Source organism: Apis cerana, linkage group LG5 (assembly GCF_029169275.1).
Source record: "Apis cerana isolate GH-2021 linkage group LG5, AcerK_1.0, whole genome shotgun sequence".
NCBI classification, from domain to species: Eukaryota; Metazoa; Arthropoda; class Insecta; order Hymenoptera; family Apidae; genus Apis; species Apis cerana.
This window is the reverse complement of record NC_083856.1, coordinates 769,932-1,923,364: the sequence shown is the minus strand read 5'-3', so window position 1 is coordinate 1,923,364 and position 1,153,433 is coordinate 769,932. Positions and strand designations below refer to the sequence as shown.

The following is a 1,153,433-nucleotide window of genomic DNA, read 5'->3' as shown; positions in this document are numbered from 1 at the left end:
ACAGAGATAGGCTAAAAATTGCGAGATCAACACTATTTCTAAAATACTGCAAATGAAATTAATATGGACAAGGAAAGTAAATAGTAGGAAAAAAATAGAGTTAAAAGTAAGAATTAATCGTTAGCATCATCTTTTGAGTACGAAAAATATCTTTTCAAAAATAAAATAAAATAGAATAAGAATTAAAGATTAGTGCCATCTTTTAAGTATTTTTAAAAACATAATTTTTTAATGTTTTTAATTCTTCAGAGATGGCGTTGAAAATCAATTCTTATTCTATCTCTATTGTTCTATAATTTTTTTCTTTGTCTATATTAGTTTTTATTTGCGACATTCTAAAGATGGTTTTAATTCTCATATTTTATCCCATATTCTATTTCTGTTTTAAAAAATATTTTAAGTTCTGATATTATTTATGTTTTTGTAAATGAATATAGCATAGAAATTACATGTTAAATTATTTTTTAATAGAAATTTTGTATTTTTTGATATATTGATATGTACATTATAGATATATTATTCTTTATAAAGACTATTAAATCATTTATAGCAAGAAACCATTAAGAAATATTTAAAAGATATAGTTTAAATATTTAAAAGATAGTTTAAGAAATATTTAATTCTATTATTTCTTAAACTAGTAATTTTTTAATTTTTATAGTTCAATATTTTTTTTAATAAAAAATATTAATCAAATTTACAATAAACTTAAAAATTGAATTCTTCCTTTTATGATACTTTTTAAAATTTGCTGTGTGATTGTAAAATTATCAATATATTAATGAATATATCCTTTATATAATGTGTCAACAATTATTAATAGAAAAAAATCTTTCAAAAAACATATTAAGAAAAAACAATGTTTATATTGATATAAAATTTACAACAAATAACAAATGTAAAAAATAAATAAAAATATTATCAATAACAATCAATTAAATTAATTAAATCAACTAATTCTAATAATTTTAACAAACTTATTAGATAAATAAAAATAATGCTGCTTTTATAAGTCATTTATTGAGTCAAATTTTGATTAATATTATTTTTAATAAAATTATAAACATAATAATTTTTATTTTACTAAAAATTTGAATATTTTATTTGCAACCTAACATTTTATTCCTTTCATTTTAAATATAAATTTTATATTTATAATTTTTTTTTCTTTAAATAATATTTTAGAATTTCGTTATAAAAAATTATAATTATAGATATTATTCTATATATTGAAATTTACAATAGAATTTTAAAATTTTAAAAATTTCCATACAAAATGAAATAATCTTTGAATTATAATATAGAATTATATTAAGTTAAAATTAGTTTATTTAAAATAGTTATTACAAAAAAATAAATAAATAAAATTATAATTATAATTATAATTATAAGCTGATTATATATTCACATTTATACGAATTATAAAATTGTTAACATAATATCATATTTTCTTGTTGAAATTCATGATATATATTAGATAAATAATAATGATTCATAATCATAATAAATTAATATTTATTCAAAAATTTAGACAAATTTTTTTCTTATTATTCCAATAACAAATGATAATTTACGAAGCTTAGGAATACTAAAATATATCTGAAAAGTAAAATTTTGTTGTCGATTGGTTAACTTTATAGTTGATCATTGTTAATTATATCATGTGCAAAATCGTTTATTTTCTAATTATACGTACAATAATCTGTGGTATAACTTTTTTCATATATATATATATATATATATATATATATATATATGTTTATATACAATATCTTATTTTCGATTTTAAGAACTCAGGCGCAAATACATAAAAATAACAAAGACTCTTATATTTGTTTACATAGTTACTTCATTGTTAGTAACAATATTACACATAACATAGCAAGAATATGCCAATTAGTTTTTATTTTATTTTTATATATCACCATGATAAGTTTTTCAATTTGATCTTTTATCTTGATCGCTTTTTATCTAATTAATAACTTCACTTCTTTTTCACTTTTCCAAAAGAAGAATCAATTGACGAGTCGAGTGTACGGAGATAAAAAATCTTGTTCAAATGTCGTATCAATGTTAGAAATATTTAAGATTTGAAGTCTAAGAGGAACTCAGTTATCTCTTTTGTTATAGAAATGTTTACATTGCGACCATCAGGCACATATATATTCTTGCTACCAGAGGAACTATTATATTATATTTCTTAATATTTTCATGTTTATTGTTTATTTTATTATTTATTTATTTAATGCCGTAAACGCTCAACTCGTCGATTCAAAGTAGCAAAAGTGTATTATAATATTGATGGATTATAATTGGATGGCAAGTAAAAAACAACGCATAGCGTGTTTTTTTTTTGTTTCATATTTTATATTCCTAAGTTCTATGAATGTCCGCCCATATTTATTGAATTATCGTTTCTCGTTAAAATACTAGAAATTGATATGAAAAAGAGAAATTCTCTATCTATGGAATCTATTCCATTTGATAGATCTTTCTTTAGTATCACTGAGAAATTTTAGTGCTTTTTTTCGATCGTAAGCGTACATAAAACGAACTATATAACAAAGTACAATATACATACGTATATATATATGTGTATATACATTTGATATTTCAAAAAAGAAAAAAAAGATATACATATTGCATCAAGATAATGAATAAATATTATTTTTAAATATTTGTCCAATTTTTTTATAAGATTATGTGTATTCAAAATTTCTTGTAATTGTTTGATTTATTCGACGTTTAATTGTTTATAAGACGTTTAATATACGCTTATAATGTTTTCTTATAAAACTTGTTAAAAAAACAAGTGTGAAATGATTATGAAAAAATAATGATAAATTGTCTTTATGTAACAACGCTTTTGTACCCTTTGAGATATGAAAAAAAATAGCATATTTATGATATTGTTTATATTACAAATATTAAGCGATCGTGAATTTATTTATGTAAAAAAAAAAAAAAAAATTAAAATATTTTGCTATATCGAAAAATGCGATTAGATTAGATACATTAATAAATATAGATTATACATTTTTATGCAATGATGATGATAACTGAAGTAATAAAATTTAGTTGATACATGAGACACTGAACATTTCAAGTTGGACTAATTAATATTGTATTTATTTATAAGTATTAAAAATCTCTTCAAGGAATACTAATCACACTTAGATATAGCAATAACGCTAAACATTGAACGTACTATTCCTTCATTTGTCAGGAATGTAAGTCCATTTATTATAATAACATAGAAAAGTTATATTGGAAGATTTGCTAAGTACAAAATGAAACGTTGTCTAAAAAATCTTTATAATCGACGGGGATTTTTGTTTGAGGGACATTTCCTAGAAAAATTTATTTTGTAATAGACTTTCATTAAATACTATCTTTTGCCACACATTGATATCTCTGTAAATGATATCTTACATAATTATATAATCTGCCTATGTAGCATAATAAAAAGTATCATTGTATTGTGATAATCTTAATATAAATGTAAATTCAACAAAACATTATTTCATTGATAAATTCCTTATTTTAAGGAGCCAAAAATCACAGGCAATGTAGTCTTTACATCGGTATCGTTTTACCGATAGGAATTTCTAGAAATGGCATTTTTATTGCCTATTATTATTATTATTATTATTTTTAATTAAGATGCTACCTATATCAGATACTATCATTTCTATTAATTAAACTATCTTCTTTGTCAACTGGGGGTGGGCCGGTACTTAAAGTGGTACTGGGACCAGCTGTTAAGTAACCAGCAGATACAGGCGTTCCAGCTATATATTATAATTTATATTTAAATATATTATGTATGTTAAAAATTAAATATAAAAATTAATAACTTGTATATCTTACCAGTAAGATAACCAGAATTAGTTGCATTAGAAATAAATAAATCATGCCGTTGATCTTTATATTCCGCCCAAACACTTGATTTTTCCAATATTGCATTTACTTTTTCACCTAACAATAAGCTTCTAGTCATTGCTTTTAAAGCTTTGACTATTTGAGCTTTAGCAGTTGCAGGATTTTCAATTATATCCAATCGTCCCTCTAATATATTTAACAGATAAGGTACCATTTCAGCATCTAATGCCTAATCAAGATATTAAAAATATTGGAAAAATATATTAAAATATTTTAATAAAATAAAATAATGATAAATTAAATTTTTAGTATCAATGATAATATCTAAAATTTTATTTACCTGTTTTATAAGTCTATCTTCATTTGTTGAAAACAGTCTATTTAATGTTTCACATGCAATCGCTATCATATCTCGTCTAGATTGCATAGCATGTTTCAATGGACTTATACATTCTGTTTGACAAATAGATGATATACAAATCTAAAAAATACAATATTTAATATTAGATATTAAATAATGTATTATGTAAAAAAAAAATTAATGAACTCACTTCACTTGCTGCTAATTGATGAAGTATTAATATTGCAGTTTTATATACGGATGGTTGATTATTTTGCATTGCCATTTGTCGACAAAGTCTTGGTATATGTCCTAATGATGGAACTTGATCTGCTAAATTTGGTTGTGCTTGAAGTAAACATACTACTGCTTGTGTTGTTAATTCCAACATATCTGACTATTGCAGAGAATTATTAAATTAGTCAATACGTTTTCATAAATAATATCAAAGTTAACATAATTTTATTTTGATTGTTTCTTCACTTACATCAGTTTTTTCTTTTGACATAAGTGTTAATGTAGTATCCATAAGTTCACTTAAAAATTCTTTAGGTTTTCTAAGAGCCCAGGCGGGACTAGATATAAATAATCTAAGATATACACCTCCGACTGCAGGTTCGTTTGTTGCGATATCAATATTACTTTGAGTATCAGGCAACTTTAATATTGCATTCGGATTTCGTCTTTGTAATATGTAATATCTAAAATAAATAGATCTAATTAAAGGAAAAAAAAAAGATGTAATTATCATATATAGAAATATTTATATACTCGTCTTTTAATTCTCCAACTATTCTTGATACTCTAGCTTTAGCATTATCATCCCAAATTAATTCAGGATTTTCATGTTTTGTTTCGAACATATGTACACACTGTTTTGGAGCATCTCTAATAGCTTCACTAAATAATCTAGGTAAAAATTTAGACAAATCCAATTTTACTTTTGGTCCAGCTAATTTATCAGATGACATTTTGCCAAGTAGTTCTGCAGCTGTTTCACGTATTTGAGTATTACTTGAATTACAAAATAGATCAAGAACATATACTACAGCTCCTAAAAATTTCATAATATTCATTTTAGAAAATTAATGTAAAAAGACAATATAATGTAAAATTTTTGACAATTGAATGTATTTTTACCTTTAGATAACGCATCTTTTACAATTTTTGTAGAACTCATTAGGGCATATAAAGTTTCTAATATAAGCAATTGATATTCTTTCAGAGTATTTAAAGCTAATAATAAATGTACTACAACTTCATTTGCCGCAATATCATCTACACATTCTTGATTCTTTGTAACATTACTAATAACTTCGAGTGCACTTTTTTGAATCAACTTGAAATTGTTGCAACTTAAAAGTTCAAATAATAATTTGAAATGTCCTATACATTGTAATTCAATTCCTGGATTATTTTTAATCACATTTCTTAATGCTTCTAAAGACATAACAATATGTTCCAATTTTTCTTGATCTTTCTTAACTAATGTTATGTTGTTCATTGATGCTAAATAATTTGATGAATCAGATAAAAAATCAAGTAAATTAATTGTAAAACTCTTGGGATTCTGCAAAAAATTTATTTAATTTTTAAATTACTAATAATTTAATTTTTTATAAAAAAATATTATGTAACATTAAATTACCTCTATAGGAAAATTAGGTTGTTCGTTATATACTTTTACAAATATCTCTCCAATAATAAGTTCATCAGCATGAACACTATATTTAAAATCACTAAAGTCATGTTCAAAATTATCATTGCCGTTTAATCTTTCTTGTCGTTTATTTTCCAAATATTCATTCAATTCTGCTCTTGTTCCATTATCCCAAATTAAATATGGATTTAAGCAATTTGAATTCAGGATTTTTAATATTTCTTCTGGTTTATCATTTGCGAGTTGACGAGCTAAATAAGGAGTTAATAAAATTTCTAATGCAGCAACTGTGACAGGATTAACAGGTGTTTCATTTTCTCCTATCATGTAACCACCTAATCTCGCACACGCTCGAACTGCTAGTTTCGCTAAATTATTTGCTACTTCCTGACGATTTTCGTCTTGATTTCGTTCAACACCACCTTCTTCCAACGTGTAATCATAATTAAACATAAATAATAATAAATGCCACAGTGCACCAGATTGTAGTAATTGCATTTGTAACACACTGTCCGAGGCAAGAGAAGAAACACATTCTGTGGCCACTGAACATAATTTTGTTAAATGCTATAAGAAAATGTACATTACAATATTATTATTTTAAATTGTTAATAATTTTAACTAATTTTGAATTTTATGCATTTTTTGATGCATAATTGATTTTTTTATGCATAATTGATAATTTTATTTGAATTTTATTTAAAAAAAATATTAAACATATAATAGAATATATTAATTAAATAAGTTGTGTGCTTCACTAACCTTAAAATGTAATATTCTACAGAGATCTTTAACTAATTGTGGTAATTCAATAATTCTGTCTTTGCAACCTCTAAATGATCCAGCAACCGAGAAACATCTAGTGATATGCATGCACACTTGCACTGCTATATCATTAGACTTACTCGATTTATTTAAAACAGAAACGCATCGTGTATAAGCTTCTAATAAAACATCTAATCCTCCTTCTCTACGAAGTTCTTCCGCATTCAATGCAGAACAATGTACTGTATGATATGCAAGTTCGCTAGCAGCAGCCAATAATGGCGCAGACTTCGAAAATAATTGTTCATCGTCTGTTTCTAATTTGATTGTTTTGATTAATTGCGGATAACCAGCATACTTGTATGGTCTAAGTTCATCAGAATATCTATGAAAAAGAATGCTTTGTGTTCTTAAAATAAGCACTATATTATCAGGATTTGGACCATCAGTTGACCAACAACTTCGACTACATAAAAATTCATATGCCTGATTAACAGCCTCGAATTTATCCTATAAACAAAAAATATTTCTATGAAGAATTTAATATGTTAGTATTTTACAAGATTTAAATTCAACTTACTCGGCCTTGTGGATTTTTATCAGGATGATACATTTGTGCAAGTTTATAGTATGATTTTCTGACTTCAGCTTCATTATGTTGTTTTCCACTATTTAATTGAAGGACTTTATAAGCTTCATCTACTGTCATCAATGGCGGTTTTTTTTCTACTTCTTTTTTCCATGCATCTAATACATCTTTCAATAAACGTACCTAAATATTACATATTACTATATTAAATGTACTAAAATATAAAAATTGATGAAAATGAATTCATAATTATTTTTTGTAACTTACAGGTTCAGGAATAGGCCATTGTGGAAATCTTACAGTATCACAAAGATGTCTCAGATAGAATATTTGACAGAATAATTCTTTCTCTAATTGTGGATATCTTATAGCAGGTATAGCAATGTATTGATATCTAGCCATAGTATGGCTTCTTAATTTTGGTGAAAAATCTGCAATATGAGTCGCTATTTTTTCTATAAGCATTCTTCTCATTTCAGCATTCCATATTGCTTCTGGTGTATCATAATCACCAAGAAATATTTGCGCAAACTTTTCCGCACCATGATTTTCTAAATAGCTAACCATTGCATCAGGTAAAAGTTGCCCAAGAATGCTTCGTTGCATAATATCCGATGATGCATTCTATGATATTAAAATATTATATGACATATGATCTGTTTATAATGAATAAAAATAAAAACTTTACTTACATCATCACTTCTAAAAGCTTGTTTTGTGTGAGTCAATTGCAAAAATCTCGCTATCGGTAAAACGTTTGAACCAGTGTACATTAATATGAAGTAGAAGACTCCAGTAAGATAAATTTTTGAGACATCTGCATTATCTCGCATTATTTCACATAACAAAGTAGCTACTTTCTCAACTAAAACCGGGTCAAACGTTAATAAAAGTTGAACAATATGAGGTAGGCACTGAAGATCAGATAATAACCGTTTCATACGCGGTAGAGGCCTGATTACCGCGTCATCGACATCTCTACTTGGAAAATATTCGCACATTTTGATTAAAATATTTAAAATCAATGTTGCTAATTCACTTTCATTTATTACTGGTGTTCCTTTTGCAACTAATGTCCATTTTAATTGTGGTACTTGCGAAATCATACGCCATCCATCTAATCCTTGTGCCCAAACTTTTGTTTTATATATAATCTGATTTGTTAAATATAATTCCTTTAATTCTTTTAAACTTATAGGACCTTTACGCTGATCTCCATCATTATAATACCATTCTTTTTCCATAACTTGTTGTTGTTGTGGTCCTGCTTCTATTACATTAGTTTGTGTAGGTACAACTGCTCTAGATGTATGTAAATGAGCCAAAGTCAAAAGATCAACTAATGTGCGTACTCCATTTTGATCCATTATATCTTTTACATTTCTTCTATGTAATATAAGTTTATTTATGAACATGACTAATCTATCACGTTCCATTCTATCTGTACAACGTTCCAGCATTCCTACTATATATTTTGTATCTGAAAATGGACCAATATCTTCGTAGTATCGCTCATATACTATAGTCATTGCTTGCAAGCAAAGGCACTTCATTTCAACTTTTGTTGTTAGTATGAATCTATGATATAAATCGTTAAAAAATTCATACCTATGATAAAAATAATAATTTATTATTATATTTATTTATTTAATATGCATAACATATATGTATACAAAAATTTTAAATAAATATAAATATAAATATAAATAATAATTAAATCTCTTTTTTCTGAAGTGCAAATAAAAATAATTAAATCTTAAAATTATATTGTACATACGATTTTCTTATTGGACTGTCGGGGCTGTCTTTTTCCAACAAAAGTCTCAAATAATAATCACCGATTTTCACTTCATCTGACAGGCACTGATACTGTACTTCAAATTCTCTATGATTCCAAGCAATTAGAGTTCCTCCTGCCAAATCTTTATCAGAACTGAATGCGCGTATTTCATTCTCGAGTGCAGTTCTTAATTCTTCGCGTGTTTTATGATTCCAAATCAAGTTTGGCAGTGAATGATCTTGATTGAATTTATAATAAAACAAATTCCAATTTGCTTCCGATTTAATTCTTTCTCTACGTTTTCTTAATACTATCGGACGTTCTTTGATTTTCTCTTTGCGCTCGATTCCAATCCTAGCACCCCAATGTTGAAGAGCATGTTCTACATGTTTTTCAACTACACGCATTTGCCGTTCGATCGCAATCCATTGCGGGCTTTTTTTATTTTTCGATGCATGATCTATAGCTATCTTTAAATTGTCACGATTGTTTAATCGTTCTTTCTCAAGAAATGAATCTGGTACTTTTTCATCGGAGTCTAAGTAATTTAATAAACCAACAGGCTGTATAAATATACAATGAATACAAACTTAGATACTTTCATTTTTGCAATTAAATGAAAATAATATTATAATCAATAATATTAATTTACCATAATTCTTTTTAACAATCCCATAGCTGTAGGATGTCCTGTAACCCAAAGTCCTACAAGATGTCTACACAATTGTCTATGTGTTAATAATCTGCCATCAGTACCAATAGTAAAAAGACTATTTAACAGATGTCTTGGTAATGCTCCTTCAGCAAGAGCAAGTTCTTGCATTTTTGCAGCAACTTCCGGTGCACCTTCTTCGATAATCGCTCTCATTATTAATCCAGCGCCTTTAACGATAGCTAATGATGGATGTTGGAATAGTTTAAAAAGAGATCTTCCTCTTGCAGCAACCATTTCTAGAAGATTATCGAAATGTTTGCCATCGGTCGTTTCACTATACGGCACACATAAAGCAAAAGTTAAAAGATCAAGCATGGCAGAAACTACCAAAGCACCTGTACCATGATTCTGAAATATTTATAAAAAATAATGTTATCATATTACATAGAAAAATAATTATTATTAAAAAAAATCAAAATAACATTTTTACACTTACTATATGATTAACCCACATATCAAGTAAATTTTCCAAAAATTTATTACTACTAAGGAGACTACTTTTATTTAATTGCTCTTGTCTTAAATCACAATCATCATGCATTGGTTGCATGAGAGCACAAATGCAATCTATAGCAGCTTGTGTTACACCATAATCTTGCCTTTTCAAAGCTTTTACAACCTTATGTCCAATAGCTTCTCTAAATCCAAGAAGAGTTGTAAATGCAGTAAAACCAATTTTACTAGCTACCAATCTTCTTAAAGCATGAAATTGTGCTTCTATTTCACTATTCGTTTCTAAATCTTTATTAACCAATGCATTTAGAGCACCAAGAATAATTTTATCTTTATTTTCAGTAAAAAGACCCTGTAAGTAGTTATTCATCATATGGTAAATTCGAAGTTGTAATGTTGTTACAGTCCATTCAAGCGGTACAACATCCTGGACAAAAAAAATATCTGTTCAGCTTACTATACAATTTATTTGTTAACTTAATATTGTTAAATATAATTTATATTTAAATTTAATAATTCTTATAGCAAATCATGAAAATTTAATAATACGCAAAGAATAGATATAATAGAATAAAACAAGCAATAAAAATTATTAAAATTAATTTCTTTATATAGATATTTATTCAATTTATTCCAGTCTGTATGGATAACTATAATTTATTATTTCATCTCATTTAATTCAAATTTAGTAGGCCATCACCGCTTTAATGCACTGCATCATGCTTATTTTATAACATTTATTTAATTATATCACACATATAGAAATTTAATATTACATATAGGATATTGATATATTTATATATTTTTGTGAGATTCTAGAGCTCAAAATAAACACAAAAATTCTTATAAAAATTTCGGTTAAAACTGTATTTATTAAGTTATACTTTGATTGAAGTTATATTAGATAAAGCAAAACAAGAAATAAAGTGAAATACTTTTATTTCCATCATACTGTCTGTCTTTGCATAATTTTATCTAATATTTATAACTTAGTAAATAAAATTTCAACCAAAATTTTTGTATTTGTTTTAGCCTCTAGACCTTTTAAAGATATTAAATATATCAACACTTGTACATATAATATTAAATATATCAAATATGTCTTACATCTTGTGTAACAGAGTAATTAAGACCACTGTAAGGAATGTTGGCATTAAATCTTTCCAAAATTTCAGCAAAACTACGCCCATTTGGTGGTTGCTGAAGAAACTTAACATGAGTTGTTTCAACTTCTTCATCAACAGGTAAATTAAGAGGTCCAAGTCTTTTCCCTCTAGGTATTGCATACATTCTGACATGAACATCTCTATTACCAGATGCTCTAACTCCATCCAATAAAGAAGCTAATAAAGAATCTCTATCTGTTGCAGTATAACTACGCACTTGACCATTAAGATATTGAATAGTAAATAATTGTGGATTTTCATTATCACGAATCAATGTGAAAATATCTGATAAAGGTCTAAGAGTACAAATATTGTATGTCTGAGGATCTCTTTCTAATAAACAAGTATCAGAGAGACAAAGAGTTCTTCTTTGAGGATCTATATGTCTAGGTGAATATTTGTGAACAGTAAATTCTGATACACTTGTTATATGTTCATCACCACTAAATTTACCCAATCTCTGAGCAATAAAATCATCTAATTTGATTGGTTCTTTCAAAACTTTTATGCTGATACCTAAGTTGTTCATAGCTGATTCCAGCAGCTTTTTTTTAATTTCTTCCATATGTTGAGAAGCAAAAAGATGTAAACGTCCAAATCCGCCACAAACAATTACAAAGCCATTAGGATAATCTTTTATTGTAAGAATTCCTTCAAAATCTTTATAACAGTAACTAGCTAATACCATATTGGTTGCTGGATCTAATTGATCAAGACTATATGGTGTCACTTCTAATACGACAGGCAATCTTGTGTCAGACCAATGATGTTTATAAGCTTGATATCTCTAGAGACAATAAAAGTATTAATTTAATAAATATATATATATATAAAATATAATAATATATAAAATATAAAATAATAATTTGTTTATTATTATATTTTTGATTTTATCCAGTTATTAATCCAAAGAATATTGGATATATAATATATATAATATTTGATAAAAGTATTGAATAGTTAATGAAAATTATATATAATATTATAAAAATAATATGTGTTAGTTATGCAGATAACTGGTAACAAATATGTATATGTTATTAATACATTATAGGCTATTGTATACCAACCATATGGCTAAGTTGATAAGAAATTTGATTAAACTTTAACAATGTTATTTTTTTGAAAATATTATATTAAAAAATATATAACTCACCAAAATTTCTTTAGGTTTTTCAGCAAATTGATTTCTATATTTGAGAGCTTCAGTTAATAAATGTGCTCTATATTCTGAACTAAATTTCATATTGTCAACTTTACGTTCTTTGCGCATTGTTATACTAAATTCATGCAAACCTAATTGATTTCTGTTTGTTGGTTGTACACTTATAAAATCTGAATATTCCCATTTGTTTGTAACTTCTAATGTAGTTGGATTATATGTTGTTATACCCATAGATCCAATTGAAAAGATACGCTTATATCTAAATAAAAATAAAATTTTTTTAATTAATATTATTATTATATAATAATATTAATATTTATTTAAAATATATAAAAATACATGATAAAATTGAAATATCACACAGAAATGTTATATAATAAATAGTATATTTCTATTATATTTCATATAATAAAATTATAAAAAAGATATATTAAAAGTAATTACAAAAATTATTTAATTTCAATATATTCAATTATAACTAGTTAATAGCATTAAATATAATAACATATACATTATGTTAAAATTATATCATAATATTAAGTTATTAATTTATAACATTCATAATGTTAATGTTAATATACATTATTAAATACTAATAATTACATAAAAAAGTATAAATAACTAAATAATTTTGATTTTATAGTTTTTTATATTATTATATCATAAATCCATTTATATTAATTTATTGTTATATTTGAAATGCATAGATATAAAATATGTACATGTTAGAATTCTTTTTTTCTATAAAGAATTTATAATACTTTAAATTCTATTTATATATTATATTGTCAATTGTTCATTATTATTCATATATGTATATACGAAAACATTTGACAAAGCAACAGGAATTAAAAAACACGCACTTACTTTCCTTTCCATGAGTGTTTGGTGACCAGAAAACATGCCACATCTTGATTATCTTTTATCGGCATCATTGTAACATGTCCTGATAATGCAATGTAAGTATTATTTTAAATAATGTTTTAACAAAACACTGGTTATTGTTTATAAAATATATATAGCGTAGGAGGGACATTCGCATACGAATTAAGAAAAAAAATCACATGAAAATCATTTTCAAAATGACAAACACAAAAAACACAAAATAGATTTGAATCGCGTATACAATATTTATGTGTTACGCGAAAACGGATAATATTTAGGCACTATTTGATCGTGTTTTAACCGACTAATGACATTTTCGACGGCTCCATTGGACTGGGAGCGGCCATGATGCTTAGGGGTGTTAACAAACAGCTGTTTCCAGATGGCAGAATGATCATAGCATAGTAGAAACTTCACTTATTTATGTTTTATATATATATATGTGTATAGTTTTGTGTCTTTACTTATGTTAATAGATATATTTTCTTTGAACTAATTTCTTAAATTTGTCTTCATAAAGAAAGAAATACATAATTTAAAACGACATAAAAGGTAGAGAATTACATTAATGTTTTAAATAAATGAAATTATGAATTAATTTTTGTTGATATAACCAAACTAATACTACGAATCGTAAGTTTGTTGTTATAGGTACATTTATTCATTAAATATATATACGTTATAAAATAATTGAAATTAAAAGAAAAAGATATTGTAATTTATGAAAATTACAATATATATTTAATTTATTTCGTAATTCAGTAATTCTTTTTTTGATTTTTTACTTAGTAAGAAATTAAAACAAGTTTCGTAGCTTGATAAGAAATAGAAATATCATATATGATTTTACATATATGTATATGCATAAATTTTATTTATAAGTTTATGATGTTATTTATGAAATTTATAAGTTTTGTATTATTTTTATTTTTATAATTAAAATATAATAATTGTCCTATTTTATTTATGAATAATAATTTGACGTAATTTGAAATAAAATTTTTTTTTTTATAAATCATTTTTTTTATAAATCAAATTTAATTTGTTTACATATTATCGAATATTAAAATATTTTTGTATAGTTTATTATTCATATGTTTTATTAAAAAAAATAAATAAAAATGAATAAAATTTTTTAATAAATTATAGTTTTATGGAATTTTATAGAAAGATATATTTAAAATATAAATATAAATAAAATATAATTATATTCTACATGATTATATAAAGAACTAATTTCAAATATTTCATTATTTTATTAGTTTCTACAGATAAAGTAATAAAATGATAGAAAATAATGTATCTAGTGAAAGTGATGAAGGAGAAATAAAATCAGATTTTGAATTGGATTTTCAAGATGAACTATGTAATTATCCTCATGTTTTAAGATTTATTCAAAGAATGCGTGATCATATTAAAAAACGAAATAAAAAAATTGCCAAGTTACGAAATAAACTCAACGAATATGTAAGAATTATATTTTTAAATTTATTATTTTAAGTTTTTTCTTTTATTCATATATTATTTTATATTTTTACTTCTGTACAAGAAATAATTTATACTTATTTTAGGAAATAATTTATATTTTTATTTCAGGAGAGTCAGAAATTATTGCAGAAAAAAAATTTAGTTGACTATGGAACTCAAACAAATCCTTTGGAATATGAAAAAGAATCATATCTTTCACAAGATTGGAATATAAGTAATGATAAAACTTCAACTGATATTATACAACAAGTTAAAGAAGCAGCTGAATCTGCTTTATTGCAAACTGGTTTTGTTTATGAAGAAACTTCTGGTTTATATTATGATTATAATAGTGGATATTATTATGATGCAGTAAGTATTTATGTAATAATTATTAAATTTTCATTATTAATTTTTATATAAAAATTATATAAAAAAAATTTCAGAAACAAGGTTTATATTATGATGGTAATACAGGCACATATTATTATTATGATGAAACTAGTGGAACATATCAGTTCCATAGTCAAGCTCTAGTAACTGGGAATGAAGCAGCTGCTCGTGTGCAAGGCAAGAAGGAGCAAAAGACTAGAAAGGCAATTAAGGTATTTAATTATTATATAGAATATAGTGAAATTTAAAAAAAGAAAAAAGAAAAAAATCATTTGCAGACAAAAATTTTTAATTTTTCAGGTTTTGGATGACATACATGAATTAATAAATGGCCTTTCAAACATATCAATTGAAAAATACAGGCGTCAAGCACTAGGTAATTATCCTATGCTCTTAATATGCACACATGTCTCTCTTGTAGGATGAGGGGAAAAAACGTAAACTTGCGAAAAGAGAAGGACAATCAGAAGATGAACTCGAGGAGGGTGAATGTTCAAGCAATGATAGTGACAGCAGTTCTAATGACATTACTCCAGAATTATGTACTAGTAGTGACAGTGACCATGAAGAAGATCAAGGTTTATTTTTAATTTGTTTTCCTACAACATTATTTGACAAAAAAAAAACACATTTTATTGATTTAATACATAAAATGTTAAGTGATTATTTTTAATACTTTTTTTTTCAATTGAATGATTATTTTTCGTTATATTTTAATAATACATATAGTATTATAAATATAACAATATAATTATTAATACTATAAATAAGTATATGCAAATAATATAACATATATTAAATTTGAAATATTGATTAATTTTTTGTCAATTCACTTTTATTTCAGATTTAGCAAAAACTTATCCACCATGTATGAGAATCATAGTTAAGGAAACCACTTTACTAAAATTAAAAGTTGGAAGCCTTTTTCTTGTTGCATACACGGGTGGTTCAATTGGTCGAGAAGGTGATCATTCTGTTGTTATTCCTGATATAAATATCAGTAAAGTAAGTTCTAAACATCCTTAAGTTAAAAATAAAAAAATTTTCTTGTATAAATGTAAACAATATAATATATACAAAATAATTAATATTTAAATATTTTAGCAACATGCCCGTTTTTTATATAATGAAGATAAGAAAATATATGAAATCACTGATTTGGGATCAAGAAACGGTACATTTTTAAATGGTAAAAGATTATCTGTGGCTAAACAAGAATCTGATCCTCACGAAGTTTCGCATGGTTCAATTGTGCAAGTTGGAACTACAAAATTATTGTGTCACATTCACAATGGAAATGAAACTTGTGGTCATTGTGAGCCAGGACTTGTTCAACAAAATAGTAATGCAGAAGAAAACAAATCTTCTAAAAAACAGCAACATAAACAAGAATTACGGCGGCTGAAACATAAATTTGGTGTAGAAAAAGATAATGTTGCAACTGCTAGTCAAGTAGCATCAGGATATCAAGATCGAGCGCAAAGTCGTAGAAAATGCGTTGGTTCTTTAAATCATCATGCAAAAACACAACAAAGTTCAATGGACATGTAAGTAATTTATTTGTTGTAAAATTTAAATTTAAAAAATTATATGAAAATTCTTAATTCAATTCTTTATTATATATATACAATACATATATTATAAACTTATTTATAATTTAAAAAATTTATAAATTTTTTCTTTCTTTAGATAATATGATTAAATAATAAATCAAAAACTTTTTTAAATTTTTTAATTTTTTTTATAAATTATATTATTGTGATGTATAATTATTATTATTATTATTATTTTTATTATAATATTTTTATAATTTTTTTATATTTTTTGCAGTATTTAATTTCCATATTATGATTTTATTCATAGTTCTATTGCAAAGGACAACAGGGGATTTAAACTTCTATCAAAAATGGGCTGGTCTGAGGGACAATCATTAGGAAAAGAAAGAGATGGTCCAATTGAACCGGTAAGTCCAATTTTTTTTATAATATATTTTTATTTATTTTAAAATATATAATATTACTGATTTATATAAAATTACTATAAAGTTTAAAATAATAAATTAATTAATCATATGATTATTATAATAATTAAACAATTCTATTAATTTGTCAATATTATTATTATTATAGATATATAATATATATATATATATAAAATTTACATTATTTTATAATATATATAAAAAAAATTTCGTCTCAATTTAAAATATTTAATAATCTTTGTAATGTAGAATATTTAGAAATGATTGAATATTTGATAATTTTTTACAATTTTATGATTCATAAATTCAATAAATAAATAGAATCCGTCGATTTCTATTTGTTATCTTTATTTTATTTAAATCATTTTTTAATAAAAGATAAATTTGGAACTACGGAAAAAATAAATGAATAAAGTTGAAAAAGTTAAAAGACATTTCTTTTTCAAAAAAAAAAAAAAAAAAAAAAACTATTACTTTTATTTAAGTATAAATTTTTATTTGATATAACAAGATTGTAAATATTTATGTAAATTAACTAGAGATATGTTTCACTTAATAATATTATAGCGGTTTTATTTAAATTATATATTATATATTCTTTTGCATCATATCCATATTCAAAATTCTGTTTTTAAATTTTTTATAAATGCATAAATATCATCGCTCTAGATGATAACAAATAAAAATAAATAAAACAAACCATTAATTTAAAGATGAATATTTCTAATTCGAAAGTTTCCAAGTATCTTCATCAACTTTTGAAAATATTTTTTTAGAATTTATTGTCTAATAATAAACGATAAAATTTGTGATAATATGTAAATGATAAAAAATGTTTTTTTCGCGCGTATTATTGTATCCGCGATTCCGATAATGTCAATCCGCAATTGCATACATTGGAAGTTTGTCGTTTTGTCGGATTAGCAGGTTCATGGTATCAATGTTACACATGTAACCAATGCAAAAAGTATATAGAAAGTGCAAGGTAAAGTGCATTCATTATCTGAACATCATCATTGTGGTCAATATAGATCAAGATTATCCTTTTTGAAATCAAAATACATTAAAAAATAAATAAATAAAAATATAAAATAAATTAAATATTTAATTTTAAATATTTATCTTTTCTATTACAATATATACATATGTATATATTATTGTGAAAAAAATATTGGCAAAGAATGAGTACGTAGAATTATCTATATTTAAATTTAAATAAATAATATATTTTAGAGTATTTATGAGATTTTAAAAAATATTATAGTTAATAATTTGTTTGATTGATGTTCTTTATATCGTTTATTATGCAAAAGTCACTTGATTTTAATTGTAAAATTATTCCAAGTGATTTGATTCACTTTTCTTGATCACAATTTTAGATGAATTGTAACTTAAAATTTGAAGAGAAAATATCAAAAAATATATTTTTTTTTAATTTTTAAAAAATTTTTTAAAAAGCTATCAGAAATAAAAATATTTTTAATGATTTTATAGACAAAATAAAAAATCCATTAAAAACATCGATTTTGCATGAATAAAATGAAAAAAGAAAAAAATTTATGTTTTGTAATCAATTTGACGATTAAAATTCTTTTTCAAGTTTTTTTTTATAATATAAATAAATTATATAATATACAATTATATAATTATATAATTACAATCATATAATTATACAATTATATAATTTTATATAATTTTTAGTTTTTCAAATAAATTTTTCAAATAACCAATAAATGTTTGCCAACTATTTCTCTAAGATTCATAATAAACGAAAAAAATATTTCTTTTAAACTGATGATATATAAACTGTGATTATATGATGTATTTACGATAAAATTAAAAAAAAATTTGCTGACAACAGTGAAACAGTTATAAACAGATATCATCAAAATATATATGATTAATAATGAAGTTCATATTCTAATATATAATAATAATAATAATACAACTAATAATGTTTGCATTTGTCTTATATCTATTATAACATATTTGCACAAAGTATTAATAATTTTCCTTCCATAAATATAGTCAAAATTTTTTTACTTTTGTCCATCTAAATCGAACATTTCGATTGATGCGCCGCTGCAAATTCGCAATCCGATTTCGTTTGTCTTTTTTAGGCAAAGCGTTAAAAACTGCTGCTAGTATTATCGTTGCTCATTCCCTTATACGCTTTCTCCGTTCCTCTACTCTGCCTCCACACTATCGAATCACTATGATCACCCTCTGACTGATCCATCCGATACTTTGCCGATACACACGTATGCATATACGTGTCTATCCATGGACACGGTACATATGTTTGCAAAAGCCAGACAGCAAGCTGGTTCTGGTAGTGCTGCTTACTCGTCCGGCCGCATCGCATTTCGACAGCAACGAAACGAGCGCCGACGGCACGACCAGAGCATTCGTATGATAACGAGCGTAACTCTGCGAGACATGAAACGGAATAGTAGAGGGGATCTTTGCAGAGACGAAAACGGGAGCAGCAGAGAGGGAGAGGGTACGACAGAAGAGGTGTCCCTGGGTAATGAATGCAAATGTATTGAAATCCAAATCATTATTTTGTCTAGACGCATCGTATGCTCTATTGCACGCTCTCTGAGCTTAAGGAAGGGAGATGGCGTGTTGCTCCACTCTTGTGGGGGTGGATCGAGGGAGAAAGGAAACATAGACTGAGCGAGAGAATGTTGTTTTCTCTCGTCTCTGTATACCTTGACGCGTACCTCTGCTAAATTTGCCTGTAAACTTTATCTTTCTTGGCAAATTACGGTAAATTTATCTGTGACGATCTCCACACTCCTCGCATTGTAATCCGTTGTTTTCGGGGATAATGATTCTCTTTCGATACTTTTTTTCTCGTAAAACGATTTCTGTCATCGCCGTATAATTATGATTCATGATAGATAGACGAGAAACGAGGTTAAATAGTTCTTTTTTACTGATTGTGAAATATTTAATATACTTTCGTGTAAGGAAACAATTATATGGATAATAAATATATGTTTTACGAATATTTGTAATGCGGACAAAAAAATCGATTTGAAATACGGTATAGTTTTTTTATTCTTTTTCATTTCGAAGAGAATACGTACAATTTCAGGCGAATACGAAGATGTAATCATATGATTAAAGATACATTATGATTACATGATTTTAAGTCAGAAATATGATGTACGACTTAATAATTTCATACGGTAATTTTCGTTTTACATTTTGATACGTATTTAATAAACTGGTTTCTTATGAACAATTTTAGATTCATCAGAAATATCATATACTTTACACATTTGTAAATATAAAATAATAAAATTTAATTATTAAAATATTTCTTAATAAATTAATAATAAATTACAAAATTTAATTGCATATTATATTTTTACCAAATATAATAAAACACACTCGAATTTGTCGATCAATTGTCAATTTAAGTACGTGAGAGAAATAATTTAAATCTTCGATGAGTTAATCAATGTTACACCATATGCTATGTGTATTATTTCATTACATATATTGTATCAAATATTTTTGGGAGTAACTATACCTATTTCTGCCGTTTCTCTTCAATCTGTATGACCTACATCGTAAACTAGAAACATATTCTCGGTCGTACAACGGGGGGTGAAAATGTAGGAGAAGGAAGATGGAAGAGAGACGGATGACGAGGGGTAAATCCGCATGTTCGCTTCTGAGAGTTCGTAAACCAGACATTGTAAAGCTCTCGAATGGCGATTGCCACTAAACCACGAGCATACGATAAAGTATAAAATTGTCGCATGCTATGAAAGTGCCGTTAACAGGTGTAGGTGAGTGCGTGTCCTATCTAACCGAATGAAATCTTGGAAGATTCGTTTATTTGAGTGCTTTCCAATGCAATGAAAACTTTTTATTATTGACTCTTTTCGGACAGAGAAAGAAAAATTGGATTTTTAAAAGATGCTCGATATAACAAGTAGATGCGAAAATTAAAATTTGGAACCTTGAAATTGAATCTTTCTGTATTATGTATCTTTGGAATTGAAATATTCTTTTGAAGCTTTGATAATTTTGTGTTATTTATGTCAATATATAGGTGCAACGAGTAGTTAAATATTTAAGAAAATTTAATCTCATTTTTTTCGTAGATACTATCAATGATACTGCTCGTGAATTAATAATCCAAATATAATATTGGTTTTTATTTCCATTTTTTTCTGTATTTCATTTCATTTCTATTTTTATTGAATTTTATTTTCATTTCGATAACAATAATTTTTTTTTATGTAAAGATATCTGAATCTTGCTTTATAATTTTTTCAGATAATCTATATATGTTTATGGCGTTGTCTATTTATTTTCGTTATTTGATAATGATTTTTTTTTGAAAATTTAAATAATAGTATATTTGAAAAATAATTATTAATCTTAATATTCCTTTTTCTTTTTACTTATTTATTTTTTCAAACATTTAATCTTATCTCATTCGAAACATTTAATTTTCTTTATTTAGTCGCATTCTGTCATTTATAAATAATGCAATAACCTTACAATTTAACTTGGAACTGTAAAATTAACCCGACTCGTAACGCCGATCGTTAAACAATTGCAACTGAAACGCAATCGATGCAACGCGTTACAATTCGCTTGTGAAGGCAACCTTAAAGTGCATCCGGAAACTGCAACAATTTCATTTTATGGACTTTCACGTAGACCGGCTGTTGCGAGCCATTTCACGGTTACAGCGTGAACATCCACGGTAGTGCCTTTTACGATTTACATTCATTTCCATATTGCATTTTCTTACCCTTTACAGTATCGCGAGGAAAAACCTGATTGATTAATGACGTAATAAATAATCCAACGCACAGCTTCGCGAGGGAATGAGGCCTCGTGGTGCTTCCATAAAATCTTCTATTGGAAGAGCTTTCTACGATTTCTCTTTGAGAAGTATAATACAGTTCGCGTTGGAAATTAAAAAGATTTTATATATCGATGCAATTAGAAACGGAATTGAACTCTCATATTAGATATTATATTAAATTGTAAGTAATATTGTTTCCAGTTTCTAATTTTTAAAAATTTTTAATCATTTATAATCAATGATATCGTGATTAATATTTTTTTTTCAATGAAGAATTTTTGATTTAATAAAAACTTGATTAAAATTAATTTGTACGATCTTTATTTTTAATGATTTTAAAAGAAATAAATTCTATGTTATGTATTAAAATATATTAGATATTATTTTTTTATCTCATTAAAAACACGACATAAAATTTTTTTGAAAAAATGAAATAAATTGTGATTTTATAAAAAAATATTTTAGAATGTGAGATATTATAAATATCATCGTTGAAATTTGCAATAATTCTTTGAAGCATACATGATTTAAATATTTAAATTTAATATTTCATTTCGTTTTACAAATATTATATTTTACAGATTTTATATGTTATCATTCACTTTATAAATATAGATACATCGATTGAATTATATTTCATTTAGACTTTGATAAATGTGGATTTATCTCAAAAAAATAATATAGTTTAATATCGATATTTTTTTATATGTCAATGTTTTTTTATAGTTTATATGTATGTATCGTTACATAAACTGTGACGAAACTATGAATCTTGATAATGATTCTGTAACAGTGTCGTATGAAAATCAAGCTTAGTTGCAATAAATCTCGATTCGTTGCGTTGAAAGCAACTTTCTAAACATAAATCAAAGATAATATCGATAGTGCAATAATGTGTATCGTTGATTAATTATGTTTTTTGTATTTAAAACTTATAAATTTTCTTCAATTGGTTCAATTTTATATACATTATTGTTCAAAAGTATCGATATTTTTGATTTTAAATTATTTTTAAACTATAAACTAAATAAAGAAGATTCTTCCGAATTATTTTAAACATTAGAATCTACAATTATTATTTCAATCGTTATCACCAATAATTATATTATATTTAAATAATTAAATTATATTTATATTATCTATTAAATGCATAAGAAAATGGTGAATAATTTCTGTTATTAATTTGTTATTAATTTTATATATTTTAATTATATTCATATATTAACATTTATTATATATTTATATTAACCCTTTGCAGTTTTAATTTTTTTTTTTTTACCTAGCAACAACTCTTTAATTCATTTATAAAAAGGATCTAAAAAGAGGGTCTCAATAAAATATTGTATAAACTGTTACAAAATATTTGAAAGAAAAAAAAAACATTTTAAATTATTTTAGAAGCTGCATTATATAATATCTAGCTCGACATTAGAGTTGGTGTAAGAAATGTGATGTCGAGCTCGATACACGACATAGGAGTCCTAAGAGTTAACATCTGAATGTATTAACACGTGTGATAATGATAAATATATTAAACGCGACGCAGCAATTTCGATCCCCGTGGAGTGCATCCCCTTCGTCTCCAGTTTGTCCAATTCGCTTTTAGCTTTCATTTTTCCCCCGGATAATCGTCCGGCAAGTCCGGATCGAGAGTGTTTTGATTCGCGCCACGTTGAACAGCGAGGTTAAAGAAGAGGGAGAAAGAAAGGGAGAAAGATATAAAGGCAAAGAAAGAAAGAAATAGAGAGAGAGAGAGAGAGAAAGAAAAGAGCCGGATAAAAGTGAATCGTAGATCTTGACTCACGACTCACCCGGTCTCCTGTTTGTCCGCCAAAACCTGTTGCTGGCGTCCTCCTCCTGCTCGTTCCTCTGCCTTGTGCGCGCCTTCTATTCATCCACCGGCCCCTTTTTCTTCCGACGAAAGCAAAAATAGTGGTAAGAGAAGAAAAAGGCACGGGGCAGAATGCACGGAGCCGGGCGTGGAACGGAGACCGAAAGGTCGGGCCAGAGACGGTGGAAAAGGTTGCGAAAGGAGAGAAGGCGAAGGAAAGGAGATGAAGGAAGATGGAGGAGAAAGAGAGAGAAAGAGAGAGAGAGAGAAGAGGGAGGGGGAGAGAGGGTTCCGAGCGGAAGTTGTACACCAAGTGTACGTGTGCAGTCCTGCCGCAGGTGGTACGACGGAACGCAAGGTCGTTTCGATATTATGTAATGCAGAGAGGCAAGAGAGTGCAAGGATACGGCGAGGATCAGCTCTCGACCTCCCTCGGTTGCCCCGGAGGGGCCCCATTGTCTTTGGAATTCGGGACAACGTTGAGAGATCATCGTCGAAAGCTGAGAAAAAAACCCTCCCCTCCCCCTCCGGGCTACGTCCAGCGATTGCCTCCCTCTGCCTACCAAACGTTTTCTTTGCTTCTTGCATGTCTGCAATTTCGATTGTTTATCCGTAGGGCTTTGATTTTAACACTCGTGTACGCTGTACACGATTCCAGAGGTATTGGCGTATTGATGCAAAAATATATTTTATTTATTCGTTATTTTATCTAACGAGCAATCGAATCTTTCTATGTTTTATTTATATGTATTATTTTTCGTTTATTGACAACAAAGTAAGAAACAAAGTAATTATTTAAGAATTTTGATGTATAAATAATATTCAGTTCAATATTATTTTATCGTGATATACAATTTGACTTAAGAAGCAAAGTAGGTGGTAACTATTTTGGAGGATTATTTTGTTTCCTGTATATAATAATTACGATAATAATTATTTTAATCAATGTTAGGTACTTTATATTCAAAAGAATAAATAAATATTTGATATATTTTTAAATATTTCTTGCTTCGTGAATCATCACAATGTATCAAGAAAAAGTACACAATTTAATTTTCTCTTTTTAATTTCAACCTCAAATCTAAATTACCTTTATTTAATCATAAGAATACCAATTTCTAATCCTCGTTCATTACACAGTAAAGGTTTCTTTACAAGTCAATCAGTTTATCAGATATCAAGGGACGTCCTCGAAAGACTTGCGAGTTACTTTCACGATCCATGCTAGCTTCATAAGCTTTATCACGTTTATCTTACTTGTTCATCGAGCCACGTCCACTCGAATTAACATTCGTCTACGTGCCCCCACGTCTATGGCATCGTAATCGCAATGGCTTCTCTTCTTTTTCCTCTGTTGTCGCCGATACTGGTGCGTCGGCCACGGTTGAACGATGGAAAGTTATGCGAAAAAACGTGCAATCTTCATCTACGATCTTGGTTCATTGTCATGCCAGTTTATGCAGATATGCCGATTTTTGCTGGTTTTGATCGGCCTGCCCGCTTCACGGCATCGTGCGGATTCGCATCTCCATGCTCGAATGATCCTTAGGGCTCTCTCTGCCAATTTCTTGGGAAAGGATATCCTGGTTCCCTTCACGCTCGTTCACCCACTGGAAATTTTTCGGTCACGCATTTTCATTACACCGGTTAATAAAAGCACAGAGCGTGATGAGCCGATCCTCGGATAAAGCGGCGAGAACTCTTCCGCGCAATTATAAATCACAATCGTGGGCAATTAATACATCAGCCATAGATTAACAGTATTCCGGCCGAGGTGTAAGGTTATAGCAAAGATCAACCACGATAAATTTTCATTGTCTTCCGTTAATGCAAACGTTTATTTTCCACGTTTTTTTTTTCATGGCTTTGATGATTTCTTCATGATGAGATGCTCGGTTAATTTTTGTAATAAGCCTGAAATTTAAGATATATTTTGTATTATGATGAGGTTAATCGAATAGACTCATTTTTATTATAATAGTTTAATAGTGAAATTATATATGGGTAATTAATGACATAGAATTATATATAAAAAATATTGAATTGTAATAGGAAATTATTATTGACATGGTCTTTAAATTTCAATATTTATTTTAATTTTAAATAAAATTTCAGCGTGAGATTGAAAAATAATAATTGTATTAGTGATTTTTTATATTTTCTGTAAATTTTAAAAATATTTTAACGATAGGAAGACACAATTAAATTGAAAATAATTTAATTTAAAATATATTTATATACTCGTAGAAAATTTTTCTGTAAGATAGTTCGATTAATATTTTTCTGATTAATTTAATTCTATATTTAATTCTTATGTGATAATTATAAAATAATTTTAATATCATAAAATCATTTATTAATATTTATCAAATATTATTATATTTTCATTTCTGACATTTGTATTATAAATTATACATTCCATTATTCTTTACACGTTTCTGAAAATCGTATTACTTCAAATTTTTCCATTATACCTGCATCCACGAAAATGGTATACAATAATGGATAATGATAAAGAAGAAAAAAGAAGCAATTATATAATCTTATCGTAATCTTATCGTAACTCAGTGTACAATATAGTGTAAAAAAATGAACAAAAGACTTGATACCAATCACTTAAAATTTATACTTCGATTCGCGTCTACTTCATAAATTTTATGAAAATTGCAAGAGAAAATTTTTAACACTTTTCCTCAACTTTAATTTTATGTTCTTGTACTTTATATAATTTTATATAGCGTATCCATAAAGTAACTTGGGTACTACTTTTAACAGATTCATAATTGCGCCCTTTATATCTACTTGGGCGTGTACCACGCCATATATCCACTGTATTTTTTATATAAACTGGTTTTGTTTATTTCGAATCGTTAACAATAAGTATCAATCTTTAACAACCGAGCCTATTATTTAGTTATCGTTATCTTCATGCGTGATTTGATGTGATTATAAATTTGAATCAGATATTTTGCAATTATCGTATACGTCATACATATGTTGGTGATATTCGTTTTAATCTATTTATATTTGATTTACACTTGATAGGAAGATTATTTACATTTATATCGTTTTCGTGGCAAATTAAACAATTGAATTAATATTATTGTATCTCGATGAAAGTTGATGCTTACCAGATTAAATAAAAATCATGAAAATTTTAAATCTCGTAACCAAATACGAAGCGGCAATAAATTAATAACATATACAAGAGATATAACGAATTATGAATATTTTTAATTTTTAATTTTTTATATCGATAAATTATATTGATATACATTAAAGATAATATTTAGCCCATGAAACAAAATCACATCGTCGTGCAAAATATATTTAAATATTTTTATAAAATTGTAATTGTAATTAAATAGATTCTTTTAAAAAAAATCATTCTTAATTTACGTATTTATTTAATTTATTTCATTTATATCATAGTTAAAGGATTTAATTTTTTAAGTTAAAGTTTTATTCAAGTTTTTCTTGATAATGATTTGGAAACTTATTATAAAATTTTAATATAAAATTTTATCTTTTGTATTTTTGAAAAAAATATCCTTGTTCCACATCTTTATTCAAATGAAAATAATATCAATTGAATATTAGTGATGCAAAACGCACTTTAAAATTTCTAACCATTTTAATTGCAATAATCGAGCTTGTAAACATTGTGCAAACTTCGAATTGAATTATTGTCAACGAAGATAAAATCGATGAATGTGGGATGTTGAACAACTCCCCAATGAAGAAAGAACTGATTTCTCGAGGACAAACAGATATATATGCGCGTATACAGTGTAAAACAAAAAACATTTGTACGTTATTTTATAAAAAAATTCATATAATTCAAAAATTTTGATTTTAATGAAAATTTATGTATACGTACAACATGGATTATACATGAGATAACTCATTTTTAAAATTTTAGCATTTTTTCATATTTTAAATACAAATTTTACTTGGAAATATTTTTTATAATTAGATAATAGAGCATTAAAATATTTTTGTAATTTAAAATTTCTCGCATCATTAAGAAATTTTAGATTTAGAAAAATCTAAAAAATCTATTTCATTAAAAAATATTATTACATTTAAGACGGGAAAGGATCATTGTTTATGGCATTGAATCTGGTTTTTTGTAACTTCATTATAAAGGATATATATACTTGACTCGTGGCCAGACTTTGTTCAGACACGAGGAATCCTTGGTACGTAGACCTACATACTGCTTGAATACATATAGATTTTTAATTTGCACACTAGTATTGCGTACTAATTTATGCATATACGAAAATATGACATCATCGAAATCAATCTTCCGCTAAGTCGGTTGATTTGAATGAGTTAAAGAAAAAAAAAAAAAAAAAAGAAGAAGGAGAAAAAAGGAATAAAATATTAAGATAATGTACGAATACTTTTGTGATCGACTGTAAGCAATTGATTAAACACTTCAAGCAGATATATAGAAGGCGTGACGAATAGATTTTGGAACGTCATCCATTTCTACGAATCCTGTTTTATAATCGACGATCTTCCTAGACCGTTGATAATCCGATCCACGTGGCTCGATTAGGCCACGCCGAGGGCCAGGATGATCCGAGTTCCTCTTCTCTAAATTAAGCAACCGCTTCCGACGTGCGTCACTCAAACGTCGAAATTTCCAAAGTCACTGACGAGGTATTCTTTAATCTCTCTTCGAGTCTTCCCCTCGCTAGTTCTACGATTTAACACACGCATTCCCTCTCTCTCTCTCCTCTCTCTCTCTCTCTCGCAATACGGGCTAATTCTCTGGGGCAGCGTGAATGCCTGTTTCACCGTGTGGCGATTCAACGTGGGCGGCAGGGCATGGTAGGGTGGTGGTGGGATGAAGGAAGGGAGGAGGCCTGTCCTCCTTTGCACCGTGTTGTTTTGTAACGCGAAGAGGGAATGCTAGGAAGGACTGACTGGAGTGAATGGAGAACGCATAGGATTTATGCTATGCTAACGGATTGGGAGAACGGGGAACGGGGAAGAAGGAGAGAGAGAGAGAGAGAGAGAGAGCAGGGAGAGAACGGGTAAAGAGACAGACTTTGCCAGACGAGGAAAAAGAGGTGGTGCGGCGGCTGCGAGGAGGAGGAGAAGGAGGAGGAGGAGAAAGAGGAGGAAGGAAAAAAGGGTAAAGAGGGAAGTTATAGCGGTGCGTTTCGTAAGGGGCGCGGGAGGCAACAGGTGGGAACCCACTGTCACAAATAAATCCAACACAAACGTCCCTGCCGTCTAGACGCCGATCCGCTGACTAACCATGGGTACCAGATTATCGCGCCGCTCTCTCTCTCTCTCTCTCCCCTTCCTCTCCCTTCACTTTTCTCTCTTTTTCTCCCATCCCCCTCGTCACTTCCCTCTTCTTTTTCTCGCCTTTTGTTTCTCCTTCCAACCCTGTGCACGTGTAACAGGCTCGTGTAGCCGATCGAGAAAGAGGAAACTGGGGGCGGGAGGGGGAAGAGATAGAATCCTCTCGGGGGGATGATGGTGCATGAACGGAACCAGGGAGAGCGCGTTACATACGGAGAATAGCGATAGGTTGTGGAGAGGAGAGAAGCGTGAGAAAGATAAAAAAGGCACGGATAGAGATAGAGGTGGACAGAGACGCCTCGCTCGTAGGGATCAGAGATTGTGCAGGTGTCGTTAAACACTCTCTCGAGCGTAAACGCGCGCCTCGCATGTAACGCACCGTTGCGGAGATAGGTGCACCGCTTGGCATGCGGGTGCATCGTCAGATTGGCCAGCCATCGGTGTCTGCCCACTGCTGCACATAGCGCCACAGATTACCTGTTTACTCGACGGAATCCTCTCTTTTTTCCTTTCTTTCTTTTTTTCTCTCTCCTCCCTTTCTTCGTTGCCTCGAACAGATACCCGCATATTCGGTTTTGCTCGCGAATCCGCGTAAACGATCCTCTTCATTAGCTTTTGTTTTCATGCGTTTCCTATTTTTCCCTGCGGTTTCCCTTATGCTTTGGATTCTTCGGGACGGTATTTATCGTTTTGCGAGCGTCAAATCTCTGGGGAAAAGATATATGGATATTATTATCGCCAGATGTATCGTTGATTTATACCTTTTTGTAATGTAAAGTAGCAGAAACGATTGAACACGTTACTGTGGAAAATTTTGTTACGCGACATTGAACTTTACGGCCATTGAGATATTTGCTCGATAGTTTCTTTAGGAATTTTGATACGAGATTCAATGGATGATATTCTGAATAATTTAAACGAGTTTCGTTTTTATCGAATCGATAATTTTTTAAAGAAATGGATATATCGAAGGTTCTGTAATTTAATTTGCATGGTTTTCTCGCGAATGGTTTTGTGTAACTTTGTGCACTTATTTTCCGCTATTATTCCTATTTGAATTTACGAGAGGTGAGAAAGAGTTTTCCTTCCAGACGTGCATCGAATCTGTGCTCACTACGTGAACGTAATACAGCCCTAAGTGCTTTGTGAAATGAAGGGGATCGTATCGTATTATAACGCAATATTCTCACGTTGCAAATATTTTAATCGGAGTACTGAAACGATACTATCGAAACATTAATTACGTTCTGTGAATGGTTTATATCGCATGATTCAATGTATTTCCGTTATAGAACGAAAGTAAATTTATGTACCAGAGATATAAAACTTATATTACAGAATAAATTCTGTTTTCTTTTTTCTACTTCTAAAAGCGATCTACATCTACGTAAAAACTTTAATATATCGTAAAATTAATAAATAAATTATAATCTATTTCGATTTTTTATTGATTCAAAAATTAATTGGATAATCAAGCGAGTTTAGAATAAAAAATTTTAAACGAATAAAATTTATTAAAATTTATGTCGATAAAAGAGTAAAGTATTATATAGAATTAATTTTATAGTATTTAATTTTACATTACTGATTGATATTAAATAGGAAAATGGGAACTAAAATAGAGAACTTTAAATTAAGAAATTCAAATTGTGGGTTATTTACAGTTCTTATATTTATACGCAACATATAAAACATTTACCTATATAAAGCATAATTTAATTTAATTTCATTATACGAAAAAACCTATAGGATTTAATAATTTTTATTATTATTGTACACCAAGCACCAAACAATTATCTCAACCAATATAGCAACAATTCTGAATTATTCGAAAACGATCGATCAATCAAAGTCCAAAATAAAAACTGATCCAAAATGGTTCTTCGAAACAAAATTCGAAACAAGAATCCATCCATTCGGATTCGGAGAGATTTAAAAAACAGCTATAATCTATAATACGTATCGAAATAAGAACGATCGATCGATCAAAGTCGAGCAAAATCAGGCCAAGATTATCGTTCGAAACGATCCAAAGCAAATCCTTCGCACAGATTTGCGAAGGAGCACGACAGTTGGACGCGAGCAGGATGTGGCCAGGGCAAAAAGCGTCGACCGTCAGAGATTAGCGAAAAATGCGGCGGTAAAAAGCGAGTAATAGGCGAGTTGATCGCTGCGAGTTCGAGATCCAGCCATGGTGCACGATACTCAAGGGAGACGGAACGAAATTAACCGGAGCTCAGCCAGGAGGAACCGGACGCGAGCGCGTAATGCTGTGCACACAGGAGGGCTGCACACGTGCGCGCATAACCACGTCGTCAGTTTAACAGTCTGTCCAACTGTGTCTGTACACCCACATATGCACATATGTATACAGTCGGTCACAAAAATGTTGGGACACCAAGGAAATTCGCCTGGCCCGAAAATTCTGATTTTAATGAAAGTTTGCGTTTCGTAATTTGAAGCGCAACCGATTGCGTGGAACAATATTTTTCTCGTCCAAAAATCTCTTTGAGGAGGAAGTGATCTCGAAAACTTTATAATTTTGTGAATTTTCTTTAACCAGAATAATAGAGCATTCGTATGAAGAATAAAGATACATTGGAATTTTGAGAGTAACAATATTCTGATAAAAAAATTATTACATGTAATTTGTATTTAAAAAAAGAAAATATTATTTTTCATCATTCCGTTGCAAAGAAAATTATCAAACAAAATTTGGAGCATCAACGGTTGATTTCATCTCTTCGAAGAGATCTCTGATCGACAAAAAATTCGCTCCATATGCCCTAGATGCAGATTCTCAAACAGATTTCGTTAAAATCAGAATTTTCGACGAATATTATCATTGTGATACGATGTCACAACATTTTCGCGATCGACTGTATGTGTACGTGTGCTCACGTAATACATCCGTAACGTTAGCCAGGCTAGGAATCCGGCAGCCAGGAGCGGTCGATCGGTCTAGACGAGGTGTGCGTCCATGCCGCCGACACAGGCGTACATTGTCCGAACAATCGACCAGACCCGACATACAAATATGTACAACGAGAGATCTATTAATTACAACCAGCAGCAGCCGGCTCTGACGAGCGCGAACCGACCGCTCTCGGTGGATCCATGGACGTGTACATCATCATACAAGCCAGAAAGAACGTGATTATTGCGCGTGATTGAAAGTTCCTTTGACTCCTTTTGATGAAATAATTGATTAAATGATTAAACGTTGCTGATGATTGTCACAATTAAAGAATGCGCTTCAAGCTCGAGCGGTTTCGACCGAGGATCAATGGGTTACTAAACAAAGAATTATTCGTTTATTTAATTCATGCTCTCGATGTTTGATTGCTTGCCACTGTTGAACAAGCTGCTTGCGATAAGGTTAATCCGAAGGATTAAGCTTTGTCAATCGATTTTTTTTTTTTTGATTTTGGTTTTTGAACATGTTAGCAGGAAGCTGATATTTTTGATTTATCTGGATGGGAGTAGAGTTTTTGTTGGTAGTAATAGGTTTAACAAGTTTCTAGTTTGTATATATTTTTGAGAGGAAAAGATCATGGTAAAACGATTTTATATCGTATAAGGAATTTTATGTAATACATTGGAAAGTTGGAAAGAATAATTGTCATATAATAATGTGTTCATATTAAATAAAAAAGTTTATTTATATTTTCACATGACATGCAATTCACTTTCTATTCTGCTATCTAACAAATAAATTTTACTTTTCCTTCTTTCTCTTTAAATGAAAGAGCATCAATTATATTTCTTTAAAAAAAAGATAAAATTAAATACAATACATGTTTTATAATTCATGATGTAACATGTTTGCTACGTTACATATAATAATAAATTAAATAAATAATATAGACGATGACGATCACATATCTGGGAATCTTACTATAATGTTACATTACGTATATCTTCATTAATTACATATCATTCTCTTCGACAGGAAAGATTCATATTAGAAATTCCACTCACAAAATTCCAATACGTCTAAGAAAGATTAATCATCTCGTTCGAACAAGTTATGAATAAAGTCGTGAGATCTTTTTACCGAAAGAAAGAGAAAAGCCTATACGGAGAAACTGAAAGAAAGAAAGAAATAGAAAACCCTTCGTCATCTCTTTTTACATTTTAACGATTGAAATTAAGAGTAAAGTTGCCTCAACAATTTATTATTCATCGACATTGACGTTTTTAAATAAAATTATTAAAGATTTATTACTATTTCACCTTGGACTAGTCCAAATCATCCAGGAACCCTTACCGTAGAAAATACCTATCGAAATACACGCGTTTCCTTCGACAACGGTGCAATGATGACGTTAAACGACGTGTACCCGTCGGTGCTTCCCATCGCGCGGATGATCGTCGCGATCAATCAGATCGGACGATCGAAAAAAAGATCCCCCTCCCCCTGCCCGGCCCCGGTCTGCTGCCGCCGCGATTATTCCCGGTTAGATACGTTGTTGAAACGCCGTCTCGTCGGAGGTGCATATCCTAGTGGTGGTCGAAGTAGAAGCGACGTATCACCCGCACACATCGCACGCGATAGGTCGGTCCTCCTATCGCCGCCAGACGGCTTCCGTCTGGGTAAACACACCGACGTGGCGAGCAGCCTGGCTGGCAGGGCTTACCGACGACTACCTAGGGACATCCATCACAGGATTATCGCGCGACCATGCTCGCGCGCGGTCAGGACGTGCGGCCTCTCTCTGTGTCTGCTCTCCATAAAGCCGCCAAAGCATGCATGTGCAAGCGGCCGCATGTAAGACTACGCCTGCCCGCCTGTCTGTACAGAGGTTCGACGATTCATCGGCGTGTACGGCGTTGAACTTGGGCTTGGGATTGACCGATAAAGTGGTCGAAGAGTGGCCGAAAGAAAGGAAAGAAAAAGGAGGGGAACGAGGAAAGGGATGGCGAACGGAGGGGGGAGGACTGAAGGGAAAGTGGCGGAGTGGCATCGTCATGAAGACGTGATTGAATTTATACGATTCTTGAGAGACGGAGGGGGGAAGTCGAGGGGTAAAGTGGCGATGGAGCTTGTCAAATATTAATTGTACTATTTTTTTTTTAAACTCTGGTATTTCCCTCTCGAGATTTATACGAATTTTACAGTTCTTCTTTAACTGGTCGTTCAAAAATCGATTAATCTATTGAGAGACTATGCTATAGCATTGTACTTTTTTAGTAAATTATATAAATATCAAATAGTAGTCAGGTCTATAAAAAAGGAAACAATTATATTTTGATTGGAATAATTTTAGAAAATATTAATATGATTTAATTCGCGAATGAAATTGGAAGTGGTAAAAAGAAAAGGTAATAGGAAATTGGCCGACCATTGATGTCTGAATCTACTGCATAGTCGCAAGAATCATATTCATCTCATATTTATATTTATTAATATAATTTTACCATTTAAATGGACATATGTTACGTATTAATATCTTGTAGTAAATAATTTTTGCTGTTAAATGTTAAGAAATTTCTATTCTTTTTTCATCGTCTTGTCTTCATTATAATATAAAGCAAAGGAAGGAAAAGGCAAAATAAATATAACACGAAATGCACCGTGACGAAATAACGGATGTAAAAAAAAAAAAAAAAAAAAGAAGAAAAGAAGAATGTAATGAAGTATGCGAAGAGGAAAGAAGCTGAAAGATAATAAAGCAGGACATTGCAGTAATATCGCGTCGAGTTTGGTCAGGATGTGCGGCATCTCTGTGTCTGCCCTCCATAAAGCCGCCAAAGTGTATATGTGCAAGCGTCTGAATGCTGCATGTAAGACTACGTCTGGCCATTTGTCTATATGCTTGTCTAGGACGGATGCACATGCATGCGTATGCATTCTGCGAACGAGACATATGAATGAACAAGCAACGATCTGTTACCTCGTTTCACGAACGAAACTGTCTGTCTGGCCGCTTATTCTGTTACGTTAATTGTTCCATATTTTTTAATGCGCAGCAGTAACTGGTACATCGATCGAACGTTTATACGAAAATTTGAATTTTAATTATCAAATTTAGCACATTTTTATATTTACACAATAATATAAAATAATTTACAATGTATACAATTAAATTAGTTAAATTAATTCTTATTATGTATCCGAGAATATCTGAGTTTAATTAGAATTCCATTTGTACAATCGTTGTACAAACTTTTAAAGTTTCTAATTATAATTATCCAAAAAAATATCAGCGAGTAATTCCACCATTTAAACGAGTCTTAACCCAGAAGCATGGATCGGTGTGTTTCCAGTGAATTCTCACGTATACATGTATACACGTAGACGAAGAAGTTGAAGCGCGACGAGAACTGGCGGTGGTGACGAGGACGAAGGTACCTGCACCTTAGTTTATCTAGTTTAGTCTAGCAAGTCCAGAGTCTATAGACGACCAAACACTAATTAATTCTGTGCAAACATGCCGCGGCTCAGCGACCAAGAGATCGTTGGCTCCGATGGCTGCGCAAGAACGTTCCTCCAAGAGTGGAGGATCCGTGGAGTTCCTGCCGTTTCATTTTGGACTCGCTTTCGAGTATTTGCCAGGGAAAACGTTGACCGAAAGTAATTGGCCCACATTTTCCGAGCGCACGGCTTCCGCTCTTGCTGCCTTAAGTTATTTCAGTGCATGCTTCGCGATCAGCGTCGCTTTTAATTCGATCTTCTACTTGGAGTGGGTGGGTTTTCTTATTTCTTTCGTAGGGAGACCGCCCTCTTCGAATAATTATTTTCGACGAAATTAAATTTTGACTTAAAATGACGAAAAACGCGATCATTTTATCGAGATATTTTATTTTTGTATCGAAACTGCTTGTCTTCTGTTACTTTTATTACATACACTCTTATATTTTATCATTTTTTGTAAAATAGAAAAAGAATGGCTTATTACAAGCTTGTTAAATTTATTAATTCAATCAAATGCATTATTTGGATCGAATGATTCGTATCGATAATTTGCATTAATTTGGAAAAACTATCCTTTTTTCTCGAATATTATTATTCGTACGTAATCGTACAATACGGGATACGAAATTTCCCAATAAGATAACTTTTATCGTACTAAAATATACGGAATGAATTAATTTAAATCCAAACTACAAATAAATCTCTGTTACGATCCTATACAGATAATAGATCCACATATTTCATTCATATTATTATTCTTCACATTGGCTAAAACCAATTCTGAAAATAGCGAAAAAATAATCACGCCGCGACCCCCTCCTTCCCCCTTCTGTCACAGATCGAAACGCGCCTCGTCCGTTCATTCAATTTTCGCCGTTGTCACCCACTTCGACATCCGAGCGCGTTACACAGAGGCTGTGGTGGAGGAAAAGAAAAGCTTCGACAGAGCTTGAAAGCAGTCGAAGGAAAAGCGTGATGGAACAGAGAGAAAGAGAGAGAGAGCGGGGCGCGACGTTTATTTCCACAGGTAACACAGAGAGCGCCGCCTCCTCCTCCGCCACCACCGCCGCCTCTGGCAGACATAGTAGCGACGTTGTAAACGAGCAAAGTTTCGAACCCAATATGCTGTCTCCGCGCTCCGTAGAGCCCATATTCAACCTGTCAAGGTGCGGTGCACGTGCGTCCGCGTCTCGCTTCCCGGTATGCCAGACGGGTAAACCGGGACAAACTTTCGAACTGGCACAGACCGTCTGGCACCCTACCACCTACCGTCGGCGGGGCCCGCGAATTCTCAATATGTTATTGTACCACCGCCACCGTTTTATCTGTGGATGCCTCTCCGACGAATGAACGAACGAACGAACGAACGAACGAACGTTCTGTCGGTGTCTGGCTCTCTCTGCCCACGGAATTTCCTTCCTCCTCGACTCCCCTCCCGACCTCGGTCGGCTGAAAGTTCAAAGGTGGTGCACATGCACCACGCTGCGCCTCGATTCCGGCCGAGATGTCTCCTTTCTCTCGATGGAAATCGTTGATTCTGACCGCGTATTGCCGACACGGAAACCAGGCGGAAACAACCGTGGCCTCCGGTTGTTATAATCGGCCGAGCTCGGTCGGGGATGAAATTTGTTTTGATTCGAAGAAAGGAGGGGGTGGAGATACTTTTTTTGGACGATTATGTCATACCGTTCTTGGTATACGATAAAATTGGTATATATAGCAGAGAAGAAAAAATTTAAAAAGTTAGAAATGAAGTAAAATGGGATATAGGTAAAGATATAGGGCGTGGATAATAATAGGTAGGATTGTGGATGTTGCATACGATTTATATATCGTTTAATTGGTAATCACGGTATATTGCCTCTGCTTGTCATTTATCCAATTGACCTATTTGTCTATTTTCCATCTATTTTTAGCTCTCGCTTTGGCATCGTGCGTCGTTTTCGCGTTTCCGTTATGAATTTTCTAGTTTTATTGTTCGTTCTTTGGTCATTTTCGCAGTATATATATATATGTACTATTATTCTCTCCATAATTGACATTGAAGATATAAATGAGATTATTTAATGATGTTGTATATATATTTAAATAATTATAATATGTTAGAACAAGGCGCTTAATAAAAAATTAATTTCAAATATTTCGTAACAAAGTGTATATAAGCATAATTTTATTTAATAAGAATTTAATATTGACAATTAAATAAGTTGACAGATAGATGAAAAATATATTTATGAAAATAACCGATTTCTTTTCGTTAAGGAAGAAAACCAACGTTCCAGTTTAATCATGGAATAAGATTTTATCATATTAACATATTTATCCAGACGCGTCTTATAATCTTTAGAAAATTTAAAACTGTCGAAAAATAAATTTCCAATATACGTTTAATTATTATCCAGTTATCCATCCTCATCGAATTATTATTTAAAATCTGATCGCTAATGCCTCCTCGATCCGAGTTAAACCTGATTCATAAAGCAAAGAGTTTTCTCATAAAGTAAGTATGATATCTGGGTCGCGACATTCGAGAGACGATCGATCGAACACGATGGAAATAATTCAATGATCGAACGTCGTTCGGTTCACTTGGCCGTCTATGGGTTATATTACGAGGCTGGTTCTCGGTTCAGCCACCGATTTATGTCTGTCTGCATCGTATATAAGAAAACGTGTCGTGATGCTCGATCGTTCTACAGACACTTTTAATCCGTTTTTAATAAGTAATCCGGGTATCATTGTCTCGACCATCTGTCCATCGTGAGCAGTTGGTAAGTTTAGACTTCGACGGTCGATGGCCTGTGTATTTGCTGTCTCTTTAAGAAATCAAAGGCAATTGGAGCTTTCGTGTCTTTTTATCTCGTGGAGAGATCGGTGACAATTCTTTTTTTTTTTAATTTGTACGATATTAATCTGAAGTATCTATCGCTTTATTAAAGTTAAACAATTTTGAAATTTAGCTGTACAATTTGCTTTATTATTTTATATAATACCACTTCAACTTTATTATTAAGAGAAATCAAAAGTTACGTCGATAATTTTAGAAATTGATAGAAAGGTTAATATTTTTAAAGAAATTATTTTTTCAGTAATAATTAAATCAATACTTTTTGGAAGATTTTATAATCTAAAACAATGATATAATTCAAAATTTTAATGCAATGTTCCTATACTCTTCTATCGTATTTTTTCCCTCTCCTGGAATCTTAATTTTCGAGTTACATCATTGTTACAGCGAATGATCAACATTATGACTATCATATCGAAGAGGATAAATTTTTCAAACCGAACTGAAAAGAATCGGAAGCCGGCGGTGTTGGAAAATTATGTTACGAGGACTGTCGAGGGTAACATAAGGTATTTGATGACACGTCGTTACATAAATGTTAGGTAACCGTTCAAAATTCATCAGGCGATGAGCCAACAGAAAAACTAATCCCGAGATAACATTTCGTCCGGGAAAGATTAATCATGTTCGTGACATAAATCAGGTAAAATTCGCGAGAATTCTATTGGCCGAGGAGATGGACGGACGAAAAGAGAGGAAAGAGTTGTGATTTGTTCGTCTTTTTTGCAAGTAACGAGAGAACGGACGAGCGAGCGCCGAGTTATAATATATATATATATATATATAAAAGTAGTCTAGACAGGCCAGACGGATGCATCATCACCATCATCGTCGAGCGAGAAAGCGAAACTCGAGTCGAGCCGTTTTGCTCCTGAACGTCTCGCGAAATCGTCAATCGAGTAACGAGCGCTCATTTTACGCGCACGATAACGTGTCTGTCGCCCGATTATGATCTGTTCTCGATTTTCCTTCGACGCCACTCTCTGTACCCTCTTTTCCAATTTCTCTACCCTCTCTTGTTTTCTTCTTACACGCCTCTTCGAGGGATCGTGGATTGCGGTTGAACGTGATTCCAGTCATGGGGGATGTTTAATTGAATTGTGCGATTGTTCAGATGATCAATGGTTTAATACTATAATTAATAATGGTTATTGGAACTTATTTAACCGGTACAAATTGTAAGATAAATTAGAAAAAAGAAAATGGAAAGATATTTCGTATAGAATAATAGAATGTTTTTGAGTGTGACTGTCTATATTGAGAAAAAGAAAGGATGAACGTGAAAAATGATAAAATTATTCAATAAAGAAATTTCAAATCAGATCTGTTTGTAAATGAAAAATATTTTTAAATATGTCGAATGAATATTTTTTCAAATCAAATGAAAATTTTTATTGGAAATAGTGTTACGTAAAATTTCACTTGTTTTCTCTTCTGAATATTTAAACAATACACTTTTTATACTAGATCAAAAATATTTTATTTATTAATGTTTATATTATATTTAGATATACTGGAAAGTTTTTTTATTGTTTTATCCTTACTATTTTGCTTTTTCTTCTTTAATAAATTAAAAGAGACGAATATGTTAAAATATAATTTATAAAATGGATAACTTTTTCTATATCACCTCGTGATATTTTAATAAGGAATGCAATATGGAATTTTTATGATTTGAAAGATTTATAGAAATTTATCAAAACTTGTTCACAAGTATTCGTACATAATTTATAATAATATAATAATGTAGCAAGTTATGCTCGACTTTATGAATCTTTTACACCGATTGTAAATTAATTCTGTATGGACAATTTAGAAAAATTGAGCGGGGCGATTAAAGCGGTAATTTTGCGGTAAGAAAATTCTTAAAAATTAAAATACAGCGACCCAATACTTATCAAAACCGTGTTAATTATTATATTTCATCATTTCTTAGTTTACCGTTTCCTTAATGAGTTATTTCTGCTGCTTGGCGAATTCCACGTAGGCGAAAGTAAGAACACTCGACTCCGTTAAAGCCTGTAAACCATTCGCCTGTATTGCATTTTGCAGCTGCTTCAAACTTATAAACGAGGTTCTTTTAAGATACAACAAGTGGGCAAAGAAACCTTATGAAATGCATCTCGAGATTTTCCGAGGCGCTTGACTGTCTGTAAAACGACTGAGATTCCTTGTAATTCATACCAGTTAAGATTTATTGCGATAAATTCTATCCTCTTGTATTGTGCATCTTCGATTTCGTAACTTTTAATTACTTATCTTTAAGTTTATTCAAATAACTTATAGGTACAGTATAAATTAATTCAACGATTACAAATTTTACTTGTAAACGTGATGATATTAAATTCGTTCTAATAAAATTTTCTCAAATCTTCTCAAATTGAATCTTCTTATTTAATAGGTAGATAATTTTTCTGAAATCATTCCCGAGATTCCTTGCAATTTATGGCGATTAAGATTTATTGCGATAAATTTTAAAATCTTATATTGCACACTTTCGATTTTATAACTTTTAATTATTTAATGATTGATTTATTTAATTTATATACAGAATATAAATTAATTCAACGATATTTTAAAGAAAATTAAAAATATTATTATTTATGAACAGGATGAAATTCATTTTTCTTTTCCATCTTTAAAGTTGAGTATTCTTATGTAATTTCTTCAAAATTATAAATATATATATATATATATATTCTTCATAATTTAAAGATATTTGAAATAAAAGGAAAAGGATATCGCATTAATTTACATATTTAATGTAGAAATTAATTTATTCCGAAAGAAAGTGATATATTTTTATATTAATAAATAAATTTCATTTGCATATATATATATATATATATATATATATATACAATAAAAATTTCATTTTTCTTTTATTTATATTTAAAATTTTATATTTCAGTTTTATTCCTTGCATCTTATTTGTCAATTTTATTATCATTCGTTTCATTCGTCTCTCCCCCGGAGAGATGGAAATTCTTAGATATTTTTATCTACAGCCAGATCGGACGTTGTTTTCGTGCTCCCGGCCGGAATCCTTTCCTCGTGTTTCCTTTTTATGCTCTTCCCATTCTTTCGTTTTCGTCTCTTTTCCTTTCAACCAAGTAAGTCAAGTGTCGACGAAGCTAGATAGGGCCTCATTTACAAGCCAGACAGGGGAGTCCACTTGCCCCAAATACGCGTCGAGAGAGGGTATTCTGCCCAGTGGTTGCGACTCAAAACTTAAAATAACCCTTCCTCGATAAGAGCCGACGCCGAATAATCTTTCGTCTTTTCCGTTCTTTGATTTCGTTTTTTTTTTATATTCTTTATATTCGTTTTATGGATTGAGCATGGGATAAAAAAAAAAACAGAATTAGCATAGGAACAATCAACGAGTAATCGTATTTAAAAAGTAGAATTGAGTATGATAATTTGATCAGAGATGGAGAGTTTAGAAGAGAGTTTATGTTCCTTTTTATTAAAATTAAAATTATGAGATAATAATTTTAGATGAAAATAACAAAATTTATAATAATTTACTGAAAAGAAACATTAAATCGATTGGAAAATTTCATCTCTAAATTTTTTATCAGTACTCCATAGATTTGTAATTTTATTTCAGGATATTATTTCGTTGTAAATTGTAGGTGAAAATGAAATGCACGCTACTTATTTATAAATCATAAGATATCTATGATTTCTTTCATTTCTAATAGCATAGTATGTAACTTGATATAAATATCTTGGTATTACATACTTGATATAAATTATGAATTTTAATCGTATATATTTTTTTTATATTGATAATTTATAGCATTTTTAGCATTTCTACATTCTCGTTATTATTTTGAAATTGTGAAATTAATATCTGTTGATATTTATCTAATTCTTTCCATTTTCGAATAATTAAGATATCTTAGAATTTTTTGACAAAAATGAAATAGTTATAATTTTTTCTATCTCTTTTCAATTTGATAAAAAATTCATCAAATAAAATATATTATGTAATAAATTTAAAATTAATCTAGAAATATTTCGTAGAAATAAACACAGAAACGTTATCTTATTTTATTATTCTAAAATATGTGTTTTTTTTACTAGAAGATAAATAGATACAATTCTAAATAAGTATATAAATCATATCACAGCATGAATGGTTTGCAGTTTCAATAAGTTTCAATTTTTTGGATTTTTTTAAAATATAAATAATTAATGGTGCGAGAGTAATAAACTAAATTCTTAAACTATAAACTTTCAATGCTATATTATCTTATTGCGAAAAATATTTTCAGGTCAAGTAATTTCATATTCAAAATATGAAAAAAATATTGAATTACGAGAATCGATTTCAAAGTAATGTCCAGCTAAAAAATGAATTATTTCAAGCATAACTTATTATGCTTTATATACACAACATTTTCCTTATAATATAGAGTACGAATTTTCAGTCTCTCACTAAATAAATAATATCTCTATTCTTTATCTACCATTTCATAAAACACGCATTTCGTAAAAATTCAACGAATACATCATACATTTTTATACAAAACCTGTCTTTCCTCCTTGTATCTTTTACGTTTAAGAAAAATCCCTCTAATCGTTACATATCCGTTTACTATAATTAAATGGAATGGATAAGAAAGGATAAAAAGAAAAAAAAAAGAAAGAAATAAGAACGCGTTTATGTAAAGCATTACGTGGGAAGAAAAATCTTCTTATCATGTATTCATTTATGCTCTGCTTGCAGGTATCTTTGACGAATAATCCGAGCAAAACCGGTCTCGGCGCGACCAGCGAATTTCCTACAATCGAGCTAGATTCTACGACGGAAAAGAAGCAGGCGTTATGGCGAAAGACTCAACAACGTTACAAAGAAATATCCGACCATGCGAAATAATTGCACTGTGAAAAACACTTGATTTGCATTGCACACGCTTTTTCATTTTCTTGCCACTTGGTAAGCGAACACAATTACGTTCAACCGTAAAAATCCTATTATCCTGACACGAGAGATGAGAATCTTTTTTTTTTTTTTTTTGCAAAATGTTAACCCCTATTATTAGATTTTAAACGCAAGAAATATTGTATCATACATACGTCTTTGTTTAAAATAGTTGAATTTTTTATATCGATCATAAATTGTACATAGAAAGAGAAATACATAAAAATTCGAGCGAAATGATTGTAAAGAAGAAGAAGAAGAAGAAAAAAGAAAAAATAATTGCGATAAATTGTCCATCTTTGTTACAAATGAAGTTTTGATGTATCCATTTGTAATTTTCTTTCTTGTGTGAATTGTGAATATTTCTGCAATAAAGGATATGTTTATTATTGTATATATTTTTGTTGTACAGTTGACGACAAAATTAATATTCGGCTTTTATTTAATGTTTAATGTATTTTACGAAAAATTGAAAATGGAAAAAATTGAAATGGATTAAGAAAAAAAGTAATTCGAAATCTATTTTTACTAATAAAAAATGCAAAGTTAAAAATTAACTATCGAGTAATTTTGTGTCCAACTGTATACGAGTTTATAATTATTTATTTAATTATATATGTGTTTAAATTCCTACTTCACTTACCAATAGCAATAAGTCGACAAGAAATGATTATAATAGATAAAAAATTATTAATTATTTTAATATAATGTTACTCGAATAAATTAAAATAAATTAAAATTAAAATAAAATATTGTTTGAATATCAACTTGATTATTAATCGCACGAAATCTCAATATATGTGTATCTCTTGGAAATCATAACCCTTCTATTTCCAGACGATAAAATCTTTTGAAATTTATATATATTAACAAAAATATTATTAATTTTGTTAAAACTTTAATGTAAAAAGTTTAGTTAAAATTTTTCATGAAGATGAAATATATTACATATATTATATTTTTACAAAAAAGAAAAAATATTATAAGGAATTACAAATATTATCGTGTTGAAAAATAATTTTGCAATTTCTAAAAAATATAAATTTCTGTAAAAGTTTTTCTTAAGTGAAGAAAAAAAAGGTGTATATATATATATTATAATTTGTTATCTCAATCAAATCTCGTACGAAATTAAATGCAATGATAAAAACTATACAAATTATAATTAAAATATTATTAAATACTTATTTCAGATACAAAAATTACGTTATTCCGTATATATTTCTAATTTTTACACGCGTGTTCTCAATTATTTTTACTAATTTGTAAATATCTTAATTTACAAAAAGCTTTTCCTAGAATGTCTGTATAAATCTTTTCAATGAATCGTTGAAAGACGCTATTCCTTATCATCATTAAACTGTTAATAATTCACCACAAAGAAAAGGATTTAACGAGAGGAAGATACACGTGTAAATAAAATAATAGAATCCCGGATCGAAAACACGTACGGATTCGTTGCAATTGAAGCAAAGAAAGGCTTAGACTGTTCATTTCATCCCAAGATACGGTTCGTTTCTCTGGACACTCCGGTGCACCGGCGATATTTATAAAGCAAACTTCACGGTGCAAAGACCTCGGCGCAAGTGTACCGAGCCGAGCCGTAAGTTTAGGCCAAGCCCTTAACTCCTTCGGCACATCGTGCGGTTTTCATAATAAACTGCTTCCACCGATCCTCGATCTTCATTATTTTTACGACGCCGTGTGGCCAAGACGTTTGTCACAATTTCGAACCGGTCGCGAACCGGACGATGATTCTCGCTATGACGTTGTCTGATCGGTCTATTAACTTTTCTGGATGATTTAACGTGGAACGATCTGCGGTCTCCACGAATACCATTTGATTCATTTTTATTAATCCCTCGAACGTTGATTTAATTTGAAACCAATTTTCTACTTAAATTCGATTTTATTTTTTGTGCAAAAATAAATAAAATTAAAAATTCATATATTTCTAAGTAAATAAAGTAAATGATGTGAATTCGTGTAAAGTCGTGAGGAATGATTTCAAGTGTATCACATATCGTGAAAAGAAGAATATGAAAATGTAAAATATTACTTGCAATAATAATAATTTAAGTCATTACAAAAAAAATCGATTGATGAATTAAATTATTTTATAGCATAAGAAATACATGTCGTTAATTTTACGAATTATTATAAGTTAATATTAAAAATTCAATATTATGGAATAGTTTTAATCTTTGCACAGATTGTTTATTAAAACTGTTTCTCTATTTAGTTTATTTTTCCAGTTGATTGTACTTGATGATGAGAATGAGAAGTACGTAGAATTCGCACATAACTGGTAATTTAAGTTGAATTATTGCTTGAAGATGAGGGAAGTTCACAGGAAGATTCATGGGACGACGAGACTACAATTCTCTTAAGAAGACAATAAGACGTCATGCATTTTGTGTACCGTTCATTTTGATAACTTTATGATGTTATTGTTATGTCAGCTTTTATTAATATAAGGACAACTACATTTGACAGAAGTACTTTTTACAGTGATTTGTGTTTATTCAATATTGATTAATAATACTTCAATATTATTTTCAATTATACGTACCAAGAAATTTTTATTACAAAAATTAATACTTATTAAATAACTACTTATTAAATAATATTGTATTTAAATGACATTATTTAACGAGATACCCATGATAAATCTATTTTTTTATTTTTGATTGTTAAAACAATATCTTTTAATGACATAATTAAAAAGATGAACCAAGGGGTTATTATTCTTTTACGTATATTTTATCAAGAAATCAAGTATAATCGATTTTTATGACAACCAATATTTTTGTACAATATTCAAAAGGATTGCAAAAGTTACAAAATATAATTAATTGAAATCGAATAAAAATTTAATCTTGATAACGTCCACTCCTCTCTATACTTATTTATTCTTCATCCTTCATTCAATTGGTACAAATATACCAGCATTCTAATCGTATTTTCAACACAGTCATCGTCTTATTTGGAGTTAACGAATGCAACGCCATCTTGCATCCATTTTCACAGAAAACGCTCGTAAATGGATTTAACCATGAACAAGGTTGTCGTCGTAAAATACGAAGATAAGTGGCGGGGAACATGGAGCTGACAAGCGAAGAAACGAATTAGTCTCTTTAATTATCGAACCCGACACAACTCGTGTTCTTCGTTCTTTTTGTTAAATAAGTTCAAACGAAGACGTAGAACACTCCGTTATCGATGCAGAAGATCAGACATCCGGATTAGGTGAGAATTAATAGAGCACGTGAAAGTGCGTGTTACATCTTGCGCGCAAGCATGTTTCTCCAGATTATTTATCCACTTTAGATTACTCTAGTGAATGTATGACAGGCATATTTCACCAGTGGCGAAGTTTCCATTTTATTTCCAAGAATCTCTTCCTCTCTAATCGTGCTTTTCTGCACGTTTTCATATGTTTATTCGCTTTGAAATAAACCACGTGATTCTGTCGTGAGATTAAAAGTGAGTTACAAAGTGACTATTCATGCATTTGAATATCTGCGAAAAACTTCCATAAATCCATTGTTATTGATTTTCTATTTTTCACGTAATCTATTCTGATCACTAAAAGGGAGCATTTTTAATTCTATGTGGTCCATAATTATTTAATATAAATAAATTATAACAAAATATAAAATATAACGATAATGTTATAATTGAAATATTCCAAATGTGAAACATAAAATTTTCTGAAATAAAACTATTGTTCAAACAAACTATTTACTAGAATAAAATCTATGTTCACTTGTATATTTACTTTCTTAATAATTTAAAACTCAAAGTATTTCATTTCATGATATATTTATAATTTAAATAATAAATAATAATCTATCTGTGTTAACTAATTACATTTTTTTTAAATTATCCTTATAGAATAATGAAAATTTTTATTCATCATCCTTAAAACATTTAAAATTCTTATAATCTTCTTATAATCTTATAGTCTTCTTCCTTTATTATTTTTATTAATATAATATAAGATATATTAGGTGTTTCGTCTCATTTTCTCGTATGCTAAACGAAATTTTCCAACAAAAGCAGATGTTCTAAGCAAATTGAAACTAGAGAGGGTCTACCAATTCATTTAGAAGAGGTTGACTCGATATATAACCTCAAGGGGTTAATAGCCCTTCAGTTGGGTGTTTAAATAATTTACAGATGTAGGCCGTGGTCGGTTCGATCGTTAGACTGACAATTAGCGAGGAAGAATTCATTGTTGGCCTGGATAGCTCAATTGGTTAGATCGATCATTGGACGATGAAAGGTCTCTGCTCGTGTCCTGCTTCGACAAATCTAATCAATCGATTCTCTCCGTTTCTGTAATTTTAAAAAATGATTTCCACGCTTATATCTAAATGATTGATCGCTTCATTTTTTCTTCAAATTCTCGATAATGGTAGGTTTTTATAAGGGGAAAATGGAAGATAGTGGCATTTTTCTAACGTTAAGGGTGAAAGGAATTATCGATGGCCTGGATAGCTTAATTGGTTAGAACAGTCGTTCGTTGAAGAAAGGTCCGAAGTCAAGTCTTGGTTCAACTGATTCAGCAAATCCAATCAATCGATTCTTTCCCTATTTACAGAGGTCTAAAGTAGAACTAATTCAGTTCATAATAGTGATTGACAAGCCATAAAAATGATTACATTTTAATTCACAAGATAGATGTATTTACATAATCGAATATCATTTTCTTACGTCTTCCTTACTTATTAGTAGTAGTAATTAGTATTAGTTTATTTAATACTATAGATTCTGATTTTTAAATTAAAATTTTAAAAAATTTTTAAATTTCTTAATATGAACATTTAAAATAATAAGTATAAACGATCCATTTAATAAATATTTAACGACGATTTGAAAGTTCTTAAATAATATGAAGATATTTTTCAAGATTTGTAAAGAATTGATCAATTATTTTTCTATGTTCATTGTATTTTTTAGATTTGTTTTAATTAAAATAAAATCTTTGTTTATTATTATTGTAATGCAAAAGTAATGCTTTAATTTTTTTTTTTAATTAAATATCATATTTCAGCATGTTTTATGATAAAAATGGATGAATTATTATATTTCGTAGAACAATAGTTTCAACAACGAATATTTTTATTATATCTTGAAAAAAAGATTATTCCAATGATTTATACAGATAAATAAAGATTTATGTTTCGTTTTAAATAATTTAATTATCTTAATTTTTTTAAAAATTAATTGATTGTCTGGCAACTGAGAGAAGGCACGGTAACTGGACCGTTTATCCTATAAGTTAGCTTTTTATTCGTTTAATTAGAATTCCGATGATGAAAGAGAATTATAATTAAGAGATCGAGTTTCTTCGAATGAAAGCAAAAGATTGTGATAATTAAATGCATCGACATAATAAACACTAACTGTTTCATGAAATGAAATGAGTTTCTAAAGAAGATACTTTGAAAAATTGTACTCGATTATAATTCTTCTGGTCACACATATATATTCTTTTTTTCCGGTTTTTTGATCATTAATGATTTATAGATGTGAATAGGATATGTTGTGAATTTAAAGTTAATAAAGAAAATATCAAATTTTTTAGTAGAAATGGAAGGTGTCTTAAGTATCGTGAAATTATTTCAATGAATTATACTTTAGATTATAGAATTTTATTAGGCTAGTAGATATTTTGTTTTAAGATATATCTTAAACGCGAACTACCGCCGTATATAAATTTCAAATGTAGCTAATTATGTTTATTATAAATTCAAATTCAAAAGTGATTTCTGATGGAACATCCCTTAGTATGTGTTGATTATACTGACATAAAATCTTAATTAGTTCATAGTTTATCAAAATTAAAACATGCATCGTGATTGTTTAGTTAAGAAATCAGTTAAAACCCGCCAATTAATCCCAACATTGCAAATCTGATGAACTTCAAACACTGTGTAACCGCGGAACAGCAGCGAGAATAACCAAATAACCGCAGGAAAAGAAGAAAACAAGAATCATATATACATAGGGTGTTTCGTTAAAACTTATTGAAATACATTTATGTGTCTTTTCGATTCTTTTTTATCATAAAAGAACACTTTCAAACTTCAGGAAAAAGAAAGAAAAAAAAAGGAAAATAATCATACGACATTAAGAATATCTTTATTTATAACAAATTTAATCAATATTTCTTGAGTTTTTAAATATAAATTTAATAAAATTTTAAAACCTTTAAAAAAAAAATCTAACATATAACAATGTTATAGCAAACGATGCTTCTTCAAAATTGGAATATTTCTTAACCTAAAAAATTCTCGATTCAATCTTTCAATAAAAGAATTCGCCAAACATTCGCTATACATACACTTTATAGCCAACTTTAATAACGAGTCCAAAATACCGAATTCCAAAGTACAAATTCCAAACGCCAAATCTCTAATCCACTTATAACACGATGAACAAGATCCGGAGGAACGAGCGATCTCGCGTCAAATTAGCGTTACAAATGGTACTCCGCGATCCACGACATAACCTCTTTCCACTTGCCGAGACTTCCCCTCGCTCTACTTCCCGTCCTCTAAATCGAAACGCAACTGTTGCACGGTATTACATTTTCACGGATTTCGAGAACGGAAGAAACATTTCAATTTAATCGCGAGGCAAAAGCACATGCCGAACAGAAGCCTAGCGGGTTACTCACAGCTCATGATTCATTCGTGGATCATCCACGGCGTACGTGTGTATTAATCGGGTTCGCGCGAAACCTGTCGCCTCGGCCCTACCCCTCCCCGATCTTTTCCATGGAAGCTCGCGGGAATTTACGAGGTGCACACAGGCCCACAAATCTGCGGTAATAACCGTGCGTACGCATCGGCCGCGTATATCCATCAGCCGCTCGATACGGCATCTTGATAAGTTGATGGCTCGCGCGCAGCTCGTGTTGCTCGTCGAGGCAACAGCCGCACTTTTCGCCGAACTCATCGTGCTTCCGTGTGTTCCGAGTATCGGCAGGGTTTTTAAAGCGAGGTGTGTTCACGCGAGGTTAAAATCTCACGATCCTCGTATCGATTTATCCAGGCTTTCATTTGCGGGAATGAAGCCGAAATTTGATTCAGTCGTCGATCCGTTGGTTGATTTTTGGAGTAAGTAAAGTTTAACGCGAGATCGTTGTGGAAATATCGAAGATTTTTTTTTGTTGAAGGTATTTAAGGGAAGGCAGCTTACATATGTATATATATATGTTTTTGAGATATATATTGTCAAGAATGTTCTCCCGACTGAATAAATTTTACTTCGATATGTAATAATGCTTAAGTTGGTAATTATTTATTATTTATAAATTCAAAAAACAATATCGGAGTTGATGTTAACCTCTTCAGGAACTTTTTCTTCTTCTCTTTTTTGTTTTTATTATTAAAAGATTCTATAGTGAAGAGATTTTAATTTTTCTTTTATTGGAGTAATAATTTTAGTTTAAGAAAGAAAATAAACATACGTATATATCTTATCTTTGAAGTCAGTATCTTTGAAGAGATTAAAAATATATTTTTAAAATATTATTTCAATTTTATCGTTAAAAGAATCGTTTATTTCTAGTTATTTATTTTCTTCAATATCCTTAATTTTCGAGCAAGTAATATTTTTCTTTTTTTACGTTTAAAGAAAGAAATTTTTTAAGAAATTTAAATATAGAGAAATTCTAATTACTGTAAAATGAGATGTAATTATTTGGCAATTGTTGCAAAAATGATTAGATTGAATCTGATTCGTTCTATCAACGAAATGAAAAGACTATTGTTAATCGAATAAAATTTTTTAATGTATAAAATGATTATATATTAATAATTTCCTTTAGATTGTTAATTAGATTTATTATTTATTTTATTATACAATTAGGAAACGATGTGTTAATTATATAATTAATGAAATTATTTTTAATAACAATCTTTTTATTTCTAAGAAATGTTAAGAGATTTTAAAAATATTTTAAAATAGAATGCAAACGCAATAATTATTTTCATGAATTGACGTAATATTCCTTCGGGGTGGTTATATTTTATAAAATTATTAGTAACGCGTAACCGATAATTTTTCAATTATCGAAAAGTACGAGGTACATGTTGACAGATATATACCTTTATTTTAAACGTATTACGTAAAATCTGATCATTATGCATCGGATTTTTTTTTTTCATTAACCTCGAATAAAGTATTATTGCAAGACGAATGATTTATTCTGCTCTAGATAATGATTAAACGCCATATCCTTCGAGGATAATTTCCAACGCAATACCATAATTTGTGAGAGTGTATAGTATATGCGGGGATATTATTGGGTGCCTGATAATACCATATCTCCTAGGATAATGCGAATTAAACCGTGTTACCGCTTATTCATTTTCAAGTGGAAAAATTGAAACGTAATTCTAGTCCGTTGAACGAAATTCGTGTGGTCTTTTGACATTCTTGCGAAATTGTAAATCGTGATAACGTTTTCAATAATTGTAAATAATTTCAATAATTGTAAAAAACACAACTAGTGTAACATTTCTACTTCGTCGTGTACTTACAATCGAGTTATTGAAATTTCTAAATTCTGAAAATGTATAAATTTACAATGAATAATTATTAGAAATAATTATTAGAAAAATTCAATGTCAAATTCTTTGTCATAATTCTAAAAAGTACGTTCTATTATGTAATAGTATTTGATAATGTATAAATAAAGAAAAAATTACTTTGAGAATTGAGAAAGTGAAGTAATTTTTGAAGTAATTTATGAAAATTATAATCGATATTATTGATATGTATTTGATATTAATTTAAGAATAATTTTTAGGTTTTAATATTTTCATTTCAAGTTTTTATTAACAATTTTTAAGAAAAATTTTAATATTATTAATTCTTTCTAATAATAAAACTTTATTTGATAAATATAAATCATGATTATAATCAATCAATAATATAATCATAGAATAACAAAAATAAATTTGGACCAATCATTTTTATGCTTTGCCGTAGTTTTTTTTTAGTCTTCAGGTTTACATAGCCATCAATTGGCAGTTCCAAAATGTGATGTCGTAAATTTCTTTGAAAAATTATATTTATTTTTAATTTATTAATATTTCTCGAGTCGTATTGATGATGACGAATACGAATTTTATTATTTATCAACTAATCTTATTCTATTGCACTGATATCATTTTTGCACCACGAGTTTATCTTTTGATTAATCACGAATTCATTCGTAAAATGTTCGATTTTATTTTATTTTAAGATATATTACTTGTTTGCAAAACGCATTAAAAAAAAGATTAAACGTGAATTTAAGAAGATGTTTTTCGAGGAGTATTCCATCTTACTGTCGCAAGTTTAGTATTCTCCCACTAGAAGTTCTCTAAAATATACGTTTTGAGACCCTAAACTCTCTAGAGAGCACTGTCAGGTAAACTTAAGTCTGGAGTACTTGGTCGAGAAGCGCATAAGAGCAATTTCGCGACGTAAAGCAGAAAATCTTGTATATTTTACTCTTTTTTAGACGTGCCCTCGAATACTTCGGTAGAAAAAACGGAATACTTTATAAAATACTCTAAGCATGTTGCGTGACATTCGCGTAACAAGCGTGCAGAATAGAGTGTATAATTATTAGTGCGTACAAAGTACTAAAGAATAAATACTGATTATCACGTAAAAAGTTATTTAACAATAAATTTATCTTCTTATAGAAAAATATGTTTTTATAATTTCATAAATCTTTAAATCTGTTTTAAAATTCATAGATCTGTAATGAATAGATATTTTCACTCCTTATTGAAAGAAATAATTTTTAATAAACGATTGTAAATTTTTTCATTTAGCGCTAGAACTTTTCTATAAAACTGAAGAAATGAAAACGATTTTCGTATAGATTTAACGGACAATTGTACTACAATTATCCAATCAAATCGATGAAATACCAATGAAATTTTGCAAGTGAAAACTTATCGATCCCAAGTACTCCACCAACGTAATCAACAAGCAAACAAATAAAGGAAAACCATTAAATTATAAATCATCAGGGTTAAAAGGTTATAATTATAAATTGAATTTAGCAAAATCCAAAAAAAAGATGGCTGCCGATCACGTAAAAAGCGGGAAAAATCGTGATCGTTAACGTGAACACAACATAGAATCCCTTCGAATCCCCCCAACGAAGAGTTACACATCCGCCAAGAGGAAGCGATACGCTTGATAGAGCCCTTGGCGCTCCCCCTCAGAACGGCGGTAGTTCACGGGGCAAGAAGTCCCGTGGATCCGCGACGGAGCGTGTATAAAAACGGCTAAGGAACAACGACGACGAGAAGAAAACGGGAAATAAAGAGGTGGAAAAACACGAGGGCCAAGGTGGTGGGGTGAGAAACGTAGAAAGGGGGGAGGCAAAAAGAGAAACTTAGTCACGCATACAGAAGGAAGAAGTGAAAGGCACTCGTATCTGTGCATCCACGGGATAGAATGGTATTTCGGTCCCCCGAGGTTTAAAAGCAGAGGAGAAAGAGAGAGAGAGAGAGACAGAGAGAGAGAAAAAAGAAAAAAGAACGGACACTGCGGACAGGACGTCTCAGGAATCTTCGAAAACGTCGCTGACTAATTTTCAGACGGTTCCCTCTTCTCCACCACCCCTTCTCTCCCTCCTTCTCCCTCTCCTCCTTCACCTTCTTTCTCTCCCTCGGATCCGCGCTCTCCGCACCCTCCTTCCCTCTTTCTCCCACCCTCGTCTGCCGTTCCTCTTGCTCTCGTGCCCGCCGCGATAAAAAGTCAATTTTATACCGGTGGGCACCCGGAGCTAATAGCGTCTACCCGCGGGGCACCGCTCGAGTGGACGCCACGAAACTATGTTTCGATGGCCGTTCGCGGACTTTATGAGCCTTATAAAAATGGCACTACGCAACCACGAGCACGGGGGAAAGAGGGTGGGGGAGATTGAGTGAGAGAGCGACCGACGACGATTCCGGGGATCTCGTCGAGGACGGGGACCGGGAGTGAGTCACGGGGGCGACCGTCTCGACGCCGCGATCTCTCAGTTCAAACAGAAATCATCGGTTTCGAGGAATCTTACCTTGTCCGCATTCTTCCTTCGTCGCAAAATTTTCCCCCTTTTTCTCCCGTTTACTTTTGGATCTCTCTCTTTCTCAGAAAGTTTTGATCTCTTTTGTCGCTCTATACTGCTATGACGGTTGATCTAGATAGATAGTTTTTGGGCCTAGATTTAGATTTCGGATTAGTTAAGATTTAGCTAGGATTTTTTAGCTAGGATTAATCCCAGCGTTTGATTATGCTTGAAGCAAATATTGGATTTTTATAATTTTGACATTTATGTTACTTATTTTTTCCCTTTGCATCTCGCTTTGGAGTTGTTTTATGGAAAATTTTATGAAAAAAAAAGTACAACGTTAATAAATAGAATTATTGTAGCACCTTATTGCTTAAGCTAGAATTTATACTATGATATATTTTTGAATTAGAGTTAAATTATTTAAATTATATAATCTTTAATAAATAAAATAATCAATAACAATTGAGAATTAGAAAATTTTATCAATGGCAAAATCGAATTTAATTTCGTTCGAAATCTCGAAACGATTTCTTTCCATTTCTGACTCCTGAAAGTTACGATTCGTCCAATGATACTTTCCACCGTCTCGATCGGAAAGCGTGGCCGATGCGGACCTCTGCCGAGTGACCAGTGTGTAACCATAGCTTTGTACGAAGCAATGAAGGGGTTTCTAAGGAAAAAGGGAACGACCAGAAAGAAAGAAAAGGAAAAAAAATAAAAGAAAAGAAGGGAGAGGAAGAGAGAGAAAGAGAGATAGAGAGAGAGAGAGGGAGGAAGGGAGAGAGAGAAAGATAGATAGAGAGAGAGAAAATATACAACACGAGCGAAAGGGAAAGAGGGAGAGGGGAAACAGAAAGGAAGAGGAATAAAAAGAGTGAGTTCGTGAAGTCACCTGCGTACACGTTCGTAGCAGGTACTCAAATTGCATGGCAACAGCACTCGCTCAATCACTTTCTCCCCTCTCTTTCCTTTCCTTCCCTCTTGTGGCATACCTGTCCTTTTCTCCCTCTCGTAAATTCTCCCCTCGAAAGGTTTCGTGGTACGTGCAGATGCGCGCCTACTCGTGAAATCAGTCAAGGTCCTCCTGCCAACGACGAGAAGAAAGCGCCCCTAACCATTCAGGGACGTACGCAAGGGATGCTTCCAGATGCTTTGACTTTCCACAAATCGCAATCACAACTCGCGCTTATTTCTTTCTTCTTTTTCTTCTTTCTTTTTTCTTTCCTTTCTCCTTGGTTTTTCCGCCTTGTCGCCCATCGACAGCTCGACAGAGTCGAGTTGTTTCGAATTTTTATGAGAAATGAGGATACGTGTTTAACGAATTTGGGAATGGAAAATTGATGCAAGTGCATTTCTTTTTTCTCGAGAATGAAAATGAATGATAAATGCGATTAATATTCATTTTAAAATTTATTACTCGTATATACGTGTGTTTGAGTAATAGGAAAAAAAAATAATGCAGTTTTTTCTCTTCATAAAAGTGGAACAGATTTACTTTGGAAACATTATATCGTGATGATTTAAAATATATTTGTTTCGTTTGATATGCGATCATGAATATTTTTCGAAATTTATTACACGTAAAAATTAAATTTTATTGAAAATAATAGTAATCCTTTATATTAACGTAGAAGTTAAATTAAAAAAAAAATATATATATGTATATCTGAAAATATTAATATACGTAACAGTATCTTTTAGAAGATAATATCGAATTTACGCTTGCGTTAAAATGATTAATTAGTTTCCTAAACTCATTAAATTATAGCGATGTTTGAGAAACTTCGAGCTATTAGATTCATATCTAATATTCATTCAATTTTGTTCAGTTTAATTTTTTATCGCAAACTTCCACTTTCGTTTAGAGCTAATTAATACATCTTAGTTTTAAAATAAAATCAAAATACATGTACATGTATAATATATTTTGCGATAGAATTGTCTAAAATTTATCGTTTATAAATCAAAAGTAACTTAAAGAATTATAAGTTCAATTAGCTTTGCTATCTCGACCGAAAAATTTATTGCTCAATTCAACGCAACAAAGTAGCAAATATGTATCGTTCTGAATAAAATTATAATTGTTCTTGCGAAAAATTGTAATTTTCATGGTATGTGAAACATAATTTTTACTTTTTTCTTTTATTTCTGTATAAAATTAAACATATTTATTGAAAAAACATCTTATTCTCTAAATCTAATGCAGAATTAAAATTCTTTATCCAACGCTTTTCAATATTGTAATTACCAAAATTATAATATACAAATATTTTATTTTTATTCAATAATTTAACGACTATAATAATAATGATTAATAATTTTAAATAATGACTAATAATTTTAAAAAATAAAACTAAATTTTCGTTCAATTTTTATAAATATAAATAACACAATTAAAAATCTCTAAAAACAGTTAATATTATCACGAATAAAAAGGAGACACGGAAAAGAATAGTAGAAAAATAAAATATTGAATTTAAGAAAACGACATAGAAAAAATGTATTCCTCGAGAAAGAAATTTTTCATGCGGGTCTTTATATATCACAGAGTGTACGGTTCATTGAAAACGCCAGCGCAGCTGAATAATTCAACGAGGTCAATCTTCTTAAAGGATTAGCGGGCTTAGGGTGGAGTAAGGGTGCAAAGAGCAACCGATTAATCGATTATCGAAGACAATAGCGTGGATAGATGCTTCTACGGCGATTTCCCCTGATCGCTCCCTCTCCCCCTCCCTTCCCACCTTCTCTTGAGTCAGTTAGACTCAACACGTTCCATAAAAGAATTGAAAAGAAGAAGAAAGAACAAATTTGTATCCTCGATGTCCATAGAGGTGTGCACGTATAACATCGCGGCGAGTTCATTTCCACGCCTCGAAATGCATAATTGAAAGACGAGGAGAGCATCGTAAATAACCGCACTAATTGTTTCTAGCCTCGCCAATTTCCTGCCTTCTTGCACGTCCGTTCCCCTCATTCATGTTTGGCCTCTTGCTCCTCTTTCGTCCTTTCTTCCTTTCTCCCCCTTTTTTTTCTTCCCTTCTCTTCTCCCGTTTTTTCCCCCCTTTTTCTTTTGCATCGTCATCTTCTCCTTCTCCTTCTTCTTCTTTTTCCTCTTCGTTGGTGCCTCGCAGCACGCCGAAGCCACTTCGCGTCGCTCGTGTCTCTTTTTCACTGTGGCCTCTCTGCAGGGATTAGCTCCGTCTTGTATCGTACTCGTTGTCATCGTCTCGTAGTGAAAAATCGCATTTCCAAACGTTGGAGGATGACTGGAATCGCATAATTCAGCGGATTTTTATCGTTTTTTTTCTTTTTTATAGATTCGAAGACGTTTATTAATATAAAATTTATGATTACGATATCTAATAATTTACAGATTACGATATCTAATTTTATGGAAATTGCTTTTTTGCATCATAACATCTTTTATTCAGAGTATTGATTTTATTATTGTAGACATAAAATAAAGAAATGAAAAATTAATGGATAAAAACGAATTATCAGTAAAAATATTTCCTTCTCGTGAAACGCGTATATATATATTTTCCTTTAAATGTATTATTTATACATTTTCTTAATCATTGAACTAAATATAACGATTAAATATTAATATTATTATATGTTATTATTAAATATTAAGTATTAAGTAAGAATAATCAAATAAGAAATAAAACAACGATTATAATTTAAAATAACTTATCTTTCAAATAACATTATATAAGCTAAGATAACGCAGCAAATGAAAAATATAAAAATCTTGTTTCGATTATTATCTCGTAAAAAAATTTACTTTAATAACACCCAGATAATATTCAATTCCAAATTCTTTTTCTCGTAAAAGTGCGCTTTCTGTCCCACGCTTCGTTGTGCCCACAAAAAATGGGCAAGAGTTCCACCCAACTTGAGATTGTTCTTTTAATCGATCGACTGAAACAGTACTCGAAGCGGATCCATTCTTTTTTTTCTTTTTTTTTTCTGCCTCCTTTCGTGCGTAATGCAATTACTAAAGTTTCCTGCGATCGTACACTCGGTTGCCGATATACAACACGGATCGCCGGATGTCTAAGCTTCGCGAGACGAAACATCGGCGTAATTATAATGCGAACGTTCCACCATTGGAACGAGTCGAACTGTTTCTAAAATGTTCCACCGCAAGATTCGTATATCTGTGTCCGACTGTCTCTGTTCACTCTGGTGGATTCAGGGATGGTTCAAAATATCCGCGGAGGGAATAAGATACCTGCAGAGGAGTGCAGTGACAAGATGTCATTATTAGGTAAAGGTGAAAACGGAAATCAACGATTAAGGGTTGTTACATTGGAATCGAGGAACGGGTCGCGTTTTTTACGATCGATAAACAGTGTAATTGTAACTGGTTGGTCTGACAATTAGCCATGTCTGCGTGCCACTGTAAAAAATTCGTATCGTTTCCTGCAATTCCGAGGCGTTTCCCTTTTTTTCCTCTCTCTCTCTCTCTCTTCTCCCTGGTGGAATTGAGCGAGCAGAATGACACAGTCGTAGATAATTTTCGATGGATCCTAGAAATCGAATTAGGATCGCTCGAAAATTTTCTTTTCTTTCAATAGATACTCATTACGGCATCGGAGTCCAAAAAAAATTAAAATAAATCCAATCTGTAAATTTAGATTAATCTTAAGATAATATAACGATCATTTTTTTTTGATCTCATTATGCGAAAATTCGTGGATTATCATTATTTGAATGAAAAGAAATCACGTTGAAAATCTTTCTCGCAAGTTGCAAATCGGCAATAATTGTACAAATTATTCAAACTTCTCGTAAATTGTTGCAATTTAAAGATCTCGGTTTCAAAAAAAATTTTATTCGAAAGTCTCTGAAGAACTGGAATATGCACGATGATTTTTTTTCTCTCTCTCTTTTTTACTGGTTAAACAAGTTGTAATTTTCGCGTGACGAGGATTTACAGTAATACCAGTATCGACATTCGAACGAGTTGGACTTGCCGTGAGATTAGAGGCATTCACGCGAATGGAAATCGGTCTTGAAAGTTACAATTGCACCGGTAGCCGATCTTCCTGTTGCTCTTCCGTCATTACCACTACGGACTTTTCCAGGTACCGCTTTTCTTGCGTGAACCGCCATTGGGCGCGGTACTGGGCTATCATTTGCCTCGAGAATACGTACCGTCAATTTCTTTGTAATGTTTTGTACAAAGTGAAGCTTTCTCACGACAACAGTAAGCAAGATGAAATTTTTTACCGTGGGTCATTAACGGATTCTTGTGCCTGTTCTCAGTCACGTATCAAATTGTACATTTCATGTAATGGACGAATCTAATGCTTCGAATTAGAGTCTGTTTCTCACGAAAACAGTATAGAATTTCTAATAGTTTAGTCCTTTAAGGTCTGAATTGTTTTATGATTATTCTTCAAACGTTTTACAGTTTAAATACTTGAATTGAATTGAATTGAATTTGTTCAAATAATGGACATTTTACGATAGACGTTTTGTGAGAACGAAAATTTGAAAATTTTGTTTAATAAATAGATCATGATTTAACACTTCCTCGTTTCTCTAAAAAGCCACCATATTTTCTTATAAACTAGCTTCAAAACTTAATAATAAATTAACGTGCAACAAATATTAACGATCCATTACAATTATTGATTATTGATTTAAACGAATCATAAAATCATAAATTTAATCCTTTCAAATCGAAGGAATATTTATAGATTGGCTACCTGCAAATAAACAAAATTTTAATTCTACTTGAAACTAAAAGCTAAACTATCCTTCGTCCAAATCCATCCACCTTCTAAATTCTCTAACTCGACGGAAATAAAAAGGAAGATGGATTTACGCGCCGTACAGAAAGGCCGTACAAGTTCGGCCAGGAAACCGGATGGCGGATCACGGGCATGCCCGTTAACTCGAGCGACAAAGCGGCGGGCAGCAGTTCTGGCTGAATAATAACGCTACGGCCTCGGTCCGCGTTTGTCCAGCCGCGTTTGCGCACCTCTAATGGACGATCGTGGCGGGCCTCGTGCAGCGTAAGCGACGTAAGCCCCCGGTACGTAAGCCTAACGTAATTGAAGGCTAGGAATGCGGACGCACGCATGAGGTAGCAGCCGGTAGACAGAGCGCGCAAGGGGATACGCTTTTGCCGCGCGGTGCTACCGCGTGCGTAGCGAGGCCTCTGAAACATTAATGCGCGTGTCCCTGTTACGGCGGGGCGTGCGTGTGCCGCGTTACACGTTAATTAAGCGGACGAAAACAAGCGGCGGCCGATCCGCGGAAAGCTGGATGGGAAGGATGGCGCGGAATTGGATGCAATTGGTATTGGAAATGATATTGGAATCGAGGATGGATGGATGTGGTCTGAGGGCGGCGAACAGGAGGCACAGTTGGAAATAGATATTGGATAGTAATAATAATAATAATAATAATTCGAAGGAAGGTCTGAGGAGGATCATTGAGGAAAGGGAAAATTGTGGGGGATGAATGAATGATTCGGGGAAAAAGATGGAGGAAGATGTTGAACGCAGTTGATGGACGGCGAAGGGAATGTCGGAAGCAATTGCTGAACGATTTGGAGGAAATTAATTCAGTTGTTGGTGGGTAGTCATTGATGAAAAGATGGAGGAGGATGTTGAATATGACGTTGGGGTGGATTTTGTTGGAAGAGGAACGAGAGAAAACGATATAACGATCGATGGAAGAAGATAAATGTCATTGTAAAGAAAAATTTTTTCTATGAGGGGGAGGAAAATTGCGTTAGAGAAAAGTATTATTAAACGTTATTAAGAAATAATAAATAAATAGTTGAACGGATTATCGGAAAGAGAAAAGATAGATCAATTTCGATAGGGTAATTTCTATTGTTACAGAAACGAGAATTATTAGAATAGAATTGTTTAGAATCGTTAATCTACTTTATTGGAATTGTTGAAATACAATCATAAGGTAGATTTGATTAGATCTAGAATCGTTAAAGTAGAAAACTTTTATTTTCGATGAATAAAATTGAATCGATTGTCTTTGACGTATTGTTGTCGAATAAAAAAGAAATTAAAGGTAGAATTATTACAATTTGTTTTACTGTTATGATAATTTGTAATAATTTCATAGCTAGGCAGATCGAATCATGATATGACCTCGCGATAAAGCTTGAAAAAAATTCCCTGTATACTAATTAATTTGATTTGATTGAAGATTAATTTGATTGGTGGCTCTGGATAGTTAGACGGAATATTAAAAAAAGTAAATTTGATAAATAAAGTATATAGATACAGATAGGTGTGGAAAGTTAGATGCAAAGATAGGTGTGGTACTATATGAATTCGTATATATGATTAGCGATAAGATCTGAATTAAGGAAAGATGTTTGTCGTAAAAGATGACTTTATATCGTCATTATATAGCGTATCTAATAGAATAGAATATTTTTAGAATATCATAATAACTGTTCATTATATGTAATTTATAAAACAATAAATACATACTATAATATATATATATTATATATTCAAATAAATATTGAAAATAAAGAAGAATATTTTTGGAATGTATTTTCATATAATTAAAAATCACAAGTTCTTTTTTGTAAATTTTTCTTCCTCAAACACAATGGATCTTACATTACACTATAATTAAAAGTGATAGATTAATATAACAATATCGATAATTATCAATTGTATCGATAATCGTATGAAATAAAAGGAATTACAAGCTTCTTTTGAAATGTAATATATATTTTTCATGTATATATTCTTATATACATGAATATTATTCAAACAGCAAAATAAATAACAAAATCAAATAGAATGTACATATACGTTATATAAATTTCTCTTTTTTTCAATGGTTCAGATTTTAATATAGCAATATCAAAAAGAACATTAAACCAATACGATAATTATAGAGAATAAAAGGAATAAGAAATATAATATATTTCATAAGAACTGTACCGAGAATCATGTATACATGTATCCGTTGCTAGAGTCTTACGTTAGACATATGAATCTCGACTTTAATTGAAGTGGTCAAAGGTATTAATTAGCCGAAGTAATCAACGATGTGAAGGGATACGGGTATCGGTGTGAAATGAGTAGGTCGGTGATAGCGAAGTAAGACGTCAGACCTCTTTCTCTTTCCTTTTTTTCTTCTCATCGTTTTTTCTTCTCGAGACCAAGGAGACGATATATCGTTCGAAGTCGCGGAATGTGATCGTGATACGTTTATATGGGCATCGGTATCAATTAACGTTGCTGCAGGTATTAATTAGTATTAACGGCCGTCTATGTATGTCGCGGAACGTGTATGCCTGTGCATATTCCAAACGCGTATTGATCGACTCTACGTTTCGAGAGGATCTCTACTACTAGGAGAGTATCTATCGACTATTACGATTTTTTTTCAAATGTGTTTTTAATTTTTCGTGTGTATAAATTTTAATTCAATATATTCGAATGAAAATTGTATTAAATAAGTGATAGAACGTGTATATTTAATACAATTTTCGTATACGTATATACGTATATATACACATATTCGTGCATAAAGGGGATGATATATGAATTCACATATTCATTGTTGAAAATATATGTTTTAATTTAATAAATAAACTGTCCTCTGAAGAAGGGATTCGTGAAATTTAAGTTTAATATAAATCAATAAGATATAAAGAAAATATCATCAAACCAAAAAGAAGTTTCGTTCCATCTCTCGAAAACATTTCTTTTAAGATCAAGCTCCTAGTTCCTCAATGATATCAATAGACCGATAAAATGAACTCTTAACGATATACTTCGAGACAGAGACTGTCAGAGTTCCGAATACTTGTTGTGATGTATCCACGTCGTTTGCTTTTCCTCCTACGCTAGATTAACGTGCAAAACAGGAAGAGCCACTTGTCATAGATTGGGCGGCCCTTTCGTGGACACGCTGTGGCCCTAGTCGGGCTAACAGCCGCGCAACCTACATATTGACCAACACAACACCTTCGTCTCAAAAAAGAACACGTGTACGACACGAGGTCTTGGGCATCGTGTGAACACGATGTCCAAGACGCAGCCCAACACAGGAAGGAATGTCAGCTCTAATCGAGAGATTTATATCGAATAGAATGAAACGTTGACCCTTTTAGAAACTCGACCATCTTGGGTGGGATCTTGGGATCGAACGGTGGAATAGGGAAAAATGTTTAACAATTTGAATTTTTAATCGAATAATTATACATTAATTAGAAATGGGAAATTTGAAATTCTTTTTTTCGATTTCGATGCCTAAAATTCTTTAGATTTAAATTTATAAGACTAGAGTCATTTTTTTTGATTTGTAAAAATCTTTTTAAAACGTATAATCGTCAGAAGAAGTTAAACATCTATTTCAGTTTTCGTAAGTTGTTATTTTTCACAAAAAAATATTTTCATCTCAAAAATAAGAGTTAATTCGAATTAATTTAAATAATCGTTTCCCTCTTTTTCCATCCATGCAATCGCACCACGCTTGATTTAAAATCAGCTACATCTCTCATAATAACTCGAGAAAAAAAATAATAAAAAAATGGATCCCTTTCACTTCAACATGATCGACACGTGCTATCCATCGAAGAACTCGATCCTTAGACCGTTTACTCGTGTAATCGCGTTTGTAAATACACGAATAATCGTAGCCGGCGCGAGTTCCACAGCCAATTAGGCGACGCTTAAGCAGAACCTCGTCCGAGAGGGACCTTCCCTGGATCGCCGATTAAGAGAAACCGCGCTTTCGCTAGACCGATAATTCTTTCGTGCAGACTCCACGATCGATCGTGGCCGGCCAAGCCGATCGAGGCTTGGCGGGATTTTAATGCGTTCCACCGCGTGATCTATAATTGTTCGATGAAACGGCCCTTTCAGACGTCGACGATTGAGCGATTCAGGCTTGCCCTGATCGCCTCGGATCTCTCGCTCTCTCCTCGTCCGTGAGCGTTCATTGTTTGGTCACTTGATTGCTAATGGTATCTTGGGACCGCGTAATGGTACGCTGTTACATTTTATTGATGTGTTTATGCATTTGCTGTGTGTAGCTTGTGGCTTTGGTGAGCTCGGTTATTTAACGTTGTTTTATTTAATTCATTTTGGAGGAAGCAGCTGCGTAGATTGTAATTGAAGCGGGTATGTAGGGTACTGTTCTGTTGGATTCTGTAGGAGGGGCATATAAAATGTAATTATCGCACGTTCCTTCTGATAGGCTATTTTATGCTTCCTTGGGGGCGTGAATTAATTTCAGTTTTTGTTAATATTAATGTTGTTACGGATCCGTTACGGTTGTGCGCTAAATAAATTTGTGTGCAATATTTCAAGCCGAATGTCTTGTAATTATTGATAATTATATTTGGTGAAGATACGCGAAGAACGACAAAATTTATTAATTGGAAATTAAACGCGCATATAGGAATTAGGAGTCCAGCTAATTCTAACGTCTCATAATTTAATCATTTCTATAAAATCGACGAACGAACTTTTTAAAAGTAATTTCATCAACACCTGACTCAAGATGGTTAAAAATAGTCAAACAAAATATATATCTCTGTCAAATCGGTCGAATAAACAATCGATTGCCATCGAGCAGTAGACGGCGCGCGCACGGAATCGGCATATTTTCCATCATCCAACTCACCGTCTCCATTTCCTACGTTTATCGCTCGGGAAAAATATCGAGATTATGCAAACGTTCCCCGTAACGATCCGTTCCCGATAATCGCTCGCATTCCCCTCGGTTTCTTCGTGGGGCCGCGTGAAATCGATATGAAATCGGATCTGGCGTCTCGATAGTGCCCCCACGATCGATACGCGGTGGTCGGAACGCGGCGTAAGAATGCGGCTTCGATCGATATACATTATCAAAACTGTGGCGCGGTGCAAGTGTAATATCAGTTAGTTGTGTCTTCGGCGTGCATCGAAAGACAAAACAACCGGGGGGACGGAGGGGGGAGGGGGAAGGAGGAAGAAGAGGAGAAGGAGGAGGAGGAGAGTATTCACGGTTCGTAAGCGGGACCGTAGGAGAGAGACCGTAGGCGACGCTGGCCTCTGCACCAGACGTGACGAGATAAGCAGATTAGCGCCGGTACCTCGAGTTATCAAAAGGGGACGACGAGGCTCTCGGGGGAAACAAGAACTAGACGTTTGAAATTTGTTGATATACGTACAGGGTATCTCGTCGTCGTATGTGGGACATTGTATTGTGTTGATTAAATTTTTATATCGGATAAAGCTTTAGGGGAGATTAGGGTAAGACGATGCTAATACGAGCACGCTAGAATCTACTATGTTAGTTGGATTAATAGGGAGACAGAGTCGTTATTATTTTTATTATTTTTCTTGTATGAATTATTTTGTGGGAGAGGATATGTTTATACACAAAAATTGGGGTAAAATTAGGGATTCTAAATTGAACAAATTTTTTAATTTATAAAAGGAATCAATAATTGCAGATTTTGCAGATACACTTTTGCCAGTTCTATGGAGTTTTTATTGTTTTATAATTTCTTAAATGTTTCGTTTCAATTTTATATTGTATATTATATTATATGAACGTGTCCAATTCGAAAACAATTTTTAACGAAGAAAGACTCTGTTTAAATCGTTCAGGTAATAGAATATTTGAATAATGAAATTTCTAGTATTAGGCTCAATCTTGCGTTAATGCAACATTTTATTCTGAATTTTTTTTTTCATGATTCTTATCCTTTTCTAGCTAGGATTAACAATGTTGCAAAATTTTACGCAAATCACTTCAAATTTAGTAGTAGATTCATTTACATACCTAATATTCCTAATATTCCTAATATTACGCATACATAATGCTGTAGTACGAGTAATTGAGGATAGTAGCTGTGTAATTTTACTAGGAAAAAAAAAATCGCGTAGGCAAATGAACGATTACCGATATTCAAAAGCGGAAACGCGCTATTGAAAACTACTTATACAAGGCTGACGTAAGAAAGTGGTCTCAGTTCAATAAACCTTCTTCAACTGACTACGAGATTGTACATTGTACCGTATATCCTTTGAATAATGAAACAGAATATAATAATGATTATCGATATTTGTCATTTCAATATTTTTACTAGATTGATCCGTTATTTATTTTATTAAATTACACCATTCTTACATTGTAAGAGTTTGTCGCTATTAATTCTATTAAAATTTTTTTATATTATTATTTATACTTTCTTCTCAATCTCAATTTTGATACTGATTAATTATTACGTTTGAATTATAATAACAAGAATGATTATTATTAAAAAATCATCTATAATCCCAATATTTCATCATATGATTACCTAATTTAATGTGGATCATGTTTCACATGAAAATCATTATAGTTATTTTTATTTGTTTTATATATATTTTTATTTATATAACAGTAAAATAATTAAAAATAATCTATCTTTATGGATATTAAAAAAGTATTGGTCGTAAATTGAAAAATACTGATCCATAGAATAAATATTCTTTGAAATATTCGCTGGATATATTGATTATATCTGTGTCGAATTGATCAATACTGTTACGAATTTCGATTTTTCTTTAACATCTTACTCTATTCCTCTGTGCGCTTACATTTCCCTCAATTTTGATATATCATAATGCACTTAATATTATACATTAAAGTAATTCCTTCAAAAATGGACGATGGATATTTTTAATAAGCATCGAATATGTAAAAAGAAAAAAATCCAACTGAAATATATCATCTGCTGATAGAATCCCTAGGAGAAAAATCCCTATATATTAAACGAAAATTAAAAAGAAATCAACATTTCTGCGTTATAACCGTAACACGCGTTGAAATTTCGAAAATTTCTTACATCCTCCGCGATCCACGTCTCCATCTGCATCTACTCCATCTCACAGTAGGGATCCCACGGACGCGGGAGCCTTCTTCAGTCGTTGAGCGCCGCGAGAAAAAAGAAGAGGAAAAAAAGAGAAACAGGGAATGAAAGTGCAGCAGCCCCTAATGTATTCTAAACGCAACCGGTGGCCTTCTTCTACCTGAACGCTTTCTTGTTCCCAGAACAGGAAAGCGTGATGATCGATCATGCGTGATTTCAGTTCGCGGACACGTAACCGTTCATTCAGCTGGACGTAGCCGCCACTGTCCACCTATAAATAGGTAGTCTCATTGAGACAAGTTCCAGAAAGTGGAGCCACTGTCCCGCTTCGGGCGATACTTGCCTCTTCCCGGGGACAAAAATATCGCGTAGGTGCACGCGATATTTCCACCGAAAAGGCGAAAGGGGGAGGAACACGCGTGCTTCTTTAATTAAAGGAGGGGGAGAAAGCACGGAGGCGCTTGCCAGCTTCCATTGTGGTACATCATCGTTTACTGTGATATTTTGACATGTTGAAATTGTGGTAGTAGAAAAACTTGTTGCAAAAGTCTTCGTGGATTGTTATTGTAGCAGGAATTTGTCCAATTGGAAAATTTTGATTAATGAAAATGAAAAAATAATAAAAGGTTATATATATGGAATTACTTTCTTTCTTTGTTTGAGGGAATAATATTAATAAACTGTCGTAGTATTGTATCGATTATATGTTGATTATTGTAATTTCGTTGTTATTTTAATTATTACTATATTTATATAAAATTGTATTTGAAAACGAGAAATGTATTGAAACTTTAAGGGTTGGTTTTTGATATCTTTCAAAATGATATTCTGTAGAAACAAGAAATTGTTTAAAGATTTATTGCTTTTGTTATTTGTTATTCAGAGTTGAGCTTGTAATAAAATATTTGAAACCGTTAAATTATAATACTGAAATTATTCATAGATAATTTTCGAAAATGGTACAATTCTCATTTAATAATAAATAATAAAACTAGAGAATGTGATATTATTACAGACAAACATTTTTTGATTTGTACGTATCAGCCTTTCATGTTAAGATCATCAAGAGATGATTGAATCAGATATTTAAACCAGATTATATTGTAATATATAATTTGCTTCTGATAATTCAATCGAAATTTAACAATTTTTTATTAAATCTCAAGGAAGAAGAAGTCTTCTTAACCATCCAAATAAACTGAAAAATACAAATCCTCCTTTCTTTGCCTTCAATCCTTTCAAATGATATATCTTGACACGCTAAGCTCTTAAAAGTTCTAAACAATTTAGCACAATTCGAGTTTACTTTAATCATCATCGTTCCAAAATGCAAAAATCCTATTCTACGCTCCTATTTCCACAGTCATCGAAGGATGACGGTCATTTAGTGACTCGAACGAGAAACGAGATCGAGCTAGGAACGTTAGCGTCACGAGTGTATTTTACACGTTCGCACAAGCCCTTGCGTAGTTTCCACGAAGTCATTATTATTGCATTAGCCGGCGGCCGAGCACCGATTTGAATTACATATAAGTTTGCAAATTGGAAGAACGGATAATTACGACGTGGACGGCTAGCCGGCGCGAACTCGTTCCCGTCGTCGACGTGCAACCCACTGACACGCGTGTTCCTCCGTCAAGATTTTGTATTTTTCCACGGACCAAAACCCGTGGACAACGTATGTCGTGATGAATCTCTCTTGGATACCCACGATGGATCGGCCTTGATCGAACGAGCGGAGCGGATTTTGCGCGCGTGCAATTACCACGTTTCAGAATTGCGGACAGTGGGATTCTGTTCGAGCTCAAGGATTTTTCGCGTGTCCCTGTTGCACGCGTGTGCGTTTTTTTTTTTAAAAACAGCACGGTGTCGGATGAGAAAATGATGATATGTTTCGTAAATTAATCATGAATTAATCATAAAGCCCGGGTGTAATTTATACCCGTGGCAAAAATGATTGCGCGTTTGAAAAATGATTTTTTCCAAGGAACATCGTCCCTGCCTTTTGGAAACGTGTTATGTCGAGGATTCGTATTGGACGGTGATCTATGGATTTGTAATAATACGGTTGGCGGGCTTTATAAGGATATAATTTCTTCATTTTGTTGCGGGGGATTTGCGATTTTTGGATTTTGTGGAAACGCAAATGAAAATTTTGCACGAAATTACATATCGTGCAGTTGGAATACCTTGTTAAAAGATTAAAATAAAATTACTTGCGAATTAAGCATGTTTTTATATAAATAGAAAAATTTCATAATTTTCTTAAATTAAATTCTGTTTATGATGTATATATTACGAAATTAAATTTTTGAAGAAATAATGAAAATATTCTAAAACTTTATAGTATTCTTGGATTGTTGTTTAATAACATTATCTTTTATCGTTCATTTGATACTTGTACAAAAATGGGAAAAATATGATTTTAAAAATAAAAATGAAAAAGTTGTAATCTTCCTTCTTAACATTTTTCTTCTTCGATGTTATCTTCAATATCCTTAGGCTTTATTACATAAATTCACAAGCTATAACTTCATCAATTTTCAAGATACATCAATGAAATTGTAGAAAAGTATAAAAATAGAAAATTAATTTGTTTATTATTAGGCAAATCTTTATTATTTTGTTATTAATCTTTATAATATTACTATTTTTTATTACATGTTTAATTCTTATATGACAATTTTATATTCATCATATTCAGTAGTTTTAAATAAATTCAATTTTTCTAAATTTCACGAAATTTGTATAAAAGATTGTTTCACAATTTCAAAAATTAATTTGCTTATTTTAAATTCATAATTCATAATTTTATTACGTTGTGAAAATTTCCTCTCTGTTCAATGTAACTGCAATGCAAGAAAATTTCAATGTTTGTGGAAGATTGGATAAGATTCATGTTTATTGGAGGCTGCAATTCGTTGTGCACGTGGATAGCGACATGCACATTGCACGCACGTACGCACACGCTGGTGCACATGACACGCACACGCGTACGCACGTGTGGAAGACGCATCGAGCCGATTTAGCGAGGCAATCGGGCTGGACTGGTAATTAGCAACGGTTATGTCAGCTGAAACTTGTCGAGTTCTCATATATCTACAACATGATTCACGAATGGTGTCCCTTTGATGATTAGGATTATGATGTATTATCTTGAAATTTTTTTGAAACAATTTTATTTTAATCTTCCACAAAATCCTATTTTTCTTTATTCTTGAAAATTTGTCCATCTCAAATTTTTAAAAAAATTTTAAGAAAATTCAGACAATGGAATTATATCGAAATAAATAAGTGTTGAAATTCTTAGTGATAAAATATATAAAGAGAGTAATTTTTATAATTTTTCTCAACATCACCATGATCTATAAAAATTATCTTATTAAATACTTTTATATCCAATAGAAAATTCCTTCTAAATAAATATATCTCACAAAAATTATTACAAAACTATTTTCTCAAAATTTTTTTTAATTCGCACTACGAGTTTTCCTATTATAAAACATCCTTTTTCAAACCTCCATCTTTCGTTTCTTCGAAATTGATAAATTCATAATGCATATACCAAATTAATTACATTCAATTACATTAAATTTCCTATTATTTACTCAATACTTTCACATAATTACGAAATTTCCATTTAAAAAAAACCTAATGGAAAAACGCATCATTAGAAAATAAAGAATACGTTAAAAATATACTTTCTGTATCCACTTGTACATCTCTCAACGCAGAACCGAGTGGTACGCGGCGAACGTGTTAAACAACCAAACGAACGATCCACCAACGTATATATACCATTCGTAAACGATCCTGTACACGTAACGAGCCGTACTCCTTCGCGTATTGGCGCGCGCGTACGTAATACGTACGCGAACTGGTCCGCGTAAGCGCGGGCGCGCGCTCGCGGCCGCGACATACACGTGTAACGCGATAGCTATGTAGCATAGAGTTACGCGAACCCAATAATACGTCTGACGGCTGTCTAGACGGGGCCACGAACGATCGGCCGTGTGCGTGTAATCCAACGGGCGGCCACACCGTGGCGCGCGTGTGCGCGCGAGGCCGTACACGTACTTACTTATGTGCACGTTAATGGTTGGCTAGAGAGAGAGAGAGAGAGAGAAAGAGAAAGAGAGAGAGAGGTGGAAAGAGACGGAGAGAACAGTGGTTAGAAGAGTGGAGAGGAGGTGTGTGCCGGCTCCAACGTATCCTGCGCGTATCCTGCGGACCTGTTAGACGCGAAAGGATTACACCACTCGCGGGGAGTAACTGGACTGGCTGTGGGGAACAAGTTTTTTTTTGATTCGGTTACACTCGTGCGGTCGGTAGACAGGGTTTATCCAGTTTCATGTTCAGATTCGATGTCTTTGGGAATGTTTCCAGGGATGAATCATAAATAATAAGAAATAACAAGATTTGAGAATTTTTGGTATGGAATAGGAATGACGGGAAATTGTTTAACATTTAATACGTGCGATAAGATAAGAAGAATATTTGAGCGTATGTAAATAAAATTATTGACATATGCGTGTTATATTGATATTATAGAGAGTGTTAATATATTCGTGGGATAGTTTTTGAGGATTGATTTTTAAAATAAACACAAAAAGTCAAAGGTATTGTTTTAATAGCAATGATAATAGCAAATAAAAATTAAGAGTTTACGAATTTTAGGAGTGTGAATAAAAATCTAGAATAATTCTATAATTATTTATATATTAGGTAAAATTAAGTAACATGGCGAGAAAATTACAATATTTAATAAATCTTTAAGAAAAAAAAATTATGATCATTTTACTCTTCTTACTTTCTATGAAGATTCTTTAATTTTCTATAAAAGTCAAAACCTCTCAAAGTTATTATTCTCTCTCTCTCTCTCTAAATTTGTTCATTCGTATAAATAGCAAAAATAAAAGATACATTTCATGATCAGCATAATCACGATACCATGGTTCGTTCACCTTTCAGTTAGAATCATGATCGTAATTACTTCTCAAGGAAGATACAAGATTCGAGATTCTTTTCATTATAACTAATCAAGTTTGGTGTTAACCCTTTTGTTAGATGATCTCAGATACGAAGGCAGGGCCAAACAAATTATAAAAAAGCGTGAGTGTTCATCAGTGAGTGTTATTGGAATATAAAAGTTCAAAATGAGTTTAAGGTATCGCATTTACGCGACTTAACGGGTTATCTTTTATTATTAATCTCACGTCGTGTAATTCATTCAGCTGTGCCCTCTCGAGGTCTAATCAATTAAATCTGCTGTACTCATCGAACAAATTATTTCCTTTCCACTCTCCATCTCCTCTTCCTTCATCTCCTTTTTTATTTTTATTTTTTTCTCTTTAATTTCTCATTTCCCTTTTTCTTTCCTTCACGTGTACATTTCGCACGTTATACGTGTAACGTTAACGTAACATACACCTTATAAATTGGCAATATGTGTATGTGTATAGGAAGAATTCGAATATATGTATATATGTATACATTCGTGCAGATTTATGCAGATAAATCGATTGAAAATGCATGATCTATGGCCCCGTGTTATTTCACGTGCTTATTCCAATCATTCGTTCAATTATCGATGATAGATCTGCACGCGTTACACTGTAAATTACGCCACGATGGAGCTTCATTATGGCAGAACACAATCAGACGGATATTTTTACTCTCGTTAATTATTTTTGACAGCTGGGCAAATGGGTGGCTTGTAGATCATCCCGATAACCATTGCATCCATGTTAAATTTGATTTTTCCCAATCTTCTTTTCCCATTTTCTTCTCTAATTAGATTGGTCAAAATGTCATTAGATAATTCATATGAAATTGAACTGTCGTTTCTGGAAAATTTATTTCTTGTCGCGAGATTTTTTTTGATAATTATCGAATCGTAAGTTAATGAAATTACATGTTTTTTAAAGATTATTATAAATAGACTTATCGAAAATCCTTGAGTTTTTTTTTCGAAGAATTATAATCATTTGTTGAAAAGATCGATTATAGATTATTAATGATTTTCTTGTACGAACACGAGATAATCTATTTAAAAACAATTAAAGAGATTGTAATTTAAATCATGGTGAAGTTTTAAAAATAGAAATTTAATTAATAAAATTTAATAATCACGAATATATTATTTGATTAATATTAATATAATAAATCCTAAATAATATCACTATTCTTATTCTTCTTTAAAACTATTACTTTCTTTTAAAAATTCTATATTTTTTATTCCATCGAAAAAGAAGATCAGAGAAAACTCAAAATTCAAAATAAAACTTATATCTCTTTAAAATAACTTGGACATTGAAAAATTGATCGTTTCCTTGCCTTACGTTATTTGATTCATAAATCTCTTCTTATACATAAATCTGGAAATTGTTTCACGGTGAATCAAAAAATTTTCACGAGTTAATTACGCATTACTCAGCCTCTGCGACTTTAAATTAAACAAATAATGATGAATAACGGTCGTCATTAAATTACTGCTGTATTCGATACTCGTGAAAAAGGGCTAATAAGTTCGTTCAATATCTCGAAGACCATCAATGTCGACATGCGCTATAAACTACATAATCCCTTCTTTTCCCCTTTTCCATTTATTTTCACTTCAATATTATACTATAAATCACAATAATAATACCCATGTTGTGTTTCGCGACAGAAAAAGAAACCGAAGAAACGAAACTCGAGATAATAAAGCCTACCAATTCGTGTGTTTACGGCAATTTACGTAAATTTATTACATGTACACAAGATATACAAACAGCTTAAAGAAAGATACGGGCTTGTAATATTGATGAAAAATAAATCATCATCGACGATCGACTATAAAACATGACCGGTCTGGTAAACACGAGTGAGATCACAGTACTTACAGTGCTTAACGGCGAAACGTGACGTCTGGCTCGATGCATAAACGAAATCCAGGAAAACACGAAAAAACGCTAGATGGCGGCCAGGTAGAGAAACACGGTACGCCTACTTCCTCTCGGAATAATCCATGCCCTCTAATCCATGCCTGTGTACGATAAAGTAGAGCTCTCGAACAGGAAATAAATAAAAAAAAAAAAAAAAGAGAGAAAAAAAAAAGAACGAGCGAAAAAGATTGAAGGAACACATATGAAAATAGTTCGTAAAATATATCTTGGAAGATCCTTTTCTCACGCTACCAGACACATTGAAGATAGTAATCGTAATTATTACGTAATAGATGGTTGATTTCTTGGGATATAACTTGACATTCTCCATTCATTCGATATCCTTTTATTTAATTTTTCTCTTATTTCACATCTTCGCGAGATCATTTTTTCATTTTTGCTAAAAAATAGCATCTTTTATTTTTGACGAAATTTTAATGTTAAATGTACATAGCGAGTTTTAATTGTATACGTTTTTTTTTATTATACAAACATTTTATTTTTTCTTTGCATTGTAAACTTATTTATGTTATATAATATACATATCACAAAGAATGAGATTATATTTTGAAAATTAAGTATTTTCTTTTGTTTACCACAAATATTATCGTGGAAATATTTCATGTATCTATTATTAAAAGAAAAAAATTAGCTCAAACGAGTGATTTAATTGATTATTTTCAGAATTGAAGGTAATAATTTACTGCAATACATTAAACCAAATAATAAATGTCGCAAATATTTTTTTAAATAACGAATCGTTGAAGTGTTAATTGTGGTGAATATTATGAAATACTAAATATATATGAGCACATATGAGTTATTAAGCATGAATTTGATATTAATACGTTAAATTTCAAAAGATTATAGAAAAGGATAATGTATTAGCTCGTAAATTATGTTTATATAAATTATGTTTTAATCAGGATTGAAATTAGTATTTCAATAAAAATTCGTACATATAATCAAACAAGATTATGGTATAAGATTACGATATACCATACGAAAGATTATTTTGGATTTATTTTTAAGTAAGATTGCGTTTAAAATTACTTTAATACTTATTGCAACGAATAAAAATCTGTTTGTATTCATTTTCAATTTTTTAATTCATTTTTTCCTCATCAAGATTCTAATTTATCGTTATAATCGTTTCATTTCCCTGTATCTATTAAATATTTGCTCTTCTTGTAATATAGTTTTATATATGTATAGAATTTTCCTAACTTTATAATTTTTCTTAAAACTATTTTATTAATTATTAACAAAAATGTTTATATTCAATTTTTAAAATTCAAATATTTATTTTTTAAATCCTTTTTGCGCTATGTTTATTACATGAAATATATCTTTCCTTTTATATTTATTTATTTTAATTTATCAAAATTTTCATTAAAAAAGTTTAAATAATCATTTTTAAATTCTTCATTAAATTACAATAATAGTTTGTCATTCTTGCTCTATTATATCAATTTTTATAAATTCTATTTAAAGAAAATAAAATTATTATAGATTAATTCACGAATATACTCTTTCTAAGAGAAAATTTATTTCTAACATGAGAATTATGCAATATCTATTTTTAAAATAGATTTTATCAAACGTTAAATTTAGAAAATAAGAGGCAAATTTTTTGCCCACAATTACAATTCCTCATTGTCCCAATCTGATCTGATACGAGATATACGTACATATATTTCGTTATTTATATCGAGATCATACGTATACCATACCTCATTCAAAAGGAAAAGAGCTAATCGAATATTCTCACAAGGATCACAGGTCAGTATCGGTTGGAATCACGCGCTCGGTCTGGCCGCGTACGTGTTGGAGCAAAGGCAACGACAAAGGGCGGTCCGCTCGGCGCAAAAATACTCGACTCGAGCGTCCCCCAGCCGAGAGAGCAACGAGGATCGCGTTCGCGGTTGGATATCGCCCTTCCCGATCTCTGATTGCGAGAGAGTTTGGTTTCACCGCGCGCTCCTTCTCCGCCACGTTCATATCGAGTGTACTTCGCCTCCTCGTCAGGGTTGCGCGACCAAGTACCCCGTGCACCGTGCACCGTAGACTAATGATTCCGTCTGAGTGGGAAATTGACCACTAGGGCGCTGAAAAACCTTCGGCCAGCGGTCGAAGAGAGGAACGGGCTTGGCCCATTGTACTTGTGGCCTTATAGTGGCTTTCAGTGTTTTTTAGCAGCGTTTTACGCGAAACCCTGAGAAAGCATCTTCCGGTGACGATGAACCGGGAACCCTTTCTCAGCACGCCGGTGATTGTGGCTGCTTGTTATCGGATATTCGTTGCGCGATTGTGGTCGAATTTGTTATGCGTATATCGTACAATTTTTTAAATATTCGAAATATTCGAGAATAGTCAATGGAAATTAATTTTTTTTTAATGTTAAGTTTTTTTTAATGTTTTTAATGTTCTGTGGTAAATTGTTGTCTTAAGTAGTTTTTATTTACGAGGATAAGAAGAAGAATTTAATTGATCTTGAATTATTTTTGAATGGTTTAAGTAATTAATCTTATTGTTGAAATAAATATTTAAAATTTAGTTATTATTTCTCTCTATTTACGATTGTTTTTTTTATATGAAACTAATGATTTTATATTTGATGGTATTTCTTTAACATGAATTTAAACCATTCGCAAAAAGGATTGGTTAAAAAAATATATATACGTATATATGTATTGTGAAATATGCAAGGGATAAATATCGAATGACCTGTTGGTGTTAACCAAGTATAAGAACAGAAATTATATATACTTATATACTTATCTTTAAATTATACTCACGTAAGAAGAGAACTATTTTCATTCTTATTAAGGATTTATTATATATGAGGAGTGAATATAGTCACTTATGAGGTAATTTTATAAGGTAATCTTACGATATTATAATAATTGCCTACTATTCAGAATACATTATAGACTAGTTAAAATGATTTAGTATTTAATATATATATATATATATATATATAGATCGATTTTACAGTTCAGATTAAGGAAAGAAATTGAGGTCTCGAGAAAGAATAATAATTTTTTCCATCTTTCTTTGAAAATTAACTGTATAAAAGGAATGATTATAGTAATTGATCTTTAAGAACTCATACTCAGGATAGTTCTAATGATTTACAATCTGAAGAAAAATATAATCTCGTATCATTATGATAATTATCCGAAAATAATAAATCTTTGAAAGATTTTTTATGATTGAATGATATATCGTGAATGACTATAACTTAATTATTTAAATTTAAAGAAAAATTTTAGTTATTTATCATGGAACATCAGACAAGAAAGAAGGAATTATTTTTACGAATCATTAGCTATTATTACAAAACAATTGTAATGGTTCAGCATGGACCATTTGTAGAATGCAAGAAATGCATAATCAGTTACCATTGAAAATTAATCATCCACGAAGAATTGTCATCTATCATCCGGTATTCATATAGAATAATTATAGAGAAATATAATTGACCGTTATATAAAAGAACAGTTATAATCGTCACACGGTCATTTATCAATCAGAATCCATTTAAATTATCTAAAATTGATTTGACAATTCAAGGTGTAATATATTTCAACATCAAATTTTAATCCTGATTTTTCAATTTTTAGCAAATTGCTAGCTAGATTGATAGTTTTATGATATCTTTTCTCATATTTACGAATTATTGAATTTTACAATGATCAAAATTTCATCATTTATTTATATAGTTATATGTATATTTTAAATTATTCTAATTTCTTCAACATTCAGTTAAAGCTTTCCCCTCGAAACTATTGCGAATATAATTAATACAATAAGAGTGTATCTATAATTAATTAATGGAATTTTGGTCGTCATCACGTTAAATCTCAATCTTCAACTTTTTCTTATTCAAATAATTCGATTTTCGCGCCAACCGAGATGGCGCGATCGGGGAAAAAATGGCGTAATTGATGAGTTCGCGCGTCTCGGAAGCGAAACGCGACATTAGGCTCGTGTAAATCGTGGCCCATCGCGGAAAATCATATTTATTGTGACAACGTTCGTATTGTTATCGAACGGGTCATTCATTACATCTGGCGGGGCTATGATTAATGGTCGCCGCGAAGATAAAATGTGGATAATTGGGGTCCTAAGTTCAGCGCACGGCCTGGTGATGAATAGTAGAATTCAGCGTAATTTATTGTCGGCCAACACCGTGTCCGCACAATACCCACGACCATAAAATAATGGGCAAGATCTAGCCCCATAGCTAGGATGGAGATTTCTGCGAAAAATCCGGCGGGTTTGCTTTTAAAATAGAGATTGGTCTCTTTGTAACAAATGGCGACCAACGGCACGTAAAACGTAAACAAATCGTAAATCACACGAGCTCGTGAATCGTGTTAATCGCGTTCAATTTCTGATTTTTCCGAAATTTTTGAAAAGATAGTGTAAAAGATCTACTTATTTTTTACTTTCGCGTATAATTTTCCAAGATCTGTCGATGAAAATTACAACGATCGGATAATGAATTGCAATCGAATTGAATTTTATAATCCAAATCTCTACATTAAATTTCGATTCTGATCTGACTCGCTCGCACACCTTTTCCACAACCACCTGTCCTCGTACGTGCACATTCTCCCTTTCACCGTCTCTCTATGTCCTTCACTCGACGCAAACATTTCTAAAAGACACTCAGATAATCCACCCAAAACCTTAGGAACTCTTGCACCCTTCGCTCGCGCGATAATCTCAAGCACTCTGCGCAAACACTCGTCTTTCACACCTCCAAGTCTCTGCGCCAAGCACTCTTCATTCCAACGTATATCACGTTCTCACACCAGCTCCCAGGTCGCCCATAAATACGTTATCCCACCATTTATCCCCGCGCCTTTTTTCCATCGCAACATCAATCTCCTCCTCCTTAACTAATCAAAGAAATTCACGCATTCCTTTCATTCCCAATATCTTCATCAACACCTCCCTTCAATATCAACACCCTCGTTACCGCCAACAACTTTCGTCCCAACCGCGAAATAGCAATTCTCGAGAAGATCCAAAGCGCAGCGTTAAACGACAGTCACATTCTCTCCAAGTCCGCCCTCTTCTCGCGAGCACTTCTCGCGAGTCCGCGAGTGCATCGCGCCAACGCGTGGAACGCGTAAAGAGGACAGCGAGTTAAGGAGAGAGAGAAAGAGAGAGAGACGAAAAAGCGAAAGAGATCGAGAGAGGCAAGAGGGAAGGAGACAAAAGAGGCAGAGTTGAGGACGCGTCTGGGTGAAGGATCGTACGTATGCGCATCGTTAGAGAGCGGGGCTGTCAAGTTGCGCACGTGGCCAGGTTGGACGTGGATAGATGGGCCACGGCGTGGGCAGCAACGAGCGTAGCCCCTGGAGGCGGTCGGCGGCCGGTCTCTCCCTTGCACGACCGCCTCTCCCAGCGTGTTCCTGTTCCTCGCCTTTTCCACCGGCTGCGCCGACTACCACCAACACCGACCACGCGTCGCTCTGACCACCTTCTCTCTTCCCCTGGCTTGTGGAGAACTCGAAAAGGCCATTCCACTTCGGTCCAAGCCCCGGAAGACTCACTCCCGGCACACACGTCACTCACTCGGCTCGGGTCACTCGCGTTCCCTCGCTCGCCATTATTGCATATATCGCGCTCGCTCTCCACTTCTTCTTGGTTCGCAACGCTAACTGGTGCACTCCAATCACCTGCACGCACGACTACGTGTATATGTATATATATATATATATATATATATATATATACACCGTGGTAACGAAATAACGAGAGGAACTCGAGGATGGAAGAAAAAGGAAAAAAAGAAAATGTATGGATGTATATCGAGAGTACAAAGTTGCGGGGTCCCGACATCTGACGTGGATCGCGCCTGCCCGGTAATCATCGGTTGCGATCGCGTGTTGGTCTCCTCGCGAGGATGCTGGTCTCGGTTGAGAAGCTGCTCTCGACGCGGCAACTTCCTTTCGAACAACTTGCTACGATGAGGATGATCTTGGAATGGGATGTGTGTATAGTAGATATTTAACGAGGGAGGGAGGGGATGATGTACTCGTTTCGTTAGGTTGTTGGAAGTTTAATGGGGTTTCTGCATTTTTCTTTGGGGATGATGACGTTGAAAATTAGTCCGTGGAATTAAACGGCGATACGAGATGCGATTTAAAACATTGTTTCTTAATTTCTTTTATTTCGTTCGGCGAGTTCAATCGAGATGTCGAAAAAGGGGGTAAATTATGGAATTTAATTGAAGGATTTTACACGTAAAATAAGAAATTAAATAATATGGAAAGAGATATCTAAATGTGATGCAGATAATCAAAAAAAAGTTATGAAAAAGTATATTTCATTTTTGAATATAATCTTTATTATTTCCTTTAACATTAACGTCATTTCAAAAAATCTTTCTCATCCCATACATTCATAATTTCATTCATTCACATGTATAATTTTTACTACTTCTTTAATTACTTTAATTAATCCTTTGATCCATTATATTATATTCCTTGCAATAACAATAAATTGTATTGTTCATCTACTTTTCCATGTTGAAATAAAACTTAATATACACATATACGCATCACTTGATGAACTTTTCAAAATCCAATCTCTTATTTACATTACACGAATAATATCAAACGAGTAACGAACAACAATATCTTTCCACCATTTCCATCTTCATCCCACCATTCATTCCTACCCTACATTCACCGCAAGATGTCGCCACCCACCGTTCCACTCTCGAGGACAACGCGTTTCTCGCCGATGATGGTACGCGACGTCACAAAGGGCCACTGAAAAACCACGAACAGCCGCATTCGCGCCGGGCTAATTAAGCCAGGCCAAGGCAACGATCAGCCGATGAGTCAAGAAGTTTAACTCTGCCCTCTCCCTCTCTCCCCTCCAACTTGTACACCGTCAACCCCTTTAACCCCATCTCATGTCTCACTCGCTCCCCCTGGAACACGCACGAGCATCGTATCCGTGGCGACAAGGAAAGAGAGGACTGACAAACAGACAAATCCGAGCTAGACGGGAGCGAAACAAGCGGAGGAGGCAAGGAAGTGCATGGAGACGAGCGGTGGTTGTAGACACACATCCAGGACATGTGGTATATATGTATACATATATGCATATATATATGTATATCGAGAGAGTATCCACGGGATGGGGGGATGGGGGAAGGGGAGGGTGGTGTTCAGGGGCCAGCCGCGCTTGAAACAGGGTAGAAACAATGAAGATTTGAAGGGTTGACTCGGGCGGGGGGATCAAAGGTTGAACGAAGGGGTGCACGGGTTTCAACAGCCCCACTGAGTGGCTATTAGGCACCCCCAAGCCAAGCAAGAGCAATTTGCTATAATCATTACCATTCAGGATCTCCGAGCCGAGAGGGTCCGTTTCTCCGTGCGTCTCGTGCCCTCCTTGACGAAGAACACCCGTTGTAACGCACCCGTCCTCGATGCCTGGGTAATATCTGGCCAACGTTCCCGCGGGAAAACCTGCACCGTTGTCTGTTCGAATGCGAAAACATTTCTGCTCGGCCGAGGTTGACGCGGATTTCCAACGTGATACGTTGAGAGATTTCATGTGTAGCGAGGTTATGTCGGTATTTTGATTTATCAACCCCCTTGACGAGCCCGAACAGAGACAATTACTTTTTTAATTGTTTCTCCTTTTTTTTAAATACATGTGTCAAAATGACGAATGAAAATGACATCTCGAAACACTCGATATTATGTCACTTAGAGATAATTGAATTTTTGTATGATTTTATTTATTTTTACGTTCATCAAAGGTGTTAATATTATAAAAATATCAGAATTTAAAGTTTTTTGATTTTTTAAAAGAAGAAATACGATGCGATAATAATAATATAATTTTAGAATTCAAAACTGATTTGGTAAGAAATGTGTTAGTTATGATAGAATAATGAGTTATAAAATCTACAATTTTATAATGTATAATAATTAAATATAATAATATATAATAAATTTCTTTCTGTTATTTTGCAAAAAAAATATTTTTAATGAATAGTCGTGAATAATTTTTTTCATTACGTTAACAAATATCAATAATTAAATATATCTTATAAAAACCTTTCACTTTGATCTTTCTTTCAATATTACTTAATAGTACTTAAATTAATCAAAAAGTATTTCTTATTTCTATCGATAAGATGAAGGTGCACGCATAATACAAACTACAAAAATCGGCGCATAAAAACGTCGGCGCGAAACACTCGATAAGAAAAAGACAGGAGGTCAACAAGTGTCACGAACTAGACTTACCACTTTCACAAGAGAAAGCCTATCTCGAGGCCGAGGAGAGAAAGAGAGAAAAGAAGAATAAAAAGAAAATCCAGCGTAAAAACTATTTCAACCATCTCGCGTACACGCTTGCTTTCCTAGCCAAGCAAATCTCGCGAAGAACCCTTTTACAACTCGTTCCAAGAACAAGATCCTTTTCTAGTTTAGTCGTTGGCGGTGATATCGGAACCTCGTTCACGAGAAAAGTTGAAAGGGAAAGGAAACAAGAAAGGGTTAGGGAAGGAAGAGCGTGAGAAAGCGCAGTGGAAGGCAGATAAAGAGAGGGTGGTGGTTGTTGCGGTGCGTTATACGTTAAAGGAGTCGGGCACGCGGCGCGAAGGGGGGGAGGGGGGGAGGGAAGGATGCATGAATGTGGTAGCAAGAACAATTGATGAAAAACGGTGCGAGGAGTGGTTGGGTTTCTCGGAAAGTCTCTCCGCGAGAGGCACGCTGCAAAATGAAGGGAGGCAGGTGCATCGCGGGTGCAGCTGGGAGGCTGCTGCATGCACCATCGTCGTTGCAAGACACTCCGACGTCCTCTCTTCTTCTCTTCTTGCGCCTCCACGCCCCCTCCACCCTTCTCCTTCACCTCGATCCTACCCTCCGTTCCTCGGGGAGGGGGACAAAGCGCCAAGACAAAGCGGCAAATAGTGGGAAAAATATCTTCTCCTCTTTCTTTCGAATTGAATCGACTAATTTTCTGTTTAGAAATTTTCCTCTCCTCCATTTTCACGAACAATTCCGAGTAATTGATTCTTGGACGTAACGATTCGCGCAATTAACTCTATATTTTCGCAATATATATTTCTATATATAAAGCTCTGTCATTTTTCTCTATCATTATCTATCATATTTCTCAACGCATCGTAAAACAAGATGGACGAAAATGGAACATTTTCCTTTCTCCCCAGCATTTTCAATTCCGTTCCACTTGGTTTCAAGGCATCGATCCGTCGATCCGTCTCGAAGCGAGAGACGGACGGATGAAAAAGGATGCACCGAAGAAAAGGGAGCAAGATAGGATAGGGGAGGGGGGAAAAAAGGGAGGACTTGATGCGAATCGGTAGATCGGCCGGGGCAAGTTACGCGTGGATGCGGCGCTCTCTAAAGGGGAAACAATCTGGTTGGCTACCTGGCGCAGCGACGGTTATAAAACACGGCCGGAGCCGGGGACGTTTATCGTCGCCCTAAAGGTGAATTCACTCCGGTGACGTCGCCACGGCCGGACTCGAGAACTCGCGCAGAGTCTAGACTGCTGGCAGACGTGGCAAAACGACGATATACAACACGCTGGGGCCCAAGCGTGTGCACTCTCGGCCGGCCTGCCGTGATTGGCTGCCTTTACACGAACGGCCAGATACCTCTTGCTACCAGTGGACTCATCATGGCCACGGGGAGGAAGTCAGGGGAAGAGGATTGATCGGGCAGATAGTATCCATTATCATGCGTCCGCGGATCCACGTTCTAACGCGACCAATTACGTAATAAATGATTGAGATTTTGTTCTGTTTGTCCTGTATGACACGTGATATATCGGTTCGCTCAAGCTTCTCCCCTTTAAGCATGCCATTCTAAACGATTTTCTAGATTAATTATTAATTAGTAATTCTTCCTTCGAAAAACCGTATTGCTCTTTGATTCTCTTAGATTGTTAATGATTGGATTTTATTATATTTGTTATTATATCGCGCGAAATGATAAAATATAATCCATTTTCTATTTTCCAACTACCAATTGCGCAATGAATGATTGATTTTAATCATATATACCGTATTTTAATTTTCTGAATTTCTGAAAAAGAAAAAAGTTTAACATAAGTTTTGACGTGAGTTTGAAACTAATCGAACAATTGACTTTTATTGTTTTAGATTCTTGAGAAGAAATAGCTTTTTCGTTTTTTTAATTTTCGTCTTTTTTTTCGAAAAATTTAAATTAATTCGAAAGAAAAAAAAACTTCGAAAAAGGATGCGACATTTTGTCCCCAATTTGTACCGCGATCTTTCAATTTCAAACTCCCCCCTCCCCATAAATCGTCGACACAATAATAGAAACGGAAACAATAATATCGTCGGAGTAAACGAAACAATTATATCGCAATAAAGTCGTCGATTCTATCCAGACCCGAGTATTATGTAAATCGGCGTATATTATGGTATATTATGGCTTATTATGTAAATCGTGTTTGCAACAGTTAAGCTGGCCCAAGAATGCTCTTGACTCACATCGGATACTAAGATGAGTTCAAAGGGGTAAATAGAAAGGGAGGGAGAAGTTGGCGCATTGATTTTAAGCTAACGTGACGTTGGATCTGATACGCGAAATTACGAAGGTTGGCTCACATGCATAATGCATACTGCACATCGTGGAGGAGGGGAGGGGAGGAAGGAGGGGAACAACAACAGCGAGCGAGAACACAAGAAGAAGATCAAGAGAAGGAAAAAGGAAGAAAGGGAACGAAGTGGGAGGCGAAGAAGTGGAGGAAAGAAGAGAAAGAAGAGAAGTGGTGGTAGCAAGTGGTGGCCAGTTTCTTTCTTCAGTACTTTCCCATCTTATTTTTCCTTTTTTTTCCCCTCTCGCGATCCTTCTTTTGTTTCGATTCCTCTTCTTGTTTACTGAATTTATTACATGACCAATCGCTGCACACAAGCCTTTTGCGCAGCCACGGAAATGTACCCTTGGTTGCATGTTTCTGGTTGCTACAGCCTCTTACTCTCGCAACAGTGGAACACAAGACTGTTACATGTAAATGAGGAAGAGAAGAGAGAAGAAGATCGTAGCGAAGAAGATCGAGAAGAAGATCGTGGCGGCTGTTTCGAGGCCGTGTTTCGAGAACTCGAAGTATACGCCACGTATACGGGACCAAATATTAAATATTAATCGTCGTATAAAGCTTTCTTACTGCGGATTATATCGGATCGTGAACGTCGATAGTGGACGTGGCAAGATTTTATGGGTATAGAAGCGAGTTGCACGTGTGTTCGCGAAGTTCGTGAAAATAATAGGGGAGGTAAAGATGAAGTTCTTATGGCGGCCACGATTTATTTATCGAGTATTGATTTAAAATTCAATTTTAAAACAATTCGCGTGTATTCTTTATTAATATTTTAAATTAGCCAATAATTTAATTTTCATTTTAAAAATGTCATTTCTTTATTTCCGTTTTTAATCATCATGGAGAGAGTAGAATTATCCTTTCCAATTTTTATACTAATTTAATTACAAATTAACAAACAATAATACGAAGATGAATAAAATGATCCACGATAATAGATATTTTTAATAAATATTAAAATATTGTAGTACAACGTTGAAACTAAAATTGAAACAATTGCTAAATATTTTTAATCGCGTAAATAACTATGACGTGCAGTTTTACCCTTTCTTCCAGAAAACATTTATTTATCGAATAACCGAAAATTATCGTTTCACCGGAAAAAAAAACGGTTATATTCTCAGGGACGTTTTAGTTGACATTAACGCACGTGCATCCCCGCGATATTAAGCGAACGGTTGCTTAACTCCAATATCATATTCTTAACACGACGTAGAATATTGCGTCGTCCCCTTGGCGAGGGGAGCACGGTGAAAAATTAAAACGGCATTCCGTGCCTTATAAAGAGTTCTGTTGTCTCGTTACGCGGGATGCACGAGAACGTGCATCGCGGATGCTGTTGGTGCACGTGTGCAACGTAAATCTCTTAACCTTACTGATGTGACCGTGTGTGGTGGAAAGAGAAGAGAGCAGACATAAACTCAGGAATGGGAACAAACACTGTCGGACACACAACGTTCGTTCGTTCCAGAGAGAGAGAGAGAGAGAGAGAGAGAGAGAGAGAGAGAGAGAGAGAGCGAACTTGCTACGTGGTTCGTCCTGGCTAGAAAATATCGAGGGTTGAGATAATACAGAGGGTGTAGATATCCTTTCGATTCTCGAATATCCAGTTAACCTTAGTACACGTGTACGTTAACGCGAGATTAAGTTATTTGCAACTTTGTTAATTCGAGTTGTATCGAGCGAGGATTTTAAATGTTGTTATATGAAAGATCTTTAATATTTTTCTGAATTATTCAATCTTTATGCTTTGTGTGAGATATCCGGAAAAAATTATATGAATAAATTATATAAAAATTATGTTTGCAACAATAATTTGTTGTTTAAATTTAGTTCTAATTTCATTTATTCGGAATATTCCAATCGATGTTATAGATTATAATATATAATATTAATTGTATGAGTTAAAATTAAATTCTAAACGAGAGAATATTCTTTGTGAAATTTTTTTATATTTTTCTTCTCCTTGATTCCAAGAGCTAATTGTAAAGATTTAAAAGCATTTCACCGAATGCAAATGTTTATTTATTCGTATCTATATTCGATGGGAGGATACGATTCATCATTCTAGATTTAAGGAAATAAACGAAAACGATTCTGTGGTTAAAAATATGCAAGTATCTTCGATTATTCAATGCTTACGCAAGCATTTACATCACTATGAGTTAATTTTTGACGCAAGTTGTTTTTGCGTAAGATCGACAAATTTAAGATTGCAAATGGAGAAAGAAAGAAATGATGAATAAAAAACAGACAATACAAACAATGAAATAATAAATGAGGAATAAATCGAAGGAGAGAATGCATTAATTTTATCGACACTTTCCAGTTACATGCATTATAATAGATAGCAAAAGAAGTGAAAATTTAAACTTTTTCGAGAAGAAAAATGCAATGAATATTGAAAGTTTAAAAAAATTTGGTCAATTATAATTATAATGAAAATTTATAGTTAAATGAAAAAGGAGTAAAAAAAAAACAAAAAATAAATAATAAATTTTGATCTTTAAAAGATTATTGATAAGAAATTGTATTTATTTATAAATTGTAATTTAAAAAAAAGAATATTTTCATTAGTTTCTCGTGTATTTATTATAATAATATTCAAAAGAATATATTAAAACAATTGAACTAAAGAATTATCCTAAATCTGATAAAATTTCTCATCTATCACAATATTATTTAAAATTTGAATATATGATCATTCAATTTTTTTGAGATGCTATTTTATAATTTTTATTCATTAACTTACAGCAACTTGATTTTTGTTTTTAGCAAATTATCTAATGTTATTATATATTCTTTCATTTTTTAAATGAAAAGTGGTCAGAGAATCCTAATTTCATCCTCTCTCTAAATATATATATGTATACATATATCCCTAGAATTAGATACATGACATTTCTCTGAACAATATTCCTGAAAATGTCTACGTTAAAAATCAGACAGACTATACAAAAATACAAAATATTACAGAAAAAGAATCACACAAGGTCGGGGAAGTAAGCCAACGAGAATGTTAAAATTCAAAGGCGGTACCAAGTTAATTTTGTTCACACGTTTCTGTTCCACAGACGAAACTTTCGCACAGCTATGACTCAGACCGTTTCGAATTATGCCATATATTCAGTTCACGGAAGTATTGGCACGCTATTAATCATCTAATCCTAAAATCCTAATATTAATAAAAATCTATGTACATCTACAACACACTGGGTTACACGGAGCAATTTTTCCCGAATGAAATTCGAAGGGAATGAAAGTTTCACCTTCAAACTTCCTTGCTACAATTTTAAAACAACGATAGATGTATAAATTTTAACAAATAAAAAAGGAAAAAAAAATATTGAAATTACAAATTCCTCTCGTCCTCTCGGAACGATATCCTGAAAAAAAAATTTGCATGCATAATTTCGATGTTCGTGTTTCGAAACTCAAATCTAACATTGGCACATTCTTATTATTAACACTCTTATTCACGGCGAGCAGCGTTCAGCGTAAGTACTTTCGTAAGCAACTGTGCAGTGGAAAGAGGAGGAAAAAAAAAAAAAAAAAAGAAAAAGGAAAAAAGAAAAAAGGAGAGAGAACTTTTAAGAAGGACAGAAAAGTGTCGAATATAGTTATTCGATTCGGTCGGAGCTCAAACGTTATTCGCATATGACTAGTCCCCTCAGGGATCGTGTAATTACGTAACGCTATTGCTGGTACGGTAGCATAATGTTCGCCCGGGGCTGCTCACGAGTCTCGGCACAGATTTGCCGATTATTCGCCGACAATTCCGCGTGCAGAGAGCCCCGTGTACTTGCATAAGTATATAACGGCGGGCGTATGTACCCCTCGAATGGGTTGAGCTGTTGTCGAGGCCAATCGAACGCGCCAAAATACGACGCGATCCGACAACTTGCTCGATGCTTTAGTCGGCGAGCTTCGAATGTTTCCAGAGAATGTTTAATGAGATTTATTTATTAGAATTCTCGCAATGATTAATTTAACTATGAGAAGTGGAAAAATTCAAAGTTCTCTCTTTGAGAGAATTCGATTTCGTTAGGGAATAAGTTAAGAGTTATAATTGGAAATATATTTTTGATAAAAGTTTTATTATATAAAAGTGAACATTGTAATTTTTTCTTATCGAAACAGCGTTTGTAATTATTTGAAATTGCAGACTACCAATATCTTTCTTCCATCACTTTATTTGGATTTTTTCATAATTTTTCTATCGTATGCCGAGAGATTAATCGTGTTCTATCAGTTTTCGAATTTAATTTCAAATGAAAAATCGAAATTTTTTGACACACTACTGCATTACTGCGTATCGATGAATCGACAATTTTTATTACATAAGATCAGGAAATTTATTAACCGTTTTCAATGTAATTTCATCAGGGTACAACTTCATAACGGAATAACGAAAGCAATTGTTAATTTCGAATGCGATCCCACGGTTGGGATCGAGTCCTATAATACCAGACGTTAGAATCTCAAGAAAATCTACACAATCTCGCGGCACCCTCTCTCGAGCATCCCCTCTCCCTTCTTCTTCTTCTTCTTCTTCTTCTTCTTCTTCTTCTGCTACGGTAAGGCAAAATGAATGCCGAGATTTTTTAACAAAACTCAAAAGAATCCCCTCGCGCACCACACGGCTATGAAACGAGATATCGTTGAATTCAATCCGCGGCAAATACCCATGGTTTTTCCCCTCCGTGGTAAAGACATTCGAAGGGCATCAAAATGCATCGGGTGCAATTGCACAGCGCGAATACGCCTGTTCCCGGCCCCGTGCAACAAAAGTGAAGCCGGAGATCGACGAGGAAAAGGTAAAAAGGGACGGAGAGAGAGAGAGAAAGGGAGGGAGGGGGAAGGGAGGGAGGGAGGGGAGAGAAGGTGCAGCTGCATCGTGAACACCAGCCCATGCAACGGCAATAAAGTCTAGGAAGTTGCCTAGGCCTGCGAGTCGAGCGTTCTTAGCGACTGCTTCCGGTGCACGCGGGTCCTCCTCGCTTCCGGGCCGACACCGTGAGAGCCTATGTTGCGTTTCGAATCTTTGTTCTCAAGGTCACTTTCCCCACCGTCTATGGCAACATTGTGAGAGGTTACTTTCGTGATCCTGATTAATTAATCGCTGCCATTCGTTGATTATTATTTTGTAGAGTTTGTAGGTAGGTTTTCTTTTTCGTTTTTTTTTAGGATTTAATTGATTGATTGCTATTGCATTCATTGAAGATTTATTGCGATCTTTTTTCTTTTTATTAATTATTATTATAAGTTCGTAATATTTTTGTACTTAAATAAAATTTTTTTTAAACTATTTTCTTTCTTTGTCTACGAATTTTATTGATTTCGAGTCGATTATTAAGTTTATCATGTATTTTTCTGTTGTTCAAGATCGATTAATAAATCTTTGAAGAAAATTAAAAATCTTTTTGAAAAGAAAGCGAAGAAAACATTTTTTTTGATATTATCAATCGTATTAATGCAATATAAGATATCTTATAAAATTTATGATGTACATAAAGTATATATGCTTTAGTCATTGCTGTCTTTTTTGAATAATTGTAATAATAATAATTAAGAAAGAAGTTGATTTTTTCACGAATAATTATTTACAGTGCAAATGATTCAAAGAATTTCGACTCGTTTCGAATCGAACGAATTGTTTCGAAGAAACAGTATCATCATACCGCAATAAAATTTAATCTTTTCCTAGTAACAAGGATTTTATAAAAATCAGAGGAAAAAAAAAATGAAAAACACGAAATTTATCCTTTCATTTTTTTATATTAAATAAAATCCAAGATCGTCGGTTCTATATTTTAAATAAATTTTTTAATCGATACTTTGACAGTTATTTCACGGAAACATATAAATTCTTGTGAATGCAAAGAATAAAATTTTAATGAATCGATTTCAAAAGTAAAAAAAAAAAATTTAAATAAACTTTCAAATTACATAAAAGAATTTATATCTTCGAAGAAACTAATCAAACATTCAAAATTCTTCCGAACTTTTTTTCTCTTTTTAAGGAAGATTCGAAATTGTTCTAAATCTTTCGAAAAGATTTTCGAAGAAAAAGAATTTCAGGATTAAAAGAAACAACAGAGGAAGGCCTGGACGCTCACTTACCCTAATAGGGGGGGCTAATAAAACTAAAGCGTCTAGACAGGCATCGCGATCGTGTTGCCTTATATGTTCACATTTATCCGAGACTCCCGAAAATCAGTTTCACCTTGGCTCTCCATGGTCGTTCTATCGTTTCTTCTGCGGCCGCCTAAATCGTCACGGGTTCATCCCGTCGGTCTCCTCGTCCCCGTCGAGTTTTTCCAGTTTCACGTGGATTGACAGAGACCGACCGACTACCATATAGAGTATCTAGTCGAGACAGTGGCAGGCATGAATGGAGCGCTGCTCGACTGTCGCATCAGTTCTCGAGAAGTCTCGATCGACGTCAGAAAATTGCAAGAAACGTGGTCGTAAAAACGCGGCGAGGGAATCCAATAAACACGAGACGTGTATGAAGTGAATACGAAAGGAGCGTTTTTTGGAGGAAGATGCTTTTTTTCCCCCCTCCTTTTTTTTTATGACGCTCGAATGGATACCGAAACTTGTATACGAGTTGTAACAAAATTGGTACATTTCCACCATTGCGTTCATTTATAAATTTCACAGAAATGAATTTTTCAAATATTATTCCTTCCATCCATCATTTCTAAAATACATCCGAGAATAGCAGAATAATTTTTTAGAACGATTAAAATTATTCAAAATTTTACTATTATATATCTAAAACCAACCATTTACAAGAACTTGAAAAATATTTCAAATTCATTCGTTCAGCAAGGAAAACTTTTCAAAAACGTTCTACAACGAAGAAAAACCAATTCCAGTCTTCCAATATTCCTATCACCATCCTTCTTCTTCGATCGAAATACCTAAAGATATTTACGCGCAGGAAGTTAAAGAAAAAAAAAACCAAATCCGAATGACGATAACGACGAATCCTCCGAAACTTTTACCATACCCATCATACCCGAAAATGGATCGAGCGAGTATATTACGAGCGAACGAATAAATTTTCGAGAAACAATTGATCGGTTCGGTTCCCGAGTGACTGATATCCGTACCTGCGCCACCGGTCTAAGGTCTTCGGCGGCGATCGTGTCGTATCTCTTCCTCCGTTCCTCTCCTCTCGACCCCCTTCTCCCACTCGGCCATCCATACATACATACATACATACGTTCGTCCGTCTGCCTGAGATTCCGTCGGCGAACAGTGAATCACGTCCATTGACTGGACGCCGGCCAGACGGACTGGGCCCGACCATATACAGACTAGATTCACTCGTGTCGTCGGTCGCGCGCGAGCGAGAAGTCGATGCTCTCTGTGCGGCCGTTGAAAAGGGACGAGAGAGAAGGAGAGAGAGGGAGGGAGAGAGAAGGAGAGAAAGGGAGAGAGAGAGAAGAGGCTGGAAGGCACCTCTCTCTGTAGCCGCTTCCTGTCTCTGCGCCAAGCGATGCCATTTGCGTGGCATAATGGGCCGATCGTTCGGACGCCGCGATCGTACAGGTGATCGATCATACGGACCCCTTGCCTCCATTTCTTTTTCGGTTTCGCCTTAATAACAGCTAAGCCCTGCACCCCGGTGTTCCCAGAGTTAATGATACGGGCCGTGGACTAATTAGAGGATCGTGCATTGAAATGACTTTATTGCCACGCCGAGGGTGGGACGGTTTTTTGGGGAGCGGTGGAAATTTGGAAATTTTGGAATATAAATGTTCGGCAATGTTTTTTTGGGATTAAGGCGATCGTCGAGGGAAATAAAATGAACGGTTACTATATGGTTGGTGTTAGAGGTGCGATTGAGATTGAAGTATCCGAATGATGAAACTTTGTAAAAGTAGGAATGAGTTATTACGAGTTTTTCTATAATATCAGATACGTGCATATCGATCATTTCTTATTCGCTTTTGGAATAACTCAAATTAATGGTAATGGTCAAAAATGAAACATTTGCATTGAATTTTTTTCTTATTTTAGCTTTTATTATATTTTCCATATATTAGAGAATTGTATACATATCAGATTAATTATTTATTAATGTATATTTTTAATTCATTCTTCTATATTTTAAATTATCTGTAACTTTGTCTATAGATACATGGTATTTTAGTTAATTATTAAATGATTAAATAAAATATTTCTCAAATTTTAATATATTTATATTTTTTTTTTTACAAGATTTCGTAATGCTTTTAAATTTCTAGAATTTACCAATGAAAAATGATAAATAGCTATAAAAAAATTATGTTCGGAATGTGAAGCCTCTAAAATTTTTTTTATTCTGTTATGCTTTTAATAATAAAGATAATTTTGCAATTTTAATATATTTATAAATCACTAGAGGATAAAAACTTCATTTATCATAAAACTTCGAGCATAATTTCGATTACCAAATTTGTATCCGATCGTTGAAACACTGCAAAATCCTCGTTAATTATGTTCAATAAAATTATATACCGTGCAAGATTTTTGTTCGATAGGTACTTATTCATTTAATTGGTTCATTTTTCAAAAACGTACAAAGTATGAAGAAAAATTAGGGTTCGAAATTTCTAACGATATCGTGCAACACTTTCACTCGTTTTAAGGAGCAGCCAATAAAAGATGACTACAGGGCGCACGAATTGCGGTGAAGGCAGAAATAATTGGAAAATAAAACTGGCGAAGAAGATACAGTGTTTCAAAGGATACGATCGTTCCTGTAATTTGAACCTTACGTCCTGCAAGATGCTCGTGGCACTGATCGATGCAAAGCGATATATAGGGTGCGTCGAAAATTATGGCGCGATCCAGATTGGGATGATTGCTCTTGAAATCCTCCCCTGAGTGTGCATTTAAAATATAATATCCAATAATATTTAATATTTCAATTTCAATATTTAATTTTAACAATGAATCGATATAAGCTCCATACTTTTTTATTTCAAAAATCGATGTAAAAATGCCAGAGAGAGAGAGAATATATAATTTATTTAATTTAATATAATATTTATTCTGTAACAGTAAGTTTCTGTTTTATTTTATTTTATTGAAAAAATTATATTCATTTTTATGATTCTACTAAGATAAATAATTTTAAACGAATAAAACTTTATTTTTATATTCAAAATATATTTTTATCCTTCTCTTTAATTTATTAACAATGTATATATGAAACAATTCTTGCAGTTGAACACACGATATTTCTAACCTAAAGGTTTACAATCAACTACAATGAAGATATAATATCGCAATATTTTCTTTATGAAAAGGGGGGGTCGGCCATTTTTGTTTCTCCATTCATATTTCAAAGATATCACAGTTAAGACCGGATTTCGGATTTCGGATCTCGGCGAAAGAGAGGCGAATCGACATCACTGAAGCGTATCAGAATCGCGCGGCGGATGCATAGAACGAAGAGATTGGTCGAACGAGGTTAGGCCGCTGCATCCGGTCGCAGAAACTGACCTTGACTTGCTCGATCTATTCTTTGGCGATGGACAGAGTGACCACCGAACCGCTTGGGCTATCTAGGCATTCGCCACCTGTCGCGATTCTATCGACAAGAATGATCGACCACAACCGCACCACGATCCATTGCCCTCCAACTTCCTCCCTCTTTCGTCCACTTTTTTATCGAGTGGTGGCGCGCGAGCGCGCTAGACGGTCGCTTCCGTCTGTGACGGAAGCGAGTCGGTGAATTTTTCACGCAGTCAGTCGATAAATCGATGCAAGAGAGGTTTTTGTTAGCATCATCCGGGATATCGATTGGTCACCTCGGTGGAATGAACGAGTTACTTATCGTTCGAGTGGAACATTCGATTGTTCGGCTATTTTTATTTCTAATTTAACAGAGTATCCTGGTAAAAGAGGAGGAGGGATTTATCGCAAGAGATTTGAGAGTTTCAAAATGGTTTCTTTTCTTTTTTTTAAAAATATTACATCTTGTATTAGAAATCGTTTTCTGTATTTTTAATTTATTTTCTTTTTATGGGAAATTATATATATTTTCTTTTCGTAATATAGGATATTTCGTAATATCTATTCGATTTTCTTTGAATTAAAAATATTTCAAATCTAACTGAATCATCATTGTTTATCATTAATTATCAAAAGATTATTAAAATTAGAAATTAAACAATGTTGAAATGTTTTGTTATTGATTTTCTTACGTTTGAATTATTTTTTAAGAATAAAAATTCTGGAATCTATTATTTAATTTTTAAAAGAGGATTATTTTCATTCCAAACACTGACTAATATGAAAATATATAGCAATTATCATTTTGACGAATTTTAAATTCATATAAGATAAAGATAACGATAAATATCTTCAACTTAAACAAAATTTATGAGATGGAAAATATGATATGCAAGAATCAAGGGAACAATCTTTTTAAACTCGAAGTAAATTAGAAAACAGAAAAATGCGTAATTTTCGCATTTTCATCGTGTATTTCGTGTAAAACGCATTACGTAAATGAAAAATCTATGATGAATTAAGAAGAGGAACGCGTCTAGACAGAAGATCTTAAAAGGAACGTTTGTTTTTCTTTGCAGCGACGGGTTCTTCTTGAAGGTAGAGGAGCGGAAAGAAAGAAGAACGGATGAGGCGAGGATCGTATTGAGATTTCTTGAGTTCTGCTATAAAAGACGGATCGTCATGGAAGAAATTCGATTCGAATCGCGAGAATTTCATTGGGCGGTGCATTAAAATGATAGGGTTCGTTCAACCGTGTTTACATTTCATTGCAACTTTGTGACATCGTCCGCGTTTTATCTTGTCTTTATTTATACGTCTCTTCGGACCCTTTCGAAGCTGAAAAGAAACCAATTCCAACCTGGATGAAATCTTTTGTCGCGAAACCGTTTCTGGGAAGCAGTTTCAAGGGCAATTTACAAATTTTTATGATGATCAGACTTTCTTTAACATTCAACATCGTTGTCATTTCGTTTTTATGAGCAATTCCGTGATCCTCTTGCAAAAGCGAGAAATTTTATTTCTTTAATTGTGAAGTAAATAACTCGGTGATTCCATTGTATGTTTCTTTACGTTTTCCTTTTTATCTCCTTTAAGTTTCTTTTAGTAAATAAATATTTATCCTTATGTATTATTTAAAATCAATTATTGACTTATTACAGTCAGTCACAAAAGTTTTTAATAATCATCTTCGAATAACAAATGCGTTATTTATTTTTAAATAAAATTAAATATTAATATTTCAATGTTTTTTCAAGATACAATTTTTTAATAAGATAGTGTAAATATTTAAATTATAAAATGTTTTATTACATTTTCAATGATATTGATTATACTTTTTATTTTATTTCAAACTCAACTTGTCTTGAATATAATTGTTTTATTATTATAACGTCATAATCAGTTAAACATAAAATGCTGTTTTATGTTTAAAATCCGTACTTACGAAATCATTAATTCAATCACTTCTAATCATTTGCTCAAACTCAACCCATCTCCAAACGCAATACCCAAATCAACCCGTAAACCCAATCTCTCCCTACAATCCTCGCTTCATTGCTCGATAAAACCATCCCCATTCCCCGAATTTCAACGCACCCTTCGATCCACCCAATCTCCTCTTACATCCGTCAACATCCCGATCTATCTCAACACCATATTCCCCTTACCATCTCCAAACAAACTATCACTCAAACCATTAAATCCACCTTTCTCTTTTGAAAAAAGAAATATATCAACATCATCAGTTGCATCAAGCACGATGGCAAACTGTCCTTTCCTTTCTTAAAATTGTATCAGAGATCCATCCCTATCCAATCTTTCTTAAAATCATCAAACGAAGCGTGTACAATTTTTTCTCTCTTAAAAAATTATCAATATAAAGGGATCCGAGAAAAAGAAAGGCGAGTCAAAGAGAAAGAACTATCCCCTTCCTTCCCTTTTTTTAAAAATATTATCAAACAAGAATGCGTCTAGGATGGAACGAGCCACCCATCCTCCCTCCACCTTCCTTCCTTCCTTTCTTAAAATTATCAACGAGGTGCATCCAAGACGGTGGGGAGCAGAATTCGGAAGAAGGAAACGGCGAAAGGAAGGACGGAAGGAAGGAAGGGTGCAAGTCCTCCTGGTGGGGGTTCTGGTTGTACCGTTTGAAGGGGATGCGCTGCAAGAAGCGCGTGGTAGGTCCGGCTGCAAAGGTATCGTCACGTGGCCAAGGGGGCGGTACCGTTTTCTCGTGGCCGCCCGGTATAAAAGAGAGACGTAGCACCGGTGCATCCACCAATTACTATTGCACTTTGCCACCGGGACGGAGGCAAGGTCGACCGTTGTACGACCCTCGACTCGAATTGTCTTTACGCGTGTGTGTCACGCTGTCCGCGCTTCTTCTTCTTCTTCTTCTTCTTCTTCTTCTTCTTCCCCGTTCCACCAACTCCATGGGACTGACAACAGCCTGTATCGCCATCGGATAGGGCGTTACTAGGCGCCTAGATGGCAAGGATCTCTCGTGTCACGATCCTTGGGAAAGAGGGGCCGAATTCGCGGTGACCGGTGATCGTATGTGATGTATGCACACGTTTCGTACACAATTATCGCACATTTGCTGCAACAGTGACGTTATTCGCAGTGGGTCGACTATATAAACTGTGTCAACCGATATATATATATGTATATATATATATATATACATATGTATATATATATATACATATATAAAGAGAAGGGATAAGAGAGAAAAGATACTTTTTAGTGACAGAATTATTAATTTTAATTTAATATAGATAAAAAGTTGATAAGATTATAAAATCTCGTAAACGTTCAATTTGCATTCTATTTTTTGTAGCATCTTATTTCGCTCGTCCAAAAATCATCAACCACTGTTTCAGCATAATTGTGCAATTATAATATAAACATAGCCGCGAACGATTTTTGGAACCCGAAAGAATTCGATCTTAGGGGATACCGTGTCCCATCTGCCTCGTAAAAGTCTGCCTCCTCGTACTCGTTCGAGGGTGCTGGGTAAGCGTTAACCCTTTGCTGGAAAGGACGACAATCTTAGGGGAGTGGGGGAGAGATGATTCTTCGCTACTTGGTTCTTTGGTAGCTTGATGTTTCTAACGGTGTTGGTTTATCGTTTATATACTAATGTTTAAGTCGTCTTTTTGTTTTTTCCTAATTCGGAAAAATGGAAAGGGTTTTTGATTGCTCTTTTTAATAATTTGGATAATATTGTTTTTATGATTTGTAATTGTGATAATTTCTGTGATAATTACTGGTTAGATTGCTCTTTAATTTCTCTTTGATTCTTCGATTCGAGAAAGGAAAGTTTTGTTATGACGTTATTGGATATAAAATAACTTATTTCTTGCTTTTTCATGACTAAAAAATGCATGACGTTATTATGTTTTGTAGTTTGTTTATATATAGATTTTTTATTTGGTAGTTTGATGTTAAATTTTGACACTTTTTTATAATTATTATGTAAATATTATGCACATATTATAATTACATTTATGTTAAAAAGTAAAATTTTCCTTTTTTAATTCTTTTTAATTTTTTCCTCTAATCGGAATATTCGTCGTAAAATAATTAAATAGTCGCGTTCAAACTATTTTTATATAAAAGAATTAATAATTATCGATCAATTTTTAATTTAAAAATATTGTAAAATCACAAAATACAATTTACTGAAGTAATTCATCAGTCAAACGAAGCAACGATTCGATTAAGTGGAATACTGCAAAAAAAAAAAAAAAAAAATAAACGAAATATTAAATCCAAGAAAGAATCTATTATTTATCAAAAATACAACGAAAAACGTGGACAAAGTTGCAAAGAGTCAAGAAATGACTGGGGATTAAGATAATCGCTAAAGCTGAAGCAATCGAAAACTTTCTATACTTTCTCATGCACAATTTTATTTTCAAACTAAAATATATAATCCACGATAAAACTGATAACCATCATTAACCACCGAGGGAAGTAGCAAGAAAACAGAATGGACCCATTGAGTGGAAACGGAAACTGAAGAAGCGAAACCGAAACGAGTGAAAGGAGAAACACGATTCTCGATCGTCGACTCTATTGTTTTCTCTGACTACCACTATTATTATTCACGGGGAAAAACGTAGAAGTAAGATTGTAGAAAGATCGACTGAAAAACGATTCTAAAAACGAACACGAGTTAAAAGTGTCGTAATTTTCTTTTCTTTTCTTTCTTCTCTTCTTTTCTACAAAATTTGGAAGTTTCAAAATTTATCATTCAGGTGCTTTTAACGAATATATCATTTGTGAGAAGTACAATATTGTAAATGAAGTATAATTGGCACGATTTTACAAGTGTGGAAATCAATTATAGAAATATCTGGAAAATTTGAAGCAACAAGTACGTAATCGCATTTTTACTTATTAATTTTAACGATTTAAAAGATGGAAAATGAATTTTCAATTCTTGAATATTTCCTTATATATTTGATATTTAACATTCGTTATAAAGAAATTTTTAAACCTAATAACGTTTTATAATTTGACACAATAGCGAATCCAAATGAACAAACTATAAATGTACTTTTCAGACATCTTTTCCAAAGAATCGTAAAATTCTTCAAAATTCATTTCTATCTCTAAAATTCTCATTATCGTAACCTGTATTATTATTATTAATAATATTCGCCGGCAATTTTGTTGATGAAAAAAAAAAAAGAAAAAAAAGAAAAGAAAAAATGACGGCAATTAAAACGAAAAATTGTTATCGCGAAAAATTATTCGTGAAACGCGCACGAAACGAAAACTGTTTACCCCGATACTCTCGATTTACGCTCGAACGCGGGAGAGATCGTCTTTCGTCGCACTTGCAATTTCTTTCCCCTCTTCGCCGCGCGACGCAAAAAGAATCCGAAAAATCCGTCATCGGAGGGACGAGAGTTAACGACCCTCGACGAGGGAACAAAGAAGACACTCTCGGCCACTTTTCCTTTTCTACCGCCCCCCTCCCCCACCCCTCCGAGCCCCACTCCACCCGGTCGAAAAAGGAGGCCTTACACAATTTATGCATCCGAAACAAACAGAAACGCGGCTATACTATAAATATCGCGGAACCGGGCAAAAAATATCCTCACGGTGGGACCCGTGATCCACCTTCTCCTCCGTCCTCCGGCGGAATCGAATCTCCCGCGGCGTGCACAACACACTTTCCTCCTACCTTGTACAGATACAAATACCGGAAGTAAAACCAGAAGAAGAAGAAGAAGAAGAAGAAGAGGAGGAGGAGGAAGGGGCTATCGCGTACAGCGATAGCCGGGCCCCGACAAAGGGGGCGCATCGCAAAAAAGAAGGGAAGGACGAAAAAGAGGAGGAGGGGGGAGGCGAAGACGAAGGGAAGGAAGAAGCACGGTGGAATTGCGACGCATTCGGAAAAGCGATGAAAGAAAGTAGGAAGAGACAAGGAGGAGGCACGAAGCGGGGAAAGTAATGAAGGGAGACGGAAAAGGAGAGAGAGAGAGAGAGGAGAAAAGATAAAGAGGAAGGAAAGCGTAGGAGGTATCGGGCGCGTAAGAGAGTGTAAAAGAACGAGGCGATGGAGCCACGAGGAGGAAGGAAGGAAGGCAGTGTCCGGAGGGGAGGGGAGGGGGAGGGTGGCGGTGAAGGGAGGATGGCAAAGAATCAGCGAGGAGAAGGAGAAAAGAAGGAAGAGGAGTAGGAGTAGACTAAGGAGAAGGAGTATGCTCGAGGAGAGGTCGTGGAGAGAAGGAGGCGAAACATGCAATGCATGCATGCATGCATGAGACAGGCAGGCGGACAAACAGGCAAGGCATACAGGCAGATATAGAGGAGGCAGGCACAGGCAAGGCATAGAGGCATACAGGCAGATAGGCGAGCCGGTGCCGCCGCCGCAGCCGCAGCCGCGATCGCGCGCTTCAAGAAGGGAAGTGGGGACACAACATAACACAGCGCGGCCGCGTGTGCAGACCGCTTTTGCAGAGCTTCGCTCGGCACACGGGGAAACGTTCCGCCTTGTATACTGCTGCTGCTGGCTGCTGGCTGCTGCTACTAGCTGCTGCTGCTGCTGCTGCTGCTGCTGCTGCCGCTGCTGCCTGCCGACTGTCGACTGTCGACTGCTACTCTCAGTCTGCCGGGCGGCCTCGTGCGCGCTTGGTTTCCATCTGACGAATCTGCGCGCCACGAAACTACCCGCGCTCGTTCTCGAGACCCGGAACGGTCGAGCGGACCCGCGATTACGAACGAGAATATAAAGAGAGTAAAAAAAGCGAGGGAACGAACGAACGGACGCAACGAACGACTCCTCGTCGTCGTCGTCGTCGTCTTCGTCGTCGTCTTCGTCACTCGGTCGAGATAAGATCGGGAGAGGTGATCGTCGTCACTCGTTGGCGGACGATCGACGAGGACGATCCGTGAGTGAGGCAGGTCGAGGGAGCCGGCTCGTGCTCCAATCGTTCGCGAGCAGAGGCCCTCGCCAGGCAAAGATACGCGTTTCGCGCCTTATCGTGTCCACGTGTCGCGGCGGACGTTTCGAGATTAACCTTACGAGTAACCGGTCACGAGGACTAACAGGAGTAAGAAAGAGAGGAAGGAGATAGGAGAGGAGAAGGATCGAGATGGTACACACGGATGGTGCGTCGTTGTGACATGTGTCAGACGATCGACATGAGACGACTTGTAATTTGGAAGACGCGTGCCCCTTGAAGGAAAAAAGACCAAATATATATATATATATATGTATGTATGTATGTATGTGTGTACGTATGTACATACATATATGTATATATGCGTACGGAGCTCGAGAAAGTACGCGATTGGTGGTGCACACACGGTGACAGGACAGAATATTGTTGGGTGCTGCTCTAGGCTGGGGACCGTTTGCCGGAACGAAACGGAACGGAAACACGTCGCCTCTTCTACAGGTGTTTCGAATCGATTCCTCGGCTTCCACCGAACGCCCTTTTCCCCTCTCGGCCTCTCGGCGGCGTGCTTCACCTCGTGGATGGTGTGACTGTTCAGTGAGTTTCCTTGGCCGGACACGTGATCCGCAACACGGGCCCTGCTCGCTCCTCGTCGTCGCGTGCAGTTTCTCTCGCGCTCACCGCTCGTGAAGTTTCACCGGAGGAGGAATTAATCGCGCATTCGACGGGATATTCGGGGAAGGGGATTAATAATAACTTGGATAATAATAAAATCGAAGTCGTCACCGAAACGAACTTGACACAGTGTCACCATTTCTTCTCTTCTCGTCGAATCGTTGCTTCGAATCGTTCGCTCCCCCGAGTGTGGGATCGAGTAGGAGGAAACGAGTGAGGGAAGGAAACGGATATATTTCGAATACTCGACAGTCGTGTGTCGTCCTTGTGAAACTTTCTCGCGGGAATGCGAGCGACATTAATCGCGTGGCAATCGGGTGTGCGCCTTGTAGCCGCGTGACACCGATTCCTCGGTGTTCGGATTTTGGGGCCTCGAGTTTCATCGTCGCGGGCAGATGGGACGATAAGAGAAACGAGGAGGAAATACTCTCTTTTTTTTTTCTTCGAACTGTAACGCGTATAGTCCATCTAATCGTTGGTGCAGTATCGTTAAACGCCTAATATATATACATATACATATATATATTTACACGTATATCGTATAAGGAGGAACGAGTAGCAAGTGATAGAAGTGGAGAGGAAAGGGAGACGGATCGTGGTTGTAAACGATCGAACGTTTCGTCGAAACGGTGTGTTAAATGACGAGGTGGTCCAAGAGGTGGAGGTGGTGGCGGCCCGGTAATACGTGGTAAAACGTTCGGGGCGAGAGAAAAGTTTCGGGGAAGGACAGGGTCGCCACCGCACGGGGAAGAAGCGACAGCGGCGTGGCAGATGAGATGTGAAGCACGAGGACTACGCGGCGTGGAGCTGGCGGGAGCGAAGGCGGAAGTTGAGAAGCCGAAGCTGCCGAAGGCGGTTGCAGGGGCGGCAGCAGCTCGAGGGGGCACCTGGCGGGGGCCGCCTGAGATGACGACCCTGCGACGGGGTATCGTGGCACCCCGGTACAATACTTACGTTCTGGTTTCGTTGATCGGACTGTTGCTTCAGACCCAGTCTGCAACGGGTGAGTGATTGTTTATTTGTCGACTAGCTCGTTCTTCGACGGTAGTGTTATTTTATATTTTTGATCGAAGCGGAGCAACGAGCTTTTGCTCGACTTTTCCTCGATTTTAGACTCTATCGAGAGAAATGTAAAAGCTAGGATTGTAAAGGATTGCTTTGTAAATTAATAGATGAGCCGTAATTGATATCTTTGCATGCTTTTTATATCTTTTTCGTCTCGATGAATATACGTAATGAATTGATAATTTTATTATCAATAGTTTAAATAAAATGTGCAAAATTATTTTATATTTTCATTATCATAGAGAATCGTTCATTCTCTACAGGAAATGTTCGTGTTTCAAGTATTTAGTATTCAAAGGATTAAGTAATGAATAGTTAAAGACAATACAAGATAAGACTTTTACACGTTGAATCAAATTTATAAAGGAAATGGAATAATTTTAATTTATACCATTTTTTTTTTTATTTTGATTCTTGACAATGATTGTTAGTTTTTCTATTTTCGAGTAGTTGTTTGATAGAATATATACTCAATTATTGCATTCTAGAAATAGACAAAAAATTATTGATACGTATTAAAAACAAGAAAATTTATTGAAAAATTTCAATTACGGAAATTCCATTTAATTAGTGACAAGAAAGAAGATAAAATAAAAATAAAATAAAGAAAATGAAATACAATAATAAAGAAGGAAAGAAAGAGGAAAAACAAAATTCATCGAAACCATACTGAGCTCCATAATTCAAGGATGGTGATGTAAAAAGCTCACCCCGATTAATCGATAAAAATCAATGTCCCAAATTTCTCGCTTCGCATTGGCTGTATTAAGATGCAGCTGCTCGATATCATAAAAATGTCAGGATATTTCGGAAAAGTAGAACAATTTTGCAGGTTGTTCGTATTTGTACACCTACATTTTTTATTTTTATGCGAGAGATATTCATTATTCCACTTTTACCGTAATAATTATCATTGGATTGCACAAAAATCAGCACAAATAATTTAGATACGTTAAAAATATTGGAGCTCGTGATGTTTTTTATATTCCTTAAATTTACTGTTAATTATGAACAGCTATCGATATAGTTAATAAATGTCACACGATCATATATATTTATTGATAATAAAATATATTTATTGAAGTTTTAATATCATGTCTGTACATAAAACTGTACAGAAAATTTAAATAATTGAATTATTCATATATTCAAAAAATCAAAAATAATGAGAATAATAGAATTTATACTCGTAATAAAAGTGTTCTAATATCTTTGAGCGACAATATGATATGACATCTTAGTTTCCTTCTAAAAATTAATGTCACGTGTATGACAAATATTGCTTTTGAAATATATATATATATAATATATGAAATTTGTTTATATACATGTAACTATGACATATAAAGAACGAATTACATTTTACTATATTATTACATATATCATTACGTTTTTATCCTTTTTTATTTTTTTTATTATGAAATACTACACTATCTTTTTTTATTATGAAATTACTATAATTAAAGCGAGGAAAGTTGCGGTTGACTTTCTTTCTAATCAATGATAACGAACGTATTAAGACGACTATCTTCTTATTAATATGATGCTTATTGCATTATGTTAGCATATATTAAATAACGATTTATAATTTGTATAATTTGTAGTTATAATATAAAGTTTATTACTCATAATATAATATAAATTTCGAATGTACGAAAATTAACCTATCTTCTTCACATTTTATATTTCAACAATATTTATAAAATTATTTATAAATTGTTATTACATGTAACAAGGATTAGATAAATGTTTGAATTGTATTATTATTATTATAAATTTACGATTATTATAAAATATGCAATAAAACATAATAACAAAAATTGATGTATCCATTTTTCAATATAAGTATATAAGTGAAATTTAGATATTTACAAAAGATAAAATGTCTATAGTTATATAGTTAAAGAAAGAAGAAAAAAGAAAATTTATGATGTATTAAATCTTTTATAACTCAAAGATGATGTAACGTAATATATCATTTGGCCCATTTTATCATCTTCTTTAACGCCAATTTCTTTTCAATGGAAATAGGATAAAATATGACGTATAGATTTATGATATTTTCTTCTCTTGTAATGACAATTTCTTGTAAAATATAGTTACTACATATTACAAATTTTTCCGATCCAAATTTCTATTTCTCTCTTCGTTTAATATTAAAAAGTTAAAAAAAAAGAAAGAATTAAAAATTTAATATAAATGAAAATTTATATAAAATACGCCAATGAACTTTTAGAAAGAAAGATCGTAACTTTAAAAATATCGTAATTTTTCTTCCATTCTAAAATTAGACTGATCATAGATTTATTAAGAAAATATTCGTCTTAAAAAAACTTTTATTCCTATCTCGTAGAGATGGAACGTACATCGAGATTATTAATCAGCATGTTTCTTTTTTAACAATAATCATTTGAAATATTTGTCACTTGTATCTTTTATATTATCGATACACGTTCCTTCAATTATATTCTGAAAAAATTTTAATGCATCACACTTATTTTTATCCTTTTTATTATACCTCTATCTAACTTGTAATATCGAAATTTATATTCAATATCTGTTCGAAAATACTGGGAAAATTATCATCTTTGCAAAAACTATGATACAAAATTTCGATAAGGAAAATGCATCGAGATCGATTCGTTTAATCGAAAACCTTTCCTCCCTCTATCCATCGCAATCAATTACCGGACACTTTGCAAACGCGACAATAGTTAACGTCTAATGACAACTGGCGTTGACGTAACTCGAAACCAGGGTGTGTTCCGATTGTTATATACCAGGACTCCAATTCTCGTTACGCAAACAACGCGGAACAATCGATCAATCGAATTGTTTATTTATCGCGAAGTTTAGAATAAAGTGTGTCACCATCAACTCTCTGCCTTCTCTTCGATTCGATTCGGTTTGATCGCATTGTCGATTCGTTCCGATTTTAAAACGTAACAGGTAGACTAGAGGGTGGGTACATACTTATTTTCGTTTCGTTTCGTTTATTTTCGCTACTTCCTGCCGAGAGATTACGAGGAACATCGCCGGGGAAAAGAATTGGTCGAGGTATTCACGTGAATGTTACGAAATGAATTTATATTGATGATGAGAGGCATGCGCGTTATTTAATACGTTGAATAAGCCTGATGTACATCATATTATTTCGAGAAATGTTCTAAATATTTCTTTTCTGGATGGGTAATCTTTGAAAAAAACCTTTCTTCTTTGCTTCGGATTTAGAATAAAGATGTTTTCAGGAAGATATTCGTGCAATTTCGATATAAAGGGGAACGAGTGGTAATAACTGCGATTTTTTAAAATAATACTTTCGTTTTTATATCGTCGAATTGTTGTAAAGAGATTACACGTTACTCGTGTTACTGGAGGAATGTTTATTTTTACATTTATCATACATTTGGACTACCGAATAATTTATCAAATTGTTAAATCATTAAATAACATCAACAGAAATATTTAATAATGAGATTACATGGCAATTGATACAAGTAAAATATAATTTTACGAAGAAATTTCGAAAATACGTTAGAAATGATATTTCAAGAGCAAGTTAAAATAATTATCGAATAAAAAGTGATTTTTTTTTTACCAAGATACCATTTAAATTAGAAAATTTTTATAATTAGTCGGATTACTAGTAAAATGTTTTATACAGATAATGTAAATTATATCGTTCGACATTAATAGAGTTAAGCGTTTAATGGTTTTTATTTATAAGCGGCAAAATACTTGCGATTCAAGGTTCTTAAATTAAAAAAGTGGACGTGTAGTGGCGACCAGTTGGATTGCATCTGCCGCAAGATAATTACATTGATAATTACATTCGTTGCAAAGGAACTACTTATTGTAAAGGATGCGATAAAGGGGTTTCGACGCGAAAGAAAATCGCAAATAAGACGATATGTAGGATACAGCTGTGCATATACCTATAATAATCCACCTATTAAAGTATTTTCTACTTAATATTATCTTTGGCAATGCAGATATGGGAAAAGTACCATTACTTGAAAAGCAATTATCTAAATGTTCTAATCGAATGTCGTATTATACAAATATTTTACAAATTGATTGTTTCGAATTAAATCTATTTTATTATTCCGAATAAGTATATTTTCTTCGGTGAAGTAACGAAAACGAGAACTCTAATTCAGAGGAAAAATTGAAAATATTTTTAAAATTGTTATATCATATAGATACCCTTTGCTCGGATGATCATTAATATTATCATTTCTTATTATAATTTTTAATTTTATTTATCATATTTAAATATAATCCGATAACCATTGTGTCTTCGTGTTAATTTAAATTTTATATTATATTAATAATTAAATTATTAGGTCCTATTACGTTTCCTTTTATGGATAAAGTATAGACAAAATACATTGTTCCCATCAAATAGTTGCCATTGTTAAATTACTGCACACTGTCATCGAATCCAGTTGTGGCACAACTGCAAAAGCGTTAAATGTTTTTACCTCGTGGCAAGCCACGCTAGTCCGTGTTCTCGTTCTATTATTGTCTACTTTGCACGTAATTTAAAACGGCTGCTAATCGACCAAGTGTCGTGAATTACGAGATCTCAGCCACCCGTACAAAAGAAATCGTACCCCTTCCTTAAAACGCTGTACCTACACTAAGGCAGAAATCCAGAAATGTATATTTTATTCCCTAACGATTATTTCGGTGTCGTAAACCGAAGTAACCGAGACAGAGAAAGCAAGTTTTGCAGCATGCTAAGAGGAATATGCGAATAAGCGAGAAATTGTCATAATTGAAAAGGACGTCTTGGCGAGTGGACTGTGTCGAACAATTTATTTTTACTAGACGTATGGAATTCGTGACGCTGTTTGGGAAAGTTGCTCCAAAGATTCTGAGCGCTTTCACGATATTAGGAATTCGAAATTTAAAATTTTTAAACTTTTCGATTGAAATTTAGAAGAAGAAGGAGAAAGAATATAAATTCAAATACGATGATAATATTTTAAAAATTAACAATATAATTTTATAAATTGATAAGGAACAAAATTTTTAAAATTAACATAGCACAATGATGGATTAATTACGAATATTCTCCCCTCCTCTAAAATTTTATATAATTTTCGAAAAAGATATTGGATAAATATAAAAATATTTAAAGAAAATAATAGATTTAAACAATGAGACTATTCTCCGGTTGATTTTTCTTTTCTTTTTTTTTTTTTTCGTTTCAATGAGAACGGTCTTAATGTTTCTAACGAGGACGATTAGCTCATAGACAATGATACGTCGTGAAATCGAACTTAATCATCTAATGCAATTAATTGGATTTGATTCAGTAATGCTTAATAGATCGTATTATTTGACGCGACGTTTGCGTCATCGTGGTTAGTCTCATTTTTCTTTTTTTTTTTGTATTACGAATAAACAGTGCAAAAATTTACAAACGATTATTCGATTTTTCTCAGTTTTGTCTTTGCTATTTTTCGACTTTCGTTTCCAAGATTTCCTTTTTTTATATATTATTAAATACACAAATAAGAGAGGATAATTTCGCGTTACTGAGAAAGTTTCGAGCGAAACTGCAAGCTTGTTTTGTTTATAATCAAAGATTTTTAAATAAACGGATTAGAGAGATATAGAAAATTTTGAAAAAAATTGGATAAACAGCAATCGTAGACTAAATAATTTTCTTTTTATATTTATAACAGTTTATTCGTGATTCGTTCAATCTAAATTCCATATTTAAATTACCTTTTAATTTACGAACTAATAATAATAACAATTAACAAATTATTAAATTACAAAATTTTCTTTCAAAATTTCATAACTTATATTAATAACAATACATGATTTATCACACCTGGAACCGAATCTTCAAAATTTTATACATCAATAGTTTAAATCTATAATAAAATTTCTCTCAATACTCGAACATAAAAGGATTAAATCTCGCGAAGAAACCTGTCACAAAAAAAAAAAAAAAGAAAATGAAAGAAAGACAATCTTCCCTTTCATCATCTTATCTTATCCTTGCCCCGTATCGATCGATCGATCCAATTCGATCCACGCACTTTATAAATAATAGAGCAACCACCATTATACCATTTCCGCTTATCGATCGCTTGTCACGCGAGAGGAAAACGCATCTCGAAGGTCTGTGATGCCGGCCGGCATCCACGACGCGATGGACAATCGCGAGCGACGATCGCCAATTATCCGCGCGGTGCCGGCGAAATTAGTGGCGTTGATGCGCGCTGGGTCGGGCATGGAAACGCGTGGTCGCTCGCCTTCGGACAGGCGATAAAGTGCGAATTAATTCAGCGTTAATTCCACGCCTGCCGGCTTCCACCGCCGCGGGGAAAACGCGCACGGCCCGATGAAAACCGAAACTTCATTAAGTTCGACTTCATAATTCGTTTCGTTTAACGACAATGTTCCCGGCCTATTTTCGCAATATGGAACGGATTGTCGAAAGGGAAGGATTTTCATCCTTTCGAGCTGTTTAATTTCGATCGTTGCTGATTGTGATGTTTGCATATTGAAGGAAGATAGTGAACGAAAAAAAGAGGGAATAGATATCTGTTATATGTGTAGAAAAATTAACGATGGTGTGTAATTATATAAATTAGCGATTTTTTAAAATTTTAATATCTTATCACTAAAATAAGAAATCATTAATTTTTATGAAATAATGGAAATATTTGGTATCCCTCTGTTTCAGTGACAAAATAAAACTTTTTAAAAAATGATATCGACAAAATTCTTACGTCGAGTACATGGGATTATTACAAATCAAAGTTGCAAATAATAAATTCCCAAGAATCAATAATTTTTAAATCTTCATCTTGAGTTCGGAAGCGTAAGATTATGGTTCAGCATTCCGTCGAAACGGCAAAGGTTAAAGGATCGTTTGCTTTAAGTCTGCTACGACCTCTGAATCTTTTACGATCCCATTGCGTTCTCGTTTTGGTAAACAACAGTTAAAAGTAAGTTCTTAAAGTAGATAAACGTGATGTTGAAGCATTAAAGGAGAAGATACAATATCGTAACAATACTTTATCTTTATAATCTTTAATAGTTGATAAATCGTTACCAAATATAATAAACAACAGTGACTCAAATTTAAAAATGTTTCCAAGATAACGAAATCTTATATCAATTTTTTATCAATGATATTTCGAGTATTCAACCATTGATACAAGGATATATACGAAAAACGAAAATTCAAATTTGCTTCGTCGATCAAGAAGCAACAACCGACAAGCAAAAGAAGAAAAGAAACGAACGAATGAAAAGAACGAAAAAGAGAAAATCCCAAAAACTACCGTGGAGGAAGTGAACCTAACCAATAGGATCAACTAGAATGAAAGAGAAAGTGTCGTTTTACCAAATCTTCAGCGTCAGACGAGGTCGATCGTTCTGTAGGGGGTTGATACAGAAGCTCGACGTAGCAAGGTTGATTGTAAGTATAATTGCAAAAGAGACACGGACGAAAGGAGAGGGTGAGGGGGCACGACGAAACAGAAAAAGAAGGAGAGAGAGAGAGAGAGAGAGAGAGAGAGAGAGAGAGAGAGAGAGAGAGATAAAGAAAAAAGAACACGGAAAGAGAAAGGGAGATGGAGAACTAGAGGGAATCGAAGTGATCCGAGACGACGAAACACAGGGACGAAGGGGGAAGAAAGAAGTCGAGGGGGCAGCGGTCGTTGGAAGGGAGGAGAGAGAGAAAGAGGGACACAGAGGCGGAGAGAAAGAGCAAAGGGTGGGAGGGGGAGAAAGCCTGGTGTAATGGAGGAACCAGTTTGCGGGTCAGTGCTCCGCATCAGCGAGTGGAGCTTCAGAGACTGTAGACGCGAGGACGATGCCACCGGGCGAAAGAAGGACGGGGCAGAGGGATCCTGTAGGTCCTCGAACAGGGACGCGAGGGAGGAACGAAGGGCCAGAGAGGCAGATAGGGGGGCCAGAAGGGCCTGGCGAGTCGCGAAGCCGCTCTCTCGACCGAGAGAGAGAGCAAAGGAGTGTAGGGCCAGCCTGACCAGCGTGAACTACGCGCGAGGGAGAGGACTCTCCACCTTGGTCTGGCTGCTCCCTCTCTCTCTCTTTCTCTCTCTCTTTGCTCTGGCGCCATTTTCCTGTCGACCGAAACAAACCAACATCCTTGGCTGCCTTTCGAAAAAGAAGAAGAAGAAAAAAAAAGAAAGGAAGAAAGGGGAGGCTTTCCGCCCTCGTCACGACGACCGACGAAGGGGAACTCCAGAGTCTCCTTGGCCCCGTCACAGAGGGAGGAGTAGCAGAGGCCTTTTCGCCGCTCGTCTCGGCGACCGCGAATCGTAGACGTCGGCGACCGATGATGGTGCTTTTGGATACTCGCGACTGTATATAGGGGGCAGGGGGGGATTTCAGAGATCTCGAGATCTCTGGCGCGACTGACGACTTGTCCATTATCGTTTCAGGAATTCAATTGGGAGAGAAGTGTGGCGTTCAGTTGAGGGGGGGTTGGGAGATGAGATGGTGGAGAGTATTTTTAGGGATATCGGTGGATTAGCTGGATGAACCGGTTTACGCGTTATTGAATACAATTTTCATTGTAATTAGTCAATAAATAAATGTTTCGTTCATTTTGCAAATTGTAACTATGATGAATTATAACATGGAAAAATAATATTGATATGAAATATATATATTGAGTCGAAGTGTAATAATTGTATTTAATAATTAATAAATATCTTTCAGATCGAGCAATTATTCTGAAATCAATAAGGTTCAGTGCTATTTAAGAACGTTGTAATAAACTTGGATTTATATAAAGACAATTTTATTAACAATTTTATATATATTTTGATAAGACGATGCTTTTTTCTTCCTTGAATTTTATGAGTTTGTTTGAATGGTGATATTGATTTATCTCAGAAACATAACATGTTTGGAGTTGTACCGGGATTGAGGAAATGTATTTTGGATTGATAAATGTTGACAGGAAAAGAAAAAGATTTGAAGAAAATGCAAAGTATGTTGTTTAAACAAATTGCATAACGGTTTTTTATAAAGGTAATAGGGAATAGATTGCGAAGTAACACAGAACGGAATTGTTCAACCGTTATACAAAGCAGTATTCAGTTTCCTCGTTAACTCCTTTCGCTCCAAATGACAAATAGGTTGGCGTTAAAACTGCTCAAGGCATCGACCTGGTTTTTACACTATTGCAACGTCACTTTAAGTGTATAGGAATTAAAGCATTATCGTGCAGTGGTCAGTTCAAAGGTGTTGCGTAACCGAACGAAGATATCATTTGTTACAACAAACTTTTATTTCGTTTTTACGCTTTCTAGGTATAAAGTGAAATAATTGTTCGAAAGTAAAATATCTTTCTGATTAGGCTGGCAACACTTGTATGTGAGGAATTAATTGAAATAAAATATATGCATGTCAATTTATTATATATCTAATTATTTTCGTCACATAGATTTCTATTATATTTGTTTTCATATTGGAAACGATATAAGGATTTATTCACTATTCACTTCTTCGATTTTGTACGAAATTTTCAGATATTAAATTTCCTAAATTCTTGAAATCTTTTTCTTTATTACTCTGTAGATATATGTTAATTATTATAAAAAGTATAAATAGGAATAATTTTAGATTAAAAAGTTCTTCTTTTTTCTGGAGAGTGTAAAACGTTCATGTTATTAATTTGAATGAAATTTCGAACACTGTTCATTTTACCTAAAACTGATTTCTCAATTAAAATATTCGTGGAAATTTAATATCTTTCATTCATGAATTTCTTCAATGCATCATCAATTAAATAGTTTATCTTGACTTTGAACAAAACAACAAAATATCTCTATTCGAATTCATTTTCAAAATTTTCTAAAAATCCTGAATTCACAATCTAATTTAATTGCACGTAACCCAATAAACGAAGCATATTCAATCTTTCTCGCTTATTTAGAAAAACTAATTATATACAGCGTGAAGAGTAAGCGAAGATCGAAGAAAGAAAAGAAAAGGAAAAGAAAGAAAAAAGCTTGCTGCCAACCTCACGGAACGAAAGCGCGGTCTTCCGCGTAGCTCCTCGGGAGCGGCAATCGGCTGCATCACATATTGTAAGTGATCACGTTTGCACGTCGTAAATATGGCCGTTCGCGTGTACCCTCTGTCGATCTTATTGATCGTGCCGGATCGCAAACGTTTCATCAGGTTCGTTAACGTCGACGAAAATATTTTTAATTTCCTCAACTTCTCGTTGCTAAGCCTTAGATCACTTGACAGTGACTGTTAGATATAATCCTCGTGTTCGTTATATTTTTAGTAAAATCGGCTGCTTTACGTAATCAACCATTCGCCCGGGATATTTTTCGTCGACGTTGATCGAACAAGTTTTTTCGTTTCAAACGATCAGTTGGATGGCTAAATGTACTCGTTTCGTTGTTAGACGCTTGACATCAGGAATTTTTTATTATTATCAGAAATAATTGTCTATTTTTATCTATTTTTTTTTCTTGAATATCATGGATCAAGGCATGAATAAATTAATATTCAGTTTTAGATATACGAATGAAACAATGTGGATTACAGTTCAGGGAAGATTCTAAAATTATCAAATAAAATTGTTACAATTTAATTTATTTCTAAATTAAAACGACATCTTTCATTAAAAAATTTAAAAAATTTGGTTAATTATACAAAGCAATGTTGAAAAATGTAAAGTATTATCTATTACTATTCGAAAATCATATTTTTTAGTTAATTATTGCCCTTCGATACAAATATGATTATATGTTTTATTCAATTATTTTTTTTTACTAAAATCATTAATACTATCTTGTGTTTACAATTAAATTATTAAGTTAATATCTATTAATGATTATATAATTATATATGATATATAAATTTGGAACTTTTGAAATAATATAAAACATTCATATTTACTCGAAGACTAGAAAGCATAGTTTCCTAGTTCTACGAGGGAAAATTTATAGTCAATCGTAATTTTTTCTTCAAATTTATGAACGAAGAAAATCTGATTATAGAAGATTAATATTCGTTCTATCTACTTATATCTTGAGTTATACATACGTACAACGATCTCAATCTCTTCAATAACTTGAGAAAATTCAATTCAGATTCAATCAACAACGCCTTGAAAACTTGGAGGTTTTAAAGTTTTCTAAACACTATGCAAATAAACATCGCGTGTTAGGCGCGAACAAATCACGATTCTAAAATCAATTATGTCGCAGCACCGTCGGACACCGATATCGAGAGATCGAATCGAACGATCGCGAAAAATAACGGACTGTATATATATGCTTTGAAACGGCGCGGCATTACGTAAAATTATGCCAATGCGAGTTCTTTAGCTTGCACTTTGAACGAGTCAGTGGGTGGTATGATATTTGTACAGTTTCTCGAAGAGAATTATTGCTTTCTTGAATCAATTTCAGTTTCTTACTTCTTTTCTTTCTTTTTTTATTCTACTTATTCTACTTATTTTTCTATTCAAATCTGGAGAACGTACATTTATTTACACGTTATTATTTGACGTAGAATATCGAACGTACAATTCCTTGAATATACTTCCGTACAATACACATTTTATATCTACTTATCGTTAGATAAGGGAATACGATTTTTCACGAATCGTAAATTTGGAATTAGAAAATTTATAATTTATAATTTTCAAAAATGTAATAACAATATATAATAATATCCTCGAGAAAGGAGAGAATATAATTTTAATTGGAATTTTTATTCGATCATCAAGTCGTTGAATAATTCTTACGACATAAGTATGCAAATTTTTAAAAAAAATATTTGATATCATCATACAGAATATATAGAATATACGTGATGACATTATAATCTATATCTTTCTCCGTATAATTTACAAGTTAATGATCAATTGATCGATTATTATTTTTCATTTAAGAAAGATCGCAAGTTATAAAATTTTAATGAAAATACCGCATGATAAAATACGATACTTCGGACAAGTATCAATGATCAATAATATAAGAATTTTAAATTTTGCTCAATGTTCGAACTCGAGGCGAAAAGAAAAAATTCAAAGTACCCGCCACGATGGTTTAGAAAAAGCGGGAATCGAAGTCGAAACTGCTTAGTGAAAATGGAGAATCCTGTTCAAGGATAAGAAACAATAACGCGAGTTCGAGCGCAGTTTTCTGAAACTTAGGCGAAACCGAACGGACAACGCGACTGGTTCTCTGTACCTAAGCCGTGTTTATGTATGTCCCGTGTACACACGTATCGGATTAGCACTTTGACTTGGAGGCCTTTAATATGAGTAGCGTAGCAAAAACAGACCGACATGCATGGCCGAAGGCGCAGTCTGCGGTGATGATGAGGTTGCGATAAAACACTCGAGTTATGCGCGCGCGTGCGGTTAGTTTCAAGTTCCAACAACGAGAGTGATTACTCGAAAACCTGCACGATAAAACCGACGTTATCGCGGCAAGTAGTAGAAATGGGTGCTCGTTGTATATTGTGGGAATAGGATTCGATTTCTCTTTGCTTTAGGGTTTTGGAAAAATGACGTACGACAGGGAGAATTGGACGAATTAAATTCGAATCGAATTGTTCAATTTTTACAAGAATTTTAATTATTTCTTCTGTATTAATTGGTTTTGACTTACAAAATTCCGAGATATTATCTGCAAGATTACTAATAAAAATATGATTTGTAAAATTTTAGTACAAAGAAATTATACAGATTGGACGTGTATAGCCAATGATTACACACTTTAGACTTTAAGAAGATAAAATCTTTTAAAATTTTAATATTTTATTTATTTTTCTTAAATAAATAAATATTAATATTACGAGCAAAACTTTAAAAATTTAATTATCATTCTATGGCGAAAACTAGTTCCAGACGAAATTATTCGAGAAAAATTAATAACATTCATATAATATTACTAATAATATTTTGAAACTTATTAAAAAATAAAAAAAAAAAATAAAGAACACCTATTCTCTCAAAAAGCTTTCAATCAACGAACGATCATCATCTTCGATTCGCGACTCGATCCGCGACAGTATCGAAGCCTCTCTCGAATCTCTCCCTGCATTATAGTTTATATTTCATGAATACTCCATGAAACCGACGACAAATCGCGGTACAGGTAAAAACAAAAACAGAAAAAGAAGAGAAACGGTAAGAAAGAAAAATAAAGAAGAACAGGAAAAAAAAAAGTCTCGGATGGATCGGATCGCGTGAAAGCTGTCGTGCGAGCTAGCAGGGCTAGACATTCTCGATGGGGATACGCGTAATACAATGTAGTCATCAATACCTGATACCCAGTTGACTTTCTAAGATTACCCGATCTCGGTCGACGCATCGGTTGACTCGAGACAGGCGAAGGTAACCGCGACAAGCGGAGGGAAATGCGCTCCATCGACACGGTGAAACGGAAAGGAAGGAGGAGAGGAAGGGAGAGAGAAAGAGAGAGAGAATAAGATAGAAGAGGCTAGCAGGGGGAGGGAGAGAGGGGAGGGGGTATACGAGCAAAACAGCACGGGAAAAGGGGGAAGAAGGAGAGCATACAACGAGCAGGAGGGGAGGGAGAAGCTTGTGGTTTTGGTCAACCGGTCGGGTCGCCGTCCGCGGGAACAATCTCCGGGCCTTGATGACTAACCGCGTGGCCGTCTTGCCGAGGCAAGAACTCGCCTCCCTACGGCACGTCGCGAATGCCTGCGCAGCGTTTGCCTGGCCGAGTACCGATCTTTTTACCACCTGCTGTCGCCCGATCCCGCGATACTCTTCTCGTGTTGTCCCATGGGGAGGAGGAGGAGGAGGAGGAGGGGCGGGGTGACTGGCGGGATCGCTACCCCGGAAAAGGCTCGCGGGATACGGTTTACCGGTTCGTGCTGATATTACGAGAGGATGATGGTTGGAACGAGACTAATAGATATGGTGGGGGTGATTTCGTTTGGATTTTCGTATACCGAATTATATATCGCGTTTCCTTCCGTAAACGTTTGTTAATCGTTTGTACGTGACTTGGTAATAGGTCGGAGCATTGCATGGAGCTTGGAAGAAAAAAAGAAGAAAAATGTCAGAGGGTAACGCACGATGCATACAGTTGCGTATTAGTTAGTTAAGAAAATGTGAAGAGTCCATTGTTGGATGACAAAGTGTAATTTGTATGGAGATAAGAGTTTTGAGAAATTGCCAAGTTGGAACAATATTTTTTAGATAGATTTTTGCCTACGTAAAATTTAAAATACTCAGTAAAATCATCGTTTAATCAACACACGATCTATGTTGCTCGTTGGTCAGGCGATCTTTAGCTTAATACAATAAAGATAATCCTTAGTTAACTTAGGCTAATTCCAACTAAATCCAATCGGCTTACACACACAAAACCATTTCGAAATCGAATACTCGATCAAGCTCGAAGAACTTGAGATTCTCCAATTAGTTCGAGCAACGCGCGTTATTCGAACGCATCGCATCCTAATGCAGTTTCGTAATTTCCTCGATCTCTGACATCACCGTCAGGCCTCTGATCATCCGTTTCACGACCCAGATTCGAACGATAATTCAAACGCTACGTTACATTCGCGTTACAAGCATAGAACCGAATTGTATCGCAATCGAGATCGATCCTGCCCATCGAGCTATCGACGAATTAATCGGGGCGACATTAACGAATTAACATGCGCGATACAGGAGAAAATAAAGTTAGCGAATTGATTAAGCGAGTTGGATCGAGGTCTTTATTAGGATAACGTTTGAATCGACCATTTGAATTATTATCGATCGTCGAACGAGAAAAGAAATCCCGTGATATAATTGTTCGATCAAAGAGTCTTTGATATATAATAATATCGTAACGAGGGGAGGATACGACAGGATCAACGCGGTTAATTAAAAGCGTAAAATATCTTGTTTATTAACAGCGATGAGGAAAACGTGATGCAATCACGAGAGGCGAGGCAATTCCGGAATGTCCGCTTCGAGAAAATACGCAGATTAGATCGAAACTCATTGAAATTATCCTCAGGATTTACCGTTAATTCGGTGTCAGATACGAAGATGTATATCTGCGCAACGTTATTGAGAAAGGAGCCGCGGGAAAATAAATTCAGTTAACCCAGTGGTGCGGCTGTCCGGGTGATGGGGTAATAATGCATGACTCGAAAGATTTTTTTTTTCAAGCGTTTTATAAGCACTTTGCTTTGATACCAACTCGATTCTATATCTCTCGAATCATCTTTGCTTTAATCGCGTTTTTCCATCAAATATATTTTTAATCGTATCTTTAAATTTCTTTTTTTTTTTAAGGAAAATATACAAGAGTCGTATATGTAAGAAAGAAGAGACGCGAAAAAAAATCAAATGACGTGTGATAATTTATTTTGTTTGAATAAGATTGAAAAGGAATATAAACGAAGAAGAAGTAAAATTAAAGAAAAGAGGGATAAAGGATCGAACGATCGTCAAGGATTTTTTTTTCTTTGTTTTATCATTATACAAATTCCCTGATAAAATGATCCTGGTCGACGATGTTGTTTACAATTTATCTACGATTAAACGATAATTTATTACTTAATATGATAACGTAATTCTTTCGTCGGGAAGAATCAATTTACGTGGCCGCGAACAAATGGAAACCGTAGAAGTTAATTGTTGGGAATACTTCGAATGTTGTTATTTCGAAAGAAATTATTAGGATCGGATTATACTGGAGAAATTGCGGCTTAATTAAAATGATTTTCCAAGATGTAGATATTAAGGGAAGAGATTCAGGAATTACGAGTGAGTTTTAATTAACTTAAAAATAGGATATAGGAAGGAAACGAGTTAGGTATATCCATATCTAAATCTAATGTTAAATTTATTGTAACTAACGTAAATAATTGTAAAAATAAAATTTTACGATTCGATACGGATCGGGAAAAAAGTTGTATCTATAATAAGCTTTCTATATATTATATACTATAAAATGAAGTCGTACATCCTTTAATCCATTCGCATAAATTATAAATTTGATTTTATCTAATACAAGGAACAAAATTTCAATTACTTTCTTTATATATATACATATTCTTTTTTCTCCAATAAAAAGAACGGTTATTCTTTCGATCAATTATTTGCAAACTATAAAAATACACGACTAACAAAATAAAATGCAACGGATAGATGATAACCAATCAACATTAACCATAAATTATTGATCTCGATTAAATTCTAGATATCAAAGAAACGAAATTCTAAAAAATCTTTTTATTAAAAAAAAAATAATAAAAATTTTCACCAAAACGACAGAGAAAATATCCCAGCTTTTCCTCTTTCCTTGTAACAAAACAGATGCGTTCATAACGAGAGAATAGAAAGCCACGCTTTCGAACAATCTGTCTTTGGAGAGCACATTCCACGGCTATCAAGATATCCGTGCCTTTTGTTCGACATAACGGCATTAAACGGTGGACAAACGGCGAACCGTCGAGACACCTATACATACATATACATATATATGCTCGAGCGGAGTAGCCGCATTTGGGAAAGTACACTTTCTGAAAAGTACAATGATCAGAGCTCGTGATCGGAACCGAGATAACCGGTTTCCGGTGTTATCCCGCATAATGGGAAGAGTTAAACGTGCGAACGAGACGAGGAGAACAATGAGACACGCGGTTCCTGTGGATCTGTGGCAATACGGAGATCACGGAGCAACACGCGTAAAATGAAGAATTGGAAAAAGCCAGACGGGGTCCAGACCGTGAAAAATTGCGGGACTTTCGCCCGGAACACGTGGAATTGTAACGTTTTATGAGAGTTTATTTTGAGGTCGTATGATCGATCTTGATTCGAATAGTAGGGAATATATTTTTATGAATTTTTATATAATAGTTTAATCGATTGTTTCGCCACGAATATTAGATCGTTAGATAAGAAAGTGATATTGCTTCGAGTATAATTCTCATTAATAAATATCTATATTAAATGAAAACTTTTTAATTGGATGTGCTTTCATCTCCAAATTTTTAAATCAACGGTAGAACGAAAGTACATTCTTTCTAACTAACTTCATCGCTCAAAATGTGAATACAACAATTGGAAAGTCACATTTTCAAGGTATTCTTACTATCAGTTAAACTTATTAACACTTAGCGATTCGGAAGAGAATTTTTGATACCAGGTTTCCAATCTCAGTAGCAGGGATACCGCCGAAGGCTACCGTTGAAAATCTCCAGTTTTTGATATATGAGAATGCATCCACGAAAGCAACGGAATACACACGGGGAATGGATAGGAACTTTAATCGGCAGCTTGTATCTCGCATACCGACGTGGCTACATCGCCTCGAGGCTAGAGCCTAGAACCTCCGAGTCTAGACCCATAAGTCTTCCACGATTTTTCCGGCTCGATCGCATTATCCTCCTGTTTACGATAAAACCGTCTGACAAGAACGCTGCTCAACCGACCGAGCCTTCCACTTTACGAAAATCTTCTTCCTTATATATTTCGTGCAATGAGAAACGACCGCCTGGATGTTTTTTATGCGGATAAATGTTAAGCTCGTTTTATTCGTAATCTCGAAATTACAGGATATACGGTGGCGGATGGCCGATAAGTGTCATATAAGTGGAATACTCGCCTCGAGATGTTGGGTACAGATTTGAAATTATCGTCGAGAGGATGGATATTATTGTTCCCGTTGTTGTACGACTGTCGATGGATATTGTTTACGTCCGTTGAGCGTTTCAAATTGATGATAAATCGTGATTAGCTCGGATGTGTGGTGCGTACTTGTCGATATTATTATAATTAATGTGCACGAATATTTTCTTGGATACGTGGATTTAACTCGAATCGTAAATATGTAAATGAAATTATCCCTTTCTAATTTATCGACACTTTATTCGTGATTTCATAATCGATTTATGGCATGTTTAAATCGCAAGTCTGATTTATGAAATTTCGAGTCGAGGAAATTGAAAGAGAAGGAAAATAAATTTTTCTTTTCCTTTTTTTTTTTTTAAAAATTTCTGCGGCTACGTTGAACGCGCACTTTAAATTTCCTCGACGCAGTACCATCTCCTTTAAGCGAGTTAAAGCTACCGTTTATGCGAGCAATTTGACCTTGATGAATATTTGATGAATGTTTCGATTCATTCGATTCGATCGAACATTGGATTATTTTGAATTTATACGATTGCAAAAATTAAAACAATGAGCTAATCATGATGATGAATCAATTATCGTGAAAAAATTTTTTTTACGAAAATTGTTACGATGTTACGTGTCAAATTCCTTTTTTTTTTTTAAGAATTTTGTAAATTTCGTTTTAATAATGGAACACATTATTAGTCTATGGACGTAGAAGCGTGAGAAATTTAATTAGTTCGGTTAAATTTAGGCGCTAAATTCGACGAAAGTGATCTTCAGACCTACCAGAAAAGCAACGTAACATTTGAGAAAGAGGTTGTAATGTAAATTACCATTAACCTGGTGAACGTCGGTGACTAATGGATAAAATATTCTAAATTTAGAATCACTTTACTACGAATGATTCCCATTCTTTCAGTCAGTCTCGTAAATCAAGCGATGTAACATTTCGATGGAAATGGTATTTATTTATAAGATGATAAATTTAAATATGTTCCATGCAAATTGCTAAAATTCTCTACAGTTTAACTAGATATACCGTTAAGAATAATGAACCAATCCCTACTATTAAAATATACTATATATATAAAACAAAAAAAAATAACTTAAATCAATTGCTCAATAATTCATAACTTTTCATTCATCATTTAATCAAACAAGAATCGATTATTATTACTATTATTAGAGAGAGAGAGAGAAAAAGAAATCGAGAAGGGTTGTTTCCACGACAAACCCTTCAATCGTTCCGTCCGAAGTACCACAAACCAAGGGGAAGGGAACGATTTTCGCGCGGGGGAAGCCCCCTTTCCGTTCCTCCGCTTGAAAAAACTGCAAGCTCGCGGGGGAGGGACAGGGAGCGAGGGAGGGGGAAGGCGGCGTGTCTCCATTTCGCTCCATGTCAAAGCCGCGTGTCGCCGCCGCATTCAAAAAGCCGCCACTCGGCAAAGGATCGTGGGCGAAAGGTGTCTCAAAGTCACCGTTGACCCGGCAAAACGCGAAAAAATACTCTTCCCCGGTGCCAAAGTCAGTCAGTCGGTTGGTTGCGGGGGGAGGGGAGGGTTGGACCGGCTGCGGCTGCGGCTGTGGCTGGGGCTGCGGCGTGGTGACGTAAACCGAGAGAAGCGGAAGGACTTTCGAGTGTGAAAGAAGACTTGGCTCAAAGTTGCCCGCTCATCTGGGCCAAGCTCGCAAATAACGAAACTCTAGGCGGCGGCGTTACCTACTGCGCTTCGTGCACGGCTCCCCGCGAACTGCGAGAGGGGGCGAGCGACCGAACGGAGGGAATGGCATCGGCGGAGTGTGCATTACGCGAAGGGAAGGACGACGAGGGGGAACCAACCAGAGGGGAGGAAGATAGAACGACGGAGGAAAGGGGGGGGGAGAGAGAGAGAGAGAGAGAAAGGCCGGGGAGAGGTAGAAGAAGGGCGTAACTGGGCCAAACGGTGGCTGTGTCGCGCGGTCTAGACACCGCCGCGCGGTTACCGAGAATTAATGCTCCCAGTTCGACCAGACTTTCCTTTTCGCTCCCGTAACAAGCTGGCAATTCCGACATCGAATCCGTAATCCGTGACGGTGCGGGAGAATTATTAATTATAATGGTGTCGCGCGGCCACGCTTTGTCCGTTGAAACCAGGTCGAGAGAGGGGAGGGGGAGGGAGGTATTCCGAGAATTCTGTATCGGGTTTTTCCGGATACGCGCGTGGATTTGATCCAGAGGATGGTAACTCGTTGGTTTCTGGCTGGGACAAAGAGAGATTTGCTAGGGGGTTGGGGAAGATTTGATTTGAGATGGTTCAATTGAAAAATTGGTTTTAGGTTTGGATAGATTGAAGGGTTGGGGAGGATTAATTTCTACGAGGATTGTCCACGTATTTTAGTTGGATAATTTTAATTTAATTTTAGTTTTGAGTGGGAAATTGGCTTTGGGGTGGGAGGAAGGATTAAGGGGGATAGAAGGTATATATACGGGTAATGAAATAATGGCACGAGTAGATCTGAGAGGAGATAGCAGATATAGTAATGAACGATGATTTAGAAGGGTTGAGATAGCTTTAACGGTTCTGCTATAATGAATTATTAGTTTCTTGCACTTGTAGATGGGAACAGTTTCTCAAACGTTTTGCATTTCTTTTATCACTTCTAATTCAAATAATGCGTGTTATATCTTGATTTTTTTTTCAGAAAATGTTATCTATTATCAATACATAATATCTGAATATTATTTATGTATAAAAATAAATAAAATTTCGAATTTTCAAAGATAAAAATTTTTTCTAAAGACAAATATTAATAATTTAATTAATTAATTCTCTATAATATAATACGTTTCTTATCTTACTTGGAGTTAATCGATTATTGGAATATTTATATCATAATACACGAGACTATATGATTCAGAGAAGTCGCTAAAATAGCACGTCGTTACTATATTAAAATCTCTAATAGTCGATGGATCGGAAATATAATATAGTTAATAATCCTATCGATTATTATGTAAGTTGGCAATAAATATACGAGCAATAAAGTTCGCCGAGTAACAAGAACCATCGTCAGTAATTTCTGTCGCAAAAAATAGTATGTTATGATATTGTAATACAGCATCGATTTGCGGTAATCGATCACCACAAACATGATCACTAAATTTTTCTTTTTTTTCTCTCTTTCGTATCACAAAATTTATTATATATTATATATTTTTTTCTATCGAAAATTTATATTCAAAGAATTTGAAAAGTTTTAAGCTTTTTATTAAATAAATACAAAATTCGTTAAATTGTTATTTGTTATTCAATATGTTCAATATTTTACAAATTTTATGAAATTTTAAAATATAAATTGAAATTAAAGAATTGTTTTCCAATTTTTAAAAGATTAAATTAAATTCTCTGTATATTTATGAATATAAAATAATTATAAATATTTTTATATTATTTTTTTATCTTTTTAATACATATTGAAATAAATGAACAACATGTATACGAATAATCGTTTGTCGTTCTCATTCTTCGTGTCAAGTTATTTTTAAATGATAAATTTTCAGATCATATTCATAAAGTAAACTAATAAAAAAAAGTAATAATAATAAATATACAATTCATATTAAAAATAAAATATCGCGAAAACGAAATATTTTCGTGCATTATCATTATCGGTTTCCTAATAATTACATTTCAAAATATCTCTGAAAAAGATACACGAAGAAGAGAAAATGATCTTCAAATATAAAAATAACGGTATTTTAATTGATTTAATTACTCACGAGGAGGAACGAAATTCCCGTTCACATTTAACATTACTTAACATTCTAACAGAACTCTGAACAATTAAAAAGCTAATGCAATACTTTCCCAATACGCTTGTATGCGTAAAAATATATAGCATGAAACAGAGTAAACTAAATTTAAATGCCATAATACTCGTACATTTCCACGCGTATCTTCCATAACTATCTTTATTATTCATTTTATTATTCCAGTTTATTTTATCGCGTATTTTTAATGTCGGAATGATTTCACATCGTGCCTCGGGTCCGTGATAAAAATCTCTTGTCGGCGGAGGGAAAGAGAGGTAAAGAAAGAAAAAAAAAAAGAAAAAAAGAAGAGAGCGTTTCGATGAAGGCCGTGGATCGAGCAAAGGCATCTCGGTCGTTCTTTGACCGAAATAAAAATAGGCGCTGCTTGATTTTCGTCTGTGTGAAAGAAGGCATTTCGTGCGACGTTAAGGGAGGTCAGTGGCAAAAGGCGAGCCCACGGATGGGGGTGGGTCTCGTCTGAGAATCTTCTCAGACCGCTTGGTCTTTGATCTCAATCCTTCCATCCGTGACCCGCTCGTTTCTAATTAATTTTTTGATCGTCACAGGACTGCGTGTACCTCGCTCTTCTTTTTAATTTTCGTCTGTTTTTCAGTGGCGGAAAAGGTAGTTGGAGGAATTCGTGTTCGAGGATCGAAGTAGCTTTTTCTTTTTCTTTCTTTTTTTTTTTTTTTTTTTTAAGTATTTCGAAATAATCTTTTTGCTCGATTTTGAGTTCTTGCTCGGAGAATTTTTAGTTCAGAAAAAAAATTAAAATATGTTTTTTTTGCAAAATAGGATACGTAATGATTTTAAAGACAAACTTTTTAATTAAAAAAATTTTCTTTAGATACCTGGAAAGGAATAGGAAATTTTTATTAATATATATCAATTGTTTTTTGTTCACATAAAGTGAAATATGCGATTATTTCATTTAAATTTATTTAATTAATTTATGTTTAGTTTTGCTATTCAATTTATTTCGTGCGAAATTTCTATTTTTGACGAATATTTCTTACCAGACTAAACTTTGAAATTTTTTTTGGATAATTTCTAGAACATGGCTATTCGCTTGATTATAAAACTATTTTTATTCCCGGACGTAACACGAACCATTCGAACGAAAACTGTGCTGGGTTTGAAAGGTTCTGCAGCTATTTTAGCTAGCTACAGAACGTCATGCTTCTATCAGCTCATTCTTGTTACGATCAAAGAGATTTAGATTAACAAAATTTTTTATTTCTTCTTCTTCTTTCTCTTCTTTTTTTTTTGTAAATAAAATAAATGTAAAGAGAAATGTTGTTCATTTTGGAAAATAAACGTATTTATGCGTTTAAACTCAATACTACATTTTTAATCGATGATTTTTTTATATATGATAAATCGAGAAATAATTACGAGTATAATATTATTTGCGTAACGATATTTTATACTCAAGATATTTCAAAAATATGTTTTTTTGAAAGTTAATTAAAAGAAAAAAAAATATACAAATGATATAAAATTATATTCTTCTCTATATCGAATCATGCTTTGTTGAATGAAATTTTTTTTATATTGTTTATATCTTCTAATATTTAATATTTCCGTGAAATTAAATTCTACAAAACGAAGTAAATTCTATTTTTAATGCTTAATTAATCGGTAATTGTTATATTAAAATAGCCGTAGCAAAGTTATTGCATTTTCTTTTTCACATATTGAAATTCCTAACATATTCATTTTAAACATTGCTAAGTTTATTTTTTTTAATTGAAATAAAAGAAGATATTTGGAGAGTAGATAGAATTCAATACATTCTGTAGTTTCATACAATTAAACATTGTAATTTAACTCCAATGCGTGCTTTAAGTATCGGGAATCTCAAATTTCACGGTGCGGTGAAAAAAAGAAAAATATAAGCGAAAGTCGCTCACCAGAAAACTTAGTATCGAATCACTTTAGTTGCCATACTTATTTCACAAGAAATCACGATGTATTGATATGTATGTTGATTTATGGCTAACAATGAGACCTATAAAAAAAAAAGTATGATTCATAGTTTATCCCTTTAATAAATTTCAAATTTTTATGTAACGTTCATTATTATCATCATTTTAATATCACAATATTATATTTTCAAATTTTCAAAAACAAAGGATCGTTATTAAAAAATTTTTTTTTTTGTTTAAATTATTTCTATCCAAAAGCAACGTGTAAAGACTTTCAAAAACTAGAGATATATTGTGAAAAGAACTGTATATTTTCAAATTTTAGCAAAGTTTTGAAAAAAGAGAAAATTATATTTATCTTATCAGATTGTTATAATATTTCAACATATTCAAATAAAAAATACAATGAATAATATATCAGATGCAAACTTTTTTTTAAAAAAAAACCAAAATTAATTCTAAGAAATATTTCCTAAAAATATCGAATAACGATATCAAAGTCTTAAATTTTTCAAAAAGATATCAAAAAATTCTAAAAAAATTCCAAATTTTATAGTATAAAAAAATCCACTTAGAACTAATACATATTATTCACCCCTCATAGTTTTTTTAAATTACAATTTCAAATTATTTACAATTATCTCATCAAGTAAATGAAATAAATTCTATAATTCTTCAAATCAATAACATTTTTTCTTTATAAGATATAATGAAATACAGGCAATATCCACTCTGACTTCACAATTGTCCGAAGATGGATTAAATTAAAAAATAATTATGATATAAAATTAGATAAATTATGACATGATAAACTTTTACGAATATGAGTTTGAAATGACTCGTTTGACTCTGCTAATTGAAAGAATTTTACCATTGATCCTACGAAAGCATGAATTCACTGATTTAATAATTAAGTTAAAATATCATAATTATTTATAAAAAAAATAAATAATAAGATTAATTAATGCTTGGATAAACGAGAATATCATATTTCTTTGGTGAACTGATAAATATTGTTTAAATAATATAAGAATAATTTCCTCCGCGATTCAAATTATGAAAGAATTTTCGAAAAGTGTTCTTTGAAGAAAACGAAGAATAGTTGGCTGCATATTAATCATTCCACCTGCAATAATCTATAAATAATAAAATTCAAATAAACATAATATTTTCCCACTCCAAATACAGAAATACAGAAACAAGAAATGGAAATAGCAAATAGAATGGACACGATACTTCGAATTGCCGGTCAGAAGTTTCACGATCGAATTCCCCCGTTCTTTCCTTATTACAAGGACGAGGAACCATACACAAAAGACTTGGCATCAGACATGGTAAACGATACACCTTCACAAGCACCTTACCCAAGAAATACATAAACCGCATTTAATCGTGGCCCATGTTGCAGTTGCTCCGGTTTCTTTCCATTGTCTGGAAGGAAACGGTCGACGAACAGTCTGATACATGAAGTAATCGAGGAAGAAATACGTTTCCTTCGGATCAGGCTAGACCGAGATAGACGTTATAATGGAGGAGGAAGGAAAGATGGAACGATGGAGAAAAGAGATAGGGCGAAAGACAAGGGGAGGTCGAGGCAAAAAGGCAGGAGAAGTGGTCGAGGCAATTCGTTGGCAGACGAAGCTTGCGAAAAGACCGGGAACCGGCTGTTTCCAATTGCATTATCGCACGGTGATTAATTGATGCCCGAGGTGTTCCATTGTCTCTGAGGGACGTCTCGGTTCTGGTTCCCGCGGCGTGCCTTTTTTCGCCGCCAGGCAAAACCACACCGTGCGAGCTCTCTCTCCCTTTCTCTGTCCCTTTCTCCGCCACCTTGCGGGCCCCGGCCCGCCACGTGCGTGCCGGAAGTTGGATTTTTTTCCCACTTTGTTCTGGCGATGCGATGTCAATCAACTCACAATGGATGGTTGAGTGTGTCGGAGGAGGGATGTTCTGGTTCATGGAGTTCGGTTTTGGAATTTCTTAGCGATGAGAATCGGATCTTTATTGCTGTTTTTATCTAATGGGTAGAATTGAATTTTCTTTCTCTGTAGTGTATTAGTTATTCGATTCAACTCTTATTATATTCGGTGTTTGGAATAAAAAATTATCACTCGAATTTCGAAATGCGAATAATTGAGTGGTAAGAGTATTGTTTACTCGAATATTTGGATATGAATTCGGACTTTTTTATTATTTTTTTGAAATTTATTTTGGATATTAAAACAACAGCATGGGAATAATTAGAAAACCAAATTTAATTTCAAATGCCAAAAATATCCTTGCACATTTTTAATATCTCTTATTTATTTTTAATAGGATGTACGAAGATTTTATTTAACTTACTCGATACGTACATCAATCAGATACGTAAAAACTTTATGTCATCATTTTTCCAAAAAATTTCCATAAAAGTAAATGATCATGCGCAATCAGCAGTTATTGCGCGTCACAAAAGAAGCTGATTGCAGCTAATAAATATCAATCCACGAATGTAAAACGCGTAATGAACGGACGTGCATAAATTACAAGCTTAAATAAACATCTTGGCAACGCTTCATCACTCCTTGGGAACATCACGTTTGGAAAAAAACGTTGGCGATTCTTTTCATCGAACCGTCGATTGTATTTATCCTGAATCGGTGGCGCAACAATGAATCAGTTTCAAATTATTTTATTTAACATATACCTCCGATCGTAACAGACGTTATTAACTAATCCACTCGGACATCACCGTTTATAACCGTTCAATGACGTTTATTGTTACAACCTCTTACGACCATAATCGCTTTATAAACGCGTTTTAAACACACGCCTTTGTTACCGACGTCTGAGTTGCTGTTTAACTGCATGCAAAGAAAACACGAGCATAGTAAGGAGAACAGATCGCATTACCGATCTGTTGATCCACAACCGGTGCACGGTTTTAAAATACAATTGTGATTCCACCGGGACCCGTGCATACTTTATCTGTTAAAGCTCCCCTTTATTAGCATGATTCATTTCGTATTCTGCCGTTATGTTTCCTTACGACTTCGACGAGTTGAATGGTTAACGCTTCGAAGTTAGGGTAATCGATATATTCCTTGAATACGTAAGCTTGACAATGATGCGCTCCTTCTTTTTTCAGCTTCATCGTTTATGAACGGAAATTTTCGATCGTAAGTCACAATTGCGGTGGATTACGTGTTTTGTGGGTTGTGCTTCGCAATACTCGTTAATTCGACAATAAAATTTAATTTTACGAGAGAGTAACGGTGTCGTTGAGTGTAGGAGAAATCAAGTTTGTTAGTCTTAAAGGATACTTTTGTGCAAAGGGAGGAGAAGGTCGTTAAGTTTTAACCCCTTATAACGATATTCAAAATTCTCGACAGGGTTTAATATGCTAAAGATATTTGAATATTTACGTATAAATCTTTGGTAGTGATTGTTCCTTCAAAATTTTTAGGATTTCTAAAATCAGATGCAGAAATTTGAATATTTACTAATTCTTAAATCCTTTACTTATCTTAAATTGTTTCAATATCGAAGGATATTTAAAAATTATTCGATATCAATCTTAGGTTTTTAAATATTTCGGATATATCTAAAAATTTTAGAAAAATCCGCGGAGAATCCTAATCAACTCATTTGGATCTTTAGTTCGATTTTTCAAAGTTTAGAAATCTTCGAAAATTGTAACAGTATTAAAAAATTACAAAGAAAAAAATATTCTCTTGTAAATTATTCGATTTCTAATTACTATACTTTAATACTAATATATATACTAAATATCCATTGATGAACACTTTTTAAGAAAGAGGGAAACGTAAAGGCATCGAGATTTACTTTGAATGCAACGCGAGCATTATTTAAATACATACAATCGAAAGTGGAAGTAATTAGTACGTTGCGAGGCTCATTGTGGCGCAGACGTTAGCATAGCCTCTAACTCTTCGTCTTCCAGGAATTTTACCCTAAGTCGATGGAGAGTTCGGCAAACAATGTCGACTATTCCTAACTTGTAGCCAGGAATTGGACGAGTCTTCTCCTGTGTGCTGATCATACAAGCTAAAGTACTTGCACACGAAGTTCGCACTGGACGTTTCCTTTATGAGTCCGTGGTGTAGAAAAATACTTTACTTTCCCGTTTCTCGAGACCTAAAACCGCGAACCATAGTTTGTCTGTCTACCACGTGAATGACATTTCAATGAATCTTTCAATTTAATATTACTGTTATCTCAATTATAATTGAACGTAATTAATCGATGACTTTTTAAGATAATTGCACATATAAAAATTATGATAATGTGTACGAGCCACATTATGATTATCCTCAGAGATAAATAGATTTTTATTTCTAAAAAATTAAGCGTTAATTAGATGTTTCGAGATTTATTAAGATTTAGAAAATGAACGTGGAATTGATCGGTATCATTTCTGAAATAGTGCATGCACGATGTTTCAGTTAATGTCGCAAATGAGTTTTAATTATTCATTTTATTATAATTTTAAATAAATAGGTAAAAACTACACGTTGAATTTTCTTGGTTTAAGAAAGTAATTTTAGGAATTATTTTCTATTACTGCTAGCTATAATTTTAGTCATCCGTGAAGTAATGATAGGAAATTTGAAATGCAAAATCGCATGAATCATAAAAATTGCGACTCGCTGATAATATTCATTTATCGAATGAATATTTATAAACTTGTTCAAGTTATTGCCAATAATTCCTATATTTTACATGCTGTACTTTGCATCTATTATAAGTAATAAACGAAACGTTATTTTACATTAGAAATTCAATATTGTGTAAAATAAAAATATTTTTAATGATAATTATGCCATGATAAATAGCAAAAAGATTATCGTACTAAAATTTTACGAATAATAACGTGCATTAATGCACAAATATTGCACATTAATATATATACATATATACACACACTTATAAATAGATGCACGTATTTACAGGTATATTACTTTATACGTTAAAGGATTTTTCAATAAAAAAAAAAAAAGAAAAGGTACAAATGGATATTCAAGCGTTTATAAAATATATTTACAATCACTAGAATACGCTTCTCAAAATTAAACGGTCATTAAAATTCTTTTAATTGCTGCAACTTCAAGAAAGAAAGAAAAAAAAAAATCATTCAATTCCTCGTTTCAAATCTTAATCCCATATTATAATAAACAACTTCCAACTTGTACATTATCGACGCACTTTATTTTCACGTTCCCCGTATATACCGCTACGTAATTTCCAATCGCGCGCTCACATTCTTATCCCACATTTAATTCACCACGGGCGACGATCATCCTTCCAGTTCATCAGTTAAACATTCGTCCCGCTATTATTTCCTGGAAAAACGAAAGCCCCGTCCGCCATCCCCATCCCTCAATATCACCGACGTGTATCCATCATCATGCGGACACGAGGAACGTGTAATCCTGTCGCGGCCAACGTGTTTCTTTCGCAACTTTATGACACGTTCGTCAAGCTTTCTAACGAATGTCCGTCGATTTCGCGCCGGGCCTTGTTCCACTTTTTCAAACGCGCCAAGTCGCGCCCGCCGTACACGGCGTCAATTAAAAGTCCTCCAAGGAATTTTCCCCGCGAACGCGTCTCATTAATGCGACGTTCCCGGAATGCTAACGCGAGCCGGCTGTCTTTCATTAAGAAAGAGAGACGCGCAAACCCCGCGTCGCGCACCCAGCATAGCTATGGCTGTGATTAGGCGAGCTATGAAACGAATGGAGGGAGAGGGGGAAAAAAAATCCTGTCGACGATTCCCGCCAAGCCACGAGGTTTCAACGTTTCGTCATATCTCGAGTGGAATTTTCATAGTTTCGTTCTAGGAAACTATGTTCTTGCTCGTCTCGCTCGCGAACGAGACGATCGGGATCTCGATAAAGGAAGTTATTTTTATCGTACAATTTTGAGCTTCTGTCCATCTTTCACGATACTTCAATGTGGCATTAATAATTGATGCACGGTTGTGTATGGAAGGATGAAAGAAAGGTGGCATGTAATTTTTAGTGAGAATTTTCAATGAAATCGATCATTTTTAAAATGTTCAACGAGAATATCGTTAAGAATATTTGATATATTATTCATATATATTTTTACAATTCTAAACTTTAGTTTTGCTATAGTATGTAATAAATAGTATGTATTAACTTTTCTCTATGAAAGATGGAAAATATGATTTGATTATGATATTTAAGATTTTCAATATTTATTTCTTTATACTAATGTGAGATTATATCGAAATGATCTAATGTTAACGTGATATAGATTTTTATGAAAATGTTACTTTAATTATTGTAAAACATGATTTAAAAAGTATTGAGAAATATTGATTGAAGAAAAGATTAATAACAAGCTTTGAAATCTTCTTCAAGAAACGCTATTAAAAATAATATGTTCATCAAATAGACATATATATATTTCTAAGTATATATTAAATACTGATGTTTTACAAACAAATTCTGGTTAAATTTACATTATGCATTAAAAAAAACTCAACAAGTAATATACTTATCTATCATCAATTATTTAAATTGTAAATAATATTCATCGATAATTAGTTTCTGGTTGAGTTGATATCATTATTCAAATAACATTGAATAATGTCTGCCTTTGAATAAATCATTTAGAATTAATTTTTTCATCTCAAATATGTTGCAGGCGGTATATGCTGGTCTTCCATTAGCAACGGTCGTTGTAAGGAATTATTGTCACAAGGAGTGACAAAGGAAGATTGTTGCGCGTCGAACGCCGCAGCAGCGACCGCGTACTCGGAGGAAGATCTCGATAGCGGAAGTCTCTTTTTTTGGAGGGTGCTTGGTGGAGGTGTGCAGTGTCGTCCTTGCAGAGGTAAATGAATATTTTATTTTTGATTTACTTTTATCTCGATTTTTAAAAAAAAAATCTAAAGGTTCTTCTTCGAAATAGCTCCGTAAATTATTACGTTTATAAAAATTTAATTTTGCATACACATCCGCGATTATTTTTTCCCAAAAATTCAAATTCAATGGTAAACCGTTAAACTATTTTTCTTGATAGAAAGCTGCACGGAAGTAAGGTGTGAGGAGGGAAAGAAGTGCGTGGTGCGCAGAGGAAGACCAAGGTGTGTGTGCAGCCCTGAGTGCAAAGCACCAAGAGGTGGTGGTCCAGTCTGCGGGACGGACGGCAAAAGCTACAAAAATTTGTGCAGACTGAAGAAACGCGCTTGCAAGAAAGGAAGCCACGAACTAGCGGTTGCCTATAACGGCCACTGCCAAAGTGAGTATGTATGAAAGAGATAGAATCATTATCACCTGCTTTGCAATTGAACGACCATCGACAAGACCATTATCACTATAAATATAAAAAAAATTAAATTCATGACTTTAAGGACTATTTAGATTCTTAAAAAAACTTAATAATTATTGATTAAATTTAGTTTTTATTGTTTGATAATTATAATATACAAATATCAATGTAAACATAATACAAATATAATAATATCGAATGATTTGAAATGGAATTATCGAAGGTTATTCAGTTGCAAGGATTAAACAATAACATTCTCGTTAAGACCGGTAAAACTTTTTGTATGGAATAATTAATGTGAATTCTGAATAACGAAGAAGACGTAATTATATTTCCGACCACTTTGACAACTCATTCCCGCGAATTATCTCAACTAAGAAACGTGAAATTTTCAAATACTTAATCGCATTTCAAATCCCAAAACAAACCATTTCGAAACAAGGGTCCTGAGCGGTCAGAAATCGCGCGTGCGCGCGCATCCTGGGAAACCGCGTTCGCGCGTGCGCGGTCTGGCGCGCGAAAAACAAACAGGGAAAGGCGACGCATCTATCACGGGGGCAGTTTACGACTGTGCGTAATAACGTGTAAAGTGTCGAGCAGGTTCGTGCGCACGGGTCCGGTGCGGCCAAGGCCGGAGCTGCCTGCTGGACCAGAACCTGAGCCCGCACTGCGTGAGGTGCGCCCGCAGGTGCCCCCAGCCGCCCCCGCAACAACGAGCCGCCGCACGCCCCGTTTGCGGGGCCGACGGAAACACATACAAGAGTGCCTGCCACCTGCGACTTGCCGCCTGCCGCGCAGGTCGCGCCATTCCCGTCGCCTATAAGGGCCACTGCAAACGTGAGTCTCTTTTTACTTCTTTCCTCCTTTCTTTATCTTTGCTTTGTCGCCACCTTCGTCGCTCTTCCACGCTCTTTCTTCTTTCAACCCTCCCCTCCCCCTCCCCCGCTCCGCCCTTTTCTTCCCTCACACCCCTTCGTGTGACTTCGTCGTTCATTTCCATCGCTTATTCCGCGCTCTGCTTCCTCCCCCTCCCCGTCGCTCTAGCCACTGTTTGCCTTTTCCTCGCCTTCTCTTTGCCCCCTATTTTTTTTTCTTTTTTCTTTTTTTTTCATTTTTTTTTTTTTTTTTTTTTGCCTCTCCTTACCGTCGCGGCCTGCTTTTTATTCGGTTTTTCAACGCAGCGGTGCGCAACTCGGGAAGAGAAGCCCCGCAGGGAAATCGTAAATATCGGATGGGGAACGGTGGCGAGTGGGTCTCCTCCCCTCCTTTCTCCCGCTGCCACTCGTTCAGGGAGGGATAACGTCGCGGTGATTGTTTTGGGGGAAAGAGGCTGCGGAGAGGCAGAAGGTTGAGCGATTGGACGATATTTCCGACGTTTTTTTCTTTCTTTTTTTTTTGTTATATTATCGTTTGTGGTGAAGAAAGGTAGATGGGTTTACACAATCTGATATATGAGTCAATATATCTTATAGTATATTGTATAATGTACTATAGTATAAGAGCGTAGGTACCGTGTATTGTGTTGTAATTTAGTTATTATGTATGCTTAATATTGGAGATATTATCGAATTGGTACTTCTATATATGCATAAGGTGTATGCATTTTCTTAAGTATTTATGAAAAAAAACTTTTATAAAAGTAACCATATTTATTTTTTGATTATAATCTTTGTTAGTTAGAGGCGAATGAATAATTCACTACACACGAGTTGAAATTTGTGAAGTCGATGAATTGTTTCAACACGTAGCATGAAATTCTTTCTCATTTTTTATTTTTCGAAAGAATCGAACAATTTTATCTCACATTCCTATGAATATCATTCCTATTATACCAATTTGAACATTCGTATTTTACCGCTTTTAAACAAATAATATTATTTCAATTATCACCATTGCGTTGCTGTATCTTTTAAAAATTAATGTTGAAATTAGTAGTTGAATTTTTTTGCGCGAGAGCTCGGATGCATTTCGCGCTTTCTTTCGAAGGCACTACCTGTTGCTTCTCATGTGAAAGTGCGATTAAACGCAGGAAAACGGGTGTAAACCACAGGGTGGCTTTTATATGACCCGACGCAACTGGTGAATAAGAATTTTTTAAATACAAACGAACGTTAAAATTGAATGGCGATGTAACAGCATGCATTTTTATAAAGACGTTCTTTTCTCAATTACTGGCGTGCATATTGCGATCATAAATATTTTAACATCCGTAATTTTTATTTCATTAAAAGATAAATGCAATTTTTGCACTTAACGTGATACGCAACAACCTGAAGGGGTTACGAGAATATGCGCTTATAGAATATTTGTTGCATTTATATTCTTATTTAATTAAAACGGAATAAATTATACGAAACCATAAAAATTTATAAACGATTATTTCGTTACTACGGAATAATATAATAATTAATTAACAGCTCAAATTTGAATTAAACCATATTTTTAATTATGATACGATACGAATATTATATAAAAAATACTATAACAATATTTTCTTGTTCGATTGCAAAAATGAATATGCATTACATTGAATTAATTATATTGAAGCTTATTCATCGTGTTAATCGGAACGAGATATGACGCAATAGAATCTCCTCTCTCTCTTTCTTTCGTACATACTTTGTTCTCGCTCTTATTTCATTTAACTCACTGAATTTATCTCATAACTTAATAAATAAGCATCGAGCATTTTCCAAATTCAAAAATGTCCCACGAATATATACACATCCCGTATACATAGAACAAGGTTATATCTTTCCAAAACTATATAATATTCCTTAGAATTATAAACGGACGTGGATGTCTTGCCTGATCGATGACGACAATGAAATCGTGCAAGAAAGGGTGAAGCACGGTGAGGAAGAAGGGAAAGGACAAAACAAGGGGAGAGGGAAAAGTTCAGTTCATTGGCGAGTAGCCGAGTAGCCAGACTGTTACTGCTTTGCATCGGAATGTACCTTATTGTTGTACGGTTTGCACAGTGCCGAACTCTTCTGACAGGTGTCATAAAGTCACTGAGCGAAGTTATGTCCAAACAAGCGTTTACAGTGAATCGCCTTTCCCCTCTTTCACTTAAGCTGTTCCTTTCTTATTCCTCTTTCTTCCCATTCTTCTTCGTTTTCATTGGAAGACAGAATAAAAACCAATAATCACGATAATATGAATTTTTTAAATCATGATCCACCAGATCTCGTTCTAATGCTAGTTAATATTATTTTTATTGTTCTTTATGATTGTTCTATGACTTTCTCTCTCCTCCCTTCGCTATAGTTTTATAAAACTTCTTTCCAAGAACGAACAATGAGATCTTCTTTCTTGGAAGGTAAATTCCATTTTATTGTTCTCTTTTCTCGGCGTTCTTTCCCGCTCATTCCTAGTCTCTTGATCTTTCAACCGTTACATTATCCTTCTTCCAGGGATAACAGATCCTGACCGTGTACGTGTATTCCACGAATCGCTTTGTACTTCCTTCGAGCTCGTTCTCATTGTCTTTATCCAATGTCAGCTGCTTTTTCTCTTGCCAGTAATTGATTTCGTTATTGTTGGCCTCACTGATAATTGATTTGAAAGTGTATTTAAAAGGAGGGGGGGGGGGAGGGAATCGAAGGAATGTTTCGTCTTGTTCTATATTTTGTTCAAATTTAGACGAAAGTGTTGATTCATTCGAAAAAAATGCCGCTAAATATTTTTCTGCTAAAATTTGATTCGGTAACATGCTAATGGGTCTGAGAATTGTGCAAATAAAGGGAGCTTTCGCGTTTCGATGGAGTCAAAGATCTTTTTTAACAGAATAAGGCCTTTGTCCACATATGTATTCTTCATAAATTATCAACGTCCAATAATCGGTCCATTATACGAGATATAATTAACATTAATACCTGCTACCACTTTCAAGCAGTCAGTGTGTACAAGACAGCCGATATTCTGAAAAAAATGCTTGAAAAGAATGCTTGAAAGCCAAGAAAATGTTCCATATATCATCACATCTCAAAAAACAACGTATCTAACCTAATTTCTGTCCATAAAAGACAAAAAATATATCATAAAACGCATTCAAAATATCTTGAAAAATGATAAATCGTAACGAGAGATTGAAGCAGTAGCGAAGATGTGCAATTAATATAAACATATTTTGACCAAATTCGTCGCTATCGTGATGCTTGAAACGAACATGATTGATGTATAGATGGCGTGCATAAACGCGTGTCGCAGGAGGCACACGATTTTTCCCCGATTTTGCTTCTCGACTCGAGTGTCCAACATTACACGGATTCAAGAAGAAAAGAAGAGAAAGAAGTATAAAAGTTAAAAAAAGAGGAAAAAAGAAGAGGAAGAAGAAACATCGAGAGGCAATCGCAAGATCGTTCCAGAAAGTTCATCGACCGAGACGCGATCTGCCTGGCTGCGAGAGAGAACAAAAAATTATAAAAAGAGGGAATACAGACAGTTGGAGCAAGAAAGAAAGATAAAGAAGAGGGAAAAGGAAGAGTAGAGAGAAGAGGGGCGGGAGGGACAGGGAAAAGAAGGGGAAAGTATCGTTTTCTGCGTATTTCTTCGAACAAGTCGTAATAAAGCCTGTAACTTTGGACATAAGATCATCAATTGCAACTTTGGCAATCTTTTTTTTCTCAACATGGTATCACCATCCCTTTAGAAACCTCACGCGATCCGTTCCAATCGTTTCTCCGGCTAATTGTCTTGGATCTGTCTCAAAGAGACTTCTGTCACAAAAACAAATGCGATATTCACTGTGCCGTTTCATCGAATAATTATCACTATTTTGGGAAAGATATAATTTGCTTCACGATTTTCAAAAAATTCGAGAAATCTATCCATAGAAGAATATATATATTTAATAGATTTGTGATACAAAGATTTATCAAGAATCTTCTAATTCGTAATTTTAATAATAGATCGATGATATTTTGTGACAGAAATTCTATTTGTATTCAAAATTAAATTAAATTTATCGTCTTATCGTGAGACAAGAACTTCGTTTAACGTCTCTACGGAATTATCTTAAAAAAATGAAGGATAAAATAACAATCGAGACGAGTGAATTCAAGGAAATATTTTCATATTCTTTCATCGTATCCATTTTCTCGCAATCTCGCAAAGGGATCTTCACTCGAATGATCGTTCTTTCGATTAGCAACGTCGTTTGCCGGCAGCACGCGTACGATGTGTTACAATAATGTATAAACATTGAATCAAAAACTCGTTAAGAGAATCAGCGCGAGGAAGGGATGAGCGCATGTAACGAGTGTATAACTCGAGGCCGTTGGAGGATAATCCGCAGTTTCATCGTTGATTTACGACGCTTGGAATGCCGAGGACGCGTCAGCGGCGTCTTTCCTGTAATATTATCTCTTTACAATGGAAGATCGGAATATTCTCACCAGTATGCTTTTTCGATCCGACGATCGCGCGAGAAAAAAATTGTATCATCGAGTTTGAAGAATAAGTTCATTAGTAAAAAATCATTTCAGTTTTTAGAATCGTCTACAAGAATCGCATCTTTTTATCGAATATTTTATTTTTCGATTCGCGTGTCGGTTTGATAATTTGTAGAAGAAAATTGGAAAAAATTATTTGGAAAATTATGATATTTCATTCGAATTTTCAGTATTCACTATTTACTTAGAATTTTTAAATTTTTAAATTGCAGAAAGTTTATTTTAGATAATAATTACATTCTATTCTGACAATTTGTTGAATTAGTCTTAGTCTTAAATATCAGATATTATTGAAATTTCTAAAATAAATTTATAATAATATATTCTTATTATTCAATCGTCATTTATTTTAAACTTGACAGAGAAAATTAAAAATTCTAGAAATAATCCATTCAATCCCAATAAAATCGAATACGAAAAATAACTTCAATATCTAAGTATAATTTAAAAAAATAACAATAATAATTCATTCAATTTACAATATTTTAAAGAATTCTACTTCAATCGATTTATCAAATACTGTTCAATTTCCATAACACATCAAACTTGCTCAACAATTTCTAGAATAACCAAAATCCTCGGCCTCGGTAATATTCAACCTTCGTCCACGTCTCCTCCCAAGATTCCGACACGAAACTCATCGAACGGAACCCCACCAAACATTCCCTCTTCGGAGGAATTGCCGCGCAAATTCACTCGAAAGAGACACGGTATTCCCTTCCACGGCTGTTGTTCATCAAATCGAAGAGGCGTAAAAACTGTTGCATCCAACAGGCCTCTTCTTCCGGTTCAAGCTAATTATACCCCGGCTTCCGGTGTTGGGCCCGGTCGCACGTTAGTCCTTTCGCCGGAGGAAGCGGCGTGTACGCGAGAGTAATAGCCACGCGTGCATAGTTCATCGTGATATAATGGAAGAACCGTAGAAGGAAGCGTCTGCAGAAAAATGAGAAATGAGGAGGAGGAGGAGGAGGAGGAGGAAGAAGACGAAAGAAAAAGAAAAGAAAAGAAAAGAAAAAGAAAAAGAAAAGAAGGAGAAGAGGAAGAAAAAGGAGGAGCGCAAGAAATCGAAGGTAGACGGCGCGGTTATCGCGCGGGAAAGGGTTGACACGCGTGCACGTGCACGTGAGCGCGCGCGTAGAGGCGCGCGGACGTGTGTAAGGGCGTGTCCTTGTGGCGTCCTTGCCCTCCGGTCGTTCACCGTACTCACGCACGCACGCACGCACGCACGCACGTACGCACGCACGCACGCATGCATGCATGCGGCCGGAGCGCGCCCACGCAACGCGCGTGCATGTTTGGAAGCCGGGACACGCGGTCTTTTACGTTTACGACACTTACTGGTCCCTTCCACGCTGCTCCTTCGACTAAAAATAACTGGCGACTCGAGGAATTCGGCGTGCATCGATCAGCGTTCGCCGCTGGCCCACGAAAATCTAATAGAATTTTATTGCCACGACCTTGGCGCCACCATTATTGTATCCGAAAATTTATCGCGGGGAGAAATTGTTTGGGATAATGATCGTGTTGCAAACGGATTTCGAGGATTCTAAGGGAGATTGATAACGTTGTTGCTAGTGTAAAATGGGACGTTAAATGGTCGAGATGTTAAGTCTCGAGCAAGATTGAAATGATGCGTGGGATTTGTGGGAATTATCGAGAGTGTTGAAATGTGGGACGAACGTTTTATGAATAGTTTTTTTTTTTTTTTTACGTAATAACCGAGAAATTTTATCTTATGATAAAAATCTGTGTAGATATATGAATTTTAATGGCGTTGAAAAATGGTTTTTTTATGGATAAGTTATTGGTTTTGGTAGAGCCTTTTTTTTTGAAATCGATGAGAAATCCTATTTTTATGTAAAAATGTAGAATCTTTTATTACATTATTAACGGTGATATAGAATGGGACGATTTTGTGAATAATTTGTTTTCCAACAATCTTTTTTGGATAATCGATGAGAAGTTCTGTATATCTGTGAACACATAAAATATATTTCGAATTATAAATGTAGCTATAGAATAGAACGATCTTATAAATAACTTGTAGTTTTCGTAGAATATTTTTTTTTAATCTACATGAATAAAAGTAAGAAAATATTTGTAATTTTTTATTTCTGAATTTTAGTTGTTATTTATTTTAATCAACATTTTTTTTTACTTTAATAATATTTAAATAATAAATAACAAAAACTTAATTTTTAATAATAATTGTAATATTTAATACATGATATCTAATATTTCATTTTGAATACGATTGATAATTATTATTTCAATTTTGCAAAAGAATTAAAACACAATTTATTTATTTTTCAAAAATAATCACTTAGACATACCTAATAGATTTGTTCTTCGAGCAACAGGATTACGAACGAGAATTTTTTATCTATTTTTATAAAATTCAAATGGTGAAATGATTTTTTTTCCATCGAGAGATCGAAATCGTAATATTCTACGAACTCGTGTAATTCTGTGAATAAGCGGAACTACACGAAAAGTTTAATCCGTTATGACGCAAGATAATTTTTTTTTTTTTTGCTAGAAAACGTCATGACTAACATTTTAGAATGACTAATCTTACCGTGGGTGTAAGAAAGTAGAGATATAAAAAACAAACGCATTTCGAATCGAAAGTTTCGAATTATTTTTAAAGCAGTAATTCTTAGAAGATCGAGAAACTCTTTTCAATCGTGTTATTTGTATTCGATCTCACTTTGGTGATTTAAATCGATTGCATAACGATTTTAAAGAACTGGACGATTATTTATTTACGTCTTACGCGTGAAATGATATTTTTAAAATTGTGCGAAAAGCTTAAACTTATACTGTAAACTTATACAAGTGTACAAATCTTTTTCTAATCTCCAAGCATATAATATGAACTTTTTATAAAAATGACATTATATTAAATTCGTTAAAATCTTCAACGATTATAATAATTTTAACTCATAAAATATAATTCGATTTAATTAAATGCAATCCTTTTATAGTTTTAGAAATATCATTGATTTTAAATTAAAAACTTTATTATTATTTCAAAGGATTTCAAATTTATTCATAATCTTTTAAATTATTAAACTAATCATTTTGACGAATATTTTGTTATTATTAATAAAAATGTAAAAGAGAACGATCGATAGAAAAATACATTCGTATTATCGAAAACCAAACCAGTTTTCATTTCAGAACTTTTTATGAAGATTTATTTTTACATTAAAAATAAACTAGACGAGAATTTACATAACTTTTAATAATAATCTTCTAATATATTAATAAATCGCGTCTGCGTGAAATCAGAAAATCTTCAAGGTTATATAAATCAATCTAAATTATTACGAAAATCTACATAAATCCTTGCATCAATCTATCCTCAAATAAACAGGGCATATTCTCTCACAGCTTGGAATACACATTGCGTCAAAATGAAATCGACAAATTGGAACGAAGAAGCATCGGATAGAACCACTTGGAATAATATTAAAATAGTCGGAGAAACTCCAGACCGGTGTTCGCATTTTCGAGATTCTCGGGATAATGAAAGGTTAACCAGCGTAGAAGAGGGATGCGTGGATAAGAAGAAGAGAAAGAGGAAGAAGAAGTTTCGCCATTATGCAAAACTAGATAGCTTCTAAAATAACAAACTTCGTTTCTGGACTTATTTTCATTCCAATTCCCCGATAATTCGCGCTCTCTCTTTCAAATTTTCAGAGAGTCGGTCGCAGATCCGGCGTTGCCGCGATGGAACGTTACGACCATCTAAATCGGGAACTCGCGAAACAACAAACTATTCCCATCCCGATTTGAAGACCGAAATTTTATACTTGCGACCAACCGACGAATCGCATCGAGCCTCCCCGAGCTCCGGGAGGCCAAAACGATGCAGAAGGTGAAAAAGAACTACAAGAACAAGAAGAAGAAGAAGAAGAGGAAGAAAACGAAGAGGTACAAGAAGAAGCTTTAGCGAAGAGCTTTAACCACGATGAAAAGAAATCGCCTTTTATTTTCTGGCGCCTTCTCCATAATCTTTTTCAAAATTCATGTATCAGTTCCGGTTAAGGAGAGACAATATCTTTAAGATAAATTCTCTAATAGGATCAGTCAAGTATTTTAACACAGAATTCGAAATTTTTATTTTATCTGATTCGATGATGTAATAAATAATATTATTATGAATAGTATTTACATTGTAAAAGCGGGTTTCGAACGAATGTTTTGATATTTGGAAGAACCAGATCTAGAAAATTCCTATAAAAAGTCAAATGCAATATAGTTTTCGTATTATTTCAATATATAAATCATTCGTTACTGAATTTCGTGTAAAGAATTACATATATATTTTAAAGAAATCCCATTCTATGTATATTTCTTTCGAGTTTAATATTACAAATGGAAAGTATTTCACAATATTCATACTTACACAAAATTTCTCGATTAAAAGTATTAATACAAAAAATCTAAATTTACCTCTTTTATCAGTTCAAATCTACCTAAAATTATTATCATTTCTTTAGTTCCACTCGTCGAGATTCGAATATACCAGCGACTTGACTACACAGTAACTTGAACTTCATCTTTTATTTCTGGAAAATGACATCTATGGTTAATGGGCAAGATCAAATCCACGATTTTATCGTGGATTGTACGGGCACAGAATGGAACAGTTTGCTCGTTTCGCGATTCTATCAGGTTTTAAAACCTTTTTTCTTTTTCCTCCTCCTACATCTTCTCTTCTTGCTGCTATTGTTGGTGCTGCTCTTCCTATTTCTCCTCGATGCCCGATGAGACTCACCTCTCTACTTCAGGGGAACAGGTGGGTCGCACGAGGTCAGACGTTTACTCGTCTGAGAAGAAGGCAGAGAGGAGACCGGTAGATGCAAAGAAGGTTGAGTACCTCGCACGAAGAAGGCCTCGTGGCACGACTTTGCACGAGGTATGCCATACGTACCGTCTTTTTCGACTGGTCGACGCCGCGAGAGGGAGAGAGATAGGATAAAGGAAGAAGGAAAGAGAGAGAAAGAGAAAAAGAGAGAGAGAGAGAGGACGACGGACAGGGAGTAGGATACACGAAAAGAAAGAGAACATCGACGATCAGGAGAGTCAGAAGGGAGTCCTGTATATGCGAGAAAAAAGGAGAAAGAGAGATATAGGAGACGGTTAGACGGGGAGAAACAAGAAGATGAAGGAGAGGAGAAAAGAAACGAAGCCGATGGAAAAGACGGAACACGCGAATGAGAGAGAAGCGTTTTATCCAAGATTTCGCGAGCAAAGAACAATTTTGGAAAGTGGCGTTCGATGTGCGACTCCTCTTGTAGTTTAATTCCGAGATACGAAAAGATACTCAGAGATGCATCGATATTTTGAAATTGTCTGAAATTTTTCCTGTGACATAGTATAAGATAATAATAATATGCTCCTACCAGAAATTTAATTTAATGATCAAAGTTAACGATCCATAAAAGAAATCAGGGGATGATTCTTCAATTTACTTGAATTCTAACAATTACTAAAGAAGTATTAAAGAAAACAAATTGGACAAAAGATTAAAAGCACGATCCAATCAAACACACGACCGAATATCATCGAGATAAAATAAAACTAACGACAGACAGCAAGTGAACGTACATCGACTCTATAATAATAAATATTCTTACAGAAATCGTGAGCCAAAATTACGATTCTTTAAATATTCCCCCCTCCCAATATCATCGGGGATCTGACAAGAAGAAATTCTGACGCCAAAGCGTCTTCATATCTCGGAGAGAATCGCGCGTATCTCCCTCTAATCCTTCTCTATCGCTCGTACATAGCGGAGCGAGCACGGGCCCGGGCCGGTTCCCTTCGAATTTCAACCGAGGTCCCGCTAAAAAGACGAGGCCCGGTGACACGAGAGCGGCAGGGGCCCTTTTCGAAAGTCGATGTTTTTCTCTCGTGGTCTCGGCAAGGACCACGAGAGGCGCGCTGCTCAACCTTTCCTTGTCAGTAACACCAAGTGCACGGTGCGGCGTGGTGTCTGGTCAACGGCGAGCGGCGTGGCGTCCGTGCCAAGCTCTTCTTTTTTCGCCGGGCTTGTGCAAGATCCGCCCTCTCTGTTCCTCCACAACCGATCTCTCCACCCGTTTTATCCACCAGCCGAATCCGATCCTCTTCCTCCCTCTCTCGTACCGGTCTTCCTCCCCTCTCTCCCCTCCCCTCTCACTCTCCGTCTCTCTTTCTCTCGTTTCCCCTGCACCAAGCAAGTTCGTTCCAAGTTACTCGCAACCATATCAACGTCCGCGCGTCTGCGTCTCGACATCGACATTCACCGGCGCATGTCTCCGCTCGAATACTCGCTTCTTGAGGCCGCGAGTCGAGCATCCTCCTCTTTGCCCACGCGCGCATTCTACCCTGCACTCGCTCGCTCGCTCGCTCTGGCCCCCTTGCCGCGCCCTTTCTCCTCGACCTTCCATTTCGTGGCCGTTCGTCCTCGCGGTACGCTGCTCAATACTGTAAACAACCGGCGAAAAGAACCTTTGCCCGTATGCAAACCGTGCACCGTCCGCCCGTGACTGCGTTTTACATATCGCCGTGGTGACGGGCCGATGCGAGCTGCATTCGACCACGTACCACGCGAAATCCACCGGATCCCCGACCAGACGAGACCAGGAGAGCTCAGAAACTGTTTGCCGTTACTGAAATATTCCGATGGGATAACTGTATATACAGAGGAGGAAAACATCTAGTATTGGGAATAATAGGGAGGAGGTATGAAAAGTTAAAAGGAACTCGGGAAAACAAATGGAATATCCTTTTGATCATTTATGAGTTTATTATTGATTGTATTTTTATTTGGTTGTTAGATCTTGTTCTTTTTCTGATAAATATCTGGTAAATGGTTCAGAAGGTGAAATATCATTATACGATGATGGAGTATTTGAATTGTTTCCGAGTGTAAAGCTTCGTCTTCTTTTGAAGCAAATATTCTGACATTTTGCAAGTATTTTAGGTCACTTCGACGAGCATCGAGGATAAATGATCTTGTAAAATTGTAGTTTGTACGATACAATGGTACAATAGATCACGAAAGTATTCGAACTTTATCTTGTGACTCGAAAATCTTGAACTTTAATGGAAGTTTATACGTGGCATAATGAACTATACATATAAAAATTATACGTTTACAATGGAATGATTTACAATTTTGTTTCGTTTCGTTTTACTATCATAAAATGATATTTTAAAAATATCTTATTCACTTTCTATTTGTCCTTTGTTTTAAAAAAGAATTCCTCCTATTTTTTCTATCAATGAAATTTTTATTTTTATCTTCGTAATACTATTTATAATAACGTGAATTTTTAATCCACTTCCATAATCCGTAATTTTTTGTTATTTCAAGAATTTTTCCAAAAGAAACAAAGATACAGGATTTTTCTCAGGCATTTCAACATATTTTTTTAATATTCGCCTATTTTATTTAATGTTCATAAAAATCTTTCAATATAAATAAAACTGAAAAAAGAAATAATTATCTTTCTTTGAGTTTAATAAATCCATCAAGGATTTCAAAAGATAAAATTCCTTCGGTTTTACGATCGGCCATTAAAATCGTACATTTAATTAGAAACAAAAATCGTCCATAAATTATCGAAAGATGGTAAGCGAAATCAACGCATCTTCTTTATTATAACGAAAGACAGAATAATCGTCAAACGAGGCACATGTAAAAATAAATCATTTCGAACCAAATACTCTAGAACATTATGTTTTCACACAAAATTCCATCGTCCTGTTCAACAACTAAAATACGAAAGAATCACCACTTGAAGGTATCCTAAAAACCACCGATGACTCGTCTCATCTCATCGATTTTTCTCTTTCTCTCTTCCCATTTCGATGGAATTCTGAAATTTTAACGCTCGCCACGATGGGATCCCGATGAAGCGTAAAAACTTTCCTCCGGATCGTGGAGGCACGAGGAAGAGAAGAATCTGGAAAGGAGAAAGAGGAGGAAGAGAATACGAAAAAGGAAAAAAGAAGAAGGAGGAAAAGAAAAAGAAGAAGAAAGGAGAGAAAATACGACGAGAGAGGCGGAGATAGGCCGCGAGAGGAAGAAGAGGCGGGTACACACGGAGAACAAGGAAGTAAATAAGTAAATAAACCAGCTGGCTTAGCGAGAAGGTGTCGCGATGCAAATAATCGTCTTTCTCGAGGATCCAAGGCGCGAAAGTGCACGTGTCTGTAAATATGCATACGGTAATATGCGCGAGCTTTTCCCAGTCTCTCTCTTTTCTTCCTTTCCACCCCTTGCCCCGACGGTCCGGATTCTTTGATATTCTCGGATCTCTCATACACGCGGTGCCATCTTCTCAACGAAGCACAAGCGTTAAGTAATTTGCTTATTTCTTTTTGCTCGCCGCTAATAGCTCCTCCATACATTGCCACGGTTTTCTCGCGTTTCGACTTATCAGACCTTTTTGACTGGGTTCCGCTAGAACATTGTGATAGAGATTATGCGTGTGTGTGTGGTTTACAGGACGATTGTCGTGTATGGGATGAAAGGAGATCGAATCATCGTTTTGCACGGTGATTTTTGGGCAATGATCTATTGGATATTTTGATTTCGTTACGCGTTTGTTTTACAAATGATTCTGTGAAATTTAATCAATAGATTTCGTATACGTAAAATTATTTTTACGAAATAGTATGAGTGGTATGATTGAAATTAAAATTGCATTAAATTTCACGTATTAAAAAACAATAAGGCAATTTGCTAATAGAATCTGAAGGATATATAATAATAATTAATTAAATATCATAAAAATGAGCATGTATACAAATATAAATTTAATAAAAATTGTTTCAACTCGGATTTTGACGAGCTAGATTCATCATTGGTAGTTTGAAAGATCGAAAATCCGAGTCCGAATAATCGCATACAGCGAAACTAAGCCTGAAAAACAAGATTGGAATTCTTGAAATTCTCGAGAATCTTGTCATTCTCGAATCGTGAAATACTTTCGGAAACCCGACCTGTCTTGAGCATCGGCTTCTCGATATTTTTGGGTTCTTCTGGTAGTTACACCTCATATTATTACAATCGTGTAAGTGTATTTTTCGTTTTCTTATTTTTAATAACTTAATAATATTCTATATATATATATATTTTATACATATTAAAGAATAGTACATCAAGATGACACTAACATAACCTTTATTTGTAATCATGAGATCAATTGAGGAAGAGTTAATTCAAAATTGATTTCTAAGAATATAACGAAAAATATTAACATTTACATGTTAAAGATAAGAATTCTCTAAACCAATCGAGGTTTAAAATTTTTGCAATACATTTTGTAATTGTTTTGAAATGATTTCATACGTGACATTTTTAATAATTTATTACTTATTTCAAAAAATGAATGTTTATTAAATATATTATAAATATAATAACAATAATCAATTTTTCCAAGAATTGCATTTCTCATTATTTATAAATATCGATCCTTATAGAATATTTTAGTAGATACTTATATGAAAACAAACATATTTGGATGTTTAAATATTATTTAATATATATATAAAATAAAATTTTAGTACATGTAATTTTCGCGACACTTTTAAACAGATCACGACACATCAATCGTAAAACACTTAACTCTTGGCAAAAAGAAAGATTCCATTGCACGAAATATAATTCTATTTCACGGATCTTTCTTAAAGATTCATCGAGTCATCCTTAAAAAAATCCATCATCTATCATTCGGCCTTAAAATCTGCTCGAACGTGTCAATTTTACAATTCATGATTATTGTTACACAAATGCGGTTGACGAAAAGTAAATATAAAATTATAACGAACAAAGGAGAGCGATCTTATCCCTGATCGTTAATTACAAGACTAAAAACTGGTTTCTGCTGACGTGTCCATTTAATGCCCTTGCTAATTAATTATATCGGATCCCTAAGAGCGAACAAACCACGGATCTGAGCAACGGTTCTATCCGTTGCCTTTGTTACGACTGGCAGAACGAGTTCCGAAAAGAATATGCTTTCAGCATCAACAATATCCTATCTCTTCGTTCTCCGTTTCTCTTTAGAATCATCAATAATCGCTTTTCGTTAATTAATTGACGTACGTGTCTCTGCGAATTGCAGAAAAATGCACGAAATCGATCGTCCTTGGTTGCTATATCTCTCTATAATTACGTGATCAGGTTATCAATATGAAAACCTGCGAACGTATATAGAAAGTGTTACAAGAGTGGAATATTGATGAATGAGAAGATAAAAAAGTAGATTTGTACGAAACGGTAGCCGTTTCTCTTATCAAGACTGCAAGAATGTAATTACCTGTCTAATATATTCAATATCTTTTACCTAGAAGAGATCTAATTACCACTTATCAGGGTATCAATCGTTGACTATATTTTCCATTTGGTATTATTTATGTACTATAGAAAAGATTTAATTACCATTTATTATTTGAAACATTGATCATTTGATTATATATATTATTATATTCCCTATTCATTATTTTTTGCTCTTATTATTTCTAAAATCTTTTTGTCAAATCTAGTTTCAATATTTTCCTTTTGATATATCTATTCGTCCAAATCTTAAATGATCGTTATAAATAATTTTTTTTTACAACAATTTACATATTCCATTCATTTAATTTGAAAGTAACATTTGTTCAATCTCAATAAACGAGAGAATGAAATATTTAAATTATTGTGCGATTATTGTAAAAAATTATTAATAATAATTTAAGATTTGGAAGATTGAAATTAAAGAAAGGAAAAGAAAATTTTAATAATAATAATAACACTTGCAAGACGAAAGAGATCACTCGATAGCAAAGATTTAAAATCTCGGCCATTTTTTTCGTTGGGATATTTAGCGGAATGCGATTTTAACCCTCGGCCAAGTGCACTGTTTTAAATCATGTAAACAGCTGCGTGGGCGTGCGAAATATACCATCGTAAATTGCGTTTAATTTATGGAGAAAAACAAATAAATTTCGCTGAAAGAATTTGTTCGGTACGCAGTTATTACATGCACTTTGACTTAACCGCCTATTAAACGGTTCATTCATCTGCTGTCCGCTTCTCATTTCTCCGTTTCCCCTTCGTTTCTTTTTTCCTTTCCCATTCACTTCGCCTCTTTATCGTCGCGATTAACATTACCACGATCCCATGCTATTTTTAGTTTACCGAGAAAGCACCAAGCCAAGAAACATTAAGGAAATCCGGATTAACATCGTTATTGTAATTCAAATAACATTGATGCATTTTTAGTATGCCGGGGGAACTCGTGTAACGGTTAATAAACAAGATGATTGTAAGATAATTTTTAAATAACGAAATTTTATGGATTTCTAAATTATCATAATGGTAAAATATATATGAAAATTTTTCGAATGCAAATTATTTTGTGCAAATTTTTACATGTACACAATTTATAATTTTCAGATGAAAATTGGAATGTTAGATAATTCATTTTGATAGATACTAGATAGATAGCTTTGGCACTAACTAATTGAATTAATTTGAATTAATTTGAAGAATTTGTTTAATATTTTTTTCATCCTCGCTTTTTTGTTTGTCAGTTCAGAATCGACAATATTAAAAAGAGAAACTGATTTTTTTGTTCTTAAAATTTTAATGATTTATTTTATCGTAAATAATAAAAGATTTTACTAAAATCTTCTTTATATCTATATTTTGTTTAATGGATCTTTGTATATTATTGGATTATAATATGTATTTTTTTATACAAAATGTTTTAAAAAGTACTGTTCACATTAGGAATATTTTAAATTTAAATATCTTTTTAATGATATTTAATGTACATTTATTTCTATATATATATATCTTGCCAAATGACAAATAATTATATATATACAAATTATATTATTTCATTATTTGTTTAAAAAAAACAAAAAACACTATATTTGAAATCTATCTTTTTTACCTTTTTTATCTTTTCTATTTTTAAAAAATAATTGGAATTGAAAAATTAAGTAATTAAAATTATAATAACGTTATTCTCAAATAATAATTTTAAAAAAATATGTTTATTCCATCGTTTCTAATTTATTAATCGATTTATTTAAAATTATAATTATATCGTTTGTAATAAATCATTTTATCTTACAATTACATTAAAATGATATCGATATACTCTATTAGCAGTAACTCTTGTTTTGGCTTGTTTCAAGATTACTAATTAATCGTTTATCGTCAATTATTTTACACTTTCACGTTTTATTCGCTTTCGAACGATATTTCGTGAAACAAATAAATGTATAAATAAGACAATATTATGCTTGGAAGACGAAGTATAATTCTTTTTTAACGAGCACGTGCCTCACAAACATATGCCCATTCGCGGGCCATAATGTTTATACGTATACGTAATGGTTGGCTGCGTGCATTCCTTCTTGCGTTGACCCTCGTCACACATATGAATCATAAATCATAACCACGTTATATCGCGGATTTGCAAACAGCCTCGTATTCGTCGAAGACGTCGTTGGTCCCTTACAAATTTACAGCTCTATTGAGACGTTCCGGGTAACATATTGCCATATTTTCTTAGACACAACGGTTCAATATGATATATTTGACGAGTAAAGGACATATATCGTGCATATTGAAAGAGAATCTCGATTACAACTAAACAGTTACGAATAATTTATCGAAATTACATCGACTTATCTATTAATATTTAGAAATTTATTGTTTACTCGATATTTTTATTGAACTGATTGTTCTATTATTAAATTTGTAAATTCACAATTAAAGATCCTACGACTTGATAAATTTATTTTCAGGTTTTCTAATTTTATTAATTTAAAATAGAAATCTAGAATTTTTTAAAAATATATGAAGTAGATAAAATGAATCTAGAAATGAACATACGTTACACGTTGTTAATATAATTGTAGGATTCGATTCTAAAAGTTAAATCAAGTTACACACATATATCGTTTATTCGGAATTTTTACATATCAATTTTATTTTGTTTGGCTCTTAAAATTGATCCTCTAAAAGTATCCTAATAAATATATTAACACTTTGTTACATAGTTACAACGAGACTGGTAAAAATATAAAATAAATCCATTTGATCTATCAATTTCCGGAGAAGTTTAGAATTCGTGGAAACGAGAGAGAAATGCAATCATCATTATAAATAGTGTATAATAATCTAGAATAAGCCTAGATAAACTTTTCTTTCGCTTATTTTTCCGCGGCGGAAATACAATTGTTGTTATGTACATAGTGAATGATTTAAATGTCAAATGCAACGAGTCATTGCGATTTACCGTATCGTTTGATACGTAATGACTAAGAAACTGAACATAATGTTATGCAATGTCTTATGTACGAGGGTCATTGGTCATTCAACCTGGTGTATAGCATTGACACAATGTAGGTGCTGATTATAGTACGGAAACGTGTATGGAACCGACACGATTACCTTGATATCTCTTTACTAAATGACAAGTGAAATGTAGTGTTTGATTTAAGAAGTGTATCTATCCATTCATCGATAATATTATTTATGATACTTTGTGATCTACTTCGTGGAATTGTCATCTTATGAAATTTTTATCGATGCGATGATAAATTTCTTTTTTTTTTCTTGTTTTAAAAAATTTTAAATACTCATGTTATGTCGACATAATCACACACATAATTGAGAGAAATAATAAAATATTTAACTTAAGGAAATCTCTAATGAAGCAATATTTTGGTGGAAAAGTCTGGTGACATCCTCTTTTTTGGAAAAAGATATTAATATAATTTTTCTAAGGAATTTTCGAATTAATACCAATGAGAATAATAGTTATTCCTAATACAAGTATAAAGATATTATTTTATATTTGTATAAGTACGATATAATTTATAACAATATTATCGTCTCTGAGTAAGAATTATAACTTTTAGTTTTTAGAAATAATAGAAAGAATCGAAATAAATAAATTGTACTCGTAATAAATAAAATAGTTTAATACTGATCAAAAGAAATAAAACATCGTATATGTCAATATATTATCAAAATCATCATAAAAATAGAAAAAAATAAAATTACATACGTCAGAATAATATGACGTAATATAACAAGAATTGAGAAGATAATATGGTATAAAATGAAAAATCTGCTAAGTGCACGATAAATCATAACACTCGAGCGATTAATCACCAATCGCATAAACACGATTGCACGATGTTGATATATATTGAGCTAAAAAAAAAAAAGAAAAATAAAATAAAATAATAATACAATAACGGATCAATCTCATTAGAATTTTTACAGAAACTTCTTCATTCAGAATGATCATTATCGATACATCCCCCATACACGCGTTCTCATATATTTTTTTAATAAAGGCGCAGCTCCGTATTCTCATTAGTATAATGTTCGTTGTGCTACAATTTGCGTAATGTGTCTTAATAAATTCAATTGCTCCCGCTAAACAGATGTCTCTCAATGTACAACAATGTAACATTAACCAGCATGTAACAGGCAATGAGATCCAGCGGATCGTGCAGACTTTCATATAAAAGTACTCGCACGTAGCCTAAGCATCGTGTCTAACAACATGGATCGCATTACGTGGAGCGTGAATCACTTAATATTAATCTAGTACAGCCACGTGGTACGGCCAACACAGACTACTACTACACAAGCAAGTGATACGATGATTGCTCCGATCGTGGCTTGCACGTGCACTAGGAACCCTAGACCAGACAAAGAATGTTACGTCCGCCATTTTGTACGTCAGACGTCCGGCAGACAACAAATATCTCATACGATGCCCGGGAATAATTGATATTCAACCGTGGCCCGTGACAGATCAATATATGGCATCGTGTTATGGACTTGGACCATCTGTGTTATTGGACTTGTAAATAGCGATTAAACGTACTCCTCTGGAATTAAATTGTATCGTGAATTTAATCGAAAAGGGATTTTTGCTATTTTTTCTTTTTTTTTTTTCTTTTTTTTTGATATATTCATAAATTTATTGAAGATCTTATTGAAATGAGAGGAGGGGAAATTTTTGAAGGGAAAAAATAATAGGAAAGTATCGTTTGAAAGAAATTAACGTTATTGAAAGAATTGATCGATTGTAATATTTTAAATTAAGAAGTAAAAAAATTGGAATTAATTATATAGAAATTCTCTTGATATTTTTTGATCTACGAAAGATTTATGAAAAAAATAAAAATAATTTCTTCATCTAAATATAAAATTGACAAAGAATAAAAATTATTAATATAAACTATACTCCCCCCTACTTTCAAGATCGAAATTTTTATGATGAAATTATTTCGTGCTTCAATAGCATCCTACTACCTATTCGAAAATATAAAAAAGTTAAAAATTCAAAAGTTTAAAAAAAATTCTAGGACAATTTATATAGCTGATCCGCCGGTCATTATTTATTCGAAGGTGGACGGTCGATGCACGAATTGCGTAACGTTTCATCGGGTCGCGTACGCGTTGACGACTGGCAGGATGAAAAATGAGCAATACATTACACGATCCCCCCGTGAGAAGTGGGCCATTGACCCAAGTAGGTGTAACGACATATTATTGCAGTAATCGTGTCTGCGAACGAGTCACCGCACGAATCTACCGAGTGGACGAAGATAGAGCGCGTCTAATTCGACGATTGAACCTGTCTCTCGTTTCTGCCTCGTCAGAGCAGCCTTCTACTACTAGCCAGTTCCTTTCAGTGCCATACATACAGTTATTATGTAACGTGCACGTTCCCCGATGATGTCTCGCGTTCGCGAAAATCAATCCACATCCGTGATTTTAGCTGCCACTCGATCTTCCGCGATGAGGAAGGTCAATCAGTATGAGTTCTCAAGGTCTTGGTACAGGGAATGGCCGTGAACTTCTCATTTCTCAAACGATTCTCGAGTTTTTGGTCCTTCAAAAGGTGATCTAATTGTTACTTTTTTTTTTTTTAAGGAGGATTTGTATTAGGTGAACGATTATATAGGGATATTGATTATAAAAATTATTAAAATATTTATCAATAAATCGTTTGTGATGTGAAATTATATAAGTAGAAATAGAATTTGATCGAAATAAGAATGGACAAATTGGAAAGATATGAGAAACGAAAAATATGAAATTCTTTAAAACGGGGAAAAGAAACTGATTTATTAGATATAGAAGTACGTGATAATATTAATATTTTGCTTGGAATATTAAACTTTAAATCATGCCAACTTTATTGAACGATAAATATAAGTATGTGGAAAATATTTTATGCTTATAAAATGAAATTTTTAAGTGGAATTATACCTGTTTCTAGAGACAGACATAGAGGAAAAGATTCAAAGATTCTTCTTGAAGAATAAAAAAAATAATCAACATAATAATATAGCACCATATTCCGTTCTTTTCTACATCTTATTGCTAATAACCATACTATTGATGTAACGGCTACCTTAAAGTAAAAAGAAGAATACTCTCGGTCTAAAACCGGATATGTAGTCATTTTATGAAAGGCTAGAGACACGTCTAGAAGAGATATGCCTATATTTGATGATGAAATTTTATTTAAAAAAATAAAATAAACATATACATACATATATATGTGTGTGTATATATTATCGAACACTGATACCGTACATAGAAAAGAATCATTATTGCTGGTAATTTTTATTAGAATTCTATTTTCGAAATTACGAACTTGCAATTTGATATCTCGATGTGATGATATTTTATGTATTTTTCATCGATTTAAAATTGTTTTTTCTCAAAATCATAATTTTTGTATTATCGTAAGAACTGTACGATGTTTTTTTAAAACATGTTCCAATTCTCTCTTCAACGATAGAAAAAATTCAGTAATCATAATCAAACTAAAATAATTTATCAATTTAACGAACTTGTAATGATTATTTAAAAAGCAACAGCAAAAAGAAGACGATTATTTAATTGGATATAATTCCATTATAACTTTTTTTACAGGAAAAAGAAGATTCGAATGACATCATCCTCCAACGAGACGAAAAAGCAGAAACAGTTATACAAACAAAAACGAATCTCTAACATGACTTAATCCCCCACTAACGGCTTGCAAAATACACATCCCCGGGCTCATAAGCATACATCGCATATCTATAATCTCATCTTGTCTGAAAAATTGTGAAACACCGAAAGATGTACCGTTTTATTCGCTAAAATAAACTCAAGTGTCAAACATATCGATCTTAATCAGATGGATTAAAAATATTTATGTAAATTCATATCATAAAAGATTTTTTTCGTCGATAATTTGAAAAATTGAAAATTGTCTTTTAAATAATTTAAACGACAAGTTTAATTTTTGATATTATTGAAACTTTCGCACAATTAAAATTTTTATACTCGCGTAAAGATCTGTAATTTACTTACATAATCATGATTTCCTTCTTTTCACGTGGAAATTTTATTTTATTAAAATAATTCTTTCAATGTCTCCCGATTTTACAATGATTATATATATTTTCTTCTTGACAAAAATTTTATAAAAATATTATTGAAAATTATCATTAACATTAACACTACGTTAAAAATTCGCGTTTAACACAATTTTTGACACAAGAAGTTCCTTTTGCTTCAAATTTCTTCTCTATTAAAAAAGAAAAAAAAAGAGAAAATAAATTTCTCTTATACAAGAATATACAAGAATTGTTCATAAACATCCTGATTTACTAATTTTCCATAAAAAATATGACACTTTTTTCACCAAACGATAATTAATTTCCCCATCCAAATTTCCATAAAACTTGTTACATGATCGTTCAAATCGTCTAAATCAATAAATAAATCAATAAAATAATTTCCAAAAAGATTCGAGCTGATCACTCTCTTCTTTCTTCCTTTGCAGAGAACGCAGACTGTACCACGATTCGTTGTCGCGAGGGGCAGACGTGTCTGTCGGAGATGAAGTCGGGCCGGCCACGTTGCGTGACCTGCACCTATCGTTGTCCCCGGAAGCGGGAGCGCGTCCGGAACCGGACACACCGTGATCGAGACCCATCGGCGACCATGTTGTGCGCCACCAACAATATCACCTATCCAAGCTGGTGTCACATCGTCAAGGACGCCTGCGTTACCGGCTTCGTCCTCGAGACGCGACACGCCGGCCCCTGCAACGCCTACGACACCTCTCCTCTCTATATCGGTAAGTCCTCGACACGCGATTACGTAGATAACACGCGTTTACTGGTCAATGAATACTGTTGTTCCAGCCGTAGTCTATTGAAATTATCTCTGTATTCGAGTAGTCTTGCTCGACGCTGAACGCGTATTCGAATATGCTCGATCGATTTGCACTATCCTCTTTCCTGTTTTTTCCTGACTTTTACATTATTATCTCTCTTTGCTTTTCTCTTTTCTCCTCGTTTGAGAATTATTAATGAAATCGATCGAAGTGAAATTATTATGGTATAATTATAAAAATTATTTGCATAACATATTTATTGCAATATTTAAATTAATTAAGGCTAATTAATTATAAAAATCTGATATAAATATGATCTGAAGATGAAATTTAGATCAGGAGAGAAGTACGAAAGTAAGATGTATATGTAAGTAAATATTTTTTATAATTAAATGTTGCAATAAATAATAATAAATTTGTTATCATATGAGAAATATTTACGAAACTTAATACGTTTGTTATTATTTTAATTTTTTAAAATTCCTAATTATATTAATTACTTAATTAAAAAAATATATACATATTATGTATATATTATGTATATATATCAATATAACATTGAACAATCAAGAAAAATTTACCATTTATATGTTTTTAAAAAATTGGAATGTTTCTACGTAATTGAAATGATCGATTCAATTTTAGAAAATTTTAGATTTTTTTAAAAAGTTACTTTTGAATTTGAAATCTGAATTGGGATATTATACTTATAAAAGTATACGTTCATTCTATCTGAGAAAACATAACGAATATAATCATTGAATAAGAGAAAATGAGAAAAATCATCAAACAATCAACAAAATTAAAAAATATCTTCCAATCAATAATCTACAAACGTTTGTGCATTTATGAAAAATCTTCAAGAAAAATATATCTACCAAACAAATATATAAAAAACATTCAACGTAAAGTACCATTTCTATGATAAAACAAAACCTTTATCTCGATCCTATTTCTTTAACACCTTAACTGTCAGCCACGAGTACACTCCCAGTAACTGCGCGTAATTGATGTTGTCAGCCAACAATATAATCGTGTTTGTAAAAATATAAATTTACATAAACATTCGCAGTTCACAAATCAGAGCGGCGCAAAAAGAATAAATCGACGAAAGAGGAATAGAATAAAACGGATAAAGCAAAAAGTAAAAAGATATAAGAAGAGGAGAAGGAACGATTAAAGAAAAAAAAAAAAAGAATGCTAAAAGAGCGTCAACACGTTTTTCATCGAGAGGGAACGAAACTCTTCTCGGCGTGCATAGACAGTAACAGCTTGGCGGTCGACACTTCCATTCCGATTTCATTTCGTATTTAGCGAGGGATCGCCGATGTCGAGAGGCCGCGTTTCCCATGCCGTGATAAAGCGGAATACGCGTCTGGTCATTTATCTATTTCTCTCGGAGGCGTGGGCCATTCACGAGCCGTCTGTGAAGCAAGCGATCGTCGTAATCCAGCGTGGAATTCGCCTTGTTCGAGTCGCCTCTGAGAATATACGCGCCCACGCGCTCGCTTGTCTCGCCCGTTAAACACAGTCAATCGCGAAAACCCAGAGGAGAGCTAGCCGTGGAATTCTAGAGTTCCGCTTGCCGATGCCTTCCTCTCTCGCGTGCACTCTCGCGTTTCTCGCAACGCTACGCTTCCTATCGTTGTTGTTACAACATGGAAACCGGGTGGGGAATCTCGACCAATTTTTATGAAATTTTTATTTTATTTGTTGTACCAATTGTTTTCGTTTTCAATATATATTGATGATTTATTATTATTATTTTTTTTAATATCTCGATAAACTCTCCCGTTTCTGTAAAAATTCAAGAAATCTTCTAATCTAATTTAATTCTGTACGATGATATTTTCTCGAAGTGTAGTTAAATTTTGTTAACTCGAATGTTTACGAAGGAATTCAAATCTTCGGTTTATTGAAGAAAAAACAACAACTTTTCTTCATACGTATAATTTAATTGGTATTCAATCTCAGTTTCAAGAATTATATGCAAAATTATTTAATCTATATATATGTATTTTTGATAAGTTTAATTAAAGTTTGGGATTTGGTTTAGGTTAGGTTGAATTTACGACACGTTTAGTTTGATCTATTCTAACTATTGGATGCTTTACAAAGCGATTTGGATTATATATTTCAAATTAGATTTGAAACAATTGAAAAAATATTACGCTTAAAATTTATGGCAGTATGGGTTTTTTACAATATTTTCTTTCAAGGCCATTTAAGACTATTTTTGCCGTTGCCGGTGTGTTACAATAAAATGGTTAAAAAAAATTCATATGCATGAAGAATGACAGTCACGACACAGGTCGAAACATGAATATGTGATCGGACCCTTCAAAAAATATTATCCAACTCGCTCTTATCACTTTTTTACTTTTTTTAAACGTATTTTCTTACGTTCAAATTCGGTGTCCGGTTTTCAAAAATTTATTTATTACCTACCTCGAACGCAGTCTGAAAATATAAAGTACGATACGAAGTGATGGTTATACGTATAAGGAAAAGTTGTTCAGAATATTATTCCTGACAAATATATTTCAAGGTCACTAAAAGCAACGAAGCGTGGCCTTTTCTATACAATTTTTATACGATTCTCTTGTATGTTTTTTTCTTTTCTAGTATAAGAATTAGTACACATCGAATAATATATTTTTAAAAACTCATAATGAAATTCTTATATTTCTAAAATTGAAGCGGAAGATATTGATATTTTTTTTCAATTTTGCGAGAAAGAATGTTATTCATCGAATAATTTTATTTTCTAGTTCTATATAATACTAAAATTCAGATTTTATTATTATTTTGACCGTGTCTGTAAATTATGTTAAAAAAAAGGGGGAGAGAGAAAGAAAAGAAGCTTTTAAAACAATTCTTTCATTTGTTTCTGTCGATAAAATGCTTTTGTTCATGCACGTATGTGTAGACATTTGAGTAGACGTAGAAACCTGTTGCATGTCGCGCATAAACGGGAGAGTTTACGCATCAGCTTCCTTGCATCGTGAATTATTCCGACTTTTATCTCAAATACGACCCACGATTTTTTAAATCGCGATAGAATTTATCGAACTCGTGGCATGCTCTATTTACCACATCTACGATATCAATAAAGCTTATATCAGCTTCTGGAATTGCCACTGGTACTAAACTTATTTTACTTCGATCACGATCTCGTTAATATTGCCAATATCTATTTATAATCTCTTGCGCCACGATATTTTTGTACCCGTTATTAACAAGTTCGGAATGATTAAAAATTTTATTAAATAGAATAGACATGCAGACGAATATAGTAAGAAAGATATTTCCTCACCAATGATATTTTATTATCGATTATCGTATCACGAATTTCGTAATACCAACAAATAATCGCAATAATGAACGAATAAATAGAATTATTTGATGACGACGATAAAATTGTCAATGATATTTCGATTGTACGTCACATTCTAAGTAATTAAGATACATAATAAGAGATCGTCACCACCTCGCATCAAATACAGGAAACGTGTTTTTAACTGCAAACTATTGTAAACTATCACGAATAATAAAATTATTTTTTCCCCCGTTTATTATATTATTAAAGAACGAATAAAATTGTTGAATAAGAAATTATTCAATTCAGATCCATTAATTTGAAATTTGCATATAATTGCATTATTCACACTAATATGTACAAGAATATAGAATTTATTTATGACTATTAAATACATAATAGAGAGCCCAAGTATCTTGAGGTCATTCTCGCACAATTGTATAATAAAATAAACAAGTGAAATTATATTGTAACGCTTAAAATTTTTTATAACGATTATAACTTTGTACATTTATCGTATCGCACATCATATTTTGCAATTACAGTGAAAATAAACAAATAAATTTACGTAACGACGACAGTTTCCTACATTCTATTCTCGTATATCATATTTTTCACGCGTTTATTATTTTCAATAATTGTTCTCTCGCACAATAACGCATAGAGTATAAGCTCCTTTCTCTAAATTATAATGGGCGCAGTTAAACGAGAGTTTCTTTCATGCCGCAAATCCTCGTACATATATATATATCGCAATTACATCAGGAAATAATACAATGACGGGTTCACTGTTACGCAAATTCTAAAAGAGATCGTGAACAGAAGCTTTTGAATAATTTGCATTGTCTTTACGCAGCAAACCATAAAGACGAAGTAACGGTGCAGCGTTTGGGTTTTGTTAGGTCGAGTGTAGATAAATTCAACTTCGTGACACGCATTCGGTGTTGAAATTTTTATTGAACGACAGTGAATAATATCGATGATGAATAACGCGTGGAACGTGGCTCGTTTGAACTGTCGATCTATACGTAAAATATTTATCGAAGTTGTATTGTGCCATATATTATTCTCTCCTCTGTGTGCAACAGCGAAATCACTTTCAATTTTTTTATTCTTTTATTAATATATATATTTATATATTATTCTATATCGTATTCTACATTGTGAATGAAAATAGTCTAAAAGTAAGTCGAAAGGAAAGAGATTTAATATTTATTGTGTGTTGCGTCGACTCATATTATTAGATTGGTGCACGTGAAATGTTATTTTCTCAAATAAAACTTTATACGCGGTTCCTTTGAAAGAGTATAATAAGAGAATGTTTCGTGCAATTGTATCTAGCCATATTCTAAAACGATAGAATAAAATTTCATAGGATACGATTAAAGTGATTTCGAGTAACGTATCGTTCGATGCAAATGTTTTTTAAATGATTCCAAAATGGAATGAAACTTACTTTTTTTCTATAAATCTATCAAAATTCGTTTATTACATATACATATATTTATTTCGGGAATTCATTATTTTAAAAAATACTTTCTTTAAAGGCAAGAAAAGCCTTTCGTATTATAAAGTTTATTTAAAATCAAAGTATCTTTTAAATTTTAATAAGTATTCGATATAAATACTTCGATACATTTCGATTTATAAATTTATTATTAAAAACTAAGAATAAAAATAACCAGATGAAACGTGCACGAACGTTAAAAGGCCAGCAACTGAAAAGATTAATTACAATCGAAATCATAATTAATAATGTATCGATCGGTTCAATGTCACGTTCAAGAAAATTAAAATTTTATCTTTGCATCGTGCCAATGTTAGATTAAATTAAATAACTTAAACCGTGTGAAACTATTAACGAAAAATATTACACAATTATTCTACGTACTTACATATATCTTCTCTTTTACCCCACCGCCATATCGCTTATCCATTCGTCCATAACCATATAGTAGAAAGCAGAGATGAATTAACTCTCGCGTGTCATTTACAATTCAATTTCTCGTCCGCTCACGTGTCACGTCATCGATCAACAAGCACGATAATAACGATCAGAAGGAGAAGAAGAGAAGAAACGCATAAAATCATACGTGATAACCAGTTTAACGGCATTCATTATCGCCCACGATACAACAAATCAACCATAACTATACCGCAAAATCAGAAGGAAAAGAGAAAAGAAAAGAAGAAGAAGAAAGGAGCAAAAATCTATCCAAGAGGGAAAAAATCTCGCGTAACACTTATCCGATCCACGGGACTCGTTTCGATCATCGAAGATAACGATCGAATTTCGCGGGCATATATCGAATCGAGGCGGAGCGCAATTCCAATTGGATTTAATTTAATAACCACCCTTTTGCTTTGCCCCTTTGTTACAGAGGAGGACAACACCTCGAGCAACTATGGCGTCGATCTGGCGGACGAGGACGCGAGATTCGAGGACGCGGAATCCCTATCGTACAACGGCCAGACCCATCGCTCTTTGGCGTTGTCGTAGCCCGCGATCGATCGATCGATCGGTCGATCCTGCACACCGACGCGACACACGAGTCGTACATTTTCTCCGTAGGTGCTCGCTACTGACCAAGGAACCACAGCGGATTGGTGGAACGTGTCGCGGAGGAACACGCGAATTGATATTACCGACTTTCTGATCTTTCTGATCAGATCGGAGAGGATAATTATGATAATAATATTATATTAAATTCCAACGCGAAATTGGAGAATTAAATTATGAAACTGTTCGTTAGGTTAGGTTAGATTGCGCGATTATTGGATTAAGTTTCGTGTTGTAAGGTTTGATCTATCGAGATCGTATTAGAGAAATGTCACGCGAGAATTACCACGTGTGAATTTCCGGTCGTAGCTTCCGGGGAGCTTGGAGGAACGACGCGAGGGCGGACACGTTTTTTTTTTTTTATGCTTCCTCTTTTGGAAGGCACACGCAATTTTGGGACGCCATTAAATCTCGAGGATGGCGAGATTCGTGCCGGATATACATAGATTAAGGGCAGATCAGTATTCTTTTCTCCGTTTTCGGGAGGATTTCGAGGTTTCGCAGGTTCGTTCGCGCACAGGCGACATTATTTCCCTCCCCCCTCACTTTTTCTCTCGTTTTATTTTATTTTATTTTGTTTTTCATCTCAGAAGGAAGCGGAAAGCCAACGAATCGAGACTAATTAACACTTTCGTGATCGAAGCACGCGATAAACGCGTTGTTACATGAGGGTAACGTGTCGCGTTTGCTACCTACCAGGAGCCATTTAAGCAGGTTTGTATCTATTGTTTCGATGTACATATACGTTTCACGAATTTGTGAAATTAAATTAGTTAATAATTATTTAAAATTGATCTTTCGAATCGAACTTGAGAGAACTTTTAACTCTTTAAGTCTTTGAGAATTGTATTATCGCCATTTTTGTTGTTTCAACGCAGTTTATTATTTTAAATATTTGAGGATTATCAATTAACAGGCATAATTTTTCTAACAAGGAAAATTGATCGGGTATTATTTATAAAAAAAAACGAAAATTGGATAATAAATGAAACGACTTTAGAATTTCCTTTTTGAATTCTAATTATTTTATTTATTTTTATTTATGAATCAATTTAAACAAAAAAGAACTGCCATCTGCCGTGTGTACAATGAAATTTTCTTTTTATAATGTAATTATAATATCTCTAAGTGATTAGATACATTTTATAGTATGAATACGAAAAAAAGTACTAATATAATCCTAAATTTCTTCGTCTTCTATAAATGTATGATTCAGAATTTTAATTTATGAGCATTAAAGGGTTAATAGTCTCATCAATTATCATTGTATTCCTTGTAAAAAAAAAAAAATATTTTAGAAGTAACAACGTTTACAAATTCGATTTTCTGATATTTTAAGAGTACAATAAATCTTGATGTATCACATGAAATGTCCATAAAAGTTAGGCATAGTTAGTCTATGAATTATAAGTTGTAAATTGCTGTAAGTATTCTTTCGTCGTCTGTTTTTTCTTTCTTTTATCTTTCTAGCATTATATTTTTATTCGAAAATTAGTTTTAATCGATTATACCACAGTGTTCTTTCTTTTGTATTAATTTATTATAATGTTAAATTAATTTATTGTTCGAAGTAATACGAATAAATGAAATCTGTGTCCGTGTGTATGTGTGTGTGTATGAAAGAGAGAGAGAGAGAGAGAGAGAGAGATTGGAAAATCGCGTTGAACTTCAACATAACACCAATTTTATTCTTCTTTCGTTTCTTTTAACAGGATAACATGTACACAGTGTAATATGAAGTTTGATTGCCAACACGTAAAATACATATTATTATATCAAGATAATTATACATGTGAAGCACGTGAAATAGTATGTATAAATATACGTTGCTTTATACGTTATTTCACGTGTACAGTTCACGTGTGTTTTAGATACACATACTATTTAATAGAATTCTGTATATAGTTTACATTATGCTTGGATTATTTCGTAACGTAAGAGCCTCTCATCGATACTATAAAAAGGAAAAACAATAAAGTTAACTAATTAGCGATCCATTCACTAATCGAAATACTCTTTCACTCATATATCATGAATAATCAAACTTAACCAATCACAGCCATACAATTTTAATTGCACTGGCTCCTGATATTCTATCTAACGTTATCTATTTCGTGTCCTGTTCAATTGAGATAAATTAATCGCGAAAGTGTTAATGAACGTCGATGCAGTCATTCGATGAAGAATATTTTCGATTCAATCAATTGATATTTATAATCGTTAAATGTCGTTCAAGAGTAGATCATTTTTAGGGCTCAATGGAATGGAAAACGCAGAACACTAATATGAAATTTAAGTGACAGTCGTAGATCTAATCACTATCGAAATTGACTATCGTCCCATTATCGAAATTATTAGAAGTTGATTGGAAAGTTTTATAGTTTCTTTTTCTCAAAACTTTTTGAGAAAATGCGAATAAATAATTATTAAGAAAATTTCTTTTGAGAAATGTGTATGCATATACATTATAAAAATATATATTACAGTATTTTAAAAATACTTATTTTTTTTTTTTTAATTTAAGAAGAACAATTGAATTGCTAAATAAATCGTGATAAATTAAACGTTTATTCAAAAATATTAATAATATTCAAAATAAAATATTCTTTGCAATGTACAATGCATATTTAAAATTCATTTATATATTTTTTTATAAAAATCTTCATAAAAATACGAATTTGAAAATACGAACATCATCAATTAGTAATAGCAAAATTTTCCAATCAACTTATCAATTATACTCCGTCGAAAACACCGTTTCTTAATTAATACATTGCGTATAGCTTTCTTTTTAACAAATAGAATATTAAGATCGAATCGTGAAATTACGCTTACGTATTATCATATGCTGACGTGTACACGAATTTTATCATCAAAATGAAATTTGAATACGACCAAAGACAAGCATTCGAAAGAAAGTCAATGGTTCAGTGATTGAATAACATTCTAAATGTCGAAGCTGAACATAATCGTAATCGCAAGCCATTGTATATGCGAAGACGTTAAATAATGTAAAATATTTGTCTGTATACGATAACTTGTCAGCTAGTCGTAAAGTGGTCACTAGAAAAAAGAATTTTTCAATAAAATTGCATCCTTGAGAAGGAAAAATGAGAAAATAAACGATAAAAGAAATTTTTGAAAAAAAGAGAAAGATTGAAAAACCGATAATGAATTTAAAGAAGCTTTATGGAATTGACGATAAATTTGTAAAACGAAGCTGTACGCAATGTATCAATGGATTTTACTTTGGAAAAACTTTTAATTTTGAATGATAAAAAGAACAGGTGAAAATATCCTTCTATGATAAAATGTTAAAGTTTTAAAGTATTATTTATTTATTTATTGTAAATTTTTTTGTACATATTATTTTGCGGAATCAATCATTTGTTGCTATTTCTTCGAGCAAGTGTGCCTGTTCTTTTTGACCAATCATGTTAATGTTCAAAGTTATTTCACAAAATATGTATAATATTTTTACACGAGAATCACATCTTGGAACGAAAGATTTTTAATTACGAAAAATTAACAAAGAAAGTTCCATCATTTTAAGATTTAGTATAAATTTTTCACGAGTGAAGATGGTTTTTAAGAAAAATAGTAACCGACAGTTTCTTTTGTTTTAAAACCAGACAGATTAATTCTGTACAAATCAGTATTATTCAACCTTACGCGACGAAGGTAAATAGCTAGATAATCAACGAGAGAGTTAGATCAATATTAACTCTCAAAAAGCATTTGTTAAAAATTATTTGCTTTACGTACTATTATTTTGTTTTACACAATCAATAATGAAATCAAAAATTAGATATAAAATTTAATTTTTTTTCTGGAATATTCGTTAAATAATTTTCTCGTATTAATAAACCGAAGCTAATAACTTTTCAATTAAATTCATTTGTTAATTATATTTATTTTTTTATTAATCCCAGAATATATTATTCATATATTCGTATATAAAAAATTACGAAATTTAGATAATAATCAAGCCTGTAATTTCTTATTTATGAATTTATCTTACGTTGAAAAATAATCTTTTTCTTTATAGAAATAATACAAAATTTATGTCTTTTCAATCTTAATAAAATTAAGAAGAAAACATTAAAAATATGAAACTTTCATCGCCAAGTATAAAAATTCCAAATATTTAGATATACTCTTGCAGAGTTTAATTAATCTAACTATATTTCACTAAATCATCAAAATTCGCATCCAATAGAAAACAGAAATGATATAATAACTAAATCGAAATTCCACGTGTAAGCAACGTGTCATTTTATTCTCAATTACGTGTACCAAGAATTTCATCCGCCTCGACGAGGAAAGTTTGCGCTCAAAAATGGCACTCTGAACGAACGCAACGTTTAAATTACGCGTTCTTAAATGCGCGTACAATATTACACAGTCCATATCTTCGATATCAGCCCGTTACATTTTCGATCGTTCCAATGCCTCCAGTCTGGCGCCAGTAGAATTCCCATAATATTCGTACTTAATTTATGTTAGCTTTACGGCCTGCGTTAACAGCTTCGCTTATTCGCACACATTTTATTGGTTTACGATCACGTATCTCACATTTTTCCTCTCATACGTTGTCAACCGCTTTACACGTGTCACCTCTCACCTACACGATCGAATAAATTATCGATTATTGCACGATTCTGTAGATGGAAAAATCGTGGAACTGGAAAATTCAGGAATGAGATAATTTATAGGGGAATGATAAGAGCCCACTTTGTCGATCATTTATTAATTTGTCTTACGCGTGATCGTGTCATATGATTTTCGTGAAATATGATACTGCTGCTTGAAATTAAATGGATGTTTTGCAATTTTAAGATATTATCGAAGCCATGAGATGAAGAATTCTTGGCATCTCGAGTAGCACTTATTTCATTTATTCCCCTATCAAGGTAGTAATGTAAAAGTATGTCAAGGATAAGAAATATTATATCTTTGAACGAATTGTAAATAATTTTCCGGAAAAGCAGAGAGAGAAAGAGAGAGAGAGAGAGAGAGAGAGAGAGAGAGAGAGAGAGAGAGAGAGAGAGAGAGAGAGAGAGAGAGAGAGAGAGAGAGAGAGAAAGAGAAAAGAAACAATTGCAATGAATTTTTAATTATTTTAGTATACAACAATTGGTTCGTTTAATATCTTTTTTTATTCGTTAATGTTTCCTCTATTATTATTTATTACGTTTGCGAAAGTTCAATTTTTGTATAAAGTTTTATTATGTTAGAAAGAAATTTAAAAAAAAGAAGAAAGAGAGAGAGAGAGAGAGAAAATGTTCATAAAATTTTGTGCAATTTGTTCGGACGAAAGTGTTTGTAGAGAATTGTATATTTTATTATTTATATAGAGAACGTGATTTATCTATCCTCTTTATTTTACACTCTTTTCTTTGCTCGACAAACTCTGTCCCATGGGTCTGATTTTGCGGAATGCAAACTTCTCCATGGCCTACCATCCACGCGAAACAATTAACGTTCCTGACAGCCGCAAAAGTGTTCCAAGAAACGGGGAAACGTCGCGACACCCCGCATTGTAAAAATACAAGATTGGAATTACTTTGCAATAACGCCAATTCTCGCTTAAAAAGGAGATACAATTATTTCTGAGATAATTTACAAGGAAACGCGTTTCTTTGGCGTCTCGAATGGTCTCCTTTACGCTGTTCAAATACCCTTTGAAATTTGTCTGTTGATAATAACGAGACGTCTCTCTCAAAAAATAAGAAATTTTCACGAAATAACTATTCGAACTATCGACAAATATTTAGCATTACGATATTCACAATTTCTATTCGTAATATTTGAATAGGATTTTTATAATAAATAATTCTCTGTTTATCCACCATGTTTAAGATTCGTTTATATTTCTTTATTTAGAGAATTTTATGTTATATGTAATATTTTGAAATTGCATTAATGTTATCCGAATAATTGTTCCTACAATACATAATCGTATAGTCAATCGCGATATTTAAAATTCGAATATAATTTGTAAATAAATAACTCGGCATTTATTTCTATTGTTCCAAATCAAAGTTTCGTGATGTACCAATTGATCATTTGCAACATTTTAAAAATTCCGTGTCCGTATCACTTTGATATTAATTAACACATTGGTTATATTTGCAGAAAACGCAATATTCAATTTCTAATCAATACGAAAGTAAATTATTTTAATTCTTCGAAGAATAAGCGGGAACCTATGATACCTCTATTGTTGCAATCCGAATACATGAAACCAACCACGAAATAAAAAAGAGGAAAAAAAAATTCCGGCCGGATAATTTCATTCTTGCGTGGTGACATGTGCGATGACATTACAAATCCGAATGGCAATAAATTTATACTCATTTCGACATTTACGCGAGACCACTTGTGCAATTCGGTATTGGATATTTCTATCCAGCCTTTGTCTCATGTATTCTGTTCGCCTATTTCGAGGCTACGCGAACCGGAATGGACCGTATTTATCAGATGAGATCTGTCTATCGTCGCTAGAAGCAAGGTGCAGAAAAACAAAAAAAAAAAAAATAAAAAAAAAATAAAAAAAATTATGTAAATGCACCGAAACGAACGGTAAAAAAAGAAAAAGAAAAAAAAAAAGAAGAATGCGAACGAGATATTCGTGACATTCGGTTCCAAATATCGAATGTCTATTACCTGTGAACGTTTGAAATCGTTTTTAGATGGAAATGCAATTGTATGCGATAATATAGTTCCTGTATTATACATAACGTATATAATATAAATTTAATATACATAAATTATTCTATTAGTAGAGCTTTAGACTATTCTAACAGTAGTACATTGTGCGAACCAAAAATTAAACGTCACCTTGATATGTCTGCCGTAATTATTATTTCGATATCGATTTAATGTATAACTCGCGAGCATTATTGCATTAGCATTACTTTAAGCAGCGTTTACGTTAGGCAACTTTTGACAAAGGAAAGAATCGATCTATGAGCTATCGAAATTTAATTCAAAAAATACAATAAATATTATTATAAATAAATATCTTTGTTTTTACAAATATTTTTTCTAGCTTTTAATAATCAGATTCACCTAACTTAATTTATTATTCGAGAGTTGGTTTAAACAACTTTTAATCGAGCAACCGGAACAAATTAAAATTTTAATTGAGTAAAATAAATGGCTTGGGAAATTAAAAATTATTTCATGTAAACGCAGTCTTTTAATCGAAAGATTTTTGTAACAAATTGAACAGATAGTTAATAATTGAACGATTCAAAATTATTTCAAAAGGAAAATTTTGATCGATTTAAGATCAATCTATTCGATTGTTCGAAATGGAAAATTGCCCAATGTAAACGCGGCTTTAAGAGTCTGCTCGAAACTTTTCTCGGCAAGAGGATTCGAGCGCCGAAGACGATCGAAATAAGAGAAAGACAACATACGGTAATGTCGAGCAAGGGACAATAAAGACAACCTACTAACGTTTCTCTTTCGATTAAGTTGTGATCAACATTGCGAAAGAAGAAAAATCAATGAAAATTCGATGCAAATTTTTCTTTACATTAGCATATAACTAATTTTTAATTTTTCGATAGAGGAGATTTTATACTCGACTTTTTCGGGGGACTTTATGTTGATAATTTTGAAATATTAAAAATTTCTCGTAATTCCATTTGACAATGAAAACGACAATTGTTAAAGTGTTATCAAATGCTCTTAATTTTTTAAGGAAATAGTTTTGTCTTATTCGAGAAAATTATTATTCGTATTGTTAATTCATTGTCGGAGAAAAAACTATTTCGTGAATTTAGAAAATTAGCGTATTTGTTCATAACATAATTTAGAAAAGAGTGAAAAATGTAGGTCACTTCAATCAGTGGTATACTTCAAAAAACGTTCGAATATTTTACTATGTTTATATGTTAATTCTTTTAACTTTATTCCAATTATCTGTGTACGATTATTATGTATTATAAAAATATGATCTTGTCAGTAACAATTGTAACAAAAATCTCTACTAATGATATTATTATCGCATATTTAATTCACTAGATATCGTAAATAAAATTAAATATTGAATAACGAAATTTGCCACTATTAGATAAAAAATATGTATATTGATTAAATATACTATCCAAGAAAGAAAAACGCGATATATCGTAAAGTAATTTAACGTGATTATTTGTAAATTTATGTGTTCGAGTAATATAATTTAATATTTCCTATCGTTATCATTTTTATTCATTGCAATACGAATTTAACGTATATTTTTATTTATTTTCGCTAAATATTATTATTATGGAACTTTATTTTAGATGTTTATAATAAATTCTATATATTTGATTCGTTGCTATGTTTAACTTATTTAATAACGAGATATGAAATAATACTATAATCGGTTAAATTATAAATGTTGTTAGTATTCATCAAGACTGTGTTTCTAATTAATTTATTGCGATACTTGGTTTTAAAAATGTTGCCATTTCGTTTCGCGTAAGAAATCGATGCATATCATTAAAAAAATCGGCCATCGTTTCGTAATAAACTCTCTGCATTGATCAAGATAAAAGATAAATGTCATTTGCATATAAGAACTCGAACACAGATATTTCTCTACAATGAGATTGATACCAACTTACATAAACTTGAAAAATACATATTTCCTAAACACGTTATCGTATATTATCGTATATTTTGATACATATAATAAATAAATATTCATATCCATATACCTTTGATGAAACAATAAGAAGAAATGGAATGTTTGATACATGACATTTTATTTTGATTATAAATATTAATTTGATTTTTTAAAAATAAATTTGATAAAAAAATTTTTTAATATTAATCTAATTGTTTAGGAAATATATCTTGTAATATGTTGATGAAGAAAGCAAGATTAAATCGCGTTCTACAAAAATGATATTTATCTAGAAATTTTATTTTATATTCTAAAATAATCAAACGTATAAGATTTCTGTTTTCAATTGTGATTACTTCAGTGGCTGTAAAGAAATTTGAATCTTATGATGTTATATTACGAAACTATCTAAAATTTTATATCTACACATTGTATGTTAATAAAAAAAGAATATAACACGTTTACGACGAAACTTACGGTATTAAACTTGTGATATAATATAAACGAAGAATATACCAATACTTTGATCTTTATTAATGAAAAGAGAAAAATAAATATATCTTTTTCTCACGAAGAAACGAGAAAGTAAAAAAAAAAGATTAAAGAACACAATAATCGAGTCTTTTTTTTTTCAAAATTTGAAGCTTGAGCTGATATTCGAATATCAAAAAAAAAAAAAAAAGAAAAAAATAGAAAGCGAAAAATTACAAGACAAATAAATTAGAATAGCACAACCTCTATAACACGATATACATTTTTAATTTACGTTGATATTTCTACGATTATAGCTTAAGTTCAAAGATTGCGATTGTCTATATGCGATTTTCCACAGCACGTGTCCAACGTATCGCATGATTCACGTAAAAATCTGTATAATTTAAGGCAAGATAGACCGACGATATAATAGGTGATAAAATAGGAAGCCCGTGTAAATTAAATTAAATGTCTCTTAGCTTCCAAACTTTTTAAAAAGTGATGAAGAGAGAATAAATAAATAAATAAATAAATAAATAAATAAATAAATAAGTAAATAAATGAAAAGAACGTAGAAAAATTGAGAAACGCAAAGCAATGAAACGAATTTCTCAAAGAAAAATGTTTCAAAGATAAAATCCATGCACTTCTGCGTACCTAAAATAATCGACAGTAATCATTGTAAAGAATATATAATGCGTCGAAAATGCGGTCGTAAATTGTGCAAACGTATACAGGATAGCGTAATAATCATTGATTAATTTCTTAAGTTTCGAGAATGCTTTATCTAGGCGGTAAACGAAATGGGTATAACTTATAAATAAATTGAAATGAAGTAAATGAAAAATAAATTTATATATGTATACATATTATATGTATTTACGAGAACGATCTATCTATGTATACATGTACTGCGCGTATATGTGTATATACATATGTGTTTGTATGTGTGTATGTGAATGTATATACATACATATACATATATATCGGTTAGCAACTACTTTCAAGACTGTGGAACATCATAGGTGTATAAATGTTTAAATAAATTATTATAACGTGGCAATCAATTATTTCTGTAATTATTTTTTCAAACCCTTTTTGAATCCAAAGTCTTCTCTTTAATTTAATAATTATACAAGCACATAATAAGAAAAATTATTCAATCAAAATGTTATTCTTTATACACAATTGATTATATTATTAAAATGTTTCTAAAAATTCTAAGAATTCTAATTCAAAGAAACCTATCTTTTATAATAAGAAATATAATAAGAAATTAACATATTTTTGAAAACTAAAATTGCATTCACACTTTTATGGTATTCTTTTTTATTTTTTTATTCAACTATTTATTTATTTATATATTTATTAAATTATTCATGTATTAATCATTTAATTATTATAATTTATAATAATAATTAATCACATATAAACAAGAAGAGCAAAGAAAGACAAAAGGAAGGACAAAAAGGACAAAAATATAGTAATCAGCGCCATCTCTAGAAAACTGTGAAGATGAAATATAGAAAAGGATTGTAAATAGTATAAGGAAGATAGAGATAGAATTGATTGTCAACGCCATCTTTTAAATGTTAAAGACATTATTTTAAAGGTAGGATAAAGTAGTATTACAGAGATTCTATGATAGAATTGAAGATCAGTGCCATTTTTTGAATTCTTTTGAAAATATCTCCAACACCAAAAAGATAGCGTTAATAATCAATTCTTATTTTATCTCTATCCTTTTTCTATTATTTGTTCTTATTTATATTTAAAATTCATACATTCAAAACATAATGTTGATATCTGATTAACTTTTTTTTTTTACTAATCTATTGATTATAAAAAAGAAATTATTTAACTTTTACGATTAAACTGAATATAATTTCTGTTCGTTTTCAAAAAATAGATATTAAATCACAAACAAGAAAGACATAACATATTAACATCTAATAGAACTTTACATCACATATCCTGAAATACCAAAATATCAAAATTCCAAAAAAGAATAAGTATTTTTTATATCATAGCATGCTGTGATCTAATTATACTATTTTGCCCATTAATCATCTACTTAATTGTCTACAGTACATTGTATCTACTTAATTAACATTCTTGATTATGCATACATTTAATTTTAAATAAATTACTCAATCAATGTTTTTTATGATGTAATCTTCTGTTCTCGTAAAAGATATTGAAATAAATTTAAATATTCATATAATACATAAAACATTTCAAACATCTTATCCCATTCTATCTAAATAAGAAAAAGTTTTTTTTTATTCCTATCTACATAAAAATTAAATATTTTATTTATAAATCTTGCCTGTCAAGAATCTAAAAGATTTTTTTCATATCTTTCATTCATATCTACATTCACTAGATTCATACTAATAACTTTATAATTTTTACGAATTTACGATATGACACGTGACTAAAGAAAATGCAAATGAAGATATACAATGAAAACTAAATAAACAAACTGAACAAAATTATACAGCTATCAAATTAAGGATGGCCAGAGAAAATTAAGTAAGGATATGCTAACAAAAATGAACAAAGTTATGCAATTATTAAATATTAAGAATTTGATTGTTAAGAGTAGTGAAGAAGTTATGAAATAACAAAAAATTCATGATCATATTTCCTTAAAAAATAAAAATATTATTTCAGCAAACTTTGAATCAAAAGAAAATCAATAGGAAAAGCACGAAAGAAAAACAAATCATCATATATCACTTATAAACCTATCAAAAAAACTAAATGTCTCTTTGAATCCATTTAATATAAATTTGAAGATTTATATTATAAAAAGGAAAAAATAATAATACATTATTTCTGTATTCTATGTAATTCGAATTATTTATTCTATGAAATAATTCTAAAATAGTTCAAGCAAATGAAATATTATTTTTAATTATATTGTTTTCTATTTATTTTTTTAATTCGTACCTGTAATAAATTCAATTAGTATACACAAAATAATTTATTTTCCTCAAAGAGGAAACATTAGTTCTGAAAAAAAAAAATAAAATTAATAAATTATTGTTATATAATTTATAATTTTAAATCAAAGATATTTATCCATAAAAAAATAAATTTTTTAATAATATTTTTAATAATATCTTCATAAGAAGATGCTAAAAAAAAAGATGATGCAAAATTAATTAAAAGAATTATCAGAATAAATCATCCACTCAATGTAAACCGAACAAACCGTGAGTGGAACATCTTTTCTATTTCGCAACACTATAAATTTAAAAAAAAAAAACACGAAGAGTGCTTTAGTGTATTTGCAATGCAATTATTGAGCAACAAAAAAAAAAGAAAAAAAAGATAAAAGACTCACAAAAGCATACATTCTCAATAATTATTGTGTACATTTTAACTATTTAAAGAATTCTAATAAATTAATTTATGCACTCATTTTATTATACGCAACACTAATAACGGAAGCTTGCAATCATATGAAAGATTGCAGTCGTATAATTTTCTTTGTTGCAATCACAAAGAAATTATAATTGATGATCCAGAAACAAAAATATGCTTTTATAGTGGGCAAAATTTAACGCAATATTATAAAAAAACACGATCATTTATCAACGCAACGCTAATTCTTAAAGAGAATTAAATCTAAAATTTACAAATTATTATGTAAATGCAAAAACACTTCAAATATTCCAATATTATAAACGTAAGTTCAAATTAAAAAAAAAAAAAAATAGTCTAAATCACAATCAAAATAATTAAAAATAATCGTGATATTTTTCAATGTTATAACGCGATTAATTCAAAAAGGCGAAATTTATAAACATGATTCTAAAATTCAAACCGTAATTCATTTGTATCGCAACACTAATAAAAAAAATCGCGATGCCCATGATGATTGTACGTAGATGATGGGCCAGCATGCAAATTGGCCAGACAACACAACAATTACTACATATTACTAAAACGAGCACAGTGACAAAATAGTAACAATGACTTCCCATTCTTTAGATCCAAAAAAAGATCCAAAAAATGAGGAGCCATTCGTTGCAGCCCTCTTCGTGACAGTTTGTCGGGCCTCTTCGGTCTTCCTCCTTCGGGCGCAATGCCCGCTGAAACTTAAATCTAGGCTCGAGATTCACTAGTCGCAAACCAAAGAAAAAAGGAAAAAAAAAGGACTAAATCGCGGAAGCTAAGTGCATGGACGACCAACGATCGCAATGATCATTCTTCGTACATGCACAGAATCTCGAGCGCAACGTTCGTTTCGAAAGCGAATCGCGACCGCGACCACGAAACTCGAAAAATCGATAAGAAAAGCCAGAGACGAGCAGCATTGTCGTCTCAGCTTTGCCCTCGATTTCTCAAATTTTATTCCCTGAAACAGATTGTCACGCGAAAACGCGCCTACCCGACCAGAGACTGTGACAACCTGCCCGGCCCTACCTACTTATAATTAACAGACACACCAGAAGTATACTACCTATCCTACCTAGCTCTATATTTAAAAAATGGAAAAGCAGGCACACCAACACACTCATTCCACGATTCTCACGCATAATACTCGGGCGCAAAAGCCTACACTAGGGAAAGCGTCCCGGGACGCCTCCGACACCCGAGCTTGGCATACTACTTTCACACTCTAAGTGTACGTACCATTTTCCTGAAATCGACTGAGGATGGCTAGTGATCATTGCGTGAAAAATATGTAATAATGAAATAAATGATGTGAAATAAAATATTACAATTTGAGAGTAAGGTTAATTATTATTAATTCATAAATCTATCATATTTGTTATCATAAATTCTAATTAAATTAATAATTGTTAATAGATTTATAGTAAAAACGACGCAATTCCATAGCCTAACATACATACACACACACACAATGGAAAATACGTCGTGCACGATACACTAACGCATCATCAGTCGCTGAGAAATTTTTATAAATTTATCAACTAAAGTCATCGTGCTCATAGCCTTTTTCTCACCCATGTAGCACCTGGGCACATGAATGAGATCCTGGCAATGAACACGGAAAGGATTAAATCTGAAAATCCTGAGCTAAAAATTGATATAAATTGATATAAATAACGATTTAATAAACTTTATTCTTTTTGTAATTTTATATTTGAAATTTTAATAGTTTTATTTTATATTTTACTTTTTATCTTTATATGTAATAAATTGTTGATATTCTATTCATTTTATAAAAAAAATTATTAATTAGAAAGGAATATATTTATTAAAAAAGCGATTAAAGTATAATTTAATAAAAATAATGATTCGAAATTAAATATTTTAATGTAAATATCCTCAGGCGATTTTTCATCAAAGCATATTTTCGAAAATATAAAAGAAGTATTCAAAATTTGTAACTTTGATTTCAAAATCTACCTGTCGCGAAATGTTTTCTTGCATATAATATTTAATACATTTTCAGACAAGAAAAATAAAACTATTTATTATCATTAATAATACTATCTTGAAAATCAAGTAACTAAATTTTTAAAATTCATGAATTGAAATTGAAATTCATATATTTAAATATTTGACATTTGCAAATATTAATATATAATATAATAATATAATAATAATATAATATAATAATATAATAATTTGATTTATAATTTATTTTTAATAATTTAACTTTAGATGATTAAAATGGAAAATTAGTAATATTTAAAAAGACAATATACAAGAAAACCTAGCCTGAACTAATAAAACATAGAAAAGAAAATGTTACTATTCACGAGTATGATATATACTCGTGGTCACTGTGCTCGTGCAAAATTCTACGTATACAACCAATCATTCTGTCGATTTGGATCTTTTATCCTACGACATGATTGAATGACCGGAGGAATCAAAAAGCATGCGACTCACCATTAGATGCGAAGAATCTGCATTTCTATCAGTGTTGTCGTGCTTTATAGCAAAGTATCTGTAACAAAAAAGAAAAATATTTATAACAAAAACTGGAAATTGAAAAAAATGGAATATTATAATTTACAATGTGACAAAAATTGAAATTCTAATAAATATAATAATAATGAATAATGATAATAAAAATAAATCTAATAAGTATAATAATAAAAAAAATTGAAATTTTTAAATAAAAACTTAAAATTTTCTATTGGTTCTGTTGGTTCTATTTTTCAATAGTATAGGTTTTTTTCAATAATATAATTCAAAAGTATAAAGATTTAAATAAAAAAAAAAGATAATTACCTCTTTACATAAGAGATGATCTTATTTTTGTGAGAGAAGCACTGATTCTATCTTATAGCGAATATAAATATTTAAAATAAAAAAATAAAAATAAAAAATTATCAATCAACGCACTATAAGCACTGATTCTAAATTCGCGTACACTTATTTTAATTAAATTTACTTAGAACTTATGCTTAAAAAAATAAAAAATACTATTACGAAACAAACACTGATTCTACTAATTGCATTGCACGCAATTACAATAATCTGAAAATAAAATTATATTAAGAAAAAAAAATATAGAAAAGAAAACAAAATATTTTCATATTTTCTTTTTTTTCGTATTTGCTAAAAATATATTGTTATTTTAATTATATTGTATCATAATTACAAAATAATTATTACAAAAATAATATAATATTTGATTATTTATTTATTCATTTTTGTGTAATTTATAATTAATATCATAATATACATAAATATCATTTAATAAATTAATCATTTAATTTAAAATAAAATTATTAATTCAAATAATTATTAAATAATTATTAATTAAAAAAAAAATATAGAAATACTTATATATGTTTTTCTTTCCAAAACAGAAATTTAAAGTTTACCTTTTCTTTATAATTGTAATGACATCCATATTAAAAATCCTTTTTTCCACCTAAAATAATTTCAACAAATTATCTAATCAAAAAAGAAATCAAATCTAAGATAAATACATAAAATGAATAAAAGGAAAAAAAATGAATATAAAAGATTAAATTAAAATATTGAAACTAAATAATTTAATTCAAATATTATTTCAAAAACTCATAATAATGATAATTCTAATAACCAAATGGATAAAAAAATAAATTATTTCAAAAAAAATTATTAATTATATCAATATTCAATAAACAATTAAATAAATATTTAATATTATATATATTATATATATATATATATATTATATATATTATATATATATATATATACATGTATATTAATGAATAGTTTAAAAAATAAAAAAAATAACTGTCAAATAAATATTACAGAATAAATAAATCACATAGTTAAAACGAAGAACCTAAGCGTCACGAGTTTCGACAACAAAATGAGACCTCGTCAAATGTCGATTTCAATATGTCGAATTATAAATTGGAGAGGGGATATGTTTAATAATTCGACAAGTCGACAAGAAATGTCCACAATAACATAACGTGAATCGTCAATTTCCTAGAAAAATAATTATAAGAAATGTTTTCAAGCTTGAATGTAAAATCAAAACAGAAATAACACGATTATTATGATATTAACATAAGTTAAATGTACAAATAAATACATTTAGGAAAGAAATACACACACACACATACACACACATATATATGTGTATATATATATATATATATGTATGAATGTATGCATGTATAAATTGATTATAATGATTAACTACTTTTATTAATCTCTATGTGAATAAAAAGACAAAAGAAATGTATAATAATTATGTTTCTCTCTTAAAATAAGTAAAACCTTATTATACTTACACAAAAATTCATGGATTATTTCTTAATTCTCACCCATGCAAAACTTTCAAAGCCATCACATCTTCGAATCTTCCATTAAACGATAATTTGTCACAAATATTTGATACAATACAAACAAAGAAACACATATTAATAAAATAAAACTTAATAATGTAAAATTAAACTTAATAACGGTAATATAATACTTTAATAAATGAAAATTTTACGTAATTACACATTTTTGCCGACGAAATGCAACCTGTTACCACAATTTTCAATTGTAAACTGTCATGCGCAATATGATGCGCATTATGATGCGCATTATAATGCGCACTATAATGCGCATTGATTCGTTTCGCTACTAAATGTTAGCGACTTTCTAATTGGCTAAAACAGTATTCTTTTATTCCAACAGCGCGAAAATTGAAATATAATATATTATATATTTAATTGATTTTGAGATTTTTATAGATTTTACCACAATTAAAAATATAATAAGTATAGATTATTACAACTGATTCAATATAAAAAATGTTAAAATAATAAAGGAATAATATATCTATCATAATAAATCTAAATAAATCTTTTATATTAGTCATAATTTATTATTCTTACATAAATATATTATTATTCTACATAAATAAATCATTTCAAAAAATCATCCACAATACAAAATTAAAATAAAATATTAAATATTGTGATCTTGTATTTTATTATATAAGTTTATTTTGATTAATATAAATTATAAGATTATAAAATTTTCTATCATGTACTTTATTTATATATTGCATTATTTATAATATTGCATTAAAATTTAATTTTAATATCAATTATATATATTTTTTTTAATTATCTAGATTATTATTTATATCATTTCTTATACTTTAATAAAATTTGTTTGATAGTAAGGCATTTCATATTGACTGTAGAGACATCTGATAGGTAATGCTACATTCTTGAATCGTCTATATGCATTTTAAAGGTTATGTTCATTAGATCAGTTTATAAACAATAATAAAGATTGTTATAAAAAAATTAATTATTAATTAATAATAAAAATGAGTTAAATAAAATGATTAATGTTTTATTTTAATCTTAGAAATTTCGCAAATTGTTGTAAATTATTAATGCACATAAAGAGCAATAATAATTTTTATAATTCATGTGATATACAATTAACATGATGTATTTAAGACTTATCATTACTTTTTGTATTTTTCATTTAAGTTATACTTGGGAGGTTTGTATAAATATATTCAATTTTATAATATTCTTATATATTTTATCATGATTATGAAATCTAACCTTTTCAGATATCAGAAAATTTTGCTAAGACAGGGCATTCAAATAATTGGGCAGTATTGGTCGATACTTCACGATTTTGGTTTAATTATCGTCATGTAGCAAATGTGTTATCCATTTATAGAAGTGTTAAACGCTTAGGTATACCAGATTCACAAATTATTCTAATGATAGCAGATGACATGGCATGCAATCCGAGAAATCCTAGGCCAGCTACAGTTTTCAATAATATCAGACAACATATTAATGTTTATGGAGATGATGTAGAAGTAGATTATAGAGGATATGAAGTTACTGTAGAAAATTTTGTGAGATTATTAACTGGGCGATTAGCACCAGAGACACCAAGATCCAAAAAACTATTAACGGATGAAGGATCTAATATTTTAATTTATCTTACTGGTCATGGTGGGAATGGATTCTTAAAATTCCAAGATTCTGAAGAAATTACTAGTAAAGAACTTGCAGATGCATTAGAACAAATGTGGCAGAAAAGAAGATATCATGAAATTTTATTTATTGTTGATACTTGTCAAGCAAGTTCAATGTATGAGAAATTTTATTCTCCAAACATTCTTGCAGTTGCATCTAGCCTAGTAGGCGAAGATTCACTTTCTGTGAGTCATTAAGATTATTGCTATGCATATTTCTATTTGATCATTACCAATATTTTTTCATTTTATTTGTAGCATCATTTGGATCCTGCCATTGGCGTTTACATTATAGATAGATATACATATTATGCATTGGACTTTTTAGAAAAAGTTGAACCATCTAGTTCCAAAACATTAGGAGAATTTGTAAGTTATATATATAAGTTATATAGAAAACAATTTTTATATTAAGATTGCATTTATTATATTAATAAACTACTATTTTAATTCTTTATTTAGCTTAAAGTATGTCCTAAGCATTATTGCTTATCAACAGTAGGAGTAAGAAAAGATTTATTTAGAAGGGATCCTAATAAAGTACCAGTCACAGATTTCTTTGGATCATTGAGGCCTGTAGAATTAACCACGAGTATAATGACTGTTTTGCCCGTGAAAATAAACAAGACGAAAACAATCGAACCGGAAAGGAAATATTCTTATGTTCCACAATTTCCAGATGTATCAAAGTTTACGTGATTTACAGAAATAAATATAAATTTCCTAAAAAATTATGTTTATTTTTCAAATATTTAAATAAAAAAACATAAAATAATTAAATATTTAATGTTAATAAAAAAAGGTATTTCCTGAAATTTTTTGACTAATTTATAATATTACCATTTCAAATATATTTAGAAAAACTTAAAATATTTTTACGTAATAATTCATTAGGAAAATTAGAAAAATTAAGAAAAGTATACATATGTTCAAAAAAATATCGATAAATTTGTATATAAAATAATGCAATGTTATTAAAATATAATGCTATTAAAACATGTAATATGTACAGAACACGTGATATTATAAACTTATTACATAAATTTCAAATTAAATTTTACAAAAAAAGTATGTAATATTTAATTTCTTCGATCTAATAAATCAGTCATTCAAATATTTTATAATTCGAAATTACCTTTAAAAATCTCATTGTAAATATATTTCAAATATATGGAATACATCTTATTCGTCATTGAAACATTGCCTTGCCCTACAATTATAAAAATGATCACGGTCATAATCAAATTACCCGAAACTATCTTTCGATGCCAAGAAATAGTATAAACACTTTATGAAAAAAATTTATTATTCATAACATCAATAATGTTTCTTCGTATTGTATTATTTCTACATATTATATCTATGAATATGATAGATGTATATATGTATATATAAGTCATGTAAGTATATAAGTATGATATCAGACATCCTCTAGATTCTAGTCGTTAGTCAAGAAAACGCGGCTGATAGCATCGCGCGTTGTTAATCAATCTAATCGTACGCGGACGAATTTGGAAATTAAGATTTTAAAAAAAAATTTATTATTTTTCAAAGTTAGTATATTAGTTATATATATATATTTTTATACTTTTAATTATATTTAATTACAGTTAAAACATTTTTATTTATATTGAAACTAAATAAATATAATTTTCTCATTTATAATTTTGTAAGTAAAATATCATCATAATTACTATATATTGTATTTCAGATATTTTTTAAATTTTTCAAATAATTTTTACCATTACATTATTCAATAAATCTTTTATGACTGATTTTTTGTTTTTTTTAAACAAATCAATATAATGTTTAATAACATTTTAATATAAAAAGTGTTAAAATTACTATTAAAACTACTAATTTACAATCTATATTTTTTTTTTTGCAGATGCGTTTCTGTGGTATCTACTTGATAGTTATTTTTACTCTCTGCACACCGTCCTCGTCGTTCAAGCTAAAAACGAATTATATCGAAGTGCACGACATTGACGACAATGCCTTAAAGCAGTTACCTCCTCAAGATCCTGCATTTCACTCTTTTCCAACGATACCTACTGTTCCACTTATCCCTACATGTATGAAAGAAGGATATTTCAGAGATCCTTTCAACTGCAAAAAATTTTACTATTGTCAATACGTGAACGCAGTTCCAAAGGGTTTTTACTGTCAAAATGATTTGATATTTAACACGATAACCGATCAGTGTGATAAACCTAGTTTTGTATATTGTTGATTAATATTCGTTAGAAAAATTTGTAGTACAAATATTTTTGACTGTATGATTTTATTTATTAATTCTCATGTATGATTATTTAAAAATTATAAATAATCTATGTTTTTAATAATAATATTTATTTATTGTATCTTACATAAATTTATTTGTGATAGTTTGATATAAATATTATCTAATAACTAATATGTTATAAAATATCTCTCTAGGATAAATATATACATAAAATGTTATTTGTTTTTATTCATTTATTATTGATATAAATTGAGGAGATTAATTGAAATTTATACAAAATTATATATATATTTTTTAAATTAGATTTCTTTTTATTTTGAAAAGCAATAATTTAAAATCTAAGATTAACGATCATTTAATTAAATAAACAGCATTTAAAATCAATATAAAATTAAGTAATACTTTATTATATGTTATCAAGGGATTCTCCGATGTAGATATGAATAAATAAACATACAAAATATAATGAATCATGATTTTATTTGTTATATAATAATATCTACAATAAAAATACCACATCGTTTGAAAAACAATTTTCGTTACAATTATATAGTGATTTTATATAATAATATAATATTTAGGTTTTCGTTCCAAATAAGATGTAGCGATGAACATACACCTCGCAGTGGGAGTGAGAAAATACATTTTTTTTTGTTGCAAATTCCACATTGATTTCTTCACTCAGTGTTATTTTTTTTTCTTTTTTTTTTCATCTTTTTTTTTTCAATATGTAACGAACACACTCGAAATGTCACCACGACACGTGTCTTTTTTTATTATCGCGTTTTCTTTCGTCATTTCTAGTCCATGCATAAATGATTTTCAAGATGAAAAGATACACTTCTTTCACCAATCGTGGTGCAAAGGAACCGTTTCGAGTGTTTCGTTCCTATCGTTTTCTTTTTTTTCTAGTTTTTGTCTGTTTTTTAAATATTTCGCATTATTTGCGCGCTGGCCCGCCTTCTCCGCCATTTTTACTTTTTTTTTTTTTCTCTTTATTTCTTTCTTTTTTGTTTTTATTTAGCGAGATTTATAGAAATATTGGACTAGAATAATCCAACTTTTTCCTATCTCTTTCTTGTAACGCGAGCATCCGCCCGCCTAATTTTTTTTAACTACACTTAGTTAATAGTACCGTAATGTCATCTCAATATATATCATTGTATTAGTTGTCATAATATATAGAAAATACATATAACAATTATTTAAATGACTCACAATCAATCATTTGTTAGAATGTATATATATGTGTATACATACGTGCAGATATGTATACATATATAAATACACGCATACACACATGTATACATACATATATTTATATATATATATATTTATTTATTTATTTATTTATTCATTTATTTATTTATATTTATATTTATTCATTTATTTATAATATTTATATTTATATTTATATTCATATTTATATTAATCGGTGTGTGTATTAATTTTACATGATATTTTTTTTTACACTCGTCGTAGAGAGGGAGGAAAAGGATGCCGAGGAAGGATTTTGCAAAAGGAGGAAGGAAATATATTCTGAGAAAGATTAGGAACGGACTAGGATGAAGGGAATAATAGACCTTTCATACATTTACATTGTTTTCGTCGTACTACTATATTTTTAAAGTGAAACTCCTCAGGACTTAGTCGATATCTTACAAACATTTCTCTTTTTTATTTTGTCTATCTTGTACTGTTGTACGTATCCTCGCTCTTTTATTAACTATTATTCTCTCTCTCGTCACACCGTTTTGGCAAGCGAAAGAATAGATGGAATTTTTCTTATTATATTTTATCTTTTCGCATGATTTTTCACGATAGTCTAACGATAGTCTTCCTTTTTTCTCTTAGATTTTACAAACAAATTTTTGCCTCTCCTGCTCTCAACACCGGACGCTTTGCTCTTTTTCTTCTCTCTCTCTCTCTCTCTCTCTCTTTCTTTCTCTCCCTCTCTTTCTCTCCCTCTCTCTCTCTCTCATTGTCTATGATTCTCTTCGTTAACGAGATATAAACATTTACTCGCGTATAATATCTAACATATTCATCAATACCTAGGTAATTCTTTTACCAATTTTTTCTTTTTTTTTCTTTTTTTTTACCCCATTCTATCATCGAAGTTTCAACTATGAATCGTTTCGATTCGATTCTTAGCTGGCGCATTCTCGAAATTTCTCTTTCGCGAACTATAATAGTACAAAAGGACGATAGGGCGATATTTTCTTTTGGAAAAGAGCCACGATTACTGAAATTGTTAAATGCGTTTTATCTCGTGTGACTCGTGTTGCAATTTTTCTCTTCATTTTTCGTTCGTTTAATATTCCCTACAATTATGAAAAAATGTTTTCCAAGATTCGTATGTTTATCAATTCGCGGTATACAAATAATGTAGTTCGAATGATGTCATGTTTAAAAACTTTAGAATCGTCACGCGATAAGAAATTCAGTGATTTATTGTACGATGTCAGCTCTTTTTAATTGTTAACCTCAGGGTTTAAAAGCAATTTTACACGCTATTGTACGTGACGAGGGTCCTTTCTCTCTCTCTTTTTTTTTCTTTTTTTATCGTTAAAATTTCGCCGAAATATCTACATTCGCCTACCGTCTCCGTAAATGGCATCGAATTCTTTAAATTCGTCGATTAAAAACATTCTCAAAACATCGTTATAGGTTTTTCTCTTTCCTTATTATCCATATTGAGCGGAAAGGTATTGCTGTGTGGTTTCTCATGAAGAAGAATCCTGTCTTTTTGATATGTCAAACGTCTAATTCGCTTTCTCTCTCTTTCTCTCTTTCTCTCTTACACATTATACATTCTCTCACTCTCGCACTCTCTGTTTTCGATCTTTCATTTTTGATTTTTAATTCCTGTCGAATTATAGAGGATTAACAAGCTTCGACTCTATTCCTTCGAGTGAATATTTTTCATCGATTTCATATCTTTCTCTTCTTTTTATATAAATTTTATTTATTGTAAAAGGATAAAATGGAGGATTGATCTCGAAGCTCGTTTCGAATTTAGATGCTCTGAGCCTGTAATTCGTAATGTTCAATTGTAAATTTAGGACAATGATTCTCAATTGATATTTTATAAAATTTATATAAATACGTTTCATGGTTTTCTTTTTTTTATAAGTATGAATATCAAACATTGAGATGAAAAGTTTTAAAATCATTTGCTCAATTTGGAAAAAATTGAGAATTCTTGATACAAAGAAATAGGACTAGATTTGTAATAATTATTATCGTAATTAGCCATTTCTTTTTTGTTAACTGACATTCTGCGAAAAGATCGAAATATCTCTGATCGATCTTCACAACATTCTTTCATTATGTAAACCTAAATGATTAATGTTAAATGTTAAAGAACACCGATAAGAAATTAATTCGCTATAAATTAATTATCTTAAAGAAGAATGTCCAGTCCTATCATTTGATCGTTTAATTATCACTTGCTTTTGATTTTTGTTACATCAAGCAGGAACGATAAATTTTTGCAAAGCGAAAACTTTCTGACGACATATTGTAAATTCTCTACCCGATATTTCAAATCCCAATCTCTCATTATTAATCAACGAATTGAAAAAAATCGTGTGTTTCCCACCTGTCCATCGCCTGTTTTAATTTTGACCCTTGATTAACGCCTTCGCTTTACAACACCGCTTAAAAGTATGAAAAAAAAAAAAAAAAAAAAAAGAATTATTCAACGAGCATCCCCATCGAGAACGCAATTACACGATTATCGATGATCGACACTCGTCATCTAGATCTGTGCATTTTGATTTGGAGCTTCAGCCACGGTTACTGTGTACATTGTATAATATAATAATATCTTTCTCGCATAAATAGCTAGCACATAGCAAAGCATAAACGAGGGTGCATCGATCTCTACACGAAGATCGAACAACTCGATCCTCCTCTTCGATTCGACACAATCCTCGCTTTCCTCGTGGAAGAATCGCACTCGAGAGTCCAATAATCATTCATGATCAATGATTATACTTAAAAAAAAAAAACCTTCAATTATTTTTTTTCTTCAATCACTATTCTTCCTTTAATTTTTCCACTGTTACGAATCCATCATCTTTCTTTCTTTTGATTGTCAATTTTGATTAATCAATTTGATTATTTCCCGTCGATCTTCGACTCTCAAGGGCAATCCAGGGTTTTACGCTTTACGATTTCTTAAATTGAAACACTCGATTCGTTATGGGGGTGGGTAGGGTGAGGAGGGGCTTCAAGAGAATCGAAAGGATAGTTTTCGTGCATCTTCTTACATACCATTGCTCACGATACATATAAAATCCAGACTCTTTATACAGAATATTATTGCATACTACACGTTCGCCGCTTTTTGGGCTACGATGCACCCCATTTGCTCGCTACACTGTACTACAATGCATATGTAGAGGTGGAAGAGGAACGAGGGATCGTCGATTCAGCCTTGACGTAAATTATTGGGAAGAACGGAAGATTCACGATTCATCGCAGTAGTGCTTCATATTTTTTTTTCTCTCTTTTTTTATTTTTATTTTTTTATTTTTTTTATTTTTTTTCGATTTGTAACACCGGCTGGACTGATGCATTCTTTGATTATAACGACGATATTTGGCACGGTATTTATTGTTAAGCGTTTCGATACTCGATCTGGTCACAGTTACGCGATCTTCAGCGTGATCGATCGATGTTTCTCGAGTTATTTTCATGATTGCGTGACTGGATTTTTGATTGATTGGTTTTGATATATATATAAAAAAAAAAGAATTATTTTCGATAATACGGTTTGTACGATTTTTGATGATCGTTGAAATTAATATTTTGATTAATATTTTGATGATAGACTTTAACCCTTTCATTGTTATTATGATTATTGTAATCATTCGAATTTTATTTCTGATATATAGAGATATCTTTAATGCGCCGATTTTAAATATTGATATTCAATAAAAAAAGAGCATGATAAGATTCTTTTTAAATAGATTTTTCTGTGAGAAATAATTATTTTAAAGCCATTTTAAATAACAGCTTTTTGACATTTTATTATGCATATACGTGCATACAATCGTATATACACATACATTTCGAATAATTAATAGTATAACGAAAGGGTTAAATAATATTATAATTTGATCATAATCATTGTCTGTTACTTTCTTGATATTTTGCAAAAAAGATTATTAAGGTACGAGCGTAGATTAATATACACTACAATGCAATATTATGCATAAATTTTGATCAATGATAGCTACATAATTCACGTGTATGATTGTTCTTTAAGCCTTCCATAAATTAGCACAATCGCAGAGTTACAGAAATTATCTCTAAAGACACAATAAGTACTCTGTGAATACAGAAAACAGTATTGAGTCATATTTCATGTTTTGTTTTCAAGAACTTCCGTGTGTCAATCTATTTTCTTTCTTTCTTTTTTTTTTTCAAACAATACTTCGCTTATTAAAGATCGACATATTTTTAATTCTAAATATTTTTTTCTTCTTCTAATTTCTCTGGATCCGCTTAAGGCGACCAATTATTATTACTACAATCTTAAATTTATTCTCTTTCGAAAGGAAACAAGTAAACGGTACAAAATATTTCATATTTCTCTCGAGTAAATCGAAGTTCTTCTAAAACACGTGAATCGCGAAAACTGCGACTAGTGACTCTGTTCGTTTTTCTCAGGAAAAATCTTAGCGACGTATTTATATGTATATATATATATATTAAGTCTATTACAACCGTTTTGTAAAGCTTACGATTAAGCCAGTGTCTACAAGAGATTCAAGATGAAGAAGAAAAGTCTTCGCAAGATCGACAATAGTAGTACTAACTAAGCGGATACGAAGATGCACATACACACACATATATATATTATATATTTAAGATCCACGTTGAAAAAATCTCTTTATTGGCACTTTGATCGGAATTTGATTCTTCGAAGTGAGTATATACCTTATTGTTTAAAAATTTTTTTAATCGATCCTTCTCCCTTTTCGCAGTTAAAAAACACGTATGATTATATCTCATCCGTCCAAGAGTAGAGTAAGAAGCACCGTGCCTCGTATCCGCTTTTCGTGGAGGTATATTAGATAGATCTAAGGATAAAGAGAAAAACATAAGGAAGAGACGAGCAGGGTTATAGAAGGGTGACGAAGAGGCGCAATTACTTCGATTTCCTTACGAATTAATATACTTTTCATTCACGCCATTCGCACACAGGAAACACGGCTCGCGCGTATTTAAGGACTAACTAAATAACAGGATTGTCTGCTTAAGGGGTTTCTCATCCGATTCAATGCATCCATGAGGCAATCGATCGTTGCTCGTTGCCATTTATTTTCTTTATCAACCAAAATTTCACTTCTTCCAATATCTTTCAAATATTCCAACGATTGAAGAACAATTTTATTCTCGGCTGCACATACGATTCCGTTTAAGCGTCATGGATGCAGAACTCCCTCGGCCACGACACTTTTCCTATCTATCGAGATCTACTATGTACATCAATTCCTTTTAGACATAGCTAATGTTTCGTTCCTCGTCAATAAGTTTAAAAAGATTATTACGTTATTGAAGTGTTTAGAGACACGCCGGAAAGAAACATATTCCTCCTTCTATTTTCTTTCTTTCTTTTTTTTTTTTATGCATATCTCATACACAGCATATACACACAAATATACATACATGTACATACACACGCGAAGATACAACACTTGAACTCCATTCGGATCTAACTCGCTTTACGTCGTCTATCGCAACACCAAACGATTCCCGCTACAAATGAAAAATTCCTCTCCCCCTCCCCTCCCCTCCGCTTTCTTTTCTTATTCGTTCATTTAGATTTCTTATCGTTTTTATTTTTCTTTCTTTATTTTTTTCTTTTTTTTCTTGACTAACAGGGGAATAAGGGCGGGGTGGGCCCAGAGTGCACCGAGGCAGGAGTGATTCTGTCATCTAAGCCTAACAACGTCTCGACGATATTTACGCCATCGAGTTTTCGATCCTATTCTCCCTCGTTTTCATTCGTGAAATCAGTTTTGCACGCGATACGATACCGGACGCTCGCCTCGCTTCTGGCCAACTTTCGTGAGAACGATCACGGTTATATGTATACTGATCGCTATAAGCTCTTGGCTAAGTAATATGGAATGAAATATACGAGAAAATTCATCACTTTTGGAAAAAAATTCTCTTTTATAATAATATTCAAGCTGTTGAAATCTAAATTTAATCAATATATATATATATTTTTTGAAGAGTTTTATAAAAATTGTTTTTACTTTTTAAAATAAATTTTTGTTCAGTAATTTACACTCTTGTTTGTTACTATGTGAAAAATTTTTTTCAAAAATTGCTATGTAATGATCGTGAAACTCGCAACAATCTTAATAAGGATTCAAATATTTTTTGTGCGTTGTAATACAATGTGAAAAAAATTTTGATTTTTTTGTTCTGAAACAACGAAAGAAATTAAGCCTTAATAGGATCATTTTTGTAGAATATGTAATTGCAGAATTAACGACTCTTTATTATTTATATATATGAAATCAAGTTTTTTGTTCAGGCAGTGAAAGTAGAGAGAATATGAGTAATTAAAATAAAGATTTTCTTTTTCATTATATGATGAGAAAAAAAAATAAATTTTAATTCACGATGATAATACCATCATACTTTGGCACATTGTTACAATCACGACTATATTTATCTTATCTTTCATTTTTTAAATATTATAGAATTTTTTTTATGATATATTTTTAAAAAATATCGATTTGTATTTCAAAAAACGAATATGGAAACATCATCTTCTTTTTTAAGTCGTTAAATTTGCAATAGAATTAATTCTATTACTGATTTTCGAATTTTTATATTCCAAAAATTATATTACGAAGATTGCTGCAAAGAGAATTATAAAAATTAATGCACGATAATAATGTTTCTTGACGTTATTAAAACTTATTGAGATATAAAATATAAAATATCATTAAAATGTCATAAATATCATTAATGAGACTATATATATATATATTTTGAAAATTATATTTGACTTATATTTCTTTGAGTTTATTCTCATATTGATATATCTATTTTAAAAATTGAAATTATTCCATTTGTTTTTTAAAAAACAAAAAAAAAAGGATTGACGATAATTCTTTTATATTTTTACATACAAATTCAAGAATTTTGTTTAAATAAAAAAAATAATTCGAATATCATAGCGTAATATCACGATTAAAATTATTTCAAAAGCGGATGTATAAAAATTCTAGCTATCGACTAAAAAATAAAAGGAAATACAATTTCTCACACTTCAAGAATCTTCAATTTCGTTCTCCTCTCTTCTTTTCGCTTATTTCTTCTTCGTATCTCTTTCTTTCGCTCGTTCTCTCGTTTTCTCATTTCCTCTAATATCGTAGTTAAAAGTCAACGATTAGTTACCAGAACACAAGGCACTTGGCTTACACATCATACATATTTTTTATTCTTTTTTTTTTACTTTTTTTTTTAAATCTTTTTCTTATTCGCTTGCTTTTGGTATAGCTCGGTGTTGGGATAGCTTGCGCAAGACGCTCTGCATACTTTGAGACGGAAGAGACACGAGACGACGATTAGTCGTATAATCGACAGGAAGTTGATTCGATTTACTATCACTAATTATTATTTACGAGATATTTTGAATTAAAATTAACAATAATATTATTATTATTTTTATGAAATTTAAGTAAACGAATAAACAAAAATATAAAAGAATAAAGCAAGTAAAATTAACTATACTTGTTCTCACTAAAAATTAATTATTAAGTAAAATATTCCTAAGATTTTGTACACGAATAAAAGTACTAATTTTAATAGGAAACAGAGTAGTAATAAATTGTATCGATTCAATACGATTTACATTGCGCAAGAGATTATCTATTATCCTACGTTTTATTTTTCCCATAAAATTAAAGTTTCCAAATAGACGAATAACGAGTCATTCTTACATTTCTTCAAAGAAAAAATGTTTATCCAAAAGGAAATTCGACATTACACATTAATTTATCTACAATTCAGCAACAATATGTTCGAAATATCGATTCGAAAAATCGTACGTTTCGTGTCTCGTCGTTGATTGCAGGATGTCTTGCGATATATGATGGAAATAACGCGCAACGATCACTCACAATACCAATAGAAGAAAATAGTCTATATATATATTTATATAATATTTATCGCTGCAAATGTATATATGTATATACATTAATCATGTACAACACAATAATAATGTATATATATGTATACACATTTTATATATCCATATGTTCATCATATTTATATTATATCCATTTATAAACGATGGTTATATATATATATATAGATCGTACATTACATTTCTGAGTATTAAAACATCTTTCTTTCTCTCCCTTTCACGCTTGTCCTTATATATCCCGCGACATTATTTATTCATCTTTCTACACTTTTTAACATTCTCGTGCACTCGTGAGCCAGGATTTTCGATACAGTTTTCCGCTTTTGCATGGCCATCGAATGGACGAATGTCCGAATCGATCGTGGAAGAACCGAAATCGGTTGATCCGCGAAAATATATCGCCGACTTGTCTCGAGGCTCGTGGATCGTTTTCGAAATTTGTCCAGCTAGCGGATCGATGCATCCCTTCATGCAGAAACAATCGAGAATCCTGACGATAATTGTCAGGAAATCGTGGATGATTCGTAAAGATCGATCGGGACGAGCACGAGAAGTCGACTCACAACCTGAAAATCGTTTCGTGTACGTTTTCGACGACACCGCCGGGAGCTTCACGTTGATGGAAAAACTGAATAACGAAGTAAGCAATCGTCCCCCCCTTCCCTCCCTTCAAATATCACCCCGTTCCCCCTATGATTATTATTATTATCGCAACGAAGTCCCATCGCTCGCGTTTTCCAAGCTTCTATCTCTTCTTCTTCTTCTTCTCCTTCTTCTTCTTTTCGTTATTTCACTTCATTCGAACGAACAACATCGAGATTTAAACCGTGACCTATCGCGAAGCGCGCCGCTTCCTACTCCCTGCACATAATTAGCGTCCATAGTATATGTGAATACATACATATATATATATATATATTTATATATGTATAAATATTTGTATACATATATACATATAAGTATATATATATATACACATATATTCTCATATATCTATCGTATAATAATTAATAATAATTAATAATTAATAATAATAATAATAATAATGATAATAATATCGCCCTTTCATATTCAATATGTATATATATATATATATATTTATATGTGTATATTAAATAAAATTGTATGTACGCAATATAATGTATAATCACTAGACCAATGTATATTATCGCTCTTCGAACGTAATACTGATGCACAGAAACTCGTCGCTCCGGCTAAGCTTAACGTGTCGCTTTTATTACTTTCTCCCCTCTTCCTTCGTTGAACCACCCCTTCCTATCTTCGTTCGCATCCACGCTTTCGCCGGATCTCACGAGCCCTTTGATTTCTTGTCGACTGACACTTAAAAATCGCTAAACGCGCGCGAGTGAAAATTCTCGTCGATCTGGAGATCTCCATCAGTTTCTTTCTTTTCTCTTTTTTTCCCCCCCTCATTATATTCATTACATTCACGCGGGTGTTATTCATCGTGTGTAGCACCTCGATCAAAGACTTCGTTAAAACTTCGTTAAAAATGACGTGAAAAAGCAAGCGGTTACATCATATGGCTATCGACATATTAGAAAGAGATTATAATATAACACAGTGATATCGAAATTTTCACGAGGCCGTTTCGTTGAATTGGACGAAAATCTACGTTCCGACGTGTTCCCGACTGATAGAAAGCATCGACGAGAATCGTGGATGCGCGCGTCGGACTTTACTTAGGATCAGCCACGACGTTTGTGCCATCTTTAACTTGGCCGAAGACCAATGTGGTGGAGTCGTGTATCGAGGGGTTTTCGAGGCCTCCTACTCGAGGGGGGGTCTTTCGTTCCTCTCCCCTCCGTGAATCGGGGAGAAAATCGGTTTAATAGGCCTTTCGATCGATTTTCGATCATTTTCGTTGACGACTCGATACCACATCGCGCTTCAAATTGACTGAACTGTGTGTGTAAGTGTGTAGAAAGTCCCGCCACGTGATTTTTTCTCATGAGCATAGATTTAGCATAGATTTGGAATCTTTTTTTTTTTTTCTTTTTTCTTTTTTTTAGCGTAGTCGAGAAAGAATATTCAATAGAGAAATAGTCTACGGAATACAGCTAAAGTAGTATACTTGCTAATCCGAAATTTGACGGAGAGAGATGAAAGAAGCAAGATCATACATTTATCGAAACATTGGGTAAAATGAATAATAACATTGCTCAGATGAGAGATGATCACGTGACGTTTTGTCTCTTTTAGATCCCTCAAAATGGAATCTCTTATTCGGCCAGCTGTAGTTAGCGCACACGTCATCTAACACAATTAATAATATATTGTCCATATTGCTTATGGCACCAACTTTTGAGCGATATCATTACAAATTTTTTGAATTTTTTTTTTTTTTTTTTAATTTTTTAATTTTTATAGAATCACGAGAGGTTCGACCGCGCCTTTTTTTCACCGGAACAAAACCGGCATTTTCAATTTCTTTATATTTTCCGCGAGTTTTGAGCAAAAGACAATACAAGAGTCGGAGAGAGAACGGTGTTTCTTTTTTCTTTCTTTTATTGTTTTGTTTAAAAGACTAACCGTGACGAAGATATTTAATGTATACATTACTACTCCTTACAGGTAAGAACTAGTTGAGCAGAGAAGTGGAAAAAACAACGACAGTGCGGACACACGTCCACACCGATATTGCTACCGAGCACACATTTTCTTCTTTCACTCTATCGTAATTATTGCGATAATAACCGTGCGATAGAAAATGTCCGCGTCACATGAATACTCTGGACCGTGTTGTCCTGACATTCGTCCAAATGATTTTCTTCTTTTTCTTACGACGGCAAAATAGATTATGGGCAAAAATTGTTCAGGGATATTTGAACGAGAATATACTATTCGTATCGAACGAATGAAAATCGAATCGAGGTTAGTTAACATTTTGACGTGTTATTCAAAGAAATCTAACCTTACAAATTGTCAGGAGAAAAAGGCAAAGTTAGACGATAGTTTTGCGCAAAAGAGATCAAAGATTTCTGAAACGCTTCGCGTTTTATGAATTTATTCTGTTTTTCTTTTTCTTCTTTTATGTTTCGAATCGAACCGACCAGTTTCTCATGTGAAACGCGACATTACGTATCCGTGGCTCCCCTACAGCTGACCATGCTTCGAATACATTTAAAAACACTATTAACAATACATTTCGTTCGTTTCTCCGTCGTAGTAAAAGTTATAATAGAGAATAGTGTATTAACATCAAATAGAAGAGTATAAAGAACCATGCTGGCGTATAGAGATAGACATTAAAGTAGGTAATAGGTTAGAGGACAATAGATTACGATATCAATATAATCGAATAAATAACTTTTCACTTGTTTAAGAGTAGTTTTTTTTTTTCTTGCATAAACGTTGATGATCATTTAGTAGATTTTTTTTTTTTCTCTTTAATACAGTATTTTGAGCACATTCCTCAGGTGTATAACCACGCTACACTTTCTTCGCCGAGTTGTACCAATATATTTTCGCAACGTAATCTCGCCATTGCTTCAATTATATTAAGACAATTTTATTATTTTTCATTTTGCAAACATACGAGTTATGGCGTGTAAAATAAATATTAATAAAATTTGACTAATTGAAACTTAATCGGATTCACAATAAACAATGGTAACGACAGAATTAAAAAGTTTGCTTAATACAGTTAAATTAACTAATATAACATACATATATTATTAAATAATCTTGTACTTCACAACATTGCTTTAAAATTAATCAGCCTGTTGTGAAAAAAAAAAGAAATTCAAACTATACTTTTTTTTTTGGAACGAGCTTAAATAATTATCGATAACATCTAATATAGTAATATATTAAATAAAAAACGCATAACAATTTTCTGTCTTCTATTATAAGTTTAAACTATATTTTCGCTAGAAATTAATTTCACTCACGGTCTAGTTAAACATGAACAGAATTAAAATATAATCTTCGAATTCAAATCCATTATATTCGTTTCGTTCATCGCCTATACACTTTTAGCGCTGAAAAGGGAAAAAAAGAAAAAATGAAACGAAAATCCGTTTCGTCGTTAATCTATAATTCATTCACTCGATGTTACCCACTAACTCGACTAATGGCAGTACAATATCGGTACAACTCACTAGTTGATGGCACGGGTCCGCCTATGTACAAATATGTAATACCATATACCACATACCATTTAAATACATCACATATTTATCATTTTTTTTTTGTTATATATATATTCTTCATATAGATATATATATATATCATTCTTTTTTTCTGTGACGTGGAGGGACTCGTTTGTACAATTCATGCATATCTTCGTTACTGTTTCATTGCTTCGTTTTATCGTTAACCTTTCCTCGATTTCTGAGTAATCAGCCTCCAGGATTGCCTTTCGTTTTTATATCGCCGCTTAAATAAATCCAGAGTGTCGAACATTTTCTTTTTTTTTCTTTTTTTTTTTTTTGCGTTACGTGAGAAAGAACGAAGAATAATTTCTTAAGTACATAATTTTACTTTAGATTAGCTTAAGAAGTTAATCAATAACACATATCCATGTTAAGTACATCGACATTATTTTGTCCTTTCGTGTGTAAATTCGTAACACAATTTGACGAAATTAATTATAAAATGTTGCAATGTTTGGTTCGAGTAGAAATGATTGAAATATTCGATTAGATTATTTCAACGATTAACACTAGTCAACAATTGACTCTCTGGATTTGGTTTTTCAATATTAATATTAATTCGAACGCTTTCTTCCTTCTCCTCACTTCTCCCATTCCATTCTTCCGTCTTTTTTTTTCTCTTTTTTCTTTTATCACTAACTACGTCACGTTTTACCTCGAATCTCTCTAAGTCCGATTAAGAATTAGATTACATACATATAATAAGAATTACATTAGTAGAAACGTAGTTTCTGTAACAAGTGTATTGTCTTAAATGATATGTCTGCTAATTTTGTTGCATTCGACTTATTCACCGAGCCTGTAGTCGGAATTCATATCAACAGTTTTACACCTTAAACTGAACTTATTTTTAAGACTCGAATCACCTAGGATCTTAGTTAGTATAGTTAATTATTAGATTTCTAGGATTACGATCTCGATTTATCGCTATTCGATTTATCCTCTTCTTCCTCCCCCTTCCTACGTATTCATCCTTACTACTGGAGGCCGTTCACTCAGAGTTTATAAAATCATCATGCGTGTTCCTCATCATGGTCGTAAAAGAAGTATATCCATGGGCCGTAATTATATCTGTTATCAGCGATTAAAAAATAAATACACGCAAAAATTTTAAACGACAAAATACTATTTCGCTTCCTCCACCATCGTCCATCAAGTATTCGATCAACGTGATAAAAATATCTCTCTTTAAACGAAACGTTCGTTCGTTCGTTGCGTGTTCGTGGAACGTTTTATAGGTACTTACTGAAAATAAGGATCGATTTTACTTTTTTGCGCGATTTTCTCATTCGGAGAGATGATTTTTTTTTCTTTTTTTTCTTTTTTTTTTTTTCTTTAGATGGAATGGTGCCCTTGGTAATACGTCTTTCTTCTATCGATACGCAATTCTTGTCTGTAAATGAACGAATGGTGCGTGGCCGGAACGTTTATCGTTTGAACAGCGCGTTACACGTTTCTCTTCTTTTTTTTTTCTTTTTGCTAGTGAATCAGAGGGTTGAAAGGGGTTGGAAAGGGAAAACATGGAAGAAACACAAGACACACACGCATAAAAGACACAGACGATTCTCTCATAAGCTTGTTAATTAAATTCAATGAATTCTTCTCTCGAATGTCGAACGTTAAACGGAAGTTTCTTTAGATCTTTCGCATTCGTATCTTCCTCGCTATCTGTTACGCACGCCATAACGTTACAACATTCATCGCCTGCATATTTTCGAACTGGAAAAAAAAAAAGGAAAGAAAAGAAAATATTGGAAAATTTAAAGCCATCGTTTACATGGATCCTCATTTTCTTTCATTTATCTTCTCCCTTTTTGTTTCCCTTCAAAACTTGGCAGATTTTTTTAAAAGTATCCTCAGTCACTTGCATCTCATCTTTCTCTCTCGCATATCTCCCCTTTTTACACGTGAAAAGTTTAAAAAGTTAAAATGTATATCGTGATTTTTTTTTTCCTTTAATTTTCCTTTTTTAATGGTAAAAGTTAATAAGAAGAAGAGTGTTAACAATAACAATATCTTTAAGGTAGAGTTAGAGCAGCTACGATCGGCGGATAAACTCTTGGATAACAATCTACTAACTGTGTCGACGTGTATGTGTATTGAACACGTTCACACGAATCGTGAAACATTGTACGAGGCTTGTTTCTTTTATTATTTCAATCGCGAAAACGAACGATGTTCCTATATATGTATATATATATACACGATATATATATATATACTGAAAACAAGCAAAAACAACGTAATGAAATATAATTTAAAACAAATACAACATTGAATTTTTTATGATAACACCTATATTAATGAAACGATAAAATAATTATTCGAAATATATATATATATGTATATTTGAAAATGCTTATCAAATAAAATTCAAAATATTCAAAAACAATCTGTCATCTTTTCATCTTTCAACACCTTCATGTGATAATTTATAATCAAACATAAACGATCATTTAAGGCACCTTACATACAGGAACATCGTTATTTTTATTCAAGATGAAATGATAAAGATTACGATAAACCGTGTCCAGGCGACACAAAAAGTTTGTCCCAAGAGTCTCGCCTCGTAGTCCCTAGTAAGGTAGAAAATCAAGCCAAGTATATATACTTTATTTATAATATATATCCCTCCTAAAACAACCTAAAACCTAGCCTACGTTATATTTTTTATTTTTGCGTTTAAAATTCATTCGAATTGTACATACAGACACTGACGTTTAGAATTATGTACAGACATGTACACGGATTATGTACACATAGAGTTGATGATCTCTAACGTTTATCATTGTTAGTCGAATAATAATCCTCTTCACTCCCCTTCTTTCGCTTCTTTCCCTTTTTATTCCCATTCATATTTTAATAAATAAACGCTTTCTACCACGTGTCTGTTCGTTCGATGCGCGTATATATATATATGTATATACACACACACACGCACACACACACACACATATATATATATGTATAATGTATTCATGGCTGTATGTATATAATCAATTATGTTACAGTTCGATCGCGATCGCACGATCGATCGCGGACCGAAGTGAAACTTGAACAACGTGTATCTCTCTCTCTCTCTCTCTCTCACTCTCACTCTCTCTCGGTTTCTTTCGCTCTTTCTTCTATGATAGAACTATATTTTGCCTAGGCTACGAATCGTTTTCAAATTACATCGATCTGTTTATACATATGTATAATATGTATATATGTATATATATATATATAATATATTAAAATTTATTCTGACACAAATATAGTTAATATATATATTATATATATATTTAAGTAACAGAGGTAACAAAAATCTTGGGGAGCTTCAACAAATCTACGAACGTTTTCTCTTGACAATTGATCGCTTACTTATCGACATTTAAATACGCTAATTTAATTTTAAACTAAGTAGAACTAGAGCGAACGTGCAACAAGTCGTATTAATTTTAGAACGACGGATTCCGGTTCACGGATCATCATCTTTCACGCGTGTTTTTCTTAAAATAACGAAATTCTTCGATTTAGCTTTTCTGTTTCTTTTTCTTTTTTTTTTTTTTTTAATTCTGACCTCTGACTTTTATAGTCTTAGAACTAAAACAAATTTTGATTACGTTACGTCCTTTTTTCTCCCATCGTTGAAAAATATTCGAATAGAAATATTTTTTACCATATTTGGATGTCAATCTTCTGTAAAGATTCAAATTTTCAGGTTTTGATTCTTCATGGATTAAATATTTCGATTCGTGAGCCGATTCCCGTAAGCGCATATATATATATATATATACAATAAACAGAGAAGAATAAAGGAAAAGTAAGAGTAAGGGAAAGAAGGGGAAATGATGTGAAAGATTTAAAAAAAAAAGAATGACAAGGAGGGCAACAGGTAACAGTTGTAATGTCTTGTGGCACAATCCAGGAAACATTTCACGTGCGTATATAGTCGTAATAGGTACACATCGAAAACCACGAATAATCGTGACCAATTCCCCCATTCAACTTGTCCAATGAACTTTTAGCCCCTGTTAACTTGCTAGTCGAGAAAAATAAAAAGACTCGAAACAAACATCATCCGATGTATATATTGACGTTCGCGTAAGAGCTCTAGAATATTTAGGTTCATCCAATATTATTATCCTCTTCGTTAATCGAAGAAACGAAAGCGAAATTACAAAAAAAAAAAAAAAGACAAAGAAATAGACGGAAAGCTTGCACGTTCGATTATTATTCCATCGACAATCCAATCGATTTTGATCGCGACGTTTTGTCCATTCCACGTTTCTAACACGAATAGAAGGACTTCCGTTACCCTGTCTCCTCGTTGAACAGAGCTTCGACTACGGCTGCGAAGTACAACGCCCTCGAGGGACCTCTATCCCCGTTTCGTCTCGATTCTGTGTGCTTAGATTTCTTCGAGGAGAAAAAAAAAAGAAAAAAGAAAGGAAAAAAAAGAAGCTAGAATCGATTCTGGCCAGAGAGTTTGTTTTTCAATCAACGACGGATAGAGGTACCTCGCGAGCTTCATCTTTCGTTGCACGCGTTTCGCACTTCTATATGTATTTCGCGTAGGTATTTAATTTATGGTGTATGGCTGGCCTGGCTGCAGAGAACACGCGGGATTTCGCTTCGCTCAGGTCCATAGTGCGTATAAGAGGTATTCTCGTTTTTGTTTTTTTTTTTCTTTTTTATTATTCTTCCCTTCCTTCTACTCTTCGTTTCCATCTTTCCTTGGAACTATATATATATATCTATCGTGGAAGTGTCCGTTTTACATTATCTCGCCTAAAATTGTTTTCGCCTGTGCCAGGAGGATCAGAGACATTTTGGCTCTAATGGTAATGGACGACACTTGGGGGAGATCACTAATTCTTAACGTTTTCCTCCGTCGTGCCGTCTGACGGCGATCCTTCGACGATCCGTGAATTTATTGTTCTCTTTTCATCCCCTTTTTTCCTTTTCTATCCTATATTTAGTAGTGCCTGTTCTATTACGTAGTTCGCGCGACCGTAAAATACTTTCCTACCGTACCGTTACAGCCTTCGTTAAGGTAACTTTAGTTGAACCGGCTGGGCATCGTCCTATGGTGGCCTGAACCGTGTCGGATTGTGCCATAAATGCGCTGGATTCTGAGCGCCGGTGTCGCCGTTGCTGGGAGGCAGTTGCTGCTGATTGAAATCTTGGGCCTGTGATGAAACGTTGCTCGCCTGTTGTTGCTGTTGTTGCTGCTGCTGCTGTTGCGGTTGCTGCTGCTGCTGTTGACGCTGTTGCTGGATGGATTGTTGGGATTGTTGCGTCTTGGATTGCTGTTGGACAGGCCTCTTAGATTCCTGCCCCGTTGAATCGGGCGAGGGTACCGGCCTGTGGGATTTCATGTGCGCGCTTCTGCTTTTCACTTTGTTGAAAACTCTGCAATATAAATCGAACAATCAACGTTAAATCAATGATTCTCCTTTTTCTCATCTTGTTCCGATGGATCGGATCATATAGATTAAGAGAGATGAATCACACGATGCTTTGGTACGTAGCATACAGACTATGCGAATCAAGGAAAACGGGATTTATTGTGGTCGATGTTGATATAATAGATCCCAGATAGTACAAGATTTTTTAATTTTTTCCAAATTTTATATCGATGATACTAACTCGAAATTCATTTTTGATAAATATATTGCTATTTTAAAGCAATGGAAGATGATATATAATCAATGAAATTGAATTTATATAATATTGAATAATTTTTTAATCAGATGTGTATCATTAAATGCTGGTATAAATTAAATTTACTTATAATTCGGACAAAGCTTAAAAATATTCGTGTAAATATTTTGAGACATGTTATAAGATGGTGGTTATAATATGAATTTAAAAATATATCAAGAGATGACTATTTTTTTCCAATAATTATTAAAATTGAAAAGATATTTATCAAGATTTATCTCTGTGCTATCTGGGTCTGGTAAAAAGGGGATTCCATTTTTTGTCTCATTAATCGTTGCTATATAATTCCCATATAGGTTTAAAACATCTGTAATTTTTGTTAAACATATCTTGACTGATGCGTCCTGTATTTATGATCGTGATGACAACAACGTATGAACATTGAGCTAATTAATGACAGATCATGCGTATGATGCGCTGCAACATTAATTATCGATTTTATGATAATGCAAGCGTTCTAAATATTTATTGCCGGAATTATTCACGTGCGGCGTGTAACCGTACTGGGACGATTGTAATTCAAATGAACGAGATCGAAATGCTGGTTCACAGACAAAAGAAATGTAAGTGACGCAGCAACGCAAATGATTTAATTTGGGAAATGAAAATGTACAAAAAAAAAAAAAATTAATTTTACAAATAAAAAAAAAATACATATTTTTTTTTGCCACGATGCACGTGTAAATAACGAAAACAAAAGGAAATAAAATTGTCATTAATATGACATAGTCATATGCTACTACGTGTCATTACAAACATTGCACTATGTTCTATGTTACATGTACACGACGATACTTCTGCAACATTTCTGCAAAATATTTAGCAAATATTCTTTCAAAATTTACGCATTTAGGCAAATGTAATATAAAATAAACAAATATCGATTTAATTCCAAGATATAAATAGAATATAAATTATGCAGAAATACAAGCATATTTTTATATGAAAAAAAAAATGTAAAAAATTAAGAATACGACAGAAACAAGTACTCGTCGATAATATCGTTTCCGTTAATCTGGCATAAGATATTTGTTGAAAGATATATGTATGAATTGTTTCAGTACATTGTACATAGAGAATAGTGGATTCTTCTTATAAATATCCAACTTGCTGCTACAATACATTGTACAATTACTGTTTTATGTTAATATTGTAGTAAGTAAAATATTAAATTAAAAAGCGGCACGAATAGCAGCAAATAGGATACAAGCATCGTGATGAGTCGTTCTGTGAAGGTATGTTTGTAGTACAGAGTTTCAATAAATATCAGGGACGTTCAATAATCCATTATCATATTATAATTTATAATATTAATATTATAATTATTTCTAACTTTTATTTCCAATTTTCCAATTTATTTTCAAAAAAATAAAGACTCCGGATTAATTTTATGCAAAATTAAATTTTTATGAACGTTAATTGATTAGGAGCTTAAATTTGCTTCACTCTTTTACCTTATATTAATATTACAACGCACACTTTGGATATTTTATATTTTTTTCTTTTTTCATATCATGTGTATTCTGCAATACACATTCTGTACATTCAAATTTTGCATAAATGCATAAGTATACCTAGTAATATATCCCTGTTATTCGCGAACTCTGTTAAGTATACAACACGTATAACCGAAAGCTACAAAACGAGCACTGAGAACACGCTACGTGGATCGAGAAAAAGAAGATAAACTTGTATGCAGGAAGGCTCTCGCTTTCTGTATATTCTTTCTCTCTCTCCCTCCCTTTCTCTCCCTCCCTCTCTCTCTCTCTCTCTCTCTCTCTAGAAAAAGCAAAGTGTTCTCTATAACTGTGCTTGCGCCGATACTTGCCGCTCGATACCCGCCGTGTTAATTAAGTCACTTGTGTCATTGGCTGGGCCGTCGGTTTAATTTGTTCGAACGGATTTAAAATTCTTTTCTTTTTTTTTCTTTTTCTTTTTCTTTTCTTTTTTTTTTCTTTTTCGTTTAGATTAGAGATTGGAGACTTACTTCCCGCAAATCTTGCAGGGGTAGTGAAGTGGGGTGGGCACGGGTAGTTGTTGCTCAGAACTAGTGTGAGTTTGTGAGTTGGTGTTGACTGTGGCGTGGCCGGTATTGCCGGTTTGGGCGGTTTGGGTGCTCCCGGCCATCGTTACTGTTACACTTCCGCTAAAGCTCTGACAACACAAAGAAACACAAAGCCAAAATAAACAACACAAACAAACAACAACAATGTACGACGACGAAGACTGCGACGAGGGGGCGACGACAACGACGACGACGACGACGGGCGATGACGTAATAAGTAATACATATAAAAATAAGTAGAACGCAGAAAAACGTGTGGTTTCACGCAAACGCACAACGCGCTTGTACCATTGTGAGAAGAAAGCGTGAGAGAAAAGTAGAAACGACAGGTCCAACAACAAGTCACATGCGACACTTAAACGTTCACGCGTTATCATCTACGCGTGTCGAGTATTGTCACGCGCTTTCACGAGTATGGATCGAGTAAGAATCGATCGCATTTCATTTCAAAATTAAGAATCTCATTCGTTATTTTATTTTTATTTATTCGTTAATGATAATCTTCGTTTGAATAATCGTAGAAAGGACTTTTTTAGAACGATTCGTACTCGATACTCGACAAGTTGGTTAGTTTGAGAATTTAAGTTCGATAAAGATAATACAATAATACTTTAGATAGAATTCTCTAGACATTTAACGATCGATCGATGTTTGTTGTTAAAAATAAAAGAAAACGAATATTGTATATATTTTTGTGAAAAAAAAATATTGAAATGTTTAATATTACATTCCTAATTAAAAAAAAAAATAAAAATAAAAAAAATTATATTGTTCTTTTGTTCAAGTATAATCATTGTATTCGTTTTGAATTATTCGTTTTATTTGTATCAAGTAAAGCTTGTAGGTAAAAGATAAAATACATAGAGAACGATACGTGAATGGTACTCACATCGGGGCAGTCGTATGCAAATAATCTCAGCTCTCCGTCGCTGGTGGTCAGAGTAGCCGAGTTTTCTCTCTCATTTGTCTGTAACTGAGAAAAAAAATTCACAATTTTTTTTCTAACTCTTATTAACCATTAAATCGATTTAATATCGCTCTAAGATCTCTTTGATAATGGCCAGATTAAATAAAAAATTATACCATTGAATTTTAAACGATATTGCAACGCATACGTATCCAAATACAGCATATAACAGATGTTTCGAGTTAAATCAAAATTATAAATAGGCCAAAAATCTTTTATAATTCAATTTACTAAACAGATTTACAAAAAAGCATCAATAGAACTCACCAGAGTGCGATGAAGAATAGATTTGTCTTCGCTAAAGTCCATCTCCGTGACCGACGCAATGGCGTCGCGAAGCTCCCTGGTATCCTTGCAATCCTTGCTCTCTGTCTTAATCTTTGGTTTACCGTGGCGAACACGAAGTCTGCTGTATTCGTCCGGGCAGAGCCTCTTCCACAGATAATAGAATTGCACGCATTGTTTCGCGGACTTGCCACCCACGTCTCGCGAGATCGCAGAGAAATCCTTGTTGTACTTCAACAGGCCCTGATAGAATGCGTCCATCTCTTGCGACGTCCATCGGTCGGATTCGTGACACTCGTAACTGAGCAACGGATGTTCCGCTGGCAACGGAGGTGTTGGTCTCATTAACTTCAGCATGGCCTCCTGGAATCGAACGATCGATCGTATCAATCGCGATTGAATCGAAAATTATTAATTCTATGCACAGTAATCCCCGATTTAGTATTTTTTCTCGCCAATTTTGGAGAATAGAATCGAGAGGCGAACTGTATGAATGTATCGAATGAGATGCATTTGATTCTGACTTTATTCAAGTCGAATTCTCAAAAATTATTTGTCCGGACATAAACGTTCAAGATTCGATTTAGAATTACAAATGCTAAGGGGCATTACTGTCCTTTCATTATGTAATAGTGTAATATTATGAAAATTATTTGAGAAAGTGTAAGTTAAGTTACAGATCAAGATTATTTGTTGATCATAAGTGATAATCAGGATTGTATCATCGAGAAGGTTAAGATTATTATTTTTATAGATGATGATTATTTGAAAATATTAGTACAATAGTATATTAGTATAATTAGAGCATATATTTTACACGCATGCATCATTTTATTCGTTTTTAGACAGAGAATGATACTTTTCTGGAACGAAGAGATAATAAATTCGACTGCAATTTTTTCTTTCGTAATGCACACATCAAAAAACCACACTACTTGTAAAAGCATGTAATTAAATTTACATTTAAGTAAGTGAAATATCAGACACTCGAAAACTAAAAAATTTAAAGAATAGTTAACACATGAATTATTCCATTAGAAATGAAACATTAATAAAACGATGTATTATTTTTTTCACACTCTTTGTTCCTCTTTTTTAAACATCTACTTCTCAAAATTTATTGTATTGAAGGAAAGAGAGAAAAGTAAGATCGTTTACAGATCGTGTAAATGGAATGGAATAAAGAAATTAAAGTGAAAGTATCGTACATGAATATTCCCTTTGCACATGTGCAGCAGATGAAGCGCGTATTCTTTGTTTCTTCCTCCACCTGGTACCGCGGCGCAGCATGCAAATTGTAGGTACATATCCACTGCAAAACAAAAGTTTTTTCGTTTCAGATAGAATTTGATCGCGCGGAAACAACGCGTTCTCGCGCGAAATCGTAAACTAAATGTAATTTGTCTTTGTGCCATGGCAATATTGCAAACGCTTCACGTATTGCCACCCTCTATTTCATTACAATCTACGTTTATGCGTAATCTATTTATTCTTTTGATGCATTCTCTGTGATGTATATAAGTAAAAATATTGCGGAACATTGATCAATGAAAATCGATTGCTCGTTTTAATCGGGGACCAGATGAAACTGAGTTTTATTCCATAAAATAATAATTGTATTTTTATAAAATAATAATGTTTTTTACGAAATTATTTTCCTTTCCCTACATATTTTTCTTTAGTTACTTTATATTTAAAATTTATGATACGAAAATTCATTACGATGAAACTTTATTATCGATAAATGTATGTATATACTGGCTTCAAACAATAATCTTAATATATTATTTTTCAATTTTTTATTTATTATATTGATTATATATCGTTTTAAATAGCTCGTTAATATTCATTGCGATGAATATTTAATGGAGAATCCAAAGGAAAAATGATATGCAAATTTTTAATTCGAGAAATTGTCGAAAAAATTATAATGCAAAGAAAATAATCTTTAAATTTTATTTGATATAAAATTGGTGATTGAAAAGGAAATACGTATTCTTCGAGCGATATTTTCTTAATATAAATCCCGAAGAATAAAAAACTTGATTTCAAATTTTATGATTCAATCGAGAAACTTTTATTTATTTTAGTGCAACTTTTTAAAATTTCGGCTTATTTCTTTAACGTACAATATATAAAATTTTAATTTACTTTATACAAATACTCGAACTCTACGTAAGCTTTCTTGCTTTTAGAAAAAGTGCGTATATACAAGCGAGAGAAGAAATTGTTCACCAATATTAAATGAAGAATTCAGAGTAAAAGTGGTACAAAAATCATTAGGATATTATTACACTGAATATATAGCTAAACTTAATAGAAAAATCTGTATACTTCCAAATATTAATTATTACATATTCTTCGTTATATTCGACAAATATACACGATTCCTTACATTTCTTTCACTTTTAAAAACACTATTACACCACATTTTTTTCTGAACTCGTCAAATGTCAAACCAAGCATCTCAAATACTCTTCACGTATCCTTATATAAACCAAATCCACGAACCTCGAACAAAAATCCTACTACTTACATTCATTATCCGTCAGCACGTTATTTATACCAGGATCCCAGAGCAGATGGTCGGGCTCTGGCTCCCCCTTTCCTCTGTCCCCGTCACTACCGACCGGTGGTATCGTAGCCTGATACCTCGTGCCGATATTAATTCTAGGGGGAGGGCCATCGTTTCCCTGCGAATCGTCGGAGCTGAAATCAGAATCCCTCTCGTACTGATGCAGCCTGGCGTAGAGGCCCGGCCCAGGGCGGGAAGGATCCAAGATCGGTGGCGGCGTGTAACTACTGTCCCAATGCCTGTCGCAGGCTTTCCTCAATCTAGACGGATACGAAGCGCTCGCGTACAGGCCTCCATCCATGCGTGGCCTTTTTCTGCACTGCCTGACAGGGCTGCCAGCCGGCACGTTACTGGGATTAAGAAACACGTCCTCGTCCAAAAGCTCCTCCTTGATCTGTTCAACCGGGATGGGCAGGTTCCCTCCACCGGCCACCTTCTGCCTCAGATTATTATTCTTGGCTACGTTCGTCTGTATGAGAAACTTTGTCGGGTTCACCACTTGCTGCTGATTGAACTGGCCGGCGTTGTACTGATGGTTGGTCTGCACGTTCAGGCCCAGGTTCACGGTGACAGGTTCCATTTTCGGCGTTGCCAGCCGCATCTCCTTCTTGAACGTGAGGGCGGGGCTCAGGGAGCCAGTTTGCACCAGCACGTTCGTCTTCTGCAACCCCGCCGTCTGGATAAGCTTGAACTCGCCGTTGTTGTCCACCACGATCCCGGCCAGGCTACCGTTACCCAACCCGAAGTCCACCAAGTTCTGGCTGGTGATAAATTTGTACGACTGGAACTCGAACCGTCTCCGGCTGGCCGTGGTGAAGTCTTTCGGGGTCGAGGAGAGCAGGGGATCCTCCGAGTTGGGCATCATCTGATTCTGGAGGGCGTGATGCGGCGACACGGGGAAACTCGTCCCGGTGAACGACACGGGTCCTGGTGACGAGACCGAAGAGGGCGGCAACGAGGACAACGGCGACGGTGCCGGGGTCGCCGATAACGGGCTTGGCAGTGGCGAGTGAGGATTAGGTGAACCGGACCCGTAGAGGTCGGTGTCTGCTTCGGATTCGCCTGGCAACACCTCGCTCAGAGCTTCCTCAACAGCTGCCGCTGAGGACATGGTGCTCGCGTAGAAAGCCGCGGACAACGGTGACGAGACTTGTCTCACGGTCTCCGGATCCTCTTGGGGACTGAGCAGGGGGAAGCTGCCCGTGAGAAGACCCTCCTGACTCGCTGGCGGCGTTGGATATGTGAAGCTCGGGCTGTCGTGTCTCGTCAAGGGCGATGGCAGAGGAGACTGAGTGGGTAACGTGTGCGGACTCTCGGTGTATTGGGCACCGTACGTGCTGAACTCGGCTAACGAGTCTGGCAACGGGGAGTTCACCAACGCCTGCAGGTCTGGGTTCACTGTGTGCTGCGATGGATATCGATCCTCTAGAGTGATGTCTTGCAATTGCTCCGCGGGCTGTTCTTGTAATAGGCTCGCTGTCTGAAACTGAACGGTTTATTTATTTATTTATTTATTTGTGATTCTTATCATTGTTATATATTGAACAACGATATACAAAGAGATAAAGTTTCGAGTTGTATAAATTAATTTGAATTTATATCGAATTATGACAAATGTTATCGATGTTCATTATTATACAACGCACAGGTTAAAACGAAGTATTCAAAAAGTATTAAAAAATAATTTATCAGAAAATATTATAAGATTCTTTCTAGACGATTCAATGATTATCTATTTAAGGATTAAATATTTTTAAATTTTATTATATTCGTTGTAAAATTTGTTTTCCATTAATTTGATTTAATTGATTGTAGAAATGACACTTCAAGAGAATTCTGTCTGTCTTCGATTTTAATTAAGAATTAATCTGATCCATGCATAAAAATTTACATTCGAGAAATATTATTAGCCACTAGTACTTCGAGTTTCGTCGCCAATATCGAGACTCATTCGATTAATTCTCGTCAAAAATTGCATTCATCTATGAGATCAGGGTGGAATAAAGGCGTTCCAATGGCACGCCAATGGGTGCAACCATTAAGGTGGAATCTCTGGTATTCGTAGGTCAGACGTTAACGAGACTTCTCGAGGGGTGAAAAGAGGGAAGGATGAGATATCCGGTTGATAGGTGGAGAACACACAGGCGGATATGACGCTTTTCAAAGCGGTACAAAGCATCGTAGTGCGATTGGCGCTAACTACTTAGATAATTCGCCTTATTAAATTCTACAGTGTAGAAAGAGAAACGGCCCCATACTCTCCTCAACATAATTGAAACTAAAGGGTTTTCGACAGTTGACACGGAACGAAGAACAGGACTAATTAGCTCGTCAAAGGACTTTGGATATATCCTGTCTTGGCACAAGCAACGCTCGTATCTGTTCACGCTTGGTTACCTTTAGAAATCACGTCACGTTTCATCTTTTTTAGTGGATGAAACGGAAGAGTGTGAAGAAGAATGGGAGAAGGAAGATAAGTGTTTCGTTGATGTAATTTTTTAGAAAGTGGATTTCTAATTTATATAAATCTATAATTTTATAAAAGTTGTAAATTTTTATTGATCAATTTGCAATTTCACATACAAATATAACATATAAATGTATATAAAAGCTTAGAAATTTTTTTAATTTAATTACTTTTATTATATTATTGGATCTCTGAATCAACTAAATTAAATAATTTATTTAAATTTATTAAGTGTAATTTTTTTTTAATTAATAACTTTTTGAATAATTCCAATTACGAGTTATTATCTTCATTATAATTATATTTCTTTGTAATTGATTAATACTTTTATTCAAGATTAATAAAAAGAATAAAAATTACTCACTTGAAGTGAATCCAATTGAGTAGCATGAAGAAGAACGCTGTCAGGAACTGCAGTGACTTGTTGAAACACCTCATCTTGAAGGCTTGGGCTAAAATAACCACCGTCTTCAGAGTAACCTGTCATTGAGAAACTTTCTGTAACCGTAGGCTGAGCTTGAGCCTGATTATTTTGCTGCTGTTGCTGCTGCTGCTGTTGCTGCTGTTGCTGCTGCTGTTGTTGCTGTTGCTGTTGCTGCTGACTAGTCGTCGATTGAACCGATGTCTGATAAGTCAGATGCAATCTTTGCCCGGGATCGGAAGTTGTTCTTTTCACAGCCATTTTAGTAGTTCCCTTTAATAGAAATTTAGAAATTTAATTTTTTTTTTCTATATTCAAAATATATGCATGTTTTATCAAAGAAAGAATAACGAATTGAATTGAATTACAACTTTTTGTGTTTAAAATGTATTTTTAAAAAACAACTAAGAAAAATAAATTGTAAAAAGAAAAAGTATAATTTTATCGTTTCCATATTTACGATAATACGAGGAAAACAACGATAGAAAATTAAATTAATTAATCTTAAGAGAAACCACCTTCAAGATCATGTCGGCCAGCGCCTGCGCCTGAGCCTGGGTCTGCGCTTCCTGTAGCTGTTTTTGCACGGTCGTGTGACCGGAAACGGTGACATTGGGCTGCCGGAAGTGCTCGCCATCCGAAAGTCTTCGGACCTTTTCCGCGGAGGCCAATGGAGGCGGTGCTGGTACCGCGAAGCTCGTTTTACCGGAAATTTGCGACGCATTGTCGGCTTGGGTGGTAAAAACTGTTGCGTTTGTGCGTGCCTGTTGATTTGAATTTGTGTCCGCTGCTAAAACGAGGCAAAACATTTCTATAAAATAATTGACGAGTCTTGTTATATACGACGTAATAATTTCTGTTTTATAATGTAAGAAATTTGTAATTTGTAATTGTATTAATATTCACATATATTTTTATTTTCTATTTGATATATACTTTTTCATGTTTTCTAAATAGTAATAATAAATTTGTACAATATATCTTTTTATATATTTTTTAGAATAGATCTATAAGAATTTGTAAAAATGATTCACAAAAAGAAACATGTGCCAAAATTATATATCTTCATTCTAGAAATCTTTCTTCATTTAATTTATTTATATTTTTATAAATATTATTTTTTATAGTTCATAACACAAAATAATATTTTAAATATATCTCAAATATAATAAAGTGAAAAGGAAAAATACGATAATTATGAAATTAAATGAGAAATAATATTTAAAATGATTTACAAAAATAACGATTCGATGAATTATCGACAAAAAAATATGTATCATAAAATGATGTTTTTTTTTAAAAAGCTCTTCATTTAATTTATTTAAAAATTTTTATAAATATTACTTTTTTTGTAACGTAGTGATATTAAACATGGAAATTTAGTACAACTTTTTCTCCATATTTCGTAATTCGAAATTCTCTGTAACTTCTCTGTAACTGATTTGAAATGTAACTTAATAGGTATGATTATTAATTAAACTTAACGAAATGTGTGGGTGGTAATATCGAATTTCCTAACATTTCTTCGTGTTATACAAATATATTTAGCACTTCAATCAAGTTTCTCCTGTATTTCGCTTTTTCCTCCTGCGATGCAATTAATTTAAATTTCCAATATTATTGGGATTCGAAGTTAGATAATTTTCGAGATAATTATAACAATTTGCACTGTATCTATCAAGAATTGAAATTGCTCTAATCATTTCCATACGTATTTTATTCCAAATCAATACAAGAGAAGTCTTAATCAAATTTGAACGGAATTAAAATATCTATCGAAATATAAATATTAATTTTGCATACAGTTAATGCAATAAGATTAAACTATCCGTCTTTCCTCGTCTTATCTTATTAAACAACATTTTCATTTCGAATTTTTCTATTTACTTTTATCATGGTAGTTTAATTTCCTGGAGAGAATAGCGTGTCTGTTTGCGTATAACTTGCGTGAATTTTCGTCGATAAAACGTGGAATCACGGCGCATGCTTCTCGAAATGAAACTGTATGCATTGAATGAACATATTTTATGAATTAATTGAAATTGCGAACTGGATTCTGCGTACAGATCTTTGAGAATTTGATCGATATCGACTTGTTTCAAATATAGATATTTCTGCATTAAAGATATTAATATCGATCATTAATTTGTCAATATTTACTTTTGTTTTCAATATGTAACACTGTTATGTTCATATGAAATAATATATTTCTATTATGTATAAGATGTATACTAAAATTATTTTAAAAAATAATATCTCGATCGATTCTTTTTTGTCAGAATAATAATAGATATTCGAACAAATTTTTAATTTCTTTTTTAAAAATAAAAATATCATATAGCATATTTCAAGAAATTATTCAATAAGAGCTGATGAAAATGAATATGAAATATACAAATTTATATAAAAAGACATAATATAATAATAATTTAATAACAGAATTTAATAAACAGGATGCAATCAATTTTCTAAATTGATCAAGATATACCATAGAATATATTCTATATAATAAAATGTTATTCGTAAGTAAAACATATCTATAATATATCTGATCAAATAAAAGAGAACCAATTGTATAAAAGTCAAGATTACAAAGGCAATAATTTTATATAAATAACAGCTTAACGAAATATAACTTCATCAAAGTTGTGCACGATTTTCTTCTTCTTTGTCGAGTCCTTTTTGCGCGACTAATTGAAGAAAAGAGAGAAGGACGAGGAGAAAAAAGGAAAACGAGGAGAAGAGATCAATGAATGCAGCGGAACCTTTCTGGCTCGTCTCGAGCGTACACATTTTCTCCTATTATGACGTTAATATGAATTAATCGTAATACCAGTTAAGCGAACGTACTTTGTCGAAGCATTTCAGTTTATGGGGAATAAATTATGAGGGCTACGATCCCCTTGAACCATTTGTGCGTTCCTTAATACGCCTTTTCACGATCGTACAAGCTGGAAACGAAATAATCTTTCCTCGAGGAAAACAAGTTTTATTTTATTAAGATCTCTGATAAATGTCACGATCTACGTAATTATTTGAGATTTAAAAAAATATTTTTCAAAGAATGGAATATGATATCTTTAAAAATGAAATAGCATATTTATAATAGAAAAAAAAAACCAATGACAAATATGATAAATATTCAGAGCAGAAAGGATCGTTCTACTTTTTCAGTTGTTTCAGTTTACATTTTTCAACGAGAGTATCAACGCTTCCCTCATTTCTTCTTTTTCAATTTAAAGTATTCGATATTTATCGATAATTCTGATGCGAATGATTAAAACCATATAAATATTGAAATTATTCGCGAACAATATCTAAATTCCGATAAAATATTCCAATAAATCGTTGGCAAACGAAAACAGCAAATTTTTTTGCTTTTTCGTAAATAATATCACATCGATATTACGTCCAAAAATTTTCAAAACTCGTGTAACAACGGAAATAAAGTATCCTCGATCAAACATTCCCACCTTCGAATTGAAGACGGGAAATAAAACTATTTAAAAAAAGAAAAAAAAAGAAAAGAAAAAAAGGAAAATTTCATCGAAACGTTGTCGGCGCTACGCGCGACAAATTGCATCGAGTTCGATCGTCCGCCGGTCGCTACAATTTCCATTTCCGTCGTTCGAACAAAAGCGTTTACAACGATTTCAATTTGCCCGTAGGGAAGAGGCGATAGTCAAAGACGGATATTAATTTCTTTCGGTTGATTTATTAGCGGCGTGGATCGTAGCCGACAATGAGGAGAAATGAATTGGGGGTGTGGGCGGTTATGGCGTGTAAACGCGTGCGTTAAAAAGGGAGAGGAGATCGAGCTCACGGGCACGAAGCCAGTACGTGGGGTCGAGATATTCATGGAAAACTTTCCTGCCGCGATACACAACTGCACGCTCTCCACGGATCCCATTTCCTTCACGCGGCCTCGGCCAGGATACGCGCGCATTTATATCTGTCGGGTTTCGTTGCTGTCGTAAACGACGTTTCCCGCCTCGAAATGTATTTTTCAACAACGGCCTGCCCACCGTGTCTCCAACGGTTTCTGTCAATTCTGATGATCGGAGAAATTGATGGAAAGATTACGGTTTCGTATAAATTGGGGAAATTGTTTTCCGTTGATTCGTTCTGGATTTTGTTAAATTTTATGCACTCGTTTTTATGCAATTAGATTAATATTCTTGAAAAAGAAATAATAAAAATACTCTTATTATTTTCAGACTTGTCTATCTTATCTGATTATAATTAATAAATAATTAATAATTGTTTATTAAAAATGGCAAATATATATTTACTTACAAATTATTGCCTGATCGTGTACCGACAAGTTTTACTAATTCAATTAATCATTCTACCGATCGATTCAGTAATTTTTAATAATTGGAACATTTTTATCGAGTTTACAATGATACTTTGTTACAAATGTTATTAAAATAAAATTATGGAATACGAATGATAGGATTATTTTTCAGGATACGTGTATATTCTAATAAAGAATTGAAACAAATTTTTTCCTGATTAAAAAATTAAATGCAATAATAGTAATAGAAAAAAAAAAAAAAAGAAAGAAGAACTAACGGAACGGAAACTAAATATAATCGAAAAACAACGAAAATCAAATTACTTTAGTAAATTTAAAAAAAAAAAAAAGAAAAAAGAAAGGAAAAAAACAATATTTCACCGATAGTTAAATTTCCATTCCATCCGATACCGCGAATAAATGTTATTTTCAAATGTTCAAATGTTTCACTCCCTCCCTCCCTCCCTCCCCTTCCAACCGCCGTTTCTATTTTAACGAATACGCTACGTGTATTTAGATTCGCAATAAAGCTTACAGGCCCACGCGGTCGATAAATCAATGTTTCATATTAACCCGGTGAAATTCACGCAGAGCGCAGTCCCCTCCCCCCATCCATAGCTCTCTCTCTCTCCCTTGCCGCCCCCCGTTGCATTTTTCAGCCGCCGCTTCTACACATAACGTTATGCGGACCGCAAATCCATTTGATGGCCGCGCATTTGTACGGTCACGTAACGACGTAAATCCGAGCGGGCGAAACCGCCGAGGGATTTTTGCAAATTGCCAATCATTGATCGCGGTAAAGCAGATTGTCCCTGGCCAAGTGGAACCCTTCCCTATCCTGTTGTTTTTACTTTTCCGCGTGGAAATTCGGTTGCGGTTTTCATTACGTTCGAAGGAAAGGCGGGGGGGAGGGAAGGTTGCGGAAGAGTCGGCGAAGAGAGGGTGATCAATATTTTTTCAAGGTTTCCACGTACGAAGGGGTAACCGGGGGTAAAAATAAAATAAAATAAAACGGAATAAAACGAAAAAAGGGGGAAGGAAAAAAAAAAGTAAATTGGATCGGCCAAACGTGTAAAATTCTAGAATACACGATTGGGAATAAATACGATTTCAATTGGTAGATATTTGTGCATGTTTTTTATATTCTTTTAATTCGCTGATTTTTATTCAACGATGCGTTCGATATCGCGTTACTCGTGCTTTTTTTTTTTTTTATCTCATAGATTGATTGGAATAAATATTTGAGCTCAAGTTTTTCGAGTGATTGATAATTGTTGTTGATACAAATGACAACTTTTGGAAGAATTTAAATTAGAGATAGGAAAATATATTATCGTGAATACATTGTTTATATCGTATGGACAAACTGAATATAATTTATCAGTTATATTTTATGTTCTCGTGTAAATAATAGGATTATTGTCCCGTTCAAATAATTTTCTTATCGAATTTATATTATATTTGTCTATTTATTATTCCTCGCTTCAACTTGAGAAGATATAAATGCAGCTTCATCTCGATCGAATTCGCGAAGATGAGAATACGTCTCATTCTGTCAAGAACATTTTAAATTATCCTCTACGGCGTATATTCTTTATCCATTTGCCAAACTTTCGCAGCGATCAGCAGATAATCGCGATATTTTATCGGTACCCTATAACTAGCGCCGTCTTATCGTACTTTTCATTGAATTGCAGCAATGCACTCGGCATCGAGTTGTGCACAGTCAGCAGCAACGGGTTCCTATCCCCAGAAATCCCCGAAAAATTTTGTATAAATCGTCGTTCGTTTCTATTATCGCTGTTACTTTCGACTTATGCTAATTTTTAGCTCACGTTAATAGATAATTCCTTATATTCGTCGAGGTTAAATCAACTCGCTGAATTGAATTATTAAGATACGTTTAGTTTCATTTTTACCTCTAAGTCTCCTCATTTGTGTAATTTGCCACTTTGCCATTCTATTTCCCTCGACGAGTTAAAAAATATCATTTTGCTTTAACGAATGGCATATCTCTGAATCGACGAAACATCGATTTTAAGTATTTACGGAGGCATTATCATACGGCAAATTGTTTTAAAATTCGCATTGCTTCCGTTATTACATTGTTAACGAACGTAATACTTCGGCACACACTCGTATGTCTGTAATTACTTATTCATTTACAATCAATTTATCTGCTTATGAATGTTTCGTTCGGTGAATATGCAACCTCTCTAAATATGCAATGAATATTTATATCATGTTCGCCGCAACACGCGCCACGTTTTCATCGAAGTAAACGTTCTGGATAACGATTTTTTTCTCCACGCTAGAATTGTGATTATCGATACGTTATCGATAATCTTAGTTTTTATATATCGATAAGATTTCACCGATTTTTGGATCTTAATGGTATTTTGAATAATTTGATACACAATGTTTCACATTTTTCTCTCCCTTGTTATTGAACGATTATTGAAATAAATGATCCTCTGATGACGGGGATCGAAAGATTTTAGAAATGAGAAATTAAAGTGGAACAATAATCTAATCGAAACGAAAATTCTATTGTGAAATTTTCGAAATTGTTTTTTCCGAATATATCCCTGGGTTGAATTAAAAAACGGCGAAACAGAGATCGTTTTTAGATTTTGTTTTAATTACGGTGAAATCGTATATTTACACAGGAAATGAATTTTTGTATGGACGAGGAGGAAAGAGTTATGGATGTAAATAGATCAATAATTTAAAAACGATATGAAAAATTGTATGATAGAGGTTTAATATTTGAAAAGGATATATAAATTTTCTATAAAATCAATATCCTTTTTTTTTTTTACAAAACTAGAAAAAAGATTTATTTCAAAATTATCAGCCCGTTTATCACATCACATATAAATTCACGGAATTAGTAGAATGTAAAATAAAAAACTATTCGTTAGAAATAAAACTTAATATTTCAAAAAAAAAAAGAATCTTAAAAACTTTCTTTTTTTAGTATCAATTTATCGTTCAATTTTGTAAATAAACAAACTTGATGTATAAATAAATAATCAAAAATCATAACTTCTACGTACAAACTATAAACAAGATTATATTTCAAACGAAAGGAGAACTAAAGAAACTTAACACCGTGTCGACAATTGTTGAACAAAGTTAAGAAATGAAACCAAACAAACATCAACACCTGGGACGGAGCTCGAAACTTGGGATCGTAAATCAAATTTGGAAATCGTGGGTATCGAATTTACACGTCGACCAGACGCTCCATCACGCTCTTCAATATCGTTCCTCCTGAGACTTCGGCCAAACATCAAACCGTTTCGCCGTCAACAACTAACTCAACCAGGAACCATCCACTAATTGCATCCCTGTATCGGCGATGGACGCGTCGTCAACAACGGCTAATGATCGATCTCGTGAAACGGCTGCACTTTTGGATGATTTATTTTCAAAAAATAACGACCAACCATTATCACATCTCTGAATTGTACGATATAATTTAAGCTTTCAGCTTTTAGACGCAGTGTTTGAAAATATACATCTTCTTCGTTACAAATTTTTCTCAACTATTGCGTGAAATGTAATAGATTTTGAAAAAGGTCAATGTATTCGTAATTCATCATAAATGTCATATACATTTTAGAATCACGAAAAAACATATATACGAGAATTTAATGCATTTTATTTTGAATTCGTTTAATTTTGAACTCTGTGCAACAACTTTTCACCGAGTGTTCGATGATCGACAATGAATTTCCTCGAAATTCAGCTGTTGTCCGTGTATTAAATTCATTCGTATTAATTCGAGCACGGGAATGAAATCGTCGAAGAATCCTCGCGGAAGGAACGATAGTTTCGCCATTGCTCTTGGCAGCGGCGAATAGAACGAAACAGCGCATAAATCGCTAACGACGCACACTTTGTTACAAAAGCGCGGCTCTCGCCCACCCCCGCGCCAGAGCCATCGCGGGGGTGATTTATCGTTCGAACGTGGACAATGCGAGAAATATTCTGGCGTGCTCGCTTCGTAAATCACGATTCTTCCAGTAGTCCATGGAGGAGGAGGCGATTTCTCGCTGGCTAGAATATCACGCGAGCTTCTGGAAAATGTACACGGATTTCCACGGATGGCAGGACACATGGATAAAGAACGGACACGAGCACAGATACGAGTGTAAAGTTAAAGATACAGATGTACATAGGTAGATCGTGTCTCGAGATTGTCTCGATTAATTTTTCGTGGATCAGATAAGAGTTGGGCTTAATTAATTCTAAGAAAAGATTTTTGAAGCATCTTTGAGTTGATATCAAGATGAATTCAATGAATTCAATGTTTTATTGTAATGGTAAAATAAAAGATAAAATTGAAGAGCAAGACAATCATAGATACAAAAGTATATGAATGTTGGACTAATTATTATTTAAGCTACAAAACAAAAACTATTATTCAAATTCATTGTATTATTTGATCAAGGATTATTATACACATCAATAATAGAAACGGCTACACCGACAAAGTTACAACGTAGAAACAGATTGGAGGACAGGCAAACGATACGACACAGAGTATGTATATATAAATACAAAAGGAGAAGCAAGGAGAAGAGACAGAGTTGGATTGGCGTTGAAATACACGGTGGATCGCATGAATCATTTGAAAAGCGCTCGCGAATTTTGTTCTCAGCATCGCCCCTCGAAGTTGATCGGATTAATATTTCGTCGTGGAAACGACTCATCGGGCCGAACGTTGATTGGAAAGTTAAAAAATGAACCCACGAACGTTATCTCGTATGAACTTTCGCGTTTCATTCTGGATTCTGTTGAAATTTTATCCTAGTGTTGCGTGGTCGCTCGATGGAAATTTCAGTTTGCGTTGGTTATAGTTGGCTCGTTTAGAAGATGGATTTTCGATATGAAATGGGGTTGAATTGGGCCTGTTTCGAAAGATATATTGTATAGGATATGAGTGTGCTATTATGGTATTGAAAGTCTATGATAATAATAATAATTGGAAATATTATAGATATACAGAGTATTAAAATTAAATTGAAATGTTTGTTTTGCAAATAACTATTTACTAATGCCCATAGAAAAACTAATTAACCTATTTGATCATTCACGTTTTATAATTTTAATAAATAAATTCAAACAATGATATTTTAATTTGTACATTTAAGAAAAACGATTTAACAAATTAACATTTTTTTCTATGGTTATATTTAAACATTTTTTCCTTAATTCCAATATTATTCTCACGTTACGCTTTATTCTAATGAATTCCACGATTATCCAAAGTTGCTTTACAATTAGTTTCAGTCTTAAGCACTCGAGAGTGTGTACAGAGCAGTTCAGCGACAGATTCTCTGTAACCAGATGTCACGTTAGGATCCTGAATGTGTCTAAGAGAAAGTTAACGTAACTCGACAGTTAATATAACTCGGTATGTTTCTTATGATTATAGTTCGCGAAATGTTAAGAAGATAGAGCGAGGGGGAAACAGAGAGAGGGAAACGTAAGGAGCAGTAAGGAAGATAGACGTAATCTAACCGAGATACGTTTCAAAGCACATAAATCATCGTGTATTCCTATTTCAAAGGAATATATTCCTTGGATTTCGATGTTGTTTAATGTAAAAATAATTAATTTATTGTATTTGATCTGTATTTATTTTTTTAAAATTTAATAATTATCGTTTAAATTATATTTTTAAAAAGAATATCTTGTTAATTTGTTGTATAACTATGTTTTACAACTCTATGCATTTTTAAATTTAGAATTTCATGTTCTAACAAATTTCTTACTCATTTTAAATAAAATTTATTCAATTTCGATCACATTTAAAGTTTTAATTTCTTGATGACGTATGAGACACGAGATCTAATAAATCACAAATGTTTTAAAATCTTTAATACTTACCAGTCGTTCTTTTCTGTATAATTTTTTCTTCAATGAGCGCTCTAACGCTGACAGACGCGGTTTGTAAAGGCGGGCCAACAACCTCTTTCTTCTCGCTTTTCTTGTTCTCAGCATCCTGGAATAATTAAAAAAATCACGTATTTAATCCCATTTTTTATAAAAAATTAACTTCAACTTTTAGAAACAAACATTTGGAGACTTTAAATATTTAATACAATTACAAATTTGGTTATTTATTAATTAATGAATATTTTAATTTCTGAAAATTTCTACGTTTCTTTCTTTTGTAACAAAATACAACAACATGAATAAAAACGAATTGACCGATCAACGAAATCGCCTCGAATATTAACACATTTCTCTCTATTACTTTTAATCGCGAATCAATTTCGGTCTCTCAAATATCGTCAAGAACTCTGGCCAGCCATTGGAGGACAATGCTTGATTGCGTAACACGATCCTACTTGACCTGATAGTTATATAGCTCGTTGAATCGTTCGGGATCTAATTTTAGGTAATTCAGGTTAACTATGGATTTAGAATGTTAGATTTAAGCACTAAGAGAAAGAAAGGAAGAAAGGAAGAATGGATCAATGGAAAAGAGGAAATATAATCCAACGGGAGAGTAACATAAAAAAGGAGGGTAGGAAAAGGAAAAGGGGTGCTAGTGGAATGAGATTGAAGAGATCAGGGCGGATTATAAAAGGGAGAAGATAAAAATGTCAGAAATGAAGAAGAACTAAAAGAGAAAAGAAAATGACAGGAAAGAAGTAACTGGCGAATGGTGGAGCCCATTATTGGGCTCTTTTCTCCTTATTCGAAAATTTTTTATCCCTTTACAATTAGTTTTTGATGTAAATAGTTTTAAATGTACGATCAAAAAGTGTCTTGGATGAATTAAAAATGGAAATAATCGATTTTAGCTAGAAGGGAATGCGTTCGAGATATAATTTTATTAGAAATATCTGTAATCTTTCAATATTTACCAGAAATATTAAAATAAATTGATTTTATAATTATTATTGAATATCTTGATTAACATTTTAATCTTTTATATTGTTCGAGATTATTTTTAAATGATAATTGTAGCTATTTATATTAAAAAGACTGTATTTTATTATTAATTTCTTCTAGAAATTTTTATTACTAGAGAATAATAAAAGAATAATAAAAATTTAAGATCATTCTGATCGATTATACTTCAAATAAATGCCAAAAAAATACATTTGTGTTTATTACAAAATTAACAGTAAACTATTGCAAAACCAAACAATTTATACACTGATAGTATTCATTTCTATCAATTTCTCAATTAAACTCAAATACCATCTCATTCCTACATGTTTTTTAAATATAAATTTAAAATTTTTCAAATTTTCAAATTCTCATTCGTCATATTTATTCTTCTCCAATTCGAGGAAAAAAATCTAAAATCGCAACTTCACAATTCTTTATTTCTCATTTGTATGTATTAAAAAACTTCAGTATTACTAAAATTGAATATTACTTCACATTTTCCAAATTCAATATACGTATATTGTTTTTCTTCAACAGCAACGACAAATAAGATGTAATCTAAAGCTAAATTAAAAAAAAAAAAATAGAAAACATTTCACGATTCTTCTTCAAATCAAAACCAAAAACGCTATCGAATCGGTATCGCTTTTTCCTCGCAACAAATCTTGCAACTGGGCAAACGCATCTCGAAATCTACACGTCAAATATTCCCCACGCGGCCAATAACCCAGGCCTCGTCCATCACTGGACGCGACCAGTTAATCGGAAACGCGTCCCCCCGATTGATACTTCGATCGGTTACGACTGGTCCGTTTCGTAGATTAGTGGCCCCGATGAAACGAAGGGTTAATTGTGCCAGTCCTTGGGACGCGCCGCCACGGCAATTAGCATACGTCCGTGTCGGACGTGCATATATCTTCGTCCTGTTCCACGCGAACCACGCGTTCCCTTCGAGGAACCATGCATCACCATGTGATATGCGTGGCTCAGCGTCGTCATCTTGATGAAACCTTAATGGCGAGGGAGGAGGATGGAAAGGGCGAGGACAGAGAACGGAGCGAGGGCGTCGTTAATCGCTGATCGTCATCGTGCTTCTCAATTTCCTATACGTTACTTCGATGCGCGGTCGCGTTTCTGGATGCTTTGCATGCAAGCACGGGATGAGATGTGCATATGTGATGATATATATCGATAGTAGATAATTTTGTGACTTCAAATCGACATTTTTCCTTTGTTCTAACGTGAGTTATTAACGCCAATTACAGGATGCGTAGATTCGTCGCCGGTAGTGTTGGGTATGTGCCGCCGGCGAGTCGTTTTGCGTCTGAACAAATGAAATCGAAGCAGATGTATTGAATGTTGGGTAAAAATTATGTCGAATTATATCTTATCTACGAAAGAATAAAATAATTCGCTTGCGCATTTTTCGTTAATAACTCATCAAAGATGAATTTTTTTTACCAAAAGATATAAATTAACCAAATCGATGAACTAAATTATAGAGCGTAATGTATAACCATTAAATATTTTACATTTGCTAACAATAGATACATACTTATATATATTTATATAGATATCGTTAGATATCGTTGAAAGATTCAATTCTTTAAACTGAACTTTGTATACGAGTTCAATATTATCTATTCCTCTGCTTGCTAGCTAACAGGTTATATTGTATATTCATTTTGCTAATCTTTTCGATTCGTCTCAACGAAAAGTATTTCGTTTCCTCGAAATTTTGGACTCTTTTTTTTTTTTTTAAATCTTCTATACATAACACGTTATTACGTATGTACATATATAGTCACTTACATGTATATCACCTGCCGCGAAATTGAACTCTGTCTTTGACGTGGCGTACCACGCTCGGTTCATGAATATTGATCGGATGCTGTTAATACGCGGAATTGATTGCGGAACGTTCACTGGCTCCGTCTCATCAATTCGATCCGTGTCGATTCCAGCCTCGAACGCGAGTTCTCTTGTCTACCGTAATGTACACACGTTCGATTTTTTTTTCCACTCTTTTTTTCCCTCTATTTTTTCTCTTTTTTCCCCTCTTTTTTTCCCCTCTTTTTTTTCGCTTTCCCCTATGAAATGAGCATGAAATGTGCTTCGTTGTGTCTACGCGTAAGTAGTGAGTTCGAGGAACTCTCTTGTTTTCCATTTTTAATCTTTATTTCCTATCTCGTCTCTTTTCTTTCTTTCTTTCTTTTGTATTTCGTCGTTCTCGATTCTAATTCTATTCGATACAAGGATGAGAGTCGAAAGGGTTAAGAGAGTAGATTGCATGATTGATTTTATGGAATATCGAGTTTCCAGCTTGTCGGTGTACAAATTTTTGATATAAATTTTTTTATCACGTGGTTTCATCATGAAATTCAAATTTTTTATTTATTCGAATAATAAAATAATATGGATTTCGATTAAAAGTATGATTGAATTCTTGTGGAATATTAATTTTATGATTTTATTTATGTATTTATGCAATTAAATTTATGTAAAATAGAAAGGAGAAATGAAAAAATTATTTTGTTAATATATATATACTTATTCTTTGTTTTTTTCTCGGCTTTCTTTTTCAAATATGCTGTTATTCGTAGATAGTTTATTTTTTTTTGTTACATTAGAATTTTATTAAATTAACAACGATTATGTACAACAAATAGAATACAAATTTAAACAATTTTATTATTTTTGTAAAAGAAAAAATGAAGTAAAAGATTAAATTTATGTAAAATTCACTGTCATAATTTCACATCATTTATATTTCTCGAATAATAATTTCATATTCATATTGCTCGTTTAATTGTGAAATTCAGATTTCGCGTTTGAACGGTAAAATATAAATGAATTGTTGTTCTTTTTTTTTTTTTTACGAACACAATATGATATATTTATAATTTAAATTTATTAATGCGATGATCTAAAAAAACTACACGCAGTATTTACAATTAAATATTTTTATCCGATTCTTAAATGACAATATAAAATTCCTTTTTTATCCATTATTATTATTATTAATTATTATCATTATTGATTAAAATAAACGTTTCATATTCATACAGCATTCTCATTACTGTTTAATTAAAAATGTGGTTGAACGTTAAAAGAATTTCAATATGAATAGTATCGGAACGCCCGTATAATGGGACCTTGGGATTTTTGGTTTAATAATGAAAGAACAGATACATAGTGATCGAAGCATTGAGGAATTTCACGAATTTTCTTGAATTACTCATTTCCAACGTATTGAATTCATCATGAAGATGAAATAAAAAAAAAAAAATTAAACATTATTTTCACCATTGTGAAAAAGGAATAACCGATTACCGGCTCTTCTCTCGTAATGAATTCGCCTTTAATCTCAACTATAATAAATTATCTCCGATTATCATTGCTAACTATATACCAATTATTCCCAATTTATTTCATAAATCGCTTTTAATTTTCCAACAGAAAAGTTAAATAGGATAATTAATTAACGTTGAAACGAAAGCACGGTATTACGTACTTTGACACGTGTATTTAGGATTATGAAAGATATCGATTATGAAGCTTCGCTAATTTTAATATACTCGGTTATTGCGTTCACTATGAATTAAAATTAATCTCTATATTCTCTTTCGATGAAATTGTAACGATTATTTTCTCCTTTTTACTTCGGCAATACGTTTTGTACATTTGCACAATGTTTGAATGAAATTATAATTTTTATAATTAATTGATTAATGGTAAAAATTAATTATACAATTTTTATCAAATTTTACTTTTTTCCCCCGTATATTCGGGGATATCGTATTCTTTAAACGTCAATTACAATTTTCAATTTTTGCTTAACTAACTTATATATGATAATATTGAGATATTGCATTGCACAATGTAAGAAAATTTCAAAGAAGCTCTTATATCGACATAATTAATTAATGATCGACATATTTGTTGTCGATCTTGGTAATAATTTCTCATATTATAGGTTGAATATTCCATACAAATCTGTGTAATTAATTTCATCGAGAAATATTCATGAGAATATAAATAGAAACGTATTTAATCGCAAAAGTCCACAATTTATTAAAATTCTAGAAAAAAAATAATGAATATATAAATAAATACAAGTAAATTTAACACATGTAAAATTCACAAATTACTGGGAATAAATTTATAATCAATTCATTAAAGTATCATTATATACACTGTCACTTTCGATAAATTAAAAAATTAACAAAAATAATTTCATATAATTCCATTTCATCGTTGCAATAAAAAATTTTATCGATCAACAGTTAATTTCTCTCCAAGACAAATCGACCAAATTCCATTTATTCGAGGATTATGGCCACTCGTTGGGCAGGGATGCATCGTACCCTCGAAACGGGCGCAAAAATATTCAACCGTGGGTGGAGCCAACCCGCCGAGTACTCTTGTATTACTTAAAAGTCCCCCGTGAATCCCTTAATCCCGTTCACGATGTCCGCTCGACAAAACTTTAAACCGCTCTTCGCCCGACAATTTCCACGCGGAGGATTTCGGATGCTACCGTTAGCCGCACACATATTCCCCACGATTTTCAACGGAGGAAACGCGGCAATGCATCCGGATACCATTCTCGAATGGAACGCGCCTCCAATCCGGATTCACATGAAATGAAAAACCATCGAAACTGCTTAATAATTCTCGATAATAGTCTTCGTCCGCTTCGAAAGCATCGATTTTCCGAATCGAGTCTGTATTCGATATGCTCGAGTATATGATTTGAATTGAAATCTGATTGTTCCGATTTGTGAAAAAGACGACTCGTCGAATAGGACGATTATAATGTAGAACGTTTGAAAATTTAAGGGATGACTTGAAACGAATATTTTTAATTATTAATTATTAAAAATATTTTTGGGCATTTTTTTTTATCTCATTGGATAATAGCTTATCTATTATATTCTATGATTTAATATGTTGAGACATTGGTGCAATATGAAGCGTTAAAATAACATTTTATAACAGAAAGTAGATTTAGTGCAGATTCCACGATTCAGTAAGCTATATTTTTTTTTCTGGAAATGCGTTCATTCGAGAATCATATCCATCATTTATCCGGAGCTTGGAATTAATGACGCAAGAGATTCGAGAAGATAATAAATCGAGAGATAAATGAGGAAGTTCTCGAAAGTGCTACTTCTAACGAGTTTCTACTTATTGATCGAAGATTACTATTTTCAAAGTTATTTAAAATTTTCCCAATTTCAACAGAGTTTCGTAGCCGTTTCCATTTCTATAAATCCTCAACATTATTTAACGACTGTCTTGTACCTTCTATCTATACGTTTCGTTATCCAAAAAGTTATATTTTTCTACTTTATTTATTTATTTATTATATTACTTTAAATCCTCACGATAAATGAAAGAAGAAGACAAAACACGCTAAAAGAGTAGAAAGTAATCACATTATTCCCCTGATCATTTCCTCCAACACCAAAGACATACCTACGTTATCCAACGATAATTCAACGCAACTTAGTGTCCTTATAAAACAATTCGTCGATCCATTTACCCGATCCAATACGCCAAGAACACCTTCACCCATGGTGCTCACATGGCAACCCATTAAACGGGGAGCGGTGCACATTCACGTGGCTGGTACAAATACATCTAACTGCACTCACGCCTCTGCCCCCTCTCGTGAACCATGAACGTTCACCCCGTGTCCCCGAAGCGTCGACGTGGACCTGTGACGCTCGATCGTGAACACGGCGCGCATAAAGGTGGCCGCCACGGGCATGAATATGAATGTATGTATACACAGATCAAAATGAATGGAACCGGACGCGGGCGCGGGTGGACGGTGGACGAGAGGGATGGATGGATTGGGCGCGTGCATACACGTACAAGGGAGGGAGGGGCGAGAGTTGTGGCGAGTTGAAAACTCGGGTGCAGCTTGAAACGAGAGCAGACCCCGCGTTGAAAACCCCCGGTAACCGGTTCAGATTCAATCTACATAATGGAGAAAGCTCGAGACAATGTTTGCACAACCCTCCCCCGACCGTGCTGCCACCCCAATCTTTCCACCCGCCATCGTGGAAGCAAAGAGCCTGTTAATGGGTTCATTTGGATTCGATCATCGCCTTACCCTTCCCTCCATCTTCCCTCGTTTTATTCTCCTTCGATCTTTGCTCGTTTGCTCGGTGTCTAAGCATAAACTGATTCTTCTTTTTCTTTTTTTCTTTTTTGGAAGAGGGGAGAGTTGTGGAATGCGGTCGACGATTGGAGAGACGGTGTATGACGAGCGAGTAAGGAATAATATATAGAAAGGTATTTTTTGTTATACAGTTCCTCTGTTTTATTATCTATTATACGTTCGTTCTCGCTTGGGCGGCCTTTCTCTGCGCGAGGAACAAAAATAGAAAGTCGTGAAACTTGCGCATAATGTATTCAGTGTGCGCATGCAGAACATTCTAAAATACATTTCTAAAAATGTAATCTTTTTAAATTTAAAGCACGTACAAATGTCTTGAAAAATAGAACGTAACGTTAATGTAAACTGTTTTATTTAGTTTGTTAGTGATTTAAGTGTTAAAAAAAAACATTTGATTATGGATGATATTTCGATTTGTTGGTATCTATTTCAAATTTTTCTCAGCTAATATACTAATGAATTTGAATTCTTTTGCATAAAATTCAGAAGATTGAAATTTGATTAATTAGTAATGATAACTGGCCGATTATCCTTACTTTCTCGTATTTTCATCATCCGAATTAATTTACCAGTCGTATAGCTCTTAAATCATATAGGAATATAAAATAGATTCGAATTATATCAATTTTTTAAAAATCCTAAAATTTAAATTTAAAAATTTCATAATCCACGAAGCTTTTTTGCAAAATGTATAATTGTGACTCTTGTCAAAAGGAATGAAAGGAAGAAGAAACGATTTTCGCTATTCAAATTTGCCATTTGAAACCTTCTTTCTTCGTTTCGCGATCCATCTGCGAGAGATAATCGTACAGAGATAGGAAAAAGAGAGAAGGAATCAGGAATGAAATCTTCAAGAGAGGACTGCTCGATTCCATGTTTTTCTTTCTCCTTTCTTTCTATACTTTGAAGGAGAGAATCTGAACAGAGAAAGGTTCTTAATAAGGTCAAGAAAGAGGCAGGCAGGTTGCAGTCGTTGGAATAGAAAGATCAGCAATTCTCTCGGTTTCTTCCTTCCCTCTCTTTGATTCGTCGCCTTTCTCCTCGTTGATTAAAAATGTCTTAACGAACGGCGTGTCATTTATAGGAAAAGAGAGCTCGTCCCAAGTTTTTCTCTTCTCCGTTTCGACAGAGACGAGATTTAACATGGAAATGTTTATTGCTCTCGATGAAGAGTACGGGTGGATCAAACGTTCGCCGTTTAAACATTTACTATTCATACGTTTATACATTGAGATTATGAAATACCATAAAAAATGATTTTGCAATTAAAACGAGAAACGAGAATTTCAAAAGTTAGTTTCTAAAATTATTGTATTTTTCCTTACTAACTCTTCTCTTTTCTGAAAAAAAAAAAAAACAAAATTTAATTCAAATACTCTTTCAGATAATAGTAGGGAATAATTTTCTTCGACGTTTATTAAGGTTTAAGAAATTAACTGGTCGCATATATGGTAATTTAATTACCATATTAATACGCGGATAAAATGGAAATAAAATCGATACATCCGTCGAAATTCCAAATTTATTATCTTCCTCCTCGGTCGATCATTTTTGAAAATTAAATATGCATTCAATAACCGTACTATTAGCATATTCGATCGCAATTCGCGGGGATGTACCGTTATAATTAATAAAAATTCTACTTGAAAATTCTCTCCTTGAAAGAGAGATACTTTTTCCCTTTTTTTCATCCCCAACGATTATTATCGTCTCATGCACGAAGCGAAGAAAAGAGCGTATAACGTAACCGGTCGAGATTTTCACGAAAATCACCGGTTGATTGCATTTCGGTCGGCGAGATTTCCATGAAATCACCAACTGATTACAAGAAGCTCTCCGCGCGAGTTTCTGGGATTGCGAATTCATATGGTAATGCCGGTGAACCTTGCACGTTCCCCGTAGCCTTTGGTAAACTTCATGAAATTCTTCTTGAAAATTCAATCCTATCCCCTTCCCCCTCCGGGGATGAAACGCGGTTCGTGAAAGAGGTAAGCAAAGCCGGATTCCGTATAATTTTCATCTCGAGACCGTCTCGAGGAGAATTGATGAAGCAAGCGAAACAAATGCAGGACTAGAATTAACGATTCTCTGAATGACTTTATCTTTGCCGTATTCTTCTTTCTCTCGTTTCATCAGGGTAACGATAAAAAATGAATTTTCACGGTTCTTTGAAAGAATAATAATTCTTGAAGAATGATTATTTGTAAGTAGATTACGGATATTTTATAATTTTATATAAGAAATTTAAAAGATGTGTAAAATATCTATCTATATGATGGAATATTCATTATAGAATTTGATTTGATTAAAAGAAGATTTAATTAGATTTAAATCAACTTATAAGTAAATCGTAATACGTAGAAAAAAAAGCAAAATTATTTTTTAATAAATAACCAAATTCAATACTAATCTTACAAGTAGATTGTGGATTTTTATACAATTAAAACATAATTAGATATTGAACTAATGTTACAATATTATATATAAGTTTTGACATAATTTTTGGATAAATTGCTATTGTTTCAAAAAAATTGAATTAAAAAAAAATCATTTTGTAAATATTTTTCCGTTGTTCTTACAGAAAAACTATTTAAAATTTTTCTACTTTTCAATATCGTATTGCTAATTTGCTAAACATCAATGATTTTGTTCAGAATATAATAGTAGATAAATTTATTTGTGTATGTAATTATCAATTGTCAAAAGTAACCAAATTCCCTAATGATTTAAAAATTATATAAAAACAATTAAAAAAAATTTTCAATTTTTTTTGGAATATTCTCTTTGATATGATAACAGTCTTTCTAATATAATTATAGAAAAATAAAATAATAAATAATAAAATAATAAATAATAGAAAAATAAATATAATGGGAAAATTCGCTTAATTAGTTTACCTTTTTGAAGTAACCGCCATGGAGTCTCATGTGGCCATTTAGTGCCGGTATATTTTTGAATTTTCGATGGCACAAATTGCACTCGACCGGTTTCGGTTCGGTCTGCGACTTGTTGGACGCTGTCACAGTGCCAGGGGATGCCGAATTTCCCGGCGACGGGCTGCTTTTCCCCACATTTCCACCTCCTGGCGAATTAGCCTGCGGCTGTTGTTGCTGATGCTGCTGTTGCGGTTGCTGCTGTTGCTGTTGCTGTGCTTGCTGCTGTGCTTGTTGTTGCTGTTGCTGAAAAATGGATAAATAACGTCTATTAATTTTTCATTTATATAGAATTTTTATATCGAATTAAATAATTGAATTTTGTTCATTGAAAATAATATTAAATTGATATTTCTGTAATACGTTAAACAATAGTTAAACTTTTGATATTTTTTTAATTATTTTTTAAATAATAGAGATATAATTTAAGAGATACATATAAGGATTCTCCTTGTAAGTTTTCTTTTAAATTTTTAAACGAGAAGATTTTGTATATACATTTAATAAATGGAATTATTAAATGAAAATTATTTGAATATTACTATCTGGAAAATAAATTTTTGTAACATTATTATTTATTCTCATAAAATTATTACTCGAGCATCGATTGTTTGAATTATATATAGCTGATATAATAATAACTTTTCGACTCAACAATGTTAATCAAAGTAGTAGAACAAGATTCTTTTGCAAATCTTTTACGATCATTCATTCATGTAAAGAGACTTTTAACGCAATATTTAATTTTGTATCACAAAGGGATCTTTCGCCTAACAAAGTTCAAAGAGAAGAATGAAGGATTCTTTTCACACCTGTGCTTCGACAATTAATGAAAAACATCTCGCGACTCAAGGATCCTTTCCTCCCTTGAAGCTTTGAAGCATTTTAAGCGCTTTTAAAGATGCGATTACCATGAAATTAAATATTCAATTCCGATCTTCTCGATCAATTATTGTCATTGTAACAACTACGATTATACAGTTTTATTTCCCTCTTCTCTGTTTTATTGGATTTTTTCTTGAATTAATTGAAATACTTCTTGATAAAGGAAACCTTGAAGAAGATTAGAAATGAAGAATGAGATAAATTAAACATTATATTTTGATAATGATTAATATTTTTCAAGTTTGAAATATAAAACGTGATATTTCTTTCTTTTTTTTTTTGAACGTATAAAATTCAAGTAGAATAAGAGTATAATTTATCAGACATGAAACATTCGTCGTTAAACTGTGTCGAGGTAAAATAAAATAGCATTTACCAATCAAACATAATACATCATCGTATTAATATAATTTTACTTAACATTAAATATCGATTATACTTCTAAATAATAAAATCAATCAACATTTCCTGTATTTTATAAATATCAAATAACAATAAAAGTTTTTCAACTTTTTCAAAGTTATACACATTATAAAAATTATTTGATAAAAAAGAAAAACGGAGTTAAAACAAAACATGTCCAATATTTCTAACACATTTCTATCTTCTGTATTGGAACAAAAAAGACCAGTTTCGAATTTTCGTTTCAAATGTTCCAAAGGTGTATTTTCTTTTTAATGCTGTCAAACGAGTTCCATCCATATTTGCATCGAACCACCTCAATTAAGGGTCTAAAACAGCCGCTATGATTGGGTCTCGATCAGACAGAAGGTCGCGCTCAAACGAAAATTAATCTTCATTTAATTCCACTGTAATTCCGGGCGGCGTTAATTCTCGCCACGCCTGTGACCCCCCACCGAGGCTGATTGATTCCGAAAGTGGACGCTGGTTTCATTAACTGACGAATTAGCGCGACGAATTTGAAACGATCGATTTCGCTCGTTGAAGCGAGAACATCGAACCGATTCACACCGGCGAACAGCACGATCCAAACTCGTGGCCCAAGTCGAATATCACTTGAATTCTGCGAGGGACAATTAAAATTTGTAAAATCATTTTCTAATTATTTCTTTATATTTTTGATTTCACGAATCCTTCAAAAAGTAAATTATTGATTTTTAAAAACTTACTTTTTAGAATTTTTTTACATTAGGAATTTCGAATTTATATTTATTTAAATTGGTATTAATATCGTTTAATGAATATTTATTATTAATTTAATAGTTAAGTTTCAGTATACTTTTCTTCTGAAAGAAAAATTTCTATTATTTAAGTATGTACTTTTCTATAGGAATTAATTTTCTAAATTTAAAGGGTATTTTTTTTTTGTAATTGATTGACTATCCAAATTTCATTCGAATGTGTAAAAACTTTGAATCTACAAAGAATTTCTCATCGAATGTATAAAACAATTTTCCATATTTATCGCACTCTTATGTTATAAGATCAAAATAATCTATCAATTTTATCATTAAAAAAATGACACAAAAATTTAAAAATCTAAGGGAATACACATGATAGGTAAAGATATATAAATTACGAAGGACAGAATATTTGTTTCAATTTTATTTCAGCAATTGTAATTCATGAAACGTTAAATTTGCATAAATATTCGAAGTCTATTTATCGTATAAATGACTAAGCTTTATCTTAACGTTAGTAAACCCAGTTTTAAACACGGGGACAGCGGAGATCAGAGGATGTATTTGTATGGACGAGGATTTTCGAGAATTCTGTTGGTGTGGATACCATGCGGTGGCAAGAAGAACCGTCACAAGCTCATCGGTATTCTGAAAACGATCTCGATGCTACGATAAATCGCGGCGCATCCAGTCGTCCACAGTGCGATTTCAGAGCACGCGTGCAGTTTAAACTGAAGTATTGTTCGAGTTTTCTCGAACGAACATCGAAGGCATATTACGAAATCGAGCGGTCTGCACAATGAAAATTTATCAGTAACGTTGAAAGATTAAAATTCTTAACGCTCGATGAACAAAATTTTAGGATCTCTAAATAGGATAATTTTTACCATTCACAATTACACTCTATACATATGTAAGTAAATATCGAATTTAAGATCAAATTATCCATTTCTTAATTTGTTCATTTTATTTACATTAAGAAATGTAAAATTTATATTTATATTAAAATAAATCTCTTACTTTACATCAAGTGTAAAGAATGTTACAATTTAAATCGTTTCATTCAAAATTATTAATATGATAATATTAGAAAATGTTTTAGATAAAAATTGAATATTTATTACCTGATATAAATTTTTTCTGATCAAATGCAAAGTACATTTATTGACAACTTTGTCCTTGTACAAAAGTATTAAAATACTTATATAATTTTTTTAAATTTATTTACATCTACTTTTATAAAATTTCCATGCTGTGATATATGCATGAAAAAACGTTACATAGTCTTAGCTAAGAAAATTATGCCATTCACGACTCGTTCTTTTTCGAGAATCGACGTGTATATATATGTTTAGATCGTAAGAAGAATGATATAACTATACGTGCATGCTACACGGATTCCGCGTTCCAAAGATGGTATCAGCGCTGGCAAAGGGTTTCGAGGACTTCTCTTTCGGGTCACATCTCGAGTATCGTTCTCGATGTCGTGAGCATCAGTTAAAGCAACGCGCGAGCCTCGTTCTTTCGTTATCTGAGAGAACGTACTTCTCTCTGAAGAGAGAACGAGCGAAGAAAAACTGTTAAAAGAAGAGGCACCTCTTTGCCTGATCCGATGATGGTTAATTAATCGTGTAATTATGGCGCTGATCCTCCATTCTGAAGAAGGTTAATGAAGAAGATTCTTTTCCTCTTGTTACGATGACATTTTTTGCGTTTCGATTTTGCAAGCTGAAGCGAAGTATCGTTGGATGTGAAATGTTTTGCTTTTTATCGTTCGCGTATCGTTTGGTTAAACGAGTTGGTGATTTAAAGAGTTGATGGTACATGGAAAACTGATTTGAATTTGCCGCCATTTTGGATTTATATGCTTCGAAGATTTTTTTGGAAAAAGAAATATATTAATTATTAAATATATTCATTTTCATTGTGTCACTTAAACTAGGATGTTACGTTTCGATTTAAATCAATTATATTTAATAAATTTTGCAGTTTATATAAATTAACTGACAAATTGGTAAAAAATATTATATTGTCCATTCTGTATTTGAATCTATCATTATTGTATACGTTTTCTTATTTTATTCGTATTATTTTTTTTAAATAAATAAGGAATTGTTTTTAAAATCGTCACTAAATAAGTTATCTTTTTAATTAATTAGATAATAAAATAATGATAATGGCAACAATCAATGGAACAATATCTTGGAAATAATTTTATTTATTCATATTTCAAGAAGAAAAGAATTTTGAATTTCTAGGAATATATTCTTGAATGAAAATATTAGTTCAGACATGATGGTTAACGTTGCGATTACAACAAATTGGTACGTCAAAGTGAACAAGTTAGGGATCTGTTAAAGGACTCGCCAGAACTTGGTAAACTAACGAACTCTACGCGAATTAGAACTTGGAACTTCGTAATGTTTGAACTCGCTAAAGTATACGTACCTTTGAAGTCGATTCGATGTTCGACTCATTTAAAACTTCCTTCGTTAAAGAATGGCAATATCTACCTTCAATTTGTGACTCGTTGAATTTTATATTAAAGTCTATAAACTAAAATAAAATATCTAATTACAAATTTCAAATTTATCTTTAATTATTGAAACTGAATTTAACACATTTTCCAACATTCCCACAAAAACTCCAAATTTCTAAATATTAAGTTTAATTCTTTTTTTCTCAATTTCAATTTCGAGTCATAAATTTTTATTTTCAAAAAATTTTGAAGTACAAATATCAAATATCATCAAATTTGATTTGAATCTTTCATTTTCAAAATATAAATTTTTAATTATAGATATTTCGAATTTCGAGTATCAAATTTTTTTCTTAATTCTTTTGAACATTGGAATCTTTAAAATTTTAACACATTATATTTTTTTTCTTAAATAATTATGACATATATACATAAGTTTTTTGTTAAGATTTTTCGTTAAACATAATTTCTACGTTTTTGCAATGATGATAAAATGATATATTGTTTCTAGCAAAATAAGTATGACGATAATTTCTCTTGTTCCAATGGTTGAGATTGTCACTGTTAAAGAAGACAAAACCTCATTTTTCATATAATTAGATTATTCAGGAAACTAAATAAAAAAAGATAAATAAGTTTTAATTTAAAATGATGATATATTTTTAGAAAAATAACATATAATTATTCCTTTTTAACTTTATTAAATTAGTTTCTAAAAAGATTTTATGTTCAATTTCGTTTCGTTCATAATTGACGAATAACGCATTATATAATATGGATGATCAATCATATACTTATTCTACTGATAGTAAGTTTACAGTAGAGCCAATGAATCGAGTGATAAAACGAAAAATAAATAAAAACAAGTTTTTTGAAGCACGTTGATAGACAGAACCAACCATCTATTGATATTAAAATATTATTTTATATATTTCAATTGACAACTAATAATTTCTCTTTACACCGAATGATACTTCGCAGAAATAGTTTCTTTTTATTTCACAAACAATTAGAAAATTTAAGAAACATAATTAATAACGTTTACAATTATCAAGCATTATAACATGATCAATTTTAATTTAAATTAATTTCAATCCTGTCCCACATACGAATAGAAACAAATTAAAAGAACTTTTTATAAAATGAATAACATATATAACCACTTAAACAAAAACAGTAAAAAGTTATTACATGAAGCGAAATGTTCACCATTTTTCACTGCTGAATGTAATTCTCTTATTAAAAAAAAGAAAAAAAAATATCTAAAAAAAAAATCCACTTAAAATTCTCCCCATATTCGCAAAAACGACCGATTCATACCAATCCTCAAGGAAATACCACGAACCAATCGAAACGAAATTACAAGATAACGTGAAATTCATCGAGGAACAAGGTACCCATCCGTTCCCGCCATGCACACGTTTATCATTATTTCCTCGGCATTTTGATCCCCCTAGGGCGATATCCCGTGCCAAAAGCATTCCGTTCGATTACATCCCTCCTTTTGCCTCATCAAATACGTAATCCAGCCGATCGACGTATATAATCGCGGCTCGTTTGTAGCCAGAATGTATCGAGAAGTACAGAGCGAGTTTAATTTAAGACTCGATCGTGGCCATCCCCGATGAAATTCGTTTAATTCGCGCACCGCCAACGATTATATCCTCTCTCCGGCTCGAACCTATCATCGTCCATCGTTCGAGAAGTCGTGATAAAACGACGGTCAGATATCGATCCGCGACCGAATACCCTTTCGAGACAATCCTCGTTTGCTCTTTTTTTTTTCACAATCCTTTCCGCCTCCCCCCTCTTTGATCGTTAACGATGCTTCGAGTCTTGAAATCGATAACTTCCGGTTCTTTAGAATTGTAAAAAGAGAGTACGTATACATTGTTGTTTTTTAAGATGGATCGAAAATTATTCGTAATCGATAGTAATGTCGATATGAAATCAACCCTTAAGTTTTTATCAATATTACACATTTTATCACGTTTCGTATAAGTTTCGTTTGCAAAATATTTTTTGCAGCGATAAAACATTAAAATCCGAATATTTTATAAAATTTTCTTATCATTATATTCGAAACGATCAAAATAATACATAAAAAATTGATTTCACCCTCTCGAAATTATATCCTATATTTTCTATGATACAATTAACAATTTATATTCACGTGTTTCACGCGAAACAAAATTAGCATAAGATAATAACCGTATATAAAGCATCTTCCACGACTCTCTTTTCACGAAAAATCTTTCTCCCCCAAAGCGAACAGAATCCTGGCGCGCGCGCGTAAAATCACGACACATTAATTTAATCCGATTAGAGGTAGCTCGCGTGACAAAATTCTTCCTCCCCTCGTCTTCGACTATACTATATAAACCGAATCACGTTGATAGCAGGTCGCCAAAAATGGAGGGAGGCGGAGGGATTCGATTACAAAGCCTTCGAGATCTCTCTCTCTCTCTTCTCGCCGTGAGCGTGGCCTCAGCTCGTTAAAGATTAACGTCGTCGGCCTGGAATAGCGTTCGTGGTTCCAAGAGTCGGAACAGGGGGCGGCTAATGTAACAAAGGAAATCCGGGCGACGAGGGATGAAACCTAATTACGCGATTCTCTTTAGAACGACCGTCCTCTTACAGCTCGGTTTTTTCGCGACCGCGTAACGACTTGCCCTGGGTTTACCGGTAAATGTTGCATTCTTCCATCTTTCGCTTTTTCCAAAATTGAGATACAATACGCGAAATCAAGATGCACATGAATGAATTCCTTATGAGAGGCTTTCGTTTGAAGCCTCGTTTTCGAGAAGATGAACTTTGAAAATTTCTTTAAGCGCGCCTTTTTGACGTAACTTTAGTATTTTGAAAATATTACGAATTGAAATTGCAAGTATAATATTCTGGTTATAAGCTTGATCTCTGATCGGCGGAAAAATATTGTTTTTTCATACTTTTCATGTAAGCATCAGAGAAATTAATATTCTTGTTACAAATTCATCAGAGTGTACGTAATATTTGTATTTCTTTAAACTAAATCTAAAATAAGTATAGATTACTTATTTAGAATTATAAATAACAATTCATCAATCTATAACAATATTACATAACAAATAACATCATTGATTAATCTGTATCAATGTTTTCCAACCAAACAGGAAAGATTGTCAAAAAGATTCCAGATATATAAATAAATATTATTAAAATATTATTAAAATTTAGTACACAAAAATATAAAAATATTCATTACTTTGTGATAATTATAAACAATTCCATAAGAAATAAATAACAAATGAACAATACGATTAAAAATCGTTGTTACAAATTTTTCAATCTATCTAACTTTCATGATATACATATATATATATATATCGCCGTAAAACTATGCATCCGTCCTAAACACGACGAAATCATCTTCACCAACGAGTGAATAATCCCCGACGAAACATTTCCTCCCATCCAACCCTTCTCGAAATTATATTCACATTCCTTCTCGAAACATTCCGTCCGCAATGAATTTCCTTCGTTCCTTCGACGCTTCGACGCTTCGCCACCTTACGTCGCCGTGTATCCCCGATACACGAATATACGTGTGTGCACGTGTGCCGGGGACGGGGGTGTATAGGCAGGAATGACGGCACCAGTAATGGAAACAGAATGGGATAATTCCGCGAACCGCGGACGGACGCGGTAATTGCGAATAATTGCATTGTCTTCGAGTCGTTCGCTCGAGTCTCTCCTTCTCTCCACCCCTCTCGTCCCTCTATCCGCGCTGCGTTAGTCCGTTCCTCCCCCTCTCCCTTTTGAATTGCTTCGGTACGAATTGAGAGTCGACTGGTGGAAACTCTCATACCGATTAGGAGATCCTTCTCTCTCTCTCTCTCCACCCTCTTTCTGGCGTCCGGTCCGGTTATCGGGAGGGGAGGAGAGAGGAGGGGGAGTCCGGTTCCACCAGCCGTGCAACAGAATTACGCTCGAACCAGAGAGGACACGTGGCTGCCTTCTGAATCTAATCTCATCGGGTGTAATTAATTTTTGCAGACGGAGATTGCACGAGGATTCCGGATGAGCGAGTTCGGACGATTGTTTCTGAGGAAAAGGGGGGAGGCGTGTTTGAGATCAAAAGGGGAGGATTTAAGAAGCGTTTCGAGGGAGATTGGGATATGAGAGTTATTGTTGAGGTGTTGGGAAAAGTTTTAATTTTAATATTATATATTGGGGCGTATACTGTTACAAGATATAAAGTATAAGTGTATAAAAATAAAAGTTAATTTTAGAAATAAGAAATAAAAAATAAATATTTTATTTATATTAGAATTCGAATGTAGTAAATAATGGTTGTCTATGATTTAGTTGTTAAATATTCCTCAAGTAGTATCACAAATCATTGTGTTGTCAGGTCTCGTAAGAATTAGAAGAAGCTTTTTCTTAACGAGATTTGGTGAATTTCAAATGGGAATTTTTTTGCGACAGATGTTTTATGAAAGAGGAATAGAAATTTTGATAAATTAAAATAGAAGGCATCAATAATTTTTATAATTCGTATAATATTGTTGCCTTTTTTATATAATAAAAAATAAGGAATGAAAAAAATAATAAAGCGATTCTCTTCCATTTTTCTTTGTCACAGAGAATAATAAAATCTAACATGTGACATATAGCAATAGTTTGTTAATAAAAATAACATTTTGCCCAGAGTACTTTTGTTGTAAAATGAATAAAATAAATAAAAAATCATATTGAAACATTTCCATTGTTCTATATGATGCTCATTAAGTTATTTCTCTATCTTTGAATTTTAAGTTATAAATTTACAATAATTATTTTTCATACAAGATATTTTATTTTTAGAAATTCTTTCGAAAAATTTCCCTCAGTGATTTTTCAAATCCTACTTATTATCCTACTATCCTACTTAATTAGAGAGATACATATAAGTATATATGATAAAATATACATATTATTGATATTATTTTTCAAATTTTCATATTCAACTATTTTAATTACATTTTCAAATAAAATTTTAATACTTTAAGAAAATATAATATATTCTAAATTGTTAAATTATTTATTAGATAAATCGAAATTTCCAGAAACCGCCTAAATAAAAATTTTAAGAAATATTCCATCCATTATACAATCAAATCTTTGATAATGAATCGCATTCTCTTGGAAAATTCACCATCTCATGGTATGAGGATGGCTCGACATAACATAAACGTTAATAATTACGCGGATACGAGTTAGCTCCTCTGTGTGTCGCGCAACAGCCGCGTCGTTGTTGCTTTATCTCCGTATTTTACGTCGACTTCGCAACGAGTGCTCTTCACGACAAGAGCCGACACGTCGATGGAGCTTGAGCCCGGTGTTGATATAACTAGCGGAACGAGAGCAGGAACGAAAGGAAAAGTGAGGCATTAAAAAGTGGAACAAGCATCGCATCGAGCTAATTACCATTCTTTTCTCTTTCTGTTGTTTCTGTTTACGGGTTAATTAGGAGTCTTTTGGATAAAACGATGACTCGTGCTCGAAGCGATTTCTAGGATGGGGAAGATGATTCCTCGATTTGGTGGTTTTAAAATAGCGTTCAATCTTTTTTTGAAACACGATCTTCTTTTTATTATAGATTAAATAACTCGTGATTTTCTTCCTTTTTTCTCATAGTCATATAAAAATTTTAATAAGTGTGCGTAACAAATGTGTATATCAATCCAAATAGAGATAACTTAATATCTAGTCGAAATTAAACACAGATATGAAAAGATGTATTGGAAGAGGTAGAATATTATGATGTAAAAAGAAAAAAAAAGTATAACAATTTTTCAAGAATCATTTTAAAGATCACGATTTACATGTTGAGAATTTATATTTTATGTAATGGATTCATTTTATACAGTCTACAGATATTATTATTTATTTACTTTACAACAATGGAAATTTATTTTTCTTTTTTTAAATTATTTAATTTGTTAAAGTTATTAGTCAAATTTTTATTATTTTCACTGTTTAAAATTAAAAATTGAAAGATGTTATGAAAAAGTTTGAAAGAATTTTATGAATTTCAGTATAATGATGTTACAATTTATTCTTTCATTATAATTATCTTTCAAACTATTTATTGGGTTGTATAATTTTTGGATAATTTTTCTTCTTGCATTCACTCTTTATATTTCAATCTGTTTTTTTTTTTAAGACGGCTTCTTAAAAGTATCTCTCCACACGTGTCTCTCAGTTTTCTTTTTCACATCTTCAAAAGTGACAAGACAAACGATCATGTTGGAAAGAATTGTCTTCTGTTTCTGCTTCTTCAAACACGAAGCTATTCAACTGTGAATTATTCGCGTGATTCGATTTTAATATGTATAATAAACATTGAATATAATTTATAACATTTAGAATAGTTAAATAATATCAGAATTACACGTTAGATAAATTTTCTGAAATTTATCATCTATCTTTTATTTTCAAATATTCCAAATATTAAAATACTTCACAAATATCGAAACATTTTTTAAATAGAATTTAAAGAAATAATTTAAATAAATACACTTTGCAAATAATTATCGATACAATAAAAAATATTTTACCATCTCAATGTGCAAAATCAAAAATAAATTTTAAAGAAATACGCACATCTTCTACAATGCTATTACCCAGAGTAAACATAACACGTATTTTTATCGATATTCTCGAAAAATATCAAGTTGGCATCGTTCTCAAAAAAAAAAAAAAAAAAGAGAGAAAAGAAAATTCGCGGGAAAAGTTTGACTTTTATGCGACGGAAACAAATTATGCTGAAAACAGGGAGGGGGGAGGGGGTTCAACGTTAATTTCCGGCCTTGGCGTTTCATGGTTCTCGAATTTCCTTGATAAATAATGCTCCGGGGTTCGCTGAAAGTTTATGATTGGTACGAGCACGTTTCAAACTTTACGCCGACTCCGCCTCGTGTTTTTCGTTTCCTCACAAAGCTATGAATATTTAAACTTTTATAATTACTGGTTTTATTTGCGCCGGCTTGACTCGTTCGTTCATTCCTATTTCTAGACACGTTAGAAATTCGAGATGAGAAAAAATACTTTCACTTTGGCAACTGGCAATTTAACTACTGCGGTCGAATGTACAAACAAGTTTAAAAAATTGTCGATTACAAGTGAGATTGGCTAATTTTCAATTAGACACGATAAGATATTATTAGAGATACGGAATAAAATTAATCGAATAGTTTGTTTATATATAATCGAATAAGAAGAACTAAACTCGTGATTATTGAACAATAAGAGAAAATTTTATAAAGTTTTTCCAAGTTTTCCATTTTTCCCCAAATAAACCAATTTAAATATATACATTCAATTAATTATTCAAACAATATTTAATATCTAACATTGCGTCAAACGAAACAATGCACATAATTAATCATCAATTATGCCATCCTGAACCAACTGACCTCGTTTCAAGTCACACGAGAGTCGTTCATCATTCTGAAACTTCGAACCTCCGATTAAAAAGAAAGAAAGAACCAATCCACTTGCAAAAAAACAAAGCAACTTCGCCAAGGATAACGTGACAAGAAGGCTCAGGAAGCAATCCGTGGAGAAAGAGATATCTCGATCCAACGAGACATCGCTGATTCATCGTCGAGGGAGGGGGGAGGAAAGAGGGATGGCGGCGGCTCGAGGTATAACCGGAGAGGTAAACACGACCTCGGCGAACATTATCGGTCCACGGTGACAAATCCAGCTCTTGGTGTAAGACGGAAGAGACAGAAGCAGGCCGAACTCGGTCGTGCTTAAGGGGGCACACACAGGAGCCAACTCTTCCCCTGTGGGTGGTGGTGGTGTGCTCGGGACACGAGACACCACGAGGGGATATTCCTCCGTGGGTGCAGTACAACCAGCGCATAAATTCCTCGAACACATGGCGTCTGAGCTTATGAACAATAACCACGGCTGGTTTCCTCCACCTCTGCCGTGGCTGTCGACGTTGATGCCAGAGGCACGTTAGCCGACCTCCTAGCCGGTAATTACGCCAGACCCATAAACATTCGGCTCACGGTTCAATCTCGCCCGGAAGACAAGGGACACAAGTGCCAGGCGTGGCTTCCTGCCACATGTCTCCCCCGCCTTGGGAGATCATCTGCATAACGTTTTCTGCATCGGAGGCCTCGGCCTGGATTTGAACCGGCTTATTATTATGGGCCCCGTTGCATAAAACTACGATCTCTGAGGGGAAGAGAGATTTTGCTGAATTTATTTGTTTATTTTTTTTTTTCGTTCGGTATTTTTGACAAAATGTAGGAACTAGTGGAGAGAGTGAGAGAACACTCTGGAGGAGAAGAAAAAAAATTTTGCATCAGTGATAGATTTTGAAAAAAAATTACGAGGATCAAATATACTTTCAAACTCTCCTCTTGAACAGAGGACTGGTGAGTTTTTTAATGGAAAAAAAAGTTTACTCGATTTTAAACCGAAGCTGATAGCTTTTGTGAAGTATTTAACATTTTTGATGCTTATTTATTTTGACACCGATTCGAAGACATTCTTCAAATTATAATCTTTTAATATTGAGTTTTAACATCGAATCATTTTCTATATTTTGATTTTAGAAATTGAAATTAAATTTTTATATTGTATTTCATTCTATACGATATTTAAATACAACAAATTAATGCAGTGAAAATATTTATATATTTGATTTTATCCTACGATTTTAACATACAAACATTTTCCAATGGAAACGGAAGTACATAAACAGAATAATACACCATGTAATGCGCTATAATTAAGATTTATAGTGTTTTATTTTTTATAAACATTTAGCACGTTAAACAACTACATCTCACAGTGGAGATTTTGCAACATCCATATAGTTTCCCATTCACCACACATGTTTGAATTTATAGCCTCGTAAATTGCTTTCAGAATCGTGGTGTTATGGTGCAAGATAAAATGTATTGAAAAATGGTTATTGTAAAGAAAACTGGTGCAACCGATCGGACATGTGTGAGGAAATAGTGTAATATTTATTTATTATACAAAAATAGCGTGACGCAAAATATGATATAAATGAAAAATTCTTCAATACGATATATATTTTAAACTTATTTTACACGAAAAATATTCTCTGAAGAAATCAAAGAGATTTTCGATATTATTCAATATACTAATACAAATTTTCACCTCGCATCGACAGTCTAAATTAACTTTTTACAGCATATAACAAAATAACGAGAAGGAACTCATGATGATTTAAAAAATAATTATTCCGTTATAATCATACATTAATCGAGTAAGTAAAAATACATTCACTTTTTCATCAGTCGATAAAATTTAAAGTTCAAATTTCACGAAACACTACTTTTGACAAACTTTCCCCGTGTCTCGTTGTCACGAAACGTTGAATAATCCAATTAATCCATCAAAATTCCAAGTTTACATATTACGACGTCAATTACCAAATAAACTAATTACCCCTATATCTAATCAACCCATCTCGATATAAATTCAAATTCAGTTTAACCAAATTCCACCTGCAATCCAAATTACCAAACCACATCCGTACAAATCATCCGAAGGCGAAAAGCCATCAGTTAGAGAGGCGGGGGCCAAGAGAAGAGGGGAGAGAGGGGCCATGAATCAAGCCACGATGGCGGAGATACGCAAAGCTCGATCCTCGGCTTTCCTTAGCTCGCGAAATCGCGTTACGTCTACGATAATAAATACGGGGGGGGGGGCGGAGGGGGGAGAGAGTCATAAATATTCGGTCCACGATTTAATCTTGCCGACGAGGCACGAGTGCCAAACGTGGCCCCCTCTCCCCGTGGGTACCAGATGTCCCTTATTTGACCGAGCACCGGGGATCATCTGCATAATGTTCCAGGCAGAAGTAAACGATCCTGAGATTAGGTCACGAGTTCTCTCTCGAAGCCACCGCCGCTTCCCCTCTAATGGCCCGCCACGTCACGTGCACCGTGTTCTTTAAATTACCGATTGTGGATCCCTCGCGATGGGATCTATATAAAAAAAAGTAGCGAGTCCCATAAATTTTCCACTCGATTCGATTGAATTTTCTTCCGCTATTACTGTAAATTTTCGAAGGAAATTTTTTTCTTTTTTTTCTTTTTTTTTAAGAATATCAATTTTATTCTCAACCCTTTCAACCCTTTCAATTTCATCGGGGATGAGTGCTCTAACTCTCGTCAAATATTTTCTTTATGAAACGAGATAAATTAAAGAATAACTGTTAGGGATAAGGAAGAATGTTTTATGAAAATGTTTTGTTATTAATAATCGAATATGATATTAATTTGATTTAATTTCATTTTATTCCATTGTAATTTTGATTCTTTGGGGGCAAAGATTCTTTGATAACTTTATCCAATATGTAATTTTAGTAATTTCGGATATTCCACAATTTTTTATTTTTCTTAAGAATTAATATCGTTGTTAAAGAAGAGATTTCAAGTTAAAAGCAAATTATAAGAATTGATTACTTATGTAATCTTATGATTTTTGTAAAATATAAATCTCGTCCAAAAGAAGTTAAACAATATATATATATTTATCATAAAATTGATTAATGAATAACAGTCTCTTTTCAATAGTAAAAAGATCATTATCTTTTAAACCCAAGCTCAACCTACTTGCTTAATATTCAAAATTTGAATACAATAAAGAAAAGAAGAATAACTTCACAAAAAAAAAACTTTTATAAATTATTCAATTAAGTTCCCTCAAGTTCTTTCCTTGCATTCTAAGAATTAAAAGATCACCGCTATTTTTCTTCTCCTAATATACTAAACACTGAACCCTCGCATCATTCCAACCCCGAACCCTCAAACCCAACTGACTCACCCTTTCAACTAATATCCAAAACATCCACAGCGACGTTGCACGGGCAGAGGGTCCACTTATTTCCGCCAACCATTATACCCGCCAAAATAAAAATCGCCCTCTCCACCCTCTTTCACAAGTTCGCCTTGCACAAGTTTGTCCACCGAGGTCAGGTAACCACGGCCTTAAACCGGCCAACATGCAGTAGCTCGTTAACTCGGCATCGTCGTTGAACCCCCTCCCTCCCCCTCCACCCTTTCCTCACTGAAACCACGTCGCAGCCAGGGAAGATCCAGCCAACCCGGGACGATCCGCATTTCGCATGCAATTGTGGACGCGTTACGCCGTTTTAACGCGAGGAGGTCGACGACCAGCCCGGAAGAGAGGATCGCTCAATTTAACGAGCCTTCGTCCTTGCGAATGGACGGCCGGCTGAAAGGGCCCCAACCTCTTTATCTCGAGCTCGAGTTTAACGTCTCTAGGTAAACTGAACGACGTGTCTAATTACGCGCTGCAAAAGCCACCCTCGACGCGTAGTCAACCCCCAACGGTAACCTTGTTCTTTCGTTGATGTGTATGTCATGAAAGTCTTTATGCGTTGAGGGTATCATGAGGGTATTCGTGTAAAAATCGAGAAGAGAGAGTTGGAGATTTATTTGTAATTAGAAGAATAAGTGAATTCTTTGTTTCTTGTAATTCCAATGTGAATTATGGAATTTGTAACGATACGAATTTTATAGGAAGAAAATTTATTATAATATTACCTCATTTGGAATATTGGATAAACATTATAATCTTCGATTATTCTGATGAAAAAAGTAGAAAGATAATGATAAAAATGACTTGTATGTCAGTAATTTTCACAATTATCAATCGCGTAATTTTATCTTTTTCACTCGTTATCATCTCGCAATCCCTATATAATGAAATATCGATTCGACGAACGAATTCGTGTTTCTAGATTTTCGATTTCACAAATTCCAATTAAACATTTTCCAAGAATCAAAATACCTTTCTAAAAAAAAAAAAAAAAGATACATCGACCTACATTTTCTCATCCCAACGAAATTTACCGCTCGACGTATCGTGTATCGTGCTATTTACAAAGCGAGCGAAATTTCGTTACGGCAAAAATTTGATTATTCGCTGTAATTTCCAAGCGTATCGCGACGACATCGAATCAACGGCGAGTTGGGTAAAACGCGTGTTTAAAAAAGAGAAAAAAAATTGGAAAAAAAATAACGGATTCGTTCTCGCTGACGTGTTCGAATAATGCGAAACGTGTATGACGTGGAATATAAAATGGGTCGCTGCTCTTGAATCTTTTCCCGGGGCAGCGCGTAGGGGGATTTATAGGAGCCTATTTTGACAAGGGGAAATCTCACGCACAAAAGAGGCGCCTCGCGAAATATTTGATATATACGCCGAAAATACGCGTGCACATCAGGCTATGGGAAAAAATGTAATTTCGCAGAAAGCTTCCTTCGTCCGCCGACCCTTTGAGCACATTCGTTGAGCAGCACGCTCACTACGATGACTTCGTATGAACGCGACAGTGACGACAATTTTCGGATATTAACACGAATTTTTGAATATTTCTCTTTGTGATAAAATATTGCGAATAACGATGATATTTTATTTAATTCTTGATCTGGACGTTAATTTTTGGACCTAAAATTTTTGCTATCAAAAAGAAGGATAGGCTATGTATAACTTGTTTTTGTATTTTTATTTTAATTCAAACTTTAATATATGTATATATAATATATAAAATAAAAATAATCTTAAGCTCAAGTGTATTTCTTCCTTTCTATTATAATTTCTTATTCACCCATCTTCCTGGTTCGCGTTTAAACAATCATTTGTACTTCAAATAAAAACATCGCGCGGAAAAATATTTAATCACCATGTTGGACCAAAGATTTCATCCTATTCTGATCATATAGAAAGTACAGTTCGATAGTTGTTCACGAAATACCAAAAATACCAAAAAAAAAAAAAAAAAGGAATAAGCGATTGATTGATCGAAACGACATAGGAGATTCGATCGATATTCGAAACAACTAGCAATGAATAGCGACAGGAAGCTAGGCGATAACTTGCTAATGAGGAGCATATATCACTTTTCCGATATTGCAACGAACGCACAATGCCGGTGTTGAATGGTTCGAATTGCAATGTGGAAATGCTGAATCGTCCCCGCGAAGCAATGTACTGTGAACCGCCCTGTAAATCACAACATAGTCTTGGCAAGGAAGTTAGTTGTCGAGCTAGCGCGTTTGACGGATAATGGAAAACATTAATCTCGGCGAGAAATATTTGTCGCACTTCGTCCGCCTTTCCAACGCGGAAACTCGCGTGTTTCGTATTATTGAGCCGATTACACGATCGCCATTCGTATAAAAAGTCAAATACTTGTATTTCATATTTTTATATTAATATTTTATATTAATAGTCGTAAAGGATTTATATAAATATAATGCACAGAGTAAGTCTCGTAAGTCTTGACGATTTTAAATAACTCGGGAATTATTGATTTTATGAAATAATGAATTTGGGGAATAAGTTATATGGTCTGATATAAAGTGTTATTAATCTTTTTTTAATTATACATATTTTATTTCAATTCAAATTTTGTAAAAGTTAAAGCAGCAGAATGTTCTCAGAGATAACAAATAATACCGTTATTTGATTTTTTATTAACGGAATCGAAGCAAAAAACTGTTAATAAGGGATTTATTTCCATCCCTCTTTACCCTTTTCCTCCGTCACTTTTGGTCTGTCACTGAATCTAATTAATCGTGCAAATTCAATTTATTCTTAGCATCTTTTCTTTTGATTATCTTTCTTCATTTCTGAATAGTACATTTAATGACTTTAACATTCTGTTCAGCTGAAAATTTTTTAAACATTATTTTAGTCGATTTTATGATTCGTTATACCTTTATCCTCTTTCTTGGTTTCTTATTTATTGTTAGTTCGACTGTTGCCTGCAGATGCAAAGGTTACTTGGAATGTTCTTTAGATATAATTCTATTTATCTCAGGCGCATTTAAGAGAGTGCTCCCTTGTACTAGATAGACTTTGTGGATTTCTTTCTCTTGTTCTTGAAATGATATTGTACATATATCTTTGATAAAAAGAATTTGATTTGTAGAAATATCGAGGATAAATACATTTTCCCTTTAATCAGCAAGAAACTTTTTATTCATTTACAAGTTTAAAATTAATTTAGTTGATATTATTAAAAATTTTATTTAAAAAAGAACTAAATGTTTAGAAATTCTCAAATTTTCGATTCAAGAAAATCATCAATTTTTCAATTCTTCCAATTATAGATTTTCAAAAATCTTTTACTAAAGAGACGAAAAGAAAAAAGATAAGAAGATCAGAATTAGCATTTCATATGTTTTTTCCTCCTTCACGAAATATACTAAAAAAGAATTCCTATATCTAACTATATTTAATTATCGACAATTATCATACAATTCTTTTTCTGAAAACCACTTCAATTAATGTCCACCTAGCCTATTTACACAGAAATTCCAATATAATTCTAACATATATATACATACACACATACATATGATCCAAATTCTCTCGTACTATTACCTTCGATCTAACCAACACACGTTCGTATCGGTGATTATCATACGAGCGCGTTGTCGATACGAAAATTGTGCGCTGATTATCTCAAACGAGCGATCCACCGCGCTCAGTTTCGCGCTTTCAGCTTTCTAACTCGGGGCCTGCGATCATTATCGGCCTCATCGTGATTGCCACACAGCTTGTTTCGCTTTGTTGTTACCGTGGCCCGCGTAACTATTTGCTATCCCACGTTATTGCAATCGTTATCGTTATCGGCCCACGGATGATTTTGTTTCCCGATCGGATCGACATTCGCGTTTTTCGGGGAGATCGAGATAAAACCGCGTGTCCCACGAACCGACGCGACGAATGATGGATGCACGGCTAATCGAATCGGATTTATGATGGCGGATTTTGAAGTATCCCGCAACGATCAGGTACATTGGTTATTTGGTCGATGTTGGTGGATGGATTAGAGATAGTAATAGGTACAGGTGTTCGGATTAGTCCATTAGATTTTTTTTACGACGATGGTGAATCGAACGAATGGTTTTTGATGGAAGGAAATAGGATTTGGAGGATAGAATAGTTGTTGAACATTTCGTTTGTTTAATCGATTCGTTGTATTGCCAACGAGCGGTGATTGTTTCTCTGTTGTTCAGATAGTTAAGAGTACATTAGAGTACTCGAAGGATAAGACGAATGTGGATCTGTTTGTAGAAAATAAGACATACATATAAAACGCATAAGTGTATATAATTATGTGATTATAAAAATTTTTCATTTACTTACGATATGACAATTTTGGAATTGCCATTAATATTATATTTCTGATCTGAAAAATAATTTCACGGAACTGTACAAAAATTTAATCGATTAAATCATTTTTATTAAGGAATGTATCGTCAGGAGTATATATCTCCACTCTTCGTAATAAGAATATTAAATTGGGAATTAAATCGAGCAAGTGAAAGCAGAATGATATGCCTCACCAATATTTTTAAATTCTAACAATCAGAAATATAAGAATATTTAATTACTGCATTTGAATCACTACAAATTTCGACGGATTAAAAGCGAGACAAAATACGAAACAAAAGATCGCGTGCACATATAACGATGAGAATTAAAAATTAAATTAAATTTCAATTCGAGATAATTATTGATGGAGAGGAAAAATCCAGAATGGAACCGAGTTGGAAAATTAAAAGAATTACTTAAGAACGAATAGATTTATACAAAATTTTCTACGGAACGGATAGATTCTGAACCATATGTTTCCTTGCGAATCAACCATTCACGCGTGCACACACGTGAACTTATAGACGTCGGTGCAATTCCAGTCGACAGTTTAACGATTGCGAGTAGTAATTCGGGGCGGGCAGCGCGGTTTTTCCCCGGCTGACGAGTCGTAAATCCGACGAGATAGCGTCGGCCACCATCGCCGCCACGAGCAGAGAGAGGCATAATTCCGCGCGCGTACGCCACGAGTAATTCACCGCCTGTATCTATACGACGTGGACGATACGACGTGGACGATACGCGTCGCGCACGCGTCTTTATTAGGGCTCTTTGTTCGAATTTTTACGATTCCACCGGCTCGCCATTTTGAAACGACCACCGCTCGAGATTTGTTACGAGAGTTTCTCGCATATCGCGCCTTAGAATTTTCCATATCGAAAATTATTCGATTGAAAATTAGATATGACCATTATATTGGCAAATTAAGTGAAAGAGTCGATCGATTGATGAATGAATGTGGAAATTTCATAGTTTTTTAAAAGTTAAACAGTTCATGTTAAAAATAGTTTAAAAATAAATACAAATTAGTTTTATATTTTATCGAGAACCTTTCTACAATTATACACAGTTGATAATTTGAATATTTTGAATGATTCTACATTTATCGATTGTAATTAATTTTTTAAGAAGAAAATAAAGCGTATTTACGTTTACAAATCTCATATGTAAAAAGCTGAAAAGCTTCGCTCGTTAGAAAAGTAGAAAAGGGAAAAGTGCAAGCAGAGCGATATCGAACTGCACCACCAATTACCCGATACTCCATTCTCGGGCGACAGGTATCTGTCAATTATTCCGATTGATTCTGACGTAACGCCGCCAAAATTTAACCAAACCCCCGAAAATCGAGGGGACGATCGGGTAATTGGACAAAACGGTGACCGAACGGCAAACAAAGCCCGGCCGGTCGTCGTCATCCTCGCTTCCGTAATCCGCGTGGAACAAGAAGGGAGGACAAGTTCTGATCCGCGTGTCAGAAATTCGCGACAAGCGCGAGATCCGTTGAATTTGGAACTGAGATTCCATTTGGTTCGTTTCCCATTCTGGCTTAATGGCAATCATAACTTGGCGGATGACGTGGGAGCGCGATGGGGCCTCTTGCCATCGAGCTCCACTACTGGAACAGGGAATAACGGAAGCATAATTCGGACGCAAGGCGTGTTATTCGTCGGTATAAAGGCACGATCTGTTGGTATCGGATTTATGACGAACTCTATCGCTGGCTTTGTGCTAACGATTTGATTTGATTTGATTTATAAGCGTTTACAAGCGTGTCTTCTAGGTTTGTAGCGGGATTTATTGTCGCTTATATGTACATAGTATACATGTTAATGGAATTTAATGTAAATGTACGTATGGATTAGTATATACGTAAGTAGTTTATACGTATGAATAGATATATGGATAATATGTCTTAAATGTAATTCTTTTTTTTACGAGAAGCATATTTGTCTTTGATATGATTCAAAATATAATCAATCTTTTATAATAGCGCGAAAACATAGTTTTGTAGGGCACAGTGGAACAATTTTTTTATATAAGGTGGTTTGATAAATTTGTTGGACAATTTCATATGGCATTTATATTGAATGTTTATATCATGATGTTGTTGTTGATTTCTGTACAACAGAAATATATTATTATTTAATAATAAAAAAGAAAGAAAGAAACGTTATCGATAACAATTACATTAATCATTAGAATAAGAAAATATTAATATAACAATCATTTACAACATTAATTTATTAATATCTCTCTTTGAAACATTAATTATTAATTAAGATAAGTAATTATGATTTTGATTAATTCAATTGATCTCATTGTAATTCTAAAAAATGTAATAAAAAAGGATGAAATATAAAATGTAATCGAATTAAAAATTTTTTCCACTTTGATTAAATATTTTATTGGGAATATTAAGAATTCGAAATGATCCTAATTCGATAAGATTGTATTAATTTCTTCCTTCACCTCTCTTGAATTTACTAAAAATGTAAAAAAAAAAAAATATCAAGAATAATTTTAATTATCGATAACAAAAATATTCAAATTCTCTTTTCAAAATAAAAAAAAAAGTGCACAAGACATCAAAAAATTTAAACAATTCCAGTTTCCAATGGCACGTAACGATACACGACTTTCGCAAAAATTATCGTATATTACACCAGGGAAATTCTTTAAAACTCGCGGGTTTGTGTCCACGACACGGTTAAATCATTTGCCGAGTGACACGAGCGATGTATCCGTCTGCACGTCCATCTATCCGCGTCCCCATTCCTCGTCTCGCTCATTTGCTATCGGCTCGATACGCGGTTGTTCATGCCTGCCTACTATTCCACGTGTCGAATGAACGTTGCAAAATCGCATCCGCGAACGTTGCACCGTTGCCGTGAGTTTGATTAATTCCCGGGAGCCGAGGCCAGCTCCCTCTCCCCTCCCGACCCCGATAAGGAATATATATGGTGGATCTCGAAAATCGTTTACGGTATTTCGTAAGAAATATCGTTGCCGTTGATAAATGGCCTTTCAGATTCGGTTACAGTTATCGAGGAGGAGGTTCTGCGGTTCTTAAAGGAAAATCTCCTCGCAGAGAGATGTTTCCGGTCATTGTTTTTCTGCGGATCTTTCGACAGTTACTCGGGATCGTGAGAACGCTCGAGTGGAGATAATATTTGATGTATTATCGATGGATATCTGATGCACGGAAGTGGTTGCGTGGATTTTTTAAAGAATTTTCCATACATGGTTGAAATTGTTTCAACACGCTTCGGAAAAGATTTAATTCGAAATTAATAGATGAAATTTTGAATCATTTAATTTATCAGTGCGTATAGATTATATTTTTTATATTTGAATTAATTCAATTATTGATAAAGAAAATATGAAGTTGAATAATGAATCTTTGAAAGTGATTTATTAAATATAAACGTGATTTATTAAATAGAATAGAATTTGATTTCCTATTAATTAAAATAAGAAAATAATTGTAGTATATTGTCTTTTCTACGTTCAACTATTATTTATCCAATAGTTTAATTTTTAATCTGTAGTTACATAGAAAAAGATAACAATATGAAGTAATAGAATTCACTTAGATATATCTACTTTTTATAAACGATCTGGTTATCTTCAAGAAAAATGATGAAAAGTTTGCATACCGTGTACTTATAGATATTCAAAGAGTCAAAATAATAATAATATTAAATTTAATATTGAATGTCGTACATCTATAAGAATCGAATGTTACCCTCTAATTAAAACTTCCACGATGGAAAAAATATATACTTCAATTTTCAAAATAAAAGGAAAATTTCTTAACTCTCGGATATAAAACGTATATTGAATTCAAATAAAAATTGATGCATTAGTTTAGAAAAAAAGAAAAATAGACTTTCTTTCCTACATTTATCCCATTACGTACAATATAATCAAGAAACTCAAGAAAAAAGTAAACAGTGTCGTTCAGTGGGTCAACGTGAGATTCAAGATGCGCTATTTACCTGCAATGAGAACCGATACAGATAATCCGGGGGATACTGTTGCGGATACTGATGATGCGCGTGATGCTGATAAGGCTGCTGACTGTACCGTTGCCCCTGCTGTGGATGAAACTGTTGGTGTTGCTGGTGTTGGTATTGCTGCTCCAGATGCGTCCGATGTTGATGCTGATGCTGATGTTGATGCTGGTGCTGTTGCTGCTGATGACGATGATGATGATGATGATGATGCTGCTGCTGCTGGTGATACCATCCATGATTATAACCATCCATATCACAACGAAGTCACGTTCCACGGCCACGGACGTATCCTCAGTTCGAGGTGAAAAAGGCGAGCTCGCGCAAATGGCAAACATATCAATCACCTGCCAATAGGGTCCGGACGTTCGATCGTCGTATTCCGAATTCTCTTTCGCGCGGAATACCCGACATCACATCGAGGCGGATCCCTCCCCTCCCTCCTCCCCCTCCCCCGCCGCGTATCTCTCTATTGTTTGCCCGCTTCCTTTGTCCCGATTGACGGATGGCTCGACGAGAAAAATTATTGCGATACCGATTGCGCGCGAGTTTTCAAAAAAACTCGTACCAAGCTCGATTGTTCGAGTGCTCTTACTCCTTATTTTTCCTTTTTTTTTTCTTTTTTTTTTCCCCCCCCCACTTATGTATACAGTTAGCTGGATGAACACCGAACGAACGTAGAAAGATTTTCGAATAGAGAGTCGCTACTCTCTGTTTAATCACTAGGGAGAAATCTATCGTGATTTCCACGCACAAAGTTCACGAAACTTTGGATCTCGGAACTTGCACTTCCGCCGGATCTCCCGTATTGCACTCCACTAGGTGATGATTGCGGGCCAACTAACTCGCGTTCAAATTGGCGAAATCGCGGTGAGCCGCTGGTGGTCCTTCCCCTACTCTTGCTTGACCCCCACGGACTATTATTGTTCGTCCCTTCGGAGGATCCTCTTCCTCTCGTCTCTTTTCCGCTTGGGGCGAGACCGGTGGACCGGTCAGCGTCCTCCCGGGTTCTTCACGTTCTTGCTGGGGGGTCGCCTTTGGGAAAAAGGTGGGATCAGGAAGAAGGAAGGGGTTGATGTACACGCGATTTGCTTATTGGTATCCCCGACTCGATTCGAAAAACCTGTCGGAGAGACTTCTTCCTGATGGCTACCACTTTTCTTAGAAGTCTTTCTTACTTGGTTACGAGGCGGCCAATCCGCGAGGGAAATCGGGTTGTGCTCTTCTCTCGCGTGTTGAATTCTCGTCGATGATGCTTTCCCTTCCTCGTTTAAGATTTAAATTTAAAACTGTTGGAGAAAGTTTTAAGTTTTTCTTTTGAGGTGTTATTTTTAAATGTTATCATTCGTTCGACTATTCAGATTTTTTTTTTATTTTTTATTTCTTATATAAGATAAAATGAAATGAAGCACGATATGCTTTCTTATCAGTACTATTGTATCAATTTGATAAATTATGAAACTTTCGAGCGAAATTTCTCGTCGATAAAAAAAATCACTTTATACAACCAATATAAATTTCCATTAAAATTAGTTGAAAATAATCATTACATTCTAATATTGTAATTCAAGAAATTTTGCGTAACAAAATTTATTCCTTCCGTTGACTCAACACACTTCGAACGTTCCGATTATTCGTTATTTGTTCAAATCTTATTTCAATATTACATCCTATTTCACTTCTCCCCCCAATAAAATTAACGGAAGGAGGGAGCTCGCAAGCGATATATTATAAAAAGATATCGTATTCCTTGGTTCCAATAATTTAATAAACAATGGTATTATCCGCGATAATACGGAATTAAGATAAAATATACGACAAATCGAATTCATTATTCCCGTTGAATTTCCATTTAAAGCTGATTTAAACTGGCAATTAACACTCGTATTACAGTAGCCGCGCTATCAGTTGCACGGGCACGAATCCGTTAACGATTATGCACTTCTAACACTCACCCCGTTTCGTTTTATCGCGGCCTGATAATCATTAACTCAAATTAATTCTAGTCGCGACGGTCCATTACAGAACTGTAATTGCAACCCCGCGATTCCCATTACCACCCATTTAGATTGCATCACAGCCAATTAATACGACTCGGATAGGAATATTCTAATTAACCTTGTCAACCGGTATCCGTCAAAAATCTCCTCTTATTGATCGGGAAAAGAAAGAGAGAGAGAGTAATATCGCGTGACGAATTGGTCTGATGAATGAGCGCGCGAATGAATTTGAAAAATTGCCATCCGACGCGGTATTTGCGTGATACGAAGTTGGAATGGAAATTCTAATTTGAGAGAAGTTACATTTTTGTAAATTTGATACTGATACCTATATATATATATATATATATATTCTGATCGATTCCGGCGTTCTATACGATATTTTTATTTAAAAATTTTAAAATTGATGCGAGATATTTTGATTTTTCGATGTTTGGAATACAAATTATTAATGGTAAGTAATGAATTTCATTTTTTCATAGATAAATATGATATTTTTTTATCGCTATTTCGTCGTGAAAGAGGAATTTTTTTGAACATAATCGTAATAATTTGAATTAAAAATAATTGATATCAAATATCTCAAAAAAATGTTAGTTCAAATAACTCTATTATTTTTTAAAAGTAATCGCGTATATAAAATACGAAATTATTTAAAAAATCCTAATTATATTAATACTATTAAAACAAGTGCTTTTTCTCATTTAAAGAAGAAAAATTAAATTTCAGAATAAAGAAAAAAATATATACACATGTATAATATACGAAGCTTAATCTGACTAAATCTACTCATCTCGAGCGACATAAAATTTTAAAATTATTTGCACGTAGTACGCTTTGTTCCATTTCTAATCTCAAATCTCCGACCAGTCTCAGATATTTTCCAATTAAACTGTTCCCACCAATATTCATTATCATTATTTTTAAATCCTCCCGATTTTCCCTCAAATATCCACGCTTCCTACCGAGCAAACAGGTTAGACAGGGTTGCGTGTAATCCCTCGGAGAACGCTGTTAAAAAGGCGATTGTTCGTCGAACGGGTAGGGCGAAGCGAAGGGTTGGTCCGACAACCCTTTCGGCTCGAACGGGTAAATCTAATAATGCACGGCCCACGACACCCTGCGAAATGTCGTCGGCGACAAGTGTCCGATGAGATTTCCACGAGTTTTGGAAGGGGACGAGTGGGGAATAAATATATATATATAAAGGAAAAAGGAAAGAAAAAGAAAAAAGGAAAGAGAAAAATTCGAAACGAAGCAGCACGGTTCGAACGTTTCGTCTACCTGGTCTCGCCACCCTTTACCTCTTTCCGCGGAAACAATGGGGAGAGCCGTAATAACGAGCTTCCATTTTCGCGAACGTTACACCAGGCAGAAACAAATGGCCGGCAAAACAATGAGACCGGGCACGCTGGTTGGCCGCTACGAAGGTAATTCGAGAGCGTTGCGAAATTTTTGCGAAAGCGGGATTATTAAAGGCCGTAATCCTCTTTAATAACCGCGGCGGGCGGAGCATTAAACGGCGGTTATTCTCCAACTCGAACGGGCTAAGTGGCTGAAAACTGTCGAACCCGATGAAAATGGCCTCTGAATGGATTTTCTTCTTTTTATGTATATATGTATGTATGTATGTATGTATGTATGTATGTATATACATACGAGTGTTCCAAAAATTGTGGAACATTTGTTAATTGGAGGTTTCTGAAAGAAATTTCGAGCGACATTTCTCTTTGCAAAAACTTTCGTTTCGTTTCGTTTCGTTTCGGCTTTGTTAATGAGTTATTGATAAAAAACAATGGCCAATCACGGAATGCGTAGATTTGCGTCGAGCCGCGATGTACCATCGAATGAATGAACTAATTAATTCTAAAATTTCAAAATCTCAATGGATCTAATAAAATATAATTATTCGATTTTTAATGATATATTTATGTGAAATAATAGATAAAAATTATCGACACGTTCAAACGTGTCCAAATATATAGAACATTATATATTCAGTTTTACTATAATCTTTCAAATACTGTACGTTTCTTATTTTCTCGTATCAATTTATAATTATTCATCTTCCTTCGTTATTAAAATGATTAAACGTAACACAAAACAAAAACACCATGTATAATATTATCCAAGCTCATCATGACTCGAAAAGAGGTATGCTTCCATTCACAAATACAGAATCCAACGTGTAACACTTTATCTCGAAGATGTGTGGAACATCTAGTATAATTAAAGCACGACGACGAGGCATTCCAATATAACACGCGTACATTTACGATTCTCTAATGATCCGCATGATAAAACCAAGTATAATTATATCCCATCCACGCGTACCTTCTCGTGTTTCCTTTGTGTGCGAGTCATCCCGCTAGTAGCAATTAAAAGAAAAAAAAAAAAAAAAAGGAAAAAGGCATGGCAGAAGCGAATGTCTATAACATCATTTCAAAAAATTGACGTCAGTACGCTCGACCTAGTTTTCTCTTCGGCTCCACGACCGATTCTTCCGGCATGGCGGCGCGCGCTTGTAAAAATCCAACCGGGATAACACGATTGTAAGTTACACGCGCTGGAAACGTTCTCCTGCACGTTCAATAGGGTGAGGTCGAATTGGAGTATATACATATGTATGTGTGTGTGTGTGTGTGTAGTTGAAATAGAGTAAAGAAAAAAAGGGAAGAGAGAGGAAAGTCAAGATGGAATTGGACTGAAAAAGAAATGGAAGAAGAGAAGGGAATGAAGGGAGAGGGAAGAAGAAGGGGAGAAGAGGAATTAGGATAAGATTTTCTAAAAAAAAGGGATGTTTTTCGTGTATGTGATTTTCTTTGGAAAATAGAGATTGGTTTCTGGGATGAAAACGAAATTTATGGGAAAGTAAGATATTTGGATAATGTATTAATGCTTGGTTTGGATTTAATTTCAATGATTTAGAAAGAAGAAATTGAACAAGCTCTCTATTGTTATTCTAGGAATCTAATATAATATTTCACGATACAAAAATTGTTATAAAATGATTTAAATCATTTTCTTATTCGATACATTTATAAAAAGTATACAAATGTGTGTTATACGAACTTATTTTTATCGATTTTCTAATTTTAATATTATATAGAGATCAAAAGAGAGAATTAATATCTGCTACGATAAAAAGAAGAAGAATAACCTGTTCTCAACCCGGACTCGAGGTAAAACTTTTTACAAATAAGCATCGAATTCAAGAAATTTTATTTATAAATCTACACGTATATGAAACATTGCGACAATGTTAAAAATTATTTTTTAAAATAGAAGATTTTTTTTTTGTCATTCATCTATTTCTTTATTCCTCGTTACTTTGCTCTTGTATATAATTAGCCATCCTGAAGTAACATTCTCAAACGTCAAACACAAATATCATATTGAAAGATCACATTTCACAAATACCATAAATTATAAAAAGTCATATAAACATCTTCTGCTACAATTTTATTATCTGCTACAAGAAAACGGGATAATAAAACGTTTGATGCTGAAAATTCATCAATCTGAATTCTACATCCTTTCCACAACGAATAACAACGTATATTTCTCCTATAAAAAAAAAAACAAAAGATACGATTCATCAAATGCATTCATCAAACATCATCAACTTTTGAAAAAAACCAACGAAACAAAATATTGTGAAAAATCATCACAGGATTCGAAAGAGAAGATCGAAGACGCGCAAAAATAAATAATCGAAGAACGATGATTAAAACGAAGGGACACGCGAAGGAGGAAGAGAAAGGAAATGAGACTAGCGCGGGAAAATGAGAGAAGTTTCACGCGCGTACGATAAAAAGAAGATCAGCTTGATCACGGGAGGGGAGGATGGAGAGAAATAGTGAAAAATTCGAAGCTTTGCATACGAGCAAAAAGCGAAAACGGGAAAAGCATGCCTCTTGAATCTCTGTGAACCGGTGAATTTCAACTCTGCTGGACCGAGATCGACGTACGACTTTTTTGCGCTTACGATCATCGCGACTCGAGGAGGGCCATCCGCATATCCGCCACGATGGAACTCCTATATCATGGCGAGAAACTTAGGCAGTTTCATAGATAAATACATGATTTTATTGACTAATGAGATCGTTGAAGCGCAGACTTCGGCCTATTCAGTTTTGTCATGATCTTTTTGTATTTTGATTCGTGAATTTGTTTATAACAATTTGGATAATAGAAGAAAATTAAATGATTAAATTTAGAAATTAAATTTGTGCTCGTAGAGAATTAATGTTAAAAAGTAAAAGTTAATTTGAATATCGTGATATATATTTTTAACTTTTCCTCAAAAGTAATTTCAAACATAATTATAAATTATAATGATTTCGAAAGATAAAATTTTATATTATATTGCTCAGATGTGTAATTTCTTTTGTCACGTTCAACTAGTGTGATTTTTAATTACTTTTACAATTTATTTACAATTTCCATAAAATTTCTATTAAAACGATTTATATAAAATGATTTTTATAAAAGAATAGATTTTATGTAATTAATCAATCAAAAATTTAAAAAAAGGATTAAACGAAATCTCGAAAGAATAATACTTATAATTACTTAAAATGAAAACAATTGAAAGTTTAACAATGGTGTTAAAAATAAAAGTTTGATATTATTTTTCAATTCATTGTACGTTTTACATTTTTTGTTAATACCGATTTTTTTGTACTCTATTTAGCACAATTAGGTACATGCATACGTCGTTGATGAATATGATTTCACGGATGAAAGGATCGTCGAAATGAATTTCAAATTCTGTAGTATTTTCATTCATTTTATTTCAATTGTTTAATCCTTTACCTTCCTTTCAATTGTAAAAATTTTCCATATAGAAAAAAAAAATTCAATTAAATTCACATAGAAAATAAATTAAAAATTATTCCTTGAAACATATTCAATATATTCGATCTTTTGTTATTTTTCATCACCGTGTAATAATCAACCGAGGGCATTGATTTTAATTACGTGACGGAGCCCAAGTGTTTTTGCACCGCACGAAATTCCGATTACTTTACAGTTTCATTCCCCTGAACCATAAATTCTTCCGCTTTCCATTTTGTTTCTTTCGTTTTGTGCTACTATTTTTACCTCTCCGCGGGAAAAATTTCTTTTCGAACATTCAACGATCGTACGATTTTTCTCTTGGCTGGATGTTGCTGATGGAAAAAAAACATGAGAGTCTCGAAACGTGATTTAAACTTTTTAATTTCAAATTAATTATTATCGAAAAATTTGTTTTTACCCTGAAATAATGTCGGTAAGGTAATACAGTATTAAACGTTCCAAGTTTATTTTGTAAAAATTTAATTACTAAAATAAAAGCAATAAACTACAACGATAAATTAAACGAATGCAATCACATTTTTTTCACTGTAATATTTTTATAATTTATAAAAATTCCATTTAGAGAATCTAATATCAGACTTAATTACATCTTATACTATAACTACAATTGTATATCATGATTATGTAAAACATAAAATTTTATATACATGCGTATTTTTATAATATAATAAAATATTAATAATTTATCACTAATATTATATATGTGATTTTTCAGCTGAATATATTAAATAAATCAAAAGTAATTAAAATAAATGAAATATAAATATGAAACTTCAAAATCGATTTTCTCGAAAACGAAGCATTCTATAAAAAATTGTCATTCTATGCTTTCGACTTATTTTTGTATGAAAATTCACTTCTTTTTTTTCCGTTTTATTTTGCAATTTTCAATACACCATGTACAATTCTTCCGTACTATTTTTTAAAAATTTCAATTCTGGCATATATCTCCTATTTTTCACGTTGAATCTTTAATAGATAAAAAAAAAAAAACAAAAAAAAAGTTTATTCCTCGTCAAAAATTCTTGAAGGGATCGAAATATCCAAAAAAATATCCCCTTCGAAATTCGACTGTGATGTATCATCACCGTAATCATCGCGATATCAGCGAGGCACCAACGACGCGTTAAGCCTCCTCCCGTTGGCAAACGTCAAATTCTTCGGCTGGCAGCGATGGACATTTTAGTTGGCGGGTTAATAACGTGACGACGCGAGTTACAGTAATTCGTCGACGATCGAGCACGACCGACAAGATTAAAGGATCCACGCGCGGCGCACGTATAAATTCGAAATGCAGATAATTACGATACCAGTCGTATAACGAGTCCATAAAGCGCCGCTTGGAATTGGTTAAATTTATCGATCGTGTCCCGGCGATACGCGGTCGCTTTTTATCTGGACGATCCCCTGGTAATTCCATTCCACGAACGAATATACATGAGGCCGATGCACGCACGTATTCACAAATACGTGTTGTATTGCTTGCGTTCTCGGCCTATGCCGAGTTATTTGACGTTATTTCTGCACACGAAAAATCCGGTGACATTAAGAGATCGAATTGGTGTGACTCGGTGTAAAACGAGAAAGAAATCTTTTTGATACAAATTATCAATACGGTAGAGTATTTAGTCATTCTTAAAAAAAAAATATATATATTTTTTTTTCTCAAAATTAAAAAACAACTTGAGTCGTTTTTTCTTTGGAATTATCGAGCATCGAAAAATTAAAAATTTTATAGATGAATGATGATTGTAATAGAATTAAATAAAATAAAAACGTTGAATCGATAGATCATAGATTATTTTTCTTTTTATAATTACTAAGAATGTAATATTTGGATAAATTAAATAATAGTTTTGTATTCCGTGAGGTTATTCGGAATTTTGTAATTTATATAAATGGAATCAGCAAAATTTTGTAATTTGTAAGATTTTTTTAAAATTGAATTAAAAACTAATCGAGCTAACAATTTCCAATATTAAATATACTTGGACTGAATAATTTCAAGATCTTTAAGAATGTTAAGTTTCAATTTATCAAGCGAAGTTACCAAAGTTTTATTAAACGCATTCCAATATTGAAACAATTTAACATAACAGAATAAATTAATTACCAATTATTCGATTATTCAACGAGGGATCGCCATTTTTAATAATTCGTTCACAAAAACTCATCGTACATCATAACTAACGCTAATTTAAATTGAAAAAAAAAATAAAATCGTAAAAAACGCACCCGCGTTTTAAAAAAACCCGCCAAAGGCGTCTATCCCGACATCATTAACCCCAAAAGATATTCCTCCATAATCCATTATTCGCACTCCGTTCGAGCATAGTCCGAATCGATACATCCCTGTTATCCAATATTCGCGTTCCCCATCGGTCCGGCAAAAATGGCAGGTTTCAAAGCCTGCGAGGCACTTCGTCATCCCGTGGCAACCAGAGACTCCCCTGAGATCTCCGCCTCGTCTCTCAAACCCGTCATCCCCCGCCGTGCTTCCTCCTCCTCCTCCTCCTTCCCCCTCCGCCACCACCAAGGTTCACGATCCTCTCGCCTCGTATTTACGTTCTTGAGAGCAACCTGCCAATTAGTTTCTACCCTTACTCTCGGCTGTTATGCACACTTTGAACAACTAGAGACGCGGCACGGTACTTGCAATTGGATACCAGTATTCACTTTCAAGAGTATTCTCGACGAGCTTTGTGTAGCCCACGTGCGACTCCCAATGCACCCACTCCCCCCTCACGATCCCCTTTCCTTTCCGTGTCTCGTTCCGCTCACGCTCTTCTCCCAATTACGTATCCGTCTCTGAAGATCGTTTTCTCTTTAGATATCCAACTCTGCCCGCCCGGGGAGAAATCGAATCCGCTTTCGAGCGGAGGAAGCGTCACGAAGCCGCAAAATGATTCCCCTGGCTTAGATTCGCAATTGGCGGAACACACGGTATTGCCAGGGATTGGTTAAAGGGGAATGAGAAGAGAAGAGAGAGAGAGAAAGGGTGGAAAAGGGTGACGATAACGTCTGAGCAAGGTGGCTCCAGTTGGAATGGCTATCGCGAAATTACCACCGAATTGTGCGTGTCGCGGAGAGAGGGGAAGGATATGCGTTTTGCATGTAACGACGATGGTAATGATCGCCATGTGTGGCGTTTCGAGCCAATTGGAGGTTCTATCTAGGGGTATACTACTGATCGTAAGTATTAAAGTAGCTATTCTGGAATAATTTTGTAAATTTGCTGTTCTTTCAAGTTAATTTTTAACGAGCATTATCATGAGTGAAGTATATATCGTAAAAAAGTATTGTTGAGTATTTTGAAAAATTTGATTTCAATGAAAATTGTTGTTCTTATGTAAAATAGTTTAGTATTATGAATAATTTTCTTGAATGTATGAAATTAATCGAATAATAAAGAATTAAAATTTAAATATTTTATAGTTGAATATTTTGTACTTAATATCTTTAGAGAACATTTAAAAATCTTATTTTTCAGTCATATTAATTTCTGAATATAAAATTTAGATAAGTCAGATAACAGATATTCAAAAATTTGTGGATAGGTATATAATTCCACTTATAATATCTATTATAATGACATTTAAGTACACTGTGAAATCTCATTTCAAAAGTAATGAAGATTTATGTGAGTTGATATTTCTCAATAATCACAATAATCACATTCTTCTATAAATTTCAAATTTTCTTTTGCTGTTCTGAATAATAATATTATAATTCTGATTTTGTTATTATATTATGAATGTTAATAATCTAAAATATTATAAATTGATATGCTTAATAAGAATTTTATTTAATGAAAAATGAATGAAAAATGTTCAATAAAATATATCAAGAACAATATTTTGCATAAATATTTTAATATATATAATCAGTAATATAATTCTCATTGATTTTTAAGCAAGTATGGAGAAGGGATAAAGGATAAAGGATTAGTAAAGTTTGAGGGATAATAGCTTTTAGAGGTATTAAACAATGTTCGCAGAAGCATAGTGGAACAATGAACTCAAGAAATGAAGAAGTTCAGTTTTTCAATATGAAATCTCTTTATAGATTCGTTTAAATCCCTGGATTTTTAATGCTATTTCAACTTTGAACGATTCTCCTCTTTAGATTGAATTTTTTTTTGTATTATATATAATAACGATTTCGTATTATAAAAATCTATCTATCTTTCATATTAATCGATAAGAAAGAAAGAAAAAAAGATTGGATAAATTGCGAAAGAAAATTAAAAATAAATTTTGCTGATGTGAAAAAACTGAAATATATCAGAGAGGTCAGATTGAAATATTGTATTATATTTTTCACCATTTTCGTATCAATTTTCACGTAAGCTAATGATAATGAATTACCTGATACAATACGTTCTTATCTGAAATATTTCTCTTATTTGCATAGATAAACTGAAATATTCTCTGCATGTCTACTACGATTTCGGATATAAGATATCTTTTCCGTGTCGAGGACTTTTTAAAATGTTATTCGAATCTTTTCGAGCACGCTATATTTCCATTGTGATAAAATCGAGGTTAAAATTAAAAGAAAGTATAGAATATACGATTAAAGAGCAATTTTTCATTCATTATTTCTATTATTACCTTTCTCTTCAATTATCAGAAAATGTATTTATTTTTTAAATCAATTAAATTTCAAAAGCAAAAAAAGAAAATTTTATATTTCTATAAAACTCATTTCATCCCTTCTAAATAACAATCATATACATAATCAAATATATCAAAAATATCTCCTCACATTTCTAAGCAATATTTCATTCAATTATCTTTTCCACATATTAGAAATTTCTCCACTATATCTAATTAAATTACAACCAGTCAAAATTACAACATGTATCGAATTTCATCATCCTCATCGCCCGTCCGAAATTCCAAACATCCCCTAAAAATTCTTCAAGAAAAAAAGTATCTATTTTCTCGAAACCTCTCGAAACACGAACCACGCCATTAACGCGATCTTTTCGTAAAAAAAAAAGGGAGGAGACGGTATTTATATTAGATATTCCAGCTTTAAAGTAAATTCAACTGGCGCGCGCGGCTCGCCGGAAGGAAATCATTTTTTTCGCGGGGGACCATGAAAACGCATATTTCGCCGATCGAGCATCCGGTGTACACGAGGCATCGATCTTTGTTCAGACGACGTGTACGTCGACGTAAAAGCGTGGAGGACGATGCTGCGGCAAGGGAACAGGAAGCTTATATAGGTGGGCCAGGATTATGGCGGCGGGTAGAGAGAGAAAGAGAGAGAGAGAGAGAGAGAGAGAGAGAGAGAGAGAGAGAGAGATTGTAGCGCAGGATTCTTGCAATAACTCGAAGCGGCTTGGCACGATATCGCAAACAAACACGAAGGCGAATTGAACGGAGGCGCGCCAAGTATTTTCCAATTACATCTTCCATTAACGATCATTCCTTGTGTACACGAGGAGTCTCTCCTCCCTTGCGAACGAATCGATCCAAGAAGCCGGGGGCTTCTTCGTCGCTTCGCTCGAAGTGAGCGAAGTTTGAGAAATATAATTTGCTCGATCGGTAAAACCGATGGGATCGTGCGAATGGTGTTGACACGTAGAGTTAAAAATGTACGTACACGTATATGTACGTGTTTCGTTGAACGTTTCGTTTTTTTTATCGATGATGTTTTTTTTTTGCAAATACGTTGGATATTGATTTCTATTAATTTTTGAGAATTTCTTTTTTTTCATGACTTTTACTATGGATCAATTTTCATTAATAGGATAGGATTTTTTGAGAATGGAATTTTTTTCATTTTATTGCATTATAATTTTGAATTTGATTAACTTTGATATAAGTTTAAATAATTGGTATTTTTTGATCATCAAAGAACTTGAAAAGAATATAAAAACATAATGATGGAAGGCAAAATAATGATATTAAAGAAAATTAAAAAAATGATTTAATGCCCATAGAGAGAACAAAATTAAATGAAACATATACAAGTTTGTCAAATCGAATGATCGAGGTAGTTGAAAATCCAGTTAAAAAAGTTATTAATCCAGTAATTTTATAATTTTGTCCAATAGTGTAGAATTGTTTATTGTTTCTACGTGAAAGAAATATTTAATTTCATATCAAATAACATATAATTTACATGTTTGTATAATTATGAATATATATTTTCTTTTTCACTTTTTGTTTAATAAATATTAGATAGAAACAATTTTATATACTAGAATTTTGTATAAATATTTGTATCGTTTTTAATTGTTTTTTTATTCATGTCATTATAATCAAACATAACGGATAATAAAAAAAAATTAATAAAGTATTTCATAATAATTTAGACAACATTTAATGCAAAACATATAGTGAAACAAAAATGATCAAAAATATTGATTATTATGAAAATTTACTCTAATTAACTTATAAAATCAGAAACTTTAACAATAAAATGATAATCTTATGATTATCTTCTTTATAATATTAATCTCTCAAAATTAAAGAAAACCATCAAATCAAGATCGAACAAATTACACGAACAAACGACTAATATTTTTAATATTTTTAAAGTATCAACAATTTTATCAACGACAAAATGTCAAAAATCCCATTTCCTGAAATCGGCATTACAAACGAAAAATTCTCCAACGTAAAAATACCATTTTCCAATCACGTGCAGTAAAATCGCTATTATATCTGGGCCGATATATTTTCAACAATAACATCGATGGAAATTCCACAAGCACCGCGGAAAAAGAAGAAACGATTCGAGATACATGTTCATCGTCCAGAACCCCGTCTGAATACTAACGGTCCCCCGTGACCCAGAAAAAAGTGGCGAGCGAGAAAGAGTCCCCCATTAGCATGTTCGTTTTCGGTTTAAAATTTAAATCGTCGTCTGTAAATCACTTTCGTGGCCAACCAGGAAGTTACTCATCCCTTTAAATCTCTTCGCGATTAACTAGAAACAAGAAGAAGAAGAAGAAGAAGAAAAAGAAGAAGAAAAAGAAGAGGAGGAAGAAGAAATAAGAATAAGAAGTGGAAAACAATGAAAAGAGAAAAAGGGGGGAAAAGGAAAAGGCGCGAAGCGTGCATCTGTCGGTCCAGATTTTCGAGTTCGTGGCGGGCAATAAAAATCGGGAAAGAAAACGCACGTGGTTGAAATTTTTCAAGGCCATCCGATCTTCCAACGTACCCGAAACGCCTCGAAAAGGCGAAGTTGGACACGCGATTGGTCGGGAATCAAGATTTTTCCAGGAGAGGAATCGTTGATTGGTTGGGCCATCCGGGTCCAAGGGGGAAGGGCCCTCCTCGTACGGGGGAAGAAAACTTGCTGGGGGTCTTTTCGTGATTCACTGGGGGTCTTCTTCTTCTTAGGGGTGGAATGAAGAAGAGGAGAAATTCTTTCGTATAACGGGGTGCACGTGACACCGGTCCAACCGGATCCAACTGTGAGAAGATACGTTGCTCGCGTCTACGTGAACCGGGGTGTAGGGTTAGTCGAGGTTTCACGTGTTCCTCGTCCAAGTCGGATGCCCGAGAGAGACAACCCTTTTTTTTTCTGCTCTACGTTTCAACCCTCGTGGCGACCCGTTCTCGCGGGGACCCGTTTCGAGAATAGTGGGTTATTTAAAGGGAACTATCGCTTTTACTTCCGGTCGGCGAGACAGTTTGAATTTTTAATCGAAAGGAAAGAGGTATCTAGTTGTGGATGGGTACTTGGGAATTGTGCCATTGGTACGGATACGTGAATTCGATTTTAGGCGAGGGGATGTCTCGGAGAATTTTCTTCGCGTTTTTATACAGAGGTATGGAGAATTTCTTGTTTTGTAGGTTGGATGCTTTGTATTACATGCACAAAGAATTTACGAATGTATTCTCGGTAATTTAAACTTATCCTAATTATATAATAATAAGTTAATTGGTATTTTTTCTAATAATTTGACGATATGATTAGTTATTTATTGTGCAATGTTTTTTTTTAAATCATAATAATCAACGATTCTTAACATTTCATATTAAAAGATCTTAAATAATTCAAGAAACAAATGAAACATTCTACGTTTCGTTTGTTTATATTCTTCTTGATAAATAAATAAAATATTTGTATAAAAGTTATCAATGAATTATTTTAAAAATTGAATGTTTGGATTGGACATATATTTTATGTTGAATAATAATCAATGAATAATAAACAAAATTTTCTACGAAAATGTTACATCTTCTTTTAATTTCATTGATTCGCAATTCATATATATATTTATATATATCCAGTATAAAAGCATATTATTTAATCCTACTTGTTTTCGATTTCTCCACGCTAATCGCGTTACACCGATTCGAGATGAACCAATTCAAGAGAAATCTTTATGCTAACATTCGGCTTTCCGACAGAAGATATTCCATTAAGATATTCGACGGAACTGATTTTGGCTTCTTGGATTCTCGAATCAAGATCTCCAAATAATAAAGGGAACTTAAGATAAACCTAATGTTTCGTTGAGTGGATGAGATTGTCGCGAGACGAAAAACAGCCAGATATTAAGGAACACTTGGCAAACGTTTTGCCTCGTCCGCTCAAATTTAGAACGAACGCAATGACACGGACTATTTTCAGAAATTCCTTCACAAGTTCTCTAGAGGTTCCAAGCTATTATAAGATCATAGTCGGTATCGTTAAGATTCTGATATATGTAGTATTAGGCAACGTGTAGGATCTAAAGATCAATATTATCAACTTGAGTACACCGCAGTAGAATCAAATATAAATGGATGTTCGTCTGACGTCCGAGCATTTTAATAACACTAAAAATCGTTATAACAAAAATTATTAAATCTCTATGTCAAAAATTAATTTCCCTTCCTATAATATGTATATATATATATATCATTTTTCTTAATTTCCCTAACATAAGATTATGAAATACAATTCACAAAATCAAAGAAACGATCGAAAATCCAGAGACCAGAAAATCCACCCATCCATCCGTCGGAAAGAAAAGGAGAGACGAAAGACGACAATAAAGAAAAGTACGAATACGAGGGAATCGAGAGGCGTGCTCGAGTTTGCCGGCCGGCAAATGGGTCGGTTATATGTGTTCGCACGGTAATGGGAAAGGCAACAGATGCGAACGGTGGCTGTTTCGCGATGAAACTATCGTGTCATATAAAAGGGCGCGAGAGGGGCGGGTGGCAAAGGTTAGCCTGCAACCGACGACATAAACTTACGATAGTGCAAACGACCGCGGCACCGCTCCACCGTATTTCCCTTCCGTTTCGCTCCAGCCTGGTGCCGAACTCCGCTATTCCACTCTGCTCTCTCCAACGACCCGATCGTAATTCTTATTCGCCCTCGAGATCTCGCGTTCCCCTCTCTCGATTCCGGATCACCATACCTCCTCCACGCGGCGGAATTACTCGCACTTTTCCCGCGATCGGTTTACGTAGGGCGTTGAGTCGTTGGGTTGGTTATGGATTCGCGTTGTGATTATACTTTTGTGATTATATTTATTAGACACGGGGTTAGATTGTTTCTCCCTTTTTGCGTTGCGTATTTTCTTACGACGATTTGATTCGAATAATTTTTTGGATATTTTTTTAAACGAAAAAGTTAAATTTCTTCTTAAAATTTTAGTTATTTGAGATTTCAGGCTGATTATTCCTTTTTTCCAATAATTTTTTTAATTCTTATTGGAGAAATGAATTCATTTAATTCGATATTCACCTGTTCTTCGATATTTTTTAAAGATATTCGTAAAGGAAATTATTTTTTATTTATTGAATAATAAATAATCTTTCTTCCTAATCTTCTATTATATGCTTGTCTTTTTTATTAATTATAATTTGTATCGATAGTTATCAAACATTTTTAATATTGCTCACTACCTTATTATTAATACGCGTTCTATATTTTTCTTTAATTTCAAGCATAATTCACATATATTTAGAAACATCAGAAGTGCAAATTTCCTTTCTCTGACGTTATAACATCCATATAATTAGTAACATGAAAAACAAATATTGCTGATTCTAAATGTAACTCATTGAAGCAACGTTCGCAAAAGTTAATCCTTAAAGTTTCGCAGTATACAAATTTGCAACCTGCTACACGTATCATTTAAACCATACATTCTGGCATTATTTCAACTTTAGACTGAAATTACATCTCTCTTTTGCTGGTATACACGAGAATTCGATATAATTTGATCAATGAAAAGGATCGTAATTGGAACAGAAATACGTTAAAATATTTTATTAAATGTATAAAATTTCATAATTTACTGGAGGATTCAATAAATTATCTTTTTAAAAATTTCAAATACACAGAATATAATTCCTGATATTAGATCGAAAGTAATAAAAATTTTTTAAATTATATTCCAAAATAATAACGTAACATCTATATAACAAACATTTATTGCAGACTATTTGCTATTTATATTTCCTCAAATCATGGAATTAAATATTCATCATCACTGTTAAGTAATTATCATATTATTTTCCATTTACTTTTTACATTTTGCATATCCATTACACTTATTAATCTAATCCAATCTAATCCAAACTTAATACAAACTATAAAACTAGAAAATTAAATAAATTTTTGTTGTAAAAATCAATCAATCAATTTATATTAATTCTAAGTTTAAGTTCATTACGAATCAAAATTAAACAAAAATTTCATTCAACTGTTTTAAATTTGATTTAATTTTCTTCTATCTGTGCCTAACCTAACTATTTCGAAGAAACGTTTTTTGTTAATAACTTTCCAATAAGTAACAATTAAGTGAAATCTTCGCAACACAATTCAATTGTGTGAAAATCGAAGAATAATATATCTTTTTTTTCGTATAAATAACGACCTTATACACGAAAATGCGGAAATGCATTTGGATGCGCCAAACTCAGCTCAGTTTAGTAAAACCGTCGAGACTAAGGCCGCAAATACAAATTTCCCCGCAAGGTTTCATAAAGATAAAACCGTCCGACGTGCAGACCGTCGAATCCTCTCGATCCCTTCATTACTATGCGGGGGCGTATCCAAGAGCGCGTACCAGATCATATTAATTTAATCCATACTCCCGTTACAAACTCTATCTTATAGCCGGGCAGGCAAAACGACGAGCCGAAAGGCTGGCCCGAACCTCTCGATCGTGTCGCCGATCCGTTTCACGAGTTTATTCGCGTCCACGTCCGCGAGCCGCCATATTTATTATTATTACAGCCGCTCTATTTGCTTGTGAAACTTTGTAAGGTCTCTGACCTAACCCACGACGATGGCCAACCGGAGGAGTGCATACATATTAATGCAACCGAACGATCGCCAAGCTCGCACATCTCGCCTCTCTCCCTCCAATCCTTGAGCTGCCCATCCTGTTTCCTTTCAACGTTCCCTTTTATGCTACTGTCACTGGTTAATATTGAAGACCTTTCCGCGAGGGCGATTTGAGTTTTGGTCGAGCTTTCGGATGCTCTTGTTTTAGACGTCAACTCTGGGGAGTTTCGGTGGTTAAAAGAAAGGATTTTATACGTATGCGAGTGTGAATTATTGTGGGTTAAGAGATACTGAGAGAGATCGTGAGTTGGAGAAATGTTTGAAAAATGATAGATTTTAGATTATATAAATTGTTATTTTGGTATGATAAGGAAATAGGTGGTTTGCTCTTTTTCTAAAACAAATTGTAGAAGAATAATGGTATTATATATAATAGTACATGTACAGCAAGGTTTTTCAATCTATAAACTGCAATCTTTTAGTTATCTTTTACAATGTTAAATATTAACAAATGGATTGGCTTGTTTATTTCAATACAATTATTTATATTGAAATATATGAAATAAATTGAAGTAAGTAACTCATCTATTGCAATGATCATTAAAAAAATAATAATAATTTATTCTATATATTATATTTCATTCTATGTAAATATATTTTTATATGCATAATTATGAAAGAAAAGTTATTTAATTATAATTGTAAAAAGAAATCTTTAAAAAAATCGTTAAAAAATGATATATATGGTTGTTTATTGTAATAAGCTATTTTTTTTTTAGTTGTGATTAGATAAAAATATTTTAGGAAAAAATTCTTTTGTTTTAATAAACACATTGTGAAAATATCTCTTACTAATTGCAAGAGAATTCGATGCAAAAGAAAGAAAGATTTTTATTTAAAAAATAAAACTATAAATATAAAATGTATATATATCCTTTTATTTGCAAAAAATACGATAATGTATATAAAGTCTATCTTAAAATATTTATCTCTTTGTTTTAATATTGAATGTTTGTTTTAATATGAATTGGTGCAACACATTTGATCAATTTATAATTTGTATAAATATAATTTATATAGGATAATGAAATTGATCTTTGTAAAAATACCAATTGTCATTAAAAGATATTTGATTCTATTTTGAAACAAAGAGTAAAAATAGGAATAAAAATCTTGAATTATTGAGAAAGAATAAAAAGAAATGAAATATTTAATTTTGAAATCTAATATTTGAAAAAACATATATCTGTGACAAATATATAAATAATGAAATCAAATGAAAAATATTCGAAATAATCTTTATCAATTTATGGAGATTAAGAAATCTATAAACGAATATTTCGTTCGGAATAAAAAGTTTGTTTGCTTTCTTGGTAATTCTTTTAAGTAGCTTCTGATAGCTCGTTAGATCATGATAAGAGCTTTTTGTTTCCACAAACTTGGACCGAAGTCAAAATGAAGATATCTTTTTCTTTCTGAACTTTTCTCTTTAAACTTCGGAAAAGCATATATTCAATTGAAAAAACGAAAACAGCTTTACCTATCTGATCAAAATAAATTTTTAAGTATGTAGTTAATTTATATAGATAAAAGATATTTTGGTCAAAAATATTGAACTTCATTTTTTCTTAAATTGGTTTATATTTATTTGTGTTAAAATTTTATCTAAAAATAATTTAGTCTTCATTTTTTTTAATTTTAAATAAAAACAATTTCTCGTGTAATGATTTAAAATTTAATGATTTAATATTGCTGTATAATTTCTTTCATTAATTTGAACTCGTATAAATTTTTTATAGAAAGATAACAAAATTAATATAATGATAATGATAATTATAAAAATAGAAAAATATATTGATTAAACAATACATTGATTAAATTCCCTTCTATTTTTATTTAATTATATTAATTGAGCGATTATTCATCTTTTTTTTCAAAAATATTATAAAAATGTTACTAAATATTAGTTTTAGTAAATTAACGTATTAAAAAAGAGATTGTCAAAATATCAAACAGTCAATAAAATTCAGAATTTTTTTCTTATATTTTTTAAATAAAATCCTAAATAAATAAATAACAATTAATAAAGAAATAATTTTTTATCATAAATAAGATTCTATTCAAATTCGATAAAAACTTTTACTATTTTCTTTCAATTTATAATATCATATAAATTATACTATATTATACTATACTATAATTTTACTTCATTAATTTTCTAAAATTCAATTTGTAAAAAATCTTTGAAACAAAGTAATATAAAACAATTAATTACAATTGCAATTATAGTTAAAATTATTTGACTAGGTAAATTATACATAAAAATAAATGCATATTGATATTTCTTTAAGGAAACATGTATCATGTTATTCGTAAAATTCCCTATACTATTCGTTATTAATAATTTAATTAATCTCTAACAAAAAATATGCAATATCCATACACTCTCAATACCAAACACATACCAAAGCCCTTATTGTTTATAAAATTTCCTAATATCTATTCCTGATTGAACCGATTTCTAACGAAACCAATAAATGCAACTTCGTTTCTCAACTCAACCTATCACACATTTCATCATAAATCCAACGAAGATGGCTCACAGCACGGAACATCTGAGCCAGAATGATGGAGGAGGGAATCGGTCGTCATTCGAAACTTGTAACTGTTATTGCCTCGTATCGATTGGAGGATCTTTGTGTGTCTCGTCGGGGGAAACGATTTAAGATAATCGAGGAGTCAGCCCCTCTCGTTCTCCCCAGCGGTGGAACGACCCGATGGAATAATTTTCGAGACCGACTCTGTTCTCCGCTCAATCCCGGTTCTTTATTAATATTCCTCGACGTCCAGGAGTTAGGTTCGCAGCTGTGCCGTCCGCGGACCGATTGAAAAGAGTCGGGGCAGGTGCTTTTGGAATTCGAATGGGGGGAGAAGCTGGCGGGGTGGGTTACTTGTGATTGCAAATCCTTCCCGATTCGATCTCGTTTCCTTCTCCTCTCGCTTTCGCGGGTCATTGTGCTTGGAATTGTCAGAAAATTGCCAATCATGTATATCGAACGAATTTATAAAATTTGGATTCCCGACAGAGGAATTTTGTAGAGATTTTCTTGAATAAATTATAGTTAGATCTTTAGTTTCAAGGAATCAGGAGTTCGGAAATAAGAGAGAATGGTATTTTTCGATTCGTAGAAATTTAAATGGTGATTATGATTATATACTATATCATAAGTTGTTTATTGAATTATATGCTGTTTATTAAATTGTGCATAAGAGAAAAATATATAAATCCTTAATGGAATGGGATGGAAACAATGGATTCTCCTAATACGTTACAGATGCTTTTAATATTTATTTTCAATATTCGTTCAATATTTTATTTTCAATATTAATTTCCAGCAGAACTTCTTCAAAAAAGCCAATTTTTATTGCAAATAACTAGAGGATAAATGTAAAATAAAATTTTTACGAATGTAGAGTTTAAATAGAGATTTGTCTTAATGCATAAAATATAATGTATATCGTATTTTAAATATTTTATTCTTTTTTGTATATTATTCTGTATTCTGTAGATTTTTCTATATTTAAATTTTGCATAGATGCATAAATATCTGCAATTTAATAATTGAAAATACTATTATATTATTGTACGAAAAAATAAATCATCTACTGTCTGAAAGGAAGACGATTCTGCCATCTATTAAAAAACCATTAAAACTTTTGTATGGATTTATTATTCATCTTAGAAATCGTTTATTTTAAAATATATTATATCAAAAAAATTTTTGTATCTTTTAAAATTATGCTCTATAACATTAATTGATACATAAACTATGTATCTTATTTAATTTTTAATATTTCTAATTAGAGATAAAATTTTAATGATTGAAGTTAAGAATAAAGTTACTTCAATAAGTTCCTTCAATAATTTATTATTCAAAGCATCGAATAATCGCAGATAATTCTAGAGCCAAAGGGCTGAGCGGATAAACTATAGCTATGAATAAATGTTATTCAGACATTTTAAATAAAGTTATTACTTAAAGTAACTTATTCGAAATTTCAACTAACTTATTTTTTCAGTTCTATCCTGTTCCTAATATAATAATTTTTTCTATTAAGATATCCAACAACGTTCTTTCTTTCCCAAAAGCATAAAAGATTATAGAAAAGAATATATTATCAAACGCAACAATTGCATGCCACAAAATTTATCTGCAAAAACTTCGAACACGTCATCGACTGACTGGTGGCGCCAAACGGCGCCAAAAAGGAAAAGCTTATTAGAAGAAACGCTCGTGCAGTTGTCGTTCACGCTTTGCTTGGATGGAGTTAAGCTACAGTTAAGCTGAGCGTGTCTAAAGCTCGAAACGGTTGCGTGATTGCAACCGGCTGTTACATACGAGGGAACGTGGGGCGCACAGTGTGCGCCATCGAATTTCAACCCCTTCCCCGATCCCTGGCCCACGCATAGACACGAGAAAGCACTATTCGCGGCGAAAAGTTTCGCCTGCCAGAAACGGTGACTAAGAACACGTCGTTACCTTTGCAATTTGTGGCGGTTAGTGTTTACTCTTTCAACTTTCCCCACCCAGTGCCGCTAATGTTTTAGGCCGGCCGCTTTAAATCACCGACCTCGCCTCGGCCATGGCTATTTCCGGCGGAATTGGAACAACCGATCGGTCCACGTCCATTTTTCCCATCTACGTGAAACGATTGCGCTCGATGTGTAATTTACGTTGATCGATCAGTTCGCGCTTCGAAACCGCTGGCGGGGATTTATTTTGCCGGGGAAAAAGAGAAATATATATTTATTTTTCGTTCCTTCTTCTCTTTCTTTCTTTTTTTTTTCTCTCCTTTGGAAATTGATGGTCGCGTTGGGATCGATCGAGATTAAACGAAGAGGTTTTTCTTCGTTGATTTTGATATTTCACCATGTTGTTTATTTTATATTGTTGATTGAAATTGAAAATTGAAACGATGAATCTTTTTTTTTAGAAACGAGATAAATGTATTTAAATAAGCGTTTAGGAATTAAATATTTATTAACTAAAATATTAACTAACGATAATGTAAATTAACAAATTATAATTATAGACTTTTTTTTAAAAAGGAATTTGTTTTTTTAATAATTGTCACAATTTCTTTAATTATTTAATTATATATATAATTACGTGAAGACACATCGATATCTATTATTATTGTAAAATATATTTTACTTACACGTTTTCCATCCATTATTTTATTTTAATATTTCCAAAATTCCTCATTTTTATTATTGACGCTATCTAGCTTCAATTTAATTTTTCATTAATTGAGATTTTTTTATCTCTTCAATGAAAAGAAGATGCAACTTTTTGTAACTTAAAAAATAAACTTGAACAAATATTTTTAACACTTTTTATAATTACATCTTCATTTTTCTATCTCCCATTGTCAAACACTCTCCATTCCAAACGAAGATATATAATTCTAACACAAGCAAACTGGACTCGACTCAGATCATTAACGAATCAAATTAAAGAAAAAAACTCCAAAAAATAATCCCCTTTCGAAAGAACTTCAAAAATTCATCCACGGTTCCCTTATTGTTAGAAACGCTCCCGATCGATCCCCAAGTGAAAGTATTTATTCCCCCAGTGGTGTGGGTCGCCCTTTGATCTCGCGGGATGGGATAAAGCTCGAACCACTTCGATTGTTTCCTCACGACGAAAGCAGGCCGACGAAAGTCCCTGAGAATCCGTTCGTCCACGAATTCCTGGCCAATTACGACCAGGCCCTCGTTCTCCTGGGTTAACGAGGATTCCGGCGAATTCTTCGTTTCCACCCTCTCGATCGAAGAGGACACCAACTTCATCCACCTTCCATCGGCGCAAGATCTCATACATATTAATGACGATTCGATCGATTCGAACTCTGTTTGGAGACAACGTGAGCCCTTCCGTTGGTCACAATGGTTATTATGCCATTAATGTAATGAAGGTTAGGTGGAAGTAAAGGTTCAGATGTTTCGTTTTTCAGAGGAAATAATACTGATAGAACAGGGGATCAAAGCGTTTATCGAATGAATATAATAGTTGATTGGTTAATTATTTTTTTCTCTAATGAAAAATTTTGGGGAGTGGCTTCTTCGAATGAATTTCTTTCTGGAGATTTTTGAGAATCGAGAAGAAATTTTGAATCTAAATTAGAGACGTGAAATTATGCAAGATTTCAAGAAAAATGGAGATTTTGAATTTATTTATAGCAATCGAAGATGGAATTATATCTTGAAAAAAATTTTTATCGAGACTTTTTAATATGTTGATAAGAATATTGAGCTTACGATTATTCGAGAAAGAATTTAAAGAATTTTTTAATATTATAATATAACATAATTTCGAAATTTAATTAAAATGCAATCAATATAAAATAATTCTTTAATTGAATCATTTATTTTTAATTTTGATATGCAAATGATGCAAACAATCGGAGACATAGATACTTAAATTGCTCAAGGCTATATCGCGCATTTTTTTAAAAATACGCGAAGTTCGTTTTCGAGTCCATTGAAAATATGCTCGATAAATTTTAAATAAACGATGCATATTTAATTTTAATTAAACCTGGGTTACATTCAATTTTCAAGCTCAATAATACCCGAGCGAAGTTAAAAATTTAATCGTGTTATTCGACGAGCATCCAGTTTTACACGAACTTAAAATGTATTAAACTCGAAAGCGTTTTAAACGGGTAGGGCTGCGTCAAATAAAGAATACAAGCAATTTTTCCCCGCGTATATAATTCATATCCCGTAAATGTAAAACGGGATTGAATACAATTTTACGTTCGATGAATCGTAACAATTCACTTACACGTGAATTCAGACACGTTTCATGTACACGCGCCAACAGTATTTTCACTGACCACATTGTGTTACCAAAAGTCAAACAGAAAAAGATACGAGAGGATCCGCGTTGTTGATCCTCGCTAATGCATCGCGATTAGAGTTTATTGTTCTTATACATAGATTGAAGCAAACGGTAAACAATTTGTCCCCACGATGGACCGAGTAACTACTATTAGATCGATTAAGTCAACGTGGAAGACGCATGGGTGATATGTTTAGGTGGCTGGAAACTGAATTCCTTGTGGCAACATGCTCGGTGTTTGCCGATTGTATTTCTTGTATCAACAATTGAGAAACGTCGTGGGCCGTGATTGCTTTTGTTTTACGACCGGTTGAAACTAACTCGCGTGAAACGGAGTTACTCTAAATCCTTGTTGTTACCGGTTCATTATTAAACGTTCATTCAGAAATAGAATAGTACACGTGTATCGGATAGAGAATTAATCTTCTATCGATGGATTAGAATTGCATTGATTTAAATGTATTTATTATTCAATTTTTTTTTCACATTTTATACGGATATAATGATAGAATGATAGAAGAGGAACTAAAGGAAAATAAAAATAATATTTTGATTTTAAAAAATTAAAAAAATTAAACTTGGAAATTATCGAGTGAAAATTGATTCATTTAATAACAAGTAGTAATAAAAATATCGATACAAATTCGGAACTGGAGCAAGTGTTATAATTCCTTGAATAATAATGGCTTAATGGTGATTTCAATTTTAGTTTTAAAATTAAATTTCATTTTTAAAATATTAAAGTGTTTATTATAGAATTAAATTAGAATAGTGAAAAGAAAAGTTCATATATGAATATTTGTTATATTCATTTCATGAGGAAAATTTTTTATTAAATTAAGGGTTTAATTTTTCATAAGTATAATCTTTATATTATATCCTTTTTTCAGATAAATAGGCAATAAAATTTTTTATCCTTATATATTTCCTATTGATTACTTTTGACGAGATATATAAAAATGTTAAATAACGATAACTTTTAAAAAGATTAAAGATTAGAAGAAGAAAAAAACATGTGGAGAATGTTTATATAACAATTTTGAAACACTAATGATAAAATTGGCAATTATATAATATAATATTATAAAATAATTAAAATAAACTTATATATTATGAAGAAGAAAATATAATTACAGTGAATTCACAAAGAAATAAAGATCATCTTTTAAAAATATATATATCCTATCTAATATTTTGTGATATTTCCATGTTTATTATTTTTATATCTATTGGCATTGTTACCTATATGTTCACTTATTACAAATTTCTTTTTTTATAACGTTTTATAATGTTTTGTCTTTGATAAAGAAAAAATTTAATTCTAATTTAAATTAGCTGCCTCTCGATTTACCTTCGAACATTCACTGTTATTTAGTTTTTTTCTCTTTCTTTTTAATTTTGTTTTATTCTTCTCTCTGTCCTAAAAACTATAAATAAATTTCTCAACGTGATATATTGCATCTGCATATATATTTATCATATTTTATATCCATATTATTATTTTGTGTTTGCTTTATTTATATCAAAGAGAAATTCATTTCATGGAAATCTAAACGATCCGGAACGAGAATAACAAATTAATTATCGCATCCATTTGAAAAAGAAGCAAATTGGCAAATTATTTTGAAAGATGCCGAAAAAGAGTCGAGAATTGAGGGGAACAAACATTGAGGGTTTTGGCTCCATAATTTAAACGCATACCAACTACCGGAACTTTAACAGGTCACGCTGCGTTGATTAGTTGTAATGACAAAATATATCACTAGACATAGTCCGCCATCGTTAAAATATTTTCGCATGAAGTAAACCAAATAATGTATGCACATTGCAACATATCACAATGTTGAGTTGCTATTAAGTAATGGTCAACCTAATATTTCTTTGTCACCTCTCCTTTGACATCTTGAGGTGGAATTTCGGTGAGAGTGTCACGAATCATTACTTATGTGCGATTTTAGGATTGGAATTAATGTATTTTATTTATCTCTTTCTTAAGAATAGAGTGGCACATTTTTGGAGAGTGAATTCTTTTCCTTATTATACGAAGCTATATTTAAATTAAAATTTGTTAAGAATTTATTAAGAATTTTTGAATGAGATATTCATATAATTTGAAAAATTGATAAGTAAAATAAATTTTAATAGAAAAATCTCTATATGAGGTGGAATTAATAAAATTGATGTATTTTATTTCTCTTTTTCTTTTGGGAATTATTTATTGCAATTTAGAGGATAAATTAAGTTAAAATTCAGAATTTTATATCGTTTTCTTTTATATCTGATTTTATATCTGAATTTATTTAAAAGAATTAATTAACGTTTTTTAAACGAGACAATTATAACTAGCGAAAAAGAGATGTAATAAGATAATAAAATTTTTAATTTGAGAAATTAATTGAGTAAAGCTACATTTTTAAAAGCATTGAAAAAATCTGAATGCTTTTAAATATTATATGCATATATTTATTCATGCATATGTAATCATGAATGTATTTTAGAAGATATTATTTAATTTTTTTGATTAAATCTTTTTTTATTATAAATCTTATAATATTTATTAAATTTGATTTTATTTAATTACTCTTTTCTGCATGTTGCAAGATATTGCAACTTAATAAATAAATAATTAGAAATATTTTTTTTTTAAAGAAACCTCATATTGAGAAATATATTGAAAATTTTAATAATTAAAAAAAAATATTCTAAACTTCACTTACCTGTACGTGACTCCAGACTTTAGGTTTGGGGCTGGATCTCGCGTTATTTGTTGCATTTGAACTTCCAGAATTATTCGAAACGCTGCCAGATGAAGTTGTGGACTTGACGGACGGTTTTTGCGTTTTTTGAATCTGCGCTGTGACTGTGCTTGATGAATTGCTGCGTTGTTGTTGTGGCTGTTGCGCGGATGTTTGTTGCTGTTGTTGCTGTTGCTGCTGTGTTTGCTGCATAATCTGTTGAATGAGCTCAAGTTGCTGTTTCGTGAGACCATCGTTGCTAGCACCAGGAGACGTGGCACTCTATAAAATATAAAAAAAGGAAATAGAAATATTAATAGTCTATATTTGATTGAAACATCAAAAAAATATCAAAATATATATACAAAAAATTAATGTTAATAAGTAAAAATAAGTAAGAATTTTCTATTTGGGAATGTTAATAAAATATTGATATTAATTTAATATTATGTGCGAATTTTAGTTGTTTAAAAAAAAATAAAAAATAAAAAAAGGTAAAAACTGTGGAAAGAAAGTGTAAATTATTTTTCTTAGAATCTTTCGAGGTTTCACTTAAAAAAGAGAAACGAAAGAATAATTCTGGAGAATAAATTTTGACGCCGACCTAGAAACCTTAATTGATTAAAGCAATCCAGGTTGAAAATGTACTTGAAAATGGGAAACTTCGTTTGACGGTTTAACGATCTTATGCAAGAATTCACTTTATTCGATGTAAATACTTTGTAAATCTTTGAAAAAAATCAAAGAGAAAAAAGCAATTGAAAGTGCGTTTATCTTTCTTTTATATATTCTTTAGGTTCATCCATTAAAAATCTAAACATTTTTTGCAGAATAAAACAATACAAATTTCATTCAGTAACTAATTACAACATTCATTTAATATTTAATACTAGGATTAATTATATCATAACAAAATATTCTTCTTTCTTTATTAGATGACATAAAAATACGATAATAACATTAAAAAAATAGATTTAACTTTCACGCGGACACTAAAGAATTTCTATTGAAAAAATTCTTCTGTTTCCATATACTAAAATTCCAGGTATATAAGAAAAAAAAATAACCATTTTTACCAGTCCACCTTGTACAAGAAAAACGAAAGCCCTGAACAACAAACCTCAATAAACCCCGACCACACTCTCTCTGAAAAAAAGATGCTCGAAAAATCACCCTGCTGAGAGAGACCATCATTTCCACCAACATTCCCTTTCTACATTCCTCCACCACGTTCTATTAATTCCAGTTTACATTAAAAACACGTTTCCGCTAATTCGTTCGCAATTCCGTGCACTAACTCGGCGACTGAATTTTAAAAGAGCGCGCTCTTTTTCTCTTTTATCGATCGAGCCCAGCGCATAGTTCAGCGAGCGAGCGAGCGAGAGAGAGAAAAAGAGAGAAAGAAAGTGAGTTTTTTCCTTTTCAAGAAATTCCATCCGCCATGAACGTTAACGATCATCGTAATATTCACGAAAAGATCGACCCATAAAATACGATGCGCATGCACGCGCACGATATTTACCCACCGAGCGAACAATGAAACTTATTGCTGGATATATACAAGGGGCTATGCATCTGTGCTTTGGCGCCCCATGTTCCGCTCGCCGTATATATGGTTGTTTTACAGTCCAACAATCTCGTAATATGAGCGAATGTTATCAGAGGAGTCTCGAGATCGAAGAGCCGAAATGTGGAATACGAAAAGAGATGAAGAATAAATGGTAATAAATTTAACCATAGTTGTTTATACGGTAATTCAATATATTTTTTATATATTTTTTAATACTTTCGAATAAAATTATGTTGTACGTGGAATAAGACTTTAAAAAAATATTTTCATTATATCCATTTTCATTAATTTATTTTGCAAAATAAATTATAACATTTATATAAATTAATTTAAGTTTTATCTTAAAAATATAATATCTAAAGTTTTTAATTACTATTTAAAAAATATCCAAGATATTTCCCATTCTCTTATTAAGTAATCGAATAGAAGAACTATAATAAATCATCGAATAAAAAAAAATTCGTTTCTTTCTACCGCCAAACTCCCGCAAAGTATTTATTTCCCGATTCTAAACCTACCGAGAAATAACATTCTAACCCTGCGATCAATTCGGATAAGATGTTTCGCATGAAATAAAATAAAAGCGGCAGCAAGGAAAAAGCGGTGGAGAAGAAAAAGAAGGATAATAATAATAAAAAAAAAAAGGAGCAAAATAAAAGAGAAAGGGGAGGAAAAGGACGAGGGCGCTCGCGTGGATGCGTACAAACGAAAGAATGGCGGATGCGAGCAATGGTTGTCCCGCTTGCTGATCGTTTTTCAACGGCACACCATGGAAAAACCGTAGATGCCACTATGCTTTATTTTCCTTGTTTTTTTCTTCTCTCTCTTTCTCTCTGTCTCTCTCTCTTTGCTCAACGAATCGACGAATGACGAGAACGGTAACAAAGGGACACGACGGGGGCCGGATTTCACGATTTTTAATTAAGAGACCGGTCCCATTGGGTTACCACGGACACGCCTGGCATGCCATTCGTGTCATCGCTTTCGATCCTCGGACTCGGTTTCCTGAATTATTCGGGTGTGATCGCGGAAAGTCCGGTCATTCAATGCTCCCTTCGTTCCTGGGCGAGCGTTTTGGTTATTACGGACACCACCAGGCCGAAAAATCTCGGGACAATTGACGGGAGATATGTGGGATTCTTTTTTGTGTGTGTGTGTGTGTGTTACGCGTTTTCATTGACTCTGAGGTTCGTGATGACAATGGTGGGATGTCAATTTGGTATAGAGAATCGGGGAAATATTGTTTTTTTTTTTTTTTTTTGAATTTACGAGCGATTTCAATTTGTGCATGGGTCGAGCGAGAGTAATAATTTTAAAGGTAATGGTAAAACAATGAAGGATGTGTAGAAGATGTTGTTGATTTTGTCCATGGTGTACAATAACTAGAAACACAATTATTTCTTATAAACATTGGATGTATTTAATTCTTTCTGAAATTTTAATGAATAGTACTTCGATCGTTGTTAACTTAAAAATTTATTCTGTAACAAATATTGTTTTTGACAATATATACTGATATATATAGGATATTAATGTTATTTTTGAGAAAGTATTTTAAAGCAAATGTTACTTAAAAAAGAATTGTCTCCCTTTCTCATCTTCATTTTTATCAAATTCAAAAATAAATAAATTATGTATTTACCCACGTACAACAATTTCCACGATTTATTTCAGAATCGATCTTTCGATATAAAGCAAACAGATATCGTATCCCGTGGTAATCGCATTTGCCAAAGAAAGAAATGAAAAAAAAAAAGAAAGAAAAAAGCAAATGAGGGTCCAGCTGACGCGAAATAATTTCGCCACGGGGCCAGCCGCTGATCACTTTTACCCGTGGCGCAACGTGGGCCGCCTAGAGGGGAGGGATGGGAGTTAGCGAGCGCGAATTGGAGCGTCGATTAAAATTGGATTTGTTAATTAGTGCGGGGAATGTGGCCGTCGCCCTATCCGTCTCATACCTTATTAAACCTTCATTTCGTAATTCCCACGCTACCATTTGTCATCGCTGTAATCAGTAGCCGGTTGTTTTCCGCTCGCGCCGCGCGTTTTTCTCACCCCCTTCTGCGGTGAAGGGTGGTGGAAGGGAGGGAACGATCGCGAAAGATATTTCACGCTGCCTCGCTTTCGCATCCCTGGTGCATTTGCCGAGTTACATAATCAAATCGTGGTGGATTGTTGCTCATGTGAACGTAAAAATTGGTTTCGAGTTGTAAATAATATGTAAATTGGCGTATGGCGAAAATTGTTTTTATCCTTCTTTTTTTTTTTTTTTTTCGTTTCGTGAAATATAGTTGTACGTTCGTGTTTCTTGTAACTTTTTTTTTTTTTTTAAGTCCATTGCTTTCAATTTAACTGTTGACTATTCGGTTATTCCGTGAATTTTTTAATTTGCGAGGATTAATTGTAAATATAATTAAATTGAAACATAATGTAAGAGTTATTGATTTTGTTGAATTTTTTGACTTCAGTTTATGAAGATTTATCATAAAAGGTATATGTTTTCAAACTTTCCCTTTTCATCATCTCTATTTTATTCTATATGTTATACTTGTATTATTGTATATAGTCTGTATTGTATTTCATTAATCATTTTAGTTCACTTTTATATACCTTCTTTCTTTATTCTCTCGTCACTTTCATTGTATTTTCAACAAATTTCAACAATTGACTATAAAATTTGATATATTTTTAAGTAATTTAACAAGTAATTTGTAATAAAAAATTTTACTTTTCAATAGAAAGAAATATCACCATGATCATCTAATTAAACTCAATTAAAATTTCTATTCACACGTTATATTCATAAATCATACCACGGTTCGCTAATTCATCCGAGCGAATATCGAATAATTATAATTAAATATTTAGGAGGGAACGCAAGGCCAATCGGTTGATTTCGTCCTATATGAGGAATTAAACGTACGTGTATGTTTGTACTCTAAATATATCCGCTCGGGGCGTTTTCGTTCCCTTTAATTCTCTCTCTCTCTCTGTCCGGAATAGAAACGGTCGGACACACGTCCGCTTATTATTAATATCGGACACTTTGTTGGCCGTATAAAGGCGTTGAAAAGAGACACGGGGAAACAACGAGCGCGTTTACGCGTCGAAGACAAAACGTCGTTTTACCGCGTTTCAAGTCGAGAATTGACTTTTTGCGCGAACGCGAGGTTGGATTGTGATTTCGGGCATGTTTCGAACGTGTACAATGATATTGTGTTATTTCAACGCGTGAGTGGAACGAGAAGGGATGGAAAAGATTTATTGAACGATCACGATTGTTCTCGTTCAAGCGATCGTTGCGTATGAATTTTTTAGAAGCACTGTGTTAACTCGAATCTTTGATGCTATTTTCTTTTTTAAAGAGGCGAGTGACACTCAGAGACGAAGAGCAATCTTTTATCTCTCTTTTTTTTAGTTTTTTATGAAAAGTGTGAACAGATAAAAAACTGTTTTATCATCGTACTACATATTATATCGCATCATTGAATCCATCGAATTTTCAGTGTTGACTAAGATATATCACTGTATTATTTATTGCTAATGAATTTACCTAATAAACAAATTGCAAAACATGATAAACCATGTTTACAAAATTTATAAGAATAATTTAAAATATATTTAATTTATACGTAACATGCCCAAAATAGTAACATTTGTTTCACCCTCTATCCTTCGGATAAATATTTTACGTCCTGTGTAAGTAAACGCGCATAAATTTAAGAAAAATCTAATTTTTCACATTCTTCCTCACTCAAGTTTGACACGTTTTATATCTAACTCATATTTGCCATGCACGTTCACCGTGCAAACGACTATTTGTAATCATAACAAAGTGGCTCCCGACACGGTCCAAGAGGGAAACGCATTTGTTAGCCACGGATGTTCGTTCTTCACAACGTCTCTGAAAGTTTGGTGTTATCTCTTGTTGGACGAACGAGCTTCCCTGACAAATCGTCGTTTCCGACGGTAGGAATCTGTCGACGAAAGGGAGTATTCACCTTTCTTTCTACCTTCCTCATCCATCTACTATATACATTCCATCCACACATACTTTTTCTTATATTTACGAATATTTACGATAGTTAGGAATTTTAAATAATACATTTCAAGGAATAGGAATAATTCTCAGTTTCTGAAAATCATACGATCGAATGTAAAAATGTTAAAGATTGTTTTAATTGTTAAAATTAGAGAAATATAAACATTTTTGTATAAAATTACGATAAAAATTTGAAAATATTAATTTCAATTATGTATTGTTTATCCACTTATTATTATACTAGGAACTGGAAACTCCATTTTTTGTCATATCATTTCGTCTAAATTAAAATCAAATTTCACGAAATAAAAATTAAATTAATCTATATTTAATTATTCATTATTTTTACTATCACATTAACTATAGCTATATTTGCCCACAATTATTAATCTCTACGTAATTCATCGTCTTGTCACTCTCGAACTCTAAATAAAACTCTTTTGCAATTTTTAAATCAAAAACTGATCTAAATTTCTAAATTCTACATATTTAGATCGACTCCATCAACATTTTTATTCCCTTCTTCGTTGTCACAATTATCAACCTCGGCGTTACGGTTCAAATCCGACGAACCTCTTGCATTAAATCGACTCGAGACACGCATTTAAATCGATAATCTCGCTCGTATTTCTCTGCTCCCTTCATTTCACCCACCGTGCGCTATATTCGGCCGCAATTATTAATCTTCATTCATCCATTCATCATCCTATTACCCTTCCTTAATTCCTTCCTTCCTTCCTCGTTCGACACTTTCCACCGCCATCCCAGAATTCATCGCGCTCACGCGAGAATCGCATTATTTTTCTACCATCTCCCTTGTCGCGGCCACGCTCGTTTATCATCCGTCTTTTCTCACCGCGCCGCGACCCACTTTCCCTGCACCATCTTCCTTCCTTTCTTCCCTGCGCTTACGATATTTTCGCCCCCCCCTTCTTCGCTCTATTATTTATAAGCGTATACACCGATGCCTCCACTGTTCGTTTCCGGTGTGTTGCTTTCGCTCGGCCCCGGAACACGAGAGATGCTCTTTTATTTCAATTGTCCCGGAGTGAAAGGTGCACGGCGAGCTTTTAATTATTCGACCACGTTTTTTGCTCGGTGTAGCCAGCGCAATTCTTTTTACCGCCTCTCTCCTTTTTTGTCTCTCTCTCTCTCTCTGCCTTTCCCTCTTTTCTGTCTCTAGCTTGGCGTGCCAGTTTCGTGCGTGATCGCGCGAACGTTTTACGAAAGTTCATTGTGTAATTGGCATGGTAAATTAATTGTCTAAAAGGAGTTGTGAAATTGTTGATAAATTTTATTAAACCTTTGGATATTTACTTTGCACTATTCTGGAAAATATATATGTTTATACAATGTATTTAATTGTGTGCTTTTAATAAATATTTTAATCTCAGCATCACTTGAATGTTTTTTATTATTTCACGATTAATATTTCTTCACTCAATTCGTTTCAATAATAAATTTGATTTCGTAAGTAATGAGTTTAGTATATTAGTCATTAAAGGTATTCATATATTTATTAGAGAAGATATATCTTTTTTTTGTCACGTCTTTCTCCGTTACATAAGTCAAATTTTCAAAAATCGTATTAAATTATACAAATTTAATCAAATGCAAGCGATAGATACAACATTATCGCAATTATTATTATCCACATTATAGGTTTTATAAATTTGCTGGTCATTTGGGATGTACATCTACGAAACTACGGGACAATATTGCGCAAACATTTATACAGCTTAATTAATTAGATTAATTAATATATTTAATAGCGTGCTCGATAATGAATCACGTTGATTAATGATGAGCACTAGCTATTAATACATAGCTACGATGCTCAAAAACAGGCGCAGATATAAATATCGATACTTTACTTTCGGTCCCATTTAGGGCGGTGTAATTATTTTCCATTCTAATGATCGTACGTATCACTTCGACGGTGTTCGAGATTCTTGCAATTTCTTTCCTTCAGAAATTCCTTTCCAAGCGAGGCGGATAAACTGTGTGGAATTTCTCACTTCCACATCCCTTCGTCGCAATTTCAATAAACTGTAGTGCAAATGTTAAAATCCCCGAAGGCGACTTTTCTTTTATCCATCGCGCGTGCAACATGGTTGAAAATGTACAAGGTGTTTCATTGATCCCAACGTCGTTTCGCGGAAACATTTCTCGCTTGTTCGAATATATTCAAATAATAGAGAATCTATAAAGTTATGGAAGTACATTGCGCAATGAACGAATAAAAATTTTCCAAATATATATTTGCACTCTAGTTAAGACATGTTATATTCATAATTGTAATAAATGTTTGAATAAAATCGTCATAATAATCCATCTATCCAAACTCGTTTCGATTTAATTTACAAATTTTCGTCCGAAAAATTATGCAAGCACTTTTCTCGTTACGACGATTTGCTGAAAAAACACGACCTGTGTACGACGACGCGGGGGAACGCGATATCCTGGATCGAATGCAAAGTTCGACACGGGGTTGCAAGAGGCTGAAACGATCGAAAGGCCTCTCCCCGAGACGGGAAATGGAAGTTTGAAAATGTATTCCAGTGAGTGAGTGACACGTATGTTATTGTCGGGAGACTGGCGTACGAGCATCCGGCGTACGAGCACAGGTAAACGAGCACAGGGAGGTGGAGACGCGTGGAAGATGATTGCACGCGCGTTAGTTCACTGAAAAATTTCAGTCGAGGCCAAACGAGAGACACTGACGTGACTGGTTATAACGTTAACGGAGCTGGAAAATCAAATTCGAATAAGCTGGATGAATAATGACGAAACTGGAAGATGGATGATTCTTCTTTGTTCGAGATCATTCTATGGGATCTTTGTATCTTTGGGTTGTTACGTGATAAATTTTGTTTAGAGGTAAATAATGTTTGGGAAGCATTTCTCGTTTTACAATGAAAAATATAAATTGATAAAATATAAGAGGTGTAAAAGTATATACAACGTATTCGGATATTGTGATGCGTGAGAGATTATTATCATGATCGTATTTCTTTTTTGGAAAATACGCGATGAATGAAATAACGCAAAGTTTGAAAAAAAATTAACAGTTTACTCGTTGTAATAACATTATATTTTGTTTTATCGTTAGTGTGCAATACGAATAAATATAAATATAAAATTTTTATGTATTTTTCTCGCTGAATATTTTTTGCTTTATCTTCGACCACTCGTTTCGTTTTTATTTCCGTTTCATTTCATCTAATGTAAATTTAAATTGCTTATAATTTAATAAATAAATTGTAATTAATAATTTTTGTAATTTATAAATACAATTTTTGTATTTATTTTAGACTCTAGAATCGATAAAAAGATATTTCATGGAATTCAATGTATAATTACGATAATTTACTGCGAACAAACCATAACAAATATTATTATATATTAAATATATAATTATAATTATAATTTCCCCTTTTTAAGTTCCTAAATTTATAAATTCATAAATTCGATTTCTAACAATTCTATGTATTTAATTGTATCCTATAAAGAATTTTTATATATTTCTAAACTATTAATAATAAATTTGAATAAATTTCATTTACTTATATATATATATTATAATAATCAAAAACCAATATAAATTATGCAAACTAACAACTAATTAAACGATGATAGGAAAAAGTATGTTTTGATATAGAAAAAAATTCATAGAAAAAGAATTCGCAAATACAAAAGATTCCCATAAGAATGAAATATTGCACAAAAGTTATTCGTCCTTACATTTATCTTTTTAAATTTCATTAAAAAGAATTCCCCAAACGTCCAACCAACAAAAACTTATAAACACTTTAAAGCTTCCAAAGTTCTACCTTACTTTCCATTTACATTCTCTACAAATACAAATAAAATTCTTACACGTACACAACAAAACAAAAAACCCACAAATTTCTAATCCCTTAAAACCCTACATTAAATCCCAATTTCACACAATTTCCCCCTTCACTCTTACCCACATTTAATAATTATTCCTGCAAAGAAAGAGAGAGCGAGAGAGAGAGAGAGAGAGAGAGAAAGAGAGAGCGAGAGAGAGAGAGAGAGAGAGAGAGAAAGAAAAGAAAAAGAAAAAAGAATACGTTCCCTAAGCATCGTGACGTTTATCCTCACCAAGAGAAAATGGGACAAGTGAGAAAAGTTAGTTTTAAGTGCGTCACTTTTCCAGAGACCTGCGTCCCTTAGCTACGATCCCTGTACAAAAGGGGTGAAAAGATGCGAGTCAGCCAAAGTTCCAAATGAAAATTGACGGAGGAGGGGGAAAGGGGAGGGAGAGGGGAAATGTTGAAAATATGTGGCCGCAGGAGGATCTTAACACCTGCTTCCGCCTTTGGCGAGGTCTCAAGGTGGTCGCGATGAACTTAAAATGAAATTAAAAGTACGAGAAGCTCTTCTTTCCCCTTCTCTCTCCCCTCTCCCCTTTCTCCCTCCCTCGGCGATCTGCAAGGGAAAGTCTGTCCATCCACGCGGCTTTCATTGAAGTTTTTTTCCCTTCTTCTTCTTCTTCTTTTTTTTTTAACATCCGTCGAGATAATCTGGCTTAATTAATTTAATTCTGACGGAGAAGCCACCAGCCGTTCCTTCCTCCTCGACCTCGATTCTCCATCTGCACGAAACTATGGCAACCGGTTCGTTAACGAACGTTTTATTATTCGAACCTCGGAGCAGATATCGATATCACGTTATCGATACGATGAGCACGGATTGGTATCTTTCTCTCTCTCTCTCTCTCTCTTTGCATCTTGTATTTGCTTTTCGATCTTCGATCGGATCCGATGCGAACAGGGATCACGGTGGATCGTAACGAGATATACATGAAACGATTTTAAAATTGAATTCTTTTTTTTCTGGTCATACAGGGAGTGTATCTTTTGGTAGAAGAAAATCTTGATTCTGCGATGCAGGAAAAAATATTTTTCCTTTATATTCCATGTGAAAATTTTACTTTTTAATGTTCTTTTATTTTAATTATTTTAATTATTTTATTTTAAAAAAATTTTAAAAAAAAGCATTTGGAATAGATTCGATATTTCTATATTTTTATATTTTTATGTTATATCTACTTGATTATTTATATACGAAATTTCATATTATTCTAAGCTTTAAAAAACAAATGAAAATATAATAATCCTTTAATAAAAATATTTCAATAAATTCATAAATTATGAACGATTTAAGAATTATATACATTCTTAACAATTCGTCAATTACAATTTCCAATCAAATTCTTCATTTATTTTTTTTTAATGATATGATTTTATATATCAATCTACAATCTACTCATCAACATCCAAATACAAGTTGATAATATATTATCGGTGAAATCATAGATTTCAAAAGTTTTTTTAAATCTATATCCGATGAATCTTCATTTTAGACGAAAATATACTCGCATCGAACCAGTTTCGAAGTCCAGTTAAACCGGAGGAAATCGAACAAAAGTCAAAAGAACCAAGATCGAGCAAAAAGAAAGTTAAATGGACGAAGAAAAATGGCGTGTTCCTCGTCTCTCGAAGCATTTAATACCGAGTCAACTGCCTTATCGATTCCTTTGGCGGGAGATCGGCATCGTTTCGCTACACAAATCGTAGAGTTTCCATGGGAATCGACAACCGAACAAGTTCGTTTGGTTAGTTCCTTCGTGAAACTTTTACAAAAGTTTCATGGATCTGGTCGCAGTTGCGGTTCACTTCCCTTTTTTTTTTTTTTCAAAGTATCGATTTTTCGATGAAGAAACTTGACAATTCTACTTTTTTGACGTGTACAGTCCATAATTGTTTGATCATTTTTTCGAAAATAAAGTTTATAACAAAGTTACATTTATGAATATATATATAAATATATTTGATTATTTTTTTGGAAACGATAATTTATATTTTATATATAATGTTTACAATGATTTTAAATACAATTAAAATTATTACAAAGACACACGAATGAATTTAAGATTATAATATATACAAAAATTGAGGAATTTTTAGATGGAATAATAATAGATCGAAGAATAAAAGTATAATGGAAAAAATGATTGATTTTATATTTTCAAAGAAATTTTCTATACAAAAAGAAATTAATTTATCATGTTTTACGTACACACAAATCTTTATTCGAATTAAAATTCGATTTTATGATGAATTTCTTTATAGATACTCTTTGAATCAATCTCATTAAGTGGACAAATACTTATGGACGGTAATGTACAGCTTCATCAAGCAAAAGGGAAGCTTCGAATGCGGATGTTCAGGCAAATCAAAGAAGAAAGGGCGGATTTACCCTCATCAGTCATAAGGTGCTTTCCTTTGATTCTTCCCATTGACCTAATTGATCGCAATCGTAGAAGTCTCTTTTTATAATTGGCCGATTCACTGTTGAGGGTATTTTAGAGGTAGAAGTACTCTTATCAACCACTTTTCCATCTCAACTCTTCCCAGAAACTCGGAAATATTTCTACCTATATCGTCGATCAACCCACAATTTCGAGGAAACGATACTCGAAGTGACTTCGCGTACTAAGCCCGGGCAATTTGTTTCTGTCTACTCGATTTTCCTTCGTTTTATAACGTTTTACAAAAAGAGGATAATTGATTGGACTATAATAGTTAGGCTTCTTGAACTTTTGAAGACGACTTGAAAAATTATTTCCTTCCTCTTTTGAGAGGATTTGTAATTAGTCAAACTACCTAGATTGGCTCTCTTTCTATTTTACCTTTATTTTAAAATTTCCTTCCATTTAACAGAAATAAAATACAATCATATTGTTAATATTACAAATATTAATATTTAATTAGACTTCAATTCTTAATATAATTATAATACAGTAAAAATTAATTTTTCAGATAATGTTTCGTGACTTTCAATATTTATCCCATTTTTAAATAATTTAATATTATTATAGATCAATATTATTAAAAGATAAAGAATACTTCGAATAATTTCGAATAGTTATTCCATTTTTTTTATCCGATTTAACATCGTTACTATTAACATTGTAATATATATGTGTAACTAAATAAATCCAATGTAAACAACAGAACAGTAATCGCTAATAATCCACAAAGCAATGGATGCAGCGATGAACAAATAATATCAAACAAATACATTAATTAATTTCTTTTCGTTCGTTCGACGTGGATTACAATTAATCCACCGTGTAATGCACAGTTTCGTTTCAATCAGAAATGCGAAATCTGCTTTTTCGTCCTAGCGTTAAGCGGATACGGAGAAACAAAGAGGCAGAGAGAGAGAAAGAGAAAGAGAGAGAGAAAGAGAAAGAGAGGAAGAGATTTACAAGAGAGAAAAAAAAAATTCATATCCTGACTACGTAGCCAGCGCAGAACAATGAAATATACATTAAACGAAACCAGTTTCCAACCGTCTTTGTCCGCAAACATTCGGATACCAGATATTTGAAAAAAAGGGAAATCCCTCGCTCCCTGGCTACGATTTTCTTTGCTCGCCAACGAGCACGGGCCGAAAAACCACGAGAAAGCTTGATAAGATCTCGACCCCGTTACGCAGCTCTCGAAAGAAGAGAAAAAGAAGGGAGGCTCTCTTCCACTGCCGCGAATGAATACCCGTTTTCGAACACTGCCGAGGTACACCAATTTTTTCTTCTTTCTCTCTCTCTTTCTCTCTCTCTCTGGGCCACTTGATGGTCATGTGTGCAACCATTGGAAGAATTTACAGCAGTTGGAAAAAGCCTCGTCTTCGTTTCTCTTTTCAACGATAAAGTTGAAAGTATGCTGAAGGGATTTCGTTCACGGTCGAGGAATAAATTGATGAAATGTCGGTGTGATATTTGTGATATTTCTAATATTTTTCTCGTTTTATGGATTCAATGTTTAATCGTAACCTTTTTCTTTTAGTTTATTGTAAATAAGAGAAAAAGTGGATTTTTATTTTTCGATATTGTTGATTTCAATTCTATTCCAGATAGATCAGTGTTGATATGATTAAAAAAGTTGGAAAATTTTATTTATCTTTTTTTTTATACAATGTGCTTTGAAGAGATATTAAATGTTTTTTTTTAAATATTATATATTTCTGATATTGCTTGCTATAATTTATTTAATAAATTAAATCTAATTAATTTATTTTATATCAAATGTTTGATTAGTTCAAATAATAATAGGGAAAAATAGTTTTGAAAAATAGAAGATATAAAGTGCTAAAAGTATTTATTATAATAATTATCTTTTCTTTAATTTCATCAATTTGATCATAAAAGTCGAAAATAATTTCTTTACAGTTGCTTTTCTTTCAAAGAAAAATCCATAATTATTTTAGAATCCAGTAATACGTTAAATATTGTTAAAAAAATTCCAATGGGCAAACATTTTTGTTTCTTCATCGAGTATGATTCACAGAGAATAAACATCGATCGAGATCGAACGATTCATTGTATCGTTAATGGAAAAATTTCATTATTTATTCAACTTTCAACACCGCGAAGAAAATTGCAAAATCACTGAAAAACTATAATTAAAATCGTTTAACACATGGTCCATTAGAAAATCATGTTTTCTTTTTAAACGCTTATTCTTCTTATATTTGATTTGAAGGCTATTAAACGATATTTATTAAAAGCAGCACACGACAAGAGATTGAAATCACGTTTGAACGAAATTTTCTATTCAAAACCTTTTTAATGATGCTTCGATTTTTACATTTTGAACATTTTTCTTATCTTTTTGTGATGATGTATAGTTAATAAAAAAGTTCCAGGATTGGAGAGATTGATTTGTAAAATATAAAATATGTTAAAATTTTATAAAAATGTTTTGTTTAAAATTATTATTTTTATAAATAGTGATTGTGTAATTAAATATTTTATTTTTCATACATATTAATATTATAATAAAATTTTATTAATAATATTAAATAAAGTGAGAAATTTTAATTTTTTAATTTAACCACAAGACTTGTAAACTATTGAAATATATTAAATTATATTAATTTATATAATGATAAATTATTTTCTTGATAAATAAAAGATGTATGTAATGTAAATTTTATTTTTCATACATATTTTGTTATATTTATAAGAAGAAGAAAAATCGAGTGTAATAAAATATTAAATATGTTAAACTATTATGATTATAATATTATATATAGAATGAATAAAATAAATGATCACTTTAAATATTTAATTTGATTTTGAAAATAGAAAAAAATTGCATGGTATAAAAGAGAATACAATTGCAGATGTTTTTTATGTAAGCAATTATATATCTTTAATATCTTTATGCATTGTTTCTTATAAAAAATAAGCTTACTTTCAAACCAAAAATTTTTTTAATTAAAATTTTGTAAACTTTATCAGAGACAGGTATTTTCATATATAAAGAATAATACACTGCAATAATTAATATCAAATTATATGATTTAATTTAAAAAAAAATAAAATAAATTGACATCAAATTATTCCTTTTGCATTATTTAAAACTAATTAAATTATACTGTTCATCTCACAATTTATATTATATAAATTGTTATATCTAACATAAATAAAATTTGATAAAATAAAAAAATATGAATCCTCATCTTCTAATTTTCTCTCAAATATCAAAAACGTTCGATATTTTTATCTTTTTGACAAATACCTCGGAAAGATCTCATTCAGAAGAAATCTCACTTTCTTCGAAGAAACGTTTCCTCGGTCAATAGCACTTTTCGAATACCGTAAGGGATCGAGTCAGAGTAAAATTCGTCTGTACGTGGCAAAAGTTGGCCATTGGGCGGGAAATTGGCAAGCTGAAAAGCAAATTTTGCGGTGTGCCTCAGGTTCCGGCAGGTGGAATTCGAAAGTACGAAAATTCGATAAGATCCCGACCTGATTACACACCGCATCGGCTAAAACTTTTAGGATATGGGCTCTTGTGGCTCGGTTGTGCTCCCCCATGGGAAACGAAATCTACCCTGGAAAGCATTCCATCCTTTTTTTTCGATAACCCCTTTTCCCTTGGACAATGAAACTTCCGTTCTTCACTCTTTTTGTACAGAAATCGAAAATTCTTCTTCTCGACTGATATTTGTTCCAGAGACAGTTGGGAAAAATTTGGGCCGTATCTTTTTGCCATATCGAATCTTCATATCGAGAGAAAAAAAAAAAACGTATAAAATTCGAATTACATATATCGTTTCCAATTAGAAAAGAAATTTTATTAAAGTGTGTAAATTTTGGGAAAAGTTTAATCAAGATGGAGATTGCTTCTTGTAATTTAATATTTTCTCGCGTGAAGAAATGAGAAAAGTATCTTTTTAAAATGAGGATTCGTAGGAATCCGGAAATTTCTTCATTTCCTTAAAATTAAATACGTTTTAAGAAAAAGTAAGTTGTGATAAATGGAAATATAAGAATTATAATATTTAATCTGAAATATACGTGTGATTAATTTTGTTTTTTTTTTTTTTTTTGATTCAAGAAGAAAATGATTATAGTAAGAGTATTTAATCAACAGTTTTGACAATATAATTTTTATCAGTTTGACGATAAACGATCAATTGAATCAAATGTAATTTACGGGACAGTTATGTTACATTATTGATTATATATGTGATTATCCTTTTAATTGCACTTTAGTTAGATTAAAGAGCAATGAAAATTAAAACTTGATTTTTGTTGACGTTTAATTAAAAATAAAACAACACGCAAATGAATTTTAAATGCTTTTTAAGTGCGGCAATATAAAGAAGTCCATTAAAACGAGTTTTCACACGAAGTAAATTAGAATATACATACAACGTTCTTTGATGAACGAAATTTAAAGCGTAAAAAATTAATTTATATGCAATTTAGATGCAATTATTCGCAAACTTTTAAACATCACTTTCGTCCAATTTTTTGCACGAAAAATAATCGATACATCTGTCTCTATAGTATTGAAATCACTTGTTAAATGACACACACACAAATACTGATAAAATATTTATTGAAATTATTAAATAACGAAGTTCAAGAGCAATCAAAAGACACCTGAATATATACCGAAATAATTTGTTTTCCTTGCAATAGAATTTTGTTATTTCTTCTATTTTGTATATTTTCCAAAATATTAAAAAAAAAAAAAAAAAAAGGAAAATTCATGATACTCTTACAAATTTTTCCGATCACATCGTAACAACCCCTTTTCTTCCTTCTATATTTGACTTCCTTATTACATTTAAAACCAGAATTTAAATTGCAAAGTGCACTTAAGACTTTACACGATAAAAATAACAGCATTGCCATCCCTACTGGTGGTTTCAGACTGGTATTAGACTCGTAAACGCGTTCAAAAAGATCGAACCCATTGCTTGAACATTCGATCTCTCGTTCCACCTTTGCGCGGGGCGAAACTAGGTTATTCAAACAGAGAACTACTAGACGCGATAAAAGGTAAATCTTATTTCTGAAAGCAAAAATATTATTTCTAGATCCCGACGAGTCGCTATTTTTAGGATATAACTTTTAACCTCCGGATGGGGTTTCAGTTTGATACGAAATACTTTTCTTCTTTTCTACTACCTCGAATTCGAGCATCGAATTTTACATGTAATAGCAAAGTTACATTCCTTATTGTTGAAATGGAACAATTGAAGTAACAATAATTAAGATTATAAAAGTTTAATCCATCAGGATTTATATTGAGTGAGTGCAAAAGTTTTTGATGGATTTTTAACAGTGTATTATGGAAACGATAGATTTTTATATTCTTTTTTTAAAAAAACTTTGACGATAATTTTTAATTGGAAAAGATAAGTGAAAAAAAAAGAATAATAACATAGTTGGAGAAAGGATTTATTTTACGTATATTTTATTAATAATGTTTAATTTTGAAGTTAAGTGTTGTTGAAATTTTTATCTTTTGAAAATAAGAATTACTAGCAACGAATTTTAATTACAAGTGGAAATAATAAATCCACGAAATTGAAATAATAATTAAAAAATTATGAATACACGAGTAAAATAATTATAATATTTTCATGTTAAATGAGCGTATATCTGAAAAAATATATTTTCCTTCATTTGTAATATTTAATTTAAAATGTGAATATTTATTAAAATTTTTTAAAGATATGTGACAATGAATTTTAATCAAAAAAAAAAAAAAAGAAAACGATAAATCAGCAAGATTTAATTAATAATTAAAGAAATTACGTAAACGAAACGATCAAATATTTTGAAAATTATTCGTACTAATTGAACTGTATATCTGAACAAAAGATTTTTATATTTTGTATTGCATCTTTTCTTGGCAGCATTTAATTCAATGTTTTATGTATAAGCATCATGAATATTCATTCATCAAGTATTTTAATTTGTTCGGTAATTGGCACATTTAATTTCCTCTTTAATAAAAACGCACGAATTAATGCATCATAATTTAATGCACCGATTTTGTAAACCGTATTATTTGATTTAACAGCATTGCACAGCAATTGCAACCGATTCTTAAATACGTATATCTATTAAATAAATTTTTCAAAATATTATTTTTTTACTACATGTTTTAATAAATTATCCGAAATACATCTTTTGTAAAATTATTTTTTCAACAAAATGTGATAAAATATCCGAACGGTGCAATTTTACGTATGATTTCATCCCTTTTGTAACGTTAAATTATGAATTTGTCGAGTCTTATCTTCTCGAGATAAGCCGCTTATGTGGAACAAACACAGACGATAAATTTCGAAGTCACGAATTTAATCCATTGCTGATTCAGAATGGGAATTAGAAATACGTGCTCGTAAATGTTTCCGTGTTCATTGTATCGCGATACAACGATATAAAAGATTAAACTTTTATACTATTTTACTCTGTATTTTATAAATATAATTCATTGCATATAACATCTTTTAAATTGTTTTACTATTAATTGCTAAAAATAATATGAAAAAAATAATAAGCCACATAAATTTAAATCTACCGCCAAAATTACCATGAGTCGATATAACAGTTATTTATATACAACTTAACCTTAATTTTATCTTTTTCGTGTATGATTATAATTAAATATGTTTATAATAATGTATATATCTATTGCAAAGTAAAATTATTTGTTCCACGACTTTAACAAGTAACGTAGATAAACGTAGATAAATAAAAAAGAAATTTTTTAAATCAAAAATGGCAAATATTCATTCGCATCATAAACAGTTCTATAAGTATTTACTTATTATTATTATTATATATGCAAACCGTTCAAAAATTTCATTTTAAACAAGTTTATATCGAAGTAATATGTCGTCATATATCTCAAATGAATTCATATAATTGAATATTGAATTGAACGAATAAGGGAAGAAAGCTTTTATGATTTCCATTTCAATTTACAAGTTCGATCAGTCGTAGCCATTAATTAATATTTGCAATCAAGATGAAGACCGTTCAATATATGCAACAAAATATGGTGGAGCGCGTATGGATTGAATTTCATGGTAGATATAATAAATGCGAAACAAAACCATGGGATAGCGAATCTAATCTATAAAATCCATTAACAAAATCATTCTCTCTTGCGTTCCCTGGAAGAAAATAAGAGAAATGCTTGGGAATGTGTAAACTGAAACGCTCCACCGTGTTCGATGTAATTTCACTGTATCGATAGAAGAAAACAGTGGAAAAATGCACAAGGCTTTTACAGGATTCCACTGTCACTCCACGTATATCGAGCTACACTCGATTTCCGTCATTTTTTCGACTGAAGAGGGGAGGGGAGGGGAGAAGGAAGAGGGAAACCCCCGTTTATTTACATTCATTCGTTTAGCTTTCTCTCGCAATTTGCAGAATAAAAATTGGAACAAGTTTTGACTTTTCACCATGACTTTGAAAAATATTGAGTTTGCTTTGGAACGTGCTTCTGGTATCAACAATGTTTGCTGTTATAATTGAAAGGCTAAGGGGGGAAATGACACAAGTGCATTTTTTCCCCAACATTAAATGAATAACAGAAAACTTTATTTTATGTATGTATAAAAATCTATTTTGTGGATGTTTAAATCAAATATGGCTACGGTCGATAAATATTTTATGTAGATGATATTAATATAGTTTTGTGAACATTTCATTTTCTTTCTTTCAACAAATGTAACTTTGGAATTTATAAAATGATCAACATGAAAAATGATCAATGAAGTTTCTCTCGAATTATTAAAGATTCGATATCTATTATTTTCTTAAATTTTTATGATGCAAAGAAGAAAGAAAATCGAAGAAAATTCATGGAATGTATGATAAAATTACCATTATTTGTGATGATACAAAATCAATATTATCATTAAAAATAATTTAGATTAAATCAATCGTTGAAAATAATTTATAAAATTATAAATTTAAAAAGAAAAAAAATAAAAAGACTATTCGGACACAAAAATGTCTAAAAATTTCTAATCCTAAATTATAAATTCCTCGTTTAAAATTGGTAAAAACTGCGAAAAATTCCAGCAGATTCAAATTAAAATTCTTCTTTTCGTTCTTTCGATACGGAGCTATGTATATATATATGATAATCGTATATTTACCAAAAAATTTCGCACGCAACGATGCTTAAAATTTTTTTCTCAGAAACACCGTTATCACAAGTTCAGCGAAAGTTGCAGCAATTTGGCAATACCGAATGACGCACGTGCACGTTATTCTATGTCGGTGAATGTGCAGCAGCGCGTGCATTTCTCGGATTATTCCGTGGAAGCATTTACACTAATCGCTATTCCTAGGTAGTTCGCGAATTTCATCACAGAATACCATAATTGGATAAATGAGGCACCTAGTTAAACCGCTACAGATAGGTGTGCCGAAATACTTGCTCAACCGCAACTTGGAACAAATGAAATCAGAATATCGATAATTTTCCGTGTGTATCGCGATGCGCACGTGTGTAATGTTGTTATAATCCTCGATGAACAGAATAGGAAGGATGATGGAGTATCTTCGATTTATTTTCAATTGTTGAAACGAGATTAAACTGCACCTACTTCGTCGTAATTGAAGAGTTCAATTGTCTAATTGTAAGGCCCGTTATACTTTATATAATGATTTACAATTTTTCTGCAATATAATTCACATTTGTAGTAACGTGTAATGAGCATTTCGAAAAGTAAAAATTGAAAAGAAAGTGAATTTATTGAAGGAAAATTAAGGATTTTAAATTTAAATATTTTCTTCCTGAATTTTCTAAAACAAAAATTGATGAGTAAAAATATTGTAAAATTTTAAATTAATCGATGTTATCACTCATGTTTAATGCATGTAGGATTTATATATATGTACATAGAAATTTTGTTCAAAATTGCTTTCTAATGTATTCCACAAGCGATAATTGAAAGGATTAAGATCGAAACTTCCTAATGGCCAATCTTCTGCAGCAGAGATGAATAGGGGCACGTTGTGGTCTGGTATAAAATCCTGCCAGAATATTCAATGTTTTCTTCAAGCAAACTAATAATCAAGAACTCTAACTATATATCGTAAAATTATATCGACAAAATATAAATATGCATATATAAATATTTAATTATACATTTAAAAATAATATTTTAAAAATGATACATACATCTTCGACTAAAAAAATAATTCGAATCATTTCTATTTTCCTAATCTCATCTTCATATTTTACGAGTTCCTTTCGAATTCTATCGATGAACGAGGATACCGCATCGATTTCAATGCCGATCTCACGCGTGTTCAGCATACTATAATCGTGTCGAGATTCCGATCTTCAATTAGCCCTATATCAAGCCGACTGGCTATCCGTGATTTATAAATACGATCCCTCGTAGCAATAGCGAATTCGACGGGTCAAATTTACGATCAGTTTTTGGGCTCGAGTTTTCCTATATCTTCACGAATCGACGAATGGCCGTAGGTCTCACGTAACAGAAGACCAAAAGAACGCTCGGTGTTGCGTTAACATTGTCACCTGATGATACCTCTCTTCATTTTTTACATTATTGCGTTCTATTGACTTTGTTTCGCTTTGTAAAAACATTGAGATGTACAAGATATTTCATCTAAAATCGGAAGTTGAAATAATTTTGAGAATTCTATTCATCATGAAAAAAAAATTCATATATGTTTATACGTGAATATTCGTGATATTGATAAATAATTTTCTAATAATGCGCAATGTAATATATGAAACAGTTTCATATATTGATATACTTTGACGATACAGTTATGGAAATTTTTTTGGTAAAGAAATAGCATGTTTTAATTTATCGGACATACAAGTAAAGAATATCGTATAGGGAGATGAAAATTAAAGCGTCGCTTCACGAATTGTTCTTAAATATTGTCACATCAAGTAGATTATAGTTTCAAAGACAGTATTTTAATTTCGACCTAATATCGTTGAACGTTCTCTACGTAATTTCTAGAACTTGAATTATGAACATGCAAATTGCTTCCGGAAGCGATTCCACGCCATATTTACATACGTGCGCACACGTGTACGTAAATGCGAAAAATTAATTTAACGGAATAATAAAAAATATGTAAATGTTATGTAAATAAATACGAATCTTTCTATTTCCGATATAGATAACCCAGATATATTTACTGTCTCGAACAGAGATCAATTTAAAATACAAAATTACTTTACGAAAGTTACTTTGCTCGAATAATTTTGCAAACTTGCCGCATACGTTTTGCCGCTACGATTATCATACAAATGAGAACGAAATAGAACCGATCGTGAATTATCATATACAAATATCGAAATGGAAAGGAATTATGAAAACGATTAATCGAAATCTGGATGAAAAATCCTGGGGGCCGCGTGACGTCGAATAAATTATTTATTTCTCTATGCGTCTGCGGCGGCCACCACTTAACTCGACACTCGAATTATCACGTTCGATGACGAAATTAAATTTTATTCGCTGAATTTTATTCCAGGAATTTTTATTATCCACGAATTTTAATCAAACGAATTTTATTTTCTCAGAGAATTGGTTTCTTATCGCATTATCGAAAACAAAAAAGAAAAAAAAAAAAGAAAAGAAAAATAATAAAAGTACTTTTTCTAGTGTTGTAAATATAAATATTTCAATTTTTTGAAAGAGTTTTTGAAATAATGCGTTTGAAATGTTCTTCTCTTTCACTTTTATATTTTCAAAATCATCCTCAATGTTATAACAAATCAAATACTATGCAATAATAAATCCTTTTAGATAGTGTAGAAATGATAAAAAAAATAGTAAGGCTTTAAAATTAAAGCACAAAAGAGTACAAAAAAAAAAAATAAATAAATACTTAAAAGTGCAAAAAGTCTTAATGCACTTGTAAAAGATATTATCAAAGTTAAAAAAAGATAAAAGAGATTTCAGAAGCATAAAATCTTTCAAAGATCTTTTATTAAAAAAAATTAAAATGTAAAAAGAACATAATCCCAAATGATTCTCTCTTCATTAAAATTGTGTAAAGACTAGAAAATCGCAAAAATACGAAAATTCTGAAACCAAGCATCATAATAGAATTTTCTCTTTTTTTCTGACAAATAAAATTTCTAAAATTTCTTCAATCTCAATTAAGAAACAACAAATTTGAAAATATCTTCGTATACTCAATGAATCGTTTTCAAATTCTAATTATCAATTAATCATTTATCAAGCGTATGTTCATTCCTAGTTATCTCTTTCATCATTAGATACCTATGAATAAGCGATTAAAAAAAAATATATATCTTTTTTATCGTTGTTCTGGCAGTATCGATTCAGAAATTTCAACTCGTGTTCATGATAACGAATATTGTTAGAATAATTATATCTCTTGTTCCATGCAAAATTAATTTCCTTTGGGACGCTCGTAATTAATTCAGGCTTTGAAGAGGAATTGCTTTGTCTATTACATGGGACAAAAAGAGAAATATGTATACGAGTTTATCATATAATTTTGGTGTTACTTTTCAGGTAGCCGAGATATTATATGGGTTATATCAAGATTTCGTAAAATAATAGGTGGTATATAATTCTTATTATTATAATTTATAATACTTTTCATATATTTATGGTTCATGAATAATTATTTAGCAACATGTTATTAAAAATCATTAATTTTTATCACAATTGTACAATAATGATTTTGTCACTACGTTTTATCTCTGTATATACAATATTGTAAAATATTTTGTACTTATGAATAGTTTACAAAGAGTTCATTCATATGAATGATAGTAATAATTGATATAATGTGCGAAAATTTACATCCTATTATTCTGGCTTTAACAAATACAGAAACATATATCAAAATCTAGTTGATGAACCAATACAAATAATTACATTAAATTGACATTAGTATTCGAATTCTAATTTCTTATATATTAAATTTTGTATCATTTAGCAAAACTTTTATAATACTATAAAAGATATTATAAAAAGAATAAGCTTTTATTTTGTATAAAGCGATTGGTAGATCTTACAATGAGATATTTTTATATATTCGATATAAAAAGGAGAACCCAATAATGTATGTCTTTATATGAAAATTTCGAATTAGTGTTAATCGATGAATGAATAGAGGTGATTAATTATGAAACTGAGATTATATATGTATGTTAATAAGATGCTAAACAAAAATTTAGAACGCAAGTATTCTTAAAAATAATTTCCTCCAGTAATTGAAGATGTATCAATAAATACGACAGATTCATTTCAAAGAATTTTAATAATTTTCTGTGTAATGTAAATCTAAGTAAGCGAAGTACAATAAATTTATTTCCTAATTTTTTACAATTTCTACTATTTAATATTCCCAAAGACATTAATATCTTTCATTTGGGATTAGAAATCACACAATGAAATTTATCCTAAGAACGAAATAAAAAATCTAACAAAAACACACTTCGTTGGAAAATAAAAGTATATATGCAAATAAATACTCTTGCCTTTATTATCCATATTACCCGTTATGCTTCGATATCAGAAAATTTTACACAGATTTAGCGTCATCCAAAACGAAATCCGAAGACGTTTCGAAAATAAAAAGTTTTAGGAAAAAAACATTTTAAAACTTTCACCATCCACCAACTTTCTTGACCCTAGACGACCGATTATAAAGTACAAGCTCTTCCCCTTCTCTCGCCATTTCATCCCTCAGTGTGCGTGTGTTTGCGTTAATATCGTCGGCGCATTAATGTGCGTTGGTTTTGCGCCACCGTATGAATATGTATATACCGACGTTGCGTAGGATTTATGCGAGGGTGCACAGCCCTCTTTCATCCCCATTTCCCTCATCCTCCGTCACTGTTCTCCCCGTTTGTCCATCGATGCGACTCTCTTCACCGCTTTGCACGCGTTTTGACGTTACCAGCCTCATCCTCTTCCATATATATATATATATACATATACGAGGCGTGTATATATACGTGCTCTGTGCAAACATTCAGCCTGCAACGACGACGTCGCTCCTCGCGTTCCTGCGTCTTCATCCAATAGGTCCACCGCTGTCAGTATCCGCGCGGAACGGTGACTTTGATTTGTAACTCTCGCCCTCGCCTCCCCCGCCCCTCGCAATCAGCGGATCGACCGACGGATGAAACACCAACGTCCCGTGATCGGCGGATGATTAACAGTTTTCGACCGAACCGGACATCCTCCGGACTCTCTGATTCTGATACCGCGTTTCGAACGGGGGAAAGTCGATTAGGTTGATATTTCTGACGAGATTGGCTCTGTGCGATCGGCGGATAAGAGAATCGGAGATGCTCGAGAAAGGATTCTCGGGATTGAATGGGAGGGAGAATTTCGATGAGACAGTTTTTGTCAGAATCGAACGGTTGAGGTTTTATACTTGCGGATTATTATATTTATAATTATATACAAGAAGTTGAGGAATTATTGATTATTAATTTTTTAGATAGAGTTATCGGCATGTAGTATCTGAATATTTTAAATATGAAAATATGAAATTTTAATGGATTTGTTACTTAAAGGATTTTAATACGCAATAAAAATTGGTATCTCGTTTATTAAGATTTGCAAGTAGCCAGACACAAATCTGACTCGCATTAATTGTTTCTTATCGAAACGTCCCGTCTCTCCGTTCTATATTTCCTGTATCCGACAAATTCCGCGATTCCAGCCAATCTAAATACACAGACGTTACATATCTTCGAATAGCTGGAATAATCCCGAATCCATTGTTTTCTTTACCTGGCAACCGGAATCGTTCGCAAACGGAAGTACATAGTGTAGCATCTCCCCGTATTTATCCGCGCGGAGAAACTGGCGCGTGTACACACACGTGTACGAGCACTTTAGATTAAAGCTCTCATCGGCCACTTTGTCCGTTGGGATGCTCGAGGAAACTCGATTAGTTCCGCGGCTCGAAAGGGATACACGACTTTTGCGGTGCTTCAGCCAAAGATAAAGCCGGTGCAGGAGCATCCTGGCCCGTTTGATTAAAGCCTGGCACGAACCCGATTAGCTTTTTGTTATATCTCTGGACAGGCTGGTGAGTAATCGCTGGTATCGGTCGCTTCTATTAGAACCGCGTTTATTCTGGATTATTATTATTATTGAGAAATATTGCAAGATCTAGGAATTTAGGATAACACGTTTGTAGAATATTTGAAAGTCGAAATAGACACGAAAGTAAGGATGTTGGTTTATTTCATGGAATGGTTAGAAATAATTGAAGTTTGGGTTACATCGTTGTTCGTTTCGGCTCTCAGAATCGACTCGAAATTGTCTTACGAATATATTATTCACCTCGTATTCTTTGATATGGAATAATATATTAAAAAGAATTCAGGTAAAAATCAGACAAACAGAAAATAGAATAGGATACATAAAATATTGATTTTTCATATTTTTAGAAGGACTATTGAATTTTTCTATTTTATATTGTGAAAATTTATGAATAAATTTCAACAAGGTATATTCGTAACAAATATATTCCTTCAAAACTCATCGAATACAATGACGAGGTACTCGATCTTCTCGATTGCAAATCGTTCGAAAAACGCAATCATGCATTTCAAAATGCAACGTGATAAGTATCATTCGTTATATAATAAAATAATCGAAATGCAGCTCGAAAATAAAAAGGAAGTAAATTCATATATCTATTAAAAATTATATCAAACATTTTTCCAAAATTTAGATCTGCACGAAAAACAAAATCTTCAATTTTACAGAAATTCATTGCCTAAGAATCATAATTAATCCAAGATTTTTATCTGATCCATTTCTAAATATTAATAATTATTCTTATAAAAAGAATATTAGTAAATTGACTCGTTCCGTTCATTTGATTACCTATTTTTTGAATTATTATATTATTCTCTTATTATAATATTCTGTTTATACGTCCTTTCAATTATATTCAATTGGTATATTACATCTAATAAATTCAAAATGCTTAGACAAAAAAGAGAAATACAGCTGCTTTATAACACGACATTCTCCATTCGCGATATCTTCTTAAACAGAGATTGATTGGACAGAGATTTCCAATGCGAGAAGAGAATGGAATGGAGAGAAGAGTAACAAATAGATAAAAATCGGGCAATTCACCGTTCCAATCCAACTTCTCATCGAGAATGTCGCCCAATTCGACCAGACGCGGAATACGGTTCATTCGCCTCGTCTCGTCAAAGGACGTGCATAATATTCTTCGCTTTCTTTTTTTTCTCCCCTCCCCCATTCCCCCCATTTCTCCAACGTCGAATTATTCTTCTCCATCGAGAGCCACGGCGAACGGACGATACCAATTTGCCTGGGAATTTACTTTCCCCCCCGAACAAAAAAGGCTCCCTTTCAACCGTATCCGACGCGAATAAGAGAATACGGACGTTCCATAAAAATCGTACGTGAACTTCCCATAGAATCGATGGACTCCCCCTCGTTTCGAGTGGGTACTTCGTTTTAAAAGCTCCGTGGGGCGAAATTAGAACACGTCGAGGAGAGAGAGAGAGAGAAAGAGAGAGAGAAAGAGAGGCAAGAGGGGTATGGATGAGGAATTTCGTTGCTCGTTCCTATTTGAATCGGCAGGGTTATTATGGATTTGCATCGTTGCTCCTCGATATCGTGGCTTATTCGAATCTCGAGTCGAGCAGATTTTTTTCTCTCTCTCTCTTCTTTCCGCACTCGTGCTCGTGGTGATCGAAACTCTGATGGAAATGGATGCGATTTATACTTGACGCGTGCGATCATTTGAGATAATTTGGCTAATTGAATGGTATTTGAAAATATTGAAGGAGGAAGCGAAGAACGATCGAGACAATTATTGTTGGATTCGTTTCTTTGTGGATGTTTGGTTTAAACGGTTTCGTATTTGTATCGATAGATATTTACTTTCTTTTTATTTCGTTTAAGAAATATAATATAGTTTTTAAACGAGTTATTTTATTGTTTACAAGTTCATGAATTTTCAAAAATTTTTAATAACATTTGTATAGTACGTTGATGTAACAGTTTAATTGCGTCATTATTTTAATAAAATATGTTAAAGATTTTATATTTGTTTATAAAAACTAATATTTTTTCAAATTTCCAAGTTCAATTTAACAACATTATATAGAATCTATATCATCGCAATTGTTGTTCAAATTTCCACTACTTTAATATAACCTTTTCTTCAATCTTCTTTTATTTAAAACAAGAATATACATTGAAAAAAGATAAACTATTTAAAAGATAATAATGATTTTTTCGATCAACGTGTGAAATACGTTTCTATAAAATTTTAATAAAACCCTTGAAAAGAGATACCATCTCTGAGATACCATCGAGATACATTAATGCGTTATAACACATCGATTGGAAACTACCACACTACTATTACACAAACTCAGCGATAATAATAATCTCATTAACCAAAATTCCCTTCCATTACCCTTCTCCGACATAAATCACCAATTTACCCGTTCTACTCGTAACATCAAAAAAGAAAAAAAAAAGAAAGGAAAGAATAAACTCTTCACAATTCTCGCCCCTAAATCGAAAACCGAATATCTGCCTATGAAAATACACGATCGATGAAATTTCATTTGGTTATCCTTTCGCGCTAGGCCGGCCGGTATTAACATAAATTTCCATTGTCGCGTGTTATTTACGACTCGATGCCGCTCCTGGCGTTCACGATTTATTCCCGAGTATCGAGCGGCTCCGTTTAATAAATTTCGAACGGTTCGCCAAAGCGTTATAACGGAAAGAGAGAATCGAAATTGTTCTCTTTGATAACGAACTGTCTATTTATGGCGGATGCCAACTACAAAAGAGCCGTTTTCGCGACATAATTCGGTAGGAAAATGCGCCTCAGACAGTCCCCTCCCCCTCCCCCTGATTTCCAAATGAAATTTTGGACAACGATGACGATTAACTAATTCAAGCGTCGGAAATGTAATTCGAATTAACTCCTGCTGTTTCGGATATGTGTGAAAATCGATATGCGTAAAACGCATAGGAATTAAGTTTTTAACACTTTGTAAAGAGAATGGAGAAATGTAGAAAGAGTATTTCGTCACATGCAATTGTGACGATTGCATTTTAAAAAAAAGAATCTTATAATTATCATTAATTTTAGCAGTATTTTTATAAATTTGTTATATTCGTTATATTCGATTAGTTCCTTTATAGAAGAAATGGAAAATTTAAGAATAATATTAAAGACATGATACTACAAAATTACTTAAAAAGTACTAAAACGTTTAATAATCGTAAAAGAAATATATTGTAAAATATTTAGAGCACGCATCATTTATCTGAATAATTTTGTTCCAAATATTTGAAACGAAAATTGCCACTGAAAGGAAACGATAAACGATTATCCAGAGTTCAAAGGGTTCAAACCAAATTAGAACCATCAAAAAGTTACCTTTTGCCAATTTGGGCAACCGGTTTCGAAGAATCGGCTTGCCAACATCACGATCGTTTCCAATATTCAATAACTCCGTTACCCGTGACAGAAATTCCCCCTCCGAAAATATGATTCGCGTGCTTTTTGGTCGCGTAAAAAAAAAAAAAAAAAAAAAAAAAGAAAAAAGGAAAAAAAGAGCGAGCCACGTGCTCTGCATAAATTCCAGGCCGCGCCAGGATCCTCCCGATTATTTTTGTCCCGGGAGCTAATAGAACGAGAATAAAGTTCCCCGTGAAAGTTCCTCGAACAAAATTTCATTTCACAGTCCGTCGTCCGTACTCTGGCAAATATTATCGTAAATTCCCAACCCCCTAGCCGACTTCCATACATATCACCTGCGATCCTCCATCGCCTTCTTCTCATCTTCTCGTCCTCCATCCGCGGTCCTCGAGAATACATATATCTCTCTCTCCTCTGCGAATCGATAAATCAAGCTAGTCCATCCGACACCTCGGTCGTCAATAACCAAGGTGCTTAGCTTTTTTCTTGAGGGCTTCGACGTTGGAATATCGAAAAGACACTTTGCAAGAGGACACTACGCTTTTTATAGTCTACTATATATGTGCTCTCCTCTTTTATCTTTTCCTTTTCGTTTTCTTTTATGTTGCGTTTATTTTTTTTTTTTTTTTCTTTTACGTTATCACGCTAGAGGAAGACGTTGCGCATGAAAGAGAATTTGCACGGCTCGAAGGAGATTTCTTTTGATTAGTTTTTTGAACGAAGGAATTTATTCCATTTGAATGGAATCATGAATCACGTCGACGATGGTGATGAAATAAAAATTATGTTACGTAAATTGTTCGAATATTAGTCATTTTTAATGAGAAATTGTACGTTTTATATTGTGTTATAAAGATAAGAAGAAAGATAATACGAATTATTATATGTAATATTAATTTTTACGATGCGTCATAATACACGATATTACGCGTGCTTCATATATAATTAATTTTCGTGATGATTATGCAATCTTAAAAAGAATGATTAATTACATTGACTGGTTAAACTCTTATACTTTTTTTTTATATTGCGTAAAATTAATATAATCAAAAAGTATTTCTCTTTCAATGTACATTCAGTGAATAGTTTCCTATTTCTTATATCTTCATTTTCTTATTAATATATAACTAATAAACCAAATCTTTAAAAAATTCAAAAATTCTTAAAAATTAATAATTTCTAAAATTAACGAAATATTTAATCTTTAAACAAAACTAAAAAATCTTACGAGTTTTGCAATAATCTAGAATCAAAAGTTAAACATACGAATAACAATACTTTTATGCTCTCTTTCCTCCCTCTTTTCTTTTCTCTTCTTCACGTTTCCTCTACGAGCAAAATCTTTTCGTTTCCCCCTGTATATTTCTCCTTACTTCCCTCCTTTCCCCATTTTTCGAACGTTGCTATAACGTGAAGTTGGACGTGAAGTATATCGAACACCGATACACACGAGGACACGCAACCCGTAATAAAACTTGCGAACCAACACCGTTTAATGACCCGGAACAACGTTGGACACGGTTGCACCGTGTCGTTTATTTTTCAACCGGGGGAGGGGGAGGAGAGGAAAATCGGCCGCGTTTCCGTTCCTCGTTTCCTACCTCGGACCAGCGAAGTAGAAGCTTCGTGAAAATCGCGTCGCGAGTTTTCAACGGTGAAAACCTCACTTGGTTTGGAAACGTAATTATTCACGGAGTTTTGCACGCGTCATGCGTTCCCAGTTTATTCCGCGTTTTGATTTTTACCGCGCCAACGCCGCGAATTTTCGGGAGGGTGAAGTGGTAATACGAGAGGGGATTGGATACGTTCTCTACTATTTTTCAAAGGGTATTTTTAATAACTTTTTTGCTATCTTCCGTCCCGTTATATTCTTTCTAGATAATTACTATGTGGCTATATCAAATTAAATGGGTTCAAAAAAATATGTACAAATTGATGGTGTTAGGAATCTGTAATTGTAGGAATAGATTCGTAGATTTTGTTATTATATATTTGTAAATATGGATGCAAAAATGAGATACGAGTAAGGAGAGATATCTTTTTATAAAGAAAAAAATCGTCTAATATCGATCAACGCTGGTTTTAAGCAACAAATAAATTTATAACATAATATATTATCTGATTGATCTGATTGACAAAATTAGCGTTGATCGATGATCAGATGATGACTTTTTTCTACGTATTATTAAAATAGTGTGATAGATTAAAACATACAGGATCTCTGGGTAAAAAATAATATTAAGATGTATTGCAATCTGTCTATTATTGACAACAAGAATTATAAAGTGTTGTTTGTTTTATATTATCAAACAAATCAAGCAGTATCTATAGTTTCAAATAAAAGAAAATAACGATTGAAATAAAAATTGAATGCATTTAAAACTTAAAAACGACATAATATCATGGAACTAATATTATTGGAATCAAGTAATTTATCTTTTAAAAAAAATATGCTAGTTATAGATTTGATTTTTTTAAAAGTATCTATAAATAAAATATAATTTAACTTATTACTCCATTATCTGTATAAAAATCAACTCGTACAAACATTTTTGTTCCTCGATTAACCTATATGATAATTTTTTAAATAGTACTCTTAACATCTCTTCATTTTTGCGATTTAGATAAAAACTTTTAAAATAGGGCAACACAGCTTACGCAACTTAATACATGTATTCTTCAATAAAGCTGCGAGTCGTCAAAAAAATCGCACTAAAGATTAATTCACTTCGCCTACAACATCCCAATAATTTTCTAATTTCGAAAGCGAAAACCCACGAATAAATTTTAATTCCTCTTAACAAAGCTCGGCAAGAAATTTCATCCGCTACATACACACACATACACGTACATACACGTGTGTAACATCGAGAGCAAAGCGACCACGAGATAACGTTGTTAGCGCAACGAAGGAAGCAAAGAGATTCTCCCTAGCGAGCCGTTCGAATTGTCGCTAATCGGATACACTTTCAGAAGCAGAGCTCGACCGATATCCTCCACCCCCCTCCATCCCCACCCAAACTCCCGCGGGAAAGTACGTCAATTTCCGCTCGCGATGGCGATTCGTCCAAATCCCACACGGCGATGCTTAGAGAATCCTGCGCTCGGTTCGATGCCCGGAAATTTATCATCTACCTCCAGTTTTCTTCTTCTTCCTTTTCTTCGTTTATCCTCCCCCTCTGCATTCCGTGTATCGTCCGCGAGATATTGTAGATATTTTCAAACACAACACGAACAGCCAGCTTCTGCGATGGATGAGACGATGCTCCGAGATACGAGAAGGATGATGGAGGAAGAAGAAAGAGAGAGAAAGAGAGAAAGACAGAGGCTTACGATTGTTGAAATTGGAATGTTTTCCGATATTGAGATTATTATATACTTTGAATTATTCTTGGGTTGTTGTATTATGACAGATATTGAAATTGAAATTACGGGTATTATACTATGAATATTGTAAGAGATGTGTATATATTTTCGATATTTGAATCGTATATATATATAGTGAATTATTCAATTAATTATGATATATGATAGAACGTATATGTATTATCCCTTTTCATAATAATAATTACAACTATATGGATTGATCGTTTATTTATCTTTTTTAAATTGTTTTTCCATCTTGTGTCAATCTCAATTTATTCTCCTATAATCGTTATATTTTTTCACTCTTTAAGGAATCATTCAATTCTCAGTTTCAAGTATACAAGCATATAAAAATTCATAATTAGTGAAGACGAAATAATCTCAATTTTGTTTCATCTAACTTCAACTGGTTATAATCCTTTCCGAGATAGTACATATATACATATTATTTTACACTTTTATAATTTGTTTCGCCATATAATTATTGCTATTAAATTTAATTTCAAATGAAATATATATCCTATTTCTTTATCCTTCCTTTACGTATACAAAACGTCAGCAGTTTAATAATATAATAATAAGAAAAAATTCACCATGCGATACATCTTCAGTGACGAACCGTAATGCTCGAAGGGTTAAAAGATATTTCAACCCGATAAATTAACAAGTAGGAAGGATATCTTCGTGCTCGTCGTGTCTGGAGGTTTCATTAAAATCGACGAGCACAGTTCTCGCCGCTTAAAAGTTCGTTTCGTAGACGATAATTGCGATGGCTCGCTCCGATTGCCGAAGGAGATAGCGATCAGGGATTCGCGAGCTGGGGGCCATTACGGAGTAATTCCGTTTAAGATGGCGCCACTGAGATACGATATATCCAGGATGGCGTAACGAAAGCGCGACACTTTTGCCGGATCGAAATCGAAGGAAATTCGATGACGAGCAGCTCGCAAGGAATTACGAGGGAGGGATTAATCGACGACGTCGTCGTGACGCCTCGACGCGATTATGCGGCTCAAAGAAGTTCTCCTCGTCTCGACGTCCACGCGAAGAACTCATTTCGGCCCTTTGTGCGAGCAAAGTGAATTCCGTGGCGGATACCCCTACCCCATTACCCCCATACTCTTCCTCTTTTCTCGTCGTGTTGTTGAGGATTCGTTGATAGGTTTGTCTGATTTTCTTTGTGGATTTGGATGAGGAGTTGTGGATTTTTTTATTTATTTTTTTCAATTGTCGATTTAGTTATCGTAACTTTCGTTTTATTATATCGGGTTACTTTATTTACGAAGTGTAAAATTATTCAGAATTTCAGAATAAATGAATGTTATTGAATGATAATTCGTTCGTTTAAAATTCTTGAATGTATGTTTTTTTTTGTTCAATAATTATGAATTTTAATCGTTTATATATTTCGAAGTTTTATAATTTATATATTTTATGATATCAAAGATTTAATACTTTGCAAATACTTTCTTATATCATTATCGTATAATTGTTTCACAATTTTTAAGATTAATCCTTTCGTATGCTAAATTTTTCTGCGTTTAGATTTTAGATTTATTATTTTGAAATGATTCTTTTTATCAGTAAAGTTTTTCACGGCGTTTCATTTATAAATTTAAAGTTTTATATTCGATATATGTTTTTACATGTGAAAACTTTTTGTTCTGTTATTCGGAAAAGTTTATATTTTGCTTACGTTTCTACGTGTTTGATTTATCCACGATTTTTGATTTTATTTTTTTTTATTTTACACTCTTTCACAGCGTTTGCTCCATGATTTTGAAATGACCAATGAATTTTTCATTTCGATCTTTAAATTTTAACAAATTTATTCGATTAAAAGGAAAATGAAACTATTGATAGATTTTCTTCAATTCCCATTGAGATTCTGAAGATAAATTGGAATAAATTTTAATTCATTTATTTCATCGAATTGAAGTAGTCTCCTGACAAACTTATTATTTCTGAAATTGTTTGGTCGTCAACATTCAACTGTCGTAGAAATGTCTCTTCACCGTGTCAAGGTAAAAGTTCACGAATGCTAAATAGATTTCCGGTTTCTTTGTTATGTAGATTTCCTTTGTATATCAAACTTGATAGAATAAATATATAAATATAAAAGTTGAAAACGATTCATAGAAATTATCTTTTCAAAATTTAAAATAGATTTGAATCAATATTAATCCTTGTTTTTCTTTGTTAAGTTTACTTGAAAATAAATCCGAATATTTATTAATTAATATAATCATCGTTATATTTTTAGATTATATTCTAAACGAAACAAGAAATTAATTAAACAAAGATACGTTTCGCATTTCTGATACAATCTTCACATTAATTCTACATAATTCTGCCTTCATTAATTTATGAGATCGAGTATCGGTTTCGTTAAAAATCGTGTAATGAAAAATTCGAATAAAATATTATTTTATTTATAAATTTACCTCTTTGAATACAATAAATAAGAATCTGTATTGTAAAAAAAGATCTTTGCATTAGCTACAACGAATTTTCTTTTAATACTATCATCATATTTGTTACTATTTTTTTTTATTTAGTAATTTAAATTCAAAGATAAAACTCATCTCTATTCTATGAATCACACGAAGAAACTCGTTCTTCTTCGTCATTCTTAACTCGTTACAGTAATATATATATATATATATATTCTTCAAACATTCATCAATCAAGTAATCAAAGAAATGAAAAGAATGAAAATAATCTACTTCCGCTATTATAATTTCCATGCTACATTATATTTCCACATATATTATCTTCAATATCTTATTTTTTTATATCTACTTCGTTAAATCTTCCACCATTTCATCAATCAACCGAAACTATAATTCAAATTCACTTCGAGCACTTCTGTACTATCCTCATTTATTATCCACAATCACCTTTAAAGCTTATTAAACCGTTTATCGATCATTCGCTCTAAAAAAAAAAAAAATTCACCATCTACATCAAAATACTGAAACTAAAATACCAGATACGTCCGGTATCTTTATTTACCACTCAAACTCGGCGAACTCCATCGAATTTTGTCTCTCGCGCGTTCAAATCCAACTCTATCCCTAATTGCTTCGCTTCCCAATACAAAATACAAGCACGATCGAGCGTTAACTTCGAGGAATTGTGGAATCCACGATTGACTCGGCGGGACTCGTGATATGTCTGCACGGGTTTTGTGAAAGGGCCGCGCGTGTGTGAAGGGCGGTCGAACGTAATTTGCAAACTTCGAGACACTCCGATTCCGATTTCGATTCGAGATTCCAAAGCCGGCGGGCACACACAGGGACGAAAGAGGAGGGGAAAATAGAGAGAGAGAGCTGTGTACCGTGTCTACGACTCTTGTTCGACCCAGTTTACGATGTCTCCGCGTTAAGAAGATAATTCCAGAGCGGAGTGCACGTTGAACGAACGTCTGAAACGGTGATCACGATCGCGGAGAATCAGACGACGCACACGCGTTTATCGTAATCGTGCGAAACGAAGGAAATTTTCTTGGAAATTTTGGAGGGATTTTTGCTTTCGATTATACAGATTTTGAAATTTGCTTCCGCGTTGACGCGAATTAAAATCATATAAATAGTTTATGATACAATTTGATTCGACAGGTATCTGATTCTCCTCGATTTAATTATTACTTTATTAAGTTTCACGTGGAGGATATTGATCAATATTCGAAGATAAATTTTCTTTCCGTCTATTTTTCTTATACTTGAAAATAGCGAAAAAATATATATATATATAAATATACGCGTAATAGGCGTAATATTGATCGAAACAAAGAGATCTTAATAAATGTGACTCTAAACTATTAATTCCCGAGTTACGGGATATTTTTATCGTTGATTGTAAAATATTATATCGAGTTAAAAATTTAAAAAACGAGAAACAGAGAGAATATATCTAGGAGATAAAAATAAAAATTGTAAAACTTTTCTCTATTCTCCTGTTCAGATACAATATGAAATATAAACGTATAAAATTACAATGGTAGGCTACGCGCATCAGCAAGCTCAAATTTATATCGTCATTTATAAAAAGAAATGATGGAGTGGGCCGCCATTTTAATTCCCATTTAAATAATTTCACGCTCAAAATGATTCTTATAATTCAATAATCGGAACGCCAGTAGTATTCATAAAATAAATGAAAAATTGGGAAACAACGAACGCTCGCACTGTTATTTCGATTCAGAGAATTCATCTGCAAATTAAGAATGCCATCGACTTTCAATACTATAAAGTGCATGCACGCGTTCCTCGTCGTCCATGATTAAAGGCAATTCATGGAATTCGGGCGATTCGCTTGATTCCAACTAATTGCCGGGTGAAATTCCATCGGCCACGTATCCTCTGTGCCGTGAAAATGTTTTTCATGGATTTCGACGCGTTTTATCGCGAACCACGCGGTACTTTCAGTCCAATTTTAATCATATTAAACTCGAAGCTACCGGGAGGTCTTTCAGCCCGGTAATATTGACAAAGAGTCGTGGAATTTCATATTACACTGGCCCTGTTTTCATGGCTATGTATTCATACTTCGCGAACATTGCTGTCGCGCTATAAAATCGAGTTTACCCGTGTCATATACGCCTATTGTGTTGCTTAATAGTCATTAATTAAGTGCGTTAGAAGAGCACTTTGGTAAGAGTGCGCTGTCATCTCGGTTTCGATTGCTTTTCTTCTGGTTTCAGAATTTTTGTGAAAAAGAAATCGATCTTTTGTACGTTAGTTGATTGCAATTTTTTTTATTTGTACGAAATAGTGGTTATTTCATTTGCTCTGTTAATATATACATTCGTAAGATATTTATAATTGAGATTTGTTTAAAAAATAAGTAACTAAGAAGTTAAATGAAATGGGGCAGAGATAGCGCACGAACGCAAATTCAAATTGTTTATTTTTTAATGAATAAATCTCGATATTTTTTTGAGAACTTTATATTTCTTTTGAGAACTTCTTTATATTTCTTTTGAGAACTTCAACTCTCCAAAAATTTCCCACGAATATTTTATTTATTCATCCTGTATATGAACACTTTTGTGTTACTTCTGGTAAAAAATTTTCGGTCAAACAACAATACAAAATTCTTTTAAAGTACTGTAATTTTTGAAACGTATAATGCTACGTTAAAATATAACGCATGGATAAAAGGATCATATTTATAGCTGAAAATGTAACAAAAGAAATGTTATAAAAATTTAAAAAATTAACAGATGCTTTTCACGATATAATTTAATAATAGGACATTTGCCGTTTAAATTATTTTTGTTGTTGTATTTATTTTTTCTCACACTTCACATCCTAATGCATTTTATACCATAGTATTTTTATTTTAAAAATTTTTCCAGAGAATTTTATATTGTGTTTACGTTTGATTGAAAACTCTGTACCAGAAATAATAATAATAATCATTTTATTTCAAGTAAAATATTCGTAGAATTTCTTTAATGATTTCTAATTCATTATTGAGTCAGCAAATAAAGTATCTACTATTAAACCAATTAATAGAATTTAAGTTTAAAAAATTTTTATTATCTTTTTTACACTATTGTCACTAATATCTTCATCAAACCACAATTATCCAATCAATGTCACAAATTTTTTTTGTGAAAAAAATCGATCAATTATCAACTTCTAAATTCCATTATATCATATTATAAAAATAATTCAGAATAACAATAATATAACTCTCATTAAATTTTTCTCGATTAAATAGAAATAATTTAATGTCATTAATATTTATTTTATATAAAGAATATAATTATTCTTACAAAATTGGTGTAATCTTATTAATAAATTTCACTAATAGAAATAATAGTGTCAATATATCATTACCATTATTCTGAACAGCACTAATCACTCAAGTTAAAGAGAAGGGATTTCTCATGGATATCGAAAATTAGCGAATTAGTGGCGGTTGACCAACGCACCGAGGTGGTCACACGAAAGACAATATCTAATTCGATGTCACGTTCTGAGAGTGCACCGACTCTGAACCCTTGCCCTTTGCCCCTTTTGTCGGCCGTGCACGCTTCCGCGAGCAAGAAAGTGATTTTCTACCGCGATAACCGTGATTTCTAAGACACCCTGCCTTTACGGTGCAATCAGGGAGCCGGTTGAATGACCGACAGACGCCTTTTGATGTCGAATCACCGACAACGTCCCTTCCACTCGCTCATCTCCCCTTGAATGGATTTCACGCGACGACCCGCTCCTCTTTCACCTGGATTCACGCGCCACCCTCGTTTCCTGAGATCTTTGATTCCTTGATAAATGAAATTATCTCTCGTTATAACTACAATGGCTCGGGGAAGTATTCTGGAGAGAAAATTTTAATAAAAGTTTGTGGAAACGGAAAGAATTTCGAAATTCTTTCAAAACTCGATGAAAAATGTGAATAATTAATTCCCATATGTATATAAATTAATCTTCTCGTATTATTTTACCCGAGGAAAAGATCAGTTATTAAATCTTTTGTCCATGAAATCTTCAAAAATCTTTGTTTCTCTTATCTCTTTAATAATAATATAACAATTGCTTAATTTGTATTCGCTCAATATTATCATAGGAGAGTCTTAATAAAGGTATTTCAATATTTTTACATTTTTAGTACATATTCACAGCGCATGAACTTCTTCGTCGCATTCGTGCCTGGTGTTTAAAATGATTTTGCGCTTCTGGTGATATTTCTCTACTTTGCATTTCTTGCATCAGCGATTGTACCTGAGCAAACGAAACGAGAAACGTGCTTTTCACGAATATTCAGAAAAATCTTAGCTTCCGGTGAATAAGAAATGGAAATCAAATAAGAAAACAAGGCTAATGTGCCAAATCAGTTTCGTTGCGGAATAAATATTATCTTCTAGATTTTCTATTCGATAAAGAAAAGAAAAAAGAAAAAAAGAATAAACAAATAGAAATGTATAGGAAATAAATTTAATTTATTTATACAAAACGATATATAGAATATTTCTTATTTTTTTCGATTAATTGCAAGATCATTTACAAATGAAAATGAGAAGAAATGTTATTCGCGTGTAAAAATTTTACGTATATTTTATTATGAAAAGATACCATTATTTGAATCATCAGCACCTCAAACTTTCGCTCAAAAATTCCTCGACAATAGAAAATTTTTCAATAAAATTCCCCAAACCACAATCATTGTCCGCTTCAAATAAAGATAAATCCGCCAAGATAAATACACATCCTCCTATGCCCCGTGTGTCTTGACAGCCAGAAAAAAGAAGCGAAAAAAGTGGCAAGAAAAATGAAAGACGAGGGAAGAGAAAGAAGAGAAATCAAAAGATGAAAATACCGCACCTGGCTCACTAGGAACTCGACAATAACCACTCGGATAAGAGTGGCCCTGTGTTACGTTCCGATGAAATATCGTAAATCACGGGGCTCCGTGTCTGAGAAGTTTTCATAGGCGGCCGATTCGACCAAATCCTCTCCTTTTTTTTCTTCTTCCCTCGAGCCCCTTCCATCCCTCCGATTCCGCGTCTCATTCTCGTTACGAAGTTCCTCCCGGTCATCAAATTTTATTAGCCCCCGCTTCGAGGGGCCCGCCCTCTACTTCTAACTCAATATCGTAGATTTGTAGTCTCGGTTTAACTACGCTCTTCTTCCCTCTTCCTTGCGCTCGTACGCGTGCACACTCTCCCCGCGTTCACGCTCTGTAACAGGATCCCGCGAGCGAGCGAGCGAGAAGGCCTGAAGACGTAAGCGGGGCGAGCTCGAGCGACTTTGAAAGCAGCAATAATTTCGTGCTCCACGGCCGAGAACTAATTTCCACCGAGCTCTGAAGACGGTGGACGGGGGATCAAGCCAGATGAACAAGGGTGGACGACGCCTCCTTTTCCTCCCTCTTCTTTGTTTCCTCTCGTGCTTCTTCTCTCTTTCTTTGAGCTTCTTGTAAGAAGTTCGTTTTCTCTCGCGCCCTTTTATCGGCCGACAATGGCCAACCCAGCTCGACCCAGCTGTACCGTCGACCGTCGCAGCCAATAAAGACAGGATACGAAGGAGATGCTTGATTTCGCGAAAAGACGCTCGAAAGAGGAGGAGAGGGCAGGGGTGATGGTATTTCCGGTCGTTGGATTAACTAGAGGGGGTGGGGAATTTTTCAATTCGTATTCGAGAATTTTTTTTTTATGAAAAATGATAATCGTTGGTTCGAACGCGATGAAGAGATTAAAAATTGAGGGATTTGTAATGGTTACACGGAATTTTTGTGGAAATAACGATGTGGAAAATTTAATAGTATTTGTACGAATTGGAATTCTCTCGAACTCGATTTAATCTGATTTCGATAAATGGAACTTTTATGTAATGTAATGGCAAAACGTTTATTAAACTTTTTTTTTTTTTTAAATCGCGAATAATTAATATTAGAATTTTTCGAATTAGAAGCGTTAAAATTAAAATACGTGTACATTTTCTATTTTTTTTTGTTAGTGAAAATATAAGGATTTTTACAAAAGTTTACTTTTATCATTACAATATCGTAATATAGAATAGAAAATCAAACGAATATATAAATTATCAATGATCATATTCACATACGTTATTATATATGCTTGTGTTTAGTATCTGATATTTGCTACTGTCCTCATTGTGTGATTAGCAACTACTGCTACTGGAGTTTCTACAAACTCCTGCTACTGTCACGGCTGGCTGATTATATGCTAACCAACTCCACTGTTAGTAGTGCCCGTCGCTGTGCGCCAGTGTAAACGATGGCTGACTGATACGACCAGTTTCTACTGCGTTGGTAATGGCTTCCAATATTAGTACTCTGTTTACGCAAGGCGTCTTATTACTATATCTTCAGTAATTATACATTCTAATTGTTTATATTGCATTGTCATTAGGATAACACGCCACAGAAGAATACTCTTTTTAAAGTTTCAAGCCTTTTAATGTTTCTTTGAACGAAAATATTTTATCGATATATTAAAATATTTGCCTATGATGATCATTGTGATAATCATCGATTAAATGTGATACATTCTTTAATGAAGAAATTGGTAGCAAAATTATGGATTATTTTAAGAATTAAAATCGTTCGAGAACAACGAAATAACCTCGACTTTTTAATATTCGAATATTCGTAAATTAAGATTTATTACAAACTTCCCTTTGTTGAATAATATTTAATTAAAATACGAAATAATAAATAATATAGTTATAAAAATATAATAAATAATAATCATGTTTCGCGATATTAATTAAAAGTTAAGTGTTTCAATAGCGAACAATAGGATTAACAGAAACAATTTTATACGAGTCTCCTTTAACTTCATAGCTTTCCAATAATTACCAATTGATCCAATCCACCAATGGATCAACGAAGGAACGTCTCTGGGACGACGTTATTAAAGAATTTTTCGCAACAATTGTGATCCCTAATCTGTCTTTGAACAGCTATATAATTCCTGGAATCCATTTATCGAACGATCCTACCGATCTGGACAAATTGAAGATCGTGAATGACGTATAAAAATTAATGAAGGGGCAGTTAGAGGTCGCGTAACATGCTCGACGATCAGGTAGATCAATGTAATCCTCTTACGTCGGTGGATCCTCGGATCCACGTTGACCAGGCTCATCCAAGAGAAACGCTACTTCTCTAAGCCTTTAAACCCATCTCAGACGAACCAATATCGGGCCAATTTCGAAGAAACGGTGTCACTATATACTTACATACACGTACATATGTACATTTTATGTATTGACGCGTATCAAACTCTTGGATTAAATTATTGATAGATAGATTGTTTTCTTATATGTATAATATAGTAAACTGATATAAATAAATACAAATGATCGGTTTTTTCATATTTCTTCGATACATCTTTCGATTAATTTCCATTAATTTGAAGTTAGATTAAAAATCAAGATTAAGAATACTGTAAAATCTATTTTAATATAGTTGAAAATTAAACAAATTAGCAAAGCAAATCAATTTTGTAAGAAATCGATATTGATAATATATCGTATAAAAAAAATAGTATCAAATATTTAAAAAAATTTTTACGAAACGTATTCTCATTTACGCGCTGCATTTCACTTGCAGTATCAAGTTTTCAAGCCTGAATTTTATCTGTGTCAGTATCACAGGAAATAAAATATATCGCCACTTACCTTTTGCTGCTGCGTCTGTGACGGTTCCGTGGCGAGCAATTGTTTTAAGGCCGGATGTCCATGGCCGTTGGCCGTCGACGTCGCTCCTGGTGTGCTTGGCGTGCTGGGATTACTTCCCGGTGTATTTGGTGTGTGAGGACCGGTGGTTGGACTGCTAGGACTAACGCTTTCGTTCACCTTGCTACCGGCATGATGATTCTCCGTGTGCCTCCTCAGACTCCTCGCGTCGCAATACGACTTGCCACATCCCTCCGCTTTGCACTCGTACGGCTTCTTGTTTCGATGCGTTAGCATGTGCCCGTTCCTGAAAAAAAAATAATAAACAATTGTGTCAAAAGAGTCTTTGTGAAATTTCGAAATTTTGGTTCGATATTATTTTATAATTAAGCATATTTTTAAAAATATCTGTAATCTAATAATTAGACTATTTCCTATGAATTTGAATTTTTAGATTGTGTATTCCACTTTATGTATTCGACATTTAAATTATTTTAAATTATATGCATCAATATTTGAATTTATGATACACTTAATGTCATAAACTGTTGTTTATGACATTATGTTTTTTTTAAGTTTAATAAATGTATTCAATAAATATTATCAATTTTAAATAAACAAAACTCGTTTCGAGTTTTTTTTACACTTAAAAATTTTCATAAGCAATCTTAAGGAATACAACAAATTGTATTTCACTTCAGCCCTTTATCAAATCAAATGTAATAAACAAAATAAAAAAAGAAAAAATGAAAAAGAATTTCTAGCATAAAATCATCTTCCGTGATTGTTGTATAATAATAAAATTTTCGTGCAATTAAATATATATTATATATTTAACAATACATTCACGTATCAGCGAGATAAGACGGAGAAGTTCAGCAAAGTGTTTCAATAATCCTCCACTGACACGCAAGAAACATTCAAGAGAACTCGATCATCCAGTCCCCCAGTTGAGGGTAGAAAATTATGTCGGTCCAATTAAGTTCCTATCTGTATAGAGGATCTACCGAACTCCGGAAATCCTGTACAACGAGGAGCAGAGCGATCTTGGCATCGAGCTATCTGCGAGGTGCATCTAAGCTTATCCTCGACGTGACAGCCTTACGACCGTTTCGCAGGGCTAAAGACTACTCTCCAGACCATTTGCCTGATATACATGGTATGCGACCTCATCGATGGGGTGAAACGCACCAACCTGACGCACACCCTCTCACGTGAAATCTCTCGGAGAAAGGAAGCTTGGTTATCAGATGAAAGGTAGCCTTAGAGTGGAAATGTGTTGTTATATATGGATACGTTAGAACGAGTTGGAAATGGAACAGAATTTTTTGAAATAACCTAATTCGATGCATTTTAATTTTTAATAAAATGAAAATTAAAAAGTGTATAATATTTAGTATCATATTTGATATTTGTCCTTATTTTTATATCTTATAATCATTTATTCAAATGTATAATTTAATATATACTATTATGTTTAATATATTATTAAATCTTTTATTTGTTTTCACTTTTCAAAAGAATAATTTTTACAAGAAATATGATAATTCAGAATATTCCATTATTCCATTATTATCGTTATATATATTCGAGTAAATCAATTTTGAAAAATTTTAAAATTCATGTGAAGTTCTCTATTTGATTAAACAAATGAATTATCGATAGCATGATTCTAGGTATGAAAATAAGTAAAAGAAAATAGTAGAATAAATATGTAAGGAAATAACTATAATATAATTAATTTATATCGTTTCAAGTTATAATTTAAAATCAAAACTCAATGACGTAAAAAATATACAACGAAAATATTCTTTCTTAGAATATCAATTTAATTAAATGAATTTTTTAAAATATTTTTACATGAATTACATCACTATGATTTGCTCGCCAAAAACAATAATACCCATTTTAGAGATTCTGAATCGAATCCGGATGCTTTTTTAAGCGAAAAATTTCGGCTTCAGCAAATCGGCATATGAAATTAATGTATGCCAAATGATCTATCTCAAATTTTCTCGAAACTCGTTCCAAAATTTCATTTCAATAATCGATTTTACGAAAAAATTTTTAACGTGCACTGTAAATATATATAATTAACAACAACAAATTTCGTATAATGAAAAACACCAAAAGAAATAATAAAGAAGAAGAAAAGAGTGTGCAACAAGTTGCCTATACTATTCAAGGATACCTTTATTGCCCCTAAGAATCGTTTGACGCGTTCATCGTCCTCCCCCTCCAACACTTGGCCCCATATAATTGCATTAATCCAACAATGAGTTACACGGTGGAAACGACATCGTTAAACGTCGTTTCTTACGTCGTAACTATAATCGGGATCCGAGATTTAACGCGGATAAAACAGACGGTAAGTGCAGACGGTAAATCGCCGATTTGTATCTCGTTCTTGCCATCGACACCGACCACGATGGATCCGATTTCTCTGGACAAATATTTGCTTGGAATATCACCGGCGACGACCGAGTCGAGAGAGAGAAAGAGAAAGAGAAAGAAAGAGAGAGAGAGAGAGAGAGAGAGAAACGTCTCTGAGCGAGAATTTTTCAGGTTACTCGATTAATTTGCACCTTCGTTACGTGGTGAAACGAGAACCGGAACGAGAATCGGACATTTCATTTCGTTAAAAGACCATTTTAAGATTTATCAGAGCTTGATGTTGATTTTTCTATTTTTTTTTTTCCCCCTTCTTTTTTTTCTTTCTCCCAAGAGTCGTGGATAGAGTATTCTTTTTGAAACTCGTAACTTTGCGCACGATTCACTTTGTAAAAGTACCATTTTTCGACGATGTTGTTCTTTATGGAAACTTTTCAGCGTTATATATCAAAGGTTTTTAATTAGAGGGTAAAAAGAGATGAGCGAGGCTCTCTTAAACGTTGTTTGCGAGCTTAAGGAGGGAAATGTTAACCTTTAACCTTTCACCTACGCATTAACCTTTAATTTTCAAGAGCGAGGCACTTGTTTTAACTAATGAGCAAATGCGAGGACATTCCGTAAATAATAAAAAAAAAAGCAACTCAATTAAGAGTTACATATATTTTTAATCCTTATAACCATTAAAAAAAATTGATACACTTGAACTGTTCGTTCATTGATAACCAAATTTATAATTCTAGTTTATGGTTTTTTTTCCATTTCATTTTGCTATTTTAAAAGTATCTCGAAACAGAACAAAATATTTATTTTAAATCATAAATTTTAATATTAATTTTATATATTTCTTATTTTTAATTTACTTTTTTATATTCATCACTTTAACAATCCCATTTTTTAAAATTATTTTGCTTAAAGATAGAAAAAGAAAAGAGAGGAACTCGTACAAATATAAGCATTCCTATTTGTAATCCTGTTATCTATATCGTTACACGAGAAATAAATAACTAGCATACAAGACAAATGCATTAAAAATATACGTAACACGAGATTCATCAACATCCGTTTCGACGTATTTCAATCGTCCATTTTCCTGGTGTTCTTTCTCCCTTCTGATAAAACTTTAACGAACCATCGGGCATCGTTCACCTCCTTTTCGAAAAGGAGAAAGAGAGATTCTCGCGTGGATCGCGGCAAGAAGTGGTCAGAGCATCGGACGACATCGTTTCCAGTAAATTTTCAAACAGTATTGAAGCGCCATTCTGTCCCATTGTTCCAAGTTTTATAGTCCATCACGATACACGAACGAATTCCCTTTAATTTTATTTCGGGACGAAGTTCAAAGTTTAATTTGTAAAAGCTAATTCGTTCAACTTTAATGTATTTCCTTTCTGATTCGTGGATGGATACGTGTACATACACGAATCCTCTAGGAATCGATCGAGCCAACTATTCACCATTAAACGAATGAAAAAGAAAGAAAAGCGAATGGCTATTTGATAAAAGATATTGAAATTGAGATGGTGAACGAAGAAAAGAAATTCATTAGTTTCTTTTGTTATTTTTTGGATTTCGATTTATAATGATTAATAGTTTTTTAGTTTATTTATAATTAGGTTAACCGAAGACGAGAAGATAAAAGATTCATCAAATCAAAATGAAAACTAGAAAAACTTAATTACCATTTCTTAATCTAAATATCATTAAAATCAATTCAAGATTGATTTTAAATAATCATATTTTGATAACAATTGTAAATCGACCATGAGTTTCATGGAACTTCAATTTTATAGTGTATAATAAAGAAGATAATGAAAAGATATATCGATTATCAAAATTTAATTATCAAATTAACATCCCATTATTTGAAAAATTCTGGATATTCTTATATTCGAAACATCAATTAAAAAAAAAACATTACTAAACTATTAATTAATCCTTTCTTTGATATAAAATAGGTTTTCGGATTTGATAAGAATCAAAGATGGAAAGTGTATACCTTTATAATTTCTTTCGCTCTACTTTCTTTTCTATCGGATCCACGACGAAACGTTTTTAGCGGAGCGAGGAAAAGGAAAATGGCACGAACAAAGACCGTATTGAAGACGTCGAAGCGGGAAAAGAAAGCTTCGTTGTTGAAAGAGAAACAAAAGAACGAAAGTTCCATGGTTTCTCCCCTCCCTCCCTCCCTCCTCTCTCCTAATGACGATGTATCCTTCAAGAGACAAAGCTGAAAGTATATTTCTAAAGTAAAATTGATCGCCTTTCATTTCAAGGCTAATGACGTTCCCTGAATAATCAACATAAATTCTGAAAGTGAAATCTCCTGTTCTTAAATAAAATAAGAGATAGAACAAAGAGAGTTTGTCATTGGTTTCTTTTTGTCGTCGCATTAAAGATTCTAATGATCTACGTTCCACTGTAGTTTACATACAGAGGACAGAGGACTTCTTTCCTCGAAAAGCGAAAAGATTTCGTCTAGAAAAATTACTCTTGCGGCGAGTATCTGATACGTACACGAAAAACGACTCAGCAATGAAAACACTCGGGCTTTTGTAACAGTCTCATTCTTCTTAAAATAACTAGGAGACACGGGAAAACGGGAAGATCCCAATTTAAGACATTACTTTCGATCAACGATATTTCATCTATAAATAATGAAATATTCGTCGAATAAACTAAATATAATTTTGTTACAAATTCTTTCGTTGTGTATTTATCTGTGATTGTGCCAGTTTATGTAATATAGAATAATTATAAAAAAGATTTTACTCGCATAACGAAATAATGACGTATATATTTAATTTATTATTATAGTTTTTCTATGCATTTTTATGAATACGTTGTTTCTTGACAATTATTTATTTTTGATTCTTATTATATGTATATTGAAATATCAAACAAATTATGATTAATGATATATTCTTATTATAAATAAAGTTAATCCAAAGGCAATGATATACATTTTGGGAAAAAAAAGAAACTAATCTGCAAACTTTTTTATTTTTATTTAATTTCTTTCTACCGAAATATACGTGAAAAAACTTATTGATGCAATCTCTTTATGTTATTTTTAGTTTTAAGCTAACCATTTCGATCGATAAATTCGCAAACTGTTATTTTGTTTCTTATCTTTCTATAATTAACCGTAAAGAAAATGAAAGAAAAAATTAATCAATCTTCATTAATCTAAAATTCCAAATGATCACGAAATGCTATTAATATTGCCTCGATTCATCCCCTACTGTTTAATATAAATATTTAAAGAACATCTTCTCACAGAAAAACAATTCGAACACCTAAGATCCTTTAAACTTTCTAAAATCTCCAGTAATCACCCACATTCGCCTCCCTCCCTCGAATTTCCAGAAGAAATTTTCCACCCAAGAATTCTCTCATTTCTCTCCCAATTATCAGGATCGAAGATTAAATTCGCGTCAATTATCAACTCTCCATTAATTCAACGATAGAGGAGAGAGCAACGATAGAGAAGGTCTATTCGAGGAAGACCGTTTCCCTCTGAATTTTCTTTCATTTCACGGGGTCAGAGCATCCTTAATGCGGGGTCGAACGAGGCGGAAGCCGGGGAACAAAGGGGGGTATCGACGATATCGAGGTGGGAAAGCAAGTCCTCTTTACAAGCGGAAGACCGAAGAAACGACCAACTTCTCCCCTGCTCGCTGCAACGACTCTTTCTGAATCCCACTCTCCTCTATTCCATAGCCTCTCTTTTCTAAGTTCGCAAATCCCTTTTGGACGAAGAGACCCCCACTGTCCTCCCCCATGACGCCCTTCTCGATATATACAATGTGTCCGGTTTATCTCGAACTGGAAACTTAAGGTGTCTCGAAAGATAGCGATATAAATGTTAATTTATTTGCCATAAAAAAAGTACCAGAAGCTTTGCTAAGAGATACTGTAATTTGAAATTCATGAAATTTATCGAAGATTAGAAACACACGAATATTTTACCATTCATATGAGAGTTATATAAGTTTCATAAATTTAAAATATCGTTTAAAGTAAAGATTCTTCGATATGAATTAACACTTTTTATTATAAGAGGTAACCATTAAAATTATATGGTTTCGTTTAAAAGATTAAACTTCATCTTCTATGCGAAAAAATTATTATTCATCGTTTCTTTAGCATCAAACTACTTTTTATCATTCACATTTCTCGAGATATTTAAGAGAATCACAATAAACCGGACACACTGTATATACTTTTCTCTTTTTATATACATATAGTATATATATATATAAAATATATAATATATATGGCGTGGCTCTCGAAGAAGAGCTCTTCGAAGAGAATACCTCTCGAGGTATAAGCGCTTCCTTTCGTTCTTCCTTATTTCAAGCGGTACTGTCGCCGTTCGAACACGGGGAAAAGGACTACGTGGATTTACTTCGATAACAGAGATACGCCGTGGAACTTACAATGGCGGGCCGCTCGCTCGGCAAAGGGTTGAGGAGGAAGGGGCGGCTATGCTCGCTGGACCGAGAGTGGAAACGCAGCTATCCTCCCTGTTCGAGAATAAGAACCTCGAGAGATGTTACGCTTCTCTTTTTTTTCTTTTTTTTCTTCTTCTTTCTTTTTAGTTTTCAATTAAACGATCCTTGGACATCTTCGTTTGAACAGAGGAAGAGGAGAGAACTGTCATTCGGATTCTGTCGTAGCTTGTGACTGGTTTTATCTTATTGATTATTTCATTTCTTTTTCTTTTCTTTTTTATTTGTTCGTGCAGATTTGAATTTGGAAAAATTTGAGTAAATTTGATTTTTTGTTCCGATTTAATGTTAAAGTGATTAATTTTATTATTAACGAAATTATTTTATCTTATCGATTGGTAATATATTGATTGTTGAAAATGTTTAATTGAACTATACCACTAAATTTCTAATTAATAATCATGGAAATAATCTGGATAAATAAATTTTAGTCAGATTATTTTTAATATTCAAAATGAAATAATTTATATCTAATAGAAATTGAATTTAATTAACAATTTGAATATCTTATTAATTCGTCTTTTCTGCTTAAACAACTAAACTACAGAGATTAATGCAATAATTGAATACATTTTAGTTTAGAAAAATTTTATCCAGATAAAAAAGAATTTTAAGATATATTTTAAATTAAAGGACAATAAAAAATAATATTACATTACAATAAATAAATTATAATAATAAATAATATTATAACATTATTTCTTGATATTAGAATATAAATTAAAAATTTAATATTAATTTTAAAACAATAAAAATTCCATAAAGAATTCATCCATCAAAAATATTATGAAGAATTTATTATGCATTATTCTTCTAGTTTCAAAAAGATTCAATCAAATCTATCAATTCATTATAAATATTTATGATAATATAAACGAAATTTTATCCTCAATCTATTTTCTTTAAAAATATCAACAATTTATATTCGAAGAAATGTATAATGAAGAACAATTGTGATTGTGCAGTTAACTGCTAAGTAAGGAAGATTCGTCGTGTTGGTATTTCATACATTTGTTACCATTTAATTACTTTTGCGTGAAACGATAAATTCTATACAAATTCTGTATAACATCCGTGATATAAGAAAAATTCTTTTAAAATATAATGAGAAACTGGTTAAGTAACTCAAAACTTTTTCTTTTCCTTTCTATTCGGTATACAGTGTCTAAAGTCGAACAACAAAAGCCTATTTGAAATGTTTCTATAATAAGAACTTGAAAAAATTCAGAATAAGATCATGAAAAAAGGAAAAAGAAAAAAGGAAATTGTTCCTTATAAATTGTGCAAGAGAATTCATGCTTTTCCTTTCTTTTTCTATTTTTTCTTTGAGCTTTTATAAAAGAATACACAGCCACTATCTCGAGATAAACTTAAAGCAAATTAAATTTTTTTATTCGAATTAATTATATCATCAAATAATTTATTTTTATATGTTTCTTTCTTAAAATTTTAATAAAAACTTTAATAAAAAGGAATTTATTTTAAAAAATAAATATGTAATTTAAACGCAATTAGAATTAGAATTTATATTCGAAAATTATTATTATTGATATTTATATTTACACTGATATCGATATTATTATTGATATTCATGAAATATCTTTGAAGGATCGTTTTTAGAAATTAAAATAATTTTTTTTATATTAATTTAAGTTTTCAAAGGTATTTCACGAACATATTAACATACTGTAGAAATGAATATAATGCATATAAAATAATAATACAAGAAAGTAACAACTTTTTAATGCATAATAAAGTCGAATATAAAAACAAAAATAATCAATAACGATATAAATTTAATAGCAATAATGATATCATCATGAATCCTATTTTTAATAAAAAATAAAAAATCATTTATCGGTTTAAAATTCATTGGAAATTCATTGAAAAATAAAAATATCGTTTTCTCGTAAAAAATTTCCAATAGTTTTACAAACGCATTACATGGTTGAGAAATTACTTTTTTCTTTATTATTAAAAGATGAAAAAGGAAAAAATTGAAGGAATAATAGAAAAGTACCAGTGAAAGATGTAATTCGATGCTTATTAGTTCGTGCAAATAGAATTAAATTACGTTCCATCATGAAAGCATTACTTTTATTTCCTTATCAAACTTTTTTCGATGGGAAGCTCTAATTACATTTGTCTGAGGATATCAATTATCTTCTCTTTTCTTGATGCTAATAATTTATGCTTTGTAAAAGTGCCAAAAATAATGAAAAGGAATATATAGAAAATCGGATGTTTCTGATATCTTAACGAATTAAATAATAATATTTTTTTCATTTCATTATTTTTATTTTGAAAGTTTTTTTTTATTAGTCAAGAAATAGAAGAAATGTAACTAAAATTTTATATTTACATAAAATTTTAAATATCAATGTTTTGGTATTATTTATTCATCACATCAAAGAACAATTTTAATCTTGCGTAATATTCTTTTTTTATTTATTGATTCTTTCAGAACTATTTTATTAAAGAATTTTATTATAGAATTTAAGAATTAATAATAAAATTATTAATAAAAAAAATTTACTGATATTTGTATTTTATAATCTAATTAATTGTTAGAATTGTTTTTTTTTTAATTAAATTTTAATTAAAATTCGTAGCGATATATTCAAAGATGAAAAAAGAAATCGTTCGTGTTCAAATCTAATTCCTCTTAATTAAAAACGTTTTAAAAAACAAATGATGACGTATTTCTTTTTAAGAATATTAGTAAATCTAAAGTTATCAAAAATACATAAATTATATAAGAATGAAAGCTTGAAAGTATCATTCGAATAATTTGTCGAAATATTTAAATTATTGTATTTTTCATTCTGTGCAACGAATTGAATTTTTATGAAAATGTAAAAAAAGAAAATCTAGTGAGAATTTTCGCGCGCCAAAATAACAAAAGAGTTTTTCTTTTTGATCCTCGATTAATTAGTTGATTTTCTTTATGCAATAGGAGCCTCTTACGAAGCAAGCGCTCCAAGAAAATTCTTTGCTAAATACCTAAAAGGCAAGAGACTTCAAAGAAGTATTTCAATCACGACAATTGCAATATTACATTCATCCGGTTGAAATATTCTGTAAAAAGCAGACAGGACGTAATTTTTTTCCCCTTCGCTGAATCTAGGAGAATTTTCAGCTCGATGGGCACGAATTAAACTTCGCGTTGAACTCGCGGAACAAGAATCTCGAAGACCAATTATACTTAATTTTCATACGTAATAGAGTGTTCAAACGTGAAAAGAAAAAAAAGAAGAAGAAAAGAAGAATATTTGTTTTAGTAATAAACGATTCGTATTTTTTACATTTTAAATCGAATAAAATATAAATGGTGAATTGTAAGAATTTCAATTTTAACATAAAATTAAAATTTTTTAAAATATTTTCTGCATAAGTTTATAATGAGCATTAAAATCTATTTAATTTTCTTGATAATTTTATTTTTTATTATAACTGAAGTTATAACTGAAGATATTTTTGAAAAAAAATTGGTTAGTTAATTTAAAAAAAAAACATATTACAAAAATTTAAGTAATATTTTTATGAAAAGTATTAAAAAATTTAAATTAAATTTTCAGAATTTCAATGTTATCAAGAGCTAATAAAAAATCAAATAAAATAATTTTAATAATCTCAATTAAAAATAAGTTTTTAATCATATTCACTGAAGACAGTTAAAAATTCATTATAAAATTGTTATCAGATGTATTTAAATAATGCAAAATAAATTACTATTACTTAATCTTTATTGTAATTTTTGTTACATAGATTCTTGATAATTAAAATCAAAGATCAAAATACTTTCATAAAATGTTTTTTACGTTTTTTTAATAATTTAATAATTTATTTAACACGTCAATAATATATATATTTATTGATTATCTATAAATAAAAATTCAATTTATGCAAGTTGTATTTCCTTTTCTCCAAATAATAAACATATGCAAGTTTAACTTTTTATAAGATTTTAAGTAACATCTTAGATATTAAAAATATGGATCAAAATTCTACTTCATTTTCTTGAATCCTATACAAAGCATCAATACTTGAAAGATATTTAAATAATCATTAATCAAAAATGTTTTACTCAATTATTATTTAGCTTCAACCATTAACAAGAAATACTTTTTTGTATATTCTTGAAATATACAAAAAGAAAGTTGATATTTTGAATTCATCACTATTGCATTTAAAGAGCAATTGTCTAAAAAATCATTCAATCAATAATTGTTTTAATCTTTATCAATTTATATTCTGAAGATTGAATAATTGTACTCTTAACGCGCACAAAAAGATTATTGATATTTTGAACTCATTACACAACAATTTCCTTTTAACTCTTCGAGCTATCGAGTTTAGAAAGCAGTTTAACGACGTTGCTCCACTTGTGAACTGTACCGGCTAGGTTTAAATGCCGGCTTTATAGACCAAGAATACGATTCAGTAAATTATTGCGAATCTTTTCGCCATTCGTGTTAGAATTTCGTGGCCCTATATATATATATATAAATATATATACTATATGCTAGGAAAGTTTAAAAGGAGGGAGAGTGCAATTCTTTACGACTTTTTATGAACAGAGTTAGATACTTAAGTCCCTCGCCTTTTCGAGGTTCTATCCGAGGTTAAAAAGATTTCAATAAAAACGGGAAACAGGCTAAGGACTTTTTCTCTGATCGGATAAAGTCGTCCACATCGTTTACTCGAATCCTGGCATATGCTTTCTTAAAAACGAGTTTCCAAGTAAGGAAATTTTTATGGACGTAAGCCAAATGGAATGCTCGCACGGCAAAATGTTTGAAATCGAGTTTGTTCTTGTATAAGCGTGCAGCTTGTTAGAATTAAAAAATCTTAATGCGAAAGATTTCTTAAAAGAAATTTTCGAGCGAAGAACGAAGTTGAAGTAGAATATCTGAATGATCGGAGGAAATATTGCTTCGTTAATTTTTATTTTTTTGTAAACAGAAAAAGGGTATTTATGCATTTATGCAAAATTTGAATTTAAAAATGTTTAATATATAATATTTAATATTATTATTGATATTTAAAAAATGAAATAAATATTTTTTATCAATTTTTATAAAAAATATGATTTAGCATAATCTTTAGTTTATTTATGAAAGATTTTTTGAAAAATATTTTATTTTTCTGATGATTTTTTCAAATATATAATTTATTAAAATTTGTTCTATTTTTATTATTATAAAATATTTCTAAACGAATATAGAACATATTGTAATAAAAAAATATTCAAAAATATTGTTTGTATTTAAATTAATCAGATTACTCTAAAAGATTAATAATCATTCACTGCAAAAATATAACAGATATATTGATTAGTTCATACATACATATATAAACTTGTAATAGAAATACTAATTAAAAAAATAAAAATATTTATTATTTAAAAAATTATTATGAGAATTATCTGCAATTTGAACTCACAACATTTTACTTAAGAATAATAACTTTTATCTTTCCAAATAAAATCGTTCAAAATAGTAACAATTAATTGTTGATTAAACTTGCAATTCAAAATCGAACATATATTAAATTCAATAAGTATTCTCGATCGATCGAAGAATCTTGAATTACGAAAGGAGCTTGAAAAGGAACAATAGGTGAGACGATGCATTTGAACTAAATAAGAACGACAAAAAGGGAAAGAAATTCTAGGGGACGAGAGATGAAACGAAAGTAATTCTTCAGGCTGTTCGTCAACTCGTATTGAGCCGGGTGTTGAGCGACCCTATCGAATGAAATACGTACATAAAACGAAGGTGACATGGTGGAAAGGTCGAGGAAAAGAAAAATACAGTCTGCTCGAATCCAGTGCACGTAGCCCTGACAGAACCAAGCACAAAAGAAAATTGTGGCGATTTCGACGCGGGTATTTCGAAAGTTCCAATTATAAGATTTCTCATTAAATTAGATACTTAAAATATAAGCTCAATTACTAAGAACTTTATTAACATTATATTGTTAATGAAGATAACAATTAAAATAGGAAAAATTTTCATAAAATTATGAAAATTATATTCTAAATATGTATCACAGATGTAGTTTAAAGAAAACATTGAAATAATTATAATTAAATGAAATGAAAATATTATTATAATAATATTATTTTATGAGTTATATAAATTTTTAACAAGTTTTAATTCTAATTATTTGTTTTTGTGAAATTATAAAGTTATTACAACTTCTCGAACAAAGAGCAATAAGAAACGAAATAAAGAAAATAATATTAATTATTCTAAAAAAGATTCAGTTAATGTTGTTCAGTAACATTGTTTTCAGAAATGGGCGATCTTGAGAAATTTCCATGAAATTATCGAAGAATCTTGAGAAATGAAATGTCACGAAAGAAAAAGATATCGTTAGAGGGAATATCTATGGAGTTTAAAGAAACTCTTTAGAAGAATTTCATGAAACGATATTTCTTCGGCTTGTTGAATAGTTAAAGATACGATATATATTTCTACGTGAAAACAAAGAAAAAGAGAAAATATTTAAAAAAAAATGAATGAAGAGAGAAAAAAAGAAGAAAGAGATATTGTAATATTCTGTGAAGGAAATTGTAATTTCTGTGGAGATTTATAAAATAATAATTGGTGATTGATGAAGAATAAATTTAGTTACTAATCGAAATATGTATTAATATATTTATAGCTTATTGCATATATTTCTTTATGTTATATAAAAATCATATTTATATCTATTCATATATATAAAAACTTTTTAATATCATCAATAAGCACTACAATAAAATCCAAATATACAAAAATGAGTATACATATAAAATGTATAAGAAAATAAGCATTCTGCCGGATAATAAAAAGTTTCGATTTACCATTCACGATTAATTTAATAAATAAACAAGAATGTCAAATTATTTACAGATTATCTTAAAAGTTACCGTAATTTAATAACAGCAACGTAAAGCAGTAATAAAGTATCTCAAGGAATTTATAATAAGATAATCTCAATACATCAGGCAAAGAAAATTAATAAATATCCTAAGCACGAGAAGCAACGGTTTCATGCGGTATCAATAAGTTTCTGACAAAGCGTTCAACGAATCGCGAGTAATACCGCAAAGCCGAGTTGAACGTGACGGAGAGAGGGCTCGAGAGAGGGTGATAGAAAGGAAAACTACTGTCCGAGTGGAAACGTGGCCGAGGTATGTGGCGAATCTCGAATAAGAAGAAAGGAAGAACCATCGAGAAAGTGGAAGGAACGAAGAGAGGATTTGTAGATCTACGTCTACGAAAAGGAAATACAAGTCTAATCTTTTCCGACCGGCCAACAAGTCTGACCAAGACTGGTAACCATCGCTGCCACTATTGATTCTTCTTTATTCTCCTTTTCTCGTTCTGGGGAAGAATTGAATCTTCAATTCTTGCGATCCTTGCGAAGGTCTTTCTCTTTTCACACTATCGTTACTTTTCTTTTCTCCGATCGTACATATCTTACGAAGAATCGTCTCGAAATGTTTATTTAATTCGAGAAATAGCAACAAATGCGCTGAATTTGTCTTGTTAAATTCTTTTTTTATCGATCTTATGATTGTACTTATAAATGATTGTACTTACAAAGAGTTATAAATTTAAAAGTTTTCTAAGTTCGAAGATGGAAAAAGTTAATAGTCAAAAGAATTTAAAATTCAAAGATTCGAAGATTTTAAGACTCAAAACATTTAATTATTTTAGAATTAAAAGAATTGAAAATTGAAGGATTTAAAGATACAAGGATAGATTACTCAAAAATATTATTATAAATTCTCAGAAAGAAAATTAAATCTAATATCAATCAAGATAAGGACGAATGTTTATTAACAAAAATTACTAGATAAAATCCAAAGTATTGTTTAATTTAAGAAATTGCGTTTGTTTCTAATAAACGATTTTGATTTATCGAATACATAAAAATTTATCAGCAATCCAACTTAGCATTTATTTGGTAGCAATCGTGAACCGCAAGGTTTTCATAACAAAAGCATAAGCTCTTGAAATCCGACCTAGAGAATAAACTCCTCTCATGGCTCACTCATGTGGCAAGATGAAACAATCGTGTATCAGAAACAATCCTCTTGTCGAGTGCACAAAGCAATAAAACAACTATTCTATAATATTATGTAATATACAAATTTCAGAAAACCTCGCTCTTAACCAGTATCTATTCCTTGAGAAGCTTTGACAGACGTAAACGAAAAGTTTTCGATCTTTAAATGGAACCGTTTCACTCAAAGAGAAAATCACAAAAGAGAAAATCACGATTGAAAAGAAACGGAAAGTTTTTAAGTGAAAGAAAAAAAAATGTAGAATTATCATTTACAGTATTTCATTTTTTTGAAATGACTGAGGCAAGAAACACGATATTAACGTTGATTAATTGACGCAGAAAAGAGGTGAATTGTGTTCATCTGTACTCACAAGTGGTCCTGCCGCTTGAACGCCTTGCCGCACATCGTGCACACATATTTCCTCTCGTCACTGTGCGTCAGCTTGTGCTTCGTAAGCGCCGATGCGTTGTTGAACACTTTCCCGCAGACCTGTAGACAGAAATCGTGAAATGTGTCAGCGTGTCTTTGTATTGATGTTCCATCTCTGGCAGTCAGTTTAATTGATTATTTATGATCTCGAGGTTATGGCTCAAGGTTAGGCGAGTTTATGTCACTACGGTAAAATGAACTGTTCGTACAACGAGAAATAGTGGAAATAGAAATGTTACTAAGCACGGAAAATTATTAAATCAAAGTAAACAGATATTTTACGTACATATATATGTGATGCTTGATGTTGGATGATAACTCAAGATCGAAAATATACCTCGAAACAAAACGATTCACGATAAACACTTTATTATACACGATAATATTTTATTACGCACGAGACAATGACATATTAGTTGCGCGTGACTTTTCGTTACTGCTCGCGCCATCCTGCGCCGAGAATACCCGAACAGACACGAAAGGACCCGAAGAGACTTCGGATTCGAACCACCTAACGCCCGCGATATTTGAAGTGATACATAACAGTGATTGGTTTAATTATTTCGAAAAGTTTAAGTCTTTATCACAGAATTTGTTTAGTAAAAAATTTGTTTGAAATAGAATCTAATCATATATATATTTTTTTATTTTTTAAAGAAATATCAATATAGAATTATTCGATATTATATATTTACTTATCGAAAAAATTGTAATTTTTTCAAGAATAAATATATTAAGATTTGAAAATGATAATTATATAAATTAATTTATATTTTCAATAACATTCGTAATATTTAAATATAAAATATATTAATAATAAGAAAAATTATATAAATATATGAAAAAAATATTTTTAAGTATCAGATTGAAATAAATGAGGATCAAACGTATACACGTGTATCAATATTCTTCAAAATAAAATATTCATTGAGATTTTTTTATTCTAGCAATGTTAAAAATTTGGCTATTTTTGATAAAATGATTTTTTAATTATTCGAAATCGTTGACAAATTGGTAAAATGTAATTTCAGCAAACCTATATTTGGCTATTAGCATTACGTGAAACACATTTTCAGAACCGTCTAACATTTGACACATGTTACTGCCAACCGTGCGAATGTGCTTGACGTAGACGGCACTGCTACATGCCCGCATACACACATTTCCTAGTATCCATTAATGACTGCATTCCAAAAATACATCCAACTTCCTGTGTTTTTTACGCTACAGAACAAATATGCACGGTGATGCTTCTATTATTTCTCCCTATTTCCACTGCCACAGCTTTACTTGAATTTTTACAAAAATATTCGAACATGAAAAGTGCAAAACAAATTTTAACAAAATTTAGAAAAAAATATATTTAAGACTTACTTGTTTAATATTATTATTATATTATTTACAATTAATAGTTCGAAAATTCAGATTTTATATGGTATTCATTGGTAGAATAGAATATTTCATTTGTAAAAGCATGATTTAATCCAAATTTTCTATAAAATATAAACACAATTATTTATTCTTTCTTAAACTGATGAATTAGTTTAATATTATTTAAAAAAAAAATTAAATCTCGATGGAATAAACGATCGATTGCATTATTAAATATTATAATATGCAATTCAATATTTTAGAATTAAATTTTCTCAAATAACATTAAAAATAATATTTTTAACTTTTCAAATAAAATTTAAAGAAATTTACTCAAAAAACTCTTTAATTAATATCAATGTTATTGCTATAGATAAAAAATCTTTTTAAGAAATTTAATTATTCTCCCCTTAAAATATTAATATATTTCACTAGAATGTCCATAATCGAATCAAAACGATTTAATTGAAGAATCCAATCAAATCGGGTGAAAACTTGGTTCCAACGGAAATCAAGTGGCGATCGACAACGAACCAAGTGTAACGACTTCCAATCCATGGCCTGTGCTTTCAATAATCGAGGCGCGTATCGCGCGAATGGTCCGCAATTCGCCGTCGCGTGTTTTGAACGGTTCATTACGAACACGTGAAACAGAACGAGGCTGGACACGATTTTCAATTACCACACGTAGCCATCGTAAAGCCAGGCCGGACGCGCTTTACGACGGACATTAGAACGACAATAAAGATATCATTGCCCCATTGTGAACGCCACGTTTCCACGTTTTTGTTTGCCGTGTTTCAGTGTGATCTGCTTTTCTCAGATATTAGAAAAAAGACATTAATGCAAATAATCTGTTCTTCTTTTTATTCATGATGTTTTATTTGCCAACGATGATTTATTATTTATTTATTTACTTATTTCTTGATAAATTATTTTCAGATATGATACTTAGATCATTGTATATATATATATATATATAATATATATATATATATATATATATATATATATATATAATATTTGATGAATACAAAAGTAAAAACATTGTCTTCAAAAAAAAAACAAATAAGTTATTTTTTGACAGAATATCAATTATATTATTGCACAATTCCTATAGATATTCTCAGATAATAAAATGGATTTTATGATTGGAATTGAGCAAGAGTTGCTTTTTTTTATGAATCCATCAGTTATAGAGAAAAATAAGGTCGACAAGTATATATATTATTTTTTGATGGATTCTTTAAATATCCTTATTATATTTTGATATTTTGATTATATATTTTGATTATTGGCAAAAAAAGAAATAATATTCTTTATTTCTTATACTCTCAAATATTATAATTATCCTCAATTATTTTCCAATTTAAATAATAAATTTTCACTAATAAAGCATAAGTAAATAACATTATTACATTTAAATAAATTAAATTAAAAATTATTAAAAAAAAGAGGCACATACTTGCACGAGAATATTGAAAAATAATTTTTTTCTCTTTAAATATCCATATAGTATATCCATATTGCTAAAATATGAATCTTAATTATTAAATAATTTTTATTCTCATATTATTCCCATCCTAACTTAGAGAGAATAAAAATATATTCAAATTAATATATCAAAATTATCCAAGATTTAATCCTGCCAATACCATTAAAGAAATAAATTCTTCTTTGAAAAGAACCAAGATCCAAATACAAGACAATATCCTATCCTACAAAATTCCTAATTAACGTGAGATGTTGGCATGGTATTTCATGTGTTAACAACAAGCAGCTCGAAGACATGGTCGAGGGTGTCAGACATGGTATGCCTGTTAAGTATGTGGAATTGAGTTTATTACTCGGGCAGGGGCGTGTACTATTTCACCAACTATTTCAGGAAGCTAAAGACCGAGGGCCTGTGCGCGCATGGACGCTGTTTCATTTGAAAGTCCCATGGGACGCGCAAGAACACCCGGAATTGGCGTCGAATTTGCCTTCGTCGAATATCATGTGAAATTCCGTGGCTCAAATTTAGCGAGGAACGGACAACGTTTACTGAAATTCAGCTCATTCCTTTACGTTCATCTTTAGCTTATTGTCGTGGTTAGATGATTCTAAATCCCTAGTTTATAACGAATCAAAAATTTATTGACGTATCTTTATCTTTATGAATTAAAATGATACATATATAATATGTATATTATATATATATTATTCAGCATATATGCATATTTATAAAAATTGTATAGTTTTTATATTCAAAAGTAACGAAAGGAATAATGAAAGAGTCTGTATTATAAAAGACAGAAGATATAGATGTGAAGAAATACAAAATGAAAAAGGAAAATATTCATGAATGTGTATATCTAAATGAATGTGGAAAAATATTTATCTCAGCTTATTTAGTGGAATATGAATCTAAAAAGAAATTTGTATTAAAAGTAATCATTTGTAACTATTTCTAAAAGAACAATTTCATTATTTGTATAACATATCATTTTGTAAAGATATAAACATATTATAGTTAAAACTCATCAGTTTTATTCGTTTATACTTTATTATATTTATAATTATTTCAATAATGTCAATAATTATAAATTTAAAAAATAAATCTTATATACTAATCTACTATTTTTACAATAAACTATTTTAAATAAATTTTTTTCTATATATAAATAAATATTACTAGTATATTATATCATAATATAATATAAATAATAGTTCCAACCCTTTTAAAATATAATAAAAATATAGAGAAAGATAACAAAACAATTATATAATTCTTTTATTATAAAAATTTATCAATTTTGACATCAAATATACAGCATGAAATATCTATTCTTATCTAGCCTGAATTTCTCTTATAAACTAATTATAAATTAATTTGGATTAAATTCACTTTTCATTTTTCGCTTTAGCATTCGCTTTTATCCCAAATAGTAAAGTTTTCAAATTCACAATTTATTATCAAAATTGAATTTGAAAAACTTATCATATCTATCATTTTCCTCATTCAAACACCATTTCCAAATTACATTTCCATTCTCTTCACGATCCTCGAAATTTTATAGAATTACAGCGTGCACACTCGACTTTCGGATCCGCCCATTTGCTCTCCCCTTCCTCCAGAAATCTACACGCATCAAAAGCTCATCGTAGCGCATCGAAAATCCACCGACATCCACCGCCCGGTATTCGCATCGTTAAGTCGAAATTAATTTCCAATGCAGCTGCGGCCAACACGTGGCGACGCGGCCCGGTTCCGCGATTCCCGGCTCCATTATCGGAAAACTTCTTTCCACTTTTCGTTTCGCCGTTATTTTCATCGGTTCGACTCGGCTCAATCGAGCCCCTCCGGCTTCCACGATGCGAATAAGTCGCGTACTCGAGACTCGTCCGCGGAAATTTCTCTCGCCTTCCAATCGAAACCAACTTTCCTCCCTCCCTCCCCCCTCCCCCGTCCCGGAAACTTCCGTTTTCCTAATGGAACGGAGAAGAAAGGATAAACCGTCGACTCAGCGATCATTGATACTTGAGCCGTGAAATTTACTGGATTCGCGGAACCAGCGTCGAACAACTCGAGGAAAGCTCGCAGAATTTCGATATTAAGAGGAAATATATATTTCGTGAACGGCTCGTGAATTCTTTTTTTTTTTCTCCTTTCTTTTTCTTCGCCGTCATTCATCATATCCCAGGGATATCCTTGGAAAGAAAGATAGAACGCATCCATCATCTTTGCTACGTTTCCCGATCGAATAGATGATTTCTATCAACCAATTTTATTCGAACATTTTTCATTTTGGAGGATAGATTTTTAAAAAATTATATCGTTGGAATATATTATAGTTTTGGAAAACAGGTTGAATAATGATTAAATTGAGGAGAGCGTCGGTTATTTCAATTAATTGAGGGACAAATTTGTTTGAAAGAAATAAATTTATGAATATGAGACAATTATAACGATTTTTCAATATTCATCGCATAAAAGATAAATGCAAAATTTTGTATAATTGAAATCCAAATAATCGTAACGTTCTTTGTACAATTTAATCTAAAATTATGTAATTTTAATAACATATCTGTAATATTCACTTTCCTATAATTCTCTTCAATAATTTATTAATTCGAGTCTACGAAGAATAATTTAGATATTTTTTGTATCAAAGTTCATTTTTTAATTTTATTTTTAATTTCAAACAATTTCATTTGCATAAATATTAAAAACGAAAACATTTATGGAACAATTTTTATCAATCTACTAATTCCTTTCGCTGCTATATCTTGGCAAAATAAAAAAAAAAAAAGAATATACAACATGATAGACTAATAAATGAAAACTCACGTACTATCTTTTAATGAAATTCATGAAGAATCGTAGTTCAAGGATGGATATTAAGGTCATCTCTAATTTAAATAAACCAACGTCACGTGCATAAAGTGCAATTTCTTATCAAGAAACAGAAGTTTATTATTCGTGATAAAACAAAACTACGTGTCTCCGCGAAAGATGTATAACATACCACTTCTTTATACCGCCATTTCTCTTCCCTTTGAGGCCAGTGAAATCTAGGTTAATCGAAAGAAAAGTAACCGCAATCCATGCTATCGGACTTTTAATCTTAATTAAAGTGGCGCTTGTCAGATCTTTTGTATCGTAATTAAAAAACTAACTTTTGACAGATATTACACCTCACTTTTTTTTTCGATGAGACACTTTTCAACTAAAGCGCACACGCATCGTGAAAAATGGATACATTCTTGACCTAATTATAAGATTCTGATACAAATATTTCGCGATAAAATAAAAAAAATGTCTCATAAGAAGTATGAATATATGAAATGAACATAAGAAACGATACAATTAATAAAATATAAAATACCATTTTTAAATCGATTAAAAATGCACGTTCTTTAAATCTCTGTTAATCAACATATTATTGCAAAAATTTGTACACGAATGTACTTTATCTTTAATATTTACGTACATGAAAACAATAATATGGAATTGATTAATCGATAACATATGTATTCGACGTATTTTTAAAATCCACCTTTCTAAAAGATAAACTTTTCTATTTAAAATAACTTGTTGATTAACTTGTAACTTTTTACAATGTAAACATCACGATGAAATATTATTTCTATCGTTAAGAAAATATTTAACATTCTCACTTATTAATTAAACGCTACCAGAGAAAAGAAAGAGTCAAAGTTAAACAAAAAGAAAACGAAGCGAGAAAAAAAGTCACAAATGACAAAATCGTATACCTAAATTATCATCATATCGCCCAAAATTCTGCTAAAACCAAATACATCCCCGTCCACAAACGTTTAAAAACTTCCAAGTACACGCAAAACTTCTCCCTTCGAGTCGCCAAATACTGAAGAGCGGAGAGTGGTCCGAGAAGTCAGACATCAGTGGGAAACGGAGAAGAGGGCCGAGAAAATCGCGCTCCCAGCCCCTAAGCAGAAAATCTAATTTGCGTAGCCCAGCTTCCTAAGAAGCTGCAGATCCACGGACACGGGAGTTTCAATTTACGGGAGGCGTCCGTGGGAGCGACGAAGACGGACACGAGGGATGAAAAGAGAGAGGACTACGTCTCGACACCGGCTGGTCGTTTTCATCCCTTAGCCATCATCTTCGTGCCAAAACCCGTATCTTCCAACCCCGCTAACGGTCTTTCCTCGAGAGCTAAACAAACATCATTACTCCTGGCCTTTCCAGATCCCTGTACCGCCACCAGCAGCCGGTCGCAGCTCTCTCTCGCCTCCCTCTGGCCACTGGCGCTCCACCCTCCCCCCGTATCAACCCGTGCACGTCTGCAGCAGCAGGCTCCTCGTTGTCCGCGCTGCCAAACCCGCCAATGTACACCGAGCCGCTCCTGAATACGTAATCCGTCAGTGGTAACATTGATACTTCGTTAGGGGTGAAGTTTCGTGGCAGGTTGGTGGAGAAGGAGAGGATGAAGTCGATGGATGAAGTTGGATGATGCAGGAGGAACCGATGATTCGTGGTCTCGATCAGTTGATGTTTGTCTTCGCCGTCCATGCGACCAGGAAATAAGAAGAGTATGGTCGGAGTATCTTTTGGAATTTTGCATAGAGTTTGTGATTAATATTATTTATATATATATATGTTAAAGGAAAATATTAATTTCACGATGAGTAGAAAATTAGGCAATAGGTTATTCTTTCTTAATTAAATAATATTAGATACTGATCGTTAATGATTCAAAAAATCCTTGACTTTCCTTTATCAATTTTTCATATATTCCTGCATCGATCCTACCCCCTATCCTCATCTCAAAACTTCACGTATCCGCGTATTAGCCCTGTATTTCAAGGGAAAACACCCTCCTCCGAAAAAGAAAGCAACAATGCAGCCTCGAACACCCCACCCTCGCTAATCCTGCCTACGATTCGAAGGCAGCCGGTTGATTCGAGTTTAAAACGCGGATCCTACTCCACGATTAACGATTCGTTCCGGCTGACCGCACTCGTCTCGACGATTCCTCCCTGAAAAACGTTATATAGGGAGCGGCGGGCGATGCAATTTGTCGGTTCCGGTATATATTTAAAGGAGTGCATCTTATTACTCGTCGGCCGAACGGGAGAGACTCGCACTCCCGTGAATAACGAGCAGCATCCCCCGACGCGGGGAACGGTTTGGTGGGTGGTGAGTTGGTGCGGGGGCACAAAAGTGAGCCGCCACGACGGGTTATATTATTCGCCGCGCGGATGCTCGGGACACAACGGATGGAATACTACTAAGGGTAGGAATACTCGCGAGGAAAAGGAGGCGGCGGACGTCGCGACGCTACTTGAAGCCCTCATTGTGAGCGAACGACAATCGCGCCGAGTCACTCGCGCTTGCTCGGGCTGCGTTCCGAGCCCGTTTTCAATGGAGGAATTATGGAATTACCGGTGCGGGAATACGAGTCGCTACGAGGAATTTCTTGTCTCGACGAGGAGGATCGGGATCGTTGATGATTCTGTTTCGGATATGAGATTTCGGGGATATTGTGAGGATGTAAATCTGACGGAAGCGTGTCTGTTAAGTATTATTATGCAGGGGGGACAAGGAGACGTGAGATTATTCGTCGTAATTATTTAGTCGTAGGATTATTCATAATTTTGAGGGGGTCGAGATAAGGAATCGCGAATTATATAAACGTATCAGATAAATCGATAGAAAATTATTATTTTAGATCTAGTTCTTGTGTACACAAGTGATAATTTCGAAAGATTTATATTGAAGTTGATATCGAAAATTAGGAAAATTTGTAGCAAAAAATATCACTTTTTATCAGATGACGCGGTTATGTCGTTAGTAGAAGGGATTCCTATCTTTAAAACGATTTCCCTTTTATGTGATAATCTGTATCGACATCGATATCGTTCCTTCACTATTGAATTCCTCGCACGTATTTCCTAATCTATCACAAGTTTACAACTCATGCGACAGAGATTGAGTCATAAAAGATTAATATTACATATTAAATTTCTCAAAAATTCTTTAACTTTCAGATATGTCAAATCAACTTGAATAAATCCTTCAAAAGAATTCTTCCCATTCGTCTCAAGAAATTTTTCAACCAATTCAATCAAAATCTTCTTCGTGATTAATCAAACGAGGAAACCAAGAACCCAGAAAAATTGGTTGAAAAATAACTAGTTAAAATTTCTAAGCAAAATTTCGTAATTCGCCGCTACGATTATCCGACGATTAACAATAACTTACCGTTAAAATTTTATCCGTCTCCGATACGGAAACGCCGCGTAATCATCTCCATAAATTCTAACGAACCACTTCATCGATCAGGGCCGATCAGTTCATCTCGCCGAGGCGGATGATCCTCGCAAGTGTTCCACGAAGCTGGAGGCCGCACAACGTCTACCGAGCCGAGATACAACCGGTAACTTCCTACCCAATTAATTAACTTAACGATCTACACGGTCTGCGAGCGGCACGCTTTAACGTCCCATAACTCGGGGGATACGGATCGGCCGTTTCCCCTGAAAGAGGTGCACGCTTATCGGGCCGATCATTGGCCGAGCACGTTGCACGAAGAGTTTCGATTCCGAGAGGATCGGATCGGAAGGAAAGACTCGAGGTCGACGACTCTCGAAACCCTCGCACGATGTTATCGGATACGGAATGCACGCGTGCACGTGTGGAGGAAAAGAGGGGGAAATATATCCTCGAGGACGAAAACACGGAGAAACACAGAGTTGGTGAACTGCAGCGGGAGAAGGAATGCGCCATCAGATTTCGCCCGGTTCAATCGCTTTACCCCATTGTGCTCGGACGGAGTTCTCCTCGCTTTCGGATTACCGTGAATCGACCACCGCGTACACGCTCGCACACACGTAAGCAAGTGTACATGAGGCGGCCAGGTATCCTCGAAAGGATCGATGCAATCGCTCGAATTATCTCGAACGTTCCTCGCCTGTGATCTTCGTTAGATCCCTTGACAATGAACACGTCGGTGTCACTACAAAATTTACACGCCCTGCGCGACATTGGTAATCTTACATTGGCGTGAAAACCACGTCGGTTTGGAGAGATTGTGGTATATAGTTTCTTGGAAGCGTGATAAGTGTCAGAGATATTTCGAAATTAAATAAATATGTTTGTACATCGAGCGAAACATTAATGATAACATTAATAGACAGTTACGTTTACAATAACAATGGAGATTGTAATACGAGTCTTTGAAAACATCCAACAAGAGAGAGATGGAATATATAGAAATGAGGGAAAATATGTTAATAAAATCTAATAATGGTAATTGATTAATAACTAAGAAAATTCAAATGAATGTTTGTAGATTGAATGAAATGAAATCTGAAAAAAACAAATATGGAATAAAAATAGGAATAAAGAAATAGAAAGTTTTGATCAATGAATACGATCCTAAATTATAAGAAACTTTTGAAGATAAAATAATAATTAATAAGGAATATCTATAGTTGTCAAAGAATTATTTAAAATTAAGTTATTTAAATATTTCTTCTATTTTATATAATTTATAAATAAATCTAAATTTTATTTTAAAAATGTAGTAATTTAATTTATCTTTTTTACATTCAAAAAATCAATTCGTCCGATAAAGAAAGTTTATTTCATAATGAAATCATATGTTTTATTTATACATGATATTTATTTAAAAAAATATTACTTTCAATAATATTAATAAATTGTAATTAAAAATATCCCTTAATCGTATGTATTTGTTATGAGCAATTGTTTCCACAATATTAATAAATTCGCATTATAAAAATTTTTACATATTATTTTATTCAATATGAAGATAAAAAATTTAATATAATAATAATACAAATGAAATATTAAAGCCATCGTGGAATGCATCTTCGATAATGAATCCCAGCGCTCGAGAGATTACACGTGTATACGAACAGTAGAATTCTAAAAATTGTGTCAAGGTTGAAATTTGTTGTGTTTCAGATTTTGTTACGTAATTTTTCAACTACTTTTTGTATTCACGTATTTAAAAAATTTTCCTTAAATAAAAAATAAATTGGATGCTCTTGAATTATTAATAAAAATACAAATGAGCAAGGGTGACAAGATCAAAGTTGCAAAAATTAGGTTTGATTTATATTCCTTTAGAGAATTACATTATCATACGTTACATTGACAAAATGTAGCTTGAAATAAAATGAGCTATTTTTACTTTAAATTTTAATAAAGATACAAAAATATGCATACGAGCGATAGAACCTAATAGTGTCAAGGATAAAACTTATCAAAATTCAGATTTGTCATCACAATCTTTCAACTACATTTTTCGTGAAAATATAATTATTATTCGGCGTAACGATAAAATTGAAGTAAAAACATTCGAATATAATGAATTTTACACTTTTACAATTACACAATAATTACAATTTTAATAATATGCTCTGTAATTATACCAAAATATCTCTTTCTCCAGTAAAATATACTTTTCTAACATTTTAAATTAAAATTAGCCGAATACAATAGAAACGAACATTCTTTTATTTTCAATTTATATATATAAAATATCATTACGAACGAGTGATCGGCTTTATTCTTCGTTCAACTTTTCAAACTTAACAAAACTCGGAAAAAAACTGTTCTAAAAATTACGAGAAAGTTATTAAAATCATTTGTATCGATAAAATTGGAAAGGGTTCGAGTGCCGGGAAAATGGGCCGTCGATTAAAAAGTATCAAACGGTGAACGACGAATTGCCGATAATTGAGGGATAAAACGGAGGGTGGCGATCGACTCGCCAAGGTTTTCACGATCCCGGTGTGCAACCAGTAACTATTAATTTCCCGTAAAATTACAGGGCGATCGACGTCACCGTCGAGCGAGAACCACGAGGCCAGAAGCCACTTTTCCCGGGTCTTGCCTTCCTCCTTCTCCTTCTCCTCGATTCTCCTTAACACCGATATCCGAGCCATAATCGAGCCGTGGAGGATCGGCTTAATTCGTTGCTAACTCGATACATCGACGGGGCTTGTCAACAAGTCGGCCAAGCCATCATTTAATTATGTAACAAGGCGAACCGTAATTCACGGCCCTTCGTTTCCCGGCTATCCAATTCTCTAATACGAGACGAAGATGCTCGTTTCGAGATAATGGATCGGATTAGATATCGAGTTAACTCGATCTTTTCGTCGGGGAAAATGTACTTAAAAAGTGGAGTGAGAGAAGCAGTTTGTTTTCCTTGAACACGTTATTTGATTCGTTTTGTTTCAATTTGTTTCGAATTCCTCTTCGTACTTTTTAACAATTTCTTCGAATATTTGATTTCGTTTCCCCACGAAAATCTATTAATTAAAAATATCCCAACGACTTTATATATTCATTCTTCAAAAATCCTCTCCACTCGCTATCTCCATTCTCGTAAAGTTACATTTCATATTCTTCGAATATTCCCCTACTTGTTAAAATAAAATAAAAAAAGAAAAAAAAACGAAGAGAATAACGGCGTAACGTGACGTAACTTAAACACGGCGCTCAAAGACAAAGAGAGGAAAAACAGGCGTACTCCTTTAAATGGTCCTTGACGTAACTACGCTGCTCGGTTACGCGAACGAAGAGATATTGCGTTCGTGTGTTATACTCGACGAGGCGGCGTGTTCCCCGTGGATGCTCGAGGATCGTGCCGCCTGAATATTCAATAGCCTTTCCGAGTTACACATTGTCCATCGTTGTTGGTGAAACGCGACCTCCGTACGTGTGTACACCGGTTCGGCTGTTGCAAACTCACCTGCATAAATAGGTATCGATAGAAATGTGGCTTTCGTGTTCCGGTCATTTCATGCCGATCTGTATCTGGGTCACGCGTGTATGAGAAAATGCGTGTTTGGATGCGCGCTTTGGTCATCGATGATATGTACGGATTGTCGAATGATCGATTAATTTGGACGAAAATTTCGAGGATTTTGAATGGAGAGTCGAGAGTGAAATGATAGACGAGAGATCGAACACTTGTGGAGTTTTGGAAATTTTGGAGGAAATGGAGGATGAGATTTAAAGATTTCGAAATTGAGACTAATTGAAAAGGAGTAAATGTAATTATTCGGTGTGTTCACTTCGAACTTTTTTTGGGGGGGATTTACTTTTGATTTTATTCTCAAATGCGATATTCCTTAGTGCAGACATCAGGTAAAAGATATTTAAGGGAGCATTGGTTATGCCTCGAAACCAAAAAATATATATAAAAAATTGAAAAAGTGAGATAATTGGATTAAATATAAATATATTAATTTTCAATCTTCTAATTCTAATAAATTTGAATTTGATTGTAATATAAATTCCATTTTATAATATTCTGATTTTTAACTCATTGATATATGTAATTTCAAAATTATTTTTGTTGTGATTAACTATCCATGCAAATTTCATGTTATCAGAAATTTAAATAGTCAAAAATGTGTTTCTTTCATTTCTTAGATTATATCTACTTTAAACTTATAATAATAAACAATTTCAAGATTGAGAATATATAAATATATTCTTCAAAATCTATATTTTTAAAATTAAATTTATAACATTGTAATATTCTTTTAAGAACAAAGTATGAAATAATTATTGTGAAAATTGTTATTCAATCAAATGAAAATTGAATGGAAATTTGAAGATATTCTTCAAAGAACTCGATACATTTGAGAGACAATAATCCTATAAGAAACAGTGTGTAATTAATGTTATATTTAAACACGGTCGCCGCCGAAATATCTTCAAAGAGATAAAATTAAATTTGCTGAGCTGGATCTATTCGAAAATCAGTTTATGTTATTCGCCTCGTACACAGCGAATGTGTTTAATTATTAACATACAGGAAATTCATCGTGACGTAAATTAACAGAGAATGTCACGGATGTAGTCGTTTCTACATTTATTCTAGAGCCATTTGTATCTAAGCGGAGCATTCGAGCATTTAACTGGCTAGGTAAATTTCGACGATACAAATAGATTTAATTGAATTATTAGATTTTCAACAATTAATTTCGATTTAGTGGTTTGGTAGATAAACTTTTCGAGATATACGTTTAACGTAATTTTATATTTTTCCGATGTAAATTTTATAAATCGAAAAAATTTTTTCCCATCATCCAATTTTCTACTTTAATATTATCAAAAATACCAATGCTATATGTTCTTTAATACCAGTTTTATAAATTAAATGCGTTCGATTTAAATTTACACACAATTATCAAGAATATTGGAAAATTGTAACGAAACATTATTAATTATATTTTCTCGTTTTTCATATTTTTGCACGATAAAAATAGTAAATAAATTCATTTAACTTTTTGTCAAATATAAATATAAATATAAATAATTCATTCTAAAATGATACATATCAAGGATATAGAAGAAATTATTTTTGTGCTCCATATTGGAATAGAGTTCAAGGTAATAAATAAAATTGCAAATCGAGAGAGCTCATCCCAATATTTCTCTTGACTTTGTTCAGAAACTGGGAATAGAAATTAAATCGAACCGGACTAACAAAGCGGATGGTTCCGAAACGGCCTTGAACTTTTGCCCTAATTCGATAGTTACACAGATATGTTTCGAAACGCTAAAACTACGTAATATTTGTAAAATCTGAATGAGCGATTAATAACAAATAATCGTACTCTCTTATTATACGATAATAATACAACGAATCATTCATGGAATAAAAATAATTTTGTTCATTAAATAAATCGAATAACAAGTATACAAATAAATAAATATTGAATGTATATGCAATATTAAAAATTAAAATCGATTTAAAATTTACTATTATATCGTTTTTAACACTTTCTAATATACATGTACGATATTCAATTTTTTTTCAATCGCTTTTGAGGCAATTTGAAATTCAAACATTCATATATTCTGCTTTAAAAAAATATATATGTACATATATACGTAAAACGAAGAACACGATGAAAAAGAAAAGAATTTATTTCGAAAAATATACAAGGAAACTGAAACCGCAGAAGAAATAAAAAAAAATAATATAGAGCGCAAGATACGAGAATTATAAAAAAAAAAAAACGAAAAGCAAACTGCCTAGGGAAACAAAAGCGATAAAACGTGAAGTACAAGTGGAACAATAGCGCGGAGTAAAAACGCGAAACGAGAGGAATAAAAGCACGGATTTCGTAGACTTGCGGTTTCGCGAGCCACACTTCGTTTGCTATCGATCGTTCTTTTAATTCGATCGTCGCTAATGAACTGTCCCTCCACGATTTTCACTGGAAATTCTCTTCGGTAGTCGGTCTTCACGAGCTAATAAAATTGTCGAACGAACGTCATCGGGAACTGTGATCGGATCGACGATTCAACTTTGACATTAAAACGTGTTTCGAATTCTCGCCTCCGTTATCTCTTCCTTCCGCGTGAATTCGACCGTGGAATGACATCTTTTGTGTTTCAGACGTTGAAAGGAAATTGTGTCAGAGGGTTTAGTATTGGAAAAGTGAGAAGTGTTTCTTTTTTTCCTCTTTTTTTTCCAAATTGTTCATGAAATTGCTTTTCTGTGTTAAACGATGTATAGATATATGATGGATACATCAAGTCTTTCGCTCTTAACGTTATTAATATTGACAAATTAATATTTTTTTTATTTTATAATTTGTTCATTTTTTATGTAAATGAAAAGATATCGTGAAAAGTATGTAGAAAGTTTATTCAAAATTTTTAATAGAATTAATAGAATTAATCTTATTCGTTTATTAAAAAGAATCAATCTTGAGTCTCTTCACAATACATATTTTTATTTAACAAATTAAATACGATATTTGCATATAAGGATAAAAAAAGTGTTTCACATCTTCGAATTAGAATTAAAGTGTATACTTATCATTTAAATTAAATCAATCAAGTATTATTATTCAAGTAGTTATTTAATTAATATGTCAAGTTTAAACAATAAATATAAACAAAGAGATGTGACTTACATTGATTGAATATACGGAAATTTCCACAAGACAGAGAAAAAAAAGAATTAAAATTAAAATTAAACAATCTTGTTAAAGATTCTCGAGTTTTCAATTGCATAATTTACGAGCAAAACAAAACCTACCTGGCACTGCTGTGGTCCCTGTCGGTTGGGCGACGAAGCCTTCGGTCTTGGTTTCTTCACCCCCAACTTTCCAGGATCCCCACCCCCAGGTCTCGATTCCTCGCTGCTACCTGAAACCAAAGAAGAGATCTATGAGCCGCTAACTTCCTTCCTTCCAACCGATATACATGCAAATCGAAACACGCCACTCAATGAAAATCACACACACGCGCGCGCAAGAAACCACTTCCCCCCGTTCCCCACTGGTTGATCGATGACGAAACTATTGGCTGCACACGTCGAGGGGCCGATGTTTCGAGATTCTCGATCGAGAATTTCTTGCGACACCTAGAGATTTAGCTCTTATACGTTACATTTTCCTCGTATCGATCGAACGTACGATAAAGCGAGTGTTTCTTCGAAGACTTCGACTTATGGAAGATTGATTGCGTTCCTTTTTTGCGATCGGTAGGATATACTTAATGGCCGATTGGCCCGTCAACGTCGATCGATGAAGAAACGATCCAGAGTATCGATCGGGGAAAAAATGTCGAACATGTTTTAAGTGCAAGCTGATATCTTTGAACTAAAAAAAAAAAGGTTTTCTTCCTTCCTCGTACTTTTATTTTACTCGATATTTTTTTTGCTCTTTGATAATTTTAATCTTTCCATTCTTCAACTGTGTAAAAACTAGTGTTGATTCAAGGTTTCTTATGTTAAGGATCGATTGAATTTGTTTAATATTCGTCAAATTGATATTAAATGCGAAAAGTTTCATTCTAAAAATAGATTTCATTAAAAAAAATGTTTATTTTTAATCTAACTAAATTTAATTTATTTTTATCTATTATTATATATGAATTCTAAAAGATGGAGCAAATCTGGAGATAAAACATATTTATATAAATCCTTTCCAAAAATCTTTAAATATTCTTGTTTGTAATAAAAATTCAATATATAAATATCGAATTGCTTGTACCTTCAAACGAAATCATTAATATATTAACATCTATTAACAACTTTATTTTTCCATATCAGAAACGAATCTATAACATTTCCAAGATACAAAAAAACCTAATTCATCAAGCTACACGTACATTTCCCTATCAACGTGATCCCCTCTTCGAAAAGAAGAAAACATCCCTCTTCGCAAACAAGGGTTGATTCAGACATGATCGCCAGAAGAATATTTGCATAGAACGGCAACGAACCGCGAGATTCGCGAGTTAAACGCGAGTTTCCCTCGATTGTGTCCGTTCACGGGACCATTGTGCTCCCTCGACAATAATGACGCGATTCGGCCTCGAAAGGGGGTGGCCCGCCGCGAAGTGGAGTTTGCTCGAAGAAAGGGGAGCACAAAGTCCCTCGAGTCCGCGCGGACATTTTCAATTATTGCGGACACATCACAAAGAACAAAATGGAGAGGCCTTCCCTGACCGGAGATTGTGCTTGGCAAGCCTCATTTCCGGCCGAGGAGCAGCCCTACTCCTCCGATTTACTTTCAAGGAGAGATACGTTTTCCACCCTCCACTCCTCTCTCTCTTTCTCGCTCTCTCTCTCTCCGCTTCTTGGCCGTCGTTGCAACACCTGCGTTCATCTTCCTTCGTATTTGGCCAACTTCCTCCTCCATCCTTATTTCATGGCGAATCTAATTAATGGTTGTGCCGTGGACGACTATTGTGCCGGAATTCTACTAGGCACGGATCCTTCTACTTTATCTTTAGTTAGTAGAAAGAAAGAGAGAGAGAGAGAGAAAAGAGGAAAGATGGCTTTTCTTGTGCACAATTTAATTATCGCTGTACAAAAAAATCAGAGATAAATACATCTTTGGATATGCTCCTGGACGTCGTTTTCTTTTTTTTTTTTTCAAGAAAATAAAATAACGAAGGAAATGAAATAATGGTGATTGACGAAATGAAATTTAATCGAGTAAACTAAAGATTTAAATACACCTTTTTCTCCCTGACTGTATAGATGAATATCCATACAACTGTACTTAACGAGTGAAGTTGATAAAGATTCAAAAGAAAAAAGAATCTCACGATCTACCATCTAACAATCATACACTGCCAATCCATCTCTCGTACAAACATACACCTACGGATACTCCTCTCAGTTCCACGAGAAGGGGTTGACTCGCTTCCTCGCGAAACTTTCTACCCCTAAAATAAAAAGATTCCTCGTCCAAGCACGCTTAAAGTACACGCGCTCCCCGTGGAAAACTCTTTTTCGTTTCCGGAAGTGGCGCGATGACGGAGGTAAACAAGTCGCTTTTCATCACCTTCGACGTATTTACCGGAAGGAGCCATCGCGCGCGCGCGCGCGGCAGAAGATAAATGTGTACGTAGCGAACTTTAATAATTTTGTCTTCTTGGAAGGAGTCTCTCCTCCTCCTCCTCCTCCTCTTCCCATTCGAAGTAGACGACGTCTGGTGACGTCGAATCCACCGTTAATAGATTCCTCTTTCCTCGCGGCGCAGCCACGGTTTCATCCGGGCCGCAATTTAATAAATCAACGGCCCTGTCTTTGATGCGGCGCATACCGAGCGAATTTGATAAACGAGCCGCGCCTCGCGTCCTCCGCGAGTAATTCGCTCGACCGAAGCTGAATTCGGCGCCGACGCCGCGGAATTTTCATCCCCCCCGGCGAGCGCCCTTCCACCAACCTCAATTATAGTTCGTTTGAGCGAGACGGGGGAGGGAAACAACTTTCGATCGTTGATAGATGCACGAATTCGCGCATCTGTGATTGATGATTTGGAAAGGGATGAAAGGGGGAGAAGATGGTGGAGAAGAATAAAGTATTTTTTGGATACGGAGTTTAAAATGAATTGTACGTCTCGTTACGTAGAAAATTATATACAAAGTAATTTCAAGAATTAATATATTTTTCTTATAAATTCTTTCAAGAATAAAAAATATCATAATTTCTGGAAAAAAGTTATCAAATTTCCATAATGTCAAAATATTGACGAGTTAAATCTTTAGCAAAATATTGAAAAGTACTCGATAACTTATTTACACGACTGACTCGAGTTTCAATCAAACCACTTCGTTCTCCAAAATTCTAACAAAGTAAGTACATGGACTATCATTTTCCATTTTCCAACGATTCCCCAAAGTTCCATCGAATTCCATCGCTCGTTCGAGAAATACCGGTATTTAATTCGAGGGCGTCGAGCAATTTGGCGCGGAGCCGCGAGCGCGGGATCGTGGAGGATCGCGCAAACATAACGCCTCCATGATCGTTGGGTTTAACGTGTGCACGCGTAAACCGGGCGTAGAAGGTGTCAGCCGCATCCACGGGTGGCGGTGGGATGCGTTTGTAATTCCATTTACCACGTAAGTGGATGCTGCAACGCGCAGACAGCATGCTTAATAAAGTGTACTTAACCGAGTACGCGAGCAGAGGCTGGTACGCGACCTCGTCGCGATTGCATTCGCTCTTCAACGGTGTATACCCGAGGGCGAGGTGGAGTTTCGTCGTTTCCTCTCCTTGGCTTGTGACTCGTGTCTCAGAAAGCGAAGCGCCACGACGACCACCACCACCACCACGAGCACGAGTAATAATATAATTGCGTCCTCGATCGTGGCAAACACGCCTCCGCACAGTGTGTGATGTGTTATAAATGTTTCAATCAGGATTTAGAAGGTTAGTGTGACTTCTTTGTCGGATTGTTAAAGGAAAAATGGTACAGAGAAAGACACAATAATTCCAATCGCCATATGTACATCTTATGCAGAACGACTAATAAATAGTAACGAAACAGTTGAGGTGAAAGTTTCATCTGAAAGAAGACCCGTTAAATATTTATCTTAATAAATTTTAAAGAAGATTCTCTAAAAGAATTCGATACGGTTCAAAATTCGATCTTTAATAACGAAACAGGCAAATTTACAAAATTTTCTCGCTCTTGTTAAAAATTTGTAGTTCAACAAATTCTCTCCTTCTCCAACTACTACCCATTGGGGAACAACGGAGGAACGAAACCGCAGGGAAACAAGAGAAGAAGAAAAGAGAGAAAGAAAGAGAGAGAGGAAAAAATCAATGTTCCACCAACTCCAAAAACTACTACCACGCAAACGTGTTTTCACCGTTAACCGCACGGTGGAGCGGAACCGTAATTTGGAGCATCTATCTTTTAATTGCTGTTCTTCGTTCCATTGCACCGTTAAAAGTTTAACGAGGGAGCCGCGATGCATTTTAATGGCCGGACCTGCGTTCGTCGCCCTGGGACCGTTAATTGGTAACGATATTCGAGCGGCTGTAATACATTCGCGATTTCGTCTCCCTCGGCGTTGTTTGGTCGCTCGCATTTCACTCGCGTCCCTTCGGGGCTTACCCCTGTCTCAGAAACCGTCACTCCTCGGTTCCCCTTGCATAATTGCATCGCTAATTTTACTAGACAAATACACGGTTTCGTGGCCACGTATACTTAACAGGCCACCGAGGACGCGGCAATTGTACAACAGCTCAAAAACCGTTTAATATTCATACGGGCGGGTAACTCGGTGGCCGTCGCGATCAACTTGCGAGGATATCTCCTGATAGAATATGCTCCGAGATGTTTAGAGATGGCTCCTTTCTCGTATTAATCCTCCACCATGTATATTTCAGCTTGGATATATATTAATACCCTCTCCGTTAACTTTATTGCTAATGTATACGTGAATATAATATTGTTGTATTGTTAATACAGATTGTAAATTTTATATGCATGTAAACTTACGCCACCTGTGTACGATCGTGTAACGAAATATATGTATACGTGTATTTAAACATCGATGGAAAAAGGATTTATTTAATTGAACTTTATACATTGAGATTATATACTTCTTCGTAATTTCGGTTTATTCGTTTGTTTCCAAATATTTAAGGTTAAGATAATTTACTGGAACAGATGTGAAATCTTGATTCAGTGGCTAAGAATTAGTGGCGACGCTTTAAACTAAGATATAAAAAAAAATCATTTATTTACACATGTATCGAAACTCTGTTTAAAATATACGTGATTAAAATTCATGGTTTAAATCGGACAATACGAATTTTTATTCAATGTGAAAACAATAATTTCAATACGTGCCAACCTAATACGTCATTATATCGTTCGCGAAAGAAGCCTTAATTAAAGAGGAAGAGCGAAAAAAAACTTGTAGTTTCCTCGCCGTGGTCTTAATTATCCGGCTCTTCGAGCATTTTACAGGCTATGCAAAACACCGTGGCGGTCCACGCCGTGGCGCGGTATGCGACGACAATTTTTCACGTGTTCTACCGCATTAAGCCGCGACCTGCAAAAATGCGGGAACGCTGAAAATGCGCCAACCCTGCCCCCTCCCCCTCCGTGCAGCGGTCGAAATAAATAATGCATGAGAAATAATTGTCGGTGGTGGCCGGCCTCTCGCGAAGGCTTCATTTGTCGTTTCAAGTTTGTTTACGAATTCCAGGGGACAAAGGAGCGTAGACGAAATTGCCCCCCATTGACGAATCCAATTTCCTCGTCTTCTATTTTCTTCGCTTGAAAAATTATGACGGAAATATTAACTTTTCCCGCCTTTTCGAATTTTCGACGGAATTTTTGAAAATTTCACAGATTTTTTTTTAAATAAATTGAGAATACACGAAATTTAGAAACGTGTAAAATAAAAATGCTACCAAAAGAAAGGAAAGTTGGAAAAAACGAATGATAAATTAGCGACAGATGAGAAAATTAAAGAAAAATTAGTTTAAAATTAACAATGCTCTTTTTATTATTTTTGTTATTATATTTAGCTTAGTGTATTTTTTTTATATACTTTCATTTTTGTTACAATAAGTTCTTAAAAAAAATTAATCCTTCTTTCAAAAAGAAAAAAATTATTTTGTTAATAATATAAATACTTTAATTTGCATCGCATTGAAGTCAATCCGCATGATTTTTTCTTATTTTAAGAGTCTGTAAAGTTATCTAATATATACCTAATAATAACATTTGAATTTTATATAAAATTAATCAAATTAATTAAAAAAGAACTGAAAAGAAAAAGTTTCACATCAATCGGAGTACATATACATATGCAATAATTATTAACTCTTACAATTCTACATATTTATTTAACCGATGCAATTGCTTGTGCAAAAATTCTTTCAGTCCAACATCGATTACACGACGCCATCTTTTAAACTGAAAATGTTTCTGTTTAAAACCAATAGATGGTGCTAGGTTACACTCCTTTGACGTTATCCAACTTTATTTAATCATTTCGAAAAACGTAGCATTAAAATCAATTAAAACTAACATTTAAACAAATCTTACATTCTTTCTCCCTTTTGTGGTATTTCTGCATTGCATGGACGTTTCACGTCGAGGAATTAAACATTCGACAGGCAATTTTTAAGCACCTAAATTTTGACGACTAAAACGTTAAGTAATAGAAAAATAGTAATAGCAGCGGGAAACTCGACGGGATAAAATATTGATTGAATTTATGCCGCACGGAGGAAGAGCTAACAGAAGTCGTAGGAATAAACGGCGGACTTTTGAATAGATTCGTTGAAATTGTATCTGGCTCACGACGCTGCCGTTGAAATCGATTTTGGCTTCAGGGATTTAACATAGCAAGGCCAGCCCACTGCAGGGGACCACTGTCCGTCAGTGATCAGATTTAACGATAATGCCAGATAATTAGATTCCACCTCTAATTCCCGTTACCAATCAAGGAATTATCAGCGACTGGTAATTACTGGCCAAAATTACCTATTCTCTACAAATATATCCATCTCTAGTCACCTCTTATCTCGTTGCCATTTCTGGTTTCTGGTCCTTCGAGGAACGATTATTAAATTTTGAGATGGGTCATTTGTACTTGATTTCCCACGAAGAAAGAATTTTGGAATTTTTGTGGGTCTAAAGAAATTTATCTGCGTACAAGCATTATGATCCTTTAAGATTGATATTTTTCGATTGAAGAAAATAAAGAGTTGGTTAAAAATATTTAATTGTACAAGATTTCTTTTCAAAATTTCTAATGAATTCCTGTTTTGTAAAATTAATCCTGAATTCTACGTATTTTATTAAATGAGAATATATATTTTTAATATTATCATTAATTTTTAAAATATAAACATGACAAATAATCACATAATCAGCGGAAAAATTTCAAGAATAAAAACTTATAATTATGATTTGTTCGAATAAAATCAAGCGAACAAATTTTGAAATTTATCTTAAATATGTCGTTATATTATTTAATCAAAATCTATTTAAATTTTCTTCATAAAAATATTCTCCGAAAAAAAGAATGTCGAATTTTGAAATACTTTTTATTACAATTTTTGGTAGAGATCAATTTTTAATTTCTTAAAAAAATAATTTTAACATTAGCATATATTGTAACATGCATTATTATAATTCTATAGAAGAGACATATCTGTCTCGTTTCGTGAGATTTGTGCAATCAAATTAATAGTTAATGGATGAATGTATTTACTTTGAATACATTCTCATACATTATTACGCATCTATTGTTACATTCAATAAAGAAAACAAAATATCAAAACACAATTTACAATTGGTTAAATTTTTCTAATATATTCGAGTATACTGGTTACTTTGAATTTTGAATTTTATATTGATATCGTACAATTAAAGAAAAAACTATGAGAACTTGAAAAAACGTCGATGTTTCTCTAACCTAGTGGAAAAAGTCAACGACAACGTCGCCCGACGATAGATGGAAAGGAGAAAGAAACGTTTCATGCGTTACGTTCGTTTGATTCCGTCGCGAAAGGTCAACTGATTTTCCAGCTGAAATATGTTTCGACGTCAAACAGACAGATCTATAAATATCCGGCTTTCCAAATATCGATGATATTTACATTTCGTAGATTTGCACAATACGTGGACAATGAAAACAGTTCCCGCTTATAAATGTATCGCGAGAGAGGAACACGAAGTTTGTGTAACAAACAATATCATTATTACAAACTTGGAATCACGACGTTGAAAAATCTTTTCCTCTTAATTTCTTTAATATATATCCACCCTTCGAAAGATATATTATTTCGTTGGAAAAAGTGAAATTTTTGCGATAAGAATTTAAAAAAAGAAAGAAAGAAAGAAAGAAAAAAATTAAAATAAAATCGAGGAGAAATGAACATTTCCCAAAAAATGTGAAAGATGAAAAAGAATTTTTCAATTTATATATCTGATTTTCATTTTGCGATACGCAAGTACAAATATTTTCATCGGTATACAATTTTAGATTTTTCGTTACGTTTTTCGTTCTTATGAAAAATCAATATTTGCCATCGAAGATTTACTTTGATTTTTGGCATCAAATTTGAATATGCGTGAATACACTTTAAAGTTTAAAGAATATTTCGAATGACTATACAGGGATACAGAGAAGATAGATCGAATTTTTTTGATTGAGTGTCACTCAATTTCAATATCACATAAAGATTCATGATTCCACTTTCAAAGTAAGCTTTCCACGTCAAGAGTTTAAAACGATATATATACAATATTCACGAAACATGAAAAACGTTAAACAGTAAAGAGAAAAGTAAATACATGTAGAACGGCTTTGCAAATACTTGAAATGAGACCAGCAGCCTCATCGATACTGTAAAATAATCAATGTAGTAAATCGTATCGATTAAACTTCCACAAAACTGTAGGAACGAAGGGCAGAAAGTTGTGGTTTCCTATACTATAATAAAAAAGAAGAAAAAAAAAACAGGGAAGAGGAATAGAATAAAGTCCCCCAGTGAATGGATGGATGTCGAAACGCAAAACTTGCGGGAATTTAATCCGCGTGAAAAGTTTTCTGGCGTGAATATAGCTGTACCTTTTACGAGAACCCATAAAAGGCTGCAGTGAACCTTAACTGCTGCATAATGAAAACGATGCGTAAACTGTGGAAAGAGGCTGTATACCGGGTCCCTTGACCTGTTTTCTGAACAGAAAAAACAACCCCTCTTGAAGTGTTCCTAAAAAGTATGAACAGATGTGTAAAGCGAAACGATTGGACGTAACAACATTGCAGCGTTTGCTTTTACGATTTTTTTAAGATATCGATAGTAGATCTCTTTTGTATCCTATTGTATATTTGTTATTGTATTTTGTTCTCTGGATTAAAATACTTGATATTGAATTTTATATACTGTGCAATTTTTTTGAAAGAGGTAGAAGAGATTGCAAACAAACATACTTTTAATTTTATATTATACACAGATTTAACAGATGCAGAATAGTTTATATTTTTTGAAAATTGAAATTTGAAAATAAAGAAATTTAAAGAATACGATGTTTCATAAATTATGATATTTTAAATATGGGAAATATAATGAAAATGATGGTGGAACATATATTGAAAATATTTAAATTAAAAAAATATTTAGAATTTAAAATTCAATATTAAGAATTGGAGAATAATATATTTATTATGATTTTTAATTATATATTTCTTTATGTATTTTAGATTCAAATTATAAAGTATAAAATGCTTAATCTGAAAAATTAATAATATTTTTAAAAATGCTACATATTATCATTAGTATTATTATGTGTAATATATATCTACATATGTCTAATAATAATTATACGAAGAATTTAAATTTACATCTTTTTTACATTTGTTATTAATAAAAAGAATTCGAAAAAATACGTAAAGAGAAAGAATTTTCAATATTTTAATAAACTTTAAAAGTGAGAAATTCAGAATTTATTTTTACAAAAAATAATACGGTATTGCTGTTTATTTCTTATTTCAATAGTAATGAATAATTTTAAAATATCGAATAAATAAATAAAAAGTATAGAATGAATGAAAATTATTTGAATTCTTTTCAAATATTAATTATTTTGCTCGTCATATGCAATATCTTTTAAATATCTTTCTATAACTTTCAGGATTTAATAAACTGGATTATACCTTATATATATCTACGTATCCAATTAAAATGCGAACAAAACATCGTTGATACGTGTACGCGTATATACGTGAAATGCAATATTCAGAAAGGAGAGAACGGTATAAAGGTTTCAATCGACGAGTGTATTTGGCTTGCACGAAGTTTTCCGTAAAATTTGTAATAGAGTGACAAAAAATCCGGCTATAGAACGTAAATTTTGATTAGCCCACAGAAAATATCACGTGTCACTGAAGCCGAAATTAATCATTTCGTGATACACATTGAAAAGAGGAACCTATTCGTATTTTTATACGAACTTGATAATGTCCCTGTGAAATGGATTGCGAAATAGAAGGAACGTGAAAATATAGATAGAGAAAAATATAGCGAATGCATAAAAGGGAAACGTTTAATTTTTAAAAAATCTAAAATTTTAAATATAACAACTAGTTCTATATCTATATTTTTAAAATTAATGCCATTCAATGATTGCAAATAGACAAGAGAGATTTCACAAAGACTTTTAACAAAGATAAAATATATAATATTTTAAATAATCAATGTTAAAAATATCGAAGAATGAATCAAAATTCATTTTTATAATTTTCAAATATTTTGATTAATTTTTAATCTCAAATTAAATTTTTACGCATAACTTCAAATCTCTATTATTTTTTCCTGTTATTTTTATAACAGAGAACTGCAAAAGCAAAATACATCATTTACAAAAACTATTTTCAACGATAAACAACGAAAAAAAATAGATTTTGAATAAACACGTTTCAAAAATATAAAAATATCGATTAACTGAAGATAATTCCTAAGATAATTCCTGAAATAAAGCAAAATTTCTTACGCAAAAACTTTCGTTTTAACTCTGTCATATGAGTTATTAACAAAAAATACTGGCCAATCACAGAGCACATGATGATACCGTTAGATTCATACTGACTTTGAAGAAGATCAAGCAACATCGAAAAAAATTATTAAATATAATAAATATTTTTTTACTATTAGAAATGTAGATTAAATTACAATTTAACAATTCTCAAATACAGTTAGATACTTTGATAACAATTTACTAACTGAACGAAAAATCTTGATCATCGTTCCCATATAAAAATGTTCGCATCATTATGTTACCAGTTTTCATCCAGATATCGATCTCAACGTCGAGTATCTCTGGCGTACTCCATTCACGATGCATCTACGCAATTAAACGTATAAAAAGACACGTGGATGGAAGAGTCTCTTCCGACTCTGAATGAATGCACATCAGGTACACGTGTGTGTTGGACTCGAGTAGGAGCACGCATATTTCTGAAGTGGGCCATCATCCCACGCTGCAGATGCACACTGGCTCGCTTAATGCGTGTTGCAAATATGTGGATGCGGAAAATTCCAAGTACGATATGCATTCCAGCTAGGTATCGCGATGAGAATCTTTCCGTTTCAATGCGGTAATGTGTTTCTAATCTAACGACTCGCCAGACGTTCTCATTTCATGTCGAAACGATCGTCGCCACGATTCAGACAGGGATTTTTATTCTTGGATCGATGTGGTTCCTTCTCACGAGACGATACGACGATAGGGAGGCATTTCTTTGATTTATAATTTATCGTAAAGTTGATTTTATTGCTAATTATATTTGCATGGTTCCTGCGTCATTTTTGAATTTCGCGCCGTTGTGAATTTAGGTTATGTTCGTACATCGGGATGTTGACTTGAATATAATTAATCGTAAAATTAATCGTAATGATGTCGAGTAAATAAGTCTAAAACATCTTTTTCGAATTATATTTTAAAATTTGGTAGAATTGACGAATAGTTGTATATTTGAGGTTATGTTATGCGCGAGTTATTTATATATTTTATTTTGAAAATATGTACGAATATGTATGATGTATAATTGTTCTTTAAAGAATTTCTAGTGACATTTTAAAATTAATATTGATTTAGAAATAATATTTTTTCAAAAATAAATATTTATACGAAATATTTTCTTTCTAGATAAAAAATATATCGATTTATACATAAAGTTTTATATAAATAACATAAATTTCAATTAAATTTTATCATCGATGTAAAAATTATGTGTTAACTTACAAAATATACAAATATACAAAAAGAGAAATAAGATTGTATTGATTTTAAGAAAAAGTACATATTATTTATTTATTATAACAATAATTACCTAATATTTTTACGATTATCACGAATCAGAATTCTTTCACTACTTAACTCAACGATCAATACTATCGTTCTGAGATGATAAAAAATTATTTGAATATCAATTTAAAAAAATTGAAAAAAAAACAGTATACCAAAGTTTAGTACGAGCAATATTCGACAATAAGGAAAAATATGCATATATTTATATACCTCTCAAAAAATCAAATAAAGAGTACCGACAAAGATATTCCTTCCACCAGGGTGTTAGCGATGCAATTTAAAAAACTGTTCAAGCTTCCCCATTCAGATCCACGTTCTTTGTGAACAGACGCGCGAAAACGTATTTTCCGTGCGTTCCTGTGTATTTATCCGTGGCAACCCTTCCTCTTCCTTTTCCTTTTTCCTACGCCAGCCGCTTACTTTTACAGAGAGAAAGAAAAAGAGAAAGAGAGAGAGAGAGAGAGGCTCGACTTTCTTTTACAAAGAGCACTTATATTTTTAATTCCCCTTTACGTTTTCATCTCTTCCTTCCCCTCCTCCTCCCCACGTCCTTTTTATCATCACTGTGGCCGCTCTTTCGCGTTTAATTTTTAATCCGTGCTGATTCTCGAACATCCGTGGAACAAAAATTTCAAAGTTTCCCGCTCGAATCTATCCGGCCTTCGCTTTCTCTCTTTCTTTCTTTTCTTTCTTTTTTTTTTACGACCTGTAAAAATAACCACGAGCACCCGCGTGCCCGTGAAAAACACGCACATCGAGGGTGAAATAAAAACGAAGGAACGTGCAAGGGGGAAAAAGATGCGTGATATTTTTACCCCGTGGAAATGATGAAGACTGTGAGGTAACGCGATTAAAAGTTTCGTGGGATAGTTATTGTAGAGAGATGGTTCGTCTTTCAACAAGAAGATATTTAAGTTATTTGTATAATACAGTTTGCAATTCGAATTCGATATAAATTGTATTATTAAAATATAGAGTATATGTACGTTGAGTTATAGTACATCGAAAATGTCACTTCGAGAATGTAAAATCAAGTTTTGAAGTTGTAGTATTATATTCGTTTCTTTAAATATAATTTCATAATAGTACAAGAATTATAATAATTATAAAATATTTAAATTTCAATGCTTTATTATCCTGTGAAAAATTTTTATTCCCAGTTTATTCTCGTATATTTATATTAAAAATAACAGGAATAAAATTGCTCGTATAATTTCATAAAAAATAATTGTATACCAGACACAATGTAAAAATATTATGTATTATTGAGTTAATTAAAAAGTTAGCAATTATTAAGGAAAAATTCATTGAAATATATTAATTGAGATTATCTTCTGAAAGATAAACATTCAAATTTTATTCAAGTTAAACAACTTTTATTTGCTAACACTGAAAGTAATAGTATTTCTTCTCATCTCACTATTTTTTCGTACATTGATAAAAGAGAAATAAAAAGTTTGAGAAAAACGTGAAAGCATGAAATTAAATTTTATAATACTCGCATCATTTCACGCAGAAAATAAATATTTTCGAAAACGTTATTTCCACCAGTCGAGCACAAAGCAATCTTGCTACTTCCGCAATGTCGCTTATACAAGCAAACACATCTTCCAGGAAGAAAAATAATATCGGCCGCGATATTCTTCTTTCTCTCGTCTCGAGGAAGCAATGGTAAAAATAAGGGATGAAAGAAGACTTTTCTTAAGTCGAATGTGAAACAAGAAAAGCATATGGATAATTGAAAAATATAATGATATAATGATATAATTTGATGAAAATGAGTTTTAAATATCTATGAAAAATTTGAATTTTTGGAATGTTATTTTAGCAATAATGATGGAGTATTTTTAGAATACAATTGTGATTAAATTTCGAAATTTGTATTGTTTTTTGAGAAATAAATTTGATATAGATTTGAAATTAATTGATTGGGAATAGATTTCAAGTTGAAAGTTAAATTATGTAATATATATTTTATCACAGAAGATATTCAATAGAAAGGATAATTAAAAATTTTTTTACAATCGAAATTTAATTTATTCAAATATCCTATAAATATTATATATTCTGAGTAATAAAAATTGGTATAAAATTTATAATAAATATTATAATCGAAATATAAAAGCTAATATTGATTATAATAAAAAAATAGAGGGAAAATATTGTGAATATATTTTTAAATATTCAGTAAAAGTAAAGTATTTGATGGATATTTATCGTTTCGTTGCACCTTTTGCGGTAACATATATTTCACCCTCTACTACTATGGACCATGGATCGTTGCGTTATACGAAGAATCCTTTTCACTTGAGTAAACAACAGAACGTTTATTTGCTCCGATTCAATTTCAAATCGCTGTTTATTTTCAATACACTCCGCCAAAACGGAAATGTTTGTGCATATAAAAAAGTATCTAAAAATACATCTTCGATATGATAATATAAAAATATTTTTAAGGATATATAATGTTCGTTACAAAATGGAATAATTATTGCAATGATATGCTAATCGATCATTAATGAATCGATCAATGAAAAAAATCGTTAATTTAAATTTTGAGGAGAAGAATAATATAAATTTAATCAATAAACAGAAACATCTTATCGATCAATATGAATTTACAGATAATTTAACTTCAAAATTTGGAAAAAAGTTTTTAAAATTTGATGATATAAAATTCGAAAGTTACAAGAATTCGAAGATTCAAATAAAACTTCCAAAATTCAAAGAAAGCTTTCAAATCGAATATTCCGGAGAAAACTTCCAAAATTCAAAGAATCAGACTTCAAAGAAAACTTCAATAAAGAAACATTCCCATTTCTACCACTGCCTGAACTAATTCAATCAACGAGATTTTCCAATATCAATCTACAGACACGTTTATATTACAAAAGAAAAGTTGTTAAAACTCGAGTTATCGAGTTAATCAATATCAATAATGAAATTGAACGATAGGTAAAATTCTTATGAACTGATTAAAAATCGAGTTTTCAAAATGATTAGAAAAATTGTAACAATTAGTGTAAAAATTATTATTATTATTATTAATCTCGAAATGATTGATCAACGAATCAATACGTGTCAATAATTTACGTGGTAATTGCAAATGGAACGAAAACAATTTGTCGTGGACTGGTTGCCAGTCTCAGAGAGTTTCACAACATCTTGTGACTGGATACGTGTTGAAAACCAGCCGGAAGGCCATGCTGTCCAAAACCGCTGAACTACGGAAGTTTGCCTGGAGCTAAACTCAATACACGTTTCTAGCTCCGAGGATATAACGAATATTTCGAATATACATTTTAACCCCCCCTTTTATCCTTTGTTTTATTCACTTTCTGATAGATTCAATATCGGCCCCCTTTATTTTCTTCATTTATGAAATATAGTTTGATCGATTGAAACATTAAAATACGTACGTGCAACATAAGAATCTTTTTATGAAAAATCAAATATTTTTACCCCCTCCTCTTCTTTATTTCAATAATCAATTTCTATTAATCCACTCTCAACTAATACTCGAAACGATAAACTCGATAAAAATAATTTCCATAACAGATTGCATAAAATATTTCAATACTAACATCGATAACTTCTTTCCCTTCTGGGTTTCATTTAAACCGAATTCAAAACGAAGAAACTTACTCTACGTTGATAGTATCGCGACTAACCCAATTGTTTCTTCCCCTTAGATCCCGCAAGAACCACTCACCAACCAGTGAATTAAACACAATCGTGAGTGCTAGACAAGAAACAATCTGAAGTCATAAACGTGTGTTGGCGTTTGTCCCTGTAAAAAGCCACGCTGACGTTCCAGGGCGATGGTAAATGGATACGGTGCCGAGGTGGATGGCGCAAAATCGAGGATCGAGGAGGGAGGGAGGGGGAAGGCAGGTCTGGCGATAGATAGTTCGGCTTTTTATCAACCGGCTCTGGAATATATTGCGGGAAGATGGAGAGAATCGTTAACGTCCACTATCGTTCTCTTCCACGGCGCTATCAATCAAGTAGAGGGAAAATAAGTATCAGAGCTTAATTCATCGATGTCGATACACAGGGGGAGTGAGGTGAGGACTATGATGAGATCACGATGAGAAGATTTAAGGTAGAGGGATAATTTTAGAGTGAAATTGTGTAGGAATTTCTCTTTTTTTTTTTTTTTGGAGGAATTGTGGATCGATGTTTATCCTGGAAATATGTAAAGTGAAGTAATATAAATCACGAGTACATTGAAAGTATAGAAGTGCATATTTAATGACAATTTAATGATTATAAAATTTCGATCGAAAATTTGATATAATGAGAATCTCGTTAATGAGAAAATTGAGGAAAGTTGAAAACACTATGGATAAGTTTGTAAATAAATCATGTCCAATATAAGAGAAATGGAAAGCATTCACTTCGAAAGATAGATAAGCAGTTTATCTAAAGATGAAGATAATTAATTGTTTTCTTAATTGATTCTCTTAAGTGTATATATTCGAGCAGCACGATCTATAGATATAATTAATCATTACGGTTGTTAAATCATAGTTCTTAATCTCTTCCAGCTATGACGTACCTATATTTAATTTATTTAGTATTAACTTCAATCATCAAATTTATTATAGTCATGATGACAATAACACTACACATCTATCATAAAATAAAATCTCATAACGTCATTGCAAATGAAATAAACATTTCCAAGATATACATTCTCCTAAATTCTTTCAAATAATTATTTACAATGATTCATTATTCCTCATTAAACAAACACCGATTAGCATATAAAAAAATCAAATAGATAATTTCAAAATATCATAACAATCGAGATAATTAGCGCATCGATAATGACATTCCAGCATTCGTTTCCAGCATTCGAGGGGGGAGAAAGAGAGAGAGAGAAATTTCGTCGATTCGAAAAATACAGCCTGACTTCCCGACAAAGACTCGTATCTTGATTTAATCCGCGTTTCGTTCCCTAATTAAATTAATTAACATAGAGGGACAATGCGAATGGTCTTTTGTTCCCCCGTTACCTTTGATCAACGATCCCCCTTTGTGGAATCAAACCGGCAATTGTATCTGACGTTTGATATCCAATTTTTGCGCTCCTATTTTTTCCTTTTTTTTTTTTTTTTTAGTTAGGCTCCACGCGAAGAAGCTCACCCGATGCCTTTTCTTCCTCCGCGTTTCATTTTCACGAACAATTCCATTTTCCGCGGTTCTGACGCGCGAGGCATTATTAAACAAGGCTATTTGGTATTTTTCCTCTTTTTAATATCCCCGCGTGGAAGGGGAGCACGATAGACCATTCAATTCTTTAATTTAACGAATTTGGGACGATTTTTTTTTATATCGATTTAATTTGAATTAAAATAAAATGAAAATGAGAAAAAGAATTAAAAAGAACAAATTAGAATCATTATATTCTTTTGATTGAAATAATTAGTGGATCTATCATAGTGCGATCAGATAAGAAAATCGAACAATATGAAATTTTAAGTAAGATTGAGATTCAGAAAAAAAATAATAATAATACAAATCTAATGATTTAATAATAATGTTTCAAATTTGACATCTTGATATAAAATTCTTACCCAGTTTTATAGATTCCTTATCTTAATATTCAAAATCATTTTCCAAATTACTTTCTAGTTCTCTCATCACCATATATATATTCTTTACATATTGATTTCACACGAAGATCTAACAAATATTTAATATTTTATCCCATTTCATAACAATTCGTGCAAAATTTTATTTCATATTTTCGCAATTATCGATGTATCGATAATCGCGATTACATATAAGTACGTATAAATAAATCAATTACAAACTCACTCTCTTTTGCTAAAGTTTTTTTTTAACCCTCTTCAAAGAACCATTATCCTACAAATACATTCGCAAACCCTAGAACATCCGCCCCGGGGATGGGAAAGATAGTTGCGGCCAAGAATTCTCCATTCTCACGATAAAAAGCCTGTTGAGCCTACCATCCGCCACAAACGTCCCCTTTCCGCAACATTGCGCCCCACACATCCGAAAACCATCAATCCGAAACCGAAGCGTTCGACAAGCACTCCGCTCCGTTGTCATCAAAGCATTTCGATCCCGGCTCGCGCTCGTCTGTTTCCGCAAAATCCGCCTCGTCTGCGGCGGGTGCACGAGAGGACTACCCCCCACTCCTCCTCTTTCCTCCCCATTTCTATCGAAATACCCTGTCTCGAGAGTGTATTTCGATTCGAAGAATCGAACCGTAATCGAGAAACGTGAAGGCAAAAGAAAAACAAGCTAAGGGAACGAGAGGAGGGGGAGAGAGAAAAGAGGGAAGGAAACAAAGAAGGAAGGAGGGAAAGGAACAGAGTTGGGTCTGCGTCGCGATACAGGCGGCCCAATAACGCGCGCGGACCATCCTCCCCGTGCCGTTAAAATCGCTTAAACCGTCCCCCTTTCGTGGGCTAGATTTATCGCGAGGGGGCTTAAAAAAGGGAGAAAAGGGAGGGTGGGCGAACGAAGGACGGCGATATATATTCGCTGGCTCAGTAGCGAGTCCTCCTCGCGGGGGGTGGCTTTGCGAGGGAGAAAGCGGAAACAAGCGGAGGAAGGGGGAGGATAGGTTTCGAAAAACTGGGTTGAGGGAGCGAAAGAAGAGTGGACGAAGAAAGGGAATCGGGGGAGGGAGGGGGATGGCGGTGGTGTTTCGCGTGGAGAGGGAACCGACAGCAACCACCCCAATTTATAATATTTATCGCCGCTAGCCGATAATGGAATTTCGCCTGGCGCGTTTATGCGCGTATATATACGGCCCTGGCCGGCCTCTCTTAAATCCTGAATCGGGACGTATGGCCGGCTTCCACCCCTCTCGTAATATTCCTCGTAAATATCCGCTACCGGTCGTGTATATATATATATATATATACACTTGTGCTTTTTATTTGCTTCGCTTTTTCTTTCTTTCTTCTTTTTTTTTTTTTTTTTTTTATCTTTTATCGGGGGATTTCGTCTTTTTTCTTTTTTTTTGAAGAGGATGTTGGATGTTCGAACATAGAAATTGAGATGGAATTCGAGGGTATAAGAGGGACGTTCGCTCGCTCGATTCGTGAGTGATGAGACAGCTGTGGTGGATTCATAAATCATAGGATGTATAATGTCTGGCATGAATAAATTTGTCGCGGTATTAATTTCCGCGAATATTTAGCTTGGGAGATTTGGATTTTTAATTTGTACGCGATTCGTTGTATATAAATGAAAATGAAATATGAGTTGGTAAAATTAGATCAGAAGAGATAAATTAGATTTACCATCTGCCCGATATTATTCCGATTATTATTTATATTTCTCAATTTCTCGCTTAATTAAAACTTTAAATTCCTCTCACCGGTGAATGAGCTTTAATTATTTGTTATCATCCGCGAATCTTAAAATATTTTGTACTCGATAATTGTCTGATTAATTGAAGTTCGAACAATCATATCGTAATCCATTCTCATCATCGAAGAAACTCCTTTCCAAAAGCGAATCCCTCGTTTATAAATACATTCGCAAATCTTACGAAACAACCAACATCGATCCACGATCGGGATCGAAAATTATCGAGAGGATTTTCCGGAGGAGAAAAATACCTCGTGGAAAAATTTCATCGGCGAACAATGGCGGAAAGAACGGAGAGACCGAGAGAGAGAAAGAGAGAGGAAAAATCCGAAACAAAGGCGCAACAAACAAGAGGAACCGAGCATCCCTCGCGGTGCTAGGAATCCGAGGGAAAAATTCGCGCGGAATTCATTAGTCGAGCGATTCGAAATATTCGTCCATTGCGCGGGAGCAACGCTTTGTCCGCGACGATCGTCCGGGGCGAAATCGTCTACGCCGTAAATCCTCGTGAGCCGGCGCAGCTTATCGATTGGCGCGCAAACGAAACGGAAAGCGGGCCGGGGGGATGGCGGGCGCCTCGTAAATACCGTTTCGTATCAAGCATAACGGCCACCAGGCTGCGGTTCTGTTTATGCTCGAGCGGATAATACACTGTGTTATAAATTTTGGCCAGCAACGTAACGCGATCCACGTGTCTATTTGCGACTCGCTTCTCTTTCTCTCTTACGAATGTCGGTCAAGTAGAGCGCGAAGGGTAATTTCGTCTTAAGCCGGGAACGGACTGGGACACATTGTATTCAGACGGGTGGCCGACTGTCGTCGAATGTATCTCGAAGACAAACGTCTAGTGTCTTGTTCGTTTCAAATATAGATTATTTGATAGGAATTAAAGGAACGAAAAATTTCTAATCTATTTTTATAGTTTTAGTTTTAGTTTTTTTTTTTTTATACAATAGAAAAGAAAAATTAATTTTTTCTTTTTTTTTTTTTTGTTTTCTAACAAAAAATGCATTACTTTAATTCTTTGTATCGTTTGTTAATATTGTGATTAACGTAAGTAAAGTTTAAAGGAAAAATGATTGTTAATATCAATTTCATTAAATAAAGAAACGTTTTACATTTACATTCGGTGATTTATATTCAATACATTGTTACATGAAATATTTGCACATTAGTAATATTAACTAAATTGGAGCAAATAATTCCAAGCACTTTTTTTCTGGCTTAAATATCGCACAGAATGCAAAGAGAATTAGAGAAGGGAATAGAATGAAACGAACGAAATATTTTTCACACATTTCTTATATCTTTCTTTTTCATTACAAAAAAAGCAACAAACGTGCGTTATTAATAAACATTTCTCTGGAAATGTACACGCATTACAATGTTCAGACTTATTTTCGACGTAAAACTGTCGCGGTATAATAAATTTTTAACAAAATTTCAAACTTCCTCCTTCGCTAATTATTAATCATACGACGTTATTATTACTCTTGTACAAAAATATGTATATATCGATGAATTTACATTTAAATTTACATTTAATAGGGAAGCAAGGCCAAAAGCATAAATTTTCGAACGTTACCGCAATATTTAGCGGCGCAAATATCAAGTGCCAAGAAAGATATTCATGTCTCTCGAATAATTCTTTAATACCGTTACGAATAATCCGTCCTGCACAAATTTTGGTTCACAATGCGATTCGATCCACGTGTCTATTTGCGACACGCACTCATCCCCCGCTCCTCTCCCCCTTTCTCTTGTACAAATTGGCCGAACAGCACGTGCAAATCCTGGCCGCAAACTGGATACGTCACAGCGTGGACGGTTCGCTAATTAACCCTTTTCAATTTTCTCTCAAATATTGACGCGTGTGCGCTAGGCCCGCGCACTTTGGCCGAGCGCCGTGAAATTGCGAGATTTCCGCAATTTCCCGATCGAATCGATGATCCCTTTTTTTATTGATTAACGGCAAAGGGGCTGTTTATCCCATGTATTCCACGAATCTTTCAAAAAACCTTTCCTCGTTTGCATCACAGAGCTCGTTGTGTTCCCGAACGAATTTTTTAATTTCGTATTTGATAGGAAAAATATCGGGGACGAGGCAAAAGATGCGATGGACCTCGTCTTATGATTTGATTTTTCTGCGCCTTGAATTTCAGTATTGACAAACGATTTCGCGATTTTGTCTTTGAATTGATTTTGATTTGATTTGATTTTATTTTACGTGTTTTTTTTTCTTTTCTTTGAATTCGATTCGATATATTTCTTGGATTTTCTGCTCTGACAAACAGTTTGAGATGGATGTTGTTTTGCAATTCAATCATCGGATTGATTTTCCTGGGTTTTGGATTTCATTTGATTTTGTTTCGACGAGTGTCGTTACGGGACACGTGAACGAATCTTGGAGAGAGAAAAATGAATTTCGCACAATGGTTATCAGCGTGGAAATAATGATGATGGTAACTGGTCGTTGAATCGAACGTAATATAATGTAATTGGGACTTGATCGTTAATATTGTTATTAAATATACGAATCATGTCAGAGAGAACTTAAAAGGTATACATGATCAAAGTTTCGTTGCGTAAATCCTTTACAGTTCTGTAATGTGAATTCTGATAAACTGGATACGACATTTTATCCTATTGCAGAATGTTTGTATATATACATTTAAATCAGGAGTAACTTTCAAAGAGTGATTAACGAATACGAGCTAGTGAGAATAAAATGTTGAAACCGTAAGTGGAGTGGAATTTTATGTAAAATAAGAAATATCGAATTTGTAAAAGTTCAACCATATTATCAGGCACACAGAATTCATTTAAATATTCAGATAATTCGTTCTGTAAATTATACATCGTATATATATTTTAATATTTTCTTCTTGCGAACAAAATATTTTTTAAAACATTTTATTACACAATATAAAAATTAAAATATTCATATTTTTCATCATCAAGCCTCCATTAAGCAATTTTCTAATAATATGAATAATGAAATATAAAAATTGAGTATCTATGGCAAATAATAATGATCTAATGAATTTGAATATCCTTCGAAGGAAAGATAAATTTTCACACAATCATTAATTAATTATGAGATTTCATATACTTATTTACATCTTGATTAAAAATAATATCTCAGATTTAAGCCAATGTTCCCTCATTTTCACATTATACATATTTCATTATGATATTAATTTTCACTTATTCCATTAAATATCAATATCTTTTCTTCAATACATATACCATACATATATACATTCATTTATTAGTCGATAGAAATTCATCTGATCAAAACCAATATTGGACGACTACTGGATAACTTTTATTTCTACAATTATTAGGAATTTTATTCACATCACCAATGATCTCGATATCATTGAGTGCATCGATTATTAATTTTCCACGGTAAATTCGCGCCACGTCTGGCTGAAATCACGCCGGAAGACGGCCATTAACCGTTGAATGCCGCTCGGTATTCGGCGTCGAGGATTGTTCGAAATTCTTGCAAGGTCGCGCGTACGCGAGCCGAGGAAGAAGGGGATGGAGCTAGTCAAGGCGAATTTCTCGATAACCCAAGTTATTAACTCATAAAGGCCGAGTTAAGGCCGGGTTAGGGGATGAAGCATCCCCTGCTATTATCGCGAATTTACATACTCGGTGGTAAGGGCGACGGAGATGAAGACTTCCCTCACCGTTGCGTTATTCCTCACCCCTTTCTACTTTCGTCAGCTGATAATAAAAGCTCGTGTCTCGAAGTATAATGGTTTAATGTAAACGTCAAACTATTCCTTGTCAAAAATGATGACGGACTGGTGAAAATTTAGAAGGTTGATTAATGACGTTGGCGAATATCGATCAGTTTGGGCGGATAAGTTATACCTGGATCGAGATAATTTCAAGAAAATGGAACAATGGATTTTTAATACGAGACGAAAGAGCCAGAATCGTAATAATTATTTTTTAACAAAAGAAAAAAATGAAGAAAATTGTCTCTAATTTATTGCATTATTATATATTTTTTAACAATTTTGAATCGATAGAATTTACTAAATAAATTGATGTAATTCTTAATTCCATAAGATCTTTTTTTTTAAAATATTTTATTTACTTCCTAGCGAATCGAATACAATACAAACATTGTTGATTTTGATAACAATTGAATTTTGTAAATAATTAAAATTTTTTATTTTTTATTTACCCCACGTTAAATAATCGTGAATACTTCAGATTTCTCAAAGGAGAGTTTGAAATAATTGAGAGTATGAAACGCGAGGTAAGTTTAACGCTATAGTAATCATAAAAAGAAAAGTGTTTTTAAAAGTATGCTTAGTAAGTAAGTACGCTTTACTGTTTAGATTTAAGACACAAGTGTTTCATGTCAACGAGCTCCTAATTGGATTCTATTAACTATTTTCATCATGCATATCAGCCAGAAATACTAAAAAATAATATAACGAAGATTATTCATCCTATTGTTCTTATTGAAAAAGAAATATAAACATATTTACTATTTCTAATAGCAAACTTCTTAAAAGCAACATTTACAAATCTTTGATTTTTCACTTTAATCAGATGATCTTGTTCACAAATTCATCGATTACACGTCTAATTTCCCGAGGAAAGCGTAACGGAAAAAATGAAAGCGAGAAAGAAAAATCTGCGACACAATAAAAAAGAATGATGTACAGCACAATCGGAATAAGGACAAAGAACGAACGAGATAAAGGTATGGAAAGAACGAAGACGAAAAGGGATAGCGAGGAAGGGAGGGCAAGTCCGTTGAGATGTGAAATGGGTTTAATTAATCTCCGCCTAATTGTGTCGGAGACCTGAGATTTCCAGGGACGTATTAATTTATGCCGCCAAATTATGCAGCCCCAGCAGGTGAACGCTTCTGCCATTTCTCGTCCGTTCAGGACTTCCCCGGATTTCCTCTGTAATTGCACGGGATGTACGAATAACTCAGGCTCCGATGTTTCCGCTTTTTGTCGTACATTCTATTGTTTTGCCCGAGCTTCGTCATCAAACTATGTTAAAATCTAATATTTGTCCCATTTCCAGGAAAATTTATTTTCATGTTTTTTTTTTTTTAACTTAGAATTATCATAATCGATTCTGTCGAATTTAATTAAAAACGTAAGTGTCAGTGTATCAATTTAATAAACGATAAAACAACAAATTGTGTCTATCTCTGTGATACAGAATTCTGAAAGTATAGAAATACCAAATCGAAATCTTTTTGAACTGTTTAATCATACATCATATGATTAATTATATCATCATGTAATTGAAGATTGGTCGATGCTGGAATTGGACAAAATGATTAATTCAAATAGGAAATTTTATTTCGTATTCTCTTTTATTGAACAACTTTAAAGCTATCTTCAAACCATTCTGCATTAAATCCTCTCCTGATAATTCTTAATCCTCACGATGTTTCCCGAATCGATCAACAATCAATAATTCCCTTTGCAACGTAATCCGTATTGTCCGATACCATCTTTATATCTTATTCAAAAAGGATTTCCTCTTGAAATTAACTAAAACCGTCTCTGAAATCTTCTTTAAACAGCAGAAATTTCCGACAAGAAGCATCTACCATTAACGTGTACGTATCGCAATACGTCTCGATTCGTTGTAGAAGAGCGAAGAAAGGCGAAGGAGGAAGGGAAATGACAATGTCGGAGAAGACTATGCAACGAGCATTTTTGGTCGAGCTCGTGAGTAAACTCGAGCTCTTATCGTGGTCGAGTGTGCAGCCAAGAGATAGCGGCCGGCACGTCAAAGAGAATAAGCGATCGATACTCGATGGCCCTTTTGTCGAGGGATTAGCTCGCGGCTTCTACGTGCACACGAACGAGAGGGTGAAAGGGGAGAGGGGAAGACGAGCCAACAGAGACCAGAGAAATCCTTGCATCGAGCGTAAACTGAGGTTGCTCGATCGCTAAGAGCCGTATTAGACGGCTGATCCGGGCAAAAATTGTTCCTTTCAAACGGTATCCAAGGAGGAAACACGACAACGGATAGTTGTTATTATTGTTGCTGCGTGAGATAAGATTATTGATGCGAGTATATGTACATGCGTATCATTTTGATAGTTTGTAGTAATTGTAAAAGTATTTTCGAAACTTATTACCTATGAGAACTCTCTTTTGTATTTATCAAATATTTTGAGATTTTTAGTCCTTTCTTTCCAGAAACTAATCTCATAAAATTATTGAAATTTATTAAATTATCCACCATCACCTCGCTTCATCTAAAGCAAATTTAAATTGCTCAACTTAAGAATAACTGATATTCGATTAATTTAAATTTAATTTTAATATTTTGTGTATCCACAAATATTGAATATCTTGTTTTTACAATTATTCATATTTTTGATATAAATATATGTATAATCAAATATAAAGTAATTCTAATAATTAATTGTAACATTTAAAAAACGTATTTCAATTTTACAATGAAATATTTAATTTTATCATTCCTCTCTTCGATACATTTTATTATTATACTCTTAAAATACTTTTGTCTTGTGAAAAATTGTTTTTGTATTTTTATTCATTATTTCAAGAGAAAGAGAAAGCGCAACGTCGAAATAAATTCTTGCACTTTTAACGCGAAAACGGCACGACAAGTATCCAGAAAGGAACGAAGTTAAGCCAGAAATGCGCCGTTCCGTTATTTCATGATGAAGGCACTTGCAGTTAAATGAAACGAAGAAATGGTATCTCGAGTTGTCCCTTCATTTCGTTCCGTGCTATTCCCTCTTCACGGAGTTACGCCGTACCGCCACTACCCTTTTCCCGTCACTTTCGTCCTTGCAAAGAACGTGTCCTTAATTAACGTAAAAAAAAAAAAAAGAAAAAATAAATCCATCACGTTTACTTCACGTATCGTTACGCACGTGAGAGTGTACGATTTGTGCGAGAGAAATTTAATTAAAAGAGCCCAACTGTATGTATTTCATCGATACGAATAAAAATTGAATCGCAACGTCTAATTATTTATTTTTAGCGTGCGAAGTTTTGTGTACATAAGAATTCTATAAAGTTTGTAAATTTATAATTACAATTTCTCGAAGACGTACATTACAAAGATGTTAAAAGAAAACAAAGATTTCAAAGCAGTTCCATTAAAAATATCATTAAATATGTTTGAATGATAATGTTGATGATAATTCACTCTGTTCTATCGTTTCACGGTGTTTCTTGCATCCGCCGCGCCCCTCGATTCTCAAGAAACATCCTTTATTTTCATTCCCGTGGATAGGTATTCGCCTTCGTTCGAAGGATATAACTCGAAGATGGAAGAAGGATTGAAAAGAAACGAGAGTACCGGGGACATAATTCTCAGAAATGGAAAGGACGTTCATATTGACCACAAGAAGAGACGAGGATAGGTTGACACATGGATCTTTGCAACGTCCAATGCACCTTTTTTCCGTTGGCTTTCATTTTATAGATGGATTGCCGAGATTTATATTATACGCGACGAAGAAGATACGGCTTCGCATTTCTCTATCTATTTTAAGAATCAATAAATCGTTTTCATCGAATTGAAATATCTTCACTTATTTCTTTAACACCTTTATAATAAATTCTACTTATATTTCAATCGCATAAAAATAGATACAATGTATAAAAATAATAATTCTGGAAAATAATAATAATAATAATAATCGTATACATATATTTCATTGGTATGATAAAAATTTAAACTTATTCCTTTATGATTTTGTTATATTATTAAATATAATATTGTTCGTCGTCAGTTTCATATTATGAAGTTTTGTACAAGATTAAACGATGATAAAACATTAATTGTAATAATTCTATAGTAAACACACTAGTAATTTTCATATCTACTGCAAATATCTAAATCTCCTTCCTGAAATATTCATATATCAATTCATTACCAAATCAATAAATCGCCGAGCAATTAACAATAAGAATATTCAAAAAACAAATATATTATCCTGTAATTTAAAACGAACTTTAAATACATTTCCTCTTTTCCTACTTTCTTTTTCGACCTCCGACAAAAAGAAGGGGAAGGGAATAACGTTTCACGGTCCACCCACGCCTATCTCAAACAAATCAACGAGTCTCCATCGGTCGTAAAGACCGTTCGTTCGTTATTAACTCGGCAAACACCAAGTATCACGGAAGACTAATATTTTACGCCAGGAATACTCTCCAGAACTTCGATCGTATCCGTTTTAGAGTTTACCTACCGCGCTCGATCCTTCATCGCCGATGTGTATTTACACCCTGCTCCGTTCCGAATTATTGTATAACGTTTTATTCGTAATTACTATCGGATCTGTATCTACGAAGATAAGCATGATACGAGGCACGATCGTTGCTTTCATTCCAATGGAACGGACCGATAAAATGACCAATTGTAAAGTAAGGTAAAAACTTCAGAGAACATTACACATATTTAACATATTTTCGATAAATTTTTAAAATTTAGGCGTGGATTCGTTCCTTGATTCAATTTTATGAACATTTAAGGAGATTTGATCGATATCGTTTAACGAGTAAAATATTTTATTATTAATATTATAAACATTTATGTTTGTCGAAAGTTATAAATCGAGAGTTTTTTAATTTTCTGAATCGTTATCATTTTATTATTTCAATATAATGAATCTCTTATATTCGATAAACTTTAAATACGGAAAAAAGATCAATAACCATTTAACAGTAATTTCTTCTATTAAATTTTATAATACATATCGTTCATTTGTGTCATCGTTTGATACTTTTTATTGTATATAGAATTATGGATTTTCAAAGACACAGAATCTTTATACAGATAAAAAATATTCGATTGATTTTTCGAAAAATTATTTGTTATAATGAGCCACGCTTTTTCACAGACGTACATCGATTCTCCTCCTCGATAAATCTCACAATTTATGAATCGTACCCCTGTACGATTTAATATTGTTAATTTTTAACCAACCTTTTTCAGAGACGTTATCCCACTTCAATAATACCTCAAAATTTCAATAAATAAATCTCCTCCATTCGACGAATAATCCTCTGAATACAGAGACATCACTATTAAATAACCAACAAAATAATCCCAATCGAAATCCAATTCTACACATATATCCCATTAATACCCATAATTTCCCACTCTCTTGTCAACAAAGCATCGTGGGAGGGGAGGGGAGGGGGAGAGGGGAAGGATGCACGCGCAAAATTCCCAATTAAAACGGTAGAAATCTCTTCTCTCCTTATTCCCGTGTACACCTTGAGGATATCGAATATCGAAGCTGGTCGATCATTTTCGACTGGCTGAAGTTGGAGCACCCTCGCAGTTTCGAGAGATGGATTAACGAGTTTCCTCAAAACGGAGTTCGGGGGGAGGGGAGGATTGGGGGACAGGCACTGTCAGAGATTCCGGGGAACGACAAAGTCTCGAGACGATCGTTAAATCCATTCGTAACTCGGGGAACTGGTCGCTTTGACTGATGGGGGAGATGTCGCGGTTAGAACAAATCACTTTTGTCGCTAATGCCTTTGGATGTTGTTCTTGCGTCTGCGAGGAAACGTTCGACTTGGGAGACTATTGCTCAAGAGATGTATTTCGTGGTGTAAAGGAATCGTGTGTATATATATATATATTTGCTCGATGAAATTAAGGACGATAATGTTATCGCTAAACGAAGATTTTGGATTATATATGGATTATAGAATATGGGTTAAGATTTTGGTTTCGTCGATATTGCAGAGATAATTGTTCTTAATTAGCTTATTTTTAATTTTGGAAATGATTGATTCAAGTTTCTTTATCATAATATGAAACTCTCTATCATTTTATGTTACTTGGAATGCATTATATTATATAAATACATTTCTTCACTTTATTTTTAAGTGATATAAAAAAAAAGATATTAATATTAACAATTTGCTCAATTAAACTAAATTGTTAAACTTAAAGTTTATAACATTCAACTGACTATATTTCTATATTATAAAGAGACACCAAATGAAAAATAAAAATATTTAAATTGTAGATCTAAAATCTACAATATTAATTCCGAACTACACAAATATCTGGGAAATAAATAAAAATACGATCACGCAAACATCTCATCAAACCTCTTCTCATCAACTATAGACGATCGCACATAAAACGTACCCAAAACACGATTAATCGCAATCGATTAAATTCTCGTAATCTCACGCGCCCCATCAGAATCCTATTTCTCCAAGAAACTGTTTATTATCCAATTTCCACTTCGATATTCCCTTCGCACCATCCCCGTTTTCCAACTTTCGGAATTCTCTTTCCCGAAATTTTCATCTAACGATTCGTCATCTCCTGATCTCGATAAAATTCTACTTAATGAATACATCGTCCCGTATACACACACACATATGTATATACCGATCCATAGGCTGTTGGCCTATCGCCACTTGTTGCTAGGACATGTCTCGAATGCCGCTTCCGCCGCGAGAAACCGCGATCCTCTACCTGTGGTTCCAGCGACGTCCATTGAACACGTCTCACCCCGTGTCCCCGTCGGATTCTTCGAGCGTGTTTGGCGGGCCTCCAACGCGCTGAGTAATCCCTCTATATCCCCGGTCAATTATACGTATTGTTATCTTGGCAGAAATCGTCGGGTATTTTTGGATAATTAGGCTCAGCTGCTGACGTGACTTGGATAATATGTAGAGGTTGCGTCACGATTTCTGGGAACTTTATTTTATGGAAACTTCATTTTCAACGGAACCGCGTGTGTTGAATATCGAGAGAACGATCCAAGTCAGGGGTTTAGATCGTTAGATAATTTCTTGCCAGGTGATTTTCGAAGGAAATGAACCGATTTTATATACGCTCGGATAATTTTAATGTTAAGGAAAGATTCATTAGGATAAGAAGAAAATAGGAAAGAATGTACAGTTGGTCGCAAAAATCTTCTTTTTACGACGAGATTTATTCATTTTGAAAAATATTCGAGTTCAAAAATTTATTTTTTAAGGCGGAGTATCCCTTTGAATGTATGAAATCCTAGAATTTTTATTCCTGTTTCGTAGTATATTATAATTTAATAACAAATATTTCATAATTTAAAATTTTACCTCGTACGAAATTATATATTTAAGAAATAATATTTCCAATTTTCAAGATTATAAGAATTTTCACACAAATGTCTCTAATTCGTCTCTGTATACTCACACTGGCGTTTAACTTCATAAGTGTTTCCTCGAAAGTTAAGCACGATTCGCGTAAACACGCCCTATGTCTCTTAAATTTACCATAACTTTATGTTACAGTCTTACCTGAAACTCATCCTCCTTGAATTTCATCCCTTCATATAGACAAACATAATTGCTGCTGGCGCAAGTGGTCCTTTAACAGTCCTATGTGTCAACAAACCAAACAAACTTGCTGCTTCGTACAGCATAATTCATATTACGTTATCACATAATTAACGCGTCAAAAAATTCACTCTAAAGTTTCAATAATTTCTTTATGAGATTCTCTTTCTATTATAAATACGAAATCTTCATTTTATAAACGAAAATGAAATACTGAATTTCGATAATTGACTTAGATGACCCAAACCTTATTGAAAGCTAACAATAAAAATCAATTCAGTTTTCAATTCCACTGTTAGAAAATTGTTTGAGAAAGCATTCTTTCGAGTTATTCTAGATATTATAGATTCTCATCACTCACGTGGACGATTTTATTTATAAATTTTCAAGGTTTTACAACTACATATAATTAATCTTAAATACAAATAACAAATTTGAATAACATAATTCAACTCCTTATCTTTCGACCATCTTTATCATTATGCCAATTCGACCTCTCATTGCCAAATATCCCCACTTTCCAATTCCCAAATTTCCTTCAAGATCAATTATCCCTCTCGCAGGAATCACCAATTGCAAGAATAGCTTTTCATAACCAGCTAAGGAAACTAAGAAATAAGAGAGAAAGAGAAAGACAAGAGTGGATAATAGGCAGGCTAACCGGCTCAGGGAATCACGAGGAGCGAACGAAAGATTCCTTCATACGTACAGAGTGCAGATCTAGGCTCTCTGCACTTGGCGTGAAAGGCTGTTAGCATAGGAATGGTTCAGCCTCGAGTGGAGTGGTCCATTGTCGGGTCAGCCGTTCGTAGAAGTGTCATCGGCCTCCGAGTGTCGTATATATCCTCTCTCTCTCTCTTTCTCGAAGAAGAAAGAACACCCAAGCTCTCCCTACTGACTGTCCTCGTATCGAGAACAACAATGGACGAGAGGAGCACGGTGTGTCCTGGCTGCTGGGATTCCTCCTTGTTACACAACCGTCCCGTCCATTGTCCGCGCTGTTTGCGCTTTGCCGCGTCTCCAACCCGCCCACGCTTCTTTCAACGACCACTCGTGAAATGGTTATCCGCTATGGTTTAGAAGTCGCGCGAGATATCTCCTTGTTGAACGACACGGCTCTTCTTTCTTCATTTCTATTACCGTTTCCCACATGTCTCCACCCTGTCGTCTTTTCGATACATGAAATATGTCTGAAGAAGTATTATATGAAGTTTGTATAAGTCTATTATGTAATTGTGTTAATTTTCAATATTCACGGGGCACAGGATTGGTAGAATTGGTAGATGGAGGTAGAAGTCTTTATCTAATAATTGGATCAATACAAGAGTTTAATTGCAATACTATTTTTTTCATTGTAAGAAAGAAAGTAATCGTACATCAGTTTTTAATATCATCAGTTTTTTTTATATTGTTCTCGAAAAGCTCACACGGGAGAAAACTTTTCAATCGAACAATGGAGAAAGATCATTAATTGATTGCTTGAATATTAGTTCATATCGTAGCCTAAGTTTCTCTTATTTCCTATTTATAATTGTTATAGATTTATTATATTACACATTCACAAAAGGAAAAGTACAATATTACTTTCCTTCGGATTATTAATTCTATTTGTATATTCCTCGTCAACGCTTGCTAAAACTCGCGCGAGAACAATTATTTATTCATCACCGTCAAAAATAAACGAAACTCGCAATTAGCCAAGGTGACTGTTCAACACAAACGTAGAATAAACGCCCGCCTTAGCGATTCGACGATAAAATTGTTTTTCCGGTCGTGGACTGACAGTGAGAAACGCGTACTAAGTGGCCAGATGTCTATCACTGCCCAAGGCCGCCCCCGTGTCATTCTTGCGTGAAATCCGCCCGCTCCAACTCGGCCACGCGTTTATCTTCGCCTCGAGCGAGAATTCTTCGTCACTGCATAATAAACTGTCCTCTCCTCTGAGTCCGTCTTTTTCCATCGCCTCGTAAACACGCCAGATAAAACAATAAAATTATAGAACGGAGCCAAGCGAAACCTGTTCCCAACGTTCTCCATCCCCCTCTCTTATTTTCAGTTTCGTTGCCGTTTCCGCTTCGCTCGATGCGACGACGAGTTTTATTGCCGAATAATTTTGGGAAATATGCCAAAAATGGAATGTACGGTGGAAAGAACAGTTCTCCCTTTTTACAGCAACTGATGATGTTTTCTTTCAGCGGATCGATCGCGTGATCTGTTCAAGCAGGAATGTTGAGATTCATCGAGTTTCAGTTATAAGAAGGATCGGATGGTGAAACTTATGCTTTTTGAAGTTTGGAATTTCGAAGGTTTTAAAATTTTGGAAAATTACGCTGGAAAGAAAGTGATTTTATTACTTTTTTAGTTTTTAGATCGATCTATGGAAAATTCGAAATAATTTTTAAAGATATATCTATCTGAAATATTGGAACTTTTTTGAATTTTATACTATTATTATTATTATTATTATATTATTTGGAATTCTTGAATTTCGATTGAAATTTTTATATATGGCAATATTTAATGACCATGTGAAATATTTTCTCGAAAAATTTTTCAAATGATAGAAATCACTTATTCATTTATTCGAATTATAGTATAGAATTGAATTGAAATAAGTAAGATCGAAATTTTTCACAATTATATGAAAGGAAAGATTTCGTTTGAACATATAAATATAAAATGAATTACATTAATTATTTATCATATAAAATACCTTGATAAAAATCGAAAATTTTTTTTAATATTATTTATAAATTTCGAAGATCAAATCAACAATATCAATACACATAAATAAGAAATAATAAATATTTAATAATAGAATTGCCGATTTATAATACGTATCTATTAAAAATAAACATTTAGAATTAAAACTTAGTACTATAAAAATAAAATCTAATGATAAAAATTATAAATAAAATATTTGTGGACATTTATGGAAAATTTGACATAAAAATATAAAATTTTCCGCAATGATTTTGAAACCACTCGATGATTCAATGATTCGACTGATTTTTAATTCACAAAATCGTTTAACAAAAATTATAATTCAAAAGGTCGATGGATTTGTAAAATTTATCATAGAAAAATGATCCTGAAATATAAGTAACATAGTAAGTGAACCGATACGAAAGATCAACTACATCTTCCACTTTCGCAGGAAGAAGTAGGGTATCCAACTATCGACAAGTGTGGCTCGTCTTCGCTCCAACTTGCCTATCGATCACTTTGTCCGCCCTATCGTCGTGTTCTACTACTGCGACACTCGCTACCGTCAGCCTTATCGCGGCTACTATCTTTCCTGGTCCTGGCATCGCTATAACCATTGCAGACAGATATCGTTCCGGCTCGTATGTCACCATTACCAACGCCATTTCTCTTTTTGACTCTTCTTGCACCTATTCCTGCTCTATCCAACACATCCAGACAAACCGGAGAAATTTTGTTTTTCCTCCACCAAAACCAGACCGACTCGAATAGATCAAAGTGCTATCGACAGGTGTAATGTAATGTGCAACGAGAGGATGAAAAGAGAGAAGAGAGTATATATATAGGAAAGAAAAAAAAAGAAATTGTTCATTTATACCTACGCGTGTAATAGAAATTAGATTATCCTAAGAATTATTATTTTATACTTTTATACAATTTTCGAGAAAGTATCGTGAAAATTTAGAAAAAATATCATACAATGATATTATAATCCTAATTTTTTATTTTTTTCAAATTTCAATTTTTCCAGGATTGCTCGAAAGAAAATTAAATTTTTGAAATTGAATAATTAACATTTTTTTCTATTCATTTTAAATAAATATGTATATATATACGAATGTAATCACATTTCATTTTCACCAAAATTATTGTAAAAAGAAATTAAAAAAAACTTTGAAAAACAAAGACAGTAAAATAAAACTTCAATTTGATGAGAGCCTTTTGTGGCTAATGCAGTATAAGAGCAAGAATATTTTCATGAAATTTTCTCTCGGTCGAAGAAAAAAAGATATAAGAAAAAAAGAAATCGTTATGAAAAACATCAACATCCATTTTCATTCACGAGGGATTCGTTTGTCTATGCATAAACGAGGGCGGCATTCGACGCTTGAATCCATGGGTTGATGCTTGGAGGCGAAATATTAATTATAACTTTCTTTATTAAAGAGCTGCATATAGTTAACAACAATGTTTGAGTTTATTATGACAATGCCAGAAGATAATTTACTCGATCGATCCACGAGAATGGATTTTAACAGCGAGAAACTTATAACCATCGATGGTGCGTGCAATAAATTAAATCAAAATAATTAAAAACTGTGATTTAACTATTCGAAAGCTTTTTTTTTTGAAAAAAAAGAAAATATTTTGAATATTTAATTCAAAGGAAATATTAAGAGAAGCACATAGCAATATTTTTTTGTTCGTGCTGTTCTTATCTCTTTTTACAAAATTCAATTTACTATCTTTTAAACAATAAAATGATTCTTTTTATATTTTTTATATATAGAAACATATAATTTTGTTGAATGAAATAAAATTGACTTTTGTATATATATAATGTTGTATAATAATTTCCAATTCTTTTTTGTCTAAAATATTTCTCGATGTTATAGTTTCTAAGATATTCGATTAATTTAAATAAGTTAACTTGTATTTTTTGTATTTCATATAATAAATTTCAAATATTTTAAAGTAGAAGAATAATTATTTTCTAACTTGTTTATTTTATTAATAAAATATATCAAAAAATAGATCGTATAAACAAAAAATATAGATATTTATAAGAATTGAAAAACTTCTTTTCTTTAATGAACATTTTCTAATTTAATATATTTATTTATTAATTATATTATGTATCAAATATTTTAATGTAATAATAAAATATAAAATAATAATATAAAATTTTTCAATTCAACAAAATCATTTTCTTAAAATCAAGTACTTAAAGATATAATAATAAGATGAAAGTAATTTCTTTCGAGAAATTATATAACCAGTGAATCGAAGAATCACCGTTATATTAACCTCACATAGAAATCTTGTGTGACGAGATTGAGTTTTAATTAATAAGGAGCAGCCCAATCTGCCCTCAAGTTCTAAAGAATATCGAATCTTCGAAGTTGTTCGAGAATAATGAAGAGTCTTCGATGGGCAAGAAATTTAATTGGCCTCCTCTGAACCAGTTTTAAAAAGAATTTTTGTTTGATTGGATATCTTAACTATATTAACATTCAAATGTAATTAGAATTATAATTGCGAAGAAAAATGATTGAACAATCGAAGAAAATATTTGTTATCCAGATTATGAAGCTATTAATTATTCGTTTTCATTGTCGATGATTTTTCTTTTTTTGTATTCTGATATTAAAGAATGAGAAATATACTTTTCCATTTTTTTTAAACAAACTGGATCGTTTTTATTATTCCTGGAAATATTAGAAATTAATCGTTAGTGAGATAATAGAAATTTGAAGAAAAGAAATGTAAAAAATATTTATATCATTAATAGATAATATAATCGATTAAAAAAAACATTTATTTAATTAAGAATGATTCAAAAATCCTTTTATTATATTGAAACTTGAATATTTGATAACAATTATGTAACATTAAATTTATTTTTTAAAATAATTAATTCTAAAACTATTAAAATAACTAGTTTTACATTTTTTTGTAATTATAAAAATATTACCCCAAATTAATGATAAATTATATTTAACTATAGATATTCACTTCATTTAATCCGATAATTAATATTTATATTGTACGCATTTTTCATTTCCTTTATTGTCATATACAATGCGATCAAAAATAATATTTCTTCATATCTTTTAACAAATTATATTTTATTTTTGAAACAAACGCATAAAATAAACTCTTCCGAATATTCCAAGCAGAAATGAGATCTCTTAATTACGATTACAAAAATAAATATTTAATCAATTCACGAAGAAAATATTTATCTTTCTCTGTGTATCATTTTAATATCGTTTACGTTGTCGAGGGATTTTCCACCATAAGATCCGATATCAGGAAACGACTGCGACCTATATCCGCGCGAGATGAGCTCTTTTTTCAGGAAGCAAAAGCCTACTTAACGGGGCGCATAAATTCCAGGAACTAGTTAGTACACGTCCCGATATCTTCCTGAAGGAGTTTACGACGAGTAATAAACTCGCAACGCCTACAGGTTCTGCAAACACGAGTCGATTTAATAGTACGGAAAGAATCTTCCCCTTCCAAGAGATTCGTGATGCTGCATCCGCTGTAACAAGCAGTAAAAGGAACGCAAAAGATCTAGAAATAGTGTCATCAGAGCACGTTGAATTTTATTTTCTTTCATCGGTATATCAAAATTTTTTTCTATTAATGATTTCCTCATGATTGAAATCAATGAGACGAATTAGTCGAGGGTAAATCTACTTATAAAACGAAATTATAAAATTATCTCAAAGTAATTCTCATTTTTAACGAAGTTTGTATACACGTTGATTAAATTTTATTTCCATTTGTTATTAACAATATGATCGATACTAAGATTCTTTAAAACTTTGATCGAGATAAAGCATGGATAAAGTAACACGAGAACACTTTTCTTCCTTTTTTCGTTATTTTTACTTTAGATTTCAATAATGTTTTACACACTTACCTCGTCAAATAATTATTTTTTACTTTATTATCGCGTTTAAAAAAAATAATCTTTACATTTCCCCTTTTTCTCCTATTAATAAAACCGATCGGCGAAACGAGCAAAACAATATTGGAAAGAAAAGGAAAAAAAGAAAGGAGAAGAGAGCAATGACATGACAATCAAAGAGGGAAAAATGAAAATATACAGGCGCGTGCCAGTACCGTTGCACAGGCGTCGAGTAATCGAATCGCACGAATCGTGGAGAATTAATTACGTTGCTTTGTATCCTTCCCCTCCTTACATCTCTCTTTCCTTCATGGAAAGTGTTAATCTATCTCTTTCGCTCCTTCTCTCCATATCTGCCGGCGTGCACACCGTCTCCGCAAATCTTTGTGACATTTTCATTAACCAGCTACGAAGGACGGGTGGTCGCTTCGTGGAAGAGGATAAAGGAACAAGAAAGAGGACAGAGATAGAGGAGATAGAGGCAAAAGGGAGAAGAAAAAAAGAAAAAGAAAATCGCAAACTCCCGCACGGAATAATTAAATACACTCCTCGCGAAAATTCATATTTATCACTCGAATCCATTATTACGTATACGAGAAGGTTGTTCCATTTCGCTTTTCTCTTATTCTCCTCATAGGCTGGTTTTCCAAAGCTTTTGCAGCATCACTGTTCGCGGCCACCGTCTTCATTTATTTCGTTCGTTCCTCCCTGTTCAGTTCGCCGAGAGCTGTAATTGGGACACGACGACGACGGCGGGAGACGACATCAGACGTGACTCCTTTAAAATTAACCATATACCGTTTATATCTGGCAAAGGGAGGAGTAATGGTCGTCTAAACGGTCGGGTGAAAGGCGGACCTGTTGAAACACATCGTGATCGTTTGTTTGGCGAAAATAGTAAATGGTGCAACGGATGTAATAATATCCTGATGGTATACATGGTACATGGAATTTTGAAAAGTAAATGGATTATCCTTAACGAACGTATTTGTGTAAAAATCCATTTGTACGTCATCATGAATATATAAAATATATAAAATATTATATAGTTGATTATATTTTTTATTCTGTTTTTAAGCTTATTATGAAAATATTTGAAAAATTTGCAGAGTAAAATGCTATAATGTGTTTTTAAGCTTCAAAAGTTTGATATATTTTTCATTGATATTATAATATACAGTTTTGTTTTATCTTTTTAACGGTATATGTACTTTTATATTTTTTTTTGCAAAATTTATAATTAGTAATAACAAGTTATAAAGTAACTTTGGATTACAAAATATTTTTTTTATAATTACACATCAAATAAAATAATCGAATAATCTAATGATTTTTCATAAAAATTACATTTTATTTCAAATATTTTAAATAAATCAATCATTTTAAAAAATAGAATAAAGGAAATTGAAAAGATAAAATTTTGACAGTAAATCACTTTACATTTAAATGATATATCATTCATTTATATATAATTCGATTATTTTTTTGGAAGAACGAAAACATAAATATTTTGAAAAAAAATAGAGAAAACGAAAAGAAATTTTGGGACAACAAATTTAAATAAATGATATTTAAATTGAAATCTCATTTAGAAACATTAAAAGATGAATTGTCGTGTAATTTTTCATCGAGGAGTATTAGCGATGAAATAAAAATGTAAATTAATTATTACATTTATAATTATATCAGATTTTTGTTGTAACAGTTGTTATACTTGTTTTCAAACTTCAAAATGTTTTAAACACGATACATAAGAGTATAGTGAAAAAAATTTCTCTGAAACTCATTGTCGAGGAAAAGTGCCTTTTACAAGTAAGTTATGAAAGAAACTCAATTTAACATATACGTTCATCGGACAAATTGACATAGCTCTTTTTAATAAAATGTCAGCAACGAGTTCAACGTTATAATACAAAGAGAATCTCAAGAATACCATAATAAGAGAATAGCACTTCATAAAGGAAAGAATTTAATGTACCATACCGTGAGTATAAAATGCAAAATATACGTGTGTAACTTCTCTGACATCTGGAACATATTTTATGTGATTTAATTTCCTTCCACTGGTTCCTTGACCCGGGTAAAATATTCAGTTTTTCCCAGCTCCCGTATAAGTATGTTAATGGCATATATCTCAAACTGATGCGAAATATTCGACGTTATTCAAATACAACAATTTTAATAGCGAATTAATTATACGAGAAACATTACGCGAGAATTTCACTCAGGTTTTATCCGAGTGAAAAGAAAATCTCACAATAAGATAAATTTTTCTAGGGATGAATAATAAACGTTTAAAAAATTGAAGTAAAAAATTAACAAGATGGAATATTAAATTATTAGTTAGAAATTATTTATTATTTAGTACGAAAATTTTAGTTTTACGGTCAAAGAACAATCGACGAACCAATCGTTAAAATACATTTACATCTAGGATATCGAAATTATCTTGAAATTAATATATTTAGATTTTTAATTGTGAGAGAATTACGATTTTTTTAATTTTATGAAAAAGAAATATAATAGACAATCTGGAAAAATATAAAATGATTATGAATTTTAATCTTTACAATTTCTTAGATTTATATAAAATTTTGATTAACTTAAATTATTCCAGATTTATGTTAGGAATACACATAAATGTCAGGAAGATAAATTTATCGTATTAATATCATATATAGGTATAGCAACCTGTGAAAGGCGTACGTTAATTTGCACTGAAACTACTTCAAAATAATTGCTTCATGCATATCAGATAATTACGCCACTTGAATCTATGGCCTTATTAATGCTATTCGGTGGGAATATTCAGGCGTTATTCGACCGAATCGATATCGAGACGGATTTTAAGGACGATTCGTGAAATTCTATGCAGTTGCTAATGAAATATGCATCTCAAACGACATTGTCCTCTTTCATCAAATTCGTATTTCATAAATAATAAAATTTTGAAATCTCTTTTACCGAGAAACATTATATATTATTGATTCTATAAAATAAAAAATTTTTCAAAATAAATAATACCTTTTTCTTAATTTTCTATATACTCTTATTTCAAGATATTCTTTCTTTTCTCAAATTGATGTTTTTCAGTAATATTACTAGAATTCTTTATTTTTCTGGTTTCTTTTAATTTTCTACTTTATTTTATTTTATTAGAATTCTTAATCTCAATATTGAAGCTTTGAATTGAAAGGAATCGATATATATGACGACTAATAGTTATATAAATCATCGAAATAGTTAACTCGGATTCTCAAATATTAATAATAAAAATAATAATAATATTCTCTTTCTCCCTTCAATAATAACTTTACTCTTGAAAGTCAATTTATTAGAAATAAATTAATTTTAAACAATTTCAACAATTTCATTTCTAATCTACACGCAATGATCTCAATCAATGAGTATTCATGAATATATTCGCCAATCATATTTAAATTTCAATCTTGCTAATTTCAAGAATATTCAATTTCGTGTAAAACTTTCCAAGATACATCACTCGTGAACGATTATAATAATGGCTCGATATGCCCCCTTTTCACTGTTTTCGACGAGATCTTCTTTCTTCCCTCGAAAGACGATATTATGGTTTTCCACAGAAGCAAATTGCAGCTTCCTATCGCGGTGGAACGGGAACGCGAGAAGACACAAGTAATGCTTTCCATCGTTTCTTTTCTATTCCTCTTTGTTCGCGCGCCTTCTTATCGTAGCGATCGTCGAAAAGGAAGCGTGAAAATATTGAAGCCATTGGTGAACGCATTTACCACGCTAGATAAGCGTCGTATCAATATGTCTTACCAATATTCATCCAAATTGAAAACTTACGAGTGTACGCGTTAAAAGCTAGAAAAAATCAATTTCGTATACAATGATAAATGATACACGATGTTCGAAATTATTAAATTTTCGTTCATTTTTTCTCGCTTATTAGTTTTCATATGATGAAAGTGGAAGGGAATGTATATTTTAAAAGAATTGTAATCGAAAGTAGATGATGTTGTGTAAAAATAAGAGAAAAAAAGGAAGAATAACATTGTGGTTCTGTTGTCGAGAAAATATGAAAATAAACGTTTAGTGAAGATTTATTTTATATACGAAATTATTTTATATTTATTTGTAAACGAAAATGAAACTTTATACATGCATATTTAATTCGCAGACAATGAGAAATTTCACAAATGAAAAATTTTCTTCAAAATTTGATTTATTCGAAGATCGAAAAGAAAACAAATTATTCTATTCATTTTAAATATCACAATCTTTCTTTATCGAAAAAATTAGAATCAATATAATTAATCCTCTTACACACAAAATTCTTGTACATAAGTCATCACATTAGCTACTAGAACTAATTAATCCAAATTAAGGGAGGAAATCTTTCTTTATCGAAAAAATTAGAATCAATATAATTAATCCTCTTACACACAAAATTCTTGTACATAAGTCATCACATTAGCTACTAGAACTAATTAATCCAAATTAAGGGAAAAAATTACAAATATATAAGTATATGTGTAATAATAATGTAATAAAAATTATTATCAAATGCCGTTTATTAAAAACACGAGAAGTATCGAGAATCGCACAGAGATCGCATAACCAGACATATATAAATTTACCGTATTCCCCGTCATCAAAGCGACATTAAAAATCGCAAAAATTTCCCTCCATCTATATGAACGCGTATTAATAGGATTTAAACGGGGACATCCCTGCGAGACGAGCATCGGCAGGAATACCTAATTACACACCGTTTCGTCGCACGATTTCGCTTGTGACGGATGCACGATGCCGCGCTCCATTGATATTCAGCCGCGAGCGAGAAGTAAATTGATCGAGACGGCTCGAAATTCGACCACGGATCGCCCGCCCTCCCCTTCGCCCTTCCCTCCCTGGTGAAGCTCGTGTTTCGGCTTCCTCCATGACATCCACGGTTTCTATTATGCGTCGCGACGCGCCGCATTCGCCACGCGGAACGCGTCCACGCGAGTTTGCACACGCCAAGGGGTGGAATAAAGAGAGGGAGGAAGGGAGAGGGAAGAACGAGAGAGGCGGCAATTTAGCAAAGTGCGCGTACGCGACGATGAATTTTTATTAGTCCCCTCCCCCCTCTCCTTCCGTATCGAACGAGCCGGCTAAATGGAATAATTTTTTCCAATTAGACGTACGCGGACGATTAAACGAGCGGAAATATAATATGCGAGGGCGAAGTGGCGCGCGCGTGCTTAATGAAACGCGGATACGTGTCGCGCGGTTTGGGGGATTTTCTGTTCGTCTCCGTTTGATCGGAATATTGATAAGAAATTTGACTAATTCAAAAGACGATTTTGATAATCTATCGATTTACGTTCGAATCGTATATATTGATTTTTATAACGGCAAGTGGGGTACATCTCAGATATCAGATTTTCAGTATCTGATTTAGTTTCTGATTATCTGTGATATATTCTAAATAAATGATTCTTTTCTAAATAAAAGAAATGGAAAAATGAAAAGATGTATAATGTAATCAACGTGGTATATAAAAAAATATAAAATATTCAAAGTACAATTGTAATATTTGAAGCACAAGGCAAATCCCTGTTTAAGCTTCATTTTTTTAGCCGTATATTTTTTATAAATTTTATTTTGTATTCACAAGTCTGGTAATCGGTATATAAAAACGTGACTTTTTTAAAAATAATAATTCAGTATGATGTAATATATTTATTCTCTTATTTAATAACGTAATACCAATGTTGTATGAAAAGGAAAAAAATTTCTTATCTCTTATGGTCACAATTCTTCGATGCTCATTTATATGTGCATTCTTTGGTTAAATTTACTTCTACCTCTTTTTGTTCAGATTTATCGAACATTTGCAACCATTATCCTTGAATCCACAATTTTACGTTGGTCTCGGACTATTAAAGCTAGAAGCACACTGAATTCCCAAATGGTCACCTATCTAAGCATTAATCGTGTTTAATGTAGCTTAGCGATCAGGCATTGAGGAAGTAAGAAATTTACGATTATCTAGATTCGTTAAAATAGTCGGAAAATGCAAGGATTTAAAGTATTTTCTTTTTTAAATTTTAAATTTACGCAAAAAACTTCAACCTTACGTTTACATACATTTAATAATAATATATATCTTGAAATATTTATTTATAATACATTTACGATACAATATAAAAGAAAATTTTCACTTCATTGAATTCTTCTAATTTTATTTTAGTGATTTGTAATCGTTCAAAAATAGTATTTCCAATACAATAGATAAACGTGCAAATTTATTCGTGCACAATTACTTCCAAACAAATAAAAGAACTTTCTTCACTATTCGTAAGATCTCTAAATTATACCCTTCGTTCTGCACGAATCTTTGTTCCAAATCTCTCGACACGAACTTCGAAACAGATCCCACCCTCCCAATACTTGAATCCGCTCCCACCCTTAATTACCACCCAACGAACAACAAATGATGTTCAACGAATGATGATCCCAACAAACTTGCCCACCGCACAGCCGCGAAAACAAGGATCCAATGAATATGACGGATCGTCCAAGTTCCCCAGACGCTCCCCCCATTAATCCTCCACCACTTGGAGGTTGAGAAGATACGGGTTAAAACTCGGCGGCAATATTTCCCCGTGGGGATGGCTGCCGCGGGAAAAATCGCTCTCGTCCGGCGTAGAAAAATTAGCGGCACGCCGTAACTCCCGCGATTTGTCTCGCGCGGACGTTCCAAGCGATTGTTCCGCGCCGCGAGCGGGCGGAACGAGCGTCGTTACCGTATCGTTTCCTTCGCGATCCGCTCGCTCGTAGAAACGCCCGTTTCCCGGAAACTTTATCGCCGCCGGAAGGGCAGGGCGCCATCCGAGCAGGGAAGATACGCGTAATTGCGGCCAGGTTTTTGGAAGCGCGGCTCCGACGGCCACCCGCGAATGGCCGTCATTAAGGGTTCGATTAAAAGATTTTTAGCTCTGACTGCTCGCGTGCGATTCGGAGGGAAGAATTCGAAAAAATAGATGGAACGATTAAAATTGATAATTGAGATATTTCTGATCGAGTATTTTGAATCGATACAATAAAAGACTTGTATTATATTTTTATTTCTTATCGTTTATATTTTATGTTGTATAAAATGTGTGGGTTTAATAAGTATTTAAATTTCGAATATTATTTCTTTATATTAGGCTATCCCATAAGTTTTTCTCTTTTTTTTTTTTTGATACAAAATGAATACATTTGTTTAAGATTAAGGTTAATTTTTTAAGTTATGTACGAACCGAATAAAAATTTTGTAATTTAATTTTTATATATGGTTTCTTTAAAGTATGAAATTTTTATTTAATATTTGTTATATTTATATTTAGATATATTTTATTTAATTTTACAGGGAAAATGTAAAAATTATGATAATTGAAAAATAAAGGTATGAAAAAAATGAACGTATGAATACGTTAAAGAAAATTTCACTTGAAACAATATTTTAAAATTAGATGGAATACGTATCACACGAATGATAAATCTTTCCAAATTTGCAATATTTCAAACGCTGTTTATTTAATCAGTTTTCTCTTTCGATACTACGAGCGATCATATTTGCCTGCACGTTAAAAATATCCAATTATTCCCAATATTGAACTTTCCAAGAATTATTTATATATGATACAGCATGTAATAATACGAAATCGAAACTCCCCCAATTACCATTCCAATTTTGCACAGTTTCGCGATAACGTTCTGCTTATTTTATCTCTCGTCGATCAGAAAATGATAAATTTAACCATTCAACTCCAAAACAAAATAACTCCGCGATGGAAGCGACTATTCCATGTTAAATACATTCACTCGAAATTCATTTGCAAATCATATGAAAATACGTTGTAATTATAGCAATATTCAATTTAAAGTTGTACACGTACATTCCAAATTTTTAATACTTTCTCTTTTTTAAAGAAAAATGCTTTTATAAATTATACATTTTACGAAGATGATAGAAATACTGCATTTAAACTCAAATATAATTATCTTCTCTACAATTCTGTTCTTGTTTATAAATGTGACTGGTTAAATGATAAAAATATCCAAACTTTTTTATTTTATACTCTATTCTTTCATCGATACGACAAAAACATATTTAAACATTTTAATGTCGAGTATATTTAAGTATAGTATATGTAAATTTTATAAGTGTAGAAATTAAGAATAACTTTCTTGTTGAATGAGAAGAATAATATTTAACTATGCGTCAATTTTTATATATCTATATTTACCAATATTTAAAACAGAGATTAATTACAATCTCTACATTAATTACGTTTCACCTTCCTTATGTTTAAAATTATTTTAAGATATTCTATATATAAGCATATAATCAAAAGCCAAACTTTAGCAATATTATTTCCTGTCACCTTCTCCTTCAACTCAAATTATTCACTGACTATTCAACTTACTATTACCATCTGACATTTTATTGGACATTTTTATTTGCCCATTCTCTACCTATGTGTCCTCCCATCCTCTCCATTCTCTCGCAACCTAATCGACGAGAGTCGTTCCAGACCAACGTTACGTTCCTGGATTAAATTTCTACGGGATGCTTTTCGGTCAGCCAATGTTCCTCTCGCATAGATATTCTTTCATCCCCTGGCATTATTCCGGTTAGCAAGGTATTTTCTACTTGCTGACACTTTGAACAAAGTTTCTCCTGCTTTTGTTACGTTGTGTTTGAAATAGACTGTTGATCGATTGAAGTTAAAAACTTGCTGATCGAAATCGAATAAAAACAGATAGAATGGTGGTGGACGAATGATACAAAGATTGATTCTTCTTCGAATAAAAGATTCCATTCTACTTTTATTATCTTGGCGTATAGAATAATTTTTGATTAATTCAAATCCATTTGTCAATTTTAATTTATCGAAAGATTTCGAAGAAAATGTTATTCCTTTCTTTCGAATTTTTATTAAAAACACGTACAGATTTTCAATTAAGTCCGAAATGAATAAGGCGAAATAGAAAATTCACCAGGACATTCGAGACACATCTTCGATATTTCAACATAGACAGTTATATCCAAATATCACACAGATATAATACAACTGTCTCATCTCCTCACTTCGTTACAAGAATATTAAATATTCTGAATCCATTCTTTAATAATACGAAAGATCTTCTCGAATATTCTTTCTAAAAAAAAAAAAAAAGGAAATTTATACAGATTCCATCCTTCCATTTTCGTCTGTCAAGCTTCTCGAATCTTGTTTCCTCCTCTTCGAAAAAAAGGAAAGGCTCCCTTCACGCACAATAAGAGAGAAAAAGATAAATAAAGACAGACAGAAAGAGAGAAAAAGAGAGAGAGTGAGTGAGAGAGAGAGAGAGCTAGGCGACACTTATTTCAATACTCCGCCACTTTCGGCCCGGAAGCGATGTAATGGCAATTCGCGTGGCTTTGAAGGCGCTGTCGGATGCTTGCTGCTCGCTTTTGCCACGATTATTAAAATGCACTTCATCCAACTTCCGCTACTCTCTCTCTCCTTCTCTCTCTCCCTACCTTCTGCTTCAACCAACCGCTCCTTCTTTGCTCGACCTCTTTACCTTCTCGCTCCTTCTTCTTCCTCCTCCTCTTCTTCTTCTTGCCGCAGAGTCGGTAGTTCTTTTCAGCTATTTACTCGTTACACCGGGGCCACTGGAAGAAACGTAGAATCCCTGGGCGAGGGCATGTGACGAGGGTGGAAAAGAGACGAGAAAACTTACTACCGGCTGCACTTTCCGCGAGTTCGCTTCTTACCTCCCCACTCCTCCCCTCCTTTTCCTCTTACATTGTAAAGGACACTTTCAATTTAAGTTCGCCTTTGCGAGCTTTTCGCCAGACCTGCCCCGGAACGATCAAAGAAAGCTTTCTCTGTATTGATTAAGTTCTACGAGGTCTTGCGAGGATGAACCAACGCGGGATTCTCTACGTGAAATTGATATGGTGGTCGATATGGTGTTCAGCGATGGTAACGCGATAAGGCGGGTTAATTGTTTCGGGGATGAATTATTTAGATAGGAGAAATGCAGGCGATAGATTTAAACAATATGAAAATAATTGATACAGCTTGGATTATATCGTTGAAAAGTTTGATTCATTTGGATTGATATAGTTGGAAATTTTTATTCGAATGTTTCGTTAATTGATTTGCACACGTTGTACTTCGAAAATAATAAAAATCTATTTACACGCACAACGAAATTTAAGAGAAAGAAATAACGAACCGAAAAGTGAACGTTATATAATTCCGAGACAATCGAAAAATATATAAAGTAAAAAAAATTCATCGATGTCACAGAAATTTCCAACTTTTTATAAGAAATAAAATTCGTGGAACCGAAATAATAAATTTTTCAGGGAACTGATATATCGAATTGACGCATGGATGCCATTTTCCTATAAAAATAACGACCCCCGTCCTTTGCTCCATTCTTCGGTGAAATTATTAATTTCATTCTCGCGCCAAAGAGAACGATATATTACGAGTTATTTTATTCCTATGTCGGTATTATATTTTCGCAATATTTATCGCCGCATAAAAATAGTACTATCTGTTTCCAGCAGACAATATTTTTTTCAGTTATTTCTGCCTCGATTTCTCGACTGTGGAAAAATAACAGCCATCGCCGCGTATGCGTAATGCGATCGCAAGTATAACGATGACATACAGGCACGAGTCGAGCAAATTCCATCCGCATGGAAAAAAATATTTCATACATTTAACGAAACAACGAACGATGAACTCCGGGCCAATGCTGGAAACGCCTATGTACGCGTCCTGTTAATTAATCAATCGCATACACGATTCCCAATACGGCGTGCAATTTTTTATGCCTACCCTTTTCTCACCCCTTGAAATAGCCACAGAATCACGGAACGATGTATCAACGACCATCCCCTACCCTCCACCCCTTTGAACCACCCTTGAAACGGATATGAGAACGATTGCAAAACAAATTTTTCTTTTAAAAAAACACTTGAAAACACAGAATATTTAACGGGACATTTGATAAAAATATTCTCGTTCTCCGCGTAATATCTATCAAATTTATTCGACGATAGAATTAAAAAAAAAAAAAAAGGAAAAAAAACGTTGACAGCTATGAAACAGAAATTAAACAAATCGTAGCCGTGTTTCCAGACTCGAAGAGCCGTTTCCTGTATTGAAAAAAATGGCGATAAAAGTTAATGAATGTCACGTGATCGACGGGAAACCAATACGCGAAGCAGACCCGTGAACATTGCCCGGAAATACGGCTATACAATACCGATCCAGCTATGTGTTGGCATTATGTACAGACATTATGTACACGTATATACGCATACTCCAAAGTATTCGATATCCAATAACTCGCTTCATAATTACAAATCGATACTCTTCGAAGCTGGCCTCGCTCTCGAATAAAGTCTCCATCCCCCTCCCCTCGCTCTTGATTTCCTTTATTACAAATTTACCCGTTCGAGGGTAATTCCGGTGGAAGAAACTCGACTGACCTGGCCTATTGTGATACACCATTTCGCCATTGTAATTCGATTGAATATTTCAAAGGATATATATATATAGGAAAATTTGAAATTATAACGTGCCGGTGATAACGAGATCGAGCTGAGAAACGAGCGCCTGTATATTGAGAGGAGAAAGAGGGAATGATAATGGCTAATCGATAGTCTCGCTGTAAAGGAACGTTGAAGCGATTATTACGGTAAACGTGATCCTTTTCCGATGTACTTTCACTTGGAATTTTTGATAGAGTGAAATGTGATCTTAATGAGGAAGGAGAAGAAATTTTTAGATATAATAGGGATGATAGGTAAATATAAAGAGGGTTTCTCTTGATAGAATTTTTAAAGAGATCTTCTTTTGAATATTTAAGTATAATATTTCGAAAGTTCTTTCTTTTATTAATTTACCATTTCGTTAATTTAGAGAAAGATAAAATAGTATGAGAAAAATGATAATTCCGAAGTCAAGTTCAGAAGACAAACACAATAATTGGTACGCAAAAATATTTTGAGTCTTACTCATCCTTAGAATCGATCAGATATAGTATATAAATTATAAATATTTTCGTGAAATATTTCAATTCGACAATAAATATCATAAATTAAAAGAAATTTTCATACGAATTTCAAACTATTTCGATTTTATTTCTTAAAAACCTCGATTTTATATCCTGTTTTATCATCAATTAAAAGATGCAAAATTCGCATAAATTCGTCACCTCGATCTATTCATTCCCAACACAGCGAGATTTCCAATAACTATAAACTTCTTTACTGAAAAAAATCTCCACCTTCGCCCATTTTCGAAATCCTATCTCCCGACCACTCTACACCTTTCACCGTCGAACAAACGAAAACACACCCCGACGAAACCAGCTTACGCCTATACCACCCATTCTTTTCTTCCCTTGTTCCATTCTTCTCCATACGCACACACATCAACAACTTCCGTTTAAAAATCCGCACGGGCTCGAACACACGTTCAACAACACCTGCGCCTGTGGACGACGACTGGTTGGATGTCGAAGACGGTGGAATCGTATTACTACTGCATTGTGGGAGCTGAATAGCCCGCATTAGAGCCAACGAGGTTGTACCATCGACCTTCCTCTCCTGTTTTCTCTTCGGCTCGCCCTTTCTCCCTCTCTTTTCCACTTTCCACGATCTCGCCGTATCATTACGCCTGCCATCGCCTCCTTCCTCTTCAACCTTCTCTCCTCGGCGTTCCTTCCGCTCTCCCCCTGGAACTCGTGCATTCCAACACCCACGACCACCCTTGTTCACCAACGAGCATTCTACGACGCTGTTTACGAACCAGAAGCGAGATAGGAAACGCGAGAATTCCGGAAGTTTATGGATTACGAGGCGAATTAACGTTCGAAGGATCGTGGAAGCTGCATAGATAAAAGAAATTGTTCGATGCTCGTTTGAACGAGCTTGTTTGATTTTGATTTTCAACCCCTCGTCTCGTCTCAATTTCAATTTAATAAAGGATGTTACACGAATAAGTATATTTCTTAGATAATTTTCATAATTGGGAAAAGTACAAAGGTGATAAATATCTTTGTTAATCATCATGAAAGAATTAGCTCAAACTTATTTTTCTTTCGATAGACGTGCTTTACAGTTTTCTTTTAAAATAAACTTTAAAAAACAGCGATCTTTTATAAAAATTAAATATCGATTTCGACATCTTCTTGATCTTACGACTAACTAACGTGAATTAAAAATTTTTTCCAATTAACACGATCGTCACGAACGATCGACAAGTTTTCACGCGACCGCAGCAGAGACCAAAATCCAAGAGTGATCTCCCCTTTCACCGACATCAAACTCATCGAGAACACGCCGCTACAAACGCGACCCGCGTCGCTTTTCGTGAAAATTTCCACGTTTCGTTCCAAAGTTCACGCGATCGGGGGCGTGCTCCCTCCCAATCCCTCTCGTACTCGTTTACCACTCTTGTTCGAAGTTCATCTATTAGCGACAGAGGCATCGACGCTGGAACCAAACTTCTCCTGAAACGCTCGCTTCATTCGTCGTAACAATCTCTCGAAACGTCGCGACAGCTGCGTCGATGGGAACGATCCCGCCTCTCATTACCCGCCCGAGCTTTTACGAGCTTTGGGAACAAGCGGTGAGAGACAGACACTCGGGGAATCGTGGCTGTGAATGGTAGTTTCGGAGATTGGGTAAAGAATCCATAAGTTTAGTCGTAAATCCTCGAGTGTTATCAGGTTAAGTGATTTTCTCGACGGTGTAAAAATCCTGGATTAGAAGGGAAGAGGGACGAAAAGTTACATCCTTCTGACTAATACAATTAATTTTACGTTGTATCGAAATCGTGTTAAAATTATTTTAAAAAATCCAAAGTAATGGAAATATTCGTGCTATATGGGAAAATAAATAAAAAATTGATTTTGGAATTGATTTTACTTTGTTTGTCAAGGGAAATTTTAGAATTTGCCAATTATACGATTTCTTGATATATCTAAAATTCAATCTCAAGAAACGAACAAATTTTATTCCATTTCTTTTCTTATCTTTTCATAATCACTTGTACACGTTGTATATAAAAATTGTTCAAGTTTTATCAACCAGTATTATATGAAAATCGTGAAGATATTCGCGTACAATATTCGCAAACGTTTCACCTTTCGAAAAAGAGACAAAGAGTGAAAAAAGGAAGGAAGAAAGGAGTAATCATAAAGTGTTGGGAAAAAACGGGCAACGATTCTGACGAAAAAACGACCACGAATTTTCCAGCAACGGATACCGAGCTCGTCCTCTTCCTTTTTCTTTCCGCCCTTCGTCTGTCTGATTTGCGCGCGCGATATCAACGAGCGGCTTGTCACAGTTTCTGCGTGGCAGTCGTTATTTACAGTGGCGAGCATTCAGAGCAGGTCCTGAGTGTAACGAGAATATCCGGGTCAGTGTGTATGTCAGCCGCGTTACGCGGAAATAACGTCATTATTGCGCGCGGAAAATGATTGGAACGAAATCTCTCCACGATTTTGTGTCTCGAGAATGACGAATATACGATAGTCGGCTGCGAGGTTCTTCAATTCGTGATTATTTGTTACGGAAGATTTTTAGATCGATTAATTGAAATGTGGAAATATGAAGATGGAAATAAAAAAGATTATTTTTTGATGAAATGTAGGGAATTCGATATCAAAAATATTGTAAGTTCAAAGATAGATAAATTTGATTTGAATTTGTTATGAGTGTTTCTTTTTTATTTTGTTTTTGAAAAAGAGTTCAGAAATAAAAAATAGTAAGATGGTATTTGCATATCGATTATTTGAAGTTCCATTGCATTTGAAAAATTAATTTATCTAACTATTGTGAATGTTTGAATTTTAGAATAGGATTTATCGATTTATTTATTTTTCACTAAATTTGTTTATATAATAAATTTTCATAAAAGTTGTTTAATTTTTGGTTGTTTCATCGCTTATTGATACATTTAATTCTTTCTGAAAGAATGGATTTGTTTCCTAATAAGTTGAATAATTAGTTTTACTGTATTTCGAAATAGAATCGAACATCAATGAAATAATTTTAAAATTGTATGAAAACTAATTAAATCAATAAATATCTCATTATGAAATTGTGTGTACATTATTTTTCTTTCGTTTTTTATATTTTCATTCATATCTCTTCGAAATATTTACATATCTTTGACGAAACTATTCTGTTGGAATCCAAATATTATTTTTAAATAATTACAAGCAGAAAAATTAATAAAATTCTATTTATCGTCTTTATAATTTCTGTACAATTTTTAAATTTATCGTAAGAATTTAACTTGATTATTAATTATAAAAATTCGATTTATTTTAATATTGAAAAACTTATAATTATTCCTTCTAACATTCGAGTTTATGAAGCTTAAAATACTTGACAACTATTAAAATAAAATCATCATATCTTATCGAATTTGATAAAATTTTGCATTTGATTTTTAAATTTAAAATTAAACATTTCTATAAATAACGTGATACCTCTTTCGATAAACTTTTGTATACTATGTATACTACTAGATACGTAGAAGCATTAATTTCATTATTATCAAAATCCAATTTTTATTTTATTTTTTTGAAAAAAATAATTTGTTAAGAAGATAAATTATTTTAATATTTGTTATTCGATTTCTTATATTTTCACTTGTTTCTATATACTGAATATTAGCGAAGATATTGATAGGAAGGCAAAGACGTTATAACGAGATGACAAGCTTACTATTCATAAAATGAGTGGGAGTGGCTGGTGATGTAATGCGCCGGAAGAATATCAGTGGATTTCATTGCCAAGGGAGAGTCGGAAGTCATCGTAAAAAGTTGGCACGAGTTCATCTTGGAAGGAAGAGCTAAGGAGAATCGGCAATCAGCAAAGATTTTTACGATTTCGTCAAAGTACTTTTTCTGGCATTGGATAGACGATTATGGAGAGATCTGGTTAATTAATTTTATCTCTGACAATTTTTGCAATTTCATAAATTTAGAATATATCTTTTTTAGTTCTATTTTCGATATCTACAAATGATATAAAATATATCATAAAATGGAATATTTTCTGAGTACAAACAAAATTTGGAGAGTGAATTTTAAAAAAAAAGAAAATGTCTTAATTTTAATAAAAATTCTGTGGAAAATTTTACAAATTTTTTAACAGTATAACTTCAATATCGATTTTTTTTTCTTTATATTTTCAGATATGTATCTGAAATATTTTTAATAACCATTCGCTTCAAATTTTGTAGAAAAATATACGAAAAATACGTGTTAAAAATATTTATAGCTCGATATAAATAAACAAACGCGAGAGAGATTAATAATCAAAAGTTTGAATAAAATAATTCAAAAAATTGTGCTCGCAGCACGAAACGTATACGCATTATGAACACATAAAAGTTCACGTACGCCATACTCTCAAAAATAATTCCTCTCTACTTCTACAAGTTGCGAATGCCTGCTTCAAAACGTTCATGAATAAAGTTTCACGCATCGAAAAAGAAGAAGAAGAAAGAAAAATTATATTAAAGAAATTTATCAGAACGTATGAAATCCACTCATCACTTAAAACAATAAATGCACATTATACGTGTAAGTACACTTGAAAATTTAAAACTATTTTTACAACGAGATAATTCAAAAAATCGTATTGTTTGTTAAATTATAAGAATTAAATAACGCATCAAATATACTTATACTATTTTTAAGAAGTGATAGTCGAGATTTGATACTTTACTAATATTTAATAAATATCAGATAAACAATTAAAATTTTCTAAAATTCTTACATCCTATAATACACAATCGATCGAAACATACAGCTAATTGCTAATACAAAATTCGTGGATGAAATAAAATACCAAATTCATATCTGTCAACAAAGAGAAATTCATTTTTCCAAAAATATCTTCGTCCAAATCCAAATTCCCTTTCTTAACAATTTCTATATCTGTATTCTGCCATAAAATTCGAGCTCGCCCTAAACGAATTGCCGCAGGAGGCAAGTAAGAGGGTAAGTTAGCACCCTCACGTGAATTGCGGGAACAGCACACGCGAATATCCGCCACGAGATCAATCATATCGAGCAATAAACCGGGGAGGGGTGAAACGATCGCGTGCCCGCTCCGATCGTGCAACACTCGTTCGTGATTGGGTTACGTGCGATGTTTTACGGTTTCCCGTAATTGATCCACCGACCATCATCTGTAAAATAAACTTTCGAAAATGGAAAAAACGACTCCTGCAATGGTCGACAATTTGAGAACCTGCGCATTATCACACTCTTTGTACACGCTCGAGATTATTGGGGGTAGTTCGATCTTGATTCGAACGATTTCATTTAGAGACGATTTTGCAATTTTGTAATCTTGTTACCGTGTTCTGGTTTCATACGGTGTTACGTTTAGATAGGAGATAATTAAGCAATAAATAATAATAAATGGCGAGTAATTAGGTAATAAATGCTTTTGTTGGCAAAATGGTTCTATTATTGGTTTGATAATACGAAAGGATGATATTTAATATAAACGATTTAATTAGAAGTTTTTTTAAAAATATTCTATCAAATGTGAAATTTGAAAACGTTAAAGAAATAAAAGAATTTTATTTTTTAAGTTAGTATTTTTTGGATGTATAAATTTATGCATATATTTAAAAACTATCATGTCAGTTTTTTATATATTATATATTATATAGTTCTTGTTCATATTTTCTTTTCTTTGTTCTCAATAGTAATAATTATAAATATTATATAAATTGTTTTCAGTATTGATTAATATGTAATAGATTTGATATAATGTATGGAGGAAATTGATATTACAAAATTTGATCAATCATCAAAAGCTGTATTTTTATATTTGCATTTAATGCAACAGCTTACTTGCATTAAAATTTCATTAAAAACTAACTTTATGTGTGTAAACAGATTTCAATATCATATAGTTTTAGTTTGAAAAATTTGAAATGAATGGAGAAAATTGAATGTTTGCTTTTCTTTTTTTCTTTTTTTTGCTTGTAAAATAAAAGCTTTTTAAAACAAAATATTGAAGAGAACGAAAAATAAATTATAGAACATGAATATTTATTGGAAAAATTCATATGTTGAATTTAAAATTATTAAGTAGCAAACTACATTCTTGAAAAATTTCATCACTTGGCACAAGATTGTAAATTTTAAATGAAATAAAAGTTTCATTAATTATTAAGGAAATATAAAAATGAAAGAATATGTGAAAATCTATGACACATTTCGTATCACATTAATAAAAAGAATAAAAAATAAAGAAATAATTCGATGTTATCATAAATCTACATTTGTATATTTTTAAGAAATTAGTGTTTAATATTTAAGTGTATACATAAAAGATTTTAAATTTATAATCTTAATTTACAAATGATTTCCAATAATTGTTTGAATTTTATATACTTCCATCAAAGCTCGATCATTTACTTTCATCGTTTCATCATTTAATAAAATAACAAAATATCATTCATTCTTGATGATTAAATAATTGAAATTTAATTTTCGCTTTTACGCAATTTTTCATCTATTGATAAAAACAAGAAAATTGATTGATCAACCTATATAACGTCTTCCAGTAAGAAATAGTACTAAAAGAAAAAAGGAATTCCTATCAAAAATAACCTTATCACACCAAAGTATCGAAAATAAACTTCACTCTCCTACAGTTATTTTTCAAACTGAATCAAGTCGATAACGTCATCCAACTTTATTTCTCGGACAAAAGTTTCCATGAACCGCATTTTAATAACACGCGCAACAATAGACCGAGTTTTACGAGGCGAAGAAAAACTGCAGAAAATCGCGGCAGAAAGGTTGAACAAAAGAAAAATCGATCGACCGCGAGAAAATATCGAGACGCGTCCTACCTCGCAGTTCCATTAAAACCGGCTTCTGAAACTGACACCTCTTGAAACGAGATCGTCGTTGCAATTTCGACCAGGATGAAAACAACGAAACAGGGTGCAAAAATCGCGTTCTGCCGGTGGGAAGGGAGGCTAAGTGAGAAAAAAAACTTTATCTAACTTAAAAAAAAAAAAAAATACGATTTTGCGGTACGTAATCAGATCAGTGTCAAAAGCAACATCTTTGATTAATGTCCACTGTAAATAATGATATTAACAATGATTTTAAGTATCAAGAAAATCTTCAAGTTTTATTTTCATATTAAATGTTACAAGTTCGACGATCTTTTGTGATCTCCATTCCGATGATAAAACAGTCCGTGATATAACGCATAAGTCATATATATACAATAACCATGAAGAATACGTCATAATATTCAACGAGAGGAATTAATGAGGAATACTCACAAAATGTATATTTTTTTCTTCGTTTGCTTTTATAATACACAAAGAGATACAAAAGATAAAATTGTGTATATTTTTAATTCAATTTAGAAACAAAATAAATAAATAAATTTCAAATTGACCAATTTTATACGTATATGTACTTAATAAAAACACGCAAATTTCAATCGGATCGCGATTATTTCTCGCGAAATGAAAGATCTCGCAAAATTATTGCCACCGCAACCCTCCTCCTCCCCCCTCAATTGCACACGACTAGAAGTTCCCGTGAAATAAGCAACTGCCACCAAGTGAAACTAACATCATGAATCCAAATAGAGACACGAAGAGACACAAATTGCCAAGTCTTGAAGCCAGAGAAATGAAGTTCTTTGGAGAACAACCGAGTCGTGTGCCGAAGACGGAGGAAAGTCGGGGGCGGAGAAGAGGGAGGAGGGAGGGAGAGAGAGAAAGAAGAAGGGAAAAGTAAACGAGGAGTCCTAGATACGATCCTTTGTCTTGAGTTTTCTATGGTGGTAGAAAAGTGATCCCTCTTTTTTCTTCCTCCTTCACCTCCTCCTCCTCCTCCTCTTTCTCTCTCTTTCTCGGGCTTTTTTCCTCAGCAGAAAGTTTCCAACGTGTAAAGGCGACAGAAGAACGATACCTCGTCGCGCGAGTAATTGCTTCGACACAAGAATGCAATATTCCTCTGTCTACAACGATTCCACCGTATTTTTTTTTTCTTCTTATTCTTCTCCGAGGTTCATCCCCCCTCCCCTGACGTCGTCCACGTGCCAGTCTAATGTCTTATTACGAGAAGCTCGCGTCCCCATGAATTTAATACGAATATTACTATAGGATGTCCGTCCTTCCGTTTCACGAAGCATTTTTCGCGGCAACGTTTAATAAATTGTGCCCAAGTCCGAAGTGCGTTTGGATCAGATACTTTGTTATATTTATTCAGATATTGTTTATTGCGAAAATGTACTAATGTAATCATAAATATATATTTGATAAATTTATTTGAGTGGATTTTCGAGTTGCTTTTGAAATGCGAGTGACTATTCGACCAGTGATTTGTCGACTGGCAAAAATGGATACTCAAATTGATTCTCGAATTTTATTCAGAAATAAAAATTGTTACGAAAAAATTTTATTCTATATTTTCGACTTACTTTTATATGTCAGGAATCGTTATTTTTTTTTTTTGTTATATTATAATGAATTCCAGTTTGTAATATTTAAAATATCTTGATACTAGAATATAATAATATATATTATTCGTTACTTACTATTTTATTTTATTTTCGATAATTATTAATTTAATTTGTGCACATGGAAAAAAAGAGAAGCGAGTTTATTAGATTTCTTTTATGTGGTATTAGAAAAGTATCAAAGTAATTTTGTAACGATACAACTACTGAAAAACTTTATATATAGGCAATATAAGAAAAGAATGAATCTATAAAATCAAAATAAACCAATTATTAAAAATGAATACTTTCTAAAACTTTTCTTTAACAATAAAATGACAAAAGATATAAATCTTTCCTTTATTTTTACACTGAAAAAGACACGAAAAATCGACTCGTAACGAAATAACTGTTGGATCTCGCAGCGCGTTAAAAACCAACGTTAAAACTCCAAAAATATATATATATACATGTCCTTTTATAGCCGGAAAATACGTCAAAGATCGTCAGCATTTGCATGTTTCGCGATTTCCATGTGACTCGTTTGGATTGCAAGTCAAATAAAAATCAACCCGATCGTGGATTAGCATAACAACGTTTTTATTTTCCCCGTCCAATTCGGGAAATTAATATTCTCTGAACGCGGAAAGGAGACGAAAAGACAAAAGATTTTCTTTGGAAAATGCGTTTATCGCGACGAGAAGATAAGAATTCTCAAATTTAAATCCTGTTTTAAAAAGTTGTTTGCTGGTCAATATTATTCTGATGGAATGTAGTTTCGCAAAATTACGAATTTTAAGTCGTTCAACGTTCTATAAATCCTACAAATTCACCTAATTCTAAGTATATAATGTGTTAATATATTTACGAATCACCTTTAGACGATTGATTCTAGAGGCCAAAACAAACACAAAATTTGGCGTACAAAAATATCGGTCGAGGCTTATTTATTAAGTTGTGAACAATTTGAGTTTACATTAGATGAAGCGAATGCGGTATAATAATATAACGAGAAAAAGCGATCTGAATCTATTTTCGTTTCATTTCAACGCAAATTTCAATTGTCGTGTATCAACAATTTTGCGTTTGCTTTGGCCTCTAAAAATGGTTGCGAATATATCAACATTTCTTTCGATTCACGATAAATGAAAGATACGAAACGAGGATTATAAATATTAGAAATAAAAAAATATACATGTATCGCTTTATGCTAATTCATTATTAATAATTTGATTCAATTTCACTTAACCGTAACCTCGATATTTTTAATGTCGTCTTTTCCTTCGCAAATGAATTATTAACGCCTCCGTTAATAACGCAAATACAAATTTTTATCCCATCCATAAATTTCCAACGACTCAGAGTATACATTGTCGAATAACACTCAATATCGAAGCAACAATCTTGAATACCATTGGTTCATCGTTCGAGTTATTTATGAAAAGTTTTTCCCAACAAACGAGAGATTCAGAGATCGATATCAACGCTGCTGGCATCGAAACCCTTGGCTCGAGCGTTTCGATCCAACCCTAACGCGACATTCGACGCAAACCAAGGTTCACCCCGTCACGTAGCAAGTAATATGCAAATGACATATCGTCACGGTGAAATTTATTCATGGACGAGGCTGCCCGCAGCTGCGGCTTCGAAGTTCCCCCGCAGACTCCTCTGTACCCCCTCCTTCCTCTCCCCCCAAAATTGTCGTAATGAACTTACACACTCGTGCGAAACTTGCGCCTTACCACCACCTTACCTCTCCTCGATCGCGGTCCAATTTTAATGATAGAACAAATCAGTGATAACTTTCGATGTCGAGCGAACCGTATAAAATATAGTTCATCGAGGTTTTGGAGATTTCGATTCTCTCGAATTTTTCAAGTTGGAGATATCTTCTTCGATTCTTGAGAAGAGAGAATATTTGAAAATTTTTTATTTTTTTTATAGAGGAATTTTAATATTAAGGATTTATATGTTTGGATTTATTTGGAGAAATATCGAGATAATTCTCTTTTTCTATAAAATGGTCCTTTAGAATGGTTAAATTTTTGACAATTTTCTCGAGAGTTATGGTAAATGTAATAAAAATTGTTAAGATAAATATTTAGTAAATTTTTATACGAAGCTGATTGAATTTTTAAAATTTTTTGCTGTTTTTAACAATTTAGTTACGTCAATAATTAATAATTTATGAATAATTATTCACAAAAATGATAAATATTTTATGTCAATTAGGATATGATTTCTATTCAACTTCGAATAAACCCAGATATTCTTTCATATTTTTTATCTTTAAATAACAAATTGTAAGAAACGTCAAAATATTTCAATCGAATAAAAATTTTCAAAAATTTATAATTACTTCCTTATAATATATAACCTGGAAATTTTAATATTTGATTATCGACGTGAATATCATTTAATCGTTCATGGAATTATCAATCTCTGTTTTCTTTCAACAATTCTTTCCAGCAAAAATGACAACTCGAAGATGACAACAATTAGAACGCGTCGAATTATTATGCCGAGAAAAAACGAGTCGAACTCGCGGTTCGACACGGTCAAAATGCGAACAACACGCTTTTGGCATCGGGCATGACACGCTCGGCTGTTGGCTCGTCACTTGAAATACGATATTTTTTTGGCCAGCAAGCTCGTTTGTTTTACGAGTGAATCGCGCGTCAAAGGATGAGAGATTGCGCCATGTTACTACATTCTATCGCAATTACGAATCGCTATAAAGGATTTGTAACTATGTATTTTCGTTCCTTGTGAACGAAATCTTCCTCTTTCGATGACTCTCTGTCCGTCCGTGAATTTGTGTGCATTTTCGAAAATGAGTTTCGATTCGTTATATGTTGATCGGTTTTTAATACACGACACATGAAAATATAATAATTATAATTATTTTACAAGTATTATTATATGTATGTTATGTATACTATTTTATTCAGTATTATTAATTTGTTAAAATTTTATTTGATTGATACGTTATTAAATTTTTGTTTAATAATTCAATATATGTAAAAGTTAGGTGAATGACTTTGTACCATAGCCAATTTGTTCAAATTATATAATTTAAATATATCCACATGATGTAAATGTTTGCACAATGTTCTAAAATTATTTATTTCGTGAAACTTAAGACTAATAATATTTTACTACATTCCAAATCAATCATAAGGAGGAAAATAAAAAATCTCATTGACAAAAATATTTTAATTCTATTTAGATTTAAATAGACACAGATTATGTGTAACCGTTTCATGTATTGTATAAATAAAAACCAAGTCTCTTGCAAAATTACAAGATTTAAACTAAAACTTAAATGAATTAAAATTCACCATTTTTCGCATATTTATTATATTCAAATAATTTTTTAATAAACAAATCAAAAGGAATTAAAAACTAAAATTTGAAATGTAAAAAAATTTTCGAAATTTAAATTTTATATAAATCCGATGTTACAAATAATCAATTCTAACAAATTCTGTACTAGATTAATAATAATTTTATCATTAATTTTGAATTTTTACATTTCTGCTAATAAATTTGTCAATAAATCATTACACAAGAGAAGACTCCTTATATTGTCATAGACATCATAGAATATAATTAATAATCCTGTTAAACACATATCTCCATGAAAAAAAAAAAAGAAGAAAGAAAAGAAAATCACGTAACGATCCAATACAAACGACCCACCATGATTCCAATCAGAACATTAAGTTGTCCACCTCTGGAAAAGCGTGTTGATTACCGTGCACCACGTCCCTAGGAAACAATGCGGACATTTTATAGCCAGTGTACAACTAGCACAGTCCCCTTATACTTGTTGGGAACAATGGGTATTATGTAGCGTGGCGCACGCACGGAAATGGCCTTCCCAAGACTTGTTCGAACTAGTTGTAACTCAGTGTTCAACTGTGCCCGTTGACGAGCAGCGCAACAATTACGCTAATGCATTGTCCTCGGTTCCTTCGCCTAACGACTCTAAACGATCGACGCCCTTTCGACCATTTCAATTAAAGGGGTTGGCCTTAAACGCGCCACGATTTCGAATCTTGTAATATCGCAGCCTCTAATCGTTTTATAGTACGACTTGATTCGTCCAAGGTTAATCGGTCGAATAATTATTCGAAGAGGTCTCGTTATTGTCCGACATTATTATTCGCGATTATTTCGAAGAAGGAATGATCACTTTCGAAAGATATTTAAGATATTATAACTTAATTGTATCACTTTTATGAATTAAATACCAAAAATGTATATATGAATTTAAAAATTTAAAGATTACTTCTTTGAAAAATATTGCAAAAGTAAAATATATTTATACGTATTTAATTATAAGAGAATGCAATACCTTCCATTTTTTTCAATACTTATTAGTTTATAGAAAAACGTTAACTAATGAATATCTTGTGTATATCATAATAATTTGTCAATACAAGTCAAGTATCCGCACATACATATCATCGATTTCTATTAAAAAAAAAAAAAAAAAGAAGGAGACTAAGAGTTATATATATTTTCACTCGCAAGTGGAACAAGTATAGCAGTAGTCAGACAACATCGCCTCCAGACCTCTTCGCAATAGAAAAAATTCAACAACAACACTCACCCGTATCGTTGTCTCCTGGAACACCAAGACTATCACTATTGTCATTGATGAAGGCCTCCGCCGTCGACGTGAAGGTCTGAGGTGATAGTGTGAGGTCCGGCCCGCTCTCACTATCGAACAATTCTAAATTCCCGTTTCCTGGAATAAATCGAAAGGACACGGTGCTATAAATTTTCTGTTCTATAATTCATATATTCGATTGAATATTAGATTTAACGAATAAAAAGATATACAACGAGATAAATTTTAATTATAAATTACAATTGAAAATTGTACGTTTAAATTTGTTAAATATAATAAAAAGAATATATGTATTATAATAAGAATAATTTATCAAAAAAGAATATCTAAAAGTACATCTTTCAGAAAGCTTCTTAATTTCGTTGAGAATTGATTATAAGCTTAGATAGATAAAATAATATTATAAATTATTATTAAACGTTTGATACACGTATAAGGGAACGATTAATTTGGAATATGATTATTTTTTTATCATTTTTCAAAATTTTGCTAGAAATAATTAATTTACATTTAAATGTACGAAATTTATATAAACATCTTTAACAGTTTAGAGTTTTTCTTCATTCAAAGAAGAATTCATTGTGAAACAGTTAAATTGTTAATCATTTTACGATCATTTATATATACGATATGAGCACGAGCATCTATTTCCGAAGATATTTTCTCGAATATCTTCACCCATTGTTCTTGTGATTATAATACGTAGAAAATCGTTCATTATTGATCATATACGATGTTCTGCTTGGCAAACGTTACTGACAGATAGACAAGATTCTTTGCATGTTGCGAAGGGCATAGTTAAAAAATAATTGGCTTCGTTATAATATGATCTTTCATCTATGATTCATTGCATGCAATTATCGCATTTTCATTTTCGAAAGAGAAGATTTAAAAAAAAAAAGATTTCTAAGATTGATTACGAAAATAAAAGTTATTCGTTCAATATTTTGTATAATATAATATTTATCGTTCAATATGTAAATTATGGTGGTAATAATAATTAAATGATTCAAATAAGAGAATAGCAATTGTTAATTGATAACTTTATAATCTTTTTAATGAAATATTTCGATATTCCTAATATTAAAAAAAAGAACGGTTGAAATTTTCGTAAAAATATAAAAAATACGTTTCTCTATCCGTACAAATAAAATTGTATTTAATGCGTTCAATGCTGTATGGAAAATCAAAGGGAGCCTCTAGTGGCGAGTATCGATTTTTTGATAAGTACAAAAACAACTGCAAAATAGTGAAAAATAGCATAAAATCCAAAACGACACTGTGTACACTGATAGCAACACTCGTAGTGAACGTGCACACAAAAGAAAAGCCGGATACCTCTTTTGTACTATTCACATTTTTTTGAAAGAGGATCTATGACGTGGTCATGCGTTGTCCACCATAGGATATAAAATCCCCACGCATTCGTTCACGTTAACCTCACTGAATGTGCTAAGCGTAACTATTTTTTTTTTTTTTACTATTAGCAATTTAGCTGCTTTTTTTCACAATAAAAATTTTCTAATTTTCTAATTCAATTTCTTCTCAAAATTCATATTTATATTTATAAAATTATAAGTATCTTCGAAACGTTTATTCCAATTTCAAAATAAATACAAAAATTGATGTGCAGTTATTCGTATAGCCTTATTTATTAACCCTAACCAATTTTTTTATTTATTTCGATCTCTTAAATCGAAACTGCAAAGATATACCACTATATTACAATCATACTTACATAAAAAAAATCGATACTCGTCCCTAGAAACCCATTTGATTTTATCAGAATATATAAAGAAATATTCGTATGTAAATCAAGAGAAATTCAGTATATTCGGTTTTAATATTTCAAATATATAGTCATTACAGTCTTTCCATTGTACTAACTGATAAAAAAGATAATAATATTATTTAAAATTATTTGAAAATTATCTGTTCAACTCATTCAAAATGAGCTTGAATGTACAAATAACGATAAATTCTAAAAATCTAATTATCATTGAATCATGGATTGAATCTTAACGTGGTTCAGCGAGTTGATCGATCATTTTCATTATCAGCATGGGACAAGAGAGGTTTGCGAAGTTAAGGAACCGGGCTGGGAGGGTTAAACGAGAACTTCTCGGAGTATGAGACGAGTGTCGCTTTCGCATATTCCTCGGCGCACTGACAACAACGGTGAAGCACTCTTAGGAGAACTAGCAGCCAGTCGAGGATCTCTCGAGACCTTAGGTGGCCTTCGCGATCCGAGGACAACTGCTGCCAAGTGGCAGCAAACTTTGACTGTGGATTTTAGGTTACGAAGCTCTACGCGACCTAAACTCTGTCTCCTCCGCTTGTCAGACCCTCGTTACGACCGTCTCGGTTCATTCGATTATATCGCGTCGACGACCGCCTCGAGTCGACCACGATCGGCTCCAAGCATCACGAGACGCCATGTTTTCGTTACAACTTAACGAATCAGAATTCATAAGTTCGCGATTACGATTATGTATATCTACAAGTATAAATAGATTGGTATATTAGAAATTATAAGATAGGAATTTAATTAATTTGCAACAAATTGGTCGTTCATCAGAAATATTTGTTATTAGGTTGCTGCGTATGAAACGAAATTTTAGGAATTTGTAAATATATTACAAAATAAATGATTAATGTATTATTGAATAGTATTTATTCATATCAATTTAACAAAGCAAAAAGCTGAATGAATGTAACTTGAATATTTTATTAATTGTTTTGAATTATATTTTCGAACTATATTTTAACAATAATTAAATTCGAATGTTTTCTTGTACAGGTTTAAAATTCGTGTAATATAACGTATAAAAAATTATTAAATTGGTAATATTACATTAAAATTTTTATTATTAATTTGGTCCTTTTATTTGTAACAATCTAATACATCCTTGATAGAATATTATAATTGTGTGTGCATATGTGTTTAGAACACACCTTCTTTGTTTGTGATCTTTGATCACTGAGTTCAAAAATAATTTTGTATATTTCTTGTCAATTAAGATATATTAAAAATACATAACTTTAGTTAATATAGATCTGAAACAATCAACATATTTGTTAAATGTTAAAATTATAATTGTATAAAGAACGATAAATTATTTAACAAAACAGAAAAATCACATTGATTGTCCTTACAAGTATAATTACTATCGAATTATATGATTTATGATTTATGTATTATAGTTATAACAATGTAAAGATGATCAATTTTGAAGTAAACAACAATGAGGTTGAAGCAGGTGAAATTATATAATATTGATTTGTGAAGAGTAAGCTGGACTGTAATCAGTGATGGTTTAGTGGACTCAAAGGTTGATTTATGGGTTAACCTATAGTGACGCACTTCAGGTGCCCTAGAGCTATCATATGTTGGAAACTCCAATAATAATAATATAACAAATTTATACGATAAATATTTATGAAATAAACGTCTAGCAAGATGAAACCTCTCATAAATAATAACTAGGTCAATACATTAATTGATTATGAGTAAACAATTACTATGGTTGTAATTCACAGTTTTGTTTTTCATTAATAGTTTACCAATTCATCAAATTAATTATATACAATTATAACTCGATAGTATCGTTCCATTTTCTATAATTAATTACTTTAATTAATAAATATCATCAATTTTACTAAATTATATGGCGAGTCATGAAACAGCTTATGTACAAAATTTGACATATAACGATAAGAATTTCAAATTACTTTTAAGAAATTGACAATTGATACTGTCAAAAAAAAAACATATGTCCATTAACTGCCTTCCTTTCATTCATATAATTTCTCAATATTATTATTATATAAAATCAATTAATTATAATTTATAATCACATAAGTATCGTTATTCGTTCGTTAGAAAAATATCACAAGTAAGAAATTTCATGTTGTAATAATCCAAAATCATTAAAAAATCCGCTCGTTTGACGATGTAAGAAAAAAGAATAATTCAACACAAGCGACCACCAGTGGTCGAAATATTTTGAAATATTCAGAGATGGAAAATATACGATTTCAGTCACTTTGACCGACACAATTATACGTTTGATGTAGAGGTGTACACAAAGCATTACATACCATATTCGTCCGCTTCGACATCGCGTACACGATTCGAAGGCGAGCGTTCCCGTTAATTCAAAGCGACGGTATGCATCTCGCGGTGGATTAACATATTCCAGATTATCCGCCCGCGTTTGCGTTAATGCTTGTGCCGTTGGGTTAGTTAAATATGTAAATATAAGCGGAGCCAGCCATGCTGGACGTTATCCGCGCTTACGAGAGATCGATGAATCACACGAGAGCACACTGTATATAAAACGTTCGCGTAGGGACGCGCATGCGATAAGGGTGAAGGGTTAATTCTGAAAAAAACGAGCAAAAGTATTAAATTAGGCAGAATAAATCATTGGGGAAAGCTTTTATTGGTAATTTATTATTTAAAGATACTTGGTTAAAACAGGTTTTATCCCATCACGCTCAATCTTGCGTAATAATTCTTTTTTGGTGAAAGAAGAGGATGAACTTTGGTTCATTGCATTGCAAAAATTAATATATTTCTATAAATAAATAATAAATAATTATATATTATAAATTATATATTATATATACATTATAATTAGAATTAAGCATAAAGATCAATTACAAAATACTATATTTTCTAAATTTAATAAAATATTTTCTATGATTGGATTTACACGATGATTCTCAGCTTTATATATACAACTATAATATAATATAACAATGTTATTTCGTCTAACGTTTTAATTTTTGTATTCCAAATAAAAATAGAATCTTTCTCGAGAAATTTTATAATTCTACAAATGCTCGTACGATAGATCGACAAAATGAAAAGAAAACATTCTTACTATTGTTAACCGCACATTAATATTCCACCAAAATATTTCACCACCGAAATTATTAAACAAACGCGATCATTTCACAACGACACCTGAAAACAGGGGCAGAGGGATATTTCGAAGACAAGGGGTTGATCATCGCCGGCCGGAATAACGAAGTGAGCCAAGGGGATGAAGGGGGCGGCTGGAAGGAAGCGGCCGCGCAACCGAGTTTATTCAACGCGCGAACGAAGCCCAGATATTAATTTTCCCGATGTATATGGATGAGTTCCGACTAGGGCACGGTGCACAATCCACCGACAGAGAGAGAGAGAGAGAGAGAAAGAGGAAAGTAGCTACAGTAGCCACGGTGACTGTGATGCTAGAGATGGTCCTACGTCGAAGGAAGGTAGGTACACAGCGGAGGGTAGAGGTCGTACCGAATAGTGGAGGGATGGTTAAATTGCTATCGATCCCCCAAGCTTCGCAAATATCGTTTACCTTACCCTTGCAACCCTTCTAAAATCCCATCCACGCTCTCCTCGCTTCGAGCACGATTTCGTTTCACGTATCGTGCCCCCCTCCCGCTACTTGGGTTTTTATGGAAAGTCAATGCCGCGGTGAATCGTGAAAGTTCTTTCGGATGGGTTTCTGACGAGCTTCTTCCTCCGCTTTGTCTTCCAAATTCGAGTGGAAATTCGTGTTTACGGGAAAGGGGGAGGGTTCGCTGGTTTAAATTGGGGTTGTTCGGGTAAGATATTTGGTGCTTCGGCTTCATACTTGGGTTTTAGTGCGCTGAACGTTTTTCCTTTTTTTCCTTTTCTTTTTTTTTTTTTACAGCCGATGGAAATGTTTTCGTTATTAGATTTTTTGACTTATCCGTTCCTTTTTGGAGTAATTGTAGAGATTTTTTTTTATAGATTATTATAGGTTATATATTATATTCGTTAAAATAAAAGTATGATATTTAATTTTACGATTAAAATCGGTATTATGAAAACTCTTATATATTTTAATATCTGATAAATAATACGATATTGTAAGATGTACGATGATAATTACAACGAACAAAATTACGTTTTACGATAATGTACGTTTTGTGTTAATAATAAAAAAAAAAAAAAGACTTGCGATTAATACTTGGATTTACAAAAAAACTTTTACTGTAGGAGAATTCAAAATTTACTACAAATGCAATAATCCCCGATTTATACGTGTACTCTCGTTTCAGGAATTGAAATACATTGAACGATGCAATCGAATTTATTCACTGTAATACAAAACTCTACATAACCGGACAAAATTGAACGTCCACGTGCCTCAATAAAAATAGATTCGACCATTTTTTTCTCTGCTTTATCCCCCAACAGTCATTATTTTCAAGCGAGACAAAACGACGTCGAGAATTCCGAGTAGCGGGCAAACAAAAATTTTAATCAAATTGAAATTAATGATAGTAAACGTATTCCAACTGTTTCCGGTTAGAAACATTTTTGAAACAGCGTTTCACTCTCTCTAGAGCAGAATCGATCGATCCCAATATTCGAGCTTCGCAAATTTTGTTTACTTTTCAGCAGCTGCGCTGTCAGGATTCTATCCTGTCAGAGATGTGTTATCAGTCGAATAGAGGTTTGAAACTCTATGTGCTGACAATTACGATCGACGATATCCTCGTTTGGTTTTTTTTCCAATTTTTTTGCCTACCTTCTTTTTTTTTGTTGCCTTTTTTCTCTCTCTCTTTTTTTTTCGCTCGACAATGTAAACCATTTTCAATTTCCTCGCGCGCGTTAAATTTATCTTCGATCGACGGTACAACGAGGTTGCACTAACAGTCAATTGTAACTCAGTTAATATTGACGATCGTGCTGTCACGAAGAATTATGGAATACTTTATCCGATGGCGCGTTGACCATTCGAAATTGGTGGCTAATTCTTCTCGTTGATATTTGGTCATTTGTCATTATTTTTTACTCTGCCCTTGAAATTTCTCTACAAAAGCGGAGAAGCCTGTATCGTTGTATCACAGAGCGGTAATTAATAAGGGATTAACGCTTTGAAATTCGTAGGTAAATGTACAGGATGCAAAGCGTAAATTCATAAGTCAATTTGTAATAGTCTCTTTGTAACGGAAAAAGCATCGATTTATCGAGTGATTTTCAATTAAACGTTGTAATATTACGTATTATAAATTTGTAAAAGAACGTATAAAAGATTTCGACGATTCAAACGAAATTAGGCAGTTTTTAATGCACCAAAACACGAAGAACAAAGCCTAATCTTTAATTTACGTTTAATTAATACACATGATAAGCAAAATTTTACGAGTTATAAATTATCAACGACGAATAAATTCACGCCGTGATACAGAAGATCTTCGTCGATGTACATACCAATATTATTAATCGATAAATAATTACAATATCAATTATATAACACGTAACAAAAGATGTCCAATCGATGTATTAAAAATCTCGTTCGCTCAACGTACAATTATTTAAAACCTTTAATCGATTCCTGAAATTAATATTCCCCCAGCCATGAAACAATATTGAAGATTTTACAGCCGATTGATCGCTCAAAGTTATTCAGTTCACGATCGATCCTTTAACATTGTGATAACGATTACAATTACGTCGCGGCCAAGCCGAGTAAGATCGGCGGAATTCGAAATTCCGCTTCGTTGTCTGCTATAAAGTTGCACGAATAAAACGGTTAGATACGTAAAGCTAACGAAATATGCGGAGGATACACAATTTACATAGCGGTTTTGTTTAGCCGTTACGCGGAATCGGAGCCGGAATTTCCCCTCTCCTCGTAAAAGATATTCAAAATCGCGCAGACGCGGCTGAATAACAGGATTTTATGAAAAATATCGCGTTTCACTGCTCGGTGAACGAGGAGCTTCCGGCGATTCTCGCGGCGCACGCCGACCGTAAATGAATTCGTTGGCCAAACAGTAAGGATAAAACTGACCGTCCGAGATTTCAAGTATATTGAATAAACATCGCGCGCGGGATAAACATTGTCGAATTATTCTCGAAGCTAAGCAGATTGAGAAAAATTACTTCGAATATCGGATATATAAATCGTGATTAACGAAGAGTTAAAGAGCGGTAACGCGGATTTTTATTCGATCGACGAAATCGTTGATCGGACTTTAATCGAGTAAATTTACATTGGATCGTTTTAATTTTTTAACGTGGTAGCGTAAAAACAAAAGGAAATGTTTGGTTTTATATTAATATAAAAATTGTTTTTTTAAATATAATTTTTGTATGAACTAGGGTAAATTTTTATATGTTAATTAGTTTTTGTAGCATATCGGAACGTAAAATAAAAATTAAAATATTTGTACTTATTTTAAATATTACATTTTTGCAACAAATTTAAATAGTAATATACATACAATATTACTTGATAAACTTTATAATCATTCTTAATTCTATTCTCAAAAAAACACTATTATATTTCAAAAAGTATTATTATCTGACCATAATTTTAATTCTTTATCCTTACATTTCTGCGAATTAAAAATGATCTCAAACGTGTGAATTGATCTTTATTTTTTCAAAATTCTCCAAAGTTATAAAATTTTTCTTAACTTCAAAAACAACTCCAAAATTGAATAAACACTTAATCAGAATTTGTCAAAAGTGCAAAAAATAAAAAGAAAGCAAATAATTCACATTTCTTTCTATCTCTTTAAAATTTCAACCCTTCAAAATTTTTTTAGTAATAGTTTAACTGAATCTTAACTTTTAAAAATTAAATTTCAATACATTAAACTACAATTTCTCCAGTCTCTTATCTCTCTAAGAAATTCATTTTCACAGGGAAGAAAAAAAAAACTCACATCCAAAATACAAACCACCAAACTACACCCCTTCTTATCTTCCTCGAACAACCTTCCATAGTTAAACCTCCTAACAGCAACAATTCCACAATCTCAACTTCAAAAACCCTTTTAAATTTTTTTCAACCAACCCCTTATATCCCCGCAAACTTTCCTTATCTCCAAGAACAAACAACAAGAAGAGAGAAAGAAAAAAAGGAAAACGGAAAGAAAATACCCAAAACATCCGTCCCAATTCCCCCATTACCCCCACCGAACTCGCGGAAGCAAGGCGCGCCGGTTGTTTTTCACGAAAACAACGATCCAGCGTAAGTCGGTAACCTTTAAGCCGAAGATATGCAAATTGCATTAAGTGTTCGCCTGTATCACTAATGCTCGACCAGTATTACGAAACTTAAGCCGTAGCGCACAAGTGTCGCGAGCTGCCACCGTCCTCCCTTTGTGAGTATTAAGCCTGACCCATTATCTCTTGGTCACACAAGCGGTGGAGAAACTTGGAACCGGAAGTAGCACTCCTACGTACGTCTTCCCCCCCGAGAATTCCTTCCCTGATCCTCACGTCGAGGCCTTCCTTTGTCGACGCTTGTTTCCACGCGAAATATTTCTCGGCCGCGTATAATTAAACGACTCATGGCGGCGAGGGGGATGAAAACGATGGACGAGCTTGATGAACCGAGACACCGGGAGTCTGGATGACGGCCTATAGCGGATGCTGACTCGGGCAAATTGTTCGGCCGGCCGGGTGGAAAGCGGTTTAGGGGGTGACTTTCGAGCAGAGAGTGGTTTTGCGGAGTTTGGTGTTTGCGCGATATCAAGTTTGAAGCCTCGATGATTTTTGTTTTTGCGGATAATGAGGTATGTAGATTATCATGATTCATAATGTGTGCAGTTTTGAGTATAACGAAAGTAATAGGGATAGAGAGATTTTAGATTTATTTGTTTGTATTTCGTTGTCTAGATTTTTAATTCAAGATTGGCGAAATAATTTTTATCGAGTGATTTATCGCAGTGATCTTTAAATATGTGATTAATTTAGGTGCAAAATTATTGGAACGATTAAAAACAGTAGTAATATTATAGCGATGCAATACTATAAAACAAATCTTTAGAGTATCAAATAAGAAAAATGCATAAAATTAATGCATAACAAATAATATTTTTTTCACTTTTTGGTGTAGAAAAATATCAACAGCTGATCTTAATCTTAGCGTACGAAAGTTTTGCAAATAGAATTGAACAAAATGGAACACTATTATTATCCCTGGTCAATTCTAAAAAAAAATTCTTCCTTGCTATTAGATATCAACCACTGAAAAAAATCGAAATAAGACGAGGGAAGAAATTGCGTTATGAACGCCGTGGCACGCACATCCACCGTTATCACGCTATGGGTGACAGGTGATCGAACGATGGCACCCAGCCAGTGTCGACATTAGTTACTGGGTCGATCCAGGCGTGTACAAAGACGGCCTAATCGGCGTAGATGAGACGGGCAGAGGTAATCACCCTCACGGCCCAATAATCATACCATTATAATTAATGTGGCGCAATTAAGGCGGTAATATAGGACAGCCGACAATCGGGCCGTGATTGTCGATTAAACGTTTTCGTAGCCGCGTTTATCGGGCATGATGCGCGACCCTCGTTCTGCGAGCAAACCCGCTCGTTACACGACACGCTGCGCTGGAAAATGCGACCTTTTGGCTTCTACGCCCATATTAAGATAATGGAAGGAATTAGCTGCGATTTAAATGGAGATTTCAGTAACGTTTCATTTCAAGCTTTCATTTAACCCGGTGTCTTGTTCGATAAGTCGGTTTTCGGTTGCTGGGTAATTGATGGTTAAGCAGATTAAAATATATTTTTGTTCTACAAGAATACATCGTTTTAATTAATCGCTTAAATCTTGTACTCGTTTCTCTTTTATTATTCTTTCGAATAATATTGTAAAAAGGAAAAAGAAAATTAAATGATATTAATGCACGTTCAACTCGATATTAAAATAGTATTAAATATGTTAAAATGAAAAAAGATGGTTAAAATTTATAAATCTTTGTTTATGTAATTTTATTTTTACATATACAATTATACATTGTTCAATAAATCATTTCAAATAATCGTTTCGATTAATATTGAAATAGTAGGAGAAACTCGATTAAGAAATATTTATTGAAAAATATAATATATATATGTATAAAAACAATCAGAAATAATTCAAGTAATAAATTGTGTAACAAAAATGACGAAAAATTATTCTAATGAAACTTTGTGAGAATGGATACAGCAGAATAAATAATATGGATTGATTTTATTTTTACGAAATATTTTAAAGGGACGAAATCAATTAAAAAATAAATTTATAATAGTGCAAAATAAAGGATAAAAAAATTTAAATATGTAAAATGTTCAAATTTTAATAATTTTAAATAATCTTAATAATCTTATTAAAAATATAATTCCATTGCGCACTATATAAATTTCCATTAAAATCCAATAAATTATTTTTAACTATTTTATTATTTTATCTCTCTAAAAATGGAAATCTTTTATTTAAATATTAGAAATTTTTATAACATATTAGCTTGACGTATACATAAAGAAAAATAAAAGGGAAAGTTTATTCGTCATAAAAGAAATTCAAGGGAATAAAAGATCTCAATGGAAGTCCGTATTGTAAAAATCACAGGATTTATTTTTGAATCTGAGCGACCGTGAAACACATTCAAATTATGCGCGTAGTAAAATCGCGCAAGAATATTTCCATGCACCATGCCGAAGAATATTCCCAGCATGAAGTTTTATGAAATTCTTGTTTAGACTGTTCGACCGGTCTCGAGAAAACAAAAGCACTTGTTATACATCATTACAAAAGTTGTTCATTTTAAAATCTTGATTCTTTTTCTCTTGTTTTTCTTCTTGATTCCGTCGACAAAATTTTTAAAAACCCGAATAAAAGAATAATTTCGTTCCAATAATAAGATGAAAATTTAACGATCGTTCCTAAAAAATAATTTATTCGAAAGAAGAAAAAATATAAAATTTTATACACTTATACCGTTCATAAAATAATTAGATGTTTTCATTTTCATTTTCAGAGGAACATAAATAATGATTTTTCGATACAAAAGTTTGGAAATTACTAGAAATAAATTTTACCTCTCACTTTCGAAAATATGGAAAAAGGTTCAGAGTTTAAAAAAAAAATAACTTTATCAATTTTCAGAACCCGCAAAATTTCGTAAAAAAACATCGGTAAATAGCGAACGAACGAAACAAAACAAAGGAGTCGAAACGAAGGAGAGAGAGAAGAAGATGGGAAAAAGAGAGGAGAAAAATAGAAGGAGGGGGAGGGAAAAGGATAAAAAAACGCCGAGGAACGAGGAATAAATTGGATTACAACATTCTCGACAAACGGCTCGCTACAAAGAAACGTAGAAAGGAGACTGAAGGTAAATAATGGAGCTGAAAAAAGGGCGGAGAGACACACGGGCGGGGAGGGGAATAGAGGTAGGGAGAAAAAGGCAGAGAAAGTAAGCGGGAGTGGGAGTAGGTTGGGCTGGGTGAGTGGTACACGTACGTTTAAACGTGGGGAAACGAAGTGGTGAGGGGAAGTGAAGAGGGGAGAGGAGGAGAAACAGCGAGCGGACAGAGAAAAAGAATAACCGTAACGAACTTGGTGCAATAAGAATCGCAAGGTAACGGGCTCGCCGGTATTATTTCGGTAGCGAAGTCAATTTGCAATCAGCGGTGCAGCCGTTTCTCCCCTCGTTTCCGCCGGAACGAGTATAGTCCGTATTTACTATAATGCGATAAGAGGCGAGCGGTATCGTACATTTAAATGAGACTGGGCCAGTATATACACTCTGTTTCCTTTCTTTATTTCCTCCGCTATGGAACCTCGCCCCGTAGCTCTTTCTTAATCCGACGCGAATATCTGCTTCGTTGGCTTCTACGATAAAAATGACAAGGACAGGTTGGCAGATTACAAATCCATGGACGTAGTCTTGGAAAAATGTCGGCGGGATCGATAGATTTATTATTTTCTTTTGATCCTTTTTTTTTTTTTTTAATTTGTTGATATGCTATTCGTTTGGAAATAAATTTGATTTGATTGATAAATTTGTACATGGCGAAGAATTAAATTTTGTACACTATATGTAATAATTGTTAATTGAAATTTGATTATAATACGTTTTTATTTTAAATTCTTGTTTCGCTTGTTTTAATTATGGGACTTTAATGCTCCATTAGAGAAAAATTTGATGTATATAATATGTAATGTATTTGAAATAATTTACTAATACATTTTATCAATTGTAATACAGATACATTTTCATTTTACATTACATTTTAAAATTATTATATGTTACAATACGATGAATTATGGATCGAAATGAAATGGAAAATCGTTTTAACATTAAAAACATTATAAATTTTAACCATTATTTAATTTATCTCTTTACGTGTAGAATAATTATTAAATTATATAGATAAAGATAGAAAATATTAAGAGCCTCGAATAAAATGGAATAGAGGCAAAATTGAAAGAGCTAGCGAAAATAAATCGAAAATGTAAAATGCTTAGAAATAGCCGCATGCATACCAAGTACAAAGGATGTGTCCGTAAATGTGTTCGTTTAACAAGGGCAAACTACGAGCGTTGAATATAGAGAAAGGTATAAAGTAACGGGAGTTGGGTAAAAAACTCGCCTACCTATCTCGAATATTTAAATTCATAAATGCGGGTCCGCTCTTCAAATCGAACTCTTCTTTTTCTCTTTCCCCCCGCAAAAAGTCTATTTGGACGAATTGCTGTGAAGTATCGCGAATTATTCGATCGTTTGAAAATACGTAGATAAGCAATTTTGATCGTAAAAATCTTTTATTCTTCGTGTGTTCGTTTTCAATATCGAATTTTATAAAACGTTTAATACAAAATCCACTACGTATGTCTTACAATATTTATGTCTAATAATTCCAATTCTAACAATCTTTCAGCAAAATATTGAAAATTCAACGTAATATTATAAAAAGAAACTAACAAAATTCTAAATAATTAAAAGTTCAAAGAACAATTTAATCGAGAATAAAGAGTCTGATCTTAACTCCTAACTTTTTTCTAAAGCTCTTAAATAACAAAATAGAAAAAAATCTAATCTACTTTAAAAAAGAAATTACGTACAGAAGATAAAAAGGAGTTAGGTATCAACTATCGATCCCAAAGAATCAAAAAAGAGTTTTAAAAAGATTCGAGAAAACGGAACAGCTCGGGGAAATTTGCACCGTTTAACACTGGCACCGTTCATTTTAATTTCACTCGCGTTCCTTTTGTTCCCACTGACAACAGGCTTCGAAACAATTACCCGGCCGTGTGTACAGAAGCTAATTAGAGTTTGAGACACGTGTAGGAAGCTTTCGAGTCACGGATCAAGTCTTTGCGTGGCCGAGGAGGATAGCAAGGGGGAAGGACACGGTAAAGGATGCGCCCTCTAGCGGGGCTTGAGTGGTCAATTTATCTGAGGTCACTTATCCGTTTTCCCCAAATAACAACACAGCTGGAACGAACATCATCCCTGTGCTCAACGAATCGGACAACGGTAACGAGACACTTCAACGAAATATCTGGCGGGTAATACGAAAGCGTAATGTCGGTTCAACGATTTTCTTCGTTGAAAAATATTGCAAACAATCTTTGCTACGGAGGAAACAGGAAATTCCACGTTTTTATTTACACATGATGATTTTTCGATGAACGATGTCATAGGTAATTCTTTTCTCTCTATCTTTTTCGTGGAAATTTCGAGCGAATTTTCACAGTAAAGTCCGATATTTCCAGGATATTGAGAGTAGGTGAAACTATATAAAATAAATTGAAATTTCGCTGTAGGTGTGTAGGTAAAGTTTTTTTCGTTGAAAATTTCGTTTAAATTTGAAATTATTCGAATTTAAATGAGTACAAATTCGCGTCGAATTCGATATTTTGTTTGAAAATACGAGTATTGGGATTTCGAAAATAAATTTCAAGTGATAAATCGATAGTTGTCGTGGAACAAAATTTAATGGAAAAGTCTATTTGGAGATACGAATTATAGGGAATATCGAGATACATTAACCTCTATTACGATGATACATAATTGTTTTCCATATCGCGTTATTAAATCGTTTATATCGTGAAGTGTTTACAATCGTTTGTTTGATAATCAATTTAAATTGAAACAACAATCAGATTTAGATCAAGTACAATATTCTGTCTTTAAAATCCTTTTCCGGATATATTTTTTTTCTATTCAGGCAAATTTATCACTCGAATAAAAACTCGAATTTCAAACATCGATTATTTGAAATAAAATTTTAATATAACAAAAAAATTTAGAAAGATTAAGATTTAAAAACAATTAAGATTTAGAAAATATTGCAAATAAATATTTTCAAATGATTATGAAAACTTTAGTACTCGACAAACTTTAGTACAGATCAAGGACTGTATAATAAAAAAGAATGAACAATCATGAAAGAAGGATATATTTTAAATCACTTTTTTTCATTATTATACCGAACAACGAATACTTGTCACGTTTCCCTTACAAATTTTACGAAATATATAATACGCTCCCCTTCTAGACATCCATTCAATCATTACACCGAAACGAAAAAACACCTTTCCTCTCTATCATAAGCTCCTTCAAAGCCATCCACAACTTTTCCATCAAAGACCATCATCAAAGAATCAGCATCGCTCGACATCAAAGATTTCCAAAACAAACTCCAACTCATTTCATTTCCTTCCTTCCCTTCCAAAAAAAAAAAAAAAAAAAGAAGAAGAAGAAAAAAAGTTGATTGAAGGCGAAAATTACACCGATCCACCCAACGCGAAGTCGAAAACGCGAAACGTATTCGCGAAATGTTATTCGCGAGGAAAAAGCCGAGGCCGGTCGCATGGACATCTCATTATGGGATCGTAAAAACGCAATTTCCGGGTGAACGCAATTTCGGTTCGTTCGGTACTTTCTCCCATGGCTCCCAACAGCTGCGAGACCCCGAACGATGTTTCACGACGAGGGTCCCCGCCATATCTACGCGGGGGGAGGAACATTAATTAAATCGGCTGGCTGGCTGGCTGGTTGGCTGGCTGAGGCTGCTGGCCGAGAATAGGGGTTGTAGGGGAGGGAGGGGCTGTTGGAAGCGCGCGGCATCCCTTTGACAGCGCAGTCAGCTTCTATCGCAAATTAAAGTCCCCGGGCCGGCACGAAAATAATTTCGCGCGCATAAGTTTCGCCCGCTCCACGATTTTCATGTTAATCCGCGCTCACGTGGCGAATTATCATTCTTTGACGTGCGTCATTTCGAATTGAGAATCGCCGAGGAGGGGGCGGGATGCGACGCTCCCCCTTTGAAGCTTCCGCTCGCCGGGGGATGAACGCCCCGCGTTTGTTCCTCGCGATGATTAGACCGATCTTGTCGCCGGTGAATTTTTGCTCTTTGATCGTTTCAAATGGTTCTCCTCTCTCTTTTTTATTTTATTGGTTAAAGAGAGTGGTATTAGACGATGCTTTCGTGATTGGAGATGATATGAGAGAGTTATTTTGGAATTTTTTTTTCTTGAGAATTATTTTGACAATTTAATAGAGAATTTGTATTATTATAGAGTATCAAATATTGAAGTAAATATTTGTTAATACGAATTAGACGTGTGATTTTGAGATTGTAAAGATATATATGATGTAGGAGAGGTTGCTTAGAATTTATAATCTTTCAGAATTATCGATAAAATTTTTGTTGTTATTCAGAATTTAGCGTTGATAAAGAAATTTGAATAGTATTCAAATATTCTTTTAATCAAATATTTTATTATTCAAACTATTCATTTGTAATAATGCAAGTAGATGCTATGTATAATAATATCGAAATGTAAATGTGTATTTAGTATTGATTATTCAAATGAAAATATTTAAAAAATATTTAAAATATTAAAAAATAAGTAAAAAAAAAGTGTATATATTAAAAATTTCTGCAATTTATTAATTGAAAAAGTATGGAATCTCTGATTTTTATAATAAAAATTGTTTTTACATCGTTATTTGTCTACCTTCCAAAAAGTTTATATTTCAGTATCCAAAAATTCTCTATTCAAATGGTCTTATGTCTCTATTAATTCGAATAATAAATATTATATAATGTAAAAATGAATCGAAAATATATAACGATATTTTTTGATATATGATTATTTTTGAATAATCAATTTTGGAAATTTTTTAGATAGATGCACAAACTTAAATACAATCGTGTTAATCAATTGCTATTATAATATGTAATTATTTAGGTAAATTGAATGAATAGATTTTGAAAAAAGAATATTTGTTAATATATAATTTAAATAGAAACAAAATCTCTATTTCGCTAGAAATGTTTGGCAACCATTGTAATTGGATTTTATTTTTCATCGAATTTCTACCGAAGCAATATCTGGAATGATTCACAATAAACGAGAAAGCATGACCTAGATATGCATTTTCCTGTGTATATAATTGATGGTAATTGCTGTTACAAATTGATCGTAATATATTTCTCTTTTCGTTCGTTTTTATATATCATGTTTGTATTATTTTCACATGCGACACATTTTAAAATATCGATTATAATTTATATACTATTTATTAAAGTCTGTTAATTAATTGATTTTATTTATTATTATAAACTAATCAATTAAGATAAATTCAAGAAATTTTAATTAAATATTTTAAAAACTCATTATCAAATATACATTAAATTGGAAAATCTGAGAAAAAATTGTTTAATATTTTGGAAAGTAATTTTACTTTTAAGAATCATCTTTACATTCTTCGTCCAAAAATCTTATTGTATTAAATCTTTAGATTAAATTCGACGATATTTTCATATTTCGGTAATTAATTTTTAAATTTTAGGTTTTGAAATTTAAAAATATTGACATTTTTATACATCTATATATTCATTCAATTAGTCACGCATCATTTCGCGCGACTTGAAAATTTCAAACATTATAGATCAATTATAGATCAAAGGATTCACAATTTTTGTAAAAACTCGAATAAATAAGATTAAAAGATAAATATGGCAATACAACGATTAGCCAACACACATTTGGCATCTGGAACATGATTTCCTATCTTTTCCTATTTCCTAATTTCTTCTCAAATACTGTCTTTAACGCTCCCCTGACGATTTACAATATCGCATATTACACGAACTTACCAAACAATCCAATCAACAATTTACTTTAATAATTATCGTCGAAACCCAAAATCGAAAAGAAGTATCATCCCTCTTGCCATCGTCAACCTCACCGCACGCACCTGATTAACACACGAATTTCCACGTGTGCGTCGAAAAGAAAAACTACTACTCTCCCCCATGCCCGGCTTTAATTTTTTCCCCCTCGATTCACATTCCCGTCCCGTGCGCAGTTAGTACTTTTTGCGTGTCGCGGCCGTGGTCCGGGCCCGCACACTTAATCAACTCTCGTTACGGTCTAATGGCTTAATACCGTGGCTAGCTTTGTCCACGGGGCCGGCGGGATCTCTCGCCTGTAGGCTAATTCGAATTTAAACCCTGCCACTTGCTTCGTCCGGCCGCCACTCTTCGGCCCAGAGTTACGCGCCACCATAGTTTTCGTAAACGTTCCCTGGGTTATCACCCTCTCCACTACTCCAACATCCCAATTTCACTCTTGCACTCGCGTAACTCTTGTTGCCGCACCTTCAATTACGGGCTATAACTTTTCGTTGACCGGTGAAATCACGCTTTTAGCTGAATGCGTCCATTACGTCGTAACGGGGAACGAGTTTAGCCAGGCTGAAATATTCGAGCGCTTTCCCGACCGGAAGGGGACGGGAAGATCGGTTTTAGAGCGTTCGTCGGGCTATCAGCTTCGCGGCTAAGATCGTTCCAGACGGTGAATTTTCAAATTCGAGGAAATCGTGGGGGTTTGGGTTGTTAGGGATGTATATATTATTTAGGGTGTAGCTGTTTGTGGTGATGGAAGTGGAAGGAAAGTGTAGCGAGGAGAAATAAAAATTTGGAAAATTATGATTATGCTAGATATTTCACGCTTCCGATCGATGCTGGATTTTCGAGGAATTTATTGACTTTAGATATTAGACTATGACGTAGATATTTGTAATAACGTGATATTAAAATAAAATAATATTTAACGAATATTTAATATTCGCAAAAATTGTCGAAACAATTATTTATCATTATTAGTATAATAATTAAATTTATTCTTCTTTAATTACAAGATGAAATGATTCAAGGAAGAGAATTTTTCAAATTGATTCCTCGTCTTAAGATGATAACTTCGAGTATCATATACGTAACAGAGATACACAAATTTTATATTGATCGTTCCGAACATTTTCACCTCACAATTTTACTTCGATGTTAAAAAATCAAAAAAATAAAAAAATAGAATATATTCAACTACATACTCGAAAAGAAGCAAACAATCGAAACTTCAAAACCCCTTAATTAAATCCGATATATTAACAACAAATTTCCCCAACTACCAAAAAATAAATAAATAAACAATCGTACAACTCTATCGTTTCTCCTCCCACTCTCGACAAACGCATCCCATCCAAACATCCCATTTAAACACTTCGTCCCTCCACATCCACTCTCACAAAAATTCCATATGCACCACGCTCGAAGTTAAGACTCGCACACGATCTCGCCTCGAAATCGATATGGGCCACCCCCTCCCACTTATCGATCCCGCGATCACGGGGAGGAGACAGAGGAGAGGACGTCCCGAAGGTGAGTGCCGGTATCCTCGTAGGCGCGGCAATATCGCGGTAAACCCGGGGAAAATATGTATCGCGCGCGGCTCATCTGTTTTAGCCGGTAGGCATGCGGGCGGCATGTGCGGCCGCGGTCGTCGCACGCTGCCGATTACACCGACTCGCCCCCGGGTTATAACTGGTCCCGAAACCGGTCCCCTAGGACACGTGAACACGGTAAATACGGGACGCTGGATATCTCTCTCTCTCTCTCTCTTCTTCTCTCTCTAGTATGAGCGGATGGATCGAATATCTTTGTTGGCTCGCTGTGTTTGAAGCCGCGCGAGCGAGAATTTCAAAAGGTTCGCAAAGGGTTGAAAGTGATGGAGGTGGTTTTTTTTAATGAAATTGGTTTTAAGGAACTGTCTGTCGTCTTCTTTTGATGAGGCTCGAAAGGAAGAAGATAGGAGGATAAAAGGATACAGCACAAAGAATATAAAGAACACGATCTAAATATCGGATTATATTAGTAGTTATGGATAATTATTAGTAGAAAGGGTAAGATTTAGCGGGTTATTACATAATGTGATTCTAATAATCTGTTGCGTAGCTTCAAGATTAAGGCAAGTGACTTTTGGACTTGGAATTATGAGGAGAGAGTATCGTAGTAACTCGAATGAGTGCAGTGTGCGTCGGTGCGTTGACGTTTTATGACGTACGGTAATTAGTGTCGATGGTGAGATGGAAATTATGCGGTTGTACTGTAACCTAGCATGTGACAGATCTAAAATGATATATGAAGTTCGAGGGTTAATTTCATAGGTAATACAAATATCGGTATATGTTAATTCGCAACGTTCGAGTATTCACTAGAATCAATTTGCCACGAGTTGTGAAAATAATAATACTTGACTCGTGTAATAGGAAACATCTGTATTAAATCTTATATATGAATATCCCAGAGTAAAAGAAGAGAAAAAATCATTTAGGCAAAAAAAAATAACGTTCTAAAAATATGTTTTATAATTAAAGAGAAAAATTCGATTCGTATTCTACCGTGTACTATCACACGTAAAATCGATTCAACGCTGAAGGCTACCTGCCCAATCGTGAATGACGTCACGCGTGACCTCTTATTTTACAATCTCAATACACGCGTAGTCTGACCTCGTACATTTCAGAAAGAGCTTGCTCACTATGTGTTCACAGCGCTTACGTTCTCCGCGTTTTAAACCAACGGCTAAAGCGGGGCAAACGGAAAAAAAAGGAGGCAAAACAGAGGCATGGTCACTCCGTGACAAGCAATCGTTGAAACTACCACTGTTTCATACCTATCCGCACGTAAGCTTCCACTTCAAAAACCTGTTCCTAATTCTTCAACACACAATTGCTCGCATCGTAAAACATTTCAAACAAACAAACCGGCCAAAGGAAACACGACGAAATAATCTATAGGCCAGAAATAGAATCTCGAATTTTATGTGCATTCATTGCATCGTTACAAATTTGTAAAATATGCGTGTGAACGATAGAATCTAGATAGACACTGTATATCCTTTTAATAATAGAAAACAATAATTATTTCGATTTATTTTTTGTTCTTACTCATTTATTTATAATTGTACTCTCAATATTTATGAATTTCAATTTTCCGTTTAAAATCTTTCATTTTATTATACGTTTATCCGAATCGGTTATCCGAATATCAATTAGAATTAAATAATCATTCAATATCTAAGAAATGTTTCCATTTTGGAAAACAGATCGTTAATTTACTTTTCACAATTCATTTCTCCTATGAAATATATATTATTTTATATATTTGAAAATGTATTCGCAAATTTCCCAATCAATTATTACAATTCGGATAATACATTGTATTATATGTATAATTTCCAATTAACTAAATAATTCCTCCAATATTACTTTTATTACAGCTTTCCTTTTGAGAAAATGCTCGAATAAAATCATAAATGTACGACAAACTCTGCCGATAGATCGATCTAACAGAATTAAAAAAACGAAATAGAAAATCCAATAGAGCATACCGAACGAAGAAATCAAGGCAGAGCGCAATGACAATCCGCGAGCGCGGAAGTGACGACACGGAACAACGAGGAAATCAATAATTCGCCAGCCGCGCGCATTTTGTTTCAACGTAATTAACTTTCCTTTGAACGAATGACAGACGCTCGGTTTGACGTTGGACCAGTCACGGATTGAAGGAAAAAAAGGAAAAAAAGAAAAAAAAGAATGTGTTTCGTGGGTCGAACAGAACTCTTTCCATGCAACTCGTTATTTTCGGATTAATCTGCCAGTTACGCGGTGGAATTCGGTGAGAAAAAGAAGGAAGAATTCATCTGTGCTGTGTGAAATGCTAGATGGCGAAGAAGAAGGGAAGAGAACTCGTGTATATATATATATTATACACTTAATTTATGACATTCTGGTCTAATCTTTACTGGTCCAATCTACTTTATGCGGATTGTACATATTTCAATTGATTAGAATTTTATTTAAAGTGAATTGTATGTTGAGATTAATACTTTTATAATATAGATATATACATAATTTAATCGTTTTGTTTATTATTAATTTTTAACAAAATTAATTAATTATCTAGTAACTGGAATAAAATATAGCAATTGAAATATTCGTTTATATTAGAAATGTAGATTTACTGTTGAGATTTTTATCATTCACTATACTCGATCTGTTATAGTTTTTAATTTTTGAATAATTATTTAATATAATTATATGAAAATTTATGTAATCCTTCATTATTTCATCATTATTTTAAAGTCTATTAAATTCAATAAAAATCGCAATTAAGTAAAATAATTCAATTGTTAATTCTTGGCACTGATACAATTCCTGTCATTCATTTCAGAGTTAAGTAGCAATTTCATCTTTCAATTCATCGTTCAGTCCAATTGAATTGAGATAAGATTAAATAATTCCTTGTCCATAAGAAATATAATTGCAGGTTTCGAAAAATGATCTCTATGCTCGATAATAGTTCCTTAAAGTATATCAGGTTCTAAGATGATTCGCAGATGACTCATGCTAAGAATCGTGTACAAGTTATTTTTTCACGCGGTCTCAATTTCGACGCACTTAAATCAGCCTGGTGGGCGTAACTTTACGTCAACTATCTAAAGAATGCTGTACTAGCATCAAATTGACGTCAACAGAGTCGAAAGAGGCATTTGTCTAACAAATGATAATTCTCTATGTGTAAAATCCTCAACAAACCTTAATATAAATTAATTTATTTTTCTAGATTAGTGCTTGTTAGTTGTAATGTGTTTTCGTCGGACGATAAATGGGAAAGTATAAATTTTTTGATTCTGAAAATGTTGTTTTTAAAATCAAACTTTAGTTTTCAATACATCATGATCTTACTGTAAAGATAAATTATTATTAATGATTAATTTTACTTTACACGATTATGATATAATTTCATTTATACATTATGCATCGATATATATTTCAATACAATAGAATCGATTAAATTAGAAATAAATATTTCCCTATTTATACATTCACAATTATTTTCTAATTATATTCATATATTGCTGTTCGAAGTAATTGTTGATGTATAACAGAAATAAGTATAATTTTCTTTCATTATATTTTACATTGTGTATCAATTATAATAAATTCAGAAATCTGAATCGAAGATTAAATGAAAATATCTTGTTCGATATAAACTCTCATTAATCCTTTCAAGATGGATTTTATTTCGCAATGAATGCAATATTATAATAGCACGAAATGACAATAATAAAATAGATTAAACTTTCGAATGAGATTAATAATCTCCTTTCTAAAAATATCCATCATTAGATCCCTTATCGATAGAATAAAAAAAAAATTAAAACGAAATATAAAATATTAATAATCGAAAAAATAAAACCTGTTCAATCATCTTCACAAATAAAAAGAATCGTATCCGAAAAGAATTTTTAACTTTTTCAAATCGTAATTCTTATAAAATCAATATTTAATAAATTTTTTCCCCTTTTAAACAAATAAAAAGTGATTATTTTAATAAAAATTTCTTTCCCGCATTTCTTTAATCTTTTCCCTCTTTCCTGATTATTACAAATAACTTTGAAACGTACGAATAGTTATCAAAGAGAGGATTTCATCGAAATAGACAAATGGAATTTTCTAACCTTCAACAGCCACCACGTGCAACCAGTTGACTATAGCTGATCAAGGTATTCGAAGCGTTCATGCGTTGCAAACAATGGCAGGACAACGAGTATTCTACGCAGCTGTAATTTCATGCAAAGTAGTACCCGGCATGGCGCGATTTATTGCACGATAAATCTCCACACTGCAAGGCGTCTTTTCGTGATGCGTGGAATTAGAAACAGAATCGCGATGCATTGTTTGCCAGTAAACGTTTATAGCAGAGATTTCGTAATCTGTCGCGTAAAGAGATGTTCGAGTTAAAGAGTGAATTCACCAATCCTTTCAATGCGTGAAATGTGGATGAATCAAGTGTGCAGTGGTTTAAATGTTTATTGAGAGGTGTTAAGTTGTTTAGCAAATTTACTTCTCTTTTAGAGAAGTATATACCATTACTTGAGTTGAAACAAATAAAGACGATTTATAGATCGGATTAATATTATTAATGTCGCATTGTTAAGATTAATAATATTATTAAACAAGATTTTTTATTAAGTAAGTTTAATTTTGTTAATCTTGCTTTGATATCAAATAACAACAAAATGTAATATTTTATTTAAAAAAAGAATTAGTGAAAAACTTATTGCTTTTAAATAATATAAATAAAATACGAATAAAATATTGTTCTTTAAAATCTTAGTAATCGAAGTCATCCAAGTTTTATATAGTGAATAAATTCTTCAGTGGATAGACATTGCTCTCATAGTTGGGACTATATAGTTCTAATAGTTCTAATTATATTAGCTATCATGTCATACGTTGATCAAATGATTCTTTGTCATTTCTGATTAGAATATAATTTAAATTTTAGAAAAAATCTATCATAATCACATAATACAATAAAAACGATCTTTTTATTTAATAACGTTTTTAATTTTTACTTTTTACATTAAGATAACTTTATTCCATTTGAGAAAAATATCATGTGTTTTTATTCTTTGCTTTCGTTCCTTTGCCATTGATCGCCTGGCACAGATTCTGGCAAATTTTCAACAAACCATTATGTGACTCGATGATTTAATTACGATTCTATTTTATAATAATATCTAGCTCTAATGAAATTAATCGCAATGAATGTTAAAATATATAATTGTACGATAGAATTGTATACTCGATACTATTAAATAAGCTTAACCTTTCGCTGGTTCATTACTCAAATTATAAACATCGTCTAAATCCTCTAATATCGAAAACCAGTTATGTTCCAATATGAGAACCAAATTATCAGTAATAATTTATTACCAGAATTATTGAATGCATTATTAATCTCTTTCATTAGTTTCATCATCATTTTTATTTCTCTTTTTTGTTCAACATATTCTTCTTCATGAGCGTTACAATAAATTATTATTCACTATAAAATATCAAGAGAAGATAATTTTCGTAATTTTCTATATCGTCGTACAATGAAATCTTTATTTTATTAGCCTTTGATTAATATTTGTACGTATATTAATTAATATGATATTTTCAAAAAACTTAAGTTTCATCTCATAACGATAATTTAATTATATTTCTTTTCCAATTTTTTCTATTTATATTTACAATTATATCTATATCAATTATTCGATTATTCGGTAATCAGGCCACTTATCTTATTACATCTCTATAAATTTTAACAAATTTTCATATTTATCATCAATTAAAAACAATTCTCTTCGTTATTTTGCCCGATCAGGTTAAAAAATTATAATCCTTCATAATATTTTTCGTAAGAATTCGCGTATCACAAACTTATCCATACAAAACACCGAACAGCAAGTGGAAGCCAACTGGTGAAGGGATCGGAAAGAACTTTTGAAACTTGGCAGAGAAACTCGAAACTGGGAGGGAAAAAGCATGTCGCTCGAAAACATGATAACTCGCGAATGCGCATCGTTCTGTGAAAATTTATTCACCATATTCGCGTACGTACACTCGAATACGTACGAAGAAGGGTTGGCCACTGGTTATGAGGTGTAGCTGGCACGAAGTCAAACAGAGTTCATAATTAACGCGACTTCTTCCGTGGAAAAGTGGTTCCGTTTGACACGTAACCGAGCATGATGATAATTTTTCAGGATGTTTTCGTTTCTTCGTAAAAACAGTTGAAAGTTTAACAGCTGTGCTGTCAGAATCGCGCGTGGATAATTATAAAGAGACAATGTGACGATGATTCTTTGTTGGAGATAATTTTTTGTGTGATTAATTTTGTGATTAATTTTAAGGTCAATTTTCATTAAATGGTAAATTATATCTCTTTCGTGTTGATTCATCGAAGCATTCTGATCTTAAGATTGATTCAAAAGATTGAAACTCTGACTATCGATTGAACAAGTTGAGTACACTCTATGAAAAATCATATTACTTATCTGATGAAACACCAATCATGTGAATCACCAAGATTCAAGACACGATGCTTGCCATTTTCGTTAAAAATATTCTTCACTTAATCCTTTAAATTAAATAATACAAAAACATCAAATGATAGTTCTCTCAAAAATGAACAATTGTTCCAATCTTTGCTAACAAGCCAATTTAGCAAATTATTCATAAATAATTAGAAATAAAAATTCTTCGGAAAGAAAGATCATTCGATATTGAGCTTTGCGTTTTCTTTCTTTTTCTTTCTTTTTTATAAGAAAACATAAAGCTCTCGAAACCATTGCTCGATATCAAAATTCCAGCAATCGAACTCTCCAAAGAATCGAGCAACTCGAGCAAAACGTTCGCCCCCGAAAACGTGTCCAAAGCACAGGGTCGAACGTGACATCGGAGGAAAGCAGAAGCCTTCCAAGATCGAGGAAAAAAAACAGGCGACAGAATCACGCCTCCTCCTTTCGAGAATTTATTTCGAATCGACATCTGTGAATAGCTTTAACGAGAGGTTGAAATCCTTGCGGTTGGATTCCGTTCCTCCGATTCCCCGCGCCCTCGAAACACGTGCAACCCTCCCTCTCCCACGTTTACCCCCACGGGGTTGAAATTTCGTTTCGCGCACGGCTCTATGCGTCCCTCGGCTCTCCCTCTTTAATACGTGATGCCGGATAACGGAACCTCGATTCCCAAAGCGTTTCCAGCGGGAATCGTGCCCGCGTATACACCACGTATACGGGATTAAGATTCGATCGGTGATTACATTTCGAAGAAAAAGCGGCCGGCCTATTAATGGACGGAGATAAGGGGAACGAGAGATACGATAGGGAGAGGCCTGGCCTCTCGAAATTTCAGATAAGCCGATATCGAGGAATAACGAGGATCGCGCTTCGCCTCTTTTAATCGCGTCCGCTCTACGGTGAACTCGCTTGTTTTATCGCGAGGATTTCTTTGGGAGGAGTGTATCGATTTGGAAAGTTTACTCGATTTTCTTAATGGAGGAGTGTTGTGGGTCGGAGGTAATTTTATAAACGGAGAGGGCAATTGTGGATCAGGGTTTTCCTTCGTTTCTCGTTTAATTTATTTCTTATTTTGGGGGGTTTTCGAAATTTATATTATATGGATGTAAAATCTGTGTATATTTTTGTTTTAATGGAATATTTTGAAACTTTGGAAAGTCAGATACGAATTTCCGAGCATAATGGCGTAAAGTAAATTAATTTTTTACTTTGGAGAGATAAATGACGTTGTATGTAATTCTTCATATCAAAAATAGAAGATACATTTCCATATGTTTATTCACCAAGAAATAAACTAGAACTCGGATTTAACTACTCGAAATTTCATACATATAATATATATCCTGTCATAAACCCTTTACAAATTATTCATTCAGTACCTCGCAATACTACAATAATCCCATTTAAGATCGCCATTTATATTCCACAATTCCCCCATCCCTTATTCCACGTCAGGACTCAAGAACGCTAAAAACCACCCTTATTTGAATAAAAAAAAATCAAAAATGCAAAGAGAGAGAGGAAGACGGTCGCGGAGGATGATCGTGTCATTCAACCGAAAAGACAGGCAACAGAGACGATTGTCCCGGGCGGAAAGTTGGCGGCATGTTCAGGCCGGCGGCAGTTTAAGTTTCCTCGGGGCCGAAGTTATAACGAGAATCGCTCTGCCTGGAGAAAACTTTTTCCTGGCCGAGTCTCGCGCGTACACAACCCCCACCCTTTATTTTTCTCCTCTGCATCCCCTCGCAACCCTCTTGTCGTCTCGCACGGCGCATGCTCGGCGAGAATTGTTTGCGTGCATGGACCGCGCTCGCCATGTAAACCGCGAGCACCGCAGACATTTTTCTTTTTTTTCTCTCTCTCTCTCCCTTCTTTCCCCGCAACGTAGAGTTTCACGGGTCGCGGCACACCGCTCTTTTCCACTTTCTCGCGGCGTATTCGCGCGGCGAGAATAAAACGGCTGGCATATTTCAGACTTATTGGCCGGGCGACGAGTGTACGCCTCGGCCGGAAGTATTCCTTTATTTCGCGCAGTTCCATTCCTCGAGGATTTACGGCGTCACGCGTGAGCGTTACACGCACGTTTCTGAGAAGATGGTCGAAGATTCTCGCGCGTTTCATTTATTGAAGGGTCGATTCAAAAATTATTATTTTTATCGATTTTACGAGAAATAACGTTTCTTGTTATGTAAAGTAATTTTGATGGAAGAAGTTTGAATTATATTTCGAATTGTTGTTAATTGTTAATTTTTAGTGTTATAAATATCATTGTATAATTGTTGGGAAATCTTTTAGAGAAAAATAAAAAAGAATTATATACGTGATTGTCTAATACATTATTATATTTTTCATTATTATATAAAATCTACAAATATAATTAGAAAATTCTTTTCATGAGTATTGTTATAATTACAAGCAATTGGAACATCTTTAGTAATTGAAAAATTAAGTATTATCAAAAAGAAATGACATTGTTATTATATCTATCGAGTACTATGATGTGGTTGATAAATGGGATCATTAAAGGAAGTACACTTCTTATTATATAGAGTTGTATATAGAGTATCATCGTGATATAGGAAAATTATGAGATCGATTAAAATTTACATTAAATTGAACATTAAAATTTACATGTTCGAGTATCTATACTAACGAATGAACAGAAACACGAGAACATAATATATTGGAAAATGTATGATGCATATTGCTTTGAGTGTCACTGCGCGAATCGATGCGGTAAATTGATACCTTATCTTTACCATTACCAATGTTTCATGTTGATTAACACGAAAATCATTTTTCAAATTATCTTAGAAAATTTAAAAGATATAATTAAAATTATGCAATTTTTTATTTACATGTTTCTTCGTTTTTTAAAAATCTCATGTTTCAAAATATTCCAAAAATTAGTAAAAAATCACGAATAATGAAACTCAATAATTTAAACCACGCGTTATATGCATTATAACATTTTTGAATATTTAAATTTCCAAATTCTAAATTGCTTTAAACTTCAATAAGAAAAAAAAAATAAAGGCGTTGCATAATTTTTACCACAAAACACGAATATTATTTATTTAAAAAAAAATATATATGTCACGATCAATGATCGATAAAATAATCATAACCAACGAATAACAACATTCAATCAAGCTGGCGTGTAATCGTTGGAGAACACCCATCAATTATTTTCCAGCTTGTTACAAATACCTATTTAAAATAATACACGACTAATGAATTCGCGTAATTATAGCCCGTATCGATCTGATTGAAATATATTTGAGTATTTACCTTGCTGTCCGAACGTTAATGAAATTAATTTGGTAGATGTAATCGCTGCAACCGCAACATATTCGTGTATGCGTGTACCTGCATTTTCATCGTTCTTCCGAATACAGGTTTACGAAATGATTATCCTGTTGGTTACACAGGATCGATCATTGATTCCTAGACACGCGTGAAAATATGAATTCTCGAAAACCAATATAAACGATAAACACAGATTGAGCGTGTTATTTCTTTCGGAAGTAATATCCGTGAAATTGTCTATCCTATTTCGAATTTCCAGTTTACAGGAGGAAACGTACGTTGAATTTACGCAAAACGATGCTTCTTCTATTTTTATTTCGTTTCAGACTTTTGCGCGATGGCGGCTGACCAAACGAGGATTGTCAGAGTGTCTGAGTAAAGTCGATCGATACTACTGCGCTGTTGTTTTTATATCGGAGAAAACTCGTAAGAGATCAAATAATGTATGTTTTGCATAAAATTATCATTTAAAGCGATTATTATTTCAATACAGAATTACTAGTGATGATTTTGAAAATGTTGAAAATGATTAAAAATCTTTAGATAAAAAAATAACTGTTAACACAGTTACAAAACTTATCGAAAATGTAACAATTGATTTTATCAATATTGTGCAACGTGACATTGCATAAAACAAATACTTTCATCACAAATGCAAATTGTGAAAATTATTTATAATATAATAAATAAATTTAATCGATATATTTGTACATTAAATTTTGTATTCACTATACGTGTATATAATTACGTACAATTATAGGAAACAAGCTAAGCATTTTCGAATTTATTTATATCATATTTTCAATTTCTACGTATTCAACTCAAAAGATAAAAAATACAAAGAAATACTGTACGTAATCGTACAATCACTTTCAACAAATCTTAAACTCTCAACATTCTTAAAACTCTTCACAATTATCGACTTTAACAAATCCTCGAATTTCAATTTGAATTCGTATCAGTTGAAGCAACCATGAAATCCACGAGAACAATGTACAAAATCGGAATATAGAGCGAATTTTTCGTCGCTTACGAAAGAATCCGAGTGGCGTCGCCACAGAAGAGGGCTGGAAAGCGGTTAAGATCGGGGCGGAGGTCGCGTTTGAAGTAGCATTTCCTTGGCACAAACGACCCTCTTAATCAATTGCTAGCACCTTTATCGCGGCTCTGGAGTGGCGGCCGCCGCGCAAAAGCGTAAAGCCCAGGCGTAACAAGCCGCAACTTCGATAAATCTCATCCTTCCTCGGCGTTATCCCCCAACACGGAGAGAAAGAGAAACCGAAAAGAAAGGAGAAGAAGAGGGTATATATATCTCGATTCGACTTAGAAATGCGAGGCAGAGGAACGGAAAACGTGGCCCACGAGACGACAGTCGGGAAAGGAACCCTCGAATGGAGGCCAATGGGGAGAGGGAGGAGGAAACTTATGAAAATCCGGGATTTATCGCGGCATGCACCACCGCGGCAGGCTCAGACAAATCGTCCGGAAGTTAACGTTCGATCGTTCCACGAATCCTCTTTTCGACAGAGCCACGGGGCACCCTCTGGTCCCGTGGACCAGCTGCCTTTGAAAGCCCTGATAAAAGTTTTAATCCGTTTCCACCCCCGCCCCAACCAGAGGGTGATTCCTGTGTTGGGGCTTTCGCTCGCCAGGAATTCTTGCTTTTTGTCCGAGGAGGATTTCCTCCCCGGGAAAAAATACGGGGAAAGGAAACGGATGCCTATTTCCGGATTTCGGTTTAATGAGATCACGGGGAATAAATAAATGGCGGAGATGGATTTAGATGGTTGCTTAGAGAAATTGGATAGAAGTTATTTTCGGTATGCGGGATTTCGCGTGTGAATGTGTTTATGGAGAGTTGGAGGTGAATTTTCGGCGTTGGAAATGCATTTAAAGCGCGACTATTCAAAGTTTTGAGAGAATGTGACAGATTGGGAACAGTTTATATTTAGTTTTATTTGAAGTAAGTGAATGAGAAATGTAAAATGGAGGAGGAGAAAATGAATATGCGTTGGTATATATACGGTGATTACGGTGTATAAATAAACGGGAAAGGTATTTTACGTATGAAATTAAATTAGATTTTGTAATTTCCATTTTACTTACTGCCGGAAAGATTAATTAATGATACAGCGATAAAACGTGAGATAGAAGAAATATAAAAATAATATACGCGATTAATTCGTTCTGAAGAAACGTAACGTAAAATATCTATTAAATTCAATTTTTATATTTTGCACAAATAAAATCCCCATCTCTTGTTAACAATTAATTAAATTGTTAGAGATTTGCGATAAAGTTCGAAAATTAAAATTAAAATCCAAAAATAAAACGTACCCGATTAAAATTTTATTTTCAATAAAAAAAAACGATATTAAAAATGTATAATCTATCGTTCCATCAGTCACGCATTTTTCATATTATTTCCACACTGTATCCAACTCAGCAGTGTCGAGAAACAAGTTGAACAGAATCACGTAGACTCGAGTAGTCCTTCTTAAAACGCTTCATCGAACACGCGAAAAATATCTAATTGAGCCGGGGTGTGCTCAAAGGACAACCCTTCTCGAGAACTTTGTTCAAATAAACAGATCGAACCAGATTCCCGTTCCAATAAGAAAACTTTTATTTCGAATTCTCGATTCGGCTCGATCGCGATGCGGCTTAAACGCATTTATCGTGATCGAGCTTTCGTATCGGCCGTTTCAAACAAAGCCAGACGTTCGGTTTGAATGGAAATGACAGGAAACCGAAGCAATCTGAAATCTTTCTTGAGATGGTAGTAGACTCGAGATTACGCCTCCGCTTCCTTCGAGGGTTAATCGTTAATGTAATCGATTCCGACGATTGAGGAACGGGGAAACGCCGAGCACGACGTTCATTTAGATTTCTAAAGTCCGTGACTATTTCCACCGTGTATTTTTAGAGCGGCCGGGTTGCATTTCGAGAAATAACTTAAAGAAGATTTTGCAAAGACGTTTCTCGGCAATTCTCCGTTTATCTACGAGGGTAGTTCGCCGTTTAATCGTGTTTGAGTTTTTTTTCCTGATAGAAAATTTATTTAGTTTCTCGAACGTGAGATTAAATCGTAAATATTTCAAACAAAATTACATTCCAACGCATTAAATATCGTTGCTTCGATCACAAAGAATTGCAAAAGTTGTTTTACAATTTCTCGTGCAGTGTTTATTAATAGTTTTTCTATATATAATTTTTTATCGTGTCAATCGCAGCTCGTTATGTTCCTACAAAATGTTGAAAATTATTTTAACTTACAGTTATACAAATATATCGAGTTGAAATATCTTCTAAATTAATCCTGTATAATACACGTGGAGATTAATTCAAGATCAAAATATAATACATGTATTTAAATATTCACATCATTATGATTAATTCGTTATTTTGACAGATTTCAGATTTCAGATGTTACATATATGGTCCTTGGTAAATTTAATATTGGCATTTACACATTATTAAACGAATAAATATACACGTAACATGTATATTCGTTGCAAATGCGTAAATTTTCAAAATTGTTGAAGAAAAATCTCGAAAAGAATTATATTCCATACCCCTCCGATTCTAATTTTTCAAAGTGAAATAGAATAGAAATACATTCAATAATAATTCAGGACCGAAATTAAATATTCGACACACGATAAATCCCGGTTACAAGTAACGGCGATCATTCACCGAAATAATCGAGGTCGCAAATTTCACGACAGCTTAGGGTAGCGGGATTCGTGCCGATAAAACGAAACGAATGGCCAGCTTATCGGGGAAAAATGCATCCGGCCGAAAGTAGTTTTGGGCGATAATGCGCGTGGCTCGGATCGGCGTATTTCAGTAAAATAATTCTGCATTAGGCCGCGTGCACACGCGTGCAAATGCTAATCTGGTCGGAGCCGTGCGCGTTCGCGTTTCGAAAACGAGAAAATTAATTGCGATCCTAAAAATACGAGGGGACGATTCCCATTATAATAAATTCTGGGGTAAGTTTCACGAAGGCTGCCGCGACACACTGTCGGAATTTATGCACCGTATAAGCCAATTATTTATCGTCCACCCTTCTGCCACCGCCCAGAAACTTTGACCATCGTTACACTTTTTTAACTCGCCCCGTCGATTAATCGCGAACCGCGCGAGGAGTCGTTCGTTCGATTTTGGCTCCATTTTGTTTCTGATACTTCATCAAACAGAATTTTTCAAATGGGTATCGTGAAATTGGAGACATATCGATCGAATTTTGGAAATATTGTACATGATTGAAGAATGATAATAAAATTAGAAGGAAATCAAGAGTGGCAACTCGAAAGATTATACTTTCGTCGGGAATATTTTTAACACGAGACGCAGAAAATAATAAAGGTAATAAAATTTGAAAAATTTGTGCTCGATAATTAACCCTTGATAATTTTATTGCACCAAAAGAAATCAATGATTCTATAAACAGAAACAAAGTTAAATTAACGAAATGGAAATATTTTCATTTCACTTTGGATCCTACTCATTAATTATTAATTTACAAATAAATCTAATTTCTCGCGATATTCGCACATATGTATAAATTTAATTTTTATACTCCACTTTCTATCGATTAAATTTCTAAATTGCAAATACGATATCAATTTCTCCTCGATACCTGGAATATCAAATGGATCAACAATTGTTCCTACCGCCGCTTATTTAATCTCTTCCAATTACAGATCAAATATAAAACTTTTAAGCGGAAATGAACATCTATAACGAGAAATGAAACGGATCAATCCCTGGTAATTCCCAATGAAACTTTATCTCGACGAAAAGAATGATCGTTCCCCCTTCGTCCGATGGAGCGAAAGAACGAGTAACTCGAAAAAAGAGAAAGAGGGGGGACTTACCCGTGCCAGCTGCCCCCAGCCTCAACACTGCGTCGCTTTGAAGAGAGATGGAGAGGGTGGCCGTGTCCTCGAGGCGTGCAAGAACTTCTTCGGGAATATCCTCAGGTTCGCGGAGGCGGAGGGTCACTTCACCTCCGCCTCCGCCACCCTGGCCACCTCCACCCCCGGGACTCGTCGACGCCGAGTACATGAACACAGATCCGTACCCATGTAATGATTGCAACGGCAGCCTGACGCCGCCCACTTCCCCGACCGGACCCTGGAAAAAAAAAAAGAACCGCCGAGCCGTGTTGAGAATCTGATTTTTCTTCCCGAGAGAGAGTTGATCCTCCTCGAGCGAATATTTTTGGAGAAGAAAATTTTAAAGAGAAACTGAAGGGACGTAACAATTAATAATTCTTAATTCTTTTTATTCCAATTCGGATATATTTATTTTCTTATAGATACATCACAAGTTTTACTCGAGAACGATGAAAAATGAATTTGCCCTCCCCTACTATCTATCGAGTTAGCACAAGGATTAATTTATTTCCACTTCGCCATATCGATTTCACTAAAATCATACATTTTTCCCGATACATTTTATTTCGTACAAAATCCATCACTCGTACCCACACCAAAAAGAAGGATAATTTTTACTTATGGATGAACATAGAGAGAAAGAGGAAGGGGGGAGGAGGAGGAGGAGGAGGATAGGATATTGACGTTTGTCGAGGTATTTTTCTTCCCGCGTAGACCCCTTTATTTTAACGCTCGATATTACCGTTTTTAGAGGAGCGAACCGTGGCCAGAGCGTTTGACGTGGAATCGAGTGGCGGTACATCGAAATCCTTTTTCGACGCGATTCAACAAATATTGACGCTCGCGAATTGAAATTTGCATGGACGGTGAAATTGGCAAAATATTTCTGCTCGTAAAAGAACGTTCCCCGACAAACAACGTGGCCCCTCCCGTATATATAGCGGGAGAAATGGAAACCCAACTATGACGAGGAGCGACGACGTCGACGATGTTTGCCTCGGGGGAATATCACTTGTTGCCTGACGCAAAACTGAACTCTTAAATTTAATATTATCCGTTCGATCGACCTGAACACGTTCCTCGTCCTTTCTTTTCGACAATCGAGTTACGGGGAAAACCGAAATAAAATTAGGCTCATTCGTGACGCAGCGAAGACATCGAAACGCTTTTGTCCCGAGATCCGTGGGAATGGTATTATAACTCTTTATATTTCAAAACAATTTCGTTCTATTGATAATTAATTTCAATTTATTTTTTCTTCTATAAATCATAAACGCATAATTAAAATACTTTTAAATTCCTGGGCAACTTTAAAAGTCCAAAGAATTAATTACGAGAGAAAGGAAAACTGTCTAATTAAGTTTTCATTTTTGAATGGATGAAATTTGTTTAAATTTGCAAGGGAGGGTGGCATGATCGAATTAGTTTTATTTGAGACAAGATAATCGAACGATTATTAATGTGATTTGCACGACATATAGATGAAACTAAAGATTTAAAATTTCATTTATTTCAATATATGTATACATTACAATAAATTTCTCTCTTTATTTTTATTCATTTGTTTTATCTTTTACTTACTACTATAAAAACGTATTTTGCTCCATTTTTAAATATTATAGTAAAAGCAATAAAACGAAATACCAGTAGTATTAATTTTATAATTATTTGAAATATATTTTTATTCTTAAATAAATATCAAGTTTAATAAGTTGTAATATGATATCCCGATGATATCATACTGATCATAAATATCAAACTGATCGATTAAAGTATCTCTTGCAGAGGACCTCAAATATAAATTGAATTACCAGAATTAGTTATGCGTCATAGTACTAATTCTGCCGCTAGATGGCTTCGAACGCCATACGATTCTCGCTAGCGCACTATATTACGTGTAATTATCATGATCAATATTCAATAATTTATATCCCTAAATCTATAAAAGTGATGAGATTTGGTCTCTTTTGCACCATTTTCTGTATTTTGATCCGACAATAATATAATATAAATAATTAAAATTGATGTAAGTCTTAGAAGAGAAATATACCATCCATATCATCTCTTTACAATCTACGATATAAACGTTATCATGGAAGATTTTTCAAATTATCAATCCATCAATTTATAAAAATTACAACAAATTTTTTATTTTTTTCATACTTAAGAACTTCGTTCCAAACTGTGGAGGGAAAAATCTATCAACCAAACACCAACAAAAACGTTCGAAACGACAACTTTCCAGGATCATACATTTCAAATTCGACTGCCGATAATCCATTCGAAATTCCTTGAAATATGGTGGCTCGAGCCACCTGCAACCCTGGAATAACTGAAATAGTAGGAACGATTTCTGGAACTCATATTCATCACGGAAATTTCAATTGCTCGCGTGGCCGAAATCCGACGGAGGATGAACATTTTCAAGCGGACAAAGGATCGGATGGTCCACTGTTTCTAGTGGTCGAAATTTTAACCCCTCCACCCGCCTCCCCGCTCCCATTATTTGCGTAAATTGATTCGCACGCCGCCGACTATTTCCGCGTCACGTATTTCAAGGTATTGAGCAGCGTTGCCACTCGTTACGTACGCCACGATGAGAGTAATTTATTTTAATGGTCATTTTCGTAATGGCCCTTTATACACGGCGCATGACCACTTTTGAATAGGGTACGCATAACCCTGGCATAATCTGGCGCATGAGAACGCGTGATAACGCTGCCATTCGCCAAATGGGCACCTTTGGTCACGTTGCCATTGTGGTTCTACGAGGATCAATGTTGAACAATTTTTTACAATCGAACTTTTGTCTTTGTAATTTTGTAATTCGATTGATTCTTCTGTTACATTTATGGTAACTGAATTGTAGCAATATTTTATTGTAAGATTATTTTAATCTTATATGAGATAATCCGGCATATTGGAATTTCAACAACAGATTAATGGATTATACTTTTACGAAAAAAAAGACGATTTATATAATAATAAGTGAAGATGAATTTCGAGCATATCGATCTGTTAATAAATATCACTGCAAGATTTAACAAATTTTATTGAAATATTGTTAAACTAAAGTTCAAATAAATAAAGAAACATTACTACATTATGGAAATATAATTTTTAATTATCTATTTTCAGAATTAATTTTTTTTCTTTGTGATCTTTATGTAACTTAATACACAAAATTCTCTTTTATTGTTTTATATTATTTGTTTCATATTATGAATAAATATCATATATGAGAGAAACGAATGAGAAACATTTTAATTGTTTGGAAAACATTAATAGAAATTCTTAATATCGATGCTTAAAGTTTATTTCAATTAATCTTTTATTCATACTCTTAAAATAAATTTTTAAAACTATTTTATACCACAATTTTCAACAATATTTAATATTAATGATAAAATTTACGTTAACTCAATCCACAAAACTCAATTCAAATTCACCAAATATCTCAAATTCGAATCGTGCATTTTCAACACATTTTTAACTAGAATTAATTCCATGTCAAGACATGTTCATCTATTCTTTGCCGTATTTTTCCATTTCAATAAACGTTTCCATAAAACAATTCGCATTGTCAGCGCGATAAGACAGCTTTACGATCTTCAAACAGGCGTATGAAGTCGAACGCGATGCAGGGTTGGCGAGGAGGTTCTAGGTTTCCTCGTAGGACAAACAGGCGGAAACGCGGCCACAACGGCGCGGATGTGCCTCCATGTGCCTGTTTCCGGTGTGGAACGCGACCGCACAAAGCCGAGAACGCAGATTTCCTCGACTATAACGTAAATACGGGGCCATGGTCGTAAAACGGCTGCTCCGTTTCACCTATCGTGTAATCGATTTCGTGAATTATCGAGACCACTCGAAACATCCACGCCCGTGCCGTGGGTGGGTTTCATATTTGAAGAGTTAGTCGTAAGTTCTGCCGGAAATGCGAGAGAAACCCTCGAGGCATTTGTCGAAACGTGACAGTGTTCGTGATGTTAAGGAATAATCGATTAGACGTGGATCACGTTTGGTGATTTGGATCATTCTCTAATTTCGCTGTTGCGAAATATTATATAAGAATAAGATTGTTTTAAATCTTAAATTTTAGATAGATTTTATAAATGATTATTTTTCTATTGATTTATGATCGCCTTTTCAAATTAAAAATTCATTTTTTAAATTCAGAAGAAATGGATTTATTAAATAAAGGTATTCGAGCATTTCATTGTTTCAATAATAATTATTAATTCAAAATTTGTTATTTGTATCATCTTATGCAAGTAATTTCAAAGAGGATCAATCTTCAAAAATAAGATGGAGTATTTATGCATCAAAAATAATCTAATTATGATAAAAAATGCCAAAAAATTTATGAGTTGCTTGAAATATAGAAGAAAAACTCCTATATTAATTAATAATAAGTATTAATGTTATTTCTTTATAGATTCATCTATCTTTTATAATTCAACCTAATCCAATTTATAGTTTCTATTACACTCTTATTTTCAAAAGAAAAGAGTATTATAATTAATTCAATCTATTTGTCTATTGGACATCCATTACAATTCCTGACACACTTATATTTAAGAAAAATATTCCAATCTTTATTGTATCAATATAAATTCACTCAACGCGCTGATTATCATCTTTAAAAAAAAAGCGTTCTATTTCTAAATCTAACTATTTTCTAACAAACATATTGCACGATTCATCCACTTCCATTAACGAAGACAAACTCCCCAAATCCCAAAACAGCATCTTCCGCAACGATTGATTCAATCGAAATTCTCCCCGCTTCCTCCACTTCCTCCAATTCAACCCGCACACCGAAACCCATATACACATTGAACACCGTTGAAATGGAAACATAACGCGGGCCGAATTAACGTCGGAAGCGCGTTCGAGGCTGCGCACAAGGGATGGAGAGAGAGAAAAAAAAGATTGCCGGATGGAAAATGGCGCGTTTCGTCCCGGGGAAGTGGAGGGGTGGTGTCGTGCATTGTTATCCCCTGTCGTTCGCCGTTAAAGCGAATATTACGGTAATACGAGGAAATTGTGGCCGAACGAACAGGGAGCCGGCTAAAGAGGGGCGACATAGGCGGCATTTGTTCGCCGCGAGCCAGACCGTGAATTTTCCAGGGACGAGCGATTGCCTGGCGTCGAATACACAAAGCGAGATCGCGCGACAACGGTCCACAACCCGTCCCGCCTGGCTGCTTCCTTCCTTCCTTCCTTCTGTCCGCCCGATGCGCCCTGCTTCTTTCTCGCCAACCACGTTTCGTTCCGTTCGAAAGGGGAGGAGGGTGGAAACGGCGGAGACAAAGCAGATTGCTCTCCTCCGCCCGGCGTTAAGTTTTTCCGCGCGGCTGCGACGGTGGCGGCTTAATGACTTATCAGACGGGAAAATAGCGTGAAAGTGGATTATTCAAATTCTTCGCCTCGCGTTATTATTATGCATGGAAAATTATCAGCAACAGCCTCCCCACGGGGAGGGGCGAGTTTGATTATGAGCTGAACGAGCTTCCCGAGGATACACTTTCTTCCTTCGTGGCGCTTCTTCTCCGTGGAACTGGGTCGTTGATTCACCACGTGGTTTCATCGTGCTTGTTTCCATGGTTGCGGAATGTAATAATTGTGACAACACTGATTCAATTAATACGGAAAAAAGCAACGTGTACATTTATTCCGTAAGTTCTTCATATTTTGCGTGATTGAATAATTGGTACTATCCTTCGATGGCTAGGAATCATTATGGCATAAGCTACACGTGCAAATTATTCTGAGAAATTCATACCCGTAAATTGAACTTAATTTAAACAATGGGTGCTTTTCTTCCTACACTTTTGTATCTACAATATCATCTTCTCAACTTCACCACCGCAACAATGAAACAAATATCTAAACAATATTGATAAATAATTTATTCAACGTATTCAATTTGCACTCGTATTCAATTTCATTCCAATTTATAGAAACGAGACTCCCGAATCGAGACTCGTCCGAGAAAGGAGCGGAGGCCGAACAAATTCGTGGAAAAGGAGGGGAGACGGGGAGGTAAAATATATCGAGGAGGATCGTTTCTCATCGGCGAATCGAGGGGGCGGGAAAGATCGGCGCGATAAAACATTTTTCAAAGCGTGCGTGCAAAGCGCCGGGGGCTGGCGACGCGGAAAAAATCGTGGAGGGGGGCGCGCACCGGCGCGCATAAATGTTCCCGCCGATGAATTATTGCCGCGAAATGGTCGTGTCCAGTTTGCGTCACGGAGGAGGGGGAGGGTATCGCGTGCTGGACACGTTGTTTACAAAGCATCTGACCACAGCGATGGCGCGGTATATAACAACGACTCGCGTTCCCTCGTCATTTTTTTTTCTGACGCGCCTGAAGTGCGTTTCGGTGCAGTGCATTAAGCGGGAGGGGAGGGGAAGGATTGTGCTCGAAAAAGAGATACACGGCCGCGTACGATTTCGTGCCCTCATCTTTTTGCATCTATTCGCACCCTTTAACGCGCAACGACATTTATATTTCGCGCCGAAACGAGCATTGTTGCCGTTTGCGAGGAGGCGACAGACCCGAAGAGGAAACGTTGCGTACAAGTTTTACGCTGGATTTGACGTGAGCGATTTTGGGAACGGAGAAATGAAACTCGGTTTCTTCGAGCACGGATTTTCGAATTTGTAGTAGGTCGTATTATACAGGAGATTGATAAAAAAAGTTCCTTGGTAAAATTCCGATTTTGAAGGGAATATATGGATTTAAGTTTTTTAAAATATTTCAATTTGAGGTTTCCAACATTTTTCAAATATAATTTCATTTTTTCCTTGGAATGATAGAGCGTTTGAATTTCGAATTTGGAATTTTTAGAGAGAAAAAAAAATAAAAAAAAAGAAAAACTGAAACTTTTTTCTTTTAATTAATTGATTCTGAAATATACAGAAAAATTTATCAAAATCAGAATTTCTAAGCTTTTTGATAATGTATTAATTTATCTCGCGTAAAATGTACAAAGACCTTTGTAACTGATTGTATGTAATGTTTTAGACTAGTTTGATATCGATTTCATTGAACATTAGTGGACGTTATTGAGTACGTGTAAAGTGAAATTTCATCTAAAGTTGGAAATTTGTCTGGTGTTGCACAGCGTTGCAAACTGTTACCAAGGGACTTTGTATAGATAGAATTAGGTGGTTTTCGGTAATTAAAACAGAATTGTGGAATCGATATTCGTAAGATTGTTCGATTCGTTACAATTTATTCAATAACTAAACGAAAGATGAATCGTTAAAAAAAATATTATTTCAATCTGATAATTCCATTTTAAAAATTAGTTCAAACAATTCGTGATATCGAAATATTCCATTCGATATTCCGATTATCGATTATATTATTATCCACATCTCTCTTGGAGACGAAAAACTATATTCCATTTTCTCCTATCTATCGAATCGATATCCTGCGTTCCTGCATCATCAAATTTCAGAAATGCAACGTCCACGAAGGGAAAACGAGACGATAGAAAATTCAGCATACCGAAATACTTTCGTTGTAACGCACAAACATCGTCGTTTCCGAATAATTTCACCGTTTCAACCCCCCTTTTTACAACATATTTCCCCCTCCTTCCTTCTCTTCAGCTTCTGCCACGGCGAGCACGGCTCTGGTTCAGTGAAAATATCACGTTGCTTTTTATTTAACAACGAAACACCGGCATCCACTCGGTTAGCAGAAGCTCGTGTTGCGCGCAAATTAACGGCTTCCCACGGCGTGGTATCGAAGTGTATGGTCGCTTTCCAGTCGATTAATTGGCCTGCACTTGTAAGAATTTCAATCCCAGTGCGAACGAGGGAAGCACACCGATAGAATATTTTCCGATTCGAGGAGACGCGCACACGTAAATCGATGATGTTGCTCGAGCACGGGTTGTACAATTTTTATTGCGAACGAAATGGAAAGTTTAAATATTATATTAGAGAAATAATAATTTTAAAAGATATCGGAATATACCGGTTTGGTTGAGTAGAATTAGTTTAGGAATAGTTGCAAAAGAAATAAATGTTAAGATCGAAAAGTAGCCGAATTGGTGCCATTGATAAGGAAAATTTTAATTATTCAATGTTTAACTTACAATTCATATAATTATTTAAAGTGGTCAAAAAATTCTTTTTTTTTTGTGTCGCTTTTCTATTTATAATTTTCGTGTCTTTAAAACGAGTACTTAGTTCAATTATAAATTTAGCATTTGCATCTGAAATTAGGAAATCGATTTTGATATATGTATTAAAATAAATTGCATCCAATCAATTCCAATCAAAATAAATTATTTAATTTCTGAAATATCGATCATAAATTGTAAAAAGAATTAGAAAACTCATAGAAATTGATAAAACAACAAGATATACCGTGTACACGTTGAATTATCTATAAATTTATCACGTCAAATCTTCGAAAAAAATACATTCTTAAGAAACAATCAACATTGCTCGATATCTTCAACAATTATTTCCTAAAATTTGTATCCCATCTACTTTCTTCCGTAATAATCCTTTAGCCGGTATCGTTGTTGAAATATGATATTTTGGAGGAAAAGGAAGAAAAAGGGGAGGAACAAGTAAAAGAAAGAGTGGCGTAGGAGGAAGGCAGACGCGTTCGAGGGATGAATTATTGCTGCAAAATGGCCGCGTTCGAGTCGCGGAGGAGACAACGAAAAAAGCGAATAGTATGCTCGGGTACAGGCGTGCAACACTTTGTCGGGTTGGTTTTTTCGCGAACAGGACACCTGTGAACACCGTTGCAACTCTTTTTTCCATCGATGCACGCCGAGAGATCTTCTGTGTCGGGTGTGTGCCCGCTGTTTGCGCTGTCACGGGCAAACAGAATGTGATTTGGATCGAGTCTATGGGCGTGCAAACATTGGGGGACAAATGGGGGAAGCTGTTTCTAAGCGGTAATTTTTAAATCGTGCGTTTCCCTATGTTGTGTATTTCGTCAATCGGTTTTTCTTTTTTTTTTTTCAAATCACCGTATTGATTTTATGCTTTAAACGAGGCGATTGTATTTTGCTTTGGCGGCTGGTTTGTATACAGTTTTTTTTTTCTCTCCCATAACTGAGAGTACTTTCTGCTCGTTGAATAGTATTCAGGAAAATTTATCGATAGCTGAATGATTTTTTACATTCTGATTGAATTTAAGCGGATTAAAAATTTCTTTTATGTCCCTTTAATAACAAAATATGAATTTCGATAAAATTTCTTTCTATACATGTATGGTGAATTGATAATCACAGTTTTTTAAGCCATAAAATTTTTCGAAAAATTTATATTTGAAAATTGAAACGTGGAATAATGATAAGTATTGGCTTCAAATTAGATACTTAATATAATTTAAAATAAGATAAAATAATTTAATTTTGTTTTCTATTGATTATATAATTCTCATATGTTAATTGATTTTTTTTATAAATTTTATTGCTATAACAATCTAAGAACTGAAATTATTTTTCAAAGCTATATGTGTTCTTATAAATCATTGTTCGTTTACCATCGTTTCTATCTTGTCTCTTTTACGAAGATAATAATTAAAAATCATTATTCCGTGTTTATCTTCCATTCTTTTCTTCGATTATCTTGCTTTTATATACAAGATTGGTATTTAAAAAAAAATCTCTTTAAATGTTGTAATTTATAATTAAAATTTATGATTTCTAAACTATATCGTTCATATATATACATATACAGCTTCATATTAATTCTTGATCGCATCAGTTTCTACGTGACATAATTTTACTGCATAAATCGTGCGATACACAGAAAATGACAAGAGTGTCGTTGAAAGCTGTTACCATAGAAACATGTTGCCCACGTATTTTCCTTCATTTACAAGCATTTCATTTACGAATAGCGGTTTTCGTATTAATGGAAACAAAATTAAAAATTTGTAAAAATAACGATAGAAATTTAGCAGAAAAAATTTTTTAATCACCCTCTAATAATTAAATAAAATATCTCAATCATTCCTACAGATAATTTCTTTCTCCCGTTATAATTTGAACTCTATCAGCTCGAAAAGCATCCTAACGTGAAAACGTTATAAATATTAACTCACTTGCGCTATCTACAGACTCTTCGTTCACAACCTCAACTCTATAAATTTCAAAGACATCCAACTAAAAACGTAAATCGATTCAATCACGAAACACGGTATTATAAGCGGAAATTCATTAAAATATATTGCCTGAAAATTTCATGTTACATTTCAACAAAATCTAATCCCGTAACACCACACAACTCACTTGCGCCATCTATCAAATAAACTATGTTTTCGATCAGGCTTGCCCCTCTAATTTTAAATCCGAACTCTATCATTTTCAAAAGCAATTAAACTGCCTTCAAAGGCTCGAATCAACCGAATTACGTAACAAACAATGTTACAAACAAGTCAACAATATCGCATTCAACGAACACAGGGTTCACAACAACCCTATATCGCACGCGTCCTATATCAGATCTCGCGAAAGCCTCGATCGGTTCATTTAACAGTCTCCTGATCGAAACACCATCATCGATTCCAGGCCGAATTTTCCCCGGCTCGCTGCGGGTTTATCGCTGATAACGGCGTGTGTGCGACGAAACAGAAGCGGAGTCGGGGGCGGCCGCCGGCCGGCGGCCGTTTGTTTTCATTAAAAGTTATTATCCGCCGTGTAAAAACTTCAATGCGGCCAGGCCAGGCTAACATTTTTAAACCGCCATTGTGCGCGAAACGCTTTTCTTTCCCTCCTCCCATCCTCTCCCCCCTCTTCTCCACCCGTTTCATCTTTTTGTCTGTTGCGTTGCCGCCGCTGGCCGCGGCGCACAATTACCGGGAATGACTCTGCGAATTGGTTGTTTCGACGGGAATAACGTATCCGCATGAAATTACGATTCGCCATTTCGCCGGGGCCGATCCGGCGTAACGCTGTTTGCACGCTGTTTGTTGCGCGCGTGAAAAATAGTGGAAAAGAGAGCGCGAGAGAGGTTTTTTCTTTTTTTTTCCCGGGTTTCGACTTTTATTCGATGATAAATATGAGAAACTAGCGGGCGACTAGGCGTGGGTCGTTGATTACTTTTGTCTGTTTCTTGTTCTTGTTCGTTTTTTTCCTTTTTTCGTTCTTTCTGATGCAAATCCTTGTGCGGAGAATAAATGAAATTTGAAACGATACGGTGTAATGGTGTAATAGATTATGCGATATTGATGAAGAGATAAATTTTTGTTCAGAATTTTAGAATAATTGGATGTATAATATTATTATATTAATTAATCAAATTCAAGTATGTTGTCACTTAATAATATAAACTTATAATATAAAGAAAGATACTTTATTGGAAAATAAGGAAAAAGAGGAATTTGAGAAATTAACTTTTACACGATGTATCGTTCTTTTATTAATTGAAATAAATTTTCGTGGAAGGAAAAAAAATAATCATCTTGTCTGGTTTTTCTTTTTTGATTTTTTAAAATTTGTAGAAAGGAAGAAGAATAAAATAAAGTAATATGTGGACATATTATTGAACTCGTATCATATTATTGACTGACATATTATTGGAAACATCATATGTATGCAAATATATTTGTTAATTCAGTGCAATTAAACACGCAATATTTAACAATTTTCATCCAGGTATGTAGAATTCAATTTCTGATCGATATCAGCAATATTAATTGATATTAATTTTGATGAAGTATATTTATATCGCAATAAAAGTAAGAATTGTTTCACGTGATTCTGCTTTATAAAAACTTTCAATCGAAATACTTAACAATCAATATCATTATTATTAGATTGTAAACATTTATACACAATTTAAAAATTTATATAAAAATCTACGAATAACAAAATAAAAAATATTCAAAGTATAGTATATTATAATATTTGAGAATGTTTATGATCCTTTTTTTTAATCATGTTCATAAAAATCAAGTCTATTATTGTTTATGATAATGTTATATTAATTTATTTTATAGATAATATTTTTATTATTATCGATATTAATCTTAATAATATTCATTTTATTTCTCACTGAAATAATTTTAAATTAATATTCATCTGTTTATTATTTCGTTTCAATTTTTTTATTATTCATATAAGCACCATTCATCGAGAAGTAAATTTTCATTTAAAAAAATTAAAAAAAGAAACACGAGAGAGAATAGTATGTATAAATATTTAAAAAAAAAATAGTAAAAAAAACATGATACGAGAAAAAAAAAATTTACTTTGAAAATAGCACGGATATAGAACTTTTTTATAAATAAATTATGCTTTGTAATAAATTTATTATTACACGTGTAACGAATTTTTTATCGATACCATTTCTGTAGCTGTTTTATCAACCTAAATATTGAATTTCATGATCATCATTCTTTGTTTTATCACAATTTTTTAACAAAACGAAAAAACAAAAATGTAATTCACATTATTCATAGCAGAATGATTGCACAATTAATAATAACAAAGAAATATTATCAATTCACAAAATTACTCTTTTCTAAAACATCACTTTATCAAATAAAATTAATTTAAGTTTTCGTGAAGAAATATAGTTTTAACGCGTCACTTAAGCCACTTTAGCAATAATGAAAAATGGCAATTTTATCGAGAAACGAATCTAAATAATAAATACAAATGAAATTTCTCCTCAGTAGACACAAATATTTTCTATTATCGAAACATTTAACATCTCGAACTAGATACGTGTCATTTTCAAAATAAACGATTATTCTTTGTAAATAACAAAAAAGAATACAGCAAGCTATAAAATACACGAGAAACTGGCCATTTTTCCTGGAATTTCACCTCGATTGAACGATCAATACGACGTCAAATCTTATCAAAGAACAATATTACAGCTCGTCGGTAATTCCTGCACGTCACGATCGAGGAGCAAGGCAATAACTAAAAACAAAACGCAAGTACGAGGCGCGTTGCGAAATATTCGCGAAATGTAACTTCCTTGCTCCGTCAAACTCGTTCTCCGCGAACGAAGATTGATGAAAAACGTAATTACTGAACTTACTTGCCGTACTTTCCACTCTCTCGAGCAAAATCTGCATTTAATGTCGCTGCTATTGACAAAAGAAAACTTTTATTTCCGTATAGCTCGATCTTCTCAGTTTTATTCCAGTTAAACAGTTAGTTACTCTTTCTTAAAATCGAATTATCTACTTTCAAAGAATAAAGGAAGATACATTGCATTATAATCGTGTATTACGCAATCTCTAAACGCTGTAATTATTATCATTATAATAACAAAACGAATAAATCAAAATTCTAACGCCTCTTCAATAATTATTGTAAATAGTGTACTATTGTATATGTAAAAGATTTCTGAAATCGAGATTTACAATGATTTTGTTTCTCATACGAACAATTTCATATAGACATCACAACATTCTTTTTAATTATCCGAAAACGTTGGAAAAAAAATCTTTAAAAAAATGTACTATAACATTATTAAAAAATTTAATCAAAATAACGTATCAACGCACCGTTATCTCCTCTAGAAACATCCAGCACACCAATATCACTTTAATTATCGGTACAATTAAACGCATAATGGCTCGATCGAGAGCTTATGCCTCTAGGATTACAATAGCAATCCTCAACAGCTTTAGTTATCCACTAATAACTAAATAACTAAACGTCAAATACCATGTACATCGACGAATAATTTTTGCAATAATTTTGAAAAAGATAATTGCACCCAAATCATCGAACTTCGGGCCTCTCGCACAAATTTCAATTCATCGACAAATGAAAATACAAACGACTAGGTTCTGCAGGCAATCAATCGCCGAGGAATCATCAGCGAGGGAGCCTACGATTCAACGAAGTCGAAAGATGGAGCCGCGTCAGAAACAGGGGCAGAAGTTTAACCGCGAATTATAGACGCGACTTTTCTCTGGATCCTCCTCCCTCGTGAAACGAGGTGGCCTGTCTTTCGCGGCTGGCTCCGGATAAAAAGTTGTCTGGCTTCTATCGGGGGTAACGTCCAGGCCGCGTATAATAAAACGGGTCGCCTTTCATGGAAACGGCTCTCGTCCCCTCCCCGGGGGAGCTTTTCTTTCATTTCTGACGTAATTACGCGGCGCGAGAGAAGGGGGCTGCGAAAGGGCGAGTGGCCGCGGAAGAAGAACGGGTGGAAGAGAGATACATGTCCCCCTCCACGGGATATATCGCGACCGAGACGCGTACAACCCCCTCCCTCCCACCCCTACGCGACCTACTACCTTCGTTCTCTCGATAAATCCTCACGGAGAAACTTGGACTCTTCCCTCCTAGGGATTCTCTTTCTTTCTGGGACCACACGGATGATTCCGTGAGAAGTTTAAATGGTTTTTGCGTTTATTCTATTCTTGATTTGTTCGGTTTATCTTCCGGCGGATAATGGATTACACGGGACTCGAGTTATTTTTATCTTGTTCGTGTGGATTATTTTATATATATACGCTTGTAAGGTTTATCTTCTTGATTGTTATAAGGAAACGGGGGTGGTATGAGAATTGATAGGTGTACGAGAGGATGATATAGGAGTTGTATGTATGGGAACAAAGGGTCGAACAAGAGATGGGAATTGTATGAGATTATAAAGGTTTGATAAAAAGGGTTAAGAATTTATTTTTATTACCTCGTCCGTGTGGATTATTCTTCAGTGAATATAAGATTTATTTTCTTAATTTATCTTTTGTTCTGGTTATTAAAAGCAGGGTGGATGTTGTTTTACGTTCTATATGAGGGTCGAATGTGAAGGATAGTAGTTGCATGAGATTGAGGATGCAGTGGAAGGGTTAGGAACTATTTTTATCTTGTTTATGCTCATGTGAAATATGGATTATTTTGCAGCGTTGTATAAGATTTATTTTCTTGATTTATCTTTTGTTCGGATTATCTGGTGGGAGCAGAATGATGTTTTGTTTGGGAGATTAGTCGAGTACGAGTACGAGTTGTGGCGCAGGTTTAAAAATAAAAATAAAATTGAATAATAAAATTTGTTTAATTGATATTAGCCGCAATTAATTGCTATAATATATCTTAAATATTCATGAATTAAATTTGAAAAGTAGGATTACGATTTGTTGGATTACGATTTTTTTTTTAAATCATTATCTTTCGTAAAATTTAGAATTATTTAAAATATAATACGTATTGTTCATAATTTAATGCTATTGTTGTTCTTTGAATTAGCGCGAACGTAAAGGCAATATTTATTTGAAAAAAAGAGGAACATTTTTACTTCAGAAAAATTATATCTTGCGAAATAAACGAGTTGAATTAAATTTGCACAGCTTCAAGATCACCGTACCGCGTTAAAACGAATCGTTCCGAGTTACGAAATACCATATCATAGAAGCAATTTATTTATTTCGAATCTCTGGCAGTTTTCATTGAGAATTCACCACCGCCTTTCCACCCATGAATATTTCCTTCCAATTTGTATTTTTCCCTCGAAAAATAATAATTATCACAATTATACGCGGTCTACATCCATTTCGAAATTATTAAATTACTGTCCATCGTGGATTTCGGTCTTTAAATTTCTGTAAACGCGTTCCGAGGGAAACGTAATGAATTGAAAATTGCCAGAAAAAGCATGCGCGGACCATAACAAGAATGGTAGATAGATGTGTATCTATATATATATATATATATATAGAGCTTGGAACGAAGCTGCCGCTAATTAACGCCCACGCAAAAACAACCGTTATATTATTGAAACTTTATTCCATTCCAGGAATTTACATTGTGGGGGGCCCCCGTGAATGGAAATCCGTGTTATTTCATAAATCCGGTTGTCCGCTATCTATCGTGAAACGAGCTCGTTGAAAACTTTCAATAACTGAATATTAAAAACCACCTCGATCATATCCGCAAACACGATAACCGCCGATGTGACCGCATTCACAAAGGAAATCCGCGTAAATCGTGTGGCGCATCTCGTTTATATTTATCCGAAAAAAATCGTGTAAATAGCGCCCATACGTGAAAAATGAAAAAACATTTCGTTCGAGCTGCATTAATGTTTTTTTCATAGTAGATACTTTTATTATTATTATTATTATTATTATTATTATTATTCGTTGTATATTGGAATATTTATTTCAGATGTGACGACTCGTAATGAATTATTTTCTTTTTGACAACGATATTTCAAGGAAGATTGAATAAAATATTTTCTATATTTAGATCTGCAATTTATTGTACGCATGAATTTGTGCATAAATTTCCTTGCAACGGTTTGACCAAATTCAAATTGCAAAAGAAATATTTTTAAATAAATAATATACGTATATATATATGACTTGGAATTAATTTAATTTGTTTTATTGAAATTTCACTTTAAAAATAAAAGAAAAAGTATTAAAAGTTATTCCAATTTCCATTATATCCACAGATTTATAGAATCTAGCTTTCAACGTATAAAAGTTTTCCGGAAAATATAATCTTCATAATGAATATATATATCTTCATAAAAATTATTATTGAATCATTCTTCCTTACAAACATTCCTATTTTCCTCTTTATATTTTATATTCCCTTCTTTCAAAAATCCCAATAATGAACCCAATAATTAAAACCGCATACACAAATCATCACGCTCTAAAACTTTCGTTCTGTTCGAATCGTTTCATCGTCAAATTATTCCCTGAAAAACGAGATCAAACGCGTCCCATCATCGCAGCGAAATCCGTGTGTCCAATGAGCGCGATAAATTTCTCGAGACTGCGAATCCCCGTTGTTATCCGGAAATCCGGCGGCGGTCGAAGAAGGGAAATAAAAGGTTGAATCAATCTTGCAGGAGAATCCCCGTTATTCATGTGTGTTTGTGTGTGTATGTGTGTGTGTGTATGTATGGGCGCGCGTACATCTCGTTCAGGCCGGTTTAACGACGAAAAATGCAATTCCCCGAGGAGGGAGAAATTTTCCACGGCCGTATTTCCACGGCGGGGATGGACGCGTTTCACCCCGTTTGATAAACGTGAAACGCGCTCGCGGCCAGGTGCGCCTCCACGCCTTCCCTCGATTGCCTTCCCTCGCGATGATTAAACAGCGCTCTGGGAACGCTTGTCTCTCCTCTAAGAAGGAAAAATTGCGGGAAAGGTGGTTGGATGTGTAATCACCGGTCGGTTGGTGTAATAATCGCTTTAGCTACCGCTTTTTTCGAATTGCGAAGAAGAAGGAGAAGTATGCATCAGTGTGCTCAGTTTTGAATGAGATAGTTTGGCGTTCTCGAAGGGTCTGCTAGTCGAAGAAAGAATTGTGTAAAGGAACGTTGTTACATCGATGGATATATTTGGAAAGGTATATCATCGATTCTTAGTGAGGGTATGAGGAAAAGTTTTATCATGCTTTTATCAAGAATTAGATGATGAATTTGAATATACTGATTATATTAACCAACTTTAATAATAATAATTGCTATGTGAATATAAAATATATTATTTATAATATATTATAGGTTTTTTTTAAGGAAAGGTGTAGGATTAAGTTTCCAATATTATCGACCAAATTCAATCAATATTTTTTAATATAATTTTAAAATTATGCTCTTGAATGCTCTTAAAAGATTGAAGATAAAAGAGATGAAGAATTGAAATTAAAATAAGGTTTCCTTTATCTCCAATAAAATTATTATTGTTTCATTATCATCACTTATGTTACACATGTGTTTATATTTATAAGTATTAAGACTCGGTTCGAATCCAGTGTTACGGTAATATAATGAATAATAGGATTGGAACGAAATACAGAATTAAAATTTTGTTACGCTATTCGTGGCTTATAACAAAGTTATGCATGATAAATAAGGATATTGGAGAATTTATAATGAAAATCTAATCGATATTTTCAATTTGAACTTTAAGTAGGATAATCTTATATATTCTGTAGATAACGATCTTTGGTAAACTAGGATATAAGTAGAAACACCAACAGATTAATCCTGAACTTTATCATTGTCCTCGTATACATGCTTCTGCTAACTTCAAAATAAGATTAGAAGCCAATTGGTAATCACGTTCTAAAAGCTATCTTCATAGAAATTCAATTTTATCTTGCAAACTCAAACTTTATTTATATGATTTTCCAATAAATTGAAGATAAGAAAAGTAAAGTTCAAGTTAAAACTGAATTTTTAAACGAGTTTGGTTACGAGAAATATTGTACGATTTATATTCTAACATTATGTTTTATATACACATTGCGTTACATATATATATATTTACACGATTGGCTGAATTTTCAAAAAGTTTATTCATAGATATACATTGAACTCACAAAAATCTAATGGATTAAATCCCAGAAATGAAATGGGCATGAAAAAGAATAATCAATCCATTTATTTGAATAACATTCATTTAGAAATCTCGAAAATTTTCGTTTTGTTTACAAAAAAAACGTACAGTTTATATAAACTTTTTTGAATTAATTTTTTTTTTTTGAATACACAATAAATTTTTGAAATATAAAATCGTGAAACATTCTGTATTTGTATATTGTATATTCGAGACAAAATTATTTATTCCAATTTGAATATGACATACGATACTAGCTAGTATCTAACTCAAAATACATTTTTCATTACAATTATTTCTAATTCAAATATAATTATTACTAGCTTTATTCGATACTTGCAATAAAATTCTCAATCTTGAAATTTAAGACCAGTTTCCCCCCCCAAAAAAATTCCTCCAATTTTTCCCTCCCTTTCACGGCCCGATCTAAACGGCGAAAACAACACTAAAACACGCTTCCCTTCCAATCCTTAAAATTTAAGATCCCTTTCCGAAAAATTCCTTCAATTCCCCCTATTCCCTCCTTCTCGTCCCCTCCCCCCTTTTTTATAATCCACGCCTCAACAGCAAAAGCAGCCGGCAAAGATTGAACGCCGTCAGAAATATCCGCCAAGCTTTCAAACCCTCTCGATCGCGACGACGAAACGCAATAACCCCTCTGCCCCTCCCCAGGAAAAAAAGGGGCAGGCAGTATCCCGTGGAGCGTGCAACGCCAAGACGAATGGCTGGTCTCAGCGATAGCGACGCAGTTTGGCAAACGACGAGGCGCCTCCGTACACTTTGTGACGTCCCGCACAGGCATTGCCAGCGATACCCTTCTTCACACGAGATGTAACACGTGCCACGTAATATAGAAAGCTAGCGAGCTCAACGGGACGTATTTCGGGGATGGATGATGAGAATCCGCGACGCCAGGCTTGATTTTTCTCGGCGAGGGACCGTGCGACGAATTTTATACGCGCGACGAAATATTTTTGAGGGACAAGCGTCTGAAGCTTGACCGATTTTGATCGATTTCTTGGCAAGCTTGGTTTGATGCTTCGGTTTGTTATTTTTCTTTCTCGTCTTTCGATATCGATTGGCAGCTCGGCAGCTCGAGAAGTGAAGAAACATTCTTTTTTAATGATTGTTTATTGAAGTGATGTTTATTGGATTATGGATTAGAATAATGATGTAATATGTAATAAAATCTGTAATTAAATATGTATTTAAAGGAAATGGTATGTATTTATATAAAGCATTATTATTTATATTTGATTTTAAAAAATATTAAACTTTTATATGGTGGTTTGTTTAATAATTTTTATACTATGAGATATAACTATTATTTTAGAATCATTTAATTTTTTGTAAAAATAATAAAATTAAATAACACGGTTTCTCAACACGTAATATTTACTCTGATTTTTATTCGTATCGTATTTTTCCATATTGAATTCCAATTTGCAATTAAATATTCTACGTTAAGCATTGAAAATTTTGCAATTAACATTGAAAAATTTACAGCTATATTACAAAAAAGAGATTTTTTAGAAAATATACTCTTCAGAAATCATCGAAAAAAATAATTTTATATATAACTCAATTCATTAATATTTCGTTGAAAATCTTTTAAAGATTCTTTTAAAGATATAGAAAATCGCACGACATATATGGAATATTTCATTAAAAATCTTCTTAAATCCAAAAAATTTCTTCCTCGTCATTAATCACGATGATTGTTCCATTCTCTTAATCAAATCGAAACTTTTGTTCCAACGTTTTGGAAACGTGCCGTGAGCCATCAAGGGATCGCGTGATTTTAACGGTCCATAAACGAACGGTGGAAAAGGATTTCGGTGGCGCGTCACACTTGCCAGGATTACGCGAATTTAGAACTTTGTTTACACCGTGCATGAACATGATGGAGGACTGCGGCGAGTTTCGTCCAAGTTGGTCGTTAATCCGGTGCGCGAGTAATTTTCGCGACTAATTTTCACCGTCGTTTTTCTCGAGGAAGAAGCATCGCCCGAGCAAAATTCATGTTTAATAGAGATGGATTCGTTTGATGAGAAAAAAAAAAAAAAAAAAAAGAAAGAAAATCGAGTTGAAAATCAGATTTAAAAAATATCATCCTCTAGATGCATTATGTTGACGCGGCATGAGAGACAAAAGTTTCTCTCTTCCACAAATATGTACACTGATATTTGGATTAGTTTGAAATGATATTAATCTTTCTAGTTTTATTATTTTTCGTTAGTTTGATTTTCTAAGCGGTTATATATATATCGTCGAAAATGTCATTTTATTCAATGTACACTAATATGATATGTATAATAATATAATGTAATAATAATTACGAATAATTAAGAATAATTATATAAATTATAAAAGTAGCGATAAGAAAGTATTTTTTCTATAAGTTATTAATATATCACATTCAAGAAAATTTATTGCTTGAATAAGTAAAAAATCTTCATATCGATTTTCATTGATCAATTTTCAAATAAAAATAATATTTTGTATAATTAACATAAAATAAAATTGAATAATGAATGGCAACATAATTTTAATTATGATTATAAAAATAATATTTTAATATTTTTAAAATTAAAAGAAAAGAAATATACCAATTAATCGATTAAACTTTATAATATTTCTGAATCCAATTTAATAATTATCATTAAATTACACTTTTAGCAACTATTCGAAGTTATCGTGAATTCTATATCTTGTTATATTTTTCTCTAATATATTTTTATGTGTTAGAATCATATTTTTTAAATTTTTATATTATATACAATTAATTACACCGATTAAACGTAGGAGAAGAAATATTCGAAAAACATGAATTTGAAATAAGAAATGAGGTAAGAAGGATGGAAACGAAGTTGCACTTAGTTGGAGGTTCTCATTGAGGGTATTAAATCAAGATGATAACGCCGCGAATTTCGAAGAGTAAGGCGGCCTCTTTATGCGCGAACACGCTTTCGATTAGTCTACGTCGAGAAAATCTGCGGCGTCTTAAACGGATCAGAAGGGTTCTAACTCTTGCTTTCGAGAATTCTGCGCTTGGCTTTGAGCAATTATTATTCAACGTTCCAGCGATTAGGCAATGTCTCTCGAAATGATTCTCTTTACCACTGCCACCTGCGAAATTTCCATTGAATAAAATCACGTTTCTCGAGCGAAGCCGTGGATTCATTCTTATCTCATTTCTACCCTGAAGAAAATTAATGAAATGTATGCGGTTCATTTTCATTTCCAGGAAAATTCTCCAACATTCGAGGGAAAAGGCTACATTTTTCAGCTCTATTTTTTTTCTTTTTATGATGGAATCATTTTATCATAGAAAAATAAAAAATATTTACGAACCATGCTTTCAATAATTTTTAATCCTAATTGTTGATTTTATACTAAGCCAATTATGATTTACAATGAAAAATCTAGTTTAAAATTTGTCATTAATAGTGAAGATAATATTTAATTTTTCAAAATTAATAAAATAAAAAAGAAGTAATATATTATTAATATAAAGTATTTCATAGAATCACTAAATTAAACATTAAAAAATAAAAATTTTTGATATAATTATAACAAAAGAAATGACTTATAATTTTTAGTTATTTATGTTAATACTTTATAAAATGTACAAAGTGTCTCAGGATTATGATGAAACCATCAAAAGAATGGTTTTGAAATCAAATAAAATATATAAAAAATAAAAAATAAAAATTTTCGAAGAAACTAATTTGAATTTGAAAATTTTCAGATTACTCTCCGATTATATATGATCAATCTCGATCAGAAAAATAAACAATAAAATTTTATTTTACATTTTCACCCAAAGAGAATCAACTATCTATAATTCATTCCTATCCAATTGTATATTTAACTTCACTTGTATATAAAAATTTTCTTGATTAGCTTAAAAAAGCCTCAAGTGAAAAAAATTCGATTCATTTTTTCATCTAGAATCATCTTTTTCGCGGTTGTTCCTGTACGTTAAATCAACGTAAAATTCCTTATTAAAAAAATCTAAAAAAGAAAGTTCGATGGATGGATAAAATGAGACGAAATAAAAGAAATGGAGTAAAAAAAGTGAAGAGAAAAAAAAAGTAAAATGTCGGACAGTAGACGTTGAAGGCAGGCAGGAAAATTGGGACCTGAAGAAGCGATCTATCATAGCTATACGTTTTTCCTGTTTAGAGGCAAAAGGAAATGGATGGCCGTATAAGTGAAGAAACACGTGGAAATTGAGTTACCCCATTCGACGTGAAAATTCTTTTTTAATAAACGAGCTACATTCCATCTTACCGCTGTGTGTACCGGAAGCCAGCCTCCGGTTGCATCTAGTGACTGAAGAAGATGGAATGAGAAAGTGCATAAATATTGCACCGATTTTAAATTTTTCGAGTATAATCTGTCGTACGCATAGAATTCTAGAATCATTTTTAGAATAATCATCGAAGAGATGTGACTTCTTCTTAATTTTTAAATTAGAAAGAATTCACTCAGTGATTTGGATGAGTAAGGAAATTATAAGATGATATTACGAAATGATTATATTTTTGATTATATTTGTCGTGAACAATATTCATTTGATTATGAATCATAAAAAATATAATGGAAGTCGTGGAATTATAGTATCAACGCAGAGACCATTAATATCTTGAAAGATATAAAAGTTATATTTAGAATAATCTGAAAAAAAATTTGATCGATATACACTATGATTCATAAAATAAGCGGATATTCATGCAAATTTTTCCAACTATTTCACTCTTTAAATATCACAATAATATATATACTTTGTCATTTCATATATCTGTAATACGAATTCTGTAAATTTTCCATAAATGAATAAACATCTATCGCAATAAACAAGTCCAATAATAAACTTTTTCATCTCTTGCGATTTAGCTACTTTCTAACAAAAGATCCTTCCCCTATCATTTGCCAATTACTTCAAACCAGAGCGACCAAATAATCGAAACATAAATACAAAAGCAACGATGATCACCGAGCACCAATCGTGATTAACAATTGGAGCTTTCGTACGGTCGAATAGAAGCCTCAGGTTGATGGGATTGGCCAACGGACTCTAATTACACAACCTCGAGGCCGATGCTCACGCCGGAAGCGGAACGAAGCGCGGCGGCTTTGTCAGCTACAAAATTTACCGGTAGTCCCAGGGGCGAGGCCATCCCCGGAACCAACGTTATCGAGGCCCCTGAATTAGCCCCATCCTTCGTAAAATTATGCGTCTCCGACGCTCTTCATTTCCCCCCCTCGTTAAATCGACGTTGCCGAGATACACAGTAATTTAACAACTCTTCCCATTGTGCACGTCGCAACAGTGATTTGCTGCTTAAGTATCTCACGCGTTTATACGTGTGTGTGTGTAGATGGAGTTCTTATGAAACATTATCAAAGTTTATTTTTTATTTTGGAATTATCTTTGGAATTAAAACTTTGGCTGAGTTAATGTGCTAGTTTTTTTAATATGTTATGTTACATTCTTTATAATAAGTAAATATATTTTCATGTCAATATATAGTTTTGTCTAATTTTTCTTTTCACAATTTAAATATTCCTTCAAACAATCCAAATCTTTCTTTACTAGAAAACTATGCATTTCTATTACCATATTCTGCAATTATTAATTCTTTTCATTTTTTCATTCTGTATAAAAATCACTTATATATATTATATATAATAAAAATACTCATATCCCTGAATTCATATAAATACTAGGTGGAAAAACACCAAGAGTGAATCCACAGCATTTGTGCAACAGTTATAAAAATATAATACACAAAATAGAATCTTCAATATATAGTTTTATCAATTTTTCACAATTTAAATATTCCTTCAAACAATCCAAATCTTTCTTTACTAGAAAACTATACACTTCTACCATATTCTACCAATTTTTTCATTTTTTCATTCCGTACAAAAATTGCTTATATCTATGTATAATAAAAATACTCATATCCCTGAATTCATATACAACAAGAGTAATTTACCAATGTAAATTCATATACAACAAGATGCAATTTACCAATGTAAAAAAAAGGAAGGAAAAAGATGCATACAAGGAGCTGGTTAACGTTTCACTCTGTTCTCGCGACAAAGAGAATCTGACGAAAAGAATCTCTGAAGAGGAGGCTAGAAGCTGAAAAGGTGGGCACCTATTCGTTCGATTGAATATCGACTAAAACGTTATTGCGATTCGTTGCGTTCGTTCTACGGCGAGAAAACAGGACTACCATGGGACAGCCGCCTCTATTTTTCCTCTCATTTTTCTCCCTCTCCCTTCCGTTCCCTTCTGTTTTCAAAGAGGAATCGCTACCTCCTCTCTGTGTACCTCCATTGTTGGCACGACGAGAGCGCGGAAATTACACGGATTTCCTTTCCTTCGTCGGGGAGGGGAAACGATTGCAGGCGAGCCTTGTAATTAGCTGTCGATTAGCGATTGCCGGGTTCCGAAGTCTGTCGCCGGGATCGTTAGGCGTCATTAGCGGGAAATTATTCCGTGGATCTTCTTGATCAACGTTTGGTTAGACGTGGTTCGTGAATCCCGCAAAACGAGAACTTCCTTATTCTTTGTCTATCGGCCGGTTTGACGTTTGTGAAAGTCGCGTCGCAATGTTTGCTCGCAGCCACTGTACAATAGAATACGTTCTTTCATTCGTCCTTTAATCTGACTTCCTTACACGCTTTCCTCGAAATTTTATCGAATTAACATTTTAGAGAATCTTCGTATTGTGAATTATTTATTAGATATAAGTTATTATCATTATATTTTTCTTGATCAGTATTAATATGTATGTATAAGTTGATGATGAATTTATTGTTATAATTATTAATTCTTATTGTTGATGTATATTTCTGATTCCGATTTTATAATCCATTTTATAAAATTTGAACGTAGGAGAATGATACGACAAAATGTTAAATTGAAAGTTTATAATTTGTTCGTAATAATTATAAATTTACTCGAAAAGTACGACGAATGTGCGATAAACTTAAGTATACTTTTATTGCATTTATATTATAAATATTTTTTATTACGAATAACAGTTTAACGAACAGCTGAATCTTTGTGATCAACTATCAATCGGAACTAGGGCTCAGGAATCGAGGACGCATTTAATTCGCCAAGCGAAATTGACGTCATAAAGCAAGCCAATAAGAAACCTTACCGGAGGAAACAACGTGAAGATTGAAAAATCGAAACTCTCGAGAGAAGAATATACATATACAGTTATAGCGTGGTCAGTTGTTACACACAGCTTTTGTAGAGTTTTTCATTCGTGTATGTGAATGTAATATAATCTTAAACAATTCGTTTCTCATATCCGTGGTTCATATTCACCCTTTTAATTAACGTTAGTGCTCGAAATAACCGCAATGTTTTAACAAAGCTTAAATGAAACTTTCTTTTAGCAGGGATTCTCTCGTTGATTATAATAATTCTCGATGGATTGGAATAATTCGTTGTTGCACGATTTAATTTTGATTAATGATTTTTCTTTGATATGTTTGTGCAGAAAAGAAGATTTTGTTTTGTGATGTGTAATTGTTTTATTTTATTCAATGTCTAACATATTCTTATTTCGATTCTCATTTCTCAAATCTTTTTCGATTTTTAAGTTTTTTAATTATTCTTTAATTAATTATTTTTTTTTATTAATTTCTGAATTAGAAAATATTGAATCAATTAATTAATTAATTTTTTATAATTAAATTTTGAATATCTTGAATAAATTGACAATGAAACGCGTTAAATTAATAATCATTACAATAGGCAGACATACATTTTCATCCAATTGTTCAGAAATCATTTTTCACTTTTTATAATTTTCTATAGTTTCTTTTTTTAGTTTAAAAAAAAAATCCGAAGAAAAAAGAAAATATATCGGTGTTTTACAAGCGTATATATTTTTATTATTTTTTATTGCTTTTTATTTCTTTGATGTCGCTCAGTTTTCGATACAACAATAGATGAATATATACACTTTCATTTTAATTCTTTAAAAAAGTAAAAGAAAATAATCGTTTTACAATTTTTTTTTTAATTTTTTATTCTTTCAAGTTTATTCAAATACGAACATATAATAACAATAACACAAATAATAACAAAATATATATATTTGTTCTTCGCGTAAAAGAATAAAAAAGAAACAACTATTCATTTTTAATTTAAATCATACCTATATATTTGCATGTGCAAATTATTTATATTTTTTATGTTTGTATTTTACATTTTACATTGTTGCATAAATTTTTGATAACATTTATCGTTTATATGAATGATACAAGAATGTGTAAATACGTATTTGTAAATGTGTATTTCTTTAAAATAAATATTGAACTATTCGTTAAATATAAATTAAATATAGATTGTATATAAATTATTTTATTAAACCAGACGATTCGTATTTTTCTAGTGAAAATTTATCAGTTATAGTTAATTAATTTGAATGTTACGATATGAACTTCCACGCGTTAAATTTTAGAAAATTGAGCTTGAAATATTTTTTAAAATAATAATTTTTGGTATAAATAATTATTTTAATTACTTTTTCTATTTATGTTATATTCATTTAGAAAAAAATTATTTGTATTAAAATTTGTACTACTTGAAATAAAATAGGTGAAAAATATACAACAAGTTTTTTAAAAAAAACTGTATTTATAGAATACTTAATTCATACATCACGAAAAATATTATTAAAATAATCCATTCTCTTCAGATTTAAAATTTCCACGATCCAGCATCACAGTTATTATTATTGTATTATTATTTTTTAAAATAAAAAAATTTCAATGTTTCGTGTAAACATTACAGCTCATTTCATTTCAGAATTAAAAATTATTAGCCTCGTAAATTCTTCGACTTTTTGCAAAGATCAAATATTATCGCATGGCATAATAAAATCTGAACTTGTAATACTTACAAGTTTCCCTTTTTTTACTATTCATGATTCGTAATAATTTCCACAAGAGCAAGTTTTAAAAATAATTACTTGACTTCACAATACCTTTGAAGAACTACAATTTAAATTGTATTTAGAATAGATGAAAGAAAATTATCATTTCAAAGGAATTCCTAATTTATATTGTCAACGCCATTTCTTATATCCATTTCAAAATACCAATAAAATAAATAATACGAAACTAAAGGAAAGATACAATTGATAATAAGAAAATTCATTTAAAAAAGCCTGATATAACCTTTGCAACTCCAACTTCGTTATCAATTTCCATAAATACCGAAACGAAACAGGAAAGCCGTACACGATTCTACTCTCAATATCCATCCAAGGAAACGCGAATTCGCGCGCGAGTTGAACTCTGTCCGTTGAGCCGACACGTATTCACAAGGAAAACTCGACGAGAGGGAAACATTATGAACGCGCCTTCCTCCCCTGGAGGAAGACCCACTTGAACCAGCCACGAATCGGAGAGCCGGCTAATAATGGTCGAACGGCAAACAAGGCGCATTATATTGCCGCTATAAATTGCATCGCTATACTTAATTTACGCGGTGCACGGAGAACGGGAGGAAGCGAGAAAGGAAGGAAAGAGAGAGAGAGAAAGAGAGATAGAGAAGAGGAGGAGGAGGGATGAAGCGGCTTCCCTTCTCGAAACTTTACCAGTTAGCAGTTACCGATAATTATCCGGGCCGCTTTCCTTTCACGGGGCGCGAAATTATAACGCTACGATGGCCTCGACGAAAAGCTCACGGCCTCGAGAAACTTTTCACCACCGATCGTAGATCCACGTATTTTCACGCTCCGTGGACGAATCTCGTTGCTTCGGGGATTAATAATATGACGAATGAAATAAAATGACGAGCAATATTTCGTTTTAAAAATTATCAAGTTGAAAGTTTGTTTTTCGATTTTAATAGCGGTAATATTTCACGAATTTTTTTCTATGCCGATACGATTCTAATTTGGTTCTTTTTTTCTTTTTTGAAATTCCAGATACCGTAGAACGTGTAAACGATTTTTAACTCGGGACGATGTGTACAATAATTATGTACATCGATTTTCGAGTAATTGAAACGTTTTCGTTGCATTATTCGCTGATTTTTGCGATGGAAATATTTATAGAGGACGTTAAACGGAAGACGCGGTGTAATCGAAACAATAAGGGAAGGGGGGAAGTACAAAACTCGTCTGGCCGCGATCCAACGACGAGTATAAGAAATTCGTGCCCCCGTTAAACTTCGGCAGTGAAGAGAAGCGAGGGAAGAAAGAGAGGTTCGAAAAGAGAAGAGAAAAGAACAGAAAAAATAGGGAAAATGGGAAGAGGAGAGGAAAGAAGATTCTTGTTTGCTGTTGTCGCGACATGAGAACTTCAGCTCTAGGTCTCGACGACGCGACAATGGGCATTCAACTTCCGCTAGAATTTCGTATTCGCACCTCGTTGAAATCCACTGTTGTTCTTTTGAATCCCGAATGTTATCGTGGTAATAAAAGACGTACGTTTGGCTGCATAGGTGGACCAAAATTGAAATCTTGTATGCTTTGTTTGAGGATTTGTTTGGACTTTTTTTTTAGATCACGATGGATGAAACTATTTGATTCAGAATTTCTATTTGTAACTTTTTGGCAATGAAAATATGATTAGAATGATGATAAATGCAAATTAAGGTTTGAATAGATAAAGGATTTAACTTCTGAAGACATAATTTGATTGTTTTGTTTATTGTTACGAAATCATTTTGTGTCCAAAAATTGCCTGTTCAAAAATTGAAAGAAAAAATTAAAAAATACGAAGATATAACCTTCATTAATTAATTTTAAGAATAAAAGATCAAATAAAGGAATGTGAATATAAAAATTATTAAATTAACATTATATCGTAATTAAAGAAAGATTATCTCTTTCTAAGATTTAAGTTTTTGTCTTTGCAAATTGAATTTTATTTAAAACTAATGAATTTATAATGATACAGTAGCGATTATAAATATAAAACGTTTTTTAACTTAATAAAATAAGTGACAAAAAGGTAAAATGAAATTATATTTATTTTCACGAATATCACGTAGTCTCGAGTTTCAATTATTTATTCACATAATATGTAACGCGGTGTTAGAGTTTGCATACAAGCTTATTGACAAGAGAGTAAGAACTCTACAAGTAATTACAGCACAGAAATTGATCGATTAATTACATGGTTCTTAGAGCGCGTTAATGGAACTTGTTAAGAATTTAATAGCATTAAGATATCACACAAACTTTGCATAACTATAAATAGGAGATTAAAAAATATAAAGTCAATATGATACAATAAAATTCCAAACAGCAAATAAGAATATCATTCAATTTTTATCATGCATTTCTATTACGTTAAACCATTTTTCATATCAAGTGTAAATAACGACGAGTAACTATAAACTTATCTTATATCTATATTTTACATCAATTTTCTTTCATTTCTCGGAAATTAATCGTAACAAGAAAGTAAATCGATAATTTTATTTGTAAAAAAATGAAAGGAAAATTAAACTATCATTGGAATCAAATAAATTAGAATAAAGAAACTCATTTATAAACCTAAATCTGTTATATATATAAAAGACAAAATAATTATATATTCAAAATCATATACAATTTTGATAATTTTAAAATTATCAAAATTAATGAAATATATTTTTTTATATACTTTTCAAAAATCACGAAATAAGAAATTGATTAAAAATATTTTTGAAGTGAAATTTTTGAAGTGTTATGATTTTTTGAAGATCGAGATCGTTATTTTTTTCCATAAAAAATTCTAGAATGAAAATTTTCAACTTTTATGAGAATACAGTAAATAAAAATTTATTGTCACGGATATTGAAAAAATATCGGAGACTTTTTATATCATATACATATATATTATAATTTAAATATTCTACATTATAACAAATTCTTAATATTTTTTTCAATTTCCATGGAGAATTCATCTAAGTCGTTCTTGAAAATAAAATATCACGTATTGTTCTATCAAAATATATTTATGAATTATTAACTATATTGTTATATTATATAATTATAAAAAGATAAAAAGACATATAGCTTATTTAGTCATTATAAAAGGGAATTATTTTGTCCAAAAAAATTGGAAAATACTGAAATAAATTAATGAACATTATTTTAATTGAAACAAAACATTCTAATATTTAAGCATTTTAATTATTTTTAATAAACGTTACAAAGAATTCACAGAATTCACAGAATTTAGCGATCTAATATTTGGGATTTTATTTCATACACAAAGATGAAGCAATATGCACGTGTAAACATTACACGCAAAACAAGCGCGAAGAGGCGAAATTTCAATTTCGAGGAGAATTCACGGAACAAATCCGGCGAAATGGATTTCGTGGGCTGGTGATCGATGCCTCTATTGCGCGACATCCAATTGACCCGGAGAAATCCTGTAATATATTTATAGAGGAGACACGTAGCAGCGATATTTCAATAAAAGCCTTGCATCGGCTGGCTCCTCGCGTTTGCTACAATCGTTGTTGCCGGAAGTATAAGAGAAAAAAAAAAAGGAAGAGGGGGGGATGGGCGAAATTTGAAGTGATAAAAGAATCGAGATTCATGAATTGTAAAATTCAGATTATGAAATTCTCTCTTTTAGGATTTTTATTACGTTCAGTTTAAAGCATTCATATTTCGACTTTATTTTGGAATAGAAAAAAATGTGAAACGGGAAAGAATAGAACTTGGATTTCGAATAAACCTAGTTTAAATTGAATTTTTGAGTATTTCTGAATAGAAAAGAAATATATAGAGTATTTCGATGGGAAAAGATAGAAAAGAATTTTATATTGAATAAGTATTTTTTGATGTGTAACACCAAATGTGTTTATTGAAATAGAAAAATTTCGAAAAATTGGAAATGAATTTTGTAGTCTCTTTTTATTTTCTCAAATAGAACCAGATATTTTTTTTTATTATTTCCTCTCTTCATTTTTCATAAAGATGAAATGAAATAAAGTATTTGTTTCGATACAGAATTTTTTATCTGTGATCATGCAAGGCGTTATTGTAAATCTCTTTTGACGAAATAAAAGTTTTAAGTATTCATTTTCCAAAAAAAGAGTCCAAACGAGATCAGTTTTCTTTTTCGAATAAATATAAATCGATGCTCAAAGGAACTGAACCAACAAAAGAAATTATTTAAATGTTCAATATTAAAAAAAAAATAATTGAAATCTCATTAAATAATTGACTCTTAGAAATTGTATTATTATTTAATAACTGAAGATTTTATATGACACAATCCATAAATAACAGCAAAAAATAAATAAACGTATTTTTATAATTTTCTTTTTTATATTTCCCTTAAATATATATAATAATCGAAAAAAAAGTATCTTTATTTAATCATAAATATTTAATCAAAATTTTCACCGTTCGTTTGACGCCAGTTTTCCGACCAGTATCAAATTTTTCGACGACTCTATCGTATAACTTGGTTAATAAAAAGTCATTAATAGAGCATTTCCAATGTTTTCTTCATTTATTTTTTTTTTTTTCAAAACTAATCAATCGTTCGAATAATTTACTTCGTAAGACAGAGAAAACCGTTAAACTCCCCCTACTTACGGCCGATTAAATATGCAATGCAATATCAGAGTGCGATCGCGATGACCGTATCCTTCGTAATATAGTGCTATAGTCGCAAAGTATCCCCGAAGCTGGCCAACGAAACACGGGCGAAATAATATTCCTCGGCCATAATTTCGCGTCTCGTTCTCGCGTTCTCTGAGCGTGTTTTACCCCGCGTTAGGGGATACGGTATCCATAATGCATTTAGCTTGCATCCAGAAGATGTAACTCCAACAGGCTTCACCCGATATAAACGGGAAAGCTGATGGTGAAGGGGAACCGGATGTTTTCGATCGAACCATCGTTAACGTTTCATGAGTCCTCGTTCCTCGAGGAAAAGCAACGTTGATACTATCGTTGATGACAACGGCGGAGACGCTACATTTTCAGATACACGAGGTTGACGAATGATTTTTGAATCGTTAACGTAGTATTAAATTTTTTTTATTATTATTGTAATTGTTATTTCATTATTACTTTGTTCTCGTTATTTTTGAGTGATAAACGCTTTAGAAAAAATTAATACGTAAGGTAAAAATACGTAGAAGAATCTTAAAAATATTGAATATTACGAATTATGAGTACAGAAGAAATTTAAATTAAGTATTTAGAATGGAAGAATAAAATTTGTGAAATAAAATTTTAAAATAATCGCATATATAAAATAAGATAATCAAAAATATAACTTAGAGTCTGTTGGAGATATCATTTCTAATAATACTAATTTCGTCTGACAATGAATGCTCAATATGTTAATAATAGAAACTTATTAGCAACTAATTGTAAGCATCTCACTCATGCACGGTGACACGAATCCATCAACGATATTTGAACGAACAGAACTAATGCATCGTTGGAAGGTACTATTTTAAAGGGGCAGAGAAGCTGTATTTACCAGTGGCATTTCTCCAAAGTAAACATTCCAAAGGAAACGCGTCTCGCGGTCGAAGAAGTCTTACAAAGAGGAAAGCAATAAGCGTAAACAGATTCAACTGTCAAATGAAATTTAACATAGTTTCGAATAGGAGAAGTAATAAAAAAAAAAAAAAAACAAAAAAAAATATATTAAAGTGAGATGTTATTAAAAATTCAAATAATTTAACTTTGAAAAATATAAAATTTTACAAGAGTGAAATTCCATTAAATAAAAAGATAATGCAGAATATAGAAGAAACTTTTTTTCATCCTCTTTCAACATATCTTTACAATAAATAACGTTTAGAATCCACATTCGTTTCAAATTTACACGTCATAAATAATTCATGAAATTAATTTATTAACACGCATAAATAAAGCATTGTAAATTTATAAATTATCCCATTCATTTCAAATTTTGTACATATATATATATTCTTAATAGTTATATTTCAGAGTTATGAATATTAAAGTGTTGCATGATTGAATGAAACGTTCAAATTCATTGAACGTTCTTCTTCGAGACTAACCTACGGGCAAGAATTCAAAATTCAACAAAATTATTTCTCATCAAAACTACAAATATCGCAAATATATAATATACACAGTTCGTTGAAAAAACGAATAATTCCTGTTTAATTCGATATTTCCATTGAAATTTACTTTTAATTTTTAAACAATTCTGATTATTTTACGTTCGAATATTTTCATTGCTCGATCGAATTATTCTTTCTGTTAGTGATTCATTGATGAAAGATAGAAGAGATGATGGAAGAAATGAAAGGAGAAGACGTTTCGTCGTGTTTGACGAAAGCCACGATAAATTTTGCTTCGGTAAAGTTTTCGTTTCATACTTTATGACGTGACAATCGGGTTACGTAAGCAGTATTACGCAACCGCAGTTCATTCGCATAAACAACTGAATTCCTTGGCACGATGAACCATGCTGCCGCGAAGCAAAATATTTTCGAACATCCTCCATGTGCGGTATTCAACACTTGAGCGAATAATGCGAATCGATAGTACTTTAAAGTATATCTATAAAGAACACTATTTTAGAAATAGTGAAATAGTGTTATTTTTGGGGCGAAAAAAAAATTAAAATTTCAAAAAAAATTAATAGAAGTAATAAAATTTAATAACAAAAATTCATTAATACATTTCAATTCATAAGGAATTGAAAATTTACAAAATTTGTAAACTTTTTCAAATAAATATAAAACTTACATTTTGTATCATTTTTTTCATGAAATTAAAATTTTTTTATTAAAAAAATTATTGTACCACTATTCTAAAAGTTGAAGTTTACTTTTCTAAAAAACGGGAATTGTGTCACAATTTATTTAATATATAACGTATTTGCGTTATAATTGTTATTATCTTTCTCATTTTTTCTATTATATTTAAAATACATTTAAAAACAGTGGGATTAAAACTTTTGTTTAAAAAGCTTCTCAATTATAATATAGAGGAGTAATGGTAACAAGTATGCGAAAGAACATTCAGAGGTAGTTTCTGGATTTCAGTGAATTTCAGAGTTTCAAATGTGTTCTGGAAACTCATTACTGAAAGTCAATCTCTCGAAGCTTTCGCGCTTTTTCAAACTTGTCGTGTGCATTTGTCACTGTCACGTGTTCTTGTCATGTTTCATTCCTACTTTCAATTTTAGTTCGTTGTTATAGTCTCACTGTCTTTCGTATGTTTTCAAGTATGCCACACCGGAGCCAAATTCGAAATCGATTCGTGTCATGAGCACGAGTAATATGTAAAACACTGTAATATTTTAAAATACTTTGTTCACTTACGTCTCGATAAATTAACATTATTTATCTCGGAGGATTTTTACAAAATATACCAAACACATTTCTAATTTTTATTTTAGACACAGAAATGTTTTCAAAATATTCAAAGAGATATAGAACTTGCGTCGTTAAAATCAAATAAAAATTGTATTTTTAAGCCTTAAAAACTATTATCAAAAAAAAAAAAAATGATGTGAAAACAAAACTCACGTAGAGAAATGAAATTAATAGCTTCTAAGTAATATTTTTATTTATCATACGATAAATATTTATACCTAATAATAGCTTATTCAAAAAATGAAAAATTTTAATACATTTCCCTCTGAATTTCTAAAACATATTCACACTTACCTATATAATTTAATCCAATCTCTTTATTTAAAAAAACATGTTTAATCGATAAACGAAAAAAAAATCTATTTTAAATAAATTCGAATATTATTTTAGCAATTTCATCACTTTGTTTGTTCTCAAAATCATCCAAAGGTCATTTCAAGATTACAATTCAGATATATTTTTTCACAAGATTACAAAATTACCAACCATTTCAACCATCATCCAAGAAGAGGCAAATTCTACGAGATCTCGGTTATTGAAAAAATTCAAGAAACCGGAAATGGAGCAAAGACTCGCAGTCGCAAACTCGATCCATATATCGAGGTCGTGCGTCACTTCTGGCAAGTTGATCGTTGGCTAAATTTCTCAAGACAGGAGCAGGTTCTCGTGACGAAGGATTGGTAACCGGCTACGTGTCCGTGAGCGTGCGGAAATAATTGTTGCATATTTAATGAAACGTGAGGTCACGCCAGGTGAGCATCAATTTTCTCACAGAAAATTTACCATTTTCGCGACCTGTGTCTAAATAAGACATGAAGCATCATGAAGGAGGCGATCGTGAAACGTGGCTGGCCACGCACGGAAATAATTGTTGCATATTTAATGGGATGGAAGACTGCAATCCCTTCTCCCTTGGTTTGCACGAGTTGATTTTCTCTGGGAAATGGATCAATTTCGAGGATGCTGCAGCGAAATTGAAAAAACTGTTTTGAGGAATCATTGGGGAATATCTTGAATGATGCTATTATTTTCGATGTTAATTGTTAATTGTTAAAAATATTGGAAAATGTAATTCTTAAGAATTACGGATAAAGTTTTTCTTTTTGACAAATGAATATTCGATAATTGATAATTTTATTGATTTTTGCAGGTAGTAAAGAAAAGTAGAAATAAAGAAATAAGTGCAGTTTTTAAAAAATATTCAATGCGTTATTGCAAATTTTATAAAATGATTATCACGAGTGACAAAATATCAAATGCTCATTCACAGAGAATTTTATATGATTAATTTGATGATTTAATGTTCTACAAAATTATAATAACAAAAAGAATATTTTTAACATTTTAATGCTTAGTCTATTTTATGAAATTGATCATGAAATTATATTTTAGATATATTATGTCAAAACGAAATAAAAATTTAAAAATATTTATTTCCTTTTTATAGAAATTTTAGAGAAATGTCTCACTATTAATAAAAGTAAGATAATTAACTAGAATCAACTATAAACCAACAGTCTAAACTATATATATTCCTTCTGTCATAAAATACGTACATAATAAATTATTATATTACCATGAAATATATAAAACAGACTTGAAAAAGTTGCGCACAACTGAAATCTATTAACAAGTAAGTTTCTATAAAAATTTCTATTACAAAAATATAACAAAATAGCAGACTAAATTCTTTTTTCTTTTTCAATGCTCTAACAGATATCTGACTCTCGTTAAAATAAAATAAAAGAAATTAAAGAAAGCCAGTCCATATTTATTATCTGCGAATTAAAAGCAACAATCGATTAACACGAAACATAGTGATCATACTTTCAACAAATTTAAATGTAAAAATAATCGTTGTACATCTAATGAGCCGAACGATAAACAGAATCATCGCTACACTAAATCATCACCCTTTCTTCTTTCCTCTCTTATTCCTCCTCTATTAACACCTCCTCCTCTCTTTCTCGTGTAACTCACGCGCGACTTCACGGATAATTAATTTAGTTTTGCAATTTCTCCCGAAGGCCGAAGGAATACCACCACCGTTCTGCAATTTACGCTCGTCCCAACCACCCTTCGTCTTCCCTTGCCATCGTCCCTTTCATTCTCCACCGTTTCTCTTTTGTACACCGGGAAATCGTTCCGAGCTTGTTTACCTGCTTGCTCCCGTGGAATTTATCGATCCTAGAACGTGGTAAATATGACGTCGACTCGTTTGGAAACGGGACCGCGGAACGTTATTTGCTCGTCTTGATCGTTGAAGAAGAAACATTATGGCGCGGGCGAAATTGCGTGCTCGATACCAGCGTTCGTATCGAAAATATACGCTTTGTATTTGTTTTCGGTGTTTGGGCGTCGAAAGCTTTCGAATGAAGCAATTTTTACTTTATGTTATGCAGTACGAATATAAATTGATGGCAAGTTTTATTTATTTTTCTGCATATATCTCCTGCTGCGTTTTTCTTCAATAAGAGACCGAAGAATAGAAGAAATTATGAAGATCGATCATTTAAAGAATCTTAATTTAAAATTCCGATTCTACATTAGGTTACTCGGCAATTTAAACATTTTTATGTTTGATATTCTTTAATATGTATAAATAATAATCGCAAGTGGCTGAAGATACAATCAATCAATCAATCATAAATTTCTAAAATCGTGAACAATATTTTATATATCTTATATAAATATTTTCTTTTAAAACAAATATATTAAAATCATTCGTTTATCCGTAATCCTAAGCAACGATCGAAATATCCAATATTCATGTGTTACTGTCATCGAGAGAAATAGAAAAAACAAAGAAAAAAGAAACAGCAAAAAGAGAAACATCCGACCATTGATTCGACTTCAAACGTCAATCTTCTTCACGGACAAATCGGCAAGCAACCAAGCCAAGAGCTCGTGTCTCTTGGACGCGTTCATCCGCTCAGGAGTTGGTCCAGAAAAAAAAAGAAGTCTCGAAATATCGTGTTACCTAGTAGTAGTCGTAGCCTCAAATTCCATCCGTGTACGGAGACGTATTAGCAAGCTCGTGTATTTGTGCGGGGGGAACAAGCTCGACGAGGAGGAGAAGGAGGGGAAGCAAAACGAACGGACGTCGCATGGTCTATGCGCAGCCGGTGGTTGGGGGTCAAGTGGCAAATATTAGTAGGAAAACTGGCGTTGCCGAGCTTGCGAGAGCTTCGCGACGAAAGCTGCTTAAACGTTCCCTTCCTTCGCCCTCCCCCACCTACCACCAAAAACCTCTCGTTTCTCCGCCATCCACGCCGGGGGAACCAACCCTCTCCAACACAATTCCGCCTCGCCCAAGCCCCTGTACCTTCCACTCGGTGGTTAAAGCCCCAAACGGATCTGTTGTGTGCGCGTGTTGTGAGCGAGCAAGACGCAGATGAACGTGGGAAGAAGAGAGAGAGAGGGAGGGAGAATTGCGATGCCAGGAATACCGGTTGAACTGGATGCAGAATGTGGGAGGAGGGGAGGTTGAGATGATAATAGATACATGTTTCTTCGTGGGGTGAGAAGAGGCAGAGTTTCGTTGCGTTGTATTTTTGTTGCACGTATGGATAACGAGATCAAAGAATCGAAAGAATTTTGATTAGTTTTGATTAGATTGATCAATGGATACCTGTATTTTAATGGCTAATTCATGGAAAATAAGTCTAATTCAATGTTAGAGAATAACATTGCATTGTCCAAGATATTCTAGTCTAACGGGAGCTATTCATACCGTAATAGAAGTCCGCTTAATTCTCCTGCTAATTACGTCAAAATTATTTTTTTTCTTACTTTCATATCTTAACTTGGCCAAGCGAAATCGTTTCAAAGCAATGGTTATTCACTTGACTATTTCTAAACTATCATTACGGGTCCACGGCGCATTAGCAGACACGAGTCCTTAACGAGAGAGCCTAGCCTCGTCGATTCGGCACGGAGGCGTAATTATCCGCACGGTGGACGTGAAATGGATTATCAAAGAAAACTGGCCATTCGCCGGTGTCTTTTCCTCCGGCCTCCTCATTTCGCCTTCGTGTTTGCGGATGGTAGCGGCGCATTTGAATTCATTAAACGGACCACGGATGAAGCCCTTTTCCACGGATACACGCGGCAACCGTTCTCGTTATATCCGATTACATAGAGGACCGACGTACACTTTGGGCCACCGGCGATTCGCCGGCTAATGCGAACTAATTACCGGCCGAGCGGAAGTTAAAAAGTGTAGACAAGCAACCACCGGCATCCGCTTATGCCACCCACCGGACAATTCCCAGGGAACGAAAGTTTGCTGGCCACTGCCTGTTCCTACACTTTCCTGCCACCCATTAACCGCTTTATACCCGTGTTACGTGCACGCAAGTTATCCCTTTTACGATTATTCCCCTGAGTTATGATCATTACGAAGTATCGTGTATCTCGATAGGATCTTTGTCGAATCGGCTGGCCACAGCGAGGATTTGAAAGAAAGAAATTAAGAACTGGTCATTTGCCAATTTACTTGTATGTTTTGCGTTTAATTCATCTTATTTTTTAATTTATGCAAGCATGTTCGAAAAAACTTGTTTGTAACTTGTTTCTTAATCTATTTTGTCACTAATTGAGGTTTTCGATACATAATTTTCGATTATTTTTAATATTATTTTTATAATATTTGTAAATTGTTTGCAATTTTTGGGAAACAAGGGAAGATAAATTGAGAAATGAAATATAAAATAGAACTTTTTAATGGAAAATCTCATTTAAAATAATAAATAAAAAATAGAGTTTGAATATATCGTAAGTATTCAAAACGAATTTCGAGATAAAATGTTATCAAAAACTTTGAATGAACGAATTTTATTCTATATCCTTTCACAATTATTTTTTATTTGAAAAATCGCTTCCTTTTAATCCTATATCACAATTTTCAATGAGCCCTAAAAAAAAATATATTTCCTTTGTTTTATCCTCTCATATTTCATATTTTATTCAAACATATATAATAACTTCAAATATGATACAAAAGAGATTCTCAATTAAAAGTAATACACTTACGATGGCATGAAAAAATAAAAAAATGAAAGGAGTAAAATTAAAAAAAAAAAGGAATAATAAAATAAAAGCCAAAAACAATACGAAATTTTTTAATCATATTGTAATTCGATTTTCAAAATAAATTCGACATTATTCACACGTATCGAAATAAAAATCACTTTTACAAAGAGAATACGCAATTCTTCGAATTTTTACAACTGATACAATGTAATTAGCTGTTACCAACGAAATACGAAATACAAACAAACCTTCTGCGAGATTCGCTTATTCCATTCTGCTTGGTCAAATCGCTTCATTTCGCATACAAATTCTGTGAAATAAAAGTTGGCCATCGTAGGTGGACTTTAAATTACTAGTTCCATAGCAATTTTAGTATCACCTTCCGTGCACGTTTTCTCGGTGTAATATTTACAAAGTACACGGATAAATACACGCTTTTCTGAAACGATACTCTTGTCATAGTGTTCACTAATTATCAAATTGGTTTGCTTTTTTTTTATCGAGAAGAAATATTTTGATTTAGTTTCAAAGAAAGATATCTTAATTCCTAACTAGAAATTGTTTATTTTTGTAAATTTAACGAATGATCAATATTAAAATACATTCTGATAAATATTTTTTTTTCTTTTATTTTTGATAACAATTATTACAAAAAAAGAAGAATATAATTTTAATTAATAATTAAAAAATTTTAAGCCTATTTTATATTTATACAGTATCGTCTTATGATGTTCTCAATAATATGGATCAATATTTATAAATTATTGAAAAAAAATAAAGAAAGAAAATTTTTTATATCTTTTTTTATAGGTAATATAACAACATATTTTATAATTTTTTCGCGATATAAACTTTCAAAAGAAATTCAAATATGCGATATATTATAATTTTCAAGATTGTTGGTACAATAGCAGTCATAATCGATTTAATATTATCATCCCGAGAATTTATTTCCGTTTGTTTGATTCAAAGAATAATGGAATATTAAAATTATTTAAAAAATCTATATTTATAAAATCTTTAGTTTTAATTCGATATCTTTACATGTAGTACAAATCAAGGATTCAAATGTTTGATCGACTTGGCGATCAATAATGAACAGTAACGAACATATAAAAATTCTTGAAATGATAAATAAGAATAAATATATCAAAATCCACAAAAATGTACGTATTTCTTTATCGAGCACAAATTTATAAGAAGCAAAATTATTAAATGAAATCTTATGCAGCTTAATTATCCATTATTCCCAAGAAAATGTCGTTATTCTCTATTTATTCGCGCTCGCACTTTCATGTTTCGTTAATGCGCACCGATATAAGAAAGTGATATCGAATTAACGAGCATCGTTATGGCCTTTAACACTTTTAGTTCGGCTCGTTGCGCTTTGGAATTACACACAGGAGAATTATCAAAACTTCGAGAACGAGTCTGTTTAAAAATTGCACAAGATCTTTAAGCGAATCAAAAGATGCATATAATAACGAAAGATACGTAAAGTTAAAATATATGAATTCATATATGAATGTTATGTACGAAATCAAACGAAAAATTAATCAAAATGAAAAAAGATTGAATAAAAAGTTGATATATTGATCGATAAAGACAAGAACGAATGTTCAATTTACCGATATTTCCATATAATTCTATCTTCATCGTTACACAAACACTTTTCTTCGAGCAATTCATTTATCATAAAAAAGAATTTCCACGAAAATTATTCAAAATTCTTAAAATATTGGGGATTTGACTTAATCCCCGTTTTAAGATCCTAACTATTAATCTCGATCGCGCAAAGTTTCGAATCCTCGAAGGGGGATCGAGGCAAAACTACTTTCTTCGCAAAAATTCTCTTCCAAAACCTCCCTCCCTCCCTCGGAATCCACGCGAGGGTTCATTATTCGTTCAACCTCCGCAAGTTTGCGGGTCGGAAGAAAAGGCGGAAGCGCGCGGCGAAGTTGCAGGTCGAAGCATAACTTTTTCATTTCCTAAAGTCTTCCGGTTCCGCGGCCAACTTCCTCCTCCCACCTCGGTTCCCCTCCTCCCGGGTCGAGGGAGGCCGTGTCACGTCCTCCTCGCGCGGAATATCTTTTGTACGTGAGCCTCTTGAATAAACATGGAGGAGGAAGAGAAGGGAAAGGAAATGGAGACGCGGTGTCGAGAGGGGAGGCGGTTACGGACAAACGATGAAAAATGTCGGCGCGCCCACACAAAAGGACGTTGGCGCGAGATAAGGAGGCCGCGAATATTTTCAACTTAATTAACCGCGCCGCTTCTTAACGGGCCATCCCCGCTTTGAGGGCGCGCGAGAAGACTACGCGGGAAAACTGACTAAAAGGGGCAAGGCGCTCCCCCTTTGCCGACAAAGGGATCCTATTTTTGCCGCGGCGATGTGTGGGAACGGCGTGGAAACGAGATTCCCGGCCAGGGATGGAGAAAGTGACGCGACTTTGGCCGCGGAAAAAGCGAAATTTCCTGAGACGATTTCCTGAGTCGTGCGTCGCGGATGCGCGGCCCCTTTTTAAGACCGTCTTTTGATTGTAATTTTGTTGTGCAGTTTGATGAGATGAGAGCTTTTGGATTTTCTTCGACCATATGAAGAATTACAGTTCATTTTTATTATATATTTGATTTATATTTATAAAAACGAATAATTGATTTCGAGCATAAATAAATCGATCATAAAGAACGAAATGTAGTGGAATACTTCGTATTTCTGCGTCTAATAAAATCATTTATAAAAATATAATTTCATATGTACAGAATTATTTATTTTCACTCGATTTCTTGGTACAAAAAGAAATATGCATGATATTGAAATTAAATCAATCTAAAATTTTATATACGAATATAATAAAATTTCTTTTCTAATATCAATCCATTTCAATAAAGTTTTCAACGTGTCATAATCTAAAAAAAGTATTGTTTAATTTTTCATTACAGATAAAAAAGTTGTAGGAAACGACCTTCATTATTTTATTCTCGTAATTTCCATTAATTTTTTTAAAACTTTTCTTATACGTCATCTAGTATAAACTTATAACTTTCTTAATCCTTATAACTTTTCAAAAAAAAAAAATCAAAGACGTTTGACCCAATTTCAAGAAAGTTATTACACTTCAAAGGATGATCGAAAATTTTATATACGAATATAATAAAATATTCCTTTTCCAATATCAATCCATTCCAATGAAATTTTCAACGACTTTCATTATTTTATTCTCCTAATTTCCATCAAATTTTTCAAAACTTTTCTTACACGTCGTCCAATGTAAACTTATAACTTTTCAAAAAAAAAAAAAAAAATCAAAGACATTTGACCCAATTTCAAGAAAGTCGAAGCTCCATTTCAAAAGACGATCGCGAAAATTTTTTGCCAGCAGAAATTACACGAAACTTTTACTTATTCGAACGATTCACTTTCACGAAGAAACGAAACGATCTATCGAAACGATCTAATATAACATTCACGATTACTTTACTTCGTACAATTCGAACGTTCGGATCAACGAGCCAACCAACCCATCCAGCTTTTCGAAACTTCCCACACTTGGCAAACGCACCGCGGTAATCGAATTTCCCCGATAAACGAAAACCCGTCAACGCAACACAGGCCAAACGAATCGAGACGAGTCCTCCAGAGTGTACCCTCTCGCATCAGACCTCCCTTTGCCCGAGATTTCGTTAATTCATCGCGTTTAGGGGCGCGTGGAGGAGAGCGAGTCGATGCAAAACCCAGCACGTTGCCGCGCGCGATCATTCATATTTAACGGGCCATTTGATGGATTGTAGCCCAGCCAGACGGGACAGGGAAAGGAGACGAACGAGCGGAGGAAAGGGGAGGGTTCGAAGCGTAGCGTAGCGGGTTAGATCCTTGGGGATGCTGTATTAGTCGCACTCTCGCGTCCCTCAACTCCCCTCCGCGCTTTCTTTCCTCGTCGAGCCCTTTTTAGGACGGAACACGAGGGAATATTTAACTCCTCGGTCATCGTCGCGCGCCCGACACGCGGCAACCAGCAAGGCTGCTGCGTACAAATGCTGCCCGATACGAGGCAACCGGACCGACAAGCTGCGCGCCACACGGGATTTTGCAAGCCGAGCATTCCGTGGGATGAGAATGCGTTCTTCCTGACAAGTTGATGTGAGTAATACGCTTCCTTTTTACCAAAATTTCTCAAATTTTTGAAAGTCGTGTCAGTAGGGATGCGAGTCCAAGCAAATGGGAAATTGGCAAAATGCTTTTTATCCTCTGGAATAATTTTCACTTTCCAATCTAATTTATTTTAATGCGAAATCGTCTTAATTTTACAAAAGTAAACGAAATTTTATATGAAATTTATCGAGCACGATACATGGATCGATTTTCAAAAGATATTCTTTTTAATTCTAATTACACTGAATATAATTTATTCTGCATTTCCAAGATATATAATTGAGCACTATAATGTACCTATATGATATATGTATTCCAATATATAATTATCAAGATACAAACAAAACAATATCCATACTTTAAAATGACTTCTTTCTAATCATCTGTCATATTGAATCGTCAAGCACACAGCGAATCCAATTAAAGATAAGACATTAACCTCCTTCCTCTATATACTTCCAAACAGGAAATGTATATATAGAGCCACGTTTACTCTAAAAAGATGAGGTTGGTTTTTATATAATCCTCTTCATATTGTCAAACAAAATGACAAACACGACAATACATCTATATTACATTATCATAACACTGTTTCTCGGTCCACGATTCCTCCTGCACGCACACACACTATCACTCTCTATTAGAGATCGAGCACCTGAGGTGTCGGCATCGACTCGATCCAACCATTGAAACGCGATTCCCATGTTTTCGACGTAGGAAAATATACGCAGAGTGTTCTCTCGCGACGAAATATCCCGAACGAACGTCTGGCCCGAGGCCAAACAGGGAAGGGGAAGGGGGAGGGATATCCTGCATCCCTCTTTTGTCGATAGATCGCACGCTACAAAAGTTAATTTGCGTAATGGAGTGTTTAAAACTCGCGCTTCTCTAATACCCGGTTCCGTCTGTCGTCGGAGGAACGAATTTTTCGGCAACGAGGGTCGTCAACCTCTTCGCCTTCGATCGAAATTGGCTCGTGATTTCCTACGGTTGAACCGGTTCCAATCGAGAAACGCTCGCTTTTTCGAGTTCTTCTATTTCGTCGCGAGAAGTAAAATCTTCATTTCGCGCTTTTAAGACGTTGTGGTTTCTATCGAGTTTTTGCGTTTTATTCCGGTTATAGATATTTGATTGAAATTGGATGTATTGTATGTTTGGTTTGGATTTAATTAAGAGAAACTAAATTTGAGTCGACGGTTCGTTCGAGCTGCCAAACAATTTGTTCATGCGTATTGAATTTATGGGGTTGATCGTGAGCTTAATATAGATCGTAAGTTTAATATAGATTTAGTAAAGATCATTGTTAATTCATACAATTGGAGATCAAATTATTTTATCGAGTAACGAAAGATTAAGAAGTTGTGGTATTAATTTTAATTTTTAATCTCCTAAATTGGAATAAAAGAGAATTTCAAAAATACGAGAAACACAAGAGATATTTCTTCAAAAGAAAAAGAAAATTAATAAGAATGCGATATAAATCGCAACATTGTTTCTTCTATCACGAAAATCAATACTCAAGAGCGAATAAATAGTTCGCATTTCACCGTCGCTCTTTTCTTTCCCGAAATACAAACACTCGTTCATTCTAACACGAACCATTTCTGGTTCGCGTTACACTTCGCGTGAAGCGAAGGAGAATAATATGCACAGCCTTGGAACTCGAGGAAAGATCAGAAAATACGTTCGAAGGTGAAGAGCTTTGAATGAAGTCGAAAGCACGACTGAAGATTTCTTCTTTCACAGAAGCACCTTCAAAGAAAGATTCGACCTAGATAACGTGAAAGAGGCGCGCAGTCTGTTAGCTTCCGAAAAAATTGATTGATCTTTTCTTTTGTGATGCCCACGTTATATACTCGTCTCTGTCCAGGATCATTGGTCGAAACCTTTGAGAAAGAAGCAAAAGTCTTTAAAATTCACTTATTTATTTTGTGAAGCCCGCTTTACAAATCTGGTATCTTTAATTGATCTTTGTTGTACGATAAAATAGTATCATGATTCAGATTTAAGCGTTAAATTTATATTTTCTATTAATTCTTTTTTGCTCCTCAAAGAATATGAGATCAACAATTTCGTGAGATGGATTCAGCAAAAGATTAAAAGTGAAACATTCGTTTTAATATGTTTATAATGCTATTAAATTATTCTTGAAATCAATTAAATTAGATAATCAATTAAATAGCATTAAATTTTTTTTGCTGATATATTAAAAGTTATATACATTTACATTAATTATATATGAAATATAATCATATAGGTAAGAAAATATTATACAAAATGTTGATTAAGAAAAAAAATTTGCAACGATATTATTTAATATTCCACCTAATAATTAGTGAAAGATTTATTATCACGAAATAATAAGACGCGTCTAATTATTTTCATAAAGGTGGAATCTTCAAATTGTAATTGAACAATGATGCGCAGCAACCATGGAGATATACATTTCGCTGGACGAATAATAACGTGTGTAAACATGCTGCGGTAACAATTTTCGTATAATACAACAGTGTAATATACCTACTGACTGTTGTGCAGAGTACTTCGATTATGTACGATCATTGATGATGTTACGGAATTGTCGACGCGTATCGGTGGGTTAAATTTAATCTCTTCATGAGAGAACACGTCTGTTACGTGCATTACACATGTGGCTCATTGCAAAATTAGGATTATCCAAATGAGGATTAAGCGGATGCTTCCTCACATTAATTATTCTATTAAGCAATTTAACTGATAATAAATGCGTTGTACTTCCTTAATAAAAATATCACATTTATTATATCGATAAATAAAATGATACCATACATTAGAAAATAATGATTATTGTAAAATTATTAATCGATAATTATGAATTGAGAAAATTTAATTACATAATCATTCACTCTTTCATAAAGTATTCGAATAAAAAGAAGCAGTAATAACTTTGTACTCGAGAAAATTGATTATATGTTAAATTTAAGCAATCTTTTATATAAGAAATTTCCCTCAAAAAATAGTAACAAACAAAAATTTTATTAAAACTAAGAAAATCTTTCAATCATTCCAATTATTATCATCAAAGATTGAATAAATATATCGAGAATATATATGAGGAGGAGTTGCATCAAGATGCAAAGCTCGAAGAAACCGCGATAACCTCGCTCTTTCACGCGAGACCAGAGGACAGTGATTCGACTGAGTCCTCCACAGCGAGGGGTGACACGCGTGTCGCTTTGCAATTCAACGCGGCTAAGCATGGTGGCGCGCAAATATGCGTTTTTGAGTGTGCATAGCCCGGTTAGGTTTGATCCTGAGGTGCTTCGAGAATCACTATAAATGGAAATGGAGAGCCAGTACTCACCCCGGGCCAGGACAAAAGGTGTAGGAGGCAACAAGAGGCGAGAAGAAAGGAACTTGGGAAAAGGAGACAAGGAACGGGTGGTTTTGAGAGGAGGAGGAGGAGGAGAGGAGGTGGTTTGAAAATGTAATATTTCTTCTCGCCGCCGAATAAATAATAGCATCGCTCCGTTATACAATGATAATAATACACATTCAATTCAATGCTACATTGCAACCACCGAGATCTTCCATCTCGAACTTCGCAAAGCGCTTGCCAATGTTCCATTGCATTTCCATAAATTTCACTTCTTGCGGTTTCCTCGCCCTTGAAGTCGAGAAAGGGCGAGGATCGGCTTCATTGATAATTAATTCACGACAATAATTCGAGGAAATGTTACGACCTTGATGTTGCGACATCGAAGGAGATACATAATATAGAATAGAATGTAGAATAGAATTAAAAGTAAATAAAATCAGTTCAGAGATAATTCTGGAAGAAATGGCAAAAAAATTATACGTCGATTCTTCAAGAATGATTATTTCCTTATAATTTTATTTTGTAATATATGTATTTCCAATCTTTTAAAAATATTTTTAGTTTTTTTTTAAAGTTACGATTAATAAAATACGAAGAAAATAATAAAATTTGTTTTCCATTTATATTTATATCGATATGCAAAATCTCTCGTACGATAAATTTTAAAAAGTTCAAATTGAATATAATCTCTTAAATCGTCAATTTTTATGGATGATATGGATCGATATAAATTCGACACATATAAAATCAACCTTTATCTAAAAAATATTTCCACTATATAACATATAATAATACTGAGAAAATATCAAAAGCAGATATCTCGTATAATATAAATCTATTCTTAAACTACTCGATACAAGAATTAAAAAAGAAAAAAAAATATTCTACACATTCGAATACGTTCAAAGAAACCACACATTGCATACGTGGCCAAACGTGACGTCGCTAATAATTCTTTTGCCACGAAGAACCAAGTCTCAGCCAATTTATCCTTCCAAACCACCCCCGTTTTCGAGCTCGCCCGTCAGGGAAGAAAAGTCACGAGTTAACTCGAGGATTTCCATTTATCTAAACCCTGTCGAACGACGTCGCATGCTCTCGCGTTAAAACGATTTTCGACCCCCAGCTATCACGTTCCACCCATGATTTTCCACCAATAATGCGCTGCAGCAACCCTCCTCCCTCTCTCCCCTCCTCCCTTGTCGCCTCAAATCCCCGTCCCCATGGTTGAAGACCCACCTTCTCCCGTGTCGTCGAGAGACGACATAGGCGTCAAACGTCCCGAGACAGATGCGATCCTCAGCCAGAGACTACTACTCTGAGATTCCTGTACATCCGAGACATCTGGCGAGAAACAGGAGACAAGTACGTGGAAGACGCTTCGAATAATTTTCTACGCGGGTCGAGATTGTTCGTTTGAAAGTTTGAAGCGTGCAGTTTGAAGATGTATTGCGAATCTTGAGAGTTGAGATGAAGAGTAATTGTAAGGAGATTGAGAGGGGAGAGGGGAAACTTTAGCCACGAAACGATGAAGTTTTTCTATTTAAATTTACCGTTACGATTGGAACGATTGCGTAATTCTATGCGGCAAGAGGGATTGCGGATCTACTTTTTATTAGTGTTTTTAGTTGTCGCAAAAAAAATTCTGCGTATGAGTTTGATGTATCTCTTGATTCAATATTTCATTTTTAATCTTTACTTAATTTCCCTGCTCGCGAATCATCCTTCATTGCAAATATAGTTTACTTTTATATCAAAAAATCAACATTTTAAAATAGTAATTATGACCTGAAGATTTTAACGCATCTAACTTCATAAAACTTCCAAGAAATGAAATATCTATATATATATAATTAAGATCAACGTCTCACAAGTAATTAATCATCCGACCACAAGCGCAATTTCTCTTAAAAACGATATTCCGTCAGCGAGTCGAAAGAAAATTGGAAAGAAACTAATCCCTCTTCCGGCCAAGCAATTCCGAGCATCCAAGAAACCACCAAGTATCCCCTCTTCCATCCATTTCCCTGCTCGCATATCCGCACATCGTAACGCACATTTCGCATTCATCATTTCGCGCGCAACAAGCGCCGATATTAACGCGGAGCCTTCGAGAACTCCTTTTCGTTCGAGCAAAACTTGCTCGAGTTTCGCAGCATCTCGCCACTAATTCCCAATGGCGAGGCAGAGAAACGTGGCCGCCTCGCCATCTCAAATATTCGCCAGCGTCGCGCCAGGCAAAAACCAACTCCCCTCTCGGCGATCCCTGCTCTCGCCACGGGCTTGTTTCTTTAATAGAATACCAAGTTATTCCTCCTTGCAATTCGAATGCGACTCGAGCTCCCAGTGGAGTTTTTCCCGCTTTCTTCCCGGAATACGTCTTCTCGAGGAATACGTGGGAGGGGATTCGTCGACGCGACGTGATAGGCTAGTTCTTTTATAGTTTGTTGGGTCGGTCGATTTGATATCGTGAAATTTTAAATTCGAGGAATTTTTGAAGGATTTTGAATCTAATGATAGGAATATTTGTATAGAATCGAGAAGAAAGTTTTGAAATAATGGAAATTGGAACATGATGCGTGCTGCATAATATATCATGGTAAAAACTCGAGTCAATTATCAAAAATACGAAAATTGCACACGATCGATATATTCATTTAATAGAAACTGTTTCGTAGCAACATTTCTTTATTTAAGTATATAATTTAATTGATATAAACGCAATTAAATTGACTGGTCAATCAAATTTCGAACATTTTTAATAATAATTTTTTCATTTTATTAAGCTTTATTTATCGTAGAATGTTCAATGATGAGAAAAAGATATCTTTAGGACCATCTTGTTGAAATCAACACTTTTATTCGAATAATTAATTAATGACGAAAATACAATTCATTAAAATACTTATACATTTCACGAAATTTAAGTTAAAATATGAACTAATAATCTTTCATTATAAATAGCTTGACAATTTTCTATACAGAATAATTATATCTTAATTCTTCTTCATATCGATGCGAAATGCGAACTCGAGATTTTGAAAATGTTTAAATAGAAATGGAAGGAAAAGAAACCCTTCTTTCCTCCTCTCCTCTCTTCTTTTCAACTCTGAATAACACCTCCAATGTCGAAATAGATACGTATTAATCGCAGAAAGAAGTTATGCGTTATATCAAAGAAGTCTCTCTTTCACGATTACATGAATACAGGTATTGTCATACCCTCATTAAAAACGAAGTGATCTCTGAAAGATAATGCCGAAGGATACTACTGAAGGATTTCTTATAGTGTAAGCACGATATAAATCACGATACATACGAAAAGGAGCGGATAATAGAGGAGGAGCACAATGGAAGCCGTATCCTCCGAAACGGAACAATTTCGCAACGTGGATTCTATGCAGGATGGAACGTCGTCGTGGCATCGTTAGTCACTCTTTACGGCCGACGAGGAGTGACTTGATGGAGCGAGTCTCGTTGCCGCTTTAAGATGCTTCTCGCTTTATCTTTTCAGACGATTTGACAAAAAGCTTTTGCCACAGTGTCTACTCGCTAAACTAAAGCCGGGTATAAAATACAGAGCTCGAGAGCATTTTAACGCCGTTTTGTTATCTAATGATGCGTCTACCTGTTTTTCACTCGGATTTATGCCATTTCGTTGAATAGACGATGGAATTAAATTTTTACAATTCGTCATGAATACCTTTCGTATAAATTTTTGATCAAATAGATCGTGTAGATTGTTAGTTTGCTTCGATTCCAATTTTATGACCATTTTCATTATTTAAATCGTAGATAATGTCGTATTATCGTTATCATATTATCTTTTTATATTGTGCAACTTTTATAACATGTTTTCATATTTCTAAAAATGATATATTCAATATGATTGAAGTTACATACAGAATGTTTCGTGTATTTAGGCCAAGCTCTAAAACAAAAGGGGATGGAAAAAAATTTCGTTCGATATAGTTAAATGTTTTCAAATTGGATACCAACTTGAAGCCATTTAAAAAATTTATATCTTCTATTCTTTGTTTTAAATGTACGATTCGATTGCATAAAAATTGAACCATACTTTAAAGATGAACCGTACTTTTTGAACATTTCGAAAATAATCTAATTCGTTTATCTATTCTCAAGAAGAATAGCAAAAATGAAGAAAATTTCTTGTACATTTCGAAATAAAAATATTTTAACCAGAGTAATAATCGGAATTGAATAAAATATCCCGTGAAACTGAAGTTCCATTCGATCACAGAATACGTTGAAAATGAGAAAACTACAATTAATTGAGTGATAATATCAGCTCGCTGAACATGAAAATACACGTATAATGGCGAAAAATGGCCATTCGTTGGAAAAATTGCGACTCTTTCGGCGCCAACCATTAACATATATTTTGCGCGTTGGCAGCCATAATTCTCAGCGCCCACTGCTAAATTACGAAATCTATTTATCGTTGTGATAAAATATAGCGCGTTCGAGTGTCGGCGCGCATTTACGTTTCAATTGTTCATTTATTCGATGCATATCGTAGTGGATGTAGCGAAAATTATTATACATTAATAACGAAACGCCGCGTTTTGTTGTCGGTTATTATCGTGCTCGGGAACGATTTCAAAGTTTTGAAAGAACCAGTTATTGTCCGAATATTAGTACAACAATACTTCTCGTGTAATAAAGAGATAAAAGAAAAGGTATATAATGTATTAAAGAGATGTATAAATGGTTATATAATGTATTAGATATAGCGTATTTATCGAACAAAATTCAAAATCGGCAATTTTACAATGGAAATGGGAACGAAGAGTATATTTTTTCTTTTTTGAATTCGAAAAAAATCACCATTGGATGAAATATATGGATCCTATTTATAAACTAAAATCGAATTGCGCCGAATAACCATAAATAATGTGAATAAAACGATTCGTTATGATCGTTAAAAAGTTTTAAGCCAGATTGGCTAAATAAATAACGGGAGATTCGTATTAAGCGGGATTTAAAAATATTTGAATATGATAAAATTTTAATGGAGAGTATTCAAATTAAATATTATATAATATTCCACAATGGAGATGGAATTTTTTTTTTAAAAATCTTTTAAATTCCGTACAGTGGACACTATTTTTCTACAAGTTCTACACTTCGTTCTTACGATATTAAATTCTTCTTTCCCGTGTTCTCTTCCAATAAAAAAACGACAATATTTAATATTCTTGAACGTAATTAATTTAAATGTCACGATGAATACAATGCAAATATTTTTCGTACTAATTAATTTTAACGGAATCGTAACTGTGGAATTACATTTGAAAAATGAAAGAGAAAAAGAAAATCAAAAGGGAGGGGAGAAGAGGAGGAGGAGGAGGAGGAGGAGGAGGAAAAAAGACAAGTAGGCAAACGTTTGGAAAGTTTCGATCAGTTAAAAAGGTCTATTAAGTACACAGCTTTCAGAGGGTTAACAAGCCACCGCAAGTTCAGCGGAGTGTAATTAAATCTAGAGGGGACTACGTTTAGCTACAGGGAAAGGTTGCAGAAATTTATCGAGTTCTCGAAAAGTTATACAAGTTTCGAGTCGCTCGAGAACTTGCCGGACACTTCGCCGTAGACATCACATGAAAATTAAACTCTGCTATACTTAAGGGAAAAATTTTAAGAGCGACGAGGTTTTCTTTAGCTAAAACGACTCTATCCCCTTTTATAAGTTATTCCTATGATATTGCGTCCGTGACGCTATTTTAAATTTTATTTTATTTTATTTTAATCTTTATTCAATATCGTATTAAAAAAATATAGTATTTTATTATAGTATATATTAAATTTTTTAAAAAAATCAATTATGTTATACATATCATCTTATTCTTTAGAGCTTTCATCCTCTTTTCTCTATTTCTATAATTTAATTTAACAAATTCTTTACTAATTATTTTACAATCATTTTCACAAACTCTAAGAAGACATTAAGAAGAAAAATTTATATTCATCTAATCAAAATCTAATCAAAATTTCGTTTAGAAGTTTCAATATCTTCTATTTTTAATAAAATTTGATATTTGCTGAAGATTGATTCTAAATTGCATCTTCTTTGTTATAAAAAATTAATTGAATTAAAGCAAATATCTTTCAAAATCTCAAATAATTCACGATTACTTTACACGAATCACAAAAATGTAATTGTAAAGAATTATTTATAATAAAAATCTATACATGTATATAATCTACACGCAAGACCATTATCATTTAAATACTTATTTAAGAATTCCATCATCCAAAAATTCAACCTATAATCAAAATTCTACAAAGACTCGAGGCAAAAATACCCTTCAACGCTTCCTTCCTTCCCAAACTTCATCCAGTTCCTTGCAAACATTTCGAGTGAAACTTTCATCCCCGCCAATACCTGACATAATTCGAGACTGCCCATTGACAAGTTTCCGAGAACACGGAAGTCGAAGCAAAAGTCGAGCATTTCGTGAACCGATGAAACTGCCCCGAAGAAACTCGAGCGGAGATGAGCACACCGGTCTGCATACGCGATCCGCCTCCCCTCCCCCGCGAATAAATTTCTTCTACGTGTCTCGAATCGCAGCTCGAACGAGATCTCTCCTCCTTCTATCTCTTTCTCTATCTGGCTTCCGGTTCCCGCGGAAGGCGACCTCCGTGGATTGAACGAATTTCGGGTCAGAAAGGGCTGGCACGACTTACGTCTCGTGGCAATGCCTCCTCCCCTCTTCCCCAGGCCACCTGACGAGAATATTATAATCGTGGATCGAAAAAGATATCTTGTTTTGATCAGAATTTCGAGGAAAAATTTCATTGAAAACTGGGAAAAATAGAGATGAAGAAACGATCGAATAGGGAGATATCACTATAATAAGCTTGTTTTGCGAGAGTCAGACGAATTTTGCTATCAGATAGCATTCTCAATTCGAAGTAGATTAATCGAAACACGTTGTGATGTGTAATCGAGTCAAGCAAGAGTTTAAGTCGATGTATCGTTGTAACGTTTCGACTTTTATATATACATTAATAATTTTTTCACTGTGAACAGACTAATTCATTACATGCAAAATAGTTGAAATCGAAGTGCACGAAATATAGTTGTAAGCGGTGAAGTGATATTTTTCATTTGAAAAATACGAAAATGAAGAAAATTGTGAGTCATAATCATTAAATTCATCTCAATGCTTTTGAAGTTATAAGTATATAGTGATAAAGTGTACGAAGTTTACTAGAAAATATGCTTGAGTAAGCGTAATCAATTATCGTTTTTAGTATTAAATTTTGTCGATCCATTATCAATCTATTGTTATCGATTGATTTATCGATATTATAGAAAAAATAATATCTGTTCTATCCATCTTGTATAAACTTCAAGGTGTTAAACCATATATGATTGAGAAGATATCAAAGAATATAAATTATTAAACTTATATTTACGATTAAAATGTTTAGTGATGGACAAATTCAATCTTAATAATTACTTTCTCAACATCTTTCAACGAATAATGAATCCTGATAATTTTTAATGATTTTTAAAATTTGAAACGTTATTGTATTATTATTGTCAATATATTATGACAATTTATTTATGTATAGTGAGTATTATTTATGTAAGAGTGATCTTAAAATATGAAAAAGAATTTGAAAATAGAGAAGAGGAATTCGATGGATCCTCATATTACAATATTACGTTGCAAAATGATATTGACTTACGAAAAATATTCGAAGCTAGGATTTCTATTGTATTTTGATCTTTTTCCTCGTATTTTTCCTCGTATTTTCTCGACTGAAAATCGAGAAAACAATTGACGAAAAACGTTGGAAGAAGATTTAGGTGACGACGATGATCTTTCATTTTTAGGTCGTGGATGGAAAATAAGGTACGTGCATCTCGAAATGGAATATTAGCCGAGAGATTGAGAAGTTATGTGACGAGGTGGATCAGATATTGCAAATTTTCGAGTTCAAAATTACTTCGTTGAAAATGATAAAGTTGTATTTGCTGTTGGAGTGTGGAAATAGTGGAAATTTTCCGATATTGTAAATGATATACAATACCTCTCATATTTTATAAATTTTTACTTTTATATACATTTGTATTTAATTTTATTAATAACAAAATTTATCATTTAATTTATTCAGAAACTTTTTATAGGCAAAAATTCTTTTTTATCGATAATTAATAACAGAAAAATATCATAACGATATCTCTTTAGAGACAGAAATAATATATTAAATTGTTAATTTGTTAAAGTAAAATATATTTACCGTTTTGTTAACATGGCGATTAGAAACTGTGTTAAAAAGATGTCATCTTTCTTTCTTTCTTCTTCTTTTTTTCAGTTCAATTTTGTAATAGCGTTTAATGAAATTATTAATGTAAGAATAGTTTTGATCAGAAATAAAATCTTTAATATTTTCATGTAAGCCCTTTTTCTTTTCTCATAACCAATATATTTATATTTATTTCATAACTAATTGTATTATTATTACATTAGCTATTTGACACATAATTACCGAATTAAATGACAAATTATCTATTAATTTAATGCAAAAATTAGAAAGATTGCGTCCTTTTTAAAAATACAAAAAAGAGAATTCATGAAAAAATAAATTAACCTCGAGAAAAAGGAATATTTAACTTTCAAGTATCTCATATATCACTCCATATTTCATTCAAACTATAATCGAATAAGCTATATCCAAATAATGGCACGAAACTTCTTAAGTTTCAATATCGTAAAAAATAAGAATTTAATAAATTGAACAGGAGCCAGGGTACTTTCCTATTCTATAAATAATACAATATTCCTCAATTCGAAACCCTATACCGATCGACCGAGTGATTCTAAACGCAACTTTCTTCGCGAAACTCGTTCGAAAACGCGAGATTTTATAATCCGCGCAGCTGGTGCACCCGATCGCAGCCACCAATATCTGAGGAAAATCTGAATATCGCATCTTTTTCCCGCAAACGCAACCCTCGTTTTCGCACGGTCGATCGTACGCGCGCCGTTAACGCCCTCAACCCTCCCCCCTGTTTTTCCACCCTTTCCTTTCCGTGACCTCCTTCGCTTCTCCCTGCTGTTTCATCTCTCGTTCTACTCTCTCTCTCTCTCTCTCTTTCTGCCTCTCTTACACGTCGCGAGGATTATTGAATTTCCTGTCATTTCCAGAAGAAATACGCTCTATTTACTTTACCGTGCTATGAGCACGCTTCCACCCGGCCTGGATGTGGACGAAGAAATAAGAAATATACGGGAAGCAGCAACGAACCGAGCCCTTCACTCACCTATGTCCTGGCCAAATCAACGGCACGCTATTTCGTTGCGATCGCAACCTCTCTCTTTCTCTCTCTCTCCGTCGAATCGCGAGAAAGAAGGTTGCGTCCAAATACATCGAGCCAGCCTCGAATCGATCTGTTTGTTGAGACTCGTGATTCTGGTACGAATGAAATCTGGTATTATTTTTCGTGAAATGTTTCAATTGGGAAAAGAAAGGAGCGAAAGATGTTATATTTGATGATGAGGCTGATATTTTTGTCAATAGCGTGATGAAAGGTGACATATTGCCGTGTTGTTTTTGGACTTAAAGCCAAGAAAGATTGTAAGATATTGTGGTGCATGAAGGATAGGTTAGGATTCTGTGATCCGATTACGAAACTTTTTCGTAAAAATACGACATACGTTTGATAAAAATTTACCAATATTCGTTTGAATCGTATAATTTAGAAGAAAGAGTAACATCGCTACGCGATACAAATTACTATCCAAAAATTTCGCTTCGTTTAATAATTGATTTGAAATTTAGAATTCAGTTTTTGAGTTGAGTATCGGCCACGGATGAAAACATACTTTATCGCGAGCGATTCGCGTTACCATGCAATCCCTGGGTACATAAAAGGAGACAAAAAGAAGGAAAAAAGAGAGAAAAAAATATATATTCCCGCACATACACACGTGCACACCGAAATGCGAAATAACCTCAAAGTCTCGACGATCGAGGCGTAAATCGACGAAGGTTTAGCTCGCGGGCATAGTCTGTTCTCCCCATCCTGCTCGATGAAAGCATCCATCCAGGGGCGGTGCATCCCCTTCTCGCCTCGTCGCGAGAAAAAAAATAAATAAAAAGAGGAGACAAAGGATGAAGGCCAATCGCATCTCGGGAATAAAAATCTCATACATGTAAAAATATTCAATCGCTGGTGTCCTCTTCGTATCTGTGCATCCCACCCCCTCTCTATTATATCGGATCGCCTCGAGAAAAGGGGAAATTTTTTTTCTCCCTCCCTCCCTCTGATGCCTCTGTCTGAAAGAGGAGGAAAGAACACGTGCGATTTCCTGCCTTTGCAACGCCGCTTTATTAGCGATCGCTGTTGAACACGAGATGAACCAAAGCTCGCGATGTAAGGAGAGGGGAAGATTGATCCTGGGAAAAGTATTACGGAATTCGTGGCCACGGAACGTTCGTAAGGAGGAGGAGGAAGAGGAGAAAAGATGCGAGATTGAGATATCGATTAGCGGGGAGGTCGGCGGTGACTTTGATGTAGCTTCAGACGAGTCTGTGTGGCTCGATTCGAGGCCGGGGATAGCGGATCGAGGTTTAATGCATGTAGTTGGTGTATAATGTGTGTTTAATTATGAAAACGAAGCGCTTCGAGTAATTAGAGGACCGTTTAGGGTTGCGGGTTTATTGATGAGTAGGGATAAGGGGCGTTTTAAATATTTCATGGCGCAAAGTGTGGTGTGGAAATTCAATTTTCTAAACGCTTTACCGCGCGATTAGTTTTCTTTCTCCTTTATAGGGGTGGTGTTGTTTATATATGGGGTAAATCGGGACGTGAGTGCTGAATAATGCGAACTCTAAGGTCCTCTTGAACAGTAATTTGTCTTCCTTCGAGTGAGATAAATGAAAGTTGATGAAAAGAATTCTTTTGTGTATATATATATATATATATATATATATATATATATATATACATGATGAGGAATTTTTAATTTTGTCTCGAATCGACGAGATCTATTTCAAGAAGAATGTATCTGAAAAGAATGTACGTGTCTCAGCCGCTAGGCGGCCACAAATATGAATGAAATTACTGCAATCGGTTCGTGTGTCGAAATTGTAGTACCGATTACGCCGCTAGATGGCTTTGAACGTAACAGTCTCGCTAACGCTTATATAATTATTGTATCGAACGCACGAGAGGCATATCTTTTTTTCCGTAAGGAAATGCGAGAGGTTTTCTATTTTTAATTTTTCTTAATTCCTACTCGATCTTTCCACAAGGAGAAATAATCTTAATGGGTGTAAAAACATTTGTTTGCGTCGATTTGTGTTTCTACGTGATATCAATGATTAGAAGTTATTATTAGATATATTGTACGGTTGTATTGTTTCGTACCACTTTAGTTTATTATGTTTCTTTTATTAAAATGATGATTATAAAATAACAAAATCATTGTTCCAGATTATATTTTCCTAAAAAAGTCTAGGCCTCGAAACGGGTGTTATTATATAAAACTTCAACCTTTGAAAGCCATTCTAGACGTGGAAAACAACAGTTGGTAGGGACGACATTAGGTAAACAAGTCTGATGAATGCAAACTGTTCTCAGTCGAGAGTTGCCACGTCGTGAACGAAGGCGACAAATCTCGAAAACGTAACGAAGAAAAAGCTTTGGGCGGCATTTCCAACAATCGCGACTTTGCTCGTTTACGTGCAACAAAAATAGAATCTGACCTACAATTGTCGTCTGCGAGAACGGGATTCAGCGAAGCCAAGCTAAACATGTACCTTGATTTATTGGTTCTGATCATTCCGCAATTTGCTTCTTTATTCGAAGGTAATAGGAAGTCCTTCGATTTCTTCGACAAAATCATATTTTATTTTTCTATATTGGTTTGAATTGTATTTCCTATTGATTGGACGCTGAAACAAGATTTTTATATCCATTTTGAAGATTGAAATACATTTATAATTATTATAATGATTATATACAAAGAAAGCTCTGGGTAATTTAAAAAATTTTTATTGAAAGTAAAGCACAAGTAAAATTAAAAAGACATATTTGAAAAAGAGAAATATTGGAAACCTCGACGCTTAAAAATATACTTACTTGAAGAATATCTACTTTTAATTTCAATCAATTAATTCTTCACTCAAATATTCATCGAAACAACACCGATTACTTTCCAAAACGTTGAAACGAAAGAAAGAAATAATCCATCGAGAGTACATCCAATTCGAAATATTCAGGCAAAGTGATAGCAGAAACATCCCATTACACGTTCTAGCATTCCTATAACTCGCGGTGTTACAAAAATACGGAATCCAATGGGTGTAAGAGGTTGAGGAAAACGCGGTGCGTCGTCCGTGGCGCGGATTGGATACACGTTTCATCCATAAGAACGGATTTTCGTAAGTGGAACACTCTCTTCCGTGTCCCTCCCATTCAGTTGTAACTATATCGTAGCAGGAGGCCATTTGTCCACGTCGTTCGACCGGATCTTCTCAGAGATTGTGCATGCACGCCAGGATGAGCCAGCCGCTAGCATGTGCTCCCAAGTGGTGTCGCCGCTTTTTATGAATCAAATCGTCTCTTTCTCTTCCACTCCCCCAGACTCCATTGCCAGATTCCCCCGTCCAGGGGGGAATAAATTACAGGCTTCTTCGGGATCCGCGTGATATTGTTTCACGAAGGATGCCAGGTTTAATGCGACACTAATTGCTTGGAGTTAAAAAGATGCTTTTTAATTTAAATATATATATATATATATATTTGAATGATATAGAAGCTATTTTTTCGAATCGTTTGTTATGTTTGATTCGAGAGTGAGAAACGAAAATTCTCGGGTACTCTGATGGAGTGTTGGAAAAGGAATGTGGGAAATGTTTTAGATTCTTAAGAGATTTATCATCTCGTGTTTCAACTTTAAAATAACAGGAACACGTTTCTCCACTACTCGGTTCGAATGTTTCGATTTGTAATTCGAGTATTTAAGTTTTTGAAAACGACAGGAATGAATTTCTGAGGTTATGTAAGCTTTTTGAATTAAAATTTTGGATATTTTATGCGTCAAATATTAAATTTCTTATTTTTATCATACGAACATGAACATCTCATGAACGATTGAAGAATTTTCGCGAAATTTCGAATAATCAAAATTATATAATAATAAACATCCTACCTTGAATTAATATTTTTAAAATAATAATAAAATTCTACGATTATTAAAATTTCAAAAGTTTCGAAAAAATATTTTCTATCGACATAAAGTGTACGTGTTCTTCGAGGATACTCAATTTTCCCATCGAGTTTCCATACTGCAACATCTCTGATAGAATTAACCTGTTCCATATTTACGCTATACTTCTCTTGCGAATCTCCATCGAGATCACTTTCGAAATATACGCGTATACAACGAGAAAAATCGTGGGGCAGATACCTTTCCCAGAAGACTAAAATGTTCTGGATAGAATAAGATTTTAGATCAAAGAGCGCCTCGAGGCTCGATTTAAAGGAGCATTTTAAATCACATTTAGGTAACGACGGGCTAAGATATTTATAACATCTTGAGATAAAATAGGCTCGATCGAGGGATAATTTTTTCTCTTGTATCCATCGTGACGGATATCGAATTCACACAGAAAATTCGTCGAAATTAACAAGAGTTACCAGTTTGTCACACGATTGTGCGCACACACACAGAAGGAAGATATATGGCCGTGGACGCGAGGAAAGGAGGGGGCAGGGAAGAGTCGAGGATGACTCAATTCTTGGCACGGCGATCCGCAATGCGCGATTACCACACAACCACGTAACTCTCTGCATCCTTGCACCGGTGTCATCCACACCATTGCTATTCGACTCTTGTGATTACTTTATTATCGTTATAAATGTCTTTAAAATGCTTGGAGAACTTTAGAATTACTTTAGAGTAATCAAACCGGTGTGGTTGAAACTATTACGTAATATAATGTATAATGCGGATTTTTTATCCATCTCAGAATCGAGAAAAGGTGAACGAGAAATGGAAATGAAATTTAAATCCAAAAGAAATTTATATACGATATAAATTATAAATTTGAAGGAATTCGAGAGTTTTACGCGAAACACGAAGCTTGTACACGTGCCAACGAGTCTTTGAAGAAGGAAAGTAAGCACGATAATTGATTTTCATGGCTGTTTCTCTTATATTTAAGTATTATTTAAAATGACAATAACAGGTTTTTTCCATTTTTTTTTTCTTTTTTTCAGAACAGGCTGTACGATTAATACGAACGTGACAAATCTCTGCAATCTATTTCAAATCCGTAACCAAATATCTCTAATCTTTCTGCGCTATTAAAATTAGCAGGAAGCATAAATAACAAACATTTATTCCTCTCGAGAAATAGCTGAAATAGAAACGAGGATGCAACTTTGTTTCAAAATCAAATATTAAACATTCTTTTAAAACCACTTTTAAAACCCGCGCCGGCTTCTTACCTCTTAAAAATAAACCAAACCAAAAATAAACAGAAGAGCGAGATACCGTAATATTTCAAGGTTGAAAACTTTCTCCCACTCTCTTTGTATTTCTTCAACACAAATGCTCGAAACGACTGGATCCTTTCCTCCGATCGTGGATACTTAAATTCATCTCGCAACACCTCCTCCTAATATATAATCGAGATTCACGAGCTTCTCAAGTTTCCCGATTTCATACGGGGTTTCGAATGGGGAAACTCGACCACGGTTTCGCGTTTGTTTTTTCAGCACGAAGGAAAGCAAACTCGCGGCGGCCAGTTAGTTTCGGTAGCGGGTTCGAAAGCAAATCGATCAGGGCTGGGTCGCCTTTCCCCGATCCAAGAGAAACACCATCGTACCGGCGGTGGACAAATTGATTTATCCATCGTCGTCTCGAATACACGCATCCCCGTGGATTCGAGGGATTGTGCACTGAGCACGCCCCTCTTTCGCAACACGGAACACTTGCCAAAAATTATATCAAAAGAATGATTTCGAGCGCGCGATTTTAAATTTTCCTCTAGATAGATCTTATGTCATGCCATTCGTTAAAATCGGGCAAAAGGGGCTCGCCCCGAGAATCGTAAAACGTTATTTTATCGCCCCTTTGAAGTGAGTGACGCGACCGATTCGCAGGAATGTTAAAACGAACGAGCTTTATGGAAGAGTTAATGACAGTTCTGCGTCGGGTTTCTGAACGGGTTGATGACGCATTGCTAGAAATATTGGTGTGAGATATTCGGATATTTTTGTCATTCCGATTTAATATTCGTTAAACGTGTGAACGGTCGTTGGGTATGATGCATAGGTGGCATTAACGTTCGATCGAGTATTTCGGAACGAGGTTGATCAATGTGTGATATGATTGTTGAATCGTTTATAATTGTTTCTCGTGCCTGCGCAATTATTCGAATAAGGGAATATAAAAATAGCATCGTATCGATGATAGAATTTAATGTTTATCCTTTTGATTGAGAAACGATGTAGTTATATTTATTCGCTTTTTTCGAATTAATAATTCCGCGCTGAATCATTAAATACGGATATTTAAATTTATCTCCATGTTTACTGTCTGCCTTACGATCGATCTTATCGCGCAATACGCTTTAAACAAATATAATGCAAATATAATATCTTAAAAATGTTAATTTCTTTTACGTAAAATCATTGGAATTAGAAATTACTTTGCGAAAATTATTTATTTATTATTTATTATCGTACACGAAAGCAAAACGGACGACCCAGGTGGAAAAATTTAAAATATAAATATAGAGATTGGATTCTAAAAATAGAGGCTTGAAGAACAATCGCGAAAGGAAGCAGAAATATTGTGAAATATCGAGGAATTCCGGAATTCCTTTCGAATGGATCAAATTCGAAGGTTTTATCAATAGGCGCAAGATGAAGCCACTCGATCTCTCTCTCCGTTGGCAAAAATGGCCCCGGCTCGCGTTTTACCGCGGACCAATCGCAATTTGTCACCGGCCGGCGATACGAAACGACGCGTTTCGACCCTCGACTCTTTTCCATATTTCACCTTTTCGTAATTAAACTGCAATCGATACGCCTTTCACCGTGCACGCGAAATCGAGAAAAACAATGCATGCACGCCCCTCGCACACCCCCACCCCCGTCAAAGGTAATTACATTTTTATTACGTCCTCCGGGAAACGGTATTGGGGACGTTCTACAAGCGAGTCGGTCAATTTACGCGCTATTAGCGCGCGCTCGACATTTTCCACCGTGTCCACGGAACTCGTCGAATTCTTTTTTCGCCGCTGGTGTTCATCGAAACGAGAATCAGGTATGTAAATTAATTCGACGCTTTCAGATTTATCGGTTATTTCTTTTTTTTTTCTTTTTTTTTTTTATTCCAGATTTCTTCGACTCGTGAAACGGAGAAAACTTGACTCGAATAATGGAAATGAATAATAGAGCATTGAATTAATTCCAGATGCTTTTTTAAATCGAGATCGAGGAATGTAATTTTCGGCTTTCCGGAGGAATAATAATTCGTAAATCGAGTTTCTATTTTTCTTAAACTCTGGTATGACGAAATATTTCCTCGTGATACGTTTTTTAAACGTATCCTGAAAGATACGTGATAAAAGAAATACAAAATCGCGTAGCTTTGTACAATTACGAATGGCAGTAAACATTTTCTTTATTTAATTTTGTTTCGTTTATAAATAGAATGCACAAACGAACGTGTTGGAATACGTGTTGGATATATGTGCACGACAAGTGTACGACGACGTATTCTCTCATCTTGCAGAAATAATTATCCATTTCAAAATTATTTCAAATAAAAAGATCTTGAATTAGCATTGAATTAACTTGTACATTTGCTATGCTTACATATGCTGCTCATTTCTATACTCTTACTTGTCCAACCATACTTGTCTTATTATTAGATTTTACGTTTCAATTATGTCATTCAATTTTTGTGTTTACGAATAAAGAAGATGAATAATAATTAATAACATACATTTCTCACGAAAATCTTGGGAAATTTATTGTATTTGCCAGAAAGCTAAACAAAATTTCGTAAATCGCAAATTCATACTCGATCACTAAATAAAAATCCAACCACCCTATCATACGTACGAGTCGATTTCTGCTCCTTTGATGAAAAAAAAAAAAAAGAAATCGATCAATAATAATTGTCCTTTAACATTCCCCGACCATCTATATCCACACTCCACATAAAAATCCCTCGAAGAAGACTCGATTCAAATTATTTTCAAAAAGACCATTCATCCATTCGTTCCTCGCCACTCAACCGCAATTTCACTCTCGAAACGCGAATGCCCGCCCATATCCCCCTCACACAGGCGAATAGCAAGATCGCGAAATACACATGCACGCGTGCAGCGTGCATGTCGGCCAATTTCAATCGCGTGAAACTTGAAGAGACCGCAACCGGAGCGGAGCGGAATTCGTTTCGACCTGTATGCGCGCGAATCGAATCGATATCCAATTAACGACGATACTCGCAAGAACAATAACAACGAGCGATGGCCGCGCATGCAAGAACAACCAAGCGGCAAATACTTTCTATCCGGTTGATTAGCCGTTGATTGGGAGCCGACCTGAAAACTGAGAATTTACCCGCTGTTTTATCGCGATTCGCCCGTTGTCTCACGCGGGACAATAAACGAAACGACGGAAAGGGAATCGCGTATGCCGCCATCCCCTCCCTATATACTTGCGAGAGGGGGAAGAAGGGATGGGGGGAGGCGGAGGATATCGGCCAACCCCTCCTCGATGACCGATCGAAGCGGACGGCGGACGTAACTTAATAATCTTCGAACAAACACGGCTTCATCATTAATTATCGGCGGGAATCCGGGTTTAAAACTGTTGGGAAGCTACGCGATATCGGGCCCGATACTGTGTGCCGTGCAAATACACTCGGCAAATATGGGATATGCGCGCGATTCGAGGGAACGCGGGCGATGGCCGCTGTGTTTCCACGCTCGAGCCGAAATCATAGATAAAGCTGCCTACGTTCAATTAAACGTAATTTACCTGGCCTGGCTTGTATCGAGCCCTGGACCCTGGGCGGATTGATTCGTTCGACGGAATGGCAAATAACGCGCTCCGTGAATCAAAATTTATTTTAAGTTTACATTGCCGATCTTCCTTTTGCTCTCTCTCTCTCTCTCTCTCTATCTCCTTTTCGTTTTTTCATTCAAGTTTTGACCTTCTGGAAATCGATGCTAAGATGCAAATTTATTTATATTTTCTGTTTTAACTTTGAGCAAAGTATTATTTGTCTCGGAAGATAAAAAATATAATTCACGAACGATTAAGTTGTTTCTTAATTTTTCGGTGAATGGATATATTTACATTATGTATATAGATTGAAAATAATAATGATGAAACTCTTAATTTTTATTTTTACACGATTTTTGACCGTATTTGAACAACAAAAATGAAAAACTAGAAAAAAATGTATGTTTCGAAAAATAGCTATTTCCTAGTGTACTTCTGTGTTCGATGATACGAAAAATAATAATTTGAAAATTTATTTAGCAACAAGAGAATAAAATAAGAGTCTCTTGATCATTCATCTAATTGACGATTAGTCAGCTGTATGCATTCTCGATATTTCAAACGATATCTTTCTCCCAATTTAATTTTGTTATTTTTCGCTTCTAGGATTCTACTAAGATCATCTTAATCTCAACGAAAATATAACATTTGCAATCATATATATCCACAGTTTTTTTTTTAATGTGAATTTTTATCACGCTTCGAGAATGTAATACATCTCATGGAATTCGGTGAATTTGGCAAACGAAATTGGGGAAGCAAATGTCGGAATTGTTCCCCCTTCCTTCTTTCCACGAGATCCTAAGAATTCATGAACACACCTGTGCTCGCAGTTACAACGACCGCGACACGGAAACAGATATGAAATTTTATTGCGTGCGAGTCTGACGACTCATTTTACGAGCAACAGGTACCGCTGAGCTGATTATAAACTTGCTAATTAAAATGTATTGCGTTACTTCTTATATTAATGTGGCATAGGTTTGTCGCGGAATTTAAAATTTTTTGATACTACTTGATAATTTTTCCTTAATCTTTATCCCGTTTTAATGAAGTTCGGTTTATCTTAAAAAAAAAGGATGACATCAAATATTATGTTTAAAATACGTCGAACGGATATTAACGGTTAAAAGTTGTAATTGAGCAGAAGATGTTTATGTAAGTGCATATTTTTTGAAAGAAATGAAATTGAATAGAAATTCATAATTTTTCATGTTTTTTTTATTTTAGGGAAATTTAAAAACTTGAACGAATATTAATGGCAAATTTATACATATAAAATAATAATTTACGATACATGATATTTTATCATTTTTTTTTTTTAGTATATTTCCGTACGAATTTAATCGAGAACGTTTATATAAAACAGTTATACATAAAATACTTGTATGCATAGCGTTAATCGATTAAAAAAAAAAAAAATTCCCGATATTTGAGAAAAAAATAAAAAATAAAAATGATCCAAAAATATTTTATATAATTTCACACTTCGATATTTTTGTATATTTATATTTCTCCATATAAAAATATCCATAAATATATATAACTTTTTCAACGTGAAGATAAAAAAGAGGAATAATGTTCGTATTATTCTTCGATTTATATCATAAGTAGATTTAACTCGAATGTTTTCCTATCAAGGCAGAATATTCGTCGCGCAAATATTCGTCTAATTGAACATGCAATCTATCGCGATAATGGTACATACGTTAACTTGTTGCCACAAATAATAAATTATCATAATCAAACAAATGTAACAGCATCATCGAAAGTGTATGACCACTTCAACTTCGCAACAATAGTTGAAGATTATTAATTGATCGTATAAATTCACCAACACGTTTCTCCTAAAATTCGATATCGTAAAAGCCCTGATGTCGATTGCGCATTGTTGTTAAAACTCAATAACCATTCTGCAATTGTTATGGATGCATATTTTTATTATATATAACAAAACAACGTAATGAAACTCGATAAATACGAATCTCACGATATCGTGTTTGTAATGGACAAAAATAAATTCATTTTCTTTTTCGATAGAGATTTGAGTTTGCTTCAAATAAAAATTCTAAAAAGAATTGTAACTCACTTCATCAACGATCTAAAGATTATTATTATTCATTCTATTCCTGATGAAGTTCGTTATCAAAGAAAACTTGAAAAATTTCAATCATAGAGAAATAAATCACGCGAAATATCATTAAATCAAAATTAACGATTACACGAATCTTCTTATAAAAAATTGATATCTAAACCTATCTAGAAGATTAAAAAAAAAAAATAATTTTTATTTTCTACATCTAATAAAATTTAACACACAATAAAAATCATTCATTATTAATTATGGATGGTTGTATCGAAATCTTCGCGATATTATAAATTGTTTATGCAATAAATAAAAATTAAAAGAATTAAAAAAAAGATGGAAGAAATATTCACATCATTCGAATCGTTTCCATTCATAAATAAAGGAAATATCTTCGACGAATTTAATAAAATTGACAAAAATTGAAATTATTAATTTCCTTGTCTCAAGAAAAATTCTTCCATATTGCAAAAACGAGAGTTGCAAAACTCTATCCGCCATTATTACTTCGTCACTTTGTTGCACCCCTAGAGTATGACTACCACCGGCCTGAGAACGTGGGGAAATGCTTTTCGCGAGAATTTTCGAGCGGAAGAACGCGTCATCGACGTGCTCCGCTCGAAGGCAGCGAGTTTAACGACACCCCCGAGGGTGGTTTTCGAGTTGCAACACTAACCTTACGCGAAAGCTCGATGATGGTAGGCGCGAAGAGGTGTTCAGCATACTGGATTGCATATACGTTTATATTAATAAGAAATATTCTTTTCGAACAAAGAATATTAGAATTTGAGAATTATTGAAACGTATTGATTAAGATTTGTAAAATAATTATATCGATAAATATGATTTTGATTTTGACGAGAAAAGAAATTTATTTTCTTTATAGAATAAGATTAATCAGAATGAGGTATTATTAGAGTTTTGAAAATAATAATAGATTACTAATTAAATCTAAAATAACTTAGATTATTTCTTGCCTAAAGTTTCATTGGAGGATTTATGTAGTGAGAGCGAATATAATTATGGTTAAAAAATTAAAAATTAATATTTATTTTGTTCCGAAACTTATAATTTAATAAATTTATAAATAATATTTTGTATATAATAAATTATTATATAAAATACATATTGTCGTTTCATTCAAATTCTACGTAGCTTTTATAATTTCATTCATAATAATAATTTTTCTGGAAAATAACTCGTATCAATTTTCTAAGCATTTAAAATAAATCTAGTATATAAAAAAAAAATCATTGAAATAAATAAGAGATTACTATAAATTCTGAAGAGTAGATGGAGATTTTATAGAGAGATAGTAAAAAAATTTAATCTTGAAGAATTTAATCTCGTATATAAATCTTCCTATAGATATTAACAGTGCTGAAAATATAAGAGTATATAAAAAAATTAGATTATAATGGACCCTAAAAATCATTTTAAACTTTATTTCTATTAATTTCTATTTTTATATCATGCTATTTTTCCTAACAAAAATAAATTCCAATAGAAATATATCCTTCGTCTCTCAATTCAGAGATTTCTGAATAACAACAATTTAATGCACTATTTTTATTTCAAAGATATTACCAAGATTATAAAAATTGAATAATAAAAAAAAAGTTATTACGCTTAATTTGCAAAAATTCTGCGATTCTGTAATTTCATTAAGTACTTTATATCCTTTATTTTTAGAATAACAATAAATTCACGATAAAAACATCTTTTTGATGACACGAAGATAAAATAAAGGAAGAATTCCATTATTATTATTATCACAATTTTCGCCATTATACAAAATTATCAATGTAAAATATTTATTATCATAATTATATCTATAATCTGTACAATTTTAAATAGACATTTCTGAAAATGCATTTTCATTTCGACTAACTTGTGATACCTAATATATTATCTGTCCAACACGAAACATATGTATAAACAGAATTTGAAAGGGACAATTAAGCATACAGCGAACTGTGCTTATTATAATTATCAAATTATTTTTGTCCATAAAATAATTCATTTCACACTTTCTACTTATTTAGACCCTCTATATAACAAAACTCATTGTATCAACTACTAAACATTTAACTTTATATATCATCAATTATACCGTGCAAACTGTTTTAAATACGATGATTTACAAATGTAACAATTTTCGAAATAAAAAAAAAAAAAAACAGAATTCGAATAACGCAGAATTCACCCATATGCGTTGTTCAACATTTGGCCAAATTCCCAACGAACTTTCCTCCTTGCTCCCTCGGGAGGGAGCCCTCCCCCTGTGGGAGAATACGCGAACAAGTCGGCGGGAATCGGCGTTAATTGCGCGCGAACGATAACAACGGCCCGACCGTACTTCCACGTTGATGTAACCACAGCAGAATAAATTCGAAGAAACTTTTGGACCCGGTTCAAAAATAGACGTGTGATTTATAATCTCGACCGGTATTATTACGAGAGAGGCCGAGAGACTCGCACCTCGGTAAGAGCCGTGAGAGGGGAGGGGAGGGTCGAGAGCGTGGCGAGACAATTTCACGCCGATGCCAATTCCGTCGACGAGTCCGGCGTAAAATCCTACTTAATAACGTCCCGCAACGACAAAGACGAACTTGAGAACCGAGCGTGTCGGAATTCGCGAAAAATCCACCGGCAGATTTACGCGCTAGAGCGCCTCTATCCAGCATGATTTACGCGGGTTACGTTCGAATCAATTCGTACTTCTGACTCGCTGATACTGTTGGACAGTACTATTGTATTCCGTTGGTTTCTTCTTGTTTTGTTCCTTTGGTTTCGGGAATGTACTGTTGAATTGCAAAAAAAGTGACTCGGTGAGGAAATAATTAATTTCTATATTTCTGGAAAAATATATAAAAAATAAGGAGAAAATGGAATTAAACTTAACTGATTAATTTAATTTAATTAATATCGTGATTCATATTCTAGGAAGAGAAAAGGAAGCAGTATGCTATTTTGTTAAATTGTTTTGAAAAAATGCTAAAACTAATTATGAGTCTATAATTATCTCCAAATCTCGAATGTTTGAAAAACGAGCGTATTATAAATACCATTTAATAATCTTTCTCGCTATTTTTAGTAATTTATTTGCAACCCTGATTATCATTTAACTGCATAACAATATCGTTTAATACGAAAATTCGCAAATATATTTATTTTAGTAGAAAAAAATACTTAATATAGTATATCACACACAGTCACATTAAAATTATCAAAGCATTATATCGTTTCTGCGCGTAGTATAAAAGATATTAAGAGTATGAATATTCCATTTAAATATTATAATAAATAATATAAATTTGTCATCACCATCTCTCTTCTATGTCTGAGATTATTCCTCTTTGAGAGAGATTATATTTATATTTTCATAAGAAATTAAAAAAAAGTTATTTTTCACAATGATAAACTACGAATATCCTACTTGATAATATACTTTCGAAGAATGTAACGCAGTAATAAAAAATACATTAAAATCTCATTACCATACGATACTACGTAACAGTTTAATGACAGTGTGATCATGTGTAATCATGATCGTACAATTATTAATTCTTTTGCACCAAGTTATATATTTGTGTGAACAATGTTTTGCACACCATGCTATTTATCGGAGCAAAAAAATTTTTTTAAAATTTTTTACCAGTTTTATACGCATCTCATAAACTCGAGACGATAAATTTTTGAACACGCGAGGGTGAATGTAATTAATACGGAGATAAAATTTGAAAACAAAAAAAAAATAAAATAAAAAAAGAGAGAGAGAGAGAGAGAGAGGCAACAGTCACATTTTTACAAAGTATTTGCGCGGAGATAACACGCTCGAATTTCGAAAGCGCGACACGCGTATCGTTTGTCCCAGCGAGGCTTTTGACAAGCCCATTAATTATAAACAAAATGTAATAAAACGAAGTTGTAGCTCAGCCGCAATGATAAATTGAACGGTGCGCATCAATTCGCCTCAAATGACTGTAACGTTTGTCATCGTGATCATAAAATTCGAAAACGGAACGTGCGTGATATTCCACACATCACCAATTTTATCGACAAAAAATTTAATGAATCGTGACATTGATATTATGCCCATTGTGCAAGTCGAGTCTTATTACAGTATTGAGTCTTGAATTATAGTATTTTCGGTATTGAGTTTTTTCAATAACTACCATCTTTTCAATATTCTGGATCTTCACTATCTCTCAAAAATTAAGAAATAATCAATTACTTTAAAAAATAAGTAAATAAAATTCAAAATATAAAAAATATCGCTGAAAACATAATAGAAATTAGATATACACAATATATGCTTCAGTGTTCATTTTGACAATAATTGTACTTCAATATTATGATGATTAAAATCTCATAACAATCGTCTTTTATGTTTCAATTCTACAGTAAAATTCCATGAATCTGTCAAAATCAAGCTGCTAATATAATTAAAGTTCCATCTTATCACCTACGAGTTTAGTAAATAATAATGCATAATAAATGTCTAATGGTTAATGAATTAATTTTATTTATTTCATAGCGTAGATAGATTCATGCGAGTAGAACCTTGGCTAATCAAAATGTGATTCCTAGAAGAACAAAAAATCGTACATTAATGAAGATTCGAAATTTTCCCATTTCGCAATGAAAATAATAAATTGTTGAAGACACGATTTTAAATACTTGATCGAATGCACCGATCAAAACGAACAAATCGAAAGAAATTACCAACATTACGTGTACACTAATACAAAAATATCGCAATAACAATAAATCTCATATAATTAGTTGACAAAAAATTACTGTCAAAAACGGAAATAACGTTGGAAATTGCGAGCGGTGTGTTTGGTCGACGCGTTATCTACGAAAGGGTTGACAAAGAAAACAGATGCGGGATCCTCACAATCCTCAATAAATGCGGGCGTGAAAACGCGTTACGCAAGCTTGCGGACCTCCGCCATCCGACCGGTGAACGATTTCCCAAGCGGCGCGCATCGGCGGGTATCCGGTGTCGCGGCGTCAGCGTCGAATAAATTTGCATTCGCCGGGATTTCAATTCGCTTCGACCGCGGCTAATTCGAATGATAATACGGGTTCGAGCGGATACGCGGCGTGCCGGCAGAAGAGCTGGCCAGGAAGGAGCGCGTCCAGCGCATGCAAATCCCTGATTACAAATTAAAATTGTCCCTCGAGGGGGCGAGGGCTTGCGACCGCCGCTCGAAGAACGAGGAGCTGGCCGGGGGCTGGTCTGTTTCGTTTTAGAAAATTTAAATTCAAATCCGAGGCGGGGGCGCTCGCGGTTACGTCTATGTGTACGGCGATGGTGCGTGGCGTGTATGCACCGCGAAAGGTGGTATGCAAATGAGCGAGGTTTCTCTGGAACGAGATAGGGTGGGATTTATGCGCGTGAGTCTCTCTTTTTTTTTTCTTTTTTCTTTTTTGGACCCGTCGAATTAGAAGGAATTCCATCCTTTCTAACGTTCTGTTTTAGAATTATCGATATTAAGAATGTAGATTACTTTCTCAATCGGCTGGAAAATTACGTCAAGTTTTGCCAATTGAATTCAACTCTTTAAATTTATTGTTACGAACGAATGGATATGAAAGATTAAAATAAATAAAAATATACGTATTGCTATCGCAATCATTGTACGAAAAGGAAAAAGTAGATAAGATTGTAGATAACCAAGATAGAAAAAGGAAACAAGAAAATTCATACCACGCGTAACACATTAGTAGTTAATATTTGTACTATTTCAACTTTTCGCTCGAAAAAAAAAAAAGGTATAAAAATGTTGAAAATTTCAGCTGCTCCTCCTCGATTAAATTTCTCCAACGATCCTGCGCGCGTGCAAATTTCGCGCACGTCCGATAACCGAAAATATAACGTGGATTTCATTACCATAAACTCGGCCAATCCCCTCGGCCAACCCCTATTCGAGCGCCGCTCTTTACGACAGAGATTCTATCATTTGCGCGTGTAAACCGCGAAGGCTGGATAATACCTCTGATTCCGTTATTTTCCACGGAGAGCCGGCAAAATAGAGGATTTTTAATGCCAATAGTCGCCACGCAGGAACAAATTAGTCCGAGAACTAACTTCGCTGGATGGAAATTCATCCTTTTTTGTTGCATCGAATACTATCGTTGAGACCATCGAAGAAATCGAGCAGGACCAACGTTGAAATTTCGGTAAAAATTTCATTAATAACGTGTTAACGTGTTGGTAGTTGGTTAATTCGATCGTACGGAGTTGTTAAATGATTTCTAACTTTGTTTGTTCATGTTCTTAATTCCCTAACTCTAACGATTTAATGGAGAGATCTCGCTCAAGATCGAGAAACGTTGTTTAATTTCATTGAAAACTTTATTAATTGATTAATCAAAATGAAATCACGAAGAGATGAATATCTGTTGGATCTCAGAGATGTGTAGGATAAGGAGTTAAAATATTCGATAATAAGAAAATTTAAAAAATAATTGATACTTATATGAAATATTTTAATATAATATGAGCAAATAAGCTAAAAACTAGATTTTTTATAGATTTTTAAGACTTGCATAAAATTGATTTAATATATTAGAAGAATTTTATTTAAGTTAAAATAAATAAATAAATTGAAATATTTTGGAATATAATTGTTAAAAGTTGACATATAAATGAATTTAGATCTTTTAAGAATATAATTTTATGAACTGATATGAGTAATGAACGAATAAATTGAATGAAATGATTGAGTGAAAAGAGACGAAAAATTAAAATTAAAATATTAGATGAACGAAACGAAGAAATGTATTCAAGATGTATCTGATTTTAATCTGACTTTAACAAATATATATTTAGTTTTTTATTATTTTATTTAAAAACTAATAGATAGAATAATTTCTAAATTCTCTTTAAATAAATGAAGAATAACGTAGAATTTTGAGTAAATAAGGCAAAGAAGATAAACATAAATAAAAAATATTTAAATTATTTTCCGGGACAAATACTAGTAGAAATACTATTTTTTTTTTTAGTGGATAAATTATGAACCAAACTATCCAGAAGAAAATTTTTTTAATTCATTATCTCGTAAATTGGAGACATCGTTTCTTTGTAAAATTACAGTACAGAATCGCAATTCGAGCCGGTGGAATGGAATTCTCGTTGAATTTATCGTGCTCAAAGCGTTCTAAGCTGAAAAATAGCACACTCGTTGGGACCATTAAACTAAGAACGAGAGGAAGGCTGGAAAACGGCAAACGTAAACGCGAAGAACGATGTATCTCGTTTCGCGTGTCGTCTCAGAGAGAAAGCTTGGAGATTAAGCAACGACTAGATCTCTTACCATGGAAGTTTGTACATTCCAATCCTAGTTTCAGGTACGAAAGATGTGAAACATTTCTGTCTTTATATCGACGTGTCAAAGAAGAATTCTGAATGTAGTTCTGAATGCATTCGATTTCGTAATTTAATTTCTCTTCTCTAGAAATTCTTTTTTAGTATTTTCAACTATACACATATATCATTAACTTTGATGTATGTAAGTAAAAAATTAAGAGAGGATATCTCGAAAAATTGTCGATTTTTAAAATAAATTAAAGCCTCGTAGAAAAAGAATCATACAAGAGCGTAAACTAAGTGAAAAACTAAGGTTGATTTCTTTGAAATTTCACAAACATGAACGATTTTTGAAGAGATTTATTTTGAGATAATATTGCAAAAAAGAAGTTTCTCTTTTATTATTTAAAACTCGATGTACAAGTTTTATAAATTTTCATAATAAAGATAACCAATTGACGATATAATGTAATATATATAAAAAATCAAAACGACTTATTTATAAATAAAAGATATTCGGAAGAGAGAATTGCTCTACAAAGAACAACTAATATTAACCAATTCTTTAGCCAATGATCATAAAAAATTTATTCTCTTTTATTAATTAAGTGCGTAGAAACGATAGTTTATATTCAACTTTTTGTATCTGAAGATAATTCAACTTGATAGCTTCAACATTTTCTTGCATTAAAATATAAGAAGACAAATAAAAAAAAGGATTAATAAAATTCTATAATTTTTAAACTTTTCCTACTACAATAATCAATCTTTCCTATCTACATCTTCCAACGAAATCTCTCTTCCATGATAAAAATTTTCTTATTACATTTACAATTTTTATAGAAATTATTAAATAACGAGATACAATATCCAATATTTGAACTCGATTAATTAGATAAATACAACGGTGCGCACAAAAATACTTTGCCGCGCGAATCGTTACACATCTAGTAGAAACTGGAGAGAGAAAAATCCTTATTCCGGAAAATATTCCGTTGGAGAAATAGAAATATCTAATTTCTAAGCAATAAATTGAAAAGCAACAGCAAGCTAAGAATGCAGGAAAAGGATCCTTCTGAAATCCATTCCACGTGGAAGACCACACACGGCAAGGACCGTAAAGAGGCAACGCCATTCCACCTGCCTAGCCACGTTTCAGCAAATGGATATTACCGGCACGACTTATGGCCCAGGCTACCGAAGAGGTCATCCGTTTATAAGGGAAGGTGGATGGGAAATAACCGCGTTCGAGGAAGAGATCGAAGAGACGAGAGACACAGTGCTCGTGGATGAAGGCACGAGAGCGTGGAACGAGGCGAGCTTAATGGGGCAGAAACAAATTTATAAAAACTCTGGTCGGGGAGGGGGCAGGAGGAGGAGGAGCACGCGTTACGCTTGGATATACGAATATCGCGCACGCATTACGTTGTTTTCCTTACGTTTCGAATCCGAAATAAATTTCTTTCCGCTGCGTAGCTGTCCTGAGAATAGTTTGAAAAGTGATACGTGCTGATTTTCGACGAATCGTTCGTGACAGAAATTGAAGTTAAATATTTATGAAGGAAAATTGAAAAATTGAAAAATTGGAAACTTTCTTCTTAGTAGCATAAATAATCGTACTTAATTTTCATTTTTTTTTATTTATGAAATAACATTAGTAAAATAGAAAACTTGAAAAAATTGTAAAAAATTGAACATTTCTTGTGTTTCCGAGTGAATTGAATTTTCATTATACGTATTATGATCGATCGATCAATTTTTAAAAATTGATATTAATCTTAGAAAATAGTGAGATAGAGTATTTAAGTTTGCATTTTTATCAATTTAAAAATAAATACTGATAAAGCTCTATTCAAATACTCATTGAATAAGTATCTTTTAATAAGAATTAACTATATTTTAATCTTATCTTGTTCATAAAAAGTAGAACATTAATACTCAATATTAATATTCATTTTAAATTATTCGTGTGAATTAAATTTACTCATTAACAAAGATCTGTCTTACTTTTTAAATATATACTTTATCTTGAATATTTTATATCTTACATAGATACATAAACATTCGTATAAATTAATACAACGATATTTGAATACTCAAAATGTAAGAAAGAAACACTTTTACTATAAAATATAGATCGTCTACGAGTAAAATACTTACGTCGAGTTATTTTCCCAAATTTTTACACGGATAAACCATTTTCATAATCGATCCACGACAGCTCTATATATATATAAATTATAAAAAGGAAAGCTTTGCACGGATATTTACAACGACCATCGAACGTAAAAACTTTCAGCCGACATGCGGGGTGCAATGGGCCACGTTCAGCCCGGATCCTGGGTTTAACCACGTACATTCGAGCGAATTAAACAAGCCGCAAGCGTTATCCGCGCCACCTTATTGGCCCTCTGTCGCGGGACAGAGCCCTTTTTTCCCGTAAATGTTGCAGCGCGACAGCGGATCGGCCCCGTGTGCGCCGCTTTTACACGCGCGGATCCGCCTGTTTCGAAGATTAATCGCCCCTCACCGGGGACGCGTTTCGCTGCTGCAACCCCCTTTGACGAACGACCATGCAGCTTCGACGTCGGCGTGGTTTACGCGGCCAAAGAGGTGAGAAGGGAGATTAAAATGCCTAAGATTTTCTGCGGGAAATTGGTTTCAACGTGAAGAAGAATTTTTTGGATATTTTTCTTTGGAAAATTGATTTTCAGATTGAAGATTCGTACTCTTCTCATTTTTTTCTTGCGTTATTGTGATTTATTGTGAATCATATCGATAATAAATATATGGTAAAATGAAGTGATAATAATAATACAAATTGTATTATATTATTTTGGATTAGAAAGAGAGAAAGAGAGAGAAATTTTGGAAAATTTTGGAACGCTCTTTTCTTCGTTTTAAGTTTAATTTTATAATTTTTAAATTCACTTTCGTTTGAAGTCTGTTTGTAAATTTATCAACAAGGTGATAAAAATTTGTATATATTTAAATATTCAAAGTGGAAAAATATGAAGAATCTAATTCATTAATCGTGACAATATTTAAATTTATATCGTTATTTAAATTTAAGCAATATCAAAAGATATCGTATTATGCTATAAATATAAAATTAGAAACGGGATTGTTTGGCAATGCAAAATAATGCAAATAATGCCAAGTGCTAATGCACTGAAATTATCTTAATATACATCATCCATTTTGCAGGAATAAAATTAATTTTTATTCGAGATCCAATTTGATTTATTTTTAAAACATATTTTTAAAATTTCTCATACTATAAAAAATTAATAACATTTCCAGTAAAATATAAAACTTTAATTCTTTAAAATATGTAAATTATTAAATTATCGTGTTAAAACCAAACAGATATTAAACTGTAATCATACTGAAATTAAAAATACGAGGCATGTTTTTACAATAAAATCGTAAATAAAATCATATAAACGATGTTCTCAATTAAAAAATATTTGCATATTTATATTGCTTTTCCATATGAACTTTTTTTTTTAGTATCGTGTTACTAATTTCCCCATTTCAATCAACATTAAAGAAATCACCATAGCCTTGCATCATATATCGTTCTTTGCTTTCTCCAACATGAAACGTATTACAAATTACACATGAATCAAATTATCTACAAATTTCTGTAATTTAAAAATACTTAACAAATATGAAAGTTAATGAGACTATTTGATTCAAGTAATGAATTTACTACGAATTACTTAAATCCATCACTCGAGCCGATACTGTGAAAAGTATTCGACATACACAACGAGATCGAATAATCGACGAGTAATCAAAATGGAAAAATGTATTACACATAATTATCATCTCACTTCTCTCTTATTGTATCGTCATTAATCGATTGCGATTACATCAAATTCACCAACCCTCTCCTGCCCCCTCTCCAGGTCACGTATTTGAAATATTTCCACCCAACTCGACGTATCACGATTCGCCCGCAAAGAAGAGTGCATGGAACACGGAAGCATTGCAATCACCGTTTCCATACGGTTGCAAAATTGCGGTTCGATGCGGGCTGAAGCGTGCTTCGATCGTGTAAATACACCTCGGATCGTTTCCTTTTCGAAAGCCCGAATGTTTCATGGAAGTCGGTCGAGTGCGATTCCGTTTTATTTGCTCTTTCGAAATTCCGGGTACACGACAACAATGCTCCACGAATCGCGACCAGTTATTTGCGATCGAGTTTTTTAACAACATTTCGAGAACGCCTGTCTTCCTACGTGCCCCCCCCCCCCTCCTCGACGTCGCGATAACCCGGGCCACGAAATTGAAAATTCGAATAATCGAGCGGCCTTCGAGGAAGCAGTAAAATTTTATTCCAAATTTTATTCGCTCTGTACGCCATTTAGTCGGCGGAGAGGAAATTGGAATTTCATCGATTCCCGCGGATTATGCCGATTCCTATAAGTTGTAATAACAATGATAATAATAATTCGTCGAAAGAATCGAAGAGCATTGGAGGTAAAAAGAGAGGGATTGTTTATTTCAACAGTAAAATCCTTTAAGATGTTATCCATGACTAATCAATCCTTTTTCTTTACAAAATTACGTTATGTTATGTTAATGTTCCTTCGAATCATTAATAAATTGATACGGCAAAAACTCTGTGACAACTCTGCCTACTCAAAGCATCAACTTTTTAAACAGTCGTTTAAATTGCTCGTCAAAGTGATATGGTATTAAAAAGAAAATTATTTGTTCGGATATTTTACTCTTTTCAAACTATTTTCTTTTCTATATAATAAAATTTCCAGCAAAAATCGATTTTTAGAAAAAAAAAATACTTTTCGATGAAAATCCTTTCGATCGATGTGATATTATATAAATCAAAAGATTAACGTAACGTAATTACACGGATACGATAACAAAAGATTCGTGTATTTTTTAACAAGTGAACTCTTAATAAGATACGAAATCAATTAAATAAAAGTATCTACTTTATAATAATTAATGAATAAACTTATACTCGTCGCGTCAACAATGCTTGATAACAATGCTCGTTCAACGATATTGAGACGTTTGATGCGTTTTAGCACTCGCGTTGATTTTCCCCGGGAAAAACGTGAGAGAGAGGAAACGCGAACGAGAAAAATTCTCTCGTGCCATTAAGCATTATCGAACGTCGCGTGTTCGGTTGATTAAATCTGCCGCGAGTACGACAGCGGCGCACCGTGAAGAAAGGAATCATTATCAGGAAAAAAAGGATTTGCCATTGAGCTTTATTCCTTTCGTGGAGAAACAAATGGGACATGGAAGACGAAAAAAAGAAAAATGGCCGAGGAAAAAGATACTTCGCCGCTTGGAAACAAGAATGGAAATGAGAGGGATGAGAAACGAGGGAAGCTGATCGAAAAAAATGGCACTGCCATGGCAAACGATAACGAAACATTGATTTTAGAATTTAATGTAGGCTATCTCGTTATACCGTATTGTGTATAATCAAACGCAGTCGAATTTCAAGGGAAGAATAGAAAATAAACGAACTTTTGCGAATATAAGCTTGTAACTAGAACTTAAATGTATTAAGAATCTCGCAGAATGTATGCGATACGTAGAAAAAGTATAAAATATTTAAAAATATAACAGGTATTATATTTCAAGAATATAGACGTGTTTACGTGTTTGTAAAATTTTATTTTGCATATGAGCAATCTACTTGTATATCACAATATTAATAAAGTTTAATATCAAAACGATTATTTTTTGCGATTTCCAAAAATTGGAAACACGTTGATATAATTATTTTATATAATTTTACGTAAATTTGTCAATTTTTTCGGTGAAATATTACGTTAAACAAATTAGTTTCTAACAACGAGATGAAAGAAAAATCATACTACAAAATGTATTTATTATTTAGAAATAATATTACGAGTTGAAAAATTATTATTCGACGAAATACTTATCTAAAATTTAATATTCTATTCTAATTTCTAAAATGAAAATTTTATGTATTTTTTACGAGATTCTTACGGATGAAACGAATGATTAACGTATTAGTTGTTACTTTTAAACGTTCCATCGAGATTTGCCAAGGGTTTGAGAAAGCATTCGTAAGCTTGAATCTAAAAATTTCCAAACACGAGCCACGATAAGCTTTTGAAAACACTCCCGAGATTCGGCTATCGTATCGCAATTTCCTCGACTCGTCTTCGTCGAAAATAGATGGCCAATTATCCCCACGAGGAACATGAATTTTAAATAATTCTTTTTCAACGATGCGAGTTTACCAGTTAAAGTATTAAAATAATAGTCTGGATCTTGTTACGAAAGACCAACTGATACTTGAAAAATTTAATAGTGTTTCATATATCCATAACGTATATCGTATAATCTGAAATTCGATAATAAGAAATTTTTCGAGAGAAAATAAAAAAGAAATATTACAACTTTAACAATTATCATTATAAAACACATAACGATTGACATTTTGAACAATCTACATTTTACATTAAATAAGAAATAGTTAACGAAAAATGATGGACGCTTGAGCTATAGTTACAAATAATTTAGATAGAAATTTTTTCGACCTGCAAAATACACAGATAACATATCCGAATTGGAAAAATTCGAGAAAGAAAGATCAAAATTCTTAAAATCCTCGAGTGTCGCTTAAGCCATTATCGAGAAAAGATCACGACTCGTGATAAAGAGTAAACTCTAACCGCGTGGAGGAGAAAAACGATGGCCATCTGGAATGAAGCCGAGTGGCCGTGAGATGAACAGAAGCGGCGTTACGCTTAAGGTAAAAAGAAGCCGGAATGCGAATCGGTAGAGAAAGGAACCGGTTGTTTTGGCGAAGGTTATTTTCCGGATGGACGACCTCGTCTACTTCGCTATACTTCGGGGAGAAATCTTCCTCTCTTGTTTAAGGAGACTTTTCTTTCTCTCTTTCCTTTTTTTCCCCCGGTACTCGACTACCCTGGACATTTATTAGACAAACATTATTCGCCCACGTCTCTCATCCCCTATTTTTGTTTGTCCGCCCTTTTTTTCTATTCGAAACAAACCTGGATGTACATACACATATACATATATATGCTACGTTGCTACGAAAACGGAGAGAGAATTCAGCGGAGGATCTGAATCTCGTGTTACGAGCATTTGTTTGCTCGCCGTTTTCGTTCGTGGGCGTGTTTAAGTAAGGGGGAGGATATATTTAAGCAAGGAGATCGTTGATAGATCGTTGTAAATAATTGTTTTCGGTGTTTCGGTCGGTAAACCGATAATATATCGAGATTAACGTATCACGGTCAAATTAATCGATGTTGTTTCAGATATGAAACCTTAACTTTATTTCTGTGTACGAAATGTTCATCGTTGGCGAAGAAGAAACGATGGGAGGGGAAAGATTCGTGATTTATCACACTGTTGCCGGCCGTATAGTATACGTATGCGTGTCTAACAAATATTTGCAAGAATTTCATTTTAAACCTTACGATTTACTCGTTAATTAAGGTGATTTTCTTTTCTTTCTTTATTGTAAAATTATATTTATTTGTAATTTTATGTGAAAATTTTCTTTTTTTTTTTGTATTTTTCTTCCTTCGGATCGCCACACACGAGCAAATACACTGAAATAGAATTCGTTCTCTCTGACAAATCGTTTATCGATAAACAAAGAATCCATAATCATTGAACTTATAAATTTTTAACAATAGTTTACTATTTTTAACGATATAATTCAATTAATATCGCAATAATGAAATTTGCGAAGCGTGAAACTCTTGATATTAAAGTCTTTTTTTGAATTATCCCGATATCTCGATTGGTTACCGAGATACAAGAACTCGAACTTTCCACAACAAGTAAGACGGATCGTGAATGGCCTCGCGAACAGCTGGCTTATACTTCTTTCCTGGAAACGCGTACTACGTCCTTCCAGGAATCGTATATTATCGTTTTTCGTAGAGATCGCGTCTGTCGCTTGTCTCAAGTTTGGGATAGGTTAGTGAGAGGTGCGAACGAGAGATCCGAGCGATGCGACGAGGATAGAAATAGTAAGCGATTAAAAAACATCGTTTTCTTTACGCGACGATATCTCGGGAACGAGAAATCGTATTGAGATAAACTAAGAAATGTTTTAAAGAGACAACTTCCGCGCTTCCAATGATCGTTTATTCGTTGATCGAGAGTTATTATCTTGGGAGTACTAACGATTCAAATTTTTTCTAATTTTAATACAGTTTAACGGGATCCAAGACAAATAATCGAAAACTTGCTTTTCCTTTACGCGACGATATCTCGGGAACCGACAGTCGTATTGAGATAAGTGAGAAAGTATTGTAAAGAGCAAGGTTTCACGCTTCTATGGTGTTTCATTTATTGATTAAAAATCGTTAGTTTCGGAGATACAACGGTTTAAATTTTAGTAGAATTTAAGTAAGAATTTTGAAGTAAACTATTGACAAATATATTTATTTTTTTTTTTTGAAGAATGTTATTAATGATACGTTTCATAATTTCTCGATACATATGTGCACGTAATATCCTGTTTTGTAACACGAGAAACACGTATTCGCATTTCACAAACTCGGATTTAAAATTACCAAGATTTTAACTTATAAACAAAAACGTAGGATATAAAGAAAAGATCGTAAAAACTTGAAACAATTTTATTTTCTTAATTAATCAAATACGATGAAATTTACTTCTCGCAAAGAATTTTTCCCTTTATAATTTCTCCGAATCAACAAAAAGCAATTCACAATGTTCGTTTCACTCGATCAAGATTTTAAACTCCATATAGCTCACGGTTGTTACGTTTTAAACAGCCGTTTGTAACACAAATAATAACGGCTCGATTTCATAAGACAAAATGTTAATAATGAATTGTGACACGCTCGAAAACACGTAACGAAGCCAAGCTTCGGTCGGGGAAAATTGCGTACACGTCTCTCGTCGAGACGTTTCATCATCCGCAAGTTTCTCCATTAATGCGTCTTTCGAAGTTGCGTTTACGCGAAGATACATACAGATCGGGCTTGGAATGATACAGCGGGATCGCAGCGGGATACTGCGCGCGTGAATAATGCTGTTTACCGAGAAAACATCGAGCGCAATGCGAACGACATTCGCGCGCCGTGAAACGTGACGCGAAATCCTTCCAACGGTGACAAGTGAACGGCTGGAACGATGTTTTCGAGAGTACAATAAAAAGAAATTTAAAATTCGATCGCGAATGTGGGGGGAAAATTAAAAGAAACGCGTGAAGATAAATTTTTCTTTTTCTTTTTTTCTGGTTTCTGACGGATTTTCAGTGAATATCCGAATCGAACGGAATGAAATTTACTTAAAAATTAAAAAAAGAATTTAACTCGTAAAAATTTGTTAAACATGAATACTCGAAAGAAATTTAATAAGGACGAATAGAAATGTAACTAGATCTGTAGACAATTTCATCAATCGATTAACACTTATTTATTTTTTTTTCGAGTTATGAATAATTTAAATTTACGCTAAATGAAATAAAATGGGGAGAGAACAAACGATCTGTTGAGCGCGATAGAGATAAGGAAAATAAAATTAAACGTGTCTCGTTTCATCTCCGTCTCGCTTCATCTCATGCAAATTTTAATACACATTTATGTACAAAATTCCTCAAAATGTAATTTTTAATTTGGATTTATTCTGGACTATCAACACATTTATTCAGTTCAAATTCTATTTTTCCATCTACTTTCAAAAAATTACTAATCGTCAAATCAATAATACATTTCAGAATGATCAATATAATACTTGAATAACAACGCTTGCTCAATCTTTCAACCGATCTACACAAACACGACAACAAAGCAACCCTCAACAACTCAGAAATGATCCCTCCACGTCGCATTAAAATATACTAATCACCTCTAACGATATCGTTCCCGAAAGACGAGTTTCCGTTGGTTAGACCGCGTTTTCCGGCACGATACCGGCCGAGAAACAAGGATCCAATTAAGGAAGCGAAGTTCGCACACCTTAACCGAGGTAACACGCGCCCTTCCAAACGATAAATCACGGATACGGGCGCTTTCCTATCCTACATCCAGTGGCCAATAATTGTCCGAAATAACGCGATTACGCGCGATGATTTATTATTAGCCGATGCGTCGGGGCATTCCATCAGGATCGTTAGTCAGCATGGAACTCTTCGCGCGAGATGGAGGCTGCACAAACAATCAAGGGGGAGTTGGATCGTTGGATAATAATCGTAAACCGGGTAGCAACAATGGGGAACAAACGGCCGGCAAGATGTTCGTTACGTTTTCCCCTGACGCGTGTGTGTATTTTCGTGGCGGATGATGCGTTTAGTCTTTCTACCCAGTCTTCTTCTTCATTACGAGAGAAGATCTATATTGTAGAATTCGAGAGGAGGGGATACGATGAGTTTGTTCTCGTGGATTTTAAAATTAGTGTTTTTGGAAAAATATTATTGATTGATTTGTTAAGAATCTAGGAATAATTTATCAATTTTTTATTAATTTTTGTCGAATCTAATTTTTAAGAAGCCACTAAAAGTTCTATAATGAATCAAAACAATCGATGAAATTACATAAAAAATTATCCATGATTAGAAAGCGTTTTTTTGACGTCAAATCAATATCAATATCAATAATATTAATCTAGTACTATATAACTAATAATTGTTTTCTCTAAATTATGCTGTTAAATTGATGGATAATTTTTTTTTTCAATTCTTTTCAAAATTTTATGAGGACAAACAAAAGTATTATTGATACTATGAGCATGAAAATATAAAATAATCGTATAAAATTTTGAAAATTTTGTTAACATCAAAAAGAAAAAAATCTGATTCTCTTGTATCATTTATACTTATATATTACTTATAACGAGATAACTTAAATTTACCATCTTTCGACTTTAACAATTTGATGCATTCGAGATTAATTCATAGAGCAGTCAAATCATTCCACTCGATTTCGCCTCTTCGAATAAAAAATTACAAAAAAAAAACTCTGCTCAATCCACGGAGTACTGTAACGAAATTAAAAAGGAATAACGCGATGAAAGGAAAAATCACGCAACGTGGTGATTAATTTAATCGCGGGGGAAAATGAAATTTCGGCTTGCGTGATTCTCGAAACGATACCATAACGTGGCAAGTAAACACGACTAGCGACGCGTTTAACACGGCGCTGGCGAAATTGAAATATAATCGAGACTGTAATTAAGGCGGTGTTTGCGTCATTAATATTAAACGCGCCATGGCGTTTGAATGTATTATTGTAAAATCTGATCAATGTTCAGAACGGTTGTTTTGTTCACAAAAAAAAAAAACAGAAATTAATCTAACCCTCGTGCAAACTTTCATTTGTCCACGAGACGAATATGCGAACACGTATAAAAATCGTGTTTCTTGTCTTAGAATAATTTGATTTTTGAATAATTAAATACTAATAAGAAAATATTTCGTAAATGATACTCTAATCTAATTTTTAGAAACATTAATGCTTAAATTATTGTTACATTAAAATCAAATATTAGAAAAATATAAGTATTTAATTACGTTTTACAATTTCTTATAAAAGTTTAATCAAAGAAATATAAAATATAACGTAATAATATCCACGAAAATTACTTTAACTTTGCGATATAAAATTTAGATAAAACTATCTTTTTAAAGGGCAATTCTAGACTAGAACGATATCTATTTCGGGAGACAACTTTGATCTGATTTCAAAGTTTCGCGAAACAAAGCAAAATCGACCGAGCTCGTGATTAATGATATCTTAATTACACGCAAAATATGTTAGAGATAATACTTCGTAACGAGTGTTCAGGGAATTGCAGAGACAACAAATAAGTACTTACACGCTATCTATATCCGTTGTGTCAAATCTGAATTATTATAGTCGTAATATAAGTTGTTCGTTATTATCATGAACATTACGTGTCATAAAGATCAGATATAAGTATCTGCAACTTCATCAACTTCAACAATCTCGTAGTTAATATTTTGTATTTTCACAAGGATAAATAATAATTTGTCATCTATTTAAAACGAAATTTAAAAAATTAACTTTTAACTTGTGCAACTAATATCAGCCAGATATCTTAATTGTTATTGGGGATAAAAAAAAAAATATATATCAGACCAATGTAATTTGCTATAAATAGTTTTTTGATATGTGCACGAATAGAGGTCACACGAAAGTCAAAAGTTTTTTTTAAACGGAATGATACGTTCTTTTACGTATCATCCAATAGTTTTAAGATGCGTATAATGATTCAAAGTTATTCAAGATCGATTGAAAATTAACTGCGAAAGAGAATATAAACTATTATTTCGTATTACATTTTATTAATATGTATAATATAATAGCACAATAATATATGAACATGACGTATGAAAAAAAAACAGTCTGAAATACATTATTAAATATATATTCCAATATGTAATTCTTACATTTCGAAACAAAAAAATAAAAATAAATATCAAAAGTAGCTACACATTTTCAAAAATTGCGCGCAAGAAAGATCGGAAAGAATTTGAAACCGATACTCGATTTAATACATTCGTCTCCTTCTCTTTAAAAAATTCTAAATTTTTAACTCGAACAAGTGGTGCTTTATGGCCCATCTGTCCTCATCCGTGTTATTTATCCGCGCGATTTGAAAATAATCGAAAATGAATGGCACAGGCGAGGATACAAAGAATGACGAAATTTATCGAAAATTAGAGCCGACCGTTTCGAACAATCTATAGTCCATTCCAAAGGGATCTAAATAAAAGATGTAAATATTTTTAACTTGGCACACACGAAACCCGTCCCGCCTACCATCAACTGGATCAAAATGGACCTACACCTGTTGGGGAAACTATGCCCATTAATCACCGATACCGTCATAAGTGTATCCTTCGTTTAAACTATTTTTGCAACAATAATGCCCACACCGAGCCGCGGTTAATCCGGGACCCTTTCACTATCGGCCATTTTTCCAACGCGTAAACCGTTTTCCCGCTCGCGCAACAATGCGAGCGGAGTGCCACCTTCGCGGAATGCAAAGTGTCAAGTCGTAAATAACGCTGGTATTATTTATGGAGGCTGTGGCGACAATCGTAGAATCGAGAACAGGACATTCTCTCTCGCGAAACAGGAATGGAAAAATGGGCAAAAATTGCAGGGGACGGTGACTGCGATACGACAGTAAATTTTACTTCGCGCTTCGAACGCGAGGATAAATGATCTCGATAAGGTTATGGAACGTGAGTATATTTTCCTATTTCTCCCCTGATATCTTGCTGTTTCGATAAAATTTAAAAAGAGAGAAAAAAAAATAGGAAATCGATGGGTATGGAATATGCGATGGAAAATTATTAGAGGTACTTTTTAATTTTTATTTTGACGTTATAAAAATATTTATATTTTCGTTTGAAAATTTTAGGATGTAATTCTAAATTAATTCTAAATTGAATTATTCGTTAATAAGTAATTTTCCTACGAATCACAAATATAAACTTTTTTCAGTTATATTTAATAACTGAACTTTGTGGATCTTTATGGAAATGCGTATATACTTTTCATATTTTCTCATACGTTTTATATAAATGTTACGAATAAAACTTGATCATAATATTGAAAATTGGTAGAATTCTTTATCCGTAGAAGCATCAGATATCCTACTGAAACGTGTATTGTACTCATATCTTTTTTCCGTGCAATATTTTCAGATAAACAACTCGTACGACATTATACAATTTTATACATATAAATCTAACAAATGTACATTTTTTACATTGACAAATATCTGAACTATATAAAAATGCATTAATAACAATATCAATTACAATTTTTCAAAACTACTTTCACATTTTCGCATTTCTCCTTTAATCTCGAATTAATCATGCCCGATTTTCGTTTTCGAAACTTGTACCACCATTATTTCCACCGCCATCTTGGTGAAATTAATCAATCACCGTGAGAACCGTGCAGAAAATCCTCCACGATCGAAAGCTCGTCGCTCTGAAAGACAGACGAGCGCCACCGCGTCGCAATCACTCGCCGTGTTTCCCGCATTTAATCGTGCAAATAAAATCTAATTCCAATCTATCCGTCGCAACAAAGCCGACGACATTAGCCAGCCGCTTCCGTTTCCACCGTGGAAATAAATCTCGCGTCGTCTCGGCCGGGATTAGGATACCGGCGAAGAATCGGTCATTCCCTTTTCTTTTCGAGCTCTTCATTTTACGCGCCTTCTTCGAGGGATAATATGGAGGAGGAAGAATAGAAGGAGAAGAGGGAGGAGTGGAACAAACTGCCAGAATAAGAAAGGGGAAAGGAGAATTCTATCCTTGGAATCGAAGCACCTGAGCTTGTCTCACAAGAGACACCATAGTCACCGTTCGATTTATGGAATTTCTTCGAGTTTCGATGTTTCTTGAGATCAATGGAATGTATCTAAATTTTAATATTTCTCGTACATGTTTCTCCACGAAAAAATTTATTGGGAAAGAATATTAATATTATTTCTTAACTGCATTATTTTCGAAATATTAAAGTATACCATCATCTTTGAAATTTTTGAAAATTGTTAATATTACATCGTTAAAAATAGCTTTGACGTTTATAAAGTTCATCGAAAATAATATCGAGTTTAATCATAAAGTTAAAATTATTACAAGAATTTTTTAATTGAGTACATTTAGTGCATTTAGACGCTAAATTCAAAGCAGTATTATTTATCTTTTGAAATGGTTTTGTGTACAATAACATAATAATTTAAATATTCAAGTAATATATTCAGATTATCGTTAAATTTAATATCGGTGAAAAACATCAATGATTTTGAAAACATGTAAAAATTTAGTATGAATGGAATAGTAATAGATTCGTTTTCTATTTAAAAAATTTAAAGATTCTCGGCCTAACCTGCCACGATAATATAAAAATAACCGTACGATCAATTACTTATCGATTATTAACGAATTTGATCGAATATTCTATCGAATTTCACAACATTTTTACGAAACCTCACTTCGAAATTAATCATTCTCACAAGATACAACCTTATAACGCTCAATTATACGAAATTATTAATATCACTCTAGAAATCAGACTATACAAATACACCACAATATGCAAAGACAAACGCATAATAATTTACGACATTAGCGACATCGTGAATAATTTACGAGTCCATTATATTTCGATTTTTCTGAGAAACGTATTATTGGCGGCTCTCCTCCTAGTTTTTCATTCGCTTTTACAAGCTGACGACATTCCCGCTCGTTCCGCCGATAGGTTTTCTCGTGCTCGTAAAACCAGTCCTGTCTTTGGGGATAAAAAAAAAGAAAAAAAAAAAAAAGAAGAAGAAGAAAAACGAAAGACGACGGATAAAGCGTGTCGCGTATAACGTGGCCCTCGTCACGTCGCGTCATCTCGAAAACTGTAACGTGACAACCCTCGTGAAGAACGTGCGGATAAATATTTAGCCGAGGTCGACGCGGCGCACGTGGCTCGACTGATTTCCTTCGTCCCTCTCCTTTTCAAGACTCTCTTCGATATATCTCTTCTTCTGTTACACTTTTATTTTATTCCTTATTGGCACGAAATAGCGTTAAAAGGAAAAGGTCTGAGCGATATGAAATTGTTTAGTTCATTATAATGTGACTAATGCAAAATTTAAAAAATTTCAATTTTGTTAAAAATCATAAATATTTTTATTTTAAATTTTAATTTTAAATAGGACATTAAACAGGATAGCTTTTATTCGAGGCATACTCTTTTGCAAATTCTTTTCCCATTTCCCTTCATATAAAATATATTCTTCAATTTATTGAGAATAAATTTGATTAGATTTTCGTGGATTGTAGAGAGATCAATTTTCGTGGATTGTAGAGAGATCAATTTTTATATATAACATGGAAATTAGTAGGATAATAAAATTAATAAATTTTATCATAGATAATCTTTCATTCTCAGCACAATCAAATCAATTTTAATTTATTAATGTAATCTAATTATTTACTACTTTCGACACGAATAATATTTGAAATATAATATGAATCTATTTCTAATAAATACAAATATATTCTAATGTATTATTAATACAATTCTTATTAATAATACTAAAAAGATTTTAACAATTCTATTAACAATCTTTAAATAAAAATTGTTTTGGAACAATATTATCACCTAATAAATTATTCGAAAACAGAATTAATAATTTTTTTAGAGTAATAGTTAATATTGACTAGATACTTAATAATTTCCTTATTGTAATAAAAATCTATCTATTTAAATAACAAATATTTTTTTTACGAAAATAAGAAAAGATTTTATATTATGTTTATTTAGTGAGGTAAAATTGTTACAAATACTTCAGTGGTGACTGCGTTAGAGAAATACGAGAACGAGACGGAGAAGAGAAAATGTATAAATATAGTTTCAACTCTTATATCTAGTTATGTGCAGCATACTTTGTAAGGACCCACGTGGAAGTACGAAACTCGTATTCAATATAATTCGAATGGATTCAACAACGAAAGAGGATCGTATGATACTTCAATGCTGGGCATCAATATTAAAAACGAAATAATTTTCAATCGATTCTAGATAAATCAGAGTTTTTGATTGCATTCTACATCTATACAAATAACGTGTAAGCATTTTCTCCAAACCTAAGAAGAGTTACGTAAATTTCATAAATTCATAAATGTTATTACATACAATTGTTAAAATTTATTGGTTTCGAATTTCTAATCGTAATTTTATTATTCATACTAAATAAATCTCTTACCAAATAAACTTTTCAATTTCAAAATTTTATTATTCTAAAAATTATGAAAATCAATATTGTAACCAAAAGAAGAATAAAATTTAATATTTCGCCCTACTTTTAATCATCTTTACATTAATTACTCTCACCAAGCATATAATTATCCAACAATCTATAAGCAAATAAGAATCGAAGAGAAAAGAGTACAGCATCCCAAATTCCGTAATTCCAAATTTGTTTCAAGCATCGTTCGTAAAGGAACGATTGCGTATACACGGTTAACAAATTTCGATTTTTCGGTTAAAAGCCGTAGGAAAATGTGTGCGCCGTGTTAACAAAGCTCGATGCAAGTGATGCGCGCTGCGGAATCAGCTTGCGTAACGCACATGCACGATGCACGCCACGCCGGCTGACCCACATGCGCGATCTTTATTTAAACTTGGTTTCCTCCTCGACATCCTTCAGTACCGTCTTTCGGCTACAATTTCATTAAAAGAGTCATCGGTTTCGTGTTCGCGCTCCGCTTCACCTCACAATCGATCTCGAACCGTTGCGTAAAAGATGTAGAATTAGAGTACGCTTAAATTTGACGATGCCAAGGATCAGACGATGGGATTTTTCGAAGAAGGAAAGCTTTGACAAATTTCATGGGATGACGCGAATAAACATATCGTTAGCAATCGCACGGAATTTAATATATATAGGAAATAAAGTTTTTGATTAATTGTTTTTTGTTGAAAATCTTAAGTTATATAAATTCGTAGATAAAAAAGTAAACTATTTTATCCTTTTTAAATTTAAATTAGTGAACAGGTTTGAGAAAGTTTCTTGTAATCGAAAAATGATGTTTTCACGTGTAAAGGTTTACTTTATCACGTTGAAAAAAATTCGTACAGTGATATCCTCTCAATTTTATTTCAATTTCTCGACTACCTCCAACTAGTTAAAGTATTTGGAATTATCTTCGAACGAACGTAAAAGATTATTTGTTTGCTCTATTTTATCTACCGAATCTCTAGTAACCCCTAACTTGAAGTATTTGGAAGACGATCAAATAGATGAAAATTATTTACACGATAAAGATGTACCTCTAACATTATAGATACTCCGTTATTCTAAATACTCGTGCAATTGTTCAAACAACTTCACAATCGCACAGATGCGCAAATGTCGTGCAAAACGTAATATCATATCGGATATTTTGTACATTTCGAAGATTCGAATTCCTCGCGCACGTAAACATCCGTATCCACTTACATTCATAAGTCTCGCGTGAGCAAATTTCCATAGGCTGAAACGGGCAGCAGATTTAACAAACAACGATTACAGGAGCTCAATACTCCCCTCCGCTCCCCGATGGGCAGAGCAATTCAAATTTATCGATACGCCATTAACCTACAAATTTCGCGATATATGCTTGATGCTTTTACACAGTGATTCTAAGAGCAATTGAACACAAACTGTTTACTCCATGGCCTTTTCAAAAATAGTTGCACACCACCCCGCGACCGAGTAGTTGTGTCCAGTTATTTGCAGCGCTCGTGAAACTGGGTTGCCTTGTTAAATCGCGCGTTAATCGTGTGTGCATCGGCGGCGCTCGGGGAAAATATTTTTCGATCGAATTGGAAGAAGAAAAAGCGGCCGATCATCGCGGCTGACAATTACGAGATAAAACTCGTCCGATGAATTTCTATTTCGAGCCTTCCTTTTCTTTTCTAGATTAAATAAATAACGAGATTATTTTTTTCTGAAAAAAAGAGTATATAGAATTCTCCAATTCTTTATTTTTCCCCGAACAGTGAAGAGTTTTAAGTATGTAAAATCGTAACACAACGTATGAGTGTTGATGATTTATCGGTAATCGAAGTATATCGTTTCATATAAATTGTTCGTGATAATTAAGGCTCTGCGTTTTTGTACGCCAATTTTTGTTTGGAATTTACTTTATATTTTATTTAGCAATAAAAGATGTAATTATTTAAATAAGAAAAACTAGATAAAATGTAATCAAGTAGTAATAATTATGCAAAATAAAGTAAAAATAAAGTAACAGAAATAGAAATAGAATTAAAGATAATTGAAGACTACAAGTTTTGGAACTTACAGTTTACAAACACTATTTCTTAAGTTATCGACATCGTTTCTATAGGAATTTCCAAAATGAATAATTTTCAGAACACGTGATGTTAAATTTTAATCAAATCATTCTTCTTTACCACCTTTAATCGCCCACATTTAAATAACGAGAATTCAGAACAATCTAAATTACGAAATCGGATTTTACGAAGAAAATGTAGAACCGAGGGACGATATTAACGGTCCCTCTAACGAAAAGTTAGTGAATTACACCCCAATTCGTACCAAACCTTTCCATACGCGATTCGTATTTCTAAAAAAAAAAAAAGAAAAGAAAAATCCAGCAGCAAAGTTTCGTCGCTTTTGCAGTGGGAACAATCCTAAAGGGTAAGTTTATTCGAGAAGGAGAGAAATGGGCGAGCAATGGAACGGAAGGAAAAGGCGGGCGAAATTCTCGCATAAATATAAGGACAATGTTCGTAATTCACGGGGAAATATTATTTAATCGTTCGAGAGAAGGAGCAACGAGATCGATATATCATTCGAGGGAAACGCGAGGTTAAAAAGAAGGGAACCGGCCAAACTTATGGCTTGTGTACGAGACGCCGGTATAAAATATGACGCCCCCAAAGCGCAGGTAGCGGAGCCGCACAGAGGCGGGTTTCAACTATTAAAATGGAATTTAGCCGCGACCGCGGGCGTATTTCACTTCGTAACTTACACCACTCTTGAAACGCGTTAAATAATACCGAAGCTCTGGTAACACGCTCCTAGCAACTTGTCAAATTATATTCGAGCAAACATCCGCCAAGAAACGTTCTTGATGATGTTCCTCTTACATCCGCGAATTAGTAACTTTCTTTTTCTTTTTGTCCGATTTTTTTAGAACGATTTGTGTCTTACAAATCAAAGTTGTTTACGAGCATGTTTCGGATGAAATTTCTATCTTTTCATTGCATCTGTTTGATTAAAGTAACTCGAGATTGTATACTTGGAACGAGGGAAGAGAAACGTTTCCGTTTTATATTTATATCGTTTAAATATGAATTTTTCCTTACGAATTTATAGATCGAGGATAGATTTTTAAATAAATAAAATTATCGGTTTATAAATTTTTATTCTATTAATAGGATGTTAGAAATTTTGAATATTTTGTATGCAATAAAATACGAAATTGTAATCTATCGATATTTAAAATAATTTATTTGTTTGATGAAAATTATCTGTTTCAATAAATAACTGCATTCTAACGTTATTTTATTTGCTCGTAAATATATTAAAAATTACAAACATATATATTTTTTTATATAAAATGTGATGACATAAATATGAAATGAGAATTCGAATTGTTTATCCAAATACACATTTACTTCACAATTACCAAACAATTTTACTAACTAATTAAAAACTACTCATCTATATTTTCAAAGAATATTCATATTTCACGTTACCCCAACATCTTCTTTATCTTCTTTACCAAAAATGTAATCACTAATTTTATCAATTTCAATTAAAGGAAAAATTAACCAAAAACCAATCGACTTTCCCTAAAATCGCCGGTTTCGCATTAAATTTTCGCGAAACGAAGAGGAAGACTCGTCACCGGAGGCGAAATGGAGGGAAAGGGGCCCTGGAATAGAATTCTTATCGATCCAATCGGATCCCAATGCCTTTCGATGGAAAAACGTGGGAAAAGTCGCGACTTAAATAAGCCTTTCGTCGCGTCGCGACCAACAATTCTCACGAGGCGCGCCACCTACTGCTTCCGCCTCCGCTCCTCATTTCCATACCGTGTATCCCATTCGTACAAAAGAGAATATCCATGGACTGGGGCGTTGCGAGAACGCGAATATCGCGTAACGAGCATTCGAGAATCGACTGTGTCGGATCGGGCAAACTCGATTTATCGCATCCCTCCAGATAAGGAGTACTCGCCTTTGATCGCATCATTGTTTATAAATTGGAGAAATTTCCATAGATCGGGGAGGAGATTTGAAATAGCGTGTACTCGATGGATCGCTTGGAAATATGGATTTCGATTAGATGAATGAAATGTAAAGCGGGACTCGGTATTTAATACGATTTCTATTTTCTGCCCGTTTAATTTAACTGTTTGTACAAGTGGAAAGAAGATTAGAATCTAAAATAGCGAATAAAGATTGAATTAGTTTGAAAATCGTTCGATATTCCAAGTATTATTGTGCGTTTGATTAAGTATAATTGTTGATTGAAAGGGATTCGAGTTTGTTGAAAGAAAGAAACTGTGTGACACGACGTATCTTTGTATCAATGTTTGATTATCATTTCATTAATTAATTACATACCGAGTTGATGGCTGTCATGTTGCTAACTCGACCTGGATCTGTGTCCACTAGCCCGTTGTCACTCTACAACAAAAAAAAGAAAAAAATCGTCAGTTAATATATCAGAAACATCATAGCCATTTATCGATCGAAAACAAACGCGTGAATTGGCAATTGAAATTATCCATAGGATCGAATTAATCGAAATTTGTAATTCGAAATTTGCCGCGCGAAAAATTAAAATATCGATTCATTTGTCCGTTCAAAATTCAAAGTCGAGAGAAAAATAAATAAATAAATAAATAAAAAAAATAATTTAATCGAACGCAAATTTCCTTCGTTCTTTGAAATTCTTGAAATTCTTCGATCACGAATTAAAACGATCGAGGAAGGAGCGAGAAGGGAAGAAAAGTGGAAGGGTGGGAGGAACATTTTTACACAGCGAATTCATCCGGGTAAATGGGGGCTAACGTGAGTGCACTTGAGAATTTTGTTTTAATCGCCGTCGGTTGCAATTAAAATTTCGTCTCGTCGAAAATGTTTCTTATCCAAGCCCTCTGAAACCACTGAGTCGAGTGAGAATATTAATTAGGTGGAGTTAACGGCCGATATAAATACTGGGAAATATCGATATCGTTCGAGTTGTTTCATTAAAATATAAAAAATTATGTTCGATGGCGTAGACGATCGGCAAAGAAACTTTTATATTTTGAAATTTAAAAATGTTCAAATATCTCATTGATGAAATAAAAATTGAAGATATAATAAATGTATCATCAAATCAATTTTCTTCGAGATAAGATAAGAAACGAATAATTTATCGTTCAATGATTTGGACATTTTTATTTAATAGATATACAAACAAGTAAGAAAGCAATAAGCAATAAATATAAAATTCTAAAAATTGTAACGAAATAATTCGAACCGCTTCATTAATTCGTATGATTGGACAAGTAAGAAACGATTCGTTCAATTTAAAAAATTTAACGAAAATTAATTAATTAATGAGGCGATCTCTTCTTTCTACTTACCATTTAAGTAAAAAGTATCCATCCAACATCGGTCCCCACGAAACGAAACCCTTAAGTACTTACTACTCAAATATTCTATCATTACTTCTCTCTTTCGAACAGGGCATCGTTGCTAAAAAAGAACCATAGAAAGAGAACAGTCCTTCGAACAGAGACAAACAAAATCGCAGAATCGCGGGAGAAACGAACGTTTCGAGACCGGCGGATAAAGATTCGCGGTAAAAAAAAAGAAAGAAAGAAATAAAAAGAATTCCTCTATTCTTCCACGCGTGTGCCTCGACTCGGACCGGAAACGCTGACCTCTCCAATCTCGACCAGGTAGCGCGAGATCGGCGCTGGTGGAACCGGTCCCCGGATTATCGAGATGGAAATTCCGCGCTCGGCGCGACGAGGACGGAAACGTGCTCGAGAGAATCTTTGGAGCGTGTCGAGAAAGGGGGGAGGGGGCACGCGGGAAGAAACGGCACAAAGGCGAGAGAGGACGGGATCGTGGCGAAAGAGCCCCCGGGTGCGGCCGTCGTTCCGAACTTTGATCGTAAAACAGCGCCGGACTTCTCAGACTGGCGGCGTCCGCGTTGAACGTGTGCCAGATCGGTTATGCTTGAATAAATTTACGTGTCGAACTCCTCCTCTCTCTCTTCCTTCGCCCGCCATCTTCTCGCCTGAGGCCCATCCGTGTCGCGAGGAGATGCGAAAACGAGAGACGAGGGTGTAATTGGTGACGGGTTTCGAGACCACGATGGCCGCGATCGAGATGGGACCGTGGACCTCTTGCGGAATCGTAGAATCAAAGAGAATTTTTGGGAACGTTTGTATTCGGAAACAATTGTTTAATTAATTGGCGAGATGAATGAAGCAAACGTAGGATTCGATCATTTCTTGTTTTATGTTGCTGGTATATTTAAAGATGTTTCGTATGTTATTTCGTCATACATGTGGTATCCTTTTCTTGTTCTCGACAATTTTAGATTTTCGATTCGTTGAGTCATTTATCGGTGAAGAATTGATAAATTTTTGTTATGAAATATAAAAGTTAGGAGAGTTGGGTGTCGATTATAATGCTGTTGAATTTTCGATCCACTAAAACTTATTCAATATGCTCTGTACATGTGCTAAATACATTTTGAATGATGTATATCGTTTTTTTGTAGATTTATATAAGTATTTTTATAATTTTGTATGTAACGCATATTTTAATTATTTTCAAAATCTTTTTCGATTTCATAAACAGATGATTAATAATTCAGAGCCAAGTTTAGAATTATAGAAAGAATATTCATTCTTGTACAATGAAAATGTTTGAAAAATTCTCGTTCTTTGAAACAGAATTAGAAATTTTATGATGTGGCTGTGTTAGTGTTATGTGTTTCTGTGAAACACAAACACGAAAGTCAAGCATTTCATTAGACAAAATTTGATAGACTCTTACTATCAGATGTGCAGACATGTTCGTAAAGCAAATTTGTTGTGTAAATTAATTGAATTGAATTACATTAATAATACACTAATAAAATGAAAATGATTTGAAAATTTTCACGTATTAAAACCAAGCTTCTTTTCGAGAATAATACACGATTTCAATTTGTTACAAAAGTATCTCAATAAATGTTTTAAATAATTAATTCATCGAATTTTATTTTCAAAATTTAAAGAGAATTCAAGATGATCACTAAGACTAAAACTCTTGTTACATGTTAATTAATTAATCAACTCCATTAATTTAATCAACATAATCATTATTTAATTTTAGAAAATAATGTTATTTATATATTGTGAAATTAAAAAATTAAAAATTTTTTATAAAATTAATTAACTTTGCTCACTTTAAACTCGATATTTACCTTGATGGATTGTAACTTGGATGGCTTGTAAAATGTTTTTCAATGGGCCGTGATTACTTTATTTATTAATGATATAATCACTGATTTTTTATAAATACAAAAAAATGAACGAGAAAAGAAATACAGAATTATTTATTTTCATTCAAATTATTCTTTTCATTATTTCTTTTCATTTCAAATTCAAATTATATTCCGAAATATTTTTAATATCTTTCCTTTCCTTTGTTAAATTTATGCTATTTCAATTTCTCAAATTAATCAAATATTCCGTACTAATTGTATCTTCAAACCATCAAAAATGTTAATTTCATCTGTTCAAACATTTACACAACTCCCCACGCATCGATTAATTAAAGTACGTCAAAGTGAAAATCGAGGTTGTCGATCGACATTAAGGATCGACGTGAGATGAATTATACACAATTCCAAGTTTCCAATATCATAATTTATTAGCTCCTTCGATTTCTTGCGAGGATGGCCACGAGTCGAGAAACATTAGGAGGAAGATGGAAAAATTAAACGAGCGTGAGAAACGTTCAAAAGCGATTCGAAGACAGCGCCACGATTTAAGCTCCAAAGTTGGCAAGAATCGGCTCGAAACTGGATTGTATTTTGTTTTCGACTTTCTTCTCACTGCTCTCAAGCTCCAAAGAGGCAAGGATCGAAGGTTTTACGCCGCCTCGTGCAATAATTCCTCGGCTAAACCATATTTTGCGCGCTCCCTTTTTGCAAATCTTCTTTTCCTTTCGAGATTTCGTTCTTTGTAACGCTTGAAACTCTGTTTTGGGAAGCAAAGGCAATAGTATTCAATGATACTTTTACGATGATACTGTGAAGGAATAAAAGACTGTAAATATTTAAGTATTAAGGGAATAGTAGATTGAAATATGCGTTTAATTTAAATTCAATTATTTGTTAATTATTATCTTTCCTAAAATTTCTCAAACATTTTAACAAGTTTTAATAAGGAGACTTTTTATTATATAGTCTATCAAAAGATTTTATATAAATATTGTATATAAGTTTCAGAAGATTTCATTATTGAGCATGTGCCATATGTTTTCATATTTTACGCGTACGGTTCAAAGGGGGTATATTTTCAAAGTGTAAATAAAGTGATCACTTTCCACGATAATGATGTAATCATACCGAATAATTTCCATCTATCTATGCGAAACAAACTATTTTCCATTAATATTATCTCCATACGCGCGATATTCCATAAATAAATTCCAGAACAGAACGAAACGACAGTGTTTCGAATGCATCACGCTCATCAACGCATTTCAGGAATGCGTGGCAAAATTTTACTATCACGTAAAAACGTGCGTATAACACGGAACGTATTATGCACATTAACGCTTTATCGTGATCCAGTTGTTAGAGGTGAAATTTTCATTAGAGAAACGAAAATATTATTTATCGCAGATGTAATATATCATAAAGTAAATTCTCCCTTTAAAATTTTCACTTGAATTTTAAACTCTTCTTCCCTTTTTCCGCAAAAGAAATTAAAGAGTTCACAATAAAAACAATCCTTTTTCCAATTTATATATATATTCGAAAAAATAACATATAATAAATATATTCTGCGTTATGACAAACACTTAACCTTTGGACTTAACCTTTAAAGCGCGGAGCCGGAGAGCATAAGAGATATAAAAGGTGTCGTCGTCGTCGGGGAAGTCGATTACATAAGTGCAGCCAGAAGTTAAATCGAAGTTGGTCGTAAGGAGTCCGGCTTTAATTTACGACGGCGCAGTGACAGAACAGGCCGACCACTTTTCGTCAACGACATGGCTCCGTGGACCGCGATGATCGTCTTCCGGCGAGCTGGCAATTTACGACGGCCAATTATCGACTTGCGCTGACCTATTTACTCCGGCGTACGGCGCCCCTTAACGCCCCGAATTCCCATAATCTCGGCCGATATCGTGGCTGTACGTGTTTCGGTGAATCATACGTACACGATAAGGAAGTGGCTTATAAAACGGAGAGTTTCTGCCGCACGATGCAACAGATATTTTGAGAATCGAGATAAAGTATGCAGGCCTATCACGCCAAGTCGAAATATCTCGCGAGATTGATCGAGAAAAGTGTTCGAAATATGATGAGGTCGATTTTTTCAATTTCTTAGATGGAATATATATATATTATATCGTTTTCTATTTAGATAGCACGAGAATTATTATTCGTTCGAAACAATTCAAAGTTCATACCTTGTGTATACTTTGTGCCTTGTTAAAATTTTTATTACACTTCATTCGTATCGAGTGATTTCTGTCCGTTATTTTTAGTATATTACATAGTAAAGTGAATTTATGAAGCTTGTACAATGTTGCAGACAGCTGTAACCGATTGTCGAGAAATTGGGATACGCGTGGCTGAATCGGATTTAGAATTATACATCTCTAAAAATATAGAACCTTTTTAAAAAATTTCTTTCATCGCATCTAAATCTCGTTATGTCGCGCTTATCCGTCTTATAAAAAAATCTAAGAACGGAAAAATGATATTTTTCACCGAGACACTTCTTCCTTTTAAAACATACAGTCGCAAGCAAGGAAATTTCAAACTGTTGAAACGTTCATTATTTAAAATTACTAGTCTTAAGCGACAGTCTTTCCAACTTGCGCTCTTAACGCGATACAATAGTCGTATCTCAATATAAAGGAGACATCCGGGACAATTTAAATAATTCCGCGGGAACTTTGTCTCGTAGATCCCGAAAGATCCAAGAGTTCTTCAATTTATAGGAGAAACGTTGCGGAATGGCTCGGGTCCCTTTTGCCTTTCCGCGCTTCGATCCTATTCCCTATTTCGTCCTTTCCGTCGCCGTATCTCTTTTTCTGCTACATTTCTCTGTGTTCCATCCACTTGTAGTTCGTCTTTCATTCCCTTTATCGCTTCCCTGTCTCGGCAAATCAAAGACCGCGGTCGTAAAAATGGAGATTCCTGTTCAACGACAGGGCACCGTATCGATAAGGAAAATCAAATTGTAATTCCTCGTACGTGTACCCAACGCTGTATCGACATGATCGATAAAACGGAGAGAGAGAGAGAGAGAGAAAGGTTCTTACGATTTGTAAAAATCAGCTGTTCCGTTGTCTCGTCTATTTACGTCGACCAACTTTCTTCTTTAACTTTCCTGAAGTATAATTTAGGATCTTGCGAAAAAAAAAATACCGTTTTATTATTGCTTTGCGTGCGAAAATTATACAAAAAATTCAAAGCGAAGTGTTAATATTCAATAATTATTACTTATCGTATAAAGGATATATTTTTAATTAATATCTGTTATTGTACGATTAATGGCAATTTTGCTAAAAGAATTTGCACATTTTTTTTTACAATTGTAAAGAACAAAGAATCCAGTTCATTCGATTCGATGTTTATATTGAATCTATAAATTAATTTATAGAGTCAGGTTTATAACAAAATCTCGCTCTCAGTATACGTAGATAAGGCGAATGCTTATATTTCTTAATCATTTGACGTATATTTACACGTGACACGTACAGGTAGAAGCGAAACGCCCACTGCTTGGCAATTTGCTTATTTTAGCCATTGATCTTTGCGAATTTAACTTATGATCTCTCGTGCCAAAATATGTATATCTCGTGAAAAAAGAGAGAGAAAAAAGAAAAAGCAAATCACACGTACTTTCATCGTTAACTGATCATAATTGCATTCGTAGTTAAAATTATCGTTCATCGTATCATCTTACTTAAATAATTAAACAGATGTATTCCTTTCTTCTTTCTTACTAAAATAAAAATAAAGTAATATGCAAAGAAGAATTTTCCCCTTGCGTCGAAACAAAAAAATGATACAAAGTCGACCAAAAATTTAATTCCAAAATGCAGACGATGCGTCGGATTATACTTACTCGAGTATATTTACTTTTCATTTACGAGTATTAATACACTTTTCCACTCCAACACCTCAATTAACACGTCCATACGCATCATCGATATCGCCACCACGATGCGTCGAACCGCACTCGATATTTCTTCCACGATCCGTGACTTCTTTCCCGAGCATCGACATCGTGTCACAAACGCAAAAAAAGGGGGAAAAAGAAAGCCACAAACGTCGGTCAAAAGCTCTCCCCGTTTCCGTGCATTCGTTACGGGTTAACGAAAAGGATCGGGCGCGTTAAAACGTTGCGAAGGGACGACGGAAAGAGATCTCGGCCCGTTCGGAGCCGTTCTACAAACGGAAGTATGCCAGGTGATTGATGGCCGGCCGATTGTCAGCGGAGGCGCACCAGCCCCGGCGATAATTCACGTTCTACGCCTCTCCCTTTCTCGCCACGTTTTCGCTTTTCTCGTTCCCTCTTATGGCCGACACGCGCCAGGGGTGTTAAAAATAGGGAACAGCGGAGATTAGATGGCCCCGGAGTTGTCAGACATCGGCGGCAGCGAGACGAGAGTGTTCTCGAGTGGCGTTGCCTCTGTCTTTTCCTCCTCCCCCTCCTCCTCCCCGCTTCCCAACCGTTGGCCAACCGTTCTATTCTTTCGCGACACCCTCGCGTATCCGCTTTTTACCGCATAATTAAGCAGTCTCGCGTCATTCGTCACACACGTTTCGCCGGCTTTTAATTTAAACCCGTGATTCATTGAGACGAAACGACGAAAAAGAGCATCGTTCGTGGCCTGGACTCGAAGTTGTTGCTCCAAGATTTGTGGGACGAGTTCGGTGAACGTGTTGAGATTGGACGAATTTTTTTTTTTTTTTGGTTTGGTTTCTACCTGCGGAAAATTTTTTCATGTAATTTTTTGCTTATCTGTGTGTAGAAAATAAAATATGTATAAATAAATTCGGAAAGGATTAGTTTGTTTCTTGATCCTTCGATCCGTAAATATGTATAATTTGATTGAGATGTATATTTGGTTGAATATGGTGGCTTTAAGTCTGAGATGATGTGTAAAACGAAGAGTTATATTTATATAATAGAAATTGTTGAAATGTAGCTTGATTGAAATATATTTTAATGATGTATATTCATTTTTATTCATGTTTTGGTGAAATTTTAATGTATTTAAATATTTTATCTTTCGAACAAAATGTCAGAAACTATATTGCGTAAATTTTACAATGGCCAATTTATAAAAATATACCGAAATATATCGAGAAATATTTATAACAATTAACTTGATTGTTTTTGATCATCGCATCGAAAGTTCAATAAACAAACGATAAATTCACTAGATTTTTATTATTGTTGAAAAATTTTTTTGATAAAAATAAAAGAAATTCGATAAACAATTAAATTTTTTCCATATGAAAAATAATCTAAATCTTCAATCTTAAATTTTTAGATATTTTGATTTAAAATAAAAATTCTTTTTACGCATAATGATAATGATTGATAATGAAAATAAACTAAAAAATCGTACTATTTAATTGTTATAATAATATTTCTTTTTATTCTAAATTGATATTCGCCGCAAAGATTCAACGTATCATTTCAACTATTAATTTGACAAATAAAATTCGTTTATTTATTTACAATTGCACATCAATTACAGTGGCAATTATACAAGTAACAAATATTCATGCGATACACTTAATATACATAAATAACACGATACATGATTAAGTGGCAAATCTTTATATGAATCATTAATCCATGAAAATGTCACAAATATCGATTTGAATTATTGATTCGTCATTGTTTCACACGATAAAATGTGCAACGAATCGTGAATCTAAATCCAAGTGATTCAAATTGTGATTCTAAAATCGAGGAGAAACGCGAGGATCAACTCATAATGTACCAAATACACATATGAACTTCTTGATCGATAGGTTAAATAATCCATGATAATAAACGAACCCACTCGTCGTCGGTCGATTCAATATTTGTGCTCGAATGAATCAGCAGATGAGAGCAAAACTGAGAATGAAGAGTGATGAAGAAGAAGAAGAAGAAGAAGAAGAGAGACAAGACTAGGTGAGATAGTTCGAGAATTTGATCTTTTTCTAATTAAGTCGGGATTTCGATTGATTGATCGACCAGCAAGGTGAATCGATACCTCGTTGTCTTCAAAGGGATTGAGTATAGGTCATGGTTACGAGAAGTCGCCGTAGAATAACGCGTTGTACTTGAAACGATTAAAGGATAATCTTGTTAAAACGTATCGAGCAATTTCATAATATCATCCAGTTTATTCTACGAAATTAACACACTTGCATCGTGAAATTTTATAAAACAAGTTCGTATAATTTATTTGGACAATTCGTTTTATAATAAAAATCACACTAATTGAATCAGGAAATACGAGAGTGATAAGAATACGTATGATAAGAGAAATGAACATATTTGCAATTCACTATCTTGTTCGGCTAGTTTTAAAAAGAAAATCTGTTGAAAAAAAGAATACATCTCTACAAACTTTTTCAACATTTTATGATAATTTTATAATAAAAGTATCGTTAAATATGATAATTTATTAAACTAATTTGAAAAAGTAATGGAATAATTAATTTCAATAAAAGACAATAATCTTTATTTGTATCGCTACAACGTATCCAAATTTTACGATGTATTAAATTAGATGAAAGATTTATCTGCCGCAGGCAGAACAATTCTTTCGAACATAATTTACTTCGATGGTTATTTTCAGAGTAGTAAAACCGGGGAATCTGAGGTCGAGAACATCGAGAATTCCATCGATTCATCGATCCTTTTTTTAAATCGTGTCCGCGTATTTTTAGCTGAAAGATTCTTTGCAAACCTTGGTATTATATCAAATTCCAATAATCCTTTTCGTTGCATACAGCGAACGGGAATAATGTACAAACGCGATCGAGCTGTCTGTGTAAAGGAAGACACATCTATTAAAAATGTACGAATGTATAATGATCGAGGCAAGAGTGACGAGCGTGAAGCAGACAGTAGAAACGTTATGCATTAGTCAGCCAAAGCTACAATTACGTCATGCGTATAGATAGATTTCTTGCTTTCTCATCTCTCTCTCTCTCTCTCTCTCTCTCTCTCTCTCTCTCTCTCTCTCTCTCTCTATTATAATCATGTAACATATGAATTCAAAATATTTCACGCGAAAAAAAATATTGCGTTAACTTTTATACGACGAAAATTTTTAACATTAATTTTTTTATTTTAAATGTGAATGCCAGGTAACAACGAAAAACGACAAATTTTTAATTCTATGCTAAATAAAATCCAAGTAAAATCCGGATATCAATACATTATGAGAATCTTGAAAGGAACGAGATCTCAAATACAAAATTTTTCTCGAGGTTCCAGTAACGGATCCAGTTAAATATATAATATTTCTATAAAATACGATTATCAAATTTTACACGATTTCTAATTTAAAAAAAAATATATATATAAGGTATATATTATAAACAAATACATGTTTTAAAAAACAATTACGTAATAGTACATATTATCTGAAAAAAGCAAACAAAGCTAATCCACACGATTCTAAACTCCTCGTCTTATCCTCCTTTCGTTCCCATTTTCTTTGAAAATCCCCACTTAGGATCTCGAAGAACCAATTGAGAACCGATTCTTACCAATTCAACGCTTCTTAATCCTTCGTTTTCCAACAACGTGGCATGCGTTTACCGTTCCAAAGATCGAAGAGAGCCGCGGCCAAGAAGAAGCCACGCGGGCGTTCGAACAATGAATGACGAAAGGCGAGAGAACTCACGAGAGGCATTCTCGAAAGCACGGCACCGAGAGCTCGTGCATTGTCATGCTAATAGCGCGCGTACACCACAGTCATCGATCATCGCCTCTCCTCTCCTTCCCCTCTCCTCCTCCCTTCCCCCTTTTCTGCTCTTTTTTCTCCCGCCAGTGTGTTTCCTTAATAATGTAACTCGGCACAGCTTTTAAGCACCACCTATTACACGACGCTTTTTTCATAGGATCGAAAGGCGAAAGGCAGGAGGAGGGAGGGAGAAGTGAAGAAGATTCAATCTCGAAGTGGCGCTTTGCTCGTGGTTAAAGGGAAATTTTGATTTTTGTAAGTTACAGGACTCTTTGGATATTATGAATTATGGAATGTGGAATGAATGAATGATGCTTCGTGTGGACGAGGCTAGTGGTTAATTGGGGGGATTGAAAAAGGAATTTTTGTAACGTTAAATCTTTTGGATATTATTGATTATTTGGAATACGTGTGATTTTGTTGGTACGCTGCTTTTGGATGTTTGGATTGTTTAGGTTGTTTATAATTTGTGATTGATAAATTTTCGTTAGCTAGTGATTTGTAATATCTGAGAATCTCTTGGATGTTTAACAATATTTGAAAAATATTACTCTTAAGAATTTGTCAATTAAAATGTTTAATAATAAAGTAAAAGTATAGTTAAAAAGGAAATATTTATAAAGTATTACGTTAGATGATTTTCATATTTCAATTATCTAAAATAAAACAATTGGATATTCCTTGAATGTTTGAATATAATATCTAAGAATAGAAGAGAAATAGATTGGAAGAGAAATATTTATAAGTTATTTGCAATAACCGAAGAATTTTTGTTCGTTAAAATTTCTTGGAAGATAAACTTGATGATGAAGCGAGGATGTAATTGTAAAAAAAAAAAAGAGAGAAAAAAATATTTTTATGCATGCAAATTATCTGGAACGAAGTTTTTATGGTGAATCGACGATGCTAGAAGAGAAATATTTGAGTAATGTTTGAAGAATTTTATTCGTGCAAATTACTCGGAATGTAACGTTTGGAATCAAAGATACGTATTATAAAACAACGTATTTGTAACATTTGAACAACTACTCGAGTACTTTAAATTTAGAAATAAATCAGAAATCGTTTCCAAGAAAAAGAAACAAAGTTGAGATTCCGATCCAAAAAGGCGAGTAGATTACATACTTGATAGATAAAGATAAACATTATTTCACAGCAGAGGAGTACTTTGCTTTAAAGACACGTAAACATGCAATTGTATACTCTCTCTGCTTAGATAATTATCTGTTTTTATGACATCTTTATTACATTTATTTCCTATAATTATATACGATACAAATTACGATATATAATGTTTTTAAGATAGCAGAGAATTGTTTGCTTTAATAGTCAGTTTAACATTATAAAACACTACAAGATTCGATGAAGTAAATTGCGCTGAGAACGATATTTTACATCTATAATTGGAACTATAGACCTTGGTCAAGTAAATACGTACTTTATATACCACAAACGTGAATATATGTATATATATATAAACGACGATTATTGTGTAACGTTTTGATTATAGGGAAAATGTCAGCTGGAAGTAAGTAAGAAATACGTAATTAGGATAAATTATCTACTGTATTCATATAATAAATTATTTCGTTTCTTTAAGCCTATAAGTTAACATTGTTAATAAATGCTCAAACATAATAATTATGTAAATATAAGATATAAGAAATATTATTGAGTTAATTTGTTTCTACAAGAATAAAAAGAAGAAGAAGAAGAAGCGACAGAAAAAAAGTGACTCAATTCTTTATCAATCCTCATTAAATATTTATTTTGTATATATAAAACCGTTACGCTGTAAGAGAGATAAATAAATTTACATTATAAATATTCTTATACTTCTTAAATTTGAAGAATTTCACAAAATTCTACAAAATTTTTTTTATTTATATATTTAAGATAATATTTTACTTGACAATTACTGAATAATTCTAAATAAAAAAAAAAAAGTATCAACGATAAACGTATTATTGAAAGAATCACGCTCTTTCCAAAGATACAATTTTCTACAACGAAATCAAATCACCGCGTATTTTCATCATCGTTAATAACTGCGATACAATACGATAACGTGATATATAGAACAACATAAAAATCAAATTATACGATGGTAAACACTCCGACAGTAATGGATGATCATGGCAACGAGCCGAAAAAATAATGTTGGACGCGTGATGTAAGAGTGGCAATGTTTGTTTGTATCCAAAGTATGAAACAGAGAAGAGCGCGTGGAGAAATATGTGTGTATGCGCGCGTGTGTGTGTGGAATCGAGCGAAGAATGTTAAGGTCGATCTTCACCGACAGACATTGTTCGCGAACAATTCGCGGACAATGTTTATATATCTATTAGCAATCAGACAATGTGCCGAGTCATACATGCGGATTATCTAATTTCATTCGTCGATACGTAACGAGTGTACAAAATATCTATCGATGGACATCTATTTAAGATTTACATTTTATTTTTCCATTTCATTTCCATTTCATATTTTTCATAAGGATGGACATCATCCGAGCTAAATGCATAAATGAAAATCAAGATCTTTCGCATACATAAACAACAATGAATTGAAACTAGATATCGAATTCTATCTCTAAATCTCCTTTTCAACAAAGTCCTGGATTTCTATATAATTTCTCGAATTTCACTTCTTATTAATCTAATCTTTTCTTTCTGCCTAATGCGTTCGATTTTCCACTTTGAATTTAACTATTTAACTATTTAATCAGTGTGCAACTTCAAAATAATTTACCAAGTTTCCGTATTTTCTTTAAAAATTAGCAACGAGACGGTGTCGCAAAGAGAATTTTAGAAAGTAGAAAAAATGATAAAAGAAAAAATCGCGCTTCTCGACGGAAAAACTTGAAACCGAAATCCTAATGGCGATGATGAACGAGCGGTGCAGAAACCTAATTGCACGACAACGAACTTGTTGATGCGTGCAACGAAGATACGCAATTGCGCACCATTCGTACACGGTGCGATCCGGCGAGGTGGAGGAGAGCACGCATGCTTTGGACGGGAGAAGGAGCCGCGATTTATAATTCCTTTAAAGCGAAGCAAGAGCGTGGCCGGGCGCAAATTGCCACCGGGGAGAATACGACGCTCGCCTTGATTTGTCGCTCGACACACCGCCAACTTCTCGGCAAATTGTGCGATTATGCGGCTGCACGCGTCGTGTTTCTCGATACCCTCGAAAGTGTTTTCCCGTATTGGGCGATGAGATATCGCCGCGCGCGGCTTTAATTCATTTTCGATAATTCGAGAAGTGGTTAATTTGAAATTAATAGCCCTGCATACTTGCGAGGTGTTTGAACGCTGTGAAAGTCGTTTGTGTGTATATGGCGTTAATTTTAAATCTTATCGAGCATTTAAATTATTTTTGTCGACGTTAGAGGCGCGAAGGAAAAAATAATTGAATAGGATTTAAATGGTTTCGAGACAAAATTTTGCGAAGGTTTCTTTCAAGTTTATATCTTGAAGTATCTTTTGCAAATTCGGCGAGATTTAATATATAAATAATCTTGATAAAATAAACAGATGAGTTTATTTTAAAATATAAAAGAGAAAAATAATATCATTCTATTTTCGATATTTAAAATGTTGATCTAAAATACACCCACGTGTTTATACGATATGTGAAGCATAATGGATTACACGTGAAACAATTTTTTCATCGAAGGATGAAATCAATCCTCAAAGTTTCAACATTTGATGCCTAAGAATTTTTTATATAATAGGGTAACAAAATATTAAATTTTGTAATTCAAAATTTTCCTTCATTTAAAGTTAATAAATAAAAATATTTAGAAAAAATTTAAAAATTTTATTTTGGTAAAAAGAGATTGCTCTATATAATCTTTTATGTTTCGTATATACATAAACATTTATTGAAAATAAAAAATTAACATTTTATTAAAGAATAAAAATTTCCAAATAAATATTTATGATTCTTTGTGAAACAATATACTTTTATAGTTTGTCTAACTAAATTCTATTGTAACAATAATATAATCAGAGATAATGTTATTTATTTATAGTAGAATACATGACATGTATGTATTTTTAAAGTAATAGTAGTAAGAATCTCTTTTTCGCATAATTGAATCATTCTCTTTTTAGATATTATACGATACATTTCTTGTTAATTTTTCTATATTTTTTGAGAAATGTACCATTTCTTTGTTACAATAACGATATAACATAAAAATCTTGATTTATCCGATGAATGTTTCGAACAGAATGTGTAAGAATATTAAATTTTCAAGTTTGAAAACTAAAAATTACATGCAAAGATGATTATATATCAATAAAATAGTAAAATTTTTAATTATTCCATCGTTGCAGCAAATAAATGATATTTCATCAAACAAAAAAATTTCTAGGACATACACATTCCAATTTTTAAAATTGATATACAAGTTTCTACATGCAACACAAATGCATGCATCTTGTACCAAGTATTATTAATTTTCAAAATAAAAAATAAGAAAAAATTGAAAAAAACGAGGTATCACATCTTTGTTTCAAATATAATAGTATATACAATTTATTATAATATTACAAATTAATCTAATACAACTTAGCTTTCATAGAGCGAAAAAAATAGTCTATAAAAATAATAGTACAATATTTTATTCTTCATTTTTTTTTCTGAAATTAATTGCGATTTTTCAAACTTGATCACGTATAATATTACGTATAATATAAAACTCTCTTATTATCGAAAAAAAATTCAATTCCCGTCAACAATTGTCAATTGTGATTATTGAAGATCGAACAATTTTCACTCAGGCAAGTTTTCATTGATTTTATTTGAAAGAAAAACTACGAGCTAAATTTAAGAACGTTGAGAAATTTGTATTATTTCGAAATATAAATTGTAAACATAAATTACATTACAATAAAAGTTATTTCCATCACATTCTTGCATACATTTCCTCTCGACAAAAACATAAATTAATAAATTAATTTCTACGTGATGTACATCTACGATGATAGCTGAAAACATGCAACCATTAATAAAACGCGATTTCAAAATTTGACATTACTGACATTTTTACAACCCTTGCTCCCTACAATTCCATAAAAAAAAGAGAAAAAAAAGAAGGCAGACGCGAAATGATAAATAGAGACTACTGTTCGCGGTATAATGCATCCTTTTTCGATTTTTCGAAATTCCGCTTTCTTTCCTCTCTGTCACGCGTTTGCGTCTGCGTGGAACGCGTGTCCAACGTCACTCGACACGAGGTAATTTCATTAGGCGGTGGACCGACGTAACTCGTGAAATTTTTCCCCGCTAATTGTCCTGGCGAGGACGAAAATGTTCTACAAAGTCCGGGAATTCTTGCACGATGAAGAGCGATATGCAATTAAACAACGAAATTCTTTCCATCCCCGCTTTATTTTACAAAGATCGTTGATTCGTTCGACGATCTTTCTTCCTCTTCTTCTTCCTTCATCCCGCCTCGATGGAAATTAATCGAACCAATTGACGCGATGCCAAGGAGAAAATCGAGTGGGAAATAAAACAGGGAACAACGGACGAATACGAAGGAATACGAATCGAAACGAATCTGATTAATCAAATTATTAACCTCGAATTAAAAATAGAATAGGGAATCGACAGCGTTTCGATCGAAGCCCTGTAAATAAGAGGGAAGAGAAATATGGGAGAAATGATAGGCGAGAAGAAAAGGGGGAAGATCGAAAAGGAATGGAAAAATGAGAGCGATACGTTACGACGATGACGTGGATCGCTCTTTGAAATTTCGCGTGGAAAATATTGTCGGTCCACGGATCGAGGGCCGGCTCGTTCATGGAAAATACGTCTGACCGACGAGGGATCGTAAATGTCTATCCGGGCAGAGGCGGTACGAGTTTCCGTGCAGCTAGCACGACGGTTGGTTCGTGCTCGCGTCATTCGTCGAAACGACGAAACGGTTCTACACCTGCTCGCTCTATAATTCCAAGACGTTCGTTTACATTCCAACGACTCTACGGGAGCAATATTTTTACAGAGTCTGGAAACAGTGCGCCAGTGTGGCAGAGCGCGGTTCTAACGGTCCTCCTCCTATAAAGCTAATAATAAAACAAGGCAAGAGTTCGTTAATTGAACTGACGAGCAAAAGTAACGACGCGTCCATTAACCGTGAAATGTTAGAAACGCGAGGTGTGGGGGGATATCGATATCGATTCGAGCCTCGCCTTTTCGATACCGTCGCGATTTGAACTCGTATTAAGAATGGATAATATTTTTGTTATTAATTCGATATCTAGGATTTTTCCATATATATTGGAATCATTTAAGAGAGAGAAGGATCGATATCATTATTTGTTACATCGTTCACTTTTAGTCAAAGCTTTGAACATTCGTAATTACAAAATATCCTGATCTTCTTACGATATCCGATAGGAAAAGAGAGCTCGATATGACTCTAAAACAATTTAAAACGTTTCTTTTTTTCCTTCAAATGCTTCGTAATTACTTTACGCGATATTCCATCGAGACCCTCTCTTTAGATCCTCTTTGTAAATGAATTAAGGCGTTGTTGCTAGATAAAAAGAAAGAAAAAGTTAGAAGAATTCAAAAAATTATCCCCGAACCGATATTCAAACCACTTTGCGAACGTTTCTTCCATTTCGTATCCGATTTCTACATGGAATTCCGATTTCCAACAAATGATAGAGCCAATGTGTATCATTGAGGTCACGAAAATTACCGTGAACGAGTCAACGCGCTTTCCTAATCTGCAATCTCCACCATCACGCGACTTTCCCTTTCGCGAAAGCGATTTCGAACCGCGTTCAGAGATCGCAATCTCGCGTCCGCCAATGCGATGCAAATTCGACTGTTCCTCGAATGAATCGTCGCAAGAGGAAAAATACCCGATGGAATAAAGGAAGAGAGTTCGGGTATCGATCGACGCCTCTGCGTCACATAAATTCTGAAAACCGAAGCGGTTTCGTTTCGGTTGCTCGCGAAACTTGAACGAGGTCAAGAAGAAGAAGCGTAGGTAAAGTTGTCGGTTCCCGCGTATCCTCGTGATAACTGCCACGATAGAATGTTCTCTTAAATTTCCCAGGTGGAATCGCCGCCTCGTGCTCGCTTTCGCGACGTCTTTATACGGTTTCCAACGAATACCTGTGCGTCTTGTGCCGGCCCATTCAACCATTCGCGAGAAGCCAGAGTCCTTCGAGAATAAGCGAATATCGAGGATGTCGCGGGAAAAGTGGCTGCTTCTCCCCGTGCCTGTCATTTTTCATGTACATAACTCGTGCCCGGATTTTCGAGTAGCCCGGGTATAAGTTTCGGGTTATAAGAAGACGCACGCGATTTTCCAGAGTGGAAAAATTGGCGTCGCGACGAGACGATTCTTTCTTCTCGGTATCCTTAACGGTATCGTTTTGACGTTTAATTTTTCTCGGGGAGAGGAATTTCGTGACTCGTGATAGAAACTACGCGAAATTTCTCTCCTTTCTTGCTGATTCTCTTCTTTGTGAAGTTATTAGATCGTTAATTGAAGATCTGAATGTTAGGAATAAGGGAAAATGTACATTGTTTGTTTCATTTTTGAGAAAATTTTTACATATTATTTTATTATATATTTTCTCCATGCGTTTTGAAAAAGACTCGATTCCCTTCGCGAAATATTAAACAGAGGAGAAGAAGAAAATTCACTCTACGATTCTAATTTACCTTTCCAACAAACATGGATTCGTTCCGCATATTGCACCATATTGTTCTCAATTAACAACGCTATAACAATAGTTGTGTCATTCGAAGAATTAAAAATCCTGTGCAAAGAAAAATTATACGATTAATTCGGAAACAAAGTTTGTTGAGCAAGGAATGTTAGAATTTACGATTCGGATCAGAGTTATAACATAATTTTTAGAGAGAAAATAAACTGTGCACCGATATTCAAAGAGCGTACGATTTATAATAATGATAATTTAATTTAGAAAGCATTTTTTATCCCTTCGCTTTTATTCTTTTTATAAGAGTAGAGGTGTTGTTTCGTGTGACAATGACAAGTCTAACGATTGCGAAGTTGGAATCAAACCATGGAACAAAGTTTATCAAACTATCGTCCGTCTCTCGCGGGAGAGAGTTGCTATCTCTATTCCAGAAACACGACGCTGAAAGCACAACGGAAGAGAGAATAGACTTGAAAAACTCTCAACAGTAAAAAAATTAATTAAATATCGCGAATCAAAGGTAAATAATTTATATCTTTTCCAAATTAATACATCGTATAAAGTAATTTTACGTAAATGCTCTTCTCAAAATACTTTCGATTATTATTTATCATTTTATTTATTGCAACAGTCTGAAAAGATAATATTAGAAGAAATTAAATTATGAGAAATAAAATCGACAACTATTTCGTTTCTAAATATCAAGTTTCAATTCTTAGTAAACTAATGAGAACGAATCAATCAACTTTATACACTTATATTAAAAAATCTTGATCTAATACGATTTTTCAAAAAATAACAATCGATTGATCATTCCTCTTCACTTTAATATCAAAACTATCGATCATAATATCCTAATACATATTCAAAATTCCACTAACCAGATTATATTTTAATAAATTAAACATTATTTTGTTAAATGCATTATTTGCACCGCCATTTTCAAAGTGTCTTAGTATGAATTCCGAAACTTTGAAAAACAAATTCTCTTTGCAGCAAAGCCCACCAATAAACCTGAAAGAGGAGAACGAGAGAACAGGTTCGAGTAACACAAATTACGGTATCCAAGAGCAAAACGCGCGCCATTTGTCCTTCTCGCGCCGTCTCGTTATTAGTTTTGATTCCGATGTCCACAGATATGCCGGATCGCAGTTTGCGGCTGGTTAACGATGGCAAAAAGCTCGAGCTGACATTCGAAAGAAAAAAGAAAAAAAGAAGAAGGGGAACTCGCGCGCGAGAGAGAGAGAGGCGTACGTAGAAAACAACGAGAAGAAGAAGAAGAAGAAGAAGAAGGAGAAATAACGAAGCGTGTCGAGTAGTACGCAGGAAGCGAAGAAGAGAAGCCCACACATAAACGCGCGCACCACAGCGCCACAGGGACGAGTGGTGACTCCCGGCGGTATTTATATAGAGGCTGGATTGTCGCCAAAATGCTAGAACCGACCCTATCCATCGTCAAAAACACGGCACACCTCTCTTCTTCCACTTGTTTCTTCTTCTGCTTCCCTCCATCGTTTCTCTTATCTGCCCCACGACTTCTGACTTTCTTGGCCGAGGAGCCGACAGCCAGAAAACCTCAGACACCGTCCTCGACACAACCGTACGATAACCGGAGGGGATCTATCCAGGCGGTAGTTTTCAACCACGCTCCACCATGCTTTATTTGTCAACCACTTTGTGGTAATGTCCGCCCGTCTAGAGAAATTAGAAGCGTGCAACGATGACGAAGGTGGCCATGCATCATAATATCGTATTAATATCGTTGATGACACGCGCCACCAACGGTGTCGCTAACTTGTAATACATTGTGTTAGCTTCTTATCTAGAATGAAGATATGTAAAATGGAATTCTTGGACGTTCCCCCGCGTGATTAATTATTGTAATATTCTGTTCTGTCATTTCTCTATTTTATTAGATTTGTTAGAATTGTAACATTAAGACAAAAAGTAGAAAATTTGATTTGCCCATTTTATTAATCTTTTAACTTTAGAGTGTAAGATATATTGGTAATTGGCTTTCAAAGAGAGAAATAACGATTTAAAGATTCAATGTCGGTGATTCTCATTCAAATGATTCAAAACTTGATTATTTTATAGTTTGACATTTTATTCTATCTTGTATCATTGCAAAATTGTATTTAAAACAAAAGTAATAACAATATTTTATTTTTTATTATTATAAGATTTGTACATCTCGATAAATTCCTTTAAACAAACAAACAAAAGAATCTATATTAAATTGCATAAACGATTACATTACATGGCATAAAATACAAATTTGTAAATTCTCAACGAAAGCGAGGGAAATTCAAAAAAAAGTATTCCAAGGATTATTTTTAGAGGAATCGAAGAAGAATATCGTCAAATTTTCGCAACTGTAAGTACATATCTGTACATATATTGATGAATAAAAAGATTTTACAGCAGACTATTTCGGTTATCAAGAGAAGCATTTTTAATCGATCAAAGTTCTGCAATTTATATTCGAATTTCCTTGATAATCCAAGTATTAATAGGATTCGTTTCTTTTTTCTCGATGCAATTTATTTATTATTATTAATTTGCAAATTCGAATGACAATCAGATTTATCTAAATTAATGCTATTGAACGAATAATAAAAAAAGATATTAAAAATCATTGTCGCATTACGATGTGAAAAATAATATTTCGTTTCTTTCTTCAGATGATTTTCAAATATATATATATATATATATATAATTATAAAAATCGTGCAACTATCGTAACCAAAATGTACATCAAATGTAGTTGTAGATGTATACGGTTTAGAGGAGCGAGATGTTAGGAAAAATCAAATTGGAACAGGAAGCTCGTTCCCTTCCTTTCCCAGAAGAGGAAACACAAACGAAGTTGCATCGTGGCACGGAAGTGCACGCGACAATGGGCTCTTTTTAGAAATTTCCATCGCGCCGGTTCCGCTCGGCGAACTTCGAGTTTAATTTCGTACGCCGCTCGTGGTTCTGGCTCATATTCGGAAACATTCGCGCAAAATTTTCATCGTACCGTCTCCGATACGCTGCTAAACGCGCACGAAGAAGCACGAATGACTTTTGATACGCCGTCTGAACTCGCTAAATGTTCGTTCGTGCGTGTTCCTGCACGACGAAAATGTCTTTGCCGCTTTAAGTGTTTGCAAATGTTCACCAACATCCAGTGAATGCGGAGAGTTTCGTGTTAAAAGATTAAAAGATTCGCGAGAATAATTCGCGCAAACTCATTTCCAGGCTCTAATTTTGAGTAAAGTTCTTGTAATAAAAAATGTCATTTTTCAGTAAAAAAAATCTTCAATTGTACGATTTATTTAAATTATCTCAATTAAATGGTTCGAATAGTTCGACAAATCATGCACCAACTTTAATGATTATCTAATTAAGGAATCTAATTAAAGGAATTTTATTTTATCACGAATTGGTCTTTCTTAGCATTTCATTTTATCGACCTTTTTGAAGTAAAAAACGTTCAATATGTTGAGACATAATTGATAAGTAATTCGTAATCTTTTTACTATTCTTTCTTTTTTATCAATTTTATTCAAAGACCGTTTTAGATTATCAATAGTGAAATTGATAAAGTTTGATATTCCAAGCAAAACGAGCTTCACTATTTCTTTTCTTCCAAAAGATCAAAGAACTCTAAAGACGCGCGCTCGACAGCAAATAATTTACGTTTCTTGCAAATAATATTTTACAAACTGCCAAATAATTTATCAAATGAACCAAATGAAGATTCCTCTGTCTAAGATATTTCTCGCTTCACAGGAAATGGAATAAAACACCCGAAACAAGATCTGAAACAATAACAATAACATAACAATAATCTATAATATACAATTCTTACGAAAAATAAATTCATACGTACATTTTTTCCAACCTGCAAACTTTCTCTCTCGTAGAGTATCTTTAGATAGAGAAAACGCTATTACAACTCACGCTTGCCAGCAAAAATTGTTCATTAGCACGGCGAATTTTCACGATATTATTATTATTATTATTATTATTATTATTATTATATTTCAGTCGAGCGGATACAAGCGGATATTCATCGTTGAATTCCCAACTTAAGTAGCCGGTTAGTACAACCCGTAAGAACGTCGTGATAAGTTCGAAGTAAGTCGTAGTTCTACGGCCAACAATTAAGAGGATCGTTAAAGCGAAGATACCGTGCGCGCTTTAAAACGATCGTCAACCGGCTACGCGATAATCGTAAAAAGATAATCGTAAAAGAACACGAGTGGGGGTATTAGCGGGAGAGAGAGAGAGAGAGACTCGTCATTTCGTACGCACGATCAAGCAAGAGATCGAAAAAAAAGCTTGGACGAGATTATTGTTCCCGAACGACAGGCTTCTCGAACGTGCGCCTCTATTTCTGCGTGAAATTATTACCCTGGCTCGAAACGTGCTCGGTTCCTAGCGTTTTCGATCCATTTCTTCGCGTAGTAACGTCCAAGGATATAACGATCGTGTTATATAGTTGTAAATCCAGGTAGAATTCAACATACGATATCTCATTTTGAATATTTTGATATCGATATTGGAAGTGAAATAATATATTTTTAGTTCTTCGGTAACAAGAACATTAATCCTTTCGCTGATTGATAAAATACGATAGAGAAAAGTTCCAATTTTTTTCTTTTGCTGTATAAATTGGTTTATCAGAAATAGATTTACTGTTTGTTTGGAAGAAATAATATCAAAACAATAGTTATTGTATTAAATAAAATATCCATACGACAAGAATTTAGCTAATAATTTTGATGTCGAGTTCATGTTCATGTAAACAAGTCATGGATAATAATATATCGAATATCATAAATTTAAAAACGAATGTAGAAAAATAAATATTAGCAAGATACACGTAAAACTTAAAATAACTTCAAAGATGGTCATTTTTGGTGAATTTTTGGTAAAACACCTTCCCAAAGTTTCAAGTTCCCCCTACGAGATATTCTAATTCAAAGTTATCTCATTTCTCAAAGTACGCTTCAAAATACTTAGTCCATATTTACGTTACATTCGATAATCTGATAAGTATTTTCGAATGATCGACGTTGAAGCTATCGAGATCGTTGTTTTGCACGGTTCCAAAGACAGCGAACAGATATAATTATCTGTCCGGCCACATCTATCCGTACGCGTCTCCCATTTGCTGCACGCGAGCTAATGGTTCAATAATTGTTTTACGACACCATTACATCTCTCGATGTCGTATTAACAAGATACTGGTGCAAATATATATATATATATATATTCGACTATTTATTACGATTTTTTAAAAAGTGTACGAGAAGGATGTTACAGAAAATATGATTAAAATATTCACAAAGACAGAGTGTAAAGTTGTAACTTGGATACGTTGAATGGAAAGTAAGAAATAGCTGATGGAATTACGCACAGTAAGGAAATTCTGGCTCTGAAGTTGGCTCGAGAGTTATGAGTGTTGATGTAATTATTCTGAATGAATGTTGCACGAATATCCAGAAATTGAATGATAAAATGTTTGTATTTACTTTATATTTAACAATAATAATACTAAATCAAGTGTCCTCTATTACAATTGTCTATTCGTATCGATTTTTATCACGATAGAAACACGATACAATTTTATCGTATTCAAAATCTCTCAAACTTTCTTCGCGTTAAAAAAAAAAAAAATAGGACGAAAGAAAAATTTGTATTTCTTTGCGTGTATTCCCATTTAGCGCAACGACATTTCGCTCGAAAAACAATCGGGATCATGACGAGGGGGCCAAAATTAGCCGTACGCTAGCTGATATATCCCGCGGTAATTTGCAATGCAGTTGTCTAATGTCGCGCGCGCTAGCCGTTACGCATTGTTTCGCATCTGCGATTTCGTGACAGGACATTCGTTAGCAAACCGCGAAGACCTCGAGACGGTGTTAGTGGTAGGGGCACGCTAAGTTGATTAGGCTAGCAAGCTGGCGCTTTGCGCGATTTTACGTTTTGCACGTTATATACCGGCCCAACGTTTCGTGCTCCCGCTGACACGCCACGTTTCCACGAATGATTTACGACCGAGACACCGGCCACACTGTATTCGGCGAAAATTCGAAAAAATCGAACGATCCCCTCGACCTCCTCGCTCCAGTTTCTCCCGAATACGAAAATAGAAGCGTGGAAAAGCCGCACTAGGTGGGCATGAATGTGAATGAGGAAAAAAAGGAGATTACTCGAAAGTATGTTTATGTTTAATGATTATTTCTATTTGTCGCTAATTGCTGTTTATCTTTCTTAACGAAATATTAATTTGGGGAAGACGTAGAAAAGAATTATTTACACAAAGTTATTATTAAAAACATGAGATACAAGTAGACTTTGCTCGTTTCTATTCCATTTAATTGTATTTTGGTTAATTTAGTTGTCTTGATTCTATTTCAATTAATTTATCTAGGTAATGGTTCGATGATTCGTTACGTCGAATGCAACATTCTATCTTATAGAGAAATAGAATTTGAAAGGATTATTCGGAAATTTCGAATAAAAGTTTCACAGAGCTCGTGTCTTTGTTCACGAAGACAGAAGTTAAGAGGATAAGAACGGGAGGAATTCGTAGTGGCCAGAAACTAGGGCGATTTAGACGCGTTAATTAAAGAACCTCGGAGATTTATAAACGAACTAATACCGATATTAATCAGCCTGATTATCGCGCGTGCATCGAATGGTACAGAAATATCCAAAGACAAGAAATGAGAACAGCTGTCGATGCTTGGCCCCGATGCGTTCACTGAGCGCACGTGACAGCCGTATGTCACGCACATAGTTGCTCTTTTTCGATTTCCAATCCGTCCATACAACTGGATCCAGCGATTATTCTCGAGTCGAAGAAAAAATAAAATAAAATAAAATAACGAAACGGTGCGCATCCAAATCTATTGGATCTCGGCCAAAGGAAAAGATACTGTGGCGCGATATCACAGAAGGGGAGGGGGGAAAATTGAAGCCAAAACTCCTATGAAAAATCCTATGAACGATAATATGTATGGGGATATGCACCAAGTTTTTTTTTTTTTCTTGACCTGATACTATCGTTCGATAACGAATAAATAAGCTTGACATTTGTGCAAACGCGACTACTATTACTGTTCATAAATCAAAGTTATTTCTTAACACTAGGTTAAGTGACTGGATAAAATTTAGAAGGAAAAAATATTTTATAATTATCGCTTCGAATATGGAGTATAATCGCACGAGTGCTGTGTTCGCAACATTTTCATTATGCTTGTATGCTAATATGCGCGAAGAGAAATTATTCGGTGAAATTGAAATTTTATAATTGGGACAGCGAGATCTCATGTATAAAAACTACTCGTATTAACAAGGATAATGAATATAAATTATTTTTCTATTAAAACGAATAAAACATTCGGCACCTTTTAAATGAAATTCTATTTCCGAAATAAAATGATATTTAAAATATTTTCGTATCTAACTTGTATCCTCGTTCGACAAACATTCTAATCTTCCCCCTAAAATTACTTCAACTCGAGTATTTTTATCGAAACAACATTGGCCAGTGGGGGAATATCAATATTTTATTTATACCCGTGTCAAAGCGGTAATTATAGCTGTTGTTTGAAACGCAACACCGGCGACTCGAAACCCGCGGTGTGTACACTTCATTGAAAAACTTTTTAATTTCGATCCCTTCCCTTCTTCCGTTCCCATTGAAACATCCGTACCTACGTATATGTAACAGGCTGACGCGATTCGCGTTCGGTGACTTCAAACGAATTGTTCGCGACGCTTTTAAATCCGATATTAAACGGTTTGTATAATATAAGTGAAGTGAATTTTCGATAAAAAGCGCGGACCGTGGCTCTCTTATTCCAGCTTCGCGTGCACGTGATCACCGCCCCAAGCGCGAGAATTATTTTTTAGAATTATAGCGGAAGAGATTCGCAGGGGGTGGCGCGGCCCACCCTGCCCAACCCGCGGGTTAATTCGAAACGATCGGCGAATCTGTACGCTCGATAGTGTGCGAGAAAGAGAGGGGGGGGAGAACGAGGAACGATTCATTCGATTCTTTTATTCCGTTTTCTGCGCTTTTTATTCGAGCAACGTCGGATTTCTCGCCTGTGGCGGGGCGGTAACAAGTTCTGTCAATTTCCACTCGTCGTCGTTGAATATTGAAATGAGTCAAAGCGATGCGGAAATGTTTATCACGATGGGAGGAGGAAGAGGCGGAAAAGAGAGGGGAGGGAGAAGGAAGGAAGCGAGCAAACGGAAAAGCCCCGCTAATCTGAAGCTTTAACCCGTGGAGTCGGAAATGAATCGCGAGTAAGATTTCCGATATAATGGAAGGAAAAATAACGATGGGATAAGTTGTATCCTTTCTTCGGATCCCTTTCGAATTCTTTCCTCTCTTCGTTCCATTCTGAAAATGGCTCGATCCTGCTCGACACGCGATCAAGAATAAATTATTTCACGTGAGGAATTAAAAAATTGAAATAATTCTTAATTTCCGAGAACGCGGATGACAGACAAGTGGAATGAAACGATAATTCGTAATTACGCTTCGTATAAATTTGTAATTAACAATAATGACGATTAATTAAAATTATTCACTTTTATTTCTATATTATTAATTTAAAGTTTCCAAGTTTTTTTGCTAAAAAGAGGAAATGTTATGCGCGTCATCAACTATAAAAATTAATATCGATTCGTTACGAATTCCTCTATTTTAAACGTAGCATTTTTTGAAGGATAAAATGTACTTGGAGAAACTATAATACATTTCCGCGAACAATATCGTGTTCACATGCGATGCTTCATTACAACGTGTACATATATGCTACCAATTCCTGAAATGTATCGTATATAACGTATTCAGGCGGGTATATCGAGATAAGAAAATAGAATGAGTTATAAACTGTATCTCATGAATAGAAAACGACCGCTTTAACGAAGAGACGTTGATCCATTCCGCGGAGAGAGTTACATGGCAAATAATTGCACGATTTATTGGAGAGGAATGAAAGGGGAAATATCCCGCTGTCGAATAAAAAAAATAAACATCTATACTACGTAATACTTTCAAACGGAAAAGGGATCGAGCTTTTAATAAGAAAATTAATAAATGTATATAAAAAAAAAAAAAATGGATATTGAAAAAAAAATTTCACCACGCGAAGCAAGCTTCGCCTTTAATTAATTCTTCTATGAGTAAGTTCCAGAGAAACACTGCTATAATCTGTTGCCAAAGATTATGCAATAAATGATACGGTATTCGAATATAGTAAGAATAAAGGAGAATACGATATTAGTGTTAATTTTACTGGAAATCGTAAATAATAATAATAATAATAATCTCGAATCAGAGAAGAAAAATATATAAACGAAAATGTATTATGTAGTACGATAATAATACTCTTGCCAATAGCAAAAATAACCTGAATATACATGCTTCGATGCTTTCTTAAGTTATACAGTTCGAGATGAATGAATATAAGATGTAGTTAATAAATTACAAACGTTATTACCTGCCCCGATACAAATTTATCTCAACTTGGATTCAACTCGAAATTATTATCTTTGTCTATCGGAAGAAAATCTATATATACAAATATATTGTTTCACGTAACAATGATTGCTTTGAAAATTTAATCCGATCCCTTTGACCTTTTCGATAGTCAAATTTAAATCGGTAATATTATCTACGAAAATTAAAATTAGAAAATTATTAAAATTTCCATAAATCATGATATAATAAAATCAAAATGCTTTCCTTGAAAATATTAAGGAATTCTACATCTTAATATTACAGCAGGAAACTATGCAGTAGATTCAGCCAAAATTGTCAGACATCGCATCGACTGCTTTTCTCCTCTCTCGCTCTCTCTCTCTCTTTCTGTTACGAGTCAACATAAAAGTCCTCGATTACACAGCCACGTAATACGAGGAGGGCATTTTTTTTTAAAAGCAAAATCTCTTTTTTCAATTTGTTCGCTAATCGAAATTTCCATATATTGTCGAACCAAGCGATTTTAAATTACTCGATAGATAATCTTATGACACGACGAAACGTCGGCCAGAGATTTGATCCCGAATTGCATCTTCTCGATTCCTCTCCATCGGAATTTCGCGATTTCTTCCCGCGGCAGCGGAAATTCCCCGTAAATATTCGGCGACGTTTCAATTCGTTTCGACACGGCAGCCGTGTACGAATGTTCGAGTGGCCGCAGCTAATGCCCGTCAATCAGAAACGGCACGTAGTAGCCGCGATAAATAAAAGTGTTCCCCCGCTGGTGTGTATATTTACCGGTGACTATTTTAAAGCGCCACGCGCGCAAATACACGCCACCGACGAGGAAGTCGTTGATGCGCTCACTGAATGAAGAATGCAACTAATACCGGGCCCGTGATTGCGACACGGATGACTGATATTCCGTAATAATTCAGTGGTCGGTGATCTCCAGTTCAAATTATGGACACAACCGAATCATCTATTTATAAGTAATAACTTGAAAATATTTTCAACGTGCGCGATATAAATGGAGAACACGAGTCTTTGTCGCTTTATGGGTAAAAAGTGGTTATTAAGAGGTTATTGGTTGTGATTATGATACAACGTCGATTGTTACTAACGACTGACAAATCTGTCTTTATCGGGAAAATCATATATGCTCGTCGATATATCGTGAAACGATTAGAAAAATTTGAATAATTTTTAAATACAGATGTTTGTTAAAAGAATACATTCCGAGTATGAGAAATTCATTTTCAAAAAATGAATGTAAACATTGTTAGATATGCTGGTTTAAATATCATTATAATACTTAATATTCGTTCGCTGTTCGATTGTTTGAACAACTAAATTTCGAATAATCGACGTTCCATTGTATTGTGAATGAATTATTTATGGATAATCGTAATGTATACTTTCAAAATGTATAGTTAGAATGTCATTAATGAAAAATGTATTGTACAAATTTATTCACGGGAACGAATTCTTCCGAGAATAGAAATACGAGATATAAGAAGAAGAAGAAAAATAAGAAAAACTTGAACTTTTATCCCTTTCCCCCTTTTACATAAAACCTTGTGTTTTCGTTTCTATAAACTACCAACATAGCCACTAAAATTAGTACAACTTTTATTATCTTTAGAACGACGAGCCCACGACGTTAAATAAATTGCGCAAAATAAATGACGTCACTTAATGTTTACTCAGCATTTGTTTTCTCGACAAACAATACCACTATTGTCATCCTACTCCTAAACAACTATTTATATCGTAACTCTCTCCTACTCTGACAACTCTATCTCCGCATCAATATTCATCGATAATTCCATTATCAACACTATCGACAAATTAAACGAGGATTCAACGAAACGGACATCGTGTCTCTTCTTCTCTCCCTCGGAGAGGAGGCCGATCGTACACCTCTCGAAAACGAGAGCGCGAAGACTATTGGAAAGCCGATGGCATCGCGACGCACGCTCGAATCTCGGTGGCGAACCTTTAATTAAAATCTTTCGATCCGAGGGGACAAATCTCGCCAGCCTGAAATGAGGCGAAACGGCTGTAGAGGAACGCGCGAGTAACGTCTCATTAGGTACAGATTGACCTAATTACGAAAGGAAACGTCTGGCGCACTCGAGTAGTCGCATCTCGTCTGCAGTTGGTGCGTTGCCTGCCTTTCTGTGTAAAATTGGAAATCGTTCTCTATTTATAGCGCTTTTCCGATAGGGTCACCGAAGCCGGACAAATATGGAACAATGTACGGAGCAACAAGGAGCGTGAAACGTTCCGCCTCGTTCCCTTTTTGTTTCCACCTTTTCTCCCTTCCCCTCCCGTCTATCCGTTTCTACCTCTCGTCCCTCTTTCTCTCACACTTTTTCTCTCGTTCCCTCGTCGAGGCGCGTTATTATTTTTACGTGCCGCTCCACTGGCAACCTTGACTCCGTATCGATCTGAAAAAGACACGAGTCACCGAACGTCTCGAAATTTTACTGGCGGCCGTTCGCGCCACCGGAAACAGCGTAAACAATAAATCCGCCGGACGCCAGAGACGACTAGCCGTTACTACTCACAGAGTCTCTTTATTCGTTCCATGGTTTTGCGCTTTCACGGAGCCAGAGCTACTGGTGCCGGTGGAAAGCGAGTTTCGTTGTTACGCGCCGTCGAACCGCGGAACGAGCGTTCGATTAATCACTTCCCGCTTATTCGAACACGCTCGCCTCGATATCGACTTTTCAGAAAAGAAAAGCGATACGATATTACGATATTTGAAATAAGTAAAAACGAATCATTTCGAGTTCCAACGAATTATAATATACTCGTACTCGTTTCGGAATATATTATAAATGTAATTATTTAATTTTATTCTTTTTTCTAAATTAAGAATTTTTTTGAAGAAAGAAGATATGAAAAAATTTTTAACACGTGTGACGATTTAATTTTATGTGTATCGTGGAATTTTTCCTGAAATATTAAAAGTATTTTCCGATTACGATGATATAATTTGAAATACTTAACAAGAATAGACAAATGGAGTCGATAAATATCGATACGACGGCCATTTTTAAAAATATATCGAAATATATTTACAATTAATATAAATATATGATGATGAAACTTTCTAAGATCATATACTCCAACCTACATCTGTCACCGGGCAACGTATTACGAGGTCCTTATTTTCCAAGCGTAATAGTGTCAAGTGATATTACGATCGATCGCTATTTAACGCGAGATCGACCATTACGTTAATCGACAATGGACTGGCCATTTCGACGAATCTCTCTTTCGACATTTCCACGCGGAATTGCGATGGAAAATTCTATTCGCACGAACGATGCTATACACCGATACTAAACACGAGTCGCGAAAAAAAGCGATTGCACGAGAAGAGGTAGAGTCCACAAATCGTATAATTAACGTGCACACGTTTCACTGAAATCCGCGATGTGTCGCGTTTGCGCGCGTACAACGCGTAAATCACGCGACACGAGCCGTGCCGCGTTCATTTGGCGCGTAAAAACGTTCGGTCAGCCGTATCACATTACCTTGTCAACGAAATCGTCCGGTGTCCCGCCAACCAGCCGGAACAATAAGTTTTCTCACATTTTCAGCCCTCGGCGCGCTCTCGTTCTTCCTCTGGGGCACAGCACAATCTCCGTACGACCGTGCTTACACGCGGCGATAATCACGACACTGATTGAACAAAAAACCAAAACAAGCAAAAGAAGACTCTCTTCCTCGTTGATCGGCGTGTAACCAGCTTCCGCACCTATTTCTTCTTTTTTCTTCTTTTTTTCTCGTCTCACACTGTGATCGCGTGCGAACGCGCCCCGTTATGGCGCCGCTGTCGGCGATCAGCGACGCAACGTTCACTGCGACGCGGCACGCGCCTACCAAAGCCCATTTCTTACTTGCAAAACACCACTGTCGATCGTCACACGGTAAACGCAACAACACCGCCGAGTTCGATCGGTACAGTCGCGCTCGAATCGACCACACGCGAGACGATCAAAGGGATCCCATGTACCACACGATCACCATCACGACGACCATTGACGAAACTATCGAACACGATTACAAAGATTCACAAACTTGAATACCGCGCAACGATAAGGACTAACATAACGGCGCGGCGACGATGACTAGGACTACACGACTACGACGACGACGGCGGCAGCCGGCTCGCGAGGACCTCTTCCGCCGCACGATTCATGACCACCGACGGAGAGCACGTCGCTCTCGTGGCGACGACTGCGCCACTGCGCGGTATCTCGTCGAAACGAACCGACGGGGCATGTGAGAGGGGTAAGGACGGAAGGTCGGAGAAAGAGAGAAGAAGGGGATGCCGGAAAGGGAAGGAGATAGATAGATCGGTGCGCGTGCACGTAGTAATAGTAGGCTACGTATAGAAAGAGAGAGATATATAGGTCGTGTATTACTTTACGTGTGTATACCGTGTATATATAGTTTAATGCGCGTACGCTGGGAAGAGAGAGAGAGAGAGAGAGACAGAGAGAGAAGTTAGAATCAACCGAGAGCACGAGCGCGTACGACGAAGACGTGGCCGAAACTGATGATCGTTCCTTGCCTTCGGTTCGTGACAAACGCGTTGTACCACCGACGGATGGATGAACACACGGTGAGACGGATTTTCGTCGACGGCCACGTTTAGTTGTTTGTCGCGTTGTGCAGCGGCGCTCATGACGTCGGGACGCCCACCACCTGTGGTGCTCACCCTCTTTTCCTCGCGGCCAGCCATCCTTCCGCGCGCGCCACACTTCCGCGCACACGCGTTACGTCGTCCTTTCGGCCCGCTTCCCCTTCGTGCTTTGCCTTCTAATCGAGTGGGGGGAAACAGATTTTAAATTTTCGTCTTTGCTGTCGCTGTCATCGCAAGTGTTCGCCATCATCCCATACCGTTTGACCTGTCGTTTCGTTACATTCTCGTATTCTACGGAGTTATCGTATAAAAGAATCAAGAATCTTGTAATACAGAACGAGAAATAACAGTTTTAATTTTCAAAATTTTGAAAATGGCAAGGAATAGGTATTAAGTGATATGTGAGTGGAAAATGTGCAGTCGCTACGAAATCGTATGATGTAACATTACGCAGTTTATCGGTAAGTTATATTTTTGATGGTTGTTCACATATATGAATTTAAAGAAATATAAATTATTTTAAAGATTTATAATACACATCGAGATGATTCAAACTTAATTAATATTGAATCTCAAATAAATTTTTTATTATAAATTCTTTAAATCTTCCATTCATATTTCATTAACTATTCTATTCTATAAGTTTACAACGTTTATAGTCTTTAGTATAACATAGAATAGAACGAGTTTAATAGTATAAAAATTATAAATGATGAAATCAACGGAGAAAGATGTACAGAAGAAAAAGAAAATATTTCCAAATGTTTTTGTAGAAAATCCAATACAATTCTTTCCTTTTTCATCTCTTAATTCCTCTGAATATTTTATTGCACTTCTTTCATTCTTGTTTTTAATTCTCTTATGATATTTTTTCTCCGATCTTCTATCTTTTTCAAATAATATTACTTTGATAACAAGGATTATTTCTTAATTTGTCTTTGCATTTCACACGCACTAAATGAAAAGAATATCTTCGTTATAAATCAAAAGGATTAATAAAAAGAATTTACAGTAATATATATATACATACACGCAAATAAAATAAGTCTCCATTATAATTATTCCATTACAAATATAATCAATATGAATATACATACCAGTAAACGAAACCTTTTCGCAAAAGCAAATAATTCACAGAATTTATCGATTTTCATTTTAAATATCAAATATCGTTTTTCAAACAAGCATAATCACGAAATCTAGTCATTATTTGTGCAACAGATAGCCAGGTGCTATCTAGATAGAAAGTCGAATAGACTTGTTACTATACCAAGAATGTTATCGTACGTTGTCAACGTAAGATACAACATTTTAGCGCGGTTTCTTACGCGTGACTCGCGCCGTTATCCTGGCTCGTTTACGAAAAAAATGCAGCGTCTGGTAAGCTTCTCGTTTCTTAACGGAGAGATAGAGGGAACGTATATATACCGCAGCCTCGACCCTCCGTAAACACGGATTAAGGGAAATGTTCCGGTGTAACCTTACTAATGGCCGTGGAAAAACAAATCTATTTGACGTAGAGCTTCTGTTAATTGTCAACGCGACCGCAGAATTTTCGTTATTCCTCTGTGCAAATAATTACAGCCGGGAATTATCCGCAACTTTTGTTTTTTTGCCGCCGTTCTCCTCCCCGTTACTCGTTCACGTGTTATTGCTTCCACCTGTCTTCGATGTTTCTTTGCGCCCACGAGAAATTTCCATGACGGAAATCAACGCGATCTACACTTCGGTTCCCTTCTGTTTCGCGCGATACTTGTTTCTAACAATCATTGCTCGAAAAATAAATCGTTCAACCTTCTTTTTCACCAAGTTGTGTACGCGATGAACACGCTTTCTGCTCGTTACTTGAAGCAATATTATCCAGAACGAATAATCGTAGATCAAACGGTTTCGTTTCGTTTTATGACCACGAATCGTAAAATAGATTAAAATTGGATCGATTCTTGATATCAAAAATTATACGTTACGCGTATAATTAGAAAGATCTGCCATTCGGAGATCGTGTAACGAGATCGAGATCGAGATCGAAACTTTGGCTCGAGAAACCCGTTAAAACGTAAAATATATTCCGAAGCTAAATATGCTCTTTCGATCCGCGAAATTATTAATTAATCATTCGAGCGAGCAGCATATTTTATCAAATACAAGCGGTTGGAAGAGAAAGCGGCGGCGCGTGCATCAAAAGCACCATAAATTATCAAATAACGAAAAGAAATCGAGAAAGAAACTCTCTCTATCGCGTAAATTCACTCTATATTCGATATATATATATATATTCTCCGTTCAATGCCATTGAAACGTTAAACGCGCGTGCAGAGCTAATTCCAAGAAACTCGTATCCCGAAGAAAGAATTAACAGCCTCGCGTAGGAAGTTTTATTTCCGATACTCGATTGACGAGATTCGTCAACAGAGAGAGAGAGAGAGAGAGAAACACGAGCCTAAGCGCATTAGCGAGGAAAATTACGATCGAGGAATGTCACGAGCATAACGACCGTGGAAAAGCGATGCCGTAAATCGTTGTAATGGCGCCACCAGAGCATCGTCTCTTTTCGCTGAAGCCGGTAGTTCGGCGAACTTTTTGCAAAATACGAAACGCTCGGGACGGGGATTTAGAATTTGGAGAGAGAAAGCGAGCGGCAACGGATTTACGAAGTGAGGAAAGAGCACGACGCCATTTGTCTCGGTCACCTAATTAACTGCTGCCCGCGACGAAACCAAATAAAGCCGGTCAATTTAATAACAATTTTGTCGGCTATGTTAACGAGACCCCCGGATCATTAATTGCACGGTCGTGTAGCGACTATTCGCATCGCGCTTCTTTGCTTCGTGTTTTGTAACCGATACACTCGTCGATATTTTTAGAGGGAGCGCGAGAAAGCGAATTACTCGATACGAAACAGTTGTCCGCGAGGATACGTACGGCAATTTGTACCCGCGCATCTGAATTCTTAATAGAATAGTTGCTAACGGGTTCCCTGAGCGAGTGATTTATATCGCGTTGAAATAAGTTAAGTCGGATTTTTAGAAATCGGTCGATCCGAATTTTGGATAAAAAGAAAAATGTGGAGATAATCGTACGAGAGAAAATTAGATGTTACTATACGTTTGCGCGAGAAATGAACGATAATGATTATCGATTATCTTTCACGGAGTGGAGCCCTTGATCATTGAATCAAGGATTTATATATCCACTTTTCCGAATAAACCGTGCTTTAAACGAAATATTATCCTTGGTATTTAAATTTCACAGATTTGGAAGATTAATTATACGCATTGCAATTAATTTTGAATTATTTAAGCTTTATTGATCATTTTAGTTGTATACGTACATGTACCTTTAAATCATTCAGTTGTAATTATCAAGTGGGTGAAAATGAAACTATTAAAACTACTAAAATCTTTATCATTTGATTAAAAAATTTTAACATAGTTTCAATAAAATGATTAAATTCACAAATTGCTACACAAAAAGAAACAAACAGTAGTATAATATTTCGTTTCCTTGAGCATAATTTTTAACCAATCAATTTTGCAATCAAAGCAGCACCATTTCCCTTATTTATAATTTTACATTATATATATACGTTAATAAATATCTGTTAATAGACGAGGTTCTTTAAAAAAAAAAAAAAGTATTTACTTGGCGCATCATATTTAACATCACGATAAAGGCACATCTTTTTAATTAATTCTCGAACGTTAGATTTATCCAGCCGGGGAAAATGCTTAAAGAATTTTTAACAGCATCGAATAAACTCCACGTTCCTCGCTATTTACTCGGTCGCGTTTTAGTCTTTCCAAGTACGGTAATAAATCTCCTCAAGGCAGTATACTCCCACTATATACATATATAAGAATATATATATATATATATTCTTTCTTTCCTTTTGCCGAGATTCTCCGAGGGCTCGGATTTAATTAAAATATTCTATGCGCTTCTTATATACTGACATGAAACGCCGTATTCTTCCAAATATAATATTCATTTTACGAAATGCCGTCGGATGAAAAAAAAAGGAGGGAGGGGGGAAGGGGAATCACCCCGCCACACCCCTCATGACATTCCATTCCGACGCATAAGTGAATCACAATATTGAATTAATGCGAATTAATATCATGTATATCAAAAGCGGGTATATAAGAAATAAGGAAGCGAGGGGAGGGAAGTAAGGAACACGAGGAGAGGAGAGTGGATGGAAATGGATGACCTTTTTAAGACTACCGGAATACATTGAGCGGAATGGAACTTTGCCCGATAAATCTACGAATCGGAGTTCTCGAGCTAATGTGCGCGCTTCCCTTTCCATGTTTTTTCGCGTTCCTTTTGGTCGATCGCAACTTTTTATTTCCTCGTTTCTATTTTCCTAGAGATTTTCTCAAGGATTAAATACGCTTTCAGCTATTTGGAGAAATTATTACACAATCAACCTGATTTCTCTCTCTCTCTTTCTCTCCAAAATATCATTGTACACCTCGAAATGAATTACTTTCACCAATTGTTAATTGTAATTTTAAAAAAATTCTACTTGACAATTTTTTTTCCTCCTCGTATTATGTATTTTCTATGTATAGCGCCATTAACGGGTCGACAGAAATTTTCAAGCGCGCGTGTTTTATGCAAAAAATATAATCCTCGTCCTGCATTTTGCATACAGATATTGACACTACGCGAACGGATATTATCAAAATTGGTAATCAAAGTAGAAAATACACAACGAGAGAGACGGAAGGATAGATGGACGAATAGAGAAAGAGAGAGAGAGAGAGAAAGAGTTCCATATACGAGGCATCAAACCGAGCAAATGGTCAGCGCGGTGAATGGATCAGGATGGAAATTCGAATATCGCGATTCGACATCATATGATGGCGTCCGAGCCAAAACGCATGAAATGGCAGGATGATGATGGTCGCGCGATAGTTATGTGTTGGTGCACGCACGCACACACGGGCGCGCGTGCGCGTATGTATATATTTATTTCTAGAAAAACGTCACGCAAGATTCCGTCACGAAATTTCTGGCGAGGAATCAACGGATGGCCGAACGGTTGGCTCTTTTGGCGTCGAATCGACATATTCGAACGAACGTTCTACGGATAAAATAACGTTTCATTCATCGTGGATCATTTTGTTAAGTCCACGTGGCTTATGCCGGGCATTCATGCGAATCGTTATAACGTGGAACGTTCCGAAAATCCATTGAAAATATCATACATCAACCGAAAAGAGCTTAACCAGAAATTTTACTCGCGTTGAGAGGTTTCGAGAGAAATCGCCGTTGTACGCGTTGCGTATAGACGAGGCGCGCGTTAAACGGCACGTTCTCTCGTTATCCGTTGAAATATGGTGTTAATTATTAGCCGCGTTAAAGCACGATTCCGTGTAAAACGCCCTCAAAATTGAACCGAGCTCGGCAAGGACGTTGAATACGTGCGCATATATTGTTTGTGATATTACATCGTTTCCTGTTGTAGCATACAAAAATCTCCGATTTTTATGATCTCTGAATTTATAATATTTTTAAACGTTAATTACATTTGTCGAATAGATAGTAAGATTTGCAAAGATCTCATTGCGAATGAGGATGAAAATACGTAGGAATTAATTCTACCGGAATATAATAAGACTCGAAGCTATTTTAAAATACGGAGATTTTTAAAAAAAAAAATTTAAATCTACTTTCATCTAATTTTAGAATCCAATCCAAGTGACTTGGATGTCGCGTATCTTATATTTCCCATTTTATCTTATTCCATTGTCCATCTTATTTTCTATTATTATATCGCATCGCTGTTGCCAAGCTGAGTATTTACGGCAATGACGAAATTGAAACGAAATCTACCTTTATTCATAATTTTTCTCCTCGCAATGTCAAGTTCGAAGGTATAATTATAGACGATTACGAAAAAGATTCACTTTTAATTACAAAATTTTCTTTTCTTTTTTTCTCAGGATTAATTTCAAATATCGACAGCACAAAATGATTAAATCAAGACGAAAGAAAGTTAATTCTTAATTTCGTTTAATACGTAACAAATAATAATACAAAGTTTTGTCAAACCACGACGAGTGAACGCAACGCGCAGCAAACTCTCTGCACCGCAATTCGCCATTCACGCACAGTTGCTCGTGTATCATGGCCCATTGTTTCAAATGGAGTAACTTAATGCATCATCTACGAGTTGATGATGCAACGCGGATAAGTCTAATTTGAGTTGCTCCACGTATCCGGTTCCACGAAGAAAACTTTGCATGAGATGGAGATAATAGTGGTGCATGTTATTCCAGGTATATTGCGTGTGCGAGATGTTGAACGAAGTCCATAACAACCTCCCCCGGCACAATCCTGTTCCGAAATATGGCAATTCTCTATACGAGCATTTTCAGAAGAAAGATTTTCTCTCTTTCTCTATCTCGGATTGCTTGCAACTACTTGCTTGAATACTCGAATAATCTTTTCTATAAATTTTCTAACTAATATATTCACGCTTAGTCAACTTTTAACGATGACGTATCGATTATTTATTTATTTATCCAACTTTCGATATGATTTTTACGAAATTCGTCGAAATAACAGTATTGCTTCGATATTTCTTCAACGAAATGCCAATAAAACTCACGAACAGTAGTGTAAATCAAGTGCTGCACGCCCTAGATTTAAACGCACGGATCTTAACACACTGCCCCCATTAACAGCAAAAATATCGAGGCACTGTAACTCTCATTTTTCGCTACTCATTTTTCACCTCTAACCCAAACCCAAGATATAAAGCTCCCACCGTCTCCCGACTTAATAAATTAACCGCTTATATATCGCCGATCGACCCCGCCTTCGAGCCTGAATCACGCATCCTGCCAAAATGCTCCTCGAAATCGGCCAGTTACCGCAGAAAATTATCGACGATCCGAGCCGCGCGTTTCCATTTCCTATCAGCCGGTGCCAAATGACATCGAAAAGCCAGCCGCAGCGCGTTATCGCCGGGGAGAGAAATAAAATCGGTCGCTTTTTTCGAAATTTCTCCGATTCTCCGGAATCTCGATCACCGAGGGAGAAAGAGAGGGAGAAACTAGAGCCGACAGATCAGCCGGTGTTACCGCGGCTCGTTGGAATTATCGAACACGTCCGTGGAAGTTCGGTTTTGACGGACGGCTCTGTTATTACTGTCATTCCGACCTCCCTCGAGCTTCTCTGCCACGTTAATCCTTTCGTCATCGCGCGTCCCGTCCATCGAACTGTTTTAATGAGATGCTCCCGCGCTTGAACTTGTCCCCCGGCTCGCAAATGGAATTTTTAATCCGCCTGTCTCCAATCATCTGTGCGCTGTCCCCTTCTCTCCGCTTCTCCCTTTTTTCCCTTTCTTCCTCGACGCTGTTTGACATTTTCGGTGTTGGCATTTCGGGTAATTACCCGAAGCTTATCGCCGGTTGACGTGCCTCCTCGACAGTGTGAAATTAGTCGGACACCGGTGCCGGTTGATGCTTGAATAATTAGATATTTACGGGCCAATTGCGGTGGGCCCTTGTATTCGGGGATTTATATGGGGGGTGGCGGTATGAATTTACCTCCTGAACCGATGCGCGTTTCATTTGATTGGTTACACTTGTTAAGTTGATTGTTTGCAAGACATGTTTGCACGGTGAATTCATAGTTTACCGTTCCGTGATGGTTTCAGGATTAATAAAGTGGAATATGTTACGACCACTTGACGTTATATGATCGTTTCGACTCGCGCGTATCCAATGCCCGCTCCAATTTAATAACTAGAAATAGATGAGTATTCTCCGGAATGGAAGAACGAAATAATTCCACTTAACGATCATCGAAATTGCTCGTCCATCCTCGTGAAAATATTTTCACAACGCACGATATATTTTCCCCCTCTCGAAGAAACTCATTGTCATCGTAATAATCTTCTTGATCCTATGAAATATATATATATATGTACGCTTTATACATAATTAATAACGGAATTAATATCGGAAAGAAAAGAAGGAGGAACGTATAAATTAACTGTCAACCGCGTTATGCAGATCCCCGCGGAAATAGCCGTAACAGAAATAATCCCAGATAAGACGCGCAAGAAGCAAGTTTCGCCGAGATAAAAACTCTCGACGTCTATCAAGAGAAGGTAGAACGTTTGTTTCGCTAGATTTAAACCATTCATCCCTCCGGGTTTGATACGATCCAAGGATGGAATTAAATCGAGCAGAGACAAAAAGATTCCCCCATTCTTCGGGGAGATACATCGTTCATATTTGACAATGGAAATTTTCTATTATCGCGTTCGATGTAAACTTTGGTGACTTTTCTAGCGTTGAAAAGTAATGGCGGGAATTTTGAATGAAAATAATTCGAGATTCTTAACGAGTCACCGCAATTAGAATAACGTAGTTTTACGCATCCAAGCTTTACGGGAAACGAGCGAGTTAAAGTAGGTCAGCCTCTGTTCCCGATCGAAAATTCTGTTACCGCGGATAAACATTTTATTCATACGGTTGGAAGTTGAAATCTTTGTTGCACAAGTCAATTTTCACGTTTCAAGGAGTCTAGTTTTAGCTTCGCATGTATCACAACTAATTAAAGCATAGTTTAACAAAGCGGAGCCTGCTTTGACATCTTAACCCTTTGTCTTACGACAAAGTCGAGTCACTTGGAACACGAATTACGGTTCAAATGTGACAAACGTCGTTATATTTGAGATGAAGTCTAATTATAACTCTCTAAGTCGAAGCTAAATTCCAAGTTGATTTATAAAAGCGAATATTATTATTATAAATGTATTTATTATATTAAGAAACTTGCTAGATAGAGAAAAATTACAAAATAAAAATTTATAAATATTACACATATAACGAGAAAGTGTAAATCCTCTCTTTTAAGAAATTTTTATTCAAAAATTGAACTTTCAAAAGTAATTTATTTGATTTAGAAAAATTCGTTCGTTATATTTGAATTATACGAAAACCAAATTGATTAAAAATTTAATCAGATTTTTGAAACGTTAAATACGCTAAATCTTTATTATAAAATCTATCTATTCTATATTTTTTTCAGAAGAATAGCTTCGAAGACAAATTTTAACAAAATTAAAGTTAAAATTATCGACAGAAGCATCTCTCTTAATATTTTGTCTATCGAGAGTCAATAAAAAAAATATATCATCCCTATTAGAACCATAAATATGTAAATGTCTCTCTCCCTGTGCGAGTAAAAACAGGATAAACATTTCCAATTAACTTCTGTTCGAAACAATAAAACAATCTTTTCCAATTAAATTGAAATACACATTGAAATAAGCAAAGCTGGAAAAAAACTGCCTCAAATTATCGACAAAGATTTTTATTTTCTTCGGTCCAACCGCGACTTTCCCTACGCCATTTTCCAATTAACGCTTTGACAAAATTCCCCGGTTCCGGGTGGAAGCGAGAGTGCACGCTTGGCTATAGAAATAATTGGGTTACACCGAGCGGAGGATTTATCGCGCGAAGAATACAAGAGGGATTCTGATTCCACGCCTTCTCGTAGACGGCGCGACCTCTCGAAGGCAAGGCTCCCGCTACAAATCGAATTAAAATTCCGTAGCATCGTTAGAACCCTCCCGAAGGAAGGGACGTCGAGGCAGGAATATACCTAGCGGCGTTCCGCGTGCTTGCGTGACTACCCAGAGTTTCAGGGTCGTGCCGAACACTCCGTAGCGTCGAATTGCTCTTTCTTCCCCTCCCATCGTGCAGCACTCGACACTGCTCCGCCGGTCAAAAGTCCGTGCCTTGCCTCCGTGATTTTGAAAACCGTAAGGGAGGAAATATTTCACTGCTCTCACCGTGGAATTTAGAATTCGATGGAAATAAGGGTTATTGTTCTCGTAGAATCGGAAGAAATTCGCGAAGAGGGGAACTGAATCAATAATAATTTTATATCTTTTAACTTTTTGTAGCGATGTCAAGAGAGAGTAAAGTGTTGATTATAAGATATTCGAGTTTTAATGCTGTGGCGTTATATGCTGATTGTACGATATAATTCTAAAAGTTTATATATATATAAGCGAGTGAAGTGTTGAAAGAGATAAATATAAAATTTCCCAAGCAGAGCGAGACGTATCTCGCCGAAACTTCGATCGGTGTGGGGCGAACAATGGTGAAAGAGGAACGAATCGAACGTTTGTTTTTCTCGTCGTCGAAGGACGTCCCGCGACTTCGAATCGGTCTTTCGTTGGAGGCGCCGCCGTTTCCAACCTAAGAAGGATCGATTCGTCTAAGGGGCACGGGCTATCCGTTAACGGGACGGAATAGCCTCGAGGGAGAGATCCTGAAGCGTAGAGAACCGAGTTCACGGCGTGGCGTGGCGTGCCGTCTCGCGCGCCAACTCAGCCCCAAATTAATGCTTGTCCCAAGCAGTAACTTATCTGCCGACCCGGTATATTATGGTCCACGATCGCCGCTCGCTGACGAATGGCCAACTATTTTCTTGGGGAGCTTTCGCTATTTCACCGGCATCGGTGACCGGCCGAGGCAGAATGGCTATTACGGATTCGTATTTCGACCGACCATTTGTTATGATCGTTCGTTGGGTTTAAGTACACGTTTGGAAGATCATCCCCTTCGAATATATCGTCGAGAATTTGAAAACTGGAGAATTTTCGTTTCTTCTTTCATTTTTATAGACACATTTCACAACGTATTGTGTATAATTTATGATAAAAATTGATTATATAGAAATGTAGTTAGTTATCGGTTATAATAAATACAGTTAGTTGGTTTCCTTAAAACAAAAGTAGTAATTAGTTGCTTATAATTATATTTCCGTTTAAATAAAAATTTGGTGATTCTAGTAAATATTATTTGAATATATAAACTCGCATCGTAGTTTATGTTCAATAACGTAAAATAAAATCTGAATAGCAACGTTGATGTTTCAAATGATTATCAACCGAAAGAATCATCCTGTTCGTCGTTCTCTGTTGGCAAAGCGCGAGATCGATGGTTTCGAAACGCCATTATCGAGACTCATCTGAAACGTCGTCGAGCAATTCATTCTGCCGGCTTCGAAGGTGCCCGGCCCTGGTTGTATCTTTAGAAACAATTTTGGAAAGTTATCGGCTGTCAAACCAAGACAATCTACGTTCCTCCCGTCAAGTTAACGTCCGTCTGAAGCAACAATATATCACAGAAACTCGCCCCGGTATAGATATTATGGTCCACTATTGCCGACGCTGAAGGATGGCCGACTATTTTCCGAGCTTTCCCTATTTCCCCACATTGGGAGAAATTGCATTTTCAACGATCGAACAATTTTTATAGCGCGCGTTTGAGATTCTATTTTCTCACACACAAATATTCGAATCGTACAAGATCATCCCTTAATAATAATCCATCTAACGCATCTCTTGGCGCTATGTATTCAAATGGAAACGATGAATCAGAGAGACGGGCCCGAATGGAGACTTGGTTCCATCGTTCCTTTCTCCCGAAAACGTTCGCTCAGGGTTGTTACGACAGGTCCCGCTACCGCGTCTGCATTCCTTGGCCGGATGCCCGGATGGCGGGCTTTCCTATTCGCCGAATACGCAATTCACGTGGAGGCGCGTAGTCGGAGCCTCCGACCTTCTTTCGAATCGCGCGGGGGAAAAGAAAGGGCGGCCGCGCGTAATTCGACCTGACCCGGTGCCGCGTGTGACGACAACGACGACGACCCCCCCAAAACTCCACGTCCGCATTTAGACTTTTACAAGACGGTTGCGCGCGCCGCATTTTGCGAATTTTCCACGCGGGCCACGCGTTCGATTCAAAAGGTTGAACCACTGGCCGGTTATTTTCGGCCGGTTGAGAGGCGCGCCGTTGGATAATCGAGCAGCGTTACGCTCGAGATACGCTACTCTCGAGGGTGTCGGTTCTTCTTTTCTTTTTTTTTAATTTAATAGCGCACGTGGTTTGGATAAATTGATAATATTCCATTGTACGTTTATATATATATATATGCTGCTTATTATAACTATAAATAGGAGAAAATGTTGTCAAAATCTACTTTAAATAATTTAAAAAGTTAAGTGAATGAATTACGTGCTCCTAATCCAAACACTGGACTTGGTTTCTTGCTCGAAAACTAGGTAAATAGTTTAACGCGTGGTAACCGTGTAAAATGGGTGACAATATAATCGACTATCGCTTGGAGTTTCAGTGGAACAGCACGAACGTGAGATTGCACGATCGAGTAACTCCTCTATTCATTTAAAACTTGGTAAATTTCGCTAAAAGGTTAGGGAAAATTATCTGTCCTAATCTTTGAAATATTAATTTAAAAAGTTGACGTAAGATATCTACTTTTAAAGACGGTATCGTTATATTTGAGTAGAATTCGCGCGATGGAATAATATCCGTTCTGTGAAAAAATTGGAGCGGCAACAGTGTCGTAAAACCGGGCGATTACATACCGTGGATAGTATCGCAATTTACCTGCAAGTTTAAGCGCGATCGAGTAAAGAGTTAAAACTCCGTAAAACAAACTGCAACGCGATCAACGACTGACACAATTTACCTCTGTTTCATTGCACAATTAAATCGAGGAAATAACATTTGTTCGAGAGGACTGTATCTGAATAAACTTTGTGCTTTATCACGCATCCCTCGTGAATAAAATCGATATCAAATCGATCGTCTGGTATTTTGATGAAAAATAAATTTTCATGAAAATTTATTCTTCCAATATTATTCAGCTATTTGTATTATTGACGAGAAATACGAGTTCTTTTACTATGTAATGAAAAATTAAACGAAAAATCGTTCATAAGAATATGTTCAAATTATTCATTAATGTATATATTCAACATTTTTTTGACACGTGATTGGACTCAAAACACTGTGTTAACGAAAATCATTAAAATGGAAAAATCTGTGCAATTCAAATCATCATAAAAGCATTGCCACGCCAACTATAACATATAACGTCGTATTTCAACAGCCCAGACAGTCTTTATTTATTTTCACATTCGTTCCTTGACCAATCGAATCCATTACATCAATTCATATCAATAAATACTCGATATCGAATAATCGTCATTTCAAACCTTTCATTTTAACAAAGCTTATTTATCTATGCAGATATCTTTAATAATAAGAGTCTATCTTATCTAGGAATTGGCTTCAGCAATACAAAAATTCATCTATTACTATTCACTTTTAAAACCTGTAAACAATTTTAAACAGCTATTGTTCGTAATAAATTTACATTACAAAGATAGTCTTCTTGTTCATAAAATATTTTATTCGTATTTAGAGATCAGTAAATAAACCAGTTGAAGTAATTAAACGTAATACGAATCAATTTGTGCTCTCAATTTCTCACATTACGTTAATTTAAAGAAAAACGCATGCTATTCCTAAAAAACAAAAACATTTGTTCCACTTCCAAAATAAATATTTTCAAATTCAACGAGATCGATATCACCCGGAATGATGAAGTAAATGATACGTATAAATCGCGAGTAATAAATAAAGAAAAATAGCAAAAACATTTCGATCAATAACACGACAAGTAATAATTTAAAAAATGATACTGTAAATCGGTTCGTCTTTCCACTCACGCGAAACTTATTATATTAAGATTCAATCGTTGCAATAAATTTACAACTCGTAATTCACCGACAATAAATTACCATCAATCAGTAATAAAATGGACTAATTTTTCAACCGTCTTAACGATCGGATGAAATGAGACGGCGGGCAGAGAAAGAAAGAATCGTAAACGGCGCGGACCTTTTTCGGTCACTTTGTTCCGCGCAAATAAACAGTGAGCCCCGGTCTCGTCTGTTCCAGACGCGGCGTCGCTTTGCAGCTGGCTAATTAACTTGGCCGTGCAAACGAATCAAGATCGGGTTCCGCGGCAATAGCGCGACCGCTTCTGCGAACGAAGTCGATTGGCCTAATCGTAATTTCACCGGCACGAACGGCCCTTCCAGGACCAATAATCGTTTCACGGTCACTGTAACCGTGGAAATTGCCTACCTACGGGTTAACCATAATTACGACCGTTCGTTATACGCGAATCAGGCGTGTTATGCCGTCGTTAACGATTTTCGCGTAAGAAAATACACGCAGGCGTGCATGACCTTTTAATTTCGTTTCATTTTTATCGCTGTAATGAAAAAAAAAGAAGAAAAAGAAAGGAACAGAGAGGGAGGGAAAGAGAGAGGAAAGAAAAACGAGTTTCGTTTGTGGCTTTTATTGGGATGGAATTAGTCTTGGATTTGACGATGTAATCGTTGCGAAGAATCGAGAATCCTAACATCGATCCGGAAACGAAAGATTTTGTATTCGATGTTCGATTATAATACGAATTCATATAACGCTTATATTGCTTTATTTTTATTTTTATAAGCAGAAGCAAACTGGAATAGTAAATGCGTAACTAAAAAATTGATGAAAATATATGTTTCATGCTCGATAGAATGGATATCGATCGTGCTAAAATTTCAATTTTCCATTAATAAAATTGACCGAGGATAAAAACTTTTCAAAATATCGTTTGCAGCATTGTTATTTAACATGGATTCGTATATTCTCCATGCTGCGTAAAGGTATATACATTTCTCGGATATTTATTTATTTAAATAACATGAACATTTTTAAGTCGTTTTAATATCTTTACAAATTTTGTAATCTCTTCAAAAGATCCGGGAATTAGACTGAATTTTCAAAATTCAATGTCAATTCGCGTGTCAAAAAGTTTCATTATTTCGAATCCAATACTATCAGTGCGTGATCAATGTAATATTTTTCATTTGTCCGCGAAAATGACGGATTAGTTTGCCTGCCAACCTACATTTCTACTAACTCTTTACAACATTTTACAAAAAAAAAAATTCCTTCTCTTCAAATTCTTATTTCCTGCAGTATATTATACCCTACAAGTCTGCAAAAAAATACTCTACACCTATAAAATGTAAAATTCAAGCATCGCATTGGGAACAAAAGAGAACATTCAGCGTCGAGAACAAAGAAAAAGAAAGAAAAAAAAAAAATCGCACAATGATCAAACGAACGCAACTCTATTATCCAGATTCATAAAACGAAATACAAAACGGATTTCATTCATCCGACGTTCCATTTCCCCCGAAAACCAACTTCTGAAAAAAATAACAAAAAAAAAAAACTCCCTTTCACTCACTACACAACGTTGTTCTCGACCTCTATCACGCACACATAACTCACAACATCCGGGGAAATATATAGCGTGCAGCTTAATACGTGCTAAATATCGTGACGTAGTATAGCACGAAACAGGAGATGCGTATATCGACGCCATCAACGGTAACAAATATTTACGCGGGAAGCGCATTTTTATATATATATATACCAACCGCGTGATTCGAAGCGAAATACAAGCGTTGCATTAATCAACGCGGATTCGAGCATGGAAAAATCCACGCGTCTAATCGCGTTGAAATTCGTCCCATAGGGAAGGGGATTAATTAATCAATACAAAAAGATCTCCCGTATAATTTGCAACGAATACTTGCTCGTGGACAGCGAGACAGCGAGGAGGGGAGGAAGAATCGCCGCTTCTTTTTTCCACCGGTGTTGCGTAGGAAACGCAGACGCGGCGCGAATAAACGGGGAACGTATCCCCGAGGTAAGTGGGTCACGATGCAAATAGTCGGACGCAATTTGTGTGCACGACGAACGCCTCTCACACACACACACGGAGCGGGGCGTAGCCGAAAATACGCGATGGAACAATGAGCGCCGCCATCCAGCGGTTTTCCTCCGCGGGGAAGGAGTGAAATTTCAGCCGCCAATTTTTTCGTTTCTTTTTCTTTAATACGTCGATTTCGAGTTTAACGCGGCGAGGAAACCAGCAGGGGAGGAAGGGAGGAATTGTCGCCACGAACATTGTTCGCCTTATCCGTTTCGACGATTTTTTCTCGTTTGTGTCGGGCATCGCAACAGCGAGTGTCGTTAAAAAATTTCCTATTCCGCGCTCGACAAGGGAATGGGGATCATCCGAACGGTCAGCGAGATGGAAGATTTGCATTTCGCTCGGAATTATGCGCGGTCGAACGATTTGATACTGGGAACTGTACGTGATTTCCCGACAACGGATCAATCATTGCATTGGGGCTATGTTGGAATGCTTGCGGAACAGTTTGGAAAATAGAAAGAAATTCGTTCGAGAATATTTATTGATTTTATTCAGTTAATAACTTAAATTTTAAGCATTATACGACACGAGACAAATACAACTTAATAAAGTAGTTATTTCGATCCTTAGAATTGTCAAATTCCTCTATAAATATATTTCATAAAAATTGAGAGACACGATTCCTCCTCCCCGGGAACACCAATCTGGAAAAATAAACTTTTCCACGGTGAGAATCGTCGGATTAAAGGTTCGTAGCGAGTTCAATCGGACGTAGATACGATAAATTCGCGTAACGAGGCCAATCGTCGATTCCTAATCACCACCTACCCCCCTCCCCCTCAGTAATTCGGATTCTTCCCGCGTCGCTGTCCCCGATCGGTCGGTTATTGGCCTCCTAACGACCGGGAATTTACGTTTCAATGGAGTCACCTGCGCCCTACTCCCCCCTTGCAACAACTTACCACCTTGCGCCAACTACCAACTACACGATTTCACGAACATCTTGGTTTATATTATAGATGCTCGGTCCAAGATCTCTCCCTCCCTCTCTCTCTCTCTCTCTCTCTTTCTCATTCATCTGATCTGCACCAGAGCTCGTGTATAATAGAACAGGATGACGAAGGGAGTGGTTGAGGGGGGGACCGTAGGCGATAAGATACGACCAGGGCACGCGACAGTAATGGGCAAGTTACGCCATTGTGCGAAAGTTTGCTCGCATCGGCCGTCCTTGGCAGCTTGGTTACACCTTGGATGCAGAAGAGGGAAAAAAAAGGCGGGATTCGTCGAGGAAAGAGAGAATGGAGCGAGTCGATGGATGAGGAGAAGACGAAGAGGGAATGGGTGGAGGAAGAGGGATGAAAAAGGGGTTATAAAGGAAGGGAGGCGGTGGTGGGCACGTACGGTGGAGGGAAGGGGAAGGCAAGGACGAGAGAGGGAGAGGGGAGGGCGCAGCGCGAGCGGAAACGGAAGCTCGTGCAGGCGCCACCGGAAGTGACCTCGTAATTCTCCCGTCCAACCCCTGCTCCTCCCCGTCCACTCCCTTCGTCCATCCAACCATCAACCCTGAATTATAGGCCACCTCTAAACCCTTTTGTCCGCGCTTTTCCTGTCGAGGATTCGAGACCCCCACTATCGTCCCTCGTGATTTTCGGCTCGCTTTTGTTTTGCTTGGTGGAACGTCTTCCCTCTCTCTCTCTCTCCATTTAGGGGCTTCCAGAAACGATCGAGGTTTCGCTCAAATCGTGGATCTAAAGCGTGGAGAAACTGTTGTCGCTCCGACGTTCTTTCGGATCGATCCTCCTCTTCGAGAACTCTCTCTTCATTGTTCCTGGCGCGTGCCTCGGAACACGCGACAAGTTGAATGGGCAAAAGGTGAGAATAATGGTCCTCCGTGAAAATACTTGAAGCGTTCTTTTATTCGAGGACAAGCTAGCCTTGTTGCTTCCCTCGGTATAAATAAAGAATACTTCAGGTAAGCGGGCAAAGTGTCGATCGACTTGAGATCGTTTTGATTGAGAAGACGTAACGTGGAAATTGATCTTCGATTTCCTTAATTGGGATGAAAAAAAAAAGAAAGAAAGAACTTTGGAGTTTTTAATTATTTTTTATCCTCGAATCGTCAAAAACGGCGATCGATTGATCGTTTTAAAGATTTCTAAAAGTTTTTTATAATGATTTCTTTTATGGAATTTTCTAATAGTTTAAAAATCTTTATCACCATTGAAATTCTTAAAGTTTGCTTCGTTGTTAGGAAACAATTTTTCTCCTCGAGGAGTGTTTCGTAAATATCGATTGGAAAATGTCGTATTTAACGACATAACACTTTTATATCGCGCATTAAAATACGCGAATAACCAAACGAATCGTTAAGCGACGTTTACAAACTACATTGCACGCTGAGCCACGCGAAGGAACAACAAATGAAACTGCAATTACCGAAGTTTGAAGTATCGTGATCGTGCTTTACCACTCTGACGTAACAATTACCGCGAGCAACGCAGACGGCTAGTTTTTAAAGTAGCTCTTTAACATGGGAATGCAAACGCGGCAAAGCTATTCCAGCACGATGCATTCGGATCATTCTCGTGGAATGGGTCGCGCATTCAAAAACTTAATCCTTCGCGATGAAATATCTTCTTCTACCATTGAAAATCTCTGATTACATATAAACATTATCATTATAAATATATACAAGAGTTTTAATCATTGCAATACGTTTGTGATGATTGTTACGTGTTTTTCATGCCTGCAATCAAGAAGAAAGATTCAATCGGTTTCTTGCGTCTAATTATTTGTTTATCTGACAGCACACGAATCGCAATAATTTTGTTAAGCAATATCCAGATGATATACATTTATATAATATCTTTTATTAACAAAAAATGGAGAAAATGATTATTGAATCGATTCTAAATTTCAATTTCAAAAAAATTAACGCAATTGTGTTTATTGAACCAATTTACGTAAATCATTTCTCTCTTAATTCTTCTCTTAACGCATATTTTATTCCTCCAAAGAAAACTTCATCTTATTATTAGTAACAATAACAATTAATTCAAAGAAAACTATAAACCTCCTGTCCGTCTTTAACCAACGACAAGAGCAAATTATTAATTACCGGGCTCCCATTGAACGCGTTCAATCGGCTCGAAATCCCGGGGAATTCCGCGAATTTACAGCGTTCCGGAGGGGGTGGGCTGACCGATACGCTGCGCGAATCCGTCGAAGAAAATCGAAAGGAATCGAAGATCCTCCCTTCACGTTGGTGGAACGTGAATTTCGATTCCATGGAGGAAGAAGGATGAGGGAGATAGGTAGGGATGGTCGAAGAAGCGCGGAAGAAGCGTGGAAAAAAAAAGGGAAAGGGAGACGAGAGAATTAATTTCCGTTAATTGCTCCGAGCTGAAGTTTGCTGAAAGCGTTTTATCGAATTGAAAGCCTTTCAACTTCGCTCTTTCCACAGCTTAGCGGGGGGATGAAATGCCGAATAGACGGGGGCGCGAGGGGCGTCTGTGTACGGGGGCAGGCCGCCCCGGAGCGTCTATGCGCGTGGAAAACGTAAGAGGAAGGGCAAGAGAGAGAGAGAGGGAGAGAGAGTGAGAGCTAAACGCCGGCAATTCGGAGCACTCTGTTCCCTGATTGCATTTAATTACACGTGCCCGGCCCTACGGTCCGCTGCAATTGCTACATTGTACGCAGGGACAGCTAAGCTTCTGCCAGAGGTACCAGTCGTTCGCCCTCTTCCCTCCCTTCGATAGATAGCTGGACACACGAGGCGTAGTAAGCTTGTAGTAAGTGAGGCGAGCACATTCAACATTCCTGAACCGACGACATACGAGGATACGAATTTCCTCTGTTTCGCGGATCGTTGGAAAATGTTTCTTTGAAGGGATTGTTAAATATATCGAAGAGGATTTTCTAGTTTATTATGTAGAGTGTTTGTAGAAATGGAAGGGGTAAGGAATCTGGCGGGGAGTGGAATGTTTTTGAAATTGCAAAAGGTAAGGGATTAATTAACATGCTCGCTTTTCTATTGATTTCCGATAATTAAGAGAAACAATTAGAAAAATGCAAAACGAAACGCACGGCTAATCGAATAAATAAAGGAAAAGTTGGATACGTTGAAAATTCTTTTCCATCTTTCAAATTTTTTATTCTTCGAAAGAAAAAAAATATCCATATGTCACTGAATGTATTAAGGTGCTTTGTTTGAAAAGTTTTCAAGTGAATGAACGTTGGACCACTAAAATGATTAAGTTCGTTTTCATTTTTTTTGAGGAATTATAAATGCAGTTAAGTAAATTAGTCTCGAGCTTTGGACACTTTGAAATAAGTAAGTGTTTAGTTTAAATTCAATTCTATTTCCACGTTTAGAAAGTCAAGTAATTATCGAGGATTTAATTATTTAAAATGAAAGAATCGAAAGTCAAAAAATAATAATAATAATAAAATAAAAATTTTCTTCACCGACACATCTTTCTCTTTTAAATTCGATTAAAATTAGTTCGAATTTATTCATAACGATCCTTTCTTCGAACGATTCCACCGATCTTTCGATACGAAGGAAACGAAAAAGGAATTTCGGTCGATAAAGATGGGAGAAAGGAGAACTTTCGTCAGATGTACGAGACGCGAACTTTTCGAGGATTCGACGAACCGGCGGTATAACAATTAGAACATATTCTATGGCAATCTAATTAAGCTTCCGGCAAAGTTTCTCCCTCTCCTTCAGGTCTTAATGCACTGACGTTCGGGAAGCAGTAGCATTCAGATCCGTCGGTGTATTAATGTTATCGAGAGCACGGTAATTTCCCTGAAATTATGCTTATTTTTCCCCTCGTCTAAGCTCCTTATGAGCGTCTTCGATGCGGTTCTTCCATTAATTATTGCAGGTTATGCAGAGTTGGAGAGAGAAGTTTCTTCTTGAACAAGCACTTTAAGACGGGTTTTTAAATTAATCTTGCTCAGGAGAAAAATAAGGGAAGATATAGCTCCCGCTTTCATTCACTTGTGGTGTACACTGTATATGAGATTATTTGTGGATGATCTTTTTGGCCATTACGCGAGTTCATCATTATGATTGCGTTCGGAGTTGATGGAGTAACGTCGTAATTTTTTTAGAATCTTGTTTAATCTCTTATGTTATTTTAAATTAAAAATTAATTCGTATGATTATTTGCACAATTTTCGTAATGATAAAATATTCGTTTACGTATTTTCATAGTGATAATAAAATGAAAAATAATTTTTTTTTTACCAAAAATTAAAAAAAAATCAAATTATTCATTTTAGATTACAGTATCAAGTATCATCGTTTAATATTCATTGGGTTTCTTTTAATTATGTAATAAATGGCCAAAATATTTTTAACGCATTTCTTTCTTTAACTTTAACAATTAATATATTATTGATAATAATAGTATTAAATTATTCAAATATTATTATTAATTTTTGATTCTTTTTTGATAACAAACTTAATTGAACAAACCATAGATTTTTTTCCAACTTAAAAATCTTAGGAATTATAATTGAATAACCATTTAACAAATTTGATAGGATATTAATTCTTTCAATAAAAAATGCATACATTTAAAGTTTGTTATTTATAACGAGTAACGAAATTTTTAATAAAAATTTGAAAACTATAATACTTTGACATATTTTTAATCGCATTTCCAATTTTATTTCGAATATAATTGATCGTTATTATGATGTCAGAAAATGACAGATACAATTTTTTTTAGATAATGATATCTACGACATAATAAGTTCACATTATTCCCAAAAATCTATACAGAACAAAATTTACCTGATAAAATGCAATAATTATTCCTTTTTCTCGTACGAAAACGCGTTTCGAAATGAAACACACGTGACATATTCCAATAAAAATCATCAAAAGTCAATTCTTCCATCCAAAATCCCATCAATATTACCATTCATCTCAAAATACACGCCATTTGAACAGAAAAAAAATATTCATTCATCTTTTGTTTTTCATTCGTTACAATTCAAAGTTATCGATCAGCTGCCACGGAAAAAAATATACATATATAAAAAAAGAGAAACGGAGAAAATACTCGCATCGTATCAAAATCGCACAGACCAATGTGGTGACATCGCGAGTGAAACGTTCGCGATTGATATATCGAAAAGCTTGACCATAACGAGACAGATAGAGAGAGAGAGAGAGAGAAAAATAGCGATATGGAAGCCAATGATCTCAATTACATCGATCGATCGGCTGACTCGTGTATAACTAGCGTGGTTGGTCGTCATACTCCCTTGAGGTAGTTTCAAGGGCCAGCGGATAAACGAGTAACAGCGCCGGCAATGTAAATGCATGAAACTCGTTTACAGAATGTTCTACATCCGGGTGTATCCTTATCCGGTGGCGCATAACCACCCATCTTCCCGACGTCCCTTCTGGCAGTGTTTCGCATGACAATGTGCATCGTTGACGGGATCAAGCTCGATGCGGAAAATGGGAATCAATTCGTTGCCCGTTTCGCTGGGAACCGGGAGTGATGCTTGGGGAAAAATGAAATGAGCGAACTGTACGAGTGTCTTGTTTATTCTGACCGGGTTAATGCCCTTCGCTGTTTTTATTCGAATCGCGCGATATTGAAAAAAAGAGTCGTACAAAAGTCGTGTATTTTTTTTATTTCCATCATCGTTTTTCGAGAATCGAATCGATTTTTTTAATTTCCTTTTTTTTCTTGGAAAAGATTTATAAATTAATAAGAATTATTTAAATATTTATCTCGTAACGACGATGTTATCGAGATACTCGTGATACATTTTTTTAAATTCTCATTTTAATTTACGTTTCTAAATATTATATTTTTTAAATGAAAAGATTGGCCGTTTCGTTTTATTACTTTATCGTGATCGTTTTGAAAATTTTGATATACTTTTTTCCCCATTGTCTTACTTATTTCAATTATATTTTATACATTTCTAATAAAACGTAACGTTGTATATACATAAGTGTTTGAAGAAGATGTATAGAAGATATATTTGAAAAATCGATCAAATATTAGACGAATAAGAGAAAGTTTGCTCGATTATAAAAGGATCGAAGAACAATTTGAAAAATTTGTTCAAATTTAAATCGAAATTTAACTCGTTATTAACTTTTAATATACCGATATAATATTTTTGAAAATTCTTTGAACGACATTTTTATATCGATCGAAATTTAACAAGGGTGTGAAAAGAAACCAGTGCAACGAATTTTTCAAATCAATTACCACGTTTTATTTCGCTGCAATTTATAATTCGTCCTTGTCAACAAATTTTTTTACGCGAAAGATAATAATTCTGTTTACAGCATAATTTCAGGTATTTTTATAACGAAACCAAAAAGGGATGGAAAAAGAGAAACGAGAGTACGGTCGACTTGAGAGTAATAAAAATACAGGAAATTATAACTCAAATAAAACTAGGTCATGCGGAATATACGCGTGCATGTTTTTACCGCTTACAACCGCTCATGCGAGCCACGACCGTGAAATTAAAAGGATTAAAAATGTGTTTTTAGAAAAAGAAAAAAAAAATTCATTGAAAGATTTCTGCACATGAGAATATCGTTCGATAAATATCTTTTCACGAATCTTTTCATCTCCATCGTGAAAAATTTATGAAACATTTCAAAATATACAGTTTATGTTCCTCGAGTTATATCATTTTAAACTCGTGTATTAAATAATCTACTTTGAAAAATATGTACATTATTCCTACGTGTCATCATCTTTCATTCGTAACAGTATCTGTTTCTTCCGTTATAAATTATGTCGATATCAGTAACAAATATACTAATAAAAATAGACACATTACAAAAATCCTTACTAAAATAATATGTGATTGTATGTATGGAATATAAATACTTTAAATGAAATTAAATTAATTAATTATCTTTTAATATTTCATATTAAATTATTTTTCATTACTCTATTAATTTTCTATTACTTTTATTACAGAATATATATATAAAGTATTTAAGAATACAAAATTTATATTTTCATAAGGGATATAAAGTAAATATTCATGATTATAGATATATCCAATTTAATAATCTAATTCAAAACTAAATCACCTATGTTATGATACAGTTGCATCATCAAAACTTACCAAAATATTAATTTCTCTCGACAATCTGAACTTAACTTTTGGATTTGATTTCTTTTTTTTTCTTTTTCCATTTTATATCTTACATTGTTGTGTAATATTCAAATTATCAACAATTTCATATATAATTGAACATCTCAAAATAAAATATCACACTCTTTCTCCCTCATTTGCAATAGGTGTACATTCTATCCAAAGGAATCAAAATCGTAGAGTTCTAATTCTGATTTATTGCTGCAAAATTTAATATTTCAAGTCAGAATAAAACTCCATCTCCGATATATATTCCAAATATTAAACTAAAAATATTTATATTCGATCTCAAATCATAAATCAAATACGCACGTTCTTCTCTAATTCTTTTACAAGAATTAATAATAGGAATTCTTTAACACAAAATAGATAAATTATTTAAAAAAATCATTGAACTAAACGAATCCAAAGATAATCAAAAACACTCGAAGAATTACAATATTCATCGCTGCGATCTGAAATCGCAAAAATTGAGACACGTACACATCCTCCTCTCTAAAATTCCGATTCGCAACAGGTTCCGCCCGAACGAATCCTTTCGAATTAATAGAGCAATCTGGGCGAGGGAAGGGAAGCTCGTCTCCCCGGACGAGCTTCCTAAAAAGGACGTCGCGCGTGTCCCGAAGAATTCCTAATTAATTCCCGCGGCTAATTGGACGGAAATGAAGATTAAAAAGTTGGCCGGTTCGCTAACAAGAGACAAAGCGGAAAAGAAACAGGCAGGGGATGGAGGGATGGAGGGTGGAGGCGACGAGGCTGAAGGGTGGCCGCCGGTTGCGAAGGTAAATTGGCAATTTAACAAATTTGCAAAGTTCCCGCGCGCGGAACTTGGCCGTTCCCCGAGCCGGCTCCGAGCGGAAGCGTTCCGGAAACGTAAAATACGTATAGACGTATTTATATGCCCGGCTCTCCTTGAGAACGGACCTCGCGACTTTCTACTTGGCCAGGCTGACGTGCTCGTTTGATTTGTTTGGAAAGCGTATTTTCACGCTCCGCGTGAATATTTGCTAATTGACCATTTATTTATTTGACATTTTCTATTTGATTCGAGGCATTAGGGCGAGTCAAGAAATTTCTATTATTAAATCTGTTTATACTGCGTGTGTAATTCACTATGGCGAAGGAACAGGGATTTATTGTGTTATATATAATTGTATTAACATTAGAACCCATCAATTTTACGGTTTTTCGATTTTATGGTTAAAAATTCTGAACATGTAAATATTGTTATTTAGACGTGTTATTATTTCTAGACGTTGTATACCTATTTTTATGAAAATCCCTCAATTTGACGGGTTAATTTGTGTAGATCAGTTATTGCGAAGTAACAGTGAATAAGAAGAAACAACACCAAGCAAATGGCGGTCTGTTTGGCAATAAATACATGATCAAATAAATTTGTTTACAATTGTGATGTGATAATAAATAATCTCTTCAACGATGAATAGAGAAAAAAAGTGATTTTTGTAAGCGAATCTTATTTTATAAAACAAATAGATCCACGTGAGAGATAATTTCAACAGTGTATTTTATAAAAAAAATAAATGTTATTTGGAAGTTTAGCAAAAATTTATTTTCATAAGTGAAGATTTGAATTTTTCAATACCTATCCAAAATGATATATCTTTTTACATTTATATTTTGCCCATTCAGCTGAGGATTACTATAGTCACCAAAAGATATGGAATTGATAAAAAAAATAATCAGCATAAATGAAGACCAATCTGGATCGGATTCTGATATAAACGAATTATGCGAAAGCGAGGAAGAATTTGACAATATCAACGAAATTGAAGATTCTGACGACGGTGGGAATTAAAATTATCGCAAATACATATCGTAAAAGAAAAAGAATGCGTATTATTTCATTTATACTGAAAACGAAAGTGAAATAAAAGATGCTGATAATGAAGAAAATATCGTGAAAGCAGGATCCCTTCACGCGTTTTATAATATTTTATCGATGTCTGAATATTGTACAAGGAGACCACTGGAATAAACATATCTCGAAAGAACTTTCTCTTTCGATTAGCTGAAGAATTGTCTGACGCACCAAATTCAAATGTGCGAAAATCTTGTTAAATCGGATTACGATTAAGAAAAATGTAACTAATGTGTTACGAAAAGTATTTTCATAGAGTTTACACGTAAAGAATGTATCGAAGACAACAGTAAATGAGAATCTATTCGATTTTTAAATAAATAATTTACAAAAAGATTTCACGAATTTACATATACAGTTCAATATTCAAAAGCCTCAAATCTAGAAGAAAATCTAATAGAAGTTTTTCTTTTTTTTCAATAGATCCATTTTCCCTATCCGTATTGAAGAATTCAAAGCTCTCGTGCATGTGCACGTGTATAAAATTTCCTTTCCAAAGGCGAAATCGCGCGATTTGTTGCGGAATTATGCAAACTCCGGAACACCAGGAGGTTGGATTTCGGTAAGACGTTACGTCTGCTCCGGCGTAGAAGCGCGAGATTAGCAGAAGCTTGGATATCTGGTTGCACAAAGAGAATGCGGCCATCGTCGAAATTCACCGTTTGTGCTCGTGAGTAATCGTGTTGACGTTTAATTTTCCTGCTCTGCGAGCTAATTCGTCGTCTAGTCGTTAATTCACCGACGCTTTGCCACCTGACCACAACTTCTTCTTGAACGATATTCGAATCGATTCTCTTTATTGGGAAGTGAAATAAATATCAATTATTGATTTATTCTAATATTTATCCAAATATTATACAAACGATCAGACAGGTTTTTTTTATATACCGTTAAAGTTAACAAATTGAACAGCGACTGTTAACCGATCTGCATTAGATTTGGATTAATATCCCATTTGTTTTAAACTAGTTGATAGATTAATTTAAATATCATTTTCTGTAATAGATTTGATTAAAACTGAAACTGTCTTCGTGACATCATTCGACAGGATGATAATCTTAACAATATATCGAAGCATATTCTTTTATAATACACAATTTCACTTATATTCGAAATCCACAATAACAAGCTTTTTTTCTTATTTTTATTATTATTTAACCATCAGGAAAACCATCGATATATATTTTAAATTATATTTTAAATATCAAGAAAGTAGAGAATAAAAATGTTTATTCAAACAAAAGTCAGGTATTGTTTACGAGTTTTTTTTCAAAGAAATGAAGAAATTGCAAGTTTGAAAAATCTTTGCTTCTCGTTTGGGCGAATCAGCGTAGGGAATCGGTAAGTAAAACACGAAACTTGGTAGACGAGGTACTTTAACCATCAAGGGTTCTTATCTTTCCCTTCGGTACAACGAAACAAAGCTCCGTCATTTTTTTCTTTGCTCCTTTTGCACGTGCCGCTATGCAAACGTCAATCGTTCGAGGCTCTTATCGATCTACACAGTTGGAGGCCCTTGCTTTGTTTCTTACTGTTGAATGCCTTACCTGTTGCTTACAGAATTAGGCAAATATTTTCTCGATAAATTTCATTGTGAGATATTTAAAAAATTGTGACAATTAAATAATTCGGACAAAAATTATTCTCGACAGGATTTTCAAATTTCAGTAGTAAGTAATTGAAATAATACGTATATCGAGTAATTTCATTGTTCAAAATAATTTTTATTCCGACATCTTTTCAAATCGTATAAAGAGTGTTAACGTATTCGCGGAATATATTATTAAAACAAATAAATACAAAAATTGTCTAGTTCTATTTGCGTCCAAATTTAATTGTACACATCATAAATTGTATACAATTGTATAAAATAATTATAGATTAATCAATTTCAATTTTGCAAATACGTGAAAACTGAAATAAAACTTGATCGATGCGATCGAATTATTTTCTTATTACCTACTTTTTATTCATCATCAAGAACGCGTAATTTTAAAAATCTTAAAATTTATCTTTTCTACAAATTGCTCAGATCGCCCTTCAATTACCCGCAATTAATAATCCTGTTATTAAATTACGACGAAAGTTTCGACGCTCGTCCAAAAATCTTCTCAATGAAAACGATCCAAATCCCAAGTCCCATCCTTCAACACATTCACAGCGAGACAATTCTTTCAAGAGTGCGGCCCAATTCGAATAATCTTTAGATGTTCCTTTGTTCGTCACCGGTGATTTATCCAGGGTGTCGTTTAGCCAACCGCCAATAAACCTTGGTAACGATCATACAATCGTTATATATAGTTATGGAAGAAACTGGTCCCTGTTTTATCGACAGTACCGTGCGGAGATCGGTCGAACGTAATCGTAAGTTTCAACCACGTGAGACAAGGGCGAGGGAGAAAGAAAGAGAGAGAGAGGATAAGGAGGCTGGCACAGCTGTTTCGCATAAGTCTTTGGGAAGAATAATATCTTGGCCAGTGCGAGTGTTCGGTCGCTGCCACCAAGGAAAGATGCTCGGAGCCTAATAGCTCGTGCATCAGCTTGAATACGCGAGGAATTTTCGTTCGACAATGAACGCGTTGTTTCTCAAAGGATTATACTCCGAGAAATGATCTGCTGAATTGTTACAATATACGATAATGGGAGTGAAAAGTTATCATCAAGTTATCACGCTGAATTGTTACAGTACGGGATAATGGGAGTGAAAAGTTATCATCGCGATAATTTTTCGCTATACAAGCCGAATAAGCAAGTCGACAATCGTAGAATTTCTATGAAGTGGTAATTTAGGATGTTGTGACTTTGCATTAAACGTGTATGTGGAGAGGTCACGAAACTGAATAATTATTTTTGGAGTATCCGAGTACTTGTTTTTAACGAATAATTCGCAAAGAATATTGCAATAACATCTTGTTCAAACTTTCATAAATTCTAAAGTTGTTAGAAATATAAATATGTGCGTGATTTTTACACATTCTTTTCGCATTTCATCCGATCGAAAATGAACTAACCTGGTATAATGTAATCCAGCTACGTAAGAAATGCTCGATAAAAGAATAAAATAATGAAATTGATATATTGGAAATCGGACGGAAATTTACGAGAAATTAATTTCAAGATACGCTTGAAATTAAAATTATACCTGTGCTATGAAAAGCTGGGAAGAAATATTTATTCGAAGAAAAAAAATAGAAATTTTCTCACTCTAAAAATCTGAACATTTTAAAAGTCACTCGGTAATAACTCAAATGGAAAATTAGGGAGCGTTTATTAAAATCCGCGAAGGGACGTTTTTAATGGACATCAGCGTAGAGGGAACGGACGTATCTCGAGCAACCAATAAAATTCGATGTTTATGACCGGCCTGGAAAACGTGCGCCCTCGATTCGTGATTGCACGGTTGGAGTGGAAACTCGAAGGGAATAGAAATAAATCGATGTCATTTCCAAAGTGCAAATTGGAGCGGTTTGCTAGTGGCTAGCGCTCGCGCGATCTCCAACGAGGTTTAAGCGCGTGCAAGTTCGGGCGAATTGGAGCGAGTTGAGCCGAGTTTTGGCGCGCATTCCGCAACGAATTTTCAAGTTTGCCGAATGAGTCTCGACATTTTTGCTTCCATTGACAAATCTTTCCTTCTTATACTTTCTCTCTCTCGCATCGTAATTCATAATTTTAGCTTGGAAATTAGAATAATTCGAGACACAAGTGAATTTATTTATGATTAATGAAGAGTTCTCGTGTGCCCATTTAGTCTTCTTTCAAAATTAACAATTATTCTCACTTCTCGAGTTCTTCTTTTTTCGTATATCTTCAAAGAAGGGATATTTGTGAACGTGGTAAATTGTTTGTGTGTCAAAACAATATACACGGAATTTTTGAAAATATTTTACTTTATAATTATTTCATTGTCATCTCTGAGTTTATTATTAATACTAATTTTATTCTTATCACTAATCTACAATAATACGTATTTTATAAATAACAAGTATCTCGAAATACTCTTTTATTTGACAAACAGTTTAACAATCAATATTTTCCAAAGATTCATCAATTTTATCAAGCTCGACCCAACGATGTACCTTTGAAGATGACGACATTCGAACGAGGCAACGTTTTCCCACAGGCGAAAGAGCAACGATCCGTTTCCGTGAAATTAATTAGAAAAATCCTCGCATGTTGCCCAAGCATCGTTTTATCCCTCCTCGAATATATATATATATACAGAAAAAGAAGGACGAGCGAACAAGAAAAAGGACAGGTAAAAAGCTTGCCTTCTCGAGCGTATCGTTCTCTCTTTCTCTTCTAATTCTCTCTCTCTCTCTCTCTCTTTCACTCTTTCTCTCCTTCGAACGAGGCCGATCGTCCCGGGAGGAACGGAAATCCTTAATTGAAAGCGTCCTCGAGCGGGAGCAACTTTTATAATTCCCCGGTCGATGATTAAAATTAAAAGTCCGGCCGTGTCAGAGGCAGGAAATCGTTGCGCTGGAAAAAGCGAAACGAGAAGAAAATCAGAGCGAGAACCGATCGCTTGTTCCGTCGGCGGGACAAAGCGCGAGAGCGCGGAAAAGAAAGAGAAAAAAGAAACATCATTTCCGGATTCCTTCCCCTCCTTCTTGCACACGCTTCTTTAATGCTTTCCACGAATGTATCGCGATTTTCTTTTTTCTTCCTCTTCTCTTCGTTTCTTCTTTTCTTCCATGAGAGAAGTTTCGAACGATTAATGCGTTCGAGTAAAATTATCGATGAGTTCTTCGTAGTATTCATTTCGAGATTCGTTTCAGGGGAGAAGAATTCGATTTATCGAGAAATCTGTTATTTATTCGTGTATTTATTTGTGCGTAAGATTATTTCTCGCAAAAAGAGTCAGTTTTTTAGAAACCGTATCGAATCGAGTGCCAAACGGATATACCACATTTTCATAATTCTTGAAAGTATGTTGAATAAAACTTTATATGAAACGTAGGATCGTGTTTATTTCAAGCGATACATAAATCAAGCACTAAACGACAAATGTTATCAAATTTTAGTTGCGAAACTCATTTTGTTACGATAAATAACAGTATAAAGTCATCGAAATTGATACACACACGTGGCACAGATCCCTCAATTGTTTTCGAATAAGACGCGTAATTTTATAAAATGTTACTAACCAAACAATGTTGTTTCAGATATCAGTCTAACGAAATAACACAATTTGGAAATAGAATTTCCATTTAAAACTCGAAAATAGAGAAAATATCTACAAGACCAAAAATAAAAATTTTCAACATTTCTCGCGTTTCTAATAAAATTTAGTGATATTTAATTATAATTTTTATTAAACTATATATAAGGATATTACACACAAGCAACATTTACAGGTATAGAGAAATAAAGATTAATTCTCAAGCAATTTATGAGATTACAGATAACTCTCTACAAAATTGTTCAGTATATTTGATTAAAAACACCACATTTGAAGAAACTTACCGTGAAATAATATATGTTTATCAAAAAAATTGATTAAAAATAACGCGTAAAAGTCTGCTCAAAACCTCGTCCAAAGTAACGTCGGAACCCGTGCCAAGGATTTCGGGGTGCAAATATTCGCGGATCGATCCTAGCTGCGACAATAGGTCGGGTTAATAAATCGAATGTAGAAACCATTGTTAAGATTCTTTACGTTGCAACGTTTCGAAGATTTATCTCTTGGAAACGGGGCTCGAAATAAATCACGAAGAGCCAGCCGAGTTTCGTTTACGCGCCAACCAACCCCCTGCAATCGTCAATCTCGCAATATTTTCCGTGAAATCAAGCCAAACCGGTGCATTAAAAGTAATGAAGATGTTAAACAGACTTTTGGTGGAGCAACAGACGAATCGTTGGAAACAAACAACGCGATACACGGCAAGATATTCACCGATTCTATCGTGAAAGGGATCAGAAACGAGAGCAGTTTCGACAAGCGGTTCTCGAAGATTTTCTCGAACATCGACCGTTTGAATTTCAGAGAACGCTCGAGAATTGTAGCTATCTTTTGTTTGCTCAAGTGGAAGCCCAAGTAAGAAGTTTTCTTACCTTTTACCCCGAAATTTTCCAACGAGAAATTCAAGTATCTTGAATAGTAATTGATATTTGTGAAAAATTATTAGATATCGTTCAATTGTCGGTGAATCGGAATAACTCGTAATCTTCTTAGATTATTATTGAAAAGAATTCCAAAGTTACTATAAAAATATATAAATAGATTGTACGAAAAATATCTTCCCCGTTTCTAAATCTTTTTCTTCCCTTTCTTTTTAAAACGACAGTGTAAAAAGTGTAGAAACTACGTTCAAAAGTTTGTTTAATTCCAATTCTTATAAATATATATATAAGATTACATTCGAGAAAACAAAATTTCACGTTCTTCTGTTTTATTCCATCAACAGCGAAATCCATCCGTCCGATAGATATAAATTTCCCAAACCCGGTTTATAGAAATAGTATCGAAGTCATACACGTGTACCCATGGACCGGAAGATTTATGAACATCTCCCCGTCGCGAGAGCCATCGATCCCAAACTTTCAACCAATCACCCGTACAAAGGATCAAATTCAGGCCGATAAATCACGAAATTCCAAGAGAAGAAAGTAAAAAAGGAAAAAAAAAACTTGCCTATCCAACCAACAATTCCTCCCCCCAGATAAAAATTTACTTCGAACCCATCGATGACTACCGAAAATCTCGGCGTCATCGTTAACAACCCCCTTTCGAATCGCAAAAGAAAGGAAGAGGGGGAAGGAAGTTTCTTCCGAATGGTCAAACTTGCGGGAATGCAACGAGATCGCCGTCCTGAGAGAGACATCCATCTCTCTTGACAATCTCTCTTTTTGCGTTTCTCCCCGCCGGTGACTGGCTCCCCGCATTTATCATCGGTCGATTAATTTATGCCAAGGCTCGGAAGAGGTTGGGGAGTCAAGTCCAACCGGCTGTCTGTTCCAGCGAGATATAGAGATATTCCGCGAGTTTTAGCCTGGCTTACTTGGAGGGCCAACGGCGGGAGGAAGAGGAGATCCGAGTGAGGAGGATGGGGATGATGACGGTATCCGAACGGGGAAAAGAGAGTGGCGTTTGCGGTATCGAGGCGCGGTGCTACGCGCTGTTAATGCGGTGGGCACCGATTATCCGCGCCATCATGACGATCGTGAGCAGTTTTGGATGCGATTCCGCGACAATGAAGCGAGGCTCCGGTTGTGCCTCGGTTATTTCGGCGAAGCGTGATAGAACTTTGGAAACTATTTGGCAACTTTGCGACGGTTTAAGTATTTCTGCTGAATTTCGAATGCCGTAATTATCGAGTTGAGTCGAATGGGAGCTCGTTATCGCCTCAACGTACGTTCCTCTGATATTTTGCTTGATCACTGGTTTTTGAAATATATGGTGAGATAAGCACGAATATAAGTGGAATTTTGTGTACCTGCACTCGATTGGATGCAAGTTAATTGTCGAACGAGTTATTCCATGTATGAAAATAAGAAAAATAGAATATGAAGTATATGTGTGTGTGAAATTTTTTGATGTATATGAAGATAGATTTTTTTATAAAATATTTGTTATATTATATAGAATTATATTTGGGAAATTCGATGAAGAATGAAGAAAATAATTTTAAATTTTAAGGAATATATTCAAATTTTAGCATCTTTTAAAATTTTATCTCATTTTTCTAAATTTTTATTCTGAAATATCTTAGAATCTTTATAACATCTTTTACTTTCACTTGCAGAAACTTTATATTCTGTTCTTATATCTATTACATTATTATTTTCTTTCCCTTTTCTTGTTACTCTTACTGCTAATATTTTGTATCTCTTTTTTAAAAGAATACAAGTCCATTCTTCATCTCTTTTCTTCTCTCTTCCTTGCTACAATTTCTTTTCTGATGTATTTTTGCTATATTTTTTATTGCTGTAATTTCTTATTCTTCTTTTGCTAGAATTTTTCTTATATGTCTCTCGATTCTTGTCATGGATCACAAACATAGACATCTTTCCATGTCCCAATTTTACTAGAATTCTACCAAATGTGTCGTATGCACACATATTTGAAGAAAGATATCGTCTAAGGAAAATCACGAGACAGGTTATTTTCCATCGCTGATCCAGAATAGTACAAATATTATCTAATCAAAAAATTTTTGCCAAGAAATGTAGAAAAATATAAATATAAATATCGAAAATCGAAAATGAAAAACCTCTTATCCAGATTTAACATACACAAAAATGAATAATTTTGAATTTTATAAATCAATAGTTTTTTTTATTTTATTATACATTTTTCTATCGTAAAAGAAATTATTGCATCAACAAACTAGTGTTACTACACAACACGTAAGAACATGAACAAAAAAGAAAATTATTCTCGCATCTAATTCATTAAAGTGTTTCATTAAAGTTCTTTAATAATTCGAACAAACCAAGGCGATAGAGCGAAAAAAAAGTTTTTAAACCAAAAGTATTTCATCGACAATTCGAAGTTGATTATCTTTTTCCTATGCAAATTGAACACCATCCACCTAATCTAAAAGTTTTCCTTCGAAAAATTGCGTAAAAAGAATATGTATAATTGTAACTTTTCTTAGACCAAATAAACCACAAAGTAAAAAGAGAACCAGTATAAAACGATATAAAATACTTATCTTCGTATCCTTCTCATGGAAATATAATTGAAAATAAACGAATAACTTTTCGTTATCTTTCGTTATCTCCTCAAAAATTTTTACGACATATTTTAATTCCATTCCACACGCTCATCATGATAACCACGAAAGTGTAAAAATTAATCACTCGTACGTAGAGATATAATGCCGCGTTGAAAGGGGTTGCCACGGGGCAAGGGTGGAAATCGAGGCGCAATTGGCTAAAAGTCCGCATTTAGATCGCGCTGAGTCCGCTCTGTTTGTCGAGTCCCAAGCGACGTGAAACAGTATCCCGGCTATCGGTCTGTTTGCGCGGAGAGAAGGTCAATATAATAGTTGCGAGGGGGTTGTGGGATCCTGCGTATCCTGTGTTCCTCAACGACGAGAGAGAGAGAGAGGGAGAGAGAGAGAGAGAGATGGGCCGATAAGAAAAAACTGCGACGAGAAACAACCGCTGGACGTTTATCAGAATGGATGAAATCGCGAGGATATTTTGATGCACCGTTTCCTCGTTCTCTATAGCCATGCACGTTCACCGAAATGGCCGCCTATCACGGCACTTCCTATTCGCTTCTCCCCGCATGGTAAACAGCGAAGAGCTTGAAAAACGAGAGGCGAGTTTAGCGTGGTTTATGACGTGTTTTAAGATTCTACGGGGACTAGTTTGTCGAAAGGTTTGCGCAAGAAAAACAAGAACACGTATATGCATACTTCGGGCATGTTACAACAAGACTTTAGTCACAATATCATTTCCCTTGATCGTGAAATTGAAAAACAATTCTCACGCGAATTTGAAAGTTTAAAATTTTTCTCGAAAATCATTTTATTTTGAAATTTAATGCCAAAAGATGGAAAGATCAAAGAGTTGAAATCGACGTGATCTGACAGATATTTGAACGATATTTGTTGGAAAATTAGTTTAAAAATAATTTGACACGTTGAATTTCAGGAGCGTTACGTACACATCCTCCAAAATATTCGTTTGTTAAATAACACGTTCCGCGATCTAATTACCTGTCCCTCCTTTCTGGCTCCGCGTGACATTTAATTTCTCAAATAAACCGTCGAAACGCACAAGTGAACCGCAAAATAACCACAACAAATTAGAATATAATTGTATGTTAATCAACGCAATTATAATCATCCCCATAATATTATCATGCAGCTTTAATTAACGTTGCCTCGATAACGATACCAAACGTTGAGCTAGGCTCGAGTATCCCCTCCCCTCCCCTTCCTCTCCCCGTGATTATTTAAAAAACACCACGTGGCTAGAGCAAGGAAAATTAAAACAGAAGGGAAACAGTCGAGGTTTTCGAACGGAGAGGTTTTTGCAGGCGGAAAATTTCGCCGAGGGCGTTTATGAATTTACACAAAGGAAGGCGGAAGGTGTGAAGGGGAGGCGTTTGGTTCTTTGAAATTTATTTGTAAAATTAATACGTCGACGCGCATCAAATTGATACATTGTAATTTCGCGCCTTTTCAAGCAACAAGTCGTAGCGGTGATTGGCAAAAGCTTCGCGTGCACGCGTACCGATACAATTGCTTTTGAAGTATAATCAAAGCGGGCGAAATTGCGCCTCCCCCTCCTCCTCCTCCTCCTCCTCCCCTCTCCTGCCCGATAAAATTCGCATGACGAGGCACGAACGAACGAACGAACGAGGCTCGCCCAAATTTTCGAACCACTTCAATCCCGTTAGGCTGCAAACACATTGTAAAAGGGATAATGGCGAGTGTAGCGACGCGCGCGGCCAAATAAATGGCCGCGCCCCCTAGGACAATGTTCACAATACGTGTGATTATCAACGTGTGGACATGGGTGGAGGGAGGGGAGGGGGGCGAGGGGGGTTAAATGACGTCCGACGAAAAATATTCGCGAATTTTGCTCGCCGTGGATTTCGCCCTCCCCCCCTCTTTTGACGGGTTTTAAAATATTTTCCACCGAATGGAAGGGAATCTCTCCATAAATAATAATAATAACACAACAATACGGGTTTTGCGTTTCAAATCCGTCTTTTCGCAAATCAAATTTATCTAAATGTATCTCGAAAGTAAAGTGACGCGACGTTCATTTTGTTTGAGATTTATTTCAAGTATGCTCGTAATTTTGGATAACCCAAGCCAACGGGGCATTTTATTATTTCTATCGTTGTTCCATCCTCAACGATAAACCCAATTGAAGAAATTTTTCGAAAAATTAAATTTCTAAAGCAAGAAATATATTCGCTGATACTTTAAACTTTTGGTAAATGTTATCAATCATTTTTCTTTTTTTGCAAGTGTTATTTCTATAAATTGTCAAAATTGTTATGTGGATAAATACTTCACAATCTCATAACTTATTTCCTTCGAAAATAACAGTACTATTATTAATAAAAAACAAAAAAATCAAATGTAAAATCTTTGGAAAGTCATTAATATTTCATGTAGAAGTTTCTTCAAATTTTCTCGCAAAATAAAACGAATATCCCACATTCGTTTATATTTTAAAATCAACCTATTTTATCTACGAATTTTTTTAAATAATTTAATATTCAACGAATAGTGAACATTAGCAATGTCTTCGAAAAGGGAAAAAAAATTCGATAAATTTCACTCGTGAAAACAAGTTCGACACTTCTCCATTTTCCAATTATTATTTTAATTGGCGATTCGTTAACGCGATTCGCGAATCCCGTTAAAGGGACACGCGATAACCAACCTCTATGGAACGACGAGACTAGAAACTGTGCGGAGCAAAACAACGGGAAACGGGGCAAACCACAAACTGTATCCCGATAGTAAATTAAACACTTGGCCCGAGAAACAATGGAGTCACGATTTTACCAACCGATGTCGCGTCATCTCTTGCAACATTCGGACATCGCGTCTATGTTAGGCATGTATACAACGAAATATTTTCGCGGTGAATCAAGTTCCTGGCACCGGGTTCGAAACATGCACTCGAAATACATCGGATACCGTTGATTTATACTGAAACTAATCGTGAGTTACTTAATATCGCGGTGAAATCTCTTGAAATTCATCGGAACAAGATAAACGATGCGTAACCGAGAACGGGTTGCTTAAATAATCCTCTTAATTAATTCGAGACGCATTATGCATCCCTGTTTTTCTATTAAACTCGCTTAATAATAAAGACTCGAGTCTTTATCTTCGTTTATGGCCTCTTGTGTGTTGCGCTTTGGACGAAATTAACATTATATTATTTGTGATTTTTATTAATGCGATTTATTATTCAAAATCAATGAATGCAAAATTTATTCTCTTATGCAAAGTAAATTTTATTATTTCAGACAGTAATTCCATCGTATGATCCAAATTGAGATAATTGATAATCAAGTAAATATTTAAAATAATTTTTCCCAAAAACGAAGGGATTACTTTCCACGTCTTCGATTACGCAATTACATCTTGTACGATAATATTACAATCCAAATACCGAATCCCTTCCCCTGCAATGAAACATTTATCAAAGAGAAAAATGATTCGTTACCATTTGACGAGTTTTCTGCCCGAGTTTGAAGGGCATTAGTTCAATTCGCGTACCATCGAAATGTTCTCGTCATTCATGATTCGGATATTGACCACCATTCGTGACCACTGCTAATTCAGAATTCGAGAATTCTCTCTCTCTCTCTCTTTTTTTTTTATTTTTTTCTTTAAGTCTCGTTCGTTCGTTGAACGCATTACACTAGTCATGGTGCAGCTCCCCCCTCCTCAACCGCGCACGCAGAGATCGCGACGAGCGCATGCGTTTTCGAGTTGAAAGTTTGAAAAACGAATCGATATATGAGTACTCAGCGCGGTAATACGATCACTTTCCAAAAAAAAAAAAGAAAAAAAGAAAAGAAAAAACAAGCCACGTTTTTTTCGAGTAACTCGTTCGTTCATTGCGATACCGGTAATGAGAAATCCTCGATGTGATTCGATGGAAAATCCTTTTTAAGGTTTGTGCTCGACGTGGAAGTTTCGTTGTTACGATATTGCAATGTTAATATTTAATTTTTCAATATTTGGGTTAACTGGTATTGGAATTTTAATTAATTTTCATTTGCTGCCAAATGTTGAATGTAATTCTCTTTCTTGAGACGCAGGAAATTAGATTGATTTCAAGAATTTTGATTATGATCGATTGATATTTTATTTTGAAACTGAATGTGGTTAAATTAAATGATTAAAAAATTAATAGAATAAATATAGATCCAAATACGATCCAAATACTGAATATATTTAATACAATTTGTATTAGCATACAAATAAAATTTCTAAAAGAAATTTTCAAATATAAGAAATAAGAAATAAATTATTTGTTTCTTCTTTAAAAAAAAAGGACGAAATAAATAATACAAACGTATTCAATTCCATCATTCGTTATTTCTCGTCCATTTCGGAAAAAAAGCAATACATATATTTTTCGAATGCCAATCAAATTCCACGTAAAAAAAAAAAAAAAAAAAACTAAGAGCATTGAACCATCCGGAAGACCGTATCGGCGACATCCGAGTAAATCCACGAGTTTCGGTGTCGAACTCGATTCCATCGTCGATGCGAGGGATATCGGGTCGAAAGTGCGATTCTCGATAGTCGAGACGAGAGCGGCAGATACAATTACTGCTGGCACATAATTCAAATCGAAACTGCGATAAAATGGTCGCGCGTACGGGATTTTCGAATCGCTCGAAATCCCGTTACTCGTTCGGATGGTGCATTAATGCGCGTCCATATCGATGTATAGATACCATTGTATACACGCGTCATCCTCTCTGAACGAGTGTCGAACGTATAGGACGTTTCATCAACGTGCGAGACGATGGATAACGGAAACGATGAAAAAAAAAAGTTTCTAAGCTATACGTAGTGCAGTTCCATTTATACGAATTAATAACTTTTACATATTCTTGATCCTGAACTTTTATTATACCCGAACTAAATATCTAACATTTATAAGAACAGTTTTGGAACGGTTTAATGTAATTCTATACAATTATTTGCAATATTTGTAATATAATTCGAAATATACATTGTATTTATGATAAATAAATGAAACATTAATTTATCAAGCATTAAACGGTTAGAATCTTATTTATGAAATTGTAATATTTATTACGTTATTATGCATTTCAGAGTGAATTTTTGATGGGAATGAATTCTTTTATACGAAATCTTATTAATTGGATAAAATGAACAGTTATGTGAACGACATATCCAGTTTCTTGATTTATAATATAATTTATAATTTCTGATTAATTAACTATTTATAGAATTAGAGAATTAAAATATGTTACTTAATAATTTATACTTTAATTTCATTGTTAATTTTCAAGAAATTTTTAATTCCAAATATTAAGAAAATGCTAATTAATTTGAAACGATTAATATTTTGTATTATTTTTTCTTAAACATTTATCTTTATAAATCTCTTATCTTTTTTTGATCGATTTTATTTATTATATAAGATATTTTCAACGAATTTTTAAATCAGCAAAAACCTCAAATAAATAGGAACAACGAAATATTTAAACATTTTGTCTTATACAATAGTGAAAATATATATTATATTATCAATAATTTAATTAATCCAATATTGCAAAACTTATTTAATTTATTATACATTTATAACATAAATTAAACACAATGGCTTTAAGTATGTAAGAAAATAAAAAGTTATTACTTCATTTTAAACAAACATTTTAAAAATGATTATAACTTATAAATTGAAAAAATGAAACAAGATTATACAAATTTTGTCCTGACAAATGTAAATTGTCAAATCATCAAATTCGTATAATCAAATTTCAACATGTTACAAAATATTAAAAAAATTTGTTCTTTATTATTATTACAAATACAATTATCAAATCCCACTTAATTATCGTCTCTCGAGATCAAGAGGAGTCGTCGATGAACGTAAAACTTCTTTCTTTCCCTTAAATATCTTATTTTCTTTTTTATTATTTAACAATTGCAAACTGAACGAAAATCGCAATTAACCTAGGCAGCGATATCAATAACACTTTCGATACACACTTTATAATAAATCATCCGGCAAGAAAAAAGAAGAAAAAAAAAGACAATTTAAATTCATACTCCATCAACTCGAACTCCGATAAATATATACGCAGAGCTGTTGGCGGACACAAATTTCCCATTAATTCGTACTGGACTGGGGCAAAATTCGCGTACCGTGGCTACAAATCGATCAAAGTGTCCGGATACTTATGAGCGATAGCGCGCCCACTTACGTATGCACGTACACACGCGCTGCACACACAATCGTGCAGGGGCGCGAGGTGCGCGCGCGCGCGCGCTGAAATTCGAAGTTTGAAAGACGAATCGATACATGGAGAGGCTGCGTTACCGTAGCGAAGGGCACCACTTGACTACGACCCAATGGGACCGCGCGCGCCCTTTCCCACCCCCACTCCTTCCACCCCCATCCGTCTCTTTCCAATCCCGTGACCTCCACCTTTCACTCCACCCTTTCCCTTCGCAACATCTCACTACCACCGCGCCGCTTCCATCTCTCTCTTTCTCTCTCTCTCTTCCGCGCAACGTTTTTCCCTGTCGCAGCTCGACAAAGCCGCACGCTCGACGTAGCATAGGAAATTGTCTCGCTGCTCTCGACAACGTCCAATTAACGTAATTTCGAACGATAGGCGCATCGATCAGCCCCGAACGAGTTTCCGTGTCGGCGAGCCGGCAAGTTTACGCGAGCTGGATCCGCGGACACACCCGCGGTGGTAACGAGCGGAAACGTTTTCTGCGAATTAATTAATCGACAGACGAGATCCTCGGTCGTGGTTAATTAAGTTGGAGGCGACCAAGCTTTGTTACGCGTCGAGTGTGTTGTTCGCGGTGATGAGGTTCGGTTTCTACTGATCCATCGATCTGTGTCGCCAGGTTTTTCAACAATTTTCTCGAGCGAGAGATATGATAATTGGATAAGGTTAATTTTAGAGAACGTTTCTAGAAGAGGAATCTTTATTCGGAGAATCTGGCATTTTGGAAGTCTTGATATAGATAATTATGGATGAGAGAAATGTGATATTCCATCTTTGGATGATAGATTTCCCTTTTGAAAAATGTTTCTATTGTTAGTATCTATTTTTTTACTTTAAGAGAAAAGATCTGAAAAAATCACCATTTTGAAAATCTTGATATAGATAATTATATATGAGAGAAATATGATATTGTATTTTTGAATGATTCTAATTTTATTCTATTTATTTTTTATTTCAGTATCTATTTACTTAGTATCTTACTTAGTGTCTTTTTTTATTTTAAGAAAAATGATCTCTATCTGGAAAATCACCATTTTGAAAATCTTGATATAGATAATTATATATGAGAGAAATATGATATTGTATTTTGGATGATTCTAATTTTATTTTATTTATTTTTTATTTCAGTATCTATTTAGAGAAAGATGATCTCTATCTGGAAAAACCATTTTCAAAATCTTGATATATCACAATTATGTATGAGAGAAATATTCCATTTTTAGATGATATAGTATGATTATGTATGAGAGAAATGTGATATTATATTTTTGGATGATTCTAAATTTAATATCTATTTACTTAGTATCTTACTTAATATTTATTTTTACTTTAAGAGAAATCTCTATGAAAAAACCATTTTCAAAGTCTTGATATATCATAATTATGTATGAGAGAAATATGATATTCTATTTTTAAATGATAGATTTCCTTTGGAAAATGTTTCATTAATATCTATTGTTTTACTTTAAGAGAAAAGATCTAGAAAATTCACCATTTTGAAAATCTTGGTATAGACAATTATGTATGAGATTCCATTTAAATATATTTCATTTTTGAATGATAGATTCTAATTTTAGTAAATTATCTATTTTTTACTTTAAGAGAAATGATCTCCATCTGGAAAAACCATTTTCAAAGTCTTGATATAGATTATGTATGAGAGAAATATTCCATTTTTGGATGATAGATTCTAATTTTAGTAAATTATGTATTTTTTATTTTAAGAGAAAAGATCTCTATCTGGAGAATCCATTATTTTGGAAGCTTTGATGGATAATTGCATAATCATCGATGGTTGTAGTGTGAACAGAGCATTGAAGTAAATCAATTATCCAACCGCATCAAGAATCCATTTCCGAAATTAATCCCGTATCTGTTCAACTAGAACTAGCTCAAGCCTTCCACAGAATCTGCGAATTAAACACCTCTTATGCTAACCAATAACGACTATTGTTGGCGTCAAGAGGATAGAATTTAGTGATGAGTTGAAATAAACATCGAAGCAAGAAGTTGTTCGTGACTTTTCAAATGTAGATTAATAGATCATTCTTGAGAAATAAGATGTTATATTTCGTCTCTGACTATTTGCAATATCAATGAAACATCAGAAATATCTTTCTTTAAGATATGACTAGACTCAATTCTAAAAAATTGTGAAATGCCAAACTATAAAATTTCTGATTAGATTTCAGAAGACTCTTCGTGTCTAATTGTTCATTGATAAAAATATTTATAAACGACGCAGTATATAACTTTCAGAATCTTGAAAGAAATAAAAATTCAATATTAATACTTATGGTAAGACGTTAATATATTCAAAACAGAAATAAAGTAAAACCCATTTACTTCTCTTATATTTTATTTCATTTTATTTAATATCGTCGAAAAATCTTTTTTTCATCAAGAAACTGTGAAAAATATAAACTTACTTCGATTGCTTGAGTTTGAATAAAGAAAATTCTCCAAGATAACAGAACCCCAAATTAAAAATTTTTCTACAATGCGATCCAATCTTCGATTAAATCTTTCGATTCGATTCTCTGTGTCGTTGTTAACCATAGAGTTACAGGGTCAGGTTAAACGCGCAGATACGTCCCCCAGAATAGGCGAAACAGACGGGGCGAAGATCCGCAGATAGCGTGTGCCGCATACGTGCACGACGCACTGTGTCGAAAACTTGGTCCTGGCGCGCGGCGACGCAATTAACGTCTCGGAGTTAATTAATAGGCACGCCACGGAGAGAAAGGAGTCCCCCGTAGCCGTATCCAAAGGCAGTGCACCAGACATTAGGCAAACGAACGTAAACTCACGCTCGATCCTCCCATCTCACCCTTCCTGCCTTCCGTCCCTTCCCGACGCAACCACGCAACGTTTGATACACACAGCTACACGTGTATATGAGGCCGCGTACGCGTATACGAGGATGGACGGATGTCGACGAGGGGAGAGGAGGAGGAGAGGAGACCGACCCGTAATCACCAACGCGCACCCCTACTTTAGGAGGAGGGGGAGGGTGTACGAAGTTAAACGTAAAATTGGCCTCGTTAATTTCGCTCTATGACGAATACAATCGAGGCCCGAGGCTCGTTAGGAGGGAACTAATTAGGGCTTGCGTCTTCGCCACGCGGAACGCTTATCTTTGAGCTCGAGGCGCGCGCACGAGTAATGTTATTCAATGCTATCTACCTCTGTAGCGCGGCTTACGTAACGCGCACTTCCGGTTAAATCATTCGTTTCCAACTTGCTTCGATCTTGCTTCTCCTTCGAATTCTCCTCGTTATTCGCACGCGTGTTTTCGATTCGAGTGAATGTAACATTTCTTCTTCGTGATTATCTTATATTATCTCGTGTAATTAGTATCAAGTGTCTGTCGTTGAGGGGCTTTGATTCTTTTGCAAAAGATATCAACTGGGAGGTAATCAACAAGTTAAGGGTTGATTAGATTGATTTTTTATAATTTTGTGTCAAATAGAATAATGATTTGATGATTTTATAAAATTATCAGTTCTTTAAATGACGTTGAAACTTAAATATCTTGCAAGTAAGTCATTTTAGTAAAATAAAATAGAAAGAATTCTAGAGAAAGTGTGGTGAAATATTATTGAAGCATATAGGTATTTTAACGTTTAATAATATGATTTATAATGTTATCACAATTTTTGCAATTATTATAATTGTATAATTTTAAATAATAACGATTTTATGCTGTTTTTATACTCAATTTCTTGTTCTGACGAAATGTAAAGATTTTAAAATCTGATATGTATATAATATATCAGATAATATAGTAGAATATAGTAGAATATTGGATTTAAATTGGTATAGAATAAAAGCAAGAAATATTGATATAATATTTCAAAAATTACAGATAGAACTGTATACATGTCTGACTATAGACAGTTCGCTTCTACTTGCGCCTTAAGTTCTTTTATATTCCATCACATTTTGAATACAAGTATCTTTTATGTACAATTGCAAAAATTTTTTAATGAAAAAACTATAAGGAAAGTCGGTGAAAAGTATTTGATAAAATTAGATATGCTAATTTCTTTCTTTCGTGTAATGTGAAAAATAAAAAAAAATATAACGAATAACTGTGCAATAATAATTTCGCGTTGATATCGTATCACGTTACAACGACTTGAAAAAAGCGAGAAAGAAGAAAGACACGGGAAAAAAACGCAATAAGACCAAGCAACAAGAATAGAAACCACAGATTCTAAACATCTTTTACGATCGACAATAAACACACATTTGCTAGATCTCGAAATTTACTCGATCTCCGTGTCCCTGAAATTTAAAACATGTTCGCGTTTCACGATAATAAAATCCAATATGTACGTGTCTAATTCTAATCTATATCGCATACCACGAGCTTATAAACTTCGCAAATGGTTGTTTAATAAATGGAAAATGAGAAAACGACGAATCGTTAGAAGATAGGTTGTAGTGCATCCTCGTAATCATCTGAATGACACTCGCGAGCGTATAAAGTTAAATACGAAATTAGCCTCGTTAATGCTTGTACGAAAGAAGCACAAGCCTTCTTCCTCGTTAGTGTGAAACTAATTAGACGACTTCTATGGCCGAGTGCCGACAGACGTCTTTGCAGACGCGACTTGTGTCTCCTTTCAGCGCTAGAAAACATAGTTATATACGGAGTACATCTTTTTTTGGAGAAAATCACGTCCTTTCGAAATTTTGTAAAGTCGTTTGTTAATCAGGGTTCGTTAAAATGTGAATAACTGTCGGAAAGTTTATTTTTACCGTTTATTTTAGAAGTGAGAAAATAAAATCTTTTAAGAAAATATTTCTTTCTCATTTTAATTATTCGTTGTTCTCTATAATATTTGTTACATATATATTTTGTGTTAAAATAAGGGATGTTTCGAAAAATTTTTACAATACAATTATATACATTGTTCAACTTTTCTAATTAAAAATTCATCGAAGCAAATTTCCGTCGAAATATTTCATATTTTCCTTCACTTTAAGACATTACAATGAATAACTATTTCAAAAACAATTTCTCACGATTATTCGAAAGATTCAAATTTGAAAAATTAAAAATTAACGATCTTTAAAATCCTTATAAAATGTTTCTACTTTCACCCCTCGTTCGCACGCTCTAAAATTCCATTGGGTGTCCATCAAGAAACCCACCAAGAGTCCCATAAACAAATCTTTAACGGAAAAGCCGAAACGATATTCCTTTCCAATGAAGAGAAACACCGGTCGAAACCACCTTCTCCACCCTTTCCAAGGCTTTCCACTGGCGCCAGAGGTTCCCACTCTCAATGGGAATAGGTTGGTGTCGTCATTTTGAAAAATCGCGTAATTGGCGTCAAAGGGATCCGATAACACGGAGCTGGATCCTTGCCAGGAGATAAGGAGGGCCACTCAGAAAGGAGCCGGAAGGAAAGGGTTCCCTGAGAATAGAGGGAGGAGAGAATCGTTGACGGGTGAGAAAGGGACGACAGGGTTGTCGTGGTATCAAGAGGTACGAATCGTTATTCCCGATTTTCTCGAAATAGAGACCGCGTACAACTGCAACCAGCGATAAAAACCGTTCCATCTGACGACGGTTGAATCGTTATTGTCACGCCGTTTCTACGCGGGGGCTATTTATATATATATATATAAGGAGGGTGGTTTCTCGAACGGAACGTGTGCCAGCCTCGAAAATGGGGTCGAATGGACGCAACGACGGGTGAGCACAAAAGGGAAAGACCGATAACGGGCAGAAAATATAAATCTCGGCGTTGGGATCGCGACATGAAAATTCGATGAGAGCGTTTCGCGAATATGGTACGTGTGTGTGTGCGATGCACGTGTTGGAAAATGTGCATCGAGGAAAACTTAAACCACTTGTTCGATCCACGATTTTCAGGATACGCGTTAAGCGAGTGGAATCGAAATATCGTTAAAGCGAAGAAGAATTGGTCAGGTGTCTAATAATGATCTTGAGAAGTGGATGAAATAATATTTTCTATAACTATATTTAAATTGTTAAAATATGAATTTGGTCGTCAAACATTTTTATGATATCATAAGCGATATAAAGATTATTATTTTTTATGAACAAGTAAGATGAGAAAGTTTATCGCTTTATCCATTTGAAGATAAAAATATCGTATCTTTAAAAGAAAGTTTAAAAAAGTTTATTGTAAAATAATTATATTTCCATTCTTGCATCTCATATCTACTATGCTCACGAACGATACTACTAACATGCTTCCACATCATCTTTCATCCTTTACATTGTTACCTTTTATAAAATCTCAATTAACCTCAAGACAATCCTTCATCTCTCGCCTATTTACAAACGGGAGAGATCATCGATCAGGGATGTCATCACGACTCCATCCCCCGAATCCACCCATTTCTGGTCGCTTAAAAATAATTTCCCTCGTCGGGACCCGCCCCACTGCGCAATTTGCACACCCGCTCGAGCAATCACCCAGAGCGGCCAGTTTTCTCTCCTTTCTTTCCCTCGTTCTTACTTCCCCTCCCCCCTCTTACACGATGAACAAAGCCACCCTTTCGCCTCGTTTCTCTTTCCTCTCTCCCTGCTGCGTCTGCGGCGAGATAAACTGCGAACTCTGAAATTCGGTGCACCCGCAACCATCCCTTTGTATTTTCAGCCTCGAGGCCGGCTGTTTGCGCGTCCATACACGAGAGAGAGAGAGAGAGAGAGAGAGAGAAGAAGGAGTACACGCGCGTGACAAGGCCAGAATCGTGGAAAGAAACGTGCACGGTAATTACACCGCTTACGCCAACTTGGAGGGGAAAAGTTTGCTCGTGGGTGGCGCGCGAGTATACTCGTTGCTTCTTGAGCGGAAGTTGATGGAGAGCGTTTGATCTTCCGTCGATTGTGCGGTCACAGGTCGAAACGACTTGTTTTCCACTACCCTCCTCCTCCTCTCAAGTTTGTATTTATTGCCGTTGAACTCTTTTTAAGGTCGTACGTATTGTGCGGCTGCGAAGCTCTTTTAGGCGGATGTTAAAAGTTGGACGTTGGACATCGCAGGAAAGATTGAGAAGCAGGGGAACGGGGAAGAATGGAATATCTGTAGTTTAAAGAAGAATGTCGATTACGAATGTTAATTATTCGAATTTCGATTATCCGATAATCGATTATCCGAACGCAAGACGAGTAGATGTAGTATTTAAATTAGATAAAGTTAATTAAAGGTTATCTGAAAACGATTAATTCTTTTTTTAATGCATTTCTTTCGCGAAATATTTATTTTCTTTTAAATAATAAACGTTTATAATTTGTTTAAAATTGTTTAATTTTTACAGTTATCTCGCGTGTATATAATATATGAAATTGATTACTTTCTCTGATTATCTTCGAATCAGTTCGCACAATCGACCTTCTATTACATTTATTTCACGCATTTATTGGAGAGATTTATTTAAAATGTTTTATAAATATTTAATTTATATAAATTTAAATAATTTCATTTTGAAATACTTTATTTACATATATAAAATATTTCTCATGTTAAAAATTATATTTAATTCTAATAAAAGTGTATATGACTTGATAATTGTCATTACAACTTTCGGAATTAAATATAGTGTCAATCATACGTATTAAACAATTTCAATTTCATGTTGTATCCAAAACACAGAGAAAGAATATATTCAATTCGAAATATTCGAATTATTATTACCACTTATAATGTAAATTCACAATCGTAAAAGAATTAAAAAGAAAATTAATAAAGCCACTTAAGAATATATTTCCACTTCTCTCAAGCTCCTTAAACTACAAAATTATAAATGTAAATCGATAACAAAGTGTTCATAATTTCTCTTAATATAACGATAATTCGATGCAAAAACATCCCATATGCAATCGTACTTATCGCGTCCTCCATTTCCACGAATGCTTCAACCGCATAGCGGAAACATCGCATTCGGCTTAAACTCTATAACTTTTTTTCCCCCTCCTTCTGCTTGAGATTTAAATTGCAGACGCCATTATCTGCTTCATAAAAATCTGCTTCCCTTCTTACTCCCCCTGTCCGCGCCCCACCATGACGATCCAAATTCGTTCAGCCCAAGATAAATACGCGCGAGAAACGAATCCTCGCGGAATGATCGTGTGCATTCTCATGTCCGGGGAGAGGGCGGAACGTAAACGAGATTTATGGAGGGTGTAAAGAAAAATTCATCGTATTTCTTGCTCGCTTTTTAGAGCAGGCGATTCCGTTGATCGTATTGTTCATCGCACCGTGCTAGTAAAGATACAAGATTGATTGCTATTGTTATTGAGCTATTGTATACAGGGGCTTTCTACTTTTAAAAAAATCGTTTCGACGATTTTTATTACGCTTTTAACGATTTTTCTTTAATTATTCTCTTTTATTGTTTACACATATTACGCACCTCAATTGCTGACCGATTTTATAGGGAGTAATTTATTTTTGGGCAATGTATGAAATTAATGCCTAAATTTTTACATTTTTGTAAATAATAATAAAAATAAAAATTTAAATTAAGATGTTTTTTTATCTTACAAAGTAGTAATGGAGCATTTAAATTTAAATATTTTATCTCGTATTAAATAATAATAACGAAATTTCAAGAATTGAATTGTAGAATGATTTATATATATATATATACGATATATAATTTGAAGAATTGCTTCACATAAGTATATAATTTATTTCCACAAATGGAAATATTTAATTCGCATAAGATATATGAAAAAATTTAATCAATATACAAATAAAACGATCACTGAACTTTTAAATAATATTTAAAAATACATTTTCGTTATCATTATCGTAGAGATTTATTTCTTTAATAATTTCATTATTCATTCCCGAGACTAAAAATTTCAAGAATTGTCGATTAAACTAAAACTAATCAAAAAAACCTCAACAATCATTTGACAAATATCCCACCCAACCCGTCCAGCCAACGTGGAGAAACCAATTTCCTGAAAAATTGGCCAATTCATCTCTACCTGTAAAAACCAAGAAACAACGCAAAGAATACTCGATTAATCGTTCCAATTCCTTCGATCGTTCATCAATTCCGCCCGATTCTCGTTACCAAGCCGCGCCACTGTCGATTCGGAGGCTAGAAAATTACAAAGCCGGAATCAAAGCGGGCTTTCCGGAGGAGGGGGAGATTACAGGTAAGCGCGGACCGGTCCAATTCCCTGGAATCGAGGCGCAACGACGTTACAAACGAAAAAGTTTCGCTGTTATACGTTCGTCTTTTTCATTGTCTCTCCTCCCTCCTCCCCTTCTCCTCTTCCTCCTCTTCCTCGTCCTCCAAGGCCGGTGTTTGTTGCCGGACGAGAAATGAACGGAAATACGGCCTCGCGTGGCTGTACTGCCCTCGAAAGTTTTTATCGCGCGGCTCAAGCTCCGGGTTTACAACTTCTTCCTCATCTCTTCGTGGCGTTAACTCGAGGCACGAAATCGTAAAGCTCGCGAATCAGATTCCATCCAACGGGATGGATGGATGGATGGATGGATTTCTTGGAATAATTTTGAGGGAGCTGTTAGAGAAGCAGTGAAGTTTCTGTACGCGAGGACAGGATCGAGGAAGCTTTTGGTAGAAATGTATATATTCGTATGGGTAAATTAGTGAATGAAATTGATCGAGAGATTTATGGATTTTAGATGTTAGGATGATTAAGGATGATTACTTTTTGATGGATGATACGGAGTTGAAATTTAATGTGTTCGTTCTAAAGAAGACGGTATGCAGAAACGGAGTAGAAAGGAAAAAAGATCAGAATTCTAGGATTTTATAATAAGTGAAAGAAATTGATTAATTTTGTTAAACAAATTTTAAAAAAAGAAAAAACTTTGACGTTTAGATATTTGTTACATTGTTAATTATAAAGTTTTCTCTTAAGTTTTGCGTTATTACTCTATAATATAAATGAGGAATTGTACAAAAATTCTTATGAAACGATTTATAGGATTCTTAAGAGATATTTCAAATTAATAGAAAAGAAATTTATAAAATCAATAAGAATAATAATTTTCAAGTAATTTTTCAAAAGTTTGTTGAATAAATTTAAATTTTAATATCAAAAACATCATTAAATGAAGATAGAAAATAAAAGATAGTTTTTTATTAAAAGTTAGGAATAATACAAAAGAATTATGGATTTATATTTTCTTTCAACATATTCTATACAAAATATATAAATATATATGTGTAAAATTAGGCTGAAAATAAAAAATGAATAAAATTTTATCAAATAAATATATTTTAAAAATTTAAAGATTTCAATTCTATAATATATTTAATTATTTATACATAGATTATTATTTATATTCGATAATTACTTATACTAAATTATTTATCTAGATTTTTATGTTATTAGAGATAGAGATAGAGAAATAGAGTTTCGAAACTATCAAAGAAAGAGATAATCTATAGATATTAAAATACATGAAAGATGATTGCTATAGTTAATTACTAATTCATTTTTAAATAATTACATCTTACATTTTTTTATACTGAATTTTATATTATTTTCAACATATTAAATCATAATTTCATTTAATGTGACAAGTACTATTAGGTATAGAAAATCTTAAAATTAAATATAAATACAATCTTAAAAAAAAAATGTAAAGAATTACATTTATATTGGATATTAAAATGGAAACTTTTGAAGCATATGTTTTCGTACTGATTTCATTGTTATAGATGATTTACAATTATGAAGTTACAATGATACATAATCGTGAAAATTTCGATCATCATATTTGTTAGATACAACTGATCATTATAAATTAGCATAATTAGAATGATAAACTTCGAATTTTACAAAGTTATTAAAATTGGCTCAAGGAACCAAAAGGATAGAAGGATTGGTTAATTTTATTTCTTACGCGTCGATTTTCAACGTATTTTAAACAAAATTACAAACTTACACAATTTTCCACCAGTATAATCCTAATTCGATAATCAGATTCTACTACAGAAACTACATAACTCTTCGCCATCTCGCCATTCCGGAGACAGTACAAAAATTCATTATCATCATCTAATCACTTAACGCAAAATCTACGCTTTCCAACTTCCACTCGTTCTCTTCCTCCCTTAATCGATGCAACTCCCCCTCCCTCCTCCCTCCCCTCGATCTGTCCAACGAGATTAACCAGATTCGATAGGCCGAGTGGAGCTCGTAGGTAGTCGAAATTAACGAGCTATTTAGCCGAACACGCCCTCGAAAAGTTTTTAATCAAAACGCGAGACGAATCCCCTCTTCGGCTCAGCCCCTCGTCTCTCCTCCATTATCCTTCCCTTTATCTCCTTCTCTTTTCTCTTTCTTTCTTTCCTTTTTTTTTTTTTCTTATTTTACAACCGATCCTTTGTGCACCGACTACAATGTCGTCTCTGCAGTTTCGCTCGATGCCCCCTAACGAAGGCTCAATAAAAGGATGTTTATGGGTAAGCCCGGATCAAAGGCGAGTGGGCTGACGCGATTAACGAAAAGCCCGCGCAAACGGCCGCTTCCGGAGGATCCTTGGTCGATGCACAAAAGCCACCGAGAACCGTTATCTCCGCGCATGCGTGCTCATCATCGTGAGCTTGTACAGCCGAGATGCAGTTCTTGGGTAGATCAAGTTGAACCCTGCAGCTTTAATGTCTGTTGGCTGATTATAATCTCGTCAACGAGTTATGTCATTAGAATCGGCAGCTACGCCATAATCGGCAGTATTCAGTAAGTCTCGTTTCCTTTCCTTTTACCTTGGTTGGAGCCGGCCTCGGCAATTGATCTTCTTGCAAAGGCTACTTGCAAAACTATGTTATTTTGTATAATTTATTTAAGTCAAAAATTCGGATTTTAATGAAAGTATATAAAATGTGGTATAGTTTAGAGCATAATGGATTATATGGAATAATTTTCTCATCGACAGAAAATCTCTTTGAGGAGATGAATTATTATATTTAAAAAGGTATCGAAAATTTGAATGTTGATTTTCATCTTCTTCGAGAGCGGATTTTTTCTTTTAAATAAAAATAATTGATTCATATATACAACCAATTATGCTCAACATTTATTCACTAAGTTTTATCAAGATAAAAAAATTCTTTTGTCAAGTTTTTTTATTTTTTTTTAAATTATACATTATATATACACGAACTTTCATTAAAATTAAAAGTTTTGTTTAGATAAATTTGCGTGCAAGATACACAAATTTTTTGATTGATTATAAATCCTATTACTAAGAGAATGGATTTCTTGACACACTAACTTTGTAAGAAACTTGTAGTTACAGTATTATAAGAAAGTTTTATTTCAAAGTTATGTATAGGTCAACAGGCATGATACATACAATACTCTTCTTGTTAAAAAATCTCGTGGGTTTTTAAATCTTCAAGAAATATTAAAACTGTGAAGACTGATTAAGATCGAATGATTATAAAAGATAATACGTAGGTTAAAGTAATTCGAGGATTGTAGGACAAGGTTGATTAAGAAAATTAAAAAAATAATGGAACACGTTGGAATTAATCGTTGAAAGTCATTGTCAGAGAAAGTGCATTACAACTTTAAATGCGTGGATTGATTGCTTGAAACGTTATCTTGCTCTGACCTTTTCTTCGTAATTGCTTGACGATTAATTTTTTCTGGTATTTAGGTCAAATTTTAGTATCATGCTGTGGATTTTTTAAAAAAATACAATAATTGATAAAAATTCACTTTAATTATTTATTAAACCGATTTATTTCCATCCGAGTCATTTTTTCTATTTAAATATTTAAAAATCTCTGAAATACTTTATATAAAAATATATAAATTTAAAAAGAGAGCAAAATGTTTTATCTTGTATTTTCTCCTTTATTCTATTTTATTTCTTTCATAGAAAAATAATATATATTAATTATACAATAATTTAAAAAATAATAAAAAGTGATATATATTATTTTCTCTATATATTCCTTTAATAATTTTTCATAAACTAAAATTTTTATATATACATTTCTTACTCGACAGATTCGATATTCATATTCTTATACAATTATTTCCATACAATTCTGTATATCGAGAACTTAAGAATTAAGATAAGTAAATCATTTCGAGTTACACGAATTGCATAAATTATTAAATTTGCTGTTATAATGAATGGTCTACGATATAAGTTTGCAATAAATTGTGTAAAAATTAATGGAGCACACGGAATGATAAAAATATCTCAAATTGTGAATTCAGCAAGGATCAGGTATCGCCGAAGGCAACTTTCAAAAGTTGGAGATAGCTATGTATAAACCTCGCTGAAACTGTAGCTTAAGCTCATTTATCATTCTGACTTCTTATCAGACATATCGCGAATATAACCGGAGTGGTCTTGAGACGTGAATAGGGTGGACGAAGGCTATCTGCTAACACCTCTTGGGCTGGTTGATAGTCCCTGTCTACACTTTATCACTTTTAATACTTTGATATAAAATTTGGTAAAACAAAACATAGCACATCTAGCGATAGTTTTCTAATATTTGTGATATATACATTAAATATTTCTATAATAGCTGATTATTAATTAATTAATATTAATTTTATAGAGAATTTCAGAGAAGCTTTATATGAAATGATTACTAGTAATACTATTATATTAATAATTATTATACTATTATATTAATAATTAGATTAAACTTATTAATTTATTACAAAATTTTGATATGTAGATATCTTTGTTATACAACATTTGAATAAAAGATTTTTTTAAAAAGATTTCAATATATCTTTTGGAGATATCAAGATTATAAATATATTTTTTAATTAACAAAAGATTATTGGAAAATATAAAATTCTTTTTGTCAAATTATCGAAATTTAATCGTTTTTATTTATTTCAACTATATTTGATCATTATTACAATCTCTATTACAATCTCTATTAATTATTACAATTCTTCTAAACAATAGCTCAGAGCTTATTTAATTAAAATTGCTAGACGATCAAAATCAATTTAAATAAAATCAAATTAAAGATTAAAAAAATAGAAAATCAATTATTTGCAAAAAGAATAATTATATTACAATTTTAAATTAATAACAAAAGTTATTTTTCCATATCACGCATCTACTACACACATATATTTAAAATTTCTGTTATATTAATATCTATTATACGTTTTAAGATATTTATTTAAATGTCTCTTTCTGTTAAAATCATTCCTTATCACACATGAATAGCGAATGCGAAAGAGGACTAACGAGTTTACACACACATACACACACATACACACACACTCTTAACTATCGTTATAAAGATTTCGAGGAACGCGTCGCAAAAGAAGATTAATGTCGACGATGAGAAGGAGGGTAGGCTCTTAATTTAATCGCGAGAGGAGGGGAATTTTAAACGCGCTATCTCCTTTTTGTCCTCCACGAACTTCTCCACGATAACACCGGAAGTCAAAAGACGCGGCCGCCTTCCTTTTCGGGGCGGAAAAGCTATTCTCAAAGGAAGCGCTAACGGCCAGAAGGGTGAACGGAGGGTGAACGTTCATTTCGGTTAATCACGCCACTTTCCAGATGTCCCGCAGGAACAGAAGACCCGGTTTATGTAATTTTTCCCGACTTTGATAATTAGAATCGGCCCGAGGGCTGCCCGCCAACCACCTCGAACGCCGCGCAAAGGTTCCCTTTGACGAGCGGCCGGTTTTCAGTCAGAATTGGAACACCTATCTTTATTGAATGCTTGACACCGGGGTTGGATTCCTCGAGTCGAAATTTTATGGATAGGAATAGATTTGTTTCGATTTGTGAATTGAGAAGGACTATGTAAATAACTTTGTTAAAAATCTAGAATCAAAATTTTTTACTAAATATTCCTATCTCTTAATTAATTAGATGATAAAAAAATTATAGTATCTGGAATGATTAATATTTTCATAAAGAGAAATTTTATGGATTGATTAAAAATTTGCATTGGAAGTAAGAAGTACTTGGATCTTAGAATTTAAATAAACAACAATTGCATATTCTTGGTTATATTCACCATTTCATTGTGTATATTTTTCATAATTTTTACAATACACCTCATTTTATACGTTTATTCTTTTTCTCAAAAGACATTTATTTTACTAAAGGTTAAAATTTTAATTTTTCAAATTCGTAATTAACAGGTAATAATAAATAGATATTCTTTTCCTTTGAAAAATTTCGTTTTTATGTAAATTATCATTCTTTATCATAGTTTCGAGAATTTTTTGAATTTTAAAAGCTTTTTCCATGTTTAGAACTTTATACATTACGATAAAATCATTTTCACAAATTTCACAAAAACAATTACGCCTCTGTACAATCTCCATCCTCTCCATCACCAATATCATTAACGATGATCAAAAAAAAAAAAAAAAAGAAAAGAAATCCATGGTGCTAACAGAGTCGCCATTTATTAAGTTGACGAACAGCGTTGAACAATCGAGTCGAGTCGAACGCGGGGCGTACGTCATTCTTCAACGTCGTGAAACATATATCAAAAGTGCCTAGTTGTCCACGTTCCAGCCCGAAAATACGATTCTAATCGGCGTCGGTTCGAAACCGACTAAACATAGGTACGTCGCGGGCGTATTTGCGTAACGGAGGCCCTCGATTAACTCTGTCTTCTCTTGTCGAGGGAACAGCTGCGAAGCGAGTGCATCACGATGATGGAAGATGGCAAACGCAAACGTTCGATCAGTATCTCGACGATCGACGGCCTCGAGACGAAGGTAGCTCGACTTTGGACCAACTCGAACGAGTCCAAAGATCGTGATCAAAGATCGAGGAGAATTTGGATCTTATTAGAGATTAATGTTTCGAGAATTTGATTTGCCGAGAGCTTTTGTTTTCCGATCTTTTTTGAATCGTGACCAAATTTTTTAATTAATAATTTTCTAATTTTATCAATCAGCGACTTCCTCCTTTCTTATTTGTATGAAAATTAGAATAAGAAAAGGAATAGGATAAAAATAATTGCAATCTTGTTGAGAATCTTGTTAATCAAAATACTGTACTGTCTTGTTTCATCAATTATTATTATTATATTCAGTCATCTTTTGTCTAAGATTTATTATAAAATTTAATGTATGAATTTCAGAAAATAGATGAACTTCTGTTTGAGAACTTATACACGTAATACGTAGTTGTTTCGATACTCAAAAACAAAGTTGGATCTTAAAAAAATTAAAACATTATTTTAAGAAATCAGATATTTGATATTTATAGCAGAGAATTTTTATATGATGAATCACTTTATTAATCTTTTTTTATAATTATAATAAATAAACAATGAAAATAGAAACGATTGCGAATAATTATGATTTCTATACATTAAAATTTTTCTATCTTCATGAAATGGAAACTGAGATCTTTCAATTAACTCATTAAAAATTCTAAAATCTAAATGAATGGATGAATGAATGAAAGATTACGTAAGATTATTAAAAAAAAAAACTAAGGATTGTTCGTTTAATATCCTCATTACACAACTATAATAATTTATTTATACTTATATTTATTAGCAGCACATAATTTTTCTTATCGTCGAACACAGATTCGTATTATATGTATATAAATATACATATCAGGAAGATAGTGAATGGTATGGAAATAAATAAACGAAACTAATTTACTCGTCGAAAGGTAGTTTCCTTGCAAACACGACATCGTGCCAAAACCATCTATCGTTATATCTCCTTGATTGAAGCTCTTCGATATTATCAGAAATATTGAGGCAAAAGTACGGGTATAGTTGGTTGCAGCTGCAACTCAGCGAAACGAGAATCGCGATACGTATCATCTATATTCAATTCTGGCGCGGTTATGAGAAAGGAAGTGAAGAATCGTGGAGAAAGGCCCATAAAACATGACTTGATAAAGAAAATGTCAACCGTGAGCTATGTGAGGTGATACTTATATCAATTCGATTTATTTGCGTGAATATGAAATATTCAATATTCAATATTTTCCTTTCGAATTTTCTTTCTTTCTTCTTTCTTTTCTTTTCCTTCGTTTAAAAATAAATTCTGCGAATAAAGAATTAAATTTGAATGCTTCCCGCGAAAAAGATTCGCTTTTTACTCTCAAGGAAGATTCAAAAAGTGATGGGATGGTCAGATGACTGTCCAATGGTAAAAATGTGGCGAAAAGGCACAAGCGCGTGTCGATGACAGTTTAGATATTTTCGCAACGTGTCTGAAAACGAAGTTAAAGTTTGCAATATCGATCAACGATAGCGAATATTCATAATTTGATTACAATAATTATATCACTTGTCTTCGTTGTTTGATTTTCACTTTTGCATTTTAAAAATCCTAATAATGAATGATATAAGTGATATTTACCAGATTTTATATTTGTCTTTTAATATTTTACATTAAATAATCTATATATTCTATAACATGAAGTGTTGTACTACATTTTAGCTATTTATTTTGATATTTATTAATTGAAGAAATAATTTATGTAAAAATTTCAAAAAATCTCAATCTTTATTCCATTGCTTTTGAATTGCTAAATAAGATTTGGTAAGATTCAACATTTTATTTTATTAACATCGTAATTAAACGCTAAATTTAAATATTTTATCGTTTTATCAATTTATCGTACACTTATTACGTTTCGTAATTCGATATCCTTAAAAAAATACCCATTATTTAACATTACCTATCGTTAGATTATAAAATCTCTAATTTATTAAATGTCAATATATTAATATACAAAAAGTTATAAATAGATAATATGTGCATGCTTTTTTCTGTATATGCTATATCGAAAAATAATCCACGATTAAAGTAACAGCGAACAATAAATTCCTAACTACACATTAACCATAAAAATTTTCCTCGTTCGATCCAATAAAATCCAATAATTCTAATCCAATAATCGTGCTATAATAATCGCGTCGTTACGTATCGAAGAGCTCTCGAAGAAACCGCGATAATCAAATCTCCTCGAACAACGAGGAAGAATTTGAAAGAAACTAGGCTGGAAATTTCAAGCCCCTAGTTACTTCTTGTTTAAGGATACAACGCCGGACACGTTCGCGGCGGCAGCCGGGAGCCAAATGGTTCGTGAGCTAAATTAAAAGCACGAATCGCTGGGAGCCAGCTTCCTTCTTTGATCCATCGGGCGACGTGGTCCACGGTTGTGTACGTGACGTTATTACGAAAAATCTGACCAACCGGCGCAAGAACGCAAAATCGAAACTCGATGGCTCGCGCGATACACGACGAAGCCGTGGCGACGAAACGACGGCTCGCGCACGCGTGCGAATTCGCATGCCCGACGTTCCGCGATGACGTTCCAATTTTGATTGATTTTCGCGCTGGCACAGCTGAGCGTGAGCGCCGCACACGCATCCCGCGAACAGAATTTGCAACGACATACGTGGAAATTTTCGAAAATTTCCACCGAATGATACTCGACGATACATTCGAGATCATGGAAAATCGAGATGAAATTTTCAGAAATACGGATGGAATGTCGATAAATTTTAGTTATCTCGGGAATCTACGAATTGACGACGAGAAAAAGGGAAATGAAAATTGAAAGATTTTGATCGACTTGTTCGTTGTTTGGTTAGAAATTTATTTTGTCGTAGAATTAGAGTCAAATAATCAATAGGCAGAAGAAGTAAAGTAAATCAAATTGATCAAATTGATTGTTGGCAACAAGTATGTGGTAAGGTTGGCAGCAGTGTGGCAGCAAGCCGGTTTCGTTAAACACAAACGAACGGAAGTAAGTTGGAAATCGACCGTTAAGATGAGAAGACGTAACGTGCGAGTGAGAAGAAATAGTATGCTACAAAATATCACTGCGACCATTTTATCCCTATATCATTTAATCAGTTTTATAAAACGTTGTATCTACATTTTGTTAAATATATTTCTGTGTTATGGACTTCTTCAAAATTGAATTGATTGAAACTTTCCGTGGCAGTGGGATTAAAAAGTCGAAAAGTAATAAAGAGGTCAAGGACAGAAATCTATAAATTTTAATGAGGTTAGTTTGATTTGAGAGAAAAGAATCAAAAACATGAAACGTCGATCTTTATTTTTGATGGATTAAGAGGGAATACTTTAATATTTTATATATTAATAACAGTTTAATTTTCATTTTGAATTAAAGAAGAAGGAAAACTTTTTGGGAATAGATGACAAATCAATTGTGAAAGATAATAGAAAATATATTTCATCTTGCCTAAAAAAAAATATTCTTTTAAAATTCTTTTAAATTTCTCTTTTATTTTGTGAGAGAGAGAAAAATATATATATATGTAAATTTAAAGGTACAAGTTTTTGAGTGGATCGTATATTGAAGTTCAATTCGTATTTTCGGATTATTGAGTGTGTTCACTTGGGAAAGGGTCACTTGTGACGTCATTTCTGGTGGGAGTACTGGCCTTGAGCGGTCAATTGATTTTGGACATGTAATAGTGTACACGATGTTTTACGATACTATATTTCACGATGCATCAATGATGTTTTCTATGGTTACCTTTAAACAGTAACATGAAATGGAATTATTGAAACATACTATATATTCCTTTTAATACCCCCTGTTTTTATTTCAGAAAGTCTTGATGTAACCAGATAAAGTAGAGGAATAATTTTTAAAAGTCTGGGATTAAATATATATTCTTTGATGGGAAAACATGATTTCTACGATATTTAAGTATATACATAAAATTTTTTTATCGAAAGAAAACTTTTTGATCCAATGATATATCTTTATTAAAAGATATCACACATTCGAAAATTCTAAATATATTCCCTTTTCTAAATTTAAAGATGCGAGTTAATTTGTTTGTACATTATTACAAATTTTTTATGATACATTATTATAAAAATTATTAGATACACAATTTTTATATATTCAAATATATTAATAAAATGTTCGAAAGATTAAATTTAAAAGAAACTTTAGAAGAAATCATATATTCTAAAAACCACTGGTCCTCCTTCGATTAATAAAGCCGATATCCACAACAATTTCAAATAATCACCTCGGCATATTGCAAGCTTCCCATTATGATCACAACCAAAATCAAAAATACCAGAATCAGAATCTCCTTTTACCCAATTCGAGCAGCTTCCACGAAGAAGCTTTTCAGGCCAGTAGAAAACGAACGCTTGTAACGGGGAAACATCTTTGTCGACACGTTCTAGACGTGGCACGTGTTTCTTTGATCGCGTTAGTTTTAAGTAACCAAACTGTCGCTTGTCACGTATGCAAAGTTACGTATGCATCCGGTTTCAAAGTGGCCACTGCTCGTCACAGTTCGATGTTGTTTTCTCATACATCACCAAACGATTCACTTCGAGTGAAATACAGTAATGCCTCGCATTCTGATCGCATTCAAAAAATGACCTGATCGCTATCCCCACCATTTCTCAGCAAAACTTTAGGAAATATCAAAGGCTATTCTCTAACAAGCACGTTTAACGAAAACAAACGGAAATAATATTGTTTCATTCTATATATCTATTCTTAGGTCAAGACAGAATAGACTCTGCTTTCAAAACCATTTTCGGTCTTGATCTCAGCATTATTAGATATTACGCACAGGCTCTGAATTCCAGAAATAATTTTTTTCATTGATACCATTATTAACATGCCGTGTCTTTTTTCTAATTTTGTAGATAAATTATCAATATATATAAATACATGATATTAAATTATAAAAGATATCTGTCAAAGATATTTCTTTCGACTATGTATTCGCGTGCTAAGTCGACAATGCTTCGACAATGGCAACGAACGTGTTAAACATTCTAGTTTTCTGAAAATGAAAGATAACGGAAGAATAATTAATTGGAACAACGAAAATAAGGAAATAAGTAATATTTACGCATTCGTTTCGTAATTCAAACGAGAAAAATTGTATTACAGTTTCTCACGAGTTGAGTATTATCGAAAAAATCAAAATCTTATTCGTACATCGGCTCGTAAACAAGAAAGATATTCGGTGTTCGAAAACGGATGATGTGGCAACATTGCTTTCCACTGGCGAGCAAATCGTCGTGTATCGTTCCACGTTTGGTCAAAACGTGGGTCGATTCTTGTCGTTTACCGACCAAATTATCTACAGCCTTCGCGGGGCCGAGCGTTACAGATTTCGCCTCGTTTCCTCGACAGCAACCCCGTGAGCACCCTCTGCGCTCCTCGAACGAAAATGTAGGTCGTAAAAGCAGAGTCGAGTAAACGGAACGATTTACAGCTTTTTCGCCGGGTTAAAAAAGGAACGACGATAAAAGTTGGATCGTTTAACGAGAATCCGAGCTTCCTGGTTCCTTTATTTCGTGATGTAATGTGAATGGAAGATACGATTGTGTTTTCGTCTTTTCTTCCTTTCTTTTTTTTTTTTTTTTTTTTTTTTTAATAGTTAGAGTGAGATTGGAATAGGAATTGGAATTCGAAAGATCATGAGATTTTATTGAGATGATACGGGGAATAACAAGCATCTGTTATTTTTTAACGGAAATTTAACGAGTATCGATTCGAATTATCAGAAACATTGTTAAACTTGTATTTTGTATTTATGTAAAGGTAGAATATGTGTGGTTTCGATAATAAATAAATTTTGTAGAATTTATTAATCAGAATTTTCATTGTTATTCCGATTTATTAATTAAAGAACTGTTTAACGAATGAAATCAATAATTATGCATAGATCATCATAATTCTTTCTCTTAATATTTCATTAATCATATAATAGAGTAGGTTAATAATTTGACAATATCCATTTTATCCATTTGTATCCATTTTTAATTATAGAATGTTTTATTTTTTTTTAAAACAATTTGATTTTCGTTAAAAAAATTGTATTCCCTATTATATTATTTTTTCACAATTTCTTGCATATTCTATATTGTACGTGAATAAAAAAAAAACCTGTAACATTTAACACATTCGATTGGCAATACATTAAAATCAAACTAAAATAAAAACCACGTGAAATGTTATATTTTAATCAAAACACGGTATCGTTAAACATAAATCCTCTAAAAAAATAACATACCAGATCGGTTGACACGATATCTATATTAATACTCGATTCAAAACACAAAATTCAATATTATTTTTATCTCTGGTCCGCACATTTTTACGTCTTTCCTTCTTTTGTGACGCGATAATCCATCCTTCTTCAAATAAAAAATAAATAAAAATCATTTTAATAGATATGTACAAACTATTTCACTTGATATATAAAATACCAAAAATATAATTCATACTTTCAATCGAGAATTCCATCCTTTTTTTGAGCTCCTTCAATCTTTACCTTTATTCTATCACAAAGAGCAAATCCTGATAATCCTAAATTTAAAAAACTGGTAATGCGATACTTTTTTCAACACGTTATCACAAGAACAGATTCACAAAAATGAAAAAAGAAAATTAAACGAATTATCAAAACTCTGTAACATCTCACGCTAAAGAGATAAAGCTTTTTTCCAACTCTGTGTCGTCAGAGATTTCGTTTCGAGTGCGCTCCTCGTGCCAGCTAATTACAGGACGAAAAGAAATTTCGTCCCTGTGACTCTCGTGGATATTATATTTCGTGGCATCCGCATTCCACAAGGTTGCGTAAGAAGAAAATCGTCCAAAACAGTACGACACCGTGCATTAATCACATTGCGCGTTCAAGCGAATATATTTAGCTTCTTTGATGGACAGGATTCGAAGTTCGAAAAAAGAAAAGGAAATCGCGTTCCTTGGCGATACGTGCCAAGATGAGTCGGGTTGTTGTTTCGATGCGATTGCCTTTGTAAATCGATTTTTCATGACGAGAATTTTAAGATTGTTCTCGTGGGAATAAAACATTTCGTTACTTTTTTCTTTATACATATATATAAAATAGAGAATGCGAAGATTGAAAAAGCTTAGAGAGAAAGTCAAAGATAATTATTTTAAAAAGATAATTATCAGTTGGATATGGATCATGCTTGAACTATGAGTCCATATTGATTTATTTTTATTAAAAAGAACGCATCATCACTTTTCAAATTCATTTCTTTCAATACATCATCCTTTCCTATCCTGCCCTATTTCCAACCAGTACTTATTAAACTCCTCCCTTAAGAATACCGAGTTATATTCGCACAAGCGACACGAATATTCGCATTCCTGTTCGTAAAATGAAACCGAAAAACAGAAAAATGGAAAAGAAGAAACAAAAAGATTACATCACCCCTGCGACAATAAATCGACAAAGACGACACGACGACTTTTGAAGTCTTGCAGGAAAACATGGGCGATAAACTCGCCGTTACCACGGACAATAAACAGTCGGTTAAAGCTCACTAAAGATCCACCTACGCGAGTTCTCTTCTTATCCTCGTAGAATTCCAAGGGAAAACGTTCGACGGGATTCCTCTCTCGCGCGAATCCGTCGTTTCGAATTATCCCCCGTGCCATTAAAATTCACGCGAGGGGACCACGCGATAGATAAATAAATAGATAGACAGATAGATAGATAGATAGGTCCAAAGGGAGAAATTTATCATTTGCAAAACGATCCCTGTGCAAAACGGGGAAGGATGACCCGATCCGATAAAGAAAAGAAGAAGAAAAACTACGTAGTGAAAAAAAAGAAAAAAAAAGAAGGAAAATATCCTACCTTGAGATGGAGAACGAACAGGATCTCCTCATTTTCCCGTGGGGCACTAATGTTTCGCGGCTTGGTGATTTAACTGCGCCACAAACTACGGACGACAATGATCGCACGATCAGCCTGCTCGCAAATGACACTCGTTATCGTTAGCGGGCGCGCTTACCGCACGCTGGAACAACACGATCGTGGACCCGGAATCTTCCAGCCGGGGAAACATCTGTTGGACCAGTACACGCAGCTGACGGACGCGGCGGCGTCTTTAATTGCCGCTCGACGCGCATTAACGGCCGCCCCGTAAGCACTCGTAAAAACACCGTACCACCTCGACCGTGCGCCGGCTGGAACATTCGTGGAGCACGGGAACGAGAACCGAATCCGTCAAGATTCCACTTTTTCATCGAAACAGGCCGTATCCGAGACGAGTCGTCGTCGTCGACGCGAACAATTCATTCGCTTCGTGATTAAGAATCGCGTCACTTGCACCTGGAACGACCGAGAGTCGGTTTCGCTGGACGACGAAGGAGTCAGGGCACACCTCGAACACGCGGCCGGAGTCCCTCTTATTCTCGGAGTCTAACCGCGCGTCGACTTGCCAACGGCGACCCCCTGCATCGTGATGGACACTCGAGCCGATGTCCGAAACCAGTCGATCAGACCGGCAACCTTCCTCTTCCTTCCGATCGAACACCATAACATCGTAGAAAATATGTCGCGGGCGAATTATATATACATATATATATATATATATATTTAGGCTCGTCACCTGTGATACATGACACACAACACTCGCGAGCACCTCGAATCTATCCAATCTTCCCTCTATCAGACGGATCGCGCGCAACGGATCAGAGGGGGATCGGCATGGAAGATCGAACAAGGGATCACTGGCATCACGTCGATCGGTTACCGATCACTTTCACTGCGCCGTGTCGCTCCGCTCGTCCATGATCCACTCGCTGACTTCTCATCCTCCCATCAATCCGTTCATCGGCTAGGACGCCTCGAAACGCTTCGATCCGCGACTCGTGCACGACACTCATTCGTCGACCGACACACCGCGACTCGCGACTCGCGATGATCACCGATCATCGATCACACGCACCAAAGACTCATCGATCCGTCCCGTCCCCTGTTCCTCCGCTCTTGGTCCAACACAGGGATCCCGACTGAGAGAAGCTCCCGTTGACGCGCGCGCGTCGAAACCTCGCCGCGGAATCCGGACCACGAATTCGCTCGAGACGCCGAGCCAATAGCGGCGAGAAAAATATCCTCGGCTCTCGGCACGCGACGAACAAAGAGGCCCGCGACGACAACCTGTTAATCAAGCTGACGGCGGTCTCGAGGCGCGCGCGAGGCACGCGTCTACCGTGAGATAACTTGCCGATCGCGCGAAACCGGTCTGGGCAGAGGTTGAATTCCGGACGCACTATTCCAAATTTCCTTCACTACCACCTTTCTTATATCTCCACGGAGGATACAGTGCCCCCCCTTAACAGGTACATCACACGACACGTCACACTTAAACGAGAAAAGAAAAGAAGAAGGAGAAGAGGAAGGAGAAGAAGAAAAAGAGAAAGCATCGATGTCGTTATCGTTGCACCGGTTCACTCAGCTCGGAACACTAACAACTGGCACCTCGTTGCCACCTTTTGGCACGACGATTCGACGATTTCGCTTTCAGCCAACGTGTGACGCGGGAGACGACAGGTTGGTGGTGGAGACGGTGGCCGCTGGCAGGCCAGGCCGAATATCACGCGCCGGTGGTGGCGATAATAGAGGAGGTAATGGTGGTGGTGGTCGGCGGTGGTGGCGGAGGTCGGCCGGTTGGTGCAGGTGGCGGCGGCGGCGGATGGATGTGCCAGAGTGCGGGCTTACGACGGAATGAGAGGAAAGCTCGGCTTAGGAGCGGTACAGCGTGGCATCGCCGACTCCGCGAGAGAGTTGCGCGTTATCGACCCATCCGCGACGCTATATTCAACCGCCAGCACGCGCTGCTCCGCTCTCTCGGCCACGTACTACGCGCGCGGCGACGCGTACTACCGAGAGGAGCGGCGCGTACGCGGCCGACACCGGCTGCGCCGATGGATCCTCCGTGGTGGCGATCGAAATTTTTCTCTCGCCGATGCAACACGCGGAAGTGGCCGGCCAAGGATTTTCGTGAATGGAGGGAAAGGGGGGGCGAGAGTGGTGGAGTTTGTTTGAGGAGGGATTTTTGCTTAAATTGCTTGGAAGAAATCGGAGGGGGAGGGGGACGTGACGCGAGGATATTGGCGAGGATGCGATGGGATTGGAAATGGTTTTTAGGATGATTTGATTAGATCGGTGGCGTCGAAATAAGAAGATCGAATGATATTTCGACGTCGAGGTGTTAGGGATATAACACGAGTGATGCGTCTCTTTCGATCTGACATTCGTTATTTTTATCGGGGAAATTTATCGATGCGATTTCGGTTTTTCCGGAAGTCGTTATATCGTTCGTGAAATAATTAAATAAGCGAATGACGTTATTCGTATTTATTTGATTCGAGGACATTCGGAAAAACTTGTTTTTCTCGAAAAATCAATAATCGGAATTATACCATTATTATTCTGAACTACTTACACGTGATATAAAATTTAAATGAAAGAAGAAGAGAGGTTTCTGAAAAACAAGTACTTTCTGAAAAACAAGTTCAACATAATTTAATGTAATTTACTTGCGAAGAAGAGTCTTGTATTATGAATATTGACAATTAAACGATATTGTCTGAATTACAATTTTTTATACAAATTATACAAATCAAATATTTGCAAAATAATAATACAAATCTATTTTCAAAAATAGATTATAGAAATTTTACTTTACTTTACATCCAAAATGTCCAAGTTTTTTATTGATGTAACTATTGATAAATTTATATAGAATTATATATTTATAAAGAAATCAGATATTAATTCTAATAAATATGTACGTTATTTTAAATTATCTTCTTTGTATTTCTTCGTTCCTTGATGATCTCTTAAGATAAGACCATTTGTATCTCTGTCATATCAATGACAAAAATACCTTGCATCTATTAGTATAGAAATCCAAAATGAATGTTGTATCGTGTATGCAAAAGAAAAGCTGAATACACACTTGACTTTTCAATATAATATTTCAATAAGTCCAAATATCACGATTATACGTGTAAAGTTCGAAGTGAATTCGATAATATTTGTTAAAGTTAAAGAAAACTCGCAGAAATGTGGAAAAATAAGATCGTAAAAATATTCGAAAATACCATATAACAAAATCAATCCATTTCGTAATCGTTACAATAAAAAATAACACGTATACAGTTAGTTTGAATAGGAAATATTGCATTATCCTTATTTTGATACAGATACGCAATGATAATATATAATAAGACTATAAATCATATCTCATTACTAGACAATACATAACGATAATATGATATAAGCACAAGTGTAACAGATATATTCTTTCGTTACATCACACGCGTAATTGCTTCCCGCTCCAACATGTATTATTATCTTACACATATTATTGACAACACGATAAATTATCGTTAAATTTATTAATATCAATTGTTTCAGATTATTTCCAAACTTTTTCCCTCCATCGACAAAAATTCTACAAATCCTTGTATCATTGGATAATGGATTTGGAGCTTTTTCCTCGAACGGGGATGACTGAAAATCGCTTTTTTATCGTTCAATCGTCGAATCTCTTCTTCTCGCATTCTGCGCGCCTGCTGTTCGCGTCAGTTTACGCACGGTGTGCGAAAGAGAGAGCAGCGTCGAGAAGCGTGAAACGAATATTCGAAACGTAATTCGTCACCAATTCCGCGGCTTTGTATGGCTGGAGCCGCGGGGGGAATTGAAAAGCGGCGAGCCGTTCGTTTCTTCCTCGTTCGATTCGTTAAACGGACAAATTTATTCCTTCCCGTTAATCGTGCTCTTTCTACGTGACCGCTGTTACTCTTTCTTCAACTGTATAATGAATTGAAAACGTCACCGAAGGAGAGCAACGACTTTGATTTCGACTTCAATTTTTTTCTCCCTCTCCCCCTCCCTTTGCGTTGTTTACGCGTTTTGAACAGCCTGTCGAATTGATCAATTGAAATCAAGGTTTGAAATCGATGTTTTCTTTCGATGTAAGGGAAAGGTACATTGATGAAGTTGTGAGTATGAGACATACTTGAATTTTAAAAATATATTTTGCGAATAGAAACGTTTCGATAAGTAAATGTGTATATTTTATGGGCAATGAAATTGAAATTGTGATACAAGATGAAAAAGTTTCTTAAATACGAAACAAATTTATTTTTGAGAAAAGATATTAATTATTCTTTGATTATACTCTTTTAATATTAAAGAATTATTGAATTATACAGAGTATTATCTTTGTAAAATCCATACAATCCTTATTATGTCTACTCAGTAATATTTAAGAATATAACAGAAATCATAAAAAGTCAAGAAATCCACTCACAAAAGTATTTTTTACGGTATTTTGTATTCGACTTTTACAGTGAAAAGCACAATTGTATCTACGATGAAAAATTATCGATACTTTAAACTGTTATTTTTAACTTTATTTAAAAAAGATATTTTTACATCATGAAGCAAATAAAAAAAGTTCAAAAATTCTCTTCGAAAAATTGAAAAATTCAATCGATTGCAAAGACATTGAAAATTTCTTTTCACGAATGAATGCTTAATAAACTTGGAAATTAAAATTCAAATTAATTTTCGAATTCTCATCCTAATCAATCTAATTCTAATATTCCAAATATTAATATTTAGAAACAAAAAAAAATGTTCTATATATATTTATTCTTGTATTCTTGTATATCAGATACAAAAATAACCTTTCTACTCATTCTTCAATCCGTTTACTTAACGGGAAAATTCCTTGAAATCATTGGATTAAATGATACACACGCTCATGTACACAGGACGCCGTTCAATCGTACGTACGTAAGTCAGCTCGTTTCACATCTTTATGGAGAAAAAGTCTATGGTTTTACGGCTCGATGCAGTTGGCATTGTGGCGGCCATTGTGCCACGATCGTTGGACGCGTACAAAGGTGGTGGGTCGCCGATAATCGGAAAAGCTCGGATGGAAATGGACGGAAAGAAACGAAGAAGGGTGGCCGAAAAGTTCGAGAGATAGGAACGTCTTCTGACCTCGGATCGAAACGAAAATCGGGACGTGAATGCACGCGCATGGAAATGTCCTCTTCAATGGACTTTTCTTTAACCACTATGAAATGGAAGCAAGAGTTTGACCTTTCTCATCATTTTTTGTTGTTCCATTAACCGTATTCTATCATTTCTATTCGCGCTTTCCTTTTCTATGGAACGTTTCTCAGAATCAAAGTGATTGGCGAATACAGTAAAATGATAATGATGTTAAAGTGTGCGGTTTAAATTAAATATAGAGTCAGTGTAATAATTTGATGAATAATAAATTGGGTTATCGAAACCAATGGAAATTTTGTTTTTAATGTAAATTCGGATGTATGGAAAGTTGTACAAGATGTTCTGTTTAATTGATCGAATATCTTCATGAAGAATTAAAGTTATTAAAAAAATATTTTAACAGGTTATTCCATTCAAAAAAGAATCGAATAGAGGAGGAAATGAAATTATAAAATTTAAAAAGAATCATTGGTTTTAGTAATATATTTATTCTTTAAAACTTAATAAAGATAAGAAGAGTATGAATAACAGAGTTGTAAAAAATTTGTTTGCACAATATGATGTCTTTCTTCTAAAATGATAACTTTAATCCGATAATAAGATATCTGACTGTATATTAAAACAACTTGTATATATTCTTATTAAAAAATATTAGGATATTTTATATTTTTAATAAAACTTTAATATTTGAAGAATTTTATACGTTAAAATATTATATGAATTTAACATTTTTTTAAAAATGTTAATACACAAATATATTATTATTATTTATTTTATAAAATTAAGATTTCTTTATATTTTTTAAAGAATATTGATTTAATTTTCTTCAATTTTAATATAATTAAAAATTTTGAGCAGAAATATATAGAAAAATAATTTTTTTAATAAAATTTTGTTTTACGAGGAAACCAATTTTTACTTTCTTTGTTTTTTAAAATTTTATAATGATACAAAATAAAACAAACTTTTTAATTACAAGATTTTGAAGTTTTATTTCTTTTTTTTAATCCTACTCAAAAAATATTTTCAAGTGAAAAGATAAAAATGTATTGAAAGTATTTAAGAGATAAAGAAATTTTTTATCAAAAAATTTTATTATATAGCATTATATTCTACAAACATGAAATTTCAAATTTTCTCATTAAAATTAGAATTCTTGGAATTTCTGAGTTTTCTTCTAAGATATAAGAACTGACTATTCCAATGTTAAAATATCCCAAGAAATTTATTAAATATATTATTAAATAATATTATCTCTTTTTCCAAATATCTTAATTATTATACAACAATATTAAATAATTATTCAAAGTGTATAAAATATATTCAAGAAAATTAATTATAAAAAATTACTACTTCAACTCTTTAATGATTATTTACGCAAAATACCATTAATAATTGAAACAAGTAAAAAAGTAACGCACATTAAATCCATAAAAAAAAAATACCTTCAAGCGATCGATATCAAATATCAAACACAAAATTTTTTTCGCAAAAACGAGACGAGATAAAAGCACGAGAAATTAACTTTAAAATATCCCAAGCATGAAAGTAGAAAAAAGTAGGAGAAAAGAGTGAAAGAAGAAAGGAGGGGGGAGGGAAATCAAAGCGCAGTTAAAGATGGAATTAAAAATCCTTGGTAGAGAGGAAATTGAACAAATTTAGACGAACGAGGGAATAATTTTTCCGCGAGGATTGGCCGAAACGATTACGCGCGGCGGGATGGAAAAAGGTGACACAGGTGCGAACGGGCCGGAAACACCGACGAAAGCCGGCAACGATATTGACACAAGCTTCAGTTTAATTTCTCCGTCCGGTAAACATTGGTTTTCCACCCACGCGGAGTTACGTGCACCTCCCCCTCCCTTCCCTCCCGTGTCTTGTTCGATCGACACGAATGTTGAAAGAATCGAACCGAACCGGGGACGAAACGTGGCCACGTTGTCACGCGACAAATTTGCTCGTCGCTTCGCCAGCCATTACGATCACCTCGGTTTGCGGATCAAATGGGGGAGGGGGGGGGGGGGGGAAGAGGACTATTTCTCGTTTTGCCGGATTGGACCAACGAAATGCGTTTCGCGTTATAGAAAGAGAAAAAAAGAGAGAGAAGAGAAAATCATCGGTCATGATGTAATTTCGGAGTTTGATACATGGTGCATTTAAAATCGATGAATTTTTTATCGTTTATGATGGATCGAGATTCGTTGATGGGATCTTTGTCTCGTTATTTCCCGATTCTCTGTTGGAAATTCAATCTCAGAAGGCTTGGACAAAGGATAATAGTGGTGTGAAATTTTTTTCGATATTCTCGATTAGACTTTGGATAGGTTTTAAAAGTGAAATTTTATGATGATTTCTTTTTTCTTTAATTTAAATTTATTTGTTAAATGTACGTACGACTGTATTAATACATTTGTGCTACATCTTTCGATTCTAAAAGGATAGATTGGAATAGCTGTCTCATTCTATTTGAGTCTTGATTCGTTTAATACACACTTCGATTGCTTATAACTTAATAAGTGATATTTTTGTATAAATATATTTCATATTTGTTCTGATCTCTCCCTCTCTAGATCGAAAAATGTCCATGAATACATTAATAACTTATTTATGAATATTTGAGAAAAAAAATCATAATTTTATATCTTAGATAGAAAATCAATTAATATTTTCTTAAAGAGTATAGAGATGTAAAAATATGGTATAAAAAAATATACAAATTTATTAAAAAATTGAAATAATTTGTGAAATAAATGTTGTTAATATTAATTTTGATTTATTGCTACATACAAAATTTGTATTAATTTTCATTCTTATTAACGTCCCTTCGAATAATTTTGTTATCAGTTTAGATAAAATGTTTGAAAAATTGTACGAATTATAATAATATTATAATAGCAGCTATAATAGAAAATTATTCTTACAAATTAAATTATAAAAAAAAAAATTTTTTTGGCTAACTTAATATAAATAGAAAAAATATTTATAGAATTTAGAAATATAATAAAGAAAAATAAAACTGATATAAAAATTATGTAATGCACACATGTTATGCAATTTAAATGTAATACTTATAAAAACATTAAAAATGATAAAAGAACGAATTTAATATCAAACACTCGATAATTTACTTATCAAATTTTCAGAGATGATAATTTGACATATTTGATAACGTTCATTATTGGTCTACGCAATTGTAAGCTTCGATATAATTAATAACACGTATTGATACATCGCTAATTATTTAAAGTTACTCTCTCTGCTATCGAACGATTCCGTTTCACAAACAAATTTATCATAAAACCCCGAAATATGTTAATCCGTGAATTCAATTTTATCTTGTTTTTGCATTTCAAAATAATAAATGTAAAAAATCGATGATATCGATATCGTCAACAGCTATTAAGCGTATCAGAGATCATTAGATTATTAGATAATTTATGAAAAGGCAAATTAAAAATTAAATGATACATATTTATAATATTAATGCAACACAACTATAAATATAATCTTAATACAACTTTCGCATTTAATAGGTTAATAAAAATAATGTCTTTTTCAAATTAATTTATTATTAATCAATTCATATTTTTGAACATATAATTCTATTATTGAACATATTAATTTCTCTTGTGAAAAGATTTTTTTTCTAATCTTAAAATTAAACAACATTTACATAAAATATTTTAATTAGAAAAAGTATGCTTTACCTAATATATACATATATTTTTTCATTAATTGATAGATGAATTATTGCTGTTTGATATTTATTATAAATATTATACTTATTACGAATATAAAAATCACAAATTAACTTATCAACGAGCTATTATAATGGAACGTTCAAACGATCAATATACGAAATGTTAATATATTCATGGAATAGCTTTAAAGGATCAATTTTAAAGACACAAAAACACAAAAATTGATATACAAAAATGTTAACACTTATTTATTAAGTTAATAAATAACTTAATTTTAAATTTTTCTTATTAAATATTGAACATAATATTATATTAATATATATTGATCATTTTTACACATATTCTTAATAATATTAAAAACATTGAAATAAACAATATATATATATATATATGTACACACTGATTAGCTAAACGCTTCTTAATACTATCTTTTCTTATTTCTTATTCTTCAAACACAAAAAAAAATTGATAATCTCTTGCATCAAAAGAAGATGAAAACACACGCAATAAATCAATTCTTTTTCATCGATCCACAAATACAGCCAGTAATTTTCTATTATCGAGTCAACGTACATAATCATTGTTACACATTGAACACGTTTATTAACATTTCGACCGACTGTCAATCACCTGGCTGTCCGATGGACAAAAGCATCGTTACGTCAATTTGTATAGAAATAATGCAACGAGGTAACGTTATCCCGGTCGAAAACAATACGTCCCGGTAAAAGATATAATTAACGAAGCTTCTGATTTAATATGCCCTGCTTTAAAGCAACATCCATGGACTGTCGACAAATGATTTGCAATTAACGCTCTTGACGCGTTGCTAATGCCGTTCCTATTCAAGCATTATTGTTCACGATATTATCATTATTCCTATTATCATTTCCATACTCGTGATCAAAAAGATATTGAACGTGTGTTAAGTGTTATTAGATTAGAATTATTCTGTGGAATGACTAAATTGTTTGACAGAGAATAACGTCCTTAATTGACTTTCGTAATATATTCAACGAAGTACAAGTATTGCTCGAAATATCGTATTTTTATTATAATTTCGAAAATAAATTTTTACATCTCTTCTTTGCTTTCACTGTTTTGTCATCTATCACCAGAGATTAAATAAAATTTTTAACTTTTATAAATAAAAATTATTTATTCTTTTTAAAGTTAATTTATTTAACTTTTATATCTTTTCAGTTTTAAGTTAATTTCGTATATTTATATTTTAGGACTGTTGTAAGTGTTCAATTTTAATCATTATTTTATATTCGATTAATAGAAGTTCTCTTTTGAACAAATATTTAAAGTATAAAAATTGTAAATATTTTTTGAATTGATTTTATTTAAGGATATCAAATAATGATTCAGTATGGTCAGTATGGTTTCAATTTCAAATCTATCTCTCAAAATTTCCAGGAAATGTGCATAACTTTATCTTCTTCAGAGCATAAATGTTTTTAATTCTTCTGTTTAATTAGAATTTTTTCTATTTTGAAGAAAATAAAAATTATTTACTTGGAAAAACATGGAATAAAAATTTCTATTAATACATTTAATAACAATTTTCCCAGAAAATATAATAGTCGTAAAGTTACACTTATTTCATAATTAATTTTTATAGTTTCATTCGATCCTTAATTACATATTTATTCTTGATTCATAGAATATAAGAGAATATAGGTATTAAATGTTTTTCTTTTGAATTGAATAAAAAAAATGGAGGATTTGAATTCAATAATGTCAGCCCTGGACGATATTTTCTCTATGCAAAGAATAAAAATAAAAAAGATTTGTGCATAATCAGCATGTATATGCAGAAATTCTTCTTTCGAAAATGTAACTTTTTTAAATTTATAATTGCATTATGATGTAATATATTAATTTTTCTACTTATTACTTATATGTGTATTTATTATTACATTTAATACTAGATTGTTTTAGATAAAAAAAAATAACTGAATCTTGTACATTCAACTTATAATATGAATTATTTATCTCATTACAAATTTTTTAATTTTGAATGTCTTGTAATGTTCCATAACTTTATCCTTTGTTCATCATGTTTTGAAAGGAAAATTGATCATGATGGACTAACTTTAACATAATGGATTAAACTTCATCACGTAATCGTTCTACCAATACCGTCACTTTACCAAAATGGATGAAAATTTAAACAAGAAATTATTTGAAAATGATTTTAAATGATTTTAATACAATATAAAATTATTTTTCCAATATTCATTCTAAAATAAAAATAAAAAAAAACATTTAAATTTTCAACTATTTATTTCACATATTTTTATTCCTTATATTTTAATTCAATCTCTTGATATAGGTATAAACATACGAATTTGGAAGATCGACTATAGGTATCGATTAAGAAGTTTCGTAGAAAAAATGAATTAAATCACAAGTTTAATTCCATTCTTTTCAATTTATAATAAAATTTCTATATTTATTTATCTCTATATTTATCAAATCTAATATTCGTCACGTTTTTTTGGCAAGAAAATGCTTCGATATTCCCCCAAAAATCCATTATTCATCGTCAAAAGTTTTTTATCCTACGATTCATTTTCTGCTATCGCAATTTTTTAATAAAATTTAAATTTTTATTTAAAATTTACTCCAATCTCGATTCGAAGTTTTTAAAAGAATTTTAAAAGATTATTCCTTTTTTCATTAATTTTTTCATTAATTCTTATTGATAAAAATTGATTCTATATTCGATATTCTATTCGGTTCTTCGATTACACTGTATTTATAATTCACCGTATTTGTATAAAAAAAATTTATCTTTTCCTCAGAAAAAAGTTCTACTAATTAAAATTTCTTTTCAAATTAAAAAATATCGACACTTTGACTATAACTATCCTGTAACTTTTTTTCAATTTTATTCCATTTTTTATTCGATCGCAAAAAAAAAGATAATCCGATAAAGAAGACGAAATATACGCAAAGTCGACTCGTCTCGTTCTCCTCGCCTCCAATTCCGAGAAGTCGTATCAACTGGTCACACTCGGTTGTCGCATCGTCGACGATGACGGCACCTTCTTCTATTTTCGATCGGCGGAGTTGCATAACCAGGCTCACCGAGGAGAAATAGGAACAGGGTGGGAATAGAGCAGTCGAGAGGAACGAGTCGTGTATATACGTTTGCGAGTACGTTTGCCTTTCGACCAGCTCGGCTTTTCCGCGAAAAACGACAGTATAGATTGCCCCAGGAATGTTTTACATCGTCGGATACTTTACTTTTTGATCAGTCGAACACCGAAACGCTTTCAGTAAGGGGTTATCCGTAAGAAATGTTTGCGGAGTTTAATTTATTTATAAATTTAATGTTTGACAATAAGATTTTTTTGTTTCAATTCAATTGTGAAGATGTATCAAAATTTTTTGGTATATTTAATTTGTTTTCTAATTGTTTTAATCTTTATTCAAGTCGATTATTTAATAAAAGTGATGATAAAATATAATGACAATAACAAAGTAAAATAATATCTATTTTAATCATCGTGTTGTATCACTTTATTTAGCAAGCTTTATTATATAAATTATGTTTTTTAATATATATATAATCATTCAATACTTATTACAACTTATATGAATTATTATGATTTGTAAAATTTTATTTTGAAGACCATATAAATAAATAGAAAAGTTGTGTACTAAACAGACTTATATGCATTTACATTAATAATAAAAATATTTATTTACAATAAACCTATTTTCTGAAAAAGATATTATACACTTGTACTTTGAATATTTTTAATGAGCAAATATATAGCTCATATTGTGATAATGTTTCTTTATTATATAGGGAGATTGAATAAGAATTAATATCTAAGATAATCATTTTGAAATCTAAAGAAATATGAGATATAAGGAAAAGTTGCATTCATTTCAATTCTTTTCAAATTTCATTTAAATTATTTTTTGATAGCAAAAGATAATAAGTTATTTTAGATGTCAGTTTTTATTCATCCTTTATAATCATAGACGAGATTTTTCAATCAAATGAATCATATCTTTCATTTTAAATAAAAATGCATAATATAAAGATATTTAGGCGAATATAAGATATATTTTATATGCGTTATCGTAAAATATACAAAAATCGTCTCACTTTCATCTTTAAACTTTATCTTTATTTTGAAAAAAAATATATTTTATCATTAACTTGTTTTATGCATGTATTCTCTTTTTTCAAAAATACATTCGATAAAATTGAATTCATTTTTAATTTTTTTTCGCAATTAAACATCATTTCAAATTTAATTACTAAAAGTATTCGACGATACAGTTTATTTAGCGTTCATTATCCATTCCATTCATTATCCATATAATGAAATGTCAAAATAACTCGCAATTTTTGAATTTATTCAGCTAACGAGCGAACACACTTATTCAATATTGCTCGATAAAAAGAAAAATCTCACGACGAGGAAGATATGATCAGGATTGATCATTGATTCCATGATACGATGATTAATATCATCGATCTATTGATTTTCTATAAATAATGAACAATGTTCCTAATTATAAATGTTAATTATTTAAAATATGTTAGATTTTGCTTCGCATAGCAATCGTTAGTATGATTATCAACGTGAAAAATGAATTGAAAAAATTAATAAATAAATAATTTTTTTCATTTATATAAAATATAATTTTTAATAAGAATTTTTAATAAGAAAATGAGATTTGAAACTTTGATTTTTTTAATTACATTCAATTGTAAAACATAAGATAATAAAAAAAATAGATAAAACATGTAAAGAAAAACAAATTGATTAACTTTAAATAATAATCAACGTTTAATAATACTAATAAAATTTACAATTTCAAATATACATTTCAATTCCAGTTTGAATCTCTTGATCCAAAATTAATTTTACACAATGAAACCCTTTCAATTCCTTCAAACCAGAAAAATCGAAAGCATTGTTTCTTCTTTACATTATATTATTTACAAAAAATTATAAAATCAATAAAAATAATAATCTCCAATTCCAATAACCAAAAAAAAAAAAAATGTAAATTTTAAATTCACAATATTAATTTATCTGACACACTTTATCATTACCTAAAATACTTTGAACTTTCCCTCAATTGCTACAACTCACTGCTAAAGAAATAAAAACAAATATCTCTCGATCTTATATTTTCACTTTACATCCTTCTTAACAAGAGGCATCCCTTCATTTTCCAAAGAATTGATTCGCATATCCCGTTCCGTTCTATCTCAATACGTAGATACACACACACACACACACGCACGGAAGGAAATCACAGCAGCAACAAGGATCGCGCGAACGATCCCATAACCATCGACAATATCCAGGTGGGAAGGGGACGGGAGGGTGGACGTCGCAGAAACGCGACATCGTCGGCCCACGTTTTCCGCGGGCCATTGTGCGCTATCGATTACCGATGTCCGTCGTATTTAGCCGTCGAGGCCCGCAGTTTCCTCCGCGAGCACGCTATTTTCTGTTCATTGGTCGCCTTATCGCGTGCCCATCCCCTCTTCTATCGTTCACGGGATACGAGGGATATCCAGCAGTCGGAACCCGCAGGTTCAAATTGTTTGCATTGTGCGGATCTCCGATGATATTAGCCATTATATTAAACTCTGAAGAGTCCGCTCGAAAAGGGAGCGGGGGTAGGGATGTGAATAGCGACTCTATCGCCGCTGGCTACTGCGAAAGGGGGGATGGACGCTTCCTTCCGCTTCCACGATCCTCGCTACGAAGGTCGACGATTTCGACGCTTCCTTCGTGGCTTCGGTCCTCCCCGAGTAGTAGTTTCTCGATTTTCTTCGAGAGATCACTGTTTGTTGCCGTGGAAAGCGAAGCTGTTTGTGATAATGGCAAGAAGTGGCGAAGGTTTAAGGAAAGTTTGATTTATCTTTCTCTCTCTCTCTCTTTTTTCGTTGGATTAAGTTGGATTTTTGAATTATAGTATAGCATTTTACGAAGCGATTGAAAATTTTTCTAATATGATTAATTTCCTTCTTTTTTTTCCTTCCCTTTCTTTTCATTAATTGAAGAAGATTTGATTAAGGAAAGAAGCTTTGAATTTTTTTAATTCAAGTATAGTGATTTTTTTTTAAGGAAACGATTGGAAATTTTAGTAATGAATTGTGACTAATTTACTTTTTCTTTTTTCTCTCTTAATAACTTCGGAGATTTGATTTTTATTTTTTTAAATTTTTTTATATTAGTTTTAAGAAATAATTGAAAATCTTAAACTTGTAATGAAAATTAAAAAGATATATTTTGTAAAATCATATACGTACATAAGTTATAAACATTTCTCATAAAGATTTTTATATTCAAAAAAAAAGTAATATGTCTATCATTTATTTCTATATCAATCGATTTTGATGGTGATTTTGAATTGCACTTTTTACATCGTGTAGTGTAAAAAAAAAAATTAATATAAATAGTAAATTAAAAAAGAATTCGTCATTCGATAGATAATTTTAAAAAAGTTATTTTATAAGATTGAAAATATTTTGAAAATATAATGACAATAATAAGATACTAATATATAAGATAAAGTTGAATAATATCGAAATTAAATAATAAAATATGAATCATGGACTATGTTTACAACAGAGGAAAGATTAGAAATAGAAAAAGTTCTTAATAATAATCGTTAATAAACTTATTAACAATTGAACTCCATTTTTTTCGTTTTCAATACTTTCCCTATTGAAATTTTGATTAATTAATTCATTTATCATTAATAAAAATTAACAATTTATTATAAATTAAATTATATTATCATCTTTCTTCAATCTTTTCAAATAATTCTGTAATTCAATTATAATTTACATTATAATATCCCCCTTTTTTATCATAAATATCTTCTATATTCTCTCTCTCAAGAATCGATTCCTCAAACATGTCTCCGTGTACATAATAAAACAATTCTAGCAAAATCAAAATAAAAAAAATCGCAGAAATCGTAAATATCTGTATATATTCGATTCTTTCCCACGCGATCAGCATCCCTCGAAAAAGCGCGTCGAAGAAGGACCCCGCACGCACGTATTTCTATCCGATTTCACTCGATTTTCCCTTCGACGCACTGTTTGCGTTCATCCTACCGAACGTCGCTCGTCTTTCGCAAAATACACTTTCCATACGTCCGCATTAATTTGCAGATTGCAAATGGCGTAGTGGAGGTACACATCGATAACGATTATTAGTCGCTTCCAGAAGGGGGTTTCGATTCGAATATGCTAACGAGAGAGCGCGACGTCGACTTTGCCTATTTGTAAAATTGAAAAAAGAAAAAGAAAACTAGGACAGAGAGTGGCGTTGTCGATGTTTATGTAACCCTTTGAATATTTCGTCGTGTTAAAGCGTAGAAGCGCGGTCTGTTCTGCGATGGCGACCGCGCGATTTCTGTTGCTTTGATGGCGTTCACCTCTGTTAATTTGTACGAAAATTGTTGGCGGCAAACCGGCCTTCGTGTTGCGGTTTTCGGTGTTTTTAGAAGTGTTCGTCGTTTCAGAAATTTTCGATTCGACAATTGACGGTTTGAGAAATGTGCATTAATAATAATAATAAAAAAAAGAAAATACACGTAATGAAAAAATTTATATACAATTGTTTAATATGATACGTTTGATTATAAAAATTTTCTTTTCTCATGTTGATACATTTGATATCTGTTTTAATTTTCAATCGTATTCAATCAGATCATATAAATTCAAATGAATAACTTTCATTCTAATAAATACTTGATTATTTTTGTTCTACTTTAGCGATGATTTGATGTTTGGGTATTGTATGGTTTTTCTTTTGTACGTAGGACGTTCATATTGAGCCAAATTATAAATATAAAATAATAGAAGAAATTGTATATAAAAATAAAATGCTTTTCATTATTTACTTTAATTGTCATTGAATCATTGAACAATAAATAATGTACAAATGGTTCTTAACGAAAAAAAATTTTATAAAATACTTATGAAAAATATTGCAGGTAAATTCTGTGATGATATATTTGTGAAATGATACTTCAAGATTTATGACAATAATATTCATTATTAAATCTTTTGGCATCAAGATCGTATCTTTTCTTCAATATTTTAATATACATTAAGATGAAATGAAAATTAAGAACAAAATAGTTTTTTTTATTCGTGACTTTTTACAATGAAGAAAGAAAAATTATCTTATCAATCTAATCCAAAGCCAAGAATATAACTTTTTTTGTTTTTAATAATAAATCATTCCGCAAATATTTTTAATTTATTTATTTATATCATAAATCATTTATTAATTATTCATATCATATTTATATATTCATATTGAAATATAAATAAATTTGTAATATAATCGTGAAAACTATCTTTTACACATTATATCTGAATCATCAGAGCAATTCTTTTTCGCTATTTAATGCATTAAAAAATAACCATTTAATTTTTACAATTTAATTCGCATTTTCGTATAAAAAAGATACTCCTTCTCAAAGAAAAAAACCGCAATTAAGTACAATCAACGAGATCTCTCACTTGAAATCTACGAACTAACCTTTCAAACAATGTCGAATAGAGAAGAGAGTGAAAAAATCTTCATCCCTTTAAATACCAAACATCGTTAATCTCCGAAAACACATTTTACTTGTTGCATCCGCTTCGAAAAATAGATTCCGAAAAAGCGGAAGCGAATTTTCGGCCAAATACCATTGAGCCGGGTTATTAGCGTTAAGCGTTTACGTAAACTCTGATATCGGACTGTTTACGCTGTGACGTTTTACGGAAGTACGATCGAAAGTTTCGGTTTACGATAAGCAAGGTTGTTTCTAGTTTGCGTGCGCATGCGCGGACGCGAGCGCCCTCTCCGCGAGGAGCGCCGCAAATGCGACTTTGATCGTTTTACCTTTTGATGTTCATCGACGATATCTGACAATCTATCCGTCCCTCCATCCGGTTATCGATTATCGCCCGTGGCGTGGAATGAATACGCGTGTCGGATACGTTCGAGGACAGTGTGCTCTCCGTGTGTGCCGTGCGCGCAATTTGTCGCGCGGCCAGCGTCGATTCGTAAATGGCGGCAGGAAAATCGTTATGACGTATTAAGCCTTGTCATCGTTTGAATCCGTGTGATGTGTACAGAGAATGGAACGAAATTTGGATGAATTGGATAGTAGTATGATGAACGATAAGGAGAGAAATGTGATGTTGATTCTTTTTAATAAAGAAAACAGTTTTAATCGTTTATCTATCTCTGTCCTTGTCCTTGCTTGACTCTCGCTCGCGCTTCGATCCATTGGTCAATCATACACTTCAGACACATACACTTCAGTGACATGCATTTCCAAGAAAATAGGTCATTGCGCCGCCCATTTATAATCTCTGCTGTTGCACTTTGAGCATTATAAACACTTTGAGTATGATGTGAATTATAACTTCTTCTGTTTTGAATAAATTTTGTTAGATTTATAGTTTTCTTCTCAAACTTTTTTATACGAACAGCCGAAATTTTGTGAATTTATGACTTTGCGTGGACGTTTGTGTTCCGTTGTTGTGATATAAGAATGTAATTTAAAGCATGTTTTACATAATATGGCATATTTCTGTGTATTAGTCGAATATTTCGACACGTTTCAATTACGTAAAAATGTAATATTGACTAATTTTCTTTCTTAAATCTATCTTGTTTATATATAGCTTACTATTTTTATTTCTTCGGCACTTGTATTCTGAAAGCCTACTTCAAACTCTTGTAAAATCTGTTTGAAGCGTTCACGAGTTGTGCAATGGATAATATGTACTTGATTATAAAACTCGTAATTTAAATCTGTAGTATTTCGATAATACAAAAATAAATAAGAAATATTGTAGTCATAGATAATATGTGTAATATTTCTATTTAGATCGAAATAATATTTGTATCTAAATTCTACGTATTGCATAATATTCCAATACATATTGTTCTTAGATATCAAATCAACTTTCTTGTTGCCAGGAGAAACTGCTATTGCAATAATTCTTAAGAAAACATTGAACAATATTGTTGACTTTTGAATTCTATATTATAGAATCAATATATAGTTAATCGTTTATATTTTATTCATAAAAATTAATGTTATCGTTCAAATGAAAACGTCATTAATAAAAAAATTTTTTAAACATAATCTAAATATGAATTATGTAATGCTTGTTCATATTTTATAATTAACACAATTTTGATATGCATTTTTAAAAAGTGTCGTAAACCAAAAAATTAAATATCGTTCGTTAACTCTCAAATAAGCTAAAAAATAAAATTAATAATAAAGTTAAATAAAGACACGAGAAACGTCGAAAATATTCTCAATTTTTTTAAATTCAGAAAAAAGAATCTAGCATTTATTTAGCCCGATCATGAAAATATATTTAATAATGAAAAAGTATCAAAATTTTTTTAATTCAAATGAATTTTTAAAAATAATTATATCAACAATTTATTTACCAACACCAATAAATATTAATTATATATGAAATTTTGGATTAATTTTAGGTATTTTTTTAATAATTCAAATTGTTTCAGGATTCATCTTATCGATACATTATTGTCCAAATATTGATATTGCATTTTGGTCAATTACTAATATTATAAAAGATATAAATTCAGGATGATTATTTCGATTAATTCATATAAATGGAGTTTCATTTTATTTTATAATGATATATATCCATATTAGACGTAATATATTTATTGTTCCTATAAACTATCAAGAGTTTGAGGAATTGGAATTTTAATTTTATTAATATCAATAGCTGCAGCATTTATGCAGGTTATGTTTTACCATGAGGTCAAATATCATATTGAGGAGCTACAGTTATTACAAATTTATTATCAGCAATTCCTTACATTGGTGATACAATTGTATTATGAATCTGAGGTGGATTCTCTATTAATAATGCTACATTAAATCGATTTTTTCTCTACATTTTATTCTTCCTTTAGTAATCTTATTTATAGTTATTTTATATTTATTTGCTCTTCATTTAATTGGATAATCAAATCCATTAGGATCAAATTATAATAATTATAAAATCTCATTTCATCCATATTTTTCAATTAAAGATTTTATATTATCTTATTTATTTTTATATTTATTAATTTTCAATTTCTATATTATTTAGGAGATCCAGATAATTTTAAAATTGCAAATCCAATGAACACTCCAACTCATATTAAACCAGAATGATACTTTTTATTTGCTTATTCAATTTTATATTTTGTTATATTAAAGATAATCATTCACAAAATAATTTTCAATTAGTCGAGGACTTGAAAGTAAAGTAAATGGAGAAATCCATTTTCCATTCCAATCATAATCTCTCTTCCTCGATGTAATATTATATTCTCAAATATTTTCTTTAGTTTAATCTTTCTCTTATCTTAGTTTTCCTATCATAATTCACACTTGATTTATCATCTTCTAACTTTCTTACATAGCTTCATAGCAAAATTCATCGAAATCCTTAAATCTCATTCTATTCTCGAGTTAGTCTTTATTTCATCAACGTAACTCTGTTCAACGCACAATTTTCGTTTGCCTCAATAAAATTATTACATTCATCTTTTTTAATATTTAATTCAATCCTATCCTGCACATAATTCCGAGGGATTGAAACAGATCAGACATCGTCGCAACATACTCAAAAAGAAATATTCGAAACAATTCTATTTCTTTCCTTACAAGTAATAATTCTCAAATCGTTGGCTGCCGTCGGTCGAGGTCGGTAATTCGTCAAGCTTATCGCCCAATTCGTATCTTTAAATCCAATTACACGAGCGAGGCACACGTCGAGCAACGATAGGCCAGAAGGAGAAGAACGGTTTTGCGTGCATCGATCGTTCGCCAATCAATCAGATCGATCAACTGGTCGAATCAAATGATTCGGTTGAAACAACGTGCGCGCAACGTGTAACACGCGCCGACGGATGCTCGCACTTGGACGAATTATATATGCAGGATATAATAAGCTGCCGGTTCTCGAGATATCGACGAGTTATGGCCGCCCTAATGGGTTCATAGTGGTTGATTTATAACGCGGGGTCGAACGTGTTTCCCTTTGGCTGGCATGCGCCATAAAGCTGGACGGAATGAGCCAGGCCTTCGCGACCACGTCCTTTCGGCCCTGTGATGACCCGCGTCAGCTTTCGATTTATGGCAAGCTTTCAAAAATATATTACGCCACCACGTGATGGAAGCACGATAGTTGCAAGGGAATGTCGCGTTTCCAATCGAGAAAATAATTGTGCATGAATTTGAGAAATGATTTTTTTTCTTTTCTTATTTTGCGAAGGAAGGGAATGAAAGTTTATACAAGATGATTCCGCGAATTGACAACTTGTTCAACAATTCAAGTTAATTTTTAATTTTTGCATGTTTAATGAAAAATTGTTTGAAGAGATTTCAAAATTTTTCAAAATCAACTCTTTAAATTCATAAATTTTATTTATAAACACACACACGCATATATATATTTTTATAAATCGAAAAAATATTAACATTCTGTAGAGGAGCGGCATTCTAATTGTTTTTCGCATTTTTAACGAGCAAATTCAGTTATTGACTTGGTGATGTGTGAATTTTAATTTTTTTACGAATGTTATCGATTTGGAGGAATTGTGTAAATAAAAGATTGATTAATTATATATAAATTTATTTGTAATTTTTATAAAAATAAAAAAAAATGTTTGTTTTATTCAAAACTGCGATCAATAAAAAAAATATTAAGCTATGTTAATTAAATTTAGCCGTTAATGAAATATTTTATGATAAATTGCTTTGATTTCATAGTATTGCCAGAAGAGTAATAACCGGCAGTAAACACAAACTCTATCTTATCTAAATTTCATACACAAAATAATTAATATTGATACAATTTCATAAACGAGAAATCAATGAGGCGACAATATCTAAATCGATTTTGGGCTAATAATAAATATTACACGCTAGTTATTAGTCTACTGTTCTATATATATTGTTACGTTGTCTTCATTCTCAAAGCAATTTATCATAAAATATCTCGTTAATCTTTAGTTAAGATTAATCTTTAAGTTAATAATTTTTTACTTGAAATTTAATATTCCTTTGATTTCTTTGAGTAAAGAAAAAATACGATTCCATTTATGGAAACAAAATTAAAAAATTGAAAATTTTGAAAATATATAATATATAATAATTTTTCATTAAACATATAATTTATTTGAGTGTATGGAAAAATTCCATAAAAAATTCTATATTTTTGAGATTGCTTATTGCAATAGAAATTAATTGTTAAAATATATGAAAAAAAAATTGGAAATTGAAAAGTTTAAAAATTGTATGACAATAATTAATTCATAAAGACAAATTCCAATAAGAAAAAATTACAAATAAAGTCAAGTAAAGAATTAAGATTAAAGATTAAAAGATTTATAAGCAGAATTTAGATAGAAAATTCATATATAGAGTTTACATAGAGAGTTTAGATACAAAGTTTTGATAGGGAATTGATAGAGAAATTTAAACGTATAGATAAATGTTATATAGAAAATTCAGATAGAAGATTCACAAACAGAATTCAGATAAAGTTTGGATAGAAGATTCACAAACGGAATTCACATACAAAGTTCTGATAGAGAATTTAGATAGAATGTTCATAAACAAAGCTCAAATAGAAGATATAGAAGGTTCATAGACATAATTTAGATAAAAAATTTATAGACAAAGAGAGAATTTATAGATAGAGAGTTTGGATAAATGATTGATAGATTCAGATAAAGTTCAAATAAATTTAAATAGAAGATAGATTTCATTCAAATACAAATCTAAATACATATAAATAATATCAATAATTGTACAAATGAAAAACAATAATACATTACTCAAATAAGCTAAATACCAATATCAATTAAAAATTAGTACTATCATTACCAGTAAATAATACAGAATAAATAGATTTTCTATTTTCTCGTCGAAGCGAGTTCAAATCCTATTAATCTTCCTTATTTCATTCTTCGCATAAACGATAAATAGCTTCTAAAGAATTCCAAGACAAGATATTAAAATCCTTCGACTTCCAACGCTTAAAATCAAACTTAGACGCACACTTAGCGGGAACGTCGATCGTGCCACGTTCGAAAATGCCACGACGTCTCTTTTCTCTCGACTGTCCCCATACATCACTCGATTCTCGTTCGATCCCCGTCACGATAAATCTTCGCGTTCTTCCGACGATCAGCGCTGCTGTCGGCAAAGGAATTGGTTATTCGAGCCGTTAGTTTTCAAACCTGGCCACGTTGTCGCGAGGGTGAAAAAGGGGTGAAGTATCGCGTGAAATTCGATTACGCGGTCCGCGTCGCATCGTCACGATGGCGTTCGTGTTGTTTCGATATCAGCGTCACGGTGAAGACGGTCTTTTGATCAAAACTCGCATCTCGTTGATGGCCTTGGGCCCACGCGGCTGCGTTATGCGGAACACATCGCTTTCCTCGTGGATCGTAAAAACGCTCGAAATTTCGAGAAAAATTTGAAATTCGATTATTCTTGCAGATGATATCAATTCTATTTTGAAGAATTAGAAGGATTACATCGTAATGAATTTCTGTATTTTTAACTCTACCGACTGTTCATGAGTTAGAAATAGGTGTGAATGAAGGAAGAAAATATTTTCATTTCTGTCACTCAATTTTCAATCGTTATATGCATTCTTGAATCAATTGCATAATGGGAATATTGAGAAAAATTTGAATCAATATATATAAAATATCGTATTATCTGAAGAAATATTCACATTTTCTTTAATACTAAGGAATTAAAAAATCAATAGTGATGCGATAAAAACAGAATTAAGTAGAATTCAATTTTAATTATTTATCCTTTGTTGTACTATTATTATTACTTTACGAATTTTTATGCAAAATAAAAATATTAAATATTCTATTGCTATTAAAAATATGTATATTATATAATATTTACAAAAATGATAAAATTATAACTTTATGTACAAGATTTTTTGATAAATTGTTATTATTTATTTGAAAAGTTAAATTAAAAAAAGAAATCGTTTTACAAAATATCATATATTATTCCAATATCATATCTTAATTAAAAGTTTTACTTAAAATCTTAATTGATATAATTTAATTTATATTGTACAAGAAAACAGGTTAAATAAATCAAAATGAATCATGTGATTTAATTTTGCAATGCTTTTAAAATTTTTATTCCAATTCGAATATAATATGTATTCTATTTTATTTTTCAATTCCACAATCACAAAAATAGATCATATCACAATATTGAAATTGTAAATATGAGAATTAAAGAAAAATCCTTGTTTTTCTCATAATAATTATCTGCATGTCGTACTTATATATTCTACTACGTTGTTTTGCAAGTAGTCAACTCGAAAACTTTTTAATCCTCGCTGAACATCTTGAGGATGCACGTGCTTTAGAAACTTGTTGCTAGCAGTGTACATTCCCATTGAATAATTTCAAGAGCAAAAATTCGTTATTATTCTTCACAATTAGACTTTTTTCTTCTTTTTATAATAAAAGGACAAAGTGGCTTATTAAAATTCGAGAAGAAGTTTTTAAAATGTTATGCCAACGTAGAGCATAAATATTTTATCACACTTGAACTTTTTTATTGGAGAACGAAGTTCAACTTCTTTCAAGAAAGAAGCCAGTTACAAGTATTTTCTTATAATTTTTTAACTTCAAATTCATTGTTTTTAACACACTTAAATTTTTCTAAATTTTAAATGAAAAATTGATATTTTTAATTTGTAATACAATACTTATTGAAATTTTTGATGTTTTAATTATTAATGACAAATGATTTTAAGTTATTGAATCATTTGATCATTTACAAATTCTTTAATTAAAATTTTTTTTGTGAATTTAAATATAAATATAATAAATATAATAATAATTAAAATCAATAAACAATTCTAATTCTTATTGTCATCTTATCTATATATCATCTATATAATTGTATTATTATCACTCAATAACTTAATCTTGTCAATTATAGTCCCACTATTGATTCTTATTATTATTATTATTTAGTCAAATAGAAAAATTATTCCTTTTTCTTTAATATCAGTTTTTCTCTATTTTCTTACATACAATTGTATTTTAAACGTTCAAACTGTACTTTTATTTTTTTATATAATTATTAAATACTATAAATATATAAATATATATTTTATGCCATTATATAAATCACAATTTTAATTTAATCATACAATTTTTCAGACATTTATTGTTTCCTAATTCATCATGTATTTATTGAATAACATAAACATAAAGTTTCAATTATAAAATTATTAATTATTGAAATATTTGTGAAATATTTATTTCATTCTTCATTTGAAATTATTACTATTTATTACGATTTAATTTTATTTTATTCTATTATAACGAATAATTTTTTATAATTGAAACTAATACTATTTATATAATACTCGTTAGAGAAATAAAAAAAAATATAATCTTTTAAACGAAAAGAAGTATGATTATTCGATATTGAAAAAATAAATTTTGAATACCGAATAACGGATCCTTGCCCTTATTATTCTCAATAACTGAATTTATTTTTCTCCAAGCTCGTTTTCTCCTTTCGAACATTCAGTAGGTGTAGTCGTCATTCTCGAGTCTCGAATATATTATCCTCTCTTTAATTATGCTTTTATCGTCATCGAGCTTCGATAAATCTCATCTGTTAACCCCCTTTGATTGTACAATTCTTGTTGAATAACACTCTTGACGAGAATTCTTCTTTAATCAAACGGACAACGAGATGGATTCTGACAAAAGTGGGAGAAGATAAAAAAAATAGAAATTATCAATTATAGAAATACGAAGAGGAAGTGATTAATTGTATTGACATTATATGGAATGTAAGAAATTAATAATATTATTATTTATCTAATTCTTCATTTATTTTTATTAATTGGATAATTGAGATTAGATTTTTATATCAATATTATTTATTATTGTATGGATATTATAAAATTTGATCCATTGAAAATGTCTTACATAATAAATAAAAATTACAGATTTTATAAATCATCAAATACATAATGCACATTCATCTACAATAATTACAAATACAATTAAATAAAATAAAATGAATTATCAAATTTTCAATTCTCAAAAATATCGAACTTTACAAATAACAAAACAATTTTACAGAGATCTTTTATAATATTTTATAATTATATTTAAAAAATTATCAAGCTTGATTTTCTCGAAAACGAAGCTTTAGAAAAAATTTTATTCTATTTTTCTTATTTATTCATAAAAAAATTATCCAATTTCGCGTTCCTCGATCAAATACTTATCAAAATATATATGTAATTATTCACAATTATTTCATAAATTTTTTTCATTATTGCAAATTTTTTAATAAAATGTTGAAACAGTTTTCAGCCGAACAAATGAAACAAACAAAAGGAAACATATAAAGCTATATCTGAGGATGCAAATAATTCATGATAAATCAGGGACTAGCAATTCCGGTTGAACATCATCGGCGATAAAGCATGTTTTGCATCAAGCAAATACTTGCTTTTAATCTCTATTCGAATTAAAGGAGGATCGAAAATTGAAAACAACGTTCTATTATTTCTTTAACATTAAACGTCATAACGAAACGACCAACTGAAAAGCTTCGAGGATATTATCATCCCTATCTTGCGAATCGCATTAAATTTTAATGCTTAATATAATATATTAATCGAGCAGCTGAATGAGAAGTGTCTGATTCACCACGATCTTCCATTATGCCATTATTTCGAAACATCGTTAATGCAACGTGACTCAATGTGAATTTGGATAATTTTTGTGATATGATACTATGTCAATACTAAATCAAACTTCACTTTAATATTAGATAAGTATCTGATAAAAATGAAATTATATCGAAATAAATGAAACAATATTGAAAAATATTTAGATTTATATGTGAAAAGAACAGAAAAAGTCCCAAACAATTTTCGTTGTTTATTATATTATGTATATGTACACTTAATTTTTTTATAAATAATGCATCATATTTTTCCTAACAATATATGCAAATGTCATTAATTTCAAATCCACTATTTGAATGAATTTTTATATTAATGTTTATCTTTTAACTGTTTTTGATTATTCTAAATTCAATGTAAATACTATTTCTTAATATGATTATCCAAGATGTTAATTTATATTGGTTTTACTTTGTACAATTATATTCATGGTATAGAAAATGCATAAATATAAATACGAAGACAGAAAGATTGGTAAAAATTTTTGAGATATGACGTCGATAGCTATTTTTAGTAAATATCGTCGTATAATTTACTTATCGATTATCAAAATGTTTTAGTGTAGCTTTAAAAGCACTCGAATAATGCACAAATAAATTCGATAATTCAACAAAACACTATTCAAAACAAGTGGGATTTTTTTGAATTAATTAAAACAAAGATTATGATTTTACAATTTTACCAAGATTTTATACAATTCTGTTTCGAATCAAGAGAACCAGAACGAACATTATCACCCCAAAAAAGACACTCAGTGTCGCGAGCATCTGGCCAGCACTGCGCCACCTCGTTTCGGATTAAGTGGCCTCTGAAATGGAAGCATATTTTTCGGTTGTTCGGCCCAACTTTCGCGATATTGCACGGTACATACGTTATCCAAACTTTCCTGGATTATAGCGGCTTTTTCCAGACTCAGCCGTGTAAAAAATGTATCACTGTTATAGAAAGTGCATACTACTCGCGTGCGCTTATATCCGTGTCTGGATTTTATCACGGATAATGTCGTTACAACGCTGTTAATAATCCATGTTTCTTTTTGAAAACGTGTAGATACATAAATGTACAACAATAAAACGATTCTCACATATTTCAATTCAAGCTTATAGTATAGCAGTTATTAAATATAAATCTTGACATCGGTAATAATATTATAAGATTGAAAACATGTAATTTCATAAAAATTCAAAAAAATATTCAAAGCGTTTTTTTTAATCAATTATTTAATGTAACATAATTTATATAATTCTACATTGTCCGTTCTAAAATTTTTATTATTGTATAAAATAATTTATATAGTTTCATAGATTCTTCTAAGTTTGGATTGGATTTGAGGCAAATTCTTGAATTGTAAAAATAAAGAAGAAGAAGAAAATACGAATTCGCAAATAAAATAAAATATAATAATAATCGAAAATTCTTATTCCTTTCTAAAAGGTCCAAAACACGAGCCACGAAACCGAAATGAAATTATAATTAGAATTTATAGAAATTATAATTACAAAAGCATCGAAAATTTTAAAAATTCGAATTGGGATGTCAACATGGCCACGGTTAGAAAATAATCTTGTAACACGATTTCCAATCCCGAACGTTATTCTTTCAACATCTTCCCTGGTAAAATATTCGAGAATAGAAACCATTATCCTTTCAACCGTCGAACGAATCTCACTTGAAGCATCGTGGCAAACAAGCAACAAAAGAAAGCCGGGGAAACGAGGGCGAAAATTCTTCAAAAATTTCCTTTCGCCGCCGTTCGTTTGTCCACGGACGGTCGCGTTGCAATTTTATCGGGCAAATAGCGTAGCTCGTTCATTTTCAATTTCTCGCGCCGTTTACCTCTCTTATTTCCCTCTTCTTCCGGTTTTAACGAAGGTGAGAAATTCAACGGGATAATTTTCGTATGCAAATACGCCGTTACCGGGGCGGGATCTCCTCGTAATCGCGCCTCTGCCCATCTAACGAGGCTGTATTGAATTTTTATTTTCCCAAGGCTCGTTATCCCTCCCCCTACTGTGCAACATCCACCCCTGTCTCTGATCGATAATACGTAGCCGTTGATGCGTTACGTGGGGACTTATCGATCGTTCGATCGTCCAGTACCGGTTCAATGCGAGCAAGGACACCCACCAGTCACGGTGAAAGCAAGAGCTATGGGCAGGAAAACTAGTGGAAAACTACTTTAAGCTTTACTCGGCCTATTCTATCGCTCGTTGCCCGCAAACAATGAGCAAACAAAATACGAACAACAATACTATGCTGAAATTGGACCTTGAAACTTTAATTTCTGTTGAGCTTATTCTACTATATTATATTATATCTTATATATATATTATTATTCGAGGACAATGCTAAGAATAAATTTAAGGGAAATGAAATTAGGGATTTGATATTTTAAGTCTGATCGAATCTATTTCATTTATTATCTTGTTCGATTTACGTTGCATATTGTTCTTAAATAATGAAATTAATAATAACTTCAATTTGGCCTATTTCTTCACGCTTCCGTTATGTTATGCTAAAAATAGACCTATTGGCAGTGAGAAGACTAACAGGTTTGAAAATTTAGTCTTATTGAAGCTTCATTGTCTGTTATTTATATGCAGTAAGTGGAGACTTGAAACTTTGAGGTTTTATCGTTTCGTTGTTTATCTTTTTATTTATAGGAGTAATTGGTGAACAGCATAGGTTCAGAGGAATAAAAAATCAAGATAGAGGAAAATGGCGAAAAGAGTGACCTCTTTTGGTGTTCGTGGTTGAATTAAATGTTTGGACTTGATCGCGTTTGATGGCGATGGGCCAACTAGTTTGTCATCAGGAAGAGCGAAAAGGGAAACTGGTTGGCAGGAAGAAGACGAAACTATTATTTATTTGATCGCTGTTTTGCAGGTTATTTATTATTACCAGCAGAAGACAATGAAAATAAAATAACGAAAGTTAATTTTCTTTTTGTTATTTGCGATTGTAGTGCAAATTTTATTAATCAATTTTAGTTTTTTAATGCGTATAATTTTAATATGTAACGAAACTGAACAAAAATGATATTAATTCTTTAGAGATAAAGAATGCTATTTTTATATTTATAAAAATAAATAGAATAAATTTAAGAAACATTGGATGTAATACTATACGCGTTAATATTTTAATTATATTTCTTAATTTTCTATATTTATGTTTGGCAGAATCAAAATTTATCTTGAAGATGTTTTATGAAGATAAAATGCAGAGATGAAAATCTCCATTACATGATTGGGCTAATGCCAGTGTGATTAATAATTCAAAAATATGGAAGCGAAATCGAAGAAAATAGTGGAAATTATTTTAAATGCATAACGAATACTATAAGAAATAAATCAAAAAAGACAAAAAATAGGTATAAACAATAAATATAGAATAAGACATGAAATTAAAATAAAAGAAAATAAAAGTGATAAATATTGCTGATGAATTGATACATAAATTTTCTCTATGCAACAATATTTAGATTAATAAAAATTTGACCATCTATTTAAGTGGTAAAAAATATTTGAAATGTATAACCTTTTTAACAACTTTTAATGATATTAAGTTTAAAATCAATTTTATACTTTAAAATTGAATATGTAATGAATTTTGTTTCTTCAGACAGAGGAAAACTTTGGCGTTTAGAATTTTTATTTAATATCTAGAATTAAAATTGAGAAATTTACAATTTTTATTCAAAAGATTAAAAATTTTAATTATCTTTAAATTACGATAAAGTAATGTTCACTGTACTGTAAGTCCACTTTTATGAAATTTTTATATGCAATAAATAATCTTTGTGTTGTTTCCTTATACTGAACAAAAATCGTATTCTTATTACATATATTAAAGATATTTTTTCTTAATCAATTATTTTTTAATCATTAAGTATAAAAAATCCTTAAAGTTTGCAAACTATCTTTAGAAATTGAAGTCGAGTGCAACATACGTAGAAAAAAAAGATTATTCAGAATGATGACGATATATCTGATATGAACAATTATCAATTTTTATTATTTTGTCATCTTTTTCCAGCTTATTTCTTCTTCAATTGTTCGAGCACAAATCCACCCTCCACACAAACTCCCCCCACGATTTAACATCCGAAACCGCGATCGATGTAACGCAAAACAAGAAAAACCACCGACGTCCACGCGTCCGGTGTCGTCCAGCAATTGATACACGGCTTTTTTCAATTTCATCCCTCTATTTCCGCCGCGACGCGATGGATATTGAAAAACGAACGGACAACCAGTGCGAGGTCGTGGCCTGATCCTCAAGGGGGTGGAGAGTAGATATAGGTACATGGAAGGTAGAAAATCCTTCTCGAATTGTGCTCAGAGCAGCATTGTTACTTGGTCGAATCGAAGGATGGAGGACAATGGAAATTTTGAAAAATGCGGAAGAAAACATCGCGATGGGCCGATACGCGGGGGGAAGTTTTCCATTTTTCAGCCTCTCCTTCTTTCACCCACAAACCTCAATTATATCTATATAATATATCGCCGGACATATGAGCATACCGGAATCTCGTTTTTCTTCCATCTCTGCTCTTTTCCCGTCCATAGGACGTAATCTTTCCAAGTTTTCGAGACGCTTCGCGATTGTAATGGCGATCAGGATTCTCGAGGATCGATTAATGCGAAAGGGAGGATGGAATTCGAGGAAGAATGGTAGCTCTTTTTCGTAAGGACGTGGAATGAAATAAAGAAGGGAAGAGGAATAATTGATCCTTTCGCGATATATATAACCCCTATTGAATTAAAACCACGTGTGTTTCAGGTTTTCGTTATAAATTATAAATAAAAAATTTGCGTGAATTAAATAAATGATTGTTTATAATTTGTTATATCTACTTAGAAATTAGGCATTGATTATGAAAATAAATATGTTTCGATTCAAACTCTTTAAGACACTTTCTATTTTTAAAAAAGTTTATTTTATCATTTTATTAAGAAAAAATATTATTAACAATATTCTTATAAATACTTGATACGAAAATTAATTCTTCATTTTCCGATGCTGTTAATTCATCAAATCAAATTTGAAATATTAATAATTTAATATATTATGTAATATTTAATTTAATAAAAAATAAATTTAAGTGGATTCTCTAAACTATCCTGTCAAACTATTGAAAAATATTGGAAATAAAAGTTGAATAGTTTCAGGAAATAATTTTGACATAATTTTTTTTATGGATAGAGATATAGGACATACGAAGGACAGCTTTATTTTTTTAAATCGAATCACACGTTTCTGACAACGGCTCGACATTTCTGATAAAAAAGTATCAAAGCTTTCATAGAATGGAACTATAAATTCAGCAGATATTCTGATTTAAATCGAACCGTTTTGCAATTTCAATTCACCCACAGACGATACCGATTCAACCTTCTCTTGAAATTGGAAGAAAATTTTTGTCCGCTTATAAATAATTTCATTCCGCTCTATCCGTGCCAACCCATTAATTAATCCCCCTCCCCCCTCAACTCCTTCGATTTATCCAAACGAACCCGATGAAGATTGCAGTCGATACTCTCTGGTCCACAACCGGTGGAGAGTTTCTTTTGGCCCTCCACCCCCTTTCGGGATGACGTAAATCCGCGATCCACGCTGATTTTCGTGGAAATTTCACCGAGTGTAACAATGGCCCCTATACCCCTCTCGAACCGAAAACTTCCGTTCGTTCGTTCGTTCGGATAGAAAGGAGCGAGCGACGAGTAAGGGGGGAGGGTAGAGGTGGAAGCGAAATTCAATCTTCCGGTTAAAGAAAAGTTAAAGCGGCTATCGGCTTATCGGGGAAGTTGGCGCGCGCGCGCGCACGGAAACGGATCTCGCTCCCCCGGACATATTTAAATCCCCGGCGGGGCTGGACGTAAATTATCGGGGTTAGGCCACAGCGGCGTTGCTAACTTTGACGCGGGGGCGGAAATGTTCGTTGCGCCGGCTAAACGAGCCTCGATCGGTCGTTGATCATCGACCGCGACGATTAAGGGTCACGGGCTAATGAAATCCGCCTCTATCTCTACGTGGTGCTTGCGTAATTTCGAGGGTTATTCTTAATGCGAAATTGTGGGGACCTGTACTTTCGAATTTTAATATAACGAGTTGTATATCGTTATAAATATTTCGTGTGGAAGTGGAAGAGATTAAGTTGAAGAAAAAAAGTTTGGCACAGTTTGCAAGAATTGTTTGAAGAAAGGATGGTGGTATGAATATGTATAAATTATAATTTTGTGGAAATAAATTCAAATTAAAGGAATTTATATTATTATTTCGAGAATAGTTTAAAGAGGGGTTTAAAGAATAATAGGTAAAATGAGATAAGAATTGGGGATTATATTTTTATAAATTTTTTGTATGATTTTTGTAATATTATATCGAAGATTGAATGATGAGTAAATATAAATGCAGGTTGAGTAAAAATTAAAAAATTGGATTCATATCATGATTTTAATTTTTAATTTATACAATTATATGTAGAATATTTTAGGGAGGAACGAAAGAGAAGAGTAAAAATAATGAGATTGTTTTTGATGAAATTGTTAAACATTTCTTGGAATTATGCTTTTATAAATTTTCATGTAATGAATTATAAATAATGTATGGAAATTAATAATGAATGAGAAAAATTTGAGTCAAAAATTAAAATTTGAATTTATTATCATTTTATTATCATTTTAATCTTTAATTGAATCTACTAAAGATATAAAATAGTTTGTAATAGTTAATTAATTTTATTATATTCAGCTTTTTATTGCAATACTTTGATTATCTTATAAAATAGTAAATGAAATTAAAAATTGACTCAATACATCATTTTTAGGTTTTTCTTTTATATTTATATATAAGGAGTAACATTAGATGATCAAAAAATAAATAACTTTATATTTGCAATTATTTTGTCATATATTCTAAATATACTCTATTGGAATAATAAAACGATTCAATTATAAGTACAAAATATTCAATAATGACGAAAGAAATAAACGCTTAATTTAAAATGATTTCACAAATGAAGATTTTAAAAATTCTTCAATAAGAACGTTATCACAAGTTATGTATATATCGTACAAAAATCTCACTGAACATTATTGCTCCATCCAATTAACCATTAACTTGGCAAATATTATTTCCTCTTAATGTATATCGAAAGAGTAATTCGAAATCGATTCATCCCTTTTAAATTACGCGACGAGGTAAAATAAACGTTCAAACTATTTGAGTTGAAGGAAGCACACGGTTCGTTCTTCAGAGTAACTAGAAGTGCAACGTCAGGTGCGTGAACGCGCGACTTCGCGCGCAGCCGAAGCGAGTAACCGGCGACGACGTATGAATGATACATGAACGAGCCTCTGGATCCTCTCGCGTCCCATTACCGCCAGTAAATCGTCCCTTGGAAAACCTTCGAACAGGAGTGCGCTCGGTCGAGTTTGCATAACGCTCGGTTGAGAACGTGGTCGAAAAATCCTGGGGAAAAGATTTCATTGCCTCACGAACGACTCGGGTACGTTCAATCTCGAGGAACATGTCGGAACACTTAATCTATGATTTAACGAAAAGAATGTGAATGGTAAGGAAGATTAAAAGGAAAATGTTGAGAAAAAATTCGGGCAATGTAAGTAGCGAAATATCGATAACTCGAGATGAATATAATTTTAAACTTTAATTTTACTTCTTTGTGGTTTAATTGGAAGAAGTTTGCCGAGAAATCGTATAGTATGGACGAATTATAAATCTTTAACGCGATAATAGTAAAATGTAAAAGAATAAATAAATATATATTCGAAATATTGTAAAATCTTAATTTTATAAAATGCTATTCGAAAATGCTATATTTTTACTCTTAATGCATTTTTTTGAAAATTTATATCGATGGTTTTGAAATTGATTTCTTGATACTCTATTGATATTATATTTTATATATATTTTATTATACATTAATTTTTATATTATTATTATAAAGAACTCAAAGAATGATTGTGAGAGAGGATTGAAGAGTATATTTTTTTAATGAAAAGTTATATATTTGTGAGAAAATCAATAATTGCAATTTTAAAATTTCTTACGAATAGATTTATAAAGAAATACATTATAAAAATAGATTTATTATTGGGAATAAATAATTAAGGAGGGCAGAGAGAAAAATGAATAGTGCTCTTTGCAAAAGTTAATTTTTTTTTTTTTATTAAATCTTTTAAATCTTGTATAAGAAAATTTATAATTCGTGACTTGTAAGAAGATATTAGTTCGATTATACAAAAAAAATATTGTTATAAATATATTTAAATTAAATTATTTATATAAAAATATATAAAATCATACGCAAATATTACATATATTCGTGATCAATAATTCTAAAATTTATTAATTGAATCCTTCTTATTGACGAATGTTAATAATATTCTCATAAAGATAATTAGCTTGGTCAGAAATTTCGTAATATAAATCTTCAATGACAAACATTGGCGGGAATATAAATCGTCGATATCCATAAACAAATTTTAACATAATAAATTGATAAATTTTATAATATGTACAAAAGAAGCAATTACACAGATGGGTTAATTAAACGAAAGGGGATGTAGATTTTTCGATGCACAAGCACAATTGTCGAAGCTATGGTACAAATTATTGAAATTAATTATTATTAGTTATCCCTCGGAACGCAACAGTTACAGTGTAATGGCAAGCAACAAATAATGAAGAATAATGGTACTACTACCCCCCTTGTAATCGGTTGCATTGAATTCAACCGTTCCAACGGTGGTATGACTTCACGGATGGAGAAAAGCTCGGAACCGTGCGTTTCACGGGAACAATGGACTTCAATAAGTATGCCAGCCAAGTAATTTACCATCCGATATAAATCTTTCGCGTAAATTGCTCGATAATTCTTAACCCATCTATTAGCGGACACGCATTAACTTGTTCTTTACACCATAAAACAGATTTTCAATCATGGAGCGAAATTTTACAAAATTTTTACTGGATTATTGCTACATGAATTTTTTAAAATTTTTCGATACGCTGTCAAGTAATTCCCGAAATTATAGGATTAAATACAATTTTTTTTTCCAAGTTCTGGAAAATATTTCGAAAATATTCGACCGTTATAAAATTATTTTTTCTTTTATAAATTTATTATCAGTTTGTTACATTTTTTTAAAATTTTATATTTTTAGATACTGTTTTCCGTTATAATTGTATATATTTTACTTTAACGAATCTTGCTAATAGTTTCTATATTATAGATCATTATGATAATAAATATGACTTTATTGTTACATTTTAAAAACTATCGATATCCTTTTTTAAATTAAACTATATATTTTGATCAGCGTAGAATAATAGTTAAAATCGAAACCATGTTCCATAACGTATAACATATATCACAATTTTAAGTAAAATTCAAAAGTATTTGAAAAACGAAGGAAAAACAACGAAATAAATATAACAGAAGTGATATCAAATAAAAACATTTTTATGTTCCCTTTGCATTAAATTATTCGTCTCGGAAAATGTGCGAAAAAATGAAGCATGACATCTCGGCCTAATTTCTCTTACTCGAGATCACACCAAGGTCTCAATCTTAGCTATATAAAATATACATACATACATACATATATATTTTCCTTATAATCTTGAAAAATACCACATTTCCGCATATCATTATATTAAGATTTACTTACTTACGTACCGTAACATCCATTTAAGAAAAAGTTTAAGAAATCTTCTTCGAGTGAAAAGAACTGAGAAGCGAAAAAATTGTAATTTTACGCGTTATTATTACATATAAAATTTGCAGGATCGTAGCCGGATAAAAACCGTTTAAAAAGTCTCGTCGATTTTACGAAGTGGTCGCGTCAGAATCGAAAGGGGCTTATGCAAATTGCTTATTATATGACCGTGTCCTGTATCCGTGTATTTTATTACGGGTACAGTGACGGTCGAGGAGAATGATGTCGGGTGGGGGTTGGTTGAAGAGCAGAAGGAGGGAGGCGCGCTTTAATTGGTATGTAAATCGCGTCTCCCTCGCGTTCGCGGTTCGTACACGAGAGCGCGCATACAAGGGACGGACGGGCAGACCGCTTATCGTTTATGCGTGCTCGTACTCGTTGGCTTTACCATACATTATCCCTTCGCTGATATCGGCCTAAATCAAGCGGCTTTCGCGCTATCGATTTTCGAATCGAGAGTGGAACTTCGTACAGTGTATACGGGCGAGGCATCGAAAGTGATTTTAACCTATTCCGATCGATATATCCCCTTGGCTTTTGAGTTCGTCTCGTTTTCGAGCGGCGTAGGGGACCAAACCAACACCATCACGTGCAACGTAATTTTTTGATGATTCTCCTTTGGGGTGGATTTGCCGGCGGATGATTGCTCGTCTGCTACGGTGTTTATTAACTGAAAACAAACGAGCGATACACACGGCTTTGTTTTTGATTTACTTCACTTTATTTTATAATTCCTATATGTGGTTTTATTTTTTTTTTCTCGCCGAACTTGCGGAAAAGTTCTATTCGATTTCGATGATTTTGAAACACCATACCGTAAAAATAGAGACATTCTTTTTCTTACTACGTGAATTTTTCTATTGTTACGTTATAATTTTATTTATACACGTAAATATTTATGTATATACATATTGTATATACGTCAGCGTGTGATTATCGTTTATCAATTGTTTATATATATTAAATTGTATAAACATATTGCAGCAGTTGACATCTGAAATATATATAAGTTACTATATTTACTTGTTAAATCTATTTAATGCAAAGTTGTGATTTTTGTAATATATTTCAAAATCATTGAAATCGAAGAAAGATAGCTTTTCTGTAATTTCTTAATTTTTATTGACGAAATTAGTAATAGAAAAATGATGGATATTAAATTGCTATTGAAATTATAAAATATTGAATATGATAGTAATATTAATAATACTTTGTAAATATAAAAATAAATCATTTTATTGTAATATATTCAATTTTGAAATCATTTAGATTTTCTCTAACTCTGTAAAAAAATCGCAAAATTATTATATTGTTTACTAAATTTTTTTATTTATGTATATTTATCATTTTTGTCATTTATCTTTAAATGATAACAATTTACTAGATAGAAATTTATCAGAATTCAAAAATTATTAAGAATTAAAATCGTGAGTTTTAGTAAATCAACATTCAATGACATGTAAGTACGTTTACTTGCAATATTTAAATTCATATGTATATGTATCCATATATTTGTATTTATTTTAAATTTATATAATAATGAGTAAAAAAAGAGCAAGCTACATCTAACTATTTGATTACATACTTGATACATTTTTAAATTCATAAAATAGTAGAATATTTTGTTGAAATGAATTTATCATAGTTTGCCATATATTTGAAATTATTTGTCATGTATTTTATCAAAATTAATGTCAACATAACTTTCCAACAATTCAATAGTTAGAATAGTAAGAGACTTGTAAATTATATTAAAATTATATGTTGATTTAGCTTTGAGTTATTTAATAATTCCAATCTACGTTATCAGTACTAACTATCAGTAATTATGCAGACATTTACAATGGGAAAATAGATTCCATGTATTTCATACAGATGATATGAAAAGGAATTTCATTTGAATTGTATTGCTAACTTTGTTGCAATAAGAATATTTGAGGAACTTTGTTCACACTTCTACTTTATTATAATAAATTTAACAGTTTCATAAATTATTGTACGAAATTTTGTTTCTTATTTCTTCATAACAACATAAGTTTTATTTATGAATAAAATTGTTTTAAAAAGAACTCGTTTACAATTATCTGCTAAAGATGTAAATATATATTATGTGAAAATAATTTTTCCATTTAATATATAATACTATACAAGCATAATTAACAAAAAATTTGTAGATTGTTGCATAAATTTTTTTTATTAATAAAATAATATTTCAAACTATATATCAAAAATTAATATTTCATATTTAGAGGTGCTAAAATGATTAATTTAATTATTAAAACCATTCAAGTTCTATTTATGCCCGATATTACTAATGTTATATTATTATTTATATCTTAAATGTTTTCTAAGTTTTCTTAATTCTCATCTCAAAGATTATTATTATAATGGTTCGAACAACGAAACAAATTCTGAAAAATAATTTACTTAAAATATTTACATAATTCCATATATTTTTTGATTTTAAAATAACATTAAGAAGCCTATTTATAAAAATATCCTTATTTTATTAGCAAAAGAAATTATAATGCTTTCAATTTTAAAGTATGTTTTAAAGTCATAAATGAGATTATTATACCTATCAAAGAAAATATATAATTAGAAATATTTTTAATTGTCTTCTAAAATATTTAAATTATCTTGTTCTTATGTAACATAATAAACATTTAATATTATAAATTGCATGTAATAATTTTTCAGATAAATATACGAAACGTATAAAAATGTAGTATGTAATTCAGAAACCGAAAACCTTGAATATTTTTGAAAGATTGTAGGACAACATTATAAACTTAATTTCATTTCGTTCATTTGTTGAAAAAATGACTAATCTATAGTTTTTTATATATTTCTATGAAACATTTAGAAACATTTATTGTTATAACAAATCAATGATTTATCCCTAACCATTTGTATGAGCAATCCTATCTATATATTTTTTTCTATTTAAAAAATTAATGTAATTTTTATTAGCATTCCAAATAATCACTTATTTCAAATTCAAGTACTCTTGTTTTCCAAAAGTCTCGTTATTTGAATATCCAAATACCAAATGTATCTTTTCTGATTTCGAAATTTCATATACTCTGATATATAAATCTGTATATCAGATACACGGTTCTCGAGACGAAACGACGAATTACAACGAATATTTTAATATATTCACGTAATAAAACTCTCTGTTAATTCGTCGAACACTTTACCAATCATATCATGCCTGAAAACAATGCTTCTATATCAGAGCCAAACGATACTTCCCCCTCGATGAAATTCCGTTTCAGACGAGTTCACTTAATTTTCCACAAAGAAAAACCTCCCTTCGAAAATACCTTCCTTTGCAAACCAACAATAGCTCGAAACAGACAGTTCATACACGCCAATTTCACTGTCGATTGTCACACGATGTTCAGTCGTTCGCGAAGGGACCCATTCTCCTCGACTGGTTCGACGTCGTCTTCCTCGTTCGACGAGGACGAGGAAGGTGAGAGAGACACCTTTCCGCATATTTCCACGTAGATACAGCCGCGAAGGGGGGTCGCGAGTACGCTCGCCAGGAGTCTACGTTCCAAGGAAGCGGAGACATAATCAAAAGTTGCCATGACTACACTCGGGATCACCGCGTGGCCTTGATCGAATTGAATATAAGGACGAAGGCAAATAACCCTAACCTCTTCGATAATATAAGAATATTTTTCAATTACAGGACATCTCGACAAGATTTAACGCTGTTTAAAATCCTTTGTTTAGTGATTTTATGCGTGTAAATGATAAAGATAGGATAAGAGTATCAATTAAATAGCTTTTTTTAAATTTTCATCTCCATTTCTTAAGACGTGTTATTATTTTTTTTTTTATCAATAGAAATTTCTTTTCGTATAAAAGATTGATAATATTAATCAAAACGAGAAAATAAGTTTGCTAGTCAGTATATTTTGTGTATGTTAAAAAAAATGGGAAGAATAAATTATAATGTCGTAATTATTGTATTCAATTTTTAAATATGATATTTTAAATAATGTAAACCGTATTCTATATATTTTATGATTATATTACGTTTTATTTGTCGTTTACGTTGTATTTTTATTTATATATTCTCATATAGAAATTATAATATAGATTTAACATTTACATATTAAATATCAATAAAAAATTTTATGTTATTATAAATTATACGTTTATTACTAGAAATAATGATGTATTAACGAAAATTCTCGGAAAATCATTTAAATATTCGACATAAGAGAACCAATAAGAGAACTAAATCTAAAATTTCTTTCAGTAAATTTTAAAATTTAAGATGAATAAAAATATTTAAAAAATTATATCAATGATTAGATTTTTATAATCTAAAATCATTTTCATTTTTATTAAAATTTATTATTTTTTTATTAGAAAAATATTTGTATATTTTATGTTATGAAATACGAAATTTGCATATTTTTATTTTTATCGATTCAATGTTTCTTTTTTTTTCAGAATCAAAGAACCACGTCAAATCGAGCGTCTTTAATTAAAAATTTCTTTCAATATTTGAATGGAGATAAATTAAATGTAATTTTATTTAAAAAGATAAATATTTTCAAATATTTTCAATTTAATAAATGTTACATCTCGTTATTAAGTAAAAATAAAGAAAAAGATTAAAATAATCGTATATAATAATTAGTATTTTTATTCTATACTTTGAAAAAATAGTGAAAATTTTATTCTTTTTTAAAGTTAATGTTATAGTTTGAGTATGAATTTTAAGAATTTTGATACAATTTTAATGATTTGTTTATGAATAAAGAGGACAATAACTTTTTTGTAATAAAAAATTTTTTTAATGACTTATACATGAAATATATACTTTTGAGATAAATATTTTGTTGTTTTTAAAAATAATGTCTCCACGTTTCTAGCATTTTCTAGAATAATTTTTACGAAAAACTTGACACGTGCACCTGCTTCAAAAGCAAATTTCGTTGTTTCTGTTTCGCAAAGTTTGGCCTTGCATCGTGCTTTACAGCGTTTGCTTGCATTTCGGATCCAACAACAGGTATAAATTTTAGTGACTGTTACTTGTTTGTGAAAACAGTGCACGATGTTAGAAATCTGTTATAACGAAGCACGTGTGTGAAGTTCATATTAATTTAGATCGCGAAACAAAGAAAATAAATCACTTTGAAAAATTAGAAGAAAAAAAGGAGGAAAGAAAATATTAAGGGCAGAACGAAATTCGAAATCAAAAATCAGGAAAATAATTTAATTTTATTTTAATTAAAATGTGTATACGAATTTAAAATTGTTAAATAACCATTGTTTTAAATATTGTTTTTTAAAAAAACTAAATTAAAAATTAAGAAATATAAAAAGCCAGTTCTTGCAGAGAAAATATTTTGTATTACAATTTTAAATCAGTAAGAAAAAGTTATTTTAGAGATTGAATAATTATTTTATTGAATTTTATCTATATCCATTACATATTTATATTAAATGAATTGTATTTTAAATATTATTTTTCATCATTACATATTAAAAATTTGTCTTAATATATACATTTTAAGATAGTCAATTATTATCATCCCTGATCTATCCTATATAATAATTGTAGATAAAATTTTAACCATAGACAATTATAAATTATTCCAGTTTTCATTTGAATTGAAAGATTATAAACCTTGTGAGTTTTTCAAATCAATAATTATAGTCTGTACCTTCTATTCCTAAGAATATGAATCCTTGTAACTTCAAAAATCATTTCTCAACAGCATTTTCCAATTAATTGCTCATCCTCCAAGATTTGTTCACAACATACATATTTACATCCAAATAATGAACAAAATTAGGTGAATACAATGAGAAAATAGAAAAAAAGGGGGGGAGGGAAATTCGAGAAACGTACCGTTAATTATTCAAAAGAACGACAGACAGAAATCGAGAAGATCGTGTATTAACGGGACTATGTCGGGCGAAACGAAATTTGTTTGCCAGCGGCGCGAATTTCGCCTCGTTGTTCCAGCGGATGGATCCAATGAGATTCCAAGAAGATTAAAAAGTTGTCAACTGCTCTCTGTCTCTCTCTCTCTCTCTTTCTCCTTCTCACTTCTTCCCTCCTCCTCATCCTTCTGCCTCATTTTCCTCTTGCTATCGCGTCGACGTCTCCTGGAAACTTTGCTAGTTAGAATTTCGCGCGATACGTTCCGAAAGGAAATCACCCCCTGTCGCTGGCGAGGCAAAGAAAAGCCCGGGAAAGCTACACGGTTTATCAAGTAGGAAAGCTGCTCACCACGAAGAATTTTCTCTTGCGAATTCTTTCTCTCTCTCTCTCTTTATACTACTAGAAGAGAGAGGAAACGATACTCGAGAGATCACTGTTATTTTGGAAAATTAAAGAAAGCTGTTCCGGTGGTGGAAAAGATGATACGTATATTTAAATGTAAGTTCATATTATCAACACTGTATATGTCAGCATCGAATCGCAATTGATGATGAAGAAGTAACAAATAAAAATCATGATGTACAGTGTTGATTTTGTAATAAGGTTTTGCATAGTCATTGCATCTTAAAAAAGAATTAATAATAAACTCGATTTTAAGTTAAGATTACATTTTATGTTAGATATCATTGTTATTAGAGGATTATAGTTTACAGGAATTATATATTGTCTGTAAATTTGGGTTAACAAGAGAAGAAATGGATTGCTATCAGTTATAGTTATAGTTAAGATTGATATCTATGTATGGAGTTTATTGATTCAGTATCGATTTTAATGACGCTTTTTAAGTGTTGTTAATTTTAAAATTGAGCGTGAATAGAAATATTTATTTATAGAATGTGCGTAAAAGAATATAAATATCACTTTTCAGAAATTGCAAGGACAAATATATATTACAACAAAATAAACAAGACACCTATTTTATATAATTAGATTAAATTAACATAGATTTAATAGATGGATATGTACTCTAAAAAAACGCTACATATATCAAAATTAAATCAGAAAATTAAAATCTTTCTTATATAATTTTCAAATTTCACAAGACGATCGAAATCCTCTAATAATAATTCGAAATTAAATTATCTCTGATCAAGAGATACAAATTTAAATATATATATATATAATATATATAATATTAATGCTGCTATCTTCTAAATATATACACACATAAACTTATAGCATTTAATTTTTTGAATCTTCACCTATATGATAGATAATATTGAAAAACATATAAAGAATTATAATTACATTTTTAACAACACCTTTATAAAAGTAAAATAGAAATTTAACAGGTTTCAATAAATAATCTTTTCTAAGTACAATTCGATGGAACGTAAAAAGTCTCTACTTCTATATAATTATCACGAAAATGAATAGAAAAGTTTCACCAATGAATAGAAATGGAAATAATCAGGAGACAATGAATCAATTACGCGAAAGATACAAACGGATTCGTTGCAAACGGATGCCGGAGTTCGATTCGCCGAGAGTTCGCGAGAGTTCGAAATAGAATATGATTGCATTTCACATGACGCAAACTAGAATTGCAAAGGACTTGGGCCTCTTTGAAGATGCGTGCCGTTCTGTTCGAGACGTGCAGCTTCCGACGTTTTCGTCGACGACCAAGACGCAAAGACGTCACGCGAATCCGTCGACTCTTCCATCCATCGTGAACTCATTTATCCCCATCTCTATCCCCCTGTCTATCTTTCTCCCTCCAACCTTCCGTACGTGTGTCCGTCTTTCTCCTTCGTTCTACTGTCCATCGATCGATACGTGCCGCTTTAAGTTCGTTTAAATCGCATAATCGCGAGCGTGGCCGCATTCGGCTGAAATTGAGTTTCGAAGTTTCCGCTCGCTTGGGAATTTTCGGAAAAAAAACTTATTGAAAATACTTGGCGAGAAAGCGTATAACCGTTGATGACGTCGATCGTTATTATTACTTTTATGGAGCTTATATTTGCGAATAATGGATTAATAATATTTTTAAAATTGTATTTTGGATTACCGTTTTTTGGAAATATATTTTAGAGGATTTTGAATTAAAATTTTGTTAATTATGTTCCTCATTGAGAGGAATAAAAAAGTCAATACGGATCTTGAAAACTTTTGTAAAATCAATTTTTTATTGTTTAGTAATATTCCGTATCATAATTGGTTCTCTTCATAATATATTGAATTTACACATCTATTTGCCGTTTCCACGATAGTATAATAAATAGAAATTGTTAATAATACGAGAACAATAGTTATCGAATTGAATGAATATTGATGATTTGTACTACATTTGCGATAAAATAATGTTGATATTAGTACATAATAATCTTGTATTTGTAACTTTGAATTAATATTTCTCTGTATGCAAGCAAAATACATGATCATGATTTGAAGTAAATGATAAGATAATTTTTGAGATTGATATGTTAATTAAATATTTTTTAATTCTTTCAAATATTATAAACTTTATAAGTATTAGATTTCTTTTTCATCAATCTGTATAGATATAAATTTCATTTGATGTATTTTAGAAACATAATTTTGGAAAATTCAGATTTAAAAATAATATCAAATTAAGACTTAAATTAAGATATTATAATTATATACTTCTAATATTTTTAAAATTGTTTGAAGTAATTTTTAATTGCAAAAGATTAATATTTATCTTATCACATAGAATCCTAACAAAAATTAATCATATCTATTAAAATATAATTATAGTATAATTAAAAATATTTTAATGCTCGTTATAACTATCATAATATTAACGAAAATTCATTTTTATTTAATTTATAAGAGATTCTTAAATTAATAAATGTATAATACTGATAAGAAATATTCATAAAAATAAATTACATAAATAAATACCTTATTTAATATTCTTTATTTTTGCATATATTACAAGATTAAAATAATAAAATTGCAGATAAGCGCAATGCAAAATGCCAACGATGACATCGGCTGATAATATTTATAATATTTGCAATAATTTTCTTTCGTTGTAATTATCATGTGAATTAATATCATATGAGATAATGTTAAATGCTGGATACGAATGTACGTGCACGCGCAAAAAATTCCATATAATTTAATTGATCAACAGAAACAATGATTTTTCTGTTATCTATTCGCAATTGAATAATGGAACTTCAAATATGATAAAGATTTTTTCTGCGTAATATATCATTGTAATTTTAATATGAACTTTTGAAAATCACAATCTTATATTTAAAAAAGGAGAAAATAAAATTTATGAAATTTTTTTTATGAAAAATCAGAACGATTTGTATGCATGTTGTTTTCAAAGAGTAATAGAAAAGGTATGAGAATTTATAGTAGCATTTATATACAACATATTTTTAAACTGAATGAAAATATAGAAATGAAAAAATTATTCTCTAAATGCGAGGAAAAAAGATAAAAAAGTTTTAATGAACTGTTAGAAGATGAGAAATATTAATTTAATTAAATCGCATCAGTTAATTTATTATTCTTATTTTAGAAATAATGTTGGAAAAATAATTTCATTTATTTTATTAAGATCAAATAAATTATTTTCTAATAATTTTTAAATAAAATACATATGTATATAATATATTTTGTGATGTTTAAAGAATAAAGCAAGTTTTTATTTAAACTTTTTTTAATTATATTAATAAAAATTGTATTTTGCATAAAAATTCATAATCTAATTATAAATAAAAATAAATATAAATAAAATAAATGAAAATAATAAACGATATTTTTTTTATATCAATTTTGATATCTAGAATCGTGTTTTTAAAAAGTATTCCACAAATATGTTAATATATTATACATAACAATGCAGCTTATTTAGATGAAAGTAAGACATTTAAGATATTTTATTATTATATTATTACATTAATTATTATTATATTATTATATTAAAATTTAATTGTTTTGTTTAAAATTATATTATTTGTAAATTGTAATTCTTTTTTTGATCTTCTTGCTTATATAATATTTTTATATAAGAGATAGTGATAAGTGAATTTATTTTTAAGCTTTTTGACAATTTTTGCTGCAATTATTTTTCAATTGTTTTAACTAATAATAATCAATAATTAGAGACTTAATAAAGATTACTATCTTCACTAATTTTTTGTATATTTCTTTTTTTATTTTGCATTATTCAGTAAAGCTTCCATAGTTTATAAATGATCTTATACATTCTATATTTAATATTTTTTCAACATGTAATATTTTAAACAAATTTTTTTGTTTAAATTACATTTATATTATATAATTTTCAGAAAATATATTTGTTAGACATACAATTTTATTATTTGAAAAATATTTGTTAATATCTTAATAGAGTATAAGTATCATAATTTGTTTTTTTGTTAATTATAGACTCAAACTTCTACAAAATATTATTTTCTTATTGGAATTTTGTTGATAATCGAATTTCCACAACGGTTTTGTTAAAATTAATTATTTGTATGAATACTTTTTACTCACTTTAACTCTACTTTAATCTGTTATATTAACAATAACACTTAATAATTATTGAAAAACAAACAGATAATTTGCATACTGTTACATCAAGATACAAAAAATATATTTTAATAGCAGATAACTCACTATACAATTTTAATATATTAAAATAATTTTAAAGAATTTTTTTTTAATTTAAAAAAAAATATAATTTATCATAGTACTAAAAATACTTAATTTTTTCAAATTTTGTAAGATCATATAATTTACAATTAAATGGAATCATTAAGAAAAAGATATTAAACATATTCAAAAATTACTAATTCCAAATTATTAAAAAAATAAAATAACTTTAATATATTATTAAGCTTATGTTTAAAATTAACAAATTTCCAGTTAATTATGGACGAAAACGTAGACACACATTTTCGCTCTTTGCATCGAAACGCACTTACCTATTCATCTCCCTCTGACTCATTCTCTCTCCTCTTCGTTTTTTTTCGTTCCTCGTGTTTAAACCGAAAGCCATGAAAGTCGAATTAACCTTTCGAACAGCATCGTTCCGAGCTTAAGACCGGCCAACTTCGACGAATTTTTTTTCACAGAGCAATGTACGTGGCCAGAGCAATGTATCGTTTTTCATTTCGTAGCTTTGCACGAGATGCCAGAGGGATATTTCCGTTTGAAATTTCCGTGTGACTTGCGTTGTTGCGGAAAAGGGCGACGAAAGCGTTTCGTTGTGTCCGTTTCGTTCATGGTTCCAACGCTCTAAAAGTTACTTTGTTTATGAAATTAATTTCGAGTAATACTTACATGTGCAAATTTTGAAAATTGTTTAATAATGGATATGGAGAAGTTTCAAAGGTGTGAAGTTGATTCTATTTAAGTTAATTTTAATTCAATTAGTACTTTTCTTAATTGATAGATATAATCATCACTTTTTGTGATTAAATAAGATATTGTTGATGAATTTATAATGACTGTTTTCTTAATAATCTTTATGTCCATAAATTAATAACATATTATATTAAATTATAGAATAAATACAATTACTCTCTTTATACATCAATTGTTATGTTATCAATAATCAAACAAGATTGAATATATGTTATTCCATTCAAATTAATTACTTTTAAAGAAAATTCTTTTATTATCCAAATATTATTGACAAAATATTATTATTTTAATGTATTAAAAAATTTTATATTTTATATGAAACTTCCCTATTTAAATAGGATGTTTAATTATAATATGTTAAAAAGTTTAAGATTCAAGAGAGTTTTTCAAGTCAAAAAATGACAAAATAAATAAATTGCAGTTAAAATTTCATTTTTTAATTATTAAAAAATCAAAATTGATGAAAATAATCTTGAACAAAACAACTCAACGAATACGAATCTTTGATTAAATTTTATTTAACAAAATTAGAAAAATTTAAAATCATTAATTACTTTCATAGAAGATAGTTTCCAGTTAATAAGTGATTGATCATTAAAAGTATTGAATTTTATCCTTTAAAATGCTCTTTTATTTATCTTGATACATTGGCACATATTTTTATACTTTTTTAGTTTCTAAAATATCTAGAGTGAGATTTAATTATTTATTATCTCTGTCTTTGTCGTTATCTCGAATCTTACAATCTATTAACTAATATTAATCTTTAGATAAGTGATAAACACGATTCTTAAAAAATAGAAAAAAATATAAATCACTAAACTACAAATAATTCATAATTTTTGCATAATTTTTGTCTTAAGCACTATAAACTTCTGAGTCTTTCATCTTGATAACCAATTAAGATATAAGGATGAAACAATAAGTATCTTGACATGATTTTCTTTAATATGTGAATAAATTTTAATAAGAAAATTCTTAGTTTTTTGCTTTTTATAGTCAAAATTTCATTTATGATTTTCTATGTGATTTTAATTGTCATGAAAATATATAGATTTAAATTTATTTAATTTCACATTTCTATATTTATATAATAAAAATAATAATAAACATACAAAGTTTGAAAATTATTACACTCTTCAGTATTTGAATTATTTTATATTTATATCATCATTATTAAAACAAGTTTTTTCGCTCTTAAGAATAATTTCATTAATTTTTTTAATTGTCAATAACTATACAATTTTATTTTTGTTTTATTTTAAAAAAAATAAAAAAAAATTGTGAATATCCATAATCAAATACTTTATATATTAATAAATAGAACTATTACAATAGAATATACGATTAGATTACCCAAATGAATTGAAGGATAAGAAATTAATATTCGAATAAAAAAATTTTTGATAATAGAACATATATGTTTCGATATTAATTTTTTAATACATTTAAAAAAAACGATATTAATATCACATATATATATCATAGTAGTAATAATTAGGATAACAGATTTGAAAATCTTTTTAATAAATGAAGAAAATTCATACTATGAAAAGTGATAAAACAATACGATATAATTTATTATGGCGTTTATAATCATTTTTATCTTTAGTCTTTGTTCATTTCATTCTTAATCTTTGTTTATAAATAATAATATGTGTCATTAGATAAATTATAGAATTAATAAAAACAATAATTTATAGATATTTAATATATAACTTTTCCGGTACAAAAATACGTAGCATTCTCTCAAGTAATAAATTTTTATGACATATAATTCTATTTATGATGTTTTGTGATAACTTTAGGCGTTTCTTCAACGATTAATTTATGATAATTAAATTAGTTTGTGATATTTCACGAAATTGTTTTCTGATAGCATTGTGTGCTGTATCTGGTATAAGTTAAGCTAGCTTAAAAGACTTGGCGAGCAGTCAGCAGTTTTATTTATCAAGGCACAAAATGAAGAAATATTATAGAGAGAGGAAATGGCTAGGGGCAAAGTTCGATATTGAAGTTAGAAATCTTATCATTACTATACATACACAAAGTGACGGAAGAACAATTATAAATCTCAGAAAAATTTTCAGTCACAAAGTAAATAATTCAAAATACAGGTATGAGATACAGATTTAAAAACAAATTTTTTAATTTTATATCTGCATTAAATCTCGACCTCTTTGATTCTACTTTTTTCTCATTACATGGAATATCATATTTGAAAGAATGAAAATGTGATAAAATTTAGATAAAATAAAATAATTCAATATATGACATTTAAATTATATTTAATATATGTGTCATTAGATTAATTAAACAGTGTTTTGATAATTATCGTATTTGCACAAAATATTCGATAATTATCGTGAAAAATCATAATGAATATAAAATAATAACGAGGTTTTATTCCAATTTATTTATTTTATTAAAAACCGCTTGAAACCAAACCTCTCATTACTTTATACAAAAATTTCCTCGTCGAATATATTCCTACGAATCTTGTAATAATATTAATATTTTCAGAATATTTAATTATATTTTGCTGATATTCCGTTAAATAATTTTAACGGAGCGATGCATTAAAAACACTTTTAAAACCCATCAATTATCTATTATTAACATCATCTCAAAATTTGTTACCATATAAATCATCAATTGAATTAATACATTTTTTTCATCGATTTAAAGCAAAATAAACCAAAAATAAACCAATTATCAGTGATATCAATTAATAATAGCAATTAATATAAATCATAATATTTAATTTAATGAATGTAATGTTTAATTTAATCGAGCATTTATAAATTTATCTTTTTTTTAAATTCATATATTCTTAAATTAGAGTGTACTTGTAAACTGTACTTATTTAATTTCACACGGTAATATAAATTGAATATAATGATTAATTTGAATATAATCCGTAACTTTGTATCATACATTTACTAACAAAACTTAAGAAACAAACTAATGAATTTCTTTATATTTTTTATCCTCTAAGATGAATATTAGAAATATATGAAACAACACATACATCAATAATTTCTTTTCGAATAATACTTGTATAAACATTAAATAAAAAGAGAAAATGCAAATAAATTCTCTCAAAACAATTAGTTTGATCTTAACTTTTCATCAATAAATATATCTAGCCTCTAATATTTTGAAAATCAAATTGCAAACTATTATTCTCCTTCTCAGAATCTTACAAATTTCCGCTTTATAAATTTTATAATGAAACCAACAACTGCAAATATATTAAAAGATCCTTCACTCGCATCAATACCCATGCATTCACAAAATTCCTAAAATCCAATCTTCCCGGGAGAAACGTTCATCCTCGTCTTCCTTCCAAGAAAGACTTGTTCAAAGAATCTTCGTCTTCTCGATCACGCCACGATTTCCCACACACTGTGTACAAACTTGACAGTCTCGCTCCGCCACATAACACCCATTTGCACCCTACACACCTCTCCCCTCCCTCTCTCCTCCTCGTATACACGTACATAAACATAGAGATATTAGACGGGAAGGAAAAAAAAATAATAATAAAAAAATAAAAAAAATAAAAAGAAAAAAGAAAGAGGAAAAAATGTATTTGCCGTCCCAGTTTGCCCCGGTTGGCGTGGCAGGGTGAAAGCTCTTCAGTAAATCCAGCTTAAAGCAGCTGTGTAAACGTTGACCTATATTACAATCACGCCGGCTCGAGTGCTCGGCGACGCCATCGGCCTTCTCGAACCCGCTACAAAGTAACTTCGTGGCGGCTTGCTGCACGTGGTCGGCAGTGTGGTGCGCCTAGCGCGCAGTCGAGCAGCCTCGACCTTACTACAAGGTGATCTCGTTGGAAATTCGTGGATGGTATTTTCGTTTTTTCCTTTCTTTTGATTTATAAGGTATTATAGGGGTGATTCTGAGATGAGGAAAGAATAAAGAATAAAAAAGTTGTGTTTTCAGCTTTGCTTTTTGGTTATTGATAATTAAAAAGTGAACGAAAATATCTATCTGGGTAATGAAGAAACATGAATGAACGAATGTAGGGTTGTGTGAAGAGTTCACACAAATTATTTTGAATTTTTATTATCTATATTATATGTGTGTCCATGTTAATCGAAAGTTTCACAGTTACGAATGGTATTACAAATGTTGAACAAAGAATTAAGAGCTTTTTCTGACACATGTATATCTTAGATTATTAAGTATTTTTTATTTTATTTTGTATACAATTATTCCTTAATTATTATTTAATAATAATCCGTTTCTTTTTCTTTTACAAATGATGAGATGTATTTTGTATACGATAAAACGAATAGCAATGCAAACAGAACGCATATTGTAAACCTTTTACAAATTACAGATATCGACGAAAATATTTTATAAAAATTAATTAAGTATATCATTTGAACTTAATATATTATCTTTTTTTATTACGCTTATTTTGAGGAATGGTACATGCCGTATCCTAGGTCTTATCTTTATTCTATAAATACAACTATGTTAACATTGTTCTTTTATATTATAATTAAAATCATAAAAATCACATAAATAATATATAATGAATTATTTATGAATTGAAAAACTTAATGTATTTTCATGTAATAAAAAATAAAAATACGAAACAATAAAATAATTATTATTATATTATATTTCTTTGATAACTTTTGTTTAATTTCTTCATATGAAGAGTTTATAAATAATTTCAAATTATAAATTTAAATGGGTCACCCTGTATATCACGATATCCCTCGGCATTGACTTTGAGTCTTCTAGCAAGAAAATCACTCTATATTTACCACGTTTCTTGACGAAATTTCCATCACCATCCGGTTCACTTCTTCCTGTTCACCGCATCTTGCTTTGCCTCGATGATCACTTTGCGATTCGACCAATCTCTTTCAATCTCGAAATTCGTTTAATTAATGCCAGAAACAGCCAGTCGAACGAACTTGTATATCGACGGATGGATGGATATTTCAAACGGGAACTTTTTCAGTCTCTGAATTTTCTTCTTTTTTTTTTTGTTTTGTTTCTTCCTCGAACTTTCTCTTTTTGAAAAAAAGAAAAAATACCGTGTGCCGATTTCATCTTAACTTCGACTTGAAGATCAAGAAAACCAACTAATTTACAAGTTTTCGAGAGTTTCTCCCTTCGTCCATTTTTTGGATCGCGTGACCAAGACTCAGTACTTGCAATCGATTTCGTCTTCGAAGTTTTTTTATTCATTTATTTATTTTCTTCGTTTTTCAAAGGGAGACAAGTTGAATCGACAAATTAGATACGTTGATTTTTTTTTTTTTGTACTAATTCATATTTCGTTAGGATTAGAGTTCGTTAACTTTCTGCTTGAAGAAATTAGAGATTTTACAGATGGCTCGTCAATTTTGATAACTTTGAAACTGATTCTCATAATATATTAGACTTTTTCTTTATTATTTATATAAATATTGAATTGATTCAATATTGTTATTTTTCATCGAAATAATAAAATGTAATTAAAAAATACTTATTTCGAAATCATTAAACATTCCTATCTATATAATAAATGAATTTTCTTAATTCAAAAAATACTTCGTGACTGAATTTTTCATATTTCAACAATTACTCTAAGAATGATCAACGAGAGATAATTGAAGTGGTTATAACCCACTTTTCTTTTCGACCAAATTGTGCAGAACCTGTAACCACATTTTGCTGAACTTGCTTTCTGAACGGCCGGCAATAGATATCAGACTGCGAAAACCTCATCTCATTTTCCGTTTAACGATCAATTTCGTGAATCACGATTTTCGCGATAATATCTTTCAATCGCAAGAATTAATCCATTAATAAAATTACGAACGTCCATTGATCGATAAAAAAAAATTGTAGAATAAAAAATACAAAGAGAACTAATCGTCCAACGTTGCAGAAAATTTTCGCGGATTTCCTTCATGCTTTCAACTCCTACGGCGATTTCTTCGTCGAAACGCGATAACGCGGACAAAGGAAAATTTCATTTTGACGCACGGAGTGGATTTACATTGATAACCGGTAGTTGCATCGCGTGTCAAAGAATATTTATTTCAACCATGGTCGGTTGGTAAATTGCTCACGAGAGATGCGCATAAAAAATGGCGCGCAACGGCAGCCGCCGCGCAAAGAAAAATGGCACAACTGCACAAGTAAGTACTTCGCTTTACTCCTCCTCACTCTGTTATCTACACTCCAAGGGTTGAGTGGTAAAAGCGGGGAGACACTTAAAGGATTTACGGGTCTGAGAACTCTAGACCGCTCTTGGATTGGCTCGAAAGTACGAACTTGAAACCGAGTGCACGCTCGACGGAAAACAGGGGGAGAGAAAGCCGGGGTAAAGAAAGAGAGAGAGAGAGAGAGAGGGAGGGAGAGAAAAAAAAGAAAAATAAAATCATCGTGGAGATCGAATTAATTTCAATTACGCGGAGTGCACGTTATTAAGCGGGCGATTTTAAATTTTAGAGATTAAATAGACGAATATTTTGGAAATCATACGAGGATCATAGCAGAGAAAGTTACGAATTCATCGTGGGGATCGAATTAATTCTAATTACGCGAAGCGTAATGTATTCATAAATTCATTTTTATAAAATAAATTATTTTAGATTAAGTAAAGAAATATTTTGGAAATAATATTTTGGAAATGTGAAGATCGTAGCAAAGAAAGTTAGGGATTTTCTGATTTTTATAGGAGAAATCTTTTAAAATTAGAATTGTTAATTCTTTTTCTTTTGCATTTATTGGTTATTTTTTAGAGTCCTTTTTGTCTTTTTGATTTTGATATATATTATATATATATCGTATGTATTAAGGCACTTGTAACTATAATAGAAACTGAAAAATATAAAATCGAGTTTTATGTATTATATTTTTTATATTAAATTATGTGTTATCTCCATTTTATCAATAATATATATCAAAATCTTTTTGATTTTGATATATATTATATATATATCGTATGTATTAAGGCACTTGTAACTATAATAGAAACTGAAAAATATAAAATCGAGTTTTATGTATTATATTTTTTATATTAAATTATGTGTTATCTCCATTTTATCAATAATTTTAGAGATAATTGTATAACTATTCTAGTAATTCGTATATTTATGAAATTACTTTTTTTGAAATCTTGAATTGAAACAAAACAAAATATATTTTTAATTTAATTTAATTTAATCTAAAATAATTAATTCTAATCAATATTTCTTTCTTTATATTTATTATTATTAATGTTGATAATATAATATACTAATCTTAATATTATACAAATATTTCCTTCATTGAAATATTATTCATTATATATATATTTCTAATTGTAGTTGGATTAAGAGAAAAATATAATATAATTAATTATCATTAAAACTTTATAATTAAAATTGGAATTATAAAGAAGTAATTTTAAAATCTTTTTAAAATTATATATAGTTGTTATAGACTCTATTTCTCACTTATCTATTTCTCTACAGTCCTATCATTTTTTAGAAAAAATTATGATATATCTATTGGCAATATTTCATTTTATTTTAAATAACTTTTTCTTCATCTGCATATATCTGATATTACTATGCAAAATTTTTTCTCCATATTATTTTATTTTATTTTATAATCATTTACAGTATTTATTAATAATGTTGATAATATCTAACTTTATATATATAAAGTAAAGTATGTACGTTCAGGAAATGACTCTTGTTAACTCGATATCTTCGATATTGTTGACGAAGACTATCTTATTAGTTCCTGCGCCATGTTTGCGTTGATCATATCGTGGCCAATATTAAATGCTCGTAATAACAATATTTTATTTTCATTTATTAAGTATATATTTATTGTTATTATTTTAATTATTAAATAAGATAATAATTACAATATTATTACTTAATTATATTTTAAATTTATTTAAATCAAAAATTTATTTATATTAATAATATATTTGTATAATTTACATTAATTTAATAATTACATTAATGATAATCGTTAGACTAAATGATAGATAATTGATTTTTCTGCATAACTTCAACATTTTAATTTTTAATTCGATAGATTCTTCGAAGAGGATATCTTCAATTGAAAATTATTAAATGAACAAGCTGGCAAAATTCGTGTAAAATTCGATGATTTTTAATTAACGATGATTCGTAATAAATTGAAAAATTTGAACATGCAATGTATTTATATAGATAAAATGAATGGATGTTCAAGATTACAAGCAATAATTACAAGATTCATGAAAGAAATATTCTTGATGTCTTGATTAATTGATTCACTTTGATGTATTATAACGTTCAGATGCTGTAAATTAAGCAAGAGAAAAGGATCAAGGATTCTTCGACCGGTCTTAGTAATAAAAAAGATAGTAAAAAAAAAAAATATAATATTGCTTCGCCGCTTATCTTGATTAGACGGAAAAATTATGAAATTAATAACTCGTTTAAAAAGGAAAAATTTGACGTCAGCATCGTTCGACCATTATATGAAATTGAATTCAGGGAAGAAAAATATTTCAGTAAAAATAGCAATACTGAAAATTGAAGAAATATCACGTGAAGTGAAAAAGAAAGAAATGAAATAAAATGCGAATTTTAACGTGAATAATAAACGATGGAAAAGAAATACTTTATGTTTATGAAGCAATAAAATAATCGATAATTATGTAGAAATACTGTTAGAATTATTATAAAATTTATGAGATAAGAATTACAAATTTTTATGGTAAATTTAATAACACAAGACATATACTATTTATTTTGAATATTCTCTTTAATTGTGTATTTATTGGATTCGATAATTATTTATAAAGCATATCAAAAACTGCTACCTTTAAATATATAATTTGAAAATAAAATAAAATTTATTTTATCAATAAAATTAAACAATGAACTTTAAATTCAATAACTCAACATGCACATTCTCGTTAAATTATTTATTAAATTTAATATTTACTTGAATCATATCAAAATTCTTTAAAACGATAAAATTCAAATTACCAATGAAATTATATAATGTGTTTCCAAACTAAAATATTAATTTCATTCCAAAATATCGAACCACATTTTAAATAATTTATATGTACATATACATATATGTACATATTTTGTTGCCATACCGTTATAAAGCAATTTTCTCAATACTCTACTCCCCTATCGATATCAGCAAAAATACAAATTAGTAATTACCATCATGCAACGTGATCGATCGAGAAATTGATGGAACATATTTCCACAGACTAGGCCGGCAATTACGCTTATAATCGACGTGCGTAATATTTTATTATGGATGGGAGGTTGGCAGAAGGTTGATAGAAGGGTGAAAAGCTGCCGCTTAGGGAGGCGGTTTGCGAACAGGAGCGGAGCTGAATGTTAAACGCGGCTAGTCTGTTACGTGTGGTTGCAGTTTGGCTTCTTAATGAAAAGCAGCGGCATGGAAACGTCAGGTTTGGTTTACCTTGCAATTGGAAGCACGTCTCCGACGAGACAGGCGTTACCCCGCGTGAACAGGAAAGACGATGGAAGATATGGATTCGGCTTCCTTCATTTTCGTCACCTTGACTCAACTTGACTTGCTTTTATATCTTTCGCGGTAATCGTTGCTCTAAGAGCGTGGTCGTGAAAGTCGTCACATGAATTTATTAAGTTATCACGAATATTGAAAGTTTTTCTTTGGAAATTGAATTCATATCACGATTTAAAATTTTTTTCAACGAAAATCTTAAATTCTGTCCATTTTTGTTTAGTTGTTAAATATAGTTATTAAGAATAATAAATATATTCAAGAAAAGCTTCATGAGCTTTTGCATTGGATCGTTGATATAAAGAGGTAGAGCCGATATATCTCTTTAATTAATTTTTGTTTTTAATCAAAGTAAGAATTCTATATAGAAGTTTTATTATTTAGAAATACAATTTATTTCTTATACACCTCAATTTGTAAACAATTTTATATTTATACGCAATATTATTTACAAAATTACAAGTAATTATTAATTGTGTGCATTATATTGCGTTCGTTCATTATTTTTAATTGCAATTACTTTAAATATGGAGGTGTTTCAAATAAATATTTATACATTCATTTTATATGATAGATTTTCAAGAAGAAAATTTGAAAAAATTAAATATATAAAAAATTATTAATAATTAAATCTGATTTTAAAAAGTTCTATACGATTTCATTTTTCACTTTCGTGTTTTTTACATGCAATAAAATAACGAATAATATATAAATAAAAATTATTTTATTTGATTAAAAAATTCATTATCTACATTTTCATTCCTTTGAATACAATAAAAAAACTATATTTTGAAGAAACAGTCTAAATTTTTTAATATAAGAATAACAATTTTCAAATAAAATAGTACGAATAAGCATCGTATTCGCGTAAAAGTGATGAATCAAGCGTGTCTGACTTATATTAATTTATACTACTACTTACACCACATACACTTTATGTATACAACACATATCACGTTTAATACTCCACATGATATATGCTTAATCAAATCACCTTCTATTATTTCGTATTATCATTACTAAAATATGTTGTAATTAATATCCAATAATAATGTCTCGAATACTTATTTCCTAGAATTGATGAATCCTCGTTCTCCAATCAATTTTAAACTCGCCGTAAACTCGAGGAAGTATCCAGAAAATAGGTTAAACCGATCAGACACGAGGAAGAGATTCCGCCAAATCCCAGCAGAATCTAGATCTCGCGCCCGAGCTTAAGTCGATTTCAACCAGACCTTGATACCCCTTACTCCTCTCACAAAACTAATTTTCCCCCTCATATTTAACTAGGAAACTCCAATCACGGTATAACTCGGCAACCAGTCACAAAACAATCCCCAACTAATCAGAGAAACGCAGAAGTACTACGGCTCAAGGAGCCATACATCAACCACCCCGGAAAACAACAACCACCTGTACCTCCCAGAAAAGTCATCCAAAAGTACCAACATGCCAACAAACACATATTTGACAAACAGCCCTAACCGCTTCCACAGTCTTTCCCCTTCCTTACACATCACACAGCGTTGCTTCCACGTCGAACGGCCATCCCCTTAACGAGTCCTTAATGTCACGAGGGAACCGACAGCGACCTCGTCCACTGCTGCGTCTCAGAGAATTCTGGCGCAGGTGCGTGTCGCGTGTTATCGACCAGCGATAAACGGTCGGCCAATACATCGATGGAACATGTGCGAGAGCCAGTAAAGGGATAAGTCGGGTGGCGTTGGCCGCCAACCATCAAAATGGATACTCGTGCGGGGCTCTTTAGCCGTCCAATTAGCTCCCTCGCGGATAATGTTCACTCTTTGACCACCGTGTATCGTGTATTCTTTGATTGCTGCGGCTCGAGATGTTATTCCAGACGTAGACGAACGAAAGCAGTTGTTGGCAAGTGAAGGAGATCAACGAAAGACGAGACATGGATAAATTAATATATATATTTTTGTCTAATTTAATATTATCGATTCGTTTATTTGTTGGAAAATATATTCGATTTTAGATCTAGGTGTGCATTCGATCGGGATTTTTCGATTACATCATGGTTCAGATAATATTAGAATAAATTATTTGCTTGTATTTTTTTAATTTATAGAAGCTTCACGTTTTAAAGATATTTTTTAATTTTGAAAAATTTAATTCCAATTTTCAAAAATTGTTTTAATAGAATTCATTCTTTTTTAGAAAAATGTTAAATAATATAATCATTTAGATAGTATTAATGATAATATAGATATGAATATTGGGATAAAACTCAGAATTATATAATTATTTTCTAATCTAATGAAAAAATCTTTAATCTTTTTTTAATCTTTTTAATTCTTTATTCTTTCTTAATCTTCTTGTCTTCATATTTAAAAAATATATAACTTACTATAAAAGTATATTGAAAATTTTAATATCTTTCTATTTTTTTAATCCTTATTTTTATTATATATATATATATTAATTATAATTTAAAGAAATCTATAATTCAAATTGCTTTAATCAAAAATATTTTTAAATAGTAAAATACAACACAAATTAAATTGTTATAAATTATTGAACAAAAGTTATAATCTAATGAGAACAATAATTTTTAAATTAATAATAAATAAAATTTTTGAAGCATTCAAAAGTGAAAAAATTTTATTCAATCCTCAAATCAAACAATGATTCATGATAATATGGATTCATATAATGGATGGTGTATTGAATTGTAAAATCGCTTACTTATAAAAAAGATCATTTTATCATTTCATTAAAACGAATTCCACTTTTTGCAATTACTAAAAGATAACGTGCATCTATGTGTGTACGTAGTTCTCAACGACCGTTTGATCCAGAGTGGCACGTAGTACGTGGCCGTCTGGATGGAGATATACGAGGAACGAATATCAGGAAGGGGCGGTCTGAAACTCTGGACTCTGTCCATCGTGAGGAGAGAACGAAGTACCTCTATCTCTGGCTAGTGTTCGTGCATGCTTACAAACAAGCCTTTCCTCGAAGGCCTAGTGAACGATGAGGCTCGAAATCGAGAAAGGGTTATTCTCCAGAGGGATAAGAGACAGTGCTCGAAATCGTAAAGAAAGATCAATGATGATGTATTTTGATTAAAATTTGATCAAAGTTCTAATCACGATATTATAGATATTCAATCGAAAGTATTAATAAATTGCATTCTAAATATAATAAAAAAAATATTCTCTTATAAATTTTTTTTTTGTTAATTAATAAAATTAATTGAATTATTAAAGTGAAATATACTCATGATATATACTATCTTTTCTTGAATCCTATCATGAAAAATGATTAAAATCGAAACAATATTTATATATTTTGATAAGTACACGAATAATTGTTTCTTCAATTGACACATATATTAATTAGAAACTGTATTAAATTAATTGTTGAGAAATAAAAAATCAACAAGAACGATTTAAATCTATCTAATTAAATTCGATCTAATTTAATCTTTGCTATTTCAAATACAAAACAATGTATTAGGAAATAAAAGATCTTTAAATAAATCAATCGCTACATACCGAACGACTTAAACCACCTTCCTCAGTTAACAAATTTAGACACAGCTATAAGTAGCATTGCATACGAAATAGATAAATCATATCCCCATCAAACTTTTTATAATTACACCTATCCCATACTCGTACTATTTATCTGTTACCCATAAATGTTCATTACATACAAATCTACCGAATATAATATAATAAACCTTATTATCGAACTTTCTTGAAAATCCGCAGAAACAATCTTTCTCTGCGACCAGCATGAAAAACAAGTTACGATGCGGTATATTCGTGAACAAAGTGATAACTTTGATATGAAAATCCGAGAGGAGAAAATCGTTGACGAGGGTAAACGCGGGTAAAGGAATGGCCGTTAACCGAAAACGGAAGAGACCCACGTAGGACACGCGAGGTTCCATGCTAACGAAACTAATTTCACTGTCGTCCACTTATTAAGATCAAGACGGAAACTTGTCGAGGGACAGGGTGTTGGCATAGCATTGCATAAGGAGCAACGAAGCGTCTATGGTTTAACATTGTTTTAGCGTCAATTTACTTACCGTGGCTGCCATGGAGAAATGAGGGGCGGCTCGGACGGTGGGATCTTAGGCTTCACTAAGCGAGCCATAGCCAACCGGAATCTGTGCTGCCTTTTGACATTCTGCAATAGAAATTTATTCCGATAATACGTTTCATCACATCGTTGGAATATTATTTTAGAACATTATTTAGAATAATTATAGTTTTTCGTCGTTCGGTCTTTTTTTTTTTCTCTTTCCACTGAGAGTAAATGTTATCGATTGGTATAAATGGCTCGTTTTTATTCGATTATCGTCGATTAATGGTATCGAGAATATAGAAAATAAAGAATGGTGAAGGAGAGATATTAAAAATTATAAGGCGGCGAGAAAAACGAGCATTAATTAATAATCAATCGATATTTGTTTTTTAATTGGACGATGAAAATCGAGCAATGGGAAGGTTTTTAAATTTTTGTGTCAACGTTAAATCTTCAAGATAGATTTATTAATTATCATATGCATCGTTATTTAGATTAAAACGGAATAATTATGATAATTCATTTATAGATGAGTTGAAAGTTCTTGCGTGATTCGAAGATGTTTTTAATTCTTATTTGCATTAATATTTAAGTAAAGTACGGGATATTAATTTTTATAAATTTTTTATATTCATTATGATTTTTTGAATAATTTGTCAAAAAGAAATTGATATTAATCAAAATATAAAATAAAATTTTTCTTCCGATAATAAATTATTATTTTATATATCTGTTTTTAATTTTTCGTAAAGTAAAAACTTTATACTTTCTTCTTCTTAAGGCGATGAAATTTTTATTTCAATCGTTGATTAATTTCACTATTTCCTAAAATTTTTTAACAAATATTTTCCATAATATTTTAAAGAAACATCGCTATATCGCTTCATATATTTTATTTCCTAATTTTTAGCAAATTAATTGATTATTCGGTAACTAAGAGAAGATATTATAATTGAGTCATGTATCCTATAATATTATAATCTAGGATATTTAATAATTAATATATACTATATATAAATTAATTAAATCAAAGCCTATTGATATAAATAGTATAGTTAATTTACATTTTTAAATGAATATTAATAACACAAGTAGTTTCTAATTATAACATTAAAAAGTAAAATAATAGAGTTAAATTTTAAAAAATTCTTTATTTCATATTTTATTTTATATTTTTTCGATAAATATATATTCGATATATAATTTTAAGTATTCACAGCTAAGAGTAAGTACTACATAAAAACTCCTCTTCATCCTTATAAATCACGCCAATTATTTACCAGAATAAAAAATAACTTTGTTGCCGACGTTCTTAATTAAGACTTCGCGTACCAAGCGTTATTGTCAAAAGAATAAATCGCACAAGACAACATCAAGCAACTTTCATCAACGTATTATATATACTATTCCCAAATATCAGATCGTTTTTTTCTCAAAATTGATATTACCACGTCGCTTGACAAAGAAAAAAATCAATTTCGAAAATTCGAAAAGGGGATAAGACGGAACAGGGACACGTTGAAAGGTAATCGTAAATTAATTTCGAGACGAAATTCGCCTGGCGTTTAATTACGCGTTTTAATTTGAAGCCTCGCGAAAGTGCTCTTTCCCTATCCTGTTGTCGTGGTCGTCGCGTAACCAGCCAACGTCCCTTCGTTTCTCACGCCCTTTAAGAGGGGCTGTATTTTAAGCTAACCGGTAATTAAAAGAATTACGTCTTCGTTCGGCAAGAGTAGCAAACTGGCGCGTCGTGAATAAAATGGGACGAATTTTAACCCTTTCTTCGTTGACGGTTTAATTAGACCTGTTCGCCGCGCGTGAAAATCGACCTTATTGAATTTTAACTTTGCTTGAATTCAAGACCCTGGATGAATCTTCTTGGATTTAATACAGTCTTGGGTAAAAATAATGTTTGGGATGAAAATATTTTGAGAAGTTTTTTAATCGTGTTAAATTATCTCCTTATAATATTTGAGGTAAAAATACTTTTAGAAGTTATTTCTTTTTGTCGTGTTAAATTATTTGTAAAATAATTATGCATTTTTGCAGATAATTCTAGTTTTATTTGAAATTGAACTATATTTTTGGAAATGAAATTATTTAATACAACTATTTCATTTTGCAACATTATATGTGTATAAATATACATAACATATATAAAACCGTATTTTACTGATATTTTGATAAATTAAAACAATTTAAAAATTTAATACCTTTTTAAATATTAAATATTTTAAATACGAAAAGAATTAGAAATATTTTTGAAAATTGATTATTTTAAGTACATATTTATAACAATTAAAGAATGAAATCTTAAGAAAAAAATTCTATTTATATTTAAAATTTCTAAAAATGATTTAATCGTTCAAGAGTCTATTTATTGTTTAAATTTTTTATTAACAAATCAATTAAGTCGATACTAAACTGTTGTCAATTATGTACGATTCCAAAGAATCTGACTTAGTTAAAAATAAGATACATCTTTACATAAGCACCTTGTGAACAATTTATTAAATAAATATAAAATAAATTTGCTCTCGAATATCATTTCGAGCGAAATTCGAAATGCACGATTCTTGATGTTCTTACGACTTTCGACATCGTTCTACTTCCAATTTAAATTTTTCTTTCCAAAATTGAAGAACATCGAAGAACATTCAATGATATTCAATCGGTCGACAAATATATCAATTAATATATTTTTTAATTAATACATTTCCATTTTCGAAATAAAAACAAAAGTTCATTACTTCTCAGCCGATCCTAGTATAACTTTTACCAGATTATCCTAATATCATCCACTTTATAAAAATAAAGAAATTTTTACACAAAAATTTATTGATTGATTTTTGAATATTTTATACACGCTAAAAATTTCTTTCGATTAATATTTCAAATATTCAAAGAATCAATGATTCGAGAAAGAATTTTAGGCATCGCGAGGAACATACATGCGAAATATTTGGCTCGAGAATTACCGAGGCTCAAAGTTTGATTGGCCGTGAACGGTATATCAAGACGAGGCGGAGACACAACTTCAACTTTACTGCGCGCTAACATCCAACCCGCAACTTCGCGAAGTCACGAACAAATTGGATTTAAGGTTGGCATCTTTTCGGCTAACACGCGCATAGATGTTTACCCTTTCGAACGTCTCAACTCAAACAGTAATTAATTGCTTGGAACAGTTTTGTCGTTTAACATTGACGGAGCGAACAGTTCTGTAACTTCATTCCAATGCATGGCGAGGATGTGAAAGGATAATTAAGATAAAATTACGAATAAACTAATGATCGATTTTTCGTTAAATGAACCGTTACCTTTTCCAATCTCGCAATCAAATTATGATTCTTTTTTTTTGCACGAGGATAATTGAAACAAACGCGATGTGATCAATTTTTAATTTGAAATTCATTTCAATACAAAATTTATCGGAATGATTAAGTTTAGCCACAGTGTAATAAAATTATATGGGACTGAATGAAATCTCTTTGTAAATTTTTATAACAAATATATGCGATATTATTTAGATAAAACACGAAATTATTTTTCATTTTTTTTTCTCTTTTTATTCATTTCATTTTATTTCATTAATTGTTCTCTACACATACTTTTGCAAAAAGATTGGCAATTCAATTTATATTCTCCCTTCGCATCATGCAACTTTTAAATGAAACGTTTTTTTATAACGTAATAATTTATATTTAAAGAGTATATCATCCTGCAAGTATTATAATAATTCTTTAAATAATTTTTGTTGTTCATTGAAGCAATTCTAATTTTTCTTAAATTACAATAAACATGTTTAAATTTTTGTATGTTCAGACTTAAGATTATCAAAAATATTCTTTTCCAGCCCATTATTCATATGATAATTTTCACGAAATTATATAAAATCATAAAGAAATATAAGTAAGTGTGTTGTACAACAAATATGATTCTATTTAAAAGAAAAAAAATATCAATGATTTTTATACACTCGTTCATATTATCTTCTAAATTCTTATAAAGAGAATAGATCGCAGCAAAGATGGATAAAATTTTAAAGCATCGAGTAACCGTAAATAAATGTAATAAACGTTCGAGCATTTAGTTATTTTTCAACGATTTTTCCCAATTCGCCCAAATTCGCAATGATAAATAGTAACAAGTTCACTTATAATTATCATTTTTCCAATTCCACCGATACTACATAATTAACTCGTGGTCTATTCGTTCGCACTTGCCACTACAAATCGATCAAATTACCCCAACACTCACGGCCACTATATCCATCTACGCAACCAACAACACCCGAATCCCACCCCTCCGCCAACCATATCCACCGAATCACCTAATCATTCCGCATTCAACCGTCCTCTCTGTATCTCGCCGTGAGCAGTCGCAACCAGTCGAAACGAACACGGCATTATCCCGCCGCCAGTGTCCGATTCGTGGGACATCGAGATCGTTCTCACCCCCTTCCCCTCCCCCTCTCCCAGCCAGACCTGGAGAACGCCACGACGAGTTCGATTTCGGGGGAGGGAGCATCGGTGTTCCAGTCTGCTTCTTCCCCCTTTGTCTCTCTCTTTCCCCAGCTGCACCCGTTACATCCATATGCAAATTTATTCTGCGCGAGTGTGCGCGCGCCCGCCTACACACGAAGCAGCGCGGGGCCTTCTCGCGCTTGTTGTCGGTGCAGCGGAGAGGGTCATAAATTAAATGATGTAAATGCTCTGTCCACCCTCTGTCGCAGAGGAGAGACGACACACGACCCTCTCTCTCCCTCTACCCACCCCTACCACCCACATTTCTCCGTCCCACTCTCGTTACATCGGCCCTCGAGTGACCTCGACGATCCGCGCCAACCCCTGACCAGACCCCTTCTGACTGATTATAATTATCGGGGCGTACCCTGCGGCTCGCCTCGCATGGATGAGGAGGAAAGATAATGCCCGAGTGCTATTGATTCGGATGCGCTTAACTGCCGTCGAATTGCCTAAGTGTTCACCGACCGAGGGCGAGTCTTAGATGATTATGATTCGGATATATTAGTCAATGTATGGTGTTATACGTTATATATATCGTGCATACGCGTTATCAGTTAGAAATTTATGATTAAGGGTAATGTTAGCGTGGAAAAGTTATAAATTCTGTTGAATTGATATTTCAACGATTAATTTTGTATAAATAATAAAGTATAATAAGAAACTCGTACAATGAGATATTTTTGATTGGTTGGCAACGTATTTAGTACTTATTTTTATTGTTGATTTTTATTCCTCAAACTTGAACAGGTTTAATACTTTGTTTGTTTTTGATAACAGCAAAGAAATTTTATTTTAATTAATCGAATCATATTTTTTAACACAATGAATCGATGCATATGGATCTCTATTGTCAACAAAATATTATTATTTCATCATTTTTATTTTATATAATCTATATGTACATCTATACGTATCAATTTTTATCTGAAACATTTTTTCCCAAAATGAAATATTTAAAGTGATCGAGAGATCATCCTATATATTAAATATATATATTCTACTTACATTATCTGTTTGATTCCTTTTTTTTTTAGTTATTATTCGTAAAATGATATCTTAATTTTACTACAACAAATGAAATTCAATTTCGATTTCCTATGTATAGTATCCTATGTTACATAATTTGCCTTGCAGCGGAAACACATTACCATCGTTTTCGTATAGAACTTCATTAAGAGAATCGATCGTGACTCGAAACAATTATGCGGCTATCCACGCGTGATCTGCCTTGCGGTGACAAATAGGATATCGAGTTTTAAATTAAAAAATATTGATGCAAAAATATAGATATAAAATATATGTGTATATACACATTTATTGTTACTAATATACGTGTATATAGTTATACAATAATTTAGCTCAAATCCAATTCCGAAATCAAATTAAACATATAGCTAAATTAAGAAATTGTTTTTTAGCAAAAACTAAAGTCTATCGGCGATAATATATCCGGAGAAAAATTGTTTAAAATAAGAACAACATAATTCAAGATCATCAAAATATAAATAATGTAAATAATCATTATTTTTTTTTATAAAAATGAATTAAAAAATAAAGATATATATATATTATAATTTTTGAATTTGATCGGTGAATTTATTCAAGAAATAAATAAACGATTAAATGGCAGATGTTAGTATAACAGATTATTCTAAAGATTAATGGCCAATCGAAGAATTCAAGTTATATGCAGTATTCCATTATGGAATATAAAGAGCAGATTATTTGAGAGATAAATATGGACATGATCCTCGTATATCTCCGCTATTAATAAAATCCTTTCGATCTTTTTAATACTAACGTTTGCTTTCAATAAGTTTGAAGAGATCGTCGTTGAGTAATGTATTCAATAAAATTCGGCAATATGCAAATCTGAAAAGCTTCCCATGGATCTCTCGCAAATTCGACAGTGTTCCAATCCACTCTGCGATCCTGCCTTCCTTCTTTTCAATTCGATATCCGATTCATCGGAAATAACCGGCATCAACCTTTATTCAGCTCGCTACAAATTTCTCGTTTTTTTCTTTTTTTCTGGAATCTTGCTCTAATCTTACTCGATGAGATGCAGTCTCTCTCATGTAGTATTTATACGATTATAGATAGATGAATCAGAATTTCATTTGATCATGTTTTTAAAATGTACGGGAAATTATTAAAAAGAAATATACAAAAAAGAAAATATTGATGTATACAGATATACATTATACTATAGTATTCGATGTATGAAATAAAAATATTTATTATACGTATCTATAAATATTTGTGAATTTTTTGTTTTGAAAATTAAATTTTATGGTTATTTTAAGATAATCAAGATTTCATAAACAATAATTGTCGTTTAAAATTGTCTAAAATTATTTCGAATATATTAAAACAATACAATAACGTGACATTTATGACATATTATTTGTCATATAATCAAATCAATATTTATCTATTTGGCTATATGGAAACTCTTTTAATTAATAAATATGTTGACATATTTTTTATTTAAAAAATATATTTTAAATCCAATAAAAACCAAATAAGATTAGAAATATAATGTGTAATTGAAATTATGATTACTTTAAAAGTAATGATTCAGCGAAAAATATTTTAAATAAAGTGGATTGGTTTCAAAAAGAAAATATTTTATATATCTTTTTGAAAATAAATGCAAAAGAGACATGTATTTCGATTATTCGATCTATAAGAAATATTAATCAATTTATATGAACATTACTATTTTATCATTACTAATTAAATTTTCTAAAATTCATTACATAAAAAAATAAAAAAAAACGACAAAAGAACTTTATAAAGAACTATGACGAGATTGACTAGTAAACACTACGTCAAATTATATGTGTCGAAATCAACTTTTGTCTAAAATACTTTTTATTAAAATCATTATTTACGAAATAAACGCAAATCCAATTACGCGTCTCATTTTATGTAATATAAAATACAATTAACGAGTTGCCTTAAAATTTTCTAAAACACAAAACACTCTCCCTCTTTTCCTTTCTTTTCGTTCATATCCCGAAATATCGCGCTTAATCGTCCCATTAACGCCCATACCGCTCATCACCATCAACAATTCATGCAACACAACCCCTACCAGATCCATTCGTCGCCCTCAAAGCGCAGTCTCGAAACAAACTGTCACCACGACGATTTACAAGAACACTTTTGCAACATCAAACAGACTAGGCGATAATTTCGCGAGCACGGTAACACGCCCGCTTTAGCTCGGCGCAGTTTTACGAAGTGGCGCGAACTAGCGGCGAACGACCGCTTTCATAGTGATACACACGCAACAGGCCATCACCGTTCGTGTTACGTACCCGCTTTCACGCCTTTAACATCGTCGTAACTCGTCGCGAAAAACTCAATTATCCGGCCGCGAAATATTCGAACCGATAACGGTGATGCGGCCAACGAGTTCAAGTGGCTATCAATTATGGCTTCGTCATTATCATATCCGAGGCCTCGTTAAAACAGAAAAGGGGGGAAAAAATGAGCGAAATTAACGAGATAATACGTGCATCAGGTATGTGTTGTTTCCGCGAAGATTGTCGAGAAAAGATTAATTCTCAATAATTTATGGAAAGTTGAAGTTTGGTATTGGAAATTGCATAATGGAAATTGTTTGGAGATAAAATAATATAAGATAAAATAGCAATTAACTCGTTTCCAAGATGTTCCGATATGGATTATTAAGGATGTTATAAAATTTTTATGCAATTTTTATTACATTCTATGAAAATATCCACGATTTTTAACGACATTTCATATTTTCTCTTTATAATTTTACTTTGATCGATTGGAGTACATGAAATTTTGAATAGAATTGAATAGTATTTCTTGATCCACAATTTTTATTAGATTGAAAGATAAAAGATTTCAATCTTCTTATTTTCAATATTTTAAAGAATTTTTTAAATAATAAAGAAATATAATAATATGTAGCATAATATAAAATTTTTATTAATTATTAAAGAAAATTCATTTTGATAAAACAATTATAAATGATACTATATATTACATTTTTTGATAAATTCAATTCATCATAAGCATAATATTTTATAAAATTCCATATTTACAAAATATTTTATTCTCGTTTGAGTATAAATTAATGTAGATTAATTACTCAGATGTTTTTAATATGCTTATAATTTATGGATTTGAAAAAGATTTAAATATAAATATTTTTAAGAAATATACTTGCTATGTTTTTAAAGTGAATGTTCTAAATATATATATATATATATATATTTATGTACAATTTATTATATTTTGATTCTATAGTTAAATAATAAAGTTATGAATATATAAATTTAAAAAGTGAAAATATTTATTAATTTACATTAGTAAAGTGATTCATTTTTACATTCATAAAATCTATTTATTCATCAATTTATTAGCATATTAGCAATATTATTATATAAGACTGTAAAATTTCAATCAAAAATGCATCGAGCAATGGAATTAAATCGTAATATTATTATAAATAATAAACATGAGAAAAATTAAAAAAAAAAAATAAGATATACGAAAGTAAAGGACGAAATAAATTTAAGTAAAAGAAGAAGAAAATGAATAAAAATATTCAAAATAAAATACAAATAAAAACTTATCAGTGAAAAATAAAAACATATAAAAAAAGATAAAATGATAGAAAAAATTCTTGTAAGAAAACTAACTATAAAATATGTATAATCAAGATTCTCAATTCTTCACATCAAATATTCAAATACTCATTTGAAAGTAAGAAACTAGTGGCGCTAGTATCGCTATCTCGTCGAGGAAAATGGCCGCGCTCCATTGTTTTACAGCTAAACATCTTAAGTATGATTCAAAAACGAATTGCTCTGTGTTGTCCCATTTCTATTTGTCGGGACACGTCTCTCATTTTCCTCCTCGCACGTTTACTACTCCTCACCACGCCTACATCACTTTTGTAGATCTCTCTTTCTCCCACGGAGCTTTAATCGCGCGATTAAATTACATCTCTCGCGAGGAAGACGTACCACCGCGTGGCGCTTCACGGCAGAACGAATTTACCCTGTCTTTTACATTCGTTAAGCTTGTTCCGCCACGAAGACTTAATTAAACGACTCGACGAGTTGCCCGTGGACCATGTGTATTTATCCTTTGAACGTAGAGACAATTTTATGAATTACCTTCAACTATTTTCATGACCGGCGCTCGTCAAGCGTGCACGAACGTTCTTTCTTCGTGATGGGTATTTGAATTATGCTTACCTTGAATATTCGTCGGTCTTGGATTTGAATAATCATCGATAGTTAATTTAAAAGTTTCGAATTTATTTCTCGAATGAAATAAAGTATGGAAATATTATTCGTAACTATATTAGTTTGTTTATAAGAAATGAAAATGTTTAGATTTTATATTTTATAAATATAAAAATTAAAAATTAAAAATTTAATAATGTTCCATGAGAAAAATAACTTGTAGATCTAAACTATGAATTATTATTGATTTTTATCGATACTTCGAATTTTATCAGTATTTTGAATTATTTTTGCCAAAAAAAATCTTTTTTTTTTTTGAATCTGGAATCAATGAAATTGTTTAAAAGATAGGAAAAGATAATCGAACAAAACATAAATTGCTTGATAAAATTTTTATTTACACGGAAAACAAACTCAAATTACAAATTTTTATTATATAATACATTTTTTCATTATAGAATAATAGAAAATAAACAATAGTTACTAAAATTAATTTAAAAAAATATAATTATTATAATAAAAAGAATCTTGACCACAAATTTTTATTCGACACAAATACCATTATTCCGTCTCTCCCCAATTCTACCATTCTGCTTGATCCTAAAATTCCACCACCACTTAATACTCCACCCTGGAAAATCGTCATCCCCATCCCAAACAAACTCAAAAACGCTTCTATTAACGTATCACCCACCCCTTCCAACGCTCCTCGACATCGTTATTAGCGTCACGCATACTCTTCACCGAATCTTCTCAGAAATCCAATCGAGAAGGAAACGACGAAGCCGTGCCGTGGAAGCCGAGTAGTAGACTCTCGCAGATCGAGACGTTATCCTCTCGCCACGACAGAGCTAAAATATCCCTGCAAATAACTCGAATTCTATCTGGATTTCCATCGAGCGGATCGAACCAGGTGGAACAGCGAGGGTGAACAGAGTGGAAGGTTGGGAGATCGGGGAATTCGTGGTAAAAGAACGAGAAAGCTGGCTGCTTACGTATTCGATCACGTAAGTACACACGGGAGAAGAAAAAAAGAGAAGCAAACGATGATCGTGCACGCTGGTCTGTGGAGACGATGGTGCACACTCTTCTTCTGAGAGTACAGGGTGTTTCCGAAATCGTGATACGATCGAGGGGACACTTGACTTGAAAATGAATCGAAAATAGAACTCCATTTATGATAAATTTGTCGAGGAACAAACAAATAATCGAATTCATAGCTGTTCATGTAATAAGAATTCCAAATAATTTTTCTCGTCAACTGACGTGTTTCGCGTTTTTGTTCAATTAATAGGAATTTATGCTCATGTAAAATATTTTCTCCAAAATGTACAATAATAATACGTCAAATATGATAAATTTTGCAAGCACAACAATCGTTAACATTAAGACTTGATACATATGAGTGATTTTTTCGTTGCAATATCGCGATTGTATATCTAATTTTACTTTCTTAATCGAAATAAGAGGATTTGTTTCATTGATATTTTTTAAATAAATTACTTAACATTGTAATATTAAACTGAATCATAATCATAATATTAAATAAATATTATAGCATTGAAAATTTTAATTTATTGTAAACACAGAATAGTGATAAGCAAATTAAGTGAACGAAACGAAAATTATCTGTATATATCTGGATATTAAATTTAATTTTCTGAAAAAAATTTTGCTTTATTTTCAATTAATTTTTAATACAATTTTTAATATAAATTCGATAAATATGCAAATCATTTCAAACACTACTTTATAAACTTTCCAATATTTAATATTTTAATGATTTTGATGTTTTTGATCCTTTTGTTTTTCTCGATTAATCTGCATTTTTTATTTTTGTACTAGAAATTTATAACAAAAATTCAACTTTTTGATGCTGATGCATTTATCATTCGAAATAGGAATCTTTTATCTAGGACACTTAACACGTTCCTCTACGTTATACATGCTACAACAAAATCCGTTAAGAAAACTAAATAGAGCAGTAGTAAGTTGTCGAGCATCCACAAACTGAATGGCACAAGGGTAAAGGGATTAGGGTTCAAGCTTCAACTAATCCTCCAGAGAAGCTCATCTGCATAGAAGTAAAATTTTCATATACGAGGAATACGAACAAAACTTCTTATCACATTAATCTTCAGGATTCGATTTTATTGAATGCATAAAATTTAAAACAAAACTCTTTCTACGATATACAGAATATTTTTTCGTCCCGCAATTCATTTATAGATACAACCAATTCAGCAAATAACGAGAATACTTACTTATGTGACTCAAAACAGTGTAATTAAAACGATTTATTATACAATATATCAACGAACAGGAACAGGAACGACCAATCGACACCTTAAATAAAAAATTACCATCTCAATCACGATTTTGGTAACATCGAAATCATCCATTTTCTGATGCATCCTGTACACCAGAATAAATACACGCGCACGCAAGAGTATTGGTTCGCACGCTAAGCGACGTCGAACGGCGAGAATCAAAATCCTGGATCGCGGCGAGGCTGAATCGCACGTGGAATTTTAAACGGTCGAAGAGGACAGAGATATGCAGCCGGAAGCGAGAACAATTTGTACCGGTCTTTCGAAATATACGAATAATCGCGGATAGCATGCCAATGGCGGAAAATATTTCCGGCAAAATCCCCAAAGGTTCGGTGCACGTGTACTCTTGATCCTGTTCCACTTTCTTTCGTTTTTCCTCTCCTTATTCTCGGATTTTCCTTTTTTTTTTTTTTGAGGAAAAGGAGGAGTTTGTTCTTTTTTTTCCCCCCTTCCATGCTCCTTTTTCCATGCTTTCCATGGTCTGACAGTTTTTGCTTCAGAGTGGTTCAAAACGAGGGGAGGAGGAAAAATTGAATTTTAAAATTCGACACCGCGACAAATTTTATTGTTCCACGGGAATCGCGCGAATTGATTTAACCCTTGCGCTTCTTGAATGCTTTCCTCTGGCTGGAGTGGTTTTTTGCACGCGCGTGGAATGTTAATTAGGCATAATGGGGTGATTGTGGACAGGTGGTAATTGAAATAAGATGGAAAGTTGCTGCGATTCGAAAGGTAAATTTTTGACGAGATAATTAGATGATGATTTTTGAATAACGATTAATTCGATAAGTTTTATGACGTATGCATATATAATATTTTTACGCAATATATATCAAATAAAATACAAAATTTGTGATATGATAAATATCTATAAATTAATTAAGATACTTGAGAAGAGTGAAAAATTGGATAAAAAATAGGAACATGGAAAAAGAGGATCATATATATTCATATTACGAATTTGTGTACAAATGTTATCAAGTGGTTCTACAAACAAAATGAATGTGATATGAATGTGAAAATATAAATATACACTTTAGAAGCTTGATTGAAATTAATGATGATTTTATTTCTCATACGGCAGAGATTGAAATAAATTTGTTTCTTATTATACGAAAAAACTCAATTTGTATATTATAAATAGAAAAAATAAAAAGAAATATTACAAAATAAATTTATAATTAGATAAAGAATAATTTGTATGAATAACTTATGATAATATTATAATGCTATGAATTTATCTTTACTTAATTAATAAAAATATAATTGCGTAGTTATTGTATTTTTCGATTTTATTAATTTATTACAACATGAAAGAAATAAATAAAGAAAGAAAGCATAGAATCTTTTTTTGTTTTTTGAATCAAAGTTTAAAAAGATCAAATTTTATTAAAATTAAACATTGTGACACAACATATTAATATATTCGCATCTTTTAGATCTTATTTATGAAGTTATAATCAAATTTGATATTTGGATCAGGCAAAGCGAGACAGAAACAGCGAGACTTACTTTTTCTATCTCGCTTCGTTAAGAGAAATTTACATTAAATAATAAATAAGCCTTAAGCAATTTTTGTATTTATATTTTTTAGCCTAAAAAAAAAATTATTAACATCTTACATATACATCTTAAAGAAAAAAGAGAAGAATGCCAGGTTTCAAGACTTCATAAAATGTCGGATTCAAATTTTATCTAAAAGAAAAAAAAAAAGAAAAAGAAAAAAAATCAAGTTTCTTCTTTCCACACTTAAAAAAAAAAAAAAGAAAACTTGAAAGTTCAACAAACTCGGTTCGAAAAACAAGTTCAAAAAAAAAAATGAAACAAAAGTGACAATGGTAGGTTTGATCGGAGAGGAGCAAGCTTCAATATCGATACGTCGGATTGGCTGATGCCCGGCGGCGTGTCGAGGACGAAGATCAGAGACGCGTGCTTTCAAAGCGTGCAAAGGATCCGGTGAAATTGGGCGAGATATTATTGAACACGTTCGTCGGGCCCTCCTCCGGATGGAAAGGCGGAAGTACTGCGTTCCGGCGCTGTACGCTCGCGGCTGCGTGCACCGAAGCAACGTAACTGGCGTGCATAAAGAATTTAGTTGCAGCATCTTTCCTGGATGAAAGAGCCGACGTGTGCGCATCAATTCGTTCACATTTCACGAGGGAACTTCTTACCAAAGAGGAGAACTTTTAGGAGTATTTGATCGATAATGTTTCGTAGTTGCTGGCGAATGAATATATTTGGATTACATATTTTACGATTTTGAGTTTGTTGAGATTGATATATATTAAACTTGTAATTGGACGTTTCAGTTATTTTTTGAAAGAAGAAAGATATTTTTTTTATATTACGAATTTCGTTTTATTTTATTTCATTTTAACGAATAGGGTTATCAAGATGAGGGTGAATTAATTAAGATAGGAAATAATTTCGAAATTGTTAATTATATCGAAACAATTTTCAGATAAAAATTGAATTACTTTGAGAAATAATTTAATACAATTTATTCTTTTATAAGTGTCAATGAAAATCAAATTTATCTCGATCGATTGATTTAACTTATTATTTTTTATAAAAAGAAATAAATTATTTGCATCAACAAATCATTTTGTAAAACTTATTATATACTTTAAGATATTTGAATTTGAATTTTATAAAATTTGATATACAAAGATAAGAAAAGTATCGTTTCTTGTTTTGGTGATTGAATGGTGATTTGAAATTATTTTAAAAAAATAATGTGTTACATCAATTAATCTATTAAAAAATGCAATTTCATTAAAAAAAAAACAATTCTTTCATATATTGTCATTCAGTTATAAAAAAAATTATTCTAATTATATTTCTCTTGAATATTCTAATTGAATTTCTGTTAGATATTTCAGTTTATACACATATATATACTAACTAATTCTTATAATAATTGAAAAAAATTTTTTCTTCTCTTCTCTATTTTGGATCCTCATTTCATTATTTAATAATAGGTAATTAAAGCCACATTTACTTTTGTAACATTTTGTCACAAAGTTAACTTTACATCTTACACTTTTATAATTAATTAAATTAATTAATTAACAAATTAAATCCTATGTTTATATTACTTTTCTCACGCAAATTTGTTTAGATACAAATTAACTTTTTTTCAAAATTAATTTATATTAATTATTTAATTAATCAGTTTTTCTGAACATAATCGTAAATATAAGAAATATAAACGAAAAAGATAAAGAAAAAATTTAACATTATAATAAAACATTTCACAATTTACACATTGAATTAAATATCAAATTTTTAATTTCATATCAAAAAAAAAAAAAAAAATAAAATAAAATTCATATCTTTCAAAAAAAACTAGTACTATCTATCTCAAAAAAAAAAAAAAAGAAAAAAGAAAGAGAAAATCGAATTCCATTATGAATTTTTAAAAATCGAGCAACGAGATTGACTCGTTTCTTGCATCTGGCTCACAGAGAACGGAGACCAATTATCGGACACGTGGTCAGAAATACCTTGAACGATGGAGAACTCTATTATCATCCGTGACGGCGTCATAAGACGGGAGAAATCAGGGAGAGAGGGAAGATAATGCCGAAGGGAGTAAGTCGTAGTTTACACGTGAAATCCAACCCGTATGCCGACGTAATCGAAATGAGACGGAGACCCCCATGTACCCCATGGACAGGATTGATGGACAGCCGGTGGTCCATGACGTGACCACCTGACATTCTTGTCCGATCGGGCTGACATGCCCCAGGGATCATGCATGCGAGTTTCGTGCTCACGTAGCAAAACGTCTACCCCGATTTTCCGTCATCCACCCGGTGTACAACCGAATCTGCGAGATGAAATTCTATCTAATGTACGTCTGCCGCGTTGATCTAAGGTCCGCGCGATAGATTTTTGTCTCGTTAGCCGAGGATATTGTAGTTGAGGATAATTCGAACAGGTTAATTACACGAACTCATTGGCAGGTATTTTCATTTCTGATACTGACAATTTTGTGACTGATAATGAGTTGAATTTTTATTGGAACATTTCTTTGAGTATATATGAGTGATGATTGTATATTTAATTAGACGAAGATTGATAGAAAAGGACTTGAGGATGATTAAGTTAATCGTATAACGAGTATTCAAGTATTTCGTATTTTTATGTCAAAATATTAGGATTATTTCTTCACTTCTTTTAAGACAAACAAAATCTTTCGATAATATTGCGTATTATTGTTAAAATTATTGAAACGTAATATTTCTTTACGAAACAGATAATTAATTAGCGTAAAATGTTTATTTACCTGTATTCTAAAATACTATCGTTCAAAAGTTTGAAAATAATAATTTTCAAATAAAAAAATCAGAAATCAAAATGCTAAATTTATTTATTAAACAAAATTTACTAGATAATAAAATATACCTATAATAATAAAATGAAAACAATGATGAAATTTTAAATAGATATACGTTAAAATCAAGTTTTTTATTCATCAAAATGATTACCTTTTTCTCATTATCTCTAAATAAATTTTCAGTATTTTTCATTGCTGAAAACAATTGTCAATATAAATAAACATTTATTATAAGCTTATTATTATTTTCGTATTTATAAAAGATTCTTTACTTCACAAGAATATAACTGTTTCCAAACTTATCAACAATAGTATATATTGTCAAGTATCCAATGTAGTTAATAACTTACGGACGACAATGTATGTTAAAACAAGTTATAACTTTCATTCCGTTGCGCGCGATTTCAAACAAACCATCTCGACGGTATAATCCCGAATAAGCATAAAGAACAGAAACATCCACGAAAACTCTCGAAAAATGCATCATCACCAGAACCAAGTTCGCTCGTTTCTTCGACAAATTGCCATTTCCCTGGAGCTGCTGGTTCTTCTTTTTTGCGCGTCGAACCGTACGTATCGTCACCCAAGGCGCGCACGCAAGGCACACACCCACACACACGTAGATTCATTCGCACACGGATTCTTGCCACGCTTCGCACGCGTTCCACGCGCACGCCCGCCCGTTCACACGTGCCAGGCAATTTTGCCATAACGGCGAGAAGTATGCGGCGGAGACGAGCGTAAATCCGGCCGGAGAAGGAGGGGGCGCTGGCGAGGCTTGATTTCACCGCGTGGAGCAACTCGAAACTCACGGAAAGAGAGACGATACTTTTCGAGGCGTGCACCGTTTACACGGAAATGCACGCGCGACTGAGCGTGCGCCCGGCAAACCGTGCGGAATGTCGGCCGACATAACGTCGCTGGAATTGAATGGCACCCGCCTGTCTCGAGTAATCGAAACCTCGTTCGATTCCTCGTACTCCTCGAGGGATTGTTAAGGGGTTGAATGACTAATGGTATTGAATGACTGCTTTGACTAAAGAGAGATTTTTGCTTGGTGAAAAATGGGCGATAAAATCGAGTATTTCATGAATTTTATATTTATAAGGAATTTAGTCAAAGATTAAAGATTACTTTTCACTTGTGAAAATTGTTAGACTAAAACGACTTTCACGAAAATTTCATTGTTATCTATTTAAATTATAAATATGAGATATTTTAAGCGGGAATTTTATTGCAAGGGAAAACATTGTTGAATGATTTCTCAGAAATTTATGAAATTCTAAAAATTATTATTCGTATTTTCTTTTTTTATGTTTCGCTAATAAATTTATACTACATATCCAAAAATATAATTTCGTACCTTCGATTCTGCGATTAAATATTAATTAATCCTTGTTTTCACCCACAAGTTAATCCACGTTCAGTTTCATTTAAAAACTTTCGAATATTTAATATTCCGCGCACGCGTTGAACGCGTCCACCTTTTCGCGTGACTTTTAAATTTAAAACTCGAACGGAAACACGTTCGAAGCATTTACAAATACGCCATTAATCAACCCGATATTTCCCCTGTTTCAGATGTTCCAGAAGCGGTGGCGCATTTATCGTCGCTTATAGCTCCATTTACGTACAAACACGCGTAAGTGCTTGTACGTGCGTATTCGCAGATGCGACCTACGTCCCTACGGAATTCTAGAGCTGGTCAATGTATAGTTACATATACAAAGGGAGAATATAACCGGCGTGTACACGCAAAACTAGACACGAGTGTTTATCCCCTGTGCGATCCTTACATTGGGGGCAATTTATAGGGGAAAAAAGTTGTGCGAGATTATGGCAATCGCGCCACGCGTGTTTCTCTAATAAACATGTATTTTTACTTGCGAGAAGAAATCGTCGGAAAAATTTTTTCGGTTTGACGTGAAAAAGATTAAGATATTCATACGAATCGCAAATTAAGATAAATAAGATTTAACACGAACTAGCAACATATTTGCTGCATACGTATATAAATTTTAAAATACTTACAGACTCTTTAAAATTCATTTTCACTTCGAATTTTCTAATTATTTATTCAAAATTAAATACATATTATTGTCAAAATTCATATTCTATTGCAAGGAATAAAATATATCTTGATATTTATTCGGATAATTATATTAAAATAAATAAATACTGATAATAAAAAAATAGTAACCTCTTTAAAAATTGAGAACTTGAATTACTGTTCCAAATATACATATATGCTATATAAATTACGAAAAAGAAAATTTTAATTTTTGTCGTGTAATCTTGTAATAATTAGATTTGTATTTATTATATATAATAACCAATAATTTACGATGAATGTATAAATAATCTCGCCAAATGATGTTCGTCTAATAAATTTAGTAAAAAAAAAAAAACGATAATATTGTTGACATTCATTTTATAGTTATACATAATTAACGATATTAACTAATATTATAACGAGTAGAGATTGAATTTCCTAATGTTTTATGCTCAATAATTCAAAAAAAGCACAGAACACTGCGTATCGATGCACAATAACGTAAAACATTATTAAAAAAATATAAATTTTAATTTTTTAATTTTCGAAAGAGCTTTACCTTAAAAACGTGCCTCGCATTAATATTCTCCAATCCGTAACTCAAAATATCCAAATACACAAAATGAGATTACATACGTTCAAAGTCCTCCCCTAAGCTACGTTCATTAAAGCGAGTTGCAAATTGCAATTCCTTCTGGTAGATCCTCAAACGGAACACCTGCACGTGAATCAGAAAGGATAGAGGATCTCGTGGCAATGCGTCATCGAGTGGGCAAACAGGGATCGTATCGGACGAAGCGAGTGTTCTCATCAGGGCCGACACACATCGCTCGTACAATTCGTCCCTGCCGTCTGCTGTCAACGTAATTACACGTACGGGGACCATTAGACACGCGCGACGCTTACAAACGACTCAAACCACCTGCGAAATCGTCACTTTGTTCCGCAGTTAAATCATGCCAAACTCGAACGGCCGCGTGTGCGGATACGTTCCGCCTCGTTGCGATCGACGTACGACCGTGCTGTGTCTGTCGGTGATTATTGGATACCGACATCTATATTGGTAACGTAATTATATATCCAGAGACGCGAAAATATATCTGCACGCCCGTTTTAAGCTTCGGACGAGGCTCGCAATTTGGATGATGCTCTTACGAAACGGAAAACGGATGGAACGATAAATGTAGGGCAGACAAAATTTTTTAACAGATAAATAGCAGTTGTTGAAATTAATCAAGAAATTTTTTGGACAAGAATGTTTGAGGAAACGAAGGAATATTATATTCGGGCCTGGACTTGAAACAAACAAAAAAATTATCATTTTAAGAATTCTTAGAAATGAATTAAAAGATCGAGATTTTTTAAGTACTTAAAAAAGTAAATTTACAAGAAATATTCCTTGTATTTAAATTTGAAAAAATTTGAGACAAGTTTTTTTTATATCAAAAAATTAATCATATAATTTCTATTTTTTCATTTTATTTTAATATATATCCAACATTTTCTCTATGATAGTTTTCATTCTGTATCATTCATTTTTTTCAATTGTATATTCTGAAAATCGTTGCAATTATATATTAAATTTATTAAAGAAAATTTACATTCAATTTGAAGGGAAAGAAACAAAAGTTTCTTTCGAATTGAATTTTTCCTTTCAAGCTATAGATTACATTAATTATCATTTTTTTTGTTATTTATACATTGTTATAAAAGAATATATAATTCAATTCTAATTTATTATAATTACAGTTCTTTATATACAATTATCATGTTCAAGTATCGATGTAAATTTACAAAAGTAAATTATCTGACAAAAAGTAAAAATCTGACATTTTTCTTTCGTTTCAAAATACAAATTGTTGGAACTATATTTAAAATGTTTCAAAATTATGTTCATCGATCGTTACAGAAATTACACTTTTACATTCGGTCCCCCTTCAGAAGATCAAAATGAAAGTCTGTAAAACACGTTTCTGTTCCCATGACGATACACGACCGAACAAGAAATCCATTTCCCTCGAGTGGAACACTTTCTGTGTTTCAATGAAAGGAACTGGAGATGAATTTACCGATCAACGGCTGAAAGTTTATACTGGTGGCTTGTGCCTGACAGAAACATTTTCTAAGATCGATTCACGCGAATCGCCTCAAAAACAGATCTCTCCTTGAGAAGAACTAAAATTATATAGGCGTAATGATTCGTAAAAAATTTAAATTTAAATTTGATTAGACATTTGTTGATTTATTTATAAATAGAGTATTGATGTTTGCGTATTTATGAACAAGTTTAAAAGTGCAAAAATTATATTATATGAGATATTCAATATAGAAATTATTTTGACACTATGCATATTATGTATTCTTAAATATTTCTTATTAGATAAAATATGTGTACAAGATATATGATATAATTGATTGAAAGATGTTGCTATAATTTTTCATAAACTTTTAATAATCTAATAATTTTTCTTTGATATATTCAATAAAAGATCAAGGGTATTTTAGATTTTTTTTATATTCAACTTTATGTTATTGTATGTCCAAACAATCTTACAAATCATAAGATGACTTTAAATTTGGAAATATGATCAATAAAGGAAAATGATATGATAAATTGTAATTGGCAACAAAAAGAACAAATCATCATCAGTCTATCTTATCGATCTCACTAAAATGAACTTCAAATAAACGAGATCTCGCTACAAAATATAGCCATAAGAAATTAAATTTAATATTAAACATCTCATAAATCATTGATCGCCTGTCTTCAAAGCAAAAATTAAATTACAAAAGTTCACGAAAAGATCAACTTTACACCTCAGAATCTTTCCTTTCCGCATCAAAAATACATGACTCGATGTTCTATCTTATACCCAGTAAGAAAGCATAACGTAATACAAATAATTTAAACGTTTCAAAATCAAACACAATATCCCATCAATACAACAACAATCCTATCCAATAGCTATTAGATATCGCTAATTTTTTTTTTCTTTTCCTCCCTCTTTCCTCTTCCATCCGTTCCCTCGCACAGCCTCGTTTATTTTCCAAGAACAGGGCTAAAGTTAGAATGTAACCGCGACCAAGTGGCGAGTATCAAAGTTTCGGGAATTTTCACGCTGGCCAAGAGTGGTCGGGTGCAGATGCAGCTAACTGCGCTACGGGGCGTATTCATTATCGGGCCGCCGCCGGAACCCAGGTTGCTGAGACGATTAAACAGGGAATGGGAGGATCCTCCAATGATTGGCTACACGGGGCCGATTCAATGTCTACGGTTCCGTCGGTCTATCACTCTCCCGCGGCCGTGTTACCCATCTCTGCACCTCTATTTTATCGCATTGTGTACTCTCGTCCGACCGGCCAAGCGAAAAATTTGTATATTCGGAGAAATTGAAAAGTTTCGAGCGATTCTCCCTTTTTTTTTTTATATTCGAGAATCGATGTGTCTTGGATTCGCGATAATCGCACGGGATGGAATTATGATTGACGAAACTGCGAGGTGGCGGGTAACAAGTAGTGGAATGAATTATTGATCGATGGTTTCTTACAATAATAAAAATTCTTCTCTTGTGAGAAGGTACAAAAATGAATGTATTTATACAAGCTGAATTTTTAATGAAAATACATTTTTTTCCGAAATGAAAATATTTCTTGAAAACTCGTTTATTTATAATCAATAAAAGATTCTTATATCAAGTATTCGAATAAAACTTAAAGAAAGAAAGAGAAAAACTATACCAGGATCGTTGTATCTTGAATTTGGATCGAATAAGGCTATTTTAATATATAGTTAAAAATCACAATGGCAAAATGAAATATATTTATAAATTAATATTTAAAAAAAGAAGAGCTTTTTTCCTATCTATCTATATTCGATCAAAATCCAATTCTCGTTCACATTAATTTTACAATCAAGAATATTGTAAAATCACTATTACTAGAAGAAAGAAGATACTCGATATTTTATATATAATCGATATTTTAAGTATTTAACATTTCCTCCGCATACCGTGAAATGCGATACATCGTTAAAATTACAGTAAACGTAGATAGGATAAGGGAGTCTGCATTGAAATCGGAAGACGATACCTAATTAAAGACAAAGCTCCTCAATAGGATTGTCTAATACCGTGATCTAGCAGCCCTGTCCATGTAGCGCCAGCTGGATCGCGAAAGCTATCGCGCATTGAGAACAGATAATCCAACGCAATTCGACCAAAATGTATCCACACGTCACGAGAAATGCAATTACAGATTGACGTCAGTCAGGTGCTCCTGAAGTGTGTTCATCGTATCTTGGGTTTATAACCGACAGCTTATGAGCTGATGGAGCCTATTCGGCTAGCCTTACAGGTGGGAATTTCCCTCAAGAAATGGATTTCGAAGATCGGAGGATAGAATGGAATTAATCCAAAAACCAATAGCACGTTTATCATTTAATAAGCAATTTGAAATATTATAAAAAAGTTAAAGAAAGAATTTAAAGAGAATATTTAAAAGAATGTTTCAAATATCAAAATATTATATATTTTTTATAAATTAATTATCTTAATTTGTTTTTCCTAATACAATTATTCAATTTGTTCTATATCAGCCAGCAATATTAAATAATTGTGTATTGTACATACGCTATGAAAAGAGAAACGTAAAGATCAAGAAGAATGTTCATTAAGTAGAAACGTGTGTACACGAAGCGCAAAATTCATTGCACAATTTTTCATTCTTTCTTTTATCCCATTTCTTTTCTTTTTTTTTTTTTTTCATCTTGTAAGAACTTCAAAAATACATGTATCTCCACGCAAACTCATCGAATATACTGTTCGTTGAAAACTATTCGTGACTTACAGTTATACTCGTTTGCTTAAATACACTCGTACCTACACACGAGTCTCTGCATTGCATAAATCCTCAAATGATATACGAGCGTAAAGCTTCCAACTATTTGTCGGACCAGTTTGGCTTGGCACTCGCGTGTAAGTACCTAATGCGCATACACGCGAGCCCTCGTGACGATTTCTGATCCTCCATTTTCGATTTCCATCCCGCGGCTCGCTCTAAAAATGGTCGTCGAATTTAAAGTATGTTTCCATTGAATTAAATAGAAATCAAGTTTTACAATTTGATGTTTAAAAGAGATAGATTCTTCTTCATGTATTTTTATGTATTCTTTTGTTTCAGAGTTGTGTTTTAAGATTGTTCCATTGTTTGAATTTCACTATGATTGATATAAATGTAAAATAGTTTTGTACTTTTAAATTTATTAAATAAATAGGAAATGATTTGTACTCTTTGAAACCTGTTTATATCAAATTAAATAAAGATGGTATAGAGAATATTGATATGAATTGATCATGATAATTTGAATTATATAAATTAAGGAAGTTGAATCACAAAAAAATTGAAGCTCTTTTATGAATATATTATAAATATATTAAATATAATATCCCTATAAATTATAATAAATATAATAATAATAAATAATTCTGTTGAATTCTGGAAAATTAAACGAGAAATAGAAAATAGAAATAGAAATAGAAATAGAAAATTTAAGAAATGATTCTACAGAATAAAACAAACATAAAAGTTGATATAAAAACTAAAAATTGTTGCGTTACTTCAAACTTATTTTTCGAGTTATTAACAATTTAATTCTAAAACTAAATAAAGAATTTTTTTCATTAAAAATTAGCTCTCGAGAAAATTGAATTTGAAAATCCGCCGATTTTACAACTCTTTGATCGTACATGTTTTTCTCCATTTTCTTAAAAAAAGGATTAAAGCGATAAAATTTTACTCTACATTTTTTGTTTATTTTCACACGTAACCATTTATCGATAGTTCTATCGATATTTTCGTATTTAATAAAGAAGAAAAAAGTCAAGTTTTTATCACACTTGAAAATTTTTCGAATCTATTTTACTTGAAAATGCAATGGAAAAATGTTATTCTACATTTACTCTTTCACAAGTTGAATCACCTTTTATTCAATTACATTGATTCTATAAGAATCATTTGTCAAGTCACTTTTACGTAAGGCATAGTCATCAGAGTAACGATACGTCCAATAATAAATAAATAACAATAGACTGCAAACTATCATAATCATTCGATATCTTGCAAATCTTCGATTTCCATGTTGAACGCAATAAAAATTATTATAAAAAATCGAGATTTGAGGCGCGGCAAGAAATAGAAAAAGTTCGATGGATGTTAACGACAGACAAAAGTCTGAATCGAAACGAAACGATATCTCCCCCATTTCTTTCTCCATGCTGCGCTGGTTTTTTTCCATCTGGCAGCCGTTCTCTTTTTTCCTCCCGACGATCGAGCCTCGTTAACTTCACCTCTCCTCGTCCCACTCAACGAGACTTTCGTAACCATGGAGCCATTTACATGTAAATGCCTCTTACCAACGGACATTTCCTCGAGCCTTTTCCAGCATCGGTATCAACCAGCAGTGTCTCTCTACCCTTCCTTTTCTCCCTTTCTCTTTTTTCTTTCCTCTATCCTTTTTATATATATGTATACACACCTTCCTCTTTCCCTCCCCACGGTCTTTGTCGAGCACTTGCTTCGTTTCGCTTACAAAAGCTTCGGTAATTAAGTAGATATCACGCTTGGACGTTTCTGGAGGGAAAGAGAGGAAGCTAGAAACCTAGAAATGAAAGAAGGAAGGAGGGAAAGAAAAGGAGAGAGAGGGACTGCAGAAAAGTGCTCTTCGTTGAAACAATCGCTTTAATCAAGATGTAGACCCGGAGGCCTGTTCGATTCCCAAAGAAATCTTGTGTAGGATCCCTCGAGATGATTGTCTAGAGAGGGTTGCGTCGATTCGATGAAATATGCATTCGGTGAAACAACGAGACGCGACGCGCCTTTTGCTCGCCTCTCTGTTTGCTTTTCTTTTTTCTTTTCTTTTTTTTCGTTCTTTCTCTCTCTCCTCGTCGGACGATTAAGGTGTTCGTGAACAGGTTGCAAGCGTCCTTTGATAGAGAACGCGAGCTCTAACTGTTGCGTTAAAGGGGGAAAAAGGGCACGGTGGAGCGAAAGAGAAGATGGAGCAGAAAGATGGGGTGATAAATAAGAATGGGAGGAAGGAAGATATAAATGAGAAAAGGAAAGGATAGAAGGAATGGAGGGAAAAATAAATGAAAGTTCTAAATAAAAAAAAAGTGGATGGAGAGAAATGATACGACAAAGAGGAAATGTTTGGCAAGAAGTAAGAGGTACGGAGGAAAGATTCATTTCTATTCTTCCATTCATTTAATAGAAAAATACTATGAATTTACTATGATTCATTTTCGTATCACAATTTTTGAAGTGAAAATGAAAAAAGATTACGAGCTCTGTTCTCTAATCGTGTCTTTTCTTCTTGTTAAGCCTTATGAGGAAACAGAATCCGATGAAATATTGCTCATTCGTTGCGCTCTGTAAAGCAGTAACAAAAACTTGTTTGTTTGAAAAAAATCTTTCTTATTAATAGAATATTGTTTCGAAAAAAAAAGATCCACGAAAGTTTAATCACAAATTAAAACTATAAATCTTTATATCAATTTGAAATCGTTTAACGAAACTTCCTCATTCTTCGTCTTTTTCTTTGAATAAAGAAAACCGAATAACATATCTGACAGAAAACAATTAGCCAAAGTTGAGCACTAATTTTAATAACTTTATTTAAAATGCCCAATTTACTCGTAGTTATTATAATCGATTACTTATCAAAGTAACTTTATTCTTAACCTTATCAAATTTTTCTCGCAACTAACCCGGCCGTACATCCCACTTATCCAACTATACGCCGAACTATACATCTCCACGAAATTCAGCGCAAAAGCAGAAGTAGAGGGAGAGAGGAGGGGAAACGAGAGCACAGTAGCGTTCGACAGATTCTATTAATCGCAGAAGCGCGAGAGCGGGCGACGATCGCAATAAATTTGATCCGCATGGCGTGCGCGGAAAACGTGAGAGAAAAGGGCCACCTATTCGATATTGATGCCGGATTTATGAAGTCTCGGCGGGGGGTCACGTAGCGTAGCCGCTTGGCTCGCGTGGCCAGGCCTGTTCCCGTCTCGAGAGAAGCCGGCTCATTTTTCACCGGAGCGGCCCGCTCGATCGTAGATCGGCCACGGAATCGGCCTGGCCGCGATCACGTGGCCCGTGTCTCGATCGAGAACACGTAGAAACCGCTACGTTCTCCATCAGTGCCGCGAGATACGAATGACCGATTACTTAGGAGCGGAGAGAAAAGGGGCGAAAGTATTGCGAATGCCTTCCGTGAGGTAGCTGGCGGCATATATGATTCGTGAGATTCGATGCCTGATTTTTGAACGGAACGTAAGTCGAATATTTTGCGGCCAAGGAACGTTTAATCGAGATGGTTTAAATTTTTAACGTGAAATTTCTTTTTTGTTCGATAAATGTTCGCATTTGTTGTTTTTTTTTAAACATTTATGGTGAGCAGCTTCATAGAAAATTAAATTAGACAGGTTTGTTTAAACATGTATAGATACAGGATATTTGATAATATTAATAATATTTGATAATTTCATATTTTTTTTTTATTGAATTTTTTTAGAGAATGTAGAACAATTTTTTGATATTATTTCAGATATTGCAGATGATGATTGAAAATAGAATTATATTTATAATTGCTTCGAATTGAAATTTAGTGCGAAGCACTAGATTGGAAAAAAAAGAGAAGCGAAATTGATGTACTTCTAAAAAGATATATAAATAATTTACATGTGTAATGAATAAATTGTCAAACTCAATTTTCTTGAAACTGAATCTTTGTGTGGAAATATTTTATTCTATATTTTCGATTCATTTTAAATCAATTTTAATCATCTTCTTTTTGATTAAAACGAATATGTAAACGACCAAATATTATTGCAATCAAATTTTTTGTCTTTCAGATTTTTTAATTTTTAGATATAGAATAGTGTCTATATAATAAAATTGTCTTTCTATAATTTGATAAATAATAATGTCGTTGATTGGAAGTTTTTTTGAATATTATATTATTTTTTTCGACATTATAATTTCTATTATTTTCATATTGAAAAATATTGTTATAATAATAATTGAATAAAAAACTAAACAACTCAAAGCTGATAGAAAAAAATAAGAATGTAATAATACGATAAAATATACTATCGTTCCATAAATATAATTAATAACAAAAAGATAGTTGGCAAAAATTTTTTGGCCAAATATAAAATTTAAAAAATTTAAAAAATCATGTAATTTTTTAAATGTAAGTTAAGATATTATGGTATATTAAATCAAAAATAAAAATCACCATCTGACGTAATTAATTTTAGAAAATATAATTTTTAATGAATTTATGGACAATGCATAACATGTTAAGAAACGTCTAAATTAATTATTACATTTGAAGAATAAAATTAAAAATTAAAAATTTAAATTTAAATTAATATTCATAAAAATTTAATTTTATGATAAAATTGGCAATCTATTTCATGCCAAAAATAGATAATAATAATACATAATTTATTTTATAATCTAAAATATTAATTCTAATCGAACAAAAATTAATTGTTTTAATAAAAAGAAAATTACCTCGAAAAATGAAGAAATGTTGCGAATATGTACAATAATAAATTTTTTTTCACCTTTTCTTTATTTAACGAAATCTTTTACGAGATTATTAGTATATTAACAGCACAGATACATTTTTTTCAAAAATACGAATAATATATCCTTTTTTGTGTGTAGAAGAGATTTGAAAGAAATATTCCTTTCAATGCGTTTATACGAAAATGCGAGAAAATATCTAAGGTGGGGAGAATTGGAATGTCAGTTCGACTTATACGAAAACGAATAGAACAGAGGCACGTTCAGCTATCTCCACATAAAACCTTATGAATGACAAGTAACGAGCAAAGGTATTTGTTACTGCACTCGAATAAGCGAAGACGAATCTTGAGAAGGGACTGACGGCATTTGAGATTGACATGAACGTTTCGAGGCATTATCCCTCTTCGATTTATTTTCTCCGCCCTCTTCGCTCGGTCTTTTATCAAACAACTCACAGAAAATACAGTATTGGTCTGCGACATCATTTCTTTATCCATTTATTTAAAATACGTAGATGTTCCATACTTTTCTTTATTATACAATAGTATTATAAATATTCGTTTAAAAGTTTTAATTAACTCGTGATTAAGTTTGAAATAATAGCAATTTTTGATAATATAATTTCTTTCTAACTTCCGTTGTTTCAGAATTATAATGTGTGAAATATTTCATATACAAGCGATTCTTAGAAGTCAAAATAAAATAAAAATTAAAAATAAAAGAAATGTTTTCAGCTTTGTTTTTTATTTATTGATTATGACCACTAGAATTCTTTTGTTCAAACTATCGTACATTTGATCGAAAATTTGTTCGTGCTCAAGAATATTTTTATTGATTTTTAATTAGGAAGTCAAATAATTAGGAAGCAATTTTTTTATTCTTGACTTTCAAAAATTATTTTTTAAATTTCTCTAGTTGAACATCATGTAGTATTAAAAATTTGCGTAATTTTATTTCTTTCTTTTATAATAAATAAATTATTCTAAAATATAGAATAGAAAAAATAGAATCCTTTTTCATAAACCATATAAAACGTATATCGATCATTGATCGAATAAAAATAAAATAATTATTTTCTACGAAAAGGAAGTTTTAAAAAATCTTATCAATGAAAGATCGAAAAATTTCCTTTTTTCAAAACTCAGAATCGACCCAGAATCATAAATCAGACTCATTAAACGTTCCTAATAGGAGGGAAGTTTAAATTCGAGCATTTCAACTTCAACAGAAATTTCAAGACGATTCTTTTTACGGAAGGACACCTTTTTACGAACATAAGAACGAAGAAAACGCGGGGTGACGTAAGTCTTTCGGACGCAACGTCGAGAAGAGAGAGCAATGTGAAACTGATTAAACTAATTACGACTTTCCAATGGCAATTTCCAACGAAACGCAGTGAACATGATGCATACGTGTGTCGCATACGTGTGCGAACGTACGTGAGATTCAGTGCCGCAAACACGTTCCTTGAACAAGTTGCACAGCCCTTCGAGTTATCGTGCTCACGTGCTCTACCAACTGCAAAGATGCAACGGAAGATTTCAGGTCGCTGCGATTACCTCGATAAATTCAAAAGCGTTTAACTACGAGCATTTTATGTGCCTGCAGTTTCAAATTCTCCGACTTCACTCTCTTAAAGGGGATAAATTATGGGAATTTAAAAGTTCACGTGGCAGTACATTTTCGCGGTAATTAAAGAAAATATGTTTTTTTCTTTTTTCGTTTTCTTTTTTTTAATATTTTTACAACAGCGATTTAAATTTTTGGAATATTTTATGAATCGAGAAAGAAAGGGTAATCTCTTCGTTTGTAAATAATTTTAAGAGATCGATATTGCATTTTGAAATTTATTTTAGGGATATAAATTTTATCTAATGTAAATAATATTCATTTAATGATTATATGTGATGCATTTCTCATACATAGATAGAATATCATATAAATAGTTTATTTTTGAAGTAATTAAAGAAAAAATATTGTCTTTAATCTTTAGATTTAAATTTTTTGAATATTTTATGATATGAGAAGGGAAACTAATCTTTTTAATAATAATTAATTTTATATTGGATAAATTTTAAGGATATCGTTTAAAAAATTAAGTATATACCAAGAACATAAACAAAGTTCCATTTAAGTTTCCATTTTGGTTCCATCGTGTAAATAATGTTTCAATTAATTAAAATATTTTTTGCGATATATATGTACATATTTTTCTCTCTCGTAAAGTACAAACATATTATAAATATTTTTAAAATCTTCACATCGAATGATTCTAAAAATAATGCTTCAAATTCTTACATTTCCGTAAGCAAACGAAGTTTTAATCGCTTATTAAGTTTTTATCATTCAACATTATTTAATCTTCCTCCATTCTGCGTACCATCAGAGAAAAGCTAAATCCATTGTTTTCTCTTGTTATAACAGAATGTCTTCCGTTTCAAAATATTTCATTGCTCTTACGTCAGTTTTCACTGAAGCTTATCTTTTTCAACTTTAACTCCTTATTCTTTCGCTCGCTTTTAAAAGCGTGGAATAAACTGTTCAAAACTCTGGAAAAAGATTTCAGTATTGATATCGAAGACTTAAAAATTGTGCAATGTTTTTATATATTATTTTTTTTATCCTTTTTTATATCAATTTCTTTTTAAATCTGATATATGTACAAAATACATATAAAATTGATCATTTACAAAAATAAATTTTATATTACTTTCATAAATTAATAACATGAATATAAATAAGATTTGACTTGTATATCGATAATTTTGCAAATAATATTTTATAGTAAATAACATTTGTTATGAATAATTATCTTTTTGTTTCATGTTTCAGTTATAATAGAAAATTTCTATTCATTAAAATTATTTTATAATTTTTAAAAAAACGGAAAAAATAAGTTATATTATAATAATTGTTAGTTATAATATATTAATAAAGATTTGAACTATTCATATTTTTCGATTATTAATATGAGAAAATGAAATGAAAAATTGGGAAAAAATGGAGAAACATGAGAAACTTGATTGATGGCTACATAAATTGAAATTTCGAAAATTTTATATTTTAAAATAAATATAAAAAATCAAAAGTTTTGTAAGATTCAATATTTATATATATACAATACATATGAAATCCTTCAAACTTTTTAATCTAAATATTTATTATTATTCTCAGGTATCAAAAAATAAAATGCTCATATTCATATTCTCTGTGTGGAATGTGTGATAAAATAAATGATATGATATAAAATATGATATAATAGCTTTATCATGTATCGCTAATAATAATAACATAAAAACGCATATCGATTCTAAAAATTAAAAAGATCGAAGCAAAAGAAAAATCATGAAACAAAATCAGAAAATTAAACAATAGTGAAAAACCTTTCGATGTAAAAATCCCTTAAAAATTCTTTTTCTATTTACAAGGGCTCGTATAAAAATAATAAATAAGCTCACAACATAACAACTGTCTAATAAATTCTGTCATTTTTACAAAAATTTCCATGCACGCGAAAGCGCGTATATATTTAAAATTAAAAAAATAAAATTCTCTTAAACTATTCTCATCGATCACAACTATCAACACGTACGCTTTCGCATCTTCTTCCAACTTTTATCCCTTTCCACCCCTTTCCCTATCTCTATTTTCTCACCTCATCTCTCTACCACTCCCAAACGAAAAGAGAAATCATAGCACGCATCACGGAATGTCCAACAGACACGACACCGTTCAACGAATAGCCCTCGACACCCCCGCTACAAATAACCGTGAACAGGTTCGCGCTCACCCCCTTCCATCGATCTCCTCGATTCAAACGTAAGACGCGACACGTTCGAGGCTCCTTTTCAGGATGATTAAAAAACACGGACACGAACCTCTCTCTTCCTCTCTCTCTCTCTCTCTTCCCTTCAACCGTTAACTCTCGTGAAAAAAAGCACCCCTCCTGACGGCGGCGGGGATTCAAGGGTGTCTGTGTCGTTCGCAGCGGCGGCGCGCGATCAGCCAGAAATCCGATACTCGATGAGAAAGCTCGAGGGAGATGACTTCGCTCGGTGGAAAAGTTTCTCCCATTAAAGAGATGAGATTTCATCGAAGGCGAGCTCTATCTTCCTACCTTCTTCGCAATTCCGCCTCTCGCCCCCTTCTCACAGCGTCCGCACCGCCATGTTTCAATGTCTCCCCTGTCAACTCTTCTCCTCCTCGCCCCCAACTCCCTGTTTTGCCTTATTTTTTTAATATACCTTATTTTTTTTTTTTTTTTTTTTACCTGCCTCTTTGCTTTTCATTTTCGTGCCAAAGAGAAAAGCCGCGGGCGGGATTAAATACCCGCGTTAATCCGATTCGCTGTAAATGTTTTCGAGCGCCTCGCCACCTCCATTTGTCACTTGTGGACGATTCTACGAGACTTTGAGTCGAGCGCGTGTTTGTGAATCGGAATTGCACACACGTGTAAATACGTAGGGTGCCTCGGAATGAATGGTTATACACGAAAGGTAAAAAAAAAAGAAAAGAAAGTGAAAAAATGATTCTTTCGTTTATGAAAAAACTTGTAAGATTCGTTGGAAAATAAAGTGAACTATCGAGAGAACGTTTATTCTATAAAATATTATTCTATAAAATAAATGAAAAGTGTAGAATAAGATTCTGTTATTATTTAAATTCATTCGTGCTTGAAAAGTTTTCAAAATACGATTTATTCGAAAAAGAACAAATATTTTTTTTTTTTGCATGAAAAATCACTGTCTATCTATTTATATTGTTTTAACATATAATTTATCTAATTTATTTTATCATATGAATTATTTCTATAGAAAAATGTTCAAAAAGGAATTCAACTTTTTGAAAAAAATAATTTAATTTTATAAAATTTTTTAAATGAAATCATATAATTTCTAATTTTTAATTATTATCTTCTATTAGTAATCATTTTTTTAATATCATACAATTTAAGTCCTTAAATTCATAAAAAATTTTTAGATGTTACAAAAAATCTATAAAAATTTTGTTTGTCATTTTATACTTCTTTTTTAAATAGTTTGTTCTTTAAAAAACTTTGAAAGAAAGAAAAATAAGACGTGTGTTTCAAAAATTCAATCGACAGATTAATTTATGTAAAAAATTATTAACTTAAAACATATATGATTTCATTTGAATCTTTCACTATAATAATTCCTCAACATAAATATCTCTTAATATTTTTTTGTGAAAAAAAACGAATTGCATTGATTAGTGTATTAAAAATTCAAAAAACATTTTATTTAAACAGAGACAGAATAAACGTCAAAATTACAAAATTCTATGTAAAAATTCTAAAGAAATGCAATTACGTTTTCCAGAAGCACCAATGCGTAAAAATTACGAACAATTCAAATTATGCTTCATTGAACACCGTTTGAAACATATAATTTATTCCACTTCCGTAGGACATTTTGTACAGCGAGTATTTCTCATTTATAAATTAAAATTAGAACACCTTGTATACACATTATCCAGAAGGATTTGCATATACGTGTATACGTGAAAGTCGTTTCAAGTGGAAAGGGGATGGTTTTACTCGATAACGTCTACGACGGGGGTAAGGGCACGCCTCTTTTCACGCGCATTATTACTTGACCAATCTCGTAATCTCGGTCGTCGCGTTAAATTTATTCATGGCTCGGATAACCGTGTTAAGGTGTGTTTTACCTACCGCGGAGAGGCGTTCTTTGGTCCGAGCAGATTTTTTCCTGTGTCTCTTTTTGATTTCAGGTGATAAAAATTATGAGAAAGATTAGAAAAGGATTTATGCACAGTTATTGTGATATCATTGAAAAATTAATCAAATAATTAATATTAAAGAAGATATTTGGAAAAGAAATTGTGTATTGGAATGTGAAAAAAGAATTTATGATTGATCGATATTCTGAGTAAAATGATTTAAAATAATTTTTGATAAAAATGTATATATTAATTTTTCATTGAAATTAATAGATACAAAATGGCTCGTTGCTTGAAAACGATAAAAAGAATTCGAACGATAAAAATATATATAAATATATATCCTATTTAATTTTGTTTTCGAGTTATTAATATATTCTACATACAATCGTACTTTTTCACATTAAATATTCAAAATGATCCTTATTTTATAATTCGAACATGGATTAAAAAAACTTGCTTGATATTTTCACGAAATATTTTGAATATCAATAAACATTGTATATACAATAGAATGTATAATTTGTAAATAATGGAATTAGTTTAATTATTAACTTTTCTATCTATCTATATAGAATTAATCCAACATAAAATTTATTATAACTCGAAAACAAATACAAAAAATAGAGCATATAATTTATTCAATTGGAAATTGATCAATTTCATTTGTATTTGAAATTCTTCGAATTTAATTTATTTGAAAACGGAGTCTTAAAAAAATATCATTTTCTTTCTTTTTTGCGACCTATTTTTGCGTATATAGAATCACCATCAAGCATTAATTTTTTTCATTCTATATGTAGCTTAAAAAGTCTGAAAAAAACGTAATTTATAGATACAAAAGGATCTTTCGAAAGCGCACAAACGTGCATGGATAAATTCGAGATAAACACTCGAATTGACTCGATTCGAGAAAATTCAAAGCATCTCGTACATCCTGGTGGAATTATCGTCGAGTGTGCCGGGTCACGTCGTTGCATAGGTGTACTCACCGTGTAGCGAACTCCAGATGACGTCAGTGCATCCAATTCATGTCGAAGGCAATCCCTGAAACACACGGAGATACGTAGTTACAGAGAGAGAGAAAGAGATGAAACATTAACCGAGTTGTTGACTACCGGAACGACACAGGAAATCCGCGCCAAGAATTACTTTAACCTTCGACCGTTACCGAAACACGGAACCTCTGTGAAAAGATTTTACATCCAAGGAAATACGTGTATAATACGTGTGTACCTATCAAATTACGTTTGTTCAAATTAACATTGTTCAATGTTTGTTCAAACTTTGTTCAGGGATATATGTCTGTTAATAAGGATGTTTGTATAAGTTTAATCACTTTGAATTGTTTCATTTTGATTATAAAAAAAATATTTTAGATTTAAAATGAATGATATAGAAAAATGCATAATTTGATATTCGATAATTTTTTCGCAAATGAATACGTAAAGGTGAACATATACAACTAGTTTTAAAATGAAATTATATTTGCTTATTATATAGTGCATTAATTAACTATTATTTTTTAAAAAAAGATTGATTTATTTTCAAATGTTCGGAAGATATTTTAATTTAAATTTTATCAAATATATTACATTACAATTACAATTAACAAGGAAAATGCAATTAGATAAGTATTGGTTTGAGTTCCTTGTTTTTTCAAAATTTAAATTAAAATATTTTTTTCTTTCTATAAAAAAACAACTTGCTATATCAATTAATGGATTAAAATTATATTTCTACTTAAGAAAACAAAGTTGTTTTCACATGGCATCTATGCATCTATGATCTTTTTTGTGAAAAATTTTTATTAATATTTTTTTTAATAAATTATTTCAGATAATCAAATTATTTTGTTCTCTCTGTAATTTATACTTTAATTTTCGTTTTTTATTATAATTTATATTGACAAATTTATGATAAATTGTATTTTATGATCTAAATAAATATAATAATAATAGAATTTTATTGAACTATGATAATGTTTAAAAATATTCAAAATATTATATGAAAAATATTTAAAAGATATTAATGTTAATTAAATAATATTTTATTTTGAAAATATTAAAATATCAATAATAACAACTACAAATTGTTAATAACAAATTGTTAATAACAATTTTGTTCATTATCTGCAATTATCAATATCAGTTTAAATTATATGTAAATTATACGATGTTCAACTCAATTCCATAAGTAATATTTTCCTTCTCAAGAAAGAAAAGAATACTTCCTATTGATTCTAAAATAAAAAAATATTTATTAATTAAAATAGCTTTGATGATACTTTGGTAGCAATTTTTAATAGTCAATCAATAGAATATGATTATTAAACCTTCATCGATCATTTCTTAAAAAATATTAAATAACAACAAACTACCGTCCATCATTGCAACCTTTCACAATGAAAATTTAACAATTACAACGTTCAAATAAAGCCATTATATTACACGTTCCAGACTTTTCGACTATTATACACACCATCTCCTCCATAAAAATCGCTTCACATACCATAACCATAGAGCATCTTCGTAGAGGACAAACAACGTCAAGTTGAACGTTTCACGTTTTGCACATGTATTATTCAAGCTGACAGTGACACAACGCTTAGCAAGGGTGGATCCTGGTCGGACACAAGAATGCTTGGAGAGAAACAAAAATACGGAAGGACAAGGATCTGTTCACCGCGATGTCCTGCAGGAAAGGGGGGAAAACTGGGGTGTCCAACGAGGGTGACGCGGACAACGAGAACCATGACGACGACGACGACGACGACGACGACAATGTCGCGCTGATGCTGAAGGAGGAAATGTTATTTCTTTGGAACGCTAAGTGACAGGTCGAAAGACATTCGGAGATACTCGTGCCAGAATGTCGCGAAGACCGTCCAAGGAATGAACGAACAGTGAACCTTCGTGTAAAAGTTCGGACGCAGTTTTGCCAAAGAGAAGTAAGACAGCGATGAAACTGATCGCGAAAAATCACGATGATCGCTTGGTTGAATGGAATTTTATAGAACGATTGAGGCAACTTTTATCGTGTCCAAGAATTTACCTTTTTTTTCGCGTTCTTTCGTAGAATTTTTCTGATAGCGAATCAAAAGGAGAAGAGGGATTTGAGAATTTTGAGATATCAAATCCGTTGAGAAAGTTATTTGATGTGATAATGTAAAAATATTATGTAATTATTTACTATAAGATATGTAATATATGTTTGGAATTCAAAGAACATGATTTTAATAAAATTCGCCTATGTTAATAGGTTGAATATTTATGCAAATCGAAATTTTTATGGGCACGATAAAAGTGTGATTTAAATAAATATCATAATGTGTTGCTTGCCTTAGATATTTTGCATCGTTCTGTATATCATGTAAATTTTATATATTTAAATTTTCTGCAAATATAGTATAAACATTTACATACATTAATTTTGATTTATTATCATCACAATCTACAAGAATTTGATTAAAGAATTTAATTCTTCGTATGTAAATTGTTTATATCTTTGATAATTGAGATGATGAGATATATAACATGTACAATTATATTTTAATAAAATTCATATTAAATAAATTATATTTAATGATACGATTGAATTGAATTAAAAGATTGTGAAAGGATTAAAAGAATGAATACGGAGTTAAAAATTAAAAGTGGAATTAAAACAATGAAGGATTTAAAAACTAAGTTGAATAAGATATTGAGATATATAAGCTGAAAATTCATTAATAATCTGATTTCAATAGGATTCAAAGTGGAAACAGTAATGAATTTAAGAATATGATTACGTTATTAAGATATGAATAAGTAGTTATGTCTGAAGAATTTATAACTTAAATTTCTAAATAAAGTTTACTCGTATAGTGGATAGGAATTTATGATTCATTTCACTACTATTTATCTTCGTCAAAATTCCTAGAGTTTTTGTATACAAAGTTGGATACATCAATTTTTTCAATGAAAAAGAGGATGTGTTTTCTCAGAAAGTTATAAATTTACGAAATATATATTATGTAAAAAAATTTCCATTAAAATCAAAATTTTTGAGTTAGATAAATTTTCTTCATAATTCGTACAACAAAATGTGCGAATACTTTTATTTCTCATTCTATCGATAATATTTATCTATTAAATAACTTTTTATTGCATAGCCTAACGAATACTATGCATATCGAGTTCATCGTTATTTATCTAAAATAATAAATTTTAAATTTCGTATATCTGGGATGGTAACAAAATATCGAAGAATTTCTATTGGACAAACAAAAAATTGAAGCTTGATATATAATTATAATATTCTCTCTATTGAATATATTTTATTCTTTTTCAAGATAGGTATTAGGCTATTCTTTTTAATCGCTTCTCTAATTGTTTATTAAATGAAGAAATTAAGAAAAAAAAAATTAAGAAATTAAATAACAAGTTATCATTAAAAATCTACTAGATTTTTCCAAAGTTCATTTCTTTCAATATACAAATTTCCTTCATTTTTTTCATGATTTATTAGTAACGTTCATTCTTAGTTCAATGTGATATTTTATCACTTACGAGATTTTATATACTTTATGTATAAAGTGTTCCGTGATAATATCCGAAAATTACTTTTTCAACTTTTATTATTTTATTTTATTTATTATACACCGTATATTTTATTTTTAAAACATTATCTGATTATTCTATTTAACATTATTAATTCGCCTTGATAAAAAAGCTTAGAATATTCTAATATCAATATAAAGCAAATTGTATATCTTACAAATCACCCACATCCGCAAAATCGAATCACACCGCGAATACCACCTACGCAGAATGAAATACATTTTATCGAAACTCTATCTTTCGTATTCCTAGGTTCAATCAAAATGGAAACTATCCTAGAAATCGAGGATTGAAAAATCACGATAGAAATCCAGCCCCTTGCAAAAAATTCGGAAAATTCATCCTCGTTAACACGTTCGTTAATGAGAGTTGCAGTGAGAAAAAGCGAAAAACAGAAAGGTGACAACAGCCAGGAAGGTTGAAGAAAAACGATCGTCCATCGATTCCCATCGAATTACCCATTCCGCGCAAAAAAGGAAAAGAAAAAAAAATACTTTTATTCGGGACGAACGATCGTTCGTCGATTATTGCATTCTCCCGCGCGAAGAGTAATGCTCTCCCGGCATCGTTCGCTTCGCGCGCGCCCTCTAAACCGTGGCTGGCAGAAAAATGGCGAAACGAACTGCCTGAAAGAAAAGGGAGAGACAGAGAGGAAGAGAGAAGGGAAGGGAGAGACGGAGGCGCGTACGTGTGGTTGTGTGCACGCGCGTGCGAGAGAAAGAGAAGGAAAGAATGGGGAGAAAAGGTGGAGAAGGTATAAAGTAAGGGGGAGCGGAAGCATTAGTGGTATTGCCATACTATTACTCGCGCCCCTCTTAATAGCCCGCCCATTAAAGATAATGAACGTAAATTATGCGTAACGGAGCACAGTTAAAAAGGTCGCCTCTATCTACCGCACGAGGTACGGCCACTCTAAATTGACTGTACGAGTGGACGGTTCCGCATGGCGGAACGCACGGCCGACCGTGAAGAAGTGGATCTGAATGAGGGATTTATCGACAAGGAACACGAACCTACCTGTCATGGGCCCATTGTGAAATGGTGTATACGTTGGAGTTGGGAGAGCGGGTAAATCCAACCATAACTCGTGTAATTGTGTTATAGTCGTCAATAGCACGATTTTTTGAGGAAAGAGACGTTGAAACAGGTGGTTCCTTGATTATTCGGTAATTTTATCGAATCACGATGGAAAGTTGGAGAAGTGAGAATTTCTTCATCATCTTATGGAATGACGATGGAAAATGTGTGAGTGTATTATTAAGTACGTATTCGGACGTAGACTACATTTTTCTAGATTAACGAGCAAAAATTTATTAATAAAAAAATCTGGAACGTAAGTTGTATATATTTTGATAAGAAGACTATTTATATAGAAAAAGTGTTTATATTATAAACTCGAGAAAATTGCAAATTGCATGTAAAATGTATACATATATTATAAATAGAATTCAATAACATAATTCTAAGATCGCGAAGAAGTGGATCTTAACAAAGAATTTATTGATTAACGTGTAAAGAATCAATGTGATACATTTTCATAAATAAATTAATAAAAAAATCAATTTTATTTTCTCAAACATATAAAAATATCAAATCTAAATTAATTGAATCTCTTCTCGCTGAATTTACACAGAAAAATATTAAATTACAAGAAATATAAAATGAAACAAATGAAACTGTACATAGAATTAAAATCCGTGAGTTCATCCACAAATACACTTGCTCAAAATTTATTTCTAAAAAAAAAATTGCGTGAATTTCGAAATTCCAGATACATTCCAATTACCAATATTTAATCTTTCCCTCAAAGATGTCAACCCTTCCTCTCCCCTTCCTCGAAGCAGAAAGAACAATGGTACACGAAGGCAAAGGAAACGGTTGAAACGACATCGTTTCTTCGCTCTTTGTCCTGTTTTTCCCTCGAAGGGAGTACGTAAACCGAGAAAACGCACAATGGCGCAATCAAAGAATAGATTGGTGCTCGCGATAAAACGGCACGCTCTCTCTATCCACGAGCGTAAAACGTGGAGCACCAGATGCACATGGAGCCGTGAAACATTTGTCCAGGCCAGGCTGGAACGTTTTGAACACAACGTATTTTCCCCCGCATTTGCCGATATAACTCAAGGAAATCTGGCACGGACGTGCGGCAAATATATCCCCCTCCTTACGTACACGCGAAAATCAGTATATTATATACAACCCTTCCTCCCACCCTTTATTTCATCGACTTCGCCCGGAATACGCCGAGGAAAAGGTGGCTACGTGTCGTTCTCGTCAAATTTTCCGAAATCAGTGGCAGAATCTTTCGGAAACAGCTCGGTTTCTTGGTCATCCGATAAAATCGAATGATCAAGATAGAGGATCGAATGGGGGATGAAGTTGTTAGTTACGCAAAGATATTTTAGAGGATTTATGATTGTGATATAAATTCAATTCTTGTTTGATATATATCTCTCATTTTGTTAAAAATAATTAAAATAAAGAAAAGTGGTAAAGAATATTTTAAAGACAGACGTTTTAAAAGTTTCGATGAATAATAAATGATGATGTTTCAACAAATATTTAATATATAAGAATAACAAAGAATTTAACAAAGAATGCCCAATAATTATTTCGTTTATCCTTTAATGATAATAAAATTTCAGATCAAAATTTTATCTTATATTTTAGCTTCACCGACATAATGATATAACAAATATTTCTATAAAGATTTTTTACTAATAGAATTTTATAAGTATAATTTTTAAATATTAAGTTTCTAGTTTACAATTTTAATATACTTATAGAAAAATTCTTATAAGAAATATTGTCCTGTAAGAAATATTCAAATTATATCTCAAAATCACACATGTTATTGAAACAAATGAAAGATGTAACACGAATAATTGAAAACAAAAAAAATATCTGAAATCAGAAATCGATCTAACTTTCCCATTCGATAAAGAAATGATTGATTCATATTCGTATCTATCCACCATTTTCTATCACTCTATCTGATCGATTTTATTATTATCAAACGAAATTAGGATGTTCCTGAAAAGCAGCAAACGATGATTTCGCGAGAAAGCAATATTGCGATACGATGCATGAAGTTCATAACACGCATATGCTTTGGTAACTCCCCATTCATCCAACGTTTGCACGATGGAGGCACGTCAAAGGGTAAACTTTATTCCACGGCATTCCTTGTGCAGTGGCTCCGACCGAATCGGATAATCGAGACTCTATTGTACCACTAATAATATTAGCTTTCGGGACAGCCTGTGTTTTCAGTCGAGTTCCATGTCACCGATTCTGTTACAGGCAAACGTTACATTAACAAATGTCATTATTGGAATGCTGCAGAAAAATAATCATATAATCTTTGTGATAAATATAACGATATATTTTATTTCGTTTGCAAAATTTTTCATTTATTACTTTCTGATTTTTTTTTAATTTAGTATGATTTTTATAATATTGTCATATTTGATATGTAACGATATGTAACGATTTATATAAATTAATTAATTATAGAGCTGATAACTTTTTATACATTGATACTCAAGTGATTTTAAGAATGAAATATTGAAAAATATAAAGTAAAATGATATGGAAAAAGGAACAATGTGAACAGAATTAGCATCGTTTGTAAAACGAAAATCTCTGTTTGAATGTTAATTTGATTATTTTTAAAATGTTCTAATGTTTTTACGAATATTTATCAATAGAATATTTCGTTCACAAAATTTTCACATATCTCTTTCCTTTTAGAAAGCTTCGCATTTATAAACGAAATTCATTCATTCATTAAAGAAGATCACTTTCACCTGTAGCTATTCACGTAATGAACTCGATATGTTAATTAGGTTCTCTATACTCGAATTCCAAAGAATCATTGAAATGAGTTAATATATATCTGTTCAAACTTGACGATTATATTGATCAAATATTATAGGAAGTAATTAATGTAAATAATTTGATATACTATGTAATAAAAATTACTTTCCAATGCATATGATTTTTTTTTTAATTAGCCTGATAATTTTTCAATACTCAGTTTATAAATTTTCTTTTTAGTTTCAAGTACTTTCAAATAATTTTTCAATTTTGTTTTAATTTCAAGTTGCTTTATAGAAAATAAATTAGAATAAGAATTTTTAATATTTTAAATATAATATATAAAAATAAATAGTTTTTTAAAATTACGTTTTGTACAATAACTCGAGGTAAAGCCTAAAATAAATTTTTAAACAATTTCAAAAACTAATTCATCATTTTTCAAAAAATTACATAATTAAAGCTCGACACATTCTTAATCAACAAACTTCCATCCATCAACGCATAAATACACGTACTTCGTTCACAAGTCTACTTCAATCGCGCAACAAATGGCAAACGTCAATAAGAACGAAAGTCGAACCAAACCTCGAACGCTTTCGTTTTCTTTCGCAAGATAATTGACAGTACCGTAAGTCTCATTCGCAGATGCACGCGGCAATGCGGCGGTCACTATTCGATGCCTGCCAATGTCTCTCGAAAACCCCATTAGATGCTCGCCACCTGATTCACTATCCGTTGGCAAACCCTCGCTTCTTTAGCGTGACGCGGATCCATTACCATTTAGATACGAGGTTGCTCGGCCCTAGGCAGGAATTCTAATTCGAGGCCAGCCCGAGTAAATTACACGCGGACCGCTTAACGCCCGACGATATTTCACGATCGGCTGCAAGGACGCGCGGGAATGGCTGCGCGTCCATTCGAAACGTCCATTCCTATTGGTCAGCTGGCCGACCATTCCTGCCATCGCGATCATCGATGATTTACAGCGTTTCTGTTCGTTCTCTCGCACTGTATCGACTTTTCGTTATATCTGAATCTGGGAATGTTGCTTGGACGCGACGGTACGTAAAATTGAAAGTTTGAAGGTTATGGTTATGCTTTCAGAATAATTTCCGTCGGCAGGATTTTTTTTGTGAATATAAAAATGTTATATATTAAAATCGATTTTTGAAGGTAAAAGATTTATTATTTATTGTAGTATAATTACTATAGATACGTTGTTTAAACATGTTGATTTGGATTTGATAATTATTCTTGAAATATATTATATATTCATTTTAATTTATAAAAAATTTTTGTTAATTTACATTTTTAATTGGTTAAAGAATTAAGAAATATAATCATAATGAAATTGTCACATGAATTTCTAAATGTAAAAATTATAAATCGGTAGAATTTTTAATCAAACGCTTCGATGAATTGTTTAAACTGGAATAAATCTAACTTAATCTATAACTAATTTATTAGTTATCAGCTTTAATTTACAAGAGATATTTATATAAAAAACTTTTTTATTGTTTAGATTAGGTTGTGTATAAATACAGTTATCTTTAAGCAATAAATCAAAAAAATCTAATTTAATTTATCACTCATTAATTTTTTTTCTTTATGTTAGATTATAGAAATGTGGTCATAGATAGTATAAATAATATTCACAATGAATAATATAATGAAAAATTGACTAAATCATGGATATTTTAGACAACATATTTGATAAGATAATTCAAATCAGTGAGATTTTACCTAAATAATTATTAAGGAAGATCATATATTTAATTATATAATCAGTTTAGAATAATTTCTATCACGAGGATTTTTTATTGTGATATACATTTTAAATATATTTTTTTAAGTATATTAATTTATTGATTAAACGTTATACGTATTTGACAATATAATTGAATAAAAATAGGATATTTTTTTTGAAATCGAATATTAAAATCAGATTTTAAAGCTAGATTATTTATTGATAAATTTTTAGATTCCTTTTTTATGTTTGTTTTGACATGTTAGAAATTAAAAATTAGAGTTTATAATCAAATATTAAAATATTAAAATATAAAACGCTTTCCTGTCATTAAAATCACTAAAATTTTGTTTGAAATAAATGACAAACTTATATAAATGTTCAACAAATTTTCAAGAAACTCACTTATCAACTATCTTAAACACTTCAGTACCTGCCAAACAACAAATAGTCCAATCCAGATCAATTCTAATCATAAAAACGATTGATCTTCCTTAAAACTCCATTATTTCTTATATATTCTTCTTATACAGAAGAAATAAGAATCCTCGTCTTTTTATACCATAATTTTGCATTATTCCTTTCGATTGACGAATAATTCGATACAATCTTTTATCGATAAAAAAGTATAAAAAAATTATTTTTATATTTGAACTTACTTCTTTGAACTTAATGATACCTATCATTCCAGCTCGACTACATCTCTCGTGATTAACAAATGTTTCTTTATTAATAACTCGTTAATGAAGCCATAACGAAAATCTCTGCAAAAAAAAAACATTACTTGAAATTGTCCAAGTACCTCCATTTAACCAATATTACCTTATTAATCATTTCAAATACGAGAGAAAAATTTTCAAAATTCTCAAAATTTTAAACGTATCCCTTTCCTTACCGCGGAGGGAAATCCGAAAAGATGGCGAACGAAAGGTGAATAAATTCGTTTAAAGAGCGATCGGCCGCTGTACAACGGATCGCCCTCGTCCATAAACATTAGATAAGCGGTGGGGAGAGGATAAAGAGGGCGCGAAGAGCGACTCGGTGCGAAAAGCGGTGAGAGGGAGCCGATAATAGGCGCGTCCGTGAGAAATATCGACGAGGGGCAGAATTCCGGAGATGTTATCAGCCCTTAACCTTTACCCCACCCTCGCTCACTCGTACAATTTCGCTCGAGAGGCGAAACGAGCGGAAACTTGGCGATGGTATCGCGAGTCTCCGAGAATCCCCGGCTTAATCCGCGAATCGTCTTGTTAGAGGAATGAACGAGAAGCGGCGGTACGAGGGGGGAGGGGGAGGGGATCGAGGCACGCAGCTTTTGGAATTGGAAGAGAAGGTAAGGTATCGATCGTGGCGGTGATAAAGCAAGCGGCAACACGCGATATAATTGACTGATAATAGCAGATAGCTTAATAACCCGCCAAACGGTTCAATGGAAAAATGAATTTCATGCTGGCCTCCGATCGTATCTGTTATAAGGTAGGCGAGAAAGGGAAGGAAAGGCGATGGCCAAGTGGTTGGCCTTGCATTGTTCGGGTGAAAGTATATGCAGTGCATTGGTAGCGCATGTCTATGTGTTGTAACTCGCGATCTCGAATTAAAAAAAAGGAAAAAATGAAACCTTTAATAAAGGTGGTGAACTAGTTAGATATATGGAATCAAGATCAAAAGTCTATGCGAGCTCAAGTAATATGAATGTCGTGTTATGAAAATTTTATTGCGAAACTTCTCTTTTCAATGAAACTTTCATACGGTGTGATATAAAATATTAAATATATGTGAAAACGTTTTAACATTTCTCGATGATCTCATTCTGAAATATATTCTTACTTAGTATCTTTCAATTAGAGTTCAATTAATGAAATTCGCACTTTGTGTATTTTCATTTTATTAATAAGTATGCCATTTTTTATTCGTTCTAACAAACCTTTTGCACTATATTTATTGATTCTTATTTTTATTGCAAATTGAATATCTATTGATTTTAACTTTTCTTCTTGTTAAAGAAGGAACAGAGAAATGTAATTTTTTCCTGTAACCAGTCTATTTTTTTCTAGTTTGCTAATTTCTTTTTACATTTTTTATGAAGAAAATTCATAAAATTATTAAGAAGAATACAGAAATCAACTCGTAAAAGTAATTATTGAAATCATAATTAAAAGAATGTAATTACAACGGCTATAATAATCAAGGATTAAGTTTATAACGAGAGAATTCATAAATTCAAGATTTAAACATAAAATAAAGCACGATAAGAAGTTACCTTATCATTATCAAATATACTCCCAAATTCGAAACACGAAGAGCGTTTACCTTTAATTAGAAAGCTGCTTGACATATATCAAAAATATTCTTTTATCGAAGAAAAATTTATTCAAAAATTAATGAAATCTTGGATCCTCAACGAAAGATGCAAAAGTTAAAAAGATTAAGAAAACAACTATGACTTCCGTTTAAACCATCAGCAAGAAAGTTGGTGTAAGTGAGCTTGCAAGTAAATAACAAGCAAGAAGAGATATAATTGCACGAAGGAGGCCGTAATTAAAATCGGCTGATATTTACTCAGAGGTAATGAAGGGACAAACATACAGTTTGTCTCCGTAGCAATCCACCGACTCGTGATTTATTCATATGCAAAGATGCAATTATATTGTATATTTATTGCAGTATACATTTATTAAGCACGATAAACTTTCGAATTTGAATCGTTGAAATTTTTATAATCTTGTTCTTAAAATCATTTTGTATATACTTGAAATAAAAAAGAAAACATTATTCGCAATAAAATAGTTAGTGAAGAAAATTTCACAAACAAAAATTTCGAGAAATATTTGTTACGTGAATTAGATTATGTATGTTTGTGCAAATATATATTTTCATAGAAAAGAATGGAAATAAGATAGAAATTTCTTTCCTCGTTTGGAAAATTTGAAAAAATATTTTTTATTGACATGTTAGACGATTAATTATTCACCAAATGTAGAATTAGACCATATTATTTTTCAATATTTTTCAATTCATAATATTTTTGTATATCATATTAATTATATATATTGATACTTTTAAATATAGATTTGTATATATATTATATATATATTTGTATGTATAAATTACACATTTTTATGTATACATATATACATATGTAGAAAAAAATGTGACATCAATGGAATATTTCTGCAGTTTAGTCAAATTTTTTTTTATCGGAATTTTATAATATCCATTATCCATTCATGAGGCTAAATTAATATTTCGAAACGTTTTAAGAGCACTATGTATCTATGGCCTAATTTTTAATCTAATTCAAATAAAAAAAATATTTTAAATTCATTCTTTTACTACATTATTTGTCCACGAGAAAAATTTAAAAAATCACAAAAGAAAATTCAATAAATAAAAGAAAAAAAAATTTAGAACATAACTAATAATAATAGTATTTTCATAAAACGATCAATTACATATTGATAGTTAACATTTAATTAAACCAATAAAAAATTTATCCTACATATTTTATCATTTCGAGCATAAACTCTGATCTCGTTTATAACATGAATTATCTACATTTAAATTTTCTATAAATTTTTTTATAAACATCTGCAATCCATCGATAATTAACATCCTTCAAAGAAATCATCGATTTTGTCGCGACAAACATCAACATCATCGTTAATAATTTTGCAGAGAACTGCATCTCTCCATTGCCGATTACAATTCCGTACAACGCGTTTGACTACGAAACGAGATAACACATGACCCTTATCAACGATGAAATTGATACTATCGTGCAACGAAAGGGATATGGATTATTCCTCTCTTTTCGAGAAAAGAGGGTGCACAATTCCTTCGAAAACGCGATAAATCTTCCATCTTCTCCTGATCCTATCCCTCTGTCACTTTCAATAGGACAATAGCGCGAAAATCTCGAAGAAAATTCGTCAATTCGGTGGAGAAGAATGAACGTGACGGTCGATAACGAGGATACAAATTTATCTGATAAAGCATCGGATCTCGCGCATCTGTAAGGAGATTTCGAGAAGATAATGCGAATCATGGATTTAAAGGATAATATTCCATTTACGGTTTATCCAGTTTTGAATCGTTTTGGTAAAACGGTGTTTCAATTTGTTTCAATTTTAATTTTTACGCGTTATTTGAGATAAATAGTTGTAGAGAGAATGTCTTGTATTGTTTATTTTTTGTACATTTTGAATTCTTTAAATATATAATTGTAAGCTTCTAGTTTCTCTGTGGAACTAGATTGTGTAGTAATAAAATTAATTTATTATAAAGTTCAAGTACGAATCCACATATGAACTAAATATAAATTCTTTTAAGTTCAAAAGTTCTATAAGTTCAGGATAATATACGTTTGGAAACGATAAATGAGTTTAAAAGTACAATTCGATCAACGAGTTCTAATAGTTCAATATATTCGATGATCAAAAAAGTTATTTTTGTCCAAACTGGTAAAATAGTTCTTCGATTCGAGTAGAAAAAGTTCTTTTAGTTCGAAAATTGAAAAAGTTCTGATTTTTCTCTATTTTAAAAAAGAACTCGTCAAAGAATTCGAGGCATAGACCAATAACACCGTGAATCAGCTTTCTGGTTATGCAATAGTCCAAAAAGAAAATTTTTCGATTTAAGTTGGAAAATATCCCACTTAGAAATGTCCCACATTTTTTTTAAAAATAATTTTAAAAATTAAAAAAATATCAGATCCACGATTGTTTGTCATAAATTTCTTCGAATGTAGAATAACACTGATTGCAAACCAAATTGAAGTATTCTAAGAAATATACAATCTCAAAATTCTCTAAATATTTTTCTCAAAAACAGTATTGTTCTCTCAGCAACATCATTTTATATTCTTTGTTAAGTCTTCTTTCCTAATAACATTATTTCTTTTTTTCTTTTGTTGACAAAAAAAGAATAATTTTATGATTAAATACAATTCTTCTGAAATATAATTACGAACAAAGTCTACAACAATTATATATTATAAATGTATGATACAAAATGTCAAAAAAATAGATGAGCAAACTTTGGAATATTATTACAAAAGGAAACCATTTTTATAATATTAAAGTTTGGCAATCTATCTACAAATATTATTATTTCATCGTTTCGAAAAATAATCTCGAAGAGAATTGCTAATCGAAAAATATTCTACACTAATTTTATATACCACATAAGATAATATTTCAAATCCTCCCGAACTCGCAAACAAACATCGAAGGAAAAGCTTTCGACTCATTATGATTCGTCCTCCAATTACTTTCCCGTTAACCTTAAATTCCAGATAATGTCAACAAGTAATCGTATGAAATTAAATTTCAAAGAAATTAGAATCGCGTTGAAACAAATGATGCTCCTTTCGCGTACAGATTTAAATTCATCCTCCGGGTTCGGATCCCCGCGTCTCGAGACAAAGACGAGAATTCTGCTCAATCTGCTCGTTGTGTGTACACGTGTATCCGTGTCGCGGAATCGCGGCGACCGAGACGGAATTCGAGCAACAGCGGCCAAATTCGATAGCTTTAACGAAGAGCCGAAATTGGCTCTTAGGCGGCTCGTAAGGAGACAATTGGACATCGGCCATTCCGGTGAGCGACAGCGCAGATGCGACAAAAATATGCACAATTACGCTCAGCGCGGACGACATCGCTTCGTGAATAATAGGCGACCGTTTCCTCTCTGCCCCGTCTCGCGATTCCTCTCGTTGCGCCGTTCTTGTACAGGCTCTGGCCAATCTAGAAATTGGCCCAGGTCCCCGTACGACCGTTTTATGGCACGAGGATTTCTTTCTCTCTCGTTTTCGAGGACATATAGGGGAAATCTGTATAAATTGTATATATCGGATACTTTTGTGACTAATTAAAAAGTTTATTGGATTTTCAAGTTTATTCGTTCTGATCTTATATTCGGTTAATAGATATATGGTTGTTAATAAAAGATAATGGAATTTATGCACTGTATGATAAAATTGGATATCTATTAATAATAGTATTTTCGAATTTAAAACGACTAGCGATAGGTAAAGAATGAAAGTTAATGAAGAAAAAAATAGTGAATCTAGAGTTAATGATTTGCATATATTGTTAAAAAGAATAACCAATTAAGAAACAGAAGAATTCCTTCGTTTTAAATAATGTGACATAGCGTACACTAATTTTATTTTATATTTTTATTATAAACATTATTATCTAATAAATAATTTGCTTTACTAATTAAAAGTTATAAATAATGTTAAATTTTTCCTTATTCGGATTTCATTTTACAACATTTTCATTCTTAATATGGATTAAATTTATATTTAATAAGAATTTATTTATTCGACATATCTTTGAAAATCTTTATAAAATTACAATTTTATTCATTTTCTTACGCTCCGGTTTGAAAACTTTTATAAATCGAAATGAAACTTATTTTCCTACTAACTTTCTTTATTATCTCGAATTATTTACCACATATCCAAATGCATTATTTTACCATTGTAAATTGAGTTTAGGACTCTAAAAATCGAAGTTTACGTCTATAAATCGAAGTTCTATCGTCGTTGTCTTTGCAATTCGAAGTTTATATGTGCCACAACATGTCATAAACCAATCGATATTATCTCATATCTCTCACTGTTTGGATTGTCTCAATAACATAAAACGAAAACTTAACCTAATATTCCTACATCTTCACTTTTCGATTGCATATTCATAAAAGTTAATCAGTGTTATGATTATGTTTATGTATTTATAAAATAATAATTCGCAAATTTTTCTTTCTTTCAATTGTCGTTACAATTGAAAAATTATTAAATTATTCATACTTTTATAATTCTTTTACTTAAAAATTTCGATAAATCAAAATCTCTTTAACTCGAAAATTTTTTAAATTTTTTAAATTTTCAAGATTTAAGATCGTCGAGAATCTATGTTTTTTAACAATATGAAAATTAACATTTTTATACTTCAATTTACAAATAAGTTTTTTATAAACACGTTATAATACAATTCATCTTATTTATTTTCTTTATAAATAATATGTTATTTAAATTATATTTTAAATTTAAGTTAAATAATTTTAACATATAATTTTATAGAAATATAATTTTTGCTATTTAAAAACAAATAGATAATAAATTTGTTTCAATTTTAAAACTTTTGAATATATATATAAGTTAAAAATTTAGTATAGCGAAATAAGAAATAATAATTACAAGATAATAATAAGTTAATAATATCGCAAAAATATTTTTTCTAATTAGAATTTTTTTTAATTCATATATATATTATATGAATTCATAGATTCTTTTTAAATAAATTTGATTACATCATTTAATATGAACATCTTAACTTTAGAAGAAAAAGAGAACAATTTGATTGCAATTGAAATAATTATAAGAAAAATATTTCTGAAAGCTCGAAATTAAGAAACTCTGATTTTCGAAAAAGTTTTGATTTCTGATCTAAAAATATAAATATAAAATTTCTGATCTTAAAAGATAAGACAACAAGAATGAGCAACAAATAGATATTTTAGAAGACTATGATCGAAAAACTATATCAAACAAGGATATAATAAAATCTTATTTGCAAAAATTCTAATTAAATTCATTAATTTTAATTAAATATTTTATTGAAATTATTTATGAACTTAAGATTTTTGCAAATGTTTATGCATTTATAGAAACTTAAACGTTCAAAAATCTACAAAATATCATATTTAAAAACAATACAAAATATACAAAAACAAAAGTAAAACAGATCTTTATCTCAATTTCATTTCTATATTTGTATTAAATAATAAATAAAAATTTAAATTTGTATAAATTATAAGTATTTGCTTTTATAATAATTAATAATAATTTGTATTATCACATTTAATCCATTATTTATTTTTTAAATGAAAATATTTCTAATCTGAATTATAAATTTATATTCATTTTTTATTTATTTATATATATTTTTTCAGATAAAAATAATTATGATAAAGAGAATAAATTAATAAAATTAATTTAAAAATAATAAAAATTAAGTTTAAATTATTTACATATACATACAAATTTCTAGTTAGCAAAGAAAAAAAAAGTATTCGAAAAATGAAATAATTTTTTAAAATTGGACAACTTGGACATTTTTTTAAAATCAGAAAAATTAGCTTACTTAAAGAACGCTTAAAAAATTTTTTGGAAATTTATTACAATTGGAATTACAATTAAAATCGCGAAGAAAATAGCAAAGATCGCTTTACATCTTTTATTAATTTTATAACGCTGAAAATTTAATTAATTTAAATAATTTAATCGAAATTAATAGATGTCGAAACAAGCAACAAAAATCGAAAGATGCAAAAATCTATAAATCTTAAACGATGATTAAATACTTTTCCTACCAGGAAGAAGAGAAAGAATTTATGTCCTACCATTAATTACGAAGATGAATAAGTCTGTTCGAGAGCTATATTAGAGCTCGTTATCTCCTAGGCCTAAGAACGCCAGAAACTGACCTACCTAACATGCCTACAGACAACTTTAGTATCGAACCTAAACGAATCCAACCCAGACATTCAGGCATTACTGAATTGGCACGTTAAACTCGCATTACTACTCAGAAAACGAGTTCATCAACCAATTTCCACCCCAAAACAGAAGTTTCTATTCCACAGACTATGCTTCTATATAACTATCTTCACGTTCTCCAATAATTAAGTTCCATCCTAAGGGTGGAATCATTCTTAATCTTAAATATCTTAACGGAAGATATTGGAGAATCATTATAATCTATAGTCCACCAAAGAAAGCAGCATTTTCTATACCCTGTAAAATGCACGTTGAAAAATCCAACTGACTAATAAATTTATTGATTAATCGACATAATTATCATTTAAAATTTTTAATTTTATAATTAATATATAATTCATAGCTGCAGGATCTCTTTTTAGTCGTATAATTTAATACATTTCAAAATATACGATAATATAGCATATTCATTCCAAATTTCTATATGAAAAAGAAAAAAAATTTTTTCTGATATTAGCAAAAAAAAGTCTATTGGAGAAGAGTAGAAATTCTATTTTGAAAATTAAGCTCAATTTATTTTGTATTTAATTTATTGTTTAAAACAATAAAAATTAATTTTAGCAATGAATACAATATTATAATAACATGCCATATAATTATGAATTAATCAAAAATAGATTGAATCTAATTTTTTAAAATGTGATTAATAATTTCATCTTTAATAGAATATTATCATCAATAATATCAAACATCAAATAATTTTGGAAAAACATTTTTAAAATTGTAAAAATTAAAATAAATAAAAATTTGAAATGTAATATTATACCATGCATTATTAATTAATGTATTAGTTTTACCTATTATTATACTAATTTCGAAAAGATTAAAAAATAAAATAATTATTTAAAAACTTTACATTTCGAATACAAAGTATGTACAAAATTATTTATTAAAATATATCTGAAATTTATATATGAATAATATGAATTTATTAAATAAATAAATGAAATTTTTTGAATAACTTTTAGAGAATAATTATTTTAATATAATAATAATCTTGATTTAAATTATTTTAAACATTTTTTACATAAAATATTAACGTAATCAAATGACATGTCAATCTTCTGATTTAAATTAAAAAATAAAATATTATGGAATTATATTTGAAGTTAATTGGAATTTCATTCTTTTATTAATAATAAAACGGAATTAATGTAAATGTTTTGTAACAATAATTTAAAATAATAATTTACCTTCATAAAATTAAAGAAACGAGATAATTATTTTCCTTTATGACTTAATCAAGTATAAAATCATAATAAAATTATTTCAACTTAATCAATTTTCGAAATTGATAAACTCACATTTTACATAAACAGTGCATCCATTCTTTTCTTCTTTCGCTTTCGTTATAATATATATTATAAAACAGATACACAACGTTCTTCTCTACAAATTTTATATATTCAAAATTATATTCATTTTCGAGTTAGTAACATGGCGTTTGAAAAAGTAAAAGTTAATGTCATATTTTATATTTTTAAAATGAATTAAGAAAATTAAATCTAATAGAATTAATATCCAAATATTATTCTAAAATTTGAACATATTTTAACTACAATTACAAACGATTTGTTCTAGTTTTATTTTTTTATTATTTTATTTTCTCTGAATCCTCTGTATTCACTAAATTATAGATTATAAAATATGAAGAATATAATGAGTAAAATAAAATGATAGCAGATAAAATCTTATTGAATCGGAATAATTTCTATTGAATTAGAAATATGAAAAATATAATTCATCTACAGATTATTCGCCTTTGTTATTTACAAATCAATATTAATAATTTTTTAAACATTTCAGTATTTCAAATTCATTAGAATATCGATATCACATTAAATCAATTGTTTATTCGGAAGAAATTACAATATTCATAGAAATTTAGTTCGTAAAAGAATAAAAAATTTAATTCATTATCCTAAGTTAATATTCTGTTTTATTGTATATTTTTATATTGTATATTGTATATTTTTGATTAGTTAGTACAATAAATATAAATTTAAACCAAAAAAGTAAGTTACAGCGAGATATAATTAAAAATTAAAATAATCAATTAAAAATAGGAAATTATTTATTTTTATTGTTATTATTTATTATGAACAATATTAATATTTATTTTTATAAAAATAATATTTTTTTATTAAAAATGACTTTTATTTCTATAATATTGTTAATATTTGTTAATTTGGAGAGAATTTTTTATTTATTTTTTTATTCATTCATATTATAATAATATAAAAACTATTATAAGATATTAGATATTTTTTTGCCGCTGCATTTTAAATTATCAAACATTTTGCGACATAACTCAATAAGAAAATGACAATATCAATAAACTTTTTCAAAGCATAATTTTATATAAAATAAAAAAATTTACGTACATTTACTTATTTTTTACATATAAAACGCGGCTTTCATCCCTTCACCCTATTTGACGAATACTTAAATTTCATTCTCTCGAAAGCAGAGTCCCGAGTTACGAGAAAATTTTATCCCGTACTTTCGATTTACCTCCTTTTACATAAAATCACTCCCCTTCCGATTACACCATGGTTAACCCACCAGTTGCCATGGCCACCACCATATATAATATTCCAAAAACAGCTGCACTTCTACTGTTGCAACACTGCACATTGCCAAAAGAAAACACCGTATCGAAAAAGTGAAACGGTGTCCGCAACAATAACTCAACCCTCCCCCAAGCGAAGAGCGGAGAACCAGAACCGAAAGCAAAATCGCAAGCCGTTCCATGGACGCTCTCTCCCTTCCCCCTCCCCCATCAAGCAAAGGAAGGGAGGGAGGGAGTATAATAAAATCATGGCGCGGCAGCGCGCGGAACCGAGCGTTGTTCCGAGCTTACCGTATGAAACAAGGCGAGCGTAAAATCGGGAAACAAGTTTTTTTTCAGTTTTCGCGAGGCGGCTGACCAAAATCGAGGGCCCCACCCCTCTATTCGAATGCTCCCGCGACGAGACGATACCCGCGCGAGGATCCGCGCCGATGAAATTCCGTGGCTATTATCGGGAGGCACTCGTTTTAAAATATACCCCCGGCGTGTGGCATTTGCAATTCCAAAGAGGAGAGGCGCGGTTTGGATTCGTTGGGTAGGAAGGCCGGGCAGACAGCTCGACCGGGCGTGGGGCATAAACACAAGCTTCAAGTATCGAGCTGGATCGACGAAGCTGTGTTACTGGCCGGCGCGTTTCAATGCCGGGTATATGATACGATTTCGTGCTTGTTATACTCCCCTTAACTTGTTGGAAGTGTTTATTTATACGTATAGTTCGAAGTATGATTTCGGTAGATGATCGAAGATGGGCTGAAGTTTGATAGGGGGGCTTCGAGGATTGGGACCGAGTTTTCGTGAATAACTGTTGGTAATTACGTATCATGAGGGGACGAGGGTCTTCGAGATGTTGGGGGGTGAAGCTTTGGCGCGATCGAGGATGAACGAGAAGGGTAACAAGAGGGGTGAAATTTTCAAGATCGTCGAATTTAATGAGTTCGTTAATTATTAGAATTGAGGTTTCCGTGTTTTCATTTATTAGAAGCAAGATGAAAGAATTGAAGGAAATTGAGGACGATGTCTTTGTAACGTTTGTTGATTACTAGCAATTATGATGTTTCGAATTTAGTGAGTTTATTCTCAGAATTGAGGTATTTCCATAGTTATTGGCTAGAAGCAAGATGAAAGAATCGAAGTGTAAGGAGGAAGTTGAGTTTATGACGTTTTGAATGCGGTCAGTTTGTTAATTGCCAGAATTAAGATTTCCATATTTATTAGATAGAAAGAGTTAAAAAAGATGAAAAAGAGGAAGATGTAAGAACGAAGTTAAACTTTCTGTAATATTTGCTGGTTTAACAATTATAAAGCGTTAGAATTGAAATTTTCATGCTTATTAGATGAAAACATCATTGAGAGATGTATAAGAAAAGAGTTGAAATTAGTTTTTTAATTAATAGCTAATTAAATGAAAGCAAGATAAAAGGATTAAAAAAAGTGCGAAAAAAGTTACAATTTTTGTTTATTAGCTTTGATGAATTTTCAAATTTAATTGTTTGTTAAATGAGAACCAAATACGATATATATATGTATTTATAAATTAAAATCAAATTTAATATAAAAAATTAATTTTATAAGATTCAAATATTGCTTATAAATATAATTTATTTACGAAATAAGTGAATATATACAAATGTAAATCAAATCGAATATATATACAAGATTTAGTTCATAAGATTTGAATGTTACTCATAGAAAATATTGGTACATATCTACTTGATTTTTCTTTCTTGATTGATCTTCGAATTTCAAGTTTCATTGAATTGTATATTTCAAAAATATTTTTACTCTATAAATCGTTAAAATAAGGAGATTCAGTTCTAAAAGTTAAAACAAACACAAAAATTGTTGTACGAGAATATTGATTAAATTACAAACAATTTAAAATTTTTTTTGTTCAGTTCTTCAAAAAGAAATAAAATAACGTAGAAATATAATGAAATATAATGAATTTCAAATCAAATAGCCCATTTCAGATAAAAGATTATAAAAATAAGTGCATCCCGTATCCAAAACAATCCTCGAGTTGGATTCCAAGCGACAAGGATTATTTACCGCTTTTATGATGAATCAGTCTTTTCTGCGCGAATTATAACGTTGAATGTTTATCCACTTGTGACGAGAGACTCTTCACGCGACCGATTCTTCAAAGTGGTACCGTTAATTTTAATGAAGAAGTGCGCTCCCTTCAGTAAGGACTCCTCTCCCTTCAAAGCTTGGCCCCGCTTTACTTAGCCGACTTCAACTCTTTTTCCTATCTTTTCCCCCTTCCACAACCTTCTACGTATATCCTAGGTGTGAACGCGGGCTGAATTCTCCTTTCCTTTTTTCACTCCTGTCCTCTCTCCATTCCTTTTCTCTCGGCGTCAAAACGACGCCGAAATTGGACGACGGCCAAAAGCAACCGAGCAGCACGCGAAAAGCCTGTTCTTTCCTCCATCCCCATCCCTCGCCATCATTTCCTCTTCACCGTCCTCGTCGCGCCTACGCGGGTGAAACGGAAACGTCTTTGTCCCTCTCCGTTCCTGGCTATCAATTTATCCAACCATTTCTAGGCCGTCTCTCTCGCTTATTCTTTTTTGCGAACTTTCGTCGCCGCGAGCAGTCGACCACGGATAAATTATTGTTTACTTCTGCTAACACGTTTCGTTGGCTCCAGTTATCGTTTAATATTAACATTATTTAATCGTCGAAGGAAACGAGCCGATGTGGGCTGAGTCGAGATGATGGGCTGTATTCTTCAGGATCGCAGTAAAAAAGGATGTATAAATAATAATATTTGTTTGCGAACAATCCAGAAAGCATTGATATCATTATGAAAAGACTATTGTTCTACTTCAATTCGAGGAAACAACTTCGCTAAAGCGTAATGTAGATATTGAAAAAAAAAATGGATTGAGCAGCCAGAGAAATAATTAATTCAACAAGCTTCTGTTTACTGTTCCAGTCCACTTTCACGTATTATTTTATCACGTGATACAAAAGCATCAAAAGCATCAAAAGCAAGAAATAAAAGGAAAATGAAACGAAGAATGGAAATTTTCAATAAAATCGCGATTTCTATTTCAATTAAATTGTAATTTCTTCAATTATTTATTCATAAATGTATCTTTAAACATAATTTATATGGGATATAACGTAGAATGCAGAATTCAGCAATGTATTAGAAGACTATAGAGTAAGAATAAGGATAAAGAATTTATTAAATTCTCTCTAGAAATATGATTATTAAACAATTTCTATATCTATAAATACATCAAGCATAATTTCATTGCGTATCTTCAAAACATTTGAGAAGTGAATGGGATTGCATGATTCATTTTCACGTTTTATTGCTTATCTCATTCATTATCTTTGTCTTTGATTCTTGCAAGTTTTTATAATTTAATTTAAAACTAACTAATCTTGCGATATAAATAAATTTCACTAAAGATTTTTCTTTAATTCTTTTTTCCTTTCTCGCAAATACCTCCGTAAAAATAACTTTAAAAAACGACTATTCAATCATGAGCAACTTTTCACAGACATCTCGTCGAATTTGTTATAAAATCCACTCGGAGTGTTCAAGACAGGTATCAATAATTCGTTCGGTGAGGATAAAGGGACGATGTAAATTTAAAGTGCGGTGTGTATTGCAGCGTGGCTTTTTTCGCGAATCGACGTGCTGCGTTAAAATTTATACGACACGCGTTTTCATGCGAGAATATCGAACAATCTCTGACACGGGATGCCTCGTCCTTTTTTTTTTTTTATATATATATTCTTTTTATTTTTCACTCCCCATTTCATGACACTTTATTTTCGATAGAAAATTTAATACTCGGTGCTGTTGACGCGTGCAGCGAAACAAAGCGGATTTTAATTATGACGCCGAGCCACGAGACTTAAAATCACGGTTGAATAACATTAAATATAAAACAGGCGCCGTTTCGAAAGTAACAATGTTGTCGACAAATATTAATTTAGTCTACGTCATTTTTCCGCCTTTTCTCTCATTCTTAAATCGCGAATTGTATCGATATGCGTGATAATTCTATGTGAAATTATATCTCGATATCGATTAAAATGTAATCGTACACATTCATCCCATACAAACACGAAGGATTAAACGCACAAATTTTTATCGTGCTCGATCGATCGTCGCGTTCGTGATTTTACGTGATTGATGACAGAAATCAAAAAATAATAACTTGAATTTTAAAAAGAATTTTAAATACTGGTTTTCGATATTTTGAAGGGAAAAATCGAATCGTTTTTGAAATTGGAGACAAAAAAAAATTCTTATTAAAATACGTATTTTGGAAATAATTAAATGTCGTAATTCATTACTGAGATTATTATATGGGCTCTTGAAAAATATTAAAGAATGAAAAAAAAATGAAGTTTAAATTATATGAATAAATATTCCCTTAAACACATGCCAATAAAACTTACATATTTTCAGTTATCTGAACAGAACTTTGTAAAGAATTTCAAAAAATGTTTTACGTTCTTAATTATTCGTCTATTTTATTTTATGAAAAGAAATAATTATTATTTTTTTTCATAATACTTTATTTATTATGCTTTATTATTTATACAATTATACTTTATTATTTCTATCACCGTATCTTTCTCCTCGAATCGACAGTTCACGCGTATCTCACAATATTAATCGAAATGAAAAGAGGATTGGCACAAAGCGCGTGGAACAGGCGGCAAGATGGCGCATCAGCATGAAAATACAAAGAGGGTTGAAGAGGAGGGTGGATAGCTCGGTTGTCGCGGATAAGTCGAGAGGCGCGATACGTTTCAATAAAATTCCTTATATATATTCGGAATCGAGCAAAAGTTTATACGAAACCGAGTCGAAAAGCGCAACGCCGAGGAATATTGAGTCGGGGGCTTACGACGTAAACGTGGTCCGTTTCCGTTCCCGCGGTCCTTCCGCGATACATATTCCGCGTGAACAATACACGATCGAAAAGTAGAATACCCGTTCGTGAGGCTCACTGTCGTGGAAAATAGAATTTCCAATACGTCACCCCCTTGCTGTTTCGATGACGCAAAACATCCCCGATCCCTCGATTTCTTTCCTCTTTTACCATGATTTCGAAACGAATACGATAAAACTCGGTTTTTCGCGTGAGTTCTTGAATTATCACGATGATATTTGGTAGAAAATTATTATTTGAAATTTTGAAAATTATTAAATTTGATAAATAATTAAACAAGTAAAAAGAAATATTTATTTCAAATAAAATGGGGAATGAATTAATTTCGTAAAACAATTTATTTATCAAACATTTGATTATTTCGAATAATAGAAAATAAAAGATAAAAATAAGAGGATAATAAAATTTTTTCCAAGTATTAATAAAAAATACAGATTTATCTCATATTAAGAAATGCGGAAGTTACGAAAAAAAATATACTTTTTAGAAAATAGGGGGAAAAAATGTCATGAGAAAATTCCACTGCAGAAAAACATTTTTATATTTTTATAATAAAATTAAACAACAAATAAAATAAAAATTAAAATAATTTATCTCTCAAATTAGTATTTCAATAATTATTTGAATAAAAATTTATTTCTAACGTCTATTTATTTCTATAAATGTATTTTTTAAATGATTTGTAAACAATTGTGATTTACAAATATTTAAGTATTGATAAAAAAAATCCCTTATAAAAATCCAAAAAATCAGATTATTTATAAAACAATGTATAAACTAATAAACACTTTCAAATCACTACAATCAAGAGATAGACCAAATCATAACGTATCATTAAAAAATCATAATTTTTCATAATTTCATATTTGAAATCGCCAAGTCATAAACTTAAAAGAGTCATATAAACACGTATCAATTCTTGCTATCTATCCTAACCAAAAATCATAAAGGAGATAATTTAACGAAAAAAGGATAAGAGATAAGAATAAAAACAGAGAGGGAAGAGGAACGGCACGCGTGTATTTCTTTCTTGAGGCATTCGCTTACCGAAAGTGCATCCGAGTGCAAACAGTCGAGGCGATTAGTCGATGGTAAAAACAGAAGACGACGTGGATCGAGGTGGTGAGAGTGTAATGCACGTATTCCTATACAACGGACGAGATGGAACCGGGGCCGCAACTTCCCGGAAACAGCTTCGCCTCGGCTTACGCGCGGCCGTTACAGTCGTTATAGATAGCACCTGTTACCTTTACTCACCGATCTCCACCCCTGCTCTTTCGTCTCGGTTCAATTCGACGCTCCTCCAACTACTCGAACATCGCTTTTACATATCGCGTCCTCCTCTTTTTCCCTTCTTTCAACCCTCGTCGACGTGCAATGTGCAGTTCTTTCGCGTGTATATGTGTGTGGAAGTCGAACACGAAAAGTGAAATTTTTTTTGGTGGAAAAAGTGATTAATTAAGAAGGAAAAATATCGATCGATTTTGATAAAGTATTCTTTGAAATGTATTTTATTTTTATTTATCGTTCGTGTTAAGTGAATGTAGTTAGAATTATTTGTTAATATTTTGGAAATACGTTTTTATATAATTTTTCTTTTTCTTTTATTTAAGATAATAAATAAAACTTGTTGCTTCCAGGTTAAAAAAATTAAGTCCAATTCAACCGTCGTTATTTAAAAAATTTCATTAAATTTTGAAATTAAGATATGAACGATGTCTATAATTTTAACTGTCGCTATAAAGATTTAATGAAATTTTCGTAATACACCATTATTTGACGATATTACGAAAAGTTCCCAATTAATTACTTTTTTTTTCATTTTTCTCCTCAAAAAAGACACAATTACTACTATACTATACCGAACACATGTAATTAAATTCTTGAAGATGTTGAAATCTAAACAAGTAGCCTAACAAAGTTTATAATCAACTATAAAATAGAACTGGAATGCTTTCAGGCGTGAAATGTAAACTACGTTTATTTTCGAGCAAAGTAGAATAAGACTATCTATAATCAAACTTCAGTACAAATAAACTCTCGGCTCTCGAAACTTCGTCAACGCATAGATAAGAATTAGATAAGAAGATGATCGAAACGAAATTGCGTTTTTTTTCTTCTTAATACGTTGTTGACATTTTCTCAACAACGTTGATGTACACGAAAAAGATGTACACGCCGCGCGTAGTATAAGCGCAAAAGTTTTTCATCGACGGAAGGAAATTGGCTGAAAAAGAGGCGATCTAAAAAACGTAACAACTTGTCCTCGCTTTGGTCTCTCGCCGAGAGACAGGAAATTGATTTACCTGCACACGCGGATTTATCTTTATGCCGGAAAAATATTCTCGTCTCCCCCTTTTCCCTATATTCATGATCAACGTAGCTTCGCAAATTCTTTTCAATATTTTTTTTTAAAGGATACTTCGATAAATTGATATGAATTTATTTTTACCAAATATAGAATTTACCATGCTACTTAATTTCTCAACACTAGTATTCCTTCGGTTCATCAAATTAATTGCACATTGAAATCTTCGATACTTGACATGTATTGTAGAAATTTATAAAAAAAAAAAAATACAATAAAATGTGCATTGAACGCAGAAACAAAAATGAAACGAATTTATCAAAGATTCGACCAATATTTTTTCAATTCCTCATAAAATATCAAGTATCAAATATAAGGAGGTTATATAAAAATACAAGCAAAGAGAAGCGCAAAAATAAAATGGCAAAATATGGGTGAAACTGGCTTTATTGACGATGTTCTGTTCCTTTTTCAGTTTCTTTTTACGAATGTCCCTAATTTTCCTTTTCCTCCGCGCATTTTCGAGACTCCATTGTTTGTGAGAAGAGAGGGGAACAGCCTTAGTCTGCTGATACTATCATGTAAGGTTCTTAGGTTTTTCCTGGCGCGTCGTTCGGCGCCTTACGATCCATGAAATGGCATTGAGACCTTAGATATTTGACGTATATTTTAGATGTATATAATACGAAAAAATTTTAAAAAAAGTATATTGCCATGTAAAATATAAAAATATAATCAAATTCAAATATCAATAACACTTTTATAACTAGATCTTCGTGAAATAATATTGAACAAATTTTACATATATAATAATAATACGATATAATAACAAAAATTAATATCTCGTTTGATGCGCCATGGCGATATATTACATATAATCGTGTTATATTTTTGAATAGATAAAAGCAAATTATATATAAATAAATTTAATCTTAAATTTTATTTGGATTAACTGAAATTATGTATTCTATACTGTTGTAAAAATAGTGAATTGAACAAATGATAAACTTTTATAGTTAGAATTTGAATATTAATCTATTTAAAATTGCAACAGTATAATTTTTTGACGATGAAAGAGCTAAGAGCTTCTTAATCGCATTTCATTCTAAAAAGATTCACATACACGCTATCTCATCCGTTCTCATTCATTTGATTTTCAATCGAACTCGTCACGCATAATTCGTCCATTATTACGCGTAATCTATTATTCACTCTACGTTATTTACTCATAATTTACGTTTAATAGTAGTTTCGCAGTAGTAAATAACTGATATAAATAATTAATGATTGAAAAATTAAGTAAAGAATGTTTATTATACTTCTAATATGAATAACAGATATATTATGAACAAATAAATATATATTTGTTTTTAATTATTTTGAGATAAAGAGATATATGGATAAATAAAAAGAGAAATAAAAGATAATTTCTCCTTATTATTACTATATTTTTTACGTTCGTTCTTGCTTTATACTACACTGCGCGCTATAATTAACATTATCACCATCGATATATCACTATCGTGTGTGACGTGTCGATGTTTCCAATGCGGTGCATGTCAAACTAACGAAGTGCAACTGATTTTTGTTTGATACACGATTATTGATGTTCAGATAAGCGTGAATTGATCGGATTAACAGATAATCAAGAGATCGATATTATGTGGTTGATATAGAACAGTTTCGTTTTGTGTTGATGCTAATAACGCATTGAAAATAACAATGTTGAAGATAACGTTTCACGATAACAATAATTTGATAATAACCTTTTTAATTCTAATTTACACTCTGATACTCTTTACAAGAATGAAATAATTTTTAAGATCAAAAAGATCAAAAATTAATTGAATTGTAAATTAAATTTTTAAGAAACTGCTCGTGAAAAATGTGATGAAAACACTTAAATTTAACTTTTAGTTAATATATATCACATTTCATTGTATAGAGAATTGATCTAACATTGGTATTTAGTATATAATTATATTAGAAGATTATTAAAAATTTTCGTCTCAAATGAAAAATTAAAAAAATTTTAGAAAAGAGAACATTATTCAAACTGAGAAGAATGATTTCTGGAAATAAAAATTCTACAGAAAAAAATATTTTTAAACACATTTTTGTAATAAAATCAAATAACAAATAGTAAAATAATAATTTACTTTTTGAATAACGAAATGAAACCGTATTAAATAAAAATTATTATTACCAAAATTAGTAAAAGTAAGAGTTTCACTTATCCAAAAACCTGTAGAATCCTATATATAACCATCTTAGGGAATTCCTCATAACTCGAAAACAGCATCCCAGATTGTTCCTCCCTTATTCGCGAACATAAAATCCTACATCTGAAACTCCGATCTCCTTTGATCTTCCAGAATAACTCAACGATATCGCGATGAATCTTCGTCTCGTTGAGTCCAGAGATCCCGAGGCTCCGCGTCGAGGATAAGATTATTCACCGATGTTCCCCTTAATCTTAATAGAATTGCTCTCGAATCGAGAGCTTTCCGCGATCCTATCCGTAATCCAGATGAGTTTCCATCCCGGATGGAAGGGATGTAAAACCGCAGAAACGTAACCTGAATCGCGCCAGGCCACGTCCACCATTTTTAACCACGTTAATCCAAGCGGCCACGGCCACGATGGATCCATGGAATTCGACTTATTAACGGGTGAACGTACGTGTAGGTTCGTGCGTGTACAACGCCGTTCACTACACTCGCTCTTAGGTTACAATCAGTTCGACAAGTAGCAACGTGCCATCGACTGATTGTGCCAATATACCTCCCAGTTTCCGCTCAACCGCTACATCCAATCGGTTCTCGCGCCCCCCTATCCCTGTTTCCCCCGTTTTTAATCCAGGAATTCTGGCGTTTTTTTCTATTTACCTCGACTTTAAAATTTTTCCCTTATTTGCCTCTTGATCTCGCAGCTATATTCCTCCCTTATTCGTCTAATTTGAATCTAATCCTTTCTATTTTTGTTTCTTTTTCTGTTTTTGCAACATGAGCTGGAGACGATGATTGGATTATAAGCGAATTTTAGGAATTTTTTAAATTCAACGAGATTTTGAAAAGTCGAAAAGATGGTTTCTGATAATCGATTTCAAATTTCTTTATTACTTCTTTTTAAAGAATATAATTTTGTCAAGTATAAAGGAAATACTTTTTAAATAAATTATATTGTTTCATGGAAAAATATGATATTGTTATATATGTAGTAGTTATATTTGTAAGAGAAGGAACAAAGAAAATCCAAGAAACTTAATGTTTTGAGATTCATAAGGGATTTGTAAATTAAGATACAACTTTAGAGATGAATTTGATACAGAGAAGTAACGAAAATTCCATTCTTTGAATTGTTGCACTCTGGCAATTCTCGCTGTTAAAATTCCTATTGAATTTTTAAGAGAAAAGCTGAAAGTAACAATTCAACCTAAAAATTGAACTTAAATTCTTGAATTCTTTGTGAATTTACATTCTTGGCGTATATTTAACTCCGAATTATGATCAAAAAATAGTTTTCCTCCGATTATTTAACAAATTTTCAAGATATTTTTAATATTGCCTGTAATTTTTAACGTATAAATACCTTAATTTCACAAAATCATTCTATAAATCCGAAAAAAAATTCCATTGATATTTTTGATAAAAATAATAAATGAAAGTGAAAAATCTAATTATTACTTTTTATTAAAAAAAAATCTTTTCTTCGCTTCCGAGTACACTCATCAGAGACAAGAATCACCGAATTCTTTATCCCAGAACTTCATAACCATTATCAACGCCTACAAAATCCTCGCGCAGATAAGCATACCACCCGGATACTTTTCCACTACCCTACATCCCCTCAAACTTCTATCCGCCATTCCACCTGCGCCTCTCTCTTCTTCCCTATCTTCGCCTCGCCCGCTTCTTTCAGCCCCAATGACTGAGCGTCTGTTCGCAAACTTGGCTTCAAAGACCGGATGCAATTAGCGAGGTAAAAAGATCTACACCAAGAAGAAGAAGAGAGGAAGAAGAAAAAGAAGAAGAAGAGGAAAAAGATTGGAAGCAGAGGTGATAGAGGAAAGAGAAGGAACAGCCGGTCGGCTGTGCAAGCAAGATTTTCGCGGAATCACGATCGCGTCCACCATCGGCTCGAACGAAAGTAATTGATACTACTGTGAATTCGAGTAATTGATCCGAAAAGCATTTTCAGCGAGGCACGCTCGTCTCCCCATCCTTCCTCAAAGATCCTCTCCTCTTCTATTTTGAGTAAAAGATAGAAGGTAATCACGGAATAGGCAATGTGCTTTTGAATCTAAATTTTCGACTAACGAGACGCGTAATATTGCTAAATAACGATCCGTATCAAGTTTAAAATGTGTTAGATTTATACTTTATACTTTTTGCATCGATAAGAAAAAGTTAAAATATCAAAATTTGTATTAGTATCTATTATATATTTTGAGATACTTAACATTGTATACCGATATATTACATATACAAGCATAAAAAAAAAGTTTCACTCGTTACAAAACTTTCTTTCTTTGGATAAGGTCTAAAGTAATTAATTAATCTGGCGAAAACGGCGAGAAACTTTTTCTCTCAGTGACCTTTGATCCCCCAATTTTGATCGAGATTAACATCGAGAGAGACGCCTCTTCGACTTTGATTCGAGGGAAAACGGGAAAAGATGAAAATAAAAAAAAAAGAAAAAAAAAATGAAAAGTAAAAGAAAGAGAGAGAGAGAGAGAGCAAGCTATAGAGATAAACGAAGAGGAGAGAAGGGACGGCAGATCGTGAAAGAAGGGTGGGCCAGCGCGTGGAAAAGTTGCATCGGTGCCGCGGCCTCGTTGGTTACGCTACCACCACCAACGCTCTCCTCCAGAGCCGCAAGTAATTAGAGAAAAAGTCGCGACCCAGATGTGGGCGAGCGTGTCGATCGATTACAGAGAAACCGTGGCCGCTCCTCTACTCTTGGCTAAGGAAAAAATTTTCCTTTCGACCGAAGCTCTTCGGCGGAGGAAATGTCAAAAATATGGATGAATCTTGCGCGGTGCGACCGGTCGTCGGTTTGCCGAAAGCATTCGCTTCATTAATTAGAAACGGCGGGAATTTCAATTCGGCGGGGCCAGAAACGGCAGAGATCTTCGCGGCGCTGTCGTTGTCGTTATCGAAGCAATTAAGGGAAACAACGGCGGAGGAAGCGTTATAAAGCTAGCCCCGCGGTTTCTGGAACGCGGCGCGCTCGCTTGTTACGTCTTAATCCTTTGCACGAAAGTGGACCGGTTTAGAAAGACGGATTTGGGATTAATTGAAACTGTTTTTCAACTTTGAACACTGAGAACTGGAAATTCTTGAATTTGGCACTTGAACGGGATGAGAGAGATTTTTTCGTTTTTTAAACGAGTAATATTTAGGGAATTAATATATTCGTAATGTACTTTTGAAGGATCGATTTTAGAAGATAAAACAAACAAGTTAGATATAGAAAATGATCATCAATTTATAATTTAATAAATAAATTGATTTTCCAAAAGTGTTTCGTAAATATGTTAAAATCTTATAATATATCCGATATTCATTTGAAAATGCTTTTTCTTCTTTGTAACTCTGCCATTATTTCAGTAAGAAATGTTTCGTATAATTTGGAATATCTCTATTATTTTGTCGCATCGTTTTTCACGAAAATAAATTAAATTTGTAAAGTATAAATTTATAAAGATCAATTAATGTTCTTCTATATTAAGAAAGGAATATTTTGTATAAATATGAAATTTGAATATATTATTAAATTAAAAATCATAAGATGTACATTTCATTACAATAATATTTACGTGATATCGTTTAGATAATGTTTTTTTTCTAAGTACGAATATGAATGTTTTGTAAAATTAAAATTTAAGAACAAGAAATATATAAGTATCTTTGGGACTTTTAAATTCTTGTATTTTTTTCTATTCTTTTTTGTCACGTATTATTAAACATTTTTAATTTACATAATATTTTTGTAAATTAGTAATAAAAATAATTTTTATTTTGTGTATCTACATAAATAATATAAAACCTGCAGATTTTGTATTATATCATTGTTAGTAAATATGCGATATAATATCACCATCATTAAACATATCGTATAAATATTGATAAATTTATTAAATAAATAGATTATTTATTCAAGAAATAATGTTTATTGTAATTAAAAGATACACAAATTATTATATATATATTCTCTGAATCATCTTTTATACAAATAACATAATACAAATAATACAAATAACACATAAAAATTTAATATTAATGAATATAATATATATTTACAATATAAAATTTACAAAGTATTCAAACTCAATTAGAATGCAATATTAAAACAAATTTAAATATTTAACTAATGTATGAAAAATATATCATGTATATTCAAAATTTACAAAATATTAATAGTTTTATTTATATATATGAGGAAATTTGTGTTTCTAATATTATATAAGAATTTTCCTATTTTTTTTTTTTGATAAATTACTATTATTTATCTGAAAAAAACTGCAAAGGAAATTATTCATACCACATATTATTTCAATATATACTGAATTGCTTCTACAAATAAACTATTCATTTTCTAACTATCGTTACTATATTATGATCAAAAATTTTATTTAAAATATGTTTATGGTATTAAATAAACATATATTTGCATAAAAAAACCTGATTAATTGTCATCACATTTGAAAAATTCTTCAAAAGTTTCCATCCTCGAACAAACCAACAACCTTGAAATCTTGAACCTCGATGAAACTGGTCAATGTTAAATACAAACGGTGCAAGCATTCACTCGAACGTCTATTATACTCCCAGAAAGGATTCCATCCAGCCGTTTCCATTATCTCGTAAAAAATACGATTCTGCTCGACTTTGTGGGAAAAAAGGTCACGATCATTTATACCGCGATTTAATAGCAGATTAACGAGGCAATTTGCGTCAAAGAAGGGTAGCAAGGTCGTTTAATCGGCGGAGACGGCTAATTTGTCATCGACATCGATACCCATCTACTCGTAATTTCGTGGCGGATAATTCCTGTGGTACGTAGATCGTTTTGCTTCCTTTCTAACCAATCTATATAAAACTAATTGATCTCGTTCTCGTTCCTTTTTCATCGACCACCGGTTTCTCCATAATCGATTTTTCGATTTTGCTCGACGCAAACGTGTGCAAGCTGATAATTAACAGAGGGAGAATAATTTTTAAATATACTCCGTGTCTAAGTGGTAATTAACACATGTGCAATTACAGTGGCTCGCAAAAATATTCGAACACCATCTTATAGAGAAATTCAACGGGAAAAGAGAGATTTCTTTATAAAAGATGATATTTTAAATGATAATCAATGCATGTGATAATCAATTACAAAAAATTTATAAATATCAAAGAAATTAAAAAATAAATTATACATAACGATGTAAAATATATTGTATAAGCTTTACTTCGAAATATTTTTTATAACACAATAAAACAAAATCTGAAAATATACAGAATAAGTCAGAATTCACGGTGTAAATGGGGTTAAGAAAAATACAGTTCAAAATAAAACGAAATCTTGTATACAGGATACAATATCTGTTAATTATCAATTATAAAATTGTATTCTGCAAGTTAATTTTATGATAAATTGCTTGCAGTATATTTCACAATTTTTAAATATCAAGATTTATAAAGAAAATTCGTATAAAATTTCAAAATCTTTTATAATAATTACAACGGACTAATAAATATAATATTTATTGTCGTTAATACAACTATAATAATAATAATTTTATCAACGTTCGAGTATGTTCGCCAGCCTCGCCACAACTCGAACATAACTTTCTTCGCGATCGTTTACTGGAAATTAATTAGCCTCGATACATTTATCACGGGGCGATCAAAACGTGATAAATTTAAAAGGTCTTTTGCCCGTACTATACATACCGCCTCTAGCGAGTTTATCATCATCGAAATTGACTATAGGCGACTGCTGAACGATTGTAATTAATTTACCATGAAATGTATACCGGCTGTTGCGTTGTCTCGACCAATCGGTGCCAATGAATGCTTAAAATTTTAACACTGGCTCACACCTTATATAGCCATTGTAATAAACATGTTCATAGTCTTTCGATCACGTTTTAATATTTTGTTGCCTCGTTGAATATCCGTAATCTTGTTATTACGCACGTAAATAAGATCGCATGCATTTGAGAAATTGAAGATAACTAAAAGTGTTTTATATTGTTTTTGTATTCGTATATTTCATCGATTCGGGGAAACTCGTTAACGAAAGAGCCGTGATTCTGAAATTTCGCAAGAATGGCCGTGCGAATCGCTTCCATAAGCGTATATGTATAATCATGCACGTGATTTATGAAAGAGGATCAAGCGCGGCATGTCCACTTAACATCAGTCGATGCCGAGTTCTAATGGTTTAATTTATGATCTCGATAGCGTGGCTCGTGCTACAAATCACATCTACTCACAGAGTAGATTCTCCAACACTGTAAATTTTAGAAAGGATTCTAGAACATTGGTAGATAAACGCTACAAATACATGGCTCAATCATATCAGACTTTTGTATAATTCTACTGGACCATCCATCTACTTTCAAACCCTCCAGACTCTCCCACACGATAAACTTGTCCATTCAAAAATCATTCTAGAATATTCATAGAAATATCGAACGACAACAAATCCCGGCATTCGATCCAATCGCAATGATCATCAATGATATCAATTTCTCACGTGTCGAGAAAGCTGTTTTAGAAACTCCCCGTTCTACACCACGATATGAAATCACATCTATTTTCAGACCGGACTCTCCACATGACAAACTTCTCCATTCATCCCAGAATATTCGCTCGTATCACATTCAACGACAACAAACGCTATAAGCATGCATCGCAATCGTCGTATTGATTTCTCACGTATTCATTCAAAAATCATCTTAGAAATTTCCCCCATCATAAACAACGTATAAAAACAAACTCGTTGAAATTGTTATCACGAATTGTGCATTCCCCTTATATCCTGCACGATATAAACTTTTCCACTCGAAGATCATTCTAGAACTCGCATCGTAAACCATCATTCTCGGTGACGAGAATTTTCGAGACTCCTCGCCGTCTCAACCCGGGCATATTCGTGGCCGCGTAGGGAAGCTCCGCTTAACTATCCATTAAATACGAGGCATCCGGCGGGGTTTGGTAGCGGGCACAAGCCGCGGGCAAATCCACGGTAATCTAGGGAAAATTTCATGGCCGGTAAAAAGCGACGTGCTCGCGCGTAACGATCAATACCGCACGTACACGCGTAAAACTCCCCGCTGACCGGCCGCAAGGGAGTTACATTCGGCGAAATTCAACGATATACCAAAAGCCACTCGTAAAGGGACGCCGCCGCGTTGTCGCCGATGGAAACCGGCGTCGCTCGTTTTTTTTCTCCTCCCCCTTTTTTCGAAACGAACGACCCCGCGTGATTTGCAAGAGGAAGGTTATCTTTCTGAGAAGAATTGACGTGGCTAAAGGGGGAGGAGAAACACTTTTGGCCGGCGCAATTTGGAGATGATACGACTGCTCTTTGAGAGAAGAATATGAAGTGAAGTTGATAATCTTTCTAATATCTTGATGCTTTAATATCGCTGCTAAAAATTCTAAAAAGTTCAGATTCGTTATTCTCCTTTTTCTTTAATAAATAAATATATTATATTAGAATAGGAGAATAAAATATATTCTCTCAAAAAACTGGAAGATCTGTCCTGATATTATTAAAGAAAAATAGAGAAACTCTTCTCTCCAAAATGGAATGAAAAGAACACTCCGCAAACAGAAGCCATTCCATTCGTCCTATTCGGAATCACGGAATCGAAACGGTTGACCGAACAGAGTAGGATCGATCACCCATGGTTTTTATCTCTCGCGAAAAATCGCTTATCCACCACTTGCGCCCATAATTGCGAAGCAACCGGGGCATAGAAACGATCCGCGTATCCTCGGCTGGGAACATAACCACACGAAACACGTATACCGTCCGAACCGTTCCTGGGGCCAGCCCCAGCGCGGGAATGGAACACCAGCATTCGTATAGACGCTTTTACGGCCTGCTTTAGATTATACGCCTGAGATAACGGGCGAAGGAGCGAGCCTTTATTTGCAGTCGGTGAAGAAGGTATGCGAAACCGCCCCCTCACGGTTTTTCCCGTAACACGGCTGCCCTCGCCTCTCCTTTCCCTTACGGAACTGCGACTTCCTCCTCCTCCTCTTCTTTCTTTCTTCCATTCCGCTCCTTCTTCCGCATCCTCCTCCCTGAAATCCCTCGTGCTCGAGCTCGAAGTTAACTCGGCCTGTTCGTGGAGGGAGCAACGATTTATTCCTCCGAGCGAACAAGAGAAGCGAACACACGGCTTGGCTGGAATTGGCGGGTCTTGTGTGCGCTTGTCCGTTTTATTTTTCTTTGTCTCCGAAGGGTGGGGTAGAAACAGGATTAATGCGATTCGTGATTCGGGTTTAGTAGGTGAGGTAGGGTCGGTTCGGATCGGATCGGTGGTGGTCTTGTGACGTTTATGATTACAATGACGTGTTTGAGGAGATGTAAATAAAGAAAGGTGTGTAAATTTTTGATGATGGCCTTGTTGTCATTCTTTTATGGAAATTGTAATGTAAGCGATGTTGAGTAAGTGTGTTAACGTTATTATAGTATTAGCAGTAAACGAACGTTATAAATGATGTTTGGCTTCTCAATTTTCATATTCCTTAAATTAAGAAACACAATTTAATAATAATTGGTAGACATTAATTAATCGAATATTCGAAACCGTGTCTGAAACCAATTTCTATATTTCTTAAAAATTAGAAAAAATTGGTATCAACGATAAGGAATTATACCATAAATGATGCTGGCTTCAAATTTCAAGATTCAATTTTTACATTTTTCTAAAAATTAAAAAATTTTCGTTTATATATCTTTGCAAGATTTAAATTATCGTTATATCTTCTCAAGAGAAGAGAAAAGAGATATTTTTAAAATATTATTCAAAAGAATGAAAAAGAAAGGAAGCACTCTGTAACCACATTGTCGCCGAAGATTCGATTCGCTTTCCTGCTACTTCGTTTGCTTGTTGAGTGTTGATTATTCTGAATCGGAATTCACGGTGATTCGTATGCACGCCACTTAATAGGAAATTCCGTTTTCCTATCGAGCTCGTTCTATCAGTAAGATTCTTTCGTTATTCCTCCCTTCCTCTACCCTCCTCCCTCCCTTTCTTCCCAGAATCGTAACTTCTCTTTGCTCCTACACCGGAGAATCGCGGTCACGTTCCAACTAAGTTCAATCGTTCGTGCAAAAAAGTGATTTATTTCGACGACGAAGGGGAGGGTATTTAGATTTCCTTCTTCGACGTTCTTCTTCTCCTCGAAGACGATTTTCGTGATACAGCTCTGTCGAGTTTCTTGCAGTTTTCGATCGATCGATATATCGATTTTACATTTGTAACTACGGGATATAAAATGAAATAGGGCGCGAAAGAAAAGATTAAAACTTTATTTTTTTTTTTAATGACAAAAAAATCTACGAATAAAAAATTCCAATTTACTTTCCTTTACGCTTGTAAGCTTTTTATTAAGATATAATATTCATTTTAATTTCCAGTAAAAATATTTTTTACTGGATTCCCTTCCCCAAGTGTTAAATATAGCGCCAAGTTTGAAACATATCACAGGTGAAATATAAGGATCACCGTACATTAATTACGGATTTTAATTCTCATAAAATCGTCTTTAAGGCAACCGAGTGTTAAATGAATCAAAGGATTTCCTGGGAAATCGCAAGTGTAGCGACTATCGAACGGAGATCCGCCATTGAGTTCATACGTTCATATGTTAGTGTCACCGTGCTACGGAAACTTAAGGTCGCCTGTACGAAAGTAGCCGGAGAGATCATAAAAATGAGCTTGATCCCTTTATCGCTATCACCCTTACTGGCCCGTTGCGGATTACGCTCATAGAATCCAGTATGGTTAGTATCAATAACGGTTTCATTGTTGGCCGTACGCTCTGACATAAATATTTATTTGAAAAAAAAAGAGACCCTAATTTTGCAACCATTTTATGAAAAAAGAAGAAGGTTTCATGTAAGTTTTTAGGATAAACTGATAGATTGAGAGATTTTGTTTGAGAAATTGTTAAGCATGGAAAAAAATTAAAGTAAAAATGTGAAATATGGAAACAAACATAAAATATGTAAAAAAATTAATTTCTATATAAATTTTAATGAAAATTGGTATAGTGGGTAATAATAATTAAAATATTCATATGAAATGCATATTACATGTGAAAATAATATAAAATAATAGATATATGACAACAAGTATAAAAAACAAGTATAAAATATATTATTCATAATTATAAAAATTATTAAACAAAACGTCAAAATTAATAAATACTACTAATCATATTTTATATTTTTTCAATAATTTAGACATTATTGTAGATCAAGATAGAATAATATCATGGTAAAGTAACATAAAAGAAAAATGATTTATAAACGATAAAGTTTTAAAGCAAAATACAAAGTCAAAATACGATTATTTATAAACCACATTTTTTTATAAATTCTATAATTTCTTAATTTTTCTTATTTGATTTAATAAAAATTTACGTATTAAATCTATTAAATTGATTAATACCGACAAATATATTAATATTTAAATTATTTTTAAACTTTTAGAAAACTTATGTTGCAATTATTTTTAAATCGCTCATAAATAAAAGTAATCAGATAGAGCTTTAAAAATCTTTTCAAAAAGCTCAAATTTTACTTTAAATTTTGTCAACAAGTTTAAACAGGAATGATATCACGAATTAAAGAGTATCTCTTGCTCAATGTCAAAGAACAAAAGAACAATAAAATGTTATTAAAACAAAATCGAATTGATTAATTTTCAAATATCAGGAAATGCTTTCGAAATAATCTCTTTTGAAATATTTTTTTTCCAATTCGTAACTCTTCCTCGATCCCCCCCTCTTCCAATCTTTCTCTCGCTCGATCTGTTTCCCTTTGAATTTTCGCCCACGTCGATCGTGTTTTTATCTCTCCTTGTTGGTGGCTATTGCTCCGAATTCACCAGCCATTCTTCTCCCGGCCGATGGAGTCGGAGTTCGAGGTCGGATATCGATTTGCCGCGTTGGCACCCTCGAAATCCTTCTCAAGTCTCATACTTCATACGCATCGTCGAGAAATTGAAAGATATCGCACCCTTTTGTTCAAAGGGAATAGGCGCAATATGTTTCGTTGAAAATTGAAAATTGCGTGTCGAAGGGTGAACGCTATGAGCGATGCTTTCACCCGAATTAACTTTTTTAGGGTTTTTAGGGAAACTTTTCGAATCTACAAATTCGAATATTTTGAAGTAATTTAATTACAATTTTAAAGGTGTTAGAAGCAAAATTTTTCTAAATGAAAAAGATAATTACGAGCACAATAAATTGAGTAATAGAAAATAAATATTTTAACTCAAATTAAAAAATTGAAATTTTAGATAGAGTCATTGTCTTGATTTCGATAATTTTGAAATATGTTGTCTACGCATGTAATAGATGGATTTTTTCAATTTTTGAGTTTAAAAATGTGTAAATTTTCCACAGCATTATAATAGAATGTTAGGTACACGAATATTTCTTATAATCTCATAATATAATGAATTTTTGTAAATGAAAATATAAACGAATAAATGAATAAATTAGAAAAAAATTGATTTATATGTATATGATCTCATATTTATATTTTTCAAACATACATTGAAGATATATTAATATGTAGAAGAGACAAACTTCTCTCCCTTCGCATGAAAAATCTAGTCCAAGTCACTTTTGAATAAATTAGAATAGAATTTGGATTGGGTTAGATTTTTCATGGAAAAGAGGGATACAGAAGGAGAGATTTCACTTTTATTTCATATATGATCTATATATATATGTGTGTGTGTTATGTATTATAATATAATACATAAATACTGTAAATATATTTATATTGTTTTATTTATCATATTTATTACACACACGTTTTTTTTAATTCTTAGAACTACTAACTTGAAACTAGACTCTTCAAATTCTTAATTGCAATTTCATATTTTTCCATTTTCTTATTTCATGTACAATCGGAAATATGAATTTCAATCGAACTAAAAAAAAAAGAAAAATCAATAAATTCGCCTCCATACAATAACGTATAAATAAAACTATCTATGAAGCGCACAGATTTCGGTATATTTCTCACAACTTCACTTGTCAATCCATCATTCACTGGCTTCCAATTAGAAAACTCTATCTTACCGAATTAAATAATCGATCCGCTCTTTCCCCCCCAACGAGCCGAAAAATTTCAATTACACGCCGATAGAACGAAAAAAAAAAAAACCGGAAGTCGAGCCGGGCGAAACTCCTCTCTTCCAGGATATTTTTTTCCATTTCGCGCAGCATGCACGCAACGCGAGCTCGCCTTTTCCGCCGCATGAAACTTTCATACCCGTCGTAACAGCGCGCGACCAGGGGTACACAGAGAATCAAAAATTCGCTTGCGTAATAGGTTGAAATGCGGGGGAGGGATTTTCATCCAGGCCAGTTTGCCTTTCGTCGATCGGGCCGTTTCTGAAAAATTTCCTCCTCCCCCCCTGCTCACCTTCGTGCGCCTTCTATTTTTCGTGAAATAAACGCGCTACGTGCCAGACGGGAGCCCGTGGAAAACTTTTTTCTACGCTCTAATAGCCACGTTTCAGCCTGCCGGGTTTTGCAATCTAAACGTGACACGTACGCAACGAACGCTCCGCTATCTCCCTTGCGCCCCGCAACAAGCGGTTTCCTCTCGGACACGTGGCTGATAACCTCGATAATTCACGAGAGATACAAAGAGCTAATTTTCAACGAGCTCGCGACCGTTCGCACGAACGTCGTGACCCCTCTCGGTGGTAATTCAGTTTACACCGGCTTGGTTGTGGGGGCGCTTTCGCGGTTGCACGCGTTTCCTCCACGGAGAGAAAGGTGGAAGGAAAGGAAGGAACGTTGGACGGTTCTATATATGTACCTGCAATTTGATCGATTGAAATCATCGTTAATATTTCTCGCAAATTCATGATGGGTCTCGTAGAGAAGTACATAGGTGTTTTCGCAAATCGTTGATTTGCCATTTCCAAAAAAGAAGGTAGTTTATTGATTAACGGTTTTGAAAAATGTTGTAGCTAAAAAGCGAATATTTCGAATCACGCGAGATCATTGTTGATGATGATTATGAAATGATTGTTTTTGCTATTGGTTAGAAGTAAAGATTAATCAAGAATATAGATAATATTTCGACATTTTTTTAAATAGTTTCTCTTATGTAGCTCCATTTCAGTATAATAATTTGTTTTGTAATATATTTTATAATTATCTCGATTGAAATTTTTTTAAGAGGATTGAATAGAATTGAGGAATGATTGCTGAGAAAGAAAATGTTGGTTAATTCGATGCATAATTGTGAATGATTGATTTAGAATGTTTTAAGAAATTTTGTGTTAAAACTTTTTAAAACCTTTTATCCTCCCTTACATTCTTCAGCTGAGAAGAACTTTTGGAGTTTCGTATCGAGCTATAAAATATTGAAATAAAAGTTGATATATCTTTCTGAACAAAAAACTATTAGAATATGATCGATTGCCTGATTATTTGAGAGAATCTATTCAAAAACAAATTGTCTAGTTGGAATATCCTTAAATCCTTTAATCCTTCAACTTTGTCTTGCAAGTTGATTATTGTTGTATTCTTATTTTCTTCTTGGAACTGTTTTGCAAACAAAACTTATATTGGACATTTACGTGTAATTTAAAATGTCATACTTTTATTCTATTTATCCCGTGCCAAGATATAATTTTTCGATTTTTAGATCTTTTACAAGTTGACTATATATATATGCACATCAAACTAATAAAAGCAATACAATTATATTTAATGTACAATAATAATTAACTTTATTGATTTTAAATTTTCTAAGAAAAAAAAAATATCTGTCATATGAAATATGTTAAAAAAAAAATCATTATCATTCTTGAACAAAATGAGTTCTCTTATCAATATTCTAACGAATTTTCAAATTTTATGATATTTTACATAAAACTAATTTTGCAATATCTATATCATGTCTATATCTAAAATGTAACGTAGATAATAATGTTTGGTTATAATTATATTTGTTCGATTAAAAATTGTCTTATATTATCGATTAATTGATTGATTTCCAATCTATACTATTATCTGTACATTAAATGTTAATAAATATTGGTAAAATAGAATATAATATAAAAAGAAAATAAATTGCTTATATGATGAAAATTAAATATTCTTTCTTTATGCTAATTTTTTATGAATGAAAAATATAATTATTATTTTGTGAATATAAAAATTATGAAGTAAAATTCGACCAAGAATGGAATATTATTAACAGACTAGAAATTGATGCTATCATCTATCTTGACAGGAATATTTCCATTGTATTTACATGATTAAATGCAGCCTTGTTCTACTTGCCTGATCAAGAATACTTTTATTCTACTTACAACTTAATATTCAATAATTGTTCAACTATTTATTTGAGCAATAACGAACTTTCAATCTTTTGTTTCACAAAAATATTATTTTTCGATTGATGAATAATACTTGTACATAAAAGTATACAAAAGACTAAATTGTGGAATAAATTCTCTATAAGATTATAAGATCTGGAAATCAAACCAAGATATTTTCAATTCTAAATACGAATCGATTCATTTACGAATTATTCATATTTGAAATATATTGATTCAATTTTAGATATTAAAAAATCAAATAATTTCGCAAATTTTTATTCAATACAACATACGATCCCACAATAACCCTAAAAGAAACATTCGCAAAACTTGTATCTCAAAAAAAAATCAATAAATATATTTTCCAATATCCAATTAAAGTTTCAAACTCACCAAACATCGAAATCTTTATAACCAACTATTTACAAATTACAAAATCCCATAAAATTCCCGAAGGAAAGCGTCCAATTTTTATCCCGTATCCTTTTAAACTACGCTCCCTTTAAATTCTCAAAAAATCCTAAAAAAAAAAAAAAAGAAGAACATGAAAATCTGCCTCTCTCGAAAAGAAGAAAAAGAGAGGAAGAGAAAAAAAAGAAACGAAAAAGCCGAACAAGCACCGATTTCATCCGGCTCGAGTACCAACAATCGTTGGCCGCGACGCAAGAGTGCGTCTGTCAGATACGTCGGGGCGACGGATATCGATGGCCTCTCGATGCTCGGCTGCTGCCGAACGAGTGTACACGGGCCCGCAAAACGGGTTCGCGGAAACGCGGTCGCGTGTCTACCAACAACGTAGACAACGCGAAGGATCGGTTATCGTGAAACGTGACATTGCGTTGTGTGTCGCTGCTCGGGACACACAACGCAGAGAGAGCTACAACCGGTTATACACTCGCCTCCACGAGACGCACTATTGTTCCGCGTAGGGGCGCGCTCTGCACGAGTTCCGCATGACCAGTCGACGCGATAACACGACATTCATACGCGAGAGAGACGAGGTTACGCTATTCGCGGGTCGGACGCCGCCAGGTAACGCCGGCTGCACTCTGCGCGTTTCTACGAGATTGCGGATGTTCTACGAGATCCATGATGGCGGACCACTCGAGGGGGAAGGGGGATGTAATGGGATTGTTGAATAAATTGGAAGGTTATGGCGGTTGGCGTGTCGGTTCCGCTTCAAACGGGGAATAATGAATATAGAGGAAGGTTACGAATTTAGGTCTGTGCATCGTTGCTTGGGATTTATTCGGGGAGGGAAAGGGAGGAGGGACGTTGGTGGATTAACATTTTGAGGATGACGCTTTTGACGGGGGCGAAGTTGAATGGGCAAGTTTTGATAGGAATTTTATATCACCGATGCATCGGCGGTTTGTCTGTCGCGTCTGTTTTGTGCTGGCTTTTGTGATGATTATACTTTCAGGATAATTAATATTTTGCTATATTGGAAAGGGGTTTATAAAGAGGGGGAGGGACAGAGAGAGAGAGAGGGAGGGAGGGAGAGGGAGAAAGTTGTGCAGTATTGATTTAAATTCCCATCTATATTTCAGAGAGTACTTAGAAAAGGTTACTTCTACAATGTATTATTAGTAGAATGAAATGCTCAAATAGAGACAATTAAAAGTGTTTGAATAAGACGAAAGAGCTCTAATCTTATTTTGAAGAATATAATTACGAAGAAAATTAAAATTAGATTGATGTAAGCATTTATGAAATTATTATACGCAATTAAGTATAAAGAATTTAGTAAAGTATAAAATCTTTATTGATAAAAATTTTATTTTGACATCCAGGATTTAATTGCAATCATCGTTCATAAATATTCGAGAACTATCTCGCATTCTTAAAATTAACTTCAATTTCGTGTCGATCTTAAAAAAATAACTAAACAAACGAAATTATAAACAATGGAAATATTCTTGATAAAATCGAAAATTAACTTTTCGATGTAATTATAATTAATAAAATATATACAATATTATGTCTCATCAAAAATTAATAGAAATACAAATTTAAGTATAATCTTATCCTATCCTCAACTTATCTTATATACACGTATTAACCCCACGTATCAACAACTCGAACAAATAATTTACGAATAAAAAAAAGTCGTTCCTCGGTTGAAAGCGAAACAAAATTAAATCATAAAAACTCGAAGAGGCCAAGATTAAATACAACGCGTCTCTCGTCTCTCATTTTTCATCCCTCATCTGTCACGCGTCCCAAAAAATCCCTCGTCAAACCATCGTGCACATCTCACATTTGCATAAATCAATGTTGCATAAACCGAGCTCTCGAGAGGCGTCCACCACCACTTCCCTCCCCTCCCTCCCCCGTTATCATAATTCACGCGGATGCTAAAATCTGCCCACGTGGAAGTGTCCCTTTCATTCCGTGCACGCAATTATCGGGCGATCGCCTCGCGCGATCCTCGTGTGCCTTTGACACTGTGAAAAGGACGCGTCTCGTCCCCCACGGAAGGGAAAGGCGGAGGAAATGAAAGAAAATCGCGATTCATTAAAGTTCCGCGTCGCCGTTTTATTATATGTTGAACGTTGATTTAGGGATCGCGGCGGGGGGTGGCTTGCAACCGCGCCGCATTGTCTCGGGGCTCGCCTCATGCTGGCCATTGTTAGCACTCCCATTGTCCGGTACATCGTCCCCAACCCTCCGCCGGTGGCCGGCACACGAGCATCTATGCATGTAACCCTGGCGGGCCAACGTCGAGTGACGTGGAGTAGTATTTTCCACCGATTAATTGTTTTCCGCGCCCCCTTTTTCCGCCTCGATCGCCGGACCAAGCTCGTGAAATCGAGTTACAAGACTCCCCGCTCTTTCTCTTTTTTCTGCACAGAGAAAGATACTCGAAGGAATGGTTAAGACGAATTATTATTTCCTAAAGTGGTTTCTTTTTTTTTTTTCTTTTTCTTTTGAGAAAATTTCATGTGCAAGAAATGCAACGGTGGAAATATTATGCGTTTAGCGGGTGTAATAACGTACAAGTTCAAAGTAAAATCAGAAAGTAAGATGAAAGTGATGATCCAAGGCGCAAAAACAAAAGTCTAAAGGATAACACAGACGACTTTACATAATACTGATGACAAAAGTCTGATAACACTAAGAAGTCTTTGACAGCTTTGAGACAATTCTTCAAAGAGATGTTCATACTCTTTATTTCCGCATGTGCACATATTCTTTTATTTGCTTGTACACAATCATCGTGAACCTGTCTCGTTTTAACAAAAACCGAACTTTACAGAAGACGTCGTATCGGGTCATCGTCATATGTCATCGTCGAAAGTTCAACGACACGAGTTACCTTCAGAAGAATTTCTTTACAAGAAATCCTACACTTTTCATAATTTCCAGACGAAACATCATACGCGAAACGTAAAATGTCGTCTTCACGGCATTATCATCATAAGATAGTGCATTCACGGCTCGTCATTAGAATTCGAATCCTGCGTCATTTCTGCGAAGTAATAAGGAGATTATTCACCATGCAAACGCATGAAAAATCCTCCATTTACATGAACCTGTTGAAATACAAGACAAACCAAGCTGTTGGCATAAAATAAATTAATAAATTAATAAATAATACTAAAATATCCAGAAAAATAAAAACCACAAGATGTCAAGAAAAATAAATCTGAAACACAATACTTAATTTTCCATCCAATATTCAAACGCACTTTTAAAACCTCTCCCTCTCTCTCTCTCTCTCTCTTCCTTAATATCGAAGAGCGCATTATAACGCGCCATAAATAACCAAGTTTCATATAACATTCGGAGGCTCAACGTGATACACGCACAGGAGGATTAGCGCGCCTACACAATCCAAAACCGTGTTCTCGCTCGAATCCCCTGGCTTACGCGTTATCGTTCATGGATGTTCGCATCGCGTTCCCAAAGTGAGATAAAATTGGCAGAAAGTCGCACGCCGGTGTATATACCATCGTTACACGAAGGGTGGGGGAGGGGAGGCCCTATACGACACCCTCCTCTCCCCCAAAGATGTTCTCGAACAATTCGAAGGAGGCCATAAACGTTTCGAGGTTTGATGTTGTTTCCAGGCGCCGCTTAGAAAACTGTATTTCGCGATAACTGCGAGGCAGAGGAGCCATTACGATCGAGCAACATGGCCGCGTTATAAGCGAGGAAAGTTATAACTTAATATTTAGGGACAAAGGAAAGACGTAGGGGCGCAGTTCGTTCGTTCTTTGATCGGGGAGGAAACTATCCTTGTTCGAAATGAAATGAACTCGTGAAAATTTCTGGACGAGTTATTCGAAACTTGTCCGAACCGATCCATACTGGTCCAACGAATGAACAGGAGGATTTAATTTATTGGATTGTCGCAAAAATTCTTCTTCTTCATTTGCATGCTGATATTAGGATATTTTCTTCTAACTTTTCAATAGGATACGCGTTCGCTTGTTAAATTTGATTGATTTTTAATTATAATATATACTTGTTAGAAAGTTATAGTGTAGGATATAGTATAAGAGATCGAAGATTAAATTCTATTACGAATCGATATCGACTGATGTGTCGAAATGCAACATTTTTCTCAATTATTCTCTTTTAACTTTGAGATTTATCAGAACTAGAGATGAACGAAATTTTAACTGTTGAAATTAAAAATAAAGTTATCTCAACAAGTATCGAATAATCGAAAATTAATTATAGCATCAAATAATAAATATTATTCATTGTAACGTAATTTTATTCGAAATTTTAATTTTTTAATTAATTTTTCAGTTCGTTAGCGTCCAATTCTGGTCAAAAAATTATTTCTAATCTAATCCGATATTTTACATTTCTCTGATTTTATATATTGAGTTATATAAATCGATTAGATTTCAGACAACAATTTTCAATAAAAGATCGATTCTGTAAAAAATTATTTTGACAATTTTATAAAGCGAAAATCATTTTAAAAATAGCAATTTCCAAGACGGACTTCTATTGTAAACAAAGTACAATAAAAAATTGAAAATTGAAAATTGTCCAACTATCTAATCCATTATAATTTAACGCCGACCACTACGATCGAACGAAATACGAAGTGAAAGGAACGCATATCGATCGAAACGTGGCGCACGACTTATATACGGATATAATACGGATCGAGGATTTCCTTCTCCGCGAATAGACGTTCTATGAGATTAATTCATGCAACATAATCGCGTTGCAACATCATTGAAACGTAAATGCTTAGTTACAAGAGCTTAACTCTGATTGATCTGAGACTGTAGACTGCCAATAAGCTTTTCCCTTCTACGCTTATCCACGGATTGTCCGACGCGTTTCTCGATTTTATCTGGTGGAATGAATGCCGCGAAAAAAGGCCATGGAAGTCGGCAAACATTGGACAACATTCGTCAGGCCACTCTCTACGGCCTCTCCCTGCTCGTTGTTAATAGACACTTAAGGTAATTTATAGAGCTGATGGACAAGAGAAGGTTCGGGGTAATTAAATGTCTTTCCTGGCTTGCTTGTTATTTTGGGGTGCGAGCTTCGTAAATTTTGTAGAGAGAAAGGAATTAATTGATGTTTTAAGTGTTTTTCGGTGGATGTTTAATCAAAGTGGCTCTCTCTGGACTTTCGATGGAAAGTTTTACGCCTTCCTTTGATTGATCGTGTCGTTTTAACCGTGATGTCGATATAGCAGTCTCTCTATAAATGGCAGGGGTACCAACTATTTACAATTGTTAATCAACGAAGTGATCGAGTTTTACGACTGTGTGCTCGGTTAACTCAAGCAATCCCTTTCAAGTTTACTTTTCGATACTTTTGTGATGATAAAGAAAGAAAGTGTGTACTGAATGAGAATGAAATATGATAACCAGACTGTGGATGTATTGTGTATCAAATAACGATTGATTAAAAATACAATTTAAAGATTTGTTTTATATTTCGATTTCAATTTGCATATATCATTTGTTTTGTAAATTTTTGTATAAATTGTATTGCATAAACATTTGAATATTATGACGATAAGGAAGGTGGAATAAAATGAAATAAATTATCAATTTAAGATTGTTTTATGTATCATACTTGATTTCATTTTCATCAGCAAAATTACACGAATATGATAAATATATTTTTATAAAAGGAAAATCAAATATTTATAGAAAATAAATTTTTTAACTTAATTATGTTTGTACGAGAATATCATACGATTAATTTCGAGGCACTCTTGAATAATAGAATGCCAATTATATATCATATTATATCTGTCTTAAAACGCTACTATATTTAGATATAGTTATATATACTTATAGTAGTATATTTTGTTTAAGATAAAACTTGAAATTGAAGCAATCATAACAAACTTATTATTATTCAATTTTAATTATAAAATTCGTAATATAATCATAGATAACAATTACGGGATTTGTGTAATATTCAATTATTTTGTAAAAAAAATTTTAATATATTGAAGAAAAATTGAAGATTTTTAAATATCTTTCTGGTTTTTTAGAAAAATGTGAAAGCTGATTGATTAAAATAACGAAAACGCAATATATTTGTAATATTTTTCGAAAAATGATCGAGAAAATCAAAGTCGTATTGCTGACTAATTTTTCAATCTTTCAATTTCGGAATCTAAATAAATATGATTTGCATATTACGCGAAATAATGATAACTATAATGGATGATTACAGAATGATAATTTCAATATGAAAACGGATCAGGAGATTTCTGTTTTCCTATCGAAAATTAATTTACATGTTAATTAAGTTTATGTGTTTCTTTTAAAAAAAAAAGAATACCAATTCTTATATCATTTATTGTTTCTAAACTTTATTATGATTTACAAAAAAAAATGATATTCAACTTTTCGATACTTTTCTGATGAAAAAGAATATCGAAAAAACTTTGTTTTCAAATATTTCATATAAACTTAATTAAACGAGTTTTAGAAATTAATCATCAATCGTATCAATTATTGAAAATATCATGGATGACAATAATTAAAAAGTGGGCGTTTGGATTTAGATTTTCATAGCAATAATGATAGTGGGCAGATAGTGTAGGTAGTTATAATATACATAATATAACCGTAATTAAATTACAATGAAAAGGTCATGGAAATAAAAATATTTTATGATATTAAAAAGATAATAGATATTAAAAAAAACTATAACGCGATATAGAAACGAAAAAAAATTTAACTATCAAAGAATATAACATATAAAAGTTGAAAAAAAGATTTATATTTTTAAATAAATGATTATTTATATAAATGATTTTTAAATAATTTATTATCAAATTATTACATTTTTCAAATGATAAATTAATTAAGCGTGTTAAAAAAAATCTATTCTAAAACATCCTATATTATAAACACATAATATTAAACACTATTTATTCCTTTATTCTTTCTTTAAAATTACGATTGTAACTGTCAAAAAATCATTCGAATGTACATTACCACAGCAATGTAGCAGTTAGTTAACACCGCCCAGAAATTAAACCAAGAGACTACATTTGTCGAACTAACATGAGTGTACGATCCAAATAAAAAAGTAAAACGAGTATCTAGTGCGTGGTGAACGAAGAAAGGTGGACGTGAACAAGATTGCAAGATCGAAAGGTCGTGCGAGATAGTGATAAAAGTCAGTCTTATAGTCGGACTAAAACACCAAGAAGGAGGAGTATTGAAGATCCGTTTTAAAACGAATTGCATGTAGTATCCTAATGTTCAATTCTTAGTATATTAAAGTCGATGTTCTTCACTAGATAGAATCATTAATTTCTTTTTATTTTTATAACAATTCGTTAGAACAATGTTAGAACAATGTTTTAGAACGTTCCTTAAAAGAATGTCAAAAGAAAAGATTGAGTTTCATTTGTTAAAGGAATTTTTTAATAACGTAAAATTGTTGTTTAAAATTCTAAGGAATATTTGATTAGTTACTCATTTTCATGTACAATTCTCATTTTATATTATATATTACGTTTATATTACATATTACAATATAAAATTACAATATTAGGATATGAAGGTTAATAAAGGAAATAAATATCATCATCAGATGACAAAAATTGTTCAAGTAAGTGATTTTTACTGAATGTTTAATGTTTTTTAATCATTAGAAAATTATAAACTTGAGTAACTTGAATAGCTCGATATATATTTATAAAAAGGTATCACCCTCCAAATAATTTTTTAACAATTCATTGAATTATGAATATTTTACTTGATCGTTTATTAAAAAGTTACTAATCTTAACTTAATCTAACCTGACCCGAATCCAATATAAACCATGAAATTAGAAATTAGATAAATGTTTGATATCAACTAATTTATGTTAATTCCAAGTTTAATCTCACCTCAAATCAAAATTAAATAAAATTAATAAAAGCTCATTTAAAGAATTTTAATAGTTTGCATTGAGTTTGGACTAGTTTTATTAATCTGACTACCGTGAAGTCAAATTATCCAGAACCTAATTAAAACTAATCTAACCTAATCTGTTCTCAAGAAAAATTTCTGTTAATCATCTTAACTTCTTAATCATCTTTTTCTAAATAATTATCCCTATCTCTTATCCTCATACCTATAATGCTCTTAACATAATAACAGTTATTAATAAAAAAAAAACCAAGAAAACACGTATTTGGAATCCTTCACTGATGCTAAAGGTTACCTTCATAAGAAATCACCTGATAGAAAGAAAAAGCGATGAAAGGCTAAGAGAAGAAACGAAGAATAGGAGAGAGACACAAAGAGGAGGCCGAATAAAGCGAGAAAAGGAGAGAAGGAGGCATCCAAGAAGCGCGTCTCTCAAGTTTCGCCCTATTCGCGGCTTTCCTTTTTCCATCGCTAAATTCTCGAGCGCACCTTGAGCCCGGTGAGCCCGGCCATCGCCGACATTGTGAGAACTTTTCAGAAACCTATATACATGCCCCTTTGAACCACCACTAACGTGTATATATATATATATATATATACGCGTGGAGTCCGCAGAAGAATAAGGCTGGATTGGCTTCGTGGAAGGATTTTCTGGAATTCTCGAATTAGAAGCGAAATGTCGCGAGGATTTCCCAACCATGGTCCTTTCTATTGACTCTATCGAGGGGTGGGAAATTGGCGAGGGCGAGAAATGGCAGACAGAAAAAGACATGTGGCGGGAATGTTAATACGATACCGTGCAAATTATAAATAATACGATCGTTGCTTATATTCCGTGATATTAGAACGATAAATAAAAATAAAAAGTGTATCTTTCCACTTTTCTTTTATTCGATAATTCTCCGAGATGAAAGAATATAGGCTTGTTTTTTCTTTTCGAAAATAAATGTATCCCTCTTTCTCTCTTTGTTTTTTTTTTCTCTCTCTCTCTGCGTTATTAGCTCGCGTACACATGAATTTCGCATGTTCGAGAGGAGGAAACTGGTTTGAAAGAAATATTTTGCTTTTCTCTTTTCTCTCTTTTTCTTCCTCTCTCTCTTTTCGATGTAAGCGAGTGAAAAGCAGGGAGGGATTCAAGGTCCAGGAGGATAATTTGAACGTATTTTCAGGTCGGCTTGCTTTAATTAAGAACGCGGCCCGTGAAAAGGTCCGTGAAAAAATTCATTCGGCGAAAATTCCACGCATGTCGTAAGATGACTCTGCGCGAAGAAAATTTTGAATGTATCTATGAGAAGGGAGATTTTATCTTAAATGACTTTTTTAAATGATGTTTGCGATTGATTGATGAATGTATTTTAGAAGATTATTGTCGTAATTCAAGGTTTAATATGATCCTTTGATTGTAATAAAAGCACTATTGTACAAGTTATAATTTTATTTTACAATAGAAAGATTTTTATGTTGTATGAAAATTTTTACTGCTATCATTATTTTAGGAGATTTATAATTTATAGTCAAAAAATCAGATTTATATCTGAAGCTAGAAATAAAGAATTAAAATTGTATGAATTTATCAATAAAAATATTTGATCTGCTAATATTACTTTCAGAATAATATTGATTATTAATTTTTATGAAATTTTACTGTATTCAATGAGAAAGATTATACGTATTAAAAAGAGTAATTATAATTTTTTATTTAAAATTAAAATAATCAAAAGAAACTTGGCGGTGCAAAAATTTAATTTCAATCAAGAATTTTTTAAAGTGGCGTAATTTTAAAAATTTTAATCTTTTCTCTCTTCTTTTCTCTTTTTAAATAAATGTATAATGAAAAATTATGAACCATGAACGATATATTCAAATATTTGTGACAAACTTTTCGTTGCATATTAATCGGATCTATAGAAAATGAAATTCGTTCTGGCACTTATCATTTTTATTTTAAACATGGCAATTTCAACGTGTGCTCGCTCCATTCTTTATAACGACGTTACAAAGCAACTGAAGATCTGTACGTAACGTATGAATTGAAATCGCGGAATATGCTTGAACGAAGAAAAATGAAGTCTTGAGAAAACATCTGTACGAAAACGAAAGGAAAAAGGGGAAAGGACAAAAAGGGGAGAAAAAGGAGAAGAAGGGATGAAAATTCAGGTCAGAGAACGCTTTTCTGCATTGACGATATTTCATTTTTCTGAAACCTCCGCTCGGAGATTTATTCGTTTCTCGAGCATCGAGCCACGTAATACTTTCCGTCATCGAGGAGATCAAAAGAACGACGAAACGATTTCGAAGGAAAAGGAAAAGAAGAAAGAAAATATGGAAAGATATATTTTCGCAAATTTTCCGATCGAGGCAACGTGTGTAAACGAGCAGAATATCCCCTGTTAATTACATCTTTCCGATATCGAAAATGCCAACTGTTCGTCGAGCAAATACGATCTTTAATTAACCATATTTTGAAATGTCAAATAATTATACCGGATAATCAATGAAATTTTACCATCTGTTTATGGTACAGTTAATTAAATTTCGGTGTCTCAATTATTGCCACTGTGCGAAACCATCGATCGTTACATGCTTATAAAAAAAATGGATATGCTATGATGATGTTGGTAGATGCTGTTCAATAGCAGCTATTTGTTAGACATTGTCGATCGGCATTGTGATGTAGAAAATATAACTTGAGAAATTTTCTTTTATCAAAGGGTATTAGCTGTTTATAAAATTTGTTTGAATTGAGCAAAATGTTTATGGTAATTTAATAAGTGTCTAAGTACTGTGTCTAAGTTGGATAATAGATATTGGATAAAATAATGGAAGTAATGAAAATTCTTGATTTATTCCATAAATTTTTGCCTTTATAAAATTAAAAAAGTTGTATATTATTATATTTAATATTGAAATTTAATATTTAAGATAAAATAATTGCATTCACATATAAAGGAATAAAATATATAAATTATGTAATTATCTTACGTGATTATTTTTTTATTATTTATTTATTCTTCTGAACGTTTTTCAAAAAGATGAATAGAAACGAACAGTCAAAAACTAATTAATAGCGTACTAATCTTCTTTTATCAAAAATTTTATCAAAAATTTCATTTTAATAGATGTAAATTCAAAGTAATCTGAAAAATCTTAATTCTATCGGTTAATAATTAACGATCATATATACATTACAATAAGAGAAATATTTATTTTATCGCTCTATACGAATATAATAAAATCTCTTTTAAAAGCAAAAATTTAAAAAATTAAAGAAACTTTATTTAACATTGGATGAAGCATTAATAAAAATCTATGTTTGGTATTTTTGATACATGTAATAGTACCAAAAAATTCGAATGGCTGTTGACTGAACATTAACTGTAATTTTATACACAAGAAAACGTTAATGTTTTTTAAAATACGAAATATTTTTATCCAAAAAAAAATTATTTTAAATTATTTAGCGTACAAATTAATTTTAAATTTCTAAATTTATGATTATTTTATTATACAATTACATATATATGCAATATTGAAGAAATATGTTTACATAAATCTATTTTCATTTGACATAAATGAATGATGCAAATTATATTGATTAAAATATTATAATTCATTACTAAAATATATTTTATTAATATTGAATATTATTTCATACGATATAAAATTAATTTACAAGTAATAATATCTAATAATACTGATAAAAGCATTAATCTTTATCTAATTTATTAATGAGCCATTTTGATTTAATTAATTTTTCGTTTGTTATTCCATATTCAAATATACGTTTATTCAAAGAGTTAAAATTAATTTGTTACAAAAGCAGCTTGAAAAATTTGTCTAATTATAGAAAATTGTATAAGCATAGAGTGATCATTATTGAATCATCACATCTAATTCTAATGATAACAAAAAATATTTCAGATAAAAATTAAATGATAAAGCGAGAAATATAATTTCAAGCCAATAATTTTTTTGTAATGAAATCATATAAACTTTGTGTATTGATGTAAAGTGTCCTTATAAAAAAATTTAATTTATTTTTCAACAAAGAAAAAATCATGTTTTTCTCATTTCTCATGATAACTTTCACAAAATTCAATTCATTTTACAAATTATAAAATCATGTAAGCTAATAATTTTTTCTTGAAAATAATTTATTACTTTTATTGAAACAACAGCTACATTAATTTATTAAATTTATGTAATTTCATTTAAAAAATAAAGTTGAATTTCATATACAATTTTTACTACGAAAAAATTATTAATATCAAATTATTCTCTCCTCTCTCTTTTTCCACTTTATTCCAATGTTTCTCGTGTTATAATATAAATGTGTTATAAAAATATCTCGAATTTATCACAAAGATTTTATTAAGATTTTAATTAACATAAAAATATTTAATATTTATAAATGATAAATATGAAATTGATTAATGCAAATAAAAAATAAATTAGAAACATTACATATTCATAGAGTTTTAATATTGTCTTAATGATAGTTAATTAAATCCAAATCGTTAATCGTTTGTTAATATTATTTGTGTATTAATTATAAATATATTTATATTTAATATCTTACTTTAAATACTTTTTAAATAAATAATAAATTGCAATAAGTAATATAAAAAAATATATTATCATTTTAAATAAAAATTTAAAGAAAAATAAAAATTTTCATCCCAAAAATTATAGTATTAATTCAAGAAGTTTGAGAAATATTGCTTTATAATACCAATCAATTTTTATTTAAAAACATTTTTTTAATGTTATAAAAAACAAAGTATTTACGATACAATAAAATGATCAAGTTATTTTGTTTACTCTGTTTATGTGTATGTATATGCAATAAGTGATGCGTTATTGCATAGCGAATGAGTTGTCGTTGAAGAATACTGAATGAAGTTCCACTACGCAAATGTTGGTGAACACGTTTACTAGATGCATCGTATCGCAAGGTAAACAAAGAAAAATGCTGATCTCGGACCACAGGTGGCCTCGAAGATCCTCGAAGGCATTGCATTCCATGTTTATGGCTGGTGAGACAAAACTGAATGCGACGATCGAGCTGCAAGGAAGGAAAAGTAGGAGGAACTCGACGAGTTTCCCAGGCTTAGCCGAAATCCTTCATTCTGCGATCAAAATTTCTCAATCCTTGTTTCGAAACTTCCTCGAATTTATCGAACCGAAAACTATCTAATAGATTTTGTGGATTATAAAGTTTTCGCGGAAAGTGAATAATTTTAACGGAAAATGTATTAATAAGAAATTACGAATAAATAAAATTTGTATACATTTTGTAAAATAAATTGTTAATTCTGTTTTAAAGAAAGATTTGAATATTGGAAGATTATCAATTAAATGAAATGAATAAAATAATCGCAAGGAATTTCAAAGAAGTTGGTTATAAATAAACTACAAGTTTTTATATAATTAAAATAAGTTCAATATGTCGTGTTATTCAAATTATATTTACAAAATTTCAATAATTTTATTATATAAATTTATATAAAATTATAATATTATAAAATAATATATAAAATATATACTATAGAAATATAAAATAATATTACAAAATTATAATATAAGAAATTTTTTATATTTAAAAAAAAAAGTCTTTTTTTATAAATTTTAACAGTTTTTTCAGTTTTCAATATTACATCGAAATCAAAAATTTAATTCATATTTATAATATTCAATTAAAATTAATATTAGAAGAAAGATATATAATATTATTTATGTAAAATATACAAAATATATATAATGTAAAAAAATATTTGTATTTGCATAAAAATCCAGAGTTTAATTATTAATTTCTAAAAAACCGAAATTAATAGAAATTAATAAATTTTAATAAATTACAATTAAATTCAACAATCACAAAATTAAATCTTTTAATATCATTTATAATATCATTTATAATTCATTCTTTTTTTAATTTTTCGATTCGATTATTTATAAAAAACTATTATCATTGAAATATTGATTGACAGATTTCATATTAGATTTCAAAAATCGCATAAAAAGTATTGATACATCATATAAAACACATAATTTTTATAAAATTGGATTGAATGATTTGAATTCTTTTAAGAAATTAAAAGATTGATGCAAAAACAAATAGCCGCGGAAGAATAAAAAAATAATTTAAAATCTTTAGATAAGTAGATAGTAAGTAAGATAATAAAAATCTTTAAATTTTAGTTCGAAATTCATAAAAAATTGTAGTTCTCATTATTTTTAATCGTTTGTAGTTCAACAAATTAACTTCCGACAAAATTTTTACGTGTATAATTAATATAAGATGTATTTTTAAAATTATAAAATATATCTTTTTAAATATTTCTCGTCAAGCTCAGATAAAACAATTAAAAATGCCCATTATTGTTCTCTTTATGATCAATAGCAACTTTTTAAAAATTTTTTTTATACGTCGTCATCACATAACATAATCCCTCCATTTTCTCAAAAGAAAAAAAAGAAAAACTCATGTTGTTCGATCCAACTTAAAAAAAGTTGTTTTACTTTAAAACGTAACGAATTTTTTCTCTTGCACAAATTCAATAATGCACAAGTTTTCCCCCGATTTTTCTACGATATCCCAATTTACAGAATGAAAAGCTCACAGAGCGGCATGCCTACCGCAAAATCCTCCAGCTCTGCTCGCTATTTGACTTGTTAGGTCAGCAATAATACAAAATTAAACCTCGGTATAATAAACGTGCGAAATTTCCGCGAAAGTTCAACCGACATCTATCGCTTTCTCGACAACCGGTAGCTACCATTTATCGATTCGTTGGAAAGATGGATCGCCCCGCGCTATGTATCGCCGATGGAGTTGCTCCATGGAAACGTGTCCCTTGCTTTGCAGCAATTACGAAAATTAAACGAGCTGCCTCGGTAAATTGCAACCGGCTATTTATAAACGAGCCTGTAAAGATAACTTCGTAACGGCTGTATTTAACGGGAGCTTACGATATTTAGAATCTCCTATTAATTTTGTCTGGATGGTGTATTAATGCGAAGTGCAGGTGTGAGAGAGCCGTCTGAAAAATTGTGCCTGTATTTAGCGATGAACTCGCTAGTCCTCTGGATGGAGCAATAATTCATGGATGGTGCTTTTATACGCAGGGTTAAATTTTTCGTCTCGTTGATTTTGTTAAACATTGTGGAAATTGGATGTAACTTGATCGTGGAAGATTATTCATTTAAAAAAAAAAAGACGAGATTAAATTTAATTTGTAACTTGTCTCTGGAACTGGTTTCCTCGAGTTAAAATAAATCTAATAACAATTCAATTATTATTGAATTTTTTATTAGCAAATTATGGATATTTATTCATTTATGGAAAATTGAAGTGTACAAAAATTTGTACAGAATGCATATGGCATGCAAGAAAAAATATTTAAAATATAGTAAGTTTTATTTGAATTTGGAATAAAATAAATTTAAGCTTCATTTATTTAGTCATGTTCGCAAAAATTTAATTTTGTATAAAAATTCACGGTCTATTTATTAGAAACATATTAATCTTTATATTGATAGTAATCTAGTAATCTAATAATTTAAACTTGGAATATATATATAGAGTAAATCAATAAGAACTATTATGTAAATAACTTATTTATTAATATATTAATTATCAAAATCATTTTGATTAAATTATATATTTTAACATTTTAAGTGATGAATGCAATTTGATTTTTTATCTTACAATTTTTGTTATAATATTAAAATGATCTTTTCAAGATCAATATCTTTTTTTTTTTAACATCTTTTTGTTGCTATTAATGACAAAAAGAATTCAGTAATTTGCAATATGATGATTTTAAGTTGATTTTGATTCTCACATATATAATAATAAGTAATAATAAGTAAGTATAAGTTAAATAACGATGTGATTAAATTTGAAAATCTATTAATGGAAATATAAAAAAATTTTAATTTTATATTAAATAAAATAAAAAATATTTATATAATTAACATATTGTATAGATCAAATTTATTTTAGAAAGAAATTTTTTAGATTCTAAGAAAAAAGTAACGTAGAGGAAATAAATCAGAAAAAAAAAGAATTAAACTTTAATCTTAAATTTTAAACGGTATAAAATTGAAAATCACTAAACTTAAGTTCCATAATAACATCATAGTAATGTTTTAAAAATAAATAGTCAATTTTTATGAAACAAAATGAATTACAAAATAAATATGATAGTTATCTAAATATTAATGCATTGTACCGCCACAAATTGTATCAATTTATACTCTTTTCTGTCAAATTATCGTCATCATATAATATTCCTTTTCCATATCATCTTATTCTCTTCCCTTCTCCTTTCTTTCACCATTTATTTTTAATGCCAGTCGATTACACACGTAATCGGTACAACAGCGCAGAAAACAAGCATTACCGATAATCGATAATCGGCCGACATTCATTTTCAATCGAACGACGAAAATGGAATAATGTGAAAAGGCCGTTTATATTAAAAAAAAAAAAAGAAAAAGAAAAAGAAAAACAGTACCAATCTCTTCTATATCAAATTTCGCGTTCAGTATCCTATCTCTTAATTACTCATTAGGCAACAGGAGGGGGAGGTTACGTAAAGTAAACAGGAAAAGTACACGTATGCGAAATATCGGGCAACGAACGAAAATGTTTGCGTTTCGCGATACGCGAAAATTAAATATCATCGTTGACGCAAACGAACGCTCTTTGATAATTCGAACGACAAACTACGGTATACGGATGTTCCAACCGGTGTTCGATATATTTTTCTGTGGATATTGGACCATCCCGACGAGGACGAATTTACGATCAGCGGAAGAGATAACCGGTAATACGGATGGAGAAGGATGTAGCTTGTTAGGGGATGAATGAAAGTTGTCAAGACGGTCCAATTAATGTCAACTCTTCAATCCGAGTTCACCAGTGGCTTATAACCAATCGCAACTACCTACCCTCCTCCACGTTCCTCCAATTCCCTGTACAGCCTTCAGTATTATAAGCTTTTACCACATTTTAGTGAAACTTCGTGCACTGCGGAGTTTCCCAATGGTTTTCCCCTCTTCCTCTACTTCTCCCTCTCTTCTGTGCCCCGACTTCTTCTGTATCTGTTAGCTTTGATCGAGAAATTTATACTCGTGATCGATCATCTTTTGGCTTCTGAAAGATATCCAATATGTTTTGAAACATAAATTCGGCTTGTAATTATCGATATTTGATGCAGTGGGCAAAAATATTTATACAGCTCATATGTATTAAATTGGTAAATTAATTGTTATCAAAATAATTCTAATTAATATGAAATATTGAGTGAATATATAGAGCATGATAGATTACATATGGAGTAATTTTTTATTAATCCGTTAAAGCATTTGAAATTTGAACTCATCGAAAAAATCTTAAATAAAAGATTTTGATTTGAAAATAAACTAATCATGCGTTTATTGTTGAAAATATACAGAATATACGATTGTAATTATTTGTTAGACAATTGAAATCAATTATTCGTTGATTTCTAATATTGCATTATTTCTAACAAAATAAACATACTTCTTCAGTAAAAATTTCAACTAGATTGATTGAAATTGATATTCATATTAATATAATTCATCATGTTCTATATACACAAAAATTTTTATTAAATTCAGATTTTTCAAATTATATAAATTTCTTTGTATGAATACTTTTGCAACTGACTGTATTTTCGATATTTATCTAAAAGTAACATTGAAAAGTAATGTTACATTCACGTTTGATCTTATGCTGCTACAAGGAGTAATAATCATTCAAATATTTATTTAGACTATTATTCTAAAATTATTCTAAGAACCAATGATATGATCTTGAACGTTTGTAATTTTCAAATGAAAGCCAATAAATAAATTATGCTGACCTCAGAAAACTTTGAAAGTCAATAATACGACCTCAATAACATGACTTTTAAATAATCTTGAATTTCAATGATTTAAACTCCATAATCTTGCTTATAAATTTTATGATTTATCGTGATTTTCAAAGCTAAATGACATAATCTCAATAAATATTTTTTTTTATTATTCCAATTTAAATTGTTATAGAAATACAAACAGGTAACATTATGTCATTATATATAAGTATTTATAAAAATGTTTATTATTGTTTATTGATGTTAAATTAATATTTATTAATATTAATTAGAGTTAAATAAATCACTTTAATATGAGAAATTTTCAATCATTTGAATTTTATATAAATTATAAAACAGTATGATCTATTAGTATTTTATATTTTTTTAAAGAAAATTGTCGAAAATTTATCTTTAAATAATATTTTCTGTTTCTAAATATTATCTAATACTAATAAATTTGTTAAATCGTTTAATAATATATTCATTCACGAATTGCAAATCAAAATTTTATTTCCAAAGTATAGGAAATATTTTTCCCCAAATAACATTTATCTTCTTTAAATCCATAGAATACAAACTGAAAATACAAATTGTCTCACATTGTTACCGCTTAATTTCTATACCGATTTCTAAATTCAGATAAATATAAAATATTTCGCGAACATAGAATATCAAAAACCTTACAAAATAAATTTATCACATACACTAATATACGAGCCATTTGAAATTTATCTCATCGTAAATTATTTTATCTAGTTATAATAACACCAACTTATGACTTGCACAAAACTTTCTCACTTAACCATTATATTATCCCTATAACGTGAAATAAAATGAGACGATACACGACACTGACAAACGGAGCACACATAACCATCAAAAGCGAGTACACGTGTTGCACTCGATTGACCCTAACCTCACACGAAACAAGAAACGGCACATATAGATCTTTCTGAACACGTATTAGCCCGTGTTACCACCGAGAAAAGTCGTGTATAAATGAGTGACCGATAAAAGTCCAAAGTGTAACGGGGCAGACTTGGAGGCGGCTTCATAAAAGCAACGAGTACCGTGTTATTAAGAACACGCTTTGTGTTATCCCCATAACACTGGAAGCAGAACCGCCGAGCTTCTTTATCGGTGAAACTTGCTCCACGCGGTGGACAGGAACTGCGGACAAAGGATAATGCGAAAGTAACTTTGTCACAGTCGCGTGCTAACTTTCCCATGGCCACGAACAACTTTGCCACGCTCCTTTCGAATAATATTATTTTTTCGCCGAAGTCGCGGGATTACGTGAAAGTAGTCGGACAGGGAGTGAAAGAATACGAAAGCTTTTCGTAATCGGTTATCGTGTCCCTGTCAGCTGTACCATCTTGCACGGTACTGCGGATGTTTTGATCATATAATTCTGAACGATGTATCGATATAGTATAGATTCTATACGTATAGAAAAGGATAAACGTGATTTATTATGCATTTCATGCTTCAATTAAATTCCTTAAAGTTTTTTCACATTATGTGATTCTTGATTGGAAATGAATAAAATCATCGATCGGTATAATGCTCATTTCCTATGCCACTCTGCCGACTGAGGGTAATCGAATGACATTGAAAATGCATACAAGAAAAAAAAATAGATCAAAAATAGACAAATGGAAATTTTCTTACGAAATTTCAATTGAGGATTTGATTTATTTTGCTATAAATTTTTTTTTAATATATATATATATATATATATAATATATATTATGAATTTGATAAAATAACATTATTGAACTGCACAATTTTATATGCTTTTTAAAATGTGAATCATAATTTTAAACATAAAAATATGAAGCGAAATGTTGTGAAAAAAGTTCTATGAATAAAGGACTTATAAATTATAAGGAAATTATTGATTCTTTTATAAATCTTTTAAGATCTAAAATATTCGAACTTTAATCTTAAATAATTTATAATTTAAATTTATTTTTATATTTCTCTTATTAATAATGTATTTACATTGATTTGTTTTTATTGAGTCAAGTCATATTAAAATAGCAATAATGATATTATAAATTCATTATATGAATAATAGATGAAATTTGAATGAAATATTTATTTAAAATCAAATATGAAATATGCCTATTCAAAATTATTCAAATATTATTCCTACGTCAGTCATTATCACAAAATATTCATTAGAAAACATCCAAACTTTAAAATTCTAATAGGAAAAGCAAGTTCTCACTTAAAGTGATATACTCTAAATTATATATATATATATAAATTTCATATACTTACTCGATACATTTTATTTGTACATATTATAATATATATATTTTTTGCTAATAATAGATTTATTCAAAGAATAAATATATTCTCATTATATTCTCATCATTTCTCAATTGAAAAGCATCTTTTCGAGACAATTGATATCGTTGGTGTGTAAATAATAAATATAATAAATATAAATAAATTTAATAAATATTTCATTGCGAGTTCTGCAATTCTCGAATTTTGCAATTCTTCGATTATTTAATTTAAAAAGAAAATCGATCATTACTAAAAAATTTAAATATATCATTTTTATATATCAAAACATAGAATTCAATTGAATAAATCTTGTTAATAAAAATTATTTTTCTAATTTATTTTTATATCAATCAAAATTTATAAAATCATAGTCCTCATAATTTATAAATCAACGTTCTAAAAATGACACGAATTGAAATAACAATGAACACACAATTACATACAATTACGTACAATTAATTAATAATATATGTAAAATAATATACATATACATTCATATAATATAAAATAACATGTATTAGAATACGTATACTTATATATATATATATATATACACGTGAAATAAAATCTCTAAACCACGACGACAGAATCTAACGTAGACAGCCATCGTCAGAAAGAGAGATTTGATAGGAATAATATTGGCAGCAAACAAGATCCTTCGCGAGAAATCGTTTTTCGCGTATAAGAAGGGCTTTTATGGGCTTGCTGAGTCAGGCAGAGCGCATAAACGAGATGGGCGGGGTACCTGGCAGACAAATACACCACCACCTTCCACCCTTCCAAGTCCCCCGCCGAATCGTGGAGAAGGAGAACGTGGAGGAGGTGAGGTACTCGCTCATGTTCAATTTACGTGTGTACGTGTTAAAATAGCTGCACGCGCGCACACGCACACGCGCAACTGCAGCACGCGAATGTAACATCCGCGTCGACGCTTGCACAGGTACAGCCAAAATACGATCACTAATCAACGAGACTGACATTTCCGAAGCATAGTTTCCGGTGAACAACATCTTGGAGGCGGCGCCGATCCGTACGTGAATCAATGATCCACGAAATAACTTCCACGAAATAATAGAGCAACAAAATAAATACAAGTTCTTGGTTCACGGTGTAAACATTTCGTTACGCTTTGGATGGTTTTGGTAAAAAAAAAAGGAGAGGGGCGAAAAAAACATACTGCCGTAAATCTTGCGCCACGGACACGCGCGTTGTGGTTTTAAGCTTTGTTTTGATCTTTGCGAATGAAAAATAAATCCAGAATTAGAAAACAGTAGTCTGGACACGTTGAAACAATCGTTTCGAAATTTTGGGAATTTTTTGTTGTTGGGAGTGTGAGAAATTTCGTGCAAATAATTCTTTTATAATAGTCAAAAGTGAGGGTAATTAAGTAAGAATAGAGTGTTTGAAATTATTGTTTAATTTAATGAAATAATTGAAACGATAAGAAAGAAGATTTTTTTTTGGATTGATTGGAATAATTTAATAGAAAGTAATTATTTGTATGGATCAACAAATATTGCAATAAATTCATTTATTAAATATCATTTTACATTTACAATTTAAATTCATTTTCTATTTTTAAGGTCATTTCAATAATAATATTATATGTTGATTAAAACATGGCATAATAAAAAAACAACTTTTCATATATAAAAAAAAATGAAACGATGATTTTGGAATCAATTTTTTTTTATTATCATTATATATCACTTTTTTTATTTATTTTTATCTGCAACGATAATAAAAATAATTTAGTTTGATTTAAACAAATTACAAATAAGTTTTCTTTAATAACAAAATAAATCTGATTCGTATACATATAATATAAAAATAATATATTTGTGTTTAAATTGAAAGGATTGTTTTCAAAATTTTTTGACTTTTATTAAGAATTTGAAAAATATTATGAAAATAATTTTTTTAATAATATTTTAAAAAAATAAGAAGTAATTAAACAAAAATAATACAAATTATTATTTCTTTAATAAAATACAAAATAAAAAATCAAAACTTTAATAAATCTATCATTAAAAAGTTTTTTTCAATTAAATCTACAAATAATGACATCACAGAAAGAATATAAAAGCCAAAACGATAAAGGCAAATTCAAAAATGCAAAAAAATAAGTTCTATTTCAATTTGCGAGGATATGGCATCCCATTACAACAACGCTCGGCTCAACCAATCTTCCTTTTTAGACACGTCCTTTTTTCAAAATTACGATAACATTATTAATTAATTAAACGACGTAGTTTCGGTTAGCTTCATTATCATCAGAGAGTCTCCTCTCGGCAGGCAGACCGTCCTAAATGCACACGTGCTCTCGCTACTCTCTATTATACATTCTTTTCCATTATGCAAATTCCCAACTATTATGCAAATTTCAAGCCCTTCTTTGGTAGCCGTGCAAGAAAGATATGTATTTAAACAGGAGGACCACGCTACCGTGCGACCGAACTGCTCGCTACACATTCAACGAGACGTTTCACGGTAAAAGGAAAAGAAAGGGGGAGAGCAGGGGGAGGGAGGAAAAAAAAAGGTAAGAGAAAAAAATTAAAAAGAAAATGAAGGAGATATATGTTTGCTACGTTAACAAAAAGAAATTATCTCTTCAAAAATATAGAAAGAAGAAGAAGAAGAAATAAAGACGAAACAAGACGTCGAGTCCATCGAGGCGGAAATTGTCGTTTTAAATCTCTCCGCCGACTGGCGGAGGGATGGATCCATTTTTAATGCGCATGCATCGGTGACTGGCCGTGAAACGAATTTTCAGGCATGAAAACCTTTTAAAAAAGTTATTACCGCGAGAAGTCGTAGTCTCATAATCCGTTGCGACTAGAATAAAAGATCACCGATGAAAAATTTAGTCACGTCTGGTTGTAACTTCAGCATCGGCACTTCCGAGTTCTGGTTTTTGCGAAGAAAACGCATGGAATTCGATGCAGAATTTCATAAGATAATTATACAACAAAATGGAGCGGAAAAATAAAAATTGAATATGAAAAAGATTTTGTTTTTTGGAAAATTAATTTTGAAAATCCCACAAAAGCTTCTCTTTTTTTTAAATTTATATTTTTCGCTTTATATCGTTGTTCTAATATATTTAAAAATAAATATGCAATGACAATTTTCTCTGATCTATTCCAAATTCAAACTGAATATTTCCATCGATATTATTTGTTAAAATAATTTAAATTATTGTAAAATAATGTAAAATAATAATTTTTAAATTCACGACGCCTTAAGAAATTTATTAGTCAAATTTGGACTTTTAACAGTTTAAATATGATTATAGAAGGCAATTTTTTTTCTTTATTAAAACTCATAAAACAAAAATAAAAATTTGCTTCTATATTTCGTTACGTATCATTCTATTATACACGTCCAATCAAAACTTTATATTTTTACTTTTTACGGTTACCACGAAAGAAACTCATAAAAGCCAGTTCAAAATTTTTTTTAAAATCGTAGATACACATAGGTTCCATCAAAATTTTTGCATCCCACAGGAATACAGTTTGCAATTAATATGTTGACTGCTGGACTAATTTTGTATGTTTTATCCATAGTGCCGGACTACTTATTTCATTAGGCAAACGATATGTTTTAATATATGCATGTACAGGCGTTTTATGTAACTAGGCCATAACTTTGAAACTTTCTACCTTGGTAAAAGATAGGGAGAAGTTTCATTAGGTAAAATAAAATTTTGGATAGTGCATCATACGATGAATATATTTGCAGCAAAGTGTTTGAAAGTAACTTCTACTTTTTTTTTAAATAGAACTAAACTAGGATATTTCAAAAAGTTGTATATTATTTTTTTCCAAAACTGTCGCGGATACGAATTATTTTCTTTTTTTAAATTAAAAAGTTCAAAGAAATGCTAAACAAAATTTGTAATGTAAGAAGAAATACATCGTAAAAATTCAAAATGTATTTGTAACTAAAGTAGTAATTATAAAAAACATGAAAATTTAGAATAATGGATATGGAGGGAATTAGAGGATGTCTAGAGTAATATTCCTCGTAAGGTCGTGTTTATAGCTCTATAGAGGGTACACAAGGTTGATTGACGGTCCCTGTTAATTCTCCATGTATGACTCCTTTAACCTCGTATGACAATGATTAATAATCTTTTGGGATGTAACGTGTATACATGGAATATCACCTCTTAACATCACTTTGGTAATTTTTGTATAATAAATAATATCATTTACTTCGTTTCTACCTGTTATTACTGTATATTTAATATTTGTCGTTTTACAATTAATAGTAATTTTTTTCACAAGTGAAATATTTTAAAAAATCTTAAATAACGATGAAAATAAAATAAAAGTTTATAAATCAATAATTGTAGATTACAAAAAAGAGCATTATAAAGGTAATATTTCACTAACTTTTTTACATAATAAAACTGTACAATAAAAAACAAATATTGCATCAATACGAAATATCTATTATATTTTATCAAAAGATTTTTCATAACTTATCACTTGAAAACATTTGCTAGTACGCAACATATTAGTAAAAGCAAAAAAGTGAAAGTACTAACTAAAATAATTAAAAGATATTTAAATTAAAATGATGATTAAAAAGAATTTTATTATTGCTATTAAAGAGTAAGTAAAAAGAAAAATAAAAGTATTCCTTTTATCTAATCTAATTATTTTAATCTAATCAATAATCTAATTTTTCATAAACATAATATACGTTACACTTTTCATTTAAAATAAACGGTTTATCTCCGATGTTCCATTTTCTAACTTCTCTCTTTTTAACAAGAAGATTATCACAATTTAAAAATATTATTATAATTGAGATAAATATATCAATGATTAAAACTTATTTTAAAAATTGATTTGATACAATAAACGATGCGAAAAAAGTAATAAATATCCCTTATAACATCTGTTCATTCCAACTTCCATTGTTCTAAAACCTCTTTCTAAAAAAAAGAAATTTTTTTCCCTTTCCAAATTTCATTACCATCAAGAATCTTTCCAACCGAAAACGCTCTCTATCCTCTTATTTTCATCCTCCTCCCTTATTTTCACTTTCTTCCTTCTCTCTCCCTCTCTTTCATTTATTTTTCTTCTCCCTCTTTTTTTTTTTTTTTTTTTTAATCGTTTAATCGTATACACAGGTATGTCGATTCCACTTGCGTGTAACGGGCGTTGTGTCGCGGTGAAAAAATTTATCGGTCCACCGCGATGGCCGCAACTAAATTTGCGTTCACGGTTGGCCAGATAAATGCGGTGCCACCGCGCCGCTTTTGTTAGCCAACGGAATAATATAAGCGGCCATGTATGCATATGCGTGCGCGTGCGTGCATCCCCCATGTTCCACGCATGCATCATTTATATATGTATAATATATACGCCCACGGAAGTGCGTGTGTTTCCACCTGTATACCCGGCCCGCAAACTACTGGATGATTGACCAGCGCGGGAGAACAATAGGCTGTCGTGCACCATCCCTGAAATACTGCTCGAACGAGTCAGTAATCGGGGATGAGGGAGAGAAAAAAGAAATCGCTCGATGAGATAGATGTTTTTCGATGATAAAAAGAGAGGCGAAAAGAAAGGGAAAATGGGGGAGAAACTGTGTTATTGCTCTTCGATGACTGAAAGTTGGTTGAAGGTAAAATGAAAGGAAGAATTTTTGCGTGGAATTTTGTTTTTTTTTTTTTTTTTTTTTGAGAAAGAGATTATTATTTCGATATTTTATTTTGCAATAAATTTCTTGTAAAATGGACAATTTCGTGATGGAATTTCATATCTTTCGATTCAATGGTATATGTACGATAAGAAAGAACAAGTGATCTATCTAAAGATTAAGTTTAATAGCTTTAAACTATTTTTATTGAATAATTGTTTTCATTGTAAAAGAGAAAAAAAATTATACCGATAGAATTCAATATTTCTGTTGTATATTCTTATAATTTGTTCTAATAGTTATTAAAAGAAAAATTTATTCGTAATAAATTTGATAATGGCAAGAAATGAAAAAAAAGCAAGGAAAAGAAAAGTTGTCAAGTTGTGGAAACAATAATCGTCGTTAAAATTGTACATATAAAATAATGTATCTGTGTACGGATGTTTTGAAAGATATAAGCCAGCCGGAAAACAAATCGTCGGGAATTGTAAGCTTAATAGAGATTTGCTTGGTTGCAATCAGTGCAGCTGCACTTCCATACAGAAGCTAGTATCTTAGTTCCTGTTTCAGTGATTCAAATATTAAGTTTTCAGTTGATTATTTCTGGAATAAAATAAATAACAAATATGTACAAATAAGGGAATAGAAAATTTTATAAATTTTCTTTAAAAATTGTATCAATATTTTAGAGGAAAAATTTTTTAAAAGGAAATAACGCATTGAACGAATAATACAAATGAACTTAATATTAAATTGACAGCTAATAATGATTTAAATGATGTTCTTTTAATGGTAACAAGAAATCTATGAACATCACAGCATTGAACAGATGCAATAAGATAACAATATATACAATATAAAACGTGCATCATCACGTTTATCTCACGTTTCCTTTTCATTTTTCATTTTTTTACCAATGTTGGTTCAACGAAACTGCCGAGACCACAGAATAAGTGACTTTTTCTTACTGTACTCTGACGTCACCTTGGAAAATGTACTCTCTCGCAACTACTGTGTTTCAAACTCAAATCTACTAGCTTTTTATCAAAACTAGGTTTCTTCTTTCAAAAGAAACTTGGAAAATGTACATTTCGGGCATTAAAACATATACTTATAGTTATTTTTATTTTTCAATTCAATGATTTAATTATATTTTATTAACTTTTAATGAAAAGGTAAGATCAAAAAGGGAGACAATTATTCAAATGATTTTTAAAAATTAGAAGAATAATAGAATTTTGCTTGTTAGTTTATCTCTTCACTTATCCTTAATTTTTGATTGTCAAAGATTATTATTTGGAATTAGAAGAGACAGTGTACATTTTGATCATTAAAAACATCATTTATAATAAATATTTTTATTATAATATCATTTATAAATATTTCATAATATATACAATATATAAATACTAATTATACTTTATATTGATAAAACTAAAAATTCTTTTTGTTCATGATTTAAATTCTAGATTTTCTGATAATATTTTCTCAAAAATAAATAATCACTATTTAGTTTTTCGAGTGCAAAACATCAATGTCAAATATAAACATTAAGGCAAATAACTAATTTTTTTCGAGAACAATGACCATTCGTGCTATCATCAATGTCACCCAAAAAATCATTTAATCAGAAATTGATGCGCCAAATATAAACTATTAATCTTATTACATAATGATATATATATCAAATGAATGTCGCATTCGAAGTGAAGAATTTTACTTAATGAAAATTTTAAACAATTATTAATTAAAATTTTTAATTTCTAAAAATAGAAGTGATCGAAAAATGAAAAAAAATATAGCCTAAGGAATTAATATTAAAATAATAATTAAAAATATTAAAAAAATTCTAAAATTAACACAATTCTAAAATTAATATGTTTATATATTATAACTTTTATTATATATTTATATATTTATATATTATTCAAGAAAATATATATAATAGATTACAACATTTAAAGATATATCTGAAATATTTTATTAAAAGCATCAATTCTTTCATTCTGTATTATAAAAAAAAAAGTATGCTACAAATGTGATAAATTTAACGAAAATTGTTTAAAATTATTTTTTAATTTCGTTTCTTTTCTTATTCTCATTATGACTTGGAAAAATTAATTATTGAATAGTTTTCATTATTTATTTTCAGGATAAATTGTTAAGAAATAAAAGAATAATAAAAATATAAAACAAAATCTATGAACTTGCGATAATAAACTGTTATTTTATCCATTTATCCCTAATTTTTCATCATATAAAAACTTAATATTTTTAACAGTTATAATACAATTGTTTTTAATACAATTTTTATTTCATTAATCAACAAAAATTCTAATTTCTATAACAAAAAATGGATAAATTATGAAATAATTAATGGAACGTTACAATATTTTCTCTTTATTTGAAAAAAGTTATTAGACAAAGACTCGGATTTCGTCTTAAAAATATCGTTACAATATAATTTAATTGACGTTTCCTTCCTAATTTTTAAAAAATTATTTCATCCTCTAATAACAACCTTACTATCGTTTACTCCGTATAGCGGCGTTATAAGCAGTTCAGACAATAATTCCCGAACATCGAAAACGCGAGATTAAAAGCAGAATTTCATCGTGCTCACGGCCCCGGATCGAAGCCACCGGCGCGAAACTCGAGTTGACAACTCGAGTCAGAAATTAAGGACAATACAGGGGTCGCGACGAAACGGGCGTCGTCGAGCGGAACGAGTCATCCTCGCGTCTTCGTCGCGAATCCGGGGGCGCGCGAAAAAGAACATCCGGCGTCGATGCGTGCGCGCGAATTTGAACGGGCGTGAAACACGAGAGCGGTAGACACGCTCGAGGCTTCTGCCTAAGTATCTCAGAAATCTCTGCCTCTACTTAGCATTTATCTCCGGAATTAGGTTAGCTACGCGAAGGCATCTTTCCCTCCGTTTTTCTCCCCCTCCCCCGCTTTCGAGGCGGTGGCTTGGGGACCACGCCATCCGACGCGAGTGAATTTAAACGAGTACCCTTCGTATAATTTTCAGCTCTTCGGTTCCGTCGGTGGGACAGAAATTTTCGGTGAAATCGTCGTGGTAGAAATAGATCTGGAATAAGAGGGGAGAAAAAATGCAGGAAATTACGAAGGTACTCGAGAATCTCGATACGAGGTTTCTAAGTAGAAAGGTAATTTGGAGAATTTTTAATTGTGCATAGTTAGATAAATTTATAATTATTAATGGGGTAAAATTCTATTATATGATAGAATAACTATTATATAATAATAGTCGGTTATATAATTTTAATTAAAGCACGTTTCTTAATTTTTGTTCTAGTAGTTTTTCGTTTTGTTTTAATATATTATTTTTAGTCTTCATGCAAGTATAAAAAAAGAAATTTATTGATTTTATGATGTATATCCTGCTATGTTATTTTTAGTTTCAATACATTGATCTCGAAGAATGTAAAGAAAGATGTAAAGAAATTTGAAAACGAATTTGGTTTTTTAACTTTTCAAGAAGATTATTATTCAAGTATAAAAATTAATCATATTCATATTAAAAAACTTATTTCAATAAGTATCGTTTAAATAATATTTTGAAACATCGATATCTTCTATTAAATTTTCTTTATTATATTAAATGTTCTTTTCGAGATATAATTTATCTTAAAAAATTTCTAATTTAAAAACTATCTTAATGCATTCAAATATGATACATATAAATAAACTATTAAATATTTATAAACGAATATTTATGCAAAATTTAAATGTGCAGAAATTTACAGATATGCATGCGATATGTAAAAAGACATAAAATATCCAAATTATATATATTTAATATTATATATTATTATATATGATGTTTGAAGAATAAAAAATAAATTAATTACCTATTTAATCACATTATAAAAATTTGATTTTGCACAAAAATGCAAATTATGTGTAAAATTATTAATTGGTGTTTTTGTTATTTCGATAACAGTTTAGATAAATTTATATTTATGTGAAAGAATGATTCCAAGTTAAGAATTTATGCAAGTTACAGAAAAGAGATAAAAATTATTCTATATCATTTCTTCGCCATATTTACAGACATATATGTATTACACGTTAATAATTAATTAAATATTTAAGACGAAATTAAATGCTTTTAATAATGCAGATAAATAAACAAAATTAAATATACATCTATTGATAATGTCAAACTTATTTTAATCACATAAATAGCGATAATACAAACGATAGATATTTAAATAAGTTATTAAAAAGTGCAATTATATTAAAAGTGCACATTAGATTTATTAATATAAGAAAATATGTAATAATTTCGATTTTATAACTTTCGAATAATTTGTAATAGAAAACAGAGAAATTGAATTTTCTAAGTAAATTAGATATTTTATATACAATAAATTAGTGCGCAAATGTGTAATTTTTTATAACTAATGTAATCTTTTTTAAATCATTCTTGCCTTCTACCAATATTTCAGCAAATTTATGAGAAGAAATTTTGTACGCAAAAATTGACAATAAACGATTATTATTTCGTGATATACCTCAAAATTTTTTATATACATATTGTTATAAATTATATTCAGTGCTATATTCAGAAAGAACTGCATAAAATATATCTCGTATTTTGCATTAAAAGGAGAAACCGTTAACAAGATTTCTAATTTTATTATTTATTAACTTTATAATATCTTATAATGCTGCGCTGCAATACATCTCACCTAATATTATCATAATAATATCATCATAATGTTAAAAATTATTCCTCTCTTATTATGCTTTCTTCTATAAGTAAAGTAAAAGTACGTAATTACGAAAAAAATAATTAAATAATTAATATGATCTCAAAAAAAAAAAACAAAAAAATCAACGACTTCTTCTTTTATTAAAAGATAAAAGATTCTTTTCAAGATATTTATCGCAGCACATTCCCAATAAAAGAAACCAACGTGTCATGAATCAATCGAACTAAAGAAATGTATCGTTGGAAACGTATCATGGAAGCGAAGTTGGCCACTCGCCCGCTCAAAGTTCACGCGAAATTAGATAACTGGCCGATATCGGGAAATATCGTTTTCTACTCGGTCATACCGATTTCAACGTGCACCCGAGAGAAGCTTACTTTCGTATTTCCAGACGATTTCACCGGTCGAACGGACTAGTCATCGGGTATAAATTTCAGTTGCTTTCGCAGGGGTGTGTGTTTTGTCTGCGGCCATGGACACGAGGGGCGAGGAGGACGATTGTTATTAATTCCGTCTCCAGGGTACCACTAATATTCATTTGGTCGACGGCCAGGGAACCGTAGGTGGAGGCAAGTGTGTTGGCGATGCCGAGTCCAAGCTTCTGAAAAACGAAGGATCCCGCCTCCGAGCGAATAACTCAATATCGACGCGGTTTATTCCACGGGGACGGAACCAGCGTATTCCGTCCTTCTCGCGTATTTGCCTATCTTTTTCCCATTCCCTAGCTGCTTTGTTCGTTTCTCGAACGCTGTTCTCTCTTTTTTTCTTTTTTTTCTTTTTTTTTTTTTTTTGCGACTCTCGACTATACTGTCGATTGCGAATTCAAAAATAAATCGCACATACACGCGAAAATTTTAGCTTCTATGTGAAATCCCTTTAACCTTTTCAGCGCCGTTACGTGCAATACACATATCTTAAATATCGAAATGCAACGCGATGTGTCGATGATTTACTTGATATTTAAATTCTTTGTGGAAAATTTTGTTGTTTCTAAAAGACGATAGTGTAACATATCTTTCATAAATAATATATTTTGATATTACAAAATATTGTATTGATGTTAATGGATTAATATATATGTAAAAATTTCTCTCAACGTGCAGTCAGAAACCTGTTATATGATGTAATGTAAAAATATCTGAATGAAAATAAACCAGCATTAATTGACACTGAATAAATCCTTTTATATATACATGTAACCAAAGAATTAAAAAGATTATGATATTTTTTTAAATAAACAAAAACGGAGTACTACGTAAAACAATTGCAATAATAAATGGAATAATAATAAATCATCCCAAAATAGTAGAAATCTTATCCAAGGAATTAATTTGAAGATAGAATAATACGTATAAGTGGAATATGGAATACACGCGGCTTCTTTGAAAAGGCTGTTTCCGCCGAGCAAGTTATAACGTTACAACGTTATAATAAATAATTGCTTTTGGATAAACCCGTTCTATCCCTCGACTACATTTTCGTCCAATGTGTTCCATAACGCGAAAATCTGAAATAATCCCTCTCGTATTAGTCAATTCGAGATCGCGAATGAGGATTTAAAATAAGAAAGATGAGGATGGACCCCTTGGACCTCGCCCGATTCTTCCACCTCGTATTTTTCTTCTTGAAATACGTTTCACAGGGAAGGATTTACCTGGTCCCGTTCCTCCAACAGCGACGTACATAAACCTCGAGAAATTAATCCCTCAGGATAAGACAGTATGACGAAGCGGGCGAAGAGAGAGAAGAGAGAGAGATGGAAAGGTTTTTTTATAAGCACGAAGCGCCTCGATGCTTCGTTTACCGAGCTACGATTAACCTAAAAAGTATACAATTCGTCTCTTCTTTTACTGCATTCCGTTTTTTTTAATACTTCCACTGTTTTCTTCTTCTTTTCCTTTCCCTTTTTGCTTCCCCTTCCTCCTCGTTTCCGTACAATTTTTCCTGTTTACCTGCTTTCACAGCTTTCGTTGAAGAGCGTGGATTATCATTGATAAAATTGTTCGATTAATATTTTATACGAACAATTTATTGATTAATAAATTATCTAAGAAGGTCTAAGAAATATAATTTCTTGATAATGTTTGATATTTTGTAGTTTTTTTTTTAAACTCATGCAACAAATCTCACGAATACGAATGTTATCACGAGTATAGGCGAAATTCAAAACAATTGTTAATTATTGTGTATAAAAAATAAGCTAGTGAGATATAAGGATTTATTCTATCTCTATTACACTTTATCTAATACAAAATTAAATTGTTTGTAACAAATAGATTTCAATATTAATTTTTGTACACCAACTTTTGACTTTTACAATGAGTTTGAATATTTTTGACTTTGACGATCAATTTTCCAAAAGTATTTTAGTGATATATTATATATATGTACAGAATGTTTTTAAGGATGGTTAGGATTCATATATAGAATCTCACGAAAGATTAAAATTATCAAAAAGAAAATTTATATAATAATTATATTGATTTAGAGGGAAACAATTTTTCGTAAATAATTTTTTTGCAGTCAAATAATGGAGAAATTTCAAGATTAAATTTTTTTCATATAATTTTTAATTAGTCGATTTAAAGGATCAGGAAGATTCCTGACAATCTTAAAATATCAGTAAAATACACTCGTTTCTTATCTATCGAAAAATTTCGTTTACTATTATTATTATATTACATTTTACTGTATTTTATTTAACTAGAAGCAATAGAGGAAATACGTGCAATTTGTGTCTATCAGCTTTAATCCTTCGTGAGATATTACATATCCGATTAAATAACACCCTATATAATACTTCTATTCTATAAAAATCTAGTTAAAACATACAATCTTCGTTCAATTACTAATTATTAATTGATTTCTTCCTTCGCTTCTATACATTCTGTTCTATAATCTTTACAAAATTTCAAACAATACTTTTGCTAAAAAAAAAAAAAAAGAAATATATCGTTTCTCCATTTTCCATTTTTCTTTCTTTCCGTTTAAACGTCGTCAAGAACTGTTGTTCTTTTTATTCCTCCTAAAAAAATTATAGCACTCTATTCTCCAGTTTCTCCTGTTTCTTACAATAAAAAACTGGAGGGGACGAGGGATGAAAGTTCAGAAACCCTATCCACAATCTATCATCCGCGAAAAAGCATTTGAGCCTCTTCAACCGTCTCGCTCTCCCCTTTTACCGTTGTTCTACGATTCTTTTTATTCGATAGACATCTGTATCCCATGCTATATCCGCTACCATCTTCAATATCTGGAGCAACATGCCGACAACTACGAATGTTCGTGTACTTCCCGACTGGTCAATAACATCCGGCTCCGCCCGGAAATGTCGGAGTACTTGAAGTTCCGTCGTTACATTCAGGCACCAGTACCCCTGCTTCCGCATTTACGTGTCGGCCCTATGAGAGGGACATCTGTTCTCTATCTTGTAATTGCATCTGTATTGAAAGGGCTTGTATTGAATGAAATTGTTTCCCGTAGTGTGATGCCACGGGAAGTGTGTAATTTATATTATTAGGGGAGTGTAACAGAGTCGTGAAAGTAACAGAGATCGAAAGTACGAATAATATTGAAAAGGTATCATAATCGCAAATATGTGATGGAAAATCATAATTGAAATATATGATAAATCCGCAAAGCAATATCGATGCAAAATAAAGTGATTTTTAATTAGTATTTAATAATTATGATACAAATGTCTCTCTATGTGACCCTTCTTGTACGATCTATCTTTTTCTGCAGTAAGATTATTATTATTTAGAATTATTGGCATTTCATTAAGGAAAATTCGTAAATTCGTAATTTGAAATGAATCGAAGCGATTAATAATTATCTTAATATATGATTGGGATTGAAAGTAACGTTTCGAACGATAAAGAATATTTGATAAAAAATTATCTTATTTATGTCTTATCAAACGAAAAATGAATTCAATGCATAAAATGCATAAAAATATTGACTCTACGAGGAATAATTCAGTAAAATTAATTTTATTATTTAATTTGAAAAAATTTTATAACTTTTAACTTTTTTATATATTAAAATAAATAAAAATATTTTTTATGTTATGTCATTATAGCTTAATTAAAAGAATATTTTGATTTTTCAATATTGAAATTATGTTACAACTTGTTCGGAGTTGGAGGAAGAATCATAATATATTTTTATTTATAAATTTTTATTAATAATTGTTTTTTTGTTTCATCATTATATTTAATTCATTATTGTTGATATAAAGCGAAATAGCTTTGAATATCAAATAAATATGTAAGATTATTGTCTAAAAAATTTTTATTATAAATGTTTCTCCAAAATCATATTTTAAAAACTGATGATTGATCTCTTTATTTCATTATTACAAAATTAAATTTTTCGAATCACACAATTTATTTTTATGCTCTATAATTCTTATTTTTTTACTAACTATGATATTTATGAATTGTGAATGTTTAAGTTAATTAAATTATATAATAAATTATATAATATATATTAATAAAAGAGTATTATAAATTACAGTATACAAACATTACATATCGACTTCTAATAATATATTTAGAGTTTTATGTGACTCTTACAAACTCAAACACATTTGTATGTACGTCTCATGAGACTAACATAGTTAACATAGTATCCACTGGTCCGACTTCATGTACATATAATGTCATCTGCGTTCTATCTCACGAATCCTGGAACATCTGTATATTGTATACGTTGAGTCTCAGATTATTCCTGAGATGTCTTGTTAGCACAAAATAAGTTCCACTTATTACTCGCAACAAACTATTATAAATGTTAATACAATCTCAAATTAATATAATAGAATAAAATCTTTCTAAAAAAGATATCAAAAATTTTAAATTAAAGAAAATTTATGGTGTCGTGAAACCAATTTTCAATGCTTGACTCTATTCGCTAAATCTCTTAATTTAAGATATTTAAAAGAATGAAAAGAATTAAAATTAATTGATTGACAATAAACGTTTTAATATATACAAATTCAGAATATTTTACATCATCATATTATATGTACGAAAAATTAACATCTTTAAAACGTCTTTCAACTAATTATTAAAATACAAAATTACATATATAATAATAGCATCCTATTACGAAATTTTAAAATTATTTAAAATATAACGTGTCTCAATAAATTCAACCAAATCTTAAAGACAAATCTTCACGATTCCATTGAAAATATTCAAATCAACGTAATGCAACGTAAACAATATTTCGCATAATTCAGAAACTATATATAACCTACATATACCTGTGTACATCCAGAAATCCAGGAAAAAGGCCGTTAAAGATTTTCTCAAGATTCCCCAAGTCTTTCATCCGAATAACCCATTCCTAAAATTTCTCCAGATGAACCTCGCATCATCCCCCGATAAAATATTTGGGCTTATTATACAAAATAAATGTATCCCATCCAAAAAGGAATGAAAAGAAACGGTATCTATTTGTCACCGTCACGCGTCGCAACGGCCGCATTGTCGCGGTGACACCGTAAATAGAACGCATCGCATCGCGAAAAGAGCAAAAATTCAAAGAGAATAATGAATCGGTGCAAGCAGTTCCAAGCGGCTGAGCGGCCTCGATGCTATTGGAGGGGCGAGCGGAAGAAGGGGTGGGAGAAGCGGGGAAAGGAAGGGAAGCTTGAAGCTTTACGTCAGCAGCAAGGAAACTTCCATAATTCTCGTCGTTTTCGCTGGCGCAGGTTGGCTCCATAGGCTGCACGGATCTCAGACCTGTAAGGTCGCTGGGTGAGTGGCGGGTCGGGGTGGGGAGGGGAAGGGCGGGGAATGGATGTAAGGTACGCGAAGGCGTACGGTAAGAGGATCATTACGTGGGAAGGCGGGCTAAAGGGTAAGAAAGGAAAGCACGATTAGAGAACGGTGGAATAGGAGGAGGGAAACCTGCAAACCGCTCAAGAATAAAAACGGTGTCCTAGCCTTCCTTCCTGTATACGTGTGTGTGTGTGTATGTGCGACAGATATTTTATATAGAAACATATACGTATAAGTATATACGTGTAAGCGGGTAAGGTACATACGGGCCCCGTATGTAATCACGTGTATGTACGTTAAAACACGTACAGAGCAGAGAGAGAACGAGAACGAGAAAGAGAGAGAGAGAGAGAGGACAGGTTTGTGTGCAGCTCGCATTTGGCGGGAGGAACTAAAATCTAAAGGGAATAATGGATTCGCGTAGTTCAACCTTGCCTCGGTGGGTTCCGCCCGAGTTCTCCTTTTCTCTCTGCCCCCGCGACATCTCTCTGAAAAGGGGGAAAGAAAGAACGGGGGATGGGGGAAGAAGGAGGAGGAGGAGGGGGGGTAGGACTTTAAGCTTTAGCCCCCGACAACTTTACCTTCGCAGAGAAAACTTCCATAATCCTCGTTCCGTGCACCCGTGTAGCCGCGCGTCGTCTCGGCGAGTCGTTGTCGTCGTTGTCGGAAGGTACAGCGACGACGAGGAAGGTCGAGAAGGGTGCGTGAGGAGGCGAGGGCACGTGGTAAAAGGCTGTACGTGGTAAGGGAGCCCGGGTAAGGTAAGAAAGGTAAGAAAAGGATGGAGTGACCCCGTCTGGTTGCTGGACCGGAGGTAAGTCGGTGGTGCGGGACGAAAAGCGAACACCGAGCAAGTTGGAAAGAAGAGAAAAAGAAAAAACGGCTAAACAGAGGGGGTGGAGTTTGATCAGCGAAAGAAGAAAGAAGAAAAAAAAGGAAGAAAAGCTTCTGACCACACGAGTCGAGGAGTAGTGGATGAAGGAAGAAGCGAGGGAAAACGTAGGAGCAGCATTCACTTTCTTTTGGATTCTACGCTCGTTCGATGCTTTACCTCTTGGCTTTGTCTCTTGTTTCTTCTTTTCTTCTATTTCATTACGTCTTCGATATTTTGTTCCTTCGGTTTTAAATTTTCCCCTTTTTTAAATTCTTTTTCCGTCATTTGTAATAAATATATATATTCGATCTTCTTTCACCAAATTGCTAAATATTTATATTACTCGACCTCTTTTAAGGACAGAAATTTTTATAAATTCACCGATATAAAAATTGTGCGAAGACAAAAAAATCGCCACAATTCAACGGATAAATTAATAATATAGTAGAATTTTGATTAATCGATTTAATAAATCAATTTGGAAATCCAAAACGAAATAGCTAGAAATACATTTTACAAAGTTTCCTTTTATATTTCATTTATTCATTTTAATTAGATTTAATATACATCGATTATAAATATCATGTAACAATTACTAATCTCAAATGGAAGAAAAAACTAATGAAAACTCTTTCGAAAATTTTAATCTAAAATTCACACTCTTAATAAACAAAAGACGGGATAATCTCTGGAATTACAAACCGATTAATCGCCCTATATAATATAATATAATATCTTACCTTAAAAAAACGTTATTTTTACGTTACAATTTAAAGTTAAAACTTACTTACCTTTTTATTCACTCGAACAGATGGGTCATCACCTTATCGATTCATCTTACTGTCAAATCTCCCTATTCGTTATTATTATTAATTCGTGTAAATTACAGCCAATCGTTCACATCAACCGCTCTAAATCTCGCTATCCGTTTGAAAACAGAAATTCGTCAACGAGGATAATCTCAAGTTTCCTCGACATTGCAAGATTAAATCGAAAACAATTTCTCCGCGTGGAGGGGAGGAAGTTTTTGGGATGGCAAACGCAACCGGTAATCCGAGGCTCGCTTAAACACTTTGCATTACGATAATTGATTGCTCAGTTCCTGATTAGAGTTTCCGATCATTTGACACTCGGCTCTATCTACGATTCAGGGCTAGGTTCACAAGGGTGGTTTCGCGTCTCGTCGTCCGGGTGGGTAAGCCAGTCGATCCCGTCGAGCTTACGGTTAAGCCACCGTCTTCTATCGCTGCTCCAGTCGTATCCAAGTATGTATCCTGGATATCCGGATTGACGTCACCATCGCTATGTAGACGAATCTTTGCGTGATTTGTTCTTCCGGTAAACGGTTCGAACGATTCCCTTTGTTTGCAGCCTCTCACAATATTTGGATACTGCTGTTTGTCGATACGGTTCCTCTTGTGCTCCCCTCGCCCTCGAGCAACTTGTGTAAATAGGAAAAAAAATAAACGATTTACCACTCTGATTGATGTATGCATTCAAATTCGATTCGCTTCCTTATATACTTTTTCTTTTTTTTTTATTTTCTTTGTTCTTTATTGTCGTTTTAATTCGTGAATCCAGAGTGTTATTATTTGGAAATATATAGGATCTTGAAAATAGTGGGAACAGTTTTTATATATATATCATATTAGCGTTAAAGTTATTCATATTATCAATGTATGTAAGAGAATATATTGCTTCTTTTAGTTAAAATATTTAATATTATATAAATGTTGAATATTTTTTCGTTATTAATATATTTGTGTAATACATTTGATTGATTCTAAAGATCAAAATAAACACAAAAGTTTTGATATACTAAAAGTCGGTTAAAGCTTATATAAGCGATCGAAATTTAGAAGTAGGCTATGTGGTAAGAAATAAAGTGAAACACATCTCTATTATGTCACCGTTAAATACAGGAGTTAAATACAGAAGATTTAGCTATTAGAAGATTTGTTGACTAAAATTCGAATTAAAATTCGCAAAATTTTTATTAAAATTTGTGTAATAAAATTTATGTATTTGCAAAGTGTTAATATTTATCAATAATAAGAGAGTAAAAATAAAATAAATATAAAAATTGGTACTTATTTATTATATTATATTATAAACAATTTAAAGTTACGAAACAAGACAGAAATTGTTTTTGATTGATCTAACATAAATTTAAATTGCTCATAATTTAATGAATCTCAATCGATATTTTCGTTTATCAAAAATGATTTTTATGTTTTACATAATAGAAATATAACTCTTCGTTATACATTTCCCTTTTAAAATTAGAAAATGAAAATTAGAAAACACATAAATATTTATTTATCATAAAAAGAACAAGCAAAAAAGTGAAAAATTTTTTTTCATTTTAAATATGATATATAATGCTAAATAAGACATTTTAAGGAAAACACTATAGATTTACAAAATTACAAATGTTATTCCTTTTTTCTGATAAGATAAAATTGCCAAGAATTGTTTTTCATAAATTCTTTAATATACATCAATCATAATTATTTTCTTCTATGATTTCTTTTTATACAAAACAACAGTTTAGAAATATTTATCATATTTGACAAAATCCATTTAAATTTCAAATAACATTGAATATATTAAAAGATTTACATAAATATAAAATTGTAATTTATTTAATTCTTTGAATAAATTTTTTGAAAGAGGGGCATATACGGATCGATGAACTTCATTGGAAAATATTCTACACGCTTTTCCAGAATCTTTCGATTCTTGTCAATTAAATGCCATATCATTTTCATTATTATTAACTGACGTTATTAACTGACGCGTGCATCTGCTTGTTTTTAGAATTATAAAAAGAATTTCGCGTGCAAATCAAATGAAACGAATGGGGTCACCGGTGACAATAAGAATCTGAATTCAATTCCGCGTATTAAAGCGGAATTCATTGATTTATTTTGTTCCCTTTAGAATCGCGCGATTCGCGAATGAAATTTTATTGCATTAATGAATCCGAATGAAGTAATAATGGGTCGTGACATTCGTGGATTTTATTGATTCAACGGAATATCCTAATAAGTGTGCCCAGGATAATAAGACAATAGGATATTATAAACATCGATTCTTCCTCGATGCACATTCATTTATGCATCGTTTAATCTCAAAAGAATCAAGCGAAATTAGCGTTAAATTATATACGAAGATGATGAAATATTAAAAGAATCGTCCGCAATTTAAAATCCAATGTGTATATCTCGTTCTTGCGTCTCGATTAATCAATTAATTTCTTCTAAAACTTTTAATGATATTAATCGTACATATAATCTTTCGAAAATAATTTTCCACTTAATCCTTTTTAGATATTATCATTACTGTTCGCATTATTTTAAAATTAACAATATATTGTGACAGGACAAAGATTTATTAAAAAAATTCGAATACTTAATTTAAATATACAGTATACAAGCGTATTTATTTGGAAAATGAATGTAAATATCTCGAAAAGTATGAATGACACGGAAAAATGTTTGAAATAAATGTTACAGGATATCGAGGAATAATATACGCGATATCAATATTTTTCGACATTGCAATGATCTCGAAGAAATTTATAAAATTACTTTTTAAATCTAACGTGTTTCGATTTATAGAACGCGATCAATCGTTCCATTACGTACGAATAAATTCATTTCGATTCTTATTTCGAATACTCTGAATACGAATAAATGAGCTCATTATTCGAAAAGTTTAACGAGAGAAAAATCGAAATTCTCGAGAACCTACCACGTTAATACCTAGTTCTCAAACAGGAGATATTCGGATTAATAACGGAACGGAAGAAACAGAGAGCCGAAAGCAAAACCGATTACCTCTACTCGCACACACCTCTTCAGACCGCTCATCAGACCCAATTCGCCAAACGTTCTTCCAATGTTTCCATCATTGATCCCCCCCTCCCCCTCCTCCCCGCTGCCCGCTCTCGATTGGACACCAGCTAGCCGTGTAAGGCTACAAACGCGTGTTCCACGGCAGAGCGTACACGAAAGAAAGATTTTCGTAATCCGCACACGTCCAAAACTCGTAAGCGTGCCGAACAAGCCGTCCAATTTTTCGGTACGGTCAAGTTTGCGCGGACTCCAATTCCTCGTTACCCGCCGCCGTCCACCTCCCCCCTCCCCCCGTTCCCTCAATCGTTCGTTTTTCCTCACCCTTTCCCTATTCCAGTTTCTTTCCAGACCTAACCTCCCCCACTCGTTTCACCCGTGCACCCACGTTGAATACAGGGCCACCTGCGATCGTTACTCGGAGAGAGAGGCAGAAAGTTTCGCGGATCGATCCCGCGCGGAAGAAACTCTTCCCACTTTTCTTCTCCTTTTATTCGTCCAACCCTCCCCCACTCTCTCTCTCTCTCTCTCCTCTTTTTTCCCCGCTCCGTCACCAGTTTTTCTTCCTTCCACCCTTTTCCACTCCTCTCACCTTCGCCCCTTCGCAGCTTTCTTCCTCCGCCCGCTCGTTCCCGATTCACCATTCTTTCAGGCCCCCCGTTATCGCCGACTTTTATCCGCGGCTCCACCGCTCAAATCCTTCTCTTTTGTTTCCCCTCCCCCTCCTCGCCCCCTCTGCCCTTTGTTCCTGCGTTAGCATGCAAAGCCGGCCGCGGATCCCGCGTTTTTTACCCACTGGCTACCGATCCCCGCGAACCGGTCGCAGCAAACAGAAGAACGACGCCCCCTCCCCACCCTTTCTTCTTCCCCCGTTCGCGGAATTAAGCGTGGATCGGCGATTTTTCGCCCAACTACGTGGAAATCGTGGATATAATATAAAGTGAAAATCCGAAATTCTATCCTGGGTGTTTTATCTTATGTTAGTTTTTCATAGTGGAATTATGAAATTTTGGAATTTTTTTTTTTTTTAGAAATTTGAGACAGACCTCTCAGTTTCTTTTCGAACGATTCGAAGGAATTAATAAAAGCAGGAAAATAAAAGAACGTAAAATGGAAATGAGTAATTATCCGTTATTACACTTTGAGATATCGTTATTATTAGACAAATGAGTATGCAAAAAGTCGATATGAAGTTTGTGCAAAAATTATACGAGTATGTATAGAAAATTTTCTAATAAATGGAATTTTTTGTAATAAGGTAGAAGAGTTGTATTTAAATTTATCGTTCCAGATTATCGTTTAGAAAACAGATTTGACGATCAATAGTGAATTAGAATCTCATGAAATGAAGCTGTATCGATTGTACGCACAACGGTTTAAGTTACGCATAAGCATCGATTAAATCGTATGCTGGAAAGGCCTGGTGTTTATAGTTAACTTTGATGTCAGATATTGACAGTCTATGCGATTGTAATAATAGCAACTGTACAATCAGAAATAGGTCTCATCGATACCTTCCAATCGCGATTAATCTGCTATTGGATTCAATTTGAGTACATTTGTAGTACATTAACCAGATAATGTTCATTAATGATGATTCTAATGTCCATTCGCTTATTGAAACGAGAACGAATTTTTAATATTCATCCTCTTTCGATTACTTCGATATTGGTTGAACGGAACCAATATACGAAAAAATTCAAATAATTTATTAAAAAGAATTATTTAAAAAGAAGTAAAATTCTCAAGAAAAATTTTTTATTCTTTTCTAGTGAAATAAAAATATATGGAATATTCATTGATATTATTTCTTTATAAAAATCGAAATCTTTTTTTTCTTCTTTATTCCGTACATCGAACAATAAACAAATACGTATTTATGCAAAATGCAAGCTACGTAATTTTCGTTTTTATTAAACGGTTGAACACAAAGATAAAATAAAGATATATTCAAAATCAAGAGATGTAACAAATATTTCAAATTAACACATGATAAATGTAAAGCAAAACTAACAAAACACGTATAAGAATTATCGACTCAAAAATAACATTCGATTGCGATTCTGTATCTCATCGCAGTATTCATTCATTAATTAAATTATCTACGTTATATCATCAATTGTTCGAGGAAGTTGGTTTACAATCTTGTATCACGTATCAAGGGCATAGACGCGATATAAATTCTTTCTGTAAAAAACTTTATAATTGTATATACTTTTTAATTGTTATTAAAAATATATTTCAAAAATTAATAACATTTATTTCACAAAGTCTTATCTTTTATCGACGATAATTGCTTAACAATAATATTTTCGATTAACTTTTCGATAAAAAAAGATCATCAAATGTGACGAATTAAAGTTTTCAATTTTAAAATGAATTGCTTTCTTCGAAATTTGCATTTTCACAGATCACTTATTTTCAAATTCAGATTGATATTAAGAGATTGAAATGACGAATGTATATATAAATACGGTACTTGGATTATGTTGTCTTCTTGATCTGTTCATTGATTTTTAATTCCATCAAATCAATATTTTTTTTTGTCAAAACCACCTATCTTTTATGCGTATTTTTAAAAAAAATTTTTGTTCGATCAAAAAGGTATATTTAGATTTATGTTATATCGATATAATATAAGTATATTTTATATTACGCACTATTGTGTTACACGATCTTCGAATCGTTATCAATGCGAGCTCGCAAACATTTCAAGAAGGCGAACGGAATCGCGTTAATTGAATCATCGTTTCTCGTAATCATTCGCTTGAAACATTCCGAAAAATGGACGAAAAATGCAGAAACGTTCCGGATGAACCATCCGAGCCACGATTTCTTATCGATTTCGTCATGCTCCCCTTTATCTTTGGCTCTTTTTCAAAGTCCTTTATCTCCTTCTATTTTTCTCGCTAACTTTTTTATCCTCGGTGCTAAATGCCTCGCGAGATAGAGTGAGATCACGTGGCTTTTACCCTTCAAACAAAAATCCTTATCGTTCTTCCGCTTATCAGCGCAACCGTCTTCCAACGGACCTTTTCCAGTTTGCACCTTCGCTCTGAACGATCTGAATCTAGTTTTACGGTAAACGAAAATTAATCGGGCGTGAGAAACGTTGCAATTATATCTTAAGACCTTTCAATCACGATGTTATTCTCCTCTTATATAAGATTCTCGTTCTTACATGGAATGTATTAAAGTTCCCGCCAGAGATTCGATTTTTAATAAGAATTTGCAAATATATGCAGAATTTTAGTTTAGAAATTTAAATCGGAATTGTTAACTCGATTGTGAAATGATGTGTAAAAAAAATATTGCATTCTATCCGAGTATTTATACCAGATGCACGTAGATGAATTTTTTTATCGAGTTGAAAGATTAAGAACATGATTGCAATTTGCATAGGGCATGCCATTACAAACGTAATAAAACTGTTAAATTGTAAATATAAAATTTTTTTAATTGAACAAATATTACCATTTTTCATTTCGATCAAATAACATTTTCAATATCCAAAGGTAAAATAAAGAATCGTTTATACAAAAAATTCGATTAAAATTTTCATTCGCCAATTTTTTTTCTTTTTTTTCTTTTTTTCTTTTTTTTTTTTTTTTTTGATCGTAAAAAACGTATTTCCCGTCGGTGAAAAACAATTGATGTTAAATAAAACACGATTCGAGAAATAAGTTTAATAATATGGGTAATATGAAATAATAGAATCATAGTTTAATAACACAGTTGGAGAAATATTAATGTATCACGAACCGATCTAACAGAAAATTCTCCAACGGTGCATTTCTCGTGTAAGAAAACTTAATTTACTTTTATAAGCTTGCTACACATACCGCAAAGTAGATATACCAACCCACGGACAGAACAAAACTTCAATATCTTTTGCCAGTTTTTCGCCAAGTTTCGACGATGCCATGCTCGAAACTAAATTATCAAGCACATCTATTAAACTTTTCACAGGAATTCAAAATTTATGCGAAATAGCACAATTATAATAATGATTAATTCATAATAACTTATTATTATCTCGTTAAAAATTATATAACAAGAATGAGGATGGAAATGAATAGATGTTCAATTTCAACCGATATGAAACACGTTTATCCTTTTTTCAAAAGATATTTCTGAAAAAAGATTGTAATTAAGATTCGCATTAACACGTACGAATTAATATTTATATCAATTTATGTTTTATTTGTTCACACGATATAAATGACGAATGAACGAGTAAATGTAGTGAGTAGATAAAAAAAAAAAGAATAATAAAAAACAGTTTTAAAAAAGTTTTTAGTCTGTGATAAGAGATGTGATTAGACGTGAAAATTGAATCTATAATTGAGATCAAATGTATAATAATGTTATTTCTTTTTACATTTTTATATTAATTTCATAGAAAACTAAATTTAAATCTTTCTAGAATAATTATTCATTTTAGACAAAATAAGTGATCTCCTTTTTGATGTATGTTTCCTGAATATCTTCATAAGATTTTAATTATCGCTTTATTTATTTTTTAAAAATTATCAATTATTAGGGAGAATATAAAGAAAGCATTTTATAATAAAATTAATATAAATCAAATTATTTTTTAAATAACTAAAAGATCTGCTTCATTCTTAATATTATAATATAATATTCCGTTTTGAATATTTCATGCCTATTTGCATATCATTCCATAAATTTTTCTACGCATAAGTACATAAATGCATAAATCTAGTTAATGTATATCTAGTTATTATTTAATAAAAAATATGTGGTGGAATTTCTGTACTTTACCTCAAAATAATTGAGGTAATATCTAATCTAACTTTAGTTAAATTAAACTATCTTAAATTTAATTCAAATATAGATTAGATTAGATCATTTCCAAATGAGAATGTAAAGGCAGAAACGAAAGATTTTGCTCAGATACATTTTGCAAAATAATTATAATTAAGATGCTATTTTGGAACATGAATAGTATTAAAAAAATGAAATTGAATAAATTCGTAAATATAACGAAATATTCGAAATAACAACCACACTAGTGTTTCAGTATTTTATATTATTTCATTGTATTGTGATTGTAAAATCAAAACAAAAGTATTCATTTTTTCTTCTTAAACTTCACAAATCTACGATATTAATATTTTTTAAGAAATAACAATTATTAACAATTATACTCTTTCTTACTCAAAAAAATGTTCTTATATAGTAAAATTAAGATCATTAGAGTTGTCTCTTCTAAAATTAACTTTTATCATTTTTAGTAATCACAAAATAAGAGAATGTGAAATTTTTCATTTTATTTGATTAATTTTTAACCATTGACATTACATCACTTTAATTTATGTTGACATCTTAACATTTTACTTGTAATTATTATGGATTGAAATATTAGAATCCAAGCATAATAAAGTATCGAAAAGTTTTAAAGTAATAGAATTGTTAGAATCTGAGTTTGTTTAAACTGACAGCAACGGTTGCTGCATCTATTGGGAACTATTCGTTAGGTTGTCCTTACGAATAAGAGTCCGGATGTGAGAACATTGCAAACTTGAAGGTGCAATCTGTCTATGTCTCCTACATCGACAAGCTTTCATGAACCTGTGCCAATCCCATGAGATTTAGAAAGGGTATTTTTTGAAAGAAAACACGAAAGACAGTTCAGTTTATCCAGAGTATAGTTACAAGACGCTTTCGAAGCTTTCGAAAATAATCGAATCTATTTTCTATTCTTTTGTTTTGTTTTTTCTTTTCTTCCTTCTTCATAAAACTTTGACTTACAAATTTATCGTTCTGTTTCGTATTTTCTTTACCCTTTTAAAATGTGTCGATTGTGTTATTCAACGCGATAAATTCATTAACGAACATTGTCATTTGGAAAATGAACATTACACTTGACAAATTTTCCACTCGCAATTACATAAAACAATGCTTTTCATAAGGCAATGGATAAGTCGGTATTCTGGCTTATGTCCTCTACAATGTCAATTATAAATGCAACAATTGTTTATCTTTTATCTCGATTGACGCATGAATGGAATAGTTACGACCGATTTCCTCGTTCACATTTTATTTTTTAATGAACTATATGTTTCCATATATGAAACAGTTCGTTTATTTTTTAGAAGGAAAATTAATTCATGACGAATGTGAAAAATAATTGCATAATTTAATTATATAATATAAACAAATCTTAAATAATTAAATAAAATAATATCAATGAAATAAAAAAATGATCATAAAATTTATATATACATATAATATACGTTATTATTTAAAAAAATATTAGAAATTCGAAGAATTCAGAAAAGATTAAAAGATAAAATTAGACATTTATGGTACAAATAGTGCAAATGATTGAATTCAAAGATTAAATCAGAGGATAAAGAATGTAATTTATTTCGAGAATAGAAAACAAATATCTCGAAAATTATATAATTACAATCCTTGAAACATAAGGTTTTAGTCACTTTTTAACATTAGAACACACATAACGCTCAAATCTCTTCGAATATTATAACAAAAATATCTTTCACGAGACAAGTCTTAAATTTAATCTTCATCCAAAAATATTCCAAATTTCTAATGCATCGTTCAATCATCAATTGTCATGTCCTATCCATTCTAAAATTCGAAACCAGAACAAAAGAAACGACATAGAAAGGAAGAAAAAGAGAGAACGAGGTGGCCTAGCAATGAATCCAAGTAATGTTTTAGCTCGTATCGCGTAAAGGACAAGCATACCCCCGTTTTGTTACCGGTCTAAACAAAGATTTTGCCGAGACGACGACGACGACGACGACGAGAATGAATCCGAATTTAAGGCCTGGGTCTAACGAAGAAAGAAGCTTAAGAACGTTAGTTCTTGCGTAATCATGGCCTCCGGCGTTGTCTGATCCCCCATGCTTTGAAGTTTCTCCTCGCCTCTCTGTCGAGAATTGGTCTTAATGGGTGAATCATTAACGAGGAAGGTAAATGACGGTCCGTGATATTAAAGTTAGGCAGACATTAAAGTCGACTTGTTCCTCGTTATTCCTATATAAGATGAAAGGAACCAGGCCGGGCTTCGTCGGATAGAGAAGATGTTCCAAGTTTACCGTTACTACGGCCGTTGTTACTACCGTCTTTCTGACACCAGAACGGGTGAGAAATTGAGTGTCTTAATCATTACATTCTCCCGGCACTGTAAGAAACGTGTGTCGAGGGTCGACGCTTTTCGCCTGCTCCCAACTGCTGCCAACCGTACACGCGTCTCGCGACAATATTTACATCCACATTTTCTATTTTGCGACACGACAGGATAAATTCCTCTTCCTAATTATCTTTCTAGCATCGTGAAAGCAATTATTTTCAAGCATTGGGATGAAAGAGTAAGAGAATTCTCCTCGATGATTCAAGATTCTTCGATTGTTTGTTTAATTTAGATATTTTCTTATTTTTCATAGGATTTTAAAGGTATTTTCGTAGTTCGTTTTATTGAAATTTTGAATTCTTCGATTCGCAAAGTGAGAATAATTATGAGAATATTTATATACATAATATTGGCAAATTGTTTTTATCAAAGGATTTTATTCATAAAGAATCTTTTAACTTTGTAAATATCTATTTTTCTCCGCCTTTAATTAATTTTAATTAGAAATTTTTCATTACAATCTTTTGTACAATTTTTTTTGAAAATAATTATTTTGTTTCCCTAATATATGTATATAAATATCTGTTAAGATGCAAACTTTATTCTAATAATCTTAAAATATAATATCAGCAAAATATTTTCAATATTGCACATTGTAGATTTTTACACAGTTTAAGAGATCAAATCCAAAATTCTTATCCACATTTCTATTTAATTATATTTTTATTTAATCTATTAATTCAAGGAAAAATAAAACGGAATCGATAGGACAGAAATACACTAACACGAATTCAAATTTTAAAAACTTTATACCGAATATTATTCGTGGAGGATCAATTATAGAAGAAAGAAACATAAAGAAAAACGTAAAAATATTGGCTAACTCTTATTTGTTATAAATAATTTAAATTTCAGTTAGACGAAAATGAGATAGAAAAAGAGTGTAATCGTTCCATCTCTGTTACACCGCTGATTCTATTTCGGTCTTCGTATAACGCGAATTTAAATTGCTTATAATTTAATAAATAAACCTAAATATCTTATTATTCATCAGTTTTTGTGTTTATTTTGAATCGATCCTCCAATTCCACGAATCATTAATACATCTAATACTAGTATATGTTACAATATTATTATTGGTTAAAGTTAGTATCATTAATATGTAATGTTAACATGAAATAATATTTATTACACTGTATCAGTATTTATCGGTATACATAAATCGTAAATCTGAATCGTAAATGAGGATTTAATTCAATATATATTTACATATTACATAGATATCTGGGACCTTGATACTCCAAATTACCAATAGTATTCCAAATATACCGCGTTTTTTCTATCTGATTACAATTTTAGACTAATCCAAACTTATCTCGAATCACAAAAATATAGCGTTAAAAATATTTCTGTGAATATTTCAGATAATTATGCAACACAATATTATGATAGTCATATGTTTAATCTAGAAAAATTATTACACTGACCTTGATAACAAATTGATATCAATAAGATAGACCACTTGTAAATAATTACCTATGATAAGTTCATTTTATAAATATGATTTTCTACATTCGCAAAATATTTTATCTTCCGATGACTTAGAAATATAGAAAAACATGCTCGCACTATAAGTGAAACTATATACACGTGTATATACATTCAGATCAAATATTTGAGATCAAACTTATTATTTTTATTATTACTTTTTATATTCCTAAAAAAAAAATATTTTCTATATATATATATATATATATCCAATCAAAATATTCCTCTACATTTACACAAGAAGATCTCTATAGTAACTATCAACAGGCTTCTGAAAGAATATCGACGATGCTCGAGGAAATCTCGGTATTTGCAAAAATGCCATTTCTTTGCAAATTACCACTTGTTCGAGGCAAGAGCCATGGGTAGTAAAGGTCAGAAAATCGCAGCAGGGTATTTTTATCTCACTTTGCATCTGCTTATGAAAGTATGAAAGTGTACCGTATCTTTTCCACGGTCCAATTCAGAGGTCCACAAAATAGAACCTTATATCGTTGTATCGAATGCATCGAAAACTTCCAATATCATCGCGTCACGAAGTGAAAATTCACGATGGAACGACGGAAGAACAACAAGGGATAAAGCGAGGGATTTCGGTGTGAACGATGAAATTTTTTCGTCATCGCAGAAGAACGACACTGTGACGTGCACGAAAAAGGAAACGCTCAGACGATTCGTATTTTCTATGTTAATGTATAATGGATACATAAAGTACAGCCGACACTAGACAGGAAACTTCTCTCGATTTAACTTTCGAAGAAGGAGCAGCTGTAACCAATGTCGAAATCGAACTCGAATTATAAGTTATGATAATATCTATGTCATAATATTTTCTTTTAAAAAAATAAAAATATACATTTGATATGTATGTTTTCCTTTTTGATTTTTAAATTATTTTAATAAATCATTTTTCATCCATAAATTTATAAACTTTTATTTTAGGATTCAATAATTAAAAAAATTGTAATATCGTTGTCCATAATTATTGAATTTTTAAAAATCAATATATTTTTAACGTGTTCTTTTAATAATGTGTTCTTTTTCCTTTCAAAATCATGGCGATTTATATAATAATTGTATAAAAAATTTTTATAACAATTAGAAATTTTATTCATCCATATTGGAAAACATAGAGAGAGTGATATTTTAAATAAAGAATCTAATGATAGAATTATCAAATACGAAAAAAGAGTATCTCAAAAAATTTTTATCATTCTCGGTTTGAAATGAATCCAAAAATAATAAAAATATGTATTATTTTCAATTATTCCAAGATTGATAAAAAGTTTGTTAAAAAACGATTCCAAAATAATTAATAAATACTTTAATTTACATTATATTATCGAATAAATAAATCCAAATTACACTTTCCTCGTTAAAATAGATTTCAAATTTTAATATCTAAATATTTCTCACAAAAACATATTGATAATAAAGACATTTTTCCCTTACTCCTGAAAAAATATTTGAAAGAATGAACAAAAATACTCACGAAAAGATCGATCAAAAGAATATTTATACCATCCTTGAACTATCCAAGTCTCTTCGAAGTCTCTTTCGAAACGTAAACTGTCGGAGAAATATCAAAAAATACCCGATCCCTAGCGACGAATAATAAACACTTCCATCACGAAACAGGAATATATCCGTTAATCTTTATCACACGTTTGGGCTACTTCTTCAGGCCGAAGAATTCATCTCGGCCACTCGGTTCGCCTCTTCAATTTGCATCGTCTTTATCCTAACTTCCGACCGCGTAATATTATCTAGCAACGTACCTCGCTAAACTTTTTATACGTTTACGAGATTAAACTTTAACCCCGTGGGTACAACGAGCCGAGCCCCCTTCCCCTCCCCTTACGTACTTTCTTTCCATTCCTATCTTCTATCACCCTCTTGTGTCACTTCCTCCCCCTCTTCTCTGGCACAAGCGTAGTTTTCACGTAGTTGGTTACTCGAACGAGACGCTTAGTATAAGTACACACGCAGGGAGAATTCTCGGCCCAAGTTCTCTAATAAAAGGCGACAGGATATGATAGCCGCCATACCGGAAGTAATACAATTTTTTCAAACGATCTCGCGGGGGATTCAATTAGTTTCCCATAGTGACGTTCACCTGTTGCATTTCTAATTAATCGGGGTAGGAGCTTTGCGCAGGAGATGGTGTGTAATTCAATTAACTTGAGTTTCTAAAAAAGATGAATTTTGAAAAAAGGACTTTTAGGGATCGAGTTATTACGTATCGAGTTTTTAACAACAAAGGGGTAATTATATGGGCGGAGAAAGAAAGGATAAAATGTTTGTTAGTTTCAAACTCTGTTATTTGTAATTTAAGTTCGAGCCGTTATATTAGAAAAATGTTAAAGATATTGGCGTTTTAGGGAGCAGTATCGCCTTCGCTTGTGCGAATTTAGCTAGTGAATAATATAAACAACGTTAGATCGCGTGTGTTTCTTGATGTATCAAAGTAATTTTTAATTATTTCGATATCTAAATGTAATCTATAATTAATAGTAGTTTCTAGTTTTTAAACTAAGGTTATTTGAGTTTATCATATTTTTCTTTGAGAACTCCACAATGTCGAGGTGCTTATATTCAAGCAAACTGGTTTGAATTGTTTAAATTGCTCGTTTCTGATTATTTTTATACAAAATTGAATGAAAAATAATTAAAAAGTTAAAAATAGTAAGTAGGAAAGAGATAAAATAAATGGAATATGTAATGAATGTGGCATTGTAATTACACATACCTATTAAAAAATTATGAATCTTTTCAGAATTAAATTATATTCGTATTTGTTTTGTAATTACATTATTTTATAACATAGTCGATTATCAGTTTACATATAAAAGCGATTAATTTTTTTCACGCTTTAAAATAAAATTTTCCCATATTTTCTCAAAGTAAATTTTGTAAATTTTATATCAATAAACGGGTATATTATCTTTGATTTATCAATTATCGCATTTGATCAAGTTGTTTTTTATTTCTTTAAGAATAATAACATAAAATATAATTTAACATCCGATTATATTTATTTAAAGTATGCTTCTTAACTTTTGTCCCACAATTTCTTCCATTTAATATTATTTTTACTATTCATGCAAGCATATTTGAAAAGAAAATTAATTGTTTATTGATATGTGGATATGGAAGAAATATAAAGAAATTCACAAACAACTCGTTTCTTAAATTGTACATTTAAAATTATTAGATTTTATATTTAAGATAACAATAATTAATTAAATAAATTTGAAAAAACGAAAATTAGATATATACTATAGATTTATAGATTTAATAGAACGAACAGATTGAAATAACATTGATTGATGTTTACAGTGTCATTTAAGGACATATATTCATTGTAAATAAAATAATTTACCACCTCGAATATTTATCCGCTTCGAGATCAATATCAGCGTTTTGACATCGATAAATAATGTCGATATTCGAGTTTCGAGTTTAAAAGCTCGCTAGAGCATGCACAAGGAATATTAAAAAGTAAACAAGCTCGCGTCCAAGAAAACCAATATGTTATGAATGGAGATCCGAGAATATTTCATACGTCGATATTCCAGAAACGGTGTACAACAGGGATAACCATCAGACACGAAAAATTATATCCTAACTCTTTCGTGATTATAAAGTACATCGATTATTGCTTCGCCATTTTATATCCGATTTGTAAACATTTGTTAAGATCTATACAATGTTTCATGTCTGATTTTGATATCTTGATACTCTGATCGCGGATAAAAATATTTTAGATAAAAGTTCAAACAAAGCATATTCCGTTATTTATTTTTTCATGTGTAAAAATTATATAAAGATCAACTTTGTTTTTTAGATTAAATTATATATTTTTTAATGCATCAATATCGATACGACTCGATATTCTCTATAAAAAATTCATACGTTTAAAAATTATTTTAGTGAAATTTGTCATATGAAAAAAAGGAACACTTGCCCGTTTATATTTTTCTTATGTCTTTCGTACAATAAATTTTAAATAAAATATCTCCTAAATCAATGATCTTTCAAGATAAATAAATTAATTCTTTTAGCAAAAAGTAAAGTATAAAGAAACATATTTAAATTCCATTTAAAAAGAACAAAGTTGATCTTCACGCACGCACTCACAAAAGAATTAATATCTACCAAAATACACTTCCCTCGACACCATTCGAGTTTCATCTCAAACACTCTACTACTAATAATATTGATAAAATCGAATCTGTCGTAAATAAATCCACACTTGGAGAAAATTTTTAACAAAAGAATTCGTATTCCTAATTGATAAAATATAATTTTAATAAAACGAAAATCTAAATATCTCGAAACGAAACGAAACTAAAAATTTCCGGACAAGTTGACCATCGCTGCCAGATACATCTTTGTAACAATATGCACATATGAGCGCATATGCACGGTTATCACGTCTTACGTCTCTTCGCTCGTTGTAGATCCGACCGATACACGATGCAATCTAACGGCTGATCGTGGATGGGATGAATGTATTAAATATGTATGCAGCACGGAAAGACGGATGCACCGAGAGATGCATCGCATTGAGGATAATCCTCGTAGAAAGCGTAATATTCGCGTTTTGTGCCCTCATCCGTGCTCTTCAGATCCACGCGCGTCTCTCTCTCTCTTTTCCGTGTTATAGCTACGATGCACTCTCGTTTGACGGAGTCAATAAATTTATAGTTTGTTAACCCTTTGTGAAATGCGACATTTGAACAGGAAAGTTTTTGACGAATTTTTTTCAATTTATGAAATATCTGATATTTAAAAGTGATACAAATGACGGAATTTTTAATTCGAGAGATATTTTGAGAGTTGAAAGGGAATAATGGTACGAGTGAAAGAAAATTAATTTGTAAGTAAAGATATGGCTGAATAAAAAATTTTTGCACGAGTACTTCCATATCACGTATATTAATTTATCAAACGTTAAAATTTCACGCTAAACAAATCCATGGTAACTTTTAAGCATTTAAAAGATCATGAGATTTCCAAGGATCGACAATTTGGAAATTTAGAAATATTCATATATCAAATATTTTCCAATTGTTCAAAGGAAAGCGATAAAGTATTTTGGAATAAAAGCAATTACAGAGTGGAAAAATGAGATTATTACTCGACACTGTTTATAACAGGGAAGTTACTTTATACGAATGTTAAACCTCGAAGCGCACGAAGCTAAAAATAAAGAGAAGCGGAATAAAGTATGAGCAGATGCAACAAGGCAATGTCGTGGCTCGTAAAACTTTTACGCGGCAATTTTACTTCTTTTCCCGCTACTTTTCCCTTCTATCCTTCTTCGAGATACCGTTGTATCCGCATCTTTATCGTTTTATTGCTGTTCGATTATTAACGTAACATTGTCCTGCTTTCTAACAGACGTACGAAGGACTAAGATGTATAAGAACACGGAACCATAAAACGCGAACCTTTCTGAATCCATCACAATGCAATGCGAAACGTATATCAACTACAAAAGACGAGAAATATTTGTAAAGTGAAAATAACCACTAAAAATATTCCGCAGAAGAATGTTTATGAAATGTGTTTGAGTTTCGTTAAGAAATGGCTGAAGGTGTGAGAAGAAAAATATTTTGAAACGAGCCCGAAAATCGTAGCGGAAAAATTGAAAAATTTGCAAGCGAATTTTCGAATGACGCAAGTGTTAGAACGAATGCATAAGATGTATAGAGATATGGATAAAAGAAGATAAATACGAATGAAGCAATACAGGAAGAACACACGACGAGGGATAATTTTGAGAAAGTTTTAACGAAAAAGAATTCACGAAGATTATCTGTATTGTTGTTTGTTAAAAACAATCAATTTATTTCCTCTTCTCTAAATCATATACATGGAGTTTACTTTAAATAATCTCTATGTAATATCTTAGAGATATTCACGACAAAATTAATTCCATCAAAAATTAATTACAGGAGGGAATAAGATCTTTCAGATGGTAGAGACGAATAAAAAGTTTTTAACGAGTTTCAAACAGTTTAAAATTTTTATGATCCAAACGAAATTTCATCCTCCAATCTCTTTCTTTCGAATTCTTTATTATTATTAATGTTTCGAATATTTGTTATTGTAAAGATACTAGTAAATATGTATTCCAAAATTGTTTAAAATTTTTTTTTTTTAAATTCTTCTTTGCATTATGTAAATTATGATTACGACTTGTAATCACGCAAGTCTATCGCTCGATACGAATTGTTTTGCGCGTATAACGTTATCTGACAATTGCATTTTAATACAATTGTCAATTACAATTCTTCTCCACGCAGAAAGAAATCGAAACATGATTTCATTTTTCGTTTCAAAAACTGCATGTATAGGTTTTTCAAAAATAAAAATTAACACAAGTCAAATTTGTCCCATTATTTGTCAAAAAAAAATACATATCTCTGTCACAAATCATAAATTTTATTACGAAATTGAAATTAAACGAATTGTTTTATTTTTATTTTTTTTTTTTTTTAACACTCGACCAACTAGCTACAGTGCAGTTAAAGAATAAACGGAGACAATTTTTACATAGTTTTGGCTAAAAACAAAGCAACACGATCCAATATAAAAGAACATTACGTCATTGTTCGTAACCATTCTGGTGTTTCTCGAAATGTAACTGTTATTATTCCATCGAAAAATCCGTTTGAAACGTAACGTTTCAGCGGTTAAAGCAGTTTTCGAGCACAAACCATGGAGCCAGAATTTCAGCAACACGAATCAACGGCAAAAAGGCACACATAGGAAGGGATGTTTGTGGACGTCCAACACCGGTCCAAATCCATGCGTTTCGAGTTTAGCGTTGCTTTTGCATCAAAAAAAAAGAGGAGTAAATGATCTGGGAATAATGAGGAAGTCGGGTAAAGGAAAATGAGAGCCGTTCAAAAAGGTGAACGCCGCCCTACGTCTTCCGTTTTCAAATCCATCGAGTCATTATCGCGCTTCGACGATCGATGCTTCGATCCATTCCGTGCCCTAGTTTTTTCTCGAATAAAGCACGTATATGTATCCGACGTTGCTTTCGTGGATTACTCACGTTATTGCATGATTGCTTCTTGCTTCGAGAATCGCGCGCGTTCATCCTGAATCGTAAACTTTTCATCGAACGTCTTCCTTTCTTTCCAAAGAAGTTTGAAACGACTGATAAAAAAAATCTGATTCTTTAACCGATTTATGTCGATATGTGTTCATTGAGAAAACTCGTCTCTTCTTAAGAATTTGGATTTTTCTATCTTGGATGTGCATTCTATAGATAATTGCAAGTGTAAAAATTGCATAAAATGTGTAATCTGGATTTAATCCAAAATGATCAATGAATAAAGAGCCAATTTCTATTTTCGATGAATGGATCATATTGATCGATTCAGTAGTGAAGAGACGATGGCAGGTATAAACTTATTGCAATTTTTTTTCGTTATATAATATTGGTAAAATTTGAAAATATTTTTCCTTTTTTTCTATGGAAAGGTAAACAATATTTTTAAAGAAAGATACATCAAAATTATGAATGAAAAATATCTGCAAAAAAGCATATAAATCTGTAATAAAATGTTGGCGTTTATCTTAATTAAATGTAAACGATATAAAGATGGAATTTGCATTAGCTGACATTTTGAGAACTAGTGAATCGTTAAATAAATGTAAATATTTATAACAGCTTTCGTTTTTCATAATCGTTATGAACGAATTATCCATAATATTCAAAATAAAAAAGTATAAATTCGCTTTTATTAGAATGAGGAATGATGAAAATTAAATCGAAAGGTGTAAACGAAATTAAACGTGAAATTTTTCTATGAGGAATCTGATAAAATGATGATAAAATCTTGAATTTTTCAAATAATTGATAATCTGTTACAATATGCGAGCTTTTGTAAAAACTGCTACTAAAGTTTATAAATATATACACAGCTATCTCAAATTAACAATTTTACTATAATTTATAGATTTATTTTTATGTATATATAATGTATTGTAATTAATCTCTTAAGAATGGAAAGATGAATTATTTTTTTGTTTTTAAATTTATATATATACAACTTTTAGCTCTGAGAAAAAAATTCAAAATCTTCTGATACTTTTTTTCTTTTCTGATTTACTTTATTAAATAAGTTTAATTCCGACATTGATTTTTCAGATAGTTCGATGTGATGCTTGATGAAAGCTTTTTCACAAGCTTAGCAAAGACATCATTGAATAATTAAATAACGATTGGTATGCTGAGAAATCGGTTAGCATTGAATTTATACAATATACGGGATGATAATAAAATAAATTTAAATAATTCTCCTTTGGATTGGAATTTCAAAATCAAACAAACTTTGGCTAAAAATCAATAACACGTTCTTCAATGATCGGAAATATTATTCGAAAATTTTAAATCTAGAATAGAAATCATTAAAATTTCTGTTATTAACTTATCAAACAAGATATTAATAAATTTTTTTTGTATCTAGGCTTGTATTATCATTATTAACAATAGAATAATTAATTGTATTCCGATTCCATGATATTATCCATATCAGCATTATGATTCATAATTAACGCTGTGCAAATTATAATAAATGCATCGTTCGATACAATAATACAGTGCTACAGAACTATATTCGATTATTTGAATAAGAAAGTAAAACAATATATAACATTCCAATAATGATTATATTAATAATATTTTATTTCAAAAATAATAAGCCAATAAGTCTGATAATTAGGTTATATTCCAATCGTCTTATCAAAATATTTAGATACAAAAGATTCAATTATTAAATTGAGTTAAAACTCACGGGATTTTTATCATATCTACAAATTTTATTATTGCAAAAAAATTTGTGATAAAATTGTGATACATTTGCAGAGTATTAATATCCGAGATATTTTAGAGAAAATGATTTATCTTTTTACGAAAATATCGCTTATTTATTAAATTATAATTGATTTTAATTTATATTAGAAAACGAAACAGAATAAAATCGTTTTTTTTTTGTTTTATTACACTATTATATATACATTGTTATACATTGTTCCAGTTTTATTTAACATTTAACTTAATAAATAAGTTTTAAGATATATTTTTATATGTTAACGTTTATTTTGAGTTTTAGAATCAACCCTCTAATTTCATAAATATATTAACATCCTATATATATGTAAATTACCATGCAAAATATAATATCATCAGTATATAATTGTTTATACAATTATACAAATAAGATAAATTGTAGAATGAATTAACAATTCATAGAGCAGATATTATGAACTTGACCTTCGTATATTGGATCATAATCAAGGATGTTCTCCTGAATTGTACTTAAAAAATTATTAATTATTAAAAAATAAAACATTTTAGATATCTGTAGGTAGAAAAAAAAAGAAGTAGGAAGAAGAAAAAAGGAATATTTACAATAAAAAATAATAAAAATATTGAAACATATTGTGAATATTACTTCAAACGTGAATACTAATTTCTGAAATTGATAATTATAGAATATGTATTTATAAAATAGATGGGTAAGGTTTCGTTTCTCCTGCATCCACATTCCAAAATAATATATCTAATTTAATCTAAATTGAAGCTAAGATATTTATTCTATCATTTATCCCAAGGATATATTAGATATTGTTATGATTCAGCAATAATGAATCTGTACGTGTATTATAAAAATAAAAGATTTAATTTTTCAATAAACTTTTATTTACCATACATTTTTTACCATGTATCCTGCACAGACAAAACCTATGCACAATTGTACAATACATTTCGAAAAAACTTACAATACAATACACAACACGATAGAAAGAAATTTCATGAACACATTATACATCTTAAACATGCAATACAATAAGACTTCACACGTTGAAGATAAAAGTATTCCTTCTATCCCGAACAGACAGTGACTCGAACACGAGAATTTTCGTAACCTGGCCCGATTCAGAGAGACAGGGTGTAATGCAGATACGTGGGTAATGCTGGAACAGGTTTATTAACGTGATTGATGAAGCGTATCTGAACGTGGTACGTGATACGTGAAACAAAGATCGAGAAACCACAACTCGCCCTCGCCTGTACACGCGAGAAACTTTCGATACTTTCACATTCGTTCTATCTTTTCCCTGTACGTGGCATGAGATTCCATCGTTGAATCACTTTCAGAATCAACGCTTGCACGTTTACGCGTTCGAGCATTATACTTTCACGGGCGTCATTCAAGGAACGTCTTTACTTATTCACACAGGGGCCTTTCCTTCAAGCTATTTACGACAATGGGATGCGAGGGAATTCGTGTCTCTGGCAAAGGCTCTCTGCTTTACGAGTTGCACAGCTTTCGTGAAAAGCGAAAAGAAAAATGGGAGTGACTTGAGGAAAGGAAAAGAAAGAAAAAGAAAAAAGGAACGGAATGAGAATATGGGTTGCTTTGTTTAGAATCGAGAGCGATAAGAAATCGAGAGATTAAATTGATGATAAAGATAAATGTGCTCGTTCAAATATCTTTTTCGAATTGTAATTGAAATTGTATTATTTGATCGTGATTAAAATTGCTTTGATGAATCTTGTGTTCAAGAGATAATCTTATATTGCTTCTCATTGAATCTTATTGTTGTCTTGTTTTATTATTTGTTACAATTAAAAGCTTGTCAAGTATCGATTATCAAATATACAACTTTGAAATTTAATTAGATAATCATAAGTGATAATCATAAGTGATAGTCTGTAATAGTAATTAATTAATAATAATATAGATAACTCAATGTATAACAATGTATAACAATATCTATATAATAAATATTTTATAAAAAAAATTTTAAATGTATTAAATAAAGGTATAAGAGTATTTTTAAAATTCTTTTAAATATTTATCATTATAACTTTAAATGAAAAATATTTTATTTTAATTATATTTGTCATAAAATTAAAGATAAAAGATTATTATTATTGATATTTAAGATTTATTATATTAAATATTTTGTACATTTACAAAAACATGTATATTATTTATATTTTTTTTTTTCGTATAAAATCTTCAAAATCAAATAGTATAAATAATATACAAAGAAATAAGATAAATAAATTAACACATTAATAAATACATGAACTAATAATAAATTTGATTATATGATAACTTAAAAATTAATACCTATATTTAAAACAAAAATAACAATTTAATAATAATCTTACATATTTATCTATTATTAAATCAAAATATTAATAATTTTCGCTTCATAAATAATAATAAAATTATTACAAAATTTCAATTTTAAAAAATATTTATTAAATTTTTAATTTAATTATAACATATGTAAAAGAAAACATTTGTTGTTTTTATTTATCTAAATATACTTATAATAAAAGAAATATCTTTTAATAAAAATATTATGAAAAAAAAGTTTTTAAATGAAAAATTATTTAGTATAAAAAGATACATTATATAATATTAATATATTAATATATATAATTAATAATAATTAAATAAATATTAATATATATAATTAATAATAATTAAATAAATATTAGTAATAATTAGATATATTTACAGTATTAATAATAGAGATCATATAAAGATTGATTTTCTTAAATAAAATTATATAATTTTTAACACAACAATCAATACAGTTTTTTATTTTTAAAAAAGTTATTTGATTCGAAAAATCATTAGTTTAGGAGATATTGTAACTTTAAATTCATAAAACTTATGAAAATCAAGGAACACAATACTCTACTGTTTATACTCTCCTTATCCATCATGATAAGTTTTACAAATTTCAAATTAAAATATCCTTTGAATTAAAGATATTTTATATAAATAATAATACTCTTACAGTCTTAATACTCTTTTATAGAAAATAATGAGCTGCATCAATTAGTGCAATAAAAATTACATAATTTAAAAAAAATTAAAGTTGACCTTCATATGATTTCTATATCAATAGAAATCAATAGAAAAACAATTAATACTGGGTAATGTATCTGTTTATAGCAAGATTATATTACCTCTTTATCTAATGAAATCTTGAAAAAACATTTATTTCATAACATTATTTTTTTATAACATACATTTTTTTATAACATTTTCTTATAATATTTTTTTTCTTAATATATTTTAATTATATTTAAATAAAACAGACAATCTAAATAAATATTAAAAAAAAATTAAAAATAATTAAAAAATAAAATTTTTCTCAAATCAAGAATTATTTTTGAATTATTATGATAAGTATGAATATACTTAATGAATATACAGTAACAGCGACATTAAAAAAATTAAAAGACACATTTATTTTATTTATAATTAATAATTAGATCTATATGATAAATAATCAAAATAAGAATGAATAAATTGAAATGTAAGTTAAAGAGATAAATAAGATATTTTTCACCAAATACTATTTTCTATCGTTTGAAAACTTACTTTCGATCCCGATCAGAGTTAAGAGAAAAAAATCTGATCATTGGATAAATGGGAGAAAGTAATACTGATAGTGAAATTTAGAAATGGAGATGTAAGAAATAACGAGTGTCCTATTTGCATTGTATAAGGCAGAAACCTTATCCAAACAATAAAATACAATAGAATAATAGAACATCCGTTATTCCTCCCACTTTCATTTCTAAATGCCATCAACATTATTTTCTCTCTCTCTCATTCTTCCAATGATAAAATCCAAAAATTTTTCCGATAATTTTAAACCTCGACTGATAATACTGTCACAATTGACTCCAATCACTTATTCTTCAATTATAAATTTTCATTGCATTGCTTAAAAATGTTTAACACTAAAAAAAAGATCAGATTAATACACGGAAAATATTTATTACAATTTAAAAAAAATTACATTAGATATTGTTTAAAGTATCCAAAGTAAAAAAAAAAAGTTGTTTTATGTCCATATATATATATATATATATATATACTAGTATATATATATATATATATACTATATATATATATGCTTAAATTAAACAACTTCATATACAATTTTAATTTATTTTAAACAAACTTTCATATAAAACTATTTTATATAATTTTATATGATACTTGAAACACGATCCAACTTATTAAGTAATCTAATACTTTTATCTAATATTACCCTGTAATTAAAGATTATTTGTCTCAAGTATATAATAAAATTTCTTTTTACAAACTTCTCGACTAACTATTTCTGCGTTAAATCGACAACGATTGTCGATATCTTCCATTCCTCGCAAGACAGATACCGCTCGAAGCGAAATTATACTCGATTCCAGTCCGGAACTTAACCGGCATTTGCATATTAATCACGAATTCATCGAGAAGTTATATTCTGGCCGAGCTTACGCGTTGCAGATTCCCGTAATCATATTACCTTTAACGCACTGTTAAGCTTACTTCTCCTGTACCCAGGGGAATAGTGGAATACTTGGAGCAACCGTATCAATGGTTAAGGTAAGGTAACTTGGACAAATAAAAAAACCAGAACGATGCTCTCGAGGAAAAATACGATACACAGGCCGCGGCGGCACACCGGAATGCAATTATCTCGCTAATGGCAAAATAAAAAAAGATAGCCTGCAAAACGTTTTCAGGAAGTGTAGGTAAAAATAATTGTGCGAGACTGTTTTGCATTCGGTTAAATTTTAGTGAGCGATTCAGGAAAAATTAATTATTATTTAGCGCAAGATAATTTTAATGATTTTCTTAATCGAGAAGAAATTTTTTTGCATGAATGTACGTGTGATTCCTTCTTAAATTGTCTAACATTGTTCTAATATAATAATATATGATTGAAAATATTTCAATTTAAGATATTTAAAATTACGTTATATTATAATATATGTTGTTATATTATAATTGTAAATTATACTATAAATAAAATTACAAGTAGATTGTAAATTGTAATATAATTGAAAATATAATTTAAAATATATTAATGTACTTATGAATCTTTTCTAATAAAAAGAAAGATGATATTATGATCGCCTGTTGGTAAGTTAGTTCCCTTGTGATTTTCAGATTCATGATAAAAACGTTAAATGATGTAACATATATAACATGCTTTATCAATTATTTAACAAATTATTTAACAACATGTTTATACTAGATAAATAGAAAATGAAAATTTTTCATCTTACCGAGAAATAAAAATTTTTTAAATTAAAAAAATACTTAATAAAAGATAGAATTAATATTAAAGTCGATATTCATAAGTTAATATACTTAATTCTCAATACACTCAAATATAAATAAACTAAATAATAAATAAACTCAAATTGAAAAATTGCAAACTAAACTACTTGCAAATGTTGTAAAGGCTTCAAATCGAATATTGAAGTGAAAAATATGAATTTCACAAGCATATATATATATATTAAACATTTTATTTATAAAATTTTATAACTTTAAAAATTTGATGAAAAATCAATAGTTATATTCGTAACGAAAATAATCGTGGATCACAAATGACGTAAAAATATCATAACGGTACTTCTCCAGCAAAATTACGATATCATCTGATAATTGAAACAACTTAAACAAGCCGAAAAAGGGGGAAAAAAAAGACCCGTATAATTCCCTTTGAAAGGAAGAACGTACGATTACTTATACATTCCTCGTTATGTTATTCTCGTCAAACTTGTTTGCTCGCCAAAATTGCATAGAACGGGGACGATCCGGTGACCATCGGCAGTAGCCGCGTTTCGGTAAACAAAACGCGCCTCGCCATACGGAGGATACGTTTCCTCGGGGATCGGGGGGAAATAGTCCGGTTTCAGTCCCTAACACGTAGCGTAACACGGTTTTTCACGCTTCGTAAGGAAAAATCCGGGTACGAGAGAAGACGTGAAACGTATTCACTCGCGAAGGATGCGTTTAAGCTTTACGGAGCTTTCAAGAAAATTGAAAATTCTACGGGACGGCGATATAATGTTTCTCACCGCCGTCTCGGCCTCTTTTTTTTTCTCTCTGCCTCTTTCGTTTCCTTTCCTCGCCATGACGATGGATGTTGGTAATCGTCGTCGGAGAATGTAAAAGTAGGCGCGCGACATCGTTGGCACGAAAGTTGACGCGAAAAAAAGGGATTGCATCGAGGAAACAAGAGCCGCGGGAGGGGGAGGAGGGAGGGAGAGAGAGAGAGGAGGAGGAGGAGGAGGAGGAAGAGAATGGCGGAGAAGGTACGAAGAGTGGAAAGAGGGGAAGGAATAATTGGTACGCGTTCCAGGGGATCTTTAATAGAAATTACGGTAAATCACGGGTCGACACGGGTGCAAAAACGGAAATCAAGAGAACAAGCCGTTCCATCAACACCGAGTGATATATAACGGCGCGAAACTCAAATTAAATATCTGATAATACCCGTGGCTTCACGTGTTCCTCGGGTATAGGTGGGCACATCTGTACGTGTATTTGGCCGCACTCGAGACCCCTGAACTGGCTGCGAGCCAAACTTTGCCGACACGCCAGATTTGATGCCTAAAAAGGATCGTAAATTTATCTCATAGCGAGCGCGTTCGTCCCATATTCGTCCCGAAAATTCGCGGAATAAATAGAATTTTCAAGGTTTACGCCGATCCCCGTGAATCCTTATAAATTTCCTTGTTACGTGCTACGCGTCGTGCTCTTCTACGTGGAATTTATCATACGTCGATCGTGTATGCTAGCTTTAATCGCGCTTATTTCAAAACGATATGTTGAAAAAAAAATTTGGAAAATGAAACTTTAATTTGGGAAATATAAATTATTTTTATTGTTATTTTAGTGAATTTTATATGTAAATACAAGTCGAAAAAAAAAATGTTTTTTTTGATTGAAATTTCATTTTAGAAAAGTTTGAAAACTCGTCAAATGCAAGAAAATGTTATTAATTTCTAATTCTAAAAACGAATAAATTATTAGTAGAAAATTTATTCTAAAAATAAATCAAAAATGTAGAACAAAATTTATTCTTAACGGAATCGGAATTAAGCAAAAATCAAATTTTTCATTTTCTTTTTTCAGAGATATATGTTAGATGTACATAATCTTTTGCCAATAATTCGTATCTGAGAAATTAACCAAATTTTCAATTATTTGATCATTTTTGATCGATCAAGAATGAAGTTTTAAAAAAATAAATATTTTTCTCTTTTTCCAATTTATTTTTACATAAAATCATTTTTGCTCATTTGTAGATAACAGATATCTTATATATCTATATATATTATTATATAGATATTATATAGATATAAGATATCTGTTATCTTATTCAAGATAAAATTCAAAATTTTTTATTTTTCCGTTTTTAATTCATGAAATCGTAGATGATGACTGAAAAAATTTTTTTTAATAATATCGATTTTTTTCATGGATTTATATCATTATTTAAAATTTTTATTTTTAATGCTATAAGAAACTATATTGCATATAAATAAGTTTTGGTTAATAATGCTTAATTACGCGTTACTTATATCTTTGTTTTTATCTTTTAAAAATTTTCTCGTTAATAACAAACAAATAAATTCGAGCTGAATTATTATCTAAAGTATATTTATTTATCTATTCGAATTATATTTTACAATATTTAGAATCTTATTAAAGGAAAATATTATTCAAATTAGAAATTAGCATTACCATTATTGCTATTTATTGAAATAATTATCACTTAATTACAAAAGGTTAAATCACTTAGTAAATTAAAAAAAATTTCAATCTGTTTTACATCGATAAGGAACAAGTTATACTGATAAAAATGTAAATATTAAGTGGAAAAAAATACTTTGTGTCACAGTGTACACGACTAAAGGGAAAAAAGAATATTGACCATTTTTCATAGCGAGGACATTAATCGCCCCCCAAGGCGACCACTTTCCGTTGTTATTACGCCCCTGAGAAATTTACTATTCTTACGAAGGCGATAGCACGAATTGCAACGTTTTATTACAATTTATAACGACCTTTCGTTGAATTGGTCCAGTATTTTAAAAATAAAATATACATAAAAATATTAAACAGATATGTATATGTGCGTATTATAATTATCGTTTATAAAAATTAGAAAATTATTAATCGTAGTTTTAAATAATAAATATATACGCTACACATAGATTTCAATCTGAACCTGTCGAAGACGTTTGCAATGCCTTTCTGTGAGAATATTTTTATTTTTAATATGTTTAAATCAATTTATAAATAAAAAGGAAATAATATTATTTTGAAATGAAATGATAATTTCGATGCATTCTAAGATTTATTTTATGCAAAACATTTTCAAACGTTTCTTAATTTCTATGAATTATTAATGATTATTCGTATTTATTCAATAATTTACGTACAATTATATAATAACAATTACGTATAATCAGTATCTCACATTATAAATAAATTCAATTCTTATTCAAAAATTTTGATTTTACTGAAATTTTTATCATTTAAAATTTTGTTTTATTTCGCTACGAAATTATATTTAAAAGAACAAATACTGAAATTTTCAGCGTTGATTTCATCTTCTTAAAGCGATATTCCGCTAAAAAAAAAAGTATTATCATCATACATAATCCATTATCACAAAGTTTCATTGAAAATAAAAAAAAAAAATTGTGAAAAACTAAAAAAAAATTAAATTTTTGTAATATCTTTGCGACTGATCACATATTCATTCGAAGCATCCAAAAGATCGCGCTCGATGCCGTATAATAATAATTTTCCCACGTATATTCCCTCTGGTATATCTTTCCTCTACACCGAAATTTTCCAAATTCACGTTCATCTTCCTTTGTCAACTCGCAGACATAGATATTTCCGAAATATTCCAGAAATTCCCGAAAGGCACGATAAATATCGAGCGTAGGTAAACCGGTCTCGCGACAACCACTGAACAGATAGCATTGAATTTCAAATGGGGGAAAACTGCGGTCCAATGCGCGCCACTGCGCTTCGAATTCGGTTTTGATTATTTAATGCCGCGAAAGCTCAACAACCGTCGTGGCATAAGGTATAAAGAAGCGTGACGCGAATCGCCGCCGACGAACCTTTCCGATCGAGTTTACAATTACGCGTCAAACGTCCCGCGTGGCCCATTATCGAACTCATAACGCGCCACGCCGCTCCGCAGTTCGTTCATTAATAACAGAAACGTTATTAATGACCGGTCGTACGGGAAATATTGGCAATAATCAATGCACGGCTCACGTTTTCCCTCTACGATGCTTTTCATCGAGTCGAATTCACGTTACTCGTTTCTTTCAATCTTTTTGTTAACGGTGGATACACTTGTGACGTTCTTTCGTGCAGACTTGGAGGAAATTTTACTTTATACTTATACGAATTCGACTGTTAAGTTATCAAAATTAATAATAATATATATATATGGAACAATTTTTTTATCGATGAATCGAATATCATCTCGAGAGGATAAAACGAATCCTCAAGAATTTTTTAATTAAGAATGTAAAATGATATGAAATAGTGAAAATATTAAATCATAAAATATTCGAGTTTTAATGCTCTATTATACTGTTGTAAAAGATACTTCAAATTGTATATGAAGCATAAAAAAATATCAAAAATATCGATTTCGAGTCTGATTTTTCTGTCTGAAAAATAACTTGTCCTAGATATAATCTATTATGTTTTTATAAAATAAGGTAAAACATTTATATAACTCGAATGATAAGAGTAACATATGCTTACACTGCGTTATATCATCGCACGATTATCGTGGGAATGAAAAAGTTAAAGTGATAAGTCAACGAAACAGGTAATCTCCTGCAACCGAATTTTTCTTTACAAGAAATAATGGATTATACACATTTTTAACCGTGATTAATAGTTTCATATTTGCGTTTCATCGATTTTATCTTGAAGCAAAATTGCATTAAAAAATAAAATGATATTTCACGTGTCAGATACAACGAGCAATATATCTAGAAAAGAAATCTATAGATTAATATCCGTCGTCAATATTTAATTACTTCAAATAATCAGTTCCGTTAACTTTGAACGTTCCAATTGCATATATTCATATTAATTAATTCAAATATCCTTTACCGATCGAAACTGTGCCACTGAACTGTCTAATATTGGACCAATGTATATATATTTACTGTGTATTTTCCTCTTTTAATTCCTAACTAATTAACCGTACGTCCATCTGTATATAAAGCCTGTTGAATATGCAGAAAATGCTCCAATTCCCGCGATCAAAGAATTAAATAAAGTACATCGTGCTAAAATGTGCCCGTCGAATCCCTCACGGTCGATCGTCAAAGCGAAAAAAACCGTCGTCAGGAGAAAAAGGGGCAGAAGGGGGTGAAAAAAAAACGGTGAATTTCCACCGAAACAAGTGTCGCCAGGTTAAAAGGCGACCGAACGTCACCGATCAGAAAGTTTCGCCCGTGTTATTTTCGTTCCATTCGAGGATCGCGCGCCGGTGAAATTTCATTTCTACGCGTTGGCCCGATGCTTCGTTAAAACCAACCGATATTTCGCGGCGGTACAATCGAACAATTTACATTTCAATTAAAAGGGTCTCCGTTCGAGGAAAAACGGGATCGAAATGGAATGAAAGCGCGCCGCGGACTGTATAAAATGTGTTCCTTCCCCGCTCGTGAATGTTTTAAATCGACCCTGCGACGCAACGAGACAATGGACGCACAATTATCAACGGCGCGTTGTTAATTACAGCTGTTGAAAAAAAAGAGAGAGAGGTAGACAGATAGAGAGAGAGAGAGAGAAGGAAAAGGAGGAGAGAGGCGGAAAATGAGTCGCGCGAACGAGCTACTAATTGCGATTTTCGATCTACCAGAAGAGAGTAATAAATAGAAAACAAGTGCGTGCTAAAAGCCTCGAATTGATGGACAGCGGAGAAGACAGGGACGTGGGATGTGGATAACCAATTTCACGAAACAAATTTTAATTGCAATTACTTCAACGCTACCGCCAGTAAAGCGTGAACGCCCTACCTCCTGCTCCACTGTTTTCCACCCTCTCGTCATGATGTTCCCCTGGTGAAGATACACATCGAAACAAAGGATATCTCCGGGGACAAAGGTGTCCACTTGATAATCAACACAGATACTATTGTTTGTATCGTTGTCGCGATACATCGAATGTATTTGTACATGGGAAATTATTAACGATAGAATAGGAATAGATGAAAAATCGAACGCTAATCACGCTTATTTAGTTAATTATTTAGTTGTATGGCACAGTATTCGAAATTCGTTGTTCATTCGCTGATTGATAGAATTCTGATGTATTAGTTTGGAATATACGTATGAAATAAATAAGTATAATAAAAATTAAATTTAACCCTCTATATTGCATGAATTTTTATGACGAGTTGAAAAAAATATACGTATGACTGTTTATGTCTAGTTAAAAATGGTCGTGAAATAAATTCTAACAGAATTCTTATTTTTTAAAACATTTTGAAATTAAAATCCTCAATTAGGAACGGAATGGAACAGAGGGTTAAACTGAATGTAGATTGTTAATTATCTATAAGTGAATTAGTAATAAATTTGTAAATTCACGCGATAGTTAAAAGAGAAAAGAAAGAGATGAAAAATAAGGAATTCTATTAATGGACAGAAAACACGATCATAATAATAATTCAAATTTCTTCTTCTATTGAAGATTCGCGTGCTAGCCGTTGAAACATACACGGATGTGTGTAATTCAGTTCCGTGAATTTATAAATATAATCCAGTGTATATTTATCTCCCCATAGACAAGAAAGGTCAACATTAATATCTGATCCATGTATTCTTAGAAAAATGATTTCATTCGGAAATTTTACTTGAAATCAAATATTTAAGCTGTTAGAATGATAGTTAAAAAAAGAATTAAGGTTTAAAGTCATGAAATTTTTTTTTATTGATAAATGAATCTTACGAAAAAATTTAATTTATATTTACATATTTGTGATTTTTATTCATAAACACTAAAAAAAAATGATCTACTTATCTCTGAATTACATATATTACAATATATTTTTATTTATAATTATTTTTAATTATTTACCAAAAGATATCTTATTATATTGATAATTTTTTATTGAAGATTATTATTTGAATAGTATTTGAATAGTGATTTTATTTGCTGGTTATTTGTTAAAAAGTTATTAATATAAACATTTTTTCGAAACAATTTTTAGATTAAAATTTATTCAAGCTTATTGAAAGTAGAAATCTATCTAATCAGCTATCAACGTCTTCCAGATTATTATTAAAGATTTAACTTAATGTAAATCATCAAATTACAGAAAATAATAAGTTTTTAAATAAATTTTTGTTTAACATTCTTTTTTAGAAATATATATTCTTATTTTACAAAAATTGTTAATAGTTTTCATTTTAATAAATAATTAATATCATCGGAAAATCGTATTTATTTTCCTCTCTAAATATTTTTTTTTAATTTTCATTCTCTTAAAGATTCTTATAAAGGTCTCTCTCGAGATTCTTACACGAAATAAATATTACTTTTGCCTTTTCTTTTTTTCAATCAATTATAATCCAAAACTAAGCACTTCATTTTATCCACTCTCTTACATATTCGAAAGATAAAAGATAAAATCTTCATATTCGATATTTAAAATTTGATCAAAGTACCGATTCAAAACGGAACGATCGTGTAAAAATGTAAAAAATCTCGAAACATGCAAACGTGTTTTCTATTATTTGAGATAAGAAAGGGAGATCAACGATAACCCTCTCTTTGAGGCCGCCTAACTGGATAACTCGCAGGAAGGAATCAACCGCGATTGTATCGAACGGAACAACCTGTTTTACGAGGAACACGAGGGGAGAAAAATTGGTAAACCGTTTTCATGCGATACGAAAAGCAGATTGCAAATGCATGTTCGAAATAAGATAGTAGCCGCGGAACAATAGAGAGTACGAAGGCATAGAAAGCTTCTTAAAGTCAGCTGTGGCTCTGATCGATGAGCCTGGTGCTTTTGTTCGAACGCATAGAAGACGATTGTTGAAGACGCGTAAATGTTAACTCTAAATCAAACGCGATATCCCGAACGTTCCATACAAATAAGAGAAAAGTATTATCGAAACTGCAAGAGTGTACTTTAGCCTGTCTATCATGAGAGAATCTTATGACACGATAGATTATTGCGGGGTCGTAAAGTTTACCAGTGGGTGGTCTAAAGCACAATGCTATTCTATTCAAACGATTCTAGAGATTCTTTGCACAGTTACACATGTTAACTGTAATAAAAAAAATATTTGATTATTTTTAATGCATAGAGTGTATAAAAGTGTCCCTATTTTAATTTGAAATCACAAAATGGAAATATTGTAATATCGGAGACACAATTAATTTGCATCTTACAAAGATTTTTCATTCAGTTTTTAATTTTTTCCGTAACATCGATTAATATTATATTGTTATTTATATCAGTTATTTTAAATTAGAAGTAATTATCTTTCGAATTAAATTATCAAGTACGATCAAATAATTTTTTAAGATATACTTATTATTTTATTATAAAATCCATAAAAATTATTATTTCTAGAATTTAAAAATATACAATTTTCTTTCAATTTCTTTTAACTCATTGATTGAAAAAGCTTTGTAGATATAGAGTAAAATTTATATTTTTGTATTTTTACGATATTTTTTGCAAGTATAATAAAATTATACAAATTATTCATAACAATCAATAAGATTTATATCAATATTTTTATTATGCGTTTAACAAATCTCATTAAAATTCAATATTCATATTTATATATCCACATAATTTTAAATAAATTTCTCGTCTTCTAGTAATAATCTAGTAATAATTTAGTAATCTAGTAATAATTGAAAACAAAAAATTTAATAGATGTTACCTATTTTATCATTAATTTTTACATTTCTACGCTCTAATAAAATCCACATATCATCACTATAAACCAATCGATACGTCCACGTAATATATTTGTTACATTGTTTCGAATTTCAAAGACAAAAATACTCGATATGCATCTCCTAATCTTTGAAGGTTATCCAAAAAATGGAAAATTTCGAACGATCCCAATTCAATAACTAAAACTACACTTCGAAGCAATTGCTAGATTTAATTGCACGATGCTATTATAATTTACATCCAGCATTATTGCAGCTTCGAAACAAATTATCTTTGAAATAAATCGAACATAGGACGGCCGTGTGAGGTAGATGAACTGCAAAGAGTTAATGTATCGAAACGACTGCATGAATAAGTGTATGGAACACGGTTTGTTGAACGCATTAATATATTTTCACGGTGAAACGGTATTATTATCGCTCAGTCTATGATTACATCTCCTTCTGCCGGTATTAAAATTAAAAAAAAATAATGTTTGTCCGTAACAAAATGACACGACATCGATATAAACGCGTTTTGTAACAGACCTGATAATGCAATTAAATTCGAGCCAGAGGAGACGATAACTGGCCAGAAATTACAGAATATTCGCATTTGCATTTACATAGGTTCGTGCAAATATAAACTCTCCTAGGTACGTACAATCGGACCGGTCCGGCTTTCGGTTTGCCTATTCAATATAGTTGTCACACCGTTGGACCACCCCGTTGAAATCGCTTATAGAAACTTCATGAAGTGAAATCAAACGAGCGATCCCTCTTGTAAAAAGTTTTCACGTTCACGTTCGTTTTGAAATAACGCTAATTAAACAGGTATCGAGCGGAAATTATCGATCTCTAAAATGAATTCGTTCTTTTGATACTATATATATATATATATATATTGTCAAATACAAAACTTAATAAACTTAATATTTCATAAAGATATGAAAACTGTTCGAAATAATAATTATTATTTTTTTCACTCATTTTAATTGTAAATAGAATTGATGGCTAATTGATTAAAATATAACTGGATATATTGATCATAAGATACTGTGCATATGTATGATATTATTAATGCATTTTATGAATATTGCAAAATATTCTTAAACGTTACAATTTATTGTAGTTATCGAACGTGAAATAGGTTACAATTTATGATGAAACGTGAGTCAACAGTTCAAGAATACCTGATTTTATATGTATATTATATAACTATCTACGTATTTGAAGGTAATCAAATGTCGATAAATAAGAAAAAAGATTGATTGATTACATAAAAATAAATAAAATGTCTGTTATTTAATTAAGACGTAGAATAATTGATTTTCGATTAATCACAATATGTAAATTTATACATATATGGATTGATGTAATTATACATATACATATATTGAATATAAAAGTCTTATAAAATCTACTTATGTAAGATTCATTTTATAAAAAATCGTAAATTTTATATGCGATTATATATTATATATAATAATATATCATTACTTTAATATTTTATTATTATCATGTATAATTAAACTTCGTGACACCAATTATATTTATCTAATTATATTTATTGAGATATGGAATTACCGGAAAAGATAAGTTCAATTTGAAAATTTTTTACAACCATTATTATTACTAATTTTTAAAATTAATCACATAATGGTGCGATAAATTAAAATTAAGCGCATACTTAATCATAAATAAAAAAAAAAAAAAAGAAATAAGTGAATCCTATCGTAAGAGAAAATCATATTACATGTGATGTTTATTAAATTATTCGAAATTAAATTTTTATTGACAATATTTTTTTACTCAATCGGAGAAACAACATACATTAATTTTTGCGTAAGATACCTGATCAATTTCGTTCTATTAAATTTTAACAATTGTTTGTATAGAAATCGAAGTAAAAATCTAAACTTATGGTATAGTAACACGGATTATCTATCCTATTTAAATACATAAATAAACCAATTAAACCACTTTCCCACTTCCACTTTTCAAACAATCATCCATTGATACTAACCACTTATTCCGGGTAAAACACACTTCTCAAATCAAAACATAGTTACAATTATACACGAAAAAAAGTTAGACACGCGTTGCTCTTTTCCGAGTTTCCTCGATGCTGCGTGCACGAGATATGATAATAAAATGTTGCGCAACAGAACCGGAAAGCTTGAGGAAGAAAAGGAAAAGAGAAACCGTGATGAGGGTTCGTGACTGCATACGCGCTCCCATAGGTAACACTGACACGTTGGAAAAAACTAGCGGGAGATTGATGAGCCTGTAAGTGAAAGGGCCGTGCCGTTGAAAAACGAGACACACAGCGAGAATTCCTTTTCCGAGTTTTGTAGGAAGAAAAAGAAAATCCGCCGCCGTTGCTCCCGAAAAAACACAAAGCGTAATTAAGCGGAAAGATAATTACTGGTCGCTGATTTCGAGCTGAACCGATATTTTGCACGTCCAATTTGACCTTACTGACCGAACTTGCCGTCTTTTAAATTTATATCCGCGTTATTATTAATTATTAAATATCGCTACAAATCGTTCAAAGATTACATTCATCGCGAATGCTTTGAAAAATTTTTACAAAAAATACTGATCTGCAAATTGTTTTTTAAGAATTATTATTGGTGTAAATTCTTGACTGGAACTTCCTCTTACAATAATTTCTTAATTAACAATAAATGATAAGTTATATTTTAAATTTTCAAGTTTTGTTCTATACAATTTTTATGATTTTAAAATTTTATATTAAAAAGAATTAATTATAACTTTTTAATAATATTTGTAACTTGTAATTTATTTAATCTAAAATTTAACGATATCAATTGAGAGTGAAACATCTAGTACGTTTTTGATCCCTAATAATTATTTTAATTAATAAAGTTTTATTATTTTTATTTAATAAAATGATATGTTATTTGTGTATAGTGTTGAAAAAGAAAAAACGAAAGAAATTTATTTTTTCTTTTTCATATATCATCAAAATTAATATAATTATATATGTTATGCAATATTATGCAATTATACGAATTATAAAAAGAATTTTTTGAAAAATAAAGAGAAAGAAAATAATATAATGATTTAAAACCAAGTCATCTTTTTCAATGACTTTATATAATGTACAGTAAGTACTTTTTTTTGATTATTCATTTCATACTGACATCATATGCGGAAAAATTAATTAATCGATAATTATGAAATGTCATTAATATTGTGAAACGTGACATAACTTGACGTGAAAATTAAATCATTTTAAATTTCATGGTTACTCAAGCAAACATGAAGATATCACACCAAAATGTTACATATCCAATATATACATATAACAAAATATATAAGACAAAATATATTTATTATGAACAAATATATTTATTATTATTACGAATGTAATATTTTCATAAAACAAATTCATGTATAAATAATTGATTTGAATAATAACATATTTTATCTCTCTAACCAAGTTTATTATATTTTTCATTTTGAATAAAATTATTAATTTATTTTCGTTATTATTTTCAATATATTATATGTTATTATTCATAATAGGAATAGATACTATTTTAAAATTTATCAATAAATTGAATATAAAATATCGATTATTATAAAAAAAATTCTAATACAAAATTTGATAATCTTTGATTTCTATACAACATTAATATACAACATAACTTACAATTAACATAAATTTAATTTCAAGATTGAAATAAAGGCTAAACTTTACTAAAGTTCTGCTAAACTTTTAAAAAAAAATGATGTCACATAACATATCATACTATAACATTTTATAATATTATTCCGATGAGTTAAATATGAATATTAAATATGAATTATGTCTGTATTTGTTGGAAGTGTCACATTGTCAAAAAATTTATTAAAAATAATATGGAATTTGTTTTTAATTTATTTGTACATAATTATGATTTCAATGATATATGATATATGATATATGATATATATGATATATGATTTTTTGATATCATATATTTTTGATATCGCATAATTTTAAATAATATATATATAATTATAGTTTAAATTTTTATTAAGATATTTATAATAAAATATTATTACTATTCTAAGAAATTTTGCTTATAAATAAAAACAATTTTGAACCGAAAAACATTTATTGAAATTATAATGATATCAATATTTAAAGAATTTACGCAATGTCCAAATTCTTTTTTTTTCTCTTAATAAATATAATATTGATTAATACAATAATATTAATCAATATTTTCATCAATATTTTAAAATTTAATTTACCAAATTTAATTCAAAATCAAATATAAAAATAATAGAAAAAAGTTTCAATACTGCTTCAAGTTTTTCGATATATGAATAAAAAGAAATGTAAATAAATGTAAGTAAATGTAATTATTAAAAGATTTTAAAATATAAAAGCATCAAAAATGTTCGATATTATATAAAGATATTTAGTATTATATAGTTTTTTCACACGGAAAATTGATAAGTATCTACTTTAATTAGAATCTAGTAGTAATGAAAACGAGAAATAATTAAATGATTGAACTATTTGTAATCAAAATGTGATTATGGATGATTATCTTATTATGCCAAAAATTTCAAGGAAAAATTAGTAATTCCGGAAAAATTCCAAAATAATTTTTATAAAAAAGTCGCGGAAGACAAATTGAAGGAAAATAATTTAAAAAATTTTTGTCCAGAAAATTTACGAGATGCAGATACATTGATTACTATCGTTAAAGAACATGTTGTTGAGGATAGAAATACACATCACATACGTGAAAAGCATATAATGCCTTTTCTAAGAATAGATATACGCATAGAATAGTCAATCATTCTGATCTTACGAATCATTTAATACCAAAGATAAGATTTAGAAATTAAAATTACACAGCTTTTTAAATCATGAAATACATTTAAAAAATTTATTTAACGGAAAATCAAGAGTATAATGAATGAAAAAATTAAATGTAGACTTATTTAAAGATCATATAAAATATATAAAATCTGCATTATTCATTGTTTCATAGTTTTTTCTTATAATTTTTGTGAGTTTATTTAATTTTCGCCAAAAACAAATGCAATATTCGTGTTCAACATTTAAAAATAAAAAAAAATTTTTTAAAAAATCATAGAACGATATAAATATAAAAATCTTGATAGAGCACTGATAAAGTATCGAAACAAATATTATATATTAAAATTACTCACCAAGTTAAATGTGTATCATCAAAAACTCCAAACAAATCCCACATTCCGAGCCAGGCAAATTTAATAGTCCTTTGATGTTACATAATTTTTTAACCTTAAAGCATAAAAAAGCCGGCACAAAAAGCAAAAACAGCACGGAAGAAAAACAATTGAATGTCTCACCATAAATCACGATCAAACTTCACAATCACGTTCTCATAATTATGACCAATATAGAAGCAATTACACGTTACGAACATTTGAAATGAAATAAAGTCCGTTTTGTTAAAAAGAATGAATGAAATGTGAAGGGCAGTCAAATGAAACTGGAACGATGCGAAAAAGAAATCAAGATTTGTTAAGATTTAAATGGCCCGCTAGCCGGCACACGAGAATACTGTTATGTATGTATGCGTATACATATGCAAATGTAATTGCCTTCGACCACTTTGATTTAAAAGACTTTAATATAAAAGTTTCACTCGCGTTTCAACGTATACGAAATGCAATATTACCCGCATAAATATGTTTTTGAACGTTCTTACACAAAAATAATTTCGAATTCGCGCACAATTTCAATGATTTGTTATAGGCCTATATATATGTGTATTAACACTTTTCAGGCGGCAACAAATTCAACATTAAAAGAAACGAAAACAAAGTTGACAGACTGAATATGCAGCTGGCACACAGCTGATATACGACACTTGGCAAAAGGCTCATGACATTTGACGTCACGACGACAATGCATGGGCACATTCCATGCGTGTTAACCAGCTGAAAAACGCATGGGTTGGCGTTCCCTTAATGACCGAAGAAATCGAACAACGCGAATCGAAAGGCACAATGTTGCGCTACTATTTCGCGCTGGAACGATATGGTAATGTTTCGTTTCCCTCCTTTCCTCTCTCCTCCCTCTCAGCCGCCGTTGTGTCATTTGTTTACTAGCCCGTACTCGACCACTGTACGCTGGTTGGCGCGTAATTGTCAATGTGCACGTACGTTCTGTCAAGCAACATTATCAGACGAAACAGCTACCAGCTTATAAGGACGATTCGCTTGACAGGTCTGAACGCTTTATCACTGACGAAACGAATCTGAATTCACGTACGAAACAAACCACCGCGCACAGCATCCACATTCCACCATAGGGAATCTGCGACCGCGCAACCGCCGGGATCAAATCACATCCACCGGCGAAAGTAGTGCCGCGCTTCGCCGAAACCGCGAATCAGATGGATAAAGGACGGTTACGTGTCTTGAAACTGGTAAATGCAAAATTTAACATTCATTTTTAATGTATATATTTTTTTCGTTGTTTCTTTTTTGTTATTTTATTTTATAGAAAATTAAATAAATAAGTCTTTTCTTGGGACAATTATTTTTTTCAGAGAGAATTTAATAAAATATTCTTTATATTATAAAAATCAGTAAAAAATTAAAATGTTATTAAATTACAAATTATTACAATTATATGTAGTTTTATTTTATATTATAATTTATAAATAATTATTTTAAATATTGCTAAGATAAAATTCATTTCGAAATATTTCATTTTGAAAATTTAATATCTTTTAATTTTTATATGTGATTGATTTGGTTTTCAAATTTAATTCGAATATTTAAATTTCAAGAATTGACTGTAATTAATAAAGATTGAAATAGAAATGCAAAATTTCTTATAAAAATAATAATATTGATTGTTTATATCATAATAAATTTCAATAAAGAAATAAATTAAAAGAATATAAATTAAATTTATTCTTAGATATGTATCTGAACTCATTGATTATCTATTTAAATTTTAAATTTATAATTATTATTTCGCTTTAATGAGAGTAAAAGTATTCCTGGGAAAATATTACCGTTCTTTTCACAACAATCTATTCACTTTCATTAATATTATTCTTTGCATTTACATTCAATAAACGTCTCACTATCAAATATATCGCGTGATTGTCACGAGCAAGTAAAAGTTAGCAACGAAGTTCGTTTTAACCTACGTAGTGAAACAGTTGCGCGCAGTTACGGAAGTGGCGTCATCCCTATCCCAATATGGCGGATATTCAGGAGAGTAAACAGAGTGGCAATTACAGCAGTTCGTATGTGGGTAAGTACTGCTATTATTTTTCAATATTTTATAACAATATAAAAAGAAAAGCACGGGAAATAGTAACGATACTATAAAATATTCTTTATAATCGCTAAAATGTGCTCAGGAGTTCATATGCCAGCTGTAACCGCTCTCCGTTATACCTTGTGCTTTTTTTTGACATTTTGTCAACAGTTTAAGAACATTTTCAGCAATATAAAAAGTGTGTTAACGTTTTTTAATAATTCAATTATATTCTTATTAAGTGGGAAATTGCTATAAATTAAATTAATAACATAATGTGTAAAAAGTGCAGTATGAATCAACGTAAATTATTGTTATAAATTATGTGTTTCTAATTTCATGAATTATAAAGTGTACGTATTTCTAATGAATATATTGCTTCATAATTATTATATTGAGACAGTATATGTTCTAAAAGAGTGCAATCTTTAATAAAAGTGCTAAGTAATGTTCACGACCATAGAGGTTAAAGTACGCATCACAGATATTTTTTGTCAGAAATATATGACATTCTAGTTTCTCTATAAGTAACATAACAAACTCTAAATAGTGTAATTGTCTGTTATGAATTCATAATTACGTATAGTAACGTGATATTCTGTCAAAGGATGACGTAGTCTCAAAGCATGGTACGTATGTGCTGCCGTCTTCAGGAAAAGTTTTCAACTATATTTCTTAAAACGAGGGAATTTCAAATCGCACTTATAATAGCATATTTGTCCTTGCTTTTTATTATTTATTATCAACAATGTTATTTACTGTTATATATTTAATTTATTACTGAATTCTAAAATATTATTTGTGTAAAGTCAAAAATCAGATATATATATTATATTATGATAAGAAATGTAGTAATGATTAAGGAATTGTATGTAATATAAATTAATATTTATTTTTCTTTTTTATTCTATTGATATTTAAAATTTATTTTATTACTATGAACACATATTCCATTATATTTAAAAATTATCAATATATTTATTGTTGTTTTCAATGTTAGATATCAGATTTCAAGTAATTAAAATAGAATATATATGCATTATTTATTCGAAAAAGATATATAATTGGAACGAAATACAGTAATGAAACCTCAATTATGACATAATTTTTAATAATTATGATAAAATATACATGCCCAACAGGATAAAATTTTAAAGAAAAATTAAAAATTATTTTCTTTAAAATCATTTAAATCATTTTTTTTCATATCAATAAATAATTTCAAACACTAACTATAAATTTAAAAATTAGATTATTATAATATAGTATCATAAATTTGAATTTATATTATATATTTTCCAATTTAATACATTTCATTATATTTTTAATATAATGAATTTATCGTCTTTTAAATATTATATTAAATATTATATATTGAAGTTACATTTTCAAACAAAATTTAAATTTCACAAAAATTTTTTTTCAATTTTAATCCATAAATGTTTGATTGTTATTTACTCATTTTTTATCTTTTAATGTTTACTCTCATTTATTGCGCATTTATTTTATAGTATCAAGAAATATGTTGAATTATATATTTGAATGCAAAATATGCGATGAAATAATGTCAAAGACAGTAACCTTACCGGTTTATATAATATGTGCTATGTAAAACAATGTAAATTCGAGCACAAGTCATTCAATATTTATTTTATCTACATTATTGTTCTTATTGTTCAATATATTTAATATATTTAATTTAATTCCATCCGAATATTTACAATTAAACACTATATAAATTATTTACAAACATTTTCATGACACGTTCTATAAAAAATTTCTTTATTTTTTATAAATATAAATACTCGAAAGAATTTTTTTTTTTAATTTCTTCGCATGCGTTTCGCGCGTTATATTTGTCCATAAAATCATGCTTACGTTTCATCGAGTACGATCTGTATAAATACGTGATAATACTTGGCTGTCTATTATATCCGCTATAAAGTTTGGGAAAAACGTTATCCCTTTACACAAGCAGGGAAGAATAGCCAAGAGCGGTGATACGTTGTACGAGAGAGAGCTATAACATTATTTCGCGTTAAATGAAATCTGCTACAATGAAACAGGTGGAAACAAGCAGACCAGAGTTCGAAAGCAATTGCGTTATGCAGAGCCTCGATATTCAGGATTGGAAGTGAGAGCTGTGTATTGGCATACCTATTCAGCCTCGATACAGTGCGTGTTTTATTGAATTCTATCGATAGATTTACGCGTCCAATGAAAACAGGTCCTTTAGATAGTACACGGTATTTCTTTTCAATAGTAATGCATTTTATGAACTGGGTCATATAAATGATAAATTAGTAACAAATCTTTTGTGCGATTAATACAATTATTGTGATAAAATTGATATTACATATTGAATGTAATGAATTCTTTATATAAATATCCTTCATGAAAATAATCTACCTAATTCATTATAACAAATATCGTGTCTTAAAGTATAGATAATGTAATAATATCATTATTTTATCATATATTTTAATAAGTATTATTAATTTACACTTTGAAAGCAAGAGCAAATATATTAATATAAGATTAAAGCATTTTTTATAACACAATGATATATATCTCATCGATAAAGAAAATACGAGTTTAGATAAAACAAATAAGAAATTAATTCAATGAGATTAATACTCAGTTTTTTTCACAAGACCAATACATGACAAAAATACACATACACTCCGCATCACGATAGATCAATCGCTTCGTATATCGTTCGTATATATTTCTGTAGAGGTCGTTGATTAAATTCGCATTGATTCACTCGAACGAGTTCGAAGATAGGCAACCAACGCAATTTCTCTAAAAAAAAAAAAAAAAACACTTTATTCGTCCCTCTCCCTTCTCTCATTTCTCGAATCCCCCCGTAAACGATTGAACGTCTGTCTCAGTGGAATTGCGACGAGTCTATAAAAGATTTTTATGCGGCCGGGATAATGTCGTCCACTATTTCGAACAGCGACGCACATTCGCGCTATAAAATAAAAGTGCGAACCTCTATTGTTCTCGATACGTAAGACGAGAAACGCATGACTCGCAAAACTCTGCAACGTTTCACACGATCTCGCATCTAACTCTCGTAACTTTAACCGCAAGATCGCTACGGCATTCTTCAATTGGCTATATTTTTCTTATGTGCCTCGCGATAAAGGCGAAATTGAGTTAGTCCGAGGCCGCAGTTAAACGCAACGTAAGGGCAATCGCACGCGATGATCTATCCTTCGGTTACAACACTGAACAACACATTGTATAGTAAGTTGAAAACTATTTGACTTGACCTTTTCATATTACGCAACATAGTTTAATTGGTTATTGAATAGTGGAATAATAAAATATGAATCATTTTAAAATATTTATTATATCAAAAAATGTTTCATATATCAGATATGGTTTTTGAACAAACATAACAGATCTTTTTATTTAAAAAAAGCGTTAAAATGAAGCTATAACATAATTTTTTGTTTTCAATATAGAAGAGAAATAGTTCAACAATGTACGTGTGCTAATGGCAATGATATTCAATAATGACTAATTCTTCGTCATAGTTTTAATTTGCTGTGCTACAAGCAGCATGACCGGCATCATTGAGTATCGCCATCGCGTTTTGCCAAATGCGATTTTGCTTTTATCGAAAACAAAAATGATTTTATAACTTCTTTTGATGTTTTTTTTTTTTAAGGAAAAAAGTTTATTAAAAGATATAATTAAATTTCTAAATCTTTAGTTTTTGAAATAAATTGATGATGAATATCAGCAAAAATGGATCCGTTTTGGATATCTTTTAATCTTAATTATTATTTAAATATTTATAATTTAATAACTAGTTATATTATTTTGTTCAAAAGTCCTCACAATCATTTCATATCAAGAATAATTGAATTTAGTATAAAATTACAAAATATTTATTAAATTTAAATGAATTTTTTTTTAAATTAATTTTTTCAAACTGAGAATTCTGGAGAATAATTATAAAAAAAATGTATTCAGTACATTAAAATTTATAAGAAATTCTTATTAAAGATTACGAAATCGAAAAATATTCAAAATTTGTTAAAATATATAATTAATTTAAATTGTAAATTATAATTAAAATTTAAATGAAATTTCTCTTTTAAAATAAAGAGCTTTCTAATTCATTATAAATGAATAAAAAACATATTTTTCTAATAATTTTAGAAGAAATATAGTTTTTATTTGTAAATAGTCAAAAATATAAATATATATATAACTTACATAATTTATAATTAAAAATAATTAATTTTTAATTATATAAATATTCTTATAGTTTTATACTCAACACAATAAACTTGATATATTAATAATTAATAATCATATGTCTGCATTTATTGCATTAGATCCAATCTTTTTTTTTTCCTGCAAAGGATACATTCAACATTTGTTCAATGTTCGTTTTAAATTAAAAAGATTTTTAGGATTTTTATGTTGCAATAAATTTATACTTAATAGAAAAGATGTTAAAATTTCATTTTTCTATGCTTTTCGTGTACCAAACATTTTTTAAAACCATTAGATAAAGGCAATAACAGTTACGTTACTCGTTGAGATTATTAGTTCAGAAAAAGATTTTGTGAAAATATAGAAAATTGATTAGTAGATTCTGAAGAATAAATTAGAATATTTCAAAATCTGTGTTACTTCAAATCTAGATCTTGATTTATTAAATTTGCAAAAATATTTAATTTTATGCCTTGTAACACTTGAGAATCTTAAAAATATGAAATCATTCGTCCTATTAATATTCGAATACTGATTGACTTTATCCAATATTTTTGCTATTTTCAAATTGAAATAAAAGAAAATTATTAAAATGTATTAAATTGTTGTTATTAAGTATTAAAATGTTGGAACTATTCAATGATATTGAAGATTAGAAATTGGATAGAAAAAGAAAAAAAGGATACATATTATTAGAGTTTTTATCTTAATCGTTTATTTTTATTAAGAAAAAAATTATTTTTTCATCTTTTCAACATTTTCTTATAATCATTTATCGTGATAGTAAAATTGACACGTTAATCTGTAACTTTCTAATTTCTATGATCGCTACATATATTTCTATGATAACTACATACAATTACAAAAACAAGATCAATGAATTCATCGTGTTATCGTTGAATTATGTTCGTTGTATGGCTTTCACTTTGCTTTCTTCATCAAATTCCTTTAAATTATAGCCTTCTGTATCATTATCCATGCAAAAATGGACAGTAGAATTTGTATTCCTAATTATACGCCATAGTATTATATACTAATAAACATTGTTCACATTTCTCGAAATAATTTCTTAGCACGTAAGAAAAGTTCTTAAGTTCTAAACCACTGTTAACCAGTTTCTTGGCTATATTGTTAACCTCAATTTCCCCAATGGGGACTGGAAGAAGCGCTGCCACCAAGGGATCCGTCTGTAAAAGCGGCGGATAATCCCTCTGCTTCTTGCAAAACTCATATCATAATCAAACACAGTTGCATAAACTTTAGGAGAATCACAGTTACAACTTGGCCATACGTATGTACGTAGAAAATAAAATCCCCCTCTAGAGAGATTAAGAATAGTCCAGGTGATTGAAGAAGATATGATAATTGTGAATCGTTGCCTGGAATATGATTGAACTCATTTCTTCGCTCATCTTATCCCGTTATTCCTTCTTCTTGTTCATCCATCATTAAATTTGTACTTTTTTTCCACTGTAAACCTCGTTTATCATAAAATATTTGTGTTCGTGCGGCATCACGCAATGGAGCACAATGTATTATGGATGTCATACAGGATGTCTTTTATTTCGTGATATAACTGAGTACAGCTTGTTTTACATGAAAACATAAAACAAAATTGAGTAAGTCTAAAAAGATCTTTTCATATAAGGCGTATGTCGTAATAATATATTGTAACATCTTTGTCTCGCTTAAATTGTCATCATTAGACAGTGGATATTTATGTAAAATAAAATTTTTATGAACATTTTAAATAAAATTAAAGAAATGGAGTTTAAATAGAGATTTTCTTTATTCTTTAATATATCATAATGCACGTTATAACGTTTAACGTTTTGTGCTTTTTTTTTGCACATCATGCATTCTGTAGAGTTTGTATATTGCATTTTATATATATTTAAATTTTGCATAAATGCATAAATATCATACAGTCTAGTCATCATTTTATATTGCAACAGTACATTCTAAAAATTTTGTAAATTTTGCTTTTAGTGAGAATAATATATTACAAAAATATTAGTTGTAAATGATTTTTGATAAACGGAATGATAGAGATTTTAAAAAAAGGTTTATAATACACGTAAAAATTTTATTTTAAAACAGAATAATAAATAGTATCTGCTATATTTTTTTATAATAATTCTTACATACATATTAACTCTACGAACGAATGTCACGGCACGACGATTCAAAATTACAATTAAATAAAATTAAGTTAAATTAAATTAAATCCTAATATATACAATATTCAGTTATTAGTAATATAATTTTCATAAAACAATATATATATTTTTCTTTATTCTTAATATTTAGATCCTCAATTTATAATAAATATTTATAATAAATTTCGTTTCGCATACGAAATATCCTACCTATCGAAAGAATCAAGGTGAAGAAAGTTCGGACAAAGGATATTATTTTAACATTATTTCAATGATTTAACGGAGAATATAATATTTGAATAATATAATCCAAATATAAAAATAATTACCGCAAAAAAAAAGTTAATGAAGTATTAAAATTACATTTTTAATTTTCAATGTTTTCTCTACCGCTTTTTATTAAAGACGCCATTTTATGCAAATACGAAGGGAATGTCGCAAGTTAAGTACTTAACTATCGTAAAGGGGGTCGCGAGATATTTGGAAAGCACTGATACGAAGGAAAAGGATGGTTTCTTAAATAAATATCTCGCCGTGAAAGCACGTCGTAACTTCTTACACCGCGAATTCGATCGTTAACTCTGTGGTTTTACAGCAGCCGTGTCCTGTAGAGATAGTCCAATGATGTTGGCGCGTCTGTTGCAATTCTTTCTGTTCGCTCGTGGATCGTAAATCGGCTGCGGAAACGCGAGCGAAACAATCGAAAACGGGATATCGTGAATAATGAAGTATTACGAACGGGCAAGACGCACGTGTTTTTAGAAAGGAGAACGCATCAGTTTTTTTTTTCTTTTTTTCTTTTTTTTTGATGTTGCTGTCTGGTTAAGTGGTACGTGTTTCCTTCTATGTTATAATTACCCGCTACCTTGTGTTACCTGATAGTTTAGATATGTGACCTCGCCTGATATCTTCGAACCGTAAATTTTTGAAAAATATCGCGTGTTTGCACGGAATTCTGAGAATAATTTATGAAGTTTATGAAGCTTATTTGGAAGTATAATTGAAATAGAATTCACGCTCCGAAATATAAATTTGTGTACAACGAGTTTGTGTATATGTACATGTATTTAGTGTGTGTTTTTATTTCGTGATAATAAAAGTTCATTGATAGATCATACTGATATATATATATATATATATGTTGGTCTATTCTTGAATTGCAATTCTTTTTCGTGTGTTTAAAAATGTGAAAGCATTGAAATTTATTAACATTCAAGTATAAGGTAAATATAATTCGATTTGCATTTATTTTAAAAAAATAAAATTATTTTTTCTTATTTTTTAACTTGCATTTCATAAAATAGAGAAAAGATATATAAAATGAAAATTTAAATTAAATAATTCAATGTGGATAGTTAAATTAAACGATTAAAATTTTGACGTAAAATTTCTTCGTTTTATTTTCACTTTTATAAAACTGAAAAATATTCTTCAATGAATATCTTCTCAAGTAGTGTTTTCGATTGAATTATATTCGAATCTCATTTGCTTTTTTCTATCTCGATCATACATATTGACGTCACATCATGATTAGGTATAAAAATCGATAATGAAGAATAACAATTCAAAGTTCAAATCGTTTAAAATGTGGACAATACTGTAATCAAACATAAATATTCATTAAAATTTAATGATTTCGATATAAAATATTTTATTACATCATTTTTTTTTTCAAAAATTTTTTTCATGATTTAAGCATAAAAAAATCTTTTGAGAATCTTTTTCTTTTTTAAGAAAATTCTTATCCTCTATTTCTTTAAGAAAATTAATATCTATTTATTTTAAAGTAAACATCGTTTGAACATCTTTTTTTCCTCATTTTATACAAATATTTATTTTCTCTTTAATAATCTAAATTTTTTGTTTACATCATCTATTGCATCGTCATGCACATCGTAGATATATATTTGTTTTTAAAAAAAATGATAAAAAGATAAGAACGATTTGTATTTATAAACATACAGTATAACATATCATTTGAAAAGTCAAAGAATTATCAAATTAACTTTTCCTTTTTTTTTCTTTCTCTTTTTTTCTCTTCACAGATTGATAATTATCATTATCATTTGTATTTATATTTTCACGTATATATTTCTCTCTCGTAATTTAATACAAACGATATAATTCTTTATCAATGTTATTTTACGCAAAGCGATCAAACGAAAACTTTTGACTTCATTTCTTTTTTTTTCTTATTTCTGTTTGTATTTTGCTTTTACATACCATTATTCATCCACTTTCCCATGTATGACTATGCATAACTGATACATTTCACTTCGCTTTGCTATGCATTAACCTGTTACTATATGATGTGTAAACAAATCGTGAACAAATCGATCATTTGTTCGATCGATCAATACGTGAGAAAGGAAAACGATAATGCTTGACGCTTGATTTCTTTTTTTTTTTTTTCCTTTTTTTATTTCCACGTTTTATTCCACATAAAATCTTTAAAACATCGACGACTATCTAGGCAATCATTAATGTCCGTTCGTAAAGTCATGCCAACTATATAGTTTGTTCGAAAATTATAATTTCGTTCGCCAACATAATATCTATCATGGACAATATCAATTCTAATTCTGTATTTTTCCAGTTTGTAACTTGTTTTTACGACAGAACAAGTAAATATTCATGACGGTGTGACACACAATCATTATAAAAATAGAAAATAGGGACAAAATTATTATTGCTTATTATTTGTTTTATTTTAAATAGCGAAGAAAATAATACTTGTGTTATAAGATTTCATAATAAGAAATAAATAAATAAGTAAAAAAAAGAGTACGAAATAAGAGTATCGAAATTAATGGGATTTGTTATCAGTAAGATATCGAATAAGAATAGGTCAACGCCATTTATCGAACACGTTTATATGACCAATGTTTACCATTACACTTGGACGAAATGTCTGCCAGAATTTCTTTTGAATCTCCTTTAACCCGATTTCGTTTGGCTTTGCTCAACTTTCAATTCGTTCTCAAACCCAAAGATCTGGAATACTTAAAATCTCCTTTGGCAACGAACCCAAAAATCCATCGAGCGAAGAAAGTTAACAAGAAACCGGAGCGATATTTTCAAAACCATCCCATTTGAGATTCCAATGAAGATCCATGCCGAGTTAAACAGACCCGAACAGAGAGCAGGTTAACCATTAAGGTCGCGTTTATTCTTCGAGAAAAAAATGTATACAAGGTGTTTCATTTATTTTGGATTTATCTCATTAATACCTTTAGTTAGTTTTGACGATGGTGAAAATTGTGTCAAATCAGAATAAGGTTTATTATAAATCATTTATTCGATTTTCACTTTTATTAAAAATCCAGTTCTTTTTACTATAATAATGATGTATTTTTATCATCTTAATATTGTAACATACAATAAATAGATTATACATGGTGCATTAACTTTCAAATGATCTCAGATGGAACAATTGCAATAATTCAAAGAAAATTACAATAAGTAATTTTTTACTTATAAGATTTTATTATTTTTTTAAATTTTTAATTTTCTTAACTTTCATGCGGCACGTTCGTTTCATGTGATAAATATCTTCAAATTGAAAGATACAATTATTTATTCATATTATATAAAAGTAGTTGCCGAGAAAAGTTCAATAACCTACTATAACACAACAGTATTCAATGTTAGTGAAGTGTACAAAAGAAACTTTCTCCAGTTTTTAACTATCCATAAAAATAAAACCGTACCTCATAAATATATTATATGCTATCATAAAGTCTTCAAAATATTTATTTTACTTACCTTCTATTGTTTTGTAGGTTATTGAACTTGTTTTGGGTCGTGTTTGTCTTTATTGTTTCTTCCTTGAAGACGTAAATTCGAATATGACTATTTTTATGGATATTTAATTTAATAAGGTATTTAATAAGATATTTAACGTTTGAATTACCAATGAAAAGTATATATTTAGTAAATTTGATTGATTTGATTATACTTGATGGTTAATATATATCTTATTAGCGGTTAGTTTGATTTGACATATATATTTCTTCTTTGTTCGATTATTGAGCATAGAGGAAAATAGATTAAATATATTATAGAAAACAAGATTTTAAATAATTTTGTTCTTAATTCTCTAGAGATATTTGCAAAAAAATGTTTGCTATTGAATTTCGCATTTTGAATTTCCATTTTTTTATATTAAATTTATATTTATCAAATTTTATTATATAAAACTATCTATATGTAATAATAATTACACACATATTTATATTTAATCATTACATTTAATTTATTGCTCATATTTATTAATTATATCTATAAAATCATTTTTAATTATTTAAAATTTATTTCCATTGTATAAATAAAAATATATGTTTAAGTTTCGTGTCCACTTCGATTTATGTGTTTTTTCAACTTATATTCCGTTATTTCAGAATTAATAAGAACGTAAATGAATACGATTGTACATGTAATCATTACATTATGATAGTATGTGTGTGTATCAGTATGTTATCGCCGCTTATCTACAGCGTTTTTACAGCTCGATGTTCAAAACGTATAACAGGTGTATTGGTTGAAAAACCTTCTCCTCATATATTTTAAGGATTTTGTGACCTTCTATCTAACCTTCGAATCTATAGAATACCAAAATAAAATGTAAACTATTTGGATGATCAAAATTACAATCATCGAAGTTATTTTTCCCATTCTATATATAGGATACTTGGTTTAACTGAACACGACTGAATACGAAAATGATCAAAAAAATTTTAACAAAAATTATTTGATTCAAGGAGATATTATATTATGCAAATAATTTTTATGCAAATTAAATAATGGAGAAGATTTTAAAGTTAATTTCGTTTATTTGTATAAAATTGTATAATTTTGAATGTATTGATCGATTAAGATATAATACTCATCACATTAAGAACAAAAAGAATTATATAATTAAGAAGAATATTGTATTCTATTCATTGTCTTTTATTTTAAATATTAAATTTTATAAATGTCAAATTAAAATATCTCTTTAAATGACTTTTCTATTAATATTTTTTTATACAGAATAAATTGATTAAAATATTCAAAATTCTATAGTTCTATTAAAAAAAAATGAAATTAATCTTTTTCGGTATTCTATTAATAGTTAAATGATCTTAATCTATTCTATATATATGTATACGTCATAAAAAAAATTTTAAAAAAGATTAAAATTTTATTAAATTTATCAGGAAATAGATCTTCAATAGGTTCATTCATATTGATTATCAGTTCTTAACTGATATTTGTATATCACAAATGTTTATATATATATAATATATAATATATAATATATAATATATATTATATATATTATATTTAATATATAATATATTTGCAAATAATTCAAAAATTAAAGTTATTATAATCATTACGTTATTAAGGAAAAAATTGCTCAAAATGAAACAATTTATATATTTTCAACATTAAGAAATATTGAAAAAGAAGCTAATCAGCAGATTATTTGCAGATTTTAATTTGAAAAATATAATCATATTATTTTAATTAAAAAAATCTGATATCCAAAAAGAAATTTATCTCGCAAGAATTAATTTATAATTTTCATATTATAAATTATTTTTCAATAGGAAGGAATATTATTAAAACACATTAAATATTTTAAATTAATATTGATGAAAGGAAAAAATATCGATGATAAAATTTTGACAATAATAATCAATAAATCAATAATTTTATTTGAAATAACCTTCAATTTAAATTTTAATAATAAAAAATTAAAAAATATTATTATTGATTATAAATAATTTTTCGTACATTATAGCCTATAATGTAAAATATATTTTCAAATTGAAATAAAAAAACATTGAATAAAATAATATATATAATTCTATAAATAATATATATAATATATATAAGATCCTAATAAAATATTAGAAATCTAATTATAATTCAAAAGTAAAGATTAAATTATATTTTAATGATTATAAATAAAATTTGTCTTGAAAAAGAGCAGGTTATGAATATATTAAATTATAAAAAATAATACAAGATTACATAAAAATATTGATAGAATATATTAATGCAATGATAAAAGAAATATTAAATAATAAAGAAGATAGAAGATAAAAAAGAATCAAACCCAAAATACAAATTGCATTTGATTAGAATATATCTTCAGATTAATATAAAATTAATACTATTAATTTTATTTAATTAACAAAATTATAAACTATTTTTTTTATTATATACAATATTATATACAATATATTATTATATACAATTATAATAAAGATATACACAATTATATAAAATTACAATAAATTATAATAAAGTTTATTATATATAATAAATTTGGATAATCCATTAATATATATTAATATATTAACAAATTTTATATATTATATAATTAAATCTCTTTGAAAATTTAATTTTGTTTCATTAGACTGAAATTATACATTACGCAATGCATGAAGCTTATTTTTAATCTCTCTAAAAATCTCCATACCATTTTATTTTTCTCTTTATTTCTTCTTAAAATCAATATTGTAATCTTTTCGAATTTATTTTCTCTGACTCAAATTCTTTCAATATTTAAGTGTCATAATATTTTTTGTTTTAATATTTTTTAATATTTTGTTTAATATTTTTTATAAGCATGGTGTTAATAATTATGATTATTAGAATCTTGGGTAAAAATAGCAGGAACTGTAGCAGAGTGAGAAGTATTATTCAGATAGAAATTATAATATTGTATACAGCATAAATCTTTACTTTGCTTCAATTTTGAAAATTTCTTTTATTTTCTTAATTTAACACTAAAACTTCTAATATAGTACAATTATAAATACTATGTTTAAATGAATTTGAATAAAATAAAATATTAATTTTTCTTCAAAATATTTGTAGCTTTTTAATTCTACAAATTATAAAATAAGAAATAATAATTTGATATATTTTATTTGATATATTTGGTGATTCTAGTTCTTGTTAATAAATTTAATATACTTTAGCGATTTTTATATTATATCTAAAAATACAAGATTACATATTGATATCTTTATTTTATTTCCTAATAAAAGTCTAAATATTAAGAAGTTTTAAAACGAAATATTTAAATATATCCAAAACACAAAAGATTGCAGTATTAATGTACTTATATATCATTAATACATTAATTTTTTCATAAAATGTTTTTTTCTAAAGCCAGATTTACTTCGAATAGTGATTCAATAATATAATATTGTTAATACTATTATTAATACTATTATTAACATATTAATATATATGTAATATAATATTAATAAATTCTATCTGAAACTTATAATAATTGCATAATGTTAAGTTTTAATTGACTGAGTCAATTTAAAAGATTGAATTAGATAAATGTTTGAAATAGATAAGATAAAGAGAAAAAAATACCTTAGCCTGTGCTGTGTATATACTGGTGAGAAATCTATGTGTAGGTTCAAGAAAACCCAAGGGTTGACTGGAATCGAGAGAGTTGTTATTCGAAAGTCGTGTGAAGATCATCAGAGTGTCGTCAAGAAAGATTGAAGTGAATCGTTAAAGAATTCTTCGAGAGTGGTTACAGTGTCGTTGCAGTGATTAAAATGCTTCGTAAAAGTAAGAAACTATTAGAACAGCTAATAAGTATATCCTGCATAAGTAATTTTTCTGAGAATTGAAATATTTTTCTTTTTAAAACAATACGATACGATATTTTAAAAAGTACATAAGTTTTAAATAAATTAAACACTAAAAAGTGAACACTAAAGAGAAAAAAAAGAAAAAATAATTTTTAGAAAATAGAAAAATATACATTACTGAGAGAATAAATAATTATTCAAAGAAGTATATTTAGAATTATGTAATTTCACTTGTTTAATCTATTAATTCAACAAACAATTTAATGATCGTTTTTAAGTGTGTTAAAAAAAATAATAATAACCGAGTTCGCAATCGTATCGATGATTAACATATTCACAACTGGAATAATCCTACATTATTTTAAAATCTACTTGTTGCTATCTACTGTGATGTAAGTAATTTCATTTTGAAATTTAATTAAATTATTTTAACTCTAATCTAGAATGATCTAGAAATCTAATTGTTATAGACATGTTTCATTTTATTTTGAAATAAGTTATACTTACATATTTTATATTTAGAATTTGATTTGTTTCTCAAAACTATTAGTTTTTTATTTTATTAGTTTAATCTATAAACAAAAATAGTAACTAAATCATAAATGGATCATATAATATTAATTTTATTAAGAATTCTTGAATATCAATAGTAAAATAATTTTTCTATATTTTTGTTTCTTTTTTTTTTTTTATTTTTTTAATAAGTTATAAATAATAAAAGATTATTATTCCAAGAATATAATAATATATTTATAAAAAAAATTTTTTCATTTTCTTTCGTTATTATATTAAATTAATATTGTTTTCTTTAACAATGTAATCAATCTTGGCGTGCAATGATTTTAGCACTTTTATAATCGTAAGAATTTAATAATTAAAAAAGTTCTTAAAGTTAAATAGTTTGCGTTGAGGTTACATTTTAATATTTCAGACAAAAATTATAAAAAAATAATATAAGATCAAAAGAATAATCTTTAGAGAATACACGAATAACGAATAAAATAAATTTTATTTCAGATTGATTAATCAATTAGTTATATTTATTGGACAATTTAAAAAATTTGATTTTTTGAGAAATATTTGAAGTTATAATGAAACTTTTAGATACAGATTAAGTTCTCTAAAATTTTTGAAATATTATTTTGTAAAGATTATTAATTTTCAGAGATAAACAATGATTCAATATGCACAAATTATTACATCCATTTATCTCTATATTGCATTTCATTGCATAGCAGACATATTATCATAATACTAATACATTTCAGCGTTTCATTAAATAGACTTTAATTTCATTATTTTTTAAACTCGATTCAAAAATTTTAGAGAACTATCATATTTCCAAAATATTATTCTTTTGATTTATATAAAAAAACAAACAATTATTACGTGCCATTTGAGAATTTCCCTTAGGTAATAAACAATTACAAATATAGTGTGATATTCTTATTTTCTATTTTATTTTATTTTATTTTAAATTTTTTAAGATCTACGAAATTTAACAAAATAATCCAAAATTTTTTTTATTAAATAATTGCATAATAATTATTCTTATTAAAGTGAAAAAATAAATATAAAATATTTGTTAAATTTATTATATATTTTTTTAAAAACCTGCGTTATGCGAGCATGTAATTGTTACAAACTAATCATAATATCGTAATTTTTCAAATATAAATTTTTACAATTGTCGATTACAAATTATAAAAGTACGAAAAATCATTATGAAAAATTCATAATAAATTCATAATAAAAATTAAAGATAATAATATTAAATGAAACGTTATAATTGTTTTAAATCAAAATTAAATTTGACGATCACGGCGCATATATTTCACGGTTCATTATTCGAGAATCAAATTATAAATATCATATGTTAATTTGTGATAAATATTTTCTCAACAACTCTTTGCCTTGATGTATAAAAAATTGTGGATTTTCTTTTTTATGTCTTTTTAAAGTTATATAATAAATTCGAAGAGTAGATTTCAAAAATAAAATTTTTAGAAATTCACTAGTTTAAAAGTTATACGTCTTTAAAATTTAGTGTTTACTAATGAGACGAGTTGCTCAAACAAGATTCTATAATAATGACAAATTTATAATAATATTATAATTTATTATAATAATGATAAAATATACCTAGAAAATTTCCTAACTGAAAATGTATGTATTCCAAGCAAAATATTGATTAAATTTTAATTTGTTGGAATCAAATTTGATTTATATTGAATTTACATAAGGATTATTTCTAAAAAAAACTTTTAGTACACATGTGAGCAGTGATCGGTTCTTTGAAACAAAAGAATCAGTGATGACATCACTAGGGGCAGGGACTCAACTCTTTTCAGACCTCCGCCAGGTCATAATCTCAAGCGTCACACATATAGAGTGTTCCAAATTTAAAGTACCAAATTTTGTCAATATATATCTATGAATTTAAATAAGCAAGAAATATTACATAAACATCTGCAAACACTTTCTAAAAAAAACTAGCAAAAATATGGAATTCAAAAGAAACGGCAACAATAATATGATTTTTTTCTGTCAAAGATGAATAGCTCGAAGTCGATACTATGACCTCTATGATCATCTGATCTTATTTGATTTTTATTTGAAAAAATTTAAACAAGAATAAATACATGTGATGAATTGAACGCAAAAAGTTAGTGTGATAAAATAAAATACAAATGAACAGTAATAAATTCTATTCTATCTGCTTTCGTTGTTATCAATGTTATATATATATATATAAGAATGAAATTAAATTTTATTGCAGTTTTATTTACGTATTTAATATTAAAATTAATATCAAACAAAAATTAGTTTTAATTTAATGGCTACAAATAATAAATATGTATAAAATATAATATGTATAAATATCGCTTAACTGTTCTCTTCGAATTTCGTATTTTTTGTTTATAATTTTTTAATAAATGGACTTATGTTCATATAATATTTTTTTTGTTTATGTATAGATCCATAAAATATATTGATAAAATTTAGCACTTTGAATCTGGAATACCCTATAATACAACACTTATATAATCCAGTATGAACTACATTTTATAATTATCCTTTCTTAATTTAGTTTAGTTACGATTTTAGTTCTTATTTTTATTATCATGCTCTAGTTTTATTAATCCAAATTCCTTTGATTAATAATATTTGAATAATAAATTTTTTTATTCCTAATTCCAGAATCTTTTTAAATCATTATTGATGGATATTAAAAAATCCAAAGTCTTAAATACTTCGATAAAATAATTTCTTTAACATTCCAAAATTTATATTTTTAAAATCTACTCGTCGAATGTTGAATCATAAAAAAAAAAAGACCAACAATTTTTGACCGCTTAAAAACAAAATTTTTTTTCCTTTCTCTCTTTTCTCATACATAACTCAAACTTGTATAAAAATCCAAACTTTCAATACAGCCTGTATAATGTACATCCCAACTGATGATATACGCCAAATCACGGTCATAAATCTAGAAATGAGATCAGTACAATTACGTCTATTATTAAATACCGTGCGTTCAGGCCGGTTTATTCCTGGTTGCCGTCGTCGAAGCGGATCTCCGCGGAGGGTATTCATTAATTGCCTTTCGCGGCGCGTAATATCAAGCTATACGTTATACAGCTGTACGCAGGACGCGTAACTATCGTCGATACAAGGTGACACACCGCAATCGTCACCCAGGTTTCACCGGTATTCACCGATTGTGGGATACTGCCAACTGGTGTGGAGTTCGCCGCTGCTCTGACCGCTGTTGCTCATCGGCCAGGCCACCACCACACACAGCGGGATATTTCTAGTCGGTTGCCATGTACGAGTTAGTGCTCGACCGTGTGAGCACCTGTACGTGTCGGTCCATCGCTGCCATCGTTTCCTCGGTCGATCCAGTGGATACGCGATTTTTCCTTTTTAGTCCGATAGTGGAATAGCGCGAAGCTTAAGTGTGTCGAATGTGAGACAACCGACAGGATGAGCGAAACAAGGAAGACAACGAGCATCCGGAAACGGGAGGAGCAGCAATCACCCAGGCCTAAACAACAACCGATCAGGCCACCGAGGACGAAGACGCAACAGGCTCGTGACAATAAGGCTATCGATCGGCACGAGAATCGTGGTGCGCCGTGGAACAACGTAAAACCAGCTTAAATAGCTGACCGTGTCAAGTTTAGGTTCAATCGAAAGTTTGATCGTGGATTGGAGAAATTTAAAAAAAAAAAAAAAAAATGGTTTTAACGAAATGTTGTGAAATTGAGAACAGCCGAGTGTCGTGAAATTTAATTGCGAAACGAAACGAGCTTAAATTCACGGATTTTGGACGGGATATGTATTGGGACTAAAAAGTTTATTCGGTGGATAGGGAATTGGCTTGCTGTCAAAAGCTCAGAGAGACGCAACAAGCGATAAAAGGATGTGTTGATCGGGATGATTATGGTAGAAATATAATAGTAAACTGTTCGAATATACGAATAGTTTTGTACGAGTAGGGTGGATTTAAATTGCTTATAAATTCTTTATTCGTTCTCTATGATGACGGATTTCAAAGTACAAAGTTATTAATATCAAATATTAGTGGATCATAAGATTGATATGAAATTGAATTCGATGCGATTAATATAAATACGTCATCTTGTTGAAGATACATATAGTTGGACTGCTCATTTATTTATGTATTTCTAAAGATATAAAGAAATGCGTAAAAATTCTAAAAATAAAATATATATTTTTTAAACATTTCATGAAACGAGTTATTAATTTTTTTCTTTCATATTTTTTATTTGTATTCATAAAAATGTGCATAAACATTTAGAATTTAAAGATGATAAAATCATCCATCAGATCTTTAAATAGATACGCGAAACGAGCTTTTGAGAGCAACTTTTTAGAATTTTGTTTTAATTGAATGTGAAGATTCGGTCATGAAATTGGCACGTTTCCAAAATCTCGTGAATGCAACAGCTTCGTGGCAATGAAAATGTTTATCGGAATGTAGACCTTCGAAGTTCATTGTAACAGCAAACGTTTCAAATATAAATTTTTTAAGAGTTTAAATCTTGGATAAACAGTTTGTTACATAAAACTTTTAATAATTCATTTTCCAATTATTTATAATATTTATTATATAAAATTTCATAGATCTTTTTTTTCTTCTTATATGATTCGCTTATAATGTCCGCTATTCATGAATGAAAATATTTTATAAAAAAATAATATAAGAATATATGCAGGATAAAAAGGCTAAATATACGTTTGAAAATTTGTTTTCAGTCAAGAAAGCACCGATGACGGCCCTCGATGAGAACGTAAACCGTGTTCCACGGGTGTACACAAACGAAAGAGAAACAGAAAGTGAGTCTTTTTCTTTTTAATTATCTCTTTAGCACATCTTTTCGTATTCATCTTATAATAAGAATAAAAAAATTTTGTTAATAAATCAACATAAATTAAAATTTTTTGAAATTTTAAATTCAATGTAAAAGATAATGGCATTTATACAGTCCATAACAAAAAGATGACAGACACACTTCTAAATGTTATTTTTTATATCTTGTGAAATATGTGATAAAATCTTTTCCTCGTATATAAACTTCAAGGTTGATGAAAAATTTATTGGATAATAAATAAATTAATTGGATAATAAAAATTCTAATCAAAATTTAAAGAGAAGTCATAAATGTGACAAAATGATAAACACAATTTCTAAATTCTTTTTCGATAGTTAAAACTAAACCGTCATAGTATTTATATCGTGTATTTTGTTGGATATTTAATATTGTATATGTTTATTGTTGTTTTTTTTGAAATTTCGTCATTAGATTAAAGAAAAAATCTTTATCCGGTTTTGAAATAAAAACAATTTTAATATTACAAAAAAAAACTACTTTAAAAATTACATGTATTATATATTGGAATAGTATTATAGATATAATATATAATATCTATAATCTATAATATTTAATAATCTATAATCTATAATATAAATATAAGAATAAAAATAAATATATTTGTTCAAATATTAAATTTTTGAGACATCTTTTTATTGCAGGATATACAAATTAATTGTATTTTGAACTTGATTATCAATAAAAAAAATGTTCACAAGATATTTTTATAATTTAAGAAATTTAAGATAGATAATTATATATATATATATATATATATATATATGGGAAGTGAATAAAAAATATTTTTAAAAAATTGCACTTTAGAGAAACCTGATAATCAAATAATGATTAGATAATTATTCAGATAAAGTAATTCAATAGATCTGATTGATTATGTGTATATTATGTTCTATTCAGCATTCAATTAAAATTATTTAACACATAATACATAAAATATTTTTTCATCACTTTTCAAATAAATAAATATATAAATATATAAACAAATATATGTGATATATTTGAACTTATTGAAATTTATTAAGACACATATAAAAGCATCTTATATTTCATTTTTCATTGATGTTAAAAATTGCCCAATTTCTTTTTGTGCTTTATTGTAGAACGTTTAATTTGAAAAAGAAAAATACTTGCACGGAATTTCTGACATTGACTTTTTTTTCTTTTTTTTTTTATCATTTTAAATAAATAAAATACTTTAAAGATTAACCTGTAGATTAGCTTTATTTATCAATCTTGATGATTTTGAAATATATTATAAAAAATGCATTTTAAACAAGTTTTCTTTTTGTATATAAAAAAAAAATATAAGAAAATCAACATTGATTTTCATGTTGTTCGTAAAAAATTTTTTACTAATACTGATAATTGTTATAATATGAATTCTATCTATACATGTGCATAATAGCATAATTGCATCTATGATAATGTATACGTCAATATACATTAATACATTACTTATTAACTATTAATTATTTACATAAATACATAAACACTGAACATATATAATTAATTTTTTATTAATTTTAATAAGATTCTTTTTAAAAGATATTAAATATGAAGTTGCTATTATTATAACTTCAATCACTTAAGCTTTGTTTTATATTTTGCATTTTGAATAGAATTGTTATTGATTATTGATATATTATTAATATCTTGATGATAACAATATTGATTTTCATAATTCTACTTCCAAATATTCGTAGATATGCTTAAATTCGCTATAAATAATAAGTGGTGATATTAATTCAATTATTTTGAGTACTGGTCGCCATGATGTATTTATATTAATGGCGGTTGCATATTGTTGCATGCACTGTTACAAATATATAAACAATAAACAGAAAAATTAATGTAATAAATTAATGTAATAAATTGAATATTACATTACAAATATATAATATATATTATAAAAAATTTTGTGAACAACTCGAAAATCAAAATTGATCGTTATATTTATAGGAAAAAGTTGCTCAAAATAATATTCTTTATAACATATTTCAAACTTACTGAAATCAAAATGAAAAAGAATCTAATCGATTTTAACGATTTTATAATACTATATTTTTAATAAAAATTTTACTTCTTGAACTACTGTTTCATAACCTGATCTCACGAAATGTATTACTTCGAAATAAATTAGATTTATTAAAAACTTTCCGGATAATTTCTAAGAACGTATTATAAGTTGATTATTCAAGAAGAAATAAATATTCTGCATTGAATTAGTGTATTTTACGAACATCGTAAAATATGTAATATCATGCAAAAAGCAATGTCATTATAAGGCACATGAACATGTAACGTAGGAAATAAGTAATCATAGTGTAGCAATGTACGTGAATATATATGCACGTGTGTGAATATCCAAGCACAATCACAATTTTTTCTGTCAATATTTATAGATTTGATTTTTCATATTTCTTTCACTACACAAGTTCTATACGTTAATTTTCGCACTGTCATCATAGAAAATCAAACTTGTATAGATAATCTCTTTAATTTTTCTAATTATTTTATTTCTAATTATTAAATAAAAACATTTCATAAAGATTCATCGAATTTTCATTATATTGTAATGCGTATAAGTATATTGTGATCTTTTTTCTTTTCTTTTCTTTTTAATTCATACGTTCATAATTAGTTCATAACTAAAAATAATATTAAAAAAAAATAAATTTTATTTATTCAAATATTGAAACAAAATTCGTTTATTTCAAAGAATATATTGTTCTCTTCTTTCTTGACAATGACTTTATTTGTTCTTTCAATTTTTTATTATCTATAGCTATATTAAAATGCAGTTATATTATATATATTTTAAACAGAGAAAATAATTAGATGTACATAAAAAATGTACATAAAATTTTTATGATTTCAAATGATATTTATATAATAACATTAATTTTCTATTCTAAATGATAATATAAATATAATATATTCGAAGTCTTTCTTGAATATATAATATTGAATTTCAAGAAAAAAATTATTGAAGCTACGGTACATTTTTAATATTAATAACAAATTAATTATATATATCATCAATCATTATAGTATTTGTAAACTAAAATTTAAAAAAATGTTATATGCAAGTTACTTAAAAATATTCAAGATAATAACCATAAATAAAAGTGATTTCCAAGTATAAAACATAATAATATATTCATAAATAAATTGAGTTTTAGATTTTCATTAAGACAATTGCATTAATCAACGTCTTGTTTTCAATATTTCCATCTTTTTTTCAAAAGTATCATTTGTCGACGGCTCGCTTTTTTTAATTTAATTAAATTCTCGTATTTTATTTTTCCCACTAAGTCAGCCAAGTTCTCCATCAGTCTCCATTTCAGATGAGAAATTTTTATATATATGAGTTTAACATAATAATGATTCATGTAAATACATAGCAATAGATACAAATCTATTATATCTGCCAATAGCGATTTGACATTGACGATTACAAGAAAGTAATAGTAAAAAATGGAAGAGATATCGAGAAAAAATAGGATTAAAATGCAAATATAATCGATTTTTTTATATTAACATTTATTCACAATATGTACATTTCCGTCCATAAATCATCGAACAGTTACATAAATTAAAATATGGACTATTTGAAAATTGTTAAATAATTTATTATATCTATTATATAAATAAAATTAATTGCATTACAGAATAATTCATTAGATATTATCATTTGATTTTATCTTTAACAAAAAATATTTTACATGAAATTATTTCAGGAAGAATAATGCTATTAGTTTTTTTTTTTAGATGCATATAAAAAAGATATGTTTAAAAAATTATTGATATTTTTTCAAAAGAGATATGTATCTTTCAATTGTATCAGTTGATACAATTTGATATTCTTTACAGAAAATATTATAAGAAATAATCTATGTTCAAAAATCACTAGTTTAAGTGTCACATTGAAAGACAAAGTATATGCAAAATAATATTCTACTGTTCATATTTTTCTTGTCTTTAAAATTATTTAAAATTATTTAAAATGTATTTACTTATTTTTATAAACTTCAAATTAAAATAATAATTTCTTTTAAATTAATAATTTTAATTATTAGGATATAAATACTTTTTTATAAAGAATATTGAATTGTATTTTGGTGCAGTAAAAGATATATGATTTTATTTTTAAAAAAATGATTTGTCTTTTATAATGTTCTCTGTATAATAATATCTACTTATAAAAAAAAACTAATAACATCAAAATATGCAGTGTTGAAATTATTCATTCTGAAAAAAATTTTTTGTTATCAATAATATAACAATAGTATAAAACGAGATATTTATGGATAATATTTGGATAATATTTGATAATATTTGGATAATAATTATGAATCATCTTATGCATACATAATATTAAAAATATATATCACACAAATTATATTAAAAATCTTATTAAAAAATATATAATTAATTTTATATATTATTCTATAATTTTTTAATCAACTTGAGATTGAATGATTGTGAGTGTATCATAATTTTTACAAATTTTCAAAATATGTTTAGAATTGTTATCTTGCATAAATATAAAGTTTTGTTCTATTAATCTTCTTCTATATATTGTATGATTCCAAAGAATATTCAGATACATATTATTAATATTTCTTAAACTTTTATTAAATTATCAGATTTCTATATTATTATATATTTACTTCCAATTTTACAATTGGAATAATAGAATCGATTATCAATTTATTATTTGTGTATTTTCTCTACATATCAATTCATTCTTTTATACCAAATTTTTTAAATTTCGATTTGTCCATATTTTTTTCAATTTTTATGTTTTTACTCATTCTAAGCGTTTTTGAAAGTCTTAAGTGCCATTTTTTTACAGCGATATGTGTGAAGCTCAGTTTATAAAAAATGCCATTCAATTGTCATCTCGATTTGATCCTCTCGTTCTTTGTTAATTTTGTTTTATTATTCTTTTTCCTTTTATTCAATTCAATTGAATTTTTATACTAGAAATTATTCAAGAATTACTCAATTTCTTGAATAAAATATCTTTCTTTTGAAAAAGAAATGCTTGAATATTTTTATTACAATTAATTATTTTCTAAAATTATTGTTTCAATCATACATGATTTACATTGTCCATTCCTTATGCCTGTTTAATTTAAAACGAATTTTATTGAACGATTTATAAGGTCTCATGGCATCTTTAACATTTATTATTATTACCAAAATAGGTTTAAATTTCTAAAATAAAAAGACAAGATATATAAAATTTTATTCTATCATGTTCGACATGTCGAACGGCTTATAATCTTTTATTTCAGACTATACATATAAAATAATAATTTTGCATTCAAGTATTATTAATAGTATTATATAATTAAATTAAACATATAATACATAATTGAATCGTGATAAAATCATTTCAGAAAATTATATCTGTGTTTTAGTAAATTTCTTTAAAATAAAATAAATATCCGGTGGCTTATGGATAAGAATGTATATAATCATTCAAGGCTAATATCGAAACTTAATTTTAGATTCGCGAAAGTTTGTAAATATAGAGTCTGTAAAATCTTGAAATTTTCAAAATTCGAAATCAGAATACTTATTTTTATTCTTTTTTCATTTTTGAAAAATGAAAAATTATTTATTTACTATTTTTTCAAAAGTTAAAATTTTCATAAATTTTTATTTTGGAAATTTTTCAAATTTCAAAGTCTAACCAATAATAGCAATAGTTTATATGCAGAAATTAAAATTTTGTCTTATTTTTTATATTTTTTTATTATGATAGATTATTATAAATACTAATTATATAATAAAATATAAAACTATATTAATTATAGTAAATAAATATAATATAAAATAAATCCATAAAATACAAACTTTATTAATTAGATAAAAAATGCATATTGTCACATTTTTGTATAATATCTATACAAATTATTATTTATATAGGTTTCGAAAGATTTCGAAATTTCGAATGTTCTATCACTATTCAAGATTCTTTCGAAGAACTTACGTCACGAAATTAAAATGCATTAATTCATAGAATCTACTTTTTAATTTATCCTTTTTAGTATTTATACGTTAATATGAAACTTAATATTTTATTTTTGAGAGAGATTTATTGAATAACTTAATAATAGTTTAATATTAGTTAATATTAGTTAATATTAATTACTAAGTTAATCCATATATTTTAAAAAAAGAAATAATCATAAAATGGACAGAAATAAAAAAAAAAGGATAAAATAATGAAATAATAAAAAAAATTAATTTATAATTTATAATGAAATAAATTATTAATTCAAAGATAATGCTTGAATTAATATTAAAATCATTGACTTGGATTCTATTCATAATATTTTTTATTTTAAAAAATAAATAAAAAAATTATATTAAACAACAATTATAATTGTGATTCTTTTTTATAATAAAATCCATTTATATATTTCAAAATTGTACAAAAATAATCAAATAAAAAAATTAATTCTCGATCAAATTTAAATTAAAGAATTAATCTATAACATAATTCTATGATTAAATTTTATATGAATTATTAACTTAAAAAAAATCAATATATTTAAAAATCTTTGTTTTTATGCAAATATGTTAAAAATATTTCTATTTTTAAAAATAACAGCAAAATTATGATTAAAAACTTAAAAACAATAAAAAAGAGAACTATAAATTAATTTATCTTCATAATAAGTTACTATTTAATCGAAAAAGAAAGGGATTTTAATTTTTTATTCAAAAGTTGTATTCAAAAAATATACAACCATGAAGACAGATCCATCGAACTGTTAAGTTAGTCTATTTTTGAATAACAGGTTTGTGCTTAAGATGCCAGACTAGTATTTACGTAGTCGTTTTACACGAATGCAAATGCGTATACATCTCATCAATTATAAAAACAGGAAATCGAGAAATCGAGTCGTGAGAAATTCACTTCGAATTCTATGAGCGCATAGTATGGAAACTATATTGAAAAACGAAAGTGTACGATATTCTTGAAACCTAGATATCGTACATTTCATTTGTTATAATAATATTTAGCAATGACATTTCAAGTATATATATATAATGAATTACAATTTTTTAAAAAAATTCTTTTTATTGTGTAGGAATAATGTATAAAATAAATTATTTTATATTTTATTGGATAATATATAGAATAACAATTTTTATTTTATAGCCATTTTCATTTTCGATGATCTTAAAATTTATTATCAAATATATTATGACAATTCATTTAATTCGAAATATTCATTAAAATATATTTATCATTATATTCAATGCTAAAATTTTCTTAAGATTTTCTTTTATATTTAAGAATGAATATTTATATTATTATGAGTTTTATTATTATATAAGATATATATGAATATTATATAATATGTAAAAAAATTACATGAATTAATTTTTTTCAAGCTATTTTTTTAAGATTAATTTCAATAAGATTATGAATTCAATATCAACGATTTCAATAAAAAATGTAAATAAAAGATATCTATATATGTAATCATAAAATATTATCGAAAATTTATATAGTTTTAAAATTATATTGTACTAAAAGCTTCACATTTGTCATTAATTCAAATGATTTTTCACAAATTTAATCAAATAATTATTATGAGATATATAAAATTATTTTATATAAGGATTAAAAAATTATATATTATAAGTAAGTAATCACATATTTATAGATACATTATAGATACATGTTATATTTTAGCTTAAAAAAAATTGATATAATGAAGATGTGACAAAATTGAAATTGATTTTTAAATTTATTTATATTATTTATATTAATACTAATTTCGTAATTAAATAGATTATAAATTATAATAAAGCAAGGTATTAAAATATTAGAATTATTCCTATGAATCATGATTTTTAGATAACATTTTAGATTTTCATAAAAAAATATGATATATAATAAAAAAATAATTTTAACTTTGACAAAATTGATTAAATTCATTTTTTGCAATATTTTTCTTTGCAATAGCATTTTAACAATTTTTTAATATTCTAATTAATATTTATATAATTACATAATTATTTCATCATGATTATTAACGATGTAACGATGTATTATTTTTATTATTTACATTTATTATTATCTTCTTAAATTTTTAAAATAAGTTTCGTATCTGCAAGTTGAATCGAATTACATGGTCAGCATGTTATTCGCATGCAATGATAGTTAAAGCTATTTGTTTTCTTGTTTCTCACGTTCATGTGCCTGAATGATGTCAGTTAAGTCAAGGCCTGCAAACGTCATGCTTCCATTCTTATTACCGTTTGCAGGTAAGATATAAATTTTGGATCATTTGTGATTTATAAATTATTTTTTAATTTTGTTCTCGTTTCTTCATTATATCTTTTAAACATCTCTATAAATAATTTTTTCAAAAAGATAAAATAGTGAAAAATATTTATAAATTATTTTTTAAAATTAATTCGAGAAAAATTTTATCAAAAATTATGAAAAAAAATTTAGATCAGCTGAAATCTATAGTAAAAATAATACGATAATAAGATATTTGTGATATCTAACTTATTTTTTCATTTGATATTTCTATAGTAATAAATTTATTGATTTTTTGATAATTTATAGTAATAAGAAATATATAGTAGTAAGAAAAATATATTTTTTTAAACATTTAATAATAAATTAATATATGAGCTTAATATAATATATAAAATATAATATATAATATATATATAATATAATATTATAGAATTATAATATAATATATTATATAGAATTATATGTAATATAGAAATAATAATATATGATAATATATTATCTTTTTACGTGATAAAATGTGTGTGTATGTCGCGGGTGTGCGTATGTGCGTGTAATTTATCAAAATATAAATAAACTAATAAAATTATAATATATCAAATTATGTATATAGAAAAATATTTTTAAATTAAATTTAAAATTATATTTCATTTCATCAAATAATTATATTAGCAATGTTTAATAGTAACTGTTATTTGTTACTTTAAAAATGATAATGCAATGAATATGTTTTTTCAATTATGGATCTTCATTAGATCAATCGGGTTGGCAAGAAAGAATAGAACGTCTCTCGATGAATAGTCAGGATAATAATACCTCGGACTTAGGACACCCTGTACAAATTGTGCTTGCTCATCCAGATCACAGTTTTGAATTAAACGAAGAAGCTTTATCAAAAATTCTCCTTGAAGATGATATTAAAGATAGGAGTGTAGTTGTTGTGTCGGTAGCGGGTGCTTTCAGAAAAGGCAAAAGCTTCCTGCTTGACTTTTTCTTGCGATATATGAACAGTAAGGTATGTTATTACACACATAAAAATTTAGTAACAAAAGTAGTATCAATTGCGTCTCTAAGAAAAATCAAATTGATCAACTCTACATTCTAAAAAATTTTTAATTTTAAAATTGAAATGTATAACAGTATAATTGTTCAGAAAAATTATTATAATGAATGAAATTGTTCAATTTGATTTCTGCATGGCTGTTGTATATTTAGTAATTTAATAGAATATTTTTATATATAAACTAAATCAAAATTATCTTTATTTTTTTTCACGCTCACGTGGAACATTGATTGTATAACAACATTGATTGTTAACATGGATGATATAGTATAATAACAACAATCAAACGGATTCTTGGTTGGGTAAAGAAGATGAACCATTACGTGGATTTTCGTGGAAAGGAGGATCTGAAAGAGACACGACAGGCATATTAATGTGGTCAAAAGTTTTCCGTGGTACTTTACCAGATGGTGAAAATGTTGCTGTGATTTTAATGGATACACAAGGTGCTTTCGATAGTCAATCCACTGTGAAGGATTGTGCGACTGTGTTTGCTCTAAGTACAATGTTGTCATCTTTACAAATTTATAATCTATCACAAAATATCCAAGAGGATGATCTTCAGCACTTGCAACTTTTTACGGAATATGGTAGACTGGCGTTACAAAACTCTGGACGCAAACCATTCCAAAAGTTACAGTTTTTAGTAAGAGATTGGAGTTATCCTTACGAAGCGAAATATGGTGCAGAAGGTGGAAAAGAGATATTGAACAGAAGATTAGAAATTTCTGATAAACAACATCCAGAATTGCAAAGTTTAAGAAAGCATATTAAATCATGTTTCTCGGATATATCTTGTTTTCTCATGCCACATCCAGGTTTAAATATTGCCACTAATCCTCATTTCGATGGTAGATTAGCAGAAATTCAACCAGAATTTAAGGAACAACTCAAGATATTAATACCGATGTTGTTAGCTCCAGAAAATTTAGTTACAAAGAAAATTGATGGACAAATTGTAAAAGCGAGAGATTTGTTGGAATATTTCAAAAGCTATATGAAAATTTACAAAGGAAACGAGCTTCCTGAACCAAAAAGTATGTTAGTGGTAAGTTTTCATGCAATATTTGTATGCATTATTTATAAATTTTTATATATAATATGCTAGATTAATCTAATGATAAATGATTCATTTATATATTTTGAAATAAGCCTTATATCGGATATTTCTTTTACCAGAAAGTTTACTTTCTTTATTCTGTGATCACATCCTTTAATAAATAGTGAAACAATATGCATACATTTTTTTGTCATTTTAAAAATTCAAATCATTTCAAATATCACTATTTCTTAGACAATCTTTTTATAAAATTTGATAAAATTCACGAATTACGAATTAAATCAACTATTGAAGCAACAAATTATAATATATAAATACACATAATTATTTTATATTGTGTATTAAATAAAACTTCATGTATATTGATTTTTGATTGCTCTTATGATAAATTTTAAACTATATTATGATTAATTTTATATGCATATATGGAGTTTACTTTAGATATAATAACTTTATATATATATATTTATTACATATAGTAACCAATTATATATCACTAATAATGCTGACTGTCCAATATTTATTAAATATTTTAATTTTTATTTTACAACATATTGTTTCTATATACTATTTCTGATGTTAGAAAAAAGTTAAATCAAATTTAATGATAATTATTAATATTAAGTTCTGGGATACTAGGTACTGTTCCTAATAATTCTTTCACTAAAAAAATATTGTTGCACAAGTAATATAATATACATATATCATTTTCAACCACTTGCCATTCTTATTTTTTAAATAAACATTCGATATTCGATAATTATATAACATCCAATCGATCAATATTCTTTTAAACATATTTATATATCTTTATTTATATTTAATCCAAGTTTTTTTACTTTTATTAGTAAAAGTATTAACTTGATATCAAAAATTAAAAAATTTTGACATTAATATACATAATATACAATAACAACTATATATATAACATATTTTTATAATATAATATATATTTATAATATAATTCTATAATTTATTTTTAGGCAACAGCAGAAGCAAATAATTTAGCTGCAGTTACAGAAGCTAGAGAATTTTATATGCGATTAATGGAAGATATTTGTGGAACAAAAAAACCATATTTAACAACACAACGTTTAGAGGATGAACATGCACGCTGTAGGGATAAAGCTATATACAAATTTCAGAATAAAAGAAAAATGGGAGGAGAATCATTTAGTCAAACTTATACAAAAAAATTATGCCAGGTGAGAGATTGTTGGAATTGTATTTATTTATGTTTATGTACTATATATTATTATAATTATTAATGCATTATTTTTATTGTAGGATATGGATAAAGCTTTTGTTCACTTTAAAGCACAAAATGAAAGTAAAAATGTTTTTAAATCGACGCGAACTGCAGGAGTATATTGCGCAATTGTTGCCATTATGTACTTCTTATCCTCTATATTTGGTTTTACTGGATTATACCTATTAGCAAATATTTGTAACTTCATCATGTGCATCTGTATATTAACCTTAATGTTATTGGCATATATTAGGTACACATAGAGATATTGTAAAGAAATATTTAATAATTTTTTCCTATTATACAATTATAATTATTTTTTATTAATTTAGATACAGCGGTAATTATGACACAATTGGAATAGCAATAGATGAAGTGGCTAATGTTTTATGGAATAATGTAAGTAATGTACATTTAATTATTTATATATCAGCCTATGTATTTAAATTCCTTCAGTAAGCTTTCCATTTAATATAAGTAACAGCTATCCGTAAAATCTTTTTAGCTATAAAATTAATAAACATTACTTAATTTATTTATTAATAAAGCTAATTCCATGCATTAAAATGATGAGAAGTAATTTATATATTTGTAATTAGATAATTTCATTTAATACCTAATTTTTTGATTTAATGTACATATTGATCATATTATACAAATAGAAATTTATGTAAAGCTTTATTTACATTTTTATTATTTAAAATATGTATGAAAAGTTGTGTTTACTTCTGACAAAAATATCATTAAAATATTATGCACTAAAAAAATATTATGCACTAAAGAATTCTTTTTGTAATCCAAAAATTAACTAGGTGATGTAAATAATTGCTCCTCATCATTTCACCATATTTCCTTATTCATACCTTCCACATATGATTTCTACAGGTTCGAGATATGGGGGTACTATTCACTGTACTTACACTTGCTGTGGCTGCTGCTTCATCATGGTTTATAATTTTATATGATTTTATTTTTCCAGCACCTCCTTTATTTTTTTTTCCTTCTATTCGTTTTAATTTTGAAGATATACCTAATTTTTGGGAATATTTATATTTTATCACAAATATCATTTTTTGTGCTATTTCTAAATCTTTTCACAGTTGCTTTTACTTTTTACATCATTACTTTAACATTTTTTTAAAATATTTTGATTACCTAACAAATATCACTTTTGATAACATTTCTAACTTATATGATTCTTTTTTAAACTATTATTCTCCTTTTTTTATAGGATATTTACATTCTTTAATAAAAATTACTTTAAATAATATTTTCAAATTATATAATTCTTATTTAAACTATTATGCTATTTTTTCAGAATATTTACAATATATCACAAATATTATTTTTAACAATATTTTTAAATTATATAGTTTTTGTTTAGATTACTACTTTACCATTTTTTTAGAATATTTTCATTATCTAACAAATATTGTCTTTGATACTTATAAATTAGATAAATATTGTTTAACTAATTATTTTTCTATTTTTTTTGAATATTTTCAATATTTAATAAATATTTTTTTCGATAATATTTTCAAATTATATAATTTTTGTTTACATTACTATTTTCCTCTTTTTTCAGAATATTTAAATTATTTAATAGATATTATAATTGATAATGTATCTAAATTATACAATTCTTATTTAAATTATTACTCCTCTTAGTATTTCCACTGTTTAATAAATAATTATTTTTCTCTTTTTTTCTATTTACAATACCTAAAAAATATAACATTTAACACTTTTAAATTATCTTAATTATTTTTCTATTTTTTAAGAATATTTATAGTAGCTTGTAAACATAATTTTTAATGATATCTTTAAATTATATAATTCCACTTTAAACTATTATTCCCTCCTTTTTTCAGAATATTTACATTACCTAACAAACTCTACTTATAAATAATAAAACATTTAAATTATATAATTATTATAAATCATTTTGATTGTAGTTAAATTGTTTTGAATATATTTGCATATTATTTCTTATATATGTATTTATCCATTACTTATTTACTTTTACATTAATATTACATTTTTTACTTATATAAATATTGCCTTTAATATTATGTTACTATTTTTTTTCCTCCTTAATGTAAGCTGAATACTAACAGGAGCAAATGTACAAAAGGTATGGGGTTTGCTTATAATTAATATAAAAATAAAAATAATTTTTATTTCATATATTTAAAAAAAAAAGAGATAGCTGTTCTTTACAATTTCTATAAAAACTATACCATTATACTTAAAACTAAATATTAATTATTTTGAAAATATATGATTTTATAATTATAAGCTAAAATGTGTGAATTTTATGACTATGTGTAATATTTTTATATCAAATTTAAATTAATTTAAATTACATACATAATATATTTTTTTATAAATTATAAATTTTTATTAATTATAAATTTTTTTGTATCTGTTCAGTTAATTAAGCCAGTCTATCAACAAGTTGTGGAGAAGTCAGTGTCCGTAGCAGTGGCTCAAGCTGCTGAAATGGCTACAAATACAACAATGAATGCCACTGTCACTGCCAATGGCAAGCCTAAACTAACATGATGTTCATTCCCTTTGTGTCCCAATTTCTTAAGTGCATTAGAAATATATACCAATGTATTAAAACCAGTAAGTGACATAACAAAATTTAATTGTTTTTACCATGTAATATGAGGCCATAAATAGCTATTTCTTTGTTAAGTCACAAGGAGGGACTGTGCGTTGAACATATTTATTTAAAATGACTGTGAATGTATATACAATATATTTTGATTATAATTCCCTCTAGATTGTTGAAAAACATCACTATTGTCTATGATTGATATTACATTGTTAAAAAAATAAAATTCCACAATTACTGGTAAAAAATATTGTTTGGATAGAAGCTATTGTTTTGGGGTTGTTAATGTTTATGATCAATTTTAATTTTTTTTATATTACAATATATAAATATATATACATATGTATATCATAAAGAAACAAAGTGTAAACAAATTTTTAAAAACAGTATACTTCTACATTTTTTGATAACATTGAATTCACATTTAGTTTTTTAGTTAGGAAAATATATTTAAAGCGCATTTCAAGATAACAAAAAAAAATATATTAAAATATTTTTGAAAATTTTAATAATACACACTTTGTATATTTATGCATTATTCTATGTATATGAACTAACATACTTAAATTATATCCGTGCCAGATTTATTCAACATCAGTTACTATTGTATTGATTAATTTTTTTAATAAACTGAAGTGTAAATATTATTTAGTGTTCATTACACTTTATAAATTTCAAATAAAATTCATAATATTTAATTAATTATAATAATATATTAAATGTATACATATGCCATGTAGTTTATATTTTTAGCATTAAACAATCCAATTTTAATATTTTGCGGAACATAAATTATATGTTAAACAAATTTTTAAAGAATTGTAAATATAACTAGAGTGCTAATTTCTTTCTTAAATTAGAAACTGTCCGTAAGATTTATATTATGTGATTTATTTCTATAATAATTTAATGCATGTTCTAATATATATATAAATAATTTATGTATTTTTAAAATAGAAAATGGAAAGATTATTGAGATTTCATATTTAAATATTAATATGGGAAAAATATAATTTTATGGTGATGGTTTAAATAAAAAGTTATATCAATTATTTGTTGATTTATTAGTGATCACTTTTATTTTGACAGGAAAATAATAATTTTATGAATTTTATAAATATATGTACCATTATTCATATATTAAGTATATATAACACAACTTATTGTTAAAACATTGAAATGTTTACTTATAACATTCTATTTACATTATAAATCCTATTATTATTATTATTATTATTTTATTATTATATTTAAAAATAATATTTACATAATTCTAATTTTAATTTATTAAAATAATTATAGATTCAGTAATATTTTATTTAATTGTATATTTTAAAATGAAAATACATTATAATAAAAGTGCCAGTACATTCATTTAAAATTAGTTACATTAAAAATATATTTTATATTTTATTAAAAAATAGAAAACTTATTCTAATTACCTCATATTTTAATGTATTAAATCAATTTAATTCTAGAACTTATTATAATTATAACTGTGTAACAATTTATTTTTTTAATGCGTCATGTATTTTTCAATATTATATATAATTAAATCTAATAGTAATTAAATAAAAATACTGAATTAGAAACTATAAAATAAAAAATGTATAAAAATAATTTTCTTTTAATTTTATTTTTTATTCAGTATTTAATATATTTTTTAATGTGCTTTATAAATATAACGTAAAATAGTATTAATAGTATTAATAATAAAATCTGTTTTCAAAAATTAATTTAACAATATGAGATATATATAGATATCAATATCTTTAAACATAATTCTGTAATAAAATTACTTAATAATAATACAGATATATATTGGATATAAAGTTACATATTGTAACAAATTTTTTTGTTGTAATCTTAATAGATGATTCATAATGTAAATTATTGTAGATAAAAATAAACATTTATTTTTTTATCCATGAAATAACTTTTTTTTAAATTTTTCTTTGTAAATAAATTTAATAATATTATTTTAAGTTTTAAACATCCTCTTCACCATATTTTCAAATTTTTGATTTGCCTCTTGCAATTTTGTATTATATAGTAAATATTGTTCTTTTATTGTTTGATTATATGGTTCTAAATTAATAGCGTTTTTTAAATCAGAAACAGCCTTTTCAAGATCTTTCAATCTTCCATGTGCAACTCCTCTTCTATATAATGCTTTAACATTATTGCTTTCTTTGGATAAAACTTTACTACATAAAGATATTGTATATTCATAATTCTTACGATTTAATTGACATCCAGCCATATTATTATATAATACAAATCTTAAATTATTAATATTATTTTCTAATTCTTTATCTAATTCTAAATCTCGTATTGGTTCTAATGTTATAAGAATTTTGCAAGCTCTACTAAATCTATAAAATGCATCCACCCATCTTTGTTCTTTAAATAAATATACACCAGTTTCTTTATATTTTAAGGCTATATTATATTTTTCTTCTGGTGTCCATTCCCAAATTGGTTTATATGGTTGAATTTCAATTAATGTTATTTCAAATATAACATATAAATTAATGTCGTCAAGCAATATATTTAATGTAATTAAACTTTTTTCCGAAATCATCATCATTTGAAGTGCTCGTTCAATTTGACGATCTATTTCACAATTTCCTTCACCTATAATTAACCTCTTTTTATTTTTGCCATTTAAAATTTTTGAATTAAATTTTTTGCTCAAATCTTCTATAGATGCATTGATAGCATCTATATTTTCAATAATAACTTCACAACTAGCGTTTTCAGTTGCTTTTTTACAAAAAATGCCATGGTTTATTATTTCTTTTTTCACAATTTCATCTGCTGATTTCCACGTTTCAAGTAACATTTTTTTAAAACACTTTACTGAAAACATAAAAATAAATATATTAAATCATATTAAATCATAATATATTAAATCATCAATCATGATACATAATACAAGTATGATAATATAATATAATATTGTAATATATATTGATAAATATATATATATATATTTTTTAAATATAAATAATATCATTCATTACAAAAATAATTATTTTACACGCACATTACTTTGAAGCCATTAACCTTCGAAATATCAATTGTATATATGAAGTTTTAAAATCTAAATATTATTAAAGCGCAGACGCAACTTTACGTTGGTATTAATTTTAAAAAAATAGATTAAGAAAATGAAAAAATTTTTATTAAATACTTAATAATTGAAAGTTAATGTTAAATTATTAAAATATTTATGTATGAATAATGATTTAATACTTTATAAAATATATTAATTAAAAATATAAAATATTATCTTTATATATAAAAAATAAAATTACAATAAAAAGTCAATTGTAATTTTTGTAAATATAAAAAAAGTATAAAATATATAAGATATAAAAATTTAAAAATAAACAAATATATATATATAAACGTGCATAATTTTCACTAGAAGTTATAGTATAAAATATTGAAATTCAATTAAAATATATCATTGTATAGTAGTAAGTATTTACAAGTATTCAGATTTAAATGTATAATTATTAATTACTTACTAAATAAAAGTGAAAATTAAACTTTAGATTTAAGGACATAAAAATAAATTTTTGTATAAATTAATAGAATTTAAGTAAATTCTAAAAACCACGATCATAATATTAGGAATATAAAGAATCGAAAGTTATACATTTATACATGTATAAAAATGCTTTTTTTACAGGTTATATTAGCCACCATATTGGTTTCTTTCACTACACCTGAGTTTATAAAAACAATAGATATTAAGTATGATACTTATATTGTTATCATATTTGTTATCATAACATTAATTATTGTAATTTCAATATCTTAAAGATTGTTTTATGATTTATTTTTATAGATTCATGGAATGCTCAACTTGCTATGGATGGCTACATCCCAAAATATTCACAAACATTGGTTACCAACATTAAGCAAGCAATAATATGCATGTGATGTCATTAAAAGAGGAAACAAGAACAGATTTTTTTTATATTAATAAATAATTGGATAGAAAAAATAAATGATATCACAAAAAATATGACGATTAATGTAATCCACAAAATAAAATATTTTTTTACATACTTTTGATTTTATATATTCTTAATATTTTTTTCGAATAAATTCGATTTTGGAAATAAATGATAAAATGATAATACAATGACATACAGATATTCTGTAAAAAAAATACTAAAGATTTTTTATTTGAAAATGGAGAAATCTTTTATGTATTTTCATGTGCTAAATTCGAATTTATTCATAAAAATTATCTATCATATTAGATTTAGATAAATAGATTTAAAAAAATATTAATTTTTGGTACATTTATAAAAAAAGAAAGTAACTTTTTTCAATATTTTAATTATGTTATATAATATTTTTCTTCTGTAAAATTATATTTAATTTATTATCATAGATTGATTTTCTTTTGTTAAGATTTTGAACTTATTTAATTTTTAATTCATTGATACTTATCATTTAACTCTTTGAAAAAAAGAATTACGAAAATTCGAATTTATTTTCTTAAAACAGAGACTAATAAAATGAAAATATTTATGCTTCTTTAAATATCAAAGCTTTTTTCATATATATTAAAAATATTATAAGCTTCTTGTTTGATTATTAATAAGAAATGAACTTATAACATTTCCAAGGCAAAAAATCATTGAATAAATTTTGTTTAACAAAAAAATTAAGAGAATTACATTGAAATCATCTATTTTACTTACTTCTATTAATGATAATGATAGATAAATTTTTAAATTTAATTTGTCTGATAACATTGATTAAGTTAAATAGTTGATTTTGAATATTGTTATCGATTTAAAAATAAGTAATGTTCAAAAATGTAATAAAAAAATAAAAATTGAGATTAAAAAGTATTGCTTATATATAAAATCATCATAAAGTGTCAGATGTCATTGATGTACCGATAAAGTTTGCGAGTTGCGTATCTATATAATCCAATGATTATCAAACAAATATTTAAAAATTGGAAATTGTGATGTAGAATAAATAAATACAGATAAAAAAAATTTGTGAAAAGAATGAATACTATGATATCTGGATGTAAATTAAAATATCAAATACCTTTTACACATTGAAGAACGTGATGTTAATCAGGTATCAAAGAATACATAAGCTTTTAACAATTTATATATTTATTTTGAAAATATACATATTTGATAAATAATAAAATTATAAATTTTTATAAAATGGTATGTTGAAATTTTATGACATTTATATAGTTTATCTAAAGCACAATATTAAAGTAATGATAATATTTAAAAACTTAAATTTTGCAATTATGAAATATTCTATTGTATGAAATGATTTGTATAAGTAATGAGTATATAAATTTAGAATACATAAAACATATTTTAAATTTATATTAAGTAAATTTTTTATTAATTTTAATTCATAAAAACTAAATAATTATATTGTTTTTATTCTTAATTATGTTAATCGAATAATACATATATACATTATTAATATTTAACAAAAAATTATAACAATATTGTTATTAATGTAAATAATACATTATATAATGTATAAATACATTAATTATTATATCAATAACATTATTATCTTGAACATATATATTATCGACCAATAGGCCCTTCTAAATAATTTCGTAAAATACGTTGAAATTCTACTATTTCTTCTTCACTATAATTTTCTTCTTGACCCGTTCTTGGTTTTACGTATTGATTAATAAGATTATCAACGTGTCGTCGAGGTCTTACTCTATTAACTGGAATATTATTTTGAGGATTTCTACGATAATATGGAATTGCATTATTACGTGCATTCTGTGGATCTTCTCTATTTAGTAATATCACATCATTTTCGCAAATGGGAAGCATCACCATTTTTGATGTTTTTATTATAATATTTTTGTTATCTAGAATAAATATAAAGCAAAAATAAGAATATTTATAAACTATTAATGATATTAATAAATAAAAAAATATTTCAATTTAAATATATATGATTCATTATTATTACTTATGATAAAATAAAATAGAATAAAATAATTTTATTTTATATCATCAATCATTAAAATTATTATTTAATCCATGTAATTTATCAAAAATTAAATTGTTATTATATATATATATATAATAATAATAATATATATGTACTATATATATATATATAATGTACTCACTGTTTTAATAGATTTAACAAAAAGTCTTTTGCATAAAGACGTACACTGGAATATGATATCAAATTGTATACATAAATTGTATATAAATTGTATACATAAATTCTCTGATCTCTGTTTGCACCGAAAATGCCAAATATTTTCAACTTGTTCGCTCCAAAATTAACTATAAATAAATTATAATAAACAAATTATTATATATTTTAATTTAAATATAATACGAAATTTATTATTATTAATTTTATTATAATAATATATTATAACAATTTTATTATAATAATATATTATAATAATTTTATTATAATATTATAATAATATTTTATTATAATAAAATAGAATAAAATAATTTTGCACGTAACTTTATCAAAAAATGAATTATTAATGCACTCACTATTTTGAAATGTTCAGCAAAAATTAACTTCGCTTTCTTTTGTATAAAAATGCATACTGCAATGGAACAATCACAGCTAAGTAACTCTCTGATTCGTGTTTACAGTGAAAATGTCAAATATTTCCAACAGTTCGCACTTATATAGGTAGTCGATCTACCTGGATAACGGTTTTTAAGAATTATTGCACCCTTTTGTCATTTTGTTCAATTACCTAAATTTCTTTAATAATTTCCCTCTCTTTAATAATTTCTTTCATTCAAGAAATTCTATAATTCTATATTTTTCTCAGTTTATATATCATTAGATTAAAATAATTTATATTTTTAAGCATAAATATATTATATAGTGAATATATTGAGTTAGTCAAGGTAATAATTATTTTACCATTATTTTTATTTGAATATTATCTAAATGTTGAATCAAGTAATGATATAATTTATACAGATAAGTACGTATTTCATATATTAAATGATCGATCATTGTTTTATTGTTTATTATTATATTATCACTACTATTTCGTAATTTCAAAAAAAAAATACAAAAATGCAAATTCATTAAATACACAGATTCAAATATTTTAAAAAATTAAATGCTATTTTTGTTTGTATGAATTATTTTCTAAAATACATATAAAAATCATAATATAATATCTTTATAAAAATATTAAAAATAAAATATAATTTAGTTATCATTTTAAAAGTCATTACTTTATTATTTTTATTTAAAAAATAATTTAATTCTATATCTATATGTTATTTCATGATTAATTAAAAAAATTTGAAAAAATTCTATTTTAAATGGAAACTAAAATGTTACTATATGCTTCTTCGATATTCAAAAAATTATATTAATATACAATTGTAAAATTCGGATGAGAGATAGCTACACTTTTTAATTAAAGCAACAATTTCATTTATTCTATTTCTTTTACTTTTATAATAAAAAATTATATTTCCTTTTATATCAAAGTTTATTTTAAATAAAATACATATGCCAACAAATTTATTGATTATTAAAAAATGAAAATATAACAAAATTATGAATAGTATTTGAAATTGATTTTTTGAATAAATATGAATTAATTTGAAATGAATAAATATTTATTAAATATGATTCAAACATTAAAATTTAAAATTTATATTTTTCTGAATGAATAAATAATTAAAGTAAATAATAAACTTGAAAAAATTATTTGATACTTAATAAAGATTGTCTCTATTTAATTAAAATTAAATGTTAATTGATATGAATATTAATATAATTAATATTTATATTAATATCATTAATTTTGCAACATAAAGAGAATATATATTTTCATTTTTATATAAAATAGTTACAATAAATTTTAGCTATTCTTTTTGTTAAATTAAATTTTATATATAATAAATAATAAATTAAATCATATATTTATTAAATAATATAATGAAATTTTTTTGGAATAAAAATAATGAGAATTTTGAAAACTATGTATATTTCATTATTGAAGAAAAGGAATTATAATTTTTTCAAAAATAAAAAATTATCTAATGAAAAATAGAAATAAAATTATTATATTTATTATATGAATTATATGAATTAATAAATAAAAACAAAATTATATGAATTAACAAAATTTCATTCAAAATTTTTATTAACTTTTGTAATGATAATTTCGTAATAAAAATTATAAATATAATTATTTAAAAAAATTTATTCGTACTTTTGTCAAAGAACTCATTAATCTTTTATTATAGCATTCTTCAAATAGTTTCATTTTATAACTTTAATTCTTCTTAATCTTTCGAGAATTGCTATAGAATTGTTATTTTATGCGACGAAAGACTAAAACAGCATCCGGTAAATAATATTTTATTCTTAATAGCCATTATGACTAGCAATGACTAGCAGGTTAAAAGTACAAAAATAAGACTTTATTTTATGGTATGTTTGTAACTACAGGTAATATTATCCCCGTTGCAAATATATTATGTTACTTCCTTATTACTGAAATATATCAGTGAGAAATTTCCTGTTAAATATAATGTCGAAGCAGGTATATACAATTTATGTCAATAAGTACAAAACATATTTAGTAATATAGTTAAAATCTATTGGGTTTATGTGACAAATAGATTTACGATCTTTCGAATAATAAAAAGAAAAGAAGAAGTTTTGTGGAAGAAAGTGTTAACTATGTCTATGCTATCCATTTTTGTGTTAATCTGTTATTTGTTCAAAAAATTTTTGAGTAAAATATAATTTTAATTTATCAAGATCATCATAAGATTCGCGATTTATTTCCGCGTAGCCGATATTTAGATTTCTAGATAAATTAAAAACAAATTTGCAAAATTAATTGAAAATATAAATTCCTCATTTTAAAATATGCAATGTGAATTATTAAGAAAAGAACGAGATTCGTACATTGCACGCGCATCATCCCCTATAAGACTTTTTTAACCAACAATATATTTTGTGATTAGTAGTTTTTTTGAGTTTTTTACTAGAAAATGTTGATAATTTGAAAAATTTTATTTGAAAATTTGCAAATTTATAAGATAATATCTAAAGAAATATTAAGATCATTTTTTTTTAATAATTTAATTTTTTAAAATGAAAACATTTTTTGAAGATTAATATAATTTTTTATCATTTCTCTATATGGAAGAAATGACATTTGTATATATCATATAAGAAATAAAAATTATAACTTTTATTATCATAACAATAATTGATTATCGTAATAATATAGAAACTCTACGTTACTCTACATTACAATTTTCACTTTTGTTACTTAACATGATTTTATAAATATAATTCTATTAACTATTGTATATATGTATATGTACATTTATAGATACATATATTATTATAGAAATAGATACATATATTATTCAAATAATAATGTATAATGAATAGATTCGGTTAGAATATTTTATATTATAATATATTATATTAAAAATCCATGAGAAAATAGTTTTTTGACCAATTTATCCGTTATTTATACATTTATATATTTTGAACCGATGCGACAACGATTTATAATGTGAAGACGTTGTAATAATAAAATTTATGGTATTCAATATATTAATTACTGTATAGACAAATTCAATATATAGTACTGAACATTTTTATTTATATAAAAATTAATACGGAATTTTTTTCTATATATTTTTTTCTATATAATTATTGTTTAATTTTAATATAAAATTAAATTTGGGATTAACATATATAAAAATAAAGTGAGAAATAATTATAAAAACAAAGATACGTTTATTGCCTAAATTGTTGGCAGTTTTGTCAGAAATACCAAATTTTCTCAATGTAGTTTTTATTTATGAGTGGAAAAGGAAATCTCGGGACTCATTGATCTTGGATAATTTTTATAAACCATTGTTATAAACGATTTATTCGATGCCTAAATATATATAGTAAATAATATATATAATGAAATCGTAAGGAAAGTTATAAGCAAAGGCAGAAAATATAGAGAATCAAAAATAAAAATGTAATAATGCATTGAGAAAAATTACAAGGAAGTTGGCATATAATAGCAATACGGCTGAAAAAATATTCGTTTTTGTTAATAATGATAAATATGGAAAATATCTTGATCTTGGCAATCTCGAAAGCTGTGCAATCATGACAATACTTAAATTGATAAAAATTTTCATCATAAAAATGTTTTGTCTTAAAATTCTTTTCAATACTAATCGCAATATTTTCACGTTTTACTATAATCGCATCGTTAAATTCAATTTTTTTATTGTGATACTTGTCCTTAAAATTTTTTCTAATAAATTTTTTTACAGAAATATCAATAAATATACATTAAACATTAGAACCCACAAAACAATATATATCTATTTTATAATTGCGTATAAGCCTCATAAAATGAGCAATTTAGATCATTAATCTTTGATTTAACGATGCGTTTTATATTTATTTTTTAAATTTAATATTTCATAGTCAAATAAGCTGAAATTTTGAGGGAGGAGGAGAAGGAGCTCTGAATGTAAAATTTTAGCTTTTCTTTATTATTTTCCAAGATATTAATAACAAATTTTTGGTACAATATATTGAATTCTAATTACACGTATATAAATAATATATATGTCAATATGGCATGATTGTTAACTATTGTTTGTATAAACAATTTTATTTACAATTTTATAATACAAATATATTATAGCAAATGGCGTTCAAAATGTATAAATTAGTTAAAAATATACTCCTTATAGATTATGATAGATTTAAAATATTTCAAATTTAATGCCAAATATATAAATAAAATACAATGTAATATTTGTATTTTTGTTAATATTTCGGAAATTATGAATTTACGACAAATTGAACTATCATGATTATAATCCTTATTTCATAAGTTTTCGACATATGACAATCAGTATTCTAAATATTAAAATCGTACTTATGTTTTAACAATACTATTGGATATTTTTATATTTTATAAACATTTCAATAATATTGAAAGTATTTATATTTTATATAAACAATTAATAATTTAATATTGTTCTACATTATATTATATCTTTTATAAATGAAACAATATTTTATTATTATTAAGTATTAAATATTTTATTATTATATTGATTCATTTGTTTATCCAATACAAATATTTTTTTTTCTTTTAGTTTATAAAATATAATTGGAATAAACTTTAAAATTTTATCTTATTAAGGATAAAATTGGCATATTGTTAAAACATTACATTAAAATATATATTATTCTAATGACAATACATATTATCCTTATGGCAAAAAAACATTTATACGATATTTTTTTAATTTTATTTTACATTATAATAATCATCAAAAAGTAAAAATTAATCACTTCTACCACAAATACAATGCTATATTGAAAAATTTAAGAAAAAATTAAGAAAAATTTATATAAAATTTGTAATTAAATGAAATTTGAGTAAATTGCAAATTTTGAAAAACATTGAAAATTATAGAATTTTATAAAGCCCAATTATTAATCTCACCCCTTTCATCCTCCTTCTAATTTTAATATAACATTGTAATTATTAATTATAAAACTATAATTATTAATTATTAATATTAATATTTAAATTAAAATATTTTTTAATGAATTTTTAACATTAATAGATTAATATTTTAGGCAAATAGAAACAACAATATTAATTCAAAATTATATAGTTTCATTTTGAAGTAAGTAAAAAGTTAAGAATATTCTTTTTAATTTAGACTATATATTTTTGTTAAATATATATATTCTATTGTGAAATACATTCTTGAAATGCTTCTTTTTTAAACAGCTGATTATGTAGAATGTGAAAATGAAAGAATATTGGAAGAAAATATTCTGTTTTAATATGGCAAGATTTAATCTATTATTAAATTATAAAGTTGGAAAATAATCTATTATTAAATTATAAAATTGGATACTAAATGAAAATGAGAAAAAAAATAAAAGAAAAAGAATTGAAGCAAAATAAAAGAAAAAAGAATTGAATTTATACAATAGTATAACAATACTATTCCATAAAAAATTGTTATAATTTATATAAATTATATTTTACACAAACAATATAATTTTATATTTTTTACAATTAGTTTTAATTTTTTTTATAATATTGTAAATTTTATATAAATACAAAATTCTTATGTAAAAATAAAAAATAAAAAATAAAAAAAATATTGATCATTTTTTGCAATATATAAAGATAAAATTAATATTCATATAAATAAATTAAAAATTGCTTTTATTTTAATTTAATTATATTATATATAATATAATATAATATATAATAAATATATCTATACAAAAAAATAATTTTATATTTTAAATTTTATCTATATAATTTAGTTAATAATCTGAAACGAATTTTAATAGTATAAATTTTAATAAAATTTATTATATTTAAATCAATTTACATATAATTTAATTTAGTCCATTTTTCACTAACTACCCATAGCCATCTTGCAATTTGATCATTTTTTGCTTCACTTGAAACATCTGCTATTTTATTATTACTATAACAAAAATATATATACATATATATATATTTATATATATACAAATTTAATATTATATATATGTATATATATGATATTAAATTTATTAATATTTTAAATTGTAAATATATGAAAACTCTTACACAAAATATTCTCCAGTCACATCATTCAAAGATGGATCTATTGCAACAAATAAAATCGGTTGTGCTCCTTTTAAAGGTGTTTTTACAAATATCCATGTTAATAAATCTGTGAGCAATCTACCAAAATAGTATTGATAAATTCCCATATGTCGCATTATTTCTGTGCGTACTATACCAGGATGTACTGCATTTACTGTAACACCAGTTCCTAAATGACAAAAAAAATAATATATTTATGATTGTTCCATGATTAAATTATTATTATTATTTAAATTAAAATGTTATTTTACGATATAACTGTAATTATACCTTTTAATTTATTTGCTAATTCTTTTGTAAACAGAATATTAGCTAATTTGCTTTGTGCATATGCTTCACCCGGCTCATAATTTTTTTCACTATTTAAATCATCCAATTTAATTTTTCCACGCTTATGTGCACTACTTGAAACGTTTATAATTCTTGATGGTGCAGAACTTTTTAAAACATCTAGTAACAAATTTGTTAATAAAAAGTGTCCTAAGTGATTTACACCAAACTGCATTTCAATTCCTTCTTTAGTATGTTCCTTAGGACATCTCATTACTCCTGCATTATTTATGAGAATATGAAGATTGTTATGCTCTATAATAGAATTAAAAATGCATTAAATATGTTGCATATATATATTACATATATATTTAATTCTATATAATTATATATATATTAAATATTGTGTTTAATTTAATTCTATATCTTAACACAAATTATACCTTGTTTAAATTGCTTTACAAAATCTCTAATACTTGCTTGAGATGCTAAATCACATTCCCTACAATAAACAAATTTATTCTTGCTCTCTATTACAATATCACGACGTGCCTAGAAAAACAAAAAAGAAATTTGTAGATTTTGATTTTTATTAATTAAAATTATTTTTATTATCATTATCAATTTGATATTTTATTTTGTTTCTTTTATTAATAGATAATAACAACAACAAAAATAATGATAATAATATTAATACAATTTCACATTTGTCCATATCTCTACAAGCCATTATAACTTTAGCTTCTCGTTTGGCTAAATCACGAGCTATTTCTTTACCAATTCCAGTATTTGCTCCTGTTACAATAACTACTTTATCATTTAATTTGTCAGTATTATCATATAAATTTCCACCAAGATAATCTCTGAAAAGAATGTACAAAACTAATGGAATAAAATATAATTTCAGTTTCATCTATATAACAATAAATATATCAATTTATACATTGTGTACACATTATTAATACTAGAAAATTAAAGGATTATAAAAAAAGTGAACAAATATATTACTTTAATAAGTATGCACCACCAATGATACTTATACCGGCTGAATAAAGATAAAAAGGTTTTGCAATACGCGAAAACATTTTTGTATAGTTTAATTTCAATAATAAGAAAGTTTAACAGCGATTTAATAAAATATTATAACTTTTCTTTTTTACTGTATGATTAACTTCTTTACTATATCATTTTTTGTTTTACTATATCATATTTTGTTTATATCATGCTTGCACGTGCTTTTTAAAAGTAAACAATATAACTATATATATTTATATCTTATCAATATGAAACCAATATCATGAAACCATAGATTAGAAATAATATAGATTTAATGTATTTTTGTTATTTAAGTTGAGAGATCGTTATTCTCGTATTATATGGAATATTATCGATTTAGATTGAAATGAAATTACAGAATTATTATATTATATATGCGTTACAAATATAATGCTGCATATATCTTATTTAATTTATATTATTGAATTTAATTTTTTATACAATCAGTAATTCAGAGGTAAAATCCCTTAGATCATATATATATATATTAGACATTAGAATTTAGATTACATATGATCTAAATAAAATAAGGTAATAAATCTATTTAATACTTTGTTTGCGATGAAACTACAATTTTGAATTGGTTAAAATATATATTTTATATATATTTTATATATTATATTATATATATATATATATATATATTATATTATATATCATAATATATTAAAATGTATTAAAAATATATGTTATTATTCAAAAAATAATAAATAAATTTATATATTTTATAGATTTTTTTTTATTATATTATAAAGCTTTCAATACTGCATATTATTTAATGAAAATGATTTAATATTTAGAAATATTAATTTATATTTATTACAAATATAAAATTATATATTTTATATTTTATATTATATTTTTGAAAATACATAATATTGTGATAAATTGAATCAAAAATAGCGAATTTTAATACGTATATTAATATATATTAATCTATATGACAGTCTGTTTGAAATTGTGTATATTATCATATGTATATAGATGTGACGTGGAACTTTTGAAATGTTCTGTTATCATTATTAAATATATTTATAAATATTATATATCAAATAAATTTTTTATTTTTTTCTGTATATAATTTTAAAAAAATGTCGCTGCGGAAAGGATTATTTATTGTGAGACATATAAAAATATCACAAAGATCATTTGTTCATAGAAGTTTTCAGTTATCACGAAAGGTTTGGAATTATATCTAAGCTAGATCTTATTTTTTATTAATTTTTTCTTATTGAATAATATTTTTAATGTTTATTGCAATCAGAAAAATTTTCTATTTTTAATCATTATTAATTCTGTCATAATAAAATGACTATCTTTTATAAATTGTAAGTGTAAAATTATTAATTATTATTATCAATATTTTATAAAAATATTAATATATTATATAGAAATATTTCATTAGTTTTTATTATTAGAGAAACAATCAACATATATTAAAAAAATTATATACTCTGCCTTCATTTACTGTCATGGCTCTTTGGGGTCTCAAAAAAATAAAAGGTGAAAACGAAACAATTATAACTACAAAAGAAGTTTTAATAGCAAAAGCTGATGCATTGTATGATCAGGAGCAATATCAGGAAATATATAAGTTTTTAATAAATTATAAAGTAATTATATGTATATTTATATTAAAAATACATATATTTGTGAAATTAAACTATAAATTTTTATAGGATAGTGGCGATGTTGAAATTATATGGCGTTTATGTAGAGCAATGTATAAAATGTCTAAGAATGCTAATGAGATAGATGGAAAAAAATTAATTTTTGAAGCTTGTCATTTAATACTCGATGCTATTAAAATAAAAGAAGATCATTGGGTTGCTCATAAATGGGCATCAATTCTTCTTAATTCTAAGACTCTTTATGAAGGAATGAAAGCTCAAATAAAAGAATCATATAATATTAAAAAACATATGCTGGTATATAATTGTTATATTTTTAAATATTTGATTAATTAATATATAATATAGTAAAAAGATAAATATTTAATATTGTAGAGAGCAATAGAATTAAATCCAAAAGAACCAACGCTTATGTATATGCTAGGTTCTTGGTGTTATCAAATTGCTGATTTAACATGGTACCAAAGAAAAATTGCATCAGTAATATTTGCAGAACCACCATCTTCATCTTTTGAGGAAGCATTAAAATATTTTGAAAATGCAGAAGAAATTGAACCTAATTTCTATAGTCAAAATTTATTAATGTTGGGTAAAACACACTTAAAATTGAATAACAAAGAAAAAGCTTTAAAATATTTAAAAATGACTGTAGACTATCCTGCAAAAAATGATGATGATCGTAATGCCAAACAAGAAGCACAGAAATTATTAAAAAATTTTTGACAAATAAAATATGACATGAGTGCAATATATAATAAAATATATATAAGAATTAAAAATATATATATAAGAATTAAATTAAGTTTTAATGAAAGGAATAAAATAAATTTAGAATTTAGCATTTAAGTAAAATTTATTTATTTAAAACAAAATACAATTTTCTTAGTTATTTGTGATAATTTTTTACACTGATATTTTAAATATATGTATACATTTATGTTTTTATAAATATACATTTTTATTAAAAACTGAAATAATGAGGAATTAAAAAATTTAATTTTACAATTATAATGTTTTTATAAATATAAATTTTTATTAAAAACTGAAGTAATGAGAAATTACAAAATTTAATTTTATAATTATAATGTACATTTTATAAAATATTTTATATATAATAATTTTTAAATAGTATATTTACATATATGTTTAGAAACAAATAAAACATAGTTTGAAATGATATTAAAAAAATTTTTTTGACTTTTAATGCTATAATCTACAAATAATATAACGATATATATATATATATGTATATATATATATATATATCATTTTTATTTGTAATATTTTTTTATGTTAATTGCACATATTACAAAAAAAATTGCATTTTATTTAAATAATATTAATATCAATTATTATATAATGAAATGAAATAATTGATCGATATAAATTTATCGATCTATAAATTCCTCATAATTTTTTTCTCTTCGACGTTTTGCTTCCATTTGTTGCATTTCGTATTCTGAAATTAATAAAAATCTTTGTCTATCTTCTAACGGCAGATTTCGATAAAATTCGAAATATCGTCTAAACATGCAATAGGGACAGTAATTTTGATGTTCCCTTATAGCATCTAAGAGTTCATCTTCTTCTTTTTCATCATTAATATAATGTATAGGCATGTTAACCATTATTAACTGATATCGTCACCCACACGCTAAAATAAAAAATACAAAATATAAAATAAATAAAACTAAAAATATTTATGAAATATTAATAAAACAACAAATAAAGAAAATTTTTTTTAAGTCATTATTGATAAAATTAATAATTTATTATTATATATAAAACAAATAACGAAAAATAATTGAATAAATTAATTATGATAAATAAAATAAATTATTATATATTTTAATTTAAATATAAGTAATGCGGGATATATTATTATTAATTTTGATAAAATAGAATAAAATAATTTTATTTTATATTATTTCACTTTATTCCATGTAACTTTACGTATTTGTTCAATTTGAAAATTGAATTATTATATAATATATTATTAATAATGTACTCACCGTTTTAATATATTCAGTAAAAACGTCTTTTGTATAAAGACGTACACTGCAATGCGATCAAATTGTATCACACAAATTCTCTGATTTGTATTTGTACCAAAATGCCAAATATTTCTAACTGGTTCGCACCAAAATTAACTGGATAAATAAATTATAATAAACAAATTATTATATATTTTAATTTAAATATAAGTAATACTAGGTTTATTATTAATTTTATTATAATAATATATTATAATAATTTTATTATATTATTATAATAATATTTTATTATAATAAAATAGAATAAAATAATTTTGCAAGTAACTTTATAAAAAATTGAATTATTATTAATGCACTCACTATTTTGAAATATTTAGCAAAAATTAAAACTTTGCTTTCTTGTGTGTAAAAATGCAATTGCAATGGAAAGAAATCACAACTAAGTAACTCTCTGATTTATGTTTAAAGTGAAAATGTCAAATATTTCCAACAGTTCGCACTTATATAGATAGTCGATCTACCTGAATAACGGTTTTTAAGAATTATTGCACCCTTTTGTCATTTTGTTCAACTACCTAAATTTCTATATTTCCCTTTTCTTAGTAATTTCTTTCTTTTAGGAAATTCTATATACACATTGTGGATATAGAAATTAGTTTGTATAGTTTGTATCACTATATACTTTTTTTTGTATATAAAATATGAAAGAAAATAAATAATAACAATTAAAATCGAAAAAAAATTCTTTCATCCAATTTATTAGTTATCGAGTAAAAAGCAAATACACTGTTTACTTTTATAATTTATGATTTTGAATAAATAATTTACGCATTATTTCTATCTTATCCTATTATCATTGGACTATTAAAATAATAATTGTTTCTAATTTATACGTGTATATATTGATAAAAGTTAATGTAATAATTATTTTATTAGTTATTCGAAGTATATTGTCTAAATGTATCAAGCTATTCGAATGAATGATATAATTTATACATATAAAATATTAAATATATATCGATTATCGCTTTATTATTTATTATGTTATCGTTGTATTAATATAATTTTAAAATAAATGCAGGAACACATCTTTAAATGTATTATAAATTCAAATATTTTGAAAATTTCCAATATTATTCTTGTCTATAGTGAATTATATTTTTTAAAATATATAAAAATTATAACAATATTTTTAGAAATATTTTTAGAAAAAATGAAGAAATAAAATTTTGGTACATTTCGACAAAAATCATATTATTTCCTTATTTTTATTAAAAAAATAGTTTAATTAAAGAAATGTTATATGTATACTATAATATTATTTTACGATTAATAACTTTGAAAAGTTTTAGGAAAAACTTTCCGAAGACATTTTGAATGGAAAGCTATATTTCTTCGATATTCAGATTATAATAAACACAAACTTCAATTTTCGCAGAAAAGGATAAGAGGTAGCTATTTTTAAAGTAAAATGACAATGTTATTTATTTTACTTTTAGAATATAAAATATTATATTTTCTTTTGTATTAATATTTATTTTAAGTAAAATAAATATGACAATACGAAGAATTTATTGAATACAAAGAAAGAAGTATTGAAATGAATTTTTTAAATGAATATGAATCATTTTAAGATAAATATGTATGCATTAAATATAATACAAATTTTAAAGTTGAAAAACAAATGAATGAACAATAAATTAGTATAATTATTATAAATTAAATTTTAATTTATATCGATATTAATTTTAATTTTAAAATGATAGAAAGAATATACATTTTTATTTTTACATAAAATAGCTAATTAATAATTAAATTTAATGTTTTTATTATCATTTATGATTTAATTTGTATATTATAATTTTAATTATTTTTTATTTTCATCCTTCATTTTATATATATATAAAACACATTTTCTCCAAAAATCTAATAAATAATTGAATTTATCCTAATTTTATTATTTAAATCTAAGTGTTTAATGTAATATGAATGTTCAATTTGATTTCAAAATTTCAATTGTAATTTGTTATTTAATAAAATAATAATATAAAATTGTTATTTATTAAAATAAAATTAAGAGTGAAACATACAAATTGAAATATTATAGCAGAATTAATTATTAATAGATATTTTTTCTATAAGTTTATTTAATATTTCTTATTGCGAAATAATTATTCTCGAAGCTACCTCTTATCTATCATTCAGCAATTTGTTATTTTATTTCTTAATATCATAAATATACATAATAAACAAAAATTTTACAAAAACTTACAAAGATTTTTATTGAATATTTTTAATAGATTAATTTAAGCATAAGAAGGAACGCTTTGTTGATTATTACAATTATATGTATTTATTTTTATAAAAATTTCGCATTCAATGTTACATTATTTTCGATGAAATGCAATTTATTTATTTTTCGTATAGAGATTGTACATTCTCTAATAATTATAGAGAATTTTCCTCTAATATTTAGAGAATTTAATTTAAAAAGAAATCTTTTTTGTCGCTTGTTATGCCTAATACATATTTACATTATTAAGATTGCAAACACATTCGAATGTTTATTTGCACGTGTATTCTTCTGTACGTTCGGTACACGTTTCACAATGCACGCGGCAGCACCAATGAAATTTGCATCTGCACTGCCACGTTCTTGTAAATTGATGTGTATTATAACCGCGTCCACAGCACATCAAATCACATCCATCAGTACCTGAAAAATTAATCATTTTATTTTTTTTTAATATAAAAAATATTTTTCTTTAAATATTGGGAAAAAAATTGTTTTTTAGTATTGAAAAGATTATTTAAAAAAAAATTATCTAAAAAAAATTATAATACAAAAATTTATCATTAATTATTTACTTTAACGAATATTAGGATAAAATGAAAAATCAAGATTATATAATATATATAATTTTAATAGACATTTAATGGACTCCTTTTAGATTGTTTTCTTTTTTTTTAAATTATATTAGAATTAATTTATTTATAGTTTTTTTTTATATTTCCGTTTTGCTTCATTTGATGCAAACTTAATTGTTTATAATTTAATAACTTTATAAGCTTCGATAATGTTGTTTTGCCAATTGTTTTTGTATTTGTTTTGGTTTTGATACAATTGATATTTTAAAGATGCTCGATAAATTGCATTCTGTACGAATGTACGGATAAATTTTTTTATATTTTGTTAAAGATAACTTAGTTGATTATTAGATTATTTCCAATTTGTATGTCCATTTTTACATGATACAATATAACATGAGAAATAATCAATAATTAAATAGAAAAATAAGTAGCTGATATAATGCAACAATAATTTACCCTTGCTTGTACGATTACAATATCTGCCTTGCGTTCCCAGGCTTCCTTGCACCAAATCCGGCTCGCAGTAATTAGGGGATGGTTGTAGAAAAACTAACTCGTTTCTCTTTGGAATCCTTTTCTGTCCCACGCTCGATCCACCGTTCGATTTAGTTCTTTTTAACACTAAGTGGGGCCTTCTTGGTTTCGTCGCTTTTTTTGGAGGTTGTCGATCATGTCGGGATTTTCCAACATCGTTCGGTTTCCCTTGGGTTTTCGCATCGTTTCCTAAAATCGGCACCATTTCTGCCGATGTCGAGTGTAGCGTTTCTAAACTCTATGAAGAACATAAAATTTGTGAATGATTTGTAATATAATAATAAAGTGTACGAAGTAACGGTACATTTATGGTATCGTATAGATTTCGAAATGTTATATCGAATTTATTTTCATTTACTTGTCTCGAACTAATTTACAAGTATTATTGTATTAAATCTTTGGATATAAGATTGTAAAATTATTATATTAATTTTCGGTTATTAAAATTCCACTTTCTTTTATAATATTGTTTTTTATAAGATATTTGATAATTTAAAATGCAAAATATTTATATGTATATACAATTGTTCGTAAAAATTATTCGTACATTAATAATTATTTTCAAAGATACATATTATTAAATTTTTAATTAAAATTTTTTATATTAATGACACGTTAAATTAAAAATTTTCAGTTCATAATTATATTATTGTGTCGAATGAACTGGATATTATATATTCCATTTTTGTGCAGAATAATTATATGTTGAATTTTAACAACACATTTGACACATTTTTATAGAAATTACCTGCATCGTAGGGGGTGGCGGTGGGGTAATCGCTATGACAGGCCTGGCTCTGTAATACTTTTTCATCAATGCATCGCCGATCTGACGAAAACTAGGCAAAGTTCGCCAGCAGGTTCTTACGGTGCAAGAGCCGGACACGCCATGACATTTGCATTCTGTTCGCAGAAGAGCTTTAACTATCTGCAAAGAAACAAATATTTACATGATTCAACTAAACAATATCATTTATCGCTATTTCAAATTTCTATGTTTTATTCCATGTTAAGAATCGATTACTTTTAACATAATCGATGTAACGTTTAGAAATCCTTTCAAATTGATCATGTTCATAATAATATAATAATATTTAATAACATAAAAAGTATTTAAAATCCCAATTTTACTTTTATTTTATTTTTTTATAATTATATTAAAATAAAACCAAAATAATAATTTTAACATTTATTTTTCATCATTTTGTTATTGTAATTATATTGTTCAAATACATAATGATAACGACAATTATATAATCATAAACATATTCATGACTTTTTGAATCACATCATACGAAAATGGTTAAAATTTATTTTAATTTATTTATTTATTAGTATTTTTTTAAACTAAAATTTAATTTATTATTTAATTATATCATAAAAATATAATAAAAATATTACACGATCTTAATTAATCTTTCTTGCATTTTCCATTTATCTATACATATATAAATACACGTAAATGAAATAAAAATATTTTTACTTTATATTAACAAAAATATAAAGTTATGAATAAAGTACATATGACATAAAAGAAAATTTAAAAATTCGTAAAATTTATCACAAAAGTCATTGTCATGCTTTGTTTCTTTTTTGTGCACATTATGGAATTAAAATTTTCGATAAAAAAAAAAAAGAGAAATGTTTAATTTATAGAACACGATTACTCAAATGTTTCGATGCACGCGTTTCTCCTTCTCGCTCATTGTGTGTCCGACGGTCCGACGCGTATGCTCAGAAAACTGGTTTACATTTCGAATTATCGGGAGACGGTGAGGGGCGGGTGCAGAGGTGGGTTGAAAAAAATCGTCTGGAGCATAAAGTATGCGGTATGGCGAGGCGATCGACGTTAAGAATAAATCGTTAGCCATGTCTGTACGCGCGTGCACAGATCGTACATGCACGTGGAGGGCAACCGGACGATATATGCGCGTTTTTATTACCGCCTCGATAATAAAGCCCATCGAGAAAGACGAAAGCTCACCAACTTTCCCCAATTAAAACGCCGCCATTTATCCGCCCTACCTAAGGCGGAACGCGATCTTTCGCTAACCTTTCGTTTCGATCGTCGACCCTGCCTTATACTCCCCCGCCTTGATTTGTTTCTGAACCTGCGTTTGCTCTTAATTCAAATTGATTTTTTGACTCGTAAAAATGGAAGGATATTGTCGAACGCTAAAGTTTCAGGAAGTATATCGTAGAGAAAATTTATCTTATCAATAATGATTATTTCGATTGTAATTGATTTTATTTTATTTTATTTTTTTTTATTTTGAATCATATTTAAAATTATTTTTCTTTTCTGAATAATTGTTAACTATTTGTTCATATTTTATATCAAATAGAAATTTATTTTAATTTAGAAATTAACAATTAATGAACTGATAACGATTGAAAATTAACACTTTTAATGATCGATTATGATTAATGATATAATGATATAATTACGATTAAATCAATTGCATTATTTGAATGATTAATTTCTCAAATATCAACTTAAATAATTTAATTGATTGATGCCAATATTTATTTATATGCTTAATTTTATAAAAATAAAAATTATGTATATAATTATAAAAATAAAAATTTCATAAGAAAAAAATAAAATTCATATTAAAAATCATAGAAAAATAAAACCAAAAAATTATACTACGCACACAGATGATAAGATTATCTGCAAATGTCAGCAATTTTACAATACCTAATACTGTTAGAAAGTATCCTCATAAATTATACAAATACCTGCATTCAACAATTCTTAGTCATTTTTGTCCCTATTTTCTTATACCTGCTAAAGATATAATTTAAAATAGAAAACTATTGAATGGTTCATAAGAAATTTCTAAGAACAAGAATTTTATTTATATTTTTTTATTTACATAATATTTATCTAATTTACTAATTTTAAACAAAATTTACATTCATCAAAAAGCATTATAATAATAACAAATTTTTATTTTTTATATTAATCATGTTTTTATAATATAATATGAATACTGACTAATTTTTGTTTAATCTTTTTGTTAAATAAAATATATATATAGAAAAAAATAATACAATAGAATTATATTATTAATTAACAGTTTTATTTATCCTTAATCTGAAAAATTTACATTCAAAATATAATATGTTTGGAATAAATTTGCAAATTTGATTTTAAATAATAAAAATAATTAAATACATATAATAAATAATTTTTCAATCTCATATAATATTATTATTATAAAATATTATCATAAAATATATACTTACATATAACAATAATAAGTATATATATATAATATGTATAATTTGTATATATCATAGAATTTGTTATTCATAGATTTTGATATCAGAAGAAAATTTCGAAATCAATCTTCCGCAAATAGGATGTCATATTACGTAATTTAATTATATAATTATATGAAAAATAGTTTATAATAAAAACGAATATATTCATTTATTTATTTAAGGAAAATTCAATCTTAGTTTTTGTAGCGTTAAAAGGAATGATTCATTAAGAGTGACTAGTATTACTTACCTTTCGACCAGCTTTATTATTATGAAGATTCATCAGGCTTCTCGCATCACCCTCGACTTCCCTCGCATCCAGAAACCTACGCGCGAACCTAACATTAAATTATAATATTAAAATTCATGCGTGTATAACAACTGTCGTGACGTACAATGTCATAGAGGTTTTACACGCACATGATACGTGCAAAAGGAACCGACTACGAATTCATTAGGGTTCCGGGTTAATCCCTTACCTCATCCCATATGTGACATCTGCACTGCAACCGCCCCATTCCCAACCATTTGGTGGCAACTCCTTTCTCGTCCTGCAAAAAAGAACATCCAAACCTTGATGAACCAATAACTCATTAAATTCGTGATGAAAAAATTTCATTATTAATTTTTATACAATATTTTTTCTAAAAAAATTTTAATAAGTTTATAAATTTTTTAGAATAAAAATATAATGAAAATTTGAAAAAGTAATAAAATATTTGAAAAATTTTATTAGTGAAATATATGAAGACAAGCAATTATAATTTTTATAATAGTATAATAAAAAGTGAACCAAATAAAAAATAAGAAAAATAAAATTATTATTAATAAAGATTGATGAACATAATTCTTTTTCAAAATTTTTCTTAAATTTCGTTATAATGTATAATTTTGTTTCTCATAAATTATTACGAATCTTTTTAATTTTGCGACAAAAATTTATGAATAAATCTAATAATAATTATGTTTTCAATATTTATTCGGAACGACTTATTCACAGATCTTTCTGAAAAAATTTAGCTTAATCCTCATAATAGATTCTTAATTCTTCGAGAATTGAATCTTAATACTTCGAAAATCTTAATACTTCGAGAATCTTAATACTTTAAGAACCTTAATACTTCGAAAATTCCTTTTATTAGAAACCGTTACTTTACGGAAGAATTAGAATTAGGTAAATAATATTTTATACCTGATCCCGTTAACGACTAATATTTATAGGCCAGAGTAAAGCAAGTACAACAGTAAGAGTTTACCTTACGGTGGGTTCGCAACCACAGTCGGTGATGTTGCCCCTGCTGCAAGCTGCGGTTACGGCGTACGTTACACCCGCTGAACTTATTGCATACGTGAAAGCTGCTTCCCTGCTTCCTGAAATAGATCAGTGAGAAATTTCCTGTTAGATATGGCGTCGAAGCAGGTCTGTCCAGTTTGTGTCGATAAGTACGAAACGTGTATAGGGATTTCCAGCTAAGTAAAAACCTGCCGTGAGTATGTTACAAATAGAGTTACAATGAGTTACGGTGTCGTCCTCGGAACAATGCAAAGAAAAAGAGGGATTTTGTGAAAAAAAGTGTTAATTGTCCATGTTGAACACCTGGACGTTTGAATGAAGAAAAGTATTCGTTAGGTTTTAATAAAACTTCTCTTGAAACCACTTATTTTGCGTTTAATTTTTCCAATTTTTTTGAAGTTTTTCTATAGAAAAACTTCCTTAATAATGAAAATTTTGCTTCATTTGAAATTTTTTAAAGTAACACTTGAAGAAAAATATTGAAATAATTTTTATTTTGTTATAATTTATATTATATTATAATTTGTTTCTTTAATGTAAAAATTAATATTATGTAGTTTCTTGTTATTGCTCTATGTAAAAAAATTATTATATAATATAATATAACGATGATTTAACGATATTTATGCTTTATAAAACTATATAATTAAATTGGCGATGAAGAATTTTTTTATTTAAATAGAAACGGTTTTTAATATATGATATAATATAATTTTTAACTTGTTGTAATAGAAAATTATAATAAGAAAATTATAATTTAAATGATTGAAAAATGGATACATAATTAAATTGAAAATAATAAAAAATCCGGGAATCCACATAAAATTTTCTATTTTTCAAAATTTTAATTGTATAATTATTTATTGATAAGTAAAAGATTTATTTCGTATATATTTATTATTATTTATATTTGTCTTATTATAATATATTCTTATAATAAAAGAAATTTAAAAAAATTTAATTAGAAAATTAATATGATTAATATGATTAATATGATTAAAATTAATGATAAATAAGAGAAACATAAAGAAAAGAAAATATATAATATATTGTAATTCATATGCATTTGTTTATTTATACATATATAAAATATCTTTCATGATTTTCTTGACATTATTAACAGTGAAAAATATTTCAAATAAAAATTGAATACAGTTAAGGAAAGCATATTATGGTATATTAGTTTTTTTTGAATAATTCAAAACATAGATATAATTTTTTTATTAAATAAAATTACATTTATAAATTAAATAATAAATAACAAATAAAAATATATTTTTTAATACATTGCAGCTTGAAATTTTTTATAAAAAAATATTAATTCATATATATTTAAAAATTATTAATTTAAGAAATATTTCAATTTGAAAAATTTATTATGAGAAATTATGACAAATAAAAAAATGTTTGTTTGTTTGCTTATGTTTTCCTTTTTCTATTATGCAATAATTTTTAAGCATATACGTATAAATTGATATTTTTTTCATAGAAAATATCAAGTTGCATCGTGATGCATTAAAAACATAAAATTCTATTTATTTAAACATATTTATTTAAAAATTAATCTTTATGTGACTTTTATGCATTCATATTTTATGCATTCTTTGATAGATTTAAATTTTATTTAAAACATTTTTTTTTGCAAGTAATAATATTAAGAAAATCAAGATAAATCAAAATATCCTAGACATATATATATAATTTATCACTTTAAAAGACATTTACGAGTCCCTTGTCAAAAATAAAATACAAGTTGGGATTAGGAACGCAAATATCAAGTACAGTTATATATTAATGCATGAAATATTACTTTTGAACAATCAGGATTTTAGAAGTCAAAATAAACATAAAAATTTATATACAAAAGTATCAGTTAAGATTTATTTATTTATTTTAGAAAAAATAAATAATAAAAGTTTATATAAAATGAAGCAAAACGGAAATAAATAAAATTGTTTTATTTTTGTTATCTCAATTATATTCGATAACTGAAGAATCAATTTTTCGAAAGATTCTATGAATATATTAATAGTTTGTATATTCGAGGATCAAATATTTATATTGTAAATGACATTTTTATTTTTATATTGTTATTTTTAAGATAATTAATGATCAAAAAAATAGATAATGCTATATATTTAAAATTAAAACTTATTTAGAAGCACAATTTAATTAATTCATATAACAAACTATTCATATAACAAATTATTGCATTAAAAAGTAAAATTTATGTACAAAATTTTAATTTAATGATCAAAAATAACAAAAATAACAAAACTTCAATAAAGAAAGAGAAATATTTTAATTTTTGTATTTTTGATTAATTTTGATATAAAAAATATTGAAAGAATGAAAGAAATATTTTTTAGAATTTAGAAATATCTATTGTAAATATTTTGCATGTTATATATATAAATATAAAAAAAATAATTATAAAATTATGTTAACATACAAGATTTCACCTAAAATTGATGCAGTTTAAATTTCCAAATATCAAAATTATAATCAAATTTAATGATAGATGAAATGAACAATATCTTGATAACAGATTAATTTATCTTTAATTGAGCGAAGGATTAAAAAATATTAGAAAAAATGTTCTCACATGCCGAATTCAATTCGTCCACGTGGCGCACATTTTAATCCACGTCAAGTGATTCGATCTACTTCATTTCGTGGACAAGTATGATACATCAACAGTGCGGCGCAAAGCCCACACTGTCCTCTGGCGTTTCCGTCACGTTAATTTACAGCTATCCGGCACACGTAGGGCCGCGTAAAGCGCGAGCACAATTAATTACCTACGGAGCTCTTTCAGCTCGTTTGCCATGCTGAATGAGTTACCGCCGCGTTCCTTTCTTCTCTCGATGTTGCCTCTTTTCGTTTTCTTTTTTCCCTCTCCCTTCCTTTTTTTTTTGTTCCCTCGTCTCAACTCATTCACGAGCTCTTCGTTCCCGACACCTACGCGATACTGTCCCGCGTCCAGGTTGATTTCGCGCTCACTTGCCAGCCATCAACCTCGGCCAATTTTAATTCGAACGTCAGGATCGCCTTTTACGCCGATGCCTAATTATAATGCAATGAAACTCCTGGAACAATTTGCGGATTTTGACGAAGCAATTTTCATCGCGAATTTTATCGTTAAGTTCCATATTTTGATCTTTTAATCGCAGGTTTTGTTTTGACTTTTTATTTTTAAAAAAATATGAATTTTACTTTTTACCGAAAAATCTTCGGTAAATCTTCTATAACGGTAAAAAATAGTTATTAATATTACATAGTATTTAGATATTTTAAATTGAAAATTTTTTTTTAATTTTTTCAATATTTTCATAAAAAAATTTAAAAAATGTTATAAATTTTTTAGTTTTTACCTACTAAAAAAGTTTTAAACTTTAAAATTTTTTTTTAAAAAATACATGATTTTTCTTTTTCTATCAATAAAAATTGAAAGAAAGTAAGAAATAAAGAATATATATAAAGAAAATATTAATTTAGAAAAGATTTCAAATTTTCATTAAATTCAAACATTTAATAATTTCTTGATATTGTAATAAAATCAATCAAGTGTAAAAAAATCTGTTCATTGAACATTTCCAAAAAATAATTCGTATTAAAATCTCCATTATTATCTCTCCAATTTGAGTTCGCATACATCATTTTATAAATAAAAAAGAAGATTGAAAAGTTCCGGCAGATCTTCCTACACGCGGTTGCACGATAATATTGATCGATGTTTGTTACGTTCATAAGGTTATAATTCATAGTCACACATTTATAGATATACATGTTCCAATGATTCATTTCGTTTGATTTTTGTCAATGATCATGATCGATTGCGATCCAGGTGACGATTACCTTGAAAGCATTCGCGCAAAATATTCTGGTTCTTGTTTCGAGATTGAAATTTTTTCTGCACAAAAACTATCGAGTATTTCTGCAATGATTAATATATCTAATAATCTTTTTTCGCTGCATTCCGGTTCTTTCATTTTGAATTAATTAAATATTGCTCATTCTCTATGTTGAATATAGCAAGTACAATACTTATATGATATGTATTATGTATTATTTTTTTTCTCAAAAAAAAATTTTTTTCCTTGAATTTTAAATTACAAATATAAAAAATCATAATGGAATTATAAAATTTGTTTTTCTCTATGTGTTTTTCTAAATGTAAATTTAAAAAATATAATTTGAGATACTTTTTAAAATTATAAGGATTTTGAGCTTTGTTTAAAATGTAAGTATGTATGATGTCAAATATCTTTTTTTCAAAATTTTAATAATATATATGCAATATAATATTTTTAAATAATTACAGCTTTATTTTTACTATAATGGAAATTGTTATTAATTGAGGAAGAATTTTTTTAATGAAATTGTTATTGTTATGATAAAAAAATATAGTTTTAAAATAAGTTTCAATATTGTGTATTCATATAAATATAATTGGGTACAATTTGGTACAATATATTGAATAATGTATTGAATAAAAATGAAACAGTATTTTTGTGTTTTTTGAGAAAAAAGAAAAATTCGCAGGATTGATTTTTTACAACTTATCTTTTAATTCTTTTGATTTGACAAAACAATAATTGTAATTATTGTAGGATTTTTTAATTTTAGTATATTATAGTTCTATAATTTAAATATACTTATGCAAATAAATGTGTAAATAGTATATATTTAAATATTAAAATAGAGTAATTTGGATTTCAATGACCATAAGAAAGAAATTTTTTATATAAATAATTAAAATAAAGACATAAAAACTTTTTGAGATATTTGAATTTCAAATTAAAATTTTTGAATTAACTATTTATATTATAATTAATAAAAGAAAATTTCAAACAAAAAAAATTCACATGTAAAATATTGATACAATATAAGCGTTATTTAAGAATCGTATAAAAATATGTGATGCATCGTGAGAATATCTCTCAAGTATGGATAATTTATTTTTGATAATTATGGTTTCTGTAGAAAAATACACTCGATGGATGATGAATGAATATATTATAAATATTCGAAATGTAATAGAAATGAAATAATATTTCATAATATTTCATATATAAATAAAATTTAATTTATGTTTTTTTATTAAAATTTATTAGAATAAAAGTTTATCTTTATTAAACTGAAAATTGAATATGAAAATTATATTTGATATATTATATATTGTTTTTTTTCTGCTATCAAATTATAATTAAATTTGAATGTTACATAATGTTTTATTTGTAATTTATATATAATTTATGAAATTGATATATAAAAATTATGTAAATGAAACAAATGAATTACTGGTTTAGCTCTTTGAAATATGTGAAATTCATTATATTTATCTTACTTATAATATTCACTCGAATCTTAAATTTATCAAAAAATTAAATATAAAAATTAAAATAGAAATCTTTTATAAAAAATATTATTAATATATAAAAATTTAAAGATTTATGTATTTATTCCAAATATTTTCTACGCTATGAAGTTTCTTTAAATTATTTTGATATATAATTAAATCATTAATCATCTGTTTTTTAAATGGAATTATACAGAGTTAGTCTTATTATGTTACAATAACATAAAGAGTTATTTATTTATTATTTCAAATAATTAAATAAATTATAAATTATTTATTGCAGATATAAAAAAAATTGCAGAAATTGCATAAAAAAAATATAAAAAAGAACATAACTTGATTATTTTATTTATTTATTTTTTATTAATAGACATAGAAAAAATACATACAAATCAATTTTTCAATAATAATAAAATTATATTTAAAAATATTATATATTATATATGATATATATTATATATTATAAATATAAAAATGATCAATTTACGAAAGTTTTTTTATATGAATTTTACAAAATTTATCATTATATATATTTATTTTTTAAATTTTAAATTAATAATGAATAAAAAAATATTTATTATATAATGATATAATGAAAGATATAAAAATGAAATGAAAACAAATGATATAATAAATATAATAAATTTATATAATATTTATTATTATTAATATTTATATATTATTATAATAATAATAAAAAAATTTAATTGTTATTAATGAGATATTAATTTTTTATTATTATTAGTGAAATATTAAATCTATTATTGCAAAAATATTCTCTTCAAATTCTTTCAATTAAGAAAATATTTATCAGAATTAAGAAAAATTTAAAATAATAATAATTAAAATAAATATTATAAAACTGAAATATTTTTATAAACAAATATTATTTACTAAAAAAAATTATAATATTTAATATTTAAATTACAAATAAATACTACTCACTATTTATTGATTCAGATATATAATAAATAAAATAATTATTTTTTATTTAATAAAAATGTAATAAACTTTTTTTTATTTCTTACATTGAAAATATATTGATTTTTCTATATTATTTTATGCACAATATAATTTAAATATATTATACTGTATCGTTAATAATTATTTATTCAAAGTATTATTTAAAAAAAATTATTTTTAAAAAAATATTCATTTACAAATGTTAGTACTTTTTATTACTTATTACTAAATACTAAATATTAAATACTGTTATTAAAAAATACTATTACTAAATATTGTTTATTAAGTATTTATTATTACAATATAATTGTAATATTATTTTCATATAATTAATAAAATAGTAATAAAATAGTAATTACTATTTTGAAGAAAATTTTATTTGCAAAATTCCGAATCTATTAAAGAAATAAAAATATTTATTTTTCTTTACTTATTTAAAAAAATGAATTTTTTCTCCTAGCTCTTCTAAAACAAGTAAATATCTTGGTTATTGTTATTAATGATATATAAAGAAGAAAAATATATATTGGATGAAACTTATATAGTAGTTGCACAGTTTAATAGAAATAATCTTTGATAGATAAACATGTATATGTTCATATAAACTTCATTTTTTTAAACAGAATGATATTATGTAAAGTATTTTAAAATGCATGCAATTTATGATTCAAGATCATTTAAGGTCAATGAAAGTCAAGAGAAAGTAAAACTTATCATAATTTATTTTATATGGGCAATAGAATTTCTAATATTCCATTTAAAAAACAAAATTGATTTTATAATATGACTTTTACACATTTAATATCAAAAAATATTAAAAAATTATTTATATTAAATTTATTTTATTCAAAATCATAAATTTAATTTATGATTTATACATTTTTTCTATTATCAATAATCAATAGCCGAGATATTCAGCCTATATATTGTGAATTACTAAGAAATGAATCTTATTGTCGTACATATACGTGTGATCTATCTTTAATGATCTTATTGTCGAGAAATGATATATTTCTTTGTCATTCATATGTTCGAGAAAAATAGTGTTCACGCCATGATTATTGAAAAAATTCTTAATTATGTATATTTATAATAGATTTGTATCTTTGATCTTTGCTTGATTTATAAGATAAGAAGATCATTATTTCTGTATCCTGGTGCATTCAATTTATGAAACATATTCTCAATCAATCAAAAATCTTAATGATTAATGATGGAATTATCATAATACATAAATGAAATTTTGGAATAAAGAATATATTCTTTTTAAAACAATAAAAAAAATAATTTTTGATTCGAATTAGTTATTTTATTTAATACAACTTGTTACTGATTATTTATTAAATAATTATAAAGGACTTTTGTTATAGTTTAAATTTATTAAAAGTTAGTAATCAGAATGGACTGGATATAGAAAAAGATATGACTAAATAATAATAATTATTATATATAATTATTATATAATTATTATTATTATATATATGTAATAAATCGTATATCCAATGTTAATTTCCAATGTTTTTTTCAATATAAAGTTTTTTCCATATTAATATGATTAATTTGATAAAATTTTATATACAATATCAAATATACAATATTAAATTAATAATATTATAATAATTATAATACAAAATATTAGTACAAAATTAAAATTAATGATTATTTCCATTATAAATTTCTATTATAAATGAAGAAAAAAGAAAAATAAAAAATAGTTTTATTCAAAAAATAACATTTCAATTCATTAATAAAGAAATTACATGCAATAAATTTAATTACTTGTAATTGCTTATATGAAATGTTTATTTTAATTTAGATGTCGTAAAAAAAGATTCATAAAATAATTATTATATAGTAATTTTTAGTATTATATAGTATAGTATATAGTAATTTTATAGTAATTTTTTAGAGTAATTTTAATTTTACTTAAAAAAAAAATCACAATAAATATTTTTTATTTTTTCCCCTTATTTTTTAAATATTAAAATATAAAATATTAAAATTATTATATTAATAAATATAAAATAAAATTATTTACTTAATTGCTTAATAATTAAATTATAAAAGTAGAAGAAAGCATATTTTTATTTTTAATATTACAACTTAGTAATTTTCCAATTAAATAAAAATAAAATACAAATAAAATAATAATCAATAATTTTTTTTAATAAAAACTTCGAATATTGTTGAGAGAATATAATTTCTCTTTTTCCACAAAACAATCTTATTAAACAAGAATTTTTATATAATTTATTTGAAAATATTTATAGTGACTACTTTCATTTGTATCTACAACTTTCACATATAATATTTATATATAATTAGCAATAAAATAGTTACTTTCACTTATATGAATTTTTATCTTTAATTTGCTCAAAACATTTTATTTGAAATATTTATCTCAGGCAATGTTTTTGTTTTCATTTTATTAATATATTTATACACAGAAACAATCATATAAAAAAAAATATAACTTAGGAAATTATTTTAGAATTATCAAGTTTCCATGATCATTTCTATTTTCTTCTTAAACATGAATCAATAAATGTTAATATGCTAATATTAATATTTAATTTAAAATATTTAAAATAATTAATTAACATTAAAATTTTGTCTTTTGTAAATTTTAAATTTTGTCTACTTTTTTATCAAAAAAAAAAAGAAAAGAAAATAAATAAATATTAAATATATTTATGAATACTACTTAGGATAAAAACGTAGCAAATAAATCGCATATGATTAATTAATTAACTTATTCTTTTTTTTTTCTTTTCAATTTATTGATTAAAGTGATCTTTATTTATTTATTATTGATTTTTATGTTATGCATCTCATATAGACATAATATTATTATATTTTTACCGTATTAATCAATTTTTTTCTTCGTTCTTAAAATATCGCTCATCTCTAAATAATAAATTATTGAAAATTGATAAATAAAACTTTATTTGTGATTACTTAATCAATAGAATTGTGAACTGATAAATTTATATATTGTATTTATTTTAATCAATTTGTTTTTTGATTAATCATGATCTGCTTGTTATAATTAAAGAAGATTGCATAAAATATTGCACTAATGAGATACTATGTTGACTACTATCATAATTTCTTTTAATTATTTATAAAGAATTATTTATAAATTATGTATAAAGAAAATTTTATAATAAAAAATTTCATTTATTTATATCCACGTAAGATTAAAATAAATAAAACTAATTTATAATCTATATTCAATGAAAAAAATATTTGTGATAAATATTCGTTATATTTTATTTTATTTTTTAATATCTCTTTTTAATCTATACCAAATCTCATAGTGATCTCTAGAAACAAAACATTACAATTATTTTATCTCATTAAAAATACATTTTTATACATGAGAAGAGAAACTGGATTATAGTTTACTTAGCTGTTATAGAAAACAGATTAAAAAATTAAGAAATATAGAGTTACATAGAAATTTTCGAGTTTTAAACTTTCCATTATATTGAATAATATCTCAAATAATAATTAAATACAAACTGAGACGATATCGGTACCGATTGTCTGTTAACAACAAGATTATCTTCTTCACCATCGTAATGTCACCTAATCCTGTACAGATCGTTCCTTACGAAGCATGGCGTCGATTTATCAAGAAACTGATCGTATATGCGGTGACACGTTGAACAGTTAGGCAAACGGATCAGTCCCGGGGCCTGATGAATTTATGCCCGGGCGTTTATGTCAAAGAACGGCAGCGCGTACATCTATTTAGTGTCGGAAGAGGGTAACGGAGAAATTTATCGTTTCGTCGTGCGTCCATGGCGGCGGCTGCTGAAACGGGCGGAGAAAATGGAGGACGCTCACCTTTCCATAAATTCATTTCAGCTGTAAATTGCGTACAAGAGAAATGTGAGCACCATGTCCATATTAGGACACGAGGCAAAGATTACGAAGAGTAAGCTCGATTTACAGTGCAAGGTCGCGTGCATGTACACATAGGCTGTATACTTTGTGTGAATTATTAAAGTTTAAGTACGTATCATAAAGAGTGAATAAAAGTAAGCAAACTTGTAAACAAATATCTTGTGAAATTTTTATATTTATTATAAAAAAAGTTTCTTCATAATTGTAGAAATAATAATGAGATATTCGAATAATTAAACTTATTGTTTTATCTTATATATGTATATGAAATAGAAATATTCTTAATATAAATCCAATAGAAATATGCTGCAGTTCAAATATAAAAATAAGTTTGTTCTATCAATTTAAATTCGAATATCCGAACGCATCGAAAGTTTGATCAGTTAAAATATGCTTGAATGATTTCAAAATTCACAACATTTTATTGTGGTTTCAAGTGATTTCAAATGATTTCGAATATTTTCATTATCAAAATTGATTTACAAAAGAATTTTAATTTTAATTGTTTAATTCTTTAAGTAGCTAATTTTTTGTTTAAAGTTAAACAATATAAATAATAATTTTTAATATTTTGAAGAATTCCATAAGTATATTCCTAATTAAAATCTTATTTAAACGATTTTATTTAAATATATTAATTTTGTATATGTAATTTTGTAATTATATCAACTTAATTTTAGTAATTTAACTGATTTCATACTGATTTCATATTTTTTATATCACTTTCATGATTTCTTTGATACTTGAAAGATTTCATGAATGTCAATCTTTAAGCAATTGAATGCTTATTCAATTTAGAATGTAATAGATCTAAGAATACTGGCAGAACTTTTTTATAGTCCAAAAAATTTTCATATCTTTTGTTCATATCATCTATTTTCCTAGACATAATTATGTTGAAAGATTGTCGTGACATTTGCAATACTTTTGATTAAGAATTTGTAACAAATTTTTTTGCAATTTATATTCAAACGAATATCTAGAAGAATTCAACCGAAAAACAAATTATACATTATTTTATTATTTAAATATTCTAAATAATAAACATGTCTCACAATTACTAAAATTTATTGCTATTATTTATCATTTGATTGCTTTCAAATTTCTGCTCTATATAAAGTATACACAGATAAAGTTTCAAAAAGAATCTTTGGTAATTGATCAATATGAAATTTGTAAGAATACTAAGAGAAGAGAGATGGATTCCAAATATAAAATATAAAAGTTTAATTTTAATGATATTAATTTGACTAATTTGACTATATATTTAATTTTTTCAATATAGATATGATTAATATAATTATTTTTATTATAGAAGTTATTATATGAAATGTTTAATAACCGAACTTGATATTTATTGAATATTCTATCATTAGTTGTTTCCATGAAAAAAAGCAAATATTCACTTTTAAATTCTATCTTAATTCAATATTCATCACAAAATTTGTTTTGATTTGAACCAAAATAATATCAATTATTACTACATTTACAAATGTTTTTAATTTTTACAAATTAAATTTTTTTCTATTTCCTGTATTTCAAATTCTACTTGATAAATCAAATGTGTTTAATTTTTTTTAAGAAAGTTTTTAAGAAACTTTTGGTGAATTATATAATTAGATACTTTAAATATGAAGCCAATGATGTTAATAATTATTTGAAGACGACAATCATTATAATTGAATTAATAAACTATTATAATTGTATTAATAATATATGGATAGCACATATTCATCGTATTATTAACGTTTGTATAAATAACATTGTATAAATAACATCAATGTATTATTACATAATTTTCAATATTATAATATCCAAAATTTTTATTAATATCTTAGAAACTAATATATATTTGAAATTAAAGTTTTAAATCTCTAATTAAATATTTTACATTTCATCATTTCAATAAAGTTAGAATCATTAAATCGAGATTAAATTAGAGCCTTATCGGATGTCAATATATTCTCTTTTAGAAATCTACATTTTGGAAATTATTATATACATTGATCAATTATATCAAATACAATTGATTACATATCATTACATTTAATTAATTTTTCTATTATCGAATTGCTATTGTATTTGACATTATAAATAATAATAGGAGCTCCCAACATGTAACAAAAAATCCATATAATAAATAAATAAATCAATAAAAATTCAGTATTTTTTTCGTTAATAATTCGTTAATAAAAGCAAAATGAAAATTTGCAAAAAAAAAAAAAAATATTGAAATTACTTAATTAATCGATGTTTGTAAATTTTTGGGACACTCTGTTCATTTATTTTTTATCTTATTTTTATCTATTTAGCAAATATTTCCATATCCTGATAAAAAGGATTAATTAAAATTTTCTGATATATGAAATGTAACATGTATAAATCTTTTATATTTTTATCTTCTAACGTATAATTTTTTTTTCTGTGTGTTAAGTATCATTGAAATGTTTAAATTAACGCGGCACAATACACTAAACCGAGGCAAAAAAGCATGATGTAAACCCGAAAAAGGAACGGTCCACGATCAATCGGCGAGACACGAATGTCTTTTAATTTATATCATCGTATTTTAAATGACTCGTATAATGGGTTCGAGAAATTTATAAGCGATAACTTTGTGCACGTGGGCGATTGTTTACGATGATTGAGAGTTATCGATTGATATTTAATAACGAAATTTGATTTCGTCATGGAATCGATCATTTAATTTCTGCTGAAAACGCGATGAGTATGCTAATAAGAACGTGTTTAAGTCGCTTGATCATTAACATTATGACACGAATGAAAAAAGAAAGGAAATATTTCTGTGATTATTAGATTTTGGTAATTATTGCATAATTATGCAATACATTAAATATAAATGAGATAATAAAGAATAAAATTAACAGTTTTATGACATTAAAAAGATAGGGATATCTGCTTATTTTTCAATTTAATAATTACAGAAACGTTGAATTCTCAATGAAGTCTTAAATTAATTAAGTGTCGACAAAATTTGTGATAAAGATTCATTCTAAAGCTGAGAAATTAATTTTGAACATAATTAAATTTAATAGAAATATTAAAGATAGAATTTGATGAAATTAAATTTTATAATAAAGATTTGATATTTCTATTCGTAAAATTTCATTGTAAAAATCGTAAGATATAAAAATAAAGATTTTAAAATGCTTGTTTCCTAATTTTTTTTAACAAGTATCATTTTTAAGTAATTATTTTAATTAATTAACTATTACATTTATGGAAATTTTCTCTCTTTTTTGTAATTTATTTTTTTTATATATAATATACTATAATGTTGCAATTTATTAAAATATAACATTGTATAAAATATCGTAACTTTCGATATTCGAATATTCCTTGATTCTTGAATTATTTGTCAACTATTGTCTTTATTTGATTCATGTTTATAGTTTATGAAGCACTTTCGAGAGAAATAGTAGGCTGCAAGATATGAAACGTTCGCTCTCGAATAGGTTCTGTAATAGGTTTACGCGTGGGTATGGATACAATTTGTTTCTTGGTTAAAGAGTAACTTTCGGTGACTCAGAAGCGGTTGATATCGGTTATTGGCAAGAATTTTTTCTAAGATTAGAATTCAGTGAAATTTGTAGAGAATGATTGGAAAAATTATCTTTTGTCTAAATTCAATTAATTTTGATTATAAATAATATTTCATGCAAGAAACGTGTTTATATTATCCTAGAACAATTATTTTACATATTTTGAAATCGAAATATATTATAATCTAATAATTTTAATAATAAATCTTTCATGGATATTGAAATGCAATAGATAGTAATCTTAAAAAATATTCATAATATTTTACAAAAAAATTTATATATTTTGAAAAATTTGATTTTGTGATTATATGTAGATTAGATTATTACTATAATTTATTTTTTAAATGGAAAAATTTTTTTGAGTCCATAAATTCAACTTTCAAATTTTTAGTATTTTTTTATTTCTTTTTTGTTTTGAATTGGAAATATTTTTTATGATAAGAAAATTTTAATACAATATTAAAAATTTAATATTTTAATATTTTGCTATTTAATTTTCTTATACTATTATGAAATTATATTTAAAAAATGAAAATAATTTTGAAACTTTAAAGCTCAAAGTGATATTTTATTAATAAAAATATTATTCTATATATAATTTTATAAATTAAAACTTACATATAATGTTTCATTACAGAATTATTGTTCATTTTGATAATGTAACTAAGTTTAATTTACATGAAATGCATGAATATTTTTATGACTAATTTTATGTTTTATATATATATATATATATACATTATTAATTTTATTGTTAAATTCATAATTCATATGCAAACTTATTATAAACAAATTATACATTTGAATTTTTTAACTATAACATAACGTAACTGAAATAGTGAAATCTGTAGATATCAAAATGATTTTACTATACTTTGAATTTAAACGAGAAAGTTTTTCTATTCGAAATTTTTTTTTTTATCTTCGATTATCTTTGATTTTTTTCATGGATTTAGTATGTATTTAATATATATTTTGTATTGTTAGAATTTTGATTTTAAAATTTTCTGTTTATTTAATAATATTTTGTTTATTTACAAGTAATTCATTTATAGAATTTTATTTTTATTTCATTTCATTTTATCTTGATCGATAAATTGATTAAAGATTCATTTAATTACTTTTTCTTTTACTGTGTCATATTTTTTTTTGATAAATAAATAATTTTTCGATAATTCACTTTATTCTTATTTTGATTTATTCTTTGTTGTGATCAATAAAATTCAGAAGTGATTTTTTTTTTAGTAATTTTACGAATTTTAGTAAATGCATTTACGAATTTTCATTCTTGTCTTATATATTTTTTTTGATCGATTAATCTCAATGATAGTACATTTACAAACATTTATTTTTATTTTGTAATATTTTTTTTAAAGATATTTTTACAATTTTACATTTTTATAATTTTAAAAATCATTATTTCAAATATCATTAAATTTCATTTCTTTTTCTTAATTACATTCAATATCTAAATTTAAATATATCATACATAATTACAATATATATAATTTATATATAATAATCAATAAATTTTATTAATTTATTATTCAACTATTCCAATTACGTATTCTTTTCATTTATATTTCATCAATTTTTATTATTTTTTAAAGATGTAAATTTTGAAAATTACCAAGATTCTTTAATTTCTAGCAATGATATATTTTCATAAATAAATAACAAGCAACTGAATTAATATATATCAATCTGATTATCAGTAAAAATATTATCGGTGAAAAGTAGTAGATATAAATGATTATGAACATAACAGCTAAATATTCATAACAGAACGATTCATTTATTCGAAGCATCAATCCTAGTTTGTATTAACATTAATTTTAAAGATTCCATCATTAATAAAAATTTATTTTTTAGCTAAAACTTTTAATATTTATTATTTAGAAAATTTAGCTGAAAAAAATGTAATGCACAATTGTATTTTATAAAATATAATGTTGTATTATTGAATAGACAAATATATTATTTTTCTGTGCTAATGCTGTATTTAAATATATATTAATATAAAAAAATATAAATTTACAATTAAAATACAAAAAATTTTATAAAAATTGAAATATAATCATATATTTTTTTTTTAATTTTTTGATTCCGAACTTTGGACATGAATAGATTTAAATAAAATAAAAATTTATTTATAATTTTCAATATTAAAAAATTAATTTCTCGAAGTCAAAAAATTGTATTTAAATACATTGAATCTGTTAGATTGAAATAAAGAAAAAATAGTATCAAAATTAGGAAAAATTTCAAAATTCTAAATTCTTTATTTTTTAAACAAATTTAAATTCAGCAAAATGATAATTTAAATCGTAATTTCACATAATTTTAATTTGAAAAAAATCTTTAATATCAGAAATGATCCAATAAAAAAAATTAAAAAATTGTCATTAATATCATTATTAAGATTTATCGATTATTAAAAGAATAAAGCATAATAAAAATAAAATAACCATCATTAATATTTTTCAACTAAAAAAAGATATAACGAAATAAAAAAGTTATATTAAATGAATTATTTCTAAGATTTGTCGATTAAGATAAAATATAAGAGAAAAGAAATAATATTTCATAAATAACTTACTACTAAAATTTATTTAAGAAAAAGGATGCTTTTTTTTAGAAAAATGTAAATAAATGTAATTTAATTAAAAAATCATTTTCTAATAGAAAAAAATTTCTCTGTTGAAAGAGCTTCGTTTCTTAATATATATTGGCAATGCAAGCTGTTGGCAAATGGATCTACTTTCACGTATGAATTGATCCAGAATCGCAATGTGTCAAACAGTTTGAATTTAAACCGATGATTTACGTCGTCGTGAGAGCGTTAGTTTATTATCTTTTGCGTTTATGGAGCTGCACTTGATAATCATGAGATCTCTCTCTGTAACCGGAAGACAACTTCGACCCATACTCTCCGTTTAATTTATCTTCTGATCTATTTCGATCTTAGTTCCATGTTGGCTTTTGTATGTTCGCATTTCTCAGTGATCCTTTATGAAGCATCGCATATTAATCGAATTCGACAGGAAAAAATGTATTTTTGAAAGTATAATTGACATGATATATTTGTATATATCAGTATAGCAATTGCTGCTTGAAATTTTAAAATATAATCTCTAATGATTTATATGTTAATATTCATATGTGCAATTCGAATTAATTTCAACTACAAGTTATGTGACATTAATAGTCTACGTACTTATTTATTGTAATTTAATTGAATTGATTGTCTTTTAATGTATTGAAGCATTAAATTGAAGCATTTTGTTAATAGAAACATAAATTTTATTTTTCTAAGGCACATAATTTTTTGCATAATAAATGATAAATTAATAATAATGGCAAAATTTATTTTTTGTTATATTGAGAAAATATTTAGATACTTAATAAATTTAATAAATTTAATACATTTTTCTAAAAAACAAATAGCAAAATTTTATTATTATTATGTTATTTTATGTTGAAAAAATTTTAAATAAACATAGTTTTAAATAAATGTAACAAATATTATATCTTTAAATATTATTTTCAATCAAAAAATTTTCTTTAAGATATTCGATTTAAGATTTGAAGTAACACTTATGAATATATAGTAACACTATCAATGATTTTATTTAAGCATTTATAATGGATATTATAAACAGTAAATATTTATGTCAATTAAGTTAATAATATTAAAGATTAAAAACAATTAAATATAAAAAATTTGATTAGTGTTTAAACATATAACAAAAAGTTGCTAACCAAATCAAAATTTGAAAAATTGATTCATTTTTAATATTTACAATATAAGTAACATACCCAAAAAATTATTTATTAAATATATTATATTTTTAAATTAATTTTTTTTATCTTTATTTTATATGATTTGAAAGTTTTTTCAGATTATTATTTTTATAAATTACATACAAAACTTCATTTTAAGCTTTTCTTTCTACAAATATTTTACTCTAACGATAAAAAATTAAATAATATTTTTGTAAAAATTATAATGTATTTCATTATATAATTAAATCATGTTTTTAGTATTGATGTAAAATAAAAATAAGAAACATTAATAACATGCATCTTCTTTATTTTGATATAATATTGATATTTCTTTTAAATCTGAAATCTTTTTTAAATGTGATAAGCAAATTCTTTCTCTCGAATCATTTTATACTCTAATAAAAAATATGTAAAATATATAGTTTCATTTATAGTTTCATCATATGACAAACTCAGTACATCTTCATAGAGATAAGTTAATAGTATAAGTTAATACTTAACATAATAAACAAAGTCTCATTCACAACTTTGCATATTACATCGAAGTATTTCACCTATAATCCTGAATGAATTATTAAATCCAATCGATTCAAATTCTATGGTGATTTTCGAATAGTTTCGTTTTCTCGAAAGCCGATCACATTCGCGAGATATGACGTTATCGCCCAACTCTCTCGCGACAATTGAGCCGCAACACTCGTGCGCATACATGCTAATTAGCTGTCGGTTAATTAGCACGTCACGATATACGAGCAATTCGAGATTACGCCCAGGGCGATAAAATTGGAACGAAACGGTCCTGACAAGCGCTAAATCTCGTATGTCCAGCATCGTCCAGCAATTGCGTTCACGATCATTCCGATCAACCTGACGTTGATAGCAGTATTTCAAAATGATGATGCGTCACACATCCACCTACAATAACATTGTCCATGACCGGCTTGTTGCGCTTGCGGGATATTGTTATTATCCTTTCGCGATTTTATGCCTCGCGAGCGATCTTATTAAAGGTAACGAGCACGATCGTATCACGTCCCGCAATAAAATACCGAGTCCGGGTGTCTTCTCTTCCCCTTTCCTTATGTTGGATCGTTTCAGCCCCGAGGAGGGGAAAAGAATATTTCTAGTTCAGATATATTTATATATGAATGAGATCGCCAACGTGTCCGCAAGGTGATTCAATTTGTTTAAAGGATAATCTAGGTTTACGGATTCTGTATGTTACTGAGGTTAGATTCTAGGACAGAGAATGTGTTCTTAATGAGTTATTACATGGAGAATAAAATCATAAAGTGTAGTGATTTTATATGCAAAAAAAACAATATTTTATTGTTTTGTTTAAGGTTTTATTTTCAAATAAATCAAATTCTATTTGAAACAAATAAATTATTAATATTTTTAAAATTATTGATATTGTTTAAGGTTTCGTTTTCGAATAAATCAAGTTTTATTTGAAATAAATAAATTATCGATAGCTAATTATATATGGAAAAATGTAGAATAAAATTTTATCGCTTAATTTTTTTTGAGAAAATCAAAATCGAACACACGATTCGAAATGATACAAATTTTCAAATTCGATTTTTATGAAAAGTAAGTAATTTTTGTTGATCATAAAAATTTATTCTGTATTTTTTGTTTATTTTCACATGTAACATTACCTACTGTCGATAATTCATTCATATTTAATTAGAGAATAGCCAATTTCATTTATGTTTGAAAATTTTTTAAACTTGATTTATTTGAAAATAAAACTTCAAACAAAAAAATATTATTTTTCTCTCTCGATTTATTTTTGCATATATTTTGTCCACTTGTACCATTTTAGAGACACCTTGTATAATATAATATGTAATATAAACTATAATCATTATTGCAAATTTCAAATTTATAACAAATTTATAAAATTTCAATTAAAATACATACATCATATTCTAACAATATATACAATATATACAATAAATATAAATAATGAACAACTTTCTAACATCTTAAAGTAATATTTTTTAATGTTTCAAAATTGTAGTATTTTTTCTTTCTTTTAATATTTAATTTGATTTTTTGAATATAACATATTTATTATTAGTAAAAATTTGTAATCTAAATATAATCGAAATGTACAAAATATTAAGGAATATTTATAAAAATATTATAATAATGGAGAACATTTAATAAAAAATATTATTTTGTTTGTTTATTCTAATATATATAATATACTATATATATAATATAATATGTATAATATACTATATTACAATATATGAAATGATAATTGAACGTGTAAAAAAAAAAGATTAAACAATGTTACAAAAGATTAAACAATATAATATAAAAAATAACAATAATTTATATATTTAATATATTTCTAAAATTGAATAATTTGTAATCAGAAAAAATATATTTGTAATTTTTCAAAAAATTTCATTTATATTTAATTTTTTTTATATAAATATATTTTATTTCTGTTTACTTATTGTTTTAGTTAGTTTAATAAAAAATTTAAATATTATTATTTTAAATATTAAATGATTTTTTAAATTATAGTATTATAAAAATTATATTTTTTAAATTTGTTTCTTGGAAATTTATAAATGATTAATTATTATTTAAAATATATCGAAATTAGTTTGAATAAATAAAATAAATATTAAATATAAATCATGTATATACAATAAGATATAATATAAAAATTTAAAAGAAATATTAAAATATAAATATTAAAAAAGAAAAGATAAAGTTATATATATTATTATACGTACGATACAGTTTATACACACCATTAAATTTTAATAGCATAAGATTGAAAATGTAGTGAAAAATTGTTTTCAACTTGAACCTCACCACTATTTCGAACTATTTCGTGCGCCACTTAATAATGGAACCAACCGCAAACCGGTCTAGTAATTCTATCTGTTCGTTGGTTAGCCTTTTCTTCGATCGTGCTCGATATTCTTAAAGAAATTTAATATTCCGTGTAATCAATAGATGTCAATACGATTTATGCTTTCCTTCCTTATTCGATGTAAATGAAAATTTATATAATTTTTTATTCTTTTATTAATGCAGCTAGAAATATCAAAATTGATCTTTTTCTAGCAGAATTGCCTAATTGATGGCAAAATAGAGTGGCAGTACAATTCATTAAAGAGCATTTAAACGAGAAAGTGTGCATTTGAATAGATAATATCATGTTGACATCTGTATATCGACCTTTGTGAAATGTCAATATAATGTGAAATACTTGCATTTAATGTTTGTATATGTATATTTGTATATTATAGAATCAAGTTTGAAAACATTTGATTTTTAAACCTGTTTTGCATTTTTTTAAATTATGGTACTTATATTATTGTTAAAGATATCATTTCAAATAAGAACTTTTAAATGAAACAAAAATGATGGAAATAAAAATGATGGAAATTATCTTTTGAATTGTATTAATGCTTAAATTAAAATATTTAATTAAAGGATTCTGTAATTTTTTTATGGAATTATGATAGACTTTATTCAGAATAAAGATATAAAAAAAATGTCCAATATCTTGAATTATTATAATAATTTATCATAAAAAATTATAAATTAAATAGAATTATAATTAAAAAATAAAACTATACATTAAAAAAAATTTTAAAAAATAAATATATATTTTTTAAAATATTGGTTGAAATTCTTGCTTATTTAAAATTTTTTACTTTTATACAAAAGAAGTTTTGCTAGTAAAAGTTACAATTTAAAATTATATTGATAAATGTATTTTATTTTCATTATAGAAGAATTTTAACACAACAAAAAGTTAGATACTAAATTTTGAAATTATGCTATTAATTCTTATTTTTCATGTGCGAAAAATCAGAACCCTATTCTTTAAATTCTTACCTCACTAAAAACTCTAATACATTCGACCTTAGTCCCTACTTATCAAAATGACTAAACCAAACTTATCCATATACACGACTATAAATTTCTAAGAATATTTTAGAAAGCGAGCAACAGGATGAACGATACAGATGAAAAATATCAATTAGAATAGATCTGTGGAATTAAGAATTATATCGAGCAAATGAAATATATTTATTTGAGAATGATGTTTCACATACTTTCGCGAGTTCAACAATTTACGTTATTAAAACGATGATTTTGTTTTATATGAAACATTACGAATATATAGAGCACAATGAGACATATGTGGAGTAATATTTTTATTAGTGGAATATCATTATTGATTTAAAATTAACTTTTGAATTAATACTTTTATTTTTTATTTTTTTAAATATAATTTTATATGAGATAAAATAAAATTTATTATTTTGTTATAAAAAATATTTTCATATAAAATTGTATTCAAATGTTGGAAAAATTAAAAAAATTTAAAAATTGATTTCATTTAAAGAAAGTTTCTATTAAAATAAAAATTGTTGCATTATGTTCTATATACACATAAATATTCATTAAATTCGAAATTTTTGATGAATTTAAGCGAATTACTCTTTTATAATATAACACAAAGATTTATGGCTGATTGAAAATGTTATATATATAATGTATATAATGTATCTATAATGTATATAATGTATCTATAAGAATATTATAAAAAAGAAATAAATATTTCAAGTAAAGTTTAAGTTTATTTGAGATTATCGTTCAAAAAGATGCATTATATCAAAAATATTGGTTCATCTAAAAATGCTGAATAATAGCGATTGTATTAAAATATTGAAAAGTAAAGAAAGTTTATAAAATGTTCAGAATTGAGAATTAAGATTGAAAAGAATAAAAATTAATTATATTAAGTAATACTTGTAATATTGTTTTATGTATTTCAAAATATGTTTCAAGTTGTATCATTCATAAACAATGTCCTGTAATAATTTATTTCTTTGTTCAGTAAAAATATATTTTTTTCTTTTATTCATAAAATATAATTGGAATAAAAATAACTTTTATAAAACTATTAATACATATATTATTCTATCTAGTAAAAAAAGAAAAAATTTATATATTTTTTTAATTTCATGTCATAATCATATCAATCAAAAAATAAAAATTAATCACTTGTATAAGAAATATCGTGTTAAAAAAGTTAAAGTTAAAAAATTGCAATAAAATATTTCAATATATATTTCAAATAATATAATTGAAAAGTAACATAAATCATTAATAGTAGCTACAATTTATCGTGAAAATAAAAGTTGATTTCTTATGATATTATTAGAATTAAAGACAAAAAAAATTTAGAAAAAATTTTACTTCTGAAATAATATAAAATTTCATAAAGTATTTAATATATTTGCAAATGATTTATTTCAAATAAATTATTTACCATTTGATAAAATAAATCATATATCATGATTATTTGATTTCATAAAAATTATCGTTTGATTTTCATAAAAATAACTGGTTGATAACTGGTGTTTAATATACATACTTATTAATATTAATATGATCATTTAATATCTATTCTAAATGTCATTTGAAAAACAAATTTACCATTAAGAAATATATATTTCCTTAAATAATCAATTTTTCAATTTATTTAGTTTTATTATTTTCTTGTCTAAATAAATAATATTATTTGAAATATAAATGTATAATCGAAATATCAAATGATAATTAATGTTATTTGAAATAACTATATTTAAATTATTATTTGAAATAAATTTTGCCGATATCTGTATATGTAGATATATAATAACTTACATAGCATAATAGTAATTTTTAATTTATTGTATTTGTATATCTACGACTTTAACATATATATCATGCATAAATTAAATTAAACAAATCTATCATGATATATTTTAAAAAATCTATAAATCTATAATGAAATTAATAATTAATAAAATAAAATTGTTATAGTGTTATATAATTTTATAATATATATATATAAATATATTATATATAAAATTTAAATTTTAATCAATTGTTGAAAGTTGGTATAATGCAATTTTATTTTTTGATGATTATTATATGAAATATAATGTTTTTTACTTTAAGTTTCAAAAAAATAAAAGAAAAAAGGAGAAGGCCTTCCATTCAGAAAGATTCACAAAGAAATATTAATGTATTATAAAATAGTAAAAAATCACAATAATTATAATCGTGAATTTAAATTTATAATTATTATCAACTTGTCTCGTAATTTCAATTTCGAATTAAAATTGATAGTTTCTATCAAACAATTCATGCGATACAAGAAACGAAGAATACATAGATATGATTTTATGCATTGAGAATATATAACAGAAATGTATCTGTTGCTGTTCGTTATTATTGCGAATGATTTCCCAATCCAGATAAACGAGTTATTGCAAGAGCTATACATGTTTTTAATGAAACTGAAAGTTGGATTGAAAGTTGTGGTCATGGTCGACGTAATAGTAACAATACAGAAGAAAATATCTTCATGAACATTATGTACTATGTAATCCTGGAATAATTTCTATCTATTTAATGAAACAGGAATTTTTCACGCATTCCATAAAAATATAATAATTAAAAATACATTGGTTTATTATCGTTATTTCTTATCATTAATATCCTTATTTTATTATCGTCATTTCTTATGTCTTATGTATTCTTTTCAAATTTCAAGAATAATTATAGTATAAAATATAAAATATATAATATATATAATATATATATATTATATATAAATAGATAAAATATATAATATCAGTTATTAGTATGTAATTGTTTTTCAAATATATTTTTCTCAAAAATAAAGTCTTCCATGTAATTTTATTTTTGATTTTCATTTTATTTCGAGCTATAAAATCTTTCTGATTCCATTAATTATCATGAATTTTGGATGAATTTCTATTTCATAATATATATTATAAATACATATTTATAATAGTTTTATTTAACTCTGCAATATGATCATCAGATTATTATCTTAGAAATTGATTTTCATATTATATCAAAAAATGTTTTTCATATAATTTCAAGAATTCTGACATTAATAATTTTTTTGGATGCAAATAAAAATCATTAATGTTTCTTTAAGATTTTATATTTTTTGCACAAATAATAAAATGATATAACTTGATATTCTTTAAAAAAAGTATTAATTTATTTATATCCAAAAATTATTAATTTAAGAGATTTTTACTTAGTTTGTAAAATTTATATAATATAAAAATCAAAGATAATAGAATAATAGAATGAATAATAGGGTATTGCTTCGTGCGTTCTTATAAAAAATTATAATATATTAAAATATATACGTCTGAAGCTATTCAATTCTATCTTAAAAATTTTTTATTATAAATAATAATCAGATTGACAAAGATAACAACAACTGATAAATTATTCTGTATATGTAATATTATAATTAATTCATTACTTTATAAGATAGAGCAAAATGAAAATTAAATAAATTTCGTTTAGCATTATAATAAATCAGCAGAAAAAAAAGTATTTATACATATAATGACAAAAATATTTGTATCTTGATTTGTTCTCTATTAAATTAATTAAAAGAAATAATATTATCTTTTAACATTTTATAATTTTTTAATAAATCATTTATGAACTTATGTATAAACTTCTTGTTATATGAAATTTTACCTTCATTTATTGACAAAATTTATATGGAAAAATCTAGGATACTTTGTATATGAATATATTTTCGAATTATATATATATACATACACACATAAATTGTATTTTATACATTAATCTGTTTTTAAAAAAACAGCAAATTTATAAAAGAAAAAAATTTATTTTAAATACTCTTTTTAATAATAATTTCTTAATAGTTTCTTTGACATCAATGCAACGCTTACAATATTCATAGAATCACTTAAAACTGTTAGGAAATTTTTCTTTCGGAATTCTCTTCAATTCGTGTGTCACACACGGCTTCAATGCCTTCAACGTTCTCGTAACATCCACCTTTTATGTGCAACCTATCTTTCATGTGAATTATGGGAAAAGGAAAAAGTCGCACGGTGTTAAATCAGGTGAATATCCATTGACAGGCCAATGTGACACGCGAATTGAAAAGGATTCCGAAAGAAGAATTTTCTAACAGTTTTAAATAGTTGTTAATAAACGAGCATATTGCATCGATGCCGAAGATTATGCGGAACCTTTTTAACATAAATTTTTTTTTCTTTTCTCTAAATCCTTTTCCTTTCTTCTTCTTAAACACACGTCCCGGAACTCTTTCGTCTACAGACAATGTAATTCGAGTTACAAGATCAGTCGAGACGAAGCGTGCTTTCTCGTTTAACAAATTCGTAAAGTGAGCACGTGCGGACAGCCGGTAGTTTACGATCGATTCACGATGAAATCCTTTTTCGTAGAGGAGCGTGCAGCGTTGTAACGGATACTTTGTAAGCGAGATCGCAATGAATTGAAACTGATTCTCTCGTATGGCCGAGTTGAGTGGCTTGTTCTCTCTGGACGCCGAATCCGGCGTGTGGGTGCGCTGCAACACCGTGGAAATTTATTATCGTACGTACTTACGTCCTCGTCCGCGAATGGGCCGCGATAAACTTGTAAGAGGAAAGATACGTGGACTTGGAGAATCGCGTAATCGACGCGTTTTCAGTTGCATCACGTTGGCCAGGCGAAATTTTACCATCTAATAACGATAGTTGTAGACGGTGTCAAGAATTTCGCTGGGACGTTTCGTTACAGACGCGTACGATTGCTGTTTATGGTGGAATAACGTAGCGTATCTATTAGAGTGGGTGGTTAAATAGGCAAACGTGGTAAGAAATAAACATGAAGCGAAGAAATGTTATTATTGCCAGCAATCACTTTTTCCTTTTTTTTTTAAAATTGTTTCTAACAATTGTTTTTTTTTTACATTGACTAGAAAAATCCGATGACGGAAAATCTACTCATGATTTCTAAAGGTTTATTCTATTTTGTTAAGAATTATTAGTTGATTATTTTATTATTAACAAAAACGTTTCTTTGAAATAGTTTAATTTTAGTCAGATTAAGAAAATTAATTAAAATCTAATACAAAGCCATACAATTGGTTAAATAAGTTATTTAATTTTGATTCGAGATAATATTAATATAAATTAATCAATGTTAAAGAAGAATTTATTCAATTTTTTAATCTAATCTAATCTAAATTATTTTCGTTAGCTCTTTAACGGATAATAATATAACATTACTCAGATGACAACAATGTTAATGACAACATGTTAATAAAGAACATCAAAACAAAGTTGACATTTATCTTTTCGTATATACATATCGTACATAAATATTTTTTTAATCATTATTAAATTTACATTCCTTGTTACTTCTATTCTTAAAAAAATACAACTGATTCATTTTGGCTTTTGGTTCTACTCAAATATATATAATTCTCACGATAAATATTATGTTCCAAAAAAAGTATAATTATTTCCTCGTCATTATTTTTTTATTATTATAAAAATAAATCAAATAATACGAACGATTGTTCCCTCCGTGGAGAAGAAGAAGCAAGAAGGATTTCGCGAATAGAGAGACGAATCAGTTGTGTGGGTGCCGAAACAAGAATGGAAACCTAGAGAGAGGGTCTTGTGGTAAACGTGGTGTAAAGGAAGTCGAGGAGGGGCGGTCGTTGAAACCTGAGGTTATCTCGGTGAACAGGCATGTCCTGCCACCACGCAGCAATGTTTCCGTCTTGTACTCTCCCGTGTCCGACAAGATCTTTATTCCGCGGTGAGAAAAATTTATCTACTTGCAACAACACCTGGCACCACCTCCCGCAATGGCTATTCCGTTGTTCCTTCTCCCTTTCCATCGTAGCTCGCCACGAGGTTGAAAGTTCATTCGCGTCTCGCTTGCGTTTGTCACAGATCGTTCGAGTTACACCTACGTGAGAAAATCGACGAGGGGCCCTATTGAGTTGGCAATCGACCCGTTAACGAACGAGCCTGTGTTCTTCACGTTGATTTGCGTTCTTCACGTTCGTTTCTATATCACCCTTTGTACGATGAAAGGGATAGATTTTTCTCAATTGTTTTTGCACGCTCTCAGAATGTTTGAATTGGATGTGATTAATAATATTCGTTGCAATAATAGTTATAAATGGATAAAGTTTAATTTGTATTGTACATATCGAATTTAAAGTATTTTAAATTTAAGTATTTTTTGTTATTATTGCAGAAGTTTGGCTTTGGAGAGAAAATAAGAGTTTTAAAAAAGAATTATATTATAGTGTTATATATGATGTTTTTCATTGACTATAATTATTAGAATTAACATATAAGTAAAGTATGTAATAATGAAATAAAATAGAAGAAATAAATATATAGGAATGCAGAAATAATACATGAATAAAATAACAAAGATATGCTAATAAATGAATGCAAAAATGAAGAAATACAAAAATAAAATAAACAATAAACAAAAATATAAGAATATATTTACAAATGGAAGAAGAGAATTGTAGAAGTAAAAAGATAAATTATTATAGACATAAATATAAAAAATAAATATATACATACATACATATATTACGTATACAATGTGTGCAGTTTATTTTGAATTATCTATTGTATCAAAAATATGATACAAAAAAATATTTCAAACAAAAATTGTTCAATAGAAAAATATATATTAGATATACAGTATTAATAGTTTTCCTATTAGATCAATACATAGAAGTAATATGAAATTCAATTATTTGAATAGAGTTATATTTAATTTTTATTAAATTATCTAATTTTATAACATTAATTTAATAATTTTAAAATACTACATTAAAAATATGTAATGTAGAAATTTTAAAATAATTTTCTATATAATAATTAAGATTCCAAGAATCAGAGAAAAATCCAAATAGTCAAAATCAAGGGCCAAATAAAAATTACTCACAATACAATTTTCAAGTAATCAATATTTTATATTATCGACGAGCTTCTTGCATATTTCAATTTCCCAATGGCTATCTTAAGGGCGATCATTTACTTCCTCTCACTTAATACACGTATCTATTCATATGTAAATACATAATGTCTTTCAACGCATTAAATATCTCGAATTAATCTACGACTTTGATTCACTAGTATCAGACAGTTTGATCGTTAAATACGATGCATATTAATAGCTAGCCGCTTCGATATGCGTTAATGCGTGATAAAAACAAAAACATGAATCGAAATAATAAACGCGATGAAAAATGAGAAACGATCGTATGTGCATATTCGTGCATTTATATATATACAGTCGCTTCAAAAAGTATCGGCATACTTTAAATAATAATAACTTTTTTAAAATTGGACTTTAATAAGGACTTAAATAATTTAAAATTCATTTATTTTGAGAAAGATTAATTTATTAGTTTATTAGTATAAAAAAATCTTTAAAAAATTATTTCTTTCAACTTTTTTATAAAAATTTAATGAAAATTTAAAAAATATATTTTGTAAATTTATATGTTAAAAATATATAAAAATTTCATCGACATTGTTACAAACATCAGTCATGAATGATTATTCAGATATAGATAATGAAAATTGCAATTTTTTACTTTTACTCTAAAATCTAAAGATTTTTACATCTTTGTTTTTGCATCAATGAAATTTTCAGCATAGATATAACTGATATAAATCTTCAAAATATGTTTTTTAAATCTTTAATAAAATGACTTTCTTTTATTTTCTTTGCAATTCAAAATTTTCTAAAATTTTTTTTGTTACTTTTGTTGTAAAACTAATTTCTCAAAACAACTCAATTTTTAAATTCAATTTTAAAATAGTTATTAAAGCGTGCCAATACTTTTTGGAATCTCTGTATATATAAATACATATAAACGACACATGTATTGAAAGCGAAAGGTGGTATCAGTAATGGGCCGCTGTGTTATGGCGTATCGTTATTTTCACTGTATGATTATTATTGAAGACGATATCCTTCTACGCTTTTAGCTGGTTCTTCTGTGCCATCGAGTTCTCATCTTTGAATAATGATAGTTATCTAGCAGACAACGAGTCTACAAGATAGGATCTCACGAAAGAACAAAGGTAGATGAGAGAGTAATCAAGACGTATCGGATAGACGTAATTCTTGCCTGCGTTCGAAATACTGATTCGAAGTGGATGGAACGAATAAGGAAAGATGAATAATAATATTAAAGCACGATAAATGATCTTCATTTTGGTGGAATGAAATTTGATGTATTCAAGAGAGGATTTATAAAACTATAAATTTCTCGAGAATTCTCAAGAATCTCTCAAAATTCAATTTTATTGAATCAATAAATAATTGGTGAAAAATTTAGGATAAATATTTTAGAATCATTATAGTAATCAATCGTTGTAAATATAATGTTATTTGCATTAGAAAATTTTATAGATTATCATCTATAAAATGAATATTGGTTTTTTCAAATGTATGTATACTGAAATTAATAATAATTTTGTAATTTTCAAAAAAATAAGATTCTTTTGGTTTATTTTTCTTCCGAATTAAGAAAGTTTCGTAGGAAATATAAACGTAAACGAGGTCTAGGAGTTAATTAAACATTTATTAATACATTTATTAATTTTTATATTAATATTAAGCATTAATAATAGTCATAAAATTAATACACAATGCGATATCAAGTTCACGTTTGTTATCGCGTGCATATTTCAGAGAGTTAAGTGATGTTCACATTGTATCATGCAATTGTATCGTGCAATTAATTCTCAAGTGGTAGAATGAAATATAAACTCGTTGCAGAACTGGTAGATCCAATTTAAATTCGACCGAAGAAATAATTTCAAGCCATCACCAATACAAATATTGTATCATTTTATAATAAAATATTCAAATCAATGCCAGAAACAATATTAAAAAAAAAAAAAAAAATACAAAAATCGATTCAATTTAATTTCGATGAAATGACTCAAACCCATAGTTTATATGTCACGTGCAAAGGATTACATTATAATTAAATTTTAAAATTGATATCAAAAACATTATGGATAAGAAATATAAAAATGATTCAATTTAAATTTCATCGATGAAACTTCAAACCAATCATATCAACATAAACAAACCTATGTTAATATTATATTTCATAAAAAAATTAAGGAAAATTAATTTTTAATAAAATTTCACAATCATATATTGTCACAAATATTATCATGAAGATATATAAATCGATAATAATATATCGATATTTTTTGCTTTTTTGGAAATTACATATTTTTTTGTTTACAAAAAAATCTTCAAAAATCTTTTTCATCTTCTTTTTCTTTTTTCTTATTCCTTACTAAAATTCTCCAACATCCAAAAAAAGAGAGAAGAAAACGTGCAAAGGACTAAGGATGTAAAGAAATCCTATACCAGAGAAACAACAACGGCCCAAAAAGAACAATATGCATAAGTACAAGCATCGTAACCGCAACCTAGCAGCATAGATCAATTCCAACGACTGTTCCTTCCGACAAGAAGAAAACCAGCCAGTGCCAACGGTCTTTGAACCTTACTTAAATGATAACGCACAGTCACGATCAGAGGTCGCTTTCTCAACGGTGCAAAATTAATATCAGCCTGAAAGATTTTTGACGAATTTTATGCTCTCATGTTATTCTTCGCCAGAACGATCGAATGTTGTAGATCGCAAACGAGTCAATCAATAATCATTGATCAATCATTGCGAATGTCGAGCAATTACTTTTGAGTTAAAAATTGGAAAGCAGGCACAGTTTAACTTATGGATTGTGCATAGTTACAAATTTAGAAGTTCAGTTTTAGATGACGTTAATGATTTTCTATAAATAATATGTTAATATTATTTATGAAAATTTAATTTGAAGTAATATAAAGTAAATAATACAAAATAATATAAATATATAAATATATTATGAATTTAATGTGTATTTTTATCGAATTATCAAATTAAATACGTTTAATGAATTTAAACGTATTTTAATCTTTGTTCTTTCCAAATTATTTTCTAATTTATTATTAATACATGAAAATATTATATTGAAATATATATAGAATGCAATTATATTCGTGAGAATTAATCTTTGAAAAATCGATTCTTGATTTATAATAAAATAAATAAGAAAATTGGTATACGAAAATATTAAGACTATTCAATACATTTTTATAAATGAAACTTTTATATTTTATTTTGGCCTAGAATGGACCTTCTCAAAGATATCTCATAAATAAATTAATTGAATATATTAATCTTATATATAAGTATATATTATTTATTAATTACATTTCAACGCTTTCAGATTTTCTATTCACTTTTTGTTACCATACTCAAATCGATTACTGACATTTGATATATTAATTCCGTCTCTTATCAACCTAACACGTGTTTCGAATTTTTCTTCAAGCATCATTAACCAGTTTCCGTGGGATTATCACCATCATCTATTCCCCAAGTTGCATAATTCTAGATCCAGTATTCCACCGTTGCTCATATATGTATGTAAAATAAATCAAGCAATTAAAAAGGAAATAAAAGAGAAGAAAAGGAAAAAGAAAAAGAAAGGAAAAGAGGTCGCGATGTAGCACAATTAGCAGCAATCAAAAGTCACGAATCGTCGGGGCTTAACGAAAAACTTGTTCGCCAAATCGTGGCATGGCTCATAAATAATTTTATACGCTCCTAATGAGGACCACCAAAGTTTATAATGAATTCACAATCAACAAGTTTATTCGAGTTTAACGAATTGTACTCGGCCTTTCTCTTCCCGTCTTCATTTTCTCTTTTATCCTTTCTCGAATCGATAGAATCGAAGTTATGTAACGAAAATCTCGTTTGTGCAGAAAAATCTGATAAAACCATCGAGCTGGAGTTGAATAGGTTGGCTCAAACCAGGGACAAGTTGAATTCGATCAGATAGCGAAACAATTAACCAATTACTATAATTAAGACACACGCCTCCACTTAGCATTTGTTCGATCCAAGACTCGCTCGTTGAATTTGCATTCGAATCGACTTCAGGCCACGGTTCCTCGTTCCTTTTCTCCCTGGCCCCTTAACGATCTTCGAGGTTGAATTGATTTTTCTCTTAACTGATCCGGCTTGTAACAAACACCGGTCCCAGCTCCGCTACCTTTTATTTGTTTGTTAAAACACCGTGTACGGCCCACAGCATATCTTCGTGTATTAAGTAAATGTCGAGAAAGAATCACGAAATATTTTGAGTTTGAATTTTGTTGTAATTGGAATATAAATAAATTAAGTAAATGTCGAGAAAGAATCAGAGAAATATTTTGAATTTGAATTTTGTTGTAATTGGAACGTAAATAAATGTAAGGTTTGATAAAAAGGTGGTGTAAAAATAAGACAAAAAGAAAAAAATGCATAAAGTTTGTAATTATCTATAAAATTTTATTATTTTTAAATATGTATAGATACCTGTAATAATGTATTGTAATTTTAATATATTTGAAACAAACAGATTTTTTATTATAATTTTTAAAATTAGAAATTTTTTTATTTTTAGATATCATTTTCCTTAAATTTAATCTCTTAAATAATCAAATGTTATGAAAATATTATTTATTGAATTTTATTAGGATAAAAATGAGTAAATATTGAAAAAAAAAAATGAATTGAAAGAGAATGAATTAATGAATGATTAGAATATTTAAAATTGAATATAATTAGAAATTGTAACTATTGTTAAATGCAAAGTTAAGAAAGAAGAAAAAAAATTTTCTTATGAAAGAATCGAATGCCAAATTATGTTATAATCTTCAATCAATATGCAATAAAATAAAAAATTAAGAAAATTAATAATTAATAAAAATAAATGAATTTTTTTACCATTCAAACATACTTACAAAAAATTAAATTTTCTCAAAAATTTTTAGAAAGAAAAAAAAAAAATAGAAGTATATGAGAAAAAATATATAATTGCAATATAATAGTTGCACTAGCAATGATTTGTACTTTTATATCGTATAATTGTTATTAAAAATATTCTTCAATTCAATTTTGTATTCACTTAATTTTTGTTTACAAAAATTTATTTACAAAAATAAAACGGTCTTTTAAATATTGTTTTTTCTAAATTTTAATCAATTGCAACATATTATGTAAAAAGTAGTCTAATCGTTTTTATTAATTTTAATTTTATTTATTTTAAAAAATTAATAAAATTTCATATTTATCAACATCATATAGTAGAACAGATAGAAACAATAAATTCATTATATTTTGACAGCTATCAATTATAGTACTTATCGATTATCAATTTAATTCACTATACGATGATTGATAATCTATACGTTAATTACAATCGTAAATCTTTTTTTTAATATTTCTATAAATTATAAAAAAATATTTTCCTCCATGATTCTCTTTTTCGAAATTATAAACGATGAAAATCATATATCATAGTGATATAATTTACATGAATGTTTTTTTTTTCTTTCTAAGAATAACTCGTTTTATATGTTTGCATTGAATTGTATGTAGCATAATTATGACAATGAATCTTAGATTTGCTACTGGATTAATGAAGTTCCGCATACCAACCAATTAAGATTAAAACAATGACTAGTCTTAAATGATTTGTGTAACAAGAGACAAGATAGATTTATGTGTTGTGAAAACTTTCTCTTTGATTATTCGTTGGAGTGTTTCAAATATAATTTAACTTTATATATATTTATAAAATGTTTTTTTTAATTTGTTTATTTTCATATTTTTTTTATTTTTAATTAATATATAAAGTTATAATTATTTCTATATGAAAAATAACGAATTATTTTGATCTTATAAAATACTTTTTAAAAATTTTCTTTTAGACATTGATAATTATTGCAAATTATTTTTATTATATAGATTTAAAAAAGAATTTAATTAACGCATGTTATAGATATTATAGTGTAGATTAATGTAAATATAATTAATTATTAGTGTAAATATAATTTATCTTGTAAAGATAAATATTAATTTTAATTTTTCTTTCAAGAAGATTGTAAAAATATAAATTCAAGAAAAAAAACACTTTAGGAAAAATTAATAAATCATTAAATTAAAAGATATTTAGACTAAATAAATTTTCGTAGTCGATTATATTAAGAAATAATTTATGATATTTAAAAAAAAAGATGTTTGACTTTAATATATACAAGAAACTTTTAATTTATTATTCGAGTTTTCCTCGAAATCATTTATCTTTTATCTGAATCATCTATTGCTATCGTTAACAGTTTTGAAGACGTTCACTATAATCAATTTCGATGAAACTCCCGATATAATTAATCATTTTAACATTTAGCCGGATCAAAACATTCCAGTAAACGTGAATAAAATATTACATTGTAAAACGTAGGTTGCTATTACTTTTCAGGCATTTATTAAAAATCCAGTAGCTTGTGTGAAATTGTTAACTTCTAGTTATACAGTTAAGTTAAATGTCACGTTTCCAATCAAAACTCCGTAATCTACATTGCTTTTCCCGTTAATTAAAATGTTTTATCTAACATCTTTTTACTGAAATATCGACTTTTAACATTAAAAAATTTTTAAATACGTCTGAATTTAATTAAACAGGTATAATTTATTCTTCTTAACAAGGAGTTTAAAGATAAAGCAATAAAAACTTCAGTTTTTACTATATATCGAAATGCAAGATATATGCAAGATATAATAATTAAGGACAAATTTCGTATAATTTTAATAAATATCTTTAATTCAAAAAAAAAAAAAAAGAAAAAAGAAAAAAGATTTTATATTAACTAAGCAAGAATTTTCAAACAATTTTCAAACAATTCACCGCTTTATCGATCAATCTTCAAGAACACTCTAGAATTTTCGAAGCCTCAAATGCAGCGTCATTACTCCCTCATATATGACCACCGTTAACGTCAACGAAAAGTAAAAGGCGTGTTCATGCGGAGCATTAGTTCTTACGAGAGCATCCACATCGGTCACGCATCCACGCAATAAATCGCGTAATTGGTCGCGACGGAAGATAAAATTGATCGAAGTGGTAAATCCACGTTCCCGAGATGCTTGGATCGTTGTGGCAGGTGCGCCACTCCGCCAACGTTAAATAATACGGCGGATAGGGACTTGTAGATGGCGCGTAATACGATTAACCGCGTCACCGTTGGATCCCTTGTAGTCGTGCTGTCATGGCGACGGGGGGTCGCCTAGCATTAGATCCATGATCTACGGTTCGGACTCGTTTACAGCGTTCGTTATGTTGCCTGTATGATTTACGACCACTCGGATGCGTTTTAATGGGCGGCGCACAGCCGCGCGTGAGCGTGACCATTAAGCGTCACAAACGTGACAACGTGTCTCCTCTCGTCCCCTTATCGTTGCGACGAAACTATAAGTTGGGTTTATATTGAGATGATATACGATATGATATATTGTTCGTAACTATTGGGAAACAAATTGATTTGTTATAACATTATTTGAATATTGAAGTATTGAAGATAAAAATTTTTATTTTATTTTATATATTTAAATATCATTATTCATATAGCTTGTTATTAATTAAAAAAAGAAGAATACTGAAATATCGACTTTTTTAAATATTATTTAAAAAAATATTATTAAATATAAAAAAATTAGGCTTTCGATTTAATTAATATCAATAGAAATATATAAAGATATATAAAAATATAAAATATATTCTGTAATTAATAATAACGATTTTTGATTGCTAATAATTATAAATATTAATTATAATATTGTTATATTTATGAAATCTTAATAAAAAATTTTTTGAGCATCACTGGTTGAAAAACATTAAATTAATGATTAAAATCAGTATCGATTATCTCCTATATAAAATGTATTTAATTTTTTATAAATGTTATGTTCCGTATGTATTCTTATTAAATTACTTGTAAAATTAAATTCACGATTTTCTAATGCATAGCAATCAATTTTATATATAAACTATTGATAGATTTACCATATTTAATTCTTAGAAGAATATTTTCAATTCAAAAAAATTTGAAATTAAAAATTTAGATAATTTAGATAATTTTATATGTATACTGTGCCTATACAGATATAATCTATAATAATTATAATAATCTGAAAATATAAGGCTTGAAATAAAACAAAAATTTTGTGAGATTTAATAATAATTGATATCAATTTTGTTATTACATATTGTATTTTATAAAAAATAAAATTATTGTATATCATTCATAGTTGATCATATAAATAATGTAAAATCATAGTTTGCATTGACAATTTCCTTTGAAATGAATAATTTAATTTTTATAAAAAAATGTATATATTCAATTTTTTTTCTGACATTTTTGAAACATTTTTTATTTTAAAGTTTATATTTTTTCTAATTTATTAAACAATAATTTTTTTTAGTTATCGTTTATTTTTATATTATAGCGTTTATTTTTTTCAATTAATTAAATAAATTTATTATATATATGTATATATATTAGCTATGTTGAACAATGAAAATTATTGATCGATAAATTTTTAGTGTAAAATTTTTGTAATATAACTTCAACTTTCTATATATTTATACAGAAATGAGAAACGTTACCATCGCCTTCAGTTAATGGACGACCTTTTCCACAGTTTGATATTGTGAGAGAGATTCCGATGGAATTGCTGTATTCACTTAGTGTAATACTTTTTCGTCCCATCATTGATATGATCATTCTTTGTGAATTGGTGTACTTTTACCCCGTGGCCTTCGATATCGATGTCGACGTTAACTGGGATCGCGATATGTCAGTTGAAACGATCGTTCGAACTTCTTGTCCAGTGGTATCTCGTTGTAATTCGCATAGTTGTATAGGTCACGTTGGATACTGATCGCTGGAACGAACCGACCTTTCTTAATGGTTGGATTGTCTATAGTATTTTCATAGTTTTTTTTTCATGGATGGTTAAATGCGAAGAATCGAATAAATTTCGTGTTAACGATGTAAGAAGATTCTCTGATTAGAAATCTCTGTCCATCAAAATTTTTTACCAAATTTGTAGTATTCCTTATTTATTTGCAAGAATTTAAAACTATCTTACAAATATTTGTTACAATTAAGATTATTTTCATTTCATTAATAGATAGAGAAGAAAATATCAAAAGATAAAAATTCCAAAAATAAGAACATCGATTAATTAGAGATTTCTAAAATAATTTTCAAATAATATTTTTCTTCAAAAACTTTATTAACAAATTATTAAAAATACTGATTAATCACAGAACACTTAGATTAATGAGTCGAGCTTGAACAAACAAATCCAAATGGTATGTAAATCAAAGAAAGTACGTTGAATATAAGAAATATTGTATAATAAAATTGATGGATTAAGCAAGCATTATCTCTGTGAAAGTAACATGTTGAGATACTATAAATGAATCATAAATATCTCAAATAATAATTAATAACAGACTCTGAGATATTCTTCCAAATAAAATAACGAAATCCATCAATTTAAAGTTTCATAAATTCTTTGGAATATTTCACAAATCAATTTCCAATCAAAAAAGATACTTAGTTCCCTTGATACATTGATGGCAATATAATTACTTACAAATGTGAAACTTTTTAATGCGCTTTTATAATAATATTTAAACTTTACAAGAAATAACAAATAACTAAGATTTCACGCGTTACACTAATAATTTTTCTTCTTCAATCTGGACAATTATTTCATTTACACTTTCCAAAAGTTTCGATGTGAATCGTACCACAACCGGATCATTTCGATATAAATCACATCCCAATTTGTTCAGATCGGTAGAGTGACAAAAAATCACGGTATCGAAGCTGAGTGAAGGAGCGAAAAGAGAACGCGTGGCACTTTCCTGAATCGCATTTATCGCCACGGTCGATGAGTGGTTATATCTTAATAAGGAGACCAGGGAACGAATGCGGCGTGGCGCGAATTCATCGCCTCGCTTCGGCCCGTTATTAATGGCCCAGGTCTTGTTAGCGATTTTCGCAGGGGCACTCGGCTGCCACGGGGGAAAAAGATACGCCAGTGATATATTAATTTATTAACTAGTTTATTTATACGGCTTAAAGAGGCCCTGTACACGGGGCCAAGAGGGCCCCTGGGGATCCAACCGCGCAGACCCTGGCCATAACTCAATCCACGGATCGTCCGTTCCCCGTTGGCAGTTTTCTACGCTAAACTACTGGCCGCTTCATCGATCGTATCTCGTCGAGGCTGCACGCGTTCGACCAGCCTTCTTCGCTATGTTAACCCATCGTCAGATTGTATCCCTATAATGGTGGATCGGTGGCTCGTAAATGGAAATTTGTCTCCGGGCTTTTTCTTTCTTCTCCCTCCTCCTTCCTCCTCTGTCCTTCCCCTCGTATCCTTTATCGTCGACATTCGAGACGTTCCTCGATTATGTACGTACCACCAAGATTTCTACCAATGTAAGTAAGTGGGTACGCGCGTATTTAGATTCCCTACCATTGCTTGGTACACTTGGCAATTCTCGTATTGGTTGCTCTATGTGTTGCGTGGTTGGTTTAATTCGTGTTGGTGCATCGACGTGTGCAAATAATACGGGGAACGCGATATAAGATACGCCGTGACCACGACAGGCTAAATCTGATTCGAGCAATTGCTGTTATTACGATTGCGATCGAAGTTATTAGGGTCAATGGGGGAACTGCTGCAGGTGTAACTGCGGTGGTAACTCTCGAGCTTCGAGGTCTAGGAGATTGTCGTTTCGGTATGTGATTTTGGAAAATGATATAGGAAATAGGTATATATCGGTGTCTTTATGCTGAGGCATATGTAGAATAGTTAGTAACGTAGAATATCTAGATTTTTAAAAAAAATATGTTATTTAATTTGTAACATCTTAAATAATAAGAGATAATGATTTATTAATGACATTTATGTAAAAATTGTAATTTTAATATTTTTTTATCTAATCTGTGAAAACGTCAATTTTTTTATTAAAATTTTAAAGTAAGTCTATTCATTTGCATTTTAATTTTATAGTTCTATGTAAATTTTGCAAATATTCGAGTATATAAAATGTGACACAAAATTTCAGATTTCAATGCGATGTTGTTAATTCAAAATTTGGAATATGAAATATTTCAGGAATATTATTTAGATTAATGAATGATAAGGAAATATTAATCAATTTATAAACAAAATGATTAGCTGTAGATCTATATTTAATGAAGATTTTAAGATAAAATTGATTGTTATGTAATATTATTATTTTATATTTGATTAAATTGCAAGAAAGAATAACTTTGATAAATTTTGTTTTTTTAATTTTGTAAAGTGAAAATAATTTGGATTAGCATTATTTCAAAGTATCTGTATCATAATTTTAATCTCTAATTCTTTGCAGTATTTTTTAATTAAATCAAAGTTTTAAATATTTTATATTTTTAAATATTATTCAAAAATTAAAATATAATACAATTTTAATTGTAATTTTATTTATTTCCAACAATCTTTGCAATAATATTTTATTTGTCATTATTATATATAGTTTTAAATAAAATGGTATTTCAAATATGCATTTTCTCTATATTTGACTATTGCAAATATTTTCTCAAATTTTATATCGTTATTATTTTTCTTCGTTCGTTTTTTCTTTTTAATGTGTATAAAATACATGAATTTTAAATCATAATATTTCTATTAAAATCCATAAAATCTAAAAATTTCTTTTCTTTCTTAAAAGATAGGATAATAAAATTTTAACGTATCTCAATCATTATAACACGATTTCTATTACAAGAATCATCCTTCCCTTCATTCTTTTCTAATATCACTTTCGACCAGATGATGCACACTCATTAGTGAAACGAACAAGGATTCCCTCCAACGCATCTCAATCCCAAATCATCATACCGATCTAAATCCACGATCGACCCGGTTTTTAAACAGGGCCCGAGCCAGCGAGATACCCATTACCTGGGCTAATTAATCCAAATTTCTCGAAAGAAGAGTGGAGTGGAGGCAGAAACCGGGGGTAAAAGCGTCCCCCGAGATATTTATGAACGGCCCGGTTATCTGGTCCTCTTCTAAATTCATCCCCATGGTTATCTAAACAGAGACCGGATCATAATTTACGTTCGAATGAATATCAGGTGAATTGAGGGGAGAGGGGGTGGGGGAAGGAGATCCCAAGTCATTGGACGTTGCCGATGGTAATTTCCAATGCCCGACTATAAATTCTTAGCAAGGATTCCCCGCGGTTGGTACCTGCGTACGTATCCTCTATCGTCCACTCTAGTTACGTCCGCGAGTTCGAGATACCCCGGGGTTTCCTCGCGTTGGATCCGCGTATATCGGTCCTTTCTTGGCCTATCGAACAAATTAGCAGCGAGATAAGGTCGACAGAGACGGATCGTTCTGTGTGCGATACAATTATCCTGGATTATGCTGGATCTTGTTGAACTTCCTCGGGACGATCCTTCGGAATTTTATTCTTGTTTCTTTGCTAATTTGATAGGTAATGTAGTGTGGTATGGTGAAAATTAGGATGGAACAAAGAGGCAATGAATTTATAATATTATTAATATTCTTATAGAGAGCAAAAGTTGTCTTTTATTATAGGTAGATTTAAGTTGAAAATCTAGGTTTTTTCTGATTTTAAATTTGTTGAGATGTATTTGGAAATTAGATATTGATTTTATAATTTTCAGTAATTTTTATTTTCGAGATATAATGTTATTTCTATATACAAATAATTTTCGATGAAGGAATTTGGATTAGATTTAGAATAGATTAAAAAAATTTATTATTTTACACAAAATTTTTGATTTGTTCATTTCTATTGTAAATATCATTATATATTCAAATTTCAAAAATATTAATAAATTTGTAATATAAGTTTGAAAGAGAGAGAAATATTACAATTGATATACAATAAAAATAAAAATTAAAATAATTAAAAACTTTAGGAAAAATAAAAAATTAAAACTTCAAAATCTTTTCTTTTGTTACTTGAAAAATAATTTTGTAGAAATTATTTTTCATATATTAAATTTGGAAAATATTTAAAATTTTTTTAAAAATATATAGTAAATAGATAAAAAAATTTAATAGATAAAAAAATTAGATTGTTTTATGATTATAGAGAGATTAATTATTTTTGAAGATTTAAAGATTCTGAAATTTGATAAAATAGATATAATGTAACTTTTTTTTGATTATTCAAAATAAATTTTAATTAAAAAAATTTTAATATCTAAATCTACATATAAAAATATATAAAATGAATTGAAATATATAAAATTATAAATGAGTGATTTTTAAAATAATATTTGTACATTGATTTTAAACTAATACTATAATTAATCAATTGAATAATTATATAATTAATAATTGAATAATTATATAATTTTAAATTTAAAATTTACTTATAAAATTTCATTTGTATCATTATCAAGTTTTTTACTTTTATATAAAATAATTTATTAATATCCTATTTGTAATTTTCATCAAATTGTATAACATTCAATTGTATAAGAATACGAGAGATCTTAATTGAATAAGGATTGCATTTTAAATAATAGGTATAATAATTTGTATAGTAAGTATAGTATAAATTGAAATAATTTTAGCGTTAATATTTTTTTTTATAAAAATATAAAAATAAAAGTATTTTTGCAAAATATTAATTAAGTTTGTCTTTACAAGTATTCAATTTTTACAATTTCTATTTTTATAATATAATATAATTTATATATTTGATAAAAAATTTCATTTAGTCGTTTTAAAAATATAAATGGAAATAATTTGATATCCAGTTGAAAAAAGAACGAATCACAAATGGCAAAAAATAATAAAAACCCCATTATCATTTCTTCTTTCTTCAATTCTTTACTTAAATATCATATCATTAACACGTCCTTCTAATTTTTTCCCTCAAATCTATACCTAATTACTTTCAAAAGAACATTACCACTCCTTCTAAATTTCTTCTCAAATGTTCCACTCAAAGTAGCGGTCGTTTCGTATCGACTTCATACCAAGGAGACTAAAAATCGCTGGAACATCACCGAATATTTGGAGTCATTAAGAAACGGGACCCCTAAAAAGGTCTCAAGCTGCGAATTTAGATACGTTCACTTAATGACCGCGGAACGCATAAATACGAGGCATGCACGTGGCACGAGAATTCCATTCGCATGATATCTCGTTAAAAAAAAAAAAAAGAAAAAAGAAAGAAAAGAACAGAAATGCAGAGAGAGAGAAAATAAATGGGATATTAAAAGAAAAGAAATGAACTTCTTTCATTGTATACTGTGTATCGATACTTCATTTCGAATTTTCTCCAACTGGTCGAATCGCAGAACAATTAACACGAGAATATTCTACGCGTATATGAACTTGATATTTGATCGATTTAGACACAAATTATCGTTAAGTAAATGTAACAAAATCAAAACTACTTGGCTGATAAGTTAACGAACAATTTTTCTATAAATCACTCATTCTTTATTACATGGATTAAACATGATTGTATTATTAATCCATTTATGCTTAGTGTTGTATTTATAGAACATATTTTATATATAATATTAAATAATATTTTAAATATTATTAAATAAATTATTGAAATAATAAATATGTATATTTTTTAATGATCATAAATTAAATTATAGTTTATTAAATTTATTAATTTTTTTTATAAAGATATAAAAACCTATTTCATTAATAAATGCTAAAGAAGAATTTTTTTTACATTTTTTAAAATATTTAAGCTTGGAAAGATTAATTATTATAAGATTAATGATATATTTCTTTATTATTGAATTATATAAAGTTTTATAATTATTTATTTATATTATAAAAATAAATGATGAAATGTTTTATTATTGTATTTAAAACTTTTTTTCAAATGCAGAATAATTTATTCAATATCTATAATTTTTATACGTATATTTAATTCTAAGATATATTTTTTAATATATTTACTGAATTTTTATCATCTAATATATCTAATAATAAAATTAATAAGCAAGTAATAAATTTTTATATATCTATCTTACAAATTATAAAATTTTTATAAAATTCTAAAATAATAAAATCTGTGCAAAAGAAGTCTATGAGCTACAAATTTATTCATCGATTCAATAATAATTATTTATTTCTCGCATACAAGAGAATTTAAATATCCTATTTATATTTATACATAGAAGTATGTATCCTGTCATTTTTTTCTTTTTTTATTTTATACACATTTTTCTCCGCGAACCAAAGCGCACAGATCTTTTTCTCCTATACCGGTTCTCCACTTCGTCGTAGTTTCGCGGCAAGAAGCTCGTATCTTTGACTCGCGCGTAATTTAATCCGCGAGCAACCCGCTCGATTACGAGAACTGGGAAATTTTCATAATCGTCTCCATCATCCGGATCCACGCGCTCGTGCTAGAGAGGATTGTGCGCCTGTTCTTCAGCGTACAGGTTCTTCTAATAAGTCCCTCTCGTCGATTAACCAGCGGATACAAGTGATTTTTCAACCTTGCTTAATGTCGGTGACTGTTTGAAGTTCCTGTTTTGCTTCTTATCACGAGCTTCTGAATACTTGGGCGTCTTAAGGAGCGAGGCTAAGATTCTGAGATGATTAAGCCGGGAAATGGCCAGGAATCGAAATATTTAACGAGTAAAATAAAAGAAATGTGGAAGGTGCAATTACTTTTAATTGATTTGCAGATAGTGAAACGAATCTTATATGATATGGATATATTCGTATGCAAATTCTTATAATTTACATATGTATTGTATTATGTATATTCTTACAATTTATATATATTTATAAAAATTGAAAAATATTAAAATTGTTTATGAAATTTTTATGAGAAATAAATCGTAAAAAGATTTAATTGTAGAAAGATTGAGAAAGTAAAATCTATGATAGTCTATGATAAATGAATGTATTTACTTTACATAATCATTCTTATTAGTAATTTTTTGTTATAATTTTATTAAATATAATATTGTTTTTTCAATATAATAATATTGATAATTATTGATAATTATTGATATATTATTACTATATATTATATATAACTTAAACAGGAATTATTAAATATAAATTAAATATAATTAAAATGATAAAAATCATAAGATAATAATTATACATATTTTTAATTAAAACATTTTTCGTTATAAATAATTGATCAAAGAAATTTTTTCATCACTGATCAACGAAATAAATTTATTTTACTCTTTTATTCAACTAAACAAGTTCAGATATTCAATTAATATTTAAAATTGTTGCATTCAAAATATATTGTATTCAAAATATATATAATCAAACTATGCATTTGCAAAATTAATAATTTTATTATTAATTAATAATAAATTAATAATAAATTTATAATTTAATAATAAGTAAAATTATAATATTACATAAAATAATATATAATATATATTATACATAAAAGTTTTTATTTTTTTATTTTCTATTTTTTTAATAAATTGCTATTTTTTTATCTGAAAAAATTAGATGAGAAAGAAATTTGAGAAAGAAACGAGAAAGACAATATCATATGATATATTATGATATATTTTCAATATCATATTAGATATTCTTCTGTTTTTATAGATATTCAGAATTTATCTAATTTATAATATTATGCTTGTATTTGTTTATAATCATTTATAATAATTGTAAAAATAATATTAGAAGATAAAAATATAAAATCTATGAAACATGAATATATATATATATATATATATATATATTTGCAAAAATCTATAGTTTATTCATAATAATTCGACAAGAAAATTTTACTCTTATTTCTTATCAATGGAATTATAAATAGATTTCAATTATAACAATCATCATGATATTATTCCAAGACGAAAATATTATTTCGATTGCATTAAAATACATTTTTTCTCATAGATAAATATTTTGAATGGAAATAAATTTTCTTTATTATAAGTAATTAAATTACAATTTCTTTTATTAATAATTATTTTGAGTAATCTAAATAAATTTTTATTATAATTATAATCAAAATATTTTTTTCATTAATAACTAGTATATATAAGTGAAATATTTCATTAATAAATGTTAATAATGATTATATCTCATTATGATATCAATGAAAAAAGTATTTAATTAGTTATAATTATTACATGTAATCAAAAAGTTTAAAAATCGATATTTTTTAATCATTTTTTAATTTTTTTAAATTTCTTTTATATCTTACGATTATTATTTTCATTTTAAATAACAAACAACTTTTTATTATTATTTTTATTATTAAAATTTTTTATAAAAAATATAAAAAAGTAATATAAAATAATTATTTTTAGATGGAAGTTTAAAATAATAGTCAAATGTTTAGAATAAAATATTTCATAAAATTTTATAGTAAAAAAAAATTAATACAAAAAATTTTTTCACATAAAATTTATTAAAATAGACAATATCATTATTGATATTTACAATATCAATTTCGCATTAATAATATTAACAAAAAATTAATATAACAATAACTTGAAAAATTATTCCAAATTTTTGACCAATAAATCTGCATCTCTAATCTCGTTCAATACATTTAAACTCATAAACGATCATATCCTAACCTAACCTAACCTCACAAACAGATAACGCGAAAAATTTTTGTAATTCACGCGCTTAATAAAGGTAGACAATTAGATATACAAATTATAAGTCGAAATATTTTTCACTTATCCGTTTTAATCAATTTTGCATCCAATTTCTATCATATTCTTTAAAATGTATCGATACCATCTTAGGATTCGACAAGAAAAGAGAGAACTCTATCCTATCACGAGGATCGGATTCACGCTTCCATTTCACAGCATAAAGTCATCGTGAACAACGTCTACGTCTGGATAAGGGAGTATCCAAAGCTTGATTTACATCGGTGATCCCAGCAGATCTCACTCACGATTCAGTTACAATCCATTCAAATACCATCCGATGCTCTTCAAACACGCGGCAGCGTTCGCGCTTCGAGACGACCGATAACATTTCGAGCGATCGTAACAGGATCGTGACCGTGTCGTTTTTCGATCGATGTTGTAAATCAGCCTTCAAATGACCGTGTAAACCCCCTCGAATGCGCCTCACTTCGCACACCTTTCAATACGTTTCAATGAATCTGGACTATGTCTCTTAATGAGGATATGGACGAGAGATGAGCAGATTAAAGTCTGTTCGAAATCAATTTTCGCTATTCAGTGATCGTGAATGGGGAACGGGATTATTAATTTTGGATTTTCCATGATTTTATTCTATTTTATTTTTTTTCGTCGTTTCTTTTTCTTACTTTGAAGATAATGTACGAGATATCATGTAATATAATCGAACAAGAGATAATTTTACATGTAAAAATGTTTAAAAAAGAAACAAATACAAATGCTTTTTATTTGAAGCTTCGGGTAAATCGAATTTAAAAAATTTGGAAAAATGAATTTTTTAAATGAATTATTAATAATAGATTATTTTATGCGCGAAAACAAAGAATATACGAAAAATTTTGTTCATTTTAAAATTAGTTTTCGAGAAAATCGATTACATGATTTTTTAATTCAATCTGAATTTCTTCATTTTAAAAATTTATAAAGAAAGTGAAATTTTTTTATAAAGAAAGTGAATTAATTAAATTTATTAATTAAATATTATTAAAAAAGTAAATAAATATTAATAATTTTATTACAGATTAGATATCATTAAAATTCTTAATTTATATTGAATAGATAAAATTGTAAAATGTATTTATCACTATGATATCATTTCTATATTCTTTTTTTAATTAACATATTCTCTTTTTCGAAGACAAGTTCGAAAGAGAAGCAAATGTTTGAATAGAATTTTAAATCTCTATAAAAAATATTTATTTAAATAGAGAACTGGCACTTTTAATTTCTTTTACTTTTCCGTTACTCGAATAGTAAGCATAGCAAATATTTTCCTGTATTGAATGAAAAATTTACTTTTACCAATTATCACAGAGCGTATCTTATTCATTTAGCACTATAAGTACACTCATGTATTAACACTTTATTACCGGAATTCTATTAATAGGTTATTCTATGTTTGTATTTAATTTGCAACCATTAAATAAGTGTTAATATACTTTAGATCTATCGATTTAGACATGGAAAACAAAATAAAAATCACTAAATTTTGAAAAATAATAATTCATCTCATGATAAAAAAAATGCAAAATAAAGCTTTATAATATGAAAAGTTATATAAAGTTAAAATTATATAAAATTATATAAAGTTTTATATAAATATTATTCATTAATGGACATCACAACAAGTCTGAATATTTCGTGGAATTAATTAATCAAATTACATTATTTTAAAATTTGAGAAATAATCTTTCTTTTGAAATATTTCATAAAATAAATAATATATAATAATATACAGCATAAATATTTTATATATTTTATAGGAAAAATATATTAACAACTATTTACAACTAATTTATTTATTACTTTACAAAATAAATTATATCTTATTTGCTCTTATTATTTATTTATTTATATTTATTTAATTTTTATAAAACTACTATTACGATTATTGTTTCATACTTATTCTGAATATTATTTCTGACAAGTAAATTTAAATTTTCAATTAAGACAATTTTCATCCTTCCTTAAATTCCTTTAATCAATCAAATAAAGAACATAATATTAATCGAAGTATATTTATTAATTAACAATTACTATTATTCGAAATAATTATTTTTAAATTATTATTTGAAATAAATTTCGTAAGTTCACGTATCATTATTAAGCAATTAAAATCGAATGTCTTGAAAAACAATTAAGTATGATTCGAATAGCTAAAGGATAGAAGCTAAAGGATAAGATAGACAACGATAACAAGATTTATATTATCCCATCACTTGCAATCAGCCTTGAGAGGTCAATTGATTTCAGACAGTCTACAGGTAGATGTTTGCAAGAGCGCCAAGTGTGGGCCAGTCGAGTTATTTGAGACGGATAAGGGGATCCGAGCAAAAAACGGAAAAGAAAAAAAAAGAAAGAAAAGTAAAAGAGTAACAAGGGGATAGAAAGGGCGTGAAGGCTTTCCATTGGGTTGGGAAAGATCCAAGAAGAAATTGATAAGACGGTGCATTAACTCGCTACGCTGTTCGTTGACTTTATTCGAAGACAGAGGATTCTCCTTGTCTCGAAAAAGATATCTTTCTCCCTGTCTCTCTCCTTCTCGTTCTCCACGTTCGTCCTCGATATCTTTCTTTTTTTTATTTTTGTTTCATTCTCTTTTCTTTCTTTCTTTTTTTTTTAATCTTTTCATTGGTTCGAATTATTTTGTCACTCGTGGAATAAAATTAACACTAATCTGGACCGTGTGTACGCGGATTTATAGGTTGATAAGAACGATATTATCGTCAGATAAGCTATCGTGAGATATGTTGCAATTTTTAAGAAATCTTCGACCTGTTGGAATTGGAAGAATAAGTGCGTCAAATCGTTTGGTTCTGTCATCAGATAAAGCATCCATTAAACGAATAAGCATGTCTCGTGGATTGGTGATTTTTGTATTACATATAATGGACACTTATCAACCATGTTATCGATTTCTGCAAACTCGTTGTTTCAAATATGGACGAAACTCGAAATACTTGTAAAGATCATGATTGGATATACGATATTAATGCCTTGCAATTTTAGATTATTTGAACTTGCTAATTTATGATTTATTCAGATCCAATGAAATCTTTTTGAATGATCTTCGTTAATACTTTTTTTCAAGATTAATTTTGTTTGTTTAATGATTTTTTGCTTTGATATACTTAATAGGAATTATGCATACTTTTAAAATGCTAATTTTTAGATTATCGTATATTGTAATTTTTTTGCTTATTCATTTAGCAAATTTTTTTCAGATGTTTTATAGTTTGAATTTTTAATTTATTTAATCTTTAGAATAAATTAATAATAAATTTTTAATTGAATAAATAAAAATAATAAATTATTAAGTCAAATAATATTTATACGAATTTATATATATATAATATATACTTAAGCTTAAAATTATTTTTATTTTTATTAATACCATATTTATATTTTGACATATCATATATATTTTTTAATTTAAAAATAAATTTATATTATATTTTTTGATTATTTGTTTAAAATTAATGCATAAACATTAATAGTTTAAAAACAATTAATTAAAAAAACAATAAAATAAATTTCAAAAGATAATCTAATGTAATGGATAATAAAAAAATTAGGAAATTGAATATTTTTATATCGAAAGTAAAGCATATTTGTTTGTAATAATTTATAGAAATTATAAAAGATATCCGTTTATAAAATTATTATGTTTTCTTCTTAACATAGGAAGGAAACAAATTAGAAAGGAATTAAACAAATATATATTTTTATATAATTATTGAATTGATAAATTTTATTTCAAGTTTTAGTTAATTTTTTCAACTCTTTTTGAAACTGTTTTCAAATTTGCATCAAATATCAAAGAAATATTTAATTTTTGTTAATAACAAATATAATACATAATTTATTAATTTATTATTTATTTGTTAATAAAAAAATCATTTGTCGTTTTCTGTTAGATGCAAGAGAAAAAGTAATTTCGATATTTTATTGCTCAAAACTGGAGCTATACTTTTTTCTTTCTTATTGCAGTTTACAATTAATATAAAATTTCATTGATTAATAAATAATAAAAAATCTTTATCAAATAAAATTAATAAAATTTCTCACTTACATTATTTCGAACAAAGTTTTCTTCCAATTTTCTCTTAATTAAATCGTTCCATCTAGAATTTCGAAACGTCAGAAAAATTCTTGGAATTTTTATCATTGTATCTTCCTTGTTAAGATAGATTATTTTTAAATTTCTAAAAAAAAAGGAAAATCTTTAAAATTCTAACTCTACTTAAAAAGTAAAATATATGTATACAATTCCAAATATATTAGATATATCTTTGAGACTAGACAATACTAGTCACTATAATTAAGAAGGATACCTATTATCTTACTTGAAACACGATAAAAAGAAAGATCAGTCTTCGTTTTCGGAATCGACTTCCAAATACGCGATCGGACGTAAGTAGGCAGGTAGTCAAAACTGGGAAGGCAGGGGAAAAGAATGAACCGTGGAATATAAAAATAACGACGCATCATTAGACCGAGTTGACCAACAAGGGATTTAACGAGGGAGAGTTTTTGTGCGATCCGTTGGCCGACCGAATTCTCCCGGCAAGAATACGTACCACCTATTCCTGGAACTCGTCGATCCTCCTCGACATCGTGAACGAAATTCGTGCCGTAATTAAGAGTATCGGTTCTCGTCGATTGAATTAATAATAGATAATATTCCAGCATAGCGAGTGGCCCGCGTAATGGATCTCTTAATTATGTCGTTTTGTTCCGACGATTAGGGGATACGATCCGCCCACGACGCAATCCGAATTCGACGCGGCGCTCGCGTGAAGAATCCTAATTTATGAAAATATATTCGAATCGGATCTCACCGGTGCCTGCCGTGTTCTCGATTAATTCCACGTGTTGGTAACCCGCCGCACTGGGATCGAATCGAAATCGGATTCGTTTCCGCCTAACAGAAGCGAATTATTTACGATCGCGATCGAATCTTTCGTGCTCGACGCGAAATTTGGATCGTTTCACTCGCCGTCTTATCTCTGGATCCGAGATTTTTTAATTTTGTATCTCGAGCGACGAATTCATTACGTTTGCCTTCTCTCTCTCTCTCTCTCTTTTTCTTTCTCTTTCTCTGAATTTTAACACCTTCATTGCCATAACATCCATCATGGCTAGTGGCGATCATCGATTAGATTTTTGAGCCTCGTCTTGATTCTGAGCCTTTATACGTGATTATTATTGATTTTTTTGACTGCAATCGGTTTTAAAATTCGTATACTGTATAATTGTATTTTGAAGATGAATAGATATTAAAAAAATATAATAAAAAAATTGTTGTTAAATAAAGTCACTGATAGGAATATAAAGAATATGAGAGGAATTTTGTGAAAATGATGAGTACATTAAACAGAATATAGAAATTAACGAATGAAATATTGTTATCAGTTGTGTGATATATTTAATAAATTTTTGTAAATTTCAAATGTTGAACAGAGTGGAATAAGTATTTAAGGATTTTATTATAAAATAATTGTGTAAGTTATAATTACAAAGGAGCTATCTGCGAATTTTTTAAGTTCAGATTTCAATATTTCTTTTTAGTAAATTTTTTATGATATATCATTATATAAATGTGATTAATTCTAAGTGGAATAAACTAATGACAATACATTTTTAACACTTCTACTATGATACTATAGGAAAAATTATAAATAACGGAAAAGTAATGGTTAGAGATTAAAAGTAAAATATTTAAAAATATATATAATCATCATTAAAAAAGTATTTGATATTGAAAAATTTAAATATAATATTCGAGTTTTTTTTCTTTAATATTAATATTCCCTTTTCAATTTATAAATTAAATTATATCATAAAATAACAATCACTACTACTATACTATACTATACTAAAATAAAATAAAATAACTTTATTAAATAGAAAACAAATATTTTAAATCTATATGAACACGAATAAATGAATAAATTATAAATACTTAAAGATTAGAATATAATACGAAAAAAAAGATGAAAGAATTCTATGAAATATTTTTATTATAAATAATGCGTAACGAGTTAGTCTTCAACATGAGTAGAGACTTCAACGCTTGCATAAGACAACACAACGTTCAAAAGCATTATTTCTATTAATATATGAGTATTTTGAAAATTTGATACTCAGAAAAAGCGCAAATTTAATTACTTACATTTGATACTTAATATAATAGTAAAAGTAATTATATTTATTGATCGGAAGCCATTATTAATAAAAAGAAATACATTTAAAGTTTGTTTTAAATTAGTTTATTTTCATATCGGTAGTGTTAAATTTATTAAATAATTAAAGATTTTTTTAGTTTCTTTCTATGCATATAAATTAATAGCACAAAAGTTTTAATTACGTTTTAATTAAGTAAAAAGTGTTGTAAAAGTCTATTTTTTTTTGTTATTTTTAATAATGTCAGACATGTTAATAAAATTTATGATATAAAAAAAAACTTCTCTCTCAATGCAATAATATCCACGAATAAAGTTCATATATATATATATACATATATATATATATATACATATATGAAATTCGTAATGTATATATAAATAATATTTTGTATAATAAAATAAAAAAGTATTTCCTTTGTTCTTCTGCTATTCCAAAAAGCTAATATTTCTTTTTGTATTCTTGTACAATCTATCTTTTTATCAAAAATAAAGTTTTTAAAAATTGAAGCAAAAATTTATGTAAAAGATAAAAAAATTTTTTTATTGCTTTTAATCTTAAAATGAAGTTTTTATGATTGTAATTAATTATATTAATAAAAGAAATAAAAAAAAGTGTTTTAAACAATTTTATTTTAATCTTATAATTTAGAATAACGAAACTTATTAAATACTTGCATTTAACATGCATACCAGTTTTTTCATAGATTATCATATACTATTTCTCAGATTTCTTTCTTAAAACATTTCTTAAAACAATCTTTTGCCAATTTTATCGAAACAAAATGATTAAAATTGAAGATTACTCAAAATTTAATTTATAGATTCGCGAAATTTGAATTTGAAACTTTAAAAGGAACTTTCGAAATTTTTACTAATTAAAAATATTTATTTTTGTCTTTTTTTAAAAAAAATATTTACTTATATTTCGTAGAACTAAAATCTTAATTAATCTTAAATTCTCCAAATTCGGTAAATAATCAGTCATTCGTATTTTCATATTTTATAATAATTTTCTTTTCTAAAAAATTAAATTATATATTCATATAAACTATTAATTATTAATTAGATTAATGAAACCGATATCAATAAAAAAATATCTATATTCTAAACAAAAATTCAATAATACTACATCACGTATTAAATAAAAATCAATCATTCGTTAAATGAAAAAAAATTTTGAAGTTCAAAAACTTTTTAAGTTTTCAAATATTTCGAATAATTTATGTTTCATTCAACAAAATTACGATTCGAGTATTATTAGGATCTTAGCTACAGATATTATAAGTTTAAGCGTGCATCTTCTCTGGAAATGTGTTAATCGTGCGTTTAATTCGAACGAGCTTACTCCTACGTGTATATGGGTAGGATTATATCTGGTGCATAATGTGAACGTTTTAAGAGCTTGGAAATATCTCGAGCGCATATATTGCCATACTTAGCGTTCAACATGTTGAGCAGCTCCGTTAATTTCACTAATTAAGTTAGCGACCGTCCGAATGTTCGTTACAAATGTTATTTATACATTTTTCTTATGCATTAATTCTTCGATTTCTTGTTTTGCTTCGAGAGATTTCATCCGGTGGATACAGTTGATATTTTCGTTTCGTATCTGGGTTTTATTATTATATTTTAATACCAAATAACTTGTCATTTCTTTTATGATAGAAAAATATAGTCATTACAACATAAAACCTATGCAAAATGCTGTTTTATTGTTGCAAATGATTACTGAGGTTTGAAATTGTTCGTGATAAATTGTATTTTCCAATTATGCATTTTTATGCAAACTTGCATATGCATATAATTATGTTCAATTACAGTGAATTCATGAAACATTTCTGAAAAAATTATAAAATTCTCTTGAGATTTTCTTTTTCAGATTATTATATAGAATAATATATTTTCAAATATAAATATTAATCCCAAATGTTTTGAATTTTTCATTGTAATTATAATGAATTTTCTATAATTTTTTTATTAAATTAAAATTAATATCAGAATTATTAATAGTAATTTTATTGATTCATATTCAATTAAATCTAAATATTTAAAAAATGAGTAGATTAAAGTTCTTCAAGAAAAAATTTTAGAAAATTTTTTTGTTGATATAATATAAATTTCAAATTTTTGGAATTTTAAATTGTAATTATAATGAATTTTCTATAATTTTATCATTAAATCAAAATAATCAGGATTATTAATAATAATTTTATTGATTCATGTTCAATAAAATCTAAGTATTTAAAAAATGAGTAAATTAAAGTTCTATTATCTTAGAAAATTCTTTTGTTGAGAAGAATATAAATGATATATTAACATATGTAATATTAATTTTGAATTAATAATGAAATCGGCAAAAGAGAAAAATTTAAATTCTTAGTTTTCAAAGTTTTCAAATTTTTGATTTGATTATCTGTAACTATTATATAATATACACGAATATTTTAAAATCAATAAAAAAATATAACATTTTATTAATTTTTAGGACATAAATGAAAAAAGAAACTTATATGTTCGTCATGTATTAATTATTTTCATAATAATAAATATCCTATATTCTGTAATAAAAAGAAAAAATATTTACATAAAATGAAAGATATTTAAAAAAAATTGTTATGTATATATCTTTATATATATTCGTAATAACAAAATTAATCTAATTGTTTTGTACAATATGATATAATATAATATTTGAAACAGTTAATGCATATAGCTACTTGGAAAATGTATATAATGTGTATAATACTTATGATACAAATGGCAAAATAAGCAAGCAAAATAAAATATTTTAATGAATAAAAATTGTTTTTCTACATTCCTTCCATTTTTCTTCTTCTTCACAAAAAGAAATTGCTTTCTTGCTTACTTGATTACGCATGTTTCTTCTTGTACTTTTCAAAAGTTTCTTTCCAAAGGCATCAAGATTTTTACAACGAATGCTATAATGGCACAACGAGAATGTCTTAATAAATGTTTTCCTCCCGATATCACGGACCAATGGAATTCATAACTCGTTAAAGCAGAACGACGTAAGCGAATGACCGGATGAACAGTCAAGTTTTTGCACGCAACTGACGGCGTGAGTATGTGTCATCCTTCTTTGGGATCTTTATTCCAGATGCACTTGCGTGTCTAGATTGGTTGGTGATTATTTTTTTTTGTCAAAGAAAAAGTAATTGGAGGATGTTTTAAAGTTGTATCAAATGATGATTGTTTAGAATTGAAGGACAGTTGTATTTTTGACAGTTTTTGATTTATTATGCTTAATATGCCTAAAAAAGTTTTACATTGCGATGTAAAGTAAATATAAAATTCAATAAAAAAAAACAAACGATTTACAATATTTTTAACTTGTGTTTGATGAAAAAGAATACAGATTATTATGTTCCATCAATCATATAGATCAATATACAGATTCTTTACAGATTTATCCAGATGTCTTGCATCTAATAGAAAATGATATTTTTGATCAATGAAACAATAAATTAAATTAATTAACAAATTAAATTGATTTAACAAAAAGTAAAGATTATATATTTTTTTATTTAGAAAGAATAATAATTTTTTATGATATTTTGGAATTATTCTAAATTTTAAAAATTCACTAAAAATTGGAATAAAAATTATTTATGTATCCATTTAATAATTATTAATTATCTAAAAAAAATACTTTTTTTAAATTAGATAATATCTACTTTTCTAATATTAAATCAAAGCAATAATTTTGTAAATAATTTTTTAATTTCCTTAAAATGATTGGATATGGATCTGATCGCATTTTGATACAAAGTAATCAATTGTGATTTCAAAACTCAAAAGAATTTAAAATTATTCATATAAAAATTATTCATATAATATTTAAATATATTGTAAAACTTATTTTTTCTTTCTTCTCTTATTCTTTCTTTCTTTTTCTCTTTATATAGATATAGAATTTAACATTTAAAATTGATTATAAAAATGTTCGTGGAAAATTTAAAATTCAATTGATAAAAATTTGGATTTTACTTAATGAATTAAATAGGCACGTAATGTATCTCACTTGATTCAAAAGAATTATACCGACTATAGAAATAATATTAATATAAATTAATTATAAATATAATAATGAAATTAATTCAAATTCAATTATATAAAATCTAAGGTTTCAACATAATTAATTTTCAAAATAGACTTAAAATAAATACATTGCAAATTCAAGTTGTTGCAATCTAAGAAATCTTCCTTCTTATTTAAAAACATTTTATCTTTTCCATCAAATCTATACATACGTCACACATCAAGCATCAATATACAAATCCGATGATCGAATCCAAACCATGAGATCATTTTTCATAATCACACGGGATCACATTTCTCTCATACGGAAAGAAAATCCTGCAAAAATTATCGTTTTAAAATCGATCCCCGATCGTTCCATCCGCAGAATTCAAGAAGCTCGGGGAAGAGAGGGGAGTTCGATTGTGTTCCGTTTCAATGCACCATGTGTGACAAACTACCGCTTTGCTTCTTCGTCGATCGTAAATCTCCAACTGAATTTTACTTTCTCGATTTTTCCCACGTCGAGGCTTAATCCGGCGCGTTAATCATGAAAAATCGCGGTGCACGCACACCTATCCGTTTTTCATAATATAAACGGCATCGGGACACGGTGAATGCAGCCCTCCCCCCTCGTCTTATGATCGTATGCTTATGGTTTTTAATACCGAGATGACAAATACGCCGTATTTAGCGATATTTATGCGAGCGGATCACGTCAGCTTCCGCTGACTGGACTATTCGGATTATCTTGTCTCCGAGAAATATCGCTTTCGCCGTTTGACGGTGCGCAACCTGCCGTTAACTATCCTGTCGCGTGGTATTAAGTTACTTTCCAATGACGGAAATTAACGGAGGAAACGACGTACGAGACGTTGAGGAATGAATGGAAGATTTAGAATAGTACTCTATCATTCAGAAGTATTTGATCTTTTATTGGCAAAGGAGAAAATATTGTTAAATATAGTTAATATAGGTATTCAAATTTATTTAAATTTGAAAATTGAGCAAGTTATTTGTAAACTGTATACATGTTATATAAAAAAATGATTTAAAAGAGAAAAATTAAAATTTTTGATGTATTAATACGTTGTAATTAATTTTTATAAATAAATATGTAAAAGTAATACAAAAATTATTCAAAGGTGCATGGAATTAGCTAATTTTTTGTAATTGAAAAAAATTTCAAATATATTTCCTATTCGAAAAATAAAATCTTTCACGTAATTTTATTATTCTTTTTTCGAGCTACAGACCTTTTTGATTCTATTTGTAAACTGTATTATTACTTTGTATATATTTAAAATAGAATTATATTGTTGTGAATATTTGAAACATTGTGAAATATTATACTCAATATAAATCATAGCTCAGTAAATAATAAAACAATTGCTCTTCAAGAAAATATTAGATCAATTAAATATCAGAAATGTTTCTGCATCGATTAAATATATTTTTAAGATTATATTGTTCTTATAACATAATATTTTAAAAACATAGTTTCAATAAAATGCGATGCAAAAATTATAATAATCCTTCCATAGTTTAAATTTATTAATAAATTTATTGTTAATTATACAATTCTTGCGTAACACGAATGTTTTTATTGATATTTCTCTGATTTTAGGTTTCATTCATAGGTTTCAATTAATCATGTATAAAAAATAATATTATTAAATTATAAATAAATAAATTAATATAGAAAATAATATGCCGTACCACAATATAATTTTTGATTTATTGATCGATATACCTCGTTACCTTTTATAAAAAAATATTAAATTATTTATGTTGAAAAATTATTAATTTAATTTAGAATTCATATTTTAACTTCTAAAAAAATATAATTTTCTAAAAATATAATAAACATAAATTGAATTCAATTTCTTATTAAAATTTATTTTCATACAACGAAGATAATTAATTTAAAAAATTTTTCTCTCTTTTCCCCTTACTTTTCTCCTTCTCTCTTTGTTAACCTCTCAATCTCAGAAAAAACTTCCATTATCGTAATCTTTGTAACCATATACACTTTCTATGCTATACACAAAATTCGTACGATTTCACCAGTTGAAGCGTTCCAAGCCATATCCTCCCGACGCTCATCATTCCCCCCCTCTCCCACCGCGCAGAAATCGAAACCTTTCCCACGTGTCCGGCTGAAATTTGTTAAGTCCTCGCGTGGGCGGCCGCAGAGGCATCCTGCGCGCCGCTTTTTCGCCATTCTCTCTTTTTCTCTCGCATCACGCAGAAGAAAGAGAGAAAGAAAGAGAGAGAGAGATAGTCACGGCACAAGGTTGCGTCGACGTTCCCTCTGCGGGCCGGGCATAAGTTATACGCGTATTATGCCGCTGCCGGGCAGCAGGCAGCATCACGAAACGGTAACACGAGAAACCGGACTCGCTTCTAACGCACACGAGCCCGCTTTTGTGGGTGTAGGAAGCGTCTTGGTCCCGTGGTCGTGGCCGTTTTGTCGATTTCCACACCGATAAAATCCACGCTACCGCGAGCCACCGTTCCTCTATCTCGTCCGGTCCTCGAATACGCCTCTAATCCTCGTAAAAAACGTCCGCGATCCGGACCGGGCAATCACCAGGCCGACCCAACGAAGAGCGCCCATTACACCCTTGCCTTCCTAATTTGAAGCTTTCAGCTCCGGATTTCAGCTTCGCCGCAGGAATCATCGTTTTCACGTGGTTATTGTTCACGTGCATCGCGAATAACGGGGATAAGAGGTTGAACGATGATGGGCACGAGAGTGAGAGGTGATGTAAGTAGGGGGAGAAGGGAGGGGGGAGATGAACGTTCGAGATTGTTTCGGTCTTGAGATGGGTGGAGAGGTGATTTTTATCGAGAGGATTTTTTTGCAGCTTGAGACTGATGTATGATTGCAATTGGAAGTTTAAGATCGAGGAAGTTTAAAAATTTATTAAGGGTGGTTAAAGATGAAGATGAGGAGGAAGGGGGGGAATGAAGTATGTTAAAATTATTGGAAATTACTTAAATTTCCAATATTTTATTTTCATAAAATAAATATTTTGAATGATAATTTTATAATAATAGGCAAATATTATTTACGTATTATTTATATTCGAATTTAATATAAAATATTTAGATTTCTGTTTAGATTGTAGCGATAAGCATCGAAGATATTCTATGCTCTATTTTTTCTCTTCTATTAGTTAAATATCGAGAAAAGATTAATTTTTTTATATATCGTTGCAGCATCCAGCACTCATTTTCCCATAATGTATCTTTATTTATAATTTTATATATACTAGTTACAATAATTAAATAATTTATAATTGTTTTTTACATAAGATTTAATTAATTCACTAAACAATACAATGTCTTTGTAAGGAATCGTATCTCGAAGAATGTGACTTTGTTAAATCAATATTGTCGATATCAATGACAAATCGATTATTTCCTGTGATGCGTGTTTATGTTGGTCATGACGTTCCATATTGTGACTTGTAACAATATATTATACGGAGTTTCGAGTTTTAAGTTTTATAAATGCACATTATTAGTAAATTATTCATTGCATGAAAAAATAATTCAAAAAGAAATTAAATGATTTGGTGTATGTATAATAATTTGATTTTTTTATAAATGAGAATATACAATCAAGATACTTAAATGGAATTTTTTTAAATGGAATTCCATGATTTTTAATGCTGAATTGATGAAACTCGTTACTACAAAAATGTATCAAGATATTTATGCAAATAATTTAGAGAAATATTTTAATTTGAATTTTATGAAACTTATTGTATAAGGAACAAAGAACAAAGTAATATTGATCTCTTCATATTTAAATATATAAATTTTATAAACTTTAAGTTAAAATATTTTCTAAACTGATTTTTCGATATAAATAATTTAATACTTTTTTATAAGAAATAACGAATTATCGATTAATGTATTAAAAAATCATATGATTCTTTAAAAATCTTAAAAAAATATATATATATATCACCATTTTCATGTAATCTTCATGTGAAAACAATTATAAAGCAAATAATATGTTGTATTGCAATTATATTAAAATTAAAAAATGTTTATTTAAAGTAATATTATATATTGATTTTAAAAAATATATTTGAAATATTACGAGCATGAATCAAAAAGTAAATTAGGCATTTTTGTTTTATAAAGATATTATTAAAGATATTATATATTAAAGAAATTTTTAATACTAAATTTTTTAATTGTTTTAGAATTATATTCATATCTTCGATTTGTTTATCTTTCGTTTGTTATCAATTGTAAAATATATCACTTCCATACTTTTATTGAAAGTAATGTTTAAATTGAAAAATTTATAATTTTTAAAAAAAATTCAAATGAAAATGTGATAATAGTATAGCTTATATAGTCTTTGCAATTTTTAAATTTTTAGACTAATGAATAAAAGTGAAGATACAACAAAATTCAATTATATTTTCAAATAATAAAAAAAACTAATTTCAAATAATAAAAAATTAATTAAATATTGAATACTTATTTTTGAATATTTTTAAAAATATTTTTTAATATAAATGCAATTCATTTTTTAACTTTTCTTCGTATTTCTGTATGTAATTATTATTTTAAAAAAAGTTTATTCGCAAAATTCTATATTACTTGAAGAAATAAAAATATTTTTTTTTTTTATACTTCGAAAATTTATTTTTTTCAATTTACATTAAAGTGGAATAAAGTTTATAATTTGATATTATTATTATTGAAGAAATTTGATATTTTAAAATTGAAAATTTTTTTGTTTCTATCTATTTGTTATTTTTAATAATTAAATATATAGAATGTTACAAGAAAATATCTGACAATCTGACAATGTTCTTATTTTAATTTTTTTAGTGAATCTTTATATAATAGATTATAATCTTTCTAATATTTGTTCGTCATTAATTTCTGAAGAACGAATAAAAATTAATATCTAGAATCAATTTTTTCGATAAGAATTAAAAGTTAACGAAAGAATTCTTAGCCTCAAGTTAAGGTTTGAATAAATAAAATTATATATATATATATGCAATTAATGTAAAGAAGAGATAAATTAAAATCTTTAAAATTATTCTTAAATTATTCTTTTTGTGTATAATTCACATAATTTATTCATTTTTAACACAAATATTTAAGAATAAATATATTCATTTTAATAACATATTATTTATTTAATATTTATTTTTAATATTATTCTTAATAAATATTATATGAAGTGAATAGAAAGACTGAGAAAGATGAGAAAATATGAAAACTTCTTTCTCATGCTATATCACTTCAAGTAATTATCCCGCAACAGGAGTGGGAAACGTGTCGAGTCATTCGGTTTTCTGAAAAGATGGAAACAAATTACAATTATGCTCGAGGTAGAAAAGTACATATTACGATGCGTTCGTGATAAAGGGAATTTCAAGTTTACACCGCAGGATGTGCGGCATTGTAATTTATCATTCCTATACAAGGAGCGCAGCGGGATTCGAAGTAAACTTCACATCGTAAAGAACGGGGAAACATCGATTTAACAGATATAAACTTATTTCGTCGTGATGTTATTTGTTACGTTTTAGTTGAATTTGTACTAGTCAATGGAAGGTATGAAATTATTGGTTAAGTTCTAGCTATTCTTAGTTATTCCAGCTAGTGAATAATATGGAATAATATTGAAAATTGATGAAGAAATTGGAATAATAACGAGGAGAAAGATTGATAAGATATTGGATTTTGAAAGTGAATACATACAATCAGTTTTAAAAATCTTTATACGTTATCTTACAAGATCGTGTATCTTGAAAAATTTGATTTTAATGAAAATTTATGTGTATAAATTATAATACATTATACATAAAGCACATTCCATATAAAAATTTTTATTTTTTTATTATAATTTTTCCTTTGTATACAATTCTTGAAAATATTTTTTTATAATGGATGACAGACTAATCCTGATAGAATAAATCCTGAATAATCTATATTTAAAAATTTTTGTTTTTTTTTGAATATAAATAAGTTATATTTATAAAACGAAAATAATATTGATATTTTAAGAGATGATTTATTATTCTTTTCAAGTAATATTTCATTAATAAAAAAATTGCTCCATATATAATCTACATATATAATCTACATATACTCAAAATGTTTCATAAAAAATGGAATTATTCTTTTAATTTATTAATTAAACTTTTATAATGTATATGTTATGATGTTGTTTGTAATTGACTTATATATATATGTTTAAATTCGAAATAGATATAGATGTTGCGAAATCTTTTTTTTTTAATTATAACGGATCTTTTAAATGCTTGCTTTTATAAAAAAATTAATAAAAAGTAAATGAGATAAATAGAATAAAATAATAGACATCGTAAAATAAAAATAAAATAAAAAGTATAAAAATGATATAAATAATAAATACAAGAATTAAATAAATAAGAAATGATAAAGAATGAGAAATAGACAGAAACTAATATTAAAATAAATTGATAAGATAATAAATTCTTTCAATCGATATTTATCTAACAAGGAATGTATTTTAAAATTGACCCAACATATTTAAAAATATTCCAAATTGTGTCCTTCTTTATCTTACTCGAGTAACACGAACCTAAAAATATCCTAAAAATTCCTTTTTAAATTGAAATGTACAAGTATGCGAAACCTACATCGAACTCCAATAATTTTTTCTTCGAAACGTTCAACTTCCAAAGATTTATTAATAGGATTTCAAATATCAAATGATTAACTACCAGACAAGCGGTTTCACATATAGATATAGAATATAAATTAATAGATGACACGATAAAAGATTGGAAATCCTTAATGAAAAGACCATTAGTATGGTAGAGAAATGGCCGACTAATAAAACACGGATCTGACATCAGGGTCATTTATCTCCTTTAGTTTTGTAACAAATCCATATACGTGCACGTAAACGATGCGATTAAACAGTTTAACGCCGATAATCGAAGAAAAGCTGGCTTCTTCGATTAACGGCACCAAATTGATTCTTTGAACTTTATTTCGTGAAAATTTCTCTAATACGTATGCAGATGAATCTGATTTGATAAAAGGAATTATTTGATTAAAAATTAGAAATCTAGCTTGTAATTTCTCTGATCTAAAAGTGTTATCTTAGAAACATAAAATTTAACACGGAATACCGTTTTCATTCGAATTTCTTTGATAGAAATTCAAGATTAATAAGATAAATAAGAACTATGTCATTATAACGATGTGTAGAAGATATAATGTAGAAGATGTAAAATGTATGATATAATATTAATTGTATATTATTAAATATAAATAATATATAATGATAAATTATTCAATAATTAAATATAAAATATTTTGATATTAAAAAATATTATAGATATATATTTATATATTTATAGATATAAATATTATAGATATATTATAGATATATATTTACAAAAAATTTTGTCCATTTACAAAAGAAATTATTTGTATTAAATTATTTGATTCTCGAAACAAAATAAATATAGCGATTTTTTTAAATCATAAGTAATTTATTCTGTTATTTTTGGATTTATGAAAAAATTTTGTTTACAAAACTTTAAAAAGTTGTATGATATAAAGAAAATCATAATATTATCATAATTTTTATTATCATTATCATTATCATAATATGATAATCTTCTTCTTCTGAAATTTTAAAATTATTTTCATTTTTTTAAATGTAAATAAGATTTTGTCATGCAAAATTCATGCAATCGTAAATTGTGTAAATTGTATCCAGTTTTCTTTTTCATATATAGTTCATATATAGCATTAGATTTCTGATAAAAATTAAAATACTAATATAAAAATATTACAATTTTTACATAATAAGCAATACAATCTTGACATATCGTATAAAATAACTAGAATATATTGAAAATTCTGATGTATAAAATATCTGTCCTAAATTTAACAAAATATTTATAATTTGACAGATTTTAGACAAAATTAACAAGCTAATAATAATGATAATTTTATAAAATTTGTTCATACGTACTTTATATAAAAGTTAAAAATCAAATTATATATTTATATATTTTCTTAAATCCAACAACTCTTCTACTATTTTTTTCGAAGATCGAATTCTTCATTCATATTTACATATATTATTCAACCAAATTCAACCAAAACAAATAGCGAAGCATTCCGCGATATCTCCTTTCGTAGCGTTTTTGCGAATAAAATTTCTGTGTAATCTCAAAAAGAAACGGAGATAATCAAGACGATTAAAGTTAGCGGCTTACTGTATGCAACATATATCCAGTAGGGCAAGGCGGCACCACGCTCGAAATACCGAAGATATTCGCATCCATTACTGCTTGCACGGCCTTTTAGAGCGCGTTGAACGCGGAGATAGGCCGGCGTTAAACGCGGCGGCCCTTCACGGTATAATAAATAGCGGGCAGGCCGCGGTGACAGGACAATCCTTACCTACTACGACCACGTGGCCGAAGACCTGATCGTTCGCCACGTGGGAACAGTTCCAACGGTGATGTCTGAACTGATGCCGGCACTCGCGAAGTCCCAGTTCCGCGCCCTCGCCAACCGCGGGCATCGCGTGCGGCGCTTTTCTGCACTGCTCTCGCTGACTCTTCGCCAGGCCGGGAATACGGCCGCAGACGGCAGCCCCGATCACCATTGCTCCGACCACCCTGCAATTCAATAATTTTCGCTCTGTTTTAATGCGCTCTCCAATTGTCAATCGATAGGATTTTTTTTTTAAATTTAAGTTTCTTAAATGTATGAGGACAAGTTGACTTTATAGAGAAGATTTTATATAGATGTATAAAGAGAGATGACGTTATATGAGAGGATGTTGTAATGTGAAATGAAATATAATGATGGAAATTAATATTAGTAAATGGCAATCGATTATCATTGTTTCGATCTTTTTATAATCAAATAGATTTCTCTCTCTTTTAATGCATTCTTTTATTGTTATTGAATTTTTAAAATGAATTTTTTTAGAGGAATTAAAAAGAATATTTTTAAAATATAGAAAATTTAGTAATTCGTCGTATGTCGTATTGTTGTAATGTGAAATATACTGATGGAAATTAATATTAGTAAACAATTATCATTATTTGGACATTCTATAATCAATTTGATTTCATTCTTTTTTAATGATTCTTCTATTATTATCAATAGGATTTTTTTAAAAAGTTTGATATTTGAATTTTTCTGTGTAAGCATAACGAGATTTCATAGAAAAAGATTGAGAGGTTCATTTATGATATGAGAATATGATAATTATTTTGATAAGCATTTTTATATGTTTTTAATAATTGCAAAAAATAAAAAAATTTTGAAACTATCAATATGATGCTTAATAGCTCAATTGGTGAACATAAGTGAAGTAGAATATAAATGTTGAAGTATTATTAATGACAATAAAGATTGATATATTATTATGCAGAACAATTGAAAAACAAATTTTTGTTGACATTACAATTCAAAAAAATTTTCAATTGTAGTTATAATAATATAAATTTTAATGATATTAAGAAGTTCAATTTATGAAATTTATTATTGAGCAATAAGAAAAATTAATAAGAAATAATAATATAAACATAGAAATAGAGAGATAATTTTATTTTATTAATTCCTTAAATTCTAATTAATAAACTTAAAATTTAAATAGTTATTTATTTAAATACATGTAAAATATTGCATAAATTCTGCATATATTAAATTCGTTTCTCTATAATTTATCCATGAAAGCGTTATTAATGTCTTTTACATGAATTTCATTAAGCAACTGTGACTCTACATTAAAATTAATCCCAAGTTTCATAAGCATTAATAAACTATAATATATGTATACTCCCGCACAGAAAAAAAGGAACAAATAACATATTTCCTTAATAAAAAATAATCATGATTTAGTAGATAAGTTTCCGAGATTTGAAATAATTATATTTGAAAAAATAAAAAAAATTATGATTCAATATATCAATATCAAAATATATTAAACGCATTAAACATATAAATATTGCGTAATATCTATATATTTTTATTAAAAAGAATTCTTTGCTTTATATTGAAATATGAAATTATTCATTTTACGAACAATTTTTTATTAAATTCAATCCATCATCTAAATTTATGCACCAAATTAGTAATCTCTATAAATCTACCCTCTCCTCCTTCCCAAAAAAAGAAATCTTTAGAATCAATTATCATCGAATGAATAACAAAATCGAAACAATCAAACGTGGAATTTCCCATTTCAAAAATTCGCAACGAATTTCTGATTCTCGATACGAAATCAATTTAACCCGAAACGTTATCACCATAGAGATATTGCAGGCCTCGAGTGGATTCATCGTGTACCATTTAGCGTGACAGCGACATTGAGAGATCCAGAAACGACGATCGGCAGTAGTGGGCCCACCTGATCGTACGACGAATTAAATCTCGATAAATTCGAACGTGTGAAAGTATGGAACGAGCGTGTCGACGAGGAATCAGCGGCGTGGTCGAGCGAGCCGACCCGTTCATTAGCATTTTAAGCTCTCCTGGTTGTCGTCGTAGTCGTCGTGCTACTTCGATTCCGGTGGTATATACGTTACACTTCGCCCTGCATGCGACGAAGGCGGTAAGAAAATTAACGACGCGACGTCACGATCTTTCTTCTTCTTCTTCTTCTTTTTTATTCTATATTCTGGACGAGAGACTTGCCTTATTCCTTTTTATTGTAATTGATCCTAAGGAAATTCGCGGATTCTCGTAATTGTATTGCATAATTTATTGTGAACAAAGAAGTCTTCCGGGAAAGTATGAAAGCAAATTCGTGAAGATTTTGTTACACGAATTGATAATAAATAATTGATAATAAATATTATTAATATAGAAATGTATATTAATATAATATAATATAATATAATATAATATAATATATAATATATATTATATATATATTATATACATTATATTAATATAATATACATTTCTAATATATTAATATAAATGTGTGTATATAATATATTAATATATATATATATATATAAAATTATTATTTTATTAAAATATTTATATTTATATTTATTTATATTTTTCTTGTACTTTATTATATTATATTAGCTATAGAATTTTCTTGACAGTATTTATATTATGAATTACGGATATCAGCCATATAAAGGCTATATGTATTAGCACAAGAAAATTCAGTCTTGAAAAATTTAATTTTAATGAAAATTTTGAGAGTATAATGAATTATATACAAAGTAATCTATTCAATTTTCAAATTTTCATCATTTTTTCATATTTTGTATAAAATTTTATTTGAAAATATTTTCTACAATCAGATAATCAAACATTATTTTAAAATTTTCAGAATTTTCTATTTTCTTTCATTATAAAATTATATTTAAAGAAAGAAAACGAAAAGAATAGTAATAAAATAATTAAGAATTAATTTTACTTCATCGAAGTGATATTTAATAAAAAAATTGATCTATATATAATCTATTATAATTTATATACTAATGTAACTAAAAATGTAACTAATAATAATGTTTCATATAAAACAGAATTATTATTGATAACACAACTTATTAGTTCAATTTTTATAAAATATGTAAAGATTTAGGATATTATATGTATATATTATTTATGCAAAAATGTTCTTTTTTATTTTAAAATAAACATGTAAAATGTTCATTTCTTATAATAATTATGAAAAGACAAAATTTTACAATAAATAGTATAATAAATATAAGAAGCCAACATGAAACGAATATTTCAAAAGCAATTACAGCTTTATTCTTTCTTAAATTTTGCAATAAACTTATTCAGATCTACTGACACTTAAAAACAATTCCAAATTTAAAATAAATGTTTCTACTATCTGTCTTTAATCTATCTTAAATTCGAAAGTAGTCTTAACTTCATGTTGTGTCGAGTTTCGCAAACGACTATGCAGATTTGCAATAAGCATTTAGAAATAGTCTCAAAACTGCTATGAACACTTCATAAGCAACCATAGACTTTTGCAATTATAATACTATTAAAATCTCTAGTATTTAATCATTTAAAAAAAATTTTTAAGGACAGCATACATGTGCATATTTTATGTTATGATAAATATCAAGCAAGTTGTGTGTCAATCTGAAAACGAATAAACACTAGAAGACTAGTTTTAAGATTTATTCCATTTCTCACTCTGAAATACAGTTGTCAGTTTTCTAAATTACCTGACAATCATCATTTCAGTCTAGACGATTTACTTACTAGTACGGAACTAATTTAATTTAAGAGATCATCGAACCGAAATACTCAGGTAGATATTGTATAATTGGGTCGATTGGACGCACGTTTCGTATTAAGAAAAAAAAAAGTCAAATAAAAAAATCTCACACCCATCCGTCATCTCGATTCTTATTTCGACATCTTCACGAGCAAGACACGGTTGATCACGGCATACTAAAAACGATTACCTGCCGACAAGCTGAAACGCGATACTCTCAACCTCCTACTGGTCCATTGCGTAATTTACATCCCATAAGTCAATGTTTTCGTGACGGTGAACAACGTTTCCAGAAACTGTGGACGCACGCGAGGTATTCCGTCGTGAAACCCTTTCCCATTCGAGTTGCCACGAATTTATGTAATGGAGAATAACAGAAATCGTACAAACAACCGATGAAACATCGTTGAAATATAGTATTCGATGGGATTTCCATCGATACATCGTAATTTTATAAATGTTTCTGCCTAGCGATGTTGGAATTTCAAGTAAGTAAATTTTATATTTAAGCATAAAGATTATTAAAATTTTATGGAGTAATTAATTTATTGTATATTGGAGTATATTTTATTGTATATAATTTAGATTCTTTTAATTGAAGTTGATTAATTAATCTTTAAACAATATCTATTGATTACTTGTTACACAGAAATTTATTTTATCTATTTTTGTGTATATTTTCCACTTAATCTTTAGAAATTATTAATAAATGAATTTCTTTAATACCGATAAATTCTAAGATTAGAATAAATGATAATCAAAATTTATAGAAAATTGTATGAAATATGTGGAAGTATAAGATGTTTCATTATTCATGATTTTTAATAAAAAATTTTAAAATTATCTTTATCCATGTAACATTAATTAAAATTAATTACTAATTTTGTCAATATTCTATATGTTATATTTTGTCATATGATTATAAAAATGTATGATTATATGATGTATTTATAATAATTTCAAAATCAGATTATAAATTTTATATTTATTACAATCAATGAAAAAATATTTAAATAAATAATATTTTATGATATATTTTTTTTAAAATAATTTCTTGAATAAATCTTAACATTAATTTAAATATTAATTTATTTGAAAGATAAATTATTTTAATATTTGATATCAATAAAAAAATATATAGATATTTTTCTCTGATAAAGAGTATTTTTTACATAAAATTTATATTTTCTGAAGTCATATATTTTCTTATGTTCAAGTCAAAATATATTTCTTTTTGTACTTTTTAAATTTTGCAATTCTTTATCTAATTATAAAAATCTTACGAAGAATTTTGTTTGCCATTATTTGAAAATAATTTTTTCTTCATTTTCAATAAAAATATCTTTAATTTTATTTGAAATGATTATTTATTCATTTTACTTTGGTTAAAAAAATATTCAATCCTCTACAACATGCAATACCAATTATAGCTGACATTTCGAGTGCAAACCGATATTTTATCATTCATCTTGTTGAAACGGAATAAACTACAATAAAAAAAAAAATCTATTATTTTCAGTAGTATAAGTATTCACTTTATAGTGTACACAACGTCACTATCATCCAACCGTATCACGTGTTCATTCAAGCAACCCTTCCCCCACTCCATCATCCCCTGAAAACCCGGCTTCAAATTAGCCTTAAACACAGCCTTCTTGCCAAGTGTTAAAACCAACCGCTCCCGACGATCCATCATTGCTCGTGGTCGGAAGGGAAAAGGGCGCCAAATTCAAACAGGCCCGCGGCGCAACCATTCATCGATCCGTAGGGTAGATTTTGGATCCCCATAAACGGTAATAAATAAATGTCCTACGTTACCGGTTGTCATCTCGTTGTTAAGTTCGAGACAAATGAAATATATCATCGTCGTGAACAACCACCGTGGCTCACATCGACACGTACCGTAAAGAACCGATCGTTGAGGGAAGGCCTCTGACATCGTTTGCGCGAGGAAGGAGGGGGGATGAAAGGGGTGGTGGACAGGTTGCATTTCTGAGAAGCATGAAATTGCGACGATTACGCCTCGTCCCTGGGGCGAGAGTTATTTGCATTGGAATGCATCGTGCCGCTCGGTGGCCGAAACTCACCACGTGGAACGATCTACAGGGTGTCCTGATGAACGTGAGAAGTTGCCACGGGCCGCGTGTCATGTGAAAATGAGGGAGAGAGAGAGAGAGAGAGAGAGAGAAATTTTGCCCGAGGATAGTGCATCTTTTCGGTTCTTTCTTTCGATTTTGTTTTCTGTCTTTGTTGACGTGAACATAGAAGAGAAACGTGATGGGCGGCGGATGGATCATGCGTCTTCCGTGATTTTCGTCGGCCGAGAAGACATAATCGCGGTTCTTGTCTCGGTGAAGACGTACCGTGTTAGAGATACTGACGTTGAACGCGTTTGGTTGAAGGTTGCTTTTCTCTTTAGATATGACTTCGTTTTTTTCTTTCTTTTTTTCTTTTTTTTTTTTGATGCTTTTTATTTAATTCCATAAATTATATCGATTTAATTTGAAAAAATTTTCCACGTGAATTCGATTTAATTTTTTTGTCTTGGAAGAAATTTTATATGAAAATTTAATTATTTTTGTAAAAGAGACGAGAAACATGATAATTTTAAGTCACAGAATGTATTGCATATGATAAAAATAAATAAATAAATGAATTTAAAAAATAACGATATTTTAAAGCATTTTTAAAATTATTTAAGTAAAAGTAATGATATTATTCTTAAAAATTATTTCTAAATATTATTAATTCGACTAATGAGTTAGATTCGTAATTTTGTACTATTACAATGAATTTAACTTGTCAAATGTACTCAAAAAATTAAATATTGCTACCTATGGTTTGCTTATTTGTAAGTTTTTCTTTTTCTTTTTTTTTATTTTAGAATTCTGTCTTTTAGCATTGTAATTAATAAAAAAATAATTTCAAGAATTGTATTTATTTTTTTTCTTGAATTTTAAAAGAGTTGGATGTGTCAAGTCTTAATAATAAATTTAAAAGAAAATTTATTTTAAAGATTGATTTTAAAATGAAAATCCTTTATAAAATATGTATCTTTTCAAATTATGAATCAAGTTTTTGAATATTAAGATTTATAATAATAATATAAAATAAAGTTTCTTTAAAAAAAGAATTTCAAAATTGAAAAATATGACAAAAAATATTAAATAATATTTTTAAATAAAAATTTAAATATCAAAAAAAGAATTTTTTACATGTGTAATAGTAATTGATGTTATTAAACGAGATATAATAAAAATATTGTTTTCTAGAAGAATAATACTGAATAATAAGAATGATGAAAAAACTAGTAAAATATTAGAATCACGATTTGATAAGCTTAAAAATATCGCAGTGATATGGTAATATGATAAAAAAATCGAATTAAATGCATGAACACAAGGGCGTGAAAATAAAAAAAAATATGTTCGTATAGTTTATAACACGGTCATTATTGTCATTTGTTATTCCTAATTAGAAACGCTTGGTGCTATAGCGCCCTTAGGGCTTGTTTTCAATGAGAGACTCATGCTGATACTAATTATTCATTTGCCTTACCCGTGAACCGAGTAATTACCATCTACTCTAATGTAATTACTTGCAAGCTCTTATGCTCCCATTTAAGATCACCTTGACGTCATTAAATTTCTCGCCTGATGGGATTGTAAATATCTTTTTTAATTAATAATTTCATAAATAATATTTTCCAATTCTCGATATCTTGTTTTTAATTTATTATTTTTATTGTTAATTTATATTGTTTAAAATTTCATTTCTTCACATCGATATGTAATAAATTATATTTAAGTGAAATGTGAATTAAAGTTGATTATATTTGTATATAAATACAAATGATTCGATTCAAATAAATTTGTGGATTGTTAAATATATATATGTATTCTAATATTCGAATAATATAATAAGGCACAGAATGATATAAAAAATTAAAAAAAAATTAGAATAAAATTTTTTTTTCTAAGTTTTTATTTTTATTTGAAAATCAAATTTCAAAATTTTTTATGTATAAGTGATGTCGTTAATTTTCAATTGAATATAAATTGATTATCATAGGAAGTTATACATTATACATAAAAATATGAAAAAAATTATTATTAAGAAAAAATAGAAAAAGTAATAAAAAGAATAAAATTTCATTGTTTAATTTTTTATTTTTGAAAAAATCGATTGTGATTTTTCATATTTCTGGTTGCAAATGTTTATTTTAATTTTGCTATTGGATTTATTTATATCAATTAAAATTTGAAATTATGATGAATTTGCTTTCAATATTTTATTAGTTTGAATTTCATTTTTGGAAATTATTTATTATAAATTATTTAATCATTTTTTTAATAATTAAAATCAATTAGAAAAAAAATAATAACGGCCAGTTAAATATCATTATAATAACTTCAAATTTTAAATATAATAAAATTATAAAATATTACATTAAACAACTATAAAGATAATCTATTTCTAAAAAATACGCGAATTTGTTAAAATAAATTATTCTTTTCATCGTAGATATAACTATTATAATAATTACATAAGTATTCGTTTGATCGATATAATAATGGAAATACAAAACGTAAAAAACAAATGTCAAAAAGATAATACAAAATTAAAAGATAAAATTATTAAAACATACAATTTTAAATTTCCCATGATATGACATAATGTCATAAAAAGTCAAACGAGATCTTTTATCTTTCTTTTGAATTTCTAGATACTGATTAACAAACATTTCTACAAATCCGGTAAAATCTTCAACCGATCATTTTCCTATGGTAAGAATCGAACGAATCGAGAATTTACTATCGTTTTAGAAAATTAATATTCCGTGTGAACAAATGCGGTGACACAGATTTCGCATCTCGAGATGCTAGTCGAATTTTCTTTTAAAGAATCTCGTGCCGTTGTACAACGCGTTTAGTATGCCAGTCAGGCGACCAAGAACAACGGACTCGTGTGCATGTGCTCGGCAGCGATACATACGTACCCATTAGCGAGTAATGTATAACATTACGCTCTGCTCATACGGAGGCTAATGGCGAGTTATTTGCAACAGGCCACTTCACATCGGTGGACCACCGCTCTTTAAAACCGCTTTAGTATTATAGTATTTTTAACAGGAATGAATTCATAGAACTCGAATTTGAAACTTTGTCGCAAAATTTTTGAAACTCATAATTATTTTTTTATTCTTTTTTCTCTTTTTTCCAAGAAAAGAATTATCAATTTTGTTAAAAATTCTTCAATAATCCATTTTTTATGAATCTTGAAAATTTCAAAAATAATAAAATGATTTCGAAATTTTAACTCATGCTTAAGTTAAAACATATTCGTTTCAATGAATGTTTCATTTCGAATTAAAATGATTTGATAATTTTTGAATATTGTTAATCTAGAGATATAGTTATATATGTATGCAAAGTAATTGAGTGTTTAAAATAAATGTGTAAAAATAATCCTGAGTTAAATTATCATTAAAAATTTTATATCTTGAAATTGTTTTTCTATAATATTCTATAATGAAATTTCTAAAGAAATAAATAAATTGCAAGTTATAATATCATTATTCAAAACTTAAAAGAAAAAAAGAAATTGAATTCTCAAACAATTCTTATAATATCTAAAAACTTTTGTCAAATTTTATATTCTAATTTTCAATCCATTTTTTATAATCATATTTAAATATAAATATCAATAGAAGAAACAAAATTTAAACCAAGAAATGTATATGATGAATCTTTCGAGAATATCTACTTTTAGGTCTCTTTATTAACCCAATGCTATCTGCACCAATCACTTCAAAACAACTGTTATTAACGATTTCACGTTACTCAGAGCACAAGCACTCAACTCGCAACTCATTATCACCAACTCATCCGCGAACGATAAAACGAGGCGAGCACCAATTCGCAATTTCAAGGAAGCAGAAAGCGGATCAAAGTGTCGAGAAGCAAGAAGAAAAATCGATGGAAAACGATCAGGCTCGTGCTACTTTACATAATATCCTCTTCACAAGCTACAGTTAAAATGCCTTTCACGGTGTTGAGCGTATCCTCGAAAGTTCTCGCTTGATTCGACGCCCCTTTTCGCCTTCGATCGATCATTATATGTGGCTTTCCTCACGTTCCCCGCGCCCAATAGCGCCGCCCAAAGCAGAATCCTTTCCTCTCCGCGAATCATTTTTCCATTTCGCGTGGATTTCGAACGGACAACTGGTCTCGCAATCATTTTTACCGCAAAGGTTTCGAGAACTTCTGGTTTCTGTTCAGGAATGTGAATTATCTCCTTCTCTTTCTTCTTCTTCTTTTCCTCAGGCTGTTACTTGCGGGGATCATGCTTCGGCACTTCCGCTTCCTTGTAAGCGCTTTCAATGACTTTAGAGAATCGGCCGGATTGGTTGGGATCGTAATTTTGTGTAATATGATTTCAGATTAAAGTAATTCGAGATTTTTTGCGAATTTTATTAAATTGATGATACCTCGAACTATTAACTGTTAAATTTTATGCAATTGTTTCTTAGATATTTAAATTTTTGCACTTTTCAAGTTTTAATTTTCGAATTTTTCCAGTTTTCAAATTTTGAAATTGAATTTTGAGAATTTTTATAAAGAAATTTTTCTTACGTTTCATGTAATATTGAATATACGATATGTCTGGTTTATTTTTTATATAAACTTAAATATTTGAAAGAACGATATAAATGATACGAAAAAATGTTTTAAACAAAATTTATTTTAAAGATTTTGTTATATAAAATGTAATTATATAAAGAAATTACATTATGTAATATTAATAGTTTTTTTATATATTACTTTGTCATGTGAAAATCAACTTTAATTTTTTAAATGAAATTATGTAATTTTTATTGTACTAATGCAATTCGTTATTTCTCAGAATAAAATGCTATATACTTATTTATGTCAAAAAATGATTAGTTTAGAAGTAATATAATTTGAAGTTTAAACTTATCATACGAAAAACGATTCTTTATTTTTTATATTTCCTATATTATTTCATATGACAAGTTTTAATTAAAATCCATATGATAATTTCAAGTTAAAATATCTTTTAATTAATGATTTTTCAACATAAATTAATACTTTTCTTGGAAATAATGATTTTTATCGATTATGCAATAAAAATTACATAGTTTTTAAAAACTTAAAAAATAACCCTTTAATTTCTATATTTTTCTCTATTTTTCTCTCTAATTTGTTAAACTGAAAACTATTAATATCGCACTATATAATTCTATACTAAATAATTTTTATCTGAAACATTTTTTCATATAAATATTTTCAATTCAAACTGAATATGCTATATATTTTATAATTTCAAATATAAAAAAAAATAATTGTTAAAAATTTGTTGTAAATAATTTGCTAATAATTTTTCAAATTTCGTTTTATTACAATAAGTATATAATAGACTTTCCATTATCCTAACATTCTATTAATTAAAAATTCTATGAATTATTTATATTCTTAATAATGTAAACAGTTTTTCTCTTTATTACAAAAATAGAATTTAATTTGAAATTGATGTTAGACAAAATATGATATTCACATAGTATATACATCGAAATGTAAATGCATATTTAAAATTAATTATTGAAACGAAATCAGAATACTTATAAATAATGCTACAAAATTGATAAAAATATATATTTTATATTAAGAAATCCATCATAATTAAAATTGGCATTAAAAAACAGAATAAAATTGAAAACTATTTGTAAAATGCACATTTCTTTGTATATTAAAAAATTTATACAATTTGAATTTTTAAAAAAAATAATAGAATTTCTAATTTTTAACAAAATCATTTTTATATATTATCTATCGTAAAAATATTATTTTTTCAAAATTCATCTAAGAAAAGTTTTATTATTCGAAAATTCTCTTATCTGAATCTTATCTTTGGAGATAAATTTTGAATAATAGAGATTCTATTGTATTTTATATTGTTCTTTACATTACTTTGCATAGAATAAGATTTAAATTCCTTTAATCTTATGTTTTCATATAAATTACTTATTTATAGAATAATCTTCTATAAATTATTATACTTATTATAGTTATTACACTTATTTTATTGAAATAATTATTACAATGAAATAAAAATTATAAAATATATTTTATTAAACATATCTCTTATTAATTTATACATCAATTTATTTTTTTTTCTTCTTTCATCTCTATAATGTGATGAATCTCATTTAAATTCTTTTAACTCACAATTTCTTTCGATTAAAAGATTTTTATTTAATAATAAAAATTTATTTAACGAACAATTTAGTTGACCATCCATACTTATTTATAATTTACTCGTTAGAGTATATTTATTTGTCAGATTTTTTATTAGCTGCGAGAGTAGACAACAAAATATATTCGAAATGATATTAAAAAAAAAATATTTCAATGTATATATGCCTTGTAGTTACACCATTTACGATACTATTGCTTCCCTCATTTCTTTTTTTTCAAGATGCATCGTAATTACATTGAGAGTTAAACCTTTATTATCCGATTGCTTTGACTGTGATTCGTTGTAATTTGTGATCATAAATCCTGGATCTTAATATGATTTATATTTAAATCAGCTTTACGTGATATTCAATGGTTGGTGTAAAATACACCAGGATAAAAGCGTAAATAAGATAAGTGCAGACTAGTGTGAACAGAATAACTTTGGAATGGCCTTCGAAGATATGCAACATGCATCGTTATTTCTTGTGATTATCGGTTATGATTGTGATCTTGTAACCGAGATATATTTTGTATCCAAGATATTTTCAAAATTTGCATTCAATCCGAAGCAAGGCTTTAATTTTTCAAGCCACTATTATGTACATCGCTTCTTGTGATAGTTTCGCAGTAAAATTTTTCAATTTTTTATTTTTCGATTCGTAAAGATTATTTTTTGTAAGTTCTAATAATTTTCGAATCCTGAGAATTAATTTTAAAACAAATTTATGTGGCAAATTTTATCTCAAAAATCGTGTTGAATGCTTGATTTTAAATTTCATTGTATATTATTTTTTCTAATAATTAAAAATATTTTTTGTCATCTTTGATATATAGAATATTTCAATTTTTTCTAGTTTTGATAATGTAATTGTTAAAGAATTATTAATGAATTATAATACTATTTATAAAGATGATTATATAGATGACTATAAAATTGATTAACAATTACTTATAAAATATGATCGGATCAATATTTATATTTATATTTAGTTAGATTAGATTAAGTTAAATTATCGTATCAAAAAATACGATAATATTTCTACAACTTTATTTTAAAATGTTCATTATTATTGTCAATATAAAGATGACAGCAATAAAATGATAGATTTTGAAATGGAGTCTAGAAATATCACATCTGACAACTATTATGTATAAATATTACTGTATAAATTATTATATTATATATAAATATTATTTAAAATAATAATATTTATTATTTGTTGTTTACTTATTTTGTCTTATTATTATAACAAAATTGTAGATATTTATGGAAATTAAAATTTTTTAAGAGAAAAGAACAAAATAAAGATCTGTTTCATCCTTTAAATGTTAAAATATATACTTTATTTTGGACATTTTTCTCATTTTATATATCATGTGCATTCTATAGATTTTTGTATATTTAAATTTTACATAAATATGCATAAATATCCACAGTCTAATTATAATTTTTTAACAATGGTGCGTATTTATAATATTTATAATGATTTTTTTTTATTTTAATCTATAGAAAATTATTGTCAAAGTTTGATCAAAAAACTGATACAATATCTTGTATATCAATGGATATTAAATATCATAAATATTCTGAAGAATTAGAAAAAAATATGAAAAGATGAGATAATAATTTCTACTTTTTGATAGTCCAACTCAACGTATTACAAATGGTTTCTGAATCACGATTCCAAACCTATCAAGCTTTCAGTACGTCATTAATCTTGAGCCCTCGTTTCACGAAATTCCAAATCGATTCAGAGAATTTTTATGCGGCTTCCAGCAGAGGTTTCTCCTTTTTCTCTCCCTTCTCTTTTTTTCATTTTGATCTATGGAGCATGTGTCTTTGAACAGTCGCTAACTGGTACTCGTTAGAGTAATGGAATAATCTACGGGGAGCCATTTTTTTTCGACAAAATTATACAGTAGTCTCCGGTTCGACGAGTCGCTCTTCGACAAACCAAGTTTTTGTCGTGCAGATCGCGACTGGAAAATCGATTCTATTAAATAGAATGAAGGATCGTTCGATTGTGACTGAAGATTAAGAGATTCTCTATGAAGTGAATTTTTTTTCTATCGATGTATCATTATGTTACGAAAGTGTATTTAACAATATGAATAATTTAATTTTGAAAATATTTAAAAAAAAATGTTTTCCTATTAGTGTATTATTATATTTCAGTTTATATTTCATTATATTATATAACAGTATATTTAAATATAATTGATAATTTAATTTTTAAAAATAATAAGTTTTAAAAAAATTAAAAAAAAATAATATCAAAATTACCAGTTTTGAAAAATTTTTTTTTAAATTTTAAGTTTTTAAAAAAGAAAAATTTTAAAAAATAATAAATTTTTTTCTACTAATATGTGTTATTATTTTACATAATTTTATTATAGAAAATTTTTAAAATATTTAAAAATAATGTAAAATATAAAAATTCTACAAATATATTATGAATTTTATTTTACTTTAATGTATTGTCTCGTTATCTTGCAATGTATTATTTTATAATCAAGATAAATAAATATCATGAAAATATAAAAAAAACATTCTATAAATTTTTTTCTTACTAATCTATTTATTATAAAAATTATCGAAACAGAATACAAAATTATTTGAATATAGAAATATAAAAATAATCTTGAGAATGATATGCAATGCAATTATTAATGCACAAGAAAGAAAATAAGAATATAAAAGTGAATCGAATGAATCAAGACTAAAATATTGTAGAGATTATAAATGCCATAAATATTCGAGTTCTAGTTAATAGGATCAAAATATAAAAAGATATAAATCAATTCTTTTTCTTCAAAGCGATCTCTCATATTCTTAATCCGCGTCACGTCCATTTAGTATTTAAACGAGTGTCAAGAAATTGTAAGGATTTTCATATAACGCTTTTTTCAAACGAAAATCACTGGTAACTTTGCCATCGACAAGAGAATTCGTTTCAGTTGACATAAATCCCTAGAATGATGCATGATACTGGCAGGACGTTAATGCTTGATATACAATCTGATGTGTTATAAAGCGATTCTTAAGATTCGTATTCATATATAATTTTAGAAATTTTCAAATATAAAACTACCAAATTTCAATATTATGAAATTAAAATTAAATACTATATAAATTATGAAATAAAATTTTAATAAAAATGAAACGAGACACTCGTTTTTTCAGATAGGCACGATTTATATCCAGAAGTTATATCTCGATTATTGATGATACAAACATTATAGTTATCTTCGCGTCATGGATTTTATATTATTATAAAATCAAATTATCATTGTTAGTCAAATTAGTATGCACATATCCTGCTTAGGCTTATCAATTAATTGTTTGCATTAGAATTTTATTTCGCATTATCTTCACTGTTTGCATTGACTACAATCATATATTTATTCATATACAATATTTACGTGTAATATGTAATATACACGTTAATTGAATTATTTTTTTTAACAATTACTAATGAAATTACTTTATCAAAATTTTTGTTGAATTATATAATATCAGTAAAAATATAATAAGATATTTGAAAATCCTAATGGTATTTAATTGATAGAAAATGGAATTATGCTAATTTTATATTATTTTAAATTAAATTTATATATAAAATATATATTAAATTTATATTATAATAATTTCGATATAATTTCGATAAAATTAAAGCAAACATAATATTGAAATCAAAAAATATAAATATAAAAATATACGAAGATAATTATAATTTTTCTTAAATATTAATTTCTAAATATGAATTTTTCAAAATATTTTATATAATTGATTTATATCATGATTATGATATCACTTCCAAATAATATAGTATAAATTACTCTTTTTAAAAATTAAAAACTATATGAAATTTTGTTAAATTTTAATAAAAAATTTTCTGTTATTTCTTCTCCTAAAATATATATATTTTTTATTATAAATCTTTTCTTTTTTAATTTTAAAATTTATAAAATAATTGTAAAAGTAATATTCTTATATATAATAGTTTTTAAACAAATTGCATAAATTGCATTAAATAATTTTCAAATATACATGTTATCTTACTTCTACATATATAAGAAATTTTCAGTATTCTCTTTTTCTAAAAAAATATTACTTTTAATTTTGTTATTGAATATTTTTCATAAAAATCTATGTTATTAACATAATTTTTATTTTCTTTATTAATTTGTTTAAAAATTTTAACTTTAAAGATATAAAATTTTAAAATACTCCATTTTTATCTTTCATTTATTGTAAATAATCTTTGAGAGTGATTCATAGTTTCATATATGAATGATTACGAAGAAAAAAATTTTTGTTTCGAAACGTAATAATTCTAAAGAAAGAATTTCTCGACACCGCATTAATTCCTTCCAATATCCATTTGTTATTCATCGGCATTGCATCGATGGAAATGGAATTTTCTGATGCTTGTCGTTTGAATCAAGATCTATACATCCATTACAAGCGACAGTATATGTTGAAATCGTTGGAATAGCAGATGCGGAATCAGTTGTGTTCGCTTCACCAATTCCATGATATCTCGATAACGTTGAATGATATTATGGGAATTCTCTTGCCATGGTTCTGAATGTTACTTAGTAACAGTAACTATACTAACTCAACGGAAAGTATTTGCATAGTAACATGTGTAAACGCGACCGATTGAATCTCGTTGTATTGGAGAATCCTGGAATCGTGTTTTTTTAGCCTCAATACTTTGTCGAATATTTCTTAATAAATATTTTTATCGTAACTAATTTAGAGAAAGGATTTGTTATAAATTTAGATTACAAATTTCTTGGAATGAAAATAAAATAGAATTTGTACATGTATACATATTGAGTATCGTTTAGTAGTACTTGTTAAATAATTTTTGCTATCAAATTAAAATTCAAGGATATTACTTATTATATTTTAAGATTATAATATGTTATAAATGATTAATTATCCTTATTTTAAATCTCAATCAAAATTACAAATTCTTAATGGTAGACTGCGGATTTTTATACAAAATTTTTATGAATATAAATAAATAAATTCTAAAATCTAAAATGAATCTTAAAAAGAGATTTTTATTCTTTAAATATCATAATGTGTATTATATTATTGGTGATTAAATAAGTAAAAGTTTTGTAAAAGTAACTTTGTATTGAAATTTCTATTGTAATTTCTGTTGTATAGGTTATAATTTTATCACATTAAAATATTTGAAAATTATTTGAAAACATTATTTTTATAACTCTTCATAGATCAATATCATTAATTATTTGAAACTTTATAAAGCCAGAAGCAGGACTTTATAATTCTACTATTATATTTCTATTCAAAAACAATTTTAACAATTATTATTACCAATATGCTTTCGCTTTAAAAGATTGATCAATCTATCACCATTATATCCAGTATTAAATAAATTAATACGTTCTAAAAAACTGTTCCAATTTTTCCAATACTATATACTTAACCGCACTTAAGAATCACAGAAATAATATACTATAGAAAGCGAAATATTTATGATTACCGATTTTTATATCCAATCCCGTAACTGTAATATCTTTTAATATCAATATAATATCAGTATATTCAACGATATAAAAGCTGCTTGAATTTTGTTATCTGATTCGAAACAGCAATCACTTCGCTCATGTCCAACTCACAAATATGTCCATATTTCTAAAATGTTTTTCATATCGCGCATACAAGTATAAGGTGATTCATAAATGCATACTTTATTGGGCAAATCTTAAAAAACTTAGGTATGTAGGACGTATATATTTATAAGAAATCTTTTTTCTTATTTATTTTACGGTGCAAATTCACTTCCTGAAGTAGAGAAAACTTATATAATATGTTCTACTTTTAAAGAAAAATCAAATAATGTATAAATTGAATATTTTTTTATTCTTTTATTCTTTTTTATCCTTTAATTCTTTATTTTTTTTCTTTCTTTTGAAATGATATTAAATATTTATTTTTTTATTTATAAATTAATATATTGATGAATTAATTTTTAATCCTGAACGGAATATATTGTCAATAAACAAGAGTAGATAATCAAGTGATATATCAAAAAAATATTGTATAATTCAAAATATATATCAAATATATAATATCTGAAAAATATAATTTATTATGTATATTTATTTTTATAAAATTATATAAAAGTTTTTTTATAATTCTTCAATAAAATACTATTGTTTATATAAAAAAATTCACCTGAAAAAAAATCATTCTGCAAAATGTTATATAATATATGTTTTAATATCATATTGAATATTTTTCCTGTGATTTCAAAAAAAATTATTCAAAATTTCTTCAGTTTTCAATTATAATCGGAAATTTTATTTAAAATATGGTTAAATTTAAAATTCAAATTTATAATGTTCAATTACACAAATAAAATTAATATAATTAAAAAGAAAAATATGCAATATAATTATGCAATTAATATATAAAAATATTAATTTACATTGTTTATATAAAATATTTAAAATATTTAATGTGAAAAATATATATTTGCATAAAAATTGGCAGATTGTCATAATTTAAAATATTATATGGCGAGATTTTATAATATTGTTATAAACAATATTATAAAATCTCGCCATTTGAAAATAAAATATTGAATAGATTTAGACAAGAATTAAAATGTTATGTTTAATTTTGAAACATACATATTATTTTTTGTATAAAGATAATAATATATATAGTTGAATTTTTTTACTAATCCTATCAGATTTAAAAAAATATATCTAAATTATTTTTTTTTCTTAAAAATCTGATAATCGTTATAATTTTATTATATAATATTTATCAGACTATCCAACTTGTCTTTTATGTTATGATCATTTTTACAATTAAAATAATACGTTTCATTAACATCTATTTAGTTTTCTCCTATATTTAACAAGAATATTTCATTTAAAATATTTAATCAATTGTTAAGCTATATTTTAAAATATTGATATTTTAAAAATTATATAATGTTTTGTTCTTTTTTGAAAAATTTTAATTTTTTTAATGTAACTTTTATTTTTTCTGAAGAGTAATTATAGAAATATAATTTTGTTTGAATAAATTATTTTTTATAAATATAAAAACTTTTCGTAACTGTTATCGTAACAATATTAACCAATATTAATCAATTTTATATCATGTTAATAAAAAAAATTTAAATAAATAAAATTAAAAAAAATTTAAATAATTAAAATGATCTTCATTTTGATTAAAAATATTCAGTTTAAAATAAATTATTCTTATTAACAATTTTCTTGGAAAAGACATTCATACAAATTGTAATAAAACATTATTACAATAAAAGCAAAATTAACAAAAGATATTTATGAGAGATCGATATTTATATATTATTAGATAAGATTTGTTAGAACAATAGTTTGCCAAGAAATGTATTGCATAGTTTTTTTTTCTTCCAAATAAGTGCATTTATGAATCATGCTGTATATACATATATATTATATATGTGCAATGACGAAATAGAAAAATCAAGAAACCAGTAGCAACTTTGTTAATTATGGGGCATTCGATGCGGGAACACCAATGATTCAATGAACCGATATAATCTTGCCATGGAGGTAACCAACGTGTATAAATAATGGCACTCGTGTTGATTCCTAGTTGTCGTTTCATTTCGCTCATTTTTCTTCGTTTAATGAAACATTTTGAGAAAGTGCGCATAGCGGAACGACTGAAAATGGGAATATCGAATACCAGGTAATTGGCAAAGACGTAGAAAAGGCTTGCGACACTAGCGCATGATCGTGGTTCGAATCGGAAACACACGAAAAAATAGCGATCTAAGAGAATGTTAAGTTTCGTTTCGAAGCATAATCGTGCACCTAGATAGGATAACGCGATAAATTGAATGAAAATCACAGAAATTAGCGAATGATCGTACATTTCCACACGGTGAAAGCTTATTTGATTCTTTATAGATTTGTAATCTAATGCTCTAATGATGGAATAATGCATGATAATTAACTTCTTTTTGCGGAGAAAATTATGTAATATGAATTCTTGTTATAAACAATTTTCTTTGGTTGAATTTTGTTTTATTCACATTAGATGTATTTTTAATATTTGTAATAGTATATAATTTGTATTCTTATTGAGTTTTGATTTATGGAATTCAAAAGAAATAGATTGAGAATTATTATTGTTAAAAAATTATTATTGTATTCCGTTCTTTAAAATATATGTATTTCTCTTCATAATTAATTAGTTATTATTAATCCGATAGAGGATAAAATTGTCTTTAAACATTTATATAACATTTATTCTCTATAAAATTATTATATTTTGAGAAATGTATTGAAAAAAATTGAACATACTTTATTTGAAAATAATTTTAATTTATTTTCAGAAATAATATATTATAGAAAATAAAAACAATTTCTCTATATACTATAATAAAATAATCGAGAATTATATTAAATTATTTAAATAAAAAATATAATAAAAGATTTAATTTTAAAATAAAATAATATAATAATCTAGGAAAATTATTTGTTCGTTTAAATAAATTAATATATAATTATTTTAAGTAATACATAGCCAAATAAAATGATATGTTATTTTAATAATATTTCTCAGATGCTTTGATTTAATACTTAAATTATTCGAACATAATGAAAAATTGGAGATTCTGTTTTATGAGATTTATTATGAGATTTTACTGATAAATTCGATTAATAAAATAATAAAATATTATATTTAAAAACATATTATTATATTTAAAGACAACTCTTTTCATTTTTTAACGAAAATAATGAGATATTTTATGATAATATTTTGCATCATTTTCGAAACAAGAATATAAATACATATTATGGATACTCATTATACCTGTTCATTTCATTTTAATAAATATATTACATAGTAATTTTATACAATGACTGGCATAAAAAAGTTTTTAAAAATTTAAAAAAGTTAAAGTTAAAAAAATATTAATCAATAAATTATATTTCATAAGATCATTAAAGATTTTAATACATATAATTTAAAAAATTAATCATATAATTAATAATAATATATAATTAAAAAAATTATTTTTAGAATTTATTTCGAATTGTAAGAAAATAAATAATTATGCTTTCATAAAATTATATATTTTTATTTTCATAAAGATAAGAATGTGATACAAATAGCAATGAAAATTATATATTAATATGTATAATAATGATATTATGAATGAAAGAATAATGCAAAAATAATTTAAAAAGTTTTGTGATGGAGATTTCAATCTTACTCATGATTAATATTTTGATGGATACGTCGAAATTAATAATAATTAGAAATAATTTTTTGATATATATTTGAATAATTTATTTTTGAAATGAACACAAATATTTCATAAAGTATCTTGTAAAAGTAACTAAATGTAATTATAATTAAATGATTTATTAAACATTTAAAAAAATAATTATTTATTATTATTATTTGTTATTTGATTTTGATAAAATTAATTTCTTAATATACGTTAAATATATATTATTATATATATATAATAAAATATATAAATTAACATTATATGTGATTATGATTATTATTATATTTATTATTCAATATATATTTTGAAAATTATTTCAGAAATAAAATTTTTTTACTAAAAAATAAATATTATTTCCTCCCTGTATTTTTTAAATTAAAATTAATTGATTTTACTCTGTAATAAACATTTTGAAAGTGGGAGAAAATCTTCGAATAATTTTTTCTTGTATGCACTCTTGAACAATATTTTCTCCATAATATTGATCATAATCTTTTGATTCGTAATAAATTAATAGGATTCTTATATTTTAAATCAAATGTTATTAGTTCTGTCTGTATTAAAAAAATTTTTAATTTTTATTTCTTTTTTAATTTCTGATCCTTTGCATTCCTGTTTTTTTTCAATAAAATTTTATAGTAATTCTGACTTTTAAACTAAGAATTTTAGATCTAATTGAAAAATTAAATCATTGAAGAATGTCGTCTTCAATGATTTGTTGCTAATTATTATAATAGAATAGAAAATAAATTTTGTTATTTATATTTTTTTTATTGTTATTAAAATGAAAATTAAATTAAAATATTCTTCTTTATTTTGATAGAATAATTATTATTACCAGAAATTATAGTTTGATTTTTCAAAATAGTCATTTTCATACTGATCAAAAACAATTCACTATTTGCCATTTTGAAATAATCTATTTTCAATTTTTCGATATTTTTTTCGATAAAAAAAATATTCTTTAATTTTTTGCAATATTTTTATTCATACATTTATAGTACCAAATATTATCTCTGCTTAATATATGTATAAATACATTATCCATGAGTACTTGAAGCGGAAAGAATTAAAATAGCAAGTATTGCATTAGAATAACAGAACAATATTATTGAAAATAAGATTCAATTATTTCTATGAATTATTAAATTATTATATTATGAATTTTTCTACTATAAATTTTCAAAAAACAAACTTGAAAAATCTAAAAAAAAAAAAAAAAAAATTAAAGAAATAATACAAATAAAAATAATGTCATATAGGTAACTTTCAAATAAGAAAGTGACTTATATCCTTCTTCACACTTTCTCCACGACGAGTGATTATTTATAAAAATATAACGAAACTGATGAGAATTTGAATTCTAAAGTATATACGTGGGACGTCGAGACAAAAGAAAACAATGGAAAAACGCGTTAGAAACTGCGCGTTACCGTTTCCATACACGAGTGTTTCGTCATCGTCGCGAAGCGAACCGGTTGCCGTTCTAACAACGAAGCTATGCATCATCCCCTTATCTAGTCCGCAGATTCACGACTCGCGATCTCGGCTTCGAGATATGTACCGAGTGCCTTCTGCTCGGTGAGTCGACGCACGTGTGTGTTCGCGCGTATGCAAACTATAGGGAAATCGTGCAAGCATTCGCAACAACTGAGCAGTTTTAATGATATTCAGGAGGATCCATTTTTCTGTCACCGAGTGTCACTTAACCGGCCGGATAAGGAATCATTAAGCATCGGCGCACACGATGATAAGATTGCAACATGATTTGCATTCGATTGATTTATCGTCTTCTGATTTTTTGTGATAATGAAATTTCTTTCGATTTATTCCGATATTTCTCGTTAACCTGGTCTTTTTATTACTTAATTATATATTTAAATATGTTTTCGTTTGCTTTTATAATCATTATTGAATTCTTCGAAATGTTTAAAATGGAATAAATAAATTAACATATTTGCAAAATATGGGATCTTGGTAATTTGAATCTCAAGGGAAGAAATAAAATTTTAGAGAAAGAATAAAATTATAAGAGTTTCGTTTCATCGAAGTTTTTAAGAAAGACTGAATAATAGAAATAATAGAAATTCGATATAGATACTTTGTATAAGGAATTTATTTTACAAACGACATGTTATTTTGAATTGGAGTTGTAATAATATTATAAATTTGCAGCAGAGCAAACGAGAATATACAAAAATTGCAGTTTTTATAAAAATTTACATGTTTTTAACAATAATATATGTACATTATAAACAATCATAAAAGCCTTGATATATTTTAAAAGGGAAAAGAATTTTCGTCAATATAAAACATTATAGATTTTTATTTTTTCTTATTAATTGAAATTTAATAATAGAAAAATGAATTCTGAAGACAAAATATTAATTCATAGTTATTATGTATTATAAAATATATAATGTATTCAGATATATATCAGAATTTAAAAAAAAGAATAAATAAAAAGATAAATAATTATTTTAAATAAAATAAAAAGTTTGAAATAAAGATATTTGCAAAATAAATTTAAAAACTTTTTTTAGAAAAAAATTATTTTCAAATGATTTATTTATCAAATGTTTGATTATTAATAATAATAATTGAAATAAAAAGTATAGATTTCATTTAATAAGAAATGCGTAAATCAAAAAATATGAAAAAGAAAATCTATTTAGAAATAATAATAATAAATGAAAATTTACTTTTGAAAGTAGAAAGTAGAAATTCCATACAGAAAAACATCTTTTTATAATAAAATTAAATAAAAGATATTTAAAATAGCATATAAAATGACAAATTTACGTTTCAAATATAGCAAAACATTGATTACATTGGAATAAATTCGATTTTTTTAATAATTGATAAAGAAAACCTCGAATTTAATAATATATCATGGTGCAAATTAAAATTTTTAAAACAATTTTTAAATAATAAATATTTATTACGTAAAATAATATATTTGACAATAGAAAAATTTACAAAATATAAATTAATCGTCTTTAGCATTTATGTTTCAGAATATAAACATTATAAGATATTAATTAAAATGCATATTCCTTTGCTCTCAAATAATTATCATTTGAATATCTAATATTCCAATAATGGACATTATACTATACATCATTATTCAAAATAAAATGAACATAATAGAAAAAAATAGAATAAAAATTTCACTTGAATAATTATTTAAATAAAAATTTATTTTGATAACGCCCCTTTAAATTGCCCACATCATTGTATAAAATTAAAAGATTATGAAGAATAAAAAACCTTTGTGTTCCAGACAGATATTTATAGTAGCAGAAAAATCTTGATCAATACGTGTCCGTATTAGCACCTGTTGTTTCAATTACGTCACCACTTGTAGTTTGTAGATCCGCTAGAACGAAAACGATCGCGCGAGAGATTCATTGTTCCAAGTACGGAGCGACGTAAAAAGTGCACAGCCACCAAGGAGATATACAACGCACAGGTGTAGCGGGCATTAACTGGTGCGCAGGTATTCAGACTATCCGGCCGTGACGCCGTCGGTAAATTTACTGTCCCCGAGAGGTTCTTATCTCGCGTTACTTTATTGCCGCTTATCGTCGCGGTCGATTTCGTTCCTCGAGCATCGTTCACCGTGTTCTCCTTTCCGAGCCACAATCCTTTCTTATTTGGTTCCTTTTCGATGGTTCTGTCAAGAGTATCTTAATACTCGAGTTATATCTCGCATAGATTTGATACTCTTTAAGATATATCTATTCTTGGAGAATCATATTCTATTCTTATTCTGTAATATAATTTTAAAAAATTTCTGGGGATAAAGAAAAAGTGTATGTTGTTGAAGAATTTGAAGAATTGAAAAATTAGAAAATTTGTAAATTTTCTATTTTGATTTTATAATATTATCATTGTGTGAAAAGTTTGTTGAATATTGGAATACGAAGTTGAAGAATTTGGAAATATGGAAAATTGAAAATTTATAAATGAATATTTTTCCTATTATTTTTTAGTTATTTAATATTGAAATTAAACATATTTAAAATCGATCTATCGAATGAATTTAATGATAATAATTTAGGTAGATTATATATATATATATATATATATATATATATATGTATAATTTTAATTTAAATTTACATATATATATATGTAAATAAAATAATGTTTAAAAAAAAACAAACTTTTTAAAGAATTAATTATTTTGGCAATGTGATACGATAAAATTGAAATATTTGATGCATTGAAGATTTTTGTTTTACTTTTAGGGTTAATGCTTAAATGATTAGATTTGAAACTTAAGCACTGAATGAGACAAAAGAATGTATCTTTAACTTTTCACTGAAATAGATAATATTGTTTTCTGATACTTTAAAGATTCTTTTTGTAGTTTTATAATTTGTTATATTTGTAATAAAGCAATAATTATAAATAAATAAAAATAAAAAAATAAATATATTTTTTTATTTTTGTTATGAAATAATTAAATTAGATAAAAATTAATCTAATAAATATAATCCATAAATAATAACTTTGAAATATATATATTGAGAAATTATCAAATTTTCTTTTTATTCAAAAAAATTATTTATCACTTATACAATTTGCTACATGAAAATTGATATACTTATAATAATTTCTTTTCTCTTTTTAAAAATAATCACATCCTTTATTTTTATTAAAGAAAATAAGATCATAATAATATTCTATTTTCTTCATCTAATATTCTATCAATGTATTGTATCAAGATGATTTTACATTATATATGTATATACCTATATAATATTGTATAATATATACATTATATATGAAATATTCCATATGCATCTGTACATATATATAGAAGTCTTAAAGAAATTCTAAAAGTCTTAAAAAAAATAAAAGAAAAAAATTGAAATTATTACATAAGTAATACTATTTACAAAATTCTCTAAAAAATAAAATTCATTTCATAAAATGTTTCTCATCTAACTAAAGATTCTTCCATTCAGGGAGCCGGTTATCCTGGTCCATCTTCGAGACAGTTTCTTGTAACTCTTTGCGTCTAAAGTCTCCTTCCCCTCGAAAGATTTTTAACCCGACAATCCGTGGCGAATGGGTTTCTGGCATTCGATACACCGTGACTAATCGGGGAAGGTGTCCAAGGAAGTTCTTGGGATAGGTTTCGACTGGTGAGTTGCGGCGTTTCGTGTCATACAATGTACCCTACTATGCGATTATATTCAAAACCTTTCGCTCTGGTTACTATGCCTCCTCAGAAATTCGATACGCTCATTTTCGTACGATGCTCTAGATTTAAATCTTTGACCCGTATCTCGTAACAATACGTAAGTGTTCGTTTGAGGTATTTCGATTTATTATGCTTTTATCAATAATATATTGTTGTGCAAAAGTCTGTTCACGATTATTTATCATGTTTTTCATCATTTAAGAATATTAAATATTGACATAATAATAATTATAGAACATATATAATCAATTGTGTATGTACTATTTTTTTTTACAATCTTTTTCCATTTTATGAAGATCCTTAAATATTTCTTTATTATAAAAATTAATAGAAAAATTTTATTTTTTTTATTAAAAAATTCAAATATATATGATTTTTATACTGAGAGAATCTTACAATATATGAAACAAGTAAAAGGAGAATAAAATAAAATATGGTAAATATGATAGATGAAATGAAATACGCAATAAATTGCAATAATTATGTATAATTATCGTCGTGTCATTAAAAATTATCATAAAAAAAAACTTTTCTGAGTATGAATGATGTTTTCAATTGACTTAATATTATTTATACTTTTTATTATTAATCATATATTTAGATGATAAAAAATATAATAAAATACTGTTTTAATTCAGAAAATAAAAAACTTTAATAGATGAATAAATTGATTATATTATCTAATATATTACATTATATATAATTATAAATATTATTCCAAGAAAAAGGAACATAAATAAAATAAATAAATATAATAATATAAATGAATTTTTAAAAAATTTTTAAAAATCTAATACACTGAAAAAATTTGAGATGAAAAAATTAAACAGAATGCCACATTATTAAAAAAAATTTAATATTGTAATTAATTTTATTTTATCATTATCGTTAAATTATTCTATGATCTTTATGCTTAATAAATTTATAAAAATGTATAGAAATGTTTAAAAATGTTTTTTAAATTTGTCTAATTGCCTAATGCCTAAAATATAATATTATATTTATTATACAAGGTGTTTCATATAATTTTGCCATTTTGATTACTATTTATAATCAAAAATGTTTCATATGAAAGTTAAATGATTTCAAAAGGGAAATATATTCTAGTGCTATTAATTCTTTTGCATATGTAAAGATCAATTTTGTTCTTTTTTCTTTTTTTAATGGAAATATTTTTCAATATGCATTCTTTATAAAGTATTATTAATTATCGTTTAATTAAAGTATTATATTAAAGTATTATCAATATTGAAAAATTAATTTAGAAAATATTGTAACTTAAATTTTGTAAAACTTTATATTCATTTAATGAATTTTACAATATTTCCTAAACCAATTATAAACCAATAAGAGTTTTCAATATAAATTAATATTTTTTTGTTAGAAAATAACAAACTAAATCAATATTCCAATTAAAAACATATAATTCTATTTGAAAAAAATAAAGTTGATTTTTTGATTTTTATATGACTTTTACACGTTCAATCATGAAAAGACTAATAACACTAGAATGTATCCTTTTTGAAATCATTTAATTTTCATCTTCATTTTTTGCTACGAATAATAATAACTATGTAACCAAAAAGTAATTCTACAGAAGAAAATTGATCTTTTGCGTTTCAGGTAGGTAGATGAAAACTCCAAAGGGTTAAAATACGTGAAGATATATCTACACTTGATTACCAGACCGAATCGATTTCGATCCCATCGTTGGAGTCGATACAGAACCTTGTTTCGATTAAATCGGCCGAGTCATCGCCGATTCATCGATAATCGATCCTGGCCGTTTATCTCGTCCCGTGACAACGATGCGATGGTTCCTTTTGATCCATTTAAATAGTCTAATTGTTTTTTTCTTCTCTGTAGTTTCTTTTTAGCGTTGAATCATAGTATGATGTTGATCGTTGTTTGAGACTTTTTGTTGGTAGAGGATTCGTTACAATTCGGCTGCTATTCAACGAATAATGCTTATTCATTCATTTATATTTATTATCGTTCGTTTAAATATTTGAAGAGAAGAACATATTTAAATAATGTTATATTTAAAAATTGTATATTTAAACTTGTTAATAATAATAATTAAAGGCATAATATCTATAAGAATATTTACAAAATTAAATGACAAATCGCAAATTATATATATTTCTAATTATAAAAATTAGAAATAGAATAAAATAATAAAATAATTTCGATGATTATTAATTCTATGAATAATTATTAATTCTATTAATATAAATCGAATCTCAGAAGAGAAAATCTTTAAATCATCTTCATTATAAAATTTTATTTTGAAATTTTCGAGTAAAGGAGATTCAATAAAGATATAAAATTGGATATAAAAAAACTTTGTAGCAAGATGAAATGTTTTCAATTACAAGAGCTCAAAGAAAAAACCAATTTGTTCGTGTCATTTTTCGTTTTCGTGTATTCGAAAGAATTCCATCAGTTGAAAAAACAGGTTGAGTTGCGGAGACACACGATAAAAAGCTTAATTTATAAACATAAACTTCGAAGTTTAAAGATTTCCCTGAATTCAGGTAGCGAAAGAAATTCTTCTTCTTAAACGAAACGATGAAGTCGATCAGTATTCAGATCGTGCGAATCATGATCTTTTTCATGATAAAAACAGATTACCTCTCGTGGCAAGATCAAAATACGCCACCATTCCAACCAATATCGAAATATCCAACTTTTTGTAAGACGTAATAAAACAAACAATTAATATTCCTTACTTGCATCGAAATATTCATCTGTACAAATTATCAAAATATACACCAAATTCGCTTAAATTCGGCCCAACGCTTCGACACCCACCACACACGATAAATCTAGCTTATCATCCCGGTAACCCAAAGATCGCACACGACGATGGCGAACGCCCACGCGTCTGATTCCAAGGGAAATTAAACGGGGTACTCACTCCCTCCGGGGGAACATTCGTAAGGGGGTGGAGGGCGGAACGTGGCGAGCGTGTGTCGTAAGCACGTGCTTTTTCGAGGCAGCGGCCACCACGCAAAGCCGCATTTATCTCCCACCGATAAGTCGACTGATCCTTCTCTCTCGCGGTCAATATTCGTGTCCACTTTGCATTGCATATGTGCGATACGCATAGATAAGGATTAAGGACTTACTAAGTGGTCCCCGGTGCGTGCGTGCGATACGTGGGCCGGCCTGTTCCCACCGACCCTGCAGTTATTTAGTGAGCATAGGCCACAGGTTGTGTACCTTGCACAACACCAAACTGTATCACTTCATATCTAATTCTTGTATTTATGGCGAGGTTTATTGAATCCTCCACGCGATTTCCTCTATCACAGCCCTCGCGCCCCTACTTCGATATACCAATTCGTTTTGGGCCCATTTTATCGGTTTGCGTTCGGCCGGAGATGATGGAGAGATTTGTTCTAGGTCGCAAAATGTGGAGAAGACAGTGGTGGTAATGTACCGATTATTCGAAGTTTCTCTTTGCTATCTTTGGACGGTGACAAAATTGAAATGGTTAAATACTGTCTTGAGATATCGTTTCCTTCGTGTCGTTGCGGAGACACGAATAATTCGATAACTTATGGAAGTCTGTATCTACTTTAAACGCGAAATATAATAAGATATCTAATTATCGAGATTAAGATTTTTGACGTGTCAATTTATTTCAAAATTTAATTATATTTGCTATATTTTATACATTTCATTATATATATATGTTTTATATTATTGTATATAATATATCTATAAAAATATTGCTTTGTTATTGTAATCTAAAATTAAGAATGAACAAAATTCATCCTACGCCTTTACTTAAAAAGAAAATTTGCATAATCTGCCATAAGAAGAACGATATATTATATGAAATTATTGAGTATTATTATGTAATAAGCGTATCTGCAGGAATTAAAAGATTTTATTATGAATTTTTAATAAGTAATTAATAACGATTAATGACAAAAACTTACTACGGTTATTGAAACTAAATATTATTCACATATATCTTAAACGATGTAACAAAAATTATTGTAATTTGATTGAGATATTTTAGCCGCGATATTGATCAGAATATGCTCATTTCTAATTTTTATTAGTTTCATTTTAAAATTTTTTAATAAAAGATCATCCATAACGTTAAAGGATAAATATGCAGATATTTAAATTTTTTAATACAAAAAATGAAAAAAATTTTATTGTATAAAAATATTTACAATATTTATTTAAGTAATGTTACATAAAAGAAGTATTTGATAATAAATAAAAATAATTCAATAATAAAATTCATAATGAAATAAGTAATATTTTATTTTAATATTCATATGGTATTTTATTTAATATATTTTCTATATTTATAAATGATAAATAGATATTATTACGTTATTGATTCTATTTATTTTTCTTTTTTAACAAAACTTCTTCTATGAATAAAATATATAACTTACAAAATTCGATTTTGAAATAAGTATTCCGCAATTATATTTTTTCGTGCAACAGAAATTAAATCGATCAATAGAACTTGTTTGTTACTCGTTGATTAAATTCCAATTAAAAAGTCATGTATCAGAACTGCACACCTACGTACTACGAATTCTATCGACTTAACGAAGAAATATTGATTGGATAAGATAGAATCCTTTTATAAATATGATTCTGTTGACGTGTAATAACTCTTTTGACGTGTAAGAACATTAATACATAGGGTGGCGTTTTCATCTTAGATATCATGAAACTTAATAAAGTACTATATATACTAAAAGCAATTAAAGGATTCCTATTCTTAAATATAAATATATAAGTAATAAAATTTAAATATTTTAAAAACAATTAAATATTTTTCATAAAGTATTTAAAATTTGAAAAATATATGGTATAATGAATATATAAAAAAACAATTAAAGAATTTTTATTTTGAAATATTTTAAATATATCTTAAACATATATAGAATGATTAAATTTGTATATACATATACTTCAAGGATTTTTAATCAAAAATATTTAAATATTCAAACATGAAATTATATACATATTTAATTAATCATTTTTAGTAGATTTTTAATAAAAAATTTTACTTTAAATTATCAATATTTATCTCGATTATTATATATACCAATAACCATTTACATTCAAAATAATGTTTCCACCCTATATGCAAACCACTGGAACATTTCAGTTAAGAATTTCCCATTAACAACGCCGTGTCGAAGTCGCAATTAGTTGCGTGAAGATCTAAGAGAATGGCCATAATGTTGAATTAGCACCCTGCACATTCATAAAAACACTAGAAACGTATGAACAACAAAAATCGAATTAATCATCCGATGTGTCGCTGAAACGCGTTAAGTCGTAAACATCGTAAAAGGGGGAAATAATAATAATAAAAAAAAAGAAAATAAATGTATTTTATCGTGTATCGCGGTAACAGGAACCTCGAGACCTCCTCGTTCTTTGATGCATTCGCCATCAGCAGGTTAATTTAATTCGTATTCAATGCTAATGGAAGGTGAACTGCTCGTGATTCTCTATACGTGTCAGTCTACCTACGCGGTTCTCTTGCTCTCCTGTCTGTCAAGACATCCTAAACTTGAGAAGTTACGTTTACTTATGAAAGTGAGAAGAATCGATGTGTGTTTATAAAAAGAATTAAAAATAAATCCTATATTCAGTAAAATTTTCAATTTCGATTTTCAAAATGAACGATCTTATAATATATAATATTATAGATTTAAAATATTGTGATGTTTTCGTGTATAATAAATTGATAATATAAAAGTTTATTATACCAGCATCGTGAATTTTATTCATTAAATAATCTTTTATAAAATATCTATTTAAAAATTAAAAGAAAAGAACCAAGTATAATCATAAATTTCATGTTGAATATACAAAGATACAAAATTAATAAAGCGATAAAAACAAATAATAAAAAACAAAATTTAATAATAAAAATATATAGTATATAAAATTTAAATTATGAAAGTATGTAGTTCTAATTAAGATATAAATTATATAAATTTTTAATGAGAATGTTACTCGGAAAGATGAATAGTTTTCTTAAAGTTTCAATCTTCTTTTTTTTAAATAAGACTTAGTGGAATAAAGAAAATATTATGAATCAATTTATGATCAAATTATTATGAATATTTCTAAATTGTTAATTTTTTTGAAGTTTAACCAAGAATGAATTTGAATTGCATCTAATATCTAGTACAAGAATTATAAGAATTATTATTTATATGATAATAATTAAGAAAATATTAATATAGAATATATTTTTTTACTTTCAATTATAATCAAAATTATAATTTTAATATTTAAAATTCAATATTTGAAAACAAAAAATATATAATTATCTTTTTACAGTTAATTTAGTATAATTTATTTTAATTTTAAAAGTAGTATATTTATCTTTGATTTCGACAAATTCATTATTACATGGCAAATATATAATCTTATATTGTAGGAATTTTAAAATTGCTAATAAAATCGTGATAAAAATATAAAAATATGTTTTTAAAGAAAAAAATGTTGCTTAATACATATTTTTACTTCTATTCTTAATTAAAATTCAAATAATTCGATAATTTCGAAGTATTTATAATAATTTGATCGTATCGTATTTTAATATCTATAAGAATTCGAATAGAAAAATTATAATCACTAAACAAATCCTTTATATATTTTAAAATATTCGACGAAAACGAAATTCATCTACCAAGATACAAATTAATAATTTTTTCCAAAATTTTCATCGCAATAACTTTCATTCCAAAACCACTATCAACATTAAGAATACACACTAAGAACAAATTCTTCTCCTTTAAAATTTTTCATTTCCTTATTCAGATACACATACACATACACAAACAACAGAAATACCTATTTCGTAACACAAATCGAACCTTAAAAAAAAAAAAAAAATTAACCTTTTCCCTAAAAATGCTATGGAGAAACTAGATGTATCCCGTCAATTCGGTTATTTATTCCAACGACCGATCTCGTCGAGGTAGAGCAGCAGAATGAGAGAAACTTGTCAAACGTCCGCGTTACGATCTTCGACAAATTTCGACCACGAGCAGCCGAGTTATTACCAGGCAAGAATGGGGTTCGTAAGGGATCTCGAGGAGGGACCGAGGATTTCCACCTCGCCCGGTGCTAATTAAAAGGATCCGACAGCCACCTCGAGTCTGGTCAGATAAGATCGGCGTTGACGCGACGAAAAGGGAAAGCTCGTCCAAAGGTTTCGCTCGCTTTCTCGCTGGCAGGTGAGATATTTTGCACCGACTCCGTTTCCACGATTCTATCTCGAGCTCGTGTCACCATCTCGTATGGCCTATTAGTCACGGTCAAAGGGGCTTTAAGTTATACGAGGATGGAAAAAGATAAAGTGAATGAGATTAATTTGACAAGTTTAATTGATGAAATATTGACTTTTTGATTCGTTACAATAAAACGGATAGTCGTTTAAACATTTTTTGATATTTTGAAGTATATTGGGAAAAAATAGATTTGGAATAAGTTGAAACAAATATAGAACATTATTCGTTATCCGAGCACTGTGATATTCGAACGTTTTACTATTTGATTATGTTCTATTATTCGAACTGTATGCTTCTTAATTATGTAAACAAGTATCTTTTATTATTATGAAAAATAGAATGAAAATGGATTGAAAAGTTTTACTTTCACTTAAATAAAAAAACGAACAAAAAGTTATATTTTTATGAAACAATAAGAAATCTTTATTCTTCATTTTACACATTTATTTTTTCATGTTTATTTTTCACATTATGAAAAATAGAATGAAAATGGATTGAAAAGTTTTACTTTCACTTAAATAAAAAAACGAACAAAAAGTTATATTTTTATGAAACAATAAGAAATCTTTATTCTTCATTTTACACATTTATTTTTTCACGTAATCATATCATATTGCAATATATTTTCGCTAAGATTGCCAGTTTTTATAATTCATTCATGAAAAAATTTTTAAACTATTTTTTTTTACGACAAATTTCATTTCTTTATTACAATTAAAATGTTTGCCTCTCTAGTATTTTTTTAATTTATTAAACTTAAATGATATAAATGATGGATATGGTTTTGAGAAAAAATTTTGATTTTTTCATGAAAGGATTACGAAAACTAGTGTAATATTAGCGAAAATGTATGCAGTAGATATGATTATATGAAGAAATAAATATGTAACTTTAAAAATAAAGAATAAAAATTTCTTTTTATTTTTAGAAAAAAAGATTAAATTTTTATTTATTTTTTATTTAAATAAAACTTTTCAACCTATTTTCATACAATAACATAAAAATATATTCAATATTATAATATTATAAATATTATTATTAATTTATGTTATATTTATATTTATATAATTTATATTATAATATTATTATTATTAATATTATAAAATCGAAAATTATATATTTTAAAAAATAAAAAAATAAAAAAAAAATTTTTTTGATACTTTTTAATACTTTTAAATGCATAAAAAAAAATATATTTATATATATATATATATATATATATATTTTATATATATATATATATATATTTTATATATATATATATATATATTTATATATATATATATATATATATATACTTGAAATAATCTTTTCTTTAAAAAATATCATTTTAAAGAGTTGAAATTAACATCCAGAATTTCAATACTTTTTTGTTCTTTAAATACAATTTTGTATGAGATAAAACATCATTTCTTATATAAGAAATTTTTAATATTTTATATAATTTTTAATATTCTGTTTTTAATATTATTTTCTTACAAAAGGATTCTCAAGAAAAATTGAAAATTCAAAATACGAAAAAAATATTGAAACTTTAGAGATTGATTTCATCCCCTTAAAAACCATTTCCATCAACAGAAAAAAATTTTTTACATGTAATACTTAGATATGATTCAATATATTCTTCATGCATATAAATTTTCATTAAAATTGAAAAATTATCGGTTTAAATGGATTTCCTCGTAATAAATGATATATAAATAATTTCGTGAATTAATATATATGTGGAAAACAAAAGATGCGCATTATCTATAAATAATTCCAAAATACAAATCCTAGGAGAGCTTCCAAAGACACCCTTCAAAAAGATTTTCGAAAGTATCGTAATTTACAGATCGACCAAAGAGTCACGCCATCTTACGGGGGCGTGGCGGACTTTATTGTAGCCGCGCGATTTCCGACGTAAATTTCCAAACCCGTCCTCGTGCTAATCCACGAAATTATATTTCAACTAAGGCGTCGCCTTGGACGGGCCAACCGTGACAAAGCTCGTCTCGTATTTTTGCCGATTAACCCTCTTTCGCTCGGTTGATGCTAAGTTATGAATTTCCGGCGAACGCTTCGTACACCTTCAAAGTGAGTGGGAGGTGTTGTACGTCTTTTGTATAGATTTCTCTATTCGTTTTATCTGTGATTAGCGATCGGATTTAGGGGATGCGTGGGTGAATCTCGATTCGCGTTAATAATCACAGAAATCCGCAGTTTTCTAAATCTTTATCTCTCATTTCGCGAGGATCGGCCATGTTGGATAACAAAGATGCGGAAGAACGTAGAGGTTATATCATTCGTTTGTTCAATGTAATTATATAACAAAGTGGTAAAATATGATTATGAAATGAGAATATAATAAAATTCTTTTTTTCTATTCATGATTTAAATTGCTTTCTACAATGATATTTAAATTTATAAAATCTAAATTTGATTGATAAATCTTTCGAGATGCAAAACTGCAAACTGATTAAAAATTATTATTGATTTTATAAATTTTTGTTTAATAATAAATACAGTAATTCAATTTTTATTCAATAAATATAAAATTGTTTATATAAAGACAATTTTGAACGAAGAAATATGATTTAGATTTCAAATAAATTTAAAAAAATTACCATCTCGCAAGAATTCTTAACTTATTCACTTATAAACATTATTAGTTATTAAGTTTTACATATTCATTTAAAAATATCAATAAATTTGTAATATATTAATATATATAATATAAGAAATAAAAAATAGTATATTAAAAAAGAAAAGAAAAATTAATTTTACAAAAGCTCTTTTGCATACTATATTTAAAAAATAAGCAATAAATTTTTTTTAGAAAATAATCATAAAATCTTGATTTTTTATTCCATCTTATTATGTAACACATAAATGGATTTTGAGGAATTAATAGTTATTACTATGTTTTGTATATATTGGAAGAATAAGAGATTTTAAAGGCTATTTTTATGAATAGATTATGATTGATTTAGTTGATTTTTAGTTAACTTTAAGTGTGCAACGGATTATTTATTTTGTAACTAATCTTGAAATTGTAAATAATCTTGCAATATATTTGATTTTTATTGAAATAAATCTTACATTTTTATGTTTTATATCATAATTTAATAAAATAATTATCCATAACTACGTATATAATGAGGATTGAATATAACTTTGTATAAAAAATTAATAATATTTAAATATTTTATAAGAAATTAATAATAATTTTGACGTATTTTATAAATGAGAGATAATAATTATTGAGAATACTGAGAGAATTCTTTAATACGTGAATTTTTAATTATTTTACTTGAAATGTAAAATAAAATATGCATCAAGTGTTTTATTAATTGAAAAACACATTTTTTTTCATTTTGAAAAGAATTTTCTATAATAAGATTTAATGTGATCTCTTTATTACGTTATATAATAAAGTTACTTTTTTCTAATATAATAATTTCTATGTTATTAACTTCTTCGATTGAGATTTTCTTTTCCTGTATTATTGAAACGTAATTACAAAATTATGTTAAATTGTATATTTTTTAACGATATACTTTTAAAGTTGTATTCCTACAATAATATAAATATACATTTAAAAAATCAATAAAATTAAGTGCAGTGTTACTATAAAATATATTCAACTATAATTATAGAGTTATAGAATTGCTATTGAAAAAAAATATATAATCTTTATTAAAAGAAAATTAAAAGAAAATCATTTTATTCAATTAACTTTATAAAAATAATATAAAAAAAACTTTATAAAATTTTTATTTTTCTATTTTAAGACCAAATTTTTTTAAGCCTATGGAAAAATTCTTTTTTATTAATAATTTTTTGAATAAAATTAAATAATGAAAAAATAGTTTTTTCATAATGTCTTTATAAAGAATCAACTAAATTTTAATGTTTTCTTATCATGTAGACTTGTAGACAGTATTAATATCTTTAATAATTATATTTTTAATCTTTATTATTGTGTTTTTTTTTATATTATGAATCTTTAAAAAATTTATATATTATATATTAAATGAAAAAGAGATAGAAATAGAGTGAGATGTATCTATTACATATTCTATTTCTATCTCGTTTCACATGAACTTAAATTACTTATAATTTAATAATTAAATTCAATCAATATTTTTGTATATCAATTTTATATTTATTTTTGTTTCAAAAATCAATCCTCCAAAGATATCCTATAAATATATTAATACTCTGTATATTTATGTTTCGCTATTTAAAAATATCAAAATAGAAATATTATGAATATTGAATGTACAAAAATCTAAAATATATATGATATAACGTTATACTATTTAATGAATAAGACATACTCCTATTTATGTTTCATTTTTTTCGCGTTCAAAAAAATTTTATTTTGCGTAAATGTCCGCAGTATAGTCATCGATAATCGGATCGGTTGATGCAATTTCAATTTAAAAAAAAAAAAAAAAGAAAGAAAAATAAATAAACTCGTACATATCGGATGAAATATCGGACATCAGTAAGGATCGCGGAGTTTCGCGAACGAGAAGGAACGATGATAAAAAGGTTGGCAAAAAATGAGAGGAGGGGGAGAGAAAAAAATGAAGAAAAAGAGAATTAGACTTTCAAATACGTCCCTGGTCCGGCGTGGACCACCTTCGTACGTTCGCATAATCGTGGCTGGCCGCAAAAAGCGAGCAGAGGAGCGCGGCCTGCGGCGGATGACGAATGTCCCGATGACCGGCCGCTGCCGAAAATTAGCATAATTCCCGTGTTAACATTTAACCCGGTCGACCCCGAAATTTTGAAATTGGACGGGGTCTACGTGCGTGGGAATCCGTGGTCAGCGTTCCATGCGGGATGAAGTATATACCTCCTCGCGATGCTCAGATAATATCGCGAATTTATGCGAACCGCTTCCTTTCCCTGAGACCAGCTACGGTCCACGTTCCTTCATGAAATGTCAGCTTCACCTGTTCCTGGCTTTCCACCTCTTTCAACCAACTTTTGGCCAGTTGTCCTGCATCGTATAGAAATGCGTATTGTTTTCTTCACATTCTTTCCTTTGCTTTCTCTCTTCTTTCTTCTTTCTATTTTCTTTTTTTTTCGAGAATGAATTTGAATTTTAATCTCACTCAACGGATTTTACGAAAATATTTTTTTTCCAAAAAGTTGTCTCGGTTCAAAATCATTGAATTACTTTGAATTATTGTTTTTTGAATTTGGATTTTATGAGTTGATTACATTTATTATTTGAAAAAATAGATACATCACTGATAAAGAATGAATATTTAGATTCGAAGGATTTATCTAAATGTTATATGATAATTTGGATTAATAAGAATGTAATAGAAAAAATTTGTAATAGAAAATTTTGTTTATAGTAAAATTAAAATTCCTTCTGATATAGTATATATAAATATAGTATATTAATAAAAATAAATACAATGGAATATTTGTCATTAATTCGTTTCTGAAAAAACGGAATCGAATTAATTAAATATAGAATCAATTTTTTTTTTAATAAGAATTAACAAAAAAATTAGAAAATAATTAAGGAAAAAATTAACAAAAAGAAAAAGAATAATCCTCGAATGGAAGGATTAACTCAAATAAATAAAATTTTAAACAGAAATTTAACTTTTATTAATATCATACTATTAATAAAAAATTTTTGATGATAAATATTATTTTTGGACAATTGGATTTTTAGACAAATATTGAATTTATTAAAAATTGATTTTATTCGATTTATAAAATATAAAACACTTTCGTAATTTATCGATCCTTACATAATATAAGCAAACCGTACAACTTTTGTTTGGTTCAGTCCATCAAAGCAGTTTAGAAAATAGAAGACTAGAAGAAATTGCGGATCGAATGCTTTGAGACATCTTTAAAAAGGGTTTTGCAGGAACATTGGCAGTGATTCATGAGGCTTATTAGACATAGATTTCACGTGAATACATTACTTTCTCCAGTACAGAATCTTAGACAGTTTATAAAAATATATTATTTGAAAAGGGGAATAAATTTAAAATTTAAAATTGTGAAAATATTCCAATAGATATAATGCATTAAAACAATCAAAAGAATCAGTGAAAAAACAAACATTTCTAAAAAAAAATAAATTCATTCACAATAAAAAAAATTTTTATACTTTTTTAATATTAATAAAATATAGCTACGTAAGAGTTGTAATTGATTTGAATTTTTGTATGATGATTAGTAAAATAATTAATAAAAGTTTTGATTGATTTGAATTTTTAATCGCTAAAGATTTTTAAGTAAAAAAAACGAAGAAAGAAAGAAGAACAAGACAAAATTGCAATCGAAAAGAGAGAAGAGGAAAAGTAACCGCAGCGAACGAAAAATAAAAAGAGAGAAAGATCCTCGATGCTTTGAAAAGTGCTCGAGCAAGTGCGTGTCCCACTACGGTATGGGCGTTTCTTTGGATCACGATGGGTGGGGGTGGATGGGTGGGTGGTAATCGAAAAGAGGAGAGGGCAGCGATTCAATTTATGCCCCGACAATGCGGCTTTGTCTCGCCAAATTATCATACATGAACCTACATGCATAATCCTTTGCCGGCGCATTATCATATCATAGACGCGCATTAAAGTACCGGTTCCTTGCCCCGTCCCCCTGGTATTAACGCGAGAGGCGCCTGTGCTTATGGTTATGGCGGAAAGAACTTTGCCTTCACGGCATCGTTTCGTCGATTAAACGCCTCAATGGGACGATTTCGCGGTCTGTCTGGCTCGCTGTCTGCCCGCCAGCCACCCATCCCGATGACGAGACGATCGAGAATATCGTCTTGGTTAGAGATTCGCCACGAGGCAACCGGTGAAGTACTGTTCGCCAAGCTTCGTTCATGGTTCGTTTCGTGTGTTAGCTGGGGAGTTAGGTTGATTTATGTTTTCCGATGAATAATGTTGGAAACTGATTGGAGGTAGTTGAGGATAACGAATGAGAGTCGCATTGTCCTTTTCAAGGTTATCTAGACTATTATCGAAATATATGAAAAAAACTAACTTTTTATTAATAGAATTAATAAAATAATTTGGAAATTCCGTTTTTTAGATCTAAAAGTAAAATTTAATAATAATAATTTAAAAATATATTCTTTTATTTTGTAAATTATAATTAATGTTTTATTTTTAAAAAAAATTTTTATTGATTGATATTCTTATTTTTTTATTGAATTATAATTTTAAAAATAAATTGATATTTGATCGTTTAGATTGGAATAAATAAATTAGATCTAATTTTCCACAAAGATAATAAGTTAAATAAGAAGTTTAAAAAATGTATAGAATTTCAAATATTTACATAAATATTTAATGGATACATTCTTCTAGTAGTTAAAGAAAAAATTTTCAACAAAATCAATTTTTTATCAATTATAAATTACGATGTTGAAATTTTTATTAAAAAATAATTTTTTCGATAAAAAATAAAGATCTTGCTTTTTTTTAATAATATTGTTTATTTCAGTTAAATTTATAATTTGAAGAACGTAAATAGCATAAGAGAATAGATTATCGAAAATGATTAAAAAATTGTGCGACACTTTGTTGTATACTTTGAAAAATAATAAAATTCTGTATAGAATATTTTACTTAATATTTTATCTAAGAAGAACAATATGAATAAATATTTTCTTTTTTAATTTTTTTTAAATATTTTGAATTTATTAAGTCGTGCATTCTTTATGTCAATTAGGAGCCAATATTAAGCTAATTTAAACTCGTCATATATTTGTTCATTTTATGAAGTATTATTGTTTTGTTGTTTAATTTTACCAATTATATATAATAATTTTACTGACTTATATTGTTTATTATTATTTCATAAATTTATTTATTTATATTATTTATTTATTTTACTAATTTTTTGCAAATAATATTATATAAATAATATTTAATGATTTGTAATCATTTTAACGTTTTAACGTAATCATATCATGTTATTTCATTTTATATAAAATAAGTAAATAAATTTTTATATTTGTTATTTAATAATTTTTGAATACGTTGTATAGAACATATATAAAAAAAATTAAATCAGATGTAAAAAATTTTTCAAATAAAATCGGTATTTAAAGTATTAATAAGATAGTAATATATAATAGATATAATATAATATAATAGATATAATATCTATTATAATCGTTGAAATAATAACAGTATTAATTACAGTAGTTTTATGGTTATATTCAATGCTATCTACATTTTATTATAGGATTATTCTTAAATATTTTTATTTTATTGATATATTTTGAAATGTTAACCTGAATACTGATTGTTAATTAAGTATTTTATTTCAGATCGAAATAAGATTTTAAGTATTATAATGCAATCAGAAGAAAATGAAAATAATAAAAGATAGAAAAGAAAAAGATGAAAGCTTATGTATTATTTTGAAATTCATAATTATATTTTTAAATATTATTAAATATGTATATTGAATATATATTGATATTTTTTAATATTTCACGATATTTTTTTATTTCATTTTTTACCTTTGAATGGATATATTCCTTGAAAATAAACTAATATATAAATAATTTTTGGATGATTTACAAAATTTTATCGCTCATTGTCATCATTATTTTTAATTTACATATGAAAATTTATAAATAATTATAAAAAAAATTTTAAAATAATAAAAGTAAAAAAGATATATAAATAAAAAGGAGCAATAGAATTAATAATGATATGATAATAATTTTCGAACAAATCTTATAGAAATTAATCTAAATTGGGAAAAAAAATCTTCTTTAAATTACCTACATTTCGATGGACACGTTATGATATGCAAATATTGATTTATAACACGTCATTAGTTGCTAGAACGTGTTAAATTTTGCGTTTTACCGATAACGTGAAAGGAAGCAAAGTTGCGTGAGATATGTGACACGTGAACAGCATTGGTTTAGATGCATGCTGCACCATGGCTTTGGATTAATACGAGGTATTACCGGTCTGGTCACGCTCGAGAATAATGTTTCATGCGAATGGTACCGATCCAGGATAGCACGATGATTGTGCCAACACGCACATGTAGATTTATGGCGCCTGTAATCGTCTTCAAAAGCTGTACCAAGATAAATAGTCATTACGCCATTTCTTCTATCTCTTTCTTTTTCATCGATCAATAAGCTTCGATTTCTATTGATTCCAAATAAAATTATCATCGCATTCATCATTATATAATACTTATGAATACGGGAAGGAAGACAAGATGATAAGTTTTAAGATAAGCTAAGAAATATTTCTATATTTTGAGGATTTTAATTTTATTAATATATATAACGAATTGATAACACTCAAACCATCATTATGAAGAATTGATTCTTATTATTTATTACTTATTAATATATTAAGTATTTTATTAAAAACTGCATTATTGTGTTTCATTTTTTAATACAAATAAATAATAAAAATTATAATAATGTTTGTACTAAAATTGATATTTTTTCACAATTATTCTTCTTCTTTACTTATTATTATTCTCTACAATCTTTATAAATTATATTCTATTAAATATAATAATAAATTCTTTTACATTATTTTATATTCATATACATTCTTTTATATTATTTTATTATTACAAAATATACTACAAATGATACTCGACAAAACTTCATTATATAATTTATTCTTCATCGTGCAATTTAATAATAGAGTAAACAATTCCCTTCCATAAAAATCGGCATACTGAAAAGAAGTCCCGCGAAAGGGGTTAATTTTCTATGAAAAACAATCACTTGGCGGCAAGTGAAATAAAAATTTCCACACATCTTGCGCCACAACCAGAGAGTTAATTGCACAACGTGATTACCGCGCCTCGAGGGGCCTCAAGTCCGATGAGATGATTCTTCCCTCGACCGCTTATTTTACGTTGGAATGCTCATCGCGAATAATTACTCTCTTTTATCACAAGCGGAACAAATTTTTATATCCACGAATCATCGAAAATATTTTTTCTTTCCAAAATTTATCGACCCCTCTTTCATCATATTATATTATTATAATTATATATATTAAATTATATATTATATATATTATATATATTAAATCAAAAATCATAAATATTAAATATTAAATATTAAATAATATATATATTTTTCGATGGAATACGTGGAATTGCCATATGATGAAATGTTGAATGAAATGTAAATATATATTAATATATTATTGAAATATAGTAAAACAGGGAAACAATAGATTTTTGTTTAGATGAATTTTGACAAAAATAATACGTTTATTTAAAACTGAATTGGAATAATGTGAAACGATTTTTGTTATAAAAATTAAAAATCTTATACTTTTTTTTTTGCACAAATTTTTTAACATACAAAGAAATGTGAGGATTGCTTTTAATTTTATTCTATTTAACTGGTTTTTTTTGATATACTTTTCAATATTATTACAATTTTTATCATTATTTCTTGATTTCTTAATTATTTCGATTTAATTTCAATAATTAACACATATTTACGTTTCAATTTTACTATATAAACTGTGAACATTATTTTTCGAGTCAATTTTCCATTGCTGTGACAAAGAAAGGCTGTTTATATTGAAAATATATATATTATAAAGTTCGAATAATAGATTGTTCGATTAGTAGAATGTTCAGATATTAGGATATTCTATTATATCTGAATTAATCTGAATATGCAGAATAAGCAGAATTGCAGAATAAGGAAAAAGATTGTAGTGACATTTTGATCTTATCTTTTAATTTTCACATCAATATTGTATCATTCATTGTATTATCACATCACATATTATTTTATTAATAAAAATATATTATTACTGCTTATATATTACTGTTACAACTCAAAACGTAAATTTTAAAGAACAGATTCTTTAAAATATATATTTTTAAAGACTATATTAAATACAGGTCTTATTACTTATTAATAATAATAATAAATTAATTATTGTAATTTTTATTAAATTTTTATAAAAATAGAAATATATAAATAGAAATATATAAATTTCGTATTAAAATCAAATTTGAAATTTTTTGAATTATGTCACTATCGATGTTAAGTCAAAAAGGCAGCAATATAAATGTCCTATCAAATTGTAGGAGATCGCAACAATATCACTCATGTATATCTTATTAACTCTTTGATTAATTTAATAATCGTGTATCTTACTGCATTATTTTTATAAAAAATTGTGGCTCATTTGCGGTATAAAGAAAATGCACAATATTTCTAACATTATATCATCAAAGATATGAATTCATACTAATGCATACGAACTTTTTCGCGATTACATATATATTTTCGTTTTTTTTAAAAAAATTAAAAGTCTTATAAACAATACTAAAACTAAAAATTGTAAAAATATATGAAATAAACTTTTTCACCAATTATAAATATAAATTTGTCAATAATCTGTATTGACTTATATAATTTTTGACTTTTGAATGATCACAATGATTGTAAAAAAATTAATTAAAATTTCGAATTTAAATGCTCGAATTCATAATTATTTGACTATTGTTTGTATAACTTATGATTAACTGCGATTATTTAATGTTTTGAATAATAGATTATGCAAATAACTTTTTTATTCTTAACTTTTCATCATGAAAATTTTGTCCATCTCTGATAACTTCTACTACGATCGCATGTTTCGATCTTTCACTATACATATATTGTGTCAATACATATATATATATATTTCATTATAAAATGGTAATAAAAAAATCGGATATATTTAACAAGCCTTATTCAAAAAAAAAAAAAAATTAAAAAAAAAGAATCACATCCCACACTATTCAGGTTACCAATACCCATTCATTTCCTCGTAATTAATTGCATAAAACGTAATCAACCTGGTCGTGGAGGTGGCGCACGGACGTAACGAAATCGGGGACCGATTTGCATATTTGCGTTCCGCGTGGATCGCGTGCTACGCGATGCGTCGACAGTGAGAAGAGAGAGGAGAGATTTCTCAATCGAAGCGGGGCGTATCGCGCGAGGACGACAAGAGGCTTGAAAATCCCAAGCATTGACAGGATAATTACACGCACGTAGGCCGGCCGGTTGTCTGGTTCGTCCCGTTCGTTTCATTTCGTTCGTCTGTCAGCCGTGGAGAACGAAAAGGTGGAGTGAACGATGAGGCGAGAGAAGAAGAAGAAGAAGAAGAAGAAGAAGAAGAAGAAGAAGAAGAAGAAGAGAAAGAAGAAGAAGAAGATTTAAGTGAGAAGGAGAGAGAGAGCAAAGATTTAAGAGACAGTGGAATAAAGGTGGAGAAAAGGACTAGAAAGAAGGAGAGAGAGAGGGAACGAAGCGCGCTTGGTAGCTTTGACTCCTGAGCTACCGGTGGATCAGCCCACCCACGATGTTGATCATCGGCGAAGATCGGCCGAACATCGCGCCGACATTCGCCAGTATTTTCATTTGCATAATGGAAATTGCGCGGGCCACAGCTACCACAGGCCCAACGTTTCCGCGGGACGCGATAATTTACGGATATTCAAAGGCGTTCCGCGCGATGAGTTTATCTTCGTCGCGTCATTTGCACTAACTTCGAGTTAACGAGTATGGGCTTGGATTCATCGTGAGGTATAGTGGATACGGGTTGATGCTCCTTCTCGTTGAATACCAAGGGCGAATGTTGGAATTTCTGTGGAAATATTTCGTTCGTCGAATCGGTCTGTTGATTTTCAGAATTCGATTCGGCGTGTTTCGATTCAACGAAGGTCGTTGTAGGTGGATACTCGTGGTTCGATGGTATCTCTCGGTTGAGACGGTTATTGCTCGGGAAAGATTTGCGAGTTGCGATTTTATATTGAATATTTCGTTGAATATCTGTAATCATGTTGGAAATCTGTGAAGATATTTTGTTCGTAGTAATTGGTAATTTATTGATTTTCGGAATTCGATTTGGAATGTTTCGATTAAATGAAAATGGGTTTTTGCAACGTGATGTTTGCTTGATTTCATAATGTTTTCTGGAAAAATGATTATAATTCAAGATGCGATTATTATCATTTAGAATTTGTTTAAAAATTCCTTTAAATTAGATCTTATTTATGATTGCATTTATTCTTATTTCAAAATTCTTTAAAACTACATATGTGAAGTAAATGTTTATAATATAGCAATATGTAGAATAAATCTTTTTTCATTTAAAAATTTTTAAATTTTAAAATTTAAAATTTTCGTCTTATTTTTTCACATAGAATCATCTTCTATCCTCTATTTTTATATTATTAAAATATTCTTAATACAAATTTTTTCCACATATGCAGTATAAAATTAATAGAAAAGTGACCTAAATTAGAAACTAGAACATTTCTGAGCTATTCAAGAGTCATTAGTCATGTTTTGAATTTCTTGAAAAAATATTCTTCTGACCTCTATGACTAATCTAAAAAGTATTTTAAGATAATATAAAATATTTTAAGATTACTAACAGAAAATCTTTTGGTTTTCCATATTTCGATATGTATTACTTTGATCAATGGAACATTGTACGTATGGATTTTTGTGATGAAGAGATTACGAATTAAAATTGATTCGAAATCCACTTCGAATTGACTTCCTCGAACATTGTTGGAAACCATCATTTGGCAGACGCAGACGGATTAACTGTCAGTTTACAGCCTATTGCGTTCAAGTTGGTGTGTTTTTTAAAAAAATTAATCGGCATGAATCAACGTTACATGTCAGGCGCAATAACTTAGCTTTATCATCGGAGGTAGAAGCACGTGGATAATGCCAGAGGGGGGAGAGAAGTTAATGCGAATTTATCGCGACTGATCTGACTATTAACTTGGAACATTATGGGACGTAAGTGGCTGGCTGTATGGGAACTGTGTAACCCGTTGTTGGTAAATGTTGTGAGCAAGAAAAGGGAAACAAGCGTGCAGTCGTGGTTTAACTCGTGGTACTCGATAGAATGTAATATCTATTTTTTTTTTTTGCACGATAGAATGTAATATCTATTTATTATCGTATAAAATATAGCAAAATTCCTGTTCATGGATATCGTTGGCAGAAGTCTGTAGGATTCGATGAAATTTAATGAAGAAAAATTAATTATGATAAAAATTAATGATATTGAACATTAAGTGTTAATATGAAACGATTTTGAAAGGTGATTTTGTAAATGTTTTTTAAATTAAATTGTAATATTCCTGTAAATTAATTCAACTATAGGGATATTTTTCTCCATCATTTTAATATAATTTATTTAATTTTTCAAATATAAAATTTTATACATTACAGATTAGTATATTTATTTGTAAAATTTTATATTCAAAAAATAAAAAAATTGTATTAATAAATTATATAATATATTTATAATAAATATTTAAAAGTTTATCGTCCTTGATTACATTATAAAAAATTATGAAAAATGTAATTTATTAACTTTTGTAGACATTTTTGTTTCATTTGATTATTATTTATAAAAGATCAAAATTATAATCTGTGATGATAATTATAATATAATGTAAATATTAATAATATAGAAGAAATAATCTTTATTCTATAATTAATAATAAAAATTAAATTTTTATTTTCTGTATAATATTTTTTATTTAAAAATTAAAAATTAGAATGTAAAATTAAAATATGAAACGTAAAATTTGGATTGTATCTATTTAGATTCATCACAATTTTATTATAGTTTATTATAAATTCTTTGATTTTTATGTCATTATAATAAAATATAAAAATTAAACTTTTATATATGCAGTAATATTACGTAGAGCATTCTTTATTCTGAGGATTTTTTATGTAATCAAATTAAGGAATAGAGATAATTAATTAGTGATTCTTATTTGAATAAAAAGATACGATATGTATTATCATAAAAAAAATTTACAACTTAATTCTTAAAAACTTATTTTAATTTAATTGGTTGAATAATAACATGTTATATGAATTATCTCAACAATATCAAAAGACAAAAATAAAGATTATTTTTAAAACGATTTCTTTAATTTTTTCTCCTCAATTTTAAATTATTTTATATTTTTAAATTATTCTTATAAATTAAAGAATTAAAGAATTAAAGTGTTTTTATCATTTCAGCAGAAAGATATTTATTATATTTTAAAAGAAATTTAGCAATTCAATTTTTAAAGACCTAATTAAAATTTAAACAGAATTAATAATACATTACTTGAAAGTAATACCAAAGATATTATTTCATTTTAATTTTTTCTCCTCAATTCCATTACTTAAAAACACTCACATCCCACTATTTATCCAATCAACAGAAACCAATCTTCATACCTTATCTTCATACAAAAGTATTATACAACTAACATAAACTGAAATCAAGCGAACCTCGACTGAACCCGTTTTATGTCACACGTTGTGTATAAGAGAACCTCTTACTACTTTTTGCCTCATCTCGAACGAGATTCACGACAGCCTGCTACCTGACGGATTAACGGATTGCCAGCTATTATTATCCTCTGACAGGAACACCGTCGATGTCTTAAGCAGCTCGCGGTACCTTGAACGTAGGTACACACACTGTTCCTTCACGGTTGGGTCAGATTTATCCCTGCGAGTTCTACGAATCTCATGAACCACTGTCGGTTCTCCACCGATAATATACCGATTATTTATTAAGATTGGCCCGATGATGAATGCGACACATAATATGTGGGACAGCGAATAAAACACGGTAGCACGAGTCTTCTTATATAGAGTGTTCAAAAAGAATTATTCAAGATTTAGATGACACATAGTACACTGACAACATTGTCTCGTTCTCAAGATATTCCAAAAAATATGTTTTCAATCTTCAATTCTGAAGTCTGATTTCACTTCTTATAATAAAATCGTATAAATACGTATCAAACATTTTTTTTTAGAATTACTTTTCTTATAAATTTCAAAATTCCTATAAAAAACATGTGCAACTTTGATATGTTTTTTTAATAAAAAAATTTTAGTAAATGTAAAAACTTAATAATTTTGAAAATAATTTAATTTTTAAAATATTTATTTTTTATTTTACGCTAGCATCATGATTGATACTGACTTCTTAATATTTACAAATATCTTTTCATATGATCAAGAATATTAAATTTATCAATAAGAATAATTGTTGGAATAGAATTAAGATCTCTAGGAATTAATAATAATTAAATTCAATTGTAATTACAGATATGTATTTTTAACAATTCTTTTTATAATTATACCATTTTTAATTAAAAGATTTGAAAACTGTTTAATTCTTTTAATATTAGATTCATAAAATATAGCTTCTCCACGAATAAACAATATTAGATTTTGATTATTATCATCATTTATTTTATTATTATTAAAATATTTATTTCATCCAAAATCAAATTGAATTTGTTTATCTATCCTTAATATTACTTTAGTATCCTTATTTGTATCATTCATTTTCAGTTGCAATTTTTTCTTTACTATATTTTTTCACATATCCTTCCATTTCCATATGTGTTTGGCATCTTTTTCTTAACAACTAGCAAACTTTATCAAAAATTCCAGATCTTTATCAAGTTATTTGATAAATATGTTGAATTCATTTATTGATGAAGAATTGGTATATTTTTATTATAAAATTTACATAGAACTAAAATTTATAAAAAAAATAAAATAAGAAAAATTTTATTTTTCTTCTCATTAAGAAAAATATTGCATCCAATATATATATATATTATTAGTACTATCATGGTACTAATATAAAACAAAAAAAAAAGATTTTTTTTAAAACAAAATATAAACGAGTTTTCGAATTACTAAAAATTTATTCAGTATGATATGCTCGACGTGAATACTGAATGACTTTTTTTTGAACACCTTGTATAGATAGTATCGTGAGTACAGAGCTCGATTTTAACGAACCGCTTAAATCAAAGTAGTTCAACTCGTGGTGGAGACATACGCAGTTAAATTATGCCGATTCAAATTGCCGGCGGATTCGTGACTGTCCTTTATCATCCTTAGACGAATACGCGTGGGCGAGCTGAAAGATCATCAGGGAAAGTGAAAGCATCGAACGTGGGACACGTAAAAATACGCGTGTCCGACCGATTTTTAAGCCTCGATTCGCTCCTGTGGTCTTGTTACAGCGAAGTAATCGGTGATTAACGATGACAATGCATTATTTTGCACTCTGAACGTTACTTAAATTGGTATTTTACGTTGTGAATTAATTTTGGTATATTGCGAAAAACATTGAAGATCTGAATTTTTTTTAAAGATTTGGAAATATTCGTCGTATTGGATTAATTGTATTATGCAATTTTTATTAATAATAATATGAATGGAAATCTCAAATTGAATATGATTTTATCGTAGATCACAAATTGCAAAATGTTCAAAATCAAAAATCGATCGAAAATAAAAAAAAAGAAGCATTTTTAATATTTTAAAATCAAAAAAGATTTATGTCACAATATCGATGTAAATTTTGATATCAGATATCTTTCATTTTAAATGCTGATCATCGAATTCAAATTAATATTTGCTATAGTAAATAAAAAAAACTATCAATTTTCGAATATATATGATACCATTAAATTCAGAGAAAAATTATATTTATTATTGCCCTTAATTATTTTACTTTATTGCAATGAAATAAAATAATATATATAATATCATGTTCTATCGATTGTTTCAATGAAATAAAGATCTCTATTTTATCGAGGGCTGTCTGGATCTATCAGATGCAATATAACTTTAAACCATCATTATCTCGTAGATATAGATCCTTATTCGAAGTTTCAACTGACATTATGTAGTTGAATACTTTATGAACTGCTTCTAAGAAATAGTCAATTTGGATATTGTAATCAATTTGGATAAATTTTATATATCGATATAAGAAAAATATCAAGAAAATTGATGAAAAAGAATCATTTTCCATCAGAATCTTATAGAGGCAAAAATTATAGTAATTAGATTGATATATTTTTCCTCATTTATTATATTTTCCTTTAAAATATTTTTTTCTTTTCTGGATTAATTTTTTTCCGGAAAAAGTGAAGATTTCTATATTTGAAATTTTATGGAAAAAGAAAAAAATCATAAATAAAAACAGAAAATATAAAATAAAAATATTTATCTTTCTAAAAAAAAATATTTTTGGTTCATTTAATAAATATTTATTATTAATTCATTATTAATTTTCTATTATTAATTTTTCTATTATAATTTTTATTTATTAATAAAAAATATCTATAAATATATATAAAAAGAATACAATAAAATGATAATCACAATAAAGATCATAATGTATAAAATATTTTGTCAAAAATAATTGATGCAATTGATTGGAGATTTTCATATGATCAAAATTACGATCAAATTCAATATGTCACATTGATAATGAACAAAATCTTAAGAATGGATTGCATTTTATGTTTCAGTTACATAAAGAAAGTAATATATGTTTCAAATAGAATAAGCTTAGAAAAAAAAATAATTGTAAAATTGTAAAATAAAATATAAATATACAGCAATAAATTGATAAAATCATGTATATTTTTTATTTTTATTGTATTAAATACATAATTATAATTTTTATTCTAAATTTGAATTTTAATTAAAAAAAGTGATAAAAGAAAATATTAAAATATTTTTAAAATACAAAGTTTTAAGGGAATTAATAAATTAAATAATGATGTTATTTTGAAAATTGTACTGTATTGTAGTTGAATATTCTTCTCTAATTTCAATATTTATATATAAAAATTATGAATTGGCACGTAATTTAAATATCGGTATATAGTGAAAGACAAAATTTGTATACTATTTTACAGAAAATTTAATTTCATTTTAATTTAAAAATTTTGATTTTAATGAAATTTTATGTATATATAAAAGATAAATAGATTATAAATAGAGTAATTTTTTGAAAATCTCATTAAAATTCATTTCCAAAGTTTTCAACATTTTTTTATTTTGAAAATTTCATCTAGAGATTTTTTCTAGCAAAAATTAGCACTAAAAACAGAATATTTTAAAATTTAATTTATAATTTTGTTCTATCTTGCATCATTACAGAAATATATTTAAGAAAGCAAAACATAGATTCATAGAAACTTTGAGCATTGATATTACATGCATGCTACTGTATTTATATGATTTATTATTTTAACTGGTGTATGTTTTATCTATTTTATTTTATAATTCAATGTTTCATTTTAGCTGAATAATTCAAATACTATTAGTAAAATACTTCATAAAAAATATTAATTTTAAAAATTATATTTATTTTTTGTCTTTAGGAATTCATTCTAATGATAATAATGATCTTATTCATTTTTTTTAAATTCACATTTTAAAACAGAATATTTATATTTCTCTATTAAAAAATAAAATATTTTTCGATCAATTATATTCCTTTTAATAAATATCTAATATAAATCCTCAAAGTCTTAAATTGATTTAATATGCATTCTATAATAAGATATTTTTTATCATATTCATATTTTTTATCGAAGAACATAATATCTTTGAAATACACCAATTAACATAAGTTTCAATAATTAACATCAATCACATCTGATTATTACGACATCATATTTATTTTCTAGTTGTAATTATAAAAAAAAAGTAGATCTCTTTCCAACTCTTTAGTTCTGTTCTTCACAAAAATTTTAATTCTCAGAAACATCTGCAATCCAATAATTATTCCTTATTTCTTTAAGTTAAATTCCTTCGATTTTCTTCTCTCGATCCTTGTATTCTTTTCCTTTAACAAACATCAATATTAAAAACCACATAAAACAAAATCCTTCTCCACTCTCTCTCTTTAAAACCTATAAATCTCTCGAAACACGTTACCTCATCCTTAGGATCCACGTTATTCAAAACTCTTCCCAAACATTCAGCTATCCCACAACCAACCCATGATCAAGGAAGATCAATCGATCGCGGCAGTCAAAAAGGCGGTCTTCTAATCCTCGTAGAATGGCCTCGTAATAGCATAAAATCAAAGGAAATCAGGCTACTTCGCCGATGTGGACACATGTACCACGGTGGTGGCCGTGTCTCCGGGTGGCGCGAAGCGTGAGAAGAAAGGCCGCGTGGAACACGGAACTATTCGTGGCGCGACATAAATTCGGGGCAGGACTACAGCTTGGGCCGATCCGGGTCCGCGTCTCCACGCGGTAGGCCTTGGACCCATGGACGGGCCCCGTGTAGCCACGTCGCGGACATCGACGACTCCACGCCCTATAAATACGCATAAATATTCCCATAAATCCCGTGTAACGTCGCATTACACGCGTTCACGAGAGGGGCAGGAAGATTGCGAGGCTCCGTGTGCGCGGACACGGTCGAATCAAAGGAAACGGAAAGGGGGAGGTTAGGGAAAGAGGGAGAGGGAAAGAGAGGATCGGTCTTGCGAAGCGTGCACCAACCGACCAAGGTGCGCGCAGTGTGTATATCATATATGGAATAAATTACGCTTAATGTACGTACTCGCCGACCACGGGCCTTCTTTGGATTTATACACTCACATTGGATGACTTTCTGTGTATATTTCGATGTAATCGAACGTTTAACGCGTGATTCGTGAATTATTTATCGAACTGAAGAATTGGAGAAAATTTCTACCTTTTTTTTTTTGGTCGGAGGAGGAAGATAGATTGATAACGGTAAATTTAATTTTTAAGTTTATTTGTATCTTGTATCTATTTCTTGTTTCTTGGAAAGTAATATATACAATATCTTTAGTAAACTTTAGTATTTAAGTTTTAAACGAAACGAATTTTTCTTAAGTTCTTATGATTGGAAACATATTAATATTCCTATAAAGTTTCTGTATATCAAATATTCGTTCTTTTATTCGAAAATCTCGATAAAATAAAGATTCTATAATTTGAAGATTTGAATCTTCTTTAAATTTGAATTACCGAAATTTTATGGTAGAATTCTTTAAAGAAAAAATTTTTAATAAATGATGCTTAATTAATTGAAATTTAGGTTGCTTATATTATATTATCTATTAGATATTTGAATAATTGACAGTTGACAAAATTTTAATTATATGAATATGTTTATAATTGAAAACATATACTATGTATTTAGGAATTATTCTGTTTTAAAAATTGTTCTCAAACATGTAAAGTTTGATACATTATTATGTATTTAAATGCAACTGTTTAGAAATATTCTTATACAAACATAAATTTTTTTATTAATTGAATCAGAAAATTATAGATAATTAAAAGAATAGATAAGCTTTTATCCGAATTCCCAATATTTATTTAGATATTTATACAACATTCAAATATACAGAACCATAGAATGTATTTTTATAATATTTACTTCTCAATTAGTCAATTAATTCCAATGTTATTAACAATTTTAATGGTAATAGAATAATATAATAGAATAATAATCAAATTGTTATAAAATATTAATTACTTTTTTCACATTTTAACAATAAAATTAAGATTTTTTAATTATTTATTTATTAAACATATTAAACATATATTTAATTTAAATAAAACATACAAATTGTTTTTCCAACTGTAAGATAACAATTTAAATCTTTATAAATTCAATATTCTTCAAAATGACTAAGTTATTTATGCAAAAAATACTATTGTAATATAATAAACAACTTTAATAAACAAATTAAATAAATCTAATAAATAAACTTTAAAATATTCATTTACACGTTTATAAATAAATAATAAGTATCATATTAGTATGAAATATATAAAATGTGAAAACATAAAATCTCAAAAAAAAATTAATATTTATTTAATCAATTTTTTAATAAACTAATTAATAATTAATAATTTTCAACAACGTGTAACTACGACGTCACAAACAAATAATAATAAAAATCACATCTTCCTATATACATATATTTTCGCAGTATAGGACACAGTGAAATCTTATCAACGACTAGTCTACCGATTCCTATAAGCGACCAATCTCGAGTCTCCCTTTTCTCAACGAGTCCATTAGGTCCCAAAAAATCTGCCACAAGACGTAAAATTATCTCTTTCGATCGCAGGACCCGATACATCGGACTCTTGACCTCTTCTACGCGACCCAGCCACATTTTCTTCTATTTATCCACTTCTGACCGGTTCGTCCTCGTTCTCCTGCTCTTGTTCAAGTTCTCGGCCACCGCTCGACTCGCACGTTTTCCCGGTGCACGGCTCGCATTGTCCGGTAAAACCGTATTTTCGGCCTCTGCTACAGGACTTTAACGAGCTGATCGCTATCAGAACGCACCGAGTTATTCACATGAGTCATTTCTAGGGAACGGAGAGGACCGACTGTCCTTCTACGCCTCGTTCTCGCGGAACGTTGTGTGAATTAATAACCATAAACTGGATTCCACGTGGAACGATCAATTCTCTGGGGTGCATCGGATAGTTAGTTATTCGGATTTTTTTGAATTTCTTCGTAAGTCAAATTTTCGTATGATAGAAAATAAATTGAAGGATCAAATTTTTTCATAAGATTTTGAAATAATGTAAAATTTATAATGATATTTGGTGCAGAATAAAGTACAATATTAGTTGATTTATAATTAAACAGACAATAGGTAATATTGATAAAAAAGATTGCAAAGAAACTTTACATTTTAATTATTTATAGATATAATTATCGATATAAACAAAACAGTGAAAAAAAAGAAATAATAAAAAAAAAGAATAATTTTATTGTTTTATTTATTAATTTAATTATTTAACATTAATATATTACATTTATCATTCATTGATTCAATATCAATCAATACTTTTTATTTCGTTCATTATAAAAATATTTAGACAGTTTAATTGATTTAAAAATATAAACAATAACATTTTAATTTCAAAGAAAAAATATTTTTTGAAATGAGAATTAAAAATTTATTTAGAAAATGAGAATTAAACTATAGATATAATAAGTATATGTAAAAATATTATTATTTTTTATTGTAACTAGGTTTTTAACTAAAATAATATTATTTGTAAAATGATTTAATATATATAATATTTTATGGATTCTAAAAAAAAATATATAAAATGAAACAAATAAACGACATAGATAGTTTCAATGCAAAAATATTAATTGAATAAAATTAAAATTCTATTTTAATTGAAATTTGATTCCATGTTTAAAAAATATAGTTGAATTAGAGTATATAATTTACTTGATTTATTATTTTTGTGATAAAAATAAAAAAAAATTTATGAAAAAATATGAAACAATAATTTGTATATATTTATTTTTTAGCATAATTTATGGAAAAGAATATAGAGATTATATTAGAGAGACGTGTTTTAGATCTTTGTAGAGAAATTATATTTTTAGGGAGAAATTTCGTTATATAAATTTTTAATAATTATTCCAACTTCTTATAAACTTAAAATTTAGAATAAACAGAGATACTTTCATTGATTCTCGATAATTAATAAAATAAAAGACAAAACAGAAAATATAATATTATTTGAAATTATTTAGAAAAAATATTTATTATTTGAAAAAATCATCTTTTACATTTTTCGAAAACCTGTATTCTCAAAATCTCTTACCATCCATTTTTTACACTTCTCATTATCATTAATAATATTTATTATTTTTACATTTTTATTATTTTAATCCCACATAAAACGCTCCAAAACGATTTCTCCCTTAAACCAAACCCTAAAATCGTAACTCTGAAATTATCGAGATACGCCCCTGTTCGAAACGACTCACGCAATCTGCTTCCCTAAACCGTCGAGAAATAAACTCTTACGATAGATAAAACTACCATTTAACCATCACGCCTCGCGCGTATCCCCTGCTCGCGTTGAATCTATCGTCGCTACCGACGAAAAATCTCGACCACTTAATTTCGCAGACGATAGGCGGCTGATAGGCGGTCTGCACGGTTGTTATCACAGTAATTAGTGACACCTGTACTATCTGTTCGACGAATCGAGCCCCGATAGCCGGGGAAAAAGTCGTATGAAAGTTCGCCCACGAGGGATCCATTCAGTCGACGAGGATCTCCTGGCTCATTCTGGTGTTTCGTTCTTGGTCTCGATATCGAAAAGCCCTCGAACGATAGCGTTTAATTACGCTTAATGACATCGTTCCCAGTAGTGTGAAACAGTGTGGATAAATGTTGCGAGTTGGGAGGCAAGACCGATGATTTATAGGCACGATAATTTCGTCGTTATGTGCCGAAAGAAGCCGAGAGAACCGGAGCGGTTCAACGACGAGGCGTTAGTTTTTAAACGGGGCTGCTTGGAGATTTTTTGGAGATCCTGTCTCCTTTGAAAAGTTCACGTGGAGGATTGAGTTATTAAAATGTGTACCAATTCGGGATTAAAGTGGTTTTCGTGATTTTGAAAGGAAAAGGAAGATATTAGGAATAATTGAGAGAGGCAAAAGTTATTTTATTGGTATATGAGGTTGTTTCTGAATATTAATAATAATAAGATATGTGCGAGAATGTTCGAGAATATTATAAAAGATGTTAAAAATATAAATAAGATTTTAAGATTATTGTTAATTTAATTAATTAATTCGTTAGTTATGTTTTCTTATTATAAATATAAAAATTTCATTATAAAAATTTAATCATTTTAATCAATAACATTTGTTATACATAAAATTTTTATTGATTTTGGTACAATTTTTTAGTTGAATTTATATATATACATATATTGTAGGTATAAAGATTTTTATGATTGATCATTAAAAATAACCCATCAACAATTATCTAATTATACTCTAGTTTTTATCTAAGATGATTAAAATAAAAACTAAAAATAAATAAAATAAAATAAAATAAAAATAAAAACTTAAAATAAAAACTAAAAATAAAGAAAAATAAATCAAAGAGAAAGAATAAATTTTTATTTGTTTGAAATTTCGTTTTCGAGAAAATTTAAAATTTATTAAATGCAGAAATGTATATAATTTTCAATTATATATTAAGATTATCTTGAAGATTATTTTACATATGAAAATAAATAAATACATTAATTTTTTATTCAAATTCTTTCAAAAAAATTGTAATTGAACTGTTATCAATGAATCAAATTCGATTTTAATTGAAAACTCTTGAAATGAAACAATTTTATTCTATATTTTTCATTTCTTTTTTTTAATATATGTAAAATAAGCTTCTAATTAATCCATTCAATTATTCAGTTCAATTAACCAAGTTTTTGATTAATTTTTAAATTCAATTTTACTACAAACTTTTTATCGAAAAAACGATATTTCTTTTCTTTTTAATTTATTTGTAATGTTAAACTATCTTCTGTATACAATTACCAAATATTTTGTATTAATATTAGAATAAAAACTTAGAAATAAATTTTTTTGATATTTATGACTTCAAAAAAATTATCTTTCATAATAAGATTTAATTTATTAAAACAAAATTTATCACTTAGCTCTAATTTTCTTTTTATTATATAATATTATTTATATAATATTTTATTGTAATATTTATTTATAATATTATATAATATTTATATAATATTATATTGCTTTTTAACATTATTTTCAAAATAATAAATTTATTATATAAGACTAAGAAAAATAAATTCTAATTAATAATGTATTAAAAATAAGAATTAAAAAATTAAAAACTTTAAAAACCTAAGAAAAAAGAAAAGATTTATAATTTCAAATTTTTATCGAACTTCAAAAATTAATTCTACAAGAATATTTTTTTTGTATATTAAATTTGAAAGATTAGAGATAAATTTCTTCTCCATCTCTCTCTTAAAATTTCTTAGTTTGTAATTCTAATATTTTTGTTCCATTTTTTACATTGGATATCTAAGTTGAAGTTATTTAAATGTTTCTATTGTTTTTAACGTTGAAAAATATTTGTGACACAATTTAAATGATTTTCAAAAGAGAATATCATGGAAGAAAAATTTTTTATTTGTTTTTTTAATTTTTTTCAAAATCATCGTATTTTTTTACGCAAGAAATGTTCATTTCTTTTTTTTTTGTTGCATCCTATACCAAAAAATTCATTTGAATATGTATAATATGTTCAAGTGATTTCAATTTTGAACTTAAGTGTTTATATAAATTTATGGTATTGTATAATTCATTATCAATCAATTATTTATCAAGTACTAAATGAAAATGTCGTTGAATGGATTTAGCCAGCAAATCAATTTATTTGATCTAACTCTTATTAAATTTCTTTATTTAGAGAAAAGGAAGTAGTTTGCGATCTACAATTCCAGACATGATGAACAGTATAATTGGTACTTATGCTATTACTTCAGAAATAGTAGAAAGAACATCAGACTCCATAATTATTCATCACGAAAGAACATCATTTCAAGCATTTAATAACATAAATCATAAGTTTTCATGTCATTGTCTTACAATTTTACTTTCTAATGATCAAAGTGATTTAAAGATCATTATACAGACATATTCAAATATATTTTTTAATATGCTACAAAATGCAATAATAAAAAATAAAAAACTTTTCTTCTTGTAAATAAAAAATGATAATTTTGAAAAAATTAAAAAAAACAAGAAAAAAACAACAAATAAAAATTTTTTTCTGCAATATTTTTTAAAAATATTTAAATTGTCTTACAAAGATTTTTCGTGATATTAAAAACAATGGAAACATTTCGATGACCTTCTTCAGCTAGGACTGTATATTTCTAATATCTGAAACTTTAAAGAAAGAACGAAAAAAAATAACCAATATCTGTTAACAGAAGAATAATTACGGTATCACGATCGTATCGCACTTTCCACGTTCTCCACGCCAAAAATCCCATTCGATCGTGTTACATTTCATCCACGTTCCTCCCATTCAAGATTTCTGTTTTCCTATGTTCCGATAGGGTCGCGTATCCTGGTGTCGCACGAACAAACGCACACAGGAAAGGAACGTGAATGAGGGAAGTCGTTCAATAAATCTTGAGGCGCCAGGGTTGAAATTTTCGCCACCTCGCCGCTTGTCTTCCTACAGAGATATTTTCGGTATTACCTGAACAGGAGATCAGATCCTAAAGATACCTGGCTTAACGAGGTATTCGTTCTACGAACGCTTCTTCTATTTACCCGTCATCCATAAAATAATGTTAATTTGTTGCCCGATATGTACACACCTCTTCTCCAAAGGATAATTAACAATCCTGCCTCCATTCCTGAACGATAGAATATTTTTATTTGATATCCCGGTAAACCTGAGATTACTAGGAATTGTAACGATCCTTAATCCTTTAAGGAACTAGGTATTTGCAGATAAATTTTTCTACGTGGATCCTATTTAATTTTTTCATGTATTCGTCATGAATTCGAAAATAAATCAAAAGATTTCATTTCAAAAATTCGTTTATTTCTATAAAATAAATGGAATAACTTTCTGTGAATAATCTGAGTCATTTATGTTTGGAGAAATATTTTATTTCTATATTTATTAAAGAAATTTTTATTTTTATAGATAAAACTCTTTTAATTATCCAATTATCCAATATTCGAATGTGAATGAAATATTTTATTATCCGATTACACTATTTATTTAAATGTTTTTCATTAATAATGTAAAATAAATGTAAAATAGTACTTACTATTAGTATTAATTATTGAAATAAAATCAAAAATAAAAAATTGAAAAATGGTGAGAATTGCAATTACAAAATTGATAAAAGTATATGTATAATGTTGAGAAATCATTGATTATAATTTATTTATTAAAAAAATTTGTGCAACTAAAAAAGGAATAATATCTCTAATTCTATAAAAATCATTTTTTATATTATTATTTTAATTTTGTTATAAATAAATATATTATTTTTCATAAAATATAGAATAATTTATCTAATATTATATAATTTAATATTGTAATCTAATATTGTAATTAATAATAAAGTATAATATAATACATTTATCTTCATATTAATTTCAATAATAGAACTTTTACTATTTGATTGAACTAATATAAATGCTTCAATAAACATTCAAAAAATTTCTCAGATTTTTTAAGAGCCTAGAATAATATGAAGAAAAATAATCATGCCCAGAAAATATGAAAAATACTTATGCATAAAAATATTTTAATATTTATGAAATATAATAAATTTTAAATTATTTTTGATACAAAGTAATTTAATTTTGTGCAACTTTTTGATGAATTATAAAAAGATTTTTTTATTTCTTTCTTGAAATTTTAAATTATCAAATAATTATCAATATCTAAAGTTTTGTTAATTGTATTAAATCAAATTGAATTATCTCTTAAATTTTATTAAAATTTTGTTATAAATATTTTTATGATTTCTACTTAAAATTATTCAATAATTGCATAAAATAATTTCGAAATTTAATTACAATTTAATATTTAATTAACTATTTTAATGATTTGATAAAAACAAGATTTGGAAGATTATATGATTGTTACAAATTAATTTTTTTATCTTATTATTATTATTATTATTATCTTATTTTTATTATTACCGAGTAAATTTTTTTTCGAAAAAATGTCCAAATAAAAATATATTAAATAAATATATAAAATATACACATTATAAAAATATAATAAGAAATACATTCATAAAATAAAATATTATATTTTATAATTTCCTTTTCTGAATTTATTTAGCAATATTTATAATTTATAAATAATATATAAGTATTTAACAATTCCATTTTTGATTTCCAAAAATATTATAATTTTAATATATATATTAATAGTTATTTTATAGTTAATGACAATTGAACAATTTCTGAAAACATAATTCGACGGAAGCTTCTTTTATCGATCAAATTAATCATATTATAATAAATATTCATTTCGTTCAATTTTAACTTTTTTATACATTGTAATATGTTAATTATAATGTAATAAACGTTCATTTCGTTCAATTTTAACTTTTTTATACATAATAATATTATCGAATTATCGAATTTTTAAAAAAATGTTACAAATTTACTAAAACATAAATATCATGCAGTAAAATTACATTTAATAATATATTTAAGAACCACAAAAATTTTTTTCTTTTTGTCAATTTAATTCGACCTTGCTTTAAAATATGCTTGTTTACAATTAATTTCACGAAAATGATTTCAAATGATTTCCAGCATCATTTATATCGTATCGATCATCTTATCAGCTTTGTTGCTTCGTTTCATTTTAATTTTTTGTCCTAATTTATTGTTTTTTAAGCTAATTGTTATTGTTGAATCGTAATCGATATTCAAATGAAACTATTGATTTTTAATAATCAAGTCTTCGTTTTATAATATATACATTTCTCGTTCTTTTTTCTTTCTTACTTTTTTGTTTTTCTTCTCTTTTCATAGTAATTTCAGGTAAAGGGATATAATCTTGAGCGTATCCTATTCTCGTCATTTAATTATACGCAATCATCTTCTACCTATGGTCGTTAGCAATCATTGATAAACGGTTTTTACGCGATGTATATTTGCTTGCTCTTTCAAGATTAATCATGAAATTACATCGTTTCGTAACCGATCATATAAATAACACTATTCACTTTTCAATCTCATTAAGATCTCTTGGTTCACACGCATCATTATCCGATAGTCATTCATTATTATGATATTTTCAATATTATTTAACGTAAATAATCGATCTTCCTGTTTTGAATATTACCTTCAATGAAAATAAACTTTATCGAAGCTTTTTTTTTATTTATTTGTTGTAACATTATCATTTTATTTGTAAAATTTATGAGCTTTTTGATAAAACAGATTTTGATAAAATTATTCCGATAAAGAAACTTTTTTATATATATTATTTTTTTTAAATATTACAAATATTTGTTAAGAAAAGAATAAATTCGATAAAAGAACAATCATAAATTATAGAAAATTGATAGAAAATAAAATCTTTAATTTATCTTATATTTAATTTATTGCATCTTTTTTTATTTGATAATAAATAAATAATACAATATTTCTTATCGAATATTTCATTGATAATATTTTATCAATATTATATATTGATTTTGATTAATAGTATTGATCATTTTGAATTTAATTTAAATTTTCTTTAAAAAAATATAAAATAATGTTAAAAAATAATATAAAAATGCTAAATAATGAACATTATTATATTTAGAAAGGTTAATTAAAAAAAAGAAACACATATAATTAAAAGTATTTAATTATTACTCTATATTGCAAAAAAATTCAACTTATCTGAAAATTCTGATTTTATTAAAAGTTAATATATGTAAAATATAATTGATTATACATAAAGTAATTTTTTTATCAACAAGAAATCTCTTTGAGAAATTAATATCCAAAAGTTTTAACAGTTTTTTTAATGCAAATCTAAAACAATTTTATCTGGAGATATTTTTTCAGAAAGATAAAATTTAAAAAACTAAATATTTTGTAACTTAAAATTTTGCCTATTATAAATTACATTTTAAAAACGAAAAAATTTATTATTTATTATTATTAAAATTTATTATTATTAAATTTATTTGAAACTTTGAACGTTGATTTTATATTCTTAAGTAATATTTTATTAAAAAAAAATTATCACATTTTTAATCTATTATATTTTATATATTCAAGATTTTTCATTAAAAATTTTTAAAAATAAAAGATTAAAAAATTAAATTTTTATAATGTATAATAGAATAATTCTTTTGGTACACATAGAATGTTTTATCAAAATTTTGAAATATCAAATTACTTCAAAAATGATTTTCTTCTCTCTTTCATATTGTATTCATATTGTAAAATTATGAATGCAAATTTTAATTATGATTTTCTATTATATGTTAAAAATTTATTATTATATTATATAATATTTTTAGAAATATTTATTTTCGATTCCATTTAATATTTTTCAATTTATCTCAAATGATATTAAAAATTATAGAAACATTGGAAGATTTTTATAATATTATTATTGCATAGTAAAAATAAAAAATAAAAATTGTTATATATAAATATATAAATATATATTATATATATCTTTTATTTGTTTAATTAGAAGTATTGGTAAAATTAAATTCATAAAATTATTTTTCTTTTTAATATATATTAATTTATTGTTAATATTATTTTACATAAATATTATCAAATCTATTAATATATAAAATCCTATTAATTAGATAAAACTAATTTAGTACTAAAATTTTAATAAATAATTGATCTATTTTGATATTAATAGTTTTTTTTTTATATTAAATATATATAATTTAAAATAATAACATGTAAAATAATTAATTACGGCTTATATCTAAAAATAATTCCTGAATAATTAATTATTTATATTTTAATCAAAATTCAACCATTTCTTATATTTGCCAATATAACTCCAATGCTACCAATGTTTAAAAAAAATTGGGATTGATTGCTTATAGAAGTGAATTGTTTTTAATAATATCATGATCTATATCATAAAAACATAAAAAATAAAAAGTGATTTCTGTTATACAAATATGATTATTGAAGAGTTATTAGCATTCATTAAAAAAATTAACGATGAATAAATAATTTTTCTTAAAGATTTTATATTTTCACATATAATTATATTAGTATAAATATTAAATGAATATTTTAAATTTTATTTATTAAAATACTTATTATAATATTATTTTTTTATACATAAAAAATTTGAAATCAGAAAGAATATTGAAATCAAAATGAGCATTTAAACTAATTGATTTATATGTTTTTTTATGATCTAAATTTTATATTTAAATTTCTATTGTTTCTATAAAGATTATTGTTATTTTGGAAGAATTTTTAAATTTATAAACATATTATAATTTATATTTAATTAGTTAAAAAATCTTTAGTTTCATTTATAAATCATAAAATAAAATAAATTGTTAATAACATTTAATAATGAATGTATAAAAAATCAATCAACGATAGAGTTAATTGACGAACTAATAAAATGTGTTAGAAAAACAATAATAACTATAATTCTACATTTCATCATTTTTAATTATTTAATCATCTCCTAGATAAAATAATATTTCGAATCGTTTAATAAACAATTTGCCTCTCTCATCAAGTAGCTATCAAGTTTTACTTACTATAGCAAGACTAAGAAAAGACTCGAAACGAGCAATCGTTATCAATCATAAAAAGCATCATCATTCGCATCAGGATATTACTCCTCTCGGGAGGTGAACTTTGATTTTTTTTTTTTTTTTTAGCTTCAAGGCAAGCAACTATATACAACAGTGTTGCTATGCTTGGCCATGGACAACACTCTTCGAAAGCGTATCGACGCGAGGCGATTAAACGCGGATCACCGTGTCCGATCGGCCCTCTTTAGAAACGTGGACGAGGAACTTGTAGCAATTTACGGTCTCGTATCTGATCGGTGATCGTCGCAGAACGAGACACCACGAGGATCATGATCTATGTCTTTATTAACCGATCCACGCGTCCTCGTTAACGAACGGAATACGCATCGATTCCGGCGACGCGACGCGACGGTTCGTGCGAGTTATTGCGCTCAAAAGGGACGAGTTGGGGTGAGAGCGACGGTTCCCTATGGGAGAAAACGAACGATGCCAGTTGATAAAGTCAAAGCATCGAAACGATGCGAACGGGAGATATCGAGCCAGTTTGCAGTGATGTTATGCCGAGCGTTATGGTTGATTTGAGAAGCTAAAGGATGGGTTTCATTAATGGGTTTTTTGTGGACGTTCTCGTGGATTGCGGTTTTGTTTTGTTCTTGATCGAGGTGTTGAGATAGTCAGGTAATAATTTTAAATGTTAGAGATGATTAGTATTCTAGAAGTGGGTTTAACTCGTTGAGTGAGTCGTTTCGTTGTTAAGATGTGGAATTGGAATTAGGATTCTTTTTTTTAAAAGAAGACTTAATTTTGGTTGAATCTATTTTAATTATATAGGGGATGGAAGAGCGGATACTATACGTTCCTTAATGTGATTTTAATCGTGTATTAAAAAGATAAATAAATAAACTTTCAGGAAATAAATTATTGTGTCTAAAAGAATAATTTGTCCAAGGATTTAACTCGTCCTTCCAGTTAATAAGTTGAAAGTGTAAGTAGAAAAAGACTCAGATACTATATTTATAAGTATGAGATTCTTGTCAATAAATCATCGGATAGTCAGTTTTATTAATCTACCGAAGAGTAGATATTCAAATCTACTTTCACGCCCAACAGAAGGAAATAATAATAACTATTAATATTTAAGATAATTTCAATCAAAATATAATCTAAATCAAATTCGATAGTTATTTACAAAAGAATATCTATTCCTTATCGATTTCAATTCTTAAAATGTATTATTAAGATGTAATTCCGAATAACTTTTTCTTTTTCTTTATATTTAGTTTCCGAGATAAAAATTTTTGTAAAAATGATTGATGAAACTTAGATTTATAATTGTAATTATAATGTATAATATATTTATATTTACGAATAAGAAGCATACATATCGTGAAAATAATAAGATTATTAAAATATAGTAATCATAACGAAATTATATAATAGTTACGATAAATTTTTTTTAATAAATGAAATTTAATCTAACCTATAATCCATTAATTTTTCTTCTTTATTGTTTAATTTAGCCTACATAGGAATTATCAGACAATAAACAAAATTTAGAATTTAATCTAATTTAACCTAATCTATAATTTATTAATTTTGTTTTATATTTTAAAATGTGACCATCATTAGGCAATAAACGAAAAAAATATAACCTAGCTTAACCTCTAATCTATTTTTTTTAAATGAAATTAGATTAAATTATATAGGAATGTAATTATCACTAAGTTATTATTAGGTTAAGGCCGTTCAGGTTATAATGAATATACATTTATAAGTTCAATAAATTTTTTCCAATTATTTGAAAATAAAACCAAGCATAATATTTAAAGGAAAAATTTATTCGGAATGATAACTTTGATAATACATTATATATCAATACATTCCAAGGTCATCAAAATCGGTGAGAAATAATCCTTTTCTATGAATAATTATCTGCAATTTAAATCTACTTTTCATCATAATACAAACAAAATACGTAGTACGACATTCAATAAAATTGAACAATAAGAACAATAAGATCTAAATCTAATATCCATAATCCAACACAAAGAAACACATACAAATAAAATCATCGAAGAATAAAAATTCGATTCCAAATCTAAAACAGTGCAGACAAAAATCTGTGTCCGAATAAAAGAATCCACTTCTGAAACGCGTTTTAAAACACTCCATTTCACCGAGCAACCTGCACTAAATGTTCAAAGCAGGTCCTCATTCCAAGCCGGCCGCGATACTATCAACGTGTACCATCGAACAACCGAACAAACCAATAAAAACGACACCCCGGAACGGATCTTACGGGCCGTCATCGTGAAAGGGAGGCGAGGAATTCAGTTGGCCGGCAACCAGCGGCTCTTAACCCGCTCGAAACACACGAAGCGAAACCCTAGAGGGTCCCCGCTTCTTCTACCATCCGCGCGTTTAATCAATTTGAATCGCGTGGACGCGGGCCTAGGTCGACATCTTTCACGGCCGAACGAGGGCAGTTTCTCCACGGGCACTTAGAGATATTTTAATGGCGCTTTGTGCCCTGTCTCTGTCTCCGCAGGGCTGGGAATGGGGGAGCTTACCTTTTATTCGAAAGGACGACCGCGTCTTTCGTCTCGCCCTTTGTCTTTCCACCTCATCCTTTTACCTCCCGTCCACCCGTTTCACCCTTCGTTTCTCCCCCCTCCTTTATTTATTTCCCCCTCTCATTATACTTCTTTCGGGCGACGTCCGCTGACCACTGGTTATTTTAATTGGATCTTCGCCCAGCCTTTTTTCGCCCGTTCCTTCCTCCTCTTCGTCCCGTATGCATCGCGTGCTCCGCCGTTCCATTCCATCCCCAACGCGCCATAGGTTCCCCTACGTATTCCAGTTCCACGGATACCGTCCGTTTTTGCGCGCGACTCGACCATTCTTGATGACAAAGCGAAGAATTCGATGTAGGCTAATTTTAATAGAGATCGGTCTCGTTTTTTTCTCTTATATTTTTGTAATTGGGATCTTTGTTCATAAGATAAACTGCTTTTTTCACGTGAAATATACGTTTCGCATATATTACGTTTTACATTTTCTTTCGTATTGCACATTTTATTTGCACGATTCATGTAAATTTTATAAATTTTTTGAATTAAAATTTCTGATCACGATGCAATATTTAGAACTTCAATTGGATTCTGGATTATGTATATTTATAAATATGGTAGAAACGGAATGATAAAGTAAATTCAAACATTATATAAATATTATATTAAAAAATAATTTTTCCATTTTACTAAAAATTTTGAAAAAATCAGATATTGATATGTTTTACTTTGTTTTGATAAGTAAATATATATAATAAAATAATTTGTATTTTATATACAATAAACATATATTATTTTTACATTATGAGCATATATAATATGATATATTTTTTGAACACGTTTCAAAAACCAAAATATATTTATAAGAAAGAAGAATTGTATATAGATTAGAATAAATTGAACAAAAAATTAAATTGAGTAATTTCCAAAATTGGACGTAAACTTCAATATTAGTAATATTAGAAAAATTAATCGATTTGAGAATTTATGAATATATAAAACTTTATAAAAAACAAATTTTTAACGAAAAAAATAATCGTATCTATTATAAAAATAATTATCTATTTAAATCAAAATTAGGTACACATTTATTAGATGTCTTTTATAATAAATAAGATTAAATTTAATCATTATTAATAGATAATATACAATAATTCATATGAATATAATGATCAAAAATTATAAAATATTTTTTAAATTGTTAATACATGAATGTATAAATTCCGCATTACAATATTAATTCAAATCAAAATAATATTATATAATAATAGTATACTTATAACGAGTATTCTGAAAATAATCAAATTATTATCATTTTTAATTTCTCCCTCCGTTAAATTTATTTCTTCAATTTTTTTCCTTTCCCCAAAAATAAATCCTTTTCACGATTTCTCTATGAAAAAACAATTTTAAAATTCGACATCATCAGGTTAATTTCGTATTATTTTCAATAATTGGCAACTTTCGAGAAAGTCTTCCTTTCAGAATAAAATTAACTTACTCTAGATACACCGGTCGAAAATAATCAACCAGATTCCTCCTTGAAAGAAGAACTTTCTTGAAACAACTTCGACATCCCATTTATCTTGAAAAGATCAAGGGATACACCCGCTCGATTCGAGAGCGGTAATCGTTTAATTAGCACGTGTATTCTTCGAAGATTCTTATCGAGAAATCTTCTGAGAAAATTCGCGCCGCTTTCGTGAACGATGAGTCGAAAGTTTTTGCGGCCAGTCTCAAAAAATCAAAGAGAGAAAAATAAAAGAGAGAGAGAGAGATAGAGAGAGAGAGAGATCACAAGAGAAAGAGAGTATTCTGTACAATGTTTCCACGATCCGAGCCTCAATTCGATGGAAAACAAGAAATTAATCCGGATGAATATTCGATTCAGATGGATATTACTCACGCATCACACTTTCACGTGTAATTAATATTTATGCGATCGACGCGAATAAGATTAATTAAAATTCGCGCGAAATGCTCGATGTTACTATAAAGAGAAGGCAAGTTGATCAGGTTGCGAATTCATTAAACGTAACGATGATTAAAAGTCGCGTGACGTTGCTCGAGGCGTTCATTTCGCGAAAAACCGAAGGTGCTTCACTTTATTTTAAGTCGAACGTGAAATGTGGAAATAATATTTCATGTCGTGGAGTGGTGTTTAAAAGAGGTTTACTAACACACTTTGGAATTTGTCTCCATTAAAGTTATTTAATATGTTTATGAATATTTAAAGTAAAATATATTTCTTGAGAAAATAGACGCAATGAGAGAAATGTGAAAGGTAGAATTAATTGATGTGAATAATTATCCATAATTTTCGATAATTTTAAAGATTGAAATTTTATTAAATATATATTCAATTTGCTACAAATGAGATCAGAAAATAGTATAACTTGAAAAACCAAGAATGAAAAGAATGTTTTGAATACTGTGTCTTTGAAAAAATCAATTTTGAATATTTATTAAATATATAGAATGAATGCTAATAATTTGAAAATAATAATTTTATATGAAAAAATAAAATGAATGAATGAAAATACAAAATAAATTTTTTCATTTGGAACTTCGTTTTCGAGTTTAAAAATTTTTAAATATAAGTTACTTCTCGATTAGGTACAAATGAATGTACTTGACACATATGAAAATAATAAAAAATAGAAAAAAATAATAAAAAAAAATATATCATGGAAATTAGTTTTCGAGAAAATTGAATTTAAAAATTCGCTATTTTTTGATTATATATATTTAATCTGAAATTTCATAAAAACAAAAACTTAATTTAAGCGATAATTTCTACTCTTTTATTTACTTTTATATATAAAATAATGAACTATTGAATAATTTTATTTTATTTGAAAAATATTTGAACTTTATTTATTTGAAAATAGCCTCAAGTGAAAAAATTTGATTTTATACTTTTGATTTATTTTTTTATACATGAATTATTTTCTCTATAGTTTTATCAGAACATATGTAAACTTATTTGTATATAAAATTGAATAATTGATTCAAGGATTGATACAATTCATATTAGAATATGTCAATCAGTGAATACATTAAATAGTCATTAATTAAGCAGAAACATATAATATTATGGATTAAATAGTTAACGAGATGATGGATTAGACAGTTACATACTTACTCTACAAATTTTTAAATTCAATTATCTCAAAAATAAGAGTTTAAATAAATATAAAGTAAAATATTTTAATTTATTTTACATTTTTTCTTTATCCTTTTTTTTATCATTTACTATAAGTTATATTTATGTATGCACTTGATAAACATTTAAATATATTTAAAGAAAGTCTGATATTGTAAGAATTAAGAAAAATAATGAAAATAATACGTACTTATAATAATTATAATATAATTCTACAAAATCTAGTTATGAATATTTATTTAAAAGATATTTATTCCTTATTAACAATTCCACCGCATCGTTCATTTTTTTGTCTTCTTTATAATTAAATAAAATTATTAAACTAATTAAATCAATAAAATTCATTCTCTTCTTTTATTCACCTCTTGTATAAAAGCTGTCATATAAATGATCAGAAAAGTAATGGAAAAAAACTTGTATAATTACAATTTATATAAAGTTTTACAAAATAAAAATAAATTTTATGCAAAAAACATTCGTTTTCATATATTAGTGTACAAGTAATCAGTGAATAGATTTTAATGAATCCTCTTTTATAGCATCAGAAAAAAAATAAGAAGCTGACGGAAACCTTGCATTCCATCTTTCGATCGCAGATAATATTCTTCCGGCAAAAGTCGCGCGCCGGTTCCTGACTAACTGCCATAGATGATGAAGACACGAATTCTACTACTGAAGCAAACTTACTGAATGGTATTACTACTCTTCACGGCGGGAGGGCCGAGTCAGGCTTACTTTACACCGTCAGATCTTAATTTAATGCTTGAAACCCGCTACGACATCGATGCCTCTCTTTCGACTCGTGTCCCACTGCGATCCGTTCCTTAGAAATCCAACAAGCTCAATGGCTGCCGGGGGTAACTGAGTTATTTCATCATACCGTATATCGGATAAAGTAAATGTAATTCATATTATATTTTTTACGTTCGTGCTATTAAAAAAATTTGGTATGAACGTAAGAAAAATAAGTCAACTAATTGGAATGATTTTAAATTAATGCAGGTATGCATGCGATTGTGAGAAGAGAAGAAGATGGGTATCTTCAGAAGCTAGATATAATTATACTGTCTGATCGTAACATTTCATATGTTCGTTGCTTAATTAAAAAACTTACTAATTTTAAATATAAATATAATTAAATGTAAATTGTTTTTAATGAAAATTCTTATAACATATATTTTTAATTATTAAATAAATTTATAAATGAAAATTTAATAACAGTAATATGTATGTATCATTTCTACATTTATATGTTATATAAATGTATAAGAATTTAATGTTAAAATTATGGAATATTGATAATTTAATTTTGGAAATAAAGCACGTTCGTTTATATAGAGATTTTGTAACATAAAAATGTAAACTCAAGAATGAAAAAAAAAAAACGTATAAAATGATATTCTTCTGTTCACTTTAATTTCTTTGTATTATAAAATATATTCTTTGTATTATAAGTTTTGTAAAATATCTTCTGAAATAATAATTTTTTATTATAAGTAGTTTGATAATTTTTTATAAGAAATAATAATGTCATTAACCATTCATTAATTAAAAGATACATAATTTTATTTAAAAAAACATTTGATTTTCATTGATGTTCTTCAAATGCCCATTTAAAAAGAAATTAATAAAATCATGTTATATCTCCTTCTATATATCATATAAGTTTTATATGAAATATTTTTTTATAAAATACATAATTTACAAGTTATTTGAAGTAATCATATTATTCATTTTATGTAAACTAATAATAGTAATTTAATTGAATTAAATTAAATTAAAGAAAGTAAGAAACAATAAATTAAATTTTAATTTAATAAGTATCAAAAACACTATTATTATTATTATTATTATTAAAATAATATTTAAAATAAATAAAATGTAAATTTAACAAAAAAATTCGATTTGTTAAATATTGGTTTAAGAGATGAAACTAAGTATTAAAATCAGGGTAGAAACAGCTCTCAGGAGAAACTTCCGGAACGCATCACAATGTTCCTATACTTTCTAATAATATTTTATGATCCCGTAATTTTCAGAAACTAATTTTGATAATTGCTTAAAATTGCTCTTCGATATGCTCGCTAAAACTTTAAATAAGGACCTAAGGAGATTATACTTATAATGGTTAAGCTTATGATATAATATTAACTACGAAATCGTTTTAATATTCCAGCTGTTTATGATTATACTAAAATCAGTTACGTGTGTTCCAAATTACATTTTAAATTTTATCTTGAATTTGATTTCAAATTTTTCTTTAAAGTTTTATAATTTTTCACAATTTAAAGTAAATAAAATGACTGCAAATGAAATTCATTTTTATTTCACAATATCTTATAAATAAATTAATATTTCATTTTTTAAAAAAATAAAAAAACAATAAAATTAATAAGAATTTTAATTAAAAAAAATTAGTAAATGGCAAATGAATATAATAAATAAAAAATATCTATAAGAACAATGATACAATTTCAAATACTGAATTCAAAAATATTCAATTTCGTCAGTTAAAAATTAAATATTAATCTTTATCTTACACTTAATAATCTGTCAATGTAATATTTACTGAATAATTACTATTCATAGTAGATAGAGAAAGTTAAATAAAGAAAGGAGAAAAAAAATGACATGCAGAGTCATCACCAGAACAGAAAATCATTGGGATGGTAAATCATTAGGAAATTGTATAATATTTTCCTCGTTGAACAAAATACTCGAATCTCATTTGTATTATCACTCTTCCTTCTTCTGTATCATCAATCGATCGAAATTCGTAATTGAGATGAATATCCACGCTTTCATTAACAATCTCGCGGCCAATTTAAAATCTTATTAATAGGCCTTGGAACCTCGGCGGATTATGATCGATCGATATAAGCACGGCACGCTATTATTTCGGAAATTCTTACCAAGAGCCCCTCGTTAATTCGAAAGGTTTACGGTGGGTTGAAACACTCGTAATCGTTGGACATTGTGTCCCAAGAATGTGGCGAGAATTCCTCGCCCAGCTTGGAAATTGTCTCTTTGTATCCTTCTTTTTTTTTTTATTTTTTTGTAAATTGTAATTAATCGAAAGATTAATGCGAGATTTTTGCACAACGATTGGATTCGAATTCCAAGATTCATGAAGATCGATGATTTCAATATCAAACAATTGTGTATAAATTGCAAAAATATGAACAATAGGACGAAATAAAAAAAAGTCAAAATTGTATGATTTTTAATACAGAACTTTCATATCTGAAATATTTTAAAATATTTTAAAGTAATAAGTTTTATTAATCTAATTCTATTGTTCAAATTGTATTCATTATTTAGATTCTCATCAACAGTTTTTTATCACAACAATGGAATTTAATTGAAGTTAATGTTGGATAGGTTTCACGAGTTAATATTGAAATGAAATCAAAAATTCTTAAGAAATTAGAAAACGGCACAAAATTAAGTATTATATAATATATACAATCGATAATCAATGGCATTAAAAAGGAAAAAGAATGAAATTAAACATTATTTATAAGAATGCATATTTTTTTATATGTTAAAAAATTTGTACAATTTGATATTTAAAAAAAATTAAAATTATAAGATTCCTAACTTTTATAATAAAAATCAATTTCACACCAATTTTATTGTAAGTAAATAAAATTGTATTATTTTTTTTAAAATTCATTAAGAAACATCTGTTCTATTATCCGAAAATCCTTTTATCCAAATGGTTTTCCTATTAATATTTGAATAATAAAGATTTTATTAGTAAAAGAGATTTTTGTAAAGAAATTTAGTTAAATTAAGTTATGTTAGTAAAACTTATATTAGTAAGAAATTTGTTTGTAACTTTCTAATTTTAATATACAAAAAATAATCTTGAAAATTAATTTTTGAAATGACTCAAAGCTCTGACTCTTTATCATTTTAAACTTATTAAATTTATTAACATTATTAAACTTATCCTTGAATTTTTTATTTTTATATTATAGAATTATTATTTTATATGACTAATTATATTTTTTTATTTTTATGAATTTATTAATATTATAAAATATATAAAATGATGTTTATATATAAATGCATAAATTAAAAATATTTATAAAATGATAATTTTCTTTAACTTATTTTAAATCTAAATTTCTTTATCTACAATTATTGCATAATAAAAAATATTATTTGCTAAAAAAAATTATGAAATAAAAATAAAATTTAATTTAAAAAATAATAATTAAATAATAATTTTTAAGTGATTTACATTTCAAAAAATTTATTATTATTTAATATAAAGCAAAATTTTTCACTAAATTAAAAATTAAAAATTATTTTATTCTCTAAAGATTATTATAATAAAATATAAACAATTATTGCTCTAACACTTTATTATTACACAAATGTTTTGAATGTAATTTTTAATAAATAAGATCTGAGGATAAATTTAATGATGAAATTTCAGGAAATCATAAAAATTCACGGAACAAAATCCTATATTCTCGTCATAAAATATTTCATTTATTAATCGTTAAATATTATTTGCATGTATCAAACGTGTCATATGAGTATAATTACTCGACCGTGCAAAAAAAAAACAAGTAACATTCCAGCAATTCTCCCTTTCACGTGTTGCAATTTTGCAATGCATAGATCACGTTCATCAATCTCTTCATTCAATTGGCAATGATTGCATTATAAATGTAAGAACATTTCGCTTTTTTACTTTTCTAATGATGCGTTAATTACTTTTACTAATTATACCGTACATCATAATTTTATAAATTTTATTTTTATTTTCTAATGGTTATCAATTATCTATACTTATTATTCATTCTTTATACTTTTTATAATTGTTTGTATTTAAATTATTTTTTATATAATAGATACATATTGTTATTCCCATTGGATAATTTTATTTTTTGGTGGATAGTCATAAATTATTTATACTTAAATTATTTTTTACACTTTTTAACAATCATTTAAAATAATCTATACTTATTAAATTATTCTTTATACTTTTTAATAATTATCTGTATTTATTTATTTATTTTTTAAATTATTTTTTAATATAATAGATATATATTATTATTCCCATTAAATACTTTTATTTTTTAAATTGAACTATCAATATACTTATACTTAAATTATTTTTTACACTTCTTTTAACAATCTTTTAACAATCTTTTAATAATTATTTAAATTATATTTAAATTATTCTTTGCACAATATATGTTTATAAAGCACAATAAAAATTTTCTTCAGTTTATTTAAATTTAAAAATATTTGAATATTAATACACCAAAAGATTCAACAACGAAAATGAATGTATAATTCCGATAACAATCCCATTTTCAATATTGTAAATATTAAAAAAAAAAGATCTAAATATTTCGATTACAAAATAAATCTTACCGCTTCATCTACTTCCACCAGACTAACAATGCGTCTCGTATAACCCCCTCGAAGAAACGAATCCTTTGGCGCGCGCACGCGCACGCACACATGTCGTGCAACCTAACTCTACAAATAAAATCGAATCCAAAAGATATAGCAGAACGATGTTGCCCAGTAGAGAGATACAAAAGGTGAATCGAAGTCAATAACAAGGGGAGACCCATAAAGTTACACGAACTTCATCTCAGTCATTCTGCATTCTAAGAATGGAACTCCTTATAACTCTATATGCTTTTATTTTCTTACAATTGTGAATATTATGATTATATAATAAATATAATATTGAGTATGAGAAAAAAGAGAATCAAAAAGAGAAATTAAAATATCTATACAAATATGATGACAATTAATTTCTTACAAATATATTTGTTTTTTCTATATATTACAATATGTATTTAAAATTTAACATTTTTTACTTAAAATTTTTTAAGTAAATTTAGAAATCTTGAAAGTGAAATTAATTTATTATGAAAAGCATGATCTAAAAAAAATTGATTAAACTTTAAATTTTTTAGTAATTAGAAAACAAAATTTTAATGTTTAATTTTAATTTCTCTTAGAATGATAGATAGGAAATTTTAACAATTATTCAAATCTATATAAGAAATGACTTTATTGAAGTTTTTTATTTTTCAAAATATTTACAAATGATCAATTTATTTCTTTATCGTAAAAAAAGCAATAAAATTTTCTTGATTATCTGAAATAGACAATTGTGGAATAATTAATCAATGAAATTTTACTTATAATAAATTATAGAAATGAAGATTTTATGTTAAATAACACAATTAAATACCTTAAAACTTTTTAAGATTTAGTTATGAAATCCCATTCAATTTATTTTTCATTCAATTTATTATTGTTATATGTTTAATATGCTTAATAACAAAATTTCATAATTTTTATAAATTTTAAATTGTTTAATTATCTCATTAAATAACATATGATTTTCATTAAATAACGATACTACGTGTAATTTATCAATTTAATAATATTAATCAACTAATATTATTATTTAGTAAATTACTATACAATAATGCTATTCGACATAATATAAAATTGAATTGCTTAACGTTCGAAATTGCTAAGATTCAAAATTGCAACAATACAACGTGGCAAAATTCATTCACATCAAAATTATACGTTAGATGTGCATCATGATTTAATCCACGATAAAATGCATAAATATTGTTTTCATCGTTTCGTCTAAAATGACTATTCCAAATGATTACTGAACATATCTCTACTTTTGATGAATTGCAAACATGATTCATCCGTAGTAAAGCAACAGTGACAAGTTTAAACCTGTCCAGAAACAAGTATACAGCCATTCAGATTCCAATCTGTCTTTATTCTGACACTCATTTATTTCATTTACCGACATTTTACAAACTACTAACTAGAAATGAATTCAATCGTTAACCTTTAGAGAAAAAGAATGGTCAGAAAGATATCTCGAACCTTGAAATTTATATATATATATAATTATAAATTGTATTACAAATTGAATGATTTTATAAATACAATTTTCAGAAATTAGTCGATCTATATTTAGATTATAATTGACTATAATTAAAGTCAATTAATACGATATAAATATTTTCATTTGTCATCGTTATTATTGAGATACAACTTGACAATACTCGAGATACGTTTCCATCGATAATATTTTAGTCTTAAAACATACATTTATATATTTTATACATGTACATATATCAATATATTATATATAGTATGTAAATATATATGAATTTATATATATCATATATCTAATATATTTATAAAATAAGAGAGTTGATTCTGAATATTTGTTTTAAAACAAACAAACAAAAAAATAAAAATTAGTATAAAATATTCATAAAAATTTATTCACTAAGTTCATATATTCATTTATTCATAAGCAATTTAATTTTCTATTAAATGAAACGAAATTCAAATTTCATTTATTTATAAATAGATTTATATTATGTATATACATTTACGAAAAATTTAAATATACAAAAATCTATAGAATACACATGATATAGAAAAATTTAAGGAATAAAATAAATTTTTATTTAAGCTTCATTTCTTAAAGTTCATAAAAATTTTTGCATAAATTTTCTTATTCTACTTATAACTTAATAAATAAATTTCAATCGATATTTTGTTTTAATTTTTGTTTGTTTTGATTTTTAAATAATTTTCTAGAATCGACCCTCCAAAGATATCTCACGAATAGTATATTAACACTTTGCATATGAGTCAGATTTGAAACAAATTTATTGTCTTATGTTACGTGCGTGTCGTTCCTCTAAAAGTTGAACTCGTGTGAATATTCTAGTTTTTATCTTTTTTTATCTTTCACATGGATGAATCATCCGTGATGCATATCCAAAGTGAAAAATTTAAATTCGCCTCTTAATACATAGGTATCACGTAAAAGCGATCGTCATAAATGATTGGAATCCATGTGCGTGTCTTTATATAAGATTATACAAAATCGTAGCAAAGATATTACGTCAACCGTCAATGATAATTATCTTTTAATAATTTAATAACGGCAATTTACGCGACTTTGTGAGCCGGTTCCACGTCCAATGAAAAAACTCGACTACTTCTATTACGACCTTATTACGACTACTATAAAAATGAAACGTAATTTTCAACCGAATAAAAATATTTTGATTGACACCATCGTCGATCGATAATCCGATAAATATTAATGCAATCTACAAATGATAAAAAAATCGATAAAATGAGAGATAGAATGGAAACATAGTAAGAAACATATAATTAATTAAATGAAGAAAGATGATGTAGCGTATATGGAATTTTGTGTCATATTTTCATATTTTAATGTATATTGTTCGAGACGATGAATGTTGATGCGATGTCGTGAATTTGGTATGAGTGGTTTAAAAATAAAGCAGTCCCTCGCTTGGGAAGAGAATTTAGAGGAATTTTTGGTAGTTGTACGATGGAATGTGGTTTAGACGCATGAATAGCTGGAATACATACGACCTTAGATGCAAAGTGAAAGATTGTGAATTGAGGATTTATTCTTTTCTGCGAATAATTTTTTTTAGTTGAAATATGTAATGTAATTTAAAAAATTTGCATCAATATTAATTATTCTTACATATAATAATTCTTAAAATAATAATAAACATGAAATATAATCTTCCAATATAATAATTTCTAAAATCATAATAGAATGAATTTTTATTTTAAGATGTTCAAAAATATTTTTAAAAAATCTTAAAACTTAGATTTAAAAATTGATTAAGATACTCATAAACGAATTTATGAGTGATTTTTTCAATTTCCAGAATTTTAAATTATCTTTATAATATTTAAAAAAATATTCACAATTAGAAAAAATAATATTTTTGAAATTCTTTTAATTAGTTAAAAAAACATTTAAAACATTTGCGCAAAGTTGCGAATTTAAAAAAAAAAGATAAATTTTATATTATAAAATTCCTTTCTCCTAACTAATTTACGAAACTGCATTTAAGAATGTCAGAGTGACTTTTAAAATCTTGTGGCCGCAAAGATTTACAGCTAAATCGTCGCCAAGCATGCAACGTTATGCGTAGATTTCGCCGTATATAATACTTTGTAAAATGTCGGTAAAATTAATACACACAGGTGAGGAACACGTGTAAACGTCAGAAGGATGCGCCCAAGAAGACTGTAATTCAATGCACGATTTTCAAGGAGCTGTCTGAATTTATCATACGCGTAAGAACATTGGGCCGTGCATCAAACTTCATAGCACAGGTGTGAAAGTTTGACAAGGTGTGACGGGTCCGCAGCACGTGTCGATACGATGAGCAGAGCTTGCCTCGCGTTACATTTGCCTCTAGATGCAACCCTTCACATGGCCTTGATGCTTTCTTTCATTTTTCATTTTTTCTACACGAATGGCACTTCGTTTATATATATTTATTATATATTCGCGAAGAAAAATTGTAGTTTCGATTGCTAAAGGAATCTTTTTGATTTAAGTAACTGATTATAATTTTAAAAATTGTTTCAAAATGTAATTGTTATAAGAATAATGAAAAATAATTTCAATGTTATTAATATGAGTATTATTATTTCTTATTTTAAAATCTGGATATAGAATAAACGATTTAATTGTATCTTTCGTCAATTATCAACGAATTAATAAATATTTTGAAAATTAGTTTTAAAAAAAACATGAATAAGTTATTATATTTTTAAGATAAAAATTTAATTTTTATTTAGATATATAAATTATTGCAATAACATTTTTTTAATATAGAAAATATTTGATAAATATACAAATATTATTTTGTTTTAAAATGTAATTAATTATTTAAAAAATTTTAAAGCACAAGAAAAATGTTGTGGTCTTATCTAAAATTTTAAATAATAAAAAAACATATTTAATTACAATATATTAATTTTATCTATAATCTTCATGAATTTCTATATGAAATATTGACAGTATAATTATCTCTCATATAAAGAATTTTGAATTTTATTGAATTAACTTTTAATAATAACTTTTAATAATGTAACATTTTCGTATATTAAATGATTAGAATATTTAATTAGATAGTGATTAGATAATTAATAAAAGATTATAAATACTATTCTATTATATTTCATTTCTAATAGATTTATAGTTATTTGTTCTATCATATTATTTATTTATAATTCAAATTTTTGAAAATAATGATATATTTATTCTATTACCTATCTATCTTCATTCACAATTAATGTCACAAAAAAAACAAAAAAGTCTTAAAAAAATTTCGAAATTTTCGCGATAAGTACTTGAATAAATACTTAAATATAATAAGTATACAAGATTATTAAAACCAATAATAAAAATTGCTTTACTATAATTCTTATTAATTTACTTTCTTTTATCAAAGAAAATAGAAAATTTATAATATAGAAAAGATTTTCAATTTACATATCTCCAACGAAAATGATCGAAAAAGGAATAAAAATTTCAAAAACCCTTTTGATCTTCCCATTTTGTCAATATCGAAGAAAAGGGAAAGGTAGAAACATTTCGAAATATTCGCTTAGTTCAAATACACGAGTATCATCGAAAAGTAAACTTGGTCTTACCACAATCCTTGTCAACTTTTCTTTCTTCGTGTGTCGAAGAAAGTAACAAATCTACAAAGACAGTTTAAAAAAGATTCGAGAACTCTGATCTATCTCCATAGATCGTAGACATAGATCGCAATTATCGAAAAAAAAAAAAAAGAAAAAGACTAAAACGCAAACAAATGCTCTTCCCAAGAAAAATCAAAGGAAGCCAAAAGGCTTATAAAAGGACTTCAAGATCTATCTCGCTTCATGTATCAGCACCAGAATTACCGAAAACAACAGTAAATTTCACCTAGAACGATCGACCAGCCTTCACGCTTCGTCAGTGTCGGTGCGAGAAAAAGAATAAAGGGGGAAAGGAAAGAAAGGAAAAAGGAAGGTTCATCGAGCGTACCCCCGTAGCGGGTCGGCCGATTTTTACAACAGCCTCCGGGGATAGGTCGTTTACCCTTATCTCAGGTTGGATCTACCGGTGAAGTGCGAACGATTGAGTCTCTGCGACGAAACCGAATCTCGATCGAGGTGGTCCCTTCGTCGTTCCGGATCCCTTCGAGGCCCCAAACGCGATCACCTCGCTTCGCTGGGCCCCGTTGCGTGTCGGCGGTGGTTCTCTTTTCCTACTGTCGTTGTCTTCTCTCTCTTTCTCTCTCTGTTTCTCTTTCTCTCGTGGAAAAAAAAAGAGGGGACACGCCTTTGTGAATATTGTCAGCCGACCAACATAGAAAGCTACTTTACAAATAACCTATAGTGGACCCTATCTTCTCTACTTTGTTATTGAAGAGAGGCATGGGGTACGTGTCGCGCAGACGGTGAGGCACAATATGAATGCAATGATAAAGTTGCAAATTTTTTTTTTTCTTTTCATTCTTCTGCAGAGAATGAGTGTAGAGACGCAACACGCGGCGCTAGGGTGTTAATGCAAGTTAACGAACTACGTGACGGGTGATGATGGGTAGAGGGCACGTTTGATGGAAATTTTAAAATTTTTACGATTTACTTGATTTTGAAATTCATCTATGAATTATATGTCGAGATTATTTATAGTTTATATTATAAGAAAATTTATTGTGAAAATTTATTTTCGAAAATTTTGATTATGTATGGAATAGATTATGAATAGATTATGTATGGAGCAATTTTTTATTGACGAAAAATTTATTTGAGAATGTGTGATCAATCATTCAAAATTTCGCCATTTTTTATTTTTAAATACAATCTCATCTAACAATACTTTTCGCAATAAAGCAATAAAGCATTAAAGGGAAAGAAAAACATTTTATCATTTAAAATTTTGCTTTCATACCATTACAAAATTATGTTTAAAAAAGCTGAAACTATTGATTTCATTTCCTTAAAGTAATATTTTGCTAAAAAAAATTACGATATAATATATTTATATTTTAAATACTTAAAAAATTTTATTAAAAATAAGACAATTTTATTTAAATAAAATTAAATTTTTATAATGTAATGTACAAATATTTTTGTAACTAATATATAATTAATAAGTTTGTCAATATAAAATATTAAAAATATAAAAATATAAAAAATATAAAAATAATAAAACATATAACAAGAATTAAAAATAAATATACGTAATGGAATTATAAAAATAGAAATATTTTTACAAAATTTTTTTAAAAATTATCAAGTTATTATTTCGTAGATTCATCATAGATCCATATTTTAAAATACATGAGAAAACCAATAAAATTGATAAAAGTTGACAAATTACTTAAATAAAATTGTCCGAAACTTTTTCATAAAATAAACAAAAATTTTAACAATTATCTGCAGAAAACATTAAATGCGATTAAAATTATCAATTTTTATTTTTGATATTCATATCTTATCAGATCAATATTAATCTTTATTAAGTAAACATTCGTATAAAATCAAGTGAACAGTGACAATAAATATCAAGTCTTTTTCCTGTTTAATTCACATTAACTTATAAAATAAAGTTAAATAAACTTGGAAAACTTTGAAAAATATATATTGATGATTTTTGATTTGGAAATTATAATTTATAAATTACTACATTGATCCAACACCGATAACTATTAATTACTATTAATTAGAAAATTTCGAAATTTCGAAATTCAATTGGATGCTAAAACTTTCAATCGAAACAAAGATATCTTACCTTGTCTGCCGTGGTCCCTGGATCTGCCCAAGAATGAGAAGGGCTATCGCGGTTGCCGCGATGTCACCACAACGCATCTCTTACATCACAATCCCCTTGTTTATTGAATTCATAAAACGGATGCACACGGGACGGGAATTTTACGCTTCCGCAGTCAGACAACCGGATGCAGATCGGATGTTTGTCGTTTCAGTGGCATAACATGCGTTTCACGGTCCTTTCGCACGGCATTGCACGATTTCTCGCACGAAACTCTTTCACGCTCGTATACAAACACGATCTACCACGAACGAATTCTGGTCCCTTTTTTTTTCTTTTTAATATTTCGACGAGATTGTTTCTTATAAAAATTCAATTCGAACGAATGATTTTTATCACATTAATTACGTATTTCGTAACACGATATATAGTTCCTTTTAAAGATACTTGCTTTTTCAACCCTCTTCCATACAAATTAATAACAATAATTGCAAAACGTTATAAGCGCATAATCAATAAAAATTGCAAAAATCGTTCGTAATATTCATACAGCGATCATCTGTAAAATATTTCTTATTAGCCGAACGGCAACAATTCGAACAGCAATCTTCGTTCCATCGACGAGAAGCCTCGTTAAAGTTACCGCTCACAGTGTTTCATCTGAGAGCTGTCGAGACAAAGCGGCACACTGCTGACAGGCGCAAACTATGGAGCCAACATTTGGACAGTGTAAAGTGTTTGCGCCGATTAACTGGTCCAGCGAGAATGTTTGCAATCGCCAAATACTCGAGAATGGTCCGTTCGAGGCAGTGACTAAGCGCGAACAACCGCGTTGATGTGTCTATACCGGGTAGAAATCGCTCGTTGATTCCACTCCTCTCTTTCGACGAACTTCCATCAACTTCCTCGATCCACACTTTCACTCTTGATTTCCACCTATGATGAGTCGTCCTCGTCGATTTTTCATTCTTCTAAATCGCGATGCAATCATCCGCATCACGGATGACATTAAGAAAGATCAGATCGAGAGGATGAGTCGATTCTTCTAACGTCTCGTGAACGTTTAACGTTTGCTACGCAGTTTGCCGGATCATTAGAGGACCGTCGTTAATTAAAAAAAGCCAGGTAAGCCAAGTATGAACATCTACGCGAGAACGTTTTATAGCCGAGCTTTTTGTCCGATCACAGATATCAAGCTCACGCGACGTATTATTGGCGTGGAATCGCTCACGCGAGGATATCGTCTTATTGTCCCGATCTGGCTAACAATTCCGTGATGTGGACTTATCGATCGGCTCATCATCGGCCGCGTTAAAAGTCCGTAGAGATCGCACGGGACTACGGGGAGAGCGTGATCGATCGATCGTTCATTCGTTTCGTTTCGTTTCGTTTCGTTTCGCGTACACGCGGTGCACGGAGGAAGAGGAGAAGGAGAAGAAGAAGAAGAAGAAGAAGAAAAGGAGGAGAAGGAAGAAGAGGAAGAAGAAGAAGCAGAAGAAGAAGAAGAAGAAGAAGAAAAAGCAGAAGAAGAAGAAGAAGAATCAGTGGATGAAGACGAAGATGAAGGAAACGTTCGTTTCTCCGTACGGTTGCCCGCGTTCTTTTTCTCTTTCCATCGGGGCCACGAACACTCCTCTCCTCCTCTGTTCGGCTAACTTAACGAAGAGGAATTCCTTTTCAACGAGTACCCCTCCCGTGCTACCGGTTCTTATTGTCCCACTCCGCTTCTTTATTCTTCCCTTTTGTCAGTTTTTTTCAACTTATAGCTGGCCCGCAAAAATGTTGTCGCGGTTCTCGGCGTGACACGCCTTATTTCAACCACGGAAATTTGTATGCCACGGTTCCACCGAACCAACTTGCCACCTGGTTCCACGCCACGGTGAATGCCACCAGGGATACCTTAAACCACGTCCCACAAAGTAAGCAGCCTGTTCCGCGAATCGAACGATCCGATATACCGTGTCAAGATCGGTGGTGGACTAACAACAGCATCGTTCACCTGCCAGTCTTGGCGATAATGCGTATGCGTATCTGATCTCCTCTCCTCTTTTTGCTCGGATTATCGCCGTTGTAATTAAAATTTCATGATCGATTTATTCTGTCCACCAATCGGACACTTGAACGGGACAGGTGTAAGGGTTGTCGCCTCCTATCTCGAAGATCCAGTTCTACTTCTTCGACGATGCAACTGATCTTACAGCTCGTTAGTCATCCGAGATCGCTCGAGCGCAAGAAACATTCTTGCGAAGCTTGTCGCTTCCGAGCAGATGACTTCGATTCTTTCGATCGTCGAATGCAATCGTCCGATTGCTATGTACGGAAATTCCCGTTCTCCAAATACAAAAGATAACGTCGCGTTCACTTGTACCTACCGATCTCATCGGATTGTCTTCTCGAATTGTCGTCGAGGTCACTGTTCGTTCGAACCGCGAGAAGGATTTAAAGATCTTGTGTAACGTTCGACGTGCATCCGATTTAAATCGTGATCGACGAGGACGTGATAGCCTCGAGTTGCGGCGCGGAACTGGAGCAGAGGGTAACTGTGCAAGGTGTGCGCGGTGCAACCCGGTGTTCAAGGTAACCATAAGGCGACCACCACCATCAGACACGCGGAGTGACAAGCACCACCACCACCGCGACGGCCGACACCACCACCACGACCACCACCAGCACCTCCACCACCGCCACCACCACCACCGCCGCCGCCACCACCACCACCACCACCACCACCACCACCACTACCACCACTATCAGCACCAACAGCAGCCAGCAGTAGCAGCAGCAGAGTCATCGAGGAGTACACCGTGGTCAGGAAAGGTAGGAGAGCACCGATGGCAGGTCTGAGGGGTTAGCCGGCATGGGGAGTTGGACGGGTACACCGCGTGCACATGGGAATTTGAACGAGCGGGCAGAAAGTAAAGCGCGTTCGGTCGAGAGGAGGGCCCGCGATGGACTGGCCTCGCCAACCCAAGTCCTCCTACCTTTGGGATCAGGTCCCAGCCTCTACGATGTTACCTCTACGATCCTACCTCGGCCGCCGTCGCTCTCTTTCGCGCTCTTTTTCTCTCTCGCTCCATCTCCCCCTCTGTCATTCTTTCCTTCTTTCTCTATCTCCGTCCCGGCTCCCTCTTTTTCTCGTCCCCCCGTGTTTCTCCTTCTTCGTTCTTTTCCACGTCCTGCTGCTACACGTCCGGCTTTCTCTGTTTCTCTCCTCCGCTCTCTCTTACTTTCCTCCCTCTTGATACACGCTGTCACGCTCTTTCTTCTCTCTCTCCCTCTCCCTCCCCCTCCCTCTCTCTCTCTTTCTCTCTCTACTTCTACCTCTCCGTCTTCCTCTTTTTCTCTGCCCCCCTTTAATCTTGCTCCCTCTCATTCCGACCCTGTTTCAGCGGCCGTTCTCGCGGTCGTTTCGCCCGTACCCTCGCATTGCTTTACTTTCAGAGTTACCTGTTGCCCAATGCACCGAACCCGACTGACCGTACGTCTATATTCGCCGACCGCGTCATGGATCCGCCGCCGCCGCCGCCACCGCGTCAATTTCGCTCTTGCTACCGTCTCGCCGCAACCGCGTTCCTCCGCGACGCGACGGTGAAACGGTCGCGACCTTTCCACTCGGGTATTCCAGTTTTCGCCGCGGTGTCGTCTTTCTTTTTTGCGGTTTCGCAGGCTTGTTGAACACCAAAAAGGACGAACGGTGGATGAGAATCGTCGTTCGCTGGGTGTTTCCCGATCCGGGCCATCGAAAGAGTCGGTTCGGAAACAAAAGAGGATTCTCTTCGCAGGTCTCTAAGGTTTTGACATTGATTTTCATACTGTTTGAAGAATTGGACTCGATATTCTCGTGTCGGATTATAATTAATGTTTGCGGAGAATTTTTATAGTTTTATATTACAATTTTGTGAATTGATAAAATTTTGTGAAACGTCGAAGTTAATTAATAAAGTTTGTATTATAGTGATCTCGTTTTTTTAGATTGATTAGATGGATTAATGACTTTTTGATAACGTTTCTCAATTTTTCTGAGCATGCAAATTTTCTTTTTCAATGTTAAGTTTTGTAATTCTGCGTTGTTACTTTTTTTTTGTATTTCATTATCATTTCATATCATTCAATTAATAATTGTTTCTGTTGCTAATGAATGTTTATACACGAAATACTATTTGAAAAAACATCTTTATTGTTATTTCGTTGCTCTTAAATTTATCTTTAATTTTTTCAATAGTTACATCGTTAATCATAAATTTCAAGTCATTTTATGACTGCATCTATATTTCAGTTTGATATATTATTCAAATTTCACTAATTAGAATACATTAAATATGAATTTGTTTTCTTTTACCATTAAAATTATTTGAATACAAATTATTAATATAAAATAAAAATATGAATATTATTAATATAAATTAATTAAGCAATAATATTTATAATAAACGAAATGAATGATGGAATTGTAAAATTTGGATTACCATCCTTCTTGGAATTAAATTTTAGAAAAGTTTAGAAAATTTTTAAGATTTAATATAAATTAATAATTATATAAAGAAATAGGTTATTTTTATTCATTAACGAGTTCTTTTTCTGATCAATATGTATTAAATTTTTCGATTAATGATACATTTCAAATTTCAGAATAACAATTTCTATAACTTTATTTTTAATTTGAAAGATCCAGATAACTTTTCTTGTTAGAAATTCATATTCTTTTATAGGACACTTAGTTATGTCGTATCTGTCTCGAACGTGATTAAAACAATGATGCTGAGATTGATTCAGATAAATTCTATGAAGTGTTACAAGGTATTCATTCACCATACATCATGTTGCTACTAACCCACAATGCTAAGTATGAATGAGTTATAATTCATTGTAGATATTAAATCAATGAATTTCTAAACGGTTTTCCTTTTTATACATTTAACATTCTTTTCCTTAAACTCATTAAGTATACAGAAACATTTGGATTGAATCAAAGTTGTATGAATGTTTCATACATTTCTTGACTCATTTTTTATCCATTCATTAATTTAAATATAAATTTCTCAGATTGTTCGATGAAGTTTTATTCTATTATAATTTCAGAAATGAAAAAGTGAAATTATATATATAATTATTTGATAATAATATCTCTTATAAAGACATGAAAATAAAAATAAAAATATTTATATGATAACAAAGAAAAAGAAGAATTTTGAAAAAAGAAATAAAAAATTATTTTTTTATTAAATTAATTTAATAACAATATAGCTTATTGAAATATTTTATTATATTATTATTTTGCATTTTATAAAATTTTATTAACAAATTCTAATAAAATAATAAAAATAACGAATTTCTAAATTTTAATAATAATAATATTAATATTTGCAATTATTACATCTTTGATTTATTTTTAAAATAATTTAAAAAATAAAAAAAATATATTTATTTTTAAATATATACATCATATATATATATATATATATATATATATCTATGCTATCTTTTAGAAACTATAATTTTGAAATATCTAGTACGAGGCCGAAGATTTTAAAATTCTGCAGAACTCGCTCAAAGGCTTAAAACAACGATTTTTAAGCGTAGAGACAATACTGCGACGGGAACGGTGCACGAACAATACGATTTCGTAGTCTCACGTTATTCAGATAGGAAACAAATACAATGTCGAATGAATCAGTAGCCCAGCATTGGAATTACGCGGTGCTCCTAGCTCGACTCCATTTATCTTTACGCACGTTCACGTGAACTCGCGCGCCGAGGTATATCCTAGTGTAAAATGCAAATATATGTAGCGTTCCGTTTTAGATCTCCTATCGGCTTATTTATTACTTATTTCGCTTGCCGCTGTCCAATACAGTATGCCGGAACTTATTAATCTGAACGGATGTCTGTATTCGAGATGTGTACCGTGAATTTCCGATATTCTTTTCTTACGGACACGTCGACGTATCGTTGCTGTTATGCAACGCGCATATTCGAGTAACGTTGCCGAGAATACGAGATAAATTATTGAAAATATAAAACGTGTATTGGAAATTATTCATAAATACGTATATATAGAATTAAGGAGAACATAAATTTTGAATAAATATCATTTTTCCGAACGCGTTTTATATTTATTTTTGTCTAATTATTTTGTTCAATCGGCAAATCTAATTGCAAAGATACGTTCGATTTTCAGTTTTGCTGTTGTTTTCGTTTTTCAATCATTAATGATACGGATTTTTATACGTATCTTTCATATTACGTTTTAAACAACATGAATGAATATGTTACATTTTTTTAAATATTAATTTTATAATTGAATGTGATATATAAAATTGATAAATAAATTTAATCATATTCCGAATGAAATCATGAATTCTGATATACTAGTTAAAAACTAGAAAAATATTGAATAATTAATAAGAACACGAGTGATCTAATATAATACTGAAGCAATAAGTTATACTATATATAATATTTTGTGGAATAAAAATATAAATAAATTTACGTAATAAAATTACCAATAATTTATCTACAAATACTATTCAGCATATAATTGAATAATACGATATATTACATCTTATTATATGCTATCATAGTTAAATATTTAAGCTTATTTTAAATAAACTAATAATAAAGTAATAAATAAAATAAAAATTCACAATCTAATGATTAACAATGTATTACATTTCCAAAAATTTATCTTACAAAGTTCATTTAGAAATTATTTAACGATAATGATATAAATCGTACAAGACACATACGTAATTTAAGATAATTTAAAATTACAACACGTATTATTATTAAACGTAAATATACACGATATTTCAAATTTATATCATTAACATTCAACCCAAAGAAAAACTTTTTCATTTATTTTTTTATTATCAAACTCGAGCAAACGTTTAGCAATCATACATAGCGCAAAAATCAGGAACAGATTATGTCACCATGCTGTCGTCATTTTTCCACCCCCTACACGCTTGAATCGACTTACCGTTGTGCAACCAGTCAGAATGACCGATATAACGTATCCCCGCGTGAATTTTCGATCGTATCGTATGCGCGGTCATGATTCATTTCGTGGGTGGATCGGTCGATCTACGTTCAACGTGATGTACGAGGGGTGTGCCCCGGCTCTCGATCTTGAACAGTGAACGTCCGCGTAGCTGAAAACGGCCGAGCTATTCGCTTGGACGGGGCGATCTCTCCGCGATCAGGATCGGCAACACGATCTTATCCACCTTCGACGCGTCGTATATTTTCTGGGAACGATGAAGAACGACGAATGATTAACGCAAGCCTCCAAAATTGCCTGCTATTAACCCTCGAACGGTGGATTGGCCTAAGATCCTCTCCAGAAGGGGGGAGGGAAAAAAAATAATACCTAGTATCTAGAAGAGATTGAAGGTTTACCTACATAGTGTATATACGAATCAAGGAACTTAAGTCATTGTGCCTGAATTATTGGCTTTCTCAAAGGAATCCTCGGGCTTGGAGATATTTCTTGCGGCAGGAGATGTTTATTACTGAATAGGTAGGCATTTGTTAATTTCGTAGCTGGATACGAGGCTTGATATTTTACGTGATTTTCTTGTAAATAAGGTGTCTGATAGATATCAGCATTAATTATATCGATACAGAAGCGAAGCCTTAAGATTATAATTTTTCGTATTTTAATAAATAATGGAGTATTGAATCTTTTCTTTTTGTTTTTTTTTTTTTAGATATGTAATTAATTTCTTTTTTCTTTTTGGTTTCATCATTGATTTGTTATTTATATGCAATATACTATATTTATTATTTATTGCTATTACGATTATTGAATTTTTTTTCGATTAAATCATTTTCTTGTTCTGTTATTTTTTTTAAAATTGGGAAATTTTATAACAAAGGAAAAATACGTTAGCGAAAGTAATAATCTAAAAATATTTCACTTTTTTAAATTTATTGCAGATTTTTAATTAGATGTACATTTTTTTATAATTTTGAATCAAGATTTATAGTAAAAAAAAAAGAAAAAGAAAAAGAAATAGTTAAATCTTTTTTAATTTCTTTCAACTTTCCCTGTCAACTCAAACAACATACTGTTCGTGCGAATTGCAATAAACTTCTTGTTAACAAATTACCCAATACCTGCCCACAAGAAATGTCATAAACTCTCACGAGTCGTACCTCGCACTAAATAAACATATCCTCGACTAACGACCATGACGATCAATCACACAACGCATTAAAAGACAAGAAACGTTCGTTATTGAGTAAAAAGCGATTAACGATAAATAAGTTATAGAGAAACCGAATCAAGAGAAACGCGAAAGGGGTCTGAGGAAGTCTATCGTATGCGAGGAAAATCAGTGATTTGAACGCTTGGTGAGGAAACGATTTACGCCACGCATCTTCGTGCTTAATTTGATTGAACTCGCCGTGTTCGAACTGGTAAGCAATAAAATCTCGGTTAAGTAATAGAGGCACGATCCAGTTCGAGTAATAAACTTTTTCCACGGGGCGTAATCGGATTCTGTAATTTTTTTTCACGGCGAATCGCGCGCTCGTAAAGCGGCATTGCTATTACGAAATTATTTTTCGACGAGACTCACGTTTATTTATTCGAACAGAAATGGTCGTCAGGTAACACAGGTTAGGCATTTAACAATTTATACGACCTTTCTATAAATATTACTATTTATAGTTCAGTAGTAAAACTGTAATTTAATATCTGATTGAATCATTCTTTATTTTTATTATCTTAGGCGTGTATAGGCAAGTATAACGAGCATAGAAAATATAGATTATCCGAAATATTCGATTAGATATATATGACTAAGGATTATTCAAAATATTAGTTTTTTTATTTATTAATATGATTCTAATTGTTTTACGATTTAATTTAAATATTTCTAAGATATCAAATGAATGTAGATATTTTTTAGAGTAAGAAAAAATTTATATTTGAGAAGTTCATTTTAACGAATATTTTTATTTCTCTTATATTCTCTTATATTTATATTATAAATTTATATAAAAATTTGTCATGTTTATAATTAATGTTAATTTATTTATTCTTTTTTTAAACAAAATTTTTGTCTATTTTGTAGTTTATTCTACTAGCATAATCTATTATTATAATTTACATAATTTAAAATATTTTTTTTCGTTTTGTTCAACTTATTCCTAATAATTTTCCGTTGTTAAGAAATATTTCAATTGATTAAGGGGCAAAAAAAAATCAATAAAATTTACACAAATATATTTCTTCGTTTGAAAAGAAATGTTATAAAAATTGAAAAATCGAACATTTCCTTAATTTACATGGAATTCTAGATGTTACTCAATCCGAAAAACGACATTTCTTTACGAATTTTACGAGCAATCAAGAAAAATTATAACTCTTACACTTCATTTTTCTTGATGGGTTTAGATAAAATTTTTTCACGCCAGTCTCAGACAAATTCCACACATCTTAAACACCTAACGAACTCCTATATCGGATACCCCATAAAAATAAAACTTTTTCCAACACCTTTCATTCTCAGATCATTTCTAAATCCACTCCCCTCGAAACACTCCCCCTTTTCAGGATACGCATTTTCATAATTCATTCCACTCTATGCATCCCTCGTGATATAAAACGCCCATCCCAATATTTTAATCCAACGAATCCACAAGGAGTGGAAACGTAAACGATAATTTCGATCGATCGAGAAGGGATATCGAAAGAAGGGCGATAATTTTTATGCTTAACAGTCAGGTGAAGCCCCGTGACGCTTCGTCATGATATTAAAAATTGATCGGCTATGACTGTAGGCAATTTTCTCTCGGTTATAGTCAAGGGACACGCGAGACACGCGGAGAATTTTGATTCGAAGGGCTTCCCTCTGATTTTTTTCGAGGAAGCAAGCGTGCCTCGTGCATCATAGCCCCTCGGTGAATTCAATTAATTGTATATCATTACTGAGTAATTGTACCCGCCATGTGTCCTCGACTCTAAGGGGGCCAATTGTCTTTCCGTGAACATAGACATATTCCAGGGAATAATTTATCTAACGCGTGATTATGCTTTGAAATTCGGCGAATGGATAGATTTGGAAATAGGGAAATAGATATGTGGGTAAATGATATAAACTTGAAATGTTCTTTCTTGCCACGTGATTAGAAAGGTAATTGGAAAGGTAGACCGAAGATAGTAATAGAGTACAACAATGTAAATATATAGAATCAAAATATACAGAATGAGTAATATAACTATTTACGTAATTTAAAAATTAGTATTTTAGTATTTTATGACAAAAATGTTTCACACAAAAGTTATATAGTGTCGAATGAGATTTATTAGAAATAATCTAATATTATTAGTTTTTTGTAGTTATGGGCATTTGAAGAATTTATTTTTTTTCAATGGATTCAATTTTTCAATAAATTAATCTATAGATTATTATTCTAAACTAGAAATTCATAATAAAAAATTATTATTTTAGGAGATATTTTAACTTGAATTTTGTAAAATGTATCAAAGAAAAAAAAAATATGCAAAGAGATAATTTCATACTTTCTTCATCGATATAATCGATGTTTATTTATAAATATATTTCAATAACTGTCCAAAATAAAAAAAAACTATTTCTTCATAAATTTTAGATAGAGTTGAAATATTTCGATCTCATTTCAAATCAAATGGAATGTAAAAATAAAATTATAATGATTGAAGTAATACAATAATAGATAAATAAGTATGATGCTTATATTTTAATCATTATAATTTTGATCGCTAAAGGATTATTTATATTTTATTTATATTTTATTATATTTTATTTTTGCATATCTAAATTTTCTATCGATATTAATTGTAAGTGATAAATAACTTAGACTAAAATAATAATATCTCTTGTTATACTTTGATGTGTGATTTGTTTGTATAAATAAATAATAATCGCATGTTTGGTATACACGAACATAAAGATATAAACAGAATTCACTGTAATAATAATTTTGTACAATTTTATGCAATTATTATGGAAATTAAAGCTGATTAACAATTATATCTATCTATAAGAAAAAATTATTCAAAATATTGAGTTTTACAAATTCAAGAATCATCGAAAACGATGAAGGTAAAAAAATAATTATACATTTTAAATTAACTTTAAAATATTTTTAAATACAGTAATAATATGTTATTCTTAAATAGTAAATTTTTTATAATAGTGATTAAAAACTACTAATCAATAATATTATGAAATATTTTATAATTTTTCTTATGCCAATATACAAACAATATTTATATCAAATATAATGTAAAATTTCAAAAAAGATTTATATATATATATATATATATACTCATTATATATGATCAATGTTATTACCTTAATTAATGTAGATTTTTGTTAATAAATTATTTTTCCAACTACTGCCCAAATTTTCATCTTTTTCTTTTTCGTAATAGAATTCATAATAAATAAAACTCACATCTTTTTTTTATAAAAAAATGACAATTAGTCTTATAATATATTTATCTAAATAAAATTAAAAATAGAATAAAGTGTTCTCGCATAAAAATATGAAACGGGGAAAAATATATATATATTAATAAAAATTAAATATCGTTTATGTTCCATGATTTATAAATAATGATATTAAAATCAAATAAAGTATTCTTGACAAAAGACACGTGTAAAATTTGTCGATGATCAATAGCAGGAAGAAATTGAATTTTATCCAAGCATTCACGAGTTTGATTATCAACACAATGTGAATCGCATACACATCTATTCTATCATTTTATTGAAATGACTCGAACAAACGGCAGGAATCATGTCTGACTGCACAGCTTGTCGCTTTAGACACTCGACTGGCTTATACAGGATATCCCGGAATAGCTAGTGTAACGAGCAAGTGCTAGACAATTTTTGACAATAATTAAAAAATGTACGACAAGATGAGAAAAATGTACATGTACAGATAAGAAAAATATTATTTTATTTATTCATTGAAAAATCATAGTGAAAATATTAACATTAGCATGAGCAGAATTTTAATAAAATATGACGATGTGATATTCAAAACAATCTAAAAATTTGAATACGTGAATATTTAAAAAGAAAATTATAAAAAGTTTTTTTTATTTCATTACTAAGATTTTTTGATATTATTTATATTATATGTATAGATAATAGAAAAATATTTTCATTTATTAACAAAATAATTAATATATTAATAATAAAAGTACAGAAAATTATAATACAAATTATAAAAATTACAAAAAACATAAAAATAAAACATATGAAAACTAAATTTAAGAAAGGAATAATTCTTCAGAAATAAGAAATTATTAATATTTTTTGAAATTTCAATAAATGAAAAACATAAAAATATCAATAAAGTGAAATTGAAAAAAAATGCCTAAATAAAAGCCACTATTATAATTAAAACAATACCTTAACGTTAATTCTCAAATAAACAAAGATATAATTAGTTTGAACAAAAATATAATTAAAAAATTCCACTCAATAATATTTCAGAAATCTAATTTTGACAAAATAATAACATAATCAAAAAATAACTATTCTAAAACAATGCTAATAAACAAAAAAAACATTAACAAATCCAAATTGAATAAAGATAAAATAAATTCCACCAACAATATTTAAAAATAAAATATTATAATTACATTCTACAATAATTGAAATCAACAAAAAAAAAAGACTTGCAAAATCAACAATAATAGACTCATATTTTTCCATATCATAGCAAAATCACATTCCAATCTATCATAACATGAGTGTTATCGTTGCACGCGATAAAAGACCTCGGTCCATCCGAGTTCTCAGATCGGAAATCGCGTGTTATGCAATTCTTAGTTATTTATACAAGACCAGAAGAGGAAATCTCGCGAGTTACAGTATATAACTCTGTATATAAATCTTCCGTTTTCTTTTTTTTTTTTTTTCATCTCGTCCATTCGATTCTCTCAACTCTTTTTCTTTATTTCTCATTATTGTAAAAATGTTTACAACCCACCAAATGAATTTTTCGCCAAATAAATTTCACGTGGCGATGTTTTAATGGAACATCATTAGCTTTATGATATCGCGTTATTATTTATATCATGATCACGCAGTCGTGATTTTATAGAGAACCATAATTAATAATGCTGTCGCTGAGATTCGAGCTCGAGTGTAAACGACTCGGTCCATTCACAAATTTTTCAAAGGGGATCAGAGGCTATTCTAAATCAACGATCGACGGCTGACCATGACGGTTCAGTAACACCTGGCGGTGCTAATTCGCCGGTATTGTAATACGTAATTCACGTCGCGTCGTTGTTACCTTTTTTTTTTAAGAATATTGGATAAAGATGAAACTTTATTTAATACATTGTTATGGAAAGGGACAGGTAATTTTGGATCTGAATAATTTTTGAAACTGATAAAAAGGAAATTTTTGGATCTTAATTTTGCATTAGAAATATTGTACTATATGTAAAAAGTTATTGCACGATTATGTTATTGTTTCTAAAAATTAAATTAGAATTAAATTAATAATATAGAATTATAAAGAATTATAAATTAATAATATAGAATATAGAATAAATAATATAGAATTAAATTGTTTTATAATTAATCAATGTTAATTTTATTTAATGTTTTTATATATCTTCTTTTTTCGGTATCAATCATAAAAATTGCAAATATTTTTCTTTCAAAATTAAAAGAGAAGAAAGTTATTTTTAACATGTAAGTATCTTATGTAATATAAAATTTATCTGTGTAATTCGATTAAACAGATTTTTATTTTAAAACTAATTTTTTTTGTTTTTCTATAAGTAAATTCGTAAATTTTATGCAAACAATTATAAATAATATTTATATAAAATACGAAATATAAAATTATATTTAATATTATATTCAATATTGTATAAAATATATCTATCCAATATGAATCCAATATTAATCTTTACGTAACAGTTATTGCAGTAGGTACTATACATTACTTGTTCGAACAATAGGAATCATGATAACATATTATGCTATAGAAATAAATTTAACGCGTGTAGATAAAATAGTGATCGAATATGCATTCGCTGAATCTATTTATATGTACAATGTTGTAAATAACTATAAATTTTTCTATATTTTTGCAATTTTCATAAGAAGTAAACAGAGATCGAAAAAGCTTTTATTTTCATGATATAATATGGAAGAAAAATAAGAAAATAAAGAATAAACATTTTTTTCTTCATAAATCTAAAAAGAAAGAAAGATTATCTTAAAATTATATTTTAAACTGTGAAAAAATATAAAAAGTCAATATTTTTAATATTCTTATGTTTGGTATTTAATCAATTTTTCTTTATTTTTGATTACTTATAAACAATCAAGAATATATATATATATATATATATATATATATATATACTATAAGTAATTGAATTATTTAAACTTTCTTTTGTCATCTAGACTTAAATAAATTCTATTAATTATTCTATTAATTAATTCGTAAATTTTCTTCTGATCAAAATTAGAAGATAAGAAGATTATTTTAATAGCAAGATAATATTTGATGCAATATCCTCGATAAAAATATAGCTTAAAGAGATTTAAAATCAATTAAATCGTCTAACAAATCCTAATGCTAAATTCTTATTTCGACATCATTAAAATCTAAATTTTTTTTTATTTTGATAATTTATTATAATTAAATATTTATGATATATAAGTTATTCACATTATTGTATATGTATTTATATGTTTCATAAAATTTGTTACAACTGAAATTTTTATGAGCCATTGTACATTCACATATATTATATATAAAAATGTGTGTGACATTATCGGTGACTTTTACAAATATTAAAAAAATTATACAATTCTGCAATCATTTATTCATAATTTAAATACATTGACATGAAATTCGTGAGAAATTCGTAAGAGAAAGATCACAGATTTCACTTGAGGTTAAGTCTCAATTAAAGCGTGTTGTACGCAAGCAAGTACTTTGTTGCCGAGACAAGTTGTACAAGGATTTAATGAATGTATTCTACACTATGATTATCTAGTCATCGGCACGTGATCATAGTGCTTCGAGTTTCAATGACGTTAGCAAACAAGTACACTTAATAGACTATATTATCAACCATATTAATTAAGAATTATTGAATTTTTACACTTCATATTTTAAATAAAATATCAAACTTATTGTAAATTTTAAATGGTAAAAAAAAATGTAAAATTAATTATTTCCAAACCACTAATATTTTAAAAAATATTAGATATTTATTTAAAAAAGAGAAATAAAAAAATAGAAATTTTAAAATACATTTATTAATAAACTATTTATTAAAAAATATATTATAAAAAATTAATTAAATATGATATACAATTAATCACAGAATATCTATTTTAGAAATTCATTTTATCCGAAAATTTTAATTTTATTGAAAGTTTGAAAAGAATGGAAAAATATTGCAACTTTGATCACAGATTTTCTTTTGAAATAATATTTGCTAAAAAAAGTTGTCGCATATGTAATCCATTATAATCTATATATTCATTAAATTTTATTAAAAATAAAAAAATTAAATTTTTATAATGTAAAATATATATATTTATCTATATAAAATAAAATATCGAATCATTAATATCCCAATTTATTACATAATTACATATGAAAAATTCAGAAACTATATAATATATATAATATATAATAAATTATATTTTCTGAAAATGCTTTAACTATTTAATTTATCACAATTTCTTTATTGTTTAAATTTTTAATTGACAAATTAATTAAATCAGTACTAAACTATTGAAATAATTATTTAATAGATTTGTCAATTTGAAAATTGAACAATAAAAAGACTTCTGAACTATATAAATCATTTTCAAAGGATATGACTTACAATTTCTAAATCCTTTATATCAACACTACATCATTCAAACTATTATAAATCAATATATATCTTCTATCAAAACTATTTTATCCCTCTTTCTCAACATTCAATCTTTTATTTCACTTCAATTTTACACTCTTCATCCTTAAACTATCTATCCGCGTACACATCCAAAAACGAAATTAAACCGCTCAGGTATAAAAGGTGAAAAAGGCCGCGTTTACGAGGTTGGTTCGGGTCCAGGCACTCCCTTAAATAAGTTATTTTGCCGTCTCTAATTCCACTCCTATGACGCCTCTTAACTCCGGAGTCTATTCTACGCGTTTTATGATTACGACACGGTTTCGAACGGTCCAATCGTTAAAATTCTCCTGAAAGGGTCAATGGAAGACACGGTTTCGTCTTCCACCCTACGTCAGCAGAATTGTTCCTCGCTGTCCTTAAATCTAAAAGCGTGTCACAAGCCCTTAACTCTGCTCGTGTTTGAGCACTTTGAGCGTAAATATTAAGGGAATATAGAGACTCATTGTGCACGGCGAATGCACACGTTACGAGCCGATGATTCGAAAGATACGAGCTTTACGACGATCCTGATCATTGTTCTCGCCGTGAAATTAAGTCAGAATGCGTGTTGTTCGCCGACGCGAGCAGCGGATATGACAACGCGCCTTTATTCCGGCACGTGTGAGGTAAACCGAGCAGAGCGGTGATTTAATCGGTGGAATTAAACCGACGGATCTGAATGTTCCCATCGTCGTTTAATATGTCATATAAAAATTGCGGATATTGCAAATTGATTTATGCAAATTAAAATTTATATAGATACAAATAGAAATGAAACTTAAAGGATATGTTTTACTTCTTAAATGTCACATAATGTGTATTTTACTTTGATTTTTCTCTATTTTTATTTATTTATTTATTTGTATATTATTTGCATTTTATATATATTTGTACATTTTAAATTTTCTATAAATGCATAAATATTTTTAGTTTATTAATATAATTGTAAATTTGGTCTTCCTATGTAAATTCAAAAATCTACTTTTTTCTTTTTTTACTAGAAATAATATATTTAATCTCGATATTTAAAATATATTAAAATATTAAAATTTAATTAGAATTTATTACGAACATTTTATATATTTTTATTTTATAATCTTGAAATTCTTTCAAATTCAAAAAACTTTTGCATCTCGAAACTTTTTTTTATTTTTGCGATTCAAAATTTAAAAAAAAAATAATTCGTATAATTAATTTATGAGAATATTATGACGATATAATATTTATAAATTTATTTTTATTCAATTAATAATAATCTAATTAAATTTGTGTTTAGATTTTAAATTTATTTCAATTATATACTTTTAATCGATATAATTTCATTAATCTAATATAAAAAATTCATTATTCTATATAAAAAAATATATAAAACATAAAAATTGAATCTTTTACAAGAAAATGTTTAATTGTACTAATTGACTACGAACATAAATTTGAAGAATTTTAAAACAATTTGTTAAAATTTTATTTCATAATAAAATAGATATTGCTTAAATGATAATAGAAAAAAAAACAAATATTTTAAGTTTTTAGAATTTCACATTTTAAAATCGCATTTCAAATTTCACAGATAATTAGATTTCAATATATTTCCATTTTTAATTTTTCAATTTTTGAGATATTTTATTTTCAATATAATATCTAACTATTATTTGAAAAATCTCTGCGAATTTTATTTTATGTAGATAAGAATTTATAAGTGATTTTTCAAATTGAATTTATCATTTAATATATTTAATTTTTCATTATATAAAATATAATAAAAATACCAATCAATTTTTATTGTTAGCATTTTTCGTTTATCTAAAAACACAATAAATTTTAAGAAGAAATTTTTAATGATTAAGATCAAAATAGTATCAATGAAAGAAATTTTTCAAACTAATAAAATTTAAAAATTATTATTAATTGTAATGTATTATTTATTTTATTTTTAATTTATACAATTTAAAAATTTAATTTAATTTATAAAATTTTATATTTTAATTTAGCTTATAATATTTCATTTTTGATAGGAAATTTTTTAAAAATCAAGTTTCTTCTTATTTCTTATTCTAAAATATTTCATGATGAATTTTAAATAAAAAACATAAAGATGAATCAATCCCAATATTGATATAAAAATTGAGAAACATTTATCAAAATATATATCTTTTATAATTGTAAATAATTAGAAGTAATAGAAAAAATAAATAAAGAATTTTTTACATTACATATTATAATTGTAAAACGTTTTAATAAAAACAATTTTCGTAATTTTAATAATAAACTTATTAATAAATTGTTAAAATATATTTACAATAAGAATCTTCTCATGAAAAAGATCTTTTATAATCTTTTGATAAATTGGATATAACAAACACATTAACATAAGTAGGTTAACTGTGATTATCTTTCCTAGTTGAAAGGGATCTACCCTATATTAGAAAATAGATATTCAACGAGAGCAAACTATGCGACAGCATTATAATGCAAATTTTATAAGCTTCAAGCATAGTTAATACTATCAAAACCTTCCAGGTGTGAACTAATGCCTCTTTCAAACAGTGTTTTGATATATATATAGAATTATGTCTACTTCTTTATTATTAACTTAATAAGTCTAATTTCAATTTTTTAATACTTATTTATTACAATTTTTTACCAATTTTTATCGCATTAATGAAAAATTTATTTAAGAATATTAGAAAATATTAAAATGAAAAGAAGTTTTTTATTGTATTTATATTAAATCATATAATATACAAAATCATTTAAAGATATTAAAAATATCTTTATTAAAGAATATTGGAAAAAAGATTTTTTATATTATTAAAATTCCGACGAAAAATTTATTTAAAGACATTTATTAATGAAAAAATTTTTATTGTTTTTTTATAAAAGAAAGTTGCAACATAAATTTTATAAAAATTTCAAAGATTTTATAAACTTTATTTTGACTTTATTATTAATTTTCTTTTAATTTTCTATTTTTCTAAAGATCATTATTTTTATTTAATAAAATTATACGCATAATAATAATTCAAAAAAAAAACTTTGGAAAAATGAACCGCAAAATAGACATTACACAATTGGATATTATACATTGTACATTATAATTTTAAATCTCAAAAACTATTTATTACAGTCTATTTATAGAACAACATTGCACAAATTTTACGAAATAGTTATTTATTCTAGTATAAATATATTTTTCTATCATAAATATAATGATAAATATTCCTCGATTACCTTAATAATAAAAGTACTAAAAAAGAAGAAATTTTTTTAAAAAAATTTTTTTACAACAAATTTAAAAAAATAATTATTTTTAAAAATCTTTGTTTCCTCCCTTGTCAACATCATTGCACAAAAGATGGTCGCGAGTCGAGTGAATCAAAAAAATTTGCTCCCGTAAAAAAGAAAGGAAAAAAGGAAAAAAAAAAGAGTAGCAGCCTCTGTATAACAGTTCGAGTATCGCGTATCACATGAACACCACCCTTGTTTCTTTATTATGCCCGTCTTTTCACACAATTTCGATGTTACTCCTCCCTCTTGCTTGTTCCTCTTTCCCGCGCGCGTTTCTTCCACACACAGGCGAACACATTCCATCGCCGATTCCTTTCTCCGCGTTTCTATTAGCGGTTTGTATTTCGAGCAGATGTTTCGCCGGCACAATGGCAGCTACACGGGTTAGCCAGTTTCAGCCTCGTAACGGCATTGTTGCGTCGAGATATAAAAGATCGGGCCCACGACCCTCGCTGAATCCTCAACACCCCGAAGAAAACGTGTTTATATACCGTGTTTGGGACGGATCATCGAATCGATTTATTCGAGGTGAAAGGACCTCGAACGAAGAGCCTAATTTTTGTAACGGGTAATCGGAGCTGATTCTCCGATATTTAATTGAGAGAAAGTGGATTGGGCAGAGAAATTTTTTGTTTATTTGGTTTAATTGTAAATTTGTTGAAATAATGCAAAAAGATTGAAGGAAACGTGGTTGTTTTTTTAGTAATTTATTTCGAAATAAATTATTAATTTTGTTACTTAAGAATTTATTATGAAGAGGGGGATATAATATAAAAAGATTACAACGAGATACGATCTTTATCAATTTATTTTATTTTTCCAGATAAAATTTAATATTTTATTTTTCCAGATAAAATAATTTAATAATTTAATTTATTTGATTTAGATGTGGAATAAATATGCGAAAATAATGTTTTACTATATTTTTTTGTTATTTAATTTAATTGTATAATAAAGTATAATATGTAATAGTTATTTAAATTTTCACTTAAATTTATTCAAAACTTACAATAACAATAAAATTGATGCATTTTTTTATTCGTCACTTATACAATTAAATTATATCTATATGGAGGGTTCAGTTCGAAAACATGAAAAACAAAAGAATTAAAATTTTTTAATTCTTAAAATTAATTGTAAATGTAATTATTAGTAAAAATTTAGAAAAAATCTACTATTTCGATATAAAAATAAATATTATTAAAACATTTATTTGACAAATCAATCAAAAAATTATTGAACTATAATTTAACTCAGGAGAAATTTAAATAATTTTCCATTACCATATTTTTCTAATTTCTAATCAATTCTTAAAATTTATTATTTTTTGTAATGATTAAAATAAAAATTGCTTTTATTACATTCTTCATTTTTCAGAATATTATTCAAAATATCATTCAAAAAGGTACTTCAAATCACTTAAAAACGATTGAAAGCATTTAAAAAATGTCAAAAAGATACATGATTTATCGATCGATTGACCTAAAAACGTGATCGTTATCAATGATATCATGATCATCCGATAGCGATCGTATGATTATAACTCTTTTACACGATGCAACTTATCTCAAGATACGCCTTACGACTAATGATGAAACCAGACCAAGAGAAAAATCTTACGTGGGAAACACACGGTTTCTGTACAGATTCGAAATAATTTTAAACGATTTCGATTCTAGCATGCCTCGAAGCAAATCTCATTGTATAGGGCGTACTTAACTTCCATGGATATGAAGTGAAGCGGCGTAAAAGTGAAGCGACGAAGAGGGAAAGAGGAAGAGAGAAAGAAGAAATAAAGGGTGAGAGTCTGACCGCACCGTTAGTCATTGGCTGCTAACACGGCAAAACCAACTCCTTTCCAGCGTGGGTCGTACGAGTATTTAATAGGAAGCAATGAGCAACAGGTCCAACCAAGACTGGCTTGGGTTACGCCCATTCGAACGTGTTCCCGGTCTTGGAACCGCTATTTTCTCTTTATCGGCGTGGCTTTTCTCCCTTCTACGAGCAAGTCGGTGACTAAACGGAAGCCAACGGTTTACAACGGAAGTCATTGATGCAGTAAAGGCTTGTCAATGATTTCTATCCTGTCTTTTTTGTACACTTAATCTGTAATTATTAGAGAAATTTTATATACAAATCAAGTTATGCAAATTGATATAGCAGTGATGATAAATAATCTTATCTAACATTAATAAAGTTTGTTAATACTTAATTATGCAATAAAATTTTATACCTAATTATTATATTTTTACTATAAAAAATTTAATAATGAAATAAAAACAGAATAATTTTTAATGAAAATTTTATTATTTGAAGAAATTAGAAATTTTTAATTTTTATTTTTATTATTAGTCGAAGAAAAGAAATATAATCAATTTGATATTATAAATATATTACGTATATCATTATGTATTATTTCATTATATATAAGAAAAAAATAGCGAAATCATAAGTATAGTACATTAAATATATTAATATATAAATTATATTAATTTATTATTACTATTATATTATTATTAATTACATAGACATTATATTAATTTATTATTTATATAATAAATTATATTAATTATATTAATTTATTATTACTATTATATTATTATTAATTACATAGATATTATTATAATGTTATAATATGATATTGATTTAATTGAACAATTATGATTCAATATATTACATACAATTATAATTAATATATATAGAGAACATCGAAAACAATGATAAAATAAATATTAAATCTATTTTTAAAATGTTAAATCTTATTATCTATAATTTTTTCAATGCTGTTTTAAAGAAATATTTCAGTATATCAATTTTGTGCAATTAAAAATATTTTATAATATTATTTATTTATTATTCAGAAACAAGATATATAAGTACAATACAAAATTATAATATTTAAATATAATCAGAACAGTGGAACAGTAATTCATATAAGTTATTCAAACGTTATTTTTTCGAAAGTTGTTGTAAATAAGTTTTTCCAAAATTAAAAATTTTTTTCTCTTATCAGATTCTTTTTTATTATTATAATCACATAATTCAAAAATTTGACAATTATTTTAATTTTCTTATTAAACATAAACTATTTTTAACTCAATCGCAATAAGACATTAAATCATCAAAAATAATAGAAAAGAAAATAATTAAAGAAGAAATATTAAGATCCATAACTTAATATCATTGTGTGTTTGATTAAGATTTTATTTTTTTTTTTAAATTTATAAAATCTAATTTTTTTAAGAACTAATAGAATTAGATACTTGTTTGTTGAAATGATTAAATTTATAAATTTTATAATTTTCAATTTATAACAAAAATTTAAATCATTTCACCAAATCACGATGCTAAATCTATCAATTTTAAAAGAAATTAGATTATTGTTTCGAAATTTACATACATATTTGTACATGTGAATGAAAAGAATTAATTTCGAGAATTGAAGACCTCTATCGGCCCCTTAAATAAGTTATTAACAATATACATATCTAAGAATGTGACACACGAAATTCTTATTTACATCTAATGTAAATTGTTACGAACATCGTGTCATTTCATGTAGTAAATAGACATATAATAAATATATTAGAAAAGAGAGAAAAGAAACTATTGAAGAAAAGAATACATGAATAAATTTTACATGCTTGTTCTATCTTTATAAAGAGTGAAATAAACTCGTATAATTTATAAAAATATAAAGTAATATAAATTATATTCGAATATATACATATAATATAATAATAATATAAATATAACAGTTATATTTAATAAAGAAAAAGAAGAAAATTGTAGCTGTCTTCTAATCTATATATATTGTGATGAATATTATTTTTAATCATTTATAATTGCAAAAAAATAAATAAAAATTAAAATAACTATGTTATAAAATTTATGACAATAAATATACAATTACTTTTGAAAATACAGTCTACAAGAAGGTTATTTTTATTAAAATAAACAATATCAGATATATAATAATATAATTATCGCATTAATATAATTATATTATATAATTAATTATGTTATATTATAATTATACTATATTATATTTAACAAATGAATTTTTAATCTTGAATTAAAAAATGTTCTTAATATTCCGAACAAAGAATATATAAAATTATAATAATATTTTATAAAATATTATTTGAATACAAATGATTTTTTCAAAAGATGTACATAAAAATGTAAAAAATGTATCAAAGCCAATTTTAAGTTAAATTAATATTAATCGACTTAATAATTTGCTCCATTATCTATATTAATAATATTTTGTTATAAAAATATAATTATTGAAAATTTAAATATTTCAAATATCTAAATTCTTAATATCTAATTCTTAATCTTCTCTGAATATCTAAATATTAAAATTAATCTAAATTTTTCTAGATATCAAAATTTTACAAAATTTTTTATCATAAAAATATGAATAATAAAATTTTCATTAATTTTATTATGAAAAAAATTTATTTTAAGATAAAAAATAAAAAATTATTGGTTGAGAATAAATAAAAACTACATGAAATTTTAAAAATATAACTAATAAATTATATTTTAAATTCTGAATAACATTAAAAAATATAAAGTATCTGAAACTTTAATTTTACTTTTATTTAATAAATATTTATTAAAATTATATTTTCTTGCGAATCATTGTGTGCTTTTAAAAATTATAAAAACATAATGAAAATTATAATATTAGATAAATATTAATTTATTAATCTCAATAAAATTAATTATCCGATATTACAACCAATTATTTTTCAAAATTTTCGTTAAATATAAACTTATAATCAATCATTTTAACATAATATTCCAAAGATTTAATATTCCAAATTATCAATATGATCTCTAACAATTTAAGTGTCATATTTTATATTTACATAATTCACATGAAACCATAAACTTTAAATGCAAATGAATAGATTAAACGATTTATTTTAAACTTTTGATTATATTTTAATTATGATTTCAACAATTGAATATTTACCAAAATTTTTTACCAATTTTATTTACCAAATTTTATTTACCAAAAAAAATTTTGGAAATTGATATTTTATTCTTTTACAAATTGAATCGTAAATAATAAAATTACAGTTTCCAAATATCATTAGTATAATTGTAAGATTATTCGCTTTTAATATTTACAAATTAGATAACGTTAGTAATTTTTTAGATATCTCGATATACCAAATTATTCGCCGCGTTTTCTTTAATAATTGAAACTCAAATTAAAAATTAAAAATCGATCTATATATAATATTCTACTTTACAACTTATCTACAACACAATCAATTACATTCGCGTACAACTTCTTTTTTCCAGCTTCCACTCAGAAGGAACGATGAAAGTGCAGCGATGCTTATTTAATTCGTGCAGATGCCGAACAGCGCGGTAGGTGATCTCGCGAGGCGAAACCAATTTTCCACGAGGCGCGATCACGCCGCTCATTGTTTTTGTTTTCTACTCTTCCCCCTTCTTCTTGCACGGATGGGCATCCACAGAACGGCGCGTTGGACGACTCAGGCAAGAAAGGGGGAAGAAGGGAAGAAATTTTAAGGAGCGAACGAAACGGAGTCCCGGTGATGGGCTCTCCGGGGATCTCTTTAAAGTGCCGCGGCCTTTCGATAATTAGAGGGCAGCCATTGTTACACCGGGCTTCGAGGAGCGCTGGGGACGAAGTGAGAAAGGAACGAAAAGAAGGTGGGGTACGATGGAAGAGGACCCAGGCGAAACGAGCACGCTCGTCTCCCCCCCTCTTTTTCTCTTTCTTTCTTTCCTTACTTTTCGTATTTTCTTTCTCTCTGGTTTCGCGAACAGCTTGTCCAGAGGAAAAAAAGTCGCCCATGGAAATACGTGATTTCAAGGGCCACGCGATACCGCGTTCGAAGTTAAAGAAAGATCGTGAGAACGTGGGGAAACCGGGAATTTGCACCATTGTGCCAAGTTGTCGTCGTTTCAATTTTTGAACACGGTGAAATTTGGAGAAACAGATACGTTTTGTGCGGGGAAAAACTTAATTCTGTCAAATTTGTGAATTGAAATAACTTTTGTAGTTATATAATTGTTATTATATGAATTTTATCAGAAAAAAATAGGAACTAAAAACTAAAATTTTAAATTCGCAAAATTTCTCAAATATAATAAAAGAAATTTATGGAATCTTAAAATACTTAATTTTCGTTTTTTTTTTATAAAGAATATATTATAGAGAATATATATATTTTGTTGAAAATTAGAATCTTAAATTAATTTAATTAATAATAAGTATAATGTAATAATAATTAATAAATTTTTATTTTTGAAATTTTCAAAATTCAATAATTATCCATAGTAATTATAAATAGTAATCATATATTTAACTTGCAAAAATTAAATTTTTATATTCTATTTCTTCTTCGTAAAAATTATAAAAGATTAAATTTAATAATTAAATAAATCAAATTCAATCTAAATTCAGTTGAATTATTATTAATTAAATAAAAGTTAGTAAAATATTTATATACAAATTATTATTTAATTACTTTAAACATTTTTGATCATAAAAATAAATGATTTCAGAATCTAAAATTTAAAAATTAAAAATTTTTTAAATTTTCAAGGATTCAAATCTTTCGTCTTCAGTTTTTATATATTTTTATTAAGAATTTTTTTCTCGTAATGAAAAATTATTTTATTTCATTTTATAATTGTTGTAAGTGTAATTTATTTTTAATTATTTATTAGCAAACAATTTTAATAATTTTTTAAATATTTTCAGAGGTTTAATGGTATTTCTTAATCATTTTTTCTTGAAAAAATATTAAAATAAAATATTAAATTAATTAATCTTTAATTAAACAAAATATATAAACAATAATTAATAATTAAAACAAATAATAATTAATCTTCGACCACATATTTCGATCACAGTGATTTTTTCAAAAATCTTTTTTTACAAATAATTATGTATATAATTTACAATGTACACAATTTAAGTAATAAATAATACATATAATAATAAAAAAATTTAAATTATTTTATTTATTCTAATTTGTAAATAACTATTTTGAGATATAATTTTATTTGAGAATTTTCATTGAAAAAATAGTTAATTCAATATTAAAAAAGAAAAAATTTAATACAATAAAGAAATCAAACAATTTCATATATATGATACGAAAAATCTATTAGAAAAATAGAAATATATCATATATTTATTTCTTCGATGAATTTTATCTACAACAAGATATAAGATTCCGTTTACTTAATAAATGATAGAAATTATCTCATTAAAAATTCATCAAGATGGAAACCTCTTTAAAACTTACTATATATATTCTGTTCAATTTATGAATAAAACCACATCTCCAATCTAATGCAAGCAACAAGCACAAAAACAAAATCTTCTCCCCACTCTCCTTCCCTCCCCTTCTATCCCCTTAACAGGATTTCTTATCCCATTTAAGCCTTGAACGATTCGAAAAGGCATAGGAGAAGTCACGTTTCTTCCACTCAGGCTGAAACAACCGTGAAACCGTTCGTTCAGCTCGCAATTACGCTTAATCTCGCTACGCCGGCTGAATTATTAAACTCCTCCTCGACGAGACAAGAAACCACCTTCTGCTGAATCTCTCGATCGTAATTAAATTATCGTGCAGCATTTTCAAGAAAGCATCGATTAGCCATTAGAAACGGAACTTACCTAAGTAACAAGCGGCTGATACTCTTCATCTTAGCGGAATCGAGCTACCAGAGGTTGCTGTTTCTCATCGTGGCGCGAGTGAAAAACCGAGCAACCGGTCGCGAAAGAGAGGTCCTCCCCGAGCGTAGCTTGGCTGGCTTCCTTCTTATCGCGAAACCGTATCCACGATCGATCACACGATCGAGTAATTAGTACGTCCTCGGTTTTCATAAATCATCGGGGATAAAACCAGCGATGTTTACCCCGTGGCGAAAGAATGCCGTCTAGCTACGCGATTTTTCGGTGCCTTTTGGATCGTTCGTTGGAAGACGGTGGAATTGTACAGCGAACGGAATCGGTATTTGATAATGACAAACTTGTTTCTTTCGAACGTATTTGAAATCGTGATGGGTCGTTTCGTTTTGGACGAACCTCTTTCTTCTTACGATTCACATAATTGTTCTTGATGCTGTTTCGAAGAAGTGGTTTCTTATTATTGTTGAGAAGAATATGCAGGATCTTTCTTTCTTGATATATCTCGTTTCCTGAGAAATTTGTGCCGAACTGCGAACTGGTTGTTCGATTTTTGAGAAAATCGAGACGCGAGATTCTTTCTTTTGCTCGTTCTTGAAATAGAATAAGTTTGGGTAACTTATTTGTTGAATATGTGGTAATCGACATTTGATGTAAAGAATTCTTTGAAATTTGAAAGTTGGAGTTCGAAAAATTTTAATACATGTTGATTAGAAGTTCTATGTTTTAGTTGATTTATAAATTATATACAGTATTCATTTATAGTATTAGTATTGATTTTAGTATTGAAAAAATATTCGGAAAGGTGCATTCATTCTAACGTTTTATATTCCTTGTTTCTTTAAAATTTATAAAATTTCTTGTAGATTCTTAAAATTAATAAAGTTTTTCGAAATTTATGATTATGATTCAATCGACATTTGAATGATATTTAAAGAATATAATTATGGAAAATCCTTTGTTCCTTTAATCCTTTAATCTTTTCGCAATGTTTAAAAAATGTTTAAAAAATTTAAAAAAAAAAAAATAACGATTGCCTTTTAAGCTGATTTTGAAATACTCCAGTTTCCTTTCCTCGAATCCTTAAAATTGCGTGAAGAAGCTATCGAGTGCGTGATCAATGTTCAAAGGATTTAACAATGAGTAGCGTTCAAGGGTGCAAGGCGTTCCTCTTCTTTCGTTCTCCTTAAAAGTGTATCGCCATCAGTCACTAACTTTACGAGAGACATTTCAGGGATTTAACATTAAAAGTACATGAGTTTCTTGCTTTTAATTGTCTCGTTTCAAGGAAAAAACTGTTGAATGCAATCTAATCGAGTTTGAATTTTTCTTTCCTTTAATTGCTTTTAAAGCTTTCTTCTACTTCGTAGAAATCCGTGGACGAGTAATTGACTTTAAAATTGTTCGAGCTATTACGTATATAGTTTAATATCCATACCAGTTCTTTTATCTAAATGTCTTCTATTTTTTTTGAATTATCATCGAGTTATCGATTGTCAAATTTTTATTATAATTTATAATTATTCAGAATTCTAGTTCTAAGCAATTTTTATAAAAAAAATTTCACTTTCTTCTTATATTTTAAAATTATCTGGAAATTTTTCAAATATTTTCTCTCTTTTTTTTTTTATTAAGATCAATTTTTTTTTTGTAAAAATTCTTACAGAGTGAGAATTCTAAAAGTAATCGAAAAATAAATAATTTTTACAAAAAAATTTCATTCTCTTTTTATTTATCTTTGAAATTATTTGCAGATTTTTCATTTTCATTTTCAAATATTTTTTATTTTCATCTTCTTTATTAAAATTAAAATTTTAACAATCGTAATATCGTTAAATATCATAATAGATATGATACATAAAAGTTTATAATTTCATATTCATATATCATTTCTCTTTCTTCTATTTTTATAAAATTTTCAAAAACAATTAAAATCTAAATAAATAAATAAATATTATAAGAAAATATATCTTTTTTTCTATATATAATTTCGTTTAGAATTATTTAAAAATATTAATTTTAAGTTCCGAATTATCTCCACAATTTCATTCATTTCTAAAATTACGCAATAATTTGTGATTGTGATTTTAACAAATTTAAAAAATCGTTTATTTTTTTTTCTATAATTACTTTCGAAATTACATACATTCTAAAATACAAGAAGAAATTCTAAATATATTCGCGTTCAAGAACAATTTAACCGAAAACCAGCAAAAATTAAATGTTAATTAATGTTTGGTTCTGAAAGCGTGAATTACGAGATAAATCCGACATTCTGAGTAACCGGTGATTACAAGACACACGATTACTACAATTTAGCAATGTTCTTGTTTTTCTCTTTTTGCATCCGTTTCCAAGGGTTAAAATGAAACGAATAAATATCGGTTTCGTTCTGCCAAGGTAACAGACGTTACACTTTGAGACATTGAAACACCATGACGTGCTGGCTTTCCCAGACTCTTACTCGAGATATCATTATCTAGAATTAGATTCCTTGGAATAGCTTCATCATGCTTCATCATCTATTTTCACGGGAAAGTGATTCGAAAGAGAGATGTTGATTTCAATTTTTATCTTAAGTTAACTATCATGCAATGATAGTTTGTTGATTTTATATAATCATAGATTGTGATTTTTTTATTGTATCTTGAGTTTTTTTTTAATTGATTTTTCTTAATTTAACTTAATGTTTTAGTATTGTTCGAAAAAATAAAAATCATTATTTAAGGAAAATATTTTTATACTAATTCAATTTGTTTATTTATAACTATTTTAGCTATTTTTAATCGTTTGAATCATTTATGGATCAAGTTTGTTTAACGCAAATGTTTTAGTATTGTTCGAAAAAATAAAAATCATTATTTAAGGAAAATATTTTTATACTAATTCAATTTGTTTATTTATAGCTGTTTTAGCTATTTTTAATCGTTTGAATCATTTATGGATCAAGTTTGTTTAACGCAAATGTTTTAGTATTGTTCGAAAAAATAAAAATCATTATTTAAGGAAAATATTTTTATACTAATTCAATTTGTTTATTTATAACTATTTTAGCTATTTTTAATCGTTTGAATCATTTATGGATCAAGTTTGTTTAACGCAAATCTCTGATAAAATCTCTTTCTGATTCACAATATCGCATTATAATGATATTTCTAAGATTAAAGGATTTAAAGTTTCTAAGATGCTACTTCCTTATTTATACTTATCAGCTTTAATTGTGAATCATTTTAATTAATTGTTCGATTCTAGATTACTTATCAAACATTTGATAATAATTGCAAATTCACGATACATTATTGTATCACTTCTTATAGATAAAAATCATTAAAAGTTTTTAAATAGCTATTTCATTATTTACAGCTTTCATTTTTATCATTCATAGTTATAATATTAATTTCTTTTAATTATAGAAGCTCAAAATTTTATTTTCTTATTCATAGATATTTACAATTATAACTTTAATTGTTTGTTTATATCAGATTTTAAAGAAAGATTAAATTGCAATCATCATTTTTCTATCTTTCTAACAATTATTCCTCCAATTTGTATACTTAAAAGAATTCTTCTTATCCACTCATTATACCTTTGACCAAAATCACTTCTCCGTCAAATCATTTATCTTTTTAAAGTTTATTCCAAAAATTTTTATCTTAATTCAGTTAAAAAACTTCACTAAAAATGTATTAACAATTCAATTATCGTCATTCTAACAATCACTAGATTCCCAACAAACATCTTTCAACTTTTCTTAAGCATTCAGCAATCCTCAAATCTTCAATCATCTATTTTCAATCGCCTTCTTGATCCAATCTTATTTCCAATAATTACCAAAATCTATGTCGAAGTCATTATTAGAATCCATTTATGAGAAATTGCTCGCTTATGATCAAACATCAAATTCTCCAAATTCTTGATCGTACGTTTCAATCGTTTTTAATACAAACAATCTCCAGCATAATGGTTAAAATGATCACTCTACGAACGATCATCACAACAACAATCTTCATAAACATCTTTCAACTTTCTCAAACGTTATCAAACATTCTTCGAACCTTGGACCACACATTTAAATCATCTTCACCGATTATTATCCGACGATCACTCTACGAATAACAATCCAAACCAACAATCTTCGCAAGCATCTTCAAACTTTCTTAAACGCCATCAAACATTCCCCATCAAATCTTCGGATAATCCGCTTCCAACCGCAGCACAACCGATCTTACTTCCAACAACAGTGAAAATCCACCTCGGAGCAACTTTTATTGGGACCCATTCGTGAGAAATTAAGGGCTCGCCTCGTCTGGGATCGAAACCGGCGCGCGTTCGTTTCGAGTCAGATGATAATTGGCCCGGCACGGCAGCCACCGTTTCTTTGATAACAGGTTCTCCGGTTTCGGAGTTCGCCGTGTTCCGGACCGCGTATCGCGCATGCGTTCGTCCTTTCGCGTCTCCTCCACGGCGAGGAGGTCGTAAAGATAATGCCCACATGCCAGCCGGCAAACAGACCAGAACGGAAAATATAACTGGCTCTATCTCTCTCTCTTTCTCTTTCCTTAACATGTGGTTACGTTCGAACGGGCGATCGTTCGCGACGATTAATTTCGTTTCGTTAATTCGGTCGAGCTGTGCCGCGTTTGATCGGCGGCCGCGCAATATCATGTGGGCCATGAAACGTCACCCTCGTGCACGTCGACTCGATGATGGTAGTTCTAACCGTTTGAAACGGTTTCTTGCCGTGCCGTTGATACGCGATTACCTCGATTCACGTGATCTCTCGTTTGTTTGCGATCGTTTATCGCGGAGATTCGCGTACGACGAGTCGCGTGCGATGAATTTTCGATTTAATTTCGGAAAAATAATTTATAATAGAATGGAAAAGGAGTTGATTTTTGGTCTTTCCTTGGAATAGGGGATTTAGGCTGGATTCTTCTTTTTCTTATGAAATTATTATTTGAAAAATTTAAAAATTTTAGAAAAAATTGAAGAAACGAATAATTTATTTCTATATATTTGAGGTAATTTTTTAAAAATATTTGTTAGCTAATTATATTTTTATATTTTAATCAATTGAAAAGTCATCAAATAAATTGTATAATCATTCATTTTAAAAATGTTTATTTCTCAAAATCTAATAATGTAATTTGAAAAATCAATTTGTATGAACTGTTATATAAATTAATTTAAAAAAATGTTGGAATCTGATAAAATAAATATTGAAAATAAATATCGAATAATAGTATTTTATTTTTTTTTATTTATAAATAAAATCAGATTAAAATATAGTTAATTCTCATAAAAATTTTATAATGAATTTCTACAATGAATTTATATATTTAAATCCACAGAAATAGTAACAAACTTAGTATATCAATATTAAATCAATATTTTTCAATAACATAAAAATGCAAACTCTTAAATATATATTTTGATAAAAATAGAATGACAAAAATAGACAAAAAAAGAAATGATTTAATATTACTTTTATAATAAAATATTCATTTATTTCTACTGTTTAGTGAATAAATAAATATTTTTATAATAAAGTTACGAATAATTTATACTTTATTATGTATTTTATTCGTTCATTGTTTGCTTTTTTAAATTTATATATTTGTATTGAATTAAAATTAAAATTAGTTATAAGTGGAATTTAAAAGAATAATTTAAAAAAAATTTTCTTGAAAGAAATTTTCTTTCAATTATAACTAAAGAATATTGTAAAACCAGAAATACATGTATATAGATAGATATGTTAAAATTTACTTAGAATATGCTTAATAAAAAATTAAAAGAAATATGAATATATATGAAATGTATCTCTTTTAATCTTATTACGTCAATCTCAAAGTAAATTAAAAAAAATATCATACATATAATTTAAATAGATTATATCGTCACTATTTGATAAGAAGAAATTAATATATTATTAGATTACAGATATTTATGCAATTTGTTCAAAATTTGAATGTATAAGAATTTATATAATATGTAAAAAAATGCAAAATATTCAAAATATAATAGACATTATTATATTTGAAGAATAAAACCAATTTCTACTTAAATTACTTAAACTATCAGATTTCTTCGATTATATTTATAAATTTTGCATAAAAATTTATATTCTATTCACTCTAAAAGAATTCTGAAAATTTATAATTTTTCTAACTCTTATATTAGTCAATTATAATAATATATATTAGTCGTATTCTCGCGTTATAGCTTAAAAATAATTATTTAATGGTTATAAATTAAACATTTACGATAATGAACGAAATGATGGCCTAAAGTTAGAAATAACTAAAAAGTTAAGTTGCATGTTTCTCCTGAAACCCATATAACCTATATGGGTTCATAATCGTAAAAGGGTTAAAACGTCCCATTCTAACTTATCTAAAAAGTGATATATTTGAAATATCCAAGACATAACAAAAATGCCTAACCTCTGAGTACATTCAACGATAAAACATTTCATATAAAGAAATTTTAATTTGTATTTATGTTTCTTCATATCGTTTTTTAATTTATTTAGTATATATAATAAAAGACGCAATATATTTGAAATATAAATTTGTTTAGTACGAATAAAAATTTATTTATTTATTGTAAACAATAATTTAAAGTAATGGTGTTTAAAATTCTTATGACATAATCAACCAATTGTTTTCTCAATATATTTTTATAACATTTTGTTTATAAATTCGATGTCGAAATATAAAATTTAAAGTTCCTTCTTTTTTAAAATTTTAATCTTATCAAAAAGTAAATTTAAGATGAATTTTGATTCTTTTTTTTTTCTTTTAAGTAGATTACACTTCAAAATCAAATACACTTACAACGTTCGCATTACAAGTCGATATTTCCGAAATTCAATTAACATTGTGAAATTCAAGTAGACACGCAAATTATAGGTATGAAAGAAAAAAACACGTTTAATCTCACATAAATCAAACATTCCGTGTCGCAGCTGTGTAATTAGCGGCTCATTAACGATGTTAAGTTATTGACCTACTTGTATCAAACCGAGTCGATACCAGTTTTGATTGCTTCATAGTTTCTTATGAACCAATTCAAATGGAACAGATTTATTTCGTTTCTCTAATTCAGGCACTCTGTGGTGACAATTTCATTACGTATAAAAAATTGAATGAAATCTTAATTAATTTTTCACCCAGTTTTCTATAAACATTCAACGATTGAAAATTGAAATTTTCAAATACAATTTTCCTTCATCCACTATAAAATTATATTCGTTTTTTAATTTAATTCATTTTTAAATTGTCATTTTTTTTTCTTTTAACAAACAAAAATTTTAATGTTTTTAATGTTTTAAAAAACTATGAAATTTTAATTTAAAATTTATATTCCAAAGATTCTTTAGTTTGTCTTTTTTTTTTTAAATAAAACTTTATTAAAATATAACATTATAATGGCAATAATTTTTTCGATTTTAAAGAAAATTATGTATAGATATGATGGAGATAGAAAATAATCTTAATATATAGAAGAATTAAGATCAAATTTTTAAATACAACGAAAAAAAATGTATTTAAATGTAGACATTAAAATAATATTTTGAAAGAATAAAAATGCTATTAAAAAAAATATATTTTTCCAATAAAATGAAATTATAATATTTGAATTATATAAATACAAATAGATCAAGATAAAATTAATTATAAAAAGAGAAACAAATATTAAAATATTGCATTATTTAAAAATATTATTCTAATAACGTTATTTGAACTAAAGTAACAAAACAACAAAATAACGATTAATCGATAAATATAAATAAATTTAAATAATTTCATTTTTAATCATTTTCAATATTTTTAAATATATTTTGATTTACAATCTTTTTTCGTAATATTCAAATAATTAACAACCCTCTAAATAAGATAAGAAAAATTTATAAAATTGCAGGATTTTTGCTGTAGCGAAAATTTTAATTAATATTTCTGTAAAATATAATACAAGTATATTAAAATAAATAAATAAATAAATTAAATTAATATTAAAATAAATAAATGTCAAATTAATCTTTTTTTATGGATTCACTGGTTGGGAATCACTGATATCGAATAAAAGCCATTTCTTCCTCGAATATGAAAGATCGTTATTAAAAAATCCCAGCAAAGAGTTCGATTCTCCGATACAAACGGCGGAGAAAATATTTTTTTTCGCGATTACCATGATTCCGACGAGATGAGTCGCCCTCATCGAGAACGATCACGACTCACTTCTGCTTAAGTTTTAAGCGACGGTTTCCTCGTTCCAAATATCCGAGCTTTTACGGTCCATAAAGGGACGAGGGCTGCTTTTAGTGGCTATTACACGAATCCCCGGCCCGGCGCAACATTTATGGCTTATGCACCGTGTGCGGCAGTCGTTAAAACACATTTCCTGGGACTATGCGAGATCTGGACGCAAGTTCTGTGTTTACGTTCACGATTAGACGCACGACATTTCTTTGCCAGTTTTTCCTTCACGAGGAACTTGCGTGCGGACAATCCGCATCTAGAAGGCGGACACATTAGCGGAATGTTTTACGGCGGTAGAAACACCGACCGTCCATGAAACTTGTCTTGATAAATATACAAGATTGTTTTTATTCCTTCAACGTGGTTAAAACGTTGGTAGATTATTTAGTGGAGATCTCTTGGTGAGAGATACACAGGATTTGTTAATAGTAGAGGGTTAACGTTATGTGGATCTTTGATGAAATTTTAAGAATTTTATGGCTTCAGTTCTAATGCTGAATCATGATGGGATGTAGTGTCATGCGGTATATTGCAAGATTTTTCAACTTTTTATTATATGATATACATATTAATTTATAATATGTATATATGTATCAAAAATTTATCATTGTTTATTTCTATATTATTTTATTATAAATATTCTTTTAATATTATTATTCATATGTTACTTATTTTATTAATTTTATTAATAATTATTGTTTACATATAATAGTAGATAAGTAAGATAGAAATAATAATAATTAATATATAGGATACAATTGAAATTTAGAGTTTTCGAGTGAATCCAATTGAAAAAAAATGTTCAAATACAAAATTAAAATGAAATTTGATCGATAAAAGATAATTATGTGAAAATAAATAAAAAGAAAAGAATAAATTTTGTCCATTTCAAAAATTACTTGACTACATATATGTTCAATTTTGATTTTTTCAAAAACCAGAACTTAAATTAATAAAAAATATATAAAATTCAATTCTACGATAAGTTTTATCGATAATTTATTCGTATTCAATAAATAATTAATCAATTTTATTTAAATAGTTTGAAAATAAAATAGTTTAAATATATAGTTAAATATAATAGTTTAAATATAATAGTGAAAATAAAATAGTAATAGTTTAAAGTTTGAAAAATTTTCAAATGAAAAAATTTTATTTCATATTTTCGATTATTTATTTTTTTTTTTTTTTCATGTAGAATCACTCACGATTGTATCATTGCCCGTGAGATATTCCGTATAATATGCAATGTAATATATTTTTAATACTATATCATTTTAACGCTCATTTACTTAAAAATAAGAAGATATACGTAATAAACAAAAATATATACAAATATCAAAATCTAAAGTGTTTACTTAGAGAAAAAAATATTTCGTTAGTTATTTTTATAAGAACATGAATTTGCATTGATACGTATAATTTATCTATGGTAATGGTATTCCACACTTCATCTTTGGTGTCACTCTATATAACGATGTAACTCTTTTGTACACGATCGATGTACGCAAGGCATACGAGGGCACAGGAAATATATTGGCCTGTCGGCTCTTTCAGAAGAGTTTCGCGTAGGCGCACAGGTCCGTTCGAGGCAGGGATCGTTTAAAAGGGGATCCACGACTTATTAGGCACCGACATAGGCACAATTCGCAGCCACTATTAATATATGCTAGCCGATTTACTTTTCCGCCTGTTTACACCCTACTTGCGCCGCTTGTTTTTCCCATTCAACTCGATTTCCGGTCGCTCAGCTAATTGAATCACGAATTATACAAGCATGCAATTTACATCATGATATTTTGGATATCATATCGGAATCTCGAATAATCATGCGAGTTATTATATCAATATTTTTTTTATTAGATAAGGCAACTTCATATTAAAATGAAAATTTTTAAGAATTATATGTTAAAAAATATTGTAGTGTAGTGTTTTCGAAAGTTTCATTTAATGAGAAATATTATATTACTATATTTATAATATACAATATATATAGTATAGTATATATTATTGTATACTTTATTCTGACAACAATATAATTAAAAATAAAGGAATTCAAAGTGTACAATAATTTTTATGAGATTGCATGATGTAAAATCTTATATAAATTTTCTCACTTAATAATTATTGAGGTAAGAAATATAAAATATATATATTTGCACATAAACTGTTAAATTTCCCGAGATTAATATTTTGAAAAATAAAATTTTTAAAATTATTATTCGAGAAATTATTAATATAAATTATTATAAATTATTATAAAAAATTTGATATATTATCGAGTAAAATATCAATCAATCGAGAAATTGCATAAAGTCGGAACTTGAGACGCTTTCACGCATCAGAATCTATGAATATTAATCAACAAGCATGTGCAATGAAAAGTCATCAATCTGATCAACATGATATATCTGGTTGAAATCGGATATTAACCAAACCATGATTATTAGTTTCACATATTCTAGAAATCAGTTTTTTATTGGAAAGATAGATCTTTTTCATCACACTATATATAGAAATTTATTGAATTTTCTTTAAAATAAATATAAATATCCACATTTTATTTTTTAATAATGAATCATAATATATAATACAGATTATATCTCATGTGATAAATATTCATTCCAATATTTTGACTTATTATTTATTATTACTTATTATTTATTATCACAGATTACAATATCTATTTATATATATGTAATTTTATATAATATGAAAAAATTTTAATCTTTTTTTAATAACATCAATAGAGTGCAGATATTAAAAAAAATTCTAAGAAAAAAGCTTAATTAACACATTTATAACCACTCATAAAGTTCTGCTTTTTAATTATTTAATAATAAATATAATAATTATTGAAATGATTTCTTCATATTCTTATTCTATCAATAAAAATCTATAGTGAAGAAATCATCAAAAAATTACAAAAATAGTTTGACGTTACATTAAACCAAAAAAGTTATGAAAAATTCTATGTCTTAAAATAATAATTTTAATTGATTCAATTCAATTAATTCAATTAATATATATTATTCATATTTATTATTTATTATTCATTCGTACAAATTGTTATTTATTTATTTATTTTTCAAATAACATAGTTAATTTAAATTTTTTACTCAATTATTGTATTTATTGTATTGTAAAATATGTCAGGATGCAACAAATATGTAATTTAATTTTATTTTTTTCTCTTTTTTTCTCATTCTATTTTGTCGTTTTCTTTTGTAAAAGAATCATTACCCCAACACTATTAACCCCGAGTATAATTAGCTGATAAATTTTGCGTTAATTGCCAGCCATTATGGCCGCTTGAGATTAATCGTCCATGATCGCTTGATATTTAAATTAAAAGCAATCTCCCGCGGTTCATGCTAGCCGCCTGCTTCTACGGTGTCCACACTAATCTTTTCTTTCTTTTCATGATTCCTTTTTTCGCAAGCTCCAAAAGCATTATACGCAGTAAAACAAATCATTTTATAAATAACAAGTTAATTAGTAGTGGTCAAAGAAAGAATGTTTAATTATCATTGATACATTTTTTCGTTTTCTTGGTTATTTCTATATTTTAATGAATTTTATCAAAATTAAATATAAAATTAATTTTAAAAACATAAAAATAAATTTTTGACAATTTCAGTTTTCTAAAATCTGAAACTAGATATTTTATTATAGTTCAAATATAACAAAAGATTTTCTTATTCTAATTGATCATTAAAATATAATTAAAATAAAATCTATTTTTGTTTTGTATTATTTAGAAAGAAATTGGATATTTCGATCAAATATAAAAGTAATTAAACAAAATTAGAAAAATTGTAATTCTTTTATTTCAATATAAGTATCACATTCTAACAACAAAGATTCTCACAACAAAAGATTTCTTATTCGAAATTTATAATTTTTTTACATTATAATTTTCGATTATAATACGATTTGTTTTCTTTTTTTTTTACGTTCCATTCATTGAATGGATTACCCGAATTAAATGACGATTAAATAAAAATTAAATAACAAATGTAAGGTAATTTGATAATGAATAATAATAAAATAAGAAAATGTATGAACGAGATGTAATTCTTTACGCACAATAGACCATAAATCAACGAACAGTTGGTTAGACTCGATTAGATCGTGAATCATGTTCGCGTATTGATAGAAACGTATCATTATATTTTATAAAACATTTACATAAACCGTGACTCACGTTAAACGAATTTCTATCGCGATATCAATGTAATTACCTGTCGATTTCTATTCAAACCTGAGAAAATATGGATCTAGTTGTCGAAACAACGTTGGTGGCAAAAGAGAAATTCAAAATTACCGCCACTATTGATTAAAAGAAGAAATGATTATTATGCGATATAAATATTGTATAATATATTAACAATTTTAATATATCTATAATACGTATAATATATTATAATTATAATTTACCTATTGAGTAATAATAATTTTTATTTGTAATTTTTAAAACTTTATCTTCTATTGATATTTTTTTAGGTACTTTAAATGATACAAATTTTATTAATTTACGCATGAAGTGATGATATATTAAGTAAACAATTTGTAACTAATGATCTCTATTCTAGATCTATATAGAAAAAGAAAATGCGTTAATCGAGATATTAAGAATTAGAAATAGAAAGAAATAAATAACGTTAAAGATTTAAAAAAAATATATGTTTTAAATTTATAACAGCGAGAGGACAAAAATTAATTTATTTTTAATTAATTCAAATCAATATTTAGAGAACAAGAAATCTTAAAGGAAAATCGCAATAATTCGATTTAAATCTTTAAAGAGATCAAAACAATTCGTTTTTTCTTAGAAAAATAATAGTAATGATAGAGACGATGTCAAGTAGATGTTTGAAAACAAATTCACATGACAGATGCGAAAGTACAGTTGTATAACTGCATTAGTAACTGCTAATAGACCGTGAACCCGTAGCAGCTTTTATTGTATCGTAAATCAGTTGGCCGCGAATGCAGATATAATGTCTCTTTACGCAATATGATATCATATTTCATGTAATGGTACCTATCATGTACTATAATTGTAGGCTTATTTTACAGTCAACACACGCCACGAGAGATACGTTTGCAATCGGTCTAACTCTCGAATAATTATTGCGGTCTAACTCCCGATAAAGAGATCACCGATACCTTATCCGGAGAAGTATCGATATATATGCTAGTGAATACTAATATAATTAACATGAGCACTGTGATTATGCATCTGATGACCGACCGAGTTCATGAGAAAACGATCGTCTCGCCAAAGAAACCGCTATTCCTTTAATTCAAAATTATACGTAAATAAATGAATTTTATAGCTGTTACATTTTTCATTTTATTATTTTATATTATCTGTTTGAATTTTTATGTATAATTGATTGGTTTTATGTATAATTGTAATTTCATCAAAATAAAAAAAAACAAATCGAAGAAAATTGATCTAAAAATATAAAAAAATAGAGCAAATATTAATTATTATTACTGTACATTCTTTACCTTATATCCAAAAATATCAGAATCATTAATTTTTCATTATCTCAATTCGTTCAATTCTCTTTTTCATTCCAATCTATGTGAACGATAAAAATTTTTGTTAAAAAACTTCAATTTAAAATAATAAATTTAATTAATTAAATATATTGATTGAAAATTTAATAAATAATAAATTCAATAACGTTTTCATTCACGCGGTAAAGGCACGATTCCGATCTTTTTTCCTTCCTCATCCTCGTGCAGCGTGACACCCATTTCTTGTAGCACACTATTCTCCACAACGCCGATTCTACTGCTATTTCGGATGATCTCTTGATTCGAAGGATTATCCTCACATAAATTCCGCAATGCGAGGATCGTCCATTGCATTATAACTGCGCGCGTAAAATTTAACACGTGCATTAATTAGCGTGTCGGGATATCATTGAGAATTCATCCCGAATTATAATAAACAGACGATCACAAGAAACAAAAAAAAAAAAAAACAAAAGTTTTGATAACTTACGTGGATTTCTCGCGTCTATATTACAGCAATCCAGAAGCAAGGGAATAACGTCCATTTCACGAAGCTGAAAAAATTCAATTCTCATTATTGAGAAGCGTGAGCCTGCATGTGTATGAATCTGCTTATGATATCATACATAAAACTGGAAAACATCGCGTAAAATTGCGAATCATCGTTGAGTATTTATGCATATATGCGAAAGCCATTTTTTTTTTTGTCTGTAAAAAAGATAACTTACTGGAGATAAGTGGGATAAAATTGTCCAAAGAAATTACTGCATATTGCTGAAAGACGAATGTCAAGTAAAATGATAGAAAAGAAAAGATTATTTGATTTATCTTTATTAATTTCATCTTTTAGATGGAATATGATACCGATAGATTGAGATTATCTTTATATTTTTAACATTTGAAGTTATTTATTACGAAATATATAATAATTCGATTATGACTAAGTTTAACTTTGAAATTTATAAAAATTTGAAATAAAAAAAAATTTTTTAATAATTTTTAAAGATTAAAAATAAGAAATTTGAAAATTTTCTATTAACAATAAAGTCTCTGCAATACCTTAAAAGGATCATTGGAAGTTACCTAAAAGATATTACATCGTCACAATATTGCAGATATTAATTTATTTTTATAGCAACGGCATGGAGTTTGATTTATAGCATTTGCCATTCACGTAGCCATAAAAATATTATTTTTGCACAGTCCGATACATTGCAAGCTGTGGCCTGCGTTCATGAATTCATGATCATGAAAAATGAATCGCTATTGAAAATCGAATGAAACGTAATTGAATCGCAAGTTGAAACGATGATACATTTTATTGACGAGTCCTAAATCCATACATTTCGAATTATCGCACGTTGGAGATTGAACGTGACAAACAAAGATCCTCGCAAGAAATTTTTAAAACGTGATAACCATTACTCGAAAAGTTTTTGCGATGGCCGTCATAAACAAGCTCGTATACACGCAAATTTTTCATTATGAACCATATGTGTTTCAATGAAACAGCTCACAGCTACCATTGGGTTATATATTAACAGCATAACGCGAGAAAGCGTCCCATCATTTTACGAGCAATTGCGACGACGATATATACATTTTACAATTGCTTAAGAAGCAAGATTCAAAATATGTACATGTTTATAGTACGAAATTTAAGAACATGATCGCCTTCGACACCTTCCATCATTGAACCAATGAAACAGATCTAAGAAAAAATAAAAAAAAAAAAAAAAAGGAAAAAAAACAAATTCAAAAAAAAAGAAAAAATCGAAGTATATTCACGTTCCTGCGTTGTACGTATGCGCATCGATAAAATGATTCAACAGAAATATGGCCATGAATTTGATCATGCTAATATATTAACACAGTATTCGATGCTGGTTAAATTGCCGCGTCTTCAACTTGGACAGGATACTTAATTTTCCTTTGTTCGATGAACACTGTATGCTACACGAGACTCGTTCTCGTTTCTTTTATGCACTATCTCTCGCGCGCCAGAGATGAAATCAATAAGTAATAACGATCACTCGAAAGCCTGTATACATATACGTATAAAGGGGTTAAATAAAAATCAAGCAATGGGAGAGTTGTTTTAAACTTAAGGTTTGTAATATTCATCTATATTCTCTTTTGCTCTTCTGTATCTTTTGTTTTTTCTCATTTTGCGTGTCAGAAGATGATCTATGATGCAAAAAGTCTTTGTACGCGGGTGCACGTGATAAATGAATCAACGCTGCAAGATGAAGAATAGAAGAGAAATGGATTCATTATAAAAATTATAAGATCGATGATTAATTAGAAAAAATTATGACATTTTTTTTGCTCGATATTAATTATAAATGAAATTTTTATGGTGAATCTATTCGTTGCAATATATTCAATGTAGTTTCAAACACAACCGTACAAGATTTTATGGCGCTACTTTCCAGAAGCTTTGTAAACAGTTGTGTTATTTACATTACCAACATATGATAATTTAAAATATTGTTATGGATAATATATATATTTCAAATAATTTTTAATTTTTATAATACAAATATTCAAAATAAATTCAATTTTGATTTTAATATATTATTTAAATTAAAAGTTTAATATATTGTACATATAAAATATTTCTTATAAAATATAAATGGATAAAAAATAAGAATTTTATACTTACAAGATCTTGATATTCCTTATTTTTATATGATATATTTCCAATAATCCTTATTAAACCAGCTTTAAAACCAAATGTGGGATGATTCTGAAAATCGTTTTTCGTTGAATTCAATTTACTTCTATTTTCTTTAAATTCTATACTATTTGAAAATGCTTCTGAATTATTATTTGTTAATTTCATTGCTAAAGTTACATCACTTAATTTTTGTAATGGTGTAAAATGATTATCTGATTGTTTTCCAATCATTTGAATAGATTTTAATAAATCTGTAAAAATAATAATATTAAATTTTCTTAAATATTTTAATATTATCATTAAATATATAATTTTTTAATATTAATTTTAAATTATACAAATATACTTACAAGTACAATTAATAAGTAAATTTTTATAATTATTCAGAAAATTATATTCTTCACAAAATTTTGATGTCAAGATTCCAATAATATCAAGAAGAATAACAATTTCTATAGGTTCCATTTCATCTAAATATATGTCCACTGTTTTTAAAATTAAATCACTTCTTTTACAAAATCTTTCAATCAAAAATTCAATTGTATCCTTTGTAAATATATATTCGCTTTTAAATTTATGTATTGAATTTGAAAGTTCATTACAAATGATTTCTAATAAATATAATTTATTTTCAATAGTCATATCATTATATATATTTTCTAATATATTTCTTTCAAGTAATAAAAGCATAAGAGCTTCTTTTGCACTTTCAAAATCTTGTTTAATTGGTTTTAACAATTGTGAACACAAATGTTTTTTTTCTCTTTCTAAAAAAGTATTTCCTTCATATTTTTTTAAAGCATTATGTATAAATGCACATGAAGCTTTAACAAGTGACATATGTTCACAATTTGTTATATTTCTATATAAGGAAATGCATAATATATTTGATATAGATATAACATTTTGAAACATAATATTATTTTATTAAAATAATTAATACAAAGAAATATAAATTTGTATTAATAATATTTACATTATTATACAAATTTATATTCCTAAATTTATATACTTACATTATTATATCCTTTAAATTAGTATCATATAAATATTTTGGTATATTATATTGATCTAGATGATCGCTATTTTTTATAGATGCAAATGTAAATAGATTACAAAGAAATTGAATACATAATCTTAAAATTTCTAATTTTTCATCTACCAAATCATTATCCAACATATGCGATGTAATAAAGTTTGATGTCCAATCTATGACACCTTCATAAGGAAAATGAGAATTGAATGGATAAGAATTAGATATTTTCATTTCTTTAATATTTTCATTATTTGCTAAAATAGAATATAATTTATGACTATACGTTCCACGTTCAATATCAATTGAAATATATTCTTTATGTATATAACTGTTGACACAAGAATTTCCTAAACATTTTAAACAAACAATTTTTATATTATTTGGAATAACAGGATTTTCAGTTGTAAGAATTTCTGCTACTTTTGCTAAGATTGAAAAAGCAATTAATTCCCTAAAATTAAAAAATTTGATTTATTAATTTTATAATATTTATTTATGAGATATTATATTTATTATTATTTTTTAAATCATACTCTGATTCAGAAATTCTAAATATTTTCGGATTAAGAAGATTTAATAATTCATTCCAATTTTCTTCAATAAAAGCAGAGTTAAGTTTTGGTAATAAATAAATATTTCTATTATTCATTGTATAAATGTTTGTATTATTTATTTTATTAAGAATTATTTCCTATTTTTTTTTTATATATATATTATTTAAAATAACCTCACAGGACAAATATGTCACGAGCCATTTTTAAATAGGCAGCAATAAGTAGTAAATAAATATAAATATAGAAAATAAATTAAATTTAATATATATTTGTTACTAAACAATGTAAAAACAGTAAAATAAATTTATAATGATTAATAGTATACGTAATTAATGAAAAGAAATAATATTTGAAATATAATATATAAATATATTTTGATTAATATTTATATCAAATTAACCAAAATTATACCAAAATACTTATTTTTAAAAATCAAAGTATAATTATATAATTTAATAATAAATATATAATAATTTTAATTATTTTTAATTTTTATGATTTTTATGAAGGTATATATTTCTATCCCTCGAAATTACTAAAAAATTTTACTATAATTCTAGGGTTCTCAGTATTAAAGATACATCTCTGTATTTATCCCCGCCATCGATTCAATTCCTTTCGTGACTAGCGTTTGTGACAGTCGGCTTAAATTTAATATTAAACAATTTTTATTATAATAATAAATCTATCTTAAAGGTAAGATACTTTCAATTCTTAGAAAATAATTAATTTTCAATGGAATTTTAATTTTTTGCATTTATATATTTGTATTGATAAATTCATTGGTTTTGCTATGTCATTCCAAGTTAACCTCATTTCATTTAGTCTTTTTTAAATTTTTATAATTATTAATTAATAAATAATTAATGAATAAAAAAATTTATTGTAATTATACTTGAAGGTTGTTATTTTTATGTATTTTTATTTAAATATCTTAATATTGAATATAAGGATTATAACCTCAAAACTTTAATATGTATACGATAATATATGTTTATATTTTAATATATTTTATTTAAATATAAATTTTAATAATATATATTTTTTTCAGATGTTTTTAACACGTTCTGAATATGATCATGGTGTTAATACTTTTTCTCCAGAAGGAAGATTATTCCAAGTTGAATATGCTATAGAAGCTATAAAACTTGGTTCCACTGCCATTGGAATTGCAACATCAGAAGGTGTTGTTTTAGTTGTGGAAAAACGTATTACTTCCAGTTTAATGGAACCCACAACTGTAGAAAAAATTGTAGAAATTGATAAACATATTGGATGCGCAGCATCAGGCTTAATAGCTGATTCTAGAACAATGATTGATCGTGCTAGAGTGGAATGTCAAAACCATTGGTTTGTCTATAATGAAAGAATGTCTGTAGAATCAACAGCACAGGCTGTATCAAATCTAGCTATACAATTTGGAGACAGTGATGATGATGGTAGTGCTATGTCAAGACCATTTGGTGTAGCAATGTTATTTGCTGGTATTGATGAAAAAGGACCTCAATTGTATCATATGGATCCTTCTGGTACCTTTGTACAATTTGATGCCAAAGCTATTGGATCAGGAAATGAAGGTGCACAACAAAATCTTCAGGAAGTTTATCATAAGGTAAAATATTTATTGTAATAGATAATATTAATATATATAAATGTTTCATATTTTATATATATGCATATATGAATTCTTGTTTAATATTTTAAATATTTTTTATAATATTTTTATAGTCTATGACACTTCAAGAAGCAATAAAAGCAGCTTTGGTTATATTGAAACAAGTTATGGAAGAGAAACTAAGTGATAATAATATAGAAGTAATGACAATGACACCTGAAAAACTGTTTCATATGTTCACAAAAGCTGAATTACAGGAGGTGATTAAAGATATTGCTTAAAATTTAGAGCACTTAAAACATGTTAATTTTATTGACATGAATATATACATTTATGAACAAGAGAAGTGTGCTATGCAAATGTTGTATATCTGCAAATTATATATACATTTTTCATTTAAAGAATATGGAATTTTTACATGATAAATGATTTTGTACTTTTTCCTTTTCAATTCAGATATGAAAATAGTAAATTGTATATTATATTTTTAATTTTCCATCAAAGAATCCTTGATGTTATTTCCTAATCATTTTTTTGCTCATATTTTTTATATCAATGTGTCTTAATTATTTTTGAATATTATTCAACAATTATTTATTCGTATAAAATATTTTTTTATTATTATTTTTATATTATCATCTTTATGCAAGTGTAATATTTATGCAAATTTCCTTTTTGATTTAGTTAACTGAGAATTTGGTATCTTTGAAAGAAGATTCAATAAGGTCTAGATCCAATACCTCTGGTCCACTTCCACCCGTCCCATCTATATCTATGGATGGATAAAAAAAATTGAAGCTCGTATGTTATTGTTTCCAATTTTCCTTTCATCCTATCTTTTATATTTCTAAAGAGCTAATAGTTAATAAAATATTTTTATAGAGATTTAATTATATGTGTCTTTCCTATTTTAATCATATTAATACTTGCATTTTATATTATATTCCTATATATAAAAATCTTAATTTATTGATATAATTATCTAAGTATGTTTAATTTCTATTCAATATGTTTAACTTTTTAATGGTCATGTTCAAGTTTGATCCAGACACAATAAATTTCATATTTATGAAATGCAAGCCCAAATTGGACAACAATAGATATATTCTTAAGAACGATTTGTTTATTTTGGGCATTAATGCATAACGTTTATATAATATTAAATCAAAATATACTGTTAATCACGTAATAATACTACAATAATAATTGTTTTTAATTTGTTTAAAATACCTAATATATAATATGTTAATATATTGAAATATTTTTGAAAGCCAAAACAAGTACAAAACTTGATATATGATTTATATTGATTGAAATTTATTTATTAAATTATAAATAATCTCGTTGAAATAAAATAAGCGTGAAATAGTTATTTTTATTATATTGCCGTCTTATTTTATCGCCGTCTCGGTTCATTTAACGATCGGTTCATTATAATTTAAGAGATTTATAACTTTTCTAAATAAATCTCAATTGTAAAAATCTGAACAAACAAAAAAATATAATTGGTACAAAAATATCGGCTGAGATTTATTTATTTATTTATTTATTTATTTATTTTTTTATTTAATTACAATCGATAAAACGAAACTATGAAAGGATGAGACAGCAAAATAAGACAAAGATAAAACTGCTTCATTTTCTTTCTGTTTCGTTTTATCTTATATTTATAATTAATAGATAAACTTCAATTTATATTTTTAAATACCAAATTTTCTGTTTCTTTTGACTTTTAAATTTTAATTGTGACTTTCAAAAGTATTTACGAATATATTAATATATTTTTTTCTATTTAATTTCTATTCAAAATATTTAATTAATATTATATTAAATAATATTGTATTATTATTATATAATATTATATAAAACCAAAATATAATATTAATCGTTCAATAATATATATATTGTTTTTAGTCTAAATTTAAATTTTAAATAGACAATTCATTTTGCATATTTATATGCAAATATATTATATCGTATATATTTATTCATTCACAAGAATTTTAAAAATAGTTTATAGCAAAGATAGTTAAATCTAATTATGATCAACTTATTTTAAATATATTAATCTATAAAGAACATTTCAGAAATTTTTATATAAAACATACTAAATAATACTTAATAATATCCCATTAAATGATAATGTTCAAATTTTCCGTAATATAATTAAAATGATATATTTACGATACAACTTAAAATTCATAAAGTTCAAATTTATAAAATTTAATTAAAAAATATTAACATTTAATCAATAATAACTGCTAATATTATACAAAAATCAATTATTTAATTCATTCATTATTGATTAAATTTTCGTAAATAATTTTTATAAGAATATTTATCTTTATAAAATAGGAATATTATATATATAATATTATAATAAATATTATATATATATCATTACATTATAAAAATATTTATACATATAATGTTTATGTTTTATATAAATTGCGATAAAATTTTTTTATCATAATTTCGTGATCTTTTATTTGTGTTTCACACATCCTAAAATTACTGTAAAAATTTCTATACATATTGCGATATATATATCGATTGAAGCGATGAATTTAACTTAATGATTCATATTAGACTGGAAATGATAGAATGATGTTTTAATCTCGTGTCAACCATTGATTTAAATCCATCGCTTGAGTTGATATATACATCGCAATATATTTGCTGCTTAATGTACGTAATCATTCAGATTTGTTATCTAAATAATATGTAAAAAACAGAATCACATAATTAATGAAAAAACAAATACAATGAGAATTATAGATTAAAAAAAAAGGTATAAAAAAAAAAATGAAAACTAAATCTGTTCTGCATGTTCTCGTTTTATCTTCAAAGTAACTATCTCACTGAAAGAAAAATTTCGATAGTGGCGTAACACAGGCTCTTCTAGAGCGAATCGTTGTTGGATTCGCGTCGAACGGAAACGAACGGGACGGATGGTTCGTTTTCGATTAAAAGCTACTCCAGACCTGTGAATGCCTGTATCCGAAATCAATAATTAATTTCGCCCGGTTACCGAGGGACAGACAGAAAGCGAGCCGAGCCGGAAATGGTTCGGAAACTCGCTCGGTTACTGCGATGTTCCGATAAAACGTCCCTTTTTATCCCGTTCTCTCAGTTGCCAGATTATTGGATATTATTCCATTTCAAGCGTTCAATCCCGCTACGATTCGCTCGCTTGGATTCCCATAGGGGATCCTCTGTCGTCCGTTGATTGTTGAAGCCACTTACACGCGTATATGTGCTCACGTGTATTGCAACCGTATGCTTTATATTCTATTTTGAGATGTTGCATTTCTGTCTTTTATTTTTTTGACAAACATAGTTGAGAATAAGTCACATTGAATTAAAATGGAATACTTGATATTTGTATAATTTTGAATTTGAATATTTCGATAATATGATAATATTATAATTTCGATATATTACATTTTGAAAATGAATAGTATTTTGTATCAATTGAATTTTTATGAATAGATATTGGTTAAAAATGAAATAACTTGATTTCAATGAAGATATAGATTATATAATTTGATATTTGAAAATAAAAACACTTTTTTATTTTCAAATAAAAACACATTATGGTTATATTTATATGTTTCACTTAAGTTCTAATACTTGTTAATGCATAAAAAGATTAGTAACTTTTTTATTATTTATAAATGGATGTAATATGAATATTTATTTTAATTTAATAAAGACTATTGTGTTGTTTACTTGTATATGTTTCATTTATATTGATTTTGATATCTAATTAATGCATAACAAGATTAATTTTCATTTATAAATGAATGTGATATGAATATTTTAATTTGATAAAGATTAATATTAACATATTACTACAATGTATTTTTTATTCTCGTATAAAAGTCAATAAAATATTTAAATTAATATTTTTAATTTATACTTTTTATTTAATAAATAGATAAAATTTATTTTTAAAAATAATTTTATTTGAATAATCGATAATTTTAATTATTTATAAAAAATATAAAATTCTGCAATAACTTAGATACTTATTGATTAAATCACTATCATTAAGATTTCAGAGGAATAATTATAATCATATATCATATATTTTTTATTACAATAATTCATTATTTTAAAGCACTACTGCTTGTAAAATATTAATATTCTATTAATATTGATTTTATTTTATAAGAAGAATATTCATCATTTTTATAAATAAATTTTCATCAAAATTTATTTTATAAATCGTCAATTCTTTTTATCTTTCATTAAAATCAATTAAAAACGCTTCTATATACAAAAATCAAAATGAGAAAGATCGGTACTAAAAAACCAATATTTAAAAATTTCCATTTTATTTTAGCAATATTTAAAGAATGAAATTCTAATCATTGCTATTTTATTGGTAAAAGAATGTAATTTTATTATGTTCTATTCAAAAAAATTCGCTTTTATTTTGAAAGAAATATTTAAATATATTTCAAATTAAGATCATTGTTTTTCTATTCCAATTATACAATTGAAACAAAGAGGATACCGGCAACGCCAAAATCCACGAATCTCAAAGAAATCTCAAAATCTATTTTCCAAATCGTCCATTATCTTTATCTCCATTTCAAACCAATTAAAACTCTCCTACACCAATTATATGACAAAATCCAAACAAGAAAGATACCGAAAGGTCAACGTCCAGAAATCTCGAGGAAACTTCCCGATAGCGATACGGGTGCTAAAAGAGCAAAGGAGAAACGGAATTGAAGAAGGGCTGTGCGGGCTAAGGGAAATGGAGTAGAAGGAGAATGAGGAGGACTCCGTAATTAACTACGATGAGCGGTGGGATAGTCCCGTTTGAGTCGGTGAGAATCCCCCGGGACCTGACCCGTCGTATCAGACGCCAAACACTCCCGGCACCGAGTTCGGTCTCGTCCTCGGCCAGCCTCGAACCACGTTCAAGTTTCGCTACGATAATTGCCTTCGCTTCACAGTCGCGCCCCCGACACTCGCGGCATTGGATAAAAGGGACTCCACCCCCGTTCACAGGGAACGAACGAACCTGCGAAGGCACGGGGACGAACGGATGCCGCGGGGGAAACTCGATAATGGCTTTCAGCCTCCGAATTTACGCGATTCAGATCTCCCCGTCACGGAAACTCTTGGATATTCACCTTTCATCGGTTCAACCCCTTTCCATTTTCCTTTATTCTCTACTACGGAGTTTGGAGAACATTGTTCCGTTTCAATTTTCATCACGCGACGATGAGCATTTTTCCTTGTTCGTTGGGAGAAAAAATGTGTATTTTCGAAAATATATATCTTGTTTTTATTTATGATTTTCCATTATTTGAGGAATTATTTGAGTGCATTGTTGTTGTAAAGTTTAAATATTTTTTTATTATTGGTATTGTTTCGTTTTTGTAGAATTTAAATTTATATATGTCAATTTAAAATTTGAAAATTTTGCAAAAAAATAAATAAGATATTTTTCGATGTTTTTGATTTTGTCAATTTTGAAAATTTATTTTCAAAATTATGAAATCAAAAAAAATATTTGATTGTTACTTATTTAAATGATTAATTTTGTGAAACTTAATCTTTGAAAATTTTAATCTTTCTCTATTTATATATGATAGTAATACGTAATATATTTTAAAGAACGTACACTCATAACGTATACATTCACATATATAATTTAATCTCTTAAGAAATAAATTTATTAAAATCAGAGAATAATTATAATTATTTAAACTATGTTTATAAATTAAATAAAATAGAAAATATTAAAAAATATGTTAAAATGTTAAACAGACATATATCATGTATATGACTATTATAATGTAATATTTTTGAAATATATTTTTTAATTAAACAAAAGTTAAATATAACATTACATATAACAATATTTATATTTATATTTAAAGATCAAATTATAATTTATTTTATGTATTTCAATATAATATATAATTACATACATTAATCATAAAATGATTGATAAATTAGATTAATAAATTATTAAAATACAACAATAATTTTATTTTATAAAAAACATTATGAATATATATAAATTATAATAGTTTATATATGCTTATAATTTCTTTTATTAATGAAATATCACTCCATGAGAATGAGATCAATCTTTAAGTAAAATATAAGTGTTATTTTTAATATCTAGCTCGTAATATATAAGATAAAACAAAATTTTAAACCATAAAATAATTAAGTTTTGGTGCTCCATTCCATTATCACATTCTAAAAACATTTCTAAGCGAAATACGAAATATAAAAAAATGATAAAAATTTGAAAGTTGATACTGAAAGAGATTTTCTATCGAAAAATAAGTTGTTTTATGTACAATCCATTATTCTTTATATGCATATAAATTTTTAATAAAGTTAGATTTTTCAAAATTTTAATTTTCCTGTAAGACAATGTATGAAAATTTTTGAAACTATATCATCGTTCAATAAATTGATAATACACTTATTTGAAAAGTAATTTATTTGTTTTAAATTTAATTTTTATTACTTTCACAATCTAATTCAAAACCTAACTACATAATTTATTTATTTATTTATCTTTAAATTTTATCTTTAACATTCTTAAAATATTCTCACAATTTCTAACACGATTAACAAAGATATACATTGGTCTGCAATTAATGAAGAATTTGTCAAATTCGTACTTACTACTGTCAATCATACTTTCTTCTTTAAATCCAAAACTCGTAAATTTCCAACGCGTAAACAAACATCTTATGAAAAATTCATTAACCGCATTCGAGCGTAGCCACATGATCCAATAAAAAAACGAACAAATTTCGCTCGTGTATACATTCCCAGGTACAAGTCACGAATTAATCCCGTCCAAGTGAGAGCAAACCACCGTCTCGAAACGGTTGCTTCCGGTATCCAGGACTTGTAATATTCTACTATGTTCTTCCGGTAATCGTGAGATTTTTTTACTTGCAAAGCGAAACTGACGCGACATGATATAGTGGCGCTCGAGAACCGTGAATGGAATTTATAACAATAATTATGGACGAGGGCGGACCAAGATTTTATTTGTCTCTGTTGACGTGCAATAAATACGATCTAAACGCGATTCGACGATCGTTATACGCTGAAAGTCGCATCGTTCATAACACATATTGCTTTCACTGTAATTCACTCGAGAAATCACTGTACCCTGTTATACAGAAATAAATATGGGATCCGTAAATAACCGTGGATGAAACGTGTGCATAAATTGACAACGACAACATGTCTTTCTTGAAACTTTCCTTTTTGGAGTAACGATATTTTTATTAATGTAAATTAAAATCGAGCAGTATAAACTGGTTTAAGTAATGAAGTATTTCTTTACTTTTTTGTTGGATCGCGTTAATTAATCCGTCTGAAGTGAGAGTTCCTTTGCATAGAAACTTGTTTCACGATCGAAATAGAAATTTATAATAATTTTAAAATAAATTGCATTAATTGGTATAAGATATTGATTGTTGAATAACAATGTGAGAAAATAATAATTAAACATTCAGTTCAGATGAATTACATTTTTCTTTTTTACAAAGAATGTTTAGAATGTTTTATAACGTAGCATCTATTTTGGCTAATAAAATAATAGAGAAAAAATAAATATGTAGAATTTATATCGCCTTATTTTCGTATTATATTTTTGCATTCAAATAATTTTTCATAAAAAAAAACATAATGTAAAAGATTTTAATGATTACATACAATATTCTAGAAATTTATTACTTTATAAATTAACAATTAGATAAGTGTATTTATATCAACGATATTTGATAATGTATCTTTTATAAATACATTTTATATACATTTTAATAACAAATTTTTCAACATTCGGATATTAAGAAAAAATATTAAGTAAAATTTATATAAAAAAATAACTTTATAAATTTAAATTATAATAATAATAATTTTAATAATAAATGTAAATGAAAATTATTATATGAAATTATTATTAAATATTATATAAAAATATAATAAAGATTTATTATTATTATGAAATATTTTGTGTGTAAAAAATGTATATGTATATATATATATATATCTATATATTCCTCTATTTAAAAAAATTTTATTATTGTTTATTTTATATATAAATAAAGTAATAGTAGGAAGATATATTGATAAAATTATCAAACTTTTAGATTTATGATTTAATGTGATATATGTAATATGTATCATGTGATATATGTACTTATTACTACGACATAACGAAAATTTAGATAGTTAATTATTTCTATATTTCATGATATAATACTTACAACACGAAAGTATAATGTACGTAATGTGAATGCTTAAGCATGTTGCATAGAGACTCATTTTTTAAAATTACTTCTATTACTGGTTTTAATAATAATGTTTTAAAATTTTATCGATGTTTCCCAGAACGCTCGAATTAATTCAATTATCATAAACGAGGATAAACTATTTGTTATGAAAAAAAATATAAATATATTCGTCAGTAATATTTATTAATTAATAAAAATATTTAAAATTCCTTATTAGTCCTTGTTAGTTAATGATGTAAATAGAAATAAAGATAAAAAGATTTAAGAAAAGTGAAATTTTTTTTTACTTTAATTTCTTATATTATATTAATGATTGAAAATAAAGAAAATAATACAAGAATTTAAAAAAAAACTAAAGAAATAAGTTTTAAAAATAATAGAATATTGAGATTGAGAGAGAAAGAGAGAGAGATAGATAGATAGATAGATAGAGAGATAGATAGAGAGAGAGAGAGAAGAAATATCTGACTATTTGTTTGGAAAATAAGTGAAAAAGATTTAATATTCAAGTTGCCAAAAATGAATTCACATATTCGAAGCTTATATTCTTGATATTTTTAATATTTTAACGATTAATCATTACAAATTATATTAAAATTACTTCAAGCTGTTAACAACTTTTACTATATACTTTCCAATACTAAATGTCATTTATATCTTTTCAAAATTTTATATCAAAGTTTCCTTAATTTAATAATATAACAATAATATCACGATAATTTTAATTATATTGTTTTCTAATTTGTATTATTCCTAATATTGTTAACTTACAAATAAAGCACGATAAAGGGAATTAAATGTTATATTTTTCTATTTATTTAAAGAAAATTTTAAATGTTGGCATTAGAGAAATTCTTTCTTATATTGGAATAATTGAAATGTGAAACTCCGAAAGAAACAACGAAAAAAAAAAAAGAAATATGATAGGAAAGAGGAAAAAAAGGACGAAGGCACTTTCCTCCTATTACCGAAGCGCCGCCTATAGAAAACCGGAAGTACGCGAGATCTCGATGCAGGAAGAAGTCGATGCCAACTTGTACAGCTATAATTTACGCATGGTGGAATCGTCGCGATTTTTTTCACTTTCACAAAAGCAGCCGTTCATACGCTATCTAATAAGACCGGCCGTTTATACACTTTCATATACGGTTATGTATTCTTTGTAATTTCCAGTTTCCGTATAACATAACTTTTTACATAACCGAAAAGAAGAAACACTCACTGACGTCGAGTTAGTTATTCCGAGAACCGGTGCAATTCATTTATTAGTATAGGTTCGAGCGTTAATTAAATCGGAGATATCCATGCTTTCGCGACTCCTTTTCCCGGTTTATTCGATTAAAAATTAAAATTTTCCCGATTGATGGATAATTTCATTTACATCTTTATCAGATTTTTCTGTTGAGCAAATCCATGAAATTTGAAGTTAATGGATATGTTGAATTTCGAAGATAATTATTTGATTTTTTAATTTCTGTTTCAAAAAATTTCTATTTCCTATTTGAAATTGATTTCGAATGTAATTTTTATATTTATCGTATATAATTATCAAAAAAATCGATAATTTATTTTCATGTTCTTTAACTGTTTAAATAGTATAAAAATTTTAGAAGTTTAAGAAATTTTAAAAATTTTTTGGAATAATTTAAATCTTAATTTAAATAATTTAAATTCCAAAATCATTATAATTTCTATAAAATTCTTAATTTTAATATAAATATGTATATGATTTGTATTTAATTTTGCAGAGATTTATTTATTTCAAATGGTTAACTTGAACGATCAATGAAATTAATAAATCTGTATAAAATATTAACATAAAAATTTTGTATATGGATATTGAAATCATTTGCTATTATTTTTTGTTTATATTAAAGCATTTTTTTTTAAGTAAAAGCAAAATCTTTAATTATTTTTTCGATATTTTAATACAATTTTTTATTGTGATATTTAATTTTGTATGTTTCTGTCATTATTTTTTTTCGTATTATTTCAAATACATGTAAATAGGAATAAAAAATAACTAAATAATTCAAATTTATTGAGTTTACAATTATTCTGATTTTCCAACTGAAGAATAATCATATTTTAATATTAATGACACGTAGAATTCTCATTCATCAAGGATTACGCAAAAGAAGACTACATTCCATATCAAATTCGAAGAAAATCCACTGACGTTTTCAAACTCGTACGATTCGTGTATGAATTCAGAAGAATATCCGTAGGACGTAGCAGCCGGGGAGAAAGTAATGTTTTCATGAACATATATACACAAGCTTATTTAATTGCACCGCGAAACGATTAAGATTTACTTGAGATCGAAAGTGCGCCCGGAAGTAGCCGAACGTTGAATGTTTCATCTTTTTTTTCCTCCTCTTTTCTCTTCGATCTTTCCGTGTCCGGTGATTAAAGATTTTTCGAGACCCCATAATCAGTTAATTCATCACTGTTCTTAATGTTGAAATAATTCGATCAAGATTAATTATTTATTGCTGAAATTATTAAGACATAATTCTCGTATTAGTAAATTAAAATTGGAGTTATGATTTAAATTATTTTGATTATTTTTTTCTTAATTTAAATTAATATCATTATGATTTTAGAATTTTTTTTTAATCTATATGTATATTTTTCTTTGAAATTAGATTATTTAGATTGTTTAGAAAATGATGATTGATTAAATAAATGATACCTATTAATATAAATTCTTTTTAATTTAAATTTAAATTAATATTATTATTATTCTAATTTTTTATACATTTTTTGGAATTTTTTTAATTTTGAGAAAAATTGATTTTTTGAGAAAATGATATTGATATTATTAATATTACATATGGAATAAAATATCATTAATATTTGAATCTTTTTGATATTTTGTTTCTAAATTAAAAAATTATTGATATTAATGCTATTTTGATATTGTTTTGATATTATTTTACAAAACAATAAATTCACGAAAATATAAAAATAAATATATCTAAGAATCTTTTTTAAATAATCGAATCATCTTTCCATGCTCTTTCATCGAGTGAAAGAGATGTTTATGTAACAATTCTTTCTTCTTGGCTCTTGATGATTTTTTATACTGTACTTATCTAGTTGATCGTAATGTGAAAAGGGAAATTTTGCAAAAGTGAAACTTATCGTGAGGACAAGATTTCCGGTAAAATCATCATGAATCGAGAAAGCGTTGATTCTTTAACGCGTTCGTGCAAAATTTTTTTAATTCTTTCTACGGGAAAATGCGTGAAAATCTTACGTATTGAGAAAAAAAATTGAGAAATATTGTTATAATATAAAAATAATTCTTTTCTTTAATTATTTCGTTAATTAAAATTAAAAACTAACATTGTAAAAATTTTTTTAATATTACCAAAAATATTCTTTTTGTTATTATTGTCTGTTCTTAAAAACGGATCATCACTTTTATTCCTTGAAAAAGTTTTTTACCTGACAATCCTTTAATTTTTGAATTTTTTTTTTAAATTTCAACTAAAAATTAATAAGAGTACAATCTAAATTACGATTTAGTCATATAATTAAATATTCGTTTAATATTGTACTGTAATAATATCGTAATATTATGGAATACTAGCATTAAAATCTATATAAAAATCTATATAAAAATAGTGAAAGGAAAAATAAAGTTTATAAATGACAATAATTCTTAAAATTCTTTAGAAGATAAAAAATTGATATAATTTTTAAGTAATGGAAAAATAATAATTGAATAATTAAATAATAAAATGCATAACTCGTAGAACTGTTAAAAAATTCGTGAAAGAGGAAGAAAATAAAATTCAATCGTGTAAGATGATAGACGAGTATTTATTAAAAATCTTTGATATAAAAAGACACCATTTCGCTTGGGTATCTTAACTTAAATTAGGTACAAGAGTAGTTCGCCAGTACGAAATTATAATTTCTCGGTGGCGTTTATTTTACATCGGCTAATTTACGTAAAGTTCTCTTAAACGCCGGTGTTAATGCTTTCTTTGGAACAGCTTAAGGAAAAAAAAAAAAAAAGAAAAAAATACGACACGTACATTTAAATTTTTATACAATGGTGATCATACTTGTCTCCATTCTCTTTGTCTTATTTAGTCTTTTAAATTCACCTAATTTTTTTAAATAAAGTTGTGCAATCTTATTGAACGTTGAAAGTAGTTGAAAGTAGAAAGAACATTGTTTAGATCTTAACATTCATTATTACATAAACGAGATGGATTTCAAGAATTTATTGGAATTATATTTCAATGATAGAAAATATTGGCTGAAATCTAAAAAGAAAAATTATTTTTTTCATATCTATTTGAAATCCATTTCTTTAATTCAAAGAAAATATCGAAAGCAGATTACTCGCGCACAAATTTTAGCGCAAAATTACTATGACCAAACATTGACGCTGTCACCAAGAAATCGTTAATATCATTCAATTACACAAACAGCTTCTTAAATTATATAAATCTGAAAGACACGTTACGCTCAAGAAAAGCACTAACTACAGAAAATCAAGAAATGTTTTACCTCGTTCTCTCCGTATGAAGATACACGCAATGGTGTATCTTCAACATACTATCGCTATTATGCAAGACAACGAGTTTCATCTCGATATTTCCTTATTCCTTTTTTGGATAATAAAAAAAAAGGAAGCGCTAAAAAAAAAAAAGAAGAAGATTATTGAAACCTTCGTTAAATTTCATCGACGGTTTTTCTTCGTTATCATTACGTTCGCGAAAAGAGAGAAAGAGACAATTGCCCAGAGATCCAGCAGCGCGTATATTAAAAATTTTAACATATCGAAGAAACCGTCTCGATCACTCGAAGAAATCAACGATGATGATATCCGCCTCCGTCTCCATACCCAGAAATACCTTCGTAACCGCCTCCTCCGTAACCTCCGCCCCCATGTCCTTCGTGTATCGGCACTGGTACAGGTACCTTGACCGGAACCGGTACTTCCTTCTCCACAGGTACAGGTACTTCCTTTTCTACGATATATGGTTTGTCCACAGGTACTTTGACAGGATACGGGACAGGTTTTGGGACCGGGACTGGTACAGGTTTTTGTACAGGGTACGGTTGAGGGACAGGTACTTTGACAGGTACTGGATAAGGTTTCTCTACTGGCACGGGATAAGGTTTGTCCACAGGTACCTTAACTTCGTACGGTACAGGTTTATCGACCGGTACTGGGTACGGTTTCTCGACGGTGACTGGATACGGTTTAGGCACGGTGACCGGGTACGGTTTGTCCACTGGTACCTTAACTTCGTATGGCACCGGTTTCTCGACCGGATACGGTTGCGGTACAGGAACTTTGACCTTCACTGGGAACGGCACGTGCTTCTCTACAGTATACGGCTGAGGTACAGGCACCTTAACCGGTACAGGTATGTGCTTCTCCACGGTGTACGGTTGTGGGACCAATACCTTTACCTCGTACGGCTTGTCCACAGGTACTTTGACCTCGTAAGGTACCTTCTTCTCAACGGTGTAAGGCTGGGGCACGTGTACAGGCACCTTCACGAACACCTTCACGGGATATGGAACGTGCTTTTCCACAGTGTACGGCTGTGGTACACCGACCTTCACTTCGTACGGGACATGCTTCTCCACGAGGTAGGGCACGTGCTTCGTCACCTCGTAAGGGACCGGTACTTTTTTCACCACGGTCACAGCCTTCACTTCCTCGTGATGTTCGTAGCCACCGCCTCCGCCCAGGTCACCGCCTCCGCCACCACCACCCAGATCACCGTAGCTACCGTGCAATCCTCGCTTCTCCGTCTTCTTCTCCGTTGACTCGGATACAGAGTCCTTTGGCGATACACTCTCTTCCGCTGCTTTACTCTTCTCGGTGCAGCTCACTTGCGTGGCCAATGCCACTAAGACGATGGCGAGCTGCGAGGTGAAAGTTGAGATTGATTAAACTTATTCGATCGAATGATATACGATTGTTTTATTTGTGGAATTGTTTCCGTGAAAGTTTATAGGGGAAATGGTTTGTGAGATTTTAAACTTGTGTAACTTATTATGGGTAGATTAGTTTTTTCGTTAGTGAATTTGAAAAATTTTTTATAAATAATTTTTATAAATATCTCGATATCAGTGAAAGATAATTAAATTTTTTTTTTCATTCTGACATTTGAATTTTAGGTAAAACAAATTAATAATTTCTTTTCTGACCAAAAATTTTCTTCCTTGTTATACGCATAATTCAATATATCGTAACTGTTTAAAATAATTAAGTTAATTGCCTGTCAAAAAATTAATTATTAGAATTAACACTTTAAATTTAAATCACTGATTACTTTAGAAAAAATCAATTTTATTATTTTATTTATTAAAATAATGTTGAAATAATAATGACACTCAGCGAAACCAGCTTTAACACTTGTAAAATTCGTCTACTCAAACAAGCACGATACAAACTTCTCTCTTAAGTGATTCTCGCGGAAACTAAAGTCGCTTACCTTGATATCCATCGTTGAGTTCGCGTATGTTTTGATGTGGCGTATAACCACTAACTGAACCGCTTCGTTTTCTAGACTGAGCCTTATATACTCCGCGGCATAATAGCTCAGTTACTTTCGCTGCACCTCATCGTCCGTATTATACTTGTACGTCTCGTTTTGCATTTGCAAAAACGTGTTCAAGCCAGTGCCGGGATAGCGTACGGGAAATTGTGCGAGCCCACCTCTAATCGCGTGGTGATCTACCACTATTTGATCGCAATCCATGGAAACTGTTCCATTAGATAGCTTTTAGGATAACGCACAAATACAATGGACAGGTATTCTATTCATTGTTTTATGAATATGTTTCATGAATAATTAGCAAATGTACGCATAATTGTACGCATTGTAATATAGTTGTGATATTTATTTTATTCAATAATAATAATAATTTTATAGTTTGAGTAATTTCATATTTCCATTATGCATTTCTTTAATTTTTATTTAATGAATTTAATTTGTTTTCAAGTTTTTGTTTAATATATTCGATCAGATTAAATAATTGGATATAATTTTATAATAAAATTATATTAGATATTATAATAGATATAATTTGTAATAAATCAAATTAGATTTCTTAGCATATTAAATTTTGAAAAATATTTTGAATACGAAAAATTAAAATAAAAATTTGTTTTCGTTTGAACTAAAAATAATTGTTAATGTTAATATAATTTTGATTATATTAACATTCTTTTAAATTTTAAAAAATTTAATGATTATTTAAGCATTTGTCGTTTAAACAATTATGAAAGAAGGAAATTTAATTTATAATAATTTATAGTGTAGTATCATATAAAAATATTATAAGTATTATAAGTAATTGAGTATTTAATAATTTTTATATTCTTTTTAAAATTTATGTAATTACAATAATGAAGTAAAGTGCATAGTAATATATTATATATATATAGTAATACATTATATTATACCTGTCATTTAGTCATGTTATGGAATCATATTTGATATATATTTATTATTTAAACAATATTTGGAGCATTAAATAAGAATTAATTCGCTAAAGCAAATTAAATATTTGTATGATAAATCGAAGTTTCATCATTTTTTTGAATTATAATGTGAAATTAAAACTACTGCAGAACAATATTTGCCGTCTGGAAAATTGAATTAAATCAAGTAAATGTTTCATTACTGATCTTGATGTTAAATTTGCCTTTAGCTATTATATTATATTAGTTAATTATTAGTTGTTATTATGTATATATCAATTAATATTTTATCGATATGTCAATATTTATGATTGTTAAATCTACAATTTTTTTCCTGAATAAATTTATTTATAATTATTTTTTCGTAATTGCATGTTTAAATATAAATATAGGAATAGTGATGTAGTAGATATATTAAATGGTTTAAATTTGTTTTTAATTTAATTCTTATACATTTTTATATTTAATAACTTTAAATAAAAAAAAAAATATTTAATTAGAAAATTTTATCTCTATTTGAAAAAATAATACATTTTTGTGCGGGATTTTAAAATAAAAATTTGTATTTACATAATATATTCGTTATAATATTTAGTTATAATATTTAGTAAATTTATATATATGTTTTGTGCATGAATAAAATAATAACAATATAATAATATATTTCGATTTATTTTATATAAATATACATACATATAAAAAGTAAAAAAACATATATTCAATTAATACGAATTAAATTCCATATTATCCTCACATATAAGATTTCATATTATAATAATAAATTAATGTTGTAAATTTTTTTGTATTTATAAACAATAAAAAATTTCTTAATTTTTCAAAAATGCTTTTTCAAAATGTTATAAAAAACTAAATATATTTAAAATCCGTTTATCGCTGATCTCATGCCATTTTTTCCTCTCTGATACAAAATATTTGTATTTACATAATATATTCGTTATAATATTTAGTTATAATATTTAGTAAATTTATATATATGTTTTGTGCATGAATAAAATAATAACAATATAATAATATATTTCGATTTATTTTATATAAATATACATACATATAAAAAGTAAAAAAACATATATTCAATTAATACGAATTAAATTCCATATTATCCTCACATATAAGATTTCATATTATAATAATAAATTAATGTTGTAAATTTTTTTGTATTTATAAACAATAAAAAATTTCTTAATTTTTCAAAAATGCTTTTTCAAAATGTTATAAAAAACTAAATATATTTAAAATCCGTTTATCGCTGATCTCATGCCATTTTTTCCTCTCTGATACAAAATATTCCATTACAAAATCATATAGATATCATTTTAATATTTATTTTATTAGAAAATTCCAACAGGTAAATTCCATATTATCTTTTCCTTTATTATTTGAATAAATATTGCAAAATAAACAATTCGCAATAAATTATCAAATAATTCGATTATGATTTTTCATTTTTCATTCGTTTCACATTTGCGTTTTAAAAAATCATATAAATCTCGCATCCACGCATATGATAAGAATTACAGTTTAAATTTAAATGACATATTTAAGTGACATATTTTCACGAGCATGTATATATCTCATATGTTTCTGATTATTTAAGTCAGTTGTAATGAAATGTGATTATTATTACGTGGCGGACTATGTCGCGAATCAAATTGAAGGAAGTTGATGTTCACGCAAGCGTGATTCGACCGAGACTGGTAACACGATTTCTTCGTTTCCGTTCACCATGAAAATCAAGAATGTATCGACTCCTCGTATATTTTCTTGCAATCGACCATACTTTCGCACGGTTGGTCATCAGTGAGAGTAACTAACTTACGATGGAACTAATTTTACACAGTTGTATCTTAATGTATCGTAAATTGAATAGCAAATCATCGATGCAGCTGTGATCTAGCACCTGTTTTGATAATTACACGATATGTAACGTGGAAAATTTTCTTTTTTCCTATTCAAGATGATTGGAAAAACAGAAATTTCCGAATACCTTTGGAATTAATGAGAAAATTTTAAAAAATTAAATTTTATTTTCTATACTTTCTAATATTCGATAATTTCTGTAACAAATAAATTGCAAAATTATTATTAATTATTATTATTATATATGTAAATTTTAAAGGCTTATTTTTACAAGAATTTTAAAGGAAGTATAATAAAATATAGAAAATATAATAAATAAAATATTTAAAATTTTCTAGTAAATTTCTAGTGAATTTCATTTTTAATCATCACAATTTGAACAAATTTTTCCAAAAACATCTAATCAAAATATTATAAATTGAAATTAAATTTAAATTCAGATAGAAAAAAAATGAAGAAAAATAGATCATCATTATTTTGGTATTAATATTGTTTTGAAATTTTAGTCCTTATCTAAAATTTTCGATATTATTCAATTTCTAATTTCTATAATTTTCTATAATTTTACAAAATTTTAAATTTGGAATATAAATAAGCAAATAAATAAAGATCATATAAATTTATTAAATTTAAAAATTTTTGGAAAAAAATAAAAAAATAAAAAGATTCTATGCTAAAATAAAAGATATTTGGATATTTAGATATTAATATAAAGATTAAAAAAGTATGAATTGTGATAATTTCACAGAAAAGATGTATTGCAATTCTCTCAAAAAACCTTTCGATTAATATTTTTTACAAATAAAAAGGAAATTTTTAATAAATGAAAATATATTTGATTCAACAACAAAATTTTTAAAGATGAAAAACTTTTTCGCCTTTTTAACTTACTTTTTATTGTTATGAAAAAAATATATTTTTTTATTTACATCGTGATTATTACATTTAAATGTTTTGAATCAGTTTTATAAAATCAAAATAGATATTTAAAAAATAGATTAAAGTTCTATTATTTGAGAATAAAAATTCTAAAAGTTCTTTCTTATTGATAAATCACAAGTTTATTCATTTTAAATATATGTTTGGGGAATTTTATTCATCAAAAATTGTTAAATGAACGATTCAAAATCAATTTTTTAGGATTATATAAGAATTGACATTTTTATTTAATTTCTTAACTTCCAGATTTATATCAATTTATATTAATTAAATTGACATAAGAAATTAAAAAACACCATAGCAACTTTTTTTATAATAATAATGAATGGATCATAAAAATTATTATTTTGAAAAACGAGTTTCTAAGAGTTTAAGAAAAAACTTTTATCTAATGAAAATTCTTTCTCCAAAAATCTATCGGAATAAATAAAAAATACTATTAATAGTATTAATAAAATTAATAAAATTAATTATTAATATTAATAAAATTAAAATCCGTAAAACAATAGTATAATTCTCAAAAATTATAAGAAAATCTAATATAAATAAAAAAAAATATTTTCAAATTTTAAAAATTTTAAATTTTTATGCCAAAATAATATATATATATATCATAAACATCATTCGTTAATCTGCGTATAACCTCTTATCTTCGAATAGCGTTAATTCAAAGCATAGTTTCGCGCACGCGGTGCGTCGATCTATTCGCAAAGGGTGGCCATTAGGCGCGTGTAATTGCCGCAGAAAATCCAAGCAAAGCTCGCCGGTTGCTTCGCATGCGGAATACCTAATGCCGTATGTTAATACGGTCGCATGCGCCACTACCATTTTGATCTTGCCGCGAGATAGAACGGCAATTTTTAACGATTAATACCGTGCACAAGCATCCAACTCGTTGCTATCACCGTAAATACTCGTTACGGAGGCCTGCCTCCTTATTCGCGCGATTTTCAATAAATATCATCGACCTCCCGTTACATCTTTCCTTTCATGAATCGTTGTTTCATACGAGAACATGACGATCGATCGAACGATAGATAAACTGCATTGCTTTTTCTTTTTTTTCATTTATGTAATTAAATTTAATTCTTTTATGGAATTTTTCTTGTCTTATTTTTTGATGTGGAAAATAGTGTTGTCATCTTAGATACGATCTTAGCTTTCATTGGGAATTATTTATTAATATATATTAATGTTAATATGAATTATATATTAATGTTAAACATTGTTTGTGAAACAATTTATCCGTTGAAGTATTTATCTGTCAGCATTTCCAGCTACAATTCTAGAATTATATTTTGATGAAAGTATTCTATTTTGTAATTCTAACTACGCAACTAGAAATGCAACTCTCATGTAAACGATAGAGTTGATAAATATTACATAATAAAACAAGATCTGAATTTCAAGTATTCTCATATTTATCATTTATTCATGTTTCTCTTTATATTATATATTTATGCAATAATAATATATATATATATAATTTATATATTATGTATTTAAAAATGTATTATATTACGATAGCATTAATATTTTATGACATAGTTAAGGGCGAGTATCTCATCTAGTTATATATGTATGAATCTTGATCTTATTATTTGTTATTGCTAAAGAAATTTTTGGCATAACAATTTTAGAAAGGAACCATATATTGATTCATTCTCGAAATTTATATATTTAAAACTTTTTTTATCATAAAATTAAAGTTTTAACACTCTTTTCATTATCATTTATTATCATCTGATTGAATGATTTGTAATGAATATGAGTTTTAATATATTCTATATAATAATCCATAAAACAATTCTGAGAGATCATATTTATCTTGATATATAAATAATATATAAAAGAATAATTATTATAGAAATTATCTAACTTTTGTTTTATTTAATACATTGTCATATAATGAATAGCTATTTTTATTTTATTATATTTGTATTATAATAAAAATATTTTATTGTTTATTTTCTTGTAAAATTAAGTTAGAAAAATTATTTTTTTTTATTGTTGATGATATAGAGAAAAGGCTGAGAGAATAGTGATATAACTCATATGGAAATTATTTAAAGAAATTCATATTTAGAAATTAATATTTAAGAAAAAAAAATAATTTTTTTCGATTTTTATATTCTATAGTTTCAACATTGAATGGGGTTTTTTTAATTTGTAACTTATTTGTAATATATTAAAATAAATTACATCAACTAATTTAAAATGTGAAATTATAATATAATTTCATTTTCTATCAATAAGATCATCACTTGTTATAATTCTCATATTTATTTCTAATTTCACCTATATTTTAAATTGTGACAATTATTTATTAAATTTATTAAATTAATTAAAATTTCTTATAGTGAAATTTTTTAAATATTAATATCATTATTATATTCTACTATTTATATGCAAATAACATGAAGGAAACATTTTTATATTTATTATATTATATAAAATTTATTATATTATTTCAACACAAACATAAAGTAATTTATATATTTATTTCCCGATGAAATTCTTTGAAATTCTTCAATATATTCTATTGGTAAATTTCAAATCAAGATTCCTATCAAGATGCTTATCGATGATTCATAATAGAAGTATTATAATGTTACTCGTATGTATACATTTCTAGTTTGCGTGTTAATTAACCAACATCGATGTAACGAGAAAGTTTTTCTTTCTCTCTTGTCAGTTGCAATCAATCTTTCTTCGATTGCATTTTTTTTCGAAATTCAAAATTTATTTCTTCATTACTTTTTTTTTTCGTCTCTCATAAACAAATAACATATTATTGTTTTCATTAAATGAACAAGTTTTCATTAAAACATAATCTCTTGATAATCAAAAATTAATATTCACAGATATATATCATTTAATGAAAAATAAGCCGAAAGAAAAAGGAAAATATAATATAATAAAACAAAATATGTTTGATTATAAAATCCATTTTACACTTTCTCTTTCTCATTTCATTCTATTAATTGTGAAATATTAGTTTTTTGTTTGAAATGTATAATCACATTATAATAATGAAATAAAAATGGAATAAAAACATGTTTATATATTCTTTGCAATATCCTTGAAAATATTGAACCAATGAAAAAGAAGGCAAAACTTCGCGTGACAGATCATGATTCCCTATTTTGCCATAAATTACCATATAAAAATATTATTTCATTTTGGGTAGTTTCTTTTTGTGAAAAAATTAGACGAATTATTCTTAATAAAAATTATATAATTCGGAAAAATATAATCGTAATTTGTTGAAATATGCTGAAGAATATGAAAAATCATTGAACTGTTTTTTAATAGTTTTAGAAAAGAATTAATTTCGTATTAATTAGAATCAAATTGAATATAAAGATGTTTCGTTTACTTTCATTTTAATTTTACTATTTAATTATTAAGAAAGTCACTTTGTATCTAAGATCTAAGATTTAATTTTATCAAGGAATAACTCGTGAAATTTTTCTTTGGAAAAAAATTATATTTTCAGATATCAAGAATTATTTTTTGAAATTTTTTTTATTTTTTAATTCTATTTTTAATTTTCTAATTTTTTCCTATTTTTTTTAAACAATATTTTAAATTGTGTTAAATTATTGTGATTTTATTATAAATTATCAAATTCTAAAATTTTTTCAATTAGATTTTATTTAAAATTTTACACTTAATTACATTAAATAATTCTTAGTCATTATTTTAATTTGATAAATATTAAAATATTCTTTTTGATGTTTAAAAATTAATAAAATTTATTTATTTGATATATTTTATCATTATTATTATAAATGTAATTACAATTATTTAATATTATTTGTTAAATTATTAAATTATAATATCATTATTGTAATATCATTATTGCATCATATTGTGAAAAATCATATACATTATAAAATCAACTCTTTTCATAGACAAAAATATTCGATAGTTTTAAAGATTGCTTTATATGTAATAGCATTAATTTGAAATATCACGATATGCAAATTTAAAATCATCACTTTCCATTAAGAATGATTAGAACTTTTACTTTCGAATATCGTATAAATAGTTGCGGCAAATTATTAACTATTATCTGCTTCGTTGATTAACAGATATTCATTAATATAATTGGTAGCGATTAACTAATACACAATTTATCAAACAATAATTTATAATTATTTTACACACCATAAATCACAAATTGATTCTTATATACACAATAATTTATGAATATTGGAAAAATTCATAATAGTTATTGGAAATATAACATGGAATAATTAATAATAATTATATATTCGCTTGACTGATTTTTAAGAAGATAATTTGATTCTTTATTAAATCGATTGCAAAAGTTTTTCGAATATTATAATTAGATCATAGATTTTTATTTAAATTAAATAAGAGAAATGAGATTTAATTAAAGATATATTTTATCATTTAAATATCATAATAATATTTTATTTTGTGTATTCTATATCTTCTTGAATATTATCTTACATATACAATTTGTATATATTTGTATATTTAAATTTTTCATAAATTCATAAATATTAATCTATTCATAATCTAATATCTCATTATTATTTTTCTGAATATATTTTTGTATCATTTTATTAAATATTACTTATTTATTAATAAAAAATATTCTAATTTAACTTTTATACATTCATTTTTATTGTAATTTGATATTTAAAAAATGTTAAAGTAAATATCATAAGATTTAATGTATAAATAATCGCAATTTATTTATGATCTAATATTATTATTTGATTGTATTATAATATTGCTTTTTTATTACTATTTTTCTGTAAAAATTTATATCATTTTATTAAATATTTTTATTAACGAAAAATATTTAATTTTCATAAATTTTTACTATAATCTAAAATTTATAAACTAATAAAGTAAACATTATATGAATTATTATAATTCATTTCAACTAAATAAAAAATTTAATATTTATTCAAATACAATAAAATTTCTATTACTCATTATTCGAATATCCTGAATGTTCTATTAACCAAACATTTTATTATCTAAACTTTACATTATATCTATTTACATTAATAATAATATCTTTTTTTAATAATAATGTTTTTTTATGTTAATGAAATTTAATTTAAAATTAACATTAAATACGTTTATATAGTATATACAATAATATTGAAATGTATATATTTATTGCGAATTAATAAAATCCGAAATAGTTAAAAAATTAAAAAATATTAAGAATACTTCACAAAAATATATACTATTGAGAAATCTACAACAACACAAGAATGAATTTAAAAATTATTTGATAAGATGTATTTTTTTTTTATTAAAAAAAATTGTGCAATTTGATTGCTAAAAAAGTATATAATTTTATATTAAAAATTATTTTATTATAAAATTATTATTTCAATTTTATTGTAAAATAAGCATATTATTTTTCTCAAAATAAAAATTATAATATATTTTAATTAATAAATACATAAATAATTCATCTAAGAAAAATTTATATTGTATAACCCAACATTTTCTTATTCAAATAATTTTGTTAAATCAAAAAATTCTATTTTTATACATCTTAATTTATAAATATAAAGATTTTTTTAAATTTCAAATTAATATTCTAAATCAACTTGTATTAAAATTCCACTATATTCAAATCTAATATTTTCAATTCAATATGTTTAAATAAATAAAAAATCAAAAACTATACATATGAATTATGTGAAGAATTAACAGTTAACACTATTTAATATTTTCATCATTAAAACTCATTTCGAGAAAGGTGAATGTCATGATAAAATAATTGCAAATAATATACTCTGATCTGACTTTGTTGCGTCATAGTGTTTCCAGTTTGTTGAATATTCTATGATATATATTATATCGTAATGAATTAAAAAGCTATAAATAACACAATAATTTCTTTTAATTAATTTATCAATTAATAATAAAAAAAATAGGATTTATTATTAAATTAACCATTGGATTTTTAATTTAAGAATAGTATCAATTTATAATAATTTGAACTGTTATATTATCATTTTTTAAATTAAGAAAAATAAATAATAAAATATACATTTCTTGTTAAAAAATTTCTTTCTAAAAAATTCTATTTATGAAATAATTATTTTTAATTATCATAATCAAAAATATTATAATTTCAAAATATTATAATATCATAATCAAAATATTATTAATATTTTCTTGAATAAATTTCTTTCTTATCTTAAATTAATATTTATCTTGCAAAATACAATAGAATTTTTATATTCTTTTATTTTTATATTTGACAGATTTATCATATTCATAATATTTTTTAGGCAAAAAAATATTTTGATATTCATTCAAAAATCTAATATTTGCCAAAAGTTTCTCTATTTGATTTATTTTTTATCAACTTTTTAATAAAAAATAAATTTCTTGCTTTTATATATTTAAGTTCTTATTCGAAAATTTTTTTCTTTATCCTTCATTTTTATACAAAAAATTGATTCTATATTCATCTAATTCAATATTCTTTAGAATTGTTAATGAATATAGAATAACAATTTTAATAAAATAATTTAACTTCAAAATATTATGATAAATTTATTTTATCATAAATAATTCAAAGAAATCGTTATTCATCTCTTAATATTTTTTCGAATTTAATAATTTATTATTTATTTTTTAATATAATTAATTTAATATAATACACTCTTTCTTTTTATTAAATCATCAAAATTTACTAAAAAAATCTTCATATTTTGTAGTAAAATTAATCTATTACATAGATTAAAATTTACTCACACTTTCTATTACTTTTTAAATTTCTTCAAAACTCAAAACAATCAATTTTCTAACAATAATCAATTCTTTTATTTCTGCTCATCATTTATCTACATTCTATCAATCAATTCATAAATTGAAAATTAAAATTTAAATAAATTTAAATTGATTAAGACATCCATCTTGCGTGCAACAAGCATCAGATTGGTCAATAACAAGCTTGAATTGTTATTTTCTCGGTTATTTCTTCTTCCACGTAGATGTACTAATTAATCCGTGGAGAAGATAGAGCGTCGCTTTCGTGGCTTGTAATTGAAGAAATGGTATATCTCATTCTGTCGAGTATACACTGTAATTGGAAATTTAGACGAGCGAGCAGAAGCGTGCATTTCAAAGCGTGCGTTTCGAAGCGTGAATCCGTACGTTTTCTACGCAGCTATAGAAACTTAAAAAAATAAAATTCTACGCCCTTCGAAAAAATATTTGCCTAATAGCAGTTACATGGATAAGTTATATATCAAAGTAATTGCGTCCTTTTTCTTCTTTTCCGCCTGTCTAATTACGTATCATGGGAATCTTGTGAAGGTAATGAACAACTTTCACATGTTGCATAATAAGATTGAATATATATGTACATGCATATATGTGCGTATTGTTATTATATATATACATGGATAGTAAGAGGATTAAGCTTTTGAGGATCGTCGAAGAATGTAACGTGTTTGATCGTGTTTCGAGGAAGTTAAAGATTTATAATAGTTATATGGTGAATAGTAGATATATCGTGATTTAGAATGTCGAAGGAAATATATTTAAATAATTTAGTATATTTGTTATTATTTATTATTAATTTATATAGCAATAACATTAAATTACATCTAATTACATCATAATAGAAAAAATATTATATATAAAATACATAAAATTTTTATTAATGGATATTTGTAATTATAACATATGTAATTATTAATTTATATTCTAATAGAGTTACATATCATCATCATTATTTCTATTACATATCTATCTTTAAAAATCATTTTAAATATTATAAATGTAATTATAAATGTAAAAAATGTAGATATTATATAAAAAATATTATATAATATAAATATATTATATAAAAAAATAATTGAATTTTATCAATTCATAAATTTTGTAATTATTAATTACTATTAAAAACATTTTTATCAAAAATATTTGTAATTTTCACAAAATAAATTTATAAATTCAAATTTGAATATTAAGTATATTGAATATTAAGAAAAAGGAAATATTCACTAATTTTTACAATAAATTTAAAATAAATTTGGAATTACATTGGAATTGTAGTTTTGTCATAAAATTTTAACAACTATTACATAATTGATATAAATATAATTGTGAATAAAAATTACAATAATATTAAAAATTCAGTAATCACTATAATAATAAGTTATTATTTAATTATTCATTTATATTATGAAGAAATTATATTTTTGTAATTATATAAAAAATTTATAATTTTTTAAATAAAAAAATTTTTTTATCAAGAACTAAAATTTTAACAATTCAAATTATCAAAAAAATTTTTTTTGAAGATTATTATATACAGATTTATAATAAATCAATAATAATAATATTTTTTTGGCTTATAAAAATTAAATTTTTATGTTTTATCCTTCCTTCATATAAACTGTTATTAATAATGAAATCACATCAATTGATTGAATCTTGAATCTTAAATCAATCTAAAATTTAATTTATACTATAGTTATCGTTTATCTAGAATTTCGAATTACAATAGTAGCAAAAATTGTAACTTTTCAAACTTTAAAGAATTTCGAAGTTTCTAAAATTTTATGTAATAATATCTGTTAATTTTTGCAAACATCATTATACACGGAAACCATTACAGTATACAATTCCAATCTAATAACACTATGAAAAACGATCAATTACCACTATTTACAGGAAACAAAGGAAATGAAAATCACAACGAGCAGCACATAATATTTCTAGCTGATTTTGCGGAATTTTCACGATGTACCGATTCCTCCGCCAGCTGTTCTTCGTAGCGCGGAATTGTTTTCGCGATGAAAGTGAAAGGCTTCCGCCGACTTTCCCCGAAATTTTACGCCGTGCCCGCAGTCACAATCATCCCTGTCGCTTTTTCTCGAAGCTAATGTTCCGTCGGCACGAACTTCGTGAATTTGGAAGGAAGCAGCGTGTGACCGATCCTGTGAGCGTAATCATACCATTTCGTTGACCGTGCTCTCTTAATCACGCTGATGATCAGTGATGCTGAATGACCCTGAAACGACTGAAACACCATGTCGATCGAATAAATTCTAAGATTAAAGAAATTTTAAAGAATATTGTGATAAATACAATAAAAATGAACCAATATTCGATGAAAAATTATCGAGATTTTAAAATGTTATAATTTTGTAAAAAAAAATAAATAAATGAATAAATTATACAATAATGAATTGAACTCATTAAAATATAAAACTTCTACTTTCACAATTCTGAATTTATTTTTTTCAAACGTATTTTTATATCATGTAGATAGAAAAATAAAATAAAAATTATTTTTCTTTTTAAAATTTTGAAAAACTGAAAAAAATTTTTCCTGATAAAATCTCTAATAGTTGAAATATCTTTGTAATAATTCCTTAAAATTTATTGTATGATTTTTCTTTATCAAATTATTGTCAAAAACGAAATTTTTTTTTAATTTTTCACATCTAATCTTATATTGAAAATTAAATTAAAAAAAAAATCATATAATAAGTTTCAAGAGATCATTGTAAGAGAATCCAATCTTCAAGTCAATTTGTGAATTTCATTTCATTACAATCATAAAATTTTTTATGTTTTATTAAATTTTTTAAATTTTTTAGAAAAAAAGTTTAGAAAAGTGAAGTTTTTTTTCTAATTTTCTACAAGATATAAAAATATTTGAAAAAATTAAACTTAAAACTATAAAATAAAAATTTTATATTTTAATGAATTTAAGTTGATTATTAGACTTTTTTTTGTGAAGTTATAATTATTGTAGAAAAATTTTTTATCGAATTAATTCGTTTATTGGTACACTTATGCTTTTTACTTATATACATATATATCTATTGCATATTGAAAAAATTTGTATAGTTAAGCATAATATAATTTCATTTTATTTTTATTAGAAAATAATTAAAAGGAATATTATAATATTATAATTGTTTCGATGTGAATGATTTAATTTAATTTATTTTTGAAGTGGAATGAAAAAATATGTTTACATTTTATTATAATCTATTTATATCTATGTACATAATATACATAATATATGTACATAAATATATTAAAGATAGCAAGTATTCTAATGTTAATTAGCATATTCTTAAAGACAATAAGATTTATGAATATTCGCTGCTGTTAACATTTATCATAAATAGATAATTTTATTAAATGGTACATTATTATTATATTATTATTACCACATAATTTTAATATTACCACATAATTTTTGAATTTCTAATTTCACTTTTTAAATATTATTAGAGTATTCATTAATTTTTATGGATATATTTAAGTAATTTATTACAATATTTATTTTATTTAATACAATATACTTTATAATGTTATTACAATATTATAATATTTATTAAAATATAATAAAATATTACAAGAACATGATTAAAGAAACAAAATTTTATTATAAAAATTATATGCATTCTTTATTTTAAAATATATCATTTTATAAATTACTTAAAAAAGTAATTAAATATTAATATACTATAAGTACTTTGCATTAAAATAAAGTCAATAAATTTCAAGACATATATACTTATTTTAGTGAGCAGTCTCAAAGGATGAATTAGACGATAGGGAAATAAAATAAAGCAAAGAATGTCTTATAAAGATAGTATCGAGAGGGTATACTTAATGCTTTATCCTTTATGACTCATCTATTATAACTTACCTTCCTTCACAAGTAGGACACCTGCTGATCTCATACCAAACGTGATAATTGACTAAGATTATCAGGGAAATAATTAATCAGTCATAACTTTGTATTAGTGTAAGATAATGATCCAAATTTCGTAAAAAAAATATTTGCAAGATTTATAAGAAAATTAATGAATCTATGACTGAGTTATTAGGATTATTTCTCATTTAAAATTTTTTTTTAAATTATTTTTTTTAAATTAAATATTTTTTAAAATTTATTTTTTAGTTATAGTTTTTAAATTTTTTATTTTCTTTTTTTTTTAACTTTTCATGTTCCTTGTATTTATAATATGTGTATATCAATATATATCACAGATTATCCTTATATATCACAATATTATCCTTTCTAAGATGGTTATTAATGAACAATTTATTTCCTGGATTGCGTAAATTGATTAACGCACTCTGCAAATGCATCGTTTGAATCAAACGAATTTTTAAAGCAAACGTTTAATTTCTCGCATAATTTTTACATAGAAATTTTTCACACTTACCAATCATTTATTTCTGCTTTCTCGATAATAAGATAATAAGATAAAGATACTATATAACTCTTTCATATTCGATGGAACATAAATACTTTAGTTAGCTATTAAATAACTATTAAATTTCTTTTTGGAGAAATCAGTTTCGAATTTTAGTATTTATATTCAAATTTCTTCTTTCATTCCAAAAAATATGTTTCTGGAAAGGATTAAAATCAAAAAAATAAATATGTAAAATATAATTAAAAAAGAATAAAACAATTTGTACATATATAAAGTCGATAAAAATAAAGACATATAAATATATCTTATCGAAATTAAACATCACAGGAAAGAGAATTATCAATCACGTTATTTACATGTACAATTTCAATTTTGATTTTGATTTACATAAACTCGTATGATGTGGCAACACGAGAGGGATGTTTTCATCGCGAATGAGTTGTTTCCATGGTTTGCACCTGCTTGATCCCCTGTTTGAAATGATTCGTGGTCAGAACTAATGCTTCACTGATGGTCGATGCCCCTTCCAGCTTTTAAAAACGACCAGCAACGAATGATTATGTAACTTTAATTGCA

The 1,153,433-nt window shown here is 30.2% G+C and overlaps 15 protein-coding genes and 11 long non-coding RNA genes across 66 annotated transcripts in view; 15 read left to right on the top strand and 11 right to left on the bottom strand.

Annotated features, from left to right (window-relative positions):
* The window catches only part of LOC108001424 (zinc finger protein 816), a 3,479-nt gene extending 3,308 nt beyond the window's left edge, over positions 1 to 171 (bottom strand). The window contains exon 1 of the mRNA XM_017062426.3: positions 1 to 171. This exon is cut by the window's left edge and continues 229 nt beyond it. The gene's annotated coding sequence lies outside the window, so the exon portion shown is untranslated.
* Positions 172 to 1,650: 1,479 nt separating this feature from the next.
* Positions 1,651 to 13,753, bottom strand: LOC108001386 (dnaJ homolog subfamily C member 13). 2 transcript variants are annotated; one of them, XM_017062371.3, is made up of 18 exons: positions 13,383 to 13,753; positions 12,507 to 12,774; positions 11,292 to 12,137; positions 10,168 to 10,536; positions 9,669 to 10,079; positions 9,014 to 9,579; positions 7,929 to 8,844; positions 7,504 to 7,860; positions 7,228 to 7,419; positions 6,645 to 7,157; positions 5,871 to 6,449; positions 5,363 to 5,792; positions 4,994 to 5,276; positions 4,710 to 4,923; positions 4,434 to 4,619; positions 4,223 to 4,363; positions 3,871 to 4,111; positions 1,651 to 3,791 (listed from the first exon to the last, which is right to left on the bottom strand). In XM_017062371.3, the coding sequence occupies exons 1-18, from the start codon at positions 13,448 to 13,450 to the stop codon at positions 3,676 to 3,678; spliced, it is 6,696 nt and encodes a 2,231-aa protein (XP_016917860.1). In that variant the 5' UTR covers positions 13,451 to 13,753; the 3' UTR covers positions 1,651 to 3,675. The 2 variants fall into 2 exon arrangements, with proteins under 2 accessions (XP_016917860.1, XP_061931756.1); XM_062075772.1 differs by having other exon boundaries at positions 10,168 to 10,611; positions 13,383 to 13,752.
* On the top strand, positions 3,095 to 12,509 carry LOC133666167 (uncharacterized). The gene is made up of 4 exons (XR_009829917.1): positions 3,095 to 3,230; positions 7,506 to 7,610; positions 11,360 to 11,428; positions 11,555 to 12,509. It is a non-coding gene; the product is annotated as an uncharacterized LOC133666167 (long non-coding RNA).
* Positions 13,754 to 13,779: 26 nt separating the features above from the next.
* LOC107995389 (angiogenic factor with G patch and FHA domains 1) lies at positions 13,780 to 43,830 on the top strand. Of its 5 annotated transcripts, none has more exons than XM_062075774.1 (9): positions 13,780 to 13,952; positions 14,663 to 14,867; positions 14,997 to 15,239; positions 15,314 to 15,472; positions 15,682 to 15,838; positions 16,105 to 16,265; positions 16,365 to 16,807; positions 17,124 to 17,223; positions 43,242 to 43,830. In XM_062075774.1, the coding sequence occupies exons 2-9, from the start codon at positions 14,685 to 14,687 to the stop codon at positions 43,389 to 43,391; spliced, it is 1,596 nt and encodes a 531-aa protein (XP_061931758.1). In that variant the 5' UTR covers positions 13,780 to 13,952; positions 14,663 to 14,684; the 3' UTR covers positions 43,392 to 43,830. The 5 variants fall into 5 exon arrangements, with proteins under 5 accessions (XP_061931758.1, XP_061931760.1, XP_061931762.1 ...); XM_062075776.1 differs by lacking the exon at positions 15,682 to 15,838 and adding an exon at positions 15,561 to 15,636; XM_062075778.1 differs by lacking the exon at positions 43,242 to 43,830 and adding an exon at positions 19,362 to 21,343.
* Positions 43,831 to 49,567: 5,737 nt separating this feature from the next.
* Positions 49,568 to 52,167, top strand: LOC133666157 (uncharacterized). The gene is made up of 2 exons (XR_009829887.1): positions 49,568 to 50,742; positions 51,670 to 52,167. It is a non-coding gene; the product is annotated as an uncharacterized LOC133666157 (long non-coding RNA).
* A 48,450-nt stretch (positions 52,168 to 100,617) lies between these two features.
* LOC108001419 (follistatin-A) lies at positions 100,618 to 173,475 on the top strand. 5 transcript variants are annotated; one of them, XR_009829907.1, is made up of 8 exons: positions 100,628 to 103,050; positions 133,132 to 133,320; positions 133,510 to 133,728; positions 134,359 to 134,595; positions 157,094 to 157,390; positions 163,130 to 163,812; positions 163,899 to 164,022; positions 165,021 to 173,475. XR_009829907.1 is itself a non-coding variant. In XM_028668417.2 (6 exons), exons 1-6 carry the CDS (start codon positions 102,819 to 102,821, stop codon positions 163,246 to 163,248), a joined length of 1,293 nt encoding a protein of 430 aa, XP_028524218.1. In that variant the 5' UTR covers positions 100,628 to 102,818; the 3' UTR covers positions 163,249 to 173,475. The 5 variants fall into 5 exon arrangements, 2 of the variants coding, with proteins under 2 accessions (XP_028524219.1, XP_028524218.1); XR_003698487.2 differs by having other exon boundaries at positions 163,899 to 173,475; XR_003698486.2 differs by having other exon boundaries at positions 163,130 to 164,022.
* LOC133666171 (uncharacterized) lies at positions 105,110 to 110,659 on the top strand. The gene is made up of 2 exons (XR_009829921.1): positions 105,110 to 109,708; positions 109,822 to 110,659. It is a non-coding gene; the product is annotated as an uncharacterized LOC133666171 (long non-coding RNA).
* A 7,562-nt stretch (positions 173,476 to 181,037) lies between the features above and the next one.
* LOC108001300 (putative GPI-anchor transamidase) lies at positions 181,038 to 182,584 on the top strand. The gene is made up of 4 exons (XM_017062249.3): positions 181,038 to 181,360; positions 181,434 to 182,039; positions 182,112 to 182,222; positions 182,316 to 182,584. The coding sequence occupies exons 1-4, from the start codon at positions 181,301 to 181,303 to the stop codon at positions 182,550 to 182,552; spliced, it is 1,014 nt and encodes a 337-aa protein (XP_016917738.1). The 5' UTR covers positions 181,038 to 181,300; the 3' UTR covers positions 182,553 to 182,584.
* Positions 182,585 to 183,741: 1,157 nt separating this feature from the next.
* Positions 183,742 to 184,086, top strand: LOC108001319 (uncharacterized). Its single transcript, XM_017062265.3, has one exon. The coding sequence runs from the start codon at positions 183,742 to 183,744 to the stop codon at positions 184,084 to 184,086; it is 345 nt and encodes a 114-aa protein (XP_016917754.1).
* A 473-nt stretch (positions 184,087 to 184,559) lies between these two features.
* On the bottom strand, positions 184,560 to 866,111 carry LOC108001347 (histone-lysine N-methyltransferase 2D). Of its 11 annotated transcripts, none has more exons than XM_062075744.1 (20): positions 865,970 to 866,111; positions 743,639 to 743,693; positions 708,857 to 708,957; positions 550,804 to 550,866; positions 454,909 to 455,167; positions 420,652 to 420,789; positions 358,117 to 358,226; positions 342,117 to 342,235; positions 326,783 to 327,086; positions 283,770 to 284,069; positions 232,255 to 232,536; positions 222,151 to 222,265; positions 212,471 to 212,763; positions 211,896 to 212,225; positions 209,026 to 210,550; positions 207,698 to 207,801; positions 206,472 to 206,852; positions 206,127 to 206,210; positions 205,160 to 205,326; positions 184,560 to 202,860 (listed from the first exon to the last, which is right to left on the bottom strand). In XM_062075744.1, exons 3-20 carry the CDS (start codon positions 708,866 to 708,868, stop codon positions 202,533 to 202,535), a joined length of 4,914 nt encoding a protein of 1,637 aa, XP_061931728.1. In that variant the 5' UTR covers positions 708,869 to 708,957; positions 743,639 to 743,693; positions 865,970 to 866,111; the 3' UTR covers positions 184,560 to 202,532. The 11 variants fall into 11 exon arrangements, with proteins under 11 accessions (XP_061931728.1, XP_061931731.1, XP_061931733.1 ...); XM_062075747.1 differs by having other exon boundaries at positions 212,471 to 212,742; XM_062075749.1 differs by having other exon boundaries at positions 212,471 to 212,739.
* Positions 555,193 to 561,803, bottom strand: LOC133666164 (uncharacterized). Its single transcript, XR_009829906.1, has 2 exons — positions 561,206 to 561,803; positions 555,193 to 558,408 (listed from the first exon to the last, which is right to left on the bottom strand). It is a non-coding gene; the product is annotated as an uncharacterized LOC133666164 (long non-coding RNA).
* LOC114577974 (uncharacterized) lies at positions 583,067 to 727,710 on the top strand. The gene is made up of 2 exons (XR_009829905.1): positions 583,067 to 583,722; positions 726,878 to 727,710. It is a non-coding gene; the product is annotated as an uncharacterized LOC114577974 (long non-coding RNA).
* Positions 866,112 to 867,067: 956 nt separating the features above from the next.
* On the top strand, positions 867,068 to 902,037 carry LOC108001348 (atlastin). 14 transcript variants are annotated; one of them, XM_062075767.1, is made up of 9 exons: positions 867,068 to 867,216; positions 867,956 to 868,058; positions 887,359 to 887,439; positions 896,550 to 896,809; positions 897,126 to 897,905; positions 898,901 to 899,122; positions 899,205 to 899,419; positions 899,499 to 899,565; positions 901,600 to 902,037. In XM_062075767.1, the coding sequence occupies exons 2-9, from the start codon at positions 868,004 to 868,006 to the stop codon at positions 901,729 to 901,731; spliced, it is 1,812 nt and encodes a 603-aa protein (XP_061931751.1). In that variant the 5' UTR covers positions 867,068 to 867,216; positions 867,956 to 868,003; the 3' UTR covers positions 901,732 to 902,037. The 14 variants fall into 14 exon arrangements, with proteins under 14 accessions (XP_061931751.1, XP_061931742.1, XP_061931754.1 ...); XM_062075758.1 differs by lacking the exon at positions 901,600 to 902,037 and adding an exon at positions 900,052 to 901,160; XM_062075761.1 differs by lacking the exons at positions 867,068 to 867,216; positions 901,600 to 902,037 and adding exons at positions 881,893 to 882,052; positions 900,052 to 901,160 and having other exon boundaries at positions 868,011 to 868,058.
* An 801-nt stretch (positions 902,038 to 902,838) lies between these two features.
* LOC108001280 (uncharacterized) lies at positions 902,839 to 905,467 on the bottom strand. Of its 2 annotated transcripts, none has more exons than XM_017062219.3 (2): positions 905,326 to 905,467; positions 902,839 to 904,651 (listed from the first exon to the last, which is right to left on the bottom strand). In XM_017062219.3, the coding sequence occupies exon 2, from the start codon at positions 904,632 to 904,634 to the stop codon at positions 903,771 to 903,773; it is 864 nt and encodes a 287-aa protein (XP_016917708.1). In that variant the 5' UTR covers positions 904,635 to 904,651; positions 905,326 to 905,467; the 3' UTR covers positions 902,839 to 903,770. The 2 variants fall into 2 exon arrangements, with proteins under 2 accessions (XP_016917708.1, XP_028524244.1); XM_028668443.2 differs by lacking the exon at positions 905,326 to 905,467 and adding an exon at positions 904,839 to 904,988.
* On the top strand, positions 905,414 to 905,871 carry LOC133666163 (uncharacterized). Its single transcript, XR_009829904.1, has 2 exons — positions 905,414 to 905,554; positions 905,649 to 905,871. It is a non-coding gene; the product is annotated as an uncharacterized LOC133666163 (long non-coding RNA).
* Positions 905,872 to 907,215: 1,344 nt separating this feature from the next.
* LOC114577975 (uncharacterized) lies at positions 907,216 to 908,573 on the bottom strand. Its single transcript, XR_003698501.2, has 3 exons — positions 908,347 to 908,573; positions 907,959 to 908,121; positions 907,216 to 907,691 (listed from the first exon to the last, which is right to left on the bottom strand). It is a non-coding gene; the product is annotated as an uncharacterized LOC114577975 (long non-coding RNA).
* Positions 908,574 to 914,194: 5,621 nt separating this feature from the next.
* Positions 914,195 to 916,415, bottom strand: LOC108001303 (retinol dehydrogenase 13-like). The gene is made up of 6 exons (XM_017062253.3): positions 915,786 to 916,415; positions 915,475 to 915,640; positions 915,221 to 915,329; positions 914,778 to 915,092; positions 914,469 to 914,676; positions 914,195 to 914,343 (listed from the first exon to the last, which is right to left on the bottom strand). Exons 1-6 carry the CDS (start codon positions 915,860 to 915,862, stop codon positions 914,241 to 914,243), a joined length of 978 nt encoding a protein of 325 aa, XP_016917742.1. The 5' UTR covers positions 915,863 to 916,415; the 3' UTR covers positions 914,195 to 914,240.
* A 368-nt stretch (positions 916,416 to 916,783) lies between these two features.
* LOC108001308 (regulator of microtubule dynamics protein 1) lies at positions 916,784 to 919,641 on the top strand. Of its 2 annotated transcripts, none has more exons than XM_017062257.3 (4): positions 916,784 to 917,014; positions 917,252 to 917,446; positions 917,513 to 917,761; positions 917,840 to 919,641. In XM_017062257.3, the coding sequence occupies exons 1-4, from the start codon at positions 916,925 to 916,927 to the stop codon at positions 918,185 to 918,187; spliced, it is 882 nt and encodes a 293-aa protein (XP_016917746.1). In that variant the 5' UTR covers positions 916,784 to 916,924; the 3' UTR covers positions 918,188 to 919,641. The 2 variants fall into 2 exon arrangements, with proteins under 2 accessions (XP_016917746.1, XP_016917748.1); XM_017062259.3 differs by having other exon boundaries at positions 916,792 to 917,161; positions 917,239 to 917,446.
* LOC133666162 (uncharacterized) lies at positions 918,980 to 919,954 on the bottom strand. The gene is made up of 3 exons (XR_009829902.1): positions 919,819 to 919,954; positions 919,477 to 919,614; positions 918,980 to 919,118 (listed from the first exon to the last, which is right to left on the bottom strand). It is a non-coding gene; the product is annotated as an uncharacterized LOC133666162 (long non-coding RNA).
* Positions 919,955 to 921,387: 1,433 nt separating this feature from the next.
* On the bottom strand, positions 921,388 to 1,105,105 carry LOC108001371 (protein Wnt-7b-like). 5 transcript variants are annotated; one of them, XM_028668455.2, is made up of 8 exons: positions 1,076,488 to 1,079,657; positions 992,239 to 992,459; positions 927,390 to 927,504; positions 926,613 to 926,684; positions 926,384 to 926,459; positions 923,612 to 923,791; positions 922,786 to 923,101; positions 921,388 to 922,174 (listed from the first exon to the last, which is right to left on the bottom strand). In XM_028668455.2, exons 1-8 carry the CDS (start codon positions 1,076,562 to 1,076,564, stop codon positions 922,023 to 922,025), a joined length of 1,209 nt encoding a protein of 402 aa, XP_028524256.1. In that variant the 5' UTR covers positions 1,076,565 to 1,079,657; the 3' UTR covers positions 921,388 to 922,022. The 5 variants fall into 5 exon arrangements, with proteins under 5 accessions (XP_028524256.1, XP_016917831.1, XP_061931726.1 ...); XM_017062342.3 differs by having other exon boundaries at positions 921,391 to 922,174; positions 926,384 to 926,471; positions 1,076,488 to 1,079,654; XM_062075742.1 differs by lacking the exon at positions 1,076,488 to 1,079,657 and adding an exon at positions 1,016,944 to 1,017,092 and having other exon boundaries at positions 921,392 to 922,174; positions 926,384 to 926,471.
* Positions 1,016,981 to 1,020,914, top strand: LOC114577985 (uncharacterized). The gene is made up of 3 exons (XR_009829903.1): positions 1,016,981 to 1,017,105; positions 1,018,583 to 1,018,762; positions 1,020,445 to 1,020,914. It is a non-coding gene; the product is annotated as an uncharacterized LOC114577985 (long non-coding RNA).
* Positions 1,062,306 to 1,065,204, top strand: LOC108001372 (uncharacterized). Of its 2 annotated transcripts, none has more exons than XR_009829886.1 (3): positions 1,062,306 to 1,062,941; positions 1,064,363 to 1,064,724; positions 1,064,826 to 1,065,204. It is a non-coding gene; the product is annotated as an uncharacterized LOC108001372 (long non-coding RNA). The 2 variants fall into 2 exon arrangements; XR_001766686.3 differs by having other exon boundaries at positions 1,062,307 to 1,062,956; positions 1,064,826 to 1,065,203.
* Positions 1,105,106 to 1,115,452: 10,347 nt separating the features above from the next.
* On the bottom strand, positions 1,115,453 to 1,121,979 carry LOC108001409 (ataxin-10). 2 transcript variants are annotated; one of them, XM_017062405.3, is made up of 7 exons: positions 1,121,427 to 1,121,979; positions 1,120,874 to 1,121,344; positions 1,120,208 to 1,120,719; positions 1,119,843 to 1,120,108; positions 1,117,668 to 1,117,731; positions 1,117,345 to 1,117,536; positions 1,115,453 to 1,117,238 (listed from the first exon to the last, which is right to left on the bottom strand). In XM_017062405.3, exons 1-6 carry the CDS (start codon positions 1,121,540 to 1,121,542, stop codon positions 1,117,349 to 1,117,351), a joined length of 1,617 nt encoding a protein of 538 aa, XP_016917894.2. In that variant the 5' UTR covers positions 1,121,543 to 1,121,979; the 3' UTR covers positions 1,115,453 to 1,117,238; positions 1,117,345 to 1,117,348. The 2 variants fall into 2 exon arrangements, with proteins under 2 accessions (XP_016917894.2, XP_016917893.2); XM_017062404.3 differs by having other exon boundaries at positions 1,115,453 to 1,117,536.
* Positions 1,121,980 to 1,122,007: 28 nt separating this feature from the next.
* LOC108001410 (proteasome subunit alpha type-5) lies at positions 1,122,008 to 1,123,534 on the top strand. Its single transcript, XM_017062406.3, has 3 exons — positions 1,122,008 to 1,122,143; positions 1,122,499 to 1,123,059; positions 1,123,176 to 1,123,534. The coding sequence occupies exons 2-3, from the start codon at positions 1,122,499 to 1,122,501 to the stop codon at positions 1,123,341 to 1,123,343; spliced, it is 729 nt and encodes a 242-aa protein (XP_016917895.1). The 5' UTR covers positions 1,122,008 to 1,122,143; the 3' UTR covers positions 1,123,344 to 1,123,534.
* Positions 1,123,535 to 1,135,171: 11,637 nt separating this feature from the next.
* On the bottom strand, positions 1,135,172 to 1,137,991 carry LOC108001301 (uncharacterized). Its single transcript, XM_017062250.3, has 2 exons — positions 1,137,836 to 1,137,991; positions 1,135,172 to 1,137,263 (listed from the first exon to the last, which is right to left on the bottom strand). The coding sequence occupies exons 1-2, from the start codon at positions 1,137,845 to 1,137,847 to the stop codon at positions 1,136,193 to 1,136,195; spliced, it is 1,083 nt and encodes a 360-aa protein (XP_016917739.1). The 5' UTR covers positions 1,137,848 to 1,137,991; the 3' UTR covers positions 1,135,172 to 1,136,192.
* Positions 1,137,992 to 1,149,063: 11,072 nt separating this feature from the next.
* Positions 1,149,064 to 1,150,859, top strand: LOC133666154 (uncharacterized). Its single transcript, XR_009829882.1, has 2 exons — positions 1,149,064 to 1,149,157; positions 1,150,342 to 1,150,859. It is a non-coding gene; the product is annotated as an uncharacterized LOC133666154 (long non-coding RNA).
* The last annotated feature ends 2,574 nt before the right edge of the window (positions 1,150,860 to 1,153,433 follow it).

Bases quoted from the DNA above. Each gene is read 5' to 3' on its own strand.
- LOC108001386 (XM_062075772.1), bottom strand. From the start codon at position 13,450: ATGATGCCGATAAAAGATAATCAAGATGTGGCATGTTTTCTGGTCACC. The intron at 9,580-9,668 runs GTAAATTAATAT...ATATTTATACAG, and splicing joins GATTGTTAAAAAGAATTATG to CCTGTTGGTTTATTAAATTA. The intron at 6,450-6,644 runs GTTAGTGAAGCA...ATTTTCTTATAG, and splicing joins GTAGAATATTACATTTTAAG to CATTTAACAAAATTATGTTC.
- LOC107995389 (XM_062075774.1), top strand. From the start codon at position 14,685: ATGATAGAAAATAATGTATCTAGTGAAAGTGATGAAGGAGAAATAAAA. The intron at 14,868-14,996 runs GTAAGAATTATA...TTTTTATTTCAG, and splicing joins GAAATAAACTCAACGAATAT to GAGAGTCAGAAATTATTGCA. The intron at 16,808-17,123 runs GTAAGTAATTTA...TTTTATTCATAG, and splicing joins CAACAAAGTTCAATGGACAT to TTCTATTGCAAAGGACAACA.
- LOC108001419 (XM_028668417.2), top strand. From the start codon at position 102,819: ATGAGATGTGAAGCACGAGGACTACGCGGCGTGGAGCTGGCGGGAGCG. The intron at 133,321-133,509 runs GTAAATGAATAT...TTTTCTTGATAG, and splicing joins GCAGTGTCGTCCTTGCAGAG to AAAGCTGCACGGAAGTAAGG. The intron at 133,729-134,358 runs GTGAGTATGTAT...AGTGTCGAGCAG, and splicing joins CTATAACGGCCACTGCCAAA to GTTCGTGCGCACGGGTCCGG.
- LOC108001300 (XM_017062249.3), top strand. From the start codon at position 181,301: ATGATGTATTTAAGACTTATCATTACTTTTTGTATTTTTCATTTAAGT. The intron at 181,361-181,433 runs GTTTGTATAAAT...TAACCTTTTCAG, and splicing joins ATTTAAGTTATACTTGGGAG to ATATCAGAAAATTTTGCTAA. The intron at 182,040-182,111 runs GTGAGTCATTAA...TTTTATTTGTAG, and splicing joins TAGGCGAAGATTCACTTTCT to CATCATTTGGATCCTGCCAT.
- LOC108001319 (XM_017062265.3), top strand. From the start codon at position 183,742: ATGCGTTTCTGTGGTATCTACTTGATAGTTATTTTTACTCTCTGCACA.
- LOC108001347 (XM_062075744.1), bottom strand. The intron at 342,236-358,116 runs GTAGGTTTTGTT...TTCTGTCTACAG, and splicing joins AGGGACCACAGCAGTGCCAG to GTCTGCGGGAAAGTGTTCAA. The intron at 232,537-283,769 runs GTAAGTGAAGTT...TCCATTTTTCAG, and splicing joins AAGTCTGGAGTCACGTACAG to CAACAGCAACAACAAGCACA.
- LOC108001348 (XM_062075756.1), top strand. From the start codon at position 886,063: ATGAGCGAAACAAGGAAGACAACGAGCATCCGGAAACGGGAGGAGCAG. The intron at 897,906-898,900 runs GTAAGTTTTCAT...ATTTATTTTTAG, and splicing joins AACCAAAAAGTATGTTAGTG to GCAACAGCAGAAGCAAATAA. The intron at 899,420-899,498 runs GTACACATAGAG...TTATTAATTTAG, and splicing joins ATGTTATTGGCATATATTAG to ATACAGCGGTAATTATGACA.
- LOC108001280 (XM_017062219.3), bottom strand. From the start codon at position 904,634: ATGTTACTTGAAACGTGGAAATCAGCAGATGAAATTGTGAAAAAAGAA.
- LOC108001303 (XM_017062253.3), bottom strand. From the start codon at position 915,862: ATGTTTTCGCGTATTGCAAAACCTTTTTATCTTTATTCAGCCGGTATA. The intron at 914,677-914,777 runs GTATAATTACAG...TTTGTCATTTAG, and splicing joins ATTAGCAAATAAATTAAAAG to GAACTGGTGTTACAGTAAAT. The intron at 914,344-914,468 runs GTAAGAGTTTTC...TTTTTGTTATAG, and splicing joins GTGACTGGAGAATATTTTGT to TAATAATAAAATAGCAGATG.
- LOC108001308 (XM_017062257.3), top strand. From the start codon at position 916,925: ATGTCGCTGCGGAAAGGATTATTTATTGTGAGACATATAAAAATATCA. The intron at 917,015-917,251 runs GTTTGGAATTAT...TTTTATTATTAG, and splicing joins GTTTTCAGTTATCACGAAAG to AGAAACAATCAACATATATT. The intron at 917,447-917,512 runs GTAATTATATGT...AAATTTTTATAG, and splicing joins AGTTTTTAATAAATTATAAA to GATAGTGGCGATGTTGAAAT.
- LOC108001371 (XM_017062342.3), bottom strand. From the start codon at position 1,076,564: ATGCGTTGTGGTGACATCGCGGCAACCGCGATAGCCCTTCTCATTCTT. The intron at 992,460-1,076,487 runs GTAAGATATCTT...ATTGAATTGCAG, and splicing joins CAGGGACCACGGCAGACAAG to GGTGGTCGGAGCAATGGTGA. The intron at 922,175-922,785 runs GTAAATTATTGT...TTAATTTTTCAG, and splicing joins TTGTAATCGTACAAGCAAGG to GTACTGATGGATGTGATTTG.
- LOC108001409 (XM_017062404.3), bottom strand. From the start codon at position 1,121,542: ATGAATAATAGAAATATTTATTTATTACCAAAACTTAACTCTGCTTTT. The intron at 1,121,345-1,121,426 runs GTATGATTTAAA...TTTTAATTTTAG, and splicing joins TTTAGAATTTCTGAATCAGA to GGAATTAATTGCTTTTTCAA. The intron at 1,120,109-1,120,207 runs GTAAGTATATTT...TTATTTTTACAG, and splicing joins TTTACTTATTAATTGTACTT to ATTTATTAAAATCTATTCAA.
- LOC108001410 (XM_017062406.3), top strand. From the start codon at position 1,122,499: ATGTTTTTAACACGTTCTGAATATGATCATGGTGTTAATACTTTTTCT. The intron at 1,123,060-1,123,175 runs GTAAAATATTTA...ATATTTTTATAG, and splicing joins TTCAGGAAGTTTATCATAAG to TCTATGACACTTCAAGAAGC.